This window comes from Sciurus vulgaris, assembly GCF_902686455.1.
Source record: "Sciurus vulgaris genome assembly, chromosome: 16".
NCBI classification, from domain to species: Eukaryota; Metazoa; Chordata; class Mammalia; order Rodentia; family Sciuridae; genus Sciurus; species Sciurus vulgaris.
This window is the reverse complement of record NC_136477.1, coordinates 39,387,079-40,290,899: the sequence shown is the minus strand read 5'-3', so window position 1 is coordinate 40,290,899 and position 903,821 is coordinate 39,387,079. Positions and strand designations below refer to the sequence as shown.

Below are 903,821 nucleotides of genomic sequence, written 5' to 3'. Positions count from 1 at the left end.
GAAGTTTTTATTGTCTCTAAATGGTTAAAAAGAAACCCCAAATATAGATATTATTAAATGTTCAAAATGCTACTTTTAAACCAAAGTGCCTAGGGGCATTTATTCTCTTTTTAATAATGCTTTTACCATTCATTTTATTGGAAAACCTTTTCCAGTGTATCAGAACTCTGTGATCTCTGTTGGAACTAGTCAACTCCGTAATTGTAGCAAAAGGAACCACAAATAATGCATAAGTGGGCATAGGTTCATTCTAATAAAATTTCACCAAAAAACAGTAGTCACATTTGGCTTATGGGCTATAGTTTGCCCATCCCTAATACAGACAACTATAGCCCAGGGTTGGGGGGGGACTAGGCAACTATGTGTTGCCTCTTTCTTTAACATAAAATAAATTTAATTAGTATAATACAAGAATAAAGAATAAATTTTAGGAAAGTGCCAATTGTGTTTTTTGTTTTTTTTTTTTTGGTTTGGTTTACTTTTGAGTGATTAAAGCAGACCCAGGATATCAATACCAAATTTTATAGGCAATTTTTAAATTCAGTTTGCCTTTCTTCTTTTAAAATGTCAACTTTAGTGGACACTTTTAAATTACATATCAAATATATTACTCTCTACATGTCATATCTGCTTGTACTTCAAATCATGTGAAAATTATGCTACTTCAGAGCCAGAGATTACAATTCTAGTAAGAAAATCCTACCACAAATCTGTTTGCTTCACTGTTAGCCATTTTTAGGTCTTAAAACTTCTCTCCACATCTTTATGAACTCTGAGAACTTCATGACAAACAAATGTACCCTGCTCAAAATGTAAAAAACTCCAGAGAGACCGTCCAACTCTTAGCAGAGCCTATTAAGTCTAGGTTCCAGTTAATGCAATAATTTTACTTGAAATCTATAATCACAGCAGGCAATCCAATTCTAATAAGTTTTCAAAAATGGTTGTAAAATAATATTTAGCAGTAATTTGGCACCAGTAAGCTAAATAGTGTCCACTAAAACTTAGATTCTAAAACCTAAGAATGATTTCACACCCTAATATTACTAAATTTCCCACATCAATTATTGAAAATTATAATATTTTATAGCTTGCTATTGCCAAATAAAATGTTGGCAGAACCTTGAGTGAGGCAAGACTATTAGTCATTGAGAGAGTAGTTTCAGATGGTACTTACTGATCTTAAATGATTCAAAAAGTCATGGCCCTATTTTGTCAGCAAACTACAAATGAACTGCATCTTTCATCTGTTCTGCAGGAATCCATTGAGATAGTGATTACAGAAATAAGTCAGTCTTGTCCCACCCACTTTCAGTCTTTGCTTCGTATTCCAAATATAGAATTGCTGTGGTTTGAATGTTTCCCCCAAAGCTCATGTGGAGGAAACTGAATTCTGAATAAAACAGTGTTAAGAGGTGGGACTTTTGTATTGTTTTTGTTACAGGGGATTGAACCCAGGGACACTCTCCCACTGAACCACATTCTCAGTTCTTTAAATATATAGAGTTTTTTTTTTTTTTTTTTTTTTTGCACAGTGCTTGGGATTAAACCCAGGACTTTGTGTTTACAAGACAAGCACTCTACCAGTTGAGCTCTATCCCCAGCCCTCTTTTTATGTTTTATTTGAGACATCGTCTCACCAAATTGCTCTGGCTGGCCTTGAACTTGAAATTCTCCTGCCTCTGCCTCCTAAGTAACAGAGGTTGCAGGCATGCACAGTGTTGGTCTGAGGTGGAACTTCCATCCTGAGGGCTCTGCCTTCATAAGAAAGATTAATGCCGTTACCACAGGATGAGTTTAGTCTCTTTCTCCACCTTTCTCCCCTGCCTGTTTCACACATGCATTCTTGCCCTTTTGCCTTCCACCATAAGAGAAGATGCAGGCCCCCACCTGATATAGGCCCCTCAACCTTGGCCTTCCAGCCAACAAAATTATAAGAATTCTTTTTTCTTCCCTGTCTTAGGTATTGTATTACCACAATACAGACCTAACATAGGAAGCAGACACAGAAGTTTGTCATGGAATACTGGCTTGGGAACTAGGAAGAAATGAAACATTTATTCCAAAGGACCTGTGTACCAGGCCATAAAAAGTTATCATTTTAGTTTGAATCTGGAATGCCCCCAAAAGACTCCTGTGTTGAAGGCTCCATTCCCACCTGGAGGCACTACTGGGAAGTGGTAGAGGTTACTTGGAAGAGGTGTCTCACTGAGAGTGTGCCTTTGAAGGGTATATTTTGACTTTGGGCCCTCTGTGTCTGCCTGCCCCTCCCCTCACACTGCTTCCTGGCCACCATGAAGTGAATAGCTCTGCTCCACCATGACATTCTGCCTTGCCAAAAAACCAGAGCAACAGGGACAAGTACCATAGACTGAACCCATGAGCCAAAATGAGATTTTCTCCTTTGAGTTATCTCAGATATGTCATCACAGCAATAAAAGCTGACTAACATAGTTATGTAACAAACCCTCAGCCCTTAAGGGTATCGGTGGCCCTGAGTCACATGAAATTAGCAGAGTGCCAAAGTAAGATTTCCACCAGAACCCCTGCTATCAACTACAAGACAAGGCACCTTTCTTCTAACTACAAAATCAAGCTATAAACATAAATTGCCATAATTCAGTCTTAGAGTCAAGGTGGAATACAATTTTGCTCTCTTCAATCAATGAGGTAAAAGTGGTTGAACAAAGTGTGGACCTGGTAATAGGAGACGAAACTGCAAGAACCACCTTTCTAATCTCAAAAGATGCTACACTAAGATTTGCCCCTGGGGAGACACAGTTGGGAAAACCTGAATGAACTCTGCATCTTGGTACTGTAATAAAAGTGGTGTTAGCAAGGCACAGTGACATGTACCTATGGTCTAATCTACTCGGAAGGACCCCTGAGTCCAGGTGTTCGAGACTGGCCCTGGCAACCTGAACCCCATTTCAAGATAAAGGGTGGAGAGTGTTAATTGTTCTCAGGTATGGTAATTTTAAATGTCTCTGTCTTTACAAAGAGAAATGTTCTTGTTTAATACTGAAAATAGTTGAAATGGCACAGATAAGCCCTACAAGAAGATCTGAATCCTACTCTATTTCCAGGTGACTCTCAAAATATCCCTACTGTACAGGACTCTCTGATATGTGGACAGGGATTTAAGCCATATGAGCACACCCTACGCTAGACCTAGATTCGTCCTCAGAGGAAATGTGCAGCTGTAGTCTGAACCATCCAGTACTTTAAGTTACATCGTATCTGAAATCTGCTGGAGTGGAGACCATCAAGTGACTAAGAGTAGCTTGGCCTTTGTAGTAGTTTGGATCTGGAATGTCCAACAAAGACCTGTGTGTTAAAAGCTTGATCTCCAGGGTGGAGTTATTGGGAGGTGGTAGAACCTTTAGGAGACCAGGCCTTGGGAAAGGTCCTGGGGTTATTGGGATCATGCCCTCTTTCTCTTTCTGCTCTGTCACATGCTTTCATCACAAGGCATCGCTGCTTCTTGAGAGACCCAAAGCAATTGGGGCCACACGAGCAGGGTCTGGAACCTCCAAAACTGAGCCATATAAACCTTTTCTAAGTTATTCTCTCAGTATTTTGTAATAGTGGTGAAGAGCTGACTAACAGCTTCTGAGGACCTTCCAGTGGAGCCTCACATTTCTCCACACCCATGCTGCCCCTCAGGGAGTGGCTGGTTTCTTGAGCCTAGAACATTCTTCCCATGCGAGGCACTTTTTACTTTCACCACCATGAGCACTGATGATACGAGTTTGGGTTATCTTTAAACAAGGTCCCATGTCTCAGGAACCGCCCCCAGTCCTGCACAGACCAGGACTGCTGGTCAGCAAGTTTGTGGGCTAGGAGGAAATTTCAGCTTGAGAGCTCAGACATTACACTACACAGAACCAGTTTGGCTCGTAGAAATATTTTACTTAAAAATAGTCTAACTTGATGCACAGTGATTTTTTGTTTTGTTCATTTTTGCAGTCCTGTGCATTAAACCCAGGCCTCAAACAGGCTAGACAAGTGCTCCACCACTGAGGTGCATCTCCAGACCTTTTTTTTAATTTTGAGACAGGTTGTTGCTAAATTACTGAGGCTTGCCTCAAATTTGCAATTCTCCTGCCTCAGCCTCCTGAATATCTGGGATTACAGGTGTGTGCCATCGCATCCAGCTCACAATGATCTTTTTAGAAGAGATGTGCACTCTATGTGCTCTACATTTTGGAGAACTCCCCCCACCCAACTCTTATGGGTTTCACACCCAGCACTTTTGACTCTCCCTGGTCTAAAGCCATGTGAGAGATATAAACTAGCTGCAGCCTCCTTTATACCACCAAACATGACTTAGATAGATGTATATGACTATGAATGGAGAGTATAAAACATAATAAGCCTTTTCAGAGGATTTTCATTACCTATGTATTTTTGAGATGGGTCCTCACTGTTGTTATTCAGGCTAGGCTTGAACTCATGAGCCTCCCTCCTTAAACTCTCAAGTAGCTGAAATTAAGGCAGGTGCCACTGCACCCAGGTTAAGAGACCTTTTAAAAAGGAACATTGCTGAATTTTAAAACTCTTGCTCATGGGACCCACACAGGACAATGGCAGTATTATTGTAACCACTGAGCTCTCTTACATTACCCTCCTAGTCAAAGTGAGGGCCAACCCAACTCCTTTGGAACATCCAGTATCCGCATTTTCAGCTCAGGTTACAGAATAAACCTTACCCAGTCACCTTGCATCTTTGGGATTCATGTGACCCCTAATCCTACTTTCATATCATCCCCTTCTACATTCAGCACTGCCCACTCATCCTTTCTAAAGATTAGATGGGAGGTCAGAGTTCAAGATGGCAATCACATCCTAGTTTATAGGAAATTCAGACCTCCTGAGAAATTCTGTCAAGCTTTGCAACAGAAAAGTAACAGATGCTTTACAGTTGCTGCCTCTGAGCACATTGAGAAACACCAAGCAAGATTCTTCTCCTTAATCCACAGAGCAGGAACAGCACAAAGGGGCACTGAGAGGTCACGCTCTCCAGGGACAGCCGCCTCTGTGCTGAAATTGCCTGGAAGTAAGATGATAGCATTCTTCATTGTCTGCGCAGTCTCCAACTGGAAACTACTGACAAGCAGATAAATAAATGAAGATGGTCACCACCACGAACTTTGACAGCTTTGATCTCCATCCTGTAGATCAACAGCTGACTGCATTCACCACCAGACAGCTCCCAACTACTATGCTTTGAAAAACCAGAGAAGCTTATGGATGATGATTAGAAACATGAAAAGAAATTCCAGAAGCTTGTATTAATCCCTGAGAGATGCCATTTGCTTTAGCAATATATGAGGAAATTATTTAAAATTCAAGCATGACTGTTCATTTTTCCTTAAATGTAAAACATATCTCCATACTAAAGACTCTCACAATTCCCATGTGTTCTTAGTGGTGTGTAATAAAATACCAGGATATGCTTGTCAGTACAGATTGGGCTTCTAGATTTGGGGGAATGGCAATGTTTAGTTATTGTGTGGGGGTTTTTTAAAAATAAATGTGAGAGAAAAATAGGTTTATTTAAAAACGGTTGTTTTCAATATAACAGTTTGTATAAGATGAGTATGCATTTTAAAATAGGTTTATATAAATGTGCTACCTTGCTGGGTAGTATGAAATATCCCCAGTACTATGTTATTAAATCCTCAAAATGTTTGTAAGTAATTTATTCCTGACTTGTTTAATGGATTAAGAGGTTAAGGAGTAAGTTGCTGGTTTCTCAGAGTCAAGTGAGAATCAAAAACACACACAAGTTAAGAAGAATAGACATTTTGTCAGAGTAGCAATATTATTTATAGCAAGAGATTGCGAGTGTATCCTCCGTTTAGGGAAGATGAATAGGGAACTATAATTCCTCCCAAAGCAGAATCTATAAATTATCCCTAAATATCCATTCTCCTTTCTTTTCTAAATAGAACCATTGGTGTTTTAAGTGAGCATATGGCCACCTAGCTTGAAACTAAATTCCCTAGTAGTCCCCTATGGCTGCCAAGTAACAAAACTATGGACCCATTTCTCAATTCTTCCCAATATCCATGTCCTGTGCAGCTTCTTCCATGAAACTTTATTTCCATGAAACAGCTTCTTCCGTGGAATTCTCCAGACCTCGAGTAAGTCCCAGGCCATCCTCCTAGGAGACATGGAGAGAAACTGAGACAATTCAAGACTAACCCATTCCACCACCACCACCACCCCACCCTGTGCATGAGGGAGCCTCAGCCAAGATCCCAGGGCCACCTCTGGGTGCATGTATCAACCCAGCCAAGACCAGATAAGCTGCCCACCTGATTCTTAAATTTATTGGTAATAAGAAGTGGTATTGATTTAAGCCACTGAATTTGAAGTGGTTAATTAAATTAAAATAACTAATATACTTCTTCAAGCAAGGAATAGCCATGAAACAAATTTCTGATCAACAGAAGTGAACAAGCCAGGCATGGAGGTGCATGCCCATAATCATAGCAACTCAGGAGGCTGAGGCAGAAGGGTTCCAAGCGTGAGGCCAACCTCAGCGACTTAGCAGGTCCCCAGTCAATTTAACACGATTAAAAATATCTCAAAAAAAAAATGTAAAGGGTTCAGTGACAAAGTGCCCTTGGGTTCAGTCCCTAATGCCCAAAAGAAGAAGAAATGAACAGTAAAGGGCTGGGGATGTGGTTCAGTTGTTAATCTGAGTTCAATCTCCAGTACCAAAAAAAAAAAAAAAGAGACTATATTGGAGCAAGAAGATAGAAAGGTTTCAGTTTCTAACATGTTGAACTTGAAGTACCTTGAATGAAGATAAGCAGAAATATCTGGCCATTCTAGTGTCATATTCAGGAAAACTCAGTACCCAGGATTGTAGCTAGGAAGATGGGAAGCATCAGGGCATGGAAAGGAATGTGATTATGGGAGACGATAACAACACTTGGAGAGAGTGCATTTTACTTAACATAAAGAGCAAGAATAAGAAGGCCAGAACCAAGCCTTGCAGATGAATCACATGGCTTACCACCTATCCTGCCCAAAATGTCCAGAGATGATATTTAAACACATTTGATTTATTTATTTACTGGAACTGTGGATCGAACCCAGCGCCTCACACATCTAGGCAAGTGCTCTATACTTCTGAGCTACATTCCCAACCCTAAATTTTTTTTTTTAAATCATATATCTATTCTACTGAAAAAGAACTATTCTGAGGCATTATGGGAAGACAAAGCAACTGGAAGTATTGATGGAGTTAAAGGCAGAAGTGTGTACAGAGGTAAGATGCAGTCCAGAGTGAAACCTCCTTCCTGCTGCCCAAGCGCTGCCTTGGACTGTAAAGTCAGGGAGCCTGGATCCCCCACACCCTGCACTCCCACCCTTCCTGTGAGTGAGAAGTCTGTTTGGTCTTTAAGCCCCTGCTGTGCTGGAGTTTCTGCTACTTGCAACTGATCTGAGCCCAACCAATGCATATACCAACTTTGCGATAATGGTGGCTTTGGGGAAAGGAAGAAAGCAACACTAGAGATACATAGAAAATATTCCAAATTTATATCTAAACATTTTATTTCTTTTCTTACAGAGAGATAAAGCAGCTAAGTGTTATAAGTGTGAACTATTCTGTGTAGTTGGCTACAGGTTTGTTATTTGCGTTTTACTTAACATAAATATTTTTCCAAATTAAAAAAAAAGTTAAGGTAAAAAAATAGATTGAAAGTCAGCAACTGGGTGTAGTGGTGCACACCTGTAATCCCAGCAACTCAGGAGGCTGAAGCAAAAGAATTACAAGTTCAAGGCCAATCTGGGCAATTTAGCTAGACCCTGTCTCAAAATAATTAAAAGAATGTAGCTCATCCCCTGAATGACAAAAGAAAGCCTTATATAAGAGGGTAAGAGTTTAGTTTCTGTGTGTCACATTTTGGCAAACTTAAATCTTTTTGATTTCTTTTTTTGCAGGGAGTGAAAAGGGGTACCAGGGATTGAACTCAGGGACACCGAACCACTGATCCACATCCCCAGTCCTATTTTGTATTTTATTTAGAGACAGGGTCTCACTGAGTTGCTTAGCACCTCACTTTTGCTGAGGCTAGCTTTGAACCCGAGATCCTCCTGCCTCAGCCTCCCTAGCCACTGGGATTACAGGCATGTGCCACTGCGCCTGGCAAGTCTTTTAATAACGCATGTGTATTTTGTCATCAGAAGTATTAAGATGTAACAAAAAGGTGAAATTTAGAACAGGTAGAGACAGCCCAGTAGAAAATTCTTTCCGTAAGTATTGCTTTGAAAGCAGATAGATTGGGGTGGTAGTTTGAGAAAGATGTTTGATCAAAGAAGAGGTTTTAAAAATGAAAGATACTGGAGTGTACCTATGATGGTAAAAACAACCTAGAAAAAAAGACAGGATGGGAATGTAGTTTGCTACTCAGAACTTTGGCATCACCTGGGAGCTTGTCAGAAATGCAGACTCTTCATTCATCTATCCACTCATTCATACTTCCATCCATTCATCCACCCATCCATCCACTCATTCACCCTCCCATCCATCTATCCATCCTCCCACCATCCATCCATCCATCCATCCATCCATCCATCCATCCATCCACTCATCCATCCATCCATCCATCCATCCACTCATTCACCCTCCCATCCATCCATCTATCCATCCTCCCATCCACCCATCCATCCTTACATTTATTCACCCATTTTTTCAACCAACAAATATTTATATACTATCTGCCGTGTGCCAGGGACTCTTCTAGACATTGTAGATACAGCAATGAACAAGACAGAGACTTGCCCTCAGGATGTTACTTCCTGTGTCAAAAAATATATGATAAGCAAATAAAATATATGGTATGTAAAAAAAAAAAAGAAAGAAAGAAAGAAAGAAAGAAAGAAATGCAGACTCTTGAGGCCCGGAGTTGTTCTGCTCTTTACTGAATTTCACTCAAAGATCACTAGTCATCAGAGACAGAGACAGTGTCCTCTAGAAGCTCATCTTCAGGTCGCCATAGATTCCATCAGCCCTCCTTCGTCACTTCCTCTCTTAGCTCACCTTTGAATCCTATGTGCCCCAAGGTGACCTTTCCCACTTTCTGAATCCCCTCCCACCCCACACCCAGCCTTCTCACCTTCTCTTTCACTTGCTGATCTCAGGCACTCAGTATGCAAGAATTACCTCCACAGACCCCGTGCAGTTGCAGGAGGACCAGAGTTGAAGACAAAGCTCATCCTGCAAGGAACTTTGTCTGCCTGATACTGTGTACTTTGTTTCCCAAAATGGAAGTAGTTCCAGGACTGACCTGCCACAGTTCCTCACACCAAAAAGAAGCACAAGCAAGAAAGCACGGGCCTTGGAATCAGAGGAACGGGACTCAGGTAAGTTGCATAACCTCTCTCACCTCTGAGTACCTTTCTATGAACTGGAAATAAAAACAACCACTTGGCTGGAGATGTAGCTCAGTGGTAGAGCTTGCTTAGCATGAGCAAGGCCCTGGGTTAAATCTCCAGCAAAGGAAAAAAAAAAAAAAAAGGAAAGGAAACTTGCTTTATGAGGTTGTATTTTAAGCTACTCATCAAATAGCAGAATGCTATTCCCTTCCCACTTCTTATTCTAATGAGATTTACTGATCACCTAGTGTGTGCTAGTCAAAATCTCCTTTATGAGCCAATATTAGTGGCTGGAGCTGCCCACCTTATTCCTACTGTGTTCTTCACCCAGAAATATAAAAAGACTAAAATCCATTCAAAAGAGAAAGGGGGGTGGGGGAATGAGCTACTGGGGAGCAGGGGAAGAACCCTGAATCAGTGGAAGTCGAGTTCCCACGAGTTACATAATTCTGGCAGGATTTGTTTCAGATACAGTCCTGCACCATCTAACAACAGGCCACAGACACAGTGGTCCCAGAAATTATAATATAAAAACCCTACTGTCCTCCCACACTGCAGGCATCAGAACGTCTTAGGGTCACATTTTACTCGTGTATGTGGTTTTGCTGGTGTGAACAAGCTGTTTAGCGATGCCAGCACTCACCATCTTGCCACAGTGACCTGCAGCAGCGGGCGGTACAGGGTAGATGCCCGGAGCAGTCGACCACACCATGTGGCCTGCGCCATGAAAGTTCCTGTGAGTGCACTCTGTGCTGTTCACACAGCAGCAAAACCACCTCCTGACTCACCGCTCAGCGACGACACCGGAGTGTATTTTGGAGGAACAAGTGGTGGCATGTGTTGCTCTCATTCATTCCACCTTCGGATCTCCACAGGGATACACAGGGAATGGAGGGGGTTTCGGATATCATAAAGAACCAGGAAGAACAGTCGTTACCACGAACGTTAGCACTGTATGAATTTTAACCATGTGCAACTACTGTGTTAAAAAAAAAAAAAAGAAGCTACTAACAAACAAAGCAACGACACAGAATTCTCTCCAGCAAACAATTGGAGGACAAGTAGGAGGACCATCTTAAGCAAAATATACCATTCCTTTTTGATAATAACCCAAAATTAGCTCATAGAGATGCAATATCACCAAGAGCTTCCCAGTGTCGGGCCTGTCCTCAGCCACCACACATATCCCAAACAGATTGTAGATCTCTGCAGCCTTCTGCAGGAAGCAAGGAGACTGACTCCTTCCAGCCCCTGGGTACTGGAGGCTCCACGAGAGCAGCAAGGGATTAAGTCAATGGAAAATGGGATCCGACTGCAAGTTAAGGGATTGGGTTCTAGCCTTGGCCTGGGCTGACTGGCCTTCTCCTCGCTGGGTCTCAGTTTTCTCTCCTATAAAATGTGATTTCCAAGGCACTCTCTGATCCTCTCATCTGTGGTTCTGTGTCGGTATAGAGTAATTAGACCTCGCTCTCCCCTCCCAAGCTGCCACACACCATGTCCTTTCTCTGTTGCTACCCCATCAAAGGGTGTGAAGTTCTCATGCTAAGAGTGCCTTCTTGGCTTTTGATTAACTTCTAGAAATGCCCTTATCCCCATTAAGATAAACAGGGTATGTTTTTCAAAAACCGCTCTTAGCCGCAGGGGATAGGAAAGTGATTTGTGGTAGTACATTGACAAACATTTCAATGGTTATGTTTATGTTGATCATAACATTTGTTTCAGTTATAGTCAGTTGACATGCGTCGTTATTTGTGTTTTATGTAGTATGTTTACCATTGATTTCCTTACACTTTATAATACTGGTTTTCTATATAAGGTATAGAGTATTATAGTATCAGAGGAAAAGTAAGGGCTAAAAACAAATAATAGTAAGAATGGGATCTTATTCAAGAGAACAAAGACAGTTTTTAAAATGACTGACCCAGGTGACGTGGTACACCCCAGTAGTCCCACCTAGTGGTGAGAAGATTCCTTGAGCCCAGGAGTTTGAGGTCAGCTTGGGCAACATGGTGACACCTCATCTCAAAAAAAAAAAAAACCCACAATGGAAATGACTGAAGTTTGAGGAACACTGTTAAGAGTTAAATTATGGCCCCACCCCAAATTTCTATGTTGAAATCCCAACCAACCCCAGTACCTAAGTATGGGACCCAACTTGGAAATAGGTTTGTCGGCAGCTGTAGTAAGTTAGGATGAGGCCATATTAGATGGGGTAAACTGGACCCCTAATTCAGTATAACCGGCTTCCTTATAAAGGGGAGATTCAGACACAGACATGCACACAGTGGGGAGAATACCGTGTGTATACAGGACTCATCCTGCCACCAGCCAAGGAGCCACCAGCAGCTGGGATGGCCCTTAGCAGCTTCTGCTAGAAAGCTCCAAGCACTGGAAAATATGTCTTTCTGTGTTTAAGCCCCTCTATTTGTGAGACCTGTTTCCTCAGACATAGAAAACATACTCTTATGTAGATCATTTGCCTTTCCCTGAGGAAATGGAACAAAAGAAAGATAGGCAGGTAGGAATAATTCGAGGAGTAACTAAACCTCAGCAATATCCCCCAAACATGGATCCTTTCAACTATGGCCCCAGGGAGGCTGTTCATGTCCATGGCTAGAGGAAGCAGCCACCAGTCTGTCAAGGCACTATTCCTCTAGATTCATGTGATTTGATGATTGTGCATCTCTAGGGCTGGACTCACTATGATGACCTTTGCCTTCTTAAGCTTCCTTTTAATTTTGCCAGGACCCCATACCAAGAACTAAATATTTTTTAAAAGCTATTTTAAAGAACTAACCACACTATAATTCATGTATGGTTGGTAACTACAATGATTTGAATTGTCTGCTTCAAAATTGAGATATGGCCTATGAGATAGTATTAAGAGGTGAACAGGCCATGAGAGCTGCTCCCTTCTAACAGGTTTGAGACCCTCTTTTTAAAAAGGCTTTATGTTGCATGTTCTGGCACACTTCTGTAATCCCAGCAACTTGGGAGGCTGAGGCAAGAGGATCTCAAGTTCATGGCCAAACTGTCTCAAAATAAAAAATAAAAAGGTCTGGAGATGTTGCTTAATGGTAAAGCACCTCTGGGAAAAAATCCCTAGTACCCCCCCCCCCCAAAAAAAAAGGCTTCACACAACTGTCAGTAAGCTTGTCTTTCTACCTTCTGCCATTTGAAAGGCAGCAGAGAGCAACTTGATCTTGGACTCACCAGCCTCCAGAACTGGGAGAAATGAATTTTTCTTCTTATGAATTCCCCAGTGTGTGGTGTTTTGTTACAGCAGCACGAACAGACTAAAACAGTGGCCATGCCTTTTCCACAACGGTAACTATTAGGTACCATTAACCCCAGAGTGCTAAATACCTTTCTCACTCTGAGATACCACTGAACACAAGGGCAATGTCCTGGCTCATTCATGCTGGGATGATGCAGAGAAGTTATAGTCAGAAAGCCCAGCCTGGGCCTCATGCTAGCTGTGGGGCTCTGTGCAGCCCCCATCTCTGAGCGTGGTTTCCTCATCTATCACAAGCAGATGGTCATAACTACTATTAGCTCCACAAAATGTCGCTGAGAGGATCTATGGAGATGGTCTATGTGAAAGGGCTTTGACATTGTGCAAACAACGAAATACATTCACCAAATACTTGTCTAGGAATTCCTAAGTGCTTGCCGATGAATGGAATATAGACACATTTAAAATTCTTTCTTGGAATGTTAATTTATGTGAAGTTAACACTTGTCAAAAACAACTACCACAAAAAGATTTACATATGTTGAACAAAGTAGACCGGAATTAAATAAAAAGCTGGAATGTTCTGACGAGAAGGAGTAACTTCAGGCTGGAAGAGGATCCAGAAAAATCTCCCAGACCCTCAAGACTTGGAAGCAAAGGAGGAGAGTCTACCACAGGTACATGCACTGCTGTGGAGAGATGCAAGGCCAGGCATGTGCTGGAGCCCTGAGAATTCCAGATTAGCATGAATGGGGAAGAAGCCAGATGAAGCCTGGGTACCGGGAGTAGGGTTCCTTTCACAGTGGCTTTGAGAACTGTTGGCAGATGCAGCTTACATGGAGACCACTGAAGACCATGAGGCAAGAGATGGCAGGGCCTGGACTCGGCAATGCTGGGAGGTAAAGGAGACTGGAGGGGACCTCTGCACCAGGACTGAGGGAACTGAGAGGCCAGAGTCTCAGGGAGAGTGGGGAGCCTCTGGGAGACATGGGACAGGCTGGAGGTATAGTCATAGTAAGATGTGTATGGTGGCAGCAAGAAGTGGGTGGGAACGTCAACAAATGTCCTTAAACTTGTGGAAGAAGAGGAGCATAGTGCTGTTCATCACTTACCCAGAGCTCTGAGGGCATTAGCCCATTTCGCGTGCACAGCTCCTTTGAGCTAAGTGCTGTTTTCACCACTGGTTTATGGGTTGGAAAACTGAGGCTAGAAAAGTTAACTTCCTCTAGGTCCTCCAACTGGGAATTGTGGAACTGGAATTCAAACCCATCTGGCCTTGCAACCCCCAAATCGATAAAGTTTATTCAGGGACGTATTTAATAACAATGTAAGACTCTTGAATTGTTTGTGTGTATTTTAAGTTTTTTATACCTACAATAAAACGCACAGATCTTGGATGTTGAGTTTGACGAATTTTGACAGTTACATATAGCTGTGTAACAAGCACCCAAAACAAGATGTGGAAGTTCACTCATCCCGGAAGAGTCCTTTATGCTTCTTTCTTGTCAGTTCCCCTCCTGGCCCTCAGGGAACATGTTCAGTTTATGTCTTCTTGAGTTGGTTTGCCAGTTCTAGATTCCATATAAATAGAGTATGAATTCTGTCATATCTGGTTTCCTTCACTCACCAATGAATTTTTGGAATTCATCCATGTTGTATGCATCAATAATTTGAGAAACTATTAACTTATCCCTAAGAAGCAGGCAAGTATTATGTTGGCATTTTTTTTCTTTTTTTCTTTTTCTTTTTTTTTTTTTTTTTTTTTTTTTTGCGGTACTGGGGATCGAACCCAGGGCCTCGGGCTTGCAAGGCAAGCACTCTACCGACTGAGCTATCTCCCCAGCCGGCATTTATTTTTAAAGTATCAGTGGACTGTTCCCTTTGGGCTTTCTGAGGACCTAACCTCATTCATGCACCTGAAGCATGCCCTAGCCTGTGAGGAAATTAAGATTGACAGGAGAAGAAAAGGCGAAGAGAAAGACCAGCGTACTGCAGACTTTCCTCCCATGATAACTGTCGAATTAACTTTTCAACATATGGTTCCTGAACCACATCACGGACAATAGCTTTTCTTCTTTTCAGAACAATGACCTTTTATCCCAAACCACACTATGCTAAAAGCATTGATATTTTGACATCCAGGCAGGCAAAAACACTTGGCAATTTAGTCAAAGAACAGCATGTGGAACAAATGTGGATTGTGCTCCAAGTTTGCATGAACCCAGTTTGCCTTGTGGTGAGAACCAGGCAGGAGCCATGAAGAGGCAGCCCCTTCCACCACTTGGTTTATTGCATTTGCACCCATCTCACGTTGCCAGGCACTTTAATTTTTCCTAACAATGTTCATCTATATATAATTGGAAGCACGGTTTGAGGGCAAAATAATAATAAGTCCAAGGGTTGAAAAATTGGTAAAGAAAACATGAAGAAAGGACAACAAACTTTCAAAAAGGACTCCCTCCCGTTCCTCTTCCATGAATTACTCTTACGCCCTTACAACAGTACATTAAATATACAAACTGATTTACCTGTCTTCTTACTATTGCTTATTACTCATATAGACTTATTTTGGTTGTTAGGTTGATAGCATTTCCTACCTATGGGAGTTCTTTAGGTATCTGGAGTTGGCAAGGGATGCATCAGAACTTCCCATTAAAATTAATGGAAAAAATTTTTCATTAAGTGACTTTTCCCTTAGCTGCAAGATTTTCAGGAATAAATTGGGGGTGAAGCAGGGACAAGCTATATTAGACCTTAGAATTTCAAAAATGGGATTTTGCAGCAAGGCAATAATCTTGAGTTGTTTCATCCTTTTGTCACTCCTGTGGTAGATCAATAGGCCGGATTTACATAAAAGCCATCTTGGCTGAAAGGACAAGTGGAACAGCTGGCTCCTGGACCCACCCAGAGGTGGGAGGGAAAAGTGGGGAGATGCACAGCGATGGTAGCCCCTCCCTGGCTTTGGCTTAGAGAAGGGAAGCTACTGCCAGGTGAGGTCTCAGATCTGTAACTCTGGCTGCCTTGTGCCAGCCTGGGCATTGCCCACACCAAAGGCAACTAAGCAAGCCAGAATCCAGGAGGCCCAGGTGTTTGGCTTTCCTGAGTCACCCTCAAGCCCCATGTGGAAGGGGTTCCTCCCTGGAGCTCCAGGACTGTGTGGGGAGTCCAACATGGCAGAGGCTCAGGGACTGCTGCCTCCATTTCTGGGACAGGGGGTGAGGTACACCACCCCACACAGGGACACTCTAGGCTCTGAAATTTCAGGAGCTTAAGTCACAGCTGCTGTCGCTACCCGCGGCAACAGTCGCTTGGATATTGTTACCGCCAGCAGCAACAATTACGCGGGTATTTATCGGAGGTGGACTGGAAACGAACTACTTCTACTATCTTTCTTTTAGTGGGCTGCTTTCTTGCTTGTTTGCGTGTTCCCTAGCTTATAGAGGAAGTTTTAGAAAGAGAGAGAGAGAGAGGAAGAAAAGGCTTTGCTTAAAGGAGAATCTTTGCTTATCAGAGAGGCTACACTTTCAGAGATGCTACTTCTTCCTAGAGTTCTGCTGCTGCTTCTTAAAGGTGCATCCTACATCCTGTGTCCTAAAGGTGCGTGCTAAAGGCGTGTCTATGGTGCATCCCACGTACTGCGATCTGTGATCTGCCATCTGCCTTCTGCGACCTATCAGAGGCACTGCTTAGATCGTACTTCCTATAGGTGTGTGTCTTATATACCTAAGGCAGCCAATCAGCTTAGGATTAAGTAGTATGGTTGGAGCATGCGCTACGGTACTAATTAAGAATGAGGAACACCTGTTGACCACTAGCACAAAGGAGACATTAACTAATCAGGCAAAAGTAGATCACAGCCGTGTTAACACTAACTATGCGCCACCTCTTGGCTCAACGCCAGCCGCCATCTTAGGGTTACCCAAACATGTCTTCTGCAAGCTGCCACAGATTTCAGAGAGTATTTTCCTGGAGATCCAGGTGGGAAGGACTCTACCTCCAGGACCCTGCCTCCTGAGCAAGTCCCCAGATTCCCTGCAGAGAGCATTTACAATGTGATAGGTCTGTTCTTTACCCTTGGTCCACAGTGGATTTCTTCATGACACTGAACGTCCACTCAATGGCCCCAAGGGCCCCAAGGGCCAAGACAAAGGGACCTCTAAAGTCACGTTCTGGGATACTATCAGAATCTGGGGAGTTCTGAAGAACAAGTGACCCTGGTTCTTCAACAGAGAAACTGGGGAGAGCCAGGAGAAGGAGAGGGAGACACTATAAATTAAAAGCAGTACAGGCTGGGGTTGTGGCTCAGTGGTAGAGCACTTGCCTAGCATGTGTGAGGCACTGGGTTGGATCCTCAGCACCGCATATAAATAAATGAATAAAATAAAGGTCTATCCACATCTAAAAAAAATTGTTTTTAAAGCAGTATAGGAAATAGATTCACCATTTGCAATGTGCAAACCTTATTTGGATTCTCACTTAAACTGTAAAGAAAAATTTCTTCAGCTGGAGGTGTAGTTCAGTGGTTGAGTGTGTATATACAAGGTCCTAGATTCAATCCCCAATACCAAAAAAAAAAGAAGAAAGGAAGGAAAGGTGGAAGGAATTTTTTTTTTTTTTAGGCAAAAGAAGGGGATTAAAGGGATACAAATAAGAAAAGAAGTCCATTTATCTGTTTGCTAATGACAAGATCCTAAATCTAAACGACCTGAAAACTCCACCAGAACACTTCTAGAGCTCATAAATAAATTCATCAAAATAACAGGACACAAGATCAACCCTCATAAATGACTTTCCTATACTCCAATAGTGATAATGCTAAGAAAGAAATCGGGAAAACTATTCCTTCACAGTAACATCAAAAAATACAACAAAATACTTGGGAAATAATCTAACAAAGAAGATGAAAGACCTCTACAATGATAACTATAGGACACTGAAGAAAGAAATTGAAGAAGACCTCCCATGTTCTTAGATAAGCAGAATTAATATTGTCAAAATGACATACTACCAAAAACAGTACACAGATTCATCAAAATACCAATGACATTATTCACAGAAAAAAAACAAGAAACAAGTCCTAAAATTCATTTGGAAAACTAAAAGACTCAGAATAAGCAAATAATCTTGAGCAAGAAGAGCAATGCAGGAGGCATCACAATACCTGATCTCAGGCTGGGGAGGTAGCTCAGTTGGTGGAGTGCTTGTCTCACAAGCACAAGGCCCTGGGTTCAATCCCCAGCACCGCAAAAAAAAAAAAAAAAAAAAAAAAAAAAAAATCTGATCTCAAATTATACTACAGAGCTATAGTAATAAAAACAGGTATTGGCTTCAAAACAGACATGAAGACCAGTGAAATAGAATAGAAGACACAAAGACAAACCCACATAGTTATAGTTATCTGACACTTAACGAAGGTACAAAAATAAATGTTGGAGAACAGACAGACCTTTAAACAAATGGTGCTGGGAAAGACTGAATATACCTATGTAGAAGAATGAAACTAGATTCCTATCTCTCACCCTGCAAAAAGTCAAGTCCAAGACGTAGGAATTAGACCCAAAAGTTTGCAACTGCTAGAAGAAATCATAGAGTTAACACTCCCTCATGTAGGCGCTGGCACTAACTTTCTTAACAACTCCCCTAAAACTCAAGAAATAAAGCCAAGATTCAACAAGTGGGATGCCATCAAATTAAAAGCTTCTGCACAGCAAAGGCAACAATTAAGAGCATGAAGAGACAGCCTACAGAACGGGAGAAAATCTTTGCTAGCTACTCCTCTGACAGGGGATTAATACCCAGAATATATAAAGTACTCGAAAAGCTTAACACACACACACACACACACACACACACACACACACACATAAATAAATAAATAAATAAAATAACCTAATCAATAAATGGGCAAAAAGAACTAAACAGACACTTCTCAAAAAAAGAAATACAAATGGCCAACACACATATGAAAAAATGTTCAACTTCCCTAGCAGTCAGGGAAATACAAATCAAAACTACACTGAGATTTCATCTCATTCTAGTCAGAATGGCAATCATCAAGAATACAAATAACAATAAATGCTAGAAGGTTATGGGGAAACATACACTCATACACTGTTGGTGAGACTGCATAATAGTAAACCATTCTGGAAAAAGGCATAGAGATTCCTTTAAAAAAAAAAAAAAAACCTAGGAAAGGAACTGTCACGTGACCAAGCTACCCCACTCCTCAGTATTTATCCAAAGAACTAAAATCAGAATAATGTAGTGATAAAGTCACATCAATATTTATAATAGCACAACTCACAATATTCAAGTTATGAAATGAGCCCATATGCCTGTCAGTAGATGAGTGGATTAAGAAACTGTGGTATGTATACACAATGGAGTTTATTGTTTGTTTGTTTTGTGTGTAGTTCTGGGGATTGAACCCAGGGCCTTGTGCGTGCGAGGTAAGTACTCTACCAACTGAGCTATCTCCCCTGCCCCACAGTATAGTTTTACTCAGCCATAAAGAAGAATGAAATTATTGCATTTGCCAGTAAATATATGGAATTGAAGAACATCAGGCTAAGTGAAATAAGCCAGACTCAGGAAATCAAGGGTCAAATGTTCTCTGTCATATGTGGAAGCTGGAGCAAAGTTGGAGGGGCCTGAATAACATAAGGATAGAAGATCAGTGGAATAGAAGGAGATCGAGGGGGAGGGAGGAGGGAAGGGAAAAGGGAAGAAATGCGGACTGCACATCACGAAATCATGCTAAGTGCACGTATAAATAAACCATGGTGAATTCTTCCTTTGTGAATATCTTTAAAGCACCAGTTAAAAATAAATCGATTAATGAATAGAAGGAAGACCAATAGAACGAAGGAAGAGGAATAGGGGGAGGGAGGAGGGGAGAAAAAGAGGAGGCACACCAGACTGAAATGGAGCAAATTAAATTTCACACATGTATGGTTATGTCAAAATGAACCCAACTAGTATGTATAACTATAATGCACTAATAAAAGCATTAGAAATAAAATAGTACCAAAGAAAGGAAGCAAGGAAAAAAATTTCAATGTTTTTCGTGGATAATTGGGGGAATTCAAGGATCTTAAGTAACTGTCCATTGTGTTTGATGTGATAATAGCATTATGGTTATGGGGGTGTAGCTTTGCGATAGAGAGCTTGCTTGGGTTCAACCTGCAGTATTGCAAAAAAAAAAAAAAAAAAAAGTTAGAGATACGTTCTGAAACGTCTATGAGTGAAACAAAATGTGGGGCTGTCTTCAGAGTGCGCTGAGGGAAGCCCCTGAGAGCTGGTGAAACTCCACAGGCCTTGCGTTCACTGTTCAACTTGGGCACCAGGCAGGTGAACATGCATCCGACTATCTTGTCCAGTCTTAAATATGTTGAGGCTTCCCATCCAAGGAAAGGGGAGAGGGAGGGAGGGAGAAGAACGGAAGCCAAGAAGCAGAAGCAATTTCACTGTGATGGGAAAAAGTGGGGTAGAGGGACTGTGTCCCACCCAACCTTGAAAGTGAAAGCCAGTTGGGGTCCTGGTCAGGTGGGAAGGGAAGAGGGAGGAGAAAAGGGAACTCAGGCTTTTAGGAAGAGGCTCAGCTGGCAAAGGCCTGGGGACACACCTGGGCCCAGCACGTTGGAGGGTCAGGAGGTGGATGACTTGGGAGACAACTCAGACCTCTGAAGAGCCCTGGGCCCCTTACAGCCAGAGCGGGTTCTGGAACCATCCCAGATTTCGGATCCATTCTGAGCAGTTCTGTGGGTCTCCCACTGAGCAGCTGGATAGGGACAAGCCCAGGAGTGGGCGTACTTGGAGGCTGCCTGCCAGTCAAATCCCTGTCCCTCCCCTGTCCTGCCTGAATTTACAACAGTTTGGTCTGAATCATCCACACCATTACCTGTATCTGCTTGCACCACCAGAGTAACATAGCCAAAGAAATCAAACAAAGGTACAGCGTTACAAGGCCTGAAGGAAAATTGGGTACACTACAAAGGATTCCTGAAATGGAGAGACTTGGAGGGCAGAGCTGGAGTGAGGGGACAGGTGGCTGCTTTTATTCTTTGACCAGGAAACTAGAGCCCAGGGGCTGATGGCCAATCACAGTGGGAGTTCAGACCTAAAAGTCAGGGGGTATTGTCAAAAAATCCCACGTGGAAATCTTATGTTTAGATTTTGTTTAAAATAAACTCTAATGAGGGGGTCATCCTGCTTTGGTTTCCACTATTTATATGTTTAGAATTTGTTCACTACCTTTTCTAAAAAGAATTTAAGGGCTCTGCTAATATTAATTTGCAGATTTTCTTGGGAAATGGCTTAGATTTTGAAACCTCAGTATATGCTCCAGCCCTGAGAAAATAATTGATGGTTAATATTATTTTGCTGTCTTCACAAATACCTGGATGAAGATGACAGAGAAAAACAAATTAAGGGAGAAATTATTTTTCCACCCACATTTTACATGGCTCGAAAATCTGCAGCCCAAGAACTTGAGGCTGACAGTGAAAGAAAAATAAACATGGACACAGCTCCCCTGCAGAGACGTCAGAGAGCAACACAAGAACGGGCCGCAGGAAAGAAGGCTCTGGTTTGTGACATGATTTGGAAAGCTAGGCTTTGTTTACTGATACTATTTACCAATTTTATGATTTTCTTTCTAATACTTGAGAGAGAATGGCGTTTCTCTTCACCTTTGACTTGAAGAGGTCTGTGCATTGCTTTACCATCTCTGTGCACAGGACCTCACTAAAAGTGACAGCCCTTCAGTGACCTACTGTGTCTCCAGGGCCTCTGATATAACAACCTTTTAAAAGCTCAGTCCTGCAGCCGGGCACATGGGTGCACGCCTGTAATCCCAAGGACTGGGGACCCTGGGGAAGGAGGATCACAAGTTCCAGGCCAGCCTGGGCAACCTAGCAGGACTCTTGGTCACAAAATAGAAAATTGAAAGGGCCAGGGATGTAGCTTAGTGGTAGAGCGCCCCTGGGTTCAACCCCTAGTATTGCAAAAATAATTAAATAAAAATAAAAGCTCAGTCCTCTGGGGATTGGAAAATACAGCCTTTTTCTGAGGGCCCAGGCCATGTGCAGACAAGCAGAGTCCTCAATGGGTTTTGGATTCAGACACCACTTCCTGGCTGGCATGAGTTTAGGGAGGTTACTTAAGCTCTACAAGTTTATGAGGATCGAATGAGAAAATTTAGGTTGAACACGGAGCCCTGCGCCAGGCACACAGAGACTGCTGGGTAAGCGGGATCTACTGTGGTTATTATTATTCATCGTTATTACCGCTAGCATCATTATTTTATGGGCATAACGAATGAGTTGGCAATACTAACACAAACTCTAGCCAGAATTTGACAAGGCCAAAGTAAAACCAGGCCCAGTGAAGGAGCCTGTGCTGGGCCCTCTCCAGCTGCAGCCGGCCAGCCGCCTCCTCCTGCTCCTCTCCAAGACCTTTAGGAGAAGCTCCTCGGGAGCCGGTTCCTTGCTCTTGCGCTGAAGCCTGCGGACAGCCCCTGGTGTTTTTTCTACTGCTATTGATTGGGCAGACTGCACTATTCTAATCAGCCCTCTCAGTCCTTTTTTCTTTGGGGGCCTGCCCAAGGAGTAGGGTGCAAAAGCAAGTCCTGTGTCTGAGAAAGAGACCAGGTGAATGAGTGTGAGATTTCCTGCCAAGGTGGCGGGATGGGGGTGGGGGCGGTTTCTGTAAGATTGTCACATGCTGCCATTTCATAACATATAAAGAGGCAGAATCTGATGGATTTAGTTCACTGAAGAAGGCTAACTGGAGAAAATGGGATGCAGGTGAGGAGGCAATTCGGCTGGGTCAATTAAACAACAACTAAAAAATCTGAGATTCCAGGGCGGGTACAAGGCCTTCACTGGGCTGCTGGGGACTCCAGCTGAGATGCCCAAATGTGCTAGTGCACTATAAGTGGGGGAGTCAGGGGGCTTTGAAAATGTGAGGGGTCTGTGTGAAGCAGGTGAAGGATGAAGGGTCACCCCTTACCTACTCAGGGGAGACTCCTATATCCCTCGAAATCAGACATCTCCCATAACCAGCTGGTTATTGCTCAGAGAAAATTCCAGAAATTTAAATCCTGAGCTGGCTGCCTTTCCTTAGAGCCAGACGGAAAGGCAAGGACACTGCCTTTCTGCTCTAAATGTGTCCAGTCATTAGGTTCTGCTAAAGAGAGCAAGAGGGTTGAACCTGAACCACAACTTGCTCCTCCGTGGCCTGTCTAAAACACCATCCATAAACCTTCTCAAGCAGAAATGTAGAATAAAAAAAGGAGGAAGAGCTGCTTGCTTCTGCATGTGGCGTGGGGGTGCAGGAGCAGCATCGGATGCGACTATGGGTATCGGCTTCCACTGCTCAGGCACACCCTCTCCCGTGACAGCTCATCACCCCCTTACCGGGAAGTGAGTTTATTCCACTTCCAGCTCACATAAATGAAAAGAAACGGGGCTGTAACTCTTTCATGGAGTGAGTGAGAAATGTTTTGTGTAGGTAATTTAAGTACAAACGAGAAGTCACCAGGTGATTTTATATCGTTTCCATAAATGTTTCTTGATTTTAGATAATAATGTTTTGAATTTATATGGCACATTTCTTCAGAGAGAACAAAGCACATTTATATATATTTCCTTGATTTTTAAAAATCCCTGTGAAGTAAGATCCAGAAGGCACTATCATTCGTACAAAATAAAATCTACAAGTAAAATGATTTTGTCTCTCTCTGTAGTCCACCAAGACACATTTGAATGCTGGGAGAAATTCTTTTAGTCACAAAAGAATCCCCTGATAATGGTTAGGAACACTTTAATTTTATTATGTGAGACTGCTTTATTAACTTCTGTACGGCTTCACGAATTCCAGCTTTGTAGCTACAACTTCTTAAATCCGACTTTCTGCATTTGAACATCAGTTTCAAAAATAATCTTTTTGAATGTTTAAAAGATCAGAGGAACTGCTTAAATCCCTCTTTAAGACAGGAACATGATGGTGTGACAATCCCCCTTTCAACAGATGGCTCTACACTATAAGGACACTTCTCGCCTTTTCATTATAAAAAATAATTTATTACACATCATTCCAGTCACTCTCGTGAGCATTCAAGTATTTTTTCCTCTTGTGGGTACCAGAGGAAAGGAAAAAATCCTTAGGATTTTTTACTGTTATCAGTCACAATCATGAAATATTATGGAGGAGTGGGGTCATATAAATTTGAGTACAAAAGTATTCTTAAAGAGAATGGTTTTTTGTCATTGAGATACCATAAAATTTACCCCTCTAAGGTGTAAAGTTTAGTGGTGTTTGTTATACCCACGAGGTTGTGACACCATCACCATTGTCTTCCCCCAGAGTATTTCATTGCCCCTAAAAGAAGCCCTCTCCCCATCAGTCACTTCCCATTCCCCAGCCTTAGTTCCTATTGGCCACTAAACTACTCGCTGCCTCAATGGGTTTGCTGATAGTAGACATTTCATATAAATGAAACCTTGCAATTCTTTTCTGTCCGGCTTCTTTAGCACGTTTCCAAGGGTCAGCCATGCATCAGTACTTCTTTCTTCGTATGCTAATATTACCTTGTAGGGATGGATAGACTTTTTTTTTTTTTTTGTCCATTCATCAGTTGGTAGACATTTGGGTTGTTTCTACCTTATAGCAATTATGAATAATGCTTCTATGAACATTCACGTGCAGGTTTTGTGTAGACATGTTTTCAGTCCTATGGAGTATACATCTAGGTGTGGAATTGGTGGGTCATATGGTAACTTTCTCTTTTCCACAATGATGTGTGGTCACACCATTTTACATCTCTACCAACAATGTACGAAGCTTCTAGTTCATCCACATCCTAGGCAATTCTTATTTTGATCTCAGCCATCCCAGTGAGTGTAAAATGGTATCCTGTGGTATAAAGAGAGTGGCCATTCAGATCAAGGTCTGCAAATAGATTGCAATTATTTTTTTCCCAGAACACCAAACACTCGCTACTTCTTTGTTGCATGTTCACAGTTTATTTCTAAATCCTTCCTTTTTTGCAGAGCAAGATGTGTCTTCTGTGTGTTACAATCTGAATAATGACTGACCAATGAACATGAATGAATCATGACCGACTAATGACAGCTCAGTCCCAAAGATGATGGTCCTTTTGGGTACCACTTCCCTTGCTAGCCACAAGCCTCACAAGCTGACAGCAGTGGCTATCTGTGGGTGACCGGCTCTGTCTTTTTGGCTGGTGGAAGACAGCATCGGATCTCATCATTCATCTGCACTTCTGCTCAACTGGCATCCAGCCAACCTTAGCTAGCTGGAGCTTTGCCATCTGCTGGAGCACAGGAGACACGGAACCCAAGTCCCCAATAGTTCTTTCGTCCACATCAAGGTTAGGAGCTGAACTTTGTTATCACTGGAGTTTTTCTTGTTCTGATTACCCTTCTGATGCCCCAAAGTCCTTCCAAAACTCCAGAACTTGGATTCCTTAAGAGGCAACTTAGCCCACGGCAATGCACTTACTCCATTTCTAACAGGGTTGAAGTGAATAATCCCCGCGACAGCAAGTCAAGTGCACAGAGATGGAACTTCTTCTCTTACTAAAATTAACTTAGCTCTTCTGTACTCTTTTCAGCTTGAGGGAGAAAACCCTAATCTTGCCAATTCAAAACAACTCCTCACTTTCTGATGGGTAACCACTATACAGTTCCTGGCAAGCTGCGCACAGTCCACCTGCCTGTCCTCGCTGGCCCCTGTTATGGGACTTGCCCTGTTTGGCACTGACTTCTGACATCCTCAGCCTGGAGGGTCAGATTCAGGCCTGCTTGTCCCAACCATGAGACCTGTGCTAGTCACCAGGATTCTGAGCCTCCATGCAAGCCCAGCACCCAAGACACTGCTCGTTGATGGCCAGATCCCCAGATGCAGGATTCTCTGAGAGGGTAAGGTGTCCCAAGCTACAGTCAGGAGAATCAGGCCATTTCAGACTTGCTCTCAGGACCTCTGGCCTCTCTGAGATATTCACCCTTCCCCCAACACTGGCCATCTGGAGTTTGAAACAATCACAGAGACAATAGGTATTTCTTAGGGTCTCCCTGACTGGCAGCTCTGGTCCTGTCTATGGAAAGTCTTTCTCCCCTTCCTGCTAGTCAAAGCCTGCTTTGAGGCAGAACATTCTGTTTTCATCCTCTCTCCTTCAGTTTCTTGGCCAGCAGTTCTGAGTGTGGTCTCAGGACCAGCAGCAGCAGCAGCACCGTAGGCCTTATAAAGCACGTTCTGCAGCTCCACCCAGACCCGCAGCTCAGGAACACAGGAGTGGGATGAGAATATGGCTTTGAATGAATCCCCAGGTGATGCTGACCCAGCCAGAGTTTGAGGACCATCACTGGTGTCCCTGGCTTGTGCCCTATTCAGCTCTCAATATTCTAAACAAACCCTGGATTCCAAAAGCCTCTTTTCCTTCTTAAGAACCAGGCTCTGAAAACTTCTCTCTCCGCTTTAAATATTCAAAAGCCCATTCCTGAGCTCAGAAGCCCTGCTGTCGTTTTTAACTGCCTGAGAGAAGTGACACAATCAACTGCATGTGTTTAAAGCGTACTTGATTGTTTTGACGGGACACACCTGAGAAATCAAGGCCACCATCAAATAAACAGTCCCAATGGCCAGGAAAATCTCTTCTGGTCAGGGTTTTGCTTCTGGTTTTCACTGAGTTCCTCCTTCCAAGGGAGGACAGCCTTGGCTTATGTGGGTTTCCTGGTGAACGCTGGGGGACAGGAAGGCAGGGGAAGGGGGAGCTGCCCAGAAAGATAGTCCACTGAGTAATAATTGAGAACTCTTGTCACTGCAGTCACTCCACGCCTGCAATTTTGGAGGGAAGACTAGTTTCTCAGCACCATGCTGAGGACCAGGTACCAGAGCGCACAAGACAGACATCCTGATTCCTGAGCCAAAGCCCTGTGAGGAATCCATACTTTATTATATATCACTGGATGTGTCTTAACAGACAGTGTGCTGAGCAGCGAAAATCAAGGGAGCCAACCTCCCTGAGGAAGAGTCTGGCACTCATCCTGAGACCTGGAGGACTGGTTTGAATTGACAAGGGTGAGTTCCAGGCAGAAGAAGCAGCCCAGAGCCAAGCTGGCAGCTGGAGGAGGAGGAACCAGTGACAAGCCCGTCCCAGCTCCCAGGACGTCCCTGCTCTGTAATTAGTTACAGGTAGCTTTGTGTCTTCGTCTGTATCATTATTTAATTCCTATAGTGTTGACAGGGTTGGTAATATTAATCTCTGCTCTTTTGAGTTCAGGTTGTAGGCTTGTGAGCACAAACTCCATGGCCTGGTATATAATCCACATAACATTCATTTGTTTCTCTAAATCAGGTTTAATCAGCTCAGAATCCCACCCCCAACTCACCACATCAGAGTTGAGAAATCCAACCTCAGTCGGAAGGGAGACTGTGTCTTCCCCTAGCATCTTGTGAAGTACTGAGGGTCTGACACAATCCATGGAGACCCTCTGGTTTCTGGCCTCCCTGACAGTGACTCAGGAAGTCATCTCAGAATCAAGATGTTCCTGAGTATGGGGGATTCTTGTCTTGGGCTACACTTGGACATGCAGGTTTGCTGAGACTAGGGATTTCCAGTGCCTTGGGTCTAACCTGCCTGGCTATACTCCAGCTTCTCCCTGGAGACCCTGTGAGGGGACAGATGTGGACCATGTTGCTTGTGGATCCCTCTAAAATGTTACCCCTTGCCTGGTCTCCCCAACTCTCTCCCAGGCTGACCTCTTCGCTGTGGTTTTATCCTTCTTTTTTCCTAGACATATCCCTGCTCACTTGTCCCTATCGCATCCTCCCCTTCCAGGCAGAGGTCATAATGCCAGCCATGGTTTTCTGAGGAACTCACTGACCTCTCTCCTCAGTCAGTGTGGAGACCCAACATGGTACCTCAGTCCCCATCCCTGTGAATCCCTTAAGAGAGTGGGGGACCAGCTGGGGTTGTGGCTCAGTGGCAGAGCACTTACCTAGCATATGTGAGGCACTGGATTGAATTCTCAGCACCACATTTAAAAAAAAAAAAAAAAATGTAGGTTAAAAACTAATAGGTTAAAAATAGGTTACAAACTACAACTAAAATCTTAAAAAAAAAACAAAAAACAAAAAAAATGGGGGGAGGGGCTTGTAACCTGGCCTCCCTGGGCTCTGGGCTCTGGCCTCCAGTGCCTCCCTTAAGCCAGTAACTCCCTTGGGCAGAGCAGCCTCCCAAGGACAAGGAGGCAGGCCTAGGTAGGGGTTCATCTTCCCCTTCTGGAAGGTAGCAACCTCCTTAAAGAATCTCCTTCCTTCCACCCCAGCTTCCTGCTGACCGCAGGGCCTGCCCTCTGAGCCTGGGCACAACCAGGAGAGGAGCAATTGTCATTCACCGAAAAGTTCCCGGATGAGGATTTAGTGAGCCACTGCTGAGGGTCCCTGACTCCCGCGCCTTCCCTGCCCCTCAAGATGGAAAGGCGCCTCCACTGACACGTGAGAGCCGCCCCAAGCCAGACGGGAGCACCCACGCGCAGGAGCCCACTCACACTCATTACCTTCAGAGCCCCCCGGGGGGCGGGAACCAGAAAAGCTGCCCATTATTCATTTGAATCGGAGAATGTTTATCGACTGGAAATCCATTCCTGACTTTTGTTCAGGACCCCTCTCTGATTCCTCCAAACGGACAGTCAGATATTTGTTTAAATAGACGCATCTGTGCTCTTAGAGGCTGAGCGTCCCCACAGGTGAACAGCAGCCCACGGCACTGAAGCTGCCTGAGGCCAACGGCCTCCACGCTCCTCACTAGAGGACGCGTGCCCAGCTCTCAGCCTCACCCAGGACATGGGCACCACTAAGGGGATTCCCAGGGAGCGGCAGGTAGGCCATCAGGCATCCGCCCCACGCAGGCCTGCACCCGTCTTCTCCCCAGGCCCGACCGGTTCCCACCTCTCTGAAGCCCCCTCTCCCCATCCCTCACTTTGATTCAGGATGGCCACTGCATTCTCAGAGACCTCCCTCTACCCATCTCACGGCCTTCCTCTACCTCGCCATTCTCAGGCCTTTACCCGGCTCACCTTCACTAAGCCCCCTTCACATCGCGACTTTAGACTTGTAGTAACAGCCACACCATGTAGGTTGCCTCTGACGAAGCCCCACCTAGACCCACGATCCTTTCCTGAGATCTTCTGGGTGATTGGGGTCCAGTCTCCCATTTTACCTAGGAGAAAACTAGGGCCCAGGAGATGGATGGGCTCCTGTCAGGGATGCCCTTCCTCAACCAGGGCTCCTGCTTCAGACCCACCTGCCACCTTGGAGTGGAACCTTGCTGAGCGCAAGCCTCAGGTGTGGCTAGGTCTTAGGATTAATCAGCAAAAATGTATTGAGCACCATCTGCTCTACTTGGAATGGATCCCTTCCAAAATGCAGGTGTTGAAACTTGGCGCGGTGTGCCGGGGTCAGGGTGGGGGCCTGCAGAAAGCGGAGGTCATGAAGCTCCTCCCCTCAGGAATGGGCGTCAGGCCTTTTTAATGAGGCTTCACAAGGTGGCCCACCTGCCCTCCGTGCTGCCCTTCACCTCTGCAGTGGGAGGACAGTGTCCCCATCTCCAGAGGACGCAGCAACAGATGACACTTTGGAGGCAGAGAGCAGCCCGCATTTGACAATGAAGTCGTTGCTCCCAGACTCAAACTACCTGACTTCCAGAACAGTCTGGAAGTGAGTTTCGGTTCATTGTAAATTATCTAGCCTCAGGTATTTTGTGATAGTAGTACAAGTGAACTCAGATGCCACCTGGGTAGGATCTCCAGAAGCAGACCTGGATCATGGACAAGGGCCTGACAGAAGTGCTCCCAGGAGACTCCTGGAAGGAATTGTGCAGAGAAGGGTGAGGAAGGGAAGAAGGCAAGCAAGGGTACCATCTCCACCGTGCCCAGCCTCAGCCCCATCCCGCACAGGAGCTGCCTGGCGTGTGCTAGGCTGGAGCTTACCGCAGCAAGGCAAGGGAGGTGAGTCCCCGGCACCCTCCGCACCTCCGGCATAGGCCCCGCGGGGACAGAAAGGTCTGTGACACAGACATGTGGAGGCTACATTAATCCATTCCATTTTATCTGTGCTATGTGGCAGGTCACAATATGAATAGCAAACAATCTGTGTGGTGAGGGGCTCCAGTGGCCTCAGGGCAGTCACTCAACAAGGGAGGTCACAGGTATTGGATGCTAGCAGAACCTGGATGCAGGTGCAGAGGCCATCACAGGGGTCTGAGAGGCATAGTAGGTACCTGTGAGACTGTTGCAGCCACACTGTGGGCCTGCTCTGTTCTAGATGCTTCCAGACATCAACCATGTATACCACACAACAACCCAAGAGGTTGGTACTGCCTTGTCATTCCCATTTCACAGAAGAGTACACTGAGGCACAGAAGTCAGATCACTTGTCCAAAGTTGCTCATGTAGTGTCAGAGGAGGGTCTTCAATCAGGCACTCTGCTCCAGCCTCTCAACTCCTGGAATTTGGACAAGTCTCAGGACAGGGGATAGAGCTAGGCTCGCCGGGGGGAAGAGAGCAAACAGGCCTATCTGGGTGTGGGCCGGGGAGCAGGGCAGGGGATAGTCCTCCCTAACCGAAAAGTTCTATCTTAGACCAAGGAGTACATCTGTGTGTGTATATATCAATATAATTTTCCATTTATATGACACTCTAGAACAGGCAAAATTAGGGTGGAAAAAACATGGAAAGTTTTCTGGGTTGATGTTTATGTTGTGTTTATTGCATTTGTCAAAACCAGCAAAAGTATACAAAGTCTGCATTTCATAGGATACAGATTTTACTTCAAAACACAAAAAAGTAAATGTTAAACTCCAGCTGTTGGTTGCATGTTGAGGCTTTGTGAATGGTAGGGGGAGATGGCTGGCATCTGCAATTTACTCTAAAATTCATTTGGAAAAGAGGATGGATTGACAGGTGAAGAGAGGCATGGAAAGACGGACAGGTAAGTGACAAAGCAAGTATAGGAGGACATTTGTAGAATGTAGGTTTGGGGTGTACAAGTGCTCAATGAAACATTAGTTCTGCTAGTTTGAAAATTTTCACAACATGTTTTGGGGATATGTGTTTCCCTCTGGGGTGGATGGATGTGGGTGAGGGAGAGGGACTGTCCCTTTTCACTTTGTTTCTGCTTTGTTTCATTCATCTTTATCAGCATGTACCATTGTTGTAAAAAGTTGTTTTCATTTAACAACTTTAAAAGCATACGACGTGGTCTTGCCCTTGTGGAGTGGAGCATGTGAGGGGAATTTAAGACACAAAGTGCCTTTCATCATATTGTCCTTACCAATAAAAGTGGCATCGTATCACAGTGCTCTTGAAAGGGTGGCTCACAATCAAAGGTCACATGCTCCATGTCTCTGTCTGTCACTCCCTGCCATTGTGGGCTAAACCTCAGTTCCAGACTGTCCAACAAGGGAATGGATTTGGCTGTTCTAGGGTCCCTTCCAGGCTGCCCGAGACATTCTCAAGAGGTGTTTTTTGTGAATGGTGTCCATTATGTTTGAACACCTCTAAGTGCAAGAGATTTTTTAGATTTCCATCTTAAAAATAAATGTTTGAAAGTCAAAACAAAGGTAAGATTATGATACTTTGGGATTGCTGTGGAAAGGGATATTTTGTTCTGTGCCAGCAGAGGAAATTTGATGTCATCCTATACTCCCCACATGAGTGACTCTGTCCTTGTCTGACACACTCCTTTGAACTTCTTTTCTTTTCTTCATTTTTTTTGTGGTGTCTGGGACTGAACCCAGGGCCTTGTTTGTGCTAGGTGCTTCACCACTGAACAACCCCCAGCTCAGTGAGCAAGTTTTTATTAGAACACAACCGTGCACTGGGGTTGTAGCTCAATGGTAGAGCACTTGCCTAGCATGTGCAGGCCCTGGGTTCCATCCCTGGCACTGCGAAACAAAACACAGCCACACCGGCATTTATGCAGTCTCCATCTGGTCCCGCTGCCTCCTGGTGAGAAGGCCTCATCCTCTGTATGTGGGCCCTGCCTCGTGGCTTCCCTCAGATCTGTGAAGCCCCAAATTCTCTGAACAAAAATTCATCCAGCCCCAGTTCATCTGACCTGTCAAAATTAAGTGTAACTGGCAGAAACCCGGAGGTATTGACAACAGGGTGAGGAGAAGATTCAAGGTCAGATCTTGATGCCCAACACTGGTTATGAGAACAGTAAGAAAGTAAAGTACGTGCTGCCCAGTGGCTTCCAGAAGTTCCTGGTCCACAGTGTGGAGGAGCTGAAAGTGCTCCTGGTACATAATGAGTGTCACTGTGCTGGGCTTGCTCACAAGGTGTCCTACAGGGAACCACAAAGCCATCATGGAAGGAGCAGCCCAGCTGACCATTAGAGTCACCAACCCCAATGCCAAAAAAATCTCCAGCCATGCTCCTTTGTGCATCGCCTGTGTCTGCTCCAGGGAGAGAGTGGTAGCACCAAGTGGTGGTGAGAGGGCCCCTCTGGCCTCTAAGGCCGAGGAGAAGTACTCTCTGGCCTTTCACAAGAAGCCTGGCAGCGGCCGCTCCAGACGTTCACCCCTCTCCTGCTGTAATCAGGATGGACTTCATATTTTAGGTTTCTTTTGCCAAACTTCCCTGTAGTTGCCAGGGCTGCCCTTGGCCCATTGCCAGCATGAAGGGTGGGTGGGATGCAGGGTGGGCACAGCCCCTTGAGTCTCCAAGCAGGCCAGGTTATCTCATGTGCCAGTGGAGCCCACAGTTATCTCGAGGCAGCTCTGTAAATGAACCGTCCCTGGACACATCTGCACCAGGCCCTTAACCTTTGTGTGGACGCCACCATGCCATGACAGCTCCCCAGGTGAATGTGCCTCTCACCACCCACCCCACTGTGGGCCAGGACACTGTGCTGGGCTGCTTTTGTGAAGACCAGACCTTCAAAAGCCATGGAGATGGTCTCTGTGGCTGCTGGTCTGCAGCCACCAGTGATCGGTGGCCTGGTGGGTTGATGGAGGCCGTGATGCATGGGGAACGGATGCAGGAGTGCTGTGGAGGTGCAAATTTGGGAAGCCACCCGAGGACTAACAAGCTCAAGACCTCCAGGCCCACAAGACCCCTGCCTGTGGGGCACGTGAGGGATCAGCAACTGTGACCTATTCCTGAATTGCTCACGGCTGCAACAAGGGCCCAAGCACATATCCTTGAAGAGCAAACATTATGGAAGACCAATGACCCATCTTCCAAATTATCCCCTTTAAAATAAAAAAAAAGCACAGGCATTTGTCCTGTGTGCTGCACGGGGAAATGTGGATCGTTACTGCTGCTGCTGCTCCTTGGGCCAGCCAGTCTTCATTTGGTTTCTATTTTTACAGTCCTGTTTCCTTTAAAGCTTTTTTCAGAATTGACTCATCAGCCCCCGAAGTCAGCAGGGAGACCATAAAAAGGTTTCCGTATGAAGGTGCAGCTCCTGACGGCAGGGGCCCTTGCGGGAGAACGGCTGTCTCGTCACTCCTGAGCCCAGGCTGCTTCCTGGGTGTCGTCAACATCTTCTGTCAAAGGTGATAAACAGAGGAGGCTCTCGACTGGAAAAAAGAACAAACCCCACTCAATCAAAGGTACTCTCTTTTCGGAAGCTTTCTTTTCTTTTTCTCTAATGCCGTCAGTCAAGCCATAATTTCTTCTCAGAGCCTGCAAAGGCAGAATTGTGAAATAAACTAAATTCAATTCTGTGCAACAAAGATTCATTGAGAGGCATGCAAGACAGTAGACGCTAAGGACACAAGGACCACTAAGACATAACTTGTCCTGGGGGTGCGGGGTGTTGAGCCCATCCATGGTAAGGGGCCAACATTGGAGGACAGGAGCTGTCAGAGAGGTGCATGGCAAACTGAGGGGCTCAAAGAAGGGAGAAGCCATGGTCAAATTCTTGTGGAAGTGTGGGGGAGGGAAGAGAAAGGGCTGAGGTGGACTTTAAGCCAAACTTAGCTATTGTCACAGGGCTGCACCCTGTGTGTCTGCAGGTGGGCCTGGCTTGTGGAGCATCTCTGCTCATGCTGGGAACCCTGCTGGACTTGGCTTCTGGCCGCATGGGGCTCAGGCCTGTTTCACATCGGTTCACCTGGAGAAGCTCTTCTCACAGTGATACCAAGGCACAAGAGGCACATCTCACACCTCTGCAGTGTCTCTTCCACTCACATTCATTGACTAATGTGGTTTGGACTGAATTGGTGCCCCAAAGTCTCAGGTATTGAAAGCTGGTCCCCAGTGTTCAGCAGTGTTCAGAGGTGGGGCCCTTGGGAAGTAACTGGCTCATGAGGGCTCTGAGCTTATCAGTGGATTAATCCAATGTGGGGTTCATAATTTGAATGGACTATTGGAAGGTGGTGGAAAGTGTAGGGGGTAGGATCTAGTAGAAGGAAGAGAGTCCATGAAGGCATGCCCTTGGGGACAATATCTTGTCCCCAGCTTCTTCCCTTCACTCTCTCCACTCTCTAGCTTATTCAAAAGCTGATCAGCTTTCCTCTGCCATGTCCTCTATGAAGTTCTGCATCACCACGGGCCAAAAGCAATGGAACCAGCTGACCATTGACTGAAACCATGAGCCAAAATAAATCTTTTCTCCTCTAAGTTGATTTTTCTCAGGTATCTGTCACAGTGACAAAAAGCTGATAACATTGTCCAAACCAAGTCATACAGCCAAACCCCAAATCAGGAGTAGATAAATAAACTCTACCTCTATTGGGCAGAATTGCGAAATAACATGGCAAAGACAAAGAGGTCAAGAACTGGGGCCAGTAGTTCGATCTTCCAGGCAAAGGAAGTCGTGAGCCCAAAAGCATGAGAACTGGGAGATGTGAGTCCTGTTAGGAAAAGCAGTTGCCCTGTCTGACAACAGCTTTACAAGAATGCTGGACACTAGGCCCAGGAGATGGATGCTCCACACACAAAAACAAAGGGAGGTATAATTTTTTTGAAATGAGAGGAAATGCATGTGCCAGAATCTCTTGTTATTTCCCAGTATGCATCAACAGGGTAAAAGCTCTGGCAATTCCTTCTAGAAAGAACTGGTTTCACTTTGTTTAACCAGACTTTCCCAAGTTCATTTGGCTTCAGAGTCTATTCCCTCCAGTAACATTGAAATTAGACAGAACTCCCTTTGAAAAATGCTGGATTGGACTATAGGACTCACACAGGGGAGAGAACAGGAAAGTAAGCTTGGACCATATGCATATGTGCATACACACACACACACACACACACACACACACACACACACCCTGGAGATCGAACCCAGGGCCTAGCATGGTAAGCATGTGCTTTACCACTGAGATACACCCCCAGTAACTGAAGTATATTTTAAAGGGGAAATTTGGTGCAAAGCTACTACCTGCCCATGATTTATATGATACTTCCTCTCTTCAAAAGGTGGAGCCTAATTCTCCTCTTGAGCGTGGGTTGGAACCTAGTAGTAGTGACTCACTTCTAGAGAACAGAATGAAATAAAAGTGGTATTTCAGAAACTAGATTATAAAAAGCACTGTAACGTCCTCTCTAGCACTTTGTTGAATCGCTCAGTTCAAGGGAAGCCAGCTGACATGTCTTGATCAGCACTATGGAGGCCCTGTGGGGAGAACGGAGACCTCCCACCTACTTCAGGATGGAGCCCAGGCTTCCAGCCAGCCCTTTGAGCAAGGGCTCAAACCTCAACACAGTCCCCCAACCTCAACCACACCTTCAAATAACTGCAGCCTCAGGAGGGACCCTAAAGTAAAGCCACCTAGCCAAGTCACTCCCAGATTCCCAGCCATCAAAATCCGAGCAAGGTAACATGGTCATCTGAATTGCTATAACAAAAAGACCATAAATGGGGTGGCTCATAAACGGGGCATTTATTTCTCACAGTTCTAGAGACTGGAAAGTCCAAGGTCAAGTGCCAGCAGATTCTGTCTGTGAGGGTCCACTTCCTGACTGCTGTCTTTTCATGTAACTTCGTGCATGAGAAGGGGTGAGGGGGTCTCTCTGCAGCCTCCTTGTCAGGGCACTTAACTCCAGAGCTCTTGTGACCTATGCACCTCCTGATACCAGCACTTTAGGGAGGTAGGATATGACACATGAAGTGTGTGTGCGGTGGGGAAGGAGGAATGAAAAACATCCAGTCCCTTGCAGGTAACAAAAGTGTATTTTAAACTGCTAAGTTTTCGGGTTATTGTTACGCAGCCATAGATAACTAGTATGGAAAACTAGTACCACTTGCCATAAATAGAAAACATCCTGAAAATAAAACCTACACAATGTCAATGAGCTTTAGACTCTCTTGACTGCCAAAACTCTGGACCCACCCTCTCTTTAAAACAAACATTAGTACGTATTAAAAACATACTAGCTCCATACAGCTCAGCAATGAAAAGAAAGAAACCACTGATTTATATACCACAGTGTGAGTGAACCCCAACAATGAAGTGAAAAAAGTCAGACCAAAGCACCACTTCTTTCTTTCCCTCTTTGTTTTCTTCTTTCTCTCCGGGCTGCAGATAACGCCTAGGACGTCATGCATGCTGGGCAAGGGCTCCACCGCTGAGCTACAACCCCAGCTCCTCAAAAACCACATATATGATCCAATTTTAATAAAATTTTCAGAGGAAGGAAAAATCATAGAGATGGAAAAATCAGTGGTTGTTTGGAAATAAAGTACAGTTGGTGATCAACTGCACACTGAGAGAACTTTGGGGCATAATGGAGATGATCTAAAATGGGGTTGAAGTGATGGTTGGGCCGTTGTAGACATTTACCAAGACTCGTCAAATTGTTTATTTAAAATGGGGGAATATCATGGTATATAAATTATATCTCCGTAGAGATATTTTTAAAAGGTGGAAAAAGGACATTTTCACTGTGAGAGCCTACGTAACATATGCCCAACTAAGATGAACGCCTCAAATGCCACCGGGGTGGGATGCCAGGCTTTGGAAGACCTGTTCAGAATATTCACTCCTGCTGGTCTTCTCTGGGCCTGGGCCAGTCCCCAGGAACAAAGGATAGGGGTGGTTATGGTGATGATAACCTTCCAGAGCCAGGCATTGACTACCATGGTGTTTCTGGCACATGAGCCCCAGGAAACACCCATTTCCAGCTCTGGTGAGGACTCTGTGGGCCAATTGCCCTTCTGAAGTCTGAGTAGATGGTATGTTGGTGTCTGTGGACTATTTTGAAGAATAGATCTCTCCTTAGGAAAAAAATTCACTTTGGTGCTTGTGGAAGATCTAAGAGACACAACCAGCCACTCTTCCCAGTACCCATACCTTTTGCCAGAGAATCTTACAGGCGCTTTTGGTTTGGTTTTGTTTTCTCACTGAAGAACCAGTCTATTTCCCCTGCCCTTTGGCCTTAGGCTGGGCCACATGACTTGCCTTGGTCAAAAGAAAGTCAGAAGGAACTACAAAGGCTTGGCCAGCACTTGGGGGTGGGTTTGCCTCTTGTTCTGGGAGGAAGAGCCAGTTAGACTTGCTGAGGGACTGGGTCCGTGGGTGGAGGTGAAGGATGAGTCAGGATTCAGGACTGACCAACTAGACGGGTAGTGATGGGTGGGAAGGACTCAAGAACTGAGAAGATGTGTGGAGACCGGGGAGGGCGAAGGGACAGTTGAGATGATGGTTGGAATAGGTTAAGCATCAAAAATGTGGAGGGTCTGAGGTTTCACCCTACTTGCAAGTTAGTCGCCAGAGATTTTCAGGTTTGTTTTTCTTTCTTTAAATTCTGACAGAAGATACAAGACTCCTGGGTCAGAGACAGAGAATGGCTTATTACTCATTGCAATGGCAGGAGCCAGAGGACTAGCATTTGCCCTTGGCAACATTTTACATCTTGGAAGGAGCAAGTTCATTGCCTCCTCTCGAGGTCCACTGCCATCACCCCCGGGTGGCTTCCTGCTTTTCTCTGAGTCTTCTACAGTCCACCTCCTCAGCACAGCAAATCCCATGGTGTCACACCCCGACTCTCTCCTTTGCCAGCCAGCCCCCGGGCTTGCTCTCCTCCCTAGATCACACCAGGAGCTCTTTCCCCACCTGTTCTTTCTTTCAGTTTAAACATCACTTTCTGGGAAATACCATTCTTTTTTTTTTTTTTTTTTTTTAATTTGTTTTAATTGTAAACAAATGGGATACATGTTGTTTCTGTTTGTACTTGGAGTAACAGCATACCATTTGCATAATCATACATTTACATAGGGTAATGATGTTTGAATCATTCTCTTATTTTTTACATCCCCCCACCCCTCCCACCCCTCTTTCCCCTCTATACAGTCCCTCCTTCCTCCATTTTTGCCCCCCTCCCACCCTCCTTTAAGTGTCATCATCCACTTATCAGTGAGATCATTTGTCCTTTGGTTTTTTTGAGATTGGCTTATCTCACTTAGCATGATATTCTCCAATTTCATCCATTTGCCTGCAAATGCCATAATTTTATTATTCTTTATAGCTGAGTAATATTCATTGTATATATATGCCACAGTTTCTTTATCCATTCATCAATTGAAGGGCATCTAGGTTGGTTCCATAGTCTGGCTATTGTGAATTGAGCAGCTATGAACATTGATGTGGCTGTATCTCTGTAGTATGCTGATTTTAAGCCCTTTGGGTATAGGCCAAGGAGTGGGAGAGCTGGGTCAAATGGTAGGTCCATTCCAAGTTTTCTAAGGAATCTCCACACTGCTTTCCAGAGTGGCTGCATTAATTTGCAGCCCCACCAGTAATGTATGAGTGTACCTTTTTCCCCACATCCTCGCCAACACCTATTGTTGCTTGTATTCTTGATAATCGCCATTCTAATTGGGGTGAGATGGAATCTTAGTGTAGTTTTGATTTGCATTTCTCTTATTACTAGAGATGGTGAACATTTTTTCGTATATCTGTTGATTGTTTATAGATCTTCTTCTGTGAAGTGTCTGTTCATTTCCTTAGCCCATTTGTTGATTGGATTATTTGTATTCTTGGTGTAGAGTTTTTTGAGTGCTTTATATATTCTGGAAATTAGTGCTCTATCTGAAGTATGAGTGGCAAAGATATTCTCCCACTCTGTAGGCTCTCTCTTCACATTACTGATAGTTTCCTTTGCTGAGAGAAAGCTATTTAGTTTGAATCTATCCCAGTTATTGACTCTTGCTTTTAGGAAATGCCATTCTTTTTTTTTTTTTTTTTTTTTTTTTTTTTTTTTGCGGTGCTGGGGATCAAACCCAGGGTCTCGTGCTTGTAAGGCAAGCACTCTACCAACTGAGCTATCTCCCCAGCCCAGAAATGCCATTCTTGACCAAAGTATTTAAGTAGTTCTCCTACAGTGCCAACTCCTTTCCTTCATGACCTCCACCATATGCTCTGGTGGCTTCAGTTACTACCTCACTAGTATCTTACTGCCGCTGAAAAGTGAGTTTCCTTGGCGCAGAGACCTTGTCTTTGAGATTCAGTGAAATCTTGGTCCAGTACCTGGCACACTGAATATTTCTCAATAAATATTATGGAACCCAAAATTATATTTTTCCTAACCGCAATTTTTAAAAACCTACACTAGCTGGTATATTGGAAGGATAAATTCAACCATTTACAAATTCCTTAGAAAGGACACGTTTTAATCATCTGTGATCTTAGCATTTTTAAAGACTTATTCTGGAAAGCATTTTATACAGGTCAAATGGTTTTTTGATGATTTTCTGGATCTTTTATGCTAAATGATGAAAGATCTAACTAAAAGTTACAAAATTAAATGCAGAGATTTCTCCTTTCCAGGAGTCGTTGAACCACATAGCTGCTTTGACATTTCCTTAGTTCTCTGACCTAAGGATTCCATGGTAAACGCCTTGTTAGTGTTATTATTGTTAGGGAAATCTTTTGGAATTTGAGTGTTCAAAACATCTCATTTTAAAACAATACTGAATATTCCCAAAATTACATGAAATCTGGTGAAGGGCTTGCATACTGCTGATAATAATGAATAAATGAATACATGAGATGTTGAATTATGACTAACAATTCTGTTTTGCAGGCAGTTTCTTTTAGTGCATAAAGAGTTCTCCAAAATAACTCTTGATAGGCACTGACCTATTTCTTCAATGCTTTATTTACAGTTAAGATGTCCAAGAAAGGCTATTTCAGTAGACTTCATTGGATGTTAGGATATGAGTATGTACAGGGAAAGCTTTTACTTTCCCGATAAAAGGGTTAGGTACAGCCCTTTTTTTCAATCACTCCTTCTATTCTTGAATGTGCATGGAATGGCAGGAACTCTGGCTACCACTTTGCAACCATGGGGGAAAGCCCAAAGAAATCTGAGCATTACCAATTGTGTTAAAGTCCTTCTAGAAGTGGATGCTTAGGTGGGATTAAAAGTGCATTTTCTTAGGGAATATGCCTAATAAAAAGAAAAGGGGGGTGAGCTTAAGAAGGCTGGGAGAGCTATTAGATGATGATCAAATCCGACTGCAACTAATGAAAATAGAGACAAGGTTGAGGAGAAACATCTTAGACAGAGCTATGGTCTTGGGAAAGTTTAGCATAGTCACTGGGGAGTCTTGGAGGACCCTAGGCCTACCCAGGAGATCTGCCTGGGTCTTCCTGCTGCCCTGAGCCATTGGCTGGCGCTGCCAGGAAACATGGCTTCAGCACAAACACTGCAACAGATGTTGAAGAGCCACAACTGGAGCCCTCAGTCAGTTACATGGAAGGGCTACCTCCATGGCCACACCGCTGCCCCCCAAAAGAACTTCCTCCGGAATACTTGCTTGCAGAGAAAAATAAGTTCCTTACTGTACAGTCAGCCCACTTTCTACACCTTGCTGCTGGGTGCGCTTCTGACAGACCTCCTCTTTCCACAGCCGCTCCCATTTCCTCCCTCCAGTTTCCCATACAGAGCAGTTTAATTCTGACTCTTTGATGCCCCTGCCAGCACCTAGCCCTCACGTTGAAGTTCCCACCTTCAACTCCAAAGTGGTTTTTCATGTCCTTTCCCCAAAACAAATAGTATTCCGTTCCTGGGAGGAATTCTGGTGCCAGGTGATAAGACACACCGTATGCACCGTGTGGTTCTCTGGGAGAGATTGCTGTTCTACCCCCCTAGTAATGTGAACTGCTCTAGATTGAGACCTTATATTTTTCAACAATTGTACAACTAGTGCCATACTTTTCTCTTTACATGTTCGAATATTATCGGCCCTTTTAACACTGAATATACAAACAGTCTTCAAAATCTAACCAACTCTCATTTTCCAAACTTCTGGCGTGTTTTTCTCTTCGATGTGTCAGACCATTTCCTGCTTCACCATCTTGTTAACCCACAATCTGCAGGTCAGCCAGGGCCTCAGGTTCACAGGCACCAGCTTTATCTGCAGTTTCATCAACAAACTCCAGTGCCTCCGAGCGGATTTGACCAAGGTCAGGAGGTGCCGTATTATTCCTACATATGTGTGGACAGAACTATTGTCTGGCTAGTTTAATATTCCAGGGCAGAAGCAGATGTAATTCATACCTCGAAGAAATAAAGGCAATATCCTTTAAGTTCAAAAGGCTTATTCACCTTGTCCGATAGGAAATATCCACTTCCCAGAACCAAGCAAGAAAATGTAATAGAGTGCAGAAGTCTCCTGAGGAAGGTCGAGGCACCTTTGCTCTCTGAAAGAGGACGGCAGGTGGCTTTTAGTGCTCAGGTGGCGTTCTGCGGAGCCGCCGGTAATGGTAAATGGAGGGGACCCTTAATGTTGTCATCACTTGTAACCTGAGAAGGTGTTAAGTGTGCCACGTTGAAGATCAGCAGTTGCAGCTCAGGTCTGCAGTCGTGTGTGTGTGTGTGTGTGTGTGTGTGTGTGTGTGTGTGTGTGTGTGTGTGTGTGTGTGTGTGTGTGTGTGTGTGTCCGCGCAGGCGCAGACGCTGGCTCATGAACCCAGGGTTGCGCAGCAATGCTGTCTCATCTGGAGCTGACCAGAGTGAGACAGAGGTTAACGCTGTCTCGCGACATCATTGCTTCCTTTGTTACTGAAAAAAATAAGCCTTTCCCCGATTTCCTGTGGCCACTTGCCTTCCATCGTTACTACATAAATAGCTCTGTGGTTCTGACCATCATTTTCCTAAGGAACAAGTTATTTAACTTCTCTAATTTAATCATCCTCAGATTATCTTCCTACCTCGATTTAATAAAGGAAATTAAAATGTGTTTTCTTTTCGTTAGTATCCTCGACCACCATCTGCTTAAAAATGTGGATATAATCAGCCACTGGAAAGTATGAGAAACAGATCATGTTTACAAAGAAGTTTCTCTCTCTTTAAAAAGCATGTGAATAAAATTTTAAAATCCCCATGAGGAAAAAGAAAAATCTGCCAGAATTTTTAGTTGAAAGAGATTTCATTTCATAGCAAGAACTGGTAATGTAAAATGATCTCTCCAAATATAAACCCACGGCTTCCTGGTAATTGTGTTATTTTTAAGACAAATAAGGTATTTTTTCTAATTTATTGTTTTCCAGAAACCCTTTTTGCAGTCTGTCTGGTAGCAGTCAGTGGGACTAAATTCATGCCACCTGCTCCCACTGGTTTTCAATCTTATGTATCTGGAAAATCACGGTAGTCATCTTTCCCCTGCAAGGATTATTCTGGAACCATAGATACTGTTTTTATGTTAGTGTGAATGTTTTCTGAGTAAGGGACAGGAATATTTTTAAACTACTTGGAAGATTAACAATTAGTTTTTCTTCCTTCATCAAGAAAACATACTGATTTTTAAAAACAGCTTTATTGAGATATAATTAACTTACCATGCAATCCACTTATTCTATGTATAAAACCCAGTTTTGTAAGTGTATTTGCAGAATCTCGCACACATCACTACAATCTACTTTCAGAACATTTTTGTGCCATTAACCAAAGAAAACAACCAGTATTCTTTAGCAGACATGCCCATTCCTATCCCAGTCCTAGAACCCACAAATCTTTCTGCCTGTACCGATTTGCCTTTTCTGGGCATTTCATACAGAGGGGTGTTATGGTTTGGATGTGAGGTGTCCCCTAAAAGCTCACGTGTGAAACAATGCAAGAAGGTTCAGAGGAAAAATGATTGGGTTGTGAGAGCCTTAACCCAATCAGTGAATCAATCTCCTGATAGGGATTAATTGAGTGGTAACTGAAGGCAGATGGGGCCTGGCTTTGAGGTACATATTTGTGTCTAGTGAGTGGAGACCTCTCTCTGCTTACTGATCATCCTATGAACTGCTTCCCTCTGCCACACTGGTGTTCTGCCTCACCTTGAGCCCTGAGAAATGGAGCCAGCTGTCTGTGGACTGAGACCTTAAAACCATGAGCCCTCAAATAAACTTTTCCTCCTCTACAATTGTTCTGGTCGGGTCCTTTAGTCACAGCAGTGAAAAAGCTGACTAAAACAAAGGGCTTGTAAAGTACATAACCTTCTGTGACTGGCTTCTTTTACTTAGTGTAATGTTTTTGAGGTTCATCTGGGTTGAACATGTACAAGTACTTCTGCTTTATTCATTTTTATTGCCAAATAGTATTTCATTGTTCAAATACAGTACATTTATTTTTCCATTCATCAGTTGATGAATGTTTGCGTTGCTTTTCGTTCTTGCTTATTCCGATTAATGCTGCTATAGGTGTTCACATACAAGTTTGTAAGCAGATGTGTATTTTTCTTTCTTTGGTACTGGGGATTGAACCCAGGGGTACTCTACCACTGAGCGACATCCCCAGACTTTTTATTACAATTATTTTTTAATTCTGAGGCAAGGTCTTGCTAAATTGCTAAGCCTGACTTCAAACTTGCAATCTTCCTGCCTTAGCCTCTGGAGTAATTGGGATGACAGGTTTGTGCCACCGCACCCAGTACAGACATCTATTTTCAGTTCTCTTGGGTATATGCTTATAAGTGGACTTGATGCGTTTAATGGTACTTCTACCTTTAAGTTTTGGAGACACTGCCAAACTCTTTTCCATAGTGGCTGTTCTCAATTTCTCCATATGCTCACCAGCACTTGTTATTGACTGTATTGTGGTGGGATGAAGTGATTTTTTTTTTTTTTTTTTTTTTTTTGCAGTGCTGGGAATCGATCCCAGAGCCTCATGCATGCCAGGCAAGCACTCTACCGCTGAGCCACTTCCCCAGCCCTGAAGTGGCACCTCGTTGTGGTTTCCATTTGTCTTTCCCTCAAGTTTCATGATATTCAGCATGTTTTCGTGGGCTCATTGGTCATTTATTTATCATACTTGGAAAAACATTGACTCAAATACTTGGCACATTTTGAAATTGTTTTGTAATTAGTGAGTGGCAAGAGTTCTTTATATATTCTGGAAACAAGTCCTTTTTCAGATATATGACTTGCAAGTATTTCCGCCCATTCTCTAGTTTTATCATTTCACTTTCTTGATAATGTCCCTCCCTGCATAAAAGTTCTTAAGGTTTTTGTGGTCCCATTTATCTGTTTTTCTTTCTTTTTTTTTTTTTTAATTAGGTTTATTTAGTGCATGTACACATAAAGGAGAAATCCCCCTCTGATCCCACCCAGTGGAAAACATACACAAACCCAAGGTCTATGTGGAAGGGAGGGACCTGATTGCTTTAGCCAGCTTTTTCACCACTGTGACCTCTATATTTCTTTTGTTGCTGATACTTTCAGTGTCAAATCTAAGAAATCATTACCTAGCCCAAGGTCACAAAACTACCTGTTTTCTTCTAAGAGTTTTATAGTTTTAGCTCTTGCATTGAGGTCCGCACTCCATTTGAGTGAATTTGTATATATGGTGCACAGTAGTGAATCCAAAGTGTGTTCTTTTGTATCAATATGCTCAGGTGTGCCTGCACCATTTGTTGGAAAAGGAGTCTTCTTTCCTCAATGGTATGATTAAGATAGGGGACCAAAGTTGCCTCAGGGTTCTGACATTCCGGCCACTGCAACCATGGTTCAAAGAGGCCCAGGTGTATCTTGTGCCAGTGGCAGACTTTGGCCTCCACACGTTGCTGGTTCTGCAGGCGCACAGAATGCAGAGTACGGGGCTGTGGTATCTGCCACAGAGATTTCAAAGGAAAAACTGGGAGACCAGGCAGAAGTTTGACAAAGAGTTAAAATCCTGCAGAAAAGCCCCAGTAGGGTGTTGCAGCGTAGGAGTGGGGTCAGCAAGGACCCCACAAAGGCACAGTAGATAGCAGCCTGCCAGCCAGCTTTGGAAAGGTGTGGAAATCAGTGTGCAGTCCAAGAAAGCCACCATGTGGCTTATAACCAGCAAAGTCACAGGGGCAGGACCACTCCAGGCCTTGGGTCCCCACCCCTCATCTCAATGTGTGCAAGATGCTGGACTGGAGCTTTAGCATTCAGTGCCTGCCCTGCTGGGTTTTGGTCTGCTCTAGGCTGACTCCACCTTTCTACATACACTTTGGCTAGGCCTCCCTTTGGAAATGGGGATATTGCCTTGTGCCTGTCCCACCACTGTGTATTGGAAGAAGATTACTTATTTTGATTTTACAGGTTCACAACTGCAAGGAGTTTGCCTTGAGTGTCAGATACGACTTTGGATTTTTGAATTAATCCGAGAACAAATTAAGGTTTAGAGATTGTTGGAGATGGATGACGTGTTGTGAGAAGGACATGCGCCTTGGAGACCAGAAGAGGCTTGGTTATGGTTTGAGTGTGATCCTCCACAGTTTTATGTGTTTACATTAAATCCTCATCATGAGGCATTAATAAGGTGGAAACTTAATTAAAGAATGTTCTCTAGAGATGGGGCCTTTGGGAGGTGATGAGGATTAGATCAAGTCATCAGGGTGGAGCCCCAGGATGGGGCCAGGGAACACACACAACGTGCTTCCTGTTCTTACCCTAACCTCCCTGGGACTCTGTCAGTCAGCAAGGACTCACCAGGTGCAGTGACCCTTCAGAATTGTGAGCTAAAATAAATCTTTTTGCTAAGACTTGCCCAGTCTGTGGTATTGTGCTGTTGGTAACAGAAAAAAAGATGCATATGCCCATCATGTTATACCTGGCACCCTTGTGGAAAATCATTTGATAAATGCAGAAGCTTATTTCTGGATTGTCAATTTATTCTGTTAATCTATATGATTATTTATATTCGTACCACACTGCATTGATTACTGTGTATTCGTAGTAAGTTTTGAAATCAAGAAACGTGAATCCTCCAACTTAAAAATCATCTTTACAAAGATCTTTTTGTCAATTCTGGGTCCCCTGCATTTCCATAGGAATTTTCATTTAGTTCAGGTGTTCTTTGGTTTTGTTTTCTTTGGGGTACCAGGGATTGAACCCAGGGGTACTTAACCACTGAACCATAGTCCCAGTCCTTTTGTTTTATTTTGACACAGGGTCTCACTAAAATGCTTAGGGCCTTGCTAAATTGCTGAAGCTGGCTTTGAACTTGCAATCAGCCTCCCAAGCCACTGGGATTATAGGCATACACCACCATGCCCAGCTTCCATATGAATTTTAGGATCAGCTTATCAAATTTTGCAACAAACCAGCAGGGTTTTTTGTTTTTTTTTTAAAGATTGAGTTAAATCTGTAAATTGATTGGGGAATATTGGCATCTTAATGGTATTGAATTTTCTAAGCTGTAATTTAGACCATTCTGATGTATTCATTTGGACCTTTTAAATTTTCTTTGTACAATGTTTTGAGTTTTCAGTGTACAAATTGTGCATTTGGGGTTGAATTTATGCCTATTTATTAATTTTGATGCTATTATAATGAAATTTTTCCCTTAATTTCCTTTTTTGGGAATGTCCATTTTTAGTGCACAGAAATAAGATTGCCTTTTGTACATTCATCTTATATCCTGTAAACTTGATGAACTTGTTTATTCTAAATTTTTTGGTGGGCTCTATATATGAGATCACATCATCTGTAAATAGAGATTAATTCTTTCTGCTTTCTTCTATTAATAGTGTATGCTATTTCATATATTTATTAATCACCTGTATATCTTCTTCTGTAAAGTGTCTGCCCAGTTTCTTGGCCCACTTATTGATTTGGTTCTTTGTATTTTTGGTGTAAAGTTTTGTAAGTTCTTTGTAAATTTTGGAGACTAGTGCTCTATCTGAAGTGTGTGTGGAAAAGATTTTCTCCCCGGTATGATTACATAAATGGTATGAATCTACATCGTGCACAACCATAGAAATGAAAAGATTCATTTGTGTACAATGAATCAAAATGCAGTCTATAAAAATAAAAAAATTAAAAATAAAAAAACCTAGTGTGCACTCTATTAATTGATTTCTGGCTATCAACTGACCATGTATTCCTGGTATAAATCCCATTTGTTCATGGCATCTGCTCCTTTCCATATGTTTAGTTTTTGGTTGGTTTGTTTGGGGCAGTACTGGGAATTGAACCCAGGGGTGATTAACCACTGAGTCACATCCCCATTCCTTTATTATTTTTTGTTTTGGGATAGGGTTTTACTAAGTTGCTTAGGGCCTCACTAAATTACTGAGACTGGCCTTGAACTTCTGATCCTCCTGCCTCACTCTCTGGAGTCGCTGGGATTACAGGTGTGTTCCACCATGCCTGGCTTCTCTTCATATGTTACTATTTCGGTTTATTAGTATTTTGTTGATAATCTTGGTGTTTATAATCATAAAGGACATTGGTCTTTAGTTTCTTTTCTTGTGATATCTTTGTTCAATTTTGATATCAGGACCATACTCAGGGAATGAGTTGAAAAGTGTTCCCCCTTCTATTGTTTGGAAGAATTGATATTATTTCTTCTGGGAATCTCTGATAGAAGTCAGTGAAGACAACTGGACTTGGGTTTTCCTTTTGGGGAAGTTTTGAAATTACCACTTTGACTTGATATAAATCTATTCAGATTTTCTATCTCTTCTTTAATCAGTTTCAGTAGTCTATGTCTTCTGAGGAATTTGTCCATTTCAGCTAAATTATATTATATATATATATACATATATAATATGTATTTTATATTATATATTATATATTAATGTGTGTATATATTTATATATAATTTCTTTTTTGGCACGCAATTCTTTTTGGCGTGCAATTTACAACCTTCTCTACTTCTGTAAGGTCAGTATTAATGTCCTCTCTTTTGTTTCTGATACTAGCATTTTGAGTCTTCTCAATTTTTTTTTTCTGGGTCAATCTTGCTAAAGCTTTGTGAGTTTTGTTAATCTTTTCAGCTTTTAGTTCCATGGATTTCTCTCTATTATTTTTCTAGTCTTTATTTTGCTAATTCCCACTCTCATCTTTATTCTTTTTCTGTTTGTGTTTGGCCTAGTTTGCTCTTCTTTTTTCTGTGTCTGAAGGTAGAAGTTTAGGTTATTGATTCCGACTCTTTCTTCTTTCTTAATATAGGTATTGACAACTGTAAAATTCCCTCACAGCACGACTTTGGCGGCTTTCTATAAGTTTTGGTATGCTGTGTCTTCATTTCATTCATCTCAAAGTATCTTCTGATTTCCTTTTGATTTCTCTAGCTACTTGCATTTACTATTGAACCCCGCAGAATTTTTCGCATCTGTTTGTACTTTCTAAATCCAGAATTTCTATTTGGTTCTTTTTTGATAGTTTCTATTTCTTTACTGATGTTTTCTTTTGATGAGACATTGTCAGCACACCTTCCTTTGGTTCTTTGAGCACAGTTCTCCTTAGTTCTTTGAACATATGTATAATAGCTCTTTTGAAGTGTCTATTTGCTAGGTCCTTTATCTGGGCAGCTTCAAAAGCAGTTTCTATTCCTTGTGGGTTTTTTTTTTTTTTCCCCCCTACCTTTTGTATGGGTTTTGTTTACTTGTTTTTATTTTTTTGCAAGCCTTGCAATTTTTTGTTAGAAACTGAATATTTTAGATAATATTTTGTAGCAACGGTGGATAATGACATTAACCCTGGGGGTGGCTGCTTCTGTTGATGTTTGCTGAAGTTTATTTGTTTAGAGACTTTACTAAAATCATCCTGTGAAGTCTGTCCCCCTGCAGTATGCAGCCTCTGACATCTGACCTCAGAATTCTCTCCCTGTTACTCCCTTTTAGCCTGGCCACCTCGGCTAGGAATCGCTTCCAGCGGACATGAGGCACTTCGTGGTCAAAGGTTGTGCTTAAACCCTCACGGCCACTTAGATGTTTATGTTTCACTGTTGTATGTGTGTGTGGCTTGGAGGTTGTTAGCACAGTTGGGGGTTGCTTTTTCTTTGTCCCACATTCTAGTATCTTAGAGTTCTGCCTTGCTCCACTCTGCTGGCTCCCTGGGAGGGTACAGGTTTGGACATGCAGTCTTCTAGGCAGCCAGGGGAAACCCATATTATTTTAAAGCCTAGCTTCCTAGGAGCTGCCCTTGGGTCAGAATAACTTGCTTTTCATTCAGTATTTGGTCAGAGGTTGTGTTTAAGCTCCCTGAGCCAGCGAGGCTTCCCTAGGTTTCAGGGTCTGTTTGAGGCTTGCTTTGGGGGTCTGCTCAGAGTCCTCCCTTCCTGGAATACGGGTGTAGCTTAGTCCCTGTGCACAGCATGTCCGTCAGATCCCGAGATGATTGTGACCCCAGGGCGTTCTCCTTGGCTGGCTCCTTCCTGTTTCTCTCTATTACACTTCTGGCTGCTCTGCTATTCTATCAGAGCGAACTACTAGCCTCCTCTTAACGACTGTCCACCAAAATCTGCATTGTTTTGTCAGCACTCTTAGCCAGGAATTTCTCCACTCTCAGTTTCAAGCAAAGTCAGTTCTGCAGGCAGAACTACTGGGCTGTGGTCCTGCTTTTCTGCCTGGGCAGAACCCCTGCACCTCGATGAGGAGCTGGACTCAGGGATCCATGCTGCAAAGGGATGAACGTCCCTTCTGTAACGTGTGTCCTGAGAGTGAGGGCAGCTGATCTTTTGCAGCATGGACTTAACCTGCTTTACCTAGAGTACAGCTTCCACCCTATAAGCAAGTGGGGGCGAGAGGGAGATTCTTCCTGCCAGCTGGGGTGGGAGGGGGAGGGGGAGGGGGAGGGGAGGGGGTTGGCGGTGAGGGCAGACGTGCCTCCCAAGCCACAGACTCTCACTCTTCTTATTAAGGTTTCATAGATATTCTCGAATGACTTTTTCTCCGTTTCCTGTTTACCCTTTGAATAATTTCCAGGGACTTTATTGCTTTTTTAAAATCATTTTCACCAGTTAAGTTATTGTTTTGCTGGAGAGAAGAATCTGCGGAGGGAGCCTCTTACCTCATTATTCAGGAAGTCCTGTCCCACGTCTTGTTTTTATATCCTAATAATATTCCATGGGATTGATAAACCCTTAACCACTCTGTCAGGGAGGACTGAAAGCCGAGAATGTCATTAAGGGCTGAGAGGATGGGGAACGATGTCTCATGACTCCTGGATGTCACCTAAAAACAGCAGTCGCTTAATGCAAACTCAGGTTGCCTCTTAAAATTTCAAATGATGTCACATATTTCCTCCTCTCCACCCTCCAGCATCAAACAGAAAGCCGGCAGCTCGCTTCCATTTCATATCACAAGTATGCAACATGCTGCATTTCCAAGTTGGAAGGGGACATCAAGCAAATGAGAACTTAAGTCCCCAGAGGACAAGACTTGCTATTCTAGTTTCCAATTTTTGTATGAAATGGGAAATGGTAGCCAAACAACAAATGATGTTTTTAAAGTGGTGTTTTCACATCAAGTACTGTTTCTGGATAGCAGAAATTATTCATAACTCAGCACTGTCTCAGCAAGCCCTCCAAAGAATGCACTTTCTTTCCCCAGATACAGGGCCCCAGACAAAGAGCTGAATTAAGACATTCTCTCACATCAGCAACAACTGGAAGTTCAGTTCAAATGCAGTATGAAATTTAAAGGCACTCTAATGTAACATTTTAAAGTGGAAAAGACAATTTTCCGCATAAAAACAGTTATGTCAGTTCTGTTAAAAAAAATGATATTTAGGAAATATGTCTTTGAGGATAATAAAACCATAATATTTAATAATCTGTGGATACTTGTTCCACTGACATAGTAGCACCTGAATCTGATAAGTTGTGAATTAATTTTTAAAGAAAGGTATAATTCTAACAGTGTATTCTGCATTTTCATTTACAGAATTTCCATTTCTTAAACTTCTATGAAAAAAGTGTGCATATAGATGCAACTATAATTTATTGAAAATAGTTTTGATAATTTTGTCATTTCCATGGTGATGGCCCTCTCAGCCACAGGTGACTGGGCAAGAGTCTCCTAAAGCTGAATAGCATCCTATAACATATTTAGATAGTGTTCTACAAACCCAGGAATGCTAAGATTGACTACTTGGGAGGCCGAGTCAGGAGAATCATGAGTTTAAGGTCAGCAACTTAGGGAGACCCCATTTCCAAGTATTTTTTTAAATAAGGTTAGTTAGGGATGTAGCTCAGTGGTAGAGCACCCTTAAGTTCAATCCCCAGCACTGAAAAAAGAAGAAAAGAAAAAAGAATGCAGAGATTGTAACCTTTGAGAAAAGTAGGCTCAGGAAGATTAATGACTTTTTTTTTTTTTAGGGTTCTGAGTTAGTAAGTAGTAGAGATCAACTAAAGCCCAAGTTTTCAATGACCCCTGGATTGCCTGGCCGCTGTGTTGAATAAGGTATGTTATGTGGTGAAACGACACAGGCAAAAGGACATTTAATAGTAACAGTGCCACTTCTGGATTTTTCAGTTCATAGGGTTTCATATTTCTTTTCTAAATTTTCTCTTACCTCGATCCTGTGGAGGAGGAAGTGTCATCCTCACAGTAAGAACATCAGTAGCCTCACTTTGGAGGTGAGGACACTGGGCCTTCCCCACATCCACTGATTTCACCAGCATCACACAGGGAACAGAAAGCCAAGGCATGAACTCAGGTCTCCCCTTGTGAATCCATATTCCAGACACAGAGTGAAGATCAATGGGGTGCAATGACACTGGCTACCAAGGTGGTGCAGGAGGGATCGAGATGACCAGGCAAGGCCTTGCCCTCAGGGCACCCACGTGCAGCTCCTGGCCCTTCATGTTCCTTCTGCATACGGGCTACTCCACCACCAAGACTCCATTCGACATTGACGTCAAGAATGCAGCAGCCTCACTCAGGAGGCTGAGGCAGGAGGATCCCAAGTTCAAAGCCAGCCTCAGCAACTTAGCGAGACCCTGTCTGAAAATTAAAAATTAAATGGGCTGGGGATGTGGTTCAGTGGATAAGCACCCCTGGTCCAACCCCAGTACCAAAAGCAAACAAACAAAAAAAGAATGTAACATCTACTTTCGAGAGAGTTATTCGGTTTCTCTGTGCATCTGGTTTTGCAGGAAGAGTGAAACAGGGGGTATTGCAATACCAGATCTTCAACTCTACTACAAAGCAATAGTAACAAAAACGGCATGGTATTGGTACCAAAATAGAAAGGTAGATCAATGGTATAGAATAGAGGACACAGACACAAACCCAAATAAATACAATTTTCTCATACTAGACAAAGGTGCCAAAAATATGCAATGGAGAAAAGATAGCCTCTTCAACAAATGGTGCTGGGAGAATTGGAAATCCATATGCAACAGAATGAAACTAAACCCATATCTCTCACCATGCACGAAACTAAACTCAAAATGGATTAAGGACCTCGGAATCAGACCAGAGATCCTGCAGATTATAGAAGAAAAAGTAGGTCCAAATCTTCACCTTGTTGGTCTAGGATCAGACTTCCTTAATAGGACTCCCATAGCACAAGAAATAAAAGCTAGAATCAACCACTGGGATAGATTCAAACTAAAAAGCTTTCTCTCAGCAAAGGAAACTATCAGCAATGCGAAGAAAGAGCCTACAGAGTGGGAGAATATCTTTGCAATCATACTTCAGATAGAGCACTAATCTCCAGAATCTATAAAGAACTCAAAAAACTCTATTCCAAGAATTCAAATAATCCAGTCGACAAATGGGCTAAGGAAATGAATAGACACTTCACAGAAGAAGATCTACAAGCAATCAACAAACATATGGAAAAATGTTCAACATCTCTAGTAATAAGAGAAATGCAAATCAAAACCACCCTAAGATTCCATCTCACCCCAATTAGAATGGCGATTATCAAGAATACGAGCAACAACAGGTGTTGGCGAGGATGTGGGGAGAAAGGTACACTCATACATTGCTGGTGGGGCTGCAAATTAGTGCAGCCACTCTGGAAAGCAGTGTGGAAATTCCTTAGAAAACTTGGAATGGACCCTCCGTTTGACCCAGCTATCCCACTCCTTGGCCTATACCCAAAGGACTTAAAATCAGCATACTACAGAGATACAGCCACATCAATGTTCATAGCTGCTCAATTCACAATAGCCAGACTGTGGAACCAACCTAGATGTCCTTCAATTGATGAGTGGATAAAGAAACTGTGGTATATATATACAATGGAATATTACTCAGCCATAAAGAATGATAAAATTATGGCATTTGCAGGCAAAAGGATGAAATTGGAGAATATCATGCTAAGTGAGATAAGCCAATCTCAAAAAGCCAAAGGATGAATGATATCGCTAATAAGTGGAGGATGACACATAATGGGGGGGAGGGAAGGGTTAGTGTTAGGGTTAGAGTTAGGGTTAGGGAGGGGGGCAAGTATGGAGGAAGGAAATACTGTATTGAGGGTAAAGAGGGGTGGGAGGGTAGGGGGAAGGGAAAAAATAACAGAATGAATCAAACAACATTACTCTATGTAAATTTATGATTACACAAATGGTATGCCTTTACACCATGTACAAACAGAGAAACAACATGTATCCCATTTGTTTACAATTAAAAAAAAGCAAACAAACAAACAAAAAAACCTTCCAATCTCAATGTGATACAAAAAGGTCAGCTGATTCCATTATAAATATGATGATTTAGAGAGTAAGAGAAGTATACGGCACTTCTTGGGAAGCCCTTTATCCCAAGTATCTCTATGAAAAAATATTTTCCTATCCCCACAATAGTCTAAGACATAGCACATCCGGGGTCCAGTTACAGCAAATGTTTCCCATGTGATTTACATTCTGTATGTAAAGTAACCTCGCTACACAGTGTTCACATCACACCATGGAAGAATGAAGGCCAGGAGGATAAGAGAAGATGTGAACTGTAAGAAACTCCCCGCGAGGTTTGTACTCTGCAATTCAGTTCACCTCTGCCCTCACCTCTGCCCTCTTTGAAAGAGAACGTTAGTCCGTTCCCTAACCTTGAGCTGAGCATGGTGATCAAAATGTTGGTATAAAGAATAGAAGGAATTGGAGAAGGCTGTAGCTGGGAAGAAGTGTTTCAGTCATCTATGGCCTCGTAATAAACCACCCGCAAGACTTTACGGCTTAAACAAAGGTGAATTACTCCTCCCTCTTCTGTGGTTTCACCTGCCGTCACTAGTGGCTGGGACATCTTTGTTCTTCTCTACGAGGCTAGCCCAGGCTTCTGCGTAGGTGGCAGTCTCAGGAAAAGCAGAAGCTGCCCTGCCTCCTGAGGGCTAGACAGGCATAGCATCACTTCCTATTGGTGAAATCAAGTTACCAGAATCAACCCAGCCAGTCTCAAGGAGAGGGCAAACAGGCTCTACCTCAGGAGAAAAGAGATGTGCTCATTCAAGAATGAAAAGGCCTGTTGGTGGCCCTCTTTGGAGACAACTCACCACAGTTGTAAAACAGGAGCCTTTTGACTTCTGTCGGGATGTTCCAGACCTGCAGAGGAGGTGGGGGAGGTGAGAGAGGCTATGTGTCAACATCTGAGGGTCGGAGCCAGTTCTGAAGAGACCAGTTCAGTGATCCAAGTTGCCTGAGAGAGTGAGTGGGTCTCAGGTCTCCTGGAATCGTTCTTCTCTGGAAATTCAACAGGAAAGACCTCCTGTCCATATTCCCACTGTCCTCACCCCTTGGGAAGAATGGGGAATTGGAGCAGGGTTAACTGAAGTAGGGTGAGTTAGCGACTCAATTATAGTCCTCTCAAAACATATGTTAAAGGCCTCATCTGCAGTACGCAAGAGTCTGACTGTTTGGGAATAGGGTCTTCAAAGAAGTAATTAAGTTAAATGAGGCTGCTGGGGTGGGCCCCTGATCCAGCCTGGCTAGTGTCCTTAGGAGAAAAGATTAGGACACACAGGGAGACAGCCAGAGGAGGCCAAGGACAGAGGCCTCAGAGCAACCTAATCTGCCAGCACCTTGACTCAAGACTTGCAGTGCATAAGACTGTGAGATGTGAATTCCTGTTCCCCAAGCCACTCCATCGGCGGCATTTTGTTAAGGCAACTGGAGGCAACTAATACAGAGGGGGACGCCTAAGACCAAAGGGGCCAGTAAAACCAAAACCCACATGGAAATGTGAAGGCCTAGAACACCGGCAGGATCACTCAGGGGCTCTTCGCATCAGAGGGGATCAGAGCTGGGTTTGGGCTTGGTGACAGGTACCTGGGATTCTGAGCAGACATACAAGAGAATTCTCCAGGCAAAGGTCACACACTGGAGACAGCCCCAGGCAGGTCTTATTGATCCCTGTATCTTTTCATGGAAATGATGATTAGTTTCTGACATTTAAAAATCAGATGGTTTTACACTTTTTTTTTTTTTTTTTTTTGGAATATGAAAATTTATTACTATTGTTTTCATCAGCAAAATTTATGATCTTGGTCTTTCCTTCTTGCCTTTGTATAGGGCCAAAAGAGAGACATTGGCTACTTTAACAATCTTAAAGCGGACTCCAGGAATGTCACCAACAGCATGACCTTTTCAACCAAATCCAGCAACCAGAACTTCATCATTTTCCTCCATAAAGTTCAGGCAACTGTCATTGGGTACAAAAGCTGTGATTTTCTTGCCATTCTTGATCAGCTGGACCCTGACACCCTTTCTGATGGCAGAATTTGGCTGTTTGGCTTCAACCCCTACTTTTTCCAGCATAATTCCCTTTGCATGGGAAGCACCACCAAAAGGGCTGGCCTTCAGGACTGGGCCCAAATGCACTTTCTTGTACTGTTTATCATGCCACTTCTGGTCCCTTGGGTGACTACAGAGCTTCCTGGCAGTACGAGGACCGCGACACTTGCCTATCCTGTCGGTGCCAGGTTGGCTCAGCGAAAGCAGTTTTACACTTAAAAAAAAAAAAAAAAAAAAAAATTAGGATTTCCAAGGTCTGTAGGAAAATTAGAAGACCCACGAGCTTCCTAGAGTCAGGGGTTGGGACTTGGTTTTTCATTTGTATGTGCACCGCCAACCGGAGGGCTTCCAAGACAGGGTTTTGTGAATAGCAGGTGGGAAAATAGACCAGCGTGTTCTATCAGACTGCATCACTTTGAAATTTGGGAATTGAAAGTCTTTATGGTAATTTATGTCTTGTCATTACAGTAAAAAGAGTGTGATTCACCCGCTCAGCTTCGTTCATTGTGATTTACAGTGGAGGAAGTTACATAATTAGCCGTCTCTAGAAGGGGTGGAAGCTTCCAATATTCCAGGTAGAGCTTTTAAAAGGTTTTTTTTGTGATCTGAAACTGATTTTTTTATAGTTGTTTCTATTTCCGGAAGACATTGGAAATAGCTTTAAGTGTATGCGTGTGTTCAAATGTCTTCTCACTTGACACCCTTAGACACGCATCGGCAGCTTGTACGCTCTTTCTTCACTGTAATGAAAAACCTCATTATAATTTGCACATCAAACAAGAGGGGCCGGTTCCTCTGGCTGGGGGAGACTTGATTGAATTTCTAGGCTTTTGAGAAACTCACAACATTCTCAGTTGTTCATGTTCCTTATACATAATACCTGAGACAGAATTAGCAACAGAATTACTGTTCAGGTCTGGTTTTGCTCTTCTTCCAAAGCACTTTGCATGTTTAAAGAGACTTCTCCCTCTTCTCGGGTTAAATTAACACTTGGAAAGGCCCCAGCCCTTGGGTGATAGGCACATCCTCTCCATCCAAGGCAGCTGAAGCTGGAGAAAGCTGGTGTAGGCTGTTCCCACCTCAGCCTCCTGATGTGGAGGCCTCCTGTCCAGGCTGTGTGGAGCATGCCTCAGGGCCTTTGACTCCCCCACTCCCAGGTCCCAGTCCAAGATCCATCAATGACCTGACAATAAGTATCGTCCATGTGCCACCTTCCGAAGTCCTGCCTCACCTCCCTATAGACAGGGATCCGTGGGGGTAGGGATAGGCACCACGGTGAACCTGCAATAACAGAGCCATGACTAGCATTTGTGGGGCCTGCCTATGCTGGGCAGTGGACTAAGGGTAGGTACATATGCTTATTGTGCCCATTTAGCCATCAAGAAACTGAGGCATAGAGTTGCCCTTTGTCACACAGTGGAAAATAACAAAGCTGGTCGTTGAACCCAGGCAACCTCGCCCCAAAGACCTAAAGCCACACACACGTTCGTCCGAACTCACATCTTGTTCCAGAGAGGATTTACGATGGCTCACAGAGACACATGCAGAGAAGGTAAATTTTTAAATCAACAGGAAGGTAAATCAGGACAACAGGAAAATGAGGTCAGGAAAAACCAAGTGGAGCCAACAGTGATCACTGTACACAAAACAAGAGCCAGCAGCACAGTGTCTGCCCCACAGCTGGAAACGTGTGGCCCCATCCGGAATCCGAGTCATTTCTAAGCACAGCTGATCTGTGCCACTGAGCTGCTGGCCACTTCAGGGCTGGGTGGACCATCAGCAGTTTTTGTCTCTCCACAGTATATATCTGATGAATGTCGATGACGTGAATTTGTCCCCTCGATCCTGCTAGCTCTCCATCTCTGAGGCCCTGGAGAAGTTCCTACCTTCTCGGCACCTCCCAGGACCCACCCTGGGGGAAGAAGAGTGATTCCGCTGGTTGGGAGAGGCGCTTTAAAAGGTCTGCTCTCCTGGGCTCTTCCTCTTGGCATTGACTTACTTTCTGGCTCCTCCTGGCAGGGCAGACCCCACCATGACAGGGGGTGAGCCTGCAGGAACCAGAAGTCCTCCAGCTGTTCTGTCATCCTGTGACCCTGAAAGGAAGTTCTGTTTGTAATGAGGCCACAGTCAGCATACTATGGACAGAAGTCCTGGAGTCAGAAAGAAACTGGGTCCTCAAGGACATCACGGAGAGGCTGGTCCAACTGCCCTGATGACCTCAGAGTGTGTAGATGCCCACGTACACGAGCCCATCAACTTCCTTATTGTTAAAGCCAGTTTGGTTGGATATTTCTTCCACTGCAAGCATTATAACTGCTCAAGGTGTTATGCCCAGTTTAGAGATGAGGAAACCAGTATCCAGGGATGAAGTAACTTGCCTGAGGTCATGTAGTGAGTGTAGCAGGGCTCGGCTTGGAACCGGTGCCTGGCTATGGGTTCCACACCCAGCAATTAATCTGGCTGTTCAATAGGAGAACTGATTCATGTATTTCAAGATTATAAGAACAGCTCAGACATGTTTAACTTAACTAAAAACTGGCATTAGATTTCTCACACTTCCTCTAGGAGTTCAGAGCTGGGCCATTTCCTGTGTAACAGGGATCTCCAGAACATCAAAGACTTCACAAATCACGGTAATGCCAAATCAGGCAGATTTATTACTGGTTTTCAGGGTTGACATCGGTACTTTTTCTCCATTTTTTTAAAGCACGCAGTAATGATGACAGAGTATAAAACAAATATATACACCAGTTAGTGGCTTCCAATTTTCTCTTATCACAGCTGACAAATGTCCTGCACCTTGTGGGAAGAGTGTGGGCGAGAAGAAGGCACTGAACTGGCAGTGGATTTTCATACTGTAGACTTAAAAAAAAAAAAAAAAGTGAATGCAACTATATAATGAGCAAAAGCCTGAGACCTTCTTCTAGCTTAAAATCTCAGCATTGAGCTGGGCGCAGCGGCACATGCCTGTAATCTCAGCGACTCCAGAGGCCAAGGCAGAAGGATCACAAGTTCAAAGCCAGCCTCAGCCAAAGTGAGGTCCTAAGCAACTCAGTGAACCCCGTCTCTACAAAAATAGGGATGGAGATGTAGCTCAGTGGTTGAGTGCCCCTGAGTTCAATCCCCAGTATCCACCCCCCAAAAAATTCTCAGCATTGGACAGGATGTGGAGGGCATCTGGTCTAGTCTCCCACCTGTAGCAGGTAGGAGTTCCTTCCAGATTATCCCTGTCGGTTATCCAGCTTTCCCTTAAAGATGCAGGGAAGAACAGGGGCTTTTCTCCTTTCTGTTGCTGGAGAAGTTGTTCATACTGAACTGACTTCGAACTTACATTTTGTTATAAACAAAGTCACTCTTCTTCAAAGCAGAATGGATACCAGCTCCTTAAAAGAGAAACAGTGACAAATATCTGTTACTGCATTGTACTTCCAAAAAGATGTTTTGCTGAGACACTGCTACTAGCTATCCCCCTGCAGCGTGACTAGATCTTTTTAACCCTTGTCCCCTAACTCACTTTGGATAGATTGAGTACATGTCCCGTCCATGAACTTGAGGTAGCTCAGTGTGTGTGTGTGTATATATATATATATATATTTTATATATTTATATATATATAAAATATAATTTTTTTTCAAAAGTGCACATTTGTTTAAAACAGTACTATGAAGTTAATAATGAGCCAGTGCAGTGGCACAGGCCTGTAATCCCAGTGGCTTGGGAGCTGAGGCAGAAGGATGGCGAGTTCAAAGCCAGCCTCAGAAATTTAGTGAGGCCCTAAGTAACTCAGTGAGACCCTGGGTCGAAAAAATAAAATATGAAAAAGGGCTGTGGATGTGGCTCAGTGTTTAAGTACCCCTGGTTTTCAATCCCCAGTACCAAAACAAAATTTTTAAAGCTAATAATGAAAAATAGCAGCAATCTCACAACCACCTGCAAATCTTCTAGCTATTTCCTCTGGCACTTACATTTCTAATGTGTTGATACTTTTTTTTTTAACAGTGCTAGGGATTGAACCCAGGGCCTCATGTATGCTAGGCAAGCACTCTACCACTGAACTACATCCCCAGTCCTTTTTTAAAATTTTATTTTGAAGCAGGGTCTGGCTAAATTGCCAGGTTGGCCTCAAACTCAGGATCCACCTGAGTGGGTAAGATTACAGACGTGTACCATGCCCGGTTAAGCTGCATTTTCTAATCAGTGAGAGTCCTCCATCTTCAAAACTTTCCCAAGCAGCTTCATTTAACATGATTCCGTTCTGGGTACTTTCCCCCATGAGACTGTACACTTTCGAAGATTCAGTTATACAAAGTGCTATCTCCCAAGGAGGGGAAGCCTATGTGAGAAAGAGCCATTGGAGCCATAGGGGTGGTTTGCTGAGAGAGCTGACTCCCTTCTTGTCTTTCAATAGAGATGAATACGGAGCTGGGGAGATAGCTCAGTTGGTAGAGTGCTTGCCTTGTAAGCACAAGGCCCTGGGTTTGATCCCCAGCACCCCCCCACCAAAAAAAAAATAGAGATGAATACACCTCTGCTTAGTCACATCTGTCAGACTTTCAGCTTGTCCTTTGCAAATCAGGGGGCTCCACCAAAAGCCAGCAGCAGCAGAGGCAGCCAAAGACTCTATTGTAGGCCAGGCTGGTAACAGCTAAGGGGAGGATTCTGCAACCTACAAAGGACTTTTAAACATTTGATCCCTAAAACAACTGGGTTCAACAAAGACAGTAGCAAGTATTTGTCCAGAGCATACACAGTGAGTCAGATCCTAGTGACACGCCCAAATGTCTCATCTTACTGGGTCCACACAGCTCATCCTCTGATGTTGACATTATTGTCAACACCTCTGGTCCCCCCAAACAGGAAAACTGGTCTCACTAATAATAATAATAGTCAGACTAATAATAATAGGTTAATAAGTGGCTGTGCAGGGGTTGAACCCCAGGAACCAGATTCTAGTGTCTATACTCTTACCCACACCAGAAAAGTTCTTCTTCCTTCCTATCCACAATCTATCACAAGTCACCCACCTAGTAATGGGGGCACTGTGTTAGCTTTTGCATTACTATGGCCAAAATACCTGACAAGAACAACTTAGAGGAGGAAAAGTCTCAGAGGTCTTAGTCCCCAGATGGCCGACTCCATTGCTCTGGGCCTGAGGTGAGGCAGAACATCAAGGGCCCAGCAGAGGAAGGCGGCTAGCTCATGGAGAAGTCAGAAAGCAGAGAAGAGGGGTCCGCAGGGAAGATGCACCCTTCCAGGGCACTACCCAGTGACCCATCCCCTCTAGCCACACCTGCCTGCCTGTGGTCACCACCCAGTCATCGAAACTAGGATGAACTGATTTGGTTACAGCTCTCAAAATCCAATCATTTCACCTCCGAATATTTCTGCATTAACACAGGAGCTTTTGGTGAACGCCTCATATCCAAACCATGACAGGCAGAAAAAGAGCCAGAACTCAGGATATCCGAGACCTGTGTACCCCACACACTACACTACCTCCCTTGGTTATCCTATAGACCCCACAAAACCAGGACCACCAAGTTTTATCTTTTGGGCAGGCTAGGATTAGGGTGTAACCAGTGACAAAATGTAATTGGTTGCCAAATACCTCAGAAACTTAAAAAAAAAATAGATTAATGAAATATTTTTTAAAATCACAATTGATACTAAACCTACAAGGAATAAAATGTCAAAAACTTAAATCTAAGTAACCTCCGTTTCATCCCAGATTTCTCTTCAAGGCCTTTTGCCTATTTTGCCAATTCTTATTGATTTCGGTTCCTTCATGCCTTGATCTTGAAGTTATACTTGAAAATTTTAAGATGTAACTCACACTTATTCTAGGGGTATTTACATTGACTATCTCAGGCTTGAAAGAATTCAATTTTATAAGAAATGTCAGAATTGAGTCAGGCAAGGTAGCAAATGCCTGTAGCAACTTGAGAGACTGAAGCAGGAGGATCCAGGTTGGAGAACAGCTGTAGCAATTTACTGAAATCATGTCTCAAAATTTAAAAATAAGGTATGGGGATGCAGACTTGGTTTCAATCCCCAGTATTAAAAAAAAAAAAAAAAAAAAAAAAAAAAAAAAAAGGAAGGAAGAAAGAAAGAAAGAAAAGAAAGAAAGAAAGAAAGAAAGAAAGAAAGAAAGAAAGAAAGAAAGAAAGAAAGAAAGAAAGAAAGAAAAGAAAGAAAGAAAGATTGATTTGGAAGAAGTGGAGAAAGGGCTTGAAAAGAAATTTGGGGTGACATTGAACTTGCCTTTATTTATTTAAAATTTTGACTTTTAAAAATATTTTTAGGGACTGGGGAGATAGCTCAGTTGGTAGAGTGCTTGCCTTGTAAGCACAAGGCCCTGTGTTCGAACCCCAGCACCCCCCCAAAAAAAAAAATATATATATATATGTATGTATTTTTAGCTGTAGATGGACACAATATCTTTATTTTATTTATTTTTTTAATGTGGTGCTGAGAATCAAAACCAGTGCCTCACACACTAGGTGAGTGCTCTACCACTGAGCCATGACCCCCCACCCTAAATTTTGACATCTTATTCATCATGTTTTTTAATATCCCAATCTGAATTTTTTTAAATGATTCGATTGGAGTTTGTGGGCAAGCTCTTTAATTTTGTTTACATTTAATAATACAAGGCCTGATAACCAGTGAAGGTGAACCATTTTCAAAAGCAATAACCCTAATGCAAAGTTTGAAACGGCCTGGCAGGAAGCTAGCAGGACACCGGGTCAGGTCCCGAGGTCTGAGCACTGGCTTGAGACAACTTTCTGCACAGTTCTGTAACGGAATATGTCGGTGTCTCAGAGCACTTTATAAACTGCCCAAGGCCAAAGAGCCAGCAAGCGGAGAGCTGGGCTTCCAACCTGATTTTTCTCTGCATCCTCAACCCTAGGCAACAGTCTGCTTCTATGGAGAACCAGAAGGAACAGGATAGAGAGTGGAGGTGTCGAATAGACTAGGCGATCTGTGTAATGAAATTCCATTTTATTGCTTTTCAATACTGATAAAAACCCAAAGAGACAAGTATGTTTTAATATGTGAAAACAATAGAGAGCAGAGGAGGAAGGCATAATCTCCTAGTGGAGGCTGCAGGAAATCTGCACAGGTCTCTAAGTCTCGCCTTCTCCTTTGGCAAGGAGAGAGGAGGCCATGATTGAGGTGGTAGCAGCCCCAGATGGGAACAGCAGGGGCCACTGAGTCACCACATGAAGTGGCCACCTCAGAGAGCCACTTGACTTGCTGCGGACTTCAGGTCGGTGAGAAGTAAACTTTCCCGTGATCTGGGATCATTCCTGCAGCACTATCTTAAACTTTCCCAGCTGACAGTCTCCAGCTCAGCAAGTCCTTCCTTCTTCCATGCAAGGAGATGTTCCTGACTGGATTTCCCCCAAGGGCTGAATGGAATCCATAGTAGTGAAGTTTGTACTATTCAGAATTGCCTAAGAAGCTTGGGTGTGATGGTACAGGCCTGTAATCCCAGTGACTCAGGAGCCGAGGTAGGAGGATTGCAGGTTCAAGGCCAGCCTCAACAATTTAGTGATACCCCATCTCAAAATAAGAAATAAAAAGGACTGGGGGTTGTAGCTCAGTGGTAAAACAACCCTGGGTTCAATCCCCAGTACAAAGAAGAAAAGAGAATAGAATTATCTAAGAAAGCAACTAAAATTGTATAGCTATGGACCACCTTTCCCTTGGGCACACAGAAAAGAAACAGAAGGAGTCAGAAGAGGAGAATGCCAGGTGATAAAGAAGAGAAAAGGAAAAAACATTTTTCACACCTTATTGTGCTGGCAACTCACCTCCATTAACTTAGTTAATCATCACAACTCTAAGGAGATATTTATAGTGTCACTTTTACCACAGAAAAAAAGAGAGAGACACAAAGAGTTTCCCAGACATACACAGCTGGTAGATGGTAGTTTAGAAACTGAAATCTAGATGTGCTAACTGCCAACTGTCTGGTCATTTATCTCATCAGATGGAGAAACGCAGAGTGAGATGAGCAAAGAGCTGCTCCTCAGCCCCCCCACATGCTAAGGCCAGTTGGCAGTGGGTAAAAGGGGTGCAAAAGCAGCCAGGACCTGCTGAGCAGGGCAATCGCCACTGTGGCGTGGGTCCTGGCAGCCAGCCAGAGTCCATCCACGTCCAATTGAGCTGCTCTGCAAGGCAAAGGGAGGTGCCATGAGGAGAGCCGGGCTTGAAGTCTGAGACCTGCCCCAGTCGCACAGGCTAAGCCAAGGTAACTGGTTCAAGTCTTGGTTCTGCAAGTTTCAATCAGGGATAAGTATGGAAAGCAGGTGGAAACTCTAAGGGCTCTGTAAATTCAGGCTTGATCCAGTCTTATGCCTTGACACCCCCTGGGGCACATTTGCAGGCACAGCCATACCAGGCCTGTGGTGTGGTTAGACAGACGTGAGAGATGGTTTCATGTCTCTTCTCAAAAAGACACATTGGGCCAATGTTATTGAAGGAGACCCTGATCTTTGATCCAATCGTTTTCTAAGTATGACTTGTGCAAACCTCAGGTCTCCGACTGTTAGGAAACCTCTTGGCTGTTAGGTTCATCCTAACTCTCTTCTCCATGCTAAATTTCTCTCCCAAAGAATGAGAGGACAAAGGGCAATGGGGCTGGGCGTGAAGTCCCTCACACACCACAAGGATTTATAAGAATATGCCCATTTCCGCAGACAAGCTGCCCCAGAGAGGGCGGGCAAGGAGATCTCTTTTTGTCAGCTACCGAGAGGTCTGACTCTCCTGTCCATGAGGTTTCCCCAGCCCAGGGAGGAGAGTGGAGCTAAATATATTGCAATTAGCAATCAAACATCTTGCATTTACTCAAATCAAGCCACAGCTATATTATGTAATATTAAACATAGGCAACAGCTGCCTTTGTAGGTTAAAAATAGTACAACCTAATAAATTTTATCACTTGACAGATTACAGGAAAGAACATGTTCTCTCAGAAACTTTTAATATTTCTCGCTCCATACCTTCCTGCTTTGTCTTTAAAAGTATCAAGTATGAGTGAAAAGATGGAATAAAAATATACACTTTAAGTTTCAAGTTTTTTCTCAAACAACAAGTAAAATATAATTTCTTGTACATTAGATATATGGGCCTCTGCTAAGTGCTAGGAATAGGGGGAAGGTGTACACCCATAATACTTATCCTTTTCTCAGGAAGAAAAGACAGAAAACAAGACTGTTACCTTGCTTTATATTAAATAAAATGAAAAAATGACACAAAACTAAAATCAAGCACCCCCCATAAACACAAACAAACCCCACTCTGAACCACTATAATACAACAAAAGATATTAAATTAGGTGATAAAGGTCCTCCTCTTTGGATTTTATTATTGGGTATTATTCCCCATAGAAACAAATTATTGGTCAATTACAAATGTATTGAAGCATAAAATACTTTATTAAGGCCGTGATTGTTCTGGTGTGGTTTCTAAGATGTCTGCACCTTGGTGGGTTCATTTTCACTGCCTTTAACTCTATGCCACTTTTATTCCACGGAAGCGATTAGCATATCTTCATACTTAATAACAAATTATTGGATCTATTATATACTTAAGTTCTTGGCTATGACCATGTAATTAGATCCCTGGGTGCTTTAAAGGAGAAGAGCTTCATATAAATTGAGATAAAACAATAAAAGCATATGAGTTGGCTGCCAATATGTCTCACGTTTACAACACCCAGCGAGGGTACCCAGTAGGCACTTAAGGAATGCACAGGGGTGGGTGGTGGGGAGCTTGGGGTTTTATGTGGGGGACAATATTGAATTCACCCAGCTTAGCTGTAAGTCAGCGTAAATTGATGACATTTTAACAAACTCTAGGGTAAAATAAATAACAGGATAATTTTTCTCCTGGAAAGGTTTTTTCATGCACAGAAGGAAAGGGAGCTCAGTCCACCTCGGCGGCCAGGACCTCGCTCAGCCCCTCTCACTTCCTCTTGGTACAAATGGTGTCCCCAACTTTCTCTTGGTGAAATGTCTCAGACTCCCGCATCCAGGGAGCCCCGGAGCGGCCCCCTGGCCACCGGCCACCGCTCACTTCTAGGAGAAAACCGCGCTCGGTGGGTTTTGCGAGGCCGCGGAGGTGGCTGTGCCCCGCCTGCTTCATTCTTGGTCACCTTGTCCGGACTCAGGGCCACAGCACCGAGCATGGCTGCTGAGATCAAGGGCAGACCTCAGGATAATTTTACACAAGCTATAATAAAAACCCTGGTCACAAACTTTCAGAAATATCAAGGAAAAGCAAGTTTAGTTTAAGTGCAAAAGAAAGAGAAGCTAAATGACTCCATTCGCTGATAACAGACTAGAAGAAATAAAGCTCGTGGTTACCTGGACGAATAAAGAGTCATTAATCCGATAGGCCGCGGACCATCGCACCCCCATTTGGCATCAAAGCAGAGCAGTGGCCTTCAGCCTCTAAGTCCCCAGCTGTGCCTTTGTGAGTCCTAGTGTTCAGCAGCTTTGCCAGAACAAGCGTGACCCTTCTGGTTTTCTTATCTCTTTCCTTTTTTTTTTTTTTTCCCTTTCCTTTTCCTCTTTCAAGCAGTTTTAATTTGATTTTTTCCTTATGGGGGATTGAACCCAGGGTCACACTACCACTGAGCCACTCCCAGCCCTTTTCATTTTTATTTGGAGACTGTCTTGCTAAGTTGCTCAGGCTGGCCTCAAACTTGGGATCCTCATGCCTAAGCCTCCCAAGTACATGGGATTTACAGGCATGCAGGCCTCACCAACCCTAGCTAATTTTTAATATAATTTAGCAGTTCCCTAAGCATTCTAAATTCAGCTGAGTCTCACATTTGATTTTTTTTTTTTTTTTCCTGTGGTGCTAGAGTTGGAACCCAGGGTCTTGTGCATGTGAGGCAAGCACTCTACCAACTGAGCTACATGCCCAGGCCTCAAAACTTGATCTTCATTTTTCATTTTCAAAATTCCACAGCTCTAAATAATATTTTTTGCTTGCTTGAAAAAAACTTTTTTTTTTTTTTTTTTTTTGCCATGCTGGGGATCGAACCCAGGGCCTCTTGCTTGACAGGCAAGCACTCTATCAACTGAGCTATCTCCCCAGCCCCCAAAAACATTGTTTTTAACAAAACAGACTAAAAATACCAGCACACCTCCCAACAAGAATGAACAAAATTAATGGACCTTTTGCCATTAAAAATAATAATTAGTGGGGGGTGGGAGGGAGGCAAGAATGGAGGAAGGAGGGACTGTATAGAGGAAAAAGAGGGGTGGGAGGGGTGGGGGGAAGGAAAAATAACAGAATGAATCAAACACCATTACCCTGTGTACATGTATGATTACACAAATGGTATGCCTCTACTTCATGTACAACCAGAGAAACAAGTGTACCCCATTTGTTTACAATAAAAAATAATAATAATAATTAGTGCCAGGTGTGGTGGCACATGCCTATATCCCAGAGGCTTGGGAGGCTGAGGCAGGAAGACAGTGAGTTCAAAACCAGTCTCAGCAACTTAGCTAGGCAACTCAGCAAGACCCTGTCTCTAGTAAAATACAAAAAAGGGCTAGGGATGTGGCTCAGTGGTGAAGTGCCCCTGGGTTTAATCCCAGTACTAAATAATAAATAATAATTAATTAATTATTATTATTATTATTATTAGAAGCAATAAAATATTACAGATAAAATGAAAGACTTGTGCCCCTGACTTACTCTCTTCCCCTCCTAGTGTGTCCTTCTGCTTCTTGTCCTGAACTTCAGCGTGCATGTGAATTGTGCTGCGGGTTATTATTTTACCTTTACATGAATGTGCATTCTTCTGTAAGTGCTGTTTTCCCTCAGCACTGAGCTCAGGTCTTGTGGGTACAAAGACACAACATTTATTCCTTTCACTGACCCTTTAGTTTCACCAAGTAGGCATTACTGAGTATGTTTATTCCCAGCTTGACGGCCATTCAGGTAGTTTTCAATTTGTTGGTATTTCAAATGATGCTGAGCCTCCACAGAATACAGTGGCTTCAGCTTTCGTAGGTATGACCGAATTGCTCTACATAATGGCCACATCCAATTTACTCTCCCACTAGCAGCTCCTGTAATAAGATCTCCCATTTCCTTACATCCTCTCAACCCTCAGCCTTGTGACATTCCCCCAACCCTCCAAGATTGGGTCTCCCTAAGTTGTCCAGGCTGACCGACCTCAAGCAATGCTTCTGCCTCAACTTCCTGAGTACCTGGGACTTCACATGTGTGCCTAGCAAGACTTTTTGATTCCTGCAAATCTGATGGAAACTCTTGGAGGTTTTTACTTTCATTTCCCTGATGACAGGTATGCACCACAACACCCGGCTCTTTTTCTTCTTAACTTATAGTTCTTTGTATATTTTCAACATAATCTTTTATCTGCTGTATTTGTTGCAAATATCTTCTCTTGATCTGTCATCAGCCTTGTAATGCTTTTTATGCAGATGATCTTCATTTTGATGAACTGAGATGTATCCACTTTTCGAGTTTGGATTTTTGCATCAAATATAAGAAATCCTTGATGGTTCGTAAGGTAATAAAAATATTGTGAAGTTTTGTTTTTTACATATAGGTCTTCAGTCCCATTGAGAGTTTATTTCCATGTAGTAGATAAGGGAGAGATAATTTTATTTTTTATTTTTTAGATAGTCTGCTATCCCAGTAGGGCCATTGGTATGACATCCCAAGTCCCAGGTATATCTAGCATAGTTTCTGGGTTGCTCAATATTATTTTGTATATCTTTTTTTTTTTTTTTAACCTTTCCTACTCAACTGCCTGGATACAATACGTCTATGAACTGGTTGTTTGATTTAATCAAAATTTGCACGGAATGCCAGAATTCTTTTCTTGCTTCAGGAAAGGGCACTGATGGAGTGGGGACTGCACCTTTCTTTAATGGGGTTTAGAGAATGTTAAATAAAACAAAGAATTTGATCGGGAGGGATTGGAAGTATGGGGAAATTAGAGTGTACCAGGCACAGTCTGCACCTAGTATAGCTCATTTAATCTTCTCAACAGCACTTTGAAATCTGTTTTATTAGTTCCCACTTTACAAATGGGAAACAAGAGCCAGAGGAGTTCAGTAACCTGCTCCACACCCCACGGTGAGTGGGTAGCAGACTGGGTACTAACACATAAGCCTGTCTCTAAAGACCTTGAACTTTCTACTTTGCCACAAAATTTAAAGACAGTTGAGCTGCATGGGACCACCTTATCTGACAAACAGTACTTCTCATCTCGGAGATGTTACTGCACCTCAAGTCCTTTGAGTTCAGGGCTGGGTCCAGAAGAGGACCTGCCGCCTAACTCACACAGCTGAGCATCTGCAGCCATGCCCCTGGTTTACGTCCACCACAACAGTCCTGCAAAGTAGGGGTTATTATTCTACAATTCCAGAGGAGGCAGCTGGACCATGGAGAGGATAAGCATTTTCCCAGAACCACACTACCACCAAGATGTACCACCAGGGCTGCTGTGGTCTACATGCCTTCATGATGTATAGTGTGCCCGTACGAATATGTAACAACAAATCCCACCATTATGTACAACTCTAATCCACCAATTAAAAAAAAATATGGGGGAAATATTTTTTAAATTTATTTTTATTATAAACAAATGGGATACATGTAGTTTGTTTGTACATGGAGTAACAGCATACCATTTGCATAATCATACATTTATATACGGTAATGATGTTTGATTCATTCTGTTATTTTTTCCTCCCACCCCTCTTTTCCCTCTATACAGTCCCTCTTTCCTCCATTTTTGCCCCCCTCCCACCCCCCATATGTGTCATCATCCGCTTATTATTGAGATCATTTGCCTTTTGGATTTTTGAGATTGGCTTCTCTCACTTAGCATGATATTCTCCAATTTCATCCATTAGCCTGCAAATGCCATAATTTTATCATTCTTTATGGCTGAGTAATATTCCATTGTATATATATATGCCACAGTTTCTTTATCCATTCATCAATTGAAGGACATCTAGGTTGGTTCCACAGTCTGGCTATTGTGAACTGAGCAGCTATGAACATTGATGTGGCTGTATCTCTGTAGTATGCTGATTTTAAGTCCTTTGGGTATAGGCTGAGGAGTGGGAGAGCTGGGTCAAATGGTGGGTCCATTCCAAGCTTTCTGAGGAATCTCCACACTGCTTTCCAGAGTGGCTGCACTAATTTGCAGCCCCACCAGCAATGTATGAGTGTACCTTTTTGGGGGAAATATTTTAACTACAAAAAAGAAAAGAAAAAGAAAGGCAGTTCCTGCCCTTCCCCCTGGGTCCCGGGGCAGATGCAACGCCTTGTGTGGGGCTTGACAGAGCACAGGTGCGATTTCAAACCCCATGGGCACCTCAGACAATGCCCTTGTGCAACCCCAGCCTGCCAACTGTTCCATAGAGACCCTGAGTAGGCCTTGACCCTAGGTTGTTCTAACTCCAAGACCTTGTTCCCTTCTCCTCCGTCTCATTGTTTTACATCAGTGCCTCACTAACTTTTCTGCTTCCAGACTACTTGGTTGAGGCAAAAAGTTCCAAAGGCCCACCCATTTCAGTCTTCCAACGGAAGAGCCACTAAGTAACAAGAAGGAACTGTTACGTGCATGGAGACATGTAAGTTTTACTTAGCTGTAGCTATTGTTCATTCATATTTGAGCCAATTCCTACGAGTCATGAAATCTGTCATTCAGTGTCATTCAGAAATAAGCCAAAGTAGTGATGCCAAGTGTTGTCACAGCTGCACCTTTCAGGGTAGGATGAGAGAGAGTCCTCTGCCTACTTGATCATGGTGCTAATTGCAAATTTCTGAATTACTAGTAAGTGGACGTGAGTGGCACATAAAAATCGAAGTCCAGGAAGAGATGCATTTTTGGATTAGCTCATAACCATCAGACACTTCACTGGGAGAACCATTTCCTTAAACAACAAGAAAAAGGCAGGCCACATTGGCATTCTCTAAATTCCCAGCAGAAACCCTAGAGTGGGAATATCCAGGTGCATTTATTACCGACTGCATACAAAAGCTATTCCCCAGATGTGGGGCACTAGCTTGTCTGGGCATGCAAACTGTGGACACAAATCTGAGATGATTATAGCCTCCCCACAAACCCAGAAAGAGGTTAATAATCTGAAGTGGAAACTGGAAAGGCCTATGTTGTTAGAACGGTGCCAGAAATATAAGCTCAAACTAGTGGAGACAAACACTGTGATTGAAGTTATAGAGAAAAAATCGATTTCGCGTGTCTTAAATCCAGATAGTGTTCTCCAAAGACCATATTTAATAGCAGAATGGATCAAAGAACAAGATAATGCCCTTTAGGGAGAAACAGAGAACCTGAAACCAGGCCCTCCCTGCCCTTCATTCTTGACTTTCTCCCCAGCAGCTATTGGCTTTGACTCCATGGAGGAAAGACATTGGCTGTCTCTTTTTCTTTTGCCCTGGTCTCACGCCAACCTCCTGCTAATTCCTTGAGTTCAGTCTCTGTCCTTCAGGCAATCCTGTAATGAAAAGGTAGCAAATGATGAACTTTGCTCTATACTTCCGGGCGAAGAGGTGACAATTTCATTTGATTTTTGCAGAGGGATCTTCTCTTTCCAAGAGCATCCAGCACCTGGGTTTGCTGATTCAGATGTTCTGTGACCCCAGGCAGCCCTCATGGATTCCTCTGTGCTTAGACTAAGCAGCACAGATTTCTTTTCAGTAATAAATGGCTGCTTTTCTGATTCTCAGTTTGCCTCTGTTGATTCTTTGGTTGTATTTTTCAGCTCCGTCTGGGTCCCAGCTGTGTTTTCAACAATACCTCAACTCGATGGGGCTTGGCACTTGTTTCTTTTAGTCACTGGTGTGTGATAAATAAAGCTTGTAAAAGTTGCTTCCTTGAACATCATTAACACGGTCCCATTCCACAGGCGAAATCTGCGGCCCTTTGCTCTTCTGATCTGTAGTAGACCCGCCCAACGTTCCAAACTGGCTTTTATGAAAGAGTCTGGAGTTGGTGCTAAAACTTGACATTTCTATTAGCCAGAAAAGATTTCTTCTTTCACTTTACCCCTTCCCCTGAACCCCTGTCTCACCAAAGGTAAAAAAGAAGTAAAATCTAATTCATCTTGATGAATGTGAGCAACCAGCAGTTTTACTGTTTTGGCCAGAGAAAACCACCCGCCTTCCATCTCTCCTACAGCTGCCATCAAACAGTGAACAGGAGAAATAAGGAAACGATCTGTCTTGCCAAATCCACTCACCATAATTTTGTTGGCAAGCTCTAGTGGACATGAAATAATAGAATTGCAACCTGGGAAGAGATTTGAGAAGTCACATCGTCCAACCATCCTACGGATGCTCGAATGTCTACGTACCGCTGGCTCCCAAACCTGGCCACACCTCAGAATCCCTGCAGGCGCTTGTTCAAAATAAAAATCATTTGGCCTCACCCTGCAGTTCTGTGATTCAGCAGGCCCGGGTGGACCTGTTTATTTTGAATAGCACCCAGGTGAGCCTGATGAAGCCTCTCCACAAACGGAACCAGAGAACCACCTGGTGGTGTCACGATGTTCAGGGATCCTGTCAAGAACCTTTGCTTGGTCTTCCCAGCACCTGGGCCTGCGTGGCTGCCAAGGACACCAAACGGGGGCGGCTCTGTTGACAGATTCTTCCTCAGTCTCTGTGGAACTATTTCTCCTCGCTGCCTCTTCCTAGTGACTCTACCTCTTAAAGCGACACAGAAGTAGTCCAAGCACTGTCAGCCTTCAGGTGTTCCCAGCTGTTCCTGGGTGACTTGGTTCTGACCTTCTCCCCAGTGGGTTTCCTATCTGATAACAGACCTGACTTGGGGCTTCACTAATACAAATTCTTCCTCTTGTTCACCCTGTGGCTTGGGGTATGGCGTTCAGGCTTTGTGACCCTCCTCGTAGCTTCCCATAAAGTGAGAGGCGATGCTACTGCCTACGTGGGGGGGTTGTGGGGTCAGCACACAGCCGGTCTCCGAGTCAGTTCCCATCCGCCTCCTGGTTTGTCCGGCTCCCTCTGAGTGTCGTGTTTAAAGCAACACTGCCGAATAGACGGGCACTGTGAGCCACGTAATTTTTTTCACGTGTTATTGTAAATTTCCTAACAATAACATTTATGAGTAAACAGAAACAAGTGACATTCATTTTAATAATTCAACTCAACATACCATTCCAACACATGATTAATAAGGAGATCTTTTGCTTTCTTCTTTTCACCTGAAGTCTTGACAGTCTGGTGCGTATCTTACTCTGACAGCACATCTCAATTTGGACTAGCTTCTGTCCAAGTGCTGAAGAGCTACATGTGGCTACCATATTGAACAATGCCAATTTAAAGATGCATCTATGGCTGGACCATGCTTGTACCCTTTTCCCTCTTAGGGGCCTCACTCCTTTGACTTCTGCCCTTGAAGAGTTTCTCTATCTCAGGTCAAAAGTACACTTTCAGCGCACACCTGTAATGCCAGCAGCTGGGGAGGCTGAGCAGGAGGATCTCGAGTTTAAAGTCATTCTCAGCAACTCAGCAAGACTCTGTCTTTAATAAAATATAAAAAAGGGGGAGACCCCACTGGGGGTGTGGCTCAGTGGCTAAGCACCCCTGGGCTCAACCCCCAGTACCAAAAAAAAAAAAAAAAAAAAAAAAAAAAGTTAAAGTATACTCCTCTCACAATTCTGTGTTCTGAAATCTCAGGGTAGTAGTTCAGCTATTCAGCAGTTTGCATTAGCCCTGACTACAGACCCTGACCTGGAGGAACCCTGTCATTAACAAAGTCCAGTTGCTGCTTTCAGGAAAGAGGATCTAGTTAAGATATAGACCCACAGAACTCTAAAATCAAGGCAGAATTATTATGTACATAAAAAGCACATGAAGAGACAGTGGAATTCCTCTTGGAGATTGTTTGCCTTACTGCTGTGTAAATTCCTGCCCTGCTTCAGTTACATTCCCAGATTGAGCTTGTCACATTCATGAATGTCTTATATGAAAGGATTTTTTCTTTGGCTGAGTCCGGGGTGGGAGTATTTAAGGAAGTGGCAGGACAGATGCCACGGGTCTGGGGTGGGTTATTTTACTATTCTTCTACGTACTGCTGCCACTGGTCCAGAGGTAGCAGGTCTGGATTTCAGGGGTACCGGGGACCCTGCTTATCAGGGCATTCTGTGAAAACTCAAGAGTTTTCAAATGCTGGAAGGTGGTTGACTATCAGCTGGGAGGACGAGGGCAGGCCTCGGGAGAGGAGATGGAAGGCTGGAGTGTGAAGGACAGGAAGGATTTCAAAGGATGAGCAGGCAGGAGTGCATTTCAACAGGAACACAACCATGTCCTGTCCCCAGAGAGAGCAAACAAAAACAAAATTTTCAAATGTTTGGAAAAGGCAACCAGGAGAGAGCACTGAGCTAAGGAAGTATGTCTGGAGCTCGGACTTAACTTGCCCCTGGAAAGCTTTTGAGGTTTTTGACTTGAAGTGCTGTTTTCTGGAAACATCTAGGGACTTATCTGTGCAACTAAATAGCTAAAGATAGAAACAGACTCAAGCAGTTATGTACTGAGGGCTTTGCAAACAGAGAACTTTTGGATGTGAAAATAGGATGAACGAGCGGAGCTACTGAAGCTCTGACTTCAGCTAACAGTCCTGAGGTGGGGCGGGGAGAGACGGACAACTCAAAGTAGCAAAAAATATTACCCCTCTTGGAAAGAAAAATGCAAGTGTCCCAGTCAGATCTCTTCTGTGACACTACCACTGTGAACCAGGTCCAAAATGCTTAGTTAACAAGTTCGAGTAATTTAGCAGGCTATTGCTAAATCGATGCCCCTGCCGTCAAGCTCTTGAGCACCTTAGGATTGGAACATGTCATCTTGTTCCTGATCCTGTCTCCCATCAGCCCTCCATGCCAGCTGTGCTCCTTCATTCAAACAATCTGAGCCCACAAACCCATCCCAGCTTCCTCCATATGGCCCTCCCGAAAGTGGAAGGCCGGTGTTCATCTTTCATAAAGCTACTCTCACTGACCTTGACCCACAAGCTTGTCTCCAGCCTCTGCCTTGCAGTTGTTTCTGCATAAACACTCTTTCTCTCTCTTTCTCTCCCTCCCCCCACCTCTGTGTTTGTCACTGGGGATTGAACCCACGGCCTTGCACATGTTAAGCAAATGCTCTACTGCTGAGCTAAACCCCCAGCCCTATGCATAAACAAACTCGTTTTTTAAAATTATTTTATTTTGGGCTGGGGATATAGCTCAGTTGGTAGAGTTCCTGCCTCGCAAACACAAGGCCCTGGGTTCAATCCCCGGCACCGAAAAAAATATATTTTTTTTTTATTTTACTTTTTTATTTGTTATTTTTAAATGTGCATGACAGTAGAATGCATTTTTTTTTAATTTTTGTTTTTAATTGTCAATGGACCTTTATTTTATTTATTTGTATGCAGTGCTGAGAATCAAACCCAGTGCCTCACACATGTTAGGCAAGCACTCTACCACTGAGTCACAACCCCAGCCCACAGAATGTATTTTGACATATCACACATACCTGGAGTATAACTTCCCATTCTTGTGGTTGTACACAATGTGGAGTTTCACTGGTCATGTATTCATATATGATCATAGGAAGCTGCTATAAACATTGTCTGTGCATAAACTCTTAACTTTTGACTTTGTGGTATCTTTGCCTAGCAATCATGTGAACTTCATTCCTAAATTTGCAGAATTCCCACTGCTGTAGTCTGAATGTGCATATCCCTCCAAAATTCGTATGTTCAGCCTCTCCCCCAAGATGATCTTATTAAAGATTGGGGCTTTGGGAAGTGGGTAGGTCATGAGGGTTCCACCCTCCTGAGTGAGTTAGTGAGTAAGGGCGTAAGGGAATATTTTTTTTTTTCTCTTTCCACCATGGAAGGATGCAACAAGAAAACCCCATCTATGCAGCGCAGGCCCTCATCAGACACCAAATCTACCAGTGCCTTGATCCTGGACTTCCCAGTCTCCGGAAGTGTGAGTAATAGATTTCTGTTGTTTATAAATGATCCAGCCTAAGGCATTTTGTTATAGTAACCTGAATTGACTAAGACACCTGTCTCATGTTTGGGGATCAGTAGGGACCACAACCTACTATGACAGACAAGATAGAGCAGATTCTTGCTTCATTCCCGCCCCAGACATGAGCTTTCTAACATGTGTCTCTTTGGAAAATCAGATGCTCCCACCCAGGGCCTTGACTTAAGAGTCAAAGGTGACAAAAAAAAGTACAGAGGGAAATATCCTTTCCATCAAATTTCATTGTCAGCTGGTTTTTGTGGTTGACAAGGTCAAGATATTCACTGTTGTGCAGGGAAAGTAGGCAGGGCTGCAGCCCCAGAATCTGGGGGTGGGGAACCCATACCTGCTGCACTTCTTCTCCAAGAGCCCAAGGCAGGGTCACCAACCAGTGGGGTTTTCCTGGGATGGAGGGGTTTCCCAAGGCCATGGGACTTTCAGCGCTAAAACTGGGACAACCTGGGGAAATCCTAGTCTGAGCCCTGTGGACATTAGAAGCTGCAAGTCATTTCACTTAACATGTCCTGGAGAGAAGGAATGGTCCCAGGAATGCCTGCCCCGGGGACAGCTGCTGAACACAAAGGCCCGCCGTGGAAACACCTGGAAGTTGTCAATGATTTTTTTTTTTTTTACAGTGACTCATAACATTTTGTTATATGCAGAGGTGGATTTGCCAGAAAGTTGCTGAAGTCTGACCTTCGGAGTCCCTCGTTTGCCCTGGGAGTCCTCGAAAAGTTCAATGAATAGTCACAGGATCGCATGTTTCTGTTAATTTTACAAAATATTTCTTTTTCACCACAGTTGGTGAAGAGGCCTGTCTCTTTCCTTTCTCACTTCCCCTCCAATCCAGGGGCAATTAGGTGTTAGAGTCCAAGGCATTTTTGGAAATTCTGCTAAGACTTGAAATGCATTTAATGTGGGTTTAATGGGACGTACTTATGAAGTCCCCGTCACTTCCTTGTGCAGTGAAGACGTGGCTGGCTAAGCTGGTATGAAAATGTACGTGCAGGACCCTGTGTCTTTCATCCGATGTCACACACAGAGGGCTTCTGAAACACGCAGGAAAGACGCGCTGAATTATCCACAATCTTCAAAACCTGTGAGTGGGTGCAGGAAGGAGCTAATCAAAAACTCTGAGAAGGAAAGGAACTGTTCTGAACAGACAGGGGAGGAGTTTTCTCAAAAGAACAGCGAGGGGCTGGCTCAGTCAGTAGAGTGCTAGCCTTGCAAGCATAAGGCCCTGGGTTCAATCCCCAGCACCACCAAAAAAAAAAAAAAAAAAGAGAGAGAGAGCTAGAACAATCTGCTATTTCTGTCTACACAAAGAAGAACTCTGGGGAGCAGACCAACTCCTGTTTTGGATTCTTTATTTTGGACTTAAATTGGTCCAACTCGAAACTGCCTTTAGTTGGGAGATACAGCAAGGCCGGGAGGTTGAGAGGATAATGAACGCAAGTCAGATGTCACAGGAGAGTAAATCAGAGGGTACAAGATTTACGCTGAGAGAAACTACCTTAGGAGAGAGAGCGGGCTATCCTGAAAAAGTGGGGTTCCTCTGCCCAGAGGAGACCGGCACCAAGCCCAGCCAACCCTGGTACTGCTATTAAACCAGTACTTGTCACAGCCTTGGTTTTCTGCCCTCTGGGAACTCCTCAAGGGCAAGGTCTTATTGATGATGTTGGTATCAGCAGCACCTGGCAGAGAGCCTGGGTCCAGAAGTGGGCTCTCAAGAAATGTTTGCTGAATTTAATTACAATATCGTGCAGGTCCTATGACCACTAAGACATTCAGTGCCCCACGACTTAACAAAGGTTAATAACAATAAGGTGTTCTTGTGATAAAAGGCTGATAGAGGAAAGCAGCTGAGGGGATTCTTCCAGTGGCAGGGAGCATGGACCGACCGCTGAGTGGCTGAGGCTTGCGGTCTGGGTGTCGCCACGGAGGCAAGGCCAGCAGAATCCATGCTGTGGTGTAGAAGCCAAGGGAAGCAAGTGTTGGGGGAGGACAAGTGAAACAGGAAAAAGAAAAATATTTCCCTGAAATCAAATCCATCTATCTCATCACATTTGCACATTTAAGATCCTATATAAAGATGGAAACAAAAAGCAAATCTAAAAAATCTATTGAGCTGTGATCCTTAAATGGGTAGTAGACGTTCCCTCAGGTACAATGCTTAGGTTTAAAAAAAAAAAAAAAAAAAAAAAAAAAAAAACAGTTTTTATTGATGCATATTAATTAAACAGAGTAGTAGGTTTCATTGTGGCATAATTGTACGTGCATATAATGTAATATAATCAATTTCATTCCCTAGTACCTCTTCTGCCCTACCCTCCTTCCTCCCTTGGTCCTCTCCCTTCAACCCCAATTATCTCTCTTCTGTTTTCATGAGATCCCTTTTTTCTTTAACCTTTTCTCTTTAGCGTCCACATATAAAACATACAGCACTTGTTTTTCTGAGTCTGGCTTATTTTGTTTAACATAATGTTCTCAAGTTCCATCCATTTTCCTGCAAATGACATAATTTTGTTCTTTATGGCCGAGTAAAACTCTTTTGTGTATATATACCGTATTCTCTTTATTCACTCATGTGTTGATGGATACCCAAGCTGGATTCATAATTTGATTATAGTGAATTGTGCTGCTGTGAACATGGTTATGCATGTTCACTATAGTATTCTGACTTTAATTCTTGGGTATATGGTATTTTCATTTTTAGTTTTTTGAGGAATCTCACACTGATTTCATAGTGGCAGTATGTAAGTGTTCTCTTTTCCCACATCCTCATTTATTTATTGTTATTTGTATTCTTGATGATTGCCATTCTGACTAGAATAAGATGGAATCACAGTTTCGTTTTGATTTGCATTTCCCTGATTGCTAAAGATGTTGAACATTTTTTCCTATAATTATTGACCATTTGTACTACTTCTTTTGAGAAGTGTCTGTTAATTCATTTGCCTACTTATTGAATCGGTTATTTGATGGCTTCTTGTCATTTTCGTGTGTGTTGAATTTTTTTTTTATTTCTTTATATTCTAGATGCTAATCCTCTGTCAGAAGAGTATGTATCAAATATTTTATCCCACTCTGTCTTCACATTGTTCATTTTTTTCCTTTGCTGTGCAGAAGCTTTTTAGTTTGATGCCATCCTGTTTATCGGTTCGTGGCATTATTTCCTGAGCTATAGGAGTCCTGTTGAGGAAGTTGCAGCCTATGCCCATATGTTGGAACTTTGACTCTACGTTCCTTTTTAGCAGTTGCGGTTTCTGGTTTAACTCCTAGGCCTTTGATCCAATTTGAGTTGGCTTTGTACAGGTGGACCATTAAGGATCTAATCCTGTTCTTCTACATATGGATATCCAGTTTTCACAGCATCGTTTGTGAAAAAAGCTGTCTTTTCTCCCAAGTAAATTTTTGGCACCTTTGTCAAGAATCAGATGGCTGCAGCTGTGTGGGTTCATCTCTGTGTCTTTTATTCCATTTCACGGTCTCGTCTATTTTTATGCCAGCGCCAACCTGGTATTGTTACTACAGCTCTGTAGTGTAACATGAAGTCAGGTGGTGTGATGCCTCTAACTTCACTCCTTTTACTCAGAATTGCTTGACTATTCTGGATCCTTTGCTCTATATACCAACTTTAGGATTGTTTTTTCTTGTTCTGAGAAGAGTATTACTAATATTTTCATAGGGGTCACCTTGAACCTGTAGATTGCTTTTGGTAGTATGTGATACCCCATTTAAATCAGTGGATAAAAAAAACTATGTGAGAACAGCTGAAGGCATATACTGTCATAGAGATTCTCTTCCAGATGGAACTTGACCCTGAGGTTCAGAGGATGAAGTCTAGCGCTGGGTCAGACCTTACTTGGAGGAGGAAGATGCATAGCACAATCAAAACCTGGAAGCAAGAATGGAGTTTACTGGAATTTGAGAACTTGCCCAGGCAGCATATAAGAGGACACCGTGAAGACAGAAGTTCTGAAAGGTCACCAAGAATATAGGTGGGATTAAGGATGTATGTAGTTGGGCTGGGGAGATAGCTCAGTCGGTAGAGTGCTTGCCTAGCAAGCACAAGTCCCTGGGTTCATATCCCCAGCAAAAAAAAAAAAAAAAAAAAAAAAAAAAGATGTGTGTAATTAAACCTATCGAAGTGTGCCGTGACCATGAGATGGGACATCACGCTCAAAAGTTGAGGTCTGTCACTCACAGTACATTCTTCGTGTTTCATTGTAGTCAACTTTTTAACTTTCTTGGCTTCCCTGGAGGTTTTATTTCATTTTGTTTTAATTTCTTCCGTTTTCTATTTAAAATAGTTTTGGGCAGGCTGAGGCAGGAGGATCACAAGTTCAAAGCCAGCCTCAGCAACTAAGCAATTTAATGAGACCCTGTCTCAAAATGAAAGATAAAAATGGGCTGGGGATGTTGCTCAGTGGTTAAGCACTCTTGGATTCAATCTCTAGTACCAAAAAAAAAAAAAAAAAAAAATTTTTTTTATTGTAAACAAATAGGATACATGTTGTTTCTCTGTACATGGAGTAAGGCATATCATTTGTGTAATCATACATTTACATAGGGTAATGTTGTTTGATTCATTCTGTTATTTTTCCCTTCCCCCCACCCCTCCCACCCCTCTTTTCCCTCTATACAGTCCTTCCTTCCTCCATTCTTGCCCCCCTCCCTAACCCTAACCCTAACCCTAAACCTAACCCTAACACTAACCCCCCATTATGTGTCATCATCTGCTTATCAGTAAGATCATTTGTCCTTTGGTGTTTTGAGATTGGCTTATCTCACTTAGCATGCTTTTCTCCAATTTCATCCATTTGCCTGCAAATGCCATAATTTTATCATTCTTTATGGCTGCATAATATTCCATTGTGTGTGTGTGTGTGTGTGTGTGTGTGTGTGTGTATCACAGTTTCTTTATCCATTCATCAATTGAAGGACATCTAGGTTAGTTCCACAATCTGGCTATTGTGAATTGAGCAGCTATGAACATTGATGTGGCCGTATCTCTGTAGTATGCTGATTTTAAGTCCTTTGGGTATAGGACGAGGAGTGGGATAGCTGGGTCAAATGGTGTTCCATTCCAAGCTTTCTGAGGAATCTCCATACTGCTTTCCAGAGTGGCTGCACTAATTTGCAGCCCCACCAGCAATGTATGAGTGTACCTTTTTCCCCACATCCTCACCAACACCTGTTGCTTGTGTTCTTGATAATCGCCATTCTAATTGGGGTGAGATGGAATCTTAGTGTAGTTTTGATTTGCATTTCTCTTATTACTAGAGATGAACATTTTTTTGTATATCTGTTGATTGTTTATAGATCTTCTTCTGTGAAGTGTCTGTTCATTTCCTTAGCCCATTTGTTGATTGGGTTATTTGTATTCTTGGTGTAGAGTTTTTTGAGTTTTTTATATATTCTGGAAATTAGTGCTCTATCTGAAATATGAGTGGCAAAGATATTCTTCCACTCTGTAGGGTCTCTCTTCACATTACTGATAGTTTCCTTTGCTGAGAGAAAGCTTTTTAGTTTGAATCTATCCCAGTTGTTGATTCTTGCTTTTATTTCTTGGGCTATGGGAATCCTGTTAAGGAAGTCTGATCCTAAGCCAACATGTTGAAGATTTGGACCTACTTTTTCTTCTCTAAGATGCAGGGTCTCTGGTCTGATTTCAAGGTCCTTCATCCATTTTGAGTTCAGTTTTGTGCAGGGTGAGAGATAGGGGTTTAATTTCATTCTGTTGCATATGGATTTCCAGTTTTTCCAGCACCATTTGTTGAAGAGGCTATCTTTTCTCCATTGCATATTTTTGGCACCTTTGTCTAGTATGAGAAAATTGTATTTATTTGGGTTTGTGTCTGTGTCCTCTATTCTGTACCATTGATCTACCTTTCTATTTTGGTACCAATACCATGCCGTTTTTGTTACTATTGCTTTGTAGTAGAGTTGAAGATCTGGTATTGTGATACCCCCTGCTTCGCTCTTTCTGCTAAGGATTGCTTTAGCTATTCTGAGTTTCTTATTCTTCCAGATGAATTTCATGATTGCTTGCTCTATTTCTGTAAGGTACGTCATTGGGATTTTAATTGGAATTGCATTTGAATCTGTATAGCACTTTAGGTAGTATGGCCATTTTGACAATATTAATTCTGCCTATCCAAGAACGTGGGAGATCTTTCCATCTTCTAAGATTTTCTTTAATTTCTTTCTTTAGTGTTCTGTAATTCTCATTGTAGAGGTCTTTCACCTCTTTTGTGAGATGGATTCCCAAGTATTTTATTTTTTACGAGGCTGTTGTGAATGGGGTAGTTTTCCTAACTTCTCTTTCTGAGGATTCATCACTTATGTATAAAAATGCATTGGATTTATGAGCATTGATGTATAACCTGCTACTTTACTGAATTCACTTATGAGTTCCAAAAGTTTTCTGGTGGAATTTCCGGGTTCCTCTAAATATATAATCATGTCATCAGCAAATAGGGATAGTTTGAGTTCTTCTTTTCCTATTCGTATCCCTAAAAATTTTTTTTTTTTTTTAATAATTTCAGATTTAGGGAAAAGTTGAAATAGAACCTAAGATTCACCAGTTGAGACTAAGTTGTTCCCTTGTCCCTATATATTTCCACGTGGACTTCCTGAGAAAGAGGACATTTCTTTATATAACTACATTATAATGATCAGAATTAGAAAATTTAACGCGGATGCAATCAACAAATACAGGCTTTGCATTCCAATTTTGCCAGTTTCCCCAATATCGCCTTCTACTTGGCAGCACTATCCCATGGAACTTTCCATAATGATGGGAAGGGCTCGTGAGCATTTAGAAGGTGGCCAGAGCCACCTAGACCATTTAAAACTTTATTCTAATGAATTTTGATTCAATCGCCCGGCGGCTCAGGTAGCTATTGCTATGACAGCACAGCTTTCCATCAAGTTCCCACCCACCTTTGTTCCTTCTGTTTTGGTTTTAAATAAACAATTTTGAAATTCACAACCTGTGGGGACAGTTCCTTTTTCTCAGAGGTCTCAGATGCACCCCCACCCCTCAATCCCCCAGGAAGACAGTCTTGTTTTTTGCTCAGCCAGCAGGGGGTTTTCTTTAAAAGAAGCTTACAGTTAAATGCTGCACAATGTCACGTAACATTGGGAATGTCTGGCAGGCCTGGCTCCAGGCCACCTTCCCTGCATGGCCCTTCTCTACCTTCTCCAGGGCCCTTCTGTCCCTCCCGGCCGGGCGTCTGAATTCACCTGCGGTCTGACCCCGGGTGCCTTCAATCTGGGCCGGGTTACCCGCTCCTGAGTCTCGCCAAGGGCGAACAGGGGACAAATGCTTCCCAGTTGGTGATGCCCGTGCTTGGCGCTTGGAGGGCTGAGCGAAGAGCCCCAGCTAGAGGCCACACCTGATTTCATTTGAATTGACGAAAATTCTTCTCGCCAAGTCTCTTCCACGCAGTCATTGCAAATTATAATAATTCCCTGCTGCGTGAACTTTCCGCCTGGGAATCAGTCGCGGCTGCTGACCGCCGCGGGTAGGAGCTGCGCCTCCTCGGCGTGCGCCGCGCTGGGGCGAGACTCCGCCCGGGACCCCGCTAGTCCCCGCCGCGCCCTGTGTCCCGCCGCTTGCAGGAGTCGCTCGCGGACCCAGCCCGCGCTCTCCAGGTACGCGCGTGGGTTTAAATGTACGTTTTATTCTAAAACCGTTTTAGTTTTTATGACAATACCACAGTGGGTCCCCATACACCTGGCTCCAGTTTGCTCTTTTATCATCTTGCAGCCAAAAAAAACGTTACACTTAAAGAATCAATATTGCTACATTGTAATTAACCGAAGTCCATACTTTGATTTCTTTTTTACCTAATGTCTTTTTTGTACCCCAGATCCCATCAGCGTGCTATTATATGTAATCTTTTTGTTTCCTAAGGTTCCTCAAACCATGACAGTGTATCAAACTTTCTTTGTCGTCGGTGACCTTGACAGTTTTGAGGAGCACTGCTCAGGTATTCTGTTGTGTCCTTGAATTAGCATTTGTCCGATGTTTAACTTGATTAACTTGAGGTTATGCACTCTTGAGGACCACGGAGGTCCATCATATCAAGGGTGGGGACTGTCAACATGACTTCTATCGTGATACCTCCCTTGCAGTAGTGTTTGTTGCCTTTCTTAGTTGTAGTATTTTTTTTTTTTTCCATCCTGTACTTTTTTAAAAGGTAGTCACTACCTGCATTCCACAAATAAGGATTGGGGAGTTATGACCCACAGTTCCAAGGTAAAGTACTCATATAAAACCCCTGTAACTCTTGCTGGGGATGTAGCTCAGTGACAAGTATTCTTGCCTAGCGTGCATAAGGTTCTGGGTTTAATACCCAGAGCAGGAAAAAGAAAAAAAAAAAAAAAAAAAAAAAAAGTCTATAATTCTTCCACATGGAAGATTTGTCTGTTCTCTATTTATTCAGTCAGTTATTTATACTAGTCTGGACTTATAGGTATCTCGGGTTATAATCCAATACTACTTTATCTCCTTGCCCAATGGTCCCAGCTTTAGCCATCAGGACCTCTTTCAGTTGACTCCTACATCACTTTGACATGCCCCATCGTTGTGGCTTGTTTTTGTTTTAGCGCTTTCTGGAATGACAAGACATTTCAGACTTATCTTGTGTAGTAGTCCAAGTCCTAGCATCAGTCATTTCTCCAGGGAGTCCTGGTTCCTTTTTTGGGGGTGATATCATCAAGCAAGATCTGGCTACAGGTTATGCTTGTGTCAACTGGGTGTTGATTGGCCCTCTCAGCTGACAGAACAAGGCAGGATCTCTAAGTATTTCTATGTGTAACTATCTGTACCTATATTCAACATGTATTCATGCTGATGTCTATAATTCTCATTTGTTACCATGTGTATTGTTCTATCCTCCTGCTCCAGTAGTGAAAGATCTGGTTCCTATCATCCATTTACTTAATTGTTTGATTCCAGGACACATGAACAGCAGAAACAGAATGGTAAACCATACCCCCCACAGAAACAACTTCTACAGTTAACTGGAACACAGTGCTTATATAGTCTCTTTCACCTTTAGTATTATAGACACTCATTTCCAAAGTTACTTAGGAAAGCACTTTTCCCCCAACCTCTTCAGTGAGCTTTTTCATATGTTTGTAATACACATTCTACATTCATTTCATCCTGATACTTTTCAACCTTTTAAATTATCTTTAAGGTTTTCATGCCTACATTAAGATGTATTCTTCGTACCAGAAAGTTCTATGGATTTCAACAAATGCATAGTGTATTTTATTCTCCACCACAGTATCATATGGAGTAGTTTCACTGCCCTAAAAATTCTTCCATATTTTACCCTCATCTCCCCTGTCCCTTCACCCACTGATCTTTTTACTGTCTCTAAGTCTTTCATGTAATTAGAATTATACTCAAGGAGGCCTTTTCAGCCTGGCTTCTTTCACTTAACAATATGCACTTAAGATTTCACCCACACCTTTTTTCACCATAGTTCACTTATTTTTCTCGCTGACTAAATAATTCATTGTATAGACATTTCATATTTTGTTTATCCATTCACCTGCTGAAGGGCATCTTGATTGCTTCCAATTCTTGACCAATATGAACAAAGCTTCTATAACATTCATTTGGAAGTTGTCGTGTGGACATCAGTTTTCAAAGCAAGTGAATACCTAGAAGGAGGATTGCTGGATCCTATGGCAAGCCTAAGCTTAGATACTGCTAAACTGTCTCCCAAAGGAGCTGTACCATGTTACATTTCTACTAGCAAGGAACAAAAAGTCCCTGTTGTTCCATATCTTTGCCAGCAATTTGTATTGTTGATTTGGGGATTTTAGTCATTCTAATAGGAGTGTAGTGGTAAACCCTTTTTATTTTGGGTTTTTTTTTTTTTTTTTTTTTTTAATGAGACACTTTTTGCAGGGAGATGCTTATAAGGAAATACAAGGAAATAAGACATTAAAAGAATCAGAAAACAGATTAAGTGAACTGAATAGGAAATAGATATTCCACACACCTGGAAAGATTTTTTATTGTGCCATTTTACTCCTGTATTAAACAGTTTTATGTTGCAACTGAACAGTTTCCTTTATTTAAGAAAAAAAAAAAAAGGAAGTACACAGGGATTTTGGGGCATAGCTCAGTGATAAAGCACTTGCCTAACATATGTGAGGCCCTGAGTTCCATCCCCTGCACCCAAGGGGGGGGGGAAAAATGAAATGGAAGTGCACAAACTTATTTTGAAAGACAAAATTTTTCCTATCTCTAAATTTAAGTAGAAATTATCTTGTGCATTTGGAGCTAACAGGCACTGGGTGTCATAAAAGACAGCATCTTCAACCAGTTAAACAACTGCAGCAATATCAGGCAGAAATTTCTTTCATTTGCCTTCCATAGAAGCTGCCCTCCATTTCTTCTTAGAGTTACACTTTGTAGAAATGGTGACTGAGAGCACTAGCATGTCTCTTTATAAAGATTTTTAGAACAGATAGGATGATCTGGATCTATTAAACCCTGAGAAATACTCAATAATGAAACTGAATGAAGGCAGTGTAGACACCATCTTACTTGGTGGCGTGGTGGTGGCCATTTCTCCTAGTGGCTCCCAAAGCTCTTCTGATTTTCTTGTATTGAATGATAGGAGAAGAAACACCTTTGCCCACTGCAAACCCAACAGGTTTCTTTCCACGGTAGCTGTAACTCAGAATTTCTTGGGTTTTGTTTTGCTATTTGGAGAAGAGTCTGACTTTCATACAGTTTTGAAGGGATAGTGGAGTCTCTCTGCTATATTTTCAGGAGTCTCTAAAAATTGGATTTGAAGGAATTTCTGAAATTGTGACCTCTTGGCTCTGGTTTTATTTTGTGCTGGCTGTGTGCGTGAGGTTTAATGCTGTGCATTGACTGTTCACCTAACAACGGTGGAAAAGAGCTAGATGTTCGGAATGAGTAAGTGTAATGAGCCATAACTCCTCTACCCAAATTCAAAGGAACAAGAAGTTTCTTGATAATATTACACATGGATTTCCACAGTGTGGACTGAAGACAAGACAGGCAGCTCACAGTGGCCTGACAGGCCTATTTGCTGTGTCAGTCACAAGATGGAGAGAAGCAAGTGAACTAATGCTGCTATGTGCCCGTCCTGTTTTTCTTTCTTTTCTTTTCTTTCTTTTTCTTTTTTTCTTGTCTTTTCTCGTTGGAGGGCCAGGATTGAACTCAGGGGCACTCAACCATCCCCAGACCTTTTTTTGTATTTTTTAAATCTAGAAATAGTGTCTCATTGAGTTGCTAAGTGCCTTGCTTTTGCTGAGGCTGGCTTTGAACTTGTGATTCTCCTGCCTCAGCCTCCGAAGCTGCTGGAATTACAGGCTTGGGCTGCGGTGCCCAGCTACATGCCCTCTTTTACAAAGACTTTAGGCAGAGTGCACTATTAGGGGGGAAAAAAGTAACAAAGGGTATCAGTAGCTATTTAGACAGAAAGACAATAATGCTTTTTCCAGCATGTCCTTTTATGCCTGTTTGCTGTGAAACTTTCCAAAGCTAATGAGATATTAAATGTGTTTTGTTGAGGGAAGAAACTGATTAGTCTTTGGTTTGATTTTTAATGTAATTGGCAAGGAAAGTACACAGTTTAAATTTTGGAAGTAATTTCCATTCAGAGCCCTTGAAAGCATGATTGGACTTGTGAAGGACACAGAGACCTGAGCACAGTTGGCTGGGAACCCCGCTGGCAGATGTGATGTGGAACTTCTGCTCTGGAGGGGGTTCATCACATGACGTTCCTTGTGTTTCTGGGGAGCCTCTCCCCCTCATTCAGATAGAGATCGCTTTAGTTTCAACATACAGGTGTGATGGCTTTCAAAGGCAGTTCTCACTCTGGTAAGGGTTCTGGAATTTGGGGTTTGCAGTCATCCTAACATAGAAAAGACAAACTGCTTCTTCGGTATCCTCACTCACAACACCAAGTCCTTCCAGAACACTTTGCTTCCGATGCGTCTTCCTGGGGTGAGTGAGCACCAGATCCCACAAGTGAAGGGCTCAGTCCCACAAGGCCGCCCCCGCTTCTGATGCCAGTTGTGAGTTGAAGTTGTCAGTGTCTGGCTATGAATCAGAGGTTCTGGTGATCCCCTCCTCACATTGGATCATTTGCTAGAACAGCTCTCAGAACCCAGGGAAACTGTTAGTTTTACTGGTTTACCATCAAAGACATCACAAAGGATACAGAGGAACCACCAGGCAAAAGAGACACAGGGTGGGGTCTGGAAGGGTCCTGGGCCCAGGGGCTCCCATCCTCTAGGAGCTTTGGTGTGCCACGCTCCCAGCACATGGTTGTATGACCAATTCAGAAGCTGTCTGAACCCCATCTTTTTTGTAGAGTCTTCCTCACAAGTCATGATCAATGAAGAACCCACCTGTGGGTGTTGGGGGAGGGAGGCTGAAAATTCCAAGCTTCTAATCACAGCTTGGCCTTTCTGGTGATCAACTCCATCCATCCAGGAGTCCACCAAGAGTGGCCTCATGAGAGCAAAAGTTGCTCCTACCATCCAGGAAATTGCAAGGGATTTATGAGGTCTGTGCCAGGAATCAGAGGCAGAGACCAAATATATGTGTTTTTAATGTCACGTCCTTGGCATATGATTTATGCCAGCAATGAATAATCAACTTATGTCAAACTCATAGAATACAGAGTTACATGTTGTGTGATACACAGATGGTGGCCTAGCTGACATAGGGCACTTGTCATTCTGGACTCTGGGGATTTTTAAATTCATGTGAGTTGCTTATTTATAAATAGCACCAAAACAAATTCTGTTGTTCCCCTTTCGGATGTGTGTGGGTGGTACAGTTGGAAGAGTCCAAGCTTCGTTCAACCTTAGCGGGCTTGAAAAGAGAACTGCTGGCTTAAAAAGTAGTTTCACAGCAATTTCCTGAGATGCTTAGGCTACATTTGGAAGATTATCATACAAGATAATTTTATGTGTGTAAAATTCCCATGTGAGTGGGATAAGAGCTGCCTAATCCAAACCTGGGAGGCTAGATTTTTCCCCAACTTCCTGTCATGTCCTCAAAGAGAGATAGACATTTTGATTGTCACATGACAGATTAAGCAGGTAAAGAAAAATAGATAATGCATCTGTGAGTACATGGAAGTAGCTTCTCATTACTGAATATATCTATGCATCAGGTGTGATGGTAACTCTGGTAATGACGGATGTCATGTCAGAATTCAAGTGGAAAACTGATGTTTCACAGCTGATAGATGCTTGCAATGGTTGAACAAGTTGGGGGGAAGCAGAAGAAATATTGAACTACTTGCATTAAAATGTAGAAGCAGCCAGGTACAGCGGTACACACCAATAATCTTAGTAACTCAGGAGGCTGAGGCAGGAGGATCCCAAATTCAAGGCCAACTTGGGTTACTTAGCAAGACCCTGTCTCAAAATAAAAAATACAAGGGCTGGGGATGTGGTTTGATGGCAGAGAACTCCTGGGTTCAATCCCCGTTACTACAGTGTATAAAACTAAGTAGGCAAAACTTTGCTTCCTTCTCCTCAGAGAGGAGGGAAACTTTGAGACAGCTTTTGACTGTTGAGTCATTTCAAACCAAGGCCCAGAGCTTCCTGGAAAACAAGGCTCTGGGCCAGTTTGCCAAACCCAGCCCTGGCTGGTGCTACATTAAGTTCTCCTACTACAACCAGAAGCAAGAGGACAATTTGCTTAGGGGCAGACTGAGGTTGTGAGGACTTTGTTCCAACATTCACTGAAGTTCTAGGGTAGAAGTAATGTTTAAAACCACCCAGCTTGTGCTACTTTGGTATGGTGTCCCTAAAAATCTAATACACACTGTATTTAGATTATCTTGGCTGGGCCTGGTGGTACATGCCTGTAGTGTCATCAGATTGGGAATCTGAGGTAGTAGGATTACAAGTTTAAGACCAGCCTGGGCAACTTAGTGAGACCCTGTCTCAAAACTTTAAAAGGAGCCAGGCATGGTGGTGCACACCTGTAATCCTAGCAACTTGGAAACCTAAGGCAAGAGAATCATGAGTTTAAGACCAGCCTCCCCAACTTAGACCCTAAGCAACTTAGCAAGACATTGTGTCAATATAAAAAAATTTTTTTAAAGGACTGGGGTTATGGCTCAGCAATTAAGTGCCTCTGGATTTAATCCCCAATACCTAGCAAAAAAATAAAATAAGGACTGAGAATATAGCTCAGTGGCAAAACTGCAACCCCTGCCAAAAAAAAAAAAAAAGATTATTCTGAGCTACATTTTAGCACACCCCATTGTTTGTTTTCTTCTGGGTTTAGCTTGCATAATCTCTGAGGAGTGCTTTTGATCTCCAGGGTAAGTACTCAATGATAGGTAAATGAGAAAGAACTTATGACATCCATCCTCAAGTTGCTTTCATTGGACAATAACCTTGACTTTGGATCTCCTAAGTGTCAGATACTGAGTCAAGCCCTGGAGAATAATAATAATAATAATAATGAGGAGGAGGAGGAGGAGGAAGAGGAGGGGGCGGCGGCACAGTTCTTGTACTAAAAAAAATCATTTGGGACTGAAAACTGACACAGCTCCAGACCACTGTGATGACTGCTTTAAAGAGGACCTTAGGCTTCCTTGAAATCAGAACCGCTTGGAAGTTGTTAAGCACCTGACAAAACCTAAAGCCATTGATTCAGCAAGTTTCCAGCAGAGCCCTAGACTCTGTCTCTAGCAAGTTCCCAGGTGCTATTATTGCTGGCTGGAGACCACCCCGAGGGCCGTGCCTGGGAGGACGGTTGCAAATGCCAAGTGTCTATGTTGCAAAGGCACAGGTACCACAGTGCTGCTGCTGCAGGGTTTGTTTTGTTTGTTTGTTTGTTTTTCTTTTGAGGGGGTACTAGGGATTGAGCCCCAGAGCACTTACTCACTGAGCCACATCCCCCGTCCTTTTTTATATTTTATTTAGAGACAGGGGCTCACTGAGTTGCTTAGGGCCTTCCTAAATTGCCGAGAATGATTTTGAACTCCAAATCCTCACGTTTCTGCTTCCCAAGCCACTGGGATTACAGGCACGCACCACTGCATCTGACCTTGCAGCAGAGTTTTGAAGAACGAGGAGGGTTAGCCGCAGAAATAGAAGGTGATTCTAAGCAGTAAGACTGGTGTATGCACTCTCAAGACTCCATGATCTGGTGGGGTCTCCTCCTAACCTTTCAAAATGTCATAGAACCGAGTGAAAATCACTGCTCTGGGCACAGGGAACCATCAGAGAGTCATAACAGGGACTTCGGTGATCAAACCTATGATTGTAACCAATTGGTCTGATAGCACCACAGAAGACTAGACTAGGGAGAGAACACAGGCTGAGAAAAGATGCAGGTATCACAGTGGTACAAGCCCAGGAGAAAGAGGATGGGGTCATATATTAGTAGGCTGCTTTAACAAATTACCACAGGCTAGGTGGCCCGAACAACAGACCTTCACTTCTCACCGTTTTGGAGACTGGAGTCTGAGATGAGGCTGCCAGCAGAGTCGGGATGTGGTGAAGGCCTTGTGCTTGCGAGGCGAGCACTCTACCAACTGAGCTATCTCCCCAGCTCCATGAAGACCCCCTTCTGGTTGGAGATGATGGTTGCAGATGGCCGCCTTCTCGTTGTTGGCACATGGTGGGAAGAGGGCTAGCTAGTGCTAATTCCGTTCAAAGGACCCCACCTCCAACTACCTTCACGTTGGAGATTAGAATTCAACATACGAATCTGGGGTGTGGGCTCCCACATTTAGACCATAACAAGTAGTTCAAAAGGATAGCTGTATCAGAGACTCCGTCAGTAGGACTTGGTGATCCCACTGGGGATAAACCCTTGGTTACAAAGAATTTCATTCAGTGACCTGCTCATTTCCCTCACTGCTGTATCAGAGTCAACTAAAAGACCGACTTCCTTCTAATAAATGAGGTTCCCATCTCAGACCATGCCTTAGGTGGGTCAGGAAAGGGTCTCCAAGCTCTAGCTAGGCAGGAAAAGGGGAATAAAACTGGTTAGCAGCTTAGAAGACACTTCCTTGGAAGGCACTAATCAGAGACCTGAGGTGGGGAGACAGTGTGGCCTTAGCACTTCTCTGAGGAATGTCAAAGACTGAGATCCTCAGCTTTCTAGTTCCAGGTTTTCCTGGTTTGTCTCCTACCCTTTGGACCATCCTCCCTCAGCCTTCTCTGCAGGTTCCTCAGCCACTATCTCATCATTACATGCTGACAGCTTTCAGGGTTCCTGGTCTGTTCATGGCCTGCTTTCTCACTAGGTGATTTCATTGACTGTCATTGCTTGGCACCTGCTGACAAATCTCCATTTCCTGCTTGTCATCTTTTTAGGTTCACTAGACTTGAACATCCAAGTGCTTATTTCAAATAGACTTTTTGATGTTGTATCAGCTAGCTTTTGCCACAGTAATGATATATAATGAAAAACCACGAAACCTCAAGGGCACGCAGTAATAAGTATTTATTGCTCAAGTGATGGAGGTGCCTTGCTAGGCAGTCTTGCTGAGCTTGGTTGAGCTTGTTCACATCTTGGGTTCAGCTGGATGCTGGCTGAGCCAGGCTGGCCGTGGCTCAATGACTGGGTTAGCTGTGTTCTGCTGCAAGCACCTCTCATCCTCCAGCAACCTAACCTGGGCATGTTCTTCTGGCCATGGCAGGAACACAAGGCTTCATAAGACCTAGGCTTAGGCCTGGAACACAGAGACCCAGGATGTGGCTCAGTGGTAAAAGTGTTTGCCCAGAACTGGCACACCAACACTTCCACTGCTTTCTACTGGTCAAACCAAGTCACAAAGCCAGCCCAGACTCAAGGAAGGCAGATGTAGGTGAGAGAAACAAAGGTCATGGATACAGGTAAAGGAGGAAAACTAAGAATTTCAACACGGAGTCTACCCCAGATGTTCTGTGAGCATCGATATATATTGATGATATTGAATTGATGATCTCCCCCTTCCATGTTAAATCAATCTTAGCATGACACTCTCATGGCCACACCTGGTGTACCCACAAACCTGTTTTTCTACTTCCCACACCTCCCCTCTACCTACAGAGCTCCACTTGATCTGCCCTAACCCATCTGTGACCACTGTAAACACTGGGATTTTCCAGAGAAACAGACTAATACACGCACATATGCATACAGTCATGTATGCGTGCATGCACACACACAGGAACTGGCTTAGGTAGGTAACTATGGGAAGTCCAAAATCCATAGGACAACTATTGAGATAAGAGTTGATGTTGCAGCTGGATGTGATGGCACATGCTTATAATCCCAGCGACTGCGGAGGCTGAGGCAGGAGGATAGCAAGTCTGGGGCCAGCCTCAGCAATTTAGCAAGGCCCTAGGCAACCTAGTGAGACCCCGTCTCAAAATAAATAATAAAAAGGGCTGGGGATGTGACTCAGTGGTTAAGCATCCCTGGGTTAAATCCCTGGTTACCCCCACCACCACCACCAAAAAAAGAGTTGCAGATTTAAGTCTGAAATCCAAGAGGCAGGCCAGCAATCTGTGAACTCAGGCAGGATTTCTATGGCAATCTTGAGGTAGGATTCCTTCTTCTCTGGGGAAACCTTGGGGTTTTCTCCTAAGGCCTTTGGCAAACTGAATGAGGCCCACCCATTTTATGGAGAGAAATTTGCTTCAAAGACTGATTTAAATTAGTCACATCTACAAAGTTCCTTCACAGCAACATCTACACTAGCATCTGACTAAACACCTGATCACTATAGCCTAGCCAAGTTGACACATGAAGCTAACTATCAGGCCTTCTTCCTGGATATTCCCTCAGTCTCTGGTGCCTTGAGGCCTGGGTTCATTCTACTTTGCCTGCTCTTCAGTTACCCTGTATCTCAGCTCAAGGATCACACCCTAAGGAAGCTCTGCCCACTTCTTCCAACTTAGTATCCCCTGGTACCGCCCTCCTCGGCTTCCTATATTTTCTTTTCCCAATCCTTTGTATACTTTAAAATAATATGAATGTTAATTAATTTAGACTAGAAGCTCCTCAGGGTACCTTGGAATTCCCACAGTGCCAGGCATTTGAAAGCCTGTGACCTCTCTAAGTGATGTAGAAAACTGGAAGGGTTCTCAGAGAGCCCTGTGCACAAGTGAGGAATCTGAGCTGAGGTTTAGGAACCTCACCCAGGTCAGACAGCAGGATTTAGTATGAGGTCTTTAATACATCAAGCGTCCCATTCTGAGCTGGCTCATTTATTCTGCCTTAGTAAGAAAGTCAGAGAGTGCTCAGGGTGTAACTCAGAGTGCCTGCCTGGTATGCCTGAGGCCCCTGGCTTTGATCCCCAGAACCACAAAAAAAAAAAAAAAAAAAAAAAATCTCTCTCTGACCTCAGTTTCAAAATTCACAAATGAAACCCATGTGAAGAAGGAGCAGCTTTTCACCAGAAAATGTGGCAAGACCAAGGGCTTAAAGATGGATATCAAAAGCAACAATCTCATGCCTCCCCTTTCCCCACAGTCCTCTTGGGCTTAGGAGAAACTTTTAAGACTAGATAATAACAAAGGCAACTGTGTATCAGATATTTCCTATGTGCCCAAGGCTGTCCCGTGTGCTTTCGGTGTATCATGCAGCCGTCACCTACTTGTGTGCTGGTGTTCATCCCCTTTTAGATATGGGGAAACCGAGAAGCGGAGAGTATAAGTAACTGGACCAAATCTTATATCTGGTTAATGACAGATCTAGAGTTTCAATCTAAATAGAAAACACCCACCGCCTGTGTTCGTTACTTTTCAGAAGAAAGCCTTGATAGGTTTAAAGCTGTACAATTAAAAGAAAAAGCCACAAAAATGTGAATCACATAGGTAATTTTAACTTTCTTAGTAGCCACATTTTTTTAAAAAGAGAAAAATTTATTTATGATTTTATTTAGCCTTGCATGTCCAAAACTCTTCAACATGGAGTCAATATAAATAATTAGAAAATACTTGACATTGTTTTTTCATACTTAGTCTTTGAAATCTGATAAGTATTTTTTTAAACCTCTCATTTTTTATTAGCCACATTTCAAGAGCTCAACAGTATTTGCATTTAGTGTTTACCATATTGGATGACTCAGGTCTAAAGTCACCAAACTACTCTTAGTTTCTATCCACTAGACCCCTGTCCCCCCCATATACACACAGTGTCCCAATTGGGGCAGTCAAGCTATGCCATTTTTCTTTTAATTTCATTTTTCTTTTTCTTGGGGGGTGGGTGGAGAGGTGTGTAAGGGAAATTTAGCCCAGGGGCAATTTGCCACTGAGCTACATCCCCAGTCCTTTCTATTTTTTATTTTGAGACAGGGTCTCATTAAGTTGCTTAGGGCCTCATTAGGTTGCTGAGGCTTGATCTTGAGCTTTCGATCCTCCTGTCTCAGCCTCCGATTGCTTTAGGATGCCAACCAACTACTAGAAGACCTGAGCCTCTCTCTCAACTCAGCCTTAGGAGTTCAAGGGTTATCAACCGTTCTCCTAAACTTCAGCTATCTTTTGCTCCATAGACAAAAATCTGGATTCCACAGCCCCTCTCTGACTAGGATTTGGATGGGCAGCTGGCTGTGCAGCCAGAGCCATGTGCTCACCCTGAGCCTCTTGCTCCCTCTCGGCCTGGAGCGAGTCCAGCCTGGTGAGTCAGAGCCTGAATTATGAGTAATCCAGAAGGTCCTGGAACAATTGTCTTCCCAGCTAGATTTGAATCGCCTGATTCTCTCTGAGATCAGATCAAGTTGGAGGGGTTGGTTCTGGCTGTTGGCAGGAAGGGCTCCCTGCCCAGATTTCTCATCTGGTCCTTCCTTTCCTTCTTGGCTCCTAGACAGTCCATGCATTTGGCAGAGGGAACTTGAATTTTCTGGAATTGCTTTTGCAGGGAATTTGGTGTAAACTAATCAGCCCCTTCACACATCTTCCTTTCACTCAAGGTTTAGCTCATTGGTTTTGGGTCTCTTGCTTTCCCTCTCACCTGCCCTGCCCCCAATTCTTTTCCTTTAAAAAGCTCTAACCACTAAAACATAACTCAGGAAAATTGAGAGTGGTTTAAATAAAATGAAGAATCAAAAGAAGATTCTGATTATGGTGTGTTGTCAATCTCTCACTTGACTGAGACCAGTCTCTCTACCTGATTCTACTTCCAGGCCCTTCTTCCCGTAATATTGGCAGAGACTTAGCCGCTAGTGCAAAATTTTAAATTCTTACAAAAAAAAGTGATCCAACCCTAGAGGGACTCTAATGTTGAAAACAAAATATAACAATGGAGTTAATTAGCATTGCATGGCTCACAAAACCCCCTCCAGGGGCTCCTTCTCAGATTTAAATCAGGGCCCCCTTGCAAGATGGGACAGCTCCCACAGCGAGACCCTTTCCACCAACTGCTCTCAGCCACCGTTTTTCATCCTTCTTCTTTGGCTCTGGGAGAAGTAACAGCTGAGGCTGCAACAGTGGGCAGCGTTCACCAGCTGCATGCTAATGGTGCCGGCCCTGCCCAGCCCACCTCCCGCTTCCCCCAGCCCTCCTTAACCCTTTAGGCTCACTCCTGGTTCCAGCCTTGGTGGCCTCAGGCAGTTTCCTGGGCAGCCTTTAGGTGAGCCTGGACTTTTCCAGGTAGGAGAGGAAGCGAGGAAGGCCTCTGGCCCAAGTTATCCTCCCTGTTGTCCCTAGGAAGGCCATTTCCTAACAGGCCTGGCCATGGGTGAGGGGCTTCTGAGAGTCCCTGCAGGCTCACACAATCCTCCCTGGTAGACGTTACAGTCTCCATTATAGAAACAAGGAAACAGACTCAGACAGGAAATGATATTTCAAAGGTTGACCCTGTGTGAGGGATCAGCCTGACATTCCAACCTAGATCTGTCTTCTCCAAAGTGCTGTGCGGTTCCTCATCCATCCCAGACCCAAGAGGCAGAGCTGCCCCTGCAACCATTACTACTACTAATACTAGTGTTAATGTAATGATAGGAGTAGAGAATGCTTTGTGACGGATTGTATTTTTTCTAAGATGCATAACTAAATCCATCTTTAAAATCCAACACAGAAGTCCCTGGTCAGAGCTGTTAAGTGTTGGGGTATGGGTCTGCTCTGTGGGTACTGTTCCATCTCATGTACACACCCTGATTTAGATCTGAGGAGCTGCTTGAGGGGACTTTATGAACCATGCTATGATACCACTTTATCTCTCTCTATATATAGATAGATATAGATAGATAGATAGATAGATAGATAGATAGATAGATAGATAGATAGATAGATAGATTGTAAGGGATCCCATGGAAACAACGCCAGACATGGGAAATCACATAAGGGAGTTTATTAAGCAAACAGAGTGTCTCCCTGCAGGGTAAAAGAGAAAATGAGGGGAAAAGAGAAAGGAAAGAGAAAGGGCGCATGCTAGAGAGAGTATGAAAGCCAGGAGGACAGAGAAAGTGAGGAGGACAGACAGAAGGATGGGAAAAGATGGCGGGGTAGCTACAGTAAAGCAATTGAATTCTGCCGGGCTGACGGGGGACCAATATCAGAGAAGGATACTTGCAAATTGACTGATGAACCAATAGCTAGCTAGGATGTTCACAGATTGACAAGTGGTTTGGAGGTGGGCAAAATGGCTGCACCTGATGGGTGGGGGAGCAGCTTTGTACATTACATTCCCCCGTTTCTGTTTTTATAAGAAAATCTTTTGTTCTCCAGTTCTTTCTGAAGCCTTCTCTCTCCTTCCTGCCTAAGACTGGGTCTGGCTTTGCAGGTGAGATGTAAAAAGTCCATTCTCCCAGGGGCAGTCTTCAACTTGCAGACTTCCAGAGGCAGATGGTTTTCATGGACTTCATTTCCTCGATTTGACTGATCCCCCATCTCTACACTAACTGCCTGTCCCCAATTCTGGCTTCATTCACCCCTCTAATTTTAGGAACTCCTTTGCTGTAAGGAAAGGGGGTCGATGACCGCTCTGGCTTCTTCGAGCTGGAAGTGGGCAGTGTGGGGCAAGCAGTTTGGAGTTCCCTTTTTAGAAATCGGGTCAATTGAGGGGTCCAAGGTAGAAGTCCGGTTGGGGAAGAGCAGGTTGTAAAGGCATCTGGAGATGGGTGCTTCTATGAGAGAAGAACAAAAAGACATGAGTACTGAAATGAGTTTGATACAATATAAATGTTGCAGAATCTGAAACATGCCAATGCATATCATAAAGATGACAGAAGTCAATAATTCCTCACCAGGGAGTGGAAGAACTGAGAAGTTGTTCCCATAACAAGGCCTAGCAAAGGCTGGAGAGGACAAGGCCTTTATTTGGGAACTTTAACATTGTCCAGGTTATCAGGAATGTAAACACAACATTTAGTAGAGATCTCTATACTTTTGTTACTAGCAAACATAGATTAAGCCTACCTGTGTCTGTAGGCTTTAAACTGACTAAAACTTCTGACTCTGGCAGTTTATCTTGAAAGTTATCAGGCACATTTGCCTAAGAATCTCTTTTGTAGCTTTTAGTCTTTATTCTCGTGGGCTAACACAAGTGTACATCTTAAATTACATTTAAGTATTATTTCTTTGAAATGCCCAAGAATGGCTATATTTTGGTTTTAACTGTTTTGCTAGGTGTTTAAGATCAAGTTGGTCAAAGTGACCTGTTCCTGTCTGTTAAAGAGTCAGCTGAGTTCCCACAGGGGTCATTCGTACAGAACTTAAGAGCAGCTTCTTAGCTCCATTAGTGCCATTGGTTAGGCAGGGTCTCCTCCATGAGGTTGCTTCCCTTGAAAGCACCAGGGATGTCTCCTTTTTCCCTTGACCCTCCTCTGCAGCAGGTGCACTGAGTGGCTTTTCCTCTAGTGGCCTCATCAATCTCCTTGGTCAGGAGGTTGTATGACCCAGAGTTGCAAAGCTCCTTGGAGAAGTCCTCTTATTCCCTGGGTTCAGGCTGACTTTGAGGGCAAGACCCAAATGTGGACATTTCTTGACCTCTGTATTTAATCTCAATCTCTAAGTTTGATCTTAACCATCAAGCAAGTCAGTCTCACCAGTCATAAAGCAGGAGTACTGGACTTTAACTTCAATATCTATAACTTTAATTATTTACCCCTTTTATCTAATTGGGCTCTACATTATCTGTCCTATAGGTGATGGCTTACTAGGGGGAGCAGCTTTGTACATTACATTGATAGATAGATAGATCTATATCACAAATATAGAATCTCCCATCTGAATACTCTTAGGATGTGACTAACACTTGTCCCATTGAAAGGTCATCTGTTCCCCTCCCCTTGAACCCAAGTGCATTAAAACTGCTCCAAACAACAGAATTCCAAGGTAGTGGTGCTGCTCTATGACTCTTGAGGTTAAATCATGAAGGACGCAGGGGCTTCCCAAGGCCGCATTCATCTCAGTGCTCAGCCCAGGGAAGATCTGCTTCCGTGCTCACTCATGTGCTTTAGGACCTGGCTGCTGGCTGGACAGATCAGCTCCCTGCCACATGAGCTCTCCTTAGGACTGCTCACCACACGGAAGCTGCTTTCCCACAAGAGCTGGGAGGAGGGGAGAGGAAGAGAAGCTGTGGTCTTTTAGTAGCTGAATCTCAGAAGTGCTCCCTCCCACCACCATCCACCAGATCCACACACAAAGGGATGAGGTCACACAAGGCATGAGCATCAGCAGCAAGGTCCCCAGGGGCCATTAGAAGCTGCTGGTACCACAGCTGCCTTCACTGACCCCCTCAACTGGGCTTTGCTATGCCCACTGCACAGGTGCACAGCCTTAGGCGTGGGAGGCTGAACGCCTTCAATGGGGCTATGAGTGGCAAGCAGGTAGTGGAATATATTTCAAAAAATTCTGTTTGCTATGCTTATACAGGCATGTTGGTTCCAGGAACGATTTGGTGCAGAGAGAGAGCGTATTCAAATATTCTAGATTCTTCATGCCTTTTTTAACTTTCCTTTCATTTACTTATAAGATGCTAGGTTTGTCCAGATGATCCTTGACTTAGCATGGGATTGCATCCTGATGAACCCATCACAAATTGAAAGCATTGAAAGTTGACAGGATGTTTATACCCCTAACGTTCTGAACATGCTAGCTCAGCTAGGCAGGACACTACAGAGGGTCTCTGGTTCCTCCTTGTGATCAGGGGGTTGACCTGGAGCTGTGGCTTGCTGCTGCTAGTCAACATTGTGAAAGTATGGTGTGACCTATCTATAGTCCAGGGAAAGATCAAAGTTCAAAGTACAACCTCTACTCAATGTTTATTGCACATCATAAAGTCAAAAAATTCTAAGTGGAACCATCGTGAGTTGGCACGGTCTGTAGAGTCCTACGCCTCAAACCTCTTCTCCTTTTTTCTTGATGTTTTTTGAGTCTGTGACTAATATCTAGAATGTGGGCTCGTCTAGACTCTGGCTGCACTTGGGAATCACTTATGGAGGTATAAAAAGTCCTGTTGTATCAGGTGCTGTGGAGCACACCTGTAATCCTAGTGGCTCGGGAGGTTGAGGCAGGAGGATCACAAGTTCAAAGCCAGCCTCAGCAACTTAATGAAGCCCTAAAGCACCTTAGAGAGATCCTGTCTCTAAATAAAATATAAAAAAGGGCTGGGGACGTGGCTCAGTGGTCAAGTACCCCTGGGTTCAATCCCCAGAAGAAGGAGAAGGAGAGGGAGGGTGAGGAGAGAGGTATTGGGAAGAAGAAGTTCTGTCACCCAGGCCACACCCCAAATGCATCATACCAGAATTTCTGTTAGTGGGATCCAGGGATCCAGGAACTGAGATTTTATTTTTATTTTTTTAAAAATATCTTTAATGATTCTGATGTGCAGCCAATGTGATAGCAGTCACCAAAGAACATCTGCAGAATGCAGGCTCTGATGCAGCAGGTCTGGCTGGAACCTGAGAACCTGCATTTCTAACAAGCCCCCAGTGATGCAGGGCTACTGGTCCATGGAGCACAACTTTGAGGAGCACCATTTTAGGACCATGGTTCTGAAACGTGGCTGGTGTCGAAGTTATAGTGGAAGCTTGAAAAATACTGATGCCTGAGCCACAGTCCTAGAAATTTGTATTCAACTAGTCTGGGTTGAGGCCGTGGCATAAGATAACTCCAACGTGCACCTGAGGTTGTGAGCCAGTGTTCTGGACTCTCCCCCAGGGTTTCTGCTCACTACTGCTCTAACGCCACCCCTCTCAGCCTCCACTTCCTGAACTTCATCCTCTCCCACCTGCTTTCCTCACTGATGCTCTTCCCCATGAAGGCAGCTGGCTTTAATGTGGTTCAAAAATGGCAGGAAAAGTTTCCAGGCTCCTAAGCATCCCTCTCCAAGTGCTGAGAATTCCACCGTTAGCAGTTCATCCCTGTGTTCAGCTTCACTCTCTCCATGGGGTCCTTTTAGGAATATAACATTCCTAAGAATGATAGTACAGTAATGCTCCTATCTGGCCCTCCTGTTTCTTCAATTTTCCAAAATGCAGCCAGAGGCTTCTTTCTCAAATGTAAAATCAAAATTATACCCTTGCTAAAGCCCTTCAGTGGCTCCTATTGCTTAAGACACTCCAGCCCATGCCTTCCCTTCTGCTACTACCCCATCCCATTACTTTTATCCCCCCAGTGCTGGGCATGGAGATGTGCACACATCCCCAGCAGCTCCTGTTACCTTTACACACCACATTTCAGCTGCTGGATTCCCTATTGTCCCTGAACCTGCCCAGCTCCCCTGGCCTTTCTCTGAGACCCTCTTTTGCAAGACTCAGCACAGCTGGACCTTCCTGGAAAGCTTCCTTGACTCTTATCCCCCAACCCAACAGCCCAGAGAACACCCTAGATGGCAGGTCCCTGACCCTATGGGCCTGACACATGGCATCCAAGTGCCTAGCACTGTCCTTACGAAACACTGGGGAAGGAAGGAGGGCAATTGGGTACTTGAATGGACTGGAGTGGGGGAAGTTGTTACTAAAGGAAGAAGAGAGAGCTGGATGGCCACCCTCCTTCAGAGTGCCCAGGTCCTTTCAACCTGTTCTCAAGATGGCAGTTCCTTCTTGGCAAAACATCCCATGGTAGCCAGTGACTCTGGTCTAGGCTTTGGGTTTCTTGAAGGATCACAAGAAAATGCAGCAATGACTCTCGGATGTACTTTCTCACCAAATGCACCTCCTCTGGCTGGTAACTCTCAAAATAACTCAGTCCTAATTCAGAAATAGTGACTCACCTTCATAAAGATCAGAGACGTCTTTTCACAAAACTGAACGTGTGCACACCCTGCTGTGTGGGAAAGGCTATCAAACCCTGGCCTTTGTTGGACTGTCTCTCTAGCAGGCACCTATCCTGTCAAGTTGCAGTTGGAGCCCAAAGGAAGATGAAGCCCACGTTGCCTAAACCAGAACCTACGTCCTCTGCTTACCCCATTCCCTTATCTCTCTTCTATCACCCAACCCCTCCTCTCTACCTCTCTCCTGCTGGCTTCTTTTCAACGCGCCTTGGTGTGACTTGATTAAATTAGAACTTTAGGCTTGTTTACACATGCCAACAAGTCCATCTTTGAAGGTCCTGCCCTGCCCCATCTGGGATAGCTGCCCTTGACCTGTTTTTTTGTTTTGTTTTGTTTTGTTTTGTTTTTAAATATTTTTAGTTGCAAATGGACATATAGTACCTTTATTTCATTTGTTTATTTTTTTAATGTGGTGCTGAGGATCGAACCCAGTGCCACACACATGCCAGACAAGCTCTCTACCACTGAGCTACAACCCCAGCCCTGACCTGGCTTTTTTAATATGTATGTTTGTTTTGCCAAAACCACCCATGATAGACGAGCAGTGTATCCTCACCATGAGGATGCTCAGGCAGTGGGCTGTTCATGATGATCATTGAATGACATTGACTCCCCTCTTTAAAACAAACAAAACAGGCACAGTGAAGCACACCCATAATCCCAGTGGCTCAGGAGGCTGAGGCAGGAAAGTTGCAATTCAAAGTCAGCCTCACTGGAAAAAGTAGATTACTTTCCCTCAAAAATGAATCAGATTGAATCCATACACTCTAAACCAGAGACCTCTTAAACTTGAACATGCAATAAAACACCTTTGAAAATGTCATGAAAGCTGTGTTTCCTTTCCTCAAGAAGATGTTCAGGGACTTCCCTGAGAGAGATTTTTTTTTTTTTTTTTTTTTTTTTAAATACAGAATTTTTGCAGATCTTAGTACAAATTGTGCAGAGGTGTGAATCTTATCATGGAGCACCATGTAATTCTTTGGTGTGTTTTTTGGTTTTTTGTTTTCGTTGTTGGTACTAGGAATTGAACCCAGGAGCATTGAACCACTAAGCCACATCCCCAGCTCTTTTTTATATTTTATTTAGAGACAGGGTCTCGCTGAGTTGCTTAGGGTCTTGCTAAATTGCTGAGGCTGGCTTTGAACTTGCGATCCTCCTGCCTCAGCCTCACGAGCCACTGGAATTACAGGTGTGCGCCACCACACCTGGCTTTCATGGAGCACCACGTAAGATGTACTAGGTGCTCAGTGATGATTTACTAAGATAATTCATGAATTGAGAGACTAGAAAGGGATCTGTCTTGCTGTCACATATCATTGTCATTGGTTAGGTTCCTGGCACACCTCTGAGCTCTTTGGACCACAGTATAGTGGCTGACACACAGTAGGAGTTCCATAAATGTTTATGGAACTGAACCGCTTATCTGGTGGCTGAGTCAGTGAGGCAGATATAAAAAGAAATTGGCCTACTCTGAAAACTCCCTTTGGATTTTAGCCAGAACTGTTTCAGCAAATACTATTAGGATTAAATATACACTTATTCACAGGAAAAAATAAAATGAAAAGCCACTCTCTCTTTTTTTCTCATTCTGTTTTAAAAAACTCTTTCGAAACCATCCCTGCCATCTCTTATCCATCAGCATTACATTAACATGATACGTTGCCGTGCAAATGCTTCCCTTAAACACGTCAAATGGATTAATGCTGGCACTTTATCAGGTACAATTTCTGTTTCCATAAAACATCTTTAGACACATAAAAACTACTTAAATGAGAGGGGGAAATCCTTCCCTTCTCCCATCATCCAGCTGACTCTGGGAAAAGCCGGCGTTTCTTCAGGCTACGGCTTTGTTCCTTCCCACAGGAGCTGTGCTTTGTGCAGGGGCCAGCTTGTCGCTGAGAATCCCTCTCTCCTTAAGTGCTCTAACAGCCTGGGAGCCCGCTGCGCCTCAACTAACTGGGCTTTGCCAGCACAGACCAGGTGGAAGGAGGGGTGGAAGAGATCACAGGATCAGCACAGGAGCTATTCAGGATTAACTCCTTCAAATTGCTTGGAAAAAATCTTCCTGGTTCCTTGGAGGAAAGTGGAGAACAAGGTAGAAGCTAACTTGGGGTCATCCTGATGGACTCTCCGGAAATGTAGGCCAGTAACGCCGACGACGTAAACCATTATCTCCTAGAGTGCTCCCTGCACGCTCTGAGCCTCTGATGCACAAGGAATGTACTAGGTTGGCAGTTCCTGGACCAGAATTACCTGGGAACTTGCTACAAATGCCAATTCTCGGCCACCCCCAGATCCCCTAAATCAGCTATCTGGGTGTTAACAACCCCTTTGGGGCATTTATCCACATTCAAGTTTGAGAATCTCTTTACTAGTGAGCTGGTGAGAACTCCCATCAACTCTCCAAACTCCAGTGTGGTCCCCATCAGCTGAGGATTAAGCTCATTAATTGTTATGACTCTGAAATGTTTTTTAGACGAAGGGAGAAAAATAACATATACTGAGCACCTGTTTTGGACAGATAGTCACAAACATGCTGCATGCCTTATTCCCTTAATCCTCAATTCTTTCAGGTGGACATTAGAATATTATTATAGATTGGACAGTGTCCTCCCTGCCCCCTACCAATTCATATGTTGAAGTCCAAACCCCAAGAACCTTACAACATGACTGTATTTAGAAATGGGGCCTTTAAAGAGACAATTAAGTTAAAATGAGGCCTTTGGGGTGAGCACTAATCTGATCTGACTGGTGTCCTTCCAAGAAGGGGAAATTTGGACACAGAAATACCAGGGATGTGTGTGCACAGATAAAAAGTCTATGTGAGGACACAGGAAGAAGGCAGCCATTCAGGAGTCAAGGACAGAGGGCTCAGGAGAAACCAACTCTGCCAGCACCTTAATCTTGGAGTTCTAGCCCCCAGACTGTGAGAAATAAATGTCTGTTGTTGAAGCCACCTAGTCTGCAATATTTGGTTATGGCAGCCCTTGCAAACTGATGAAACAGGTGGTAAAGTATTTCCCCGGAGAACCCTACTAATACAACCTTTCAAAGACATCCAGACAGTAAGGATAGCTGTGTGTTGTAATGAGCTTTTTTGCTGTTGTGACCAAAAGAACTGACAAGAGCCAGGTGCAGAGGCACACATTGGCAATCCTTGTGGCTCAGGAGGCTGAGGGAGGAGGATCAGGAGTTCAAAGCCAGCCTCAGCAATTTAGTGAGGCCCTAAAGCAATTTAGTGAGACCCTGTCTCTAAATAAAAAATAAAAAGGACTAGAGATGTGGTTCAGTGGTTAAACACCCCTGGGTCCAATCACTAGTACTAAAAAAAGAAAGAAAGAAAGAAAAAACCTGACAAGAATAATAAGAGCAGGGCTGGGGAGATAGCTCAGTTGGTAGATGCTTGCCTTGCAAGCACGAGGCCCTGGGTTCAATCCCCAGCACTGCCAAAAAAAAAAAAAAATAATAATAATAATAAGAGCAATTTTAGAGGAGGAAGAATTTATTTGGGGTTCATAGTTGCAGAGGTCTTGGTCTGAAGACAGCCAGCTCCATTGCTCTGGACCCAAGGTGAGGCAGAATATCATGACAGAGGGCATGGCAGAGGAAAGCAGCTCAGCACATCACACCAGGAAGCAGAGAGAAAGATTGCTGCCCTCACCACAGACAAAATATAAACCCCATGCTACCCACCTCATTCAGCCACAGCCACCTGCCTACATTACCACCCACTTAATAACTATCATGGATGCACACACTAATTAGGTTAAGACTGTCCTAACCCAATCATTTCACCACTTTCCTTGCATTGTCTCACACATGAGCTTTTGGGGGACACCTCATATCTATAGTATAACACCGTACCTAACCCTGACCTAAAACTCACCTTTAGCTATGTTGCAAGCGTGTCTCATTTACCTCTTGTAATAACACTAGCATGGAAGTCCCATTAAAAGCCCCACTATAAGGTGAGGCACTGAGGCTCAGAGAGTGGAGAGATGGCTTGCCCAACTCACCTCCGCTGGTAAGTGGCAAAGGAGGGTTTTGCAGCCAAGCTGGTAGAGCCCAAGCTTTGTGTATTGGTGGCCATTCTCCACAACCTGCCTGCTTCAGCCCCTGAGCTGAGTACCTCAGGTTCATGATTTAAGGTTCACAGCCATTCATGAGCATCCAAGTCACTCTCATTACCCCCTTTTACAAACAAGGAAACAAGCCAAGAGTTAGAGTCAGGAATATAGCTCTGTGGCAGAGTGCTTGCCTAGCATGGTCAGGCTCTGGGGTTCCCCCAACACCTCGAATAAAAGAAACGGAGTCTTGGAAAAGATGAAGGAAATTGACCAAGGCCACACAGCAGGCAAGGTGCACCCTAAGAATTGAACCCAGGGCCTTTGCTTCTACTGAATAAGGGGTATTGTGCTCCCCATGTATGCTACGTTTTCCTAGGGCAGTCTAGGAAAGCCTTGGAGAAAGGATGTCTTTGATGGAAGAAGTTAGCAAGAAGCAGGAGACTGATGAGGAATAATACCAAGTGTCATACACACTCTGCCCACCATTGTGCTAGGGGCTGGGTCCTCACCCTTCACTAGGTTTAGAGGTGATGCCTTAGCCCCTGCAGCCTCTGCAACAGCAGAGAGGAGCAGTTAAAGGAGCTGGGCTGCCAGGCAGATCCCGGCTCCCCAGTCACTAGCTGAAGACATTGGGCCAGTTACAGAACCTCTCTGCATGCCTAGGTTTCCTCATCTGTAAAATGGGGATGATCCTGATCATGGTAGCTCCCGTCTCCTGGGGATGTCATGGGAAGCAGCTGTGCACTGGAGAGTGGTAAAAACTTCCATAAGGATTCCTCCTATTGTTATAAAGCAGACTGAAAAATGCCTCTTGTCACCTACCAGACAAGTTCTCAGAGGTCTTCACTTCAACCTCAGGTTGTTGAAGAGAACTAGTCTAATAACTAAGGATGAGCTCTATGCAAACCTATGTAAGAGCAGTGGTCAGTGAGGCTGGGGATGTGGGGCAGTGGTAGAGCACTTGCCCAGCATGCACGAGGAGGCCTTGGGTTCAGTCCCCAGCACCGTGCCAAAAACAACAACAAAACAGTGTCTCACACCTGTAATCCCAGGAACTCTGGGATTACAAGGTGATCTGGGAGGCCAAGGCAAGAGGATTACAAGTTTGAGGCCAGCCTCAGCAACTTAGTGAGACCCGTCTCAAACTTAGAAGAACTGGGGATATGACTCAGGAGTGGTTCACCCCTGGGATCAATTCCTGGTACAAAAAAAAAAAAAAATCAGCAAGAGAAATGGAAAGAAACTGATTTTATAACCTCAAAGGCGTGTCTACAATTATGGCTTGCCAAACCCAACCATGATGACTAGTGAATAGTGTTATGTCACAATTAAGCCACAGATATTCCCCAGTTTTCCTTGTCATCTTCCTGCCACGCCCCTCTCATATTAACTCAGTCTCATCAATAGTAGTAGTCATTAAAATCAGCATACTATAGAGATGCAGCCACATCAATGTTCATAGGTGCTCAATTCACAATACCCAGATTGTGGAACCAACCTAGATGCCCTTCAATTGATGAATGGATAAAGAAACTGTGGCATATATATACAATGGAATATTACTCTGCCATGAAGAATGATAAAATTATGGTATTTGCAGGCAAATGGATGAAATTGGAGGATATCATGCTAAGTGAGATAAGCCAATCTCAAAAAACTAAAGGACGAATGATCTCGCTGATAAGCGGATGAGGACATATAATGGGGGGTAGGAGGGGTTAGCATTAGGGTTAGGTTTAGGGTTAGGGATAAGGAGGGTGGTAAGAATGGAGGAAGGAAGGACTGAATAGAGGGAAAAGAGGGGTGGGAGGGGTGGGGGGAAGGGAAAAAAATAACAGAATGAATCAAATAACATTTCCCTGTGTAAATTTATGATTTTTAATAAAAAAACAAAGGACAAAAACAAACATAGTAGTAGTCATGATGATGATAATGTATGAATTACAGATTATACGGTGAAACCGTGAGTCAATGGCAACAAAACTCGAGGGCATATTTTGCCAGTGCCGTGCTCGGAGTGGTTTGCAAATGTTATTACAATAAAAGCAGACCTGGTGGAGCAGGGCTGTACTCCCAGTGAAGGCGCAGGGGCAGGATGAGAAATTTCAGAGAAATATTTGGACATGCGGTGAGACCTACGTCCAAGGATATCCATTATTCATTGCAGCGCTGGCAACACCCTCAATGTCCAGCAATATAGGACTGAATAAAATTATGGGACATCTATGCAGTGGAATGAGATGGGTAGAGTCATGCTGATATGGGACTATCTGAGATAAATGATACATAAAAAGGCAAGACACACTTTAAATGGGTGAATTGTGCTGCATGTGAATTATATCTCAATAAAGCTGTTATCTTTTTAAAAGAAAGTCACAGAAATGTGTTGTGGGCTACCATTCGTCATTTTAAAAGTGCATACATAAAAATACAAATGTATATCTATATTGATTAACCAAATGGAAGCACAAGAAACAGGAAACATTTTCCAAGGCGGGAATGAGGTGAGGCGTGAAAGGGACAGTTTCTTTCCACGATAATCCATATGTAAGTTTGAGTTTCTTAAATCATGTCCATGTATTTCCCAATCAGTCAATGAAGATAGTCATTTTGCAAAACCAAAGAAAGGGAAAAGAAGAAATAAATATTTATTGAATGACAACCATGCCAAGCACTGTTCTAAATCATTTGATCCTCGTTTCACACCCAGGAGATACATATTATTATTTTCATTTTACAGAGGGGTAAAGGAGCTCCCCGCCCCCCCACCCCACCTCCATTCTCACAGGCAGGAGGTTCAGCCAATGAAATCTCCTGAAATTCCCCAGCCCCTCCCTGTTTGGATTTCTGAAATTTGAGGCTCCCCAGTGGGATCCAGTGGGAGTTTTCTCCAAGAAAAAGACAGGTCAAAGTATTTAGAAAGTAAAAATATCTCATAAGTAATTCTAAAACCCTCTGCCAAAATCTAACCTGCTGCATCTAAGTCAAGTTTGCCTAAGGAGCTAAGTTGCTGGCCCCCACAGGCTGGGGCTGGCTGTCGGGGCAAAGTCCCCACAGCCCTGAATCATCTCTGGGTCATCCCGAGTCCAGTGGGTGGTAACTGCCGAGCCAGGCCCACAAAGGAAGTTGGCTTGAGAACTTACTGGAGGGCAGTGCAGTTCACTGGTCCTTGCCTGGGTCATAAATGGGTGTTAATTTCAAAGCAGGTGGGAAGGCAGAATAAAGGGTCAGGCATTCCATTGTTCCATGAACTTTGTTACAGGAAAGCCACTAGATTACACTAGATGACATGAAGACTAGCTGTTCACAGGACAATTTGCATTTCCTCTGCTCAGACTGAGTTGCCTAGCTGTTAAGCCTTTAAGAAACTTTTTTCTTGGGGAAAAAAAAAAAAAAAAAAAAGGAATTGCCAGGGGCCAAAGCTGGCAGTGATCCTGAGAACATACAGTTTCTAACTGGGCTATGTTATCAAGTTTGGAAAGAAAAACATGAATTGGGCTGGTCTTAGCCTAATTTCTAGAACTGACATTGCTGTAGGGCCTACTATGTGTAGGGCGCTTTATTTACACATTGTGTCTTTTAACACTCTCCTAAGGAGAGTTAAAAAAAATTGCCTCTTTCCTAAGTAGATTGTCCCTATGTTCTTGGTTGATTCCAGACTGAGGGGACCCTTCCATCAGGAATCCTGAGTCGTTAACTGTTGTCACCGGTGTTTGGGCATCTTCAGGGGAAGGGACCCTCTGACCCTCACCCTTCTGCAGCACTGCTGAGACAAAGCTGAAGTGAACCAGGGATGGCATCAAGGAGAGAAGGAAGGAAGGGAATGCGAACCTAGGAAATGTACCTGAGATGATGCAGTAGGTGTCTCCGTCACATCAGACCCCAGGCAAAGATGACCCTGCTCTAGTGCCTTCTGTTGGCTCTTTTGTTCCCATCTATGTATTCATAAGTACTTGCTAAGGGCTGGGATGTAGCTCAGTGGCAAAGCGTCTACCTTGCATTTGCAAAGCCCTGGGTTCAACCCCCAGTTCCAAAAAAGACAAAAAAAAAAAAAAAAAAAAAAAAAAGAACCCCACCAAAAGTACTCGTTAAGCATCTGTTTAGTGCCAAGCATTGAAAACATAGTGGGGTACACCTGTAATCCCAGCAGTTCGGTAGGGTAAGACAGGAGGATCACTTCAAAGTCCGCCTCAGCAACTTAGCAAGACTGTAAGCAGCTAAGCAAGACCCTGTCTGTAAATAAAAAAAAAAAAAAATAGGGTGGGGGGTGGATGTGACTATGTGGTTAGGTCCCTGGGTTCAATCCCAGTACCAAAAATAAATAAATAAATACAACCTTATAAGACAGTATGTCTTTGCCCTCCTGGAACTTGTGTTCTGGTGAGGAAACAAATGAATAAAGACCTATATAAAATAATCTGTGATAATAATTGGTGGTTATGCAGAAAATAAAATAAGGTGATATGGTGGGAATCCCTGAAAGTCTTTACCAGCCAGTCATTTTAAATAATAACCTTCAAAATGTTTCTACACATGCACATATAATTATACCCGTTTTGTAGATGAGGAAATTGAGGCCGGCAAAGCAGGATTTGTACTCAAGTTTCTCTCTGGACCCCCAGATTTTCTTACTCTCAATCTGCTCCCTGGATTGTCATCTGAAGTATGCATTTGGACCCCTCCAGCTTTGTGGAATCCCACAGGCTGGATTAGCCTATGGTGTCTGGTTTTCTTAGGCACAGTGGCACCTGGCTTCTTTTTTTGGCTTTTTTTTTTGGTACTGGGGATTGAACCCAGGGGTGCTTAACCACTGAGCTACATCCCCAGCCCTTTTTAAAATAACTTTTTTATTCAGAGACAAGGTCTCACTAAGGCACATGGCTTCTTGAAGGAAACACCTGCTGGGATCTTGCCGTTCAAGAATGGAAAGGCCTATGGGGCTGAAGGCATCAGAGACTTACAGCAAGGTTGCTTAGCCCAGAGCCTTACACACAATCCACGTCCAGTAAACATGGTGATTTCATGTGTTCCCTGCTCCATTTCACCCCTGGCCCCAATGCCCTGCTTCTGCTAATAACAGATTGTGCTTTCTTGACAACAGACAGACTCGTCGTAGGAACTCCCAGTGATGTCCACCAGCAGGAACTCAACCCCACCTGACCTGTCAGGTTCTCTTTCACAGAAATCTGAAGTGTGAATGGAGGCCTCCCACATTTCTCTTTTTTTTTTTCGGGGGGTTGGGGGGGTGCGGTGCTGGAGATCGAACCCAGGGCCTTGTGCTTACAAGGCAAGCACTCTACCAACTGAGCTATCTCCTCAGCCCCGCGTCCTCCCACATTTCTAAGTGGCTGGAATTGTGAGAAGTCTGGAAACTCCTGCGATACTTCTCCTTCCTTGGCCTTGCTGACTCGGGAATTTTCTTTGAGCTCCACGAGGCACCCCCTCTTTTACAGTTTAAGCAAGCCGAAGGGTGTTTCTGTTACTTGCAACCAAAAGCGTACTGAATAATATATAAAGCTATAGTCCAGTGGACAAGCAAGTAGACAAAGAAATCAATATATAATTACAAGATGTGATAAAGTGCCATGACACAAAAGAGCGAGGAGCTTGGAAAGACTAACAATGGAGACCAATTTTAGATTGGGTGGCCAGGAAGAAAAGGGTCTTTGGGGAGATTATATTCAAATGGAAACCTTAAAGATAAGGAATTGGCCATTTGAAGAATGGTAGAAAGGCTACTTTAGAGAGCAAGGCGTGTGAAAATGCCTTCAAGCAGAGGAAAACCCAGCACATTCCAGAGACTGAAAGGAAATTCATGGGGCTAGAGCGTGTCAAGAGAGATTTATTCTCTGAGTCCAGTGCAGTTTTTCTTGGTTAGATGGTGAATGTCTGCAGCTTTTTTTCTCCCTTGCAAAAGGGAAAAATACATCTTAGCTTTCAGCAGTACCATGGTATGTGTGTGTGTGTGCGTGTGTGTGTATCTTGCACCATTACATGGACTCCTATTTGGAAAAGGGCAAATTTTTTCTCCATATCACATGAGTTTAACACCTGCCTACAGGAACTTCTGCAGGACTAAGAACCTGATTTCTTTGGGATTAACTTGGATAAGTAAGATAAGAAAAACATGTGTCCTGGCCTCTGGTAGATCCTTATGTCGTGTGGGTGCTGGAAGAAGGGAGTGGGCAGAGGCAGGACCTGGAGAGAAGCCTCTGGAATCTGCACTCTTCCGCCCTCTGCAGTAAATAGGGATGTGTGTTAGTTATCCATTGGTGCATGGCAAATCGCCACGCACGTAGCAGCTTCAAACAACATGCAGTCCTTAGCCATATAAAGTAATAATCCTAGGTCCTGGGATTATCGGATGGATATATTTTTGTGAGGCCATTTTTCAACTGAACTTCCTATCCCATTCCCTGAACTAGTCCCAAGCATCAAATTATCAGCAGACAGGTGTTTCTGTGCCATCCTTTCTCATGGCTTCCTCTGGGATGCTGAAGGTGCTTTGTTCCTCTCTCTGCCATGAAAAAGAAATTTAAAGTTCTATTTGATAAGCAGATGCGAGCTCCGTGCTCACCGATGCAACCACCTAATCCTGTTGCAAATTCTAAGGACGAGTCACTTCAGGTTCCAAAGTGCTCTCCCTCGGGAGGACCGCCTGAGCCTGTTACCAACTGTGAACGGGGGAGCAAATGCTTACATAGGCCATGCAAGGTCTTCACCAGGTTCCTAGATACCACAGAGAGATGTGGGGCAGCCTCTGAGGGTTCTTTTCAAAATGCAAAACCAGAATTAGTTACAGATCTCTCCTTTTTCCCGTCCCCCTTTTAGATACTTTTTTATCTAAAATATTTATTGTGGTTTAATTTAAAAGTTTGTTTGGGGTTGGACTTAGTGCACCCACCTGTAATCTCAGCAGCTTGGGAGGTTGAGGCAGGAGGATCAAAAGTTCAAAGCCAACCTGAGCAACTTAGTGAGGCCCTAAGCAACTCGGCAAGATCCTATTTCAAAATAAGACATTAAAAAAAAGTGCTGGGATGTGGCTCAGTGGTTAAGCATCCCTGGGTTCAATCCCTAGTACCCGCCCCCCCCCCCCCCCCCCAAAATTCATTTTGTGTGTTTGTTTTTGGTGCAGGGGATTAAACTTAGAAACTCTCTACCACTGAGTTGCATCCCTACCCCTACCCCTTTATTTAATTTTTTGAGACATTCTCACTAAGTTGTCCAGGCCAGCTTCGAATTTGCAATCCTCTTGCCTCAGCCTTCAGAGTAGCTGGAATTACAGGTGTGTTCCACCACATCCAGATTAAAAATTACTCTTAGGAATAAAAAAGACCTTCCAATGTGGAAACTAAATAAGTCACCCTGAAAGTAAAACAGAATACCAGAGAAATGGAAAAGGGTGTTGGGGGAGGCTGTTTGCATTTGAACAGTGCCTGCCATATGCACAAATGGAAATATCACACTACTCATCTATACAATTGGTATATGTTAGTAATATGTTTTTAAATAAAAAGAATCTTATAAGACCTAAAATAGAAATGGTGCCTACAGATTACTTTTCAACTCATTTGACAATATGTGTTTTTTAAGTGCTCTTAAAATGTGATGTTCTCTAGTTAAATCTTGGATCTGATTATCTTTATCTATCACTTGGAAAGTTTCTGTAGAATACTAAGAATAATGAAAAATGAGTCCATGCTGATTAATCACCGTATTCTACAAAAAGCAACAAGTCCTTTGTAAAAACCAATCATTGCAAGGAATTCTGGAAAGGATGGGCCATTACCTGCAATGAGGTAATGAGGGCAGAGAGGTCTATAGAAAGAATGGTCCCTCTCAGCTGCAACTGCCTGTTAATTCAGCTGACACGATATCATTTTCAGTGCTCGAGACGCATTTATTTTTATGACAGACTTTAAAATATGATTTGAGAAACATCATGTAAAAAGAATGTACATAATGTGTATGCACAGCCTAAGATTAATAAGAAAATGAACAGAAAGCATTTTTTAAAAGAATGTAGCAGTAAGCGCAGAAAAGCTTAATATCACTTGGGTATGAAATATTTGACATTCTGTTGTGGAAATGCCAACACACAAATTATCCTTGTTCATTTTTTATTGCTGTTGCTTTCTATTTCCCCCATAGAATGCTGTACAAACATTTTATCAGCAATGGTAGAGGAAAGAAAACCCATTGTTAACCACATCCGATAAAGTAATTTGGTTGCCGATATAACAGTCTTTGCAGTTGTTTTGTTATGTTGTTTGCAGATCCAACAAGGGGTAAGAATAACATGCCGAGGGTGGTTATAAAGAAGCAAGTAGAAGTTAAAAAGCAATTATGCCAGAATGTTTTCACCTCCATGGTTTCTCCCGTTTGAAACCCATTATGAAAATATTGAAGCAACACAGTCCACTGAGAATCTGGGACTTTAACACAATCCATGAGGCATTGTGATTGATGGGTCTGGAGCAGGTGAGAGGCAGGGAAGACAGGGACAGGCTTTGCTCCAAATGTGAACCAGATCCAGATGTCCCTCTGCCTAAAGCCCCAGGTGGTGTGGGGAAGGAGTTGGGACAGACTGGAGACAGATCGCCTGGGCTGGAGACCTGCCTTTCTGTTCACTTGTTGCCAGTGGAAATGGGAGAGTTCTCATGCTTCCTTGTGCCTCGGTTTCCTCATCTGTAACAAGAGGAGGATAACAATATGATGAAGTGAGATTACATCCATAAAACCACTAGAAGAGAACCGGGCCCTTGTGAGTCTGAGTTTGCTGGATTCCTACTGAGATAGACTCCTTGCTGTGGCCTGCCCAGCCCTGCTACCTCCCTCACTTCATTTCCTCCACTCTCCCTGCTCACCTGCTCTCCAACAGCCCTGTCTGGCCTTCTGCACCTCACACTCACCTACCCAGTCTCTCCCCACTCCCTCAACCTGCAATGCTTCTCCACAGCCAACTCCTCCTCACCCAGCTCGACCAAAACCTCTCCCTCCACCCAGGCACTTGGCATCCATCGCCTTTCCCTCATTGCATTTATCACTATTTGAAATGATTACTTATTTGTGTCCTTAAAGATGTGCTTCCTCTGGAAGGGTGGGTGATCAACTTGTCCCAATTTTGCTTTCCCAGTTTTATCGCTGTAAGGGCCACATCCCAGGATTCACATCAGCCCCACCCTGCTCAGATACACACCCTGAGTTCAAGGTCTTGCTCTCATTCACCTCTGTCCGGTGTCTCGACAGTGTTTAGCACACAGTCATCCCACAGTACATGCTTGCGGAATAAATGCACGAAGAACTAAGCAACCCATGGAAACAGACTTAGCAGAGGAGTCCCACTATAAAGCTACAGTCGTCCCCTTTCGTGAGAGAGAGACATGGAGATCTTGCTTTCATCTGCAACACAGAACAACAAGGCCAAATTAGCCCTGCTGGTGTTTAACCCCTAAGACTGGCAGCCTGCTTGCTGACATGCTCACTGATGTTTTTATTCCTGTCTCCATAGCTACCGAGACGCCTCAGAGGCCAGCAGCTGTTTTGCATCCCAGGATCAACACTCAAAAGCATCTGGATACCCTGGATGATCAAGGGCAGGTGGAAGTTTTGAAAGCCAACGAGGCCACACATGTCATTTCCTCATGGACTGAACGCCTGGAGCCAGCTTGTCACACAATCAAACTTAGCTTGTCGGGGCTCTGAGCTCTCATTTGGCCTGCGAGCTGTAGACATAGAAAGGACTTATGAAGAATAATTCTAAACAAGAAGAAAAAAGGTCGGAAGGATCTGTTGTGAAGAGAAGAAAACAAAGGCTATCAGGTATTTTGAATGAAATGGAGGGATGGGTGGGATACAAAGGTTGATTTTTCTTTCCCTAGGATAGTAAAGAAGTCCTACCATCTGACTTTCTGATTAACAGTAATGTGCACATAGAGATGCAAAGGCATCTGGAATTCATCCTACCCATAAGGAAACTGTGTATTAGGATGACCTGATAATTACAGTCTTAGGTTAGTGGCTTTTGTGCACTGGTGAAAGCTATACTTAATTTTCCCCATTTATAAAGTGGGAATGGTCATTTCTGCTCAAACTTACTCATGAAGATGTCACATTATTATGTGATAATCAGTCCGATCCTATGGGTTGAATGAAGGAAACTGCTCCCTCTCAGGGGACGTGTTAAGTGGGTCAGGTCATTCCACTTGAGTGAATAAATCAATTTCAGTTGACAGGTTGGTTTTCCGGTTGCTCCCAAAGTTTTTGCAACAGGGAGAATTTACTTTCTCTGAATCCACACAGACAGCCCAAACTCAGAACTATTTGAGGTCTTCTAAGGAAACAGACTAAGGAGTCACAGTTATAATTTAGCATTGGATATCACTGTGAAGCTTCACATTATACATAAGATTCATCCTTGAAGCTCTCAGGGTAGAATACTTTAGGATCTAGCCTTTTTAAATAAGAGAGGTAGGGGCATAGAACAGTGCTCTGTGGGATGGAGACCCCTCCCTCCAGTTGGGATCACAAACCACAGTCTGGTTTCTCTTTCACGTTCCTGGGTGCTGACTTCTCCTTACAAACCAAACCTGGGGCTTTGGATGACTCTCCTTGTCCTCCTGGTGGCCTAGACTTTCCCTAACCTCCCAGAACCCATTCCTGAAACCCTTTACAGCCCAGTTCAAATGCTGCCTCCTCCATGACACATCCCCAGGCCTCTTCTTCCAAGGAGCATCTCCATCCCTCTAACCCCAGCCCTAACCTTAACACTAACCCACTTGGTCTCTTCTCACATTATAGCAATTCATAGCTCCCCTTTCCTTCTACACAGCAAACTTCCTGAAGCCAGATCCTGTGCATTATTAATTACCTAGAGCCCAGAACAGTGCAGTGAGCACCACAGGGTCTCCATAATTATTCATTAAGTTGAATCCAAGTGAGAGAGTCTCTGAAATCCACAAGCATCCTCTGAGAGTGAGCATGAGTCAGAAGAACGCAGAGTACTTCAGCAGTCAGGGGCAGCAATGGTTGGCCAACATTGGTCTTCAGATGAGCGTGCTGTGGTTTATGTCAAAACAATTCTGCACCTGTGACCACATTGTGCATGTTTGGATTTTGAGGTGTCATTTATCTGGAGGTAGAAAATTTTAACTGACCCGTGTCCCTTTCAGGAATCCAACTTTGTACCAAAGCCATTCATAAAAGAAGCTGGTGCCTTGAGTCCTGGATGTGCGTAGGAACAGGGCCTACATAGGTTCTATTTCAGTGTCAGGGAAAAGGGGACCAGGGATGCATGTAAATCAAGAGCCACAGGGATTTGTTTGATCGCGAGAAATCACACAGAGGAAAAACCTCCCATCTCCATGGAAAAATTTACACCCTGCCCCAGCCAGCTGTGCGAGTGGAGGAGAGATGGGGAAATTTGTAATAATTTGCAAGTTTGCCCAGAGGATGAGTTGTGTCATTTTTCCTGCAACAATCTGTGCTGCTGGCTGACAGCATGGAATTTCCTCCTGGATTGAGTTGGCAACTGCTCACAAAAATAGCCAATTAAGCTATGCAAAGCCAAAAAACAGTGGCTTGCTGGAATCTGCTAGAGAAAGATGAGGCTGTAGGGTGGACAAGTTTCAACATTAGGGCCGTCCTGCACTCTGATCTCTCAGTGTTCAGTTTATTCTCTCTGATTTCATCCAGCCCCCCTGCTTCACCAGTAGCTGGCCTGGCCTCTTGACAGGAGTCCTTGGTCAGTCCTCTGCTGGACACGGGATGCAGCTCTTCCCTCCCCACCCCCACGGCATTTTCCCTTGCAAGCACCTGGGAGACAGATGGTGCAGAAGCCTGGAAAATGCTTCCTGGGTCCAAGCTAAAGGGGTGTAGGTTTCAGATTGTTGGGAGGGGTTCTGTCTCTGGTGCCACAGGCTGCTGAAACCAGGAAAGTTAGGTCTCCCCAGTGGACCCCTGATTGTACAGTGGTTCAATAATAAAGCTGAAAGAGAATTCCTCCAAGCACTGCCAAGCCTGCTGGTTCTTAATATTTCAAGCAGCTTTTTCCTCTGACTCAGTGCCTGTAGGAGAAGCCAAGAACCCCAAAGCCTGCCTGATGGAGAGTGGAGGAAATGACTGCCTGTTGTCGTGTCTCTTATTCTCTAGCCCAGGCCCACTTTGACACACAGGTGCTTTCTCTAGTTTGACTCTCGAAGGGGGTTGCGAGATAAAATACAGAATGCCCAGTTAAATGCATGATTCAGATAAACAATGAATTTTTTCTTTTTTGTATTTCCACAAGGTTCTCCTATTTCCCTGGAGTTTACCTATACAGATGGTCCTTGGCGTGTAATGAGGTTACATCCTGATAAACCCATAATAAATGTAAAATATCATAAGTAAACAGTGCATTTAATACATTTAGGCTACTGAACATTGTAGCTTAGCCAAACAGTACTTGCCGAATACCAGTCATTTACAGTGGTGATTGTGTGGTTGACTGGAGCCAGGGTTTGTGGCTGCTGCCCAGCATCAAAAGAAAATATCAAACCCTGTATCATGAGTCCAGAGAAAGATAAAAATTCAAAGTACAGTTTCTACAAATATGTTTCTCTTTCATACTATCATGAAGTAGACAAGTCATAAATTGAACCACTGTAAGTCGAGTCATTGTAAGTTGAGGACCATCTGTACTAAGGGATTATTTGATGTTCATCTAAAATGTAAACTGATCTGGGTCCTGTATTTTAATTTGTTGAATCTAGCAGCCCTAGTCAGGTGAACCCTGAGCCTTTTCATTACTCCTGATTGTCAGTCATCTGCTAATCTATCTCGATGGCAGTTTACATGACATGGTATAAAGTTTATATTGCCATAAAGATGCTATGTAACCAAGCACCCCAAAATGCAGTGACCTAAAAAAACAATAATCACTTCTTTTTTTCAGTGGGGAAGGTACTGGGGGTTGAACCCAGGGGTGCTTAACCACTGAGCCACATCTCCAGCCCTTTTTGTATTTTTACAGACAGGGTCTTGCTAAGTTGCTTAGGGCCTCGCTAAGTTGCCGAGACTAGCTTTGACCTTGAAATTCTCCCACCTCAGTCTCCCAAGCTGCTCAGGTTACAAGCATGTACCACTGCACCTGGCTCAATAGCTACTTCTTACTGTGGATTTGCGGGTTAAGTGGAAGCCAACTGATACAAGCTGATTCAATTGAGGTATCTCTGCTCCATGTGTCTCTCTTCCTCTTCCTGAGACCTGTGGTCTAGCCTAGACAGGTTCTTGTCACAGTGACGGCAAAGGTGCAAAAGAGGAAGGACCCCCCCCCCCCGCCCCCACAAGCAAAAAGGACTTTTCAAGCTTTTGGTGATATCGTACATGCTAACATTCCATGAGCGAAAGTCAGTCACATGACCAAACGCAAAATCAGGACATAGGACTAAGAACAGGCTGCATTTTAGGAGGGTAAAGAACTGGACCAAACAATCCCTCATACTGGGAAAAGGCATTGTTGAAAGCCAAGTGAACCTAGGGTCTCACTTCACTTTGCCACCTGCCAGATAGGACACCTTACAAACAATCCACAGACTCTGAGTCTGTTTCCTCGTCCATGAAATAGGGATGTGGTGAAGGTCAAAGTGATTCAATGGAGTGGTCACTATGCGGTGGCTATCATTATGGTCAAGAACAGTTGTAATTTGGTGAGGGCCTGGTACAACCCTGGCTTCCACTTTCCCTAAGCCCTAAATGCCTGTTCTGTTCCCAAGTTTCCGTGAAGAATGTGGCCAGCAGGACACCCTGAGGACGGTGCTGTACAGTGGGCATGGCACAGTGCTATTGGTCTGGGTCAGTGGTTGCTACCCTTCAGCTCTGAATGCTTCCTCCCGTCATGGTAGGCACCTGGACCACCTCGCCCCTGCCTTGAACTGTACCCTAACTGCTAAAAATCTTGACCAAATGTCTAAGGCTTTCACCCACTTCTGAATCTGTGCTCTTTCCTTCTGCACATCTGTTTACAGGACCTAAAGTCTTCTTTCTAAGAGTTCCAGCTCTGGGTTCTACTCTAGGTTTTTCTGGTGATCAGTTGGGACCTTGAAGAAATAACTTAAATGTAGTAAGTGTAGTAAGCTTCTGGGATGGTTGTTCTAAAGATTGAATAAATCTGTGAATAGTCCTGTTTAGATGAGGGCCTGTTACATTATGTGGGATCCATAAATGTTGGCAGGAGGTTGTGTGAATTTTGTTATTTTCATTATCATTATTATTATGTCCTGTTCTTGTTTCATGGTTGTAATATCTTAGCTTTTCTCTCTGAAGACTTAGTTCCTTTTCTAAGTTTTTTTTTTAATTAATTTATTTATTTTTTATTGTAAACAAATGGGATACATGTTGTTTCTCTGTTTGTACATGGCGTAAAGGCATACCATTTGTATAATCATAAATTTACATAGGGTAATGTTGTTTGATTCATTCTGTTATTTTTTCCCTTCCCCCCACCCCTCCCACCCCTCTTTTCCCTCTATACAGTCCTTCCTTCCTCCATTCTTGCCCCCCTCCCTAACCCTAACTCTAACCCTAACACTAACCCCTCCCTCCCCCCGTTATGTGTCCTCATCCACTTATTAGTGATATCATTCGACCTTTGGTTTTTTGAGATTGGCTTATCTCACTTAGCATGATATTCTCCAATTTCATCCATTTGCCTGCAAATGCCATAATTTTATCATTCATTATGGCTGAGTAATATTCCATTGTATATATATATACCACAGTTTCTTTATCCATTCATCAATTGAAGGACATCTAGGTTGGTTCCACAATCTGGCTATTGTGCATTGAGCAGCTATGAACATTGATGTGGCTGTATCTCTATAGTATGCTGATTTTAAGTCCTTTGGGTATAGGCCAAGGAGTGGTATAGCTGGGTCAAATGGTGGTTCCATTCCAAGTTTTCTAAGGAATCTCCACACTGCTTTCCAGAGTGGCTGCACTAATTTGCAGCCCCACCAGCAATGTATGAGTGTACCTTTTTCCCCACAACCTCGCCAACACCTGTTGTTTCTTGTATTCTTGATAATCACCATTCTAATTGGGGTGAGATGGAATCTTAGGGTGGTTTTGATTTCTCTTATTACTAGAGATGTTGAACATTTTTCCATATGTTTGTTGATTGCTTGTAGATCTTCTTCTGTGAAGTGTCCATTCATTTCTTTAGCCCATTTGTTGATTGGATTATTTGCATTCTTGGTGTAGAGTTTTTTGAGTTCTTTATAGATTCTGGAGATTTGTGCTCTATTTGAAGTATGATTGGCAAAGATTTTCTCCCACTCTGTAGGCTCTTTCTTCGCATTGATGATAGTTTCCTTTGCTGAGAGAAAGCTTTTTAGTTTGAATCTATCCCAGTTATTGATTCTTGCTTTTATTTCTTGTGCTATGGGAGTCCTGTTGAGGAAGTCTGGTCCTAAGCCGACGTGTTGAAGATGTGGACCTACTTATTCTTCTATAATTTGCAGGGTTTCTGGTCTGATTCCGAGGTCCTTGATCCATTTTGAGTTTAGTTTCGTGCATGGTGAGAGATATGGGTTTAATCTCATTCTATTGCGTATGGATTTCCAATTCTCCCAGCACCATTTGTTGAAGAGGCTATCTTTTCTCCATTGCATATTTTTGGCCACTTTGTCTAGCATGAGAAAATTGTATTTATTTGGGTTTGTATCCGTGTCCTCTATTCTGTACCATTGATCTACCTTTCTATTTTGATACCAATACCATGCCGTTTTTGTTACTATTGCTTTGTAGTAGAGTTGAAGATCTGGTATTGCAATACCCCCTGTTTCACTCTTCCTGCTAAGGATTGCTTTAGCTATTCTGGGTTTCTTATTCTTCCAGATGAATTTCATAATTGCTTGCTCTATTTCTGTAAGGTACGTCATTGAGATTTTAATTGGAATTGCATTGAATCTGTATAGCACTTTTGGTAGTACGGCCATTTTGACAATATTAATTCTTCCTATCCAAGAACATGGGAGATCTTTCCATCTTCTAAGGTGTTCTTTAATTTCTTTCTTTAGTGTTGTATAGTTCTCATTGTAGAGGGCTTTCACCTCTTTTGTGAGATTGATTCCCAAGTATTTTATTTTTTTTGAGGCTATTATGAATAGGGTAGTTTTCCTGATTATTCTTTCCAAAGATTCATCACTTATGTATAAAAATGCGTTGGATTTATGGGCATTGATCTTGTAACCTGCTACTTTACTGAATTCACTTATGAGTTCTAAGAGTTTTCTGGTGGAATTTCCAGGTTCCTCTAAATATATAATTATGTCATCAGCGAACAGGGATAGCTTGAGTTCTTCTTTTCCAATTCGTATCCCTTTAATTTCTTTGGTTTGTCTAATTGCTCTGGCCAGAGTCTCAAGAACGATGTTGAATAGAAGTGGTGAAAGAGGGCATCCCTGCCTTGTTCCAGTTTTCAGGGGGAATGCTTTCAGTTTTTCACCATTTAGAATGATATTAGCCATGGGCTTAGCATAAATGGCCTTTACAATGTTGAGGAATGTTCCCACTATCCCTATTTTTTCTAGTGTTTTGAGCATGAAGGGGTGCTGTATTTTATCAAATGCTTTTTCTGCATCTATTGAAATATCATGTGATTCTTAACTTTAACTCTATTGATATGGTGAATTACATTTATTGATTTCCTGATGTTGAACCAACCTTGCATCCCTGGGATGAAACCCACTTGATCATGGTGCACTATCTTTTTAATATGTTTTTGTATGCGATTTGCTAAAATTTTGTTGAGAATTTTTGCGTCGATGTTCATTAAGGATATTGGTCTGAAATTTTCTTTCCTTGATGAGTCTCTGTCTGGTTTAGGTATCAGGGTGAGGTTGGCTTCATAGAATGAGTTTGGGAGGGTTCCCTCCTCTTCTATTTTATGGAATACTTTGAGAAGTATTGGAATGAGCTCTTCTTTAAAGGTTTTGTAGAACTCGGCTGAGAACCCATCTGGTCCCGGACTTTTCTTTGTTGGTAGGCTTTTGATGACTTCTTCTATTTCATTACTTGAAATTGGTCTATTTAAATTGTGTATGTCCTCCTAGTTCAGTTTAGGCAATTCATATGTCTCTAGAAACCTGTTGATGTCTTCTAAATTTTCTATTTTGTTGGAGTATAGATTTTCAAAATAGCTTCTAATTATGTTTTGTATTTCACTTGTGTCTGTTGTGATATTTCCTTGTTCATTCCGAATTTTAGTGATTTGGGTTTTCTCTCCTCTTCTCTTTGTTAGTGTGGCTAAAGGTTTATCAATTTTGTTTATTTTTTCAAAGAACCAACTATTTATTTTGTCAATTTTTTGTATTGTTTCTTTTGTTTCAATTTTGTTGATTTCAGCTCTGAGTTTAACTATTTCCTGTGTTCTACTACTTTTGGTGCTGGTCTGTTCTTCTTTTTCTAGGGCTTTGAGCTGTAGTGTTAGGTCGTTTATTTGTTGAGTTTTACTTCTTTTATTAAATGTGCTCCACGAAATAAATTTCCCTCTAAGTACTGCTTTCATAGTGTCCCAGAGATTTTGATATAATGTTTCTTTGTTCTCATTTACCTCTAAGAATTTTTTAATTTCCTTCCTAATATCTTCTGTTATCCATTCATCATATAATAGCATATTGTTTAATCTCCAGGTGTTGGAATAGTTTCTGTTTTTTACTCTTTCACTTATTTCTAACTTCAATCCATTATGATCTGATAGAATACAAAGTAGTGTCTCTATTCTCTTGTATTTGCTAACATTAGCTTTGTGGCATAATATATGGTCTATTTTAGAGAAGGATCCATGTGCTGCTGAGAAGAAAGTGTATTCGTTCTTGGTTGGATGGTATATTCTATAATTGTTCATTAAGTCTAAATTATTGATTGTGTTATTGAGATCTATGGTTTCTTTGTTCAATTTTTGTTTGGAGGAGCTGTCCAGTGGTCAGAGAGGTGTGTTAAAATCACCTAGTATTATTGTGTTATGGTCTATTTGGTTTCTGAAATTGAGAAGGATTTGTTTGACATACATGGATGAGCCACTGTTTGGGGCATAGATGTTTATGATTGTTATATCTTGCTGATTTATGCTTCCCTTAAGCAGTATGAAATGTCCTTCTTTATCCCTTCTGACTAACTTTGGCTTGAAGTCCACATTATCGGAAATGAGGATGGATACTCCAGCTTTTTTGCTGAGTCCATGTGCATGGTATGTTTTCCCCCATCCTTTCACCTTTAGTCTATGGGTATCTTTTTCTATGAGGTGAGTCTCTTGCAGGCAACATATTGTTGGGTCTTTCCTTTTAATCCAATCTGCCAGTCTATGTCTTTTGATTGATGAATTCAGGCCATTAACATTTAGGGTTATTATTGAGATATGATTTGGTTTCCCGGTCATTTGGTTCATTTTTTAAATTTTATTTATTTATTTATTTATTTGACACAACTTGGTTCCTCCTTTATTTGACAATTCCTTTAGGATAATTCCTCCCTTTGCTGATTTGCTTCTTTGTTTTTCATCTCTTCCTCATGAAATATTTTGCTGAGAATGTTCTGTAATGCTGGCTTCCTTTTTGTAAATTCTTTTAGCTTTTGTTTATCATGGAAGGATTTTATTTCATCGTCAAATTTGAAGGTAAGTTTTGCTGGGTATAAGATTCTTGGTTGGCATCCATTTTCTTTCAGGTCTTGAAAAATGTTGTTCCAGGCCCTTCTAGCTTTTAGGGTCTGGATTGAAAAATCTGCTGATATCCGTATTGGTTTCCCCCTGAATGTAATTTGGTTCTTTTCTCTCACAGCCTTTAAAATTCTGTCTTTACTTTGTATGTTAGGTATTTTCATTATAATGTGCCTTGGTGTGGGTCTGTTGTAATTTTGTGTATTTGGAGTCCTGTAAGCCTCTTGAACTTGATTTTCCATTTCATTCTTCAGATTTGGGAAATTTTCTGATATTATTTCGTTGAATAGATTGTTCATTCCTTTGGTTTGTTTCTCTAAGCCTCCTCAATCCCAATAATTCTTAAATTTGGCCTTTTCATGATATCCCATAGTTCTTGGAGATTCTGTTCATGATTTCTTACCATCTTCTCTGTTTGTTCAACTTTGTTTTCAAGGTTAAACATTTTGTCTTCAATATCTGAGGTTCTGTCTTCCAGGTGTTCTATCCTATTGGATATGCTTTCTATGGAGTTCTTAATTTGGTTTATTATTTCCTTCATTTCAAGGATTTCTGTTTGTTTTTTTTTTTCAATATCTCTAACTCTTTATTGAAATGATCTTTTGCTTCCTGTATTTGCTCTTTTAACTGTCAATTGGTGCGATCATTCAATGCCTGCATTTGCTCTTTCATCTCATCATTTGCTTCCCTGATCATTTTAATTATGTACATTCTGAACTCCTTTTCTGTCATTTCTTCTGCCATGCTGTCATTGGGTTTTATTGATGTAACATCTAGATTTGTTTGGGGCATATTCTTCCCTTGTTTTCTCATGTTGTTCAGGTATCAGTGGACCGCTGAGATATTGCAGATTTCCTCTATTGACTTATAATGTCCCTGAAGATTTCTAGTATATCCCCTCTTAGCCTTCAGTAGTCTAAGTCTTGGAGGAAGATGATAGTGCGGTGCTCCACAAGGAAGCTGCCTCTCTAGGGGTGGTGGCCTTCAGGTGGGGTACATTCCCTGCTAGTGGGCAGAGGTGTCTCCACTTGTTGACCAGTGGTCATCCAAAGGGTAACTAGGCTGTGGACTGAGGCAAGGCCTGTTTAGACCTGTATCTCTGGTTTTACCATCCTTGTGGGAAAACCTCACCCGGCAGGGAAGACTCACCTTGTGGGGAGGTCTCGCTGGTTGGTTCCCCTCCTAGAGGTTCCCCTCAATCTACAACTACTGCCTGGGCTGGGCTGCCTTCCTCTGCAACGTTCCCAAGGGCCCGACCCTACCTCCTGGGCCTCCCTACCTCCTGGGCCTGGGAGCCTCACCCTTCGCAGATGAGTCTCCTTAGGCTGCCTCTCCTCAGAGAATCTGCCCGCAGTCCTGGAACCTTCGCTCCGCCCCTAAGCGTGTCTCTGTGCGGCTCTTCCACCAAGAAGCCTCCTAGGTCCTGAGACCCTGCTCTGCACCTAATCGCCTGGCTATGCGGCCCCTCCTCTGAGCAGCCACCTGGAGCCCCGTACAATCGCTCTGAGTCCCAGAGACCCGCCGCACGCCTCTTCCTCCAGACAGCCGCCCCGTGTTCTGGTGCGGTCACTAGGAGTCCAAGCAACTCACTGTGAGCCTCCTCCTCCCGCCAACTGCCCATAGCCCTGGGCAGTCACTCCAAGTCCAAGTGACCTGCCCCGTTCCTCCTCCTCCTCCAGGTAGCCCCCGGGTGTTCAGGAGCGGTCACTGTGAGTCACTCTGAGTCGCTCTGAGTTCATGTGACCCGCTGCATGCCTCCTCTGGGCAGCCGCCCAGAGCTCTCGTGCGGCCACTGGAGACCAAGCAACCCACCGCGCTCCTCCTCCAGGCAGCCCCCTGGTGTTCAGGAGCTGTCACTTTAAGTCCAAACAACTCACCACTTGCCTCCTCCTCTGAGCAGCCGCCTGGAGCTCCAACGCAGTGACTGCGAGTCCAAGCGACCCGCCACGCTCTTCCTCCTCCTCCTCCTCCTCCTCCTCCGGGCAGGCCCCGGTGTTCAGGAAAGGTCACTTTGAGTCCATACAGCTCACCACGCAGCTCCTCCTCCGGCAACCGCCCATAGCTCTGGTATAGTCACTCCAAATCCAAGCAGCCACGCTTCTCCTCCTCCTCCTCAGGGCAGGCCCTGGTGTTCAGGAATGGTCGCTCCGAGTCCAAACAGCTCGCCAAGCAGCTCCTCCCCTGGCAACCGCCTGTAGCTCTGGTGCACTCGCTCCAAGTCCAAGCGCCTCGCTGCACTGCTCCTCCTCCTCCTCCTCCAGGCAGGTTCCCGGTGTTCAGGAGTGGTTGCTATGAGTCCAAACAGCTCTCCTCGCAGCCCCTCCTCTGGGCCGCCACCCGGAGCCCCAGTGGTTGCTCTGAGTCCCAGTGCTGTGCTGAGCAGCCTCCTCTATGACGCTCCCAGTTGTCCGAGTTCACTGCTCCAGCGGGGGGAGGGGTGTCTCACTAGGCAGCTCTACTTCACAAAGTTCCCTGCTTTCCGGGACTATCGCCCCATCCGGGATGCCTCCCCAACAGGAGAGACTCACCCGGCTGCTTTGAGTTGGTCCCAAGTCTCTCAATTTCTCCTCCTTTGAATCCTGAGTCCTGGAGCAGCATGAAATGCAGCCACCCTCTAGTCCGCCATCTTGAAAACCCTTCCAAGTTTTCTTCACCTTTCTACATATTGTTTTCTCTGGATTATTTCCCTAGTTTCTTTTTGCTTTTGTCTCTCTTTCCTTGTTGGAAGGTTTCCTCAAATGGTCGGCTCTATGTTCATGTTAAAGAGAGACTTTAAAGAACTAAGGGAGGCTTAGTAGTCAGCCTTCAAGATGGCTCCTAGTGATTCTCACCTCCTGGTAATCAGACCTCTCATGCTGGGTAGAGCTGGCCTGTAACCAATATGATATCACAGAAATCATGGGGTGTGACTTCCAGTGGTAGAGAATAAGAGGCATGGAAGCTTCTACCTTGCTGTCTGACACAGCTTGCTCCAGGGGATACTGGAAGCCATATTGTATGGATACTCAAGTAGCCCTATGGTGAAGTCCATATGGTGAGGAACTGAGGTCTCTTGAAACAAATAGTACTAACTCACCAGGTATGTGAGTGAGCCACCTTTGAACTGGATCCCCAGCCCCAGTCAAGTCTTCAGATGACTGTAACTCCAGTCAACATGTTGTCTGCAACCTCATGGGAGACCTAGAGCTAGAGCTGCCCAGCTACACTGCTCCAGAATTCTTGACTGGCAGAACTGTGACATAATAACAGCTTACTTTTGATTTAGGCCACTAAGTCATGGGGCAATTTATTTTTGCAGCAATAGATAACCAATACAGGAAGGGCAGTTGGTTGCTGTATTGGAGGAGGAAATCTGGATGTCTATTCATCAGTTAAACTTGCAAGTAACTCTGGGTTTAGACCCGTCCTACACCCAGCATTTGGAAGTATTTGATGCTCCAAATTCTGAGATGTTCCAGAGTTTGATCAAGCAAATCCATTCTCAGTTCACAGAAAGTAAGTTTCGGTTTCTTTGCTCTGCTAGGTCTGTTATCGTTTTTCTGTTTGTTTTTCTTTTCCTTTCTTTCTTTCTTTCTTTCTTTCTTTCTTTCTTTCTTTCTTTCTTTCTTTCTTTCTTTCTCTTTCTTTCTCTCTCTCTCTCTCTCTCTCTCTCTCTCTCTCTCTCTCTCTCTTTCTTTCTTTCTTTCTTTCTTTCTTTCTTTCTAGTAGAAAGTAAGCTTTAAGTAAAAGCAGACTTCTCCTGGGTGGAAGAAGGGGACCCAAAGGTGGAATCCCTCTATTTGTTTTTCCTTTTCCAAAATTTTATTGATGTTGCTCATCTATTGCCAGCTCCACTTCTCTTCTCTTTGTCCTTGCAGGTTATATCATTATTTTAAATTTGCTGTCATTTATGTAGGGTGTGGGGAGAGAGGCCAGAGTTAATGTTTATGTTCCATCTGTCATAGTCAAAAATCAGAGGTGATCTTTAACCATCTGGAAATCTTCCTTGACTGATGGAGATCATGACTATGACCACTCCATTTTAATTTATTTTATTAAATTAATTTATTTTTGCCATGCTGGAGACTGAACACAGGGCTTTGAGCATGCTAGATAAGTGCTCTTACTACTGAACTACACCCTTAGCCCTTGATCAGTCCATTTTTAGGAGGTCGCTCGTATAGACAAAAGTGCTTGAAGAACCCAAAAGACCCAGGAACTTCTGTGTGTCCTTGTTGCTGAAGTACAGACGGAGGAGGCACAGATGGAACATCGATGGAGGTACACAAGTACAGCCCTTTGAGGAGGAGTCGAGTAAAATGGCGGCAAGAGAGGCTGGGGAGATGCCAAGAACAAAAATGTGATCAAAATGGGTTAAAATTGAAGTGAAGGGAGGACATGCAGAATGATGGTGTACATGTAATAAAATCAAGATGAATTCTTTTCTTAGGATACTCGATGCTAAAAACAGACCTATGGTTTCAAATAGTATGGTCTACAGAAGATGAGAATGAAAAAATCAAGTATATATGAGGCGTTGTGAGAGTTTTGTAGATACTCATGAATTAAAGCATGGCTTATATTTCACTTATCTACATTATAACCTCTAAGTTGGTTTCCTGGGCCAAATGGAGCAATTGGGTTTATTTTCCTTTCTTTTGGGTTTTCACCATCTGTCCTCATATCCCTGAAAAGCAACCAATAGAAGTAGACCTAGGATCTGCAAATATTTTAGAGTAAAACACTATCCTATTATATCATGCAACAATATAAAAAAATGGGGCTGGGGACATAGCTCAGTTGATTGAGTACCTGCCTCACATGTACAACACCCTGGGTTCTATCCCCAGCACCACAAAAAAAAAAAAAAAGATATGAGGTAGAACTATATATACCGATATGGAAATGATTCCAAGGAAGATCACTAAGTGGAAAAAAAATGGAGGATGCAAATTAGTATGACTAATGTGCTACAGTTTGTATTAAAGGTGCTGATGAAATGTATCCTATATACTCCAAGTTTAGTAATTTAAAATTCATATAAAATTGCCTATTTTCTACCATTTTTGACAGATAAAAATGGTCATTTCCTATGGTTCAATCCAAATGTGAATGAATAGAAAAGTTCTAGAAGGATACACCATGACCAGTGTGATTCCCTCCAGGAAGGACTGGAATTTGTAAAGGTGGTTAAAAGGAATCTTTACTGTAATGATATTTTCTTTCTGTTTAAATAGACTCTTTTTTTTTTTTTTTTTAAGGGCGGTTTTAGATTTGCAGCAAATCCAAGCAGAAACTACAGAAAGCTTCCATATATCCTACTCTATCCTATCCTCCACACTGCTCTAGCCTCCCCTGCTATGAACATCTCATACCAATGTGGTACATCTGTTAGATTGATGAACCTACATTAGCACCTCATTAGTACCTAAAGTCTACGCTTTGGGGTTCACTCTGGATGTTGTACGTTCTATGTATATTGACATGTATCCAGCATTATCATGTCACACAAAATAGTTTCACTGACCTAATCCTCTGTGCTCCACTTATTCCCTCCCTCCCCACATCCACTCACAACTACTGGTCCTTTACTGTCTCCACAGTATCTGCTGCCTTTTCCAGAATGTCTTACAGGTTGGAATCATAGAGGGTAGTCTTTTCATATTAGATTATTTCATGTAGTAATTTGCATTTAAGTTTACTCTATATCTTTTTTTTTTTTTTTTTAATATTTTGTCTTGGGATCCAAGATGGCAGACTAGCGGGAGACTGCGTTCCTTGTCGCTTCGTAACTAGGGTTTCAAGCAGAGGATATCTATTTCTTGGTGAGGCAGTTTTTGCTACTTATCGATTCCCTGCTGTTTACTCGCTTTGTCTACAGGGATCACCTGCAGTCTGCCAGCATATTGACACCTTTTTGAGTGCAGATTGCTCACTGTCAGGCGCCTATCATCTGCCATTTGCCTGCCTCTTGCCTGTCCATTGCCTGCCTTTCACCTATCCATCACCCACCACCTAAGGTTCACCTCCCGATCGTCCAACAGCAGTCAACAAACTGACTGCAGACAGTGGACTGCCAGCTGCCTGCTGGTGCCTGGAAATTCACTGTCACAGTACCTGCAGGATTGGTTACACATGGCTGCCGCCATTTTGAGAAAACAGCCAGGTCCCATAGGACCCCTGGCTAGACTGACTGAGCCCCGTCTCCAGGATCCCTTAGCCTGACTGATCACTCCCTGCCTCTGGGGCTATCACATCGACTGACTACTCCCCGCCACCAGGACCCCCAGACTGACAGATTGCACACTGCCTCCAGGATCCCGCAATCAGACCAACCGCACCCTGCCTCCAGGACCTCCAGCCGGCCACACCCCCGAGTTGCAGCTCCCCATTTGCCAACACATTTGGAAGCCATAGGGGCCATCTTGGATAATCCTGGAAGCTATATCTTCCATCTTTAGGTGGGGCAAATCCCATCCTGAGATGCCTGCTGGAGACTGGAAGCTCATTGTCAGGTACCTCTCATACATCAGGCTACTGAAGACTGGGAGGTTTGAATACTATATGACTATTATAGTGTAGATTTTCTTTTTTCTCCTTATTGAAAATTTTTGTTTTTATTTCTTTACTTTTCTCGCTCTTTTTTCCTTTTGTTTACCTGTTCCCTCAGATTCTCTTTCTCCCTTTTTGCATGCTAACAACCAACTTCTTCTGATTACACTCTCACTCTTTCTATTATCTAGAACTTCTATATATTCTTTTCTTATCTCATTAACAGCTACATCCTACACGCCTCCACATCCTCTTTGTCCTCCATCAGAAACTGCAGACCTTATTGCAAATCTATTTATTATACTGAAGATAATAGTGGAACTCATTCTGTTTATTATGAGAATATTATTAATGTCTTCATAGGGGCTATTTGGTCTAGGGTTGCATACTGTCTACACTGGGTACTGCTAATATTGATCTCCCCCTTAAAGAAAAGGTTTTGGAAACCTATAGGGTCACTATAAGCCTATAGGGGGGAATCTGCAATACCCCAGATCTGCACTGCTAGAGGGGAAGATATATGAACAACATGAAAAAACAAGGGAAGGAAATGATCCAAACAAATCTAGATTCTGTATTAATAGAATCCAGTGACAGTATGGTAGAAGAAATGTCAGAAAAGGACTTCAGATTATACATGATTAAGATGATTTGTGACGCAAAGGATGAGTTAAGAGAGCACATGCAGGCAATGAATGATCATACCAATAAGCAGTTGAAAGAGCAACTGCAGGAAGCAAAAGATCATTTCAACAAAGAGATTCTCAAAAAAAAAAAAAAAAAAAAAATGGAAATCCTTGAAGTGAAGGAAACAATAAACCAAATAAAAAACTCAATGGAAAGCATCACCAACAGATTAGACCACTTGGAAGACAGAACCTCAGACAATGAAGACAAAATATTTAATCTTGAAAATAAAGTTGTCCAAAAAGAGAAGATGGTAAGAAATCATGAACAGGATCTCCAGGAACTATGGGACATCATGAAAAGACCAAATTTAAGAATTATCAGGATTGAGGAAGGCACAGAGATACAAACCAAAGGAATGAACAGTCTATTCAATGAAATATCAGAAAATTTCCCAAGCCTGAAGAATGAAATGGAAAATCAAATACGAGAGGCTTACAGAACACCAAATGCACAGAATCACAACAGATCCACACTAAGGCACATTATAGTGAAAATGCCTAACATTCAAAATAAAGATAGGATTTTGAAGGCTGCGAGAGAAAAGCATCAGATTACATATAGGAGGAAACTAATATGGATATCAGCAGATTTCTCAGCCCAGACTCTAAAAGCTAGAAGGACCTGGAACAATATATTTCAAGCTCTGAAAGAACATGGTTGCCAACCAAGAATCCTATACCCAGCAAAACTAATCTTCAGATTTGAAGATGGAATAAAATCCTTCCATGATAAACAAAAGTTAAAGGAATTTACAAATAGAAAGCCTGCACTACAGAATGTTCTCAACAAAATATTCCATGAGGAGGAAATGAAAAACAACAATGTAGGTCAGCAAAAGGAGGAACTACCTTAAAGAAAAATCCATTCAAAGGAGAAACCAAGCAAAGTTAAAAAACCAAAAATAAGCGCAAATGACTGGGAATACAAATCATATCTCAATAATAACCCTGATCATTAATGACCTAAACTCATCAATCAAAAGACATAGACTGGCAGAATGGATTAAAAAGAAAGACCCAACAATATGCTGCCTTCAAGAGACTCATCTCATAGAAAAAGACATCCACAGACTAAAGGTGAAAGGATGGGAAAAAACCTACCACACACACAGACTCAGTAAAAAAGCGGGATTTTCATTCTTATTTCAGATTAAGTTGACTTCAAGCCAAAGTTAGTCTGAAGGGATAAAGAAGGACATTTCATACTGCTTAAGGGAACCATAAATCAGGAAAACATAACGATCATCAATATTTATGCCCCAACAACAGTGCATCCATGTACATCAAACAAATCCTTCTCAATTCCAGGAACCAAATAGACCACAACACAATAATTCTGGGTGACTTTAACACACCGCTATCACCACTGGATATATCTTCCAAACAAAAACTAAACAAAGAAACCATAGAACTCAATAACACAGTCAATAATCTAGACTTAACAGACATATATAGAATATTCCATCCATCAACAAGCGAATACACTTTCTTCTCAGCAGCACATGGAACCTTCTCGAAAATAGACCATGTGTTATGCCACAAAGCAGCCCTTAGAAAATGCAAAAAGAGATACTGCCTTGTGTTCTATCAGGTCATAATAGAATGAAATTAGAAATCAATGACAAAATAAACAAATTATTCCAACACCTGGAGACTAAATAATATTCTATTGAATGAAACATGGATAACAGAAAACAGGGAGGAGATAAATTCTTAGAGGTCAACGAGAATGACGATACAACATATCAAAATCCCTGGGACACTGTGAAAGTAGAACTAAGAGGAAAATCCATTGCATGGAGCACATTCAAGAAAAGAATAAAAAGTCAACAACAAAATGGCCTAACATTATAGCTCAAAGCCCTAGAAAAAGAAGAACAGAATAACAGCAAAAGTAGTAGAAAACAGGAAATAATTAAAATCAGAGCTGAAATCAATGAAACTGAAACAAAAGAAACAATTCAAAAAATTGACAAAACAAAAAGTTGGTTCTTTGAAAAAGTAAACAAAATAGTCAAACCCTTAGCCACACTAACAAAGAGAAGGAGAGAGAAAACTCAAATTACTAAAATTCGTGATGAAAAAGGAAATATCACGACAGACACCACTGAAATACATAACATAATGAGAGGCTACTTTGAATATCTATATTCCAACAAAATAGAAAATACTGTAGACATCAACAAATTTCTAGAAACATATGCTCCTCTCAAACTGAACCAGGAGGACATACACAATTTAAACAGATCAATATCAAGCAATGAAATAGAAGAAGTCTTCAAAAGCCTACCATCCAAGAAAAGCTCAGGACCAGACGGATTCTCAGCTGAGGTCTACAAGACCTTCAAAGAAGAACTCATTGCAATACTTCTCAAAGTATTCCAGGAAATAGAAAAGGAGGGGACCCTACCGAACTCATTCTATGAAGCTAATATCACCCTCATACCCAAACCAGGCAAAGACATATCAAGGAAAGAAAATTTTAGACAAATATCCTTGATGAATATAGAGGCAAAGATCTTTAACAAAATACTGGCAAATGGTATCCAAAAACATTAAGAAAATTGTGCACCATGATCAAGTGGAGTTCATCCCTGGTTTAACATCCATCAATCAATAAACATAATTCACCATGTCAATAGACTTAAGGATAAGAATCATATGGTTATCTCAATTGATGCAGAAAAAGCATTTGACAAAATACAACACCCCTTCATGCTCAAAACACTAGAAAAAATAGGGATAATAGGAACATACCTGAACATTGTAAAGGCTATTTATGCTAAGCCCATGGCCAACATCATTCTTAATGGAGAAAAACTATAACCATTACCTTTAAAAACAGGAACAAGACAGGGATGCCCTTTTCACCACTTCTATTCAACATCTTACTCGAAATACTAGCCAGAGCAATTAGACAGACTAAAGAAATTAAAGGGATACGAATAGGAAAAGAGGAACTTAAGCTGTCACTATTTGCTGATGACAAGATTCTCTATTTAGAGGATCAAAAAAACTCCTCCAGAAAACTTCTAGACCTCATAAATAAATTCAGCAAAATAGCAGGTTATAAAATCAACATGCGTAAATCTAAAGCATTTTTATACATAAGAGATGAAACATCTGAAAGAGAAATGAGGAAAATAACACCATTCTCAATAGCCTCGATAAAAATAAAATACTTGGGTATCAATCTAACCAAAGAGGTAAAAGATCTCTACAATGAAAACTACAAAACATTGAAGAAAGAAATTGAGGAAGACCTTAGAAGATGGAAAGATCTCCCATGTTCTTGGATAGGCAAAATTAATAGTATCAAAATGGTCATACTTCCAAAAGCACTACACAGATTTAACGGAATTCCAATTAAAATCCCTATGACATTTCTCATAGAAACGGAAAAAGCAATCATGAAATTCTTCTGGAAGAAAAAAAGACCCAGAATAACCAAAGCAATCCTGGGCAGGAAGAGTGATGCAGGAGGTATCACAATACCAGACCTTACTCTACTATAGAGCAATAGTAACAAAAACAGCTTGGTACTGGCACCAAAATAAACAGGTAGATTAATGGAACAGGATAGAAGACACAAAGACATACCCACATAAGTACAGTAACCTCATACTAGACAAGGGTGCCAGAAACTTACAATGTAGAAAAGATAGCCTCTTCAACAAATGGTGCTGGGAAAACTGGAAATCCATATGCAGTAAAATGAAACTAAACCCCTCTCTCTCACCCTGCACAAAACTCAACTCAAAATGGATCAAGGATCTAGGAATTAGACCTGAGACCCTTCACCAAATAGAAGAAAAAGTAGGCCGAAATCTCCATCATGTTGGCTTAGGACCAGACTTCCTTAACAAGACCCCCATAGTGCAAGAAATAAAAGCAAGAATCAATAAATGGGATAGATTCAAACTAAAAAGTTTTTTTCTCAGCCCAGGAAACAATAATGTGAAAAGAGAGCCTACAGATTGGGAGAAAATCTTTTCCACACACACTTCAGACAGAGCACTCATCTCCAAAGTTTATAAAGAACTTAAAAAACTTTACACCAAAAATATAAAGAACCCAATCAATAAATGGGCTAAGGAAATGGCCAGACACTTCACAGAAGAAGATATACAGGTGATCAACAAATATATGAAAAAGCGCTCATCATCCCTGGTAATTAGAGAAATGCAAATTAAAACCACCCTAAGATTTCATCTAACTCCAATTAGAATGGCTATTATCAAGAACACAAGCAATAATAAGTGTTGGCATGGATGTGGGGGGAAAAGGCACACTCACGCATTGCTGGTGGAGTTGCAAATTGGTACAGCCACTCTGGAAAGCAGTATGGAGATTCCTCAGAAAGCTTGGAATGGAACCACCATTTGACCCAGCTATCCCACTCCTCTGTTTATACCCAAAGGACTTAAAATCAGCATACTACAGTGATGCAGCCACATCAATGTTCACAGCAGCTCAATTCACAATAACTAGATTGTGGAACCAACCTAGATGCCCTTCAATTGACAAATGGATAAAAGAAACTGTGGTATATATACACAATGGGATATTACTCAGTCATAAAGAAGAATAAATTATGGCATTTGCTGGTAAATGGATGAAGTTGGAAAATATCATGCAAAGTGAAATAGGCCAAGCCCAAAAAACCAAAGGCCGAATGTTTTCTCTGATAAGTGCATGACAATATATAACGGAATTGGGGGTGATGGGGGGAAGAGAAGAATGAAGGAACTTTGGATGGTGTTCAGAAAAAAGGGGTGGGCGGGGGTGGGAATGGAAAAACAGTAGAATGAAACATAGTATTACCCTATATATGATTTCATGAATGGCGTGAATATACATTGTGTACCACCATAGAAATGAAAAGTTGTACCCCATTTGTGTACAATGAATCAAAATGTGTCCAAAAAATAAAAAAATATTTTAATAAAAAAATAAATTAAAAAAATATATTGTCTTAGTTGTAGGTGGACACAATACCTTTATATTTATGTTGTGCTGAGGATCCAACCCTGGGCCTCACACATGCTAGGCAAGCGCTCTATCACTGAACCACAACCCCAGCCCCCTCTGTATCTTTTATGTCTTCATGGCTCATTTCTTTTTAGTTGCTAAATAATATTACATTATCAGATTTACCATGACTTATTTTTTCACCTACAGGGGGCCATCTTAGTTTTCTTCAAGTTTTTTTTTGCGGTGCTGGGGATTGAACCCCGGGCCTTGTGCTTGCAAGGCAAGCACTCTACCAACTGAGCTATCTCCCCAGCCCTTTCTTCAAGTTTTGATAATTCTAAACTCAGCTTTGATAAACATCCTCGTGCAGGTTTTTGTGTACACGTTTTTAACTCCTTGGGATAAATTCCACAGTGCACAGTTGGTGGAGAGTATGTTTAGCTATGTAGAGAACTGACAAACTGTCTTCCAGAGCGGCTCTACTCTTTAGCATTCCTGCCAGCAATGAATGACAGTTTCTTTTACTCCACATCCTCATTAGCATTTGGTGTTGTCAGAGTTTTGGATTTTGATGATTCTAATCAATGTATAGTATTTTCTCATTGTTATTTTACTTTGCAGTTTCCCAATGATATATGACATGGAACATCTTTTTTGTTTGACTTCTTAATATTTTCCTTGGTTAGGTGTCTATCCACCTTTTTGGCCCTTTTAAAAAGTAGATAGTACATTTTCTTACTGTTGAATTTTCAGAGTTTATTATAAATTTTGGATAAGTCCTCTATTAGCTATGCCTTTGTAAATATGTTTTCCCAGTCTATGTCATGTCTTATTCTCTTAATAGTGTCTTTTGCAGTGAAAGCTTACCAATTCTTTCCTTGGTGCTTTGTGACATTGGTGTTAATCTAAAAAAATCAATCACACACCTAAGATACCTTGATTTTCTCCTATATCATCCTCTTCTAATTTTTTTTTTTAAACCGAGTCTTAGTATCTTGCCCAGGCTGGTCTCCTTTGTCTCCAGAGTAGGTGGGACTATAAGCAGGCACCACTGTACCTGGCTTTCTTTATTTTTTTAGCATACTATCATCAATGGTATTATGTTTTTAATTTCAAATTACACTTTACCACTGGTATATAGGAAAACAATTGACATTTGTGCTATTAATCAGTATTTCATCACCGTATTATTTTCAGGAGCATTTTATTGATCCTTTCAGATTTTCTATATAGACAATCATGTCATTCGTGAACAAAGACTGTTTATTTCTTCCTTGTCAATCAGTATGCCCTTTATTTCTTGTCTTATCACATTAGCTAGAAATTCTAGTAATAATGTTGAAAGAGTGGTAAGAAGAGACTTTTTTGCCTTGTTCTTGATTTTACCAGAAAAGCTTTTAGTTTCTCAACAGTGAGTATGATGTTAACTGTAGATAATTCTGTAGGTCTTCTTTACCTAGTTAAGGAAGTTCCCCTCTTCCATGTTGCTTTGAGTTTTTATCATGAATGGATACTGATTTTCTTTGCAAATATATTCTGCATTTGTCAACACTGTCATGAGATTTTCCTTCTTTAGTCTGTTGATATGATGGTGTACACTAATTTTCAGATGTTGAACCAGGCTTGCATGTCTAGGATAAGTTCCATCTGGTTGTGCTCTGTATCTTTTAATACACTTCAATTCAATTTGCTAATATTTTGTTAAGGATTTTTTTTTTTTTTCTTTTGTAGTGGGGATTGAACGCAAGGGCACTTGACCACTAGGCCACATCCCCAACCCTATTTTGTACTTTATTTAGAGACAGGGTCTCACTGAGTTGTTTAGCACCTTGCCATTGCTGAAGCTGGTTGTGAACTCACAATCCTCCTGCCTCAGCCTCCCAAGCCGCTGGGATTATAGGTATGCACCACCGCAACTGGCAAGAATTTTTGCATGTATATTCATGAGAGATGCTAGTCTATGGTTTTCTTGTGCTGGCCTCATTATGAGGTCATAATGGGTTAGGAAGAATTCCCTCTGTTTCTATCTTCTGAAAGAGATTGTAGAGAATTGATAAAAGTTTTTGTTTACATGTTTGGTAGAATTCACTTGTGAACTTGTCTGGAACTAGTACCTTCTATTTTGGAAGGCTTTTGTTTTTTGGTATTTTTGGAGATTTTTTGAACCCAGGGGCGCTTAACCACTGAGCACATCCCTAGAAGTATTATATATTTATTCTGAGACAGGGTCTTGCTAAGTTGCTTAGAGCCTCACTAAGTTGCTGAGGCTGGCTTTGAACTCAAAATCCTCCTGCCTCAGCCTCCCAAGCCACTGGGATTACAGGTATGCACCCCTGCACCCCAGCATGGGAAGTTATTAATTACTGAATCAATTTCCTTGATAGGGGCTGGAGTTGTGGCTCAGTGGTAGAGCATTTGCCTAGTATGTGTGAGGCACTGGGTTCAATTCTCAATACCACTTATAAATAAATGAATAAAGTTCTATCAATATCTAAAGAAAAAATTTTTTAATTTCCTTAATAGATACCAGCCTATTCAGATTGGTTTTTTCTTCTTGTTTTGAAATTTGGCAAATTGTGTCTTTCAGTTTCATCTAGTTTATCAGTTTTGCAGGTATAAAGTTGTTCGTAGTATTGTTTTATTATAATTTTAAAGTCAATAGGATCTGTAGTGATGTCCTCTCTCTTTCATTTTTTATATTAGTAATTTATGTCATATTTTTTGCTATCTGGCTGTAATTCTGTTAATCATTTTGAAGAGCCAGTTTTAGCTAGGTGCAGTGGTGCACATTGTAATCTCAGCAATTTGGGAGGCTGAGGCAGGAGAATCACAAACCCAAGGCCAGCCTTTACAACTAGTGAGACCCTTTCTTAAAATTTAAAAATAAAAATGGCTGGTAATATAGCCCAATGGTAGTGTCCCTAGGTTTAAAAAAAAAAAAAAAAAAAAAAAAAAACAGTTTTTGGCTTCACTGATTTTTGTCTGTTAATTTCTTTTTTTTTTTTTTTTTTTAATTTTTTTTTATTTTATTTTATTTTTTTTATTTTAAACAAATGGGATACATGTTGTTTCTCTGTTTGTACATGGCATAAAGGCATACCATTTGTGTAATCATAAATTTACATAGAGCAATGTTGTTTGATACATTCTGTTATTTTTTTCCCTTCCCCCCACCCCTCCCACCCCTCGTTACCCGCTATACAGTACTTCCTTCCTCCATACTTGCCCCCCTCCCTAACCCTAACTCTAACCCTTCCCTCCCCCCCATTATGTGTCAACCTCCACTTATTAGCGATATCATTCGTCCTTTGGCTTTTTGAGATTGGCTTATCTCACTTAGCATGATATTCTCCAATTTCATCCATTTGCCTGCAAATGTCATAGTTTTATCATTCTTTATGGCTGAGTAATATTCCATAGTATATATATACCACAGTTTCTTTATCCACTCATCAATTGAAGGGCATCTAGGTTGGTTCCACAGTCTGGCTATTGTGAATTGAGCAGCTATGAACATTGATGTGGCTGTATTTCTGTAGTATGCAGATTTTAAGTCCTTTGGGTATAGGCCAAGGAGTGGGATAGCTGGGTCAAATGGTGGTTCCATTCCAAGTTTTCTAAGGAATCTCCACACTGCTTTCCATAGTGGCTGCACTAATTTGCAGCCCCACCAGCAGTGTATGAGTGTACCTTTCTCCCCACATCCTCGCCAACACCTGTTGTTGCTCGTATTCTTGATAATCGCCATTCTAATTGGGGTGAGATGGAATCTTAGGGTGGTTTTGATTTGCATTTCTCTTATTACTAGAGATGTTGAACATTTTTCCATATGTTTGTTGATTGCTTGTAGATCTTCTTCTGTGAAGTGTCTATTCATTTCCTTAGCCCATTTGTTGACTGGACTGTTTGAATTCTTGGAGTAGAGTTTTTTGAGTTCTTTATAGATTCTGGAGATTAGTGCTCTATCTGAAGTATGATTGGCAAAGATATTCTCCCACTCTGTAGGCTCTTTCTTCGCATTGCTGATAGTTTCCTTTGCTGAGAGAAAGCTTTTTAGTTTGAATCTATCCCAGTGGTTGATTCTAGCTTTTATTTCTTGTGCTATGGGAGTCCTGTTAAGGAAGTCTGGTCCTAGACCAACAAGGTGAAGATTTGGACCTACTTTTTCTTCTATAATCTGCAGGGTCTCTGGTCTGATTCCGAGGTCCTTAATCCATTTTGAGTTTAGTTTCGTGCATGGTGAGAGATATGGGTTTAGTTTCATTCTGTTGCATATGGATTTCCAATACTCCCAGCACCATTTGTTGAAGAGGCTATCTTTTCTCCATTGCATATTTTTGGCCCCTTTGTCTAGTATGAGAAAATTGTATTTATTTGGGTTTGTGTCCGTGTCCTCTATTCTGTACCATTGATCTACCTTTCTATTTTGGTACCAATACCATGCCGTTTTTGTTACTATTGCTTTGTAGTAGAGTTGAAGATCTGGTATTGCAATACCCCCTGTTTCACTCTTCCTGCTAAGGATTGCTTTAGCTATTCTGGGTTTCTTATTCTTCCAGATGAATTTCATAATTGCCTGCTCTATTTCTGTAAGGTACGTCATTGGGATTTTAATTGGAATTGCATTGAATTTGTATAGCACTTTAGGTAGTATGGCCATTTTGACAATATTAATTCTTCCTATCCAAGAACATGGAAGATCTTTCCATCTTCTAAGGTGTTCTTTAATTTCTTTCTTTAGTGTTGTATAGTTCTCATTGTAGAGGTCTTTCACCTCTTTTGTGACATTGATTCCCAAGTATTTTATTTTTTTCGAGGCTATTGTGAATGGGGTAGTTTTCCTAATTTCTCTTTCTGAAGATTCATCACTTATGTATAAAAATGCGTTGGATTTATGGGCATTGATCTTGTAACCTGCTACTTTACTGAAATCACTTATGAGTTCTAAGAGTTTTCTGGTGGAATTTCCAGGTTCCTCTAAATATATAATCATGTCATCAGCGAACAGGGATAGTTTGAGTTCTTCTTTTCCAATTCGTATCCCTTTAATTTCTTTGGTTTGTCTAATTGCTCTGGCCAGAGTCTCAAGAACGATGTTGAATAGAAGTGGTGAAAGAGGGCATCCCTGCCTTATTCCAGTTTTTAGGGGGAATGCTTTCAGTTTTTCACCATTTAGAATGATATTAGCCATGGGCTTAGCATAAATGGCCTTTACAATATTAAGGAATGTTCCCACTATCCCTATTTTTTCTAGTGTTTTGAGCATGAAGGGGTGCTGTATTTTATCAAATGCTTTTTCTGCATCTATTGAAATAATCATGTGATTCTTGACTTTAAGTCTATTAATATGGTGAATTACGTTTATTGATTTCCTGATGTTGAACCAACCTTGCATCCCTGGGATGAAACCCACTTGATCATGGTGCACTATCTTTTTAATATGTTTTTGTATGCGATTTGCTAAAATTTTGTTGAGAATTTTTGCATCGATGTTCATTAAGGATATTGGTCTGAAATTTTCTTTCCTTGATGAGTCTCTGTCTGGTTTAGGTATCAGTGTGATATTGGCTTCATAGAATGAGTTTGGGAGGGTTCCCTCCTCTTCTATTTTATGGAATACTTTGAGAAGTATTGGAATGAGCTCTTCCTTAAAGGTTTTGTAGAACTCGGCTGAGAACCCATCTGGTCCCGGACTTTTCTTTGTTGGTAGGCTTTTGATGACTTCTTCTATTTCAGTACTTGAAATTGGTCTATTTAAATTGTTTATGTCCTCCTCATTCAGTTTAGGCAATTCATATGTCTCTAGAAACCTGTTGATGTCTTCGAAATTTTCTATTTTGTTGGAGTATAGATTTTCAAAATAGCTTCTAATTATGTTTTGTATTTCACTTGTGTCTGTTGTGATATTTCCTTGTTCATTCCGAATTTTAGTGATTTGGGTTTTCTCTCGTCTTCTCTTTGTTAGTGTGGCTAAAGGTTTATCAATTTTGTTTATTTTTTCGAAGAACCAACTATTTATTTTGTCAATTTTTTGTATTGTTTCTTTTGTTTCAATTTCATTGATTTCAGCTCTGAGTTTAACTATTTCCTGTCTTCTACTACTTTTGGTGCTGTTCTGTTCTTTTTCTAAGGCTTTGAGCTGTAGTGTTAGGTTGTTTATTTGTTGAGTTTTACTTCTTTTATTAAATGCGCTCCATGAAATAAATTTCCCTCTAAGTACTGCTTTCATAGTGTCCCAGAGATTTTGATATGATGTTTCTTTGTTCTCATTTACCTCTAAGAATTTTTTAATTTCCTTCCTAATATCTTCTGTTATCCATTCATCATATAATAGCATATTGTTTAATCTCCAGATGTTGGAATAGTTTCTGTGTTTTACTCTTTCATTTATTTCTAACTTCAATCCATTATGATCTGATAGAATACATGCTAGTGTCTCTATCTTCTTGTATTTGCTAACATTAGCTTTGTGGCATAATATATGGTCTATTTTAGAGAAGGATCCATGTGCTGCTGAGAAGAAAGTGTATTCACTCTTGGTTGGATGGAATATTCTATAAATGTCCGTTAAGTCTAAATTATTGATTGTGTTGTTGAGATCTATGGTTTCTTTGCTCAATTTTTGTCTGGAAGATCTGTCCAGTGGTGAGAGCGGCGTGTTAAAATCACCTAGTATTATTGTGTTGTGGTCTATTTGGTTTCTGAAATTGAGAAGGATTTGTTTGACATACATAGATGAGCCACTGTTTGGGGCATAGATGTTTATGATTGTTATATCTTGCTGATTTATGCTTCCCTTAAGCAGTATGAAATGACCTTCTTTATCCCTTCTGACTAACTTTGGCTTGAAGTCCACATTATCGGAAATGAGGATGGATACTCCAGCTTTTTTGCTGAGTCCATGTGCATGGTATGTTTTTCCCCATCCTTTCACCTTTAATCTATGGGTATCTTTTTCTATGAGGTGAGTCTCTTGCAGGCAACATATTGTTGGATCTTTCTTTTTAATCCAGTCTGCCAGTCTATGTCTTTTGATTGATGAATTCAGGCCATTAACATTCAGGGTTATTATAGAGAAATGATTTGGTTTCCCGGTCATTTGGTTCATTTTTAAAATTTTGTTTATTTATTTGTTTGACACAACTTGTTTCCTCCTTTATTTGACCATTCCTTTAGGATAATTCCTCCCTTTGCTGATTTGCTTCTTTGTTTTTCATCTCTTCCTCATGGAATATTTTGTTGAGAATGTTCTGTAATGCTGGCTTTCTTTTTGTAAATTCTTTTAGCTTTTGTTTATCGTGGACGGATTTTATTTCATCGTCAAATTTGAAGGTAAGTTTTGCTGGGTATAAGATTCTTGGTTGGCATCCATTTTCTTTCAGGGCTTGAAAAATGTTGTTCCAGGACCTTCTAGCTTTTAGGGTCTGGATTGAAAAATCTGCTGATATCCGTATTGGTTTCCCCCTGAATGTAATTTGGTTCTTTTCTCTCACAGCCTTTAAAATTCTGTCTTTATTTTGTATGTTAGGTATTTTCATTATAATGTGCCTTGGTGTGGGTCTGTTGTAATTTTGTGTATTTGGAGTCCTGTAAGCCTCTTGAACTTGATTTTCCATTTCATTCTTCAGATTTGGGAAATTTTCTGATATTATTTCATTGAATAGGTTGTTCATTCCTTTGGCTTGTTTCTCTAGGCCTTCCTCAATCCCAATAATTCTTAAATTTGGCCTTTTCATGATATCCCATAGTTCTTGTAGATTCTGTTCATGATTTCTTACCATCTTCTCTGTTTGTTCAGCTTTGTTTTCAAGGTTAAATATTTTGTCTTCAATGTCTGAGGTTCTGTCTTCCAGGTGTTCTATCCTATTGGATATGCTTTCTATGGAGTTCTTAATTTGGTTTATTGTTTCCTTCATGTCAAGGATTTCTGTTTGGTTTTTTTTCAATATCTCTAACTCTTTATTGAAATGATCTTTTGCTTCCTGTATTTGCTCTTTTAACTGTCGATTGGTGCGATCAATCAATGCTTGCATTTGCTCTTTCATCTCATCATTCAATGCTTGCATTTGCTCTTTCATCTCCTCGTTTGCTTCTCTGATCATTTTAATTATGTACATTCTGAACTCCTTTTCTGTCATTTCTTCTGCCATGCTGTCATTGGGTTTTATTGATGTAACATCTAGATTTGTTTGCAGCATTTTCTTTCCTTGTTTTCTCATGTTGTTCAGATATCAGTGGACCGCTGAGATATTGCAGATTTCCTCTGTTGATTTACAATGACCCTGAAGATTTCTATATATATCCCCTCTTAGCCTTCAGTAGGCTGAAGTCTTGGAGGAGGTTGATAATGCGGTGCTCCACAAGGAAGCTGCCTCTCTAGGAGTGGTGGCCTTCAGGTGGGGTATATTCCCTGCTAGTGGGCAGAAGTTGCTTCCACTTGTTGACCAATGGTCATCCAAAGGGGACCTAGGCTGCGGGCTGAGGCAAGGCCTGTTTGGGCCTGAGTCTCTGGTTTTACCGTCCTTGTGGGGAAACCTCACCAGGCAGGGAAGACTCACCCAGTGGGGAGGTCTCGCTGGTCAGTTTCCTCCTAGAGGTTCCCCTCAATTTACAGCTACTGCCTGGGCTGGGCTGCCTTCCTCTGCAAAGTTTCCAGGGGCCCGGCCCTACCTCCTGGGCCTGGGAGCCTCACCCTTCGCAGATGAGTCTCCTTAGGCTGCCCCTCCTCAGAGAATTTGCCCATAGGCCTGGAACCTTCGCTCCGCCCTAAGCCTGTCTCTGTGTGGCTCTTCCACCCAGAAGCCTCCTAGATCCTGGGACCCTGTTCTGCACCTAATCGCCTGGCTGCGTGGCCCCTCCTCTGAGCAGCCACCTGTGGCCCCGAACAATCGCTCTGAGTCCCAGAGACCCGCCACAGGCCTCTTCCTCTAGACAGCCGCCCAGTATGCTGGTGCGGTCACTAGGAGTCCAAGAAACTCACTTCGTGCCTCCTCCTCCCACCAACCACCCGTAGCCCGAGGCAATCAATCACTCCGAGTCGAAGTGACCCTCCCCGTTCCTCCTCCTTCTCCAGATAACCCCCCGGGTGTTCAGGAGCAGTCCCTCTGAGTGGCTCTGAATCCACGTGACCCGCTGCACGGGTCCTCTGGGCACCGCCCGGAGCTCTGGTGTGGCCCCTCAAGACCAAGCGTCCCACCACGCTTCTCCTCCAGGCAGCCCCCCTGTGTTCAGGAGCTGTCACTTTAAGACCAAACAACTCACCACTCGCCTTCTCCTCTGAGCAGCCGCCTGGAGCGCTAATGCAGTCACTGCGAGTCCAAAGGACCCGCGGCGCTCCTTCTCCTCCTTCTCCTACTCCTCCGGGCAGGCCCCGGGGTTCAGAAGTGGTCAGGGTCCAAACAGCTCGCCACGCAGCCCCTTCTCTGGCAACCGCCTGTAGTTCCCTGTAGTCACCCGAATCCAAGCGGCTGCTCCTCTTCCTCCTCGTCCTCAGGGCAGGCCCCGGGGTTCAGAAGCGTCGTTCTGATTCCAAACAGCTCGCCGCGCGGCTTCTCCTCTGGCAACCGCCTGCAGCTCTGGCGCAGTCTCTCCGAATCCAAGTGGCCACGCTCCTCTCCTCCTCCTCAGGGCAGGCCCCGGTGTCCTGAGTCCACACAGTTCTCCCCGCCACTCCTCCCCCGGGCAGCCGCCGGAGCCCCAGTGGCCGCCCCGAGTCCCAGCGCTGTGCCGAGCGGCCTCCTCTATGGCGCTCCAGCGGGGGGAGGGGCGTCTCGCCGGCAGCTCCACTTCACAAAGTTTCCTGCGTTCCGGGACCCCCGTCCCATCCGGGATGCCCCCCCAGGGGGTGAGAGTCACCCGGCTACCTTGAGTTGGCCCCAAGTGTCTCAATATCTCCTCTTTTGAATCCTGAGTTCTGGAGCAACACGTAATGCAGCCACCCTCTAGGCCGCCATCTTGAAAAACCCTCTTATTTTTAATTTCATTGATTTGTGCTCTAATTTTTATTCATTTTTTCCACCTACCTTGGACTCGATTTCCTCTTCTTTTTCTAGTTTCCTAAGATGGAAGCTTAGATCTGTGATTTTAGATCTTTCTTTTTTCTAATGCACATTAAATGCTTTAAATTTTTCTTTAAGTGCTGCTGCTTTTGCTGCATCTCACAAATTTTGATAAGTTGTGTTGTCATTTTCATTGAGTTAAAAATACTATTAAATTTGTCTTGAGATTTATTCTCTGGTTCCTGTGTTTTTTAGAAGTATAATGTTTAATTAAGGACTTAGCTCAGAGGTAGGGTGTGTGCTTAGTATGCCTAAGGCCCAGAGTTACATCCCCAGCACCACTAAAAGAAGTGTGCTGTTTAATCCCCATATATTTGGGGATTTTCCAGTGATTTTTCTATTGTTAATTTATAGTTTAATTTCACTATGGTCTGTAAGCACTTGGTATGATTTTTCTTTTCTTTTCTTTTTTTCTTTGATACCAGGGTTTGAACCCAGGTACACTTAAACACTGAGCCACATTCCAGTCTTTTTTGTTTTTTATTTTGAGACAGGGTCTCACAAAGTGACCTAGGACCACACTAAGTTGTTGAGGCTAGCCTTCAACTTGCAATCCTCTTGCCTCTCGGCCTCCCAAACCACTGGGATTACAGACATGTGCTACCATGCCCAGCATGGTTTCCATTCTTTTAAATTGGTTAAGTGTGTCTTATGGCACAGAATATGGTCTCTCTTCTTGTATGTTCCATGGGAGTTTGAGAAAAATGTGTATCCTGCCATCATGGAATGAAGTAGTCTATGGACCATAATAACATCCAGTTGATTGATGATACCGCTGAGTTCAGATGCTTAAAATTTTTAGAATATAATCATACAATGGATGTATTATTTCTATAAATAGCATTTTGAAACAAAACCAAAAACAGTGGATTAATTTTTTTTGTTTGTTTTTGGTACTAGGGATTGAATTCAGGGGCACTCCACCACTGAGCCACATCCCCAGCCCTATTTTGTATTTCATTTAAAGACAGGGTCTCACCGAGTTGCTTAGGTCTTGCTAAATTGCTGAGGCTGGCTTTGAACTCACGATCCTCCTGCCTCAGCCTCCTGAGCTGGTGGGATTACAGGCATGCACCGCCATGCCCGGCTGGATTAAGTTAAAAAGCAATGAAGAGTCAGAACAAGAGGCATCACTGGGAAGGAACCCTGCAGTCATTGCCAGGGGCTCATGTACTTCTTCTGTCAGCCTGGCCAGTCCAGCTGAGGGAATGGCAGCCATGGCAACCCAAGTGCTTGGACCCACAGATAGTGCAGAAGTGCCAAGGGAGGAACGGGCTTTGGCTGGGATGAGGATGGTGGGCTTGGTTCTGTGAAACTCTCCCAGACATAAATGCAAATACTGGTGATAGACGACTGAAGTCCAGCCAAGCCTGCTCAACTGTGATCCTAATAAAAGGCAGGGAGTTTACATTCAGGATCTATGTGTGCTTTATTTGATGAAACAATTGGGAGGCTTAGCCTTGTGTTTCTGGTTGAGCACTAAGCCTGCCAACTCATAGAACCACAGGTACCTACCAGAGAAAAGAAAAACACAACAGATGGAACTACTTTTCCAGTCCTCTCCTTGAGATACTTAACTTTCTATACCATGACCTCTTTCCTAATGGAGACAGGCCTTTATATGGGAAATAGTAGTTTTGCAAACCTGTAAATAAATGTTAAAGAATATAATTTCCCTTTAAAGTGTTTTCTGAAAACTTAACTTGCATAATGTCTCCCTCCGGCAAATTGTTAATTTATAGCCTAAATTTGCCTAAATCCTAAAAGTATCTGGTTAACTTTTATTTTTCCTCTCATAACTAGACAAGTCACCACAAGGTGACCGTCAAAGGCAAGAGGATGCATTTTACACATTTCTCAGAGTCCCTATCCATATCTACATTAAAAAGTTATAAGATTCCAATTTTGTGTGTATGTGTGTGTATGAATGTGTGCGCACGCTAGGGATTGAACCCAGGGGCACTTTAACACTGAGCCACATCCCCAGCCCTTTTTTTTTTTTTTTTTTTTTTTTGAGACAGAGTCTCATCTCACTAAGTTGCTTAGGGATTCACTTCGTTGCTGAGGCTGGTAGTGAGCTTGTGATCCTCCTGCCTCAGCCTCCCAAGCCACTGGAATTACAGGCGTGCATCACCACACCCGGCAAGATTCCAAATTTTATTTCCACTTGTAATGCTTCTTGTAGGCAACACATTGTTTTTTCTGGTTGTCCTTTTGTAAATGCAAATATACCTGAGAGTGTGTCATCAGACTGCTGTCCTGCCAGTTTACTTTCCTCAGTGACCTCTAGGATGCAGGACGGTTTAGGAAAGAGTTGTTTCATGGATTATTGTCAGTGAACAAAGGACAGAAGGCAAATTTTGTCTAAAAAAATCTAAGCTAAAAATAGTTCAAACATGATAGAAGCCTATTTCTTCCTTCTATAAATGAAAGTCAGAGGCAGGCATCTGGGGCTGGCTTCCACCTCCCAAGGTCACCTAATAGTCCATCGTGGGCTGCCAGAGTTGCAAGCCAGAAGAGTAGACCTGAAGACCAAAAGGAAAAATGTCCCTCCCTGCCAGGTCAGCTCCCATTAGACTACCTTCCTGGGTGTCCCAAAGAATTCATCTTACTGTGAACAAGTTACATGGTCACATCTAGCAGCAAGGGAAGCTGAGAAATCGAGTGTGTGTGTGTGTTTGGCGTGTGTATTGCTAGGGATTGAACCCACGCCTCACATAAGCTAGGTAAGTGCATGCCACACCCCAGTCCTGGGAAATTGAAATTTATTCCTGGTCACAACATGCCGAGCAAGTAAACAGAAAGTATGAAAGAAGTAGAGAAGAGACATTGAGGGTGGCAACTAGCCATCTCTGTGTTTGTGACTGGCCTTGGAACAACTTTAGGACAGGTAGACATTTTTCTAGGCTCTCAAGAGAAGGTTTGCTTCCTCTAGACTTCCCAGATTTGTCTAGGTTTTTCCTAGTTGAGGACAAGCTCAAGAATGAGAGTCACCTAGTTTTGTTTATTTGAAACTTCAGGCCTAAGAGCAATACAAATGCACAAAGATTCACTGAGCATGCTCCATGTGGGCCACAAGGATACATAAAGAGCCCAGTAGAGCTAGGACATGTTCCCTGAGTGACTTAGGAGCTAAGATGGTAGCATAAACCAGTGCTCCTCCAACTACTATTTTTCCAACTCATCACAGACCCATTTGTGCTGCTACTGTGGTAACACACAGGCATTCAGCAAAATCCGGACTAGTCCATTCCTGGTTCAAGATGAGTCCTCTGACCCCTGCTTAGGTGTCAACATGTCCACTTGCTGTTAGAGAGTTCTACATGCATGCTCCCAGTTTCTAGGGGGAGAGATCATCCTGCTGATATAGCCAAACCCATTGTCTTAGTCCATTTGAATTGCTATAACAAAAAGTCCATAAATTGGGTGGCTTATAAATACGAGAAAGTTATTGTTCACAGTTCTGGAGGCTGGGAAGTTCAATACCAAGGTGATGGCACTTATGTGTCTAGTTCACAGATGGAAACGTCTCCCTGTCCTCGCGTGGTGGAAGGGGCAATCGAACTCCTGAAGGCCTCTTTTGAAAGGGTACCAAGGCCGTCATGAAGACTCTGCCCTCATGACGTCATCCCTCCCTAAAGCCTCACCTCTGCATTATTATTGCTTTGAAGATTAGGTTTCATTGCATGAATCTGGAGTGACACAAATACTCAGTCCCTAGGACTCCTTAAAACAAATTTCTCAAACTTTTTTCTAATTTTTCGCTTGTGATTTCAAATGATACTCGAAACACATGTGGGTGTCAGGTGGAGCTGAAATAAATTTGTTGTGCAGTTGTTTTTATTAATGATGCTTTCTGTGGGAAGGCCCTGGTCCCCATATGAAGATAAGAAAAACAGTACATTTTAAAAAGAGTTTGAGGTGGAATTTACATATAAGCATATAACTTTCAAATATACATATTTTTTAATCACATTCTTTAATACACAAGAAATATACAAGACAAAAAGAAAGTCTGATAAAGTTCTAAGTCCCAGAGTTGGTAGCTTAGGAGGAATCAAAGAAAACAATCCTTTCCGTGGTCTCCCTGGGAAAGAAGAGGTGGCAGAAAACGGAACATAACCAGGCCCTGGGTGAATCCAATGTAGGGGCCACAATAGGGGCAAGCTCGCCACCAAAGCAAGGTGCTGATTTTCCTTGTCATGGTCCTGGCCTTGCTCCCCTGCTTGGCCTCCAGTTTTCAGAAGTCATCCAGTTCCAAGAATGGCTCCTTTAATTCCCTAACATTTTCACTTAGGGGAAAAGGTCACTTACCCTGTCATTGTTTCGGGGTCCCAGGGGAGTTGCCATCCTGCAGGATGGTGAGGGGGGATCTCCCTAGGACCTTGTTGTTTGGTTTCTGTCTATTGCGCTTAGAACCTGAAGATCGGGGACTCTCAGGGTCTTTTGAGGGACTGTCTGAACTCTGGCTGGCCACAGGGGTTTCTATGGCATGTCTTGCATCCTCCTGGGAAGACACCTATTTGGAAGGGAGCTCAGGGTCATTCCAAGGTAGCTTCTGGTCTTCAAGGGATAACTGAGTATCCAAAGGCAAATCCAGCTCAGAAGATAAAGGTACTCGCAGGGGGCAGAAGAGATTCTGGGGGAAGATTTGATTTGGAGCCTTCACTCTCAAATGCTTCACTTAGCTCTTTCACCAGTGGACTCTGAGGGTCTGCACTGCTGGTCTTCATAGGTGTCCATGCAATGCCAAGGGTAGGAGAGCAGGGATCTGAGTCCTGGGCCTGTTTTGGACCTTTCAGCTGTTCTCCTCCTGGTAGGTTTGATTGTGGAGAGCTCTCCACCTGGGTGGGAGTGCATTGAATGCCGGCACTAGGTGAATGAGGGTCTGCTACTCGAGCCAGATGCTTGTTGTGTGGTGGAGCCCGCACTAGAGTGACTGGGACGCTCTTGGCTGAGCCCATCTTCATTAGGGGAGGGAACAGGGCCCAGCAAGGGTAGAAGAGAGGATGCCGAACCCCAACTCGACTTTTGGGTGCACACCAGCTCCAGAATCAACCCCCCAAATATACATATTTGGATGACTTTTAACAAATGCTTATACTTGAGTAACCAACTCCCTACTCAAGATGTGGAATATTGGAGCTGGAGGTATAGCTCAGTGGTAGAGACTGCTTGCTCAGCATGCACCAGGCCCTGGGTTCAATCAACAGCACCACAAAAAAAAAAAAGGTATAGGATACTTCAGTCACCCTAGAAAGTTCCCTTATGCCCTCTTTAAGTATTCCTCCTGAATCCTGCGTCCCTCTTCTGAGGTCAACACTGTTCTTAATCCTATTGCCATAGCATAGATTATTTTCTAGAACTTAAATGGAATTACACAGTTTGGAATTACCAAACTCTTGGTTTGGTTTCCTTCATTCAACCTACTGTTTTTGAGAATCATCTATATTGTTTTGTCAGTAATGGATTCCTTTGGATGGTTGAATGGAATGCTACCATATGCACGGATTGTCGTTTTTTTTAACATAGACTCTTGCCACATACTATGCTAAGCACTTCTCAGACCAGGTCCCAGAGGAAAGAGGGTGTGATCGCCATTTGCAGGGGATTTCTATTTGTGATTTTGTCTTGTTGTCCAGTATCAGCCCTCAGTCTTATTGGCACAGGGATCCTGTGTGTTCTCCAGGTTTCCTTCTAACCCAGTAACTTCCCTTTTTGTTTAATGGAGGCAGACTTGGTTTCTATACTTGCACACGAGACCATTACTGCTGCACTTACTTTTATCTACATTGTACAGATAAAGAAACCAAGGCCCAGGGTCAATGACCCAACTGCTAGATGGTACAATGAGGATTAGAACCAGTCAAGCTTACTCCACACCGAGAGAGACCACGTGGGAACTTCTCTGGTAATACCAGGCTCACTGCAGCCCCGTGACTTTGTTTCCACGCTGTGGCACTGAGGACAAACATGGGTGTGCTGGCATAAGGACAAATGCACTGACCCTGCTGGGTGTGGAGGTGCACGCCTGTAATCCAAGCAGCTCAGGAAACTGAGGCAGGAGGATCACAAGTTCAAAGCCAGCCTCAGCAACTTAGGCCCTAAGCAACTTAGTGAGACCCTGTCTCAAAATAAAAAATAAAAAAGGCCTGGGGGTGTGGCTCAGTGGTAAAGTGCCCCATGTTCATTCCCATCCCCCCCCAAAAAAATAGATAAAAAATAAATGTTTTGTAGCTCTCTGCTTCTTCTGGAAAGACCAACAGGAGAGACTGAGATGGTTCCAGCTCAAACCTCTCCAAGCAGCTAAATCCTGCATTTAACCCACTCACTTAACCATTTCTCTCTTCTTCGGATCAGAAACAAAAACCTAGCCCAGAGCACTGTACAATCTTCCACGCCTTTCTGTGGCTTAGTTGAGCATTACATTTAAACCCTTATTCTGATCTTTGTTTCATGTTTACAGAAGTGGATTCCTTTTATTCCTTTCCCCTGACAGGAATAATCCCTCTGGAATTTAAGCTTTTAAAGCGTGCTTCCTTGGGTTATTTGAAAGACAGCCCTTGGGACTGTCCCTTTGCACACCATACTTCTTCTGCATAGTGGGGGCTGTGGCTGGCTCAGGGCCCCATGGGGACACACACCTTGGTAAACCCTGGGGTATGGCAAGCTCAGACAGTCGCAAGGAGGAAGCTTTCAGCACAAATCCAGCTTCTCCCCTCCCTGCTTCCTTCCATTTTTACACCAGCACACACCGAGGGCAAGGGGTGGGCAGAGGCTATCAGCAGGAAGGGAGGAGCAGGCGGGAGAAGATGACATGACCTGTTACCTGCTGCCAGCCAGGAAGGATGAAGCCTTGGTCAGCCTCCCAGGGACAGAGCTTCTCGTTTTTCCAGAATACTGGCTAATGAAACATGAGGACAGCTTCGAGGGGGACCACAGAGTGTGGTGAGCGAGTGGTAGAATGCCAGAGCCCTTCAGTGAAGGACTTGGTGGCCAGCTGCTGGGAAGAGGGCGGTGGGCAGGCAGCTCACACGCAGAGACTGAGGGCAGCAGGAGGTGGAAAAGCCTGGTTATGTCAACTGAGCTGAGGACATTTAGAGCCCCCCCCCCCCCCCGAGGGTCAGCGCGGGTGGCCTGTGGGCCTCAGCTCAGCTCACCTCACCCTCTGCCTGTCCTGCTGCCTTCCGCCCTGCCCAAGGGCAGTTCCCAATGTGCCCGAGAGTACCCTCAAGCCTGCTTCCCTGGCAGCCCAACCTACAAAACAGATTCTTGGTATGCAAATAACACACTTAACATATAAAAAATACAGCATAATCCTATAGTTGGGCTTTACATGATAATTACAACATGAATTTTTTAAATCCAGACTCCCTGTATGTCCCACCAGTCCTTCACACACACCTTGGTGTACATTTGGAGATTCAAAGGCTTACAAGGTCGCTTACACGAGGTGTCCCCTTTTACAGAAGAATCAGTCAAGGGACAAACAAGATAAATCACTCCCCCAAGGTGTGTACCTTAGAGGAGAGCTAGCATTTACCCCCAGGCAGGCTGGTTCCAGAATGCATGCTCTCAGAGCACAGTCCCCACTGCCTGTCATTACTCTGTCCATCTTGAGACTATTTCTCCCTGCCATGCTGGGTTATGAGGTCAAGGATTGCAACTTCATTTTAAACACTGTTATGATCAGAGCAGGAAAAAAAAAAAATTGAAATGTAAGAGAAAAGAATAGCTTGAGCTTGAATATAAATGGAAAAATCTCAAAGTAAAATCTTTAGAAGTTAAAAAATATGACTTTCATAGAAATATCAAAAGAGCATATCCCAAACGTTGAATGGATCATGTGGGTTTCTAAGGGTTGTTGTAATGTACTGACTGGTAGGTGGCTTAAAACAACAGATTTATTCTCTCACAGTTTTGGAGGCTAGGAGCCCAACATTGAGGTGTCATAGGGCCTTGTTCCTTCCAGAGATTCTGGGAGAAAAGACTTCCTCTTTCAGCTCCTGGTGGCTGCCTACATTCCCCAGCCTCTGTGACATCTGACTCTGGGTCTTTACCTCTTCTGTCTCAAATAAGGACACTTGTCTCAGATTTAAGTCCTAGAAGGGAAATCCAGGACAATCTCATCTCAAGATCCTCAACCTAATTACATCTTGCAGAGGCCCCTTTTCCAAATGAGGTGGCATTCACAGGGATTTGGTTAGACAAGGACATGTCTTTTGAAGTCCACCTTTCAAGCCACCACGCTCATTCATGAGGGAACCAGCATGATGGAAAAGTTAATTCAAAGGGAAATTCAAGGAACAGAGGTTTATCTAGTCAGTCAGCAAAGGCACGCTGAAATAACTCTGCACAAATTGAATGGTTAATGTCTTCCAGGGCGATAAAACTGTAACCTTTGAGGTTATCTTTTCTCACAGACAGAAATCTATTTGGGCAAAAATCTATAACTGAACATGTGACTGGGTCTAATCAATAGTAAATCAAACGAGGTGCATTTCCTAGATCAGTGTTCTTCAATAGAACTTTCTGTGTTGATGGAAAGTTCTGTATCTCTGCCATCCAACGCACTAGCCACGTTGCAGATGCTCCCGGGCGGCACATAAACACAGGGTGGTTGAGAAACCGAATTTTTAATTTTATTTACTTTTAATTAATGAAGGTTTCATATAAATAGCCACAGATGCCTGGTGGCTACTGCCTTGGATGGTGCAGTCATAGAGAATCAACTAATCCCTTACAAGGCCAAATAGACAACTCTCTAACAGGATATTGAAAATACATGCTGTTGCCTTCGTTTCGCATTTTCATGATTTTTCTTAATACCACTTACTTTAGAAGGTGCAACCTATGAGCCATGATGGGGGCCGTGGAGGACTGGCAATCGACATCCACTTCTCCTAAGTGAAAGCACTTCCATTTAATTCTAGTCCGTCATGGCCCTATCGCCAGAACTATCTTTCTCTTTTTTAGAAGAAGTCAGACTTGTGGCTTTTTATGCCAAATCTCTTATTATTTAGATATTAGTCAGGTGGGTAATCTCTGCTCTTAGGGGATTTGGCCCACGTGATGGAACCTCTCATGATCTTTATTTTTAGTTAATCTTCCTAATATGCCATGCCATCCAGCACCATGTGTGGCACATATTAGACCCACCCCGCAGCAGAACAATTAATTTCATTTTCACAAACAATTATTGAGTGCCTACTGTCTGCCAGAGACTATCCGGGAAATGCATAATGATAAGGATGAATAAAACACCCCTCTTGTTCTCGTGGGTTCCCATTCTGGTAGAGGCACAACACAAAGTTGTGTGGCATCAGAGCACCGGGTGTCCCAGGAATCATGGTAACAATTAGGGACTAAGGTGACAGCTGAGCTGAATCTTGAGTAAAAGCTGGTCAGATGCAGTGAGATGGACATGGCATACTGAGCAGAGGCAACACTGGGTCAGAGAGGAGAAGGTATGTCCATGGGCACAATGTGGTTTTTGAGAGAAACTTCTAGCAATCAGCAGGACTAGAGATTAACATTTGAAGCCAGAATTAGCTGGAGGTAAAAATTAGAGAGGAGGCCAGGGTCAGATCATGGAAGGTATTAGAGTCTATGATATGAAGGATGCCCTATGCCTGGCTTATCAAGACTATGGAATGAATGAATGGTGGGTGCTTTCGTTCAATAAATAGTCTCCAAAAACTTGGCATTGAAGATACTGGGGCAACTGGTAACTCAAATTGTGGAGTCTTCCTTTTTATGGTGTTTGCATTCCAGTGGAATGAGAGAAATGGTAAACAAGTAAGCACATGCATAAATAAGAATTCTAGATAGAATTCGTCAGAAGGAAACCAGAATGAGGGAGAGAACGTCTGGGAATTAGGAGTCGGGTAATTAGGTAGCTGCTCAAGGAAGGTAGTATTCGATCTGGGACTGGAATATCCAAGAGCAGCCAGAAGTATAATGATTTAGATTCTAGAAGGACAGCATTTCAAGTCCTAAATCAATTAGTAACATTGTTTTTATAGCTAAACCATACACACACACACACGCACACACACATGCACACACACATGCACATATGCACACACACATGCACATATGCACACACACGCGCACACACACACATGCACACACACATGCACATATGCACACACACGCACACACATTTTAAAAATTTCACTTTTAATCTTATTTCTTTAATACCACTTCTATTCTTAGAGTGCACTCCCTTTAATCTGGGCCTACATGAACATGTATTTTGTAAAATTGATCATAATCAACCATATATATGATTTTGTAGTCAGTTCCTTTCATTTAACGTCTTAGCATTTTCCGTGATGACCATGATAGTCCTGACCATTATAATTTTCAATTCCTGCTCTATTGTGCATCCAGTGGGCCTAACATACAGTCATTAACTTTCCCCTGGTGGCACACTTAGGCAGTTTTACAAATTTTCATGCTTATGAACATAAACATTTTTACACACACATAATTTTCCTTGTGTCATATAATTTCCTTAGGATACATTTCCTAAAATGGGAGATTTCATGTTGTCGGGCTTTCGTTACAGGTTGTCATAGTTGTTTTCCAAAAGAGGTAAGAAAGAAGAAAAGGGTAGGGAGGGAGAATAGAAGGGAGAGAACAAGAATATAAGCAAGCAAAATTCCAACCATTGACGGTCTCTTCTTCATGTGTCTGCGGTGCCTGGTACACAGCAAGGGCTCAATAAAGGAATGAGTGGCTGACTTCCATGCTCAAGTTTTACAGTTCAAAATTGATTTGTAGCTCTATTTGTTGTTGTGCCAGTCAGGAGTAAATATTTTGTATCACTCTGCTTTTGTAGCTTTGGCTTTCGATTTAAACAATGACAACAACTGAAGCTAAATAGATGTTTCTGGAGATTGGACCAAGAAAGCAGACTGAGCATATGTGTTAACCTTGCCTCCAAATCCCTTGAAAAGACTTAAAAGATACACATTTTTAAGGTATACATCTGTGTTAGCTTTCCATTGCTGTGACAAAATACCTGAGATAAACAAAAGAAAGATTTCTTTTGGCTCAGAAATACAGAGGTTTCAGACCATGATCACTTGGCCCTGTTGCCTTTCGGCCTGTGGTGAGCCAGAACAACGTGATGGGAACCTGGAAGCAGAAGGAACTGCTCACTTCATGGCAACCAGGAAATAGAGAGAGGAAGGGATTCCAGTGTCCTCTTTAAGGGCATGCCCCTGATAACCTCACTTCCTTCCACAAGGCCCCACCTCTCAAAGATTCCACCATCTCCCAGTAGCACCACAGGCCAGTGACCAAGCCATTAACATACGGACCATGGACAGAAAATTAAGATCCAAATAGTAACAATATCCATTTATGTGTGTGTGTGTGTGTGTGTTCAGATACCCCATCCAGCACCGCCCCCAGCCACTGGACCCAGGCCACAGTCAACAGAAACAATATTCACAGAGAGCCCTACAGGGCCTACACTTAAAGATGGGCAGTGTTGGGCTGGGTTCTTACAAACAGCCTTGCAGATAAAAATCAATGGGAAACTGATTTATTAGAAAATGTTAGGACTGGGGAGATAGCTCAGTTGGTAGAGTGCTTGCCTTGCAAGTACAAGACCCTGGGTTCAATCCCCAGCACCCAAAAAAAAAAAAAAAAAAAAAAGAAAATGTTCCCAGGAAAACGAAAGTGTGATCGTGAATGGGACCCTTCAGAGGATGACTGACAGAATGCAGGGCCCACTGCAGAGCCACATCAAGCTGGGAGGGACCAGGGGAATTATATCCCCTGTGCCTGTCAGTATCTAAACTGCCCCGGGGACCTAAACTCCCAGGCACTTCTGGCTCTTGGTGTGTGCTGGCAGAGGGCCATCCAGCAGGCAGAGGCCAAGGCCAGCGATAGACACAGACCCTGGCTGTGGGGAGTAAAACCCTGAGGAGCCTGCTCGGACTCAAAGGAGGTGAATGGAATCCTGCAGCTGAGGCTTCCAGCTCACAGCAGGAACTACCAGGAAAACTGACCCCATGAAAGGACACCTCAGGTTTAACCAATGGAAGAATAAACATCTGGGAAAACAGTTTGTTGAAAAAAGCGGAAGATGACTGAAATAAGTTTAACCACTATCCTCATAAATGTAGTAGAAGTAGAAGCAGATATTACATCTGTGGAATCTTGAGATCTCTGAGAGGAGATCTTGAAGTATTTGATCACTGGACATTAAAAAAAAAAAAAAATTCCCATTCAGATGGACTAACCAGCTGAATGGGAACAGCAGAGATACAACGTAGAAGATGCAAGTCAGGAATCCCTGAAAAGAGTTGAAAAGTAAGAAAGAAAAGTTAGGAAGAGCCAGGTCTGGTGGCATACACCTGAATGCCAGCGACTCAGGAGACTGAGGCAGGAAGATCATGAGTTCAAAACCAGCCTCAGCAAAAGCGAGGCGCTAAGCAGCTCAGCAAGACCTTCTCTAAATAAAATACAAAATAGGGCTGGGGATGTGGTTTAGTGTCCCAGAGTTTAATCCCTGGTACCCCACCCCCCAAAAAGGGCTGGGGATGTGACTCAGTGGTAAAGTGACCCTGGGTTCAATCCCTGATACAAAAAAAAAAGGAACATGGAATACATTTTCATAAATTGCTACATCCAACTAAGAACATTTCTATAATGAGAGAACAAAGAGGATAGATGGAAGAAAATATTTTAAAAGATGACAGAAGAAAAATGTCCAAGGTTAATGAAAATGCATGATTCCTCAGGACAAAAGTACCCAAGACTCAAGTAGGAAAAATGCCACATAGATTGTGGTCACATCCTGGTGAAATTTCTGAATATCAAGGACAAAGAAAAAACCCTGTATCTTCATAAGAGAAAAGCAGATTGTGCACAGGAAGAGAGAAAGAGGGATGGAGAGGGAGGGAGGGAGAGAAAAGGGAGGGAGAGGAAGAGAGAGACCACATGCTCATTAGCAATAGTAAACTGAAGACAACGAAGCTAGATCTTTAAAATCCTGACAGAAAAAAAATGTGAACAAAGACTTCAAGAGAAAATATCATTCACCGCGGAACAAGTAAGTGGGCATTGCAGGAAAGCAAGGACTCAGAAAAACAGACCATTCACAAACTCTGTTTGAAAGGATTGCTGAAGAATGAACTCGGACAAAGCAACAAAATTTAATTTAAGAAGAGCAGCAGCATCGAGAAGCAATTGGAAACTGTAATGAGAAAACAAACTGGCGGAATGTAATGTTGAGAAAAACAAGTATTAATCGGGATTCCCATTTGTAGAACACTTACTGTGCACTTGCAACAAATGGCAACATTGCTTATCATCTTCAAAAAAAAAAAAAAGTGTGGACCAAAGAACATTTCCAAATGCATAGACTCTGTGATATTTTAATGAACTTGACAGTAAATTGCTAAATGCACAGAGACAGGTCCCCCACAATCTTGACCTGATCACTCAATTTGCATGAAGGTACAAAATTAGTCTGGGAGGGGTCACTTGCCTAAGGTGTTTGTCAACGGAACAGTCTGTCCCTGAGGAGGAATCCTGGATTAATTCACAGTGCCGCTGGTGTGCACTCTCTCTTCTCAAACCACAGGTTCTCTTATTTTGTAAAACTTTTGGTTGACTCAGAATGAATTTGTATAATTTCCCCCTCTGGTCTTTCTATTAGAGCACTTAAATTATTCCACTGAAACCTGCCAAAAGCTTTCAGACCTTTAGCATTGACTGGGAAGTGAAATTGAATAACAAATGAGCTCAAGTCAAGGAAGAGACTCTTGCTAGAAAAGAACGGCCCGAGCTGCTTTGCACCAGTTTTGCGGCAGACCCCCTTTTTATAAGCCTGCCAGAAGTTTTCTCTAGTTGATCTGATGCTTGGAGTTAGCTGGCTCCTTCCAGGGCAGGCGGAGAAAGGGCCCTTTTTGCTTCTGAAGCCCTGTGCATAACTTACGTGGTTCATTTTTGTTTCGGTACCAGGAACTTCAGTGATATCCATCTCCTGAGGGATTCGAGATTGTTAATTACTTTCTGGGCAGAAAGGGAGCCCTGGAGCTTGGCAGGTTCTCCAAAAATAGAGGCTATAGGTTATTTTTAAAAATCTTCATCCAGGGATCATGACCGTGAGTCACATCTATCTCCAGAGCGTGCCTGCTGAAGGAAAACCACACGGCTCTGTGGACGCTTTAAACCCTCCCTGAAACGTTTCCACCTCTGCAGAACCAACAGTCACACCAACCCACCGATGAGGAAATGGAGAAGAATTTGTGCATGTGGAATTTGAAGACCCAGTTTAGTTTAAAATAGATAACTCCGTGTCCAAGGGATGTGAAGTGCTTTCTAAGCATGAGCTCTTACCAGTGTCTGTCATGCTGCAATCGGCTCCGTTTACTTATTGCTAGCTTTTTTTCTTTTCCATTTCCAGGAATATTCATAATCTAATGAAGAACTATTCACTGAGGAGGAGTTCCGTGGCATAGGAGGTATCAGTCTTCCCCAAGACATCAATTTCACTTGCTTACAGAACATTAAAAAGAAATTTTAAGTGATAAATGCATTAATCTACAGCTACTTATGATTAGACTGTTCTGGCTAAAATGGAATACATTATCTGTAAGACATCTTTCATACTCCCAAGGCACTTTAAAATAATGAAAACATATAAAATAATATCTAAGTAATTAAAGTAATGGCAAATAAAAACTTAGCACTATATGGAATTGCCTATCGGAGTAATACATCTCTTTTTATAAGCCCTTTGTGATATTGCTATTAATTTTTAAGTAACAAAATATTGCTCTTGAACCAAAAAACGGGATATTAACTAACACATACACTATTAATTGCTTTGCAAATGCCAAGTGCTAAATTCTAGTTTATAAAAATAAACCTTTGAGGGCATCTAATGAAATCTATTCATAGTGCCCACTTCTGAATCATCTAAGGAGCAGAGGAGACTCCCATAGAGAAGCCATAAAAATTGCTTCATAAAAAAAAGAGACCCCCGTGTCTCTTCTGTGGGCAGGTTTGTGTGCATCAGGAAGCCTGGTATTGTCCGCCCTCTCCTCCACCTCAGAGTCATTCTTTCCGTTAGCCCAGCCCCTTCCTTGATGACTCAGGTATTTACGCTCCCATTCCCTCCCCTCTAATGGGTCCTTTGAGCCACAAAGTAAGACCCTGCTTGAACTTCTTAAAACATTGTCGCTTTCTTATAGATGATATGATGATATCCTGTTTCCAGACCAGCCTGTTCTCGTGATGTCTCTACTCCCGTGTGTCCCATAGAATTGGCTTTGTGACCCAATTTTTCTTTATTCGCTGGAGTGTGATTGATTCAGCATATCCTGAGTCACGCAACCCCAGACGAACTCATTTTCCTGGGGACTGCACTCAATGTCTTGTGTACTTGTCACTCAACCTCCAGCCAGGACTACAGCTAAGAGTGGCAATGCATCATTTAAGGAGGCACTCATTCTCAGGTTCATGTAGGCACAGGGCTGCATTTGCACAACACCGAGAATGTGAGCGCTTCCTTAAATTTTGCTCCCTAGGCACCTCAGAGGCCTTACCCAAGCCCTGACAGATTCATAGTCCAGCTTTCCCAACCCTCAGGTTGCAAGCAGATTTCACTGAAAATTATAAACATCAACAGAGAAGGGAGTTGAAGTAGATTATTACTTTTCCTACCATTGTCTGCAAGGAACATCTTATATTTCATGAAAATTATTTCTAGAACAGGTGAAATGGACTCCTCAGCTTTCAAAACCAATTTTTTAAAACCATTTCTGACCCAGCATTTTGGTACACTAGGGGGACAATGCTCTGCTCATGCATAAAACCATGAAGTCAGCCAGGAATTGGTAGGTAGCACACTCCTGTAATTCCAGCAGCTCAGGAGGCTGAGGCAGGAGAATCATGAGTTCAAAGCCAGCCTCAGCAACTTAGGCCCTAAGCAATTTAGCAATATCCAGTCTCTAAATAAAATGTAAAATGGGCTGGGGATATGGCTCAGCGGTTCAACCTCTGGTACCTAAATATATAAATAAATAAAATGAATATTTTTTTTATTTTTTTATTTTTCATTTATTTATTTATTTATTTATTTATTTGTAACAGGGTCTCTTTCTATGACCCTGGGTAGCCTTGAACTTCTTCAAATGATCCTCCTGCCTCAGCCTCCTGAGTAGCTGTGACTACAGGTATACACCACTGCACCCAGGCATCTCATATTTTTAAGATGACTCATTTTTCTTCTTAGAGTTTCAATGTATATAAATAATTTAAAGGACCCGAGAAATCCTGAGGGAGGGAAAAGTTGTCTGTTTAAATTTGTTGTAACCAATATTGACTAAAAAACCCTTTTCAGGGCTGGGGATATAGCTCAGTTGGTAGAGTGCTCTTACCTTGCATCTGGGTTCAATCCCCAGCACTGCAATTAAAAAAAAAAAAAAAAAAAAAAAACTCTTTCAGAAGATGGGGGACACAGAAGTGGCATTCTGGGGGACTTGCTTTAGAAAGTCATAATGGAATAGATGGGTGTTGGATTTAGAATGGCAGACTTGGATTCTAAGCCTGCTGAAGAGTGATGGGGCTCTGCAGTCTAACTCACCTTGTTTCCAAATCTGTCACTAGAGGAGGTTAGACCAGATGAAGTGTTAGACAAAAGGGCCCTAGGACTCATCTCTCCCTTCCTTCATGGGCAAACGCCCTCCCCTGGTGGGCAAAAGCAGCCTTGGATACTCACATGCCAGCCCCAAGAGGGCTGTTCTTATTAGAGACAGGATCTCACTGAGTAGCTGAGGGCCTCGCTAAATTGCTGAGGCTGGCTTTGAACTCTCGATCCTCCTGCCTCAGCCTCCTGAGTCACAGGGATTATGGGTATGCGCCACTGCACCTGCTGCAGGCCGAGAACAACCTTCCATGTGGCATTCCAAGAGAACCCAGGGAAGCATCCTCAGTCTGGAAATTTGCTGTCCTTACAGATATCAGAAACACCTTTAGGTAAAATCAAACCACAGAGTGACTGAGTGATGCTGGCCCCTCCAAACCTTTCAGCCTCTTTAATAAGGCTCATGCTTTTGATTCTGAAGTATAGTTGACTTCAGTTAATTCCAGCTTCGAGTGAACCTTGGATGTTAACACTGATTAATTGTCAGCCTAATCTTTATTCAAATATATCAATACTTTTAAGGCCAATATAAAAAAAAGTAAATATTTGCCTCTTGAGCTAAAGTAGCTGCCTTTTTTTAACAACAAATAGACTTTCCTTGAATCACTAATGACCATTTTTTATCATTTTTTTTTTTCTCCCAGGTTTTGAGAGAGCTTGTCTGGCAAACTCTATTTACTAAGTCATTAATTTGCTTTCCCTAAAAAATATTAATCCAAAATGCATGTCACTTGGCTGGCTTCCCAGCCAAAAGCAAAGACACGTGTTATCTGAGTTATATTTATTCATTCACTTTTAAGCTTTCATTTATTAGCTAGCATCTAAGTGAACTGTTCAGAACTCCATGGTTCTGTTTAACCACATACCTAGTGAGTACGAGGGAATTCTCGTGCCCGGCTGCCGCTTGCACACTTGAGGAATGGAATTCAAGCACGTTTTAAGTTTGCTCACTGGCTTGGTTCTCAGTGGACAGCTCAGGAACCTTCTCAGGAGAGCTTGTGTCCACTAAAATCTCCTATTCTCAGCATAATAAACCTGTCGTCAAGACCCTAAAACAGGAACTGGGCTTGTAGCTCAGTGGTAGGGCCCTTGCCTAGCACATGTGGGGCTCTGGGTTCCATCCTCAGCACCGCATAAAAATAAATAAATAAATAAAACAAAAGGCCAGGTGCAGTGGCACACACCTGTAATCCCAGGGGCTCGGGAGGCTGAGGCAGAAGGATCGCAAGTTCAAAACCAGCCTCCGCAAATTAGTGAGACCCTGAGCAACTCACTGAGACCCCTTCTCTAATAAAAACACAATAAAGGGCTGGGGATGTGATTCAGTGGTTGAGTGACCCTGGGTTCATGCCCCAATACCAAAATAAATAAATAAAATAAAACAAAATAAAAGCATGTGTCCATCTACAACTTAAAAATTTTTTTTTTTTAAATAGACCCTAAAACATTGGTGGGGAGTGCTGTTAACTGCAGACCCCTGATGCTCCTCGCCAAGGCCCCACCCCCAACATTCCACAGGTGTCGCTCTCTGCCCCAACTGATCCGCCCCAACCTGTAAGTTCATAAAAGTTCGGGTGCAGAATATGCTGACCTTTTTCCTATCCCTGGAGAGTGGTGGTTGGGTTTATCATTCCCCAAAGCTGAGGGACCAGCCTTTGAGATTCAGGATTACTTTGTCTTGGGATTCATTCACTCATCCACCCAAAAAAAGGTTCGTTGGTGTCAGGGAGACACTAAGGGTAGATGCAAAGATAAAAGACACCTGGTCCATGTTTTCAGGAGCACGATCTTTGGTGAGAGAGAGGATTCAAACAGATCAACTTCACCAGCGCTGGAGACGGGTAGCATTTCCAAGATAACTGTCAGCCCTCTCTCCCGCACCAGTTTTTCACATTCCCCACCCCCCACCGCCCCATCCCACCCCTCCTGTGGAGTCAGGCTGTTAGGCAGCTGCTAACTCACTGCCCCAGGGGAGGATGTGCCTGGGCCGAGCAGAAACAAAAGCTCTTTCCTGCTTAACTCCAAGAACTGACACAGGTTTGCAGAAGTAAAATGTTAGAAAGGATTGACATTTATGGGAAGGTTTCCCCCAGGGTTGGAAAGGGAAGACTTGGAGGAGTGGGGGCGGGGGAAGACATCTGCAGCAAAATGCTAGAGATTTGTGAAACTCAAGAGCTGGGACCCCTGTGCCCTGCTTCCCCTCCAGCCCCACGTGGGAGGCCAGGCCCTACAGGAAATGACTGGTGTGTCCAAGCAGAGTGTCCAGGACTGTGGTGTCCAGGATTCCCACCCCAGGGAAGACAGAAACAGCAGATGGGGTCCCTGCTCCAACACAGGACCCCATGGCAGCTCAGGCTGACCTGCACAGAGTGATAACCAAGGACCCAACAACCCACTCCATACCTTGACAGTCCAAAAGCCCCCTGAGGAAAGGAAGAAACTTGATTTAGATCCAGGTTCCATAGCCTAGAAAGAATGGAAACGTAAAACAGAAATTAGTGAGTCATTTTTAAAAATTAAGTCATGTTGATCAAGTTTGGGGGCAAACACCTGTAATCCCAGATATTTGGAAGGTTAAGGCAGGAGGATCACAAATTCAAGGGCGGCTTGTGCAATTTAGCAAGACCCTGTCTCAAAATAGAAAAATAGAAAAAAGGATGTAGCTCAGTGGTAGAGCACATGTCTAGTGTGTGCAAAGCCCTGGGTTAGAGCTCCAGTACAGGGTGAGGGGGGTGCATTTATCCTCATCAATTATAGGCTGAGATTCCTGTTCACCACCTGTGCTGGGGACAAGGGGAAACATGGATGGTCTTCTGAGCAGAGGCTGGGACTTGCAGAGTTCCCTTCCCAAGCATCATCCCAAACAGGTGATGCTCTTGCCTTCTTGGAAGTCAAGTGCCTCCTGCCTCAACAGACAAGAGCCCACCTCTGCATGGCCACGGTCACTTGAAACCCCAGGCTTAGGATAAGGGCACTGTGCCCTGATGCTAAGGACTTAATGTCAAAGACCAGCTATAAATAACCCTGAGGAAGAGCAGAGAGAGAACTCATTCTCCAAGCCAGGACCAAACCGTTTGGATAGCAGTGTAGACAGGGATAACTCGGGCAAAGAGAAGCCAGTGGGAAAATCTGTCCTGTTCCCTTTACCCAGATTCCTAATCCTTTTTTCTCTGCAAGGTTTTAATAGCTACAAATTGGGTAAGAGGAAAGAGGAAAGGTTTAATTTGTCCTTTTAACACCTACAAAAGTAATAAAAATCATGCACACGTACCAACACCTTAACAAAATATCGTAATTACACAGAGAAAGCTAAAAAAATTTTAAAATAAAGAGAGAAAGCTAGGGATGTAGTTCAGTGATAGACTACTTGCCCCGCAGGTGTGAGGCCTGGGGTTCCATCTCCAGCAGAAAGAAAAAATAGAGGAAGCTCATCTTCTTCACAAAACGCAGGAAACTGAATCCCCAGAATTAATAATACATCTTGACTAAAATCCAGTATTCAACAGATAAAGTTTGGTAGATGACTTTTCTTATTCTTTTTTCTTTTTGTACTGGGATTGAACCCAGAGGTGCTTTATCATTGAGCTACATTCCCAGTCCTTTAAAAAAAAAAAAAAATATATATATATATATTTTAATACATATATTTTTAATATTATATATATATTTTTTTCAAGACAAAGTCTCGCTAAGTTGCTAAGGCTGGCCTGGAACTTGTGATCCTCCTGCTTTAGTTTCCCAGTCATTGGGATGATGGTCGTGCACCACTGTGCCCAGCAAGACCACTTTTTTTTTTTTTTTTTTTTTATGGTACTGGGGATCAAAACCAGGGCTTTGTGCTTATGAGGCAAACACTCTACCAACTGAGCTATATCCCCAACCCTAGCAAAACCGCTTTTTTAAAAAAATATATAAGTTTTAGATGGACACAATACCTTTATTTTATTTATTTATTTTTTAATGTGGTACTGGGGATCGAACCCAGTGCCTCACACGTGCTAGGCAAGCGCTCTACCACGGAGCCACAACCCCAGCCCAAGACCACTTTTCTTTGGAGAGGAAAGTTTGCTTTAAAAGCCAGAGTTCTCGAATTAAGATGTCGCTAGGTACATTCTCCACTGGCTAGAGAGCTTCTGACCTTCCACCTCTATGTGATACCCCCCGTCGTTAAAAGGCTGAAGTCAAGACATGAAGAAAACTGTTACAGTCAGAGAGCACTTCTGTGAACCTACCAGGAATGGTTGCCAAATCAGCCCATCTCCCAGGAGTGGAGATGTTGGGAAGTTCCGAACACCAAATCATACTCTTTTTCACTTCCAGTCCAACACCAACCTTTTATGATCTTGCCCAGGTCCCACTTCCCTCCAGTCATTTAAAATAGGAAAACATTCTTCATAAGATCCAGCTCTCAGTAACCCACCCACCCAGCTATTTAAAAAGAAGAGCATATGTAGAAACCAGAAATAATCCAAATAATCATTAATTTCAGACTTCTCCCTCACTGGAGATTCCATAGCTGCTGAAACACCAAGAAATTAATTTTTTTCGGGGGGGGGGGGTGCTGGGGATCGAACCCAGGGCCTTGTGCTTACAAGGCAAGCACTCTACCGATTGAGCTATCTCCCTAGCCCCTAAGGAATTAATTTCTAAACCGAGTTTCACTCCTCATAGCCAGTACCCTCTGGTGAAGGTGCTTATGTGCAGTGATGTGCCTTAGAGGAAGGAAGAAATTAGGTAACCAGGAGAGAGACAAGAGGACCACATGGCCCCATCACAGCCTGCGGGACTCGAAGTTACCTAGACATTTCACCAAATCTGACTGGGTTTTTCTTCTTCAGGTTTCATTGACCGGGAGAACTGCAAATCAGTTAGATACCTTAGGAAAAATACCTTCTCCCTTCCCCTTTTAATACCTTCTCCCTCCCCCTTTTAAAATGCCTTCTCCCTCCCCCTTTCCCCCACCTGTCCCTCCCCACTTCCTCCCTCCCTTCTCAGCGGCACTGCTGAGCATCATAGAGTGTCTGTCCCACCATGAGTTGGAATGCCAGCGACTGCAAATATATAGGAAACTGTCATCGTTTCCAAAACTGCCACCAAATGATAGAGCTCTGGGCTCTGACTGAATTCCAGAACAGGACAAAACTGGGCTAACTTGTCTTTCTTTGTAATGCATATTTTATAGATGATTGATTGATTGACATATATAATTTACATTTTATATATAAATATATATATATATAACTTTTATCAACAAGAATACCTATATTGGGGGCTGGGGATATAGCTCAGTTGGTAGAGTGCTTGCCATGCAAGCACAAGGCCCTGGGTTCAATCCCCAGCACCACAAAAACAAAAACAAACAAACAAAAAAAAGAATACCTATATTGTCTTGAACTTGGACTTATATATTTTTTTTCTTTTGAACTTGTCTTTTGCATCATGGTCACTGAAGAATAAACAAAATGGAACGGCCTTTCCAATAAGTATTTTCTTAAACTAAGCTCAGTAATCCAGAGAGAGAACATTTGGTATAGACTTCTTTGGGTAAAATAGTTGAAGGACCCTTAAGCCTGAGTAAGGAAGTGCAGAGCTATACATATAATGCATATGATAGGAAGAGATCTTGGCAATTTTGCTTTAGAGTTCACATGTGAGAATAATTGGAAATTCTCCTTGCTGTAGAAAAGCCTATATTTTGCATTTTCAGATACCATTTTTTTTTCCTTTTTTGGTACCAGGGATTGAACTCAGGGGTGCTTAACCACCAAACCACATCCCCAGCCCTTTTTTATATTTTATTAGAGACAGGATCTCACTGAGTTGCTTAGAGCCTCACTAAGTTGCTGAGGCTGGGTTTGAACTCATGATCCTCCTGCCTCAGCCTCCTAAGTCTCCCATCCAAGTATTAACCAGGCCCGACCCTGCTTAGCTTCCGAGATCAGGCGAGATCAGGCGTGTTCAGGGTGGTATGGTGGTAGACTGCCTCAGCCTCCTGAGTCACTGGAATTACAGGTGTGCACCACTGTGCCCAGCTCAGACACCTATTTTTCTTTTTAACATTTTTTTTTTTTTTAGTTGTAGATGGACACAATACCTTTATTTTGTTTATTTGTTTTTATATGGTGCTGAGGATTGAACCCAGTGCCTCACACATTTCAGGCAAGCACTCTGCTGCTGAGCCCAACCCCAGCCCCAGATACCTATTTTTGATGTCCATCCTCGCAACTTATTATCAGTGGCTGTAGCTCTGAAAGTGAATTCGTGTGATGCTTTGATCAAATTGAATGAAGACATTGTTTCACAAGAGCATGGGTAGAAGGGGAAAAAAGTCATCCCATCGGGTCATCCTGAACCTATATTAAAGTGATTGATTGGTACTCTGTGTGTCTTTTTCTGGGCCTCCTGTAACCCTAGTAACATTTAAACTGTTAACTGTAAGATAATTGCCTTCAGAAAGGAAAGGAAAATGTAGGGAGTGTTTGCCTGTCTTCTTCAGCTCAGAATAGTGTCAGAACTAGGTTCTGGGAACTTGGGCTAATGTTACACTCTGTGCACATGTCACATAGAAGATCAGGTGAAGATCTAAGTCTTGTAGAATATGATACCATAAGGGGCTGAGGAGATAGCTCAGTCGGTAGAGTGCTTGCCTTGTAAGCACAAGGCCCTGCGTTCAATCCCCAGCACCCAAAAAAAAAAAAAAAAAAAAAAAAAAATTAAAAAAAAATATGATACCAGAGAGAAATACAGGGCCAGCCTCAGGCAAAACCTGAAAGCTTGTCCCTTCACCTCTCATGTCCAGCTCATTCCATTTGGTTCTCCACCTTCTCTCTGAAACCTCCCTTCCTTATTATGAAGTACTAAATATGATACATATATAAAATATCTGCAGGCTGGATAAACATAAAGGATTAGTTAAGGGTGCTGGGCATGGTGGTGCTTGCCTATAATCCCAGTGACTCAGGAGGCTTGAGACAGGAGGATGGCAAGTTCAAAGTCAGCCTCAGCGAGACCCTGTCTCAAAATAAAAAATATAAAGGGCTGGGGATGTGGCTCAGTGGTTTAGCATCCCTGGGTTTAATCCATGATACCCTGTGCCCCCCGCCCCCCAAAAAAGAATTAGTTAAGGGAGAGAGGAAAGGAAAAGGACATGGTGGCGAGTGGAACAGACAGCGTCAGCAGCCAGAATCTGCATGAGAAACTTTGCTGCACCAGTTAGTGGGTGTGTGGCCTTGGACAATCCACACAATTTCTCTGAGCCTCAGCTTTCTCACTGGAAAAAAAAAAAGAATGGTATGATTTACTCTTCTGGGTTTGTTGTAAGAATTAAACGAGGTGATGTTTATGAAGCAGTCAGTGCTCAGTAAGGCTCAGTAAATGGTTTTCCCTGATCAGCCCTTGGAAGATAAGGTTTACTAGCTCAATGTGTTGTCAATTTTCACAGGTAACTTTATTTTTTTGTGGTCGTAGATGGACAGAATGCCTTTATTTTATTTGTTTATTTTCACATGGTGCCAAGGTTCAAACCCAGTGCCTCACACAGGCCAGGCAAGCCCTCTGCCACTGAACTACAGCCTCAGCCCCCCATGGGTAACTTTTTGCTTTCACATTTTCCTAAAAAGCTCTGATGCTTTAACTCAGAAGAGGAAGCCCATGAGAATTTCTCACATTGTGGCAGATCAATTGGGAAAGATGTGTTTAAAAAATCAGGGCCTTCAGGGAATTTATCCAATTATGCCACCCAGACATTTTTTTTTTTTTTTTTCCTGGTTATTTATGGGTTTTTTTTTTTGCTTCTGTTTTTGTTTTGCATTACTGGGGATTGAACCCAGAACCTCACACATGCTAGGCAAGTGCTCTACCACTGAGCTACACTCCCAACCCATTTTCTGTTATATAGAATAAAATCCACTCTGCGACTAGGGCTTTTTTTTGTTTTGGTTTTTTGGTATTTTGGTACTAGAAATTGAACCCAGGGCACTCAACCACTGAACAACATTCCCAGCCCTTTTTATATTTTATTCAGAGACAGGGTCTCACTAAGTTGCTCAGACCCTCGGTAAATTGCTCAAGCTGGCTTTGAGCTCTCCATTCTCCTACCTCAACCCCCTGAGCCACTGGGATTACAGACTTGCTCCTCCACTAGGCCTTTTATTTTTGGTGCTGGGGATTGAACCCAGGGCCTTGTGCATGCGAGGCAAGCCCTCTACCAACTGAGCTATGCCCCAACCCCCACTAGAGTTTTATGGGTCAACAAAGAACTCCTAGGTTCTCTGTTTCTCTTGATGGTATCATCTTTTGAGCTGTCAGCAAGGAAGATGGTGGCTTGGGGCACGCCACTAAGAGACAAAACTAGGGGTGAAGTCCCTTTGAGATGAACGCCTCTCCTGTCTCTTAAAATTTCCCAGTGGGAGAGTGCCATGTACTCCTGTTGTTCATAAATTATTATTTATAGCATCCCCAGTTTGCTCTTACAGTTATCCTAGTTTGGATGATAAAACAGTTATCTTAATCTGAATTTTTTTTTTTTTTTTTTTTTTTTTTTTTTTTTTTTTTTGGCAGTGCTGTGGATTGAACCCAGGGCCTTCACTCTACCAACTGAGCTATATCCCCAGCCCCACCGAATGAAGTTTATAAGTCCCAGAGACTCAGGAGGCTGAGGCAGGAGGATGGCAAGTTTGAGGCTAGCCTGCATAACTTAGTGAGATCCTGTCTCAAAATTTTTGAAAATTACAGAAAGGATTGGGATATGGCTCTGTGGTAAAGCACCCCTGGGTTCAATCCCCAGTATGAAAACGCACACACGAAACAAACAAAAAGTGCCCTAATTTACAGACTCTCAGATGCTTAGATTGCATCAGTTTTTTGTTTGTTTGTTTGTTTTTTGGTTTTGGGGTTGTTGTGTTTTTGTTTTTTTTTTTTTTGATACAAGGAATTGAACCCAGGAGCACTTAACCACTAAACCACATCCCCAGCCCTTATTAAACTTTTTATTTTTGAGACAGGATCTCACTACATTTCTGAGACTGGCTTTGAATTTGCCACCCTCCTGACTCAGCTTCCCAAATTGCTGGGATTAGAGGTGTGTCTCTATGCCCAGAGGATTGCATCAGTTATGAGATGCACCACTGTGTCATGGACCGTTAAGAAAGAGGTGAGCCCTCCGTATTAGTTTGTCAGGACTGCTATCACAAAATAACACAGACTGGCATAGAAATCTATTCCTCACTGTCCTGGAGGCTAGAAGTATGAAATCATGGTGTCAACAGGGTTGTTGCTCCTGAGGCCTCTCTCCTTGGTTTGTAGGTGACCGTCTTCTCCCCAGGTCTTCCTTAGTGTATTTCCTAATCTTTTTCTTTCTTTCTTTTTTTTGCGGGGAAGGCAGGGGTACTAGGAATTGAACCCAGTGGCACTTTATCACTGAGTTACATACCCAGTCCTTTTTATTTTTTCTTTTGAGACACAGTCTCACTAAGTTGTTTAGACTTTGCTAAATTGCTGATGCTGGCCTTAAACTTGCAGTCCTCCTGCCTCAGCCTCCCAAGTCACTGGGATTATAGGCTTGTGCCACCACGCCTAGACCCTAATCTCCTCTTCTAGAAGTATTAGTCTTATACTTAAGACTTAAGGTGCCTTAAGGCCCACCCTTAAGTCTTCATTTTATTTATTTATTTATTTTCATTTGAGCTTAATGGTTAGACTAGTAGTTGGGTTCATCCCAACAAACTCATACATGCATGGAAATCGAGTTCAGTTCTTTTCCCTCCCCTTCGTCCCTCCTGCTCTCTCCCCACTTCTCCTTCCACTACTAGACTTCCTTTCACTAATAAAGTTCATTTTAACTACCACTTTAACAACCCTATCTCCAAACACAGTCATTCTGAAGTGCTGAGGATTAGGACTTCAACATATGAACTTTTCAGGAATAAAATTCAGTCCATAAAACATTAAGCCTATGTTTAACTGAGGTCTTTGATGTAGTCCAGTGTCAGAGAGATTGGAATGTGAGTACCATGCATCTTAAAACTGGAAAACATGCTGGTCTGGAAGGGGGAGGGTGCCTTTGCTGTGCTTTAGTGATAATGAGTGTGCAACTTATAAACCATGTTGTCCAAAGCCTCACTTTCTCTCTTGCACCCCCTGAGGGACCGGGAGAGGAAGGGAGAGCGAAGCCACCCAGATTGGGATCTCGATTGCTTCCCCTCCCTGGTGCCTCACTTCCTGACAATTCTTCTTTGGTAACAGTGCCTGTAACTACCCCTTCCTTTCTCCCTCCCCACACCCAAATCAGCCTTTAGCTCATACCTGGACAGTTTCCACCGGCTCTGAACTGATCTTCCCACAGATGTCCCCTTCTTTTCCCTCCTGACCCACCCTCCCACAAGCATTGATCTGCAAGATGACTCAGAATTGCAGCCTTGGTGGCACCACGCCCCTGAGAGCCAGCCTTGGCTGGCTCTTCCTTCCTCAAGGACAAAACCCAAAATATGACTTAGCCAAATGCTCAGGCCCTCAGCTCCTGCATGCTTGGTCTGGCCTCCGGCTGTTCTGCCAGCTGCATCCTGTGACCCTCCACAGCAGTCTGCCGTCCCACCTCAGCCATCGAACACTCTGCTCCCTAGCCTGGCAGGCCGTGCTCTGGGCCTGTCTGAAAGCTACCGTGTAATTATTGCACATAGTTATTTATGTCTGACTCCCCAACTAATAGCTATCCAAATTATCAAGACTGTAATATACTCCATTAACCTCATTGGCTGAGAAGGGAGTTGTTTCTCCCTGTCTCCTCCAGAAAGAATGAAAAGTATTCCCCCCACCACATCCTGCCCCCACTCCCCTGAGAGAAGGTCTCCAGGCCTGTGTGTCCTGGAAGTCTGACTTCCCTTACCCCCAGGGAGAGTTAACAACCGTTCAGTGTGTTTTCTGTGGGAAAGAAGGGAGCCAGTTGGTGGAATGGACCAACCCACCTTTTCTTTATGGAGACTGAAAATTGGTTGGCTGGGTTATCTTTTATTTGACCTGGGAGGTAATTTGGATGAGTTTTAAATATTGGCTGCAATTTTCAAAACGTTGATGGGCTCCAAAGATGTACATTTGGGGATTCTCTTAAAAACCTCAACAGACTGGGCCCATATTCTCACAGAGCCAAAAATGCAGAGGCTCCGAGTCAGACTGGCCACGTACTTTTCATCTGGCCACAATCCCCAGCATTCCCTCGGGCCTTCCACCACCTGCCTCGTTCATTTAGGTAACCTCCTGCTTGGTCCTGTAAGGCTCTGAGCTGTCAACCCTTGCCTGGAACCACCAAAGGGATCAACCTGAACTTTTGAGAAGGAGATGGTGGCCAGGGGTGTCAAGAATGAGAGTGGCTACTCTGTGGGTCTTGGGAAACTGAGCCTACTCTAACAAGCCCTCCAGAGGATCAGGGACAGAGATGATTGACTGGGTGACCCCGAGAACTGGGTATGTAGAAGTGCTTCCACCTTGATGGTGTCAGGGAAAATCCCCATGGCTAAGCTGGGCCCAGGGGAAGTGAGGCCAAAACCAGAGCTGCTCAAAGAGATACTGCCTTCGAGTGGAAATGAGCAAGGAGCAACTGTATCAGGGACCACATCAACATCAACCAAAGAGCTGGCCCACCTCTGTTTCCTGCCTACATCAGATTAAGTAACTTGCCCGAGGTTAGTGGCTGGTGAATGAGGATTTGAACCCAGGAAGGAAGTCTCCAGGTTCTTCTTCTTTTTTTTTTTTTTTGGTGGTGCTGGGGATTGAGCCCAGGGCCCTGTGCTTACAAGGCAAGCCCTCTACCAACTAAGCTATATCCCCAGCCCTCTACAGGTTCTTAGTGACCACACTTTACCTCCTTTCTGGTCATTGCTTGACTAAGCCTTCTGTTGAAACTGAAGTAGAAGGAATTATGCAGATTGTGGGTGTGTCATGGGGAGGGGCCTCACCATAGATGTTAGTTAATATAAAAGAAGAAAACAGCAGAAGCTAAAATGTAAGAAAATAAATAGGACCCCCTGTGATTTGGTGGATTTTCTTTCTCAGGGCAGAAGAAAATGTGGGGATCTCGTCTGCATTATTAAATAGTCAGATGGGCAGGTTTCCCTCCTTCCCAAGGTGCACTTCTACCACCTTCACGGCCTCCTTCTCCTTAGACTTCCCAAAGACTGCCCCCCCACTAATTCCAGTTACTCTCTGACTTCCAAGCAGATCAGCCCAAATCCATGTCACTTGCTGTTATCTTTCTTCCAGATTGTTATCTTGGTTCCAGATTATATTTTATTGCTTCCTGGTCTCTCAGTGAGCATGTCACCCCCAAGACCTCAAATTCCATCTGGGAAGGGGAGACACACTGATTGATATCCTGGAGCCCAGTTGAGAACCCAAGGTCATAGTCAGACTGCTCTCCCATTCAACTCTCCCCAAACGGCACCCATCACCTCCCCACCCAAGCCCCCAGCCCCATCTCATTCCTGATTCCACACTATCCTCTCTGAGGCATGAAACCATCATCCTCTCTTCCTCCCTCTTTCCAAATCTTAAAGTCCAGATTTGAGACTTAGTAGGTCTTCTCAGATCTGTCTTCTGTTTTACAAGTTTCATTACACAAGGCACCTGCCTCTAGTCTCCTTCGCCCCTCCTCTGCCTTCCTCCCGACCTCCACCCCTACACACCAAGGACAAGCATCCTCCCAAAACACGGAACCACCACGTCACTCCCCAGCACTGCCCTGCAGCTCCATCCATGTATCTGGGTGAATTTGCCAAGTGCATGCACAGTGAAAATCACCTCCATCGTTGTACTCACACACACACACACACACACACACACACACACACACACACACACACAAAAACCCATGGTGGCACACGCCTGTAATCCCAGTGGCTCGGGAGGCTGGAAAAGAGGATCACAAGTTCAAAGCCAGCCTCAGCAACTTAGTGAGGCCCTAAGCAACTTAGTAAGGGCTCAAAATAAAATATAAAAAAGGGCTAGAGGTGTGGCTTAGTGGTTGACTGCCCCTGAGTTCAATCCCTGGTAACAACAACAACAAAAAGAAGTAATCTCAAATTTACAGGAAAGTTACAAGTACAGTCCATACACTGTTTTTGTTCCTGAACCATCTGAAAGTGAGTTGCACAACTGACCTGATCCCCTGACAATTTGGGAATACGTTTCCTACAAACAAGGTCATTCCCCTATGTACACAGTACGGCCATCTTTAACGTTAAAGAATTAACACCGATACCCTCAGGTCCTACCAACCCTCAAGTCCCTTTCCAGTTTTGCCAGTCATCCCTATAACTTCATGTTCATAGCAAATAGTTTCAGTTCAGAATCACATGCTGCACCATTTGTCTCTTTGGACTCCTTCGGTCTGGAACAGCTCCTCATTCTTTCCTTGATTTTTATATCCTTGATACTTCTAAAGACTACAATCCATACATGCAGAAGTTCCCTCGATTTTGGTGTGACTTCATGTTTCCTTTTTTTTGGGTGGGTACCAGCAATTGAACCCAAGGGTGCTTAACCACTGAGTCACATTCCCAGCACTGCCCCCTTTTTTGAGACAGGGTCTCACTACGTTGCTCACAGTCTTGCTAAGTTGCCGAGGCTGGCTTTGAACTTGGAATCCTCCTGAGCCACTGGAATTACAAGCGTGGGCCACCACCCTTGGCGATATTTCCTCTTGATTAGATTCTGGCAGGGCAGCAGCAGGTACAGTGCTGGGTTCTGCTTGTTGCTTCTTATTATGCAGTGAACAGTATCATTTGTCCCCCTTCCTGGTGATGGGTACTTGGATCCCTATTACTGCTTCCCAGTGTCTCAGACAAGATCTCAGTGTCTCAGATCTTGTCACCCCAAGATCTCAAATTCCACCAGACTCCTCATCTATTCAGAGACTCTTTTCCCTTTCATAAATATTTTGTGAAATGGCGTGAATATTTCATTTCTCATCAGACTTTCAGTTGAGTCATTTATTCATATCACAACACGCCAGTGGTTTCTCTCTCTATCCAACCTGTTAGAGTCTTTTACTATCATTCCTTTCCTGCTCTGAGATCTCAGCCATCCCACACTACCACTGCCTGTATACAGAGGTTTTTGGCCACATTTTTGGCCACAGAAATCTGTGTTTATCAAAACCTTGTGCTGTGTTCCTGTACAGGGATGGTTGTTATCTGCATATTTAGGTGCCACCAGGTATGACTTATTTATGAAGCAAAAGTTGTCATAACATGAAACCTTTTGCCAATAGACCGTAGCAGTCTACACAAAAAGTCTCTTCCTGTTTCACGCTAAAAGTCATCTCCACCTATCATACCTCTGTGATTGGTAGCAACATCTAAAATTACAATTCTAATTCATTGCAAACTCCCAGGCATGGTGGTGCACACCTGTGAACCCAGCAACTTGGGAGGCCAAGGCAGGAGAATTGCAAGTTCAAGGCAAACCTGGGCAATTTAGTGAGATCCTGTCTTAAAATAAAAAATAAAAAGGGCTGAGGATGAAGTTCAGTTACCACTGAGTACCCCTGAGCTCTGTCCCTAGTACCAAGGGGGGTGGGGTGGGGAAATTCAGTGCAGGCTGGTTCACAAGATGAAATTGCAAGTCTAGCAAAAGAGTCAAGGTTTTGTGAAGTCCAAGAAAGTAACATGGCAGGATTGCTCAAAGCCTAGACTGAGACCAGATAACAACCACCCAAGAAAAAAATAGATAAGGAAGATGACACCATGTGACTAACAAGTAACCAGGAAAATTGATAAGACCATCAAATATTTTCCTGGGAGGGAAATGGCCTGCGTTATGAGTGTGCAAAGGAAGTAAGAAATGAAATGAAGGATACCATACAATTTTATCAGAAAAAAAAAAAAATTTAGAATCTTTTTTTCTCAGAATGAGCACATAGCTGAAATCATCATCTAAATTTTGTGAGAAAGTAAAATTATTTTCAAAATTTTGGTGTCTTCTTTTTTCCCAGGATAAAATACCAATTCATTTTCCCCCCTATTTACTATGAAGTTTCAGTTCCTTCTGCAAGCAGGTCCCCCCCAGATGACTTCATCTCCGGCTGGCCATCAGCAGGTCATGTCCTCTCCTGTACACACAGCAGGAAACTCAAAGTCACTGTAACAAGCATGAGCCTCTGCCCCTTTGATGCCCCTTGTGGGGCCCCTTACACCTGTTACCCCTTCTCCCAGTTCTTTGAACATCTGTTGCTTTACTACCCCTGAGCCTGCTGTTTATTTATTTTTATTGTTATTGTTATTGTCTTTTGCTGCAGCACTAGGGATGGAACCTAGGGCCTCTCACGTGATAGGCAAGTGCTCTACCACACAGTTACATCCTCAGCCCATTGCTGTTTACTTTCTAATCTTACTTTCCTCATTGATCAACAGGGGAAAATATTACAGCCCACTCACTTTCACAGAGTCCTTCTTATAGTCAAAAGAGTTCATGGGTAATAAAGTCGTCACTGATGTGTATTGAACCATTATTCTAAGACTGATCATGGTCTTACCACGGATTGTTGCATTTTACTCTCCCCAAACTTGTAAAACTAGAGGTGGTTGTTATCTTGAATTGTGCAAAAAAGCTAACAGGCTCCAGAAGGTTAAGTTACTTACTCAAGTTTCCTCAGTCTTTGGAGAATTCAGGATTTGAACCCAACTGGGCTCAGTGGTGTACACCTGTAATCCCAGCTGCTTGGGAGGCTGAGGTAGGAGGATAGCAAATTTGAGGCCAGCTTGGCAACTTAGCAAGGCTTTGTCTTAAAATAAAATGTAAAAAGGGCTGGGAGTGTAAGTGAATGTTAAGTACTTGCCTACCATGTGCCCAGCACTACCAAAACCAAAAACAAACAAACAAAAAAAAAAAAACAGATTTGAATGCAGTCATCCAAGCTCTTACCTGCTAAACTCTGCTGAATTTAAAAGATCTTTGAGTACTGAATGGTGCTGTATGAATCCAAACATTATTATTATGCTTCCCTGAATATCCTCCAAGCTCACGAAGCCATTGAATAATAGAGCAGAAATTATTAAAAAGGAAGTCCCTGTGTGTGTGCGCGTGGTTGTTTGGACCCCAAAATACTCCACTACTGGCACCCAGTGGCACCCACAGGCATTGCTTAATCCCACACAGACCATTGGCCCGAATCTCTAGGCCTTGGAAGACCAATTTAACTGTCAGTAGTAAACCAGAAGCAGACTAGTTCAACCCCCAAAACATGTCACAAGATCCCCATGCCCTCTCCCAGCAACTCTGACCAAGACTAAGCTAGCTCACTCTGTCCTAGCTCTCCTGGTCTCCGATGGGTGGGACCAGGAGGGTACCTAAAAGGAAGTTTGGTTTTCGATAGATAACAGAGGTGATAGGGTATTTTTGGGATTCTCAGCTGGGCACTAGGGTTTACTGTTGGCAAATGCAAAACAGAGTGTTAAACGCCCACGCAGATGATGCTGAAGAATCCACCCAGTCTCTGCTCAGCGCCGTGGGTCAGCATGCAGGGTCCTGTCCTCCCCTGCCCCCCGCCCCCGTGTATTGGTTCTTCCCCTGCTGGGGCTGACTCCTGGGACAGATGTCAGCCGCTGCCACCCCGCTTTGCATCTTCACTCATCGACCCATTGCATTTGTCTCCATCCAGTTTCTGCAGGGGCCCCTGGCTGGGGAGAGGGTACTAATTTGCCTAAAAGTCATAAAGGGGGTTTGTGTGTCACCAACCCAAGTCTTCTGGGAGGGAAATTTCAACCTGAGGACGCCCTGGATCTGACTGCGTGCAGTAAAACCACCAATTTCACACGTCTGAGACAATTGGCTGTGGGGAGCAGCCAGTCCCAGAGGAAAGCAGGGGGAGGCTAGGAGCAAAATCCCCAAACCACAGGTCTTTTTCCCACAGGAGCGAAGAGTCTTTGGAAGGTTCTTCTTGTCCTATAGAGGAGGAAGCCAGTGCCCAAAATAGCATCAGGACTCAAACAGGTAAGCCCAGATGGTAAAACAGAGTCATCAAACCCAGGTCTTTGGATTCTTCGACCCATCTCCTTCTAAAACAGCTTCACATCGCACGACTAAGTCTAAACAAACATTAAGTTATATCCAGGCGTGGTGATGCACACGGGCAATCCCAGCGACTCAGGAGGCTGAGGCAGGAAGATCGCAAGTTCAAAGCCAGCCTCTGCAACTTGGTCAGATCCTGTCTCTAAATTTAAAAAAATAAATAAAAATTATACAACAGCTCAGGCACAAGTCATAGCAGAATCATGTCAGGCAAGAAACCTTGGGTGCAGGTTATCTGTTTAAGGTGGTTTGGGGTCCAGGTCGATGACCTCTGCTAGTTTTGCTCACTGACCAGTGCCACCATTGACTGTTGCTGAGGGCCACACAGCACAAAGGTGTCCTGCCTAGAAGACCCCGAACTAGTCTCCAGCCTTAATTCTGTTCACTCAACTGTGTGTCCTGGCTATGAGACCTCTTCGGCCCAGAAGAGAACCAGAGAAGGAGACATCCGCTCCCCAAGGGGCAGGTGGACCAGGCTGCACTGGCCTGAAGGCTGCCTGTTTCCCACTCACGAGTGTCCCTTATGGGGGAGCTGAGGCATCCTGCATCCATTCCCACATCTTCTGAAGCTGAGGCACTGGGTTTTTTGTTTGTTTGTTTGTTTGTTTGTTCTTTTTTGGGCTTTTTTTTTTTTTTTTTTTTTGGTGAGTCAACCTGTGGTTTGAGGTCTCACCCCCATTGCCACCTCCAGGAAGGGATCAGTGGTCCCAGTGTGAATCAGTTTAAGAATGGGCACCTGAGTCAATGAGAATTCACACAAGATGGCTAAGAATGGAAGGGCGGGGACTGAGGTGACTTCTCCTGGAGTGGCTAATCTTGGGAGAGGTGAACAGAGAGGAAAAGAAGATGGTATTGTTTGAAACCCTGAAATCACTTGAGTCTGACCAGATTTACCTCCTCAAATTCCCAATTATGTGAACCAAGTCTCTCTTTTGCTCAGGCGGGGTTGGGTTCAGTTCTGTCACTTGGGACCAAGAGTCCTGACCCATACAGTGAGAGGGGCAAAGTTTCACCTTCTAGAAAAGCTCCTCCCAGCAGATGTGTCAAGAGAGCTTCCTAAATCAACCAAGTCTAATAATGCATTCCTCTCCCACAGGGCTTGTTAGAAAAATTAGGTAGTGGGAACTGCCTGCAGGCACGTAAGCCCTGTCAAGGTTTAGTAGCACACACCCATAATAGCTACCCTTTCTCCTCTTCAGTTTTGGAAGACACAGGAATGCTTATCCCTCAGGTCACTAACAGTACTGCCAAGCAAAAACCAGCTTTTAAATACCATTTAAGCTCTTTCTGCAGATCTGGGTAACCAAATGAGACAGCCATGGAAAATATATGACTTTCATTATTATGACATGGAAAACAGAGCTTGTCTAATTGCTTTTGTCCACTGGTGTATAAAGATTGAGACCAGATGTGTTGGGTGGTGGGGGGAGGTTTCTCACTCTCAAGATAACCCACATTCTCGCTTGGATCTACCTTCCTAAATAAACCTCTGTCTATGCCTTTAAAAAAAGGAGGAGGAAGAAAGCTTGCATTGGCCCTTACTTTGAATAATCTGATCTCTCTTTCCCTCTCTCTCTTTCTCTCTCTCTCTCTGAAGGATGATGTGAAAATGTTTTAACTACTTATAATTTTTCATAGCCTCGTTGATTTTGCTTTTCACAGAAGATGAAATTGTGAAATTGGCCTTGAAAACTTTATTTTCGTTTTCTTCAATTCGAAGGAGCAATTGTGGAAGTAAAGATGGGAGCCGTTCAGACCCAGACCCAGCCTGGCTGTGCTCTGGACAGTTGCTGCTTTGCAGGGGATTGGGAGGAGGTGAGTCCCGGTGCAGATCAGACTGTCCTTCCCTCGGCAGCCTGGGGAATAAAGTCCTGGCATGTAAATCCACGAGAGAGGATGAGATGATGATCGTCTTTAAATAGAACCACCCAGGGCCCAGCTTCTGTGTTTCATTTTGCAGAAGAGCCCCTAAATCTGCTTCAACATTTTTTTTTTAACCTCTTCAGTTATTTTTAGCACACCCAGCCAACAGAGCCCAGCAGGCCTGTGAAGGCCGTCATGATGTCCCTGAGTTCACATCTCCCTCCCTAAAGGTGCATTTGAAGCATGCAAAAGAAAAAATTACATATATATGCAGACTGAAAAAGATGATGAATTAGAAGACAGGTTGGGTGGCCCTGATGTTTCCACATCAAACTAGGACTGCCCACTGGAAGTGCAATTCATTTAAAGATGACCTTATTATCTTCAAAGTTCATTCGTTTTACTGATAATTAAGAGCATGCATGGATGAGGGTTTCAGCAGGCTCTAACCTCACCTGGGAAATGGGAAGGAATGAAAAGAGGATTCCTGCCAACAGCCCCTACCCCTACCAGCACCTTCCACCCCAGCTCCAGGAACCAGAAGAATCCCTTTCTCACTTCCTGGAGAAGAGATTGCTAATTCACTGTTCCCTGTTGCAGAGGTCGCCTTTGCATTCCTGGATCTAAAGCCATGTAGCTACATGTCAGAATATGTACAGGGATCTCACAACTCCACAGGGGTCCTTTCTACTCTCTGCCAGAGGTCCCACCCCCAACACACACTGACTTGGGGGAAAATAAATAACCTCGATTAATTTCCCTCACATATTTTATAAGCAACAAGCCTTCAGTGATACCAGAACAAAAAGAAAAATGATCACGTGGAAAACTGAAATTTTAAATAATTTTACTGGAGCGGACAACTTTCCCCAGCACTTATTTTCACACATCCACCACTCCGTATTTACATGAATTATCATTCCAAATCAGAGTTCTGCAACATCCAGGTCTTCCTTCTTCCGACATGGTGCCCTGAATTTTGCATTAACTCCGACACGGTTTCTAAAGGGAGAGACTCAGGGATAGCATGAATGAGAACAGCACTTGCAAAAAATCCACAGTGGAGAAGGCTGTCCTTTAGGAGCCAGGTGACCTGGGGCAAGTAACTTAGCCTCTATAAGCCCCTTCTCTGTGAAATGGCAGTAGGGCTAAGGACTCCTTTGCAGGGTTGTTATAAAGACTAAATGCGAAAATGAACGTGGGACTGGGCATGATGGCACGTGCCTGTAATCCCAGTGGCTGGGGAGCTGAGGCAGGAGGATCGCAAGTTCAAAGCCAGCCTCAGCAAATTAGAGAGGCTCTAAGCAAGTCAGTGAGACTTTGTCTCAAAATAAAAAACAAAAAGGGCTGGGGAAGTGGCTCCGTGGTTAACCACCCCTGGTACCAAAAGAAAAAGAAAAGGAAAAAAATGAATGTAGTGCTCAGTGAACAGGGTGACTGCTCTGACTCTATTGCAGAGTGTCCTTATAATGTGACCACAGGATTCATGCTGCTTGTCTCCCTAAAAGTGTGACTGCCTTATAACGACTTGAGTACTTCAATAAATGGAGCTCAGTCTTGGGTACAATGAGGGACCCAGGATTTCTTCACAAGACCTTGCTAGGATCTATGCAAGTGACATCAACTAAAAAAGGCTCCTTCTAAAGAAAATTATTCCCCCACCATCCCCACTAGAGGGATCTGCAAGGGCAGGCCTGGGAGACCTTGCTTTGAATCATGTGGCTCTGCTGTCTCCACCTCTCTAAGACCCAAGTCATGGAAACAGGGAAAGACACCTGACCTAAGATCAGCCTATACCCAGAGAGACCAACAACCCTTGAATATTTAGGAATTTGAATTCAGAAACATGGAAAGACATAGTTAATGTAAAGGTAGAACTGGAAACTGAGTGTCCTGAAGTTAGGAGAAAGGGAGAAACAGAAATAGCAACAATAGCTAGTGGAAGAACATTGGAGCAAGACTGTTCCCAGCTCCCTTGTCTGGATGTCTCCTGACCACAAATGGTCCTTGTCCTGGGGGAGGAGGAATGAGGAGCACTCTAAACCTCATGTGGTGGGCTGGGTCGTGGCCCCCAAAAACATGTTCACATCTTCACCCCTGGAACCCGTGAATGTGACCTTATTGGGGAAATGAATTTTTCCAAACGAAGTTAAGGCTCTTGAGATGAGATTATCTGAGTGGGCCCTAGATCCAATCACACATGTCCTAGACAGAGTCGGAAAAAGAGAAGAAAAAGACACAAGAAGATGGAGGCAGAGATTGGCATGATATTGCCACAAACCAAGAAATTCTTAGAGCCACCAAATCTAGAAGAAGCTGGAAAGGCTTTTCCCTGGAGACTATGGAGGGACACTTCGATTTTTTTTTTTTTTTTTTTTTTTAACTTCTATCCTCTAGAACTATAGGAGCATAAATTTCTGTAGTATTAAGTCACCAGATTTATGGGAATTTATGACTGCTCTCAACAGGGTACTACTGTAAGTGAATATCTACAAATTTTTCATCTCTAAGTTTTTCTACTGCTGCAACCATGGTAAAATTAAAACAGAACAAGCTACCATTTATTGAGCACATACTATGTACCAGAAAATTTAATAAGTGTTTTATACACTTATTTTCTTCAATCTTCACAATACCTAATGTCATTCCCTTTTTACAGTAAAGGAAATGGAGGTTTGGAGAAGTGAGATAAATAGGGCTGGAAGTCAAATCAAGCCTTCCCTCTCAGAAGAGACAAAACACTCTCAAATGCCCACATCCCCAGTGGCACAGGCAGAATGGAGAGGGAAAGGTCGGAGGGAGCCAGCTAGGAGTGGACTTGGGGGTTTATGCTGTCACCCAGATTATGAGCATGGATGTGATGGACCCAGGTCGCTGAAGAACTGGCAGAAAGGTATTGATTATGAATCAGGTCCTACTGTTGCCTACTGGCTGAGGTACCCTGGGCCACTACTTACCCTCTCTGAGCCTCAGATTCCTCTCCCAAGCAACAGATAATAGGGCTCCTAGTCTAGTGGTGTTAGGATTAAAGCAAATGAATGTGGTGCTTGCATGGAGCAGAGGCTCAGCAAGACCTTTTCGGAGCTAAGAGAAAGACTTGTCCTGCAGAGACCACAGGGCATTTCAGAAGTCCTTGAGTTAACATCAGATCACTAAAAAGGGTAGTTTCAGTCTTTGTCCAGAAGGCTGATTTCCCCTTTGTCTTTAAAACTGTGTATTTAAAGTATTGCTTTCCCAAATTACCTGACCAGAAAACTCACCTGGAGGCTTGTTAAAAATTCTCATTCCAGCTGGGCAAGGAGGCACTTGCCTGTAATCCCAGCCACTCCAGAGGTTGAGGTAGGAGGTTGGCAAGTTCAAGACCAACCATAGCAATTTATCAAGGCCCTAAATAACTTAGTGAGATCCTGCCTCAAAATAAAAAAATTAAAAGGACTGGGGATGTGACTCAGTGGTTAAGCACCTCTGAGCTCAATTCCCAGTACCCAATTAAAAATAAAAAAAAAAAATTCTCATTCCAGGGCCTCACCTCAGACCCACTGAATTTATCTCTACTACAGCAAGCAAGGCAAAACAGGATTCTCTAATAAGCAGCCCCAGATGTTGTTATAGTTAGAAGAGTTTATGTGGGCTGGGCATGTAGTCCAGGAGTATAGAACTTGTCTAGCATGCGTGAAGTCCTGGGTTCCATTCCCAGCACTGCAAAAAACAACAAAAAGTTTAGATAACTCTGCATTAATGCAATCCTCCCAAACTTTATGGGGCATGCCGATCACCTGGGGATCGTGTTAAATAGCAGATTCTCGTTCAACCAGGGCTGGTGGACCTGAGAATCTGCATCCCTCACATACTCACACACTGAGTTAGTAGCAAGAGTAACTAAAATGATGTGACCTGAATTTAGAGGACTCAGTTGTGATCCTCAATGTCTATCAGTGCTTCACAGCCTTTGCAGAAATTTCACACCAGTTGGGCAAATATCTGTAAGGGAAACTGCTGTTTCCCACAACAGATGCCCATTTATACAAGTACAGGTGGCAGCCCGTGCTCACTCATGCACACAGTCAGTGAATGGACCTTGCAGTCACAGAGCTGCTAATGACACCCCCAAAGGAAAAGAGAAAGGCTGGGCAGCCAGGCGTTGTGGTGCATGCCTATAATCCCAACAGCTTGGGAGGCTGAGGCAGGAGGATGGGGAGTTGAAAGCCAGCCTCAGCAACTTAGTGAGGCCCTAAGCAATTCAGCAAGACCCTATCTCTAAATAAAATACAAAAAAGGGCTGGGGATGTGGCTCAGTGGTTCAGTGCCCCTGAGTACAATCCCCGGTACCAAAAAAAAAAAGAAGACTTGATACCATCAGCTCTTTTCACCTGCCTGGGGCTGAGCTTCTGGTCATGAGGGCGCTGTAGTAGCACTTTCAAAGCGTGTGATCCCTCACAAAATTTCCACTCTAGAATCTCCCACTGGGCTGCTGCCGCCTGCCACTGTACCCATCTCAGTCACACGTTGACACTGTTAGATGAACATCTGTCCTCACTTCCTCACTCTGTGAATTTAGGTTTCCTTTCCCTTCTGCCTGGATGCGCACACTAATGTCTTTTTCCTTTTTGCTTTGAACTGAGTTCCTACTTTGAGAAGACTTGTAAGAACAGTACCAATAGTAAAATAATGCAGCCCCTTTGGAAAACAATTTGACTGTTTCTTTAAAAGTTAAATATAAATTTACCGGATGACACAATAATTCCATTCCTAGGTCTGTACCCAAAAGAAATGAAAACAGACACTCGAACACATTCTTGTATGTGAGTGTTCATAGCAGCCTAATGGCAATAGCCAAAAGGTGGAAACAACGCAAGCGTCCATCAAGAAACGGAAAAACAGGCTGGACTGGTGGCTGCCTGTAATCCCAGTGGCTGGGAAGGCTGAGACAGGGGGATCACAAGTTCAAAGTTTGCCTCAACAACTTAGTGAGGCCCTAAGCAATGCAGCGAGACGTCTCAAAATACAAATAAAATTTAAAAGGCTGGAGATGGGACCCAATGGTAAGCGCCCCTGGGTTCAACTCCCAGGACGAAGAAAAAAAAGAAAGGAATGGAAAACAAAGTAGGTTCAGCCATACAGTGGAATGTTACTCAGTCATAAAAGGAATGAAGGATGATACATGCGACAATGTGGATGACTTTCAAAGACATTCTGAGTAAGAGAAGCCAGTCATAAAAGGCTGCGTATTGTATGATTCCATTGAAAAGATCCAGAATAGGAATGTCCACAGTTAGAAAGCAGGTTCCATGGGAAGGGGAAATGGGAAGTAACCACTTAAAGGAGCTGAGATTTTCTTTTTGGGACATTGAAAACATTTGGGAACCAATAGAGGTGGAGGTTGCCTACCATGATGAATGTACTTAATGTCACTGAATACATTACAGATATAGTTCAAGGGGGTAAAATTGTGTTCCATGAATTTCATCTCAATTTTTAAAAATTGCTCTAAGACCTGTGGGCTGTATGTATATGTGTGTGTGTGTGTGTGTGTGTGTGTGTGTGTGTGTTTCTGAACTATATATGCCAACCAAAAATTTCAGATTGTATATTCCCTAAAGAAAAAAAAAAGACATTATTTCACACGATGCTCGTAAAATGATAAAAATCAAGTTACAGTCCACATTCAAATGTTGCCAATTTCCCGATGATGTTATTTACAGCACTTCTCTTGCCAATTCAGAATCTGAGATCATACAATACATTTAGTTGTCAAGACGCCTTATTCTCCTTTTATCTGAAATTGTCCCTCAGCCTTTAAATTTTTTTCTTCCTTTTCTTTTTTTTGATCTTGCCTGACGTTGGCATGTTTGAAGAGCACAGGCTGTGATTTGTAGTCTGCCGCTCAGTGTGGATCTGTCTGATGTTTCCTGGTGATTAGAGTCAGGTTAGGCATCTTTGGCAGGAATACCCTAGAAGTGAAGCTGTCCTTTTCTGTATCACATCAATTTGTCCTGTTACCCATGATGTCCAATTTAATCACTAGAATCAGGTGGTGTCTGCCAGGTTCCATTGTAAGACTACCATTTTTTCCCTTGTGTTTAATGATAGAGTATGTTAGTTTTAAAGCCTAACAAAGCTAATTCATAAAATCCTTTTTTGGTGCTAGTTGCTATTTTTATCATTCATTCAATCCCTACCTAGTCCAGGGAGAATATATACATATATAAATATGTACATATATACATATATACATACATATTCAGGGTCTCACTAAGTTACTAATATATGTGTGTATACATGTGTGTGTAATAGTCCTTGCCCTCAAAGAGCTCACTGCTTTGTGGGAAGACATGACCCAGAGTCTCCAAATTCTGTAGAAAAGATTTTATCTCTTCTACTAGCTACTTCTTTTATCAAGTCTATAAGCTGGATGCAAGAGAAAGCTATGTAAGAACCAAGAACAGAGTAATCATTTGGAGCAAGAAAACACAGTTGTTGCCAGAAGTGGTGGTTCATGCCTCTAATCCCAGAAGCGTGGAAGGCTGAGGCAGGAGGATAGCAAGTTCAAAGTCAGCCTCAGAAACTTAGTGAGACCCTGTCTCAAAATAAAAAGTGAAAAAAAGGCTAGGGGATGTGGCCCCGTGGTTAAAGCACTCCTGGGTTCAATCCCTGATACCAAAAAAAAAAAAAAAAAAAAAAACCCACCCCAAAACACACACACACAAAAACCCAACAACAACCAAAACCCACACACGACTATTAAACTCTTTTACAAACCTTAGAAGTAACAAATCTAGACTATTCAGCGGGGTTGAGCCACGAGCTAAAATAAACACCCAGGCTAATGCACAGACTTTTGTTGTAAAACTTGTTTCAATATTTTGTGCTTTTAAAATAATAATTACTTTTTTTTAGCTTAATATTCTTAATGGACTGATTCTTTGAATTGGTAGAATAAAACTCAAATTAAAAGGAATACTGAGAGAGTAATGGCAAGGAAGTACCCGAGCTGAGGAATGGGTGAGCTGCTACCATGTGACTGCCAATATGCTTGCTTCCACCCACTCATTTTCCCTTCTGTGACTGATATGTATTGTCCCCAGCGTGCACTGTCAAAACGAGGGGGGAGAAGGCGTACTGACAAAAATATATTGTATGTGTGACTCCCAATTATTTATCATACTGTGTTGCTTTATTAATTTTGAGTGCTAGAAAAATAGTAAGAATATAATGTAGAATTAAAGAATAACATATGCAGAGCTCAGATGTTTGAAGACAGTTCCCATTCTATTATATGCTTGATAGGCATAATTTCTAATTGATTTTACTATTAAAATTACCTATTTTACTGCAAAATAAAATTTTTTTTTTCCTTAGTCACCTAACAAATTCTAGGCTCAGCTTCTAACGATTTCACAGGAGCTTGGAATACACACACTGCCCAATCATGTTTTCATTACCTCTTTCTAGTAGATACTTGCTTCATTGCCACCACCTACCTGACAGGTACACTAGAGCATGCACTCAGAGTAGGGTATTTTAAGTCATTGCTTTTCAAACATAAAGAATGCTTCTTGCACCAGGTGCAGTGGGCACACACCAGTAAGCCCAGCAATTCAGGAGGCTAAGGCAGGAAGATCATGAGTTCAAAGTCAGCCCCAGCAACTTTAGCAAGGCACTAAGCAACTGAACAAGATCCTGTCTCTAAAATATAAATAGGGCTGGGGAGATAGCTCAATCGGTAGAGTGCAAGCGCAAGGCCCTGGGTTCGATCCCCAGCACCACAAAAAAAATAAAAATAAAGAAATATATAAACAAAAGGGGGGATGCTGGGGACTGAGCCACAATCCCAGCCCTCTTTTTTTTTTTTTTTTTTTTTTAAACAGGCTCTCACTAAGTTACCTAGGGCCTTGATAAGTTGCCGAGGTTGGCCTTGAACTTGCAATCCTCCTGCCTCAGCCTGTCAAGCCACTGGAATTACGGGTGTGGGCCACCACACCCAGAGGTAAGTATCCTTTCATATGCTGAATGTATATAGAATACACACACAAACACACATACACACACACACACACACACACACACACACACAAACACACATTTAAGTCAAGGCTTTATAAATTGTGCTTTAAAGAAACTAGCAATATCCAGGGCAATTATAAAGCCCACCTCCATCCCTTCCCTGGCCAAACCTCCAAGCAGATTCTCTGAGGCCCTACACTGTTGTTTGAAGCAAGGATAGCTTTGTCTACCCTTGTATTTCCCATGTATATATTAGGGGCTGTCCCCACCAGCCCCTACGCAACAACCTCCCCTAATTGAACTGCAGGCAGTTGGAAGCGTGCCTTGCCAAAGCCTTCCCTTGCAGGTTGCTGCCCTGCATCTTCGACTTGCTGTATCTCTAATCAGCAGAGTGATGGTGATGTCGCCAACATTCTCCGGACAAAGCAAAACAAAGCACAAGCCTCTTGAAACCCACATGTGTGTGCTGAGGTACAAAGGCTCGGTAACTCACAAGGAAATAAAAGAAATAGTGAACAAAACCTTAGGGCCGAGACTTCTAAGCTGAGGGGTCCTAGTAATACCAACCAACCTCTAAGGCTGCCACGGTCACTCGTTAAGCTGAGGACCTAGCAGGCCTTATTTTATTTCATCCTTCCTGTGAAATAAAAACTATGATTACTTTCACTTTTAAAACCACACACAAGGCTTAGAGGGGGTAATAGAGGCTGCCATAGCAACCCAGTTCCCCTTACCATTTTGGTGTCCCCTGGCCAGCTTCCAAAGGCCAGTCCCTGTATCTTTGTGACAGCTGCCTTTGGGAATGCCAAAATGCCCTTGACCCATGAACATGACAGACCAGGACTGCCTGGGAGTTAACTACCCCCTGGGCAGGCCCTTAACATGTGCCTGAACCACGGGCATAGACGCACCCTTGGCTGGCTGGGAGTTTCCCTGCAGATAGAAGCCTCAGTTGCCTGCTATAGTGGCTGGCTTGGTAAAGCAACCTCTGATTGTCTCCCCTCCCTCCCCACACCTGTCCCTTCACTGGCCACCCTGAATCCACGCCTCAGGAACTCAACTCCAAGAAGAGTTGAGCAACCTGCAGGCTGGCCACCCAGGTAGTGCATAACAGATCCACAGTTGGGACTTTGTGGGATCTCTCTCCGGAGCCTAGCATTTCGCCTCTAGAATGAATTGCCTCCTTGACTTGGGGGCTCGCATGAGGATCCTGAACTTTGGGCTGGCAGGGTTTCAAAGGGGTGGGGGAGAAGGAGGGAGATTTGTCAAGGGTTTGTACAAAGGCCCTGCTGGTCAGTGCATGAAATTCACCACCCCTCTCGTGGCTACCCCACAAGGAGTTGCTCCTTGACCGCGCCAATATCAGACACTTGTCAAACCACACACTGTCCTTTGTCAAACCAAGCAAGCCATCCTGGCCTTTCTCACCTCACACCTCTGTACATAAATGCCCAGGGTGAGGTATGTGGTGACCTGAGGTTCATACCTAGGCAGCTGCCCACTGCTTGGGGCAGGAGCAAAGGCTGTCTTTGTTCCTGAATGGTGTCCCTGTCACCATGGCCTGGCAGAAGGCAAGGCTTTGCCCTCCAGGTGGCAGATGGGCAGAAAGTTTGGGCAGACTATGCCTGGCTCAAAGCCCCAGAAGGACACACAAATGTCTTTGTGGTGGACGCCAGGGCTGAACCGTGCCACAGAAAGCCTTGTGATGTCCTTTAAAAAGGACGAGGCAGCTTTCTTTTCAAAGGAAAATCCATGTTTCAAAACCACTAGGGAGTCAGTAGCCAGACAACATGAAATCATTATCCTTTGTCCCTCTGGGACTGAGTGTGAGTTGAAAATTTCCCAAGGAAAGCATGTGATTCCTTTCTATAAGGAATGATTCCGTTCATAAAAGTCTACCGTGTTCTCCTAGCAAGGGAGAATCAGAATCAACCACTTGAATGTAAACTAGATTGTTACCTGAAGAATCTCTATCATTACATGACAGAAAAAATCTGTTGTGGTTTGGATGTGAGGTGTCCCCCAAAAGTTCATGTATGACACATGCAAGAAGGTTTAGAGGAGAAATGATTGGCTTGTGAGAGCCTTACCCCAATCAGTGAATTAATCCCCTGATGGGATTAATTGAGTGGTATTTGAAGGCGGTAGGGTGAGGCTGGAGGAGGTGCGTCATTGGGGGCGTGGCTTTGGGGTATATATTTATATTTGGCAAGTAGAATATCTCTCCCTCTCCCACTCCCCCACTCCCCTCTCTCTCCCTCTCCCTCTCCCCCTCCTCCCCTCTCTCTCCCCTTCCCCCTTTCCCTCTCCCTCTTCCTCTCTCCTTTCAGATCATCATGTGGGCTGCTTCCATCTGGACACTCATCTGCCATTATGTTCAACCTCACCTGGAGCCCTAAGGACTGAGACCTCTGAAAACTGTGAGCCCTCATATAAACTTTTCCTCCTCTACAATTTTTCTGATCAGATCTTTTAGTCACAGCAATGAAAAAGCTGACTAAAACAGAATCCATTTCTGTTAGACTCCATGAAAGGGATAGAGGATGGTATTCGAAATTTACAAATACCAACTAGTTTAAATACTTTAATGGTGCTTTACCTAATGTCGACTTGATGTTTAAAAGTCATATTTAGAGCTGGGGTTGTGGCTTAGCGGTAGAGTGCTCACCCAGCATGCATGAAGCCCTGCGTTTGATCCTCAGCACCACATGAAAATATAGTGTCCACCTACAACTAAAACAAAAAAAAAAAAAGGCAAGCACTCCACCGACTGAGCTATCTCCCCAGCCCCCCAAAAAATTTTTTCTTAAGTAATATTTACTCCTTCTAAAGAAGCAGTACGTTTTTACTCAGATTTTTTTTTTTTTTTTTTTTTTTTTTTTGCCTTTGTATTTTGTTTCTGGTGCTAGGGATTTGAACCCAGGGGTGCTCTACCACTGAATGTAAACCAGATTGTAACAATCTGAAGACTCTCTATCATTATATGACAGAAAAAATCTGTTGTGGTTTGGATGCGAGGTGTTCCCCACCAGCCCTCTTTAATTTTTATGTTGAGACGGGATCTCAGGCTGGCCTCAAACTTGTGATCCCCTGGCTCAGCCCGGGATTACAAGTGTGCACCACCGGCCCAGGGCCGGTCACTGTTAAGGTTACAATTGCAGATTGTAAGAAGAACCATTAAGTCCATTTTATATTCAAATCTACCCTAGCCCCCATCTGAACACTGCTCCTCTTCATTACCTGAAATCTTCTGGGACTAACAGGAACCCGAGGTAAGCAGAAGGTAGCTTCAGTTAGCTTTTGCAGTAGCTCACCTGGTTTTGCAGGAAAGAGCCAGCCAGCATGGGCAGCAGACTGCTCTCCACTCTGGCCAGAAGGTCACCTGGAAAGCTCTGAGACCAAGCATCTTCAGGATAACCTTTAGCTGAGAGTACAAGACCTTTCTCTCAGGAAGCGGCCAGCCCTCCTTTACCTTGCCCAGGTCCCAGCAGCTAAGATCATTTTCCTTTCCTCTCTCCCTCAACACTGCCTTCTCTCAAGGTGGGTATAGTCTCCCCCACTTTGCTTTCCTTATCGTCCTTGCAGAAAAGCCCATGGGTCCTTTTCATGTAAACTTTTACCACAAATTATAGGGAGATTGACTAGGAGAAAGCAACTCAACAAATATGGAAAGATAATGTTTGAAAAAAAATCATAAAATTGCAGAATAGAATTAAATGAGGTCATATAGAAACATATGTAATCCAAGAAAATAAAACAGTAAAAATGCAAACCAAAAACTTGATATGAGACATGGTAAGCTGAGCTATCTCAGTAATAGTGGCCAGCTCTTAATGTTCACACCCTACGGATCTAACCCAGTGCTGTCCAAAAGAAATGTAATGTGAACCACATGTGTAATAAAATTTTCTAATAGCCCGTGTTAATAGCTGGGTGTGGCGGTGCTTGCCGGTAGTCCCAGCTCTTCAGGAGGCTGAAACAGGGAAATCACTTGAGTTTATGAGTTCAAAACCAGCCTGGGCAATACAGTGCGACCCTATATCAAGTAAATAAATAAATAATTTTAAAAGTAAAAAGAAATAGGTCAAACTCATTTTGATTGCACATATTATAACCAAATATCGGTTTGACACATAATCCATACAAAAAGTTAATGAGATTGTTTGTAATCTTTTTTTCTCCTATTAAGTCTATGAAATCTCATATGTATTTGGGGTTTTGAGCTGTCTCAGTTTGGTCTAGTTCTGTGGACATGCACGGATGGTGACTTCACATTGTACAACATGAAACTAATGTGCCTTGTTTTATTTCATTCTCCTTGCAAGATGAAAACTACCACTATTTCCATCTTACAAATGGAGAAACTGAGGCTACGAGCAGTGATCAATACAGTTCACAAGAACCTATTATATAGCTTATGAATACCTATACTGTGAGCTGGAAGATTCCAAACACAAAGTAAAAAGGAGGAGGCAGACACAATTATAACCCTTATCGAATCAGTACACGTGTACATGCATTGAAATATCACACATACTCTCCATAAATATGTACAATCGTTATGTGTTAAAAACATGTTTTAAATGTCAAGGAAGCCGGGCTCAATGGTGCACACCAGTCATCCCAGGTACTCAGGAGGCTGATGCAGAAGGATTGCAAGTTTGAGGCTAGCCTGGGCAACTTAGCAAGACCCTGTCTCAGAATAAAACAAAATAAATAAAATAAATAAAAAATGTCTAAGAGATGGAAATATTAACAGCCATGATTTGACCATTTCACACTATTAACATGATCAAATATCATTATGTACCCCATTAACTTGTACAATTAAAATAAGAAAAAGAAATAAATTTAAAGGGAATCAGTAATGGATGGTGGTTTTATTAAATAGAATCCTGATTGAATCCTGGTTTTGCTACTTTCTGCTTCCATGACCTCTGACAGGTTGCTTAAAGCTTCCTGCCTCAATTTTCTTATAGCTGAATAAGATAATATCTATTGTTGGTAACCACTGGAGATCACATAAGTGGAGGACTTGTCCATGTCTGGTGAATAAAGAAAGGTTTTGTGGCTAGGCACAATGGGGCATGCCTATAATCCTAGCAGTTCAGGAGTCTGAGACAGGAGGATCACAACTTCAAGGCTAGCCTCAGCAACTTAGTGAGACCTTGTCTCAAAATAAAAACCTTAAAAAAAGGACTAAGGATGTGGCTCAGTGGTAAAGTGTCTCTGGGTTAGAGCCCTAGTATCAAAAAAGAAAAAGAAAAGAAAACAAAGACTTCACAGACGTTGGCCGTTCAGATAGAACACACTGGGCAGAACTTCTGTGCTAGGGACATGTCAACGACAGCTTCCTGAGTCTGAAAGTGGTCCCCTCTTCTTCTAGTCAACACTGTCCCTGTGCCCAGCATCCTCATCTCCTTAGCCGTCCGACTCAGACTGCCAGCCCAGAAGTTCCTGCCTCCAGGCTGCCCCCACTTCCTCCCACCAGACCCGGAATCTCTCCCTCACCTCTTTCCCTGTGAGACCTGCTTTCTATCCTTAAGTTAATGAGAGCACAGAGTCTTTTCTAGTTATCCATTATGATACAAACCTGACCTCAAAACTTAGCAGCATGAAACAATGACATTTATTCTGCCCACAAATCTGGAACATGGGCAAAAATGAGAGGTGGTTTGAGTAGTTACTTGGGGCCAGACACTATGTAGATTCTGTGGACATAGAAATGAAGCTGATTGAATCCCAGCCCCCTGAGGAGCCAAGAATCTGGTGAAAATCTTGCCACAGAGGCACCAACTTCCTCCCCCTAGGTTAGCTACTCTGGTCTTCTGAGAGTTCATACATCAAGAATTCTTTGTTAATCTACAAAGCATCAGTGACTGCAAATCCAGGGACTTGAGATCCCTTGATGAGGCAGGGAAGACTATAATGAAGATTATAAGAGTTTGGGGCAGCATAGCCATTTGGAAAATGTGGCAAAAAGGATTACTTTTTTGGGGGGCGTGGGTACTGGGGATTGAACCCAGGGTCACTCAACTACTGAGTCACATCCCCAACCTTTTTTCGCTTCCTTTTGGTGGTGCTGGGGATTTAATCCAGGCCTTGTGTATGCTAAGCAAGCACTCTAACAACGGAGCTATATCCCCATACCCCTTTTTTGTATTTTATTTAGAGACCAGATCTCACTGAGTTGCTTAGGGCTTCACTAACTTGCTGAGGCTGGCTTTGAACTCAGGATCCTCCTGCCTCAGCCTTCCGATTCACTGGGATTACAGTAATGTGTACCACCACACCCATCCCAAAAGGGATTTCTACAAAGTAATTCCATTTTATTCCTGAAACGGGAATTTTCCTTTTTTAACTTAGAGAATTTAACTGTGGTTAGACTTCCCCATAATTGTACTTTTAAATATTCTGTAATCTATTTTTGGTAAAAAATGATTAATTTTACAGTTCAGCATCTTCTAGGGACTTTCGGTTGTGGATGGCTGGCTAAACATTTATGTTTATATCCCTTCCCAACTTCAGTCCCAGTGAAATGGCAGGAGAAATGTAAACATTACGGCAGTGATAGGAACTGGAGAGAATACCACCAAAGGGTGAGAACAGTAAGAGATTCTGAAGTGAGATGAACTGCAAAGTCTCATGAACCTGGAGGACTCAGCCTTATAGAACCCAGAGAAAGTGCTCCTCATTCCACAGTGAAACCGCCCAGCAGAATTGTGAGAAAACGCCCCATGAAAAGAGGCAGTCCAAGATGGGAGGAGTGGGAAATAGGTAGCAAGACCCACTCCTCATAGGAAGACTCTGGAATTTGCCCCTTGAGAAAAGCTGTGAGATACTGGTTATAAGCAGGAAATTCCCCTCAGGAAACTCCCTGAGAGGGTACTGGACCCATCCCTTTTTAGGTAGTGCCTCAGGTAACCTTTGCTACCACAAGAACCACGTAGCTCTGTACCCAGGTGACACTGGAAAGGGAGGGCCACCTGGCTGTGTGTGTTGCCTCCTAACCTTCTCATAATTACTGGAGTGAGGAGGGGTCACCGCTCAGGCAGCAGGAGAACAAGGAGCATACTGTTCCATCTAGACCCCCCACCCACAAATATAAACAAATAACCAAACATTATCAGTTACTCAAGGAAAATCAAGAGCATGGGGGAAATTCTTCTAAATAAATATAAGAAGCAAAAGAAAGTCTTAAATTATGTAGTACATTATGATTTGAATCTGAAACATCTCCCCAAATCTCATGTGTTCAAAGCTAGGTCCCCAAGGCAGCAATGTTCAGAGATGGGGCTTTGGGGAAGTGATTAGATCAGAGAGCTCCAACCTCATCAATGGATTAGTCCATTGATGTGTTTATAACTTAACAGGATATAGGGGGGTAGTGGAAATTTTAGGAGATGGGGCCTAGTTGAGGAATTTGGTCACTACTTGCCACATTCTGCCTCATCACAGGCCAGAAACAATGGAACCAAGTGACCATGGACTGAAACCTCTGAAACCATGAGCTAAAACTAATCTTTCTTTCTTTAAGTTGATTTTTTCAGGCATTTTGTCACAGCAACAGAAAGCTGACTAATCCAGGAGCCTCCTCAGATGGTGAAAGACCAATAATGGGCCAGAAGAAAGTATTTGTAAGTTAAATAAAGAGCTATTATCTCTAATATATAAAGAGAGTCTGAAAATCAATCACAAAATATGCAACCATCCAGATGGAAAACTAGGCAAAGAATAAGAATGGGTGATTCACAGAAACACACATTGTATGGCCTGCATATGAAAATGCTCAGTTTCGCTGGTAGAGGAATTCAATGAGCTATTTTTGCTTATAAAATTGGAAAATTTAAAAGGTTAATGAAATACAGTATCGCTGAAGATGCAGATAAGCAGGAACTGTCTTTCTGTCTTTCATTTTTGGTACTGAAGATCTAACCCAAGGAGCTTTACCACTGAGCCACACACCCACCGCTGTTTTTTGTTTTTGTTTTTAACTTTGAGACAGGGTCTCACTAAATTGCTTGGGGCCTTGCCAATTTTTTGAGGTTGGTCTTGAACTTATGATCTTCTTTCTTGGCCTCTGCAGCTGCTGGGATCACAAGCATGTGCCACCATGCCCAGCTCGAAGCAGGAATTCTCATATGCTGTTGGTGGTATGAGGTGACAAATCTATTTTGGGAAGGCAATCTGGCAATGCCTATCAAACCCTTATATGTTCCTTGTCTCTGACCTAGTCATTCTACTTCAAATAATCTAACTTCCAGAAATACTTACATGCACACCCAAAGACACATACAGGAAGAATTTATTGTACCAGTCTTTTGAATAGTAAAAACCAAAAGAATGGGGAAAAAATGTCCTACAATACAAGTGATCCATATGTGTACAATGTATATAACAATGCAGTCATTTTTTAAAAAAGTGACTGTTATGGTTTAGATGTGAGGTGTCCCCCAAAAGCTCATGTGTGACACAATGCAAGAAGGTTTAGAAGAGAAATGATTGGGTTGTGAGACCGTTAATTCAATTAGTGAATTAATCACCTGATGGGATTAATTGAATGGTAACTGAAGGAAGGTGGGGTGTGGCTGAAGGAGGAGGGAATTGCAGGCGTGGCTTTGGGTTATATATTTGTATCTGGCAAGTCTCTCTCTGCTTTCTGATCATCATGTGAGCTGCTTCCCTCCACCACACTCTTCCACCATGATGTTCCACCTCACCTGGAGCCCCAAGGAATGGAGCCTGCTGTCTATGGATTGAGACCTCTGAAACCATGAACCCCCAAATAAACTTTTCCTTCTTACGATTGATTGTTCTGGTCAGATCTTTTAGTAGCAGCAGTGAAAAAGCTGACTAAAACAGTGACAGAGCTATGTCTTATGACATAAAAAAGAAACCTCTAAATTACATTTAGGAAAAACCAAAAAAGTCAGAAATAAATATACCTAGTATGATCCTGTACCTTTTACTCATGCAATGACCAGTGGCTGTGCAGCAGGCCCTGGGATAGAACTGGGAATTGAGCAGGAAGGGAACATTGCAGTGGGATTGCTAGATAACAAAGGAAGGAATATATCACAGGACAAGCACAGATTGTGCTCAGCAGGATGAAAGGATGAAATGGGGATGAAAGAGGACAATCTGGAGAAACTGCTCTAAGGTGAGCTGGGAAGGCTTTTCTGAAGAGGTGACATTTTCAAGAGACACTAAGGACCAGAGTGATCCGGCTAAGTGGGGAACCCTTCAGAAGGTGCTCAAGGGCAGAGGGAACAACAAGGACAAAGGCCTGGCAGAGGGAAAGGACTTTGGATGTTTAAGCAAGAGAAAAGAGCAAAGAGTGGCTAGAAGCATGGTGTGAGAGGTTACTGGAGAGGACAGGAGGGGTTGGCCTGAGAGCAGAACGCTGAAACTGAGAGTCAGTGCAATGGCTGGTGCTGCCAAGTCAGCCCTGTGAACTCGTCCCCGGGTAGGTGACGAGTTACTGACAGACACTGAGAGATCCCTGATGTGGACCAGGAAGGAAGACAGAAGTCAAATGGAGAGGGACTAGGGTTGTGACTCAGTGGCAGAGCGCTTGCCTAGCATGTGTGAGGCACTAGGTTGGATTCTCAGCACCACATAGAAATAAATAAATAAATAAATAAAGGTCTATTGGCAACTAAAAGTATATTTTAAAAAAGAAGTCAAATGGAGAGAAAGACCTGAACCAGGAAATTAAATACTCTATGAAGGAAGTAGAGTGGGAAGGTAGTTGTTTGGTGGCTGTACCGGAATGGTGTGGGGGAGGGGGCGTGCTGTCAGGACCTTCCAAAGACTTTTAGATCTTCAATAGAGGAAGAGAGGTGGACTGGCTTGTCACTAGCTCTGGGGAGCTAAGTGGACTTCTATTCTCTTCCAGATCCTACTGGACATTCGTTGTTGTTACTGTTTTTCAATGCATAGAAAATGGTCTGGAGCTGGGCACAGTGGCGCATGGCATGCCTATAATCCCAGTGACTCAGGAGGCTGAGGCAGGAGCATGAGTTCAAAACCAGTCTCAGTAACAGCTGGGTGCTAAGCAACTCAGTGAGACCCTGTCTCTAAATAAAGTACAAAAAAGGGCTGGGGATGTGGCTCAGTGGTTAAACACCCGTGGGTTCAATCCCTAGTACCAAAAAAAAAAAAAAGAGAAAAAGAAAAAAAGAAAAGAAAACAAGCTGGAATAATGTGCACCAACCTAGTAACCATGGCTATTTTGGGTGTGGAACTAAAAATAGGAAGGCATTGAAAGGAATTTTTCTCTTTTGACTCATAATTCTATTTGCTTTATTTATTTATGACAAGGAGTAGATACCCATAACTCGTCCCCTTTAAAACTAATAAAAATGAACCAGGGACAGTAGTGCATGCCTGTAACCCTAGTGACTCTGAGGCTAAAAGATTGCAAGTTCAGGGCCAGCCTCAGCAATTTAGGGAGATCCCATACCAAAATTTAAAAATTGAAAAGGGTTAGGGATGTAGATCAGTGGTAGAGCTCCCCTGGATTCAATCCCCAGTACCTCAAATAAGTACATAAATAACACATAAGTAGAAATAAATAAATCAATAAATCAACAAATATGGAAGATAGGATTTTTTTTTTTTTCTTTTGGTGCTGGGGATTGAAGCCAGGGTGCTTAACCACTGAGCCACATCCCCAGCCACCTTTTTATATTTTATTTAGAAACAGGTCTTGCAGAATTGCTTAGGGCTTGGTAAATTGCTAAGGCTGGCTTTGAACTCTCAATCTTTCTGCCTTATCCTCCCGAGTCACAGGGACTAAAGGCGTGCATCACCATGCCGGGGGGAAAGATGGGCTTCATGGGAGGAAAAAATCAACATAATAACGTGACCCCACCCCCATCAGAACTACTGATGGAAGGCTTTTCACAGAGGATAGTGGGTCTCAGCGCACATGGGTTGACATTGCCGGGCCCCAGACCTGTAAAATCAGCGTCTAGACATCTTTGATGGGAGAGCAACACTTATGTTCCTGATCACCCTTCTAATTCAGAATGGAACCATGAGGAGCCCCAATTCCCAGGGGCCATCACAATCTATGGGTAGTCCAAGACACTGAAATTTTAAAAGATTTCATTAGGTGCCCATCATCCTATCACACTAAAACTTATCTTGACAAGATTAAAAAAATTGCTTTCTCTTTTTGGGCCCCCAGCGTTGATGATTAAACCTGGGGGCATGTCCCTGCTGGGCAGGTGCTCTACCACTGAACCACACCCCCATCTCCCAAAAAGGACTTTCTTTTGAAGTTGATAATCAAAAAAGGAAAACTTGCAAAACATACAGTGTTTGCTTCTCCCTAACCCCCTATCTGTCCTCTCTTGCCTGAGGAGATTCCTTTGTTAGATCCCAGAACTTTCCAGAAGAAAGAACTGTCTTAATGACAAAAGCCCCAGAGGATGGGGCTGCAGTGTGGCTCAATGGCAGAGCACTTACCTAGCATGTGTAAGGCACTGGGTTTGATCCTCAGTCTCACATAAAAATAAATGAATAAAATAAATGTATAAAAAAAATTTTTTTTAAAGTCCCTGAGGAGCCATCCCCAGTGCAGAACCTCCTCGCCACATTGTTTGTGGTTTCAGGTGGGCGTGGTCCCTGCCTACAGGTGGTTTAGGATCCATCCAGCAGCTTTCTTTGGAGGACAACGTCACATGCTCCCATGAGGCTGGCTTTACTTATGCCCCCCAGCCCCTCCCCCACATGCATTGACCCTGATTCCTGAGAGGGGTTTCTGACCAGACTCCAGGTGATCCCTCTGTACAGAAAAGGTCCAGGAATCCTGCCTTTGGGGCTGGTTTACTTCAGAGGCATGATCATTAGCATGTGTGCTGCACATGAAGGACACTCCTTTCTTCTTGGTCTTGTAATTCAACAAATGTCATTCATGAAATTAAATTATATACTTAAGAAAGACTTAAAGGAAATTGTCAGGCCAAAATTGGTGCAGTGTCATTGAAGTTAGGTACACACACACACACACAATGTTAATGTGAGCTAAATTAAAACACAGAGTCCTATTGAGTTTTTTGTTTGTTTGTTTTTTGGGTGCTGAGGATCGAACCCAGGGTCTTGTGCTTACAAGGCAAGCACTCTACCGACTGAGCTATCTCCCCAGCCCCCCTATTGAGTTTTAATAAAATTAAATGATTTTTTAAATGTTTTCTAAAAGTCAGGTTAAGAAACTGATCTCAGTAGAGGAAAAGGATCAAGGAGTGGGAGGTGGGAAGGGAGGGGAAAGTGCTTGGAGTGATAGTGGCCAAATTACTTTGTTATATTGTGTGCATGTAGGAACATGTAACAACAAATTCCATCAATATGTACAACTATTAGGTGCCAATAAAAAATGTGGGAAAAAATAACAATACTATGGTTGAGTAAAGGAAAAAAAAAAAAAAAAAAAAGAAATCGATCTCTTAAATTCTTGGTCCTCTGAACTCTGGTGTTTAACCTTTAAATCCTTGTACCCTGTCCCAAAAGTCAGTTGCTAAACCTGAAATGACAATGCCAGGTGTTCTCCTATCTGCATGCTTGGGATATTTTGTCCTCCTTAAAATAAACCAGGAAACTCAGGCAACATGAAGCTGAATCAGATCCCAGCTATTACATAGCCTTGTTTGTGGAGCAAATGAAGAAATCATTACATGTTTTATTACACTTCAGAATCTATTTACAACTGACTAGTCATTCCGACTTTGGATTCTCCTTTGAAATGAAAAGCCCTGTAATGAAAAATAATAGGGATACTGTATTGGGAGAATAGTAATGGAAGTTTAAAAGAAAGGCAAAATAAATTACACCGTTGTTGCTCTTTAAGATTCGTTCAATATTCACTTTAAAAAGTAGGACCCAGGGAACATTCTAGGGAACATTCTCAACGACAGCAGTGGATAAAACTTAACAAGCACCCTTGTCCTCATGGAGCTTTTATTCTAGTCAGAAAGGAAACTGACATATAGACTATCATGTGGTGAGAGACGCTATAAAGAAAAATAAGTCAGGGTTAGGGGATGGAGAGGGGAGTAGAAGCAGGTTATATCTGGACGGATGTTACTATTTTAGATGAGCCTCAGGGGAGGCTAAAATGACCCGAAGGAAGTGAAGGGTGAGAGGAGAGGAGAAGATAGATGGGAGAAGGGAGTAGGGAGGTTGGTTCTGGTACAGGGACCAGCAAGTGCCAAGGCCCTAAGGCAGAAGTGTGCTTGGTGCAGTTAGAGAACAGCTAGGAGAGCAGTGCGGGTAGAATGTGGTAAACAAGGGGAGCAGTAGCAGGAGATGGGAGATGGCATGCGAAAGGTAGTAGAGAATACCAGAACTGTGAGACCTTGTGGTTTGCATTTGGTTTTGCTCAGAGCTGGAAAGTCAGTGGAGGTTTTTGGTTGTTGTTTTTAAAAAAAAAAAAAAAAAAAAAAAAAAAATTTTAAGCTGTGGATAGACCTTTAGTTTGTTTGTTTATTTATTTATTTATATGGGATGCTGAGGATCGAACCCAGTGCCTCGCACACGCTAGGCAAGCTCTCTACCACTGAGCCACAACCCCAGCCACAGTGGAGGATTTTGAGTCGAGCGAGAACAGACCTGATCTAACTGATGTTTTGTATGGCTAGGACGAAAGGAGTTCATGGGGTAAAAAAAAGGGGCTTCCTCAGGAGACTGCTGCAGGAAGAAGGTAAGAGGGGATGACAGTGTTACAGGTTGGTGCGCTGAAGGTGGTGAGAGGGTTGGATCCCCCTCTTACTTCTTGGTCATCACCTAGAAAGTGACCAAGAGGAATTCTTTTTGAAGACATGGCTGGAGCAAGTCCAAGGTCCTGAGCTGCCTACCTGCTCCTGGTCTGGCCCTTTCCCTTATCTACTTCTGCTCTTCACTAGCCTGAGAGATACTCTCCCAGTTTTGGGGCTGCAGTCTTTCCCATGCAGGTTATTTCATCTTTGTTGGGGAGCATAATGTCACCCTCAAAGAGCTTTCATTTGGGAAGTTCGCGCGCACCTATCTGTTCTCCATTCGTTGAACTTTTAACACCAAAGTCTCCTTACTCCTGGGGAAACATCCTTGATGCACACACAATTTAGGAATATGCAAAAGGATGAAGAATCTGGTTTCGGAGTCCCCGTTTCCTAGAGTAGTACTGACTGCCAAACCGTAAGAAAAGCTCTCTCCTAAAATCCCAGCATCAACATATGGCAAAGCCTTTTGAGCTGAAACAGGTAGCCCTTCTCCCCACCCCCTGGGATGCTTGCTTTTAAAAATAGGCTCCTGGAAGTCTCCTGCAAAGAAATAATCTCGTGGTAGAACTTGAGGCACAGAGAGGAGGTACCTGGGGTCACAGTGGGATTGGGAGAGGATATCTAATTTACATCATTAGGTATCTTCATTTATTGATCCCTTCATGAATTCATCATCACATTTATTGGATACCTATTATATGCCAGGCCAAGCACTAAGCCCTGGGCTATAGAGATTTTAAAACAAAAGCAAAAACAAAACCTAGACTATTTCTGTTTAGGAGCTTGCATAATTGGAATCCCACCTTTCACTCCCAAGTCCCAAAGGTCAAAGCCGCTATAAGATCAGGGACGCTCTGCAGGGCCTTGGAACTGCTGAGTCAGTTGGACATGGTGGAGCAAGTCTGTAATCCCAGCTACCCCACAGGCTGAGGCAGGAGGATCCCAGGGTCAGCCCCAGCAATTTAGGGAGAACTGTCTCAAAATAAAATAACAAAGGGCAGGGGATGTAGCTCAGTGGTAGAACTCCCCTCGGTCCAGCTCTCAGTATAGCAAAAACACAACGAAACAAAGAACCGTTGAGCCAGAGAGCTTCCTGGGTCTGCCTTCCCAGCCCCCAAGCACAAATGCGTGGTTTTACCACTGACACACTCAGGCATAGGGCAGTTCCCATTTTAATTCTTAAATTGCAGCTGAAGGAATTAAAACTAGATGAAAAAAATACTTTCTGATTTACAGTCTGAGTCCTAGAAAGCAGTTTGTATATTCACGGGTTGAAACTATTTTAAAAATGCGTATCTCATAAATGTGAAGAGGAAAAAAAAAATCAGGATGCAAATTACTACATATACAGAATGATCCCAATTTAGTAAATACACACACACCCCAGCACACATGTGTAGAGCAAACACTGAAAGGAAACTCAACGAAATGTCTCTGAGGTCATCTCACCATGGTGAATTTGGGAGAGAAATTTTTACATTTCCCTTATCTTTTGGTTTTTTTTTTGAGAACAAGCTTTTAATTATTGCTACCGTCTACATAAGAGATGTTTACTCTAACTTGGGCGCGGTGGTGCACGCCTATAATCCCAAGGGCTCAGGAGACTGAGGCAGGAGGGTCGTGAGTTCAAAGCCAGCCTCAGCAACTTAGCGAGGCCCTAAGCAACTGAGAGAACTGAGAGAGACCCAGTCTCTAAATAAAATATAAAAAAAGACTGGGGATGTGGCTCAGTGGGTAAGTGTCCCTGGGTTCAGTTCCCAAAACCAAAAGAAAAGAAAAGAAGAGAAGAGAAGAGAAGAGAAGAGAAGAGAAAAGAAAAGAAAAGAAAAGAAAAAAGAACCTGTGCTCAGGCAGCCAGTACACTGGGGGAAGAGCAGCACTAGAATCTACACGCTGATCGCCTGGGGTCTTGTCAACAAGCTGATCTGACTCTTGACTCAAAGATTTAGGGCAGGGCCTGGGATTTTGCATTTCTAACAAGCTCCCAGGTGCTGCTGGTCCCTGGACCACACAGGGTGGCAGGGTCTGGAGTCCGGGTTTGCATTTGCATTAGAATCCCCACTCTATGGAGAAGGTGCCTTGAGGCTTTAATTCCCTTCCTTGTCTGTGCCCCAGTTTCCTCTTCGGTAAATCAGGAACAGCAGTTCCTACCTGGGGGAGCATCGTGAAGATGAAACGAGAAGACATTGTAGAGCCATCAGCACACTGCCTGACCCGCAGGAGTGCTCCCTAAACTTTAGACCTGTGCACAAACCCACTGCTGGTTCCTGAGTTACCCCAGACTTAACCTTCAATGTCCGCCAGCCTTACTGGAATCTATCAATGCCTCTCTTATTCCAGCCGCTCCAAGCACAGTCCCAACTCACCCACATGTAGATGTAAATATTGTCTAAGGGGCCTCTGTTTGCAAGAAGGCCCAGGAAAATACTGGGTCTTTCTTTGCTGCAGAAATTGACTTTGCACTTTTTAAAAAAGGTAAGGAAGGGATCCTTGGTTGAAATGTTTACTTGGGGGCTGAGAATTAAAATTTATGGTCTTGAACCCACCGAAACAACTTTTTGGGAATTTTTAAGCTTAAAAAAATTATTGCAAAGAATCTTGGAGGAAGAAGTGAAGAGAGTTTTGTTAGTTTGTTTAAAAAAATATTAAAAGGGAAGAAAAGGTCGTTACAGAGAGAAGGCAGGGAAGACGGAGAAGGGAGATGGAGGGGTCACATCTATTGACAGACGTTCTGGCTCACTGCGTCATTTCTGTGAGATTCCATTGTAGGCGGAATAGTTTCCGGAGCAAATGTTAATGATCTCACTTGCCCAGGTAAATCCCAACAAGGAGGAAGAAGTAAGTTCTCAGGGATCAAAGAAAATTCACCTGCATTTTACTTCTCTCTTTTTGTCACCCCCATGGAGGAGGGATAGGGAAGGAAGGTGGGTTGCTGCCACTTCAGGATGGCTGGACCCTGACCACCTCGGGCAGGTACTGTGGCTGGAGCCCAGCATTTTCTCTGTGATGACTGTCTTAAAGGTGATGGCATCGTTCAGTTATACAATCTGGTTGTTGGCTGTCAGTCTAGACAGTCTTGGCTGAAGGACGGTTATAGCTGACAAGGAAGAAGAAGATGATTCCAGAGGCTTCCGGGTCTTTCCTGAAGTGTGTCTTGGCTGCTGGCCTTCCTTCCTCCCTGAGTTCATTTGCAGCAAGCAGCCTGGCTTCATGAAAGTTCTTCTCTGGCTGAAATCTCTCTTGTTCAAGTGAGTGGCATCGGGCATTCATTCCCCAACACTACTGTTTCTTGAGCAAAGCAGTTAGGTCCCCCCAACCAGATGCCCCAAAGCCACAAATAGCAGGGACCAATGAATACGTGGTGATGGCAGCGTGAGAAGGCACTGTGTAACTTACAGAGCACATCCCCGTGGGACCTTATTTGATCCTTCGGAGAACTGGTGAGGTCTGACTTAATATCACTATGTAACTGAGAAAACAAAGATCGGAGAAATAAAGTGCTAGTACCCAATCACACAGCAAGTGAAGTGATGAATAATATTAAGGAAAGAAAGTATGAAATGTGAAGCAAATAACATGATGTCTAGTACAGAATAAGCATCCCCCATCTCAACTCCAAGTTTGATGGAATTTTTATTCTGGTCAGGTTGAGGCTATTTTAGGCAAACAGCTTACTATTTAAGCACCTCTGTGTACTTTGCCATCTGTGGCTGGTTTGACAGCTGTTTATTCATCCACTCATTCATTCATTTATTCATTCAACAAATATTTATTGATTGACTGTTGAGTGAAACCAAGGGGGTGCGAAAGAAGACATACTGGCCGCCAGAGCTTTGAGTGGGAGTTGCAGAGGGCAGGGATGCGGCTGTGCACCCCAGGCTGCTGTGAGGGTCTTTGTAAGGAACGCCCACAGGCTGATCAGAGAGTGGGGAGGAGAGGAGACCCCTGGCTTGTTCTGCTGCTAATACAGGTCTGCATGCCAGTCTCCAAAGCTGCGTTTTCCGACTCTGTTCCTTGTAGTGTTGTTCGACTCAGCACAGGCATGCTTCTAAGTGTTGAGTTTGCATATTTTTAGTGTTTGAAATTCGGTTGATGAAATTAGCAGTTGTTCATTGTCACCCCTGGTGGACCTCTGGAGCGGTACAGTCTGAGTTTGAGTTTTGGCTGTGCCACCTAGCAGCTGTATGACTCAATTCAACTACTTAAACCTCTCTAGGCCTCTGTTTTCTCATCTGTAAATTGGGGATGATAAATGCAGCTACCTAAAAGGACTGATGTAAAGACTAAGAGAAATAAATGTAGGTGAAGTATTCAGGACACAGTAAACAATCAATATATATCAAGGAGTATTAATTCCCCCCCCCCAGGATAATCTTTAGGCTCTTTCAAGTAGAAATAGACTATGTGAAATTTTCAAAAGCCAGTTTTCTTTTTTTATAACCAGGCATGATAAAAGATAATTATAATTTCAAAATTTTGTGATATAGTTAGTTAGCTTTCCCCAGCTTGCTGATAGGTCTGTATTTTTTTTTTTTTTTTTTCCCTTCAATGGGTCAATGTATGTATTTTCAAATCTATTTCAAAGTGACTTTTGTATAAAGTCATAGTCCATATTTTCAGTATTAGGGCTACTACAGTTACCAAATTAAACATTATGTATTTCTGATATTGGAAGCAGAACAAAAAGGTGGGGGGTCTCCTAGAGATGCTAGTGGCAAGGACCTTCTGAGGAATGTTGTCTGCACTGTGTGTGGGCAGAAAATGTGAGTGCTCTGGTTGAGGGCTGTGGGGCTCACACACTGTTTGCAAAAGATGATTTCATACCTTGGAGAAGATGTTCATCTAAGAGGCTTAACTCTGAGGACCCACTGTGGCCAGGCCTCTTCTCATTCCTTAACCACAACCTCTAAAAGAAATCATACGGCACCATGTTTGGGTGCATTGACCAACTAACTTTCTTGATTCAAAAGCCTGAAAAAGGAAAAAAATAAATAAATAAAAGAAAGAAAAAGGCATTTTAAAAACAGAAACAGTAGAACAGATCCTTCCAGGAACCACATGGTCTGTTAATATTGTTTTAGGACCAAGTGAAGCTATTTGGAAATCAATATTTAAACATTTTTATGAAGTGAGCCATATGTCAAGTAAAACAGGACAAAAGAAAGAAAATTGTGAAGAAGAAACTACAGAATATCTATTTATGGTGTTAGTTCATGTGTCTATTTCCCTCTAGGCAATTTTTTTTTTTTAATCGTGATGTCATTCCTTTTATTTGCTTGTCAGTACTGCCAGAGCAGGTGCTTAATAAATGATTCTAATTGTTGTTTTTTTTTTTTATATTTATATTCCATGTCTTACACTGGAAGTACCTATTCATTTTATAGTTTTTAAATAAAATAACACTAGCAAAGGTCTGAAAAATAGAGGAAAACACAAACAAAAAAATAGGTATCTCTACCCACAATACAACACCTGGTATTTCTGTGTCAATGATTCATTTTCCTCTTTCTTTCTTTCTTTCTTTTCTTTTCTTTTCTTTTTTTTTTCTTTTTTTTTTTTGATATTGGGGATTGAACTTATCTAAGAGTTCAGTCACTTAGATGAACTTCACCACTGGACCACATCCCCAGCCCTTTTCTATCTTTTTTATATTTTATTTAGAGACAGGGTGTCCATGAGTTGAGGGCCTCACTGAGTTGCTTAGTTAGGGCCTAAGTTGCTGAGGCTGACTTTGAACCCAATATCCTCCTTTCTCAGCCTCCAGAGCTGCTGGCATTATAGGTGTGCACCACCATGCCCTGCTGATAGTTTTGTCAGATGTGTTAATAGTGTGTGGATGTGTATAGTTGTAGATATATCTTAGTTATTGTTGTTTTGTGGTATCGAGTCTTCTGAATGCAAGCCAATCTACTGCAGAGCTACAACCCCAGTACTGACCCCTGCACTTGATTTTAATATTATTTGAGATAAGTTCTTGCTGTGTTTCAGAGACGGGCTGAGAACTTGTGATACTCCTGCCTCAATTTCCTGAGTAGCTGGGATAATAGGCGTGGGTCACCTGTATAGTTGCTTTTTGAAGAATCATATTGAAGAATTTAAGAGTAGATTTTTTTTTTTTTTTTTTTTTTTTTTTTTTTTTGTGATGCTGGGGATTGAACCCAGGGCCTTATGCTTGCAAGGCACGCACTCTACCAACTGAGCTATCTCCCCAGCCCAAGAGTTGATTTTCTTGATGTCTCTAATTTACTTTTAATTGGTTTAGCAAAATAAATAAATAAGTAAAGCGAATATAACTAAATATCATCAACTCTTCAATATAGGTGGTGAGTGGGTATATGGGATCCTTGTACTTAGTATTTCTCCTCTAATGAGTGTTTGGAGATTTTCATAATAAAAAGTAAACAGGCAAACAAAAGGACCTTTTTTAGAAAGCAGAAGCTGTGTGCCAAAGTTTTGTTTTGTTTGGTGCCAGGGATTGAACCCAGGGGTACTTAACACTGATCCACATCCCCAGGCGTTTTTGTATTTTATTCAGAGACAGGGTCTGGTCGAGTTGCTGAGGGCTTTACTAAACTGGTGAGGCTGGCTTTGAACTCACATTGCTCCTGCCTCAGTCTCCCAAGCTGCTGGGATTATAGGCATGCGCCACTGTGCTCCACTGTGCCGAAGTTTTTTGGGATGTGGCCTTGTATAGCACCTTGTCCACACCTTACACAGTCAGGAACTTCATGTATATTTCATGAGGAGAGGACACAAAAATCCCATATTTAAAGAAAAAAAAAAGTCATCTTATAGCCCTAGGGAAAACCTCTTTGGCCATTTTTATGAAGGGCAAAATCTAAACTATCGAGTTGGAGACTGTGTAGCATTTAGATGTGTAAGAAATAAATTATGGAATGAAATCAATAATAGTATGTGTTTGTAATGTAAACACATTGGAACTGTAAGTACTTTTTTTTTTTTTTAATAAGAGGATAGTTGATGATTTTGGTAAAGATTGATCCATGAGCAAGGACAGAGCTAAGAAAAATCTATAGAATTTGAATTCCCAACTCCCAGATCTGCACTAAGTCACTCATTTACAAGTAAGAATGTTTGAGAGTAAATGTTCACCTTTAAGTTCATAAAATCTTTATTCTACTTTCAAGCCCAGTTCAAGGAAAATCACAAGTTTTCATTTCATTCTCTAGTCGTTTCCAAAAATAACATCTTAAATATATACCTCTTAGACCAACCCACCGCCCTGAGGATTTATTTTAAGCTAAGACACAACTGGAACTAAATAAACTCTGAGCATTGGAATATAAATCGTGGTGTAGAAAGGATCCTTCTAATCTATCCACCTATGCAGCCAAGGACACAGTGGTGCCAAAGAATGACCAAGAGCTATGGAAAACTGTTCCCACCCCCCCACCCCCACCCCCGCCACTATTTGAGGGTTTTTGAATATACATCTTTATTTCTTATAATTATAGGAGAAAAAAAAAATCTGTTTTCAAAAAGAAGTTGTGGTTCTCCACCCCTCAATACAGTAAACATTTAGAACTCTAGGAAGAGACAAATATTTCCCCCAAATTATCCAGTTCTAAATTTCTCTCCTAGATTAGAGATACAAACTTAAGCAGTTTACAGATGTTGTGGAAAATAGTCATGTCAAACAAAAAGTGCTGATTATGATAGGTTCATTGCTTCCAAGAATCCAATATGCAAATTTCATGGGGGAGAAAAAGCATGCTCAGGAGCCTAAATATTTTCACCAACATTTTCCATACTGGCCCATATTGTGTTTGACAAACTTCCCAGAGAAGTTTCTTGGGTTTTAAATTTCTTTGAAAATCCCAACTTGTCTATAGCCAGTTTTCTTTTTAGATATCTTGATTTAGTACTTCTAAGAAGCTAGACTATCTTTCCATTTAAAGAGGAAGAAAATCAATTCCAGGTAATGGACACAAATCCTTTGCAAAGATTCTTTACCTAACAGTTTTCCAAACAATTAAAGCAGAAGAGGTGCAAATTCTGGCCATTCTGACTCACTCATTGAGAGAGCAGCCAGCGTATCGGCGGAGCCAAATCCAGATGTTTTCTGACTTACGTGAGGCTCTTGACTCTGCAACAATCAATCAACAGGTGGTTACTCAGCTCCTGGCATGAGCTTGGCACTGGGTGGAGTTGGAGTAGGACTGGGGTCCTCCCCTCTCTTCTTTTCCAATTTCTCAGCCCACGGGAAACAACACACAATAATATATAAGTGAGGTTTGCCTGCATGTGCTCTTCTAATTTATTAACTCTGGGACTGCCAAAGAAAGCCCAAGGTCACTGAATTGAGCCTTGAAAAAGTATGATGGGCCAGGATACATGTTAAACTCTACTGATGATAACAGCTGTTTATTGGGCACTTAGGACAAGCCAGGCACTGAACTTAGCATTTCACAGATGCTTCTCATTTAACCTTCAAAAAACCTTATGACGTGAATATTCTTATCCCAGTTTATACAGCAACAAAAAGTTTAGCAGATTTAAAAACTTTCTTGAGAACCAGGTGCAGTGGTTCACACCTGTAATCCTATCTGCCTAGGAGGCTGATCACAAGTTCAAGGCCATCTTGGGCTACACAGCAAGACCATGTCTCAAATAAAAAATAAAAAGGGCTGGGGATGTAGCTCAGTGGTAGAGCATGACCCTTGATTCAATCCCAGGGAGACGGAGGGGGAAAGTGGAACAGTGGGAAAAGGGGGCAAGAATGCTCCCCAACTTTCAGTCTCTGACAACCTGTGGGGAACCCAAAGGTGATGTGTGTCATTTCAGCCACAAAGACAAAGTGATTATGCTCACCATTTTCCTGTTTTACTCCTCCTCCATCAAGGTCTAGAAAGATCTCTCAAAACGGATGAAAAAAAAAAAAAAAAAAAAAAAAAGAATAAAGGAATGTTTGCTTCTGTCCTCTCAGTCACTTTGGGCAAATATCTGTTTCTGCTTCACTGTGAGATTTAGGACAGCTTCCAATTCAATGAGTATAATTAAGGAAGCAGGGTGGGTGTGTATGTGTGTGTAGGAGAGAGAGAAAAAAAGTGTATCTGTATCTGCACCCACTCAGTGACCACTGTTGAGGGGATAGCCGGTCTGCCTGGCAGCCCAGCTCCCTAGGGAGATAGGACAAGGGCAGGCTTGCCTGCATGGAGATTACCTCCTGCTTCTGCAGTCCCTAGCCACCGATCCACTCTGAGGTGTAGAAATGCGGATTCCACGAGTCCCCATAGTGCACTTTGATACCCCCAAGGGAAAGGTCTTGGTTCTGCTGCAAACTAGTTGCCTAACCTCAGAAAGCTCATTCTTCCTCTCTGCACCTCAGCTTCCTCATCTGAGACTAGAACAGGATGCGCTTGATCCCTCCAGCTCTTCCAATTTGGAATTCTATAACTCTGATGGGAAGACTGGGATTCCTCTTCATGCTGGGGGGCCCCTTCAGGCCTCATCCTGGGGCCACCCATGCCCCCAACAGGGAACAGCAACATGTACTCCACACTCTTGTTGGTGCAATCATTAATGTGTGAATGACGGAAGTGAGAGGGGCAGGGAAAGAAAGAACTAGAACTAAAGATGAGGTTGAATTCCCTGCCTTTATAAGCCCAGAAAATAAAAAATTAACAGCTGCCTCCCTAAGCCTAGTCTTCCCTGATGGCTTCCTCTATGACTTCCTTGATTCCTTTCTGGCTTTTCTACCAATCTAATCTTAAAAGATCCACAGGCCAAAATGCCCCTAACGTCTTTCCCTTGCACCTTTTATCCTGTAATGAAATCCATGCTTCCTAGCTCACATTGAGCCCCTCCGCATGCTCAGAGGACTTCCTTTCTCAACTTTCTTTCTACCCACCCATTTTCTGAGCCCTTCAACCAAATTAGTCTATTCATGGTCTCCACAATCCCTTTCTGGGTTTTTCTACTTCCATTTTTTGCTGTTAGTGGTACTTTTAAGATTTAGCATTTGGGCTTCACAAGTGTACTAAACTAATCCACAAATAAAACAGTGGCACAGGCCTGTAATCCCAGTGACTCAGGAAGCTGAGGCAGGAGGATCAAAGTCAGCCTCAGCAACAGGGAGGCCCTAAGCCACTTAGTGAGACACTGCACAAAATGGGCTGGGGATATGGTTCAGTGGTGAAGGGCCCCTGGGTTCAATCCCTGGTACCAAAAAAGAAAAAAAAAAAAAAAAAAAAAAAAAAAAGTAAAACAATACAGAAATATGAGTTAGCAATCTTTCCTTCATTCCCCTCATTTCATTCCCTCTGAGGTAACTGTATGTTTTTTAAAAATTTCAAAATTACAAGAAAATCATAAGAATTTTACAGAAAATATCTTTACGCCCTGTACTCAAATTCATCAAGTTGTAACATTTTGGTACATTTGTTTTTATCATTCTTTCTCTCTTCCACACACACTATTATTTATTTTTCTTAACTATTTGAAATAGTTTGTAGACATCATGCCCCTTTACCCTTTAATATTTCAGTGTGTTTTTCCTAAAAACAAAAATATCCTCAATATAGTTATCTACTTCAGGAAATTAAACATTGAGACAATACTTTTATCTAATCTAACTTGGATACTCTAGTTTTTTCAGTTGACCTAATTCGATCCTTCATAGTTTTTGTTTTTTTTCCCCCATCTAGTATAGGATCTGGTCCTTGATCACATATTTTGTGTAATTTTTATGCCTCTTTAGTCTTTTTCAATCTGGAATCTCAGTTTTTCTTCATCTTTCATGCCAGTGATATTTTTGAAGAATAAAGGCCATTTTTTTGTTTTTACTAATAAAATATTATGTTAATAATACATATGCATGTGTGTGCGCGCGCGCGCGCACGCGCACACACACACACACACACACACACACACACACACACACACACAAATTTTCTTTTTTTAAAGAGACCAAGGTCCGGCTGAAGACTGGCCCTGATCTCCTGGTCTCAAGCAATTCTCCTGCCTCAGCCTCTGGAGCAGCTGGGACCACACATCACTGCAGTTGGCTGTAATTTTGTATTTTAATAACAATCTATTTTGGTTCCATCTGATATCTTCCTTATCTTTTTAATGTCCTTTCAATCTTTGGAAATGCCTCTCTATATCCAAAGTTCTGCTTGTCTTTCTAGACTCAGTTCTAATCCTTTCTCCCTTGGCCCTTGCCAGAAGCCAGGAGGTATCTCTTAGACATCACTTCTGCCACTGAACTCAGTACTGTGCTTAATCCACAAAGGTTAATTAACAAATATTTGTTCATTGAGTTATCAGACATAAGTACTATCTGTGACAAAGATGCATCATGTAGGCTTAGCAAGTCAAGAATGGTTGGTTGCCAGTTGCTTCTAGGGTTTACGATTGAAGTAAATTTTGGATTAAAAACTGGATCCCTGACTGTAGATTTGCCAAACCATGTAATGGTGGGGAAGTTGATATATTTTTTTAAAGTTTCACCATAGATAATTATGAACGTGAAATGAAAGTAATTATTCCCTATTATTTTGCTCCTCCAAATTTTGGTAAACTGAAAGTCTTAAATTCAGGAAAAGGTTTCAGAGATTAATGAACCAACTGCTCAAACTGCATTCCAGTGTATTCCAACATTGTCTGTCCTCATGTGAGCAATGTATAGGAGGTTGAAGAAGGTTAATTTGTTTAGAAAACAGGTCCTATAGAGGAAATGCTAAATTATAAATTGAGAAGAGTGTTCTCGTACTAAGCTCTACCCATTTGTAGACATCAAATAAACCCTTATGCCCTTGCCAGAGACAGCATTAGACTCTTAGCAAGCCTTGGTAAAATTTGAAAATCACATGGTTGTTCAATGCCTCCATGTGGTAGAAAAAATAATTTAGCTCTGTCCTAGCTTCCTGTGATAGCAACACTGAGGACTAATAGAGTCTGAGGATGCATAGGGTCTGAGATCAGCATTATTATTTTTTTAAGACTATTGGGAAAATGACCTAAATTAAAGATAGGCTTCATGGAATTGACCTTTTTTTTTTGGTGAGCCTTCCTTATCTTTCTGTATAAAGAACAGATTTTTCAGCCAAAGGAGCATCATCAGATGAAATGAGTGGACTGAAATCTACAGTGAGACCATCTTTTCCAGAAAGGCTTTGAAGAAATTCTTTTTACATTCCAAACACAAGATATATTTGTTTGTTTGACAGAAAAAGGAAATGTTTTCTATTTAGCCACAGGTAAAATTTACAAACCATATAAACCAACGTTGATTTGTTTGACAATTCTTTGGGCATGAATTTGACCAAAGAGAGCGGTCATTTTTGTGAAATACTGGAATTTTAGTGTAAGCAACAAATCTAAATAGGAGTGCTCTAAAGTTAGACTGGGTGTCTTTTGAATCAAGGGTTTCCTTTCACCTCCTACGGATCAGCTAGCACCTTGATCTTCAAGTGCTTGTACTTTAAAGTACTTGATATTCTAAAGATGACTTGAAGAAGAGAGTAGGATCATTCTGAGAAGCAGGAATAGGTACTAGTAAAAGCTGGAGCCTACTTTTTCAAAGCCCATGAGATGTCACAGTGCTCCTCCGTTTGGGTGCTTTTTTTTTTTTTTTTTTTTTTTTGGTACCAGGGATTGAACTCAAGGGCCTAAAGCTTTAAACTGAGCTACATCCCCAGCCCTTTTTTCAAAGAGGCTCTAAGATGCTTAGGGCCTCACTAAATTGCTGAGACTGGCCTTGAATTTGCCATTCTCTTGCCTCAACCTCTGGAGTCCCTGGGATTACAGGCAGGCAACCACCCTGGCTGGATGCATTTTTAAAAATTTAAATGAAGCAATCCTATCAAAGCAGTCAATGGGTATGCATGCATTTGCTTGCACGTGCATAGACTACAACAGAAAAGTGCTTCCTTCTGAGGGAAACTGGGAATAGGGGGAGAAGCAGAACAATAGTTGTGTAGCACACCTTCTGGTTACTTTAGAAAAATACTGCCTGAGTCTGGCATGGTGGTGCATGCCTGTAATCCAGGCAGTCTGGGAGGCTAAGGCAAGAGGATCACAAGTTCAAAGTCAGCCTCAGCAATTTATTGAGGGCCTAAGCTATTTAGGGGTCCTCATCTCAAAATAAAATTTAAAAGGACTGGGGATGTGACTCAGTGGTTAAGAGCCCCTGGGTTCAACCCCTAGTATGAAAGAAAAAAAAAGAAGAGAGAAGAAAGGAAAGAAAAAATATATATCCATAAATGTGAAATAAAGAGGGAGAATTTTTCTCAGGATGAGGGATGGGGGCTTTCCATAGTGGTCATTAGTTTATTCAAGGAGATATTACAATTCAGTGATTTCCTTAGCTTGCTCTCATCCTCCCAGTTTTCTAGCTATGTCTTGATTGTTAATGCAGTCTTGAAAATATTATCAGTGTTCTTTTATATTTAATATAGTTTTCTCCAACGTAATCGAGGCTCTTCTTCCACCCAACATTGCTAGAACTGATAGGATCATCTGTGAACAGCATGGGTCATAATTGCTATTTTGCCACCACTTTACTGTATGACCTTGGATGAGATATACCTACCGGCTTTCTTTGTCTTAATTTCTTCGTTTGTGACATTCTCAGGGCCCTTCTAGTAATCAAATCCTTATTCCTTGACAATTCCTTCCTCCTAGTCTCCCCACCTTCCCCTGAGGATTTCTGATCCAGGGGCATTCTACCCCTAAGCTACATCCCCATCCCTTTTTTGTTTTTTGAGACAGGGTCTTGGTAATTTGTGCAGGCTGGCTTTGACCAAGTGGCTGGAATCGCAGGCATGTACCACCACCATACTGGCTTCAGGGAGATCAATTTAGTTCTTTAGGCCTTGTAGTTATTAACTAAAAGAACTAGAAGGCTGCAAATGTATGTTTTTCCCAAGGCAGCTGTACATTCAAAATACATAAAGATTAGCCTTTTGAAAGCAGTGGATTATTCTCTAAACATTTTGAGGTCTTTATTCCCCCTCAGCAGGTCATTCTAAAACCATAAAGCACTAACTTAAACTAGTGTGTATTAGAGATTAGAGGAGGACACAAGAGGGTTAGGAGCCTTCCAGACAGGTAGCTGGGAAAGCTACTTCCCGACGACGTAGGATGAACTCTTGGAGTTCATAATTTATTTCCCTAGGGACCACTTTGAACCAATCACCAACAATGATACATAAAATACCATGTTCCATTTAAAAAAATATATTAAAATTATTATGATAGTATTCAAGTGCATAATTTATGACAATCAATATTAAAAATTTACCCACTGTCCTGGTTACTTTATTTTTAAATTTTTATTCTTATTGTATTTTGGTACTGGTGCTTGAACGGGGGTGTTTGACCATTGAGCCACAACTGCAGCCCTTTTTATATTTTATTTTGAGACATGATCTCAATAAATTGCTGAGACTGGCTTTGAACTTGTGATCCTCTTGCATCAGCCTTGGGAGCGCCCAGCTGTCCTGGTTACTTTAACAAATCAAAACTTTTATTTTCCTATGATCTCTGCCAGCTCTTGTTTTTATACATGTATGTTTTTTTCTACTGTTGGTAGTCATAAAATAAACGTGTACTTTTAAATATCAGAAATTCAAATTTTCATAAGAGGAAATGTCAGTTTTAATTACTCTCTTAATTATTTTCCTAAAACTGAGTTTATTTTGAATTACTTATTATCTTCTCTAGAATTTACATCATTTCCATCAGAAGTACAAAAAGTATACAACTCTTTTAAAGGAATTTTTTGTTCTCAGATATCATACATAAGGGAATGTCATCATTTTTATATGCTCTACCAGGACTCCTAAAACCAAACTCTAAGAAAGGGTGTGTCTGGAGATCTTTTCAAAATTCATATGCTTTTGGGTAGTGGAGGGAGAGCTCTTGTCTGGAGGCAGGAAACTGAAATGATGATCTGTAAAGATTCTTCCAGTTTTACATTTCTTGATTCTAAGACAACTCCTGGTAGATACAGGTTGCCTCATAAGCATTGAGCAATAAGTGTGTGCCATTACTTTATGAATCATTTTTTATTCCCCCTGGAGATAGAACCCAATGGCACTTTACCACTGAGCTTTACCAGTTCTTTTTATTTTGAGACAGGTTCTTGCTAAATTGACTGGACTGGCCTTAAACGTGCTATTTTTCAACTTCAACCTCCTGAGTCACTGGGATTATAGTCGTGTACCACTATGCTACTTTGTGAATCTTAATAAAGTTGGGATTTCAGGTTGATTACTAGAAGGACTTAGCTGGATATTGGGAATGTCTGTTTTCCTGGTTATTAATATGTCAAGGGCTTTATATCTTGTGTTGTTCAGTGGTGACTGAAGCCATTGTTACCATAGAAAATGATGGTAATCTGAATATTTTTAAGTGGCCTGTGGAAATTTGACTTGGGATTGTCTCCTCAATGTCAAGACCTTGTATGTGTGCACTGTTGTATTTGGATGGTGCACATTTCTTCAGTTCCCTTTAACTTAAATGACAAATAGGTAAGAAACTAAGCTGTAATTTGATGACAGTATTTTAAAAAATCAATTTTGTTAAAAATGCTAAATAAGGAACAATCAGCAGAATTACTGTGATTATTCTAAAAATATTATTTGAATAGCATTTTTATTGCAGCAAAAGGTTAAAAAAAAAAAAAAAAAAAACCCGTAGAACTTTCCATCCGATTTCTAAAATATCAAACTTCACATCTAATGTAAACTGACACTAAAAATTCTAAATCCCGTCTATTTCAGTGGTATATGGTGTATTCCCAGTGACTTTCACATTTGCAAATCCCATCACGCGTTGGTTTTATCTGTCACGAAATCCTTTCTATCACTTTTATAAAACCACATCACTTTCTGTAAAAAGTAAATGGAAGACTCTAATATTGTAAAATTGCACGTGCCTCGTGCCCTGAACAGAAAACTCCTAGCTTGGGATTTTCTCACAGGCGTGACCTCTGCTCCTGGCAGGTAAATTGCCAGAGGGAGAAGCAAGTGTCAGCCTACAGGAAACCTTGTTGAGGGATCTTTTTTTCCTCTCTTTAAACCGATCACTTTTTTTTTTAGGAGGAGTTCCCGCTGCATTCTCTAGTCCAAAGTCCTGGCCACCAGATTACCATCTTTTTCACCAATTTGCCACTCCCCCCTTTCCAGAAGCCTTCATTGGAAAGAACTTCCTCCCTCGATTCCATCTAGTTTCAGCCGCCCCCCCCACACCCCCTCGTCTCTCACCGAGTGCCCTGTCGCGCCCAGAATCCAGGTCCCCAAGCCACTTGAGAAAAAATTCACACCCCTCGCCCCCTCCCGGGAGTCCGGAGGCGGCGCTGGGGTGGGGGTGTGGGTGGGGAGGGCGACAGGGCTTTCCGGGGTCCCCGGTGTCCTCCTCGCGCCACCCCCTGAGGTGCTGCAGGGGGAGGGGAGCGCGGGTGGGTGGGACCGGGCCGGTGGGGGAGGGGTGAGGAGGAGGAGGAGGAGGAGGAGGAGTGGTGTGTGTGCGAGCGTGTGTGGCTGGGGGAAGCCATTGCCTGTTTAATAGTTGCTGTTGCTGCACTTCCGCTTCTCTCCCAGCGAGAGAGAGACACGAGTGGCCAGGCCCAGCCGCAGCCGCAGCAGCAGCCGCGGCGGCGGCACGGAGGAGCCAGACACAAAGAGAGGTACGGGGATCCCCCCCGCCGCCCGCCGCCCCCCGGCCGCGCCGCCGGGCCTCGGGGACACCCCTCGCCGCCTCCCGGACCCGCGCCGCCCGGGCCGCCGGGCACGGGGCCGGAGGGTGGCGGAGAGGGACCGGGGAGCCCCAGGGGTCCGGGGCCCGCCCGCGGGGGATGGGCAGGGACCCCGGGCCGCGTGGGGTGCGGGGGCCGCCCGCGTCGGGGGCCGGGGGGGGCATTGTGGCTCGAACTGTCAGCGCTGCCCGGGAGCCCCCCACTGGCCGCCGAGGGGGCCGGGAGCGGGGGAGGGGAGTCGGGGGAGCCCCGCTTTCCTCCGGGGCGGGGGCCGCGGGGATTAACCCCTCCCGGGCCGACGGGCTCATTGTTATTCCGCTACTGCGGAGGCCAAGCCCCCCGCTTCCCCCACCCCTCCGCGGGGGGCGATCGGGCGTGTGCTCGGGACCCCCGCCCCGACCGCGCAGTTCCGAGCGGGGCCGCCCTGGGGCAGGCCGGCGGGAGGGGCGTCGGGGCGCGGCGCGGGGCCTCGGGCCTCGTCGCCCCTGCCCCCCCGGCGGCCTCTCCCTTCCCCCACCGGGCACCCGCTCCCCGCCTCCGTCCCCCCGTTTCGGCTTCCTCTCTTACTCCTTCCCGCCCCTCCTCGCTTCCCGACCTCGCCAAACTCCGCTCGTGGCCCCCGCAGTCTCGCCCGGGCCACCGGCCCCCCGCGACCCCCGGAAAGCGGACAAAAACAGCCCCGAGGCCGGCCGGCCGCCGGGACCTTCCCTCCTGTCCCCGCCGAGGCGCCCCGCGCCCCTGCCCTCCTCCACCACCTCGGCTTCCCCTCCCGGCCCGGTGGGGAGCCCCGGGGGGCGAGGGAGGGGCTGCTTGCCGGGCTCCAGACCGTTTTCCCACCGCGTCCCCACTTGGGGCCAAAAATAAACAAGCCACGACCGGTTTGCAAAAGCCTTCATGGGCCTGGAGACTTTGAAAAGCGGGTGGTGGGCGGCCGGGTGCAGCCGGGGTCTGTGCCCTCCTGACAGCACCCTAGTTCCTTATTTACACCGCCTGCATGGTTTGTGTGTTTCTGTTTTGTTTCCCTCCCCCTGCAGGGGCCGTTTGCGGGGTGGGGTGGGGGGTTCGCTATGTCGGATGACGATTCGAGGGCCAGCACCAGCTCCTCCTCATCTTCGTCCTCCAACCAGCAAACCGAGAAAGAAACAAACACCCCCAAGAAGAAGGAGAGTAAAGTCAGCATGAGCAAAAACTCCAAGCTCCTCTCCACCAGCGCCAAGAGGTACCGTACCCCCCTCCCGCCCCCCTCCCCCAGGCTTCCTGTCTTCCGAACTGCCTGGTACTGCATTTGATCTGCCTCCCAGTGAGGGTAGCTTAAGTGCCCCTTATGGTTTATGTGTTCTCAAAGATGAAAATGGGGCCATGGAAGCCCTAATTATTTTCTCTGTTGCCTCTTCTGTTTTACTTTTAATCATTGTCCACACGGCAGCTGTTGTGGCTTGCTGCTTGCGTTTCTCGCTGAGGTTTGTAAGAGTTCGCATTACTTTTGTTAGTGACCCCCAAATTTGATTTCAGGTCACTAATCTGTGACCCTCTTCAAGGCTGTCATCCCACTTCTTAATTACTAACACATTCCCAGACAGTCGTGTCTAAATGAATTCTGTGACCATCTTACTTCCTCCTCACCTGTTGCAGGAATGATCTTTTTTGAGCAGTGCTTTCTCTACAAATTGCATAAGGAATAAGTAACTCGCATGAGCAGTGGGTGATGTTTTCTGATGGAATTTAAAGAGATTTTTCTGACCTGGAGAGTTGGGGCAAATAAATCAATCAGTAAATGATTGTAAAATGGTTATTCCACATTGTTTTTATGATTCTCTTTTCTGAGAATTTCTGTTTGCCAAATTTCAGGGAGACTTTTTCTCCCTGTGCCATTGGCGCTCATGCTGTAAAACTGAAATTTCACCCCCCTCCCTTTTTTTTCTATTGAATTCAAGCAGTTGCATTTTCTTTATTCCTTTCCTCTTATCTCTCTGGTGGTAGCTACTTTTTTATGCTGTCATCCTTAAGTAACATCCTCTGATCCCCACGACCCTTAAAATATTCTATAGCAGATTTCTAAGAACCCCCAGACATCCTTTCATAAATCCTTCTGTTCTCAGTTAAATAGTTGTTAAACTTTAAAGTGGCAAGCTGGGAAGACAGTAAGGAATCCAAATGCTGGGTTAGATAGGGATTCCATTCTTAAAGGGATTTTCTGAAGAGATTGAGAGTTTTGTCATTCCCCCTGACTTGAAGTTTGAAAATTTAGTAAACCATGTTGGTGACCTAGCTGTGGGTTGATGTAGTGATTTCAGCTTATTTTAAATATTGTGAAGGTCTTGAGTGAAGTGGCAAGATGCCTTGGAAGATTGCTGTCATTTTCAGGTTAATTTGATTATATCTCATCTTCCCAGGAGTCCTAACTGGCCCTCTTTGATTAGCTCAGAGTGGGTTCCCTGGGAACCTGGCATCTACCCTACCCACTCTGGATGGGCCCTTTTCTTAACAATTACCCTCTCCCAAGCATCTAAGCCCCCTATCTTCATGCTGCTTTTGGCCTGACCTGTCCCAATGTAGGATATTTGCTTTAGGTCATTAGTATTTTTTTATATTTTGCTGGATATCCCTGGTGTTCCTGAATCTATTTGAGGGTAAAGACATAGGTACCAAGTAAAATACAGTCTGCTTGTTGTTAGCATTCACAAAGAGGAGGATTTTTCCCTAGACACAATTTGTTCATTTAGGCAGAGGAGATTAAAAGATTATTTGGAATGGCTGGGAAAGAGACCGGAAGCTACAAATAGTGATTTTACCTGTAAGTTAACATCAGTTTTGTTTTGTTTTTATGCAGTGAATTTAGTTGCTTGGAGAGCTTGATGAAAAAGTGACTTTCTGTGTTAAAGCAGGGCTAAGGTTGATATCAAAAGGCAAAAGATGGAGAACCACAGTATATCCAGGAGAGTAAAAGAGGAAAATTTGGTGTTAGTGTGATCCTATAGACGGTTGCTTTGTGGAATATATTGATTTGGAAGATACGTATTGGCCATAGAATTGGAAGGGACGAATGTACTAGGAGATGGTGTGAAAACGAAGACTGAATTGGCAGACTTAACAGGTTGCTCGTTGCACATTGGAAAGTAGTTTCTAAACCATGGGGAGAGAGAAGAAAGCCCCCATGGAGAGTAAGTTCTGAACAAAACTCATTCCATGGGACATATGTATGCATTCCTCTTGCAAATCTTTGGCCAACAAATGGTGCAGATGCTGGCTGTCAAGATGAAGTGCATAAGGCTGTCTGGTTATTCACTTTTTAGGTATTAAGGAATCTATTACCTTATTTGACCCTAGGGAGAGGGCATTTTTGCCTACATACGTAGGTCTTAAAATGCAGTCAGTTCAGCTGGCTGCAGTAGTGCATGCCTGTAATCTCTGCGACTAGGGAGGTTGAAGCTGGAGAACTGCAAGTTTCAGGCCAATCTGGGCAATTTAGAGAGATTCTGTTCCAAAATAAAAAATAAAAAGGGGGATATAGCTTAGCGATAAAGCCCCCTTGGGTTCAATCCCCAGTACTGCAAAACAAACAAAAAACCAATTATAACCAATTCTAAAAGCTGCAAGTAAGGAATCAGGAAGCCAGGGTTTGGAACTTTTAGTCTAACATCCAAGGAGTTAAACAACAGGGATGCCGGTGTTTTAGAATTGAAATGCTTATTGGTAGCAGGGGAATTTAGCAGGACACTGGTAAATAAATGACAATAGAGACTGAACAAACCCCTTTCTTAAGTTGACCAGATTTTGTAGGGGGCAGGAAATATCCTTCAATAGGAAAGTTGAAAGAACTTCCCCAATGGTAGCCCTTAATTTGTTTTCTTTTCTTTTTTTTATTTTAACGTGGAAGAAATAGCGCCTTTTAAAACCTCATCCCTTATAGTGGCCTCTTCCTACCCTAAGAAAACCTTTGGAAATAGAAAAGCATCATTGTCATTTAAATTGCCCTAGCGTGTGTGTTTGGTCGTGGCTTTACTACCAAGCTGTCGTGAGATTTTAAAGTTGTAACACAGCCCGCAGGGCTTTATATGATAGGAGAAAAGGTTATACAAATAGGGGTCCTTTAGAAGTGGAAGAGGCTCATGGGCCCCGAAGTTTGACCTGTTCTTGGATGTTCGAGCGCCTAGGTAAGAAGACAAAGGCCAGGGCTTGGTGTGAACTGCCTGGTGGCTTCGCCTATGAGTGGGGGATGGGGCTCTTTGTGAAGTCGAGGGTTGGTGCCGAGGCAGAAAACTGGGGTCCGGGGTCTGCGTCCACAGTGCAGGAAAGGGCAGGCCTTCCAAGGAAGATGGGACGTCGGGAAAAGGCAGGCAGGTTCCTAGAGCAGGGCTGAGCACGCGAGCGAGCCTGCGGGCGGAGGCCGGCCCGGGTGCACCTGTGCGGCCGCTGCGGGCCGTCGCGTGGCGTCGGGGCCGAGGTTCCGGGCGGCGCAGAGCCGGGAGCGTGCCCCGCGCGGGCACCCCACCCCCTGGGGCCGGCAACTTCACCCGCGCGCGCGAGCCGTCTGCGCGAGAGTGGGGGCGGGAGGCACCGCCGGCGACGGTGTTGGCGGCGGCCGGGCGGCCAGCCCTGAGGGTGCGCGACGGCCGGCAGGTCAGTCAGTGCCCCAGGGGCCTCGCGGGGAGCCGCCATGTTGGCTTCGTCACCGAGGACTCCGGCCGGTGTCGGGCAGGTCCTGGATCCTCGGCCTGCTGGGGGCGCCCTGCCGGGCGGGCGTGAGGACGTCGGACCCGGCCAGGGGTGGAGCGTTGCGGTCCCGGGCGGGGGAGGCCAGAGGGTCGCGACCTACCCAGCCACCGAGGCTCTGTTCTCCGTCGTGGGGAGAGAAGGAGCCGGGGAAGGAGGATCCAGGGAACTGGTCCGCGAGTGAGGCTGTTCATTTTTGCGGTGCGGGGGATTGAACGCAGCACCTTCTGCCTCCCAGGCGCGAGCACTGGATCCCTGAGGTACAGCCCGCCTCATGTTTTTACATGAGGCATACACGCATATGTATTTTTTTCTTTTGATTTTGAGACCTCGGTCTCGCCTTGTTGCCCAGGTTGGCCTCGAACTTTCCATCCTCCTGTTTGACCTCTTTAGTCACTGGGCTTACAGGTGTGCGCCACCAGCCCAGCTCGCAAGCGGGAAGCTTAAAAATGATTCCTAAACGGCAAACGGAAATGTGGGAGGCAAAATTGGAGCCCACACATTTTAGATGATGGCAGGAGACCTCAGGCTGCCGCTTCACTGCCTCTGGGAAAAAAGTTTTTTCTTAAATTACAGACCTGCACTCCACCCCACCCCCACCCCTCATTGAACCCATCTGTGAGGACTCTACCACTGAGCGACATTCCCAGTCCCAGACGTGAGTTTTTGATGTGTCGTTTCCTCATTCCCCAGTGGAATCCAATTATCGCGGTTAGGTTTGTCAGCCAGACCTATAGTTACAGGTGGGAGGCTTCCAAGGCCTTAATGCTGCTTGTGTTTGTTTCTTTTTCCCATTTCCGTGACTCCAGGATTCAGAAGGAACTGGCAGACATCACTTTAGACCCTCCACCCAACTGCAGGTGAGCTGCCTTTCGGATTATTTCCTTTTTAAAATTTTTCTAATCTCTTGGAATTTCCTTTGTAATATTATAGATTTTTGCTTCACTTTGGTTAATTCCTTGTCTTGGTGCTAGCATCAAGTAACAGCTGAAATGTATTAACCAGAGTGTAATGTCTTTGATGAGCCTTTGACTCTCAGTAATTTGTAGAAGAGAAATAATGGATTTATTTGTAGTGAACACTACATACTACTGCACTTTTACATACATGAAACAATACTGCAAGGTAAATTTAAAGGTGTACCCTTGCCTAATGGATTTTTATATGTTATTTAAAGATGATGTGAAACGCTTTAGTTGCGCAGGTACATTTTGGTTTAGAAAATGGCATTGCTACAGTAATGTCTGATTCAAGCTCTCTGAAGCTAATATAAAGCATAGAGTTAAAACATTGGATCCTCAAACTTATTTTGTATTGAACTTTTGGCAGAGCACTTCAGGAAATTATTTGTGGCTTTGATAAAAGAATTTTGTTTGTAATTATAGATTTAAATTCCTACAAGGTGGTGGTTTCACTTGATAATGCTTAATTCAGACCATATATATGTATGTGTGTTCAAACTAATTTGAAACCAGTTTTCAAAGGGTTTGTTGGTCTCTTAACTTTATTCAGAATAGCCATTTTGCTACTCTTGAGTCAAGGTGTAGGGAAAATTTTAAAACTAATAGGACTGTTTATACAAGGGATACCTCATTGTTAGATCCTATAACTCCTGAAGTTCAAAAATGAAATATAGCATTTAACATACTTCTCAGTTCTTGGGATTGGCATTGGAATGGGACGTGAGATTTCATTAGTGGTCTAAACTTGTGGGAGGAGTAGGAGTTACTGACAAAATATTGGCCGTATGCAGAATTTAAGATGAATATGTGGGAATGTTCAGGTTTAAAACTAAATGCAATATTTTACTTCTTAACACTGAACTTTCTAAACTTCTTACTGGATTAAATGCAAACTTTAGCATTGCTATTTTGGATATTTTTTTTTCCCTTGAACTTGGGATTGAACCCAGGCACTTGACCACTGAGCTATCTTCCCAATCCTCCTCTTAAATTTTGAGACAGGGTCTCACTAAGTTGCCCCAGCTGGCCTCCAGCTTGTGATTCCCCTGGCCTCTGCCTGCGGGGTAGGGTAGCTTGGATTACTGGTGTGCATCACCATACACAGTTTAGATGTACTTGTTCTTAATGTTAACCAGGTGTGAGATGCTTGTTGAAATTTTGTCCTTTTCTGTGAGTAAAGTCATTTTCAGTTTGAAATGCTCTTAAAATATAGTTTGAAACTGAACCATCTAGTCATTCTTGAGGATTTCTTTCATAGCTAATAAGAGTCCTTTTATTAAGTTGAGAAAGTAGGGATGGAGTAACAGGTGTTCAAATGGAAGTATATAGCTTCCTGTGTTTGGTTGTGTGGAGTCTGTGGACAGTCCCCATGGTAAGTCTGTACTGTGTAGTTATTGCTTCTGTTTGATATCGTATCTCTCTTTTTATGTGTCCCTTGTGAGTTCATGTAGCTCAAGCCGATGAAATTATAACGTTTTTAAAGCATAGTTTCAAAACTAATATTTTAGTAGAACATATAATGGCTTTCTTGTGGATAAGTACCATCAAATTTTAAATTATAAATAATTTGAAGATTTTCATGGTAGGAATAATTTTTAAAAATGGAATAAGTGCATTTCAGTTTTGCTTTATTTTAGCTGAGTTCATGTGAGAGTGTGTTTCTTAGGCATGTAGAACTTTTTATCTTTGGAAAATCCACCTAATTAAGGTGAAACTGGGCATTACCTGTCAGGGGAAGCTATAAACTGCATGACTATTGGGTGATTGGTAGACAGACAAATTTTAGTACACTTGAAGAGTTGGAGAAAAATATCTAATTTCAGTGAAAGTACCAGTCACTTTATTTTGTAAGAGACTCTATTACATTGTCCTTTACGAATAGTGAGTGCTATATTTTCTCAAGACATCTTCTAGTGGGATCTTTTAAGTAATGTGAACTAAAATTTCTCCTTTTAAGCCAGGCTCAGTGGCACATTGCTGTAATCCCGGTGACTCGGGAGACTGAGGCAGGAGAACTGCAAGTTGAAAGTCAGTTGAGGCAATTTAGCAAGACCCTGTTTTAAAATAACTAAGAAGCTGGGGGTACAGCTCAGTGATGGAGTACCCCTGGGTTCAGTAACTTGTACCAAAAAATATTTTCTTTTTAACTTTCAGTTGCTCTTACTAGTGTTACAGTTTTAATGTTAGAAGTCCTGATATTTAGATCTTTTATATGAGTTTGATTTTATGCTTTGTTCTGGTACCTTAAAGAATATAATTATTTAATATTTTAGTGCTTTAGATGAAAAAGAATGATTTGGGGATGATTTTTAAAGTTAATTTCCAGTTAAAATGTATGAATTAAATAATAAATGCATGCATGGAAGCTGAATAGTTTGGTTCCTATTGAAATTGTGATTTCATCAACAATAAATTATATATTTTAAAAGTTTTTTGTTTCCCTTATTTTTATACCATCCATTTCTTTTCTTTCTTTTTTCTCCTCCTCCTCCTCTTCTTCTTCTTCTTTTTAATGTTTTAGTTGTAGGTGGATACAATACCTTTATTTTATTTTTATGTGGTGCTGAGAATTGAACCCAGGTCCTCACACGTGCTAGGTGAGTGCTCTATCACTGAGCCACAATCTCAGCCCATAAATTATATTTTGAAAGAGCTAAATACTTGGTTTTCAATTAATGTATCTCAGATACATTTTTACCTTTTCCAGAACTGCCTGCCTTTAATCAGTATTCAGTTTCTTTCAACTCACTGTGCATTTAGTTAGACTTTTTTCTCTATCATTTGGCTCTTTTTAGGAAAAAAATAGTCTTAACTGCTGTAATGACTCCCTAAAACTTGTCCTATCTTGGATTGTAAAATTATGTCTGTTAGATAGCTGGTATTCTCTGGACACTTGAGTCAGTTTTGCAGCTGTTATTTATAGCCCACAGCTCAAACCTGGCTAAATTGACTAGTTATAGCTGTATAAGTAGCCCTTAGACATACATGTAAATGGTGTCTGCTTATCATTATTGGCATATTTTGCCTAGGTTCTTTAAACTTCAGATTTTATTTAGTGAACACATTTGTATTATGAATAAGCTTCACATATAGTGACTTGCAACCTAAAAGTTCAGATTTTGGTTGGGTGCTGAAAGATAAAATGTCTTTGAGAAATCATTAAACATTTCAGTCATGGGGAAAGAATAATAATAATAAATTTCCTTTTATCTAATTCATTATATTTTGACCATTAGTTTTCTTTTTCCTGAATAGACAAACCTAAGTCAGTGCTTTTTATTTTTCTGGGAGAACTGTATTGTATAATAACATACATTTGGATTTAAACTTTTACAACTAAATCGTACTCCCTTTTGTATGTATGTGTGTGACTGGGGGACTGGGGATGGAACATGCGTTGCTCTACCTGAGCTACATTTTTTTTATTCTGAGGCAGGGTCTCACTAAGTTGCCAGGGCTTGCCTTGAACTTGTGATCCTCCTGTTTCCCCCTCCTGAGTAGTTGGGATTATGGGCGAGTACTACCTGCATTCAGCTCTAAATCATATGATTTAAAGGTGAAAGAGAAGAGCATTAAAAAAAAAATGCATTTGTTTACTAAGTTTACTCAGCCTCCTTTTCCTCATCTATTAGAAGGGCCTAATACCTGGCTTGCTTGCCTTATAGTGTTGTAAAGTTCAATTGAGATTAAAGTTTTATTAGAATTGCCCATTTAACCTCTTTTGTAGAGTTCATCTTTTTAGTGTTACCTTTTTTATCATAAAATTATTTAAAATGTATTATAAATACATTTTAAAACTATTACACAATAAGAAAAGAATATGTGTTTGAGAAATCAAATGCAGAAGTTTGTAGATTAAAAAGTGAAAGATTTCCATGACATCTTCTGTTCTGCTCTTTGCACAGAGATGGCAAAGAGCAGCTCCAAGTTTGCACTTTGTATATAGCCTTCTAGATGTTTCTTTGAACCTATATAGTTGTTTTTCTCATTTAACAAAATCTGTAATTGTTGATAATGATAGTGAGATGTCAGTTTAGCAGTCTCAGGCCGCTAACCTTGGGAATGAAAAGAGGTCTATTCCTTGCAGCAGTACAGTCTTAAACATTTGGTCCAAGTTCAGCATGTTTTTAAATGGTTGTTTGAGTATGAGTGGGATTAACAAGTCATCCTTTACAAAAATCATCTTATGTGCTGAAAAACATCCTTTCAATGTCTTTCATTTATCTGAAGTTGCCACATTAAAGATAAAAATGTTTTTTGTCTTTAATGACTTAAACATCTGAACGATGGTTAGTTTCATCATTTTTCATTTGGGATGTTCAATCGCAGTGTGTTTATCTTTACATAGGTAAGGGCAGTGTTGAAAATAGAACCAGTAGACTGGAATGGCAACATAATCACAATAGCACCCAAACAAGGGTCAGACTACTGAAATTAGATCATCACCTGGGGCCTGAGCTGGGTGGAAGGAAGGAAACCTGTCCAGAAGTGAATAGCTTTCCAAATGAGTACTCTTGTGGCTGTTTTGTTTACCAAAAAACTTTATCTGGTTTATAAAACCCTACTACTACTATTCCTCCAAAAGCACAACAGAGCTGTCTGTGTATAGTGATGCACACCTGTAATCTCAGTCATTGGGGAGGTTGAGGCAGAAAAATTGCAAGGGAGGTCAGCCTGGAAATCTTAGCAAGACTGTCTCAAAATAAAAGACTGGGCGTGATGGCACATGGCCTATAAACCAATTGACTCAGGAGACTGAGGAAGGAGAATCACAAGTTCCCAGCCTCAGCAACTTAGTGAGGTCCTGAGCAATTTATTGAGACCCTGTCTCAAAATAAGAAATATAAAGGACTCAGGATGTTGCTCAGTATTAAGTGTCCTTGGGTTCAGTTCTTGGTACTAAATAAAATAAAATGCCTGGGGGTGTATCTCAGTGGTAGAGTGCTTGCTTGCATGTGTGAAGCCCTGAATTCAACCTTGTGTTATGCGTGTGTGTTTCTCTCTCTCATACACATATACAGACACACAGAAAACAGCTCAACAAGATTACCATATGACCCAGCAATTCAGCTGTTTTCTCAGATTAATTGAAAATGGACTCAACAGATACATGTATGTCAGTAATCATAGCAGCATTATTCATAATGGTCAGAAAGTGGAAATAAATCATGTACATGTCCTATATGTACACAATAGAACATTCAGCAGTGAAAAGGAATGAATTTGTGATACACGGTTACATTGTGAATGAACCTTGAAAATGTTACACTAAGTGAAGTAAGCTGGATGCAAAAGGACAGAGTATGATTCCACTTATATGAAATATCTAAAATAGGCAAACTCGGGGACAGAAAGTAAATTAGAAGTTTCCAGGGGCTGTGGGAAGGAGAGAATGGGGAGTTATTTCTTAATGGGCGCAGAGTTTCTGTGTGGTGTGGTGAAAACTTTGAAAATAGTGGCAGTAATTGTACAATAATGTGAATGTAATTAATGCCACTCAATTGTACACTTAAAAATAGTAAAAAAGGCAAATTTTATGGGGTGCAAGTGTGAATAAAACCACAATAAAAACTATCATGGGCTGGAGTTGTGGCTCAGTGGTAGAACACTTGCTCAGCATATGTGAAGCCCTGGGTTTGATTCTCAGCACTATATACAAATAAATAAAATCATTGACAAGTAAAAAAAATATTAAAAAAAAACTGTATTGCTGTTAAAGTATCGTATTTTGAGGAAAATGCTTATAGCTTACAAGACACCACCAGTCTTTGTGGATTCTTATAAAGGATGCTGATGCTGAATTCATGTTGCAAACCTTGAGTGCCTGTTCTATATGAAAAAGCACTGCCTTCAAGGAGTTCATAATCTGTATGGGTGGTAAGAAAGGCATACACGGATTTTGAATGGTACTTGGAAATATTGAATATTGTCTGGAAAGTAATCAATGAAAATGACATACTATAAAGTTCAGAGGAATGAGAGCTAACTTAGACCGGGATATGAAGTGTCGTGTCTGGAGCATTTAGTAATCTGAGAAGGCTCCACAATGGGGTGAAGAGTAAGGGGTCTCTGTGGTGGAGGAAACATAAGCAAAGATGTAGAGAGGGCTCTCTTGCATGGGAGTGAATAAAGCTTTGGAGAGTTAAGAAACAAGAGGGAGGATAAAATAGAGAGCAATCTTGTAGTGTTTCTCAGTATTGGGCTAAGGCTTTGAATTTCATTTTATAGAGACTGGGGGGAGCAGTATCATTCTTTAGAGCAGGAGCCGTAATTCATTTAGAGCTGAGCGTCTGGGTAGAGACATAGGATTGAATAGAGCTGAGTGGGAAGCAGGAGACTTGGAAATGGCTGCAGTAGCCCATGTGGTACGTCAGAGAAGTACAGGTGGTGGCGATTAAAGTGGAGAGGAGTGTGAGGCAGAAGGCAGTATAATCTGGGGAACTTGGCTACTGATTTTGATACGGAGATCTTTAACAAGGAATCCATGGTCCTTTTGGGTACGGGGAAGATGCTGGTGCCACATTAAACAAAGCAGATAAGCCTGGAGAATGAACTGACTTGGAGGCAGAGATCCCCTCTCCAAGGTTAAAAATGGTTTGATTATTTGCTTTGTTGATCATACACAATGCTTGGTAGCATGTTACTGCCACTTAGTAGGCCAATAGTAAATATTTGCAATTTGATTACATATTTGAGTTTATTATTTATCAGTTTTTGAACTAGCAGATCCACCTACTATTTAGATAAGATTAGACAAATTAAGTAGATAATAAATCCCCTTAAAGGCAAGGACAGTGATTTCTGTCTTTGATTATGACCTTACTTGTTTCCCCCAACATTTTTAGTTTCAGAGTTTTCAAAGCAGCAGAAGAATAATACAGCAAGCATCCACCCTTCACCCTGACTCACATTTGCATTGTTTCTTTCTGTTTATTTTGAGAAATCACATGAAAGTAAACTGCAGGCATCATGATGCTTCTGTGTATTTAGGTTTGCACATGTGGAATCTGAGATGGCCTGGCAGTGGTGCTAAACTGGAGCTGGCTTTGGAAGTCCACTTTTGATTTGAAAGTTTTTGGTGATAGTAAAGTGCACAAGATTGCCAGGGGAGTAGGAGAGTTGAGAATTGTGTTCTGAGAGATGTCTGCAAATGCAGGATGGGTAAATGAAGAGAATTGGGAGAAAGAAGCAGCAAAGAAGAAGGAAGATGAGCAGAGGTTGCAAAAGCCCTAGGGAAGGTCAAGGAAATTTTCTCCTCGGGCTTTCAAATATAGAGTATGCTTTATAGGCTGAAAGGAAGAAGCAAACAGGAAAAGGATGAAATTGCTAGAGAGGGAAGCATAGTGTTTTATAAACAATTAGAAAAGGTGAAGTATGGAACGCGGAGGCCTTTTAAGTGGAGAGTGGATGCTGAGAAGGGATGGTAGCCTGGAATTCTGATGAAGTGACAGTTTCCTAAAGGATTAGAAGCCTTTTTGGTGCTTGGTAGCACTCCAGCTCATGTAGAATTTGAAGCAGCAGCATCTGTCTCCAGTTTGTTCTCTCACAGTAAACTTTTTAAGTTCCTTGAGAACATGGATTCTTATTTTTGCATCTCTACAGTGTCCAAGGAAGAGTAAAGAGTACATATTTGTTAAATTAAAATGCAAACACAAAAACCTAATTTAGATCTGGTTTAATAGGACGTTTCATTACCCTCTTCAGAAAATAATGGAAGAAGTTGGAGAAATTGATGTCATGTTTTACAGCTGACCATATTGCTGGCAGTCTGAGTTGGCACCCTAGCAGTTTTGGCAATTTGGACCGTCCTGGAGTTGCAGAGGAACTGTTTATCAGTGTGATACAAAAGATGTGATCTATGTTGCAGGCCAAATAGAGAAGATATATTAAAGAAAATATAATAGCTCTGATTCACATGTTTTGACTTCATAATGTTACCATTTGCCCATAAGTGAGTATGGATCTAGGGGTGCTAAGTAAATTGGGCTTCCAGTGATATTCCACCAAATCCTAAAGCTATCCCAGATAGTTGGTTATGTTAGAGATGCTGGCACCCGCTTGAGACATCTGACACATTCCCTATCACCAGTGAAGTGAAACAGGGTTTCATAATAAGCCCATTCTTACTCAGCCTCTCTTATGCAGCCACACTCTGAAGTGAAACAAAAGACCTAGTAACTGGTGTCAGAATATGCTTCTAATCCTCTGGGAAACCTCCTACTCTGTAGGCTAAAAGCTCATCAAAGCCCCTGCTTGAGAACTGGAACCCAGGTACGGTTATATGCTAATGACCCTTTTCTTGAAATACACGTGCAAGTGATCATGGATTGCCTTCCAGAGTCCATGCCACAGCACATAGATAAATCTTTGGCATGCCAAGGTAATGTCCCATCCAGTTGGGAAAGTCCTAGAGATTTTCATATGAGTATAATTCAAAGTTGTTACTAGGTTTAACTACCTTGGAGGGCATACTGTTCATTCATACTTTGTAACAAAAAAATCCCAAAATCTGTCTACTTTTCAAAGAATGTGTGCTGACCTGAATGTGAAAAAGCGAAATAACAGGCCAAAGTAAAAGGACTAGTATCATCTCTTACACAATATTCAAAAGCAAATTTGCCACAGTTGTCACATCAGACTTGTCTCAATGGATCTATCAGTACTAAATTTTAAATAATAGTAATAATCAATGGAGAGGTTTTAGGAATTGTTGAAATGATGATCATTGTATATACGTTCAGGATTTTGGGCATTTACATCTATTTTAATAGGTGGAAAATTGGTGTGGATACATCCTAGTAAATTATATAGAGACATTGAAACACATTTTTCAAACAGCAGTAGAATAGGTTGGGATGATCTGTCTTGGAGAAAAGTTTTAGATATGACGCAACTCAAAAAGCAGAATTATGATCATGAAGCAGGGCTATCAAAGAGTGACAGCAGCATGAGTAAATAAGGTCCTAGTCATCTAATGTATTAGAGTGTTCTTGTGCTAGGCATTGCTCTGTAGGTCAATAAAACAAAGCTAGCCTCTGGCTTGTGAAACATAAATTTTAATAGACAATATAGGCAACAGCCAGTTAAAAGGATTAGTATAAGTTGGAATGAGGAGTAGGAGAGAAACTAATGGAGCACAGTGATAGGGAATAATTGTAGATGCAGGGAGGTTACCTGGAAAAGTCTTAAGAAGGTATTTAGATAAAGACCTGAAAGATGAGAACAAAGGAACTAACCTTGTGCAGAGTCCAGGAAGAACATCCCAGAAAGAGGGAAGCGTAAACACAGAGGCCCTGTGGTGTTGGGAGCCAAGTGATGCATATTATATAAACCATGGTAAGGAGTTGGGATTTCATTCGAAGAACAGTCAGAAGCTATTGGAGATTTTAAAGATAGGTAGTGACATTATCTCAGCAATGACTTAAAAGACTTTACCACCTCCCCGCTTATGGAAGTAGCTAGTAATATGGCCCTGATGGGAGAAGGGAGACCTCTGCTATATTTAAGGTTGACTGGTGATGGTTGCTAGGATTAAGAGGTGGCTGTGGAGAGGGGGTTAGAACACTACGACCTGCCTGTTCAGGTGTTGATGAGTACATACGGGAGTCATGGTAAAGGAGCAAGAATGACATCTACATTTGTGGAGTTGGCTGTTGGCTAGAGGATGGTGATGTTTTTACTGATTGGGAGACCCCTGAAATAGGGTGTGTTAGGAGGAAGGTAAGGTGGAAATGATTGCTTTTCAGACATGCTAGGTTTAAGCTGGATTGCCATGAGACATCCAAATGAAGGTGTCTTGTGGAAGTTGATATAGGAAATTGAAATGCAGAGGAATATTTTGAGGTTGAGATATGTGAACATTCAGGAGACCTCACAGGGCGGAGGATCTGGAATGTCTGGCGAATGGCTCTAGCTTACCTGGAAACACAAGATGTCTCGAATGGAGGCTTAGGCACCTATCATTTAGAGGTTTTTACTAGCGGAAGCTGACAAAGGTAGAGGCAGAGAAGGAAAAAGTGTGGTGTTAGAAGGCAGTCAGTGAAAAGTGTTTTGAGGTAAGAGTGATTATCAAGTCTGAAGTGATGCTGTGTGAGACTGAAGACCTGCAGCTAGCCATTGCATTTTACAACTGGAAGTTTGTTGGTGACCTTTACATGACCTGATTTAGGGATGACAAACCTAAGACCTAATTTAGAGATGACAGAAAGGAGGGAATGATTTTCAAGAAAAGATGTTGGTAGTATTCTTCACGGTTAGAAGATTTCATTGTATTTTTCTAGAAAGGTGATTGGGTATTATCATATATATGTGTGTGTGTATATGACAGGACCTCACTAAGTTGCTGAGGCTGGGCTCAAATTTGTAATCCTTTTTTTTGTTTGTTGTAATTAGTTATACATGACACTAGAATGCATTTTGACACATTGTACACAAATGGTTAAACTTGTAATCCTCTTGCGTTGGCCTCTCCAGTCACTGGGATCCCAGCATGTGTCATGACACCTGACTCATTTATACTCCTTTTTTTTTTGGTGGGGGGGTGCTGGATTTGAACCCGGAGCCTTGTACATGCGAGGCAAGCTACCAACTGAGCTATATCCCCAGCCCCTCGTTTATACACTTTCCACATTCCCAGAGTGCTGGGGATTCAAACCCAGGCCTCCAGCATGAGAGGCAGGCACTCTACGAAATGGGCTAAATGGCCTGCACTTCATTTATACACTTTATGGAAGAATTTCTTAATATTGTATATATTTTCTATCTGGGGGGGGTATGTCATTTTCAATGAATTCTTCACAAAGCTTTTATTTTTGTTTCCTTCTCCCCACCAAAAAAAAGTTTAACATACTTAATGAGATCCAAGCCCTTTATCATTAAGGTTAGCATAGTAGTATAGATATTATAGTGTTGGATTTATATATTATATCTTGATGAATTTTTAGTTTGAAAATAACTGAAACAGTACATAAATTGGAAAATCAATGAATTGTTGCTGCCATCTTTAAAAATGTTTTATTTGGATTGAACTTTTGATTTCTGTTCAAACTCGAGGATATACCGGAATGAGTGGGTTCATGTGTTTACTTTTAACACAGAATGTTACTCATCATATTCAGTTTTTTTCTTTCTTTAAAGATTGACTGTTACGGAAATGCTTGACATTGGATATATCTAGAACTCTTAAAACTACTTATAAACCTCGTCTATCTAATTGTCCACTCATCGGGTCATTGATTTGTTTTGGATTATGCCAGGTATTGTTTATCCTGCTTAAAATGAATAGTTGAGGATAGAATTCAGAAATTTGCAGGATTAGGAGTCATTCTAATTCTGAGAGTAACTGGGATCACAAAGGCATTAGATACTGACATAGGAAAGCAAATAGTAGCATGTGGAGTCACAAGGAATTTTGCTTCACAAATAATTTAAATTTCTTCCACTTACAACCTTTCCTCCTCTGTGGGAATACATCTCAATTTTTAAAGGTAATTTGCTGGAATTGGCATTATAAAAATTTATTTCTTAGGAGTCTTTACTAGAACACATTTATTCTAAATAAAAGATCATTGAATTGGTATATATAAAACACCGTAAAAGAAAACATTTGTTTTATTACAAGCACCCAGGAGGATTTCTTATAAACATGAAAGATAACTTTCCTCTTGCCTAAGTAAATATTTCAAAATGAGTGTATGTTAAGTGATTAAAGTACTGTGTGTGCAGAGACTGGCAGTAAAGTTAGCATTATATACTACATGCTAGTATATGAGACTGCTTTGTCTGTGGTTCTTTTTCGGAATGACCCTGTCTGTCAAAGTCTTGATTGCTTAACTTCACTCTTCAGTGGGAATGGTAACCCCCCAGAAGACGTTTCTTCACAACTTAGTATACTGAGATGTCGCACCTCCAAAAAGCAAACATTGTCAGGTGATATGGACTAGTCCTAAAATAAATCACATGTTGAACACAGTTTTTGTTAGAACTAAAATTTGAAGTTGTTTTTAATCCTCTCTGTCCATATTACTGGATTCTATGTACCAGATATAGGAATTTCTGTGAGTTTTACTGTTAATGATTTATATTTACATAGATGTATATTTTGTAGTACCTATAAGTTAAAACACATGGTTGTGGGAAGATAAAAAGCTACGAAGATCTTGGAGCCCAGATTTCATAGCTAGGAAGGACAGAGTGCTCCCTTTTTTGTCTCTCTGTGCCCTATCTTTATGAGCTGTGTATTGATAATGAGTTTGTAAAGAAACACATTCTTTAAAGTGATCTCTTAGAACAGAGAAAAGTAACAGTAATTTTATGCATTTTTTTTCCTCTGGTAACTCATATAGTGTTATACTTTCTTCTTTTTATTTTTCCAGAGCCACTCTTAAAAATCTTTCTATAGTGGTTTTGTTTTAGTCCAACTTCTATTGCTTTCCAAAGATGTAAACCTCCTAGTCTGACAGTAAGAACCCCCACCTCTCTCCCAGCAGTTGTCTTTTTAAAATTTGTTCTTTTTAGATATACATGACCGTAGGATATATTTCGACACATTCATACAAACATGGAGTACATCTTATTCTAATTGTGATCCCAATCTTGTGGTTGTACATGATGTGGAGATTCATTGTGATGTATAGTTGTCTTTGATTCTGAAGCTTCTCTCTACTCTAAGCCCTCTAAAGGAGCACTAGGTTTGAGGATGATAACATTTATTCATTGTCATTTGACCTCAGGTGCATAAAAAGAAATATTATCTTGCTGTTTGAACTGAGTCCAGCCTTAACATACTTAATAACATCACTACTGGCTTCATTTGCATTTTTATTTCTGCTTGAAATATTAGTCAGTTCTGTCCTACATTTCTGGTTTTCTTTCTAACCTTATGTGCTTTCTCCCCTTCCCGCATTAAGAAAAAAATGACTGGCCAGTTTTCTTAGAAATTTCCTATGGACATATTCACTTGAACCAGTTTGTGACACTTGAGTTTTTGAAGAACAGTAAAATTTTGTGTTCCCAGACTGTATATGAATTCTTAAGGGCTTAAACTTTGAAAGTATTATTTGTTCCCCAACAAGTACATACCACACCCAGAAGAATTAGTAATTTTATTCTTTGAATGAGTTTTAAAAACATGTAACATACCAAATACATATAATTTGCATCATGAGAATTGTCTGTACTAACAGCAGATTTTTGTTTGTCCCACTTAAGCCTTATTACTAATTTTGTAAGCATATTGAGCCTTGGCATGGTTATCAGTGACTCAGCTGGGATGGGCAGGGCAGTTTCCTACCTGCCCCACCTCTCTCTCTGCCTGTTTGACTGTGACCCCCGGCTGAGCAATACGAATCATTGACAACACTGCCAATACTTGGGTCTGTTCTGCCCTGACTTACTTCACTGTATTGTGTGGCCCTTTGATTTAAGATACAGCTATATGAATGGGAGGGGTAGAGTGCCTGCCTAGCATCCACAAGGACCTGGGTTCCCTACCCAGCAGTGCAAAAAAAGAGAAAGAGTTAAAACGAGCAGCTACTAACCATGTTCATTCATTCATTCTAACATTTTTTGGACATTTGCTGTTAATCCAGGTGTACCAAAGATATAGCAGTGAAGATAGTGTCCTCACTCTAATGGGATTTTCATGCATACTCAGGCTGGGATCATAAAAGAAACAAATGTGCAAAGGTAATTTCAGATAAGAGTACTGAGAAATTAAAATGGAGTGATGGCATAGGGCATGACTGGGCAGTTTGGGACATTGGTGGCTGTCACTGTGGGGGAGATGGCCCTGATTTGTGACACAAACCCAACCATGAGAAGGGCATGTTAGGCCAACAACACTACTTGTTGACAACAAGTAGAAAGGTGCTAAATGGGGAAGGACAGTGTGGCTGGGCAGAATAAAAGTGGCAAGAGATTAGGTAGGCAGGGGTCAGATTTTCAATTTTAGTAGAAAGCCATGGAAGAACTTTTAAATAAAGGAGTGATGTGCCATCACAAGACTATTTGAAGAATACCTCACATGAAATTTCTAATTCATAAAAGTAGATTATGTAGATACTCTTGTCAATTTTTTTGTATTATGTTTTACTGACATCTTCATGTAGGAGTTGTGTTATTTTTATAGCTGTATGTGTAATATATCTAGAAATTGTACAAAAATTGAAGTCATGCTACCAAAAACTTGTGTCTCAGCCAGCAGTGGGAGGTGTGGCACTCCTTAGCATGTCTTAACGTGATGGTTGGTCGACAGCGTGAATGCTTGGTAATGCATATATAGTGTTCCAGGCCAACAGAAGCAGTTTCCTGGTTGCCTTTGTAGCCTGCTTACCTGTGTTCCTGGCTGTCCACCTGAAGTGAAGGTAGCTGAAGTCTGGCAGTAGGGAACCATCAAGAGCTTAGTCTTCTACCTCTTCAGAGCAGGCACAGCGAATGAGACAGCAGGGAAATTAGGAGAGGTGGGCAGCTCAGAAGCAGTCAGGGAGGCAGCTCGCCTGACTCCCACCAGTTCCTGCTTGGCTACCCCTGATACCTGAAAGATTTAACAGTGCTCTATGAAGCCTCAAATCTGTGTGTTATGACTGTAGAGAGAATGCTTTCTAGTTTCCTTGATTTTGTTGATGCTTTTCTGGAGTGCTAATTTTTCCATAGTTTTTAGTAGTGATAATTGGAATATTTGTCCACAGAGTTGTGAACACAGGTGATAAGGCTAATAAAGATTAGAGTAGTAATGTAATCATTTTGGGGTGTATATTTCAAACTTTAGGTTCTAAAACTTCTGTTACATGCTATAGAAAATGACTTATGACATAAATTGTAACTTCAGCCTTTTTTTTTTTTTTTTTTTTTTTTGGTACCTGGGATTGAACCTAGAGTTGCTAACCCACTGAGTTACATTGGCAGCCTTTGTTTTTATTTATTCATTTATTTATTTATTATTTAATTATTTATTTTATTTTTTTGAGATGGGGTCTTTAAATTGTTGAGGCTGGCCTTGAACTTTTGATCCTCCTGCCTCAGCCTCCCAAGTTGCTGGGATTACAGGTGTACATACATTACTGCACCCAGGTTCTGCAGCATATTTTAATAATCTGTTGCCACAGGTTTGGGGGTTGCACTGATAAGAAATAAATTATTATATCATTTCTTGCATTCCTTACTGAAGGACCAGTTTCTTGTGTGTGTGGTTCCCCCCCTTCCTTAATCTAATCAATAACTAGGAAAAAGACCCTTAGAGAAGATTTTTTTCACTTACCCATCATAGAAAGTTTATACATCTTTCTTTTCTTTTTATTGTTTTTTGGCGGTACTGGGGCTTGAACCCAAGGGTGCTCTACCACTGAGCTGTATCCCCAGACTTTTTTTTTTTTTTTTTCTTTGAGACAGCACCTTGCTAAGTTGCCTAGGCTGGTCTTGAACTTGGGGTCCTCCTGCCTAAGATTCCCAAATTGCTGGGATTACGGGCATGTACCTCTGTTCAGCTTATTCAGAATTCTTAAGGGAACAGTGATTTTGCCAACAAAAAATAACCAGGGTAAAAAAATATGTAATTTATATTTGACTTTGAAATGAATTTTGGTAAAGATGAACAATATGAAATGTGCATATATTCTGGGTATTTACTATATACAAAATTATGAAGGAACAGTAGGAAGCCTGATTTATGTAAGATAATCTGGATCACTCTTTAGACTTATAATTTTTAGATTCTTTTTTGCTTCATAGTCTGTGCTGTGGAGATTTTAAAAATCAAAATTTAATGATAACTAACTTATGAAGTATGTCAACAAGATTGTTGTTCCATTTTACAAAAGAGCAGCTTAAAATGGTTAAGTAGCTTGCCCAAGGTCACTCAGCTTTTAAGTGGTGAAGCTGGTATTTAGTCCCTAGTCTTCAAAGTCTTATGCCTAACCATTATGTTCTACCCTCTCTTGGAGTGCTCTATGAATTGTAGATTTTGCTTCAAGTTATTGCCTATTAAATTTTATTCATATGCAGTCCTGTATTTAAATTTTAAAAGCCAGGCATATTTTACAGCTTAGCCACTGATAGTTTTTCATTAGAGTGGCCATGTACTTCTGCATGTTCTCCAGTGTAGGTTTAATTATCATACTCTTTTGTCTAAAAACTTAAGGCCCCAGATATCCTTGGAATTAAGTGCTCAGAATTCTTTATAATGTACAAATCACCTACAAACTGATCTTCATCCTGGTCAAGTACAGTTACCCCACCCCCACCCCATAATTTACTGTATTCAATCTGCCCTTTTGAATGTTTCCTACCTCCCAGTTTCTATCATTATTCTTGAGAGCTCAGATAAAAATGACTCACTCCAGGAACTGGGGTAATAGCGAGTTCTGGGTTCAAGTCCCAGCACATACACACAAATATATCTACATAACTCTCTCATCTGTGTCCGGTACATTTTATGTATAGTTCTTTACAACGTGTCACATTCAGTTATGGTCATTTGTATTAGTCAGTCTAACCAAATTAGTTCTTGAAAATCTTATTATATATTCATTTATTATGTTTTTGGTACCGGGGATTGAACCCAGGGGTGCTGTACCACTGAACTACATACTCACCCCTTTTTATTTTATTTTGAGACAGGGTCTTGCTAAATTGCCCAGGTTGGTCTTGGACTTGATCCTTTTGCCTCAATACCCTGCTATCCCTGGTTGCTAGGATTATAGGTGTGGACAACTGTACTTGACTGACTTTGTATTTTCTTTCTTTCTTTTTTTTTTTTTTTTGTGGTGCTGGAGATTGAACCCAGGGCCTTGTGCTTGCAATGCAAGCACTATACCAACTGAGCTATATCCCCAGCCCTGTATTTTCTTAATACATGTTTTATGTTGCTAGTTCCTAACCTTAAAAATGAGTAATACGTGGTATGTGCCTTCCTTGGAAGTGAATTGTGTGATAATGATAGTCATATATAAAAGAAAAATTTAGCAGATTTTGTCACTTGGGGAAACATTTGTTTCAAAGACACTTTTAGAAACAGTTACATTAATGAATTTAATTTGGTTTATTTTTGATAAATTGTTTTCCCCAGATTGCTAGATGTAGAAAACCACAGAAGGTTTGAAAGCCATACAGGAGCAGCAAAGAATTACATTTCACAAAGAGGAGAGGAGGGTGTTAGAAAGCAGTGTCAGTTAAAAGCCAGGAGGAGGAGGATTTCTTGAATTTTATAGAAAATTTGTTGTCAGTATAGAGAAAATTATAGGCATAACTGGAGAAATGAGATTGATTTAAGATTCCAAAAGTTTTGTAACAGAAATCTTCAACTTTTGGTAATGTGTTCACAAGCTTACTATTGTTGCATTGTTCAGAACATTTTTTGAAATGTTTTTGGGTAAGGACTTTTATAGCCCATTTATGAGCCACGCATGACCTCATTATTGTGTGGTCATATGATTTTCTTTGCTATAATAACAGCTTGACTTGGGATCTCACAAATGTGAGTTCAAATCTTAATTCTGACTTTCACTAGCACTGTCATACTGGGTAGGTAGGTCCCTTAGCCTCTAGAAACTTTGTTTTCTCATCCACAAATGGGGGCTTTTAATTCCCATCATAGTCTCCTTCAGATGGCAAACATATTTAGGAAAAATCATTTAGGATGATTTTTTTAAACCACGTCTAATCATTCCATTTTCTCCCTTAAAATCTATTTCACATCTCTGAAGCCCATTTAATTACCCTGTATTCCTTCTGTATTCACCTCTAACGTCCCTCCCTCCCTCGTTTCTTTGACGTTCAACTGTACCCTGAACACTCTTTGCTAACTTCTGGCAAAAGGAAAGAAAAAGAAAACAAAAGACTTCCCCCTGTTCTCTTTAATATAAGGAAAACACTTTGAAATTAGAAATCGAATAATTTTTTTTTACTTAAAGTTTTGTTTTATAAATTTTAACAAAAATATTTGGTTAAAATATTCATGTAAAGGAAAAATTTGCTGGGAAGGAAATTTCATTAAATATCACATTAAATTAATTTTTTTTTTTTTTTATATTAGGGATGGATCCCAGGGGCACTTAATCACTGAGCCACATCTCAGCTACCACTCCCCCCCACCTTTTTTTTTTTTTTTTTTTTTTTTTTTTTTTTTTTGAGACAAGGTCTCACTACATTGTTGAGGCTGGTTTTGAATTTGGGATCCTCCTACCTCAGTCTCCCAAACCTCTGGGATTATAGGCCTGGGCCACTGTGCCTGGCAACCATTTACTGTCAGCCTCCTATCCCCTTTTGTGGTGCCTGGGGTCAAACCCAGGGCCTCACACATGTAAAGAAGCATTCTACTACTGAGCCACATCTCCAGCCCCTTAATATTTTGTATGTAAGATTTCTTTAAATATTACCTGGAAGTTTATTAAAAATATCCATAAGTTTTAGGTGCCGGTAAACATGTCTTTTCCTGATAAGTAAGCAGAAAATCAGGCCAGGAACAGTACTTATTTCTTTTTAAGCTTTGTATTGTATGAGGAAGACATTTCAGATATTCAGATTTGGAGATGAGTATGGTGGTGCATTCCGATAATCCTAGTGACTCAAGAGGCTAAACAGAAGGATCTCAAGTTCAAGGCCAGCCTTAACAAATGTATTAAGACCCTATCTTAAGATTAAAAGGACTGAGAATGTATGTAGCTCAGTGGTAAAGCTCTTCTGGGTTCAATTCCCAGTACCCCCAAAGAATCAGTTTTTGTGGGATAGCCATGGGCTGGGGTAGACTGGTATATAACTTCCACCCATTTCTTTCTTTCCTTTTTTTCCCCCCCTTAACTAGGGGTTTCTACCACAGAGCTACATCCCCAGCCCTTTTTATTTTGAGACAGGGTCTCCTTAAGTTGCTGAGGCTGGCCTCTAACTTGTGATGTTCTTGCCTCAGCCTCCTGAGTTGCTGGGATTATGGGCATGTGCCACAGTGCCTGGCTAACTTCTACCCATTTCGTAAAAGCTTTTCAAAAAGAGATGCACAGTTGCTTTTCCTTTAAGTTAGGGAATTTATTTTTAAAAAATTTTTTAAAAATTTAAAAAGTTCATTTTAGTTATATATGGTAGTAGAATATATTTTGACATATACATACATGGAGTATAATTTCCCATTTTTGTAGTTGTGCATGATGTGGAGTTACACTGGTTGTGTATTCATAATATGAACATAGGAAAAGTATATCCCATTTATTCTACTGTCTTTCCCATTCCTATCCCCGCTCCTTACACCCCCTCCCCCATGTAGTCCAGGGAACCCCTGCCCCCACATTGTGAGTCAGTGTCTGCATATCAGAGAGAACATTTGTTCTTTGGTTTTTTGGGATTGGCTTACTTCACTCAGCATGATAGCCTCCAGTTCCATCCATTTACCAGCAATTGCAGTAACTTCATTCTTATGATTGAGTAATATTCCATTGTGTATAAGTACCACTGTTTTAAAAAGTAAAGTAAATTTGTTCTGAGTTTTGATTTTACAATTTAGGGGTATTCCCTGAAATGAAAAAAAAAAAAAAAAAAAAAGTGTAAGGAATTACTGCTATAATTTATAAAGTTTAAGAAAAAAGACAATAGAAAAAAATACTGTACAATGTTTTCATATTTTTCAGTTTTATGTATTGAGTTAGCTCCATCACTTACTTGAAGTAATCTCACATTGAATGTTTAATGCAGTGGTTCTCAACCGTGGCTGCTGGGTTTAAGTAGTGTTTTCAAAAATACAAATAGGAGAAGGTCCCTGCCCCGCTGGAATTCTCTCCAGGGATGTTCACCCATCTACTTTACAACAACACTTAGAAGCCATGGGTAAGAACCAAGGAAACAATGCATATTTTACATATAGTATACTTCTGGTTTCTAATCTCTTTATGAAGTGTCATAAATTATTTATGATAAAAAGCTATTCAATTTTAGAAGTGTTTTTCTACCTTCTTTTAGACTTCAGAAGAAAAATTTCAGGGTGAAGATGAGTATAGCTGCCTCAACTTGTGGGTTATTGTGAAGAACTCTGGAGAATTGAGACTGTTTGGATGTCAGTGTGCAGTTCCGTGAATAATCTACGTAAATCTTGAAATAAAAGATTCATTTCATAGCTTTACACTTGCCTTAGGAAAAAGAAAGGAGGTTAGCTTTGAGTTTTAAGCTATTTCTAATGATCTCTTCAGCTGCTCTTGCTACAGTCTGGTTGTTTTGATAAGAAAGATTTTAGAAAAAAGTGGTACTATTGATGTTAAGATTACTTTTGGCACGGGTGTGGGTGTGCTGGGGATTGAACCCAAGGGCAAGCTAAACATGTACTTTACCACTGATTTTTACCCCCAACTCCCCAAGTTGTTGTTATTATTTATTTCCTGTTAAATAGAACATTTGGAACAAAAAAACATTTAGGATGTAGATGAAATTTTTCAAAACAGCAAGAAGTTAAAGCATTTTAAGAGACTTGTGAATAAATCTTTTAAGCAGTTTTTGTAACTAAAGTAAATACTGATACCTAAAATGAATATCCATTTAATAGGTTATCCATCCATTCATGGAATTTAGGAAATAGCTGATTTAGGATGTTATATAAAAAATACTTTCTCTTTTCTCACAAGTTATTGCATACAAGTTACACACTCATTCACTGAACATCAGAACTCTCCCACATACCATGTGCTGTGGTGGAAGAGAAAAGACTAGGTTTGGGCCTTGTGAGAAGGGAAGAAGAAGAGTCTAAGTAAAAAATTAAGAACTTTAATTGTTCCTCAGAAAACCTGCAAGGTGCTTCAGTGAGGCAACTCTTATCCTTTCTTCAAAAGAATTATATTGGCTTTTCTTGGAAATTTGAGAGCTGAAAGGAAACTTGTATCTAGTTCAGTTCCTCATTTTACAAATGAGAATATTTAGATCTAGGGAAGTGATGTGATTTTGCTGAAATGGCACAGCTGAGGACTGGTATGGTTGGGATAGAACACCAGTCTTATAGTTTTTAACCATGTACAGTCTCTACCCTGCCCCCAAGGCATGTGAAAGTGACATGGCAACCAGAATGATGCCCAGAATTTATTCATTCAGCAGACTTTTCATTGATCTCCTGCTTTATGCTTTCTTTGTGTTAGATGCTGGGATTACTCAAAATGAAGAAGATGAAGCTCTTACTGTTAAGTAGTTCACAGTCTAGTACAATAAGATGGATAATTTAGGAAATGTGTAAACAAGTGTATTGTTTAGCATACTGATTAAGGTGGTAGGTCCTGGGCTGGGGAGATAGCTCAGTTGGTAGATGCTTGCCTTGCAAGCACAAGGCCCCTGGGTTCAATCCCCAGCACCACCAAAAAAAAAAAAAAAAAGAGAGAGAGAGAGAGAGAGATGGCAGGTCCTGATACTAGACTGAATTAAAATCCTAGTCACCATCTAATAGCAATGAAATTTTGAGAGGAAAATAAATCTCTTTCCTTATCTGTAAAATAGGCTCCTCTCAATTTGGAATTGAAAGAATTTGTGATATGTGGTATGTTAAAAATTACAAGCTTCTTGAAGCATTGGACAGTGTTTCTTTAGCTGATTGCTTTAGGTTTTGGCTTTTGTTTTTTAATTAGAGGAGCAGCTTACATTTGAATTGAATAAGAAAGGTTTGTTTAAAAAGTAACATTTTTCCACCCTTTGAGGAACTTTTGACATGCAGAGAATTGAATATTGTGTAGTATGAACTTTGCATAATATGGAGAATTGAGAATTATGAATCTTTATGATGCTATTGAAAATTTCCCTTTCTTTCCACTTGGCTCCTGATCTTAGGATTTAAAAATGTATATGAAACATTTGGAACAGTGCCTGACTCAAAGTAAGCACTTAGTACATAATAACTATCATGACTATTAAAAGAATTTTTTTTAAAAAAGTTATTCTATTTATCTGCTGAAGTTTTACAGACAGGAAGTTGAAGCATAAGGAAGTTGAGTAATTTGCCAAGGATCACACAATTAGGATGATTGGGAATCAGAATTTAAACACAGGTAGTCTGTCTAACTCACTCTGCATTTAGCCCTAGAAGCTGAGCCAGAGTGTGTTCCAAAACATAACACTGATACTAGAGAAACTCAAAATTCTACGCATATCAGGATATTGCACCGCAAAAAGTTGGTGATGTGTTGATGAACTATTTGACAGTATAGTTGCTTTTGTCTGAAGAGAGGAGGAACTGCATTGGGGGATGTTGCCTGCTTCATCCAGGTCCAACTTGCTGCTATTTTTGTTTTTAGCTGTTGGCTCTCATCTCAATTTGGAATTGAAAGGATTTGTGATATGTGGTATGTTAAAAATTACAAGCTTCTTGAAGCATTGGATTCAGTGTTTCTTTAGCTGCTTGCTTTAGGTTTCGGCTTTTGTTTCTTAGAGGAGCAGCTTACATCTGAACTGAGTAAGAAAGGTTTGTTCAAAAAGTAGCATGTTTACCACCCTTTGGGGAATTTTTAACATGTAGATTGTGTAATAGGAACTTTGCATAGAAGACCGAGTCAGGTAATATGGAGAATTGAGAATTTATGAATCTTTATGATGCTGTTGAAAATTTCCCTTTCTTTCCACTTACCTGCTAATCTGTGTTGTTTATTTGAAATTGATATTTTTAAGTCCCTGCAAGGAAACTCTTCATATTGATTTACAAATATCTATTAAATGGTACTTGGTATTTACTTTTTAAATATTTAATGTGGGTTTCTTTTAAAGGTAGCATATGATTGGGACTTAATTTTTTCCCCCTTACCTGACAATATTTACTTTAAAACTATTTACTTTAAAGTAAAATATTACTTTAAAATATTTAGTGTGTTTACACCATTCTTTTTTACCATACTGGAGATTGATCTCAGGGATGTCTACCCACTGAGCTACATCCTAAGACCTTATTATTTTATTTTGAGACAAGAGCCTCACTAAAGTGCCCAGCCTGGCCTTGATCTTGCAGTCCTCCTGCCTCAGCCTCCCAAGTAGTTGGGATTATAGGTGTAATCCCACCTGGGCTAGATTGTATAAGAAATCTAAGAAATGAGAAAATTTTATTTTCCACAAATTTATTTCCATTTCTATTTTTTTTTCTTTGTGTAGTTTCATCTAAGAGACTTTAACATTTCTTGCTATTTAGACCTGTTTGTGATTATTTTTTCAGTTTTTGTATGCCATTTCAGTTTTGTTTTCAAAACACTTTGGCTGGCTATAAGATTTCTAGTTGACTATTTTTTCCCCTGCCTTTGGTACTGGAAGTTGAACCCAGGGCCTTACGCATGCTATACAAGTGTTCTACCACTAAGTTCTACCTTGTCCTTTTTCATGTTGGGACAGGGTCTTGCTAAGTTTCCCCTCTACACTGAGGCAGTGCCATTCTGAATATTCTGCCGGATGCCCTATGAATTATGTGGTCCATCTGATAGTGAGAACTCAAGCTATTCTCAGCCCTGAGTGAGAGGGATCGTCCCTCTGTTTTTCTGTGTGGTTCCCTCCCTGGCATTGCGTATTGCTCTCATGCATGTGTCAATCAATACACAACCAAACACTTTTGAGACCTTCTGATCTCTCAAGATATTGGGAACATATTCCAAGAGAGAGATCAGAAATTCTTTCTGCAGTTATTTCTTTTCTGGGTACTTGTGAATTCTGGCCACTTGTTCTCCCTGCATCAGGTAGAGAGAGTGAAGTTGTTCTGACTGGGTAGAGAGAGACTTGTTAACTGTTGGGGGACAAAATGTAAGTCTCTTTTGAAAACCTTTAGATGATTATTGTAGTGACAGTTGCTCTGGATCTGAAAATGCATTACCTTAAAACGCTTATTGTAACTAGATAAAAGTAAATATGTAATAACTTGATTTGACTGTAAATCAAAAGTTTGATAGAAAAATCTCAGATTTAACAGACTTTGTGTTAGGAACAATTGTAGTCCTCACCATGTTTTCCCTTTTTTGGGGATCACTGCCCTGTACTGCTGGTGTCTGGAAAGTGTTATGTCATATATTTTTTACTTTTTTGGTGGCTTAAGATAGTAGGGTTAATTTGTCCCTTTTACTCCATCTTGGCTAAAAGCTGAAGTGATTTTTACAGCCCATGACATTTCTTTTTATAAATAAAGATTAGTCATTAGAAACATTACTTTCATGCTGTTCCAGCTTTTATATATTTATAGTGATAATGTTTACTTTTAGAAATGTGGGTAAACTGTTTGAAAATATAGAAAAAGATATGAAGAGTCATTGGATTCTTTCCATAGTGAGTTAGGGAAAAAATTAAGCTCATTCTAAATGGCTTGTTTCAAATTTTCTCTGCTATAATTGAGTAAAAGATTTAATTTGAAATTTATCTTGATACTTGGAGACTTGATGTTTGGCCATGTCAACTGTACTTTGCAATTGAAATTTTTTTTTAAATTAATTAATTTATTTTTTTTGCGGTGCTGGGGATTGAACCCAGGGCCTTGTGCTTGCAAGGCAAGCACTCTACCGACTGAGCTATCTCCTCAGCTCCTGCAATTGAAATTTTTAATTGTTTTACATTATTTCTCTAGACGAATGTTTTTCTCTGGGTTTTTTTTTTTTTTTTTTTTTTCTTTTGGTGCTGAGGATTGAATGCAGGGGCAATCAACCACTGAGTTGCTTAGCACCTCGATGTTGGTGAGGCTGGCTATGAACTCTCGATCCTCCTGCTTCAGCCTCCCGAACCACTGGGATTACAGGGGTGTGCCGTTGAGCCCGGCTTCTGTTTTTCTCTATTCTTATTAGGATTAGGTGTGCTTGAATACACACTAATTCTAATACTGTCACAGAGCAAGCCACATCACAAGAATATTTATGTGTCGATTATGCTAAGTTTCTATTTTATTTATTTTTATGTGTGTGTGTGTGTGTGTGTGTGAGAGAGAGAGAGAGAGAGAGAAAGAGAGAGAGAGAGAGAGAGAGAGACACCAGTGATTGAACATAGGAGCACTTAACTACTAAGGTACATCTCCAATCCATTTGTTTTTGAGACAGGGTCTAAGTTGCCAAGGCTGGCTTCAAACTTGTAATCTTCTGTCTCAGGTTCCCAAGTTGCTGGAATTATATATTCCAGCCTAACCTGGCTATAATAGGATGTTTAATGGCCACATTGTTAGAGTTTACATTTCTGCTTTCTGTATATTCTGTTGGATCTGCAAATGAAATGTTTTGGGTCTATGAGGGAGCAATTGTCATATATTCATCATTTATGTATTTTTACATATCAATGCCACTGACAGTTCTGGGTTCTAGAGCCAGATTTATAGCCATCGTTAACCAAATAGGGGGAAAAAACTGAACAATTACTCCTTTAAATTTGGTACAGACATAGAAATTTGACTGGATTGGTGAGTGAAAGAGCCACATGAAGCTGTGGGTCAGAATTTTCTTATGACTCTCCTACATCTTTGTTTTGTGAAAGTGTGGGAGGTAGAAAGTTAGGAGTTTGTTAGGAGAGAGGTGTGTGTATTCTGGGTTGGTGGCAAGGGATTCACTTGGAGGGCAAAATGAAGTTCTTTAAAGGTGATGATTTAGTACTTTGATCATTGTGATTGTTACACTGGATCAGAAAAGCATTTACCTTAAAAATAAGTTTATTGTAACTAGATAGAATAACTAATAGATAGTAAATCTTAGATTTAATAGGGTCTATGTTAGGATTAGGTAAGAAAGTAGATTTGATGGCTCACTGAGTGAATTTGATTCTGTTTTTTGTTTTGTTTTTGCAGTACTAGGGATTGAACCCAGGGGTGCTTTACCACTGAGCTACATTCCTAGCTAACCCTTTTTATTTTGAGACAGCATCTTGCAAAGTTGCTCAGGTTGACTTTGAACTTGGGATCATCCTGCCTGAGCCACTAGTCCCTGGAATTACAGGTGTGCACCACTGCACCCAGCTTGTGATTTTTTTTGTTGTTGTTCTTGTTTTTTGGCAGTGCTGGGAATTGAACCCAGGGCCTCTTTCATGCAAGGCAAGCACTCTACCACCAAGTTGCCTGTTTTTTTTTTAAAGAATATATCTTTTCATTTCAACATTTGCTATTTGCTTTAAATATCATTAAACTATTTCATTCTAAGTGAGATACTGAGATAGATGTGTGTGGAAACTTGGCATTTTTTTGTGACTAAAGTCTTCTCACAGGTTACAAGAATGTTTTTAGATTTTTTTTTTGTATTTAATTTTGATCCTTAAGTTCGTACAAAATATGTTATACTTTTTGAGGGAATGAAGATTCCTCATTGTAGAGCACTAAATGGAACACTTTACAATTTGAATTTTTCTGAAGGAAAAACTCAGAACCTTATATTTTTCACATTTTCTTACCTGTGACCCAAGGTGGGCTGTGGCTTGCTTATTTAAGTAAAGAACCCTGTTATTGTATGATTATGGAAGTTATGGTATAACTTTATACCACAAAGTAATCCTACACTCTAATATGCCTTGGTATATTGTATATGTTATATTTACATATAAATGTATATTATAGTTTATAACATAAATATTTGGTATAAAGCTATTTCTTAACAGGAACATAGTTTGAGGACAACTTTTTTTTTATGATTTTTTTTCAGATTAAAATTGGCTTTCGTTGGCAGAATGGGGGACAGAGGGTAGGCTGTCAGATTACCATAATACATTTACTGTGTGTAATTATGAGGTTAATGCCAGCCTTGTTTACTCCAGAGTATACATTTCCTACCATGTTGCCTGGTATATAATAGGTGTTGAATATTTATTAATTGACATTCCAAACTGTGTATAGTATTTTGCTGTTAATAAAAATGAATCAGGACCGTTGAAGTGCACACCTTGTGTAATATCATTCATATAATGGCAGGATAGATCTCTCAGTTCCAGATTTGCTTGCTGCATACCTTTATCTTAAACCTTTGCTGCCTGCTTTTTTATCAAAGTACAATGTAATGGTGTTTCAATACAAATTATGTTTAATTTCTTTTATACATAGTCCATTTTTAATAAATGAGAACTATAATAATTTACCTTCTCCGTTCTCGCCTTCCACAATTATTCCTCTTCTGCTTCCTGTGGGGTTTATTTCGTTTCAAACCAGCACCTTTCCACCTTCCCCAGAGTATCCCACATCATTAACTCTGCAAGTGTCTTCTGTGACATAACCTCTTTAATAACTGTGGCATTTAGGACAATTGGCACCCCCAGATGACTCTCAAGTGTCTCCAGCCATTCTTGACTGCCTTCTGAAGTTAGGATTTGCAAACAGTAGAACTTAAAAACAGACCATGTCTAAAACTTTAATCATAATTTTTTTCATCTGAATGCTTTTCCTGTGTTCCTTTATCTCTAATGATTCCTATGTGTATATCCTTTTTTATTTACCTGCATTAACAGATATTGCTGTTTATCCTTCATTTTAGTTGTACCAATTCAAGCTGTTTTCTTGATTTTTTTTCACCACTTATAATTTTTGAAGCTACTAGGGCTCCTGGAATAAAGGCCTATTATGTGTAAAATTGGAGTATATTAAAACAATCAGTGGTAGAGCCATGGGTGTGGTGTGTGTGTGTTGGGATTGGGGATGTTCTGTCCAAGGTGCTGGCTATAGTGTTTATTAGTCCTCTTTTCCCCTCCAGTGAAGGTTGGTTGGTTGCTTTTTTCTTCCATCCCACTTGTTTATTCCATTTTGTACTAATTTTCTATTTCTGTTAACAACCCCTGCCCCCACCAAGAGCACACATTCTAATGTGTTCAAAAATATTGTCTGTGTTCTTGAAAAATGTTTTTAGTGTGTTTGTATTTTTAACTTACATAAATATTATCTCATTTTCTTTCCTACATATTACTAATCAGCCCAGTGTCTTTAATTTTTCTCCCTAATGCTATGGAAAGGTCTGATTCATTGCTTTGAACTGCCACATGGTATTACAAGGAGTGTACCCATTTTTTTTTTTTTTTTTTTTTTTTTTTTGCAGTACTGGGGATCGAACTCAGGGCCTTGTGCTTGCAAGGCAAGCACTCTACCAGCTGAGCTATCTCCCCAGTCCTGAGTGTACCCATTTTTGTCTGCAGAATCCAATGTTGCTTTCAGCTCTCCATCACTACTGGCAGAGCTGGTGAGCATTCTAGTATATACCTTTTTATTTTATTATATTTTTAAAATTCTTTTTAGGTATACATGACACTTGTAGTATTTATCTTTTTTTGTATTTCTGTAAGAATTTAGCTGAATTGAAGATCATAGGGTTTGCTTAATTTTAGCTTAGTGTGGTATAGGCCTGTAATCCCAGTGGTTTGGTAGTATGAGGCAGGAAGATTGCAAGTTCAAAGCTAGCCTCAGCAACTTAAGAAGATCCTGTCTCAAAAATAAAAGGGTCTGGAGATATGGCTCAGTGGGTAAGAACTCCTGGGTTTAATCACTAGTAGAGGTAGCTGATTTTCATGTGCCAGATAGCTCTCCAGAAAGACTGTACTCCTCTCCATGCCCATAAGTAGTGGGGCATGAGAATTCCTACATTCCCTTGATGTGTTGTGATTTTCTACTTTGGCTCAGTCTTATTCTTAACAAATATATGGAAACTATATCCACAAATACCCAGGTTATTCTTAGGAAAAAATACACTGGAGTGTGTTGTAGGGGGGTTGCTCTACCAGCTAAGAAGACATGCCCTCAAACAGCACTGTTTTCATTACCCTGGACTTATGGTAAGATAAAACAGACCAGGGAAGCTGAATTGGAATATTCAGATAGTCACATGTATACATAGGATTTTAATAAATGATTATGGTGACAGAAAAACTGTGGGGAAAGGTTGGCATTGTTTAATAGATGGTGTAGTTAAAAAAAACTGACTCGCCATGCGAAGATGAAACTGGATTCCTACCCAATACCATGCACAAAGGCAGACTAGGTAAGGCCTACATGTGAAGAGTAAAAGCTATCAAGTTATTAGTTGTAGATAGACACGGCACAACACCTCTATTTTTTTTTTTTTTTTTTTTTTTTTTTTTATGTGGTGCTGAGGATCAAATCCAGTGCCTCACACATACTAGGTGAGTGCTCTACTGCTGAACCACAACCCTCACCCCTTCTTAATTTTTACCTTACAATTATGTGGTGGTATAAATTGCAACTCTTTAGGAGAAGGAGTGCTCAGTGTCTGAAGTCACATATGTACTGTGTACTGCCTTGGCAGACAGCAGGAAGTCTAAGTTTACTAAGTTAGACTCAGCTGTGAATTTGGAAGCCTCCCCACCACAATTCCCTTTTTTTCTGAACATATAAAGGGGAGTATGAATCAGTGTTTTCTGAATATATTATCGACATCAGAATTATTTGGGTTAGTTGTTATAAATGGAAATTTCCTATTTTGTCCATTATGTTCTCCCCCATTCCTTTAATATATATAAGGTACAAAGGGATTTGCCCTCTCCTCCCCACCTCATTGAACCCAGGTACTTGTGTGCATGCTCTATCACTGAGCTACATCTTATACCCAGTCCTAGATTATATCATTTGAGATGGTATTTTTAGAGATGAGAAATAACTCTTTTTTTTTTTTTTTTTTTTTGCTACCCAAAACAATAGCTAAGTGTTTTGCTATTTTTTTCTTTTAAAATTTATTTTATCAAAATGAGTAAATAACTGTTCTCTTGAAATATTTTGAGGCCAGGGGCCAGATATACTGTGAGATCAAAATGATGTTAGTCATGTTATTATACACTTTAAGAAGATAATAAGTAAATTGTTTAAAGTCCCCAAAGAGGGAATTTATTAAGCAGTCATTTCATCCTTAAGTTGATGGAGCGGTCTTTTTGATTTTTTTGGGGGGGGGGGCGGGTGCTGTGTGTACCAAAGATTGAACTGAGGGGCACTCAACCACTGAGCCATATCCTCAGCCCTATTTTTGTATTTTTATTTAGAAACAGGGTCTTTCTGAGTTGTTTAGCACTTCACTAAGTGGCTAAGGCTGGCTTTGAACTCATGATCCTCCTTCCTCAGTCTCCCAAGCCGCTGGAATTACAGGCGTGTGCCACATTCCTGGCAATTGATATTTTAAGAAAAATAACCTTTCTGGTTTCATCAGTAGTGTGACCATATAATTAACATTATACCATGGCAGCAGACATAAACCAGAATTCTCCTGAGCAAAACAGGATATATAGTGATCAGTTTAGTAGGCATATATAGTATTTTAAAATAAAGGATGGCTCATTCTTTTAACTTTCTAAATGGAAAAAAAAAGACATTCACTAATGTCATGTCTCAGTAGAACATTTTGTCAAAAAGGATTTTTAAAGAAAAAAAGGTGGTAGTAAATATCGTAAGATAACTATAGCTGAAATGAAGTTTAGTTTTACCCCAAAGAATAGAAATACTCTGTGGTTTTAACATTAAATTTTTTTTTCCCTGTATCTGCATATGTATATATGTACAAATGATACAGTCTTTATTTTGGGGGTTATGAATGCACATGGCAGACAATTAAGACAATATAAAAACATATGTAAAACACCAATTTTTCCATTTCCATCTTCAAAGGCATTTGCTTTTTCGAATTTTCTGTGCATCCTGTATTTGTTACTTTAGGTATGATCCATAAGAGCACACTCACCCCACACCCATGAATGTTTGTCAGCTTTTTCCCCCGCTGTGACCAAAAGACTGACAAGAACAATTAGAGGAGGAAAAGTGTATTTGAGGGCTCATGGTTTCAGAGGTCTCAGTCAATAGGCTCTATTCCTAGGTGCTTGAGTTGAGGCAGAGCATCAGGGCACAAGAGTGTGGTGGAGGAGGGAAATGGCTCAAGACATCATGCCAGGAAGCAGAGAGAGAGAGAGAGAAAGAGACTTGTCTGATATAAAATGAATACCCAAAGGCAGGCCCCCAGTGACCCACCGCCTCCATCCAGACTACAGTTACCACTCAGTTAAATCCCTATCAAAGGATTAATTCACTGCTTGAGTTAAGGCTCTCAACCCAATCATTTCACCGCTAAACCTTCCTGCGTTGTCTTACATGTGAGCTTTTGGGGAACACCCAATGTCAAACGATAACAGACATGAATGCATGCACCCACATGTACCCCGTCTCTTTTAGTTTGTTTTTGTTTTTTCTTTTTTTGGCCATGCTGGGGATTGAACTCAGGGCCTCATTCATACTAGGCAAGTGCTCTACTACTGAGCCATACCCACAACCCACCTCCATTTTTGTAGACACAAATAGTAATTTGTTACACTGTGCCTTACCTTGCTTTTTAAACTTAAGATATCTTGGACTTTCTCTACTGTTTTCGTACCAAGTCTGTGTAGGTTGAGCATCCTTAATTTGAAAATCCGAAAACATTCCAAAAGCCTGAACTTACTTGAGTACTGATATAACAAATGGACTGTTCCACACCTGATCTGTAATGGGTCATAATCAGAGCATATGTGCACTAAAAATATTGTATACAATCACTTTTAAGCTTTATGTAAGATATATATGAACTAAATAATTTCATATTGAGACTTGCGTTCTATCTCCAGGGGATCACATGTATATGCAAATATTCTAAAGTCCAAAATTTGTTCCTAATAGGCATTTTGGATAAGGGATAGTCAATTGCATTCTTGTATCTATAAGTGAAGAAACTCAGGCTCAGAGTTTAAGTAATGTTTTAAGGTAAAGTTTATTGAATATTTAGCTAAGCAGGTGCTTAGTAAATGTTAGTTTCCTTTCTGTTCTTGTCTAAATATTTCCTTATTTTAAGGAGTTGAGAGGATAAGCACAGCTTCAGAAAAAAATAACAAGACCGTATAATTAAATGTCCATCTAACAGTGGATCAGACTTGGGGAAAAAGAAGTGGCTGGCACTTTTTTATTGTTATAACCAACCCAGTGATGTGAAGTGTCTGTCGTGGCTTTGATTCATGTTTTTTAATTACTAATGATGTTAAGCATCTCTTCATTTGTTTATTGGTCATTTGTGTATCTTCATTGGAAAAATGTCTGTTTAGATCCTTTGCCCATTTTAAAATTTGGATTGTCGTTTTTTTTAAATTTTTTTTAGTTGTTGGTGGACCTTTGTTTTTGAAATTTATTTGTATGTGGTGCTGAGAATCGAACCCAGTGCCTCATGCATGCTAGGCAAGAGCTCTACCACTGAGCTACAACCCCAGCCCAAATTTGGATTGTCTTTTTATGGCTATTTTAAGAATTATTTATATTCCAGATAAAAATTTCTTACCAGATATATGAGTTGAAAATATTTTCTTGCTATTTTGTGTGTTTTTAAAAATTTTTCTTGATGTATTGTTTGCAGAACAAAAGTTTGTGGGGTTTTTTCTTTTTCTTTTTCTTTTTTTTTTTTTGTACTGGGGATTGAATAAGGTGCTTTAACACTGAACTACATCCCCAACCCTTTTTATTTTTTTGAGACTAAGTTGCTTAGGACCTTGTTAAATTGCTGAAACTGGCCTTGTCATCTTCCTTCCTCAACCTCTTGAATCAGTGGGATAATTACAGGTGTGCACCAGCTGTGCCTGGCTAAATTTGTGTTTTGATAAAGTCCAGTTTATCTGTTTTTTCTTCTGTGGCATATCACATGGAATTGTATCTAAGAAACCATTATCTAACTCAACTCACAAAGATTTACTAACTCTGTTTTCTTCTAAGAGTTTTATAGTTTTAGTGCTTCATTAGAGGTCAGTGATCTGTTTTGAGTGAATTTGTATGTGTGGTGTGAGAAATGGGTCCAACTTCTTTCTTTTGCATGTGGCTCTGTCATTTTCCCAGCATCACTTGGTATAAAAACTGTTCTTTCCCCAGTGAGTGGCCTTGACATTCTTGTCAAAATTTACTTGACCATAAATGTAGTGATTTATTTATTTCTGGGCTCTCAATTTTATTCCATTGATCTGTATGTCCATCCTTATACTGGTACCACATTGTCCTCATTTCTGTAATACATTCTTTAATAAACTTTGTTCAGTAATAAATTTTGAAACTGAGAAGCATAATCCCTCAAATTTTGTTAGTTTTTCAAGATTGTTTTGGCTCTTTTGGTGCCCTTGCATTTCCGTATGAATTTTAAGTTCATCTTATCAATTTCTTTAAAAAAAAAATAAAAAGTCCATCTGGGATTTTTATAGGGATTGTGTCAAATCTGTAGACCAGTTTGGAAAATAGTTCCATTTTAACAATGTTACCTGTCTGGTATATGAACATGAAATGTCTTTCCGCCTGTCTAGATCATCTTTGATTTCTTTGGATAATGTTTTATAGTCTTCAGTATGCACATTTTACACTTCTTTTGTTAATTTTTTTTGTTTTTGAAGCTTTTAGAATTTTATTTTACGCACAAAGAACTAGCATGTTCTTTCATTGGGTGGCTGTCTTGGGCAGTCCATTCGAGGAAGGTCACTTAGTCCAACTTACTGAAGCCTATATCCTTTGCTTACTGATGGAAACACTGCCGGCACACGTGGAGGCCTTATTTCTGGATCACACCATGCGGGTTTGAGCATACATGGCAAGAGCAAGAACCCTGGTTGAATTTTCATGGTGGCTCCTCTTCCTTTTCTTAAATTTATTTAAAAATTTTTTTGGGGACCAGGGATTGAACCCAGGGGTGCTTAACTACTGAATCACATTCTCAGCATTTTAAAATATTTTATTTAGAGATGGGGTCTCACTGAGTTGCTTAGGACTTCACTAAGTTGTTGAGGCTGGCTTTGAACTCACGATCCTCCTGTCTCAGTCTCCCAAACTGCTGGAATTACAGGTGTGCGCCCCCACACACAACTTCAAAATAAGATTTTTAAAAGGGCTGAGGCAGGTAGAATGATCCTGGCTTCAATCCCCAAAGTAGTAGGGTGGACATGCTTATCTTGTTTCTGATCTTAGATGGAAAGCATTCAGCCTTTCACCATTAAGTATTATGTTAGTGGTAGCTTTGTGTTTTTTTGTTTTGCATTTTTTTCCTTAGTCTCACCACCCCCCCGCCCCCCCCCCCAGCCCAATGGTAGCTTTTTAATAGTGTCTTTTTCAGAGCTAAGCTTTTTAGTTTTGAAGAATCCCAGTTTATTAGTTTTTTCTTCTGTGGTTCATGCTTTTCGTGTCCTAAGAAATCTGCCTACCCCAAGGATTACAAAGATTTTTTCTACCATTTTCTTTTAGAACTTTGTAGTTTTAGCTTTTAAAGTTCACTATTCATTTCTGTTCACAATTCAGTCAACTTTAAATATATATAGGAGAGTTGGTGGAGAGAGGAGGCATTTGTTGCTAACTTGTTTCTTGGTAATGAGTGTGTTAGTGAAAGTAACTGTGTAAACCTGTAGCCTTGCTCTGTACAGCTTTTTTGCTGTAACTGCTGCTTTTTGAAGAACACCAGCCTGTGACCATCTATAGCAGTCATGTTATTTATCCATCTAATATTCCTTTGGGTACCAACACTCCTCATTTTATAATCATCTGTCCATTCCATACTTGAAAGTGTGTCTTCTCTTAGGTCTCAGGAAGGGCTCATGACCTAAGTCCAGCTCACCAGAGCATTTCATCCCTCAGCCCACAGTGATTGGTTCAGAGCAGGGGATTTGACCTGATCTGAACTGATTAGAGCCATGGAAAAAGTATTGGAGAGGGCTATTTTGAAGGCTGTCCCTTTTCCTGAGGTAGTTGTCAGATGTAAATTCTAGCTTCTGATATTACTATTTCCAACTATCACGTGTGGAGAGCCTGTCTCAAAATGAAGTTAACCCAAAGCTGAGGGGTTGGTAAGGAACCCATAATGACTGTTTATCCCTTTGGGTTCTGAAGACCTCCTATAACCTTTTAATTATGTGAACCAACCAATTCCTCTCTTGGCTCAGACTCTTTTTTGTTAGGTATCTGTGCTTTGAATTGAAAAGTGCTTACTGATAAGCTGTTAATCTTCTCACATAAAGGTCTGATTATAGAAGTTTCAAATATGTTAGGATGTTTTCTTAATAGATGGACAGTAAAACAGTACCTTCTGTGTGTGCTGTGGAAAGAAGCAATTCCATGTGGTTTTTGTAAAAGCTAGGAAATACCTGGGTTCATCATACTATTTTTATGGAAGACTAAATTTTAAATGTTAAGGTTAATGAGAAATAACTGAATTAAATGTCTGCCTTTAATGAATTTATGGATTAATTATTCATTTGACAAACTTCTTGATAGTATTTTATGGGAGAATTAAATGCAGGTAGAGGCTTCATTTTTATGAATGCCGATTGTTTTCTGATGAGTTAGGATTTTGAAGTTAATTTTTATTACTTTAAGTTTGTAATGATTTTGTGAGATTATAAAGTTTCCCAGGGAAGTTATTTCAGATATGTATCTAACAAAAAAATAGACCTGACTGTGCTGTGGAAAATTAAACTACTTAAAGTGATCTTTGAGTATAAATAGGTAGATCTTGAAAATGTCTTTGTTGTCAGAATTGGGGATTGAACCAACAGTGTAGCTTTACCACTGAGCTACATCTCAGCCCTTTTAAAATTTTGAGACCAGGCTGGTCTCAAACTTATGCTCCTCCTATCTCAGCCTCCTGAGTTTCTGGGATTACAGCTATGTGCCACCACCCCCAGCCTCTTTCTCCTTCTCATTTGGTTGACTAACAGCAACCTTCTATAGGAGGCACTTCCATCATTCTTAGTAGTTTTTTTAAATTTTATAAAATTAATACTTCTTAATTGAGATGTTACTTTTTGTATTGTTGGATATCATTTATAATACCTTCATTAATTACATGGAATTGTATTATATTAACTTTGATCTTTAAAATGAAAAGATTAACTGTAGGTTACTGGAAAATGAAAATGTAGCTTTAGATTTTTGTGACAAATGTTTTCAGTACTGTTAAGCACTCATTAGTGCTATGGAGGAGTTAGCAGTTACTGTGCATAGAGCTAGTACCTCAGGGTTCAAAGGCATTATACTTTAAGTCTCTCAAGGTTCTGTTCATAGACAGTAGGATATCATTAGCCATGTTTTCCAGATAAGGAAACCGAAGACTGAATTTGAATTTGCATACTTTTCTGATTTTCAAGTTCCTTAGGAGGTTAGTTATACTATTAAGTGTACTTTTAAAGCTTTAAAAGCAGTGTTAGCCCAGACTTCATCTATTTAAGACATTAAGCCTACTCTCCCCATCTGGAATGTGGTTTGAAAGTCATTGTGTTATAGTAAGGCGTTATTTTCCTAATGTGTTGCCAAGGCCCAGCAGCTGTGAAACCAGCAAGCTAAGATTTCCTACTAAATTTGTATCAGATCCTGAGCTTGCCTTCAATCTTTCTCCTTCCATTAATGCCCAGTAAAGCCACCCTGGCCCTCATCCAAACTCTTCCTAAAGTGTTTCTCTCTCTTTACACCATTCCAATAGGAGTGCCTATTGGATTTGTTTCTGATAGATTAGCAAGTTAAGGATGAAAGGTGAAAATGGAAGTTCAGAGGTAAGAAGAGAACCAGAAAATTAATGTCATGATGTCAAGAAATTTTCAGGAAGACAGGTCTAGTCAGTCCTTGACATAAAAGGTTGATGAAGAAGATGGGGAATGTCATTTAGTTCTCATTCTGGAAGGTAATCAGTGACTTCTTTAAGAGGCTAGTTTACTGTTGAATGTTAAGGTAAAGTAGAATTGATTTGCATGTAGAGGGGATGTGTGTACCCGCTCGCACGTGGGAGGGCTGTGGGGAAAGGGGCTGAAGATTGGCGTTAAAGGGGAGGAGACAGCTGTACTAGTAGCTTGAAGTGGTAGAGATGTGTAGGAGCATGTTTTAAGCTTTAATTGTTTTTGGTGTTTATTTGGTTTGGTGTATGGGAAAGTTTGCACTTTTTGTAGCTAAATGTTAAATCCATCAATAAAGTAAAAAAGATGAACTTGATAAAGACCACATTATATTGGAGAGAAGCACACATAATTTGAAATGAAAGGGGTAAAGAAAACAGTAAAGACATTTTCACAGGTGGAGAATTAAGGTTTGAGAGAGGAAGGGATACCAGGGTAAACAAGAGAAGTCCTTATAAATAACACATTCAATACTTAAGATGTTACTTCTAAAACCTGTGCTTTTGGGTTGCCTGTCAAACTGCAGATGTGTACCTGCCACATCAAGTTACACTGAATTTACTTAGGAAATAGTTCGGCATACAGAGGTTTCACTTCCCTGCTTATGGGGAGACTTGTCTCCTGGGTCTGGTGAGACAAGTCTCATCCTGGTGAGAGACAGGACTTGACTTATGATCTGGAAGCTCTCATTGGGCAGCTCCAAGAGCTGTGCTCTACCTCTTCTACAGATGCTAATGAAAACTAATTCCATCAGTGTTCCTCTCAGGAATTAGTATGCATGATAAAGGTACCACTGAGCTTGAGAGGGTGGCATGGACCTTACCTAGGCTCTGGAGATGAAAGACTTCGGGGCCATTTAAGCCCCAGACTTGGGACCCCACTCAGTCCCTTCCTGTATGGCACATGCACTCAGGGTACAGGAAATGTTATCAACAGTAAAATGTGGATTTAACACACAGCAGTATGATATGGGGTTATTAATATTGTCTTGCAAGGACATTGAAAAAAATCAGAATTTTATAAAAGGATAAATAGTTTTTCATCACAGTAAGAAGAAATTGATACCAGATAAAGGGAAAATATTTGTTTTCAGATCCCCTCTTAGCTGGTAGCTTTATGAGAGTAGACACTAGCTTTACCATTTTTATGTATCTTAGAGTTTTGCCGTAGGTGTTAAAGGGAAGTGAAATTGATTCCTAATCTAAACTTACTACCAGTTACCTCACTAGACACTCCTGGCCAAACAATAACTTGTGCCAGTGCTCCTTCAGTCTTGCCTTTCTCAGCAGCCAGAGCCTTCTGCTCTGCCTGGAAAGCGTAGTTGGGGGAAAGGAAATGATGTTGGCCTACTTCTCATCTCTTCTCAGATGGCGATGTGACTGCAGCTGTCCCTTCTCTCTTGTTAAATGCTGTTTTCCTTCCCTCCTTAAGGGAGGGAAAAGGCATGTATTATGGTTTAGGTATGTGGTGTTTCATGTATGAGATGGTGCAGGAAGGATTAGAGGTAAAATGATTGGGTTATGGGAGCCTTAACCCAATCGGTGAATTAATCCCGATAGAGATTAAATGAGCTGTAACTATAGGCAGGTAGGGTGTGGCTAGAGGAGGTAGGTCACCGGGGTGTGCCCTTCTGGTGTATATTTTTTCTTGGTGAGGACAGCACTGTCTCTCTGCTTCCTGGTGCAATGTCTTGTGCTGTCTTATCTCTACCACACTGTTGCCACCATGATGTTCTGCCTCATCTCAGGCCCCAAAGAATGGAATTGACTGTCTGTGGACTGAAACCTGAAACTGTGAACCTCAAAATAACATTTTTCTCCTCTAATTGTTCTTGTCAGGGATTTTGGTCACAGTGGTGAAAAAGCTGACTAAAACAGCATGGGAATTTCCCTTTCCCTCCAACACGAACATAACTGCTCTTCACCTGAGCACATGCCTTCTTGTCTCTTCATATTACCTGGCTTCCCCCTCCTGACTTAATATCCATATCCATGATCGACAACTGCTTGTGATCACCAGGTTCCTCATCCCCAAACTAGCCCATATGAAGCAACAAGTAGGTCATTCTATAGAGAATGGCCTTGGAAATGCATAAGTTTGAGCCCAACTTCTGCCAGCTAGTAGCTGAGTGACCTTACGTTAAGGTTAATTACTTAAAGATGCTGAGGCTCAGTTTCTTGAATGCTTAAATGATTAAAGAATGAACCTGCTGTGGCTTTGCTTTATCCAGTGCATTGAGTATAAACTGTTCTTCCTGGGGTTTTAAGGGCCCTTAATGATTTGACTTCAATCTGCCCACCCAGTAGGCAAACTTATTTTATACCTGGCATAATATTGAACAAATGGTAAGATTTAAATGGGTATTTTTATTGGTTTGTAATACTGCCATAAAACACATTAGGATTTATTTTATATTCTCAATGTTCTGTGCATAGCAGCCCCAACTGCTAGCCACTGAAATTCTCCTTCATTTCTTTTGAGCCCACTATCCAGAACCGTGTCGTGCCTCTGTGTTTTGCACACAGCAGATGTGTAAGTGGTGTCTTGGTGTGAGGGATGGCCCTTACCGCTGCTGCTGCTGCTGCTGCTGCTGCAGGAGAAGGCCATTTTACTCCTCTAGGCTGAATGCAGAGGCTCCTTCCTTTGTCAGCCTGCTTTCACAGCTGTCTGCTCCTTGGCTTCGAAGTGCTTTCACCTTGGCTGGGTGAAGATGAACGTTCTGTCCCCTGCTCAGGTTTCTGTGGGCTTGGGACTAGTGCTGCAGCTGCTGCTTCTCCAGCCCTGGTGACTGACCTCACTTAGTTGTTTTGCCAAACAAATCTTGAGTATACTAATTTTATCTTCTTAGCAGTGTCTTAGCTCGTGTGCCTTCTTGTGATGTGTGGGGCTCATTGTCAGTGTTAATCACCCATTAACAAAACACTAAAGTGTCCTAATTTTGACAGTAGCTTTAGTAAAAAAAAATTGTGGAGAGACAAGATTATTGTCAGAAATGCATTGCATTTTAGTGGTGGTCCTATGAGTTTATGTTGGCATTCATCTTATCTCATTCTTACGTGATGTTGAATGTGCCTATTTGTGAGTTTTGAAACTTGTGAGTCCTGGTTGTTGAAAGAACAACACAACCAAGCTGCCAGATGAACTAAAGGTATTGATTTTATTTTTTATACACTGTAAACCGAAGGAAATAGTGTTTTTAAAAAAATTTCAGACCTTATTTTTAATAATTTGAAATAAAACCAGGTAAACCTAAAATAACATGTACAGTGTATTTTAAAACAATTGTATATAACAGAAGTAAATCATTTAAGCATATAGCTAATAGTAAAAACATTAAAAATCAGTACAGATTTGATAATTTTTGAATGTTAATAAATAGGGTCATATACATTAAGCCACTTTTTATTTAGTAAATAATGTCTTGGGTAAGTGCTACATGACGTTGGGGGTGTGTGTGGTGAACAATACTGCTGGGAGGCTGGCAGGCCAGGAAGAGACAGGCTGGGTTCCTTTCTACCCTTTAAGTACTGAATGAAGGTAGACTTCTTATTTGGATACATATTCATGTGCTCATAGGACCTGTGGTTTATTGATAACTCATTAGGATCTATGTTACCATCAAGTGCTTAGGATTTCCCAAAGACATTTTACTTTTAAGCCACTACTATAGTCCTGGTTGTTAGATCTGTCTGTCTTCTAATTAGTTCTCTTCTCCATTTGTTGAAGGTTGAATGTAGCTTTTTTTTTTTTTTTTTTTTTTTAAATAGGTTGATTTTTTTATGTTTGGGTTTTTCATTTTTTAAGAGTGATCCCCCCCCACTTCATTCCTATGCAGATGCAAAGCTGAAATTCTAAATCGCTTCCTAGTCACTTAAGGTCCTTTGTGATGGGTTCACATTTTGTCTTTCCAGTTCCATCTTCAGCTACATTTTTGTAGGAGACATAGATTTTCGTATGGAAAGTTCTGCATTCTCTTTATCTCTCCCCTGAAAAAAAATCTGTTAGGCTAAACAACTATTGGCTAACCTTCCCAGTTCTCCTTAGAACAAATTTCTCTACCCCGTCTGTTCCTTTTTTATATTTAGTTTCTGTTGTACAATGTGCATTGACCCCTATGTAGTGAATCCATAATACTAAGCTGATCTTTTTGTTTGACATCTGAAAACTAAGTGGATGATCATTTAGAAAAATAGCTAAGTATGGTAGAGGAATCTGAATTGGGGAAAGAAGATCTGTGTCACATGGTTGTAGGTTCTAAGATATTATCTTTATCTTTTCCATCTTTTCTTTTAATTTTTATTTGTATTAAAATTATACACTAACAGTTTACAGATGCAAATAGTTCTTGGGGGTTTGTTTAAAAAAAAAAAAAAAAAAAAAAACAACACTGTTCCAATAGCCTTCCCCACGTTTTGCTCTCTAGTGGTACTTAATTGCTCCTCTTAGAGATGGTTACTTTGCCATTTCTTTCCTGTTTTTAGGTACTGTGTCGATACTACTTGATGTTTCAGTTTTTGCCAGTAACTCTTGATTCAAGGCAGCATGTGATGAACATTTAGTTATTTTCTAGTATTCCCTCCATTCTTTTCACGATCAATATTCACTGTTTATTCTATGTAAACATTATTCACATACAGCAAACTGTGATTACTCTTTCCTTTCCTGCATAACTTTTTCCCCTGGAAAAATTATTCTTTCTTACCTTTTCTTTTGATCCTTCACAACTCTCTCCTTTCCCACCTCATAGTTATTTACACACTTGTCATTAATTCAACCTGAGATGCTTTCACGGTTGTCTAAACCTTCACAGAAGAAATTCAGAAGCACTGGGCTTTATTTGAAGAAATCCCTCCTGGAGCTTTCTTTTCTTTTTTCTTTTTCTTGGGAGTGGTTTACCAGGGATTGAAACTCAGAGGCACTCAACCACTGAGCCACATCCCCAGCCTTATTGTATTTTATTTAGAGATAGGGTCTCACTGAGTTGTTCTTTGCTTCACATTTTGCTCAGGCTGGCTTTGAACTTGTGATCCTCCTGCCTCAGCCGCCCGAGCTACTGGGACTACAGGTTTGTGCTACCACATCTGGCCTTTCTCTTGGAGCTTTCTAACCTGTTCAAGTTTGGACCTGCTGAGTCTATATACAGCTGTCATACCCAGGCTGTATTGTCACTGTTTGGGGCTGTGGGGTTGGGGGTATGTTCATTAATATCCTTTTGATTTTTATTTTCTTTATCTTTATTTCTTGCTTATGCCCTTGTAGAGTATATCCCTAGTAACTTCCATGAAAAAGTATTCTTGGTACATAGATTTTTAGAGACCTCAAATATCTGAAGATTTCTGTTCTGACATCATACTTGATTGATAGTTTGGGTACAGAATTTGTTCTGGAAATCATTTTGAAGACATTGACCCAAAGCCAACCCATTCCCACTGGTATTGAAATTCCAAGCCAACTGATTCTGTGTTCCTTGTAAGTTATCTCTTTTTCTCTCCCTGGAAAACTGTGTGCCCCATGTAGGTATATTTTCCTCTAAGTACTGTACCCTTTCAGTCTGGAAACTTGTGACCACCACTCTGGCTTACTCTTGTTCAAGAATTGGACAACCCCAGCCTGGGGTTGTGGTTCAGAGGTAGAGCACTTGCCTGGCATGCATGAGGCACTGGGTTCGATCCTCAGCACCGCATAAAAATGAATAAATAAAACGTATTATGTCCATCTACAACCAAAAAAAAAAAAAGGACAACCCCAACATCCTACCCTACACCCCCCCAGCCCCTGTCCCCCAGCAGAGGGCCTTATACATTCTGGTGAACTATATCCCAGCCCTCAAAACTTGACCTTGTTGTCCTTTGTTTTGTAACTTTTTTTTTTTGTTTTCTACCTGTCTTTTACTTTCTTAGGAGAGTTCATCTCTACCTTTTGTAAAGTTTTTGAAAATTTTTTTGATTTCCAAAAACTGTTACTTTTCCTCCTCTGGATCTTGTTTTGTTTGGCCTTATTCTTGTTTCATCAATGCAGTGTTTTCTTTCAGAATATTAATGATGAATTTATTTTGAAATTTCCTTTTCTCAAAGTTGTTTTCTGTAGTTGGCCATCTCCTAGTTTTTTCTGATCTTTGTTTTCCATGTTAGGAAGGAACCATGTTCCTTGATTTTCTTTTATTTTGTGAGTGAGTCTTTAATGTCAGTATATTGAAATCTTTCCTCTGGGCTGCTCATATTCCCCAAAAGAGACTTCCTGGAGAGTGAAAGCCAGGCTCTTTTGTGGGAGCTCAGTGGAGGAAGGAAACTGGGTGTCTTAATTGTCCTGCATGCATGAGCTTATGTCCAGCACAGCACCTCTGCCCTCATCCATATTGATGAAACTGGTGCAGGGACCCTCTGTTTTCCCCTCTCCAGGAAATAAACCTCAGTCTAGCAGAATCTCTTTTGCTGCTTACAATTTCCTGCAAATTTAGCAGTTCAAAACAACATATGAATTTAGTATCTCACAGTTAACATGGGTCAGTAGTCTAGGCCCAGCTTAGCTGAGTCCTCCGCTCAGGGTTTCTTGAACTTGCAGTGAAGGAGTTGGCAGCCTGCATCTTCATAAGAAGCCCTTCCAAGCTCATATTCTTGTTGGCAGAGTCCAGTTCCTAGCAGGAAACTAGCAGAAGCTAGCAGGAAACTCTAGTCAATAAAGACTCGAGTCTTAATGTAAATAAAATACAACCTGGTCTAGGGAGTGTCATCCCATCCACTTTGTCATATTCTAGTGGTTAGAAGCAAGTCACAGCTTCTGCCCATACTGAAGGAGAGAAGATCCAGCAGTCCATCTTAGAATTCTGCCTATCACAGAGGGTCTTAGAATTTGCCCTGTCAGCATAATTCTTACCTTGAATCAAACCTCCTGCTTCACTCCCAACTTCCAAGGTACCACAGATTCCTAAGTCTTCAAGGGATTATATGGAATACACAGATACAGTCTTGGCTTTCTTCACATCCAGTTAAGGATTCACTTTATTTGAATATTCAGACCTTTTGCCACTAACTACTAAGTCTTTTTGTTTCTAAGCTTTTGTTGCTGTTGTTTCCTTGCCATTCCTCCTTATCTTTTGGAGGCTTAGACCCTTTTCAATAACCCCCTTACCGTAATTTTGTGGATTTTGGAGAAAGAATAAAACATCGATGCATGCTGTCTTTCTCCTATCTTTGTGCATGTGTTCTGAGGTGTTGTTATTTTTTTCCCTCCGGTCCAGTATGTAAGTTAGGGTTACCTTTTCCTTTTAAGACTTAAGAAAGAAATAAGAGGTTAAATTTCCCACCTACTTCATTTTCCACGTCCTTTTATTCTTTAAAGTTGGTAGTTTCCACTCAGTGCCTTGGGGTTCATAGCCCTGTTTGTGACCTTGAAACCAAACTCCTCAGTCTGAGCTTGGAACGATTGCCTCCTTTCCTTTTCATTAGAACTCATGTTGGCTTTGGGCCTTTTCTGTAAGAGCTATCTAGAATAGGTCTTACCCTTAACAGTTAGTTCTCTGAGAGTGTTCTTCATAGAAGATCAGAAAATCTTAAGTAACTTGACGTTTTTGTTAGGCAGAACCCTTTTCTGGGGATGTTGATTTGTATTCCCTTGGTATTAAATATTAAAAACTATTACAGTCATTATAGGAAGCTGTGATAGCAAAATGCACTGTCATGTTTGATTTAGTAGTCATTTTGGTGGCTGTCCAGTGGCCAGTGATAAAAGTTATACCTTTCTGACTACTAGCTACAATACTAGATTTGTTATATGTGCAGCTATGAAATGTCATGTCAGTGTTTTAACAGATGCTACAACAGCTAGCTTTATGAAAACAATTGTCTGCTGCTGAGCTATAAGGATATGTAGAGACGACAGGTGGAGAGTCACTTAGGGAATAGAGTTGGTGATGAAAAGACCCAGATCCTCCCCTCCCAGTCCATCTCTGTATTTGACATACAAGGCATAGCCTCTTTCATTCAGTTTCTCAGCCCTGTGCAAATATGAACAGCCTTCCCCTTCCTCTCCAAGCTATCTGGGACCAGGACTCTCTAAGTACAGTAAATAACTCCTCACCTCCCCATCCTGTTAATTCCTGGTAGTTCGGAATTGTAGGTCCTGTGTTGGAGAGGGAAAGGAACAAAGGGGTAGCAGAGGCCAGAGGCCTCGGATTCACAGAGCCTGCAGCCCTAAGTACTGCTGTCTCCTCAGGCAGGGGTTGACCTCACTTTTCACTGTAGGGCATCCCAGTAACTGCTGGACTTCCTAGTGCCACTGTGAAGGAGGATGAAATAGAGTGGAGTAGATCTCAGTTCCTGGACAGTGTTTGGGACCAAACTAACTTCTGAGCCGGGGAAAGTAGGTGTCACATTCTTTATTGTCTTGTAGCTTTACGGGGAAGATTAAAAAGAAAGAAATGTACTTATTTCTTGTCTTTGCAATTTAGGGGCATAATATTTTTACTATTCAGTTGAATTGATGTTTGTTTTCCTCAAAGCCATCTGTAGTTTCCATTAAGGTGGGGATTTTGAGCATTTTTGAGTTGTCATGTTATTATTGAAATCTTCTGTACATTAAGTACTGTGTGGTATGTGTTTATTTTTAACTAATTCATTTCTACAAATAAAGTGAATTAATTTTTAAGAAAATTTAATAACATCTTTTAGCAGATAAGATTTTCTTCTTTCTGTTTAATGGAATCAACTTCCATTCAAATGTGAAAGAGAAATACATAAAATAAGGAAGGAAAGGCAGACCTGTAAATGTGATTGAATAACTTGTGTGGTAAGTTCAAAAATATGATTTTATTGTAAGTTCTATGGTGTAGTAGAAGGATAAGCACTGTAGGAAAATCAGGAGTGCCTTGGCAAGAAGTGATTTCCAGGCTTTTATGACTGTGTACAAACACATTGACTTAATTTGAGTTTGTTTCCCTGTCTTTAAAATGGGTATCATGTTACCTTTTCTGATTCAGAGCATTTGGGTAAAGAATAAAAACTGTCAACATCTCGGAAAGAATTTTTATTTTTCTGCAAATGTTAGGTTATTTTTCTACCCTTGTCCTATGTTGGTTCTAAATTCTGGAGAACTGAATTCAAACCTAATTTTTCATGTATTTGGATAAGTTATTTTCAGCTTTGTGGATGTATGATTATTTTGTGATGATGAACAGCTACTGACTAGCTAACAGTTGGTATTTCTGCATTTAAAAAGGGAGGAAAAGCACCCTCTTGGTGAAAGGGTCTCCTGTGCCCCACCCCCTGAACACACACACCTTGAGGATTAAACCCAGGGCATCCAACATACTTGATAAACATTCTACCACTGATCTCCCCCTCCAAACCCTTGTTGAGACAGGGTCTCACCAAGCTGCCCAGCTGCCCAGGTGATCACCTGCACCAGCCTCCTGAGTAGCTGGGATTTCAGGCCTGCACACGCAGCTCCCTGCCTCCTTTTGAAGGTGGATTTGCATCCTGCTATTGCAGCAAACTTGAGCCCTTTGATTTACACTGTTGCAGGGGTTGCAGTCTTTCTTGAGATGAGTTTCCCAGCTCCCTAACAGCATAGTTGGAAAGAAGCTAGGAATGAGCACTGAATTGGAGGGAGAAGGGAAGACAGTGAGATAAAAATGTCCATTCATTCTGGGCATTTCCAGATTTTCAAATTAAATGTCAGTGGAAGTGTTTATCCTGTGTCAAGTCTAGTCTGTCCTTTAATGAGACCACCCAGCCATATGAGACTTGAACCCCTTGTGATCACTGATTTTTCAAGGGGTTTTAGTTGGGGGTAGGAGCAGTTAAACATATTGTGTGAATGATTATTTTACATTTTCACCCAAAGCGGTGGTATAGGTTGAGTAATCCTAATCTTAAAAACCAAAAAATTTTTTTTACATTATTTATTTATTTTAATTAAAATATATTTTTTTTATTTTTACAGACTTCATTTTGATTCATTGTGCACAAATGGTACAACTTTTTCTATGGTTGTACACAACATAGATTCACACCATTCATGTAATCATACATATAGTGTAATACTGTTTTATTCTACTGTTTTTCCATCCCTGCCTCCCTCTTACCCCTTTTTCCTCTACATCATCCAAAGTTCCTTCATTCTTCTCCCCCCCCCCCCCCCCCCCAATTATATATTGTCGTGCACTTATCAGAGAAGACATTTGGCCTTAGGTTTTTTGGGCTTGGCCTGTTTCACTTAGCATGATATTTTCCAACTTTGTCCATTTACCAGCAAATGCCATAATTTTATTCTTTATGACTGAGTAATATTCCATTGTGTATATATACCACAGTTTCTTTTATCCATTTGTCAATTGAAGGGCATCTAGGTTGGTTCCACAATCTAGCTATTGTGAATTGAGTTGCTATGAACATTGATGTGGCTATATCACTGTAGTATGCTGATTAAGTCCTTTGGGTATAGATCGAGGAGTGGGATAGCTGGGTCAAATGGTGGATCCATTCCAAGTTTTCTGAGAAATCTCTATACTGCTTTCCAGAGTGGCTGTACCAATTTGCAACTCCACCAGCAATGTAGGAGTATGCCTTTTTCCCCACATCCATGCCAACAGTTATTATTGCTTATGTTCTTGATAATAGCCATTCTAATTGGAGTTAGATGAAATCTTAGGGTGGTTTTAATTTGCATTTCTGTAATTACTAGGGATGATGAGCACTTTTTCATATATTTGTTGATCACCTATGTATCTTCTTCTGTGAAGTGTCTGCCCATTTCCTTAGCCCATTTATTGACTGGGTTCTTTATATTTTTGGTGTAATTTTTAAGTTCTTTATAAACTTTGGAGATGAGTGCTCTGTCTGAAGTGTGTGTGGAAAAGATTTTCTCCCACTCTGTAAGCTCTCTTTTCACATTATTGTTTCCTGTGCTGAGAATAAACTTTTTAGTTTGAATCTATCCCATTTATTGAGTCTTGCTTTTATTTCTTGCACTATGGGGATCTTGTTAAGGAAGTCTGGTCCTAAGCCAACATGATAGAGATTTGGGCCTACTTTTTCTTCTATTTGGTGAAGGGTCTCAGGTCTAATTCCTAGATCCTTGATCCATTTTGAGTTGAGTTTTGTGCAGGGTGATAGATAGGGGTTTAATTTCCTTTTACTACATATGGATTTCAAGTTTTCCTAGCACCATTTGTTGAAGAGGCTATCTTTTCTCCATTGTAAGTCTTTGGCACCTTTGTCTAGTATGAGATTACTGTACTTATGTGGGTATGTCTCTGTATCTTCTATCCTGTACCATTGATCTACCTGTCTATTTTGGTGCCAGGACCATGCTGAAAAACCAAATCTTTTTGAGCACAGGCATAATACAAGTGCAGATTTCACACATAACATCATGTGACATTGCAGTTAAAACACAGCTACACTAAAAATATTGTACAAAATTACTTTTGGACTGTGTGTATATGAAACAAAAGGATTTCATGCGTAGAACTCGGTTCGTCCCTAAGATATCTCAATGTGTTTATGCAAATATTCTCCAGGTCCCCAAAATTGCAAGTTCAAAAACCTTTTGGACCAAACCATGTTGGTTAAGGGGTTACTGACCTATATGTCAGTAGGTCACTGTTGAAAACATATTTGGGCCCTAAGAAGCAGGAATGGACTTGTCAAAAAATCCTTCCTCAGAGCCTAACCTGCACTGTTCTAAAACAAAACGAAACCTGTAAAAATTGGGCTTAAGTAAAATAAAGATTGAATGGCTAGAGCAGGAGTATTGATAGCCCAGATTGAGTAACTCCCCACTTACTCTTACAAGGAGGAGGTGAAAATCAGAATACTGGCTTTCATAATCAGACAGCCTGCTTACCTCAGAGTAACCATAGTTACTTTCACTTTTTCTTTACTAGGATGGATTCAGTTCCATCTCTTTAACCTTTTGTTTTGTTCTTCAGAACAGAAATACATTGTTGTTATTGCATGATCATTATGCTTTAAAATCTCAATAATCCGCACACGCCTGTAATCCCAGTGGTTCAGGAGGCTGGGGCAGGAGGATCCCGAGTTCAAAGTCAGTTTCAGCAATTTAGTGAGACCCTAATCAACTTAGCAAGACCCTGTCTCTAAATAAAATACAAAAAAAGAACTGGGGATGTGGTTCGGTGGTTGAGTGCCCCTGAGTTCAATCCCTGGCAAACCCCCCCCCCCCCCCCAAAGAAAAAAATCTTAATTCAAATTCCCCACATTTCATCCTACAGGCATAAATCCCACCTTTTTTCTTTTTTCTTTTTTGTACCAGAGATTTAACCCAGGAGTGCTTGACCACCGAGCCATTTCCCCCACCCTATTTATTTTTGAGACAGGGCCTTGTTAAATAATTTAGGGCCTCACTAAGTTGCTGAGGCTGCTCTTGAACTTGTGACTCTCCTGCGTCAGCCTCCAGAGTCGCTGGGATTACAGCCATGTGCCACCACGCCCAGCCACAAACCACTTTTAAGATTTGGTTATATTGTATCTCTCATTAAAAAAATGAGGTCTTTTGCGCACTGTTCTGGAACCTATTTTTTTTTTCAATACATTATGGACTTATTTTTCTTTATAGTCAGCATACCTCGTCTTATTTGACAGCAGCATGGTGTCCCATTTTTATGGTGTACCACAATCCACTTAACCTATCTTCTATCAATAATTTAGTTCTTTCCAAATTTCTCTTATCATACATAAGACCCTTATAAATAACATTCTATTGCCATTGCATATGTCCATTTATTTGGGGACAGTTCAGAGAACTGTCAGAGAAACAGATTTTCTGTAACAAAGGGTCTTCTAGGGACTTTTACCATTCTGACAGGTAAAAGGGTGCCAGTGTTTAATTTGCATTTGAGTCTAAGTAAGATTGAGAATTTATTGGCCGGCCATGTGGGTTTCCACCTTTGAGAAATGCTTGTGTGCTTTATCCACTGAGTATTATTTAAAGATTTTAGAGTCAATATATTAAGTTTGTGATGTACTGCAAATATCTCCTCCTCTACCACCTTTTTATAAACTTTGTTTATGGTATCTTTCTGTTCATCTTTTCTTGTGTGCTTTAAACTTTAGTGGGACTCAGTTTTGGCTCTCCTGAAGGAGATTCTTGAGGTAAGATTTTGAATACAAGTGCTGTAGTTTATTTCAAGGTGCAAGGGGAAAGAAGAGTTGGGAAGGAAAGGAAGAAAAATTAGTAAAGGGTGCCTTATCAAAATCAGCCAGCTCCCACGGTGGAAGGTGCCTACAGGGAAACTGGGAAATCCTGTAAACCACTTGCTTCACAATTATCCTACCCAAATAACTCTTTCTGGTCGAGGCTGTTCTTGAGAGAGTGGTACCAGTTGTTTACTGCTGTGTGGTGTAAAACAACAACCCCCCATTTGTTACAATAACTTTTCTTAGATCTAGATGGCTGGGGCCATCTCTGATGCAGTCATCTGAATGCCCTCTCACTCACATGCCTGGGCTAGGCACACCAAAGAACTGAGGGCTCAAAAAATCTGGGGCTTCTTAGGTTAAATTCTCATTCTCTGTAGGGTCTATCCACGTGGTCTCTGCTGTATGGAAGTTAGATGTCCTATGGCATGGATAGGGTTTCCAAGGCGCACAGAAAAGGAGACAGCTGCACGTGAGCCAGGGGAAAACCATGTCTCCTTTTTAAAAAAGGACCCAGCTAGGGAAGTCACATGCTCCATTACTTGAAACATAATTACCACCAGCCTAGAGTCAGAGGGAGGGGAATTAGACTACCTTTTGGAGGGATTTCAAAGAATCTGTGTTGTAAAACCACCTCAGGGAGTTAAGTCACCTCACTTTTTGCCTGTTGCTGTCTGCAGAGCAGCTTTAAGATGGTAAGGGATGTGGTGAGGCACTTGGACAGCCTCTGCTACAGGTTGTCGAGATAGGGATGGCTTCCCCCAGTCCCAAAACTAAAACTGTTCATTTAAATTTTCTTCTAATTTCTATTTAAAGTTCTTAGTTTTTGATTTTAATGTCTAGTGGAAGTCAGAATTATTTGAGTGGTTTATCAACTACACTGATAATTAAAATAGTCTGCCTAGTGGTTCTTAGACTAGTGGTTTCAGGATCCTGTTACAGGGCTGGGTATGTGGCTTAGTGATAGAGCGCTAGCCTAGCATGTGCAAGCGCAGGTTTTAAAAAAAAAAAAAAATAGAAAAGATCCCATTACATTCTTCAGAGTTTATTGCAGACACCAGGAGATTTTGATTATATGGTTAATAATTAAGGATTTTACTGTATTTAAAATCAAAACAAACATTAAATCATCTATAATTTTAAAATAATAAAGCAATATTATAAATAGCATTTTTAATGAAAATAACTAAAATTAAAAACTTTGAAGAGTAGCACTGTTTTACATATTTGCAAATAGATTTAATGTTTGACTTAATAAAAGACAGCTGAATTTTCATCTCTGCTTCTGAATTCAGTCTGTTGCCACATCACATCTGGTGTAACCTCGGTAAAACGTTAAACAGTACAATTGTGCGAGAATAGGGGTAAAAATGGCAAATAGTGTTTTAGATTGGTAGAGATAGTTTTGGCCTTGTGGCCTCCTTGAGAGGACCTTGGGAGAGCCACCTCACCCTTCTTGATGATGTAAATGCCAGCTTTAGCTGAAAGCATCTTCATCCTCCAGGTCGAACAAGGCCTGTACTGAAGGAAATTACAGGGCCTGGACCTAGGATGCCCTGGAAGGAGGATGCCAAGTGAGGATAAGAAACAGCAAGATTGCCAAAAGCAGGCAAGAAGTTCCAGGCTGATTGGACAGTGTAGGAAAGTGTTCTGAGATCTACTCATAATTAGGGTAGCCACATAGAATCCAAATTAGAATTCTTTGAAAGCAAAAAAGAGCAATAAAAAAACTTTTAACACCGATATTACTACAGGCTTTACCAAACAATACAATAATCACAGATTCACATCACACAATAAGTGATCAGAAATCACTGTCCAAACTGGTGTGGGTAATCTCAGCAGTTCAGCAGACTGAAAGGCAGGAGGATCAAAAGTTAAAAGCCAGCCTCAGCAACTTAGCGAGGCCCTTTTTCAGGGCCAAGGACCAAACTCAGGGCCATGTGTGTGCTAGGCAAGCGCTCTGCCACTGAGCTAAATCCCCAACCCCAAGACCCTGGCTCAAAATAAAAAGAGCTCAGGATGTGGCCAAGCAATTAAACACCTCTAGGGTTCAATCCCTGGCACCCCCACCCCCCCAAAAAAAAAAAAAAAAAAAAAACACACACACACTGTGCTGAAGTCTAATTCTTGTACACTAACACTTGTGTCATGTCCTGTGTTTCCCACTGACCTTGCTGTTCCCTGCCTGCCTTCCTCACCCCAAGTCTGAGTTGGCAGCAGTTGTGTGGAAGCTGCCCAGGAGGTGAATGTGTGAGTGAGAAACCTTAGCGAATGAAGCAAATATCATAATCTTTGATCAATCAAAGATATCAAAGATAGACCTGGCTCTGGATTTAGTGGGAATAGAAGTCACTGTCACACCTGATTCTGCTTTGACACTTTCTCTAGCAAATTAGAGTTGTTCTAAGTCAGGCTTGTGTCGTTTCTGCTGAAGAGAGCTGTTATTGGACCCCCTTTATCCTACATCCCTCCTTAACCTTTGTAGGAAGTTGACTTCCAAGACACAAGGAATGTTGATCTTCTCATTCTCTCTAATCATTCCTGTGCCTTCCCCTTCTTTCAGGCCCTGGAAGTAAAACTAGTCATTTCGTTTGCTTGCTGCCTACCCATACCACTGTACTGAGAGGCCAGAAGTTAAAGCATGGTTCTTTAGCTCAGTTTACCAATACTTATATAATTTGGTTATCTGTATTTAAGAATAATGGCCCCCTGATGTTGGTGTTTTTCAGGTCTGCTCTTTGCCATCTTTGACATCGTGTCTTGACCTTTTGCTTACCTCACACATTATCTTTTTTTTTTTTAATATATTTTTTATTTGTAGGTGGACACAGTACCTTCATTTTATTTTTATGTGGTGCTGAAGATTGAACCCAGGGCCTCATACGTGCTAGGTGAGCACACTACCACTGTGCCACAACCCCAGCCCCACCAATGATCTTGAAAGTAGTTTTATTTTTAAAATCATGTCCTTATTCTATGTGTATCTATTTTCTTCAGTATTGGAATGTAAATCATCACTACTTTAAAAAGGAGCAGCACATACAGTAAAACTACAGTCAAATGACTAACTGGGCAAAGTCAAGCCTTTGTGGTGTTGCAGTTATTTTACCTGATTTGCATACATTGTTGCATAATCCTAAACAGTGGTACATACTTGGTCATTTGATTAAGTATTGTTAACTACTGTTAATGTCAGGCCCCTTAGTATGTGTTGAAAATTAAAGTACTACTCCAGAGACTTAAAACCTGATGTAACAGAGTGTGTGTATCCAAATGACTATAACATTGTCAATATATGCAAATTTGTTTTTTTTCTGGTTTGGGATGTTTTACAAAAGTGAATTCTACAGCTTCCATAGGCCAGAAGTCAGCCTTGTACTTTACAAAAAGTTATATCAAAAATTCCTTTGGAAAGACTGATGTGTTGGACTCAGTGGTAGGGTGCTTGTCTAGCACACACAAGGCCCTGGGCTAAACCCCCAACACCACAAAATCTTTTTAAAAATTCCTTTGGAGAGTTATCTACTTTCTGTTGGAGGACAGTAGGTAGCATTGTGCCTAGCATAGAGAACTTTAGGGGGGCTCTGTTGGAGATATCATTCAATGGATCAAATTGTTTTTTAGACTTTAAGTCTGGGATTAGACTCTTTCCCATTACTTAGGGTGCTGTACCACCTGTTTGGGCCCACTGTGTTCCATAACTGCCCCAGATAGATTGGATACTGTTGCTTTCAATTTTTCTGTGAGTACCAGCTTTGCTGGGGTCTAGAAGTTGAACTTTGGTTTAGAAGTTCTTTGCAAGGGATAGTAACCTGAATGGTACATTCCCAGCAGTACCAGAGTATCTTTCTTTTCTGTTCCCTCCACCATGTATGAGGGTGCCTCTTAGTAAATTAGGACTATGGCAGCGGTTGCCCTGCTTTTGAATAGCAAAACCATGTCACACTAGCCTATTAGTCTCCTTAGTAAGGGTTTCTGATATTTCAGGTTCTTTCTGGCATTTACCTCTAGGTTACAGGTGGTCACTGTTGTATAAGGGTGCAGAGGGCAAGAAGTTTTTTTTTTTTTTTTTTTTTTCTCTTGTAGTTACAGATGGACAGCATGCCTTTATTTACTTTAATGTGATGCTAAGATTGAACCCAGTGCATCACACATGGTAGGCAAGTGCTCTGCCACTGAGCTACAGCCCCATCCCCTATATTTGTTTTTTATTAAAGTCCTCTGGGTATACCAAGTACAGTTGATCTCATAGAGCAGCAGCTTTCACCCCCTGTAGATCTGTACATCACTGCTGGGGAAGAGGATTTGTTCTGGTAGTTTGCTACCTTCAGAGTTTATCATTCTGTATGAATTTCTTAGCAAAAGAAAACAGAATCAAAAGTGCATTTTGGGTAGTGTTCATCATAGGGAATATAGATTTGATTGTGAATTTCTTCTGATAAGCATTTTCTAAATTGTTTGATAACTGATTTTTGCAGTCTTAACAGAACTAAGCATTACTAAGGCTGACACATTTCTTATTGTGTAGTTACCAAAAGAGGAGAAGAGAGCTAGATACAATACAAATAGTAACTTAAACCTAGAAAATTAGAAAAGAGTTGATCTTCATTGCCACTTAATGTTCTCCATAGCTGACTTCTCAAAACTAACATATGTGTGAGCATGGTTTCGTGCCAGGTGTGACTCAAACCTGCAATCCTGAGGCTGAGGCAGGAGGAGCACAAGTTTGAGGCCAGCCTCAGCAACTTAGTGACACCCTATCTAAAAAGAAAAAAGGCTGGGGATGTAGCTCTGTGGTAGAGTGCCCCTGCATTCAATCCCCAGTATCAAAAAGAAAATGAATCGTTTGTGTGTTGGGGGGGATTTTATTATAAAGTGATGGGCACTGGAGCCTGACAACAGGTTCAAACTGAAGCTTTCTTGCCTTTACTAACTTAACCTTGAGCACTATTGACATTTTAGGCTGGGATGATTCCTGTTGTAGAAGCTGTCAGATGCACTGTACCATAGTTAGGAGCATCCCTTAGCATTCTCTCTCTCCCATTTGACGATTCAGAAATGACTGCACACATTGCCAGGTGTTTTGGGTTACCTCTGATTGAGAATCACTACTGTAAGACGACAGCTGAAAGGTTTTGTGATGAATGATACACTTCATATAAGTGACTAGTTTTATTATGAAGCTTCTCCAAAGAAAGGAGATAGATCTGGATTAGCCAATCAGCAGTCTCTGCCACATCTTCCTTTCTGGGGCTTGTACTATGGGATAATGTAGCGCAAGATAATAGGATAATCCAGGACATAGACTTGGATTAGACAATCGACAGTCTTTATCACATCTTCCTTTCTGGTACTTGAACATTCTATCCTCCTGACTCAGCCTCCCAGGCCACTGGGATTACAGGTGTGAACCACAGCATCTAATCAAAAATACAGATTTTAAGAACTGTTTTGATATTTGCTCTGCATCCGAGTGTTCAAAAAAAAAACCAAAAACAGAAACCGGTGATACCATTTGAAAATTGAAATTGAACTTTGATTTTTGACTACTGAAATGGAAGAACAGTAGTGTTTGCTGTAATACGTTAGTACTGAGGATGTTTTGTGCAGAGGACTCACAAAACATTATTTTAAGACAAAACAGAATGAAGTTTAAATGTTACTTTGGAAAATTTTAAGCCAATCTAGGGAGCACATAAAATTCTAGTAAGACTGCTCTAATGAGAGTTTTTTACTATTGGTTTTATTAATTTCTTAGAATTGTACCTTAAATGACTTTGGTCCTTTTGTACTGTTCAAATTCTGTTTTAAACCATATGTGGTAACTACCATATTGGTAGTTTTAGGCTTTGCATAATCACCGACATAGTGTTAATGAAGCATAAAATGTGTACAGGTCTTGTCCAGTGGTAATTGGAAAGAAAATAGGTCTCTGGGGTCACAACCATCAGAGATAAGAGTCCTTGTTAAGGTTACTCAAATGGAAAGGTTGCCTATCAATCAACAGACTTTGCCGCCCTGGAAGAACTGTGTTGTAACTGATTACAGTCCCTGCTCCTCATGTTTATGTGCCTGTGTGAAGCCAGAAGCCATCATATAAATAAAATACCATGTTGGAAATAGAAATGACTATTTTTCTAAAATGTGTGCCATAGCAATATTTGTTTTGACTAGAAGGAAAAAAACAACAACTTAATCTTTTTTCTTTTTGCCTAGTGTAAGAGTTTAATGTATTACCCTTTCATTTTGAAAAGTGTTCTGGTTACAAACCTTAAATCTCCGTTCAAGAAATTTGACAGGCTTAGCCAGTCTCTTTTCATCTTCCCAGTCACAGCTTTGCACAAACTAATCACAGTTAAATTTCAGCGTCTTCAAACAGGAACAAGTGGGTTTAAAAAATGATACTAATTTCTGTAAACCCATTGATAGTTTAAATAGTTGACTATTTTTAAAAATTCATGTTATACAAAACTGAGATGACCAAATTTAGAGCATCCCAATCAAAATAAGTGCCCAGGCAAAAGCTGCCAAGGTAGACTTCAGGCAAATTGTTGTGAAGCGGTCCCCTCTCCCCCTTTACAACCCCATTTTCCCAATTTAGGACTTTCCATCCAATAATCACTCAGACTGCAGATTGATTAACTAAATTACATGCTTCTCTAAAGTGTACTTCCTTCAGCCAGTGTTTAAAATTGAAGTTGAATTTCTTATTATGGAACTAAAAGTATCTTCTGTTAAAGCGAGGGGTAGAAGGCTGGTAAAAGCATTCTTCGCTGACTGAAAGGTGAGCCTCGTCGTCTTATTGAGAAATGGGTGGGGTACTCGTACAGACATTTTGCTTCAACAGCCTCATTTACATTCTTTCCTTCCCTGTTCTGACACTGGCCACCTGAGAGCTATTAACATGTGACCTGCCCTATAGGTCAGTTGTTCACTTTCTAGACAAGTAGATCCTAACTTTCTTAGAACTTTAAGAGGAGAGAGGCAAAAATGTGCAGTCCCTTTAAAGTTTTTGGGTTTTTTTGTTCTTTTGTTTTAAAAAAACATATATGACAAAAAGCTACCTGAATTTATCTAATAGTGATAAATGTGTAAAGATTCTTTTGTTCTTAAAACAGTGTTTGGTCTTTTCAGTGGATTCTTGGCTCCTTCACAGTAATTACTGAGTGGCCCACAGGTTAGGGAATTCCCATTACTGAATCTTCTTCAGGGCTTTTGTTATGCCATTTATTATTTTTTCAACTACATTTGATATTGTTTTACATAGTTTTTATCCATCATTTCCATTTTTGAAGTTTAACACTTTTCTTTATTATATAGTCATGTGATATTCTTGATTCCTTAACTCCCTTTCTCCACTTTTTTCTTTTTTTTAAAATTTTCAGGTGACCTTATATACATACTAAAAGCAGAATAAATTGCAAAGTAATGATCTTGATTTGGATTTCTAGATATGTATCACAGGTGACAAACTATAAAATGTTAAGGTTCATAAACATTCCTAACTGTCCTACTTTGAGTTATCTGTTCCCAAAGGCAAACCACTAGCTCAAAAAAATCACTGGAGGTAGCTTTTTAAATCCACAAATTCTAGGTTCCTCCTCTAGATACGCTAAACTCAGTAGGTCCGGGAGGGATCCAAGGAATCTTTTATTTTGAAAGTTCCATAGTTTATTTTGATGCTCATTGAAATTTGGGGGACTCCGTTTTTCTGTATGGTCTATAAAATATGCTTATAATGACATATTGTTAAAATTTTTTTTTTTTTTTTTGGATGGGGGTGATACTTGGGAGCCAGCAGAATTGCTAACATATCACCCCTAGGGTTAGGCTGATTTCTTAGCATCATCAAGTTGGATATGAACAAAACAGTATGCCTCCTGATTCAGTATTTTTAGGGAATAGCTTTGGAATACTGTTAGTAGTGAATTTTAGAGAGCTTAGCTTCCTCATCTGTATAAGGTAGCTTTTGCCTTTAAGACTTAGATCATAAGCTAGATAAAACATTTTAAACAAATTTATTTCACAGTTTGTGGAAGATAGAAATCTGAGATGAAGGCACTGGGAGCTTCAATGTCTTGTAAAAGACTACTTAGTTTTCAAGTGGCTATCTCCTCACATGGCAGGAAGAATGTTAGAAAGAGGTGTTGTGGGCGGGAGGGGGGTGTCTCTCTAACATATTGGAGGGAAGAGACACAAACATGAAGGCAAGCTTCCGAAGACAGAAGGAAGACCAGTTCTAACCTTACTGGAGAGGTTACAGCATGTTCCTAGAGAGAGAGAGCTGATTAAGAGATTCAGTTTTGAAAATTATGATCAGATGTCATGTAAAAGCAGAAAGTCATTTTTTTTTTAACACAGATAAATATATATCTAATCTAAAACAAGCTTTTAATTAGTTCCTGGGTGTGCCGCATCACTAAGATTTTTAAGATCATACTGTTTGAGCCAGTGGGGATAATTAATATCTGTGATCATGGCGGGTCTTTTGCTTTCCAGTTTCTCTCCCTCTCCCTCTCCCTCTCTCGGCAGGTGGTATAAGGTTTAGGTTTAGTAACTTGCTCAAGGTCACACAGTAAGCGCTCCAATGTATAAACTCTTTTGCCCTTGGCCAGCCCAGTTTGGGCCTCATTCTCCCTTAAGATTGAAATGTCATTTTCTTCCTTATGTTTCTTTTGCTTCCCCCACCCTAAATTTCAGACTGAAAGAAAACTTTTTTGCTGAGACTGTCTTTGAATTCTCAGTGGCAGAATCAAATATATATTATTGGATATCTGTCATTTTCCTCCCACCTGGCATAATTTATAATGTAAAAAGTACAGTAGTTCATTAGATTCTTTTTAAGGTAAGATAATTGAGATAAAGAACAAGGAAGCAGCAGCCGCACCAGTTATTGGATCATAAAATGAAACGTGTTGAAAATGGTCACAAGAAATAATGTAGTTCTGAGGGAAACTTTAATCATTTGTCACATATTTAGCTTCTGTGTAAATATGTCTTTTTAAAAAATTACCTTGTGTTGGGGGTGGCACTAGGGTTGAACCCCAGGGGTACTTTACCACTGGGTTCCACCTGCAACCCCAACCCTTTAATTTTTGAGACAGGGTCTTGCTTAGTTGCCCAGGCTGGCCTTGAACTTGGCAATCCTCCTGCTTCTGCCTTCTGAGTTACTGGATTATATGCATGAACCGCCACACCTGGCTGTTTTACATTTTCTTGTGACAAGGAGAGGTATGAGAATTGAGTAAAGTTTCTTACTTAGTGACAGCTAAGTGGACTTAGAATGGATCTAACATTCTTTTACGTCCAATTTTTTGACTAATGGCTGATGGGTTTGTTGCAATTCTGTATCAGATTCTTCCTGAAAGGTACTTTGTGTTTGTAAAGAGAATCCAAATATTCAGAAGGGTAGAGAGACAGTGTAAAATTAGGATGATGCCACCATCTACTCATCTCTTTATGTATTTACTTCACAGTGCTGGCCCCAAAGGTGATAACATCTATGAGTGGAGATCAACCATTCTAGGGCCTCCAGGATCTGTGTACGAAGGTGGTGTATTTTTCCTTGATATCACTTTTACACCAGAATATCCCTTCAAGCCTCCAAAGGTAAGAAATGGCCCTGATTTATGCTCAATATCTCTCATAATTCTTCTGAGAACACAATTTAATTCTTACGAAAACTAGATTTTTTTATTATTTCCTAATGAATCGAAGTATATTTGAGTATACCAAACAGTTCTTTGGGTTTGCCTCATTTGCCAGAGACCATTTCTAGGAATAAGTGCTTAAAATTTTGCTATTTCTGGCAACATTGTTAGCAACCAGGAATTAATCTCCTATTTTCCACCCCACCAAAGTTCCTGGGCAGTTAAAAAAATATCAAAATACTGGTACACAGAAACAACTGAAACACTAACTCAGTCTACCAAAGCTTTGGATTCTGTTTTTTGTCATCTTTTGGTCTTGTTCATATCCTTAACCTTCTAGGCCTTAGTTTTTACCCTAGTAGAGATGAAGACTGCCCAACTCACCCATGCCTATTATGACATCCAACAGTCTGTGATTCTCACCTGCACTGTCAGGAGAACCTCTGGGGGACTGGGTGGAATGCTGGATGAAGGTACAGTTACAGCACCAAGAAAAGCTGGGTCATTTTAAAAAAAAATTGGTAGTCACAGGGAATTTTTACGTTTTAGTGTACATCACAAAAATTAGGAAACCAGACAGAATAACTCATTAACTCAGAATAAGTTATGGAAAATTTTAGTAAATTCTGTGATTTGGGTAGACAATATATGGATCTAATATACAGGTTACAAAAAGAAAATTTACCTTTTCAAATTTTTGTGCCTCCCTACACCCTTTTGGGGTGTAGCCATAGTTGGCTAGTTTTTTATTTTGGGGGTACCAGGGATTGAACTCAGGGGCACTGGACCACTGAGCCACATCCCCGGCCCTATTTTATATTTTATTTAGAGGCAGGGTCTCACTGAGTTAGTTTAGTGCCTCACTTTTGCTGAGACTCTTTGAATTCTCCTGTCTCAGCCTCCTGAGCCACTGTTTGCTACTTTTTAAAGTGTTTGTGACATTAAGATTCACAATATTTGATTCTGAAGCATACTTTGTAATGTAGTACTACCTGCCAACACAAGAGGTCAGCAAATAGCTGTTCAGACTTGGAAATGTTAACATTTAAAAGGTTAAAATTGCTAAAGATGATTTGAAGAAGTATTACATCTCCTTTGCTTTGGTCAGAAGTCATTACTTTAAGAGGAAATTGATAATCCCTGAGGTGGTATCAATGAACATTTTCTAACCTTATCTTTAAACTATTACCCACTTTCTTAACGGGAAATCTGGAAGATTTTTAGTTTGTTTTGAATATTGTTTGATACTTTTTTTTTTTTTTTTTCCAAGGTTACATTTCGAACAAGAATCTATCACTGTAATATTAATAGTCAAGGAGTTATTTGCTTGGACATATTGAAAGATAATTGGAGTCCAGCACTAACCATTTCTAAAGTTCTCCTTTCTATCTGCTCACTTCTTACAGACTGTAATCCTGGTAAGGTTAATATAATTGTTTTATTCTTACTCATGTGAAAACTACTTACTAATTTTCCAGATAAACCAAGATTTTCTAAAGATGGAGTTTGTTTTTCTAAGAACTTTCTAAGGAAGCTTTAATCTAAAGAATTCAGTCCTCTAGTTAAAATGTCTAGAAACAAGGTATTTTGAACTGACACACAAAATGCCCTACCCTGAATGCTTAGTCATAGGCCTGACCTACTCAGCTCAGTGAACTCTGGGCGCATAGCTCTTACTGGGTATTGCCACTCAGTTTTGAAAATGGTTTATCTTTTGCTAAATATTTAATGGTTACTGAACTGTGATTTTGTTGGAACTTCATTTCATTTTAAAAGATTAATTTTTCTGGCTAAGCCAAACACAAACTTAATTATTAAACATTCTCTTTTTCACAGAAATACTCTTTAATTGGAGGTCTGGGTTTTGACCTGGCTCTTTCTAGGTAAATAACAGTGTAGAGATATAGTGTCACACTGCAGTAGCCATGGGGACTTCACCATATTTATGGTGCCATGGTTAGTGCCACTGAGCTAAAAGATAACATGGACACAGCTGGATGTTTATGCTAGTCTGGAGCCTTGAACATTCCAAATTCTATTCCACTTAGCTTGCTAACACGAAGACCAAAGAAACTTCAATGTGGTGTTACCTGTTGGAAGAGAAGTGGAACAGAAAAAACCAAAGCATTCTGTTTTGGTAACAGTCACCCCCCATACACACACACCCCTTGCTATGCTTTGTAAAGGTTGAAGGAAAAACACCTAGAATGTCACAATTGCGTTTCAAAGATGGATTTGATCACAAGTACTTTGTATATTTCTACCTACGCTCATTTGCTGTAGTTTAAAATGTTCTACATTTTCTTCTTCCAGCCGACCCTTTGGTGGGAAGTATTGCCACTCAGTATATGACCAACAGAGCAGAACATGACAGAATGGCCAGACAGTGGACCAAGAGATACGCTACATAAATTGGGTTTTCACAATTCTTACATTATTTGTCTGTCAAAGAGAGCTGCTTATGATTTTGAAGGGGTGGGGGAGGGTGGGAGCTGGTAAAGAGTAGGGTATTTCTATAACAGATATTATTCAGTCTTATTTCCTAAGATTTTGTTGTAACTTAAGGTATCTTGCTACAGTAGACAAAATTGGTAATAGAAACTTTTAAAACTGTCATTAGTTCTGCAATATTAGCTGAAATGTAGTACAGAAAAGAATGTACATTTAGACATTTGGGTTCAATTGCTTATAGTCTAATTTTAAAACAGCTTAATTTTGTACAGGTTACACATATGGCCATTTATGTAAAAGTCCTAAGACTACATACTTTTTGTTTTTAAAAAAAATTTGGAATTTTTTTCCCCTTCTTGAAAGGGAACATTGCTATTCAACAGTTTGTAGACATTGTCATCTCATATATATAAGACACCATGTAGAAAATCAGTAGTTAATGTATTTTATTTTATATGCAAATCTTTAAAGATTTAAATCAGGACTCTGTGAAAACCTGTAGTGAAATACCTTAAGCTGTTAAGGCGTGGAATAGGAGTCACTCAGTGGATTGGTTATATGTTGTAGACTTCTTACGTCTGCATTTGTTACTGTGCTAATAAACAATATTAAAAACAACCACCTGCCACCGCTTGTTGATTTACTTTGTTTTGCATTTTGTTGCAGATTCTTTGCTTCTAAGACAATAACCTAGCCAATGAATAGGTAACATTTATGTTAGGACTGGTACTTTAACAGGTATAGAGATGTCGTAGAAAAAATTAAATAATCTAACCCATCTACACTTTGGAGATGAACTAACTCCACTGTATCTTTTTTAAAAGCATTTCTAATTTGGAGATGCTGTGGGTTCTGTTGTGGATAAACTGGTATAGCCACCTTAGAGTTTACTCCAGATAAATCACCTAGGGGCACATATGTTCATTTGAGCGTTTAGAAAACACATGGTTAACTCTCCTAACTCTATGGGTATTAATATAGATCTACATTGCATTCAGTAGGAAAAAATATTGCAGGGGTGTAAGTGAAATACACAGGGAAGAAAGCCAGAGGTGAGTAACTGAGAGAAGGCAGGGGAAGAATAAATATCTGAATGATAGCTTTTCAGTCCCCTTCTCAAATACATTTATGTGCAGTAGTTCTTGGCTTGAACTCACTCACTGAGCCACCTATTTAAAAGTATCCCATTTTAAATGATAGTGTATTTGCTGAACAGCTCATTTCATAGTCATTTAACCACTTGATTCACAGCTGAAACCACCAAGTAGCTCATTTCCCATTTCTTACATTAGTTATAATGCTGTCAACTCGCTAAATAAAGCCACATTGTTGAGATTGATAAAATCTCCAGCAAGCCATAGAATAACCCTGTTTAACTTTTAGAACACCAGTAATCCAGTATTTACAGGATATGTTTTATTACACATGACTACACATCCAGCAAACAATTCCTGAAGATACAGTACTACTACAAAAATGGAAGTACTTTTCAAAAGAAGGAATACTCTGTATTTGGTCAGTTGACAGTAACCTGGCTTAAGAAGAAAATAAAGGCCTAAGTGTGATAAACCTACTTACAATGCCACTGCCTACCACCTCATCTTTTTAAAAAAGTGGACCAAAACAAAATCACAGGGCTGGGGAAGTAGCTTAGTGGTAAAGCACTTGTCTAGCATGTTAAGGCCCTGAGTTTGATCCCTAGCACCACCCATACACACACCTAAACCATGACTTCTGTTACCTTATGTTTTGCCCAAATTATTCATTGTTATTGGTCCAAACTGGGTTCATGAAAAAATGTTTTATGATCCTAGACATTAGATTACTAATTTTTAAAAATCAGTCATTTTTGAGCTAAGTTTGTGTGAAATTATATAGAATGAGTATCATAAATTCTGAAATAGGCTGTGGGGGTTTACACATGTGTTCATTTGCACACTATTCAAACTTTATTTTATAGGTGGAACATAGATCACAAAGGTGCTAATTTCAGGAACAAATTGCAAACAATGAGAATATATTTCAATATCAAGCAATACCAATAAATTTAGTCCAGAAACATAGTACATTACATTACTTCCTTAGAGGTTTCCTTAACAACCAAAGATAAACACAAATGGTCTATTTTAAATATTAATCATCTTTCACAGACGCAAGTAATCACTATTCAAAAAAAAAATTGTGAAATTAGTTCTCAGAGCTAGAGTTCCCTTTGTTTTTCCTCCCAGGCAAAGGAAAGCTGGATTTGCTCTGGGGTTGGGAGAGTTTACTGGCTAATAAAGTGAACGGCTCGATCAGAGTTTTCCGATCTGTAACAGTTACCTCCCACAGTCTTACTTTCTCACTTTTTGCCCACTGCTGTGCCACTTCAGCATCCACTTGTCTCTGCTCAGAAAGGTCGATTTTGTTTCCTAATACAACAATTGCTACCTGGATGGAAAAAATGGATTAAATAGATCATACTAATACATTGCTGACCTCAGTTTATAATAAAGAGCACTTCCATTTAACAGTTTTATTAAAGTGATTCTCAGATGTGACCAGAATAACGAGACCATAAGGTATCACCTCACTCATTACTGAATGCATTTTTTGTTAATACCCCTGGCTCCTTGGAGGCTGAAGCAAGAGGACCTCAAATTTCAGGCCAGCCTGAGCAACTTAGCATGACTTTCTCAAAACTGAATGAAAAGGGCTGGGGGAATAGCTCAGTGGTATAGCATGTGCCTGGCACACATGAGGCCCCCAGTTCCATCCCCAGTACTTCAAAAAAAAAAAAAAAGGAAAAACAGGTTTCTACAAGTTGCTAACTAAAAGACAAACTAACAGGTGAATTAACTCAGGTATGAGCGGAAGATAGACTTGGAACTTAATATCTAGGATAAATGTTTAAGATAATGCTTTTAATATGTCTTTCAATTTGGTTATACCTGATATTTGAAGGATTTGGAATAATTGCCCCCAAACAAGACGACAACTAGAGCTGTGAGAGTTCTATGCCCCTAGAATCTAAGTTCCACAAAAAACAATTTTTGTTGTGTTTTTCCATCCTTCAAAAAGTGTCTGCTAAATCTTTGCTGAATTTGGAGCCAAACAAGAACATTTTTCATTAAATGTAAGGCATTCATCCATTTAAACCTGAATCTTTACTATACACCCAACACTGCTTGAAGTGACCGGAACACAGCAGTCACAACAGTGTCAAAGTCCAGTAGAAGGCAGAAGAGATGGTATCCAGATTTTCAGGCAGTGATGAGGCCTCAGTGGGGCAATGGGGAGTTCTGAACTGTAAGACAAGGCCCCTCTGAGAAGCAGCACTGAACTAGTAGTAGACCTCCGAGGACCAGTGTCCATGCAGTACACTTTATATATGAGTCTTTATAAAGTCTAATAAGGCAAAGAGATCTTATTTTTTTCAAATTATTGGATTCAAACAATCCAATAATTATTTATAAGCTTTGTTTCTTTTTAAAAAAATTGTTTGGTAAGGCTGAAACAACGCTTTTAGCTAAGGAAATGATAAAAAGTTGGAGAAAACACTGGCCCCAGCCAACATAAAATGAACGATGTAGTGCTTGAGATGTGGAGTCATTAAAAGCCAACTAATCTATGGCAAAACAAGCAAGAAGCAGAAAATAAAATGCTAGTACTGAATGAACTTAGTCCTGCCTTTCTTGGACTAAGAAAAATATGATGGTTACAGACACTGAGAATATGATGTAATGGTTTTTAAATCGTAAATAACCCAAAAACTCATAATTTAAATGGTAATTTATACTCACCTCTTTCTTGTCTTTGAACTTATCAATTTCTTTCTTCAAAAGCTCCACTCTTTGAAAGGATTCAAGGTTATTCACACTGTACACCAGAACAAAGCCGTCAGCAAATGAAAAATAATGCTTTGGCAGCTCCACACCTTCCTGTAGGCCTCTGGTGTCATATAGATGTAACTGTTCCTTTACTCCCCGATCCGTCTCCACAGAAGCCATATACACGTCTTCCATTGTTTCACAATCTTCCATTCCTGGGATTAAAAAGAAATTGCTCTTTTTAGATAAACCAGTGTCAGCTGTTCAGTATTCAGGTTTCTTATTTTTGATATATAATAATCACATTTCTACTTTATTAAATCTTGAAAAAGTAAAGTAGCTAGCTGTTCATAGTAATTGAACAAAATGACTTTTGAAAATATTTCTTTTGGCTGGAAATAGTGGTGCATGTCTGTGATTCCAGCAGCTTGGGAGGCTAAGGCAGAAGGATCACAAGTTTGAGGCCAGCTTCAACAATTTTAGCAAAGCCCTAAGCAACTTAGACCCTGTCTCAAAATAAGTAAATGCTGGGGATGTAGCTTAGTGGTAAAGCATCCCTGGGTTAAATCCCCACCACCAAATACATATATGCATACACACATACACACACACACACACAAGATCCTGTAAACAATGATAATATGAAATTGGCAATGAGATTTACTAGTACATATTTTTACAAATATCTATTGTAAAAATAAAAGCACTTAGTACCTAAATTGGAAAGTTAAAGGCTGATTTAGAAAGCAGCTTCAACTACCTAATGGCACTTTTTCTTCTCCATCAGAGTCAAGGAGAGGATCTGGGTGGAAATCTGCTGTTTTCTAAAGAACTCCAAGGTCTCTTTTCTATAGAACTCAAAACTCCACATGTCCAGTCTGCCCCATTATTGGACTTTTAATTCCCAAGTACCTATGGGGGACTTTTATGTAAATGTACCCTCAAGCACTTCGACTAATCAGTTGTGTCATCCCTCCACACCTGTTCCACCTCCTTGCTTTCTTCCCTTGATCACTGTTCACCAGGACGTCATCAGTTCTTTGTGAGCAAAGAGAGAGAGTTACCACAAACTAGCCACTCTGCTGCCAAAAACTGCTTGATTCCTGCCTCCTATTTCAAGTGGATTGCCATCTTCACCTGAACTACTTCGATAGATGAGTGAACACCTGGTAAATACTCAGACCCTTTGAAGATGTTGCTGAAATGTCAGCTAAGTGAAACTTCTCTTAAGTATCCCCTTCTCTTTCTGCTACTACTGGGCCTTGAACAGGTAATACCATTTTATACTTCAGTCTTTCCATATCCATCCCCTCCAAGTGGACTGTGAACACCATGAGAATCTAGACTGGTTTATCTATCTTTATGGCTCCGAGAATGAACAAACTTACATACATAGAAGATCCTTAATGCAGGTTTGTGAATGAATGGCCTCATAACTGATGACCCAACTTCAGTTCTCTTCTTGTCTATGATCTTTTAAAAATGCATTTTACCACTTTGTTCCATTTTTGCAGGCTTTGTCTCTTCAATGAGCCTATAAGTTGCATAAGTGAAAGGAACCATTCTGTATGCTGTAAACAGTTAATAATCCTTTGTTGATAAAGGAATTGGGAGAAAATCAACACTTAGAATTTTTATGATTAATGCAGACAATACAAAATAGGGATGATTATGGCTCCAATAACCACCTTTATATTTAAATTTCATATTTAAATATGATCTACATCCAGAGGAGAACTCATGTGGATTAACACATACCAACAGTAACTATTAAAAATCTGGTTATAGTTTTCCTAAACAACCTAAATACTGTAGAATGACTTATTCCAGATGCTTTATGTGAAATGTTCATAAGTAGGAAATAAAATCTCCATGTTAGGTTAAAGGAATAATCATCTAATGATTAGATCATGAGACTAAGAATTTACTTTCATCAGGAATATGGTTGGTGTTTAGTAAGGGAAGATTCTAAGTTTGATAATGTGAACATGTGTGTCATCCTGTCATAAATTAAGCCTTATGGAAATTAGGGGTTATTAAGACACAAAGTTATTGGGCTTTGATTACAAAGAAATTTAAAAGCAAAAGCTTTCATCATGTCATGCTTTATCCACCAAAAGGAGTTTGCCTGTCCCATTGACACCACCCCGTCATTCAGCTTAAACCCCATATTCTGCTACTCTGCAGATCAACTGAAGTTTTGACTCTGCCATTATCTCTCTAGATCTCCTCACTGCTTCATGCTGCTGAGCAACTACCCCTATCCCACCAACACAAGACTAAGGGTGCAGTCTCTGCAGAGGATGCGTACAGACTGTGGGACAGGAGAGGAGTGAACACAAGAAGCAATCAAGTGACATGCCTGCACACACAGGACAACATACTAAATGTTGAACTCCCTCCACCCCACCACCCCTGGCTCTCTTCCCTTTCTTTGCTCCCAAAACTTAAACAGCCAAGCCTGCTGCAGAAGAATCTGGCCAGTGGAAAAGGAAAAGTCTTAAGTGTACTGACATCTAGGGTTCTCCAACAAATGCTCAGTCAGATCAGCTTAGTGAGACTCAAAGTCACAAACCCTGTCCATTTGCTTAGAGCTCCCAATTAGTTTTGTAGGTCCCCATTCTTTATTATGACCAGATAACCAAGGTTTACCAGACCCCTGAGGAAAAAAAGACTCAAAGTCAGAAAAGAACATCTTAGAGGAAATGGATTATGCAAAGAAAACAAAAAAAACCCAAAAAAACTACTTAATATTACAACAAGGAAAGTAGATAGCGCATCCATGAAATAAGAACGGTATACTAAGAAAAATTGAATGAGAGGACTGGAAAATGAGGAAATCTCCCAAAAATGCCACAAAAATATCAAGAAAACCAGAGGATCAGTCTAGAAGGTCCAACATCCATTAAGTGTTCCACAAAGACAACAGAAGAGGGAAAGCATCAACAAAATAATTCAGAACTGAAGAATACATACATCCATATTGAGGGAAGCCACAAGGGCCTAGTACAATGGATGAAAATAGACCAATTTTATGACACATCACTGTAAAATTTCAGAACAGTGGTGCCTTGATCCATTTGTACCATAATAACTAGATACCACAGACTAGGTAATTTATGAACAACAGAAATGTATTTCTTACAGTTCTGGAGTTCAAGATCAACTGGTGCCAGATCTGCTGGTGCCTAGGAAGGGCCCAGTCTCCTCTTCCAAAATGGTTCCTCGTTGCTGCATCCTACAGAAGGGTTTGCACTATGTGCTTACATGGCAGAAGAGGCAGAAGGCCAAGAGGGCACTTCCTTCATGCTCAAGTCCTTTTATAAAGTTGCTAAATCTCACACGGGAGCAGAGCTTTCAAGGTTCAATTGCCTCTTCAAGGCCACTCCTCCTAATACTGTTGGAGGGGGAGTAAGATTCAACATCAATTTTGGAGGGAGACCATCGTTCAAACCACAGCAAATGGGAACAAAGAAAAGCTTCAGAAGCTTCTACATACTAAGCATCACGAATCCTAACAGCTCCCAGATTCTCAAAAGCAGCATAAGATAACAGAATCTGATAAAGCTGAAGATGCATACCCCCTGTGAACCAGTAATTTCAATCCTAGATACATACCTCAGAATCTCTCACATAATTGCCAGGACACATGTATGTATAATACTGTTCATAGTAGCACTGTTTTTAATAACCTGAAACTGGAAACAACCCTAATGTTCATCAAGATATAAGATATAAATAAGCCAGGCACAGTGGCACACGCCTACAATTCCAGCAGCTGGGAGGTTGAGGGAAGAGGATCTGGAGTTCAAAGCCAGCCTCAGCAACTTGGTGAGGCCCTAAACAACCTGGTGAGACACTGTCTGCAGATAAAAATATTAAAAGGTCTGGGGATGTGGTTCAGTGGGTAAGTGCCCCTGGGTTCAATCCCCAGTACCCAAAAAGGACATAAATAAATGTAGGTATTTTTGTACAACAGAATACTAAACAATGTTGAAAAATAACAAACCATAGCTACTGCAATAAAATAAATGAATCTTACAAATATAAGGATGAGTGAAAGAAGAGACACAGAAGAATTGATACAGTGTAATTCTATTCATCTAAAGTCAGTAACAGACAAAAATAAACTATAGCATTTAGCTATAACATACATAGGTGGCAAAACCAAAAAGACAGAAAATGATTAACCAAAAGCCTGGGGCAGGACAGAGTTGTGATTGGAAAGAACGACCCGGGGAGCCACTGGAATGACCTCAACATTCTTTTTGACTTACATGGAGATTACTCAAACATTTGGCATATAATTATGCATTTACAAAGTGATTCATTTTTAGTAAGAAAAGGAGAAAAGATGACGCTGGGGCAGTACAGCTTTGAAAATTCTGAAGGTTTCACCCTAGAGTTCCATACCCATCGAAATTATGATTCAAATGTGAGAGTAAAATATAGACATTTTCAAGCATGCAAAGCCTCAAAAACTATCAAGTACATTTTGTCAAAATGTCAAAATGGCTAATAAAAGATAGAAATGTGCTCCAGGCTACTTGCCAGAAATAAATACTTTGATGATCCATATTTACTTATCTCTTACATAAACCTCTTTTCGTTCTAACCTGTAATGTCTGTCTTCCTTACCATGACCTCCTTAAAACCAAAAATGGTAACACTCTCCACCTCTGTAACTCCACGAGGTATCATCATCACAGCCTGCATCACACTGCAAATATTCAATAATTATTTGACTCACTGAATGAATAATCCAATTCACAAAATTAAGTCAGTGCAGCAAACAGCTATATCTTCCATTTTAAAACCTGATAGAACAGTATTGGAAAGTCATATTTCCAACATGGATCATTCCAGTGTATTCTTCCTCTAGATCATGTTTTTTTTATAAAGACATCCACAAAAGAAAATACATTCACATCCATCAGTCATTTCTTTTCTTACCTGTTACAACAATCACTGCTGAATTTCAATACAATCAATATTTTTTCCTCTCCTCTATTTGCTCTCCTCTTACAACTCACTTTTGTGTACCATCGCTCATCTTTAGTTTAACAAAAGTCCTCTACCAGTTTCCAGAATCTAGAGAAAAACTAGAGAAAAATGATCTTACCAATAGTATGATTCCCATAAAGGAGCTGCTCCAAAATTGCAGTTTTCCCCACAGATAACAATCCACAAACTACGACCTTGCATCCCTTTCCCATCTTCTCTCAGGGTATCACTGTGAAGAGAATGAAAGGTCTTAAAAATCATATACTGTTGAAGATCTGGGTACCATGGCGCGCACGCCTGTAATCCCAGTGACTTGGGAGGCAGAGGCCCTAACCAACTCAGCAAGACCCTGTCTCAAAATAAACAATAAAAAGGGCTGGGGAGGATGTGGCTCAGTGGTTAAGCACCCCTAGGTCCAATCCCTGGTACCAAAAAAAAAAAAAAAAAAAGTATACTGTTGAAATCAGTATATTTTTAAGGTTGATATTTAATTAGTACCATATATATAGGGGAAATTTCAAATACAAGAAAGGACAGACAGAATAAGGTATATCCTTCCAAACCCTGTTCCCTTAGTCTCCTATTTGCTTTTAGGGCAATCAGTTTTACACGTTTCTAAAGTCTCTTCCCAGAGATGATCTAGAAATACTGTAAGAATAGATGGATAAACTTCATGCGGTGGTAGATGCCTGTAATCCCTGTGATTTGGGAAGCGAGGCAGGAGGATTGCAAGTTTGAGGCCACCCTCAGCAACTCAGTGATGAGACCTTGTCTCAAAATAATAATAATAATAATGAAGAATGGAGATATAGGTTAGTGGTAAAGGTCCCCTGGGTTCAATCCTCAATACTATGCACATGATCATTTTCAAAAAGAATAAATTAATTCCATACAAAAATATTTCAATACCAAGTAGGTCTATAGAAACCCAACAGAATATAAAATTAATCCTTGAAAGGGACTGCCTATACTAGAAACAAAATTGACCAAGGGCTGAGGTTGTAGCTCAGTGGTAGAGCGCTTGCCTAGCATGTGTAAGGCAGGGGTTGATCCTTAGCACCATGTAAAAAAATACACAATGTTATATAAAATTGATCAAATTATATTGTTACATTGTGCACATATACAAATACTTACAAAGGAACAATGAATTCTCATATTATGTATAATTATACTGCACCAATAAAAAACCTCTTTACTCATCAATATTTACCTGGAAAAATAAACATTTAAGTAAAAATTTAATAAAGCATGAAGATAAAATGAATGGACTTAAACATTAAGACTATTAATATTACTATTGGTCTTTTCTTAAGAGTGTGAAAAATTGGATTTTGGTAGCTATGTGGGCTCTCATAATCATACTTCTCTTTGAGGAATAGACCATGATAGAAAAATTGCCCAGGCATTTTAAACTAGAAAAAGAAAAATTCATCTCAGTTAGCTTCCCAACTTATCTGCAAGGAAGAGGAAGGTCAAATTCTCTCGGCTTTGTTTGCCAGAAGGCAAGGGACTAGAAGCCAAGGCATAAATGAAAAATGGCTTATTAAATACAACAATCTGATTAAATTTTTTTAATTTCCTCATTCCTTTTTGCCATCTCCCAACAACTCCCCCCCCCCCCCCCCCACCAGTTCTCTACTTACCTACAGATGAACAGGTAAAACCCCTGGCTAAAAGGGATGCTACAACTTCCTCCAGTCAGTCGGAAACAACTGTAACAAAAGGGACTGTGGGCATCCTCCTGTGCTCATGTGCTCATGGACTATGAACTAAAACCCCACGCAGAACACATCTTAATGGAGGCAGAACAGTAACTACCTTTGTACATGTGTGTGCCCCACAGCACCTTTTTTTTTTCCAACTCTGACAGCATTAAGTAACAAATGAACTTTCCTTAAGTTATCTCTACTCGCCCACAGTAATATTTTAGAACCCAAATTACCCACACGTCACCACTCTTTCAGCACAGTAATAACATGGCACTCATCTCCAGAGCAGTATATTGTATTTTATCAGAGAAAAATTATCATCCCTTCTGTGATGTAACCATTATTTATTGGGTGACAAACTCAGGAAATAGTTCTTCTAGAACGTCAAAGAATATTTATTACTTGCTTCCAAGAGGCTATCTTTTCTTTGTATTTTCAACATAACTACAGTAGAAAAATCCTGTCTTTAAAAGGGCAGAACTTTATATACCATCGATCATCTACAATACGGTATCTCTTAGGCCTGCAACTATGGCCTATTTTAAAGAGTTTTCGACACATACCTCTGAATTTATAATTAATTTAATGTCACTTTATTTATAGGATTCTACTCTTTCTGCATATTGTGATACCACTGAGCCTTTCTTTTAAACAGCTTTATAATAATAGCTAAAATTTAAAGGAAGCTGCCACCTAGACTTGTGAGAAGAATTTGAAAAAGAAATGAATTTAAAACGAAGATTAAAAAGGGGGGGGGCAGTATAATGCAATTCTATAAGAAAAGGTTGCTGCTGGAATCTAAATTCTGGATTTTTTATTGTTAATTCCTTTCCTCTGAAAATGTCAGAACCAGTAGAATTTCTAAATACCAATCCCTACCTTACCTCCCCTTCATGTTTAATTTTTTTGGAAAAAAAAATGCCCCTTTACCACATTATACTAATCCAAAATACTCAAGTGCCTTAAAAAAGACTGGTGCATACAGTAGCCAGGAGAGGTAGGCAGTTAGCTATAAGTAAAGAATACCCAAAGATTAATAGGAACAAGTCATCTGTAAAAGTGGGATAAATATAAGCGATTAGGGACTATAGCCAACTGAAAAATGTTGAAGACAACAGAATTCTGAGAAATTCAGAAATCAAATACTGTATTCCAAAGAATCTTGGAACGTGGTCTTAAAATGTTTTAAAAGTAGTAGACCACGCTGGGCATAGTAGCATACTCCTATAATCCCAGTGTCTTTGGAGGCTGAGGTAGGAAGATTTCAAGTTCAAGGCCAGCCTCAGCAAGTTAGCAAGACATCTGTCTCAAAATAAAAAATAAAAGTGAAAAAGGGTTGGGGACTTAGCTCAGTGGTAAAGCACCTCTGGGTTCACTCCCCAGTACAAAAAAGAATAGGACACCACAAATGTACTGATACTAAGATTAGCAAATAAAACTTGTTAAAAATGTGGGGTTTTTTTAATTTTTAACTTTATCATATTTATTAATAATCTAAAAATTCAGTAAATTTTTTTTTCTCATTGCCCTGCTTATCTCTTTATTTGGAAGTTTCATGCATCTGACACTAAGATGAACAAAACATGTTTTAACTCAACCTTAAAGTGTTGTTTTCTTTTCTTTTTTTTTAATTAAAAATCATAAATTTACACAGGGCAATATTGTTTGATTCATTTTGTTATTTTTTCCCTTCCCCCCCACTCCTCCCACCCCTCTTTTCCCTCTATACAGTCCTTCCTTCCTCCATTCTTACCACCCTCCTTATCCCTAACCCTAAACCCTAACCCCTCTTACCCCCCATTATATGTCCTCATCCGCTTATCAGCAAGATCATTCATCCTTTAGTTTTTTGAGATTGACTTATCTCCCTTAGCATGATATTCTCCAATTTCATCCATTTGCCTGCAAATGCCATAATTTTATCATTCTTCATGGCGGAGTAATATTCCATTGTGTATATATATGCTGCAGTTTCTTTATCCATTCATCAACTGAAGGGCATCTAGGTTGGTTCCATATTTGGCTATAGTGAAAAAAATATGGAATGCTTCACGAATTTGCGTGTCATCCTTGCACAGGGGCCATGCTAATCTTCTCTGTATCGTTCCAATTTTAGTATATCTGCTGCCGAAGCGAGCACTTTTTTTTTTTTAATATATATTTTATTTATGCATTTAAATATAATAAAGTTCTCTTTGCTACTACTAGAGAAGACTTCATCAAGGGCAAACAGGAAAAGCAACTGAATAGAGGTGGCTCAAAACACCAGCAATGACACAGGTGTGATGGTATACATCTATGGTGCCAGCTACATGGGAAACTGAGGCAAGAGGATGGATCACTTGAGCCCCTGAGCTCAAGACCAGCCTGGCAACAAAGCAAGACTCCATTTCAAATAAACAAAAATAAACAAGATTTAAGATTTTTTTTTTAAGGAAGGAAAGACAAAGAAAGTAATAAAACCAAAGAGATCTCCTTAAATATTTCATACTATCAAAAGGAAAGCAGATGAAAAAAAATGTGATTAATCAAAACATAGTTGAAATATCCTAGGTCCCTAGTTGCCTTCCAAATGGGGGGGGGGGGGAACACACTATCAAAAGCAGATGATGGAGCTCAGTGGTAGAGCACTTGCCTAGCACGTGCGAGGCACTGGGTTTGATCCTAAGCACCACATTAAAAAAAATAAAATAAAGGCATGCTGTCCATCTACAACCACACACACATACACACACACACACAAAAGCAGATGATTAGTGATCTACTACCATTAATTAAGATGTATGAATCTTATACACCACGTATTTTTAAGGTGTTATGGTATAAAATATAACAGAAAATTTTTGAAAATCTATTTTTCAAAGTGTCTCAAGGGCCAGAAGAAGCAGACACCACCACTAAACTATAGTATGGGAAATTTCCCCAGAAAAAAAATTTTCCCAGGAAAAAAACCTTAAATTTTAAGTGGGTGTGGGTATGTGAGGGGTTTCTAATTCAAAATTTGTGAATTTCTCTATATGGAAATAAAGATGATTTTCTAAATATACAAAAAAGTATGAATTATTAAAAGTTTAATGTAACATTCTGAATAATATTAGAACACACAAATATACTTTATTCTCTATATATTATCACTGTAACAAGGACTCACATTAAATATACATGTTTCTCATGCTTATAGATACCCAGATTTACAAATAAAAACTAAAAGCTTAGTTCTATCTATATGCATTACATTTCACATTAATTGTAACATAAGTAGAATTAAGTATATTTCATAAACAGTATATGTACATCATTTCCTCCCAAATACAAAAAATTCATCTGTAGTACCCTGAACAGGTAATGAATCACATGGATAGATCCTGAGAGTGGCCAAGCGTCTTAACTTAAATGTAGTTTTAAGAGTTTGGAGGTTCCAGAGTAAATGGATGACGATCAGGTTCCTTCAGTGCTGTGATGCTATAATAGGGGAAACTGCTAATCCAGAATATGTACTAAAGTTAATACAAAAAAAAAAAAAAAAAAAAAAAAAAAAAAAAAAAAAATTTTAACTTCGTATTACAGTCCTTATCCTAAAAACTGCTGGATATAAAATTCAATCTGTGATATTAAACTTCATCTGACAGATACGACTAAGAGTACATGCTGTAACAGGCAAAATCCAATGCCACCTTGATTGCATATTGCTCTCCAGACAAATCAATAATGTTTCTCGAGAATGAACACATGACTTGATCCATTCCCATGGAAAACACTGAGCTTTGCCAATGTCTTCTCTTTGAAGAGCCATCAGAAACAGCTCCCACAAATTGCCAGTGTTTGTTCTTCTGCATGGGGGATCATCTATTTTATAACTATAACACAACATTTCTATGCAACTAGAAAAATACTGAAGCACATTATAGTTAAGATGTTATAAATCTTTAAAAAAGCATAAAAGGGTTAAAACTTCTACACTGTGTATTTCCTTACTTAAACATTATGTATGGCATGCAATACATAAACATTCAAAGGGTTTTTTTAAAAATGTTTTTTAGTTGTAGGTAGACATAATACCTTTATTTTTATGTGGTGCTAAGGATTGAACCCAGGGCCTCATGCATGTTAGGCGAGCATGCTACCACTGAGCTACCACCCCAGTCCCTCAAAGGGTTTTATAAATAATATTTCACTTAATAAAATATAATAACAGATTTCAGCTTACCATCCTCAACTCATTTAACAAATATTACTAAGGGTCTTCCATAATGCCAAACATTAGGGACAAACTAAAGTGCAAAACCAGAAAAGATCCCTGTGGTTAGGAATCTTGAAATCAATTGGAAATACAAACCCTATTAAACTGATAATTGAGGAATTACAAATTGAGGAACAAAATTGCAAAATCAATTGATACATTTGCAGTGATTATTCATATTGCCTGAATCATCTTTTCAAATGATTCATCCAACCTGGGAGTCAACCATTCTCAACTAACTTCTATCATACCCCACATCTGGTTCCTCAGTAAATTCTGTTACCTATTATTTAGAAATATAGCCAGGGTTGTATTGATGACCACCTCCATTACTACCAAAATGGCACCATCTTTTCTCACTTGGGACTCCTAAAAAGATGCCCCTAATCTTATCCCCCAAACTATAAGTACTTTACCTAATAAAATGAATTTTGCAGGTATGATTGAATTAAAAACCTTGAGACATTATAACAGGAGTGTCACAGATGGGAGGAGGAGTGATTGAAAGGTACAGGAAGCAGTCATGTGCCAAGTAAAGAAGGCAGCCTTCTGCAAGCTGTATTCTCCAGATGCTGTGCCTCCAGAAAGAACACAGCCGTACAGATCCCTGATGTTAACCTATCAAATTTCGGACTACAAAATAACTACACAATGATAAATCTGTATTGTTAAGTCCGGAAATTTGCTGTAACCGATTGCGGTAACAATGGGAAATAACAACTTCCTAACTAGTCTGCTTCCATCTTCTCTTTCCTTTTAGCCTCAAAACAGCAATCCTAGTTATTCGTTTAAAATGTAAACCACTGTGCTCAATGTTCCAGTAGTTTCCAATCTACAGTTATTTGGAATCTAAGGTTCATATAAAAACCACCTGACTTCATGTCCTTCTTTAGGGCTGATTCCAGCCACACTGCTTCCTTGCTATTCCTCTATTAGTCCTGGAATGCTTCATTTCAGCCTTGTCACTTTTCCCTCTGCCTCCATCAGCCCCCACCCCCCAGCTCCTTATCTTGAGGGTGGTGGTACTGCTGCTGTGGATTGATCCCATCTCATCTTACATGCTAAGCACACACTCGACCACCTGGGTTATATCCCCAGACTCGAAGTCTATTCTTAAATGTTCATCTTCTCAAGAAAACCTATCCAGAACATTCCATCCGAAATTGCAACTCCCACCAGGTATGCTCAAAGGATAAACATTGAGCATTTAGCTGGTGAGACAGCACCACCCTCTAAGCTCCGGGGAGTCCCTGGCACAATTAGCCTAAAACTGGAGCCTACTATACAGGCTGACCTTTCTCCATGATAATCAGGGCTCAGCCGCACAAGGTGGGAGGTGCTGACAGAACAGTCTAGGTCTCGCGCTGTTGATGCAGCAACCTTCACCCCAGTACTACCTACCCGTCCACTTTCCTTGATGCTTTTCCTTAGCATTTACAAAACATCAAACATAGTGCACAGCTTACTTATATTTATTTGTTTTCAAGAAGTCTAGAATTTCTGCGCTGTTCACTGCTGTATATTCAACAATTATCTGTTGAATGAATTAATGTATCAGGTGAGCGCTCTTACAATGGTAAAGCTATGATTTTTTTTTTTAAAGGAAAGACGTGAAGCAAAAGAAATAACCCCAAACCACTATTTACAAGGTAAACATGATTCTCTTGCCACACATAAAAATAGAAGTTGGAAAGAATTTAAAACTACACGACTTTATCAAAAAAGAAAATATTCTGGAGACGCAAAAAAGCCAGCAAATTATTTCCCAATAAAGAACGCAACACAACATGCCAGCATCTTCTCGGCATTTCTTCCTAAAACACTCGCACATGCCAAACAGGTCTTGGCAAATAAATATTTTTCTTTTCTAAAAAACTGTGGTTCTGACATTAGCAAGTCTGGGATCTAATTCATATACAGGAAAAGCACGGAAATGAAGAGGGTCAAGTCGCTAGCACCCATTGCCTCCGCACCCCTTTTGGGGGCAAAATCCCTCGGAGAGGGCCTGCAGGGGCTTCCAGTGGAATTGAGGGGAAGGGACGCAGCGGCGGCCCAACCAGCGAAGCCCCAGCTCCAGGAAAGCCTTCTTTAGAATGGGGAAGAATCCGAGCCCAGATTTCTGCACCAGTCCAGGGGAGGGGGGCGGGGAGCCTGCACCATTCGGGGGGGATCCGCAGCGACTCAAGAGAAGAGCCCGCGGCGCGCGAAACAAACCTGTCCTCCAGCAGACCCTGACGGCAGCAGCGGGAAGGCTGCGAGGCTCCACGGCGATCCGCAGCCACCAGTTCTGGAGCGCCGCCTCTAACTAGCCTCCTGGGGGCAGGCTAATGGAGACTGACGCTCGCTTTACCGCCAATTCCTTTGCCCTCCTGCAGACCCTGCTCAGGCTGGAATCCCTCGGAGCAGGGGGCGGGACAACAGGAGGCGATGCCCAATCGCGGCCGAACTCCGCCCCTCCGGCTCGATGCCGGAACTACATATCCCATGAGGCTGTGGGCGGCCTCAACGCTCCACCGGAAAGAGGCTCTCAGAAGTGGGGGAGGAGCCCAAAAGGGATTGTGGGAGAAAGGCTCTTTCCTTTCCGTCTGGCGGCAGCCATCAGGTAGGCTCGGTAGGATATCTTAGGTTTTCTATCCGCGGCTAATCGCTCTCTGCCTCAGCCATCCGGGTTTGAAGACCTTGCGCCCTCGGAGCTCCTCCTGCCTCCTGTGCGGCGAGAGTTCAATCAGGATCCCGGGCTGCGAGGGCATGGAGCGGTGTTCCCCGGAACGGGTTGGGGGAAAACGCGATGGCGGCGCGAATCCGAGCTGGGCCAGGAGCATGAAGAAGGCGTGGGGCTGAGGGGAGGGAGGCTGGGCCTTAGGCGCCCTTGAGCGAGGCCGAGTGGTTTGGGTAGGGTAAGTGCATTTTTTCTTGAGAGTTAATTTTCGGCGGCGGCAACTCCTTTTATTTATTCTGGTGTCAGCGACGTCTCATTGCGGGCTGGGCCGTTGGGGACATGCCGACTGCCATAGCCGTCTGACACTCGGTGCCCAAGTCTTCCTCTACTCATTCGTCCAACGAAAAAAAGCCGAACGCTTACCCGCGCTTCTTGGTGCCGGGCTTGCAGAGGTGACTGAACGCGGCTTCCTATGGCCTCAGGGGTGGGGTTTAAGCTAGCTGTCCCCTGCAGTTGGTGCAGAGCCATTTTCATTCCCAGCGGTTTCCTTGTTTTGGTGGGGAGCTAAGATGGACGGGTGAGATCTCATTGTGCTTTGAGCGACTGCTGTCTTTTAATGCCGAGTTCCATCTCGAAGGTGAGCCAAGATGGGTGCATACAAGTACATCCAGGAGCTATGGAGGAAGAAGCAGTCGGATGTGATGCGCTTTCTTCTGAGAGTCCGCTGCTGGCAGTACCGCCAGCTCTCGGCGCTCCACAGAGCTCCCCGCCCCACCCGGCCGGACAAAGCGCGCAGACTGGGGTACAAGGCCAAGCAAGGTGCGTGGTCCCTTGGCGTGAAAGCTTCGATGAAATTACGTTACTCGAGAAAAGCTAGGAACACAGTGTCGCCCCATTGTCTTCCTTCGCCAAGTGCTTTGGCAGAATCAGTTTGCTAGCATCGTTCCCAATTAAACTAGTGAGTTAGGCGCACTTTGGAGTGTAGAGTGTGCCAAAGATGACAATTCTGTAGCTTGCCTTAAAGATAATCTTGCTCCTATGTGATTAACAAAGTGTTTTAAAACATTGGAGTTTTTTAAAAACAGTATTGTAACCTGGGTTTTTTTTTTTTTTTTTTTTTTTTTTTTTTTTTTTGTGGTGTGTGTAGGTTATGTCATATACAGGATTCGTGTGCGTCGCGGTGGCCGCAAACGCCCAGTGCCTAAGGGTGCGACGTATGGCAAGCCTGTCCATCATGGTGTTAACCAGCTAAAGTTTGCTCGAAGCCTTCAGTCCGTTGCTGAGGTAAATGGTTTTAACACTTATTTATTGACCACCATCTTAGGGATGGTAGGCAAGGTGTATTTGAGCGACTTTTCTGATTGTACCTAGGGGACCTTTATTGTGTATAAGATGAGGTCTTTGCCAATCTTGGAAAAGAGTAGTTGCTGTCAAAAACTCAGTTTTTGTTAATAATCTTTGTTTATATAATTAGTGAACTTGTGAAACTTATCAAAGGGCAGTAAACTTTGTCTAGAGCACATTTCCAGAGGCTGCATTTATTTATGTTGCTGATCTTCTGCATTCAATTGCTGGTTTTCTTCTGGGTTAATAAGTTATAATCTTTTGTAGGGGTAAGCAAATTTAAGCCTTTCTCTTTCCATAAGATTAAATTTTTGTGGTTTTTTTTTTTTTTTTTTTTTTTTCTTTTTAAGAAGAGGTTAAAAAATTAGGCAGAAGAAATCTAAGACTTGTAGAAAAATTGCTGTGTTGAGGCTGGGGGTATGGCTCAGTGGTAGAAAGCTTGTCCGGCCTGTGTAAGACCATCGGTTTGATCTCCAACACTACAAAGAAAAGACAAGGTTCTAACATCCTAAACTTTTATTTTTTTATCTAAATGTTAATGTTAGTGCGTTAAACAGTAATAACCAAAGTGTATTTGTGTTCTAGCAAGTCTACTTTATCTCATGCTTAATGATGCCAGCCTCTGGGGGAAGATGTTTAGTAAATAATTGATTAGTTACATAAAAAGCTTCAGTCATTTGTCTAGTAGTAATTTAAAGGTAAAAGAATTCTAATTTATTACCCTAAGCAAAGCAGGAGGCTGACTTGGGCCTTTTTTTCCTATTATAGGAGCGAGCTGGACGCCACTGTGGGGCTCTGAGAGTCCTGAATTCTTACTGGGTTGGTGAAGATTCCACATACAAATTTTTTGAGGTTATCCTCATTGATCCATTCCATAAAGCTATCAGAAGAAATCCTGACACCCAATGGATCACTAAACCAGTCCACAAGCACAGGGAGATGCGCGGCCTAACATCTGCAGGCCGCAAGAGTCGTGGCCTTGGAAAGGGCCACAAGTTCCACCACACTATTGGTGGTTCTCGCCGTGCAGCTTGGAGAAGGCGCAATACTCTCCAGCTCCACCGTTACCGCTAATATAAGTATGATGTTTGTAAGATTCATACCTAATAAACAATTTAGGACAGTCATGTCTGCTTAAAGGTGTTATTTGTCTGTTAAAACTAGTCTGCAGATTATTTCATGAATGCTTTGTCAAATTATGGAATTTAAAGTGCAATAATGTTTGAAGACAATAAGTGGTGGTGTATCTTGTTTCTAATAAGATAAACTTTCTGTCTTGATTTATCTTATTAGGGAGTTATATGTCAGTGTTTAAAATATGCTCTGTGGTATAGTAGGTGTCAAATAAATTCCTTAAAAGAGGAGTGCTGGAACTAGCCCTGTAGATTTGTTTTGGTGCATGTGACAAAATCTACAACTTCATTGGGATAATGTGATGCAACGGTAGCTTACTTAAAAGTGGTTGGGTTTTTTGGAGTGTGGCAGTATTAACTTTTAAAGATTGAATTTTGCTTAAGATGTGGGGAGGCGATCCTAACCCCATATCGTGGTCGTATGCATTCAACTTTCAAGCCCACATTTTAAAATTTAAGTCAGTGTTTGATTTGTATAATTGCTGCTTCTGAAAGGGAAAAAAAAATTCCCCAAATGCTATCCATTTTCAGAATAAGAAACTTGTTGCAAGAGGTTTCTCTAATACAAACAAAAAAAAAGCCTAGGCTAAACAAAATTGCTAAAATGTTTCCACAGTATCCTATAAGTTCACATTAAGAGTGAATGCTGGTTTAATCATGTGGCTCCAGGGAATCCAGCATTTTGAACTTGTTGCAACAGTATTCTGTGACATGTATGCCAATATATTTTTGAAACATGGGGTTGAGTATTCATTGTTTACCTTAAGGTTTGTAAGTTAGTAACTTGCTAGAGTGTAGCTGGTGAGCTGGTGACTTTTTGCTAAGTATTTGCAAGGTTAGAAAAAGTCCTGAGTCCTGATCAATATTTCAAAGTACTTAATGCTAGTTTTGCAACCACTATGAATCCTCAAGCCACATGGGCAAATGTATGATTGTCTATTTAAAAGTACTTGCTCAGTCAAGTTGTCTTGGGCAACTCCTATAAGACTACTAAAAAAAAGTTTTGTCGTCCGGCTATTTTTCTCCCTGGTAAAACAACCCCCCAAGGAGTTGGGTCATCAATTAAGTATATTACCACATTTCATTATTTCATTCCTATTAATATTATCCAAGACTAGGCTGCTGTTTTCCAGGGTGAAGTTGAATATGGAGGATGAATTGCCCTTACTCTTCAAATTCTGGGTTGCTGCATTAAACAGATGTTTCAATTTTAAGGTCTTAATTGATAACTTCCCTGAACTGATTTTTTTCTCCAGCAATTTCAAGAGTCAGTTCATTGATTTCCAAGAAATAATCCGAGGCAGGCTCATAAAAACTTGAGAATTAAATTCCTTTCTACCCAACCAAAAAAAAAAAAAAAAAAAAAAATTTCATACATTATTGTGTGTAGAAGTTGTTCAACTAAAGGAATAAATGACTATTAAACAAGTGGACCTTCTGTTATCTTTTGTTATCTAGTACAAATGCTGTGTAAGGTAAACCAATTAATGTGCAAAAAGGGGTGAATAATGGTAGGAATAACAATGAGGGAAAATGTGTAGTACTTGGTCTTTAGAGTTCTCTTGATTCTTCAGTTACTGTGTAAATTAAAAAGACAACTATTCCCAATGATAATTTAGGAAGGAGAAGGAGGGTTCAAGCAGGTCAGTGTCACCTGTCTACAAAAATGTCTTGGCCTTGTTGATGGCTACCCTATAATATCTCCACAACTATTAAAGGGATCCTGTTAATCTTGACACTTGTGTGCCAGAAACCAGAGTCCTTAAACTGGCTCCCATGTCCTTCATACCCTTCTATATATGATCATGGCCTGTTGTCACTGGATCTCATCCCAGGCTCAGTTTCTCAAAATAACTTCACTGTAATGCCTTTTTGATGGGAAAACTCACCAGACACTAAATGTCACTTTTATTAAATGCTTTCTGATTGCCCCACAAGTTGTTCAGTTTGCTTTAATATTTGTATTTAACAGCAAAATTGATGATTCAAATATTTAAAAATACAGCCCTTGATGCTGGGCCGGGTGGTTCACCTGTAATCCCATCAGCTCAGAAAGCTGAACCAGGAGGATCATAAGTTCACAGCCAACCTCAGCAACTTGGTAAGACCCTGTCTCAAAAAAAAAAGGGCTGGGGATGTGGCACAATGGTTAAGTGCCCATGGGTTCAATTCATGGTACCCCCGCAAAAAAAATGAACAGTACTTGGTTTCTCACAATCCCACAAAATATAAGTACTAATTTTTTTTTTTTTTTTTTTTCTTGCAGTAATAGGGATTGAAACCAGGGCTCTCTGTCACCAAGCTACATTCTCCACTCTTTGAGAGTTGCTAAATTGCTTAAGGCCTCACTAAACTGCAGAGGCTGGCTTCAAATTTGCAATCCTGTCTCAGCCTCCCAAGTAGCTGGGATTACAGTAATACTAATCCTTTTTACCAAGGAGGAAGCACAAATATTAAGCAACTTGCTCAACATTACACAGTAGTGGTCCGAATTCAAATCCTATAAACAATTTAAAGCCGGGGTAGTAGTGTGCACCTTGAAGTCCAGTGACTGGGTAGTCTGAAAGGATCTCAATTTGAAGGCCAGCTTCAGCAGTTCAGCGAGACCCTGTCTCAAGATTTAAAAAAAAAAAAAAAAAACCCGGAGATATAGCTCAGTGGTAGAGTGCCCTAGGCTTAATCCCCAGTACCCAAAAAAAAAAAAAAAAAAAAAAAAATTTGGATTAGATAATACGTTAACGTTAAAAATTGAAAAGGTATGATAGGCTCTACAGAAGAAAGTGCCAGTTACCTTCCCTGAAGGCAAATGATGTGGTGAATTTCTGGGATTTTCAGTTGGAGACGCTTTAACATGTACAAAAAATACAAATGTTTCTTTTACCCAAATGGTAGGATATTATACATATTGTTTTGTATTTAATTGTATATCTCTGAGCTTATTCTGTATTAGTTCATAAAGAACTTCTGTGACTGAATGATATTCCATCATATAATGTAATTTGATGTAGTTCCTACTGATGAATATTTAAGATTTTTTCCACTGTGTTATTACAAAAAGTTAAAAATTTTAGGTATATGTAAAATTTAATAATTTATTTGGTTGGTACTGGGGATTGAAAACAAGTACCCACTGAGCCACGTCCCCAGACCTACCTTTTTTTTTTTCTTCATATTTCATTTTGAGACAGGGTCTCACTAATGTACTTAGGACCTTGCCAAGTTGCTGAGGCTGGCATTGAACTTGGAATCTCTTGTCTCAGCCTCCCATGCTGCTGAAATTACAGGTGTATGCCACCGTGCCTGGCAGATGTATTTAAATGTTGATAGATCTTGTCAAATTGTCTTCCATAGAGGTAGTACCAATTTATATCCGCACCAGCAAGAGGAGAGGATTTGTTTACCTCCATCCTTGTCAACACATTATGAAATTTTTGAATCTCTGCCAATCTATCAGAAAATTGATATTACCTACTTTTATTCTGCACCTCTGAATGTGGCAGAGACAAAATTATGTGCATAGCATAGCTTTCTTCCCCTGGACACGCAACTCAACTACGTTTTCCAGTGTCTCATACATTTACACAGGGGTCCTATCACATTCTTGCCAAGAAAATGGAAGCAAAAGTAGTATATTACTCACCTCCCAAACTCTCAAGAGTTGGTATGTCTTCTTCACACTTTCCATAATTTTGGAGGTCAGTGATCCAGACAGCCTAGTAAGAAGATGGAAGAAAGCTGCTCGACCCCTATCAAATTGCGTGAAAGAGAAGATATTACTGTGCTAAGCTACAGTATTAGCAGCATTGCCTAACTTGACCCTGACTGATAAAGTTGGGCATTAATTAACATCTTAAAAGAATTTATGAGTTTTTTATGAGTCTGTTTACAGCGACCTTTTATTATCTGTCCATTTTTCTATCAGTGATTGAATCCCTCTTCCCTTAAGCACCTTGCTGTATTATTGTAACTGCTAGCTCATTTCTGCTATGCTTCATCATTTTTCTACTCAAAGGATTCTTAAAATAAGAAAACTTCAGCTGTTCATTCCCCCCCACCCCCACAGTGCTCGAGACGGAACCCAGGACCTTAAATAGGCTAGGCAGTTGCTCTCTGAGCTACATCCCCCATCTCATATTATCCTTTTAATTCTAAGCCCTGACTCTCTAAATTTGAAATTCCTAAACAAATTAGTAAGTATATCGCCTTAATCTAGCTGACTAGATCTGGCTACAACTCTCAAATCTCAGTGGCTTAAACTAATAAAGGATTGTTTCTTGTTCATACTACATGTTTTTTGAGGGTTGGTCATTGTCCTCACTCCAGAAATATCAGGTTGCTACCATCAGGGATACTGCTAGGTGTCTAGGGCAAACACACTTCAGAAGATTGTCTAAAGCAAGTCCCATGGCTATACTGAGCTCACGGTGGAAAAGTGAAATCTTAACCAAGTACCTGGTAGAAGACAACCAAGTATTTGTGAATGACAAATACAGTAACCCATTTGATTTTCTTTTTGTCTTTTTTTTTTTTTTTTTTTTTTTTTGGCACCTAGGATTGAATTCAGAGGCACTCAACCACTGAGCCACATCTCCAGTTCTTTTAATATTTTATTTAGAGACAGGGTCTCACTAAGTTGCTTAGGGCCTCGCTAAGTTGCTGAGACTGGCTTTGATCTTGCTGGGATCACTGGCATGCGCCACCATGCCCAGCTCTTTTTGTCTTTGTACACACCTGAGGAATTATGAAGAACAGTTGGTACTTGAAGGTGGCAGAAGGAGCTAGTACACTCCATATTGGGAGAAAAGTATTTTACTACTGATATTGCTCAGAATCGCTAGCTCTGATGATGATAAAAACAAATATACATTTACTGTTTTTGTTGTTTTTAAGTTCTTTATAGATGATTCAACTCTTTATTGAACTGATTCTTTTGGCAAAATATGGTTATCTGCACATTATCTGCACATGATTGTGAAATATTCACCTGCCACTTTTTTATGTGACCTAATTTCTTTCCTGTGAATCACACAAATGTTCACTAAAAAGTACTTTAGATTCTCACTGCTCAGTATGATAGCTGCTAGCCACTGGTAATGATTTAGATTTAAATTTAAATTGAATAGAGGGCTGGGGTTGTGGCTCAGCAGTAGAGCGCTCACCTAGCATTCAATCCTTAGCACCACATAAAAATAAATAAATAAAATAAAGGTATCATGTCCAACTACAACTAAAATATTAGTATATTTTGAAAATAAATATTAGTATATTTTTAAAAATAATTTTTTTTTTTTTTTTTTTTTTTTTTTTTTTGGTACCAGGGATTGAACCCAGGGGTGCTTAACCACTGAGATACATTGCAGCCCTTTTTTTTTTGAAACAGAGACTCACCAAGTTGCTTAGTGCCTCACTAAATTGTTGAGACTGGCTTTGAACTTGTAATTCTCCTGCTTTTGCCTCCCAGGCTGTTGGGATTATAGGCATGCACCACTGCAACCAGCATTTTTTTTTTTTTTTTTTTTTTTTTTTTTGAGTAGTTTTAGGGATCAAACCAGGGTCTTGCACATGCTAGGCAAGTACTCTGCCAATGAGCCCTGTCACACTATATTTCAAGTGCTTACTGATCATATTTGCTACTATACTGGACAGCACAGAAAACATTTGGACCACCACAGAAAGTTCCCTTGCTGATTTAGACCTTGAAATTCTTTCTCCTTTATTGTGGCATTTGCTAGTAGACAGAAATAAAGACATCTGAAGTCTGGTTTTACCCTATGTAGAGTTCATATCAGAATTTGTATTTTTTGCTACAGAGTTTTTTCCTTTTTCTGGTTGATAATTGGATTTTTAGAAGTCTTTGACAACAGGACAAACTATACAAACAGTACGAACTATAAAAGGAGGAAACACCATAACACTTTTCCTAAGAACAAAGGTTTGGGTCTTAAAAAAAAACTTTAGTGTTCCATTGACTCCAATTTTGCCTGCATTTTTTGCCCAACTGTTGGATCCTTAAAAATCAGTTTATAATATTCTTTATTCAGAGAAGAAACAATTTTTTGGATTTGTCCTGACAGAGTCAAGTAGACCTGCCATGCCAGTAGTAAGGTGACATGCAGTCACAAGCTATACTCTAATGACCACCAGCTACCCCAGAGAGAATGATCCTACGTAGCAATTAATACCCAGCAACCCTCTCTCCCCAATTTCGCCCCCACCCTAGTTCAGCTTCAGGAAGGTTGGTAAACATGTATCTTGTTTATAGGCTTTAATTATTCTTGTTTGTTTGTTTGTTTGACAGTACTGGGTATTGAAACCAGGGCTATTCTACCACTGCTACATCCTTTTTAAAATTTTTTGAGAGAGGGTCTCACTAAATTGTTGAGGCTGGCCTTGAACTTGCAAACCTGCTGCCTCAGCCTCCTGAGTCACTGGGATTACAGGCGTGCACCACCATGCCCAGCATAGCTTTTAACTATATTTATGCTGCAGTGAATGTCAACAACATTCGTACACTTTCCAACCTATTCTTATATAGGAAATATAGACTAAAAATAGTGGCTATTAGTTGGAAACACTGATCAAGTTCTTTAAAAAATTCTGCTACAAAGGTATTATAGTTGGCCTGTGCCTTTAAACTTCATAAAGCATTCAAAAATATACTTTCAAATGAAGCTTTTGAATGAAGAAACTGGCACACACACTGCCATTCACTTTCAAATCCTGGTAAATGGGAACTTACTCCTCCAAAATTGATTACATCTTTTAATTTAATTGACATGCTGTGAGTGCCTGAACTCATTTGCTTGCAAATCTCATTGTCATTTAGAGAGAGGTTCATTATTTATTGGTCAGTCCTAGTTAGTTTAGAAGCAATAATGGAGGGGTAATGAAATTATCAGTCATCTAATCACTAAGCTTTCTTTTTTACTTTTTTGGTACTAGGATTGAACTCAGGGATGCTTTACCACTGAGAACTTTTCTATCCCCAGGTCTTTTAGTTTTGAGAGAGGGTCTTCCTAAGTTGCCCAGGCTGGCCTCAAACTTCTAATCCTCCTGCTCAGACTCCCTGAGCATCTGGCTTTATGACTTAATTTTCTATTGCAGTATAAACATACTATTTAGGTTCTAGAGGTTGGTGACTAACTAAATTAGGAAATTTCACTTATCCAAAAGAAAATTCAAAAAAGTGACTCACATTAAAGAGCTCTGTCCACTGGCCCTGAGCTGGATTCTGTGGGTGGGTCTGTTACAATCTATTGCAGTAAACACATCCAGTATTAATACTGCGATAAGAATGAAAATATTTTTCAATGTTCCATCCTCTTTCCAATGTAGTAGTTCTTTAATTTATTAATGCTTGGTTTTTGTATCATGCAGGTTGGCAAAATGATTGCTTAGTAAATTTCCTCCATTAAGTCCTAACTCAGTCTCAATCTTTTTTCTTCCCTCTGTATGTGTGTGTGTGTGTGTGTGTGTGTGTGTGTGTGTGTGTGTGTGTGTTTTGCTAGGGATTGAACAACCCAGGGCCTCACCCAGGCTAAGCAAGCCCTCTACCATTGCACTACATATACCCCCAGCCCTACTTCCCCCTTCTTATAGTCAGTTAGTAAGAAGAGACTTGGAAACTCTCCTCACCCAACCCCCTTAATCAATAACAAAAGCTTGGGAAAAGACCAAGAAGTGCCAACCCCAAAGACAGAAACCACCAACGAAGATGTTAACTGCCACTTTAAAATGTTCCTCAAAACTGAGCACAGTAGTGCATGCCTGTAATTCCAGTGACCCTGGAGGCTGAGGCAGAAGGATCACAAGTTCAAAGTCAGCCTCAGCAACTTAGTGAGGCTCTAAGGAACTTAGTGAGACCCTGTCTCCAAATAAAAGATAAAAAGGGCTGGGGATGTGGCCCAGGGGTTAAGTGCCCCCAGGTTCAGTCCCTGGTACCACCCCCTCAAATGTTCCTCATATAACCTCTCCTACAAGGTAATGGTCAAGATATCATTGATTATTTTTATATGATTTATAAAATCCTTCTGCAGCTTTTTAATATTTTGAGCAACAACATTACAATTATTTCAAAATGGTACTCTTCCTATCATTACACCTTATGAATGTGCTAGAAAAGTCATTGCTTTTTTTTTCTTTTAAGTTTTTTATTTTTTGTGGTTGTAGATAGACAGCATGTCTTTATTTTATTTGCTTATTTTTATAAGCAGTTCTAAGGATCAAACCCAGTGCCTCACATGTGCTAGGCAAGTGCTCTGCCACTGAGCCGCGCCCAGTGGTCCAACCCCACCTTTATTTTAGTAAAATAAAAACGTCATCTCAAGTTTTGTAGAGGTTGACAGTTGCCAAGTGTGGTCGGGCAGCTGGATGAGTCAGGACTTCCCTTACTTTCTGGGCCCTTAGTGGTCTCTACTACCACCACCATAAACTTCCCTTAATACCCTGTAATGAAGCTGGGACTTGGAAAAATCCTTTGAGAAGGATTAGTAGAATTCTACTAGAATCTAGAGGGCAGCAAGAAAGAAAGAACTAGGTATCCTTCTATACAGATAACAAGAGAAATGATTCAGGGCATCTCTCTGCTGCCGTAGGCAAGTTTCTTACTCTCTCATACCTGTTTCCCCTCTTAAATGTTGGAGGTGATGCTATGTTGGGAGAAATCCTAGTTCTTGGCTCGCAGCAGTTAATGTCTCATGTAGGGGGTGCCAGGCTAGCTTAGGCGCAGGTAAGAGCCGCGTACTCAGACCCCAGACCCCGGGAGTTGTGTAAAAGCAGGCTTGTGGCGAGCAACCTGCAAACTCATTTGTTGCAGGAAAAAGCACCCCCTACAATGCTATGCTAGCCAAGGGTTCTGGAGTCAGATCCCCTGAGTTCAAACCACACTGCCATTTTCTAGCAGGATGGTCTTGGGCGAGTGACTTCCCAAGTCGAAATTCTCTCATTTGTAAAATGAATACAATGAACCAGGGTTTTGTCAGCATTTTCTCAGTCCTAACTGGGGAGCGAAAACACTCTGAGAGTCTGAATGTCTGGCTCAGACTTCTCAGAAACATTTCTATCATGGAACAAATGGGATTCGTTAGATTTTGCTGGTTTGAATGAAATTTTGTTTGTCAATTCCCTTTCCTCTAATTCTGGGCTTCTCCAAGGGACCACTTAATTATTTGATCTCCCAGCTGGACCAGGAATAGCTCTTTTTCTGCAGACCCTAGGTTTATATATCACTGACATAAAATAGTCTTATCTAATTACCATTAGCTCTCGTTAACACCTAGTCTGTGCCCCAGTCCCTAATTAACTGATAGTATTATTTCTAAATATGTAAAATGCATTTAATTCCAACATATGCCATATTTGAACTTATATAGAAAAATAAAACTTGTTGCATCTTGAACATCACTAGAAAAAGATGTTCATACTATTTTTTTTTTCCCCTAGAGAAGTGGTAATTCGAGCTAATGCCCTATCCGGAAGCAAACGCCAAGTCAAGCATTTGTGCGATAGATTTTGTCACCCAAGTACTCTCAGGGGAAAGTAACAGGGGAAGGCGGAAGCTGGACGAGAAAGAAGCCACGTCCAAGTGTGATTTCAGTTCAAGTCCTGCACAGAGCTATTTCTGCCTGATCCCACGGGGAAATTGGAGCCTAAGAGACACTTTCACGTTTGCATTAAGTCACGGCAAGAAAACTGGGTTTTCATGCCATTGTGCCCTTCGGTCCTGGGTGGTGCTTCCCTTGGGAAAATGTAAAATCCCAAACATCTACTCCAGGAGCAGGCAAAGGCTCCAGTAGCTGAAGGGCTGTCCTGCCAGAGAGTCACAAGCACGGGCCATCAGGAACAAAGGCACACAGAAACTGCACTCAAGCAAGAGAGGAGCAGTAAAGGGGCCATATGTCTTCCTTCCAAAAGCAGTTATCACACTGTCCTTCTTTAGCAGGGGCTTTCTTCCAAAAACATTTTCATTGTCACTACTTTCTCTGGCTACCATCCAAAGCATAATAAAACCAGGGAACAACTGCATTATCTAGTCATGTGTTTGGGACCTGTTCTTTTTTTTTTTTTTTTTTTTTTTTTTATGTTGTTCTGTTTATCTAATCATTTTTTTTTACTTGTTCTAATTAGTTATACATGACAGAATGCATTTTGACACATCGTACACAAATGGAGTATAACTTCTTGTTTGTCTGGTTGTACATGGTGTAGTTACACCGATCATGTGATCATATACACACATAGGGTGAAAATGTCGGATTCTTTCTACTACAATTCTTACCCCTATGCCGCCTCCCCTCCCTTCACTCCCCTCTGTCTTGTCCAAAATACCTCTATTTTTCCCAGTCCCACTTACTGAGAATTAGCATTCACATATCAGAGAAAACATTCCGCCTTTGGTTCTTTGGGATTGACTTATTTCGCTTAGCATAAGATTCTCCAGTTCCATTCATTTACCAGAAAATGCCATAATTTCATTCTACTTTAAGGCTGAGTAATATTCCATTGTGTATATATATCACAGTTTCTTTATCCATTCATCTGTTGGTTCCACAGTTTCGCCATTGTGAATTGAGCTGCTGTAGACATTGATATGTCTGCATTATTGTTGTAAGGTGATTTCAAGTCTTTTGGGTAAAAATCTAGGAGTGGGACGACTGGATCAAATGGTGATTCCATTCCAAATTTTCTGAGGGCTCTTCATATTGCTTTGGGACCTGTTCTTAAAAGTTGGCTAGTTTTGGGGGCTGGAGTTGTGGCTCAGTGGTAGAGCATTTGCCTAACATAGGTGGGGCACTGGGTTTGATCCTCAGCACCACATAAAAATAAATAAAGGCATCATATTCATTTACAACTAGAAAAAAATTTTTTTTTCAAAAAGTTGGCCAGGTTTAGGTAAATAGTTAAATCGAGTGTTTCATTATGACATCATTAAAAATAAATTTAATGTTTCCAAATAGATTTGTGACTATAGTGGGGGCATAATTGTTTATATGTGGTTTTCTCTTATATACAATGATTTTTAAATAATTAAATACTACAATTTCTAGGCCATGGATGTTACAAAAAGTCTTCTCACCTATCCTAAAATAAATGGTTGTTTTGTTTGTTTGTTTGTTTTTGGCACTGGAGCTGGAACCCAAGTGTTCCCTACCACTGAGCTATGTCACCAGTCATTTGTGATTTTATTTTGAGATAGGGTCTCTCTAAGTCTTCCAGGCTGGCCTTGATATTTCAATCCTCATGCCTTAGCCTCCCAAGTTGCTGGGATTTCACACCTGGCAGTTACTTGAATTTTTCACAAAATTATTTAAGGAAATATTCAATACAAAAATCAAAATTAAAGCTATGTCTCAGATTATCTGTAAAAATTATTTTTATATTTAAATGTGTTAACAATTTGTGGAACTCTCAAACATCTTAAACATAATACTAAAATATAAGGCTTTTTCTTTTTTTATTACAGAAAATTTGGAAAATACAGAGAATAAAAAGTTATCTGAGTCCTGGAGTTGTGGCTCAGTGGTAGAGCCTTGCCTAGCATGTGTGAGGCACTGGGTTCGAATCTCAGCACTGCATATAAACAAATAAAATAAAGGTCCATTGTCAACTAAAAAAAATTTTTTTAAAAGTTATCTGAATTCCATCATTTGGACAGAACCATGTTATCATTTTGGCTTATTTTCTTCCATTCTCTTTCTTTTACTTATTTATTTATTTATTTTTTCTTTTTGTTTGATACCAGGGATTGAACCCAGGGCATGTAATCACTGACCTACATCCCCAGCCCTTTTAATTATTATTATTATTATTATTATTATTATTATTATTATTATTATTTTTGAAACAGGGTCTCACTAAGTTGCTTAGGGCCTCGCTAATTTGCTGAGGCTGACTTTGAACTGGCGATCCTCCTGCCTCAGCCTCCCAAGACACTGTCCCAGTTTCTTTCATTCTCTTTTTTTCCTCTTTCTCTTTTATTCCTTTTTTTTTTTTTTTTTTTAAACCCCTTTGTACTGGGATTGAACCCAGGGGCTCTCTACCAATAAACTACATCCCCAGCCCTTTTTATTTTATGTTGAGACAGGGGCTCACTAAGTTGCTGAGACTGGCCTCAAATTTGCGATCCTTCATCCTCAGTCTCCCGAGTTGCACGTGCCACCGCTTCTGGCTATTTTTTTTTTTTTTTTTTTTTTTTAATTAGAAAAAGGTATAAGATACTTTTAGTTTTCATAATGATGGAATCAGTAATTTGTGAAACAGGTAATCTGGACAAACTCTCCCTCTGAAGACCACCAGAAAGGAGATGCGATGATACATGTGTATGTCACGTGTGTCACATCGGCTTGAAGGCAGGGAGTAGAAATGAGCCCCGAAGGTTTACAGAAGTTAGATCTGGAGGAACACGGGGAATCCTGACAGGGCGGCTTCACCCTGGCCCGTAGCTGCTGATTTTGAAAGTCTGAGAAGGTTGAGCAAACTCTGACAGCTTTGATGGGCTCAGTGTGTAAAACAGGTCACCAAGCGGTCCAGGGGGAGGGGCCTGCCAGACCCTCTGCGCTTAGGTCAGATCCCCTGCCATCTATTTGTAAAGCAGCAAGAGTGAGGTTTCTGAAACTGGTGGATCATGACATTCCCGCTCAAAACCCTGCAAAGGCTTCAACTTTGTAGGAAAAGATAAAATGGGTGGGTGGGGAGGGCGGGAGAAGAAGGCGGCTTACAAGATTCCTAGAGGAGCAGTTTTTAACCCTGGGCTTTTTGGGGTGAAAGGTTCCAACATCCCCTTTTCATAATAGAAACGTATGGTATGCTTATTGTGAAACAAAATGGCTAGATAACAACTAATCTAGAAATAAAATTGTGGAAAAGTTAATTCAATCTTCAAACTAATATAAGAAAAAAGAAATCTATAACCAAACAGTATGTATTTCTGGATACAATGAGATCAGAGACCGGATGTGGTGGTGCATGCCTGTAATCCCAGCGACTGCGAGGCTAAGCAATTTAGGAAGATCCTGTATCCAAAAAAAAAAAAAAAAAAAATTTATATATATATATATATATATATATATATATAGAGAGAGAGAGAGAGAGAGAGAGAGAGAGAGAGAGAGAGACATACACACACACACACACACACACACACATATATGGGCTGGGGATGTGACTCCGTGGTTAAGAACCCCTGAGTTCAATTTCCCAGGAACCCCTCCAAAAGATGAGAGGAGAGCATATAATGAAGTTGTAAGACGGTGCTTATACCTGGAGGCAGAATCCCAGTGAACACAGCCTAATAGACAGAGCTGAGCGTGCTACCAGCAACTTGGATACCATAAGCAGGGTTCCCATCAGGACCACCTGGTGTCAGACATGGTTTAAAAACTCTTAGGAAAGTGTCAAATAAACAACCTTTTGTTATGGGGCACAACTTAAGAACAGACCGGTCACCACTGAGAAGTCCAAATTTGAGAGTCTTTATTAAGCCGGCCAGCTGACTGTCTCACACAATGCCCCAAAAAATGGCTATTGGGAGAACAGCCCTGATCATAGGGTTGTAGGGGTTCTTATACCAAAAATCACATCAATCATAAGTGTCTGTTGCTATGATTCAAAATTACAAACTAACATCATGAGATCATCAACAGAGGGGGAAGTGGGTCAAAATGACCCTTACCTAGGTACAAACTAAAGAATGGTTACTAACATCCACACAATCACTGTTCACCTGGTACATTGTTTAGGAGCAATAGGAATCAAAAGAGAGCAATTTTTCTTTACATAGGAATTGTCATTCTGTATTGTTAAACATGTCACACTAAGTAACTGATGATGGGCACAGAGGCGGGGTGTTCCCATGGGAGAAGCTTATTTCCTACATAACATGGAGTCTCAGAGCAAAATGGAGTCTGTTTAGTCATTTCCCTTAGAGTCTGGCCTATAACATTCTCATGGAGCCAGGTCTGTCAGCCCATCACACTTTAATCGCAAGGTAATTGCACTCCTGTAAAACAGAGGCTATATTAAAACTGCAACAGGTACGTTGTGTTTCCATGTATAATGAGGTTAAGTTCAAGCCTCAGACAATAGAATGTTTCTGGCAAGACATTTGAGAGTGTGCTGAGTGTCCCTGCATGGAGAATCACTCACTGCCTTTGAGAATCATTCCTTTGGGGATCTGGGGAGCTGAACCCTCCCCGATCTCGGTTCCTACTGCATTTCTCCCGGCTTCTGCCTCTGCGGCCATCTCTGCACCCTCGCTTTTCCTCAGATCTGATGGAACCTGCTGTGGCTTTAGGATCTCTGCAATGGTCGTTCCGCCTGGATGCTCTTCTCCCACATGTGGACGTGGCTCACTGCCCTGCCTCCTTCAGGTCCTTGCTCAAACGTTGCCACCTCGGTGAGAACTTCCCAGGCCCTTGATTTAAAAATCCCATTCCTCGTTCTCATCCTTGGCTTCTCCTCACCCCTTCCCTGCTTAACTTTCCTCCGTAGCATCGCCACCTGACATTCTCTGTTTTACTTACTTATTTTTTCAAAACACCTCCCCCCTAGAGGTTTCAATTTTGATATGATAAGATTTCTTGTTTGCTAAGCCCAAGAAATCTTAGCAGAAGAAAGGGAAGGGAAAGGGGAAAGGGAGGAAGAAGGTGGAAAAGAAAGGAGGGTTTCAGGAAGTAGCAAAGGGTCTTCAGGCCCAAATTCATCTTCCCTCTTTCAACCAACTGATGAGGTGAGCAACTCTCCACTTTGGCCCCTTCTGGCTACTGGGCAGGGACAGGGTATTCGACCAAGTCATGATGCTTATGGTACCAGGGCCTGCCCATGGCTTTTGAAGTTTTTGTGAATGGAGAGGTAAATTTTGAAGGGCAAGGTAGGTGAGAACCTCTGTAAACTATATTACTCCAAAGTCAATCAACTACAGAGGTGCATGGCTTAGAACTCTGGACTCTCTTTCTAATGAGATGCATTTATGACCCTGGAAACTTGCAACTAAATGGCAGGATCAGAAGCAATTATAGACATGATGGAATCATGCCAGGGGTGTTTTGAGTGAGTCACAGGAGGTAGACTTTATTATTTTATTTTTATTTTTTTTACAGTATTGGGGGGTGTTCTACCACTAAGCTACATCTCCAGCCCTTTTTATTTATTTTTTTAAATTTTGAGACAGAGTCTAAGTTGCTGAGACTGTCCTCAAACTTGGAATCCTCCTGCCTCAGCCTCCCAAATCACTGGGATTACAGGTGTGTGCTACTGTGCCCAACAGAGGGCAGTCTTTAATTTTTTTTTTTCTAGAAGGCAGTCTTTAAACCATAGCTATTGGAACAGTGCCTAGGAAATAGGGTTCAATAAAAGGAGATTCAACAAAGATATTACATTATGAAATTCCAGTCATTTGCATAAGGTGCTGTAGTCAATGAGGTATAGAGATTCCTGTCTTAATCTACAATTTCATGACTTGGTGTGTAGTTTCTTTCTTTTTTTTTGCGGTGCTGGGGATTGAACCCAGGGCCTTGTGCTTGCGAGGCAGGCACTCTACCAACTGAGCTATATCCCCAGCCCTGGTGTGTAGTTTCTTAAAAAAAATTCCACATAAGGACTGCATATTATTACCTGCCATAAAACAACTTCTATAGTTTTAGAAAGAAAGCTAGTGGAAAAGATCACTTCTTCCAAAACAGGGGCGTTTTCTTTACGCTGGGATTCACTAATGTGAACTTTAATATCATCACGCCCTAAGTATCTGTGGTAGGCAGCATGATGGCCCCAATTATGTCCATATGTTAATACCTGAAACCGTGAGTACCTTAGGTTACAGAACAAATGGAAACTAAAGTTAGAGACGGCATTAAGGTTGCTATCAGCTGACTTGTAGACGGGAGAGTTCCCATGGGCCCAACGTAATCACAGTGTCCTTTAAACATAGAAGAGATAGCAGAAGAGCTTGAGCGCCAGGGAGATGGCAGGGTGAGATGGACTCAGCCTGACATTGCTGGCTTTGCAGCAGGGAGGGGACCATGAGTACAGGAACATGGGCAGCCCAGCCATAAAAGTGGGCAAAGGTGAGAAGACAGGCTCTCCCCAGGGTCTCCAGGAAGAAACACACCTGCTGACACCTGGATTCTAGTCTGGGGAGACCTGGGTGGAACTTCTGACCTATAGAACTGGAGGATCATTAATCTGTATTGCAATCAGTCACCAAGTTTGCTAAGACAATAGGAAACAAATTCAATATTGTTCTGTTGTCTGCATCTGACACAGTCTCACACACACAAGTTATTCTGTCTCACTTGACACTTCCAAAAGTTCCCCCTATTGCCAATTTCTTCTGAATCACCCATTGCTGGTAGTTCTTGATGCAGGGGACAGGGGGCTCTAGGGGACATTTTAATGTCTGGAGACATTTTTGTTTGTCTTGACAGGGAGGTGGGAGTTTGCTATTGGCGTCTGGTGGGTAGAGGCTAGGGATGCTGGTAAGCATTCTATAATGCACATGTCAGCTCCCCAAACCAAAGAATTTTCCAGCCCAAAGTGACAGTAGCACCAGTGTTGGAGAAGTCCTGTTTACTCATATATCAGTTGATGTAATCCCTGGGTTAGGGGTTGAGGGCCAATATGCAAGGAATTCCTGCACCTGTTCCCTCTAACCCCTACTTTTTTTTTTTGTTCTGCTTTCTTTCTTTTTCATTCATCCCCTCCAAGGGGCCAAGGATTCAAACCGCGGCCCTTGCGCATGCTAGGCGAGCGCTCTCCAAAATGAGCTATTTCTTCAGCTCCTGTTCTGCTTTCTTTCTACTATGAATTCTCAAGGGAGATATTATGGTTTAGATGTGGTGAGCCCCAAAAGCTCACACATAAGACAATGCAAGAAGGTTTGGAAGAGAAATGACTGGGTGATAGCATTAACCTAACAATGAGTTAATCCCTGATTGATTAACTGAGTGGTAACTGGAGGCAGGTGGGGTGTGTCTGGAGAAAGTGGTTCATTGGGAGCCTGGTGTGGGGTACGTATTTGTATCTGGAGAGTGGAGTCTCTCTCTGCTTCCTGATCATCATGTGAGCTGCTTCCCTCCACCACACTCTTTAGCCATGATGCCTCCCTCACCTTGAGCCTCAAGGAATGGAGCCTGCTATCTACGGACTAAGACCTCTGGAGCCGTGAGCCCTCAAATAAACTTTTCCTCCTTTAAAGTTATTCTGCTCAGATCTCGTAGTCACAGCAGCAAAAAGGCTGACTAAAACAGGGAGGGAATATGTCCCCCGAGGAGGCAAAAATTGCTTCTTGGGGAGTGTCTTAGTTCAGCTCCTGTAACAAATTACCATAGACTGGGTGATTTAAGGAAGATTTCTCTTCACCATCCTTGCAGCAGGGAAGTCCAAAATCTAAGTGTCTGACGAGAGCCCAATCCTTTCTTTTGCAGAAAGCATCTTCTAGGTATCTCCTCACATGTCAGAGAGCAGATCCTTTTTTTCTTTTTTTTAATTTTTAGATGTTGCTGGACCTTTATTTATTTTTATGTGATGCTGAGAATCAAACCCAATGCCTCACACATGCTAGCAAGTGCTCTACCACTGAGCCACAACCCCAGCCCAGAGAGCAGATTTTTAAGTCTTCTTCAAGAGTACTCATCCCCCAGGGGCTGGGATTGTGGCTTAGTGGTACAGCTCTTGCTAGCATGTGTGAGGCACTGGGTTCGATTCTTAGCTCTGCATACAAATAAATAAATAAAGGTTCATCAACAACTAATTAAAAAAAAAAAAAAAGAAAGAAAAGAAAAGAGCACATACCCAAGTCGTGACTTCATTACTCCTCAAAGGTCCCACCTCTAATATGCGGACATGAGGATTTTAACATATGCATTTTGGGGAGGGACACAAAAATTCATTCCACAGCAAGGGACAAAAAGCTTAGATATTACAATAGTTTGTGGCCCTCCAAAGCTCATCCTCACCTGAGGAAATTTTTTAAAAAATATACCGGGATTGAACTCACGGGCCCTTAACCACTAGCCACATCCACAGCCCCCTTTTATTTGAGATAGGGCTTCACTAAGTTGCTGAGGCTGGTTTTGAACTTGTGATCCTCCTGCCTTAGCCTCCTGAGTCTCTGGGATTACAGGTGTGCACCACCATGCCCGGCTCCTTACCAGATGAAATCTTACTCCTCAGTACTTAATTTCTCCCATTAAATTAAATTTAATTTCTTTAAATTTAGAATTTAAGTTATATTTAAATTTTCCTTAGGTGAATGACAATAAAAATTTTTAAAAAGTTTGGCAATACTGTTTTTCACTCAAGTGTGAAATTAATCCCTCCCAAAGATTTTCTTCTGACCTTTTTCACTAAGGGGAATTTACCTAGAAGCTAAAAGAGTATTTGTGTTATTTAGCCGAGTGACAAGCAAAGAGCATTACTGTGTAAATTCATTTTAAATTGGCATGCTTATGAATTTTTAAAAATGTACATAAAGACAGATGTACAAAATTACTGTTCAGTTGCTAACATCTAGTTGAAGACATTTGGCCCTGTCTTTAACTCTTCCTTCATATTTCCTAAGATGCGTCATAAATTTGAAGAAGGGAATCAAATAGTAGGCTGTAGTCATGAACATATAATCACTAATGCTAGAAATTCTAAAATAGAACATTTGTAGTTTCACTCAAACACTTCTTTTTTCTGCTAAGCAATATGTCTAAAGAGTTTACCTAGGTAGGCGCTGTGGTGCACACCTGTAATTCCAACAACTTGGGAGTCTGAGGCAGGAGGATCACAAGTTCAAAGCCAGCCTCAGCCACTTAGTGAGGCCCTAAGCAACTCAGTGAGATCCTGTCTCTAAATCAAATACAAAAATGGACTGGGGGTGTGGCTCAGTGGTTAAACACCCTTTGCTTCAATCCTTGTACCTTTGTATATATCAAAAACCTAATAAATATTTTTTTGAGAATGAAATGTTTGGCCTTTGAGAATTTTTACATTGGCTGAGTTTATGGCTCAGTGGCAGAGTATTTGTTTAGCATTGTGACGCTCTGGATTCCAGCTCTGGCACTGTCAAGAATAAACAAACAAATAAACAAATAAAATGAACAATATTTGTTTATGGTGCTGAGGCTCAAACGCAGGGATTTGAACATGCTAAACACATATATTGTACTGCTGATTTGCAAGCCTATCCCCCCAAACGTACATACTATAAATCACATATTACAAATGTAATCAATGCTTAAGAGAGGTTTCTAAATGTAGCTCATCGAAGAATGACATAGTAATGAACTGAGTTTTATATTAGTCTACAAGAAACGGGGAAGGTATGTGTTTATCATTTGTTTCTTCCTTCCTTCACCACACATATGCAGAACATTTTTTTTTTCTCTTCTTACAAAGAAAGCCTGAACAGCTCACCTTTCCTTACTCCTCAACAAACCCTTCCAATAAACCAAAGTCGAACATCCAGAAAAATGATTTCCTTATGTTTTGTCAGGGATATAAAGTAAGAAGCATGCATTTTAGGCAGCTGTGAAACATGCTGTCATAATGACATGTCTCCTGTGATACTGGGTCTTTGAATGATTAAAACGATTCTTCAGCTATTTGAATGATGTCATTCTGTTGCAGTTCCTCTGGCTATTTTGCTTTTATACTGCAAATGTGTTAAAAATTTAAGTCCCAGCTTGAACTTTTATTTATGCTGAGCTCAGCCCTGTGGATTGCCTCATTATACAGTGCCTGCAGGGGTGGCACTTCTGGGCATGCAGCCAGCACTCCTGGGTCAGCAGGAACTATTTCAGCTCAATTTATAAAGCAAAAGAAAGGGATCTGGTTGACCTACAAGGACCAACTCTGCAAGAATGATTGTTAACCACAATGGTGATTATTCACAGCTTGCCCATCTCCTGAGAAAATAAAACCTTCTTCAGGGATTTTCCCCCCTCCTCTAAATGAAAGAATCCATTCTTGGTTTCTTGTAAAAAGAATAAAATACTTTTTAGAGAATATTGGAAGATTTATTATCCAGTCAATTTCTTAAAAAATTGTAGAAGATTGTTCAAGGGATCCATGCAGTAAATTATTTTTAAATCCCAAAAGAACAGAAGGTAAAGCTGTGGAGATTGATCAGTAGGACCCCCTCCAACCTAATTCACTTCCTCTTTCTCTTTGTTCCTTGAAAGTGATCTTAAGGATTGTTGAGTTCTTCAGGCTGTCCCCAACATGTTATATAAATGACAATGACCTGTGTGGAGCTGGCATTCCAAGAGGCTGGAATTTAGCCCTTCTACTGATTACCAAGACTTTTCCATACAGGACTCCATAATAGCTATGAGTCTTGCTTCTCCTTTTCTCATTTCACTTGAGTGACTTTGGTGTCTCTATTTGTTTTCTATTGCTGCCATAACAAGTTACCTAGAATTAAGTGGCATAATGTAACTCGAATTTATGACTTTACAGTCCTGAAGGACAGAAGTCCTGAATAAGGTCTCACTGGGATAAAATCATAGCGTGGGCAGGGCTTCATTTGTTCTAGAGGACACAGGGGAAAATCTTTCTCTTGTCTTTTCCAGTTGCTAGAGGAGCTCACATTCCTTGGCTCCTGACCTCTTCCATTTGAAAGCCAGCAATGGCTGGTCTAGCCTTTCTCAGGATGCTTCATGCTGATACCAACCTGCTTCAACCAGAGGAGAGTTGTGATTACATTGGGCCCACCTCCATAATACAGGATAATCTCTTTAAGGTTAGCTGATTAATAACCTTAATTTTACCTGCTACTTTAATCCTACCTTGCCAGGTAACATGAGATGATTAAAGTCCTGGAGAATCACAGCATAGAACATGAACATCTTTACGCGAGGTATTATTCTACCAGCTCAGGGTCTTCTACTGTTAAGCAGTAATGAAGCAACTTCAGTTTCCACCATAATGATCTCCTCTGTGCTTAGTGAACTTGGTTTTCTTTCATAGTTACACACCTGTGCCCAGAATGTCTTCCAGATCTCTTGTACCTTCCTTTATCTCTATTCTCCCTTCAGTCCCCTTCTCAACTTCCTGCCCCCCCCATCCTCTGAATTCAATCAAAAATCATATTTTTTGCATGATGGAAATTTTGACTCTCCCATGACAATTGTTACATTCCTCTTTTATAGCTCTTTCTACATAGTATTCGTGTATTTATCCATTCCACAACTATTTATTTGTCAGGCAAATGGAATATACTAGTACACAACAGGGGTAGGGTCCCTGCTCCCATGTGTCACACATTTTAATAGAGGAGACAATAAACAATGAATAAAATAATCAGATAGTGACAAAGATTGTAGAGGAATGGGTTTCGACATCTATTGCACAGCAGTGTGACTATGGTCAAGATGATGTATTACACTTTTCAAAATAACTAAAAGAGTAAATTTCAAAGCTGTCATGAAAAATGATGAGTAGGTAAGGTGATGAATATGTTGATTGCCTTGATTGATTAATCATGCCACATGGTATCAAAACCTTGGTGGGCTTGGTGGCACACTCCTGTAATCCCAGTGGCTCAGGAGGTTGAGGCAGGAAGATTGCAAGTTCAAGGCCATACTCAGCAATGTCAGAGGCTCTCAGCAACTGAGACCCTGTCTCAAAATAAAAAAAATAGAAAGGGCTGGAGATGTGGCTCCGTGGTTGAGCACCCTGGGTTCAATCCACAGTACAAACAAAACAAAACAAAAAACACCACCACCCTATTGTGCCCCATAAATGTATAGTTATGGTTTGTCAATCAAAAATAAAATGAGGGCTGGAGGTGTAGCTCAGTGGCAGAGTGCTTGCCTAGCATGCATAAGGCCCTGGCTTCTGTCCCCAGCACCATAAAATTCTCAAAAATTTGATTCAAAAAATAAAGTGGCTAAGAACACACACACACACACACACACACACACACACACACACACACAGGGGAATACAAAGGACTCCAGAAAGAAACAAAACTGAGATAAGATGTGGAGGATAAGAAGGAGCCAGTCACTTGTTATGATCTGAGGGAAAAGCATTCCAGGTAGAAGGAACAGCAGATGGAAAGGTTGTGAGCTGCGAATGAGCTTGGGAGGCTGGAGAGCCAGAAAGGAGGCCAGTGAAGCAGCAATGGAAGTGTCGTCAGGAGCATGGAAGGAGACAAGGCTGGAGACAGGAAAGGGCCGGCCATGTGGAACTTTCTAAGCCACAGGCAAGACCGTTGGATTTTATGCTGCATGAAATAAAGGACCATTTGGAGGGTCTTAAGTATAGAAGTGACATAATTTCATTTCAATTTCAAAAAGACCCTTAAAATAGATTGTCAGGGAGCATGAATGGAAGGAGAGAGATCAATGAGGAGGCTGTTGTCATTGTTGGAATGGTGAAAAATATTTTTTACAAGCAAAATCTTAAATGTCTTCCTTGGGAGAAGATTAACCAACTCAACCACTAATAAGCAAAGCATGTTGGTCCTTCCTCTCATTAGAAGACCTTGATCCCTAAAGGGTAGAGATTGACATCCCTTCATCCCTAGGACTTAATACAGTGCCTGACACCAAGCAGGTGCCAAAAAGACTGAATGATGTACATAACCTGGCCATTGCTAGATATTTTATATACATAAAATTATTTATCTATTCATCTATCTATCATCTATCTATCTTTCTCTATATATTTTTAGTAGGTCATTTTCTCCATCTGCAGCTTGAATGCTGGGCACAAGGTGAGAAGATTGGTTATGAGAAGTGCCTCAACAGTGCAGTAGCACACTCACAAACTGTGTACCAATCCATAAATATCCAAGGGATATTTATCACATTTTTTCATTAGATTAGAAAAAGAAACAGAAACCAGCAGTCTTTAGTTTTTAAATCGAGTACATAATGAATAGTATGATAAACATAAAACTGATAATGGTTAAAGCTAAACATAGTAAGATTTGTTACTGACTTGAAAAGAATTAAATATTGGCAGAAGGAAAATCTACAGAATTCTTTAAGGCAGATGGACTCAAAAATAAGTCTATGAGAGAAAGTTGCTAATGGTGGCAGTTCTGATTAGCCAAAAAACAGAAACAGAAACAAAACAAAATCTTGACCAATAAATAAGTTCTTTCTTTAAGATTTTGAGGGAAAAGTTTGATTTTTATAGGAATGATTCCAGGAAAATAAAATAAAAATGGAAACTACTTGAAATAGTTTGACCTCAACATATGCAAAATTGACCATTTATTGATTTGCTCAACAACTACTTATTTAAGTCAAATTGAACTACTGAATTTCTCTTAATATTTTCTTACTGGAAATGTTTCAATGATGAGATGATTTTGATTAAGATGTTTGTGTTCATAAACTTTTCAGAGTCAGTAATTTCTGGGCTTGAAATGACTTCCATTAAAAAGATCCAATATTAAGGCCAAATTGCCGGAATTGAAATGGTAGGATCAGAAGTTTCTACAACTGCATGCCTGTAATCCCAGTGAATCAGGAGGCTGAGGCAGGAGGATCACAAGTTCAAAGCTTTAAAGGGTTGGGGATATAGCTTAGTGAAGAGTACCCCTGGGTTCAATCCCAGTACTGCAAAAAAATGATTCTAACTTAAAATTATTTTAATTTATATTTTCAAGCATTTTTATTGTAAAAATAACAAAAAATATGTAAATGTTTTTGAAAGTGCACAAAGTTAAGTGAAGAAAAATAATATCTATAATATCACTATTGAAATAAAACTATTGTTAAAAACTTGGCTGTATTCCTACAATCTCTTTTTCCCTCTCTTTTTAGTGCATGGAATTTTAGACACAGTTGTGATAATACTTCACATGCAATTTTTATATTGATTTTTAAAAATATAACTTAAGGTTTTTAGCATTGTCACCTCATTGCCTTATTTTTGCAAATATTCTTTTTAAAAGCTGAGGGGAATTTACTCATACTTCCTTTTGGCTAGGCATGTAGGGATTTGCCAGTTATGTAGTCAGTCTATATAAATAAAGCTATATATCATTTCACATAAGGATTTTTCTATAGTTAGTATTATTTTGTTAGGACGGGTTCTCAGAAATGGAATTACAGAGTCAGACCTTTTTTTCCTTAAACATGAAAGAGAGAAACAGATTGAGTCTCACCAATAGTGTCCTGACCAGAAATGAGACCAGTGAAAAAATAACTCAAACAATAACAGCTTCTGTGTAATTCACTTACATACTCTATTTTCTTGGAAGATTGCGGTATTTGAGGAGGGTCGAACAGTTCTAGGTTTTAAAGTAATTTTTATTTTCATTGAAGTAAGATATCTGCATGATTTACTACAAGGCTTATGAAAAACAGTAGTCCCCTGCCCTGTCCTTGCCCATCCTCCAGTTCCTGGTCTTAACTCTTCCAATATTTCCTTAGTATTTGTCTTCACATTTCTAAATAATATTCCTAAAATGCTATTTCTTTTATGTACAAATTTTAGACTTTCTATTATGGAAGATGAAAATTTTTCAATGATTTTTTTAGTTGACACATAAAAATTTCTTATGTTGGATAACCTGGTGTTTTGAAATACACCTACATTTAGAATGGCGAAATTGCTGGGCACAGTGTCACATACCTATAATCCCAGCAGCTTGGGAGGCTGAGGCAGAAGGATTGCAAGTTCAAATCCAGCCTCAGCAATTTAGTGAGGCCCTGAGCAACTCAGTGAGACCCTGTCTCTAAATAAAATACAAAAAAAAGGGCTGGGGAGGTGGCTCTGTGATTAAGTGCCCCTGAGTTCAATACCCAGTAACAACAACAACAATAAAAATCTGGAATGGCTAAATTAAGTTAATTAACATACACATTAACTCACATACTTTTTTTGTGTGTGTGATCAGAACACTTAAAAGTTATTCTTTTTTAAAAAAGCTATTCTTTTATCAATTTCCAAGTATATAATACAGTTATTAATGTAGTCACTATGTTGTACAATAGATCCTCTTTTTTTCTGGGTACCAGGGATGCTTAATCACTGAGCCACATCCCCAGCCCTTTTTTCATTTTTTGAGCCGGGGTCTTGCAAACTTGCTTAGGGACTTGCTAAATTGCTGAGGTTGGCCTTGACCTTGCAAACCAGCTCAAAACAGATCTTTTGAACTTATTCTTCCTGACTAACTGAAATTTTATATCCTTTGACCAAAAGAAAATGAGTATTTTTTTGCATAGTTCTAGGGATATGATCCAGGGCCTTATGCATACAAGGCAAGTGCTCTGCCCCTGTACCACACACCAGCCCTACATGAGAATCTTAATGTTACATTCCCTCCTCTCATAGATGTGGGCATACTGGCACACACTCACGTACATGTGTGTGTGCACACACTTCTCTTTTTCCATTTAATCTATCTCACATCAATTTTTCTTTTGTGGGATACATTCTCTAGTAACTTTCTAAGAAGGGGTGTCTACAAGATGAGTTTCTTGAAAGTTTACCTGTCTAAAAATATCTTTATTCTACCCTTACACTTGACCGATGGTTTGGCTGAAATTTGATATTTGTAATACAGTACTCTTATCCTTAGAATTTTGAAGGCATTCTTTAGATATTCAGTGTTGCTTTTGGGAAGTTGAATGATATTCTGATTCCTACTGTTGTATGTTGTCTTACTCTGTTTTGTCTTGCTAGGAGATAATTCCACAGACCACGTAATTTATAAAGTAAAGACATTTATTTGGCTCATAGTTCTAGAAGCTGGGAAGTCCCAGGGCATAGTGTTGGCAACTGCCTAACATCTGGTGAGGCCTTCTTGCTAGGTCATTCTGTGATGGAAGGTGGAAAGCCAAAAGGGCATGTGCATGTGTGAGAGAGAGTGAAAAAGCCTCCAGGCCTTTTAAAATTGGAATTAATTCATGAGGGTGGAGCCCCATGACCTAAACACCTCCCGTGAAGCTCCACCTCCCAATATTGTTGCATTGAGGTTTAGGTTTCTAACAAAGACTTTTGTGGGGACACATGCAAACCATAGCACATGTGATCTGATCTTTCAGGATGTTTTTATGATCTTCTCTTTGTCCCTTGATGTTCTGAAATTTCACCACACTATCCTTTGAAGATTTTTTTTAATTAATTGTGTGAGAATCTGAGAGCATTTAAATCTGAAAACCCATTTCATTTGATTTCAAGAAAATTATCTTGAATCATATTTTGATGGTTTTTTTTCTGAAACTCCTTTTATACCTCCTGGATTAATCTTTAGATTTGTAAAAAAACAGTTTCTTGTAATGTCCATCTCTTTTGTCTTTTTGTTCTGCTCAATGATGATTTCTTTGGCTTTATCTTCCAACTTTTCTAACACGTCTGTTTTACATTTTGTCTTTAATTTTCACAAACTCTTATTTGTTCTGGGTTCCTTTTTTGTAGCATCCTGGTTTCAAGGAAGGCTGTCATCTCTTACCACTCCAATAGGATGAAGAGTTTCTCTTGCTCCTTGTATTGCTTCTGAGTTTCTTTCTGTCATGGTGGAATTTTCTTTCAACAAGGTAGTGATCTGTTATTATGTGTTTATATTTGAGAGAAGCACTGAGGAGCGGACATATGTGTGCGTGTGCATGCATGTGTGTATTGGGGGAGCTCTAGGGAGCCCTGTAAGAGTCACCATAGGGTGGGACCTGCCACATCACTCTAGGTTCTCAAATGTTGTCATCTGTAAGTCTCATCTCTGAGGCTATCCACGTGCTCCCGTCTTATGCTTGAAGGAAAGTAGACAGAGAGTTTCATTACTGAGTAGGTTGACTTTCTAATCTGTTTTCCTGTCTTCTATAGTGCCAGTTATTCCAGGAGCTGGGGGCTCAGAGATGAAATTTCTGCAGGAGATCAACCTCAGCAGGAGGAGCGCAGACAGAATCTCTTTTCATCCAGAGGAGCTTCTTATGCAAACTTTCGACCATCCCTAACTGTTCTCAGCCTCATGAATAACCCTGGACTCAAAGAAAGCAACTTCTTCCCAGGAGTTGACTTTGATCAGTAGTGTTTCTCCCATTTGCCTCCCAGGGTCCAGTGACTTCAGGGGAGCCTGGATGATGCCAGAGATTCCAATGTCTTTGGTCTGTTGATGGCCCTTCGTATTAGTCATCTATTGCTTATTTATCTATTACACCCAAACGTAATGACTTAAAACAATAGCGTTTATTATCACACGATTTTGTGGATCAGAAGCCTCCATGTGACTCAGTTCACCTGGGTCTTTGCTTCAGGATCTCTCATGGGCTGTAATGAAGGTGTTGGCTATGACCAACATAATCTCAACGCTCAACTGTGGTAAAATCTGCTCCCAAGTCTTCTCTTGGCAGGATCCAGTTCCTGGTTGGCTGTTGCCTGAAGGCCACCCTCTGTCCTTTACCACTTGAGTTTCTCCACAGGGAACCTCACAACACTGCATCTTCTTTGATAGGGCAAGCAGATGGAAAGAGCCAGAAAGAGAGGGTATGAGCAAGATAAAAGTCTCGGTCTTTTACAACATAATCTCAGAAGTGATACCCATCACCTTTGCCTATTCTATTGTTAGAAGCACCTCCCTTGGTCCAGGTCACATTCAAGCACAGGGATTACTCCCAGAGGTGAGTCCTGGGAGGCAGGATCATTGGAGCCCATCTGAGAGGGCCACCTGCTACACCTCTGCCGGGAGCATCCTGCTGGAGAGACTTTGCCTCCCTGCTGTGGTAGGGCTGTGCTTCTCCTCTCCATTGTGCACCCACAACCTGGATCCATGACCTGGAGCCCTCGTTAATATGCAGATTCTGATTCATTAAGTTCAGAACGGGGCCTGACATTCTGTACCTTTGCTGTTTCCCAGGTGATGCCGCACCCAGAATTTTTCCATTTTTCTTTTCTAAGACTGCATCATGAAGGAGAAGAGTAAGCTTTTATATGAATTTAGAGGCTAAGAGATAGTTCCGGATATTGACTTAGTTGTGTTTTATTTTAGATGTTTTTTTAGTTGTCAATGGACCTTTATTTCACTTATTTGTATGTGGTTCTGAGGGTTGAAGCCAGTGCATTGCACATGCCAGACAAGCGCTCTCCCGCTGAGCTACAACCCCAGCTCCCTTTTTTTTGTTTTTGTTTTGGTTTGTTTTCTGTACTGAGGATTTAACCAATGGATGGTTAACCACTGAGCTACAGCTCCAATATTTTTTATTTTCTATTTTGAGAAAGGATCTCACTAAATTTCTGAGGCTGGCCTCAAACTTGAAATCCTCTTTCCTCGGAGTGCAGGCATGTGCTACCAGGCTGGTCTGAATGAGATTTAAGTGGTCATCCTATCTACTACTATTAAAATATTTTATTTTTCATGCACAATCATAAAGAAGGGTGTAATCCTTAGAAACAAATTCATCTTCTAGGATGTAGATATAAAAATCTATAGATAATTAGTAAAGGCTTACTGGTAAGAAGCACAGCAGGAGAATTTATTATGAGAATAGTCGGTTTCTACTAGAGTCTATGGGTAAAAATGCATCCAGGCCTGGAGGAAGAAATAGAATCCATTTTTTTGCATTTAGAATTGCGTGCGTGCAATTGTGCAATTCTAGAATTGTGTGTGTGTGTGTGTGTGTGTGTGTGTGTGTGTGTGTTGTATTGGGGAATTGAACTCAAGGGTGCTTTACCCCTGAGTTGCATCCTCAGTACTTTTTATTTTAATTTTGAGACACGTTCTCTCTAAGTTGCTGAAGGTCTCCTTAATGTGCTGAGGCTGGCCTCAAACTTGTGATCCTCATGCCTTAGCCTCCCAAGTTGCTGGGATTATAGGCATGTGCCACCCTGCCAGGCTTGCATTTAGAATTATATTCTGTCATATTACAGGGCAGAAATCCTGGTCACTTGGAGACATGATGTGGAAAGTCTGGAGGGAAGCAGACATTAACCTTATCTTGAGTCACATTGGCCTATATCCCTGGAATACTGGGCTGATCTATTAACTGGTTCTTGGGACTGATTAAACTGCTGATTTGATTTCCAAGCTGACAATCTCAAACTTGGGTGCATCAGAATTACCCCAGAGGACTTGTTAGAATACAAATTGCTGGTCCCATCCCCAGAGTTCTCTGATTCATTAGGTCTGTGGGAGAGCTTGAAGGTAGAATTTCTACCAAGTTCCCAGGTACTGCCGATTCAGCAACCATCCTTGAGACCATTGGTCTAGGTTGACTTCCCAGTGAAGGAAGGACAAAGGACACTGGGAGAATCAAAAAGAGGATGACAGTTGCTGGCAAACTGAAGTAGAGGAGTTAGGAATTGATTGCTGAAAAGGGACCCACCTGGGTCTTAAGTTCCCTCTGAATGTTGGTGATAATTTGTGATAAAAAACTTAAAGACAACGGGCATGGTGGCACACTCCTGTAATCCCAGAGAGTAGAGAGGCTAAGGCAGGAGGCTAGTAATTTCCAGGCCAGCCTTAGCAATTTAACAAGCCCCTCAGCAACTTAGTAAGACCCCGTTTCAAAATAAAAATGGATAAAAGGACTGGGGATGCAGCTTGGTGTTAAACTCTGCCCCTGAGTTTAATACCTAGTACAAAAAACAAAAAACAAAAAACAAAAAAAAAAAAAAAAAAAAAAAGAAAGAAAGAAAGAAAGAAAGAAAAAGAAAAAGGAAAGGGAAAAAAAAGTAAAAAAAAATTAAGAGGATAATCAATTAATGACACCATATTAGGACATATTGTACTTCTAGGAGGGATTCTCAATTAGATGGGCTTTCAAAATAATAAATAGGAAAATGGAAAAATTATGAGCTGAGAAAGCCAGCAATGTGGATTGTTCACTTTGCTAGATCGTATGCCTTTTTGTTAGAGCTAGTTTTGTGTTTCACGTTAGGTTTTAAGATTTTTGTTTTGTTTTGCTCACCCCTGCCTGATGGGGAAAAAGTAATGCAGAAATTTTATTATTTTTTTTAAATTGTGATGGGGGCTGGGAATATAGCTCAGTAGAGTGTTTACCTTGCAAGTACAAGGCCCTGGGTTCAGTTCCCAGCACCACAAAAAAAAAAAAAAAAAAAAAAAAATTGTGATAGGGAACATTGAAGATGACCAGGCATTCCTTGTAGTATGTTTATTTAATGAACTCTCATGTAACATTTCTTCTTTATTAGTTTTTCAAATTTCTGTTTAGGATGTTATTAAATCAACGGAGCACTTAAACAATTCAGCCAGAGTTTCCAAATGGTGGTAGGTATTTTTCTACTGTATTTAATGAGGGAATCTCACCCAGATGGCTTCTGTTGTGGATTGTCTTGGATTTTTATGCAATGTTGTATAGATTGCACTCATTACATGTGAGCATAACACTTTTTCCTACTAGATTCTTATCTGAATGAATAGTCCCATTCCAAATCATAAGATACTGAGATTGGATAATAAAGGACTCAGAATAGACAAAAGACTGAGTCTGTATCTGAAACGTCACTACTGGCTTTCAGTTTCACAAGGAGAAGGAATACCTCAAAAATAGAATGGAGGGACTGGGGATGTAGCTCAGTAGAAGACTGCTTGCATAGCATGCATGGGACTGTGGGTTTGATCCCCAGCACTGCAAAAATAAATAGAAGGTAAAAAATGTAATGGCACCATTTTGTGGAGTGGGAAGTGGAGGCCTTTCTGGGTTCCACTTCTTATCTGACTCTTGTTCCTTTCTCTGTAGCATCCTTCCTCCTTACATTCTTAGGACATGTTGCCAGATGGAGGGGATGAAAGCGCTTACCTTGAGAAGTACAACCTCTTAAAGCTTTAACACTGCAATGTGGTCCTCACATCAGGGTGGATTGCATATTTGTGTGATTCTTCAAAATTGTCTTCAGTTTGAACAATGATAGTTGCAAGAATATAATCCATCTTACATGGTATTCAAAATATGACCCTGCCATTCCTTTTATGGAAGAGGACTATCATCCTTATGCTTAAATCTGGGTGTGCTTGTCACTTCCTTGTGACCAGTAACGCAACAAATGGATGCTGCATCACTTTTGAGGCTTGATCAGAAAAGGGGATGCAACTTCTGCTTTGTCCCATGGGTACTTGCACTAGAGCCCTGAACTACTTTGTAAGCAGTCTGACACCTCTGAGGGATTTGAGAGGAAACCCAAAGTAGCCCACAAATTAGAGTCCTTGTGGAGAAGCCCTGAAACTTGCCAAAGATGAGAGAAATGACCAGCGGGTATCTAGCAGCTTCAGCCCCTGCTACTCCAGCTCCACCTACTGATTGCGAGATGACCCTGAGCCAGGAATGTCCAGCCAGGAGCTCCTGAGATTCCTGACTCTCAGAAATCACTGGATGGGGCTGGGGTTGGAGTTCAGTGGTAGAGTGCTCGCTTGCTTAGCATGCGTGAGGCACTGGGTTTGATCCTCAGCACCACATAAAAATAAATATAGGTATCTATAACTAAAAATATTAAAAAAAGAAATCACTGGATGGTAAAATGATTGCTACTATTTCCTCCACATCTTTTTTTTTTTTTCTTTCAATGCTGGGGATCAAATTCAAAGCCTCCTGTGCATGCTAGGCAGGTGCTTTACTACTGAGCTACACGTCCAGTCCTGATGGTTGTTACTTTAAACCACTATGTTATGGGGTGATTTATTATACTGCTGTAGTAACTGGACTGTTTCCTAAAATAGGCGAGAATGAGTGAAAGCAATTGTATCAGTGAGGTTTCCTAAGTTACAAATAAGAGAAACTGACTCTGACTAATGCAAGCAAATTTATAAGGTAAATATCCAAATTAAAAAGTAAGAGGGAGAGGTGGCCCACACCTGTAGGTTAAGACAGGAGTTCAAAGCCAACCTCAGCAACTCAGTGAGGACCTCAGCAACATAGTGAGACTCTGTCTCAAAATAAAAAATAAAAAATAAAAGGGGCCAGGATGTGGCTCAGAGGTAAAGCATGCCTGGGTTCAATCTCCAGAACAACAAAAAAGAAGAATTTATCATGGTGACACAGGAAGAGAGGAAGAGAAAGAAAGTGTGAATCTGAAGGAGCTGCTACCAGTTACATATGGCTATTGATGCTTGATACAGGGCTACTGAAATTGAGGGACAAAAATTTACTTTCTATTTAATTGTAAATAAAAAAAACTGGTAACCTGTAAACTGTTTTTTTCCATTAAGTACAGTGTTCTGGTAGGACTCTATTTCACTCTAACCATTGCATCTCGTACTATTTTTGCAAGGCGGTGTGTGTTTGTGGTAGTGGGGGGCGGGTATGGTTTCTAGTATTTCTCATAAATACTTCATGGATTTTGTTGGTGTTAATGGATTGATTCAGACCGAATGAATTTTTTCTATGTGCATATATAATATTGGAATGTGTTTATTTGAATATTTTATGAAGACATAAAACAAGAAGGCATGATTTACATGGTACTTCCTATGTAACTCATAACTGATAATTAAATTGAAATGCTTTTACTTAGTTATGACAGTTTTCCTAATTAAAAAATAAGAATAGATAAAATTTTGAATTTAAAATAAAGCCATTGATTGATGAAGAGTGTGGGTGCTGTATAGAAGCTGGTACCATGACCAGAACGGTAAAGAAAAAGATAAGCCACAAATGTCACCAGGAATAGCAACTACAATTTCAGGTGGCAGAGCAAATGGTCAAAGCTATTTGTTGACAGGTGATGATGTCACTGCTCTGACATAGGGTTGTGAATTCTTGTGTTCTAAACATTTCTGTTTTCATTTCCAGTAGTTATTGATTCTTGCAGCTCAAACACACAAAAAGCATTTTATTCTCTTCAATAATTCTACCAGTACAGAGGAGTTCTGAGGTCAAAATGTTTGAGAACTGCTGATCTTGGGCATAGAAAAGGCAAAGCTTAAGTGGATTGTTGTGGCAATATGAACTAGCAGAATTCACTGGAACATTTTAAAATGAGGACTTTTAAAATGAGGAACTGGTCTCATGTTTAAGGAAATTCCACCTTCCTTCCTTCCTTCCTTTTCCCCTCTGATATCCTTCCTTCATCTAGGTCCTCATATTGTACTGGCCCATTATACTTGAGTTTGGAGTTAGAAGACTTTAATTTAGGCTTTTCCCTCCTTATCTGCATCTAGATTGACCTGTCTTGTGTTGTGTTTCAAGGGTCCTGTTAATTGAATGTAAAGGTTAATGGAGTCAGTTTTACCAGGAAATAATTTGCATTCTTAAAAGATTAATTTTTGAAGACATAGTCACATCATTCCACAGGGTTATTTTGGTCAGAGGAATGAGGAAGATGGAATAGGTAGAAACCCTCAATGCATAGTTTGCATATCTCAACAGATTGAGCCTTAGACACAGCAGGGTTAATAAATGAGGCTCCTTGGAATGACAGCAGCAAAAGGTAGTTTCCACTGGAGCTACAGCACTCTGGGGCCCAACCAATCTGGTTGTCACTCAGTCTCCTCCTCTGGTACTGAGGAGCCCAACCAGTTTCCAGGGGGCAGTGCTGTGACTGGCCAGTGACCTGGGTTATAGCGCTATATCCTCTGACAGTTATTTGTGAAACCTCACAAGAAGGCAGCCTTTAAAGATCCCGAGGCTCATAGATATATTTATTTTACAGACATTATTATAGAAGAAAGGGTCTTCTATCCTTTACAATGGGTTTTCACTTAAGGTTCTTTTCAAATTTATGTGGAGGCAACTAAATATATTTTTAAAAGGCTATTTTTAGAGCAGTTCTTAGTTCACAGCAAAATTGGGTGTAAAGTATATTTACTGTTGCCATAAACGCACAATTTCCCCTACTATCAACATCCTGCGCCACAGTGATACATTTGTTACCACCACTGAATCTACACTGACATATCACCCAAAGCCCTTAGTTAACATTCAGGCTTCACTCTTGGTATTTTATACTCTATAGGTTTTGATCAATACATAAACACAAGTATTTACCTTTATAACATTGTACAGAATAGTTTCCCTACCCCTGTAATCCTCTGTCCTGTGTATTCATCCCTCCCTCCCTTCAGTAATGCTTGGCAACTACTAATTTTTTTTTTTTTTTCTTTTCTTTTTGGCACTGAAGACTGAACCCTCAGGCAACTTCCACTGAGCTACATCCCCAGGCTCTTTAAAAATTCGAGACAGGGTCTTGCAGGGTCTTGTCCAGTTGCTGATACTGGCCTTGAACTTGGGATCCTCCTGTCTCAGCCTCCCAGTTGCTGGGATTACAGGTGAGCGTTCAGCTCACTGATTTTTTTTTTTTTTCCCTGTCATCATACTTTTACCTTCTCTAGAATGTCATATAGTTGGTATCTCATGGTATATATCCTTTTCAGAGTGGTGGTATCTTCTTTCATGACTTCATTTCTGCCTTCTAGACTGTTCATATTAACCCCATTTTACCTGTGTAGAAGTAGATGGTGACTGATGCATAAAAGGAAACAGCAAGCTACAAAGTGTAACCTGGGAAACTCATCCACATCACATGGGGGTGATAAAGCCCTGAGGGAAGGAAGAAAAAATGACTATTTGGCTGGAGAACTGTGTTTGGAGCGGGTGTGGGTGGCAAGAGAGTCTTCAAAACAGGAGCAAGGCCCAGAGCCCCCACAATGTTAATGCAGGTTAGGGGAAGCCATCAGAGAATTTTAAGCAGAGTAATCAGAATTCATTTACATTTTAAAAATAACACACAGACTGCTGGAAAGAGACTGTAGGTGGACCCCAGAAGCAGCTTCGGGGTTAAATAACTGTTGTAGGAGTTGAAGCAAAAGATGATGGTGGTTTGCTCTAGAGTAAGCAATGCCACTGTTGAAAAGCATAGGGACTGGAGACATTTTGAAGGTTAAGATTTGTTAATGGATTGAATGGCAGTGAGAGAATATTAGAAACCTAACTTGCTGGCTTCAGGAGCAGGAAGATACACCAAAATAGTAAAGACAGATATGGTGAAGGAACTTCTGTGTTGGTGGCTGGGAGGAAGTGGAGGAAGAAATGTGTTGCACGTGTCTTTCATATGACATGTTCCTCAACATTACATACTGAAAAATTTCAAAGAGCAAATGGAACGAATTTTACAACGAATACCCATATAACCCACCTCCTAATTTTTACACCTTACTATTCATCTATCCATGTCTCTATTAGCCTTACTTTTGGAGTGCATTTGAATTGCAGACCTCAATGCAATTCCTTCTAAATTCACATCAGCACGCATCTAATTTGTTTTCATTTTTCTTTAGATTTTAAAATTTACATACAAGGTGAAATGCACAAATCTTAAGTGCACATTCCCTGAGTTCTGACAATGCATACACCTGCCACACCTTAAATTGAGATGCAAGGGGGCATAACTGAACGGGTTCTGGCACTCCGAGGAGAGGTTTCTGCTTGAAATGTAAATTTGGAAATCATTGAAACACAGGTTTACTGATGAGACTGGATGAAAACATAGAGGGAAGAGAAAGTCTCTGTCCACAGAACCCAGCATTTAGAGGTCAGACGGGGGAGCGGGAACGCTCCCCCGGGATTGGAGGTCAGGGGTTGGACCAGCCTGAAGAAGCTGGCCCAGCCCAGGGTCCTGGGAAGCACTTTTGCTGGACACTTCGGGAGATCCTCATAACCATCGGGTTGACTGGAGGAGTCAATAGATGGCGGACGTGGGGTGGGTGGGGTTCGGGGGAGCAGAGTGCAAGGAGCTCCCGGCACAAGGCCCGAAGGTCAGCCAGGAGGAGCGGCATGGAGGAGGGGGCGCAAGAGGGAGGGTAAGGAGGGAAACTGAACAGAGGAGGTGGAAGGAGTGGAGGGGAAGAGGGAGGAGGGAGTGGGGGGAAGGAGGAGCGGGGGGAAGGAGAGGGGGACACGAGCGGAGCGGAGGCGCGGGCAGGGGCGGAGTCGCCGCAGCGGCCAGCCGAGTGGCGGGCGGAGGGAGGGGGTGTGTGCGCGGGTCACATGGTCGCGGCTGCCCTCCCTATCAGCCGCCCTCGCCGCCGCGGTGCGCTGGCTGCAGGAAGCCGCCGCGCCGCCGCTTTTGTTGTCAGGGACCCCGGGAGGAGCGCCGCTCGCCCGCCGCCGCCACCCTCTCCCTGCAGCCCGCTCTTCAGCGGCGGGGCCTGGGTCCCGGCGCCCGGCCGGCCCTGCCCATGAGGGGGCCCCGCGACCACCGCCGCCTCCAGCCCGGGGCGGCACGGCGCTGAGCGGCGGCGGCGCTGCCCCCTCTGCGGGAAGCGGGCGGCCTGGGCCCCCTCCCCGAGGGCACCATGGAGGTGAATGCGGGTAAGAGCCGGACTGCGGCGAGGGGACGGCGGAGGGGGCGCCCGGAGTCCAGGGGCCATTTGGGGGGCGGCGGCGGGGGGGTGTCCGCAGGGCCGGCGGGGTGGGCTGCCTCGTGCCGCGTGTCTGCCTCGGGCTCGGTTCCCGTCGCCCCCCGGGCCGCCCCGCGCTGGCCCTCCCGACACCCCGCAAAGCCGCAGCGCGGCCCGGTGGCGCCCGACCCGGCCCCCCCCTCACATGGCCCGGCCGCGCGAGCCACGTGCGCGCTGTGTTTACGTTCGGCGGCGCGCGGGCGCCGGTTGGCTGGGCGAGCGCGTGACGCGGCATTACATAATGGGCGCTGAGGCGGCGGTGGCGGGCGGGGACACGTGAGGCCGCTCGGCTCTGTGACCCACATTCCCCGGGGCCGCAGGGACACGTGGGGGCGGGTGCGCGCGCGCGCGCGCCGGCTGGGAGCGCCGCAGCCTCCCGGGAGGCCCCGCCCCTTTGGAACCCTCCGGGCTGTGACGTGGCCGCGATTCCCTCCTCCCCCGCGGGGTTGCACACTGCGGAGGAGGCCGCGCGTGCGCGCCCGCGGAACTCCGCGGCGGGGCACCCCCAAGGAGGACTCCGGCGCCGCAGTGCGCGGGCCGACACCCGCACGGCCGCTAGGTGACCCCGACGCCAAGCCCGGGCCGGAACGGCGCTCGGGGATGCTGCAGCAGCTAACCTTGCAGAGCTCGCGAAAGGGGTGCAGGGCGAGGGCACCCGCCGAAGAGAGTGCCGCGAGGAAGGCGTGCGCTTCCCCGACCGAGGGTCGGAGGAGCTCTGGACCTCTGAGGTCATTAACGATGCGCAGACCCGAAGACCTGACAGCACTTGCCATGGGGATGCCCCTCCCCCATATTGACCAAAAAAAAAAAAGTTTCCTCTAGAACGACCAGCCTTATACACCCCAAAATTTCCCTCGCCCTTTGATTTTACTGTAAACGTGTCATACTGGTTACTATGGTCAGAATGACTCAGGCGATCATAGGTGCCTCTGAACCCTTAAGGAAGACTAGTCCTTCCTTGTTCTTTTGTTTTATTGGGAAATGAACCCAAGGTTTCATGCATGCTAGGCAAGTACTTTACTACTGAACTACATCCCCATCCCTCATTCTTTATTTAAATGAAAACAAACGAAAAAAACAAAAAAACTATAGGTCGCTGGCGTTATCTTTACCCGATTATGTTGCCAGAGAATAATACCGGGCTCCCTGTCCTTTTTCTGACCCAGACAAATGATGGCCCTATACCTGAAGCAAGTGAAGTTACAGAAGCAGCCAGTACCCGCCCGCCCCCCCCCCCCCGAGTTTTATGCTTCTCTAAAAATCAGACCTTGATAACAAGCATGTTGTAAATATTTTACCAACAATAACAGTAAAGTCGTTGTTTTCTAGTTGTGTGTTGATTACCTATAGGGCTACTTAATCTTTGAGGGTATTTAAAAACATTCAGTAATTTATGGAACTAGACTTTTCAATAATAGGCCTTTAGAGGTTATCAGGTTCACCTTCTAACCCAACCTTTAGCATTAATTCTTCAGGTTTTGCAACCTTTAAGGTGTGTTGGCTAAGGTGGTGGAAGTTTTCTCTGGTTTGAACCTTCCAGGAATATGTATGATCTTAATGTTGACTTTTGGAGATAAACAATAAAAATTCCTCTGATAGACTTGACAGCTCCTCCATATTCTTTTCAGTTATTTCTAGTTCTCATTTCTTGGTCCTTACTCAGTGTCTTTTTTTTTTTTTCCTTGACCACTCAACCTTCTTGCCCTTTGGGATATAGCATCCAAAAGCGAATGGGCTCCTGTGGAAGTGGTTGGACAATTACCAAGTTTCAAGTTGCCTTCTTTGTTTTGGACCCTCTTGCAAATGAGTTATCTGGCAGGCTTAGGGTTTTTTTTTTTTTTTTTTTTTTTTTGGCATATTGCTTTGCTGACTCATAGTAACCTTGCAGTCATCTAGGACCTTTTTCACAGGAATTGTTTTGAAAATAGATTTCAGATAATTGCTTGACCTGAAATGTACGAATTTGCACTTACCTTTTTAAATTTTCTTTTATTCATTTGGCCACAGGTTCAAAACTGACAAGTTTTTAGCCAGTATGTTAACAATTTCTGCCATCTGTCAAAGAGGGTTTCGATAAGAATTCCCTTTAATTTCCTTCACATTGTAAACATTGACCAGGGTGGGGCCAAGTTCATTGCTGTGAGGCATACTTCTGGCTTATCTCTCTAGGGTTGGTATAGGTTGATGAATTTCAACCAGTGATCATTTCATCTTGCTGTCTGTAAATCATGATCCACTGCTTCTGTACTCTCTCCTTAATTACACAGATAGGAAATAGTTAAGTGAGAAGTTGTGTAGAGAAATTGACTACATAATTTTGTCACAGGATTTTGATTGAGTATTCTGAATTCTGTAAAGTGAGATGAGTCACTGCATATCCTTTATAACCATGGCTATAATTCACATTAAAAATGGAAGGCATTCCCACAGTTTATTATATTTATAAATCTGCATTCTATGTTTTTCTAGACTTGGGGGAAGAAACCAGAGGGACAGAAGGGCAAAGGCATCTTCACTAGGAGTGAGAAATAGCAAAATAATGGGAACAATCAGAAGTGAAGTAGGAAGTTGCTTGGCTATTTAGTGTGGTTAAGGAATTCAGAAAGTAGTGTGGAAATAACCAACAAGAGAAAACCCCTGGATTCATATGGAAGTAAAAAGTGAAGAAAAGAAGAAAGGAAAAGGTAGTTTAGGTTTGTTTGAGCTGTCCTCAATCAGCTCTTCCTCAATCAGTTCTCATTGAGCTCTTCCAGTGTGATAATGACAAAATAACAGCACTATCTGTTGATATTGAACTGTGTACTACGTCATTAGTATATTCCTTCACATTCTCTGAAGGAAAGCACTTTGCCACTGTCTTAAAGGTGAGGGGCTAAGAAAATTGAAGCTAAATAACTTAGCAGTAGAATAAGAATTTGAACCTACCAAGTCCATTCAGGTTGCTCAGATTACTGTGATGCTATCAAAGATGTTAGCTTACATAACATTTGAAAATGTATGCACAACTTGGGGGTTCTGTGTTCGTGGACTTGAAGAAAATACTGTAAGGATCCACTTGGATTGCAGTATTGTGAGGTCATAGCTGGCGGAAAAGTAGCTTTGTGCAGAGCCTCCTTATATCAGCATTGATCTCTTTTTTTAACCTTGTTGCTAGTTAAACTGGCTTTTTTCCCCCAGATGCAAGTTTACACCTTGGCCTTCATTTGCGTGGAGATGCAGTACTGCTCATTTTACAGAATAAGACCTCATTTTTTGTCACCCTATTTAAGAATGAGTCATAGTGATACATCATTTAATAATTTATATGTTCTTTAAGACCCCACTTTGACTTTCTCACCTTTACTGTGCTCTTCATGATCTCTGCCATCTTTATGCTCTGCTTTATGACCCTTAGCATTTCAGTCATTTGTGTGAAATGTTGCACACATTTCCATGGGCGCTTACCGGGTTGTTCTCTGAAGCCTTTTAGGGAAGGGACCATACTGTTCTCTGGAGCCCTGACACCCAGGACATGGAAGTTTAGTGCTTCTATTAGATCTGTGGTGTGAGGGGGGAATTATTCATAACCCACTTTTAGGATGAGAAAACTGAAATTTCTCGGTGGTAAAACTGTTTTATTCTAAGTCACAAGGCAAAAAAAGTATAGTCGTGACTTGACATCAAGCATACTTGCCAGGAGGGTGGGCAGACCTGGAAAAGGGGCAAGAAAACTCCAGTGTGTGCAGGAGCAGTGCTTTCCAGCAGTGCAAATTGGATATTGACTTCTGGCTTGTCTGCAGTTGACCACTGGGTAAGCCCTAGCCTGGGAACCTGGCCCAGTGCCAGGGTCCCTTTCAGCTAAAAATAGAGAAGACTCTGCCTCAGCTAATTTTAGCACAAGGCCTCTAAGAAGTATATTCAGCCCATTTCCGGAGGTGTTGGGACTTGCTGGTTTGGGGATTTTACCTTATTGCTTTATCATCAAAAACTGTGCAAAAAAGCAGTTTAATAATCCCTTTTATGGACAGCATTTTATTGTGCAATAACTCTGGCAGATGGTACCATTTTATGGACAATGACTCAGGTTTAGAGATTGAAAGTGGCTTGCTTGCTCAGGTGTTCTCAGTAAGAAGTGGTAGTCTGTACTCTGGCTCACACAGCCTTCACTTTTCCTCTCTGGCCCTGCCAAGAAGTAGCTATATTACTTAACCTTTCTGAACTGAGTTCCTCATGTATGAAATGGGTTAAAGGAAGTTGGTTCACAAGACACTTAGAAGGATGAAATGTGACATGAAATTGTGTCATTTTATGCTTGCTGTCCGAAAGGTATATGATGACTAGTTTCACTTCCCTTTCTTCACTGGGTTGAGGAACTACTTGGTGTAGTCCTTACCTTCTAGGAAATTAAAATTTAACCCATCAGGTTTGCTAAACATTAGGTTGGTAGATGGGTGTGTAGTAGCAAGAATAGATATTAAGACAACTGAATCAGTGTTGAAGATCTTGCTGGGAGAGTGCAGCTGCTTCTAGGTCGGTGATCTTTGGTTGTGTCCCTGGTAAAATGATTGAAATATGAAATATGGGAATAACATTTTTTTCCCCCAAATTTGAGAGTCTTTATTAAGCTGGTCAGCTGACTGTCTCACACAATGACATTTTAATTGATAGTAGCATAGTACCTTTTCTCAGGTTAGGTTTTGGAACTTTTGCAAAGGACACTCATTACAATACATTCCATTATTTATTTGGTGCTTTAAACCAGCTCTTAAGCCATCTGTTTTGTAAAAGTTTATTTTTAAGCAGAGGTAGTTAGAAGACTTTGTGAACAAAGATGACTGATTCAAAATGCCAGCCCTAGGAAAGTCTTATTTCAAGGAAAAAAATCACTTTCTCATCTTCTATGCTTCTACTTAAGGCATTATAGGAAAGACAAACAGCTGTGAGACATTCCTTTGGGAATTTATTGAGGACTAAAAACGATGTTTTTTTCTTTGTTTCCTGTACTGAGTATAAAAGAGGTAACAGTTTGCTAACACCTGGAATTCCTAATGTGAACTTCAGATCCCTAAAGTTTTTTAAAGACAGATGGCCCAGTAATATGGCATTAGATACTTCCAGGTTAAAATGGTTTCTCTGAATTCATAGGGTGTTGAAGGTCTTGGGGCAGTTGGGTCAAGCAGGTGTCAATCTTTACAATTATGGACCAACTTATGTTTGAATTTACTGTAGCCATATTAAACTCTGGTTTACAAAAAGCCTATTAAAAATGTATATTTCTTCTCTTTTTTCTTATTAGGGGTTTGGGGAGACTTACGGGGATTGAATCCAGGGGTGTTCTACCAACAGAACTACATCCCCAGCCCTTTTTAATTTTAGACAGTGTCTCAAGTTGCTGAGACCTCAAACTTGAACTCCCAAGTCACTGGGATTACAGGGCTGTGCCACTGTGGCAAAAATGCGTGTTTCTGAGAGTACCTTCATTCTGGGAAGGGCCTGGGAAGCGTGTATTTTGAAAGAGCACCAGGTAGCTTTGGTGATATATATTTTACATAATTTCTTTTGTGATGAAAATAAGGTTTGGAACATGTTTTCTTTGTGTTTAGACTCTTGGAAGCTTTTAGACTATTATCAGGAAGAGGATATTTTGTGTTACACTTGTGGCTTTCCAGTAATGTTTCACACTGCTTAAGGTCTGTGTTACTGGCTGTGGGCTTTATAAAGGGGGAAAAGTAGATCTTAAAAATTATGTATGGCAGATTATCTGTAAAGCATGTACAGAAAATTAAGATACTGTGCACCCGGTGCTCATGGTCTAGTTGAGAAAGAGATGGAAACAGGAAAACAGTAGGTTTATGTAAGATTTTAGGACAGTGATGGAAGAGATAATTAAATTTTATATATGTTGTGCACTGAAAAAGCCAATAAATATTCGTTGATGATGGAGAGAATAAGAACTGTGATAGACCTTGGCAGGGAGGATGAGAATTACTTATTTGGCCTGGGATTTGGAAAAATACTATATTAGGCCTTGAAGTTGCTCCTGCAACATTTTATCTTTTTGAGAGAAGTTGAAAATTATACCCTAAGAATAATTGGAAGGGCTCTGTCTTAACCTGGGAGGTTCAGGTCATGGGTTTATATTGGTGAATTGGTGAACTGCATTTTGAGAGTAGGTCCGTGAAGAGTGCATTAGCAGCAGCCTTACTCTTCTCTCATAGCACATGTTCTTCCTTTAAGCCTCTTTAACATGTACTGTGAATAGTGAGTCAGAAGAACAAGCAGTGAGTCTGGATTCTTTATGAACCGGCTCAGAGTCTACAAGTCCAATGGCAGAATAATGGGGTGGAAGAGGGAGAGGAACTCGGGATTAGTGAATAGTCACAGACATATTCAGAGGCATCAAAACAAAAGGTTTGGGAGCAACAGCTATGAAAAATTCCACATTGTGAGATAAATTACTTTATCTGGAGTTCCAAAGGTTACATCTGTTCCCCATCAACTCATATTTTAGCCAAGTGCTGGGGGAGGCAGATGATGAATTCATTGTTTTATGACTGTTTGATGCGGAGATACTGGAGAAACCAAGGAGAGGACAGGAACCAGATTTCTTTACAGCCAGAACAATTTGTTTACTGTAAGTTATGAAGTCACTCAAGGATGATTTTCAGTCCTTTTAGGAAGAGAGTTGAAAATGAAAGGCTTTAGATTTGGGTCTGCGTGTGCTCAACTCTGAGCCAACAAGGACCTTCTCACTTTTTAAATCAGTGGCAGTTACATGTGCTTTGACCCTTGCGGAAGCAAGGAGGTTAGTAGGAAATAAGGGAATAGGTTCCTTTTTACTTTTGATGTAAGCAAACATTTAATACTAGTAACTCGTTTCTAAAGTTAATGACTTTATGAATAATTTGGTAAATCAGTATGTTCAGATTTGCAGAAATAAAAAAATGCACATTGTGTCTAACTGTCTGATTTCCCTGTGTTTTTTAGGAGGCGTGATCGCCTATATCAGTTCTTCCAGCTCGGCCTCTAGCCCTGCCTCTTGTCACAGTGAGGGTTCTGAGAATAGCTTCCAGTCCTCCTCCTCTTCTGTTCCATCTTCTCCAAATAGCTCCAATTCTGATACCAATGGTAATCCCAAGAATGGTGATCTCTCCAATATTGAAGGCATCCTGAAGAATGATCGAATAGATTGTTCTATAAAAACAAGCAAATCAAGTGCTCCTGGGATGACAAAGAGTCATAGTGGTGTGACAAGTAAGTGACTTCAGTATTTTAAAGGTTGTTGCCATTAATTGCCTGTGGGGCTTATTTCATCAGCTTTTCGTTGGGGGGTGGGCATTATATTTCTGAGTATAATTTTCGTTCCCTTCTGGGTAATCATAGATCAGTATGGAAAAAATCAAGTGGCTTTAGAAGTCACAGCCTAGGGGCTGTCATGTAGTTATATTATCTGCCTGAACATGTTTCTCTAGGATTCTCCCTTTTACCACATGCTCACAGGTACCATTCTATTGGATTTAATCTTGTTTCTTGAACAGAGTATTAAAAAGAATCGAGGGAACTGGTTTACTTGTTGAAGTTGGAGTTGGGAATGTTTAGGACTAGACAATAAAGCAGGATTTGGGTGACCAGTGAGAAGTGGGATCTGGATTCCTGAGGAAGTGTGGAAGTAGCAAGGACTGACAGAGGGAAGGGTCAGAAGGAGTGGACTCGTCTGCTCCTGTAGTTGAGTGAAATGAGTACAGTTGCCTGTGGAAACATCACTTTGCATCTCTTATTGATTGATTTCTCTGCCTAAAGTCTTGATTTTTATCTAGGAGAACTATTTTCTTAGTTCTGGTTGCATATCTGCTGCAAAGCAGCTACAAATTTACAAAAATTTCAGTGAATGCTTAAGATTATCAAGAAAGGGGGAAAAAAAAAAACAGCACTCTGAGGTATTTTTGGCAGCTCCATAAGCTGTGTTTAAAAGAAAAACATGGCCGGGTGTGGTGGTGCACGCCTATAACCCAGCGACTGGGGAGGCTGGGGAAGAATAATCACAAGTTCAAGGCCAGCCTCAGCAACTTAGTGAGGCCCTAAGCAACTTAGCAAGATAAAAAACAGAACATAAAAACCAAAAAGGACTGTCTCAAAACAAAAACTGTCTCAGAATAAAAAACAAAAAGGACTGGGGATGTAGCTCAGTGGTAAAGTGCCCCTGGGTTCAATCCCTAATACCAAAAAGAAAAAAAAAGAAAACTATGATTTCCTCGTTTGTTAATTTGGTATAGAGATTTTTCTTTCAAATTATGAAAGCAGATATGTGTCTTGCAAGTTGATTGAAATAAAATATTCAGTTGGAAAGAAAAACATGAAGTCTTTCTTCCAGCTCTTCACCTCATTCTGTTTGTGCTCTAGAGTTTAGTGGCATGGTTCTACTGTGTAAAGTCTGTGGGGATGTGGCGTCAGGATTCCACTATGGAGTTCATGCTTGTGAAGGCTGTAAGGTAAAGCATGCTTTCGTTTCCTTATGGATTCTGGGATTAAATAAATTGGGGTTAGGTTTGCAGATATCCACCATTGAATACCTGGGAGGAAGAGAAAAGTCAGCTGTTCCTCTTAAGTTTTATGCATTTTAAGTAGTTTGTAAACATAACTTGTTTTGAAAAATATTCTTTATGCTGTGGAAGCATTTCTTTTTTCTTTAAACTGTTGACCAAAATACATTTGCTGTCTCAGTTAGACAGATTTATGGTGTGAGCCAGGTGCACCAGTCTCAGGCACAGTTCTGGGAGGTTGGGAAGCAGCATGGAGCAAAACATGCAAGGCACTTCTGTTGCCCTGTTGAACTACATTTAAACAGAACTTTGAAGTAGGTCTTGGTTCTATTTGTGTTGCTATAACAAAGTAGCACGGTTTGGATAATTTATAAAATTTATTTGGCTGAGAGGTTTGGATGTTGGCAAGTCTCAGATCAAGGAATTTCATATGGTGAGGTTCTTCCTACATTATAACACTGTAGAAGGGAGCACTGTAGAAGGAGAGAGGGAGGAAGAGTATACAAAAATGTGAGCATGAGCATCGAGATAACATGCCCAGGATAACCACATTATCCCCCCGTGAAGGCCCAGCCCTCATGGCCTAATCACCTCCTAAAGGTCCCACCTCTTGACACTGCTGCAAGGGGGATTAAGTTTCTAGCACATGAACTTTGGTGGGTTGGGGGTAGGGGGGTTGGGGGGTGGGGCGTGTCACATAGCAGGTCTTGGATACGTTGATATTCTGACATGTCAGGTACTGGGAGCTGAAAATAACGATTCCTAGTTACTTGTAAAAATGTAATGTCTTAAGAAATAGTGCCAAATGAGTAAAATCTTGAGTATATATTGAGCACTTGGGAAAGCTATAGTTAATTTGCAAGTTGAGTATTTGCTAGCTATCACTAGTAGGATGTTGGTTAGATAATTCCAAAATGAGAAAGTCTGTCTGAGTTTATGCCCAGGAATCAGCCAGCCAGCCAATAGCTTTTTCTCCCTGAGTCTCTTTAATAACTGGCATAGTCCTTTCTCCTGTTATCAAAAATTAGCATGGTGAAGACAGGTTCTTGCTGTTTTTTGACTTTAAGGCCAGAAGCAGGAATCCAGTTTGGCAGGATATGGTGGATGAACAAGATAATGAATGTACATAATGAAAGAGGAAATTTTTTCTAGGGTGGCTTAGAGTGAATTGGGAGTTCAGTCACTTTTAATGCCTAAGTCTCTTTGCAAGATTACTTAGTACTTTTTCTTGACATAGGTATTTTCTACTGTTTTAAAAATCTTATATATATATATGATATGTATAAAATATATATTGATATATAAAATATGTATATCTTATATATATACATATTTTTTACAAAAATGTGAAATAGTTGTGAGGCAGATATTCTCACTTTATAGCAAGAAAATATAAACCCAGACTGAATGAGATTCGTTGTGTGATCTTGATAAATACATATACTTGTTCAGTACTCTCTTGAAATGTGATAAACTTAGCTCTTACATGTTCAAGTGTGTAGTATCACAGTCATAAAATATAAAAATGTGATATCCTACAAGTACTGAGTAAAGATTTATGAAGTGTGTGGTCAATCATAATATGCAGGGAAAATGCAGTTTAAAATGACTTTGTTAGCTGGGTGCAGCAGTGCCGGCCTGTAATCCCAGCTCCTGGGGAGGCTGAGGCAGGAGGATTGCAAGTTTAAGGAAGCCTGGACAACTTAGTAAAACCCTGTCTCGTGTCTTAAAATAAAAAAATAGGAAGGGCTGGGGATGTAGCTCAGTGTTAGAGTGCCTCTGGATTCAATCCCTTGTACAGGGGAAAAATAAAAAATAAAAAGGGAAAGAAATAACTTTGGTACTTATATGCTTGGATTTTCTGTTTTCTGGGGAACTATTAAGCTGGAGTTCTTTGAGGACCTCTCAGGGCATGTACTTAAATTCTTTGTGTATTAAAGGCAGCTATTTGTAGCCCTCTAGCTGGGAACTCTTTCCTTGGGTGGTTAGGTGGCCTGTGGGTGCGTGCCCAACACTCATTGCTGATACTAGCCAAAGACATCTGGCATGTACGAGTAGGCCTTGCCTGTGTGAGCCAGTAATGATTCAGGAAAGACCAAGCTCTTGCAACATAATTCAGGGTTCTGCTGAGGAAATCATAGCTGTCAAACACATTTCTCCACCAACTTTTTAAGAATCTTTCATTTCTATTTCAAAAGTTTAGAATTTGTATGTGATTAGAAACATGAGGTGGCAAATGTGACTGTAGGTGGGAACTTGGTAACTGGGTACAGTGTGGAAAAGGGGGACTTTGGGCCTCATAAGGAAGAAGAATTGGTCAGTGTGTGGATAGCACTTCCTATTTCAGACCAGTAAGGATCTGATTAAATTCTCTGTGTCAATATCATATTTCCCTTTGTCCTAAGTTGAAATGATTTCCCAGGTAGCTAGTCTCACACTAGGTAGGTGTGGGAGCAGTGCTTTTGAGGAGGTCATCTGGATGTTTTTAAAGGGTGGGTAAATCTTCCTTTGTTCTCAGGGTTTCTTTCGGAGAAGTATTCAGCAAAACATCCAATACAAGAAGTGCCTGAAGAATGAAAACTGCTCTATAATGAGAATGAATAGGAACAGATGTCAGCAGTGTCGCTTCAAAAAGTGTCTGTCTGTGGGAATGTCGAGAGATGGTATGTTCCTAGTTTAAAGAATGTTTGTAATGTGCATGAAGCAGGACTTTTAGTCCTTAGAATGAACTAGAGCTATAAGCCAGTTACTTATGGCCCTCTTATGTTTAGGGTGAAGCAGATTTCAGGAAGCACATTATGATTCCTTGTAGGACACTAAATTCATTAAATTCAGATTTTAGCATCATCTCAGTTATTTTTTTTTATTTTTTATTTTTGGTGGTGCTGGGGATTAAACCCAGGGCCTTGTGTATGCGAGGCAAGCACTCTGCCAACTGAGCTACTATCCCTGGCCCTCAAACAACTTTTAACTGACTTCGTTTTTTGTTGCTGTTACTTCTTACAAAAAACAATTTTTACCCCCAAACAATAGGAAGACTTTTTCTAAGACAAAGATTTGGTTGCTTTTGACATAGAAATTTTTGACTCTTGTCTTCTTCATTTCTTAGGATTACTGAGGAACGTTTTGTTTTTTATGTGAATTATCTCTAAAGTGTTTTAGCCTGAGAAGAAAATGTGCTTTAAGTGCACAGATTCTGAAAACATGCAAAAGAGATGCAAAATTGAAAGAAACATTAGGATCTGAAGTGGAGGTGGTTGCTCAATTTTGGCATAATCCATTTCCATTGAAAATAAAACTGTAGAATTCTTAGTATTGTCTATGATTGACATGATTAGAAGATTTGACTCTTCTCTTGTACTTGGGAAAATGATTTCTTGATGTCTTTCTGTAACATGAGAGAGCCTGTGAGCTTTTCAGAGGCTTTAGTAGGAATAGTTAGGAGCTAATGAGCAGTCCTATTCATCTAAAGAGGACTAGGCAGTCCCTTTGGTTACTCTAATATCCTCCTGCTAACAGAAACTAAATATTGCAATGAGGAATAAGAGATTTGAGAATAAGAGATGAGAATAAGAGATTTGAGTAATTAATGTTTTTTTTTTTTTAATTGCCTGGAATTTTGTAGTATTTATTAGACTAGTAAGACTAGTGCTATAAAAATAGTGAATGGAGCCAGTCGTGGTGGTGCGTGCCTCATACCAATGACTTGGGAGACTGAGGCAAGAGGATCACCAGTTCAAGGCTAGCTTCAGCAGCTTAATGAGACCATGACTCAAAATATAAAATACAAAGGGACTGGGGATGTAGAGCACCCCTGGATTCAGTCCCTAAAGCCACAGTGGGGGGGGGGGGGGGGGGATAGTGAATAGGTATGATTGCCCCAAAAGAAGAAAACCAATATTCATTTGTAAGGGAAGTAGTAAAACTATGAAACATGATAAAATTGTTTGTCTTTGATAATGACATTGTCAGGGTCTACAATTAGACTAGCAAGACTTTCTCACTAGGTAGGTATATAGAATTTTTATTATCTTTGCTTGAATATTAGATTAGAAAGTAGCTTTCCTTTGCCTCAGAGATAGGATTATTGGGGACAGTATACTTCCTCAGGCTAGCTTCTAAAACAATGGAGGATGACTGATCTATTGTTTATTTATTCCATTGATTTTAATTACAACCCAGCAAGTGTGTTTTCCAATAACTACATTTCTGTTGATTATATGTGTAATATATGTGTATATGTTTTAAAGTGATTTGCTTTCTTAGGAAGCTGAAAATGATGTGCTTTTGGGGTACGGATAATTTAATAGTTAGGTTTTTGAGAGTAAGCTTTCAAGTGTGTATTGAGTTAAACATTCTGGGAGTGATTGTGCCTCCTGGGTCCCATCAGCGTTTATGGTCGTGGGTCCTGAAAACAGCATCTTTAGCCTTCTTAATAGGTGCTAGTTAGTAATGCTGGTCTGTTTCAAATTCTGGTTTTTATTAATTTTATATTTCTTTCTTAGGTTTTATTTATAAAATACCCAGGAAATAAATCTCCTTAGCTTTGATTTGGAAGGAGATCAGAAAATTTTCCTATTTCCTACTTTCTTTGGGGCATGAACACCAAGTTTAGAAAACTCTGGTCCAGAGACCTATAGATGTTCTTCACTTGTAAGACTAAAGGCCTTAGCTATCGGAGATAATTTTTTGTTATTCTTTTGTAGTAAGAGATCTTACTCAGAATTTAGATGTTAAATATCTTTTTCTTCAATAGCTGTTCGGTTTGGTCGTATTCCTAAGCGCGAAAAACAGAGGATGCTCATTGAAATGCAAAGTGCGATGAAGACCATGATGAACAGCCAGTTCAGTGGTCACTTGCAGAATGACACATTAGTAGAACATCATGAACAGACAGCTTTACCAGCCCAGGAACAGCTGCGACCCAAGCCCCAAATGGAGCAAGAAAACATCAAAAGCTCTCCTCCTCCCTCTTCTGACTTTGCAAAGGAAGAAGTGATTGGCATGGTGACCAGAGCCCACAAGGATACCTTTATGTATAATCAAGAGCAGCGAGAAAGCTCGGCTGAGAGCATGCAGCCCCAGAGAGAACGGATTCCCAAGAACATGGAGCAGTATAATTTAAATCACGACCATTGTGGCAATGGGCTTAACAGCCATTTTCCTTGTAGTGAGAGCCAGCAGCATCTCAATGGACAGTACAAAGGGAGGAACATAATGCATTACCCAAATGGGCATGCCATTTGTATTGCAAATGGACATTGTATGAACTTCTCCAATGCTTATACTCAAAGAGTATGTGATAGAGTTCCAATAGATGGATTTTCTCAGAATGAGAACAAGAATAGTTACCTGTGCAACACTGGAGGGAGGATGCATCTGGTATAGTGCAATCAATTTTTTGCTCACCTTGTATCAAGGAAAGCTTTGAAGGTTTTCTTTTATTTGGGGATGTACCAACCTGGGAGGTGGGTCAGAAAGCCTAAGAAATTTAAGAGTCAATTTTGTATAGTATTTAGGTCAAATAATTTAATAAACAGCATCTGTAGAATGCTCATTTCACACAAGGCTAGATATAAGCATGTGATTTAATTGATACTGTGATTGGGATTAAGATTTCATGTAAAATACCATTCATACAGAATTGGGCCTTTAATTCTTGGAAATCCCTTTGAAAACTTAAGTAGTGTGGTTAATTAGTACCGTATTAGTTTTGGAATTTTCCTCCAAAGGACTTATCTTTTAGCTTGTCATAGTCAGAAATTCTTTGATTTTGGTGGAGAGAGGTTTTGTTGTTTTTATTTTTTTGAGGTGGAGTCCCGCTTTGTTGCCTAGGCTGGCCTTGAGCTTCTGGGCTCAAACAGTCCTCCTGTCTCAGCCTCCTCAGCTGGGATGACAGGCATGTACCACCATTATTATGCAAAAAGGTCTTTGAATATAGAATATAGATGATTATTGTTTGAGAAGTTAGGAACATTTTAATTTAACAGGCTAATCTAAGGATTTTCTCAGCTTTCATTCTGTGAGATGTTAATGTAGTCATATCATTAAAATTTTTTCATCAAATACAACATTCTACATGAAAATACAGTGTTTATATTCTGCCAAAATGTCATCAAAAACAAAAGTACTGCACTATTTCCAGTTTAAACCATGAGGTCCTTTGATAGTGCTTAGTATTTTTCTACCACCAGGTAATTAAAATCTTCTTTTTTTCATTTTCAAAATAGTTGACTCTATCTCAGTTTTTTGTCCTTTATAATAAGTATTTGATTCTAGGATCTGTGTGAAAGATAGACTTATATTTTGTTAGGCCATGTGACTTCCTTAAAGAAGGAAACATTCCTAAACATTCAGGTTCTGATTTCATGATTGTCTCCATGGTTTTAGAATCATCCCATTCCAGGAACTCAAATTGATTTAATGAAAATTTAAAGTCTGCTTACTGATAGAATATACAGTTCATGTTTTATTATAGTATTCTCCTGACTTCCTGGCTTCCTGTTTTTCCCTGCCTTAGTCTGCATTTAGAAAGTGTACCTTGTGTGCTGGGGATATAGCTCAGTTGGTAGAGTGCTTGCCTTGCAAGCACAAGGTCCTGGGTTCAATCCCCAGCACCGCAAAAAAAAAAAAAAAAAAAAAAAAAAAGAATATGAAAGTGCACTTGTATCTATAGTCATTCTTAATTGAGCAGTTGAAGTCAGTGATCACACAATTGTTTATGAAATAAAAAGTCAGTGACCTTTTCTAAAAAGTGAAACACCTTACTCTCTTCCTCTTGGAAATCACAACATTGTAATTCTGCCTATTCAGAAATAAGTGAGTTTTAAGATATTAACTAAATACAGTTCTGGTTTGTAAGCCTGTGACTGTTAACTGTATATGGATAAGTCACTAAACCTTTCAGAGTCTCATTTCCTCATCTAAGGAATAATTATGGGCCAGAGTATATCTTTGGTATAGAGTACTTGCCTGACATACACGAGGCCCTGAGTTTCATCCTCAGCACTGGAAAAAAAAGATAATTATAATTGGTCATAACTAACAGAGTTGAGAATCAAACAAATATACATAAATTTGTTTTGAAAAACCGGAAGTACTATAGAGCAGCATAATGTGGCAGCAGTGTTAACAAAATAAACTCTTAAACCTGTGCAGTAGGTTTTTGAAATAGATTACAGATAGCATTTTTGCTTTAGGCCACCTCTTTTTATAGTAAATTAATTATTATTAAATTGGGTTGCCATGAGACTCTTTTTCTTATGTGAAGGTTATGGACTTTATTATACCTCTATTTTTTAAATGCTTGCACTCCTTTCATTGACTAGAAATTATTATTACTGTAAATTGATGATATACAGTTTTATCTATTTATTGCCCCGAGGCTTCCTATGTTAAGGTGTGAGCAGCAAATGGAGTATTTATCAGTAGATTTTACTTGTGTTTGGGGGTGTTTTCATCATAGGGTTTCTGATGATTGAGATACTACTCTTGAAATTTCTTTGCCACCTCTTAGTTTAAGAGTTTTTCTGTTTGTGTATACTAGGTTTGTCCAATGAGTAAGTCTCCATATGTGGATCCACATAAATCAGGGCATGAAATCTGGGAAGAATTTTCCATGAGCTTCACTCCAGCAGTGAAAGAAGTGGTGGAATTTGCAAAGCGTATTCCGGGATTTAGAGATCTCTCTCAGCATGACCAGGTCAACCTTTTAAAAGCTGGAACTTTTGAGGTAGGTTTTATTTATCCCAATTATTGATATAGGACATGTAGTGTCCCATTTTCTTTGATGTTTTCGTTCTTTTCTCTTAAGTATTTATAATTCATAGTCTGAAACTAGCAACCAAAGAACAACCATCTCAGGGTTTGGTAAGAGACTAGGCATATCCAGAGTCAGTTGTGACTTAGGGGTTCTGTATCCTCAGCATATAAAATCCCAAGTTCTAGTATTGTTTTTAGGGGTGGACTTGGTAGTTTCTGCAGTGTTAGACACCTACTGATAGTCTAGCCTGGTGTTCGCTATGTTTAGTCAGAATCAGAGGGAGAATAGAATTTGGTTTTTGTCTTTTAGGAACATGTAGAATATCTTGGGAATTTATCAGACGTCTCTATGTGCAACTTCAGATCCTTTGGACATCACCTTGCTTTAGGATCCTGGGCTAATTTTTCTATTCCAGTTTCTTCTGCATTCAGCCTGGGCTTGAGGCAGCCTTTGCTTGTCACCTGGGTTGGACCTGGTGAGCTGGTACCTTTCACTTCTGTCTGCTCCAGGGCTTCCCTATTGCTTGCTGAGGTGTGTGAGACGCCTTTCGGGGGGTGGTGGGAAGTGATGTCTGCTGGCCAGATCTTTGAACCTTGGATCAACAGGATAAGGGAACCTGGGCTGTTCCCACAAAATGAAACTATCAGTTGCTTTTTCTGTTCAGTGGTGGTCTGCTCAGTAACCCGTACTTTAATATTTGCTTATTCTTCTCTGTCTCATTTCCTTTTTCGTCATTCCTGTTTTCATATGTGCCAGTCCACAGTCCATAGGAGCTTTTGCCCCAGGCTGTTTTCTGGAGCACCTGGACTAGAACAGAAAAGACATTTTCATAAATAGAACAGCTGTGGAGTAATTAAAAAGTAGCGCTTAAAGGCTAGGCTTTTCAGTTTGAGGGAGAACGTTAAGTTTAAGGTTTAAAGCCAGAAGGGAAGTCAGTGATCAAGTTCAGTTCAGTTCACTTGGTTTGAAGGGGTAACTACAGCCCAGAGAGGCCAGGAGACTTTTCTTGGATTACCAGTGAATTCATAACACATCCAGGTTTCGAACACAAATCCCAGATTCCAGGACTTGTATTCTTTCCACCTTGTGATCTGTCTTGGTGCTGCTGTATTCTAAGGTAGCCACATAATCCCAGATTCCAGGACTTGTATTCTTTCCACCTTGTGATCTGTCTTGGTGCTGCTGTATTCTAAGGTAGCCACATAATCCCAGATTCCAGGACTTGTATTCTTTCCACCTTGTGGTCTGTCTTGGTACTGCTGTATTCTAAGGTAGCCACATAATCCCAGATTCCAGGACTTGAGTTCTTTCCACCTTGTGATCTGTCTTGGTGCTGCTGTATTCTAAGGTAGCCACATAATCCCAGATTCCAGGACTTGTGTTCTTTCCACCTTGTGATCTGTCTTGGTGCTGCTGTATTCTAAGGTAGCCACATAATCCCAGATTCCAGGACTTGCATTCTTCCCACCTTGTGGTCTGTCTTGGTGCTGCTGTATTCTAAGGTAGCCACATAATCCCAGATTCCAGGACTTGCATTCTTCCCACCTTGTGGTCTGTCTTGGTGCTGCTGTATTCTAAGGTAGCCACATAATCCCAGATTCCAGGACTTGCATTCTTCCCACCTTGTGGTCTGTCTTGGTGCTGCTGTATTCTAAGGTAGCCACATAATCCCAGATTCCAGGACTTGTATTCTTTGCACCTTGTGGTCTGTCTTGGTGCTGCTGTATTCTAAGGTAGCCACATAATCCCAGATTCCAGGACTTGTATTCTTTCCACCTTGTGATCTGTCTTGGTGCTGCTGTATTCTAAGGTAGCCACATAATCCCAGATTCCAGGACTTGCATTCTTCCCACCTTGTGGTCTGTCTTGGTGCTGCTGTATTCTAAGGTAGCCACATAATCCCAGATTCCAGGACTTGTATTCTTTCCACCTTGTGGTCTGTCTTGGTGCTGCTGTATTCTAAGGTAGCCACATAATCCCAGATTCCAGGACTTGTATTCTTTGCACCTTGTGGTCTGTCTTGGTGCTGCTGTATTCTAAGGTAGCCACATAATCCCAGATTCCAGGACTTGTATTCTTCCTACCTTGTGGTCTGTCTTGGTGCTGCTGTATTCTAAGGTAGCCACATAATCCCAGATTCCAGGACTTGTATTCTTTCCACCTTGTGGTCTGTCTTGGTACTGCTGTATTCTAAGGTAGCCACATAATCCCCGATTCCAGGACTTGTATTCTTTCCACCTTGTGATCTGTCTTGGTGCTGCTGTATTCTAAGGTAGCCACATAATCCCAGATTCCAGGACTTGCATTCTTCCCACCTTGTGGTCTGTCTTGGTGCTGCTGTATTCTAAGGTAGCCACATAATCCCAGATTCCAGGACTTGTATTCTTTCCACCTTGTGGTCTGTCTTGGTGCTGCTGTATTCTAAGGTAGCCACATAATCCCAGATTCCAGGACTTGTATTCTTTGCACCTTGTGGTCTGTCTTGGTGCTGCTGTATTCTAAGGTAGCCACATAATCCCAGATTCCAGGACTTGTATTCTTCCCACCTTGTGATCTGTCTTGGTGCTGCTGTATGCTAAGGTAGCCACATAATCCCAGATTCCAGGACTTGTATTCTTCCCACCTTGTGATCTGTCTTGGTGCTGCTGTATTCTAAGGTAGCCACATAATCCCAGATTCCAGGACTTGCATTCTTCCCACCTTGTGGTCTGTCTTGGTGCTGCTGTATTCTAAGGTAGCCACATAATCCCAGATTCCAGGACTTGTATTCTTTGCACCTTGTGGTCTGTCTTGGTGCTGCTGTATTCTAAGGTAGCCACATAATCCCAGATTCCAGGACTTGTATTCTTTCCACCTTGTGGTCTGTCTTGGTGCTGCTGTATTCTAAGGTAGCCACATAATCCCAGATTCCAGGACTTGCATTCTTCCCACCTTGTGGTCTGTCTTGGTGCTGCTGTATGCTAAGGTAGCCACATAATCCCAGATTCCAGGACTTGTATTCTTTGCACCTTGTGGTCTGTCTTGGTGCTGCTGTATTCTAAGGTAGCCACATAATCCCAGATTCCAGGACTTGTATTCTTTCCACCTTGTGGTCTGTCTTGGTGCTGCTGTATTCTAAGGTAGCCACATAATCCCAGATTCCAGGACTTGTATTCTTTCCACCTTGTGGTCTGTCTTGGTGCTGCTGTATTCTAAGGTAGCCACATAATCCCAGATTCCAGGACTTGTATTCTTTGCACCTTGTGGTCTGTCTTGGTGCTGCTGTATTCTAAGGTAGCCACATAATCCCAGATTCCAGGACTTGTATTCTTTGCATCTTGTGGTCTGTCTTGGTGCTGCTGTATTCTAAGGTAGCCACATAATCCCAGATTCCAGGACTTGTATTCTTTGCACCTTGTGGTCTGTCTTGGTGCTGCTGTATGCTAAGGTAGCCACATAATCCCAGATTCCAGGACTTGTATTCTTCCCACCTTGTGATCTGTCTTGGTGCTGCTCTATGCTAAGGTAGCCACATAATCCCAGATTCCAGGACTTGCATTCTTCCCACCTTGTGGTCTGTCTTGGTGCTGCTGTATTCTAAGGTAGCCACATAATCCCAGATTCCAGGACTTGTATTCTTTCCACCTTGTGATCTGTCTTGGTGCTGCTGTATTCTAAGGTAGCCACATAATCCCAGATTCCAGGACTTGTGTTCTTCCCACCTTGTGGTCTGTCTTGGTGCTGCTGTATGCTAAGGTAGCCACGTTTTCATCGAGGTTCACTCCCTTTTGAACTGTCCTGGGTGACACGGGTCCTTGCCTGGGAGCATTGCAAAAGGAAGATGTTTGTTCAGTGTTCCTTTGATCATGAGAGAGATGTATGACATAGATGTCACCAGTTAGTATAACGGAGGGAATGCTGTAGGTGAGTAATGTGATTGTTCACTGATTTGGTTTGAATGGCAATCATAACTTGGCATTTAGAGTACTTTTTTATTGTGATAGTTGTCTTGTCTGTGGTCTCTTTGGTTTCTTGAAGTAGCCCAATTAGAGTGCATCTGCTGTGTTTGCCTTGTCTGTATTTGGTGTTCTGATGTTTTCAGGTGTTGCTGCACTGAAATATTACTCTTTTTACTTTGGGCACAGAGACCAAGTGATGTATTTGGTAGTCTAGAGTTTATTTAATGCTTTCGGTCAGGCCCCATTTTAAAACTTCTTGGTGTTATTGCCTGCTTTAATTTTATATTTGCATTTCAAAATCTGTATTAATAGAGTTTCAGAGTATCCTAGGACTCAAGTATTTTGCCTTTGCTGGAATTTCTCTTGATGTTCCCCTTGGAATATTTATTGCTTTGGTAGAGTAATTATGTTAAGAAAGTGGTTCTAGGTAAAAATAAACTTTTTTCTTTTCATCTTCCTTTTTTTAAATGTAGGATGTTTCTTAACTGACTTGAATACTGAGTTATTTCTTAGTATTACTATTGAACATCTCCAAATACATTTAAGTCTTGTTCTTTTTCCAGGTTTTAATGGTACGGTTTGCATCATTATTTGATGCAAAGGAGCGTACTGTCACCTTCTTAAGTGGAAAGAAGTATAGTGTGGATGATTTACACTCAATGGGAGCAGGGGATCTGCTAAACTCCATGTTTGAATTTAGTGAGAAGCTAAATGCCCTGCAGCTTAGTGATGAAGAGATGAGTTTGTTTACCGCAGTTGTCCTAGTGTCTGCAGGTAAGCAAGCTGGTTCTAAATTGTGACACATCTGGAACATAATGACCACGGCGGGGAGAAGGTAGCAATTAACTAGGTCCTAGCAAGCTACATCAAAGAAATAAGACCTCAAGGAAAGTGTTATATTACATGAATCTGTTATTTTTGTGTAATTAATTTTTTAATTATAGTACAAGTTAAGATGCTATAGTAATCAAATAATGTTTAAATTTGCACTTACCACTTAACGTCTTTAGTGTTAATAACTTTTGTGAGTCTAAATCTTTATTTCATGAATTTATTTTTTGGGACATTACGTATCTTCAGGTAGGTGGTTCAAATATGAATCTTAAGTTTTAATTATAATGTGGGTTACCTGAAAATGTTAAAGGTATCAAGAGCAAAGAAACATGATTAAGTTGTGGTTTTAGCCCAGCTTTGCTGAATTTTCTGAGTGACTTGGTAAGTGATTTTATCCTGTGGGTCTTGCTTTCCTCATCCTGTTAAAGGAAGGGAATTCACTATGTGAACTTATTGTGGTGTCAGACACTGTTTGAATGAGTGATCAAGGTTTTTGAGTTCTTATATTTAATACTTAAGTAAGTCATTGATAATGTTTCTGAATTTCCCTGCCATCTTGAATTTATATTGCAATTGTTTCTGATCAAAATTTTTCAGTCCAATTCAGACAGTAGCCATTAAGACACTGTTTGTTTTGTCCCAAAAACAAATTAGAAGTTGAGACACTGATTTTCTTGAGGGGTATCTATATAAGTGCCAGACATTTTTAGTTATCACTTAACTTTATTTTAAAACGTATTTTGGAAATTTTACAGTGTTTTGATCTGACTCTTAAATTTCCCATTTGTTTCCTACTCTGTAAAGGATCTTAGGTGCTAGGTACTGAGGGTTATAAATTATGGCCTCTGATTAGATGGCTAAGCTATAATAAATCTTAGAGAATCCTATGTAACTCAAAGGCCTTTATATCATTAGGATAAATAAAGACATGCCATTTGTAAGTACAATTTGGCTGCTTTTTCTGATCAACTCTACCTGGATTAATAAAAATGCTTTTATGACGTGGAATAGTATGAAAGTCAATAAGGGATGCCTGTTTCCTTATTAACTTTGTAGTGCATCTTGTACTGTTTTTGCAGTCTCTTGATTAGTAATTAGTATTGATTTGAGTTGACATCAGATTAGTTTTTGTGAAACCAGTGATAATCAATATTACTTAAATTTTTTATCTGATGAATATACGGGTAGGTGCTCAGGGGAGACAAAAAGCATTAAGACACAAGCTTACTCCCAAAGTGTTTGTGTTCCATTTGGAGAGACACATCTAACACAAAAGACTTTGTGGTACTAAACTACATAGTTCTGACTAGTGGGCAGGAGTTAGAGAAAGGAAGGTGAAATGATCAGAGAAGGCTTTGTGGGGAAGATGGAAGTGGAGCTGGAATTTGAAGGTTGTATTATTAAATTTTCCCAGTGTGGACAAGATGGAAAGGCTCAAATGCACGAGAAGGGGCAGGTGGCCAGAACCTTGGGGTGTCTGTCAGATGGGGGAACAGAGGCCTTGAAAGTTAGAGGAGTTCATGCTGGTGGGCTGCTAGCTGAAAATGAAGCTGGCAATGCAAAGTCTGTTACTTCTTCAGTAGGAGAGTGATCGGGCATGAACACATCAGTGCTTAACCTTCGTTCTGCCTTTTTATTGTGGGTAGATTAGATAGGGCAGTCACTAGGCTGGCAAGTCAGGCTGAGAGGATGCAGAAGCAGTAGAAGTGAGGCAGCAGAATGAGTGCTCTGGAACAGGTTGGGGCGAGGTAGTAGAAGGGACCAGGTCCTGCAGTAGATAGGAAAGTGAAGGGAATGCTGTACTGGAGCCAGGTTACTTCCTTCACTGATGTTTTCCACTAGGCACATGTTTATATTTTGTTTTAATCTTTCAAAAAGGCCTTTCCCCCATCCTATGATTAATATGGGTTATTGGAAAATTAGAAAATATTACTATGAAAATAAAGATGATAGCATCATTACCAAAAAAGATCTTGTAAATTTTTGAGTCTTTACCCATTTACCTATCCCTTCATCTCTCCATTCACCTATTTATTGAAATATAAAATATATATAAATATTTGAACTATTAGGCAGAAAGACTGATTATAAAAGAATGCAATGCCTCCTCCTTTTTGTTATGTCTGTATTTGAAGATATACAAGCATACCCAAATGCACTTTTCACATCATATTTAAATTTTTTTTTTTTTTTTTTCCGTGCTGGGGATTGAACCCAGGGCCTTGTGTTTGCAAGGCAAGCACTCTGTGAACTGAGCTACATCCCCAGCCCCATATTTAAATTTTTACTACTTAAAAATCACCTATTTTTAAAGTGGGAAAATGAAATTTAAAAATTTAGAAAAGCATAAATTGAAAAGTCTTTACTTTTCTCTAATCTCAACTTCATTCTTCAGAGGACTAAATTTCTAACAATCTTTCTTTGTAATTTTCTGATGGTTGACCAACCAACACTGAATATACTACTTCTGACTCTTATTTAGCAGATACAACTGTTTTTTTCAGTTGCTTTTTTGTAATTTAAGTACATTAACATTTTCTGTTCCTTCACTTCTAATTGTCTTTCTTAGATAGTCTAGGTAGAGTTTCTCCATTACACAGAGTATCTTCCTTCTGCCATATCTGGGCTCTTGCTACACCACGGCTTCTGTGTAGTCAGGAATCATCCTGATCAGGAACATTTACATCCTGTTCTGGAACTGATTGTTTTCCGTGCTTCATTGACCAACTTCAAAGTTGAAATGTTAAAAATTGTATTTGTAGGAATAAATGATTATGTAAATGGTGCTCATAGTGTTCACACAGTTGGGTTGAAATGATAGCCAGGGTATAACACATGTATGATTATGTCAGAAATGAACCCCACTGTTAGGTATAGCTATAATGCTCTAATAAAAACATGAAAAAAAAAAAAAAAAAAAAAAAAAAAAGCCCCAGTCTGCTGAAGCCTGAATGGGGAGTGTTCTGTGTGTCAAGTAACAAATGGATTGTTTATATTCTCTTCATTATAGTTTGCTTCCTCTTTAAATAGCTTTTTGTTTTCCTTAGAATCTATAGTTATCTTATGGGTTTTTGATTTTTTTTTCATTTATTTAAAAAAATTTGGGGATTATTAGAAGAAATGCTGGCTAATTTCTAGATCTCATTGTATAATTTTGTCCCCATAATGGACTTCTCCTGTGAGCCAGGACATGTTATGCTTAGTCATACAGGCAAGGAATTTGAACAATAAAGGGTTAAATGATTTACCCAAGGTCACATTTTTAATAATTGGCTGAGCAGGTGTATGAGCTTCCTGTGCCTGGCTTCAGAGCCTTCCCCTTGTACTGTAGCTGCTAAGGGAGAGGGGATCTCAACATGACCCTTGTCTGTGAGAATGGAAGAATCCTGATGCTACTGAAGGGGAGTTACACCTGGAAGGTAAGTTTTTTTTCAGGTTGTGTGAAGTGACAGCAGTCATTTCCGCTTGAAGGTTAGGGATTAGCATGTCGGTGTTTGGCCAAGACTCCTCTAGGTAGAGATTTCAGTTGTCTTTATAGATGCATCCTGGAGGAGGTTATGAGGTGTACAGGCTTTGGGGAGTGGGATGAAGAAGCAGGGGATAGATGTGAACATGTTACTTAATTCAGTGCACTGTTCAGGAATTTTCACTTTAGTCTGTGCATTCAGTGTTACGGTCTGCGGCAGTCTGTTGTTCATGGTCCAGCAAGATTTATAATTGGGTCCTTTGGCCTCAAAATCATAAAGAACATGGTTTTAAAAATTGAGGCTTCTGAACCGGGAGCAGTGGCACTCACCTGTGATCCCAGCCGCTTGGGAGGCTGAGGCAGGAGGATCTGGAGTTCAAAGCCAGCCTCAGCAACTTGTTGAGGCCCTAAGCAACTCAGTGAGACCCTGTCTCAAAACAAAATATGAAACAGGGCCAGGAACATAGCTCAGTGGTTAAGCACCCTTCAATTCCTGGTATCAAAAGAAAAGAAAGAAATAGAGGCTTCTGTAAAGTGTAATTTGATTTGCATTTTAGGTATAAGTGTCCATTGCCCTGAGTTCTGAGCTGTGTAGACAAGCATAGGTCATCCAAACACCAAGTATTCCCTGAAGGACCAATTACTCATGATCTGAGTTCCCACTCAAATAGCCTTCCCTACTTAGCATTGGTTTCTGTCTTTGTTCATTTGAGTTATTTGAGGGGATTGCTGTCATTCTCTTTGGTATTGGTAATTACAATTACAGACAATTATATTCTTCTGCTAAAATATAAGCTCCTTAAAGGAAAGAATTTTGGTTTGTTTTGTTCACGGCTGATTCCCAAGCACCTAGAAAAGTAGCCAGCATATATATTCAGTTTGGTGAATGATTTAATAAGTTACACAGAGATTTTTTTTAAAAAACAGTTAATTGAATATCAAAGGCAAGAAAGACTCTGGGAAGCATTATGGAAATCTTTAATAATTTTTGAAAAGATAACTTTATAGTTGGCTAAAAGATGCCAAGAGAAAGAGGTCTTTTGTCCAATAGTTTTATCTGAAAAGTTTTGACTCCTCAGATCAATAGTTAGTATTCAGTTTGTTTCTTTTTGCATAAGAGTTGACATGGTTATAATATCAGATTTTCTTATAAGATAAATTCTGCCAGGCATGGTGGTGCATCCTCTAATCTCAGTTACTTGGGTGGCTGAGGCAGGATTGCAAATTCAAGGCCAGCTTGGGTAACTTGGTGAAACCCTGTCTCAAAATAAAAAGTGCTGGTATCATTGCTCGATAGAAACCCTGCCTAGCGTGGGCAAGGCCCTGGGTTCCGTTCCCAGTGTACCCTCCTCCCCCGTCGTCTTATGAAAAAAGATAAGCCCTTTTCATCATTTTTACCTTGCATTTTCTGTACCACACTCCCCCGCTTTGCTATTAAATTTTAGTCCTTATTTTGAATGCTTGCAAGTCGCCTTTTTCAACTGCCAGTTTTAATGCAAGACATTCTTGTGAAAAATGAAAAGGCATGAATGACCAGAGAAGTTTGCTTTTTTTAGAAAAGAAATTTTTTTCGTGTTAATTACAACTGCCTTGTATTAGGGACCATTGCATATTTCCTGTACACTACTGCCTCTGTTTGTAAAGAGAGGAAATAACTCGTGCTGATGAAAAAAGACTGTGGGCAAACTACATATGGTTTGGCTAATTTTAAGATACTTTATTGCTGGTTTATGCTAAATCACTAATTAGCATTTTGTATGGCAAGCCTTGTAAACATAGTCTGCTAAATGAAAGCGAGTGTAGGGTAATATAATTACTATAATAAAGTTGCATGGTGTAGTAGTTATCTATCACTGCATAATAAATTATCCCAAAACTTAGTGCCTTAAAAATGCAAATGGCACTCACCTATAATCCCAGCAGCTCAGGAGGCTGAGGCAGGAGGATCACAAGTAAGCTAGCCTTAGTGAGACCCTAAGCAATTTTAGTGAGACCATGTCTCTTAAATAGAATATAAAATGGACTGGAGATGTGACTCTGGTTAAGCACCCTTGGAGTTCAATCCCTAGTACCAAAAAAGGGGGAAAAAAAAAAGAAGCAAATGTTTATTATTTCTCTTTTTTTGAGGATTGGGACTATAGTGTGGTATAGAGACATGCCCCTGGCTCAGGGTTTCTTAGGAGGTTGTAGTCAAGCTGTGGGCAGGGCTCTGACCTCATATGAAAGCAAGGGGACTTTCAGAGATACGTGATCATTGTCAGGATTCAGCACTTTGAAAGTTGTGCCGAGCCTCTTGTTTCCTTGTGGCCTGTTGACTGAAGACTGCTCTCAGTTCTTTAACCGTGGGGGCCTCTCCATAAGGCAGTTCATGATGTGGTAACTGACTTTTCTCGTGGGAGAGAGAAGTACCTAAGATGGAAGTTTTTGTAACCTAAACTTAGATGAGACATCTTCTGCCAAATTTTATTCATTAGATATGATTTAGCTAGTGAAGTCCATAAAAGAGGAAGGTATTACACGGGGTGTGACTACCAGGGTGAGGGGAATTTGGAGGTTATTTTAGAGGCTCCCTGCCTACCATGTGTATAATAAAAATGTATTTCTGTATCACATTATTCATTTTATCTTGGCACTTGGAAGCCATTGACATTGGCAGATGGTGTCTGATGTAACAGATCAAAACCTCTTATGTGAACAAAAATTCCAAAGCACTGAAGAATTTTGATTTATCAAATATATTATGTGATATGTGTATATTTTAATAAAGTTAGAAAACTTGCCATTGAGATTTTTAAAATTATGTCAATTATCTTTTGCCTTTGTTCTGAAGTATACTTTGTTTAAATTCATTAGTAAGATTGATGAGCAAGAATTGCATTTTTATTTATTGTTAATAATTTATCCTCTCCTTTATATTTCTGTATTTCTTACTTCCTGTTAGATCGATCTGGAATAGAAAACGTCAACTCTGTGGAGGCTTTGCAGGAAACCCTCATTCGTGCACTAAGGACCTTAATAATGAAAAACCATCCAAACGAGGCCTCTATTTTTACAAAACTACTTCTAAAGTTGCCAGATCTTCGATCTTTAAACAACATGCACTCTGAGGAGCTCTTGGCCTTTAAAGTTCATCCTTAAGGCCTTGGTTTATTTGAACATGAACTGATGCTAACTGTACATTTTGTGCTAAAATGCTTATTTATATGTGTATACCATATGTGGAGATAGAAAAGACCTTTAAGACAATACAAGATTGTAGGCTCTTTCTGTAATCATACAGTAGCTGTTTGGATCAAGAACTCTTCAGCCCTGATTAGACATTGACCGCATCTCCCCAATAGACCAATCAGCTGTGTCGCACTTAAACTGGAGAAGTTACACTGAATTATAATCACACTGAATGTTAGACTTTTTCATCTGCCAAAACCAAAAACCGTTTTGATCTCCCTGTGATATACATATAACGCACAATCACAAGTACAGGAGGATGTAGAAATTAATCCTTTGTGATAGAAGTGGTGTTGAATGTTGAAAATCTTGGTATCACCACAAGACTGTTAGATCTGGTTATCAAAGACTTTGGGAGTTGGGAGAGCTTAATGTCTGTAATTTACTCTGCCACTGTTAAAATATATGATCTTGGGCAGGTACTTGGTTGTGGAAAATGAGAATCGATAGTGTCCCCAATGCCCCACCTCACAGAGATACTAAGAGATGTTTATAAAGCATATTTACCTCTTGGGGGGATAGGCACTATGTAAATAAGGTAAAATGTTTGTTATTACAGTTATTCATAATAATATTCTTTTCTTATTTCTGAGCATTTCTGGGAAAACATTTCACACTTAACACCAGTCTATTCAGGGTTCCTGCATATGTGTGGGTATCCTACTGATACATACATTCAGAATTTATGGATACATCAAATACATAGTATGTGTACATAGTATGTATGTGAATAGTTATACATAAATATATTTCTTCACAATATTTTAAACTGTGAAGAACTTTATCATACAATAAACTTAAGAGGTGTCAAAAGACCCAAATTAGGTGCATTTTACTTGTTGATGATAACATAACCATTGCTTTAAAATGTTTAGACAGTAGAATATTGAATTTATGCTCTATTTTTGTTTAAGCGACACTTAATGTAAAAGTGCAACAGGCAGTCAAGTCCAAATTTTAAAAAATGTGTATTTTAGAGTTCATCTTGGGTAAAATCTTTGGTTCAAGGTACTAGTTCTTTAGAAGTTCATTCAGATTCTTACCTTGTGCTCTAAGGTTGCATTGCTGCCCCTCGTATACATGCTGCAGCTTGATGATAAAGAATTTTGATTCTTTCTGGAGAACTAATTAAGGAAACTGTTTCCTGTGTTGGCACGTGTGCTTTTGTGTGTTTGCACACGTGTGTGTGTGTCCTGAGTTCACTTTTTTGTTTTTGTTTTTTCCTCCTAAATAACACTACAGGGATTTTGTCAATTAGATTTAATCTTTAATTTGAAATCATTTATCGTGTGACCTACAGGCTTAGAAATGGTATAGTCAAAGACTTTCATCCACATGTCTAATGGCTTTATTAAATAGGTAAGATCAGCCTCTCTCTGTGTATGGCAGTGGGAGAAATAGCCAAAGTTTGAGAATTTTATGTATGTTTCTCTGTTTCCCTGAAAAATAGAAATTAATTGGACTTTGGATAGAGATTGCCTTCTTTATAATGTTTGGATTATATAAAATTGTAAAATGTTAGAGCTTGCTTTCCTGCACTCAGCCTGTTACTTCCCTGACGTGCGAACAGAATGCCTTATTTTGTAATATTGTTTAACTTGTTGCTACTGGGATTTGAATTTCTGTGGCACTTGTTAAGTAATTTTAAAAAAAGATAAAACCTCTCATTATGAAAGAGGAAAGGTGATGGTGAGGTCTGTAACAGTACAAACCACAGTTGTGATCTCCCTTAAGTAGGTGTGACTGTTATGGAATATACAGTTAGGGTTTTTGTGAATTCTTTACATGATACCATTATCTTTTTATATTTTTTTTCCTAAGATAAACAGTTGCATAGTTTTCTTCTACGAGGGTTAGAAACAGCTTTTTGAAGTAATATTGAAAACCTCAAAGATCACGTTCTTAATTTTTGCCTTTTGCGTAAGCCTCTTTATCACATGTATCTTTAAGACCATTAAGTCTTTAGGAATGTGTAACCAGAACTATGTTATTATTGCTTGTAAAACTTTAGTTAGGTTTAATATATACATGTATGCATCCACATATAGGCATATAGATTCTCATTTTGTCTTGTAAAATTTTATTTGAATAAATTCCTCCTGTAGGTAATGGGAAACAAAATTAATCGTTCATATACCACTCAGAGCCTTTCTATATTTGAAAATAGCCCAGTATAAAACTTCTAATTCTGAAATTAAACCAGCAGCCTATTATAAGCACATTGTTTGAGTCATGTTACAAACTTGCTAAATGCAAAGAAGACAACCAGTGTAGGGAACTTCTGAGTCTGTGGGACGCTGTTGATTAATAATGTACTGTACAATGTAAGTGATGCTTTAACTCTGATTTTACATTTTAAAGTTAAAATGTGGGCATTATGTCAGCAAACTTCAGGGCATTATGTCAGCAAGCTAAAACCTTTTTTCCCCCTCTGCTTTTCATGTATGTCTACGTGATCTGAGAGAGGACTCCAGGATTTAGAGAGGAATGGCTGAGGCACAGGGGAAACATCTTGGGATGAAGCTTGTCCTTATGGTAATAGTTTAATTACAGATTAAAAAATTAGAAGGAAATTTCAGTGGATTAAGTGTATAGCTTTCATATTTACATTTCAAGAAATTACCATTGTAACTTGATAAGAGGTGATTTATTTTTTGCAAACATCGCAAAGCAAGGTGTAGAAGCTCAGCTAGTTTTATTACTGTGCACGAGAGTAAATACCTATCTCAATTATTCTTTTTCTTTTCCAATATAAAGTTTGCTGAATGTACAAGAAGAGTTTATCACTTAGGATATAGAATTTTTTTAGGGGTTGGGGGGAGGGGCTCTGTCAGAAAATTGTTACCTGTAAACAAAGACTGTATTGATTTGATCCAAAAAATAAAACTTGAAACTATTCTTAAACTAACATGAAAAAAAATAAAACGGCTATTGTTTTAAAAAGATAGAAAATATATTGTTGACGGGATAGGAGTTGTTTATTTTCTACATACTGTAATTGATGAGGACATGGATAATATCTTCATGTTTCTGAGAAGTAATCTGTACATGGGGGGAGGGGATAATAAATATTTCTAACTGAGAGTGGTGTTTGGTGTCTACCTCCCTTGATGTTTTTTATAAAAGCATTTATAATTTAATGTACTCTATCTTTCCCCTGAGCATAGCAGGAACCCCGATGTAAGTTTCTGACTCAGCCTGGGGAAGTGCATATACATATATATGGCTTTTTTAAAAAAAGATTTCAGAGTTTGTTTAGAGATTCCAGCAAGGACTGCTGGTGTGTTCTGTAATGCCAACTGAATCATGGTCCACTGTATCTGAGGTCTTTCTTGGGGGGTGGGGAAGGAGAGGGAGGAGGTGTTTGATCTAAACAAGAGTCAGCCTTGGCCATTAGTGGGGCGAAGCACCTCTGCGAGACAGTCCCTTCCCCTTCTTCACAGGTACCCATGCCAGCTGATCATATCAGGGCGGTTGCTTAAACAGATAATGCCCAATGCTTTTCTGTGGATATTAATTGATGTTAGGTGGGAAATAGGCTCCTTGATCAAATACATTTGGAAATGCTGGGTTAAGTGAGGTGGTTCAGAAGGCTTCGAGTCAGCCCTGTTCTCTAATAAGCATTGTGAATTAAGGAAGGGTTTACTGGGGTGCCATTTGCCACAGACTTTGCTCCATAAAGTAACCCCACTTCCCATCCTCCTTTTTTTCCTTTGCAAATTGTGCTTTTAGGAAAAAAAAAAAAAAAAGAAAAAAAACAAAACCTTGTTAATCTTATACCCACGTTTGAGTGTTGATCAGGATGATTAAATTCAGTGATTACCCAAAATTTGCAGTTCCGTCCCCCCTTCTTTTGGCATAGCCTGACACGGCTATCACTGAACTCCAAATAAACGTTTGGTTGATAGAAAAAAGGGTTGAATTCCTGCTGAATTTTTAAACTGTTCTCTGAGTCAGTGAGGAAAGACAACCAATTGATGGATCGGTTTTAGGTTTTAGTTTTCGCACTGGATTGGGCCCATGTTAAAATTTGTTAAGTTTGCTTTTACAAATTTTTAGTTTAAGTTTAGAAATAGCTGTGGCATGTGGTCTCGTAGCAGGGCAGAGGTGCTCCTCACTGTGAGAGTTGGTTGCTGGTGGGGGGATTGACAGATACCAAAGGGTCGGTTGCACTTTGGACAACGCCCAGTGGGCGTGGGAGCCTTGGAGCGCAGTCTTGGAGGAAGCGTGGCCCCCTCCAGAGGGTTGACTGGCACATTTCCTGCAATGTCACCCTGCTTTCAGAATTAGCATATATGACATTTTCATGTACAGCACGAAGAGGGTGGGATCAATGTTTTTATGTATCTCAAATACAGAATACATAGATAAATATGGTGTTCCTGATATTTTCCCCCTTTTTCCTAATGGAGTCTACAGAGTCAACTGTGATCTCCTAAAGTTTGAGGTAAGATGCGTGCGTTTTTTGTCCTGTTGTCTCATTTTCTTCTGAACACCTATCCTTAACCTCAGCAACGCCCCCCCCCCATTACTTTGTTGCTTTGCTTCTAACTTTTCATCTGTCCCCCCCCCAAAAAAAAGCCATTTCATTTTCTGTTTGGGGTTTGCAGTTAAATGTCAATAGGGTAGTTTCCAAAGTGGAAAGCACCTACTTTTATTCTCTTGATGAACTTCTTGCTCCTTGTGATAGCTGCTCTTTTTCTTAGCTGTTGTTATCTGACAAGAATTTGGAGCAATAATGGTTTAGTCATTTACTAATGCACACATTTATTGAACACCTGGGTATCTTTATTTTTAAATCTAAATGCAAAATGAGATTCCATAAAAAGCCAGGGAGTTAATCCTGTGTTGAGGGAATTGCGTTTGCATGGAGCAGGAGGGCCTCCAATCACAGGATCTTTAAGAAAAGCGCCAGCACCTGGTATTCTAGTCATAATGTACTACAGATGGCTTGAAGGACTCAAGATCTGACCGTTACCTTTCCAGGGATTTAGGGAGCTGGTGATACACACAACCATTGTTAAAAATTACAGCCAGGTGTGGTGGCACACACCTGTAATCCAAGCAGCTTGGGAGGCTGAGGCAGTAGGATCATGAGTTCAAAGCCAGCCTCAGCAACTTAGCAAGTCCCTAAGCAACTTGGTGAGATCTTGTCTCAAAATAAATAAAAAGGGCTGGGAATGTGTCTCAGTGGTTAAGCACCCTTGGGATCAATCTTTAGTACAAATATATATACGTAATACTCTAAAATTCCCACTTTTCTAGTTACTGAGTTTTACTGTCATGTTTTTGAGGATATATGCCTTAATTCTTACCAGCATGGTAGAAATACTTTATAATATGGTGTTCCTGCAACATCTCTTTCCTGCTAGTAATGGTACATTTGTAGCTCAGAATCGACCAGAGTGGAGTTATTTATACCATGGAAATCTACAGATACTATGAAAATCAAGGTGGATGAATCAAGGTGTAATATCTAGTCCTAAAAGCGTGTCGTGTGTGTAGCTGTTGTGAATAGCACATAAAATTGAATACTTCAGTACTTGAGAACTACTATCTGATTGACCACATTAGCTATTCACATCATTAAGTTCTAATGTAGTTTTGTTTCATTTTTGTTTTGCTAATTAATATACATTAAATGCCAATCGGCTTTTATATCAGAACTCTTGTCAGTTGTAACTTTGACAGAAACCAAGAACTACATTCTGTGAGAACTAATTGGTTGTATGGAATTAACAATAAAGATTATTGTATGTTTTATAAATTGTGTTCTGTATATCCTTTCACTATAAATTGTGTTCTGTATATCTTTTCACTAAACATGCACATACATTTTTCTTCCCCAGAGGGCTGTTGTTAAAGTTACCAATGCACCACTATTTTCACACATAAATTCATCTCCTAACTTCAAGAGGCAATAAAATAAAGTGGTAAGAGGAAGCAAAATGTATTCAAAGACTCTGCCAAGAGGGAAGGCCTACATAGCCATTTCCTCAACAGATCAGAACAGCCAGTTTTAAGACTTCACATAATGGAGTCGGGCAGTGCATTCCCTTCTGAATGAGGTTGCTTCACTCCGCATAGCATCTCTGAGATTCATCTATGTCATTCAGGTACTGATAGCTTATTCCCTTTTATTGCAAAGTAGCACTCTTGTATGGCTACACCATGGTTTATCTGTATTCTTACTGAGTGGACCTCTGGCTGTTTCCAGTTTGTAGTTATCCTGGGTAAAGCTGATCTGAGCACTCCTTGTGGTTTTACTGTATTGTGACTTGATCTGTGCTGATCCGAAGCACTCTATAATGGAAAACATGGGGAAAAGATAATGGAATCATGAGGATTTATCCTCTCTGTCTTTGGTCTTATAGGAAGAGCAGTGCATCTGTTAGAAAATGCTTAAGACCTGTCTAAAAGGGAGTTCAACAGTAAGGATATTATTTATTTTGTGTACAAGACCTCTGGAGGCAGGGCAATTCCAGGCTGACCCATGGGCTCCACAGATGTCACCAAAAACGTGGGACCTTACCTCATACCCATTAGGATGGGCAACTATCAACAACAAAAACCAGAAAGTGTTGGTGAGGATGTGAAGACACTGGAACCCTTGTTGAGGGGAATGTAAAACTGCAGCCACTGTGGAAGACAGCGTGGCAGGTCCTCAAACAATTAAAAATAGGCCAGGCATGGTGGCACATACTTGTAATGCCAGCAACTGCAAGGCTGAGGCAGGAGGATTGCAAAGTTCAAGGTCAGCCTCAGCAATTTAGCAAAACCTCTAAAAAAGGGGAGGCCGGGGGATGTTTGGGCTCAATCCTCAGTGCAAAACCAAAAAAGAAAACAAAAACTACAGAACTATAATCTAGAAATCCTGTGATGTATACCCCAAGAAATTGAAGTATCTCTTGGGTCTCCCAAAGGTATTCGTACTCTGGTTTATAAGCAGCATTATTCACAAGAGCCCAAATGTGGAAGCAACCCGGGTCCATTGACGGATGAATGGCTACACAATGTAGAAATGTGAAAAAGAACAACACAGCAGAGGTGGCTGCAAGAACATCCGAGCCCTGTGGAAGCAAGTTCACAAGGTGGCGCGCACCTGTGGTCCAAGCGCCTGCGAGGCCGAGTGGGCGGATCCAGGTGGTGCACGAGACAGGTCCCAAGAAGTAGAATGTCACACCCGAATGGCCCAAACCTGTGGTCAAAGGTAAGAACTAGAGGCATCTCATCTACCTTTCGACTGGGCTCCTGAGTTGGTTTTCTCCCTGCTTCCTGGGAACAGGCCGCGCCCTGGTCCGGGTATATATACCGCTAGTGGCCGCGATGGCGCGCTGTCTGGCTCCCTCTTGGTTCCTGCCTTGTACGGCTCGTCGCGTCCTCCCGGCCCAGGTTCTGTAAGTAAAAATCTTAGAACTTGTTTCTTGTTGTGGTGATGAATTTGTGCCTGTCATGTGAAGAACCCGGGTCCACCCCAGGCCGGGGTTTCCCCTGGGACATGTCGGGGAACGCAAGCTCGGGCTGCTAGCACCAGAGCAATATTCAGGCAAAGAGGTAAACCCCACACCGCTGGACCAGGGCCACCAGGCCCTCTGCTGGTACTCCCACCAAGAAAGTTTAGCCTTTCTTGGTTTCATTATCTACCGTAAACCATGATCTAAAAATGTTAGATGATGGGACTTGTCCCTTTGTCCGGTGTATCCACACTATTTCATGCACTTGAAGGAAGAATCATGGTATATAGGGTTTGGTATACTATCTGCGTTTCCGGCATCCACTGGGCATCTTGGAAAGTGTCCCTTGCAGATAAGGGACATTACTGGAGTCACATTCATAGAGACAGAATGGAGAAAGGTGGTTACCAGGGGTTGGGGAGAGGTCAGAATGGGGTGTTGTTTCCAAATTGGTTTTGCAAGATGAAAAGAATTTTGAAGACTGGTCGTACATGATTGGACTTAATGCTACGGAACTGTACACTTAAATGGTTAAGGTAAATTTTGTTATGCATATTTTGCCACAATTAAAACAATTGGGAGTTTTGATTCTCCTCTGTCATCTTGTGTGTTTATGATGCTTTCTCTCATGGTTGCAAAATGGCAGCCACAGTTTATGCATCATAACAGAAGTACTATGTCCAGAAAGAAAGAGGAGAGGCCTTCCTCTTGTTTACTAGAGGGATGGGGCACAGGGGCTCTTACCTGGAAGGCCCCCACAGACTTCCCGTCTTACCTCCCACTGGTCAGATTGGTTCTCATGCTGCAAGGGAACCTGCAGAAACAAATGTCTAACATTTTTCAGCTTCTGTAGAGAGGATCGGGCTCTTCTAGAAAGAAGGGGTTGGGGAATGATTACTGGGGAGCTAGCCAATAATAGTATATTCTACTTGGAATGCTACTAGGGAGAAAGTGTCCTCCTTTGTGAGCTCAGTATCAACGGCCTCGTTGGTGGGTTGGTGCTGTTTGTTGGGAACCAGGCCTACTTCTGATACATGCCAGCCAGGGCCAGAATATGGAGGAAGACCCTAGTTCTTTTTCCACTTCTGCCTTTGCCCATGGGGCCTTTAAATTGGGGTGATCGTGAAGGCCAATTTTGAAGCTAATTGATTTCACACTGGTTGCTCAGAATTGCCTTGGTGGGAGTACCCATTCCTTGGACACTGGTGAATGCCATAGATAAGGTCTCCTTCCACCCCAGTACCAGCATAGAACTAAACTTCACACCCTGTCCCTCTTAACCACCTGTTGGGCCTAGGGCTAAGCACACTGGCAGTGTGGTTTGCCTGTGGGAAGACAAACCAAAGAGGCTTGTGCAGGTGCGAGGCCATGTAGGCAGGGAATTTGAATACCTAGGGCTTGATCTAGAAAAGGGCATGGTTTCTGGGCTGGGATATCCTCTTGGAGGGGAAGGCACAGACAGGGAAGGATGAGGTAGGCCTTCTAAAGTATGGTCTTGGGCGAGGGCCCAGTTGCCCCTGGGAGGTTCAAGGAAAGGAATACCACTGTTCCCTCTGGGTGGACAAGAACATCTTTACCCTTCATCAACCGACCTAACTTCTCAATGAGGGAGAGTTGCTGGTTAATTTATCAGAACCTGGTGCACCTGTTCATGGGCCAGGTTTCAGCAATAGACAGGGTTACTGTGCCTTAAAGTTTAGCATCTCTGCAAAATACAGCTTTGATTGTGTTCTTGCAGTAGGCAAGTGCCCCTGGGCAGCATCCCTTGGGTGACTGCACCTGGCTGTGAACCTCCAGCTGGAATCCTTCCCATTTTAGATTCAGGCAGGAGGGAGTACGAGGGCTGCCATCTAGAGTTAGCTGGGATGAGATGCAGCCTGTCCTTCATTTGCATCTCTAGAAAGGTGGTTCTCGCTTAGTCCTTCAACAGTGTCATCAGCATCACCTGGAACTGGTCAGAACTGCAGATTCTAGGAGCCCACCCCAGACCTCCTAGATCAGAGTTCAGGGCTGGGACTCAGCAGCTGAGGTGTTCAACAAGTCCTCCAGGTGATTTTTATATAGTTAAAAGATTGAGAACTGCATAAGAGAAAATAGCTTGATTTGTTAGATTGCGGGGGCTTTTGTAACAAAGGACCCTACCCTGGGTGGATAAAAGCAGAAATTAATTTTCTCAGCCCTGGAAGTGGGTGGGGTGGAGAGTCTGAGACCGAGGCATGGGCAGGTTGTTTCCTTCTAGGGTTGTGAAGGAAGAATCTGGTTCTGGTCTCTCTTCTTGGCTTACAGATCATCTCCTTCTGGGTCTTCACATCATCCTTCCTCTATGCTGGTCCCAAATTTCCTCTTTTTATAAGAACACCAGTCAGTTTGAATTAGGGCCCATCTAATGACTGTTTTTTTTTTGTACTGGGGATTAAACTCGGGGGTGCTTAACCACTGAGTCATATCCTCAGTCCTGTTTTTATTTTTTAAATTTATTTTTATTTTTTATTTATTTAAGATAGGGTCTTGCCAAGTTGCTTAGGGCCTCACTGAGTTGCTGAGGCTGACTTTGAACCCTTGATTTTCCTGCCTCAGCCTCCCAAGCCACTGGGATTCCAGGCATGTGCCACCATGCTCAGCACACACATTCTTTTAAAAATTTTATTGAGACTGGGTCTTTCTAAAGTGCCTAGGCTGTCCTGGAACTTGTGATCTTCCTGCCTCAACCTCCCGAGTTGCTGGGATTACAGGCATGCACCACCACACCCAGCCTAATAACCTCATTTTAATAGACTACCATCTCCAAAGAAGCTTACTTCCTGGGGCATAATGGATTAGGACTTTGATGTATCAATTTTTGGGATACAGTTCAGCTCATAACCTTTGGGAAACCTGATCATATGGTAATTTACATGTCTGTCTTCAGGTCTCCATTTGTGGGCAGATAAAAGTCACAAATGGGTCTTCCTTGTTTTTATAGCTAGTGACTTCGAAAAATGCCTGCTGTTTTCAACAAGTGTTAATTTGATTGACTATTAATGAGGGGGTTTATTGATGTTTGTTGTGTGTGCAGAGCACACCTGTCTAGACTTAGTACGACTGCAGGCAGACAAGGAGGCCTGACATGGGATACTTGCTGGATGCCATCTTACTATGGCATGCTGTGATAGATTTCTGAATTACCTAATCCAGCGTGTGTGTATACAGGGAAAATTCTTCTGGGGACAAAAAAGGAGGCTTAACGCCCTCAGAAATGTGTTTGTTTCTTTTCTGCTGAGAGCTTTTGAAAAGTAAAAAATAGCCCTGCTTCATTCCAACAGAGCAAAGGATTCTAGGTGTTGGATTTTTAAGCTCGCAAAGCCAGACCATAAAAAGCAGATAATTGTCATTGAGAAGTATCACACTTTATTTGCTAGGGACTTTCTATTGTTGCTTTTCAATTTAATAGACAGTAGAATTACAAGTTGCTATGGAAACCTACCCATTGCCAATGCCGCCTGGGCCTTAAAGACACAGAAACCACATTTTGTTTTCTTCCATAGAGCTGACATTGTTGTAAAACAGAGCAGAGCAAAGTGAATGTGGAATTAGAGCTGGCATCCTGCTCCCTCTTCTGTCCCTTTCCCTCGCCTCTGTGGTTTTGGAGTTTACTAGGCCCCTGAATAGCCCAGTGTTCAAAACTGTATAATTTGGTCTCTGGAATTCTTTCAAGCAAACAACCACATTGCTGTCTCCCTGCAGTTTTGTTACTTTGGGGATAGTTGGCATCTATGTAGTTAATCAACTTCAGCTCCCACCCAAGGTTTGACACATGACAGACTTCTGTTGTTTCGGTGACCACGTTTTGTTCACTCAGGTGGCTCATCCGAAGAAGGTGCCAAAGTAACAAGACTGATTCTTGAGAGATTTCCAACTTCAGAGAAACCAGACAGGCCTGGAAGATCTAGGGATCTATCCTTGGTGATACCAAGGAATTGAATTAGTAGGCTAAGCTTGAGGGAACGCTGGAAATTCTGGCAACTGGTCTAAATGGATTTTCTCACTCTGAGCTTTGCCCACAAGCCACTGAATGCATTCTGTTACAAAGCTAATTATAAAAGATCCAGAGAGCCAGGGGAAGTCTGATTCATCTGATAAGCTGATTTCTGAGCAGACCTCCGGCCTGGGATGCCAGTCTAGGAGGCCTGGTTGAGAAGTTAGATAAAACCTTAGCTGTAAAAACTGCAATTGGCTGAAGTTGAGATTTTACTGGGATATGTTTATTTTGTCTCAGTTTAGACTGTCATTTTGTGCTGATTTTTATGGTTGTGTTAAAGAAGGAGTGACCTTGTGTTTTGGCGTAAAAAGTGCCTTATTTCATGAAAAAAGTGGGGTCAACTATTGAAACATTGTTTATAGACCCTGGCATTGGGGTGATTTTTGTCTTTCCCTGTGACTTATCTGAGAACTTTGTAGGTAATGAAATTCATAAAACGGACAAGGAGAACAGGGATTTAGGTTAGGGAGGCACCTTGGAGATCATCTGTTACAATATTCCTCAAAACTTTTCTCTCAGCAGGACACACGTCATGGGAGTTTAGTTTGGGGGACTATCTAAACAGACTTGGAACAAGAAATTGAAGTAATGCCAGGTTCCCATTCATGCTGGGAACCCCTTGTATGTGCCTCAGAATTGTCCCACTAAAGGACAGGGGTGGGTACTTATCCACTACTCTCTTTGGCTCAGGATTGCCCCTGAGAGTTGAGTTAGTTCCCACATACCAGAGAAAGACCTCAGGCTGATAAGCTGACCTGGTGTCCCATCTGTTTTAACCTGAGGCTGGAGTTGGCAGCAGGGGAGTTCCTTTGAGGGACTTCCCCAAACTGTCCTAAGTTGGGGCCAGTTGGGATTCAAAAGAAAGAGGTGCTAAATTCCAGAATGATTAGCCCAAATAATTTATTAGGGGTAAACTACGTACAGTGGGTCTTACATAGTGTGTTCTAGAGATGAACGGCAAGACAAGGGATGTTCTACCTGGGTGTGTCCGTCATGCGGGGTTTGGGATGTGGAGTTTGTAGGTGGGTTTAAAGGGTTTGGCTCAGGGTGGCAGGGGCTAGTTTCTGCATGGTCAGCAATGTGTTGGATCTTTCAGGATTTCCAGCACATTCTAAATAAGTTTGTCTGTGTTTAGGAATATTCAAGGCTATGATTTGGGCTAAAACCTGCAGGGAAAAATATGTCATTGACCCAGTCAAAGTGATCAAGGGACTCTGAATTTCTCTGTCAGGACAAAGGAAAAAGTGGGGTAACTCAGGGCAAACCCTATACCTGGGCACCGAAGGTCAAAACTGTCAGCAACCACAGGAACTGACTTGGACATGGGCCAGGGCAGCAATAGTATCTGTGAGCATATTCATGGTTATTAAGACTGTTTTAAAATCTTATCTGCAAAATCTTGAAATATCTCCCATTAAAAGGTGGGGATCTTTTGGTTTCATTTCTTGAATCTAAGCAGGCTCCTGACTGCTTTGACCAATAGAATGTAAGAAAAGTGATCTACGGAACTTCCATGGTCAGGTTATATATAAGAAGCCTGTTGGTTGCTGGGACACTTGCATCTGGAGCTTTGATCTGCTGTGTCAAAAGTGCAAGTACCCTGAGACTGCTGCACTGGAGGGGTCATATATAGACTTTCTGGCCCAGCTGAGCTCCCAACCAATGGCTAGCATTCACTGCCACTGGGCGAGGGCACCATCTTGGATGTCTAACATCCTTGAACCTTCGTGTCTGCAGACCCAACCAACACTTGACTGTCATGAATGGAGTGACCCCAAGTGAAAACTGTCTAGTCTAGGTCTGTTTGAAACCCTGACCCCCAGAAACTGTGAGTAAAACAGAATGATTGTTAGTGTGCATGTCTAAGTTTGAAGTACTTTGCTAGGCAGCAATACTAACTGGAACACTTATACATAAACAATTTCCACGACCTTGGTGGTGATTCTATCTTTCCCAATCAAGAAAATAGTAGTAAGAGTAGCATTTTTATAAGGATAACCTCAAATCCACTTTAATTCATATTTGAAAAATAAGTTATTGAAAAAACTTCATATATATACATACACATATCATATACATATATAAAACATCTGATGTGACACTTTCTACAACTGGTGGCCAATGAATCCATCCATACTCATTCTTTTAAACTTACTTTTATCCAATGCATAAAACCTTTTTTAAAAAAATATTTTTCTAATTGATGATGGACCTTTATTTACATGTGGTGCTGAGGATCAAACTCAGTGTCTCACACATGCTAGGCAAGTGCTCTACCACTGAGCCACAACCCCAGCCCTGCATAAAACCTTTTTAAATAAGAAAAATTTAAACACGTTCCTTTTTTCAAAACCAGTTCTCTAAGGCACTTCTGCCTTCAAAACTGTGCTGTGTCAGTGTCACTACCTCATCTGCCTGAGCTCAGAGGCTCAATTAACTGCCCAATGTACGATGGGTATGTGGAGGAGATGCCCACATAGGAGTCTGGGGTGAGGATAGCTTGTCATTTTCCAGAGAAGGTGATGGAAGCTCAGGGCTTGCATTTGTAGGATTTCCTAGCTGCAGTAATTGAAAATATTTTGAAAAGGGCTTTGTGACCAGGCTACTGTGCCTCCCATTTCCTTACTATGGAATTCTCCAGTTCTACACTGTTCTACTTTTGGTGAGATGGTTAAAAGATTGGACTGAGCGCTGTTTTGTAAGGACACCATTTCATTCTGTTTAACCAGAGCCATTAGAATCTATGGCCAAAGGGAGACAGGAAGACCTTGCCTTGCTAGTCTTTCCATCATGCGAATATTGAATTTGGACTAAAAAAAATGTAAGAACCTGATATTCTGGGTGAGGGGTCAAGAGTCTGGTTTGCAACTTTGTTGACTATTTGAGGGACTAGGCTAAATTTTAGCCTCAAAATCATGTGGGTCGTCAAGACTCTGGCCAAAGAGAACGTCAGTGTTGTGTGGTAACAAATGAGTGGAAATACACTTAACGGCACGTGGATTCCACTTTCTTGGTTAAACGTGGATTTAGAAATAAGAAAAGCCTTAAGAAATATTGTGCATTTTTAAAAACCCAAAATATGTTAAAGAGAATTTCAAAATCCCAAATCCTTCCAGATACCAGATGAACCCAAACTTCTGTTGTATTCTTTCCACTTCTAGTTCAAACCTCTGAGGCTAATTTATTACTTGATCTTGCAGAAGTTGATAATAAACTCTTTCTTGTTTCAATGAGAGTAAAAATTTTGAGATGAAAAGTGATTGTTCTGATGGATTTCCTTGACTTGAGTGAATTGTAGAGACCGTATGGCTGGTTACAGAGAATGAGTGTTAAAGTGACCCTTAAGGGCTGGGGATATAGCTCAGTTGGTAGAGTGCTTGCCTTGCAAGCACAAGGCCCTGGGTTCAATCCCCAGTACTGCCAAAAAAAAAAAAAAAAAAAAAAAAAAAAAAAAAAAAAAAAGACCCTTAAGCTGGGCATGGTGGTGCACATCTGTAGACTTGGGAGGCTGAGGTAGGAGAATTGCAAACTTGAAGCTAGAAGCAATGTAGCCAGGCCCTGTCTCAAAAAGGGCCAGGATGTCACTCATTGGTAAAGCACCCCTGAGTCAATCCCCGGTAACAAAAAAAACAAATAAATCCTTAAAAAGATTTATCTGAGATGTGATCAGTTCAGAGGCTATATAGACTAATCTTTACCCCAGAGTCTAAAGGGGTTAGATTCCTACATTCTTCAGGACCCGCCAACTGAAACTTCACACCTTCCATCAGTAGAACACGGTACCACCATAAACAATGGTGAAACATTGGATTGATCCTTTACAGCTTTTTTTTTTTTTTTTTTTTTTTTTTTTTTTTTCGTACTGGGGATTGAACACAGGGGTGCTTTACCACTGAGCCACATCCCCAGTCCTTATTTTTTATTTTGACACAGGTCCTCATTAAATGCTAAGGCTGGCTTCGAACTTAACACTCCTCCTGCCTTAGCCTCCCAGGTTGCTGGGATTACAGGCATATGCCACCATGCCGGGCTTGATACTCGTTTAGTTTTAGTTTCGGGTAAGAAGTGCTAGGAAAATGCCTAGCAGAGTCCTCAGGACATTCTCTAACTTGGCACACTAAATTAAGAGTGTAAATTTATGTGTGCAGAGTGTGCATATGTATTTTGAAAAGTTAGCTTTCTCCTCTATCCCTTGATATTTCTCATAACCTGGAAATGGTATTCAAAGAAGTGATTAGATTCAAGTTGGTTCACTTATAGCTTCGATACACCGCAGGTGAAGTGGCCTGTGGTTCTGAAGGTGAGTCTTCAGTTTGGGCTGGGCTTAGCTGGCGAGACCTGGTCTAGGCTCGGGTGCGTTGGGTTGGATGGGCTTGCTCACCTGCCTCCAGCCAGCTGGTGATTGGCCTGGTCGATGGATTAAGCTAGCATGGCTGGGCTTTTCTTCCTGAAATTCACTTCTTTTTGCACATGCTAGTTTCGGTTCATTCAGATGCAGTGTGGGTTTTTTTTTTTTTAATTTATTTTTATTGTAAACAAATGGGATACATGTTGTTTCTCTGTTTGTACATGGAGTAAAGGCATACCATTTGTGTAATCATACATTTACATAGGGTAATGGTGTTTGATTCATTGTTATTTTTTCCTTCCCCCACCCCTCCCACCCCTCTTTTCCCTCTACACAGTCCCTCCTTCCTCCATTCTTGCCCCGCTCCCACTCCCCATTATGTGTCATCATCCGCTTATCAGTGAGATCATTCGTCCTTTGGTTTTTTGAGGCTGGCTTATCTCACTTAGTATGATATTCTCCAATTTCATCCATTTACTTGCAAATGTCATAATTTTATTCTTCTTTATGGTTGAGTAATATACATATATATATATATCACAGTTTCTTTTTTAAAAAATATATATATATATACATTTTATTGTAAACAAATGGGATACATGTTGTTTCTCTGTACATGGAGTAAAGGCATACCATTTGTGTAATCATAAATTTACATAGGGTAATGTTTGATTCATTCTGTTATTTTTTCCCTTCCCCCCACCCCTCCCACCCCTCTTTTCCTTCTATACAGTCCTTCCTTCCTCCATTCTTGCCCCCCTCCCTAACCCTAACCCTAACACTAACGCCTCCCACCCCCCATTATGTGTCATCATCTGCTTATCAGTGAGATCATTTGTCCTTTGGTTTTTTTGAGATTGGCTTATCTCACTTAGCATGATATCCTCCAATTTCATCCATTTGCCTGCAAATGCCATGATTTTATCATTCTTATGGCTGAGTAATATTCCATTGTATATATACCACATTTTCTTTATCCATTCATCAGTTGAAGGACATATAGGTTGGTTCCACAATCTGGCTATTGTGAATTGAGCAGCTATGAATATTGATGTGGCTGTATCTCTGTAGTATGCTGATTTTAAGTCCTTTGGGATAGGCCAAGGAGTGTGATAGCTGGGTCAAATGGTGGTTTCATTCCAAGCTTTCTGAGGAATCTCCACACTGCTTTCCAGAGTGGCTGTGCTAATTTGCAACCCCACCAATGTTATTCTGTTATTTTTTCAGCAATGTATGAATGTACCTTTTTCCCCACATCCTCGCCAACACCTATTGTTGCTTGTGTTCTTGATGATTGCCATTCTAATTGGGGTGAGATGGAATCTTAAGATAGATTTGATTTGCATTTCTCTTATTACTAGAGATGTTGAACATTTTTTCATATATCTGTTGATTGCTTGTAGATCTTCTGTGAAGTGTCTGTTCATTTCCTTAGCCCATTTGTTGATTGGATTATTTGTGTTCTTGGTGTAGAGTTTTTTGAGTTCTTTATATATTCTGGAAATTAGTGCTCTATCTGAAGTATGAGTGGCAAAGATATTCTCCCACTCTGTAGGCTCTCTCTTCACATTACTGATAGTTTCCTTTGCTGAGAGAAAGCTATTTAGTTTGAATCCATCCCAGTTGTTGATTCTTGCCTTTATTTCTTGTGCTATGGGAGTCCTGTTAAGGAAGTCTGGTCCTAAGCTGACATGTTGAAGATTTGGACCTACTTTTCCTTCTATAAGATGCAGGGTCTCTGAGTCTGAGGTCCTTGATCCATTTTGAGTTGCGTTTTGTGCAGGGTGAGAGATAGGGGTTTAATTTAATTCTGTTGTGTATGGATTTCCAGTTTTCCCAGCACCATTTGTTGAAGAGGCTATCTTTTCTCCATTGCATATTTTTGGCTCCTTTGACTAGTATGAGAAAATTGTATTTATTTGGGTTTGTGTCCGTGTCCTCTATTCTGTACCATTGATCTATCTGTCTATTTTGGTGCCAATACCATGCCGTTTTTGTTACTATTGCTTTGTAAGTATAGTTGAAGTTTTGGTATTGTGATACCCCCTGTTTCACTCTTCCTGCTAAGGATTGCTTTAGCTATTCTGGGTTTCTTATTCTTCCAGATGAATTTCATGATTGCTTGCTCTATTTCTGTAAGGTACATCATTGGGATTTTAATTGGAATTGCATTGAATCTGATAGTATGGCCATTTTGAGAATATTAATTCTGCCTATCCAAGAACATGGGAGATCTTTCCATCTTCTAAGATCTTCCTCAATTTCTTTCTTCAATGTTTTGTAGTTTTCACTGTAGAGGTCTTTTACCTCTTTGATTAGATTGATTCCCAAGTATTTTATTTTTTTGGAGGCAGTGTGGGTTTTGACGGGAAAGCAGAAGTCCTCTTAAGACATGCGTATTACTTCTGTCATAAACCACCTCAAAGGTGTTCATATCCTAGAAGGGACAAAAAAAGATGGAATTAATGTCAACATTGTCAGGGTGTAGGTATAAGGAGGAAAAGAACTTGTGATCATTTCTTCACTCTGCTACACCTAGACTTATAATTTTTGTGGGGAGAACTGGGGATTGAACCTGAGGATGCTTAACCACAGAGCCACATCCCTAACCCTTTATTTTTTATTTTGAGATAGGGTCTCACTAAGTTACTGAGGCTGGCCTTGAACTTGGGATCCTCCTGCCTCAGCCTCCCAAGTTACTGGTATTACAGGCGTTTGCCACTACGCTTGTCTGGACTTAACAATTTTTATACATATGTGCACATGATTTCTCACCTCATATATGAGTTGCTAGCAAAAGAATGTCCCAGACTGCTGCTGAAAATGAAAGTTTCTGAGAAACCACGTGCTAAGAGTGTGTCTGAGTCATAGAGAAGCCCTGAAAATGAGTGTTTTGAGCTTTGGGACAGCAAGTTAGCCATTGGTGAGGAGCTTTTCCCCAAAACTGTTGTGTCAAAAATGTACTGTGTCCTTTGCCTTTTTAATCTATCATTGTGCCACTATCTCAGCTATAGAATAAGGACATCGAGTTAGCCACCCTGAAATTTTACTATCAGGGAATAAAATGTGTAGAACATAGAAGATGTTCTACACATAAAATGTGTAGAACATAGAACACTGGCAGGATGGAAGAGTGCCATGTCAGGGTGGGGTCACTAACCCTTTTAGCCTGGGGCCGTCACCTGCTGTATAAGTCAGACACAGAAGCGGACTTTCTACCATACTGGTTTATATTCATTGGCGGGTGATTACTATTTTGAAGGTTTAGGGAGATGTGATAATACATTGCAAATATTTGAAGGACTTGTGTAATTAAGCCTTGTATTGTCTTAGAAGGAGATTGAAAAATTATAGTATAAAAATGATGGCCAGCTGGCTTCCATAAAAGAAAGACTTCTTTGGGGCTGGGGACTTAGGTCAGTTGGTAGAGTGCTTGCCTGTCAAGCACCAGGCCCTGGGTTCAATCCCCAGCACTGCGGGGATGGGGATGGGGGTGGGGGTGGGGGTGGGGGTGAGGGCTTCTTTGGAATCATCCGGGCTTTCTGTAATAGGCTCATAGGTTGCATATGAGAAAAGCCCCTCTGCACCCCATGTGTTGGCAGTTCTGTTTGCCTGTGTGAGGACAGGTGTGTGGCTGTTTTGCTTGTTTGCTTTTGGTACCAGGGATTGAACCCAGGGGCACTTCACCACTGAGCTGCATCACCAGCCCTCTTTTATATTTAGAGATGGGGGTCTAGCTGAGTTGCGTAGGGTTTCACCAAATTGCTGGGGCTGGCTTTGAACTCCTGATCCTTCTGCCTCAGCCTCCTGAGCCGCCGGGAGTATGGGCGTGTGACAATATGCCCAGCTGTGTGGCTAACCGTACTGGGAGGGAAGGTCGATGTTTGTGTGTGGTGGCAGTGATGGTGGGAAGTTGCTTATCAGAGGCCTTAAAAGGAATATTTAATAATCTTAGTCATGGTTTCAGATTCGTCAGAGGGCGTTGGTCAAGTGGAAAGGGTGTGGGTTTCAGAATTGGATTTGGATGAGTTCCTGGCTTCACAGATCTTGGATAAAGAACTTCACCTTCCTGAATTTACTTCTACAGCTGTAAAATGGGCAGGCTTAAAGGAGCTAAGATGTTGGATAGCACGAACAGTTTTTTGTTTTTTTTTTTTTTAATTTTAATTGGTTCTTTTTAGTTGTACATGACAGTTTGATATATAAGCATGGGATATATCTTCTGATTCTTGTGGATGTACATGGTGATGGGATTCACTATGGTGTATTCATATATACATATATACATAGTGGAATGAATCTAAAATAATTTTCCTATCTTCCTATCTCCTCTCCCTTCCCATCAGTGAACTTTTTCGACCTTTGCCCTTTGGTACTGGCTTATTTCACTTAGCATGATAGTCTCCAGATCCAACTATTTATTGGCAAATGTCATAAAGTCATTCTTCTTTATGACAATAATATTTCATTGTGTATATGGACTACATTTTCTTTATTCATTCATCTGTTGAAGGCCTCCTAGGTTGGTCCCATGGCTTAGCTATTGTGAATTGAGCTGCTGTAAACATTGATGTGGCTGTGCCACTGTAGTATGCTGATATTAAGTCCTTTGGGTATAGGCCTAGGAGTGGGATAGCTGGGTCCAATTACTGGTTTTCTGAGGAATCTCCATACTACTTTCCAGAGTGGTTGCACCAATTTGCAGTCCCACCAGCAATGTATGAGGGTACTTTTTTCCCAGCATTCTTACCAAAGTTTACTGTTACTTATATTCTTGATAGTTGCCATTCTGACTGGGGTGAGATGAAATAAATCTCAGTGTAGTTTTAATTTGCATTTCTCTAATTGCTAGAACATTTGTAGAACATTTTTTCATCTATTTGTTGACCATTTGTATTTCTTCTGGGAAGTATCTGTTCGTTTCTTTTGCCCATTTATTGCTTGAGTTGTTTGTTTTTTGGGGGTTAACTTTTTTGAGTTCTTTATCTATTCTGCAAATTAACACCCTATCTGAGGTGCAGGTGGCAAAATTTTTCTCCTATTCTGTAGGCTCTCTTCCTGCTCTTGATTGTTTCCTTTGCTGTGAAGAAGCTTTTTAGTTTGATGCCATCTCATTTATGGATTCTTGATTTTACTTCTTGTGCTTTAGGAGTCTTGTTGAAGAAGTCAGTTCCTGAGCTGATATGTTGGAGTGTTGGGTCTACATTTTCTTCTAGTATGTACAGGGTTTCTGGTCTGATTCCTAGACAAACTCAACTTAGAGTTGATCTTTGTGCAGGGTGAGAGGTAGGAGTTAAATTTCATTCTATCTACATACGGATTTCCAGCACCATTTGTTGAAGAGGTTATCTTCTCTCTGATGTATGCAAGAACAGTTCTTAGTGCCTGATAGGTATGAAAAATGGTGACTGTTATGTATTTAGAATCATAATTAGTCTTTTCCAAATGCATTCTAAATACCTATTATGCAAACTTAGCTCGGTGCTAGGGTCCAGTGGTGAGATACACAGTTTTTGTATTTGTTCCTTCCACCCCTTCAGGGGCTTTACAGTTACTGAGGGTCAAAGAAGTAAACAATTGAAATACAGTTTGATAAATGCTTTCACAGAATAGTAATTGCTTTCTATCTACAAATATGGAGCTCTTACTCTCTGCAGGGCATTTTGCTAATTACTTGGTGAATGGTGGTAAGAAAATAGTTGTATTATGCCATGGTGTAGTTCTTAGGGTTAATTAATGTACAATGACTTCTACAGCATTTTTTGCGGAAGAACAATATCAAGAAAGCTATAGGCTGGGGAGATAGCTCAGTTGGTAGAGTGCCTGCCTCGCAATCACAAGGCCCTGGGTTCAATCCCCAGCACCACAAAAAACAAACAAAAAAAGGCTATAGCTGGGCGTGGTGGCACATGCCTGTAATCCCTCGGGAGGCTTGAGGCAGGAGGATCATGAGTTCAAAGCCACCTTTAGCAATTTAGTGAGGCCCTAAGTAACTTAGCGAGTCCTTGTCTCTAATTAAAATGTAAAAGGGACTGGGGATGTGGCTTAGTTGTTAAGTGCCTCTGGGTTCCATCCCTGGCCCCGAATTCAATTACTCTGTGGCCAAACCAAAGGCTGCCTGAGCTGTCAATCTCTTCCTCAGCTGCGTGAGCTGTCAGTCCTCTCTTCCCCAGCAGGCGGCGCTCCCGCACCAGGGATGACTTGGAAAGTGTCAATTCCGTGAGACAAGGACGTTTTTGGTTAATGTTTGTTTTTCAGGCTAAAAAGGAAAGCTGTTAGGAAAAATAAACAGTTTATCAGGCATTGCGACAAAGACACTTGAGGGGAAAGACAAGCTGTCGCTTCAAGGACAGGAAGAAAACTCCCATGTAGAAGCATGAGATGCCTGTGAGCCCTTGTTAAAAGCGTCGTGAAATAAGGAAAGCAAAACATCGGAAATAAAAAGGAAGATTAAGAAAACAGACAATTGGAATCATCTGCCAGCAAGGATGGAGGAGTGCAGCCTCGGGAGAGGGATGCGGAGGAGTCTCAGCAATTTGGAGAAATGAAGACAACTGCACTGTAATTGGGATTCATTCTAAGTATTCAGATTCCCCAGTTACTCCAGCCGCCGAATCGCCTGTGTAATTGGTTTCAGCTGCCCAGACCACATCCAGCTCTTGTTTTGTAACTTTCAGTAGTTTGACGTCTTTAGCACATAAACGCTTGCGCCTAATGACAAGTGCCTGATTTCAGGAGCGAAATTGCTTCAGTGTTACCCAGCCCGGCAAATGAGCGGAACGGGACAGCTGAATTAGGAAATCAAGTGTTAGTTAAAGGGATTGGGCTAGGAGCAGCTGAATGAAGACGTTTTTACTGTGAGGATGGTTGGGTGTTTTTTGGAGCGTTATTCATGTTGGGGTTAGGATAGTGCCTCTGATTTAGGCTTCACTTCCTCTACTGGGTCATTAAGTTGACTTTTCTCAAAGTTCTCAAGTCAGTAATGTTCATGTACATGTCTGACTGCATGACCAATGTGATCCTACAATGTGTACATTTATCAGAAACATGAGAGTTTATACTCCATTTATGTGTTCTATCAATGTGTAAGTGTATTCTACTGTCAGGTACAACTAATTAGAACAAATATAATATATATATATATATATGTATAATATAAAAGGTTGCTTTTCTCAAAAAAATCTGTTTTATCTTTTTTGTATCAAATGAACAGGTCAGTCTCTTTTTTTTTTCCTGCATTTTAAAATTGGTGCATGATAGTTGTCCATCTCTTGATGGGATTTGCCGTGACATACGTCTGCATGCACACACTATAACAATATAATTTGCCCAATACCCAGCACTTCCTCCCTCCCGCCCCTTGGTCTCTGCTGGTCTCCCTTTGATTTTTTTTTTTTTTTTTCCCTCTCCACCCCGCCACCTTTTTTTTTCCTTTTTCCTTTCTAGCTTCCACATATGAGAGAAAACATATGACTCTTGACCTTCTGAATTTGGCTTATTTCCCTTAATGGCCTCTAGTTCCATCCATTTTCCTGTAAATGACATGATTTTCTTTCTTTTTATTGGTTCTTTTTAGTTATACATGGCAATAAAATGCATTTGTTCTAATCCAGTCCCCAGTATTTCCTCTTCCCCTCTGTTCCTCCCACTCCCTGTTCTCTTCCCTCTACTGGTCTCTCTATTTCCTTATAGTTTTTTTTTTTTTTTTTTTTCTTTCTAATTAGTGTCTTGTGGATGTGCATGATGGTGAGATTTGCTGTAGTATATTCCTGTATGTACATGGGAACGTTGGTCAGATTCAGTCCACTTTTTCCCCCATCCCATCTCTCCTCCTTTCCCTTCATTCCCCTTTGTTTACTCCACTGATCTTTCTTCTGTTAATTTTTATCCCACCCTTCCTTGTTTTGGATTAGCTTCTGCATATCAGAAAAAACATTCAACCCTTGATTTTTTGGCTTATTTCTGACTGGCTTATTTCACTTAGCATGGTAGTCTCCTGTTCCATCCATTTACCAGCAAATGCTGTAAAGTCACGTTTCTTTATGGCTAATACTCACTGTGTGTACACACCACATTTTCTTTATCCTTCATCCATTGATGGACACCTAGGTTGTTTCCATGGTTTGGTTCTTGTGAATTGAGCTGCTGTAAACATGGGCATCCATACATTACTGTAGTAAGATGACTAATTCTTTAGGGCAAATACTGAGGAGTGGTATAGCTGGGTCCTATGGTAGTTCCATGCCTAGTCTTTTGAGGAACCTCCATACTGATTTCCATAGTGGTTGGGGTGAGATTTTTGCTGCAACACCTTTTTACTTCGTTTACGTTTTCTTGGAGAGAGGTGGAATCAAAATACATTGAAGAAATCTGAAATTAACCCATAGAGCACAGAAGGATGAGCAATTGTTATAATGGTTCTGAGGACTTAGCCACAGTCTATGCAATATTTTGAGTTAATGGAATAGAAAAATTATTTTACAGGGGCTGGGGAGATAGCTCAGTGGGTAGAGTGCTTGCCTTGCAAGCACAGGGCCCTGGGTTTGATTCCCAGCACCGCCAAAAAAAAAAAAAAAAAAAAAAAAAAAAAAAAATTATTATACAAATAGTTCTGAAACCTTAGTATGTATCAAAATTGCACAAATGCCCTGTAAGACCAGCTTGTTGGGCCCCACTCCCAGAGTTTCTGAATTGATAGATCTGGGGTGCATTTCTATCAAATTCTGGGTGATGCCGATGCACTGACCAGGGACCTCACTTTTGGAGTCACTGACTTGGATATTTACTGAAAAATTATTGTTTGATTTAGTTATGGCTTTGGCATTTGCCCTTCTATGGTTGTATATGATCAGAAGGAGAAGAACAGAGTGTGCAGATATTTACTGAACCCCAAGTATGTGCCTGGTTCTCTTCTGGGTTCATGTCCTTAATCTTCTCAATTTTCCCATGACCTTACAAAGTATGACATACTGTCCCCACTCAACATGCACAGAAGCCAAGTCTTAAAGATCTGGAATTTGGACCCAAGTGTGCTTGACTGTCAAGGTTGTACTGCCCACGAGGACTCCAAAATGTCTGTCATACAGTTTGATTTACTGGACACAGATTTCAGTTCACACTGAACGTCCTTGACCATCCACAGCAAATTCCTTCATTTCAGGATCTATACCTATCTCCCCGGGCTGGCTTAACGATTAAGTGGGAGGGCCTACTATACAAAAAACCAAAAAAAAAAAAAAAAAAAAAAAAAAAACCAAAAAACCCCAAAAAACTCCTAGGTGAGTTTTCTGAATTCCCGCCAGAAGACCCTTCTGAGGGCTTTGCCTCACGTCACCCAGGCCCTCTGTTGGTGGCATGTGCCTGTCTTGTATCCCCTTTCCTTAGTGCCACCGAGGAACCGCACACACTTCAGCTGAACTCTCCAGAAACCCTGTGCATTCCAGCTATCTGCTTGGGTTGGAAGTTTTGTGTGTGTAGGTCAGAGGTATTGAACTTTTTCCTTTGAAATAATTTTGGATAAAACAATACAGGGAAAGTCAGGTAGGGTGGTATAGCCAGTCATCCCCATGAGATGCATAACTGGACATTCTGGCCTGGATTCTCATTATTCCTTTCACTTGGCTAAGTTTTGGGAAACAGGGAGGAACACTTCAGGAACATGGTCATTTACTGCTCTCCTTTTCAGTCAGGGTTCTCCTATGAAACTGACCAAGAGGATACCCCTGGACACATAGGAGGACACTTATTTTGGAAATTGGCCCATGCAGCTACTCAAGATATACTGTCTGCAAGCTGGAGAACCAGAAAAGCTGGCTGGGTACTTTAGTCAGAGTGCAGAGGACTGAAAACCAGGGGAGGTGATGGTATAACTCCCAGTCCAACCCTTGGTGGGTAGGGCTGAGTCTGCAGGCCCATGGACCAGGAGCTCTGATGTCTGAGGGCAGGAGGAGATGGATGGATGGGCAAATGGGAAGAAGGAAGAAGGAGGGAGGGGGAGAGGGCAGTGAAAGTGGCTCCCCCACCTTTTTTTTTTCTTTCATTTTCTTTTTGTCCTGAGTGCTCAACAGATTGGATGCCTTCTCAGGCACAGCCGGAAATGATGTCTTCCCAACTCTTGGGCACCCCTTACTCCAGTCAAGTTGACACATAAGCCTAAGCACCACACAGGAGTCCCAAGTGCTTATGTTTGTCTGCTCAACCCAGGGAGTCTGCCAGGTGCTGTCTGGGTTCCCTTCAAAGGAAGGGATGCCAACCTCTAGAGGCTTCCAGGCAGAAAACCAGGGCAAGGGTGAGGAGGGCTGCCCTTGCTGGGTTCCCTTGTCTCCGGGATCACAGTCCCGCTCTGTCCAGGGGCGGCCCTTTCACGTTGTTTTCTCCTGTTTATAGAGGGAGGGTATGTCCTGGGCCGCTTGCTGCTCCATCCAGGGTTATTTCCGGCTAACCTGATGTCTAAGGCTCGATTCAGCCACTTCCCCTCTGGGAAACATTTTTGATCTAAGGACTCTTTGTTGCTGGCTCTTTGCGGTTCCAAAATCCGTGGATATTTGTCACCGCCTGCAGCAACAACTTGTACGGGTCTTATGGGTGGTGGAGTGGAAACTGAGGCACTTCTATCTTTTCTCTTTAGTGCACTGCTTTCTTGCTTGCTTGTTCATAGAGGATAGAGGAAATGAGGTTTACTTGCTTTGAGAGGAGAGAGAGAGAGAGACTTTGCTTATCAGAGAGAAAGAGACTTTGCTTAAGAGAGACTTTGAGAGAAGGACAGGCTTTGCTTAGAGCTTAGAGGAAGAGACTTGCTACGCCTTAAAGCCCTGCATCCTGTGAACTAAGGGTACGTCCACCCAAGGTGCCCTAGTGATGCGTCTCAGTTCTCCGTTCTGCGATCTGCCTTCCGCCGCTGCCTGCTAGCTGCTTTCGTGTTTGAGTCTTCTTCCTACTTTCCCTGCTAATGGCTGCTGTTGCGTATGTCCCTACTAGCTACTGCCGCACGTTTTTCCCTCTGGCTGCTGCTTTTCTGCTAATGGCTGCTGCGGCGTGTCTTCTTCTCTGGCTACTGCTGCACCGCGTGTCTTCTGCTACTGCTTTTCTGCTAATGGCTGCTGTCTCTGTCTCGCTCCGCCTACGCTTATATCACCTCCAGGAGGCGGAGAGCAGGGCCACGCCTCTTACGCAAAGATTAGGCCAGATGCTCTGAGCAGGCAATTAGTGCTCGAGAACACATGTGCATACATTGTGTGCGTGGACGAGAAAATCACCTGAGTGTGCTTATGTCAATCAACCTCCTCGCTGCCGATGTGATCAGGCGCCATCCCGGTGCCGCCAACATGGCACAGCCCCCAACACTCTTAGTCTGCTATTTTGCTGCCGTGACTAAATGACGCAACCAGCACAATTATAGAGGCTGAAAAGCTTATTTGAGGGTTTCAGAGGTCTTAGTCCATAGAAGGCTGGCTGCTTTCTTCAGGGATCAAGGTGAGGCTGAACATCACAGTGGAAGAGTGTGGTAGAGGGAGACGGCTCACATTGCAATCAGAAAGCAGAGAGTCCACTCGCCAGATACAAATATATACCCAAAGCCATGTCCCAATTCCCACCTCCTCCAGCCACACCCTGCCACTTCAATTGCCACTCAGTTAATCCCTATCAGGGGATTCAATCACTGATTGGGTAAAGACTCTTATAACCTGATCATTTTTCCTCTGAATCTTTCTTGCATTATCTCACACTTGAGCTTTTTGGGGGACCCCTCATATCCAAGCCATAACGGGCTCCTTCACATACTTATTTATGTTCTTCCCCACCCCGCTCCACCCACTCTTTTATACCGTGAGCATGTATGAGGGCATGGTATGGTTTGTAATATCGCGGTGTTTTTAGTCCCTTGCATGGCCCTAAAAACATAGTACTTGCTCAATAAATGCTCATTGACCAAATGAATAAAGTACATAAAATTATAACAAGTTCTAGGCTTTTTTTTTAAAACCTATTTTAAGGTCTATCAAGAAGACTTCCTATTCATCCTTTACTTGTCAGAGTCTTCTACTGTGGTTCTCCAAACTCGAGAACAAGTTACTTTCCCCTCCACCTGCACTGACTGGTACAGAAATACAGGGTAAGTTTGCCCTAATTCATTTGTATCCTGTGAATGAAAACATATGTGATTCCCCTGTTGTAGAGAGGCTTGTTCCTGGGACAGGGTGGTCAATTTTGGCCAACAAAGAAACACGAATAAGACACCCGGTTAAATTTGAACTTCAGATATACTATTTGGGACATACTTACACTAAAATGCAAAAAAATTTTTTTTTAACATCTGGGAAGCACTTACTCATGAGGGACTCTCATGCTCCACTCCCTTGCGGTGAGCCGTTCTCACCCATAGACCATGGGGAGAAGCGATATGTAGCCGGTGATGGGTGCCGCTTCCTGGCTGAGCTGGGCCTTCTCCACTCTTTTTCCTCTTCTGCCTAGATGCATGGACAGAGAGACCTAGGGGAGGAGGCAGCTGCCAGGAGGAGAAACCCGAGTTCCTTGCACCGTGCATGGGTGAGAGTCACTCACAACCTGCTTTGCTGTTTGTGAGATGTCAGCTTCCGTTGTGTTAAGACAATAAAACTACAGGGCTTATTTGTTATAGCATTGAATTGTACCCTATTCCGTGTTCCATTAAAAAACTGAAATGTGATTTTTTTTCCCTGAACTTCTTCAGTCTACTGAACAGCTCCAGCCTCATATCTCAAAGATACCTTAGACTGTACATGTCCAAACCTGAGTTCATGATTTCACCAGCTCCAAATTGGTCATGTGCTTTTGAAGTGAATCATGTGACCATCATCCATTCTTGAATGGACGTGTTCAAAACTGCACATCCTAATGGATTATCATGTGCTATTTCAATCCACGTATACATTGCATAACTCTCAAATGAGAGTAAGCATTGCTATCTCCTCAAGCATTTATCATTTCTTTGTGGTGAAAACATTCAAAATCCCATCTAGCTTTTTTGAAAAATACAGTATGTCTGTAATTGCCCTACTGTGCGGTTCCACACCTGATCATCCATTCACAGCTCCTTGGTTCTCACTTTTAGAATCCAGTCCATTGTTACCTTTGTTCATTTTACTTTCTAGATATATCTTTAATTGATGTACCTCTTCCTATTTTAATTGCCACCGCCTTTTTTTTTGGAATGAACTCTGGCTCCTGCCCATATCCTGTTATCTTCTGACCCAGGATAGCCTCTTGGAGAATCCCTTTTTCTCCCCTGCAGCCAGAGTTGATTTTTTTTTTGATACCGGAAGTTGAACCCAGGGTCACTTAACCACTGAGCCACATCCCCAGCCCTTTTAAACATTCTATTTAGTGACAAGGTCTTGCTAAGTTGCATAGGGCCTCACTAAGTTGCAGAGGCTGGTTTTGAACTTGGGATCCTCCTGCCTCGGCCTCCTGAGCTGCGGGGGTTACAGGTGTGTGCCACCAGCCCAGCCAGAGCTGATCTTTTCCAAACCAAAATCTCTTGTTACTTCCCTGGCACAAACTCTGGATGGATTTCTCTTGCTGTAGTGATGGGGACTGGAGTTTTCTTGGGGCCTTCATGGCCAGGCATGATCTGGCCTCAGCCTGTGTTTCCAGGATCATTTCCTTCCTGCTCCCTCTTTCCTAAAGGCTAGCCTGCTGGCCTTCCTCCAGCTCCCGGGAGGTGCCGCACATCCTCACTCCTCGGCTCCTGTTCTTGGCCAGTGTGTCGCCCTCCAGCTCTCTGCTGAGCACGGTCTTCTGCTCACTCTTGCCAGAACTCGTGCCAGGCAGTCTCGGGAAGCCTTTTCTCTTGGCCAATTCCCGCTCTTTAAAGTTCTCATAGCTGCAAGTAGGTTTTTGGTAGCCTTTGTCTTAGCATGACTCTCATTTTCATTTGTCTGGATGTGGCTTTGACTTAATTCCCATTTTCCCACCTGTTAGCATCCTAAGGACAGAAAAATGTCTTTCTTTTTATGCTTATTACTAGATCCTTACTACACATTTGCATGAGGTAGGGATCTAACCTAAGTGCTTTCTGAGCATCTAATTATCTCCAAACCATTAAAGAATTCTTCCATCTGTATTGGTCTTAAATACTATTTGTAAATGAATGCATTCTGATCTATAATGAGTCTCTTAAAATTTCCTGTTTTCTTATTGCTCCATTGTCACACCTTGATCTTTTGATATCTTATGGACTGGACTTAGTTTTAGAACATTTCTAGACTATCAAGCATTTTCCCATCCAGAGGAAATTTATAAGTTGCATTATAAAATCATACTAGGATTTGGATTTAGTTTTGAGAATTTATGGATTGATTTTTTAAAAAAAATTTTAATTCTTTTTAATTACTCATGACAATAGTATGTATTTTGACATACATACATGGAGCATAACTTCCCATTCTTGTGATGGAACATGATGTGGAGTTATACTGGTCGTGGATTCATATTTGAACATAGGAAAGTTATGTCCAGTTCATCCTACTGTGTTTCTGATCCTATCCCTTCTCCCTTCCCAATTCCCCCTAATCTGGTGAATTTCCACTCCCCTCCCCCATCACCAGCCTATTGTGAGTCAGCATCCGCATATTAGAACATTTGACCTTTGGTTTTGGGGATTGGCTTATTTCACTTAGCATGATAGTCTCCAGTTCCATTCATGTACTGGAAAATCCCATAATTTCATTTTTCTTTATGGCTGAGTAATATTCCATTTTATGCACACGCATGCACGCACACACACACACACACATACATACATACATATACACATACCACATTTTTTTTTTCCTTGTGGTGCTGGGGATTTGAACCCAAGGCCTTGTGCTTGCAAGGCAAGCACTCTACCAACTAAGCTATATCCCCAGCCCCACATACCACATTACTTTATCCATTCATCTGTTGAAGGACACCTAGGCTGGTTCCACAGCTTAGCTATTGTGAATTGAGTTGCTATAAACATTGATGTGACTGTGTCACTGTAGTTTGCTGATTTTAAGTCCTTTGGGTATAAACCGAGGAGTGGGATAGCTGGGTCAAATGGTGGTTCTTTTCCTAGTGTTCTGAGGAATCTCCATACTGCTTTCCAGAGTGGCTGCACCAATTTGCAGTTCCACCAACAATGTATGAGTGTACCTCTTTTTCCCCACATCCTCACCAACATTCATTGTTACTTGTATTCTTTTTTTTTTTTTTTTATGAAAATCTTTTTTATTTTTACAGACTGCATTTTGATTCATTGTACACAAATGGGGTACAACTTTTCATTTCTATGGTTGTACACAATGTAGATTCACACCATTCATGTAACCATACATACACATAGGGTAATACTGTCTGTTTCATTCTGCTATCTTTCCATCCCCCACCCCCTCCCACCTCATTTTCCTGTACACCATCCAAAGTTCCTTCATTTTTCTCTTCCCCCATCACACCCCCTCATTATATATTGTCATGCACTTATCAGAGAAAACATCTGGCTTTTGGTTTTTTGGGCTTGGCCTATTTCACTTAGCATGATATTTTCCAACTTCATCCATTTACCAGCAAATGCCATATTCTTTATGACTGAGTAATATTCCATTGTGTATATATACCACAGTTTCATTCATCAAATGAAGGCCATTTAGGTTGGTTCCACAATCTAGTTATTGTGAATTGAGCTACTATGAACATTGATGTGGCTGTATCTCTGTAGTATGCTGATTTTAAGTCCTTTGGGTATAAACCAAGGAGTGGGATAGCTGGGTCAAATGATGGGTCCATTCCAAGTTTTCTGAGGAATCTCCATACTGCTTTCCAGAGTGGCTGCACCAATTTGCAACTCCACCAGCAATGTAGAAGTGTGCCCTTTTCCCCACATTCATGCCAACACTTATTATTGCTTGTGTTCTTGATAATAGCCATTCTGATTGGAGTCAGATGAAATCTTAGGGTGGTTTTAATTTGCATTTCTCTAATTACCAGGGATAATGAGTGCTTTTCTATGTATTTGTTGATCACCTGTATATCTTCTGTGAAGTGTCTGCCCATTTCCTTAGCCCATTTATTGATTGGGTTCTTTGTATTTCAGTTGTGAAGTTTAAGTTCTTTATAAACTTTGGAGATGAGTGCTCTGTCTGAAGTGTGTGTGGAAAAGATTTTCTCCCACTCTGTAGGCTCTCTTTTTACATTATTGTTTCCTGTGCTGAGAAAAAGCTTTTTAGTTTGAATCTATCCCATTTATTGAGTCTTGCTTTTATTTCTTGCACTATTGGGGTCTTGTTAAGGAAGTCTGGTCCTAAACCAATGTGATGGAGATTTGGGTCTAATTTTTTTTCTATTTTGTGAAGGGTCTCAGGTCTAATTCCTAGATCCTTGATCCATTTTGTTTTGAGTTTTGTACAGGGTGAGAGATAGGGGTTTAATTTCACTTTACTGCATATGGATGTCCAGTTTTGCTAGCACCATTTGTTGAAGAGGCTATCTTTTCTCCATTGTAAGTTCTTGGCACCTTTGTCTAGTATGAGATAACTGTACTTATGTGGGTACGTCTCCGTGTCTTCTATCCTGTACCATTGGTCTACCTGTCTATTTTGGTGCCAATACCATGCTGTTTTTTTTACTATTGCTCTATAGTGTCGCTGGCTCTTTGTGGTGCCAAAATCCATGGATATTTGTCACTACCTGCAGCAACAACTTGCATGGGTCTTATGGGTGGTGGAGTGGAAACCAAGGCACCTCCATCCTTCTCTTTAGTGCACTGCTCTCTTGCTTGTCCACTTATAGAGGATAGAGGAAATGAGGTTTACTTGCTTTGAGAGGAGAGAGAGAGAGAGAGACTTTGCTTAAGAGAGAAACTTGCTACGCCTTAAAGTCCTGCATCCTGTGAACTAAGGGTACGTCTACCTAAGGTGCCCTATTGATGTGTCTCAGTTCTCCGTTCTGCGATCTGCCTTCCACCGCTGCCCCTACTCGCTGCTGCGTGTGTTTCTAGCTGCATTTTTGCTAATGGCTGCTGTCTCTGTCTCACTCCATCTACGCTTATATCACCTCCAGGAGGCAGAGAGCAGGGCCACGCCTCTTATGCAAAGATTAGGTGAGTCGCTCCGAGCAGGCAATTAGTGCTCGAGAACACATGCACATACATTGTGTGCGTGGACGAGAAAATCTCCTGAGTGTGCTTATGTCAATTAACCTCCTCGCTGCCGATGTGATCAGGCGCCATCCCGGCGCCGCCAACATGGCACAGCCCCCAACACTATAGTACCGTTTAAGTTCTGGTATTGTGATACCCCCTGCATCACTCTTCCTGCCCAGCATTGCTTTGGCTATTCTGGGTCTTTTGTTCTTCCAGATGAATTTCATGATTGCTTTTTTTGTTTCTATGAGAAATGTCATAGGAATTTTAATTGGAATTGCATTAAATCTGTATAGCGCCTTTGGAAGTATGGCCATTTTGATATTAATTCTGCCTACCCAAGAACATAGGAGATCTTTCCAACTTCTAAGGTCTTCCTCAATTTCTTTCTTCAATGTTTTGTAGTTTTTTTTTTTTTTTTTTGGGTGCTGGGGATTGAACCCAGGGCCTTGTGCTCACAAGGCAAGCACTCTACCAGCTGAGCTATCTCCCCAGCCCCATGTAGTTTTCATTGTAGAGATCTTTCACCTCTTTGGTTAGATTGATTCTCAAGTATTTTATTTTATTTTATTTTTTGATGCTATTGCAAATGGAGTTGTTTTCCTCATTTCTCTTTCGGATGTTTCATTGCTTATGTATAAAAGTGCTTTAGATTTATGCATGTTGATTTTATAGCCTGCTATTTTGCTGAATTCATTTATGAGGTCTAGAAGTTTTCTGGAGGAGTTTTTTGGATCCTCTAAATTTAGAATCATGTTATCAGCAAATAGTGACAGCTTAAGTTCCTCTTTTCCTATTCGTATCCCTTTAATTTCTTTGGTCTGTCTAATTGCTCTGGCTAGTATTTGAAAGACGATGTTGAATAGAAGTGGTGAAAGAGGCATCCCTGTCTTGTTCCATTTTTTAAAGGGAATGCTTTCGGTTTTGTTACTTGTATTCTTGATAATTGTCAGAGGATTTATGGATTAATTTGAGAGAATGATTTCATCACAATAATGAGCCTTCTTAACCAAGGGTATGGACTTTCCTTTCTTCCTTTATCTGGTCACATTTTATGTTCTGGAGTAAGTTTTTATAGTTTTATTCATATCAGTCTTTTACTAGTGTATTCTTAGATATTTTATAATTTTTGTAATGAACTGAATTCTTAAAATTAGAATTGCTTATTAATAATAAGAATGTACTTACCCATTTGTATGTTGTTTTACCTATCAGTTGGCTCTTTTGTCTGACTGAATTACAGAATTCTATTAGTTTTCATGTTTTCTTAGTTTTGTTGGATTTCCTAGGTTGCTTTTTAGGGTGTTGCGTCTAGATTTTTTTTTTTTTTAAGCATGGCTTCTTTATTTCCACCATTTATACAAAATTTTTCCTTATTTGTCTACTATCTCCATCCATACAGTGTTAACAACAGTGAGGGTAATGGAAGTTAACTGTTACATGGTGAATATTTCCTGATATGATAAAATTTATAATTTATACAATGGAGAGACACTGTGTCCTCCTCTTCATCCTTTTCCTATTTTCAATTTCTCTGCACATCTTCTTTTGTCCCTATGTCCCTTATTTTCAGTTTGGCTTTAAGATGTCCCACCTTAGATTATTATAATTAGCTTTGTATTGCCATAACAAAATACCTGAGGTAATCAAAGTAAAAAGAGGAAAGGTTTATTCTCTTTTGGTTGTAGCTGGACAGGAGCAAGATTTCTTGTTCCTGTCCACCTATACCTTAGCGTACCTCTGCCCACTTCCCTGCCCCCTGCTGTCTCTGGCCTCTGGTAGCTGCCATTATATTCTCTGCTTCTATGAGATTTAAAAAATAATTTTCTCCTCTTTCACTGGAACCATTTTCTACTCTCCTCTCCCTCAGCTCTCTAAGTCTCTTACTATCTGCAGCATGGAAGTATTTGCTAGTGTAGCAGTCCTATCTGATTCTGAGGTTGCTCTCGGATGACGATTATACGCTCAAGGTTTCAGCTGCCCTGTGGGGTCACATGCCATTGCTCCCTCAGGAATTTCTTCTTTTTTTTTTTTTTTATTGTAAACAAATGGGATACATGTTGTTTCTCTGTTTGTACATGGCGTAAAGGCATACCATTTGTGTAATCATAAATTTACATAGAGTAATGTTGTTTGATTCATTCTGTTATTTTTTCCCTTCCCCCCCCACCCCTCCCACCCCTCTTTACCCTCTATACAGTACTTCCTTCCTCCATACTTGCCCCCCTCCCTAACCCTAACTCTAACCCTAACACTAACCCTTCCCTCCCCACCATTATGTGTCATCCTCCACTTATTAGCGATATCATTCGTCCCTTGGCTTTTTGAGATTGGCTTATCTCACTTAGCATGATATTCTCCAATTTCATCCATTTGCCTGCAAATGCCATAATTTTATCATTTTTTATGGCTGAGTAATATTCCATTGTATATATATACCACAGTTTCTTTATCCACTCATCAATTGAAGGACATCTAGGTTGGTTCCACAGTCTGGCTATTGTGAATTGAGCAGCTATGAACATTGATGTGGCTGTATCTCTGTATGCTGATTTTAAGTCCTTTGGGTATAGGCCAAGGAGTGGGATAGCTGGGTCAAATGGTGGTTCCATTCCAAGTTTTCTAAGGAATCTCCACACTGCTTTCCAGAGTGGCTGCACTAATTTGCAGCCCCACCAGCAGTGTATGAGTGTACCTTTCTCCCCACATCCTCGCCAACACCTGTTGTTGCTCGTATTCTTGATAATCGCCATTCTAATTGGGGTGAGATGGAATCTTAGGGTGGTTTTGATTTGCATTTCTCTTATTACTAGAGATGTTGAACATTTTTCCATATGTTTGTTGATTGCTTGTAGATCTTCTTCTGTGAAGTGTCTATTCATTTCCTTAGTCCATTTGTTGACTGGACTATTTGAATTCTTGGAGTAGAGTTTTTTGAGTTCTTTATAGATTCTGGAGATTAGTGCTCTATCTGAAGTATGATTGGCAAAGATATTCTCCCACTCTGTAGGCTCTTTCTTCGCATTGCTGATAGTTTCCTTTGCTGAGAGAAAGCTTTTTAGTTTGAATCTATCCCAGTGGTTGATTCTAGCTTTTATTTCTTGTGCTATGGGAGTCCTGTTAAGGAAGTCTGGTCCTAGACCAACAAGGTGAAGATTTGGACCTACTTTTTCTTCTATAATCTGCAGGGTCTCTGGTCTGATTCCGAGGTCCTTAATCCATTTTGAGTTTAGTTTTGTGCATGGTGAGAGATATGGGTTTAATTTCATTGTGTTGCTTATGGATTTCCAATTCTCCCAGCACCATTTGTTGAAGAGGCTATCTTTTCTCCATTGCATATTTTTGGCACCTTCGTCTAGTATGAGAAAATTGTATTTATTTGGGTTTGTGTCCGTGTCCTCTATTCTGTACCATTGATCTACCTTTCTATTTTGGTACCAATACCATGCCGTTTTTGTTACTATTGCTTTGTAGTAGAGTTGAAGATCTGGTATTGCAATACCCCCTGTTTCACTCTTCCTGCTAAGGATTGCTTTAGCTATTCTGGGTTTCTTATTCTTCCAGATGAATTTCATAATTGCTTGCTCTATTTCTGTAAGGTACGTCATTGGGATTTTAATTGGAATTGCATTGAATCTGTATAGCACTTTTGGTAGTATGGCCATTTTGACAATATTAATTCTTCCTATCCAAGAACATGGAAGATCTTTCTATCTTCTAAGGTGTTCTTTAATTTCTTTCTTTAGTGTTGTATAGTTCTCATTGTAGAGGTCTTTCACCTCTTTTGTGAGATTGATTCCCAAGTATTTTATTTTTTTCGAGGCTATTGTGAATGGGGTAGTTTTCCTAATTTCTCTTTCTGAAGATTCATCACTTATGTATAAAAATGCATTGGATTTATGAGCATTGATCTTGTAACCTGCTACTTTACTGAATTCACTTATGAGTTCTAAGAGTTTTCTGGTGGAATTTCCAGGTTCCTCTAAATATATAATCATGTCATCAGCGAACAGGGATAGTTTGAGTTCTTCTTTTCCAATTCGTATCCCTTTAATTTCTTTGGTTTGTCTAATTGCTCTGGCCAGAGTCTCAAGAACAATGTTGAATAGAAGTGGTGAAAGAGGGCATCCCTGCCTTGTTCCAGTTTTTAGGGGGAATGCTTTCAGTTTTTCACCATTTAGAATGATATTAGCCATGGGCTTAGCATAAATGGCCTTTACAATGTTAAGGAATGTTCCCACTATCCCTATTTTTTCTAGTGTTTTGAGCATGAAGGGGTGCTGTATTTTATCAAATGCTTTTTCTGCATCTATTGAAATAATCATGTGATTCTTGACTTTAAGTCTATTAATATGATGAATTACGTTTATTGATTTCCTGATGTTGAACCAACCTTGCATCCTTGGGATGAAACCCACTTGATCATGGTGCACTATCTTTTTAATATGTTTTTGTATGTGATTTGCTAAAATTTTGTTGAGAATTTTTGCGTCGATGTTCATTAAGGATATTGGTCTGAAATTTTCTTTCCTTGATGAGTCTCTGTCTGGTTTAGGTATCAGTGTGATATTGGCTTCATAGAATGAGTTTGGGAGGGTTCCCTCCTCTTCTATTTTATGGAATACTTTGAGAAGTATTGGAATGAGCTCTTCTTTAAAGGTTTTGTAGAACTCGGCTGAGAACCCATCTGGTCCCGGACTTTTCTTTGCTGGTAGGCTTTTGATGACTTCTTCTATTTCAGTACTTGAAATTGGTCTATTTAAATTGTTTATGTCCTCCTCGTTCAGTTTAGGCAATTCATATGTCTCTAGAAACCTGTTGATGTCTTCGAAATTTTCTATTTTGTTGGAGTATAGGTTTTCAAAATAGCTTCTAATTATGTTTTGTATTTCAATCCTGTCTGTTGTGATATTTCCTTGTTCATTCCGAATTTTAGCGATTTGGGTTTTCTCTCGTCTTCTCTTTGTTAGTGTGGCTAAAGGTTTATCAATTTTGTTTATTTTTTCGAAGAGCCACTATTTATTTTGTCAATTTTTTGTATTGTTTCTTTTGTTTCAATTTCATTGATTTCAGCTCTGAGTTTAACTATTTCCTGTCTTCTACTACTTTTGGTGCTGGTCTGTTCTTCTTTTTCTAGGGCTTTGAGCTGTAGTGTTAGGTCATTTATTTGTTGAGTTTTACTTCTTTTATTAAATGCGCTCCATGAAATAAATTTCCCTCTAAGTACTGCTTTCATAGCGTCCCAGAGATTTTGATATGATGTTTCTTTGTTCTCATTTACCTCTAAGAATTTTTTAATTTCCTTCCTAATATCTTCTGTTATCCATTCATCATATAATAGCATATTGTTTAATCTCCAGATGTTGGAATAGTTTCTGTGTTTTACTCTTTCATTTATTTCTAACTTCAATCCATTATGATCTGATAGAATACATGGTAGTGTCTCTATCTTCTTGTATTTGCTAACATTAGCTTTGTGGCATGATATATGGTCTATTTTAGAGAAGGATCCATGTGCTGCTGAGAAGAAAGTGTATTCGCTCTTGGTTGGATGGTATATTCTATAAATGTTCGTTAAGTCTAAATTATTGATTGTGTTATTGAGATCTATGGTTTCTTTGTTCAATTTTTGTCTGGAAGATCTGTCCAGTGGTGAGAGAGGCGTGTTAAAATCACCTAGTATTATTGTGTTATGGTCTATTTGGTTTCTGAAATTGAGAAGGATTTGTTTGACAAACATGGATGAGCCACTGTTTGGGGCATAGATGTTTATGATTGTTATATCTTGCTGATTTATGCTTCCCTTAAGCAGTATGAAATGACCTTCTTTATCCCTTCTGACTAACTTTGGCTTGAAGTCCACATTATCGGAAATGAGGATGGATAGTCCAGCTTTTTTGCTGAGTCCATGTGCATGGTATGTTTTTCCCCATCCTTTCACCTTTAGTCTATGGGTATCTTTTTCTATGAGGTGAGTCTCTTGCAGGCAACATATTGTTGGATCTTTCTTTTTAATCCAATCTGCCAGTCTATGTCTTTTGATTGATGAATTCAGGCCATTAACATTCAGGGTTATTATAGAGATATGATTTGGTTTCCCGGTCATTTGGTTCATTTTTTAAATTTTATTTATTTATTTGATTGACACAACTTGTTTCCTCCTTTATTTGACAATTCCTTTAGGATAATTCCTCCCTTTGCTGATTTGCTTCTTTGTTTTTCATCTCTTCCTCATGGAATATTTTGCTGAGAATGTTCTGTAATGCTGGCTTTCTTTTTGTAAATTCTTTTAGTTTTTGTTTATCATGGAAGGATTTTATTTCATCGTCAAATTTGAAGGTAAGTTTTGCTGGGTATAAGATTCTTGGTTGGCATCCATTTTCTTTCAGGGCTTGAAAAATGTTGTTCCAGGCCCTTCTAGCTTTTAGGGTCTGGATTGAAAAATCTGCTGATATGCGTATTGGTTTCCCCCTGAATGTAATTTGGTTCTTTTCTCTCACAGCCTTTAAAATTCTGTCTTTATTTTGTATGTTAGGCATTTTCATTATAATGTGCCTTGGTGTGGGTCTGTTGTAATTTTGTGTATTTGGAGTCCTATAAGCCTCTTGAACTTGATTTTCCATTTCATTCTTCAGATTTGGGAAATTTTCTTATATTATTTCTTTGAATAAATTGTTCATTCCTTTGGCTTGTTTCTCTAGGCCTTCCTCAATCCCAATAATTCTTAAATTTGGCCTTTTCATGATATCCCATAGTTCTTGTAGATTCTGTTCATGATTTCTTACCATCTTCTCTGTTTGTTCAAGTTTGTTTTCAAGGTTAAATATTTTGTCTTTAATGTCTGAGGTTCTGTCTTCCAGGTGTTCTATCCTACTGGAGATGCTTTCTATGGAGTTCTTAATTTGGTTTATTGTTTCCTTCATGTCAAGGATTTCTGTTTGTTTTTTTTTTCAATATCTCTAACTCTTTATTGAAATGATCTTTTGCTTCCTATATTTGCTCTTTTAACTGTCGATTGGTCCGATCATTCAATGCTTGCATTTGCTCTTTCATCTCATCATTCAGTGCATGCATTTGCTCTTTTATCTCATCGTTTGCTTCTCTGATCATTTTAATTATGTACATTCTGAACTCTTTTTCTGTCATTTCTTCTGCCATGCTGTCATTGGGTTTTATTGATGTAACATCTATATTTGTTTGCAGCATTTTCTTTCCTTGTTTTCTCATATTGTTCAGGTATCAGTGGACCGCTGAGATATTGCAGATTTCCTCTATTGACTTACAATATCCCTGAAGATTTCTATATATATCCCCCCTTAGCCTTCAGTAGGCTGAAGTCTTGGAGGAAGTTGATAATGCGGTGCTCCACAAGGAAGCTGCCTCTCTAGGGTTGGTGGCCTTCAGGTGGGGTATAATCCCTGCTAGTGGGCAGAGGTGCCTCCACTTGTTGACCAATGATCATCCAAAGGGGACCTAGGCTGCGGGTTGAGGCAAGACCTGTTTGGGCCTGAGTCTCTGGTTTTACCGTCCTTGTGGGGAAACCTCACCCGGCAGGGAAGACTCACCCCGTGGGGAGGTCTCGCTGGTCAGTACCCTCCTAGAGGTTCCCGTCAATTTACAGCTACCTCCTGGGCTGGGCTGCCTTCCTCTGCAAAGTTCCCAGGGGCCGGGCCCTACCTCCTGGGCCTGGGAGCCTCACCCTTCGCAGATGAATCTCCTTAGGCTGACCCTCCTCAGAGAATCTGCCCACAGGCCTGGACCTTCACTCCGCCCTAAGCCTGTCTCTGTGCGGCTCTTCCACCAAGAAGCCTCCTAGATCCTGGGACCCTGTTCTGCACCTAATCGCCTGGCTATGCGGCCCGTCCTCTGAGCAGCCACCTGGGGCCCCATACAATCGCTCTGAGTCCCAGACACCCGCCACACGCCTCTTCCTCCAGACAGCCGCCCAGTATTCCGGTGCGGTCACTAGGAGTCCAAGAAACTCACTGCGTGCCTCCACCTCCCACGAACCACCCGTAGCCCTGGGCAATCAATCACTCCGAGTCGAAGTGACCCTCCCCGTTCCTCCTCCTTCTCCAGATAACCCCCCGGGTGTTCAGGAGCGGTCGCTCTGAGTGGCTCTGAATCCACGTGACCCGCTGCACGGGTCCTCTGGGCAACTGCCTGGAGCTCTGGTGCGGCCACTTGAGACCAAGCGACCCACCGCGCTTCTCCTCCAGGCAGCCCCCCTGTGTTCAGGAGCTGTCACTTTAAGTCCAAACAACTCACCACTCGCCTTCTCCTCTGAGCAGCCACCTGGAGCGCTAATGCAGTCACTGCGAGTCCAAAGGACCCGCCACGCTCCTCCTCCTCCTCCTCCTACTCCTCTGGGCAGGCCCCGGTGTTCAGAAGTGGTCTGAGTCCAAACAGCTCGCCACACAGCCCCTCCTCTGGCAACCGCCTGTAGCTCTGGTGTAGTCACCCCGAATCCAAGTGGCCGCGCTCCTCTTCCTCCTCCTCGTCCTCAGGGCTGGCCCCGGTGTTCAGAAGCAGTCGTCCTGAGTTCAAACAGCTCGCCGCGCGGCTTTTCCTCTGGCAACCGCCTGTAGCTCTGGTGCAATCACTCCGAATCCAAGCGGCCACGCTCCTCCTCCTCCTCCTCAGGGCAGGCCCCGGTGTCCTGAGTCCACACAGCTCTCCTCGCCACTCTTCCCCTGAGCAGCCTCCGGAGCCCCAGTGGTTGCTCCGAGTCCCAGCGCTGTGCCGAGCGGCCTCCTTTACGGCGCTCCCAGCTATCCGAGTTCACTGCTCCAGCGGGGGGAGGGGCGTCTCGCCGGCAGCTCTACTTCACAAAGTTTCCTGCGTTCCGGGACCACCGTCCCATCCGGGACGCCTTCCCAAGGGGTGAGAGCCACCCGGCTGCTTTGAGTTGGTCCCAAGTGTCTCAATATCTCCTCTTTTGAATCCTGAGTCCTGGAGCAACATGAAATGCAGCCACCCTCTAGGCTGCCATCTTGAAACTCTGTATTCTTGATAATTGTCAGATGATTTATGGATTAATTTGAGAGAATGATTTCATCACAATAATGAGCCTTCTTAACCAAGGGTATGGACTTTCCTTTCTTCCTTTATCAGGTCACATTTTATGTTCTGGAGTAAATTTTTATAGTTTTATTCATATCAGTCTTTTACATTACTAGTGTATTCTTAGATATTTTATAATTTTTGTAATGAACTGAATTCTTAAAATTAGAATTGCTTATTAATAATAAGAATGTACTTACCCATTTGTATGTTGTTTTACCTATCAGTTGGCTCTTTTGTCTGACTGAATTACAGAATTCTATTAGTTTTCATGTTTTCTTAGTTTTGTTGGATTTCCTAGGTTGCTTTTTAGGGTGTTGCGTCTAGATTTTTTTTTTTTTTAAGCATGGCTTCTTTATTTCCACCATTTATACAAAATTTTTCCTTATTTGTCTACTATCTCCATCCATACAGTGTTAACAACAGTGAGGGTAATGGAAGTTAACTGTTACATGGTGAATATTTCCTGATATGATAAAATTTATAATTTATACAATGGAGAGACACTGTGTCCTCCTCTTCATCCTTTTCCTATTTTTCAATTTCTCTGCACATCTTCTTTTGTCCCTATGTCCCTTATTTTCAGTTTGGCTTTAAGATGTCCCACCTTAGATTATTATAATTAGCTTTGTATTGCCATAACAAAATACCTGAGGTAATCAAAGTAAAAAGAGGAAAGGTTTATTCTCTTTTGGTTGTAGCTGGACAGGAGCAAGATTTCTTGTTCCTGTCCACCTATACCTTAGCGTACCTCTGCCCACTTCCCTGCCCCCTGCTGTCTCTGGCCTCTGGTAGCTGCCATTATATTCTCTGATTCTATGAGATTTAAAAAATAATTTTCTTCTCTTTCACTGGAACCATTTTCTACTCTCCTCTCCCTCAGCTCTCTAAGTCTCTTACTATCCGCAGCATGGAAGTATTTGCTAGTGTAGCAGTCCTATCTGATTCTGAGGTTGCTCTCGGATGACGATTATACGCTCGAGGTTTCAGCTGCCCTGTGGGTCACATGCCGTTGCTCCCTCAGGAATTTCTTCTTGATTGTGCTTGAAAGTCTTGCCTTTGCACATCACTGAAGGGTTTTTGTTTTTTAGCTAACCGCATTTCTTGGTCCATTCCAAGTTCATGTGAAACCATCTTCATTATAGCTTGTTGTTAAAGTCCTGTGGCTGTCCACAGTTCATTTTCTTTCACTTGTAAACTCATGAAATTTTTTCAATCATAAAAAATATCTTGGACTGGCTCTGCAGTAGAGCACTTGCCTGGTGTGTGTGAGGCCCTGGGTTCGATCCCCAGCACCACATATAAATAAGTAAATAAAATAAAAGGTCCACTGACAATGAAAAAATATTAAAAACAAAACAAAACAAAAAAAAAAACCTGTGGTATTTTTGCAGTGCCTGGATCACACACCCCCATCTCCCACACCTTTTGCTCGCCTGCCAATCTTCCCCCATCCTACCATCTTTTCTCTCAAGAGTCACTTGGGCACTCTTTTCCCGTCTCCACCACAGAGCTGTGCTTTCCTTCTGTGCCGCTGGGCACCTAGCGTATGACTCCATACCAGCGTGCTTTGCCACCACTGAGATGGTTTGTTCACATAATTGTTTCCCCCACCCGACCAAGAGAACTCCAAGGTGGGTGTCGCTCATCCTTTGCTCCTAGGCTTTGGCACAGACAATGAACAGATATAAACACTAAGAGAACTCACTAGCGAACAGACAATTGTTAAAAATAGTTCTGAAGCCATTTGGATATTGACACCAGGTGTCAAAGATGGAACAACGTCTCGCTGTCTTGCTGGGGTGAATTCATCCAGTTTTGCCTGGGACTTTCCCGGTTTGAGCAATCACTATCTTGTGTCCTGGGACATTCCCCCGAAGGCAGGCAAACTGGGACACGAAGTCTCTCTAGCTCTTAGCTTGTAGGATTTCTGAAAGCTTAGCTGAAGACAAGACTTGATGCAGGTAGTGTATTTTGGAGGTGCTGCTAAGTTGCACAGGTGAGGGGCAAAGGGGAGCAAAGAGAGAAGAAGAGGGGCAGACTCCTGTTAGTGCGGGGAGAACTGGGGCTTGGTCCTGCTTGGAGCATTCGGAATGAAATGCCTCTCAGAACAGGCATTTCTTTGGGAGAAGTAATCGGGCATCAGCTCCTGGTCCCCATTACCACAGACTTGCCTGGGGGCCGGAAACTCCCCCTTGGGAGTGCTTGGTGAGACCCCCGGGGGTTTGGAGCTTTGGAGGGGTCCCAGCCTGCATTTAAGGTGAGTGCTCAGTGAGAGGCCATTTGAAGTCCCTGGAGATCTGACGTGAAAAAGGATTCTGAATGAAGTGAGTCGGGGCACTGGAGATGTCTACGCGTACTAACTTTAGGATTGGTCTTGAGTCCGGATTTCATCTCGTCAGGTGTGTGTGTGTGTGTGTGTGTGTGTGTGTGTGTGTGTGAGAGAGAGAGAAAGAGAGAGAGATACCTGGGATTTCCTCTAAAAGTGGAGCACAAATGTAGTCAGCTGACTTGCCCAATCCCAGCCCATTCTACTTCCTGTTCATCAAAGTGTGACTTAGACAGACGAGGGGTTCACCTGGAGGCTTCCCCTAGGCTGATGAATCACCTCCTTTCTGCTGGTGTGCAGGGTGGGAGTGAATTTCTCTAAGTATACTGAGAGCCAAAGAGTAAATCTTTGCCCAGAGAAGGCCAAGTAAATAACTGTCAAAGAAGAAATGCATGACATTCCAGTGCAGTCGTGTCCTTAACTAGAGACTGCACCTGAAGAAGTCACTTGGGACAAGTGTGTGCCAGCGCCGCTGTTAATTAATCTGGGGCTGGGCTTTGCTTTAAAGGGAAGGTGTTGATTCTTTTTTTTTTTTTTTTTCAAGCCAGCCCAGAAAAAGGACTGTTCAGCATTGGACTAAACCGATGTTGCCTTATAGGTTTCGTTGGATTGAACTAATGGACTGTGCCTTTTTATCCCACCCCCCAAAAGAGCTGCTTCTTCATTATTAAAAATTAAATGTATTTCACTATTAAATGTATCACTATTTAATCAAAGTTAAAAAGTCAAGTAGGGCACAAAGACTTAAAGAATAATTCCCTACTCTGTGCCCTCAGTCCTGTTGCTGTTTCTTCTGGGACAGCTTACATTCCTATGTACTGCCCTGATTTTTTTTTTTTTTTTAATCTTTTGGTACTGGGGATTGAACCCAGGCATGTTTCACCACTGAGCCACACCTCCAGGCTTTTTTTTTGTGTTTTATTTAGAGACAGGGTCTCACTGAGTGACTTAGGGCCTTGCTAAGTTGCCAAGGCTGGCTTTGAACTTCCGTTCCTCCTGCCTCAGCCTCCCAAGCCTCTGGGATTATAGGTGTACACCGTCCTGATTCTTCTTCTCCTAATGCATCCATTTTAGTTTTTATTTATTGGTTTGACCTTGTCGGACATGAGCATTTAGCTCTTTTCCATGACTTCTGCTCCACCCTGCCATTCAACTCCTGTGCTTTCCCTGATTTCCCATAGTCTAGTCAACATTTCTGGTTATAGAATATGTGAATATGGGTTCAGTGTGTAATGATTCTGCCCATGTAAATATTGTTGACTGGTAAACTTGGGCTGCACTACATAGGGGAGAAAGGGTCTCCTCTACCCACACTGCTTAATTCTCACGTGGGCTCTTTGGATCTAGGAACCAAATGAATGCAGGCAGATTAACGACGACAAAAGCATACACATTTTTATTAATTTTGCATGAACATGGGGATCCTCACAGAAGAGGGAAGTTCAAAGAAAGGGCTAAAGCAAGATACTTTCATATCTTTTAGGTGAAGAATGATAAATCTTAGCCAGGTGCAGTGGTGCACGCCTGTAATCCCAGTGACTCCGGAGGCTGAGGCAGGAGGATTTCAAGTTCAAAGCCAGCCTCAGCAATGGTAAGGTTCTAGGCAACTCAGTGAGACCCTGTCTCTACATAAAAATACAAAATAGGGCTGGGGATGTGGCTTAGTGGTTGAGTGCCCCTGAGTTCAATCCCCGGTACTAAATCCATCAACCTTAGTGCAGGGGTGAGACAAAGGGGTGAGACTTTCTAGCACTAAAGTCAGTAAGTGCTAGAATGCAAATATATGGGGAGAATTTAATGGAGCCATGCTTGTTTGGAGATCCCTCTGGTGCCCAGCTCTCAGATGATGAAAGTTGTATCCAGAAAAGGACAATTTATGTCCTGACTTTAGGCACAAAGAGGAAAAGGATAGAAAGTCCTTCAGGGTCCTAAATTTCTTCAGCTCAATAATCCTCAGTATACCAGGGAGAAATATTTTGCCTTTCTTCAAATACAGCTCCTTTCCTGTTATTTTTTTCCCCCTAGAGTTGCTAATTGCCTCAACATCAGCTCAGTTTTTCTTAGTACCTGCTCCTAATTTATTCCATACCTTCCAGCAGATGTTCAGCCAGACTGGCTCCTCTACCCCTGACCTCCTCTAGAATTCTCCGTCATTCTTGTCTCTGGGTCCCTGGCTCTCCTGTGACACCAAAGCTTTAGTTTTTAAGAATTCTTCCTCTTTCTTTAAAAAAAAAAAAAAAAAAAAGCCCAAAACCCACCTTTCCTTTGGTTCATGGATATGATAGTCTCTTGTGACTCTGTGTATGATTTAAAAAAAAATGACACATAATAATTATATCTATTTATGGGGAATAGTGTGATAATTTGAATCATGTGTATTATATGTCATGACCAAATCAGGGTAATTATCATTTTCATCTCCTTAAACATTTGTCATTCCCCTGGGTTACTCCATTTCTCCTATTGAGCATTTTTCTGCTTCCAGCCTGGGGGTTCTCCAGCTTGGCTGTGGGGTTCCTGGGAGTTTGGCTAGAAAGGAGGTTGGAAGGGCTCTTACCCAGGAGACCTCCTGTCACTTGGCCTATTGCCCTTAATCCCCTGCTCCACCCCCATCCTTCTTGGTCTTTCAGGGCCAGGAGCCTTCCTGGTATATTTCCTCAGGGCCTAGAACATTCTTTTCCTGCAGAAGTTAGGGAGGGGTAGACCTTGAGCTCCAGTTTACCCCTCTAATCAAGACCCTTGCTTTTCAGTATGTGATGTTTGCCACCCCATCCCCCTTTAAGGACTGTCTCGTTGCCTCACTTTCTGTTGGCAGAAGCCTTCAGCTGTCATCCTTTTTGCAGATTGCCTCAGATCAAGGTCATACCCTTCCCTGGGAGTCCACATCCAGTCACTGATGGAGGCAGGAATATAGAGGCCTGGCTGCGTCCATTCCTGCCTGGGGCACGTCTGATGGACTGTCTTAGCTCCAGAGCTGCATGGAAGGCCTGATGTCTACCTCTGCTGTAGCCCTTCCTCTGCCTCCCTTTCCTAAGTATTGATCCCAGGCAGGTTCTCTGATGTACATCCTGTCCACTAAACTCCAGCTCAGACGCCATTGCCTGGGGTGACAACAGCCCAGGCCTGGTCTTCTCTGTCCCCTCTTTCCTCTGCAGCCGACGCAGTCCCACAGTGGAGGCACTCACTCTCAGCTGCTGGGTCAAAAGTCTTTTGTTGCCAGGGCACCTGGAAGGCACCTCACTGTGTCCATGCAGTGGGACATCTCTCCATCCAGGTTGAATGCTTTGGGCTGGGGCGACTTTAAGGATGTTCATTCTCAGAGATGAAGAAGAAAGCAGACTGTTACTGAAGTAGAATAGGCTTTGGAATTGACTGAATTTGAATGATCCCCAAAGAGCCACTTAAAAACCGATTTTAGATGAGCGACTTTGTCTTTCTGGATTTCATTATCATTTGTAAAATGTAAAATGTAATGCCTGTCTCTTAGAGCTGTGGTTGAGAGTTAGTCAATAATTTGTGAAATGTTCCTAAACAGGGGCTGGTGCATAGTGGTTCTTTTCCCATCTGGATTTTCTCTCTCTCTTCCCTCCCCTGAGATACCAGATTCTTCCTGAGTGAAGAATAAGGAATAAGAGAATGGTGTCCTTATTTTAAAAATGTTAATGGGCCAATCCATGGGCAGTGTGTCAAAGCTCTATCTTTGTTTCTAAATTTTTTTTTTTTTTTTTTTTTTTTTTTTTTTTGTTTTATGTTGGGGGCTGTGCCATGTTGACCGGGCCGGAGCGGCGCCTGATCACATCGGCAGCGAGGGGGTTAATTAACATAAGCACACTCAGGTGATTTATCATCCAGGCACACAATGTATGTGCATGTGTTCTCCAGCACTCCTAATTGTGCCTGCTCGGACTTCTAGCATCTGGCCTAATCTTTGCGTAAGAGGCATGGCCCTGCTCTCCGCCTCCTGGAGGTGATATAAGTATAAGCAGAACGAGACACACAGAAGCAGCTAGGACGCCCGGCAGCAGCTAGTAGGGAAAAGTGGCGGCAGCTAGCAAACACAGCAGCCAGAAAAAAGAAGAACACAGCAGCTAGTAGAAGTGGCAAGCAGAAAGAAAAGACAGTGGAACGGCAGCTAGGAAAAAGAACTGGCTAGCCGATAGAAGCAGCGAGTAGGGGCAGCGGCGGAAGGCAGATGGCAGAACGGAGAACTGAGATGCATCACTAGGGCACCTGAGGTGGACGTACCCTTAGTTCACAGGATGCAGGATGCACCAGTAAGCAGCAGACCTTAAGTGAGGCGTAGCAAGTCTCTTCCTCTAAGCTCTAAGCAAAGCCTGTCCTTCTCTCAAAGTCTCTCTTAAGCAAAGTCTCTCTCTCCTCTCAAAGCAAGTAAACCTCGTTTCCTCTATCCTCTATAAACAAGCAAGAAAGCAGTGCACTAAAGAGAAAGATAGAAGTGCCTCAGTTTCCACTCCACCACCCATAAGACCCGTGCAAGTTGTTGCTGCAGGCGGTGACAAATATCCACGGATTTTGTACTGCAAAGAGCCAGCAACAGTTTTAAACTTTTCTAAAAATTATACACGCACTGGAAGAACATACTTGCACTAGAATGTATTCAAACCAATAGAGTTGAAATTCCTCTTGATCACTTCCCCAGAATCCCTGTGACCAGTGTGGTGTGTCTATCTCCTTTAAGGCTCTTCTAAGATCATTTATGGAATTTTGGACACAGAAATATATAATTTTTGCTTTTACAAGTATGGTGTTCCACATGGCGTTGAGGGGATCAGCAATGTTGTCTCCATCACACATTGTGTCAGATGACTTTCCTCATTCCTACTCTCTTGTGGACAGGCATCAGTACTTCTTTGGTATTAGTTGGTAATGCAGTTATTGGATCAAAAGATATTTATGTCTCAAATCTCAATTTTTATGCATTAGACATTCATACATATTGCAGTATATTTGCAACATATGTATATGTGTGATATATTTATACAATAAATATATATTGCAATAAATATGCAAAATGTCTTCCTCAGAAGTTTGCGGCCTCACTAAGTGTTGAGACTTGCAGCATCCTGGCTGATATTTTTTTAATTTTTAAAAATTTGTTCTAAGTTGTTGTACATGATGGTAGAATGCATGTATGCATTTTGATAGGTCATATATAATGGAGTGTAACTTCTCATTTTTCTGATCATACATATTGTAGGATCACATTGGTCATGCAGTCATATATGTACATGAGGTAATAATGTCTGCCAGTATTTGGTATTATAAAACTATTCAAATTCTCCTAATCAGATGGATTCTCAATTTCTCATTGTTACTTAATTTACATTTTATGGATGACTAGTAAGTTTGGATGTACTTCATTTATTCATTTGTTTTTTTACTTGTATGAATTGCTCAATTGTCATTTTCTATTGGGTTGTTTGTGTTATTTATCTGTAGATGTGCTTAGTATAGCCTGGATTTTAATCTTCTGTCATAAATGTTATTTTTATGGCATGAAAATGTTAAATTCAAATATTGCCAAATTTATTAATATTTTACTCTCCAGATTTTATAGCTAATCTAGAAATCTTGTTTCCTCTTTATTTTTTTTTTTTTTTGGTGGGGGGTATTGAGGATTGAACTCAGGGGCACTCGACCACTGAGCCACATCCCCAGCTCTATTTTGTATTTTATTTAGAAATAGGGTCTCACTTAGTGCCTTGCTTTTGCTGAGTCTGACTTTGAATGCATGATCCTCCTGCTGTAGCTTCTGGAGCCACTAGGATTACAGGTATGTGCCACTGTGCCTGGCTTGTTTAATTTTAGATTTATGGTTTTGACTTAAACTTTTGAACTTATGATTACAAACATTCTAGGTTTTCTTCAAAAATTTTCATTTTTTCCCTAACTTTGAATATTTAATTCATCTGAAATTTATTTTTGTGATAGGAAATTTAGTTTTCCAAATTTACTTGAAAGATATTCAAATTATCAAAGTCAATGAACAATTATTCAACTGTCAAAATTATTTATTGTATTCTTTCTTTAATGAAAAAAGATTTAAAAAATAAACCATATTTAAAAAATCATATGCTAAATTCCTATTCTACATACAGGTATATTTAGGATTTTTCTTTTTGTATCATTTAACTGTTTCTGCTTGCTGGATTGTTTCTACTACTAAAACCAAAAGTGTCTGTTCTTGGACATTTTCTTATCCAGATAAATTTTAGAATCAGTGTATTCTATTCCATGAAAATCTTTTGGAGATTTTTATCTGAGGTTTCTTTGACTTTGTAAATTAATTTATGGGGATATATGAAAGATTGCTTTTATATAGAAGCTCTGCTAATTTTTTTTATAGGTTTCTTTATGTAGATATTATGTACTTTTTGTTTACATATGGCAGGGTTTTGTTGTAAATGGAATACTTCTTTTTTCTTCCATTTGGTTTTTAGTAGGGCTGGCTGTGGATTTTTGTATATTTTATATCCTGTTTCTTTGCCTCAATGTTTTGTCAGCTGATGACCTTGGTTTTTCATGCTATGTGATTTGGTTACTTATAGCACTTTTTTTCTTACTGAATTGGCTGACACTGCTTACAGTTTTAAAAGCAAATTGGGGTAACAAGCACTGTCTCATTGCACACAAACTGAATGTAAAATCTATTTTTTTTTTTTTTTTTGGTACTGGGGATTGAACTGAGGGGCACTTGACCACTGAGCCACCTCCCCAGCCCTATTTTGTATTTTAGAGACAGGGTCTCACTGAATTGCTTAGTGCCTCGCCACTGCTGAGGCTGTCTTTGAACTCGCCATCCTCCTGTCTTGGCCTCCCAAGCCGCCTAATTTTTTACATTTAGTTTAGGTTGGCTTTGATGTTTGAAGTTTTCTTTGGTTCTAGCTTGAGGTTTCTTTTCTTTCTTTCTTTTTTTTTTTTTTAAATGAGCATAACTTTTATCACTGAATTTTCCATCATATATTGAAATGTCTGTGTGATGTTCCTTCTTTCCTTCTTGGACCTGTGTAAGTAATTCTGTATGTAATAATAGGTTTTAAAGTGTGATCTAACATTGAATCCTGGAATCAGTCATATTTTTCCATTATTTAAATATTATGCTTTGTAAATACTCTTCATATATGCTCATGTGAGATTGGCTCATGATTTTTTTCCTTGTATAGTCTGTCTGCTTTTAGTATCGTATTATGCTAACCTCATGATATTAATTAAAAAGCTTCTCACTTTATCTCTCATCTGGACTTGTTTATGTAAGATGGAAATTGTAGTCTTGAAGCTTTGGCAGAACCCACATGCAGCATCATAGGAACCTGATGATTGTTTCAGGGAGGGGACCTTTGATTACTTTGAGGTTTTTTTTTGGTTGTTCTTGTTGTTTCTATTTAGGTTTAAAAGAGTGTTTTCACATTTTTACATGGATAGATTCTTCAGTGAGGAAAAATGTTTTTTTGGTTTTGTGATTTTTTTTTAGGTTGTGTTACAGTATGATAGGCATTTTTTTTCCTTTTTGGAGTTTTTGAGGTCTTCATGGCATGATATAAAGTTCTGTCAATGTTGTATGTGTATTTGAGAACAAATGGGCTACAAAATTAACTCTGTGAGACTTTCGTGCAAGTATCGTGGTTGCATTATTTTAATCTGCAATATTCCTAATTATGTTTTGTCTATTTGTAGTTTTGAGGGAGGCATATAAAAGGTTTTCGTTGAACTGATTCGGTTTTCTTTACTTTCATTCCTCCTATTGTCTTGTAAGTTACATGCTGTTTTTCTGTTCTCATGGTGATTACCTTTACACTGGAAACAATTATCAATTTTGAGATTCAGCCTAGATAGTCCAGAGTTACCTTTAGAGCCAGGCCCCTGACCCTGTGCATTCTGAATGGTTTAATTCCACAGCCTTAAGTGGCGCCTCTTCCTGCTACACACTTAGCCAGCCACGGTGGGTTGGAAGGTGTGAGCTGGTTCTTGCCCTCATAAGACTCGATCTAAGGGGGAGACTAGGTAAAATCATAACTCCACATGACAGGTGATAATAGAGGCACTTACAAAGTGAAGGGAGGGTGGAGTGTGTCATGGTCTGTCACTTGGTGGTCCCCGGTGACCCATGCCTCTTAGTCTTGCATAATCCCTTCTCCTTGAGCCTGGGTTGAACCTGTCACTCATTTCTTAATAGAATGCAGCAGAAATGACACCATGACTTTTCTTTCATATTTTTCATCTCTTTGCTTTTTCGTGCTGTATTCTGAGAGCATTTCTTGCCTTATTAATTTCTTCCCAGCTGTATCCATGGTTCTGTTTATCCCTGCCACCCCAGGATCCCTAACTTGTTCCTTTCTTGAGTCTTCTTTCAGAGCTTCTGTTCATGCCATTGACTTTGTTCCTTGGGTGTAGCTCGTCTGTTGAGCTTGGCACCTGTTTCCTGATGTCAGTTTCCTGCAGCTGTTGAACGTTATTACACCTGTGCTTACCTGGACAGTGTTGATTTCTGGTTCAACAACTGGGAGTCTTTCTTTGTTCATGCCACACTGCCTCTAGAGAGCAGTGTGATGCTGATGGGGTGCTGGGGCCCCCTCCTCTATCTGATGGTGAGGTCCCATGCTACTTCTGGGTCTCCCAGCTGCCCCAGGTACTGGTGTCCCTTTCATCCAAGTATCCACACCTGTTTCTCTCTGCTCTGTACAAATGGTATGAGCCTCTTGGCTGCCCCTACCTCAGCCATACCACCTGCTGAGCTTGGTTCTCTGGGGCTACACTCCCATCTTCCCAGAAGCCCTTTGGCCTGTGTGAATTGTGCTGGGCCTTCTTCCTTTGATCTGATTGCATCTGCCTTCTAGCTTTGTTCCCGGGATGTGCATCTTTAAGCAAAATGACTGGGAATAAAAATGTAACCTAGAATTGAAAGCTGGCATGACAGATCGGAAGTCTTGATTATTCATTTTCCCCCAGAATTCAGCCCTGTTAAGAGCATTTTGAAATTTGAGTGTAATAGAAATAAGTGTAGGGCCTGGAAATTAGTTTTAAAAGAGCAATTACAGCAGCATACAATGGAGAAAACCCACTTTGGTAGCAGTTCATGACCAAAAAATCTAGTGCATGTGATTTAGTACAGATTTTAAAAGGTGTGATATAAGCCCATTGATGTGGTTACTAAAAAAGGCAATGTAATTTCAGTCTCATTGTTAAAAGTGAAACACATTCTTATAAGTTTAATAACATCTCTTTGTATGTCTTTTATTGACAAATATTTTTCTATATCCTTCGTCCTTATTTTATTGAAGTATTGGCATTAATCATCTTTCTGGTGATTTCTAAAAGCTTTATGTGTATTTCCACATTGCTCTGACATCTATTATGTATATTTTCCTAGTTCATGATATGAATTTAGTTATGGTAACTTTTGCTTATTAGATACTTAATATTTTGACTTTTAGTGTAATCTGTGAATATTTTGTGTCATATTTAAAAATGTCTTCACTCGATGGTTATAAAATATTTTCCTATATTTTTTATTTTTTATTTTTATTTTTATTTATTTTCTTTTTTTTTATTGTAAACAAATGGGATACATGTTGTTTCTCTGTTTGTACATGGCGTAAAGGCATACCATTTGTGTAATCATAAATTTACATAGAGTAATGTTGTTTGATTCATTCTGTTATTTTTTCCCTTCCCCCCACCCCTCCCACCCCTCTTTACCCTCTATACAGTACTGCCTTCCTCCATACTTGCCCCCCTCCCTAACCCTAACTCTAACCCTAACACTAACCCTTCCCTCCCCCCCATTATGTGTCATCCTCCACTTTTTAGCGATATCATTCGTCCTTTGGCTTTTTGAGATTGGCTTATCTCACTTAGCATGATATTCTCCAATTTCATCCATTTGCCTGCAAATGCCATAATTTTATCATTCTTTATGGCTGAGTAATATTCCTCTGTATATATATATACCACAGTTTCTTTATCCACTCATCAATTGAAGGGCATCTAGGTTGGTTCCACAGTCTGGCTATCGTGAATTGAGCAGCTATGAACGTTGATGTGGCTGTATCTCTGCAGTATGCTGATTTTAAGTCCTTTGGGTATAGGCCAAGGAGTGGGATAGCTGGGTCAAATGGAGGGTCCATTCCAAGTTTTCTAAGGAATCTCCACACTGCTTTCCAGAGTGGCTGCACTAATTTGCAGCCCCACCAGCAATGTATGAGTGTACCTTTCTCCCCACATCCTCGCCAACACCTGTTGTTGCTCGTATTCTTGATAATCGCCATTCTAATTGGGGTGAGATGGAATCTTAGGGTGGTTTTGATTTGCATTTCTCTTATTACTAGAGATGTTGAACATTTTTCCATATGTTTGTTGATTGCTTGTAGATCTTCTTCTGTGAAGTGTCTATTCATTTCCTTAGCCCATTTGTCGACTGGATTATTTGAATTCTTGGAATAGAGTTTTTTGAGTTCTTTATAGATTCTGGAGATTAGTGCTCTATCTGAAGTATGATTGGCAAAGATTTTCTCCCACTCTGTAGGCTCTTTCTTCGCATTGCTGATAGTTTCCTTTGCTGAGAGAAAGCTTTTTAGTTTGAATCTATCCCAGTGGTTGATTCTAGCTTTTATTTCTTGTGCTATGGGAGTCCTGTTAAGGAAGTCTGATCCTAGACCAACAAGGTGAAGATTTGGACCTACTTCTTCTTCTATAATCTGCAGGGTCTCTGGTCTGATTCCGAGGTCCTTAATCCATTTTGAGTTTAGTTTTGTGCATGGTGAGAGATATGGGTTTAATTTCATTGTGTTGCATATGGATTTCCAATTCTCCCAGCACCATTTGTTGAAGAGGCTATCTTTTCTCCATTGCATATTTTTGGCCCCTTTGTCTAGTATGAGAAAATTGTATTTATTTGGGTTTGTGTCCGTGTCCTCTATTCTGTACCATTGATCTACCTTTCTATTTTGGTACCAATACCATGCCGTTTTTGTTACTATTGCCTTGTAGTAGAGTTGAAGATCTGGTATTGCAATACCCCCTGCCTCACTCTTCCTGCTAAGGATTGCTTTAGCTATTCTGGGTTTCTTATTCTTCCAGATGAATTTCATAATTGCTTGCTCTATTTCTGTAAGGTACGTCATTGGGATTTTAATTGGAACTGCATTGAATCTGTATAGCACTTTTGGTAGTATGGCCATTTTGACAATATTAATTCTTCCTATCCAAGAACATGGAAGATCTTTCCATCTTCTAAGGTGTTCTTTAATTTCTTTCTTTAGTGTTGTATAGTTCTCATTGTAGAGGTCTTTCACCTCTTTTGTGAGATTGATTCCCAAGTATTTTATTTTTTTCGAGGCTATTGTGAATGGAATAGTTTTCCTAATTTCTCTTTCCGAAGATTCATCACTTATGTATAAAAATGCGTTGGATTTATGGGCATTGATCTTGTAACCTGCTACTTTACTGAATTCACTTATGAGTACTAAGAGTTTTCTGGTGGAGTTTCCAGGTTCCTCTAAATATATAATCATGTCATCAGCGAACAGGGATAGTTTGAGTTCTTCTTTTCCAATTCGTATCCCTTTAATTTCTTTGGTTTGTCTAATTGCTCTGGCCAGAGTCTCAAGAACGATGTTGAATAGAAGTGGTGAAAGAGGGCATCCCTGCCTTGTTCCAGTTTTTAGGGGGAATGCTTTCAGTTTTTCACCATTTAGAATGATATTAGCCATGGGCTTAGCATAAATGGCCTTTACAATGTTAAGGAATGTTCCCACTATCCCTATTTTTTCTAGTGTTTTGAGCATGAAGGGGTGCTGTATTTTATCAAATGCTTTTTCTGCATCTATTGAAATAATCATGTGATTCTTGACTTTAAGTCTATTAATATGGTGAATTACGTTTATTGATTTCCTGATGTTGAACCAACCTTGCATCCCTGGGATGAAACTCACTTGATCATGGTGCACTATCTTTTTAATATGTTTTTGTATGCGATTTGCTAAAATTTTGTTGAGAATTTTTGCATCGATGTTCATTAAGGATATTGGTCTGAAATTTTCTTTCCTTGATGAGTCTCTGTCTGGTTTAGGTATCAGTGTGATATTGGCTTCATAGAATGAGTTTGGGAGGGTTCCCTCCTCTTCTATTTTATGGAATACTTTGAGAAGTATTGGAATGAGCTCTTCTTTAAAGGTTTTGTAGAACTCGGCTGAGAACCCATCTGGTCCCGGACTTTTCTTTGTTGGTAGGCTTTTGATGACTTCTTCTATTTCAGTACTTGAAATTGGTCTATTTAAATTGTTTATGTCCTCCTTGTTCAGTTTAGGCAATTCATATGTCTCTAGAAACCTGTTGATGTCTTCGAGGTTTTCTGTTTTGTTGGAGTATAGATTTTCAAAATAGCTTCTAATTATGTTTTGTATTTCAATCCTGTCTGTTGTGATATTTCCTTGTTCATTCCGAATTTTAGTGATCTGGGTTTTCTCTTGTCTTCTCTTTGTTAGTATGGCTAAAGGTTTATCAATTTTGTTTATTTTTTCGAAGAACCAACTATTTATTTTGTCAATTTTTTGTATTGTTTCTTTTGTTTCAATTTCATTGATTTCAGCTCTGAGTTTAACTATTTCCTGTCTTCTACTACTTTTGGTGCTGGTCTGTTCTTCTTTTTCTAGGGCTTTGAGCTGTAGTGTTAGGTCGTTTATTTGTTGCGTTTTACTTCTTTTATTAAATGCGCTCCATGAAATAAATTTCCCTCTAAGTACTGCTTTCATAGTGTCCCAGAGATTTTGATATGATGTTTCTTTGTTCTCATTTACCTCTAAGAATTTTTTAATTTCCTTCCTAATATCTTCTGTTATCCATTCATCATATAATAGCATGTTGTTTAATCTCCAGATGTTGGAATAGTTTCTGTGTTTTACTCTTTCATTTATTTCTAACTTCAATCCATTATGATCTGATAGAATACATGCTAGTGTCTCTATCTTCTTGTATTTGCTAACATTAGCTTTGTGGCATATTATATGGTCTATTTTAGAGAAGGATCCATGTGCTGCTGAGAAGAAAGTGCATTCGCTCTTGGTTGGATGGTATATTCTATAAATGTCCGTTAAGTCTAAATTATTGATTGTGTTATTGAGATCTATGGTTTCTTTGTTCAATTTTTGTCTGGAAGATCTGTCCAGTGGTGAGAGAGGCGTGTTAAAATCACCTAGTATTATTGTGTTATGGTCTATTTGGTTTCTGAAATTGAGAAGGATTTGTTTGACATACATGGATGAGGCACTCTTTGGGGCATAGATGTTTATGATTGTTATATCTTGCTGATTTATGCTTCCCTTAAGCAGTATGAAATGACCTTCTTTATCCCTTCTGACTAACTTTGGCTTGAAGTCCACATTATCGGAAATGAGGATGGATAGTCCAGCTTTTTTGCTGAGTCCATGTGCATGGTATGTTTTTCCCCATCCTTTCACCTTTAGTCTATGGGTATCTTTTTCTATGAGGTGAGTCTCTTGCAGGCAACATATTGTTGGATCTTTCTTTTTAATCCAATCTGCCAGTCTATGTCTTTTGATTGATGAATTCAGACCATTAACATTCAGGGTTATTATAGAGATATGATTTGGTTTCCCGGTCATTTGGTTCATTTTTAAAATTTTATTTATTTATTTGTTTGACACAACTTGTTTCCTCCTTTATTTGACAATTCCTTTAGGATAATTCCTCCCTTTGCTTATTTGCTTCTGTGTTTTTCATCTCTTCCTCATGGGATATTTGCTGAGAATGTTCTGTAATGCTGGCTTTCTTTTTGTAAATTCTTTTAGCTTTTGCTTATCATGGAAGGATTTTATTTCATCGTCAAATTTGAAGGTAAGTTTTGCTGGGTATAAGATTCTTGGTTGGCATCCATTTTCTTTCAGGGATTGAAAAATGTTGTTCCAGGCCCTTCTAGCTTTTAAGGTCTGGATTGAAAAATCTGCTGATATCCGTATTGGGTTCCCCCTGAATGTAATTTGGTTCTTTTCTCTCACAGCCTTTAAAATTCTGTCTTTATTTTGTATGTTAGGTATTTTCATTATAATGTGCCTTGGTGTGGGTCTGTTGTAATTTTGTGTATTTGGAGTCCTATAAGCCTCTTGAACTTGATTTTCCATTTCATTCTTCAGATTTGGGAAATTTTCTGATATTATTTCATTGAATAAATTGTTCATTCCTTTGGCTTGTTTCTCTAGGCCTTCCTCAATCCCAATAATTCTTAAATTTGGCCTTTTCATGATATCCCATAGTTCTTGTAGATTCTGTTCATGATTTCTTACCATCTTCTCTGTTTGTTCAACTTCGTTTTCAAGGTTATTTTGTCTTCAATGTCTGAGGTTCTGTCTTCCAGGTGTTCTATCCTACTGGACATGCTTTCTATGGAGTTCTTAATTTGGTTTATTGTTTCCTTCATGTCAAGGATTTCTGTTTGGTTTTTTTTCAATATCTCTAACTCTTTATTGAAATGATCTTTTGCTTCCTGTATTTGCTCTTTAAACTGTTGATTGGTGCGATCATTCAATGCTTGCATTTGTTCTTTCATCTCATCATTCAGTGCATGCATTTGCTCTTTCATCTCATCGTTTGCTTCTCTGATCATTTTAATTATGTACATTCTGAACTCCTTTTCTGTCATTTCTTCTGCCATGCTCTCATTGGGTTTTATTGATGTAACATCTAGATTTGTTTGCAGCATTTTCTTTCCTTGTTTTCTCATATTGTTCAGGTATCAGTGGACCGCTGAGATATTGCAGATTTCCTCTATTGACTTACAATGTCCCTGAAGATTTCTATATATATCCCCCCTTAGCCTTCAGTAGGCTGAAGTCTTGGAGGAAGTTGATAATGCGGTGCTCCACAAGGAAGCTGCCTCTCTAGGAGTGGTGGCCTTCAGGTGGTGTATAATCCCTGCTAGTGGGCAGAGGTGCCTCCACTTGTTGACCAATGGTCATCCAAAGGGGACCTAGGCTGCGGGTTGAGGCAAGACCTGTTTGGGCCTGAGTTTCTGGTTTTACCGTCCTTGTGGGGAAACCTCACCCAGCAGGGAAGACTCACCCCGTGGGGAGGTCTCGCTGGTCAGTTCCCTCCTAGAGGTTCCCCTCAATTTACAGCTACTGCCTGGGCTGGGCTGCCTTCCTCTGCAAAGTTCCCAGGGGCCGGGCCCTACCTCCTGGGTCTGGGAGCCTCACCCTTCGCAGATGAATCTCCTTAGGCTACCCCTCCTCAGAGAATCTGCCCGTAGGCCTGGAACCTTCGCTCTGACCTAAGCCTGTCTCTGTGCGGCTCTTCCACCAAGAAGCCTCCTAGATCCTGGGACCCTGCTCTGCACCTAATCGCCTGGCTATGCGGCCCCTCCTCTGAGCAGCCACCTGGGGCCCTGTATAATCGCTCTGAGTCCCAGACACCCGCCACACGCCTCTTCCTCCAGACAGCCACCCAGTATTCCGGTGCGGTCACTAGGAGTCCAAGAAACTCACTGCGTGCCTCCTCCTCCCACCAACCACCCGCAGCCCTGGGCAATCAATCACTCCGAGTCGAAGTGACCCTCCCCGTTCCTCCTCCTTCTCCAGATAACCCCCCGGGTGTTCAGGAGCGGTCGCTCTGAGTGGGTGTGAATTCACGTGACCCGCTGCACGGGTCCTCTGGGTAACCTCCCGGAGCTCTGGTGCGGCCACTCAAGACCAAGCGACCCACCACGCTTCCTCTCCAGGCAGCCCCCCTGTGTTCAGTAGCTGTCACTTTAAGTCCAAACAACTCACCACTCGCCTTCTCCTCTGAGCAGCCGCCTGGAGCGCTAATGCAGTCACTGCGAGTCCAAACGACCCGCCGCGCTCCTCCTCCTCCTCCTCTTCCTTCTCCTCCTCCTCGTCCTCCTCCTCCTAGTCCTCAGGGCAGGCCCCGGCATTCAGAAGTGGTCTGAGTCCAAAGAGCTCGCCACGCAGCCCCTCCTCTGGCAACCGCCTGTAGCTCTGGTGCAGTCACTCCGAATCCAAGCGGCCACGTTCCTCCTCCTCCTCCTCAGGCCAGGCCCCAGTGTTCTGAGTCCACACAGCTCTCCTCGCCACTCCTCCCCTGGGCAGCCCTGGAGCCCCAGTGGTTGCTCCGAGTCCCAGCGCTGTGCCGAGCGGCCTCCTTTATGGCGCTCCCAGTTGTCCGCCTATATTTTTTAAATTAAATTAAATTTTTTTTTTTTTTTGGTGCCAGGGATTGAATTCAGGGGTGATTAACCACTGAGCCACATTCCCAACCCTTTTTATTTTTTATTTTGTGATAGGGACTTACTAAGTTGCTGAGACTGGCTTTGAACTTGCAGTCTTCCTGCCTCAGTCTCCTGAGTTGCTGGGATAAGCAAACCACACCTGGCTTATTATTTCCTATATTTTATTTAAAAATTTATTTTTCAACTGATACATAAAAAAAATAAAAAGTATACACGTTAATGGGATACGATGTAACGTTTTGATGCGTGTATTGATCTTATTTTTCTAAAATTTCTTTTAGTCTTTTATAGTGTTATGTTTAAATCTTTTATTCACTGAGATTTGTTTTTATTGATATGTAATATAAGGTTCTATCTTTATTCTTTTCTGTATGGATGATGAACTTTTCCAGTGTTGTGAGGATTTTGTCTATATGGACAGTTGAGGTTCTAGAATGCTGTCTTTGTCAAGCAGAAGTACAGGACTGTGTTGGTCCTGAAAAGGAATGGGGGGAATTTTTAAGGAAAAAGATAAAGGGAACGATGCTTGGAAGCCAGTGACATGATGTAACCTCATGCCTCTCCTCTGCTTCGAATTCTTCAGTGATAGTCCCATGCTCTCCTGATGACCCGGGGTTTCCTAGCTGGGTTTCAAGGTCCTTTTTTTTTTTTTAATTTATTTTTATTGTACACAAATGGGATACATACTGTTTCTCTGTTTGTACATGAAGTAAAGGCATACCATTTGTGGAATCATACTTATACAAAGGAAAATAGTGTTTGATTCATTCTGTTATTATTTCTCCCCCCCACCCCTCTTTCCCCTGTATATAGTGCCTCTTTCCTCCATTCTTACCTCCTTCCCACCCCCAACTATGTGTCATCATCCACTGATCAGGGAGATCATTCGTCCTTTGGATTTTTGAGATTGGCTTATCTCACTTAGCATGATATTCTCCAATTTCATCCATTTGCCTGTAAATGCCATAATTTTATTCTTCTTTATAGCTGAGTAATATTCCATTGTATATATATACCAGTTTCTTTATCCATTCATCAACTGAAGGGCATCTAGATTGGTTCCACAGCCTGGCTATTGTGAATTGAGCAGCCATGAACATTGATGTGGCTGTATCTCTGTAGTATGCTGATTTTAAGTCCTTTGGGTATAAACCAAGGAGTGGGATAGCTGGGTCAAATGGTAGTTCCATTCCAGGTTTACTGAGAAATCTCCACACTGCTTTCCAGAGTGGCTGCACTAATTTGCAGCCTCAAGGTCCTTTCTTTTCTGTCCCTTTTTCTCTGCAGCCTTCATGTCTCCATGCCCTGCCTTGCCTCCTGTTTCCCGCTGGCATACTAAGCACTGAGAGGGTCAGGGTTTTGTTTTGTTTTGTTTAGTTTTTTAATAGTGTCTTGTATTCTGATGAATCTGCAGCACCTAGAACCAAGCCTAGCACATCGAGTATACTGGTAAACAATTGCAATTCCTGGAAACACACACACACATTTCCACCTGAACTCTTCGCTCTCCTTGGTACCTTCTCCTCCTCACTCTGTGTGTTCAGATGAACCTATGTGTCCTTTATGGTTTAACTTAGATGTCACTTACTCTGGAACATCTTCCAGAACCTGGGTTAGATACCACAGAGTATCTCTCTGTGGTACTAATCGTGTTGTAATAGGTTGCTTACTTGTGTAGCAGGAAGCTGAGAGGGACTTCCTGTCTAGAACTGTGCAGAGGGTCCAGCGTGGGCTTAAAGTGCTTCCAGGTCTCACTAAGTCTCCTTATGCGAGAAGAGCTGTCACCAGTTGGGCCTGATAACCACTCCAGTGCTTACACAGCAATGACTGGCTTGGAAATGCTGCCACTGATCAGTGTTTTAAGTTTAAAAAACAAAAAGGACTGGGGCTGTGGCTCGGTGGTTAATTGGCTTTGTGATTCATGTGCCAAGCAGTATCCCGCCTACAAAATGTGGAGGATAGAAGCGGTTCGTGTTTAGAATCAGATGGTGCTGTGGCTTTTCCCGTACTTTCACCTGGTTGCTGTCCACCCTCCCTGAGTCCAGTGAAGATGCAACTCCTTAGAATAAAATTCTGAGATCTTCCTGAGATGCTCTGGAAGAGGGCAGTGTAACATAGAATCATCATGGAAAGATCCTGGAGAAAAATAAAATCATTTAATCTTTGCACGCTACATGGTCCACACTATTCAATAAGCTGGTGATAGTTCTCACACTTGTTTTGGATTATAAACTCTTGGAGGGCAAGACTTGGTAGTCTAAGCATCTAGTATATAGTAGCGATTCAATAAGCATTTGTTGAAGGAATAGATAAATAAGTGAACATGAACGAACACAGCAACATACTAAAGGAATTCATTACACATAAATAATTGTTTTAGAGAATGATATACTAAAACATACATACTATTGAGAAATGAATTGATAAGGGTTCAAGGAGAGAGAAGCCATGTGTCAGTGTGACCAGGGAAAGTTTAATATAAAGAATTATTAGGGACTGTGGATATAGCTCAGTGGTCAAGTGCATGCTTAGCATTTCTGAGGCCCTGGGTTTAAATGCCAGGAACAACAAACAACAAATTATTAACTATTGCAGGGGATTACATAATGAAGAATTGGCTGAAAAGCGGGAGATTGCTAAGTAATATAGAAATGACAATATAAGGAGTGGTCACAGCCCCTATGGCTGAGAGCATGCCCCCTCCCCTCTTCCAGGGCTGAGCTTCCAGTCTTGTTGGGGAAGGTGTGGCCTTGGCCCCCTCAATGGTAAGAGGTTGCCTTGAGACCTCAATGGTGGAATTTGCTGGAAATCAGTTCCCAGGAAGGTGTCTCACTGGAAACACCTACAAAACCACCTAGACTGGCTGCCCATGCTGCAGCTTACTGTGCCATAGGAACTGCATGGTGGGGACCTACTGTGTGCTGCAGGAGGTGGTGGTGGGATTGGCGTCTACTGTAGCAGCCAGATGCTGGAGCCTTCCATGTGAGCATAGCAGAACCAGGACTCTGTTGACTTCGGTTTAAAGATCTAATTGGCTCTGTGATTCATGAACAGGGCGGTATCCCATCTACAAAACATAAAGGCTCTGCTGAGCTGAGCAGAGTGGGAGGGTGTTATGGGCAGAAAAGGCTGAAGAAAGTAGAAGCAAGGAAGAAGCAGGTTGGTTATTTCAGAGTTACTTTCCTGATAAGACTGAAGCAGAGGGGATGTCCTGATTCAGGTTGATTTGATTGATTGCTGTGCATCCGCTTTGTTTTAAAGAAAAACAGGCCTGTTTTAAAGTTATGTTTAATTATGTGGCTCTTAACACAAGCAACTCCGTTCTAGTTCGGTCTAGTTTTTGGTGCCTAACGTAGGAGTTTTTTCCTGAATAATGACATTCCATACATTTTACTTAACAAACAAAACCCTTTCCTCCTGCAATCTCTCCAACACTGTCTCCTAACAAAATTTAACATCCTGTCCCATAGGCAAAGCAAAAATATTCAGAGTGCTAATCATCACATGATGGAACCCCCTGAAAGAAAAATATTCAAGGGCCCAGATTTATTTACATGGAGCAGACAGTGATGAATGAATTTGAATCTGAGAAGCAATACATTGATTAAAAAGTACAAGGAAATTAAAAATCAGTCTGTCTTTCTATCTAAATTGTGCTGGCTTGCCCTCTAAAGCAGAAACTTATGAATAAAACTGCTTTTGTCAATTATTGAGGCCCATGGCTAGGAATGTGCATTTGGGCAGCATGTATATGTTTGTATACATACACATATATACATATGTTATATACATATTCTACAGATATATTTTAAATTTCAGGCTACTAGCCATCTTTTCTTTTATCTTGAAAAACACTTTCCATCTTCTTCCTATGAAAAGAAAACCAAGACAGTTCACTGAACTCTTTTGAAATTCTTTATAATTTTGTCATTTCCACAATCTCAGAGTGCTGGGGACTCGAACCCAGGCCTCCCACATGAGAGGCAGGCACTCTACGAGATGGGCTATACGGCCTGCACTGAAACTCTTTATAATTTTAAAGCACTTCATACATGCTGTCTCACTTGATCCTCAAGACAGCCCTGGGTGACTGGGTGTGGAGCTGTATACCTGTAATCCCCGCAACTTGAGAGGCTGAGGCAGGAGGATAGCAAGTTTGAGGCCAACTTCAGCAATTTAGCAAGACTCTCAGCAACTTAGTGAGACTGTCGCAAAATATAAAAAGGACTGGGGATGTTGCTCAGTGGTTAAGCAGCCCCCTGGGTTCAATCCCCTGTACCAAAATAAACAAACCCCAAAACAACAAAACAACAAAAAATCCTAGCCCTCTGGAAGAGGCAGGAAGACGATGATTCAATCTCCATTCTTCTCCCCATTCATCCAGTAGATATTGATCGAGCTCCATTGATATGCCAATCCCTATGGTCTGTGTTGGGATTACAGAAGAAAAGGGCCCTTCAGGAATGTGAAAGTCTAAGGAGAAACTAGATATAACCCATTAAGTGGTGAGATATATTCTAGAAGCTTATAGAACAAAGAAGTTAATTTTTTTCTATCTGAAACTACAAAGGAAACATTTTGTATTTGGGGACTGACATCTCAGATATTTTCATGGCTATTCTTGGAACCCCTTCCAGTAAATTTTCACAAGTGTTCATAGAATCTGACTTATGCAAAGTTGGGCTTTGAGGAAATTGAGCTTTATGTGTAGAGTCTTTGGGTGGGTGGGCTACAAAAAGAAAGGTGGGAGACCTGACCTCAAGAATCTCAGACACCCTGTGAACTGGGCATTGGGACACCCATTTCATAGGTGGAAAAACCGAGGTTCCAGAGGGGATGACATTTTCTCATGGCACACAACTAGGATTAAGTGGCAAGGCCTGGATTCTCCAGGTTTTGAAGACATGTTCTGTGAGGCCACAGTGTGTCTACTGCATTGCAAAGCTTTTATTTTTTTCCTCCTTCTCTCTCTCTCTCTCTCTCTCTCTCTCTTACTAGGGATTGAACTTGGGGACACTCAACCACTGAGCCACATCCCCAGCCCTATTTTGTATTTTATTTAGAGACAGGGTCTCAGTGAGTTGCTTAGTGCCTTGCTTTTGCTGAGGCTGGTTTTGAACTTGCCATCCTCCTGCCTCAGCCTCCTGAGCTTCTGGGGTTACAGGTATGTACCACTGTGCCTGGCTCCCTCTTTTTAAGAGGGAAACTTTAAGCTTAATTTATACAAATAAGTGACTTAGGTTTTTTTGTTCTATTGGTTTTATATATTTATTTAATTTAGACTCATGAATTGAACCCAGGGATGCTTAACCACTGAGTCACATCCCTATTCTTTCTTATTTTTTATTTTGAGACAGGGTCTCACTAAGTTGCTTAAGACCTTGCTGAGTTGCTGAGGTTGGCCTTGACCTTGTGATCCTTCTATCTCAGCCTCCTGAGCCACTGGGATTACAGGTGTGCACCATCACATTACTTTATTGGTTTTATGTTGCTCCTTTTCTTTTAAAACTACGTACTGAGGACTGATTGACATACAAAAAACAAAACAAAACAAAACAAAACAAAACAAAAAAAACCTGCATGTACTCCGGGTGTACAACATTCAGTGTGTACCATGTTTAAAAATTGCCTGTGCTTGGCTTCTCATCTGTCCACATCCAAGAGGTGAGGAAGAGTGTTTTAGTCAGCTTTGCATCGCGGTGATCAAAAGATCTGACAAGAGCAATTTAGAGGAGGAAAAGTTTATTTTGGCTCATGGTTTGAGGTTCAGTCCACGGTCATCTGACTCCATACCCTGGGTCGGAGGTGAGGCAGAGCATTATGGTAGAAGGGCATGGCAGAGGAAAGTAGCTCAGGACCTGGCAACCAGGAAGCAGAGAGACACCAGGAACACCTGCTCACCAGCGACAAAATATAAATCCCCAAGTCATGCTCCCAATGACCCACCTCCTCCAGCCATATATACCCTGCCTGCCTACAGTTATCACTCAGTTAATTTAGTCAAGTGAATTAATGAACTGATATGGCTGTAACTCTCACAATCGAATCACTTCACCCCTGAAAATTCTTGCATGGTATCACACGTGAGCTTCTAAACTCTAACATATCACATCTAAACTATAACCAGAATTTATCCCATTCTTTCTGATTTGACTCAGTCCAACTCTGGTCCTTATTTGTTGGACTGCAGAATCTAACATGATGCTTGCTGAATATTTAGAGTCCTCCCTACTGCAGAATCTACAAAGGTCTGAACTTACCTAGAAATAATACATATGTAGAAATATATATATCACGGCGATCTCTACAATGAGTGTCAACAGGAATGGGACATTAATTACTTTTTGCCGGGTTATAAGAACAAGAAAAAAATGTGAGAATAATTAATTAGTAAATAAACATTTGCTAATTCACTGAAACAAAGAAAGTGAGGTTGCTGAACCAGGCTCTCGCCTTGGTGTCAAATGATACAGAATGCATTCCTTTCTGAAGACATTTTGGTAAGGAGCGAGGGACCTCCCTTGTGCCTACTCTTGGCTGCATATGAAGTATGCAGAATGAATTTCGTCTCATCAGCCTCACTTTCTAAGCTTTCGCATCATCAGCAATGTTGGCTTCTTCTGGGGCCTCATTTTAATCTTCACGGATTTCTGAAATCCTGAAACTTTGCCCAGACAGAGATGAGCAGCTCCACCCTTTCAAATGTTAGTTTATTTCTTATTTTGGGTTGACTATTTCCAAACACACACTGCTTTCTCTATTGCCTGTCCCCGTAGAAGAGCTTACAATGCTCTCGTAGAGGGTTTTACATGAAAATGTCAGAGTTGAGAGAAAAAAATATTTTGAGTGGCAAAATGAGCATAGGTTATAGCCAAGTCCTGTTGCCTTTGGAGAATTGGACTGTTACAATGTAGCTGTTCTGTCACAGTGTGGAAAAGTGGCTACAGAGTGATCACTGTTGTTAAGCAGACCAGAGTTTAAATTTCCTGTTTTGTTAATTGCTTTTTATTCATCTTTGCTAAGTTACTTATCGTCCTTGAGACTCAGTCTTGTTGTCCAACCCCGCCCACCCCCCCCCCCCCCAAAAAAAAATAGATGTACCTGGTATGTTGTGGGAATCATTTTAACATGGGGCAGGAGTTATTTTACAAGTTAAATGGTTTTGAGCACCTTTTGTCGTCTCCCTGTGGAAAGCTTCCTTGGCTGGCTTCTGTTTGCCTTCTAGATTCGCTCTCCCTCCTCTTCCTGCTCTGTTCTGGGAGGCTGATCTTTAGGGACTTCAGGCATGCAGGCTGCTGTGGGGAGCTGGTGGGAAGAATCAGGAGAGTTTACAGGGTGGAGAGGGGTGAGCTCTATTTTTTTTCCCTACCCTGTTTTGTGGACTCTGATAACTACACTTCCCTTGCCTCTTTCATAAGGGCAAATGTCCCCAGTTAAACCAGGCTACTTTACCTTTCTAAGTTTCCCTTAAGTCTACCTGAGTCTATAAATAGCAGCTTTAATGACCTCACCTAAGGACCCCATTTGGGGTGCTTTTAGTTTTGCCTGATAAAAGGCCCTCTCCATTCAGGACCCCTAGCAGTTCTATCTCATTCCAGACATCTGTCCTGTTTCCTCCTGCTTGCTGAGTGAGCCCACCTGGGTTCTTGCTGCCACCAGGTATAGCAGTCTGGTTGCCTGTGCCTCACTTCTAGTCTGCTCCCTAACCACCTGGATGAATCACATCCAGTCCTTCCCTGGTGCCTGCTGATTTAGGGCCTGGTGTGACCCCAGCTCTTCCTGTGGGGCAGTCATCTCCAGTAGGCTGTGAGTCTGGGAGGGACAACACTAATGCTGCTCAGGGCAAGGCCAACAGTAAGCACCCCACCCGCCTTAGTCTTTGACCTTGGAGGTCAGATGCACCTCCATGACATAAAGTTATTGATCCAGTCTAGTTGCTCAAAGCATAAAGTGTTCCTTCTCTCTCCCTCTCTCCGCCCCTCCCTCTGCCCCCTCTAGTACAGCTGTTTCTCCCATGCATGCCTGCAGGGCTAGGGTGACTGCATGACAAATGACATTTCCAATTCTGGACACAGGCTTTCTGTGGAATCATCCCGCTTTCTACCAGGAATTCTTTCTGTGGTTCCACAGAGTCTGTGGATAGAACTGCAATTAAAAATAGCCGGTTTCTTTTGTACTCACAAAAGAATTTATTATATTTACTTTATTATATGCATTTAAAACATAGTTCTGAGAAGGCATCTGTAGATTTCACAGACAACCCAAGGGGCTCATGGAACAAAAAGATGAAGAACCTTGAGTCTGCCAGGTTACATCCCACCCTGATGAGCAACACATCTCTGCAGTTTGTGACATGGGCATATTAATAGCCACTCTGTAGGGGGATTTGCTGAGATGATAAATGGAAAGCACTCAATTTCCCCGTGCTAACATAACCAGTGCTGTGATCTTACTCTAGCATTTTATCTAAACCATAAATACTTTAGGTTCACCACTTGATTTCAGATCAGTGAAATATCAGACATAGGGAAAAAGATCCTTCCCCTTTGTAATTTTTTCCAACCTTTTTGGGTGCCATGCTTCTGTTTTCTTATCAGCTGGTTTCCAGGTGGGATAGTTAGGTTGTCTCTCCTCTCCCTTTCCCCGTCCCAACATAGAATACAATTCCAGCCTCCATCTCTCAAGTGTATATCTGCTAGAAACATCTGTCTATGGTAATGGGTGTCCCAGTTAATCTTGCTGTCACTCATTGATCCTGTTTTGTCTCATGTACAGGGATCACAAGATGACTCCCTTGAAGCAGGTTTCATTATTGTGCTATTTCATCCATTTGGATTAAGCTGCCCATAGACTGTACTAAACTTCTCGTTTGTTACTTGAGGCCAGAATGATATTCTAAGAAGGTGATGAAATCTGGTCATAAGAAAATCAGCAGACTTGGAGAGAGGTTGATTACTTAATAAAAGAAGGAGATGAGGGAGGAGGGGGGGAATCTGTTTCAACCAGAGTTAAACAAGACATTGAAAAAGCACATTTTGAACTTTGAGGAAGTTCATTTTTGTCCAGTTGGAATTTTTATTTTGTTTTTATAGTGATCAGTTTGTTGAGTTTTATTTCTTAGAAGTTAAAGGGTGGATTGAATGATGTATTGGAAATCAAGAAAATGGAAACAGTATTGTTTGGACAGTGGATACTTCAACTGACTTGTTGTTTTAAGCTTTGTTTGAAGCACATTCTTACAATTGAATAAGATACCTGCCAGGGATTGATGGAAAATATTTGCAAAGTGTTTTAATCTCAGAGTGAGACCTGTTTATTGGTAGAAGGATAGCATTAATGTTCTTTAGTGCAAGCCTTTGGTTTGGACGCAGGACCTCAACACTGGCCTCAGAATCCTGCATGTTATATTCTGTAAGATTTTATCATTCAGACTGAGTCTTAGTTCATGCCCTAGCATATGATTTGTATTGGAGAATACTCTATGTACACTCAAAAATGTGTTTTTTCAAACTGTTAGGTATAAATCTCAAGAGCTGTCAATCAGATCAGATCCTCTTTATCCTTTGTAATTTTTGTTCAGTTAATCTTTGATTACCAGAGAAGAGTGGTAAAAATAAAAACTCCAACTAATTGTTTAAAAAAAAAAAAAGAATCCAGCATGTTAGAATCTTCAATCGTGTTTATGCTGTATGGGGTGTAATATACTTTTTTTTTTTTTTAAATCTACGGATGCTTAACCACTGAGTCATATCTCCAGTCCACCCCACCCCCATTTTAAAGTTTTGAGACAGGGTCTCACTAAGTTGCTGAGGCTGGCTTTGAACTTCTGGTCCTCTTACTTTGGCCTCCCAAGCTGCTGGGATTATAATTGTGTTCCACTGTGCCTGGCGGGGTGTAATAAATTTTAACAAATGGATAGGATCCAGAGATGAGGAAATACCTGTCGGCTCTTTGGAAATCTCCCCAGGAATCCTGTGCAACACTGTACCTAATCGTTCCTTACCAAAGCATTTTCAGCCTGCTTGAAAATGGGTGGACCCGTGGGAATGAACAGGCATGGGCTTCAGGTGCTTGCTCTGCTGCTTCCTAGCCCTGTGATCCTAGCAGGTATATGTAACCCTCTTGTGCCTTGCTGTGCTCCTGTGCCCCATGGGGATGATAATGTGTACCTCCAAGGCTCGCTTGACAGGTCAGTCAGTGAAAGTCAGGTTCCGCATACAGTACCTGACACAGTCGGAGCTAGCTACGTGGTAGATGTTGTCACGATTATCTTCTGTTCTCTACGTTTTTGGATGTTTAAATGTCTTTCTAAAAGGAACAAACATTGTAAGGACCAGAATCCAGGTTGACAGCTGGCATAGAATGAATAATTATTGAATTTTAGTGAATGACTCCCTTCCAGTCGTGGGTGATCTCTAGCATCCCACTTCATGTCAGCTTCTCAGTCTATGAGCTATCCCTCATGGACCAGAGGAGTCCCTCCTGGGAGTGGGGTGTGATGTGCATGCCGTGTGTATGGGCGGAGGTCTGTCTGCAGGTGCCCGGGTGGAGGAGGGACGGCAGCATTGGACAGGTGGGGCTGTCTTTCAGGAGTGTGGCTTAGCCTGGATGGTCCTCTCATTCCAGGGCTCTGAGCATCATCTGCAGAGCTGCTAGAGAGCCTCTTCTGCCTCTCATTTGGAAATGGGCTTCATGACGAAAGTAGGTTCTTACACTGAGTGTCTCTTCTGAAACAAAAATTTGAAGCAAAAAAGAATGAAATGCTCAATGTTGGTGAGAATGGGGAGAAATAGGTCCTTTGTGTCCTGCATGTAGACAGACATGCGCATCATGACAGCTTTTGCTGGTTATGTACATTTCTTTTGGGCCCACTGAGTCTACCTTTAGGAATTTATACTAAATCTATACTAAATCTATAAGTGAAGATCATTCAACAATTTTTTTTTTTTTTTTTTGTGGAGCTGGGGATTGAACCCAGGGCTTTGTGCATGTAAGGCAAGCACTGTACCAACTAAGCTATATCCCCAGCCCCCCAATTTTTTTTAATGTACTGGAATACTGGGAAACCACTTATGGGTTATTGTATATCTGTATTTATTGGGTAAATAGGCTAATGATTCGGTCTTAGCCAGCAAGGTGAAAATATGCAACTCTTTTGTTTAAAAACTCTTTTGTTTTATTTCAAACATGAGCCCCTGTCTCAACTAACTCAGTCACTGAGTCCCTCTGCTCCGAACATGGAGGTGTTTTCTCTCACACTTCAGGTTTAAAGGTGGTAAATTTGCTACCTCTTTTCAGTTCCTTTCTCCCCAGAACAGCATCTGCATTTTGAATGTTGGTGTATAGTTGTGGCCTTAGCAGAAGACATTTGGTTGGTGGCGATTTGTTCTTTCCCTTTTCATCTATGGACTGTGAAACTAAAAACCAACTTATCTCTTTCCAAAATACAAAGGCAGTGGTGGAGGACAGTGTTATAGACATCCCTGTTCTAAGGGGAGGAATCGGAAGGTAGAAAGGAATCACCAGTCTTCATCCATTTTGAAATCCAGCAGAGCAGATTCTAGTAGGTTTCCAAACCTGGGAATCCTTCTCACGTGGAACCCTGGTGTCCGGTTCTGGCATGCACTCCCGCTGATGTCTCAAGCTGAAGTAGGAGGCTGCTTCTCGGGCTTTGCCCCGGGTGCTCGCCTGGGGTCCTGGTTCCCAGGTCTACCTGAGTTTGGCCTGGGCATCCCCTAGAGGGGTCATGAAAGCAATTTCTGATTCAGAAGGACTGAAGTGAGGCCCAGGAGCACACATTGCTAGGGAGATCCCGGATGCTGCTGGTCCAGGGACCACATTTTGAGTCTTTTCTCTCTCTCTCTCTCTCTCTTTTTTCTTAGTCTAGCTAAAGTATTTTAAGTTTTATCTTTTCAAAAAATCAACTTGGTTTCATTCTCTCTTTCATTTATTCCTGCTCTGATCTTTATTTCCTCCCTTCTATTTTGGGTTTAGTTTTCTTTTTGTTTTAAATGGATGCATTATAATTATACACGATAAGTTCATTATGCCACATTTGGTACAGGTACATGACATCATTTGATGAATCTCGGTCCCCTTCCCCTTCTCTGATTCTCTCCTCCTCCTTCCCCTGGCTTACTTGCTCTACTTATCTACTGATCTTCCTTTTTTCTTCTTTTCTATTTCCCTAAGATATAGAGATTGTTCAAGATCTTTCTTCTTTTTTTTTTTTTACTTTTTTTTTTTTTTTTTTTTTGGTGCTGGGGATCGAACCCAGGGCCTTGTGCTTACAAGGCAAGCACTCTACCAAGTGAGCTATCCCCACAGCCCCTCTTTCTTCTTTTTTGATGTAAGCATTTATTGCCGTAAACTTTCTTCTTAGAACCACATTCGCTGCATCCCATAAATTTTGGTTTATTGTATTTCCACTATCATTTGTCTCAAGGTGTTTTAAAAATTTCTCTTTCAAGTGCTTCTTTTGCCTATTGGTTTGTGAAAGAGTAGAGACCCCCTTATAAAAAGAAAAAGGTTAAGACCCTCTCATATAAAACAAATGTATCTAGTTAAGATTGACGAAACCAAAACGGTTGCAAATAAAATCTTTGAGTTGTTCTGACTGTGGTAAATACAAGGACAGAAATACCAAGATAAAATAATGTGGCCATGAGTTAAGAACATTGTGACCATTTCTGTGAAGTAACCCATTCCTCCAGAGGCCCCAGAAGCTGCTGGTTTCAGATATGGATAGTCTAGCTCCCCCGTCTAGACCTGCTAACCTGCCAGGTGCATCCTGAAATAGATAAACTGAAGCTTGCTGTTGGCATTCCTTGGGGAGGGGGGAGGCCCCTATTGTAAGCCTGCCAAGATTTCTTTTGTGGTTTTCACTTTAAAAATCAGCTTGCTGAAGTCACTCACCACTATTGCTATACTTGGAGTGGTGGTCCTAATGCGCCAGCCTGTCTTCTTTCTCTCTCCCTCAAATAAACATTTTTTCTACTCTAGTCTCTGGTGGTCTCACTACACGTTGATAACCGGACCCCATAACAGTTGTTCAAGAGCACATTGTTTCATTTCTGCATATTTGTGAGTCCTCCAAAATTCCTCCTGTTATTATTATTATTATTTTTGGTTATTTATTTCTAGTTTCATACCCTTGTGGTCAGAAAAGATACTTGATAGGATTTCAATCTTCTTAAATTTGTCACGATTTGTTTTGTGACCTGAGAATATTCTATGTATACTAGAGAAGAATGTGTATTCTGCTGTTCTTGGATGGAATGTTCTTGTATATGTCTGTTAGGTTCATTTGCTCCAAGGTGTAGTTTAAGTCTGATGTTTCCTTGTTGATTTTTGTCTGGATGATCCATCCATTGAAAAGCCAAGTATTTTTGAGTCTTTGGTTTCTCTGTTGCTTCTCCTCTAAGGCAGAGTCCAAAAAGTCTCATTCTTCTAGTCTGGTTTCAAGGTGGCCAAGGAGAGCAGGAAGAGAGTGATAGGAATAAATGAAAACCTCAGCTGTTATCTTACCATATGATTTCAGCAAATATCCTGAAGGTCAAAGGATCGGTATGATTCCATTGGTGTAAACATACATGATTATATATGCATGTATGTTATGTACGCATATTGTCACAGGAAAAAGTCTAAGGACTCTACACTAAAATATTAACAGGTTATTAGTTTTTGAGTCTAAGTTATCCTTTTATTCCTAGATATTTTTCTCCCTGTGTCTCTCTCTCTCTCTCTTTCTCTGTCTCTCTCTTTTGTGGTGCTGGGGGTCAAACCCAGGGCTGCACACATGCTAGGCAAATGCTCTATCAGTGAGCTACATCCTCAGCCCTGTTTGCATTTCTTATGAATAAATATATTCTCTTATATATCCACAGCAATTATCAGTAGCAGAAAAGGACTATGAATACAATACTGTTATCTAGTCTCCCGTATTCAAATCCCACTAATTGTCCCAAGTATGCACCTTTGTAGCAAAAGAAAAGAATAAAACCAGGATCATAGATTTGTTGGTCATTTCTCTTTAGTCTCCTTTGACCTTGAATAGCTCATCGATCTTTATCCTTTACAACTTTATTGCTTTGCTCCCCATTCTTTAATAACTAATGGTCTCATCTTTTTTCTCCAATAAACAGGGTATATCTTTCTATGCTTGAAATTTATGTTGATTTTTCTCTCAATGGAATGTTATGCAGCAAGGAAAAATATCAATATATGAATCAACATGATAAATATTAAAAAGTAAGATTTAGTGTCTTTAAATAAGTGCATCTTTAAACATTTAGCATCTTTAAACAAGACAAGTGGTATTTTATTTATGTAAGATTGAAACAAAACTGAAGAACATACTGGTATTTTGTTTTCTGGTACTGAGGATTTATCCCAGGGGTGCTTTACCACTGAGCTACAACTCTAGCTCTTTTTATTTTTCATTTTGAGACAGGATCTTGCTAAGTTGCTGAGGCTGGCCTTGAATTTAGAATCCTCCTGTCTCAGCCTCCCCAGCCGCTGCAAAGAACATAATGTTTAAGAATACATATGTGATAAATGTATGAGGAAAAGCACAGACATGAAATTTTGGATGATAAACCCTAACTGGGGAATTGGGAAAGTGAGGGGAGCAGAAAAGGGGATTGAATTAAGGTGGGACACATGAGAGTTGCCCAAGCTGCTCTCAAACTCCTGAGCCCAAGGGATCCTCCTGTCTCAGCCTCCTGCGTAGCTGTGAGTGCAGGTGCATGGCTTTGTGCCTAGCTCTTGTTTTGCAACTTGGGTTTTAGGTGCACAAAGGTTGATTTTATTATTAACGCTTTAAGAAACCAGACTGTAGGTAGTCAAGGAATGAATGCATATGGAGACATATGGAGACAGTGATCCTAAACCATCTTTTCAAGACAAATCAGCCACTGAGAGTTCTAGGTCAAAGGAAAACTGTTTTATAATGCAGGGGTAATGTCCGCAAGCTGGAAAGAAGCCACTGGGAATAGAGCCCACAGATGCTAAGAGTTGGAGAGGATACTTAAACAATGGACTCTGACATGCTGCTAAGAAACCAGATTGGACGGTGGCAGAGATGGGTATAGGGTGTTGGGCACAGTCCTTGGCACTGTGGAGAGCCCAGAGAGAAGCAATACAAATCTGAAACACAAAAATAGTTCAGTTTATCATTTTCCTTACTCAATCAGCAGTGATTGTGTCTTAGTTAAAAAAATTTCCATATTCTAGGTCATGAATTGATTTCTTGATACTCTTCTATATATTTTATGAGTTTGCCTGTATCATTTAAGTCTTTAATTGAACCGGTATTGATTTTTGAGTATAGAGTGAGGTGATGGTTTAATTTTTTTTCCATTTGAATTTATTTCAGGCAGCATTTATTTAAAATAATCCACCCTTTCCCTACTAACATGCATGGATTTATTACTGGTCTTTTCTGTTGCACTGGTCTGTGGTCCAAGCTGTTTCATAAAGGATAAAGGTCATACTTACTTTGTATTACATTGACTTGAGTTTAATGCCAAATATATGTTATATTATGAAATATATAATATTTCTCACTAATAAACATAATTAGAGGAGAGTTGAATTTGATTGGATGTTTTTAATATATCTATTGACAACCATATGGCTTTTCTTTTGTATTTTAATATGATTAATGACATTATTGTTTTCTTACATTAAGACAATTAGCATCCTGGAATATATCCAACTTAATCATTATAAATTATCTTTCTTACACATGTTTGATTTGAATTACTAAGATTTACTGAAGGATTTTGGCATCTATTGTAATAAGTTTTCTCCTTTTTTTATCATCTGAGATTTCTGTATGGTTTTGACAATCTCCAAAAATTAGTGGTGGAGAATTTCTTCTCCTTTCTGGAAGAGTCCATGTAAGATTCTGTGATCTGTTTCTTGAAATAGAACGAAATTTGTTGACGTTTTCCTGGACCTTGATCTTTTTAGGAAGTTTTGTTGTGTTTTAAATAGTTTTATAGGGATGCTTTAGGATTTCAGTTCTTGTTGGTTTAGTTTATAGCTACTTTTATTTTAGAAATGTACATTTCATCACAGTTTTCAAATCTGTTGGCATAACATTGCTAACATCCTTGAGTCTGTCTCCTCTCTGCATCTGTAGTTATGTGTTCTGTTCCATTCCTGACATTATTTATCTGGGCCTTCTTTTTTCTTGGCTAGGCTTGACAGACATTCGTCTAATTTTGTATCTTTTCAAGGAACCATTATTTTTTTTTTTAGCTTTGTTACTTGCCTTTGTTTTATGTTCATTTTTTTCCCTTAAAAACTGTTCCCGTTTTTATTCCTTATTTTTTGAGTTGTTTCTGCTGTTCCTTCATACATTCAACTTTTATTCTTATTCATCATTTAGCAAGTAGTTATTTGTCAAGTCCTATCTGTCAGGCACTGGTTCCAGATGTCAATCATAGAGTAGTAAAACAAAATAAAACCCAAAATTCCTGCTCTCCTGGAGCTTACGTTTTAGTGAGCTTAGTGTTACATGCTGACATGTGCTGTGGAGAAAAATGAAGCAAAGGCAAGGGAGTAGGAAGTGTTGGGGTGGAGAAGGTTTCAGGGCCCTGACGAGGAGGTGACACTTAAGGACATGGGGGAGGGGAGGGAGGAAACGGTAGGGATACTCCTGAGGAAGCATTTACCATAGAGAGGAACAGCAAAGAATCCACTGAGACCTGACTGGAGTAAGTGTGGGGAGAGGTCATGGGGAACCACCCAGAGAATCAGAGTTTTGCAGGCTGTTGTAGGACTGGTATTTAGTTCACGTAAGTTAAGAACCCAGTGGAGAATTTGGGGTGGAATGTGGAGGGTCAACGTGGGTCTAGTGTTTCACTTGGATGCTAAACTTCTAATTTTTAGTCTTTTTACTTATCAAAATACATAAATTCGCCTATAAAATTTTCTCTATCATAGCCCCCAAGTTTCAGTTTATTCTAAATTTCTTTGTATGGGGAACATTCAATCATTCAATATCCTTTCTACTAGCTTTTTTTTTTTTTTTTTTAAGTGTGTGTGTGTGTGTGTGTGTGTGTATATATATATATATATATATATATATATATATATCTATATATATTCAAGTTATCGTTATGTTTTGGATGTGAGGTGTCCCCCAGAAGCTTATGTGTGAGACAATGCAAGAACATTTAGAGATGAAATGATTGGGTTAAGGCTCTCATAACCCAATCAGTGAATTAATCTCCTGATAGGAATTAACTGGGTGGTATCTGAAGGTGGGTAAGGTGTGGTTGGAGGAGGCGGGCAGTGGGGGCCGTGCCTTTGAGGTATATATTTTGTATTTGGCAAGGGGTATCTCTCTGCTATCTATCATGGAGCTGCTTCCCTCTGCCACACTCTTCCGCCATGATGTTCTGCCTCACCTGGAGCCCTGAGGAACTGAACCTGCTGTTCATGGACTGAGACCTTTGAAACCGTGAGCCCTGAAATACTTTTTTCCTCCTCTAAACTTGTTCTGGCCAGGTCTTTAGTCAGCAATGAAAAAACTGACTGACACAGCTATCCGACTGTGCATTAGAACTTTTCCCTCCTATCCAGCTGCACTCCTGTACCTGTTAACCATTCTCTCTCCATCCCCCTCCCCCAGACCCCATCACTGTGCTGTCTACCTTTGTGAGATCAACTTCTTTAGCTACCACATATAAGTGAGAACATATGGTATTTGTCTTTCTATGCCTGAATTATTTAACTTAACACAGTGTCCTCCATTTCCACCCATGTTATTGCAAATGACAAATTTCACTTTGATGGCTAATACTCCATTATGTAAATAGGCCCCATTTCCTTTATCCGTTCACCTGTTAGTGGACACCAATATTGATTCATTGAATCTTGGCTGTTGCAAGTAATGCCCGTAGTAAACATGCTCTAAGAGCAGAAGTCTCTTCAATGTACTGATGTGACTTCCTTTGGATGTATCCCAATAGTGGGATTGCTGGGTCAGATGCTAGATTTATTTCTAATTTTTAAAGGAATCTCCATCCTATTTTCCATAATGTTCTACCAATTTACATTCTCACTAACAAAAAGTATGAGAGTTTCCCCTTCTCCACATCCTCACCAGCATTTATTATTTTGTCTTCTTCATAATAGCCTTTCTTACTGGAGCAAGATACTTCATTATGAGTTTAAAACATTTTTTTTTTAGTTATAGATGGACACAATAGCTTTATTTATTTTCATGTGGTGCTGAGGATTGAACCCAGTGCCTCACATATGCTAGGCAAGTGCTCTACCACTGAACCACAATCATAGCCCCCTTCATTGTGGTTTTGATTTGAATTTCCATGATGATAATGATGAGTTATTTTAAAAATAAACTTGTTGGCCCATTTGTGTATCTTTGAGAAATGTCTATTCAGATCCTTTATACATTTTTTTTTTTCGGTGATACTGGGGATTGAACCCAGGGGTGTTCGGCCACTGAACTATATCCCCAGCCCTTTAAATTTTTCTTTTTTTTAGTTGTAGATGGATATAATACCTTTCATTAAAAATTTATTAAAAAAAATTTTTTTTGGTTGTGGGTCGACACAATATCTTTATTTTTATGTGGTGCTGAGGATCAAACCCAGGGCCTTACACGTGCGAGGCGAGCGCTTCACCACTGAGCCATGATCCCAACCCAGCCCTGTTTATTTTTTATTTTGAGGCAAGGTGTTAAAAGTTCCCCTTGCTGGCCTCAAACTTGTGATCCCCCTGCCTTGGTTTCCCAAGTGGCTGGGATTTACAGCTGCACACCACCATGCCCAGCTTGTACATTTTAAAATTGCATGAACTCTGCTTAATTTTCTCATATGTTACTGTTTTTCAGAATTTTTAGTTTTTGTCCTCTCTTCCATATATACTGTAATTTTTATTTTATGCAGTCAGTGTTTATATTTCCTCAGATATATTCTAGTATCTTTGAAGATACTGATTCCCAGATCTTTCTTCAAGGATATTTTTCTTAAATTTGAAGTATATACCCTTTAAAATTTTCCTTGTCAAAGGTCTTTTGGTGGTAAACACGTTCAGTTTTTGTGTCTTCTGAAATTGACTTTAATTATTCCTTATACTTGAAAGGAATTTGTGTATGAAAATCTAAGATGGCAGTTCTTTTCTTTGCACATTCATGACATCTTTTTTATCTTTTGGTTTATATTTTCACTTTTGTGAATATAACTGTAATTGCTATTACTTTGTAGGTGATCTTTTCTCTAATTGTTATCTTCTCTTTTTCTTTGGTGTTCTAAAGCTTCACTGATGTGTTTCAGTGAGAATTTCTAAAAACAAAACACCAATACAAAAATACAACAACAAAAACAAAACAAAACAAAAAGAAATGAAAAAAAAAAATAAAAGAAAAAAAAAAAAAAAAAAGAAAATCCCAAAAGCCTCCATGTGAGAATCGCTATTTTTGACAATTCTGGAAAATTCTCAGTCATGGTTTCCCAGAATAATACCTCCTCTCCATTCTCTGTTACTTCTTCCTGGAGCTCTAACTGGATGTAAATTAGACTCTATATATTATTCTCTTTTGTCTTCAAATCACTATTTTAGAATTCCTTCTCTTTATTTCTATGGGATACAGTATTCTGGGTCATATTTTTGAAGTTGTCTTATTTCCTTTAAACACATAAAATATTGTTGTTTTCCATTTTGTGTCATATAGTTCCAGCATGGGAAGTCTTGTGGGTTGCTTGTGTGGTCTGTTGTTTCTCTTGGCTCTTGTTCATGTCCATTGTTTCTTTGTTTTGCACTTTATACCACGAGCTGTTCATTTTCTTTGGAAGTTTATGAGAATTTTTTGAGACCTGGGTTGGTGCTCTTTCTACAGTGAGAATTTGTGTTTGCTTCTGTCCTTTGCCTTGGTATATTGCTAACCCAGGACTAGATATAAGTTAAATTTTGTGTGTGTGTGTGTGTGTGTGTGTGTGTGTGTGTGTGTGTGTGTTCTCCATATGGTTTGAATTCAGACCACAAACCTATATGAGAGCTGGTCTGTGGTAGTGAGTTTAAAAATTAAAATTCCCTTCAGGTAATGCCAGAGATGAAATAGGCAAATTTATTTCATTATCTTTGTTTCTCATCCATCCTTGTACAGTCGCATATAATTAGACTCTTAAACTTGACCATCCCTGCATTTTCTTCTCTTGCCTCCTCCCTATAGCCGGGACTACTAACCTTGGTCTATTGAGGTCATGGTCTCAATTCAAATGTTCATTGCCCTTTTCTGATACCACTATAACAGCTTCATTTGTTTCTTGTTCTCCAAGACTCTCCTCCTTCCCATTTCTACTTCTCCATGAGAATTATCTTCCTGAAAATTAAAGCAGATAATATGATGATCATAGAGAGAGGAGACATTTAACATGCAAGGAACCTCATCATATGTCTGTAGGTTGCAGTTGGAACCTTATGTCATCCTTGGGAAAGTCTCCAGCCACTTCCTCTGCCCTGTGTACTCTGTACTTAAAATATACAAGATTGTTCATCATGCGTGTTGGTATCTTCTTGATTTTGCACATGCTGTGATCCCATTTAGGACACCCTGAACTGGGTTGAGTCACGTAAGGCTCCCAGGGTATGGAATTGAAGGAGGCATTCATGCTTGGGTTCATGCAAGTGTGTTATTGCTTCTGTGTAAAAGCTGCTTAGTGTACCGGTCAAAGTCAAGCTCATGTGTTACTTGTTCAGCTTACTAACAAGGGAATGTAAGTCATTCTAAACACTATATGCCATGAGGATAGGAACTATAGCTGGTCACCATTGTCTTTTCCTTATCTACATTTTTAAGTGGTAAAATGTACTTGTACATAATGGTGGCATTTATTATTACATAATCATACATGTACACAATATAATGTGGCCAATATCACTCTTAGCACTTTCCCCTCCTTCCCCTCTATCCAGCCTCTTTTCTCTGTTCTACTGATCTTCTTTGGATTTTTTAAAAATGGTTTCTAAAAAAACTTTTTTAGTATGTATGTATGTATATATGTATGTGGTGCTGAGGATCAAACCCAGTGCCTCAAATATGTGAGACAAGCACTCTGCAACTGAACTACAGCCCCAGCCCTTTCCCTAGGATTTTCATGAGACAACCCCCCTTTTCCTTTTACTCTCTAGCCTCCACATATGAGAGAAAACATACATCCCTTGACCTTCTGAGTTTGGCTTATTTTGCTTAACATAATGTTCCCAAGTTCCATCCATTTTACTGCAAATGACATAATTTCATTTTTCTTTAGGGCTGAATAAAACGCCACTGTCATATACCACATTTTCTTTATCCATTTATCCATTGGCAGATACTTAGGCTGGACTGTTGTGAATTGTCCTGCTATAAACATTCAACACTGTATCTGGAGTGTCTAGAAAGTATGCAGCACAAACAGGTGCTCAATACATATTTGGTGAATGAATGAGTAGATTCTGAGTTTCTTGAAGGCAGAGACTAGGTTCCCTGCCATCTTATAATTCTCTCATTAGATTCTTAAAATATGCTTATTGGGTGAATGAATGGAAGGAGGATATTGGACTGTATACTGCCCAGTTGTTTTAGGGCCATGGGATAGGTTGCCAAGAGGCCAAGAAAGACACCTGGAGATGGGATATGAGGTATAGAGTTTTTCCAGACATGCTCACAGGGAAGGTCTGATGGCAACAGGCTGAACATGTGCTTTACCAGAAAGTTCAGAGACAACAGGCTGGACAAGTGTACCTCTGCTGCATGCAGTACCTCCAGTACCTTTCCAGAAAGCAGAACCCCCTATCCCTCTACACGCTTTGTCCAGGGGTGGCAGCCTGGTCAAGCCCTTCCCTCTTCTAGGTCCTATGATCCACCCAGTTCTGCAGGGAGCAGGGATTTTTGGTTAGGTTACAGAAGAGCATCTGCTTAGCTGGTTTTGTCCCATTGTAGGACCTGTATCCCAAGGAGCAGCTGTCCTGGCATGTGTGCAGAAAAGAAGCTTCCTACAGATAACACTCACTCGCCCTGGCTCCCAGAATACACAAGAAAGCCTGTGCTCTGTCTTATCTGGGCATTCCCGGCCTGGGCCTGTTCTCTCTGTTCCCTGGGCTTGGCCAGGTTCCTGGGAACTAAAGGGCCATTCCAGGGGCATGGTGTTTTTCCGTTCTTTTCTTTAAGGATGATATAGGCCTGAATAGAACTAAATAATTTCTAGGTGAACCTTCCTCCTGCATTCACATTGCCTGCTTATATACGGCTCCTTCCTCCCGAGGTTTCTGGCAGGGCATAGGTGGACCTGGGGTGAGACCACCAAAGCGCTCTGGCTCTCAAATTACCAGGAACCTTCTAATATAGTACAGATTCTCCCTTTTTTTTTCTTCCTTCTTTTTTCATGTTGTTGGGTATTGAACCCAGGGTCTTGTGCATGTTGGGCAAGTGCTCTACCATTAAGCTACACCCCTGGCCCCCACATATAGAGTCTTGAGTCCTTCTGCTGGAGACTGATCCTGGATATTTACTTCAGAAAAAAATAGAAATTTTCACTTTTACAAAATTTCTGGGTGACTATGGTAATCAGTCAAGTTTGGGGACTAAGATACCATGGTATCCATGATCTAATTTTATTTTTCTAGATACAAGATTTTTCTTTTAAACAACAGTGATTGCCATAAAGATTTTGACTATTTTCAAAATACTTAGAAATCTGGGGGCTGGAGCTGTGCTCAGTGGTAGAGCGCTTGCCTGGCATGTGTGAGGCCCTGGGTTTGATTCTTGGCACCATATGTAAATAAAATAAAAGATCCATAGACAACTAAAACAATATTAAAAAACAGAATAAAGAGGTACATTTAAAAAAAATAAAAACACTTAGAAATCTTCAAATATTTCTTCAGCTTGTCACAATACCTCCTGAGGATATGGAGCAGGAGGAGAAGACACAGCCATAAATATAGTATTGGTGTGGGGTTCAAATCTCGTCTTTGTTTTCTGTCTTCTGGAAATGTTGTCTGAGAAGGTATTGTCCCGAAGGAGTGGACTAGAGAGTGTTGACCAGTAAAGAAAGCAGAAAGGAAGAAAGAAATCGAACTTAAAATAATTCCAGTCACTATAGAAAATTGCTTCTTCATTGGTGAGTGAATGCCACAAATAATTGAGATAGCTGATGGAAGAAATAGCTGAAGGAAACACACACGTTTGGTGTGAGCCTCAAGTGGTCCCTCAATCCTTCAGTGATGTTTTAGATCTGAGGAGTACATTGTAGATGTGTGGAAATAATGGATGTCATGGAGACATTATAGTCAAAGACATTAAAAATAAGCCACTTCCTTAGAAATAAACAGCTAACCTCAGCCATGAGGAATTCTCAGGGAGAGACAGAAATAGCTTCTGTCGGCCCTGTGGCTCTTTAATTTCTATTTCTACCATTTATTTCATCATTCATCATTTCTGTGCAGTTCACTTTATTTATTTAAACTGTGATTCCAGACGACAGGCAGCCTTCCCAGTGAGCTGTGTCTTGCACAGCCCTTTCCGCCCTGAGAAACAGAAATTATATAACTTGTTTTCAATTGTGCAGGCTGCGGAGGATTCACATGTTCAGTTTGGTGAGCTTCCAGGAAATAATTTTAAACTGTTTATCTGAAGTTGATCCAGACTTTTCTTGATCTCGAAGTTAGACAGGAAACCTAACAGAGGACTGAAAGAAGCCAGGCTGTGGGGAGGGGGAGCTTTAAGTGTAGGTCTGCTTCACCAGGAGGCTTCTGAGCTGCGATGTTCCCGCGGTATTCACGCCTTGGAGGCAAAAGACCTGGTTCAGGCGCCAGTGTGATTTCGAAAGTATGTTAAGGTGAGCGTCTGCTGCCATTTACAATTGTCCATTACTTTGGTTACCACTGGTGTGCAGCCAGCTACCTCAGCATGCTGTGGTGTAAGTCATTGTCATTGCTTGTGATTTCAAAGGTCAGGCACCCAGGAAGGTCTCTTACTGGGTTGACCACCCAAAGCCTGTTTACTGGGCTGATGTCTGAGCTGGTCTGCTCTGGTGACTGAAAAATCTATGTTCACTGGCTGTGGGACTCTACTGGGTTGTTACCTGGAGCACCTGTGTGTGACTTGTTCGGCACAATGCTCTACAGTTAGACTTGTGACATGGCTGCTGACTTCTCCCAGAGCAAGCTTCCTAGGAGAACTGGGCAGACCCTGAATGGCTGCTTCTGACCTAATCTTGGAGATCCCTCACCGTACGCTATTGGAAGAAGCAGTCACAAGCCCACCTAAACTCAGTGGGCGAGGACATACACATCACCTCTCAATAGGAACAGGGCGAAGAAATTGTAACCATTACAATGAAAAATATTATGTTTCCATAACGTCAGACATTGACTAAAATATTCTTCTCAATCCTCATAAAAACCCTAGATAGGGGGCTGGGATGTGCTCAGTAGTGCCTTTGCCTGGCATGTGTGAGGTCCTGGTTCATTTCCCCAGCACCACAAAATGGCAACATGTTTTACAGGTGAGGAGATCTAGGTCCAGGGAGATCAAGTAATTTTTCCCAGGTCACACAGCTAATAGGTGGTCGTGATGGTATATGAATCTACTGAGGTGTCTCCAAACATCTATGATCTCTGTGAAACTGCACAGAGGTTTAAAGGCTCAAACATCTTGTCTCCAAGTATCTACCAAGGCTCAAGCGTCTTTAAACTCAGTCATGGCAGCTGTTCTAGGCACGTAGAGAATTCCACCCAGTATAGGATGTTAGCGCACGAGGTGCCAGTCGGGGTGTCCTGCCAGGCCCTTCGAAACAAGGAGCATTTATTCGAGGATATGGCCCTGTGCCATTTGGTTGGGAAGAGGTTTTGGTGAAGTTTCAGTGCTGCCCTGGAGATGGAATCTGGGCTGGTACTGATCAGATAGTCCAAGGCAAAATCGGAATCCTGTGAAACAGGAAGGCCAGGTATCACAGTGACTCTGCCAGGGATGAATAAATGAGAAATGGATGGATAATTTTAGGAGGAGGGTCCTACAGCAAACGTGTGAACTGGGCACTGGCCAGGCCAGTACGAACTTTGCCAAGTGTCCATGTACACAGGAGGAACCACACAGAGTTGTTTCGGGGCCTCTGTGGCTGAGAGATGCTGTCCCACAGGAACCTGAGGCAGGCAGGGAGGAAAGCAGAGTAGAACTGGATCCTTTAGACAAGGGCCAGAGCGGAAACCAGGAGGCCCCACGGAGATCCTGCTGGGGAAGCAGAGACTGAAGCACACAGACCTTGGAGGAGCGATGGCCTTGTTCTTCTTCAATTCCTTACTCTCCTCTACAGATACTTATGGAATGTTTCTAGAAAGGGCCCTCAACCCCAGAGAGAGAGAGAGAGAGAGAGAGAGGCAGATTAGATATCCTGCTCTCTACAGAGCTTGCAGTCTAGATAGGGAGAGGGAATCGTTGTTAATTACACAAATGATCATCTCATTACCTCTGTGATAAGTTGTGCCAGAGGCTTCTAGCTGCCCCTCTCCCTCCAAGTCTCCTTTTTAGTAAGACTGAGTGGTCAGGGCACATGGCTAGAAAGTTCACTTCCCAGCCTCCTGCAGCAGCTAGTAGGGCCCCGGGAGGCAGTTCAGGCTCACAGAAGCCAGGCGTGCCACTTCCAGGTCCCATTTTTTTAAAGATGAAAACGAATTGCCCTCTCTTTTTCTTCTCTCTTCCCATAGGTGCATAAACAGTAACAATCCAAGCAGACACCATGGACACGGAGATGGGAGTTACTCATGGAGGGAAGTCTTGCCATTGTTTCCCCTGTTATTACAACAGATTAGCTTTTACCCTAAACGAACACAGCACTACCCCTAGAAGAAGTGTAGCGTGCTATAAGAACGGGTCACCAGGGAGGTTACTTGGTTAAGGGTTAGTTAGAACCAGCAGTTTCTGTCCTCTGTGACTGAAACCAATAGGAACAGTTGGCAAAATAAGCAAAGTATAGTTTGAAATTTTTTTTTTTTTCTATTTGGTTTTGAAATGTCTCTGGCTATAGTTCTTTCATTGCTGACCCCCACTCCCCCCCCCAAAAAAAAAACAACAAAAAAAGAGAAAGCCTAGATTAGAGTTGCCAGATAAAATATAGGATACCCAGTTAAATTTGAGTTTCAGATGAACAACTTTTTTTATTTTTATATTTTAAAGTATTATTGTTTCATCTGATACTTGGGGTGTACTTACACTACTTTTATCTGGGTATCCTGTATTTCTGTTTGCTAAATGCTTAATCTGGCAGCTCCGACTGGGACTCAAATCTCTGTAGGACTCTAGAGGCTAAACTCTTTTTTTTCTTAAGATTTAGTCATCTTTATAATTCACAATGCCTAGTACATAGTAGAAGCTCAAGAAAAAAAAATCTTTGAGAAAAACCATAAATCAGTTATCTGAAATTTGAAGCCAATAAAATCTCAAAATTGTGCATGGGGGGGGGGGGGGTTTTAATTTACCATGATCAAAGAGCTTTAATTCTTTGACACATTGTCTCAGATTGTGTGCCAATCCTTAAAAAAAAAAAAATGGATAAAAATTCTACCAGTGCTTTTATCTGGGGAATAGAGGATTCCACAAACATCAGTTTTATAGATGATGGAAGCTTTATCTTTTTAGTACTTCCAATTTAAAAGTGGTATATATTTATTATTATTATTATTATCTTTTTTTTTGTGGTGCTGGGGATCGAACCCAGGGCCTTGTGCTTGCAAGACAAGCACTCTACCAACTGAGCTATCTCCCCAGCCCACAAAAAAGTGGTATATATTTTTAAAAATGAAAATCTTAAGAAAAAAAAAGTACTCCTTAATTTTCTGCTTCTTAAGCTGAGTGAACGAAACATCAGATGAACAGGTTGACTTGAGAGTAAAGTTCCTGATCTTCTTTCTTCTTGCGCAACCTTCTGCTGTTAATCTCTGGTGATGTTGGTGTTCCTTTTGGTGGCTCCTCTTTACACTGAAAACCCCAACTCTGTGTCCTCTGTCCCTACCTAAACTTAACATCCCTGAAATGGAGTCACCTCGAGGATGTAGAACTTGGAATTTTCCACTGAGCCATGACCTATTTTATACCTCTTTCATGTTCTCAGTTCTGCCTTTTCTTTGTATCCTCAATGTAACATCTTGACCTTTGATGCATTCTTAAACTTACTCATCACCTCACCTATTATCGCCATTTCACTGAGCTCACAGTGCCCAGGCCTGGCTACCTTTTGTAGGACTTTGCTGGATGGGACCACAGATGGGTTGTACCTTAAATGCCTGCTTTCTGAGCTTGGGGGCCCTTGCTGGTGTCTAGCTGTCTTTCATCAACATCTTGATGTCATACTGTATTTTCTCCAGTGGTTTTTCTAAGACTTCTCTAATTTCTATAACCATCAATCAAATTTTTGTCCTTGCCCTCTTCCACCTTCTTCCTTTAGTACCTATGATTCCCCCAGCCTCAACTCCCACGTCTATATTTTTTGTTACTGGCCTCAACTTCTCTCCCAAGATGCCAATCCATTTTCCTTGACTTTTTTATCCTTCAGATCAGCTACTCCTCTCTCTTGTTTTCCAGTACTGGGATTGTGTCTAGGGACACTCTACCACTGAGCTACATCCTTATTCCTTTTGGAGACAGGGCCTTACTAAGTTATGGAAGCTGGTCATGAACTTATGATTCTCATGCCTCGACCTGGGATCACAGGCACGGGCCACCACACCTAGCTAACTACTTCTCTTTACTTCCCAATTTCTGTTAACTGATGTGCTTAGTGGATAGCATGTTCTGAATTGGGTGGTCCATCTTCTGCCAGTGAGTAGGGGAGGTTGATACTTGTCTGTACATTGTTATATGATAGAAAGCACTGTCACAAAATGGTCTCAATACGGAAATGAGAATGTCCAGTCTAAGATATCAACATTTTAACATGTGAGCTTTCATTTAAACACTTCTTTCCCTGGCAAGGGCTGGCTGTAGGAGGACCACATGCCTTTTGGGTAGGGATGTAATGGTTAATTTGAATTGTCAACTTGATTGGATTAAGAGATACCGATGATTAAGAGTCTTCTGGGTGTGTCAATGAGGGTGTCTAGGAATGACTGGAATGTGGGATAGTGAACTGGAGACCCTCCCTAAGCCTGGGCAGCACTTCCCAGTAGGATGGTGGCTTGGATGGAATAAAAGTTGGAAGAACAAGGAAGCAGATGCAGATGCAAGCTCGGCTCTTCTTGAATGGGTTCTTGATTGCTGCTTTGATCGTCTGAGGATATTGGACTCTTGCTTCTTCACTCTTCCAAAGCAGACTCTGCCAGTGATTCTCCAGAGAACCCTAACTAAAACAAGGGGTTATGATCAGCTCTCTTTTTCTCACTTGTCTCCTACTAGACTCCTCAGGTGCTATTCCCAAATCCACTGGAATTGAAGGAGACTGGAAAGGAGAAGTAAGGAAAAGGTACATTTTTATTTAATAGGCATTGGCATGAGGTGCTCTCATGCCTTCTAGACCAGGCAGATGTTTAAATTGAGCTCTTTCTTGTGTGTCCTTCATCTGCTCTTTGCAGATTCCAAGCTGAGCCCCTCTATTACCATGATACGAACGGTGCTTCTGCACCAACTGCTGATCTTGTCTTGACTTCTGCCTCCGCGGTGCATGCCTCGGCCTTCCTTGGCCTGGAAGGCCATCCTCGTAGGCTATATCACTTGTGTAATGACTCCAGGCTCACTTTCCTACTGTAGCTTCCACATCTGATCCCCAGGATTCATGTACTTTTGATCTGAGAAAAGCACATTACTACCCAGCTCCATGGCTCTCCATCAGAGCTACAGGATACTGGGAGTCACAAACAGACTCTGAAACCTGTGCCCTCTGACCTTAACCTTCCAGGAGCACACGTCAAACTGAGTGATGTCCACCAAGCTCCTCTCACTGGCTTAGGCTGGTGGGCAAGCACCTCCTGTGCCTTCTCAGAGATGTGTGCTCTACTACTCATGCCAGAGCTTTCTCCCAAATAAATTCTCCTTACGTTTCGACTTTCTCGAGTCTATAATGTCTTGATCTGAGTGATGAATCCCAAAAGTTATATAATTGATTCTTTTGGTATTTGCCTTGAACATTTGTGTTTGACATTAACCAAATTATTGTGTGTTTGTATTAGGCTGTTCTATTTCCTGAATCCCCTTTGGCATCTCATGTTGCTCATAGCTTGGGACCTGGGTCGAAATTTCTAATTGAACATCTGGTTTCACATGCTTTCTCCTGCCTTGCTAGTTTGCAATCTGAGTCATCTTGGAGTCATCTTTTCTGAACTCCCACATCCAATTTAGTAATCCCTTCTACTGACTTTACCCCTCAGATCCTCCTTTCCTGCTTATTACCAACATTGCACTCCACACTTTCATTGTCTTTTGTACACTGGCTTAGAGGAGAGATGGCAGCATGGGCAGTGGGAGAGGTTTGTGCTCTGGATCCATATTGGCTGGGTCTGCATTCTGGCTCTACCACCTATTAGCTCAGTAATGTTGGCTGAAGCTTCTGAACTCCTCTAAGCCTTGTTTTTTTTCTAATCTGGAAAATGTCGTTAGTAACAACTACTTCATGGGGTGGGTGAGAATTGCATTTGGCAATGTAGAGTGTCTTGATTATAATAAAGGCTCAATGCTGTTAGGGAATATGCTGCCTATCAGAATCTTCTTAGAAGTCTTGCTTCTGTGTTTAATCTTACTTCTTTAGTCCAACTTAGACATTGCTATCTGTGATGGAATGTTGGCAAAATTGTCTCAAAATCCTATGCCCTGACTGCAGCTTCAAGTAGTTCTTTTCCACACTGACTCTGGGTTTGCCTCTGGGATCTATTCTGACCAATGGGATAACAGCAAATGTGCCACAAAGAGAGACTTGAAAAGTATTTTCTCATTGGGGTGTTCCTTCTTTTACTGCTGGAACCCCTTCTGCTGCCCTGGGAGAAATCTTGATTAGATCATTAGGGACATGTAGTTTGGAAGACATTCAGTACCAACTGACTGTCCATACTAACCACCACATGTGCACTAAGCCAACTAGACTAACCAGCATCTGTAATTGACTGCAGATGCATGAGTAAGCATTGGAAAGAAGAGCAGAAGAATTATCTGAAAGCATCCCCAATTGCCAACTCACTGGATTTAAAGTTAATGAACTATTGTTATTTTAAGTTGCTACATTTTGGAGCTGTTTGTTACACAGCAATAGGTAACTGATACACTACCATGTTATCTTAAAGAACAGCTCTAATTATGTTGTCCTTCTGTTCAATTCTTGTTTACATTGGATAGTATTGGTTGATATCTATTGTCCTGGCGTATTAATCCACAATGCCCTCTTAGACTCTCAGAATTGTTAGTTTGGACAACAAGTTCACTAGTTATCCTACTTCTTTCTGCTTGAAATCATTCCTGTTACATGTTTTTTAGTAACTTGGTTCTGTTTAGGTATATGTGACAGTAGAATTCATTTTGATATAATTGTACAATCATGGAATATCTTATTTTAGTTAGGACCCCATTTTTATCAATGTATGTGATGGTGGGATTCACTATGGTCTATTCATATAAGAACATAAGAAAATTATTTTGGATTTATTTCACTGTGGAATGCATGTTACTTTAAATTAGTGTTTTGGTTTCAACCTATGTTTCAAACAGTCTCCCCCCGCAAACCCCATTTCACATTTTTATTTTATTTTATTTTATTTTTTTAATCGGCTTATTTTTTAAATTTTTTTATTTTTTAAATTTATTTTTATTGTAATCAAATGGGATACATGTTGTTTCTGTTTGTACATGGATTAACAGCATACCATTTGCGTAATCATACATTCACATAGGGTAATGAGGTTTGATTCATTCTGTTATTTTTTCCTTCCCCCCCACCCCTCTTTTACCTCTATACAGTCCCTTCTTCCTCCATTCTTGCCTCCTCCCACCCCCCATTATGTGTCATCATCTGCTTATCAGTGAGATCATTCGTCTTTTGGATTTTTGAGATTGGCTTATCTCACTTAGCATGATATTCTCCAATTTCATCCATTTGCCTACAAATGCCATAATTTTATTACTCTTTATAGCTGAATAATATTTCATTGTGTGTATGTATGTGTATATATATATATCACAGTTTCTTTATCCATTCATCAATTGAAGGAATTGAAGGACATCTAGGTTAGTTCCACAGTCTGGCTATTGTGAATTGAGCAGCTATGAACATTGGTGGCATTCCACATTTTTAAATAAAGTGGGACAGTTGAACTTCTAAAATAAAACTTTTAGTTTACTTCCCTGCATCCAGTCTCTTTGTTATATTGCTTCCCATGTCTATTACTTTCTTTATTCGTCTTTAATACTTACTGCATCTTTGAAACTCTTTGCCAAGCACTACTTCTGTGATACCTGTCCATTTCCCACAACTGGATATTGGGCAGCTGACCCACCACCATTCCTAGTTCCCTCTCCCAAGTTAGCTACCATGGTGGTGGCAATGAACCTCATCCTACAATACCCTAGAATGCCCTAGGCAGTTTATCCTCTCCTTAGGTGGTTTTAATCACCCAGGGTAATACAACAGCAGCCATAGACAGTATATAAATTGTCAGATCCTTCAGGGCAAGGATTGTATCTTATACTTTTATCATTTCCTACAGGGCCTAGTTAGTGACAAGAATTTAGAAGGTGACTTAGAAAGGTTTGTTGAGTTGTCTGAGGTTTGGTTAAAGTGTAAGGTGGACACCAATTGCCATACTTCTCTCTGTACATAGTCTGAGATGGGGTTCTTTGGAGACAGACACTGAAATAGGTAGTTTTATGCAGAAGGATTACTTTTGGGAGAATCATCTGAAAGGAGGTGAGGATAATAGGATTGTGCAGAAGGAGCTGCTGACTTGGACATGATTGTATCATGGCTCCTTTGGGAACTCTGGAACAGGCCTGGCCTTTCAGAACTGTCCACCATTGAGGCAAGGGGGTTTCAGAAACTCACTTCTTTGGCAGTTCAATTTTAGGACTTCTTCTAAAGTTCTTGAGTATTCTTCCTCAATATCAGCAGCAGTGGCCACTGCCTACTGAGGTCAGCATGTCCAGCATTAAGAGCTTTCCCCTTTGCTTCTTCCAATTGACTATGGGTTGAAAAACACAATTTCCCAGCTTCTTAGATTTAAAAAAAATTTTTTTAACTGCTGTGACTTAAGAACCCAACTAGAATAATTGTAGGGGCTCATGGTTTCAGAGGTCTTAGTCCATAGAAGGCTGACTCCATTCCTTGGAGCTCGAGGTGAGGCTGAACATCATGGTGGAAGAGTGTGGTAAAGGGAAGTTGCTCACGTGGTGATCAGGAATCAGAGACTCTACTTTCAAGATACAAATATATACCCCCAAACCATGCCCCCAACGCCCACTTCCTCCAGTCACACCCCACCTGCCTCCAGTTACCACTCAGTTAATCCCTATTGGGATCAATTCACTGATTGGGTTAAGACTCTCACAACCCAATCTGAACCTTCTTGCATTGACTCACATGTGAGATTTAGGGGGGGGGGGGGCTCATATCCAAACCCTAACAATCAGCAAACTTTTTAACATAAAGACGGGATAGTAAATCTTTAAGGCCTTGCATGCCATGGTTTCTATCACAGCTGTTCAACTCTGCCATTATAGTGTAACTGCAGGCTGTGTTTCAATACAGTTTTATTTACACAGTGAGCAGCAGACTGGATCTGTCCATAGGCCCAAGTGTGCCGATCTCTGCTAAGTATGACTAAATGAATACAAAGCGAGAATTTAAAGATATTTTCCAACAAGAAAGGGCTGGAATTTTAGTGTGTGGAGTTTGGAATTAATTTTTTTTTATTCCTCAGAGGAATTGAGGTCTTTCTTCTGTGGTTCTGTTCTGTTCTTAATAGTTCAAATTCCTGATTTAGTCATTTGCCTCTAAAGAAGGAATGTGATTCTGTAATTCTCAGTGTTTTATATTTTGTGCTTCTGCTTGCTTTTGTTTGGTAAGAATGTTTCCTAAATATAAATAAATAGATAGAAGGTAGATAAGTAGAAGGGGAACTGGAAGGGAGCAGGGTACTGGAAGGCACTGGGTACTGAAGTGGAGTAAACTAAATGCCACGCGTGTTTGGTCATATCAAAATGAACCCAAATATTTTGTACAACTATAATGCACGAATAAAAGAAAAAAGAAAACTCTTCCTAATTATTTTAATTCAGGCAAAGAGTGGTTTTAGAGTGTATGTGCAAATTGAATATGAGTGGAAAAAATGTTCATAATCCTTTATATTCAAGGTTGTCTCTAAACTTGACTCTTAACCTAGGGCCTCACACATACTCAACAAGTGCTGTAACATTGAGTTATTTCTATAGTCCTGTTATTAATGAAAACTCAAAGTTATTTATAAAAAGAAAATTTTGTAGTTGAAAAAAATCGGTTAAGTAATTCCATGTTTCAAAATCAATTATTCGAAGTTGCACCTGCTGAAATGGGAACACAGGCCATTTGCCAGTGGATCTCTGTGATGGTAATGGAGAGAAGGGCATGGAGTTTAAGTGGCAAATGGTCACAGGTGACTACAGGTAGACAGAGCCTCATAGAAAAGTGTAGTCACTATTCCATTATGTAGATATCAGTACCAGTTTTTTTTTTTTAAATTTTTATAAAAACCAGTAGCTTATGCTCTGTGTGTGGCCACCCTGAAAGGCCACATAAAGAAGATTTTGATATTTTCAGTCGCTCTCCAAGGTAACCGCATTTTATAACTTTGGAACATTCTGAGACTTCATTCTCTGCATAGCTTTGAGAAATAATTCTCGGGCATTTTTGAGTTTGTACATCTTATTCCTTATTTGATTGTACAATGTCCAGCCATTTCTCTTCCTCCATTATATATTGTGAGATTTAACATGAATGAAAGTATTTGTTAGTAAAATTCCAGTATGTCATCAGGCCTAGACTTCATCCTTTACTTTTTAGTATGTTGAAGGAAGGTATCAAGTAGGTTGTATTTCTTTCTTTCCTTTTTTTTTTGTGCCAAGGATTGAACTCGGGGTCATTCAACCACCAAGCCACCTCCCCAGCCCTATTTTGTATTTATTTAGAGACAGGGTCTCACTGAGTTGCTTAGTGCCTCACTTTTGCTGAGACTGGCTTTGAACTAGAGATTCTCCTGCCTCAGCCTCCCGAGTCACTGGGATTACAGGCATGCACCACCATGCCTGACTGAGGAGGCTGTATTTCTTAAAAAAAAAGCTGTCCAAAATAGTGATCTTTAAACTTTGGGTCACTGGAACCTTTTGCACTCTGAAAAGTCATTGATAATTCCAAAGAGTTTTTGTGTGTGTGGGTTGTGTCTATCAATATGTATTATACTTAAAATTGAAAAAATAAACTTTCAATAATAATTATAAACCTATTACTAAATTTATTAATATATATTTATAATTGTTATAAACAATATAGTTCTATAATATAGTTATAAAATAACTGACTTGTCCAAACAAAAAACTTTTATGAAGAATATGGCATTAGTTTACACTTTTGCAAATCTCTTCAACATTTTGGTAGAAGATAGCTGGATTCTTATAGCTATTTCTTCATTCAATCTCTTGTGATCTCACATGTTACCTAGTCTGGAAAATTTCACTATATATTGATGAGAGAGTGAAGTTAAAAAAAATTGAGTTTTAATATTATAAAGTCAGTTGTGACTTCATGGAACCCTTCAGGGGTCCCTGACTAACCTTGAAGAGCCATTGGCCTGGAGGGATGTTGCCCACCATTGCTTGTCATTTATTACAAGGATGCTTTGCAGGCCCTCACAAAGAAGTTATCTATCTTTATTTTACACATGGTCTCTACATCCTTGATTTTTAAAAATATTTTTAGTTGTAGATAGATGGGCACAGTGTCTCTATTTCATTTATTTATTTTTATGTGGTGCCGAGGGTTGAACCCAGTGCCTCACACGTGCTAGGCAAGCGCTCTACCACTGAGCCACAAATACCCAGCCCTCCTTGATTGTTTTGTTCCTGAGCCCCTAGTATATGAGAGATGAGAGGTTGTTGCCTAGCAGAACAGAGGCTGGAGATGAGGTCTGACATCCCAGGTGTTGAGAAGTGTTAGGTGACAGGAAGGCAGGACTCAGAAACTGGTTACAAAACTCAAAAGGCATAATAAACTTTGTATAAGAAGACAAAAAAAAAAAAAAAAAAAAGTATAGTATTTTAGAAAGTCAGTGGAGAGATGAGAGTTCTTCCTGATAACCCTGTAGACCCTCTGCAGGTTTTTGGCCTCATGCTTTCTGCAGTTGGGGCTCCCTGCCTTCTCAGCAGGAGGTGCTAGGTGCAAACCCAACTTCACATAAGGTCTCTAGGTGCTGGGGATCCTGGCATTCCCCAGAGAAGGTGGCACCTAACTCAGATGGTTGGTTCCCATTACAAGACAGGGAGAGTAAGAAAGGTTTGGAGCCACCTCCTGGAGCACAGAATCCAGCTGGGCTGTTGAGTGAACAATGGGTGCATTTCCTGCCCTTTGCTGTGAGTTCCAGATTGCACAAGTGACACCACCCAAATTTGCTAACATCCTCTGCTCTAAAGCTTTCATCTGAAAGGATTAAACTTGCAGGGGTTGGGAGTGAGGTACCAAACAGTGTTTCATGCACTTTTACCTTTCATGGAATCCTTCATCCTTCAAGAATTCTGGATAAGGGAAGCATAATCATGTATTCAATTAGAGTAGAAAAATCTCAAAAGATGATTAGAGACATTTAAACATATGAGAACTTTAAGAGTTCTTTCCCCAATGCCCTCCAAATAAATGGCAAGTTAGGAAATTGCAAGGTAGGTGAAAAAAGAAATGAGAAACTGAGCACAGTGGTGGGCGTCTATAATCCCAGTCACTTGGGAGGCTGAGGCAGGAGGATTGCAAGTTTGAGATCAGCCTTGGCAGCTTAGTAAGGCCCTAAGCAACCTGAGACCCTGTCTCAAAATTTAAAAAAAAAAAAAGATTGGGGATATAAATAACCCTGGGTTTAATCCCTAGCATCCTCCCCACCTCCCAAAAAAGAGAAATTCTAAGACTTATAATTAGTAGTTAGGAAAATCTCCTCTGAAGCATTTTCAAAGCAGAAATTCTTTTTAGCTTCTAGATAGCTTTATAGGATTTTGTGTCCTAGCATGAGGGTGCTGTGCTTACTAATGCTGCTGTGCACTTGTGTTAAAAACCTGCCCCAACCACGTTCACCTTGGTCTGGTCTGAACAGTCCAGTGGATCTCCAGCAGCTCTGTACCTCTAGACTTTGAGTGCGTGCTACAATTTTTGATAAATGGCTCTGATCTCAGTGCTGCAGCATCCTAAAAATAGTGACTAACCTTTCAATTCAGTAGAGAAAGTTCTATTTCCTTTAAAAAGTTTTCTGTGTTTTTCTCTTAATGGAAGTCAAGAGAAATGGGAAGATTTTTTGAAAAACTGTATAATAGTCAACTGAATCTTTGTGACAGAATTTCCTCAGCTGCCACTACTCGGTGGTAGTTTCCCTTGTTAAGTCTAACATCAGAAGTTTAAATGAAGTAGTTAGGTGAACAGCAAGGCAGGACACAAATTGGTTACAAAACCAATTTTTTTTTTCTTTTGTGGCTCTCTAAACAATAAAAAGCAATATTGTAATGTCTAGTTTAAAGAGGGCAGAATAAAGTGTTTCAGTTTCATTTCTCAAAACATTGTATCAAATCAATAAGGAAAATAAGAAATGGACATACAAACTCCATTTTGTTGGAGCTAGAAGAAGTGAGTTGATTTTTTTTTTTCCCTGCAGATTAAAGAATGAAATTATGGCCTTTGCTGGTAAACGGTTGGAACTGGAGAATATCATGCTAAGGGAAATAAGTCAATCCCCAAAAACCAAAAGCCAAATGTTTTCTCTGATATGTGGATACTAATTCACAATGTGTGTGGGGGGTTGTGGCTAGGGAAGAATAGAGTTACTTTAGATTAGGTAGAGGGACTTGAGGGGAGGGGTTATGGGTAGAATGAATTAGACATTATTACCCTATGTATACATATAATTATACAACTGGTGAGATTCTACATCATATATAACCAGAAGAATGAAAAATTATAGTCCATTATTATGATGTGTCAAAGTGCATTCTACTGTCATGTATAACTAATGAAAACAAATAACAAAACCAGACAAAGATGCATCAAGGAAAGAAAACTTTAGACCAATATCCCTGATGAACATAGATGTAAAAATCCTTAACAAAATTCTGGCAAATCACTTACAAAAGAATATTAAAAAGATAGTGCACCATGATAAAGTGGGGTTTATCCCAGGGATGCAAGTTTGGTTCAACATCTGGAAATCAATAAATGTCATTCATCACATCAATAGACTTAAAGTTAAGAATTGTATTATTATTTCAATAGATGCTGAGAAAGCATTTAATAAAATATAGCCCCTTTTTATGCTTAAAACACTGGAAAAATTGGTATAGTAAGAACATATCTCAACATTGTAAAGGCTACCCATGCTAAACCCACAGCCAACATCATTCTAAATGGAGAAAAACAAAGCATTCCCTCTAAAAACTGGAATAAGGCAGGGATGCCTCTTTCACCACTTCTATTCAACATCGTCCTTGAAACACTAACCAGAGCAATTAGACCAAAGATATTAAAGGGATACAAGTAGGAAAAGAAGAACTCAAGCTGTCACTATTTGCTGATGACATGATTCTATATTTAGAGGATCCAAAAAACTCCACTAGAAAACTTCTAGAACTAATCAATGAATTCAGCAAAGTAGCAGGATATAAAATCAATATGCATAAATCTACTGCATTTCTATTCATAAGTGATGAATCCTCTGAAAGAGAAATTAGGAAAACCACTCCATTCACAATAGCCTCAAAAAAAAAAAAAAAAAAAAAAAAAAAAAAAAAGTACTTGGGAATCAATGTAACAAAAGAGGTGAAAGACCTCTACAATGAAAACTAGAGAACACTAAAGAAAGAAATTAAAGAAAACCTTAGAAGAGGAAAGATCTCCTATGTTCTTGGATAGGCAGAATTAATATTGTCAAAATGACTATTCTGCCAAAGGCACTATACAGATTCAATGTAATTCCAATTAAAATCCCAATGACATTTCTCATAGAAATAGAAAAGCAATCATGAACTTTATCTGGAAGAATAAGAGACTTTGAATAGCCAAAACAATCCTGAGCAGGAAAAGTGAAGCAGGAAGTATCACGATACCAGACCTTAGACTATACTTTTAGTTTACTAATAGAGCAATAGTAACAAAAACGGCATGGTATTGGCACCAAAATAGACAGGCAGACCAATGGTACAGAATTGAAGACACAGAGACAAACTCACATAAAGACAGTTACCTCATACTAGACAAAGGAGCCAAAAACATACCGTGGAGAAAAGATAGCCTGTTCAACAAATGGTACTGGGAAAACTGGAAATCCATATGCAGTAAAATGAAATTAAACCTCTATCTCTCATCCTGCACAAAACTCAACTCAAAATGGATCAAGGACTTAGGAATTAGACCAGAGACTCTGCACTAAATAGAAAACAAAGTATGCCCGAATCTTCATCATGTTGACTCAGGATCAGACTTCCTTAACAAGACTCCCAAAGCACAAGAAATTAAAGCAAGAATCAATAAATGGGATGGACTCAAACTAAAAAGCTTTATCTCAGCAAAGGATAAAATCAATAATGTGAAAACAGAGGCTACAGAGTGGGACAAAATTTTTTCCACATGCACTTCAGATAGAGAACTTATCTCCAAAATTTATAAAGAACTTACAAAACTTTACACCAAAAATACAAACGCCCAATCAATAAATGGACCAAGGAACATGGACAGACACTTTACAGAAGAAGACATACAGGTGATTAATAAATATATGAAAAAGTGTTCATCTCTAGTAATTTGAGAAATACAAATTAAAACAACTCTAAGATTTCATCTTACTCCAATTAGAATGGCTTTTATCAAGAACACAAACAATAATAGATGTTGGCGTGGATATGGGGAAAAAGGCACACTTTTACATTGCTGGTGGAGTTGCAAATTGGTGCAGCCACTCTGGAGAGCAGTGTGGAGAATCCTCAGAAAACTTGGAATGGACCCACCTTTTGACCCAGTTTTCCTACTCCTCGGTTTATACACAAAGGACTTAAAATCAGCATAGTACAGTAACGTAGTCACGTTAATGTTTATAGCAGCTCAATTCATAGGAGTTAGATTATGGAACCAACCTCGATGCCCTTCAATTGACAAATAGATAAGGAAACTGTGGTATATATACACGATGGAATATTATTCAGTCACAAAGAAGAATAATAGTATGGCATTTGCAGATAAATGGATGGAATTGGAGAATATCATGCTAAGTGAAATAGGCCAAGCCAATAAAACCAAAGACTGAAAGTTTTCCTTGATAAGTGAATGATGATATATAATGGGTTTGGGGGTCAGGGGTGAGAGAAGAATGGAGGAACTTTAGATTATGTAGAGAAAAATGAGAGGTGGGGGTATGAAAAATGAGATAGACATCATTACCCTATGTACATGTATGATTACATGAATGTTTATGAATCTATGTCATGTACAACCATAGAAATGAAATGATATACCCCATTTGTGTATAATGAATCATAATGCAGTCTGTAAAAAATAAAAAAAAACAAGAAAACTAATCTTTAAAAATATTAAAAAATAAAGATCATTATAGGAGGTCTAGAAATGCTAATTTGGTAAGCATTTCAAAGACAAGAGACTTATCAAACTATGTGAGCTAATTTTTCGGAACTATAGGACTTATGTCTCCATATGAATTACCAAAAAAATCTTACTGAGGCACATCATAAAATTTGGAATACAGAGAGAGATCCTAAAGTTTTCATGGGTTAAAAAGTGATCAGTCCTAAAGAATTGGGACTAAGATTTCAGACATTTCAACCAACACATTGGAAACTAGAAGACAATGGAAGAGGGCTGTAAAAATTCCAAGGGAGATAATATTTTTTTTATTTTTTATTTTATTATAAACAAATGGGATACATGTTGCCTCTTTGTTTGTACATGGCGCAAAGGCATACCATTTGTGTAATCATAAATCCACATACAGTAATGTTGTTTGATTCATTCTGTTATTTTTTCCCCTTCCCCCCACCCCTCCCACCCCTCTTTACCCTCTATACAGTACTTTCTTCCTCCATATTTGCCCCCCTCCCTAACCCTAACTCTAACCCTAACACTAACCCTTCCCTCCCCCCCATTATGTGTCATCCTCCACTTATTAGCGATATCATTCGTCCCTTGCCTTTTTGAGATTGGCTTATCTCACTTAGCATGATATTCTCCAATTTCATCCATTTGCCTGCAAATGCCATAATTTTGTCATTCTTTATGGCTGAGTAATATTCCATTGTGTATATATACCACAGTTTCTTTATCCACTCGTCAATTGAAGGGCATCTAGGTTGGTTCCATAGTCTGGCTATTGTGAATTGAGCAGCTATGAACATTGATGTGGCTGTATCTCTGTAGTATACTGATTTTAGATCCTTTGGGTATAGGCCAAGGAGTGGGATAGCTGGGTCAAATGGAGGGTCCATTCCAAGTTTTCTAAGGAACAAGGGAGATAATTTTCTAACTAGAAATTTTTCTTTTTTATTGTTTCTTTTTAATTATACAGTATAGAGAGTTTTGTTGTGGCATATTTTACATGCATATAACGTAATTTGATCATTTTCACTTCCTATTACCTCGCATATGTTCTCCTTTCCCTTTCCTTCCCTTCCCCTGACTCCCATCCTCTATAATATGCCCAATAATCTTCCTTCTAGATTCATGACATCCTCTTTTTCCCTTCTACTGGTTTTAATATATGAGAGAAAATGTGATGCTTTTGTTTCCAAGTCTGAGTTATTTTACTTAATATGGTGATCTCCAGTTCCGTCAATTTTCATGCAAATGACATAATTTTATTCTTTTTTATGACTCAGTAGTAATCCATTGTGGATATATACCGATTTTCTTTCTTTTTTTAGTACTAGGTATTGAACCCAGTGGTGCTTAACCACTGAACAACATTCCTATCCCTTTTTAAATTTAGAGATAGGGTCTAGCTAAGTTGCTAAGTCTGACTTAGAACTCGAAATCCTCCTGCCAGAACCTCCTAAGTCACTGGGAGGTGTGTGCCAACTTGCCTGGCCCACGTTTTCTTTACGTAGTCTTATGTTGATGGGCACCTAGACTTTGACTAGAATTCTATGCACAGAAAAACCACTCAGTCAAGGATGAGAAGAGAGTAAGGTCATCTTCAGACAAACATTTTATTTTTAATATGTTCTTGCTTAAGAAGGTACACCTGAGCAAGGAGTAAGCCAAGACAAAGGAGCGGGAAATGTTAGGTTAAACAAAGTAGATTAATAAAGTAACTTCAAATCTACAAACAGTGAGGTCCCAAGACAATAGTTGTCAGTAGACTTAAGATAGGCTTAGAGCAGTCTGTTCACTGTGGAACAGGAGGCCATGGATGACTTTACAAGGAACGTTTCTAGAGAAAATAAAATAGAACTAGAGTTAACTATATATATATATATATATATATATATATATATATATATTGCTAGGGGTTTGACAAAATTTCAGGGGAGCCTGAATTAATCATGTGTTGGTTGTAAATGTTACAGGAAGGAAGAAAAAAGTGCAGGTGTACAAGAGATTTAGAAGGAAAGGGTACTGACAGCTAAATTTTTTTTTTTCTTTTTGCAGTGCTGGGGATTAGAACCCAGGGCCTTATGCAAGGCAAGCACTCTACCAACTGAGTTATATCCCCAGCCTGAGAGAGCTAAATGTTATCAGCAACAACAAAAGGAAGAAAGTAGACCATGTCTGAAATGAATGAATCCATAGATATGAACATGAACATATCACTTGAAAATGCAGTAACACCAGAATAAAGAGAAAAGAGAGTATTTCTTTGGGGTGCAGGATTAAAGAATGGGTGAGGTGGGACAGGTGTCTTTTGCTTTATTTTTTTAAATTTTAAAACCTGTACTTGATAACTCTTGTACCTGGATCATCTGTTGTTCTGTTTCTATTGTCTGTCCTTTCCCCTCTTGGCCCTGGTTCTCAGTATATAAATTTTTAGTTAAATGCTGGGAATTATGCAGAAAAAGTAGCTTCTTATGTGATGGTTTATTTTTGCAAAAGGTTTCTTTGTGTCAGGCAGTTAAAGTAGGAGCTCATTGCTTGAACTCAGTTGCTGAGGTAAGTTGATGTTGGGTTATAGTTTTGTAAGGACTAGTCTATTTAGGTTCAACTTTACTCTTAGGACGTCATCTTTGGGAGCTCCTAATTCATTCTGGGAATGTTTGTCAGAGTCACTCTGCCTCCATGGCTATAAACTTTATTATCCTCCTCAGTTTTGTGAGATGACAGCTTGTCCCTGTCCCCTCCTCCCTTACAGGTTTCTCTTGGGAGATTTTCCTTAGTCAGTGACTTGTATCTGAATGCTGTGTTTAGGATCTGCTTCTGGGAGAACCTGATCTCAGAAAACATCTATTAATAAGACAAAATTAAATGGGCAGACAAAGGAGACAAAAGTCAACAGGGATAAGTCAGTCCAGCTCTTGATTATAGTCAGGCCAAAAACAGCCCACGCAAATGTTCCTTCTTGAGGACCATGAGAAACTAACCTTTATTTTATTTTTATGATTTCTTATTTGCTCATTTATTTCTGGCTAAGCAGAAGTTGGGAAAGGAATAAAGGAAGAAATGTAGACTTAGATACACTGTCAGATACTTTGGTTTCTCTTTGGTTCTGTCTAATTCTGGGTGTAAGAAAGTCACAGTAAGGGCCTTCCGTCTTGGTGTTTTTATAAAGAGAATGACTCCAAAAACATTTGAATGTCTTACAATTTCTCAACCTGCTGTGCACATCTGGAATTTACTTTTGCAGCAGAGTGATTTTTCTTTCCTTAGTTGGACCCATGCTCATCAGCTCGGGTGTTTCCCACAGGGTGTGAGATTGAGCATGATCTTAAAGCAACCCTGAGGAGCCTGTAAGTTCTGATTTATCCTTAGAGACAAAATAACTACAGTGACAGTTTTCCATCTATTTCCATTTTTTTTTTTGCCTCAAGGTAAAAAAAGTCAAAATCTTCAACTCTACGTTTTATAAGAGATTTAGAAAAATATGAATTAGTTTATTGTGTACAACAATTTAATTCACATGGTAGATGAACTCTTCTTGGTCTGCCATAACAAAACAGCATAAACTGAGTCACTAAACAATAGAAACGTATTTTCTCATGGTTCTAGAGATTTAAAATCTGAGATCTGGTTGCTGGCAGGGTCAGGTTCTGGTGAGGACTCTTACTGGCTTGCAAATAGATTTTTGCCACATCCTTCCTGTGATGGAAAGAGAGGGTAAGGTAATGGGAGAGGTAGCTGTAGGCTTTTGGGCCACTTAATCTAACTCACTAATGCCTTGAGGGCCTGCTTGGGCCCAATCACATACATACCTCTTCCATTTGGTGATAGAGTTGCTGCCGTGCACACCCAACCTTATGGCTTCGTGGGTCAGATCACCAAGTTCAAGCTCAGATAACATGGTACTTTGGTGCTCCATATTTAAGCATTTGGTCTCAGCTTAGGTCCAGTAGCAGACCAAGAACTGTTTCTCAGGAGAAGTTATCCACAGATAACTAAAATTCTAAGGGCCTGTTCTATAATTCTCATAAAGAGTCCAACAAAGGTGCCAAACAGCTTCTCTAACTGCCATTGGCATTTCAGGCATCACTGAATCTGCTGGATCACATGACCCAAGTGGCAGAGTAGCTTATGAACCTTTTGCAGAGCTTTCTCTTGTTCTGGGTCTCACTCAGACCTGGCAACTTTTTTAGGTAACTCAGTAAATAGGTTAGAGTAACACACCCAAATAAGGAATACATTGCTTCTAAAATTGAGAGACCCACTAGGTGTTGTACTCCTGTGTGGTTATAGGAGGAACACTTAATCTTTACTCTGGAAGCAGTATCTCATGCCTCACATCACTGAGCCTCTAAAGATTTCACTGAGGTAGAAGGTCCCTGATTTTTTTTTTCAGATTTCTCACCTCCTAACATGCAAATATCTTATTATGAGACCAGAGTAGTACCTACTTCTTGGTCACTAGGTCCAATCAGCAAAATATCATCCATGTGGTGAACAAGTGCCATATCTTATGGAAGGAAGAGGTGATCAAGATCCCTGCCTAGACTAAGTTACGATATAACTAAATTATGACATTGAACTGGGGAGTTGATATACCCCTGAGGCGAGACAGTGAAGGTGTATTACTGGCCTTGCTGGATGAAAGCAAACTGCTTCTTGTGGTCCTTATTGACAAGGATGAAGAAAAAAGCATTTTCCAAATCTATAGTGTCACAGCAGTTATGGGGGCAGGGTGGGGCATGTTAATTTGCTTAGGTAATAAAACCATATTTGGTATAGCAACTACAATTGGAGTCAATACCCACTTAAACTTATGAGAATCCACTGTTATTCTCCAAGATCTATCTGCTTTATGCCTGGACCAAGTAGGAGAGTTGAATAGGGATATGGTGGGAATCAGTACCCCTGCATGTTTCAGATCTTTGATGGTGGGTCTAATTTCTAAAATCCCTCCAGAAATAAAACATTTTGATTTACTATTTTCCTAGGTAGAGGCAGTTCTAGTGGTTCCTCTGGGCCTTTTCCATCACAATACCCCTCATTCCACAAGTCAGGGAACGAATGTGGGAATTCTGCCAGATGCTGAGTATATCTATTCTAATTACTCAGAACTGGGGAAATAACCACAAGATTGGTTAACCAGGGGACCCATAATAAGACGGACCTGAGCTACAGCTCCATCGATGACCTGACTGGTAGCCCTCAGTCATGTCCCGAGTTGCCTGGAATTAGTTAAGGACTACTGGACATTGGCTCTAAATAGGTTCTATTATTTCCTTTTCTTCAGTGCATAATTATCTTGGTAAGAGGCCATGGATCCCTTTGGGAAAAGATTAATAGTATAAATTCTTGGAAGGATACTGGAGTTCTTCCTTAAGGGGACCTGGCTGTTGCTTCATTCAAGAGATTCCAGGTCTATAAACTAGCTCAGTCAGTAAATTCTGAATTAAAGGGCTATAATACTCTGCTATTATAATTCAGGTAGACATCTTTTTCACTTGTCTTAGGACCTTTCTGCTTATACAGATCAAGTAAGCAAGTATCTCTTTCATTTCTAGGCATACAATGAGCAACTGGCCAATACCATACCATATGAGTCAGGCTATTCTGATTATTGTTTTAACTCTGATCTCATTACGGTAACCACACCCACCTTCCCTTTGGCCACCTGGCCACCACCTTTCAGCTACCTGGCTGCAGCCCCCAGAATCTAATGACTTCTGTTGCATTTAGATTTCCCAATTCAGTGACTGTAGTTGCCACTGTAAGTTCTAGTTATGTGGAAGAGCAGGCATGGAGCTCTTACAGGATGCCAGGGATACCCTCACAAATTTACCTCTCACATCATGATGGATGAGTGGATCTTCGATGACAAATGCATTCTAATATTTCTGTCTCCTTTAGCTTTGGATCCCCTCCTATACATTAAACCAAGGCAGATCCAGCATTTCCAACTTGCTCATGTAAGCCACTTTTTGGTCCATGTTCAAGCCAATCAACCCAGTGGATAGAGCCTTTTCTAACTCCCTAAGCTGTAGCATTAAGTGCAGACTTGTGCTTGGTGAGCCTCTGTCAAATAATTGGGCCTGATAAAACTTTATGTACCTCCCAGCAGTATCTCAAACTCTTAGTATTCATTTCCACATATACACTTTGGATTTCTGTCTGTAATTAGAAGACTCAAGTTGTTATTTTGCATATAGTATACCTCCTCACGGATCACACTTGCACCTCAGTTTTTAAGATGTGAATGTTGTTGTAGCTCTAGAGGCAAAGAGGGATTATGGAGGTGCGTGCTGAGGAGAATGGGTCCCTGCCTTAGAGGAGGCCAGTAGGCTTTCCTCAGGCACTACAGTGTTAATTTTCTCAGGTGAGGATGGAGCGGCCAGTACCACAAGGGGCAGAGAGAACACTCCCACTTCAGGTGGAAAGGTCTCTTACACTGGCAAAGAAGACCTATCAGAATTCAGGGCTTGATGACTTCTGCTTCATCAGGGCCTAACATGCATCCTCATTCCAGTGGTGGGGGTCCTGTTCTCAATCAGTACCCTTACTTCAGTAAACACGCTGTCAGCCCATAGGTTTAATGTATGTTGTGATTCAGTTGCAGAATGAGGTTCTGCATCTGATTTTCAGCAATCTCAGCACTCTGGTTATAGGAGGCAAGGGTCTCTTTCAGGGATCTTGGATTTCAGATCATTTATGTGGCACTCGACTGGGAATGCAAATCCCTGACATCATCCTTTTCTTTCTCAACCTCTTCCAGCTTTCGGAACAAACAGCCAATTATATTTTATTTTCTTGGTTTGCTAAAAATGTTGGAAAACATCACGTACCTAGTCATCTCGCTCCCTACTTCATGTAAGTGGTTTATTGGAAGTATTCAATTGTGACATTTTGTGTGTCTGTCTTCCTATATCATGCCACGGACTATGAATGCTCCCTTTACTACTAAACACAGTGTCACTAAATCCAATCAGACTTGAGAGCCAATTTTAGAAACTGAAACCAATTCAGAATACTCTATTCTTTTCCTCTAGAACCACCCTTGGTACGAGAATCTGTGTTAGTCAGGGTTCTCCAGAGAAACAATCCGTAAGATCTCTTTATGTGTATGTGTGTTTTTATTATAAGGAATTGTGTGGCCTTGGAGGTTTTAAAGTCCCAAGATCTACAGTCTTTCAGCTGGAAGATCAGAGCTTGTGGCATAGGTCTAGTCACTGGAAAACAGCAGAACTGAGGGTGAGAACCAGTCTGAAAGCTAAAGCTCAGACTCGAGAAGGGTCATTGTGTTAGTTTGAGTCTGAAAGCAGGAAGTCTCATGTCTCATCTCAAAGCAGTCAGACAGCAAAAGTTCCTTCTTTTTTTTGTGATAGCATTTTTTTCAAATTTATTTTTATTGTAAACAAATGGGATACATGTTGTTTCTGTTTGTACGTGAAGTAAAGGCATACCATTTGTGTAATCATACATCTACATAGGGTAATGGTGTTTGATTCATTCTGTTATTTTTTCCTTCCCCTACCCATCCCACCCCTCGTTTCCCTCTATACAGTCCCTCCTTCCTGCATTCTTGCCCCCTCCTGTCCCGACCCGCAGGACTACAACGGGAACCTGGAGGGGGGAGCGGGGATTGGGAGAGACAAGAGACACAAGAAATGGAGACAAGACAAAAGCCTGATCAAGTCTCGTTTATTAGGGGAATAAACACAGTTAATATTTAAAGTACAAAAAACAATCAGGGGAAAGCGCACGAAGGCAAGACTAATCTCGCGCCAGAACTCGAATAAGGAAGTGTAGTTGGCCAATCATGAAGCACCACGCAATCTAGTCTGATGCACCTGGTATAGTCTGACAGTTGTGTGTGCAGGTAGAGGCACGCCCCACCAGCATCTGGCAGGCGCCATCTTAGCTCAGCATGAGGCGAGGCAAGGCAGGGCGCATGACCTGCCGGCTCCGGACACCTTCCCACCCCCATTATATGTCATCATCTGCTTCTTAACCTTCTTGTTGTAATGACATCTTGAATTCACTAGATGAGGCCCACCCACCTTATGGAGGGCAATCTACTTAGTCTATGGATTCCAATGTTAATCTCATTGAGATACATTCTCATATACACACTGAGAATAATTTTTTACTAAATGTCTGGGCACCATGTGGCCCAGTCAAGTTGGCACATTAGTCATCAGATGGGCTTTTATAGAATCAGTGCTTCACAGTTTATAGGAACTGCTCATTTATAGTCTTGAGATGAGCTATTTTTATAATAATTTTGCATATGGGGAAACTAAATCCAGAGAGGTACTGGAGCAACTTGCTCATGGAAAAGCCATGCAGAGAGCTCAAGTTTCACTGAAATTTCATTCAGCTCTTTCTACTACTTGATAATCTAAATGTGGAGGTGTGTTTGAGTATCTAGTGGCTTAGATTTCTGGGCTTCAGAATTAACCTGTAGAGACTGATGTATCCACAACTTATTAATCATGGTGCTTTGGGAAACATACTAAGACTTTCTAAACCTTGGTTTAAGTTTTAAGTGGAGATTTATCTTTAATTCATCTGCAAGATATAGGATAAACAGCAGGCAATAGAATTTCAGGTGTTGAACATAGGGAGATAGTCATCCCATCTGATAGCAAGACTACTTATGAAATTATTGAATTATAATGGTGTGGTATTGGTCTAAGGATAAATAACTAGATTAAAAAGCACAACAGAGAGTCCAGAAAAAGACCTACAATATGTGAGAATGTGCAGTAAGCCAAAATTAGTCTTATAAATCAGTGGGGAACCCACATGAAGACTAGTCAATATAGGAGGCTCAGATAATTGACTGTTCATGTTATACAGTATTAGATAACTAATTTATACTGTTTGTATGGATAAATTCCAGATGTACTAAACCTGAATGTGAAAAGGAAATCATTTTGAAGAAAATACAGAAAAATATTATGATAATGGAGTAAGGAAACTTTTCTTACATTAAGTGAAAAAAGATCACATACAAAAGGAGCACTATAAAACATTTGCCCAACAAATGATAAATGAGTAAAGAAAGACAAACTCAGACAAGATATTTACAAGCCACATAATCAATAGAGGAATATAATCTAGAATATATAAAGAACACAAATTAGAAAAAGACAAACAGCTCAATAAAAAGTAGGCATAGACTATAAGCAGGCAATCCAGTGGTGAGGAACCTGAACAGTCAAATCACAAATGAAAAATGTTTCAACACATTTGCCAATCATATTTAGGTTTATGAAAATTGAAACATTAATAAGCTGTTTCATATCCACCAAATTGGTCAAAAGTAAATTATAGAACACCAAGTGTTGGCAAGGATGCAGAGAACTAGTCACTCTTACACTTTAAAAACAATTTTTTTTAGTTGTTGATGAACCTTTATTTTATTCATTTATTTGTATGTAGCGCTAAGAATTGAACCCAGTGCCTCACACATGTGAAGCTCTCTACCACTGAGTCACAACCCCAGTCCACTCTTATCCTTTTTTATTAAGTGTATAAGCAGGTGGAATTTCATTTAAAGAGAGAAACTGATGATACCTAACAAAGTTGAAGATGATCATTCTCTATTTTCTACTTCTAAGTGTACTCTATATCAGGGGTCAGCAAATTGTGGCCTTCAGACCAAATCTGGGAAACCAAAGGGAAAAGTGTGTGTGTGTGTGTGTGGTGTGTGTGTGAGTGTGTGTGTGTGTGTGCAGACACTCCTTTAGATCAAAAGAAACTCAAAAGACATAATAATCAAATGTGATGTATTGACCTTGTTTATACCCTGATTTAAAAAAAAAAAACTGTGAAAGGAATTTTTTTCTTTTTTTTTGGTACTGGTAATTGAACCCAGGCCTTTGTGCATGGTAAGCATGTTCTGTACCATCGAGTCACACCCCAAACCCCTGATAGAAATTTCTAAGACTACTAGGGAAACTTTATTATAGTCTGGGTAGATAAAAAAATTATCAAGAACTTTTGTTAGGTGTGATAGTATGATTATATTTATGTAAGAAATATTAATATTTTTAAGGAAATACAGATTGCATGCAGCATGTAGCAATGAAATGATATATGTGATTTACTTTAAAAAATATCTGCCCAAAAAAGTAAAAGTAAGAAATGGATAAGCAAATATGGCAAAATCTTGATAATTTTCAAATTTGGGTGATGATTTACAGGAGTTTGATGTATTACTTTCCCTATTTTTATAAGATTTGAAAATTTTCATAACAAGGATCTTTCCAAAATCTGATCATTGACCACGTTCTCACTCCCTGTACTATTACTATCTGGTTCAAGCCGCTGACTCTTTCTATCGCAGTGGTCTTCTGACATGATCCCCTGCTTCTACCTTGACCGTTTTAGTCTATTCTCAACACAGTGTAAATCAAACCCGACATTCTGGGAAATCCTCCAGTGGCTCTCATCTTGGAGTAACAGCCAAAGTTCTTGCAAAGCCCTATCTGCTCTTTACTCTTTACCCTTTGGCCACCACTGCTGCTTCTCCCATGACTTCTCTGCCTCCGCTCTCACATCCCCTGCTTCTGACTCACTCTGCACCCACCTCACCTAGGCTTGATAATCTTCAGACACACCTAGCATGCTCTTGTGCAGGAGATGTGCACTGCCCATTTGCTTTTTCTGGATTGCTCTCCTGCTGGCTGGCTATGTGGCTTCCTTACTCCCTCCCCAGATTTTTCCTCAAATGTCACTTTCTCAGTCAGGCCAAGCCAGATCATCCTGTCTAAATTTGCATTGTGTGCTCAATTCCTAGGCGTACCTCTTTCCTTGGCCTTACCTCAATGTCCTCTGCAGCACTCCCCTTCATCCCATGTATTAAATATTTTACCCACTTATTCTTTTATTGACCGTGTTTACCCTCAAGAACAAGAGTGGAGACTTTTGTATATTTTGTTTCTGGCTTTAATTTTAATGTGGAATCTCTGAGATGTTCAGTAATTTAACAAATCTTGCTGATTGAATCTCATTTATTTCTCATCATTAGGAGTTTTGCATAGGACGGGAGAAGGGGGTCTTGAGTTTCAGATCTTTTTTTTTTTTTTTTTTTTTTGGTGGTGCTGGAGATTGAACCCAGGACCTTGTGCATGCCAGGGAAGCACTTTACCAACTGAGCTATATCCCCAGCCCTCAGATCTGTTCTTAACTAGCTAACAGTGCAACCTCAGACAAGTTATGTAGCCTCTTTCCATCTCAACTTATTCATCTCCGAAAGGGGGAGAATATTCGTTTCTGTAATTCACTTTCACTGGTGAGGAAACTGAGACTCAGGGAAGATAAAAGGACTTATCAAAGGTCACTTAACACAGTAAGTGGCAGACCAGATATTTTACTTCAGACCTCTTTCAATCTTTGGATTTATGTGATGAAGATGGGATTGTGAAAGCCGGTTTTAGGGCCCTGAAAGTCGGGCGTTTCTCCTCCAGCAAGCCTCCTGCTGGGGTAGTTTAACTTTAGCTAAAAACAATTCAAAAGTCTTAGACAGAATTAAAGTGACATGGCCTTTCTCTTGGTGCCCACAGCTAGCTCTCAAGTGCGAACATTTGAAGAAAAGATGAGGTCAAAGAGGAAATGGTGACAAATCCTCTTTTGAGTAAATTTTTTTAGACTATCTTTAAGCATACCCTAATGGCAAGGACAGAAGGAGATTCAAGGTTAGAGCTGCTTCTCTAAAAAAGAAATAGTGTCTTCTAAAAAATGTCGTCATGGTCCTCATTTTACAAGAACCAGAGGTCAGTTTTAAGTGTTTAAGTCCATTCTGAAGTTTAGAAAATGTCAATGTCTTAGTTTTTACCATAGCTGAAGAGTATTGTTTGTAGAAATCTAGTATCTCTCCAGCTTTTTAAATTAAATGATAAAAAATCTTAGCTCATATGCTCATTAGAATGATTAAATTTTTATATATATATACTCTATATGTTAATGTATCAGCACAGGGCCCAGAGCACATTGTGTGTTCAATAAGACAAGTATTATTATTGTCAGTAATTTTGCATGGTTGAATAGTGATTTTCATTTTTATCCTAATGTAGTCATTTGTAGCACAAGGGCTGAATATTCTCCCTGCTTCACCCTCACCCATAATATGATTAAGAGTCAGGCTATTTTAAATGATCAGAAATTTGAAACAGAGGCTGCCACACCCAGGGAGGTCTTGTGCTTTTCCCGTCAAAACACTCTCCTGGAGCACATGCATGGTTATCTTACTGGGAGAAAAGACAGCAACTCAAACTCAACCTTCCACGAAGAACAGCCGTTTTGCTTCCTGGCAGGTGGGGTAGCATTGGAAGTATCAAGAGAAAAACCACAGATGGAAATAGGCAGGAGTGTATAGAGAAATGAGCTTGTCTGTAACCAACTCAAATTTTTTAGGCAATAGGAGGAATATTTTAGAAACACACCTGTCTTGAAGAGGGATAGTGATGAGGCTGTGCTCAGAAACCAGAACCAGAACTTAAATGCCATCACAGCATGCATGTCTGCATCTTTCAGGTTGGCTTCCACCACATAGCTGGAGATATGGTCATGGGCAGCCTTGTACCACGTCACAGTGTTGGGGTCTTAAGTCCCCTTGCTCTTCTCGACCAGCAGCAAGGGAAGGGGACACTCCCCAACAAGGTCAGACCAGGATAGGTAGGGCCGACTGACCACCCGCTCCCAGCCCTCCGTTCGGAGGACAATCAGACACATCATGGAGACCCGACACAGCAGGAACTTGTTTATTGAGGAAATCACACAGCTTTTATGTAGGGTGGGGGCTAGGTGGGAACCAATCAGCTTAAATGTCAGCAAAGCATGGGGTGTTCACGCAGGCTAGCGTCCCATAAGACTATATGGCAAGCACGAGCTGATCACGTTCGCGGAACTATTGTTAACCAATCCCTGACGGTGGTCCGATTCATCGTCATTAACTATTGAAACCGCCTTTGAGGCCTTGATCTTGCTCACTCACCAGGGAGTAAGGAGTCAGCCTGAGTTAGTTAACGTCTCATTAGTCCCAACATCACAGCTCACAATGAGAGATGCATTTGAATCCAATGAGAGATGCATTTCTTTCCTAGTTTCTTTTTTTAATGTTGAATCTTTTTTTTTTTTTTTTTTTACAATTTACTTATTTTTTTATTTTTAGAGACTGCATTTTGATTCATTGTCCACAAATGGGGTAACCCTTTTCGTTTCTATGGTTGTGCACGGTGTAGACTCATACCATTCATGTAATCATACACGTACATAGGGTAGTGATGTCTGCCTCATTCTATCATGCATTTCTTTCCTGTGGTCTCCTTTGAAAAATCTTGGGGAAAAGCCTTTTGGTCTTGTGAAAGTCATGTCCACCACAATACCATCATTGTGTGCTCCAATCAGCAGCTTTCATTCCTTAATAGGAATCTGTTCTGAATTAATACTCACATATGTTCAGTGTTTTTATTGTAGTAAAAAGTTATAATTACATTTAGGGTTCATCAATAGGAGAAAGGCTAAAAAAAGTATGGTACATCCATTTGATGGAACACTGCCTATGTACTGATATGAAAAGATCTCCAATATATGTTTTTAAGTGAAAAAGCAAGTTATAAAGCATGGCTTCATTTATGTAAAGGAAAAAAAAAAGCCCTACCTATATGAGAAAATATACTAAAAAGGACTAGAAAAATCCACTTTAAATTGCAAATGGTGGCCAATGTTGGAGAAAGAAGAAAGAAATTTGAAGGTTCTTCATATATTACTCTGCCAAGGGTGTATCCTTATACTACTTACATAATAAAAAAATATGAAATATGAAGTACTCTGAAGGAACCCATTGAGCTGGGATGAAATTTCCCTAGGTCTCTGTTTAATTTAAAACCTGGTATATGCATTACAAAGGTTCTTGGGTGGAAGGTCCTATAAAACATCCATGCATCTGTTCCTTGTAAATATCTACCACATATAGCAAATCTGGTACAAAGAGAGTTTAGGTAGGGATCTCTGTTCTCAGTGAGCATGCAATTCAAAAGTCAAAATATATAATACAAGTTAAATATGAGTGAAGTCCAGGGAGGTCTTGGCACTGCAACTTTACCAACCTTAGTTTTCTAGTGGACTAGCAGGTCTCTAAGGGATATCTTGGAATCTGATTTTGTTGTAGCCTGTTCAAGATTTTAGATAAGTAACGAGGAGTGTATGTGAGGGATCTCATAACAACTAAGGGAAACCAGTAGAGAAAGGGGAGCTGGGAGGGAGGTACTGGGGATGAAATTGACAAAATTGTATTGTTACATTGTGTGCATGTATGAATAGGTAACAACAAATTCCACTACTATGTATAATTATAATGTACCAATAAAAAATCAAAAAAATAAAATTATGCAAGTTAAAGTCACAAAGAGCTACGGGCTAGTATTGCACTCCAAACCACAGAGAAAGAAAGGCATCAGGAGTGAGCCAGGACAGAACTCAACATCATGTTGGGTCACTTAGAAAACAGTTCTCTAAACACGCTAAGACATAGATAGCATCTCTAAATATACAATTAAGGAAGGTGGCCAATAATTGCATTTTTTATAGAATCCTTAAGAGCAGGAAGTAGCAATGGGGAAAGTAAAGAAACATAACCAATCAGCGCAGTCTGGAAAATTTAAAAGCAATTATGGGGTGTTGGGCTGTGTCTCCTCTCCTCCCTGCCAGTTGCGAGGCAGACGTGGAGAAGGCTTTTACTCTGTCATTTGGTCTAATAAGTCTTGAGACAAGGGCCCTGTAGATGAGATGAAGGCGACGGTGCTGTGTGGGTAGTTGAGAGCTCGGGAGTGTAGTGACAAGGCTTTCAGCAAGAGGGTCCTTGCTGTTGAAGAGCTGCTCTGTGCAGATCCTTCCTTTCCCTTCTAAACCCCTGGGTGGGAAGCATGAGGAAGCGAATAGCATCAGCAGAGGTTGACATCTGCTTGTGGTAGTCCTCTTGTGCCTCTATGCTGTGTTTTAATCTGCAAGGGATGTGTTAAAAAATGAAGATAATGCACCCCTTCTCCATTACAGAATACCGCAGACTCAAAGAAATAGCTTTGGTAGAGCCACAGAATAGCAAAGGAAGGAAGGTTTAACATGTAGCAGGCCTCGTGCGTGGCTTTGGGATGTCACTTAACCTTTCTGAGCCTCAGTTTTCCCATTTATAATATTGGTAATAATGGTATCTACTTTGTAGGGTTCTCATGGGTATTAAATAGGGTGATTCACTTCAAGAGTTTGGTACAAGGCTTGGAGTATAGAGACACTGCCATTATTATTATTCTTTTTAAAGCAAAGTTACCTTTCCTGAATTAAGTCCCTCTTGCCCCTCAGCCTCTTTTTGTAGCAATCCCCGAAGACCAAGTTCTGCTTCCTTTAGGACCCCTCCACCCAAAGTAGATTCTCTGACCCTTTTTTTTCTTTCTATAGCCCTTACTACAACTGTAGCTAGGTGGTTGGTTATTATTTGTCCAATGTATCAACTGTAGAAAGTTCATAAAGTTAAGAATAGAATTTTCATCTACACATATATTGAGCTACTGCCAAAGATTCCTCTAACTCAGGAAACTATCAGCATGAGTAGGTTATTTCAAAGAACATTTGTGATTTGGGGAGGTAGGTTGAAGCAAGTTTGCTACCTTACAGACATAAATAGGTTAATGTTCTATAGACAACGTAAGTATAACCTTTGAGGTTGTCTCTTGTACTAGACAAAAATCCCCGGCATCACCATGCGATGAGTCTATAAACTTACATATGACTCCACAGCAGCTCTGCCCTAACTGATGGAAAATAATAAATCAAATAAAGGTGCATTCTGCTAGACAATGAAATAATCCCTTTGGTCGGGGCAGGGACTGTTAAGTAAAGTTGTGGTATGATTTTGTAAAGACATGATTATCTTTAGGCCTTATTTTCCAAAATGTGGATTCTCTTTTTTTTTTAAATTTATTTTTATTGTAAACAAATGGGATACATCTTGTTTCTCTGTTTGTACATGAAGTAGAGGCATATCTTTTGTGTAATCATACATTTACCTAGGGTAATAGTTTTTGATTCATTCCGTCATTTTTTTTTCTTTCCCCCCACCACTCCCACCCCTCTTTTCCCTCTATACAGTCCCTCCTTCCTCCATTCTTGCACCCCTCCCACCCCCATTATGTGTCATCATCCGCTTATCAGTGAGATCATTCATCCTTTGATTTTTTGAGATTGGCTTATCTCACTTAACATGATATTCTCCAATTTCATTATTTGCCTACAAATGTCATAATTTTATTATTTTTTATGACTGGGTAATATTCCATTGTATGTATGTAAGTATATATATATATATATATATATATATATATATATATATATATATATATATATATATACACCACAGTTTCTTTATCCATTCATCCATTGAAGGGCATCTAGGTTGGTTCCATAATCTGGCTATTGTGAATTGAGCAGCTATGAACATTGATGTGGCTGTATCTCTGTAGTATGCTGATTTTAAGTCCTTTGGGTATAGGCCGAGGAGTGGGATAGCTGGGTTAAATGGTGGATCCATTCCAAGTTTTCTAAGGAATCTCCACACTGCTTTCCAGAGTGGCTGCACTAATTTGCAGCCCCACCAGCAATGTATGAGTGTACCTTTTTTTAAAAGTAATTATCTGTTTCTTCCAGTAGCTTAGCTCCATGATATGGGGATCCAGGTAGTCTTGCCATTCCAGGCCTGACACAGTGCCTGGCATGGTTGTCTAAGCAAGTCCTCTGGGTTTGGGGTGAGGTTTGTGATATCTGCTGCCATGTCTTGTTGGCCATGCCCTCTGGGTGCACCTTGACTCCTTAGTGGGCCTAGTCCCCACTAAAGAGTTTGTCCTCTAAGGTCTCACCTTGTATCCTAGATTTTATTTTCAACTTTTGGATTTAAGTTCAGAAGTGAACTTAAGTTGTGCTTTAATTTTTTTGTTGGTACCTTTTAGGTACCAACTATATTTGCCTCATAACAACAAATAGAGTTCAGGCTGTCCTTTTTATTTTGAAATAGTTTGGTAACAAAGAAGGAGTGAAATTTTTTTTTTTTGAAATTGAAGAAAACAGTTCAGTGACTTCAGTAGTACCATTTATTATTTGGGAACAATTTTTTCTTCTCCTATGATTAGCTCATTGGTCTAGTTACTTTTTGGATTTTGTGTTAATTCATATTTCATACTTCAATAGCTATCCATAGAGTATTGATAATGATTATTAATACATAGTTCAGAATATCATCCTTACCTTAAAATGATTGCTTCCACTCATTATCAATATTTTTTTCTCACCCCAGATTTTACTGGTTTTAATAAATCTGCTATTTCTCTTTGTTAATTGGGACATATCATCAAATTAACTAAAATTTTAAAGAGCCAACTCAATTTTTAAATTGTTTTATTTTGTTCACTTATGTTTTTAGTTTTATCATTTTCATTTTACTACTTTATTTTGACTTTTCCTTTTGGCTTCTTTTTAATAGGTAAAGACTTCTATATTTTTCCTTCCTTACTAATCTACAAAAACAAGTGTTTTTCTAAGCACTGCTTTGAGAGACTTCCATCAATTTGAATATAGTGACATTAAGCATTCTGTTGTGTGTGGAAATTTTTTCTTAATATAGAAAGTATTCAGACACTTAAAATTTGTATGAGATGGGGAGCTTTTGAATTTTTCATACATTTAAAGACTCTGGTTGGTTGACAAATGATTTATGTAAAATAAAATTTACTACGTCCCACCAAGAGTTTAATGAACTTTGGCAATGTATGCAATTGTATGACCACCACTGCAACCAAGGTATAAAGCATTTCTATTACTCTGTGAAGTTCCTGGGCCCCTTTCCATCAATTTCCTATCTTACTTCTGGTTCCTGGCAACCACTGATCTATTTTCTGTTCTCATAGTTTTGCTGTTTATGGATGAATGTTCATGCAATCATACAGCCTATAGTCATTTGTGTCTGGCTTCTTTTGCTCAGAATAATGTTTTAGATTTGTCCATGTGTTGCATATATCAACAGAAAGCTTTTTGAATAGTTGTATAGCATTCCATTATGCAGATGCCCACGGTTGGCTTATGCATTTATCAGTTAGTGCACATTTGGGCTGTTTTCTGTTTTTGGATGATAAATAAAGCTCATATAAATCTTGATTATACCTTTAATTCCTAATTTTATTGCTTTTAATATCAAGGAATATTAGATATTCTGGCTTATCTTCCTTCATCTATAAGATGGTGAATTTTATAAGATATATATGTATATACACACACATATGTATATACATATATGCATGTATACACATATATATACATATATACATATACATACATTTTTTTTGTGGGGGGTACTAGGGATTGACCTCAGGGGCACTAACCACTGAGAAACATCTCCAGTCCTATTTTGTTTTTTATTTAGAGTTGCTCAGGGCCTTGCTAAATTGCTGAGACTGACTTTTTTTTTTTTTTTTTGCTTTTTTTTTATTGTAAACAAATGGGATACATGTTGTTTCTCTGTTTGTACATGGGTTAAAGGCATACCATTTGTATAATCATAAATTTACATATGGTAATGTTGTTTGGTTCATTCTATTATTTTTTCTCTCCCCCCCCACCCCTCCCACCCTTCTTTTCCCTCTAAACAGTCCTTTCTTCCTCCATTCTTGCCCCCCTCCCTAACCCTAACCCTAACCCTAACACTAACTCCTCCCACCCTCCTCCTTATGTGTCATCATCCACTTATCAGTGAGATCATTCATCCTTTAGTTTTTTGAGATTGGCTTATCTCACTTAACATGATGGTCTCCAATTTCATCCATTTGCCTGCAAATGCCACAATTTTATCGTTCTTTATGGCAGAGTAATATTCCATTGTATATATATACCACAGTTTTTTTATCCACTCATCAATTGAAGGGCATCTAGGTTGGTTCCATAATCTGGCTATTGTGAATTGAGCAGCTATGAACATTGATGTGGCTGTATCTCTGTAGTATGCTGATTTTAAGTCCTTTGGGTATAGACCAAGGAGTGGGATAGCTGGGTCAAATGGTGGTTCCATTCCAAGTTTTCTAAGGAATCTCCACACTGCTTTCCAGAGTGGCTGCACTAATTTGCAGCCCCACCAGCAATGTATGAGTGTACCTTTCTCCCCACATCCTCGCCAACACCTGTTGCTTGTATTTTTGATAATCGCCATTCTAATGGGGGTGAGATGGAATCTTAGGGTGGTTTTGATTTGCATTTCTCTTATTACTAGAGATGTTGAACATTTTTTCATATGTTTGTTGATTGCTTGTACATCTTCTTCTGTGAAGTGTCTGTTCATTTCCTTAGCCCATTTGTCGATTGGATTATTTGAATTCTTGGAGTAGAGTTTTTTGAGTTCTTTATAGATTCTGGAGATTAGTGCTCTATCTGAAGTATGATTGGCAAAGATATTCTCCCACTCTGTAGGCTCTTTCTTCACATTGCTGATAGTTTCCTTTGCTGAGAGAAAGCTTTTTAGTTTGAATCTATCCCAGTTATTGATTCTTGCTTTTATTTCTTGTGCTATGGGAGTCCTGTTGAGGAAGTCTGGTCCTAGGCCGACATGTTGAAGATCTGGACCTACTTTTTCTTCTATAAGATGCAGGGTCTCTGGTCTGATTCCAAGGTCCTTAATCCATTTTGAGTTGAGTTTTGTGCAGGGTGAGAGATATGGGTTTAGTTTCATTGTGTTGCATATGGATTTCCAATTCTCCCAGCACCATTTGTTGAAGAGGTTATCTTTTCTCCATTGCATATTTTTGGCACCTTTGTCTAGTATGAGAAAGTTGTATTTATTTGGGTTTGTGTCCATGTCCTCTATTCTGTACCATTGATCTACCTGTCTATTTTGGTACCAATACCATGCCGTCTTTGTTACTATTGCTTTGTAATAAAGTTGAAGTTCGGGTATTGCGATACCCCCTGCTTCATTTTTCTTGAGAAGGATTGCTTTAGCTATTCTGGGTTTCTTATTCTTCCAAATGAATTTCATGATTGCTTGCTCTATTTCTGTAAGGTGCATCATTGGGATTTTAGTTGGAATTGCATTGAATCTGTATAGCACTTTTGGTAGTATGGCCATTTTGACAATATTAATTCTGCCTATCCAAGAACATGGGAGATCTTTCCATCTTCTAAGGTTTTCTTTAATTTTTTTCTTTAGTGTTCTGTAGTTATCATTGTAGAGATCTTTCACCTCTTTTGTGAGATTGATTCCCAAGTATTTTATTTTTTTCGATGCTATCGTGAATGGGGTAGTTTTCCTAATTTCTCTTTCCGAAGATTCATCACTTATGTATAAAAATGCATTGGATTTATGAGCATTGATCTTGTAACCTGCTACTTTACTGAATTCACTTATGAGTTCTAAAAGTTTTCTGGTGGAATTTTCTGGTTCCTCTAAGTATATAATCATATCACCCGCAAATAGGGATAGTTTGAGTTCTTCTTTTCCTATTCGTATCCCTTTAATTTCTTTGGTCTGTCTAATTGCATTGGCTAGCGTTTCAAGAACGATGTTAAATAGAAGTGGTGAAAGAGGGCATCCCTGCATTGTTCCAGTTTTTAGGGGGAATGCTTTCAGTTTCTCACCATTTAGAATGATATTGGCCATGGGCTTAGCATAGATGGCCTTTATAATGTTAAGGAATGTTCCCACTGTCCCTATTTTTTCTAGTGTTTTGAGCATGAAGGGATGCTGTATTTTATCAAATGCTTTTTCTGCAGCTATTGAAATAATCATGTGATTCTTGACTTTAAGTCTATTGATATGGTGAATGACATTTATTGATTTCCTGATGTTGAACCAACCTTGCTTCCCTGGGATGAAACCCACTTGATCATGTTGCACTATCTTTTTAATATATTTTTGTATGTGATTTGCTAAAATTTTGTTGAGAATTTTTGCGTCGATGTTCATTAATGATATTGGTCTGAAATTTTCTTTCCTCGATGTGTCTCTGTCTGGTTTGGGTATCAGGGCAATATTGGCTTCATAGAATGAGTTTGGGAGGGTTCCCTTCTCTTCTATTTCATGGAATACTTTAAGAAGTATTGGAATGAGCTCTTCTTTAAAGGTTTTGTAGAACTCGGCTGAGAACCCATCTGGTCCTGGACTTTTCTTTGCTGGTAAGCTTTTGATGACCTCTTCTACTTCATACTTGAAATTGGTCTATTTAAATTGTGTATGTCCTCCTCGTTCAGTTTAGGCAATTCATATGTCTCTAGAAACCTGTTGATGTCTTCGAAATTTTCTATTTTGTTGGAGTATAGATTTTCAAAATAGCTTCTAATTATGTTTTGTATTTCAGTCGTGTCTGTTGTGATATTTCCTTGTTCATTCCGAATTTTAGTGATTTGGGTTTTCTCTCGTCTTCTCTTTTTTAGAGTGGCTAAGGGTTTATCAATTTTGTTTATTTTTTCAAAGAACAAACTAATTATTTTGTCAATTTTTTGTATTGTTTCTTTTGTTTCAATTTCGTTGATTTCAGCTCTGAGTTTAACTATTTCCTGTCTTCTACTACTTTTGGTGTTGGTCTTCTTTTTCTAGGGCTTTGAGCTGTAGTGTTAGGTTGTTTATTTGTTGATTTTTACTTCTTTTATTAAATGCGCTCCATGAAATAAATTTTCCTCTAAGTACTGCTTTCATAGTGTCCCAGAGATTTTGATATGATGTTTCTTTGTTCTCATTTACCTCTAAGAATTTTTAAATTTCCTTCCTAATATCTTCTGTTATCCATTCATCATATAATAGCCTATTGTTTAATCTCCAGGTGTTGGAGTAGCTTCTGTTTTTTACTCTTTCATTTATTTCTAATTTCAATCCATTATGATCTGATAGAATACATGCTAGTGTCTCTATCTTCTTGTATTTGCTTACATTACCTTTGTGGCATAATATATGGTCTATTTTAGAGAAGGATCCATGTGCTGCTGAGAAGAAAGTGTATTCGCTCTTGGTTGGATGGTATATTCTATAAATGTCCGTTAAGTCTAAATTATTGATTGTGTTATTGAGATCTATGGTTTCTTTGTTCAATTTTTGTCTGGAAGATCTGTCCAGTGGTGAGAGAGGCGTGTTAAAATCACCTAGTATTATTGTGTTATGGTCTATTTGGTTTCTGAAATTGAGAAGGATTTGTTTGACATACATGGATGAGCCACTGTTTGGGGCATAGATGTTTATGATTGTTATATCTTGCTGATTTATGCTTCCCTTAAGCAGTATGAAATGACCTTCTTTATCCCTTCTGACTAACTTTGGCTTGAAGTCCACATTATCGGAAATGAGGATGGATACTCCAGCTTTTTTGCTGAGTCCATGTGCATGGTATGTTTTTCCCCATCCTTTCACCTTTAGTCTATGGGTGTCTGTTTCTATGAGGTGAGTCTCTTGCAGGCAACGTATTGTTGGATCTTTCTTTTTAATCCAATCTGCCAGTCTATGTCTTTTGATTGATGAATTCAGGCTATTAACATTCAGGGTTATTATTGAGATATGATTTGGTTTCCCGGTCATTTGGTTCATTTTTTAAATTTTATTTATTTATTTGTTTGACACAACTTGTTTCCTCCTTTATTTGACAATTCCTTTAGGATAATTCCTCCCTTTGCTGATTTGCTTCTTTGTTTTTCATCTCTTCCTCATGGAATATTTTGCTGAGAATGTTCTGTAATGCTGGCTTCCTTTTTGTAAATTCTTTTAGCTTTTGTTTATCATGGAAGGATTTTATTTCATCGTCAAATTTGAAGGTAAATTTTGCTGCGTATAAGAATCTTGGTTGGCATCCATTTTCTTTCAGGGCTTGAAAAATGTTGTTCCAGGCCCTTCTAGCTTTTAGGGTCTGGATTGAAAAATCTGCTGATATGCGTATTGGTTTCCCCCTGAATGTAATTTGGTTCTTTTCTCTCACAGCCTTTAAAATTTTGTCTTTATTTTGTATGTTAGGCATTTTCATTATAATGTGCCTTGGTGTGGGTCTGTTGTAATTTTGTGTTTTTGGAGTCCTATAAGCCCCTTGAACTTGATTTTCCATTTCATTCTTCAGATTTGGGAAATTTTCTGATATTATTTCATTGAATAGATTGTTCATTCCTTTGGTTTGTTCCTCTAAGCCTTCCTCAATCCCAATAATTCTTAAATTTGGCCTTTTCATGATATCCCATAGTTCCTGTAGATTCTGTTCATGATTTCTTACCATCTTCTCTGTTTGTTCAACTTTGTTTTCAAGGTTAAGTATTTTGTCTTCAATGTCTGAGGTTCTGTCTTCCAGGTGTTCTATCCTACTGGATATGCTTTCTATGGAGTTCTTAATTTGGTTTATTGTTTCCTTCATGTCAAGGATTTCTGTTTGTTTTTTTTTTTCAATATCTCTAACTCTTTATTGAAATGATCTTTTGCTTCCTGTATTTGCTCTTTTAACTGTCGATTGGTGCGATCATTCAATGCCTGCATTTGCTCTTTTATCTCATCGTTTGCTTCCCTGATCATTTTAATTATGTACAATCTGAACTCCTTTTCTGTCATTTCTTCTGCCATGCTGTCATTGGGTTTTATTGATGTAACATCTAGATTTGTTTGCAGCATTTTCTTTCCTTGTTTTCTCATATTGTTCAGGTATTAGTGGACTGCTGAGATATTGCAGATTTCCTCTATTGACTTACAATGTCCCTGAAGATTTCTATATATATCCCCTCTTAGCCTTCAGTAGGCTGAAGTCTTGGAGGAAGTTGATAATGCGGTGCTCCACAAGGAAGCTGCCTCTCTAGGAGTGGTGGCCTTCAGGTGGGGTATATTCCCTGCTAGTGGGCAGAGGTGCCTCCACTTGTTGACCAATGGTCATCCAAAGGGGACCTAGGCTGCGGGCTGAGGCAAGGCCTGTTTGGGCCTGTGTCTCTGGTTTTACCATCCTTGTGGGGAAACCTCACCCGGCAGGGAAGACTCACCCGGTGGGGAGGTCTCACTGGGCAGTTCCCTCCTAGAGGTTCCCCTCAATTTACAGCTACTGCCTGGGCTGGGCTGCCTTCCTCTGCAAAGTTCCCAGGGGCCCGGCCCTACCTCCTGAGCCTGGGAGCCTCACCCTTCGCAGATGAATCTCCTTAGGCTGCCCCTCCTCAGAGAATCTGCCCGCAGTCCTGGCAACTTCGCTCCGCCCCTAAGCCTGTCTCTGTGCGGCTCTTCCACCCAGAAGCCTCGTAGATCCTGGGACCCTGCTCTGCACCTAATCGCCTGGCTATGCGGCCCGTCCTCTGAGCAGCCACCTGGGGCCCCATACAATCGCTCTGAGTCCCAGAAACCCGTCACATGCCTCTTCCTCCAGACAGCCACCCAGTATTCCGGTGCGGTCACTAGGAGTCCAAGAAACTCACTTCGTGCCTCCTCCCACCAACCACCCGTAGCCCTGGGCAATCAATCACTCCGAGTCGAAGTGGCTGTCCCTGTTCCTCCTCCTTCTCCAGATAACCCCCTGGGTGTTCAGGAGCGGTCGCTCTGAGTGGCTCTGAATCCACGTGACCCGCTGCACGCATCCTCTGGGCAATCACCCGGAGCTCTGGTGCGGCCACTCAAGACCAAGCGACCCACCACGCTTCTCCTCCAGGCAGCCCCCCTGTGTTCAGGAGCTGTCCCTTTAAGTCCAAACAACTCACCACTCGCCTTCTCCTCTGAGCAGCCGCCTGGAGTGCTAATGCAGTCACTGCGAGTCCAAAGGACCCGCCGCGCTCCTCCTCCTCCTCCTCCTCGTCCTCAGGGCAGGCCCCAGTCTATGTCTTTTGATTGATGAGTTCAGGCTATTAATATTCAGGGTTATTATTGAGATATGATTTGTATTCCCGGTCATTTCACTCCTTTTATTTATTTATTTATTCATTTTGACATGACTTGGTTCCTCCTTTATTTGACAATTCCTTTAGGATAGTTCCTGCCATTGCTGATTTGCTTCTTTGTTTTTCATCTCTTCCTCATGGAATATTTTGCTGGGAATGTTCTGTAATGCTGGCTTTCTTTTTGTAAATTCTTTTAGCTTTTGTTTATCATGGAAGGATTTTATTTCATCATCAAATTCGCAAAATTCCCTGCATTCGGGGCTACCACCCCGTCCGGGACGCCTCCCCAATGGGAGAGACTCACCCGGCTGCTTTGAGTTGGTCCCAAGTCTCTCTATATCTCCTCTTCTTGAGTCCTGAGTCCTGGAGCAACACGAAACGCAGCCACCCTCTAGTCCGCCATCTTGAATCCTCCTGAGACTGACTTTGAATTTGAGATCCTCCTGCCTCAGCCTCCTGAGCCACTGGGATTACAGGTGTGCAGTATTGCACCTGGCTAGATTTTTATATTCCTAAATTATGTTCTCTCTATTTTCTAATCAGTGCTATTGATCAACTTTGCAACTGTTTTGTTATTTCTTGATTATTGACATTCTGATTATCTGATACCAAGAGACTTGTGTCCAGGAGACAGCTTCAATAACTAGCCAGGTTTTCCCGGCAAAGGCACATTACTTCTTTAAGTCTGTTTCCTAGTCTGTAAAACAGAACAGTTACAACACCTACCTTAGGGAGGTATGAAGATTAAATGAGATAATGTATGTAATATGCTTATTAGCACATAATCAGGCAGAAAAAAAATCTCAAGGCATGTTTTGCTTTTTTTATTGTGGAATAGTTAGGTCTCTTGATTTCCTGTTTTTCTTGCATTTAACACATTTTTAAAATTGTATGTGTTATGTTTAACTCTTGTTTGGAATATATATGTTCAGTATTGTTGGATTTTTGTTTAATCTTTAGTTCCACTACCACTTAATTGCTATTTGATTTCTCAGTGCTTTTTACCATGAAACTGGTGGGATTAGGCACTTTTTGTGATTATTTCTATGATCATTATTATAAATTATGATCATGATCATAAATCATAATTTGTACCTTTACTACAAATCACAGTGCTCTCACAGGATCAGGGGCCCCCCAAGTCAAATGCCTTCAAGGGCTTGATAGTAAGGCAGCCAGCACTCTGCTTACCCAAATTCCCAGCACATCTCCTGATTTTGACTTTTGAAATACCTTTTATTTTTTTTAAACTTAATTTTTTATCTGATTTTCTTTTTAATATCATCTTTTAAAACAACATGCCCATGTTGAGGTCACATCTGCCTCAACAATTGCCAGTTTCTGCACCTGTCTTGGACCTTCCCCTACATTTTGTCTGTGTATTTAAAAATTTTTATTTTAGTTGTGTTTTAGCCAGCAATGGTTGGATTTGTTGTTTCACACAGCCCACATTTTGTGTGGGAGTTGGTTGTTTATATTTATTGTCATAATTAGCTCATTTGTAATATTGACCAACTGTTACTAAGTTTAGCTTCACTGTTAATTTTACTTCTGTGTGTTTCAGTATATTTTCTTTGAGATAGTTTGCTGATCCTTTAACATTTTGGTATATTTTCTTTGAAATAGTTTGCTGACCCTCTAACATTTCAAAATTGCACAGTTAATTCAAGAATATGTTATGTGAAAGATTCTGTACAAAAATGGCACAGAGCATAGAGAGTGAAATAAGTCAGAGGTTCCTGTTGGTCTCTTCCTCATCCAGTCTTGCTCCCCTCCCAAGGGAGAAATCTCAGCACTCTGGAGAGTATTTCTGCTCCTCTTTTTTTGCCTCATATTTTTATTGTGCATTATAGTTGTGCATATTGACGGGATTTGTCCCCCCACTGCCACCTTTGTTCCTTTATGCTATAGTTTCCACACATGAGAGAGAATATACCACCCTTGAGCTTCAATCTGCTCCTCTTTTCTATACATTTAAAATACTTCTCTGTGTAACTATACCTACATGTATAGGTATCCAAATTATATTCTATATACTATTCTTTGATATCCTTTTAAAAGTATTTGGAATTGTCTTATTTTAGTGTTTGGCAATGCTAATAAGATGTACAGTATTCCATAATATGAATATTCCCAAATTCATTTTGTGTGATGGGAGTTTGCATCATTCATAATTTTTTGGTATTACAATGAGATGATAGAAAACCTTATACATGCCTCTTTTTAAAAATTTTTTTCTATTGTTCTCTTTAGTTATACATGACAGCAAATGCATTTTGATTTATTGTACACAAATGGAGTATGACTTTTCATTTCTCTGGTTGTACATGATGTAGAGTCACACCATTCTTGTAATCATATATTTATACATGCCTCTTTATGCAGGAAGAGTAGGTACTTAATGCACACTTAAGCACATTAATAGACATCACCAGACTTTTATTTTTTATTAATTTTTTTAGTTGTAGAATGATACCTTTATTTTATTTTTATGTGGTGCTGAGCACCAAATCCAGTGCCTCACATGTGCTAGGCAAATGCTCAGTCACTGAGCTACAACCCCAGCCCCCACCAGAGTACTTTTGAAAAGGGCTAGTCCATTGGTGTAGTGCATTAGAGGGCCTAGCCCACCAACAGTAGTGCATATTTCCCGCATACTCCTTAAATATTTATATTTTTGATCTTCATGAATTCGTCACCCTGATGGGTAAAGATATTGCATATCATCATTGTTTGAGTTTATATGCCCCTCAATATCAGTAGTTGGATCATTTCACATGTTTAATGGTTATTAGAGTCTTACAAGGTACATTTTTTTCTTTAAAAAATTTTCAAGTATAATTGAAAGGAAGGAACGTAGATCATAAGCATGTAATTCTAAGCTTTTACAACTGAATACCCCCTGTAACCATCAACCAGCTGAAGAAACCAGTGACTTCCACTATACAACTGGTGACCCCTCTTGGGCAGCATTCCCTTTGGGCATTGCTTTTTCGGTGCTTTACATAAAGTTATATGGTATGTTTCTTAGAGTATCTGGCTTCTTTCTCTTAACTTACGTTTGAGAGAATTTTCTGTGTCATTGTATGTAGTAGCTGATCATTTCTTCTCATTGTTGTCTGGTATTGTGCTGTATGAACAAACCACTGTTTCCTTTTCTATTGTTGATGGGTATTGTGTTGTGTCCAGTTTTTGGCTATTTTAACCACTGCTGCTACAAACATCAAAGTATAGATAGTTGGGTTAACTTAATTTTCATTTTTCATGAGTAAATACATAGGAGTGAGATTACTTAGGTCATACGTTAAGTCCATGTTTGACGTGTCAAGAGACTGTCATACTGGTTTCCAAAGTGTCTTTTGCATCCCATCTTCATTTTTATGAGCATTCTAATTGCTTTACATCTGTTCAACATTTGGTACTATCAGTACTTTTTTTCTTATGCATTTTAAAACTTGTGTGGTGGTATCTTACTATGATTTTAATTTGCATTTTCGAAAACCTCATGATATAGAATGTCATTGTTCTCTACCTTCTGCATAGCCTCTTCGGAAAAGTGTTAAGAAATTTGCCCATTTTTAAAGATTGGGTTGTTTTGTTTCTTACTTTTGGCTTTACAAAGTTCTTTATATATTCCAGATTTAAGTCTTTGTTGGATATGTGATTTGCCAATACATCCAGTCTGAAGTTATCTGTTCCTTTTCATTTTAATATTCAAATTTCTTTGGCCTGAAAGGGTTTAAAATTCTTATATAGATAAGTTTATCAATCTGGTTTTTCTTATGGATTTTGTTGTTTGTGTATTGTTTAAGAAGGATTACTAAGGTATGTACACCTCCTTTTCTATTTTCTATTGTGTAAAAAACAATAGTAAAAACCACTAACACACATTCAGTTATACCCTTTTCCTCTAGAATATTTGGTTCCTTCTCTCAAACAATTGAAAACACCTCCTGTTTCTCTACTTTCCCCCTCTGCTTCTTTTTTCATAATGTCTTCAGTGGCGAAGTGATTCCAGATTGCTATTATCTCGCATCACCTTTTAAGTTAATTTTTTGTTCTTGTTTCCTCAGGGCATGTTGTCTGAATATTTTTTCAGAGAGAACTGAGGGGTGGCAGACTTTCTGAACCTTTGAATATGAGAAAATGTTTTTTTTTTCTCATTCTTGAAAGACTAGGTATTAATTATAAGTTGAAAATAATTTCGAGTTATTGTTCTATTGTCCCCTCTCCCTTATTACTGGGAAGAAAAACATAATACCATCTGATTGACATATCTACCTACCTATCTACATTTTTGCAAGGACTTTGTTTTATTGGTTTTCTTAAAATATCACCTTGATGTTCTAGATGTTAGTCTTGTTTTTTTTTTTTTTTCCATCTTTCCTGATATATCATGTGCCTTTTCAACTTGAAAACCCATATATTTTGAAAAACATTTCTTCTATTTCTTGGAGTTATTCCTCATTTTAATTCAATCTTTTTCCTGTTTTCAACTTCTCGGGAGATATTGATCATATTGCTTCTGAAGTTTCTAGTTTAGTTTTTATATATAAGAATGGAATCTTGTTTTCTGTTATAATTAATACAAATGGTATATATTTATGGTATACATAATGTTTTGATCCGTGTATACATTATGGAATGATTAAATCAAGCTACTTAATATTTCTATCACCTCACATACTTATCCTTTTTTTCTTTTGTGGTGAGAACATTTAAAATCTACTTTCTCTGCAATTTACTTATACAATAAAAATTATTATTTATAAACTTGTTATAAAGAGATCTCTAGAACTTATTCACCCTGTCTGACTGAAACTTTGTATTCTCCCTGCTTTTTTTTTTTGTACCGAGGATTGAACCCAGGATCTCTTAACCATTGAGCCATATCCTCCACTCTTTTTATTTTTTAGAGTTGTTTAGGGCCTTGCTAAATTGCTGAGGCTGGCTTTGAACTTGCTGTCTTCCTGCCTCAGCTTCCCCAACCACTGGGATTACAGGTGTGTGCCTTTGCACCTGGCCACTTTGTACCCTTGGATGAATATCTCCTCATCCTACCCCAGTGGCTGTAACCACCTTCCTACTCTCTACTTTCATGGGTTCAACTCTTCAGATGAAGAATCTTCTTAGGTTCATATGATCTGAAGGTGAGCAGGCTATAGGGAATCATGGACATCCTAAGAAATGATCTGGGCTAATGGAATAGATACAAGTTTTTGTGCAATTATCTGTAAATAGTATTAAGGTAACTGTACTATTCTGTGGATCTAACATGTTAATTCATGTAACTGCTTAAATGGCTTCCCTTGCTAAATTTAATTATTAAGGAAAATGATCCTGAAAACCTCCTTTTTGGAGCACAAGTTTTAAACTTATATTTGCAGATGATTTTTTTTTTTTTTTTGATACCAGGGATTGAACTCGGGGGCACTTGACCACTGAGCCACATCCTCAATCCTATTTTGTATTTTATTTAGAGACAGGGTCTCACTGAATTGCTTAGCAGGTCGTCTTTGCTGAGGCTGGCTTTGAACTTTGCAATCCTCCTGCCTCAGCCTCCAGAGTCACTGGGATACAGGAATGTGCTACCTTGCCCGGCTGTAGATGATTTTTTTTTCCTTTGTGGAGCCATTTTTTTTAAATTAAAATCTTTTTTATTTTTACAGACTGCATTTTGATCCATTTTACACACATGGGGTACAACTTTTCATTTCTATGGTTGTACACAATGTAGATTCACACCATTCATGTAATCATACATATACATAGGGTAATACTGTCTGTTTCATTCTACCATATTTCTGTCCCCCCTCCCTCCCACCCCATTTGTGTAGTTGATTTTTAAGTGCAGAGAGATTTAAGAAATACTGCCTTGATCTTTGCTACTCAGTGTGGTCTTTGCATTAGTGACACAGGTGCCACCATTACCTGGGAGCTTGTTGAACATGCAGAATCCTAGGTATCTCCCTGGACTTGGTGAACCTGCATTTTAATGAAAGACATGACACATGAAAGTTTGAGAAACCCTGATCTGGAAGGCTAGTCTTCATCTCCTAAGGTCACAGAATGATTTATTTATCTCTAGTACTAGAGTGCAAATTCCCTAAGGGTGGGCTTCCCAACTAATTCATCAAAGTCCAGAGCACCAACACAAATATTATTTTTTTCCCCCATAGAGAGGTGCTCAACAAATATCTTTGAGTGAATGGATTTTCCTGAGTGTTTTCTACAAAGTGCACGCACATTTTCCCTCTTCCCATCACCAGCTATAACTCCCAGGTAGCAGACTACACATTGTCCTGTCAATTTATCCCTCTAACCACTCGTTGTTTAAAAAAAAAAAATCTGGTGGGTTGGAGTCATTGAAGACATTCCTGATGCTTCGTGAAAAAGCAATCTGGATACCTCAGGCTCCATTCTCCTACCCAAGGTTTGTAAATGAAAAGTCCATGAGTTTCATAAAACTACCAAGGGTCTGTTCTGCAAGGTGAAGGCTTTGGTTTCATCTGCTCTCACAGAAAGGATGTTAACCCTCTTCACAAAATTTCCATCTCCATGGTTACTGGCACTGAGTGACTTCCTTTAGACTCTTGAGATCATTCCTCGGATTCTTTTTTTTTCTGGTGATGTGTAGAGATTGAACAAAAATTAAAGACACACTGCCAGTTGGCACTGTTCATTCTCTTCACCATGGTGGAGACATTTCATCTTTAGAGAAACGTTCACTTTTTTGAAACGCTCAAGTTGAACAGCTTCGAAAATTGCAACCATGGAGAGGCTTCTGGAAGTTGTGTGTAGGCACAGTGCCCTTCCACCTCAGTCCTAATTAGCCCTAATTATTCTATGTCCTAATCTTCCCCTCTCCTCCCAACATGTGAATATGTTACCTTCTCTGGCAAAAGGGTCTTTGCAGACAGGATTAAGGTTAAGGACTTTGAGATGTGGAGATTATCCCAGATTATCTAGGGGCCCTCTGTAATCACATGAGTCCTTAAGAGCAAGAGAACCATTTCTTGCTACACAGAAGTAGAGAGATGACAGTGTGAAAAGAACTGGACCTGCCAGGGATGGGAAAAGGGGGCTAGGAGCCAAGAAATGCATATGACCTATGGAAGAAAGAAAAAGAATCCAGAAAGATTCTGTCCTAGGAGCTTCCAGAAAGACATCTGCCCTGTCGGCATTGATTTTTTTTAGTCTGATGAAACCTGTGTTGGACTTTTCACCTATGGAATTGTAGGGCAATACATTTGTATGGCTTTGCCACCAAATTTTGGTAATTTGTTACAGCAGAAATAGGAAACTAACACAAAGAGCAAGCAACCTTTCTGTTCCTGAGCATATTTGGAGGTAAACACCAGGTTATCACCATCTAGTAATGAGTCTGTTTTGTTACCTTGTTTTGGACCCTATCAGTCTTCTCATTAATCATCCTGTAATTCTTCTCATTTTGGCTATAAACTATTAATAACATTTCCTTCCTTTCCCTTCTCTAATGTGAGGTGAATTTCAGAGGATCCTGTGTAGGGATAGAGAGGTGGTAAATATGGAAAACAGTGTTGGGATTTGAAGAGTGTAGATGTGGTTTCCTTATCCCCCAGTACCTACCTCCACCACAGGTCTGGAATCCCATTATTAGAAGCTCATGACTTGAAGAGTTTTCCACTATTACCACCACTTGGACCTCCAGACAGCACTGCTGCAAGCCCTTCTTGGAGGATTTGATTCCATTACCTCTGCACATGGGACAGATACAAGAGAGATCCTATGGGAAGAGTGAAGGGAGGCACAACCTTCCTGACATCATGATTTTGTTGAGAACTATTTTCATACAATAATTAAAGAAATTTAGATATGATAAAGGAAAAATGTTGTTTGTGTTTATTACTGTCTGCTCTTTGCTGGGTGCTTTATTTAGGCTACCTAATTTAATCTTGCTATTGCTCTGTAAAGTGTCAGGTGTGGGATTTTATTTTACCCTATTTACAAACTAATATATTAGCCTATTAATATATAACATGCCTTTTCTAGTGAATATTAGTTTCTTATTTCTGATGCTAGCAGAAGACGTGAGACTTCCAGGTCAGAGACAAAGGACTTTAATACTGTCTTAGCAAAGAGCAGAAGCATCAGCATTAGCGTCAGTTCTCTTGGCTACCAGGATCCCAAGGTCTAGACAGACACCCTGCCCGTTGTTGGTTCATGTCCTAGATAGGGAGCCCTGATCTTGGCGAATCTACCACTTTAAGAGTAAGAGCCAGTTAATATGTTCTTTGTTCTAGATGGGGAGACATTACTGCATTGTTCAAGGTTGCTTGCTACAAGCACAATACTGAGAAGAGATCTGGGCAAATAGGAGTTGGGACTCTGCTTTCTTGGCATGCCCTTCATGCCACATGAGTTCAGAAGACCCATGGAAAGAATTTTCTTCCAACACAAAATAGGTATTATTCACATCTCAAAAATAAGAACATTGAGACAAAAGAAAGTTCAACAACTTGTCCAAAGACACAAGAGATAATCAAGCCAGGATCCAAATAACTTTCTACATTCTGAAGTTCACAGTGTTTTCACCATATATGCTGCTGTCGTCTGGGAGACTGTGAGAAATAATGATGCCATTTTGAGCCCTTATTATGACTTAATAAGATTTAAAAATGCAATCTTGATGTTAAAAAAAATTACCAGAAGGGTTGGGGGTGTAGCTCAGTAGTAGAGGGCATATTTAGCATATATGAGGCCCTGGATTCAATTACCAACACCACACACAGATAAAATTACTAAAGGTATTGAGATTTCTGTACATGCAAAGATATTCATCAAGTTACTGAGAACCTGTGTATCTTGCTCTGTGGTGGAAATGGATAGAAAACACAGAAGGAGAAAAAATTAAGAATATGCTGGAAGGGCAATGTCTCAGTGCCACTGAAAACAACAGTACTCTGATTTTCCAAACTCAATGAGAGTTTGTAGTCACTTTTTATTTTGTTGATTTATTTACTTATTCTTTTGTACCAGGGATTGAACCCAGGTGTGCTTAAACCATGGAATCGGCCACATCCCCAGCCCTTTTTATATTTTATTTTGGGACAGGGTCTTGCTAAGTTGCTCAGGACCTCATTAAGTTGCTGAGGCTGGCTTTGAACTTATGATCCTCCAGCCTCATCTTCCTAAGCTGTGGGGTTACAGGTGTGTGCCACCACACCAGGCTCCTAAACTCCTAGTCACTTTGCATTAAAAGTCACTTCTATCTCTTTTCTGTGGCTTCTCTTTCATTTCATTGAAGTATAACCTAGGCAGCTTCACTCAGAATTCATCACTGCATTAAAATAGAAGATACAGTTTGATTCAGAAAAACTTGATCTCTTTTTGTAAGGTCCAAATGTTAAAAGCCACTTGGAATCAATTTTAATGTGATTCATTGGAAGGATTCTGTCAGTTTGAACTCAAAAGGACAAAACTCCTTGAGTTCTCAAATGTCTCCAAGGAAGACCGTGATAATTGAAAACTAAACTGTAGCACTTCTGATAAAAACTGAGAATGAAAAAATTTGTGACCCTTTTGACATTACTTATCTAAACTTAATACTTACCAAAAGCAATTACAGTGACAGACCTTAGAGCAGAGAAATTGTCAGCTTCCAGAAAACCAGGGGAAAATACTGGTATAACGTCTTTCATGTGCCTCCACCTGTCTCTTCTGTTGTTCTTTTCCAGCCGTGTGATTTTTGGGTCCCTCATGGAGGAAGTCCTAGAAATCTTTGTCTAGAGTCAAGTCTACATTAAAAGTTGAAAAAGTGATTAATATGGTTAAGTATTATTCATATAGGAAGGTCTTGGAAAGATGTTTATTCACTAAAATGTTAACCAGGGCTATCCTTGGACTGTGGGATCATAGGCATCCTTATCTGAGGGTGGTCACCTGAGGGGGAGCAGGCATTGTCTCCTTGCCCCTGGCTTCCAGATTTGCAATTCACCTCACCCTTGAGTTCTCCTTGTGCCTTGAAGAGAGCACACGTGTGCTTCTTTCTTAGTCCTGTTGAGTAGATGTTTAGTGGGAGAGGAAGGGGAAGGTGGACATGCAAAAGCAATTGGGGGCACCATCCTGGTCAGGTGATGTTCAACCCTTAGGTTGTTTATAGGAGCAGGGTTGTTGGTTTCTTTGGCCGGCTGGGACCTTTCTCTTCATTCTTTTGACAGTTATTTACTGAGTGGTGTTATGTGCCAGGTACTTCATGGGCATTTGGAGTATAGCAGTAGGAAAAGCAAATTTCCTTTTGTCATGAAGTTTACATTCTAGTAAGCAATGAATAAATAAAAGGAACTAAAATCTAACTTAGGGTTATGGGTGTAGCTTAGTGGTACAGTGCTTGCCTAAGCATGCACAAGACCAGGTTTCCATCTGTAGCATGAAAAAAAATTTCTATACCTGTATATCTCTTTCTATAAATATATATAGACAGATGTATATATGTGTAATATGTATACATTTAGATAAATAATTTGTCAGGTCCTGAGGCTTTTTAAGGAACAGCAGATGGGTCAGGAAGGTCAGGCAGAGTGAATGAGCTGGGAGTGCAGGTGAGGAGGACAGGGGTAGCTAGACCCCAGGCCATGCACAGCAGTGCAGGCCACATATGATGGTCTATACGTTTTACCTGAATAAGATAGGTACCTGAATAAGCTACTGGGGAATTCTGAGGAAAGAAGTGGCTCAATAAGACATATTTTAGCAGAATCATTGTTATCCTGTGTATAATTTACTTATAGCACTTAATCCTTGCAAAGCGGTTTCTACACTTAATGACTTGTTTTCATGAAGTGTTAAAGCAATATATTACTAATATATTATCTGATATATTTAAGATTTCCATTCAGTGTTGCACTAGAATAGGAAGTGATATTTTCTGGAAGAGAAAATAATCAAATAGAGATTTAGGAAGCCCTTTGTCCATATCTCCATGATGGATAAAAATCTTAATCCGCATGTGTAGGTGTGTGAGGATGTAAGTCTTTGTTTCCGTGAATGTGCTCCCACTATGAGCTCCATTGTGCTGGAAGCTCCCTCTTACATCTGGATTTCATATCAGTAGGGTTAGGCTATGTTGAAGCAGTGGTTCTCCAGATGTGGTCCCCAGAGCAGCAGCAGCAGCATTATGGAGAACTTGTTAGAAATGCAAATTCTGAGTCCCCACCCTAGACCTGCTGAACCAGGAAGTCTGGGTTGGGATCCAAGAACCTATGTGATAGCAAGCTCGTTAGGTAATTCTGGTGCACATTAGATCTTGGGAATAACTTCCTTGTGGTGTTAATTCATGGGTGGGGGCCTCTGGTCTGTGTGGTCATCAGTCCAGTTCAGAGGATTCATCTGAGACCTTCTGCTATTGGTTTGCACAGAACCAGTTTTGCCCTCATTTCTTATGACAAACTCTTTCCAGTCAGATTCCCTGTGTGCCATTTTTAGATGCGATACACACAGTGATTCGGTTCCTATATCCAATAGAGCTATGGGAAATTTTGTGATATTATCTAAACTCAGGCTACTTTGGGGCTCTCTCAGTGTCGTAAAATTGTCCTGATATTCCCTGGTTACTTTGAGGCATGGTAAACTTGCTTACCATTTCTCTTATTGAGATTTGTTGTCTTCCTAGTCTGTGCCCAAGAATAGGATCCCACATCCTCTCTGCTCTCAGATTATCCTAAACTTAACTGAAATTTCTCCTTCCACATTAGGCTCCTGGATGGGTCAGGTTAAGGGTATTGTTTCATGGGGTCCTCCAGACTCTGAGCTCATTTCAATGTTCTTCTCTCCACAGGGTAGTATTTTCTCATCTCAGACAGGCTAGCTATCATTAAGGCATGCAAAGACACCTATGGGAAAGATTTCAAATGGTTATCTTGTTTCCTTTCACTGACAGAGCAACCATGCTGTTTTAAATCATTAATTGAAAAACATTATTATGACGGTAATACATCTTTTTTTAAAGAAATTTTTCTGTATATGTGCCAAATGCCTTTCATGTGGTTCTTAGATGCCCACGATTTGGGAAGCCCTGAACTGTATCCTCAGTTGTGATCACTCAAGGTACTCACCTGTTTCTCTCATTGATGACAGAAAAACCTCTCATGGGCTCAGTGAGCCATATGCTGTTGGTTTCCACGTGAGCTGTATTGTTTATATTTCAAGTCTGCTGTTTTTGGCTTCATTAACTTGTAACAATTCAAGTATATTACCTGGCCCAAAAGGCATAGTAAACATGAATGCAAATGAATGGGTGAAGGATACATTTTTAACTAGGATAATTGTACTTACTTCTGAATGATATTTAAATACATGTATATAATGTGTAATGAGAGATCAGGGAAATTGGCATATCTGTCATCTCAAACATTTATCATTTCTTTGTATTGAGAACATTGAAAATCCTCTCCCCTAGCTCTTTTGAAATAAGCCATTAGTTGCTGCCAACCGTACCTATACCATGGTTCTCTAGAACATGAGATGTTATTCCCCCTAAGTAAATACACTCCTGTACCTATTCACTTGCTTCTCTCCACCCTACTCCCTTTCACCTTTCCCAGCACTTTTATATTTGTTCTTTTTAGATACACATGACAGTAGAGTGTATTTTGACATTATACATACATGGAGTATAACTTTTTCTAATGAGGATCCCATTCTTGTGGTTGTACATGATGTGCAGTTTCCCTGGTGATATACTCATATATGAACATAGGAAAATTATGCCAAATTCATTCTGCTGTCTTTCTTATTCCAATCCCAGCCATTCCCTTAATTTCCCTTTGTCTAATCCAATGAACTCCTATTTTTTGTCTTTCCTAGCCTCTGATGACCACTCTTCTAACCTCTACTTCTATATATAATCAACATGTGTAGTTTCCATGTGTCAGTGAGAACATGCTATATTTGTCTTTATTTCAGTTAAAATAATGTCCTCTGGGTTTATGTATGTTACTGTGAATGACAGAATTTCATTCTTTTTTTTAATGGCTGAGTCCATATGTACACATAGCATATTTTCTATATCCATTCACCCATTGATAGATGCTTAAGTTGATTCTACAGCTTGACTATTGTGATTAGTGCTGCAATAAACGTAGGACTGAAGGAATTTCTTTGATATGATTTCATTTCCTTTGGATATATACCCAGTAGTGAAATAGTTGGATATGTGGTAGTTCTATTTCTAGTTTTCTGAGGAACCTCTGTACTGTTTTCCATATCAAATGTACTAATTTCCATTCCCACCAACAGTATTTGAGTTCCCTTTTCTCCACATTCTTACTGGAATTGGTTATTTTTGTCTCTTCGATAATAAGAACTTTTGAACTAGAGTGAGATAAATATATCATTGTGGTTTTCATTTGCATTTCCCTGATGATTTGAAGTATTTAGTAGTATACATATATTATTTTGTTTTGAGGTTGTGGTCATTGAATCTGGGGCCTGTGCATGAGAGGCAAGAGCTCTACTACTAAGCCACATCCCCAGTCCTTCCCTGATGATTTGTGATGTTGAGCATTGCTTTCTTAAACTTACTTGACATTTGTATGTTTTCTTTTGAAAAATGTCAATCCAGATCATTTGCCCATTTTTAAAATTAGATTTCTTTCTGTTAAATTGTTTGAGAACCTTATATATTCTGGTCCTTAGTCACTTGTCAGATGAATAGCTTGCAAATATTTTCTCCCCTTCTATAGATTGATCATTAACTCTATGGTTTTCTTTGCTGTGCAGAAACTTTTTAGTTTGATATAATTCCACTTGTCAATTTTTGCTTTTGTTGCCTACAGTTCAGGGGTTCATACCCAAAAAATCTTTGTTCAGATTCATGTTCTGAACCTTAAAATTTTTTTTTTAGTTGTAGATGGACATGATACCTCTATTTATTTTATTTTTATGTGGTGCTGAGAATCTAACCCAGTGCCTCACGCGTGCTAGGCAAGCACTCAGCTACTGAGCTACAACCACAGAGCCCATGAGCTATTTTCCCTGTTATCTTAGTAGTTTCATGTCTTGCATTTGATCTATTTTGAATTTATTTTTGTATATGGTAAGAGATGGCCTAGTTTTATGCTTTTGTTATATGTATCAGTTTCCTCAGCATCATTTATTGAAGAGAATGAATTTCCTTTCTTCAGTATATGTTTTTGGTTCCTGTGTTAAAAATCAGTCAATTGTAGATACATGTTTTGTTTGTGGATTTTCTGTTTCATTAGTCAGTATATCTTTATGCCTGCATCATACTATTTTGGTCATTATAGCCTATATCTATTTTAAAATCAGGTATTGTGATGGCTCCAGCTTTGTTCATTTTGCTTAGGATTGCTCTGGTTATTCAGGGTCTTTTGTGGTTCTATTTAAATTTTAGGTATCTTTTTTCTGTGTTGAATTTTGATAGAGATTTCATTGAATCTATAGATTGCTTTGAGTAATATAGAAAACTTAAAAATATTCTTTCCATTCATATCATGGGATGTCTTCCTATTTTTTTGTGTGTATCTCCTTCAATTTCTTTCCACAGTATTGTATAGTTTTCATTGTAGGGATCGTTCACCTTCTTAGCTAAATTTTTTCGTATTTCATTTTTTGTAGCTATTTTTATGGAATATCTTTTTTATATCTTTATTTAATTTATTTATTTATAAGTGGTACTGAGGATTGAACCCAGTGCTTCACACATGCTAGGCAAGTGCCCTACCACTGAGCTACAACTCCAGCCCTCTTGATTTCTTTTATAGCTTGTTCATTATTAGTATGTAGAAACCCAACTAATTTTTGTATGTTCATCTTATATCCTGAATTTGTTTAATTAGTTCTGGTAGTTTTTTTGTGAAGTTTTTAGGTTTGTTTGTATATATCTCTATGCTGAGAACAGAGATAGTTTGAATTCCTCCCTTCCAGTTCGGATGCCCCCCACCCCCCTTTTTGTTTTCTCTTGCCTCTTTGCTATGGTTAGGACTTCCAGAACTATGTCAAATAAGACAGTGGGAATCCTTGATCCTTGTCTTGTTCTGGATCTTAGACGAAATGTTTTCAATGTTTCCCTGTTTAACATGATGTTCCCTGTGGTTTTGTCATATATGGTCTTAATTATGTTGTGGTGTGTTCCTTCTGTACCTAATTGCTGAGGAGTATTTATCATGAATATATGTCGAATCATATCAAATGTTTTTTTCTGTATTTGAGATGACCACATGGCCTTTATACTTCATTCTCTTGGTAAGAGCTGTCATTTATTGATTTATATATGTTGTACCATCTTTGCATCTCTGGGATCAATCCCATTTGAACATGGTATGTAATATAGTTGACATGTTGATGGATTAAGCTTGCTCGTATTTTGTTGAGAATTTTTGCATGTGTGTTCATTAAGGATATTGATCTGCAATTTTTTTCTTGTGTCTTTGTCTGGTTTTGGTGTCAGCATAATATTTGCTTATAAAACAAGTTCAAACAAATTCTCTCCCTTTCAATTTTTTTTTTTTTGAAAATAGTCTTTGAAGAACTGGTATGTTAACTTGTCTTTAAAAGTTTGGTAAAATTCAGCAGTGAAATCATCTGGTCTTAGATTAGTCTTCGTTATGAGATTTTTTTAAATTACTGATTCAAATCTCATTATTGGTTTCTTCAGGTTTTTATGTCCTCATGGTTCAATTTTGGTAGGTCCTATGTCCATAAATTTGTCCATTTCTTCTAGGTTTTCCAACCTGTTAGCACATAGTTTCCATAATAATTGCTGAGGATCCTTTATATTTCTGTGGCATCAGTGGTAGTATCTCCTTTAAAAATCAGAGATGAAATTTATTTGGATAGTCCTTTGCTTTTCCTTGCTTAGTATGGCTAAAGGTTTGTTGGTTTTTGTTTATCTTTAAAAAATATCTGTTTCTTTGATCTTTTGTAATTTTTTGTCACTATTTCATTTATTTCTGCTTTGATCTTTCTTATGCTAACTTTGGATTTGATATGTTCTTTTCTAAATTCTTGAAGTTCATCATTAAGTTGTTTATTTGAAATCTTTCTTTTTTTTAATAGATAGGTATTTGTTGCTACACACTTTTCTCTTAATAGTGTTTGCTATATTCCATAAGTTTTGATATGTTGTGTTCTCATTTGTTTCAAGAAAGTTTTAAAAAATGTGATGTTTACTCTCCATGTATTTTTATGATTTCTAAAATTTCTTTTGTTGTTGACTTTTAGTTTTATTCCATTGTGATAAGAAAATATACAGGATATACTGATTTTTTTTTTGAATTTTTCAAGACTTGTTTTGAGGCCTAGTATAGTTCTAGAAATCTCATGCTCATGAATGTGCATATCTTTCCCAAGATTAGGGAAATTTTCTTTTTTTTTTTCTTCTCTACTGGGAATTGTACCCAGGGATATTCTACCACTAAACTTCTTGGGACTTTAGAACATCAGCCATGGCCCCCTTCTTCCTCCTGGGAAAAGTCTGTATTATTACCTTTAAATAAAACCTGCTTAATATGCTTGAAAAAAGTTTTTTTTTAGTTGTAGATGGACAGGATGCGTTTTTTAAAATTTATTTTTATGTGCTGCTAAGGATCAAGCCCAGTGCTTCACACATGTGAGGCAAGCCCTCTACCACTGAGTTATAACCCCAGCCCTTTTTGTTTTTTTTATGAGACAGTGTTTTTTAAAGTTGCTGAGCCTGGCCTTGAATTTGTGATCCTCTGACCTCAGTCTCCTGAATAGTTGAGATTATATGTAAGCACTACCATACCTGGCTGTTTTGTTATCCTTTGTCCCTTATTCTCTTTCATTAGTCTTTGTGATTTGGTGGTTCTCTGTAGTGATTACTTTATTTTGTCTTTCTCATTTGTGTATCACTCTACCATTGAGTCTTATATTTTTGTGTTTAGTGATAGGAATTATCCTTTCACTTCTAGATGTAGGATTTCCTTAAAAATTTCTTGCAAGACAGGTCTAGCAGTTATGAGTTATCTTAGTTTTTGCTTGCCTAGAAAGACTTTGTTTCTTCATTTTTGAAGGGTAGACTTGCTGGGTATAGTATTCTTAGCTGGCAGCATTTTTCTTTCAGCATTTTGAATATATATTCTCATTCTCTCCTGGACTTCAAATATGCTCTTCTTATAATTGGCATTCTCTTAGGCATGACTTGATGTTTTTCTCTTGTAACCTTTAGAACTCTTTATCATTGACTTTTGACAGTTTGATTATAAAGTACCATGGAGGTATGGATTTCCACATTTCTCCAAATACTTGGGAATTTTTTAGTTATTATTTCATTATCTATGCTCTTTTTGTCTTTCTTCTTGTCTTCTCCTGCTGGAACTCCCCTAATGCAAATATTTCCTTGTTAAATAGCGTCCCACATTTTCTGTAGTTTTCTTTGTTCTTTTTTCCTCCCCCCACCCCCGCTTCTAACTAGATTAATTCAAGAGACTTGTCCTCAAGTTCAGAATTCTTTCTCCTGTTTTATCTTGTCTATTGTTTTTGCTTTCCATTGTATTTATTTCATTCCTTGAATTATTTAGCTGTAATGTTTCCCTTTGGATCTCACTGAGTTTTAAAAATTATTCGTTTGAATTTCTTTTTAGGCATTTCACAAATTTTCTCTTCTTTTGGATCTGTTCCTGGAGGGTTATTGTGTCCCTTTGGGGATGCCATATTTCCTTACTTTTCATTTTTCTTGTGTCCTTTTGTTGCTATTTGTGCATCTAGTACAATAGTCACCTATTCCAGTTTGATGGAGCTTTTCTTTTTTTCATAGAGACATTCATGTGGGTGGGTGCTAGGGTGTCATTTGGGTGTGATGTATTAGCTGTGATTTTGGGAGTACTTGGTAGTGTGGTCTCTACTGTTTCTTCTACTGAAATCCTCATCATAAATGTTTGTAGTTGTGTTCAAGGCTTAGGTGGCAGGTGTCTGTGACTCTGATGGAATGGCACAGTTTTGCTGGGGGCAGGACTACTGACTGGCTGGCTGTTGGATTAGGCCCATGTGCTTGTGGGCACTGTGAACCACCTTACCCAGTAGAAGGGTCACTGCTTGGATGACTGTTGATCAGGTTCAGGCATGTGCAGTTGTTGTGGGCTGGCTGGCTGTGCAACTGCTTTTGTGCATCAACTTCCCTTGTGTGAAAATTTACCTATTTCCTGGCTACTGGGATGAGCTACATGCATTTGGAAGCTGGGATCATGGCCATTTTTCTGGGGCTAGCCCCTGAGGAATCAGTTTGTGGTGCTGTAGCCACTCTTGTGAGCATGGTGGAATGTTGGCAGAGTCTTGGGAATGGAGATGTGCTGTGACTGGAAACTAGCCCCCAAGGTGTGATGCATTATAGCAGCTGGTCTGGTTTTAAGATGGGCCAAGCTCTAGTAGCTTAGGTAATGAGAGGTGTGGGGGGAGGTACACAATGTGGTCTCCTACTCCATGGCAATACAGTTGTGTGAACTGTGGATAGCTCTTCAATCTGTATTCGTGGGTCTGTGAGGTCTCTACATGTCTCCTGTGCAGTTATCTGCAACGACTATGAGGACTATGGGGGATTTCCCATTGACCTTTTCCCTATAAGAGGTCTATCTTGGCTTCAAGCTGATCCTGGTAAGGGAAACAGTGTGGGAGAAGCAGAGAGAATCTCTCTCTTCTTTGTGGAGCTATGCTGGGTTTCTGCATTCCACAGGAATCTCACCTCTTCTTTGCTACTCTCCAGAATATTTTCTCATTCACTCCTGTTGGGATATAGTTGTTTATTCTTTATTGTGGTCTGTTTTTGTGGGGACTATGAGCAACAGACAGCACTATTCGACCATCTTGTTGATGTGGCTCTGAATGACTGAAAATTTTCTATTTGGTTTTGAGTTGATCTGTGTGATTAAAAACTGTCTTATGGTAAGTTAAAATGATCTTTGAAAAGAAACTGGAAATGAAGAAACATTTAATAAAGATGTTGTGAAGACTTCTGAGAATTAACTCTTCAGACTCCCAGGGATACCTAGGTTTAAGTTAAGAATGCATTTTCTTTGAATCTCTGGGGTCATTTTATTTTTTTCATGCCATGCCCATCAGACTTCTGGGAATCATGGTGCTTCCTGCCCCCCACCGTCCCTGCCCCAGTATCCTTGTCTATGTCTATATGAGATGTATTTGTGCATTTTTTCCAGAAAGAGAGTAGGGTCTTGTGTATGGAGAGCAAGAAACCCATACTTGGATGTGACATGAAAGGGGTTCCTGGAGGTGAGACTGATTGCACTTGAGATGTGTTTGTGATAAGCTGAATGTCATCAATTCTTGTAAATATATGACCTGTAATCACTATTTTGAAGGAAAAAGTTGCACCAGCACATCTTTGGTCTTGCTTGTAATCTGCAGTAATTTAGAGTGGTCAGAATCTAATTATGCCTGCTTTTGCTAGGCATTCAAAATAAGCCATCTTCTTGGCTCTAAAGCCTCATGAGGCACCCACACAGAAGAGGCTGAGATCGTACTGCAGAACTTCGAAATCCAAACCCTCTGCTCTGGCTATTTAAAGACATTGGTCTATCCACAGTGCATTCTTTCCACAGTGAATGACCATGGCATTGAATAGAAGTGTTCAGAAATGTAGGCGAGAGATTAATGCATCGCAGAGCACTCTTAAAAAGTTCTGTTCCCTAAACTATGAATTGTTGTAGAAGCCTCTCAAACTGCCTGTTGGCTGTGGTTTTTAGCTATATCATTACTCAGCCAAGCTGATTAAGGCTAATTTTGGTTGAATTAAGTTTGTGCCTGGGCAAACCACCAATGTGCAGTCTCAACCAGAGGCAATTAAATCGAGATTCATTTTATGATGGGATTCTTAATAACTACTGCCGTATTCAACATCATTCTGATGAACCCATGGCACCATAATGTCCCCTGTATGTCAGACTATCCTAGAATTTATTTGCTGTACTTTCGTTCTCATTTTAGAGTTATCTGTGCACATCAATGATCTGGCACAACATTCTTTCTGGTAATGGTTTCAAATAAGCTGATCTGATTCATGGTAGTCCAGAGAAGGTTTTCTCAGGAGCTGTAGGATGATTGTTTAAAAAAATAACAACAACAACCTGGAGAGACAGATGGTAGACTTTATTTTTCTGGCTCATCTGCTGTTGCAGAGAATAATTGTACATTCAAAGTAAATGGCACCAGAAGTCAGATCCTTCAGAGGTTCATCTCACATGTTTCCTTGTGGAGAACACAAGAGGGTAGCAGCAGGAACAGCAAGTGCAGGGAGAAGGCCCCCTCTCGGACACAGTCATCATGTGACCTGGGGCTGGTTTATATGAAGAGGTCCTTTGTTTTGAGATTCTAGCATTCTTGTAATCACATAGTCAGATAATAGCTTAGTCTTTGCTTGAACACCATGAGTGATGGGGAGCTCTCTATTTCCATGTGTAGAAAGCAAAGGTCACACTCTTCTTCCTTTTGGTGAGCTGATCTTGACTTCTGCGTGGTTTCCATCCACTCACCCTGGCCATACTCTTTGGAAGCCACACAGAACGAACTCCTATTTTACCTGGAAGCTAGCTTGGGTATGATCTAGAATTCCTTCTCAAGTCTGCTATAGGCTAGCTGTTCCTAATTCCTTGGATCATTCCCCACATGAAATGGTTGGGTCCTGGTTTATAAGCCCCCTGAATTAGAGGAACTAGGAAAAGCTTGTTGAACCCACCTACATGACACAAACCAATTCAACATTCAGATTCAGGCTCATAAAATGAAGACACTTGTTAGTTTGCTATAGAGGATAAGGCAGGAGTAGTGGAAGCAAAAGACCATCCCTCAAGTTTGCCTCTTCTTGTTCCTGATGACTAAGATTCAGGGCCCCTCTGGATTGTCAATTACATTGAGAATTAGGGGCTTTATCCTGCACCTATAAATAAAGTTGGCTCACTCACTCATCATTCCAGAATTTGTTTTTAAGTGCAGGAATTTCCAGATCAGAGGTTTCCAGAAATTTGATGGAGACTTAGCGATCCCTAGAGATACATTTGCCTTGGGGACATTGGGGTGATTGGGCAGACTTTAGAACTAGAGCCTTTTATATATTGGAATTTCATGTCCCATGTTGTTGATTGCAAAAATAGATCCTGCAAAGTACCCTGATGCGAGAGTGACACACAAACACAAGGAAAACCTTGTGAGGAATTGCAGCACCCCAGCCTGACTCCACCTCTGGTTCAGCCCTTATCTACTGTCCCTACAGATATTAGGACCAAAGTGTTTCTTCTCACTCTCAAGATAGCTCACACACTCCCTTTCCCTTTGAGTATGTAGTCCTTGCTTTCCTAAATAAATCTCTGCTTGTGCCTTTTTTTTTTTTTGTTAATTCTGACAAAGAATTAAAGACCATTTATTAACCAGGATCGTCTCCGCCTTTCTTGCTTTTTTTCCCATGGTCATTTCCTGGCCATCTTTGTTTTCTTCTTTCTGACTGAGATTGTGTGTCCCACAAGGATGCCATTACCAATCATTGAATGACTACTATCATGTGGGAAATTCTACAACATCAGGGAAGAGGTAGTAAAGAGATGGTTCACACCTGGCAGTTTTGGTGGGAGGGCTCAGGTGCAGGGACTGAGATAATCACTCCGTTTCATGATAGCTATCACCATTAGCCTGTCACGGCCTTTGTTTTATTTCAGTTTTAGCCTTGTCTGTTCCACAGAGTTGTCCAATCTAATGCGCTTGGAATGTGTGCTTGGTTGTGCATGTTTTCATGCAAAATATATAGTGTTTCTTCATATTTTTTTTGCGATTTACAAAAAAAAAAAAAAAAATAGAACTGTGTGTAGTTTACAAAAACAGTGTTCCAAAAAACTGGTATTTCAGCATGTAGGTCTATTTCAATGCTTTTGGTGCTGCTGAGATTTCCAGGGAGGTAGCTGATCACTCAGTGTTGCCCCCCACCCCCTGGTCTGTGTTCCCTTCTTCCTTGGCCTGAGTTGTACTTTCTGATATTGCAGCCTGTGGTGCAGGGAGGCCCATGCCTCTAGGTCTGTGTAAGAGTTTGGGGTATGCTCCCAGAACAGGAATCCTGGTTTTAGTATCAGTGCTTATAGGAAAGATGGGCTGACTGGTTCATCCTCTCACTAGCAGAAGATGGGGGTCCTCATCTTACATGCTTGATATTTTTCTATCTGCGTAGCTTGAGTGTGAAGTGGTGTCAATTTTCATGTTGCTGATTACTTGTGAAGTGGGGAATCTATTCATGTAGTTCTTATCCATTTGGGATTCTCTTTCCATGAACATCCTGTTTCCCTCTAGCATTCTATGTGCTTTTCTTTTTGATGTGCAAAACCTATCTGTATATTCCTGATGTTAATTCTGTGACATTTCAGATGTTGCAAGTGTCTAGTCATAAGCATTTTCTAAAATATTTTGAGATTTTTGCTGTCTTCTTTTAATTCCAAGTGAGAGTGAAAATTGGGTAAGAAAGGTTCTTATTACCTTGCTGTGGAAAATTTTGCAAGGGCCTTCGATTTACTAATTTATTCTCGTGTCTATGTGCAGTGTTAAATAAATGTATCCACCAGATGTCAGCTATAGCCCTCACTTCTGAACTACGTGAAACTGTTTTAAAAAACTTAGAAGTCTTCGAAATTAGATAAACTTGCTCCCTCCCGTGAACTGTAAGAGAATTATATTATTAAGACCCCCTTTGGTTTGGGGTTTTCCTTTTCTATATTAACATGCTATCTGTGGCGGGCGAGACCCAGGGCCCAGGGTTACGCCATGTGCATCTAAAGATGGTGACTGGCAGAGAGCAAACGGCGTCCTGATTATGCCTGGAGAAAGGCAGAATGCGCTTACAATTGGCTGTATGATAATCAGTTCAGCCGCCTAGAGCGTGGACAGATATACTTTACATGTATGCTTGAGTGAGTGATCGCTTGACCTTTAACAGGATTGGATGGACATATCTGGTTACAATTGCTTATGCATGAGACTGCTTATATATTGAGGGTGTTATCTGAATAGAGGGGAAGCTGCTTCATGAACTTCTGAAGAGTATGTGTTTTTGTCCCGCTGGTGGGGCCGAAAGAGCAAGAAGCGGCGCTGAGCCGCTTGAAGCGACCCAGGCTAAGAAGCAGCGGTTTTCCGTACTATCCGAATGTCTCTTTTCATTTGTTTCTATAAGAGATGTGTCTGCCCCATGCATTTGCTAACAATTTGATCAGCTACAGTCAAAAGTGTTATAGCATGATGTCACATCTTGAAACACAAGTGCCTCTTGCATCTCGTTGGCTTGTTTCTTGCTGTCCTGTGCCCTCACCTTCATTGCTGTCAATTCTTCTCTTATCATACAGAGCCATTTGGCTCTCCCCAGTCATGATGCTCAAATGCTTAGCAAAATAAAAACCGACTTGTTAGACTGAAGCCAGCTGGATTATCAATATGCCCTATAAAGAGAAATTACTTGTGCTGTTGCAACAACAATGAATGGTTTTGCAATGGACACAACTGAGAGAATCAGGCAGTACATGGTTTTTTGCATTCGTGTAGGTGAATCTTTAGCAAAGGGAGTGGTAAACATTTCCAAAGCAGAGTTGCCTGTTTGTTCTTCAGGGCTAAGGTTTTTACCCTGATCTTATTAGCACAGGTTGGAAAAACAACATAGGTCTTACAACCCATGGACTCTGACCCTTGTCAACAGTGTGATCTTGGATGAGTTGCTTACACTGGCTTTCCATTGCCCCATTGTCACATGAGAAAATTAGCACCTGTTTTCTAGTTGGAGATTAGAGGGAAGGTAAATAGTCTAGCATGACTCCTGGTATAGAGTTGGGGTTCACTGCATGGTGGGCCATTATTACATACTCATGTAACATGATAGGGAATAACTGGGAGGTAGTACAAATACACAGCACATTCTTTGGGGTGGTTGCTGGGACTCCTAAGTGGTAACTGATGAGTGCTATTGTGTCAAAGTGCTGGGGAAAATGGAGGTGGATTTTGTTTTTTTTTTGGAATGTTCAGCAAGATTCTCACAGGCAGTTCCTTTAGCAATGTCTGACCCTTGATAGCCTCAGGTTCTTTATCTTTTGATAGAATTTATTGTTACAAAGACTTTCTCTAGACTTTGACTTTGGGTAGTGGAAAGAAATGCTAATAGGTCTGCTCAGGGCTAAAAATGTCCATTAGAAAAACTGTAAGATCCTTAGAATTCACATCTACTCACATATCTGTGACCAATAAGGGTACCGAATCTTTCTGGTACTACAGTAAAACTGAAAGGTGTTTTTCTTATCTTTACCCATTTGTGGACACAAGAATTTTCTAACTTGTTAATTTAAAGGTGGTTTATTCTGTATGCATCAGCCTCTCTCATTGCGATTAGTATTCTGCATAAGGAAGTTAAAATAGGATGTTATTGGTTTGTTCTGAAAGAAGGCATCTTCCTTCATCTTTCATGTGTGTTGTTTCCAAAAATCTTTGCAACCTTTGAACCAAGTCAAATTTTGTATGGAAAAGTGAAAAATTTTCAATGGCATCTTATAAAATTTTCATATATATATTTATATGTGTGAATATATATTCATCCAGAAAAATTCTTGCCCTTGAACCATCTAAAAGAAAAAAACATAGTATGTATAATTACATGATTAGTTTATATGTATTTGTTTCTGCTACTGCAAGAAAATGCACAAGTGGACTATTAATTTCCATGAACTGTTGGCATTAAAAGCCTCTATATTGACAAATTCATGATACAGTGAAATATGGGTTTAGTTGTTTATTGAGCTTTGTGACTGATTCTCTTTGGAACTTGAGTGACCATTTCCTTTCTTGGGATAACTTCAAGAATTTGTGGGCTGGAGGGGACCTAGTATTAGATCCTTGCAGGTTTTGAAGTTTTTTTAATAGTCTGGAAAATTTAGGGATATGACACCTTCAGGCACAGCTGGGTCTGGATGCTTCCTCCATCTTACCTGCCCTGTATAGACCATCTTATGTTTAGGAAATGCCATTACTGCATTGAAAATGAATACGCTTTTCAAACTCAAATTTTGGGGTGGATATTTTTTCTTTTGCTTCCTTTTCTGATAGCAGCAAGACTTAGAATTTTCTTTGAGGACTCATCCCTTAGTTCTCAGTCCACAGTTTAGATAAGGCTCATTACCCCTCCTTTCCCCCACCCAGTTCTAGGATTTCAAGGGATTAAGCAATTTAGCTCATCAGTCCTCCTAACCATAGTGATTGGCTTAGAAAGGGCACATGATTCAATTTGGGCCCAGGAAGAGTTAGGCTCAGGATTTTCAATGGAATTGTTGGAGATCAGAAACTCCACTCTGTCCGGAGCTATAAGGCTAATCCTGCAGCTACTAGCGGCCAGCATCAGGTAAAGGCTATGTGAACATGAAGCCTACATGAAGGAAATGGCCAAGAGAGGAGCTTTCTGACACTCTGGAGTGAGCATCCAGGCCCAGCACGCCTGAAAGCATCATATCCCTCGATGGCCCAGACCACTAAAATCAATAACTCTTTTTATGTTTAAGCCAGTTTGACTTAGCTTTTGGTCCTTTTTCACAATGGGAAATGGGAATTGAGGTATATGTCGGTAGCTGCTGTATTATTCCATTAACAATATTCTGGAACACTTTGAGATGACAGAATGAACAGAGTTGCAAAACTAGCTCTTTCCTTCTCCTTGTGTCTCTGTGACCTTCCAAAGAGGTAACCCCAACAGCCTTTCACAAGCCCACTCGCCCCCAATGCCCCCCACATACTTTCTTCCCAAGTACATTTGCTTATTCTATAAATGTTTATGAAACAAGTGTCCCTTGCATCCCTGTTTCCCTCCCATTGGCAACAGCTGAAGTAAGAAGAGTAGGCAACTCTGTGCTTATTTAGAAACTAATACTATTTAAAGAAAGAGGCCGGAAAATATGTCCATTATAAGCTTTTTCTGTTTTTTTTCTTTTTCTCTTTTTTAGAATTTAAGCTTATGAGTTTATCTATGCCCACTATATTCATAATTACAATTTAATATTTGCATACAAAAGCTATGTAAAAATCCATTTTTCCCAAATATACAAATTTTCTTTTTGGATAGTTTAAAACATTTTGATCACAGATTTCAACAGTTTTAGGCTGAGAAAAATATTATCAATCTAGCAATATCACTTAACACTGTTTGCAAAACACGTATCTTCCAATGACTGTTCTTTTTCTATTCTGTAGCATTTTTCTGATTATCAGGGCATGAAAACGTTATGGGGGAAAAGTGTTTTCTCTGAAGAAAGCATGGAGAACTAATTTGACTCTATGATGAATTTAAAAATGCCAAGTTCATAAGGAAGAATGGAAAGAAAGACGTGGGATGAAGTCCTGTGAATGCATTCATGCCCTGATAATTTCCAGATCAACAATATATGTGTAAAAAGTCGTCTTTTGTCTTACATTGTGCTCCATAATTCACATGAGTATTATCTGCATCCTGAGGAGGACAGATTTATTTGATTGTCTTGTGCATAAGGTGGGTCAGCTTTAACTGTGCAACAGAAAGCCACAAACAGCGTATTACCTGCACGATATTGCTCTTGAAGGCGGCATTAATTAATGTGGAAACACACTAGAAATGCACACTTTTTGCATTTGCAAACATTTATACAGCACAGTAAAAATTCTGTGATAAGGCCAAACCTTTTTTCCCCTTAGTCTGGTTTTTTTTGTGTGTGTGTGTGTTTTTAATTTTTTTTTTTTTTTTTTTTAAAGATTAAAGTAAAATGTTTCAATTGTAAAAAATACACACCGGGCAAATCCTTACCTGGATAATAAATATCTACATCACAGTACAATAAAATTTCTTCTCTATAAAATTTAAATATGGATTATAGTCTATCACTATGAAAAGAAACACTATGCTAATATTTCCATATTATTAAAATAACAGGAAAAATTATGAGCTTATTTTAGAACCTGATGCCATCGCTGTTGGAAAGGGCAAAGAGATTCAAATGTGTCATCGCTCTCCTTTGGAGGAGCTGTGGCTTGGTTATTCACTTATATTAAGTTCTTGAAAAAGGTTTAGCCTTACAAATGCTGGCTACGTTTCAAAAACCATAAGACCGATTTCATAATTTATGACTCATGCAGCAAAAGGTCAATATGACACGAATAGGTTAGAGTTCCATAGAATAAAAATGTATCGCTGACGAGGACATGCTTTGAGGGTGCTCAGCAGTTCCGTGGAGGCTGAGTCTGGGGGCTTAGTGTCGAGGAGGGGCCGAGGCTGTACACCTGTTCACGGAGGAGCAATGGGAACGGGCTGCAGGGGCAGAGCCGAGCCTGGCAGCCCTCCAGGTGATTGCACTGCAGGCTGAGCTGTCCCTCGGGGCCCAAGTGAGGGGACATTGCTGGGCTGAGCGTCAACACGTCAAGCGCGTCATTGAGGACTGAGGCTCATTTGACTAGAAAAAGCTCTGAGGCGGCACGTGGTGTTTTGAGCAGAATCATAAAGAAGGAAAGCTCTTGTTTTTTTCCCCCACTGTTTCTGGAAGGACTGCATGTCTAAATCGAAGAGCAAAGTACACTTGAGGGTTACAAACACGCACACATATGGACACATGCGCGTGCTGATGCGCACCTGTGCCTACTGTCCCTAATGGTGAGTGACTTTTACGTAGGAATCTCCGCGGTGTGGGTGTGTTCTGCTCTCCTGGAATGTCTCCCCACTGTGGGGGGCAGGGGTGAAGGCCATTTCCATCAGGTCCATACTTGATTTGAAAATCGAACAATATAAGGAGAAATGTTTTAAAAAAAAATAAAGAAATCCCCAGCAAATCCCTCCCAATCAAGCTTTTTGAGATGGAGTCTTGAGATAAGTACCTCTATCAGTTTCAGAAGGAATGAGTTTAGGTGCTCTGACCTCCAGGGTCATGATCCTTTGAGTCCTTAAATCTTCTCTTCAACTTGAAGTACTGTGAGCTTATCTTACTTAGTATGAAGTGTTCAGCCTTCAACAGGGCAGCTAGACCAGGGTTTTGCCTGTGTAAGGCAGTCATTTAAGAAGTGGGAGTTCAAACATTTCTCTGCTTGGGGCTAGCTGGATTGCTGCCACTGAACAATGCCCAATCATGGTTAACCCCCAAAGCATTCTGGTATAGCTTGATAGCAGGCTCTGCATTGACATTAGCATGTGGGTGTCTGATGTCCTGGGCAATCTGTCAAACAATTTGAGGAAACATTCCCTGGAAAATCTGATGCTCTAGAATTCATGAGCCTGTCTAGTAGCTCACTGCTTGGAATTCTCTTAGTACTTTTGGAAAGAAAATTTGCCCCACCCAGTAGTCTTCTCTGTTACTCTGGAGTTAGAGGTGGCTGTTCATTTTGCAGAGAGTTCCCAAGGGAGAGTCAACAGAGGGAGTCAAGAGCATCTCATCTTGCTTGCTGAGATGTTGGCAAGGCAAGCAAGTAAGGAGACTGGCTGGAGACTGGCTAGAGGCTGGCTAGGAAAACCAAAACCCAAACCAACTCTGTAGATAATATCAAAGCAGGTAATCTGCCTAACAATTTCATGCTTATATTTTAATCTCTTGATCCACTTCCTATATCTGATTAATAAGTACCATGGCAATATTTTCCTAGAAGCCAGTGTAATTGCTTTAGCACATCAAAAATAGGATCCCCCCCGCCCCCCCCCCCCCCCCCCAGATTATTTCTAATCCTGCTGGGGATTTTCAGTGCTGTTCCTCTTTTTTCTCCGAGGTCATTCTGTCTTCCTCTAAATTGTTGACTAGCATTGTGGAAATTCTTATTCAACATTAATATCAAACATGCATCCCTTAACTGCTAATGGGCCATACTTTTTGTCTAATAAAGCTTGAAATTTGATTATGAAAGAAACCAAAGAACCAAATTCCACCCTCACCCCTAGAAATTCATACAATATGGAAGGTGAGGATTTAGGAGGTCATGTCTTATTTACCAGATAAGAAAACTAAGACCTAAGGTCCAGAAACCACCAGCTAACAGAGCACAAACCAGAACTCAGGTACCCTGACTTCTGCTCCACCAAACCTAAAGAAAATGAGTCCACTTGGTTTTCACAGTGACTTTCATTCCTTGGTTTTTAGGTAAATCTCACGGATATGGCTTATTTTCCCCAATATTTCCAGGATAAGGCAGTAAAAGGCAGGCAAAGGAAGTTTATATCTACTATGCCAGTGAAGAATGAGATACATTCAATTGCATGGGTACATTCTTTTCCCATTTTCTGACGCTGAAGTGATGAGGTATCACTGTTTACTGGGCACATCTACTCCATGATGGTCATCTGAGAGGGAGGTTGGGCAGGGAAGGTGACAGTGTATGTGACCCGCAGGGGTTTTCTGCCGAATAGCTGTCAAAATAGTGCTATAAAGGGGATAGGACCAGTCTTATTTAGGGAGAGCTGAGCTATTTAGTGCCTCAGAGTCATGAGGGAAAAGAAATTAGGGAATATTTGTGAATAAGGAAAAGCTCTCAAGGATTTAGAACTAGAAGGAAGCATTCCCAAGTCACCAGTACACGAATACTGGATTTCCTTCAACTTGGAATTCAACAGTGCTAATCTCTCCTTGGAATTCTCCAAACCAGACTCAAATTTTGGCTTATCTCTCCGTGATTAGAAGACTTGATCCATAGGGAAATCTGTGGTCAACTCAGCAAAGATGCAGCCAGGATAAACAACTTAAGGAGCTTGGGAGATGGCAGATCAGATGCCACTGAAAAATGACGACACCCTGTAAACAGGTTTAATTTCTGTGGGAATGTTCTATGATCCTAAGTCGTAGAGAGGTCTTCCTACCATGAGGTAATCCTGAGTGAATTTTTGAAAACTGCAGAGTCACTAACATTGGTGAAGAATACCAATGTCTTTGGGCTCACTCAAGAAGATGATTTTCCTCGTGGCCTCAATCAGTCAAATGCCTGCACATCTTTGAGTTCTATTGCCTGTATAACTTGGAATTATATCATAAGGTTACAAAAATGTTGAAAACAGCTGATTTTAGGACACCTGTATTTCTGTACAGTCCAAGTGATGCGGGTAGGAGAGCCTGGGAGTACCGGAAACAGCATGCTCTCAAATAGACGAAAAATCAGTTTGATTCTTTCCCTAAAAAGCTGAAAGCCACATCTAACCAAAGGTGGTTTGTGCTCTGCTACCTTGAGCCCTGCAAAAATCGGGATTGGCTCACAATGACTGCATTATCTTGGTTTTAAGGCTTCTTTACTCTTCTGCAGTGCCATCTGGCTAGCTCGAGTCTCTGACCAGGGACAGGTGGGAGCTGGTGATGGCTGGGTGCTGGTGAAGTGATGATTGTCCCCCCACCCCGCCTCCACAACTGTAAAACCGCCAAAGCATTCACATGGAAGGACCGGGGAACAAAATGCAATAGTTACAAGGACCCGCATTCAAGGGGCAATTCCATCCCTGTCTCTGCCGAGGACCACCTCCCTTCCCCCCAAACGATCCCTCCCAACACGAAGAAACAAACAGACAAACAAAAGAGCTAGGCAATGGAATGAAATGACACCCAGTAGTGCTGTAGGAATCATGAGAACGAATCCAGTCCGTCTAATCCTCGAACACTTCCAAGAAGAGAGGCGGGAAGAGTTCCGTGGGGCACTCCACCTTCATGTGCAGGAAGCGGCTGGCGTGGCAGGCTCCGATCATGCGCAGGTCGGTCACCTTCATCAGGAGTTTTGGCCAGAAGTGTGTCACGTGGTGTTTCCGGTAATTGATATAGTGTTCAAAGGCCAGCAGGAAACTATCTTGGTATTTCTCTATTCTTTCAACACAGGCGAGCCCTGGACGATCTGAGGGGAAGGAAGAATGTGGCTATTAATTTTTTTTTTTTGGGGCGGGGAGGGCACTGGGCACTGGGGATTGAACCTAGGGGTGCTTTATCACTGAGGTATATCCCCAGCCCTATTTGTTTTCAGAGACAGAGTCTCCATAAGTGGTCCAGGCTGGCCTTGAACTTTTGGTCTTCCTGCTTTGGCCTCCCCAGTTGCTGGGTTTGATGGCAAACACCACTGCCTCCAGCTAACTTCAGAGTGAGAGGTGGACAGATCTGAGGTCTTTTCAACTCCCAGGAATGAGCCAGGATGCAGCATGAACTCCATGGTGCCAGGGACCCTATTACAGGGGGGTGGCAGCACTCTGTTCAGGTGAACACCTCTAGCCTAGAGGAATCGCCTCCTTGGGTGTGAGAGGTGACACCTCCCTCCTAGGGCACAATAGCTGACCACTGCATAATGAGGGAAGTGATCCCTGGGGGAGAGGAGAGGACTAGCATAGACATGTGGGGGAGAGATCTGAGAAGAGACTGGGGACATCGCGGAGGCCTGGAGGCCAGAAAACTGCTGGATAGTAAGAAAGTCCCTTGAATATAAAGAAACACAATCTCTAATTTAAAGTTGTTTATGAGCTATAATAAACCACAACTTCCTTTCCTATATTAAATAGTCCCCCCCCTTATCCATGGGGCGATGTTCTAAGACCCAATAGATACCTGAAACTATGTATAGTACCAACCCCCCATATATATGGCAATTATATCTATATAAAAAAGTTATATCTACATAAAATTACATATTTTATATATGTAAAATTGTCCCTCAGTACACATGAGGATGGGGAATTGGTTCCAAGACCCTGCAGATACCCAAATCTGAGGGAACTCAAGACCTTCATTATAAAATAGTATAGTATTTGAACATAAACTATGCACATCCTTCTGTATACTTTAAATCATCTCTAGATTATTTATAATATCTAAGGCAATGCAAACGCTATGTAGTTATTACACTATTGTTTAGTGAATAATGACAAGAAACAAGTCTGTATGTATTCAGATGCAATCCTCCCCCCATCCCAAATTTTCCACGTGTTGATTGAATCTGTACATTTGGAACTGAGGATAAAGAGGGTTGGCTATACTGTTTTTCCTTTGCATAGGGATAAATCTCAGATGTTACCCATATATTCAGCCATTTATGCAGTACACATTTCTTGAATGCTACAACCTGGCCTAGGTGCCATGTCCTCAAAAGATAAACGGTTCAGATGGAGACACGGGCAAGTTAAGGAGATAGTTACAGTGCTGAGGGGCAGATGCTAAAGCAGAGCTAACTTGGTTGCTCTGCAAATGCAGAGGATGAGTCCGAAACCACCTTTAAAGAGGAGCTTCCCTTAAGTAATGATATGTTCTGTATTTATTATGACATGGTCCCTGAAGAAAAAGATGTCTGCATTGTTCAATACCCTCACCCCTGGGAGCAAGTTCTGATTCTCACATATGGTTTCCACACACACACAGCCTAACAAAGAATGATCTGGTCACTCACATCCATGTCTTGTGTACACAGAAATGGAGGCCAAATGGGTGATGTCTGCTGAAGGTGGTCAATTCATAGTATCTCTCTCTCTCTTTCTCTCTCTCTCTCTTTTGTTGGGGCGGGGGGGTTGAACCCAGGCCTGTTTAACCACTGAGCCCTATCCCTAATTCTTTTTATTTTGCCATAGGGTCTTGCTAACTTGCTGAGGCTGGCCTTGAACTTGGGATACTCCTGCCCCAGCCTCCTGGGCTGCTGGTATATGTGTGCACCATCATGCCTGGCTGACAGTCTTTATACCTTTGGGTCCCCCCACCCCCACTACCCTGGGAAATTACAAAAATTATCTGATGGTTGTTGCCTTCATTCAGCCCATTGGCAAACCCGTGATCGAAGGGGGACTGAAGACTCTTCAAGTGATCCGAATTGGCAACAGCAAGCTAAACTCCTTGTCCACCCACAAATGAGTCTAGGCGCGCTCACCTGAGGACATTAGTAGGACGGCCTGAAGGAGGGCTACTTCGGTGTCATCCAGGTTGAAAGATGACAGAGACATGCCCAGGTCAAAGATGGCATCTGACACCACCCCGAGACCCCCGTTTTTCAACTGGCCCCGTGTCACTGCCATTTCCCCATTCAGGGTCAGAGTCTCACTCTCTGGGTCGTAGCGCACGGCAGCGCGAAGAGACATGATCTCCATGCAGCAGCCTTTGAGGAGGATGATCTGGTCTTCACATGGCAGCTGAAAAGAAGCAGCCCACGTCAGCAAAGAACAAAAAGAAAACGCCCGTCAAAGCTGCATGCGGTGTCCTAAAAGCAACAGGAAGGACCTCTGTGACCATCGCTCGTCCTGCATTCTCCGAGCTGCTGGTTCTTCCCTCCCTATGTGGCAGCAGACTTTGATGACTGGTTTGTTTTTTTTAATGAACATACCAGAACTTTTTGCTTTTTTAAAAAATTTTTGTTCTAATTAGTTATACATGACCTTAGAAACATTTTGACCCATCATACATAAATGGAGTATATCTTCTCATTCTTGTACATGATGTAGAGTTACACAGGCCATGTAATCATATATGCACATGCGACATATATGTAATAATGTCTGGGAAATAATGTCGGATTCATTTTACTATCACTCTGACCCCCATGTCCCCTCCCCTCCCTCCCCTCTGTCTAGTCCAAAATACCATTATTCTCCCCACCCCCTTATTGTGAATAAGCATCTGCATATCAGAGAAAACACCCAGCCTTTGGTTCTTTGGGATTGGCTTATTTCGCTTAGCACAATATTCTGCAGTTCTATCCATTTACTGGTAAATGCCATAATTTCATTCTTCTTTATGGTTGGGTAATATTCCATCACATATATATACACCACATTTTCTTTATCCATTCATCTGTTGACGGGCACTTAGGTTGGTGCCCATACTTGAGCTATTATGAACTGAGCTGCTATAACATTGATGTGGTTGTATCACTGTAGTATATTGATTTTTAAGTCATTTGGGTATAAACCCAGGAGTGAGATAGCTGGATCAATTGGTGGTTCCATTACAAATTTTCTGAGGAATTTTTTTTTATTGTAAACAAATGGGATACATGTTGATTCTCTGTTTGTACATGGAGTAAAGGCATACCATTTGTGTAATCATACATTTACATAGGGTAAGGTTGTTTGATTCATTCTGTTATTTTTTCACTTCCCCCCACCTCTCCCACCCTTCTTTTCCCTCTATACAGTCCTTCCTTCCTCCATTCTTGCCCCCCTCCCTAACCCTAACCCCTCCCACCCCCCATTATGTGTTATCATCCGCTTATCAGTGAGATCGTTCGTCCTTTGGTTTTTTGAGATTGGCTTATCTCACTTAGCATGATATTCTCCAATTTCATCCATTTGCCTGCAAATGCCATAATTTTATCATTCTTCATGGCGGAGTAATATTCCATCGTATATATATGCCACAGTTTCTTTATCCATTCATCAATTGAAAGACATCTAGGTTGGTTCCACAATCTGGCTATTGTGAATTAAGCAGCTATGAACATTGATGTGGCTATATCTCTGTAGTATGCTGATTTTAAGTCCTTTGGGTATAGGCCAAGGAGTGGGATAGCTGGGTCAAATGGTGGTTCCATTCCAAGCTTTCTGAGGAATCTCCATACTGCTTTCCAGAGTGGCTGCACTAATTTGCAACCCCACCAGCAATGTATGAGTGTACCTTTTTCCCCACATCCTTGCCAACACCTATTGTTGCTTGTGTTCTTGATAATCACCATTCTAATTGGGGTGAGATGGAATCTTAGGGTAGTTTTGATTTGCATTTCTCTTATTACTAGAGATGTTGAACATTTTTTCATATATCTGTTGATTGCTTGTAGATCTTCTGTGAAGTGTCTGTTCATTTCCTTAGCCCATTTGTTGGTTGGATTATTTGTATTCTTGGTGTAGAGTTTTTTGAGTTCTTTATATATTCCGGAAATTAGTGCTCTATCTGAAGTATGAGTGGCAAAGATTTTCTCCCACTCTGTAGGCTTTCTCTTTACATTGCTGATAGTTTCCTTTACTGAGAGAAAGCTTTTTAGTTTGAATCTATCCCAGTTATTGATTCTTGCTTTTATTTCTTGTGCTATGGGAGTCCTGTTAAGGAAATCTGATCCTAAGCTAACATGTTGAAGATTTGGACCTAATTTTTCTTCTATAAGATGCAGGGTCTCTGGTCTGATTCCAAGGTCCTTGATCCATTTTGAATTGAGTTTTTTGCAGGGTGAGAGATAGGGGTTTAATTTCATTCTGTTGCATATGGATTTCCAGTTTTCCCAGCACCATTTGTTGAAGAGGCTATCTTTTCTCCATTGCATATTTTTGGCCCCTTTGTCTAGTATGAGAAATTGTATTTATTTGGGTTTGTGTCCATGTCCTCTATTCTGTACCATTGATCTACCTGTCTATTTTGGTACCAATACCATGCCATTTTTGTTACTATTGCTTTGTCATAGAGTTGAAGATCTGGTATTGCGATACCCCTTGCTTCGCTCTTTCTGCTAAGGATTGCTTTAGCTATTCTGGGTTTCTTATTCTTCCAGATGAATTTCATAATTGCTTGCTCTATTTCCGTAAGGTACATCATTGAGATTTTAATTGGAATTGCATTGAATCTGTATAGCACTTTTGGTAGTATGGCCATTTTGAGAATATTAATTCTTCCTATCCAAGAACATGGGAGATCTTTCCATCTTCTAAGGTTTTCTTTAATTTCCTTCTTTAGTGTTCTGTAATTCTCATTGTAGAAGTCTTTCACCTCTTTTGTGAGATTGATTCCCAAGTATTTTATTGTTTTCGAGGGTATTGTGAATGGGGTAGTTTTCCTAACTTCTCTTTCTGAAGATTCATCACTTATGTATAAAAATGCATGGGACTTATGAGCATTGATCTTGTAACTTTACTGAATTCACTTATGAGTTCTAAGAGTTTTCTGGTGGAATTTCCGGGTTCCTCTAAATATATAATCATGTCATCAGCCAACAGGGATAGTTTGAGTTCTTCTTTTCCTATTTGTATCCCTTTAATTTCTTTGGTTTGTCTAATTGCTCTGGCTAGAGTTTCAAGGATGATGTTGAATAGAAGTGGTGAAAGAGGGCATCCCTGCCTTGTTCCAGTTTTTAGGGGGAATGCTTTCAGTTTGTCACCATTTAGAATGATATTGGGCCATGGGCTTAGCGTAGATGGCCTTTATAATGTTAAGGAATGTTCCCACTATCCCTGTTTTTTCTAGTGCTTTGAGCATGAAGGGGTGCTGTATTATATTGAATGCTTTTTCTGCATCTATCAGAATAATCATGTGATTCTTGACTTTAAGTCTGTTGATATGGTGAATGACATTTATTGATTTCCTGATGTTGAACCAACCTTGCATCCCTGGGATAAAACCCATATATCTTTTTAATATATTTTTGTACGTGATTTGCGAAAATTTTGTTGAATTTTTGTATCATCTGAGGAATTTCCATACTGCTTTCCATAGTGGTTGCATCAATTTGCATTTCCATGAGCAATGTATGAGTGTATCTTTTTCCCCACATCCTGACCAACATATACTATTGCTTGTATTTTTGATTATTACCATTCTTACTGGAGTGAGATGGAATCTGCGTAGTTTTGATTTGCATTTTTCTAATTGCTAGAGATGTTGAACATTTTCAACAACTATTCTTAATGGTCATTTGGTTGTTATCTTCACCAACTTTAATCTCAGTAGTTTGCATTTCTTTTATGACAGTTATAAATCTCCAACTGGCATTAGTCATGTGTAAAATTGTTCAATCCTATAGTTTGGGGGATTTATGTTATATCTTTGCCTGATAACTGCCTGAGAGCAGGTTTTATGCTAAACATACCAATTTTTCCTATTTTTAAAATGTCCTCTAGTTCTGATACTTAGCAATTGACTCCACTGTTCAGTTGGCAACTGCTTCTCTTTGGTTTTTTTGAAGCAAGTTTTCTCCTTAAGTGTCTTAAAAGACTCAGAACTAGAAGACTGTTGACAGATGTTGCCAAAGAAGCCCAGAGATATAAAAGCTTTTCCTAAGGCTGCCCAGCAAGTCAAGGAGGGCGGAGGTGAGAACAGAATTCAGAGTTCTTGGACCCTAAGGTCATGTTCTTCTGAGCAACTCAGACACCAGAATTACTCAGAACACCAGATTTTTCTGCCAGTGTTGTGATTTAATTTTAAGCTCATTTGGCTACCCCATTAATTAGGATTTATGATAATGGGATAACATGAACAACACACTTTATAAAATAACAAGCAAAACAATGGAAATTTATTTTGGGGTTGGGGGGAAAGTTTAAATGCCATTATCAAACTCATTTACAAGGCTCTTAATGTGTTTTTGATGAATTGGGCATCATGCTAAGATTTATATGCATTGTCTTATTTAATTCTCCCAGTAAGACATTGGGGTAAATATTCTAATTCCAGTTTTAGTTACAGATGTGAAAACTCAGGCACAGAAAGGGTAAGTAACATGCTAGGGGGCCATGTGACCATCTTGTGGGTGAGGCTAGCATTTGAAGCCAGATCTGTCAGAACCTAGTGCCAAGGGGAGATGAGAACATTCTAAGTATTGTGGATATGACTGTTTCCACATACTGTAAATATGTAAATCTCACATAATATCTACCTCTTCATTAAAGCTGCTTTTACTTTCTGGTAAATGCTCTTGGCAACACTTGACTACTGCAATTTAGATTATTAAATAGAAGTGAACACAATACTACTGAATTACATTTAAAATGCTGGTTATTTCATGTTTTTCACTAGCTTAGCCTAGTCACCTTGCCATTTAATTTCAAACTACTTAGCTTTTTCTATAGGAAAAAAAAGTCACTTAATCTTTGGTTCTGGGATTCATACACACAAATTCTTTACATGAATTCTTTTTTTCCACGTATTTAAAAAAAATCACTGTGATTTGCTTTTGTTTGGGTTCTGACTTGTATTAGTCAATTATATCCTTAAACTCCTGGCCCAAGGCATGGTGGTAGGAAGTAGAAGCCTAAGCTTGGGGAGACCCTGTACAGGTAAGAGGCAAGGGTTGGTTAAAATGCCTGTTTTCCATTTATGCCCCATCAGGATCACCTGCGGGCTTGTTATGCACAGATTGCTGGCTGTATCCCCTAGGGTTTCTCCATTTCTCCCAAGTTCCCAAGTAATCCTGATGCTGCAGGTTTGTGGACCCCATTCTGAGAACCGAGAAATTACTAATCAGATCAAAACACTTGTTTTTAAAAAATCTGTCACAAAGTATGCAAATTTGGGCAGACCCCATCTTTGAAGTTGTCTTATAAATGAAGTCTTCTTTATAAAACCTACTAACTGTTGATGACTAGTTCAAATGGAAATGAAAGCTGAAAAGTATTTGCCAGGGATCCTCACTGGTTTCAAAATGGGGCCAGACCTCTTTTCTGGGTTGGTAGGATCCTGGTGAGGTGTGTTTTAACACGTGGGCAAATCATCTCTTTGGTACCTGCCACAATGCTTCACTGGGAGAGGCGCCAACACAGGCCTGACAGGCAGCAGCCCCAGATACGCCCACAGTGTCTTCTGTCTCCCCAGTGGAGTATCACTCATGTTGATTGGCAAAGATGATGGTGTGCTTGAGGGGGTTTCTTTCTTGTTGTTTTGGCAGTTCTGCTGGCAATGATTTTCAGATGTCTCGAAGTCCCGGTTGTCACACCAGCCTTGTTTAATGGGTTGGCAGGATCTTAGCTGAATAATCCCCATGCACGCAGTTTGAACTGCAGATGCAGCAAACTGCGAGAAAGCTCTGGTTCCAATACGACCTGGGATCTCCATCCCGCCCCCCGGGTAGCTCAGAGCCCTGTACAGCTCATTACCTCCCTTTGGGTTTCAAATAGGGTGTAAAAGGCGACAGGTGCTAAGGAGACCTCCAGCACTGGAAATACATGTGTCTTTGCTATGAAAGGCCTCCTATTCTTTGCTATTTTTTTGTAAATTGGAGACTACAAAATATCGGGGTTGAAAGTGAGATGGAATCTTGACAATGAAACAACTTTGAGCTTCCAAGAAAAGCTTGGAGATTAAAACTTGCCACAGTCCATGCTTAGAAAGTTCCAGGTCTAGCCCACATTCAAACCATAGACATAAGGGCACAGAGTGCTTGTTTCTGGGGTTGGAGACGGCTTCTTTCTTGAGCCTGAAATCTCTCTTCAGTGGTTGGTTTATGTGAGGTTTACATTTGTTAGAAAATATTGCTGGTGGGCATTTGAAGGGTGCTTGCCATGTGACAGATAGGCTGGCTGGAACTCTCAAACTCTATAGAGTTCCTCCTTAGCCACCAAAAACTTGGAGTTCAAGGGACACAGAGAAACGTCCAGGTAAATAAAACCAACAGATAAAGATGACATTGAGTTGGAAAGAAAGAGGGGAAGCAAGCATGTCAGTAGACATGCAGGGGCACACTTTCTTGCCCCATAGCCACCTGGCAACAGATGTGGAAGGTCTCAGAAGGGGTCTTTGTATGCCTTAGTCCTTAAATTCCATGGGTTCACCCTGAGGAATTGGTGATATGAGCAGGGCATGGTTACTAGAATGTGCATCACAGTGAATTTTTATGAGTAAGAAATTATAAATGGACTACATATTCAGTGAAAACAAATAACCTAATTTTTTAAAATACCATTTGGCCATTAAAAATCATTTTGTTGTATATCCAAACCAGTGGGAACAGTGAGGATTCAGACTCCCATGATTCGATGCACAGGTCCTTTCAAATCACATGCAACCTGTTTTTCCATGCTAATTTCCCTTATGAATGCTTTGCATCAATGAAATTTTATCTTTGAATTCTTCTTGTATCTGTATCCATGTATCTGTCTCAAAGAAGGATGTGACTCATCCTTTGCCTACTGAAATCCTGCCTACCCTCTGGATACAAATAAACTACTACTGTCCTAAAAAAAAAAAAAAAAATCGTTTTGTCCAAGGACACATAGTCCTACCATGGAGGGTGCTGGAAATGGTCTGTTTCTTGGTCTTGGTGCTAAATATGGGGGTTAACTCATGAGCTGTACCCTTAGGACAGGTGTGCCCCCCTCTTTAATGTTAATTTATGCCATAATGTTCTTTTTGTTAAATCCCTTAATATTAACACATTTCATATGTGTGTATAAATACACACAAATATTAAAAAAATTAGGATCCAAAATGATGGTAGTGTTATCAAGAATCATTACGTCTATTATGTTGTATAAATCTGCAATGAAGACCTGCTATTTTTATTCTAAAAATTAAAAAAAAATTTTTTGGTACCAAGGTTCAAACCCAGGGGTGCTTTACCACTGAGCCCCATCCCCATCCCTTTTTAATATTTTATTTAGAGACAGGGTCTTGTTGAGCTGCTGGCTTTGACTTTGTGATCCTCCTGCTGGGGTTACAGGTGTGTGCCACGGCACCCAGAAAATAGGTGCTATTTTTATAATATTCCCCCCAAAATGTTCATAAATACTAATTCTAAAAAAATTTCAAAGGCACGGAAAGTTCCACAGGAAATATCCTAGTGCTGTGGCCTGAATGCTTATGTCCCTCCAAAATTCCTCTGTTGCCATCTCATCCCTCATGTGACAGCACAGGAGGTGGGGCCTTTGGGAAGCAGAAGGGTTATGAGGGCAGGGCAGAGCCCTCGTTAATGGGACTTGTGCCTTTATAAAAAGAGACCCCAGAAAGCTTCCCAGTCCCTTCTGCCATGAAAGGACATAGCAAGAAAATAGCAGTGGATGAACAAGGAAGCAGGTGCCCACCAGACACTGAATATTCTGGGACTTCTCAGCCTCCAGAACTGTGGGAAATTTGTGCTGTTTATAAGCTAACCAGCCTATTGGTATTTTGTTATAGTAACCTGAGTTGACTAAGATACCTCACCTCCACCACAGCGAAGTGGGGGGTCAGTGGGAGACCAGGTGCTCTCATGCTCTCACTCTGTCAGTTAGGTCTGAGGGGCAGGTACCATGTCCTACAGTCCATTGTCCTGTCCTTCTGGGTATGCCTTTTGTGGAGGTTCAGAAATGGGCAATGGGAAGTGTCCCCATCAATGTCCATGGTTGCTCTGATTCTAGCTCCCATTATTGGAAACTCAAGGGCGCGACTGAGCCGGAAGCCAAAGTAGCGTGGGGTCATTCTAGGTGAGGAAATGCTTCTCTCCAGCTGAGACCGTAATTGCTCATCATTCAGATAGCTTTTGGAAGAGGCTACAGCCACACGTGGCCCCTCTGTGCATGCCATCTTTCTGGGTCCCCTTGAAAGTGTGAAGAGCAATAGATCTGCACCTAATGGAGTTTTGCAAAAGGAAAAGTTCTCCAGAAAACAGAATCAGCCCCACTTGCCTCAAAAAGGGCAGTTACAGGTAGGGTGGAAATATCTTTGCAGTATTATAGGCAGCTAAAATGTAAGGAAAGCTTACAATCCAGGCCCTGTCGCAGTACTTTATATTATCCTGTTTAAACCTCCCAATGGTTCTAAGGTGGATGCTATTACAATTCCCATTTTAAAGATGAGATAACTGAGGTTTGAAGATATTCAATAACCTGTTTAGGATTCTTGCCCATGCAGCTGACTGCAGAGCCCATGTCCTCGGCTACTGCAAGTTAGGGATGAAATGTCCCCAAGGGCAAGTTAGTGAGCTCTGGTGGATGAGCTCTTCAGGGTTCCCTGAAGATGGGGCAGGAATGTGAACTTAGAGGAAAAGAGGGAAGACTGAAGGAGATATTAAGAGCCTTGCTTGGTGAGGGTCATTTGACTTTAATTCTTAGATAACCCTCACACAGCAATCTTGCTGGGATAAGTTGTTTTTTTTTTTTTTTTTTTCTTTCTGCGGTGCTGGGGATTGAACCCAGGGCCTTGTGCCTTTGAGACAAGTACTCTACCAACTGAGCTATATCCCCAGCCCATGGGATAAGTTGTTGAAAGAATATAGACCTATGTTCAAACCCTGGCACCATGTTTTGAATAAGTTAACTTCATTCTTTGATCTTAATTTGCCCTATCTGTAAAATGGGGTTAAGAAAACCTACCCTGTGGATCTGTCATGAGGATTGGATTTATGTGGGCAAATCTGACTATGGTTACTGGAATTTTATTTGCCTGGAGCCAGGGCCATGGAAGGGTCTTGGTAGCCTCAGGTGGACAAGCTAAGACTAGAGAAGGTGGGGAAACAATGGAACAGGGTGCATTTGCACTTTGTACTGACATTGCTTTCATATGACTAAGCTCTGCTAATTAACATTAAACTCTAAACAATACCCAGCGTTCCTGGAAATTGAGGGAACTATGAAGAAAAACAATGCAAAGAAAACAATGTCCTCACCTCACAAAACATAGGCAACTTTTTGGCAAAATCCACCACTCTGGTGATTGCTGGTGTGATGATTTTTGTAAAATGGCTGAAGGCTTCCAAGTCCACCTTCCCACCTTCTGGGGCATTGACTATTGGTGCTTGTCCAATATCTTCTGGCTAAGGAGGAGAAACAAGAAAGATTTAAGTGACAAAAACAAAGGGAGCTAAAATTCACTGTCATTTGCGTGTGGCAGGAGATCTCTTCTGAGCTGATTTGCTGCTGTATTTTCCAATTTCTATCTCATTTATTAACAAACTCCAGAGGTCTCCCACCATTTGTGTCTTGGAACAAAGATATATGTCGTGGTCATTGCCTTAATAGGTCCTCAGTGATAATGTTCTCAGGATGGTTGCTAGAGAGGGAGGGAAGGTGGGAGGGACTGCTGAGCCTGTGCCCTGAGCCGCTGCCTGCTGAAGTTCTAGAGATGAAGTGGAGTCACTGAGGTTCAGCCTATGAGCTCAGGTGGGTGAGCTCTTCAGATGATGGGGCAGGAAAGAATGAGCTAATTGGGAAAAGGAAGGAAGGAGAGAGGGAGGAAGGCAGGGAAGACAGGTATTTGGGGTCTGCTTTTGTCTGCACAAAGGGTGCATACCTGAGTCCTGGGGGCCCTGGGATGGTGGTTCTGAAGCACTATTGTGTGGGCAGGGACGTAGGCACGTGGTGGGTGATCCCTAGCAAATGGCATCGTATGGATTCACTCTTGCTTCTGACCCAAGTTCCTTGCTCTCTGCCATCCAGACTCCAGTACAAGGTGGTATCAGCTGAGCACCGAGGGGTTCCTCTCTAGGCTGCCTGTAGGGAACTGAGTTGTGCAAACCTGAGGGCAGAGTGGCCAATTTGCCATTCAGCACCCCCAGGGCATTTTCCTGCGGTTTACTTGCTCAATTTATGGCTTTGTGCTCAAAGGGGTGGTACACCTGCATTGGTGTCACCCAGGGATGCTCCTCAGGCCCCTCCCGGACTTGATGGTGCAGGATCAGTATTCTAGTTAGGACCCCCCTCCAACCCTGCTGGCCAATGTCCCCCGGGTGACTTGTGCCCATGTTCCATGGGAATAGTCCAGCTCCTCACTCTGCATTCTATGTCCTCCCTCAATATATCTCTTGCTGTCACCTGCTTCCTGTGGGAACCATCTTCCCCACTCCCCTTCCCACTGCCCATTCTTGTCTTTGTGATACTAATGACCACAATCTGTTTGGGGACTACAGGTGAGCCAGCCTCTGCTGCATGGCCCTATGTCAGGTGGGCTCACATGAGCTCTGATTTGCAGATGAACACAGCAGACCTGCCCTGCCTGAGCCCAGGCCTGGTGTCCCTGACTCCAGGCAGCAGCCTTTCCAGGAGTCCTCCCCTGCCCACCCCCTGTGCAAGGCTCTCCCCCCTCTACCATCTCATACCGGGAAAAAGACATTCTACTGTTGTATTCTTCTGGCTGCCCTTGCCCACCTCTCTACCTGTCCTCCAGGAAGTTCTGAATGTCACCAAAGAGATCACAGATCTGTGGCCTGCCTGATGGTGGCCACCTTTGCCTAGAGCCACAATGAACAGTCAGGAGTACCCAGGGGTGAGAGTGGCAGAGGGTGAGCAGGAGGGAAAACAGGAAGAGACCCTTGAGTGAGTTGACCCAATCCCTCGCTTATGGAGTCGTGATAGAGCTGCCCAATGGTAAGGCTCTGGCTGGACACTGACCCCCAAACTTCCCCAGAATCACCAGACTCCTGGGCCCTTCCCCCAGTGTTTCTGACTCTGCAGGGCAGGGGTAGAACTGAAGGATCTGTATTTCTAAGTGTCCAGGACATGCTGATGCCACAGATCTGGACTGTACTCTGAGAGAAGGGGCTTGGAGGCAACTCGGTCCAGCTCAGAGTAATTCGGTTACTGTTTTTCCTCCTACATATCTCTTGTTGCCACTCACACGTAGCTTTCAGCAGGAGAGAATCTGCAGATGAGTCTTACTGTGTTACTGAGTGCCAGGGTCAACAGAAGCAGCCCAGACCCTGCAGCTGGGGTGGGGATGGTGAGGAGCCGCGGAGGCCATCTCAGAGGGGCAGGACTTGGGTACCTGCTGTATATGTGCAAATATCCACATAGCATATTTGCAGGGCTTCTTTTTATCCAGTAGGTTCTTAGGTTTATTATTTTTAAAAAATGTGTTATGCTTTTGTTTTGGTGCGAGCGGATAAAACCTGGTTTCTGAGGTGTTTTGTGGTGAATGGCAGCCGTCAGCATGCTAGGTCCACAGAAAGCCCGTTTCGTGGCCTTTCTGAAGATAGAATGGGGGGAATGATCACCAGGACAGCTCCCTTCTCCTCTTTCTCAGACTGATTTGAGGGAAAAGGTACATGAATTCCTTCTCCTGGAGCCTCTGATGATTCCTTCAGGTCTTATAAGTCCTTTTTATTCTGAAAAGGAAGCTCCTCTCCCCTTTCTATTTCACAAGTCTGTTACGGAGATCAACTGATCAAAGTGGGCATGCATTTGAAAAGGTAGGGAGTTTTATATAAAACTTTAAATATATTTTATATATGTAGGACTATTCTTAGAAATAAAAATATAACATGGTTTTGGCCTCTCTGGATCCAAACATCTCCTCATTGAGTACTGATAGACCTAATCTGATTGTATTAAAAGGAGAAATTCAGTGTCTTTTGAAATGTTGGTGGGTTAATGCTGATGTTAATGACTCCCATTCAGTCTGTGGGTACATAGGGTATTTGAATCACTACCAGTGGTCCCTCCAAAGATTTGGGGAAAAAAAAAGACTGAAATTATGCAAGGAAATGTAGCAACTTTAATTAAAATGAACCCCTCACATGTTCGCAAGTTTTTTTTTTTTGTTTGTTTAAAAATAGACATTGGGGTAGAAAAAACAACTTTGAAGTCTCTGCATATTAAATGGTAAATACAATTTCTAGAATAAAACTACATACGAGGACAGTCTTCTATTATATCATTAAGCTTTATCTCCATAATGGATATCAGATAGAAAAAAAATATATTCTATATATAGGGATCTAAGAAAAAATATATTCTATGTATAGAATACAAATATAGAATATATTCTATATAGAAAACATAAAAGTATATGTGTGTGTGCGTATATATATATGTTTGATATGAGTTAACATGCGGTATGAGGAATACTATCTTGTTTGACTTCCAATAAGATTTTTCAGCTGTAAGGACAATATGTAATTTGATATCACTTGAATCTGTTAGGTATCTTACTACAGCTCATAGCCTTGTAACCTCTGCATAGGTCCATTTGTCCACATACACCATATGGATTTATGCTCCTGAGGTCAAGCTCAGGTATGGGCAGGTCTCTGGGTTGCAGGTGGACCTTTGGGGAAGGACTGCTTTTGCCTCTGGTTCCTGATGCCTTTGCTTGCTCATGGGAGTCCTTCCAACATTCACTGTGGCTTCTTTTCTCTGTGTTAAATGAACATGCTGGGCCAGCCCAGTTGGCCATGCCACTTCTCTCCCACAACTTACCTTATGATTTTTCATTTCCTGGCTGTCTTCTCCTCTAGACTCTGCCTTTTTCTGAAGTCCTATCCATTTTTCAGGACCCCACTCAAGTTTGGTCTTCCAGACATCTTGCCAGATGATCAGTTCTACCTCATCTGAGCACACATGGCGGCTCACATGTCACTTCCACGCACTAGACATTTATTACGATCACTTTTAATTGTAGTTATGTAGGTGCATATCGAAGACAAACTTCTCAAGGGGTTTGGGAATAAGCCTTATGCATCTTTGCTTGTTATATACAAGGCTTTGGATCAAATAGTGGAGGACAAGGCTTATTATTTAAGCAAATGAATAAATGTGTGTTAATACGTTTAGCCAATATTTATTGAGCAAGTACCATGGTCCAGGTCTAGTTCTAGATGCTGAGATTTCAGGAATGTAGCATCAAGGGACTTGTATCATGAAGAAGACAGGGAATACATAAGAAAAATACATTCACCACCAACTTTAAGACCAGAAGTGACAGGGTGTTGTCAAGGCCCCTTTGAGAAGCAATGTGCAAGCTTTGACTGCAGAATGTCAAAGAGCCAGCAGGAGGACACTGAAGGAAGAGGGAAAAGCCAGCACAGAAAGGAGGTTGATATAGGTAGAGCCCAGTGAGGACGTGAGGCAGGCAGGAGTCCCATTATGCTGGCCCCTGTGGCCTATGGAGGAGACAGGCTTATTCTAAATGCAAAGGGATGTCCACTGAAAGGGTGTAAATAGGAGAGAGGTGGGATGTGATTGTTACAGTAGTAGGGGGCTGTATGTGCCAAAGGAAGAACTGGCTGGCAACAGCAATAGTTTGGGTTGAAGGGGGCTGGACATAGGTGGAAGCATTTAAGATATGTCTCAGTGACTGAGGACAGGGGCTAAAGATGCACAGAATGTGGAACAAGGAAGTCAGAGTGACTCTTCTGGACCATAAGGATGGAGATATTAAAAAGAAATTAATTGCTTGTGCAGGCTTAGCACCTGGGTGGCTGGTGTTATCTCAGTTGTGACCAGTTGGCTTTCTGCTTTGACTCTTTCACGAGTATTATTTGAGGTAAGCAGGAAATGCCGCTAGTTTGACCTCTTCTCAAGTCAGTTCACAGCTGACTTGTTGGCTTGGCCTGGCAGCTCTTTAGCACATGCAGAGTGGGATGGGACCAGATGGGACCTTTCCTTCCTCTGAGTGTTCATTGGGTGTTATCTTGTACCTTTGAAGGGCTGGGCAGAAGGACCTGGGTAGATGGTGATTCAGGGTCCTGAGACTTGGGACATGACTAGTGGCTCACACTTTTCCAGGGAGGTGGGAATGGTGGGAGGGAGAATGTATACAGTAACCACATACATGGTTGTTAACAATAGGCCAGCACCCTTAGACCTATTACCTAATATTATTTTTATACCATTTGTAAGGCCATAAGGCAACTAGCCTTACAGAAGTGAGACAACTTAGAGTCACACAATTAAAAAATAACAGAGGTGAGTCTGGTTCACACATTTGTTCCTCTGACAAGGCTCCCCTTCTTTCTTCTGAAGTGCTAACTTTGGGTGATTGATGCCTTCCTGACTTGGCAGTACTTGTGCTATATGACCTGTCCTCACAGTACGCACATGACTGCATCACCTACTTTGCTGCTCATGCCCCTTCTCTGGGGCTATTCCAGTTGGGAATGTGGAAAAACAGACAGTAGCTCTGGGAGGGGGGCATATTAGGATAGGTTTGCCCAATTCTAAAGGTCATATTTTATTTTTTACTGTTTTAAATTTATTTTTAAAAAAATATTTTTTACAGACTGCATTTTGATTCATTGTACACAAATGGGGTACATCATTTTGTGGCTGTACACGATGTAGATTCATACCATTCGTATAATCATACATGTGCATAGGGTAATGATGTCTGTCTTGTTCCACCACTTTTCATACCCCCCTCCCTCTCATTTCCTTCTACATAATCAAAAGTCATATTTTATACTTGGGTAGAAAGTCTTATGCAAAGCCACACCTTTGCATATGAACTAAGGGAGGGAAATAATGATACAAAGTCACCAGACACTAATAACAATGTTGTCAGGCAAGATGTAGCTCAGATGGGGCCAAACTAAATAGCTTGCTTCCTCCCCGCCCCCCCCCCCGAAGGCCCAGAAGTGACAACTGGTGGACAAACCAGCCTTCCCTTGTCTGGTGCAGACACTGCTGTCTGTCATTAGGTTTCACATGATCATCGTTGCTGGTAAAACTGGCCATTTTTACATGATTTAAATGCTTTTGCCAAAGTTTCCTTATTGGCCAAAGACTCCTAATTTTCTCAAAACTCAAATGTAGATGTGAAACCCAGATCAAGTCACCCATCTCTCTTTTTCTGGTCTTAGAGTGAAAAATGATGAAGTAGCTCCTTTTGAGACCTAAGTTACTTGCTCTTCCATATAAATGAATACTTGGAGTTTTTATGATAATATGTAACTTTTAATCCCCCATAGCATATTACTATACTCTTATCACAATAGGCCTTTTCAGATATTTTTTCCAGCACAAAATTGGGCATCAACGCATAAAAATCAATGAAATAATTTGGGTAGCAGTGTTGAAGGCATAGAGGGGGGTGGTGGGGACTCTGCCACGCAGGAGGTGCCAACCCTAATGCATAAAAGTCTATTCAGTCCCCAGATGCCTTTTGGCACATGTATACCATTTAATAAAGCCAATTCTAGGAAAGGATTCTTAATGTCCTCACAGGAGTAATGCACTGATCAGACGAGGGAAAGTTTCACTCTGAGCATCAACCTTTAATTGGGGTTGCCCCTTTGTATGGAATATCTATCAATATGTCTGGACCAGGGAAACTGTATATTCAACAGATTGAATTCTGTTCTTAATATTGATTGAGTTCTGTTCTGGTTATCTGTTACTGTACAACAAATCCCCCTCCCCAGAAACAACAATTTCCAGTCTCCCATCCAGCTGCCATTGAATGGCCATATAGGCTGGTATCATCTGAGGGCTTTGTTTTACTCACTTTTCTGGTGCCTGGGTTGGTTGGGAATCTTGCCTTGCACACGGCCTCTGGGCCTGGCCAGCTTGGGCATCCTCACAGCACAGTGGTGTCAGAGTACTTGAACTTTTTAACGGTAGCAGTTGGCTTTTCCCTCCAAGAGACCCAAGAGGAAGCTGCAAAGCAGCTTGTGACACAGCCTTAGAAGCATCTCTTTTGCCCAAATGTGCTGTTTAAAGGAATTAGACCAGGCCAGGTTCAAGGAGGGAGAGAAATAGATTCTCTCCGTGGGAGAGAATGGGTTGTGTACACAAGGAGAGAATGCAATTGTAACCATGTGGGAGGCAGTGAAAGGAACGTGGTCCCACCTCCACAAGGAGATGCAGGTACAGACTGTTTGGCTGCTAAAAATGAAATTGATTGTACAGATCAATGGGACAGTGGAGGAGTTCTGATCTCCCCCGCTACCCCTCTAAGAATCAATGACTCAGAGAAGGAGTTATTTATATTTGGATCAAGAGGGACAATTTCTTGACCTGATCAAGGAATCACAAAAAGATACATTTCACATCAGCTTCATGGGGGAGGGAGGCTGGTGGGTAAGAGCTAGTGCTCAATAGACAGTATCCTGAAGACGATTCCCTCTGGCTTGGATCATCTCATGGCCTGAAAGAAGACTCGGGGCAAATCGTTCTGTGCCGTACCTTTCTTGATTCTTTCTGCAGATGATCAGACCCATGAAAACTGGCAGAAGGCTTTAACTGAAGCTAGTTCTCATGGCTAATGTCCTGTCTTTTGATGAAGAAAACCACAACGCATGGAGAGGTCTGATTATATTTTGTGTTGTAGGTTTAGTTTCTTGGCTTGCAGACGTGACTCAGATGTCACCTCCTCAGAGAGCCCTTGTCCGTTTAAGCATCCTAATTTGGAGAAATGAAGTCCCCTCACTTCCAGTTCACAAGCACTCTGTGCCATGCTGCTGTCCCTGCACTCGGCACTAGCTGTTTGTCTCCCCGAACTGAAATGTGACTGACTGACTTCTTGGCACATAGAAGCTGCTCAGTAAATGTTTCTTTTTATTTGTTCTAATTAGTCATACATGACAGTAGATTTCTCTTTATACGTCTTACATAAATGGAGTATATTTTCTAATTCTTTTGGTTGTACATGATGTAGAATCCTACTGGTTGTATAGTCATCCATATACATAGGATAGTACCTAGTCTAAAGTAATTATATTCTTCTATAGAGTCAATGTTTCTTAAAGAATAAGTCTTCAGAGTTTGGAAAGAAGTTGCTAGTGACTACTGGGGGTTTTGTGATCTCCTTTAGTGAATACTGAGACTAAGATCCATTTTCTTTTTGAAAGTAAATAAAATTGTAAAATTATCCTCAGGAGAAAAGTCCAGAATTTGTCCCAAATCTTCCATCAAGCTTGGAATTTGGCTTGAATTCCATTATTGGTCACTGGGCAGCATTAGACCTGAAAGTTTTTTTTTTTTTTTTTTTTTTTTTTTTTTTGGTATTAGGGATCAAACCCAGGGGCACTTAAGCACTAAGCCACATCTCCAACCCCTTTTGGATTTTATTTAGACCAGGTCTCAAGAGTTGCTTAGCGCCTCACTAAATTGTTGAGTTCGGTCTTTAAATTCATCATCTTTCTGCCTCAGCCTCCTGAACCAGAGGGCTCCACAGGCATGCGCCACCACACCCAGCTTTTCTGAAAGGGGTTTCTAAATGTCCATTTATGGCTGACACATTTGGACTGGGAGGGATTTTGGGATATGGTTAGGCAGGACTCTATCTTGCTAGGCTCCCAATACATTGGGTACAAGTAGTCTGTTCCTTCAGTGGTTTTGAATTTCCTGGCAGTAGTAATGGGGGTGGGAGTAGGGATGCAAGAGGAAGGCATTATGAGGCTGCCCCTCCAAGGCACTGTGTCCTTGGGAGGCTCCTCAGGTCTGGGCAGGTGGCCAGGTGAGTGAGGAGGAGCGTGGCTCTTGGAACCTACTGCATCTGCCACCGCCACCCCATCTAGCCGTGGGAGCTTGACACATTTCCTAAACCATCTCGTCCGTAAAGGGGGGATGCTATCTGTGTCTGCCTGTAGGGTTGGTGCAGAGCATTAATGTATGGAAAACACTTAGAACAGTGCCTGGCATATGGCAAGGGTCGCAGAAGGCTTTACTAAACACTGCTGTTAGTGGAAGCCATTGACAAAATGCTGCACTGTACTTTCATTACAGCCACAAAAGCAATTGTTTTGTGGCAGGTGGATTATGTGCAAGCTTTTTCTTTCCAAAAACTTCCTGTAAGGTTAATTATGTTTTTAAAAAACACTGTTGCATTATAATGTTGATATTGAGGGACAAGCACAATTATATCACTGTATCTTCTTGTTTGGATGGGCAGGCACTCAGATGCTTCCCGGGGACACGGATTCACAGGATATCAGATGCCAAGGCTCAGACAGGGCTTCATGTCTTAGCCTAAGAGCAGGGTCTGTCTCTGAGATGGGGAGATACCAGCTGGGATGGAGACTCCATCTAACGAGGTGGGTAGAGAGCCTGGACTTGGAGCCAGAAGTCGTTAGTGGGCTTTTGGGGCCTGGGTGAGCCACTTAAGGCCTTGGGCTCAGTTTGCATATCTATAAAATGGGGCTGGTGATCCGAGCTTAACGTCAAGCCCTATGAAGCCCAAATGAGCAATGGATGGGGGCAGGCCTTCACAGCTGCCCGCTCTTAGAAAATACCAAATCCCAATCAATATTCAAGGGCCTAGAAAAATCTGTTTTCCCTCCACACCTTCCCTCTATCCCTACTTCCTTATTCTCATTGTCTTCCATTGTTTTCTTTAAAAATTTTTGCTTTCCAGAGGGCTGAGGATGTAGCTCAGCAGAAGAGCACTTGCCTAGCATGCATGGGCCTTGGGTTTGATTCCCCAGCACCCCAGAAGAAAGGTACAACATTTTTGACTTTCATTGACATAATTTTTTAATTTTGGGGCTGAGGATGGAACCTAGGATCTCACAGGGCAGGCAAGTGCTCTACCCCTGCCCCTGGAACCAACTGACATAAACATGTATTTGAGGGCTCGAACGTTTATCCTAGAGGCTATTCTAAGGAGGAATGGTCTTTGGAGCAAGCCTAGAGGATTAAGAATGTGTATGGTGGTCATGTGAGGGAAGCCAAGAAAGCTGGCAGGTATTGAATTTTACCAGTTATTCCAGGACAGGCCTCACTAACAGCAGTAGCAAACCGAGGCCTAAGGTCTAAGAAACTGCTTTGGAATTCAGTGAATCACAGAGTAGATGGCAGGAGTGGTGGTTACGTCTCACATAGGCCTGACTGGAATCCTGGCTCTGCCAGTTTCTTGGCTTCCGAGGTGCAGTCTGCCTATCAATAAAATGGGCCGATAATGGTCACATCCTTGAGTTATGAAAACGAGCAGAGTTGAGATAGAAAGCACCTGGCGTGGAGTTGAGACTGAGCTGCGTGAGGAAACCTTACCAGGAATTTCCGTTTCTGCTTCCAGTGGCTGCCTTGGGCATTGGTCGCCACGTGGGCTTCGGTGACGGTTTTGATGAGCTCCCATTCCTCATCTGTGGGCTCTGGCTTGTGCCCAATGGATTTCTGCAGCTCTTCCCGCCGTCGCTTCTCCCGGTTCTCCTCTATCAGCTTCCTCTTGGCCAGCCTCTTGCTGTCATCCAGCACCACTGGGAGGGGGAGAGAGATGAGACCCACAGATGCTCCCAAGACACGGGGCACCCTGCATGTCCTGGAGCCTCCATGGAAGGGTCACTGATGCACAAGTGGCTCAGTAGTTGCCGGGCAGGGAAGCATGGGGTGGGGGTCACACCGAGGCATTTTCTCCTTTTGGTAGAAAAGTGCCATTGACTAGCCATTGTCTAACCTAAGCTCAGGTACAAACTCCCAGTGCCCAACCAGGTTATTCCATCAAAGTCCAGAGGGAACTTTGGACTCTGGGTACCACAACTTGACGGAATGTAGCTCTTGCAAAGAGCAGAGAGGTATAATCTGTACTACCTGTAGGATCACAGGCAGATCTATCTAGCCAATCTGAATTCCCTCTCAGGATTTCTATTCTCTCCACCTCCCTTAAGAAACTTCAGGTTAAGAAACAGTTCTGGAGCAGAAATAGGAGACTCCTAATTCCTTCTTCAGAGGAAAAAAAATATATATATATATCCCTGAAGGGTTAATCGAAACATGGCTGGGTCTATCTTGGACCTCACAGGTATTCACTATACATTATTCTCCACCTGGTCAACCCTCAGTGCTAAAGAGCCTAGTCTTTGGAATCTAGAAAGACTTAGGTTAGAATCTTCACGCTACCACCATCTGGCTGCATGACCTCTGGCAAGTTATTTAGATTCTCTGAGGTTTCATTTTTTTCTTATATGAAATGGGATCGATAATACCCACTGAACAAGGTATTCAATGAAGATAATGCACTATAGGTACTTAGTCAGTGTAGCCACCACTTTTATCATTTGTGCAAAAAGGGAAATAAAAAGAGCAGGTAAAGAGAAACGTATATTTCCGAGGTTAATTTCCAAACCAAAACCATTGCACCAGACTCAGTAACTATCAATGGAATGGAAAGGCTCAGATCTTATATTCCACAGTCAGAGTATTTTTAGAACCGGAAGGGGCCTTAGATGTTATCCATTTCAGCTCATGGCCCGGGTTCCTGACTCCAGTTCTACCTCATCATTTTTCTAGAGCCACATGACGACTTGGCAGGGAAAGAAAATAAGCAGATATAGCAGGAGGAAGGGGACTGAGGTGCCTGGTTAATGTAAAATAGACATTAAATCCCAGATGATCCAGGTCGGACTAGATTGTCAAAGTCATACGAGCGTTTATAGGTGGGGAAAATGTGAATGAGCCTGTTAATGTCATTTGGTTCACTTACTAAAGGGTGATAACACCCCTAGCCCCATTGCCCAAATGGTTCCAGTGTGGCTGAGATTGCTGCATTTGATATGTGTTAATTTAACCCTGGACACAACTCTCTGAGGTAGACACCACTTTTAGAGAAGGGAAACCTGAGGGTCAATGATGGAGGTCACACAGCTAGCTAGTGGCAGTTCTGGGACTTGAACAGGGGTTTTTCTGATTATCATGCCTGAGCTCCTAACGTGCCTCGTGAGCAGGAAGAGACACTCGGAACGTTATTTCCACAGTTGGATTAACACTGGGTTTTTTAACCCCCCTACATTTTCATATCTTAAACTTCCCAATGAAACAATGAAATAGATATTCAGTAATAACGTTTCTTTGTAGTGACACATTTAAGCATTTTGTTCCAAGTCAATCATATTCACACATTCTTATCGGGCATATTGTTGGCAAGGGCTAAAGTCTTTAAAAGATAAGGAACATTCACAGCCAGAGGTGGGATTAACTCAGGATTTCCAGCCTAACGCCCTAACTAACCCAGCCTTCTTTTTGGAAGGTTCTCTACTCTGCTTATCGAGCAAAGCAGGACATTTCATAGATTTTTTTTTATTCCTCCCGAGAGAATTCTATTTATCACATAAACATAATCCATGAGGATTTTCTCTTATATCAGGAAAAAGCCTCATTGCATTTTTTTCTTTCTTTTTTTTTTCTCTTTCCTTGGTTTTCCTTTTTAATTTTTAACAGTAGCAATCACTCACGGATGTGCAAAATGTTATGGCTGTAGAAGTCACTGATACTGAAGCCTGGTGGAAGGGAAGCTGCATGTAGTGACTGACACGATTATACTCTTTATGATTAATTAAAGTGACTGGTGTAAATCCCTTGCACAGTGTCAGGAGGAGAGACCCCCCCAAGGGCTAATCTCATCACCATATGCTGTGGCACTTGGAAAACTGGGCAGGACAACTTCGACTCGAATATCTTTATGGCTAAAAATACAAGCGAGCCACCAAGAGATGACTCATGCAAGAGCACTTGACTGAATTCTCCAGAAATTCTTGAACGTGATGTTTTCCACCAGTGCCCCGTCTCTAAGAATGCCCATAACATAAATTCCGATTTCTGCGCTTGAAAAAAAATAAGAGGACAAATTCCCGGGGGGCGCTCTCCATATGAACCCTGGATATGAAAAGTTACTAAGCAAGGTCAGTGGACAAGACCTCTCCTTTGTAATGTGCTGCAAACTGTTGCCGCATGCACAGCAGGGATAATTGAACCCCTTGCTGTCATCTGGATACTTTGAGAGTTGATAAGAGAGAAGTAGGATGGGGCATGGGGCCCCGGCTCCTACCTCCCTCTCAGCGCTAAGCCTGAGTATGGAGAGGGAGGAGTGAGTGGGAACGCCAGGTTGCCCCCTTTCCATCCACACAAGTTCCTGTTTGCTTTTCTGTCTGGTAGATCTTGCACCAAACCCTTCCCCAGTCAACACTCCTGGAAGAGGTAGCAAATGAAGAAGATCTACTTACAATCTGTTGCCATGCCAACATAGATGCATTTCTTAAAGCGACATTCCTGGCACTGATTTCGCGTGACTTTGTCTATAACACATTTTCCTTCATATTTACAGGAATAGGATGGATGGAGATTTTTCTGAATTGTTCTTCTAAAGAAACCCTACGTGGAAAAAAAAAAAAAAAAACCCACCCAGATAAGTTTCATATTTTCTAAAAGTAAATGATTCTGGAATTTTGTATCTATATCATTAGGAGATCTTGTTTTAGACCTTAACCTGTATTGGGAGCCTCTAGCTCTGCATCCTCAAATGTAAAATGGGGGCCCCAAAGTGAACCCCAAGAGCTAAAGGAGATGTCATAGGTCTATGGGGTCAATACCTTTGTGCCACTTATTCAAGAAAATGAAGCTAATGGGAGAATCTAGTGCTTGTTTTTATTTTTCTATACATTGAATAATATAAATTATTTCATAGGATGTTATGATGTTGAATTAAGCTGTGGGGAACTTGAGACTGGGAATTAAAGGAGCTGGATGCTTTTGATGCTTATTATTTGGCAATTAAATAGATGTACTTTTAGAAATTTAGTTTAATTCTTGTTTTGACTCGAGATGACCAATTCTTTTAGCCTTTCAAACAATAGCACTGTGTAGAAAATTCTGGGTTTTCTATCACATTTTCCCTGTAGCTCATTTCTCTTCATAACCTTCTTTTTCTCCAGTGTCTGTAGACATACACCCACAAATTCAATTTGTTTTTCCTTTCTGAAGGGCACTATTCAGTTCTAGGTTTGGGTGACTTATATAACATTCTCAAGGGGATTGTACCTGAAGCTTTCTAGACATGATTTCCAAGTCTTGGCAATTGTACTCTGAATTGCAGGAACCGATAATGGCAGCACTCACTGAGAGGATCATATTGCAAAGTGCTGTGGATGCGAATATTCCATGTGTTTCTGTCTTCCCCACAACCCTGGTTTTGGGGGGGGGTGTGCTATACTCTTAATATCCCCATCATTGGGATTAAAGAACTAAGCCTTAGACAGATTCAATCTGTCTTCATATCACATAGTAAGTTCATGCTGGAACTTGACCTGCAACCCAGGAGTTGAAATTCAAATCTTATGTCGTTTAACCACTTACATGATATAAAATGAAGTGATTTTACTGTGTTATTTAAATGAACTGATTATAAGTAGTCCCCCGCCCCTCCAAAACCTTCCTTTTATCTGTCTTGGCAGATGAGCGAGTTTGAAGGAGTTCTCTATTGAAACTTAAAGGGGGCCTGTTACTTTGTTAGAGAAATTATGGGTTGGAAAAGCTGGCATTCAGTGCACCTTTTTATTGTCCCGGGTAAATTTCTTTGGCTTTGGTGATGCCCATATGCCCACTTGCATATTCCTCCCCAGACACAAAAGTGCTTCCTTAAAATGAAAAGGTCCAACGTAGGATTTTATGTTGGCAAAGCAGAAAATAAAAGGAAAACGTAGGGGATGACTGAGACTTAGAGGCTTGATTTCAGTAAATCCTTTACTGATTCCATTGTTTAAGTTCAAACAGAAAAACTGTCACATTATATCTGGGTTTTGCATCCTTAAACACTAGAGTTCAGGGGACTAGGTGAGGTGGATGCACAGTTACAGGATCTGTGAGGTCACACATGGGGCAGCTGTGTGAGAGGGCAGCAGTGTTGCCCTGGGTGTTCAGGGTGGGCAACTCCTATCATGGCCTCAATGTCAGAACAGGTCACAGGAGTGTAATGTAAGCTCCCCTATGAACTTCCCTCCTCTACCCGTTACCCCGTGTCCAAGGAGGACAGAAGAGAGCAAAAGGAACCCAGAGATTACTGGTAAGATGCAGGGCACAAACTGGAGGACTGGGTGGAAAGTCTAAGACAGCCAGTGAGGTTTCCTACAATGGTTTCTCCATCCAAAGTTGGGGTGACCCTTTTCTCCCTTATAGTCTTTCTTTTTGGGCCCCGGGGATTGAACTCGGATGCACTCAACCACTGAGCCATATTCCCAACCCTATTTTGTATTTAGAGACAGGGTCTCACTGAGTTGCTTAGGGCCTCACTTTTGCCGAGACTGGCTTTGAACTGAAGATCCTCCTGCCTCAGCCTCCCGAGCTGCTGGTATTACAGGTGTGCACTGCTGTGCCCGGCTTCCCTCACATTCTTTCTGATGCCTGCTCCAAGAATAGGGCTGGGTTGGGGGCGTCCTGAAGAGTCTGCACTAAGGAGTGGGTGAAGTGTGAAAGCCAGAACAAGGGTAGCCCCCATTTCTCTCCAGAGGCCATCCTGTGCACTCTTTAATGGGATGGGTGAAATAACTTATACTTTGCATATTCTGAAAAAAGTCTGGTGGTCCCTTGTTCCACCAGTCATTGCTCCATCTTTCCTGCACCTGCCTCTGATGACTTTTCTTGGCTGCTTATGGACCTGTTCTCTTTTATGCTTTCCCCCTTTCCTGAGCTGTCCTAAGGCACACTTGGACATGAGGAGGGACCACTTCATCTCAGTTAAATGTAAAGATGCTCAGCCCCTTAATTTTAAAAAGTGACAAAAATTAACTCTGGGAAGCAAACTTGAATAGAAGAGACTTATAATTGGCTACTTATTTAAATACTTTAGGGGCTTGGGATGCAGCTTGGAGTTAGAGAGTGTTCTTAGCATTTCCTGAGTCTCTGGGTTCAATACCCAGAGCAAAACAATGAAATCAACCAAAGTCTGAGGTGAGCCAATGAGAGAGGTCTATGGAGTAATAAGGACTTATACTTCTTCATTTGTTTGTTGGTGACCAGAGGTATCATTTTTAAAAATGAACATCAGACACGTTTCAGTACATCCTGAGAAGACTAAGATCCATTTCGTAGTGGTCTGAGATGACGTGCTAATCAGTGACATCGGGAGCTGAGTGTCACCCTCCTAGTTCAATATTTGGGAAGCTGTTAAGCTTTTGTTCTTTCTAGAAAATAATTGTGGAGGAGCAACATAATTTTTTTTCTACAAAAGATGCATTAAAAACTGGCACAACACAGCAGAGAAAATATTGCCAAAAGATTTCACTTTTGTCAGAGCAAAAATAGAGTTCTACCCCATAGAAATAAATTGCATGTTTAGGCAATATGTGAAGATAGACTTGGAAAAAAAAAATCTTTTGCCACTCTTAAAAATGGTTTCATTTGAAAAAATGCCCTTTCTCCAATTTACTTTGTCATTACATGCCTGCCCCCCAACACTTTGCCACCATCAAGGAATGTTCCTTTCTAATTTGATAATGGAGGTGACTCTAGAAACAGAATTCTGATCTGGAGATACAGGCACAGGCATTGAGAAATCTGCCTTTTGCTGCATATTTTTTTTTTTTTTTGTACTGGGGATTTAACCCAGGAATGCTTTATCACTGAGTCACATCCCCAGCACCCCCGCCCCCCGACCCAACTGCCTTTTTAAAAAATTTTGAGACAGGGTCTTGTTTAGTTGTTGAGGCTTGCAACCCTCCTGCTTCAACCTCCTGAGTTGCTGGTATTACAGACATGCCTCACCATGCCCGGGTTGCTACATGATTTTTCTTTCAAGAAAAACTTAGCTGAATTGAGTCCCAAACATCCAGTGGTTTTGGGAAAAGAGGTAAGTTGATCTTAGCAAGGCAGGGACATGGGTTAATAGGCTCGATTCCGTCTTTAAGTCAATTGCTGGTAATGTATTCAAGGCACATTCAGCCTGGAGAGTCACTTTGGGGAGTTAAGTATTAAATGGAATTTTCATTAGATTCTCTCCCAGAATTCAAAATTTGCCATATGAAATGATTTAAAAGAATTTCAATGCTGCATAATAAGGCAGGTAAAGCCTTCTGAATTGAGGCTAATTTAGGAAGGAAAAAGGCTAGTTTCAATTACTAAGTTTTTGGAATGAGAGACTGTAGCCAAAGTTACATGGTTTTATTACTTGTAAATCAAGCCAATAAAACTGGGCTTTTAAGAGAGTCTACAAGTCTCCTAATTAATAAATAGCTAGGACTTACTTGTAATTAGCTTCATGAAATTCCTTAAGATGTTATTTTCATGGACATAATGGCAGCCTTCAGCCCAGTCTTTGTTAAAGAACTACAACATTCAGATCAAAGGGGTCTGGGTGAATGGAAAGTTATGTAACCCATGTCTCAAACAACAGCGTTGCAGATGAAAGGTCTTGGGACCTTAGACGTTACCTCTTTTCAGTGGATGTATCACATCAACATTATAGGCAGGCTTCTCTAGCTTCCATATATGAGAGGAAACCTTTGAATTCTTAGAAAATAATGTTATGTGCACATATAAATATACCATGGGAAACTTCACCTTTATGCATAGGTAGAAAGAACCAATCATAAATAAATAGATAAACCAGTAGAGCAGAGAAAAGGGCAGGGGGAGAGAGGAAGGTCATCATAAACTGAAATTGAATTCCATGCATGTATAAGTTTGTCAGGATGAACCCAACTACTATGTATAACTATAAAACTCTAAAAAAAATCTATATATATAAGCAGGCTTCTCCTAAGCATTCCAAATTTTATTCACAAAATTAGGGAATTTGCATGGAAAATTATTCCATGAAATGAACTAACATGTTAATTTTGGGGGCTTAGTGGGAGGAGGAACAGGGTACGAGCAGAAGAGAGGAGGTAAGATGGGTGAAAGAGGAGGAAAGATGGAGTTTTATAAATTTTGGTACAAATTGGTTTACATTTTGTGATAATTAAGTTTCAAACATAAAAGTTCAAGAAAAGAATTTGAAAGTCCCTGATTTTAAATACACCTTCATTTATGAAGCATTAGCTGAATGTGGAATATAGTACTGACTTTAACTTTTTATGATAGACTATTATCTAGGCTAGGTTGTCAGACTAAAAGATGTTTTCCATAAAGATTAACTTTGTTGACAAAGATTCTAAGTAGGCAAATTTAGGCTTGCTTTTGGCTGTTGATCACTGGTATATTCTTGTCAAGGATCTCAAGAAAGGTCTGCAGAGAATAAAATTACCCGATGGATGGCCAGAATCTATTTACTACAGCCTTTACAGAAAGCCACTTTGGATAAATTTCAGAACATAATTGAATCTAAGTAGCCTTAAAGATATTTCCTAATGGAACCCTTAAAAGTGAGCATATTTATGCAGATTAACAGTGGAAGCAGCCTGTGGTAGAGCAGACCCTGTCTCCTCCAATATTGCAGATAAAACAGGAGAAGAAATGGCATTTTCTTGGGATGAAAATGTATTTTTTTTTAAATCTATACTTTTAAAATACACAGTAAGAGTTTAAAAAATTTCATGTTATTTTCTTCCTGCTTTAAAAATACTGGAAGAGGTAAAGAAACCAGATATCATATTCTCACAAAACTTCATTTAGTTACTTATGATTTGGTGAAAGAGTTTAGTTCGTGAGCATGTCAAACGTGAAGAGCAGCACCAGAGCCCTGGATGGTCATGGGCCATGGATGTTGGAATTTAATTTTAACTTGGACTTAACACTGAGTTCTGGTAGAGCACAGGAAGGAGGCAGACATGGGATGAGCTGTGTGCTGGGAGCCCAGGGCGCTTACCTTACAGCCTTCACACGTGATGCAGCGGTAGTGATACCCGGTGGCTTTGTCACCACACACAACACAGAGCTCGTCCTTGTCTAAGTAGCTGGGGATGTACCCTGTGTAGGAGGACAAAGAGGAAGGTGAAGAAACTGTCACGTGACAGATCCAGCATAGCTAAGGGCACATAGTCAGAGACAACAGCGGTCTCCTAAGGAAAAAAAAAAAAAACACAGAAAAACCAAACAGTATCTCTCACTTGAGTGAACGTCAGTCCAGGTGACTTAGAAATAGGTGAGACCCTGTCTGCTATTGGGCAGTGGGGTACAGCCTGGAAACCTGTTGGAGTCAGTGAATCAAATACAGGTGCGAGGACAGGAGCCACCTGGAGCACTGAATTCTGGGCAACAGTCTCATTTCGGAACTCCCCTGCTCCCCTACCATGTTGGGAATTGAACCCAGCATCTCTTGCATGCCAGTCAAGCACTCTACCACTGAACTATAACCCAGTCCCAGAAAGGCTTGTTCTTAAAAGGATTGGTGCACTCTGGAGTAGAGGTGAACTCAGCTCCATAGTTGGAAAGGTCCTGGAGATCAAAATTCCTGAGGTGAACAAAGTGGCCTCTGGCTTTCCTCAGGACCACTGGAAATCTCCAGCAAAGACTAAAACCTAGAGTGCTTAGTTTCTAATGCCCAAGCCTGGTCTTTTTCTAAAAACATAGGGAGTTTAAGTAGAAGGAATAAGGAATAATAATAAAAATCAATTAATCCTGGTAAATTTGTGATAATACACAACCCAGCAATACTGGGTGGTGTGAGGTAATACAGAATTCATTGATTAAGGAAGGAAAACCCAACCATAACTCCCTTCGTTAGTGTCCTTTAAGTTTGTTAGTTGAAATTTCTTGACCCAGGAAGGGAAAGTTAAAAAAAAAAAAATAACAAAAACCACCTGCTTCCCTTCCTTCATGTGGAGAAGTGGCCCACACACAAGAGGCTGCTTCAGAGGGGCAAGCACAGGTCTGCACACACCAGCACTTCATCATGGAAGCAGATGGTTCCAGACAAGAACAAACAGTCAAGGCATGAATCTTTGGGATGGGAAGAAGGGAGAGGCCCAGAAAAATGAATTTGTTCTTTCTCCTGACCATGGCTCTCATAATTTCTTAGACTCAGGCAACTTTTCTTAAAAAGTTAAAATCAGCTGGGTTGAAATGGCCATGACTTACTGTATATTTTACCATGACCTTTTCATAGACTTGATTAAACTAGGTCGCTGAGGGCTTACCTTTCACAAACAGGAGAAAATGAATCCTTTTCATTATTTCTTAGAAATTATTTTGCTCAGACTTTAATTTAGAAAAGATGTTACTTTTAGGAGGCAGATAAATGACTTCAAAGAGATTTGGTAATGTACAAATTATATTTTAAAATATCACGGCTTTTCTTGGTTTACTTCTGCATCATGCAAACCATGACTCATCTATTGAGTTCACTTCAAGATTTTCAAAACTCTCATCAACCATTTTCAAAAGAAGTCTGGGAGAGATCTGGGCAGGAAAGGAACCAAAATGGTTTGTATGTTTAATCACTCATCTATTCATGAATTTGACAAACATTTAGTATACACTCTGCGAGGCACTATGATAGGTGCTGAGCATGTAAATGAATAAACATGGTTTCTTCCTTTGGGAAGTGTAAGCAACTCGGTGGTTTCTCTAGCTCTGGTCATTCCTCAATGAAAGAAAAAGGTAAAAATGAAGGAAAGTACGTGAGCAATGGAAATCAACTGCTATCTGACAGGGAGAGATTCCAGTTCACACTCAGTAGGATAGTTTTAAACAAAAATGACCAGTGGTGGAGAGGAGGGGGGCCTCCTGTGGCACACACACACATCTACTCGTAAAGTACAAAGCAGTTTATACAACAAAGCAACCCAATTATTAGAACAAGCATCTTTCTAGTTAGGCAGATGGAATAGACACATTGATGATATCAGGAGAGCTACAGCTTGACTGCTTCTACTTTTCAACTATGTACAGCTGACCCAACAGGGGAGTTCTTGGTATGACCTGATGCATTAGCTTTGCATTGCTGTGACTGAAATTCCTGGCAAGAACAACTTAGAGGAAGAAAATTTATTTTGACCCACAGTTTCAGAGATTTAGTCTATGGTTGATGGACTCCATTACTCTGGGCTGGAGATGAGGCAGAACATCATGGCGGAAGGGCAGGGGAGGAAAGCTGCTCTGCTCATGGTGGTCATGAGAGGTGAAAGAGGTAGAAGATGCACCCTTCCAGAGCATGCCCCCAAGGGACCTGCCTCCCCTAGCCATAAACCACCTGCCTATAGTCACTACCCAATCAGTCCATTCAAACTAGGATGGACTGATTAGGTCATAGCTCTTATAATCTCTGAATAAACCATGTCATCTCTGACTATTCCTGCATTAACACAAGAGCTCGGGGAGACGCCTCATATCCACACCTCAATACATGTCTGAGAACTTTAATGACCAGAACTAGAGTTGCCCGGATGCTGGTAATTCACCCTCACCTCACCTTCTCTCATACTCTCTCATCACACCAGCAGGACACTGAGGATTTCCTCCTCTCTCCTGCTTAATGGTTTAGGTGGCCACACCATCTGACCTTCAGGATTCTGGAAAGTCCTGGAATTTTGGGCTAATTCATTCAGAGTGGGATAGACTCCTTTCATATTGACTGACAGGCGATAGGTGGTTTGCATTACTTCTTATTTTCTTGATGGGTAGAGGTGATTAAATGTCTTTAGTGAAATCATCAAACCTTGTTTAAAAATGTCTACCTGGGTTGGTGGCAGTTGCTCACATGATCATACTAGCGCACCCCACTATCGCTTTGCACCCCACCATCGCTTTCTTTTCTCTTAAGTAGGAGCTCTGAACCATCTTATTTATCTGCAACAGTCACCACAAGTAATGATACATCAATCACTATGCTTAAGTCCATTATTCATCTTTAAATAACTTCCACCAGAGGATAACATCCCACACATAACGGGATAGGGCAGATAGGGCTTGCAGCCCTATGCAGATAGGGCTTGTCTTCAGATTACCAGGTATGCTTGGTGACACTGCATGCTCACCTTCCTCCCAGAGAACGTAGCCACTTGCTGTTCAATTTCAGTGCCTCCACCCTTTTCTTTTTCATACGCACCAAATGAGTCACTTGTTGGCCAATATGCCCAGTGAGGGAAAATGCCCACACAACACTAGTTCTCCTGCCAAGCATGGACACTAAGGGGTGTCATAGAGTCAGTGTTGGGTTCTGTCTAGAAATAAACATGAGGCACAGTCTTGAAGCTGCATGGTTCATTTGAGGAACTGCAACCGTGCATTGTCCCAGGCCATTGTTAAAGGAGCCACCACAATTAAGAACTCTCCACAATTAAGACCTCTTTAGTCAACTTTTCATTACTGTGACCAAAACACCTGACAAGAACCATTTAGAAGAGGAAAAGTCTATTTTGGCTCATGGTTTCAGAGGGTTAGTCCATCATCAGGCAACTTCATGGCTCTGGGCCTGAGATGAGGCAGCACTTCATGGTGGAAAGTAGGGCAGAGGAAAGCTACTCAGTTCATGGCAGCCAGGAACCAGAGCACTCCACTCACTAAGGACAAAATATAAACACCAAAGGCACACCCCCGGTGACCTACTTCCCGCAGCCACATCCTACCTGCCTACAGTTCCTGCCCAGTTAATCCATATTGGTGGATTAATCCACTGATTAGGTTATACCTATCACTCTAATAATTTCAGCTCTCAGGATTCTTGCATTGTCCCCCACACAAGCTTTTAGGGGACACCTATATCTAAACAATGAAAGGACACATAATAATATGTGATCAATCAAGACTGATATATTTTCCCCTGCTCGTATTTGCTCATATGTATTATTTTTCCAACTAATGATCTAGGCTGCCACTTTATGTAGCATATTTTTATGAACACAGACTATTCAATAAAGGACTTGAAAATTGTTTCTAGTTGACATTTGGCAATGTCTAATTGCTAAGTGTGAAATAGGTTGACATGGTAAAATATTGATACAATTAACTTACTATATAATGCAATGGCTTTTAACATATTCACAGAGTTGTGAAACCACCATCCCTGTCAATCTTAGAACACTTTCATCAACCCCAAAGGAAACTCCATACCTTGAGGAGCTGCTGCCTCATTCCTCCATCACCTCCAGCCTTTCTGCTCTAGGCAACCACTACTCTACTTTCTTTCCATGATTTTGCCCATTCTGGACATTTCATACAAATGGGATCATACCATACATGGTCTTTTGTGGCTGACTTTTCCCTTAGCAGAATGTTTTCAAGTTTCATCCACGTTTCAACTAATTAAAAAAAAAAAAAAGATTCTAAGAGGAACTTGGAGTGTGGAAGGGGAAATCATGCAGCAGATGGCAAGCTTGGCTTTTTGGTTTAGACTAGGTTCCATGCTTTCTCCTGAATAGGTGAAATCAGAAGTCTGGCTAGTTTAATTCTTTTTAGTGAATGGTAACAGTATGGCAGGTCCTAGGAGGAGAAACCCTGGTACATCTTGTCACTTTGGCAGACATACAGCCCTTAGGGAATGGAATATGAAGCTGATTAATCTTGACAGTAGATCTAAAGTAGAAGGTGTACCTAGGAAGAAGGGGAGAGGAGAAGAGTTCGAAGATACTTTTGTCTGGCTGATCTGACCTGTATAAGACTACCTGCTTACCAGTCCTGCCGTCTTATGGGAACAGTTGTTCTCCATGGTCCTGGGAAATACTCTGCGGCTCAGAAGAAGTGAAGAAGTTCCTAGAAGCTACCTTGTTCATCTGAGGAACTTCCTCTGCCAGTTTTCTCAAGTAATTGCTAAAGAAACTTAGTTAATAACCCCCCAAAGAACTTAAGATGAGTTCTGATATGTCTTGGAGAACTATGAAACTCATAGCCACCAAGAACTCTGGGTGGGTTAGGGACGAGATTCAGGATGAGACTCTTATTTTAACACTCCTAAAGCAGCTAAATTACTGGCATGCTTATCCATTCTTCCAATTTTATATTGAACTTCTTCAATTCATCCTATATCTCAGACCCTTCTTTTTTATTATTTGTTCCTTTTGAATATGCATCACAGTGTATTTTGGTATATTGTACATACATGGAGTATCACTTATTCTAATTAGGATCCTCTTCTTGTGGTTGTATGTGATGTGGAGTTACCCTGTCAGTCCTTCTTACGTTTTTTCACCCCTTATTAATATCTTCTTCCTTACATACCTAAAACCCCTAAATGGTGTATCCTTTAGCTTTTCCCCCACTACCAATCGTGATTCCTTTTACATTCAATTCTTGGTGTTGGGAATCAAGCATAGTATCATGTTAATCTTTAACCCTGTGATGAACACTATATCAATTAAATCACCCATCCATCCACATATTTAACAAACATGGATGGACCTTCTGTGTGTACATTACTGTGCAAAAACTTGAAACACCATGAACTTGAGAGACTTTCTTTCATTGCTGTCTGCAGACTCCCTGTAGGACTGCCCCAGGGTCTCCCACTTCACAAAATCTTTCCTCAGACAGCCACTGATGTCCCTCTGCCCCCTTTTGAAGTCATTGAGCATCTTTTCTTTATATTCTGCCCTTTGGCAGGTTGGGTCCTTGGTACTGGGGTGTAGAAGACACTGGAGTTCCAAGGCTTCAGACTTACATGCATTGGGATAGATTAGTAGAAGCAGGAGGAGGACCAGGTCAGAGATCAATCCATGACAAGGGGCTCTGGACTCCTACCTGAGGTCCTAAGGTAGGAAAAGGAGCAAAGCAGTTTTGGATTATTTGTTTTGACTCAAGTTCTGAAACTAAAACATTGATTGTTGGGCCAGGCTAGGGTGCAATAAAATTTCATGCACAAGAAGTCCCAGCTGAGTGTCCTTCTCCCTGTACACTCAAGTTCTCAGTAGCCAACATAACCTTTCAATCCACAATTAGAGTGAAAACACTTGAAAATGCAAATCACTAAGAAAGGAAATAAATTGGTATAATGAATTTCAGTCAGAATTTTAATCAAAAGGGTACATGTACTAGCAGTCTATAGTGCTTGGCTCACAGAGTGTTTTAAAAAAATCTGAGCCAAGTTTTAAAAAGAGATTTCACATAAAAATCCAGAATCATTGCTTCATGTGAAAGGTTGGCAACCCCAAGCCCAAATTCTCACAGGGCAGCAAGGAATTGCATTGAGAAGGCAGCCCTACCTCCCCACACCAAGGCTTCCTTCCTGCCTCTGCGGGTCAGCACCGATCCTACTGTGTCCAATTATGATGCTCAGTGTTTATTGCCCTTTGTCTTTATTCTTGATTTATATCACTGTATAAGAAATATTTCACAAATTTTTATGTTTATCAAAAGGGAGAAGTAGTCTAAGAAAAATGAAAGAGAACCTATTTTTTATGAAAGCAAGAAAAAGAAACATTACATGTCTTGGTTGAAAATTTTAAATTAAGCTGGTGTTATAAGAAAGGTAGCATTATTTCACATCTGCACTCTGGCACTTGTGAGATTCTGGGACTTTGGTACTAATGAAGGTATGGATTAGGAAGTGGGAAGGTAGAGTGTACATGAAAAGCAGGGGAGGGAAGGGAAGAAGGGTCATCAAAATAGGTGAGAGTGACTTCCGAGAGTCCATTTATGGTTTTTGGCTCATACAGTTAGATCCACAATGATTTGTGTCCTGCAGACTTGACAAAAATAAGTTCCTTTTAATTTAAAAATTGATTCAGAATGGAATTCAATGTTATAATTCTCAAAATACTATCAGTTCTTCAGTTGTATGTTGTATGAAGGGGAAGGGGCTGGTCGTGTCTTCATCAGGAAAATACCACTGTTGTTCTAGGCTGAACAGGCGTCTGGTCTACTTGCAGGCTTACCCTGCACTCATGGTAGATGTACACCTTACAGAATGCTAAGAGCCTAGTGCCTTCATGGTGCTTATGATGTAGACAGATTCGACAGAAATGAGCATACATGATGGAACAACCCAAATCCAGGCTATAAAAAGTGGTCTATCACAGAACTGCCCTTGGGGTAAAGAATAAGAGAAAGGTCAAGATGGTGGATTAGAGGAGGCTGCATTTCCAGTTTCTCCCTGGCTCAGGATTTAAGGAGTGGGAATACTGCTTCTTAGAGAGGTAGGTAAAAGAGGGAATTCACTGAAATTCAATATCAGACAGTAGGACTCTCTTAGAGACTTAGAAATTTGAGTGCACTGAATAAAGAACAAGAAAGAGTACGTTGGACCCAAGACAGTCTCAGCAATGATACTGTTACCAGTTCACTGCAGAGGGAAGGGAAAACACAAAGAGAAACACAATGGGTAAGTGTGAGATGAGAAAACCTGTAGAACGTAAGACCCAGCCTGAACATAGCTGAACTAGAGGCAGCATAATGAGCTGGTGTCTGGAAAGTTCTCTGAATTTCTTACTGAAAAGCAGAGAGCTGACTTGAACCTATCTTGTTACAGCCATGCTACAGCTGGCTGCTGTGGGAGCCCAGAGATCATAGCAAGCTTGCCATATCATCCTGGCAAGTACCTACTCTGTGGCCTAGGGCGTACCTAACAGAACATGAATCCAACAGGCCTGGGGAAGTCTGTACCCAAGCGCAACTCACTTTGCCTTCGAGTCTGGAGGTACACGTGACCAGCTGAAGTAGGTTGGAAAACTGAACGGGTGAGCATAATCACACCCAGGGTCTGAACCTGGGAAGGCCACATTCATGGGTAGCACAGTGTGAGAGACCCATGAAGAGTTGGCTGGCCCACCCTATGAGAAGAATTCTTGGCAGGCTTTTAAGATCCAGATGCACAGGAGAAACCAGCATCAGTATGGCCCTAGGGGTTGTGTTGATCTAATCTCCAGAGAAGATACTACCCAACAAAGTCCCAAACGTCTAACTAGAGCTAAGCCCCAATCACCAGAACTCCCCACTTAGAACTCTGCAGCTGCCCCACCCTGGGAGTGCACCGATTGGGTCAATCTGGACAAAGCACCCATCAATTGCCCTTCCTGTTCTGTCCTACCTTATATTGATGAGAGGGGGACTGAGAGCTATTTCAACCAACTTCAGTTTTAGGCCACTACAGCTGGCAGCTCAGTGAGCAACACAAAATGAGGAAGGGTCTAACAACCCCCAGTCCTTGCTCTCTCTTTCAGGGGCACATACCCTGGAATGGAAGGAAGGTCAGTCAGGCATAGGCAGTGATTGTTCATTCTCATCAACAGTTTTGTCCACCTCAGGGGACACAATTCTTTTATTTTTCATTATGAATTTTTTTCATGTATATATATTTGTCTTCCTGTGCTGAATGGTGTATGTATACATACATGTTTGTTTCTCTTGTGTCTTTTTCTCTTCTTTGTCTTCTAATTGCCAAATTTTCTTGTTCTCTTATTTACATTTTCTCCTCCTCCATTATAGCCATAATTTGCTACATCTCTTCTGCTTTCTGTTATCATTTTGAATGTACTAAACTTTATTTTCCTATTGCATTTTCTTTTCCCTTAGTGGACTTTTTTTAAAAGTGTATTTCGGAACTATTTGAATAATATAATTCCTGCCCCCACCATTCATGTAGTTGTAGCTATTAGTACTGTGGGACACATGCTGTTTATTTTATTGCCAGATCTAGTTCATAGCTATTGATTGTTTTTGATGTTTGTAATGGCTGCCCCCACCACTTCTATTTTTGTGGTAATTAGTGATATAGATGTCATAAGAGGCACTAGATTTTTCTTTTTAATGATGTATATTGTTTGCTTCTGTTCCTGCTATTGTTTGTTTTCCCCCTCTTATGTGACATTCTGGGAATCTACTGGGACACTACAAATTCATAGGGTGGAGACTCTGCTGCTGAACTAATCCCAGACAAAAGATAGTGCACCTTGCTCTGCAAACAAATCAACCATGCTCAAATTTCAGGAATACTTTAATACAAAGAAAGTAAGAGACGAAACCCCGAACTAATGGCCAGGTCCCATGTAGGAATCGTATGGAGGGCATTCAGGTCCCACTCATGATAATCCCATTCCTATGCTATAAAGAGTGTGGACACTACACCTTTGAGGGGGTCTCAGTTTACATCACTCCCATACTCCTTCAGAATGTACAGTTGTCAAGTGAAGGAAAGCGATCACAGAACACGAACCCCACATGCCCTGCTGAGTACAATTGGTAGATCTACAAGAAGGACCCCACTCTTTTGAGACCTATAGGGAAAGTTCTGACACAATATACACAATATCAAAATACACTCATTATCTAAAGGACTAGCAGGGAAGCTACACTATATACCCACTTAGAAATATATTGAAAAATTAACAACCTGATATCCCAGAACACTTTGGCAAGAGAAGGTTGAGCCCTAAAAAAGGCCCACATGAGTGTGAAAGAGAAATTCATCCCAAAAGATACATAAAACCCAACACAGGAATATAAGAAATATGAAAAAACAAGGTCACATGATCCCTCTTAAAGTTTGTAATTCATCAACAACTGACTCTACAGATATTGAAGTGGATGAAATACCAGATAAAGAATGCTAAAGAATAATTATTAAAATGATCAATGAATTTCCAGAGAATGCAGAAAAACGAATTGAGTACAGAATATGAATGATAAAGTCAATAATGATAGAGAGATATTGAAAAAGAACTGAAAGACACAGTAAATCAAATGTTCAGTTGAAAGTCTGATACAGTAAGACCATGCTGGAACAGAATCTCAGAGTTGGAACAAAGTGGTCAGCCTTGAGTCTTCAGATAGTATTAAAGAAAATGAGTAACCATGACCAGAATATACTAGATCTCTGGAGCAACATTAAGAGATCAAATCTAAGAATCACTTGCATTGTGAGATGCAAGCTAATGGCATGGATAACCTCTTCAGAGAAATAACAAAAAATTCCAAGCCTTGAGAATGAGATGGACATTCAGATACAGGATTCATTCAGAACCCTAAATAGATAAAATCAAAAAAGAACCTCTCCATGACACATTATGATTAAAATGCCTGACTTAGAGAACAAGGATAGAATTTCAAAAGTCTCAAAAGAAAAATGTCAGGTCGCCTTTAGAAGCAAGCCAATCAGAAGTACTTCTGATTTCTCAGCACAAATTCTAAAGCCCAGGAGGACATAGAATGATGTGTTCCAAGCCCTGAGAAAATAACTGTCAAACAAGATTGCTATATCCAGAAAAGCTATCCTTCAGAAATAAAGAAAAATTAAAAACTTTTCAAGATTGGCAGAAACTGTAAGAATTCATGACTACTAAGCCAGGATGGCAGTATTTAAAGAAATACTCCACACAAAAGAAAAAACCCTAGAACTTACAAGTGAATAAATTTCATTAGAAGGGTGGCTAAACAAATGAGAAACAGGACCAAATTAAATGTTAGAAATCAACTGGCAAGAATTAATAAAAATATCCCTATAACAACACTGAATGCAAATGGTCTCAACTCTTCAATCAAAAAACAGGCTGGCAGAATGGATTAAAAAACAAGACCCAACTATATGTAATTTGCAAGAGACACACTTTACAGGCAAAGACAGCCACAGGCTGAAAATGATAAAAATAGACATACCATACAAATGAAGCCTGAAAACAGGAGTAAGTTAATTTTAAATCCAACAAAGCAAATTTCAAGCCAAAATTAATCAAAAGAGACAAAGAAGGTCACTAATACTGGTAAAGGGAATAATCCAATATGATATAACAATAGTAGATATTTATGACACAAACACTGGTGAACCTAATTACATAAAATAAATACTACTGGACTTAAAGACTCAAACAGACCCCAGTACAATAATACTGAGTGATTTGACAAACCTCTCACCCTGATACATATGTCACCCAGACATACGCTCATAAAGACTCTTCAGACCTAAAAGATGATATAAATCAAATGAACTTAGTAGGTACTTATAGGAGATTTCACCCAACAAGAACCAGATTCACTTTCTTCTTAGTTGCTCATGGACTCTTTTCCAAAATAGACTATATTCACACCATAAAGCAACTATTAGCAAATGCAAAAGAGAATTGATAAAATTCCTTGCATCTTATCATAATGGAATCAAGTTAAAAATCAGCATCAAAAAAAAATATCGAAACTGTATAAACAAAGGGAAATTAAATAACACACTTTCAATGATGAATGGATGATAGAAGAAATCAGGAGAAATTTAAAAATTCTTACATTCAAATGAGAATAGTGATACAACGAGCAGAACCTCTGGGACACGTTGTTTCTAAGGGGAATGTTTATAGCTATGAGCACCTACATAAGAAAATCAGAAAGATTCCAAATAAACAACCTAATGTGTCTCAAGCCCTTGAAAAACAAGAGTAAACCAATTACAAGCCCTGTAGAAGGAAGGAAACAATTAAGAGCCAAAAACCAAAGAAATAGAGAATAAAAAAGCAATATAAAAGATCAATGGTATATATACACAATGGAATATTACTCAGCCATAAAGAGTAAAAAAATGGATGGAGTTGAAGAATATCATGCTAAGTAAAATAGGCCAAGCCCCCAAAACCAAAGGCCCTAATGTTTTCTCTGATAAGTGGATGATGATATATAATGAGGGAGAGTGGGGGGGAGAGAAGAATGAAGGAACTTTGAATGGTGTAGAGGAAAATGGGACAGGAGATGGGGGAAGGAAAGATAGTAGACTGAGAGACAGTATTACCCTATGTATATATGTATGATTACATGAATGGTATGAATCTTCATAGTGTACAGCCATAGAAGTGAAAAGTTGTACCCCATTGGTGTACAATGAATCAAAATGCAGTCTGTAAAAATAAAAATTTAAATAAAAAAATTAAATTTAAAAAAGATCAATGAAACAAGGAGTTGGTTCTTTGGAAAGATTAATAAGATCGATAAGCCCTTAGCCAAACTAACCAAAATTAAAAAGACCCTAATTAATAAAATTAAAGATGAAAAAGGAGAAATGATCAAGGAAATCACAACTTCACAGAAATCTAGAGAGTCTTAGGCACTATTTTAAGAACTTACATATATTTTAAATATATATATTTTTAGTTGTAGGTGGACGTAATACTATTTTCACGTGGTGCTGAGAATCAAATCCAGGGCCTCACGCATGCTAGGCGAGCACTCTACCACTGATCTACAATCCCAGCCCCAATAACTTATATTTCAATAAATTGGAAAACCCAGAACAAATGGATCCATTTCTAGACACACATGACCTGCCAAATTTGAATCAGCAGGACATACAAAACCTAAACAGATGAAATAACTAGCAATGAGATGGAAGGCTTTTTATTACTGCATCTAACAAAGAAATTCCAGGACCAGATGGGTTCTGAGCTGAATTCTACCATACCTATAAAGAAAAACTAATGTCAATGCTGCACAAATAACATGTGCATGAATCACGTAGGGATGGGGTACTTCCAAATTCATTCTTTGAAGCCAGTATCACCCTCATACCCAAACCAGATAAGGACTCATCAACTAAAGAAAGCTATAGACTGATATCCCTTATGAATTTAGATGCAAAATTTCTTAATATTAGCAAATCATACTCAACAACGTTAAGATCGTACAACATGACTAAGTTGGTTTTATCTCAGGGTTGCAAGGATGGTTTAACGTGCAGAAATTAATAAATGCAATTCACTCCATAAATAGAATAAAGGACAAACATCACAGCCATCTCAATAGATGCAGGAAAAACCCTTGACACAATTTAGCACCCATTTGTGATAAAACTGAAAAAGCTAGGGATAGAAGGAACTTACCTCAACATCTTAAAGGCCATGTATGACAAATCCAAAGCCAACATCATAGTGATGGGGAGGGGTGTGAAACTGAAAGAATTTCCTTTAAAATCTGGAACGAAACAAGCATATCCACTCTCACTAGCCCTATTCAATGTAGTATGAGAAATTATAGCCAGATTAATTAGGCAAGAGAAGGAAATAAAAGGGATATGAACAGGAAAAGAAGAAGTCAAATCTCAATGTTCCTCTACTTAGAAGATCCAAAAAGCTCCACCAGAGACTGCTGGAGATAATAAACAAATTCAGCAAAGTAGCAGGTTGTAAAATCAATATACAAAACTTAATGACTTTTTTTTTTTAAATACACCAATAATGAATCTTTTGAGAGAAATCAGGAAAGCAATCCCATTCACAATAGCCTTAAAACAACAAAAACCAAACAAGGGCTAAATCTAATCAAGCAGGTCAAAGACCTCTGTAATGAAAACTACAGAGTACTCAAGAAAAAAATTGAAGAAGACATAAGAAGACCTCCCATATTCCTGGATGAGCAGAATTAATATTGTTAAAAATGGTCATACTACCAAAAGCAATACGCAGATTTAGTGCAAAATACCAATAACATTCTGCATAGATTAAGAAATAACAGTCCTAAATTTCATCTGGAAGAATAAGAGACCCAGAATAGTCAAAGCATTTCTAAGTCAAAAAAATCAATGCCGGTAGCATTACAATACCTGACTTCAAATTGTAGTGTATAGAAAAAAAAAAACCTGCATGGTACTGGCATAAAACTGAGCAGAATAGAAGACAGAGATTACCCGAACCAATAATCATTTGATCCTTGACAAAGGTACCAAAATGCTAAGTTGGAGAAAAGATAGCCTTTTAAACAAATGGTGCTGGACAAAGGTACTAGATAAACTGGGTATCCATAGCTCATATATCTTCTACAAATGAGAGAAAGGATTGAAAAAGAGACTAGAATAATGAGACTGGATTTTTCTCTCTCATCCTGCACAAAATTCTACTCAAAATGAATTAAAGACTTAGGAATTAGACCAGAAACTATGCAACTCATAGAAGAAAATGTAAAGTCCATACTCCAGCATATAGGCACAGGATTCCTAAAGCTCAGAAAATACCAAGAATTAGTAAATATGATGGCATCAATTAAAAAGCTTCTGCATAGCAAAGGAAATAAGAATGTGAAGAGAGAACCTACAGAATGGAAAAAAATACTTGCTGATTGCTCTTCTGGCAGAGGATTAATATCCAAATTATAGAAAGAGCTAAAAAATATAAGAAGATACAACATGCCTAATAAATGGGCAAATGAACTAATACACTTCTCAAAAGAAGAAATAAAAATGGCTAACAAATATACGGGGAAAAATGTTCAACATCTTTAGCAATTAGGGAAATGCAAATCAAACTACACTGAGATTTCATATCACTCCAGTTAGAATGGCATCCAAGAATATAAACAATAATAAATGCTGGAGAGGATGTGGAGAAAAAGGCGTACCTTTACCTTGTTGGTACGATTGTAAATTAGTATAAACACTGTGAAAATCAGTATGGAGAGTCCTCAAAAGACTAGAAATGGAATCACCATAGGATCCAGCTATGATACTCCTCAGAATTTACCCTAAAGAATTAAAGTTGTCATACTATAGTGATACATGCATACCCAGGTTTATAGCAGCACAATTCACAATAGCCAAACTATGGAACCAGTCCGAGGTGTCCATCAGTGGATGAATGGATAATGTGGCATATATACACAGTGGAGTTTTATTCAGTCATAAAGAATGAAATTACATCACTTTCAGGAAAATTGGTGAAACTTGAGAATGTCGAGCAAAATAAGGCAAACTCAAAGTTGAGTGTTGAACATTTTCTCTCATACGTGGAAGCAAGAGGAAGGAAAAGAAAGATGGGTGGGGGGAATTCATGCAAATTGAAGGGAGATTGGTAGAGTGAGGAAAGCAACTGGAGAGAAAGAAGAGGGGAGGGAAATGGAAAATACTGGGGAATGATAATGGCAAAATTTTATTGCCAGATTGTGTGGATGTCTGAATATGTAACAACAAATCCAACCATTATGTATAATCATAATGCACCAATAAAATATGGAAAAATGATCTAACACAAATATTGAGTTGCATGAATATATATTTGGGTATGTTCTTTTTTTTATTATATACAATGTATATACTTGTCATTTGGGAAACTAAGGAGGTGGTGTGTGCCTGTAATCCCAGTGGCTCAGGAGGCTAAGGCAGGAGGATTGCTAGTTCAATACAAGCCTCAGCAAAAGTGAGGCACTAAGCAACTCAGTGAGATCCTGTCTCTAAAGAAAAAAAATACAGAATAGGGCTGGGGATGTGGCTCAGTGGTCAAGTGCCCCTGAGTCCAAACTCCAGTACCCCCGCCCCCTGGTCAAAAAAAAAAAATCCTTTCCAAAATATCATTTACTCTAGATATTCTCTAATGCTACATTCTTCAGGGTAAATGCAGTGGTTCTCAACTGGGGATGTTTCCACCAGTGTTAGGAGACATTCAGACAAGAGAATTTTGCTTCTTATACGTGTGTGTGTGTGTGTGTGTGTGTGTACACAACTGGAATCCAGTGGTCAGAAGTCAGGGATGCTATGAAACATCCTACAATGCACAGTGCAGCAACCACAACAAAGAATTATCGGGTCCCAATGTCAATAGTGCCAAGATTGAGAAACCCTAGTCTGATACACTTTATGTATAATTTTTATTTAAAAGGTAATTTATACAAATAATTCAGAATTATTGTATAAAGCAAGAGACACCTGCCATGGAAGGGAAGGCTGGGTGGGAACGAGGGTGATGGAGAGAATATGTTGCTAGTTAAATAGAAGAGGCTGGTGGGAGAAAAGGGAGGAACCACATTAAAGGAATAGTCAAAGGACAAAGTCAGTCAAATTGAATACTAGAAATAAACCCAAATGACTGGGAATACAAATCATTTCTCAATAATAACCTTGAACATTAATGGCCTAAATTCATCCATCAAAAGATACAGACTGGCAAATTGGATTGAAAAACAAGACCCAACGATATGCTGAGACTCTCACCTCATAGGCAAAGACATCCAGGCTGAGGGTGAAAAGATGGGAAAAAACAATCATTCACATGGATCTCACAAATAAGCAGGGTTTTCTGTCCTATCAGATAAAGTGGACTTTAAGCCAAAGTTAATCAGAAGGGACAAAGAAGCCCATTTCACACTGCTTAAGGGAATTATACATCAATAAGACAAAATACTCATAAATATTTATGCCCCAAACAATGGAGCATCTATGTACATCAAACCCTTCTCAATTTGAAGAATCAAATACACCGTAACACAAAAATACTGGATAACTTTAACATGCCTCTGTCACCATTGGATAGATCCTCCAAACAAAAGCTAAATAAAGAATCTAGAGAAATAAACACAATGGATAACTTAGACTTAACAGACATGTATAGAGTATTTCATCCATCAATGACTGAATACATTTTCTTCAAAGCAGCATACAGATCCTTCTCTAATATAGACCATGTTATGTAAGTTATCACATATATTGGCATGCAGTTGTAATATTAATTTTTTTAGCATCTGTGGGGTTATTTTGATAGCTCCCTTTCCATTGAAATTAGTTTTTGTGTTCCTGCTTTTTCTTGATGAGACTTATTTTTTTATTAAATTTTAGCTGTGTTATTCCTTCTCTATTTCATATATTTCTGCTCCTGATCTTATATTTTCCTTCCTACTACATAATTTGAAAATAATTTTATTATTATTCTAGCTTCTTTCCGATACAAGTACTTTGTTACAAATATTCATCCGAGTACTGTTTCATCCCAGAGATCATATTTTTAAGCTTTTATGATCACTTAGTTCAAAGCACTTTTTGCTTTTCTTGCGCTTTCTTCCTTGACCTCTGAGATATTTACAAGTGTGCCATTTAATTTTGGAATAGTTGATGTGTGGGGGTGGATTTATATCTTAAGGTGATTGATTTCTAATGTAATAAATTATGCAGGAAACACAGTCTGCATGATTTCAAAGTTTAAAAGCAATGGAAATGCTTTTTATATTGATTGTATTGGTTACATACATGTCAAAGCTGATCAAATTGCATACTTCGAATATGTGCATTTCATTATACTTCAATTTTACCTCAATCAAGCTATAGAAAAAAAAAAAAAAAAAAAGAGGCTGGTGGGCTGTAAGCTGAGTGACCGAGTGAGTAGAAGCGCAGCACACCAGTGGGTGTGACTGGAAGTGTGTCTAAGGGAAGAAAGCATCACTGGTTTAGGGATGCATGTTGAGGGGCAGAGGGAGGGACCCATGGAGAGACCAGCCAGGATTTCTGGAACAGAAGGTACTGGGAAAAGCACAAAGCCAGAATTAAAATGGAACTCCTCAGGGGAAGGAAGGTTGTTGAAACTTGTGTTTTGTTAACAGGTCCTGGAGAAGAACTTGAAGCCTTTTGGAGGAGCCTGTGGTGGGTGCGGAGGAACGACCACTGAGTGGCTGGAAGCAGAAGCCTTCAAGGGGAAGGAAAGGGCCGTGGGGAGAAGAACAGGACCACATGGGGAGGGATCTCAGATATGGAAAGGAGGCAGGTGGCGTGATCTCTGGAAAGCACATTCTGGAGTCTCCAGGAGAACCCAGGAAAGGCTGTAAAGCAGCCAGTACCAGGGGGCTGAGACGAGAGTGGTACCAAGGACAGCGCATGGCTGCTCCTCAGTCTCCAGGCTTTGGAAGCAGTAAACAGGAAGAATACATATATCAAGTGGGCACTGAGGACCCAGAAGAAGATGGAGTCCTTAAAGCAGGGCCAGTGGGATGGTGGAGTGGAAAGCAGCCTGACCTCAAGCTGAAGGCACTTGAGGGCTGGGAGCTGAGAAGAACGCTTTGACCTTGGCTGTGGAAAAGTTACTCGTGGAGGGATGCAAGGTGATGGGTGTGAATTTCCACACGCAGGACATTAGCAGCGCCTACATTCCTTCCAAGGCATCTGACTTACAGCGCATGGGACTCCGCGATGGCCTTTATGCTAAGGAATGACCAGGTGTGCTTTAGGATGAGGTTAGGGCATCCGGTGAGCTCCTGGAGAATGTGCCTTTGACAAGACGGATGCCTACTTCTCAGGAAAGAAAAGGGAAAAGTCGATTCATTTTTTTTTTTGTCTGTTCTTGAAGTTGTTTTGGAAACTATTACTGCTCCTTACTTTGCTCCTATGTCTGTGTGCTGAGAGGCACTTCATTTAACCTTTGAACAGCAAATGTGTTCTGTATTTTTTAAAAGCAATGGCAGCATTTCTTTCTGGAGTGGTATTGTTAATAGTGTACAGGTGGCAGTGTCTAGTTTAAAAAATGCTAACCTTACACCAGTATCCTCACAATTATGTATGTGTTGTCAATAACACTGTAGTTGCATTAACCATTGAAGTGTGACATTTATTTTTTGATACCAGCGATTGAACCCAGGAGCTCTCAACCACTGAGCCACATCTCCAGCCCTTTTTAAATTTTTATACTTTGGGTCAGGGCTGCCTCAGTTGCTTAGGGTCTCAATAAATTGCTAAGTCTGGCTTTGAACTTGTGATCCTCCTGCCTCAGGGTTCACATTTTAAAGAGATGATGTCTGTAATGCTCAACAGTTCGCTGGGCAGACTGATTGCACCTGTGTTTAACTTGAGTTCAGTTAGAGGGGAAGAGGGAAGATGGAGGTGGGGAAGATGACAGGGAGAGGGTTGGAGGGGAAATAAGGGAAGAGAGAAGGAAGGAGAACAGGATGGACCCAGTGTGATCATCTTACATTCAAGTTTATAGCTGGGAGTGATTATGCAGTGGAATTCATAATGTACCCTTTTTTGACTTCCTTTCCTGCCCAATTTTCCCTAGACTGGGTGCAATTCTAGGAATGAATAGTACCTGTTTTTTGTGTGACATTATTTGGGGGTTTAGACTTTTGAATCTCTCCATCCCCAATCCCACTGGGTAGCAATAGTTCGCTAATTTTAAGAGGTCAAAGATATTCTAATTAGAAATCCTATTTCTTTGTGGCTTAACTCTTCTTTTTAATCCAGTCCTCTTGATGTGGGCCACTTCAAACATCTCCTGACTTACCATTTCATTTCCATTCTAATGTCACATGGAGGCAACACAATACAAAAAGAGAACAAATCTTGGCTTAGAGAGGCAGTCGAAGCAGATTCAGAAAGTCGAGTTTCTGCTTCAGTTCATTTTTCCTTCTGCAAATCTACAAATGTGTCTCTGCTACCTGAAGCAGAACGAAATGGGACGAACACCCCATTTTCTTAGCCCAGCCTCAAAACTAGTAAGTCTTGCTCCTGGACTGATGACTGACTCTGATGCAAACTCTCCGGCAACATGTTGAACATTAGGTTTCTATGAAGCTGGCGTATAGAAGGGCACGCAGAGGGTCCTGTGCAGGAGAGCTGCCCAGCGCAGACTGCCTGGATTCTATTTAAATGGCCAGAGGCTGACTGGCAAAGCTGCCTTTCAGAGCGGCTGGATACAAGCTGTTTCAGGACTTTGGAATATAAATGGAATTTCTGCTGCAAATAGCCAGGACGGGGGGGGGGGGGGAGGGAGAGGGAGAGAGAGGGAGGGAGGGAGGAAGAGATAGAATGGCTGGGGGGGATGCAGAGAGAGAGGGGTAGGTAGGATAGTAGGGTGGAGATGTGTCCACTTCTAACTATGCTGAAACCACAGCCACAAAAGAGAAGGCACAACAACTGACCGCCAATTTTTCACCTGATGCCCAAACTTACTCTTTTTCCTTCAGAACTGCTGCATGCAATTAGAACTGGCCGCGATGACTGACTCCCACACAACAAATAACGATCAGACCACTTGAAAGTCAGTAAATAAATATAGAAATTAAAATTCTGTTTTCTTATATTCCTTATGAAAAAATCAGACACTATATTCTGCATTCCGATTCTCCTCGGTGTGAAAATGACTTTGACCCATCTCCAATCTTGAAGTTCTATTTTAAGTGTGATTCAATGAACTGAAGTCTGACTCCTTCTTGGTTCATGTCTGCAAGGCTTCAGGAGTATAATTTTTTTCCTTCTTAGTTACAAATGAAAAAACATAAACACAAGGAAAACTAAATGTCACTCTAAAGTCTACCAATTAAGTCATCCTTGGTTTTGTATTTGTAATCAAATATTCCCCCATGCTGGTAAGCCTACCACTCATCCAAGTGTACCTATAATACTTTTCTTTAAAAAAAAAAAAAAAAAAAAAAAAAAAAAAAAATATTAGGAAACTCTAAAGTTTAGAGAATAAACCATTCTAAAAAAATAAAGTTCAGCAGCTGTGTTACTGAAGATTTATGGAGCCACAGTGACAGCAACAAAGGAATTATGAATTTCATGAAATAGATGAAAATCCAATTGAAAATGAGGCCTGTCCCCCTGGACACCTGTTTATAGTCTTAATTTTGTCTTAACGAGATACTACTTATATCTTCCAACAATAAAAATCAATAGTGGATCAATATGGATAAACATGTTGGGCATGACCTTTTGTCCTAAGAGACAGTTAACAGCTGGGTTTAGTTTTACCGGGATTTACTTGAAGACTTGTAACAGTAAATAATGGTGCATTTAAGACTACTTGCCTGCTTTGATTTACTGAGTTTGGCAGGTGGCAGTGGCCTTTCAATGGCATATGGCTTTGAGAAATTACATCAATATATGCATGTGATGCGTCTTTTCCTCTAGTTCATGCATCAAATTAATTAGTAAAGAATCCCTGGCCTCATATTTTTATGAGCAACGATTCCCCAGTTCTGGTTGAAGAAAATACAATTAAAAAAAAAAAAAAAAAGAAAAGTCAAAGAGACCAGTAAGTTCTGCAGGAATTTTTAAGAATAGTAGAATACCCAGGTAGACAGATACCAGTGTTTTCTTCTGATCCCACAACATTACTAAAGGCACAACCAGGCATGTTTAATGAGGCTATGTTAATTTCTTCTTTTCAAAGGTATATTACTATAACATTAAATTAAAAAAAATAAAAAAGCACACAATCTAAAATGTTCCCATTGGGGAACTTTCATGACATGCCCCTTGCAATTAATGGGAAATTTTGCTGCACTTCAAGAGGATGCAGAACTTAATGAGACTACAGATGAACAATTCTGAATATGTTTAATGTTGTGATCCCTTTCATAATTCATATCTGGAAGTTATAGAATAGTACATAGTAAACGGATTTTATTTTTCAAACAATTTGTTTTCATCACAGGCTACTTTTATAGAATCACATTAAGAAAAGCAAATGATGATTTTCATAGGAACCACAAATAAAGCACATTACGTTTAAAGATTAGTTTCAAGGAGAAATTTACCTTTGAAGATCAAAGGTCATCCGGTTCTTGCAAATTATAGGAATCTATAAATTTGGTTCCCTATGCAATATCCTATAGGTCATATTCAGAAAAAACAATCTCTGTACTAGAATTTAAACTATTTTTTAAAAAGCATTTCTACCTTGCAGTTGTGACTAAGTTCCCACAGTAGTATCTACCTGTTTGGTTTTACTTTTGCTAATGCAAGAAATGTCCTACTGATAGAAAATTAAATGGATATTCAGATAAATGGACATTACCCTTATTTTAATATTGGATATTCTGAAGGATATTTTACTTGCTTTTGTATAGCAAGTTCATGGGAGTTGATTGCAGACTTGTTAAACTTTAAGAACATAATGTCTATGTAAAGTGTATTTCTGTTAGAGTTTTACATTCTTTCTGTTTGTGGTTACAAATAAGATTTTCTACAGTTTACACGGATAAAAAATTCATGAAAATAAACATTTACAAATTGTCACCTACCACATGATAGTACTATTTAAAAAATCACTATTTTACTATTTACCAAAAATAAACTTTTACTCTGAAGTGCTAAGAAAAACTCAAATGAATTTTTGGTCTGAACTTGAACCGGTGAGAATTATCTCAGCTCAAACACTACCACACCTAACCACCTAGGGAAGGCTTCACATATTTTCTTTAGGAAAGAAAGCAGTAATATTTTGGGATATACATCTCTATCTCCACACATGCCAAACACAGCCCAGAAAGCCAACCTATTCTGCTTTTATACACGAAGAAGGAAAATGCTTGGAAATCTTAGTGTTCGCAGAGTCCTTCAATCACCTAGCAACATCTCTCGGTGCTGCTTTTAATTTCGAATATTCACCGTTCAAATTCAAAGATTTGAAGAAGCAGACACAAACTAACTTTACAACGAAACGGAAACACACGTAGAAACTTCGAACAAATGGAAGCAAGATGGTCCCTACCTTTTTTTTGAGAGTACGATGGCGACTTCGCTTGAGAAAAAGTAGGTTTTTCTTCAGGGAAATATTCAGGTTGGCTGTATTGATTCAGGGCCATGTCCAAGTCAGAGTCCTTGCTTCTCAACATGTTTCCAGGGTAACTACAGGTATAAGGCTGATTCAGTGCCCAGGCCTGTTCCATATATCTGTTGTTACTGGGCACAGCCTGAACATCACAACCACTGTAACCTGGACTATCTTCAAAATACGTGTAATAGTCAGTGGGCTGCATGTAGCAATTGCTGCTGGCAGCCGGGTGCACTTCATATATTTCTTGCATGCAGTAGTTCATTTTGTTATCCTGGTTCAGTTTCTACTTTACATATACACACACACTACGCATGCATTCACCAAACCCATACACCCCGAGAGCCGGGCATATACGCTGAAAGCAAACATACATACACATGAAATGAGAAGGGGAGATGAATAAACACCACCAACAACCAACACAGCAACCTAGCCTGCTGTACTTTGGAACAGCACCTGAAGTGCTAAAATCCTATTTAGACCGAGGTGTCTTTGGAGCTCTCCTGCCATTCAAACATATTGGAAAGCAGATTTATTACTATACAGGTCTTAAGCTGTGCATGCAGCTAATTCCTAGGGAAGATGGCAAGCAGGTAGGAGTGACCTCCACCCAGAGAGGGGAGTGACAGCAAGAATGTTCCTGTTGCTCTGAAGCTGGGAAGATTCATTTTATACATGGTTTTAACCCCGTTCAACATGATTAGAAAATGATTACTCATTGTTATGTCATTATGACAGAATGACAACTTAAGCACGAAATAGTATAAAGACATCTTAGAGAATATCCTTGAATACACAGACAATCCTAAAATCAATAATCTAGTTCATTAGCATGGACCAGAGAAAATCCAGGAGTAATGAGCCCGACAACTGACTCCAAAACATTAATCTGGTTGTACAAATGTTAGTGGTTGAATCTGTTGCTGAATGTTACTGATTGGCTCTTACTAGCAGGATCCAGCCATCCTCCCAAGACACATGGGTCCCACTGGTTTTTAAAAGATGCCAAGGAAGGCCACATTTGCAAATGTTGTTGACGTTGTGCATTCTGTCCTGTTCCATGCACCTGATCATCTTTTACATCATTAGTACTAATCTATGTAAGACCTGCAACTTCAATTGACTGTCTTTATGCTTTGTTTATAAGGGCATGAGAGAAAGTGTGTCCCAGAGCCTTCTGTATTATAGCTGTTCCCCTGTTCTGTTTGTGCTTGACAAAACTCTGATCAGTAATATGCAGAAAATTTTATACATGTTTTAAATTTCCATCCAAATCTGCTTTTGAAATTATTTTCAAGTTTTAATGTGATTTAAGCATATTCACACACTTGGTATTTGGAGATAAGGATTTAAGAGAGAGAAGTGTTCTCTGTAAGAATTGTTATATTGTTGAACTAAGAAGTTAACAAATATCAAATTGGATTGTAAATGCTCCCTAAGGTAATTACTAAGGGTATCTTCTCCCTGTGGAAGGTGGCAAGTGTGTGTGTCCGTGTACATGTGTTGTTCTAGATCATACATTAGTGAGGCTTGAAGCTGCTTTCTGTTAAGCTCATAGCGCCTTGTGGCACACTGCTGCACTGGACCACAGGTAGCAATGCCTATATTTGGGTCCCTGCTGGTCTACCAATGTGTGACTTTGGCATTTCCCTCCCGAGGGGCCACAGGCAATGCCACATTATAATATTTCACAATGAGATCTTTGCTTTGAACCTGTCCAGCCATCAGTTGCAACATGGAATTCTGTGACAAGGACATACAGAAGGAGAAAGGAAGATATTAAAATCATTCAACAGCCAGGCATGGTGGTGCATGTCTGTAATCCAGCAGCTCGGGAGGCTGAGGCAGGAGGATCATGAGTTCAAGGTCAGCCTCAGCAACTTCATGAGACCCTGTCTCAAAATGGGGATGTGGCACAGTGGTTAAGCACCCCTGGGTTCAATCCCTGGTACCAAAAAAAAAAAAAAGAAAAAAATTGACAAAGTATGGGGTGACTGTTAAATTTAAAGCAGAGAAGTGGTGGCCACAGAGATGGCAGTACAAAACAAAACAACAGGAAAACACACACACAGTTCCTACCATCAAATAGCTTAATAACAGATATTAAATATACAAATCAGTGGACCATCACCATGAGTCGCTGAATGCTGACATTTTCAGAAATGCAGTAAAGGGTCCACTGGCTTAGAGAATAAGTAAAATATGAGTTTAAATGAGAAAAGAAACCCAGGCAGACCCCCATGGATGGTTAGTAACAGGACTCCCCAGAAAACTGCAGCTAAATTATAAAACAAGTGAAGGAATGTTCCTGTGTGAACCCGGAAAATGAATTGCAACACCCCAGACAGCATTAAAGTTTCCATAAAGAATAAAGAACACAACTAGCATTTTAATAGTGTTTTTACACTCTGATTACTCTTAAAACAAATAAAAGATTTATTTGCAAGTGTTTTTAAGAACACATACACATAACATCACAATTAACATTTTCTCCCTACTGAAAATGTCAAAACATTTTATTGGAAGCAATGACTATTTTCTGCAAACCCGAGGAAAAAGGATCCAGGCCTTATGTTTTTTGTCTGATCTCATTTATTTATCTCAAATTTCTCAAAGCTAATCTGAAAATTAACCTTTCAATAAAGCAGTTTTCTTTCCTGGCAACTACACATGGTCTGCGGCCTTTTTTTCTAGTTGGGAGCTGCGTGCTGGATCCATCCGATTTTGCAGTTTTGCCCAGTGCGTTTTCTGGCTTCCTCTCTCTCTTTCACTGAAGGCACAAATCCAAGCCATGTATTGCTTTTCACCAGTAACAATATCAACTAAAGCCAGAGCCTCGACTTTCATTCCAAAAGAACGCTTAAAAACAAATTTCAGAAGTCGCTAAATGTGCTTGGAAAAAAACTCAGCGTTGCTGGGTGAGGTGGCACATGCCTGTAATCCCAGAGGCTCAGGAGGCTGAGGCAGGAGGATCACAAGTTCAAAGGCAGCCTCAGCTATTTAGTGAGACCCTGTCTCAAAATAAAAAGGGCTGGGGATGTGGGGTGGTTAAGCGCCCTGGGTTCAATCCCCAGTATTAAAAAAATAAATAAATAAAAAGAAGGATCTAATGCTATTTACCCCAGATATACACACTGCACTTAAAAAAAAAAAGTCTCCTGAGCAGCTTTATTCCTCTCATTTTTTGCCAAATATTTGAAAGACCCCCGTGAGTCAACAGCATTTTGATTGAATTAAAAAAAAAAAAAAAAAAAAAAAAAAAAGCCGAATTCACCCAGAAATCTTTAACTAGGAAAAGCGCTCTAAATTCCTTATTCGTTCCTGTGGTTTGGAGAAAACAACAGACACAGGAAACTGCTTCCGGCTGAAATCAGAGCTGAGCACTCACAGGGGCTCCGAGGCGCAGCCCCGCCCATCCCGATGGAGCCCATCACATCTGTCACCGAAGATCGATCTGCACACTTCTTAAGTCGATAAAGCAATCTGAACATATTATGTGTCACAAATAATGTGAGCTGCACTAAGATGTTCCTTATTGCCCTGACTGGCTGCTCTACTTTACTTAAAGAGAAGCTTAAGAGTTTTTTGACCCACAGTGCATCAACCTGCCTCGAATAAACGCAGGAGGGCTTGGATGATTCTCATTGGAAGCTTTTCAGTCAATCTATAATTTACTATATAAATGCACCTTTTCCTATGGCTGGAAGTAGCCTCACAGGACAAACCAGCTGCCTCTGTGTGGAAAACAATACAGGTAAGGCAAAAACCATCAAGGTCTCTGAAGGGGGAAAGTGATTTTCTCTCACATTTTTTCCCCTCTTTTCCTTTATTAGGGAGAGACTTGTGTAGGTTCTCAAGTATGACTGCATGTCATATTTCACCTTTTCCAAACACTGATACCCAGTTGCCACCTTCAGAAAGTCTGAATTGATTGTTATGGGGTAAAATCCGAGTACAAGATTTTTAAAGTTCTCCCCGGATTATTTTGCACAGGCAGCAAAATTTGAGCATCATAGTTCTGCTGGATGTCTGACCCCAGTCCCTTCACCCATGGGCCAGGGCACCCTGAATCCTCACTCCTTTTTCTTCTTTAAATTTTTATTTTAAAATTTTTGTAGCTGCAGATGGATACAATACCTTTATTGATCTTTATGTGGTGCTGAGGATCAAACCCAGTATTTCACACGTGCTAGGCAAGTGCTCTACCACTGAGCCACAACCCCAGACCCTCCTTTTTCTTTTTTTTTGCAGTTTCACTACCTATTTCCCTTTAATTCTTTAAAAATTTACCTTTCACACCTCCACTGGGTTTCACCTGCCCTTGAGTTACCTAGACAAGGTGAAGAAAAAAACCGAGGAGAAGAAAGTACAATGACCAATGCAGGAACATGAGCAGCCATCTGCCCAGAGGTCAGGGACAGCTTCACAGAAGAGGCGACCTAGGGGCTGATGCGACACTTCAACACTGGAAGCCTGAGGAACGAGATGACCAAGCAGAAACGTCTTAGAGTGCTACCAATCTCAAGGAGGCACAGGAAGGGAATCGGTAGGGCAGTTGGTCAGAGACTTCTAGTTTCTGAATCCTCCTCCTTACTTTCTACTTTAGTTATCGACTCTCCCGATTTTAGTGAGGCCCTGGCCCCTGGGGGAGTGGAAAAACCTATATTTGCCAGTGTCCTGTGTACCTAGAGGTATTTGTGTGAATAAATTCTGGTCAAGGAATTATAATGGAGGAAGTGGTATAAGATCGTTTCTAGGAAACTTAGAAGACAGTTTAAAAAATAACTAGTGCATGCCATTTACTTCTTTGTTCTAATTGCTGCCTGCAATGTGAAGATGATGGCTGGAGCACCAATCACTGTTTTGGTCCATGAGGATGAGGGCCAAACTTCTAGGGATGATGGACAATGTCTAGGCTGCAAAAGTCCACAGCACTAGACTTGGACTGCCAAGTCTGGACATTTTTTTCTCAAGAAAGAAAATTACATCATAGGTTTTGTTTTGTTTTTGTAAAACAGATAAGAGTACCCATGTTATTTGTGAAATACCCATCTTATTTGTAAAACAGGGATAACAGTATCTACCTTATTGTGAAGATTAGTAGAATTCATATAAGTAAAGCACTTACAATAGTGACATGGCATAGTAGATGACATAATTATATGCATATAATAATAATTATTACTGAAGTGTCCTAGGTCCTGTCTTGGGTGTGTTTGCTCTCCTCAGTCTAGGGCAGAGGTCAGCAAACTTTGCTCTGTCAGCCCAATATGGCCCACCATCTGTTTTGTAAATAAAGTTTTATTGGAACATAGCCATACTCAGTTGTTTATATATGGCCTATGGCAGCCTTTGCATTACAGTGGCAGAGGTGAATGGTTTTGAGAGATGCTTATAGCTGAAAATATTTACTGTCTAGAACTTTAGAGAGGAAGTTTGCCAGTTTTTCCCTAGGTGATCTTGCCCTGTCTTACAGCTTTAAATAACAGTTATCTGCTGATGACATCCAAGTCTAACTCCATCCTAGGTGTCTCCTCTGACACGAGAACCTTTTGCCCACCTCACTCACACACCTTCATTTGTACAACCAGGAGGCATCTCCCTGTTAATTATTTCTAAAACCTGTTCCTTGAAGTCTTCTACCTTAGTGCCAGCATCCAGCGAGAAGCTTAAGCAAATATCCATGGAGCCCTCCTTGGCTCCTCCCTTCCCCCACCACCTTCAAAGAGTCCATTAGTAAGTGCTTCCCTAGAATACAGTTTCCATTCCACCACTTCTCTATCTCTGATGCCATCAATACAGCCCAGACTGCTTCCCAAATGGTCTCTGCACTGGCCTTGCCTCTCTAGTCCCTCCCTTCTTCCCTTCCTCCCTTCCTTCTTTCCTTTCCCTGGGATTAAACCCAGGGGCGCTTAACCACTGAGCCACATCCCTAGCTCCTTTTTATATTTTATTTAGAGAGGGTCTCATTGAGTTGCTTAGGGCCTCGCTAAATTGCTGAGGCTGGCTTTGAACCTATGATCCTCCTGCCTCAACTTCCTGAGCCGCCAGAATTACAGGTGTACGGCAAGTTCTTTCTTGATCAGCAACCAAAGACCAATTTTTATTTTATTTTGCAGGTTGTACCGGGGATTGAACTCAGGGACACTTGACCACTGAGTCTCATCCCCAGCCCTATTTTGTACTGTATTTAGAGACAGGGTTTCACTGGTTTGCTTAGCACCTCACCATTGCTGAGGCTGGCTTTGAACTCAAGATCCTCCTGCCTTAGCCTCCTGAGCGGCTGGGAATACGGGGGCGTGCTACAGTGCCTGGCAAGACTGAGGTTTTAAAAACTGCAAATCAGGTTTGGTCTCTTCCCTGTTTAAAAATCTCCAGTGGGTTCTCACTGCCTTTAGGATAAAATCTCCACTCTTACCAAAAGGTGGCCTTTCCCCATTTCCCATCAACACCCTCCTCGCACACTTGACTCTGGCCAAAACAGTGTCCTTGTCATTCTGTGAACACTTCAAGCTCTTCCCTGCCTCAAGGACACTTCACATGTTTTTCTGGCCGAGATGTCCCTTCCTGGGGCTCTTCACAGAACAGAGCCTTCTCAACCTTCAAGACTGAGCTTAAATGTCACTTTCTCTGCGTTTTAGGAGCCTCTTGATTCCATTATAGGACTGAAGGCTAGTGACACAATATATAACAACATATAACAATATTTGCTTTCACAGAAAATATATGGGGCACTCTCAGTGTACCAAGAACCGAGATCTGTGTGCATTTTTTAAAAAGGATAGCATTTTGCATATTGCAATAAATGAATTGTCTTAGGCTTAGAGAGTTTCTGAGAGACATCTGTCTGTCTAAAACTCATCCAGTTTGCACTTTTATACTTTTGGCACCAAAGAGCAGAAGATGGACCCATTTATTAACTCTACCTCAATTGAGATTATGGAATTATGAATTGTTATCATCACTGCCAATCATCATTGCCCCCCCCCCCAAAGTTATAAAAAGGGCCAAAGATTTCCTGTCCTCCAAAGAAGCTACCCAAATTGAGGAAAGTTTCCAAATGTAAAGGGGATAGAGGTCTGAGTCTCACCATCTGAGTGTTGCAAGATATCGGAATGCTGGGTAATATATTTTTATATAATCTATAGGGGTGCACAATATTTTTGAGCTTGTTCTCTTGGTCTTTTGATGTCTGGAAATTAGGCCTTATTGCTTTTCAAAGTTAGTGTTCCAAACTGACCCAGCACCAGAGATGTGAGCAGGGGCAAGCTCTTGGTACCCTGAAACCACTATCTTAAAGTCACCCAACACAGCTGGGTGCAGTGGTGTACACCTGTTATCTTAGCAGCTTGGCAGTCTGAGGCAGGAGAATTCTGGGTTGAAAGCCAGCCTCTGCAAAAGTGAGGCTCTAAGCAATTTAGTGAGATCCTGTCTCTAAATAAAATATAAAAAGAGGCTAAGGATGTGGCTCAGTGGTTCAATCCCTGGTTCCAAAGTCACCTGTCACCCAACACATGGGAAAGTGATGGAGGCTGAGATCTCTTCCCAGAATCCTAGGATATTATAAACTGGAACTTCCATGCTGTGCATTCCATGTGTATTCTATTTGGTAAGGAAAGTGAGTCCCAGAGGGATAAAGTGACTTGTTATCAAGTAGGTGGTAGTTATTGGGATTAGGACTCACTCCTGCTTTGACCATATCAATCCTCCTATTTCAAGTGAGGTCTTTATTTCCAACTAGCCCTATACTTTAGAGTTAAAAAAAAAAATGCTGTGGAGGAAGGGGATTGAAGGGACTTGTCCCAGGTTTGGGGACACAGTTCCGCCAAAATATATAAAAAGCTCTAACTCTGCCATGCCCAGTTCTAACCCTTTGAGCTTTTTTTTTTTTAAATTTATTTTTATGGTAAACAAATGGGATACATGTTGTTTCTCTGTTTGTACACGAAGTAGAGGCATACCATTTGTGTAATCATACATTTACATAGGGTAATGGTGTTTGATTCATTGTTATTTTTTTCCTTCCCCCACCCCTCCCACTCCTCTTTTCCCTCTATACAGTCTCTCCTTCCTCCATTCTTGCCCCCCTCCCACCCCCCACTATGTGTCATCATCCGCTTATCAGCAAGATCATTCATCCTTTGGTTTTCTGAGGTTGGCTTATCTCACTTAGCATGACATTCTACAATTTCATCCATTTGCCTGCAAATGCCATAATTTTATCATTCTTTATGGCTGAGTAATATTCCATTGTATATATAAACCACAGTTTCTTTATCCATTCATCAACTGAAGGGCATCTAGGTTGGTTCCACAATCTGGCTATTGTGAATTGAGCAGCTATGAACATTGATGTGGCTGTATCTCTGTAGTATGCTGATTTTAAGTCCTTTGGGTATAGGCCAAGGAGTGGGATAGCTGTGTCAAATGGTGGTTCCATTCCAAGTTTTCTAAGGAATCTCCACACTGCTTGAGCTTTTATTTCCTCAGTCCTAGGTGTGTTATTCGCATGCATCACCTTCCCCTTGATTACTGTAATGGTGTAATCCTTATCAGAAGGAACACCCTGGCTGCTGCCATCCTGTGGTTCCATCTCTGAGCTCCACCCTTGCTGCTCACCATGGCTACTGGATTAATATCCAGATGATATTCCCAAAGGGACCCAATCAGAGCAGCCCCGAGAGATACTTTGAAGAGAAAACAACAAAAAAGAGGTCTGTAGTCAAAGGAGCCTGGGAAATGAGGCATTGTACATCTCCTTCTCGGAGATTCACTCACACACGAACTGTTCAACTTCGTATGACTTTGTATATTAGCATTTTCCAAACATGTCTAATCTCAGAACCTTGAACTTGCCCCTGCTCACATCTCTGGAGCTGGGTCAATTTGGTTTCCTAACTTTGAAAAGCAATAAAGCCAAGTTTCTAAATATCAAAAGACCAAAAGAATGTGCTCAAAAAAGTATTGTGCACCCTTGTAGATGAACCAAAATATATTACCTAGCCTTTGGATATCTTTCAACACTAATATGGTAAGTATCTTGGTATCTGGAAACATCTGTTCCAAATGCTCCATGAAACAGACTGAGAAACCTGGTTTTCCGCTCTGTTGGGTATACATGCTGGAGCTGAGGCCCATGAGATACAACTCACCTGGATCTCTCAGATCATCTGACAGGAGCAGGAAGGAGGAACCTGGGAAGCTGCTAAGGGGAGCGTCTTTGTTTTGGTCATTACCAAGGAGGCCAGAAGCAGGCTGGGGGCCGTGGAGCAATGCCGGGGCTTTTGGGCTCTGGGATTGAGTCTGTTTTGGTGGGGATAGACACTCAGAGCTCTCCCCCTATTAAAACCTATTGTGCTCTCCATTTTCTGTCTTGGTATTTCCTAAGAGCTTTTTGATAATTCCAGCTTGTTGCAGCTCTAGAAGATGGTAGGGAGGGGAGCCTTTCCATCAAGAAGCAAAATGAGCTTTTACAAAAATGGTCCTTGAAAAAGTGACAGCGGGGTTTAGTGGCATATAGGGAAGAGGTTTTGATCGGGGACAGTGGAGCAGAAGCAGCTCGATGGGAACATTGACATGGGAACAGGACTCTCCTTGGGCCCATTCTGTTGGAAGCAGGCCAGATGGATGACTAAACTGAGAGTCTTGCAAGGGAAAGGACTTTCTCATCAAGGCACTTCTGGTGGCCAGAGAGCAGAGAAAGAGCAAGATGCAGAGACTGTTTTATTTCACTAAGGAAGAATGATTGACCCAGCAAGTCCATGCAAAAGATATCCCAAACCCAGTCACAACACAGCTTTTTACTATACAAAATACATCGTCTTATAGAGTGAGTTAATGAAAGCAGGCTTTCGCAGTTCCACAAAGATTTTATAATAGATTGCAAAGAACTTCAAAGGATGATTCCGGGATGAGTAGCAATAGCATCTCCTGAACTTTCTTAGAAATGCAAATTCTCCAGCTCTACCCCAGATCCAATGGGTCAGAAATTCTGGGGGATGGGGAAAGCTCTCCAGGCTTTTGATGCAGGGGATTTTGATGCAGGCTAAAGTTTGAGGGCCACCACTGGAAAGGCAAAGATTGTTCCATCAGCTGGTCTCTGTCAACTTGTCCTGCCTTCCTGGATGCTACACTGAGCCCTGGATTCTCAAAACTCCTTTCTTGTGTTCATCTGTTTCTATTGCTTCCTGGCCCTGGCTGGTGTAGGGCTTTGTCTTTGATCTGGAACTTTTTAGGCCCGATTAGTCCAGGAGAACCATCATGCACCATATGACCAGCCCAACTCAACTTTCCTGGCCTCTGATTTGACTTTAGGTGACCAAGAACTACCAGTATAATAGTGCTTGACAAATAACACCGTTATCACTCAAGACCCATCAGCGCAGCGACTTCGGTTGTGTTTGGGTCTGAACACAATAGTTTATTATCATAATTGCACAAATGCTCTTCTTCCCCACAGCCCCCACAGCCACAACCTATTGATGGAATACCAGAAACTTCCATATCGTGTTGCCTTTTCTCCTATAGGTCCTCTATCTTCTGCAAGGGTGGTCTCCTCTGCTAGCTTTTTAAAATTTGTCTTCCCTTTGGTTCTGTCTTCTACTTTCTCCTTCTCTTTGGTACCAGGGATAGAACCCAGAGGTGCTCAACCTCTAGGCCATGTCCTCAGCCCTTTTTAATTTTTTTTTTTTTTTTTTTTTTTTTTTTGAGACAGGTCTCACTAAGTTGCTTAGGGCCTCATTAAGCTGCTGAGGCTGGTTTGAATTTGCAATCCTCCTCAGTCTCCTGAGGAGCCGAGATTACAGGCATGTGCCACTGTGCCTGACTTGTCTTCTACTACCTTCTAAGCATGTGAATTTTTACCAGGTAACCTCATCAACACTTCAGCTTCAACCACTGCCCACATATGCTGGTGTATGTCACATCCCTTGTGGCCTCCAAATCTGCATAGCCAGTCGCCCACCAAACACCTCAATGGATGTCCCCAAGGTACCTCATGTGCCAACACTAAACATTCCTATGTGTCAGAATAGGTGCTGGGTATTTATATGTATTGTCTTATTTAATCTGCACAACAGCCCTCCAGGGCAGCTGATGGCTCATTTTTTTTTCCATATATGAAAAATCATGTATTTGTCCAAAGTGACCCAGATAATAATTTGAGAAGTCAGAATTCAAATCCAGATCTGTTCATGTAGAATCTACTTACTTGAACTTTTCCCTAATAGCTTCTTTATGTCTAACTTCACCATGACATCTGGTCACAAATGGTAATTATTCTACACTGTCACTATTTTAATTAAACTCATGATTTCTCCTTAAAAGTTCATCAACCCAACAGGTTTCTAAGACTCTGATTTTACTTTGATCTTTCAATTCTTCTGCATAGCATCCATGGGTACTGATTTTATGGGAGACTCTAAAATATGTTACCAGTTTCCTCTCCCCTCCATCCCCCTCTTAGTTTGAAATCACACTTAGCTTTCAAAATTAAACTCTGAAGACCTACGGTTTCTTCATAATGTGTCCTTTTTCTTATTTCTTGTCAGTTTCTCATTTAATCTGGAGCTGGATGTTTGTAGTTTTTGTTGAACAGATCTCTACCCCATGGTTACACACTCTTCCCTCACCTCTCAGCCATACATGGATCCAAACTATGATAACTACTTTCACATAGATTATGTCATTTACATTTCTCAACTGTCTTGTAAGTGGAGATTATTATTCCTCCTTTAGTGATGAGGAAACCTGGAGAGCTTCTATTAACTTACTGAAGGTCACAAGGCTGACAGGTGGTGATTTCAATGAAAACCACATGTTTATGTCCAAAATAGTACCTCCATTCTGTGGCATTTATTACATTACCAGCTTACATTGGAGTTTGAGATTCTGTAGGACTATGAGGCCCTGACCTGCAGAGATTCTTCATGGTTTGTCATTTGTCCTCTTTGGGGGGTTCACAATTCTAACATCTCAAGGGAATTTGCATACTTAAAATATTATTAAATAATCCTGGCTGGATACTTAGTTCATGCTCTTTTGAATTCTGAGAAACAACATATAGTTTGTTCTCAGTATAAAGTCAAGATTTGTTCCATTGAAGTTTTCATGTAATGGTTTGTAGGATTCAATATTGCCAGAGAAATTTGTGCTATTCTAGGTCTTTCCTTGTGTCATATTTCCCATGGAAGCAGGAATGTTGATTAGTGACTGGAATTCTAGCATCGTTTTGCATCTTGGAGCCCCCAGGAAAATCAAGGGCTTTATTCTAACTGATATTTCCTAAGACCAAAGGCAAGTCATAAAGTCTTATCACGCTTTGTGAGAACGAGCTGCCATTCAAAAAGGGCTCAGGATCCAGACCAAAAGAAAAGCATGTGAACAAAAAAGTGGATAGGAAGAAGTATCCTGAAGGTTGGGGAGTGAAAGAAAAGGAAGACTTTTGAAATGTATCTCAGGCTGCTGCTGTGTCATTGTGGAATTCTTCTCAGAATGTCCATTCTTCTTACTCAACATGGGGTTAAAGGTAAATCTTTAATGACTGTTGAGATGTGGTTTGTGCCTCACAGTTCAGAAAACAGACAATAGAATTCCGGTTTGGGTGTCGCTTTAATTAGAACACTGGTTAGCTACAATGATGAGGTCTATTGCGAAATAATGATGAGGTATACTGCATAGTACACTCGTAACTAGCAGTAAGATGTAGGGGAGGCTCTCCATCTCAGAGTGGAAACCTCAGGGGATGATCTCTTTCATGTCTACATAGCCATGAAGGTAAAGAGTTAACAATAAAGTTTAGGTACTTGTTATTCTCTTCTCTTTTTTCTTTTGATACTGGGAATTGAACTGGGGTACTTAACCACTGAGCTACATTCCCAGTCATTTTTATTTTTTATTTTGAGACAGGTTTTCACCAAATCGTTTAGGGCTTCGCTAAATCGCTGAGTCTGGCCTCAAACTTGCGATCCATCTGCTTCAGCCTCCAGAGTCACTGCAATTATAGACATGTGCTACCATGCCTGGCTATGTCCTTTCTATTCCAGAACCTACTTGTCCAATTTCTCCTACTACTTTTCTAAGTAAAAAATTACTTTAATGATTTGAAAGTTTTGGGTAAATGATTGTTTCAACACAGTTTCTAAGATCACTCTAATGATTTATGTTGTTACAAAGATGTGCCTAGTTTAATGCCACCTCATCTACTTATTATGGCCAGTGTGTTTGCTTCCCTCTGCCTCTGGAAAAAAAATGAATGTTCTTGAATATTTTATTTTATATGGATATCATTTATGCTTTGCATGAAATTCCAGAGCCATTCATTTTCTGTATTCTCTTATCACCTATAGCAGGTAGACATGCTCCACCTAGTTGAAAGTGTTAAGAGGATTGTTTTATTGCAATTCCCACTAGCTCGTTTGATTTGAAAAGTTGAGTGGATGCTGAGTGAAATGATCTTGACATTTAAAAGCCAGTATACTTATTTATCCTAGAATAACGTGTCAGATTAATTTTAAAACAAATTTCCCCAATAGTAGAAATAAACAATGAATGATTGAGTTATTTACATTTACTTTGCCCTTTCACCTTTAAGAGTAACTAGTGCAAAATTGAGGCCATACCACTACTGATGTATTTTCAAAGGATTTATTCTTCGTTCACCACTAACAATTTCAGTCTTCCACTTACAATTGAAAATGTTATGAAGAATAAAGGTAAAAAGTTCAAAGTGCTTGATACCTGGTATGATGTGGGTGAACCTCACAAACAATATGCTAAATGAAGATGCTAGTCACTAGACATGATGTAGTGTAGCAATTCATGTTCATGTGGTCCCCAGAAGAGGCAAATCTGCAGGGACAGAAAGTAGACGAGCAGACGCCAGAGGAATGGAGAGTAACTATAAATTGACTCGAAGTTTCTTTTGGGGTGATGGTAATTTTCTAAAATAAGGATGTGAGCTGGGTGCAGTGGTGCATACCTATAATCCAGCAGCTTGGGAGGCTGAGGCAGGAGGATCATAAGTTCAAGGTTATCCTCAGCAACTTAGTGAGGCCCTAAGATAGTTAGGAGACCCTGTCTTAAAAATAACATAATAAAAAAAGGCCTAGGGAGGTAGCTGAGTTATCGTTGGGTTAAATTCCCAGTAAACCCCTTCCCCCCAGTAAAATAAAACAAGAACGTGGTTATGGTTTCGCAGCTCTGCAAATACACTAATAATCACTTAGCTGTATACTTAAAACAGGGGAATTGAGGGTATGTCGGTTACATACCAATGAAGCTTTGTAAAAATAAATATGGGATTACAAATAGTTTGAGCTAATTAAAACTGATTCTCAAAAAAAATTTTTTTTTAAAAAGTTCACCTTATTAATGTATCAACAACACACGTGCTTTTTCCCCAGATCTAAGGGAGAGACATCAGAGAGGTTAGTCCTGATCTGAAATTCCCAACACATCTAAAAAGACATCCAATAAGCAGAAAACAGCATTCTACACTGAATGCTTCAAGGGTTAAGTAAACATGGGCTAAATCATTACCTCTTTAAAAATTTTTAATTGACACATAAAACATAAAAAAGGTACATACTTATGGGGTACAATGTGATGTTTTGGTACATGCAGACACTGTGTAAACAATTATTCTTTCTTATACAACACAGGATGAAGTCTTCCTCATTATTCTCTAAGATGAATGCCTGTCAGCCAGCAGACTTTTCATCAGTGTGTGGATGTGAACAGGTTTACTGCTTATTTTAAGTCTAGACTCAAGGGTCTGCCAACATGTCTGAAAAACCCATGAAACAAGGGGTGTGGCTTGTTTAACTTCTTCCTCTCACCCTGCGATGCAGTAATTGGGCACACAGAGCACCCTCAAGTGAAAACATTTTTGGTATGAATCAAGATGAATTCCCAATCCCTGGTGAATCCAGCAGGTGTGTTCAGAAGCCACAGTGAAATAAAGCAGAGCACAGTAAGTACTGTCATACGATTTTGTGACCCCCATGAAGAAAAAAAAAAAAAATTCATCCTAATGGGAACTGGAGAAAGGATCTCAGAGAAAACCATACGTGCCCTGGGAATGGAAGAGGATGTATTGAAAGAGTTTTCAAAACTAGGATCTACTGGTTGGTAGCCCCAAAACCCAAATCTAGATGATGACCTGAGATTCTTCATTTTTTTTTCCAAATGTCAAAAATGTTTTAGAAAAGCATGCAGTAAATACCAAGATTAGCCTGAATACACTCCCATTTTGGTTATGCTGCATTTAATCTGATTGGACTATAGAAGAAAAGAATATCCAATGAAAACGTGGAATGAGAGTGAAGTGGGGGTATTTATCTATGACCTTCAGGGAAGACCCCAGGATGCAGTGTCCGTTTCTTGTCCTGAAGAGGTCCCCTGTCATTTAATGTTCCAACTTTAAACATGTCAAAGATGACAGAGAAACAAGAGACTTGTATTTTTGAGACAGTCCCCACTGAAAATGGTCTAAGTGTATTTAGGAAACACAATTCCTTCTAACTCAGTGAGATAATGAACTAGTTCACCCATAAAGAGATAAACCTGGCAGGCATGGTGGCGCATGCTTAAATCCCAGAGGCTGAGGAGTCTGAGGCAGGAGGATCACAAGTTCAAAGTCAGCCTCAGTAATTTAGTGAGGAAATAAGCAACTCAGCAAGACCCTCTCTATAAATAAAATCTATAAAAGGGTTGGGGATGTGGCTCAATGGTTAAGCACCCCTGGGTGTAATCCTTAGTACTGAGAGAGAGAGAGAGACAGACAGACAGACACACACACACACAGAGACCTTCTCCCATAAAGACACAGGTGACTTTGAAGATTGGAAATTATTTCTGAATCACATAATTAAATTCAAATTTTTGTAGAACAAACATCATACAATGCAATAACTTCTTAGCATTTCAGCTGACAACGGTATTCTGATTCTAATCATGAGGAAACATTGGTCAAACCTATATTGAGGGACATGCTGCAAAATTATCAACCTGCATTTCTTTAAATCTGTCAATGACACAAAAGACAAAGACAGACTACAATTCTGTGCCAGACTGAAGCAGACTAACATGACCTTAGAGGACATTATGGTAAATGAAATGAGCCAGGCACGGAAAGACAAACTGCATGATCTCGCTTAGATGTGGCATCTAAGGAGGTGGAATGGTGTTGACTGGAGGCAGAGAGGCACAGTAGAATGGATAGATGTTGGGCCAAGGGCACTAAGTTTCAGTTAGACAGGAGGAGTAAGTCCTAGAGACTGATTGTACAGCATGGAGAATACAGTCAATAACAGTGTATTATGTACTTGAAAATTATTACGATCAGATCTTAAATGCTCCTACCACATAAAATTACAAGGCTATGTGTTGATCACCTTGATTTAATCATGCCACTATATATATATACATATATATATATATAAAGCAAAGTGACATTATATGCCATAAACATATTCAATTTTTACTTGTCAACTATACCTTGATAAAGATGGATGGGGAAGCAGACTAAAGAGACCCCAGAACTAAATGGAAGGCACAATCCTGGATCCTGGACCAGAAAAAAAAAAAAAAAAAAAAAAAAGATTGGTATAGAAGTCAGTTGGTGGAGCTGGGGTTGTGGTTCAGTGGTAGAGCGCTTGCATAGCATGTGTGAGGCACTGGGTTTGACTCTTAGCACCACATATAAAGAATAAAATAAAGGTTCATCAACATCTAAGAAATAGTTAAAAAAAAAAAAAAAAAAAAAAGTCAGTGGTGACCTGAAAAAGCCCTGTCCGGAGGAAGAATCCCATGCAAACCTTTTAGAGTAAAATCCCCTTCCAGCCCTGGTCCTAGCCTCGACTCCCTTTCTCAAGGGGTAGTGGGAGGACATTTTGTGAAACTTAAATAAAGTTTGTAGGTTAGAAAATAGTATGTGTCAAGGTTAAATTTCCTGATTCTGATCATTGTACCATGGTCCTTCAGGAGGATTTCCATTATTTTAGGAGACACTGAAGTTTTTTGAGTTAAGGGGCATGATGTCTTCCACTTACTCTCAAAGTGCTCAGAGAAATGTTAAGAGGTGTCGATATAAAGCCATCCATTTGCACGCACAGGATGATAAAACAAATGGGGTCAAGTGTGAGTTATTGGTGAAGGACATATAAGAATTCTCCACACTGCTGCAACTTGTGGGGAAGCCTGACATTACTTCACAACAAAAATATTACAAGGAATTTGTAGGTCTGCTTTAGAGATCTTCCAAGAACACATACAACTTACTTAAACTTGAAGACTGGTGCTTCTTTGCCACCATTTTTTTTCCCCCAGTTCAGCTCTTAGAAACTATCCCAAAACTGAGCAGATTTGCAGTAAAACAATGTTCTCGTTCGAGGAAAATTGATTTGTATATTATTCTTAACATTTTAGTGGTGATCATTTGACTTATAGTCTTGATAACACAAAGCTTTAGAAAAGCATCATAGGGTGGACATTCAATTCCTTTGGCGGGGAAAGAAATAAAACACATGCCTAGAATGATCATTACAAAACAAAGTTCAGAGTGGCCATATCATGTGTGATCAGGAAAGGATAAGGGAACATTAATCCCTACGTCTGGTCATAAATATTAAGTGGGATGAACCCACTGCAGATGCCCGTTTCCTTGGAAACCCATTCATTTGAAAGTGTTGCAAAAAATTAACATGTATTTTTTCCCTCTTAAAGGGCAGTAGCTTCTTTTACTTACACAGTTTTGACCTTTAGTTTTCTATGTTAGGTTTATTATAAGAAGTTCTTTCCAGAGCTAGTCAAATAGAGCCCAATAAGTATCTTTTCATTAGTTCTCAGGCTTGACTTAAAATAGTATGGCCTTTATAGCTGAGCATTATGGGACAACTATGAGTAGTGGGGTTAAAATCTGCCACTCAGAGCATATTGCCATCTAGACTAATAAACCATCAACCCACACACAGTAATCTAACTCAAATGCCAAGGATTTCATAATGTAGATAATTGAATTAAACAGTCACATTTGTGGATGGTTCTGTATTTTAAGAGGCAGTACTTTAATAAAGTCAAGTTCCTTGTGTAAGCCAATAATGACAAATGTCATGGGGCTAGAGTTCCACTGGAGGTAAAAATGAAGGTAAGAACCAAACTGTTCATCTGTTCTAAATGCTCCCTGTGTGTTGGCTAAGTCCTGGACAACATTCCTAAGATTTTAGAGAGTAGGCCAGCTCTGTAACCTGAGGATACTTAGACTATCTGGATGGCTCCTGATCCATACCCCTTGCACACATTTGTCTAAATCTGATTGGAACTGCTCTGTAGATTCAATCTGTGTTCAGGGTCATCCCTTGTCAAGCAATGGCATTTGACATTTGTCTTCAGAGCACCAAGTCACAGCCTTGACTCTGGGAAAAATGTCACACCTGTTGTACAGTCCACAACCTGCAATCTGTACAGTGCTACTTAGAAGTCCTGCTTCTTATTTTCTCTTTCTCCCATCTCCTGCTATCCTGGCCCTGATCATGGCCTCCTTCCATGCCCATTCATCCCACTGCTTTTCTTGGACCCCGTCAAGGAAAGAAGGAATCTTATCCATTCCATCTATCGGAAATTCTAGTGACTTCATAAGATATCCAGCCAGGAAGTTCACACCTTGAAAGACCACAGAGAAAGGGCGATGGTACAATTATAGACTTTCAGAGCAACTTGGAAGAGAGATTCTTGGGGAGGGAAAGGCTTTGCATTCCAGCAGTCACCCAGAATGTCTTTGTGAGGATGACCCTCCCCAAATCACTTCAATACAAGGTCAACGGGGCAGTCATCCACTTATACCTGATTTTGTCTGAAAACTACCTCTTGGAAGTCTCAAGGGTTTGGGCTCTGACATCATACCCTTTCATCCATAATATTCCTTTCTGAAGAAACTCTACTCCTGTCGGTATCCACTTAGTGGTTATTCTCATAGGAGTATTTGGCACTCCTAATATCCCATCTGCCCATCATGGTCTTTTCATGCTTCATTATTACATAATAACTTCCATCTATTGAGCACTCACTGGGCTTTATGAAATTCTCTAAGAGATTATTTCTTTGCATGATTCTAGGAAAGAAGGTTCCCCTTTTACAGATGAGAAAACTGAGGCTCCAACAGGCTAAGTGACTTGCCCAAGGTTCATTGGTTGGTAAGGGGCAGTACTGGAATATGATCCCAGACTGTGTGAGCAGCTGTGTGTGGAACCCTACTGCTCCCGTCATGGAGGAGGGGCTGCCCAGGCTTTTCTCCTGGAAGTAGATCCGTTTTTACCCTGTGGCTCCAGATTCCATAGGATCGGAAACGATCATCACAAAGTGATCTGACACTGGAGCCAGACTGTCTGAATTTGAATTCTAGTTCAGCTCCTTCCTATTTTTGGTGATTTGTTATTTAAATTTTTAAAAGAGGTTTAAAAAAATACTTTGGTCGTTGCTATGGGCTCTTTCAAGTGTTTATGCTTCAATTGTGATGTTTTGTTTTGCCTCTCTTTGTTTATTATGACAGAGTCCTACACTACAATTCAAGGTCAGAAAGGGCAGCAAAAACTGGAGGAGGGGGCACAAGGCTAAGGGCTTGTTTATATTCTAAGAACAGTTATCATTTATTTAGCTTCTAGTGAGTGCCTGTCACTATGTTGGGTGCTTTACACATATTATCTTTCTTTACACACATTATCCTTTATCTTTACGACAAATCTGAAAGCTGAATCTAATCACCCCATTTAAAACAAAGTGGGCTGAGGGCCAGAGGGGTTAAAAATTTACCCTGAGCTGGTAAATAAAAGAGCAAGAAATCAACTAAACTATGTGACTGGAAAGCATATCATCTTACTATTTAATAAAATTACACATTATTCAAGAATATACTCTTGTAAAATTTTTTTGAATACAGTTGTATATGGAATTAATATTGGCATCAACCCTATACTTTTGAAGGCATCTACTGGAACAGGTTGGCTGTGTACCTGGGAACTTTTGCTATGCACACTTGTGTACATATGACGATACAGACTTTTAAAGCTATAGATGGGATCACATTATTCTAAATGAATGCTTGCTTATATTAAGTATTCCTAAAATCACTTCTTTTTCAGAATAAGTTAATTTCTTTTTCTGGTGGATGCTTTAGATATACCATAATTTATTTGAATGTTCTCCCATGGATAGACATTTAGATGGTTTCCGATTTATCAGTGACAAAAACAAAGTGCAAATAACACTTCTGAACATATCTTCACGCCCTTGTGGGAGTGTTTCTAGGTGGTAGGGTATTCCAAGAGAGATGGCAAAATCAAATCTGCTTTTTTTTTTTTTTTTCTGCAGCACTGCAGCACTGAGGATTGAACCCAGGGTCTTGTGCTTGTAAGGCAAGCACTCTACCGACTGAGCTATATCCCCAGCCCTTAAGGTACCATAGACACAGCTAAGTTGATGTTGGAGAGCCATGTTGGAGCCACCCATGGCTCCGTGCTGCATCTCGTTGAAACTGGAGTTCAATGGAACAGAGCCTTGCATTTTTAATATTTTATTTCCTTTAACATTGTTCTCTTTCTGATTTTTCCCCTTACTCTCTATGCTAGCTAACAACTCCTCTTTCTTTTTTTGCCCTTCTACTTCTGGCTGCCCTGGTCTACTTATAGGGTGAATGATCAAGCTCTGCCATATGCCAGAAGCTGGTAGACAGCCCTTATTCTCCTGTTGATCATATAGGCTCACAGATGCCCTTGAGGTACATCAATCACTGCCCCTCTCAGCAGGGACTCAGACCCTGATATATGGTGAACAGGGGCAGGGTGGAGAGCAGAGATGGATGGAGCAGATGGTAGTGCTGGTGGAAGGGCTCAAGCTTTTTAATCCTCTACCTTCCGAAATACTCGCCGGAAGATGTCCTTGTGTTTTACTTAAGGACAAAGATAGCAATCTCCTGCTAAAATGTGGATGTCTAACTTGAAGGATTATAATGCACACAAAGACTTGCATTATTGTCTCCAATTTTTAGAGCACTTTGTTATTTTAGTAAGTGAGAATTGTACATCATTTAAAATTGTCATCATTGATTTGATTCATTTTTTTTTCTCTTTATGAAGAGCGTGAGTTAATAGTCTGTCCCTTTGCTGACATAGATATTGTTTTAAAAATCACTTTAACTTGTCTGTCTTGGGACCTGGTTTAATAAATTATGGTACATCTACAAGCAAGAATAATCTATAGCCAATAAAAGTCAGAATTTAGAATAAAAGTCAGAATTAATCATATGGGAAAATGTTCATGATGTATTATTAAGCATTCAAAGCTTAAAATTTAACCTTAAAAGGTGAAAAGTGGTATGCCTAATATGATCTTCAGTTTGTGAAAAATAGATTTGCACAGCAAGGACTGAAATAAAATAACAGTGCTGTTCTTGGGGGGTGGAATTACAAATGAGTTTTAAAAATTATTTATAATTTATAGTTATGGAACTTTTTATTTTTTTCTGCAAAGAACATACAGGGCTTTTATAATGAGAGAATATAGCTTATTTATTAAAATTATATTGGCTACTTTCTTTTGGCTTCCTTGGGTATGTGAGACTCATTTAAAAACATATGTCTTAAGCAAGGGTAGATCTACAGAGAAATTTCAGTGGGCTCACTAGATTGCTGTTATCCTTCTGATACTGCGCAGAGGTGGGCCAATGTCTTGTTTCTCCCACTGGCTTTCAGTGTTTCAGGAAGGTCCCTTATTGCCATCAAGGGCAAACATCAAACTATAGAGGTTTGACTGTCTGGATTTGCTGGTACTGGTTAGGTCCAGCTCTGGGAGTCCACCCATCTCTTTAGGGCCCACCCTCATGGAACTGGTTCTAGGAGACAAGTCTAGGGGGGTTTGAAAGGGTACAAGGGAGAAGCCTTATAAGAATTCAGGGAAGGATCAGGGCCCCAATCAAAGTGTGTGATTCTCAGAAGGGCTCAAGTCCCAGAGAGATGTGTTACCAGGAGAAATGATGAAGCAGACCTTCCAGCTGCGAGTAAGGTGAGCCAGGTGTAAAGGAAGGCTCCATCTAGAATGAAGCCATTCAAGAGACTCCCCAGGTGCCACAGGGAGGGAAAGAAAATGCACATTCCCTAAGTGCCCACGAGGTGGCAGACTCCTTCCTGTCCAGAGAATGAGTATTCTCAAGTACTTCCTGATACAGGGGTTTTAAAAGTCACCTCTCCAGAGCTTCTAATTCAGAGTCTCATTCCCAACAAGTTGCAGGTGGTAGTGCCGTTGATAGGTGGACCGCACTTTGAACACTGAACATATCATCTCGAACTCTGGGAATGGTCAACGAGTTGGATGTAGTCCCCCTTTGTGCAGGTAGGTCAGTTCAAATTGTGACATAAACTCCAGGGAGATTCCGTGGAGAGAGACGGAGAGTGCGGGTGGGCAGAGGTGGGGTGGGGAATGGAAGGGGTGACTGGCCTCTGCTCCTAGAGTGGGTTTGGATGGTGGGTTCTGGAGCAGAGTGTCAGAGCTCTCATTCTAGTCAAATGTGTTAATCACTTAGGATGACTGCAGCAGAAAAAGAGCACAGGCAGCAAATTAAAAGCAGATTTCAGAGCCAAGGGATACATACCAAAACAAGCCTAAAGGAAAAACATTTAAGAGTAATATAAACATAAATCAATGCATCATAAACAATTTGAAGTGAAAGATCATTAAAAAAAAATCTGGTCCATTATGGACCATGGTTCTACTTGCATAAAACTTTTACATAGCTCTGGCCACACATGACCAGGTAAATTTGACAACACCCAGCTGTTTCCTGCTCAGAAAGATGAATCCACTGATCATGCATTTGGATGTGGATGGCAATGCTAAAATACTATAAAAGTTCCTAAAGCTTACTCTTAGTTCTGTACTGACAGCAGTGAAGAGTAGTAATCAACCATTTGCACAGGGGTACCAGTCTACAAGCCACGCTTAGAGGTGCACTCTGAGCTTGGCAAGATTATTGGTTTAGGAGATGGGTTTATGCAACCTCAAGCAGTCAAATTATTATTTTAGATCCTGTACCACAAACTTATCTTTTTGTATTGGTCATGGCCATTTGGTTATTATCAGTTACATTCAGGGTCCTTGAGATAAGGTTAGTTGGATGTCCTTTTGATCCTACTGCTATTTCTTCATGCTTGGACATCAGGGGCAATATCCTGCACATAGTAGGCCCTCAAAGAACACTGAAGGATGAGTACATGGAATAGCAGTCCAGGAATGAGATATCAAGGATACTCTGGCATAGGATAGTCAGTCAGGAAATAAATGCCCAGCATAAATGAGCATCAAATAGCACTTGCCTCACAGTGACTATATAGGCACAGCAGATAATCAGAGCAGATGAAGGAGAACCTAGTTCAAAGAGAAAAGACAGACTAATCACTTTTTTTTTTTTTTCTTGGCTTCACTGGTATATCACTAAATACAGTTGTCCACTGTGAATAAGCACATTTAGTTTGTAAAATTCTTGGGCCATAATGACCTAGATTTCCTGGTGGTCCTTCATGGTGAACCAGGGCATTGCCTCATGCCTCTGGAAACCACAGGAAAGTCTGCCTTAGTTGTTTGTCTTTTACTACTAGAATCATAAAGATACTCTTCAATAATTGAATTATATTTTCTTATGGAACAATTCTTCTACTTTCTGTGAATGAAAGCAGAAAGAATACTCTAAGCTTGAAAGATCATGCCCCACCCCATACTCATACATAATTCTTCCCTTACTCCATTCCTTACTAGGCACACATACAGTTCAAGGAAGCTACGTAATTTAATGATGCACAGCTAATAATAATGCTCACAGGAATTAAGATAGTTGCTATTAGGACAGCACTGTATATCAGGTAATATGCCAAATGCTTAAATACATTATCTTATTTAATTCTATCAACAATCGTGTACGTTTGCTCAAGGACAGAAAGTGGAAGGCTAGGATTCTAGCACCAATATGTTAGTCTGAAAAAGTTGTGGCCTTAGCCACTGTCTCTACTTTGGGTCTTGTATCCAGAAACTATTTCTTTTTGCTTTTTTTTTTTTTTTTTTTTCTGAATCCAGAGCCCTGTGCCTGCTAGGCAAGTACTTTTCCACAGAGCTACATCCCTAGACCTCTTAAAATCATTTTTTTTTTTTGAGACAGGGTCCTGCTAAGTTATCTGGGGTGCCTCGAACTTGACATCCTCCTACCCGAGACTCTTGACTAGCTGGAATTACAGGCATGTGCCACTCTGCCCAGTTTGCCTTGCTTTTAAGGTACTAACAGACTGAGAAGTGTAATGCTGGGAACTCTAGGCACCTAAGGCCAAGATTTCTCATGAATGATAGAGACATAGATGAATCCTATGAACAAATGAATGTGGGTACCAGTTACGAATGAATCAGATCTAGCTCACGAGGTCCTTAAATCATAAGGACACTACAGTACTGTTGACATTCCACTCTCAACCAAGGACTGACCTAGTTTCAATGAAGCCTATAAAATTTGAAGACATAACTTGGTCACAAATGCTGACTAAATCTCAAGTGTATTTGAAACGAATGTACACGTGTGTGATCGCACGTGCGTGCGCACACACACACACAATCTGTCTTAAATCCTGACTCCTTTGAAAAACCTTATTTTGCCTTTTTCTAAGTATCCCTTACATTTCTCAAATCTCCTGAGTAATAAATACGAAAGACAATTCAAACACAAACCTTTCCAAAAGGAACATATACAGTTTTGACTATACTTGAACCAGAGCTCATAACTATTTAACTGCTATCTTTGGATAACCCTATTTTCAACTGAAGCAATCTGCACACTCAATTTCCCAGGTAAACTGGTAGCTACAAAGAGGTCTCAAAGTGTTTTCAGAAAAGCTAACCACCTTAGCTCTTTTACAGAAATGATAAATTGTGTGTTTATTTTCAAGATAAGATAGTTGGCAAAAATCACTTAATAGCGTTTAGGTAGAAGTCGTTACAAATTTTCATTATTATATATTGGTGTATGATGGCAAGATTTTCAAACACACAATCTTTACAAAAAGTAATAACTCTTAAATAAACCAAAAGAACCTTTTTTCAAAAAAACCCCACTAAATTGGAAAGAATACGTAATCTCATGAACTTGGACATTTAAAGACACGAATTGATTTCTTGGACACTTAAAGATGCAAACTGATTTAAGAAGCAAAGGTTTTGGGGAGCCCTAAGACAATAAAGCGATCAGCACCAAGACATCTGTCAGGGTAGAGGCGATGTGAGGTAAAGAACGTCTAAATCTCATGCAATCAGGAACTTAGGCCAGTTTAACTATTTTTTTTTTCTTATGAGGTGACAACCTCCTAACACCATAATCTCTCTGTTCAGGATGATGACATAGGATTTAATGAGTAAAGGACAACAACTTAAAACCTCTCCATTGAGCATGAATTGTCTATGTAGGTTAAAGGCAGACACTGAAATCCTGTTAGCCACTGGCACAATTGGGAAAAGAAACACACGCGCGGGTACCCAGGCGCATACACACACTGCAAAGCAAGCACTTACACAGGCAACGGTCTGTTTCTACTCAGGTCCAAAAACAGAATGAAAGTCCAAGCTACCCACTCTTCTGCTAATTAAAGAAACAGAAATGTCTTCTCCCCGCGCGTCCCAACACATGAAACCGAACATGTTGGATACTGTGCATTGGAGGAAATGGAGACGGAGTACATAGCTACAGGGGAGATTATTTTTCCTGTACAGAAATATGTGATAGGACTGGGGATATAGCTCAGTTGGTAGAGTGCTTGCCTCGCATGCACAAGGCCCTGGGTTCAATCCCCAGAACCATCAAAAAAAAAAAAAAAAAAAATAGAAGTGGTTTCCAAAAAATCAATTTACCTTTGCATTTCTTCTCTTCTGTCTGGAAAGTCTGGGCACTTGAGATGCTCTGGTCGTTCACATCGTCATGGTCCAGGTGGAATATTGAGCTCGTCCAAGTGGCCTGGATGAGATGTGGGGACGCCTGCTCATTTTTCAGGGTGCCGCGCCTCTCTGAATGGCTCTTCCTGTGTAGGCAGGCTTCAGACATTCCTACTAGCTTCCAGTCCTCTTCCCGGTCTGGACAGTGCTTCGGTTTGTCCCAGGCTGGAAGGCCATTTTCTGGGGGGTTGAAAAACACGAGATGACAAGCTGTTGGCATTGTTAAGGCTTTGCTGAGATGCAGAGGTTTGGAAGGCAAGCTGTTTCTCAATTCTTTGGGGCTGACAGTATTCACATGCACCTCCACTTGAAGGCAGTGACATGATGCAGAATTCGTCAGCCTTGGGCATCTAGCCACCCTTTAGCTAGGTTGCCGTTGGAGTAATCAACACGCCTCCTGCTTATGCCCAGTGCCTAGAAGGACATTTATTCCACCCGGGCAGGGCTGTACTTTCTCCAGTCCCACTTCCACAGCAATGGCCCAAGAGCAAGTTTACACCAATTTATGTCACTGCTTACATGACCATTTGAGGTCTCGAGAATCAAATCAGGGCTGGCCATGACCTTAGGTCAGATCCTCAGGACATAAAACATCCGGGACTCAGCCTTGTTTGACTTGGGTTTTATCACAGGCTGACCTGAGGGACACCTGGTTACTTAAGTGAGATGCACTCACGTGGCCACACTGAGAGTGACAACTCTGTTCTTACCACCTTCTAGCCTGATGGTTGGGGTCGGCAGGGAAGAAAAATGAAAAAAAGAACTGGATCTTTCAAATATAAGTTTTGTAAATGACTTCAGTGTAGTTCCAAATTGGCAATGAGATCAGGTGAAATGAAGCATTTAGTACTTTAGCTGCGGCCTAATAATAGAATGATGAGCCCAAAATCTCTTTGGCAGCTCTACAGGGTGGTTAATTATTTATGCTTATTATGTATTTTTTTCTATTCAATTTATAGGGACATGAGGGTCTACCCCCTAGAAAAAGGGAAAAAAAAATAGGATAATATAATAAAGAATTTCTTATATTAATCTTCCCTGGTTGCAATTTTTCTCTCTTTTAATATCTTTATACAAATATAAAGTACAGAGCAAAATTAATCAAATATGTATATCTATGTATATACACAGATATTTATATATAAATTATACATATTCAAAAATACACATAAATCTGTGTACATATTCAAAGATACATGTATATATATACACACACACATACATGCATATATACATATGCACCTCTCCACAGATATATGTATATTATATATATTTTAAAAATATGATCTATCTGGTCATCCACATTTCTAGAAATTCTTATGCTGTTTGTCAAAATTAGAAAAAATATAAAGAGTCCTCCTCTTAAAGTGGTCATATACAGTGATTGAAAGACTATAACTATAATTCATACATAAAGTTTCTTTTATGCCCAAATTACCAAAAGGTTCTGGTGCTTTTAGAGACAAATCTATTTGACCTGTGCTCAATATAGAACTTTAAGCTTTCAAACATTTAAAAGGAATTCAAATTATTTAATAAAAGGATTAAAAATGCTTAAGGTTTTTATAAACACCCACTCTTTTTTTAAGGTATCATTTTCTTGTTCTTTTTAGATATTTGTGACAGTAGAGTATATTTTGACATATTATACGTACATGGGGTATAACTTCCCATTCTTGTGGTTGCACTGGAATATTATTCAGCCATAACTAAGAATGGAATTATGGCATTTGCCGGTAAATGGATGGAACTGGAGACTATCATACTAAGTGAAATCAGCACCCTCTCTTAATGCCACCAGATGTCTTCAGGTGAGGTTGATCAGGTTAGCTTCTCTAAAAGTATCAACTTCTCCTAGTCACTTTTGGAAGTTGTATTGGCTCTTCTAAATTTTCATGTTATTCCGATACCCGTGCACATCCTACTTCTACTCCAGGAGATGTCCATGAATAACAACAATGATAACAAAGGCATAATCAGCACTTGATTTCTTTGTTATAGTTAATGGAAATGCTATGGTTTGAAGTAGTTCATGTGGCTTGTAAGCAATGTTTTCTTTAAAAGTGTCATACACCATGCTAAAGGCTGGGTGTAGTATTTAATCTTATTCAGAGAGAGCTCTGAAATTTGACTCTATGCAAAGGGCCATGTGAGGCAGTGTATCAGATAAGTTACACAAATAGGGGAACTTTCTTCTGCACTCAGTTCTTCCACTTTTCAACTAGCTACTAGTGCAATTACTTATTCTCACTATCCATTAAAATGAAACAACAGATAGGGATCTTGGCAGACTGCATGCATGTCAAGCTAAACATATGTATGTAGAACTCTTTCAAGCACCTATTTTCCAGGAAGGTTTAAGGTTTTCATGAACAAAATATAAAGTGACTGAACGCAAGGGTTAATTCTGGACCTGAAGAGATTCATTTTATCCTACAGACATGAGAAGCCTTCTGACCCATGCATGTTTCTACAGTGCCTACTTTATTTTCAGAGACTCTAAATCCTTAGAGATTGCACCCTGTAAAGTTCAACTGAAATAATGTTAAAATTCTCACATTATTCTGCAAATCTCCATGATTTGATTTCTTCTGCAATGATTCTTAAAATTTGGTATGAATGCCCCAGTCCCAGCAGAGATGAAGAAATACAACCAAACTGGGCTGTCACTGCTCCCTGGTGAAACTTCATGTGAAAGATGCTGAAAAGCCCTGCACCCCAAGGGGCACTCTGCCTTATAGCACAGCCATTAAAGTTTGCTCAGCATGACCCTGGGGCCAGCAAGGAGTTTCTGCTAAGCAAGGGAGGCTACATTTGGAGTGGGGCAAGGGAGAGGATTGCTTCCCACTTTCCTAAGAAAAGAGCTTAAGATGGTTTGAGAAAAGAACTGTATTCATGGGAGGAATTTACAAGCTCATAATTACTGCCTGTAATTACATTCACAATAATGATATTCGGTTGCTTAACTGGCAGGTTTATTGGTTGAGGTACTGCTGGGAAACATGGAGACTGAGAAGTCGGGGTTGGGTCATGGGAAAACTTAACAGATTTATTTTAAAAGGATTCTTGATTCTTATTCTCTCCGGAATGGGGACACATGCAATTCTTATTCCATTCTCAAGAAAGAATGAGACACTTTTTACACAGGCCCCTTAAGTTCTATCTACTGGGTGTTTTGTTGATAGTGAGAACTACAAGTTACCTCCACATATACTTACATGTGTGTGTATACACACATGTAGGGAATAATGGTTTTCAGGAAATTTTGGCTATTACTACATTAAGTGCCCAAACTTTGGTTCCCCCAAAGTTCACACCAATGGGATATTTCATTTTAGAGGGACTAGCAGACCAAAAGTCAAGTCAGTGGTTCTCAGACTTTGGTGTGACATCAAAAGAGTTTGAGAGCCACAGGGTTAAGATAAATTTAAGGGAAGAAAATCAATTATTGGCAGATTTTAGATATGTGTGTAATCTCCACAGGCTAATGTTTTATACAGCCTTAGAGTAAAATTTGCATTATCATTCAAAAAAATTCATCAGTTGTTTGGGGGACACATTAAAAGTTAATTGGATATTACTAAATCCAATAAATTCATATATATTTATTCAAAAATAGTGTTCTGAGCATTATCTGGGATACAATGCACACAGTATTAGAATTAATGATTAAAAAGGGGATGCTAGAAATAATATGTTGTTATTCAGATGAAGTGTGAACACTCTGCTCTTTAATTGAGCTCAGCTAACATCTGGTTTTTAACACTTCAGATTCTAGACACCAAGATAACTAACCAATTTAATCCATCAGTTGTGATGCAAATTAATTTAAATAAGAAATGAACTCGATAGGGACATGTGAACTGCTACTAAAGGTAGCACATTAACTTGTGTGTCTCAAGGGAGTTTAGACACAAATGAATGTGAGACCCATCACTTTAATGGCATTGAATGGCACAACGCTGGTCTAAAGGGTCTTTTATAAAAAGAAATAAATGTAAATCTCATTAACATAATTGCCTGCATCTTATCTCTGGAAATTCCACTAAAGATGATAGAAAATAAGTCTGTCCATCAAAAAGGGGAATTATATTAAAATATTCATGCATTTCAGGACATAATAGCAAGCTGATACTTTGGAAAAGAGCTAAAGCAAAGGAAATAGGATTATGATAAAATGATCAGAAAGGATGAGAGGAGTAGGCTGGGCTTTGCCAGTGCTCATTATAAGTGGGTTCAGCTTGCATTAAAAGGCCATTGAAGCCAAGCATGGTATGATACCTGTGATCCCAGCGACTTGGGAGGCTGAGGCAGGAGGGACTGCAAGTTCAAAGCCAATCTTGGCAACTTAGTGAGATCCTGTCTCAAAATAAAAAAACATAAAAGGGCTGGGGATGTGGCGCAGTGGTTAGGTGCCCCTGAGATCAATCCCCAGTACAAAAAAAGAGCCACTTATATTAGGTACTGTGATCCCAGATTATATTAGGGGGATGTGCACATAATATGCTTTTCAAACCCAGGGGACATGTTGAATTATCATGGTTTAGCATCAGACTCTTCAGTATGACATCTCGAATTTCTATTAAAATGTTTTACTCCAACTGCAAAGGTTGAGTCTTGGATGACTTCTCAGACTATGTACATATCAACTGATTTTTATTTTTATAGCCATGTTGTTTAGGAGACTAAAGTCTGGCTGAGTATCTCCTGTGGGCCAGTACTGAGTTAGGCACTCTTCTTCATCTTCACAAACATTAGGGATGTCCATAGGAATATATGGCTTGATTGACAACCTAAAATTCAGATAAGTGCCTCATCTGTTCTTTCTTTTGTGCCATTAACAGACATGTTGTCATTATGGACCTTATTTAATTAGTAGCAGTTGACCTATTAATAACCACTGATTAGTACTTGGAAAGTTCTTTAGAAATGATACTTATTGACACACTTAATTATCCCATTATTAACATATTCCTAACAGTTTTCCCTGTGTTTTCTTTTAATCCTACAATCCATTGTTCACGAAACAGCCAGAGGGAGCTTTTAAGAGTATAAATCAGAGTATATTTCTCTGCTGCTTAAAATCTTCTGATGACTTCCCATCAATTTTGGAATAAAGTTCTCAGGGCCTACTGTGACCCTCCAGGCTCTGGGCTATCCTTGCCTCTCCTGTTCAGTCATGTGAAGCTGAACTTCTCTTCCATGGCTCCGTCCCTAGTTCTTTACCCTCCAGCTGCAGGGGCTTTTAACATGGGAAGCTCATTCCCACCAGAGTCTTTGCAGAAGCTTTTTTCTAGAAGCCTGAGTGCCCCTTTCCATATTCTTATGTAACTAGCTCCCCATAGTGAGCTTTTGGAGAGACCTTTCCTGACCAGTTCCCTAACCATTCTCTAGAGATCCTCTTCTTACCTTACGTTCTCCGTAAGACTCATGACCAAGGGGGACTTCCTGGTCTGCCTTCACTAGAAATGCAAGCACAGTGGAACAGGGACCAGCTCTGTCATGGTCATTGCTATGTGTCTAGCACTGGGAAGAGAACCTTACACATGGTAGGTGCTTGACAGGCTTAATTCTTATCCCCATTTTACATGAGCGGAAAGAAACTAAGTTTAGAAAGTGACATGGCTAGTCACAGCCTAGACTCAAACCCAGGTCTGTGACTCTACAACCTGACCTCCCAGAGTTGAGTTAAAGTTGCTTACAGTTGCCAAGATTCTAAGCTTTGCTCTAGACTACAGGTCTTTTGACGAAGCCCTTTTATTTTATTTTATTTTTTTGGTATCCTTGAAGAGATTTATTAGAGGGGAGAGGAAATAAAAACAGACTTAATTCTGGAAATCTGGAGATGTAAGTTTTCTGATAGAGCATTAATCTTCAGAATATATAAAAAGAACTCAAAAAACTTAATGCTTTCCCCAAAAAATAGCCCAATCAATAAATGAGCTAAGAAACTGGACAGACATTTCACAGAAGAAGAAATACAACTGATCAACAAATATATAAAGATGTTCAATATCTTTCGCAATTAGAGAAATTCAAATCAAAACTACTCTAAGATTTCACTTCACCCCAGTCAGAATAGCAATTACCAAGAATACAAAAAACAATAAATGTTGGTGAGATGTGGGGAAAAAGGTACACTCATATGTTGCTGGTGGAACTGCAGATTGGTACAACCATCATGGAAAGCAGTATGGAGAGTCCTCAGAAAACTTGGAATGGAACCACCATTTGACCCAGCTATCCCACTTCTCAGTTTATACCCAAAGGACTTAAAATAAGCATATTACAGTGGTACAGTCACATCAATGATTATAGCAGCTCAATTCACAATAGCTAAACTATGGAACCAACCTAGGGGCCCTTCAACAGATGAATGGATTAAAAAAAAAGGTGTGTGTGTGTGTGTGTGTGTGTGTGTGTGTGTGTGTACATACATATATATATATATATATATATATGATGGAATATTACTCAGCCTTAAAGAATGAAATTATGGCATTTGAAGGTAAATGATGGAGCTGGAGAATATCATGCTATGCTAAGCAAAATAAGCCAATTCCAAAAACCAAAGGCTGAATGTTTTTTCTGATATGTGGATACTAATTCACAATGGGGGGTGCTAGGGAAGAATAGAGTTACTTTAGATTAGGTAGACTAAAGTAGAGGGGACTGAAGGGAGGGGAGGGGGTGTGGGGTAGAAAGAATAGAATGAATCAGACATTAATACCCTATGTACATATATAACTGTATGACTGGTGGGTTTCTACATCATGTATAACCAGAAGAATAAGAAGTTATACTCCATTATTTATGATGTATCAAAGTGCATTCTATTTTCATGTATAACTAATTAAAACAAATTCAAAAAATTTTTAAAAATGGTGGAATCTACTATTTTTTTTTTTTTTTTTGGTACTGAGATTTGAACCCAGGGCACTTAACCATTGAGCCACATCCAAAGTCTTTTATTTTTTAGTATTTTATTTAGAAACAGGGTCTCACTGAGTTGCTTAGGGTCTTTTAAATTGCTGAGGCTGGCTTTGAACTTGTGATCCTCTTGCCTCAGCCTTCCTAGTCACTGACATTACAGATGTGCACCACCATGCCCGGTCATACTATTGTTTTGGTAATTAAATAAGTTAATACAAAAAAGGTCTTGGGACAGTGTCTGGTATATTTTAAGCATTCAGTAAGAATATACTTTTAATTTATGCATCCAAATTACCTCTCCTCTTGCCTCTCCCTTCAAACTCAAGTCTCCTGTAAACATGGCTTTAAAAAAAAATTATTTGTTCTAATTAGTTACACAAGACAGCAGAATGCATTTCAATTCATTGTACACAAATGGAGCACGACTTTTCATTTCTCTGGTTGTACATGATGTAGAGTTATTCCATTCGTGTGGTCATACATGTACACAGGGAAATGATGTCCATCTTATTCCACCATATTTTCCACCCCCATGCCCCTTTCCCTTCCCTTCCCTCACTCCCTTCTGCCAAATCCAAAGTTACTCCATTCTTTCCTTATTCCTCCTCCCCCATTATGGATCAGCATCCACATATCAGAGAAAACATTTGGCCTTTGGTTTTCGGGGATAGGCTTATTTTGCTTAGCATGATATTCTCTAGCTCCATCCATTTACCTGCAAATGTCATAATTTTATTCTCCTTTAAGACTGCGTAATATTCCATTGTGTATTTATGCCACAGTTTCTTGATCCACTCATCTATTGAAGGGCGTTTAGTTTGGTTCCACAGTTAGTTATTGTGAATTGAGCTGCTTTAAACATTGATGTGACTGCACTGCTGTAGGGTGCTGATTTTAAGTCATTTGGGTACAGACTGAGGAGTAGGATAGCGGGTTCCATTCCAAGTTTTCTAGGGAATCACTATGTAGCTTTCCAGAGTGGTTGCACCAATTTGCAGTCCCACCAGCAATGCATGAGTGTATGTCAAGAATCAATAAATGGGATGGATTCAAACTAAAAACTGCTCAGCAAAGGAAACAATAGCATGAAGAGAGCCTACAGAGTGGGAGAAAATCTTCACTACATGCAACTTAGAGCACTAATCTCTAGGATATATAAAGAACTAAAAAAACTTAACACCAAAAAAACAAATAACCTAATCAATAAATGGGCTAAGGAACTGCGCAGACTCTTCACAGAAGAAGATACACAATCCATCAACAAATATATAAAAAAATGTTCAACACCTCTAGTAATTAGAGAAATGCAAATCAAAACTACTTTAAAATTTCATCTCACTCCAGTCAGAATGGCAATGATCAAGAATACAAGCAACAATAAGTGCTGGCGAGGATGTGGGGGACAAGGTAAACATGGCTTTTAAAGAGCATCTCTGAGAGGAAGGAGTTTGGTAAAGGACCTCATGCCCCTGTGTTAGTGGCTGAGGACCTGAGACAAGCTACCTACCAGCAGAGACTGTGTTTTAAAGAGCATGTCTGGAAAGTGTTGGGTTATGGCCCAGGGAATGAGTCTCTAAAGGTGGCTTCCAGGCTGTTAGGAAAGGCTGGGAAGAGGGATTTTGGTAAAGCGGGCCTTTCCTTTAAGGTTGGCCTTGGCCATCACACCTGGCTTGATTCACTTGGTGGCTGAAATATATAATAATGTATTTTAATACATAATAATCATAATAATGAAAACAGTGTGGTCCTTCATTAGCTTTCTAGCTCATTGTTTGAACTTTTTTTGAAGCAATCTGTCCATCCTTCAAACTTCCATAATGCTGTGCACATATCTCCCCTGCTCCACGGGCTACCTTCCACCTTGTGCTACAACCGTTTACATACAAGTCTATGATTCCCTTATTTGTGTTGCTGTAATACAGTGCCTAGCACAATATCCTGATTAATATTTATTGTGCCCTGACAATCCAGAACTTTGCAAAGAGAAAATTATTTCCCAGGTACAGGCTGTGTTTTCTTAGTTAAAAGTCACTGGTTTGTCCCGAGGGGGACTTATCATCGTGGGTGATTCAATGCATATTTTCTACCATGGACAGTATGTCCTCCCAGAACTGCTGGTGAAAATGAAAGCTATTGTGCTTTCTAGAAGGAGAGGAGAGTGAAGACAGTGGCTCTGCTGCTCAAGGTTCAAGTTCTGGCTTCACTATGTACTAGTTGTGGTTTGGGGCAAATGGCCTCTTTGAATCTCTCTCCTGAATATCCTTATAATTTGCCATGTCTCTCTCTCTCCCTTTTTTTTTAACCTTTATTTATTTTCACGTGGTGCTGAGGATTGAACCCAGGGCCTCACACATGCCAGGCAAGCACTCTGACAGTGAGCCACAACCCCAGCCCCGCCATGTCTCTTCTGTAAGGCAAGGACCTACCATGCCCTCCTTGTATTATGTCAATGATACACATACTTTTCCCTTCTTACTAGACTCTAAATGACTTCTTCATCTCAATTGCCACAATTCTATGAGCAATATTTTAACATGACAGCATCTCCAAAAATATTTGGAAAGAATTGAAGACATAAAGACAGATCTTAATGGCCCTGAAGCAGAGCAGAGCACATACAATCTTTAATCTATCCAGGACTTTCTACTCACTGAGCCATCATGTTCTACATGCAAGATAGGGTTATCCCAAACTGGTTAGCACCAAAGTTCTGCAACTAAAGGTAGCTTGGCCAGGGATCAGTGTTGGACACAGCCTCAGGCATGTTCTATGAGCAGAGCAGATATTTTTGTCCTCCTGGTCCTAGGCTGGTGAACCGACCATCTTTACTCTGACATTTACATCTGATGAACACTCTGCCTAAACCATAGGCTTAGCTCATCATTTGTTGCCCAGACATGTGTCTGGTGAGCAGCACCATAAAGAATGCCAGAGAGAAGCTGCTGGCATTCCCACACCCTCCTTCCAAGACCCCTGAAAGGCTGGCTTCTTCCCTTAAGTCTATGGACATCTGGGATGGGGAGGGCTGGTCCCCAGGGGGCAGGTGGTTGGTGTTTCCCAGCACCTTTGGATCCAATCAAGATGGCACTGCCTGACCTGGGAACCATCAACGGGAGCCTGAAGCTGTGACACCAGACTTCCCTGGACTGTTAATTGCTAGGGTCTCTGCAGGGGAGTGCTGCTCTTATAGATACCATGAGATTTAGCAATTGAAAATATTAAGGCAAGGAAGGGGAGACTTCTTCAAACTAGAGAAAAATTGAATGACTGCCTATATTTAAAGTGAATTCACTATACTACTTTCAAGATTTGTGATGGAAGGGCTGCAGAGCTTTGTAGAGTCTCATTAGTAAACTGCTGGAGAAAGTACCTCACAGTGATGGGGTGGAGATTACTGGAGCCAACATGTCTACAAGGCTTGGCATTGAGCTGAGGTACAGGAAGTGCATGGTGTGTCCCTTCCTTTTTCACTGTTGATAATTATGCAGCTCAAATTCACAATCCTCACTTGTAAGATCCATTCCGATGCTCCCTTTCAACTTACGTGAACATTCTGAGCCTTTCCAGCTCAGTTCCAGTCCTATCCATACAGCCCTCCCTTATTATTCTAGTCTGTGAGAAGGTCCCTTTTCTTTGAAAAACAAATTATTTGTTGTAATAGCATGCGACCATGTATTGTTTCTCAGGTTTTATTGGTGTATGTTAGTATTCCCAGTATGGAGACTCAGGCCTTAAGGTTGAGACCACACACTGCTTTGGTTTCCATAATTGAAACCTGCAAATGGAAGGGAATGTTCTGGCCATCATAGGGGCACTGTGGGAACAAGGGTTCCAGCTGGGGAGAAGGCCTTCCAGGCTGTTGGCATCTAAAGGGATCAGCAGTAAGAAGGTTGAGAAAGGAAGGAAATCACATTTGTTGTTCTATACAAGGTCCTATAATAAAAATGGTAATGGTAACAGCTAACATTTGCTGAGCTCTTACTCTAAGCCAGGCTATTAGACTAGGCACCATAAATAAAAAATACTATTCATTAAGCACTTACTGAGTGCCAGGTAGCATCCTAAGTACATTGCTTCATCTAACTTAAACAACTAAACCAAGAAATAGGCACTAGGTCTGTCATTTAGATCACTGAGGATATAAGGGTGTCTGGGAGGAGTTAGCAGAGTCCTGTGTTTCCACTCAGAGTGTGTCACAATGTACTGTAATGATTAGTTCACCTGTTTAGATTTGTGAGCTCCTGCTAGCTGGGATGGCTTAGTTTTGTGCCCTTGCATCTGAGGCAGAGCCTGAAGCATTAATAAGTGCCCATTGTCTCAAGGGGGATCAAATTAAACTTAGCATCTTTCCACATTCCCTTCCTCTCCTCCACAGCCTCATGGGAAGTAAGAGTTGGGGAGAGAATCCCTGCCCCCACCCTGCCTTATGCTTCTCCTGTCCTCCTGCTGTTCGTTTAAGCACCTTTTCTTATCATCTGCCCTTGATACCGCTACTATTTCCCCCAAGTTTCTCTTCTTTCACTTCCATCTCCTTTCCAGGTACTAAGTGTTAGCGACTATTTCAAGATCTAGAGCAGAAGTCTCTAAAGAAAGATGACAAGCATTTGAAAAGAAAAATAATAAAATCCTACTTCTGTCTAATTGAAAAATTAAAAAGAGGTTAAGCTTTATGAATACTGTATGTATGCATGTACAAAATGAATGAATGGATTGAACGCTGGCAGGAGCATTCTAGTCAGAGATTCTAATCACCTGAAGAATAACTCTGCTGCTTCACTCCTGAGACTATCAGTGAAGGTCTACTGATGTCCTATTCGGCCTTTGTCCCGTTAGATGAAATGCCCCCTCAGAAACGGCTTCTGTATGCAAAGTCTTGCAACACTAGCCTCTTTGTTCAGGTAGGCTGCCTTCAAATTGCTCTATGGTTTTGTCTTTCTTTTCCTGAGCACTTGCTTATTAATTTTCCTACTTGTTGAGACTAGACTTCTCTGTCCCTGAGTGCAGGGAATTTCAGTTTGCTATCACAGAGGTTTCTCTTATTTCATTGGCAGGGATTCTCAGTCCATTAAGTGAGCGAGAGTTGGGAGCTGCTAAGAGACAAACAAATCTTTTCCTTATCTGGCTGCTCCCACTTCTTTAGTTTTCCTGTATATTCCATTAGGCAATCACTATCCTCGTGAACGACAATCATCATAGACACAGAAACCTCAAATCATTATCCTGAAACCAGAAACTAGAATGATCATCTCTTGATAATAAGAAAAACCACTAAAAATTTGTAAAAGTGTGTGTTTGAAACATTTAAATGGAATGCACATTAATCTATGTTAATGTTTAGCCTGAAACCAAGTTTAAAAGTGAAATGATATAACGTGAAAAAAACAGAGGAAACCCCACTCATCTGCGTGAAAACATGGTGATAACTGATTCATGGGCAATGTCTTACATTTATTTGATTGTTTAAAAACTAGCTGATCCCGGAAACACTAACCAGAGGCTCCAAGGATGGAGAAAGTACTTCCTGGAGGATACAACAGGACCCTGTCCTAGGAACAGTCATTTGGTTTCCCATAATTCCTCCTGGGTTTAATCAGAATTCTCAGGTTAGATGACTCAAACTTTGAAGTAATTACTCTAAAGGCCACAGAGATTCCATTTAGAGATTAGAAAAGCTACAGCTGTTGCAGAAACATTCATATTAAAGAACCACAAATGAACGTAAAAGGGAGCAGATGTTTACTGCCAGGATTATATTTCTCCTGTGCAAAAGTTCAGAGCATTATGTGTATTCTTGCTGCCAGTCCAAACCTGCATTTTTTTGGGGAGCGGGGGGAAGTAAGACCGACACCATTTCATGCTCCCAGACATTAAATACCCCTTTCCAAAGTAGGAAATGTATGTGAATCTTTTCTAACTTTGGAAAGTAAGATTGGCATATAATTTGTGGATAAAGAATAAACTTTGAGATTTATAATTTCTCAAATAAAAGGCAAAGTATGAATCAGGTAATCAGATCAATTTTACATATCACATTGTAAAATTCTCATCACTTAGCAGCAAAACAGAGTCTTTCAATATATTACAGCCAGATATTAACAAAATAGATAAAAATATATACAGTATTAGTAGCATATCAAATAGATCTATAAGTTGTTCCTCTTCTGGGTTTTCATAGAACCTGTCATCCACCATCTTTTTGGAAAAACAAAACAAAACAAACAAACCCAAAACCTAGGATCAAGGTCCCTGCAGATATTTCCTTCATTTCAGAAACATTTCAATCTGGAAAAACTTGGTTTTCTTTTTGTTCGGGAGCAGAGGTTCTATCACATTAAGAATATCTGCCTTATTTTTGTTTCTGATAGCAGGGAAGGCTTTTTGATATGAGGACTCCATGAGAGTAGGGACTCTGGGCAAGTTTAAAGGCCACCCCCTCAATACTACTAAATACACCTAAATGTATTAACTGGCCCTCGTGGGATGATATCTGCAGGGGATCCAGAGTTCCCAAGGGAGAGTCTGGATTAGCATCTGCACTTCACAAATCTCATCCCAACAGCAGAAACAGAGGGAAGAATGGCCCTGCCTTCTACAGACACACCCTGTGGAATAACTGGGTGCTATACATGGGTCCCACTGGGTGGTGCCAGCAGCTCTTCCTTATTTTTACAGTGCAGGAAAATGAAGAATAGTAGGTGGGATTTCTAGTCTTTGGCTTATCCTTTTGGCAAATAACCTTTCAACTACTTAAACTAGAGTTGGTGAGCCTGGGGGCTGGGGAGTGAGCTCCTGCAGGCCTGCCCCCACCAATCTGCTCTCCCCCAACTAGGGCTGGGTGTGCCTCAAGCGCCCTTCATCCTCAAATGATTCTAAATAGCTAAAGCTGTGTTACCCCAAGTGTCACTGGGAGACTTATGGCATGAGCATTCGGGAGCTTGTTAGCAAGGTGGAGTTTCTGGTCCCAGAATTGGTGAGTCAGAGGTTGCTTTGGAACAAGGTCCCCCACCCAGGTGATTCACATGTACACTGATGTTTGAGACACTTTGTTCCAGGGTGACAGTCTACATGGGAAGTAGATAGAGCTGGTGATATGTATGGGGACTCATTTCACACTTTGGTGGGATTTCATATTTACTACATAGAGATTAGATCTATGATTTTTCCTATTCAGGAAATGGGGGTGGTGGTGCTATCCAATGGATTATAGTTAGAGAAATGATACATTAGAAACTCGAAGGGAAAGCTTTTAATGTCTTTTATTTCTTAAATAGTTGATAAATTTGGTTCATGAAATGGACAAATCTAAACACTGGGATTTCTGATTATAATTTCATCTTTTTTATTTTTCTGGTAGGTTTTCCTTCCTAGAGGCATCCAACAAAATAATAAAAGAACACTATATGTAGTAAGCTTGGCTTACTACATGCCAACTATTCTGAGTATGTACCATTTAATCTGCAAAATGACTATGAGGTAGATTGTTTTATAAGAAGATACTGGGGCACAGAGAGGTTCAATAACTTGCCTAAGGACACAGTGGATAAATGGCAAAGTCAAGATTAAAACCCAAGTTGGTCTAGCCAACCATACCATACCTCTACTTCTTTGTGGGACCCCAACACCCAGTGACCTAGATAATCATCTAGGCAAAAATTAAGTTCAATGAACTAGAACATGTATTTAGAAGTCCAAAACGGAGAAAATAAGGCCCAGAGAAGTTACATTCTTGCTCAAAGTCACCCAGATGGGCAAGAGCTGGGTTGGGTCTTCTGATTCTTGGTCCCATGATCTTTTAGTTGAAAGCATATGTTTTTTGGGTATACAACAAGGATTTATTGCTCAATCTTAATGCCGTTTCAAATTCTGACATTTTCACTCTATACCTCAAACACTAAGAGTTGTTTTTCTAATTAAAACTCCTCTTCCTTCCAGTAAACTCAACAAACAAGAGACAGCTGTGCACAGAGGGATTCTGTGTCCCAAACTGGCAGCAGCTGCTGCTGCTTTTTACGAAGGTTAGTGTGGGCTCTGCCTTCAAGTGACCAAAAAACTTGTGAAGACAACAGCAAAACAGCCAAGGTAACGAAGCCTGATTTGTTTCTCAGCTGCCCATCTGGAAGGTTAAAAGGTCACTGAATAATTCAGAACGGATGGAAAGGATAATTTCATTTCGTGTTGGGATACTGAGAGGGCCTAGCACGGCCAGACAGGGTGAACATCGAGCTTCGTCACTCACTGTGGCAATGCCGTGAGGCAGGTGCTGCGCTGCGCTCCATTTACAGGGAGAAGACCTTGGTCAAGAAGGCTGAAGGTGTAGCTCCAGGCCACAGACAGTGCTGGACAGCTGCTATCCTAATCCCTGGGGACACCCTGCAGGTGAGGAGACTGCAGTCCAGAGAAGGGAAGCATTTGCTGCAGTCCCAGAGCTATCTGAGGGAAGGGGCTGTGTCTGGAAACTTCCTCAAGGTGGTTCTGAGGCTTGATGGCCAATGGGAACTTCCTGAGGCTGGGCTACCTCTTAGCTCGAATATGGCTTTGAGAGGGTCACCTATTTCCTCAGGAAATGGCACTTCAGAAAGAAAAATCTCTTCTGAAAAAAGGACGGCACCAAGGGCCCATTTCTTTAGATATGTATTCAAGACATTTTGTCCAAATGAACAGACTGGTCTGATTTCACCCAGGGAACGAGACACATGATGAGAACATTGATGCTTAGGAACTTGAAAGGCATGGTTTGGGGAGGGGAAGGGAGAGACTCAGAGCTTAAGATACCAACATTTTTCCAGCTTTATGAAATTCTGGTCTGAGATATTTTCTGACCAAATAGTAATGCAAAGAAGGAACAACACTGTGCTGCCAGTAATTATCCTGTTTGTTCTGGAACATGTCTACTGATGACGGCTTCTGCACAAAGAACCAAACTACCCAGATGGCCTTGTCCCAGTGCTCTGAGCTCCCTGTGGCATGCCCCACTTGCATGTTTTCCTTCGCTGTATTTATTCAGGATGCTGTGCAGGTGCAGTTGCAGCAACCAACTCAAACTTGTTGCACCAGGCAGGATGGGACAGCTGACTTCCTGAAGGCCCCACCTACAACTGTGTTAATTCCAGGGATTGCATTTGTCTTCAAGGATGAGAAAAGGGGAAGGAGACAGGAACTGGCCAAATGGGAAGCCACTCTGGAAGAAAAATCCCATTCCTGCAAAATTACCTCTAATAGGAGGCATATTCAGTGACGTCATATATCTGCTCAAAAGCACATAAAGAAACCTCAGTTACCATGCATGCTATGGGGCTCCCCTGGACTGACAGTCCTCATCCAGGTTTTTTGACTTCCTGGAGATAGTTGGCAACATTTGGTGATATTGTGGTGGTCCTAACTTGGAGGACACGTTTGTGTGCTATGAGTATCCAGTGGGTACCACAGGGAAGTTGAGCCCCTCTGCCCCAGGCAAAGCTGTTAGGTGAGTTTCTCATGGTTCAAAGTGTTCTTCCGGTGACCTTCAGCTGCTTGGTGCTGGAGATCCTTGTTTAACCTACTATCATTGTCTCCCCACCAATCAGTGTGACCGATTTCAGGAGGAAGCATCTGATTGAATTAATACATGCAAAGGTGTGCACAACTGATGGTTTCAGTGCTAGCAGGAACACTTATATTTTAAGGGACTCACTAATAGATCCTAAAGTCAGCTCCAAACAATGGAATTTTTAGCCCTGGTGCTACCATACGATGAACACTTCCCTTTGGTAGATGAGAAAGATGGTGGAATTTCTAAAGCAACACTTACTTTGTAAAGTCATAACATACGTAAGCACATCTGTGACATGGTGCCAATGGAATGTCATCGTGAACACTTTTCTTACAAGCAATGATTTGCACTTGGTGTTGATCACAATTACATTTCAGTGAGGGAAGAAACACTCTATGAAACTTTCTGTGCCCTACATATGAACCTTATTTTCATTTTTCTGCACTGTTAATATTGACCTTGAGGCTTTGAGAGGTAGGACCCATGGGGTAGGTGTCTGAAATATCTTGTTGCCATAAATTTCAGCCTCTTCTCTTGAATGGTGTGGGACTATGTTTGGGTGACAGGCTGTGTAGGCTTATACCTAAAGCAAGTGAAGCAGACAAAGATTGAGCAAATCCATTAGCAAGGATGAACTGTGGAGTAATTTCTTCTCATTTTAAGGTTTAGAAATGGAGGAAGGAGGGACTGTATAGAGGGAAAAGAGAGGTGGGAGGGGTGGGGGGAAGGAAAAAATAATGGAATGAATCAAACATCATTACTCTATGTAAATTTATGAATATGCAAATGGTATGCTGTTACTCCATGTACAAACAGAAACAACATGTATCCCATTTGTTTACAATAAAAATAAATTAAAAAAAAAAGCCAATGTCATGTTCAAACATTTCTTCCTCTTGGGCTTCTGCTTACATATTTATTATGTAACCCCTGCCTACCAAATGGCTTCTGTATCCCAACCCTTGCTATCATGGATTACTGCCTTAATTATCCTGTCTACCATGCCCCTTAGAGTTTGGAATAGCGTGAGAAATATAATTCATTTTCTAGCTCCCAGTTTCATGCCCATTTAGATTTTTCTTCTCAAACTTCCAATGAATCTGGGGCTATGTTAGATTGGATTATTTGTTCTTTGGAGGCAAGAGGTCTTCTGACTTCAGGGGTTACCATTTCTCATTCCCTTTATTAGTTAGGAATCTTTTAATTGCCTAAAAAAAAGAAAGAAATGGAAGTTTGCTCTTTATGCCAGTTTATGAAGTGTGAAGCAAAGGGATCCTACCTTGACTAACCCATGCTGAGGTGACTCCATGGATCATGTCACCTTGTCATCCAGACTGTTTTTCTGACCACAGCTAGGAATATGAATGGTAAACGGAGGTGTGGTAGCATTCCATGCCCAGTTTTAGAGGCACAGTAACTAGCTCATCTGGTCCTGGTAAATGGGATAGTGCAATTTAGACAGCAGTGGGGGCTAAAAGGACCTTAAGACCTCACTGGTTCAACCACTTCATTTATAGAAAAAGCAGTGGAGGTCCAAAAAGGTGGCATGGTTTGATCAAGGCTACTTGAAAAATGACAAGCAGACCATGCCTTGACCCCCACTACACAGTGCTGTCTCCCAGTAAAATGCTCCTCCAGCAGCTCTCATGGAACACAGGAAGAGCTGAGCACAGTCTGGGGTGAACCTGGGTGAAGGCAGCCCTCACCTAGAGGAAGCAACTTCCTTGTTTCTGGAACCAGCAGCCCTTGTCTTCTGTATTTCTAATTCGTCCTCAGAATTAAGGCAGCTGTTGATTAGTGAGGACCAACTAGTATTCTTTATGATAGTGTAACTGTCAGACTTTCTAAGCCAATGTGCCCCTGAGAAGTGGCAAACAGTGGCATTCTAGAAAAGTACGGTGGGCACCTGGCAATGGGTCATGCTGTGAACATTGGGAGTGGATGACACAGGGAAACGCCAGACTCTCAGCTGGAAGAGAGAGAGAGAGGGAAAGCAGAAGAACTGATTAGAAAGTGTGTTTGATGAAATTATCAATTGGCCGAGCCATGCCGTCTCAAGTCCAGGAGCCCCAAACCCTAGCCAATCTAAGTTTTGTCCTCTTGGCCAGTGCACATGGAGATCAAAGGCCTTTATTCAACTGATTGGTGGCAAATGGCAAGTTTTTGTGTTGGGGTTTGATAGGGTCAGGAAGCAAAGAACATTCTTAATCTTCAAAATCTGGACTCTTACCCAGGCCTCTATTAATTAAACACTCTAGGCACTGTGTACATGGAAAGGCAAGCAAAACTACCATGGAGACAGCTGCCCCTGCGTGAAAACAAAGATCAGCCAATCCCGGCACCTGTCAATATCTCCTGAATTCTGTTAGGAGAAGAGGCTCGATAAGAACTACACACAAAAGGGCTTTAGAAAATCCTTGCCTGGAAAAGAAGGAACAATAAAATTAGAGGTACTGCAGAGGCAGAGTGGCAGCAAAGGCTACTGGAACCTTCAGTCAGACCTCCAGTGGTGCCTTATGCACAAATACCCCAAGAGGATATTTAATATTAATGCATAATCCTCAAAGATCAGGCCTGGAAACTGGGACTAGAATTTTCATGAAGAGTCAGACCTGGAACTTGTTTCTTCTTAGGCCAGGGAATAGGGTGTTCAGAAAGTTGATAGCATGAGGCTGATGGGGAGTAGCAGATGGATGTGTTTGAAGCAAGGTGACAGAACAGCTGCATTTGCTCCCTTAAGCTTTCCTGACAGGGGTTGTGTGTTTGGCCTGCAGATATCATGGTGTTGGGCCATGATGACGGTTTTATCCATCATTATTGGAGGCTCACTGTGTTCCAGCCATGGTGTTGGGCACATTCTCTTATTTCTTTTGATCCTCAAATTAATACTGAGATATGTAACAATCATCCCCAGGTCCAGATGAGGAAACTGGGTATTAAGAATGGGGAAGCAGGGGCTGTGGAGATAGCTCAGCTGGTAGAGTGCTTGACTCGCAAGCACAAGGCCCCGAGTTCGATCCCCAGTACCGAGAAAAAAAAAAAAAAAAAAAAGAATGGGGAAGCAACTTGTCTAAGGTCACAGATGAAGAGACAGGGTCATTCTGTACCCTAGGTGGATTTGACCACAGGCTTTTCCCCTTAGAACCTCTGTTGCACTGGGGGGTCAGCATGGTTGGGGGCATTATAAACGGCAAGTGCATGGCTAAGTGGAGTCAAAATGGTATATGCTTTTCTGGTTTGAAGATGCAGCATCCTCTATTTTCACCCCTTCTTTCCATTCTATTCTGCATGTAAACTACAAAGATCAAAGGAGAATAGAGAGAAATAAAACAGCTTCAAGGAAAGAAAGAATCAAGAGAGTAGAAGTCACACCAATGTTTATAGCAGCAAAATTCACAATAGCTAAACTGTGGAACCAACCTAGGTGCCCAGATGAATGGATAAAGAAAATGTGGTATATATACATACAATGGAATATATACATACAATGGAAGAATGAAATTCTGGCATTTGCTGGTAAATGGATGGAGTTAAAGAATATCATGCTAGGTGAAATAAGCCAAACCTAAAAAACCAAGGGCTGAATGTTTTCTCTGATATGTGGAAGCTAATTCACAATAAGGGGGCAGGATGGGGAAGGATAGGGGTTACTTTATATTAGGTAGAGGAGAGTGAAGGGAGGGGAAGGGGTATGGGGGAAGGAATGATAGAGTGAAACAGACATTACCTCATGTACATGTATGACTGCATGACCCATGTGATCCTGCAATATGTATAATCAGAAAAATGAGAGATTATATGCTATTTATGTATGATCTACCAAAATGTATAAATGCATTCTACTGTCACATACAACTAACTAGAACAAATAAAATTAAAACTTTTTTAAAAAAGAGAGTAGAACATAGGCAGAATCTGAAATAAAATAAGAACAAGGTCCTCTGCCGTTTGGAAATCATAGGAGGCAAAAAGGCAAGAGGTGAGAATCAAGGAGGAGTCAAGAGGGTCTGAAGGGAGGCTGGGATGCAGCCCATCTGTCTCCCTTCTGCACTTCCTGGGGGGCCTTGTATGCTCTTCCTGACCTATCGGAGGGCAGGAGGAGCCACCGCAGGCTCACGGTCCATCTGGCCCCCAGGAATTCGCTCACCGTCTCTGAAGACCCTCTTCCTCTGGTCTGCAATGTAAAGGCCACCAGTCTTGAAGAGGGCTCTCTGCTTTGATATTTCGCTAGGACTGAGCAAGTATTTGCAGTTTAAATCGTTTCAAGTCCTTGCAAGTTAAACATCCTTCACAGCCCCCTTGTTGAACTTAGCTCCATAATATTATCACATATTTGTATAGCTCCTTATGACATAGATTCATAACCAAAGTCTGTGGACTCTGTCACTCTCCAGCACACAGCTAGCCTGCATCTCCCAGCCTCCCCTGCAGTGAAACGTGGTCATGTGACTGGTTCTAGCCAATAGAAGGAAAGCATTGAGCCTGGTCTCCTACCTGTGTGTTCCTTTTCATTTTCTTTCTCCATCCTGTTGAATGAAGAAAATTCTGAAGCCCAACAGGTGGACAGGGATGCAAGAAGAAAGGAGGTCCCCAAATAACTTTGACAAATGTCACTTGCCAATCTAGTATGTGTGGCACTGGGTCTTATGAGTTAGAAATGAAATTGTTGTATGATGTCACTGAGATTTGGTGTGTGGGGGGGTCACCTACTGTAGCAGAGCATTTTACTAAAAGATACCATGTAATCCCAGGAAGCTTTTCTCTCCATTATATAATTAAATGTTTTATAAATCCAGAGTCAACAGGCACTCAAGTGAGAAGTGTGAAGAATAACCTATTTGAAACCATCTGTGTGGACACAGCTGTTGAGCAAATGCACACAACTTTAAGTTCATGGGCTAAAGTTTATATACCTTTAACTTCTGGGCATTGGGCTACATGATCTCTAAGATTCCCTTCAATCCTAAACTTCCCTAAGTCTTCTTGGATGTTAAAAAACATGTATCGATATGTTCAGAATCTGTGGTCTCTTGATTGTGAGCTCCTGAAAGTTTGGACTATTCCTCAGTCATGTTTACATGCCCAGTATCCAATATCTTGGATGCTCAAGTGACATTAAATTTAATTTGAATTTTCCATTGAAAACTCAAAGAATTTACTGAAGTTCTAATTTGGGTCAAATAATTTCTTGATCTAATCAAATGATTATATCATGGTATCCAATGATCGGCATTTCTCATGAATATTTTCATTATGCATTACTGAGTATGATAGGCTTGCTTATATTCATCTACAGAAATTTAATGTTTGATTTTATAATACTGAAAGACTTTGATTAAAGGTAATGCCAGCTGTAATTGGTATTCTGATGGCTCATTTGTATTTCTATTTAGCTAAATAATATAGGAGTATAATTCCTACTTGGGATTGAGAAATTTGGGATACAAATATATTCAGAATTTTCTCATTCAAATGGTTCTTGAGGTCCATAAAAGCAGTATTGGGGAAAAAGCCTGAGAGAAATTATATAAATTATGAAGCAGTTTAAGCCACTTTCATGAAAAATCCTATGCCTTCTGGTTTTTGAAAAAGATGTAGAAAATTTTCAACTTGTCTATGTAGCATGGGAAACAGTGGTCATTTCATCTTGCACATCAATGTTAGATTAGTCATTAAATATGTCTTTGATTGCAAAACACTGGTTAGTGAATTCTATGACTTAATAAATGTTGTTTGGCAGGTAAAATGTTTGAAGCATAGAATTCAAAGGGCTTGTGAGTGGAGTGGGGGAATAACAAGAGGGTCTTGGCAGAAAAATATTGGGAATCACAATTTGACACTGTGCAACTTAAATTGAATTATGGGAAATAAGTGATTTTTAAAAACTTCTAACTTATTGGTGGCAGTGGGGAGATGTGTATTCCCTCCTATTTTTCTGCTGTCACTTCCCACATGATGTGATTATAGCATGTGAAGTCTTACATCCTGGTGTGTGGTCAGCATCCAGCAAAACACTATGGCTATTCTTTTGGATTTGGCTGCCCCAGGAACTGATGCCTATTAAAAAATGAAGTAATAACAGCAGCAAACATTTGGAGATGCTTCTTTTACCAGGTATTGCAGCAACAAAGAGACTATATTGAAATTACTTCCCTTCCCATGAATTGTCTGCTTCGAATTTTTTGTTTGGTTTACTACTACACTAAAATATATCTTTTCATTAAATGATAAAGAAAAACTAAGCCATTTCTTATCTCTTTTACTTTCTAGTAAAAGAAAAGGCCTTGAGTGATGTAGAAAATTCTTGCAGGAAACATTAAGGTGCTACATTTGAAATGTGCCACTAAAAGACAATATGAATTACAGGGATGAGCTAAGCAAAGCTAAAAATATTTAACTTACCTGCGAAACAAACTTCTTAAAAAATAAAAACATCCAGGTACACCTGTTCCCCCTACCCCCAATTGTAGAACAGTAATTCTGTTGGTTGTTTTCTTATAATTAAATGAACAGTGAGTGCCTACCAGGCACCAGGTCATTATCCCTCATCATGGCTATCCTACATGGAGCCCTGGTGCCTAGACTTGATGTTAAGTGACATATCTTACAACCTCCCCACAGTCCTTTGAGAAAAGCTCAGTGTTTTTGCCATGGGGATTTAAAAAAGGTCCCCAAGTGAATGAAATCTGCAGTCTAGGCTGCAAACATGAACCTTGTGGGTATTGCACACCTGACACCTGTACTCTCTTGAGGGCCTAACACAGAAATTAATTTATTAAAAAAAATTTTTTTTTCCCTTAGAATGCTTATTCTCATAACCGAAAGCATCACACAACTCAAAACAACTCATGAAAGCAGCATGGACTAGCATTCTAAGGCGTTGCCTACAGAATCACCAACAAAGACTTTCTGAGACAGACTCAAATTTCCCCATGGTACTCCATTTCTTCCGTGAGAAATGCTGCCCATGGTAGTACACTCTCAAAGGACTTTCTGAACGTGTGAACTGAAGAGGCTCCGACTCTGATGTGTGACTCAGATAAATGAGATGCTGATGCCATTGGGCACATGCACAATTTCAGGAACTGTGGGTCTGTCATTTATGGGAGCAAGTGACAACATACACCCAGGCAAGCAATAGGAGGAAAGCATCATTAATCACAGTTTCTTTATCCATTCATCAACTGAAGGGCATCTAGGTTGGTTCCACAATCTGGCTATGGTGAATTGAGCAGCTATGAACATTGATGTGGCTGTATCTCTGTAGTATGCAGATTTTAAGTCCTTTGGGTATAGGCCGAGGAGTGGGATAGCTGGATCAAATGGTGGTTCCATTCCAAGTTTTCTAAGGAATCTCCACACTGCTTTCCAGAGTGGCTGCACTGATTTGCAACCCCACCAGCAATGTATGAGTGTACCTTTTTCGGGAGGGGTGGGGGGGAAGGGAAAAAAATAATAACAGAATGAATCAAACAACATTGCCCTATGTAAATTTATGATTACACAAATGGTATGCCTTGACTCCATGTACAAATAGAGAAACAACATGTATCCCATTTGTTTAAATAATAAAAAAAATTACATTTCAATTTGTCACCCGTGGCCAGGTTAGGCCTAGATTAGTAGAGGGTGACAGGTGATAGTTTAGATGATTTTTGTAGATGCTCAGATGCCCAAACTAACATTTTCTAAAACATGTCCAGAGGTGGGGGAATCTGGCTAGAATAGTGGTTCTCAAACTTCGTGTGTATCAAAGTCACCTTGGAGAGTTAATTAGGCATGCAGAGTCCCTGGCATTGGTCACTAGATCAAATGGTACGATGGAGCTACTGCATTTTTTTTTTTTTAAACAAAACTTCCTAGTGATTCTGATATCGCCACCAAGTTGGAGAATAACCAATCTTTCCTCAGCATGGATTGCACTTTAGAATCTTGTGAGGAGTTAAAAAAAAAAAAAAAAAAATCCAAAGATGCCAGAGGCTCAAGACCTCCAGACTAGAATCTCTGGGGGTGGGACATAGGCTTTAGCACATTTGAGTGGCTTCCCAGGTGACTACAGTGGGCAGCTAGAATGGAAGACCACTGTTCCCAAATCATGGTTTTCAGACTGGGTCGAACTACCTGGAAATTTTTAAAAGAATCCTAAGTCTCAGGTCCTACCCAGAGATTCTGATGTAACTGGTCTGGGATGGCATGGGCATCAGGAGTTAAAAAGCTCTCAGGGTGATTCGAAGGTGCAGCCAAGTTTGAGTATAACAAGGTTAGGTCCTCTATAGAAGAAGGGGTCTGCTTTAATAAGCAAAGGGAAGATGGCTTAGTACATCTGCTTTGGAGACTCAGTATGCACATTAGCATGATAAAGACTAAGAACTTTGTTAAAAACAACAGAGCAAAATAAACATAATCACTGTTTGAAGTCATTTAACTCACAGCTTCCCAGAGTTTGGGAACTGAGGGTTCAGAACTCAACAATCCACTGGGGGTGTCCCTTGGGTAAGTCACTTCACCATGTTGGCCTTGCCCTGTCAATGTGTAAACTGAGGCTTAGAGACTGAGTTCAGTTCTAGCTACAGTCCAAGAACACATCTACACTCTCAGGCTCTGAGAATTGGAGTTCCACACCAGTTTCCTTTTTACCACACAGCCAAATTCCAGAGTGAGAATGTCATCATAGCTAAGACTTGAAAGAGAACTGAAGATCGATAAGACAGCAGCCTGGAACTTTTCAGCTGGGGATGGTGGCAGGTGGTGGTGGTATATAAAAATAACTTTTGACTCACTGCAAACAAAATAACACCATAAGTTCATTATGGGCTAAATTCTTATTGGGAAAAATGATTTTCAATTCTTTTGAAGGACCTTGTCTCTATGTATAAACAATTTCTGGGAATTTGGTGGCATGTTAAGTTACAGCTATTATTCCAGTTAGTAGTTGTCCAATAGAGATGTTCTGGGCAATTCTTGGCTATAGTAGGCTTGGAGGTTGAGATGAGTTGATCAGGTGGTGATGGTGACAGGAATGATGACAGCGGGGTAAGGTCCAGGGACAATGGGGCCAGGGGTGGATGGGAAGAAGCTAAACAGTGGACAGAGTGGTTTCTAGGAAGGATGTGGGAGTTGGAGAAGAAATAGATATTTTTCTTCACTCTTCTGTTCTCATATTCTATTCCCTGCAAAACTTGGTTCTTGTAATATTTTCAACTTTCAGATCACCTGGCTGCAGCTCAGATTTGGAAACTAGAGTTGTTATAGAAGCAATAGTGTGTGAGTCCTCAGGAGTTTTGAGAGGTTTTTACTGATCTCATGAATTGGTGAGATTCATTAATAGGGGCTCTTAAAGAAAGCCTCTACTTTGGGGGAAAAGGTACACTCATACATTGCTGGTGGAGTTGCAAATTGGTGCAGCCACTCTGGAAAGCAGTGTGGAGACTCTTCAGAAAACTTGGAATGGACCCACCATTTGACCCAGCTATCCCACTCACTCCTTGGTTTATACCCCAAGGACTTAAAATCTAGCATACTACAGTGACATAGTCACATCGATGTTTATAGCAACTCAATTCACAATAACTAGATGGTGGAACCAACCTAGATGCCCTTCAGTAGATGAATGGATAAAGAAACTGTGGTATATATACACAATGGAGTATTATTCAGCCATACAAAATTAAATTTGACATTTGCAGGTAAATGAATGGAGCTGGAGAATATCATGCTAAGTGAAATAAGACAATCCCAAAAAACCAAAGGCTGAATGTTTTCTTTGATAGGTAGATGCTGATACATAATGTGGGTGGGGAATAAGGGAAGAATGGAGGAATGCTGGATTGTGTAGAGGGAAATGCGGGGAGGGGAAGGGCAGGGGGGAAGGAAAGACGGGGGAATGTGACAAACATCATTACCCTATGTACATGTATGATTACATGAATGGTGTGACTCTAGATTGTGTACATCCAGAGAAATGAAAAGTTGTACCCCATTTGTGCACAATGAATCAAAATGCAGTCTGTTGTCATGTATAACTAAATAGAACAAACAATTAAAAAAAAAAAAAAAAAAGCAAGCGAGCCCCTACTTTTCTGCAGGAAGTTCCTTCTCCAGGAGAAGTACAGGGAGTTAAAGAGGGGAGGGATGGGGAAAAGGATCAGAACTGAGTGCTGGTTCCTTTCTCACAGACTCTGTGGTAGAATCTACTATCCTCGTATTGTATGAAGGGTTACCTTTTCCTCTGCTTACTAAGGAAAATAAAACATTTGCTTTTGTTTTGAAGAAAAGGCTGAAGTGGTAGCTACATAGAAATTCTCTTTTTTTGTGGTTTTTTGATTTTCCCCTTGTTATAGTGGAAACTGGAAAACACATTGAACTGGTCTCTTTCTCAGACTGGATAAACACCATGGAGGGATTTTCACTCTCTTCTACCAATTTGTAAATAACAGGGGAAAAAATGTAAAATGATCAACATTTAAGCTTTTCCCTTCCCTTGCTTTACAAGGGTTCTTAAGGAAGCTCTGTTTATTTTCTTGAGTGGGGTTTTAAGAGGCTATGCAAATGGAGGAGGGGGAGTGAAGGGGCCTTGAGACTCAAAGGAAATGAGCAGGTGGAACCAGCAGGCAGAGAGCAGGGGAAGAAGCTTCCTGAGGAGTGGGGAAGGGAGGCAGTGGGTATAGAGTGGACACCCCAGTTCTAAGCCTGGGGAGAGATGGGGAGAGGATATGAGGTTTCAGAGTGATGGTGAAGAGTGGGTCTCCGGGAGAGATAGCTGAGGATGGATGAGCTTCTACTGGTCGGGTATGTATCAGCCTCCCTTCTGCCCTCACCACATTTCAGGGAAGGTTGGTTTTGGCTATCTGGTCTACCTGCAGGGAGATTTAAATTTCTTTTAATAGTGATAACCAAGCTGAGGAGGGAGCCAAAAGTCCTCAGCTTTGTTGTATGGTTAAATACTCAGCATGTAAAAATCAAGGTTCTTTTTTTGTAATTGGCTCAAGCAACCGTGGACAAGTTGGGCAAGTTGGTATTTTTCTTTCTGTAAAACTATTCGTGGCAATGTTTGCCATGTGTATAGATGACGCTATAAAATTCAAGGCAACATTTTATTTTTGGTCACAACTGGGAAAATAGGGATTTGAAAGAAAGTGAAATAGTCCTTCTGATGGCTTTTAGAATAATTATGACAGTAGGATAAAAACCATTCTGAAGACTCACTACTCTGGGACCATGTGGGAAAGAAAGTTGGGCGCCATATTGGCACACCACATTGCTGACCTCCCTTGGCCTCTGTTGTATTTTACTTTGTAAAGGTAACCAGTCCAAAGACCTGAAGGGTAATATGAGAGGATGTGGTTGAGAAAATCCTGTGTCTAAACAGAACTACACATGGAGACAGAAGTTTCAACTCATCACAAGAGTGCCTGAGATCAGTCACTCTGTATGCACCAGAAAACATTTCTAAGCTCATCGACAAGAAATCAATAAAAATTACACTCATAGAGAAGTACCGTATATAAACTAAAAAACTTTACTATGTCCCCAAATGCCATAACATCATGGATCAAAATAAAAATTAGATGGAGATAATAAGAGAGGGAAAAGAAGAAAGCATATGTGATAAAATGTTACATTTGAGGACTCTGGTAAAGGAGCTGAGAATTCTTTGTATTAATCTTACAACTTGTCTGTAAGGATGAAATTATTTCAAAAGAAGAAATTTTTTAAAAGTTCAAATACTGCCATAAACAAAAAACAAAAGCAGATGTACACTAAATTGGGGGAAATATTTGTAACATTTGTGATAGAGAATGAATTAATTCCTTAACATATAAATCACAAGAAAAAGGCTAACACTGCAACAGAAAAGTTAAAAGGATGGGTAAGTTACAAAAAATGAAGCTTTTGTGGCCAAGCAACACGTGTGTATGTTTGTGTGCATGTGTATTGTCAAATTATCAGTAAGAAAAATGTACATTTTTAAGAGCTACAATAAAATTTTGCTTAATAAATTGCCTCCTCGAAATCAAAAGCTCATACATCAAATACCTCTACAGTTGGAAGATATAATGATTAAATGGAGGCTGCATTGCTGGTGGTGTCTCAAGTGGTCCCAATAATCTGGTTAAAATTTGGCAAAAGAGGTTCAGTTCCTTTGATCCAGCATTTCCTTTTACTTAGTAGAAATTATCCCAAGGAAATAATCAGAGAGGTACAGAATAAAGGACAAGGCAGTTCATTATAAAATATATTCATCATATCATCTTTCAACAAATATATATTCATAATTTTTTTTTTTTTTTTTGGTATCAGGAATTGAACTCAGGGGCACTTAACCACTGAACCACATCCCCAGCCCTTTTTATTTTTTTATTTTGAGAGAGGGTCTTGCTAAATTGCTGAGGCTGGCTTTGAACATGCAATCCTCCTGCCTCAGTCTCCTGAGCCAGTGGGATTACAGGCATATGCCACCACATCCAGCTTATATTCATAATATATTATTCGCAATAACATACTATTTGCAATAACATCGCAAGCAGCGATAGTATCATGGGTGATGGTTCACTAAGTAAGTATGAATGAAATCCTTGTGTGGAAGGGTATTGATTGACAGTGGGAACTGTTAATAATCTGTACACTACTAACATCAGTTTTCTTTGAAAACTGAAGAGTTTCAAAGAGTCATTATTTTGCTGCCAATTTACCTTCTGACACCACAAGAAGCTGTTTCACGTAGGTTATAGGACATATGCACGACTCTGATTCTCTTTTTGAAATGTTCGTTAAGGAGCAGCAGAAAAATCCACACGCGCACTGAAGGTCTGCCTTTGCAAAGACGTGTGGGCTTTATGATACCACACTGAGTTTTCCCAAATTTCACATTTTGTTTGACTGAAAAACTTGTTCAGCAGGATAGTTTCAAAATGCAAGTGTATTGCTCCGGGGTTCACGTTTTTTAAGAAAATTATACTCAAGCCTCAATGTATGTAGGCCTTAACTTTATGAAAATATGACTTACATTCAATTCTGAAATATAACCACCGTGGTCTTAAACAATGGAAGAGGAGTTGGAGATGAACTAGTCTCTTTCTTTTTCATTTAATTCATAAGGAAGGGAAGGTTTAGAGAGATTTAGTAACTTCCCTAGTTAATATCCCTGATGCCTAAACAACTTTCACAAATAGTGGGAAAAAAAACCAAAGACCATAATAGACAAATGGATATTTGGAATGAACAGCAAGTTACAGATGAAGGAACACCAGTGACCAATAATTGTAAAATATGCTCAATCTCTGAAATTGTAAGGAAAATGTGGATAAACCTGTCATTCTTAAGTTTAACACATGACACCCTAACAAAGAAGTAACAAAAAGAAAAAAAAATAATAATAATGCAAAGACCATCCAGTGGGAAATACTGATCAGCACCTCAAAGGTGTCTGTATATCCCTGCAAACTTTAGTCCCAGGACACTCAGCAATAATGCCTCAATAAAAATAAATAAGGACAAACACCAGTCAGGAAGTTGAACGAGCAAGCCAGTCATGAGGAAGAAGTGCAAGTTAAATAACTGAATGAGAAATATACTGTTTATATTAAAATGCTCCTAATAGTATGGCTTTCAATTACTGGGAACCAGTTTCAATGAAAACATCAAATATGTTGCTAACCTCATGCCTTATTCTAATTTTGTAAAACTAAATTCCGTGTAAACACACCCAGATGCTTGCCTCTGTCTCTTTGGGCACGCCAAGAAGAGTCGGAGTTCTTATTTCCATTGCAAATAAGGCCAAATGCCTCTAAATTTGGTATTAAAATTTTTAGTTATTCATATCTTAGAGCAAATTCCCCTGTGCTGTGAATCATGGTTTTATTCAAAGTAGAGCTCATTGTAATGTCATAAATGTCAGGAGAATTCCCCTCAGATTACCTGAGAAGTGGTGCTTAATTCCAGACAAATAAAATATCATATAAAGGGCACTTCCTTACTTTCCTCCTTAAGAATCAGTATTTTTCAATGAATGATTTCATACAACCTCAATTTCAAAAGAGGTGGGATAAAAGAGTGAGAAAATTCTGATATTAAATGACCCCCCCAATAAACAATTTTCCATTTGAGTAAATTCAAAATTCATAAACTTAATAAGCATTGTGGCCAAAAGAGCCTATGTGTTAAAAAATTTGCCTCCTTTATCTATAAATCTTGGCCTGCTTGCTTTTGGGAACACAGATTCTATGTTCTCAAACTCTTGCTCATTTAAAAATTGGTTTCATAAGGGTTAATTGATCTCCTGTATTGCATAATAGTAATAGGTACTTATGCTTTTCAAAGAAAAAAATAAGCATACTTGACTCTTCAATTATACACCTAAAGCAAACAGTGAATTCCTACAGCTTACAACTTTATTTTGGTCTCCTCCACCCCACCCCCTTCCTTTCTCCCCCGCCCCACCCCCTTCCTTTCTTCTTCTTTTTTTTTTTTTTTTTTAACTTTTTAAAACTTTTCTCCACTTACTTTTTTATGTAGTGCTAGGGGTAGATCCCAGTGCTTCCCATGCTAGACAACCACTCTACCACGGAGCCACAACCCCAGCCCGCCCCTTCGGTTTCTTAAAATAAGCACATAGCATTAGCCCACAGTGAAAGAGAAAGGGGAAGGGACACTGTTTCATTTCACATACAAACAAGGTGTCTAGAACAATGCCTGTCTTCTCTGAACCCATCATATATGCTAAGCACATTAGTGTACCCAGTACAGGGGGCGGTTTCTTTTGAAAATATTTCTAAATAAGTTTCTACCCTATGAAACAAATGCTGGAATTGAAAACTCCCTCTTCCGTTAGGAGGCAGCCGGAGTTCCAGCTCAGCCTGCAAGGAAGGCCTCAGGAGGTCTGCTGAAGAGTTAGCTTAATCTAGAACTGTCCAGGAGTCAGCCTAGTTCCTGGCTCAGCCTCCAGCTGACTTCGCCTGGGGGTTGTGCTCCAACACCATGGTCATCATCCCAGAGTCTAGAGCAAGCATCAGCAAATGGCAATCAATGACCAAAGCTGGCCTGCTGCCTGTTTTGAAAATTAAGTTTTACTAAGACATAGCCAAGCCTGTTTGCTTACATACAGTCTATGGTTCTTGCTGCAATAGCAGGACTGAGTAGTTATGACAGACAATATATGGTCTGAGAAGTCAGAAATATTTATTCACTGGTCCATTACAACCAATCAATCAATAGTTGTCAATTCCTGATCTGGAGAGACCTGGGTTGGATGGTCACTATTATACTCTATCTAGAACTTACCTTCCTTAGCAAGCAAAACCCATTTTATTATTGACCTTTTTACCAAAAAAATGGACAGCTCCAGGTGACAGCCTTGATTCCAGGTGATAGCCTTCTTCCCCCAACGTCCCACTGTTTTTTATTTTTATTTTTGGCAGTTGGGGATTGAACCCCGGGGCTCACTCTTACTAGGCAAATGCTGTGCCACTAAGCTAAAATCCACTCCTTTAAAAATTGTTATTTTGAATCAAAGTCTCCCTAAGTTGCCCTGGTTGGCCTTGAACTTGTCATCCTCTTGCCTCAGCCTCCTGAGTAGCTGGGATGGCTGGACTATAAGTCTTTGATGTTTTTATAAGTTCATTGCTAACATTTAAAAATTAGAATATTTCACTTAAAATCTGATTTCCAATTTCTCTTGAAAATTCAAAGTTTCTGGATATGTCCTGGTCTTCATTCCTGTTTGGCAGTGTGCTCAGAGTAGGGGAGCTCTCTTTCAGAGAGAATCCAAGTTCTCCAGTTCTATTTGGTTTTCCTTACACCTGACCTTTGTAATTGTTGGTATTATTGTCCTTGGGGCCTTTGAGCATGTGATTTCTGCTCTCTACTGCGTAAAGAATTTGTGCTATTGCATTGACCTATTCCTCCAGGTTACTAGGTTTTATAGCTCCCTTGTGCCTCAAGTGATCTAATTACTTTCCATTCTGACTCCACTGCTCAGTGGAGTAAACAGCCCACTTTTGGACACAAGAATGCTGTGGTCACCAAGGATGGAGAGCCATTTATCATAGGGATCTGAATGGCTGTAAAGAGTAAACATATCCAGTGTGCTGGTGATCTTAGGATGGCTTCAAAACTAACCTTTCACTGAGAGTTACCATTTCCTCTCCATCAACTTTCTGGTGATGATGGATCTCATAATTTCAGAAGAAGACAGAAGCACATTTTGTAGGGATGTATTCACTGGGATGAATAATACTTGTTTGTTTGGAAAGAATGGTTGCTAAGACTCTCAGGTCAGTCTAGGAACCTACACTTCACTTTAGGGGAAACAAAAGTGGAGACACACAAAAAAAAATTAAGAAAGAACATATAAATACCTGTCATACTGTTGGGAGTCATAGGTTAGTAATCATTCTGGATCCTTCTTTTCACTGACATCTCCTACAAAGAGGAAAAAAAAAAAAGTACTGTAGGTTATAATTTGCTTTTTTCCATAATGTTTTTGTTTCAAACAGTACATGTATTATTAACCTTGAGGCAAGATTTGTCACACTCAACTCAACTCAGAACTGAGGAAATTGAAGCCGAACTGGGTCTTGTGACATGTACGTTTACAAGACCTCTTAGTTTTTAATTGCAGAGTTTCTTCTGTAAATATATTTTTAAAGTAATATGTATTTTTTTCAAGTCACACTCTTCCATCTCAGGTTTTTAAGAAAGCTTCCAGCCCACTGATTAGCTCTTGTCCCCCAGGAGTAGCTAAGATGTAGTAGCATCTTTAATCTAGATCTTTGCTTCTCAGTGTGGTCTGAGGACCAGCATTTCAGCATCAACTGATAGTTAGAACCACTTTAATGAGACTCTACGTTTAGACAAGATCCCAGGTGATTCATGTGCCCTTTCAATCTTAGATGCCCTGTTCTAGAGAACAAAATCCCTCATCTTCCCATTTATGAGTTTTCTCCAGTCAGAGCTTCCTCCTCCTATCACCACTTCATTAATGAGATCCGTGAGCAACAGACTGTCTGGCCCTCAGACTGGAGAAGGAAGCCCCGTGAGTGTCAATGCCCAGTTGCACACTGACCAAGGGATGAGGACTGAAGGATGCAGACGACAGACACAGGAGGCTGATGAACACAGGTCTGTGTCCTTCAGCGTATTTCTGGAGACAGATCAGAATTGGGTTGTTTATTCTGGAGGGTATTCTGTGTCCAGTGGAGAACAGCAGCATGTTGGCTTTGCAATAGCCAAAGCCCGAGGTAGGGGTTTCAGGGTCAATGCTGTCATGTACTAGCTGTGGGATCATGACAAGTCATTTCAAAGCACTGAAATCTCCATTTCTTCAGTGTAAAACAAGGAAACTAATACACGCTTCACTTATTTCAGAAGGATAATGTTTGGGTTTTATATTTTTTAATTGGTTCTTTCTGGTTAAACATGACCGTAGAATTTGTTTTGACATAATTATAGAAGCAGGGAATATATCTTGTTCTAATTTGTTTGCGTTTTAAAGAGGATGTGAGTGAGGGGCCGGGGGCAGTGGCATATGCCTTGTAATCCCAGTGACTCCAGAGGCTGAGACTGGAGGATCGTGAGTTCAAAACCAGCCTCAGCTATTTAGTGAGGCCCTAAGCAACTCAGTGAGACCCTGTCTCTAAAGAAAATACAAAAAAGGGATGGGGATGTGGCTCAGTGGTTGATTGTCCCTGAGTTCAATCCCCAGTATCCACCCCCGAAACAAAAACAAAAAACAAAAAGAAAAAAAAAAAGAAAAAGAATGTGAGTAAAAATGCTGGCTGCACTATAATGTACTGGGCACAGGAAAGTCATTGGATGAAGAAGAATCATCTCTTGTTGGGGAAGAGGAAGTATATGAACTGTGTTCACAATGCAGACTTATATATGGCCATTCATTCTGACTCCACACTTAATACTAAGCAATGAAGTCATACCCTGATCATAGCTCTTGTCACACCCAGTGAAAATTATAGGTTTATGTGACTGCCTTTCCCCCCAAGACAATAATCTCTTCATGGCAGGGCCTGCCATTCTGATTTTTATCTTTCATATCAAGCGGAGTATCAGACACAAAATAGGCACTCAACAAGTATATGTTGAAGAACTGAATAAAACGAATGAAGTTGATGTGGCACGATGTAAGCCACCTGCATTGGCATCTGATAGAGCAGAAGAATATTATTAACTACTAGGAAAATGCGTTCTTGCTCCTTATCAGCTTTCCAGGGGGCCCTAGCCCAAGTCTCTGCCCATCCTCATTGAAGCTGGGTTTTGAGTGAGACGGAGCAAGTTTGGAGATGTCCTCCACTGAGAACACAGGTCGTCTGAACTGTGTTGCTCTTCTTATAAACTATGCAGCCGTTAGTCTCTCCCTCAGACCCAAGGGAGCTGCTAAGTTTTCACATGACATTTTCCAGAATGTTCTGCAGATAATGAGGAACTCTGCTCAAGCTGGGCGAACCTGTGCCCAACCTCTGGTCAAACTGGTTCAAGACCTGAGGTGAGCTAATAAGATGCCTCTTCTAGGTATTTGGAGAGAGAAAGGAAGGGAAGGAGAGAGGAAGGAAGGGAAGGAGGCAGGAAGGGAAAGAACTCATTAGAATTAATAGAATTCATTAGAAGTTAAAACCCTAACTTGTTTGGGTCCTTGTCTCTCAGCCACCTGGAAAAAGTCCATCTGAAGGTAAAAGAGGATCAACCTGATTTCAGAGACCCTGAGGTGAAAAGGGAATGCTGTGGCCCATACCCTTGGTTTCAGTTCCCTCTGAGGCCCAGCTCTGTCCCCTTCTGCTCCCCTGAGGGTCTGGCTTTTCAACCTTCCCTGGTCACCCTGAGAAAAATGATATTCTTTCTTAACATAAGCTGATTCAAGTCGGGTTTCTGTCACTTGCAACCAAAAGAATTCTGGCTGTTAACACCTGGATTAAAACATAACACTAATACAAATGTTAATTGCTAAAGATGTTGAACATTTTTTCATATATTTGTTGGTAATTTTAATTTTTTTTCTTTTGAGAAGTGTGTTTTACTTCATTTACTCACTAATTAATTAGCTTATTTGTTTTTGGTGTTTTGGGAGTTCTTTATATATTCTAGATATTAATCCTCTGTCAGAAGTAGCTAGCAAAGAGTTTTTTTTTTTTTTTTTTTCCCATCCTGGAGGTTCTTTTTTCTATTCTTGTTTTTGACTGTGGAAGTTTTTTTATTTTGAAGCCATCCCAATTTATTAATTCTTGATATTATTCCTGAGCTTTAGGGGGAGAAAGTAGCCTGTGCCTATATGCTGGCGTGCTGACCTTACATTTTCTTCTAAAAGTTGTGTAGTGTCTGGTCCAATTCCTAGGTTTTTGATCAATTTTGAGTTTCATGTATGGTGAGAGATAAGAGTCTAGTCTCATTCTTCTACATATGGATAGCAAGTTTCCTCAGCCCCATTTGTTTAAAAAGCTGTCTTCTCTCTAATGTATGCTTTTGACACTTTGTCAAGGATCAGATGACTGTATCTGTGTGGGTTTGTACCTGTGTCTCCCATTCTTTACCATTGGTTAATGTTTCTGTTTGTATGCCAGTATCATAGAGTTTTTGTTACTATAGCTTCATATATTTGAAGTCAGGTATTGTGATTCCTCCAGCATTGATTTTTTTGGGTTAGAATTTCTTTGGCTATTCTGGGTCTTTTGTCCTTCCAAATGAATTTTTGGACTGCTTTTTTTTTTTTTTTCTTCTTGTTCTGTAAAGAATGTCATTGGTATTTTGATGGGTATTGCATTGAATGTGTATGTTGCTTTTGGTCATTTGGCCATTTGAACAATCTTAATTCTGCCTATCCATGAACAGGAGACCTTTCCATTTCTTGGGTCTTTTTCAATTTTTTTCTTCACTGTTCTGTAGTCTTTAATATAGAGTCTGTTGTTTAACTCATTGGTTAGATTTACTCCTAGGTATATTTTGAGGCTATTGTGAATGGAATTGTTTTCCTGATTTCTTTTTCAGAAGATTCATTATTGGTGTATAGGAAAGCTATTGATTTTTGTATACTGATTTTGTAACCTGCTACTTTACTGAATTTGTTTATTAGCTCTAGCAATCTTTCAGTGCAGCTTTTTGAATCTTCTAAGTAGAGGATTATATCATCTGTAAACAGTGAGAATTCAACTTCTTACTTTTCTATTTTTATCTCCTTTATTTCTTTCTCTTGCTCTGGCTAGAATTTTTAGTACTATATTGAATGGGAGTAGTGAGAGTGGACATCTTCCAGATTTTAAAGGAAATGCTTTCAGTTTTGCTCCATTCATTAGGATGTTGACTTTTTGTTTGTCATATGTAGCCTTTGTGATATTGAGGGAGGTTCCTTCTACCCCTAGTTTCTTCCGTGTTTTTATCATGATTGTGTGAATTTTGTCGAAGACTTTCTCTGCATCTAGTGAGATGACCATGTGATTTTTGTCCTTAATTTATGTGGCAAATTATATTTATTGATTTGCGCACGTTAAACCATCTTTGCAACCCTGGAATAAAACCAAGTTGGTCAAGAAGTACAATCTTCTTAATATGTTGTCAAATACAATCTCTAATATTTCATTAAAGATTTTTGCATCTAAGTTCATGAGGGATATTGGTCTGTAGTTTTTCTTTTCTTGATTTGTCCTTATCTGGTTTGGTATAAGGGAAATACTGGCTTCATAGAAATAATTTGGAAGTGCTCCATCCATTTTTATTTCATGGAATGGTTTGAGGAATATTGGCATTAGTTATTTGAAGTTGTGGTAGAATTTAGCTGAGGATCCATCTGGTCCTGGGTTTTTCTTTGTTGAAAGGCTTCTTATTACTTCTTCTAGTTCATTGCTAATTATTGGTCTGTTTAGGTTTTTTTATATCCTCTTGATTTAATTGTGTCAGGTCACATGTGTCTAGAAATGTAGAAATATGTCTATTTCTTCTAGGTCTTCAAGTTATTGAAATACAAGTTTTCAAAAAAAAATTATGCATCCCCAATGAGTCCCTGGATTTCTATGATGTCTGTGGTGATTTCTCCTTTTTCCATCCATAATTTTATTAATTTGGGTCTTTCTTTTGCTTAGTTTGACTAAGGGCTTATCGATCTTATTTATCCTTTCAAAGAATCAAATCTTTGCTTCATTGATCCTTTATATTGTTTTTCTCTAATTCTTGGTTTCATTGATTTCAGCTCTGATTTTAATTATTTCCTTCCTTCTACTGTTTTTTGAATTGGCTTGTTCATATCTTTCACGGTTATTTAGATGCATCTTTATGTTGTTTTTCTGGGACCTTTTTGATTTTCTTTCATAGGTACTCATAGCTACAAGATTTCCTCTTAGAACCACTTCATGGTGTTTTAAAGGTTCTGGTATATAGTATCACTATTCTTGTTTGATTCTAAGAGTATTTAAATTTCTTAGGGGAGATTTTTCAGTTATACCCAATGAAGATCCACATGTGTACCAGGGACCTTCAAAGTCTCTTAGCAGCCTCAAGTTTGGCACTAGTTGGGGGAGAGATGCCATTCCATTTATTCTCCTGGGCGGGAGCTGCTGAGGTGGAAAATACTTCTTATACATGGGTCATTCTTTGGCCTGGTCAGTCAGTTGAGAGGCTGTCCTGAAGGCTCACTCTGCTTAGGCCATGCCCCAGGTTTTGTTTAAAGATGACTCTCAGCCTGCCCATGAGGAGCTTCTAGTCAACAGAAGGAATGTTGCCAAAAAAAAGCCCCAAAGTGTACAGGTTTCACTTTCTATGTCTCTTCAGTATAGAGAAGGCATGAGGGAAGAGAAGGCGAGGACTTCCTATCTGGGCGTGTCTGGGAAGCCTTCCGAATCAGGTGATCCAGGACCTGAAGGCTCTCCTTTGGAACAGGCCTCTCCCCAGGTTATGACTGAACTCTGTTTTCATGCTGTCCTTGTAGGCATGCGGACTACTCCATAGGCAAGGAGCCTGTGCAGAGAACCTGGGTAACTCCTTTACATCATGCAGCGGTGAGCAGGGGAGACACATGTTCCACTTTGAGGTTTTAGAACTTCACTGCAGGTGCTAGGTGAGAAGCAGAGCAGTCATGTGCTAAGGCAGGTCTGGGGGAGGGGAAGGGGCAGAACTGAGGTAGTGAGGTAGAAGAGGACAGAGGGTCAGGGACTTGAGACATTTAGCAGGTAGAGGTAGCAGGGTGTGGTGTTGAATGTCCGGTGAGCATTTACCTCTGGTCTGAACTCTGGGGAGGCAGATAGGCTAAGAGGGGAGGCTCTGTGCCCTCAAGGAATTTACAATCCATTTTACAAGCTGGCCAGGCAGGAGCAGCTAAAAATACAAGTCACAGATGCTTTGTGCCAAGGGTTCGTGCTAAGACTCATGCAGGCTCAGCTTTCTCTGTCAGTTCCGTCCTCTTTCAGTTTATGTCTGGTAGGTAAAACTCATTCCCCTTGGAAGAGGGGAAAGTGGATATTCGCTCCCCCAGAAACAAATATTTTTGATATAAACACAGAAGTGATGGGAAAGTTGTTATCAAGTCCTCTGAAACTGAAAAATAAATGAAATTATTATAGACACTTAGGAAACAGGGACCTTGGAAGACACCAGCTCCCTGTGGCTCTCGGTGAGCTGTGGTTGCTGCTAAAAACTGGAAGGCCACACGCACAGATGGAGTGTAGCCCTGTAGGACAAGGGCCAGAGCGAATGTGGGCATCTGCATTTTAAGAGCAGTGTCTCATGTAAATGTCCTGGATGATGAAAAACCTAAGAAGTATTTAAGGTGACTTTGATGGCTTAAAGGCTCATGGACAGCACAGAAGTCCACCTCCCTGGACACCATCATCACCAAGATAAAAAGGAGGTAGAACTGCTTCTCCCTCCCTTGCCATTTTCCTCTTCTGAGGCTGAATTTGACCTATTTGACCTTTTATGAAAGTTTTTTCTTTCAAGGTTACCTTTTATGTTCACTTAACCTTATTATGCTGAGTAAGGAAGATCGGGCACAGTAATGAATTTGTCCCCAACTCTATAGCATCCTAAATGCAGCACTGGTTGTTTTTCCCTGAGGCCTTTGCATTTTAATAGTGAATCTAGGACCCAGTGAATGTTATGACTGAATTTCTGATGATGGGAATAAGTTAGGAACTCAAGCAGTAGAGAACAGAGGCAAGAGGTATTCGAATCATACCACGCTGTGATCCACCTTTTATAATTTGTAACAGACTCCTCGTTTAGAAGTGTAGTATTAAAAATTCAGTAAGAAATAAAATAAATATTTTATTTTAAAATATTTTAATATAAATATTTTTAAAAGCCAGCATAGGTAGACTTGGGATGGGAGCTGGTTCAAAAGGAATATTAGGCTCTGAGAAAATGAATGAAAATGTAGAAATACACTACAAGCTCTGCCCATTCTTCCGCCTAGGTGTTAATCTGGGTGAATCACCTCTTAGTGAGAAAGCAAAGTCAGAATTCCTTTAGTGGGAAAGGCAGGAGACTCAAGCCCCACACAGCAGACATCAGCAAATGACTCTTGAAGGGCAAAGTTATAATTTTCATTTCAGATTTTTAGTAGTCACTGTAAGCGTTTTGCCTTTTGGAAGGGAGACAATACAACCAGGTTCTGTGGTTAAAACTGAGCTTAATTTGCTGTGGCGAATTTTGTTGTTGTTCTAAGCAAAATGATTAGCCTTTACTTCTGCCCCACCCATCCTTTCCTAATTTATGTCCCATCAACAAATTCTTGAGTGCATCTCTCCTTTTCATTTTAATCTTTGTCTGGACCAATCATTGTCCCCTTCTTTCTGTTTTTCTTCTCATCTCTCTTCCATCTCTTCAGCAGGCAAAATCACCATGGCATCTTGGAAAGCCCATAGGCCCTGCCACTTACTAAGGGAATCACAAGGCGTATTGACAACCAAGAGATGCATTTCTAAAACAGGGATAAGATCATCTACCTCAAAGGGGAATGTGTAGAGTAAATAAGATAAGTGCACTTGATACATGGTGATATTCTTCCATCCTTAGGAACGAGGTTCTGGGGCCACAGCCTGAGCAAGGTCCTGCTTCCACTTTGCCAGTCCGCAGTGGAAGGGGCAGGATTCTTGGGGTCAGAGTGGGCTTTACAACAAACACCTTGCAAATCTAAAATCATCTGCTACATCTAATTTATTATCACACGGAATAAAACATAGAGCACTTTTTTTTTTTTTAAACCAAATAATGCAGTGGTAGAAAACTCAAAGAGAAATCAGCCAATAAAAGTTTTATGAGGTTAACTCTGAAAGGCTCAACCGGCGCCCGTGCTGGGTTTATGGTACGTTTTCTTGGAAGCTGCGGTTCTCTACAGGTGAGTATCTATGAACGCATCTAAGAAATGGGGCCGAGTCTCAGGTGGAAAGCAGATAGGTGCTTTGAGGAATGTGTGACACAGCAGGCGCAACCGCTTCAGCAGATACCCAGTTGGCCGGAACAGCGGTGAACTCCTCTGCTGACACCTGCTGGAGAGCAGTGCAGCTGCCCCGGCCCAACCTGGGGAAAGTTTGATCAAGGGCGCACGTGCACGTGTGTGCACACGTGCATGTGTGAGCGCCTGTGGTGCGCGCACGTGTATGTGCGCGCGCGTGCGTGTGCGAGATGAAAGGCCTGGAAACACATTCATCGCGTCGGGGTAATTAAATAATTCCTGAGGAATGAGATGTACCCCGCAGAACCGCCAGATGCCTGCATCTATAATTGTGGTTAGGTGACTCACTGAGACACATGCATGAAAAACAACAAACAAGAATGTGAAAATAAAACATTCGCACTGAAGCAAATGAGTTATTGATTTTTTTTTAAAAGTGTTTAATGACGAATAAGACACTAACAAACCGCCCACTCGCTCCACCAATCTTAGAAAAGGCTACTCCTTGACTGCTTGATAGCAGTATCATCTACAGAAATAAATAAATATGCAGTCTTGTCCCAAGGAACAGGCGTCTCCTAGTCTGAGCTCAGGGTCTGCACTCTTTGGAATCCACAGTGAATAACTTGCAGATTTTCAACTCTGGTATCAGAACGGTTACCTTTGTAAAGAGTGTTGTAAAGAGAGCTTTGCCCTTAAAATTCTTTGAAGAGGAAAATAAAATTCTCCTAACATAGTCATCACCGTTTACTGAAATGCTAAATGGTAAGCAGAGGAGGGGAGTGACATGGCAATATTCCTACAGAAAAAAACTTCTGAACCTTGCAGTGTCCATTTCCCCCTTTGTTAGGTTCTTGTTTGGAGCTGCTTGGTAATGGTCCTTTTGGTTAACTTTATCAGCAAATTCATTGGTCTCCAGTGGAATGTCATGTGCACACTCTGCACTGAGTTTTGTCTTTCGATGATCTGCTTTAAGGGTCATCTTTTAGGAATGGACCAGAGTAATCATTAGTTCAAATTTGTAAGATTTAATCCATTATGCTTAACTCATGAAAAAAGAGCTGGGACATTAAATGGGAATTTAGCTTATTTCTAAAGAAATCACAGAATCCTTGGTTAAGGGAGCTGGAATGGGTACCTCTGGGTAGGAAGGTTTGGAAGGAAAGAAGCCCTTCAAGGGTGTGTGTTGTTGTAATTTTCTGTAAGTTTCCCTCTGACATTTAAGATAAATATAGAATATGTGTTTTTGTATGAGTATTTGTCTGAATACCTAATCCTGTCAAAAATACATAGTTTCAATATACCTGGGGACAGTGATGCTATCACACAGATTCCTCTTGTTCCTTGCCTGGTACTCTCAGTGTTTCAATATTTCTATGGTTACCCCCAGATCAAAATAAATACTTAAATGCTCTGTTTGTGAAACACTTCAATGCAAATAGCCTGATTGTGGTACTTTGCATGGTATCTGAGAGCTGTCGCTGTGTTTCCCTCAAAAAACTATAAATATTCCACTGTATTCCTATAGGTTTGCTGTGGCACTCCCAGGGTACCTTGGTACCAAGTTTGGGAATTGTGCCTATCACTGATTTGGAAATTGGTGATAAGTTCCAGGGTGTAATCTGCATCCTCTTCACTCGGCCCTCACTCTGAGATCTTGGTCATACAATCTGACCCGTAAGTTTCAACCTGCTAAGTGATTCTGGCTTACTGATGTGGAGTAGAGAATGAGGAGGAGACAGTCAAGGCTTTGGATTTAAGGCAGTCCTGGGACTAAGTCAGGTTTGATTATCACTAGTTTCCTGAGCCCCTATCACATGGGTAGGATGTGATGAAAAATCTGAAAGGTAAAATGACACAGATGTAAGGGCTGGGAAGAAGGGGGACACAGCAAGTCACACTGTCACTGGGAACTGCAAGAGTGCCAAAAACAACCGATAAGCTGGTCGGATATCAAACACTTTATGTTCCTAAGTGAAAATCTGACAAATGAGCCTGAGCTGTGAAACATGCCAGAGTCCTTGAGTGAGACCTCAGGAGAGGGATGAATGGCAGGTGGCCTGGTCTGTCTCTGACTTACAGATAGCAGTGAGCTGCCTATAGTCACCTCCAGCTTGGGCCATCAAACACCTGGTGAACACCTGGAAGGCTTACTAAAACAGATTGCTGAGCTGCACCCCAGAGCTTCCAATTCAGTTATTTTGGGGGCACCAGAGAAATCTGCATTTCTAACAAGGCCCCATGTGATCTGGCTTCACTTCCAGGGACTGTGTGTTGAGAGTCACCTGCCTTAACCATATAGTAACATGCTAGAGGAACTGGGGACCCATCCTGGTAGGTGACATCTCTGCCTCTTTCCATCCTGCCCAGCACATGCTTGGCCTTCTCTAGATCACATCCAGCACAACGGTACTCACTCTGGCTGAGGCACCTGGTTCTGCTGGTGGAATATTTCCTTCTCTGAAGACCACATGCATTTTACGTGGGCACCACTGAATTTTTTTTTTTTTTTTTTTTTTTTTGTGGTGCTGGGACTTGAACCCAGGGCCTTGTGCATGCTAGGCAAGCACTCTATCAAATGAGCTATATCCAGCCCTGAATTTGGGATATTTAAGTCCTATAGTAATAAAATAACAACGAGACATGATGTGTGTGGGGTTTTTGCATTTTGGAGATGGGCTTTGCACTCTGCTTACCTGGAAGCAGGGGCACAACCACCGAGACTGCAGGAAGAGTGGTCCCTCGCTTCTCAAGGAGGGGGTTCACGGCAGACTTGGCTGAGGAGCTCTGCCCATCTCCTCCAGGGCGGAGCATTCTCTTGACAACTTCTGCTCATGGGAAGCACCTGAACATGAGGCTGAGTGTGGGGACACGTCATCCTCTGATCACTAACGTCACTTTCTGTGCTGCTGTGAGCCCACGTGCCTGCTCATGGTTTTGGATTCACTGGACATGACCCTTCTGTATTGTGTCCTATTTGGTTTTATTAGTGACACGGAGAAGACTCCTCCCCTGCCTCTTGCAACCCTTCCTTGGATGGTGGCGAAATTGTCATCTGTGTGGTTCATGCAATGCACACTGCTGCTGCACTGAAGAACAGATTCACAAAGGGGTAGTTGCGATAGCACCAGAAGATGGGTCACACCTCTTAGTGGAAGTGTACACGTTCATTCACACTCACCCTCCTCACCTGCCCCCTCAATTTACTTCCTTAGAGCAGGATTCTCAAAGTAGGGTCCCTAGATCAACAGCACCTGCAGCCCACACTAGGATGGCAGATGCTCAGCCTCTGTGGTAGCACTGCTCAATCAGAGACTCCAGGGTGGGCTTCCGCAGTCTGTGTTGCCCTCCGGGTAACCCTTCCCATGTGTGTTTCAAGAACGACCCCTTTAGAGTTTGGGTGTGCCCCTACCCATTGCCACGAATTAGAAGATCTTCAAAAGGTGGGGACCACACTCTCCTTCCTTTCCCCACAAGTTAGCACCGTGATCAGCACATAATAGGAACTCAAGAAACATTTGTTAGGTATGGAAGCTGGGGCAGCTCCACTCCCCGCATGACAGTGAATCAACATGCCACTGGCGTGCCACCTCTGCGAGGTTGCCAACTCTGGGTCTGAATCATCTTCCATTTCTTATGGGCTGTATTTTCCATATTTACAAATCAGCTTTCCCCAAATCCTCTCCAAGGTTTTCACATTCCTTTCAGTTCAGGGAGCCAAAAAAACAAAATGCCATGTTTTAGCCAGTGTCTGCTCCCTGCTGGGGGTGGGGGGAGGGCATTTCTGCATGATTCTTAAATTCCATACTCCCAGCGTGGTGATTATTTTCTGAACAATAGAATGAGATTGCTGATTCATGTTCAGCTCACATCTCCAAGCATCTTTTTTTTTTTTTTTTTTTTTTTTTCTTCCCTGCTGTTCTTGTTCTGAGGCAACACAATAATGTTCTATTCATTCCCTGGGAATTACAAATGCCAACAGCTCAGATATGCAACCAAAGGATCCCCCTCCCCTCTGGCTTATTTAAAGCCTTCCCACAAAGAACACATTTTGAAATATTATACGGTCTTTACTTTGAGCCATTTGGCTTGCACAAGGATGGTTAGGCCTTATTATTATTGTTTTGAAGCCACAGTTCCTTGCACAATGCCTGACACACAGTCATGATTATTCTAAAATACTACTTGTTGAGTGAATTACATACCACTTCCTGAGGTTCCAGTCTTACCCGTGTAGGTTATAAACCCTCTCTTTGGTGCAAGGATAAAGTCTGTTCTCACATTTAGAGGCTCATGTTTAAATCTAGCCAAAGAATGTGATCACCTTTGACAGTCTAGGTGGGTTCCTGCCAGCCCCACCCCGGATTGCACACTGTCTGCAGCTCCAACCCTGCCACCGCCTTGGCAGCAAGACCTCTGGCTGCCTCTAGGCACCGCTTTGCCAATGAACAGCTGGGGTCATCTGTGGTGCTTTCTTTCCTAACTGCACAACCAAACTGGTGGGACTGCTTAGTGGTCCAAAGCTCTACTGCTCAACATGGGCTGCACATCAAAATCACCTGGGTGGGTCTGAAAAATCCCAGAGCCCAGGCTGTGCCCCAGACCAGTTAGTGTTTTGTAACTCATGCCAGTTTCATGAAGCTGCCAGTGTGCAGTCAAGGCTGAGAACCATTGCCCTAAAGTGGCTTCTTAAGTAGTATCTGGAAGGCCCTCTACTTCTGCCTTGTTCCTCTTCAACATGGCGGTTAGAGTGGTCCTGTTAGTATATAACTCAGTTCATGTCACTCTGCTCCTCAAAACCCTGCCAAGGTGCCCATGATCTGTCCCTTTGCCTTTGTCTTCTCTCTCCATTTCAGCTTTTCCAAGCTCTTTGCTATTCCTCAAACCTGTTATCTGTATTCCCCTGCCCAGGTGGCATGTGCCCAGTTTTTCTGTGCCTGAATCACTCATCTCTCATTCACCTGCTTGGACCCTTCCCTCACCCTTGTCAGTCATGCACACCTGACCTTCCAGGGGATGTGCTTTTGGATGTCTCGATCCCTTGCCATAACCTGCCGGCCCTGTGCACTGCTTTCTCAACATCTCCCATCCTGCTCTACTGTCTCCCTCCATAGTACTTAGCATCTTTTCCCATGGGAACCGTGGACTTCTGTGCCTTGCTGTCTCTGCTTATTGTTTTGACTCCCTCTACTCAGGAGCCAGTTTTGCTTTGTTCACTGATGACTCCAAGAGCTAGCCCAGCATGTGGCACATAGCAGGTCCTTAACTAAACCTTGTTAAACGAAAAAGAGTGGTCACACCTTTGGAGATGGAGGAGGGGAGGCTCAGTGACATAGGAAGAAAAGAAATATTCTTAAAAATTACAATTTTTGAGGACAGGACTTATCACATGATTCTAATTACTAGTAACACAAAGGCAATCATCACAAGGGCAGATGATTGGTCATGCAGGTCTGGGTGGTGAGGGTGGGGATTTGCTTAGGGATGGAGAGTGGTTGATGAATGTGAGGGGTGATGGAATGTTCTAGTCCAAAAATGACATGATGGTGATGGCTGCACAACTCTGAAAATTTACTAAAATCCACTAATACATGTACTTTGAATGGATGAACATTGCTGGTAAATTATAAAACTGTTGAAAATGCACACTTAACTGAAGCATCCCACAGAGTGTCAAATCTAAAACTGAAAAAGACCCAGAGGCTATCGTTATTTCTTATCAGGCACATGGATTTTCTCTGACTTGGGTTCTGAAGTGAGGCAGGGAGAACCTTCCTTGGTCCTTATTGGCTGCAAGGGAGGTCTATTTGTCAATAAGAAGATGTACTTTAGACCTCTTCATCAAGGCTCAGCTTGAGTAATTTATTTGGACTAAATGACTTTCTCTAATACCTCCCACATCTTTCAAAATTCTGCAGTCTTTTTCAGGACTTCAAGCAGCCACCTTGTATGAAACTGAGCTTCACATGGGTTTGACACTTTTGCATTTATAAGGCCAAGAGAAACTCCAGCTCCACTGACATCATTTACAACCTGTGAATGGCCAATTATCCTGCACATCACGGAGGTCCATGTGCCTGCAGCTGGGAACTGGGACCTTCCTTGGCTTGTGCCCTGTGACCCTCCAATTTGCTGATATTATGGTCACCTAATAACACATATGAACCGATGACAGCTCACTGAGATGAAAATGATGGACAACTCAAAGAAGACCATTCACTGTCCTGGGAGCTCAGCAGCATACCCTGTTAAGCAACAAAAGGGGAAAGCTTTCTGCTCTTTTGCTTATTTCTCTATTCAAAATCTTGACACATGCCTGTTAGAGACAGAGGGTCTGGCTGAACTAAGCTCAGGAACCATCCTGGCCTCAAAATTCTCATAAGTGAATCTCTAAGATGGGAGCGACCCTGTGCTACAGGAAGACTTCTGGGGACAGCTGTTATGGGCTCCAGAGAATGTCTGTGGTCATCAACCACCAGACACCTGAGGGAATAGATGCTCACAGTCATTTTCTGCTCATTGATGGAGCAGAAGGTAAGAGGGATGGAGAACCTTGCCTTCACCACCCCCCTGGTGAGAAGAGGAGTCAGGACATCCCCTAAGGGGAGGTGCTCTGCACTAAGCCACAGTGCTTTCTACCTGCCACATGCCCTCATTCATCTGGGTGCTGTGCCAGTCACAGGGGACTAAGAACTGCTCCTTCTGGCAAGCACTGCTAGGTAGAGAAGACAGAACATACAAACAATTCTAATTAGAGGAGGCTGTACTCGGTGCTTTATGGGAAGTGCAAGAAGGCCATGGGAGTGTGTGGAAGGGAAAGAGTAAACAAAATTCTACAAAACACAGATGTTCTGCAAGTCACCGTGCCCTGCTGCACGGGGTCACCCCAATATTCTTGTTCAAGATCTGCCTGTAAACCGAGGGTCCTTCAGAATATGGATCATGTGGAGTATAGGTGACACCTTGACCATGCAATCTGGATAGTTGTACAGGGTATGTGCATCAGCTTGTTCTAATATCAGTTGTCTCTAAAGATGGAGATGGTACATCTCTTCCAGAGATGTGGTCGGGATTAAGTGAGTTCATACAGGAATGCCTTAGGACAATGCCTTACAGGTAGTAAGCGCTCCAGAAGTGTGAGTTGTTATTTTTAGGCAGGGCTCATCATGGGTTCTGGAGAACTGAGTATTGGGTACTAGGGGCCTAATTCCACAGGGATCTGGTTAATCTGTTGCACAGTGAGAGCAGAGCTGGTGTGGGAAGCTGTTCTCATCACAGGGGTAGCCAGAGGGGAGGGGAGTGGAGGGCTCTTGTGCTCTCACCACCCATCAAGGACATGGTTCACTTCATGCATTGGTTGTACGGTTGGAGTTATTGAAAAAGGCACAGTATATATGATATTTGTCAAGGTGAAATGATTTCTTTGAAAATAGTTGATATTAGGAAAGAGTGGGACTTCCAATTCTCTAGCTTAACATGTGTAAGACATTTGATGGGACAACCCACTTCTCTGAGGACAGTGGCCTTTGTGAAATACACTGTGCTATAAGCCCTGCTGCAATGATTCATGGGATTAAGTCCCAAGTAGACTTCACTACTGCCTTCCCAGTGGGAGAACACATAGATTAATACTTCGCACAACATCTACTTTCCCTAAAAGAATATATTTTTGATCACAGAATAATAGTTTTTATGGATGTAATTTGGAATACTTTAGTTGTCATACCTCTATAGTCAAGAAAAAGTTTATTATAAACAAGACCCACTTTTTGACCCTTTTTTTTATATGAAAAGGAAAGAATGGACCTTGGCCATCAACTCATGTTGTTTATTTTCTCTGCCATAGAAACACAATCATTTGATTTTTCCATGGGGAGAAAACCGTGTGGTTTAAAAACAAGGATTTTCAGAGAAAGAGGGATAAGTTCTAAAACACCAACAAAACCATGTGGACCCCGCAAGGAAAGCATGAAAAAATATCTAGAGCTACCTTGCTTAGCTTGAAGGCCAAGGCCAACTAGGCAAAATATGACTCTTGGCTCTGCATTAAAAATCTACAACAAATCCAAAGAATCTATTCATGGAGTACAGTGAAACTAAATAGAGAAAAAAGAAGCTAATGCTACTTTAATATGCTAACTATGCTAACCATCATGCATCTTGTACATGTGTATATGGTTCCCTAGAAGGTAAGAATAATAATGATGATAATAATAAAGGCAACAACAGCAATAGCTGCTAATATTTTTCGAGTGTTTGCAATATGCCAGGGATTCTTCTCAATGTCCTACACATGCTACCTCCTTTATTACTCTCAGCAACCTCTGATGTAGGTGGCACCAACTCATTTCACAGTTAAGTGAACTAAAACAGAGAGGTGACTTCCTTGTCCAAGATTGAAAAAGGTTTTAAAGTGGAAGAGTCAGGAATCAAAGCCAGATCTCCATGACTCTAGACTTAATGCTGTAAAGCACTACAACTGACTACTACTTGCAAGAATAATAATGACCACATGCCTTTTTCTCCCCCCTTTGTGCTGTTAATTCCATATGGGGCTCAAACTTCAATTTATTATCATACAGATGCACAAGCAGAGGAACAAAAGTATCTAAAGATAAATGCTTTTATGAGGAAAGTCAGGATCCAAAAGATGTCTCCTGACCCCAAATCCAAGTTCCTTTTAAAGAATCTATGCTTAAATCTTTTCTAAACAAATAATTTTCAATGTCAGTATTCATGAAGACAAAAGCTAACCAATGAATTGCTCCTGTGGATTTTTTAAAAATGAAATTTCCAAACTAAACAGCAAGCAGCTAAAATTTTAAAGTATAGGACACATGATTTGGTCAGGCTTATTCTTCAAGTTCCGTCTTGAGGAATCTGAAACTTTTTCTTACCCATCTAACTTTGTATCAGTAAGACACTTATTAAGTATCAGGAAAAAATTTCTTATTAGGTATGAGACATTTCTAAGTGCAGGTTACATGATTTTTCTGAAAATTACAAGTTCTATTAATAATCACAGCTCCATTTGATTGGGGATATTATTCTTATTATTTTGGGGTTGAGTTCATGAGAATAAAGCTTACTAGTGTACCAGCTAGGTAGGATTGTGTCAAATGAACTGCCCTTGAGTTCAAGTCTTTCACACACTCCCAGGCTCAGGCCCATATTGATGCTGCTGGAGACACTTACGAAGGAATTATCAATGAGTATTCCAAGAGCTATTTAGAAATCTGGCTTATCAGTGGCTGTTCATAGGAAAGGTTTAAAAGAGGAAGTACAAGGGAAAAACTGGCTACCACTTACAAAATCACTTCCCACCCCAGAAGCTGAATTCATTCTTTGTTGCCCTGCGGTACAAATCTGCCCCTCTTTTCACCACACTGATTCAGTGGCTGGCCAACCATTTCCCAGAATCCCTTGCTAGAGGCCTTTCTATTTGATTCTGTCTACAGGAGGTATTAGAAGAAGACTGGTTGGTGAGAAGAGAGGAGACTTCCTTCCCTTTCTTTCTCCATGTCCTGTGAGCCAGCAGTGGCTGTTGGCAGGAACACCTGTCTCTCTTAGCATTTCTTGAAGCAGTCTCTGCAGCAATTAGATTCCAACAGCTCCTTGGCCCCATTTCTTAGTGCTAGAGCACCAGATCCTCAGGACTGAGCTGAGTCCCTGGACTATGCAGTTCCATCTCTTCTTTTGTTCCCCAACTCTAAGGATGATAGCTGCTTCTTGCAGGTGAGTTACCCAGTGTTCTATTTGCTTGTTCAATGCTCCAGTACCTACGTAACAACCAACTCCCCGTATTAAATCCTGTTTAAATGATGTAGTATGACTTAGCTCTCCTTTCTGGAGCCTGGCTGTCGCATGCTGGTGGAATGCTTGCAGCATTTATCAATCGTCACAACAGCACAGCACCCAAAACAATACCAGTGACTGAATTCAAACCTGCTCAAGTTATTTCCAGCCAAGAGCTGAGCAGGTGTGAGAAATAACCCCCTCCAACCTGAAGGATATTAGGATGGAAAGTTTTAAAGGATTCAGCTTTTAAAAATTATTATTTTTGCATAAAATAGTGCTTGTTCACCTTGGAAATGTCTGCAAACAAAGTACAAAGGAGGAAAAATTAAGACCTGTGCTAGAGCTAATCACTGATATTTTGGTATCTTTTCTGGTCTTTCCCCTCTTATACTTCTAAATATTTTAAAAAGTGTCATTTTTTAGCCAACATTTGGTCTCTAGCATTTTCATATGGCAACAAGAGGAGTTCAACTCTAAGAGGGATGTGACATTGCTTCGTCAGAGGAAACTTGTCTTTTCCACTCTGGGGCTGGATCATTCTGGCAGGGGCTGCTTACTTCTGACCTAGAAACTACACAAGGGCCAGGACCACAGGTTCCCATCTTTGGTATATCTGTTTTGCTCTCTCAGTTAAGATCAGAAAGTAGATAAGAAATCTGTATACATGCAGGAGGAATGCTTAGCACCTTATGAGCTGGCTTTGGGAGTGAGTCTATGAAAAATTTTGAAGGAATATAGAACACTACATACAGTCTTCCCTGTAAGGTGTGGCCGTGCTAATTATCCTGATCTGCAACACAGAGTCAGTATTTTGCTACTAACTCATTCTTCACTCATTCATTCATTCATTCATTCATTCATTCACAACTACATAGCATCCACCACAGCATTCACTGAGGGCAAGGGTTAGGGCAAAGGTGTTGTGCTGGGGATGGTTCATGGAGAAGACACAATTGTTCCCCTGTCTCACAAAATTCCTAACTGGAAGAACCAAACTTCAGAAAGGAGGAATTACAGGATCAAGCTCATGTGTCCTCGTGCTGCTTTTCCTGGTTTGTAAAGTATCTCATCACATCCATTTATCTTGGTTCTCTCCCAGGTCGGCCTGTCACCAACTCCCTGTACCTCTTACAAAGTTTTCAGCTCCAAGATTTTGTTAACTAAATTGGAAGTAGTGCTAACTGCCTGTGGGTCCAGTGTTTCAGTACATCTGCCTTAAAGTTACTTTCTCCACATTTTTCTTGACCCGTTACAGTTGTACATGATGGTGGGATTTATTGTTACATATCCATGCATGCACACAATAGGACAATATATTTGGCCAATTTCATTCCCCAGTATTTCCTCTTTCCCTCCCATCCTCCTTCCTCCTGGTCCCTTTGCTCTCTTCTACTGATCTCCTGCCTCAAAATTATTTGCCAGGTAGAAAATACACATAATCACCATGGATGTTAACAGCCTAAGAAACATAACATTGAAATATGTGAAGTTGACATAATGGAGGTGGAGGGTAAGAGAAGAATGGAGGAACTTTAAATTACGTAGAGGGAAATGAGAGGGAGGAGGGGGTGGGGGTATGAAAAATGGTGGAATGAGACCAACATTACCCTACGTACATGTATGCTTATACCAATGGTATAAATCTACACTGTGTACAACCATAGAAAAAGTTGTACCCCATTTGTGTACAATGAATCAAAATGTTGTCTGAAAAATTAAAAAAAAAGAGAAATATGTGAAGTTGAACACTGTAGGAACTCAAGGAAAAATAAATGGAAGCACAACAGTAGCTGCATTCAATATGCCTTGTGTTCCTTCAAAGATTAGATATAAGAAAGAACATCAGGATAATCTGATAAATAATTTTAATCTAGAATTATGTGTAATATTTCATAGCTGAAAAACAAAATTAAACACTAAGAGAAAAAACAATAATTATAAAATATGACCAAAGTTAGGTGAGGAAGAAATTTGCAAGAATAAATGTAATACTAGGAATTGAACAATCTTCTCATAATAATCTAGAAATTAAAAAAAGGTATTAAAATATACCAAAAGGAAAATTAGAATTTTTTTGAAACCAGGAACATTCTCTTAAACAACTCCATTGTAGAGCAAGTAAGTCTCAGTGCTAAATATGTGGAGAACAATTATCATCTATATAGTCAATGTTAAAACCCATGTGAGACCATCAATATTGTGGGTTTTTTTTTTTTTTTTTTTTTCTTCTCAGTTGAGCGGCCAGGGATTCGAACTGTGGTCCTTCCGCATGCTAGGTGAACGCTCTCCGAAAGGAGCTATTTCTTCAGCTCCGAGACCATCAATATTGTACTAAAAAGAAATGTTAGAGTTTTACCCAGTTTTTAATGACTTAAAAATGAATGAAAGATTTACAGAAAAAAGAACTGCAAAGTAAAAGAAAGCTGAAAGACATAAGAGTAAAGATACAGTCAGAAAGTTTATAGAATTAGAAAATACTGTAAGAGGATTGATAAGATATCCAAAAGCTGATTCTTTGGAAAAACCAAAAATGAAACAATAGATGAATTATTATGACGGGAAAGAGAGTGAGAGCAAGAGAGAAATAGCAAATTCACAACATTAAGAATAAGAGAATTACAGATGTTGAAAATTAGGACAATTTACAGAGAAGACTGGAAATAAATTTTCTCAGAAAAGCAGTTTTTACTATGATGAAGGAACAAAAGACAAATCATACAGACTAATAATCATGGAAAAAATTAAATAGAGTCAAAGAACTCTCCTTCTCCTCTCCTGAGAATAGCAGATCCAGACAGCTACACGTGTGATTACTTCAAAGAGCAAAAAATTAAGCTTTTTGAGACACAAAGAAGCAATTCTGTGAGTTATTTTTATGAAACCAGTATAATTCTAATACCAAAATATGAAAAACTCAGTATAAAGAAATATGCCCAGAACACTTATTCATATTGATGCATAGTTCTTAAATTTCAGCAAATGACTTTTGGAAAAATTAAGAGAATATGCCAAAATGGGATATTTTCCAGGAAAGCAAGGGTGGGTCCCTATTAAGAATGCTAAAATTGCTAATCATAGCAATAAGTTCACTGAATAAAAAAGTATTCAATCATCTTGAAAGATGCTTACATGGGCTGTGATAATGTGTACTGCTTGTTCTCAAGGGCTTAGAAGCCCACAGGGAAGTCAGAATGTATGAGTGTTATCTTGACATAATATGAAGTATATGAAAAACTTGGAAAAAGAAGAGTAATGGGGGAATTGAATCAATTAGATATTAAAACATGGTATGATGCCTTAATGAAAATGGCGCTGTTTTGGTGCACAAAGGATAGCAGGTCAACGAAGCAGGACAGAAGTTTAGAAATAGACTCCAGCCTTCATGGAGATTTGCAGTATGATGACAGTTGGCCTACTGAATGCACCGATATGGAGAAGATATAGTAAACCGGGTAGAATAAAAACCTCATAACTTAGATTTGGTTCAATATGAAATAGCTGAAAAACCTAGGTGTTATCAATGGAAGTTCTAAGAGAAAACCACAAGAGGATCCTCTCAAAGCTTTCTAAAAATGGGAAAGCTACCCACAATCTCACTTCTGGTAAACATGCACCTCTTGAACACCTGTAAGAGGAGGTACATAAAATGTCAATGTCCATCAATAGGGAGTAGGTAAATATAATAGTCCCCAGTAGAGTGCTGTATGAATGTTACACACACACACACACACACACAAAGGGGGAAACTCTTGCTGAGAGGAATGAAGTAATCTCTAGGAGCTATTGAGACTGGGACAGTGCCCAGCATGCAACACCCACACGTAGAGAAGGAAGAACATAAACACATATGGGAGGTACATCTATGCATGCACAGGTGAGAAACCAACCACAATTTGCCTCTGGGGAAGGGATCTGGTTGATTAAGGGAGCTGGAGAAAATTTTAACTGAAGACCTCTTAATACCTTTTGATGTCTTAATACCTTAATACCTTTTCAAGTCTCTTCAAAAGAATGAAATGAATATAATACAAAGAAGTGAATGCAGATAAAGCTGGAAAATCTGGGGGAAAACTCAGAAATAAGATGCATTATACACAATTGCTGGGAAAACTAAATGTAATAAGGGCACAGAATATTATAAAAACGGAAATGAGAAATATTTAGGGTATAAATTGTTCTACTCTTATAAAAAAGATAAATGGTTAGTCTTCTTTCCACTAAGAGTGACTCCAGAGCAAGGCTGGTGAATGTCCTCAGGGCCAGATGCCCACTTCTGCAACAGAGATGTAGCAAGGGCCAGCTCTGCAGCAGTCATGGGATGTATGTGGCACTGAAGAAACAGGACAAACCTCTGCCTTTGTGGCACTTTCAATCTGGAGAGAGGCATTAGCAACTAAACAATACACGCCACACAGAACAATGGATGGTGAAGGGGGAGTGGGATGATGTGGGCTCAGAGCAGACAACAATGACACTAGAGACATTGGACTTGCCATCACTTTTACAAAGGAGACAGCAGGTACCCCAAGTCAGAAGTGTGGTCATGGGGTTGTGGGAACAGTTCTACCAGGTCTTTAGTGTTTTTTTTTTTTTTCCAGAAGAGACCAGAAATCCAAATTTGTACTTGAAATCTCCTGATTTTTAAATCCTAACTCAATTTTAAAATTAAACCACTTCGTTGGCCAAATAAAACACATCTTGCCGGCCAAGGCTGGCCCAGTGGATGGCCAGTTCCAATCTCTAAAGAAATGAGATTGAGTTTTAAAACAAACACACTAGAACTTGTAAGCCCTGTCATCTTAGGAAGCTAGGCATGTTTTCCATTTCTTCAAACATTTCTGGAACTCTTCACTAAGAACCAGTTGCTCTTCAAAGCCATTTTTTCCCCTTACCACATGGAGATCCTGTATCCTTTTGGACTTACATTTTGTTTGTACCCTGATTTTATTTACTAGATTTGATTTGTTATAACATTTTTTCTTAATTAAATTTACCCTCAAATGACTGAGGGTGTGGTTAATAATATACTCTTGGCCTTGAAGGCAGTCCCCAAAGAGAAGCTGTCAGTATTTAGAATAAGAGCCATATCACTTAAAATAAATATGCATCCTGCCAAGGTAACTATTGAAGAGGCTTGAACTTGAATGTGTAGGAAGCAACACGTGTCCCAGCCTTACAGGCATTTGGTAAATGGTTTGATACTTGGGATTTGGTTGATCACTAGGCAGGGTTTTTTTTTCTTCTTTTTTTCAATTCTTAGAAAGGGCTCAGTTCTTGGGACCTGATTAAATGCTATCAGGCCATTCATTCTAGGGATCCTTGGCATGCCTATCTGCCCAAAGACTTTGTGCCAAACAGGAAGAGCACATGCCCTGTTTTCATTTTCCTATGACCAATGGCTTAGTTTCTGTGGTTGGCTAATGATATTAGTCATGTACAATCATAGCAAAGAATACAGAGCTTTTAAAAATGAGCCTGTGATAGCTTGGATTTTCCTCCCTAACAACATGTATGAATCAGAGGCCACAAGTTTGCATTTTAGAAATATTTGTGGTAGTTAGGAAACACACTGCCCTTGTTATTATTGTTATATTCCCATAGAAATGGTATCCCCTGTGAAGGGTGTCCAAGAGGCATGGAGTTGTCCACCATGATGGAAATTTTAACAATCCCATGTGGTCAATTGCTTAAGTCCCCTTTGCTCATACTTAACAGAGTCTTCCCAATGTTCATCCCATCAATCTAGCATCTCTGCTACAACTCCTGGTTTTAAGACCAAACATGTCATGACTGTCCATCTGTCCATCCATCCATCCTTCCCTCCCTTCCTCTATCTATCCTTTTACGAAATAAATTTTGAGGACCGACTACTGTGGTGGGTATTAGGCACACACTGTAAAACAAAAATAATCTATACTCTCCACCCTTATGGAGCTTCCTGCTTTTTAGGAGGTAAGTGATATTAATCAAGTGACCCATGTAGGTCAATGTAACATTATAGCTATGTGAAGGGTTATAAGGATTTGACTTAGGGAAAGCCTTCCTGGAAGAAGTGATGAATGGGATGAGATTTCCAGAATGCTGATTAGGATGAGATCAAAGGACAGGGTACCTGGGTAGAAAGAGCAAGCTGGGCAATCCCAAGCTAGCTTCATGGAGATGGGGAACTTGGCCCACAGGAGGGTGATGGAAAGCTGGTGTAGGTGGACTATGTGAGGACCATGAGATGGGATGAGGCTGGAGAGGCAGATGGGAACCTGCAGGGCCTCTCAAGCCATAGAAGGACTTTATATTTATCCTAAATTCGATAGGCTGAAGGGTCTTAAGTGACATAAGTGGGGATGATTAGATTAGAAAAAAAAAAATCAGCATTATTCTGCAAAGGTCAAGGGAGGCCTGCATTCACACACAGATAAATGGCACCTGAAGGTGTCCACATGGGTGAGATGGTGTTAGGATTGCAGATGGAGCAAGAAGACAAGTACCCAACTCCCAAGGAACTCCACTACCGAAAAGCCAGGAAGAAAAAAAGTAAGAGTCTGAGAATCACGTGAGCCGGCAAGAGAGTCTGGAAAGTGCAGAGAAATCCTGGAGACCTTTGTGTTATGAATCCAAAGGCAGAGCACTGTGATAGGCAGGAGAGAATAATCAGACGAACCCTGCTGAGAGGGCAAACAAGGCGAGGTCCAAAAGTAGTCACTGGACCTAGCGGCATGAGGCTCACCCATGGCTCTACCGAATGTTACTTGGTTGGTAGCAGGGGACCTGCAGCCAGCCAGACTGGGTTGAAGAGGAGATGGGAGATGAGAACACTGAGCAGGGGCACATGGAGGGCACTCGGGAGAAGCTGGGTGCTAATGGGAGAAGAAATAACCAGGAGCCAGCTGCAGGGAATGTATGGGTGATGGACCTTGGTTTTTAACTTAATGGAAGAATGGATATGCTTAAGAGATGATTGACAAGGATGATTTTATATATATAATCATACATACACACACATACATATGTGTGTACATAAATACATATATGTAAATAACATACACATGCACATATACACATTTTTTAAAGAAGGGGGAAAGGATAATTGCTGCTGTAAGATCCTAGGAAGGGATCCCATTGGAGGGAGACAGAGGCTGCTTCAGGCATGCAGACGGTATGACTCTTCAACCACCATGGGAGGAAAAGCGGGTGGGCACAGAGGTGGGTGGACTCATGGATTTGATGTTGGGATAGTCTCTTTGATAGGTTTCTTTAAAGGAGGAGGTGCGGTTATCTGATGATGGCATAGAAGGGCAGGGGGCATTAAAGATTTATGGAAGACCATGAAGTCTGGTACCAAGAGACACTTGGGAGGGCTTTGGGCCACTGGAGGCTGGTCATCTGCATCCAGAGTGGCGTCATTTGCCTTTGCTTAGTGACTTTAAAATTTTTTTTTTTATTTTTTAAAGCAGGTCTGGCAAAAACCCTGGCAGGAAATTGGGAACCCTGGGTTATTGGTTGTGATAGCCTTAACTTGTCATATGGCCTTGGGCACATCCTTTTCTGGTTCCCAGATTCTGTAACTTATCAAATAGTTAAGATCAAATTAGATAATACATAAACATCCACAAATGGCCACAATATTCATTAAAAGACCCTTTCAGCTGATCAAGATTTTTCTGTTGATATCTTTAGTTTTTATTTAAAGATGAATAGCTCTTTTTAGGAGCTACAGAAAAGAATACATGCTTCCCAGTAAAAAAGAAATTTAAGTAATTTATATGGTTATATTCAATGGACCTATAATGCCTGTAGTCTCTTTATCTAAATCAAGGTTGGCAAACTATCTGAACAGGGCCAAATAATCTTTTAGGCTTTGAAGGATGAATGTTTTTTTTCTTCTTTTTTTTTTTTTTGCAACTGCTCAATCCTTCCATGCAGTGTAAAAGCAGCCACAGACAATGTTAAGTGAATGAGCACAGCCCATTAAAACTTTATTTGCATAAATAGGCTGTAGGCCCTTTCCACAATTTACACACAGTAAATTATGTAATGCGCTAAACACACTAATAAAGCAAGTGAATGCACACTGTTATTTAAAAATTGGGGCAACTCCCACAGTCACGATAGGGCCTGGAGAGTAACAGCAGCACCCCGATCCAGCAGTCGCTCTTTCTGCTTGTTTGTAGAACTCTGCAATTAGGAGCCCAGGTCTGTGGTCTGGTGCCTCACACCCAGATCACGCTTCCAAACCAACTGCCTGGAGAATCACAGTCTGGAGTTTTTTGAGATCAAATGGATGTTCATAAATCAGAACCCTCTCTTTGTATTCATTTATCTAGAACAGGGCTGGAGACAGGAGCCTTTGAACTGAGCAGAGGAGGAAAGGTAGGGGAAAGGAGACATGCTGGGAAGCAGGATTGGGCACAGAGGTTGAGGCCCAGTAATCATTTGGGGGGAAGAGGGAGAACTTAAGAAGAGCCCCCAGTGATGCAAGCGATGCCTGAGAACCAACAGGGTGGGAGGCCCGCGCCAGTCTGAGGCACAGAGGCGGGAAAAGGCGGAAGGGTCTGCTGTGGGGAGCTCCCCTGGGTGGGCCAGGTTTCAAAACCAAAACAAACTTGGGAGAGCGAGAGGGGAGGAAGGAAAGAAACAAACAAGCAAGCGGAGCTGCAGCCTATGTTTTCCCCAACAACAGTCCCGCCCTGGGCCAGGCTGCCAGGAGCTCCAGTACTCATGTGGCCGACCAACCTCTCAGAAGGATGGTGGCTTTGTACTTAGTAACTGCACCTAGGCCGCCATGGCAGCCAAGCTAGACTCAAAGGGAAGGGCCATTTTGCTTTCCTGTTGGGCACAAGCATAAGCTGTAATGCATGTGTAGTGTCCGCATCTGTGCTCAACTCAAAAGCAAACTTAATTACAGTGTAGACTCAGTGTAGCTTGCAACAGATGCATCATTAATGCGGATACCATCACCTTTCCTCCATCACAGGCCCTGTGAGCAGTACCTTATAGGCTGTACCTAGGCCAGCAGGTGTGAACCCTCCTCTCTTTTTAGCTGGAATTAACTGAGGCTCGTAGAGGCTAAAGGACTAGAACGAGGTTACCAGTAAATAACAAAGCCAGGTCACTCTGGGGCCCCAACTTTTCACGTCTCAGAAGCACGCTGTCTTTTCTAGAGTTGAAGAGTTGGAAGGAACCCCAGAGATCACTTGATTCAGCTCCTTATTTTTAGATGTGGAAGTGGAAAAATAAACGGCTTGCCCAAGGTCACCGAGCCACTGGCTGGTTCCTTCAGGCTGCTCAGTATCCAGTAACTCCCCCATAAATATCAATCAAGAAATAGAGGGCGAATGATCAGAATTTATTTGCTGGTGCTATTAGGCAAGGCTCTGCGTGGTCTTAAGACTCTTCCTACGCCCAGACAGGCTGGCCAAGATGGATGATTTGGAAGTCACTTATAATCAGCAGAAACATGCTAAGTGTCAGCACATTTTCAAACAGGGACAAGATGCATATTTGAATGACAGCATGAATCAGTGTGTTCCCGCAAGCTGAAGGCAAGAAAGTTAATGGAAAAATGAAACAGAGGACACTGTTGGTGCTCAGCTGAAGCTGAGGACGACGGAAGCCAAATGAGTGTGTTTCTAAAGGCATCCACCACTCTGGAGAAAGAGGAACATCTTGCCCTAAGACTCCTGGGGGCATTTGTTTTGAAGGGTCATAAGGAATCCAGCTTTGAAAAGGAGCATTAACAGATTTTAGTCCAAGTTTTGCAAAATAAACCTCTACAGAGTGGAACCTGACTTTCCTTCTCCCCTTTTTTTTTTTAAAGGAGAAAAAGCTTAACTCCTAAAAGTTGTTTTCTATTTCAGAGTCTAGAAGGTTGCTTATTTTTGATACACTGGAAAGCCCATGGCATTTAAAGAAAGCTCTTCTGTTTACAGAAAGGTGCACAAGAAATCAGGTTTAAATAATTTGGCTTAATTTCATTAACAAGTCTGATTTTTCATCTATATAAATAAGTTACTTAAATGTGTGGGTGTGCAAGTATTTTTTTTTTTTTTTAAAGAACAACTTGAGATAAATTTCCCATATGGTATAGTTACCCATTCAACTTGTACAAGTCTTGTGCAATCACGACCACAGTCAACTTTAGAACATCCTCACAAACTTGAAAAGAAGTTCCATATCCTTCAGGCCAGGTCCCCAGCCCTAATCAACCACTGACCTGCTTTCTGTCTCTATTTTGTATAAATGGAATCATATACTATTGTGGTCTTAATGACTAGCCAGTTTTTGCTCATTTTGTTCAAATAGGAACCTGTGATTGACAGGAGAAGAAATGAGGAGGTGTTTTTACACTTTTGCTCTTTCCTTCCAGTTTCCCCCACCTCTACCCCTCCATGAGCCAGGCAGCCCTTGCTGTAGGGAGCAAGCAGGATGCATGAACTCTGTAACATTGGCAAGATGGTAGATGTGACTTTTGTACCAGGAGGCAAACAGGCCAGGCCTCTAACCTGGATTTTGGACTGCAAAAATAAGAGGCAAGTTGGTCTTCAGAAAAGAAGACAATTTCTAGGCTGGAAAGCAATGTTTCCCCATAAATCTCATAAGGCATTAGTCATTTTATTTTTTGACTCCTCCTCTGGCTTTTTCTCTTATGTGAACTTCAACTGGAGATTGCTGGAAAAGAGACAATCAACTTGTCCCAGTGCAGACATGTGACCATGGACCTCAGGTAGACACTAACTACTCTCAGGCACTTGGACTTCATTCCCTAGATTGCTCACTCTGCTGTCCTCCTGCATAATTATTTCACGCTTTTCCTGTGCCTTCAAATCTCCAACAACTTTTCTCCAATCTCCATGTGCAGCTTATGTCCTTTCTATTTTACTGAGACAACAGAAGCAACCAGGAAAAAATTTTCCTGTTCCCAGGACCACATCCGCCATCCACACTTAGATATTCTGTCACTGTAGACACGTGGTTCTTAGACTTTTCTGTGCATCAAATCACCTGGAGGGTTTGTTAAAACAGATGGCTGGGCCTCAACCCCAGAGTTTCTGAATCACTTAAGCTGGGAAAGGGCTTGAATTTTTGTATTTCTAGTAATTCCCTATGTTGCCTGTATGGGACACACTCAGAACCACTGCAATAGATGATGTGGCCATTGTTCTATTTAAGGTCAATCTCCACACTTGTGCATTTGATCCCAAGCCATCCCATTCAGGGGCATTGCTTCAGAAGTTCTCCTTTTTCCCCTCCTGCCTCAGTACTTGCCCCTTCTTTACTGGGTCATCCTATAGACTAATGAACATATTATTTCTTGGATTTTAAAAATATGTAAGATCCCACTTTCCTCTTCAGCTTCTACCCCATTTCTTTGCTCCCCTTTACAAGAAAAGAACTGTCCTTATTCCCTGATTTCAATTCCTCCCCTGCCTTAATAAGCTTTGGTCCCCCTATCCCAAATTGTCCTAGTTAAGGCAAATCATGGTACTTGTATTGCTAAATCCCATGGTCAAGTCTTGGACCTCATTGTATTTGACCCATCAGCAGCATTGACACAGGCAGCTGGGTCCATGTCTCCAATTGTCAAGCAATATGTCAGCTCATCTCATCCTTTTGCACCGAAACCTGCAATGGTTTCCCAACCCACTGGGGACAAAACCAAGGTTGCCATTCCCTTCCCCATCACCTGCTTATCCTCACTCTAGTCTGAACTCCTTGCTGCTCAAACACATCAGTTTTGCTTTTGCCTCAGGACCTTTGAACAAGCTCCCTCTCCAAAACTGCTTCCCCAGTTGTTCTCCAAGATCTTCTCACCTGCTTCCTCAAGCCTCTGCTTGATGTGACCCTTTCAGTAACATTTCATCTAACCACCTTATTACAAGCCATCCTGTTTTCTAATCACTTTCCTATTGTCTCTCCAGAGAACCTGTCACCTTCTGAGACAGTACCTGGTTTATTTCTTTGTAGTTTTTATTGCCTGTTTCCACCCTCTCCCCAGTAATTATTAACACCACACCACAAAGATTTTTTTTTTTCCTGGTACTTCGTTAATTACTCAATCTCTAGTACCTACATCAGTTCTGGGGAGGTGATGAATGAATGAATGAATGAATTTTTTGCAAATATTCTTCCAGCCAATCTAGATGGCTGGCTAACCCTGAACATCTAGCACTGGAAGACAATGTCAATACAATGTAGAGGGCAAACCATTTCATGTTTGATCTTTCTTTTTTTTTTTTTTTTTTTTCCTGGGGATTGAACCCAGGGGCACTTAATGACTGAGCCACATCCCCAGTCCTTTTTATTTTATTTTTTTTTCAAGAGACAGGGTCTTGAGTTGCTTAGGGCCTGGCTAAGTTGCTGAGGCTAGCTTTGAACTTGTGATCCTCCAGCCTCAGCTGAACAGCTGGGCTTACAGGTGTGACCACTGCACCTGGCTTCACGTCTGGTCTTCCACATAATTGGAAAGGTCATGCTCTTCGGCTTCCATCTTTCAGCCATTTGTGTACATTAAGAATTTTTGCCACTTTTGGCATTCTGCCAATCTCAACTTGCCTGCTGGACCATTTCCAATTTCTCTCTTTTCCTCTTTTCACCCCAGAGCTGCCATGAATTGAATGTGTGTACCAGATGCTTCACACAATCTTACTTAATCCTTACAAAACCACTGTGATTTGGGGAATATTGTCTGCTTATCCAGCAAGGAGATAGACACACAGAGAAGAAAGGTGGCTTGCTTGAGATCACACTGCTAATAGACGGATGAAAGGGAATCTGTCAGATCCTAGAGCCCATACTTAAAAAACTACACAGTAACACTGCTAATATGCACAATATACTAAACAGATCCAATTTCCTAGTGTTTAAGTTTTGACATTTATCCCATTTTTTTCCTATCCCCTATTTTTTTTTTTTCTTTTTTTTTTTTATTTATTTATTTATTTTTTTTATTGTAAACAAATGGGATACATGTTGTTTCTCTGTTTGTACATGGAGTAACAGCATACCATTTGTGTAATCATAAATTTACATAGAGCAATGTTGTTTGATTCATTCTGTTATTTTTTCCCCCTTCCCCCCACCCCTCCCACCCCTCTTTACCCTCTATACAGTAGTTCCTTCCTCCATACTTGCCCCCCTCCCTAACCCTAACTCTAACCCTTCCCTCCCCCCATTATGTGTCAACCTCCACTTATTAGCGATATCATTCGTCCTTTGGCTTTTTGAGATTGGCTTATCTCACTTAGCATGATATTCTCCAATTTCATCCATTTGCCTGCAAATGTCATAATTTTATCATTCTTTATGGCTGAGTAATATTCCATAGTATATATATACCACAGTTTCTTTATCCACTCATCAATTGAAGGGCATCTAGGTTGGTTCCACAGTCTGGCTATTGTGAATTGAGCAGCTATGAACATTGATGTGGCTGTATTTCTGTAGTATGCAGATTTTAAGTCCTTTGGGTATAGGCCAAGGAGTGGGATAGCTGGGTCAAATGGAGGGTCCATTCCAAGTTTTCTAAGGAATCTCCACACTGCTTTCCATAGTGGCTGCACTAATTTGCAGCCCCACCAGCAGTGTATGAGTGTACCTTTCTCCCCACATCCTCGCCAACACCTGTTGTTGCTCGTATTCTTGATAATCGCCATTCTAATTGGGGTGAGATGGAACCTTAGGGTGGTTTTGATTTGCATTTCTCTTATTACTAGAGATGTTGAACATTTTTCCATATGTTTGTTGATTGCTTGTAGATCTTCTTCTGTGAAGTGTCTATTCATTTCCTTAGCCCATTTGTTGACTGGACTGTTTGAATTCTTGGAGTAGAGTTTTTTGAGTTCTTTATAGATTCTGGAGATTAGTGCTCTATCTGAAGTATGATTGGCAAAGATATTCTCCCACTCTGTAGGCTCTTTCTTCGCATTGCTGATAGTTTCCTTTGCTGAGAGAAAGCTTTTTAGTTTGAATCTATCCCAGTGGTTGATTCTAGCTTTTATTTCTTGTGCTATGGGAGTCCTGTTAAGGAAGTCTGGTCCTAGACCAACAAGATGAAGATTTGGACCTACTTTTTCTTCTATAATCTGCAGGGTCTCTGGTCTGATTCCGAGTTCCTTAATCCATTTTGAGTTTAGTTTCGTGCATGGTGAGAGATATGGGTTTAGTTTCATTCTGTTGCATATGGATTTCCAATTCTCCCAGCACCATTTGTTGAAGAGGCTATCTTTTCTCCATTGCATATTTTTGGCCCCTTTGTCTAGTATGAGAAAATTGTATTTATTTGGGTTTGTGTCCGTGTCCTCTATTCTGTACCATTGATCTACCTTTCTATTTTGGTACCAATACCATGCCGTTTTTGTTACTATTGCTTTGTAGTAGAGTTGAAGATCTGGTATTGCAATACCCCCTGTTTCACTCTTCCTGCTAAGGATTGCTTTAGCTATTCTGGGTTTCTTATTCTTCCAGATGAATTTCATAATTGCCTGCTCTATTTCTGTAAGGTACGTCATTGGGATTTTAATTGGAATTGCATTGAATTTGTATAGCACTTTAGGTAGTATGGCCATTTTGACAATATTAATTCTTCCTATCCAAGAACATGGAAGATCTTTCCATTTTCTAAGGTGTTCTTTAATTTCTTTCTTTAGTGTTGTGTAGTTCTCATTGTAGAGGTCTTTCACCTCTTTTGTGAGATTGATTCCCAAGTATTTTATTTTTTTCGAGGCTATTGTGAATGGGGTAGTTTTCCTAATTTCTCTTTCTGAAGATTCATCACTTATGTATAAAAATGCGTTGGATTTATGGGCATTGATCTTGTAACCTGCTACTTTACTGAAATCACTTATGAGTTCTAAGAGTTTTCTGGTGGAATTTCCAGGTTCCTCTAAATATATAATCATGTCATCAGCGAACAGGGATAGTTTGAGTTCTTCTTTTCCAATTCGTATCCCTTTAATTTCTTTGGTTTGTCTAATTGCTCTGGCCAGAGTCTCAAGAACGATGTTGAATAGAAGTGGTGAAAGAGGGCATCCCTGCCTTGTTCCAGTTTTTAGGGGGAATGCTTTCAGTTTTTCACCATTTAGAATGATATTAGCCATGGGCTTAGCATAAATGGCCTTTACAATGTTAAGGAATGTTCCCACTATCCCTATTTTTTCTAGTGTTTTGAGCATGAAGGGGTGCTGTATTTTATCAAATGCTTTTTCTGCATCTATTGAAATAATCATGTGATTCTTGACTTTAAGTCTATTAATATGGTGAATTACGTTTATTGATTTCCTGATGTTGAACCAACCTTGCATCCCTGGGATGAAACCCACTTGATCATGGTGCACTATCTTTTTAATATGTTTTTGTATGCGATTTGCTAAAATTTTGTTGAGAATTTTTGCGTCGATGTTCATTAAGGATATTGGTCTGAAATTTTCTTTCCTTGATGAGTCTCTGTCTGGTTTAGGTATCAGTGTGATATTGGCTTCATAGAATGAGTTTGGGAGGGTTTCCTCCTCTTCTATTTTATGGAATACTTTGAGAAGTATTGGAATGAGCTCTTCCTTAAAGGTTTTGTAGAACTCGGCTGAGAACCCATCTGGTCCCGGACTTTTCTTTGTTGGTAGGCTTTTGATGACTTCTTCTATTTCAGTACTTGAAATTGGTCTATTTAAATTGTTTATGTCCTCCTCATTCAGTTTAGGCAATTCATATGTCTCTAGAAACCTGTTGATGTCTTCGAAATTTTCTATTTTGTTGGAGTATAGATTTTCAAAATAGCTTCTAATTATGTTTTGTATTTCCATCCTGTCTGTAGTGATATTTCCTTGTTCATTCCGAATTTTAGTGATTTGGGTTTTCTCTCGTCTTCTCTTTGTTAGTGTGGCTAAAGGTTTATCAATTTTGTTTATTTTTTCGAAGAACCAACTATTTATTTTGTCAATTTTTTGTATTGTTTCTTTTGTTTCAATTTCATTGATTTCAGCTCTGAGTTTAACAATTTCCTGTCTTCTACTACTTTTGGTGCTGTTCTGTTCTTCTTTTTCTAAGGCTTTGAGCTGTAGTGTTAGGTTGTTTATTTGTTGAGTTTTACTTCTTTTATTAAATGCGCTCCATGAAATAAATTTCCCTCTAAGTACTGCTTTCATAGTGTCCCAGAGGTTTTGATATGATGTTTCTTTGTTCTCATTTACCTCTAAGAATTTTTTAATTTCCTTCCTAATATCTTCTGTTATCCATTCATCATATAATAGCATATTGTTTAATCTCCAGATGTTGGAATAGTTTCTGTGTTTTACTCTTTCATTTATTTCTAACTTCAATCCATTATGATCTGATAGAATACATGCTAGTGTCTCTATCTTCTTGTATTTGCTAACATTAGCTTTGTGGCATAATATATGGTCTATTTTAGAGAAGGATCCATGTGCTGCTGAGAAGAAAGTGTATTCACTCTTGGTTGGATGGAATATTCTATAAATGTCCGTTAAGTCTAAATTATTGATTGTGTTGTTGAGATCTATGGTTTCTTTGCTCAATTTTTGTCTGGAAGATCTGTCCAGTGGTGAGAGCGGCGTGTTAAAATCACCTAGTATTATTGTGTTGTGGTCTATTTGGTTTCTGAAATTGAGAAGGATTTGTTTGACATACATAGATGAGCCACTGTTTGGGGCATAGATGTTTATGATTGTTATATCTTGCTGATTTATGCTTCCCTTAAGCAGTATGAAATGACCTTCTTTATCCCTTCTAACTAACTTTGGCTTGAAGTCCACATTATCGGAAATGAGGATGGATACTCCAGCTTTTTTGCTGAGTCCATGTGCATGGTATGTTTTTCCCCATCCTTTCACCTTTAATCTATGGGTATCTTTTTCTATGAGGTGAGTCTCTTGCAGGCAACATATTGTTGGATCTTTCTTTTTAATCCAGTCTGCCAGTCTATGTCTTTTGATTGATGAATTCAGGCCATTAACGTTCAGGGTTATTATAGAGAAATGATTTGGTTTCCCGGTCATTTGGTTCATTTTTAAAATTTTGTTTATTTATTTGTTTGACACAACTTGTTTCCTCCTTTATTTGACAATTCCTTTAGGATAATTCCTCCCTTTGCTGATTTGCTTCTTTGTTTTTCATCTCTTCCTCATGGAATATTTTGTTGAGAATGTTCTGTAATGCTGGCTTTCTTTTTGTAAATTCTTTTAGCTTTTGTTTATCATGGAAGGATTTTATTTCATCGTCAAATTTGAAGGTAAGTTTTGCTGGGTATAAGATTCTTGGTTGGCATCCATTTTCTTTCAGGGCTTGAAAAATGTTGTTCCAGGACCTTCTAGCTTTTAGGGTCTGGATTGAAAAATCTGCTGATATGCGTATTGGTTTCCCCCTGAATGTAATTTGGTTCTTTTCTCTCACAGCCTTTAAAATTCTGTCTTTATTTTGTATGTTAGGTATTTTCATTATAATGTGCCTTGGTGTGGGTCTGTTGTAATTTTGTGTATTTGGAGTCCTGTAAGCCTCTTGAACTTGATTTTCCATTTCATTCTTCAGATTTGGGAAATTTTCTGATATTATTTCATTGAATAGGTTGTTCATTCCTTTGGCTTGTTTCTCTAGGCCTTCCTCAATCCCAATAATTCTTATATTTGGCCTTTTCATGATATCCCATAGTTCTTGTAGATTCTGTTCATGATTTCTTACCATCTTCTCTGTTTGTTCAGCTTTGTTTTCAAGGTTAAATATTTTGTCTTCAATGTCTGAGGTTCTATCTTCCAGGTGTTCTATCCTATTGGATATGCTTTCTATGGAGTTCTTAATTTGGTTTATTGTTTCCTTCATGTCAAGGATTTCTGTTTGGTTTTTTTTCAATATCTCTAACTCTTTATTGAAATGATCTTTTGCTTCCTGTATTTGCTCTTTTAACTGTCGATTGGTGCGATCAATCAATGCTTGCATTTGCTCTTTCATCTCATCATTCAATGCTTGCATTTGCTCTTTCATCTCCTCGTTTGCTTCTCTGATCATTTTAATTATGTACATTCTGAACTCCTTTTCTGTCATTTCTTCTGCCATGCTGTCATTGGGTTTTATTGATGTAACATCTAGATTTGTTTGCAGCATTTTCTTTCCTTGTTTTCTCATGTTGTTCAGATATCAGTGTTCCGCTGAGATATTGCAGATTTCCTCTGTTGATTTACAATTACCCTGAAGATTTCTATATATATCCCCTCTTAGCCTTCAGTAGGCTGAAGTCTTGGAGGAGGTTGATAATGCGGTGCTCCACAAGGAAGCTGCCTCTCTAGGAGTGGTGGCCTTCAGGTGGGGTATATTCCCTGCTAGTGGGCAGAGGTGCCTCCACTTGTTGACCAATGGTCATCCAAAGGGGACCTAGGCTGTGGGCTGAGGCAAGGCCTGTTTGGGCCTGAGTCTCTGGTTTTACCGTCCTTGTGGGAAACCTCACCCAGCAGGGAAGACTCACCCGGTGGGGAGGTCTCGCTGGTCAGTTTCCTCCTAGAGGTTCCCCTCAATTTACAGCTACTGCCTGGGCTGGGCTGCCTTCCTCTGCAAAGTTTCCAGGGGCCCGGCCCTACCTCCTGGGCCTGGGAGCCTCACCCTTCGCAGATGAATCTCCTTAGGCTGCCCCTCCTCAGAGAATTTGCCCATAGGCCTGGAACCTTCGCTCCGCCCTAAGCCTGTCTCTGTGCGGCTCTTCCACCCAGAAGCCTCCTAGATCCTGGGACCCTGCTCTGCACCTAATCGCCTGGCTGCGTGGCCCCTCCTCTGAGCAGCCACCTGTGGCCCCGAACAATCGCTCTGAGTCCCAGAGACCCGCCACAGGCCTCTTCCTCCAGACAGCCGCCCAGTATGCCGGTGCGGTCACTAGGAGTCCAAGAAACTCACTTCGTGCCTCCTCCTCCCACCAACCACCCGTAGCCCGGGGCAATCAATCACTCCGAGTCGAAGTGACCCTGCCCGTTCCTCCTCCTTCTCCAGATAACCCCCCGGGTGTTCAGGAGCAGTCCCTCTGAGTGGCTCTGAATCCACGTGACCCGCTGCATGGGTCCTCTGGGCAACCGCCCGGAGCTCTGGTGTGGTCCCTCAAGATCAAGCGTCCCACCACGCTTCTCCTCCAGGCAGCCCCCCTGTGTTCAGGAGCTGTCACTTTAAGACCAAACAACTCACCACTCGCCTTCTCCTCTGAGCAGCGCCTGGAGCGCTAATGCAGTCACTGCGAGTCCAAAGGACCCGCCGCGCTCCTTCTCCTCCTTCTCCTACTCCTCCGGGCAGGCCCCGGGGTTCAGAAGTGGTCAGGGTCCAAACAGCTCGCCACGCAGCCCCTTCTCTGGCAACCGCCTGTAGTTCCCGTATAGTCACCCGAATCCAAGCGGCTGCTCCTCTTCCTCCTTGTCCTCAGGGCAGGCCCCGGTGTTCAGAAGCGTCGTTCTGATTCCAAACAGCTCGCCGCGCGGCTTCTCCTCTGGCAACCGCCTGCAGCTCCGGCGCAGTCTCTCCGAATCCAAGTGGCCACGCTCCTCTCCTCCTCCTCAGGGCAGGCCCCGGTGTCCTGAGTCCACACAGTTCTCCCCGCCACTCCTCCCCCGGGCAGCCGCCAGAGCCCCAGTGGCTGCTCCGAGTCCCAGCGCTGTGCCGAGCGGCCTCCTCTATGGCGCTCCAGCCCCCTAATTATTTTTGAAGATACTGGAAATGACTCCATGACCCACTAGACGGTAAACATCCTGTGGATTGAACTTACAGTTCATGCTTGTTGAATTAAACACAGAGGTAATTATATCAATACATAGCTCATTGTATTCAGAACATATCTACCATTCATGAATAAAGATTATTTCTAAAAACCTTAAAGTAATGATGTTGAAAATCAAGAGTTTGTCAAAGGTTAATTGACAGTTATATAACACACAAGAAATCACAAGTCCTATGTCCTCATCCAAAGTGCAGTCTAGGTTCTTAGGAGTTTGGAACCAGGATGAAGAAATGACATTTTCACCCCTGTGTGGCACTGGATGGACATAATTACTGGTTCCTAGTTTTTAACCAAAGCATTTTACATCTGGAAGAGTTCTGAGCCTCATTTTTTTTTTTTTTTAAACACAGAGGAAATTAAGGCCTAGAAGACAAACCAAACTCTAAAAGACACAATAATTAGGATGAGAGTTGAGTTAAGAATGCTGGCCCTGTTGGTGTTTTAAAAAGTATGTGCTGGGCATGGTGGGTGATGGTGCACGCCTATAATCCCAGCAGCTTGCTAGGCTGAGACAGGAGGATGGTTAGCCTCAGCCAAAGCAAGGTGGTAAGCAACTCAGTGAGACCCTGTCTCTAAATAAAATACAAAAGAGGGCTGGGGATGTGGATCAGTGGTTGAGGGCCCCCAGGTTTAGTCCCCAGTACCTGCCACTCCCCCCCCCAAAAAAGTAACTACATCATTACATCCATACATATATATATATATGTATTTTTTTTTTTTTTTTTTGGTGAGAAGATACAGATAAAACTTGGAATATATTAGTTTTACAATGAGGCCTTGGGAAAGTTTCTTTTATATGTCTCAAATTATTGCCTGTGTTCCCAGCTGTCAAGGCCTAAGTTAAATGAGATAATATATGAAAAATCCCTTCACACAGTTGTTGGTACTGGGAAAACATTCATTAAATAGTAACAATTGTTATACCAAAGTCATTTCATAGTTTAAGTCATTTATGTTCTAGGTGGACTAAAAACTTTAATCAATCTTCTACCTGAATATTTGACACTTTGGAGAACTCCCTCCAACAGCAATTCTGCGGTTTCAAAAAGCAAAACCATATCTGGTTCCTTTAGTAGCAATATTCCAAAAGTCCACAAGAGGGCAGTGCCTCTCACAGCACGGGGCACCAGAGCAGAGGAGGGGAGAAGGGAATTGTGGGTGTTGAGGTTGGCTAAGAGCTTCAGCAGGAGCCAGTATGATGATACCTTTGAGTGATAAGGTGTATTAGGAAGAAAATAAAACTGGGTAATGGACAGAGAATGACTTGAGGAGGAAATGAATGGCAACACTGACTTTTGGATGAGAATAGCATAGTCACGAGTAGACGAAGGGAAGAACATTAAACTTGAAGGGATATCAGGGACCAAGGTGGATATGGTCTTGGTCTATTTGAGGAAAAGCAAGGCCAGTGGGGCTGGAACAGAGTGAAAAGAGGTAACAAAGAGAGGTCAGGAAGAGTATTAGATCATGCAAGTGGCACAGTTGGGGTTATACTCCAGGCCTTTCTGACCCTATGGTTTATGCCCTGAATCGCTATGTTACTCAGAACTCTGTAGAAAAAGCCAAAGGACACTGGTCAAGACAATAAAAGTGGTATTTTTTCCCCCATTTTTTCATTGGTGCATTATAGCTGTACACAGTAATGGGATTTGTTGTTATATGCCCACAATATAACAATATAATTTCACTAATATCACTCCCAACCGTTTGCCCCTCCCTTCCCACCTCCCATCCTTTGGTCCCTTTCCTCTCCTGATCTCCCTTTGATTTTTATGAGATCCCCCATCCCCACCTTTCTTTTCCTTTTTCCTCTTTAGTTTCCACATATGAGAGAAAACACAATGAGTTTGACTTGACCTCCTGAGTTTGACTTATTTCACTTAACATAATAGTCTAGTTCCATCCATTTTCTTGCAGATAACACAATTTTATTTTTTTTTCTTTATGGCTGAAAAAAACTTCATTGTGAATATATACCACATTTTCTTTATCCATTCATCTACTCCAGCACATAGGCATAGGCAATGACTTTCTTAGTAGGATGCCTAAAGTTCAGGAGATAATGCTAAGTTGTGGGATGACATCAAGTTAAAAAGCTTCTGCACAGCCAAAGAAACAATTAGGAATGTGTAGAGAGAACCTAAAGAATGGGAGAAAATCTTTGTTTAGTACTCTGACAGAGGATTAATATCTAGTGTAGAGAAAACTCAAAAACACCAAAAAAATCAATTAACTCAATAAATGGGCAAATGAATTAAACAGTTTTCAAAAGAAGAACTACAAATGGCCAATAAATAGATGAAAAAATGTTCAACATCATTAGAAATTAGGGAAACGCAAATCAAACCTACACTGAGATTTCATCTCACACCAGTCAGAAGGGCAATCCTCAAGAATACAAATAATAAATGCTGGAGAGGATGTGGAGAAAAAGGAACATGTCTATACTGCTGCTAGGATTGTAAGTTAGTTCAACCACTGCGGAAATAGGAGAGTTTCCTCAAAAGTCTAAGCATGGAACCACCACATGACTCAGCTAAATACCACTCCTACGTATTCATCCTAAAGCACTAAGGTCAGCACACTACAGCAGTACATGCATGCTCATGTTTATAGCAGCACACTTCACAATAGCCAACTACAGAACCAGCCTAGATGTCCATCAATGGATGAAGGATAAAAAGTTTTAGGAATAGGGAACACAATTTAGGAAAAGTTGCAGTGACTTTTATCAAACAATCCATTAGAAATCATATGATTTTAGACCTTGAATTTATGAGGAAAAAGCACTAAGAGTCTTACACTAAATTTATTCAAAATTTTATGTCCTGGTATTTAATCTTGTGCAGGATTTCTTTTTATCTACTTTTATGGCACTGTATAATAATCAAGGCTGATAATGCTGTCCATTAAATTATTGTGCTAAGGCAAGGAAAAATACTTATAAATATCTTCATTGAAAAGAAGCACTAACATATTTTAAAGGAAATAAATTTAAGATTTATATGGAAGTAGGGAATGATGTTGGTCAAATTATATCATTATAGTGTGTGAATATATGAATACGTAAAACCAAATCCCACCATTATGCACCAACTATAATGTACCAATAAAAAATATGGAAAAAAGTACTGAGGGGAAGGGAGGAAAAAAAAAAGATTTATATGGAAGGATGCTGATCCCAGCACTAATGTTGATAAAAGTTAGAAACAGCATACATGTCAATAGGGGATTATTTGAATACATAAATGTGCTTCCAAATTATTAAAATTTCATTTTCAAAGACTATTTAAGGCTATGTTAAATGTTCGTATGGTACCAAGGAAAAACAAGCAACAAAGAAAGAACCATGTGTGACACGTGAACACAATTTTAAAACCTATATGCAGATAAGCAAAACACTAAGAGAAAACACACCAAACAAATGCCACTGTTTTCTTTGTTACTTTTCTGTGTTAAATTTTCTCCAAGCATGCACTTATAGTCATAAAATAGTGAAGGCAAATATTTGGCATGGAAGTTGTAATCTTCATTTGAGCTTCATCGTTTAGTGCTATATTTTGCATAGAAATTGATGGATTTTGTTTTGTTTTGGTACCAGGGATTGAACCCAGGGGCACTCAACCACTGAGCCACATCCCCAGCCTTTTTTTTTTTTTTTTTTTTTTTTTTTTTTTGTATTTTATTGAGAGACAGGGTCTCCTTGAGTTGCTTAGGGCCTCCCTAAACTGCTGAGGCTGGCTTTGAACTAGTGATCCTCCAGCCTCAGCCACCTGAGTCGTTGGGATTACAGGCATGAGCCACCATGCCCAGCTTGATGTGGTTTTTTGAGAAAAGATCATGGTGCCAGGTTAGATTCTGGAAACTTCTTCTTTAATATCTAATGAATGAACAAAAACATTGGTTGAAATACAAATCAAGATAAAATACTGCCAGTAGCCAAAGAGCAAAGGTATAATGCTATATCCTCATCTTAAGAAGCATTGGCCAAAAGAGTAGAGTGCCCATGGGGTGGCAGTGTGGCTCCGACCCTCCACCCGGGACGATGCAGGGAAGGCAGGTGAGTAGGCAGGTGAGTGGGCAGGGTCCAGTGCTTCTCTAATCATGACTTTACGTAGGAATGGAGTGAGCTGAGCAAAGTGGAGAGACAGGCTTGTGGAAAGTTGGGGAAAACATCTCAGAAAATGGCATCTCTTGGTGACAATCCTAAGACCCAGGAGAAGGGAGGGCTCTGATCCGAGTTGGGGACAGAGCTGAAGCCACAGTGAAGGATCCACTGCAGGAGGTAGAGGGGTCTGGGCTTGGGGCAGCCGATGGGATTTGGAGCAGTGAGCCAGGTCCCCAAAGGCAACATGTGTGTGGTTGCTCCCCCTTTCTTCTTCTTGCTTCAGAAGAGAAGCCCGAAGCTAATACCCAGTCCACAAAATGTACAAAGGATTCGGAGGGAGGGAGGCAGGAAGGGAGAAATGGAGAGCCATAGAGAGGGAGGGAGGAAGAGGAAAAAAAATAATTGAGAAAGCTCAGCTTATAAAGAAAACAGCCCAAGAAAAATAAGGAAGTTTCCTATGAGTACTTTATTTAATCAAATGAGAATTAAAACAAGATTATAAAATAATAGAATAAGATACAAAGGGAGAGGGCAGAAGTAAGGAAACAAACAGAAATGGAAACAAAGCTAAAAGAAAGAGAAGAAAACTTCATGGTCAATGGAGAAGGAAATGATAGTTTATTGCAGTTAAATAAGTAGGCAGAATAAAGATGATTGAACATAAAGATAATTGGTGTTTCCAGATAGAAGAAATATAATAGAAAAAGTATATGAAAGTGTAATACTGGAAACTTATCTGGAAATAAGACTGGAAGTACAGATAAAAAATACATATGATGTTTCTAGGGAAAAAAAAAAAAAACTGATTAAGAATGATTGACAGCTTGACCAAACTTTGGCCAGGCTCCAGAACCTTCTCCCAGGCTCACCTGGGTACTCCCTTGTAAAATTCAGCTTGTGCAAGAACCTTGCCAACTCAGCATTTCTAATGTGCAAGAACCCTGCTAAGTAGCATTTGTAATGTGATCCCCCATTTGTAAAGTTATTTCCATTTACCCCTATTCCTTTTCTTCCTCTTTCCTCCTACTTTCTGCAGATGCACAGATAAATAATCTAGAAAAAAATGTGAGTGCCTATTATTTTTGGGTGGTAGAGCTTTGAGTTATTATTATTTCTTATTTTTTCTGTTATATTTAAAATTTACTAGCAAGTGCTGCACCCTATTACATAAACATACTATTAAATTTAGCAGTATATATTACTATTTCATAAAAGTTACATTCTAAAAATAATAAAGAATTAGGGTACTTTCCTACATACTGCTGGCCTTGGTACTGTGTGAACTCTGAGTGGGCGCTGTTAGCCATGGCCCTCCTCAGGGTATTAATATCTAGCATGTCACAGAGACCTAGCTCCACAGAAGGACATAGAATTAGGACAATATGAACTTACTTCTTCATGACTAATGTATGGCCCCCGTTATTTCTCTTCTAGTATGAAAGGTTGCCCTCTTGCTAAGGATTTCTGTTAAAGTAACAGAATTGTATTAGGGGAAAGATTAAGGCTTTAATGATTTACTAATGTTAATTCCAGGAAACAATAGCAGAAATTCTCACAGTCTTATTAAAGTGTGTGTTTATACACACATTTAAATTATTTCTGATTAAGAGGAACTACAACATCTTCTATGTTCTCTCACTAGTTCATTCTTTTGACAACTAAAATTTGAGCAGAAAGATACCCACTGTATCAGTAAGAATTTTTTATTTTTGCTATGTGCATTTATGACTTATGCAAGGATAATTTTGGCCCTTCCTTGTTTAACTTTTTAAAGTTTATTTTTCCCCAAACCTTTTTCTTTTTTCCAACATTGAATATATTTGAATGTCAAAACAAAAATTAAGCAAGACATGTAATTTCAAAAAATTAATACATTTAACTTCTTGTAAATGGGTGTTATTTCCCTCAATTTGGAAATAATTTTTTTTTTTAAAGTGTGGCCATAGAGATCAGAGTTATATATTTTAGAAGCATGGAAGGTAACAGATGGTTCTGTTGAAAATAGCAAATTTTTAAAATGGTAACTCAAACACAGTATTGCATCTTTATTTTAAATAATTTGTCTTGCTTCACATCTTTGAAAAGCAAATAGGCCATTAAAAGCATACATGATGTGCTAGACACTTAACGAGGTTTATTACTGGAATGGGTACAATTTTATTAAATTTTAAACACATTTTAATGTGCTATGGGTATAATTTTGCTGCAAAATTACCAAGAATTGCTCCCTCCCTGGATCCGTTTAAAAATGAAATACAAGTGTCAGGTCAGAGATGAGCTGGAAATCCCATTTAATTATCAAAATAACAAGAACGTAAAGGGATCCATGTTGCCATTTAATACAGCTAGGCTGTAGTCTTAGATGCCAACCTCGTGAGCATCTATCTATAATGCCATTACTCAGGCAGACTGGAAAGGAGACCCCTAAGGCTCCTTCCAGCTGAGGCTAAAGGGAAGCATTTCTTACCTCCCTGCAGTAGTTGGAAGGGTCTGAACAGGTGCTGGAGGAGTCGCTAAATAGGGTCACTTCATTAGGATGTGGAGATTTCAGTCAGATTCTGTCCTGGAAATTGCACAGTACTGGGAACTGGCCCACCTGAATTCTAGCCTCACCCCTGTCCATGGTCAGCCAGAGGCTCTTGGGCAGGCCCCTGTGCCCTTCAGATCTGATGGAGTGGCTTGCCTAGTTTACTTCTAAAGTTCTTTCCTTCTCTAATAGTTTTTGATAAACAAAAGCACGATTTTCACCTCATCTTCCACAGAAGTGTTTAGAATTCTACCTAGTGCCCCCGACAAGGTTCATATCATCCAAGATGGCGGTGAAGGCTCTTGTCTTCCCAAAGCACCTTCTCCCTTGGATGCTCAGGTCTATGCATTTTCCTCTTTCAGATACATTTTCAAAACCTAGCCCTCCCTAAGCATGTGAGGATAATTTGTTATTCTTTTCCAGAGTCAAGTTTTCATTGAATATTTTAGTTATATCCAAGAGGATGCTCAGTGCTACAACCAGTGTCCACTCAACCTCTTTTTTATTATGCTCACAAAATCAAACCACCATTTAAAAGATAAGAAACAGAAACCATGGTTTGTTATATACCTGAACCTATCTGTGTGTGGTGTAAGAAAATGCCATGCAAATCAGGATTTATTCTTTTTTCCCTGTTCTGCCTCCCAAGATTAGCAGCTCTAGAAAAGAAAGGGAAAGAGTAATGAAGATAAGATTCCTTCCTGTATAGAAGGTTGGTTCCTGAGTGTAGCTAAATCTGAAGAGCAGGTGGCTGTGGGAATCAGTGTTGTGGTGTGACTGTAGGGCTTTTATAGGGCACAGGGAAGACTTCCTTAATACTCTTTAGAAATCAGGAACAGAACCCACTCTGGAAAACAGCATGGAGATTCCTCAGAAAACTTGGAATGGAACCACCATTTGACCCAGTTATCCCACTCCTCTGCATATACCCAAAGGACTTAAAGTCAGCACGTTATAGAGATGAGGTCACATCAATGTTTGCAGCAGCTCAATGCACAGTAGCTAAGCCATGGAACCAACCTCGGTGCCCTTCAACAGACAAATGGATAAAGAAAATGTGGCACATATACACAATGGAATATTATTACTCAGCCATATAGAAGAATGAAATTATGGCATTTGCTAGTAAATGGATGGAACTGGAGACTATCATGCTAAGTGAAATAAGCCAATCTCCCAAACCAAAAGTAGAATGTTCTCTCCAATATGCAGATGCTGACTCGCAACAGGCTGTTGGGGGGTGGGGGTGGAAGTTCACCGGATTAGGGGGAATGGGGGGAAGGAAAGGGGATGCAAATAGGAAAGACAGAATGAATGGGACATAACTTTTCTATGTTCATATATGAATATACAACTAGTGTAACTCCACATCATGTACGACCACAAGAATGGGAAGTTATACTCCATGTGTGGTGTGTCAAAATATATTCTACTGTCTTGTATAACTATAAAGAACAAATGAAAAGTAAAGAATTAAAAAAAAGAGAAAGGAGGATCAGAATTCTTTTTTTTTTTTTTTTTTTTTTTTCCAACAAGAGGTTCTCTTGAGAAGGGAAGCATCTGACTGGGCCCTCTGACTTCTAGAAGCTTCCCATGTTACCAGAATAACTTTCTATCCCCAAAGGCGTTCCTGACATTCTCTACAGCCTAATTTCTCAGTCAGGTATATACCATGTGTCTTTGTATGTACGGCATGGGACAGAACACCAGGATGTTCTTCCTTCAGAAACTAATTTAATAGAGGGAGTTGCAGGCATGTGGGCTCTGGGGAACTTTTTATTACAGATGAAAGGGAAAATATTCATCACAGGTTTAATTATGTAGGTGGAAGAGTCAAGTATAAAGTCAGTATTTGTATTTTAACTCAGAATTCTTAAATAAAGATATTAAAATGCATCTAAAAACTACCTATGTTTCCAAGAATAAAAAAAAAAAACCTGCCTTTTTTACTTCAAGTGGTTTGTAAATATTACCCTCAAGCAATGTCCAGAGAAAAATTCCTTGAAGTAACATCCTGTTCACAGATAGCCAGTGAGCAATTACTTGAACTTGAAGTGCTTAATATTTAGATATCCTCTAGCAGTAAATAAATCAGTTAGTTACCTTGTTGAATTTTTTTAAGGGGTCAGACAGATTCTCATAAAGATGTTCAACATTCATCTGTGAAAAAACAGGTATTTTTTTTCTTCTATGCATTTTATCCTAAGTTTATGGTTTTAAAGGCTTTTTTTTTTTTTCCCCTTTCCTTCAGATGAATGCTATGGGAACTCTAGTAAGTAAAGAAAACTCACCCAGAGAAGCAATTTTTAAAGTTGCTGGGATATGGAGGAGGGAGGCAGGAAGTTCACCCGAGTCAGCTTCTCCAAGAACTGCCCTGAGCCCTCGTGACACACCTGTGTGCTAAAGTTGACGGGCATCATGAGTGCCACCAGGAAGGTGAAGAAATGCAGACTCTCAGGGTCCCACCCCAGACCTGCTAAATCAGAAGCTGCCTTTTAAAAATGATCCCCAGGTAACGTACATGCACCTTGAACTTGGATAAGCAATGACCTGGAAGACTGAGAGATTTCATAAAGAAAACGGGAGACAAAAGGGTCTGTACCCAAGAGTCTCAATGTACCTGCATCAGAATCACGGTTAAGGGCTGGGGAGATAGCTCAGTTGGTAGAGTGCTTGCCTTGCAAGTACAAGGCCCTGGGTTCGATCCCCAGCACCGCGAAAAAGAAAGAAAGAAAAAAAAAAAAAAAAAAAAAAAAAAAAGAATCACGGTTAAAGTGCATACTGCTGCATCTCTGGCTTCAGTTTCTGATTTAGTAGGTCTTGAATGGGACGCCAGTTCTTTCATTTCTAGCAAGTTCCTAGGTGATGCTGATGCTTCTGCTGGTCCAAGTGCTTTAAGAAGCACTGGCACACACTAATTTCTACTTTCTTACCTCCTACCTTCTACCATTCTTCCTTGCCTATCAGCCCATTGGCTCCTCCCCTCCTCTCCCTTTCTTTCTCATCTATTGGGGGAACAATAGTGACTGTTTAGTTTCAGTTTGCGATAGCTACTCGTCTTTCACCTCGTGTATGACTCTAAGGGCTACAGCAGTGATGCTCATTAATCCTGCCAGTCTCAGGTGCTGTCAGTTCCTTAGGGTAGGAAGATAAGACGAGTACATAACTATCTCGACGAAAAGGGAGAAATGAGATCAATGCCCTGGTGTACCTCCAGATAAAATGCTAAGTCAGTAACAGGAGAGGATTGAAAAAACCTCAGTTCCTTCACTTAGTATAATACATTTAATCTGTCTGAGGCAGACCAGGGTCTTGGGAATTCAATTAGGATTTATTGAACTAAGACTTTCGAACATCAGAATAGTCAGAGATGCTTACCCATGATCATTCCACTTTCAGGTTCTCTACTGAGACTTAGTTGGGATTTTGTACCCGTGTTCTATGTGTTTAAGTATAGATAGCACCAGAGAGTGAGATTGAATTTAACTTCTGAAGCTTCTGTCATTTTGTTTCTTTCTCAAAAGAAACCAGCAGAGGAATTCACGGCTACATGAGGGGACTGGCTATTTTAATTTTAGGTAACTGGAGCTTTGTATTGACTGCCTCTTTGATGACAGACTGAATGATATCAGAATTATTTAAACTGACATAAAAGAAAGGTTGAAAGAAGTCAGGCACATGATTTTTTTAAATAGTGGTAGGAGTAGACTAGTTACTGTTTGATTTTTAATTGGTCAGGACATAACATTTTAGACCTCTCTAAATATATTTGTGACAAATCATGGTACAACCTACTTGTACTAAAATGTAGGTGGGAACATAGCCCATAGCTGGTTCAGACAGAAGGGGTCCCGGGAGAAGGGAATGCATACTGAATGACCTCCTTGGCTGGTGGACACTTGTCTGTGCCCAAGGGTGGGAAACACAGAGCCAAAGTACCACCTTTTATCTTCCTTCTCTGGCTGACCCACCTCAACCAATGGTCACACATCAGACCCATCACAACTTTCTAGAATAAAGTGCAAAGACAGGCCATCTAAGCGTCTTCGTCATATGGATAAAAAGCTTGAAGTAACACGTGAAAGGCATAGTTAAGAGCTAATTTCTTGCTGGGATGTCATCTGCTTGTTAGAGTCCCCTCTCATGGCCAGAGTAAATGTTTGTTCCTGAGAAACACCCAGTGAGATATATTTCTACCAAGCCAGTTCTCCGAAAGGTATGATGCTAAGGAGGCCTTGCAGGTTTGGAGATCAGCTCAGCAGAGAGAGTAAGGGGCACTGGCAAATGGAGAGATGATTCCAAGAGATGAACCAGGAACACACGCACACACACAAACACACAAACCTAAAGAAAGAGGAGCAGGGGCAAAGGAGAGGCCCAGGGGACCTACATTGGCAGCATAGGACAGCAGGGGAGGGAAAGAAGAGGCTAGAGTAGACCACAAGAATTTCAACTCTTATTTTACATTAAGGTGTGTGTATATACATGTATGTATGTATGTACGTGTGTGTGCATGTATGTATATATATGTGTGGGTGTGTATTTTTTTTTTTTTTGGAGTACAACTTTTCATTTTATATATGAATTCTGAAGAAGCCAGAGAGTTTCATCAGCCAACAGACAACCCCTACCCTAAGTCAAATGTGAAAACAGGAACCGCTGTAAGTGGGAGGTTGGCAGAGTCAGGGTTTAGAGGAAAGTGTGACATAAAGCATGCTTGCACTTTGTTAGTTAAAATTAGCATCAAACGGCTCTCACTGTAAAACATACCTTTTCAAAAAATAATGAAAGAAACAGGGAAAATCAAAATACAGATGTAGCCCAGAGTCCTGCATCCTTTTTTGTCTTCCATCTTGAGGCTTTGGAGCGACTGGTTTAAAATCACCGTGATCACAAAATAGCAGACGATACCTCTCAGGCAATCTTATGGTACAGAATCTTGAATCAAATTTGCTAGTCCCTTTTCCCTGAGAAGTTTGCCCTATTTTATTCTCTTTGGAATTGAGGCATTCTATGGACAGAAACGAATGGGTTTAACCACTGTTTTAAACATAACCAAAGTCAACCAGTAAAAGAAAATGTCATGTGGGGGGATGCTAGCCTGCTAGGAAGTTGGCTAAACAGTTCTGGCTGAGGATCGTGTCCTGGATAAACCACATGGAACTGGGACTTTCATACTGTATTTGTTTCAACCCTCACACTTTCTATTAAAGGAAACCAAGACTTTAGTTCTTAGGTTTCTATCATTTGCTTCTCTTTCAAAAAATCCTACAGGAGAACTTATGGGCACATGAGGGGACTCACTATTTTCATTCTAGGTAACCAAAGTCATACTCATACGGACTCTACCTTCTCCATGGCAGCCTGAATGATATAAAAATTTTATTTAACATGATATAAAAAATAGTTTGAGAGAAGTCAGGTTCATAACTTGTGAAGCTAGTGAGAGGTGAGAGTGGAGCTCAGTAGTAGAGCACTTGCCTAGCCTGAGATGCCAACCATGGGCATTTATAAGACGAAATAGTATTTTTAAAAATTGGTTCTAATTAGTTACACATGAGAGTAGAGTGCATTTTGACACATCATATATAAATGGAGTATAATTTCCCATTTGTCTGGTTGTACATGATGTAGAGTCACACAGGTCATGTAATCATATGTGCATGTAGGGAAATAATGTCTGACTCATTGTACTATCATTCTGACCCTATGCCCACTCCCCTCCTTTCAATCCCCTCTGTTTAGTCGAAAATACCTCTATTTTCCCCCATCTTATTGTGAATTAGTATCAGCGTATCAGAGAAAACATTTGACTTTTGATTCTTTGGGGATTGACTTATTTCACTTAGCATAATGTCAAGTTCCAATCATTTACCAGCAAATGCCATAATTTCAATCTTCTTTAAGACTGAGTAATAGTCCAGTTTCTTTATCCATTCATATAAGATGAAGTAATATTTATTGTATAGTTCCTGGCACAAAATGGCAACTGCCTGGATTGATGGTCCCAGGGTGATTATGCTTGGAAGGTATTGGCTACTTATTAATCATTAAGCTCTATTATTATTGAATGGACAGGAACGTGGACCATTTGAGCTTTTCCCATTCCATCCACCATGGTTGGTAAGTGCCTGCAGGATTCTGTCCGGGTTCTAAAAAGGACTGCCAAAACTTGCCCATAATTTGTGGTGCTGTCATGTGTTGGCTTTGCTTATCAGGGAGAAGTACAGCCCTCCTCTTAGGTAGAGATAATTTTTTCTCCTGGCAAAATTTTTTTTCTAATTTAATCACACTTTTTTCAAAACCATCACATGTAAGTCAAGGAAAGAGAACCAAATGAACTTCTGGAAGGATTAGGCTGAGGTCACATTCAGTTTCTTTTTCCACTACATTTCACCTACCTGCAGTTCTATCATTACTACGTAAATTGGCTCAGAGCTTTAGTACCTAAGCTGTTTCCTTTTCAAATATTTATCCTCAGAATTATTTTACTGTGCTCATAACCTTTTTCCCTATTAAACTTCCTTGACCTTGCACCCATTTTAAGGCCATCTAAATCCAAAATGACAAGGAAAATTAAATATTATATCTTTTATTATTTTTGTTGATATTATGTCTTTTATAAATAACATTATACCAAATTCAGAATTTGGTGTTGATTCAGAATTTTAGAAGATTCAATATGTTACACCAGCATCTGGAACTCCCTTATGCAATTTTTTTTTTTAATGGAAGGACTAATGTGAATGTCAATCACTCATATATACTTTTTTTTCTAATAGAATATAATAGGTCATGCTGAATTAAACACACTCATACACACATACATCCTGTAACTCAGCTCTCTATAATTCATGAGCTGCTGACCATAATTTTAGTGATTGAAGGAGGTTATTAACTTGCAAATCTTTCACTTAGTTAACAAATGTGGAGTGGTTATCATGTGTTGGGCACTCTGGCCGCTCTCTTTAGGGCTTGGGATAAAACAGAACAAAACAGATATCCAGCTCACCATTTGGAAACCTCTTCAATAATACTCAGGAAGACTAAGCATTAACTGGTATATCATTGCTACAGGGTTACGGTTATTGTTGGAGATCAGAATAAATTTTGTGATAGAAGGATGGACATAAACTCCATGTGTGGCTGAGTCCTGCGTGCCAGTCCTCAGACCTGTGCTCATCAGTGATGGGGTGGGGTGGGGGAGGGTCCCTGCCCCACAACAGAGATGAAAAGGAGATGAAAAGATATCTACCTTCAATCCCTTAGGTGTTATTTTGAAATCCCAAAATGGAATTCTGAAAATGAAAAGTTTTCATAACTTATTGGTAGCAAAACTGATTTCATGAGTGTTTCATAGTCTTCATGGATCCAACTTGGTGTGAATATTTATGTGCTTTACTGAAGGAATATGAATGTATTTGATATGAGGTACAGTTTTATGCACAATAATACCTTCCTAAAATTCCTTCCCCCCAAAAAGCCCCTGAATTCTGAAACTTGTCTGGCAAGGAATTTGGATAAAGGATTGTAGACCTGTATGTATGCACCTTGGTAAGATTGGCAACCATATTTTCTTAAAAAGGCATGATACACACACACACACACACAGATATATGTATATGTATGATATATATACATATGTATATATACATATATTTATATAAATGCACACATATATTTATGTATATGCACACATATATATGCATATACATACACAGGTGTGTGTGTATATATATATGGATGCATAAAATATTCTTTCTCCTATATGGTGATAAAGATAACAAACGGTTGGTTGACTCTGTCTTCAAATATCTGTATTTGCAAAATAGAAAGGCAGGCAGTCCTCTGTATTTTTTTTTTTTCCTTCTTTTTTTGGTACAGGGATTGAATTGCTTAACCACTGAACCACATCACCAGCCTTTTTTATTTTGAGACAGGGTCTTGCCAAGTTTTGAGGCTGGCTTGGAACTTGTGATTCTCATAAAGATAGAGATAGGGAAACTGAACAAAAGAAGAATAACTGATTGGTTAACATCTGGTTACTTCAGTTTTCTTTGTGAGTATGTAAGGATTAAGGTAGAAGTAACTTTATTATTAATGCCAATCAAACCTGATCTGTTTGGAAAAATCTAGATGCTATTTCTTCAATTCTGATTTCTTGGAAGTTCAGAAGAACTGTTTAGTTTTAGTGTTAGGAAGTGGAATGTTACTGAGATTGGAGAGTCCACATTTCTTAGAAGCTCCCAGATGATGCAGATAGACTGGCCCAAGGACTACACTTTGATTTGCAATGGTGTCTTGGGCAGTCAGAGCCTTAGGACTGACTGGAGGGGGTGGAAAGGACTAGATCATCTTGGAAGGTGTTCTCCGTCCTTCTTTGCCCTGTAATTCCAAACAGTGCTTTCCTCAGAGTGAGTGGGAGAGCACAACCTTGAGCTATTCTTATTTCCATTCAGTAATCCGAGTCTGTGGCAAGATGACCATTTACATCTCTAATTCTCAGCCTCTGATGGTACTTGCACAGGTCTAGTGGTATACAGTGCCCTGAAATACTGTTTACCTTAAGTTACAACATGTTTGGAACAAACAACAAAGCTCAAAGTACAAGCAATTGGGGTTAACTGTGAATGCACTCACCAAACATTTATGAAGGTCTTACGAAGTGTAGTACTTAATGACTTGAGCTTAGGGATCAAGATTCCTGGGTTTAAATCCAGGCTCTGTGATTTCTTACCCTCTGGGCTTTGAATAAAGTCAAATTTAAAAATTTCGGTTTTGTTGATCTGCAAAAAGGAATAATGATAGAACTCACCTTGTGAGTGGTGGTATGAGAAAATGAACTTCAAAACACGAGGACCAGACAGCTGTGTGGTCAGTGTTAGCCTTGTTATTATTCTAATGTGTAAGGAACCAGGCAAGGAGGATTCGAAGATGGATAACTAGATGATTTAAGTGTGCAGAAGACAGGAGACAAGCCCCCATGTTGCATTAGAAACGTGGACTAGGTGTGGAGGAGGAATCTGAGTGGACCTGGTGCTCTTATGGGGGAAGGGAAGGTAGTATGTGCTCAGGGAATATTGACTGGTACAATACCGGAGTGAGGTTCTCAAGAAAGATTAGTAACCAACCACACTTTATTAAAAAATTTGTTCTTTTCTGTATGATTAAATGCATACAACTTATAAGTTATATGAGTATTTTCCAAGAAAAAAATATATATATTTAAGAAAATATATTTAAAATATTTGTTTCTATTAATTTTTTTTGTGTGTAGGGGGGGAGACAATAAGTTAACCCTTTCCTGTCAAAGGGGGAAAGGGGAACAGAAGTAGTTGTCAAAAATTTTGTAGAAGATACCTGTATCAGGATGGGAGACTGGTTTAGATCAGTGGTTCTCAACTCCCCCCACCCAGGGACATCTGGCAAGGTCTGGAGATATTCTCTTGTCATGACTGAGGAGGCAGTACCACTGGCATCTGGTGAATGCAGGCCAGGAAGTTCTGCTAAATATCCTATAATACACAGAACAACCCATTACAGCAACCAATTGTCTGGTTCAAAATGTCAAGAGTGCCAAGCTAAATCAGTGATTCTCAAAATACAGTATGTTCCAGAATTGTTTGAATAGTTTATTAAAACTCACATTGCTGATTTTGGGTGAGAAATCACCAAAGTTATACTGATGTCTTTGCCAAAAAGGGCCATTCAATTAGTTCTATAAAGTATACCATAAACCTAGTTATAAAATTTAAAAAGTAAGACTTCGCTGTGCTACCCCAAATTGCAGCTGCTGCCTCTGGATGTGTTCTTTCAATGGTTTTCTTGGCCAAAAGCAATGTCACATGTAAGTTCATGGTACAAAGAATTGCTAACACTTTCTCCAAAATTCAGGCTTGTTATAAGAAGTCAGCCCTCTTACATTTACCAAATAATCAGTGCTCTGGTTTAAGGGGTAATATCATTAATAATGCATTCACTTGCCAATAATCATGCTATGATGTTGGCACCACACATGGATATATTTTCATTACGTGTGATTTTCCTTCCAAACAGACAGAAGTCTTGTTCTATTTTTCTCATCTTAAGAGGGGTGTGGGGTTTTAAAGTGGGTTCAAAAATCCATAATGATGTCAGAGCATAGAAAATATGCAGAAAAAATAAAGGGACCAGAATTACAGAGCCCAAAATAAAAAAGATTAAAAAAATCTTCAAGTACATGTACTCATTCTTGCACTAATTATTATTTTATTAGATAAAATATATGCAGTTATTACAGTCTGGCTTATCTCTACTTTCAGAACTGACAGAAATAGGCATAAAGTATATTGTAAAGAAACTGGAAAAGAAATGAGAAACAATTTGAGTATTGTTAAAATTGATAAGACTTGGTTGTGTGATGTATATTAAAAAAAAAAAAAAAAAGTCAAGCAGATTTCATTCTATTTGTGAAGTCTGAAAATGACTCGACCAAAGACAGGGAAGGAAGACTTAGCCTCTAAAGCTCTTTTTAGCATCTCTAGGAAAAAACTCACTTTAGCTTCTTGAACAGGCAGCATCAGTTTTACAAAAAGATGACATATTTCCTATGTAAAAAGAGCGCAGAATTATGGAGAAGGAAGATACATCATATTATAACCCTCTATTAAATTTGCAACATTTGAGAAAACAAGTTTCAAAAAAATCAGTAATTGTGTGTATTGAAATTGTCTCCTTAGGAGACTTGTTGTTGCCTCCAGATTTTAAACTTCTTATGGTCAGTAACCTTATCTCAAACTACCTGTAATTTTGGCAACCAGAGCAGCAGCCAATGGGATAGGTGTTCACCACTCAGTGATGGATATACACCGTTCACCCCTTATATTTACATTTTATGTTTTTAACTTTTACAGAACATAATATAATTGGTTACTTTGATTCTATAAATGTGGAATTGGAAACAGTTACAATAGGAAGAGAACATGTCCAAGAGAAAAACAAAAAGTCTAATATTGGAAAAACATCTAGAAAGCTCCTAAGAGGAAAGAGAATCCATGAAAGGGGGTATGGCTTCTGCAGACACAGTTTTGGTCACTCTTAGGAGCTTTCTCCCCAAGCACTGCAATGAGCTCTTAGGCTATTTCTAGGTCAACCCAGAACTCTGTATTTCATCTCCACATTGCCTTGTAAGACAGGAATTACAACACACAGATGCTGCTGCTTTTCATTTTCTTATTCCTTTTGACCCATCTTCTGGGCTTCAAGCAGATGGGGCTCTTAATCTATTGTGCATGGAACCCGAAGTTCTAGGAATAAACCTCTTTTCAGTATAATTTCCTTGGTATTCCTGTGCATTTTTTTCTCATACACTTAAAAGCTTTATTCTGTGAAGGGTTCTATAGATTTTACCAGGTGGCCAAAGGGGTCCATGGCACCAAAATGGTTACAAACATTGGGCTGTCTTAGCTGAAAGATGATGACTTATCTTTTTCTCATGAACTATAGAATTAATGTCTATTGCCATTCCTGGAAGATTGACCATTTAAACTTAACTGTCTATTGTTTCCTAGGTCTCATAAGGAATTAAAATGTCCCCAGAAAATAGTATTTCTGTTATCATACATCACATAGATAATTGCTAAGTTATTGTCATTCTTAGAGTAAAAGTGATCTTGCATTATACTAATCATTGACCTTAGAAGCTTTTAAGCACTTCCTAATGTTCACTGGGAAGGCTATGCCTTGTTATGGACTGAATGTTTGTGTTTTCCCCAAATTCATGTTGAAACTTCAACTGCCAATGTGATGTATTTGAAGGTAAGACCTTTGGGAAGTAGTCTGGCTTAGATTAGGTTATGAGGTGGGACCCTTATGAAGGGATTAGTGCCCTTCTAAGGGGGTGAAGATAGATCTCACTCTCTCTCTCTCCATATGCATTTGACAAGGAAAGGCCATGTGATGGTGAGCAGACACCATCTGCCAACCAGGAAGTGGACCCTCACCAGACAATGAAGCTGCTGGCACCTTGATTGGACTTTCTGGACTCCAGAACCATGAGAAACAGATGTTTGATGTTTAATCCACACAGTCCAGGATATTTTGTTATAACAGCCTGAACTAAGACCTGCCTTTCCCCATTTATAAGCTTTTGTCAGCAACTCGTTTATATAAAATAAAAACTCTGTAAAGAGAGTATTATATTTTAGTGCTATTTTTTTCAGCTTGGTGCAGGAAGACATCTATAGACGCAAAGAAATTAAAAAAAGAAATCACAGACATGTGCCATTTCTTCACGACTCAACCCTGTATCTATCCTTAGTTAAGAGGCAAGAGAGAAATTTTATGCATTTTATGGATTTAATGCATATGATTTAATATTTCAGTCTCAACTGTTAGGTTCCTCTCCTTCAAGTTTTTCAAACATCTGCCACTGGACAAATGGTGGGTAGATATAGGTGAGCAGCGTGGGTCCCTTCTTAGGCTGAAGGCATGCAGTTCAAGCTTGATGCCTTTCCCTAGGAGCATTGCTAATTCATGTTGAAACTCCGTTTCATTGCCTAATTCCATAGCGATGAGAAGAAACAACCTGGATATCAAAACCAAGTTTCCAATATTACTCAACCATAAAGAAGAAGAATATTATGGCATTTGCAAATGAATGGATGGAATTGGAGAACATCGTGCTAAGTGAAATAAGCCAATCCCAAAAAACCAAAGGTCAAATGTTTTCCCTGATAAGTGGATGATGATATATAATGGTGGTGAGAGAAGAATGGAGGAACTTTAGATTACAAAGAGGGAAATGAGAGGGAGGCGGGGTATGAAAAATGGTGGACTGAGATAGACATTATTACCCTATGCACTTGTATGATTACACGAATGATATGAATCTACATCGTGTACAACCATAGAAATGAAAAGATGTACCCCATTTATGTACCATGAGTCAAAATGCAGACTGTAAAAACAAAAACAAAAACAAAACAAACAAAACAAGTTTCCTCCTCACAACATCTCTCCCTTTTCATGAAAACACTACCTTTCACACCTTTTGTTATCTCTCTGGTAAGCAAGTGTGTGGCCATGGGAAAGGGCATATTCTACATTTTCTTCCCACTAGCCTGGGTGGGATGGGGTTTCCAAGAGGAACACAAGCATGGGTTCAAAATGTCCTTTGTCACTCTCAATTTTTATGTGCTTGTGGAAAAACCAGGCTCCTCCTGAAAGCTTCTGCAATATCCAGTGTGACCCGAAGATGCAACGCAGTAGGTCCTATACAACTGTCTTGTTTTAAGGCTTTTCTTTCTGTTCTTTCCTTTGCCACTGAACACCTCTGCTTGGCTCCCTGCTACTGGGTGCTTTTGGTTTTACCCTCCTTTTTAAAAAAAATTCATATCTAAGTCTTGCACAGTTATCATGAAAGTCAGATACCTAGGGCTGTGAGGACTTACAAGTACCCCTTCTCTGCAGCAGCTCTGGACTAACTAAAAGAAGAAAAACAAAAAACAAAAAACAAGCAGTTGGACCTCATGTGGGTCACAGTAGTTTTGTGTGTACGATTTTGTTGTAACTCTCATACTTTCTAAATAATGTAGGCAAAGAATAGATTTCTGGCCTAGATGAGGAAAATCTGTTGTAGAGAACTGAACTTCTACTAGGCTACTGTCTTCTCATTTGTAAGCAAAATGAATGTCCTCAGGGGCCTGGTACCCTGAGGAATGGTCGTGAGAGAGAAGAAAACTAACTTCCAAAGGGAGAGATGTCCCAGCACTCTTCAAGCAATATCAAAGACTGTCCAGGAAATTCTTTTGGTGACTTTTAAAGTGTTTTCTGGATGGTATGAGGAGCAGGAAAGTTTAAAGGCAGAAAACCTGACACCATGTGATAGGGAAACAATTCAGATTTAGGCTCCTGGACTAATTAGACCAATCTACTTTCTGTTGTCATCTGATAAATTCTCATCCTACTTTGGCATGAGCTTAAAAAGGAAACATCAGTACCCAAAGGCCAAGAGGGGAAAGGAACAGCATTTAATCCTATAAATGACAAAAACTACCAAGCGCAAAATTCACTGTGCACTTATTTTGGATTTCTCTATATTTACAACTTCATAAAACCTGTGGCTGCAAAGCTAAATGGAATAGGGTTCTAACTCGATGCCTCAATACAACCTGATATCAGGAACATCTGATCCATGGTCTCCCTCAAGTTTTTGGAGCATCTTTTAGTCTGTCCCAAATCTAGAGAACAAGTTTTCACCCCTAGGTGGCCAGAACAGGACAAGTTATGGCTCAGAGTAGTAAAGGAAGGTGGGCTAGAGGCTAGAAGATGAAAGAAAAGAGAAGCCAGTGCCCAGGAGCCCAGAGACGACTCAGCTCCTCATCCCAGCAGGATACAAAGTATGATTGGCAGCCACAGAGCCAGACTTTCTAAACCAACATCCCCCCCGCAACACACGTTTTCTTCCCCACAGACTGCGTCTGAAGCATCTGCAAGCCTTCCCACCTGGAAGACAGGCAAGTTCAGCTCTCTTTTGCTACCAGCTGCACCAAGAGGCAAATTTCTAGGTTCTATGGGATTTCATCTACCTTCTGGGAGCATATGGTCACACTTTTTAACACCCCTTATCTTTTTGGCCGAGACCCTCCTCCATTAGTAGACTTAATGCCTGTTTATTTCCACTGCTAGCAAAACAAAACAAAACAAAACAAAACAAAACTCTCTGAAAGCTGCCCAAGGATATTTTTACCAGTTCCTAGCAATGAACAGTCTTTCCTTTTTCTGCTGATAGAAGTGACTCTGCCAAGACTTAAAGTTCCCGGGTTGACTCCAACACACAAAAAACAGTGTTTTTCAACTACGGGTCCCAACCCATAAAATGGGTTGTGAAATGAAATTAATGGGTTGCAAGCAGTACCTTTAAAAAATAACAAATAGAAAAAAAAAAATGGAACATGTTGGAGAACATCAGAGTTCACTGCATTTACTAAGATTAAGAATTGTTTTGTGAAACTTCTGTTTGAGTCGCCAACACACACCAGTTGTATTCTTCAGCATCACGTAAGATGTATCTCTTACTGTGGGTTGTGGTCATCCATTTGAAAGCCACTGCACCAAAGTAATGCCAGAACGGCTGAAAGAAGTGACTTGCTTAAGGAAATAAAGCCCTTCTGATTTCTGACTGTCATCCAGAGTGCTGGCTAAGAAAGCAGGGATAAGGAGATTCACAAAAAATGGGACAAGAGCCCAGTGTGGGGTTTCAAGCCAGAGCCTGCTGGCCAAATGGGAAGGTTGGCAACTGCAAGAACAAGAGCTTTATTACTGCCGATGATTAGCTGCATGAAGGCCGGCGAATTTTTAAAGAAATCAAGTATGTAGGATTTAAAGCACCCACCAGGTATGCTGCTTCACTGAGAAAGAGGCTTCGCCAGCTGGGTGGTTGATGATCTGCACCAAGTTCTAAATGCTTAGGAAAGGCAGTCAGGAGTCCGAAAGTGATGGAGATGCATATTCTATTAGGTTAAAACATTAAAAAGTGCCAAGATGTGGTCATTTTAGCCTACCAAAATGGCAATTTTATATGGTTCTGCCCTCAGGGAAGCTGCATTCTAAGTTTTCTTCAGGTAAACAGAGTGTGTTGATGTATAACCACCCATCCAGTCATTCATCTATCCGTCTTGTTTATTTTTGTTGGAGGGAGAAGGCTAAGGATCAAAATACAAGTTGTCTTTCAGAAACGAAATGAAAGCTTAAATGTCATTTGGCTTTTTATGACAGCTGCTACTTAAAGAAAGCCTAATTATCTAGAGGAGTTTCTTGGTTAGTGGGTATGAATTGCAGCCTCGGCTACACATCTGAAAAGGTTGTCACCATTTTTCTTCCATGAAATCCCTCTAAAATATTTTTAAATACCTTGAGACACAATTTCTTATTTAGTCTCCCCTACTTATTGACATGACAAAAAGTTCATTTCTCTAAAATCCACCTCTCTATCTCAAACAAAAATTCAGAGTTTTTAGGCTGTTCCCTCCAACGCTGACAAATCTAAAATTGCTTCAGCTATACCCACTGATTTCTTCCATCCCTAGCAAAGTCCTCGATGCATCTCCTAAGCTGCCTTATTGTCGAAGGCAATGCTGAGCTTCTCCCTCCTGATCTTAAATTGTGGAGGACGGCAGTCATTCTTCTGGGTATTATTTCCTAGTAGAAAAGAAATAAACTAGACTATGCTTCCTTTTTATTTCCTCAGTCACCCAGAGACATGTCTGTGAGGCTATAAAGTTTTCCATTATGTCTGCACTGAAAAAGAAGAGCCAAGAAAAACCCCAGAACACTGGCAGAGACAAAAATGCTTGGTGCTTAGTTACATTTCTTTTTAGATATGAAGAGGGGGTAGAGAGCGTCCAAAAAGTTTAGTTAGTTGCTTTCATGAAATGCAATGTGTGTGTCCCTCTGCGTGAACCACGCAGTTCTCAGCGTCTGTTTGCCATGTTCTGCAAATAACTGTGAGAGGCGGCAGGCTTAGTGCCTCTGTGGGCCCTTCTAAAATGTCTGAATTGACACAAGAGACATCTTGCAAACAAAATGTTCTTTCAAGCCAGCATCAAACCCTAGGCATATTCATTGTAAACGTCAAAAACTATATTGGCATTTTGAAACAAAAAGATTATGGATCAAAGTTTCTTCTTAGATATGTTCAAAGGATTTTGGTCAGAGTTTTGATTTTTGGAACAGTTCTGTTCCAAGAGACATGATGCAAAATTAGTTTGTTAGAAATTGAGAAAACAACTTTCTGACAAGAAAAGCCTGATATTTCTAGCAATTGTTGATACCGGGCAGGTGTTAAAATCAGTCGCATCAATGGGAAGTGCATAGCAAGGGCTAACCTTGAAAGCTTTAACTAAGAGATCCTGAGTGGTCATCTGGCCCCAGAAACTAATATTTTTCTATGCTCTGCCAGGCATGAAATAGAAGACCCTAAAATGATTCTTGAAATTCTTCTAACTAACCTCACTGGGGTAGAGGTGGCAGGAGTTACCCAAGATGTCCTTTCCAGAGAAGAATGGTTCAGACAGGTCAACTTTAAGGAGGGGCTGGTCTTGAGGAATCAGTGGTACTGTGTAGAATTAAGCAAAAGACATGGACTGATCCCTGGCTTGTTTTTGAACCTTATCTTTCCATACCTTGCCACTGGGCAGCCTTTTCTGATAGATCCATAAAATAGGATCCTATTACCCCATTTCCTCCTATAACAGTTTAGAAGCCAAGCTGTACATGAACCCAAAGTTCAAGTAAACTCCGAAACTAAATTTCTATGGTGCGGCAATTTAAGGACTTTAGGAGAAAGTCTCAGAAAATGGCCTTTTGAATACTGAGCTCTGCCAGTTCCATTTATTGGCAAATGACATAGGGCTCTGCTCAGACCCATCTCAAATATGGGGTACAAACTTCTTGCTTTTGAAGCTCCATAACTCTCTGAATCTATGGGTTATTCTAAAGTGCATTTCTAACAAAATCCTGGCTCTCTTGCACATTGTCAATAAGAATGCAAATTAGTTCAATGTTTGGCAATACAGGCTGAGCATTCCTAATCCAAAAGTTCAAAATCTGAAATGCTTCAAAATCTGAAACTTCCTGAGAGCATACATGATGCCACAAGTAGAATATTCCACACCAGACCACATACGATGAGTCGCAACTAAAACAACAGGTGCATTAAATTATGACGTAAAATTAACATAAATGAATTGTATGTTTAGGCTCAGATCCCATTCCTGAGATATCTCATTATATATATGCAAATATTGCAAAATCTGAAATACCTCTGGTCTCAAGCATTTTCAACAATGGATATTCAACCTGTATTGACCCAAACTTCAAAAGCACATATTTTTAGACCTCATGACTCTACCCCACAGATAAATCTATCCCACACACACATTTGTGTATATATATATATACAAATTCATACATATGCACACATTCAATTATTTATATACATATACACGAATGTACCCACAAACAAACTCATTGTGGCTTGCGTGACATTATTACTTTGGAAACAAATGTCCATTCACAGAAGACTCAATAAATAAATGTTGGCACATCTAATGGTTCAATTTAATATGTGACTATTAAAGGGAATGAGAAAGAGGAACACAAAGTGAAATAAAATGATATGGAGAGATATGGAAAGGGGTCAAAGTTTCATTATTAAAGAAAACATAAGATCTCTTCTGTATAAAAAGATACATGGATATATCTCCCACAAATACATGCACATACAGTGTGTCTACAGAATTTCTGGTAAGGTGTGTAACAGAAAAATGTTACCAGGGCTCACCTGTAAGAAGTATGGCTGGGAAATGGGGACTTGCACATTTCATTTTATACCCTTCTGAACTACTCAATGTTATTCTTTTGACTATAAGTATGCAATACTTTTATTAAAATACTTTTTAAAGAGCGTGGTGGTCATAGGAACTACCAAATTCTGCCCTTTAGCCCCCTGGGGAGTAAGGGACACATATAATTCTAAGACTTGGAGTTGTGGTGGCAGTGAGGCATTGAACTGAGATGTAGAGAGGTTGAAGCCCAAAGACTGTCAAGCAAGTTCCCTTCTCTAAGCACTCCAAGCACTGCATCGTGTGCACCATCTTGGTCAGTGCCCTTTGTCCCAGTTGGATCATGAGCTGCCTACTTGGGGTCAGGAGCCATCTTGTCCTCATGAATAAATCCCTGGTTCCAGGCACTACACCCAGCAAATATTAAGCCCATGACAAAGCCCGTTAAGATGTTGATGGCCTCATTCAATTATAGTTCTAACACAATTATTAAATGTCAGAGATAAAAATTCCATAAGGGAAGGCAGAGCATCTTGCTTTGGGACTATTAGTAAGATTTGTCATAATTCCCCTATCCAGAATATAAGGAGTAGTTTCTAAAGAGCTGAAGAGCCTCAAACCTGTTCTTTGAAAGAATTTCAGCCTCTGGCTTTCATGCTCATAATTCTTAACTTGTTAAAAGCCTCCTCTCTCTCTCATGTTAAAGGACAGCTTACTCCCACAACATGTGTCCCATTGTGATTCAAGACTGCTTGGTGGAATCCAACCGTTTCTCCAGAAATTCTAGACACAGGATTTTGGCATAATGACTTGTGTAGATTAAGTTATTCCCTTTGCAGCACTTGTTGTGGGTGGGCAGGAACCAAGAGCACATGGCAAACCAACGATAGAACACAGTTGCCTCTGCGATAGGCTGCACCATTCAAACTCTTCCAGAAGTTCTAAGTCAGCCAAACCAAGGATAGAGGCTGTCCTTGACCTTGCTTTGAGAAGCAGTTTCATACAGTGGTTTGAAGTCAGGATGTCCTGGGTTCAAATTCAGTCCATTACCTAATAGCTGTGTGACCTCAGGCAACAAAATTAACACATCCCTCAACATCAAGTTTCCTTATAAGTAAAATGTGAATCATTGTAATCCCATCTCATGGAAGAGCTGTGAAGGTTACATGGGATAATGTCTGAAAGGAATTTTGCACAGTGTACCATTAGTAGTAATGGGTGTTGTGATTAATTTTCCTTTTTTAAGTAATACTTAAGGACACTCAGACAAAACAATACCAGAATGCTATGAATGTGGGGTTTGAGCTGCAAATTTGGACCAGATCTCTGCTTCTTGGTTCTGATTTATGTCAAGGATTTTTAGACTATGTAAAATAATAATGTCCCATAAATGACAGAGGCATTTCTGTGCAAAACAGAACTTTAAAAATTTTATTTAAACTTAGTAAAATTTTATCAATTTTCTAAAAATACTATGATATAATTTCTCAGCTGCAAAGTTTTTGTCTCTCATAATTTTTTGCACCTGCTACCACTCACTGGTCTGTCCCAGAATCAAGTATGAAATATCAGTTGATTATGCCCCAAAATTAGGTAGGCTACTTTTGAAAGTTCTATGAATCATTATTTTGTGGTACACTGAAAGATTATCATCACTTCTAGACACCCTGGCACCTGAATGGCTTTGAGAATGTTAAAGCGTGTTGTTCACTAAGCTATTGAGCTTTCTTACAGTGTGAAGTCACTCATACAGTGCCATCTGATCACACCATAGAGGACACCCTTGATGGGCTGGTCTCTTGCAAAGAAAGCCTCCTGTCATAGAGGAAGAAATGAAAAATCAACTGCAAATGCTTTTCTCCTTCTCATTAAGAACCCTAATTCACTATGGTACTCATCACTTTTATTTAAAATCATATATTATGTTGAATGTGCAAAAAAGCATAGAATATAACAAAACCCAGGGATATGCAACCCCAATTGATCAACCATATCATTTTGTCATATGACTGAATTTACCATGCATATTTTTATTCTTTACTACAAGCGTATGGTAATTTTTTTTTTTTTTTTTTTTTTTTAACAAAGAACACTTTTAAGAAAATTAGCCCAGGTTAAGTCAGGTATCTCAAATGGCATTTAGGAACAGGGTATCATGTCCTGAGGTTGGCCATGTTGGTACTATATTCCCAAAGGCCACCTGGGGGTTTAGCTGAAATTGGCTGAGACCAGGTTATGACCAGTGTAGTAAAGCAGCTGTCATTGTGAAGACTGTGAGGCTGGGGCACCAAGTTTAGTTTGACTCTGATGACCTGCCCTTCATGAACTCTTTCCTACTATCCACCACACATTTGAAAATGCCTGATACTGGCTCTCGCAGTGCAGTAGATTGTTCCTATAAGAGGCTGCAATGAATTCTTTATTATATTCATCTTCCCTGTCTTTGGCAATGTGACTTTGCCACTCTTTTTATCAAGAAAAGGGAACTGTATTTGAATCTACATGACTCTGTAGATTTCTTTGACCAAGTGAGAGCATAAGTGACACAGGCTTTGGAGATGATGACTTAAGAGGTCCTGGAACTTCTTTTGCCACAGTCTTTTAGAGGCCTGCCACCATGCAGTCAGACTGACTACCGGAGGCCACCATGCTGTGAGGAAGCTTCAGTCAGCCACATGGAGAGAGAGACTGTGGGAAGGAAGGCAGATTCCTGGCCAACCCCCAGGTTGTCCCAGATGTTGCTGTGGCACGGATACCCCGTGAGACAGAAACGCAGCCAGCTGAGTACAGGGCAGACTGCAGAGTAGTGAGAAGAAAGGTTGTGTAAAGCTACCAAGTGTTGGGGTAATTTGTACACATAGCTGGGTAACTGAAACACCTGGCCTTCTTTAATGCTAAGGTGTGTGACACCCTTCTGACCAGTGCCATGTAAGAGGCAGTTTACTTTGGGGGAGGTTTCTGGAAGAGGCTTTTTCTTCCTGTAATGAAGACACACCTGAGGAGAAACTACTTCTCTTCCAGGATTTGCATGCAACTATGAAGGTATCGGATGCCTTAGAGAGATGATGCCTTGTGACTCTGAGGGGACAGATTGGAAATGAAAGGCAACATGGGGAGAATGGCAGAGTAACAAGACAGAGGACACCTTGATGACCTTGTCATACCACCAGATTATCAGACTACCACCAACCATTTCTGGAATTCTTGCTATGGGAGGCAAGTCATTTTGGGTCAGGGATTTTTTAATTTTCAATTAAATAACACAAACACTATTGATTGTGGCTGCAGGGAACAGAGGAAATGATCCCTTTGCACCAGCTGCATGTGGCTTTCTAAAAACACACTTGCTCCCAGCACAGTTATCCAAGTGCTAAGAGAACTACCATAGGGATGTCTGCACTGAAATAGAGGAAGATAAATTACCTGTGAATTCAACAAAATCTGTTAGCTTTCTGTAACATCATGTCCAAAAAAAAAAATGTGCCCTGAACTATGATACCAGTTCAAATTCTTCACATAATTTTATTTTGAATGCTGTCCCAGGTCTGAAAACTCACCACATTGGTTTCTGTAAACTCAAGTTCAATACATAAAGGGAGCTGATAATCTTTACTGGAGATCAAATGTGGATACAGCATTGTATTATTGAAACTAGCTCAAGATATGAGTGTGACACAGAAATCTGAACACATAAGAAACATTTGAAAAGCCAAACAATTCGCCTCTATGGATGATGAGTGACGGTCCTATTCACAAGCATGTATACTCAGAAGATGCAAAGGTGCATTTTTCTTTGGGGGATATTTTACTACATAATAATACATAACTACTACATCCTGGCAGGCATTTACATAGATCCAAGTGTGTGCATCTGAGGCTACTCATTTGCACACAGTTTCCTTACCTAACCTGATGGTGCTTTTTATGGTAACATAACTATTTGATCTGAAGAATAAAGATAAGTTTTACGCAGAAGCTAAATTTTTTATTTAAGATAATTATTATAGATTTTGCTTTTACTTACAAATTTCATTTCAGCAACTTTGCTTAGTATGCTAGCACTTAATGGCTGCTTTGCATTTTTGAATCCAACTGAAACTGGGTAGCCCTCACTTTCTTTGGCAAACCCAGACAAATTAAATAGTCAAAGGGGACAAACCCCACAGCATGGGATATTGTGAAGCCAGGCTGAGGTTCGGGTCTCAAGCCTTGATCAACTGTGTATCCTTGGGCCAGTGACTAACCTTCCCCAGGAATTAGGTTCTCTATCTGTGAAAGGATGGATTTATCCAGTGTGGTCAGATAGAGTTTTCTGTGATAATGGCAGTATTCTCTGTTGGCATTGTCCAATGTGGAAGTCATTAGCCTCAGGTAGCTATCAAGCACTTGAAATGTGGCTATGCAGAAACTGAATTTTTAGTTGTTTAATTTTATTAACTTACATTTAAATTGAATAGCCCCTGTGGCTAGTAGCTGCAGTACTGGATGGCACAGATAATCGATCAGGGTCCCTTATCTAAATGTTACTTGCTCCTCCTACTCCAACTTTCCACTTAGCTTTCTCTTTCCTATGTTCACCTCTGCAAATCCTCTCCATTGTCTTTTTATTTCACTTGGAATTAAAGGTCAGATATGTCTCCATTGCTATTATAGCATAAACTCAAAAGCTTAGAATTAACCATCAGCATTAACCTACTTTTTGAAAAGGAGAAAAGGACCAGATCTTAAGAGGCACTTTGATCTTCCATTAGAGCCCAGTTGGAGAGTCAGGAGTGATTAGGAAGGAATGAGATGCAGTATTTATTGAGTCAAAAGGCAGCAGGAGTATGGCTTCCTATTTGAGGATAATGTCAGCTTCAGTCAGACGTTTCACTGTCCAAACCTTCTGCTAATAAACTGGCAGGATGGGCAGTTTGTTTCTGAACAGTGCCTATGGCAATGACTTGATGTGATTCCTACTATGTCTCAAGGCATCAGACTAAGTTTTGAGACTGGGAAAGCACAGGACTAACAGAGGAGCATGGTCAGAAGATAAATATACGCTCCACCATCCATCCTATAATCAGTACGTGAGCACCACACCCTAACAATACAGAGTGCTAATCCTTATCCCCTTTCCTGGTGAGCCTGGGAAGGTTGCAGAAAGGAAATATCCCATGGAAGGTGATTAGGGGTTTATTATAGTCTCAAGGAGGGGGGGTCTTTCTGGCTTCAGGGATGTCAGGTGAGTAAGATCAGCCATACCTTTTAAGTTTCAGAGAGAGAAAAAAAAAAAAAATCAAGAAATGAATGCTGGTTTGGTCTCTTGCTACAGAGCTTAAGTTTACATGAACTATTGCTCAAAGAGATAAAATAATTCCATGTTGGGTTCTAGATCTTTATTTTGAGGAGCAATTTCCATTTCTATGATAAATGATCTGAGGCCCTACCCCATTTCTCTCTTGGACATAACACAGGAAATTCTAAGAATGTTTAAGGGAGGACATCACTATCACTTGAAGGTACTGAGTGCAAGGTAGACTCCATGGTTTATAAAGGAGGCAAAGCATCAGGAAGTAGCATCAACAGTGAGTGTCATTGTTTGAAGTTGATTTTTCCATTAAAGTTGAACCAGTCTTTATCAGCAGAGCAATTGCATCTGGGAATACACACCTTACATCCATCTGCATGTCTAACCTCCATGAAACAGACATTTGTTTTCCACAAATAGTTTGTTTTCCACATTGCCTTTTCCTTCAAAGAAGTCTCTAGGGGTGGATGAGGTACAAAACACTGGAGACTGCCTTTCTGGCGAGACACAGAGAGGAATTTCTGCATTATTGTGATGGTCTTTTCGCTGTACTTAAGTTACATGGCACAGTTTTCCTGGTCTGCCTTCTGTCACTTAGAAATTTACAGGCTTAAAGAGATGATGACCCAGGCAGGATAGTAAGCCCCTATAAACAAATACATCTTCATTATAGAAACATATAATAAATATTTGCCTCAGGTAGAAGCCACAGGCCAGGGTAAAATGGTGGGGTGCTGAAGGATTTAACTTGAGGCAATTATAGGATATGAAGTTCTCTTGCTGTTCTCACCTGCTGTTGATAAATACCTGTGAGATTTCCAAGTGATGATGCTGCACACTGAATCACTTGGGGAGCTTTTAAAAATCCTAATGCTGAGGTCACATCCCAGACCGATTAAATCAGGACCTCTTGGGGTGGGGACCAGTCCTGAACGTTTTTTAAACTCCTCAGGTGGTTCTGACACGTGGCAAATTTAGGAAAGGCCACTTACATTTTTAGAGCAGTAAAAATTTTTTAAGCATTAAAAAAATACACATTTTCGAGTCCCACCCCAGACCCACTAAATCGTATTCTTGGTAGTGGTGGGGTTTTCCTTTACTTCAAAACAAAACAAAGAAGAAAAAAAAAAAAAAAAAAAAAAACCAAGTCCAATTTGAAGCCCACTCTTTATTGCAAACTTCTAAAGTGCCAAATTTTGAACCCAGTGTGGTGGCGTGTAACTGTAATCCCAGTGACTCAGGAGGCTAAAGCAGGAGGATTGTGAGTTCAAAGCCAATCTCAGCAATTTAGCAAGACCCTATCTCAAACTAAAACAAAACAAAACAAAACAAAAAAGGGATTGGGATGTGGCTCAGGGGGTGCTTAATCCCCAGTACCAATGATGATGATAATAATAATGTGCCGAATTTCTATTTTATCCACTGATGTTGAACATCTGAAATGTGAGAAAAGTAAGACAATGAGGTCCATTGACCTCATGATGTAGAGAATAATTGCTTTTTGGGGTATCATTCCTTTCCCCCTCCTTCCTTCCTGTTTCTACTTTTATCCAACACATGTGGACAGATTGTAAATGCATGTCTTGATGAAGGATGTGTAACTGGCATAGAACTAAAGAATCTGACACTTGCCAATCCCCTAGAAATCTTCCCTCCAGGAACCAGAAACTTGACTTTTAACATCTCTTCCGTTTAAAATTTTATTTGCTCCAATTTGATATTGCAATTGTAGTAAAGTTGCCCTGGTTTGATGCAAATAATTATTGAGAAGTAATTCAGATGCCAATAGTACTTTGAGAGCCAGTGGCCTAACACATCTTGTATTGCTTCACTTACGATGATTTTAAACAAGAAGAAAATGAGGCTGAGAAGAGGTCATGTCCCAGATTTTTATAGACTGTTAGTTATTGGGTGTAAATTTCAGACACTGTATACCATGAACCCTAAGCCTGTGATGACTGTGTAGATAACTTTATCATCTCCACTTAATGGATGAAAAAATGGAGAGGAAGTGAATTGGCAAGATTTGGCTGAGTGTCCTTCTTGTGCAGAAGACCTGTTCCTTCATGCAGCCAGCACACTGTTTCTCACATTTGTAACCGATTGAGAATTTAATCTCCCATAAAAATCAGCATGAAAAAATGCCTCCGGGCATGATATGGATAGAGCTAAATGGACTGCTTCTTTAAAAAATAATCATTCCAAAAATGAGAACTATACTTCTCATATCATATAAATAATTTTTTGGTTACTATGTCTTTTTCCTGATCAGCCAAGTAATTCATTGTAGAACAAGGTAAACATGTAGGAGAAGAAACTAAGAATTGGGTGTTATACCCAAAGGTTCTTTTTCAAGTTTTAATTAGTGCATTGTAGTTGCAAATAGTATTGGGATTAATTTTGGCATAATCATACAAGCATGGAATATAATTTGCTCTACTTCTGTCCCCAGTACCTTTCCCTTCTTCTCTTCTCCATCCCCCTGTTGCCCTTCTGGTCTTTCTTCTATTTAATAGTTTTTAAAATTAGGACTTTATAGATATACACAAAGGTGAAATTCACTGTGGTTCATTCAGATATGTACATATCATAATTTGGTCAATTTCATTTCACCTTTTCTCTCTTATTCTTATTTTGGTCTAACTTCCACATATGAGAGAAAACTTTTTTTGTCTTCTTTCTTAAAATTTATTTTTCAAAATTTTTTTACAGACTGCATTTTGATTCATTGTACACAAATGGGGTGCATCATTTTGTTTCTATGGTTGTACACGATGTAGATTCACACCACTTGTGTAATCATACACGTACATAGGGTAATAATGTCTGTCTCATTCCACCATCTTTCATACCTCCCCTCCCTCTCATTTCCCTCTATGTAATCTAAAGTTCCTCCATTCTTCTCTTACCCCCTACCCCTCAGAGAAAACATTTGACCTAAGGGTTCTTTATAAATAAGAGAGACCTTCGAGAGCCTGGGTTGGGTAAGTCTTGCCTGGAACAAGGAGAATCAGTTATTTGATCTTTGGATGCTCTTCAAGAAATTTGATATAATTTATTCCTAATAAATTTATCTCCTGATTTATCTGGAGTTGATATAGAATTGATGCTCCATTGCAGACAGCATGTGATACTTCTATCTGATCTGTTTTTCCCAGATTGTCAGGTATAATTTAATTGCATGTTTCCCATATTTTTTAGCTGTCTCTATGATTGAAGAAACTGTCTTTTTCCTTATTTGTTAATCATATGGGCTGAAATTATGGTATTTAGAAATTTATCATGAGTACATCTGAATTCTAAACAAATTCCAGGAATCCCTGAGGCTTCTGGGCCAGTTTTTTTTTTTTTTTTTTTTTTTTTTTTTTTAAAGCAAACATACCAGAGTTTAAATACGTGTGATTTTCTCTGGAGGAGGAACCTGTGTACCTTTTTTTTTTTTCAGTGTGTTCTCATGGCTCAAAATTCTCTGGAAAATTGCAGGAAGCAGGAGCAGGCTAGTTTTGAGCAGCACATCCCCCACCCTGACTCTCAGTTCCTGGAGTAAATGGCACAGGGATTTTTCTCACTTACTCAACAAGGACTCTGTCAAAAACAACTGATTACATCTTTAGATCTGTCCAGTCAAATAAAAAAACAAAAACAAAAACAATATTCTCTCTATGCTTCAGCGAGGGCAGAACCCTTTGGGACTCCTGGAATGTAGCATATAATCATAGGCAACCAGCTTCAGAGATCAGCATGTGCCATTCTTCACCTGAGATTGAGCAATGGGACACCAGAGTTACAGTGACTTTGCTCAGGTATACCAAGAATGAAGAACAAACTTGATACACTATCTCAGGCATTGTGATTCAAAAGAATCTTTTCCACTTAAACCCTCAAACATGAGTTTTGGCAAGGTCTAACAGTCACTGTATGTCAAAGTCTGACACCTCGAATCTCTCATATGTACATATGTATGATATAGGTATACCTCACACATTGTTTCCAACCATTCCCCAGTTGCTAAGTATCTACTTTATTTCCAGATTCTTCTTTCCTTCACAACAATGATGCAATAAAATTCTTGTACAGAGCATCTTACATGCTTTAATTTTTAAGGGCTAGTTTCCAGAAGTTGAGTCATATGATACATGATATGTGTGGGTGTGTTTTATTAATAGAGTTTGCAAGATTGCTTTTCAAAAATTCACAAAGCCACAGGAAGGTGTTAGTAGTCCCCTCGAAACTTCCTCTCTTCATTTACCACAACGATGGGTATTATCACTCCTTTAAACATTTACTAGTTTTATGGGAGAGATCATATCTCACTGTAGTAAAGGCAAGATAGCTGCCCAAAAGGTATGTTCATGACAATCAAAATTCCCAGAATCTATGTTCATATCTGTAAAGGCTTTTGCAGATATAACTAAGGATTTTTAGATAAGATTGTACTGGATTACCTGGTGAGCCCTAAATCCAATGACAATTATCTTTATGAGAAAACAGGTAGGATCATATGAATACAGACAGAGTGGAGCTAGAAATCCACAAGTCAATGAATACCTGGAGCCACCAGATGCTGAGGATCAAGGAAGGACCCTCCCAGAACCTTAAGAGGAAGAGTAGCTCAGTTACCACCCTGATTTTGGACTTTTTTTGCCTTCAGAACTGGGAGTAAATTTATTTACTTTTATTTTATTTTAAGCCACCAGGCTTGCCATGATTTGTTCTGGCAGCCCTACCAAACCAACATACTTATTGCTACCATGAATTTGTGCATTTTTCTGAAAATTATTGAGTTTGAGGGTATTTTCATGTGGTTTGATTGACCAAGGGGGTTTACTATTTAGTCAATTGACAACAACTTTTCCACATTTTTCAAAACATTTTTGTCAATTCTTAGAGATGCAATGAAAATGCAGACTAACATTTTGCTATATGTGAGACAGAGTCTATAATTTTTAGTTTTTCTTTTATGCTGTTTGATAATACTGTCTATTTTTAAAAAATACACGATACAGTATGCTTATCTTTTTATTTATCCCTGAGTTAGCTTCCTGTTGATTAAAAATATGTTCCTGAAACTGGGGTTATAAAATATTCTCCAGTGATTTTCTCTAAACTATTTGTGGGGGGGGGCACAAAGTCCCCAAAGATGTCCATGCCTTCACATCCAGGACATGAGCACATGCTGCTGTATATGGCAGCAAGGACTTTACAGATATGATTAAGGGAACCTGAGATGGGAGATTGTCCAAGATTATACAGGTGGGCCCAATCTAGTCACTCAAGTCCTTGAGAGAGCAAACCTGTTCCAATATGGTCAGAGGGAGTTCTATCTAGGGGAAAAAGGGTCAGCAAAAGGCAATGCTCTTGACTTTGAAGGTAGAGGAAAGGAGCCATAAGCCAAAGACTGTGTGCACCCCTGGGAATGGCAAGCAAATGGAATCTCCATGTCTCCAGAAAGGAACGTGGCCCTGTTGATACCTTACCATGTGAGACCTTCATCAGACTTCTTACCTACAGAATTGTAGGTTCGTGCACTTATATTTTTTAATTTGCAAGATTTGTGATAATTGGTTATAGCATCAACAGAAAGCCAATGTTTTTTGCTTAATTAAAAAAAATGTGTACCTTTATGTCTCTACCTATAATTAACTTTTGAATATGTCAGTAAGTAGGGTTATAATTTTAGTTCTGGAAGAACATTCTTATCTGCTCTACAAATGTGTTCATCCTTTGCTAATCTCATGTTGCTTGATATAGTCCTTTCAATATATGCAAGTATATACTAAGGCAAGTTGTCTTCCTCTGCCTTTGTTTAAAACATTTTTTAAAACAGGTCTTGTTTTATGTCCTTCAAATGATCATTTCTTGTTAGGCATGTTTACAGTTTGTGTTGCTAGGGTGACCATACCATCTCCATTGGTAGCTGACAATTCTTAGCAACAAAAACCACTTCATCTAACCTTGTCTCAGAGCTTATGAACTTGCTGTTCCCTCTGCTGGAATGCAGTGTGCTTGTCACAGTTATCTGCATGGCAGGATTCCTCACGGACCTTGTGTCTGCTCAGATGCTAACTTCTTATCAGTGAGGCCTTCCCCGAGCACCCCACAGGGACAGGCACTGCATAGCCTGCCACTCGCGCCACCTGCCAAGCACTTTCTCTACTCTCTGCCTTTTTTCTAGACACCTGTCACGACCTGGCTTATTTACTTGTTTGTGGTTTATTTTCCATCTGCCCCAACTACAATATCAGCTGTATGAAGAAAAGGAATCTTTTTTGTTCATTGCTATATTTCCAGGAATCAAATGAGTTGTTTGATATTCAATCTGTGTTCAATGAATATTTTTGAAGGTTTTAATTATAAGGAAGACCTACTGATTTTTCTTTTTTTTAAAAATTCAACCACTTTGTCAAATATCTTTATGGGCTGTAGCAGATTTTTATTGGAGTCCTTGGTCTTTTATAGGTATACAATCATATCATCAACAAAAAAGCATTACTCATTTGGTTGTGTTAATTATGCCACTGACTCTTCATCCATTAAATTCATTGGAATCTCTGAAACAACAGTGGAAGCAGCAATTCTATCTATAAAAGATGGCAGAGTGGTCTCGGGAGTTACTTCTCCACATATCCATGCCTTTGCCTCGAATCCTGGCAGTACCCTCACGCTCTGCCCTGCTAGGCTTAGCTATGTAAATACTCTGGCCATAACGTTAGCAGACAGGATGCAAGCAGAGGCCTGAACAGTACCACAGAAGCTGGGCTTGCTTTTGCTTCTCTGCCACTGCCATGAGAGCATGGTTGGGCTAGCCTGCTGCAGGACAAGAATATGTCGTGGACAGCACAATTTCCTCATTATCCTAATAGAGGCCACCCTGATCAGCCAGTCAGTCTCAGACACCTGAGCATGCCTAGTTGTGATGGGCTGACAGACCTGGCTCCGTGAGAATGTTATAGGCCAGACTCTAAGGGATATGACTAAACAGACTCCATTTTGCTCTGAGACTCCATGTTATGTAGGAAATAAGCTTCTCCCATGGGAACACCCCACCTCTGTACCCATCATCAGTTACTTAGTGTGACATATTTAGCAGTACAGAATAATTCCTATGTAAAGAAAAATTGCTCTCTTTTGATTCCTATTGCTCCTAAACAATGTACCATGTGAAGAGTGATTGTGTGGATGTTAGTAACCATTCTTTAGTTTGTACCTAGGTAAGGGTCATTCTGACCCACTTCCCCTTCTGTCGACCTCATGATGTTAATGTGTAATTTCGAATCATAGCAACAGACACTTATGATAAATGTGATTTTTGGTATAAGAACCCCTACAACCCTGTGATCGGGGCTGTTCTCCCAATAGCCATTTTTTGGGGCATTATGTGTGACAGTTGGCCAGCTTAATAAAGACTCTCAAATTTGGACTTCTCAGTGGTGACTGGTCTGTTCTTAAGTTGTATCCCATAACACTAGTCATGGTGACCAAGCTGCCTAGAGGGTCTGTTGCCAAACACAGTGTGCAAGCAAACCCAGCCCGAGTCGCACGCCCCATTGACTATGGGTACACACAGGCTTATTATTACTTGCTAAGTTTGGGCAAGTCATGTGTCATTATTGTGACTAGGGATAATGAATACATGTTCTTATGCCCAATTTCATTGCAAAGAGCCTGAGAGTTTCACCATGTAGAATTTTGTTATTAGCTTTTAGTGGATAGTGTTTTACTACATGTAAATAGAAACATGGTAATTAAGTTTTTTTAAAATTAAAAACAGCTGAATTTTACAAATGTCTTTTCACTGGTACTGCTACAAAATTTTTTCATCCTTTACTGACGAGACAAATTATTTCATAGATGTCTTGATTTTTTAACCATTTTTCAGTCATTTTCTATTATAGGAATAAGTCCCTTTTTAATCATTGTTGTTTTGAGAGGCCTCTGGAGTTTATTTGGTAATATTTTATTTAAGTTTGTCCCTATGTGTATAAGTGAAATTGGCCATTTTTTTCCTCTTTGGTCTATATTTTCCTTATCAGGTTTTGGAATAAAAGGCAATATTGGATTTGGGAAATAATTTTGGCACTTTCAGTACCACTCAAGACCCCCATACAAGGATATAAAGATTTGAATAACAGTCCATATAATGTAATGAACTTTTATATAGAATTCACATAATACGAATTAGTAAAATAGATTTCTGGTTTTCCATGGAACATTAATAAAATATAATTTATAAGGCTAAAAATAAAACTCCAACTTATTTTTAGAAGTAGACATTTTAATAAGCCATAATCTTAGATCATAAGTAAATAAAATTGGTATTATATAAGAAAGCAATAGCTAGTAAGTTGTAATTACTTGAAAAAGAAATATGCTTTAGAATAACTCTAGGGTTTATGAAGAAAGCAATATCAAAATGATAAACTATCTAGTATCAATGAAAAAGAATTATTTCCTACCAAAACTTATGGTACATAGATAAAACTGTACTCAGAGGAAAATGGATAGCTTATAAGTACCATAGGCTTGTTATTGAAATACTAATAAATGAACATAGTACTCATTATAGGAAGTTCCATAAAGAATGAAAGAATAAAGCTAAATAATGTATGAAAAACGAACTGATAAAGATAAATTTGGAAATAAAGTGGGAGATAAAAATGCTTGAATGAATAATGCAATTTGATAACCTTATTTTGCAAAACAGATAAGCTCATAAGTGTGATTAAAGACAGAAGAGAGAAAAATGTTAGGATTGAGGAAAGAGACATGCTCAGAAAATGAAAATAATTTTAAGGAAGTACTACATTTAAACCTGTCACAATATACATGAAAACCTAGAAAAATGGATTATTTAATACTAAATTATGAATGAATCACAAGTAATAGTATAAAATGTAAGAAAAAGATAGAAATGATGATTACATGTTTAATATTTGTAAGAGAAGGGAAAATATCAGGATTAAGTAATTTCATAGCTGGGTTCCATTTATCTTTTAAAGAACAGACGATTCCCAAGTTATTGAAACTACAATGGATGATAAGAAGACATGGAAGTTCTTAAATTCATTGTCTGAATCATATAGATCTGTGGTTCTCACAGTGTATTTCCTTGGCCATCATCATCATCATCTTCTTCTGGGAATATGGTAGAAATGCAGATTATCTAGTCTTGCCCCAGACCTACTGAATCAGAAGCTCTGGAGTGGGGGTCCAGGAGTCCAAAGCCCTCCGTGGGTTAGGTGCACACTAAAGTTTGAGACGCACTGCTGTAGTTGTAGCTGACATACAGTTAATGTGCAAAGGGCTGTACTTTGCTTCATCTTCAGGAATTACCTCCTATATGTATTTGCTTCTTTTCTTTTTTCCTCTCAATATCACAATCTATCTTCCAAACATGACTTTGAACTCTTCCACATGATTTTTTCCTCTCACTCTCTTTTTTGCATAACAGATCTCTCAGATATCCATATAGGAATTCATTTCTGTTATAACCCTGAAAATAATTTCTATATAATGCAAGGGGTATAGAGGTAAGAATTACCAGGTAGAGGATGGGTTGTATATGGTAGTGTTGGTGGGGTGGTAGATGCAGCACCAATACCCTACTCTTGGAGTTTCTGCTGGCAATAGAAATTGCATGTGTGGAATGAGGTTGAGGGGGAAGGTGCAGTTATCAAAATTACTGTATGTTCATATACTGGTACAAAAAAATAGGTGGTAATTGCTTTAAAGTTAGTAGAGACGCATGATTTGTAAGTTGCATTATAATTGCAGAAAAAGAAAGTATATTTTTATCATAAAGGTAGATGGGTTGCAATGAGTTGAAAGCATTTTAATATATGAGGAAACGATGTCCGTGAATTGCACACCACAGGAACCAGGCTTTCCCTCGATGTCTACTATATCCATCCATTTTTTTTTAAATGAGGAAAGGAAGGATCAGAAAAGTTCAGGAACTTGCACCCAATTGTATACAGCATTCAAAATCAAGTTTGCCTTCATTTATTCCTGCTTGGCTCCTCCTACCAAGCCTCCTGGACCATTTTTTCTGAAACCCGAGTTCACTCCTAAGAAATTTGAGTCTATCTCTTCCCACAGTGAACTTCAAAAAGTGTCTTTTCCAAAAGATAACATACTTCTACATGGTTAATTTAGAAATGCTTCAAAGTTAAAGCCCTTCAGTGATTTTATTGCTTTGGCCCAGAAACTAACAAATCATTGCACATACTATATAAAATTTTTTTTTTTAATATTAACAGCCCAATCAATTGGGGATTAAAGGTTTAGGTTTGCTTTGGCACACAGAGGGAATATTAGTTACCTGTAATTCTGGCTTTTGGGAGGCTCATAACTGTAATAGATAACAGCTCCCTGAATCTAAATTCCCTGGCACACGACAGGACTGCACTGAACAGTTCAGATTTCCCGTCTCAGCCCACCCACAGGGAGGAGGCAGAATCTGTCAACAGTGTGGTCTCTTCTATGAGGCTGCCTTCCACAAAGGGCTTTGGTCCTCACACGGAGACCCAGTACACAGGCCAAGACGACTGGTCATAAATAGAGACTCCCTGAGAGCAGAAATTATAAATGGGGCTAAGGAACAAGAGAGAACAAAGTTTTCTTGTATCTGTCTGCATGTAGCCAACTGATGCGACCTCTAGGAATGGAGGTGGCTTCATCACCCCAATTTCAAGGTGATCAGAACAAGTTGGTCTTTCTTCTAAGGGCTGGCATAGTCTGAGGACTTTGATGAAGAAACAATGCATTAGGTTTAAAACTTCTGCTACTAGTTTATTATATTACTTGAGGTCTTTGAATTGACACTTTACCTTACATGTAGAAAATATGTAATGCCTTATAATCCCTTGGGGTTGGGGGGATATTGATGAAACTTCTAGAGAGCAAAAATCTATCTGTGTGCAGACAGTTTCTCTATACTTTCCTATAATTAACTGACAAAATTTAGTATGAGCTAATTAATTGGTGTATCATATGGTTAAGTTAAATTTTTAAAGCAAATCAAAATTATAGATTATTCTTTTTATTTCCATAAAAATAACTAAGTTTCCCATGATAGTTCTGGATTGTATTTTATAAATACTTTCAACAATAAATCACAATATATTAATGTTACTTTATTACTTGGCAATAATTTGTGATTCAACTAAACAAGTATGTACTCACAGATGTTGGCAAGTGAATTTTGATATCCTACATAGTGCCATATATATGCTAAACACTATTTGAAACCATGAATTATTTTTACATGCACTGAAGAGAAATAACACGGTAATGTTTGAGCTAAAGCTTATTTGTTTGGAACATAAAGGAACATATGCTCACTGTATAAAAAGTGGAAAGTATAAAAAGTTTAAAAAAAAAAGACTAGCAAATGTAACTATCCAGATTTCTCAACTAATTTCCTTTAGTTTTTCTATAATCTGTTTTGCATATACTAGTTGAAATTGTCTCATAAATTTCCATTTTTATCATTTTCCCCCTAAAAATGTTATAATTAACCATTTCCAAATGCCAAAATTTCTTCGTGAACAACAGCTTTAATGACTTAAATAGCCCACTATGTAGACATAATATTATATACATAACAATCTATTTAAAGATATTTGATTGATTTCCAAATACCAATAATGCCACAAATAACATTTCTGTGCCAAAATTTAGTTCTGAATTCCATATTATTTCTCTAGAAAAAGATTTAAGAAGTGATCCAGAAGATTCCAAAATTATTGCTTGAAAGAATATAAACATTTAGCTGGCCCTTAATATGATTGCAAACTGCTGTCTTAAACCATTTGTTTAACTCCTTTCTTTTAGGACTTCCCCTGACTTTGTTCTATCTAGACTCAAAAATTTGTACTGAATTCCATTTGCCTTGAGCTAAGGTGCAAAATGCTGCCCCAGGGTTTCCAGACCATTGTAATCAAGGCTATTAACCAGTGAAATAGCTTATCTTGTCATAACCACAGTGAATTCTGCTCACCTAATGGGAAGAGAGTTTTGAAGAAGGTACAGGCTGTACATTGACAGGGGCTTAGGGGGCAAAGTAGGACTATAAAAGCAGCTTTAGGCACCTGGACTCACTGAGAGAGATAGCCAGGAGGTAGAGTGCATTAAAATGACTATGGTATTTGCAGGCAAATGGATGAAATTGGAGGATATCATGCTAAGTGAGACAAGCCAATCTCAAAAAACTAAAGGACGAATGATCTCGCTGATAAGTGGATGAGGACATATAATGGGGGTAGGAGGGGTTAGGGTTAGGGTTAGGTTTAGGGTTAGGAATAAGGAGGGTGGTAAGAATGGAGGAAGGAAGGACTGTAAAGAGGGAAAAGTGGGGTGGGGGGGAAAGGGAAAAAAAAACAGAATGAATCAAACAACATTGCCCTATGTAAATTTATGCTTTTTAATAAAAAAATAAAAAAAATAAATAGGTGAACTTTATGGAAAAAAAATGACTATGGTAATAACAAGAATAAGTATGCCACTAACACAGGTATAACTCCTGCCAAAGTGCTGCTTAGTTTAGAAACTGGGATTCTATGAAACAATCAGGGAGTCTTAAGAGTGTAGGATTTGGGCATCATGAAAGTTTTGTCTCTTTGCAAATCTTTGTTTAAATTCCCAGTATGTTTAAAAAAAAAAAAAAAAATCACTGGTGGTACAGAATATCCCCATTTTGAAATCCAGAACACAGCAGGTAACTAACCAGACAGAAATGGTTCTGGCAATCTTTGTTAGAGTCAAACAGAGAAATATTTAACTTGAGACATGTGCAGTAAGCCTTGTAAAAAGGCGAATGAGTTGATAGTTTCATTAATAAAGTATCACTTTGGTCTTTTGCATATGTGTGTACTAAGAACCATACACTTACATTTTAAAACCCTTGTCAATCACTGGATTCACCATAGGTAATACATTGCCAATGGTAGCAGCTCAAATATTTGCTGAGTTTTAACTGAATATTTTTCTTTCTATAGCAATTTGAATTGGATTTTCCATGTGAAACCCTTCTGTGTTTGTGGAATAAGTTCATGCCTCCCTTTTGTTTTTGTGTCTCTACCAAACAAAAGTTCTATAATCTTCCTTCCCAGGGAAGATGGAAGATAACTGCTCTTTCTTTGCCATTTAGGTTCCACTCTCCAGCCACTCAAGTCCCAAATGAAACCCCTGCAATTGATCTTCCCTTTATCCGGAAGGGTCTTCCCCACTAACTCTCCTGCTGCCTTCGCTCCTCAGCTGTTCCCTCACCAGAGGCCGCTCACTGCAGTGCAGTGCATAGTTCTGTCACTTTCTATCCCAGCCCCCTGGTCTTGCACAGCATGCATTACCATCTGAAATCATTTCACTTATTTTGGTATTTCAAAAATTTCAATATTTTTCAAACTTTTTAAGCTTGCAATGACATTTTATGTGGATCCTTGCCCCTTTCCCACAAGTGAAGGAACAGTTGGTAGTAGAAAGATGTCAAGTTTCTTCATTTTAATTTGTTTGTTAAAGAAACAAGAAAAGTTATTTGTGACCCACTAAATTGATCTCATAACCTACCAGCAGAGTACAACTCCGAATTTGAAATACTGGGTTGTTTTGTTTTCCCCCTCATCCCCTCCCTACAAATATTAAATAAATAAGTAAATAAGAAAGAAAAACAATCCATGAGGTCAGAGAATATAGTTCTCATGTTTACTGGTATAATGTCGATGATGCATACTTTTTTGAAAAACAGTTGAAAAAAATGAATAAATTAGTGAAGGAAGTCTTACTAAATTCTTGTTCCTTTGGCATACTTGTGCTTTTAAGTTAAAATAACTAAGTGGAGAGTCATTTCCTTTTCTGAAAAAATGGTTTTCGGAATCCAATTTAACATTAGGGGATCAATAAGCATTTCATAGAAATGCTTGTCTGTACTGACATCACTGAATTCTTCAGCAATACACAGACTATGAACATGAATAAAACTGTGATCTGAACTTCCATATTGTGTAGGATGTTTTATAAAACTTGCTTTAAAAAGTTGGAAAACTCCACTCTCCTGTTTAGTCCTGTTTTGGGTGGGAAAGAGTGAACAAATGAGGGAAAGGAAGCTAGGGACAACAACTGAGGAAAGGTTTCCTTTGCACAGACATCTAGCTGTGGGTCCCAAGCTATTGTGCACTGGGGCAGGGAAGTGGGCCTGCTCACTTGCACGGAAGCCACATGTCACAGAGGGAGCTGTGCATCTCACTTCTCCCCGCATGCAAAATATGATTCCACAACCTGACTCAGTCTGATACCCAATCATGCTATCACTGGCTGAATTTTTCAAAAGTAAAAAGAATTCTGTTCAGAGTGACCAACTTCTCAAGTGATTTTAAACAGCTACTTGTAAGAATTTTCCATGATAGGAGACTATTAATAATTTTTGCTTTTCAAAACTAAGATAATATACTTTCATCTCCTTTCTTAAAAGGAAAGGGCAAAGAGAAGACTTTCCCTTATTCTTTCTTTAATCACTATTTGTCTCGAAACTTTAGTGACCATTCATTTGCTCAAAGGCATTCTCAAACTGGCATGCTGACGGGGTTCTTAAATAGATCACTGGGACCCACCCCTAGAATTTCTCTGTAGGTCTGGTTAGGGTCACAGAATTCACAGTCCTAACGTGTGTTCTGGAGATGCTGATGCTCTTGGTGTGTGCACTTTTTGAGAACCACTGCTCTTAACTGGGGTCATTTTGTCCCCCAGTGGACATTTGGCAATGTCTGGTGACATATTTGATTGTCACCATTGAGTGCAGGGAGTGAGGGGTTCTATACTGGCATCTGGTGGGTAGAGAACAGAGATGCTAACTACCCTGCAATGCACAGGACTCCCTAACAAGAAAAATTTTCAGACCAAAATGTCAACAGCGTTGCTGCTGAGAAATTCTTCTCTACAGGAACTCTCTTTCTCATGGAAGCACACTGTTTAACAAGAGTTTAAATAACAAGTAAAACAAGAGCTACTCATTTCAGAAGCCTTAAACTAATGTGGGATGATGTCACAGGCATTAAATTAATTGGGTTGTGTCTCAAGCAGATATCTACTGTCATCTTTCAGTGTCTGTCTCTCACGTTCACATGTCCATTAAGCGTATAAAACTCCACACAGTCCAGACATTTACTCATCCACATGTAAACGAGAGCCTGTGTAAGAGGGAAGTGAGGCCAGTTGGGACAAGGAAACACCTTTATTCATTCCCTGGGGGGCTGGCCCGCCCTGTCCAAAGCAGGTAGGAGTTGGGAAATTGCAAATACCAGGTACCATAAGTGAAAAGTGAAGTTGGGAAGACAGGGCTATTTCCTAGCAGACTCAGTATTTCTTTTTAATATTACTAATGGCAGAAGATTTTGCTTGGCATCTTACCCAGAGTTTAAGCAAAATTCAGAGGGATTCAGTGATTCTTGGATGCACCCTTGCCTCTTTCCTCCACTGATTTTCAGAGTCTTCAGAACCTAGGCCATAAAGAATCCTGCTTCAAATATAAAGGAGGTACTTCACTATCAGGTGTGAATTCTCCCTGTCTCCTCCATGGCTCTTTTGTATCTCCGAGTTTCTATTGAAAATTAAAAAAAAGTCCTCCTGGGAAAGGCTTCCCATGGTGGAAACTCAGGAGTCTTTTTTCTCTTTTCTCCCTTATCTCTACATCATTCAGTCCATCTCCAAGTTGTATGGATTCTTATATCTAAATCTCTCTCCCAGACTTTCTGTCCTTTCTACTTCTATGTTGGTGTATATCAACATTGTATTTCCCCTGGATTCCAGAAGAGCCTTTCAGGTAGCCCCTCTTTGTACTCCACCCAAAGTGAGCTCTCTAAAGCACAATCCCAGTGCTCATTTGCCTCTAATAGATCTAAACACCTTATGATGGCTTACAAGGTGTATGCATAGGTTAGTGCTTACTATTTTACTTCTGTCCTTTTCCTTGCTGTGTTGCAACCATCCTGAAATTTTCTGGGTTCCATAAACATGCCATGTTCTTCCTTAATACAGTTGGTCCTCCCCATCTGTGAAATCTACCTCCATTGATTCTACCAACCATGGATGGAAAAATATTTGAGAAAACTGCATCTATACTGAACATGTACAGACTTTTCTTGTCATTATTCCTTAGTACATGTAAACTGATTTATATTACCATTTATATATGAAGTGTTACAAGTACTCTAGAGATGCTTCAAAGTATATGAGGGGATGTGATCAGGGTACATGCACATACTGTGCCATTTTATATAAGAAACTGAGCTCTGCAGATGATGGTATCAACAGTAGGTGAGATGGGGATGTATATCTTGAAACAAATGCCCCACAGACACCAGGGACAACTGTACTGTCTTTTTGCATGTGCTGTTTCCCCTGCCAAGAATATTTAAATACATGTGCTTGCTTTATGCCCTACTTCCCATTATTTCAAGCTTCAGCTAAAACAGCACTTCCCTTGGGAAGCTTTCCTTGACCTCCCAACTCTGAGTTAGGTGCCCCACCCATGTGTTCTTATGGTATCTTATAAAACTCCTCATCATAATTATCCTCTGTTGTAATTTTCTACGCCCCCCAGTAGCCTGTTGCAAAGCGCTAAGAAGGTAGGGTCCCCATGTCTACTTATCATCATAGTTTCTGTGCCTACACCATACCTGGTACACAGTACACACTAACCATACTTTGTCGTGGGAATTTCATAAATTATCATGGGCAAGAATTGTAATGAAGTTGATGTGGAGATAAATTTTGAGATAACTAAGGATCCTTTCCAGAGGTCCTTGAAATCAACCCATTTCTTACATTTCTCATTTATATTCCCACACTTGAATGACATAATCATTATAAAACTAAGCTCTCCTGCCAATTTTGAGAACTGATCTCCTTTAAGAGCTTTCAATACCTTTCATGTTTCCCTATTGGACATCTAACTAGATCAAAGAAACATAGGAAGCTGGAGTGGCTCAGCCATGGGGAGTCAAAGTGAGAAGAGGAGACGGGGAGATCAGTGGGGTTGGGCCGCGTGATACAGGGTCTGGTAGACATGGACGGGAGCAAAGATTTTATTTTTAGTCCAGTGCAAGCCTTTAGAGAGTTTAAATTGAGGTAGTGATTTCATCATTTTGACTGCTTCATGGAAAAATGAATTTGATGATGGGTCAAAAGTGGAAAGAGACCAGTGAGACATCTCAAAGGCATGATGGTGGCACATCCCTTGTGACAGAAATGGAGACGGTGGGATTGAGCAGACTCAAGATGCATTTTAGAGGTATAATACCGTAAGGGTTGCTGAGAGTCTGGGTTTGGAGGTAGGGAAAGGGGAAGAAGTATGATTTCTAGGTTTTTGAGTAAAACCTGGGATGAACAGTGCTGCCATTTACTGAGCTAGGAAGATGGTAACTTCCCGCTGAAGTTGGCTCAACTCATTCTCAACTCTTCCATGAAGGCTGTCATCAACTGCAGATTCCATCCTTTCTTCTTTCCTCTCAATGACTTGGAAAATCATGCCTTGCACCAGTCATCTTTTCAGGAATATGAACCTGGCTTGCCAGTGAGAGGCCCCCCTTTCACATCCAGAAAGGTCTGGGACAGAGGCAAATTTGCTGCTTGGTCAATTAAATACAATTCACCTGCAGTAAACATCCTGCAAGCTGCTGAGAATATCTTGCCACCTACCAAAAGTTCACATCCTCCAGATCTTATCCCAATTGGACATTTTTAAAAGCCCATTAATAAAAGTCTTTGAAAACCATGTTGCTCTCTTGAATCTTAAAGACAGACATTTAGCTTCTAATATATACTCTATTATTATTTAGCATTATCCCTTTTCATTTGATATATAGTTACTTTTCTTTCCCATTAAGTAGTACCTTAAAATGCAACCTCATTTCCTCTTCTGTTAAATGGAAATTAGGATAGGTTCCTCCTCACTGAAAACACTTTGAATTATTTCAAGTACATTTCATTTTCTGCAATGTTCATTCACACTTTGGTTGGAATGCTTTAAAAAAAAAAAAAACCCTTCAAGATACCATAATATCACCTTTCAATTCATTTTAAAAGTTCTTTAAAGATATAAATCTGGTGCAGATTTGGAGTTAGAGATGTATTGTAACTTCCCACACAAAGCTAGAATGCTGTCTACAATATTCTTAACTGTAAAAATGGAATATAATTATGAGGGCTTATGTAGCTCTTATTCTTCAATTCATGACCTTTGAGAATTATAGAAATGTTGATTTTTCTTCAGTCTACTCTAGTACTGGGATAAGCATTTTATCCACCCTTTATCATTTAATCACCCTGATCACCTGTGATAGATTTTGCTTCTCTTTCACAGATGGATATTCGGCAGGATTAAATAATTCGTCCAAGGACACCCAGGTAGAAACAACATCATCTGCATCCCAATCCAGGTCTTGGTGACAATAAAGTTCAAGGAACCCCCTCAATGATTCATTCAGATTTTGCTGGTAGGGAAGTGAATTCCCTAGGGAAAAAGCCCAGTTCCACTGTTGCATTTACCAAACTATTTGAGAGTCCTCCCTCAAGTCATGCCAAATTCTGAGATTTTCATTCACTGTCAGCCCTACACCATTCAGGACAGGGGTTCTCTGCATATACTTCCCAGGGTTCCATTAAATCCTTACATTGAATGCCAGTTTTGCATTTATAATGCATGCATTTTTGGAAAAGTTGGGTCTATTTTTTAAAAATTTACCAGATTGTCACAGGGGTCTGTTTCCCTCCAACCCTTCTGGATGTCACCGGAGAGACTAAAAGTCCCTCAACGTACGGCATCAGGTACAGACTACATATTTCTCCTCATATATTCATTATCTTGTTTCAGAATAGAGAGACCATGCATTTTTCCATTTATGCATGTCTTTAAAATTTTTAAAGTTGAGAAAACACAGCATTTTGATCTATATCCCTTTATCATCCTACAAAAACACTTGAAATTCAGGAGTTACATTTTCTCTACCTTTTTGAAAGACACAAAAGAATGACCAGACAAGGCTGTGTGTGTCACCCCACCCCCAGCAAGCATGTATCAGAATTTCAAGAGGAGTGGGATATTGGAGGTCCATGCCCTGAATATGAACAGGCTTGGTTCACCTGTTAATTGTAAAGAGACTGAGAATGTTTCACACTTACCTTGCTGTCCTCGGGGCTCTGAAGACCTGTGGACACCTCCATCCTCTCACCGTCCCCGTCAGACAGAATGAAGTCTTTCTAAGCAAATAAACTGCTTGGAACCAAAGCCAAGTCCTGCACGTCTGTGGCTGAGCTACCCCAATTACACGCTCTCGAAATCCATCTCAGATGCCTGTGTTGACCGACGCTGGACTGGCGTCGTGGCTGCGCCGATTTTGCCACATAATGCACCTCCCAGACAAACAGTTCACAGCTCCAGGCTGCTCTCAGGCTGGGGACTCCACAGCATGCCTCCCAGCCTGCTCTGGGAAGCCACAGTACAGCAGTACCAGGAGCAAACTTGCGGTAACCCAAGCCCCAAGTGAAATGAGACTCCTTTAGCATCAGCAGGCTGCCTGGATAGCTAACACCTGACACGCTACCTTACCCATGTCTGCAGGTGCTGCATGATCAGAACACGCACTCCCCACCAAGCCCCAGCTGACGTCCCCTGAGTCTGATAATAATAATTGCACCAAGAGAGTTCACTCCACTAATTATGCTGCTTATAACCAGTGAAGAGGGAAACAATACTTTGGCTTGAAATAAGAATTCATGATCCCCACCTGTTTGAAGTTTCCTTGGGTTTGAAGCCAATAAGATTCAGGATTGATAACTATGAGGATGAATTTCAGGTGTGTGTGTGTGTGTGTGTGTGTGTGTTTTGGAAAAGCAGTTTTCTGTAAATGCCCCTTGTTTTCTCCAGGGGGTGCCTGGCAATGAATTTAATTTGCTTTATTGCACTCTTCAGAGAACATGTTTCTGCTGGTGTGTAAGGTCTGGAAGCTGTTTGCATGCCAAGGCAATGCCCCCTAAATGAAGTCTTACATAAACTGGACAAATTATCTTCAGATAGAAGTAATCTCAATGGACTATGGCAGTGCCACGAAAATAACTGCAGGATTACCAAAACAAAATCTGGCTGAGTGAATACTTCTGTAAGCCTGAATCATACAGGTATTATGCCAGTAACATGTCACCATAAGATTTTTTTTTAAGATAGTGACATGTTATTCTCTTCCCTCTCTTCTATCCTTTTCACCCCCTCTTGTCTTTCCTCCATCCCTTCCTCCTTCTTTCCTTCCTTTTGGCAGACTGTGCTCTCTCTCCTCCACAGTTTCTTCCTACTTCTCTCCCTCTTGTGCTCCCTGCCTCTCTCCTTGTTCCCATCCCATGTGCTTTAATTCAGACTCTGTATTTTACTATCAGTCCATCGGATGCTCCTAGTCTCCAAATGTCATGTGCTTCTGATTTTCATCCTTTCTCTGAGATTATCTAGGCTGGGTCTTTGCAGAAAGAGGTTTATCTACTTAACGGCCCCCCATGACTTCCCGCTGGGTCTAAGATAATGTCCTACTCTTCATTCTATCATATGAGATCCCTAACCCAGCCCCCACTGCTACCCTGACACCAGTTCTATCAACCACACGTTCTCCACAGTGCACCTTAGTATCTTGCACCTGCAAGCACGATGACACCTGCCTAACTAACTTTGCCTTATTAAAGACCTGAGAAGCGCTGCTTTTGCCTGCTCCATTTCATGAAGGGTAGAACTTGTCTTTCATACCTAAGTCCTTCCCTTACTTTCTCAGCAAAATATGTTACTTTCCTCCTCTGGTTAACATTGCATTACAAATGTCATTTCTTTCTATCTGTCTCCCCAAATAGGTTAAGAGTTCCTGGGGCAAAGATGTTGCTGACTCACCCCAAGGCAGTTGCTCAATGTTCGCTGAATGAACTTGCTTTGAGTTTCTCCTAGATATTTGACGTGTATTTAAAAAAGCAGCATAGGATATTGTTTATAAGTATAAATGTGGGGGGTCAAATCTCATCTGTGACTTGGGAAAGTTACTTAATCTCTTGATGCCTCAGTTTCCCCACCTGTAACATGGAAGTAATATTGTCTGCCCTAGAGGTGGGCATGAGAATTAAATGAGTTGCTCTGTGTCATGTAGTTGGAATGCTGCCTGGAAAATGGAAAGAGACTCATGTTACGTAAAAGTGTGTTGAATAAAAGGGAAGTAATTCTGATACCCCAAGGCTCTCTCTGTTGTACTTGAGGGAGAAGGTTCCACACACTATCAGGACTGGCTTGATTTAGATGAGTAAGCCCTTTATTAGGAATATGTGTCTGCTTTACTGCTCTAATCCAAAGGGCAGAAGCTCATGCCAAGGAAAAACCTACAAGAAAGCTAAGAGGGGGCTTATGCCCCACTCAGATCTGCTGGGCCAGGTTGTTGGGAAGCATAGGAGAAAAGCTCCTAGTTAAGAAACTACAATTCTTAGTCTACCACATATGGGAAAGCATATATTGGCTCCAACTAGTTTAATTGAAAATGTGTCTATATTCAGAAAAGAAGTTTGAAACAAGTCTAACATGCACTGTGACCTTAAAAGATGCATAGAAGTTAAAACTCAGTGGTCAGATAATAGTCAAGGGACAGTCTGCTTGCAGGTAAACCAGAAAGGAGATTCTCTGGGCTGAAATTCTGCAAAATATAGTTTCACCTAAGTACAGCCCCCTGTATACTCACATCCTGGCCACATCTTTTGCAAGTTTCTTCCTGCATATGCTTCATATTCCAGTTGCCCCAGCAATTCTGGAAAAGCCCAGGCAGGACAGCTGTCTCCTGGGATGTCCTCTCCCTCTTTCCTGTAATTCTCACTTTGTTGGCACTCCTCTGGGAAGGCTCTCTGGCAAGGAGAACCTTTGCTCTGGGCTTCAAAGCCCCATGAACACACACATTTCTCTAAGCACTTATTCTGCATGACAATGGTATGCTTATTTTATGTCTCCCAGGTTGTGAGCCTTTCAAGATAGAGAAGGACTGTGCCTACTTCTCTGTTGCTTCTTTAAAACCCTGTAAGATACCTGAACAAAGTACAAACTCAATAAATGTTCAGTGGATGTGAATGAACAGGTAGACTGCCTTGCGTCTGTGGGAACAAGTTCATTGCAGGGCGACTAAGATAGCACTCCTGGGTCTCCCTTGTGCAATGATTATCAGAACCACAACCTGGGGATACCACACTTGGGGTGTGGTTGAGGAATGTTCACATTTGACAAAATTAGGATGATAGTACAATTAGGCATCTTGATTCAGGAAGAGAAATAGTTAGAATTCCTTAAAAGGGTTAGCAACTATTGACATGTAGCAGCCTAAGTCAAGAATTTAAAAGCTTGGTATACTCCAATATTTATGATTCATTTATCTTAGGTGAGAATGCACTTTAAAGCCACAGTGGGCTGCCACACTATACAGCCAGCAGAACAACTACGAGTAAAACACTGGCAGTACTAAGTGTCGGGGAGGAAGTGGGGCCACCTTGGAACTCTCATACACCATGGATGGCAGTTTAAGTGTGTACAACTACTTTGGAAAACTGGAACCTAACCTCTGATCTACTAAATCTACCCCTAGGTAAGTGACCGAGAGAAATACTATGACACCTCAAAGAGCCCCAAGCTGGAAACAGCTCAGTTTCCTGTTATTCAGCTGAAGAATAAATAAACTGTGGTATATCCACATAAGCAGTACTACTCAGCAAGAAATAATTGTAACAACATATATGAATCTCACTGATGTTACACCGAGCAAAAAGTATCAAATGCAAAAAAGTATATGTTAAATAATATCACACATAAGTTCTAGAACAGATAGTAAACAAAACAGACAAACAAAAAGTGAAACAAAAACCAACCCCAAAACAAAAAACCCAAATTGATCAATGATGATGAAAGTCAGAACTGCCAACTCCTGGGGAAGGGGGAAGTAAAGACGGGGGCCTGAAGGAACCCTGGGGGATGCTGGAGATGTTTTATAACTTCTAGTGTTTCTGCTTGCAGGTAAACCAGAAAGGAGATTCTCTGGGCTGAAATTCTGCAAAATATAGTTTCACCGAAGTACAGCCCCCTGTATGCTCACATCCTGGCCACATCTTTTGCAAGTTTCTTCCTGCATATGCTTCATGTTCCAGTTGCCCCAGCAATTCTGTTTCATACACACAGGTGTATGAACCTTACCTACTATAGCACGTCCAGGTTATACATCTGTAAAAAGTTCGTAAGAGATAGATCACCAGGAGCCTAGATGAGTAGAAGGGTCAAAATACCTCCTCACTCAGATGAAACTCAGAGAATGGGTCACGTACACCCTCTTTGGCTGAGAGAAAAAGATCATCACTGAACAAAACCTGACAAAGTCATGGCTGCACAGGTGTGGCTGGGGAGCAGAGCATTATGGTAAACTCAACATACTCAAACAACTCAGGGCACAGGCGCCCCTGCCCAGGTAGTCAGACCTGTAGCATAACTGCCTTTCTGGTATGGGTGAACATCTCAATTGAATTCTTTTATGGGATTTTAGCAACAGAGGCCATCTCAAGTCATGCACCTTGAATCAAGTCATTTCTTTGGGTCAACACTCTTCAAAAGTCATTTAATAATTGATGCCAGGCATGTGGAGCAGGCCTGCAATCCCAGCAGCTTGGGAAGCGAAGACAGGAGGATTGCAAGTTCAGGACCAGCCTCAACAACTTAGCAAGACTCCGTCTCAAAATAAAAAACATAAAAAAGATTGCGGATGGGGCTCAGTGGTAGGGTACCCCTGGGTTCAAGCCCTAGTAACCCCCACAAAAAAGGTCATTTAATAATTGAATAAAGTTAGAACTTTCTGAGGAGTGTAAGTATAATAAAACAGAAGAGGGTAATAAAGTCTTTCTGAAAAGCTTTGCAGAAATGTAAGAAAAGTCAGAGGATTGGAAACCCCAGATCCTTAGAGCCTACCTGTGTCTACCATACCTGCCCAAGGAATGGTGCTCCAGGAAAACACTCTTCTCATCACCAAACGGTACTGGGGCCCCCAACCAGGTTGCACCTGACATATTGCATGGGGCCCTGGAGAATTCCCTTTGCTCATTCAGTGTTTATCAATTGAATGTTACAGCATTTGGGGAAGGACAAATCTTTGGGTGCAGGACTGTGCCTTATACTGAATTATCTTTTGATTTTGGAAAATGATACATATTTGTCATTTATAGACATAAGGTTTTCATTTTAAATAATTTATTTAAATCAAAATGGTCAATATTAAAAAAAAAAAAGAGACTGGTGATGGAATCATGGCGGTTTGGGATGATCTGAACCCAAGATGGGCTTCTAGAACTTTGCAAGTCCCCCAAATACCTTTGTAGGGTTGTATACTGATATGAATTTTCTTCTGGGAGGAGGGTCCAGTTTTCATCAGGTTCCCCTAAAGGAACCAGGGGACACAACCTTGGGAACAATTGTCCTGGTGTCAGAACTATGCCATAAGCCACCTTGTGGAGATTGAACACTAGACACATGGCTAATTTGAGGTGAAATGTGCTATAAGTGTGCAAATACACATCAGATCCTGAAGACCTGGTGTGAAAAATAAAATGCAAAATATTAATTTTTATACTGGTGGTTTATTGTAACAGTACTTTGGATACGGAGTTACATAAAATGTAGTTTTAAAATAAACTTGGTTTTCTTTGTTAATGTGGTTACAACAAACTTGAATGTTACATTTGTGACTTTGAATTTGTGGTTCACTTAGTGAACAATACTGGGTTATATTAAATAACCAAGAAAAATATTCTCAGGTGTCCATAAAAATTACCATTCTGAATACATTTAAAGCATATTTATTAAGGAAGAAACTGGATTAGAATTTGGAGGAAAAAAATAAACTTTTATAAGATATTGATTTGGAGGGAAACAATAAGAAATGTATAAATTTCACTTTGTCTCCTTACTCACTTAGCCAAGAACATGAGCCAGTAGGGGAAGTTTAAGCCCATTTGCCTTTCCAAATCAAAATTATGTTTCCATACATTCAAATAGAGGTAGAAAACAGTAGTTTTAAAAAAGTCCCTAGGTAAAGTAGGTAAGGGTTAAGCATTGTTCCTTTCCCCCTAAAACTAATCTTCATCCAGTTTATTATATTTGCTTTGAGCCAGGCCTAGCTCCCACTCTGTTTGATGATCCTGTATAGGGGTAATTAAGTGTATGAAGTCTTTTTTCTTTTCTCCTGAAGCTCCAAGTTGTCTTTGGGTTTGCAGGTCTTAGGGTATAACAGTCTCTCTTCAGCTTTTCCTTTTGAACTGAAAGCTGATTGCTTTCAGGGGATAGTTGCCCAGGAGTACAGGAATATTATCTTGTGCACTTTTTTAATTGCTATTATTAAGGTTCTGACTCATCTAGAACATTCTATTGAAAGTCATTTCTTGTTACAGGAGTTGGTTATAGGAGTCTCTCCTGTGGCTGAACAATATGTGGGTACGGCCTCAGGTTTATTTTATTACACAGTCCTGCATCTTCATCTTTTACAGAAAAGATCAAAGCCTTTGACTCCATCTATCCTCCCCAACATCCTGTCACCCTTTGCAAGTGGCAAAGACTGCTAGTAAATGGTCAGTCCCAGGCTGGTACAGGTATAGAACTCTAGAGTGAATTTAGCTACAAGTGAATTTTTCTTTTTCTCATGAGCATTACATTCTTGCCTACTTGTTTCCCCTCTACTCCACTCTTTACTCTCCCCAAATTTAGAAAAGTAGGCCTCCTAAATGTCCAGGGTTTCCAAGTAATGATGTCAGACAAGCTTTAAGTGGCCCACAAATAATTACCCTCCTGGTTTCCTCAATGAATTGACTTGTTCCAACACACTCCAGGCAACCACAGCTCCTAAACCTTTTTTTCCCTTGGATCCTCTTCTCTCTGCTTCCTAGGAGTGGCATTTCTACCTTTTAAAATGGCAACTGCTCCCCAAGTTAAGTAAGACAGGATCTCTGTTAATGACTGATGTTTTTGAAGATTCTTAGGGCAGCTGCAACATGGGAACATGAGGAAATCTCTGTGGTTTGCTGGGGTCTCCAATTTTACTGTGCGTAAATTCACTTGGAGATCTTGTTAAGTGTGGGTCTGATATATCAGACTGAGGTGTATCCTGAGATTCTGCCTTTCTATAAGCTCCAGGTGGTGCCAATATTACTGGTCACTAAAAACACTGACTAACCAGTGAAGGAGATCTTTAAGGATCCTTCCATCTCCAGGAGTCTCTGATTCTATATGAGTAGAAATAATGATAGCAGGCATAAACGGGGGTAGATGTTCCCCATGCTCTCTGTTAGAAGACTCCAGAAGTCTTAGAAATTTAACTAAGTAAGAAGATTTGGAAATTAAGTCAGATAATCTATCCCAAAACCATTTTAGATCTTGTAAAAGCACCTTGCTATCTACCAGTTCTTTCTAATGTGTATCTGGAAACTTTGTTTCCACAGGATCAGAACAAATGAGCCCCTTCACATCCCAGTTGGCTCTTGGATTATGTTGGGTATGAAATACGTCCTAAATTTATTCTGTCACTTGCTGCATAAAGTGACTATTTTAAATGGAAAGATTTTGCTAAATAAGTACTTACTGACTAATTTATTTGTCTTGAAAATATTAATGCTTCCCTCTAAAGTTTACTTAAAATAGGGCTTCTTTCTTTCAATCCATAGCTAATTATAGGGGAAAAACCCCATATATCATGAGAAATACAAACATTTATAGATCCTTCCATCACATCAATTATTTTTCAATTCCAAGTAGATATGTCTGTAGTCATGTATTCAATACTGATACTCAAGTCATTGGACATATCATCTCACTTACTTAGCACTGGATTTTAAAAAAAATGATAAGGTAAGTCAAGTGAAGATTATATGTGATTTCTTTATATATGACTTTGCTGCCTCTGAAGATGATTTGCACCAAATGAATAGAGTTTTGTTGGCACCAAACATTGCGGCAGGTGTTAAGAGTTGGGGGTGAGGGGCAAGAAGATGAACAATCCAGGCTGCTTTACCCAGGCTCAGCTGAGTGGGGGAGACCGGCACCCAACAATGTACTTACAACAGAATTCGACCACACCGGAGACATCTGTAAAATATGATGCAGAGCAGAGGCAGGCTGGAACCACTTCTGGCTGGTCATGTTAGCCTCTGAGTCATAACACACGCTGCACACTTACGCAGACTAAAATTTGGAGGGTGGCGGTGGAATATAAGCACGCATACCAAGGTAACTTTTTAGTAAGTTGTAGAATTTAAATTAATCATCACCAAGGCAGAAGTGAGCAAATGGTCTTCTGTACCAGACCACATGCCTGATATAACTGGTGTCATTTAATCCTAAGAATTGGAGAGATTCAAGGTCATGGAGGTAGAACTTGAACATGACTTTATCTCACATTGAAGTCCAAGTGAGTATCAAGAAATTCTCAACACTTTATAGGACTGGTTTTAAAATTTTTTTTTTTGCATAAATAGATACATAATAGTAACAGCAGTGGCTAATGGATATAGTTATTTCGTGTGCCAGGTATACCCTGTTCTAAGCACTTTATGTAGACGAACTCATTTAATCTCCAGTGATGCTATTGAGATAGTATCGCCATGTTATGGCTGAGAAAATGGGAAAACACCAGTTCAAATATTTGGTCAGTTACCCTGGTGACTGGCAAAATTAGGATCTGAAACCGAGAGATCGGGTGCTATGACCTCTTTGCTGTTCTGAGTGGTGTGAGGGTGGCATCACGGGCATCCCTCTGGAGATGTGAGGAATCTGAGACTCAGGCCCTATCCTAGACCTCTTGATTAAGAATTAGTACCTTTAATGAGATCCTCTGGTGGCTGGTATGAGCATTAAAAAACGAGAGCGCCAGGTGGGGTGGTGCACGTCTGGAATTACAGAGGTATGTGAAGCTCAGGTAGAAGGATTGAGAGTTCAAAGCCAGCCTCAGCAACTTACTGAGGCCTTAAGTAACTCAGCAAGACCCTGTCTCTAAATAAAATACAACAAAGGGCTGGGGATGTGGCTCAGTGTTTGAGTACTCCTGCGTTCAATCCTGGGTACCAAAACAAAAACAAAAACCCACAAAACAACAACAGCAAAAAACCCCTAAGGAGGCACTGCTCCAAACCAACAGAAGATGCTACATCTGTTGATTCCACCCTGGCCTGAACTCCCATTCTGAAAGATTTCTGTGATCCTCCCAGTCATCTTGGACACCATCCCTGTGGGCACCTGATTTGCCTGGTTCACCCCATGCTGACCTGGGTCAAAGGGACGTCCTTTCTACAACAGATGTAGTAACATCTCACTTCTCAGCTTCCATACTGCAGATCCGAGGGCGTCAAGAGTAGGAGTCATTTTATAGCCTTCTGTGTTTTCTCTAGGACTTTGTCTTTCTTCCTTTCCTTCCTCTTTCTTTCTTCCTCTCTCTGAAGTAATAAACTAAACCTCCCTTGCTTCCAGCAGAAGAGCCTCACTTTCCATGAGACCCACTGGAGATTAATCTTTTTGACCTCCAAGCACCTCAATCAAATCATTAACACACACACAGGTCCCCTTCCTAGAGGAATTCTGTTGCTAGTTCTCAGAGATGTCATTTGCCCATCTTGTCACCATTGCTTCTTCTGTTCCAACCTCTCTTTTATTGTGACATACAACACCCATGGAGAAAATGTGTATGGGACTCCTTCCACTTCTACTCTCTTTGAATTTTAATGGTGAAAACAGTAGCTTTTCATGAACAACATACTAAATAAAAATATGAGCCATATCATAAAAATGGCCATCACTCATAGCTCACAGATCCTAGATAGAAAAGAACCAGTAAGGCCAAACTTAACCCAGAAAAGTAAAGGTCCATATAACCTGTGGGAGGCTAAGTAGGGTGCACTGGGCTGTCTCTTTCTTACTCCTGATCACCAGAAAATCAATGTAGTTGAATGCTCTTACAATAAGCATATTCTAATGCTGGGTCTTCTTTGCTGCAAACTGTGCATACTACTATTTAAGATTAAATGGGCAATGCAAAATATGTATGATTGTGTTTTGGATTAAATGGGAACATCTGGAGAAGGTGACTGAAATGGGTCATTTCAGCAGTGCCCATGTAGTGAGCTTCTGTCTCTTCAGGCTGTGGATTTATCTCCTGTTTTTGGCTGTCTGTCTATTATCTAATAATAAGAAGGAGTGGAAGAGAAAAAAAGCCAAATGTCTGTCTGTCAGATGAATTTGTTATTTGTTAAACACTCTCACAAAAGATTCATTGAGAGAAAAAGGTTGAGCTCGCCAAAACATGGTGGTAAGCTCATCGCTGCTGTCTCCCCTCTGTTAGCATGGATCACTAGTGGTTGGCACAGTACACCTACCACATGAAATGCTTCCTCTCAAAGGAAGAAAAACAGTACTGGGGAAAAAAAAAAAGAGAGAAGTGATTGGGCCACCCTCAATTAGTTGCAAATGGTTTTAAAAGAGCAGACAGCAGTCTCAGGGTCTTTGAATGATCTGTCTAAATCTGACCATAGCTGCTAGATTTTCCTCACGGGTTAATTTTGATTCTGAAGCTATGCTATGGTGTCAGATGTTCAAAGTGGGAATCAAAAATGTTAAGACACGTATTAACATAAGACAGCAATAGTCCAGAAATAAGCCACCCATAGCCTACAATAGCAATTATAGCAACATGAAAACAAAATGACTGCTAAATGCTAGGAATAGGTTTTTGTATTAATCACCCTCTCTTTCCCTCTCTTCTATAAAAGTCAAATTCTGCTTATTTTCTAGGTATGGTACAGAATCTAATCCCCTCAGTAAAGGTTTCATAGAACACTTCAATCCACCATCATCTCTTTCTCTTCTTAACATCTTGAATATGTTGTAGCTTCCTCATTCATTTTGAATTGATAAAAACACAACCAACAATCAATAACGAAGTGTTATTCATGTTTTTTTGTGTGAATGTATCTTGATCCACTAAATTTATTTGAAGTTTCTTCAGGGAAGTATAATTGGTTATAGTTTTTGCACTTTCTATTGGCACAGAGTTTTGCATAGAGAAAATCTTAATAAATATTTATATGACAACATGTTTTCCCAAAGGGAGCTGGTAACTAGCTGCTCTACCTATTATTAACAGGAAGCACAGTCACAAACCAGAAATTGTTGGCTTTGGCATGGCCTCCTAACATTTCAAGTCAAAGCTGTCTGATCATTAGTGTGGTCTTCTCAAATCTTTGGGATGTCAGGAAATCAGTCAGCACAACACAGGCATCAAGAAAGGCAAATATATGTGTTTAACATAAGCTGGATACTTAGACCAGTTGTGAAAGAGTTGAACATTTTTGAATAAACTACTTTTTATCCAAGTAAACGCAGGGGACCACTACTCATTCCTCCACTTCTAATGGGTTCATTTAGGACTTAAGAAATCTAAATTTTGCTTCTAGTGCAACCAAAGACTTTCTATAAGACTGTTGGCAAATACCAGTAGAAAGGGTTTAAAACAGTCATCAGAGAGAATGAAACAGACTAGACAGGTTCTAATCAGATGTGTCTGTGTGAATTTAACGTAGGATTTTTAGAAGGTAACCTCATAAATTAGTGGGGGGAATGGACCAATTTAACAAATGAGAACATATGGATGAGTTGGGGGGAAATATCTAGTTAAACTTATTATTTCACACTGTACACTTTAATAAATACCATATAAATTGGAGAGTAACTATTTTAAGGAAACTTAAAAAAAAAAATCTCAAGAAAGTATGGCCAGATATTGATCAATTTCTATGTGGAATATTTAAATGTAAAACAATGGAAGAAATCACAAATGAAAAACTGATACATTTATGTAGATTAAAATTTGAAACTCTAGGACAATGGATAAGAATGTAAAAACACTCTTCATTCAATAGACGTGTACTGAACATCTATCACATACTAGGCATAATTCTAGGTGTTTGGGATGTACCTGGAACAAGACAGTCTCCTGCATCCCTGCTATCAAAGGGGCTACATTGTAGTAGACAGAGATTGATAACATTGATTGTGGTAGCGCATGCCCATAGTTCCTGCTACTGGCGGGGCAGAGGCAGGAGGATCACTTGAGCCTACTAGATCGGCCTGGTCAAATAAAAAGACTCTTATCTAAAAAACAAAGACTGACCACAGTAAACATCTTGTACATTAAAAGGTAAAAAGTGTCATATGAGAAAAAGAAAGAGGACCGTAAAAAAATTAAAAATGAATAAAATAAATAATAAATAAATTTTAAAAAATAAAAGAAAGAGGAAAGAAGGGGATCAGGTTTGCCCAGAGCTGTGCTTGATGGGAAGTTGAAGTATTAAATAGGGTGGTCGGGGCCACCTTGATGAGAGGATACAATTTGAATCAAAACTTGCAAGAGGAGGAGGGAACCAATAGGTGCTGTGGGGGACACCTGAGACTATTCCAGGCAGAGACAACAGCTAACTCCTGCTTCAGCAAAGAAAAATAAGAAGTTGGAAAAGACATATTTGTAAAGAATAAGATGGGAAAGAGATAATACACATAATAAATGTAGCAAAGGAAAAAAAGTTATGAAAATCAATTTAGAAAGCCAATGTCCCATAGAAAATGGGCACAGATAATCCTTGGATAAAGAGAAACACGTGTGATTGACAAGTCATCAGAAATGCACACAGGGTAGCAACCTCTCTCTGGTATCCAATTTGTGAAGACCAGAGACTGTGGCTAAAGCTGGAGGGAGAGGAGTTCTTTTCTAAGCTGCTAAAGCAAGAGTGAAATGACATGAACTTTTGCTGAATAATTTGATTGTATTTATCAACAGTCTTTATTTTAGACATTTCCATACCTCTTACGGAATGATCAGAAATTAAGATGATTGATGTTTTCATTTCTGGGTAGATCTGTGAGCAGTTTCATAAATACCTCAAACTCCAAATGTGCAAAGCCAGTCTCACATTCTCAGCCCCTCTTCCAGCCCTCAGATCTCCTCCTCTTGTCCTTCCCAAGATCAATGACTAGTGCCAACATACACCCATTGCTTAAGACATAAGCCAAGGAGTCATCTTTGATGGCTTCTGCATTGCTTCCTGCTTTTTAATCAGCCCCTGGGTTTTGTCAGTTCTACTTTTGTCACACTAACTGAATCCAACCCATCCTCTCTGGAACTGCCTAAGCTCAGCCCTCACCATTTTGCATGTGGGCTAATGAGTAACTGTTTTACCTGGCTGGCTGTGGCCAATTTTACCTCCAACCCATCTGTCTTACCCTGGTCATTGGACTCTCTCGTGTATAAAACTGGATCAAATCATTGTTTTATTTGAGATTTTTAAATGGTCCCCTACTGCTCTTCAGATCAAGATCTAAAGCACGTTCCTGATCTGACTCCCGATAGCCATCTTTTGACCTGCCAATCTGAATTCTTTACTCCATTCTCAACAGTTTTATTACTAATTACATATCATGCTTCTGGTCTGCAAAAGTTACTTCCTTTGCATGTCCCCTCTCAGTTCTCCAGATAATTTCTCTTCATCTTTTCAGACTCATTTAAGGAATCTCAACATCCAGGAAGCCTCACCTGATTCTGCCCCCAATTCACATCCAGGCTCAGAGGTCCTGCTCACCTCTCAACATCATGCATATTCATATCATTGCATGCATTACTCTGCTGGCATGCATTACACCGCTGTGCAAACATTTTTTTGGCTGCCAGGACTATCCTGTCTGGCTGAGCTTCAGGGTTCCAGTGAGCACAATTCACACAGTGTCCAACCTGCACAGCTGTAATGGGGAAGTTCTTCCTTTTCACTAGAGAGAGGTCATCTTCATACCTTTATGCAAAACACCTGGTCTAGATCAACTGTGGAAGTAGACACTTAGTTACAAAGCAAACAGTTGTTTAATGATTGGAAGAGTGATCAGTCAGCCAAATTCTACTTTTCTTGATGAAAAATTCTCTTAGATAAGTGGTTCCCAAAGTGTGGTCCAGGGATTAGCAATATCTACATCACTGACAAACTTGTTAAGATGCAGATTTTCAGTCCCTACTCTAGACTTACTGAATCAGAAACTCTGGGGGTAAAACCTAGGAAACTGTTTGACAAGAACTCTAGATGATTCTAATACATGTTTATCTTTGAGAAACACTACCTTTGACTACTCAAAACTAAAAGCATTGATTTCACTTAAAGAACTCAGATAACTTTGCTTGTAAGAAGTGCACTTGCTTAATTAAAAAATGTAAATTATGAAACAGTTCATATATTTTAAAAAGTGTGTAAAACAGCTGGATGCCATGGGGCATGCCTGTAATCTCAACAGCTCAGGAGGTTGAGACAAAACAATTGCAAGTTCAAGGTCAGCCTTAGCAACTAAGCAAAGCCCTAAGCAACTTGGTAAGACCCTGTTTAATGAAATGGAGGGGGTTTGGGGATGTAGCTGGGTAGTAAATTGTCCCTAGGTTAAATCCCTAGTGCCCTAGAAAAGTATGTTAAACAGTATTATAGACACTCATGTACCCACCATTCGCGGATGTGCTGTATTTGCTTCGTCTTCCAATAAGAAGTAAAAGCATATCAGATTGCTAACAACCTACCCTCACTGCCCCCCACAAGTTAACCACTGTTTTACAGTTGGTATTTTCCCAATGCATGTCTTTAGACTTTTACTACGTAAGTGTATAGGCATTTATTTTTAATGAGAGACTTTGTGCAGGATGTTACAGCAGAAATCACAACACTTGCCTCAGCAAGCTGAATGGGTAGCCACCTGGAGTAGCAGGCAGCCAAGGCAACCAAACCTGCCCCTCTTCAGCATGGGGTGGAAAAACACAGGGCTCACATTAGCTTTGCAAAATGCAATCAGATGGGGTTAACATGGTTAATATCAGAAATCCAAGTTCTACTTATTCCTTTATAGCTGATGGTAAAAGCTAAAATGAAACATCATTTTTTGTCTTGCAGACAAGCATGTCAAACATACAGACCCAATAGTTTGTACTGACTAGCTTGGTCAATTTTGCCCAGCCCTGTGGATCATGCATACCTGGGGTGTGTGCTTATACAAACGTGTCATGTACTATGGACACAAGGAGTCCCTAAGCAGCTGTATTGGGGACTCTGGCTCCATCCTGTCAACAACAAAGATGGGCCTGCTTTTGTCAACTATAAATGACGAGACATTACCTGCTACCCTCTGGCTTAACAGAAGGCTATGATGATTATTTGGGGTTAAATTTTTTTCCCATTTGGGAGCACATAATTAAAAATTTATGAAAATATAATTACCAAACTTCTGATTCTATTTATCCAAGGAAGGGAGGGAGGGAGGAAGGAAGGAAGGAGGAAGGAAAGAAAGTAAAAAGGAAAAAAAGAGAAAAGAAACTCAGCAGCTCTTTCCTCCCCCACCCTCACTTTCCCACGTCTTCCCACTTGTCTTCTTAAGATGATTTTGTAGTTATCATTACAACTCCTCTTCCTTTTATTTCCTTTAAAAGTCTATAATTTTGCCTCTTTTCAGTTTCCCTTCCTTTTTCTCAGGTGATCCTTTGGGATGTTGAAGTCTGAAAATCACTGCTTTTGGTGGTTTGGAGGCCTAGGAAAGTTTTATGTTGCATGTGCATGTTTGTTGATGTATTACTTAAACATTGCTGACTGGCTGCACTATTCAACTCCTGACAATTTTCTGTATATAAAAACACAATGCAACATTTTTTTTTTGTTTATTCCTACCCTCTTTTTTGGAAGCTTAATTGATGTCTGTCCTGGAGTGCCTTCAGTATACATGCATATGTGTATGAACATGCATACTCCCCACAAGCATGTACGTGCTTGCATATATATATGTGTGTTTGTTTAAACATAGTTTTAAGTTGCACAGCTAATTGGTGAACACATTTCTCCATGGTCACTTCATTCTTCACTAATTCTATCACATACATTTACTGTCTCCTGTCCCTGATGCCATTTCACTAATAGTACAAAGCTTCTTACCATGAATTGGGGTCCTCAAACTGACCTTTTATTCCTCCCTTTATTATCGAGCATGCACTTGGCTACAAGATCAGTCTATCTACAGATCTTGGGACTACTGATCTGGAGAAGATCAGTCCCTTTACAGCATCACCCTGATCATTCTTCCTGTCACAAGCTGCCTCCAGTAGCTGCCAGGCCTACTAAGTGCCTCTGCATGATCCTTCCTAACCAGATTCCACTTTCATCCTGGGTAGCAAGGTACTCAGTAGCATTTTCCAGCCTCCCTTCACCTTGGAATCAGCCAATGAGGTAGTAGGTAGAAATTGTTGGGGGAGAATTCTAGTAAGGACCTCTGGAGTAGAAACGAATAGCTGGTAATGGGTACCTTTAATCTCCCTATTCCCCATGTGGTTTTTTTTTTTTTTTTTTTTTGACCTAGAATTTATGTGCAAGGGCTAGAACTCCAGCAACTATCTTGAACCAAAAGGGAACTTCAAGAATAAAGTCATATGACAAGACTAGCAATTCAGAAAGAAAGGAGTCTGAGTGCTGGATGATTATAGAACTATTCTTCCTGCTCTGGAGAGAGAGATCTTTGTGTGTGTTTAAGTCACTGTTATTTATGGTTTTCTATTATGGAAGGCTCTAAAGTTAATACTCTTCACAAATTTAGCGATTTTCCTAATATATACAATATGTTGATTCATTTTAATCTATCGCTCCTCTTCTTAGAAACAGTGGCTTACAGATGGACAGATCTCAGTTAACGCTCAACATGATGGTTTTAAACATTGCTCCATTTCCTTTTCAGTTTTCCTGTCCAGAAACTGAAAATGATAGTAATGTGCACATCAAAGTGTTTGCTATTTTTCTTTCAGTGTGATTTAAAAACAAACAAACAAAAACTGTTATTAACTCAATAGTACCAATAGAGAAAATAGTCGGGGGAAGGAAAAGGAGATAAAACTCAAACCAGGATATTTTCTCTTTTGTGTTAAACCCTCCAAGGACTTTGGTGCTTGAAAAGGTTCAGGTTGCATACTTATATCAAAGGGAAAAATATCAATAGGTTGAACTTTAATTATTGACATTTTACCCTCATTCCCATGCTTATGAATAACTGAAACTTCTGACTACACATGTTGCATCATACACAAGAAAAAAGGGAAGAAAGAGAGGAAAAGATATTTTGGGAGTGCAGGCTTCAGGAGGAGCACTTGCCCACAGTCACTGGAATGGAGAAGACAATTATTGCCTTGGTATTTTCCATTTGTTTAAGTTGACTCTCAATGACGTGGAACAAGTCCTTTCAAATGGAATTGAAAAAAAAAAAAGGAAAAAGAAAAAAGAAAAAGGAAATTCTGCTCAAACTCTTACATTATGTAATTTCATTTCTGCTCTCATGCACATTAAAATAAACTGGTTGGAGAAAACTGCTAAATTAAATTTGGTTGGATTAGGAAATGTGTGTCACATGCAGGCAAAACATGGTATGTGTGGGTTAAAAATGTCCTGGTTATTGAAAAAAATTATTTTAACAGATGAGTCAGTCCTGCCATCGCTTCATTAGGGAATTAAACTTGTGTTTATGTGGATCTGTGTTGCGGGTGAGCAAGGCTTTGGCTTTTTGTAGGGAAATCGCTCAAGCAGTAGACAGTTTGTTTTTTCTGAAAAAAAGTAACAGCCTCAAAGGCCAGAATATTTGAGTACCTTCAAATCCTTCCTGCTCCAGCTCCATATGACCCTTTCTCAGCCTTCCTAAAACTGTCATTATTTCCTTTTTTAAAAACAGTTTCTTTGCCCTGCTAGCCTCAACAGGTACTGAAAGGCAGGGCTGGCTTCTGGGTCTCATCTGCCCTGCTCTCTGTCCTTAGTTGTATTGCAACCAAAATAATTATCTCTCATTTTATGTCCTGGCTTCTCATACAAACAAATGGAAGAATTTAAATAGGGTTGGTTCAAAGTCTTTCAGGGCGATGCAAGGTGCTTGTTAGATGGTCAAATACCTTATGGCAAGGAGATAGGTCCAAGGGCAGTTATTTGATGGTACTTGATACCTGCCCAGAGGAAAGTGACTGAATCCAAGATGGCTTGTTTTCTAGGTCTTAGTGGAGGCCTGTTTTTCACCCTCAAACACCGGAAGTTCTACTCTGCTAAAACATACGAGGAGAATATGACATTTTAGAGTTCACTGAAGAAACATTCAGATGTGTATGAGCAAAGGATTAAAAAAGTAGGAAGACTTTCTGGAGAACTATTAATAGTACTTGTCAAAGGAAAGCATGACAAAAACCAGGTTCATGTCTGCGAAACAGAGAGTACTGGACAAGATACAATCCTAAATTCCAGAAGAGAATCTTCTGGAACTCCAGGGACAGGGTCTCACTATGGCGTCTCATTTCTCTGGCAAAGATGAGTGTGGCATTGATGGGGAGCCACCAGTGACTCTTTACACACTCGGCACCTCCAGAGGGCGCTGGGCTTATTTTGATCTTTCCTCTTCACAGTATTTCTGATTAATGCAAAGTTTTGGAAAGAGGCTCAGAAGGGAGTTTTCTTTTGGGGGAGGTGTAGTTGATACCAAGACTATTCAGAACTCTTAGACTGACGCAGGATCATTTTGACCCTGCAAAACTGGCCTGAAGGTGCTAGGCCTGGACTCGCGCTCTGATGGTTTGGATGTGAAGTGTCCCCCAGAAAGCTCCTGTGTCAATGCAGGACTGTTCAGAGGTGAAGTGATTAGATTATGATCTAATAAGTGAATGATCCGTTTTATGGACTAATAATTTGGAAGGACTACTAAAGTGGGTGGTATCTGTACACAGGTGGTGCATGACTGGAGGAAGTAGGTCTCAGGGGGCATGCCCTTGGGGATTATGTCTTGTGACCCCAGCTCCTCCTTCTCTCTGCTTCCTGGCTATTGTGAGGTGAGCAGCTTCTTCTGCCACTTGTTTCTGCCATGTTGCTCTGCCTCACCTTGGGCCTGGAGTGATGGAGTTGGTGGACTATGCACACAACCTCTAACCGTGAGTTCAAAATAAACTTTTCCTCCTCTAAGTTGTTCTGGTGGGGTATTTTGGGCACAGCAATGAAAAGTTGACTAATGCACATGTCTATCTGCATGGATTTGGAGGTAAAAGTCTAATTCTTAAAGTTTTATCATTATATTGATTTGGCTAAGGAAAAAATACACACCACATAATACATTAGTGGAAATGTAATCATATGTATAAATATATGTCACATGTTTTTACTTGTGGCTCCCTATATAGAGAGAGAATTTGATAGAGGAATCCAATATCTAAACCAATAAAATTGCCCTCACCCCAAATCACTCCTCCCAGCAGAGACAAAAGTCACAGAGCCCCTAAAACTCAGAGGACCCTATCTTGAAAATGTGCCTCTGTAAGGCTCCTGGAACCGTGGCTGGACAATGATTCTTGGTGTCTGTGGCTGTGGAATCAAGTGTTGTTCTCAGGACCTCCACTCCCCAAACTCCCGTGGGATACACCTGAGCCACATTACAGGTTGAGAGACTCCAAAGCATATTCAGTGATTCACTGTGAGAAATTCTCTGAGAATTTCTTTTTCCCTGTTTTTGTGATGTCTGAACAAAGAAAATACTGGAAGAATAGCATTGTCTCCGATGTTCAGAAATTTTACATAAAGACCTTAGGCCTGACTCAAAAAATAGCCCACATAGTTTTAAGAAAGTTGATCAAAATCAATTATCTGGTGACAATATTTTCATTAACTAAATGTCTAATTTATTTTTTGCTTTGTGTTCCCTCTTTGTTTTCATTGTTAGTGGACGTATAATTTACATAGAATAAAATGTGCAGGTGATTTTTGACAAATGCCATGCAGGTGGCACTCTTATAAAGATGTACATTGCCATCATTCTAGAAAGCTCCCCTGTGCCCCTTGCCCATCAATCCCCTTTTTCCTCCCAAGATAACCACTGTTTTGATTGCTATCACCATCGATTAGTTATGCTTTTTCTAGAACTATACAAAATTGATTAGTATGCTGTACATTCTTTTGGACCTAATGCCTCATGTTTTGAACATCTATGAAAATTCTCCTCAGCCTCCTCATCTGTAAATTGAGAGAACTGCCCTGCAAATATGTGTGCAGTTATTCAGAGATGCCCTGGTTTTCCTGGTGGGGGTGGAGGACCCCAGAAGTTACCTTGACTGGGGGTGGGGTGAAGAAGGGGCTGAGGAGTGGAACTCTCATATATGTGAGAACGACCCCTTTTCCAGAACGTTCCATAAATTACCAATAGTGTTTTCTGATATAGGAGCTGTGTGACTGGTCCCCTTCAGGGAGGGTTGGGAGGGTTGGAAGACAGAGGCAGCCAGACTGGGGGCCCCAAGGGAGGGCCTGGGCACCAAGCAGTGTAATATTAGTACTGGTTACAATCAGATAGCACCAGCCCAACTGAGGCGCCTAGACAATAGGCCAGAGGCCATGGGTGAGGGCAGGCACAAAGACGGCATTCAAAAGAGCCGACTCCCGAAGCCAGCAAGCATTTCTATAGACTCCACCAGACCCTGGCCAAGCCTGGATGTTACCCTCCTGCCAGAAAGCCTTTTTTTTTTTTTTTTTTTTTGGTGTGCTTTTAAACTGCTAAAAATAATAAACACAGAAAGGAAAGTGCTGACACAACCTTAAATGCAGAGACAAACTGAAACTGTGTTGTTCTAATAATGAAAACAAACTGGGCTCCAAATTATAACCCAGAGTTCCAGCCAGTTGCCTGATATTAATACACACCTCAAGATGCAAAGAGGAGTCACAGGATTTATCAGCAAAGAAAGTGGGCCTGCCCTGCACCAGAGGTTTACCCCTTTCTGACTTGCTCCAACCAACAGCTCACCTAATTCTAATGGTTTTTGTTTATTTTAGCATTCAGTGATGGAATGAGGGCAAAGATACGTGGGAGAGGACTGTCGGATCTTCATTAGGCATAATTTTCCTGAATAGCAAGTGAAAAATCATCGTACAGTGTCTGCTCACTGTACTATGATTATTCTTCCCCCAAGTGAATTGCTACTATTCCTTTTCTCTAATGCTTTTTTTAAAGTTCATTCAATGTTTTATATTTTTCCCAAATACCTACAGAGTTCAAAACTATGACACATAACAAAAGCAGCAATGCCACCAATTGGAAGATAGTCCCTATAATGTTCAAGAGTGTCAGAATCACACATTTGCAAACAGTCAACTCAAGCCTGACATCTGACCTTCTTCGTCATTCAATCACGTGTGGAACTTGGCACCACGTCGGTTGGCCAACGGGAGGGAAACGGCAGACCTGGAAAAAAGGAAACACAAGAAGATAAATATAAGTTGGTTTTCTTTTTTCCCTTTAAAACGTCCCCAACATTTGATTAATCTGCAGCTGCTCTTATTTCTATGCTTAAATAGTTTCTGGTTTCAGACCTGTCTCTGATTTTGAATAAATGCAAATTGACTTAGATAAAATCTCACTCTGAAGGGGAGATGGTTTCAGGGAAAGGGACATTAACACAAGGGCTGTAATCACATATTGTAGGCATGGGACAACTTCCCTGACCCCCAAAGACTTATCTCCCGTGGAATTTCAGAAACAAGACCCATGTTTCAGGGCTCAGGATCAGTTTTGGATCCTGAGCCTGGGAAGATGACTGAAAGACAAATGGGAATTTCAAACCAGTTAGAAATGTTGTGCTGAAGTGGACTGGCTTCATGTCAGAGGCGGGTTCATGGGATAGGACTTGGATAAAAGCTATATCCCTGTCATGGCAGAGACACTGCTGGATGGCACCTGTCAGGAGAAGGCAGATCCATCAGGGCATATGTCAGGGGACCCACCCAAGCTTGAAGCTATGGAGCCGTTTAGATCGTGTGAAGTGTGATCATATCAGAAACCCTTCTCACAGATACAAACAAGATGACCGAGGCAGCCAAACAGATGTAGCATCTGCTCATGCAGCAGCAGATGTCTTTGGGTATCTATCCTGCAAGTGAGAAGCTGCTTTTCAAAGGGGCCCCATGATTTTTGTGGTGTCTGTTATGGAGAACTTAAAAATCATGGAAAACCTGAGGTGAGGAGAACAAAGGTTTGAGTTCCCACAGTCCAGAATGGATCACCATTAACATTTTTGGTAATACCTGTTCTTTTTATTCAATTACGAAAAATAGAGCAGAGGTATAATCTCCTTGACCACACTACCTTTAGCTCAGATCATAAAACTCTTTATACCTTTTTAGGGCACTTTTTTTTTTTTTTGCATTCACATACATATCTATGTTTCCAGGGCAATGAGCAGTGTTTTTAATTACCTATGTGATACGAATCTCTGTATATCTCCCCATCTACATTTGTGACTCCTCATTATGTATGTGAGCTCTAACCCTGATCATCTAGAGCAGCTCATTCCCTTTAACTGCCGAGTTGAATAAATATACACTTGGTTATTGTCTTTTCCCCCGACACCCATCGTTTATGGCACCATAAAAGCACTAGTTATATCATTAAAGTGATTGTTGGTTATGTGTGGGTGTGCTTACGCATGTGCGTATGTGCAGATTTTCTCTGCGACTCAACTCTGGGCTTCCAGGCAAGTGCTTTGCCCCTGAGCTGCATCCCCAGCCCCACTCTGGGCTTCCTGAGGATGTCACCTTACCTTGTGTTTACTGTGACTCTGCCATATTACGATGACACAGAATGCACACTCCAAATACAGAAAGGCAGTGCATATTTTTTTAAAACTGACAGACTCGTTATTAATTTTCTTCCATTTTAAACAACATTTAGGAAGATTTTGGAGTTGTATTTATCCCATTCCTTCAAGATCTCTCTTTGACTACTCTTGTCCTAAACCTTCTAATCTGACACCTTCCACTTTCCTGTTCACTAGACCATCAGAAACCCTGATAGTATGAGGTCGAAGACCAAGACATGTGGAAGCAGGCTGTCTCCTAAAAGCATGCTCGAAAGAGGAGATTAACAAAGCCAAGAAGAAGTTCCTGTTTGCAACTGCCCTTATGACTTTGTGACATTTATGAGTAAATATGTATCCTTACCCTGATGTTAATGTCTAAGAATAAACAGTGCCTTTTGCATAAACACAACACTGAACTTCAATATATATATATATACACACACATATATATACATATACACACACACACACATATACACATATTTGAGAGTATAAATCTGATTTAGACTTCGAAGAATATATATGAACTTGACTCCATGAAAACAAAATGAAAATTCTGATGTAATTACAATAATAAGCATTTTAATACATAACATTTATTCCGCACAGTTTGTGGGCGGCTTGTGCTAATTATTTCACCTAATTTCACGATCCTCATGATGACCATTTGAGATAGGTAAAATTATTTAAGATCCCATTGTCCTGCTGAGGAAAGAAGAGGCAGAGAAAGTTAAACATTTTGCCCAAAGTCAGTGAACAGGAGCCTCGCCAGGGATCTCACTGAGGCAGACACAGGCTTAGGCTTTAAAGACAAAAGTCCTGAGAAGAAACTGAAAAGCAGGGCTGGGGTCGTGGCTCAGCGGTGCAGTGCGTGCCTAGCATGTATGAGGCCCTGGGTTCGATTCTCAGCACCGCATATAAATAACTGAAAAACAGTGTCAATGAAGTGACTTCCAAATTATTGCTGTAATACAAACAGAGCATCTTTTCCAGGATTTGTTCCCCACCGAGAACAAACCAAATCAGAACCCTTCAAGTAGACAAATTCAATGTGGTTCCCCTGTCATGAAATTTAAAGAAGCGAGGTCAAGTCCCAAACCCTTCTAGCTTAAACAGACCCATTTTAAATTGGTCTTCTCTTTAGAAAACAAGGAGCTGTGAATTTGCTCGTGGTTCAAAGGAGACTGCCCAGTTGTGTTTACATGAGATTCACGGCAAAAATGAGAATCACTCCCCAGGATAACTTTAGCTCAGAGTGTGTGTTCTTTACACATTCTAAATTGGGGCAGAAATATATTAACAGTGCAGTTATTTTGTAGTTTGAAAAGAATCTGTTTTGTAACTGATTCATATTTATATTTGGAATACATTTATTTCTGGGCATAAAACAGTTCATTTTGGTAGGCCATCTGACCCGAGGTGAGGTTGGCAACTGTTTCCCATGGCTGCTCCCGATGAATGCAAATTGAAGGTTAAAGGACAAATAAAGTCCTTTTGATTCGGTTTATTAATCTGTTATTTATAAATGGCTCTTTATTTAGTCTATTTTGAGGGCAGAGAGCAGTAACTTTGTACAAATGAAACCATACAGAATAAACTAGCAAATACATAATGAATATTTTATTGCAAAATTTTAAAGGAGTGACATTCATATTAAATTTATTTCTAAAGGGTTAATGATATGGCAAACGTTCATTCTATCCATCTTGATTCTGATATTTCTAGCCTGAGATAGACTGAGTTGCATTAGTAACTGACATTCCTTGTCTGTGATGGTCCTGGGGATGAAACCCAGGGCCTCTCATGCACTAGGCAAGAGCTCTGTCATCCAGTTACATCCTCAGCCTCTTTTGCTTGTTTTTAAAGGGTTTACTCAGTCTTTTAAAATTTTATTTTGACAGTTACACAGTATCTCCTTATGTCATTAAGCCAAAATCATACTTATTGAAGGCCAGTGAAGTCTTTTCTTTTGCTATTCCAAATAGGACTTCAGGGTATCACCTCGCACAAGTGCTGGTTCTCACACGAGTTAATGTGTAGGACAGATCTCAAGAAATAGAATTGACTATTTAATGCATATGCATGCTTTTACATTTTTGATTGATATTTATGAATTAGACTCCACAGAGGTTGTTTCGATTTATAGTCTGTGTCTGAAAGTCACTGTTTCCCCATACCTTTGATAACACAATAGTTATTGAAAAGTATCTTTATCTATTTGATAGCAGATAAATGCAATCTGAGTTTGAACTCACACATCTCTTAGGTAAATAAAGTCGAGAATCTTTTGATATCTTTAAAAGTCTTTGCCTTATTCTGTGAATTTATCTCCCTCCTTTTCCTCCTTTCTTTCCTTCCTTCCTGTCTTTCTCCCCATGATTTATCCATATTTTTTTCTGCTGGGTTGATGAATACTTGCTTGTTGACACTGATATACTGATGCCACAAACTCTAATTCCTTTGGCTTTGCTTGAGAAAGCTTTGTCAATGCAGGATGATTTTTTTTTTTTTTTCTAGTTTTGCTTTCTGTTTTCTTTTTTGAAATTGTGGCAAGACACTTAACATGAGAGCTATCCTCTTTATCCTCATCTACCCTTTATCATGACACTGTATTTCTGCCCCTTGAAGAGGTCGAGTATTTTTATGCACTTTTTGATCCTGTTTTTGGTTATGTGACTTGTTTTACCCAGTGGAATGTTGTCAGATATGCTGCACATTTTTGAATTTGAAAAAGTATGTGTGTTTCTCTGCTCTTCTGTGATTGCCAGGAGAACGTGCCTGAGCTTCCTGATATGGGTAAGAAACACACATTGCAGTTGCTCACCTCAGTCTCTACCAGGCCACCGGATGACACACAGCTGACCACAGATGTCTGAGTGAGTCCTGCTGGGCCTGGAGGAACCACTCAACCAACCCGTAACACTTGTGGACTCTCATGAATACTAATTGTTTCAAACTTCTAAATTTTGGGGTGATTTGTCATTACCTCAAAGGAACCTCATGTGATATTATTGTGCATTAGATAATTACTCCAGGACTCACCCCTGTGGGCACTCATAAAAAGAGAAGCCCACATAGAAGATGGTTTGAAATCAGGCATTCAAATTCAGCAAATAGTCACCAAATATCCGCTGTATCAGTGAAGTTTATGCAGAGTATAAATATAAGATGGTCTATGCCTTTAAATACAAAAAAAATAGGCATGTAATTGATTATATAGGTGAAGGAAGGAGCAGGAGGCATCTAGGAACTCAGCAATGGCAGGAAACCCCTAAGCTCTCAGTATAAGAATGCAGATGTTGATACTGGAACCCTGTGTGCAGGGCCACCCAACAGAGATGGAAAGCTTAATGGACCTGTCCAGTAAGAGCTGGGACCACAGAGGAGACATGACTATGATTAGTGGTCCTGTCCAAGGATCCCTTTTTCCTTCAGACTCACTTTCTCCCTCCAAGGCCTTCCCATGATTGAACTCAGAGGAGGCACAGGCCCCAGGGCAAAGGCAAGGAAGCACCTTCATGATGTGCATCGAGCTGAGGCACCACATACATTAACACCAGAATCAGAACACTGAGATTGAAGGCTGGAAGGCTGTGGAATGAGGGGAGGGAAGCTCAGGCAGCAGCAACTGGGGGCAAAATGCAGGAGACCCTGGAGAAATGGCATGTATTCTGGTTTGGCTGTGAAGGCTCAGAACTTGGGAGGTGGAGGCTGGGGTAGAGACAGGTGATGAGGCTACCATGGCAGAAATGAGGCTAGAGCCTGAAAGATTCTGAATGCTAATACAAGAAGACTGGATTTTTGTTCTGAAGGCAGTAGGCGATTTCATGGTTCTGAGCAGGGGGTCATACCCGCATTGAGCATTAGGAGGATTATGCTAATAGAAATTTGAGGGACAGACTGGAGAGAGAGAAACTAGATCAGGGTTATTAATTAAGCGTAGACTTCAGGGATTTCACAGCCCTCCTTAACTAATTTGCAGAAGTTTGTGCAAGCATTCAATTTCCTGAGAGATGGGGCAGAGCTTTCCCATGATTTTCAGTGAAGTCCATGACCCCTGGCCCCATCAAAATTTTAAGCTCCAGAATCAAGGAAGTCTTCTAGAAAGTTCTTCTAATGGTGAGATAAAAACATAACAGTAGCAGTGAGACTGGGAAGGAGAATCAGTTATAACCATTTATGAGCTATGACCTAAACAAATATTCTAGGTGAATAGAAATAAAAATAAAGAGCAAGTAAGAGATTCTGGAAGGTTTGATTATGGGTAATATCCACCTGCTGCTGTTTCTTTCCCTCCCTCTATAACACGAAGGAAGCAAATTCATGTTTCCAAGATATCATGAAGATATACTAAGCTGAAGAGTTCCAAGAGAAATATCAGGCATATACACCACCACTGTCCCCCTAACATGTTCATCACAGATGTTACTAAACAGATACAACCTCTGCGAACTGCTGAGTCCAAACACACACTCCAAATCCTTCTTAAATAGCACCTCAGGCAGCCACTGCCAATAGATTCAAGATGAAACTTACATCTCTGCTCTTAGGCTTTTTCCAGAGTTACTATTTTATTTATTGCATTGACTGTTCTTTAGTTTCATGAGGATAAAGTACCAATGAATGGGTATATTGGGCTGACTGTATTACATGCTAGTATGATCTGCATTTATGAATTTCGTGCCTATTTCTCACATGTGGGAAACTTAGTTAGGAACATTTGGGTTGCTAGCTACAGTTTATCCAAGTGCATGAATTCACTTAATGTTACCCACAAGCAAATAACACACGGTTGAATTAAGCTGAATTAGGGGGAAAACTTTTTGCACCCATGAAAAATTATTCTATTATCAAATTATCATAGTGAAGTTTTAAAATTAGCATGTTAGTGCAATCAACTATGAGAGACTATTGTTTGGCAAATTCTTAACTACGATCATAGACAAGTATGTGTATAGTAAATCAATGTATGGGTTGATATTTAAACTTCACCATGGTGTTTTTCTTTGACTTTGGGACATTTTCTGTCTGATATTTGATTTGCCTTCAATATGGTGCCATAAAAAAGACAAAATCATATACACCATATTTCTTTTCTACTTAGAGTTGATCAGCAAGTAAACCATTACCCTCTTTATCCACATGAAGGCTTTACCTGCTCACTTCAACATCAAATTCTAAAGTACGTCCTTTTAAATTCAAAACAAATGGTTTTGGAAAACTGTCTAGGTTAAAAAATATTTTCATAAAATTGGATACAAATTTATATGTATTCAATTTCCAGCAGTAATTATTTGACCATGATCCACAATAAAAAGTATGTTTTAATCTGCAGCCACCCCTCCACATTTCAAAGTGTAAATGTGTATCTAACTAAAACAAAACTTCGACAAAATCACATCCTTACTTGTGCAGTGCACTTGGACATTTTCTGTTCCATTGAACTCTACCCGAGACTATTCTATTCTGTATACTACTTCATTAAAAGAAGGTTAGCAATGACTTGCTAAATTGATTTTATTATGCACTAATGGGGCTCAACCCACAGTCTGAAAAGCACTACTGTAGCGAAAAGACTAAAGTACTCTGACTTCATTCACCAATGTAAACATATCCACAAAAGACCAATCCTGAACAACTTAGCGGGGGGAAAAAAATCTCTTGGCTTGCTCCCTAGTATCCTGGATGAAGCCAAGGTTTGCTGAGCCAACTTTTGTACTTGGTGGTTGACAATGACTGAAAACTGAAAGGCAGAGATCAAATCCTCACTCTCCTTCTCAACACATCTCTTCCGCTGGGTAATTTATACCGTGCAAGTAACAAGCTATTCAATTTTGCTGTCATTTACTGTTCTTTTTCCAACAGCAATGGAAACACGGCATCGGTTTACTGTCTTCTCTCTTAGGTAGAATAAGATTATTCTCCCTCCTACCCCTTTAAACAAAGATGGCATTCAGCATTCCAGAGGGCCACCCCCAGAGGATCTCCAAACAAAGCCCAGCAGAAAAACTGCTACCCCTGAGGAGCAATAGCAGAAGCTGGGCCTGAGATTGTCCGTCCAGACTGTAGGCGAGAATGCACACAGTTACGATTCTTTTGCCCAAGTGAACACATTTTGCAACTGGAGCAACATCATCAATAGTGAAAACAGACAGGCAGACAGATAGATGGAGAAGTCATAAAAGGGTGTATGTCTCCAAGCTATCTATGAAAACAAAGCTATTCATTTAAAAAATTAATTTTTTTCTCTTTCTAGGAGGAAAATCTTAGACAGATACTATAGATTCATCATACCAGACATCCTTTGGGGACTATGTTGACATACTTTGTTTCTGGAATATTCTTTCTTCCATTTTGCTTTTTTGACATTTGTCTGCTTTGGCATTTGTACACTTTCTGTGTACCCTCCCTTATGCCCCAGCCCACCAGACTAGTTATCAATAGTGAGGGCATCAGAAGTCTGAGGTGTTGTGTGTGGTTGTGTGTGTGTGTGTGTGTGTGTGTGTGTGTGTGTGTGTGTGCTTTATCATTTTTACTTCTCAGAATTTATCTTAAATAAATGATCATGGCTATATACAGAGGTTTACTGACAAGGATGTCTACATGATATTATTTATAATAGCACAAGGCTAAAAGGATATTCCATTAATTGCTAAAAGTAGCCATCTGTGGGTGGTTGGGTAGTGATTTAAATTTCATTCTGTATACTTAACTCATATTTTCTAAATTTTACAAAATAAAAATAAGACAAAGAGGTTGAAAATAATACATTGATAGTGGGTCACCTGCAAATCTCTGGTTCAAGTGAGCCGTACTTTTAGAGGGCTCCAGCACCCACCTGAGCTGTGCAGGAGAACAGCTGAGCACTCCACGCCTGGGCTTCTGCAATAGTAAATGGGGACAATTAGGGCACCTAATTCATAGAGTGATGATAAGGATTAAACTGAATCAGCTGAATATTCAAATGGGTAAAGTGCTTAGAAGTCTGGCATATGAAAACATGATGTGAGTGTTAGCTGTTATATTATTATTGCACTGGCCCAGGAAATGGCAGTTGTTTGTCTGGTTCCACGCCAAACCCAGTGCAAAGGCCCAGGAAAAGATGTGTTGATCTAAGTGTACCCAAAGTTTTGCTCCACATCTGGAGTATCAAAGTGGAACATGAAAATTTGCTCATTGTATCCATGTGGCAATGCCTTTATAGGGTATGCATACGACACAGTTTACCAAACGGTATGTTTAAAATGCATCCAGTTTCTTTTATGTTGATCGGACCTCAAGATAGCAGTTTGAAAATGAAGATGTGATGTTTTCAAAAAGCCATCCAGAGAGAATTTGCCACCAGCAGAACAACACTAAAAGAATATTTAAAGGATGTTCTTCAGGCAGAAGAAGAAAGATCCAGGTGGGTCCTTGAAGTACAGGAAGGAATGATGGGCAACAAACATGGTAAATATGCAATAAATCTCCATGAATATTAGCTGTTTAAGACAATAATTTGTAGTATCTTGTGGAATTTTAATTGCATACAAAATTGAAACATAAGACAATAAAAAAACAGAAAGAAAGTACTAGGAAGTGGAATTAAAGTGCACTGAGTCCTTTGCATTTTCTGGAAGGTAGTCAAAATACCAATTTATAATATACACTAATAAATTGATGACATATAATTTTTAATTTCTAGGTGACTGCTAAAAAAAAGAGTTAGAGAATAAATGACTAACAAGCCAATAGAGGCAAAATACTTTGTTCAAAATAAAGCAACAAAGGAGAGAAAAGGACACCAAACGGTTGGAGAAAATAAAAAACCAAAGTAGTAATATGATAGACTATCATTCAAACGTCAATAATTTCACAAAATACAAATAAACACTTGGAGTAACATGCATATACTAAATTCTTTTTAAAATCCCAGTTAAACACTGTTTAAATGTGACACAGTTTGTATATAAGGAGCCCAAATTTTCAAGAAATAAAGAATTGCAAAAGACATGTAAATTATATCAATAGCAGACACTGTGAACCTAATGAATTTAATGAAAACAGATATTACTAGAGATAAAAACATATCTCATAGTGATAAGAGAATCACTCTGTAGGAAGATGTAAGAATTCTAAATTGGAAGAAGTAAGTAAGATTCTAATAAATGAACCCTCTCAGTAACTGGTAGAAAAGGCTGATAAAGATGAATAAGGATGCAGATGTGGAAATGCGATTGATAAATCTCACTTAATTGATCTCTTTAGAACACTATGGCCAACAGCCCTGGAATTCACAGAATGCACATTGAACATTTACCAAAGTTTACCAGGTGCTCATTGTGCTGCATAAAAAATAAGACCGAACACATTTCAAAGATCAGAAATCAGGTGGAATGTGTTCTCTGACCACAGTGAAGTTAAGTAGAAATCCATAGTAAAAGAAGGACTAAAAAAATCGTCACACAAATATGTGGAAATTAAGCAGTACACTCCTAATTAACTCACAGGCAAGTAGGAAGCACAAAGGTAGTTAGAAAACAAGTGAACTGAATTATGAGGAAAAAATAGTGTGAGATATAGTTAAAGATATAATGCATGTATTAGAAAAGACCTGAAAACCAACTATCTAAGTAACCACATCAACAAATCATAAAAAAAGAATAGCATGTGAAAGTTAACAAAGGTGAAAGGAAGAAAATAACAAGGGGCAGAAAGTAATAATACAGAAAAAAGAAGCATAATTGAGAAAATTAATGAGGTTAAGAATTATTTATCTGACAATGCTAATAAAAATTGATAAGCCTGTAGTCAGAAAAATAAAGAGAGAAGGCAAAAAATTACAAATATTACATGAAAAGGTAAATCACTATAAATTCTACTGACATTAAAAGGTAAGAGGAATATGAATATTTCATGACAATATTTGAAAATGTAAATGAAATGGACAAATTACTAAATTTTATTTTTACCAAAATAGGAAAAGTGACAAAAACGGCAATGATTCCATATCCATTAAAAATTGAATTTGTATGTACCAAAATACTTGGTACAAGTATTTTCCGGTCCTAGACTGTTTCATGGGTGAATTTTACTGAATACACTAATCTTATCTAATTCATTCAGAATATAGAAAGGTCATGTTTCAGTACATTCTATGAAACTCATTATAGGAGGACATCACAGCCTTGACCCATTACCCAACAAGGACATTATGAGAAAAGAAAATTACAATCTAATTTCCCTTAAGAATTTGTCAAAAAAACCCTAAACAAAATACTAGTAAACTGCATCCTGAGATATTTTTGAATGTGTAACACACTGTGAGCAAGAGGAGCTTTCTATAAATACAAGGTTTGTTTAATATTGGAGAATCGATGAACGCAAACAGCTTGTTAACAGAAAAACGGAGGAAAAGCACACAGTCATCTCAATGAATGCAGAAAAAGTGCTTGATATCTTTGAATCCGTTCGTGGTAAGATACTGAGCAAACTAGGTGTGCTCTATATTTTTAAAGCGTTCTATTTTCCTGGTGCCTCCCCACCCTCATCGGCAGGCTATGAGCACCCTGCTTGGCTGAGCAGATGACCAGGGTGGTAAGGCTGGTCCCTGCCATAAGTGCTCTTTCTTGCCTTCCCTTGGCTGTGACCGGAAGATATTCAAACACACAAAAGCCCCCCACCATGCCTTTTCCTGTTTATTCCTTCCCGAACCCCAATAAGACACATGTCTTCAGGTCTTCACACCCACTTGGCTTTCCACCAGTTTGGTCGAGCCTGTTCCCCTGGTGCTCCTTCCATGTGGTACCCTGCATGGTGTGCTGAGCCTCCCTCTCAGGACTAGGACTAAAATAAACCCCATAACTTCATATGCCTCTCCTGGTGTATGTCTATGGCTGTGTTGGAGTGATCCTTAAAGACCCCACAAGGGGTCTTCCTTTTGCAACAACCAAGGATGGAAAGGAAACGTTCTCCACATGATAACACGAAAAGGTAAATCACTATAAATCTATAGCAAACATCCTAGTTGATGAATTTTGAAAGCTTTCTCCTAAGGATAGGAAAAATTCAAGAATACCTTCCATCACCACCTCTTGAATAGAGGTCCTAAGACACTGTAGTAGGGACAGGGGGAGGACGGTTTCAAAAAGGGAAGAGATGAAGTTGTTATTTGTCTCTGCCATCCTAATAGTGTATGAGGAAATTGTAAAATTGTGTTCATAATACATATGACTGACAAAGGAATTGGTAAGAAAGACCAACCACATAATTGTTGGCTGTTTGCCTTCTTTTGAGAAGTATCTGTCCAGGTCATCTGACCATGTATTATATGGGTTATTTGTTGTGTTGGTGTTGAGTTTTTTGAGTTCTTTATATGCTCTGGATAGTAATCCTCTGTCAGAAGGGTAGCTAGCAAAGATTTTTTTTTCCCCATTATTAGGCTGTCTCCTCAGTCTATTGTTTCCTTTTTGTGCAGAGCTATTTAATTTGATGCAATTCCATGTATGAATTTTTGTTATTATTTCCTGAGCTACATGTAGGAGTCCTATTCAGCAAGCTGTTGCCTGTGCCCTTGTGTGGAAGGGTTTCCCCTGTTTCCTCCTAGCAGTTGCCAAGTTTTGCCTTTAGGAAAGTGGATGGAACTGGAGAGCATCATGTTAAGCAAAATAAGCCAGACTCAGAAAGACAAGTATCAGATGTTTTCTCTCATATGTGGAAGCTAAAGAAACAAAAAGGTAGAAGAAGGGGACAAGGGGAGGGAGGGTGGGAGGTCAAGGAAGTAGTAGGGAGTAAAATTGATCAAATTATGTCATATGCATGTATGATTATGCCACAATGAAACTCACCATTTTATATAACATATATGCACCAGTAAGAAGAAGAAAAAGGCAACCCAACATAAAATGGTGGAAAGCCTTGGATAATCTTCCATAAGAAAATACTGAAAACATTCTACAGAGATGTTACTAAAACTAAGATGAGCATTAAAGCAGTTAACTGGATATAAGATCAACATTCACATTGAATTAGGATTCTATATACCAAAAACAATTAGAAAATAAAACTTAGTAGGCTATGCCATTTGTACTGGCATAAGATAGCAAATACTCAAGAAGATAAATGAAAAAATAGGCAAGACTTCTACATAGATAACTACGAAAGGTTCCTGACAGAAAGGAGGGAATACATGAGTAAACTAATTCTCAAATTTATGTAGAAAAGCAATAAGCCAAAAATAGTCAAGGCAACACTGAAGGAGAACATTACAGAACTTCTCAAGACCAGCTACACCCTCTAAATCTACATTAATTAAAACTATATGATATAGACACAGAATAGACAACCAGATCAAAAGGACCACCCCCAAAGAGTCCAGAAACAAATCCACACATATGCCATCGTTACTCCCCAAGGGTGACATGGCACTGCAATGAGAAAAGGTGTTCTGAAAAAAATGCTAGTGGGGCAACTGGATATTCATATAAAAAAAATACTCTAGCACCTTGTTTCACATGATACGGAAAAATCAGTTCCAGGATGGATTGCTGGTCTAAAGGTCAAAGGTAAAACATTTAAACTTCAAGCAGATAACGTGAGTAAATATACTTATGATTTAGGGGTTAAACAAGTTTTCTTAATCAGGATACAAAGGGCACCAACAATAAAAAGAAAACACAGGAAAAATAAATTTTAAATGGAAACAAATTATAAAGGAAAAAATAAGAAATGACGTTATATTGAAGTTAGAAACTTTTGTTCACCAAAAGGCACTATTATGAGAGGGAAAAGTGGAAAAAAATATTTGCAATACATATGACTGACAAAGAAATCATATATAGAATATGTATAGAACTCCTATAAGTCAATAAGAAAAAAGCAATCCAAACTAAAATGGCAAAAACACTTGGATATCCTCACATAAGAAGGTACTCAAATGCAAATAAGCTTGTGAAAAAATTCTCAATTCTTTGTCAGAGGAGTGCAAATTAAAAACACAATGAAATAAATATATACACTCACCAGAATCGCTACAGTTAAAAATACTGCCAATATCTAGTGTTGGAGAAGACGTGTAGAAATTGGAACTCTCAGACATTCTTGGTAGGAGTGTAATCACTGTGACTGTTTTATAATGTCACCTACAAATACATATATGTTATGAACCAGCAATTCCACTCCCAAATCCAACAGAAACGTGCACATGTATTTACCAAAAGATGTCCAGAGCTGCACTTTTCATAATAACCAAAAGGTGGAAGCAACTCAAACATTCAGGGATTGAACTGTTCATCAGAGTAGAACTGGTAAAAGCTGTGACATATGCAATTCAGTGGAATAAAAGTCAGCAAAGATAGATGGTCTTACAAATTGCTCAGACTAATTTACTGTGTGACTTTTAAAGTGTTTTTAAAGAACTTGTTCTGGAAAAGATTAAGACAGCTTATAAAGATACACAGGCCATAAAAAGTTGACATAAATTAGAACAAAAGGTGAAAAGGCAAAGGAGAGCAAGGCTAGAGGCTGACACCAAGTGGGGGTAGGCTAGTATGCAAAATGCAAACCCTCATGCATTCAGTAATTTTCACCGAGTACCTCCGACGTGCCAGGGACTCTGGAAGACAATGTTATCAAACTTAGTTGCAGCTGTTAATGGTCCATGGTTTAATATTGAGTGAAATAAACCAGACACAAGAAAGTACGTTCTACATGTAGCCCATAATATAAAGTTTGAAACAAAGCAAAGTTAATCTCTCATTTGGGGTGAGAGTGAACGAGGGCATACGGGGAGGTTCTGCTTCTTACCAAAGTTTTGTTCATGATCTAAATGGTAGTTGCATGGGTGTAGTAATTTTGGGAAAATTTATCAAGCTGTATGCTAATGATTTGCATCCATTTCTGGAGGTATGCTTTGCTAGAAGAAGTAGGTCTATTTAAGAAAGTTTATTTAAGAAATATCACATGTATTTTTTCTGTCATTCGTGAGAATGTAGACATCTGTAGCAGGGAACGGTGATAAGGACCTAAAACATCCATCAGGGTAAATGTCAGACATCTTGCAGAATTGAGAGTGATGCTGTTACTTTGTATGGGGTGGGGGAAGCGAAGAGGTTAAAAGAGACAGCCTTAAGTTATCAGAGTTTCTGTAAAGAGATTAGTTTGTTACTCATTTCCCCTTCATTGTGAAGAACAGTGGAAATATTTTCCTTGCATATTGTTGTAGGAGATGAGTGCTAAAGTTTGTGTTACTAATGTTTCTCCTCTTCCCACGGCTTCTAGAACACTCAGCTCTAAATTTTGCTATGCCCTTAAAATAGTGGCTTTTGAACTCCCTTAACCATGGCCACAGAAAAAAAATACGTTTTATGTGGTGATCCAATATGCAAACACATACATATATTTGAAACATACATTTAAGGAAATAATATCTTTGCTTTGTGCATTGCTGGTTGATATTTCTGTTATGTTCTAGCCTTCGCATCCTAATCCATTAAAACAATGGTCACTAAGATGGTTTCATGGACCATGAATGGGCTGCAACTAAGTTTGAAAGCATTGTCTTCCAGAGTCTCTGGCATGTTGGGGGCACAGACCCCCATAGCACAAGAAATAAAAGCAAGAATCAATAAATAGGATAGATTCAAACCAAAAAGCTTTTTCTCAGCACAAGAAACAATCCATAATGTGAAAAGAGAGCCTACAGAGTGGGAGAAAATCTTTTCCACATATACCTCAGACAGAGTACTTATCTTCAAAGTTTATAAAGAACTTAAAAAACTTTACACCAAAAATACAAAGAATCCAATCAATAAATGGGCTAAGGAAATGGGCAGACACTTCACAGAAGAAGATATACAGGTGATCAACAAATATATGAAAAAGTGCTCATCATCCCTAGTAATTAGAGAAATGCAAATTAAAACCACCCTAAGATTTCATTTCACTCCAATTAGAATGGCTATTATCAAGAACACAAGCAATAATAAGTGTTGGTGTGGATGTGGGGAAAAAAAGCATACTCATATGTTGCTGGTGGAGTTGCAAATTGGTGCAGCCACTCTGGAAAGCAGTGTGGAGATTCCTTAGAAAACTTGGAATGGATGCACCATTTGATCCAGCTATCCCACTCCTCGGTTTCTACCCAAAGGACTTAAAATCAGCATAGTACAGTGATGCAGCCACATCAATGTTCATAGCAGCTCAATTCACAATAGCTAGATTGTGGAACCAACCTAGATGCCCTTCAACTGAGGAATGGATAAAGAAACTGTGGTATATATACACAATGGAATATTACTCAGTCATAAAGAAGAATAAAATTATGGCATTTGCTGGTAAATAGATGAAGTTGGAAAATATCATGCTAAGTGAAATAAGCCAAGCCCAAAAAACCGAAGGCTGAATGTTTTCTCTGATAAGTGCATGACAATATATAATGAGGGGGAGTAGCAGGGGGAAGAGAAGAATGAAGGAACTTTGGATGATGTAGAGAAAAATGGGGTGGAAGGGGGTGGAGGACAGAAAGATAGTAGAATGAAACAGTATTACCCTATGTATATGTATGATTACATGAATGGTGTGAATCTACGTTGTGTACAACCATAGAAATGAAAAGTTGTACCCCATTTGTGTACAATGCATTAAAATGCAGTTTGTAAAAATAAAAAAGATTTTAATAAAAAATATTACTGAATGCATGAGGGTTTGCATTTTGCATACAAGCCTACCCCCCTGCTTGGTGTCAGCCTCTAGCCTTGCTCTCCTTTGCCTTTTCACCTTTTGTTCTAATTTATGTCAACTTTTTGTAACCTGTGTATCTTTATAAGCTGTCTTAATCTTTTCCAGAACAAGTTCTTTAAAAGCACTTTCAAAGTCACACAATCAGTCCGAGCAGAGCCAAAAGAGAAAAATTCATCCTGAGGCTCCAGCAACAGGAAGCTCAAGACCTGTAAGACAGACACTTCCTGTCCCACCTCGGTAACAATGTCTGCAGCACCAGGACATCTGAGAGCAGATGGCAACTGTGACTAAGTGACTGGAGCTCACCTCCACCCTTACAGGGAACTGTATATGTGCTTGCTTTCCATGAAGTTCTCTTGCATTTCCGACAGATGGGAGCAAGAGTGCCAGCTCATTCTAAGAAACACAAAGACGCCTTTTGAAAGAGTGACAAAGGGTTCTGCAACGACAATGAGGAGTGGTGTGAGCGTCTATGTGCATCACCGTGATAAAGGAGTTCATGGTCTAGAGTTTCCTTTATCTCTCCTTTCAGGGTGTAAAGTCCTTCTCAGGTCGTTGAAATACTGTGTCTACAGAAGAGCCAGCAAACATGTTGGAAGCAACTAGCTCAGGCATGTGAGAATAAACCTTATCTTTTCTAACACAGGAACAAATTTCACCTTAATAAACCTTTTATTTTAAAATATTCCCTTTGGTCCGCTTGAACACCACTTTCTCTACCAAATGTTCTTGGATCACTGTTGGGCAAGGTGCCAATCGTGGCTTATCTTCGGTACCCATAGAAAGGAAGATATGTTTGGGGCTGAGCATCATGGTCTAGTTTTGGTGATGTTGTCCATAAAAGGATAGGACTATGGGTTACAGAAGAGATGTGAAGGTGACTGGTCATTTCTTTAGCCAAAATAAAGCTCAAACATTATGAGGCTATCACAGGGCTGAATGCTTCGGCAACCTCTAATGCATACTAAGATTTACATGCACAGATGTTCACAGGAGCATCTGCCTTAGCATGAGACCAGAAGCAGCCTACAATTATGAGCTGGGGGGATGGAGGTAGTGGTTAAACAGCTAAATCAGTGTTTATAAACTCATAAGACAAGAAACCACTACAATAAAATGCTACATGAGAAAGCAGGATGGAAACCTAAACATGCAAAATATGAATTTGACCATATTTTTAAGGCAGGCAGAACCATATGATAATATGCATAGAAAAAGGTTTGGAAGAAACACTCCAAAATGTTAAGAGGAGCTATAAATGCTGACCAGTGGTAATAAGAGTGAACATTAACTCTCTTCTTTTGTCTTTCAAAATGTCTACTATAGGCATAGATTTCTTTAACAACAAAATAGAAGCTATCTAAAAAATGTAATGATACATTTCTATATAAACTCCAGCTTGTTCATTCGTTGATTCATAAATATCTAGATAAAAATCGGTTCATTTTTTGCTCTACAGACAACTTTAGAGTTAAATTTTCAACTCAGCCCAGAGAACAGGAAGATTATGCCTCAGTGAATCACATGCAAAGTAAAAGCAAACATGAATATATACCCCAGGTCTATTTGCATGAAGAAAGACCAATTTAGAAAAATACTCTTACCAGAAACACTCTATTCTGTGTGTGTGTGTATACATCTTTCTTTCTTTCTTTCTTTCGGATGGAGGCAATAAATTAAAACTGCCATCTATAAATAACATTAAAGGTTTAGATGGACTACTTGAAAACCCACACAGTCAGTGAAAATGTCACAGAGTCATGAATTTCCCAAGTATATTTCCCCAGTCCTGCTGCAACTAATGTCACCCAGCTGGCTGTAGGCAAAAGTGAGCGATAGACTAATCTCTACAGATATTTGAAAAGGAAATAAAGGTGGTACAAATAAATGAGCTGCTGCATTCAAGCCAGGGACTATCCACTGTGAGTGAGCAGGCCCCAGCTCACATGCTAAATAAAGCATCCTCATTTTTTTCCCTGTGGTTTATAGCTACTTTGTCACTTCGCTGAACCCTGCCCGTCAGTATGGTATATCACCAAAGGCTTGATGTTGTCCTGGCAGATGCGGGGAGGAAAAAGACAAGCTGATCTGTCCTATCATTGATTTCTCTGACCTTATATATTTGACAGATAACTTCATATGGTAAAAAACAAAATACAGAGAAAGAACACTATCAAACCTTGTTATTAGCAAGTCATTTAATCAAAAACAATTTTGCTTTTTATTCCTTCATTTAAATAAAAAAAATTAAGCAAGGCTGAAAAGCAAATCTTAAATTCTGAGATTCTGGCAAGCCATCTCAATTCCTTGCTAAGTACTGCTAACATTTTTTGACAGTTTCTTAGTAAGGTGCATGGATATACACATGGGAGTCACCTGCCCTGTCCTCAATTCCAGATTTCTAAATGAAGGGTTTTAAAGGAACTTCAGATGCTATCAATTGGACAGCAACATGTCTATTTTGGAAAAACACATACAGTATATAAAGAATGACCAGGATCTAGGCTCCATCCTTTGGGCTTTCTTGTCTATAATGGAAGGTAAACTGTTCAGCATGTTAGAACATCTTCCAATCCTTGAGTTGAGACACTGCTACTGACTTTGGAATTGACATTGGGTCCCTGAAAGTCTGCACTGGAGGAAACAGAAGGGAGTCTGCCTGAGAGGGAAGAGGGATCAAGTTTGTGGTCTGTCTGAATTCTTGCTCTCAAAGAGAGAATTACAGTGCTAACCCATGCATAAAAAGTCAAACTTCCAGATTAAGTAGAGAACTTGATTTGCAAACAAGACTACAAATCCCCTGTGACTGTGAGGACGTTCCTATCCTATGGCTCCATTCCAGGAAAGTCCAAGCCCATCGCATGGAGGTTCTGGCAGATTCTCAGTGATCTGTGAGGGAGATCACAGAAAGCTCAAGATCTTGGGGTGAGGATTTCTCTATAAGTCCACACTGGTATTGAATAAGTACATGAGCTAACAAATATATAAGCAGAGGAGAAGGGCAGGATGACAAGTAACGAAGGCAGATGGAAGAATAAGAAAACCACCAATGAATGTTAACACCAGTTTGTGAAAATTTGAGCAGGAAAAAGATATTTGCATGGTCTCAAGGAAATTCCTTCCAAATGCAAGTTATTAATTACAAAGAGGAAAATAATAACAGTGAGAAAACCTGGAAGACACCACCTTCACCAAATAACTACAACAAGCATTGTCAATAGTGGAATAACCTGTCATTAGGTATGTTGTGATATGCAGTCCTGAGAAGGACAGAAAATCACTCCTGTGGTGTTCCTTCCAAAGAGGCATGACCAGAATTAACATGGAAGAAAGATCAGAAATCCAAACTACAGACAATCTACAAAATAACTGGCCTGTGTTCTCCCAAACTGTCAAGGTCAAGAAGCACATAGGAGGCTGGGGAATCATTTCCAAATGAAGGAGACTAATAAGACATGACAACTGTCATGAGACACGATATCCTGGAATGGATCCTGAGTAGGAAAAAATGGTTATTGAGGACTCATTGGACAATTGACTCAATATGAGTACAGAATGTCGATGAGATGAGAGTATATCTCAATGTTCCTGGGCATGACACTTGTGCCTTGGTTATGTCAGAGTCTGTCCTTGTTCTTGGAAAATATGTACTGAAGCATTTAGAAGTGAGGGCAAGAAAGACAGGAAGGTGGGTAGCAGAGACTCAGTAGCATGAAACACCATTATCTCTACCCTGGAACTTCTGCCTGGCCAATTGGAGTCAGGTTAGCTAGAAAATAAGTCTCAAGGCCTCATTTATCTAAAGGGGGAAAGAATGTGGCCAAGGTGGATCTACACAGGCAGGAACAGCTGGAGGATTTGGGGGGAGTTTCCATCATCTCAGCACTTTTAATGCATGTGGGAGTCTCATCTAAATATCATCTAAATAAGCAAGGTGTGAGACTTGAGGTATGATTCATCCTGAGGCCAAATTTCTCTCCAGCTGTGAAACCAGACAAGTCCTGTGCTTCCAAAATGCAATGGTGAGACAGTCATAGGAGAGACGGTCTCATTCTGAAAAGGAGAAACAGGACGAGAGGTAAAGGACGAGAGATCTCAAGCAAGTCCCAAACCGAGCAAGGCAAATGTAATTGGGTATTAGGCTTGAGAAGCATTGTCTTTGGTTTGACGTTCTCTCCTTCAAGGCCCCTGGAATGGTGGCCCTAGCCCCAAGGCAAGGTTCGCCACAGCTCTCCTGCCACAAGGCTTTGCTGAGAGGCTGTCTGGCCTGTTGAAACCAAGGTGGTGGCCCTGATGTTCTGTGAATTGCCTTCGGGGTCTTTCCCTTTTCCTTTTTACTTTTTTGGTACTGGAGATCGAACCCAGGGCTGCTTAATCACTGAGCCACACCCCCAGTCCTTTTTATTTTTTATTTTGCGACAGGGTCTCACTAAGTTGCTTAGGGCCTCACTAAGTTGCTGAGGCTGGTTTTGAACTTGTTATCCTCTTTTCTCAGCCTCTTGAGCCACTGGGATTACAGGCGTGTGCCACCACACCCCGTGGACCTTCCCTTTACTTAAAGATGAGTACAGGTGTGCAGTTGAGTAGTTCTATGGTGTGGTTCTGCAGAATCCTAGAAGCCAGTCAGTCTCCCTTCATTCAGTCCTGCTTTGTCTGACCTTGTCAGTTCACACTGGCAGTATGCGAGCTGGTCTAACTCCATTCCCATTCCTGAGTGTGCTGAGACAACACCAGAATCTCACTTATGTCCACATTCCCAGCATGTTATCTCAAAACTCTTCCATCACCCAGTTCCAAAGCCACGTCCACATGTTTAGCCATTTGTTACTGCAGCATCCCACTTCTCAGTACCAAAAAAAGTCAAAGAGCCCAGTTGGATAGGATGGTGCAAACTGAACATGGTATCAGGAAAGAACAGATATCACAGGACTGGACGCCCTCTTTGTCTTGAGCTCATGTCAGACTCCTCACCCCAAAGTCTGGGTCTGACTGCCCATCCTGAAAACTTCCCTTTGGGGAGATGCAGCATCAGAAGGTAAAAGATGTTACATTAATTGCTAGGGGGGCAGTAGAAAGAGGTTTATACTTAAAAATTTTTCAGCACCTAGCCCTGATGGTCAGTGACCTATAGCTAATAATCTAACAAAAATATAAGGCAATGTACCTTATATTGAGATACCCGGTCTAAAGACTGAAATCAAAGAAAAAGGGAGAGTGGCCCTACCTTAATTTTATGGGCTCTTTTTCTTTGAGTTGCTTTTTATTTTATTTTATTTTTTCATTTTAAAAAAAAGAGCACCAATGTTACAAAATGAGCACCAATGTTGTAAGTTCAAAATTCCAGAGCTGGAAGTCATGTTAAGAGATAATCTCATTCAAATTCCTCTTTTTACCACTGAGGGTAGAAAGGTGAGGAGAGTTTCTCAGCCTTTAACTTGTTTCAGGACTGGAATCCCTTTTGTCCTTTTGAAAAACATTGTTGTTCAAATAAAATATGCTTAGGATTGCTGGGTGAGGTGGCACATGCCAATAATCCCAGCGACTTGGGAGGCTGAGGCAGGAGGATTGCAAGTTGGAGGCCAACCTCAACAACTTAGCAAATCTTGTCTCAAAATAAAATAAATTTAAAGGGCTGGAGGTGTAGCTCAGTGGTAAAGCACTCCTAGCTTCAGTTCCCAGTAACAAAATCAACAACAATAATAACAACAACAGAAAGAAAAAGCAAATGAAAAAACATACATGACCAAAAATAATTTAGAAATTCAAAAGAGCATACCTTGGAAAGTGAGTCATGCTAGAACTGAAGAACTTGTACACACATGCATATATATATATATATATCTTGCTATTTTATTTGGTCCTTAATTTAAACTCTTTCCTATCAATATATTTGAAATTGCTGGCTTCTTTGAAGATGGTCACATAAGTCTTCCATTGTACTTATTCCTATAATTCATTAAACCACTCCCCTATGACCTACTTGCAGGGTCTTTGCTGCTCTTTGATATTATAGACAAGGCTGTGCTGGCTGAATGGACATTAATTGTGTGCATTTTTCCATACACTGTTTCTTTTTCTTTTTTTTTTTTTTTTTTTAACTTCTGCCTTGGCAACCACTCTGGGACCATATTTCATCTCCTCACCTGGCTTTAGCTTCCTCTGCAGCACCTGCCGTCACCTGGAATAGGATACGCTCAGTTCTTTATTGTTTGTCATTTCTATCTGTCTTTTAGAGTGTGGAAGCTCTAAGGGGTCAGATCTACTTAACCTTAGATCTGAGGACAATGCTAAGCTCCTTGTAGGGGCTCAACAAATATTTGATAAATAAATGAGCAAATACTTTGCACATTTTATAATTGGATTGTTGTTGGATTATTAGTCTTTTTTCTTATTGATTCATAGAATTTTTTCTTTTTTCAACTTTTTTTTAAGTTGCAGATGGACATAATTCCTCTATTTTATTTACTTATTTTTATGTGGTGCTGAGGATTGATCCAAGTGCCTCACACGTGCTAGGCAAGCGCTCTACCACTGAGCGACAACCCAGCCTGTAGAGTTCTTTATAATTAAATGAACCATTGATTGTCCTTTATGTTATCAATTTATTTTGCAGTGTGGAGTTTGTCTTTATTGATGGTGTTTTCTTCCATAAACAAATGTTTATTATATTGTCAAGTATAACATATTCATCTTGCATAGTTTTGGGGTTTTGTGTATTGCTTAGAAAGGCCTTATGTACTCCAGAGTTATTTTTAAAAACATGCCTGGTATTTTGCTGGTTTGCTTTTAGGTTGGATTTTGGTTCATTTGGAACTGATTTTGGTGTAAGTAGTGGCTATATATTTAGCTTAGTTATTTTCCCCAAAGAGCCAATTGGCCTGACATTAATTAAAGAATAACCTATTCTTCTCTTATTATTTGGAACATCATCTTTATCATACACCAAATTTCAATATTACAACTAGCTCTAGTTTCTATTCTTTTTTTGTGCATTTGCCTGTCTGTTCCTGTGTATGAATGTATTTTAATCCCTTTGCCTTATAGTGTATTTTAATATTGGAGAAGGACTGGGCCCTCTTCTTGTCCCCTTTACACTATAATTTTTCTGTCAATTCCATATGATTATTTTTCTATAAGAACATCAGAAGCCACTGCACCAGTCAATTATGCTTCCAAAAAATACCATTGTTATTTGTTGAGAGTATTGTACAGATTAACTGAAGAAGAGATGACATCAACAATAATTCTCTTGACGTCTGAATATTCTTATCTATGTTCTTCTGACTTCCTTGACACAGACAAGTAAAATTTAACTTTCTCCAATGGGAAGAATGGACATGACACACCAAAACTGCAACTAAACCTCCATCTTCCAGTTATCTATTGTGGTGAAGCAAACCACCTCAAAATTCAGTGGCTTAAAACAACAACCACTTTTACTCCATCTTATGATATTGTGGGTTGAGAAATCAAGCAAGGCCCAGTAGAGAGATTCTTCGGCTTTCACAGAGTGTTAATTGAGGATACTTGGTAATCAACTGGTGGCTGGGTTGGTCTGGAAGTTTAAGCTGGCTCTAGTCATTTATAGGACCCCACAGCAGGAATGACAGGAAGGCTGAGCTCAGCCGGGGTTCTCCCTCAGAGTACCTCCACGTGGCCTCTCCAGCGTGGTAGCTTCGTGGTAGTTAGAATTTAGATGGGTGGCCCAGGCTCCAAAAGCAAATGTTCCAGAGAACAAAGGACATACTCTATGGCCTTTAATGGGCCTGTCTCAGAATTCCCAGAGTCCTCTGCTGGTTTGCACTGGTCAATGAAGTAATAAGCCTTCCCAAGCTCAAGGAGAGAAGACATAGACTCCATTTCCTCCATGATGGTGTACCAGAGAAAACCACCACACATTCCATTAGAAAACCAGACAATTTTCTCATTGGTTTAATAACTCCAACACTTTTCTATTATCTTTCTTCTACATCTGTCATTTTCTGTCACTGGAAACATAGACAAGAAGCAGAACTGGAAAATATTTAATTTTTCAAAAGAAATTCTAAGTGGAGTTCTATTTTTTGCCTGTTCACAAGGGGATGACCACAGCCCTCCACATGACTGACTCTATCCAACCTTTCTTTCTGCTCTCCTTCCTGGCCACTGAACAGCTCGCTGGTGTCTCCACCAGAGGGTGGCAGGAGCAGAGAAAAGTAAACTCTAATTTATCAATTTATAAAATACATTTGCTGACAGCAATTTTGCATAAAGGCAGAAAATAAACGAAAAGTGCGTGTTTTGAGGACTAACGGTGAAACCCAATCATGCGTTAAACAGAACACCAGAGCTGGTTGTTCTTTCCACTGATCCAAGACCTTATTTCAAAGACCCTTAAAGACATGCTCCAGCTATCCCCTATTCACATTCCTAAATCATGCCTTTCTTTTCTAAACTCCAGTGATTTATTGATTATCTGTTGGTACCTTATACATGTTTATCATTGCATAACATTACCAGTACTTCAAGGATAGGAATTGTTATGCCCACTTCAGAGCTGGCAACCCTGCTACTTGAAGAGATGACCTACCAAGGGTCATAGAGCAAAAAGATGGTGGAGCCTATTCCCTACACCTTCCTCCAAATGAGTTTAGTGGGCCAGTAGCATAAGTATTACCAAGAAGCTTGTTGGAAATGCAGAACCACAAGTTGAAACCCAGACCCACTGCATCAAGAGCTGCATTTTTAACAAGATCTCCAGGTAATGCAAATTCATATTAAAGTTTTAAAAGCACTGTTCTGTATCCCTGGTTCTCAAACATCCCTGCACACTGGAAGCCCATGGAGAGTTTTAAAAAAAAATACTGAGGCCTGAGTTTCTTTCCTCCTTCCCAATCCCAATTCCACTTTAATTGTTCTGGTGTGCAACCTGGGCAACGAGAGTCTTTAAAGCTCCCCAGGTAATCCTAATATGCAGCAAAATTTAAGAAGCCACTGGTTTATACAGCTCCCTTTGTCCTAAGTGTACCTTATATCTGGTATGGTTGTTTATTGTCATCTTAATACACATTCTATATCCCCAACTTGAATATATTTTACATATCAGCTCTCTTTCCAGGGTAGTTTCTTGCACAAAATATGCACTCAGTAAACATATGCTGCTGTTGCTGTTGCTGAAAATGGTGCTTTAATTGGTCTGTGGTGGGGCTTATGCATCAGGATTTTTGAAAAAGGGCCTCATGTGCTTCTATTGTGCAGCCAGGTTGAGAACCATTGGGTTGGCTCCTACGGTTCCAGCTGATGGTTGCTATGGAGAAATTTGGGTGGAGGAGTGTGAAATGTTCTGATTTTTAAAGAAGAACCTTAAATCTCAGATTTTTAAAATAAATGTTGACAACAATTCAAATTTTGAAAAAGCTACAGGAACAAAATAAACCACATCTGCAGGTGGTGTGGTGTGTGTGTGTGTGTGTGTGTGTGTGTGTGTGTGTGTGTGTGAGAGAGAGAGAGAGAGAGAGAGAGAGAGAAGAGACGCAAGACACACTCAGCTAGATTAAAGGTCATGCACTGTGAGATCCACACCTCCTAAGCATCTGATTATTATAAATGCCAAGCCATTTTTCATGAATAACTACCCTACCTTAAGAAAAGAACTGCTATATCATTTTTGTCAACATACAAAATACACAGCCCAGATCAGAGATTTTGAAGTCCTGAAGAATAATAGTTTGTTATTTTGTGTTCTGTGCAAATCCTGGATGTGCCCAAAGAAATGTGGAATGTGTGACAAAAAGATGGGACAGGAGGCATTTGGAGGCTTGAGAGGAAAGGCACCCTGCCATGAACTCTACCACTGTCTGAGCCCCCTTCAGTGATGGAACCAAGTCAAAGAAAGGAGATTAAAGGGGAAAAGGTAGGGCAGGGAAAAAAAGATGTGTAAGAGAAATATCAGGGTCAGAAGATTTCACACACTGGTGGTTCCTCGTGTCTAGACTCATATTTCTGAACTAATAAACAGGTGGGTTTCTAATGAAGCTGTGTCGTGGTGCTTGAAGCACGAGGGGCTTGAACCCCACAGCCAGTGAATGCCCCAACTGCTGTCCTGGTTGGCACAGAGTTTCCTCCTGATAGAAGGGCCCAATATCTAAAACTTACTGCTCACATTCTTGCATTTTCTAGGTGATAAAGGAGACAGATAGTATGGAACATCAAAGTAAATGACAACAACAACGATGCTTCTGCTATTGATAATAATGGCAGTTATCACTCACCAAATGCTTATGCTGGGCCATGTACTGTACTAAACACATTCCAATGTTATATCTTGTTTATTCTCAATGCAATGACAACTGACTCATAAAAAAAAAAAAAAAAAGAAGACGACGACAGATCTTGCTCTCCCCTTCTCAAACCCCTCACTGCACTCAATGTAAGAAGTAAAGTCCCCTCTGCAACCTGCAAAGCTCTTATCTACCAACAGCACAGGTTTCTTCCCTTGGCATTTTCTCTCTCTGACCTTACCTCCCATTCTGCTCATTCCCTCCCTGCTCAATCCATCCTGTCTAGCCTCAAGAACCTTCTGCTGTTCCTCAAATGTGAGCCTTTCCACTAGCTGTGCCCTAGGTAGGAAGCTCCAAAGCATTTCTGTCAACATCTCATTAAGGGTTTCTTACACCAACCTCTTTATAATTCCATCTCCCCCATTTCCACACTCCCCCTTCCTTCTTTTATTCTCTCCATTGAATCATCTTCTAATAGCCAATATTTTTATATTGACCATTGAAAGCAGTCTCTTGACCACCAGACTGAGACTTCATGAAAGCAGAGGTGTTGTGTTTCATTCATTGCTATATGTCCCATGCCGAGACCAATGCCAGACACATACCTGGCCCTGGATAAGCATTTTTAGAATAAATAAATGAATTAATTTAGTACTCACAACTATCATAAAAGAAAGTTGCTGTCATTATCTTGCTTTAAAAAATGTTGTGTATAAGTCAGGGAGATTACATTCACCCAGGATCACAATGAGCAATTGCTAGAGAAGGGATATGAACCAAGGATCACCTGACATTGACACATGAGCTAGCCTGTTGTTATAATAACACTTTTGGCCCTTTTTTTGGAATATGATAAATGCAACAATTAGAACTGGAAGTGGATCTATATTGGGTAGAGATGGGACTAAGGCAAATTATGGGAATCTGTGGGAAAATTTCAAGTTTTGGTTCCTCTGGTTAGAGGAATACTTAATTTTTGGAGCAGTTAATGCCATTTCTTGGATGATCATTTTTTTGAGGAGATGGACTTTTGAAGTACGATGGTGAGAAATAAATCAAGGGTTAGCCAACAGTATTTTCTTGGGGGTAAATAAGTCAAGGGCCAATTAGATCTTAAGTTGCATAAGAATTTTTGTCCAGTGAGAGCCAGCTGCAGAAACTTCAGAATCCAAAAACACTGTAGGAAATTACCACTACAAACATGTCCCCAGGACTCTTAAAGGCTTCTGCGTACAGCTCATTAACTCAGTTTTTAACGTTTCCAACACTCGTTCATCCAAGAATAAAGCAGATATAATTCAATTCATGCCAAATACAGGGTGCCTGAGCTGGCTGAGGATGCCAAAAACCTTGGGGGCACTTGGTAAATATTAAGCAATCTACTTGCCCTGAGCTTTCAGTGGGTCAAAGTACTTAGTCCATAAGGCATTCATTTGGATGATGTTTAGTGAAACCAAAAAGCAAAGTTCAAGGAAAAGAAGATTAAAATATTTTCTTTGGACAAAAATTTCTTTTTAAAACTTCTTTTGAAAGTTGAATAAATAAAAAAGGTACACAAGAAGGAAACATCTTTTGGCCACTGTGATGAGTTCAATGGACAAAGAGTGTTAAGTCTTTCATATAATTTAAAGGCAAGAAATAAACTAGTGACTTGGCATTTTAAGATCATTAATTTCAAATAACATAGAAAAGTCATGTATGTGCATTTTACTAGGGGCAAAGTCTGAACTCTAATGCTAAGAACAAAGAAATCAGAAAATTTGGCAGCATTCTGCTTTCAAATATCATAAAAAATCTTAACCAATTTTGTAATTATTTTCCATGTCTTATTTAAGTCCTAATTGTATACATTATTACCAAGAATGAAGTCAGAGAAGTGAGTGGAGGTTCAATCTGTTGTCTAGATGTCTTGAATTGTAAATATTAAAATTTTGCTCAAGCCTATATGAGTCAACTCTGTAACCACTATACAAATTCCTGAGATAATTAATGAATGAAAAGAAAAGGTTTATTTTGACTCCCAATTTTGGAGGTTTCAGTCCATGATAATTTGGCCCCTTTTGCTTTTGGGTCTGTGCAAGACAGTACTTCATGGCAGGGGTATGTAGCAGAGCAAAACCACTCAGCTCATAGGGAGAAAAAAAAAAAAAAAAAAAGAGACAGGAAGGAGCAGAGGACCCATAGTCCCCTTGAAGGGCATGATCAGAAAAAATCAGGTACAATGAAGAATTTCCATCACTATCCTTGATCATCTATCTGACATATTATTATTGAAGTGATAGCTTGATAGTGCCAACCTAGGTCAGGTAATACAGTGGTTAGAGATGGAAGGAAATCTTACTTTATAAGTGTCTACTATGTGTCAGGTTCTTCATGTATTAGTGATAACAACTAATATTCTGTAAGGGTCTGTAATACAAAAAGAATTACTCAAGTTATTTCTAAACTTTATAATAATTTTATTAAGTAGGTATTGTTATTCTCATTTTACAGATGAGAAAACTGAGATTTGAAAAGGGTAAATAACTTGGTTTGCATCATGTAGGTGGTAAGGGAATCAGGATTCAAATGTCGGTCTGGTTCCAGAACCCAAAATCATTCTGTCTCATCATCTCTGAAAAATAATTTGGGATGACTTCCAATAAGGAAAAGGCTGATGATAGGGGTCACATGAAAAACTGCAAAGATGGAAATAAATAAAAAAATCAGCCTCTGCAACACAGTTTTTTGATGAATGATTGAGAAAAGTAGATATTGAGACACTCTACAGGGATATTTCAATATTTTAAATAAAGATTTTTAATAAGCAAACATAAGATATAAATATTTATTATATGGTATTTAAATGAATAAATAAATGTTTTTAAATTTTTAGTTTTGCTCCATAGAAATAAAAAATAAGTAAATTATATCCACTTCAATGAGATGATAACTCATTAACATGTGCATGTCTATGTTTAAACATCTGGATTTTCCATACCAGAATGTTCGTTTAAAAAAGTCTTATTTACTCTTACATTTTATCTCCAGATATATACAGAATATGCCAGAAAAGGAGTTCCCACTGCCTGCATGTTAGAGCTAAACCATTTCATTTAAAAATGTATTTCTAAACCCTTTGTGTATAAGAAAAATCATTTGCCACATTTCTTAGCCTGGTCATTTTTTAATCCAGGAGCATAATTTCCTGCCTTCTTCACCAAGAGTTACTTGAGAGAGTGCACTAGTTCAGCAAAGAGTCACTACATCAAGTTCACTCCCATGAACTCACAAGTGCTCAGGGGTGGGCAAGACCTGGCAGAGGGCAGGTTGGACAGTCCCTCTGCCCATGTTTGCAAGCTGACAGGCTGCAGAGAGGAAATGATTAATGCCATAGAGTCTCCAGCCAACTTTGTGTCACTGGACTTTATAAAAACAAATAAACTAGAACTTTTCCACAGACTTGAACTGCTTAAATGACCTTAATAATATGGTTGCTTTATAAGGTCCTGGACAGATTAATCTCTGGAAACTTGGGCTATCGATAAGATTATCTTTGAAGAGCAAATCCATTAACAGCTCATTTCAGTAAACTGGAGCATTACTTTGGGAATCACAAAGAAACATGGCAACTGGCAACAAAATAGTCAACTGCCATATGAAGAGTCTATCAGGAAAATTAATTTGATTTTCTTAAAAACTTTCATTTTCAAAGGTTTGAACTTTAAAAGCAAAAAAAAAAATGCATGGTATAATTATGGAAGTCTCATCAAATAACACTTAATACTTCCTCTTCCTTTGTATTTCCTTCCTTAGTGACTGCTTATTTTATATGCTTTTTGAAAGCTCCTGAGAAAGACTAATTTATTTAATTTTTTTCTCCCTTTGATAGTTTCAACGTGTTGGCAAAGCAATATTAAAGAAATTTCAAATACCTTTTGTCACCTGTAGAAACCTTATAAAGAAGAAAAGGAAATAAGAAGTTCTAACCAGGGATATTTTGACCTCCATCAGCTTTATTGGCTAAAAACCTAGGTAAGGTCCCAATTATTTGTTTACTTGGCTACTTCCAATAGTAATCAGCTGGTACCTATTTACATATTGAAATTTATTATTTTCCTTTTCAAAATTAAAAAGCAAAATGTGTCTGATAAGTACACCTAAAATACAAGGGATGAAATATTAGAGATTGGAACTGGTTTTGGAAAACTAGATCACAAAATTATGATGCCTAAAGAACTTTACTCTAATACAGATGTTATCAACCAATGCAGAGAGACTAGTCCCCCAGAGACTCCCCTATCAATTCCAGGTTTGGACAGCAGAGGATAGGTCAAAGTCAATGCTAACAGTTAAGCTATCAGCCACAGCTTAGTCCGAGCTGACACAGCCCTACAGAATGAGCACTCCCCACCAGCCTAGCTGGAGCTATTTTCTTACCTGTTGGGAACCTGGACAGAAGTGCCGACTCTAGACTAGAGCTGAGTCCAGGGCAAGCCAGACTCCATCTTCCACTTCACATTTACTACCAAGGCAGCCATGGTAAGAAAGTGAGTGGCCAAGTCTCTTGGTTTCCTATCTTCATTTTTTTTTTTTCTTTTCCTGTGACTATCCCACAGCTCTCCCCCTTTAAAAAAATAATACTAACCAACATTTGCAAAACTAAGGACACATTCATGATTCCTTTAATAAATGTGTACTGAGTCATAGTTGCGTGTCAGGGACTGAATGGGGGCTGAGGATATAAGGTCGACTCAGATGGTGGAGACCGCACCTTCGAAGACTTTGTACTTACTGGGAGGGAGTACATGGAAACATTCCACAGCAAGCAGAAGACGTAAAGACAGGGTTCAACGAAGCACTGAAGGGGGAGTGAGCATTCACACATGTGATGAGATCAGAGAAGCCAGAGTGGTGGCTAAACATCTGGTCATTTAGAAGAAGGGGTGGAAAATACTTTTAAGTATTAAAGATAAATTGCTCTGTAGGTTAGAAATTGTGGCCAGGGGAGGAAACCCTGTGGTCTTTTGTCAACCATACTGGACCAACAGGGATGTGAAATAACACTTCCTTGGGCTTATTTCCTCAAAGAGTACATACCAACATTTAGGCATGGAATTTGGGGTTACTGGGTAGTCTAGAAGGTTAGCCATTGGGTTCTGGCCTCCTTTTGATAATTAGAGTTCTGCTGTACCACCTAGAGCTGAGAGACAGTAAACAAGTTGCTCAGTTCCTGTTTTCCTCATATGTACTAGGAAAATCAGTGTGTGTAACATGCTTTGAAGATTTCCAGTTTTGTCAGTAGTCTAGATATCTCTAAAGGACTTTCCAAAGCAATCTAGGTAGATTGCAATAAGTAAAATGTTTAAAGTATTACTGGGCTTGCAGGAAATCTCTAAGGAGTACAATGAACTAGAATAGGAAGAACAAGAGGTGAGTGAATAGGTAAACTGCAATTGCCACAGGACCCTATGAAGCCAAAGGCTGAACTAATACCTGGATGAGAAACACGTGCCTGGGGCTCCATTCAGGGAGGAAGAGGTAAACACCAGACCTGCTTTAAACCAAGATCCTTAAAGGGCCAAGAACAGCATAAAAACAGATAGGCAGATTGGTTTTGGGGGGGGGGGGGCGGTCATAGATGTCTGATTCCTGGTATAACATAAACAATAATGCTCAACACTTGGAACTGCTTTATTATTTACAGACCTTTTTCCATATCTTATGTAAGCTGATCCTCATGAAATTCTGTAAGGGAAGTAAAAGCAGAATAGCCTTAATCCAGTCTGATGCAGTATGTCACCAATGTGAGCTATGAACCAAGGAGATGAGACACGGTACTAAACCACAGAGAAAGAGAGAACAGAAAGGTTGGAGAAAAAGTGAAAAGGCTCTTCTGGGTGCCAACATGTGTACTGAACTGACCACAAAAGTGAAATAAGCCGTTTTGGTCTAGTTGTACCCTGTTTCCTTTCTTCCACGTAATTGTGTCCTTTGCCTCCCAGGTCAAGAACGCTGTGAGTCCACACACTATTGACAGCTGCCCTGAGTATGCTTCTGCCTACTCGTGGCCAAGAAAACAGAAGATTCAACAGAAGAATACATATTTTATAGATACATAAAATGTGATAGTTATTACAATGCAGTTTTAATCAGCCATAAAGAAGAATAAAATTATGGCATTTGCTGGTACATGGATGGAACGGAGACTATCATGCTAAGTGAAATAAGTCAGATCCAGAAAGTCAAGGGTTGAATGTTCTCTCTGATATGTTGGAAGCTAGTTCAAAATAAGAGGGTAAAGAGACAGAGAGAGAGAGAGAAAGGGGAAAAAGGCAAGTAGGATGCCATTTAAAATAGAAGAAAGATTGGTGGGCTAGATGAAGGGGATTGAGGGGAAGGGATTAAGGATGGGATAAAGGAAGAACAGTAGAATGAATCTGATCTAATTTTCCTATGTACATATATGAATATATCACAGTGATTCTCACCATCATGTATATTCACAAGACAGTAATTAAAAACCAACCAACCAACCCAGTAGAAAGATCATCAGAGTAGGGGGAGGAAGTAGGGGAAGAAAGGGAAGTATGGGGACTGAATTAGAACAAATTATATTCCATGCTTTTATAATTATGTCAATGAATCCTGTTATATATAACTAAAAAGAAGCAAAAAAAAATACTGAAAAAATGAACAATAAAAAAAGAAAACAAGATTCATGTACACCTCAACTCAAAATGCACAAGCCCTTCCTCCTCCCACTTTGCACAGCAATCATAATCTCAGTCATCATCTAGACAGGGTCTACACACGTTCCAGGCTGGAGATACAGTTCAGAAAGTCCCCCATTCAACCATTTTGCATTTTTTAGAAAGATCCTACTGTTTGTTCAGTATTATTTTCTTTTTATTTGGTGCACTATAGTTATACATACTCGTGGGATTCTTTGTTACCTATTTGAACGTGCATACAAAATAACATTTAAGGGAAGTCTAGAGAGGTTCAGAGGTGACAGATCAGGTTATAAAGAGTGACCGTGTATCAGCAGTTGCATAGATAGGCATTGCAAATGTCATGTAGGTATTGCCTTCAATTTATCATAATTCTATAAAGACATGTTATTTGTTTGCCTTGGAAGACAGATAAATGCCAATGCAGGAAAAGAGAAGGAGAAAGGTGGAGACCGAGGGCATTAACATCTTACTACTCCAGCTTACACAGGGTGACACTTTCCATGCTCCATCTGATTTAATCATCACAACTCTGCCAGGTGCTCTGGCTTTTATTTTGCAAAAGAGGAAATGGAGTTTAAACCATGCATCCCAGGCTCTCTGCTTGTGAGTGGCAGAGCCGAGGTTGGAGTTTAGGCCTACATGGGTTTCAAAGCAATTTTTATTGCACACATTGCTTCCACAATAGGGAATTCTGCATTTTGGGAACAGCTGCAGAAAGGAAAGATGAGAAAAAAATAGTGTAACCAACTTCCATTCCAACATCATAAGCTAGGAGTCTAGCCTTTGGTCTAGTCCTCATACTGGATAAACATTCTACTCCCGGCTGAGTCACTTTTTAACATCCCTCTCCTCTCTACAACATTTCCCTCTGACAACAATCATAGAGTGAAAGAAATAAAATATTTTGCCTTCCCCCACAGTGCACACTCTATTCCAGGTTGTCATGTACTGTGACAGAACTGAGATAATTCAAGATGTATTTCTTTGTACAATCACAGGGTTATCATCATTTATTTTGAATCTATTTAAGGGACCGAAACATAGGCCAAGGGCTGGAGACACACACTGTACCCAGGGTACTGAATATCATTCCAGAGCTTCAGGAACTAACTTGGGAAACTAACACGTGTAGCCAACTTCCATGTGCTGGGGCTGACAACTGGGAGTTCTTCAAATTAACTTTTATGTGAATTTATGTTTTTTAAAAGATAAGTAATAAAAAAGATGATAATTTGGAGATAAAATTCATATTATTAAACTCAGAAGTTAGAACAATTGCTTAGAGCTTGGATCAACACAATATCCTTTTCAGGGTGAGTATTTTATTATTGAGAGATTGTTTAGAATGGGGTATGATGATAATAAAAAGCCAGTTAACATTTTTGTCAGTTCTATAATTGTTTTATAATTCTCTTCAGACAATCTGGCCTCTTCCTTGTCTCCAGTGCCTGGGACAGATCGTTTCTACGGTTTTGTCCTTCATAGGATGTTGCCGTGCAATCTTTATTTTGGAAAGAATATGGATAACTCTTCTTTTTGACATGGTCCATGACTTCATGTGCCTTGGGGTCCTCTTTGTGCTATACTGCCACTGGCTTTATTGTGGTGATATCAAGATGACGTGGTGGGGGTGTGTAAGGTGTGCATGTTAGTATGCACAAGGAGCAGGAGAAGAAGATTCTTCAGCATCAAATGCAGCATTCGACATAGCTAATAATCCACAGAATGATGCCCTGGGAGGAACAAAGTTATACTCTTCCAGAATGTTCTTTAGTAATCCCTACTAGGATCAGGGAAAGCCCCCTGATCCAAAATAGACATGACAGGGAGTACGAACAAATCATACCAGGTGTACTGCACACTTGGGGCACCATATTGTTACTTTCTTGTCAATGCGAGCTCTATCCTTGACAAACTCAGATGGACACGAGGCTCCCTACGCTGGGTGACTTTCTTACTTAGCCATGGCCACACTGGCTCCATTTCCACCACAATGGCATCACTGGTTGAGGTCTCAACCAGTCATGAAGTCATTATTTGAATGTAGGCCAAGTTACCATTCAACTCGTTCTTTAAAGAGGTTAATGACTTAACATTAATGGAGCTCTGTGTGCATGTAATTTTCATAAGAGCCTTGGGAAACAGCAACTATTATTAGCCCCATTTTATGGACAAAGAAACAGAGGCTTAGAGAAAATAAGAAACTTGCACAAAGTCAAGGAACCAGTGGAGGACAGAGCTGGAATGTCAGGGCAGTTCTAATGCCTAAATCCATTCTCTTGATCTGTACAGTATGTTTCTAAGTAATGCAGAGGTTAGAAATCTTATGTACAACAGGAAAGCATCTAAAAAGATACATTTAGTTAAGATTAAAGTACACTCTCCAAAAACAAAAGACACTTTTTTTTTTCTTCTCTTTTTAACACTCAAAAAGATATTTTTACCTAAGAATCCTAGGATCCTTAGGTAACATCATCCAGAGTCTAGACTCACAGAAAAGAGGAAGGTTATAGCTGAGTATATAACTGTTAAACATAAGAATCAGACATGATTCCTATCATATCTCCAACTAAAGGGCAAAAAATACTACGTTCCTTGAAGTATGCAGAGTTGATGTTGTTATCTCATTACTAATAACCATTTGCCTATAAATTGTATTATCTGGAAATTTTCTTTAGGCTTTCATTTGAAAATCCTTATAGAAATTGTCAGCTGTGCTAGAATTACTCATGGTCTCCTTTCCATTCAGATCCTTGTGTGAATGAGTGTCACCCACAAGGTCAGAGACTACCAAGCTTCTAGCACCTTCTTTAAGGAGAAATCCAGTCTCTGTTCCTCCCTGTGTTCTGTCACAAGATATGAGCAGAAGCATTCCCAGGGCTGGAATAGGGCAATTTGGAAGCAGGTACCCAAGAGCTTCCTTTCAGTATCCAATGGTCTCATCCCTTGGAAGCTTTAAAGGCATTTTTATATGTTAGTCTACAGGTCTTTTTAAAAGGATAGGGCTAAATACATTTCAAGGTAGTTCAACCTACATTTGATACTTATGATTTTTTTTTTTTCTTTTTGGTCCCAGGAATTAAACTCAGAGGCAATTAACCTCTGAGACATATCCCCAGCCCTTTTTATATTTTATTTTGAGACAGTGTCTCACTAAATTGCTTAGGGTCTCACTAAGTTGCTGAGGCTGGCTTTGAACTCGTGATCCTCCCACCTCAGTCTCCCAAGCCACTGGGATTACAGGCAAGCACCACTGTGCCCAGCAGTATTTCTGATTCTTTAAAAGCATATACAATTTTGTTTATAAGATCTGACATGAGTTACACTCATTCTTTTTCTCGAAAGAAAATGGGTTCAGTTCACCATGTTCTTTCTCTGTCTTCCCAATAAGGGTGGAAATAATAATACCACTGCTTCCATTGGCACCTTTGGTTTTCAAAGTTCTTACACACATGTGGACTCCCACAACAAATCCGTGAGACAGAACAGATATTTTCTTCCATATTTAATAGATGAGAACATGTAGTCTTAAAATGTTTAATAGGAATACTGAGCCTATAGTATTCTGCTCAATTCTACTTAATAGTATTACGGTAAAACTCCCCTTCCACTCCTAAAGAGAGCCCCAACTTAGAGCATTTGCTTTCTTTCAGGTGTAAATAATCCCACCACATCTCATTTCAAGGCCACCAACAGGATGTTACTAAATGTAGCTGGGAAGAAAGATATAAAACTGCCTTTCGTGAGCCAGAGCCCGTACAGAGATCTAGCACCACAAGGGAATCCTCCAGTTCCTAACTGATGCTCTTCATGTGCCATGGAGTTAAGTATTTATGATGTTAATTTAAAACAAAGATCTAGCTCAATGTCCTGGAGAGGGAACCTTAAGATGGTAAGTATGTGCATTATGAAGTTCTCTTGTGAAAAAATTAGTCATAGACACGACTGCTGTATACATTGACATGTTTGAGTTTTGATGCTCTCTGGCCCCAAAGAACCAGAGAAGCTGGCCCTGAAGTCATCTTAGGATGTTCCTTTGTATTGCGATGAGTCAGAGATCAACAACTCCTTCAGTCCTGCCTCAATGATACATCTTCTAGCCAAACTTCTCTAGGTATTTTCCATCCTTGTCTGACCATCCCCATTTTAAAGACAGGTAATGCTAAGTCTAGGACATTAACAATGTGCTCAAAGTTACACAGTACATCAGAGTCAGATATGACTCGGGTGATTCTCCACTGCACCTGGATGCTTTGGCCATTGCCATGAGAAACAAAGACTCGTGAAAACCGTGGCAGCAGGTTCAGGATAGCCACCCACAGTAATGTAGGACATCAGATGTGTCACTGTACCGGCCTACAGACCCCCTGCAAGGTCTGTTTTGTTGTAGTTTTCACACTATGCCCCACAGAGCCTCAAGGGCCAAGGGCACTCGGCAACCAAGGGGAGATTGGGTCCAGGGGGATAACACTATGGAATCCCTCCGCCCCCTTGAATGCAGATTAAAACACCTCTACATTCTTCTTTTGTATATTTCGGATGTCCGATTAAGATTGCTTTTGAAGAAAGAGTTCTATGACTTAAAAAAAAAAATAGAAAATTCCCCAAAAATCCAGATTGTTAATTTTCAAACAAAGCTCCACAGTGTGAAATATTGGCTCTCATAAACTAAAGGGAGTCTCTGACTGCTCTTTTCCCACGATCTGGAGAGATAATGTATGTGCAAACACACTGAGAATAAAGAAGGTGCATGTAAACTGAAGTCAACACAAGTCCTTTAACCCCGTTTGATCCTTTCTAAAAGGAAGTGGCTATTTCACTGCCACGTATGGTCCTGGAGAGTTTTCTGTCATATGACTTCCCAAATAGCCCAGGCACTCCAGGTCCTCAACTGGCACCTTGGAGGTCAGCCACGACTCCAGCTGCCTGAACAAGTGCACCAAGGTAACCACTTTCCCACACTTGCTGGGGTAACACTACCATAAGCCATGCAGACTCAGAGAAGCCTCTCTGAAAACAGGGCAGCTGGGAATAACAATAAGCAAACACCAGGTTTTCAGGCTTAAAAACAAGTAGACACCTTATAATGTGCTGCAGATGGAAAACAGAAGAACTGAAGAAAAGTGCCTTCTTAGGTAGCTGATGTAATTTGATTATTTCAGAGACATAGGGAATGGTCTGAATCATATGATGTAGATTTAACTTGCACTGTGCTGAATTAACTTTGGGGCTGCTCAGAACAAACACTAAACACAAAATATTTTCAGAGCCAACACTAAATTTATAGGTAAAGATAGACCTACATGCAAGCATATATTTTTAAAACAAATAGTCATCCTGAACCTAAAATGGAAAAGTAAATATGAAGAAAATACTGTAAATATATGTTGTTTATTCCCATTAGGCATTTTTAATTTTATTGGTGCATTATATTTATACATAATACTGGGGTTCATTGTGACATATTCATACACGTACATAATTTGATCAATTTCATATGTAATGTATATGTATTCAAATATTTATGTGTGTGTGTTTATACTGCTTTTAAAGTACTACTAAAGTGTGATATAACTTCTTGTTGGAATGAAAAGACTTTCAGATTGATGCTATTATTTAAAAAGCAATTAAATAATTTTTAAACATTTTAAGTCATGTAAAATAACTGCAAATTAAAGCATTTGTGGAATCAATTTTAGAATACTAATACTTGTTAGGATAAAGGTTCTTAAATATTTTATATTTCTCTAAATTTTGATGATATGAAATGAACATGAACAGGAATGAAAAGTAAAGGAAGGTTTAGCTTATCAAGGCCTCCTTATTTCACTTTCTTCTAAGGTTATTTGCACTTAGAGAAAATCCTTGAATCATGTTGGTTGCAAATGAGTGTAATACACCGAAGATAGTATTGGCATCCTAGTAAAAATCCAGAATCCAGGCAGAGGTGGAAAATATTCCTATTACCCTCAAAGCTTAAATTTCACCATACTTGCCAGGCACATATAAAGTTAATCTTTAGCAAAGCTAATGTGCTTAAAATAGTTAGTCTATTGTTCTCAACAAGTTATAAGCCTGGACTATAAAATGGTTAAACACTAGAGATACAAAACTCAAATATTCCACTTCTTTCACACACGTTTTCCCCCTCTGTATTACTTTTCTTTTATAAAGGCTCAAATTTCATGACTGAAGGATTTTTTTCCTTTTAAAGAAAAGAAATGCAAGTTTCTTAAAAAAAAAAAAAAAGCCCAGTGCTAGCAGCTATATTTTGAGGTAGCATATACTATTTTTATTTTTTATTTTAAATAACAGTTTTGGATTTTGTCACTTTGCATAATGAAACACTTCATATTCAAGCATTTGATTAATATTTACTTAGTGATACAGAAAAAAATTATCTCTGGGAACATGCTTAAATGTCACCTAAACCTAAATTTTCCTAGTTCTCTATGCCACTAATGATGGAAAATAACAAAAGTCTGGAAAATATTCTCAACATTATCATGACTCTGAAAAGTCAGTATTTTTATCCCATTTCCTAGACAGGCAAGCTTAAGCCCAGGGATGTAGAGGTTCACTGGAATTTGAACTTAGGTCTTTTGATATTAGGTCCTATTTGTATAAAATTGTTTCAGAAGATGACCATGTCCTCGTTTAAGAGAAAATAAGGAGATGACTTATAGAAATGCAGATAAATAAGAAAATAATTATTCATAAAGGATTCACTCCAGATTAAGTGACCAGCACCCATCATTCATTTCAAGAGGCCTAAACTTGACCTCAGCATTTTAGAAAACTTTGTTAAGTATGAAGTAGCTTTGTGAATCAGGCCAAGCTTGGTGAATGATTAAATTTATTTGTGTTTCAGTGGCAGTATTATGCAAGGTTTTGATTTTGTCTGTAATGAGAAAAATGGACCAAAAGAAAAACCCCTGAAACACTGGACAAAAATATTTGAAGCAACTGTGGCAGGCACTAAACAACAGAGTGCATGGCTGTGGTCCTTGAGGGAGGAAAGTACAGGAGGAGATCATCTTATTTACTTTGTTTTTCTGCCTTGGGGCAGTTTTCAAATTTAAACTCACTTTCAGAGAAGCAGAGTCTAAACAGAGAGTAGCTGGATGGACAGATTTGGGAACAGCAGATAGAACATGAATATAGGGGGCAGGGTACTAGAGAATAAGCTGCATGTAGAATGAGCCCCAGAAACAAGCATAGGGGTTCCCTTGAGCCTTTGGCCCCAAATTAAACAAAGCATACTGAACCTACCCCAACAGTTATCCTGTGAACAGAAATTTTTTGAAGTCCACAAAACATCAAGAGATATTGGAATTCCAATCAGATAGAGACAAAGGGGCTTGCTGAACCCTCTAAAAATTCAGTTGAGATTCCATAAAGGAAGCTTTAGAAGGACTACTCTAGTCTGAGAGTAAGGATCACCCTCAATTTGTCCTAACAAAGCCGCAAACCAAGGTTTGACTAGTTCCAGCTGAGCTGTCAGAAAATTAAATGCCTACCAGAACAAAATTCCTCACTCTTTAAAGAAAGACAAACGACATTCAGTGCTTTTACGTTGTCACACCCACACTGTCCATCATAAAATAAAAAATTACTATATATGTGGTCTGGCTTACCCTTGAAGTGGCTAGTTATTGTTCCTGGCTGTCCAACTTATCTGTCTTCTACTTCTAAAAACACAAATTTATAACCAAAGAATCTTTCTTTTCTGTAGGGAATACATTCCACATGGTCAACCAGGGTTCTCCTTTCTCATTAGTGGCCAAATGACCAGGAGGAACAGAATGCCCTACTTCTTGGACACAGGATGGCTACCTGACCCAGGTGGATAATGTTTGTTCTCTTCAGCATTGTCTCATAAGAATGTTGTCATTCAAGCTAGCATGATGTGATGGTGGGGGTGCTAATGGTATCATTTATGCTATGTGAAGTGAATCTCTTCAAGAGACATGTGGTCATGATGGCATCATTGTGCCCTTGGATTTAGTTATGTTAAAGGACTTTGCAAACCTGGTGCGGTGAGTTTCAGAAGTGTTCTAGTCTTGATTATTAAGTAATCACATTTCTGCTGGGGCCCCAGATATTCAGGGTAGCATGTATGCTGCACCATAACAAAATGTAACTTCCTGGTGAGAGAACTGACTTTTGATAGCTGAAAATTGATAGACCTGGTTCCTTGCTAAAAAGTTGTATTACCTTGAACTTATTTCCCCTCATACTCCCATATACTGAGAAGGGACAACTTCCAGGACTCTTTCTATGGGTCTAAATTCCATGATTCTATCTAATAAGGGACTTTCTGAAGTCAACAAATCATAGGTTAATGCTAATTTATACAAGTGACTTATTCAAGCCAACAAAGAAAGGGTGTGAGATGAAAGATACAGAAACTCAGTGGCAAAGCCTAGAGAAAAGCTCGTATAACTTCTTAGTGTTCTAATTTGCTGATTCTTTGACCAATTTTTTTCCCCTCTCCTTGTTTGCAAGGTTGAATGAAACCAAATCTATCACCCAATAACATAGGCTCCAAAGAGACTCATTGTGATTGAGGCAGAAATTGAATCGGGCAAGGGGATTATTGCTTTCTTTCAGCCCAGCTGTTTCTTAAAGACTTTAAACAAATCACACTCTTTCCACTCTCAAATATGTAAAATTACTCATGATGATATAGGACTGATGTTATAGATGAAAAGGAGAAAATATAGTGCAAGTATTTGGATACATATAGTAAAATTATAGTGACTTGCCACCTCTGCTTTTGTAAGGATTACTGGAAATGCCATCTTGGATGAGTGCTTGCTTTAGGTCTCAAGGTAGTTCCTGATTTGTTTTAATGAAAATCTATATTTAGTGGGAAACTTCTACTGTATTTGAAAAAAGACTATGCAATTCACCTTTTAGCCTTGTGAGCATGGAAGGGCTAGCTTTTGGAAGTGAGTGACAGAAATATTGATGAAGACAAACCAAGTGAACTATAACTGCACTGGGTATCTGTTTTATGACTCAATCTGATTGCCTTCCAGATTGGGTGTCCATGGGCCACTGAGCCTCTCCTCTGAAGGGGAACAGTTGAGTAAGTCTTCAAGGAAACGTGAGGGAGGAACAACACTTAGGAAATATAGGAATTGAGGATTCAGAGCTCAAAAACTCACTCATAAACATGTTTGCCTTTTTCATATTCACAGATACTACTCTAAGAAAATTATTTATTGATAAAAATTTTATTATATCAAGTTTATTCTCTTTTGTTCCTTTATAAAGAATAACATTTGATACAAATCTGGGGAAAAAGGTATAAGCACAAAGAAGAAAAAAATAATTTTTCTAAAATTCCATAACACAAATAGATCTGTGATTGAACAGGTGGAATAAAAAGCCAAGAGAAACACCCAGCTCAGGATCCTTGAAGTGGAAAGGTTTTTGAGCTATGATGGGCTGTATTTGGGTGTTTATTTATTGTCTGAACCACTTTACTCCTTCTAAGAATGGAAAGGGCATCCCAATTCAGCATGAGGATTCTATGACAAGTCTCCACAATTCAGAGGGGCAACTCAGCAAGGGAACTTGATGTCTCCACTCTGCCCTGCAGAGCTGGGCACAGTCAATCAATGTTTTATAAATGTGATGTAAACTCCTGAGTTTCATCATGCAACACTATCAGTGACAAATTAGCTTGCATCCTGGCTGACTACTGTAACCCAACAGTCCACAGAAAACAGATTCTTGCTCTTCTTAAACCAGTTCATTTCCAGTTACCCCTCTTTAAATATTACTTGTTAGCATTCTGATACAAACTTCTCTGCAGCAGAGCTTGGATCTACCTCTTGATCTCCCCTCTTTTCTCCTCCCACCTACCTTAATGCATCGAATTCTTTTCAATAGACTGGCATTGGTCTCTTCCTTTATGTGTCCATTGACTGCTTGATCCTGCTAGATATTCTTAGGGCCTTCTATGACTATCCTGTCATTTCACTATGAGGGAAGGAAAGGGTCTAGATCATATCAAGATAATCAGGTTCAAACCTGATTATCTTGGACACACCAGCTGTACATTCTCTTATTTAGGGAGCCCCCTCATCATTTTTTCCCCTTCTTTATTTTTCCCATATACCCCAGCCATATTCCCTAAACACAACTTATAAGCTTCCTGTTAAGATTTTAATGAAAATCAAATCCAGGCTTCATACCACATTCAGGATTATTTCCATATTCCTGAGTCGGGTCTATATAATGTGACCTCTCCCTAATTCTCTAAGTTTGCCCCGTGCTTCTCTTTGTCATGGCCTTGCTATTTCAGTGGAAATCTGACAGTGTTTGCTGAACAGACCAGGAAACTCCATCTACCATTTCTCTGTACTCTTCCTAATCCCCTTCAAAACAGAATTTCTATTCCTCTCAAGTTCATTTCACTTCACACACCAGTCCTAAATACTTAACCAAACTTCCTAGGACATGCATGCTACCATTTTAGTGCTCAGAATACATCATCCTATTCTTTGCTCTTTTATTTCTGTGTTCCATCTAGACATATAGTAGTAAAAATAATTTGTCCCTAGAAAGAACTGCACCGTTTCCAAGGCACTTTCTAATACATTACCTAATTTGAGCCTAAATAACAGAAAGGGTAAGCATTTTTCCCCCATTTTTTGAGATAAGAACCTTGGATCCAAAAAGGCTAAAAAAATACAGCCAAGGTCCCATAGCCAAAATTTCCTTCCTGCAAGTTTAATAACGTGAACAAACAAAATACAACAACATTCAAACAAAGAAGAGAAGTAATCTAGTAAAACAATATTTGAAAAAATCATGGTCAGGGAGAGAGAGAGCTGTAAGAATGTGGAAATCCAGAAGTCATTTCCTTCATCTCTAAAGTGGTTTAGGAGATGAAAGCCCTTCCAGGAGGTGGAGAAAGTTTTGGGAGAAATCTCCAAAACTCCAGAAGGCAGCATCCTGAGGCCTCAGTAGGCAACATAGGCTGTGAATATTTTTACAGAAGGAGCTTTTTAAAAAGCATTTTTATTGGTTCTTTTTAGATACGCATAACATTAGGATTCATTTTGACATAATTATAAAAGCATGGAATATAATTTGCTCTAATTCAGTCCCCAGTACTTCCCAAAGTCCCCTCCCCTCATCCCTCCCCCTGTTCCCTTTCCTCTACTCTACTGATCCTTTTGCTCTTTATTTATAGTTTTTGAAAATTAGTGTCTTGTAGCTGTACATAAGGGTGAGATTCACTGTGGAATATTCATATATGGGAAGGTTAGGTCAGATTCATTTCACTGTTCTTCCCTCATCCCATTCTTCCTCCCTCCCCTAAAATCCCCTTCCTCTACTTCATTGACCTTTCTTCTATTTTGATGAACCCCCCCCCCCCATTTTTTCTTTTCTTTTTTTTTTAAACCTCCTTATTTTAAACTAGCTTCTGCATATCAGAGAAAACATTTGACCTTTGATTTTCTAAGTCTGGCTTATTTCACTCAGCATGATTGTCTCCAGTTCTTTCCATTTACTGGCAAAAGTCATCATCATCATTTCACAGAAAGAGCTTTTAGTGTAGAAGTTCTGACCTGTCACTGCTACGTGGACTCGTGGAGGTGAAAACAACTCCTTGTGATGTGAAACCTCTGTAGGGAGGTAAGTGCATAGGGCCAGCTGATTTTATCAAAAACTCTCTCCAAACCCTAGAATAATCTGAGCCCAAGGTTTCCCACTGATCAGTCTGTCTTTAAGAAATAGACTCCAATATGAAATCTGAATGAAATTGCAGAACCAAGAGCAGAACCCAAACTCACCAAGTATGACCATCCGCAGCCCCAGCTGAGTCTTCCTCTCTAGTTTCGAGCAAAAGAAAATCAAGTAATAACCAGGCCTTGAACTTCATTTCTAAGAGAAGATAAATAGGTCTCAGAGAAGATGGGGTGACAATTAAGGAAGATTCCTGGATTCAGTATTTGGGGAAACAGATGGTCTAGTTAGTACTTTCCCTATTAAATAGGAGAAAGACAAAAAAATGGCATAGCAATCATACAAAAATTTAAAAATTAAAAAAACATAAAGGAAAGATAGGAGAAGACAGAAAGTATCCAGCAAGGTTGATAAAATACACTCTAGAAATTAGAAAAAAAACTCAAAAAGCAGGGAAAAAAATCACAAAGAAAAAAATACTTGGTATCTTCAAAGATATGAAAAAAATGAGTTTGATGCAAAAATACAGCCAGACATGAGATGAACAGAAAGTAACATAGAAAGAAAAGAGTGACTGCAGTTAATAGGATACAAAATAAGACCAAAACATCACTTCTGGAGAACTAATAAATAAATCAGAAAAGAGCCCCAAGGTCGAGGTATCTTATTAAATGACTTTTTGGTATCTAGGGCATGTAAGGAGTCAACTGTTTTTCTCCTTTCTAATATCCTTAATAAACAAAAATAATTTATAAATAAGGAGAAAGGTCATTAGACAGATGGATGAAGATTATGAACAAATTGGTCATACTGAAAATAATTCCACAATGCCCAATAAAAACACAATACTCAAATTCATTTTAAAGAGAGGCAAATAACAAAGATTTAGCACCAGACTGGCAAATATTAACCACTATGCTGAAATTATTGATGGAACAGGAACCAAGCAATCTCATAAATCATCAGGGATGCTGTAAATTGCTGCAAACTTGTGTGAGGGCATTTGAACAATATTTATTTAATATTAAGAGTACTGATCTTTAGCCCAAAATAGCTATGTCATATCTATCAATTACAATGATGGGAATTTATCACATAGATATGTTTGTCCAAATCTCCAAATGTAAACGGACAGTATGATTTTCGTTTGAAATAATAAAAATCGCTACTCAACCCCAAATTAAAAACACAAACACAAACAAGCAGACTCTGTATTTCTAACAATGATGTACTGGTTAAAAGAATTGTAGCATATTTGTCACACGAAATACAATGAGTTCATGAAAAAGAAATTATTGAAATGGGGAGGAGGGATTCCTCAAAACATACTATTAAGAGAAAATGCAAGATCAAAATAATGAATATAGGAGAATTCCCTGTGTATTAAAAAAAAGAAATGAACAAAATATCTGCTTTTTATACCTTACAATTTATATCCAATCCTTAGTAAATTGTGTGGGATTTACTTTCCAAAAGACTGAAATTCATCCATTATTTGTCAACCAAGACTAGTCTAAGACATCTTCATTTTCCTCTTGTACTTCTGCAATAGCCTCTTAACTGGATTCCAACACTGCTGCTCTGCTCAGTCTATACTCCAGTCATTCTGGGCACCTTTTGTTCCTGAATGAGCTGTGGTCCTCCCAGCAGAAACTTTTGCACATCTCTCACCTCTGTCTGGAACATTCCCCTCTAGTATATCTTGTTTCCAGTCTTCTTTCAGATTTCAGTACAATCCTCCCTTCTTTACAGAAACTCACATATGCTTTCTTTGTTGTTGAACTTAATTTATAATTATTCATTTATGTGTGATTAGTATCTATGTGTCTATGCTAAACTACAAACTCTAGGAATATTGGCAATGTATATGTTTTTGCTTATCACTGAATACTCAACAAAGCACCTGCCTTGGGAGTCAATTTCTGTATCTCTCCATCTATCTACCTGTCTACTTGTTTGCCCATCCATCCATCCATCCATCCATCCATCCATCCATCCATCCTCCATCCTGTATTCCCATTTAAAATATCTAGAAGATACTGTCAGCCATAGTTAATATCTAGGGATCAGGGTGAATGAAGACTTGTTTTTTTATTTTAAATATTTGTATTTGTTTGCAATATTTATTAGGTGCATGGAATAATTAAAATAATTTATAGTAAAACAATTTCTTATTGATGACATGAGCTATATATGTTAAAATTTCTTCTGTGTACAAAATAATTAATAATATATTAATATCCTGTCCCTAAGACTCTAATCATATTTCTGAGAGACCTGCATAGTAACATAATTCTCTTGTCAACTCAATTCAGATCTATTTCAAACACAGAGTAAACAGAACTTCTCACTAGTGTTCTGCCTACTTGTATACTCACACAAAAACACAACTTTTCTCTCATTAAAGGTGTTAGAAAATTCCCCCAGGAAATTCAGTCACACTGTCATAGTCTTTTCATAGAAGGGAACAATGTGTAGGAAACGGATTCACTTAATTTTGATTAATGAACAAAGGAAACTCTTTAACCTAATTCACCTTAGGTTACCTTCCCTTGATGAAACTATCAGCTCCTACTAGATTTTAAGAAGGCAAATTCCTAACAATTAAGGAAGAGTTCTTGACACTAATAACTTAAGAGATCTTTCTTGATATCTATTTCTACTTAATTTACTGACTACTCCTCTTGGAAGCCCCGTTAGTCTAAAGAATTATCTCAGTAGCAAAACAGGCCACACCAAATCTTGCCACCTTTATAGGTGGCTACCAAACATCCTTTCATTCATTGAATTTACTTGAACACATGAGTCTTGAAATTTGGTTCCTCAACTGTGCAAATCTGGACTTAACATAGAGTCACACACATGCTCTATAAAGGAGCCCTATAGATTAGAAGGTGAACAGGTCCTTATGTGTTGTTTTCAGGTTTTTTGAACTGTTGTGTAGAGGACAATATGTCTATCTGTTTATCAAATTCTGCATTCTTTTTTATGTTTTGGCAGGGTTCTTTTTTTTTTTTGGAACTGGGGCTCAAACCCAGGGCTTTGCGATACAAGGCAAATGCTTTGTCACTGAGCAACATTCCAGCCCCAAATTCTGCATTCTTATGTGGTGGACATTCTTACAACTCCAGGGACTTTTTGCGTGGAGATAAGCCATGAAATATTTTAAGGTATCATTCATATATGTAGCAAAGCAATCTCATTCAGATAATACCCAGTAGAACACTTGGGGGGTGGGATAATGGTGAAGAGGGAAAATTGAATCTGGATTTATTTGTGAAAGTCTATGACCTCCTTTAGAGAAGAGAAAGACATAAAATCATTCACCTTCAGTATAATTCACCCTTAGTATAATTAGAGAATTAACTTCTGATTGAAAAACCCAAGGATTAGTCACTTGACTAGAAAGAGTTCCTCTTTTTACAAGCAACCTCTGGAAAGAGGCCAAGAATACTTCCGTGTACTCTAGCACACTCCAGTAAAAACATTTGGGAATTTATGATATGGAAGCATTGCACTTAAAACCCATGTGTCCCTGACCAATGTCATAGAAGCCGAATCAGGGTACCTTTTGAAAGAAATACAGACCGTGAAGAGGCAGAGGGAGGGAGCTTGTGAGGGCTGGAAACGTTCTAAATTTGTTCCAGCTGCTGGCTACATAGTTATATACATAAACTCATTGAACCAGACATTTATGATTTATGCACTGCATGAATGCAATACCTTGATCAAAACAAAATTTAAGTATAAGCATGATTGTTTTCTGGAGGGCTAGGGGATTGCACTGGGAGGACTTTTTAATAAGATAAATAGCACAACTTGATTGCCATTTCCAGGTCTATAAGAATTTTATGGTCTAATAAGAATTCTATTACAAATGATGTTTTGCAAGATGTCCTAAAGATGGGTCCCATTAATAACTGCAGGAGGATGAAAATGTAATTTGAAATGCTCCATTTTATTAATGATCAGAAAAAGAAAACTGACTACCAACTTGCTACTTGGAGAAACTAGGTTTCAGAAATTTCTTTACACCTTGACTTTATATCCAGAGAAGCACCCCAATTATTAAAGCATTGAAAATTAAATACACTACATTACACCAAACTTTCACACACACACACACACAACACACACACACACAAAAGCGTTTGTGTGTGCTAGAGGAGTTGCTGTGTTGTTACACTCTCTAAACACTGGGGAATTACCTCCTCCTTTTTTCATGCAGCATAATCTGCCTTTGCAGCCTCTAGAGTTGGACTACATCATTGTAAACATGGATCCTGAAATTGTATGGTCATTAGAACAAAAGTAATATTCATACTTGCTCTAAACAAGCCAGAAACTAAATAGCATCTGATGGCGGTTTAACAGAAAAAAAATGCATAAACCATGTAGCCAACAAATTATTGAGACCATGGAAACTATCTGAACTCACTGCCATCCCTGGGAAGGCAGGGGTGCATTTCTAAATGGCAGTGGCCAATGAACCTTCTAGGGAAAACTGCCAGATAAGTCATCATGCATTAATTTTGCCCTTCTCCTGAAACATATTACCCAATCCTGAATATCATTCTTACCCTAAGCTGAAAGTTCACATATCTCTTTTTCACCGTGTTGTGGCCATAATGGCAGTTCATTTCATAGCAATAATATGATGCATACTAAACATCTTCCCTTACCCTCTATTTAAATGTATGCTTTCATTCTCATCAGCCTTAGGTGGCTTTTCTTTAACAAACTTAAGCTTTTCCCATCAAACTCCAGCACCTGCCTAAACTTCCAACTCTCTCAAGTTCCAGGTTCCAGATTCCGGGGTGGCCAGGTCTCCTTAAGACAGAGCTTCTCTCGGGAGGCCTAAACCTCTGTTCTCGGTTCTCCCCACACCACAGCTTTATCTTCATCCAACCACCTTCAGTATCACAAACTCAAACTCGGGCCAATGCAATGACCAAATCACATTTTTTTCCACCTCCACCAATCACTTCCTGCTGTTCTTCCTGGTCCTCTCCTCGACCTGCTTACACGGTGTCTAGACAATGTTTAGGAGGCTCCTCCTCTCTGCCAACCTGCCTACTGTGCCTTCATTGCTGAGTCCACCCTCGAGTCAGAGTTACTGTATCAAAACGCAGATCTCATCACTTCCTTGCTTACAACCTGCCATGGCACCTCATTTCAAACTCCCTAGCTTGGTACTAAAAGTCATCTACCAGGACCCTGCACTCTAATTTCCCAAATTTAACCTCCCAACCATGCTCTTAACCCCTGTACCTTGGGTTTTTGTCATACCTCCAACATTCACCCAACCTCAAAATATCATCTTGGCAAAAAAAAAAACAAAAACAACTCCCTTCAGCTTGAACATTCTCCTCCCCTGGGTAAATTTCCCAAATCAATTTCAGTGGGAAAAAAGCATGATTTTGTGATAAGACATTAGACTTTGGCTTCAGACCAACTGGGTTCAAATCCAAGGGCCATTGCTAAATGGCCATCAAGTCGCAGGCAAATTTCTTAGCCTTCCTGAAAGTCTCAGGCAAATTTCTTAGCCTTCCTGAGATACAGAGAAGACACTGATAGTGTTTATACAGCAGGGTTGAGAGGAGGACTAAACACATTACAGCACAGAAAGTACTTCCAGAATCCTTGGTACTCATCCAGCATTACTACCACTGGCGACATCTATTGCAAAAAAGATTTTTCCCCCTCTTCCCCTTCTATCACCATATGCTCTGGCCATGGCTCTCCTGATATTATTTATCAAAATCTGACATGTATGACAGTTACTGATGACTGTCTTACTTCACAGGGAAGAAAATATCTCATCAGCAGCTATGATCAGAAAACCACATCTTACTCATCAGACGTGCAGATCAAGTGTATTGCATTTCCCCCTCAGTGACACCACCATTCAATCATGTTTTCCAAATCTATGTTCACTTAGGTCTATGACCTGGACTGCATGTTAGGTACCTTACCCCACTTTTACACACTAACATTCCCTAAATTTTGCAGAGTCTATTACTTCCTTAATACCTTTTTATAATCTGACTCTTTCTAGCCCAATCAGCATTGCTTTGGTGAATCACTGTTCACAAGATTGTTATAATTGTTTTTAACTAGAGATTTTTAATCCTCTCAACACTTGTGACCATCCCTGCAAACGCCAACCACACTGAAATTGCCTGCTGGTCTGTCTGTGTTACCTATGAACACCAAGCTTCTTGCATATAGGGATCATGTTTTGTTCAAAGTGGGCAGTTTGATGCCTGGTGTAAAGTAGCCTATCAACAAGCACATGTTGAAAAAAGGAGCATGGTGTTCCATTCCACCTCCGTACACTTGGGTTGAAACTCTGTCCTTACAGATGCCCCAAATGTGAATGCAGAGACCACACCAGTACAGTTATGAGATTAGATCAAGAGGTTAAGGGTGTCCAATCCAGTAGCTTCCGTGGGAGAAGACCCGAAGAAGTAGGGAAGGAGTGTCAGTTCCAGGGACAGGATGAGACTGTGAGATTATCTCTCTGTAAGGCAAGACATCAGACTAGTCCAAAGATGATTGGGACCTAATCTTTGATTTCAGGGGTAGTAACAGTTCATGTGCCACCCAGATCCCTCTTCAAGAAGGAAGGACTGATTCCCATGTCTTGGAAGTGAAGCTCATCCACATGGGTATTCCTTTGGAAGAAGAGAACCTCTTCACTCAAGCACAAGCCCCTTTCTTAGGCCACCCAGGCCAAAGGACTGGTTCATGCAGGGTGTAAAGGCCCAGTCCCCTCACTCACCTTGGAGGAAATCTGAAGGACCAATCCAGTCTCAGTACTCCTGGAAGGTTGGCAGAGTCCATTGAGTCTCATCAAGCCAGGGTCCTTCCTCTGTTCAAATCTACCTCCTTCCCAACCCTACTACATATGCTGATATTAAGAACGTGCCTCAGTTAGCCACCTGCTGGTGGAACTCTGTCTCCATCTGTTTCCAAGAGAAACGAACCTATAACAACTAGTAATGAAAATGGAATGGAATTGTGATAGCACACACCATAACCCAGAGGTGGCCTATGGGCCAAGTATTTGTTTTGTGTGAACCTCACAGGACTAAAAATGTTGAACTAGCTGTCAACATTAATATATATATATATATATATATATATATATATATTTTTTTTTTTTTTTTTTTTTTTTGTATAAAAGGTGAAGCTCTGGCAACAAATGGCCAGTATTTGCACCTGGCACTGAATGCTAGTGTTAAGGGACTGTGTTGCACTTATGTGTCTGTGTTACAGTTTACAGCCTCTGCCAGTCTCCCTCATTCATTTCTTTACCTGCCCAGTCTTGAGGACATTTGAGTTGATGGATCCTGACGGATTCCTGAATTTTGGTTTGCAACCTGGAGACAGGCTACTTCCTTGATCAGTCTACCACTCTCCTTATCTAACCAACTCCTGTCTGACTTTCCCACAAAATATGGGCTGGCACTGCATTGGTATCTTCTTGGTAGCTCTCCCCAAAGATGCCCTTGGTTGGTGAGTCCATCAGTTGTTCAAACATGCTTGCAAAGTTTACAAAATTTTAAGTAGAAGTCCCCCATCACACTTTGGGATAACCATGAGTAAAGTCTACCCTTCTAGAATATTCTAAAGGAGACTCTGACTTTTTGGATGCAGAAAGGAGGACCATTAGTGTGTTTTCAAGGCTTATGGATGAACACAGCCTATTGGAGTGGTTTAAAACCCAGAGGCCATCTGTAGTCATGCTACAGGACTCATTTACTTGTGGGAAGTACCCAGGAGCAAATCTCTGAAGAACTTAGCAATGCTGAGCAGGTCTTGGTTGTGTTGCCCGTGTGCAGGTAAATGGCTTAAGTAATTGCTGTCCTTGGGCAGTTAGTTAGTCAAAATGCAAAGCTGAGACGATTAAAAAGGGCAAGTGCTCCCACAGAGAAAAATTATAAAGTATTGTTAGATAGAATAATATGTGACTGCTGACATTTCACCTTTTATTATTATAGCAATGCTTTAAGAAAGAAATGTAGTTAAGGTTGTCAGAATTTCATTTTAACCCCCCTCTTTGAGGCTGTTATAAATTCACCTCATGCTGAAACTTGCCTTTCAGGTCTCAGCCAGATATGTGCTTTGTTTTCAATCCGTTGTTCGCTAATGGAATGCAAAATGTAATTCAGGGGAAAAGGTTTTTCCAACGATCTTTCCCCACACTGCTTCCTAGCTCAATTTCCTTTTCCTTACCTGCCCCAATCTCTGCCAAAAAGTTAGTGGTAACAACAAAAACAACCCCAAAAGATACACTCGACTGAGAGAGGATTAAAGGCTTTTGGCAGTGCTTATAAAAATAGCTTCAGCAATAAGCAATACTCAACAAGTAGGAATCTGCTCAGTGGCTCACGCTGAGGCAATCACAGTCTTGCAATGTTTTAAGTGTCCCTATGGGATGCAATAGAATCAACAGGTATTTGGGGAACTCTTTCTTTATAGGTGTGACATAGAGGTGTTCAATCTGGTAGGAAAGAGAAACCAGAGACATTGTCCCAAGGCTACATTTGCAGAGCAAATCCACTGATTTTTCTTAGTCTGTGCTCTTGGTACTCAGAGCCCCCATATCCCTCCCCATAAGCCATTTTCCACTGATGACTACACTTAGAGGAAGGGGGGAAAAGTCAAAGGTTCGTTGTTCAGCTACTGTATCCTGGCAGAATGCTAGGCACTTTATAATGATAGCGCACTATGAGGCTGTCAAGAGATGTGAGATCCCTCATTCCTACTCTCCTGCTGAAACATGTGTATCTACCTGCACATAAATGGCTTCAGAAAATCCTGTGCTTGCTTTGCTTATCTTAAACCACAGCAGCTGTCCAGCTAGACAACTTATGCAGATCAGCTGTAAGATTTCACCATATATATTTACTTTTGTAGATGTCCTGCCAGCGCTTTGGTAGACATGTTAGATCTTGCATGTACCATCCTCATTACATAAGTCCCAGAACCTGGGAAAATGCTATAATTAGCCTTTTATTATTATAAGCATTTCTGTAACACTTTCTGTTTGAAAAGCATAGACCAAATCTACTCCATAGGTCTCACAAGAAATCGGATAGGTCAACGCTTAGTAGTTTTGTTTGATGGTTCTGAGTCCTCAGGCCCAGGTTTCAAAGAAATCAAGGGTTATGCAGCCGGCTCGGGCTTACGACCAACACAGCTGTTCTGTTTGTAACCATCCTCTCAGCCCGATGCCCAGCTGCTTCCCAGTCCTTGCCCTGAATATGTATACATATGCATATATATGTATTTTATTTTTAAACTGTTGAAATTAAGAAAATTATAGCAAGAATATTGGCCCCAATTTTCCATTTTTAGCATGAAGAACGCACAACCTGGGTTTTTGCCAAGTACTGTTGGAATGATTTTGGCAGATCTGAGACAGCCTAGCAGACAATTTCCCTCAGCTGGTAGCAAAGCAAAGATGAATCTCTTTGGGGGCCATTGTACCCAGGTTGCATTTGTGTCTGGAAAGAGGGAAGGTGTGTCTCAAGCAGCGTTCAGGGGTGTTGTTCTGCTGGGCAGAGGCATCAGTGGGACAGGTGAGCCAGTGAATGGAGAAAGCTGCTGAATCCTGGGAAAGTTCTTTGAAGGACAGTTGGATTGCTCAGGAAAATGTTTCATGGCCAGAAAATGGAAAGGATTAGGGCTCTTGGCTTCTTCATATGGAACATTCATTGTCTCAGAAAATGGTGGTAAAGTATGGTCAAATGCATGATAAGTATAGCTCAGCTTTGGGAAAGGTCTTGTGGACAGATGTCCATTTCTGTTGGAAGTCAAGCTCTTTTGACTACCAAATAATGCTTTCATTTCATATTTGGGGCAATAAAAATGCTTATCATCCCACAAAATTGCTTTATAATACCTCTAATACTCATTGTTAAATCTGGAGGGGTGATTCCTTGTTAAAAATTTGGTTTTAAACTAGCATCTTTATGTCTCCATAATAGGTAAGCAATGATTGCTCAAAATATTTTATTTTTAAACCATATTAAGTGTTATTAATAATTCTGCTGCCAGTACCAAGAAAGACAACTGTCTCAATTTAGAATATATTTATGAACTAGGTGTCTCTTTCCATTCCAATTCCAGACTTAATTTATTTCAAATTTGTTTACTCCTTTTTAAGCTGATTGGGTGAACGGGTCCAATTCCCATTTTCAAAACCCAGACTTCTTTCTCTTCTGCTCTCATTTTCCCCAGAAACATTTGCATCATCATTATCATCATCATGAATATCATTTGAGCACTCTTCTATGTGCCAGGCATTGTCCTGAGGATTTCACAGGTGCTAGCTTCCTCTTCGTACAAGTAATAGGGATTATTATCACCTCTATTTTAGAGATGTGGATGCTTGGACTAGGAAGGTTAAAAAATTTACACAGAGCCGCCATGTTGAAATTGGCACATGCGCAATGTGGCTTCAAAGCCATGCTCCGGGCTCCCTGTGGTGAGGATCCTGTTTAGTAGCATGTTGCCACATCCAGAGCATTTTTATGTGTATCTTTTCATTTGATTCTAAAAACTACACATAAGGTTTTGTTTAAGCTGGAAAACTCCATTTTATTACTTCCAAGTCTGGGGAAAATATTTAATATTTTATTATTGTTGAATTTATTGTGAGCCTGGCTATTTTTTTCCCCGATAAAAAATTTTAGCCTGAACTGAGAATTAATTCTAGATTCAATCTAAAGTAACACTCTGGGCTTTTATTTAAATAAAATTAAATTCAACTGTAAATCATCCTCAAATCACTATCCATGGCTTCTTTCTTCCTGTGATAAAGCAAAGTCCTACATTTCTCAAGGGCTGTGCTGAACTCAGCAGAAACAGAGTGTATTTAAATGTGTCTTAAGTTATAGCTGACTGCATTTCAAAAATCAAATATTTTAGTCTTTACATATTTATAGTTATATGAGTAACATTTGTACTTTTATGTTTAGATTTATTTATACCAGGCCAAATTCCAGGAAGGTTTTTCATAGATTTGGAACATATTCTGCTTAGAATTTATATTTACCCCTATTCTCCTTTCTTGATATGGAGAATAAGTAGTTCATTTTATTTTTTATTATCCCTACTTATATCCACACAGTATTTTAAAAGGACACATGTGATAGTGGCCTAATAAAAATAAATGCTAAATTCCTTATTGAATCAGTGTGGTTTCTTTTCATGCTTACTCACTTGTAATTTCAAATTTATTGCTCTCAACTTTGGAAATATTATCATTAAGCAAATTACTGAATTTTTTTTTTTTTTGTAGAAAACAACTGTACTTAATTCCATGGGAATGCAAATAATATAGATGTGACTGTGACTACTTTACAGTAACTTCCTCTGAATTACTCACTTGTCATGCAAAGGGTCCCTTCTGGTGACAGTTACACATAAACTCCTGTTGAACAATCAACCTCTCAAAAAGGCATCTTATGGAAGTCGGGGCTTAGGTTTAGCTCTGTGGCCTGTAAATGTCTGCACGAATGAGTTCTAGTGGCACCTGTGAGCCATTAGTAGGTTATAATACATTCCACTTATTAACCTAAGTGAATGACATAGATCAAGAAAGTGTTTCCAGAAACAGGCAGCTACATTTCATCTTTGCATATTCTGACCAAAGAAAATAAATACCTGATGCTTTGAACGGCTGGGCACTTGGATGGAATGCTGATAGATTGCTGAAATCATGAACAGTAGTAATGTTTTCTTAGGGTGGCAGGAAGACCCCATGAAGTGAGATCCTACAGCCTGCCAAGGAACCAAGGTTTTAAGGCCACTGAAGAAACTTAATGATATAGGAGGCATAGCTGATGTGTGCAAACATAAATCCAACCTCCATTTTTGCTAATGACCCTCTTAATTCTTTAGATTCAAGTTTTTGAAATGATGTACTTTGAAATTGAACATTCACCTGTATCTTTGTTTTAGAAAGTGAGAGGGTTAGAATAGACTAAACTACCAACTTGTGATTTTTACATTTGTTATCCCAGTTAATACAACAATGATCTTCAATAGGTATTTTTATATTTCCAAAAGACAGAAGACGATGATGAGGCTCAAAGAAGTTAAATAGTTCACTGAAAATCACCTAGGCTGTGCAGTAAAGCCAGGATTTGGACTCAGGTATATAAGATTTGGTGCTTTCTTTCCTTGATGCCTTCTTGAGATAAAAGGGTATTTGTCTGGGGGATTTATGGTAAGTGATAGAAACTTCCATATGGCTTCCCAAAGCACAGACTGTAAAAGAAAAAGCTGCCAGCAGGAGAATCTGTACTTTTTGAGCTAAAGAGGGAAAAGAAACTTCACTTGTTCCTAAACTTGGGCTCCTATGCCCAGGGACTGATTAATGGGCATTTTCCAACTTGCTGATGGAATTTGTTCCTGATCCTACCTACCCACCCCCTCAGCAGCACAGAACTTTGAATATACACCATATTTCACTCAAGGTCCTCCCGAAGCAATGGTTTAGCTTTGCATAGCAGTTTCACAAAAGACAATTTCAAAATCTTTCCAGAAGTAATTTCAGATTCAAAAATGTTAGAACAGGTCTTTCTTTCTCTCAGACAGGGTAAAAGCATAAAACAATGAAACATCATTAAACAGTACCACAGCATTCAGCAAGGCACTTCCTGACTTACAGATCACACTGTAATTTAAATATGTTTTTGTGGATTAATGCAACAAAGGAAATGCAACTTCTCTGGAAGACATTAGTAATTGCTATCACTCTTCATTTAATTCCGTCCCCCTCCTGGCAGCAATGGGAAACCTCAACGTACTCAACGGAGACTGTGAATATAAGTTCTTTGGTAGTTCTAAACGTGTGCTTAGATTTTCAACCAATGTTTCGTGCTTCCTGACAGAGATGAAATAAGCGGGAACACTGTAGTAATTCATCATTGGTATAGGTATCCCATCTGCAAGGCCCATGAAGTTTATCTTGCAGGTGAATTTTAGAAAGATAGCAACCACCAGAGAGGCAGGTATGGCAGAACCTCATTCTCAGATATCCACATGCAAAAGTATGAAGTTGGAACCCTTCCTCATCCTCAGCTCACTCAGAAAAACACCTAATGAAAGAACAAAACCTATAAAACACTTAGAAGAAAGTAGAGGAGAAAATTTTCACAACCTTGGGTTATGCAAAGTCTTTTTAGAAATGACACCGAATGTATAGAAAATAAGGAGAATATGAATAACTGATTCATCAAAGTTAAAAACTTGTGTGCTTCAGTGGAGACTTCTAAAAGAGTGAAAAGACAACTCATGGAAGAATATATTTTGCAAATCATCTATCTCATAAAGAACTTATAAAGACCTCATAAAAATATATAAAGAACTCTTAAAACTCAATTATGATAAGACAAATAACCCAAATGGAAATGAGCAAAGGATTTAAGTAGGCATTTCCTCAAAGATGAAACATAAATGGACAATAAACACATAAAAAGTTCAACATCTTGCTATGAGCGAAATGCAAATTGAAATCATAATGAGATACCATTTTTACACCCACAAGAATGACTATCATCAAAAAGACAGATAAAAACAAGTGTTGGCAAGGATGTGGAGAAATTGGAACCCTCACACACTGTTGATGGGAATATAAATGGTGCAGCTGTTTTGGAAAACAGTCTGGCACTTCCTTAAAAGTTAAATGTAAAGTTAACATATGTCCCAGCAATTTCATATCTAGGTACGTACCCAAGAGAAATGAAAATATCTGTCCACACAAAAATACATACCCAAATGTTTGTAGCAGCATTATTTGCAATAGCCAAAACCCAGAACAACCCCCAAATCTACCTAAATGTGAAATTATATGATTCCATTTATGTGAAATGTCCAGAATAGGCAAATCTATAGAGACAGAAAACAGATAAGTGGTCACTGAAGTGGTGGTGGAAGAGATTGATGATGACTGCTATAGATTTCTTTTTGTGGTGATGAAGATGTCAGTTTGATTATGGTAGTGGTGGTAGTAGTGGTGGTACAACTCTGTGAATACACCAAAAACCACTGAATTGCATACTGTACACTTTAAATGCATGAGAAATATGGTATGTGAATTTTATCTCCATAAAATATGTATGTGTGTGTGTGTGTGTGTGTGTGTGTGTGTGTTTGTGTGCGTATTTTTAAAACTTCACTAGACTTTGGTTCACTATAGACTTTGGTTCTTGGTCAAGGATGCTCCTTAAAATCATCTGGAAACTTCTACAGTCCCAGTGTCTTTCCCATGCCCTAGACAAATGACATCAGATGCTCTGTGGGTAGGACCCACCCCTTTGCCTAGGTGATTCCAATGTTAGCCTCATTAAGGGGTAAAATGTCAGAACACTCACTTCACTCCATGGGTGTTTCTGCCTTATGTCCCATTAGATGACATCTGTGAAGTGAGCTGCCATGTCAAACCCTTGCCAGGAGTTCTCACTGTGATGCTAATCTGCACCTTTTGGATCACATCATAGGAGAAGCCAACAGTTATGAGAGGGCACTGAGTGTCTTTGGAGGACACCCTGCCCCAATGGGTAGACACCCCACGCTTGAACCTCCACTTTCCTCTTTTGACAGTAAACTCTGTGCTCAGGTTTCTATGGCTCTTACTTTGAAATCTTTGTAGGAGAGTGTTCAAAAGGCATTCTAAAAGAAAATGCATGGAACTAAAGCATTTACCTAATTATTTGAGTAGTTTTCACTTTGGTTCTTTCTATCTTAAACTCTACCACTATTTACTGCTTCCTATGACTTCCTTTGTAATCCAAAAGCAGGAGCCAGAGTAGCAATGGAACTCAACATAGAGATGGTCCCTTCAATTCAGTAAACTGGCCAGTTAAATATTTTAAAATATCAAGATATTGTTAATGTCATTAAAGGTCAGCTATAATCGATATTTAAGTAAGGGGAATAAAACTATGAATTGAGGACAAAAAGACAGCATTTTGGAAGATTATGAACACTAGGTTTTCAAACAAAGTTAAGGATTATTAAAAATAGACACCCCAGTGCTAGGTTTTCAAAGAGGTTGAAGATTATTTCAAAATAGACACGCAGAGTAGCCCATTCAAGCAATGTGCACTCATTGGTGTGCTTATATAACCTGGCCATATGGCTGCTTTGAGTTTCAGAAAACAGACCCACAACATAAAAACCATCAGTCATCAACAGGTACATAGAAACATCCCTCTCTCTCTTCTGCTTTTTCATCTTTTAGCACAAAGCATTGCGTAAGCCAAGAAAGCTTCTATTCTTTGCAGTCAGGGTAATTTTTATTAGCATCATTCACTGTGCAGTTGGCCAGTGAATGAAGACACGTTTCACCACCTTTAACAAGTAAGTTCCTTTTTACACAGCGTTTACCTCTCCTTGTCCCTGGTGGCCATTCTGTTTGCAAAGAGGAAGTGGAACCCATCTGGTTTGAACAAACCAGTTGCTGATGAGACCAGCCTATACTAGTACATAGAGAGATTTCTCTACTGGTAGCATCAGACCAAAGAATCTCAAAAAAGGGGAAAAAGTGGGTGAGTGTGTCTCATGAACACAGAAGGGAGACCAAAAGAGTAGAGGAATGGAAGAGGAAGGAGGGGAGGGAAAGGAGAAAGGCTAGGGAACAATATTGATCAAATTAAATTGTTATATCATGTTCATGTATGAATATGTAACAATGAATCAATCCCACTGTTATGTATAGTTATAATGCACCAATTCGAAATGTCAAAAAATTCCTCTTTGCTGGTCAACATGCTGTATTTAATTGTAGTTTCTCCAGAAAAATCAAAATGTACAACAAAGTGATATTCGAAAGTCCAAAAGTATCCTCTATTTTGGACTATACAACTTATATAGAAACAGAACAAATGTTATTGAGTGAAGAGATTGAATATATGCAGTAATAAATACCAGTAATTAACTCTTTTTTCTTTTAGATGGATTGAGGTAGGGCAAGGAAGCACGAACAAGAAAAACATAGGCAATCAAAATCTTGGATCATTAAAAAATGATCAAAAAATCGACAAATATAATTTTGTCAATGTTACACTTTCCATAGTCTTCCTGAAACATACTGTGTTGGCAGAAGTGACCACCTTGAGGTTATGACTCCTTTTATGATCAAAAAATCGACAAATATAATTTTGTCAATGTTACACTTTCCATAGTCTTCCTGAAACATACTGTGTTGGCAGAAGTGACCACCTTGAGGTTATGACTCCTTTTATCAACTGGTAGATGCACTGGAAAGAAATGCACTACCAAAGGGCACCAATTGCCTGCCAGAGCAAAATAAAAAATGCAAAGCCCTTTGTTGAGACATTATTAAGAATTGCAAAATGGCGACAGCAAACCATTAAGCCAAGCACAGAACCCTTCTGAGGTTGGGGCCCAGAATGACTGCCCAGGTCACAGTCCATGACCGTGGCCCTGTCAAGGAGTAAGAAATGGGAAATGATTATTTAACTCACACACCCATTGCTTGTCTTCTACCTAGTTTAGCTTTTCTTGGCAGAATGTACGTATCTGCAGATTCTTCCTATTGGACAACAGCTTCGGAATGACCTTGTGTCACTTTCTCATTTATAGAAACCAATACCAGAGAAACTAAGTGACTTGTCTTCTGCCATGAGTTGAATAACTGAGCCAGAATAAAATCTCAGGTCTCCTGACTCCTACACTATCATTTCTGCCCCATACCACCACCCTGCTGGTCTCCAGCTTCAAGCTAAACAATCAGGAAATAGTAACTACCCAATGAAGGGGGGAGGGTGGAGTAGGAAGTTTCTTCATCAGAACTTCCGCTTCAACCCTTCTATTCCAAGAATAAAATGCAGCTTGAAAAATCAGTTTTCAAATTCATTTCCTGAGTCAACATTTCCAAGTCCCAGGGTAAAGACATCATATGACAGTTTCAAACCCTGAAGCAAGTCACCTTTGCTGAGAGCTCATTTGAGCCCGAGGAGTTCATGATCATTGGTCAAGGTGGTTATTAGTGGAAGGTTATGAGGTAACACGTTAGTAAATTAATCAGTGTTCCTGCACAAGTATTTAAAATAATTCCAAGATAATTTGAACTTCAACACTGAGCTATCCAAACACATTTGTAATCTGAACCAAAGGTTCTAATAAGTTACTGCCTTTTGGATGTCCTTCAGTTGAGGGACATTTTTAGAAAGATTAACACTTGAGTGAAAACAAAGACTTGCATTTTCAATCTAAACGTGAGGCCTAGACTTTGCCTTCTACAAACCCAAATGCATCGATCTTTCTGACTCAGCTATGTGTGCAAATTGAGCACCTCAAATATCGTCTGCAAGGACATAGTCATTGAAAGGTACTGGACACATTAAATATAAATGAAACTTTAGAAGCTTGTGAAACTCACTGAAGCAGAGGATGAAAGACTCCCAGGTAGACAGTCGATAGGATGGTACAATGAAAAAAACACCACACAGGCAAAGACAGTGACAGCTCTGTCCCAACAAGGCTCAGTGCCACCAGCTGTAGGGCTAGAGAATCTCCAGTTTGAATCCTAGGTCCCCATATATTTCATTTCTGTAAACTTTAGCTAATCCCTATGCAAAATATGGTGAACACTAAAGCCAGATGATCAGCCCAGATGCTTTCTAGATGTTTCTGAAATCTATGATTTGCACACCTTTAGTTTTACCATGTATGACCCCCTACCACCACCATGTTCACTGGCTGGGGGTGGGGTGGTAAAATTAGTTTTGCAAGTCCAACATTTTCCACAACCTTATGCTCTATAGGTAGCAATAAGGAAAAACAAAATATTCTCTGGCTCAGATAAATTTTGGCATAATTACAGGTCTGGTGTTTGGAAAATGAGGGCCAGATGAAAATGGTGCAGAGACATGAATAACCCAAAGTGTCTGAGGCTACAGCACTTACATCTCATTAACTGCCAATTACTGTATTCATAATTTAACACAAAAAGGAAAAACACAAACGGGCTTTTAAAAAAAAAACATCTCTTTTATCTAGACTTCAGTTTACACTTGGGCTCTAAAGGCAGGATTAATGCAATGGGTTGAGAAAGGGAGTAGTTAGATTGAGCAATAAAAACACTTTTGATAACATGCAAGGCTATAAAAATGGCTTGGCTCAAGTTATTAGCCAAAGATAAATAATACCCTGCAGGAGGAAAAGAAACAGCCTTGTCTGGATCATAAGGTCTGGTATGTTTTTAAAGATCTGGCTTTCACTGAAAATGCAACATACCCATTTAAAGAGACATTTTTGAAATTCGTGATTTCATGACATTTTTGTATCCAAAATCTTGTCTCTTTTCTAGCAAGGCCATGTTCCAGAGTTTTGTCAAAATATAGAAAGCAAAGTGGACCTTTAGTTATTTATTTGGTTGTTTCATTATTTATATTGCTATTCTTACTAATTCTGCATTATTATTGTTATTCTTCTTACCACTGCTACCAGAAACGCTTCTACTACCAGTGCTAACCATATCTCACCATAATGTGTCTAGCCTTCTAATGAGAACACAGTTTTAACTTTATTGTGCTTAGTGCATTTCTGAATTCTAATGAATAACACTTTATTACTTGGTCCCCTTGTGTGGGCTGGCTGTCTCCAGGGAGACTGATTTGCTCTACATCAGTGTGGTTCATGGGCCAGAAACTTCAATATCATTTTGGAGTTTGTTTTCAATGTAAATTCCTGGGTCCCAAGCCAGACCTACAGACTCAGGAGTTCTGGGGTAGGAACTCACCCCATTCTGATGCTCAAATATAAGAAGCTGTGCCCAAGAGAAGAAGTGATCCAGGTGCTGGAGAAGAGAGGAAGGAAGGTGAGGGGAGGAAGCACACTTGAGCAGGCATTTACCTGGTCTGCTGAGGGCAGGCTGCCAAAGCTAAGGCGAAGCAAGCAAAGTCTCAAACAGGTTTAGCCAAGAAGGAAGTAAAATCTGGGGCAGGGTTTCAGGCAAGAGAGCCCCTTCCCTTCCTGTATGTGGTTATGGAAGCACCTGCCCTCACTCCAGGCTACCATTAGGAGGAACACTACCAGAACCTTTCCCCAGTTATTATCTCTTTCACCTGCTGAATGCTGAGATGACAAGACTCCTTATATTCCATCAATGCAGACATGTCAGATGGAATAAGCTACTGTTCCTGAATTAGTGTATCATAAGGTATGATATCCGTGCATTTTAGGGTACTGTTTATCCCCACTCCCACTCAGTCAAAGTCTCTAGTGGCCACAACCAGCTTCAAATGACTCCTGAACACTAACAAGTTTGAGAACTGCTCTTCTGCTTTTTTGGCCTGACTGGACAGTTTGGGATGAAGTTTAAAATACATTCTCCAAACCTCCTTTGTTCTTCCTCTTCTTTTTTTTCTTTTTTCTTTTTGCTTTTTGTAATAATATGTTCCTTAGCAACAAAAGTAGATATTGAAAGAAAACACACACACACACACACACACACACACACACACTGAAGAAAATAGAAATTACCTTTATTCCTATCATACTCTTTGATGAAAATGATTATATAAAATGACATGTACTATTTAAATAAAATTAGGATATAAAATGATTGTAGTGTCTATTAAAAGATACCACAATTTATAATTTATTAATCACTTATTACACACCTAGAAGCTCTTCTTCAGGTTTTAAGTTTTATAAAGAATAAAATAATAAACAATCCTATACAAAAAAATTTATACTTATAGCTGATGGCCAAATGACTTTAATGGGCAACTCTTTAGAATTGGAATTTCTGGATCGAAATTTATGCCTTTTTTTGAAGTATTTGATACACACTTCTAAATGTCCCCAGAAAGAGAACACCAGCTTAGAATCTCAGCAGGTTGTAAACTGGCAAAGCACATTGAAGGTAACTTGACAGCAGAGGAAGAAAAACTGACAACCTAGAGTGACCTCAAATAAGGAAATAGTCACAATAGCGGAAGTTTAGAAATGATCTAAATATACATTAATCCAGGAATGAAGAAATGAATATCACATAGCAGTTAAAATATATAAGCTATATATATCCACATAGATCTCTCTGCAAAACATAAAGGCATAATGTTGAATGAAAAAAAAATCTTAGTAAAAGCAAATATAGAGAATGGAATAATTTGTATAGAATTTTTTAAAAATTCAAAAGATAAGATAGCGGGTGTTCACATACGTTGGGAAGTACAAAACCACAAATGGAAATATTCTGTGTCCTTCAACATAGAGGTTAATCTCTGGAAAAGAAAACTGCAGAAGAGGTGTAGGCATTTTAGCTGCATCCATAGAACTGATTTTATCAGCAAACAAGGTAAAATGTTGAAACTTGTGAAATCTAGCGCACAGCTCTCAAAAATGTGGCTGAGGATCTCCACAGGGCTCTAAGTTTACTATAGGATGTCCATGAGGTCAAAATACTTTTCATAATAGTCATAAGACATTATTTGTCCTAACTGTGCTGACATTTGCACTGCTGGTAAAATCAAGACACTAAAAAAATCAAACTATACCAGTTTCACTTTAAAATGTCCTTGATAAAGCAGTAAAATTTATTTTAATGAAAGTTCAACCCTCAAGTACTGTTTTTTTTTTTTTTTTTAAATATATTCTGACTGCCCAAAGGGCAAGTGTGCATATTGCGCTGCTCTGCAGAATGAAGCAAGATGCCAGCCTGGAGGGAGACACATGGGGACTGTCAATTGTGAGCTGAGTTATCAGCTTTCTTCATTGAGGATTTTTTTTTTTTTTTTTCTTGAAAAGAGCCAGTGAGAGATAAACTGTGGTTATTCAGACTAGGGTGTTTGGCTGACTTTTTCTCAAAAGTGATCGAAGAGTCTGTCACTTCAACAAAACCAACTGGCAGTATTTTCTGCCAGTGATAAAATTCAAGCTTTCAAATGCAAATCAGTATTTTGGAAAACTTACATGCACCCCTGTGGACTGGAGAGATTCTCAATAATGAAAGACTTTTCTGAGATCAGAGGAGATGCAATAATAGAATCTCAAATTTTGTAAAATGAACTATCTCTGTATCTGGAAGATCTGCATGACTCAGTGAACCAATATTTCCAATAAATGTATGATGTCATAAAATCATGCCTGGGTAAAAGATCCATTGGAAGTATAAGATGAATGGATTTTAATCTAGCAGTATGAAAACTTCAGTGATATAGTTTCAGAATCTATATTGCAACTACCCTTTAAGAAACTACCACTTGTTGAGTTTTGGTGTAATATTAAAGCTGAATTTTCAGTTAGAAAAATCTATAAAATACTTTTCCTTTTTCTAACTACATAATTATTTGAGGATTGCTTTCCTTCCTTTATTTACTTCACAAAATAGCATATCAGTAAGTATTGAAGGCAGAATCAGATATAAGAACTCATTTGACTCTATTATACTAGACATTAAAAAGATTTTCATTTTAAGTCCTTTGGGTGTAAACTGAGGAGTGGGATAACTGGGTCAAGGTGGGTTCATTCCAAGTTTTCTGAGGAATCTCCACACTACTTTCCAGAGTGGCTGTACCAATTAGCAACTCCACCAGCAATGTAAAAGTGTTTATACCCAAAGTACTTAAAATTAGCATACTTCAATAACACAGCCACATCAATGTTTATAGCAGCTCAATTCACAATAGCTAGATTGTGGAACCAACCTACATGCCCTTCAACAGATGAATGGATAAAGAAACTGTGGTATATATACACAATGGAATATTTTTTAGCCATAAAGAAGAATAATATTATGGCATTTGCAGAGAAATGGATGGAATTGGAGAATATTATGCTAAGTGAAATAAGCCAATCCTCAAAACCAAAGGCTGAATGTTTTCCCTGATAAGTGGATGATGAAATATAATGTGGGTGCGGGTTGGGGGTGAGAGAAGAATGGAGGAACTTTATGTAGAGGAGAATGAGAGGGAGGGGGTATGAAAATGGTGGAATGAGATAGACATCATTACCCTGTGTACATGTATAATTACAAGAATGGTATGAATCTACATCATGTACAACCGTAGAAACAAAATGATGTACCCCATTTGTGTACAATGAATCAAAATCCAGTCTGTAAAAAATAAAAAAATAAATAAAAATAAAAAAAGATTTTCATAATTTTAAAATAATGCCCCACTTTTCAATTTTTTCTTTTTGCTTTGGAAAATTTAGATATCTTTGTAAAAACATTATTTATGGCAACATGTAAAGACTCTATTATCGCTTTTTAAATGAATTAAATATTTTTAATATTTTTATTTTAATTTCTAACTTGGCAGATATTAGAAACAATAATAACAGTTTGTTGGGGTTCTCAATAATTTTTAAGTGTGAGACTGAAGTTGATAAATGCTGATCCAGAGAGGTAGTTAGCAGATCCTCTTTAATTATCTCTTCACTTTTCTTCATGTGTATAACTAAAAAGAGTGTAAAAACCTGTCAGTTGCATATGAGCATATGCATAAATCTGTATCTTTACCATACCTAAGATATGATAATTAAAGAAAAAAACAACCTTGTGAAGCTAAGGGTAAGAAATGTTACGTAATGATTTTTATTTGCCTCTTTTTCATTATGTGACTTTGAATGATGTTGCATGTTTACTGGTGACTTGTATGTGTTATCAGTTTATTCATTTATTTACTTGTTTGTTAACATATATTTGTTGAGCATCTAGTATGTGCCATGCTTGCTTCTAGGTGAATCTGTAATATAGCAATAAGCAAATCACATATCTACTGCAGGAGTTGGCTCACTAATGTGGGCCCATTTTCTCTTTCTGTCAAGTTTTATTGGAACATGGTCATGATTCTTTGTGAACATGTTGTCTACCATACTTTTGAGCTACAAGGACAGAGTTGACTAGTTTCTCCAGAGACTCTGGTGCCTGCAAAGTCAAAGTATTTACTATCCGTCTTTTTCAGAAAAAGTTTATTAGTCCTTGGTCTCCTGAATTCTATGGGAATGTTTATCTTTTTTGTAAATATATGTAATATGACTTTATATATTAAGGAAATTGTGTCCTGCAGATGTTTTCCTGTTTCATTTACAGATTTCTAATTTTATTTATGTTTTTCATTGTATAGAGTTTTATATTTTATGTGGCAACTTGATTAAATCTACTCTATTTGTTCCTTTTTGGGAGCATTGAGTGTTTTAATAATTTATTGATTATTTTTGCTTTCTATTTACTCAAAGTAATCTTAAAATTACTTTGTCATATTAATGAAAGAATATCTCAGTGTTTCTGATTTCAGTTAAATTAAATTATTGGATTATTTTGGGGAGAATTTAGATTTTCAAAATATTAATTCTTCTTGTCAATGAGTACATAGAAAGTGTGTTTCCCTGTCATATCTTCTTCCAAATTACTTTATACTTTTCTGAGGCAGTTTCAGAAATTTCTTTTTGTTTATTCCTGATAACTTTCTATTTTAGGGTTGCTAATGTGATGTGCACTTTTCCCCTTTATTTTCTAATTATTTGTAGGTAAAAAGCATATTTTATCTTAGTAAGTAGGTGACAGACTGAGCTCTTGAAACTTTTAATAGCTTTTTGACCCTGTTGATTCTCTTAAATTTTTAATTCAGACAAATCTTGACCTCCCCTTTTGACCATTTCACCCAGTTCTTCCCCTTGACATCTATTTGCTAGACTTCGGGGAAAAATAGCCATTAACTTACATCCACTTTCTTGTTTCTCAGTTTGAAATAGAGAGAATTTTGCAAATTAGAGGACATGTAACTTTTTTTTCAAATAAATATTCTTTACCATTTTAAGTAGTTAGCCTTATACATATATTTTGTCAGGAGTTCTAAGCAGTGTGTAGTAAGTCACGTGCTTTGGGGCAATTATAGAGATGATAGAAAACTTCTCATTTAACCTACTGATCAGATGATTGTAGTAACAGATTTAGTCTCAGAGTAAAATTTTTTTGTACCTTTTCAAGAGCCTGCTCTATTGGACATGATTTCTTTCTTTCTTTATTTTTTTGTGTAGTGTTGGGGATTGAACCCAGGGCTTTGTGTATGCAAGGCAAGCACTCTACCAACTGATCTATATCCCCAGCTCTATTTTTGTTCTTAACGTTTGCTGGATTAAATTTGCTGGCATTTTACTTGGGATTTTTCACCCTATAAATAGGTTCATAGGAATTTGGTATAATCTTTGTTGGGACTGTCCTATGCTATAAAGGAAATAATTTGGAATGGCCATGTCTTTGTTCCATCCCTAGAATTGTTCGCTGCTGTTAAGCTGATAAACTTACACAAGATATGTCACAAGAAGGGTAAATCACATTTAGATAATGAGAATGAGACATGGTCTGCATTTATCCCACTAAATAATGTGGAGAAAAACATCATGATTCTGTCATTAAGAATAACAATTAAGGGTCAAATTTAGACTTCTTTGCAAATGGGGGTGACACTGAGGGACTCTGCACACCTCCTAATAACAAGGTGTTGGTCAAGGAACGAGACTCTCCTGCAAGCACTGAACTAATTGCATTAACAATTCTCCTAGTTCTGTGGGAACAGCCACTGGACTGCAACCAGTTACAGAGCTTAATGCATAATATTAACACATCCGAAGAAAGAAAAGGTCAACTCTTGGAGCATGGCCACTTTAGATAAACTGGGCTCAGAGAAAACAAACTTTGGCAGTGGGTATTGGGCACTGCCCACAGGAAGGAAACAGCCTAAACCGTAAGCATCCAGTTATGATAAGTGTGTCCTCTACTGGTGGCACTTTCCCCGGGCCTCACCATGACCTCGAGAAATGTTCCTCAAGACTACGACCTTTTGCTGATTCTATGCACACCATCCACTTTTTCTGATTACGTATTCAGCAATCTCTGCTGATCCTAGGAAAGGTTGTGGGAGGTGCCTAGATCTGCAGATTGCTCACGGGCTGGAAACATCGTCCTTCTGTTTCCATGCAAGATTTATTCTCACACACACCTCTCAGGACATCTATGCAATACAAGACCCACCAACTGAAACTGGCATCCTTCCTTATGATTTGAAATGCTCTTGAGTGAGAGTGACATTTTTAGAAGGGTAATTTCAAATACATCCTAATCTACACATGCATGAAAGAGCTAATTTCAGTACTTTGAACATTAGAAGCAAATCACATACAATGCACCTTGCCATTCATGCAACCTAGCCAGGTGGGTCTGGACCCTTTTACTAGGTAGCTGAGAACTCTTGGGATGGATAATTTGATGGAATTTTCATCCTATGAATCTACGGTCATTTCGTCTAGTTGTAGAAGAATTTCTTAAAAGAGTGATCATGTTACCATCATTTAGTTTTCCCTAAGATTAGTTTTTGTCTATTATCCAAAGATATCAATGGATTCAGGATCAATTCTTACCCTCATTGTTGGTGAAATTTTCTGTTCATGAATAGCTAGTCTATCCTTAGGTCTCACAGTGGAATTCATGGATATTAATATTTTGAAAATATTTAACTCATAAGCCTATCATGTGCATCAGTAAGGGCCATCCTTAAAGTTATGCCTTTTAACATCAATAAAAAGTATGCCATCTTTAAAAAAAACTGCAGATAAAATGAAATCTTAAGAGGGTAAAAATGAATACAAGAATTTTTCTCATTAGATTGAACTATATGAATTAGCTGATACCATTTTTGATATATGATAGATATATTTTGACCTATAAGGCAAAAAAAGTCAAACATCAGCAATTTTACCTTAACATGACTCAACTGTTAAAGGTTTATCTGCCTGTTCTCTCTTATAGGTGAATAGAAATGTATCCATCAATTTACTAATGACAAGAAAGTCAATCTGAAATAAGTTGGTCTTATTTTTCACTCAATTATTCAGACATAACACTTCTGAGAAGGGAATGACATTTGTTTTATGATTTGCTGTCATTTGGCTTTGCTTCCTGTATCAGACAGAATGAAACAATATTGTACCATGCTGTTGTGATCACACCAAATTTTGACATATGTTTAGCATTTGGCTCCAAGTGCTACTGTGTCACCAGGTTCACACTTGGATGAATCCATACTGGAGTGCGTGTGTGAGCGCATGTGTGAGCATGTGCGTGAGCTGGTGTGCAATCACATTTGGACATTTGTTTCCTGCTAACAGAAAGCCAAGCATATGTTTCAGACCAAGCTTCCCTTTCTTTTTGACACATTTTCTATAATTAGATGCATTAAGAAATACAACAGCATTAAAAATTAGAAGGGGTGTGTATTTGTAAACATCAACTGTGGTTATGGCGAAGACCTATCAACTGAAATGTGTCTGCTGGAGTCATAATCCAACCAAGAAGTCATATTTTCATTTACTTTATAGCACAGTTCAAATCATTACAGAATGAAAAAGACCTTTCCCTTGAAAAAATAAAAATGGTGAAATAACACAGGGCTTATTTGAACATTAAACTATCCTCTATAAAAATGTCAGCCCAACTGGATTACTTCCATCAATGCTGCAAAAATGGAAACAGCAAATGAGATTTTGATGGTGGCAGTTGAAAAAAAATTTTTTTCTGGTATTTCATTCTTGTGGTTTACGAGGTTACTAAAAACCTCAGTGTAATTATGGTTAGACACTTTCTATCATTTTAAAAAATTTATAGTCTTCTAAAGGAAGTGGGGTAAATTGCATTCTTTGAAACATCATTGAACATGTTTTAAGAACCCAAATGTCACAGGGAATGGAATACGATGACTCAAAGCACACGTCTCTGGCTACAGATTTGAGGCCCAGTGTTAAGTCAAATTAGCACAGACAGACTATCTCGTGTAGGGATCCAGGTTTGGTTGACATGAACAATATTTGGGTATCATTTCTTTTTTAGCAAGTGTGATACAGAAATAAAATCATATCATCCTTGGAATAAAAAATAATACCCCTCAGTTTCCACAGACATTTGTGCATTTGGAACTCAATCTGTCTGGCTTGTCTACTGCTATTCACCTGGAACTCTGTATATTTAGGAGACTTTGGATGAGGTGAGGTAAATACCAATTTCTAAAAACAATTTTCTCCTTGGGCTACTAAAGTTGATTGCATTTTGATGAATGCATTTTGAATAGAAGAACCTGAAATTCACTATCTGTTCATCAACAGAATGTTTCACACCAGTATTGTTGGTAAATTCCTATGGACTTCTGGAGGAAAAAATTTAGATAGCAATGAGAAAGGAAAATCCTTATAAAAATGATATTAAGTTTCAGAAGCTCCATACTGGGAAAATGTGGCCTGGGGCTGCATGAATACAAGCAGAATTCAAAAACAAAAGAAATAAAAACAAATGTATCTTAATGCTAGAACTGAGACCATAAAGCAAATGAACCTAACTAGAAGGGTATACGTGAAATTCTGCGAGGTGGGATAACATGAAAAGACCAGATTTAAGATTTATCAGAATAGATGAAGGCATGGAGCTACAAACCAAAGGAATGCACAATCTTTTCAATGACATAGTATCAGAAAACTTCCAAAATGGAAAGAATGAAATGGAAGATCAACTACAAGAGGCTTACGGGACCCAAAATGTACAAAGTCAGAGCAGACCCACATCAAGGCACATTATAATGAGAATGACTGAAAAAAAAAAAAGGAAAAGAAATTCTATAGAGGCAATTTAGCAGGAAAAATGCAAATATTTCAAGGGCAGAATTGAGTACAATCTTTTTAAGGACAAATGCAGAGGGTGTTTACAAGGTGTTTACATGCTACCTGACACATAAATTAATATTAAGAAAAGTATTCCCAGAGGTCCTGTTAATAACCATTTGACAATACAAAAATATTGAAAGGAAGTAAAAATCAATCTTCATTTCAATACTGACAAAAGTCTTTCCATTCTAGTGAAGAAAATTTCTTGACTGGGTCATTATATTTCCATAGTGGCTGGAAAATTTGTGCTCATAATGACTCTTCCCTCTAGGTCAATTATTAGAAAATAATCTCATGAATTTATAAAATGCAGTTAATTTAAGTATATGGTTAATATCACAAATTCCTCAAAAAGTAAAAGTTACTTGAATATCTTATAAAATTGTAGTTGTCCTATTCATCAATTTTTTTAAAAAGTTAAAAGTATCTCTGCCTCAATAATATTTAGGGACTTTAAAGGCACTTCTGATTGACAGTGTTTCTTAATTTTGTGTTTCTGCAGTCAATTGGTGTAGCAAGAAAATACAGATGACCCATCACCATCAAAGAGCTCTGACCTTTGCATGTCCAGGCTAAATGGTCCTGGGAGTGCTGAGTGGGCAACATTCTCCGTTCTCATCTTTCTTTTGGCCATTGGCTGAGCGTGGTGGCCAGGGTTAGCTGTTCAGTCTGCTGCTGTGAAGCTAATTGAAATTGCAACATTGGCCTCATTATCATCTTGTAAAACCCTCTGAGCTAACTGGCTCAGACAGCCATGGTTATATGCTAAAACCAAAGGCAAGATGATTCATAGAATTATGGACATAGAATTTGGGCTATTTTCTAAATATCAAAAAAACTAAGATTAACATAGCATAATTAATTTACATGTACAATACGGTTATCAAATTAGCAACTTTTCAAATTTACTGTTAATGTCGGTTACATAGGGACCAGTGAGCCAAAAGAGATCTCTGAGATGTTTTACTTCAAGCAGTCTTTTCTTACTATGGTCAGGGTTAAACTATGAGGCCAAGTAGAAAATGCCCTGGGGTTAATTTTCTTCAAGCTCAATGATAGTGGGCCATTATGCAATCAATTGATTTGCTTGAGGTTTAGCCTGATGGTATTACTAAGATAATGAATAATAATAACGATGATAACAATAATAACACTAGATGAATTTAAGTTAAAGAAATTTATTATGCCGTGTTCTCTCTGACTACTTTGATTTAAATCAGTTAGTCTTAGTGAGACAAAATTGTTCCCCAGGGGACATCTGCAATTTATGGAAACATTTTTTGATTTTCACAACTTGGGGCGGGGGTGGGTGAAGGGACCATGATGCTGGGAACTGGTAGGGAACACGGCTGAATATATCGCGCAAAACAAAGAATTATTTAATCCTCTAAACAACCTAATTTGAATGCAGGGATCTGGTCACTTGAGCAACATCAGCTCATTTATGTGTCTGAGGGAAAATCAGTATGCTGAAGAGTATTTAACAACTAGATTAAAGTTTCCAGCACATTTCTAAAGACAATATATCCTTTGAAAATCAATTTGTGGACAGCTTAGGAGCAGGAGAGGTAAAGTTTTAAGCATTTTATATATGTAGGGTACTCTTAAATGAGTCATTCAAAAATGATTTGTGCTAATTTACAGCAATAAAAGAGATGAGAATTATTGGTGGGAATCATCTATATGTTTTGCTTTTATAACAAGGAATGACAGCATTGTACCTAGGCAAAAGGCTTCTCTAAGAGATGAATAACTTCATAGTCTAATTTACCTACATATTGAAACAGATCTTAAAATTTCAATAATTTCAAATTTTCATACTGACGAAAAGTAGATGAACAGAATAGAATATATGTTCTCCAAACAGTTTTAGGAACCTTGTAAAGAAGCCATCACCATGGAAAATCAGTAGTCAAGAGATGTATTATTAAATTATTTTTAGATAATTGCCTTAAGAATTCGGGAAAACTCAGTTATGACCTCAACTTGTCTTCATATATCAAAATAAAATACAAATGTCCTTAAAAGTTACTGGGAAAGGTAGGAGAAAATTAGATGAATCTGGTCTCTGGATGTGGGATTATGATTTTTTTCAAATTCTCATATAGTGGAAGGGGAAGAAATGCAAAGGAAACCTCAATAAAACATTTCTATAAATGAATCTTATACTTCTCTTTGATAAAACCCCAAATTATCAAAATTCAAAAGCAAACCATAGCCTTAGAGCAGCATTCATAACAGGAATTTGGAGTTTCACTATTTCTAGAGTTCATGTAAGATCATTAAAAAATACAAGCATTATCCAATAAAGAATTGGTCAGAAGATTCAGAAAAAATTTTAAAGGAAAAATATTATGATTAAAACATACATGAAAATGTCTCATTTCATTGGTGCTCCAAAAAGCACAAATTAAGGCTGGGGTGTTACTCAGCGGCAGAGTACTTGCCTAGCATGTGCAAGACCCTAGATTCCTTCCCCAGCACCACAAAACAAAACAGATCATTTAATTTTAAAATGGAAGGAGCAGTTAAAGAGGTTTTTTTGTATTACTCATGGATTGTATGTTGGTATAACCCTTGGGTCCACTGAACTCACTTCCAAAAGTGAAGTGGGCAAAATATCTCAAAATATGAATAAAACAACTTTGTGCACAAAGATTTTGCAGCCGTTTTATTTAAATAGAGAATTTCTTCTGAATCACTTCAGTGTGCAACAATAGTTGAAGGGCTAAGGGCTGGGGATGGAGCTCAATGGTCAGTGCTTGCCTCCCCAGTACTGCCAAAAACAAAACAACAGTTAAAGTGACAATTGTGGTGCATCTGTTATGTAGCAAACATGGCAACAGTGTGAAAATATATTTATAAAGACTTCTAATAAAAGGAGAATATGAGGTTGAAAAGTTGTTTATGAGTGTTGTGGGTCGAATGGTGGCCCTAAGAAAGCTATGTCCACATCCTAATTCTCTTCTAAGAATTCTATATGGTAAATTCTTTGGGGATTAAAAAGAGAGAGAAGATGCTGAAGTATTGGCAGCAGCATTTGCCATATACACTTAGTAAAGAAATCCAATGGCCCATCAATAGCAGGATTAATACTCAAAACCGAATTCAAAACATTCAGCTACTTCTGCCATGGAAAAAGAAAGGTAAAAATCATCCATTTGTGTAACTGCTGAGCTTGACCTCTTTTTTTACAAGTTGGACCCTCAGAGTTTATTTGCATTTTCAGTTGCATCTCTAATGTAAGACATGGTCTTAACACTTGTATAAGTATAGAAACACTGAATTCCATCCAGTCTACCCTGACAGCAATAGCATTGGCACCATAACGGAGCTCAGGGAAGATACTGTGCAACTGAAGCACAATATGCAGCCATGAAAAAGCATCTTTGTGAAGACAAAATCTGTGTTTCCAGGAACACAGTGCTGGCTAAAAGTTCTTGATCTTAATTTATCAAAGTAAATAATCACTCCCAGGGTAAAGTACAAAGAACTGACTTTGTCAAAGTCAAGAAGCCCAAAGTTTGTGGTGAGAACTTATTTATGTGGTCTTTTTTTTCCCTTTGCCTTTCCAGGCATGATAAATAAATAGCACATATCAATATCTTAAAATCCCAGTAACACAATCAAGTGAAAATATGCTTGAACAATTGTGTGATAATTTAGACCATGAAAAGGTTGAATAAATAAAACCTCCTTGGCCAGCTGGCCAAAGTCAGATTGCAAGATTAAATTAAAATATATAAACAAAATCTTTGCCACCTCAGGATATGCTTCAATGTTCCCAGATAATTCAGTTTTGAATTTTGCCTTTCCATGTATCTAAATCAGCAGGTTTAAGCCTCTATATCAGTTGTCATTTAAAGGAGTAAAATATGAAACAGCTCTTCAGCTATGTTGTCAGTATAGATTATATTATAGATGTTGTCAGTATAGATTATATTAGAGGAAAAATAAATATAAAAGGTTTCCATGAGAATATTGCAAATTTCCACAAGCAATATTAATTGAAATTAATATTCAATTTTGAACATTAATACTGCTGTAGATGTTTATTAGTAATAAACATTGCTAGCTAATAAACATGTCTAAAGAGAAATGACATTTGCTAAAACTCATCCCTGAAAGTTTCAAATAAACATGTTCGAGAACACAGTGTTTCCCGTGTCATTGATGCGGGGCAAGTCTCCATGGATCTTTTAATTGTTCTAAACAGTGAGCAGAAGCACTGACTGCCTATGTGGCAGACTAGTTTTCCAAGGATGCTTTTATAGTGAACAGATTCGGAGTACAGAGATACTCTCTCATTGCATCAAAGGCAAGGCATGCTTAGAGCCCATTATAAAATATTTGGGTCCCATAAACTCAGGGTCCCCTTCTCTTCTTATAACACAACTCACTGTATGAGCAAATGTCACCTGAGGCTCTTTGCATTACCCTGTGGGAATTGGAACTTGGAATAGACATTGAGAGATGCTGATGTTCTAGCTACTGCTATGACTGTGAGTAATGAATTCTCCTTCATGCCTGACCCAAGAATATCATGTTTTCTCTCTTCATTCATGAAATAGTGGCAGTTTAATTTATTAGCTTGAGAGTAAAATTATCAGACTTTTCATAGTTCTTTTCAGAAAAGAGTCATATGAGATACAAGTTCCCCTTTGAGTTTGTAGGATTAACTCAGGCTAATTTAGTGCTTCCAATCAAATTAACTATTTCTACCTAGTTTGGGTACATATTTGCTTTTCTCTCAAAGGAAAAGACCTAGTTCCCAAAACTGTAGAAGCTATTTTGTCACTAGAACAATGTTTAAGGCATTAAATGACACATATAATTGTGAGGGGAAAAAAAAAAAATCAGTCCAAGAAATCCAATCTACAAGGTATTAAAAAGTCACAGTCTCACAGAACAATAAAATAAGGATTTGTTTCAGATTAAGGGATTCCAGAAGCCCAGAACAATGGAAATAGAATTATAAAGTTTGAGCCTTTTTGGGTATCCTGTGCCTTCTGTTGTGGAAGTACTGAATGGGTAAAAAGTTTTAAATATGATTCCTACTTAGTTAACAAGTGAGTGAACTCCATGAGATGAGGTGACTTTAGGTTCTGAATCAATGGGGTGGGGTCATGTTCCAAAAAGTATAAATACATATCCCTAGTGTTCGTGGAATGGAGTATCGGAAATTCAAACTGTTTCAGAAAAGTTGTTTCTTAATGTAATGGTGTTGGATATTTAAGAGTGTGATTGCAAAATTCCAGGTGAATTTCCTTCAGGCATATAAAAAAGTACCTTTATGACATTGTCTTATATAAAGAGTTTTTGTTTATTTTCCCTCATATGGGCACTTTTATATGGAGTTGAGAATAGGCAAGGAGCAGATACTGCAAAGAAGACAGAGATGTAAGTTTAGAAGATGAGATACCTGAACTCAGAGAGGCCAGGGTCCACTGTTAGGAAGGGACATAAAGTAGAACAAAACATATAGCAGACACCTTCCCTAGTATCATGTGTATCTGGATTGCTGCTGATGAGGTGAAGATGTCATCAAGGACTCCAGTGCCTCCTGGGAGCTGGCTTTTAGGAACTATGTTTATAGGATGAAGTGCTAATGAATGGTTTGAAGGATTCAAAGGGGGAATATGAACTCTGGTGTGTTAGCCTCCCCTGCAGCCTATATAATGCATACCATGCTCTGTTTTAAAACTCACCCAGTGGTTTGAGAGGCTCTTTGGATTCATGCAGGATTTTCCCTTCGCAACAGTCCACTCCTTTTCTCTAGTTCTATATTTATCAAGCTACCCGGTAACCTTGTCTAACCTCCGAGTGAACTATCCAGGCTGGAAAGGATAAAATGGAGTCTCTCAAATTCTGATACTTAGACGGCTTCAATCAAAATCACCTTGGGTTGTTAAAAAATGCAGATTTCCAGACCATTCTCTGGACATATTGAATCAATCTCTAGGTGAGCCCATAAATCTGCATTTCAGAAAACATCCTGAGTAAAGGAAAAAAAGTTTACCTAATTTAGAATAGTCATCACTGAAGGTTGGAAAGCATGAGAGGGTGGGTAGAGGGAGGTTGAATTTACTCAGTGCACATTATATGCATGTATTGAAATATCACACTGAACTTCATTTATATGTACAATGAATGTTAACGAATCAAAATGCAGTCTGTAAAAAATAAAAAAAAAATTAAAAATAATCAAAAAACAAAAAAAATTGAACTAAATAAACAAATACTCTTATCTTTGCATAAATTCAGACTGACTAGTTCACTGTGAGAGAATAAATTAATTGTACTGATTTTGCATAAGAGTTAAAAAATTCAAATTTTTAAAAAAAGAGAAAACATCCTGGTTGAACTGGATAATAGGCCAAATTTTTTTGAGCCTTAGGAGGCTAAGTAAAGTTTATTTCTATATTTACGTCTGTACAGGTAGACATAACTTTCCTTTGTAATTTAATAGTTTTGAATATGGAATCAATCTGACTAATGATTCTTTTTAAATAAGCAGGTATTTTTTTTTTGTCAGAAAGGAAAAGTAGTTTCAAAAGGTCAAAGGGCACTTCTAAGTTTATTTTCATTTATGCATTTATACATGCTTACCTTTTACTGGTTTAATATGAAGCAGATACATACACGCAAATATCTGATTTGTCCAATTAGCAGCCACCCAAAGCTGGCATGGCCTATTGATAAAGCACATTTTCTACAACTACATAAAAGTGAATTTGTTGAATAATATTGATGTGTGTTTATGTGAGTAGGCTTGAGACAACACACTGACGATGTAAAATAAATAAGAAAAGATGGATTATCAATGCCACAGTGTACTGTTTCTGTCTGGCCTCTGATTCTGGAACTTCTGGAAACAATACTTAAGTCTTTGACTTCTTGACTTGAAAATACCATCGACTGTAAGGAGCTTATGCGAAGGTTTTCCATGACTGTGTTGAGTTGGATAGGGTTTGTAAAGGTATGTCACTGAAAGTTAGTCATTCTTCCCTCTAAAACAATGCTATTCTCCCCTCTACTCAATGAGCCTACTGTAATTACCCTAAAACCCTAAAGTCCTGGCTGGCAAACTCACCAAGGACCAAACTATCGGTTGTTAACACTGGGGGATGAAAAGCAGGATAAAAGATTGGCCTACTTCTTCTCACCATGGTACCTGTTTGTCATCTACCCAAGTGAAATGCTTTTTCCCCTTGCTGACTTGACTTCCCCACTTGGAGTGTGACTGGAAAACTCTTACACCTCCTTCAGAACCAAACCCAAATATCTTCTCTTCAGTACCTCCTTCCCCCCATTTCTGGAGATACAGTTGACCCTTTCTACGTGTTTCTTTGGCCTGTGGTTCACTTTACAATCCTGGCCATTGGCCCACATAAGAGACAAGCTCAAGCACAAAATATTTCTTTAATTCAATTAACTAAGGTGTACTTTGGGACCATCTGAGTCTAGGGGAACAAAAACATAATGACTCTTTATCAGGATGGATTTCTGGACCCAAAGTCTGGAGGCTGTTGAACCCTCTTGTGCTGATAAGGCTGTCTCCACATACAAGCAATGGAGCCTCTGGAAACTTGCCACGTGCCTTCACTGAAAAATGATTCCATGTTAGAATAACAATATTGATCAGCTATCCTTGAAAAGAGAAAGTCATCATGGCATTGATTTTTCCCCAATAAATGCTGTTAATTGAGTGCTTACTGCCTGACAGCATTTTGTATTTGTTTTCTGCTTGTGCCACTAATTGAGTCAGTTCCATCCTTCATTATCCAGTTTCACAAATGGAGAAATGGGGTTCTAGAAGAATTAAACTGTTGACCTGTGATCAGAGACTTGATAAAGTAGCCGTGTCACTTCACACTTAGGTTGCCTGGCCCAACACTCATGTGTTTTCAACAATACTGTCATGCTCTCACAGGATGTGGGAGGTGAAGTACCTCTTCTATGGCCTTCTAAACATTTGTCCACTTCTTTTATTTATTTATTAATTAATTTATTCATTTTTTAGATATACTTGACAGTAGAGAGTATTTTGACATATCATACATACATGGAGTGTAAGTTTATTCCTGTGGTTGTACATGAGGTGGAGTTACACTGGTTGTGTATTCATATATGAACATAGGAAAGCTATGTCTAAATCATTCTACTGTCTTTCCCATTCCTGTCCCCCTCCCTTCCCTTCATTCCCCTTTCTCGAATCCAATGAATTTCACATTTATCCAATTCTTCCCCTTCCCTTCCCTGCTCCTATCAACTTAGTGCTGTTTAATCATCTCCAAGAAGTTGGGCCTTGCTTCAAATGGATTCTATCCTTCAGCTTTTGTTATAGTCTTCTGCAACCCTACTCCCTTTTATGGTTTGCACATTTATGTGTGCACACACACACACTTACAATCAAGAGTGTAGAGATGAAAAAACACCATATTTCTGTGATCTTGCCTAATGTTACCTGGATGAGTAAGCTATACTATGACACTTTGCTAAAAAATGTTTTTTATTGGCCCATAAGTTTTATTTATCTAGATCCCCCATACTCAATGCTAGAGAATTCATTCAATCAAGATCTTGGTATTTTACGACTTTCTACTGGATTCCAGCACCATTTCAAAGTTGTGTTCATTCTTAGTTTGAGATTATAATATGCTAAATGAAAATATTACTAATTTAAAAATATAATCTCTCCTAATCTTATAAAGCAGAGGTTCTCCCACTTCAATATACACACAAATACATACCCTAACTACTGAGCTCATTTGTGAAAGTGAAGATTCCTGTGTTTAACTTTCCAAAGAGTTTTAAAATAAGTATCAGATGAAACCCAGAAGTTTGTACTTTAAACACACTTACTAGGTGATTCTAATGCAGATGTTCTGTGACCCACACTGAAATATCAACAGAAATTCGACATTTTTTCCACATTTTAGGGCACAGGATGATGCCCTAAATTCTCTAGAAACTTCACAGCCAACTTCTGGGATTACATTTTTCTCACCAGCCCAACAAATTTAACATTGATAGCAATGGCTATTTAGTCATCTAACAAATCTTGAAAGTCTACCTTGAGTTAGGGCTGGCAATTATCTAATCAACTGGATATGAGCCAAATCTATTACCACCCCCTATGACAGACATCATTAATCAAATGTGGCATTCTCCTTAGCTGAGTCTGGACCCATGACTGTGAAAACACTCCTAATTGATCTTAGAGCAATAGCTAGGACATGACCCTGGGGTCCGTGCCCAGACGGCTGTGAAACAGAAAGCAAAAGATTTAAATAATGATCGAGAAATACTGGGACTATCAGGTGAATTTAGAGGTTCCTCCCTTCCTCCCTTCCTTCCTTCCTCTCCAACAACCATCCTGTACCACCTCTCCCAGCTTGGTGGCAGGCTTGCTGCTATCCCAGACCAGCCACCCTGGCTACTGGAGGCAGAGAACTAATGACCACAGGCAGGTGAAGAAGCTGGTCCACCAACCACCTTTAGGGTACCAGGAACGAGGAACCCTCTTCTCTACTCTTCCTCTCCTCCTTCTTGCCTAAAAACTTCTTTCTAAACCACAAACCAATTCAGGCATCCTGCCTGGGCATTAAAAAACAAACAAACTGTACTTGACTTCAGTTATGATGAAATTGTTTTACTCTAGCTGTTGGATTCTCCTCTTTCAATTCCTAATTGAGACTCAAAGAAATCAAATGATTCATCCAAGGTTAAAAACAAAAATAGAATTCAGGTCTCTGGAATCATAGTCACAGATTTAAGAACCTTGATACAATTAGCTTATAAAAATAATGGCACTGTTCTTTGTCCAGTAATTCTTATATAATATTTATATAATAGTTGAACATATTTACACATTGCATGCTTTTATCTTTGAGAAACTTTCATTAGATCCACCTCAACCAGGAATAAGTCGATAGAGAGCACTTCTACATTATTATAAAGTATATACCCTCAATGAGAAGATTAGTCTATTTTGGAAGAGGAGGAAAATATCCTCAAAACAATACCCCCCCCCACAGGAGGAGTAGGTAATTATTGTCTTAACCATGGAGTAGACTGAAGAACTTAAAAGAGTAAGAGCAGGTTAGACACACCTAGTCTTGAAACTCAGCTCCATCTCTTCCCTTACACAAATTGCTTAGCTTCTCTGATAATGGATCTTTAAATTTACAAGTGAAGACTTTATGTACCTCAGAGTTATTCTGGAGATGATAATAGTTGGTGGGGATAAAAAAATGACCTATATACATTTCTGGTATATAATAGGTGCTCAGCAAATGAAAGAAAGCTCCTTCTCCCTGTTCCCTTTAGGCCTCACCTTAGTATGCCCCCCTATAATGTATGAGGTACAGTAGGAAATGAAAATACAAGGCCATTAGTTCAACTATAATTCAGAATTTCAAGATGATGCCATCAGAGTAGTAAATTGAGTGTGGGACTCTTCTGGGCAGCTGCACAGGTCACATGCCCATGTAGCCAGGTATGGCCATGGAACTGTCTCTGGCACAAACCTCTCAGCTCTTTTGTGGCCTTGATTGGCTGGTACAGAAGTTCATGGTGAGCACCTGAAGTATCAGCACAGACTCAGGTTTTTTTTTTTTTTTATTCAAAACCCAGCTGCACACTTCCTCTCTATGAACCTTTCATAAGTTAAAAAATCCCTCTAAGACTTGTTTCCTCCCCTGTAAACAGGTCTAATAATTCCACATTCCTCACAGTGTCCAGGTATAGGTTAAATTTAGACCAAAGCAGGAGAAATAACTAACCTATGGTCTGGCACTGAGGACTCAAACATTAGCTGTTGTTATGTCTTTCTTTCCCTTCTCTATCTCCCAAATCTGCAGGCTATATTAATGCAACACAGTCACATTTAAGACATTCAACAAAGCAGCAGGATACAAGATCAACATAAGTCAATCACTTTCATAGACTCCAATAATGAATGTACTGAGAAAGAAATCAGGGAAAATATCCCATTCATAATAACAAAAAAATACTCGGGAATAAACCTAATTAAGGATGTAATGGCCTGTACAATATAAACTAGAGAACACTTGAAGAAATCGAAGATCTTAAAAGATAGAAAGACCTCCCATGTTCTTGGATAGCAGAATTAAATATTGTCAAAATGGCCCTATTACCAAAGCATTATATAGATTGAATGCAATATCCATCAAAATACCAATGACATTCTTTACAGAAGCAGAAAAATATTTCTAAAATTCAACTGGAAGAATAAAAGACCCAGAATAGCCAAAGCAATACTAGCAAGAAGAGCAATGCAGGAGGCATCACAATACCAGTCCTCAAATTATACTATAGAGCACAGCAACAAAAATGTGATATTGACACCAAAACAGACAGGAAGACCAATGGAATAGAACAGAAGACGCAGAGACAAATTCACGTAGATACAATCATCTGATACTTAACAAAGGTACAAAAAAAACATATGTTGGAGGAGAGATAGCCTTTTAACAAATGGTTCTTTGAAAATTGATATCCAGATGTAGCAGAATGAAACTATATCCTTATCTTTAACTCTGTTTCAAAGTCAACTCAAAATAGATGAAAAGCCTAGGAATTAGATCAGAAACTTTCCAACTATAAGAAGAAAACATAGGCTCAACACTCTGACATATTGGCACAGGCACCTAAATTCTTAAAAAGACCCCTAAAACTCAAACAATAAAACCATGATTCAATAAGTGGGACAACATCCAATTAAAAAGCTTCTATATAGCAACAGAAACAAGAAAGCACCTATAGAATGGGAGAAAATCTTTGCCAGTTACTCCTCCAACAGGGGATTAATATCCAGAATATATAAAGAACTAAAAAAACATTTTATTGTACACAAATGGGATACATCATTTCATTTCTACAGTTGTGCACGATGTAGATTCATAACATTCGTGTAATCATACATGTACATAGGGTGATGATGTTTGTCTCATGCCACCATTTTTCATACCCACACTCTCTTTCATTTCCCTCTACATAATCTAAAGTTCCTCCATTCTTCTCTCACCCCCCACCCCCACCCCTATTATATATCATCATCCACTTATCAGGGAAAACATTCGGCCTTAGAACTCAAAAATTTTACACTAAAATACCAAATAACCTCACCCTGCACAAAACTCAACTCACAATGGATCAAGGACCTTGAAATCAGACCAGAGATCCTGCATCTTATAGAAGAAAAAGTAGGTCCAAATCTTCACCTTGTTGGCTTAGGACCAGACTTCCCTAACAGGACTCCCATAGCACAAGAAATAAAAGCAAGAATCAATAACTGGGATAGATTCAAACTAAATAGCTTTCTCTCAGCAAAGGAAACTATCAGCAATGCGAAGAGAGCCTACAGAGTGGGAGAATATCTTTGCCACTCATACTTCAGATAGAGCACTAATTTCCAGAATATATAAAGAACTCAAAAAACTCTACACCAAGAATAAAAATAATCCAATCAACAAATGGGCTAAGGAAATGAACAGACACTTCACAGAAGATGTATAAGGAATCAACAGATATATGAAAAAATGTTCAACATCTTTAGTAATAAGAAAAATGCAAATCAAAACTACACTAAGATTCCATCTCTCCCCAATTAGAATGGCCATCATCAAGAACACAAGCAACAATAGGTGTTGGTGAGGATGTGGGGAAAAAGGTACACTCATATATTGCTGGTGGGACTGCAATTTAGTGCAGCCACTCTGGAAAGCAGGGTGGAGATTCCTTAGAAAACTTGGAATGGACCTACCATTTGACCCAGCTATCCCACTCCTCGGCCTATACCCAAAGGACTTAAAATCAGCACACTACAGAGATATAGCCACATCAATGTTCATAGCAGCTCAATTCACAATAGCCAGACTATGGAACCAACCTAGATGCCCTTCAATTGATGAGTGGATAAAGAAACTGTGGTATATATATACAATGGAATATTACTCAGCTATAAAGAATAATAAAATTATGGCATTTGCAGGCAAATGGATGAAATTGGAGAATATCATGTTAAGTGAGATAAGCCAATCTCAAAAATCCAAAAGAGGAATGATCTCACTGATAAGCCGATGATGACACTTAATGGGGGGTGGGAGTGGGACAAGAATGGAGGAAGGAGGGACTGTATAGAGGGAAAAGAGAGGTGGGAGGGATGGGGGGGAAGGAAAAAAATAATGGAATGAATCAAACATCATTACTCTATGTAAATTTATGAATATGCAAATGGTATGCTGTTACTCCATGTACAAACAGAAACAACATGTATTCCATTTGTTTACAATAAAAATAAATTTAAAAAAAATTTAAACTAGAGACCCAGAATAGCAAAAGCCATTCTAAACAAATATGTATAATCAGAAAAATGAGAGAGTATACTCTATGTATGATATATCAAAATGTATAAATATATTCTACTGTCTTGTACAACTAATTAGAACAAAAAAATAAAATAAATAAAATGAAAAAAATAAAACCAAATAACCGATCAATAATTGGGCAAAAGAACTAAACATTTCTCAAAGGGAGAAATACAAATGGCCAACAAGTATATGAAAAAAAGATTCAACATTTTGATGCAAATCAAAAATTGATATTTCATCTCACTCCAGGTAGAATGGCAGTTATCAAGAATACAAACAATGGGCTGGGGAGATAGCTCAGTTGGTAAAGTGCTTGCCTTACACAAGCACAGGGCCCTGGGTTCGATCCCTAGCACCGCAAAAAAAAAAAAAAAAAAAAAAAAAAAAAAAAAAGAATACAAACAATAATAAAAGCTGGCAAGGATGTGGGGGGAGAGGTATGCTCATACATTGTGGGTGGAACTGCAAACTAGTACAGTCATTTTGCAAAGCAGTATAGAGATTCCTCAGAAGACTGGGATGGAACTACCATATGACCCAGATAGCCCACTCCTTGGTATTTATCCCAAAGAACAAAAATCAGCATACTATAGTGATACAAGCACATCAATGTTTATAGCAGCACAATTCACAATAGCCAAGTTAAAGAACTAACCCAGATGCCTGTGAACAGATGAATGGAAAGAAAATGTGATATATATACACAATGAAACTTTACTCAGTCATAAAAAAGAATAAAATTATGGAATTTGCTGGTAAATGAATGGAACCAAAGAATATCATGCCAAGTGAAATAAGTCAGAACCAGAAAGTCAAGGATTGAATGTTTTCTTTCATATGTGAATAGTAAAGCAAAATAAGGGGGCGCGGGAGAAGGGGATGATTCTGTCGGACATGGTGGCACATGCCTGTAATCCCAGTGGCTCAGGGAGATGAGGCAGGAGGATAGAGAACTCAAAGTCAGCCTTAGCAAAAGTGAGGCACTAAGCAACTCAGTGAGACCTGGTCTCTAAATAAAATACAAAATAGGTTTGGGGATGTGGCTCAGTGGTCCAGTGCCCCTGAGTTCAACATCCCCCAAAAAAGAGAAAGTAGAGAATTCCATGAAAATAAAAGGGACAATAGTGGAGTAGAGGAATAGGATACAGGGGAGGGATGGGAAAAGGGAGGAATTGCAGAATGAAATTGACCAAATTATGCTATGTACACACATGAATAAACCACAGTGAGTTTCACCTTTGTGCTGTAAGGCATCAATTTAAAAAAAAAAAAAAACAAACTATAAATAGGCAGAAGACAAATAGAGTAGAGGAAGGGGGACATCAGGAGGGAAGAGAGGAGGGAAAGAGGAAATAGTAGGGACTGAAGTGGAGCATATTATATTCCACACACTTATGATTATGTCAAAAATGAACCCACTATTATGTATAACTATAATGCACTAATATAAGCATTAAGACAGTTTCCACGAGAAGAGCCATGTGGGGCCCTTTTAAGGCAAAAAGATTGAAAAATGGCAGACTCAACATTCTCAATTATTTTAATGGACATTTCAGAACTAAACTGGTGCCTTGCCCTGATGACAACATAAGATAATGGTGACATTACTAATAAAATTAATTAACATTACCTATCTGAAGTTATAGAGGTGATTTGTTTTCCAACACTTTTGAATCGCTATCTCGTTTGAAGTCCCCCTCCTCCTAACATACTCTGTCTGCACAGCATGTTACCATCTCCATTTTACAGATTCTAACAACAATTCTAAAACAGTTAGTGATTTGACCCAACACTCTCGCTTATCTGATTCCTAATCCAGTGCTGCTTCTACCCTTTTCAACAAATATATGGTCCAAGTACCAGTGACGTGTCTTCTGCCTCTTCTATTCCTGAGTATAACCTCTCTACCTTTTCAACCAACAATAACTATACAAGTAATGTCATGTGGCTTTCATAGAAAGAGAAATGGGACGAGGTAGTAAATGGCTCATTTTACACTTGAATAGTTTAGAAGAGCCTGACAAATTTTTTAAAGCTTGAAATCCCATCTGTAATTGTTCAAAAACCCTGTATGCTCTGCTATTGTTATCTCCATAAAAAGTGGACATTTAGGACACTTGGGTGTTGTAGGTGGATAATCGTCCAGAGTAAACGAGCCATTCATAGGGATCGTGACCCTCTGCACTTGGGAGAGGATGTGTATCTCGTCTGTGCAGTATTCGCAGAAGAGTCACCACTTTCCAGTCCTGCTCTGGAGGTGGAGTAGCCAATAGAAGCAGAGTGGAGAAAGGTGAGCCAGCCTCACGCTACCTGCCTCTGAATTTTGCGTGAGAAAATTACACTTCGTTTTACTTCCTTTATTTGGGGGTGTCTGCTACACTCAGCTGGAGCTAATCCTGATTCAGCCACTCTCCCCCATATTTTTCTTCAGATGAAAACTTCAATATCTGACTTCTTTATGATAAAATGGAGGCTGGAGGGACATACCTCATTTCACACCCCACACTGCCCCCTGAACCTTCAGCTGCTACTAAAGATTTCTTGCCTCTCTGTCCTCCACTAAATGTACTTTCTGGGACATGATCATATGGGCAGGTCCTACTTTGAGAACTCTGGGCCTTGAGGTAGTGTAGCTTCTAGAATCTAACAGTGAAGGTGATGGAGAAGGTGGTCTCCAAAGAGGCCCATGATCAGTTTTTCTTCCTTTCATGCACAGGCCACTCCTCTGTGAAGAGGTGGGGTCCATTTCTTCTCCCTCTTTAATCTAGCCTTGTAACTTGCTTTGACCAATGGAAGGTGGGGGAAGTTGTGTTCTGGGTCCTGGGACTCCTTAGCCCAAGGCCTGAGAGGACTGGAAGCTGCTGCTTCTTTTTCTTCAAGGCCAGCTTTCAGGTAAGAAGTCTGACTGAAATCCACCATGCTGTGAGGAAGCCCCGTGAGAAATAGCAGGTCATCAGATACTTGAGAAATTCCTTCTTGAGGTTTCCATTCCAGCTTAGCCACGGTTAGAGGCTGAATTAATGCCAAATGGAACAAAAATTGACTAGACATCCTTACCTGCAGTCCTGACCCACAGAACTGAGAGAAATCATAAATCACTGTTATCTGGAGCCACTAAGTTGTTGGGTGGTATGTTATAGGACAGAAAAAAAAATCGGGAGAGGTGTTCTTGACTTGGAAAGGATAATGCTTAGGAGGTAAGGAAAGAAAGGAGAGGTGAGAACAAAAACCCACTCTGCTATCAGTTTCTTCTCCTGGCCCTCACAGGCCCAGCATAGGAATTTTCTACAAAGCGGAATTCTCAACTATTATTTCCACAGGCAAGTAAGTTCTGCCTTCCCAAGAACTAACCTGCCAACTTGTCCAGAGGTTGGTAAGTTAGTCAAGGCACTTCAGCTGTCACTGCTGACCTACATGTGATGTTAAGTCTCAGTGTTCACTTGTGTGTCAGAACAATGCTTTGTATGTGAAGAGACATGAAATCCAGTTTGGTCCTCAGCCATTCCAAGAAGGTGAGTAATCGTGCCACACAAGTGTCTGTACATGTAGTGGAGTACAGCGTATCTAACATAATTATGGGTAATTTTATGTTAATCAATGCTTTTTATGGCAATCCATTTATTGAATCCAGTTTCATTCTAAAAGAAAAAAAAAATGAATACCCAGTTATGTATGACCGACTCCAAGCCTTTACTTAGTTCCACACAAAAAAGTTCTCAGTCAAAATTTCTCTGTTCTAACCCAGCAGAAGACAAGACAGTTAAATAAAGAAATTTTGTAAAAGGGCTTTTCGGGGACATGTTAAGCACGTCAATGAAGAAACATTTTACTAAAACTACCTGCTTGGTTACTAAGGTTCTTCAGTTATTTATAGTTTAATTTAAGACAGAGGGATTCAACTTTTCAATTTCTGAAAGGAATAATTTTTTTAAAAGAATTTCTGAAGTTAATATTGAAATGGTGATGTGAAAGTGTGGTGGCAGGCACTGCTCTCACCCAGACTGGCCACTAGAAGCACGTGGAGCCCTTCCAGGCCTTCCCATCCCTACCTCCACAGAGGAGGGACATACTTGTTCTGGGGTGAGCACCAGGCAACAGGATTTTTAATGCTCCCCAGATGATTTTTACATCTATCTAAGAGTGAAAACGGTGAAAGAGAGTGGATTTTGGAATCGTTCCTAGGTCTGAGGTCCACAGCACTTCCTAATTTTATAATCTGGAGCAAATGACAAAATTATTCCAAAGCTTTATCTCAGTGGTGCTCAAAATAGAGTCCTTCAAGAAGTAGTATCGGCAATACCTGGGGAATTTATCAGAAATAAAAATTCCTGGGCTCTTCCCGGACTTACTGAATCAGAAAATCGGGGTGTGGGGTGCAGCTTCTGTACAATTCTGCGAGGCTACGGTATGAGACCTATTGAACTCGGGGTTCAAGAACTGAAATGGTGATTCTGTGTTCCTTCACTGCTCCTCGGTACCTAGTTAACCTTCCATTAGAACCTTCCATAGAGCTTTTCTCCTTCCACTCATCAAAATATCTTGTTTTTTTACCCGATTGTAAGTTTCTAGTAGTGAAATTGCAAAAACTAAAAATGTATTGTTTTCCTTCTGATTCCATAATTTCCTTTTAGTTATTATTTTTTAAAAGCACAAAGAATAAAAATAACTACAATGCTATTTTGTAATATCATTATTAACATTTGAGAGATATTTGCTTTGTACAAAAAATTGTACAAATTATGCAAATTGTTTTAAAACCTTCTTAACCTGCTTTTCCACTTGACACATCTTTATTTATTTATTTTTTGGTTACTGGGGATTGAACTAAGGGGTGCTTAGCCACTGAGCCACATCCCCAGCCCACTTATATATATATATCATATATATATATATACATATATATATAATATATGAATATATATTTTTAAAATTTTTATTTTGAGACAGGGTTTCACTAAGTTGCTTAGAGTCCCACTAAGTCGCTGAGGCTGGCATTGAATTTGTGATCCTTTAGTCTCAGCCTCCTGTTACCACATCTTTTACATTCTACTATTTTATGAAATGTTTGTACACAACATGTTTTTAAAGTTACATTGCATTACATCATATGAATAAGCCATGATTTATATAATGAAACCTTTAGCAGTTTAAAATTTTTGCTTTTATAAATAAAATTTTCATCCATTATTTTAAAAAATCTTGGTTCACATCTATGACGGAGATCAGTCTGTAGATGGGATATTGCTGAATCAAAGTATAGAGCCTTTCTAAATGTTATGGATGCACACTGGCAAATATTCCTTTTTAAAAACTATATCCTTAGCAATGGATGAGAGTATCAATTCTTTGCACCATAGTTAATGGTATATTGTATCATTTTCCTTAATCTTTGTCAATTAACATCAGAATGGGTTCATATTGTTCCTCTTCAATGGAGTGAATTTTTTTTGGTCATTGTGCTTTTTTTTATAGCCCATTTTAATTTCTTCTTTAGCCTCATTCTTTGTCCATTTAAAAAAATTAGAATATTTACCTCTTTTCCATGTTGAATTATAAAAGCTCTTCAAATATTAATGATTATTTTTAACAATATTCAGAGGCAAGAAAATGTAATAAAAAAATCAACTGGGTATTATCAGAAAAAAGTTAACTAATTTGTTGCTAATAGAAAGCAACTAACAATTTGGTTGAATTATACTACTGAAAATCTGTAAAGAATCAGTATGTTTCCCTTTCGAGAACTGTATTATGCTGAACAAAATTTAGTCCTTCTCTGATGATTGAGAGTTTGTGGTACCTCAGGGTGATTATTCTGAATTTTCCACTATGTAAAGAGAATGGGGTTCAGAAAGCCAGGAGTCCTGGTCCTTAGGCCCCTCTCTGAACAATTGAGACTGATGCAAGGAATTTAATCTCTCAGTGCTTTGGTTTCCTCAACTTTAAAACACAAGTAACACAAATAACCTCTATATCCTGCAGTTACTTTTCAAGTATGCATGATGGTTAAGCACCCCAGATTTCAGAGCCTGACCCTCTGAATTTGAATGTCCACTCTAACATTTAAAAGCTATGTGACTTGGGGAAGTTCTTAATCTCTCTGGTCCTTAGTTTCCTTATCTGTAAGTGAGTGTAATAAGTAATAAACCAACTTAACTATTAAGTTGGTTGTGAGGAGTGAATGAATGAAGATAGATGTGAGAGAGCGAGACAGAGAGAGAGAGAGAGAGAGCGCGCGCTAGAGATATAGATAACGTGTAGATAAGATCTGTATGTATCATCTAGCTGGCATTTAGACCAGTGCCTGGCAGGTGGTAAGCTCTATGTATTAGCACAATAATCATTATAATCAAATAAAAAGAACTTGCACATTATGTGCTCTCTTAATGACAGTCCATACAAATGTCAGTGGCGGGGACTAACTATCACTGTCATAGAGGCCACCAGCCTTTGCAAAATTGGGTTGAGTCTTCACCAACCCCAGACGTACTCTGGAGATGCATTTCTGAATAAGGCTCTGGCATCAGCTTGCTTTTCGACGATTCACCTCTTTCTATCATGGAGTGCCGGAATCTGAACCAATACTCTGGGTTTTGTTAGCCGGCTATTGACTACAAGGCTCGTGTGTGAATGAATTACTTTGATTCTGCCCAAGGCTGACCTTTGGTGGGCAAACCATACAAGTGCCATATCCAAGGTGCTCTTAGGCAGGTTTATGCCAAAGCAGAGCATTAAATTGATTTTTAGAGTCATTGTCTACAGCTGGGTTAACTCAATTCTGTGTTCTCTGATTTATACTCTGTACCAGTGAACAGGGAAACTTTTGATCTGAACTCTTAATTTGAATCATATATATAGAAGATGATTAAAATATTCTCTCAGCATTTTGGTCATTTTATCAGATACAACTCCCACTTCTGTCCCCATGATTTACACTGTGTAAAAGAAAATATACCCATATGGAATACGCTTGTGAATCGAAAACAAAACCAGTGCCCAAAATACAAATCAAAAACACTGTCTAGAACAACAGGCCTCAACTAATGAATTAAAATGATTGCTGGTTTCTTTAAAATATTAAGCCCATCAATGCTTGCCAAAAACCCCTTGGCTAGCTGAGGGATTCAAACTGCATTGTTCAGCTGGAGTTTGAAATCCTTTCATTCATCATTGACATGTGGGAGACAAGACAAGGTTTTTGACAAAAAGGGGATGAGGCGCCAGATGGTTTCCATCTGTATCTCCATTGATTGTAGGATGAAAACCCACCTTCCCTAATCGGAAGGCTGTGTGATAGATGGAAAATGAATACCCAGTGTTTTTAAAGAAGCATAATCGCCCCTTCCCAACCATAGATGTATAAATATTAATGAACACAATCTGGTTCTAAGCAAATTTAGCATGAACTTTTAGCAACCCTCCCTTGACAACTTCCTCCCTTTTTAACTGAATTAAGCTTCTAAGTTCTGTGATTAAAAATAGCAAACCCTGCACTGAAGTTGGATCTGTGACTGGGGAAAACCTCTCCCTTCCAGCGAGTAACCAGTTAATACAGTTCATACCATTATGTGCCTTTTATAACCAAAAAAGGGTCTGAGTTTGAATGGGTTCGAGCCAAGTGCGAACAGTGAGACACAGAGTCGATATGAATAAGTGGGAAACTGATCGTTAACCTGTCACTTATGCCTGGCCTATTTCCAAAGGGACTTGAGAAAATTTGGAGATTGTAACACACAATACTAAGACACAGTTGTTAAACAAACTTCTAGATCATAGTTTAACTTTCCAGTAAATTAAGCGAGAATATTAAGATAATGTTCATACTAATATTCAAAAGAAACCATTAGATGCTTTCTTAGGATGTTTGACCTTGAATCATTGCTATTACAATATTTCTAAGGAAGACTTGCTTAATCTTTTTTCTTGACTCACTCTCAGAAGTTTTCCTCAAAGATATCGGAAAGAGACTTATATTTGGAAATTTCCACTAATCTCTTTCTTTTCCTTCCTTTACTTTAAGTTCAAACAAGGAAGGTTTGCATATTTGCTCCAGCTCATGTGTCTTTACTCTGTTGAGGCAAGGCATTTTCCAAGAAGTATATTCCATATTTTCACCACTAATAGTTCCCTGTGGATCTAAGTGGTCAGAGTCTTAGAGGAAAAAATGTCAAATCAGGCCAAAGATAATATGAAAAATTAAATCCATACACTTGGTTTTAGTCACTCATGTGGCTGGAAGGAATTAATCTTCTTTTGACCTCTCCCTCAATATGTAGTGTTCTCATTATGTCAATTAACAAATTGGTATTGAGCACCTACTATGTCCCCAGGTCTGAGGTATGCACTGAAGACCTCATGACAGACAGTGTTGCTGCTCTCAGGAACATATGCTATTTCAGAGTCATCTATCAGATGCTGAGAAAAGAATGTTCTTTGTCCTATGACAGCAGCATGGTACACAGAGTTCGTAGGTGTCTCCACCTCAAGTGAGCAAGCCCAACTCTTAGACCCTGGTTCCTTTTGTGAAAAGCTTTCAAGAGGGTGATTTTCCAGTGTTATCAGCCTATTGGTGTTTCTAGTTCAGCTTCATCAGGTCTTGATGTGAATGTTTAACCTTTCCTAGCCCAATCTGGTTGTCAGCAGCATGGTTAGATGTCAGGATACATCAACAAAGCTAGAGAAAAAGATGAGCCAAAACTGTCTAAGAAAATGCTGAGCAAATCAAACTGAATCTTTGGTCATGCTCTGGGCAAGAACAGGAAGACTAGACCCACAGCTGGAACCAGATGGTGCAATGTTAGCACATGACAAAGAGGAAGGAAAACAGTTCTTTCTCTCCATTTCTTTTGTAATATTCACCAAGAATAATGCTCTTCAAACTGCAAAGGAAGAACTTAAGTGGGTTAATTTGAGAAGTAAACTGAAAAAATGAGAAGATTGAAAGTGAGCTCCTAAATGAGTTTACATCTCTAGGCCCAGGTGCATTAGATCTCTAAAAGTAATGGGGGGGGGGCAAATAAAAGAACAACAGGTTAATGCTTTTTTATAATGAGAAAAGAAAATTTTGTTCTGCTTATCAAAAGAGGGAACTGGCACCAGGGCAGAACAAATGTGGATATATATCGTATCATAACCATAAAACCCATGATTCTAGAAATCACATTTAAATACATGATTTATTAGTACTCTTAAAAGAAAATGATGATGGAATCAATAAGGGATAGCAGGAGGGGGTTGGACGGAGACATCAATAAAAATACAAAAGATATGTGTGATATTTGACATGTGATAAGACATATACTCTATGTTGAATTATATATGTATATGATGTTTATATATAAAATGCGTACACTAGTGGCATTATATGCCTACTTTAGCAAGGTGCTTGACATAGTCTTGCAAGATACCCTTGCAGTTAGTGCCTGGAATGTGACCTGAATGACAGAGACTGAATGACTAAGTTGAACAATTATTAATCAATGTCCATGGAGAACATGGTGTGTAGAAATGCACTACTGAAGACTCTCCTGTCAAAAGTCTTATTGATTTGGGTGAAGATGGGGAAGATAACAGAATGGTTGTGAATAGCTAATATACGATAAGCAGGATTCAAAATGAATCTGAAAAAGGGGTAAAAATGAATTAGATGAAATTTAGAGAAGAAAATATAAAGTACTGTATTTAAAGTAAAATTTTTAATTAGGAAGTGCAGGGTGCAAGTTTGGGAGAAACCTACACGACTGAAGTTTAATAGAAAAAAATGAGTCAGTAGAGCGCGATAGTGGCAAATATGAAAAGACTGCAGAAAGATCTTAGAGAAGGAGCAACAGAACATATCCCTTGTCCTATTCCTTCCCATTATCAGTTGTCATCCTAGTGTGATGGCGACTTCATCACACATTAGCATGTGCCATAAGAAGAAATTATGATGCTCAAGTAGAAATAAACCTGCTTGTTTTGTTATTGATCCATTATGGAGTCTAAGAGGATGCTACTAAAGAATTGCCTGGCATGGGACCTCAGTGAACTATTGGGTAGAAGATCCAGGGTCCTTGAAGGAAGCTAGAGAATGGAAAATGAAAGAGGGAAAGAAAGGCGAGCATAGGTACTGACACAGGAATGATAAATTGTCCATTGAAGTAGTATATCAAGACCTAAAGTAGTTCCACATATCTGAATATTTCCTTTATGAAAGGCTTGGCACTGAAGATCCAAGGGGAAATCACGGACTATCCAAAAAGTTATGCTGCTCCAATAGCTTTTCATATGGGAAGCAGTGAAGTCAGATCCCTACCTCATACCATATATCAAAATCCAATCCACAAGAATTGCACACTTACAGATAGACAACATTTTTAAACATACATAAGAAAATAAAGAGGAGGAAAGAGAGGATTTCTTAAGTGAACTTTAAAAATTACTAACCATTAAAGAGGAGATCAGTCATTTTAAATATAATAAGATTAAGACCTGGCAGAATGGTTTCTGCAAAGAAATGTCATGAGAAAAGCTGTTCTGCCATCAACAAAGTGGTCACCCAGGACACATAATCAGCATTCATAAGGGCTTCCATGGAGTGGGTTTCAGAAATAATGGGGGGGAAAAAAACAAACAAACAAGTAAATATTTGGGGGGCACTCAAAGAGACCCAGGAATCTTATATGAAGGAGATGGGAACTGCAGATGTGTGTGTCCACACAAAGCTCAACAAAGCTGTCTTGACCAAAGGAATAAAGAATGTCTCATACCTTATTGCTATGAAATTGTCCAGAAAACCATGGTAATGAAGGTTCACCAAATAAGCTCTCTTCGTTGGTTATCTGTGTACCTGTCACCACCTTCAAAACTTTACAAGTAGTCAATCGTGGTTAGATTTAATCACTGACTGCCAAAACACTGTAATAAAACTGCCAAAAACCAAAAACCAAAAAAAAAAAAAAAAAAAGAACACTTGCTCATTTAAAAACACCACAAACTGAAATGGAAAGCCACAAATTAGGATAATTTTGCTACACTGAAAACTGATGAGGGAGCAGTACTTCTGTCTCCCTACACACACACACACACACACACACACACACACACACACACACACACCTACAACTATTATGAATCAAGAGAGAAATGGGGGAAGAGGTGAATGATATTTCATAAAATAGGAAGCATCAATGGTAAAGAGAAGAAAAGATGTTCGATCTCATTAGATCTCAAGGAAATGCTTTTTCACACCATAAGTTACATTTTGGATGAATAAAAGTCAAGAGTCTGCCCTTACCAATTGTTTGCAAGGATGTGGAACAATAAGAACTCTAGTGTACTGCTGAAGGGAGTATCAGCTGGCTCAACCACTTTGAAAAGTAACTTTAAATTACAGAGTAAGGAATGCATTTACCCTCTGATTCATCAATTCCACTCCTAGAGAAAGTCTTATTCAACATGTACCTAAAGACAATTCAAATCAGCATTTTTGTAATAGAAAATCACTGGAAACAAATTCCCCAGAAGGGAAATAACCCAAAACACAAAGATGAAAAAATTAGCATATTTGTACAACAGAATATTATATAGCAGTGGTAAGTAGACAAATCCTAGCTTTATATGACAGATAGATAAATCTTAGAAACACAAATATGAATGGAAAAAGCAAATTGCAGAAAAGCATATATGGTGCTTCATTATTATGAAGTCCAGAAATAAGCCAAAATTTAGAATCTGTATTACTCAGGAAGATATGCATACCCATAAAACTAAAACTAAAACTAAATAAAACAAAACACCCCTGCAAACTAGACTGAAATTTAAAAAAAATCCAAATGAGTTCAAAATTCATCTAGTGGTTATCTCATTGAAGAAAGGCAGGAAACAGGGTCAAGGAGGAAAATACCATGTTCAACAGCAACATTACTAATCATAATCTACCACTTAAAATGGTATCAAGGGAGATTTATTTCATTATTAAGCTTCATAGCCTACGTATATGCTGTAAGGTATAAATTTATTTATAAATAAAATAAATTAAGGAGAGAAGGTCAGGGAGATATCAAGGAAGGCAGACCATCTTAATCAAATCAAGGCTGACAGTGTTGGCTTTCGCAGAAAACCCAAGGCGTAAGGGCATGTTTTACTTTCTCCATACTTCAAGGGGATTATCAGTTAAACGGCAGCTTAAAATTGAGTTCTTTCTGGAAATTAATTAAATTAATTCCACACCACTAGGACACAGTTATATAGGTGCACCTTTCAATTAAGGGAACAGAAGCTTTCACCACACTCGGCACTATTTAAAGTACATTTCAACATCAGGTTCAATTCTCAAAACTGTATTTTATGAGGAGTGTTTGACAAACTAGAGTTTCCCATGAAAGTTAATGTAGACACTGGGGTGTCAAAAATCCATTTCACATGAGTGGCTAAATGAACTTGAATTTGAAATTTTCAACTGAGAAGAGCTTAGGAGAAATGTGATGGTTGACTTCAAAAATTAAAAAGAAATGCTGTGAAGTTTTAAAAAAAATTATCTTTCTTCTGCATATGGAGTGGCCACCCACTGCCAATGGATAGAAATGTATTGAGGTTGACTTAAGCTTTGAAAATTAAAATATCAGCTCACAGCAGCTAGCGGGATGACTAACTCTGGATGGTGGCCTATTATAGTCCAAGAATTTCATAGTGTTGATAAAGAATGGTATCCTTTAAAAAAATGTTTGTAACCTCCCTTTTCCTTAAAATGAATTACATCTTATAATCCAGACCATAGGCTTAGTATATATTTTATCTTTAAAAAAGTATTAAATAAAATACTATATTTGCCTTGAGTTCAGTTATATCATATGTTTTTTATTCCTTCTAAGTTCCAGAGACAGTGGTAAAGAATGAATGACTCCACTATTCAATAACTACCCAATTCCATGAAATTTACTTGATGTCTTCCAAACCCCAGTGTCTTCAGCTATAAAATGGGGATAATAAAAGCCCTATCTCTGACAGGCTGAATAATGTTCCCCTTTCTCAATACATCCATGTCCTCATCTCCAGAACCTATAAATGTGTCACCTTGCATACCAAAAGCAACTTTGCAAATGTCTTAAGTCAAGAATTTTTTGTGAGGACATGTCCTGGATCATCTGTCTCGTGTGGCCAGTATAGTCCCCAAAATTCCTTATAAGAAGGATACAGGAAGATTGGAGGCAAAGCTGGCAGAGGCAAAGGCTGGAATGCTGCTCTTATTAAAATACAGGAAGAAGCCATCAACCAAGGAAACAACCAGCCACTTGAAGCTAAAAAGGACAAGAAAATGGGTCCTCCCTTAGAGATTCCAGAAGCTATCAGGTGTGCAGACCCCTTGAATTCAGTCCTGTGAAACTGGTTTCTGAATTCTGACCTCTAGAACTATAAGAGAATACATCTGTGTGTTTGAAGTCACTTAATGTGTGGTCATTTGTCATGTTCAACAAGTAGAGGCTAATGTCATCAGTTTTAGAACACACTCTCATGGGGGCTTTGTGAAGATCAAATGAAATAAGACAATAAGAATATCATGCTAAGTGATACAAGCCAATCCCAAAAACTCAAAGGCTGAATGTTTTCTCTGATAAGTGGATGACGATACATAATGGGGGTTGTGGGTAAGGGAAGAACGGAGGAGGGATGAATTGTGTAGAGGGAAATGAGGGGTGGGGAGGGGGCAGGGGAAGGAAAGATGATGGTATGAGACAAACATCATTACCCTACGTACATGTATGGTTACACAAATGGTGTGACTCTACTTCATGTGAACCAGAGAAAAGTTGTACTTCACTTGTGTACAATGAATCAAAAAATAAAAAAAATAAAAAAAAAATTCCTGGCTTCTATTACTGTCCACCTAACGTGACCAGAATGGAGGATAAACCTCACAGTCAACCATATTAGTCTGCCCTCAGTTGTTTTTCTACTTTTCATGCCTCTGTGTACATTAATGAGGTGGGAATGGACTCTGCCTGGGACTCAGGAGTTCACAGCCATGGATGGTGAGGATCTGACAGTCACTCGGCTTCTCCAGGACTTCGTTCCTCAGCTATAATTAGAGGCTGGAACATTGCAGCCCTGAAATTCTGTAAGTGTGTGCTGACTTAGGTAGTCTGATAAATGGTACCATTTGTCCACCTCCCGAATCTCTCCAATGGTTAAACCTGTAGCTAGCGTCAGAGTTCTTAAGTGCCAACTGCTCCTGGGTTATCTTTCCTTTGCGCACTGGTTAATCAGGCAGGCTTAATTCCATGATTAAAATCAAAAAGGAAGATGAAAAGAGGATTAGTGGTTCTTTGTTTAAATTTATGCCTTAAAAAAAAAGGTATTCAATGTTTTACAAATTATGTTCTTAGCAAAAAAAATCCTAGCTTTAAGTGTCCATATGGATTCCCCTGGCACCTTCTGTCTTTAATTCACGGCGGGCGCTTTCAGGAACAGGGCTGGCTGGCCGTTCTCACCAAGCGTTCTGCCAAGCTCTCATTCTCCGAAGTGGTAGGGCGTTTGACACACTTTCCCTATTGCTAAAGGTGTAGATAACAGGATGTGGGGATCAAACATAACCAAAATAGAACCAATACCAAAGGGCATTGAACACCAGCCTCTTTTCATGTCCCCAGTTTCTCCAACTCACCAAGGAAAGAAAGTCTGTGAAAAAGCTTTGCCATTCGTAAATTGTTCTGTAAATGCAAACTTTCCTATTTATTTTAGCTCAGCACTGGATGGGGTTGTGATAGAGACTCTAACAACAATCAATGGACATGGAACCCAAGGGGCCCATCACATCAACAGGAGGGAATCTACACAAGGTGATTTTGAAAGAAGAACACATCTTTGCCAGATGGAAAAGATGAGAGGGACATTTGAGTGAGAAAGAATAATATGTGCAAAAGTAGAGAGGCATCTTCTAAAATTGGAAGGAGTTGGTGGTGTGGCTGGCATGTGGCAGGGAGGGAACAAACAATAGCAGATGAGACTCAGGTCAGTTGTGTTGGGTCCACGCTTGCCCTACAGAATTTCTGACATTTTATTGTGCTGTGTTCAGCAAGTGAAGAGACTACTGTCATCAGGAATAGGTTATGAACAGATTGATTTTTTTAGAAGGAAAAATAAACTGATAGAAATATCCAGGATGCATCAATATTTTATGTCTGTTGCAAGGGGCTACGGGTGTGGGGAGAGAAGGAAGGTGCTGAACCAGAGTAGCTTTCACTGAAAGCAGGAGGGGTGTTGGGGAAACAAGGTCTGCAGTGATCTGGAGGCCCCCACTTGGCTGATTCTGCACATGTGGACAAGCCATTGCAAACAAGGGTAGAAGAAGAGAGAACCAAGTGTGGGACCTCAGACTCTAAACCTGAGAAGAGTGGATGGATGGATGGATGGTGGGGAGAAAAGTCGAAACCCCAGAGAAGAGCTCGATGGCACAGAGAAGGAGGCCAGAAATGCATGGACAGAGAGACACAGAAAGACACAAAGAAGGATGACTTCAGAGAACCCAATGGGGAAAGATGGCCAAGGAGGGTGCCGGCCAGCTGGGGCATGGATGGCAATATGGTCCAATGAAATAAGGACAGAAATAGGGACTACAGAATCACACCTAAGTCCCCAGAGTGCTGAGCATCTCTATGTGGAGGTGAATTCCTTCTCTCCCTAGCTCCATAATTCTCTCAACACCTGGCTAACACCTTGTAAGAGGTTTGGGCATGTTACTACATGGAGTCAAAGGAATGAGGCTTCCTCATATTTCCACAGTGCAAGAAGTCAGAGCCCAGCTCCAGCCACACTACTCAAGCGCTTAAAACCAGTTCAGTTCCCAAAGTATTAAAAAATCAGGAGAGAAAACAATGGGAAACACAAGGAAATCCAAGCACCCAGTTAGAAGCACAAGCATAGATGCATGGGGCCTCCACCTCCTCAGCCTGTCTGCAGTCTAGGAGAATAGATGATTAGACCTTAGTACAATTCATTCTCTTTCACAGAAGAAGAAAATAATTGTAGCTGAAGTGACTAGAGAAATCAAAGAACTACATAAATGCTTATACACACAATAATCATTAAACGTGCCCTTAAGAGTAGTGGCAGAAAGAAATGAAGTTTGGAATAGAATAAAATTTGATGCTATACACTGAGAAAAGGATTAGATGTAACCCAGGGTGAGTCAGAAAATGACAGAATTCCCATTTGAGGAAAGAGGGGAAAGAAATAATTGGAATGGCAAGCAGTATGCATCTAGGGGTAGGTGCAAGGGCTGTGCTTTTCCCTGTGATAAGGAATAATATGCAAGGGAGTTCAAAAGGATAAAAGCAGATGCTAATTCACAATAAGCGGGGTGGGTAGGGAAGAATAGAGTTACTTTATATTAGGTGGAGGGGAGTGAAGAAAGGGTATGGGGAAGGGATGATAGTAGAGTGAAACAGACATTATTACCTCATATACATGTATGACTATGACTGCATGACCCATGTGATCCTGTAATATGTACCATCAGAAAAATGAGGTTACATGACATTTATGTATGATCTATCCAAATGTGTGAATGCATTCTCCTGTCATGTACAACTAATTTGAACCAAAAAGAAAAACTAAAAAGGAGGAGGAGGAGGAGGGGGAGGAGGGGAAGGGGAAAGTACACGGGCAAGAAACTGAGTCACAGAGAGGAAAGCCCAGTGCTGTGGGGATGTAAGAACCATTACACACCATTCTATGTTCTTTGGAGTCTTCCAAATGAGTTCATAGATGCAGAGCAGCCAACAAGATAAGCTCTGATCCAGGACTTGACCAAGAAAGACAGTTGGAACTCCAGATTCAGGTTTCTTTAAAACACACACACACACAGACATGATGTAGATGTAGGTATAGATACACAAACATATTTCTACTATTTAAGTTTTACAAAGAATATCTATTTGAGCAGTTAGAGTGACAAGTGGTTTTTAGCCTCACTCTGGGGGCTGGCCATCAAAGACAATGACAATTTAAGTTACCAGAAAGCAATCTGCGTTTCAGTCATTCTGGCACTGCCCTTGGGTGTTGATCCTGAGGTTGCATTTATAAACATAGAACATCCATTTTACCTGGGTCAGGTAGACTGGAAGATCACGTATCTTGAACCAACTTCTCTGAACTGTTCTTAGCACTTCTCATTTACTAGGAAGGTATGTGAAGTACAATAATAATTGGAGCTCCCCATATTATGATCAAAGAACCAGTTAATCAATGCTAAAAATAGAAACAGAAACATTTCTAGTTCTCAAGTCTGGCTGGTATAGAAAAAAATGAACTTAGAGAATGAATAGCCTTAAGTCTTATTACACAGGGTGGATTCAAAGCAAATTATTCAGTCCCTATGTCAATCAAAGGTATATGGACCAGGACTTATTCATGAGTGAATGAAGAAAAAGTCTAATGGATCTTTGTTATGCCTATGAATTTAATCAATTATTTGTTGCCTACATGTCCCAGACCAGAAAGGAAATACAGAGAAGAAAAATGAGCACACTCTTAGACCCAAAGAACGAATTTTCCCATCAGGAGATGGGTTCACCCTCCTCTGAACTCCTGCAGAACCCTACATCTCACTGATGGCGTGGATTGTCTTCCAACTTAAATGGTTTCATTTGTGTTAACATATCAGTTCTTCTGTTTTGCAAGCTCTTTACGAGCAGACTGTACTTTAATCCCTTAGCTGACTAATATCTCAGGTTTGTCAAGGGCTGGCTAATTTCCCAAGATGCCCTCAGACGCACTATCCATTTGGGCTACATGAGCATGTCAGGCGGGGCAGGCACATTAGAGTCCTTTCAGATGTGAGGAAACGGCGATTAAGAAAGGTGAGATGATTCGAAGGTCCCATTCATTTAGATTCCCAAACCAGGTCTCTTTCCCCCACACCAAACTTCACCTCTTCCCTTGTGCATGTTCCTTATACAGGGGGTGATCAGCAGGGACCCTTTATGAGAAGGCAGTCTGGAGAGAACAAAGGAGCAGAGACCTAATGCAGTTAAAAAGAGACAAGGAGGCAGACCTCGGTTGATCTTCATGCTTCTTTTTTTTTTTTTTTTTGGTGCTGGGGATTGAACCCAGGGCCTCGTGCTTACAAGGCAAGCACTCTACCGACTGAGCTATCTCCCCAGCCCTCTTCATGCTTCTTTAACCTGACAAGTCCCTGGAACGCTGCTGCTGGTAAGGGATGCCTCCAATCTTTTCATCACCATAGGAGAGTCAGAGAGCATTGCCATTGTCAAGGGGAGGAATCCACAGATGCATTCTGTCTTTAAAGAATAAAGTGGGGTTATGAGGTTCATGGCATCGTTGATGTTGGAGTGGTAGAGGGGCCATCTGCCCAGTGTTGCTGGAGAGGTCCTCAGACAAATGGAAAACCTGACCCTGATGGGAGTGGTTCTCTCCACTTAGTCCCAGAATACAAGCATGGGGAAAGGTATCTGCTCATTATTGGCACTGGGTAAGAGCAGGGATGGGAAGCCAGCTCCTGGCAGGTGGAGGGACAGATTATAAATCCTGAAAAGGATCTTAGGGAAAACATATGAAGGAATGGGGACTTTATAGGAGGGCAAGGACGTGACAAAGATGTGCTGTCAGACGTCTGGTCTGCTCCCACCACTTGCTCTGAAGTACTTGGAGGTCATCCTGCCTGTCATTAGCTGCAGCTTCTGGGGACAGTGACTTTCCAGACACCTCTGGATAGAATAGAAGTCATTGTCAAGGGCAATTGCCCAGAGGAGAGTGCAGTTGGGAGGAGCTGGTGGCCAACATGTGGAGCAGCCAGAGGACAGGTTCAGGTGCGGCACCCTAGTGGTGTGGAATCTGGGTGCTGCTTAAGTAGTTCCTGCTGCAGTCAACTTCTCACACCCAGAGGAGTGGCATTCCTCACATGGCCTAGTTCAGAGCTGGCTGCCCTGTCTGGGACATAGGAGCAGCTAGGGAGCCAACAGTCTGCCTGGGAGCCTGCTGTACTACTTTCTATTTTATAAGACCATATCTACATTCTTTTTTTTTTTTTTTTGAACAGAGATTGAACCCAGATGTGATTAACCCTTGAGCTACATCCCTCAGCCCTTTTATTTTTTTATTTTGAGACAGGGTCTCACTAAGTTGCAAAGGGTCTCGCTAAATCGCTGAGTCTGGCTTTGCATTTGCAATCCTCCTGCCTCAGCCTCCTTAGCCACTGGAATTAAGTTTCTGCATTCTTAACATTCAGTGACATGTTCTTTATAGTCTCTACATTTGTTGGTATCTTTCAGCCAATCACTATCTCCTTGTGACAACACTGGCAAGACTTCACAAATCTGTTTTTTCTTCACCCAAATTTCAATGGGCTCAATAACTCCCAAAGGAACTCATTCTGCTTTGACTACATGTTAGTCATTTCTTTAATAAGGCAAAAATCTATTTCCTTGTAATTTCTATTCACCAAAGTCATATAAAAGAGGTCTAATCCTTAGGTATCTTTTCTTCTACAGGCTAAACAGCTAGACTATTGTACAATATAGGACATGATTTCAAATCTGCTTACCCATCTGGTCCTCACCCAATGGAGAAATTCCAGTTTCTCCATGACCCTTTTTAAGGAGGTGCCCAGTACTACCCAACCCTCCAGGAGTGGTGTGACCCACATGGATTAAAGAGGAATATTCCCCTTGTTCTGGACACAGTAGTTCAATTAATGTAGTCTAAAATTAACTTCATGATTCAAATAAACTACTACAGAACTCATTATGCCACTGATTTACACTGACTTGTAAACAACTAATCTACATATTTTTGCATACACTATCTCACCCCGTCTTTAGTTCCCAGATTGACTTTTTATTTTAACTTCGGTACAGTCAGCCCTCCATATCCATGGATCAAAACTATTTTTTTTAAAAACTGTGTCTGTACTGAGCAAGTACAGGCTTTTTTTGCCTCGTCATTATTCCCTGAGCAAAGCAGCATAACAAATATTTGCCTAGTGTTTACATTGTATTAGGTATTGTAAGTCATCTAGCCCTAATGTAAAGTATGCTGGAGAAAGCTTGTAGGTTATATACAGATGCTTAGAGCGCTTTATGTAAGGGATGTGAGCATATGCAGATTTTGGTATTTGCAGGTGTCTTAGAATCAATCCCCTGAGGACACCGAGGTACAAATGAATAGGTTTTTACACCTATTCAATTAAAAGTTAATGTCGATCCATCAACCTCAAATTATCTCTTTTGGGTTCTAATTCTAATTCTTTTGGGTTCAAAGTATGGGCTATGCTTTCAGATTTCATGTCACTCATAACTTTGATACATATACCATTTATATACTCATTAAAATTATCAATGTAAAACCTTGATAAGACTAAGAGTGCAGCCTCACAGCCTGCCATTACAGACTATCATCCCGGAGCCGCCACTGTCCTTACACTGTTTAATTCATGCTTTTTCCAAGAACCAGCCCAAATTCTGTAATTCATTCTTTTCTTTGTTCATTCATTCATTTCTACTCTCATATACTAAGTTTTGAAGAACACCACAAAATAATTTATAATGTGTTTGCTATGACATTAATTTATTAGAATATAAAACCAGAATCTGGAACTGGTAGTAGTGTCATGAATAAGCATAATTCAAGAAGATAAAGGCCAAATGCAGAATATAACTTCAGAACAAAAAAGTCATTTTTGTCCAAGTGGAAGAGGATGACAAGTCTGGGGGACGGGCAAAGGGATAAGAACTTGAGACCTAAATGGGGAAGAATGGAATGTCAATGGTATAAGAAAAATGGATGATCAGAAAAAAGAGAAAACAAGACCAAATGAGCTATCTGTTGCTGCAATTCCCACAGACTTACCGCTTCAAACAACAAAAGTCAACATCTCACAGTATCCTGGGTCAGGAGTCTGTGCTCAAATTAGCTTAACCCTTTGCTTAGGATCTCACCAGGCTAATATTAAGGCATAAACTGGGACTGCAAGCTCATCTGAGGCTTGCAGTCCCCTTCCCAGCTCACTGGTTGCTGGGAGAATTTGGTCCTTTGTAGTTATGGGACTGAAGTCATCAGTTTCTTGTGGCTGCCAACTGGGGGCTGTCCTCAAGTCCTCAGGTCACCTGTCATTTTCTCCACAATATGGCAATTCATTCTCTAAGGCCACTAGGGGGAATCTCTTCTTGATTCTGCTAAGGGGGAGTTCTACATTATGTAGTCAAAGGAAAGACTGTGCCATTATATTCCCAGGTCCTACCCACGACAAAGAGATTAAAGAGTGTGTGCAGATCAGAGGGTGAGAATCTTCAGGGCCACCCCAGCAGTCCACCTGCCATGTGTCTTAATGTGGCTGAAGCATCGTGAGGAAGCGTAGTAGGAGGGGGCTCCAGAGGAGCCCTTTGTTCTCTGCTACAGAGTTTGAACTTTATCCTGAAAGCAATGAAAGTACAAGAACAGGTGCCTCTCCCTTTGGGGAGATACAGGAAAATGTTAAAAGTGAGTTAAAAGACAGTCTTCTAGGAAGCATGGTTCTTTGAGAGGGTATCACTGAAAGAACTGAGACTATAAATGTAAAAGAGAATAATTCGTATATACACTTGATTCTCCGTTTATAATTCATCATCTCACTTGCCTATGTGATAGGTCTAAGAAAGCAAAACTACTTCTTGTCCTGCTACCCTTGTGATTGAAAGTGTTCCTTTCACATATCAACAACAGAAAAAAAAAGTTTGCATCATTAGAGAACCCCTCCCCCAAAGAAAACAGACATGCTAACACTAGTCCCTCCTCATCACCCCTGCCCTCCAGCTGCCAAAGGAGGACTGAGTCCTCCTTTTGAGGAGAGGTCCTCCAAGTTGCTGGCTCCCTCGAGAAAACGATTTCAGATGTCACACCTGAGTACAAGTATCTGGGAGGACACATGGGTTGGATAAGTGTGGCAGGAGCTGTTGTCTTCCATGAGGACTTGTCCAGATTAACTGACTTTGTGCACGTTTTGTTTTTCCTTAAACACCTGCAGGATGCTTTACTTAGAGACTGGTTCTTCTAAAGGCTGAAGAGTTCTCCAAACATTACGAATAGAAACACTTCAGTAATTGACTAGTGAGTTTTCCATTCACAGCTGTCTCCACTGCCACCTCAAGAACAAGCACAGTACTCATTTCTTAAATACAACAATTACACATCTGCCAGCTACTTTGTATACTCCAGGCGCTATTGTGAGAGCTTACATCTTCGCTGTCAGAGGAAGAAACTTGGCTTAGACTGTTTTCAGTTTGTTGGAGGTTATACAGGCTGGGGTGGGGTGGGATGTGAGTCCAGGTGGATTGGTCATAGATAGTTCAAAATCTTGGAAAGAAAACAGATAGCAACTGCTCTCCTTTGGGCGACCTTTGAGGCCCTCGAGAAATGATTGCTGACTGGTGGTGAAGTGAAAGGTGTAGCAAAACTAAGATCTGATTACTACAAGACCATGTGACAGAAGCAAGGGCAGGGAACACCAGGGCAGATGAGCACTCCAGGTAGTGCTTAACAGAAGTCAAATCAGCCTCAGAATTACCTGCTAAACCAAGAAAAAGCGAGGAGCGTAGATCTAAAGATCTTATAAAATCTTATTAAAGAATATTGGGTTCAACTCCTTGTTTTTTGTTTCAAAATGTTTTTAAAAGGTCAGTCTTTAAAGATGAGTTATCAAAATTGACAGAAGCAGAAATAGAAACACAGAATAGACCAGCCATTAGAGAAAACAATCAAACAACAAATAGAAAATAACAAACTCTTAAAAGGTCATAAAGCATTTATGGTTCAGAAGTAATCCTGGCCCGGAGACTTTCAGAGCACGTCTTTCAAATTGTTAAGGAAAATAAAATTCCCATAGATCCAAAGCAAAGTAAAAGATAAAAATATTCCAATCATTATATGAAGTTAACATCATTTTGATATTGAAAATTCATTTAAAGACCAAATCATTATATGAATGCAAACAATAATCTGAATTTTGGGAAGAGTTTGGGGAGAAATACTGGGGATCAAATGCTAGGCAAGTGGTCTACTACTACCTATACCCACCAACTCTGAAACAAATACTAAATACAGAAGTTAGTTAAGGAAGAATTTCATCATGACCATATAGGCTTGGGTTCCAAGAACCAAAAGATGATTAAATATTAGGAACTCCATCATTGTGGTACATTATTTTAATAGATCACAGGCTAAGCTTACATGATAATTTAAAATAATCTGGTACTCTGAATCAAGTCTGGTGTCCGTGCTTTATGCACAATTCTCCTTGGATAGTCTCAGTATCAGCCCAATACATTTATTTGCTTTTTCTCTATTATAGAGTAAAAAGCTTAAACTGAAAGAGGATGAATAATTTGCTCAATGTTACACAATTTGATGAGGAGGTGTAATTTGAGCCTAGGTCTGTCTGGCAATAAATTGTACACTCTGGCTTCCATGTTCTATTCTCCTCATGGAAAATACTTTATCAAAAGGCATTTTATAATGTCTCAAAACCCATTTTTTATTTAATAAAATTCTCAGCATATTAGGAATACAATAAAACCTCTTAAGATGGGGAGATTATCCTACATTATTTGAGTGGGCCCAAAATAATCACTGGGGTCTTTAAAAGTGAAAGAGATAAGAGAATTAAGAGGCAGAGGTGTGAAGATGGAAGTTGAGATCAGAGACATTTGGGGTCACCTGTCAGGGAATGTGAGCGGCCTCCAAGAGCTGGAGAAGGCAAGGAAAGCCATGCTCTGTGGTGGACGCCAAGAGGAGCACAGATTAGCTCATTTTGAACTTCTGACTTCCAGAACTTCCATATCATAAATACTGCATTGTTTAAAGCTACTAAACGGGTGAATTTATCATAGTGAATGCAAACAGTTGGAGCCAATAGAATTCAACCCATCTTTCATGTAGCCTTATTGACCTTTTATCACCATTAAGGTTTTTTGAACATCTGCCAGAATTTCCCAAAGTGTGTTACAGTCAACGCAAGTCCTATAAGATATTCTGTAATTTTAAAGAGGTCTCCCATCAGACAAATTAGTGTATCCGCCTCTTGGAAAATGTACAATGTGCTTTAGCATATGAAAAATCAAGTCATTTCTACAATTAAGAAAGTTTTATCCAGAACTTTCCACATGTAGTTGACCACTGAAGTTTTTAAACATCTATTTTAATCAGTATGGTCAACAGTAACACATATTTATGGTTTGGCATGCCTACTATGTATTAGGTTTCTGGGCTGAGTTCTAAGGACACAAGGTAAATCCAGTTTTTATATACTTGTTGTTGGAATAAATTTAAACAAATTGTAATAAACTCTATAAATCTCTATGGTGCTTGAAACATTCCATCTCTTTAGTTACCCTCTTAGGTGTTTCATTTTATCTTATTTGAAAAGGAAGTGATGTTCCTAGAAAGAATGTATGTCTCCTTATATATTAAGTCCTGAGGGCTCATATTCCATAGCATCTATAGGATTACAGTTGACAGAACATGTGCCCATTCACAAGAAATAGAAGATGCTTGAGGAAGGAAGAGAGAAGAATTTCGTTACCCAATTTGACAAACAGATAAATGTCATTGCTGAGAGATGAAGCTGATTATCCCAGGCTGTTTTACTGAAGAGTCCCTAGATTATGTCCCAAAGAGTTTCCTGAATAGCATGAACTTTTAAAGTCCAAAGAGACACCACCAGGGCTGAGGAGATAGCTCAGTTGGTAGAGTGCTTGCCTGTCAAGCACAAGGCCCTGGGTTCAATTCCCAGCACCGCGGGGGGAAAAAAAAAAGACACCACCATACACACCAGGAGTGTGACCAATAGTGACCCATCATACCCATCAGGAGTCCTCTCTTTCATTGTCATGTCCCTTGGCCTCCCATCTGCCACTTCCTGTGCCTTCTGATCTTAAAGCTTGAGGTCTTGATGGGCACTGTTAATTTAACTTAGAGGATAGTGTAGTGGTACAGAGGGGCCTTTTGGATCTTTACTGCATAAAGTAATAATGTCCTGGAGGATTAATCACACCCTTATTGTTTTCTATTTTAAGAGAACAAGTAACAGTTCTACATACACTACATTCTAGCTCAGCTAAAATAATTAATACCATTATGTCTTTTGAAACTTCCCAATCTCCCATGATTGTAGGGGACATGATGATGCAAATACTACTTTAAAAATAAAAATTTAATTTAAAAATAAAAGAGAGGAAAAGTCTTTAGCAACATATTTTAACCATAACTCAGTAAACATGGCCTCCTTTTTCCTATTATTTTTCAACTCAAATCAATCAAATTTCAAGGAACAACCATGCATTTATTTAAATGAATCCGAAGAATTTAATGAATGTTACCACTTATAATGCATTACAGTGCAAAAACCGCATCAGCCCTTCTCAAGGACTATCCTTGATATTCTGTACTATCCACCATTTCATAAAAGTTAACTAGGTTTAGTCATTAAAAAATGTCAACTCTTGAACTTGAAATAAGCTGGACAACTTTAATGGGTCAGAGTGAACCTAGAGCATTCTCATGCCACACCCTTCCTTGCAGTAATGAAAGGTTTGATTCCAGAAAGAAGGCCCTTTGTTTTATCTTGTGCTGTTAATATGTTAATTCTAAGTTCAATTGCCAGCTATCGGTTTTCAGTTATATAACCATTATGCCAGGGGAATATCATTACTACTGCTTCGCTTCCATTTATTCTGTGTATGATCAGTGACACCCCTTCTTTGGAATAAATGGTGGTGTCCATACTAAATGGAAATTTAAAGTACTATACACCAAAACAGCAAGGTCTGGGTCATGGTGGGGAAGGGATGATAAATCACCAATAAAATCCAAGAGAGTAGTGTACTAAGGATGTACTGGGGGTTGATGCTCTGCTGATACGTGGAAAGAAGGATTCATCAGTGGTGCCGCAGAAGTCTCAAAGACAAAGAGGAAGTAGCTGAAATTTGTTGATGAACATCATGCCCACAGGCTTCGAGGAAACAGAACATTTGTCATCAAGATCAAGAAGCGGGGCTGCTGTTGTGGCTCAGTGGTACAGCACTCACCTAGCACATGTGAGGCACTGGGTTCAATCCTCAGCACCACATAAAAATAAATAAATAAATAAATAAATAAAACAAAGTCTTGTGTCCATCTGCAACTAAAAAAATATTAAAAAAAAAAAAAAGATCAAGAAGGTTCTCATAAATGCTTACTGATGACGTGCTCTTGAGGACTGCTACTCTCTTTCCTTGAGACCTGCAGGAATCTTGTAGATTGGCACACATTCTAAGCCTGGAGATGGTAAGATTCTCTCAAGTTCTCTTGGTTTTCATTGGTGATTTATCAAAGACAGGAGTGTAACTTCACAATGATCAAAAGACTTGCATATGTGAACAAATCAGCATAATCACATGAATATACCAAGCAAGGTCAAAACGCTTTTAAAAAACATCTTTTTTTTAAAGTATCCATTAGAAAAACTGACTGCTTAAGTGAGAAAGGCAATTATCAGTGAAAGAGGTTAATCAGAAAGAAGTTTACAGCGTTGGTGATACTAACAACTACCTTGGATAATGAAATGAATAATTTTAGAGATAACCACTTCCATTTAGGAAAGCTAAAACCCAAAGATAAGCAGACCTTGACCATCAAGCCCATCAAGACCATCAAGACCTTGTTCCCTCAGATAGAGGAGTAGTCTTCAAATGTGGGTCTTTATTAAAACAGACTTACAGACTTCGCATCTTGCCAGAACCACAACCTAGAAGTTCATTTCCGCGGATGGAGATTCACTCCATTAGACACCTGTCATGAGGTTTCTGAACACAAAAAATAAACTGTATGATCTTTGAATTCACATTGTTCAACTAAATGTATACTAAAATAGGGAAGAGTTACCAAGTTCTGGGCATGAAAACTAATACTCATAAAGGTCCTTTCAGAGAAGACACGCAGCTGGCTTTGGAGAGGAAGAGGGCAAGCCAGCAGATGACAGTGAAGGACTGTCTGCCACCAGTTAAAAATAAAGGACAGAGCTGCCCACACAAAGACAGGCCAGGGAGGTGTGAATTCAGAGAATGGCAAACAGAATGGCCAAAATAAGGTCAAGGACAAAGGAAAGACAGAAGGAAGCCAAAGCAGGAATGACTGGTTGGAAAGGAAAGGCAGCATTCTGAATTTGATAGAGCTGAGTGTTGGGAAGCCACGTGGCTCTTCAGAGGGTAACAAAGCTGTTGTTGTAAAGTTGGTCAATGAAAAACAGAGAAAAGACAAAGGGGAATCAGAGGTTCTTTAGAAACAATGATTACAAATTTGTGAATGCAAGCGACTTACAGGCATATTTCAGCACAAGCATGGTGAATGCTATACTGTAGGATGAATTTTCCTTACTCTAAATCTGTTCCCAATGGTTTCTGTGGGTTCACATATGCATGACCCATTTCCGAAATCAGGGCAGGCCACTTTCATATTAAAATGCAATATGTCACACCACTGTCACATTTATCATCCCCAGCAGGGTCTGATTGCTGATTGACAGAAATGGGTACTTTGACAGGAGATCCCAGGACCATGTAAAATAACCTGTGCTGGAGAACACCACCAGAGGAGAGACAGCAGGACTGTTATTTTAGCTCAGCAGGGAAAGGAGCTAACTTGTTCTTCATGCTTTTGAATAAAACAACATTTAGTCCAACAACTCTAATTTGCAGTGGAATTTTTCCTTTCTCTCCTGAAAACTGAAAGTCATGCTAATGGGTTTCTGCATAACATTTATCTACAAACTCCACCAGTGGATGTGTACGGTTTAGGGAAGTCCGGGGGTGGGGGAAGATATTTCAAATTAGAGAAGCCAATCTAAAGAATATTAGCCTTATCTTTTAGCTAAATACTGTCCATGTGAGAATATCTTAACTCAAAGGAGGCACTATACTGATAAGATTTTCTGCACAAATGCTAGTTTTAGTAATAACTCATAATAATGGGGGGAAAGAAGATTAAGACTGGATGAATAATAGGCTAAAAAAAGATATTAACAGGGCTTTTAAATTCTTAGTGGGACTTACTGCTTTGATTTAAAAATAATGATCAGAGAGGTAGAAGTAAGACAATCTAACATCTAAGCACTCAAATGAATGTCATAAAAATGAAAGAGGAAAGAAAGGAAGTGGGGAGGAAAGAGGGAGGGGGAAGGGAGATAAGGAGGCAAGTTAGCTAGCTAGCAAGGCAGTTAGCTAGAAGAAACAGAGGGGGAACTGGGTGGGGGAGGGAAGGAAGGAAACTAGACCCCTTTTCATAAATGAAATTTTAATGTTCTTCATACAATTGAAAGTCTTCATTAAGAAGAAAAACTTCCACAGGTATTCTGTATAACTGTAGCTCAGGGATCACAGGATACTCATTCTTGGTCTAGAAAGACTTGGAATTCATGCCAAAGAAATAAGGACCAAATATTCAAAAAGAGGTTCCCCAGAGGGACAGATAACAGGACAAACTAAGGGACACAGGATCCTGTATTTACACACTGGTGACCCTCCCCAAAGCAGATAGGTCCTAACATGTATTCCTTCTGAACTCATTAGTTTCCAAGTTTAAAAGATAACTCATTATAAGAAATGAGTTTTCTTCTCCTGTGAGCATTTACGTACATACTCTATTTCTGAAGCAGTTTTTACTCTTAACTCATCAAAATACACAAACCGATGTATCCACAAGGACTTTTGTTCTCAATTCATGATAACCCTTGTACTTATTTTTCCTGAAAACTCAAAGATGGGTTTCTGAGTTGTGTAATAACGAACTTCATCCTTCTGTACAAATTAAACCAGGTGTTATAAAGCGTAGGTAAATGAAAAACTGGGTTAAAAAAATAAAAGAGGAAACCTGACCAATCTATGTCTGGCTCAACTTTTTTTCTTCTTCTGAGATTAAAGTGCATATGGTCAACTGGTATGAAGTTCACCAAATGAAATGTCGCAATCTTAAAGTGCCAGAGACGGAAAGTTGGTGTGCACCAGCAGCTTAGGACTAATCCAGAAATTCTCTTTGTTCATTATTGTTTTACTTGAAATGATTCATAAATATACATAATGATGGTATATTATATTTCCAGCAAAATGTTCTAAAGATTAGGGCAATGGTTCTGCTAAATTGAAATAAAAATACTCAAATATTTTTTAAAAATTTGCCTTTCCACACCCAGCCTTTGTGATAGTAGAAGTGAGCCCTAAGCTCAAAAATTCCACAAGTGACTTTTTCATGATAGACAGGAGTAATGACAAATTTACCCTTTCATTATTCACGATCCACCTGCTGGTAATGTTTAAGTTACCAAATTGCTTCTGTTGGAAACATTCTGATTTTCCTGGGTAAGAGCCAAAAGCCACCAGCCACCACATGTACCTTTAGCATTCAAAGTCAAAATCAGAAAGAACCACTCCTGGTACTGGGACCTCCATTCATCTTCCCTCTGCTCCTGACCAGCTATTCCTGTTGGCAATGATAGCTTCTTACAAAGCAAAGAGCTCTCCACTCTGAATGGAAATGATCATCTTCTCAATCCCTGTTGCAAGAACAAACTTCCCTAAGAGTCATTTAGGGGGTGACTCAGACTCACAGTTGATAAGTACAAAGTTGACCTTTGAACTCCAGCCTTTTATAGAGTATTGAGTTATTCCACTTGATGTTTGTGCAACAGTTTCAGGTGTCACAGGGTCTGGGTTTATCAAGGCGGGGTGAAACAGAGGACTTTGCTTCTACTTCCATGTTGCAACTGATTGGAGAGGAGGCTGGGCCAGCTGGGGCCTCAAGCCCCAAACCCAAGGGCACCCAGCATCACAGGTGTTAGGACATGTTCTTTAGCGCCTAGAGGTGATGAGACTACACAAGTCTGCTGGTGAGACCTACCAACTATAGGAGAGAGGAGAAAAGGTCTTAAGGGCTGGCAGGGAAAATATTTTATCTTTGCTTTCACCTTGTTCCAGTGTCCCACTAAGTAACAGAGCTTGAGGCAAAAGAAGAAATCAGTAATATTGATTCTGCCTTTGTTTAAAATTTAATATTTTGCTCACTTTGGATCTTTTTTTGCATTAATTTCAATTTTTTTTTAAAATAGTGCATTAAATATTTGTCTTTATTACTGAAGGGGGCCTTTAAATTTTGAGCCCAGGGTGATGTCTTTACTCTCTTCACCCTAGTCCTGACCTTGACCTGTCACTTCAATATTTCCATCATACATCATCATCTAAAAAGGGAAGTAGTTGTAGGAAGGATGATAGAGTTGCTTACAGCTGGGAGATGAGCCCAGATTCATACAGGAAAAGTATGACTGAACATGCATTATGTATCAAGCACCATGTTGGGCATTTTATATACATTCTGCCTGATCTTCATCTAAGAGGAGGGTCTACTAATCTCCCATGGAAAAAGCTGATTCTGTGAGAAGCATGCTCCTTTCTGCTTTCCTCCATCCCAGAAAATGGCTCTACCAACCACCTGGCATTCAAGCAAAAACCTAAGAGTTATTCATGACCTCCTTTCCAACCCATGGACTCTTTCACTGACTCTGTTAACTGTTCATGGTCACCCAGGTGGTAAATGGAGAAGTAATGTTCCAAAGTGGGTCACTTTAATGATAATGTCTTCACTTTTGGCACATCTGCCTTTTGCCACATCTGCCAACTTTACAAGGAAAACTGGGTTCCTCTAATTGTTTTGATATCCAATTAGCCAGTCCATGACGAGGCTCAAATATTTCCTAGTGTTATTTTACAAATCCATCCACAATATTTTAATTTGATCTTGAACAGAAGCTCTATCTCTGACCCAGGACACTATGGGCATCAGATTCCAGTTGTCTGGCATCTCTATTAAGATATCTTACACACGTCTCAGACTAATACAGCCAAAATCAGATTCTGACTCTTACCCCCAACCCTGCTTGTCTCCAGTTTTCTCCATCTTAGGAAATAGCACCACCCACCACCTCATACACAAGCCAGAATCCTGACAATTGCCTTTGACACGTCCTTCCTCTTTGCCATCCAAACCACCACTAACACCTATTCATTAAAGTACTAAAAACAATTGATGACAGCAATACTCAATTAAATCATTCACTATGTACCAGTACTCATATATGCATCTACAGCATTACTAACTCAATCTGTCTTCTTAACAATTCCATGAGCAGGGTCTTAGTATTATTTCCATTTTATCACTAAGGAAATGGTAACACAGAGAATCTCATTCACCCAACATCATCCAGCTAATACAGCAGAACCAATATTTTAACCTAGTAATTTTGGCTTTAAGAACACATACTTTTAACCATTTCACTATTTATCCAAAATAATCCCAAATCCATTCACCTTGTTTGTTTCCCACCATCCCATCGTAATCCAACAATCTGTCTCTTATTCCAGGAACCCTAAAAACCTCTTAAGTGGACATCTTGGCTCCATTTCAACCTCACTTCCACACATCAATCTTCATGAAGTAGCCAGCATGATCTTCCTAAAATGTATATTAAATCATATCATTTCCTCTGCTAAAAAAACTCAAGATCATTCAACTACTCTTCAAATAAAAAGTTAAACTACTTGATATGGCCTGCAAATCCTGTGTGAGCTGGCCTCGACCTTCTTTCCAGACTCTGACTCCAATCCATTTCCATCTCACTTACCAACTTTTTGTCCCACTGGACTTCTTGCCCTTCTTTAAACTCAGCAAATTCTTTCCCACCTCCTTGTCTTTGCATCTGTCATTAGTTCCCTCTGCCTACAGGTTTCTTTTCTCCCTCTGAGGGCTTCATCTAATTCTTCCTATGTCTCAGAGTACTTCCTTGACCCCAGTTCAGCCTAAAATAGGCTTTCCTATTATTTTCTTAGCACCCTTTTCATTTCCTTCATAACAAATTTTAAAAGGGGTAACCACACTTATTTGCACTTTCACTTTATTGTCTTCATTGAAGTGCACTAAGTTCTGCCATCTACCGCCATACTTTCAGCTTCTATCCCAGAGCCTAGAACATAGAAGGTGTGACGATTATTTATTCAGTGAGTGAATTAACCCTGGGCTAGATCTTTTGAAGACTTCTATCTCACCGCATGACCTTGCAGTCATCTTGGTTTAAGTACACTCTGTGATGTTCCCACAATAGCAAAAGCACCTAACGATGTAATTCTGAGAACATGTTTCCATCATTTCCCAGCACATAACTGTATATGCATGTATACACCATATGTGTACATGTACACAGGTACACATATGTATTATACCTTTATCTTTCCAACATAAAAGTTGTGTACAAAAATTGTACGAAACTTATTAAACCAAATAGTCCATACTTGGGAAATACATAGAAGGAAGTAATCCAAATTTCTAAAGAAAGATTTTTTTAAATAATCTTATAGCATATCTAGCTGTTTTTTTAAAGTCTTGTGTTGTCATCATGACTGCCAAGCCCATTAAGACAAGACTGTATCCCTCAGGTGTTCTTGTTCAATGTCAATACATAGTGGTATTCCATAAATATAAATATATCAATACATAGTGATATCTATAAATATAAATATCTGTTGGTGCTATGGGTGATTTCAATCACACGTCTTTTGATGACATATCTCTTCATAACTTAGAGATTGATTTTCTCATTGTTGCCAAATCTCTCACCAGAAAACAGCTGAACCATCCATTTTCCATGATGTGATATGATCCTGGTGTATTGAAGGTGTTTTAGGAAAAAAGACAGGTGGTTCATGCTTCTGTATAATAGACTCTGAACTCAGAATACCTTTTCCTTGGGATTCTAATGCTTTTATAAAAGAAAACAAATGCATTCAAGAATGGAATATAAATTGGGAGAAAAATTTCATCAATCATATATCTGATTAGGGACTTGTATCTGGATGACATAAAAACTCAATAATAAAAATGCAAATAAAATTTTAAAATAGGTAAAGGATCTGTGATGACAGTTCTCTAAAGAATATATAAAACTGGCTAATAAACATATGAAAAGATGCTCAGCATTATTAATCACAAGGGAAATAAATCCAAAACAAAACTACAACTAGATACCATTACATGCCCACTAGGATGACTATCATCAAAACTACAGAGAAAAGCAAGCATTGGCAAGAATGTGGAGAAATTTGAACCTCTGTACCCTCCTATGAGAATGTAAATGATGCAGCATGTTGGAGAACAGTTTGGCAGAATCTCAAAAGGTCAAACATAAAGTGACCCTATGACCCAGCAATTCTAAATACAGATCCAAGAACAACTAAAATAGGAATGTCCAAGCAAAACTTGGACCCAAATATTTACAGCAGTATTATTCATAATAGCCTAAAAGCAGAACAACCCAACTGTCCATTAACTGATGAATGGAAAAGTAGAATACAATATATCTATACAATGAAACATTAATAAGCAATAAAAAGAAATGACATCAGCAGGAGTGCACAACATGAACAAATCTAGAACATACTATGCTAATTGAAAGAAGATAGTCACAAAAGGCTATATGTTGAATTCTTCCATATATTTGAGATGTCTAGAATAGGCAAATAGAGGCTGAAAGTAGATAAGCAGTAACCTAGGGCTGCTGGAGATGAGAAGCAAATGCTAACCAATGAGAGGTTTCTTCTGTGCATGGTCAAAATGATGTCAAATTAGGGTGGTGATGGATATAATATAATGAAAATCACTAAATCATATACACTTTTTTTTTTTCAGTGCTAGGGATTTGTGCTTGTGAGGCATGTGGATTATGTCTCAATGAAGCTATTATAAATAAGAATGCAATATAGTTTGTACTGTACTTTAAAATGGGATCTGTGTTTGGCATTTACAAGTTCAGGTGTGGCTTAACTAGACTATCTCTACTTCACTTTTGAGTGCAGTACATGAGTTTTAAATGAATCTCATAAAGAATTACTCATCTCCCTCTCTTCTCATAATTTCTTGTATCTTGTCTCCATCATTGGCAAGAGGCAGACTCGAAATCCTAGGGCCAGATTCACAGAATTTTAGAGAAACAAGATGTAAGAGATCATACAATTTCTGCTTTTAGCAATAAGAAAACTGAGACCCAGGAAGAAATAAACATCCTTTCCAGGATCAAAAAGGTAATGAAAATAAGGAATTAAAGGGTTTTTTCCCAGATTAAAGCTTTATTTTTCAACAGAACCACAGGAAAGGTCGAGTAGCAAATGATATTTTCCATAACAGTTCCAGCCCATGATTGTCTACAACTGAATCTTGTGCATGGAAAAGGAATCTATTTGAACTGTGAAGATCAAAGATGAAGTGTGGAACAGTGATAGCCCTTCTTGAATTTGTTCCTTTGGTCACCTCCGTGAAGCACGTGGCCAGGGCCATCCACTATGGAAACGAAGGCTTAAAAGGTTTTAAAGTGGCCTGGAGTAGGCAGTTTAGATTGGAGTATTTAACCCCATAGGTCTTCATAGGTGCACTTGAGCCAGCCACCTGTATCACTCAGTTCCTAAGTAGAGATGGAACATCCCAAATAGGATGTTGGATTTGATTTTGAATTCTCTCTTCAATCTTTCCATGATAAATTTTTCTTATAGATGACGTGCCTTTCCTAACTTCCCTTCTCTGTGAAGTTCTTGGTTTTGAGATCCTAAGACCTCTCATCCAATAGGGCCTTTGATTTACTCATGTTTTCTTCTGTCATTGTCAATGAGAAATGTGGATTGCAAAAGAAAATGTGATATATATATATATATATATATATATATATATATATGATGGAATATTACTTGGCCTTAAAGAACAAAATTATGGCATTTGCCGATAAATGGATGGAGTTGGAGAATATCAGGCTATGTGAAATAAGCCTATCTCAGAAAACCAAAGGTTGAATGTTTTCTCTGATATGCCAGATGCTAATTCACGATAGGGTGAAATCTAGGGAAGAATAGGATTACTTTAGATTAGGCAAAGGGGAGTGAAGGGAGGGGAGAGGGTGTAGGGGTAGGAAAGTTAGTGGAATGAATCTGACATTATTACCCTATATACATATATAACTATATGACTGGTGGGATTCCACATCATGTACAACCAGAAGAATGAGAAATTATATTCTACCTATGTATAATGTATCAAAGTGCATTCTACTATCATGTATAACTAATTAGAACAAATAAAAAATAAAAATTGAATTAAAAAAGTGAGTTTGTTTCTCAGTGTTGCAGGGAGTGGATGATGTAAGCATAACTTCAGTTAAATCATTATTTATGATTAAACTTTAAATGCTGGTATCAACTCAGTATAGCACTTAAAAAATAATCAGACTAGCCAATCTGTTCAGATAAGAATTTTGACCCCAGAAGTTAATCTTTCACTTGTGTGTTCCTTTGCTACCTCCACTTTTCAAATCTCCTCTATTCTAGAAAGTCTAAACTGACTAAAAGAATTCTGGCTGCATTCTACGGGTATCTCATATTCACAGGCAGAGAAAAGAGGACTGTGTTATAGGAGTCAGTGATCAGGTTTTTATTGTTGGTCGTTGCATCTGGCTGATGATGGAAACTGGATGTGCCCAGACCTGGTGCTGGTGTAAGTGGGATGGAGAATGTGGTGACATTGTTTTGACATTGCTGTTACTGCTCTACTTTCTGAAATGTATTTTAGATCATTTGATCAGCTGCTTTGCTGAATTTCTCTGCAAATTATTACCTTCTCCCATAATTGAGTAAAAAAGAAAGCACAGTCTTTTTAGATTCTCAGAGCAAAGCATTTAAAAATAAGCTGAAAGTGTTTATGAAACTTATAGGAATACATCCATTCAATCTGTTTTGGTTGTCACTGGGTAGAAATTGCCTTAAAATGAAACCAGTTTCTTCTCTCTTCTATGGGACCATGAAATAGAATTTGGTGCACCAGAGTGATAAATGTGTTTAACTGTCTTCCTATCATTCAGAAACCAGTCTGTAGACTACTCAGCCTCATTCATGATTCTCCTTCAGAGATTTTATTCATCTGAATCATCAGTTAGCATCTACCCTAGGTAGAGCGCGAAGGGGCAAAGGTGGTGAATTATGACTCCACCTACCTTTCTGACATGTCATTCTAGAAATAGTTTAGGGAAAAAGAAGGGAAAAAACTAGCACAAATTATGGGGTATGGGTTTCTTCAGGTGTCAAAAGGTGGCAAATCCCATCGAATGTGTGTACTGGTTAAACTTCATTGGACTACATGCTATTTGGAAGGAGGGGAAAAAGGAAAGGAAGGCAGAGAGGGAGGGAGGATGGATTAATTCACACAAACTTCAATTAATTGCCAACATCTGAAACCTCGAGGTTTTACACACAAGTGCACTTTTCTTTCTTTCTCTCTCTCTCTCTCTCGTGTGTGTATGAGAGAGATTGAGAGAGAGAGAGAGAGAGAGACAGAGAGAGAGAGAAAGTTGGTGCATGTAGGAGCACTCTACCTCTGGGCACTTTTTAAAATTCTATATTTTTTAAAAATTTGAGACAGAGTTTGGTCAAATGACCCAGGCTAACCTCATCTTAAACTTGTGATCCTCCTGCCTCAGCTTCCTGAGTAGCTGGAATTACAGACATGCACCAGGCACCCAGCTTTCTATTTTTTTCTTAAAAAGATAGGAGGACATAGCCACCCTAAGTCTGCACTGCCACAGGTCAGCCTGTTTGGAACAGGCAAGCTACCCTCACAATTCCCGAATACCTTTCCCTGGCCAGTCAAATACCCTCAACCACTGATTCCTAAAGGCATCCAACCATGGGACTGTCCCACCATTCTTATCAAAATGAACACTTGGCATTTGGTTGGGAATGATGGATGAGAGAATACCTCTTCTAGTCTGAAAAACTACTCGCTGAGATTTTAATACATATTTTGACGTGATAAAATGGAGCACAGATCCCAACTTTTTAATAATTTTCATCAGCTGACCAATAGTCTGAATTTCCTTAACATAGTCTTAAAAGGCAACAAGTCAATAGCATAAAGATTGGAACGAAGGATTTCAAACTATCTCTGGAAAGACCACATTGTTGGTATCTGTGCAAGTGTTTCCTCTGAATTCTTTCACTTTTCCTACTTTCATTTTGTACAAAAACAGAGCTACTTTAATATCATTGTCATATCACTATGTTATTAAATAGCCCATTTAAGCAACAGATTACAAAATTAAGAAAAAGGAGCCTAAGACACTTTCTGGTCCTATACCTCCAGAAATAGCAGGCAGATTTCCCGGTAAGGACATCTGCCTCATGGATTGGCAAATTTGAAAGTCACATGAACTCTTTGGGGTCACAATGATGACAATTATTCAGTATTGCTTCGGTGTTTTAAAGCAGAACTTCTCAAATATGAGTGAATCACCTTGGTTTCTTGTTAAATGCAGTCTCTGATCCAGCAAGTCTGGGGTGGGCCCTGGGATTTTGCATTTCTAGAATGTTCCCAAGAGACACATAGGAGATTGGCTTGGCCTACACTGGATACTGAGGTTCTAAATAAAAGGATCAAGATAGAGGAAAAGAAAAACATTTGGAGATAAATGACAGGAATCACTGTGAGCTGATAATATCTGCCAGACAAGTCATCCCCATATCATTTCTAGTTTCTACGAGATGGAGCAACTGGATTTGGTTGACTGCGGGCAAGCTCTCTTTGGAAAGTTAGCAGGCTTGGGACTTGAAGGCATTGGCTAGTCCTGGCAAATAAGACCACAGGAAAGTTTTTTTTTTTTTTTTTTTTAATCAAAGAATATTTGAGGTTCTCTCTGAAACTGTTACAGAAGACTGAAATTTGCTCTATAGTTTACATTCAGAATATTTGTCTGTGAATATTCAAAACAGGGGAGCTTTCTTCTGACCACTGGAACAGGATTGCTTCTCAGGGAGCTGTATCTTTTCAACCTTCTCAGGCTTCTCTGTAAGGTACTAGTTAATGCACTGGCTCCTAATAATTTAGCTATTAGTTTCCATTTCCTCCACTGAGCCTTTCACAAATGGTGAAATGAATAGAGTCAAGCTTGCCCTTCTCCACCACAATGTAGTAAATTGTCTCAAGAGACGGAAAAAGTGAGTGTTCCTCTGTGAACACCCAGCATGCCACCCAGGAGTGACTGAAGTACCGGAGAATTAGACCCATACTACTCGACCTGCTCCAAACAACAGCAATACTTCAGGAAAGATAATATTTAGATAGCACTTCAGATATTCCTGGAGGATGAACTTTAATCCTTACCTATGTTGCCTATTGTAAATATTCTAAAAGGAAAAAAAAAAAAAAGGGGGGGTACCTAGTTTTTATATAAGTACTTATCATGTAAATCTTTTAAGTTGAGAGTATATTTATTTGTATTTTAGGGGCATTATCCCACCTTTTTATTTTCACAAGACCTTTCCTTAAATAGATTGGACAGTTCCACTTGGGCCATTTGGTCCTAAGAAACCACATCAAACCACATCAGTCAGGCAATGACTAACATCTTAGGTACTGTCCCCATTTCTTCACTCCCACTACCTCTAGATAGAGCATGATTCTGTGTTCATGAAGGAGATTTTATTGAGCACATTTACTTGCTTATCTAGTGAACTCTCACCTGAACAGCAATATAGAAAGATTAACATGACTGTCTTATTGATCTGAGATCTGAGATTTATCTTTCTAAAATAGAAGTTATATCTTCTCTTGTTTTATACCACACTGGGAAAATGAATTTGCTGGTTTAAATGATAAAGCTACCATCAGAAGGGCATCACAGAGTTCAGGGATGATCAAACAAATTGCAATGAAATGTAGTTCACTCTCAATCATGTGCATCAGTAATGGGAGGAGGGACACAGAAAATCTTCACACCACTGTGTTGCTTTGGTAATCTTCACGATTTTTCCAACATATTTCTTCTATTTTTGTAACATATTGTACAGACTAATATTTAAGTGATTTTCTTTCATTCCTTTAACCTGTCCTAATTGAAGGGGAGAACACATGGAAGTTTTGTTCCACAATTCACTCCTGAGATAGGATCTCACCACAAGATAATTAATTTTTCATTAATAATTAAGTGACAGGTACTAATATTCTTAGGGGTCTCATCCAGAACTGGCTGGCCAAACAAAAGATGAGAAACAAGTGAAATGGATAAGAAGTGCTTTCTGGCATCTTTGTTTCCATTTATTAAGCAAAATGTCACAACTTTAGTTGATAAGCATGTCATGTGTTCCTCTTATTTGTGTTTAAGAAGAAGATTCTAAAAGACTGAAGAATTAGAAAGACTCAAATGAAATTGCTTACATGAAGAGGTTTTCAAGCTAAAAGCTTGAAATTTGATTAAAAATGGCGCATATATTTTCATATATGGTATTTCCTAAGCACTAGTAATACAGATTCTCAAGTGGTTCTGTAATCTCCAAAGGTTAAGAACCATTGCCAATAAATAAATTAAAATCATCAAGAAAAGATTGGTTAGAGTCACCTTAGAGGTGTTGGTCTCAGTCTTGGGTTTCAGGGTGGGGCATATCTGGGTTTAAGTTTGCAATCGATCATCCACTCACGGTTCCACCTTTGGCAAACTCTTTAACCTCTCTAAACCTTTAAATGAGTAGTAAACTCATTTATAAATGTGACATGGCACATGGCTCTGTATAACTAGTAGCTGCTATTTTATTATTATTATTGTTATTATTATTATTTTATTAGCATTATAAAGTACATTGTGAAGGTAGAGGCTTTACTAACTTATGGCAGATAGAATACTTCTTGCAGGTGGCTGAAAAATAGGATTGAAGCTAATTAACTCATTCAAGGCTGAATAGATTTGTCTTTTTCTAGAGTGATCTGATTTTATTTATTTTAATTATAGGATATTTAATCTGGTGAAATGAAGTAACGTTGGGTATTAAGGACACCATGGCCTTCCAAAAATTACCAAGATTATAGGATAACTATGCTAGCTGCACGGCGGTTTTCACACAGCATGTGAAATATGCAAGGATTTATATTCAGCAATGTTCAAGACAACATCTTACTGTTAAAAAATGGGTGCCTTCTCAAATGGTCATTAAGGGGACTGATGAGATAATATGCTACATCTGTAGTCTAGAATGCCGTACAACTATTAAAAATAATCTTAAGGAATAATGTTCAATGACATGTAATAGTATTTATCATATATCAGGTGAGCCAATCTACAAAATTAAATGAAGTCTGATCCTATTTGTATAATGATGAGCACAGAAAAATCTTGGAAGGAAATACATCACTTTTTTCTAGGGTGGTTGGCAAGGAAACAGGTAAATTTCTATAAGGAACATTATTGATTTTGTGATCAGAAGGATAAAGGCATTAAAAATGAACGGTTAAAAATGGAAAACTTGTCAGCTGTGTGACATCGTGGAAAGGGTCTCAGATGGAAAGGACTTAGCTTTGAGGACAAGTCACAGGGACACTGAATGAGAACCTTGTACAAGTTACTACCCTTCTTTTGATCCAGTGTTGCTCCCAAGAATTGAGATCACTGGAGTCAATGCTTTCTGTGTCTCTTTCCAGTTGGACATTCTAGAATTCTGTGTGTCCCAGCCACATGTTGCAGAATAACTCGTTTTCAAGTTGTGCATAGAGGGTAAGCATAAGTAGTGTCATATGCATGTCACTTGGTGGGGTCCTTTAGTTTTCAAAATTTCTTGTGTTGTTGAATTTTTTTAAATAGTAAGGACACTATTCCTTTGATAATTAAGAAGGCTAAAATGCAAAAGATCATTTAAAACAGGCAAAGCACTCAACGTAAATATGGGCTCACAAACAAACTGCACAGCCTAGCACATATTATAACTTTAAATGGACTAATATTTTGTGTGACCTTAACAAATCAACTGAAGGGCATAACTGATAGTCAGGATTCTGGAATAAGGGACCTGAGTCAAAAAGAGCAGATTCTTGCTTTGAGAAGAAGATGGTTTTCCTGTGAAAATTTTCAGATGTGAAGTGCTTCGAATTAAATTGCAACTCTCCCTCCAGGCATTTGAGGAGTAAGGCTTAGCTGAGGTCATAACTCTGGTCCAAACTACCAAATGTCAGGAAAATATCTATGTGATTCAAACTGTTTTATGGTAATAAGTGGCAGGGAAATCAATTTACTTGAAGCCTCAAAATCCAAATGGAACAAAACCCGTTTTAAACTGCGGCTCTGTGTTTGAAATAAATGTGCTAACTTCCACTTGCTGTGGGTCATGCAAGCTACAGGAAGGGAGAAAATCCTTCCTCTGCTCCTGCCCAGATTCCTTCCTTGGAACCCATGGGCTCTTACAGCTGCCAGTGAGAAGTTTCCTCGAGATGTTTTTGAAATGGCATTGAAAAGTGGCAGCTGTGACCCAGAAGCCTAGGGGGAAAAAACCAGTTTCTTAGGCTTCCAACCCCACCTTCCTCTTGGTGAGGCATCCACTGAGAAGAGCGGGTACCCCAAAATCAGTCTTCTCCTGTGCATGAGCAGAAACAAGGCTCCACCCAAACAGGTAACTGTCCTCCTATCACTGCAGAAGGGTCCCCCGGCTCAGCTCTCTTCCTGGACAAGTGAGAGGTGTCCTGTGATTATCCACTTGGGCCCTGCTCTTGACAAAGACCTTGGTTTGGCCTGGTTAGTAAGAGCGGAACAAAGATGCATCTGAAACTTTAGCGGAGTTGTAAAGGGACTGATTTTTACATAACTTTCTTACAGGGAAAAGAGTCAGGAGGATGGACGGGAGGCTGTCTTCACACCAGCTCATTTCTAAGTCTGATAATAATCTCTCCAAGACCCTGTTGATAATTTTTCAAGGCACAGGTAATTATGTTATTGTTATAGGAAGTGAATTTAAAACTGAAATGTGCTGCTTAGGGAATTTTCACTCTGACTAGAAATTGCTTCGAAAATATACTTCTTTTGGATGTAGGGTCTCATGATTGATGGAGTACCTCCCAGGAGAATTAGGAAGACGGACTTGGAAGCTGTTGGTCACCAAGCTGGCCAACTCTTCTCTAAGCATTAATGAACACCCATAGGTGTAACACTGCTCCTTTAGGTCACAATGCCCCACTGAAGACCTTGACAAAATACTCTGTTTAGTGGTATCCTCCTTGACATAGTTATTGACACTCTAAGAAAAATGTATAAGAACACCCTCTAAGACATAGCTGCATTAGTTGGTAAATGTGGTGTATGTCAACACCCATGAACAAAGTCTAGTTGTTAAACTCTGGCTCAAATGATCAGTGGTGATGGCACAGATCTTTTCTTAGGTTTTATTGTATTTTCTTTGTCTAATATGAATGTTGCCACTTCAGCTTTAGTTTAATAGATATTTTCCTGATTGATTTATTTTTATCTCATTTCTTTCAAATATTTTGAGTCACTATGATTTAGGTCTGATGCTTATAACTTGTAGGCCTAGATTTTGTATTTTTATGCAATCTGGCAATCTTTGTCTTCAAAATAAAGAGTTCAGTTCATTTACCTTTTGTGATTTAATATAAATTTGGATTTGTCTTTTTTTTTCCTCAGTTTTTATTCATCACATCTCCCTTCTATTGTTTTTCTTTCCTGCTGCTATTGAATTGATTTACTGAATTTTCTTTATTTCCCGCCACTGGTTTGGAAATCAAACATTCTATTTTAGTGATTATCTCTAAATTTGTATACTAAGCACAGCCAAAAAAAATATTATCTCTATCCTTCCTTAAAATAAAACAGACTATGGAAGATATGACTTCCATTACAGTAGTTAAGTTCCATATTTTTTTTAAAAACCCATCAAAAACAGTTTGCTACTATCATTGTTGTTTTATAATACTGCTTGTTTACATTTCTCATGTTTATCAATTTGCTGTTTTTTTCCTGTAACCTAGGTCTTTTTGCTTGGTTCAATTTTCTTGTCATTTAAGTATATCCTTTAGTAGTTCTTTCAGCCAAGGTCTATGAGTGGTTAATTAGCTCTATCTTATTAATCTGAATAGATTTTCATTTCACCCTCAGTTTTGAATTAGACTTGAGAAGGCATAGAATTTGGGTTGACAGTTTTGCTCAGCATTTTAAAAATCACATTCAGCTGGCACCAGCATCTGCTATCGCTGATGAGACATCGGCTGCTTCTTCGCTGATTCCTTTGCGGGTACCGTTCTCCTTCCCACCCCCTTTATATGAGACAACTGACTGCATGCTCATGAGGACAAATCTTCCTGTGGATTTGCTTTCATGTGTCCTGCCCAGGACTTAGATTTCCTTTAACCTGAACCAATATGTCCCAGCTGTATGCTAAGTGAGTTCATCAGCACTATCATCAATTTCAGGAATTTGTTCATCATCTATGGCTAGTCTGCCTTTTCACCAGATTTAAACAAATTTTGTGGGGTTCTTATTTTGCATCAAATTTATACTTGCACATAGTTTAAAGTGACAATTAATAAGATTCAGAATAAACAACTGCTGTCCTCCCATGTCCCATTCTATCTCCTCCTCCCTAGAGATAACCATCCAAGCTCTTTCATTTGTTTATGGGAAGGAGGACTTGACTTCCATGTCCACAACATGACTGTTTACATGATATTTCAGTTGGGGGTATTATCCACTCATGCCCCACTGGAGGGTGAGGAAGCAGCTCATTCTTCTTGTCCACCACAAATGAGCACTCTTCTAAATGTGTTCATGAGTTTCTTCAGTCCATTTTTTTTTTCCTGCCCTCCTTTCCTGATATTTCTCTTAACAAGATATTAGCTCAGTGATAAACCATTTGTCTAGCACATGTGAGGTCCTGGATTCGATCTCCATTAACACACACACACACACACACACACACACACACACACACACACACACACAGATATTAGGCTTCCTAAACTGTTCATTAACTTGTCTTATTTTTTTTTTCTTTTTCTCTTCTTTCTGAGAGATTTTCTCCACTTTACCTTTCACATATTGATAGAACTGGGCATTATTTAGGGTACCCTCCAATTCAGTATCTTTAGTCTTCCCTCTTGGATGTTCAGATTTCCCTTAGAAGATGTTTCTCAAGTTACTTCCTAGAGACAGAAGGTTTGGCTGGTGGCTGGTAGAATTCTGGAAACTCAGTGAGGAAGGAGGTCTGGGAGCGACATTCCATTTCGGAATGCCTATGTTCACCTAACTTGTGAATGCATACACACACACACACACACACACACACACACACACACACACCCCACATCCCCACATCTTTGCCACATTGACTACTAATAATTCTTCAAACAAAATCAAGCATCACTTCTGCTGGGATGTTTTCCATGATTGGAGTAGATATCCCAAGTGAGCTGTGTCACAGACCCAGGGCTTCCCTTCACCTGAGCAGGTATCCTTCTGCCTCTGTAATTGCCTACTTAGACACCTAACCTCCTCCAGAACCAGCTATATTCACAATTGGTTTCTGGGCTTACTGCATGGTTTCTAGCATAAAATAAATTCAACAGATTCATCAGTTATTCATTCACTCCTATGTCAGCTGCGATAAGGGAACTGCTCATACAGGCCAGAGACACACAAGAGTTGGAAAAGCACCTCAGGTAAACCTCATTATCACCGGCCATAGGCATCGACTTGAGCCCACCTTGGGCTGTGCAGTTTCCCAATAAACCGGGGAGGTCTAGACAAGCTTTTCCCCTTGAAAACGTCTCAGATGTCGCAGATGTTCTCCTAATTAGAAGTTTGCAACTTTGGGACGCATTCAACCTACTTCTTAGAAAATATTACTGTTGCTTTACAGTATGACAGTGTCAGATGCATGCAAAAATCAAAACACGTCATTACTAAGGAAAACAGGTATAAGAAAATCAGGTAAGAAATAGTTGCTGGCTATAAGAACACATTTTATTAACTTAAGTAGAGGGACGTGTTGAAAAGCAGCACATCGTGAACAGGTGCCTGTGCTGGTGAGGAGTGAGATATGAGTCAAGAATGGAAAACAGTTTGGGGGACTTATTTTTATAGCTGCCTTAACTGTGACAGGCAGGATCTTTCCGAATCTGCATAAAGCTTCCAGTGAGCAAACGGAAACAATGGATCAATCTGATGAAGACTGACGCTTCCAATGAATGAAGCCAGTGTTTTACATAGTGGTAGAATTTTAAGCTCAGAATGTTAGTGAGTCCAGCCTCTTGCTCAGATGTGGATGCCACCCACCATGGTCCCTATGGAGGGTCGTCTGGATGCCGAGAAACATTCAAGGCTGAGGTCTTGGCACATTCTTGGACCCCACCACTGATAGGTAGGCTTTGTTCCCCTGGGTCGTATGGCACCCAAATTTTACAGAAGTCTAAATACCAGATGCTACATAGGTGCTTTACAAATACTAGCTTTTTGACTCTTCAGGACAACCAATGAGAAAAGGATTGCCCCTGTTTTAAAGAGGAAGGGACTAAGTCACAGACACCTTGGAAATGTTACTAAGGATCCCAGCCAATCCTCAGAGAGGAGTCTAGTGGAGAGGAAATGCTGGGCAATGCTTGAGAACCTGAACTTCACATGACCACGCAGATTCTCATCCCAGTTCCAAGATGAATGAGATAAGTGACCTTAGAAAAGTTGTTCAAGCTCTCTAAACCTATTTTCTAAGGTTGTTACAAGGATTAAATGAGTTAACATATGTAAAGTATTTGGATAAGTGCCTGGTACTTACTTAGTAAGCACTATAGAAGGATTTGTTAAATATATAAAAGGAGGGCAGACTCGCCAGGTTGATCTGAATCCAATGTAGACATTCTTAACTAGGACTCTTCAACATGTCACTCTTTCAAGTATTTGAAGGAATTATTTTATCACTAAAACTTTTCCTTTCTCCATAGGCTCCTCTTTCCTCAGTGGTCTTTAGGATTACCTGGTTTCTAGAATTTTGCCCATCTTTCTGGATTTTGTCCTGACCAAAAGAGTGGGGCCTAGAATTGCCACAATACTTCAGTGTATTATATCAAAACTACTACCACCTCTAGATCCAAGCAAGATTGATCTTTTAAAGAAGCAGTTAATAAAGCAATAGTTTTCAAGAGCATCAGTACCACTTGAGAATTTGCTGAAGATAAAAATTCTCCAGCTCTAACCCAGACTTACTGAATAAGAAACTCTGGGACTCTGGTCCAGTGATCTGTGTTTTACCACATTGTCTGGGTGGTTGTGCGGCAGATCAAGTTTGAGAACTAATTTTTTTTTTTTTTAATTGTAGGTGGACACAATACCTTTATTTTATTTTTATGTAGTGCTGATGATTGAACTCAGGGCCTCATACATGCTAGGCAAGCACACTAGAGAATCATTATTTTAATGGGTATAAAAACCACAGTAGGGGTCAAAGTGCCCACATTGTTCATCGCCTCATACTAAATTGAGGGCAGTTGTTCTCTTAGAATCTGGGCAACAAGTATCTAAGTTACCCAGCATGTATCTAAGGTAGTGCTCTGTCTCAGGTTCTCCTGCAGGTCCTTTTGATCTGGAATCACTATTTCAGCTCAAGATCTCTCAATTCACCCTCTGTGGTTGGGTACTTTTGCTGTCCCCTCCAGCTTCATGACCTCTGAACATTGGATAATCATGTCATTCATACCCTCATGGTGTCCTTCACAAATCCACTGACAGAGCTCAGGCAGAAACCTGGCGGTTCGTGGCAAATCTCTACATCTAGCCTGTTGTCAATCCATGAAAACGTTCCATGCATATAATGGTTCTACTTGTGAAATTTCCTATCATCAGCTTGCATATTTCCATCGTGCCCAAGAGGACGCCATGATAAACATGCTTTGCTCTTAAAAACTCTCTCTCTCTCTCTCTCTCTCTCTCTATATATATATATATATATATACACACACACACATATATAGTATATATATATACTATATATGTATCTTATACATGTTTTATAATATCTTATTTTATATATTATATATATATATATATACTTTAAGCAGAAAAATTATGAATTTTGCCTTTATTTCCCTATGTCTGTTCCCTTCTCCTATTCTACTTCTTCTTCTCCCTTAGTCATAAGGAAATGGCCTAGAAGACATGAAGATTCTCAAAGCCTTCGGACCACAGGCATAGCTCTGGTAAGACCTTTACTCTTCATGTTTTCCTATTCTTCATAATCCTTCAAGACAGGCATTTAAAAAATTTTTCTCTACATAACTGGAAATTGAACTCAGCAACTTCTCCCCAGGCCCTATTCAGCTGGTTAATGGGGACACCCCTATTTATATTCCAGTCTGTCCACCAAGGCTCGAGTTATATCGACACTACTGTGAGTATACGTGGAAGAAAGATAAAGATGTTTAGAGGATCTTTGAGATCCTCTTAGTCTGCCCTATATTCCAGAGAATACTAAACTCAGTTGCTGATGGTCAACAGTCCACATATCCCATCTATCTTAATGGCACCATCTTGAAACATTGATTGGAATTTAGCATTTGGTCACTTCTCTAAGAATCCCCTAACTGTGCAGACACATCTGGTCACAGTTCATTTTGTCCTAGAGACTACAGGCCCCTAGGAAGGAATGCCAGCTCTGCAAGGGGCTTTAACACAAAGCCAGTTGTCTCCTCCTACTCTCTCTGCCAGTCTTGGCAAAGTCAAGTCCTGGACTTGTTGAAGAAGGTGATTCATCTCTGTATGGAAAGAATGCCAAAATCAACTGTACAAAAGATTTCTTTCTTCACATTCTTAGATCCTGAGGACCTTGCAGTCACTTACTGTAATGCAAGCAATTATGAACTTCCAGAATTGACAGACAGTTGAATAATAATAGATGGGAACACTTATACAGGCCTTCTCATGGGCAGAATTCAAGGAAGTCCAATCAAATTGATTGGCAGAAGACCTAATTCTTTGTGAAATAAGAAACACAGGTCCTGGAGACCTTCAGACAGCAGTTTTGTATTGTTCTTGCCTCTTTGCCAATTTTTGTATCTTCTGACCTTATTAGGCCCAATATAAGCTTGTCTGTTTCCCCTCCTCTCACATACAACCTATTTCCTTCTGTTCTTCATGTAAAGAGGCTAACCAAAGCTTTCTGAGAGAATGAGTATTATATTGGAGAAACAGTAGACCCATAAAGTTCAAAATAATAAACTATGCAAGTAAATACAATTTAAGTACTTTAAAATGTAATGGATAATATTTTTTCCACTTTATTTTGGGAACTTAGCATGTTCCCAAGAGTTCCAACATTTTTGACATTTCGATTTTTAAAGCACTATTAATATGCATTTATACACAGTCCCAGGACCCAGAAAAACCAAAAGAAATGATGAAAAGTTCACTAAATGTTTGGTTTCATGTGAGAACATTTCAGTGAGGAATCACTCTTATACAGCCTTCCTGATTTACAAGATTTTAACTGCTAGAGAGAGAAAAAAAGTAAGTCTTCAGAGCAAGCGCAGTTTCCCTTGAAAAAGCACAAAACAAAATGCAAAAGGCAATATGATGGAGCAGTATCTTGAAAATTTAGTCTCCCCCGGTAGGGGCCCAGGGTAAGAAAACACATGGCACCTGTCCCTCACTCTTACTCTTTCCGTTGCAGACGTTACTAATCAGCCACAACATTCTTAATGACCAAGTCCAGAGATCTGGCCTTATGGTGCTTCTCAAATATATCACCCCTTAACAACCACCAAAACCTCCTGGAGTTGGCACCAAACTATTGGCCATTGTAGGTTTTATGACAGATCTACCAGAATTTATAGGATTAATGGCTGTTTTTTTTTTTTTTTTCCCCTTCAGGTTTCTTATGTGACAGACAAAACAAACGAAAGAACCCTAAAACAGCAACAAAAAAATGGCTATAATAATTCAACTATGTAAGGATTCTGTCTTTGATACTTCATTAAGGAAAAAAAAAAAAAAAAACTAATTTTCTTTTGGATCAGAAGACTGCTACAGACCATATGAGGCTCAACTCCCAAATACTGACATGGGTAAAGCTGATTCCACTGTGTGAACCTGTATCAGGACTGGTGCATGTTGAAACATATGCTTTGCTTACTAATTTGAAAAGTACACATGAAATTTGTCAAATATGCTGCAGATAAAATGACTTCATATAGTGAATTACAATTCTTGATTAAAAAACATCTATGATAAATCACAAAGGAAAACCACTACACTAGTATGTGGTTTCCTATAGCCAATGTTCTATAAACAAAATGTTCTATTTGGCCTAAGCTTCAAAACTGGTCATGTTCTCATTAGTCGTGAGGGCAACAGGCCTCGCTTTATACAACTTCAACCATCAGGCAACAAGAAATCAGAACCAGAAATATAACGTTAGCATTATTTTTTCAAATGATCAAAAAAATTGCTAAAAATACATTATAACAAATGTAACTAGCCATAAGTTGATAATACTCAAATTAACATTTAGTTTGTAAAAACAAAACAATTCATGAAAAAATGATCAAATGCAATACTGAGGAATTAAAATTTATTTCAAGAGCTGGGGAGATAGCTCAGCTGGTAGAGTGCTTGCCTCGCAAGCACAAGGCCCTGAGTTCAATCCCCAGTACCATGCAAAAAACAAAGTTAAAATAAAATTTATTTCATTTAGAAATAAGTAAATGTAAGTTGACAAGAGCTGTCATTTGTAATACCTCTAATAAACTTTCTCATATGAATTTTCAAATCATGTATAATATATACATGTTAGAATTTTATATATTCCCTATATTTAAATAATATATCATTTGCATATTTATATGTGAGTTCTCAAATATATAAAACCTCAAAGGACCATACACTATCAAAAAGATGGCACAATTAACAATTAGTTTTGAAACAAAGAAACAGGATAGTTTCTTAAAAAGGAGTAAAACCACATACTTTGACATATATCTGATAGGGAACACTAGTAAACTAACCTTTTATACCATATAAAATTATTTTAAAATCCCACCCCAAACATAGCATTCTTAAAGCATATAGACACCATCGGTGTATCTGAATTTTAATAAAGCAAAGATTCTATAAATGAACATACTAATTATAGAAGAGAATACTGAAAACAGCATATCGAAAATCATGTTTAATAAAATATCACTTTAAATAACTCGTTCCCGTCTTTCTGAGGAATTGTGGGAGTAAACAATCATTTCATGCAGATCTGAGATCGGGGGCAAGTCACTAAGGTCTGAGGAACAGTGGGGAAGCGCCAAGGAGTTAGAAGGTTGCCAGCTGCCGCCCTCCTGGGTCAAAGGCACTTTCAAAGGCAACTCATTGTCTGGCACAGGTCTGGCCTGCGAGACTGAAAGCACTTCCCTGGAACCATATCTCTGCCTGGCATTAGCACCCTCCTGCACAAAGGCCTCAGCTTCACCCCAGGACTGGTTCTTTCCCACAGTGGTGAAATCTGACTCTCCAGGGTGCTCAGCTGCCTTCACTCACGGCAGAGCCTGCATTGGGGACTTCCTGCTACTTCCTCCTACAGGTGTGCATGTCCTCAGAAGGAGGGCTGCCATACTCTCAGAAGAGTAGGGCTGAAGCTTTATTGCCTACATTTCTCGGGTGTTCATTTAGAGTTGCAAATTTGGAATTCATAAAATTTAAATTTTTACTTCTTAAAAATTTAACAAATTTACTTTTTAATTTTATTGTATTTCTTGTCAACATTTTAAAGACTAAACTTTCAAATAATTTCTTGTAACTTGATAGTGTTTTTACCTCTGAAGATATTAAAACTGCACCAGCACTTTTGGGACATTCAGTCTCTCTCAGAACCTGGGGGCTTTTGGCTTCTAAATTATGAGTTAATGCATGTCCTTTGGCCAGCCTATAGTTGATGTTTTCTTGATTTAAGATGAGTGTTTCCTTAAAGGTCTCTTTTGGGGGATTTTAAGATATTCTCAGATACGCCTTGTTTTTTGAAGTTGAGGAAAAAGAAAAAAAAATCTTATCATCATTGCCTCACCATTGAGAATATTTTAGCATTGTCATTTGCTATTAGATATCTTGTTCAGGAATCTGAATTAGAGACTATAACCTCATTATCTCAAGTCAAATACTGGTCAATGTATATAGAGATATACTAGGTTTTATTACAGTGATTTTCAAGATTTTTTAAAAACTGTAAGTACAGTCAGAATTCCATTTTGCAAACAGAACTTGGGGCATTCACAGAGAGGACAGTATTTGTGTTTGTGTATGTGTTCACATTTTTTAAGTGAAAAATGCTTCAAAAACATGATTACAATCTAATACTTTCTATTCTAGTCTCTTTTACTTAAAATTTCTGTTGATTGTGACTTGTGTTTATTTAAGGCCCACTAATACGTTGGTAATCAAATTTGAAAAATAATAAACTAGATCTGAAGGGGTTAGTCAACTAGCTTACCACATTAACTCTTCCATAGTTTATGCATTTTGTTTTGTTTTGTTTAACTAATGAGCAGGAAAGAAGCAAAAATAAAACAAAAGCACTTTTCAAATTCCATGTGCATATGAATCCCCTGGGGATCTTGCTAAATGCAGATTGTGGTTCAACAGGTCTGAGTCTGGGCCTGGATTGTGCATCTCTTACTAGCTCTGGGTGGATGTGGTGTGATATGTATCTGGTGTGGATGCTACTGGTCTGCAGGCAGCACCCTGAGAAATGACAGTATTGACTCCAGTGCAAGGAGACTGAGAGGAACAGAGATAAACACACGGGTCAAACTACCACCTTTCAGCTAAGGCTGTCAAAACAAGAAGCCTAATCCCTCCAAGCACTTCCCCTGCATAGTCACAGAACACACAATGTGACAGGAGACGTCTCACTCCTGAGCATCTCTCTGAAACATCAGTATCTTCAGAATTCTCTCCTCTGTAACTTTCATCCTATTTCCTTTCTGCACAACCTATCCCCAGCAAAAAAAAAAAAAAAAAAAAAGTGCAATCAATGCCACCCTGTTTCTCATAACTTAGAAGCCACTTTGGAGTGAATTACCCCCCAAAAGTGGACAACTGCTGCATTAGTCAAGGCAAGAACAGGTTACATAAAACCAGCAAAAGAGGATGCCAATAAGGAGTGTGAAATATTTATGAACGCTTCATTTCAGGAACTTGTTAAACTGTGAAACTCGCTTGTCAAGGTGGACAGAGCTCATAAACTATGTCTGAATGTGACAGAAGGCAATCCTATACTTCAAAGCAGGATTTTGTAATTCTGATCTATATAGTTATAATTCTTAATCTAGGAAATTACAGAAACCAGTACAACACTAAGGTTTCTGTGCTCTCAACCTCCAGAATTTGGGGTAAACATATTGATAAATTAAAAATAGAGTTTTGGTGAGGCTTTTGTGTCTGAATCTGGAGGGACAGGGAATGTGTTGCTCACCACTGAACAGGAGTATGGAACTGGCACATATGGGGTGTTGGATAAATGTTTGATAGTAAGAGAACGAATGGAGGAACATAATAATAATGCTATGTCCTACTGTACAACTTCTTAGCTGGTTTGCCACAACAGTATTTGCTTGGTTGAATTGAACAGGAGTCTTTAAAAAGGAGATAGAAATAAAAAGTGACATTCTCCAAACTGCATTTCTCCAGGATGCAAATGGGGAGAAAGGGGAGGAATCTGCACTGTTCCATCTAAAGGTGGTCTGTACATCCATCCTGAGAACCAAGCAAAAGCCCCTCGGAGGCCAGCAATCCTTGGGTGGGAATGGGGGCTACAGGCTGCTGCATGGTCACACGCCAATCACCAGTAAGGCTGAAGGGCATAGACACCACTGGTACCCCTTGCCTTGACTTCTGTCTGCCAGCAGCTGCCTTTCTTTGCCTGGAGGCTTCCTTTTGGCTGCCCGACTGACAGTCCCCAAATGCCAAGGAATCATTGGCCTCTGGAGGTAGTCTTTACCTCCAGGCAGCCTGACAGGTTTTGGTGGATACAAATACACACTGGCTCCCTTGCCTGGGGGTGCGGGGGTGGAGGCTAACCATGAGTCACATGTTCTGAGCTGTCTCCCAGAATCCCTCAGTGTGCCAGCAAGCTCCACACACCACTGTGGCAACTGGTTCTATCATGCCCACATTATTAGTGCCGTCCTTCCTCAGCTCACATCTCCACTCTACTATTGGTGTTTTCTTCACCTCCGACTAAAAGTAACTTGCACTTGAAGTTGCACCTCAGGGTTTGGTTCTGGGGAGCTCAAACTAAATGCAAGTCTTTCAAGGGTGATTCTCCAGCAAAGAGAGGGTCCACAGTACCTATCCCTTTCCAGGGTTGCAGGAATACTAGTGATCAGCTGGCTTTTCCATCCTGAAGTCCAAGCACAGGATCTTAGGAAGTTCCTTAGGGTCCCCAGTTCTAGACCCACTACTTTCAGACCATCTTCAACTTCTAAACACAACTTCAGGCACATTCCATTCTCTCCCACACATTTTGCTCAAGGACCGTAGGGATCAAATGACTCGGGCGTACGAGCATAATCCATATTAGTCATCAATGCCCCTACCGTCAAATTTGTACAAGCTCTCTAATAAGTAACGACACTGGCCTGTGTGAAGGGGATCTCGGTATAGAGCTGGGGAGAGGCAAAGATGAAGAGCAACGACTGCTGGGTGCAACGAAACTTCGATGAATCACCAGTGGGGATGGAAAACCACAAAACAGCCAAAATGGAACAGTTATTTTAAACACTGCTAAACAATGAACAGTAATGAATTGAAAAAACCCCTTCAGGGCGCTGTCTAGTCACTCATGTTCCATGTAATGGGTTGCTAAACATCTTAAGGGGTGGGGTGGGGGCAGGGAGGGGGAGTCCACAAAAAAAGCTAGGAGCCATGGAAGCTGCTACAGCAGCGCTGCAGCAGGGGGCTCATTGCATCCACAAAAAGGCGATTTCAAAAGTGAGGTCCCTGGACAACAGTCTCTGAATATTGTCCCAGTAGTAACTTGAACTGGTCACCTAAGGAAGTCTTGCTGTCATACAAGTGGAGGAATCAGGCTGCCAAGCTTGGGGTCTAGTCACAGTAAGCCACCATCAAGGAGGTCTTGTTACAAATCATCGGAGTGTGGATTTTTGCTGGGCTTCATCTTTGCGGAGAATATCCACTTTGGGGCCCTTAATTCTTGCCAACCTAGTCAGGAGAAGATCTTCTATCTCAGTTCTGATGTGAATGAATGACTTTTTTTTTTTTTTTTTTTTTTAAGAGAAAAGAACAGCTGAGCTTTTCTGCAGGACAACCTATTCCCTTATTTATAATGCAGGACAGCAGGGCCTTGTAAGTGTATATTCTGGTTCATCTAAGGACACTTGGTTGTTCATTTTAAAATTAGATTCATCCTAATTATATGAAAACAGCCAACATGTGGTTGGCCACAACACCAGGAAGGCATTACTCAGCACCTACCTTCTGGGCTGGCCTTCCACACAGCACCGAACTGTTCAACACACAGTCCCTGCCCTCTTGGAACTTAAAGTCTAGCAAAGAAATATCTCATTGGCAAATAAAAGCTTTGGACACTGGGCAGTGAAGAAATATATTTAGTAAGTGACTAAACACGTAATACTCCCTGTAGACAAAGGGGTGCGTGAGGAAAACTATCACTGAAGTGGCATGTTGTCAGCAGATAGGATCAGAGAGAATTTTGATCTTGATTTTAAACAACCAGGGCAGGATTTCGGGGGCTTTTGAAATTATGTGCAAAACTACACCTTTTTTGGTGTTGGGGATTGATAAACATGTGCTCCAACACTGGGTTCCACCATTAGCTTTGCTATGCCATTTTATATAAGGTATTCGAACATTTGTGAATTTGTTATCCTTGGCAGGTTTTAAAACCAACCCCCCAATGATCCTGGGGACAACAGTATTTCTACTCACTCATGACAGTGGATTACACTTGACCACATGGACGGTCTCTTTGGTAGGAGTTATTCAAGGCCCAGATGATTCTGAGGCTAGAAATTTAGGGAACTTTCTTCTGGCAGCCTCTAATAGTACTGAAATTTGTTAACCATAACAATATAATCTCCATTACACAGATGTGATGACTGAAGTTCAAAGCAGTTGCAAAATGTGCTTGAGAAAACACAGGTAGGAGGTGGCAAAGCCAGGCATTCACCTCCATCTGCCTTTCAATGCCCTCTCTCTCGGATGTCCACCTCCCCAACCATTCCTGCTCCATTTCCCCTACCGCCCACCTTGGGTGCTGTCTACCTACTGCCTCTCTCCAGTGTTCAATCCGGGGCTTCCACGAGGTCAATAAGAGAATTGGGTTTTCTTCTCCCTGCTCTGTGACAGCACATTATAAAAGGATATCACTGGAGCCTAGCCAGTGGGATACCCGGAGCCCCAGATACTCCAATCATAAGTCAGAAACAAATTTGGCACTGAGAGCATTATTTATTCCCTGATTCAGAATATCAAAAATTAGCCAGATCTGTTCGTGACAGACATTATCGGGATTAATTTCTTAATACTGCACAATTTTCAAAAATATTCTACAAAGACTTGAGAAGAAGAAAGTCTTATATGATAATATAAAGGAATACCACTATTTATTCTTTTACAGATCTTCAGCATAATACTTTGTATTACTATTTCTTAAGAATCCAAAATGAATGGGCTCTTTGTCCCTTCTTCTCCTTCTCCTTTTTCTTTTTTTTTTCAGTGCTGGGGATAAAAACCAGGGCTTCACACATGCTAGGCACGTGCTCTACCACTGAGCTATACCCCCAGTCCTCCTTACTTCTTAGAATAAGACATGTTAATAAAAATTAAATTAGAAGATTTCCAGAAAGGTAAAGCATGCATATATGGAAGGAAAGGGCTTCATTTATTTTCACCAACATCACATTTATTATTCATGCCCCTCTCGATTTCCTTTATGTAGTGTGTTTCTACAGATCCGACTGAATATTTGATAAAGTACATTTATAATTTGGGAAGAAAACAAGCAAACATCCTTTTTGACTAAAAGAGAGGTGCCCTCTTGGGGCAAGCAATTATAGGATAAATACTAGAATAAACACTAGGAAAATCAGCATTTTTAAGATAAGCTATTATGTTATGAGTCATTAGAACATAATAAAGTTCTTAAAATTATTTCAGGAAAATGGCTTCAACACTTCTGACAACATACAAAGAGTCAGATCTGGCCTCTGTTTCCTGACATTTCTATTAACTAATGTGCTGATTTTTTAAAAAAGGGAACTAAAATTTAAAACATCACTAATATTTTTTATATTGATCACGTCAGTAATATCCGAATATATTTGGTAAAATAAAATAAAGTATTGAAACTAAAATTACTGAATGCTTCTTACCTATTTGCAAATTGTAATTATCAACAAAAATTTTAACCACACATGTGGCTAAACATTATATTGAATAGTGCTGGGCTATCAGGGTTTAACAAGCTATGTCCTACACCTGCTTCTGTCAATAAAGTTTTATTGGCACATAGCCATACTCATTTGTGAACTTATTGCTTGTGGTTGCTTTCTCACTTCAACGGCAGATTTGAGTAATTTGAACAGAGACTATGTCTTGAAAAATTGAAAATATTTATTCTATGGCCTGCTCCAGAAAATGCTTGTCAACTCCTAGGCTAAAAGATAACTGAGATTACCAAATTTACTTTCACAAGTACCCTTTTATAACTAAGGAAATTAAAGCTCAGATAAGACAAGAAACTTGTTCAAAACATTTTTTATTCTTAATTAGGTGGTGTTTCCATAATGCCATCGTCTCATTGATTCATATTCTTCATTCATTTCTAATCTTAATCATCAAAGAAAATCTGGATTAGTTAGAAAATCAACACTTTATATGACATAATGAATCCCAACACAACAATGTCAATGTTATTTCAATATGGTCACACAAAACTTTGCTTTTGTTAGACATGGGAACTGCAGGAATGTATGTACAATAGCAGAGAACCTCTTAAAGTCATAGAACTCTGAACAATACAAGATGGTCCTTAAGTTTCACTTGAGAACATTTTACAGATTCCATCAAGTAATCTGTTTTCAAATCACACTTGAAATTCCCCCAAATGTAGAGCTGGCTTGCTAAAAATATTCATTATTGGAATTAAACTAGAAAAATTTTGCCACATGTTGGAGAAAGTGAAATCTGTTCCCAAAGACATTGTGGCAACTTGTAACTTAACTGCCTCAGTCCTGAAGCCCCCACTCCTCAGCTGATTACTCTGAGTCTTTAGCTGGTCTCCTCACACTGCCAGACTCTTTCCCTCAAGATCTATCCTGAAGCCCTCTTTTAGAACAAAAATCAGATTTACATTCTTCAGTCTCTTCATGCTATGAAGGAAATTACATCTTTCTTATTTGTGTCCAGAAAAGTCCTATAATACTAGGCTCCAACAGCCTCGCTTAGTGTCCTTTCTTTATATACAGACTGGGTTCCTAGCAATTCCCTGAATGCTTCACACATTCACACCCCCTTCCTATGTTTGAATTTTGTGTTCTTTATGCTTAGAACCCTCCCTACCCCTAAGCATGTGCTCCCACAATGAACTGTATTTACTACATCATAGAATTATCAATATTGTAATTACTTGCTAAATATTAATACTCCCACTACTACAAATAGCTACTACTTAGGAATACTTAACTATCGGTCAAGCACTGTGTTATTTCACTGAATTTTCACGTGTTATAGACACTGAAACTGAGCACATGCAATGAAGCCAGGTGAGGTCACAGCAGGAGTTCCCACATTCCCACTACGAAGCCCTATGCCTACCGTTCCACCTCTGCACTAGTGGTTCTTGATGCAGCACTTTTGCCTCCCAGTAGACAATGTCTGGAGGCGTTTTGGATGCTACTGGTGCTACTGGCATCTAGTGGGTAGAAGCCAGCGATGCTGCTAAACATTGCATAATAGAGAGACAGTCCCCCATAGCAAAGACTTATCTGGTCTGAAATGCCAAGACGGCAGTGAAACACAGGAATTATCTAGTCTCAAATTCTAATAGTACCTGCTATTGAGAAACACTGCTCTACACGTAATCAGCTACCGTGGACCATCACAGAAGTCCCTGAGATCTCTTCAACAAGAAGTTTTGAATGTTTGCCATGGTGTCTTGGCACCTAGCATAGTTCCTGTGCCCCAGCAGATACTAAGGGCATTTGTGATGATGGATGGATGGATGGATGGATGGATGCATGGGTGGTTGGGTAGGTGAGTGGATGGATGGACAGACTCCAGAAGAGGGAAAAATTTTATTTTCAGGCTCAGTTTTTGTGGCAACTTCAATAAAAATAAATCTGAACATATATTCTTAATGAAGAGTAAAAAATAAATATAGAGCATATTCCAAAACATGCCTTAGCCTTACATTTATGAACCTATAGAGTGTGATCAAATTAACCAGCCAAATGTACAGAACTTTTTTTTCTCCCAGAAAGTCTCAGGAGGACAAGATGTTTTTCAAATTGCTCCTAAGTATTACAACAACCAGATATACTGACAGGTTTATGTTCCATGTAGTTCATAACTTATTTTTTTAAAAATACATATTTCTGGTATAAAGTTTCCCTGGTTCCTTTTGGTTTTTTTAAGAAAAGAGAAAGAAAAATAATACATAAGCATTTAACCCCTATGCTTTCCCTCATGTTTCTCCAATTCAAATTTAAACGCCTTATTTTGGAACTCCAAATATTGATAGTGTAGCAAAAATTATAGTAAAAAGGCACATAACAGAAATAAACTATTCTACGGCCTGTGTAAATCAATAATTTAAACATTAGGAATAAAGCTAAGGAAAGACAAAGATTACGATCATAATATTTTTAAAGTAACAAATTTAGTGAGATTTTTACAGCATTGTAAAACACTTCAATGGTAGTATTAACCAGTGTTGAATACAAACTGCTAGATACTGCTAGATATTTTTTTAATGAAAAAGTATGTTTCCACTCTGGCTTCTTCAATTTGTCACTTTTTGTGATGTACACTAAGAGACTAAAACAGATGAGCCTGATTTTTTTTTTAAGTGTAATATGGTAAACTGTTCCTCACAATCTTTTGCACTGAACTTCATCACTTGAGGTCTCACACACATACACAAACTCAAAGGATATGATGATCACATACCTTTTGATAACTGATCTTGAACATTCATAACACATCTAGTAAACATGGGCTCTGAAGCCTCCTTGCATTAAACAGTTAAACTCAGTATTTCCAAACATAGTTGACAATAGACTAAAATAAGCAAAGAGCAAAATAAGTAAAAAATAAAATCAGACAAGGATCTGCCAACACATTCAGGATTAAGAGAAAAGACGGCGCCATGACTGAGCAATGATGGGATTCGTAGCTTGAGACATCATCCTGGCTTGCATTTCTCACCATGATTTGGAAGCTGGGCCTGAGAAATGCAGCAGAAGCCAGAGACAAGTGGTGCTTTTGTCAATGCATCATGAACATGACACACACTTGTCACAGAGATAGATTCTGCATGTACGGACATGCAAGTTGGTGAGACATTTATGCATGTGGGAAAAGATATATGAAAAAAGATGACCAAGCCCAGGAATATCACAGATGTTATCATCAGTCGTTATTTTTTGAGCACCTGTTCTGGGCAGACATTGCTGAAACCTAGGAAAATGGAGTACTCAGAGAAATAAGTAATAAAGAGAGGGAAGTACATGTGAACCATCTTGAGGACCCAATGCACAATATGTGTCAGTGGTTCCTGAAGATCAGGATGGTACACCATGCCACTAAAACCACTATCTTCTCAACTCTCATCACAAGCACTCTTAAGTCTCCCAAGTCCTACTAAGTGTACCCCAAATAACGAAGACTGATCTGCTGTCAGTCTGCCTTCCTCCATCCACTCTTTGGCTTTAGCCAACTTATCACTCACAACTTTATGATAAATCTGTAAAAGCTTGATCACAGAGAGACCCATGATTCCGAGGCCCTCTTTCAGAACTAGAATCTTGAATGCATAACTTGGTTTGCATCAAACCTTTTCTGATTTTTATATGTGCTGAGTGATCTTTTGAAGCAGGATTAGGAAAAATAAAAATTAGAATAAGGCATTTGGATCAGGAAGATAAAACTAGAGCTTAGATATGTAGGGCCATGACCTTTCTCACAGTGACAAGTTGGAGCATGAATTCATGTTTTGGTTTTTCTGTCCTTTGAACATGTCTACATAAATATCATTTAAGTTTTTGATAAGCATAGCCCAGAAGACAGTTCGAGGCTATGTTTTCTTCTTTTTTGCTTTTTTTTGGGGGGTGGGAGTGAAAGCTTTGAATACAGGTATTCTGGGTGGTTAAGAGTGGACCCACATACTGTGCAAACTTAATGGGTCTGAGGAAAAAGAGGTGATCACTATTCTCCAGCACATCTATGTCCACTGTGTGGGATGGGGCACTGCCTTGGTGGAAAGGCTGCAGTATGCTTCCCTGAGCAGAGTCGATCTTCCTGCCTTCTCATTCCAGGCTCTCCTGACTTGTTTGGAAAAGGCATTTGAGTGCACAGAACTCAATTTCTTACTCAATAAAAACAGTACTGCACAAGAAGAGCTGTCAGCACAGAAAGTCTCCAAAGTCCCTTGAAATTAGACAGTGGGAACCAAATAACATCAATATTGAATATAGATGACTATTCTAGGTGACTGTTGGCCAGATTCCTGAGAGGAGGATATGGAAGTACATTACTTGTGACTCAGTGATTTAGATATTCTCCCTACCCCCACCCCCACTTTCTTAGATGCCATAGTTGACAACAAGTTTGGGAACTTAAAGTGGAGAATATACAGCCTCAATCAGAAGTGCACTGGCCTAACATATTCATTCCTACACCACTTGGGTATAAGAGAATCCTAGGTGAATCTCACTGGAATTCACACTAATAACCCTGGGCTACAGGAACCACAGAGCAATCAGCTCCTCAGAAATACAATGACTTTATTTCAGCTAAGGGTTCATATGAGAAACTCCAAGAGGCACATCCATTTCATCACAGTGGAGAACATTTCAGAATCCCTTTGTCTTAATCTATGTACATTGTCTCACATGTCACTTGTCTGCACACTGAACTGCAAGATGACTAGCAGGATCAGGCACACAGCGGCACATAATATCTGTAGACAGAATAAGCAATCAAATCAAAGAATCAAAGTGACTGTAAATAAAGTAAGGAGTTAACTTGTCATGCATTGCTCAACCAGCTTGACACCAGAACAAGCGCTTCTAGCAAAACAGTCGCATGATTTGGCCTATGACGCAATGCAGGCAGTAAATATTCACTTTGGGCAAAACCAAGTTAGAAGATGGCACTCACTACCAACATAGAGGAAAATGAGAAGTACCACCCTTCTCCTTCCATCTATTCTCCTGCTGGAGTTTTACTTGTGCTCTTGTGCCAAGCTCCTTATTAGGCACTGGAGTGTCAAGGATGAGTAAACCCATTCACATCCCCTCTTCACAACTTAGAGGTGGGGACAGGAATTGAATTGGACTTCCTGAAGGATAAGAACTATGTAGACTAAAGCAGAAAGCATGAAGACCACCAGTCAGGGAAGTTTATGGCTATATAGTCATTTTCAAGTACCTGTCTATCCTGTCTTGTCCTCTCAGATTGCTCTGTGAAAAACCCAGCTGACATACTGCATATCTGAGAAAGTTAGCTTAATGAACATGTTGGCCATTTGGTATTCCAGTAGGTTTTCTGCCATCGCCAGAATCTCTACTCCTGGATCACAATAGCTTGGGCCCCAGAGATAAACTCATGTCAGGTTATTTTCCTTCACTGAGTCTTCTGAATTTTTTTCTCCCTCTTGAGGACTGGTAAAAGACATGATCATATAAACTTCATTTTCTGTAGAATCCAAGTTGAAGCACTCTCCATGACATGATTTAATGTTTCATATGAATATATATGAGTTGCCAGGCACCATGGTAAGCACTCTATATATTATTTGATCTATACCAACAACTTGCCTGTATGCTCCCTCCAGGTATCTCTCTCTCTCTCTCTCTCTCTCTCTCTCTCTCTCTCTCACTTTTTTCCTGTTAACTTGGCTGTTACAGAGCTCAGAGTTAAAGTAAATAAAGCAATAAACAGGATTTTAGTTTATCTTCCCTTCCCATTTTTAGCAGTCTCGTTATTTTGCAGAATTTTTACTATGCATTTACTCAGACACATTTCTGAAAGTCGATTGTCTATAAACGAAAACAAATTACCATAATTATCGATTGTAATTTCCTCTTATTCCCAATTGGCAAGAATTTCCATGAATAATTAATTTGAAGATGACCCCTTGGATATCACATTCTGGTCACTTGAAAGTTCACATAATACACTATTTTGCACAATCATCTGGTTCAGAATATGTGTATGAAAGTGCAACAGGGGGAAAAGAGAAGAGGTTGGCTGACTTAAGTTACAACATAGGGTAATTATCAGGTTATTTCCAAATCTATTACCAAGGACTATTTCTATCTTGGGTTGGATCTTGCCAGTCCCATTCCCCGCTCCCTCCTTAGCCACCATTTTTACAGCCTAAACTATACCACCACACGCCCTTGGTCCTCTTAGGACTGCCAAGGCCAAAGGCACTGCCAAGACCTGCTGAGTGAGAAGTCACTGCTATCACCCAGTGATGTCTGGTCTCTGGAATTTCACTCTTGGTACTGACAATGCCTCTGGAACTCATAAAGATTCTGCTAAAATTCAGGGAGTTGAAGGTCAGTGTCTCCAGGGAATCAAGGTAACATCTGTAAGGCAAACTCCACTGCTGAAGGATTTCCATGTACTCAAGGCAAATACCTCCCAGAGGAACTTGCAGAAATAACTCTCTACCATTGTTGCTATACAGAATGGCAGGCTAGCTGTTATCAGACAAGGTGGGAAGGTGCAAACTGAATCATGTACACAGGCACAAGCACACACACATGCCACAAATTTTGGCATGCCCAACTGGCACCCACTTGGAATGCTGAGTCAGGCATTTGGGGAACATGATGTTTGGGCACGACCATTAATTTGTTCGACAAAGATTTACTCAGCACCTACTGGGTGCCAAGTGCTCTTCTAGAGGATAGGAAATCTAGAGTGAACAAAGTAGTCAAGACTCCCATTTTCATGAGCTCCATATTGTAGGCAGAGGAGACAAGAAATCAACAAATATCAAATGAATTGAACAATTTAGATTGTAAAAAAAGATGGAGGGAGGAAAAAAATGAAAACAAACAATTAGCATGAGGGTTTTAAAAAGGAATGAGGGACTGTCTTTGCTCAAGTGGGTGGGGAAGGGCTTTCGATGAAGGTGACACATAACCTTATGCTAAATTGAGAAGGAGCTGAAGGACTCAACCACCTGTATTCTGATTTCCATCAAAAAGATGAGCTTTTTATATTTTTTATAATCAAAAATGCAATCTCATGTGTGGCCCCCTTAGGTCCCATGCTTCAAACAACTGCAAACACCTTGGGGAAGGAAAGGAATCCTGTTTTCTCTGTTCTTAAGGGGATTTTAAGAAACCACCTTTCCCCAAAGATGCTAGGTTGAAAGGAAATTTTCTTAGTTCTTCTCTAGAGCAGAATTAATACAAAAAGTTGAAAATGGGAGAAATGTAATGCCAGCTACTTTGTACAACAATATTCCAATGTCAATAAAATTATGCTTTTGCATTGTAGTGCCAACAGGAATCACTTTGTAAAAAAACAAAACAATTCTGTAGCTATGTTCAGTATCATTTACTTTTAATCATAAAATAAAGCCAAACTGTATTTACTAGCAGATGTTTCTACTTCCAATATATAATAAGCTTTTGAAATTAATTAAAAATAAAATTCTAGCAGCCTGTGTTTAACATGCACAAATAATAAATAGTTATTCACCAATCCCTATACATAAAATACCCCAAACAAATCACTCACTACTGAACTTCCTTTAGGGTCCATTAAAACACTTAGTCAACTGACATGAAAATATCCTAAAATTATCCACCGCTCAAAACACTTTTGAAATACCTTTTTCATTAATGTTTCTTAGCTTCTGACTCCTTTCAGAATTACAAAGAATTAGGCAGAAGTGAATTAGGGAGCAGATCAGTCATCATGAATATTCAGAATGAATCATGGTACATTTTCGCTAAAATGTAGTTTTTATTCCTTTGCAATACTTTATTGCAATAAGATAACATTGCAATATTTTATTGCAATGATAACAAACTAAGGACAAATGATGTAAAAACACTGCCTAACAGGTCTACTTACCTAATTCATTTATCATTATAAAAATAATTCTGCTCTCATATTAATGCACGGTACCAGGAATACTTCATTTCTTTTAACTTTAAAATAGGTCTTTAAAATTGAGTCTCATTAATACCTACGACCAATTTATTTTAAATGTATTATCGGTTAGGCTTAGTGTTTGAATCTTCACAAATTCTAAACGTGTGTGGAGAGAGGAGTGTGGAGAGTCTGAACTTGACTGCTCAGGTAAACTCTTTCTTTGACTCATGTTTGGAATTGCTATGCTTCAGACCCTTCTTTTAAATTTTCCCATTTGGAGAAAATTATACATTTAGCCTTTAACTGAAAAAACAAAACCAAAACAACCCTTATTCCACCCCACCCCCAGCCTTCTTAAAACAAATCAGAAGGCTTAAGAATTAGCTCCAATAATAATCCTATAATGGTCATCAGGAAATCCTCCTCCAAAATGACAACTGCAGCTAAGAAGGACGAAATTAACTGGGAAGAACAACTACCCCAAATGAGTCCTTCCCCGAGAGGTGGGGAATGCACAGCTGGCACAACTAGTAGCACAACCAACTCGAAGCGACCCAGAGGAAGATGCTGCGTCAAGAGCAGCAAAGCAAAGAAGCGCGACTCTGGAGTTTAGTAGAATCGCCACCGATTCCCCAAAGAGGCAGAGAAGCAGAGTCGAGTCGCCCGCACGGGTAACCGCGCACGCCAACATTCAGGCTAATTCTCCATTCCAAACCCCGGAGTTCCGGGGCAGGAGAAAAATGGGGGACAGGAGCCCCACAGTCCCTTTAAACTGCACCCCCCCGTGCCTGCCAACCTTTTCCGAACCCCCGTGTCATACAACTTCCTCATCATGGAAACTTCCACTCGGTTGGGCGCTGAGGATGCCAAACTCCATTTCACAAGGAGCCTGTCAACAACTGGGCTTGGGGTTTGAGGAGCAGAGCCGCTGCGACTGAAGGGGGCCCTTAGCCACCCTGCTCCGCCACTGCCCACGCCGTGGCTCTCATCCTGTCGCCGCGCGGTGGCGGAGCGCGAGAGGGCACCTCCTCCCAGACCCCGGGCGCAGAAACCCCGCGGAGGCAGGTCAGGAGGCGATGACACCCCCGCCCGCCCACGCCTGCCCGCCCGCGCGCACTGAGCTTCGCCGCCGGCACCCGTCCAGGTTCCTGCGACACCCAGTCCCCACCTTCTGGACGGTGGGAACTGTCGCCCCCTCCTCCGCCTACCCCCACCCCCTGCCTCCTCCGCGCAGTCCTCTCGCCAAATTACCGGAGCCCTCGAGCCTGTTGGGTTGAGCGCCCGAGCCCGGGGAAGGCAGCCTGCGGGCGCTTGCCCCGAGCCCGGGGAGCAGAAGGTCTCCTTTCCAAGCGCACTCACATTATTCATGCAAAGTTAATCCCCGCCGCGTCACGGCCGCCCGCCCGAGGATGTGCGCCTTCCTTGGCCAAGCCCCGCAGTCTCCACCCTCCTCCGCCCCCTCCTCCTGGCGGCGGGGTCCCGGGGAGCGCAGGCGACCGGGCGTCGCGCTAGTCCTACGAAATGTCAACTCCTTGAGCGGAGAGAGGCGGCCGGAGCCAGGGCCGCTCCGGCCCTCCCCCGCCACTCCACTTTTATAGGCGTAGGAAGCGAGTGTAGCCGGGGCACGGGAGTCCCCGCCTCTCCGGCCCCCCGCGTGCCTGGCCCGCCCCGGCCCGCTCCCCGCGCGCTGCCTTACTCTGGGCTGCGGGTGCCTGTTCCGCGCAGGGTATGCGAACCGGTGACCTGGTTTCCCCTGCAGCCCTCCCGGCCGTCCGAATCGCGCGGCGGCGGCGGCGGCGGCGGCGGCCAAGAGCAGGCAAACCGGGCTCCGCCAGGGGCGCAGCGAGGAAATGGCCTCCTGGCCGCACACCCTGCCGCCGCAGCCGCCGCCGCCGCCGGCCCGGGCAGCCCGGCCCGTACTGACGCCCCCCGCCCGCTCCGGGGCGGCACTCCGCCGCGCTATCTGTGCCCGACTCGCTGACCCCTACCCCAGGTGCTACACACACGACATCCCAGGGCCAGCCGCCTCCGCACCTGCCTCCCCAGGTGCGGGAGCTCCCCCTCCTCCCAATCCCGGCCGTGCCAGCCACAGGGCGTGCCCTTCCAGGGGTGGTGACGTTGCCATGGGTTTGGTGGCCGCACGTCCGCCCACCCGATTGTAGGCGCATGGAGGTTCGAGTTTGGACGTCATTCTTCTAGTTTCGGAAGAGAAAGGACTGGGGGATGTGTGACAAGGGGACGGGGTGGGGGACTTCTAGGAGTATGGCCGTCTTTGCCCGGCGCGACAGGCGCGGCCCGTGCCGCTGCACTCCTTCTTCCGCCCCCAAACAACTTGTGGCGCGTGTCGGGACGACAGGGAGCTCTCTCTGCTCCCGGGGCCTCCCACTGGCCGGGCGGCTGGCGGTTCTCTTACCCACAGTCACCCCAGGAATGAAAGTTTGGAAAATGCCTTGCTTGTGCTTACGGGAGATCCCCCCCCCGCCCCAACACACACACACACACACACACACACACACACACACACACACCATTATGCACTCCTGGGAGAGGTGTGGTACGAGGTTGGAACACTCCACACCCCATTAATAATGGGACACCCCATTATTTTGTCTTTGCCCTGGAAATATACAAATAAAACCCAGAGGACAAAAATACTTCATACCTTGAAGAGTTCTACCTTGGCAAATAGCAGTTCTAGAATGTTTCCTGCCTCAAGTCCTGAAGGTCAGTGGTTCAGACTGGGAGAAAAATAAAGCTGGTCACTTGCTTCTGAGCTAGATTGCTTGGAAAAATACCCACTACTCAGAGAGCTAAAATGCAACCAGTACCAAGTTATAGTTGAACAAAACTGCTTGACAACAGAGTTTATTTTCTAATAAATAGCATTAAAATAATTTCTACTTCATAATTCAACATACATATTTATTCCTGTAACACACAATGTCATAGAAGTAGGACGATTTGTATCCTCAACTGTCTGAACAATGTATAGTTTATTAGAGAGTTTTCTACATTTCCAGCCTGCAACATATGTTTTATTCCAGCTTTTTCTGAGTGTTCCACAGACAGGGGAGAGGCCACCACCCCTGCTGACAGCATTAGGAACCACAACTGTCAAGTTTTTCCCTGCATCTGGATGAACAGGGTTTCAGCCTGCTTGGAGAGAGCAAGAAGCAGACCTCAAAGCTCTGGGCTTTGATCAGGAGAAAGGGGTCTCTCCCATCAGCTTACACAAGCTCCATTTCTCTTCTATCCTTCATGAGAAATCTGTGCTTTATTCTTTGCTCTGAAGAAGTTTGGACATAGAACTTGCCAACTTCTATAGTGGAGAGTTATTCTTTGCAGGGAAGTTCCTGGGTTTTCCTCCGGGAAGCTGCCCTGGTATGTTTTGGATGGTTTGAAGGAAAGCTGTGCAGTCCACGCCACTGTTCCACACAAGCAGCCCCCTGGTGGCTAACTGTGGGTGGAAAGCTGCCTGCTCCAATAGACCACATTTACAAGTGGGTCTTCTGGTCCTCACCGAGGACAAGGAGTCTACTGAGCAAGGGGAGTAGTAAGTAAGGGGAGATGCCATCTTTCTTCACATGGTGATGACAAGTGCAAAGCCTGATGGAACTTCTTACTTTCCCCCCTTTTTTATACTAGGAGCTATTTATTTTTCTAAATTCTGTCTTAAGAAAGAAGAATGCAGTATAACAAAAACTTGCTTCTTTTTGTTCGAATAGATTGGTCTTTCTGATCTCATTTTGCCTGGAAACTTCTGAAGTAGAGTCCGCTAAAGCCTTATATAAATAACATGTCATTATTTGAACAATTCCTGAGACTATGATTATAACAATATTATGTAACAAGGCTACTGCAATGTTATTGAAACAACAGGAACTAAGAGGATTCTATTCCAACAGGCTCTGAGGGCAGTCTTCCAGGCTGCATGATGCTAAGGGTTCCCAACAGAGTATGACATTTGTCTGGTTTCATACAAGGCAGGGGTGGTGGAGCAGTATGTCATGAAGATTTGAGTAAAGGCAGAACATGTTCTTTAAATCTGAGAGCACATGGTCCTGTGTCCCATCAAGTGCAGTTGACTTGAGAGAACTGATGACAGACCCATGTTGTACTCCACCCTAACCATTCTTATCACCAGAATCTATACATTACAAGCTGATGCCCCCATTCAAAGAAGCGATCCATTCATATCAATCATCCAGCAGCTACTGGGGTAAGAAAATGAATGACACACAGGGCCTAACAGAACTGGCTTTAGGATAAAGTGAAACCCGTTGTGCAAGTACAGGATCTGAACCTGTTTTTATTTAACATTTTGGAGATCCTGGTTCATCATGAATGGTTATTATATTAATTTTGATTTTTAAAACATTGCACGGAAACATTTTCTCTCCCTTCTTGAGCTTTTTGGCAACTCCTTAAATTTTGTGCTGGAAGTGAGTGTCTTACTGAGCCTGGTTCCTGCCCTACTGGTTCCTGACCTACTGTCACCAGAGTCTAATCAGAGTAGTGAAGTTCAAGGTGGAATTTACTGAGTAGAAAAGATGATTCATATGTGTGAAGGAACTTGAGGTCAGGGGGTTAGAGATGTAGGTGTGAGGTGAGGGAAGAATGCAGAGATTTCCCTGAGGGGTGGCACTGGGACCAGTTCAGCAGGGGCTGACCAGATTTTACAAGGATGTGTGGGGACTGGAGACCATTCTGGGGACTGGAATTATTAGTATCCTATCATTCACTCAACAACCACTTCTCAAGCTGGCTGTACAGTCAAATGACCTAGTCCAAGAGATTCTTATTTTCACTCTTAGTTCCTGGAACTTAATTTTGCTGTGAAGGTGCCATGATTCTGATCCACAGCAGCTGATAAGAATGGAAAACCTACCTCAGATCTTTAGGAAAGACAGACTCTTAGAGGAGATGGCAGATTCAAAATGAACTAATTGAAAGGTAAAAGTTCAGTAAGAAAGATAGAAATATAATTATCTCTTGGTATCCATAGGGCATTAGTTCCAGGACACTTCTGTAGCTCCCTGAATATTCTGATGGTCAAGAACCATATATAAAATGGTGTAGTATTTGCATATAATCTATAAATACCCTCCTTTGTGCTTTAATTCATATCTAAAGTACTTATAATACCTGATGCAGTGCAAACTCTATATAAGTAATTATTGTACTGTATTGTTATGGAAATAAAGAGAATGCTCAGTACAATGCAATTCGCTCAAATCTGCAGATGTAGTGTCCAAGGATATGGAGGGCTGATTATAATAATTGCTATGTGAACTTGTGGCAAGAAGGCCAAGATAACTCAGGAAGAATGGGGGACTCAGGTAAGAATTTCTGCAGAAGGCACTTCCAGAGGAAATTGTCAGGGTGGGGATCTGAGAGGGAGAAACACAGACAGAGTGGGGATATAATATTTACAGGGCCCAGTAGAAAATGAAAATGTGAGTCCTTTTTCTCTCAAAACAACAGGAAAAACAGTGCCTCACAAGAAACAAAATGAGAACTTATTTCCTTTCCCTCTACATTCTATCTTTGGAATTGTCATGGTAGTTTTCATTTGCTATTTAATATCATTCTAAGGAAAGAAAAATAAATTATCAGCACAACTCTTTTACCATTTATCCTGACATTGTGCAATGTCAGTTTTAAGTGCAAATATAATTAGCATTTAATCCACAGGCAAAATCAGCAAAATTACACTGTTCATATTTCGTAGTTCATATATGCCAGAATTAAACTGCTCTTACTTTGCTTCTTGACATGTGCCCATTCTGCAAACACTCTGCCTTTGGCATGCTGACATGGAAGAACTGAAAGGAATAGGACCTGTGGGTTGCTCTTTATTTTTTTCCTTTCATTATTTTCAGAATAAATGGGTAGCTAATTCAGGGAAGAAGCA

General features: G+C 40.4%; 5 protein-coding genes, 3 long non-coding RNA genes and 2 pseudogenes across 22 annotated transcripts; 4 read left to right on the top strand and 6 right to left on the bottom strand.

Annotated features, from left to right (window-relative positions):
- Window positions 1–55,211: 55,211 nt before the first annotated feature.
- Window positions 55,212–65,682, bottom strand: LOC306646428 (small ribosomal subunit protein uS12-like; annotated as a pseudogene). The gene is made up of 2 exons: window positions 65,507–65,682; window positions 55,212–55,744 (listed from the first exon to the last, which is right to left on the bottom strand). The product of its transcript is annotated as a small ribosomal subunit protein uS12-like (transcript).
- Window positions 65,683–82,990: 17,308 nt separating this feature from the next.
- Window positions 82,991–193,189, top strand: LOC306646013. The gene is made up of 6 exons (XR_013759791.1): window positions 82,991–83,258; window positions 115,432–115,742; window positions 180,442–180,521; window positions 182,320–182,414; window positions 190,331–190,449; window positions 192,797–193,189. It is a non-coding gene; the product is annotated as an uncharacterized lncRNA (long non-coding RNA).
- On the bottom strand, window positions 150,978–151,830 carry LOC306647257 (cell division cycle-associated protein 3-like; annotated as a pseudogene). Its single transcript has one exon. The product of its transcript is annotated as a cell division cycle-associated protein 3-like (transcript).
- A 27,536-nt stretch (window positions 193,190–220,725) lies between the features above and the next one.
- LOC306646007 (ubiquitin-conjugating enzyme E2 E1) lies at window positions 220,726–554,719 on the top strand. Of its 2 annotated transcripts, XM_079114337.1 has the most exons (7): window positions 220,726–220,883; window positions 221,987–222,171; window positions 226,475–226,525; window positions 285,813–285,945; window positions 287,257–287,404; window positions 288,300–288,434; window positions 554,708–554,719. In XM_079114337.1, the coding sequence occupies exons 2-6, from the start codon at window positions 222,020–222,022 to the stop codon at window positions 288,395–288,397; spliced, it is 582 nt and encodes a 193-aa protein (XP_078970463.1). In that variant the 5' UTR covers window positions 220,726–220,883; window positions 221,987–222,019; the 3' UTR covers window positions 288,398–288,434; window positions 554,708–554,719. The 2 variants fall into 2 exon arrangements, with proteins under 2 accessions (XP_078970463.1, XP_078970462.1); XM_079114336.1 differs by lacking the exon at window positions 554,708–554,719 and having other exon boundaries at window positions 288,300–289,058.
- On the bottom strand, window positions 236,617–244,234 carry LOC306646012. The gene is made up of 2 exons (XR_013759790.1): window positions 237,338–244,234; window positions 236,617–237,235 (listed from the first exon to the last, which is right to left on the bottom strand). It is a non-coding gene; the product is annotated as an uncharacterized lncRNA (long non-coding RNA).
- Window positions 290,352–305,619, bottom strand: NKIRAS1 (NFKB inhibitor interacting Ras like 1). Of its 5 annotated transcripts, XM_079114338.1 has the most exons (5): window positions 305,417–305,619; window positions 298,897–298,965; window positions 297,369–297,479; window positions 292,220–292,461; window positions 290,352–290,867 (listed from the first exon to the last, which is right to left on the bottom strand). In XM_079114338.1, exons 3-5 carry the CDS (start codon window positions 297,460–297,462, stop codon window positions 290,625–290,627), a joined length of 579 nt encoding a protein of 192 aa, XP_078970464.1. In that variant the 5' UTR covers window positions 297,463–297,479; window positions 298,897–298,965; window positions 305,417–305,619; the 3' UTR covers window positions 290,352–290,624. The 5 variants fall into 5 exon arrangements, with proteins under 5 accessions (XP_078970464.1, XP_078970465.1, XP_078970466.1 ...); XM_079114339.1 differs by lacking the exon at window positions 298,897–298,965; XM_079114340.1 differs by lacking the exons at window positions 298,897–298,965; window positions 305,417–305,619 and adding an exon at window positions 293,635–293,780 and having other exon boundaries at window positions 297,369–297,477.
- On the top strand, window positions 305,737–308,332 carry RPL15 (ribosomal protein L15). 3 transcript variants are annotated; one of them, XM_079114332.1, is made up of 4 exons: window positions 305,737–305,804; window positions 306,499–306,680; window positions 307,009–307,145; window positions 307,974–308,332. In XM_079114332.1, the coding sequence occupies exons 2-4, from the start codon at window positions 306,509–306,511 to the stop codon at window positions 308,277–308,279; spliced, it is 615 nt and encodes a 204-aa protein (XP_078970458.1). In that variant the 5' UTR covers window positions 305,737–305,804; window positions 306,499–306,508; the 3' UTR covers window positions 308,280–308,332. The 3 variants fall into 3 exon arrangements, with proteins under 3 accessions (XP_078970458.1, XP_078970457.1, XP_078970459.1); XM_079114331.1 differs by having other exon boundaries at window positions 305,744–305,804; window positions 306,486–306,680; XM_079114333.1 differs by lacking the exon at window positions 305,737–305,804 and adding an exon at window positions 306,182–306,313.
- On the top strand, window positions 344,230–375,458 carry NR1D2 (nuclear receptor subfamily 1 group D member 2). Of its 2 annotated transcripts, XM_079114279.1 has the most exons (8): window positions 344,230–344,538; window positions 351,594–351,860; window positions 353,007–353,095; window positions 355,665–355,809; window positions 357,903–358,528; window positions 360,693–360,878; window positions 365,410–365,620; window positions 372,088–375,458. In XM_079114279.1, exons 1-8 carry the CDS (start codon window positions 344,523–344,525, stop codon window positions 372,282–372,284), a joined length of 1,737 nt encoding a protein of 578 aa, XP_078970405.1. In that variant the 5' UTR covers window positions 344,230–344,522; the 3' UTR covers window positions 372,285–375,458. The 2 variants fall into 2 exon arrangements, with proteins under 2 accessions (XP_078970405.1, XP_078970406.1); XM_079114280.1 differs by lacking the exons at window positions 344,230–344,538; window positions 353,007–353,095 and having other exon boundaries at window positions 351,722–351,860.
- Window positions 528,243–899,876, bottom strand: THRB (thyroid hormone receptor beta). Of its 5 annotated transcripts, none has more exons than XM_079114289.1 (10): window positions 899,604–899,876; window positions 747,691–747,761; window positions 639,579–639,642; window positions 606,681–606,941; window positions 558,479–558,579; window positions 552,906–553,053; window positions 549,961–550,166; window positions 539,925–540,071; window positions 530,523–530,781; window positions 528,243–528,518 (listed from the first exon to the last, which is right to left on the bottom strand). In XM_079114289.1, exons 3-10 carry the CDS (start codon window positions 639,598–639,600, stop codon window positions 528,277–528,279), a joined length of 1,386 nt encoding a protein of 461 aa, XP_078970415.1. In that variant the 5' UTR covers window positions 639,601–639,642; window positions 747,691–747,761; window positions 899,604–899,876; the 3' UTR covers window positions 528,243–528,276. The 5 variants fall into 5 exon arrangements, with proteins under 5 accessions (XP_078970415.1, XP_078970413.1, XP_078970414.1 ...); XM_079114287.1 differs by lacking the exon at window positions 899,604–899,876 and adding an exon at window positions 899,159–899,514; XM_079114288.1 differs by lacking the exon at window positions 899,604–899,876 and adding an exon at window positions 899,267–899,514.
- On the bottom strand, window positions 598,921–601,090 carry LOC306646597. The gene is made up of 2 exons (XR_013759891.1): window positions 599,688–601,090; window positions 598,921–599,655 (listed from the first exon to the last, which is right to left on the bottom strand). It is a non-coding gene; the product is annotated as an uncharacterized lncRNA (long non-coding RNA).
- Window positions 899,877–903,821: the final 3,945 nt, after the last annotated feature.

Excerpts from the sequence above, each read along its gene's own strand:
- NR1D2 (XM_079114279.1), top strand. Across the intron at positions 351,861-353,006 it reads GAGTCATAGTGGTGTGACAA|AGTTTAGTGGCATGGTTCTA; the intron begins GTAAGTGACTTC and ends TTTGTGCTCTAG. Across the intron at positions 358,529-360,692 it reads CTGGAGGGAGGATGCATCTG|GTTTGTCCAATGAGTAAGTC; the intron begins GTATAGTGCAAT and ends TGTGTATACTAG.
- RPL15 (XM_079114332.1), top strand. The coding sequence starts at position 306,509 with ATGGGTGCATACAAGTACATCCAGGAGCTATGGAGGAAGAAGCAGTCG. Across the intron at positions 306,681-307,008 it reads GGGGTACAAGGCCAAGCAAG|GTTATGTCATATACAGGATT; the intron begins GTGCGTGGTCCC and ends TGGTGTGTGTAG. Across the intron at positions 307,146-307,973 it reads GCCTTCAGTCCGTTGCTGAG|GAGCGAGCTGGACGCCACTG; the intron begins GTAAATGGTTTT and ends TTCCTATTATAG.
- LOC306646007 (XM_079114337.1), top strand. The coding sequence starts at position 222,020 with ATGTCGGATGACGATTCGAGGGCCAGCACCAGCTCCTCCTCATCTTCG. Across the intron at positions 222,172-226,474 it reads CTCTCCACCAGCGCCAAGAG|GATTCAGAAGGAACTGGCAG; the intron begins GTACCGTACCCC and ends CCGTGACTCCAG. Across the intron at positions 287,405-288,299 it reads TCTTACAGACTGTAATCCTG|CCGACCCTTTGGTGGGAAGT; the intron begins GTAAGGTTAATA and ends TTCTTCTTCCAG.
- NKIRAS1 (XM_079114338.1), bottom strand. The coding sequence starts at position 297,462 with ATGGGAAAGGGATGCAAGGTCGTAGTTTGTGGATTGTTATCTGTGGGG. Across the intron at positions 292,462-297,368 it reads TTATGGGAATCATACTATTG|GAATGGAAGATTGTGAAACA; the intron begins GTAAGATCATTT and ends TTTTAATCCCAG. Across the intron at positions 290,868-292,219 it reads AGTTCAAAGACAAGAAAGAG|GTAGCAATTGTTGTATTAGG; the intron begins GTGAGTATAAAT and ends TTTTCCATCCAG.
- THRB (XM_079114291.1), bottom strand. The coding sequence starts at position 581,016 with ATGAACTACTGCATGCAAGAAATATATGAAGTGCACCCGGCTGCCAGC. Across the intron at positions 558,580-580,688 it reads ATCGTACTCTCAAAAAAAAG|GGTACATCCCCAGCTACTTA; the intron begins GTAGGGACCATC and ends CCTCCTACACAG. Across the intron at positions 553,054-558,478 it reads TCACGTGTGAAGGCTGTAAG|GGTTTCTTTAGAAGAACAAT; the intron begins GTAAGCGCCCTG and ends TTTTCCACGTAG.